Source organism: Anolis carolinensis, chromosome 3 (assembly GCF_035594765.1).
Source record: "Anolis carolinensis isolate JA03-04 chromosome 3, rAnoCar3.1.pri, whole genome shotgun sequence".
In the NCBI taxonomy this organism is placed as follows: Eukaryota; Metazoa; Chordata; class Lepidosauria; order Squamata; family Dactyloidae; genus Anolis; species Anolis carolinensis.
In genome coordinates, this window is record NC_085843.1 from 229,244,830 (window position 1) to 230,286,123 (window position 1,041,294).

The 1,041,294-nt window shown below is 39.8% G+C and overlaps 16 protein-coding genes and 2 long non-coding RNA genes across 48 annotated transcripts; 11 read left to right on the plus strand and 7 right to left on the minus strand.

Moving 5' to 3' along the window:
• Positions 1–2,745: 2,745 nt before the first annotated feature.
• On the plus strand, positions 2,746–14,214 carry gsto1 (glutathione S-transferase omega 1). Of its 2 annotated transcripts, none has more exons than XM_003218515.4 (6): positions 2,746–2,903; positions 6,555–6,663; positions 8,122–8,344; positions 10,463–10,564; positions 11,193–11,299; positions 13,784–14,214. In XM_003218515.4, the coding sequence occupies exons 1-6, from the start codon at positions 2,870–2,872 to the stop codon at positions 13,935–13,937; spliced, it is 729 nt and encodes a 242-aa protein (XP_003218563.1). In that variant the 5' UTR covers positions 2,746–2,869; the 3' UTR covers positions 13,938–14,214. The 2 variants fall into 2 exon arrangements, with proteins under 2 accessions (XP_003218563.1, XP_062832352.1); XM_062976282.1 differs by having other exon boundaries at positions 2,789–2,903; positions 6,532–6,663.
• Positions 14,215–16,532: 2,318 nt separating this feature from the next.
• cfap43 (cilia and flagella associated protein 43) lies at positions 16,533–72,181 on the plus strand. Of its 4 annotated transcripts, none has more exons than XM_062976283.1 (39): positions 16,533–16,671; positions 19,143–19,396; positions 20,220–20,316; positions 20,885–21,052; positions 21,207–21,357; positions 22,653–22,812; positions 23,947–24,000; positions 25,802–25,881; positions 29,153–29,284; positions 30,177–30,293; positions 31,463–31,543; positions 31,818–31,966; positions 33,742–33,845; positions 41,147–41,284; positions 43,565–43,734; positions 45,361–45,513; positions 46,449–46,579; positions 48,229–48,388; positions 48,862–48,972; positions 49,661–49,738; positions 51,775–51,900; positions 52,383–52,487; positions 54,396–54,512; positions 56,057–56,257; positions 58,111–58,317; positions 60,366–60,455; positions 60,547–60,627; positions 61,389–61,514; positions 61,780–61,899; positions 61,988–62,095; positions 62,332–62,418; positions 63,886–63,974; positions 65,811–66,018; positions 66,468–66,580; positions 67,483–67,642; positions 67,899–68,063; positions 68,776–68,856; positions 69,427–69,580; positions 71,707–72,181. In XM_062976283.1, exons 1-39 carry the CDS (start codon positions 16,598–16,600, stop codon positions 71,880–71,882), a joined length of 5,076 nt encoding a protein of 1,691 aa, XP_062832353.1. In that variant the 5' UTR covers positions 16,533–16,597; the 3' UTR covers positions 71,883–72,181. The 4 variants fall into 4 exon arrangements, with proteins under 4 accessions (XP_062832353.1, XP_062832354.1, XP_062832356.1 ...); XM_062976285.1 differs by having other exon boundaries at positions 16,595–16,671; positions 19,370–19,396; XM_062976284.1 differs by lacking the exon at positions 58,111–58,317.
• sfr1 (SWI5 dependent homologous recombination repair protein 1) lies at positions 71,935–77,969 on the minus strand. The gene is made up of 4 exons (XM_062976287.1): positions 77,761–77,969; positions 75,695–75,796; positions 73,994–74,410; positions 71,935–73,159 (listed from the first exon to the last, which is right to left on the minus strand). The coding sequence occupies exons 2-4, from the start codon at positions 75,782–75,784 to the stop codon at positions 72,965–72,967; spliced, it is 702 nt and encodes a 233-aa protein (XP_062832357.1). The 5' UTR covers positions 75,785–75,796; positions 77,761–77,969; the 3' UTR covers positions 71,935–72,964.
• Positions 77,970–85,285: 7,316 nt separating this feature from the next.
• LOC134297780 (uncharacterized) lies at positions 85,286–91,563 on the plus strand. Its single transcript, XR_010004650.1, has 2 exons — positions 85,286–85,588; positions 91,152–91,563. It is a non-coding gene; the product is annotated as an uncharacterized LOC134297780 (long non-coding RNA).
• A 2,648-nt stretch (positions 91,564–94,211) lies between these two features.
• On the plus strand, positions 94,212–177,886 carry col17a1 (collagen type XVII alpha 1 chain). 3 transcript variants are annotated; one of them, XM_062976288.1, is made up of 57 exons: positions 94,214–94,403; positions 103,581–103,646; positions 105,159–105,203; positions 106,245–106,343; positions 109,863–109,994; positions 111,009–111,056; positions 113,211–113,246; positions 113,880–113,927; positions 114,561–114,704; positions 116,062–116,217; positions 117,689–117,760; positions 118,988–119,059; positions 120,079–120,165; positions 121,786–121,950; positions 123,181–123,270; positions 123,669–123,713; positions 125,631–125,780; positions 127,115–127,318; positions 127,782–127,802; positions 128,170–128,196; positions 130,589–130,615; positions 131,102–131,164; positions 131,426–131,530; positions 133,093–133,155; positions 134,155–134,190; positions 134,589–134,642; positions 135,306–135,341; positions 135,532–135,567; positions 135,957–136,019; positions 137,114–137,149; positions 138,506–138,577; positions 139,615–139,641; positions 140,396–140,431; positions 142,187–142,222; positions 142,335–142,415; positions 142,654–142,689; positions 144,774–144,854; positions 147,521–147,577; positions 150,103–150,144; positions 150,804–150,866; positions 151,433–151,492; positions 152,745–152,771; positions 152,862–152,900; positions 153,532–153,588; positions 154,175–154,216; positions 157,104–157,217; positions 159,282–159,410; positions 161,091–161,180; positions 162,619–162,756; positions 164,489–164,578; positions 165,779–165,889; positions 167,857–168,000; positions 169,137–169,610; positions 171,156–171,296; positions 171,534–171,596; positions 175,427–175,498; positions 175,931–177,886. In XM_062976288.1, the coding sequence occupies exons 2-57, from the start codon at positions 103,592–103,594 to the stop codon at positions 175,978–175,980; spliced, it is 4,587 nt and encodes a 1,528-aa protein (XP_062832358.1). In that variant the 5' UTR covers positions 94,214–94,403; positions 103,581–103,591; the 3' UTR covers positions 175,981–177,886. The 3 variants fall into 3 exon arrangements, with proteins under 3 accessions (XP_062832360.1, XP_062832358.1, XP_062832359.1); XM_062976289.1 differs by having other exon boundaries at positions 103,585–103,646; XM_062976290.1 differs by lacking the exon at positions 109,863–109,994 and having other exon boundaries at positions 94,212–94,403.
• A 4,835-nt stretch (positions 177,887–182,721) lies between these two features.
• slk (STE20 like kinase) lies at positions 182,722–224,201 on the minus strand. Of its 4 annotated transcripts, none has more exons than XM_008106599.3 (20): positions 224,102–224,201; positions 222,562–223,353; positions 210,519–210,683; positions 208,150–208,198; positions 207,466–207,615; positions 206,900–206,972; positions 206,505–206,699; positions 205,942–206,023; positions 204,741–204,869; positions 202,433–203,872; positions 201,505–201,635; positions 201,118–201,241; positions 199,057–199,236; positions 195,294–195,386; positions 188,974–189,103; positions 188,431–188,555; positions 187,449–187,637; positions 186,403–186,528; positions 185,530–185,643; positions 182,722–184,621 (listed from the first exon to the last, which is right to left on the minus strand). In XM_008106599.3, the coding sequence occupies exons 2-20, from the start codon at positions 222,709–222,711 to the stop codon at positions 184,481–184,483; spliced, it is 3,786 nt and encodes a 1,261-aa protein (XP_008104806.1). In that variant the 5' UTR covers positions 222,712–223,353; positions 224,102–224,201; the 3' UTR covers positions 182,722–184,480. The 4 variants fall into 4 exon arrangements, with proteins under 4 accessions (XP_008104806.1, XP_008104807.1, XP_003218560.1 ...); XM_008106600.3 differs by lacking the exon at positions 224,102–224,201 and adding an exon at positions 223,831–224,053 and having other exon boundaries at positions 202,433–203,869; XM_003218512.4 differs by lacking the exon at positions 224,102–224,201 and adding an exon at positions 223,831–224,053.
• stn1 (STN1 subunit of CST complex) lies at positions 224,178–285,271 on the plus strand. Of its 6 annotated transcripts, none has more exons than XM_008106602.3 (10): positions 224,178–224,308; positions 253,407–253,616; positions 254,855–254,950; positions 257,646–257,717; positions 260,062–260,223; positions 261,364–261,475; positions 262,614–262,773; positions 277,256–277,378; positions 278,556–278,628; positions 280,938–285,271. In XM_008106602.3, the coding sequence occupies exons 2-10, from the start codon at positions 253,484–253,486 to the stop codon at positions 281,093–281,095; spliced, it is 1,089 nt and encodes a 362-aa protein (XP_008104809.1). In that variant the 5' UTR covers positions 224,178–224,308; positions 253,407–253,483; the 3' UTR covers positions 281,096–285,271. The 6 variants fall into 6 exon arrangements, with proteins under 6 accessions (XP_008104809.1, XP_003218541.1, XP_016847661.1 ...); XM_003218493.4 differs by having other exon boundaries at positions 262,617–262,773; XM_062976291.1 differs by having other exon boundaries at positions 224,273–225,003.
• Positions 285,272–294,721: 9,450 nt separating this feature from the next.
• sh3pxd2a (SH3 and PX domains 2A) lies at positions 294,722–598,895 on the plus strand. Of its 8 annotated transcripts, XM_062976293.1 has the most exons (15): positions 294,727–295,382; positions 332,625–332,705; positions 370,594–370,669; positions 414,037–414,113; positions 421,042–421,133; positions 465,471–465,499; positions 488,990–489,034; positions 506,510–506,641; positions 555,006–555,119; positions 558,318–558,401; positions 567,738–567,855; positions 574,992–575,326; positions 577,099–577,148; positions 584,015–584,134; positions 584,297–598,895. In XM_062976293.1, exons 1-15 carry the CDS (start codon positions 295,311–295,313, stop codon positions 586,187–586,189), a joined length of 3,318 nt encoding a protein of 1,105 aa, XP_062832363.1. In that variant the 5' UTR covers positions 294,727–295,310; the 3' UTR covers positions 586,190–598,895. The 8 variants fall into 8 exon arrangements, with proteins under 8 accessions (XP_062832365.1, XP_062832363.1, XP_062832364.1 ...); XM_062976295.1 differs by lacking the exon at positions 558,318–558,401 and having other exon boundaries at positions 294,722–295,382; XM_062976294.1 differs by lacking the exon at positions 488,990–489,034 and having other exon boundaries at positions 294,728–295,382.
• On the minus strand, positions 421,895–432,357 carry LOC134297781 (uncharacterized). Its single transcript, XR_010004651.1, has 3 exons — positions 432,247–432,357; positions 426,427–426,708; positions 421,895–424,961 (listed from the first exon to the last, which is right to left on the minus strand). It is a non-coding gene; the product is annotated as an uncharacterized LOC134297781 (long non-coding RNA).
• A 2,436-nt stretch (positions 598,896–601,331) lies between the features above and the next one.
• On the minus strand, positions 601,332–833,739 carry neurl1 (neuralized E3 ubiquitin protein ligase 1). 4 transcript variants are annotated; one of them, XM_062976300.1, is made up of 6 exons: positions 833,009–833,739; positions 679,738–679,979; positions 665,470–665,791; positions 627,491–628,171; positions 610,402–610,548; positions 601,332–609,725 (listed from the first exon to the last, which is right to left on the minus strand). In XM_062976300.1, the coding sequence occupies exons 1-6, from the start codon at positions 833,091–833,093 to the stop codon at positions 609,484–609,486; spliced, it is 1,719 nt and encodes a 572-aa protein (XP_062832370.1). In that variant the 5' UTR covers positions 833,094–833,739; the 3' UTR covers positions 601,332–609,483. The 4 variants fall into 4 exon arrangements, with proteins under 4 accessions (XP_062832370.1, XP_008104798.1, XP_008104799.1 ...); XM_008106591.2 differs by lacking the exon at positions 833,009–833,739 and adding an exon at positions 712,160–712,976; XM_008106592.2 differs by lacking the exon at positions 833,009–833,739 and adding an exon at positions 712,046–712,177.
• Positions 833,740–861,650: 27,911 nt separating this feature from the next.
• calhm3 (calcium homeostasis modulator 3) lies at positions 861,651–871,316 on the plus strand. The gene is made up of 3 exons (XM_003218491.4): positions 861,651–862,230; positions 865,903–866,164; positions 869,978–871,316. Exons 1-3 carry the CDS (start codon positions 861,944–861,946, stop codon positions 870,443–870,445), a joined length of 1,017 nt encoding a protein of 338 aa, XP_003218539.2. The 5' UTR covers positions 861,651–861,943; the 3' UTR covers positions 870,446–871,316.
• Positions 871,317–880,408: 9,092 nt separating this feature from the next.
• calhm1 (calcium homeostasis modulator 1) lies at positions 880,409–883,772 on the plus strand. Its single transcript, XM_003218490.2, has 2 exons — positions 880,409–880,957; positions 883,314–883,772. Exons 1-2 carry the CDS (start codon positions 880,409–880,411, stop codon positions 883,770–883,772), a joined length of 1,008 nt encoding a protein of 335 aa, XP_003218538.1.
• Positions 883,773–896,162: 12,390 nt separating this feature from the next.
• Positions 896,163–918,704, plus strand: calhm2 (calcium homeostasis modulator family member 2). 3 transcript variants are annotated; one of them, XM_008106585.3, is made up of 5 exons: positions 896,163–897,160; positions 900,132–900,218; positions 905,927–906,060; positions 908,955–909,593; positions 912,097–918,704. In XM_008106585.3, exons 4-5 carry the CDS (start codon positions 909,051–909,053, stop codon positions 912,511–912,513), a joined length of 960 nt encoding a protein of 319 aa, XP_008104792.1. In that variant the 5' UTR covers positions 896,163–897,160; positions 900,132–900,218; positions 905,927–906,060; positions 908,955–909,050; the 3' UTR covers positions 912,514–918,704. The 3 variants fall into 3 exon arrangements, with proteins under 3 accessions (XP_008104792.1, XP_008104794.1, XP_003218537.1); XM_008106587.3 differs by lacking the exon at positions 900,132–900,218; XM_003218489.4 differs by lacking the exons at positions 900,132–900,218; positions 905,927–906,060.
• On the minus strand, positions 917,237–962,480 carry pdcd11 (programmed cell death 11). 4 transcript variants are annotated; one of them, XM_062976302.1, is made up of 36 exons: positions 962,305–962,480; positions 959,939–960,053; positions 958,583–958,714; positions 957,408–957,575; positions 954,181–954,342; positions 946,320–946,443; positions 945,790–945,971; positions 944,100–944,207; positions 942,849–943,055; positions 942,293–942,417; positions 942,106–942,166; positions 941,136–941,282; positions 939,907–940,158; positions 939,012–939,155; positions 937,576–937,770; positions 936,524–936,694; positions 935,751–935,970; positions 934,779–934,931; positions 934,422–934,537; positions 933,550–934,064; positions 932,780–932,842; positions 931,723–931,831; positions 931,292–931,381; positions 929,817–929,919; positions 927,830–928,007; positions 926,828–926,884; positions 926,245–926,367; positions 923,594–923,716; positions 922,762–922,912; positions 922,465–922,572; positions 922,130–922,264; positions 921,400–921,650; positions 920,774–920,942; positions 919,816–919,969; positions 918,340–918,505; positions 917,237–917,699 (listed from the first exon to the last, which is right to left on the minus strand). In XM_062976302.1, the coding sequence occupies exons 2-36, from the start codon at positions 960,041–960,043 to the stop codon at positions 917,528–917,530; spliced, it is 5,439 nt and encodes a 1,812-aa protein (XP_062832372.1). In that variant the 5' UTR covers positions 960,044–960,053; positions 962,305–962,480; the 3' UTR covers positions 917,237–917,527. The 4 variants fall into 4 exon arrangements, with proteins under 4 accessions (XP_062832372.1, XP_008104790.2, XP_008104789.2 ...); XM_008106583.3 differs by having other exon boundaries at positions 922,130–922,267; XM_008106582.3 differs by having other exon boundaries at positions 922,465–922,575; positions 962,305–962,479.
• A 93-nt stretch (positions 962,481–962,573) lies between these two features.
• On the plus strand, positions 962,574–967,635 carry atp5mk (ATP synthase membrane subunit k). The gene is made up of 4 exons (XM_008106584.3): positions 962,574–962,718; positions 966,142–966,242; positions 966,324–966,420; positions 967,547–967,635. The coding sequence occupies exons 2-3, from the start codon at positions 966,153–966,155 to the stop codon at positions 966,414–966,416; spliced, it is 183 nt and encodes a 60-aa protein (XP_008104791.1). The 5' UTR covers positions 962,574–962,718; positions 966,142–966,152; the 3' UTR covers positions 966,417–966,420; positions 967,547–967,635.
• Positions 967,636–970,655: 3,020 nt separating this feature from the next.
• Positions 970,656–984,977, minus strand: taf5 (TATA-box binding protein associated factor 5). Its single transcript, XM_062976303.1, has 11 exons — positions 984,494–984,977; positions 981,420–981,654; positions 979,526–979,841; positions 977,754–977,917; positions 976,835–976,970; positions 976,169–976,289; positions 974,922–975,051; positions 974,259–974,423; positions 973,751–973,928; positions 972,645–972,822; positions 970,656–971,690 (listed from the first exon to the last, which is right to left on the minus strand). Exons 1-11 carry the CDS (start codon positions 984,975–984,977, stop codon positions 971,473–971,475), a joined length of 2,325 nt encoding a protein of 774 aa, XP_062832373.1. The 3' UTR covers positions 970,656–971,472.
• pcgf6 (polycomb group ring finger 6) lies at positions 984,952–1,017,082 on the plus strand. Of its 2 annotated transcripts, XM_008106577.3 has the most exons (11): positions 984,952–985,079; positions 987,856–988,132; positions 990,656–990,755; positions 991,794–991,890; positions 992,535–992,590; positions 993,392–993,451; positions 997,291–997,399; positions 1,008,295–1,008,322; positions 1,009,514–1,009,612; positions 1,013,194–1,013,280; positions 1,015,504–1,017,082. In XM_008106577.3, exons 2-11 carry the CDS (start codon positions 987,866–987,868, stop codon positions 1,015,555–1,015,557), a joined length of 957 nt encoding a protein of 318 aa, XP_008104784.2. In that variant the 5' UTR covers positions 984,952–985,079; positions 987,856–987,865; the 3' UTR covers positions 1,015,558–1,017,082. The 2 variants fall into 2 exon arrangements, with proteins under 2 accessions (XP_008104784.2, XP_008104786.2); XM_008106579.3 differs by lacking the exon at positions 984,952–985,079 and having other exon boundaries at positions 987,323–988,132.
• A 5,147-nt stretch (positions 1,017,083–1,022,229) lies between these two features.
• Positions 1,022,230–1,037,491, minus strand: ina (internexin neuronal intermediate filament protein alpha). The gene is made up of 3 exons (XM_008106580.3): positions 1,036,341–1,037,491; positions 1,026,679–1,026,803; positions 1,022,230–1,024,438 (listed from the first exon to the last, which is right to left on the minus strand). Exons 1-3 carry the CDS (start codon positions 1,037,322–1,037,324, stop codon positions 1,024,126–1,024,128), a joined length of 1,422 nt encoding a protein of 473 aa, XP_008104787.3. The 5' UTR covers positions 1,037,325–1,037,491; the 3' UTR covers positions 1,022,230–1,024,125.
• Between the last annotated feature and the right edge of the window lie 3,803 nt (positions 1,037,492–1,041,294).

The following is a 1,041,294-nucleotide window of genomic DNA, read 5'->3' on the forward strand; positions in this document are numbered from 1 at the left end:
CCAAAGCCAAATATTAAGTTTATTATATATATTATTTTTACATTGTATGAAGTTTTGCTATATCGAAGCAGCACCTTTTCAGTGTTTCGTAGTTGTCTTCATTTCCAGCAGTCCGGCCAGAAACTACACATTTTGGAGGGGATGGTCCACAAAGTAATGGGTTGCACTGGGCACCAGACACTCAGCCTACTCCTTATTTCGGAAACTGAATTTCGGCTTCAAGGGGACGACTGAAGATACACATTAAAACTCTTCTTGGTGCCATTATTATAGATGAGCACAATCTATTCACATATATCTGTTGCTTTAAACCTTCTTCAAACCACCCAGGGCAGATTCTTTAGTGATCTGTTTTGCAAATTGGAACAAGAAAATCATGTCCCTGCCACAGGGTATAAACTCCTTTGTGATAAGAAAGTTGTAAAAATGAGGGAAGTGAAGCATGTTTGTTAAAAAAAAAATGCAAGTCATTGCTGAAGATTAGATTACAGAATGAAAAAAGGGAGCAGCTCCTACAACCAAGAAAAGGGCAGCCAAAAAGTAAATATGGGTGTTTACTTCTTCCATGAGAGTCACTCCACCCAGAATTCATTCAGGTTGATGCTTAAAATCCACACACTTCTATGAAGGCTTTTGGTTCTATTGTTTTGATTTTATGCTCAGATTTGGTTTGGTTTTGTTTATATATTTTTGATATTGTGTGCCCATTTGTGAGAAAACTTTCTTAGGTCCCTTCAAGGCCCTTTCCACATTGCCATATAATCCAGATTATCAAATCAAATAATCCATATTATCTGATTTGAACTGGATTATTTGAGTCTACACTGCCCTTGGGTCCTTCTACACTGCCATATAAAATCCTATTGTGATGATGCATTATGACCTGTTAGGATCACAACCTAATGGGTAGCAGAGTTTCAGGGGTGTTCCTTTAGTTTATTCAGTAATGGGTGATCAGGGGGCACATAAATATATTGTTTCTATTCCATGCTCTCAGCAGACAAAGATTCAAGCAGACTTCTTTTAAAGTAACCAGTATTTAAAGATACAGACACATTTTTTTCAGGTTAAACTTTAAAACATTTCAGTTTGTATAGTTAACCTATAATCTTTAACAGTCTCTTCAAAACTATATTGCTTTGTACAGCTCTCTTTAAGCCTACTTCCAAAGAAACACAAGCCTCAACATTTTCTAACTCCTAATACTGCCTTCTGCACTCTTAACAGACTCAAGCCTCAACAGTTTTCTAACTTCTTGCACTGGCATCTACACTCTAATAGACTCAAGCCGCAACAGTTTTCTAACTTCCTACACTGGCATCTGCACGCAAACAGACTCAAGCCTCAACAGTTTTCTAACTGTCATCCTTTTAAACCGAACATTCTAAACCGTCACTAAACCAGTCACATGGTCTGCCACTCTTCCCACTGCTTTAAGTATATAGAGCTAAGGAAACTGCAAACTAAATAAGACATACACTTCAGGAAATAAACCGACACATTACAAAACAGACAAATATCAAATAGAGGAGGCCTGAAAGGGTTACGATCTCCAACAAATCCAGATTACCTGCTTTGAACTGTATTATATGGCAGTTTAAAATCAGATAATTCAGTTTAAATAAAATAATCTGGGTTATCTGCTTTGATAATCTGGATTATATGGCAGTGTAGAAGGGGCCATAGTGTGCTTGAGCTGAAAGCATTAAAGCCAGTCCTTTGTCCATTTAATTCTGTATTAATTCAAACCTGATCTATCAAGGCTGCAATCTCAGGATATGGGACTATGAGTAGATCAATAGGTACCGCTCCAGCGGGAAGGTAATGGCGTTCCATGCAGTCATGCCAGCCACGTGACCTTGGAGGTGTCTACGGACAACGCCGGCTCTTCGGCTTAGAAATGGAGATGAGCACCAACCCCCAGAGTCGGTCACGACTGGACTTCAGGGGAAAAGCTTTACCTTTAATTAATATAATAATATTAATATATGGAGCCCCCGGTGGTGCAGTGTGTTAAAGCACTGAGCTGCTGAACTTGCAGACCGAAAGGTCCCAGGTTCAAATCCCCGGAGCGGAATGAGCACCCGCTGTTAGCTCCAGCTCCTGCCAACCTAGCAGTTCGAAAACATGCAAATGTAAATAGATCAATAGGTATCGCTCCAGCGGGAAGGTAACGGCGCTCCATGCAGTCATGCCGGCCACATGACCTTGGAGGTGTCTACAGACAATACCAGCTCTTTGGTTTATAAATGGAGATGAGCACCAACCCCCAAAGTCAGACACAACTGGACTTAAAGTCAAGGGAAAACCTTTACCTTTACCTATAATAATATAACAATTAATATATTGTATATACATATAATATTGATAATAATATTATGATGGAATACAATATAATACTAATAATAATACAATATAATAATATCAATTATATACATGTAATATTGCTAATAATATTACAGTACAGTGGTATAGTACAATATATATATAATGCTAATATTGTGTTATGCTAATAATATAATACATTGTATGTAAATATTATTTGTAAGCCGCTCTGAGTCCCCTTCGGGGTAAGAAGGGCGCGATATAAATGTAGTAAATAGATAAATAAATAAATACTGTGGCTTTAAGGGAGCTGTTGCATAGTAATGAGGGAGGCGGAGTCAGGCAACCCCACGGTTCTGAGAGCCCACGAGGAGGAGGAGCTCCAGCTTGGTCTCTCTTTCAGGGGGCTGCTGCATAATAATGAAGGGGGCGGAGCCAAGCGACCCTAAGATTCTTAGAGCCTAACAGGAGGAAGACGAAGCTTTTGGGAAATCAACCTCACTGCGGCTGCGCGTCTTTTTGAGTTTCGCCTTCGGTCAGCAGAATGTCCGGGGATTCTTCTCTGAGTTTAGGCAAAGGTAAGGTCACTCTCTACAGCAAAGTAGATCTAGAGATGATGTTTAGGTGAAAAAAACATCAGGGAGGGTTGTTTGTTTGGATTTGCTGAAGATCAGCATCTACACTGTGAAATTTAACTCAGTTTGGCACCACTTAGCCATATTTGGTGGGCTGTGGAATCCTAGGAGTTGTTTTACAAGGCTTTTAGCCAAAGAGTGTTGGTGCCTCATCAAACTACAGATCCTATTATTCCATAGCATTGAGCCATGGCAGTTAAAGTGGTGTCAAACTGTATTAGTTCTGGGTTGCTGTCCGTTTTCTGGGCAGTATGGCCGTGTTCAAGAAGCATTCTCTCCTGACGTTTCGCCCACATTTATGGTAGGCATCCTCAGAGGTTGCAAGGTCTTTTGGAAACTAGGCAAGTGAGGTTTATATATCTGTGGGATGTCCAGGGTGGGAGAAGGAACTCTTCTGTTGGAGGCAAGTGTGAATGTTGCAATTGCCCACCTTGGCAGAGAAATTCCAGACATGAATCAATCCAGCAAAGGACCCCCCCAGTTAGTACGCAGCCAGGCTTTGAAACTGGATGGCTATTCAGTGCAAATCAAGATAGCCAATTGCAACGTTCGCCAATTACAACTAGACAATGGGGTTTCTTATCTGTGGAATGTCCAGGGTGGGAGAAAGAACTCTTGTCTGTTTGAAGCTGGTGTGGATGTTGCAATCGATTATCTTGAATAGCATTGAATAGCCTTGTTACTTCCTGGCTGGGGAAATCCTTTGTTGGGTGGAGATTAGCTGTTCCTGATTGTTTCTTATCAGGAATTCTGCTGTTTTTGAGTGTTCTTCTTTATTTATGGTCCTGATTTTAGAGTTTTTTTTAGAGAGCCATGAAAAGGAAAAAAAATCTGGCTACCAGTATTAAAAAAAACTCTAAAATCAGGACAGCAAATTAAGAACAACACTCAAAAACAGGGGAATTCCAAACAAGAAAGAATCAGAGCCAGCTAACACCTCTTAACAAAAATACCCCAGCAGGAAGCAGCCAGGCTTTGAAACTGTAAGGCAATTCAATACTAATCAAAGCAATCAATTGCAACATTCACACTTGCCTCAAACAGACAGAAGTTCTTTCTCCCACCCTGGACTTTCCACAGATATATAAACCCCACTTGCCTAGTTTTAACAAACCTCACCACCTCTGAGGATGCTTGCTATAGATGTGGGCGAAACGTAAGGAGAGAATGCTTTTGGAACATGGCCATACAACCTGTAGAATTCACATCAACCCAGTGATTCCAGCCATGAAAGCCTTTGACAACACATTAAGATATACCAGTTATCCACTGTGCAATCGTTTTAATATAGATGTCTATTTTCTTTGAGGGTAGGGGAGAATACAGTTATTAATAATAATATATAATAACTTTGTTTTTGTACCCCGCCTCCATGTCCTTGAAGGGACTCGGGGCGGCTTAAATGGGGCAAAGCCCAACAACACAGTTAAAATGTAATTACATAAAAATGCAACTGTTCCAACATTACCCTGTTTTCTGAGCAATGTTTACACTTTGTGGATAAAGCACTTATTTGTAGCCATTCAGCTGACTACAGTAAATAGCTTGGTATTCTTAAACTCCTTTCATCATCTGCATATAAACTTGGTGAAATAAACCATTGAGATGCCTGCTGGCTGGTTGTGAGAATTAAATACACGGATTATGTACAAGATGAATGCAGGTTGCGTCCCCCTGAAAAATGTAAACAGGCAGTCCTAAAGTTGCAAACATCTGACTTACAAATGAGTTGTAGCTACAAATGGGGATGAGAGAACAGGAAATGAGAGAAATCTACCTCTCAGAAGGAAAACCCACTTTTTAAAAGAGTTATCATGGGAGAAAAGTGCCTCCACTGAAGCTTTATTACCAATCCTTGTTTCCACAACAAGCCAATTTTTTCAAAATCCAATTATCACAGGGACAGAAAGTGAGGTGAAATCTTCTGAAGAGGGGCACAGACAGCAAAACAAACACCATAAGAGTGTTGATCCTTCCCAATGCTATCCAAAGCTAATATTTAGATAGATATATAGATAATTCATATATATCACTGGAATTATATTTTAAATATGTACCTATAAAGTGTTCATATTGTCATTCCTGCGCACACTGCTCACATTGTCAAAACACAAAGTTGTAAACCTCAGTTTCGCTTTTGATTTGGCAACACTTCACTATTATTGGTCTCTTTAATCCTACAAAGGGTGTATACGTTTTTTTTTAAAAAAAAGCAAATGTGAATTTTCTCCCCAAAATTCAAAGTTATTAACACCGTTAAGAGGTTCAGTGTTGTATAGTAATTTAAGCGGCTGACTGACTTTAGGACCAGAATTTGATTTTCCGTTCATTAGTGGAAAACTGCTGGATCACCTTCGGTGAGTCACACACTCTCAGCCCTGCAAAAACCCTTAAGGATCACCATTGGTTCAAAACAACTACAAGGCACACAACAGCAACAATGTATACGTTGGGTTGTTGTATGTTTTCCGGGCTGTATGGCCATGTTCTAGGAGTATTCTCTACTGACGTTTCTATGGCAGGCATCCTCAGAGGTTGTGAGGTATGAGGTATGTTTCTCCATGCCTCACAACCTCTGAGGATGCCTGCCATAGATGTGGGCAAAATGTCAGTAGAGAATACTCCTAGAACATGGCCATACAGCCCGGAAAACATACAACAACCCTGTGATCCCGGCCATGAAAGCCTTCGACAAGACAATGTATACATTTTTTGGAAACGCCTTGTATAGTCTTTGAAAGGTTTCCCAATCCTTCTACACACCCACACACTTTTATCTTTCTCCCTTATGACTTGTTCTGTTTTCTCGGGGAAAGCCGATGACTGTTAGTTCTGACAGGAACGATTCAGGCCATAGAATTGGAAGAGACCACATGGGCCATCCAGTCCAGCCCCCCTGCCATGCAGGAAAAGCACAATCAAAGCACCCCTGACAGATGGTCATCTAGCCTCTGTTTAAAAGCTTCCAAGGAAGGAGCTTCCACCGCACTCCGAGGCAGAGAGTTCCACTGTCAAACAACTCTTACAGTCAGGAAGTTCTTCCTAATGTTCAGGTGGAATGTCCTTTCCTGTAATTTTAACCCATTGCTCAGAGTCCTAGTTTCTAGTAGAAAATAAGTTTGTTCCCTCTTCCTTATGGTATTCTTTCACATATTAAAACATGTCATTATGTCTCCTCTCAGCCTTCTCTTCTGCAGGCTAAACATACCCAGCTCTTTAAGATACTCCTCATAGGGCGTGGTCTCCAGACCTTTGATCATTTCAGTCGTCCTCCTCTGGACACCTTCCAGTTTGTCAATATCTTTTTTAAACTGTGGTATCCAGAACTGGACACAGTATTCCAGGTGAGATCTAACCACAACATAATAGAGAGGCACAATGACTTCCCTCAATCTTTTCATGCAGCCCAAAATCTCATTGGCTTTTTTAGCTTCTGCGTCACACTGTTGGCTCATGTTCAACTTATTGTCCACTAAGATTCCAAGATCTCTTTCACATGGACTGTTGTTCAGACAGGTATTGCCAATTATTTTTTTTTTCTGCCTAATGCTACATTTCTTTCTTGTCAAAGAAATGTATTTTTTTGTCTTCCAGGAAGCCTTGCTCCAGGACCTGTGCCTGAAGGAATCATCCGTCTCTATAGTATGCGCTACTGTCCCTTTGCACAGAGAACACGACTAGTCCTGAAAGCCAAAGGAATTAAGTGAGATTAATATTATTTACTTGTTTATTTATTTTTTATTCATATAGTACAGAACCCAAGGCCATTAATAAAACAATTAAAACATAGTGCAACTTAAATTCTTAGTCAGTGGGATTTTGGGCTACATCAAAAGGAGTATCGTGTCTAGATTTAACATTTAAAAAATTCTTGAAAAATAAAGTGCATCAAAAAAACTAGTAACGGACAAAAACACAGAGGTTCTAATTCTACCAACCACTGTATTTCAAAATGGTAACAATATGCCGCTGGAGGAGTGAAGTGGCAATCAGATTACATGTGTAAGGCTCATGCACTCTCTAGTTCCCCAGTTCCTATAGATTCCTCCATTTCTCTGTCAACATCTTGGTTGCAAACACCCCGCAAAGAAACATTTGTGGACTTGCAGCAACATGATGCTGTTACCTTGTCCTAAGAAGGTGTTACGGATCAGTCTATTCCAGGGCCATGTTTCTGACAGTAGGTTACTCTAAACTGAGAGGAATGGGTTTCTCAGTAAGAGAGGGTGTATGTCATCCTTTCTCCTTCGTTATTAAGACATAATTTTGCTTGAATAGTCTACTATATGGCCAGCAGGGGAGCACATTACATGACTTTAGCAGAAGAGGCAGGCATAGCTTGGCTGGCCACACCTATCTCAATGGAGTAAAGGGACGGTTCACTGTTACTGCTGGAGCCCCCAGTGGCGCATTGGGTTAAATCCTTGTGCCAGCAGGAATACTCACTGAAAGGTCGAAGGTTTGAATCCGGGGAGCGGGGCGAGCTCCCATCTGTCAGCTCTAGTTTCCCATGCCGGGACATGAGAGACACCTCCCAAAGGATGGTAAAACATCTGGGCGTTCCTTGGGCAACGTCCTTGCAGGTGGCCAATTCTCTCACACCAGAAACGACTTGCAGTTTCTCAAGTCGCTCCTGACATGGGGAAAAAACTTATTGCCTGCAGTTTCAGCTGCAGGATTGCTACTGTATTGTAGTTTTTGACTACCCAAGAGCCAGAGGTCTCTGGATCTTGTACAGTACATTAAATATGTACAAAAAATAAATAATGGCAACCAGGTTCAAAGAAAAGCAATGCAGTGCATACAGCCAAGGGGAAACCAGCAGAAAAATAGAATAGCACTGAATATGGTGGGCATTGGATTTTATTGTTCATTTTATGTTGTTTTAATGATGCAACATATTGTATCTTTTTAATGTTGCTGAGCAGTATTTTATAGCCAGGATGTTAGTCTTTTATATCAATAAGTATGCAGTTGATGTAAACTTCTAAGCCTTATCTTCCCGTTTCCCAAGATTAGGGATTTTCATGGCGATTGTTACCTTTTAAAAATGCAAATGGACAGAAATGATTTGATAGTATTTAGAAATGTGATTACTTTTACTATTCACTCTTGTAGTGTCAAAAATAACTGCTGTTTTTTAACATTTCGTCCTCTTTAGACATGAAATTGTGAATATAAACTTGAAAAATAAACCCGATTGGTTTTTTGAGAAGAATCCTGGTGGCCTTGTCCCTGTATTGGAGACAAGCAAGGGTCAGCTGATTTATGAATCTTCGATCACTTGCGAGTATTTAGATGAAGCATACCCAGAGAATAAGCTATACCCGACAGATCCATATGAGAAAGCTTTCCAGAAAATGACCCTGGAACTGTTCTCCACGGTGGGTACTGAAAAAGAATGGGAAACCAGTTTAACTTGTTAGAGTGGAATACAGCTAAGAAGGGATTGGTATGTTTGCAAATCATCTGCTAAGTAATGCTTCCTAAGGCATCTTGCATAGGCCCTAGTTCAACATGGTTATCCTACACTGGATACAGTTAAGGGTTGTTGTTGTGTGCACATTCAAGTCCTTTATGACCTATTATGACTCTAAGGTGAGTTTTCTTGGGAGGATTTGTTTAAAATGAGATTGCTATTGCCTTCCTCTGAGGCTGAAAAGGTATGATTTGTCCAAGATCACCTAATAGCAGGATGTCAAACAGCTGCACCATACTGGCTCCAGACAAAACTACATGTTAAGGCCAGTGGGCTATTGTACACAATCAACACACGTTCCCTCGAGCAGTGGAAGATAGGATGCAGGCTGCCAGAGTTGCAAATTAACATTGCAAAGTCCATTACTGGGCAAATGGTAATATATTAATACATCTAAGTGCAATTCATTTCTATGTATCATTATTAAAATCACTAGATCTTTTGATAACAAATTTGAAGAATACATTTAAGCTACTTAATTAAAGTAATGATACCTGCTTGAATATGTCACTTTTATTTTGTATGCTGTTAAATATTGTTAGCAAATGATAACAGTCTGGGTTGGAATCTGAATAGTTATATAGTAAGGAGTAGTTTAAGAAAGGGACTTAAATGCTCACAAAAACAAGATCCCGTCTGATCTTCAAAGCTTGGATGTGGGACTGCTATTGAATACCAGATGCTATAAGCCAGCATTTCTCAACCTGGAGGGCCCACGAGAGGGGTTTCAGAGGGGTCGCCAAAGACCAGTATTTTCTGTTGGTTATGGGGGTTTTGTGTGGGAAGTTTGGCCCAATTCTATCGTCAGTGGGGTTCAAGGGGCTCTTTGATTGTAGGTAAACTATAAACCCCAGCAACTACAAATTCCAAATGCCAAGGTCTCTTTTCCCCAAACTCCACCAGTGTTCAAATTTGGGCATATTTAATATTTGTGCCAGTTTGGTCCAAATCCATCATTGTTTGAGTCCACAGTGCTCTCTGGATGTAGGTGAACTACAACTCCAAAACTCAAGGTCAATGCCCACCAAACCCTTCCAGTATTTTCTGTTGGTCATAGGAGTTCTGTGTGCCACGTTTGACTCAGTTCCATTGTTGTTGGAGTTCAGAATGCTCTTTGATTGTAGGTGAATTATAAATCCCAGCAACTACAACTCCCAAATGATAAAATCTATCTCCCCTCCCCTCCAACCCCACCAGTATTCAGATTTGGGTGTATCGGGTAAATGGTAAAGGTAAAGGTTTCCCTTGATGTTAAGTCCAGTCATGTCTGACTCTGGGGGTTGGTGCTCATCTCCATTTCTAAGCCGAAGAGCCGGCGTTGTCCGTAGACAACTCCAAGTTCATGTGGCCAGCATGACCGCATGGAGCGCCAAATTTGGTCCAGTGAATGAAATTACATCCTGCATATCAGATATTTTCATTACAATTCATAGCAGAAATTACAGTTATGAAGTACCAACGAAAAAAAATATGGTTGGGGGGGTCATTACAACATGAACTGTATTAAGGGGTCGCAGCATTAGGAAGGTAGAGAACCACTGCTATAGGCCCTGTTGCAGAGGAAGGAACTGGCAAAACCATCTCCTTGTCTACGAAATTAATAGGATTGCCATAAGTCAATGGATGACTTGACAGTACATATATATACAAACGCTGTTTTAAAAGGGGGAAAAGCTAGGTTTACATCATTAGTAACACCTTTAACAATGTCGATCAGGGTTAAAATACTTTGGGACCTCTTGATGAATTAAAATACAACCCCCATAATCCCTCACTATTGGAAAACACCCAGTGAAATAGCTTTAAAAAATTCTGAATGGTTCAGGAGTAGATGCTGAATTTAGATACAAGTAACACTGATCTTATTGACAATATTAGATAGCAGTGTATCCATTTTCATAAATCTGATGATGATGGCAGGATTGTTCCTTGTACTTTTGTCACCTAGCCTGCGTAACTTCCTTGAATTTGAATGTGGAGCTTTTCTACAGCTTGATAATTGTGCAATTTCTGCTTTAATTAGCTGCTTTCTCTGGCCTACAAACATCTTTTTGGTGTGAAGAATGGAGAAGATATGTCTGCTGTGAAAAAAGAGTACTCTGAAAAGCTTCTCAAATTTGAAGAGGTGAGAGTTGGGAGTCCTAATTTTCCCAAAGAAAACTGTAAAATCCATTCATAAGTTAGAGCAGCAGCCTTTGTGCAAAGGTTTTGTACACATTTCTGACTAAACTTAGGTATATACTAGCTGTGCCCGGCCATGCAACAACAACAACAACAACAATAATAATAATATACTTCAAATAATATAACTTCAAAGACTCTGGCAGAAACCAGTGCAGGTGGTCCCGGTGGTGATCGGCACACTGGGTGCCGTGCCAAAAGATCTCAGCCGGCATTTGGAAACAATAGACATTGACTAAATTACGATCTGCCAACTGCAAAAGGCCACCCTGCTGGGATCTGCACACATCATCCGAAAATACATCACACAGTCCTAGACACTTGGGAAGTGTTCGACTTGTGATTTTGTGATATGAAATCCAGCATATCTGTCTTGTTTGCTGTGTCATAATAAAATAATAATAATAATATACAAAATCCAGCATATCTATCTTGTTTGCTGTGTCATAATAATAATGATGATGATAATGATGATGATGATGATGATAAAGATTTCAGTTTCTGGGTGGCCCTGTGCTGTGCTGTATTAAAAGGTGTGCTAGTTAGAAATCTCCTGTGTCTTTCCATTTCAGATTCTGGTGAACCGTAATACTACGTTCTTTGGTGGGAACTCAGTCAGCATGATTGACTACCTGATCTGGCCATGGTTCGAGCGCTTGGAGCTCTTCCAGTTACAAGAGTAAGCCTTTTGAACCTTTTATTCTTCCAAACTTGAATATTCTTCTACCAGTTTTCCTCCAGTCTTTTACCAGTGTCTCAGTGTAGTTTAAGAGCAACATACAGAAGAGAGGCAGAAAAGAAGGTTTGACTGTCTCCTTTCCTGTACTCTCACTTAAATATAAAACAGCAAATCAGAGATTGAAGATGCTGCTATTTTGGAACTGTAGCATCCAGAATCTTCCAATCAGCATAGCTATTTTCTAAAAATTGTATACTATGCTATATAGTTTATAGCAAAAGTGATAATGGTGTACAAGAACTTGATGCTTGTGCAGCTGTTGTTGGAAGGATTAAAATTGCCACTGAAATATTGAGCGAGCATAAATAGTGTCAAACTATGGTCAGGTTTAGAAACTAATTAGAGAAAGATCAAATTTCTTAGGCCAGTAGCCATTCATCCCCAGTTAGTTAGATTCTATCATTTGAGAAATGCATTTTACATATCTGTTTGGTAAAAATCAAGCAATAGCAGTAAGTTCAGGCCTGCAATTTTGTTCTTTTATGTAATCTTAGATCTGACCTTAACTTCAAATCCATTTAACCTACTAATATATATTTTAGAACCTTGTTTATTTTTCCTGTAAAAAAATAAAAAATAAAATAAATTGGAATCTAGAATAAATTAAATCTTGTAGAGAAACCTCTCCAGGTAGTAGCAAAAGGAGCTGTATCTGTGGGTTCAGGTTTTTTTTTTTTTTGGTCAGGAGCAACTTGAAAAACTGCAAATCACTTCTAGTATGAGAGAATTGGCCATCTGAAAGGATGTTGCCCGGGGAACACTCTGATGTTTTTTGGTGTTTTTACCATCCTTGTGGGAGGCTTCTCCCATGTTCCCGCATGGAGCTGGAGCTGATTAGAGGGAGCTCATCCACGCTCTCCCTGGGCAACTGTCAGGTCAGCAACTCAACCTTCAAGCCATCAGTCTTGCCTGCACTGTGGGTTCAGTGAAGTGGTGTGTGCCACAAGTATGTTTCACCTGTGGAAAAGAAGGAAGTTACTGAGGAAAAGAAGCACATGGGAAACAGGAAGAGGAAAAGGAGTCGATTCCACAAGGTCAATGAAGTGACGTGCATCGCCAGCTCCTTCTCTTCTTCTGTAGCATGAGTGTCCTTGCTTGGGCACAGGAAGGGAGGAACAGGCAAAACAGAAACATGGAGGAGCATACCTCTTTCCTCAACACTCCTATGGCAGCCCTAACTTCAAGAACCAAACACAGAACTATCGCCAAATAATTATTGCAAAAGGGAACTGACTACAAATAAATAATTGGAAGTCTCTCCCTAGGGAGATTAGATTAGCCCCCACTCTGTCCACTTTCCGTAAAGACTTGAAAACTTGGATGTTCCGAATGTGCCTTGGAATAGCGGTTTAATTCCTGACCAGGTATGCCCAACCCTAATGTTTTGGTTTTCCAGCACTTTACTTCCAGCCCCGGCCCTATAGTTTGCATTTGCGCAAGCCCCATGTAAGCCGCCCCGAGTCCCTTTGGGGAGATGGTGGCGAGATATAAGAATAAAGTTATTATTATTATTATTATTATTATTATTATTATTATTATTATTATTATTCGTTAGTGACTACTTTTTACATTGTACTAACCCTGTATTGCTGTCCAGCCACATAATTTGGCAACTATAATTCAAACAGGCAGCATTTGGAGGTCCTGTGACTATGCATCTGAAACTGCTAAACTTGAACGACTGGCAGATGTTCTCAAGATTCTGGGTCTTCCCCGACTCATAGAATCATAGAGTTGGAAGAGACCTCATGGGCCAATCCAGTCCAACCCCCTGCCAAGAAGCAGGAAAATCGCATTCAAAGCACCCCTGACAGATGGCCATCGAGCCTCTGCTTAAAAGCCTCCAAAGAAGGATCCTCCACCACACTCCGAGGCAGAGAGTTCCACTGCTGAATGGCTCTCACAGAGAGGAAGTTCTTCCTAATGTTCAGGTGGAATCTCCTTTCCTGTAGTTTAAAGCCATTGTTCCACGTCGTAGTCTCCAGGGCAGTAGAAAACAAGCTTGCTCCCTCCTCCCTGTGATTTCCCTTCATATATTTATACATGGTCCTCATCATGTCTCCTCTCAGCCTTCTCATGCCCAGCTCTTTCAGCCACTCCTCATGGGGCTTGTTCTCCAGATCCTTGATCATTTTAGTCATCTTCCTCTGGACACATTCCAGCTTGTCAACATCTCTCATCGCAGTGCCCAGAATTGGACACAGTATTCCAGGTGTGGCCTGACCAAGGTCTGACTTCCCTGGATCAAGACCCTATACTCCTTATTTATGCAGGCCAAAATCCCATTGCCTTTTTTAGCTGCTGCATGACACTGTTGGCTCACTCCCAATGCTGTGTCACTGAACCAGGCAGTTTTTCCTCTTTTAAAGACAAAATATTCAAAGTTTCACAATTATTTTAAAGGCATTTTCTGTTCTCCTACAGCTGTCTGGATCATCTTCCAAAACTAAAAGAGTGGGTTGAAGTCATGATGCTCGATCCAGCTGTCCAAGCAACAACATCAGATCTTCAGAAGATCAAAGGTTTCTTTGATCTGTACCTGAAAAATAGCCATGAGGCCTGTGACTATGGGCTCTGAAAGCTAGCTAGTGGCAAAGCATACTGCATAGCTGCTGTTGCAGAATCTCAATCTGGTGTCTAAGGTGTGCTGCTCATTTGTTGTATGGACCTGTGCAGAAAAGATACACCATTCATTTACATGTTGTATTTCTTTCTTTAAACATTTGCAAATTCTTTCAAAGTTGTGATGCCACTCTAGTTCTAGACACAGCTTCAATGTAGATGCTATTGTTGGCTCTGTCGCTGTTTTGAAACAAATCTTTGCCACTCAGGAATAAATATACTTTTAACACAGACTTTCCTTGTCTCTTTTGTGCAACGTTGACCAAAATGATACAGTTCAAAGTGTTCAGCTATAATTTCCAAACTGCAATTCTCAGGATGTGTTGTTGAAGGCTTTCATGACCAAAATCACTGGATTGCTGTGAGTTTTCTGGGCTGTATGACCATGTTTCAGAAGCATTCTCTCCTGACTTTTGCCCACATCTATGGCAGGCTTCCTCAGAGGTTGCAAGGTCTGTTGGAAACTGGGCTTTAATATATCTGTGGAAAGTCCAGGGTGTGAGAAAGAACTCTCTGTTTGAGGCAAGTATGAATGTTGCAATTGGCCAGCTTAATTAGCATTGAATAGCCTTGCAGCTTCAAAACCTCGCTTCTTCCTGCCTGGGGAAATCCTATGTTGGAAGGTGTTAGCTGGCCCTGATTGTTTCCTGTCTGGAATTCCTCTGTTTTCTGAGTGTTGTTCTTTATTTACTGTTCTGATTTTTAATGCTGGTAGCCAGATTTTGTTCATTTTCATGTTTTCCTCCTTTCTGTTGAAATTGTTCACATGCTTGTGGATTTCAATGGCTTCTCTGTTTTAGCCTGACATTGTGGTTGTTAGAATGGTCCAGCATTTCTGTGTTCTCAAATAGTATGCTGTGTCCAGGTTGGGCCATCAAGTGCTCTGCTATGGCTTACTTCTCCGGTTGAATTAGTCTGCAGTGCCTTTCACGCTCCTCGATTCATCTTTGGACAATGATGCGTTTAGTGGTCCCTATGTAGACTTGTCCACAGCTGCATGGTATATAGTAGACTCCTGCAGAAGTGAGAGGATCCCTCATGTTCTTTGCTGAACATAGCATTTGTTGGATTTTCTTAGTGGGTCTGTAGATAGTTTGAAGGCTGTGTTTCTTCATTACCTTCCCTATGCAGTCAGTGGTTTCCTTGATGTATGGTAAGAACACTTTTTCCACTGCGTGGATCTTTGTACTTACTCTCGTTGTTTGTTCTTGATCTTGCAGCTATTCTAATGTCTGTGGTGGAGTATCTATTGGCCTATGGAGTCCAATTGCAATATTCACACCTGCCTCAAGCAGACAAGAGTTTTTTCTCCCCCCTGGGCCTTCCACAGATACATAAACCCCACTTGCCTAGTTTCCAACAGACCTCATAACCTCCGAGGAAGCCTGTCATAGATGTGGGTGAAACGTCAGGAGAGAATGCTTCTGGAACATGGTCATACAGCCCAGAAAACTCACAGAAACCTAATGATTCTAGCCATGAACGCCTTCGACAATGTCTTGTAGATGTTTGAGAACTTTGCAGTTAGAAATACAAAGCAAGAATCATTGATACAAAACATAAGCATTTGGGTTCCGTGGGGCTGTTGAATGGCCATGGGGTCACTAGTAGCCTCTGGCTTCCATTTCACAGTACAGTGAATGCTCTGGGCTTTATTCCAGCTTCACTACACAAGATGCTGAGCATGTTTGGGAGACAGATGTGTTGAGTAAAACCCAGAGAAAATTCTCCACAACCCTTACATGGAAGACACAAACTGACAGGTTGAAAATGAGTGTGCTTTCTTTCAAACCCATAATGAGGCAGGTGATGAATGGCACATTCTCTTTTTAAATGTATTTATTGTGTCAGAAGCGAACCGAGGATACAGGTTTTAATGTATTTGAAAACACAAAGTTTAAAACCACAAAAGCAACTTGGCACAATACTAAATGTCCTTTGACCAGTAGTTGGCCACTTGGAGTGCCTCTGGTGTTGCTGTAAGAAGGTCCTCCATAGTGCATGTGGCAGGGCTCAGGCTGCATTGTAGTAGGAGGTCTGTGGTTTGCTCTTCTCCACATGTCTTGGACTCATCTTTGTAGCCTCATTTCTTAAAGTTGGTGGTGCCAAAGCGCAGTTTGTTCAGCGCCCTCCAAGTTGCCCAGTCTTCTGTGTGCCCAGGAGGGAGTCTCTCATCCGGTGTCAGCCACTGATTGAGGTTCCGGTTTTAGCCTGCCACTTTTGGACTCTTGCTTGCTGAGGTGTTCCTGCCAGTATCTCTGTAGATCTCTTTTTAAATGCTCCTGTAGGTTGTGTTTCTTCATCAGCTTCCCTATTCGGCTGTTAGGAATTGTGGGAATTGAAGTCCAAAACACCTAGAGGGCCAAAGTTGCCTGCACTGGCGTGACCAGTAGCCAATAGCAGGAGGCGCCCAGGGTTGCTAGGAGACGGCTTCGGGCGCAAGCGATTCCCAAACAGGGTCCCCTTTCCTATAGCCCCGCCCCTTTCTGGCACGCGAAGTGACAGGCGGGACGAGAGTTCCGCCATAGCCAATTGCAGGACGCGCGCGGGGTTGCTAGGAGACGGGTGTACACTACGACTAAGGCTGCAAGAAGAGCTTCCGAAACAGAGTTCAGTATGGAGGCCGGGGCTGCCAAGGGGACTCCTCGTCGCCCGGCGACCCCTCAGCACAAAGCCGAACTGGAAGTGAGGTACAAAGAAATGGGGGTTCAGGGAGAGGGGCAAGGCAACAGGGGAGTTGTGGGTCTCCTATTTGCATCCCTTCCCTTCTATTTTTCCTAACAATGTCACATTTACATTGGGCCTAAATGCCCTAAAGTAGACATGGGCAAACTTGGGCCCTCCAGGAGTTTTGGACTTCAGCTCCCACAGTTGTGCTATAACATAACAACAACAGCAAGTCCCCCAAAATTCTTTTTTTTTTTTTTTTTGGTGCTATTTTATGTTAGAGATATCATTTTGCTATAATAACAATATAAAAACTTTATTTGTATTCCTCCCTATCTCCCCAAGGGGACTCAGGGCGGATTCCAACATACAATGGCAAACATTCAATGGCTCCGTAAACAAACAAATACCGGCACTGACATAAAATCCAAGAGAAACACCGCAAGTCAGGCCCGTAGCCAGGATTTTGATCTACCCTAGCAAAACTTTTGTATCGTTATCCCAATACCCCCATGCATATGGGATATATTGAGCATGGTGATCAGATTGTGATATGAATAAACATAACAGTACCAGTAAGGCCTTCTTGCGGACCACCCTGAGAATTTCGGGGGGGGGGGGCTGCAGCCCCTCAAGCTCCCTCCCAGCTACATGCTTGGCAAGTTAAAGTCTAATATCAGTAAATTAAACCTAACATCAATAAGTTAAATTACATGTATTCAAACAACAACATATAATAACATAAAATCCAAACAAACATCCATGTTAATTTACAACAGCCAACTAGGGTTCACAGTGTACATTGGTTATATGGTCAGACGATGACCATTGGGCTGGTGTGGACTAGAAAGGTCCAAATACGATATACAGTAGAGTCTCGCTTATCCAACGTAAACGGGCCGGCAGAACGTTGGATAAGCAAATATGTTGGATAATAAGGAGAGATTAAGGAAAAGCCTATTAAACATCAAATTAGGTTATGATTTTACAAATTAAGCACCAAAACATCATGTTACACAACAAATTTTACAGAAAAAGTAGTTCAATACACAGTAATGCTATGTAGTTATTACTGTATTTACAAATTTAGCACCAAAATATCACGATGTATTGAAAACATTGACTACAAAAATGCATTGAATAATCCAGAATGTTGGATAAGCGAGTGTTGGATAAGTGAGACTCTACTGTAGTTCTCAGCCAGGAGCATTTCATGAGACTTGCAACAGATTTTTATATTTATGGTTGTCTTGCAACTAAACCCCAAGGCCCCACTTACACACAGAGACATCGATCCTAAATATCCTAAATTGCCAGATCTTATCTTGAAAGCTAAGCATGGTCAGCCATGCTTAATACTTCGATGAGAGATCACTGACAAATAGCTGTGTGCTGTATTTTAGAGAGGAAGGAATTGGCAAAACTACCTCCGAGTCTTATTTGCTTAAGAAAGTATTCTTGGGGTCACCATAAGTTGATAGGAGACTTGAAGGCACATGCACATGTTTAAGTGTATTTGAGCATCACTGTTAGGACTTAAAGACCCACACAAACACCATATTGAACTCAACATGACTTGCTCTTAAAATATCTAGTCTAGGTTTAAACACAATCCTACCAATGTTTGGAGCCTTATACTAAGGAATGGCGAAGTTTTCTCTATGCAAAACCTGTAACCTAAAAGTGTCCGTTCTGTTTCCCAAAAGCTTTTCTCCCAGTGGATTTTGTGCTTGTGCTCTAACTATGGCTCATGAGAAGGAAATATGGAATTTAAATGTGATTGTCCTTCTCAAGGGGCCTTTCTTTATTAATGCAGTTGTAGAATGATTGCAAGGTTTGGGAAAAGACAGACAGGCATCAAGAAAGAGCCCCGTGGTTATTTTCTGCTACCCTAAATGTATTATTTATAATAACATAGGCAAGTTTATGGAGAGGAAGGATGCACACTGCAAATTGTGACTTTTGATGTGCCTGAATGTATGCTGTACATATAAATGATGCATATAACTCAGTGGTGATAACTATCAACAAAGAAATTTTGAGATCTTCTCTACATCTATTACACCTTTAATTTTGTTTGAATATATGTTGCCATGATGATAATGTTGAAAAGAATATTAAACAAAGAATTTCCTTTGTTTAGTATGAACTGAGCATAATTTGAATTCAACCTGTAGAATGAATACAGCGCAACACCATTTTAATGCTACAGAATTCTGGCATTGTACTTTGGTGAGGCACCAGCACTCTTTGGCAGAGAAAGCTAAATACCTTGCAAGACTACAATGCCCAGAATTCCATAGCACTTGGTCCGGCAATTAAAAGAATGTCTAATTGCTTTAAATCTACAGTCTAGATACACTCTCTGTTAAAAACAGGTTTTCTGTGACATTACAGAACACAAACAGCTTTAAACTATCCAGTTCTCTATCAGAAAAAAGCTTTACTTTTTAAAAAATGTCATATAAATCTGATGATTTTATTTCTTCCTAAGATGGGTTCAAGGATTCACGAACAGGAATGTGGGCTTTGTCAACAACAGTACTGTCTGTTATCCTTGTGGAAATTACATCATTTTCATTAATACTATAACACGGGACCGAACTCTCTTAAGATGCCACAGTGGATGCATAGGCGCCTTTGCAGTAAATGCAAGTCAGCATGTAGTTGCATTTTCGGACCGGATGTTAAATCCTGTTATCTCCATCTATAATTTTCCAGGATTAAAGAAAGTAGCTAAATTGACAGGTAGGTTTGAGAGTATCCTCTTATTTAATAAACAAGATTGACAATCAAATAGATTATGAATTTAAAATATTAAATGTACTATAATCACAATCCTAGCCATTTTTCAAAATTAGTCCTGGGAATAAATAAGATGAGATGTACTCTTAGGTGAATTGTGGCAGAGGTAGCAAATATCTGTGATGTTCAACTGGTAGAATTCAATGGCACAGACAAGAAACTATCGTCCTTCCTTACCCCAATTTCCTATACATACACACACACACACAGCAGCAAAGAATACAGGAAGGGAAAAGGTTCTGCTGTAACCATATCTGTAACTCAAGGACTGCCTGTACTTGAATCTAGAGACTATACTGCAATGACACTGATGTAGGATGCCATCGCTTATTGGAGTTAGGTGCCTGTCTTGAGAACAAAAGGTCGAGGTGTGATAGCATTATTCTTTAGGCTCCTAGATAGTCCTTTATAAAAGGGTTTTTTGCCCTGGGCCTCAAACTGCTTGCTGCTACACTCTGATGGCCGCCTAGGCTAAAATGAAAGTACACAGATTTTCCCATCCCTTACACCAGTGGTTTTCCACCTATGGGTCCCCAGATGTTTTGGCCTTCAACTCCCAGAAATCCTAACAGCTGATAAACTGGCTGGGATTTCTGGGAGTTGTAGGCCAAAACATTTGTGGACCCACAGGTTCAGAACCACTGCCTTACATCCTTCTTGTGGGGGGAAATAGATTTTGAGATGAGACGTTAAATGTGATAGGAAGCACAGCAAAAGTCTAGCTTGAAATTCTAAAAAATAAAGTTTAAATTATATTATATTTTAGGACCAGCCAGCCTAGACTACACCTTGCTTGCCTTCAGTTATGGAAGTCCTTACCTGGCTAGTTATTCTTCACTTCCAGAATTTTCCCTTTCAATATGGTAAGTGTTGGACACAGTGTTTAATATGGACAAGTCATATAGCTTACAAATGATCCCTAGCTATTCATGGCTGGTTTGATACCTTAGACAAAACAATACCACAAACATTAATGCGTGCATAGAAAGATACAGATACCTATTAACCATATACACACTTGTTTTTGAAAACAAATTGCAGCAGTTCTAAGCCAGAATTCGACACTATTTTTTTCCAGTATTGCCCAATCATTCCTTCATGGCAGCACAAAATACTTTAGCATCTGAACAACAGTCCCTCTGTTAAGAAACCAGAAACAAGGACTTAAAGTTGACTTCCAGATCCAGAGATGTAACAAACCAAGGCCCTTCTTAGAATCATAGAATCATAGAGTTGGAAGATACCTCATGGGCTATCCAGTCCAACCTCCAGTTGATAACTGTTCTTTGTTTTGCCTATAGGTTATATGATATGTATTTTGTTTTATGGTTTTAATTATCTCGAGATTTTTTTTAAAAAATAGATATAATTGGGCTAAATATATATTTCTTAAAAACAAAGTAATACTTGCTCTCTTCCCCTGTGGATTAGGGACTGGCAGAAAAAAGTTCTCTTGTGCAGTCAGTCACAACCAGGAGTAGAAGTTACTGCAATGAGTTTTAATCCCATGAGCTGGCACCAGTTGTGTTTATATAGTGGGACTTCTGTTACCCTTTGGACTGTTGAAAGAAATAATGAAGAGCACGTGCTGAAGTTAAAGTAAGTATATGTGCTGTGTACCACACACTACAAAAAGATTCATTAAAAACATAATATAGCAATCTTAACTATCCCCTGTCTTTGAAAGTAAACTCCCCTGCTTGTAACAAGTATTTTCCCAAATTCCTTCCATGCATTTTTCTCCTTTCTCCAGGCCAGTCAAGCTTCCAACTGAAGATGGCACTTTAATAGATGAACAAAACACCTTCTTCACCCATCCCAGTGTTAGTGATTCTTATTTTGGCCCATTGCTGCCCAATTCAGCAATTGCTGGTCTAGTAGGAGATGAAGCAGAAACATTTCGGGTGAGCTCTACTGTCCAATTAATTACAGGCAGTCCCCAGGCTATGAACAAGATAGGTTCTATAGGTTTCTTCTTAAGATGAATTTGTATGTAAGTCAGAACAGAAAGGTTTTTTAAAGTGTAACCAGCCATTTTTTTTTAGTTTTGGATAGCATAGGGAAGGGATAACACCTTGTAACATTTGTTTGCTGTTTGTGCCCCTGTTCAGGAGATTTCACCTCATTTTCTGCCCCTGTCAGAACTGGATTTTGAAAACAAGGATTGGTGAAAAAGCTTCAGTGGAGACACCTTTTCCCAGGATAACTCTTTGAGAAGTGAATTTCCCTTCCTAGGGGTAGATTTCTTCTCACCTCCTGTTGTGTCACCCCGTTTGTAACTAGAAGTTATATGTAAATCGGATATCTGTAAATCAGGGACTGCCTGTACTTGAATCTATAGACTATACTGCAATGACACTGATGTAGGATGGCATATAAAATAAAAATAAAAAATAGCCCCTGCTCGTTGCTGACCTAGCAACCCGAAAAATAGTTGCATCTATCAAGTAGGAAATAAGGTACCACTTATAAAGTGGGGAGGCAAATTTAACTAATTTACGACGTTGGAATGAGGAAGTGCCATCACAGTGGATGATGAAGCAGCTGCTCTCCCCTGTCGAACATCCCCTCAGGAGAAGGTTAAATTGCCTCTGTCTCTGTCTCTGTTTTGGTTCTATGTGTATATGGGCATTGAATGTTTGCCCTATATGTATATAATGTGAGTCCCCTTCGGGGTAAGAAGGGTGGAATATAAATACTGTAAATAAATAAATAAATATCTTATTATCAAAGATATTATACATTGATATAATATGATAAGAATAGCGCATATGGTTTCCAGCTCCATATGTATCTTTAGTAGAAGGAGTTATAGAATTTTGTTGTATAATTCAATTTAACCACAAAGGAAATATTAAGTTGAGAAGTACACTCACTACATAATAAGTACCTTATAAATGAGATGTCCAACCTATTGCTTGTAGGTGAGGCACCTCACCTTGTGGCCTCTGGTAAGGTATGCTCTGTCCCAGATGGCATACTGGTCAGCCTATTGGCTACTGATGGTGTTGCCAATCTTTAATCTACATTTTCAATAGGGAGAATTTTCAGGAAAAATAAAATATTAGCAGCATACACTCCAAGTCATTTCTCGCCATTCAAACAAGCAGACTTGTCCTGAATGGGGCAAAAATGCCAACTGAAAATTGAATAAATAAAACTGATTTCATCTTTATTTTGTCATCCCCCCCAACTGAAGCCAAAAGATGATATTCAACCTTGTGTTCACCCTACTGCCCACTGCTGGACTCCATCCTTTGACCTGTATATGGGCTGTGAAGAAGGATTCTTCTTGAAAATTGCTGCTGATACATTCAAAGCTATTATTATCAACCCCAAACCTTCAACAGATGATAAAGGTGAGAATCACCTTCCTGCTAAATATTTTTCCAAGCTTCTTTCAAGTCAATGAGATTATGGAACAATTTATGGTGTGTGCACGTATTTTTGTAGAAGAGCAGCTGCCTTTTTAAGGAACAACTAAACCTGATCATTTGTCTTGTTTCATATACAGAATAGCTAGTGTTTTAAATCAATGCTTCCCGAGCTGTGTAATGCGAGATACTGGCAATCATTGTTTTCTACCAAACCAGAGATCAGCTCATTGGATACAATATTTTCCACTGAGCCAGGAATCAGATCATTGGATACAATGTTTTCCACCAAGTCAGAGATCAGTCCATTGGATACTATTTCTTTCTTTCTGGAAGCTCCTCAAGGACCATTGCTTTGAGTAATGTTATTCTACATAATTAAACAAGTCTCAATACAAGATATGTATGCAAATAACACAACTAATATATTGCTGTTTTAAAACGAGTAATTAGTTAAAACTAGGTTTCTGAATCTTAATACAGCCCCTTATAACTTTTGCACTTTGGGAAACTGAATAGTGTCCCAGAACGGGATGAGGATAACAAATCTACTCTGAAATATAAAAGAGATCTATAGTGGACCCTTGGCATCCTCTGAGATTTAGTTCCAGAACTATCCATGGATACCAAACCTGAACTCACAACACATGTCGTGAGATTTTATCCCTAATCCACCAATTTTTGCCAGAATGTGCAGAATGTAACATAAAAATTTAGTATTGCTAACTGGTAACATCATACGTGAAATTATCCCAGTCAGTGTTTTATGCAATACTGGGCAGATTGAGGTGTTCTGTTAATAGTATATAAACTCCTTCCAGTTTGCTATCATATTGCTTGTACTGGATATTCATTCCTATATAACAAGTATTGGTAGGGCTCTGTAATCTCCATTTTACCAATGTAGAGGTCATGATAGCTGGGGTCTGACGTAGCTATAGGAGTTCCTGAAACCATATTTAAATTTGAATATATGTTGATTTTGTTCACATCTTCAAGTAGATTTGTGTAATAAAAAATCTATGTTTCTTTTTATTTACATTATCGTATATCAGGTTCTATCACACATGTCAGTAAATTATGTCGGTCACAATCGAACTATATTTATTTCCTTTACAGTAAAAAAGAGGACAACTTTTCGATCACTCTCACATTCTTCAATAAGAACTCAAGGTATTTCCTTTTAGTACTTTCATTGTAGAAAATACTTGCACTTCAGGGAATATTATAGTGATATTGTTCATAGACCTTATCATCAGATAGAAAACAGAAAGTTAAAAGACACATATAAAATGAGAAAACTATGTCTTTCTGAGTATCTTCCCCAGAAAATTGGCCAGCACTGATATGTCAGTTTGATAGCCAAGAAAATTAGCTTTTCCAGATTGATTTTCTTCTTACTGTATTCTTAGTTTTTTTTATTTCCAAAGCAAGAAGTTCACAGAAAAACATTTGTAGATACAGTTACAATGTGAGAACAGTAGAGAGACAGAGAGGGAGAAATTCTCCTCCACTGTGTAGAGATGAGACTACAAATATACATCTTTGGAAACATTACTCCACATCACTAGCAGCTGTATACAAAGGAGGCAGCCTGTGGGAACAATATACTAATATTAATAAAACAGAAATGCACCGTTTTGACCTTGTTTTAGAGCAAGGAAAAACTGGAGCCCTTCTTGGATCTTTTTTTTTCATCCTCCCTGTTCATATGTACTCTACTTCTTGTCTTCCCTGTTCCATTCTCTAACATCATAAAGAAGATGGCAGTGATCTTTTTTTCTTTTTTCTTTCTTTCGTTTTTGCTCTGGGTGCATTTATAACCCACTGCCACATTAATAAGTCTATGACCCCTTCTATACTGCACTATATCCCAGGATCTGATTTAAACTGGATTATAGGAGTCTCCACTGCCAGATAATCTGGGGTAAACAGGTAATCTGGAATTTGATCCTAGGATATAGAGGAAGTGTGGAAGGGGTCTAAGTCACTGAGGCTGCTTTCACACTGCCTCTATATCTCAGGATCTGATCCCAGATTATCTGTTTATTATAGATTATCTGGCTGTGGAGATTCAGGCCTCTTCTTCACTGCCATGTAGTTCGGATTATCAAAGTAGAATCACAATTAGCGGCTTTGAACTGTATTATATGAGTTTACACTGTCATATATTCTAGTTCAAATAAAATAATCTGAATTTTATATGACAGTGTAAAAGGGGCCTCATATAATCCAGTTCAAATTAGATAATCTGGGATCAGATCCTGAGTTATAAAGTAATTTAGAAGAGGCCTGAAGCTCTGAATGTGCTTCTGAAGCCACTTCTACATTGCTGTATAATACAGATTATCAAAGCAAATAATCCACATTATCTGCATTGAAGTGGATTATCTGAGTCTACACTGTCATATAACCCAGTTCAAAGCAGATAATCTGGATTTTATCTGGGAGTGTAGAAGGGGCCTAAGTGTTGAAAAATGCAGGATTCAAGTCTGCAAAGGTGATGAGACAAATGAAATACAGGACTCCCTGTATTTGTTATTGAACAAATATAGGTTTACATGTATTATGTAATTCAAAACAAATACCTAAGTTTGATAGCCTGTACAGAGTTGTCTTCAAGACATTTTCAACTTAATGACCCTATTGTGGGATTTTCTTGGCAAGATTTAAGAGGTTTGTCTTTGCCCTTCCATAAGACTGAAAGAGTGTGATTTACCAAAGATAACTTAATGGGTTTCAAAGATGGGTACCTTTATGTCTCTTTTGGCTTTGTTTTTGTTTTGTTTTTTACAAAAGAGTGTTGTCTTAAAATATTACCACTTGAATTTTGTAGAGCAAGTGATAATAAGTTGAAAGGCAGTAATGCCACGGTGTGTCCCCATTAGTACCATTAAGCTATCTATGTATTTGTCTTCTGAAATAAACTAATATTACTATATCTTTTAATAAAATTTATCAATAATTTCCATAGGTACTATAAAGAAGGAAGCTCAAAATGTGGTCCTTCTCGCCATGGCACTTCATAAAGATGGGCTCTATGCAGCTGGACATGTAAGACGCCCCACAGTAGAGTCCTGTAGCTTTCTGAAGTGTTTCTTTATTTAATTTCTTAACCTCTCCATTGAAGAAAAATAGATCTCAGTTCATAGCACTTCAGAGAGATTGTTTTTTGAGAACCAATTCTTAATGGAAGATAAAGATGTCACAATTCTGACATAGTTATTAATAATTGTTAAATACTAAGTAATGGGATGAAATGATTGTTTTTCACACATTGGTAGAAAGAGTAACATTAATGATGCAGCTGCCTATACCAGAAAGTGATTTAGTTCATTTTCCTGCGTCTGAAACGTATATCCCCCCCTTTTTTTTTCGTGTCAGGAGCAACTTGAGAAATTGCAAGTTGCTTCTGGTGTGAGAGAATTGGCCATCTTCAATGACGTTGCCCAGGGGACACCCTGATGTTTTGATGTTTTACCATCCTTGTGGGAGGCTTCTCTCATGTCCCCGCATGATATCCCCTAAAGCTCTATGTATACATTTATGTCACACAGATTATGTCAAAAACAAGCAAAGACCAGGTATAAAAATACATATGAACAAATACTTTCCTTTTTTAAAAAAAACCAACATTCTTTGCCAAGGTGATCCACATTTGAGACTGAAAAATATTATTTCTGTAACTTGATTAAAATTATGCAAATTACTGAAATGTGCATTTTTGTTCATTCTCCATACGGGATTGTGCATGTATTTGAATTATGTTATTACTTACAAGGGACGTTCATTAAAGATTGCCCCTGACTCACTTCCTGTGGACTGAGAGCAATGAAACTTGGCACAGTTATTAGTCCTTCTCTACATAGGTGCCATTTAGAGACACTCACTTCTCCCATCGTTTTAAGCAACTGTAAACACCTCGCTTGTAGAAGTCGACAGATAGCTCCAAAAGCCACATAGTTGCTTTCAAAATTAGAGTCTTATCTGAAAAATGCTTGTCCCGGGGCTGTGGCGCAGACGGGAGAGCAAGCCAGTGCAATTAACTGCTATGAATCACTGACCAGGAGGTCATAAGTTCGAGGCCCGCTCGGAGCTATGTTGTTGTTTGTCTTTGTCCTATGTTAAAAGGCATTGAATGTTTGCCTAATATGTGAAATGTAATCCGCCCTGAGTCCCCTTCGGGGTGAGAAGGGCGGAATATAAATGCTGTAAATAAATAAATTGTCCTTCAAAAATAACTTTATTGTTGGAAAGAGGTGGAAGCCCGATGGTGCGAGGTCAGGTGAATAAGGGAGATGTGGTAGAATTTCAAAGCCACAGGAGCATGCTTCCACTTGGGCAACATGTGAGTTGTGAACCGGTGCATTGTCTTGCAGACACCTTTGGTGAGCATGTCATGTCTCTTGGTTTTGATGGCCTCCCACAATTTCTGAAGCAGTGAAGCATAGTATACCCCAGTGATCATGGTAGGAAATCCATCAATATTACTCCGTGCTGGTCCCAAAATACTGTAAGCATGACCTTGCGTGCCGAGAGTTGGACATGTGCCTTCTTTGGAGGTGGTGAGTCATGATGCTTCTATTGCATCGACTAGACTTAGTCTCAGGATCATAGTGATGGACCCAGTTTCCATCCTGTGTGATCAGTCTATTGAAATAGTCCTCCTGGTTTCCATGGCACATCTTCAATAGAACCTGAGAGCATTCAACTCGTTCCTGCTTCTGGAAAGGTGTGAGCAGCCAGAGAACTGAGTGAGCAGATACCTTATGCATGTGGATGATTTTTTCCATATACTCACACTAATCTTGACATTTTGGGCTAGGTGGCGAATGGTTACGCGACCTCCACTTCCTGGATGGTATGTTCATCAATAGCCCGAGTGGGGCTACCTGGAATTGGAGCTATGTACCCGCATGTTCTCTTCGCTCGTCGGGGGAGGCCCTTCTCTCGCTCCCACTCCCCTCGCAGTCGCGGTTGGTGGGGACGAGAGAGAGGGCCTTCTCCGTCGTGGCCCCCCGGCTTTGGAACTCGCTCCCTAGAGAGATCAGACAGGCCCCTACCCTCCTCTCCTTCCGGAAGAGCCTAAAAACCTGGCTCTTCCAAAAGGCCTTTGATGTTTAATTGTTGTGGGTTTGATTTATCTGCCCATTCTCAAATAGCTCCATTGTTGATGCATTGCCATTATTACATCCATTTTAGCTGTGAAACTACCTCTCCCCATTTCGGAATATTCTGCACTTTGGCCTAGATCTATGAATTAATCTCCTGTTTTTAACATTTTATGCTGCATGTTGATTTTAATGACTGTTTTATTAATGCTGATGTTTTTATTGTTGGGATAATTGTGTTATTGTTTTGTTATTGTTATTATATTGTTGTATCGGGCAAGGCCCCATGTAAGCCGCCCCGAGTCCCTTTGGGGAGATGGGGCGGGGTATAAAAATAAAGTTATTATTATTATTATTATTATTATTATTATTATTATTATTTGCAATGAAGTCCAGCCACATTTGAATTGATGATGCTAGTTCTTGACTACATCATATGATGGGGAATCATCACTATAAACCTCTTTCATCACATCGAATGTCTCCTTGGAACTTGAGGACTGCTCTGTATTCCACTGGGTCCGTTATCAAACCTCACATCACTTCATCACCTGTAAACTCAAGACCATTATCAGTTATCAGTTGTAAATTGGCACATAACCTATAGAGACATATCATTACACATGTGCAGTTTCAGCATCCTGTGCTAAATAGAAGTGGGTCAGGGGAAATCGTTAATGAACACTCTTTGTATAAAGTGCCTACATTTTTTTAAAGTTTGAAAATATAAGGTAGGCCTTGTCTACAGGCTTATGGTCTGTCAAATATTAAATAAAGTGAATGGAAAAAAGGAGAAGAACAAACAAGTTTTAAGTCATAATTCACAAAGATAAATCACCTCAGAAGTTTCATCTGATTTGGAAGGAAAAGCTGCCAATAATACATGCACAACTTTTTCTTTTCAATGACAAATCAAAATGGCATGACTAAAATGGCTAATAATGCAATTATGGCACCAAATGCAGATAGAGAAGCTGTTTGCAGATCTGTATTGGTCCAAGGACCAAACTAGTAGAGACACTGGAAATCTGTGAATGGACATCCCCAACTCTTTTAAATGTTTAAAATGTTAAAAGATGGGACAGCCACTTATGGGGAATGGCATGCCATCTAATTTGGGTACAAGCAATCTCTAAAATCTTTAAAAGTTGTTTTGAGATAGATGATTGATATAGAGGCAGTCACAGTGATTATTCCGTTTTTTGTTTGCCTAGGATGGTTTTCTGCGTTGTTATAAAATAAAAGGCACAGTATTTGATATGGAAGACTGCCTGGAAATGAATGAGCCTATAACAAATCTTATGTTCTCCCCTGATTACGTTTATCTTTTAGTAGAAACAGAAAAGGTAAGTTGCATAAGGCAAAAGTATGCTAAATTACTTTTCTAGATTTTCTATTTACTACAGTTGTTTCGTGTAACACATAATGAAGAGAGTGGGAGACATAAAAGTGACCGTATTGTGGGTGATTAGCCTTATTCTAACCTTTTGGGGAAGAAGGTACTTACACTGACCCAGGTTTTGTGGGATGATTTTGTTGACTAACATTTCTAGACACACATAGGGTAGTTAAATTTAAATGGAATTGTGTGTGAATTTCTAGAGCAGTGGTTCTCAACCTGTGTGTACCCAGGTGTTTTGGCCTACAACTCCCAGAAATCCCAGTCAGTTTACCAGTTGTTAGGAACAGTTGAGAATCACTGTTCTAGTGGAATAAATTAGGCCATAACTGATTTATATTAACTCATTTGAGACAATAGATGGCTTGTTAGACACTTTGAGATCAAAGAGATATTTTAAAATGGAGGCCCCATCTACATTGCTAGATAATCTAGCTTCTGATCCCAGATAATTTTCTTATCCCAGGTTATATGGCAGTGTAGACTCCTATAATCCAGTTCAAAGCCGATAATCTGGGATCAGATTCTGGATTATACAGATTATTAGATTACAGTATTGGATTTCTTCTTCAAATTTGGGAGGGTTTGGCAATTGTATAAGCCTGATCGATTTGTCCATTTCTGCCAGATCCATCATTTTTGTAATCCATAATTTTTAGTGAGAATTTCTTCTTGTTTCCAATGATCACAAATAATGAAAAACTCTTCTCCTCTTTACCTTTTTCATAACCTCTTACTTTCATTTAACAGGGATACATCTGTGTCTTTAATCCTAATGATAATGAAGATATTAATCCATTATGGGATCCTTTTGATAACATCTTACTTCCATTTAACAGGGATCCATCTGTGTCTTTAATCCTAATGATAATGAAGATATTAGTCTATTATTGGATGCAAGTATAAATAACTTTGTAGCAGCTGATTTTATTGTTCCAGGAACAAAGCACTGTGTGGTAAGGAATTCTCATTTTTATTGAATCTGAAAGGCCATCTCTTCTAATATGAACCTATCAGAAACATAAGTTCATCAGCAGAGGCCCCTTTATGCATTCTAATACCCTGCTAGACTAGGCAGGTGGATATACATGAGAGACTTTCCCTGTGGTAACATCCCAAGGTGCATCTGGACTGTAGAATTAATATAGTTTGGCACCACTTAACTGCTATGGCTTAATGCTATAGAATCATTGGAGCTGTAGTTTTACAAACTCTTTAACATACTCTGCTAAAGAGTGCTGGTGTCTCACCAATTACAACTCCCAGGGTTCCTTAGTATTGAGGCAGGATAGTTAGTGGTGTCAAACTGCATTATTTATACAGTGTAGATGCACCCCTAGTCATGGAAGTCCCTTTTGAGGCAAGTCAGAGTGCCTCCATCACTCCTAAGTTTCGGATGAGTGGTGAAGATGACTATGCTATTTCTCTTAAGTCTTTAAATGATGGGTTTCCTCTCTAGTTGTTTTTCAATCTGTCTGATTTTTGAGCTGTTTTTAAAAAGAAGTTGGATGTTTAATTGGTTTGTAGCTATTTAATGTATTCAAATGTTTTTACACATTGTGTATCACCTCAGGATCTTCAGTCCTATAGCAGTTAATTTTACCTTGCCCCTATCAGAAACCAATAGCAAGTAAATTATCTTATTGATCTATCAGCGTTCCCCCCCCCCCCCCCCCCATATAATGAGCTATCCTAGGGGCCTTCCACACAGCCATATAACCCAGAATATCAAGGTAAAAATCCCATATCTGATTTGAACTGGGTTATCTGAGTCCATACTGCCATATATTCCAGTTCAAAGCAGAAAATGTGGGATTTTATTCAGCTGTGTAGAAGGGGCCCTAGGCTCATATTAGATGGTATTTAAGCAAATAGCTGCTGTGATTTTAAAAGTAAAGGGAATGTGTGGGCAAAGGAATCAATCCCTCCTTTGACTTTTGGCATATTATTTTCAAACTTTTGTTCCTACGGATTTTACCACCATTGCATCTAGTTTGGTATTTCTGGAAAGTCATATAAAGTAAATAGAGTGCACACAAACATGACTCTTACATCAAATCTCCAGTCTGCTTTATATTTAATTACAGTTCCTCCCTTTGTCTCCATTTCCCCATTTTTATTGTAGACTGCTGCAGAATCAGGAGAACTGCATGTTTGGCAGGTGGAGGATGGTGCTTTTGTCAGTAAGCTGTGTCTACATGCTTTGGTATGCTCAAATGGCAACTGAGTTCATAATCCATGAGATGTTTTTGTTAATATATATAAAATGGCAAATGGATTGATATTGTATAGAATAAGAAATATAAGGCACAATATTTTATACTTAATAGACTCACAATGTAATGTTTTACTTTACGCATTTATGAGCATTAGGAGGGATTTGATTTTGAAAATCCAACCCCATGGGAGTTGTTCTTTAAAAAATCCAATACCTGTTGTCATGCTAAAATCTTTTTCCATGTCATTTCTTATCTCCCAAGGTGACTGCAATGGCATGTAGCCTTACCTCTCACAGTGTTGCAGTGGGAACTAAAAATGGCCATGTTTATTTCATAGATGTTACTGAAATTGAAACTCCTAGGGTGGTTCACCGAGTTCTCCTTTCTGTGGCTCCTGTGCAGTTTTTGCAGTAAGTAGTTCTTGGCAAAGAAGAAAATGATCCTAAGAACTAGTAGGGACTCACTAAATATGGGATATCTGAGGGTTGCTTAGGATAGACTTTCTGGATTTTTGACATCCCCAAGGAGGCAGCTCTCGGAATCAGGACATCAAGACTTTTGGGGCACTGCCCTTCCCAGGTTTCACATCTTCATCATAAGTGAAAGACTGTAAAGCACATGTGTCAAATTCAAGGCCCGTTTTCCAAATCCGTACAGCTATGCTATTTCATGTGGCCCTCTAGATCAGTGATTCCCAAAGTGGGCGCTACTGCCCCCGGTGGGCGTTGCAGCGATCCGGGGGGGGGGGGGGGGTGGTGATGGCCACAGGTGCATTTGGGGGCGATGAATAACAGTATTACATTTCTATTCTGAGTTTAAAAAATAGTTTCATAATTTCAAACTTCCAATGTTTCTAATTTACACCTTTCTTTACTATATTTTATTAAAAAGGTAGTAACATTAATGCATATATCTTTCTATTTAATTGCTATTTAAAAAATTAAAAAAATTAATTTCTGGGGGCACTGAGTAATATTTTTTCTGGAAAGGGGGCGGTAGGCCAAATAAGTTTGGGAACCACTGCTCTAGATGCTGAAATACAACTCGCATAACACCTTATTATTAGACTAGTTAACTAGACCTGATGGGAGTTGTATTACAGTAACATCTTAAAGGCTGCTGTTTGTTTTGTTTAATCAGGATAGTGGAGTTTTGAATTTAGATACAAGGCTTGTAGATATAATATCTGACTTTAAAATTCCCTTACCCCTTCCCCAACCTCAGAGCCACAAGTTGAATTGCAATTCGAATTATCCCAAATCTGTTTGGTGGGTAATCCAAAGTGATGGGAGTTGTCTTTCAATAACATCTGTGGACCACAACTGGGTAAAAACTAAATGAACTATTTAAAATATCTCTATTTAAAAAACAACTGGCCCTTTGTATCCATGGATTCTCCATCCATGGACTCATCATCCCTTTGAAGGCAACCATCAGGCTGATATGTCCCTCAGGGAAAAAGAGCTTGATACCCCTGCTTTATAGGGGTAGTCCTTGGGCTGGCATCTGGCACTTCATCTTTCATCCATGTCCCACATGATACATTGCCAGTTGTGAGTTGTCTCTGCTTGATGCTTCAAGGAGTGACACATCAACATTTTAAAAGGTTGCATGCTCCATCGCCCTGTTCACCATTTTAACAACTTGTTTTTCAACTCTGAGAAGTTAACTTCAGCCACTTCAGGTTCTTTTCGTTTATATTTACTTTTTTCCTTCTGGTTTTTCCTCCTTTATCTTTTTTTTCATTTTGATAGCCTTTGTGGCCCCAGAAAGTCCTGGGACAGGAAGAAAGCTTCTTCTTTCCCAGTCCCTCTGATTCTCAAATCCTGACAGTTAGGGGGGAAAAAAGGGATACATCTCCCCAACACTGCAAAATGAGATATGTCTGTGGAGTGATCGGGTATAGATGTGGGTATGGGCATATGCTCTTGGTCTCCAAACTGAGATCAGATGCCACCCTAAAGGCTGAAAAGATTATGCACTCCTGATTTAGATTACCAATATGAAACTGAAAAAATGTCTCAACTTGCATTAACTACAGATCTAAGTAAATTAAGTTCAGAATTCCCATAGTGCCTTCTACATAATCAGGATTGCTGTGATCATTGACGATGGTTGCTAATTGCCATATTTCAAGTCATGAATTCTGCATTTTGATGTCCTTCCTTTCTTTTCTCTTTCCAAGCTATGAACAAAGTGGTCAGTTTCTCATAGCTTCAATGACAAATGGACATATCTTTATTTTAAATGCTTTTCCTTCAAAAAATTTTGAAATCCTTGGATGTGTAGGTAAGAAATAAAACCTGATGAGTATTAATTTATTGTATATTTCGAATGATAAGAGATGTGATTTCTTGTATGCATTTAAAGCACAAAAAGAAGCCAAACAATTTCATTAAAGAATAATATTTTTTCTTAAAGCCAAGATAAAGTGTCATCTGGCCTGCATGCCACCATTTAAATCTGATTTCCAAAGTCTGTCAATTTCTTCTTTTTCTCTCTCACACACTCATAGTTTGTCTGCAACACATACAATTTAGCACAAATATCTGCCATCCATTCATGTCATTGGGGATTTGCAGTGGGTAGATGTGTACTCAAATTGTTTTTCCTTCATATGTAGTTTAACCCACCCAACTGCACAATGACTGTTTAGAAGGCTAGTGGAAGATTATAAGAGGAGGCAGAAAATTGTCTAGGGTTTATCAGTATGCAAAGGGATCTTGTAGCACCCTAGAGACTGTGAGAAAGAAGTTGGCAACATAAGTTTTGTAGTTGAACTCTACTTCCTCGAATTTTTCAGATTAACACAGCTATGCCTTTGTCTAGTTTATATACATATCCACTGAAGCGAAATAATTTTTAAAATAATTTTAATCAAGTACATAGTAGCACCATCTGTGATTAGATAATAAACATTTATTGTGTGTATACATTGTAAATATTGAAATATTTCTATGTTATCTATTCACCTTCTTTACAAAGTTAATTCTTCTCATTGCATTTTTATTTTTCTCCCCCCTCCTCCCCCCTCCCCTTCCCCACCACATTTTTCTCTATATCTTTATTTTTTTTCCATGAACAGTTTTCTTAATCTTTGTAGAATGTTTGTACTAGCTTCACCATCTTTTACCCATTTCATATAGTAGAACTTCATACAAGAACTCAATTTCTCTTTAATTTCTTCTATTTTTCCCCTCCTGTGTATCTTCTCGGACTGTATGTGTTATAATGCCTGATTGGACTTGCTTAAATAAATAGTTATTCCAGTTTTCCTAATTCCATTTTGTTTCATCTCTCCATCCCCAGGCTATTACCGCCTTTCCTGCAAATATCATTACTTTAAATAAATCTTGGTTCTTCGCAGCAATGTTTTTGTTCCTTATTATTGCCGTTAACATGAATTCCATGTTTACCTGGATTGGTATTTTGAAGTTTTTTCCATTTTTAAAATAATTTTATTCCAAAAAGTTGTTGCATTTAAGCATTCCCACTACATGTGTGCATACCAACCTTTCTCTGCTTTGCAATGCCAACACCTTGGGCTTAGTCCTATTCCCATATTTGCTAATTCGGCTGGTGTCCTGTACTACTTCCAGATAAAATTTCTTTCTAACTCTTTATAGTTTTCCAATTTAATTTTCTTAGCCCCCCTCTTTATTTCCACTATAGTTTGTTTTGTAAGGGGCCCTCCCTTCTGCCATTTATTTTATACTGTTCTTACTATATATATTCCTCGTCTTTTATCATTGCTTTATATATTTCTCCTGCCAATTCTTTCTTTGTTTTCTGTCCTAGAATCATAGAATCATAGAATCATAGAATAGTAGAGTTGGAAGAGGCCACATAGGCCATCTAGTCCAGCCCCCTGCCAAGAAGCAGGAAATCGCATTCAAAGCACCCTTGACAGATGGCCATCCAGCCTCTGCTTAAAAGCCTCCAAAGAAGGAGCCTCCACCACAGTCCGGGGCAGAGAGTTCCACTGCTGAACAGCCCTCACAGTGAGGAAGTTATTCCTGATGTTCAGGTGGAATCTCCTTTCCTGTAGTTTGAAGCCATTGTTCCCTGTCCTAGTCTCCAGGGCAGCAGAAGACAAGCTTGCTCCCTCCTTCCTATGACTTCCCCTCACATATTTGTACATGGCTATCATGTCTCCTCTTAGCCTTCTCTTCTGCAGGCTAAACATGCCCAGTTCTTTAAGCCGCTCCTCATAGGGCTTGTTCTCCAGACCTTTGATCATTTTAGTTGCCCTCCTCTGGACGCTTTCCAGCTTGTCAACATCTCCCTTCAACTGCGATGTCCAGAATTGGACACAGTATTCCAGATGTGGCCTGACCAAGGCAGAATAGAGGGGGAGCATGACTTCCCTGGATCTAGACGCTATACCCCTATTGATGCAGGCCAAATTCCCATTGGCTTTCTTAGCAGCCGCATCACATTGCTGGCTCATGTTTAACTTGTTGTCCACAAGGACTCCAAGATCTTTTTCACATATACTGCTGTCTAGCCAGGCGTCCCCCATTCTGTATCTTTGCATTCCATTTTTTCTGCTGAAGTGAAGTATCTTGCATTTGTCCCTGTTGAACTTCATTTTGTTAGTTTCGGCCCATCTCTCTAGTCTGTCAAGATCGTTTTGAATTCTGCTCCTTTCTTCTGGAGTGTTGGCTATCCCTCCCAGTTTGGTGTCATCTGCAAATTTGATGATCGTGCCTTCTAACCCTTCGTCTAAGTAGTTAATAAAGATGTTAAACAGAACCGGGCCCAGTACGGAACCCTTTCCAACTTGCTTTTGTTGTCTAAACATTCCCCATATTTCCCCTGTTTAAGCTTATTGTATAGGCCTAATACTTTTACCCAATTTTTATTTCCCACTTTTCCTATTATTGTACTTATGGGGATCAGTTGCCCATTTATTTATCTATATATATAAAGGAGTAATGGTGTCCGTTCCTCCCACTAAACAACAAAAGTACAAGCCCCAGAACCTAGAAATTTGGCAACACAACCCACCATCCTTGCCCCTAGGTTCCGACAACAAAAAGAAAAGAAAAATAAAGTCCTAATTAGAGGGAGATGAATAATTGTTTTTATCCAATTGCTGCCAGTTAGAAGACTAAGCTCCGCCCACTTGGTCTCCTAGCAACCCACTCAGCCCAGGGGACAGGCACAGTTAGGCCTCACTTAGGCCTCTTCCACGGATTATCTAATTTTCACTGGATTATATGGCAGTGTAGACTCAAGGCCCTTCCACACAGCTATATAACCCATTTATAATCTTATATTATCTGCTTGGAACTGGATTATCTTGAGTCCACACTGCTATATAATCCACTTCAGTGTGTATTTTATACAGCTGTGTAGAAGGGACCTCATATAATCCAGTTCTAAGCAGATAATATAAGATTATAAATATACAGTAGAGTCTCACTTAGCCAACATAAACAGGCCGGCAGAATGTTGGATAACTGAATATGTTGGATAATAAGAAGGGATTCAGGAAAAGCCTATTAAACATCACATTCCCTCACGACCCTATCTGCTGCCAAACGGCCATACATGTCTATGCCAGGCATCCTCAGAGATTATGAGATCTGTTTGAAAACAGACAAGTGGGATGTTTATTCCTATCTCAACAATGATATCCAGGATGGGACAACTCTTCTCTGTCTGAGGCGACTGTGAATGCTCCACTTGGCCACCTTGATTACCATTGAATGCCCTTGCACTTTCAAGGCCTGCCTACTTCCTGCTTCCGAGGGGGATCCTTTCTTGGGAGATGTTAGCTGGCCCTCAGTACATCATGTCTGGAATTCCCTCATTGCTCAGTGCTGTTCTTTAGTTAACTGTCCTGATTTCACACATTTTTTTAAATACTGGGAGCCACATTTTGTTCATTCCAGGCAGGCAGGAACCATCCAGGCTTTGAAGCTACAAGGCTATTCAGTGCCAATTCCAACATTCACACTTGCCTAAACCAGACAACAATTCTTTCTTCCGCCATGGTCATTCCACAGATATATACACCCCACTTGCTTTCATTACAACACATTTCATAACCTCTGAGGATGCCTGCCATACACGCCGGCAAAACATCAGGAGAGAATACATTTGGAACATGACCAGGCAGACCACAGAACTCAGAGCAACCCAATACAAAGAGAAACAAAAATAATAAAATAAATACAAAAAATACATAAAAAACAAAATAAAATAGTACAATTAAAAAAACATAAATAAAAATAATATAATCAAATAATAAAATATAATAAATACAAATCTATATCTATATATATAATAAAAGTGAATGTTTGTATGTTTGTGTCAGCGTTTTGATTGGTCGGGCGGTGTATGTGCTCGCGTTTTGATTGGCCTGGCGGAATATGAGTCAGCTTTCTGATTGGCTGGGCGGAATGTGCCAGCTTTCTGATTGGCCTCCTCTTTCATAGGCCACTGGGATCGCTGAGGGAAAAACTACTACCAACTGGCTTCGTTCGGCCTACTTCTCTCCTCAGAACGACGCTAGCTTTGGGACAGTTAACAGCTTTCGGCCTACACTTTTGTAATCCAAAACACCACTGCCACCACCAGAAAGGCCGGACCTGGACCAAACTTGACACACATCACCCCATGAACCCACTGACAACGGATGGCCCCCTTTGGCTCCTCTGCTGACATGTTTAAGGCCTTCCAGGCTGGCCCCTCGCTGCTAGGCCGAAAAGGAAGACGCCATCTTACCTCAGCTTTAAACTTCTTTGTAAGGCCCTACTTTCCTCAAAAGACAGCAGAGAACATTGTTATTATCTTTTTAATGATATGCTTATGAACACTTCTAGCCCCCAAAGCCCCAATCCAAGCCTCCTTTGATCATTTTGCTAACACGTTTCAGGCCTTGCAGCCTGGCTCCGTTGTGCTAGGCCGCAAAAGAGGCGGCCATCTTCCCTGTTCCAAACAGAGCAGCTTTTGCCTGGGTCTTTTGGATACAGCACTCTCCTTCAACAAGGTCAGGAGGCAGTACGTAAATAGGTTGATCTTGGGCTGATGGAAGTAGCACCACATCAAGTAGGAAATAAGGTACCACTTATAAAGTGGGGAGGCAAATTTAACTAATTTACGACATTGGAATGAGGAAGTGCCGTCACAGTGGATGATGAAGCAGCTGTTTTCCCCTGTGGCCAGAATCAAACATCCCCTCAGGAGAAGGTTAAATTGCCTTTGCGTCTGTGTCTATCTCGGTTCTGTGTGTATATGGGCATTGAATGTTTGCCCTATATGTATATAATGTGATCTTTTTATATATACAGTAGAGTCTCACTTATCCAACACTCGCTTATCCAATGTTCTGGATTATCCAATGCATTTTTGTAGTCAATGTTTTCAATATATCGTGATATTTTGATGCTAAATTCATAACTACATAGCATTACTGCGTATTGAACTACTTTTTCTGCCAAATTTGTTGTGTAACATGATGTTTTGGTGCTTCATTTGTAAAATCATAACCTAATTTGATGTTTAATAGGCTTTTCCTTAATGCCTCCTTATTATCCAACATATTCGCTTATCCAACATTCTGCCGGCCCGTTTATGTTGGATAAGTGAGACTCTACTGTATAAAAATGGTTCTGTTTATATGGTTATGCATTTTCTAATAGCTTTATTCTTAAAATCCAAAATCCAAACATGCATATTTCTGATATATATCCTTACCAAATGAACCCAGGCAACATCAGGTACTTAGGCAACATTATTTATTTATTTATTTATTTACAGTACTTATATTCTGCCCTTCTCACCCCGAAGAGGACTCAGGGCAGATCACATTATATACATATACACATAGAACCGAGAGATCATCCACTGTGACGGCACTTCCTCATTCCAATGTCGTAAATTAGTTAAATTTGCCTCCCCATTTTATAAGTGGTACCTTATTTCCTACTTGATAGATGCAACTATCTTTTGGGTTGCTAGGTCCTTTGGCTCTGGGAGTTGTAGTTCACCCTTATATAGACAGCACTGAACCCAGCCAACTTCGGATCTGGACCAAACTTGGCACACTGCCTCATCATGTCCAACTGAGCATACAGGTAGGGTTTCAGGGTGATTCTCCTTTGGCTCTGGGAGTTGTAGTTCACCCTTATATAGTTAGCACTAAACCCAGCCGACTTCGGATCTGGACCAAACTTGGCACACAGCCCTATCATGCCGAACTGTGCATACAGGCATGGTTTTGTCGTGATTAATCTTTGGCTCTGGGAGTTGTAGTTCACCCTTATACAGACAGCACTGAACCCAGCTGATGACGGATCTGGACCAAACTTAAGTGATATTTCCTCACATCCCCAAACAACTCAATGCCGTCTACTAATAACCCGGGCACCGCCGGGACCCCAAGCTAGTAATAAAATAAAATAACAAAAACACAAATAATAAAAAATAAAATAAATACAAATAATACAATAAAAATAATAAAAAACACTAAAAATAATTAAAAACACTAAAAAATACAATAAAATACTATAATAACAAAAATAACAAAATAATACAAGAAAATAATAAAATATAAAAAATAAAAAAGATAAGTTACAATAAAATTAATTAAAAAATACAAATAACGTCAAATAAAAATTCCACAACAATTTTTAACCAATACCACCACCACTTTGCCACGGCAACGCGTGGCTGGGCACAGCTAGTGTCATATAGATCTTTAATACAATAATAGCCTTTATCTTTCATGTCTTTCCTTCAATTGGGATCAAACTCCTTCTCATACAAGGTTTCTAGGGATGTCCACTTTGATATTTCAGGCATCCAAATTTGTTACCATTTTATCCATATTTTTAGTGCTAATTTTCTGGGACCTCTTTTTTATGCTGCCTCCAAGTTCCTTGTAAGTACCCCAACTTTTTCCCCTCCATTGTTTACTGCATTTTCTAATCCAGACCATTTTTTGTTTTTTCCCTAATCTGCTTTCTAATAATGACTTTAATTAATATGCCTTGTAATAAAGTTCCAGGTTTGGTATCCCCCACCTGATGCATATAGCATACTTTATTTGATATTCTAGGTTTCTTTTGACTCAAGATCCACTCTCTGATGGTCCTGTTCCAAGTTTTAATTTGTCTTTGGTTGATTTCTGTTGGGAAGACCTGGAATAAGTACATTAATTTTGGAATTAAGAACATTTTAACAGCTCTTATTTTACTGAGAATACTTACATTCTCTCCCCCCCCCCCTCATCTTTTCATAATCTTAAGGATCTTCTTCCACACCTCTTTCTAGTTACTCATCATCATCTTTTCTGTGGTTTTTTTGTATTATTGCTCCCAAATATTTTAGTTTTAAGCAAAAAAATTTGTGTGTCTGATTAGTACCTGAGTGAGAGACTGCTTGGGAACCTTATGCATACTGTCATGAATTCCATGACAGAAGGTACAGAAGATACAAATGTGACATACTAATTAAAGTCTGATAAATGATGTATGTAATTAAAACTTTCTGGTAACCTTAATATGTTAGACATTAATAGAAGGAAACAAGCTTTGTAATGCTTTGCTTGAACTGAAATGTTGATTTTTTCATTATAGCATTGGACAACAAGATTATTGACCTAACCTCAGTCTATGATGCAGAGAATACAACTGAAGTAATTGTGCTCCTTTGTCCACCAGAGACCAGAAGGGCAAGAGTGGAAATATTTAATCTTCAGGCAAATATTGTTTTGGGTAAAATGAAGTATTGTATGAAGTTCTACTATTATTATGTCTTATACTAGCATTTATTTAAAGAATCATATGGACTAATAGCAAAATTATTATCAAAGTGTGAAATGTTATCACACTGCTACCATTCACGCACTAGGAGTGGCACTCTCGGTGTTCAGGAAATTCCAGGTTCTGATTTCTAGCCTACATGCCCTAACGGCACCAGATCACAGGTTAATACTTGGATTGGGGACTGTTAACAAATATAATGTGCTGTATGCTATATTTCATATGATGAATCTGGCAACACCACAAGAGTATTTTTTTTAAAAAAATGGTATAAGAAAACATTATGAAATTATTGGGATCACCATAAATTGGCAGGCAACCTGAAAGCACATACAAGCAAATACTGAAATTCTACAACAAAAACTTATACCAACCATGGAGTGAGAAATGTCAGATGTTTAACTGGATTAAGGAAAGTAAGAAGCACTAGAGATCATATTGCAAACATATGTTGTATAACAGAGCACACCAAATAGTCTTTTGAAGAAAATTCAGCCTGAGGTTTATAGCTTATAGCAACGACTTTAGTTCTATAGCTCATGAAAAGCAATGGGTTGATCTTTAAAATGTATGGGCCAGAATATTTAATTGTTCTGATGAATAACCTGAACTGAGAATAAGAAGCTGCCATTAGGACAGAACACAGAGAAAGGGAATAGTTTCCAATTGTCAATGAAGGTCAGACAAGGTTTTATAACCCATCTGTTTAATTTGTATGATGTGAGTATCATATAAAGCAGGATTAAACTAAGAAAATTGGAAGAAGGAGCAACAATCATATAAGTTATACAGATGACATCATGCTGCTAGGAAAAATAGAAAAAATTAGAACTATTGTTGAAGAAAGTAAAGAAAGAAAGTGCATTGTCAGGTTCACAATTGAACATTAAGAAAAAATAATGACTACAGATGATTTTCATCACCATGAAGTAGGAGATGAAGACATTGAAATTGTTCAATATTTTCCATACCTTGGCTCAGTCATTAATCAGAATTGAGACCACAGTCAAGAAATCAGAAGAAGATTAAGACTTGAAAGAGCAGTTGTGAGCAAATGGAAGCGTAATTGTATATCACTGAATACTACAAATAGGATTGTTCGTGGAATGACATTCCCCATTTCTGTATATGAGAATGAAAGGTGGAAAGGAACAAAAGCTGATAGGGGGGAAAATCAACTCACTGGAAATATTGTGCTGAAGAAGAATTCTATAGATACTGAGGATTAATCAAACAAAAAACTAAGGACAACTAATTGAGTTGTAAAGCAAATCAAGCTGAACTCTCCTATGAAGCCATCATGACTAAACTATCATACTTTGGACGCATCATGAGAAGACATGGTTCACTATTTAAAAAATAATGTTTGCTAAAGTAGAAGGCAATAGGAATAGTAGAAGGAAAAGAGGACCATGGTTTATATGGATAGAATCAGTCAGAAGAGCCATGACCCTGAGTTTGCAGGACCTGAGTAGCGCTGTTCAGGTTAGAGTGACTTGGAAGTCTCTCATCATAGAATCACCATAAGCCAAAGGTGACTTGACTGCAGTTTATAAACATGAAAGGGAAAATAGTCTTAAGAGAGGGAAAAAAACACAAAACAGCTCAGTGAGAACAAAGAATGCTCACTGAAAAAGAGTGTCATTCCTGTTTTTCTAATTCAGTAATTCATTGTTGTTTCATTGCTGGGTTATCTCAGTCAATTTAGGTAAACTAGAACCTTAGAACAAAACAAAAGAAAAAAATACAATTATGCCTTAGTACAGGGTTCAGTTTACCTCTAATTCCATACATCAGTGCTAAGCATTGACATATCTGCCAAGTCTAAACAGCGCAAAGAAGGATAAGGTTAGGAGTGGAAAATGGCACATAGATCTTTTCACTTCCTGATTTTGGTCCAAAGCTGTTCATTTGAAAATACGCCATTTGTTTTTCAATTGCTCAAGCTTCAGATAATGAGAGTTTGCCTATTGGTACATTTATGGAGACAACTCTGAGAACACACAGTGAATAAAAACACTTGGGTTGGAATTAGATGCTTGGAGGAAGCAAGATTCTGGGGACTTAACATTGACTTGTGTTCACAACTAATTTCTTTAGAAATAAAAAAAATAGGGCATAACATTCAGCCATGGAAGTAACTTCTTCCCGCCCCCCCCTCTCTCTCTCTCTCTCAATCTCTCTCTCTCCCCCCCCCCCCCCCACCTCCTGTGATTGTTTTTCAATCTGCAGAAAATGAAGAGTGTATCACAGAAAGAGGGATGTTGAAAGAGAACATAATTCAAAAACATGCATATAGTTTAGATTTCCCTCTATCTTCTGCGGTCAAGAGGAAGGATGGCACCATGTTAGCCAGTGCTAGCCAAGTACCTTTCATCCTTAGATACAATCTTACTACGAAGGTATTATCCTATTGGACAAGAAAACTTGATAAAACATTAGGTAAAGGTAAAGGTTTTGCCCTGACATTAAGTCTAGTCATGTCTGACTCTGGAGTGTGGTGCTCATCTCAGTTTCTTAGCATTGTCCGTAGACACCTCCAAGGTCATGTGGCCGGCATGACTGCATGGAGCTCTTTTAAAACATTAGGCCAAATTAAATCTTAACAGTTTATTGTATAGCTTGGATCAAGAACATAACCAAACAAACTTCAAAGGTGATCAAGATGAGATAAAGCCGTTGAATAGAAAATATATCCAATGTTTATTGGATACAGTAGGTGTTTACAAAAGTGAAAAGCATACACCATTTTTAAAAAACCTCATAGAAGCCTACTGTCTTTGCAGCTGAGAGTATACAGAGTCCACAAAGCACAGAAGGCTTGTCTCTATGCCTTCTTCTGTTTCCTGCATAGGCATTGAACGTATCTTCCTCTTCGAGTAAAGAGGAAAGAATCTCTGCCCAGTCTTATATACTATGTATGGGAGGAGGAGTGGTTCTGGACAGGGAGCAGAGTTTCCAGCCCTTTCTGTTGCAAAAAATGGGAGATGTTGATTTAACAGGGAAGGTTTGTATTTGGATATTTCCATTTACAGAATGGATTATGTCACATGACTTTACTCAGAATGTCTGATACCTTCTCAATGGCCGCCTGAAATATATGGTGTCATTTTTGTATCTATTGTGACTGTGTTCTGTACTCTCTTGAGCAAACCTAATAGCTAAGCCTCTCCTGTCATGCTGCATTTCTATCAATTTAAATGCTTTCTTAATGCACACACACAAAACTCCCCTTGGCCCCATTTCAAATTTTCACAGGCGGTGTGTCTATGACTTAACCCATCCTCCCCCTTGCAAAAAAAAACCCTGTTCTTTGAGAGACTGCAATATAATCAAAATTGCATCTTAAATCTAATTTGACTCTATGCATCCTTGACCAGTCTTAAAATTACAATAACTATCTTTTTGAAATGCACTTTGCAAATAATCAGGAGTACCTGGAGTAATTTTCCAGATGTCCAGAAAATTAATTTTAGCCTAGATTGGAATTGGACTTTTAGACCTTAGGTAAAGCTATGGCATCGTTGATGCATGCCAAGGACTGATTGCCTCAGTACCTGCGACAGGCATTCATGTGGCAAATGGGGAATTATAGGAAAATTCTATCTTAAAAGCTGAAGGCAATAATAAAAATGTGTATGCATTCATTCATCATTTTTTTTAAAGGATACCTGGGACCCACAATAGCATCGCCAGGCAAGAAACGTTGTGAAATCCAGTGCAATAGCTACATTTTAGCAACTAATGAGAAAGACAAAAATGTCACTTGAAGACTTGAAAGAGAGTGTAGTGGTGGTTTTTAGATGAAGGAAGAAGCTTCTCTATAGATTAGGAGATGAGATTCTTTAGACAACACACAAAAAATGGGGATGCATGTAAAAGAGCAAGCAGCAGTCTCTATAAACTAATGAGGCTTTTTCTGGACACAACTGAATGTCCAGTCCTTACCTGCCTACCTTTCATTATTTAGCAAGATAAGCTTTAAATAATATTACCGTCACTACATCTGTTATCTGTTTTGTTTACAGGTAACCAGTACAGATCAGCCAATCATTGTTTCAGAGAAAAAGATACTGAGCAAACAATTTGGATGTACCTTCCTATGTTTGTCAACTCATGGAAAGTGGTTAGCTTCAGTTTCAGAGAGTGGGCAAGTTTTTATCCATGATGCTTCAAGTTTGGTAACTGTCAAAATAAAGTTCTCATAAAAATTGTGCTCACCACAGTTTTCCAATGAATTTCAAGTTACACAGTAAATAAATGAATACAGAATGTTCTATTTTTTCTTTTGATGCTAGTGTTGTGTTACTGGTTGTAGAGTCTCAAGGTAAATAGAAGAAATTAGTACAGATTAAACCTGGAATCGTATAAAGGAAACATATACCTATATGGAGTTTAATGTTTCTTTTGCTTGGGTATAATTTAATATAACTAAAGATGTGTCACAAGGCATGAGAGTTGAATTAAAAGCCAAAATACAACAGGAAAAGGAAAAGGGACCTCAGTTTCAGACACAAATTTGCAAGACAGATTGACACTACTGTCCTATTCAGTCAGGCCAGGAGGATCTTATAAGGAGTGAGGGTGGGTTAAATTTTTTTTTATTTATTGTTGTTGTTATTGAGAATCTAAATAGTGTCTGGAGAAGTTACAGTCAAGTTAAATCAATAAAGCTAATCTGATCTAAGGATACCAAAATAAAAGTCTTTCTATAGCAGAATACTATGGCTAAAAGAACAAACACTGTATAGAACTCAAGATAGTGAAGAAAAATACAAAGCAAAAGGCTATTTCTTCCTGCAGCATTTATGCACAAGGAAATTCTTTACAAGATGTATCTGCAGCATACTATTACATCATTTCGATATCACTGTAGTTACATGAGATATATTTATCAGTATTTTCTTTTAGGTTGCAAACTTAATTTGGTCATTGATCAGGTGAGTTACAGATTTCATATTGAATATCTTGAGCTATTACAGACATAAGGTTCCCAATTGCTTCAAAGTGGAGCGATTGAGAGCAGGTTGTAGAGTCACATATGCCTTTTCTCTGTTGTTTCCTTTCTTCCTGAACAACAGTTATAAGCGAGTTTTTTCTTTTCTTTTTTTAAAAGGATGTTTGGACTCGTGAGTACTGCCATTCATATCATGGAAGAGGAATCAAATCCTTTGTATTCTCACTGGATAGCCAGTATATGCTTGCCTGTGGCTCACAAGATGGAACACTTGTTTGTCTAAAATGGAAGTAAGTATGAACTTAAAAAATGCTTGGGTATAGCATAGGACAGACATCCAGCAGACTATTATTCTACGGTTATGGTGCTTTCAAAAGCAGTGCAATTTCAAATGCTACTATCTCATTAATGTTTAGACAAATTAGTATTAATGAACACGAAAATATAGCACAGGAGATCCCTGGGGCATAGACACTGAACTACAACACAGCCTGAGCTCTGCGAATGCAGCATTTTTCTGAATGAAGTGGAGAGTGTTTGAGGATCGGGACATCTGTAGTGATGCCAAGGTGCTTGTTTATAAATCTATTGTCCTCCCAACCCTGCTACACGCCTGCGAAACGTGGACTGTCTACAGACATCACACTCAATTCCTGGAACGATTCTATCAGCGTTGCCTCTGAAAAATCCTGCAAATATCTTGTGAAGACAGGTGGACAAATGTCACCATACTGGAAAAAGCAAAGACCATCAGCATTGAAGTGATGGTCCTACGCTATCAACTCCACTGGACTGGCCACATTGTCTGAATGCCCGATCACCATCTCCCAAAGCAGTTACTATACTCCCAATTCAAGAACGGAAAACGGAATGATGGTGGCCAGGAAAAGAGATTTAAAGATGGGCTTAAAGCTAACTTTAAAAACTGTGGCATAGACACTAAGAACTGGGAAACCCTGGCCCTTGAGTGCTCTAACTGGAGGCCAGCTGTGACCAGCAGTGCTGTGGTATTCGAAGATAAACATGCCAAGAGGAAGGTGCATCAAGCCAACCCTGACCAGGACCGCCTTCCACCTGGAAACCAATGTCCTCACTGCAGAAGAACATGCAGATCAAGAATAGGTCTCCACAGCACCTATGTATCCACCGCCAAAACACTACACTTGGAGGGCCATCATACTTGGACAACAAGGGATCACCTAAGTAAGAAAGTATGTAAGTAAAGTAAAAGCATAGTCTATTTCTGTGCTGCCATCTTCCTTCCAGGGAAGGAAGAAAAAAAGCAGATTGCTAATAAAGGTTCTGGATGATACTTAGCATAACCTGGTGCTCTCTATTTCCCATTATTCTCCAGCTAATTTGATATGGTAATGATAGTGATTGTAGCCCAACACCTGAAGGTTGCTGTGCTTTTGATTAGACGGTTCCCCAGAAAATCTTGGTCCCAACTATGAGTGATGACCTAAAATCTTGTCTTTGCATTTTACTGTTGTTTCCTACCCAGAGTTATAGTCCTCTACCTTGTAAGCCCTCTATCCCTACATTTTCCTATCGGACACCTGCACTTTATCCATCAGCCCTGTCCTCACAACTGAGTTGCACTAGCCCACCCGCCCGAGCCCAGAGGCTTTTTACTATCTCAGGTTCACTGGTTGTTGTTGATGACTGTTTTAGACTGTTACGTAAGTTGTTTCTGTTTTATATTATTATTATGAGGTTGCAAGGTTGCTTGATAAAAAGTTGTTCTATGCTATTAATCTTTTTAATTGCTTGTTTTTTATTAGCCATTTTGATTTATGGTAGCTGCTGTCCTAAAACTTACCTCTGACAAAATGTATCTAGATTTGGGTTGTGAAAAGCAGTTGACTAACCTATTAAAGACAACAATAAAACATTAACCAATTTTCTCCTTTTTCAATTTTCTCTTCTTTTCTCCAAGGAAGATTGGGGAGCGCAAAATAAAAGATGCAGCTGATTTTGGAACTTATCTTCTTAATACATATAGCAGCTATATCATTCGTGAAAACTTAATTCTACGGAACATGGCAGAGTGGACTGTAGTATCAAAAGCTCACCCCTTTGAGAGTGCTTCTTCTCAGGTCCTAAATTTCTTAAATACATTGAGATGTGCAGCAAAACTGTATGAAGCAGTAAAGAGCTGGAGAATAAGGCTAGATGAGTCATTTCTTGTTAAGGATATCTATCTTTGATCTTGCCACATGTTGAGAGGATCCCTCCCCCCATTTTGGATTAATATCCATGAACAAGCTATGATCCTGACTGTACAGATGTGTACTGTGTATATATGTAGAATTGGATGAGTGACATACCATAGGCCTGCCTCTGGATCCATGGTGAAATAATAGATGGTTGTTCTAATTAAAGTCATGTGCTCAATGAAATTCTTCCAGTTGAATGAGTCTGACCAAGCTGTGTAGGAATGTGAGCCATATGAGAGAGTATAAACATATCAGTCTCTTGAAATGAATACTAAAATAAACCTGGCAGATAACGGAATTTTAAGTGAAACAGATGGATCTCGTGACCTGTCTCACATATTCATATATTTTAGATAAGGTTCCACAAGACATCAGGTATTGACGTGACAGGCGAAGATGAATACTATCTCCTGACTCAAGCAAAATCTGATGAAATTTCATGGATAGATGAGAAAGCTCAGACGGTACTTGTAATACTATTGTCAAGTCTTTAATTGGATTAAAGTCAACCCTCCAAATTGAAGGAGGAAAGCTTTTAAGACCTAATCAGGGTGTGCTGTATTTTATGTAGTTTAATCCATTTTTAAATGGTGTTATTGGTTTTAACTATGCATTTTAATAGTAATATATTTAGTTCTAATTTGATATGTATATGCTTTAGGTTTTAATTTCCTCGTTATGATTTTTAGCGTTAGCTACTTTGAGTCTTCCTTGGAAGAGAAAAAGCAGGATATTATGATTGTTGTTGTTATTATTATTAGTATTAGTATTATTATTATTATTGAATTTGACTTTTGTGGATTTAATTATTCACAGATTTGATTTACAGGAGCTGAAAATGAAACATTTACATTGCACATTTATCTGAGAGTAGTCTACAATGATTACAAATGAGACTTATATCTAAGTAGACATACTTAGTGACAAGTAAAGTTTCATATACCCAGTGTAATGCCATTCCAGTTAATCTCACTGTTAAGAAGAAAATAGTCAAGAAAGTATTGTATTTTTTCAAAATGAAAAACCTTAGATCATATAATTTTTGCATTATGCTATTTGTTAAATTTATCTGGCCTTTGCTTCTTATATCTAAAGTTGTGGTTTTCTATACCTCTGTTTCTTTTCACCATCTCTCTCCTTTTTACACTGCAGGCTGTCAAGAATGAAACTACAAAATTTGCTGAAAAGAGAAAGGAAGTGAAACGTGGAATTAAAGGACTCCGTAAAACGGTGTGTTACTGAATTGCCAGAATGCTTTCAGAAGCGCTGTTGAGCTTCAGCTTATCGAAACTGTAGAAACATTAAAATAACAATACTGATTTAAAAGTAACTTTTAAACATAATTTTCCAACTAACATTCTCTCTGGGCCCTTTCCATACTTGTACGGAAGCCTCTAAAAATCGTGATGGGAGACACATTGTGTGAGAAAGTCCAATACAATTAAACACAGATATTCTTCTGTGTAACTGAATCCAAAATATTTAATGGGATAGTAAGTGTGATTTGCAATTTTATGAAGTCTTCTTAATTTTAAAGCTTTCATCTTTATTTTCTGGTCAATACATAGGACCAATCCATAATCACATGGCGTGAAGGGAAGAACTGGGCAAGTCTGGTTGGTGACAGCCAGTGCCAGTTCAGAGAATGCTCAGATGATCAGCTATGGAGGAGAAAGGATACAAAGTTGAGGCTTGTCTGACTGATGGCAGATAGGGGAAAGTTTTTATAATATGATGGTTTAGGAAGATAGGACAGTAAGCCACAGTGATTACAGTTTTTGGGAGCCCTAAATGATTAACATGTGTCTTAATAAGCTTCTATTTCTTTCTTCTTCTTTTTTTACAACTATGGCCCCATATACACTGCCATATAATGCAGTTCAATGCAGTTAAACTGCATTATAAAACTGCCTTATATGGCAGTGTACATGGGATCTATGTCTAGTTTGTTCCTGTGCAGTTTGATAAAGCATCTAGTTATACATATCACAGCAAACCCACAGATCAATGCAATATCTGGCCCACATAGGCTGGATCTATACTGCCATATAATGAAGTTTCAGAATGGAACTAGAAATTTGCATTGAACTGGATTTTTTGAGTCTACATACATTTGTCATATAATGCAGTTCAGTGCAGTAAATCCAGCCATAGAGATCAACTTGAGGCCCAAGTACCCAATCTGGAGAGGGATCTTAAAAGGAAAGGGGGCATGTTGAGTAACAGGAGCCTGAGAGTTGATACTGTGGGGCCATTCTGGAAAGTGGATCTGTCCCACATGTTCTCATGCCAACCAGAAACAGGAGTTACTTCACTACAGAGTTTTCCCTCTACCTATTCAGTTTTTGAACTCTTCTGAGCTTTCTATACTCACTTCTCTCCCTTCACATTTTCAAACTTCTATTCTACACTATTTCTCTCTTCTAATATTCCTTACTGTAGTTCAATTCATTATTTTGACCTAGAGATGTAATTCTTCACTAAGCTTCTTCTCAAAGGTGGCAACCAATGATTTCAGCAATTGTGTTCCTGGTGCAAGGAAGTCTTCGAAAGCCACATTCTTTTGGAAGGCTATCCCCACTTAGAGACTTTATACAATGATAGGCTGAGTAATAGAAACTCTACTCCAACCCCACCTATTGTTAGGCTGGCTATTTGAATCTTTACACTTACTCAAGCAGAGCAATGGAAACATCAGCTGAAATGATCTGCAGTGCCCAATTCCCAGATATCTGTTGAGCCTTCATCGGGTCTCAACTATTCACCATCGTTGTCCTGTCCCCGCCCCTGCCCTCGCCCCCCCCCCACCTACATACTAAGCAAATACTTTCTTCAGAAGAAAAGTTGTGTCCAGTTATTGCAGGATGTTGCTCACCTTCAGTAAGTTACTGAGGTAATTATTTGTATTGAGTTAATGAGACCATGAAGAAAACAAACAGGTTACTTAGCCATAACTGTGGTTCTTCAAGTGGTCATCTATGAACATACTCTGCCCTAGTCTCCTCTTTCCCACCTTGGCTTCTGTTATATGAATTAACACCACAAAAGAACTGAAGATAGTCAGTCATGCATGCTGGGGGATTGAAACAGAATTCCCACCAAAAAAAAACAACTTGGCTTTATGCAGACACAAGACCCATATTTGTGAATTCATGAGTGATTACTCAGAAAAGCACAGATACAACAGGTAAGCAACCTGGTTTTTCTCCATACCCATTTTGTATTCATGTGTGCTTTCCATTCAATTTCTCCTTCCTCAAAAATAGATTCAAGAAATGATGTACGATAATTCAATGTCACCTAAAATCGAGAGACTGGACCAACAAGAATTCAACCTGGATGTAGAAGAACAAGAGAAGCAACAAGTGCATAGTGAAACAGAAGTGGCAAGGGTACGATTATCTTCTATGGACACCATTTAACGTGACTGTTTAAGGGCATAAAGAAATACAGGTGGACCTCAGTTAACAAAGCAGATATGATTCCTGATGTCACTTCTTTAACATAAATATTGGTACCAGAGACAGAAATAACACAAAAAGAAGAGATATAGGTCCTTGTTCCACAAAGAAAGAAAAATAGTTCACCACATTTCAGAATTTTTTTATTCAAAATAATCACAATGTCCATGTGAAATGAAACAGCCAAATCAAAGCCTTGTATGAATAAACAAAAACATTTTGAATCTTCAAGAGCCCACTGGGAAGTTTATTTCTAGTGCACTCATGCAGGGCTTTGACTTGGTTATTTCATTTCACATGCACTATTTTCTAGCCAGGTGTCACCTTTCCTATGTGTGCATGTGATTTTTATTACCTACATGAAAAACAGTGTAATTTTATGTTTTTCATTTATTTTTTCTGCTATGAAATAGGTGAAGAAGGATATAGAAATGGAAAGCCTAGCAAATCGTTATTTACGTGAAATAATTAAGCAAGAGTGCTGGAATGCAATGTCTGTTAGAGGGCGTTCTGTTAAGGTAACTTCATTATCCTTTCGTTTCACACCTTTCTCTTGTTACTAATGTAACCAAGTAATTATTAAGTAAAATAAAAATAAAATAATTCAGCCCAAAAAAAGTCTCATTGTGCAAACCAGACCCTAGACCTCAACAAGAACTGAAGTACCAATATCTTTCCTGTCTTCAGCAATATCATGGTATAATTTACTCAGATTTATTATATGTGAATTAATATGATTATGAAAAATGGAGCATAAATAGTTTATTGATTTTAGAATATATGGAGGTTATTAGGTTATTGGAACCAACTTAATCCAGAAAAATATGACATGTTTACTGTTTTATCTCATCTGCAAATTTGAAAGGATTAAAGGGATAGCTCATAATATGTAAAATAATAAAACTCACAGCTTTGTTTGGCATAGACCTTTTGTGGACTGGAGTCTATTTGCTAGCTGTATAGATAAACTTGATAAAATTCAGTCATTTACTGAAGTGCATGGAAGCTTTGGCATGATAAATTACTCAGTTTTTAAGTTGCAACAGATTTCTAGTCCATGACAGAAAAATAGAAAAAATACAGGTAAATTATTATGGTATTATTTACTTTATTTATACCTCACCTTTCTCCTTGTGGGGACTACAAAGCAGTTACTAAAGTTCCCTGTACAAAGCTCAATTTGGCCATATCAGACAAAATGAAAAGGGGCAACAGCTCTAACACAAAAGTTATTAAAGTCTGGTATTGGCTTCAGGGATACATAGTCAATGAAAATATCTTCCAAACAAAAGACAAAAGTCTTCGAAAGTAAAGTCCAAATAAAGTCTCAAGTCTACAGGGGTCCCGGGTATTTTTGTACCCTGTTTCAGGGAGACTCGCAGTTGAAATCACCACAAGCAGAGTCACTCAGTGTAAGCAATTAGGCACTATATATACATTCATTGTTGCTGAGTATAACAACTCCTGAAGAAGGGGATTTTCTCCCTGAAACAGGGTACAAAAATACCCGGGACCCCTGTAGACTTGGGACTTTATCTGGACTTTACTTTCGAAGACTTTTGTGAGAGTGGTGCTCCATCATTATTTTCTTCATTCCAGTATACAGCAACACGACCAACCATCTGTTTAATTTGTTTGGAAGATATTTTCATTGACTATGTATCCCTGAAGCCTATATACATTGGAACCAATACCAGACTTGAATAACTTTTGTGTTAGAGCTGTTGCTCCTTTTCATTTTGTCTGATACGACCAAATTGAGATTTGTACGGGGAACTTTAATAATGTATGTTATTTGGACACATTTTCTTTGTACATAGACTATCCTGTGTTTGTATAGATACTTTACAAGTATTCTGGGATTTTGTATAGGACTACAAAGGAGTTAAAAATCCTACACTTTGGTCATAGCTTAAAATGCACAATACAAAAATTAAAAAATTAAATAATACATTTTGGATTAATGTAAATTATTAAAATATAATACATACCCCAGTGGCACAGTGTGTTAAATCGCTGAGCTGCTGAACTTGCAGACTGAAAGATTGCAGGTTCAAATCCAGGGAGCAGAGTGAGCACCTGCTGTTAGCTCCAGCTTCTGCCAACCTAGCAGTTTGAAAACATGCAAATGTGAGTAGATCAATAGGAAGGTAGCAGCAGGAAGGTAACAGAGCTCCATGCAGTCATGCCAGCCACATGACCTTGGAGGTGTCTATGGACAACGCCAGCTCTTAGAAATGGAGATGAGCACCAACCCCCAGAGTTGGACACAACTGGACTTAATGTCAGGGGAAACCTTTACCTTTACACTTAAAATAGTGTTTCAAACTCACCCCCTCCATGATTCCTCCCCCCCCTTGCAACTTCCCTGCAGCATAGCAAATCTGAAAGACACCTAAATGGATTTTATTTCCTTTTTTCCAAAGACCTTTCATTCGTCTTGTGAAGTTCAGAATTACCCAATGAGAGAAAGGACCCCAGAAGAAGAGCAAATGTTGGAACAAGTTCAATATATGAAGAAGATTGAAGAAATTGATATGAAGGTAGAACCTCTTTTTTTTTCTTCTGCTAAAAGTAACCTCATCCACATGTGTACTTTATATCATGATGCTCTTAGATGTTTCCCATATTGAAATGTGTAGATTTTTTTAAAAGTCAGAATTTGAAGTCAAAATAATTTAAAATACCTAATGTGATATTTTGCAGTAGTGCCAATTAAAGGCACACTGCTGGTGAGATCGTGGGTGGGAGTTGGAGGAGATATTTAGTTTTAAATGCAATTTTAATTGTATGAGTGTTTCATTGTATATTAATTTTATTTTAACTTGTATCCATGATACAAATCTTTAATTATTTGAAATTATTTCCAATTTTTGTATTTGCCATGTTTTTAAATTTATGGTAAGCCACTTCGAGCCCCCATGGAGAGAAAGATGGAATAGAAATAAAGATGGTAATAATGATAATTATAAAAATACCATCACTAGGGTTTGTGTCACCCAGTGACACTTCATAGGCACTTCATAGGAGGATACGTTAAGTACAGAGAGTCTCTCATGTTCAGAATCACAGCAGTTGTCTAAAAAAAGGTCAGTCTTCTGGTGGTGATGCCTGGGAGCAAATGGTAGAGATGTTTTGCTGAAAAGACAACAGCACTTTTCAGAAAAAGAGGGAGGATAAAACAATTATCCTATTGGGCAGATCCTCTGAAATAAAAATGAATGTACTGCCAGAGATTATGTTTCTTTTTCAAACAATACCTGTGATAGAAACAAATAAACCATTTAAACAATGGCGAAAGGATATATCTAAATTTGTATGGCAAAGAAAAAAGCGAAGAATTAAATTTAAGATATTACAATATGCAAAGAACGGGGTGGGCAAAGTGCATCTGATCTGAAACTTTACTTTGCCACTTGAGGTTTAATTTGGATAAAAGACTGAGTTTTGTTGAGTAATACTAGGATGTTGGCACTGAAGGGACATGATTTGAGATATGGTTAGCATGGTTACATGTGGTATGACAAAATGAAAACAAATATGGATTTTAAAAATCATTATGTTAGATGTGCTCTATTACAAATATGGGAGAGAGAGAGATATTAATTTTATGCCCAATGATACCAATGTAGATCTCTGCTCAAGAAGATTGATGGTATGTTGCTATGTATCAGAGCCAGCAATGTGACATTCACAATTGGACCAATGCCCATCAGGATGTGTATCGAATTGGTCCCAAAGTGCATCAGATATTCCTATCATTACATATCTTCGCCATTTACTTACAGAGTTTTTTTTAGTATCTCTACTATGTAGCTAAATATGTCTGAAGTTACGTAATATAGACAGTGATAGATAATTCCAGCATTTAGCTTTAAACCATGCTGTGCATCCCACAACTTTTAAAAGTGTGGTTAAAACTATACATTGAATTTTAGCCATTTCTGTTTTTATCAAGATGATTTGTGTATCTTCCAGTGGGTTAGAATTGCCCCCTAGATCTTAAATTGTCCATCTCTCATGTGGGTGATCTTGGCATCACTATCATTTCAGTCTACTGCACTCCTTTTTTTTTTTACATGTTCAGCTTCGAAAGAAGATTGTTGAATTTGAGTCTCAACCTTCATTCATTATTAAAGAGGAAGGAGAGAAGATTGAAGAAGAAGAAACTGTTGATTCTCTGGTGGGGAGCCTGAGTTCAAGCTATGGTGGAGATACATCTGTTTTATACCCACAGATGGACCTGCACACTCGAGAGGAGAAAATCAGTCAGATTATATTGCTACAGGTATTTTTTTTCCCTGTAAGCATATCTCACAAAGAGTTGCTTTTCTGTATGCCCCCTGTAAAACATTACATTTCTGAAAGAAAAATTGCAATAGGATGTTAGTGGTCAGGTTTTTTTTATTCCAGGTATGTCTGCGGCATGGTTTACTTTGATTTAAATCTACAGTCGATTTGGTGAGACACCTGTGTTTGTTTATTTATGACTGTGTCTATTCCATTCATATAAAAAGCAGGAAATGATAAGGTAAATAATGAATAAAGATGGAGTTTGCCAAACCCATGACAGACCACTCCTTTGACAAGGTGAAATGTTTTATCTGTCTATGCAGAACATGCTAATATCACAGTTTCGTTGAAACAAAAATTGCCACAGATCAGATCTGAGAAAAGATCTGATTTGTTAAAGATCAAGGAGTTGCATATCATGTGTGTGTTCTATAAAGCAGTTAAATGAAATTACAGTAATCATTCTAGAGAAGAGGAATAATATAAAAGCAGCCTTAACTAGAAGAAAAATGCTTGTAGTGAGAGGATGTGGTGGGGTAAATTGTGGAAAAGGTTAGGACTCTGCTCCCATTGCCTGTGGATATCATAGTAAGTACAACACATCTCTCCTCATATCTGTGGGACCTGTATCTGTGGCTTCATTTATCCAGGTCTGGCAAAATAAGGAAGGCCTTTGTGGGCTGCATCCAGCCTGCAGGCCATAGGTTGTGCAGGCCTGCTTTATAGTATCACTAGATTAAGTCCTTAATTTCAATAGGATTTGCTGTTCTCCATTGTTTTGTGTATCCATGCAAAGTCCAGGAACATCTCCCCAGTGGATACAAAAATGGTATAAAGGGTCAAGCTTTGGTAAAAGGTTGTTTCCCAACTGTGTAATGTCTAAATCAGGGATAGGTCAAATGCAGCCCTGAGCCCTCTTGTTTTTATGTTTATAGTGCAACTTTTAAGATCAGCATTTCTGCGTGAAATTCTGCTTCTCACTAATTATTACTAGCAAGAACAATGAAAACAAAGGAAAACCCCTAGAGAAGGGGTGGGCAAAATGCAATCTCTGAAAATCCCAAAGCTCCCAGGCTTCCTCCATTTCTTTTCACATTTCCTGAATGGTTTTTCATTCTTAGGTAATGGTAAAGGTTTCCCCTGACGTTAAGTCCGGCCGTGTCCGACTCTGGGGGTTGGTGCTCATCTCCATTTCTAGGCCGAAGAGCCGGCATTGTCCATAGACATCTCCAAGGTCATGTGGCCAGCATGACTGCATGGAGTGCCGTTACCTTCCCACCGGAGCGGTACCTATTGATCTACTCACATTCGCATGTTTTCGAACTGCTAGGTTGGCAGGAGCTGGGGCTAACAGCGAGCACTCATTCCACTCCCGGGATTTGAACCTGGGACCTTTCGGTCCGCAAGTTCAGCAGCTCAGTGCTTTAACACACTGTGCCACCAGTGTGTTACCCACCCTCAAATGACTCCAATCTCCTGCAAAATACAGCAGGTGTTTCCCCACATCCAAGAAGCAGAAAGAAACCAAAGAAACAAACAAAACATTTCCAAATCAGCTCAAATGAAAACTAGACATTACTCCTTTTTCCAAGGAAGTTTGTGGCCAGATTTTGGGTACTAGGGTGCTTCCAAGATATATGGGGGCCTTGAAGTGGGGAAGTGCTGCAATTTTGCAGCAGTTCTGGGCTGTTGCCAAGAAAACATGATTCATTTGATGCATTGGTAAGGTCTGCTGCCTTCTCTGACATTGTCCACCCAGGGTCCTGCCCATACTTTGAGATTCGTTGTGGTGCCTGGGATTTTAGCATATGCCATTTGCATTTTTTGTTCTATTTTTTACTATTTAAGGACATTATTTACAATGTGAAGAGTGCCTTTAATTCAGACTTTGCCTCAGTCATCCGAATGAAAGAATTGGAAATTGCTCGTGTGAAGGAGAGAAACATGAGGATTTCAGAGATCTTGAATCAACTGGATATTCATGAGGACATATGGGTGCCAACTCTTTCAAATAATGAGCAGCCTGATCGAGCAATGTCAGTTCTGGATTCAGAGGTTTGGTATCCAAAAAAACAGATCTTTTTCACGTTACATGCTAAGAATGTAAATGTAAACTGAAGATCTGCATCATTTGGAAGATAATTTTTTATATCTTGTAATGTTTACTATGGCATGAATTTTACCTGTGAAAGACACATGCTTTTGTTCATGCCTTACTATATCAGGGTATCTGTGTTAAATTGATTTTTTAAATAACAGAAGCCCCTGGTGGTGCAGTGGGTTAAGCCCTTGTGCCGGCAGTACTGATGACTTGAAGGTTGGGTTGCTGACCTGAAGGTTGCCAGTTCAAATCCAACCCAGGGAGAGTGCAGATGAGCTCCCTCTATCTGCTCCAGTTCCATGCAGGGACATGAGAGAAGCCTCCCATAAGGATGTTAAAAACATCAAAAAACATCCAGGCACCCCCTGGGTAATGTCCTTGTAGACAGCCAATTTTCTCACACCAGAAGCGACTTGCAGTTTCTCATGTCACTCCTGACATGAAAAAAAAATAACATGTTGTTTATTCCTTCCTATCTTGTTGCTTTTAATGATATAAAATGCCTCAATCTCTGTGAGCACACAAACTATGGCTTAAACAGAGAGGAATATCTTTGATGGATCAGACCAAAGAGGATTTTAAGTTCTCCATCCCCAGACTTTTACCTCTATTGGAATCCAGTTACATCCTGCACAAGTTTATGGTCCTCAGCAAGGAGATAGACAGACAGACAGATTAGTTAGCTGGCAGGGAAATTCTTTCCCCCATTGCCCTCTATCTGTCTCTCTCCCTTTCTCTCCTGTTTGTTAGACAAATACTTCTCAGGGACATGCCTCCTTTTATTCAAAGTTTCCAGACTGTATGGCAAGCCTCTGAATCTCCATTTTCTTCTTTACCCGGGAGTGTTGAGAGAGATAAGTTGTCTGCTGACAGCTAGATAGTTAGATAGCTAGGCCTTACCTTTCCTATATAGAAATGTAGTTCTTTCAATAAAGTCTTGTGTAACGTTTAAAGCTCCAAACTGTAATTGCTGAAGCTCACTAGCTGTTCTGCTATGCTCAAGAAGCTTCTGACCTGCTAAACTGCTGCTGTTGTTACTGATTTATGTTTTTCAATGCTTTTTTCCTTTTAGAAATTACCCAACAAGCTCATATATCCTGATCCCAATCGTTACTAACTTCAGGGATGCTCAAAAGTAGAGTCTGGTTTTAAAAATCCTTCCCTGTTGTCTCTCAACAATTCATGCTCTGTCTCATATGGTAACCATTTAAAGACAGTAGTGATTCACTTATTCCTGCTGCTTCCATTCAGTACATCAATCACAGCAAGGTTATATCATCTAACTTCCTTGCATTCAGTCAGGCATTTTTCTATGGAGAGAAAACGAAGAATTGCTGGTCATCTTATGTACAAAGAGAGGGCATAAGTCTTGTGGTAGTCCCAACTAGAGTACCAATAGGTCATTGGGGTTTACGTACAAACAACTGTTGCTTCAATTGACCTATTCCGGTTGGAACAAGTAGTAATATTCAGGCCTAGGTAAAGCATATAATCAAAACCGAAACCTATGTAGTGAGTACTAGTTTAGATCCAACTCCTGAAATATAATATATATACACAAGTTCTCTACAAGACAGTTATGAAACATGAAAGTGATGGGACTAGCCACATATTCATGCTGTGCTACAAACTATGTTTGGAAATGACCGTCTGTAGCCATTGGCAGTTGTGTCTCCAAGAATAGAAAATAATGGATTTATGCATGCACCTTTCTCTCTCAAATGGCCATAGTTTCATGTGCATGATTCACAGACACTCATTATACACATAAAAATTATAGCATTGTGATTGGAAGGGACACATGACTGGCCTTTTTAGTGTGTAATCTTGGATGTGTACTTTTGGTTGTAGAATCCTCAGAATCTACTGGTCCTAAGGCAGCCTAGCACTGATATCCAGCAATGATGCCAGGAAAGTGCCCAGAGGAGTAGATTTGAAGAGTGGGAAAGATGGTGAGGTATCAAATCTATTCACAAAAAATCTGAATCTTTTGTCTTCACAGATCAAAGCGGAAAAGTATTTGACCCCAGTGCAGAAAGCAAAAGAAAAAATCATGGCCAAGGTTGAGCATAAAAGACGTCTTGCTGCTCAGGTTACTGAAAGATACCTTGGTACATTTTCTACATTTTTCTTTTCCTTGATGACATCCTCTATTGCTCAATTAATTTTGCCATTAATTTCAGAGGGACAATGCCCGAGAGCGTGCCCTTATGGACATGATGAATGGAGTCCTTGAAATAAAAAAAGAAGATATTTTGAAGATGGTGAGTCATGTTTTTATGAAATAACAATTAAAAAGAGAGCTGTATCATGATTTATCCCAGAAGAATAAACTCATGGCTTGGCTTTACGACATTTGACTTAACAGATAGTGATATATTTAAAATGTTTTACTTTTTTCCTGCTTAAGCATCTCTAATTAGGACAATTTACTGTAATTGTGTGCAATTATTAGAATATATTTTAAAGTGGGATCACAATTGCAGCAAATGCTCATTCCCATTAGTCAAAAAGTGATCCTATACAAATAATTCATCTGCGAGTGGATTAATTATAAATGGATTAATTAAAAACTGAGCCAAACTATTGTTGCCAAGTGTAAAGGCTACATGGAATTGGATACTTTAAAATGGAAAAAGGCAGTTTTCAATTACCTCCATGTATGAAAGAGGAAATTGTGAAACTGTGTGGGCCTCAAGACTTTTAAGTAGCAATTAATGGATACTTAATGGATTAATTGTTGTTTTATATGCTGTTGGTTTTACTTTTTGTATTGAACTGTGTGTTTATTTTATGCATTGTTTTAGGCACTTTGTGTCACATGTAAGCCGCCCCAAGTCCCTTCAGGGAGATGGAAGCGGGATACAAAAATAAAGTAGTAGTAGTAGTAGTAGTTGTTGTTGTTGTTGTTAAAGTTATTATTATTTCTGGTAATATCATTGAACGACACCAGAAAAGTAGAAATCCTTAAAGTAGTGTAGTGATAATAAACATATAGTGATACTTTTAACTCTGATATATTCAGGAAATTCCAGCACCTGCCTTTATATCTAAAGATGAAGCACTCTGGAATGAAGATGAGAAAAAAATATATAAAGAATATGAGAAGAAAGTTAAGGAACTAAATGAGGAAAGAGAGAAACATCGAAAGGTAAACTGAAATTAAGAGAGGAGGGAAGATTATCAGGATTTTTGCCCTCTGAAGCTTGGTACATTTTTAAAAGAATTTGAGAGAACAAGGAAACTTCAGATTTTGTATCCATCACCGTTTGGTTTATACTTGGCTCCTTTTGCTACAGTGAATGTACCATGCAATCAGATATAAATGAAGGTTCTTCTACCCCACATTCTTTCTACTGATCTACACTCGCCTAATCCCATCCAAGATAAAGACATCATATCTTTTTCTTCCTTAGATTCTGGAAACCGAATTGAGGAAACTTCAAGGCTCTATTCAGGAAACAACACAGGCATTTGATGAAATTGTGAATAGACTCTTTGACAAAAAAGTGAACTGTGAAATGGTTATATATCAGGTGAACCTCAACATATACATATATATTGGGCAGTCTTACTTCCCCGTAAACAGCAGCCTCACTGTCTCTTTTACAAACCTTTTCCTAGGAAGAACTCAAAATTACGAATCTTCTCTATTCGCTGCTTCTGGACGAAGAGTTGAGCGCTAGAGAATCTGGGCTCTATAATTACCTTGATAAAAAGAGAAAAGCAAAGGTGATTTCTGTAATTTGACAAGATTCATATAAAACCCCCAAGAAACTGCAGAGATTCAAGAATTGCTCACACCCTTATCATTAGCTACTTCCTAAAATCTCCCATAATAATGTTATCATCAGTGGAAACAATGTATACTGCATATCAATTGGTCATTTCCACCGTGGGGTTAATGGGATAAGGATACATTGTCCTTATGTTTCAAAAGTATTACATGAATTTCACTTTTTCTACAGCTAATATCTAATGAAGCAGTCAAGACAGCCAAAGCAGAAGTAGAAGCTTTCAGAGAGGCCTATGACATACTGATTGCTGAAGATAGAGTAAGAACCAAAATATAAAATCATTTTATTTAGTAGCCCAGTTGAGTTTAATTGGACTTGTTTTTATATCTTTAACTTAATTAAAGGTTTTTTCACAGCACACAGCAATAGTGCTGTGATTCTACTTTCATGGCCATGGCAACATCCATTAGGGTTCTGAGAGTTACAGTTTAGGGAGAAGTATTTTTAAAAGGTCCTAAGTACCCTGAAAGTGCCAGATCTTTTCAGATCTTGGAAGATAAGCACAGTCACCCTGATTAGTATTGGATGGGAAATGACCTACAAATGCCAGGTGCTATAGGTTGTAGGAAGGAGCTGGCAAAACCACCTCTCATTATTTCTTGCCTAAGAAAATCCCGTGAAATTTATGTGGTCACCATATGTGGTTACAGGATGTAAAGCAGTGGTTTTCAACCTGGGTCCCCAGATGTTTTTGGCCTTCAATGCCCAGAAATCCTAACAGCTGGTAAACTGACTGGGATTTCTGGGAGTTGTAGGCCAAAAACATCTGGGGGGCCCAGGTTGAGAACCACTGACGTAAAGGCACACACACATGTAGACTAAGAGCTCCAGTGCCTCACTAAATTACAAATCCCTGGATTCCATAAGGTACAACCAAAGCAGATGAAGTGGAATCATAGCACTATAAAGATGTATCTAAGCCACAGAATTAATTCATATTGAGACACTTTATCTGGCATGACTCAATGCTATGGAATCCTGGGGATTGTTGTCTGACATGATGTTTCACCTTCTCTGCCAAAGAGTGCTGGTGCCTCACCAAATGACAAATCCCAGGATTCTATAGCATTGAGCCATGGCAGTTAAAGTGGTCTCAAGCTACATTAATTCTCCATTAAAGCAATGGAGGACGCACCCTTCATTGTGGATTACTCATGTGGATGTTTATAAAATTAACTATGAAATAATAGTAATGCCTCACTACTCAATGCCAGTTTTAACCATTTACGTAAGTGAATTAAATGTCTGTAGCATACAGGACTACGAATCACATAGTCTTTTGATTAATTTTGCCTATAGGCCCCTAAGATTTGTATGCTATCATATAGTACCACTTTACAAATTGAGAGAAATTTCCCTGCCCTGTGTATTTAAGAAAAACATAATCTTATAAAGGCAAAAATGTCCTTTTCAGAATGAAATTTAAGAGCACCGTTGAACTACGATTTCTAAACTACACAGCAAACATTGTGTTTTTTTAAAGTGATCTATAGAATTAAATTTTGGACTAGCAAAAGTACATCACGCTGTAAAATGAACTTCCTGAAATGGAATTTGAATTCAGCTATGGAGAAGAAACTATATAGATTGATTGCTCACTCTTTAGAACATATTTTAGCAGTTTTAAATTAAAGATTATATTCATGATGCATGAGAGAACTACTGCATATTAACACTCAGACTCAATCCTGAATGACAAAATCATACTTTTCTCCTCACTGCTAGCTTATGGAACGTGGCTTTAGAAAAGAATTTTCAGATCTTCATACCCATCAAATTGATCAACTATTCAAACTTTACAAACGTCGGCCAAGGTAAGGCTTCTTTTGTTGTTGTTGATCCTAATGATTTCCTGAAAGTTTTTGCATTACTGCATTCAGCATAGTCCTTTTCTTTGAAAGTTTTAAGTTATTAAAGCAACAATTAAATCAGAATAATCGTAGTAGTAGAACAGTTGTTGTAGATTAACAATTTATAAATAGACAAGGTTGGATCCAGACTAAGGGATTGTGTACATGAAACCAAAACATTAGACTCGTGTTGAATTGACTATTATCTGTCTTTATGACATACAGCAGCATCTGGTGAGTATTACATGATTTTTTGGTTTAAACTAACTTTACCTCGCTTTAAGAAAGTCAAATACTTTCCTGGAAAATCTGGATTGTTTCATTACTTCAGGACAATTTGGACAGTGATACTGGGTCTGATTTGGATTGATCTGCTGTCCAGACTGGACATCAACGTCATCACACTTTCATTACATTCATCAGGATTTGCAAGGATGTACTGTTTCTAAATATGTTTCCAATTATTTTAATGGGATTGCTGTTTAATTTGGAAAAAAAAAGTTGGATTAGGGTTACAATTTCTTTTTCTTCGAAAGGTAAAGACTAGTTCAGTTAAAACTATATTCTGTAGCAGGGTTTGGAAGTAAAAGCTGGGAATTTGTGTCTTTTTGAGACATAATTCAGTGGAATAAATCAGATAAATAGTATGTAGGTAACTTAAGGAAACTACTGGTCATTGAAAAGCACTCATGGATACACACATACCCCATATATGTTGATTAGGCCATGGCTACCTAGAGGGGAGTTTCAAGTAAAAGGGTAGCTCAGCAGAGCTGATACTTGCCATCATGAAAGAGGAGAAAGATAGAGAGGTATTTTATGTGATTGCAGAAAACACCTTGGAAGTACCATTGCTTGCTTACATGGATACTTTGATCCCTATGCATTACAACTATGTATTTGAACAAATGGGGAATGTTCTTGAGCCAGTATGTAGAGGGTGTGTAGGGAACCCAACTACATAACACCCTATTGCTCTAGTACCAAATGGAAGAAGTGGGTGTGAAGAATGTTTCATTGAGCAGGCTTTTCCAACAAATATTGGTCTGCCTATTTTGTTTTAAGCAAACGTTCAAGCTGCTTTGGGTTCTATGTTGTGGAAAAACTGGGATGTAATTAAAATAAAATGAATGATATTTAAAATAAAAGCATGACCAATCATCTACATGCACATACATCTTCTCCTCCATGTATGCAAAATGAAAAACTAGCACTTTGCTTACTTTAAGCATAGATGGAAAGCAGCAGGGTGGTTAAATGGAGGATACCTAGACTGAAGAATGGTTCATCCGTAGCTATGAACACAATGAAGAAAAAGAGCCAGGTATAATGAAGAAACCAGTCCTCAACCAGAGAGAGAGTGAGAATGCTGGCTTGCTTGTTGGTGCTCTGGAACAATTATTGTTGACCATTTGTGGAAACTGTTTCATCTAATAGTGGGATTGCACTCCAAAGGCTGCATGTTTCCTTTCTCTGGATTAGTTGCCTGTATTGTTATGTGGAGATGCTGATTTACTATGTCCTCTGAAGAGCAAACATGGCTATGGCCCTAAGGGTGTACAGAACGAAGATTAGGACTGATCTACAAAACAAGCAAAGGGGTTAGAAATATGAAGAATGTGGACCTTCCTGCTTATCTATGCATGGGGTTGGAAAAAAGTTAGCAGGTACCAGTCACACAATATAACTGGAAATGTGTAGTGAGAGGTGATGCATAGCCATGTTATAATGCAAACACAACACAGGCACAACAATTGAAATCATTTAATCGTTGTTTGTTTCTCGTGTCTATAATGAAAGGGCTCATAAGATAAAGGTTCACATAGATGTTGCTAACCCATACGGTGATCGGCCAGGCTCTGCCAAAGCTTTCCAAGATGCTCGTGCCCACTTAATGAAAGCTATTGATGAAATGGATGAGCTTGAAAACAAACCTGAAAATGTGGACCTTATCACCTGGGACCGTTTTTGTGGAGTTAGACGAGCCAAAGTGGAAAGTGAGCAGGCGGTATGTACAATTATTTCCAGCAATCTTTTGTAAAACCATATTTTAACTGTGTTATACTGAGATCTGAACGTTTTACAAAGATTCAGTCCAGGACAGAACTCGTAAGAATGGTATAGATTCAGTCATTCACATGGTAAACAATTTATTTTGTTTATCTAAATTAAACAGTTCCTCTTTCAATACATTTCTGTTATTGAAATGTCATCACTAGTTACTGTCACTAGGTTAAAATATTTAAACAGGTTCTGTCACTAGATGATCAAAGTCAACATTTAACATCATTTGACATTCTGCAGTGTGCAATAGATGCAATGCCTGAAAACATTGTTAAAGTATTTTAAAATGGAAGATAACATATGAAACTATTTCATATAAGCTTATCCTTGGCAAAATAATGAGCTGTAATGTTGGCAAATGAACTGGTGCGAAAGGCTGTTCTCTTTGCTTAGATAAAGCAAAAAGCACTGACCCTAGCAGAGATGCAGACGTTTCTTCAGAAACAAATTGAAGAAGATGAGAATATACGGAAAGAGATTGACCACGTTTTTGGTGAACTCAATCTGTAAGTATTACTATTGCTAATTTTATGCATACCATGCTTTCCCCCCAAAAACAGGACAAAATCAGTTAACAAAGTTCTCTGTTTTAGTTATATTACAGCATTCACAAGTTAAAAGTTTTACAGCAGTCATTGAAAATCTAAAGGCAATTAATTTTTAGATAATGGATTTAGGATCATAATTCACAATTCCTAGTCATCCTTCTAATTTGTATTAGTTTCAAACAACTAGAAGGTTTTAAAAATATATATCTATGTTTCTCCATGGCTTTTTTTTGGCCTAAATGCATTATATCCTGTCTGATCTTAGAGGCTAAGTAAAGTCAGCTCTTGAATGAGAGACTGTCAACAAATACCAGGTGTTGTAGTCCATTTTTTAGAGGAAGAACCATACAAAACTGCCTCTGACTAATCCTTGCGTAAGAAAACCTGTGAAATTCATAGGGTTACTTTAAGTCAACAGGAGATTTGAAGGCACACTTGTATGCACACACATACACTTCTCCCTATGCTATCCCTTACTTGACCATTTTGTTCTGCGAGGGCCTTTAACCAATCTTCCAATGTCAGAACTGAAAAGTGAAGTCCTCCACAAGAGACTTCGGGGCTACATCCAACATCAGAAGAGTACACATTTTTTCAAACAGTGGGAGTTTTCCTTTCTCTCCTCCCTCTTGCATTTTCCCCCAATTTCCAGTTGAGAATCCCAAACTATTTGCAAAATTAGGAATGATGTAAATAGGGCAGTGGAACTGGATCCCTCATCTGTGTCCATTCTAGTTGAGGAGGGACAAAGTTGGACCCAACCTATTTTATTTTTCCTGTTCTTGAGCCATTGAAACAAATTCATCTGTTTGGTTTGTTCATACTTTGTTTGTTCATACTTTTGTTTTCTCCAATGCTAGGCTTCGAGAGCAGAAGATGAAATATCAATTAGATTTGATGGTCCAGTTTCTCTTCAAACAAGGACAAGTGGAACTAGAAAGTCCCATTTTAATACCAGATTACACAGATGCTATTCTCATCAACAGGAGCATTATTGAAGAACTAAACAGTGTAATCCGGGTAACTATTGTTTATTTCAAAAGAACTCATCCCTCTGTAGACCACTTTCAAAACTACATTTTAGTTGTCTTCCTTTGCTCCAATTGTGTATATTTTAATAGGGCAAAAGTTTTAATTAAGTGACATATTTACACAAAGTACATCTTTTCCTCTGAAAGCTTTCCCCTCCTTTGTCAGTATGTTTGAATTTTTAGAAATTTAGTCTGCCTTTTTTCAGAGATGAACATACTGTTAAAACTTCATACTACATTTCTAGGCTCAAGGAGAAAGAAAGGTTGCTAGTATGGTAGAAAGCAAAGATTTCCGTAAAGGAATATTTCAGCTGGAATGGGAGCATAAAAAAATGCAGATGCAGGTTGAAGATTTAAACCAAAAGGCTCGAGATATTCAAAAATTCAATGTTACAAAAGATCACCAAATTGTAAGTTGTTATCCAGAATACTTATTTTACCCAAGGACATCAAACCAGACAAATTGATTTTATTCACCAATAATTGAAAGATTTCTTTATTAAATTTATATCCTACATACTGCACACAGTACAGTATTTTTACCATGACATCTTACTCTAGAATGGTTTCAATGTTGTATAATTTGCAGGTTCTTGCTGCATAATTTGTATGTTATTACTGCACATATTGTCTATGTCAAAAAGTATTTTATAGGCCAATATATCAGGAAACACCCTCATAATTGAATCTACAGTAGAGTCTCACTTATCCAACATAAACAGGGCGGCAGAACACTGGATAAGCAAAAATGCTGAATAATGAGGGATTAAGCAAAAGCTTATTAAACATCAAATTATGTTATGATTTTAGAAATTAAGCACCAAAACATCATGTTTTACAACAAATTGACAGAAAAAGCAGTTCAATATATGGCAACGTTATGTAGTAATTACTGTATTTACGAATGGAGCACCAAAACAATGTATTGAAAACACTGACTACAAAAACTGACTACTAAAAGGCAGACTGCATTGGATAGTACAGAACATTGGATAAACGAAAGTTGGATAAGTGAGACTCTACTGTAATAACCTATTACATGAAATCAGGTTACTTATGGTGGGATTCCATTCACATCTAAAAATATTAGTTTCCTTAGTCTGATTTTCTCTTTAACTCCAGTTCTTATCAGCAACAAACTATGATAGCAAGATGAATCGTGAAGTCTCAGTAATGGAAGGAACCCTTAATTTTCTAGATAAGGTAAAAACGACATTTTACTATTCCCTTACCATCCATAGTTGTGTTGCTTTTTTTCTTGTGGCTTTTGGCATATTTGATCAGTTTCTCACAATTCACTTAAAATGGGAATCAAACCAAATTACGGTAGTATATTCCGCCAAGTCTCTTTCTTTGTATACTACAGCTTTGCCTGCTAAATTTGTGGTACATCAACAGATTTATGACATAGCTTTCTGGGGATTTTTATTTATTTCTTAAAACATTGTGCTATCATGTTTAATAGTAGCATTACTGTTACTGGTTTATATATAACTTTATATATAACTAACTTGAGTGCTCATCCAATAGGGAAGCAAAATAAAACATGAAAACATTTTACTGGATCAGTATTTTTAACTTGTAATACTTTTTAGTTCTTGTAGCCCATTAAATATTATCTTTTAAAGCGTTCTTTTAAATACTTTACAATAGTTTGTATTGTAGACGTTCTGGAACAATATTACATTAATAAAAGCAAGTCTTGTCTTCCCAGCTTAGCAACCAACATCTTATAAGCAAATGTGCATGTTTCACTTGTTTTTCAATGGCCAGGTTCACAAGAAAAATGTGCAGCAACGAGCGCAAGTTATCAAAGAACTGGAGAAGCACATAAACCAGAAAGACCTGGCAAACCAGAAGCTCAGCAAAGAATTACAAGAAATGCTGGTTACTGTGTCAGAAAGGCGGCACATTTATGAAGCTACAGGTGAGTTTTATTCTGAGGATTTGGGGCCATTATATTTTGTGTGTGCATATTTTCTTCCCCTGAAAATTGGTGTTCATTCCACCATACACATATAATACTAGCTGTGCCCGGCCACACGTTGCTGTGGCGTTGTCTGGTGGTGTTGGTGAGAACTTGCTGAGGTAGTGGTGGTATTGAATGTCTGTTGTATGGTTGTCTTTATGTTTAGTATGCATTTGGTTGTTTGTGTACTGTGAGGGTAGAGGGGGGTCTATGTCCCTGTGTAGTATTGTATAGAATTTATACGTTGTCCATGTGTTGTGAATGCTTAGATTGTGTCCTGCTGCATAGTAGAAAGGGTTGGGCTGGTTGGCCCTTAGGGGTCTCTCCAAACTCTTGGATTCTATGCTTCTATTATTATTATTATTATCATCATCATCATCATCATCATCATTATGTAGAGGCTGGATGGCCATCTGTCAGGAGTGCTTGGATTGTGTCCTCCTGCATGGTAGAAGGAAGTTGATCTGGATGATCCTTAGGGGTCACTCCAAACCTTAGGATTGTATGATGATGTTATTATTATTATTAGTATTAGTATTGAGAGACTGGGTGGAATCTGTTTGGAGTGCTTGGATTGTGTCCTGCATGGCAGAATTGGGTTGGACTGGATGGCCTTTAGGGGTGTCTCCTAACTGTCTGATGCTATGATTCGATGTGTATTATTATTGTGCAGATATTGGATGGCCATCTGTCAGGAGTAGTTGGATTGTGTCCTCCTGCATGATATAAGGAAGTTGAACTGGATGATCCTTAGGGGTATTTGCTAACCTTAGGATTGTATGATGATATTATTCTTCTTATTATTATTGAGAGGCTGGGTGGCCATCTGTTGGGCGTGCTTGGATTGTGTCCTCCATGGCAGAATTGGGTTGGACTGGATTACCACAGTAATTATTTCATATTACAGTAGAATCTCACTTATCCAACATTCGCTTATCCAGTGTTCTGGTTTATCCAACGCAGTCGGCCTTTTAGTAGTCAAATGTTTTTGTAGTCAATGTTTTAAATTCATTGTGATATTTTGGTGCTAAATTTGTAAATACAGTAATTACAACATAGCATTACTGAGTATTGAACTACTTTTTCTGCCAAATTTGTTGTATAACATGATGTTTGGTGCTTAATTTGTATAATCATTACCTAATTTGATGTTTAATCGGCTTTTCCGGAATCCCTTCTTATTATCCAACATATTCACTTATCCAACATTCTGCCAGCCTGTTTATGTTGGATAAGTGAGACTCAACTGTATATTTATAATCTTATATTATCTGCTTAGAACTGGATTATATGAGGCCCCTTCTACACAGCTGTATAAAATGCACACTGATGTGAATTATCTGGCAGTGTGAACTCAAGATAATCCAGTTCAAAGCAGATAATATAAGATTATAAATGGGTAATATAGCTGTGTGGAAGGGCCTTGAGTCTACACTGCCACATAATCCAGTTAAAATCAGATAATTGTATTTTATAGGCCTGAGGCTAACTGTGCCTGCCCCCTGGGCTGAGTAGGTTGCTAGGAGACCAAGTGGGCAATTTAGCCTTCTAACTGGCAGCAATTGGATAAAAAACAATTATTCCTCTCCCTCTAATTAGGACTTTATTTTTCTTTTCTTTTTGTTGTATGAACGTAGAGGCATGGATGAGGGGTTGTTGCCAAGTTTAGTGTTTCTGGGATGTGTAGTTTTGTTTTGTCCTAGGCCGAATTTTTTTAAATCCTTTTATATATATAGATGTGTGCTTTTCTGGCAGGAATACTTTGCCTTGTACCGATTGTTGGTTACTGTAACACTGGTTAACTGTGCCCAAATATGCAAACATTTCTGTTCATTCCATTATCTGTGGATCACTTTGGTTTCCATTTCTATAAGTAGGTCACTCTGATATCACCAATTACTACACATTCTGTGCAGTCAGTAGTATTGATCAGGATGAAAATCAAATTACTGTGCCATCAAATGTATTGCTAGACAGTTCATGTTATCGACAGCACTGAAAACCTAAGATTCTGATAAAAGCAGATCATTCAGATGAGGGTGGCAATCTGTTATCCATTTCCATTTTGTTTTTTATTTTAACAGACTCAGATCTGCTGAAACAAAGGATTGCTAAAGAGCGCTATGAAGACATTGTGCACCGGCAGCAGCTTGTGGATCTTGCCAAGGCCCAGGCCCAGGAGTTGTCCGCCCTTCAAAATGAAGTGGAGAGGCTAAGAATGAGAACGTTCCCTGCCTTCTTTGATGTGCAAGAACTCTAGCAAGTAGATGCTTTGATGACAAGAAGAAATAAACACTCTTGTAGACTTATAAGAGACTGCAAGAAAGTGAGGTCTTTCTTCCCCTTTTTAATATCACTTCATATCTCACTGCAGCCTTATAGATGTGTTATACTTCATTTAGATTCTCATACAGCTTAATTCTAATTGTTAGTTCCAACTGAAGTAGATTCACTTCATCAAACCTGAATGTTAACTTACTGAGTTCCCATTCTGTGGATCAACTATAGTTGGTTTTAGGCCTATGCATGTTATAATAGAATAAATTTAAAGAGTTCATATTTCCTGTTGTCATGGTAAATTTTGTCAGCTGGAATCAAGCACTCCTGCTTTTCAAAGAACAAAATTGAAACTAGAATGAGAACAGAAGCAGCTTTGTAGGGAAGACTTTAAGACAAAAACATGCAACTACAGATCCTAGACACAAGAGTCTTGAAAGTGTACTGAGTAGGCAACAGAATCACCTCTTGATCCTCATAGTCTTTGAGTAGTTAGGCAGTATAACATACACATTAATTGTATACCTCAACCATAGGCATACTTATTATGAAAGGCCATTGAATGAGCCAGCGAGTAAAATCCATGTTTTATGTTGGCTTAAATGGTGATAAAATACTGTTAAAGGATTTGGGTTCATTTTAGCCATTTCCTGTGTAGAATTTTGGGGTGGAGGAGAGACAAAGAATTATTTATTCAATAAAAAAGGGTGTGGAATCTACGTGCAGTTTCCTGATACGCTTTTTAAAATTAATGTAAGAGGAAAATGTGTTTAGAAACTATACTGTCATATTCATCAAGAAATAGAAGGTGCCCCAATTCCCTGCACAATTAAAGTTTGCATGTATATATTTTTTTAAAAAGAAACATTTCATTGGTGACTGCAAAAATAGACACCTTTTGCCAGAAAATATATAATCTGTAACAATATAGTCATTTTTTCACATTTTAAGCAAGTTTTGCCAAAAAAAGGGATTATTTTCCATGTGAAAACCAGGCGGAATTCACAGCAGTACAGTGATACAATACAGAAGTTTATCTTTCCAAGGCTGAAATCAAGAAATGTGTTACTCTGCATCTGTAAAATCTTCTTCTGTTCTGTTATAATGTAACAGTTGATCATCCAGTCCAAAGTTGTCTATCAACTGGGTAATGCTTAATTTCTGGTTATCCGTAGCTAGGGCCATTTGTAATTCATATAGCATCATTTGAGAACTGCTTCGCCATTTTGATATTAGAGATTGAAGCTCTGTTGGGTTGTTCTGAAAATAAGAAGAAGCAAAAAAAAGTAATGTGTGATACAACAGAAACAGGTTAAATGTAAAATATGTACAAGTTACACATATTTGGAGAACAGGAACTCCCAGAAATGAATTTAATAGCCAATAAGCATCTACTGTGATTGTTAATGGTCCCCTTCTAACAGTGTCATTTCACTAATGCAAATGACATTATACACACAGTCAGCTTGTTCTGGAATGTAATACAAAGGGGAAATCCAGCAGTTTTCAGTTGTGCCGCTGGTTATGCCAGTAAGAATGTACCTAGACCAGGGGGTCCAACTCTTTTTCATTGAGAGCCACATCAGCCTTATGGTTGCCTTCCAGGGGAATGGATACAGAATCCATGGACACAGAGGGATATATATATAAAACATAGTGGTTGGTGCCCTTTAGTTTTTACCCAGTTTTGGTCCCCAGGTGTTATTGAATAACAATTCCCATCACTTCCGATTATCTGACATGCAGACTAGGAATAATGAGAATTGCAACCCAATAGCATTTGAAGCTGTGAGGCTGGCGAAAGGACATTTTAAAGTTAGACATCACGTTCACAAGCCTTGTATCTAAATTCAAGCTCCACTATCCTAACTAAACCGAACAAATTGCAGCCTTCCAGACGTTACTGCATCTCAACTCCCATCAGCTCTAGTCATGTGTAATGATGAGGAATACAGGAGTTGTAGTCCAGCATCTGGAGGGCCGCATAAAATGACACAGAGGGCCAGATTTGCCCTTGAGTTTGGCACATGTGTGCTAGACATTCTAGATAAACAAGCAACTTAAAACATGGGTTTCAATCATGCATCTTTTCACCTTTGATCTGTACATCTTGACCAGTTTGAGCCTTCGAAGAAGTTCCTCCTTTTCCTGGACCTGTTTTACCAATGTTGCCTTTTCTTCCATCAATTCCCACAGCCTGTCATCTTTTCCCAACAAAAGGACTTCTGTAGAACCCTGTGCATTCTTACTATACCCAGTACATTCAGACATACAGAGATCCCTCTCTTGTATTGTACTTTTCAAATGACTGGTTTCATCAGGAACTTTTTCCAAATCTTCATCTTTGCTTTGTGAAATACAATATGATTCTCCTTTAGGCAAAGACTCTTCTTTGCAAGTACTACTGCAGTTGTTTTCTTCGTCTATTTTAAGGCGCTTTGGTACAATTAAAGTTGAATGAAATGACCGTCTTGCTTTCTTCAAACGTTCTCGAAGGGTTGAACTCATTGGCTAAAGTGAAGGTAACCAGGTAGCATTAAGAGGGGGAAAAACATGTAAAAAAGAGGAAGAGGAGAGGCAACAATTAGGCAAAGCAAACCAACCTAGGATACATCTACACTGACACTATAATATAGCCTGGACCTGGTCTCACTGTGCAGAGGATTAGACTGCCATGTTTGAAACTGATTTGGAAACAGGACGGTGATGACATTGAAACTGGAAAACAGTCTCAAACTACTATGCAGGAATTTCCTATAATGCATGTTGAAGCGCAATGGCGATTTGCATTTTTTGACTTATACAATGTTACCGACAGCCTGGGAGTAGGGAGATGAGAAGCACTCCACTGGCACTGAAGTCAGGATAGGAGTGTGAGCACAGGAGTGCCAGCAGCCAAAACAGCATAAATGGGTAAAACAGGAGGTGGCCTGGGCAAAGGGATGTGGGAAGAGTGATCTCTATTGCTTACTTGTGAATAAATCACCCCTCTCCCTGCTCTGAACCCAACAGGGCGGACATAGTGTGGGGACTGTGGTACAGGAAACGGTTCTTGGGGGTGAGATGATGTGCTCAACCCAGGTTGCCACAGTGGCCGTCCTTTTGATGTTACCCCCACCACAGGCCTCTACACTGTCCTAGTGACAACACTGTGCCCAGGCATTCAAAAAGGTTAAAAGCAATGTTGCAATTAACCAGAATATAAAGCAACCCAGGTTTTAACTTTTGTCAGGTTTCTATATATCATTCGAGTATATGTAGAAACTAAATACACTGCAAGACGAATGAAGGCATCCCTAAGCAAATTACTGTCATAATCTAATTGATACCTTCATTGTTGGGGAAACCAATTAATTACAAATAAATCTGATATAGGCATATGTACTACATCTTTGACTTAAAATGTTCGTCAGTATAGCAAGGTTTACATGATTCTCCATAAAACCAGGTTTAACAACTATTGGGAAATATGGTAGGCTCTCTGTTAACTATTAAGTCTTGAAGCAACTGGCAAAACACCCCCACAAAGAAATATTTTAAATTTAAAACTGCTTTACAATGCACTAAAACTGTATTACATTAAATTTGTCTTTATTTCTCTTAATTTGCTTTTAATTTCATATTTCAATATTAATATCAAGCCAATAGTTTATGGTATAGAAAGATTATAGTATTTTAATAGAAACTCTCAAGCAACCAGAAACTACATTTATCCAGCATCTATCAATCCCAATGGTTGCCAGTTAACTGAGTCTCCTGTGCTAGCAGGGAAACTGGAAATATTAGATTACATACCTGTTTCTCTGAGGAGCTGCAGCTTTTCTGATCACTGGTTTCTGGAGTAGAGCATAGTGATACAGGTTCATTTAACACAGTTGTTTCCATTCCGAGAATCAACTAATGTATTGGAGAGAGAAAAAGATTAACCATTTGCCAAATTAAGATATATATATATATATACACACACACACACACACACACACACACTGCAGTTTGAATTCCACATAGTCTATAGCAGGGGTCCCCAAACTAAGGCCCATGGACCAAATGCAGTCCTACAAGGTCATTTACCTGGCCTTCACTCTTAGTTTGAAATGAACACAACAACTCCCCTAATTAATTTGACTATCCCATCAGCCAAAAACAGGACCACACTTCCCATTGAAATACTGGTAAGTTTATCCTTGTTAAAATTGTTTTAAATATTGTATTGTTCTTTCAATTTTTTGCACTGCCCACCTTTTTTGGCTAAATTACCAAAAATTGCACGCACATTGGATTCACGTAATCTTAGTGCCGAGCCAAGGCAAAAGGGGAAATTGCACATGGAGCTTCTATTTGAGGGACATCGTCTCTAATTGCCATGACTCAATGCTATGCATTCCTGGGATTTGTAGTTTAGTCAGGAATCAGCATTCTTTTGCAGAGAAAGCTCAAAACCTTGTCAAACTACAGCCCCCATGATTCCATAGCATTGAACCAAGGCAATGAAAATGGATTCAAACTACAGCATAGAATCATAGAATAGTAGAGTTGGAAGAGACCTCATAGGCCATCCAGTCCAACCCCCTGCCAAGAAGCAGGAAATCGCACCCCAAGGTTTTCTTTTCAATTGCTAGAAGCTTTGGTGCTCTAACACTGTTGTTTCAAAGAAGAAATTCTAAGCAGACAGCAACTGTAATGCACACTTTTTTGGCCAAATTACAAAGAGTGCACTTTTTACCACTGTGCATTAAAATATTTTTTGTTTTCAGGGTTTTGAAAATGGAAGTGTGCATTTGATTTGATGGTGCATTAAACTCAAGTAAATATGAATATACAAAGATGGCAAAATCAAGGTTTATATATGGGAATGTTTTAAAGCCACGGATGGTTGAATCTCTGGGTACAGAAACAGTGAATTTGGTGGGCCGAGTGCAAATCTGCACAACTGGCAGGAATTCGAGCAAATCTCTGCTACTCTGGAAACAGACAGAGCAAAAGGCACCTGCAAATTGAGGATTGGCCTCATTTCCAGTAACAGATACTTAAAGTGAATCATCATTGACAACCTCACCCAATACAGGAAGTCCCCGAGTTACAACCATCCGACTTACTGTTAAGAATGGGGGGGGGGGGGGGGGGAGAGACAACAGGAAGTGAGATAAATCTGGGGTTGTTGTATGTCTTTCGGGCTGTGTGGCCATGTTCCAGAAGTATTCTCTCCTGACGCTTCGCCCACATCTATGGCAGGCATCCTCAGAGGTTGTGAGGTATGGATCCATACCTCACAACCTCTGAGGATGCCTGCCATAGATGTGGGCAAAACGTCAGGAGAGAATACTTCTGGAACATGGCCACACAGCCCGAAAGACATACAACAACCCTGTGGTCCCGGCCATGAAAGCCTTCGACAACACATTAAGATAAATCTACCCCAAGAAGGGAAATTCACTCCTGAAAGAGTTATCATGGTGAAAAGGTGTATCAACTGAAGCTTTCTCACCAATCCTTGTTTCCACAAATTTATCGAAATCCAATTACAGGGCTCCAAAGTGAGGTGAAATCTACATAACGCAGCACTGCCCAAACACAAATCAAGGAACATGAAAGGCACTGCAGACCAATTCAACGAGAGAAGTCAGCCTCAGGCCCCTTCCTTTCCCCCCTCAACCGCTTAAGCGGCTGAGGGGGGAAAAGAACGGGCCTGCTAGGAATTGTGGGAGTTGTAGTCCAAAACACTTGGAGGGCCGAAGTTGGCAAAGGCCTGGTTTAGCTGCATTCCAAGTCTCCATATCACTCCAGCTTCAAACACAGGCGGCTCCTGAACAAGCATTTGTTTATCACCCCCATTGTCACTAAAACTGAGGCAATGCACTGACCCCCGCGAAAGCTGTGCTAAAACGCAGGTCAGCGAGACAACCAAGCCTTCTGTCGTGCTCAAGTATACATTAGCCGTGAAGTAAAACTCCTCTTCTCCTCAGTCTCTTCTTATTCCCTCAGAAGCGAACTCAAATTCTGGGAGCTTAATCCCTCTGAAACTCCCGCCACCAGAGAAGCCGAGCGAAATCTCTTCTCGCGGTCTTTCAGCGCCGGACGGTGTGCGCCTGCGCAGTGCGGTCTGTAAAGGGCCCGGGGAAGGAACGAAGGGAAGGAAAGATGGCGGAAAGGAGGCTTGTTAGGGAGTCGTCTATACTGTAGGACAGGCATAGGCAAGCTTGGGCCCTGGAGGTGTTTAGGACTTCAACTCCCACCATTCCTAACAGCCTCAGGCCCCTTCCTTTCCCCCCTCAGCCGCTTAAGCGGCTGAGGGGGAAAAGGAAAGGGCCTGAGGCTGTTAGGAATGGTGGGAGTTGAAGTCCAAAACACCTCCAGGGCCCAAGCTTGCCCATTCAGCTCATGAGTACAGAAGAGACTGAAACAGTCATTTTGCCTAATAGGCCGCTGTACACTTAAAGCAAGAGATCTTAACCTTTATCATGCGGCCCCAAGAAATGTTTTTATATAATATATATATCAGGCATGGGCAAACTTAACAGTATTATCAGTGGAAGATCCCTGGGCCATCCAGTTCAACTCCTTCTGCCATGCGGGGAAAGCACAATCAAAGCACACCCAACAGATGGCCACCCGACCTTTGTAATCATCAGAGGTAATGATAAAGATGCTCTGTTCAACGTCTTTATTAATGACTTAGATGAAGGGCTAGACGGCATGATCATCAAGTTTGCAGGCAACAGCAAATTGGGAGGGATAGCTAAGACTCAGAAGGCGGGAGCAGAATTCAAAACAATTAGAGAGGAACTAACAAAATGAAGTTCAACAGGGACAAATGCAAGATACTCCACTTAGGCAGAGAAAATGAAATGCAAAGATACAGGATGGGGGACGCCTGGCTTGACAGCAGTACGTGTGAAAAAGCTTTGGAGTTCTTGTGGACAAGTTAAACATTAGCCAAAAATGTGATGTGGCGGCAAAAAAAGCCAACGGGATTTTGGCCTGCATCAATAGGTATAGCGTCTAGATCCAGGGAAGTCATGCTACCCCTCTATTCTGCCTTGGTCAGACCACACCTGGAATACTGTGTCCAATTCTGGGCACCGCAGTTGAAGGGAGATGTTGACAAGCTGGAATGTGTCCAGAGGAGACCAACTAAAATGATCAAAGGTCCAGAGAACAAGCCCAATGAGGAGCGGCTTAAAGAACTGGGCATGTTTCGCCTGCAGAAGAGAAGACTAAGAGGAGACATGATAGCCATGTACAAATACGTGAGGGGAAGTCATAGGGAGGAGGGAGCAAGCTTGTTTTCTTCTGCCCTGGAGACTAGGACGCGGAACAATGGCTTCAAACTACAGGAAAGGAGATTCCGCCTGAACATCAGGAAGAATTTCCTCACTGTGAGGGCTGTTCAGCAGTGGAACTCTCTCCCCCGGACTGTGGTGGAGGCTCCTTCTTTGGAGGCTTTTAAGCAGAGGCTGGATGGCCATCTGTCGGGGGTGCTTTGAATGCGATTTCCTGCTTCTTGGCAGGGGGTTGGACTGAATGGCCCATGAGGTCTCTTCCAACTCTACTATTCTATGATTCTAAGATTCATTGTCTTTGTGTTTGATCCCTCATAAAGATAGGTTGTTTTCTTTCCTCCTCTTGGTCTTGGAACTTTTATTTATTGTTGTCCCAGCCTCAAGCCAATTGCCTAACACTTGTTCAACCAAATGACCCATCTGAATCCTAATTTCTTTCTTGCTGCTCAGCTCAAAGGCCAGAATAACTGGCAGTTCAACAACATCTGGAAGGCGTCATGATTCCCACCCCTTCCCTATGATGTCATTTATAGGATTTCAGTCAAAGTAATACAGCAGGTGTAAAATGTCAAACATGCTTGGCCACTGAGTTCTATGATGGTGAACTGGTCTCGTGTTTATGAGCTGTGCACGTGTTTCATCATTCAAAATCTGGGACTGAGATCTATTGCCTTGCCCAGGGCTGCCAATTTTCATTCATGGACAATTTAATTGCATGACACTTGATTCTAATTACTGCTTTGACATTAGGAATCTGGCAGCCTTGCAGTCGCTTTTAAACATGTACCTGCAAGTACAGGGTACCCTGTTTTGCTGGGGGAGGGCATGCCAAGCCACGTAGCAGGATTTGTTTAATGTGAAAATCAACAGTGTTTCTCCCCCGTTTTGACTTCATAGGAGCCTGCTTATCATCACAAAGCTTTGTGGGGTGCTAGATTACCAAAATAAAAATCATTATTCTTGAGTGTCTTGGATCAACAGAGGCAGCAAATTCATAATGTTTCTGAGAGATCCTCAGGGCTCTGGGCGTGTGTTTTTCTATCACAGAAAAAAGGAAGGTGATTAAACGGTATATGGCCAGAAGCCTAGGCAAAGACAAAGTGGAGTTCTCTTAGCTGCAAACTTGGAAAAAATTATTTTGGATTACATTTATTTGAACCCTCCTGGCCAGAGAGATTCTGGGAGTTCTAGTCTGCAAGTGTAACTTGTATAAACTCTACTTCTGTTTTTGAGCATATAAATCTGTCTCCTCCTCCCTTCCCTTCCATCTGGAGAAGGGATACTGGGAGGTTTTTAACAGTGTGAAAGAGAGGAATTATTAATAATTAAGGGTAAAGGTTTCTCTTTGACATTAAGTCTAGTCGTGTCCGGCTCTGGGGGTTGGTGCTCATCTCCATTTCTAAGCCGAAGAGCCAATGCTGTCCGTAGACACCTCCAAGGTCATGTGGCTGGCATGACTGCATGGAGCACCATTATCTTCCCGTCAGAGCTGTACCTATTGATCTACTCACATTTGCATGTTTCCAAACTGCTAGGTTGGCAGAAGCTGGGGCTAACAGCAAGAGCTCACCCCGCTCCCCAGATTCAAAACGCCAACCTTTCAGTCTGCAAGTTCAGCAGCTCAGCAGTTTAACCCACTTCGCTGCTAGGGGCTCGGGAGAAGCGATATTGGGAGGTTTTTAACAGTGTGAAAGAGAGGAACTATTAATCATTAGCCATCTTTAAATAATACTATTGGGAGTGGTAACTGTAGTAGTATGCTTCCCCCAAACCAACAAGGTCTTCTGACACTTCACGTTTATATATAAACTGAATAAATTTTATAAAAGCTGTAAGAAACATTATCCTCTTTTATCAGTTGTGTACATACATATGCACATACCCCCATATTTGTGAAAACAGAACAAAACTAATAAACAGTGTGGACAAATAAAAAATGGAATTGCAAAAAATAGAATTGATGACCATTCAGTTTAAAGTTAGAGGTGATACAAAGGTGTGCAAAATAAGAACAGAATATTCATAATTGATGATAGTACAATCATACTTGTATTGCAAAGTTAATGTACAGCTGAAGTGAGACCATAAAATTTAACAAAATCCCAGTTTCTTCTTTGCCTCCTGTGAAAAATTTGATACATAGAAGCTTTGAATTATGATGTTTTCCCCCTTTCATTGTCACATCAAACAGTTCATACTGTTCAATATAAATACCATTCGTGCCTTCAGTCTTTGATCTCACACACAGCCTTTAGTGCTAGCCCTGTAATAAAAAGCAACAGCATACAACACAGTGTTCAAAGGGAAACCTATCGTATTATTGTAAGAACATGAGCTCTGAAACCTTCAAACTCAGCTCTTTTATCATGTTTTTTAAAACAGCATGTGTACACCTGCCAAGGGGCATAGGTATGGATAAAACAACTGTTCCTAACAAAGACCTCCACCGAAGCCTTATACCAGTAGTTCTCAGCCTGGGGTCCCCAGGTGTTTTGGCCTACAACTCCCAGAAATCCCAGCCAGTTTACCAGCTGTTAGGATTTATGGGGGTTGAAGGCCAAAACATCTGGGGACCCACAGGTTGAGAACCACTGCTCTGTATAAATACAGAGAGGGAAAGGTATATAAATGAAGAATAACAATGAGAATGCAGCCTGGGGAAAAAGAGTTGGGAAGAGCAAGGCAAACAGCCTGCCTTTATTAGTGACCAAGTATGAAAACAGCGACAAGACAAACACTTCAATGCCATCACCCCTTTCTTGCCCAAACCAGAGAAAGAAAGACAGCCCTTCCTCCTTCCTTGTCTTGTTTTTTGAGCTACACACAGCCCAGCAGAGAGATGGTGGAACCATTTTGAGTGCTTGAGTTGGAGTGGACCATCATTGCCCATTTTTATGAAGGCTTGTTTGCTAAATCTTTTCATTACAATTGCTATTTCTAATATCAGGTGTTGTAGGTCATATTTCAAAGGAAGGAACTGACAAAACCACATCTGAGTATTCCTTGCCTAACAATACTCTATGAACTTCTTGAGCCTGCCAAAAGTCAACATGACACACAAGCTACATTGAATTTATGGAGAGAACTTCTACATATGCTTGGTGTTTGTGAGTGTCTTAAGACTTAAGGAACCTCCAGTAATAATGAGGAAGGTAATTTATCCTCCCTCTGTAAGTGCCATCAAGTAGATGAATTAGCAACCACTTGCCTGCCAATAGTTGTCATGGTTTGCAAAGATACTATATGTGTGTTACCGGTAACCGGAAAATCAAATGCATGAAGCCAATTGGCTGAGTTTGCAAGGACCTGGGAATCGATTTGCAACTGTTGCTGTCCTGCTGCTGGGGAACCGGTTTGAACAGGTTTCTGTGTGTGTGCATGTGTGTGTTCGTGCGTGCACGTGAGTCTACTGAATACTGGCTGGAAAGAAGATGGCTCTGTACTCAGAGAGGCCTGACTATTTCTGAGGCCTTGCTTGCTGCTGATCTTCACTGAAGCAGATTTATGGACAAAGAGAGGGCTGTTTATGACTGCTGATTTCTGTCAGAGGGACTATTATAAATACCATTGTTCTGTTGATCTCATGGACTTAGTAAAAGTTCCTGTGTTATTTGTTCTGCAAAGCTGAGTGGTGCATCATTCTGCAGGGTGACTCTGGGTTCATGGGCACACGTAAGAGCTTCTACCTATCATCCAGAATCCCCAACAATAGTGACCTCTACATGTAATCCACTGCACCTGTCTTGTTGCCCTACATCTGAGTAGATATGTATAAGGTTGCACTGTAAGCAACTCAAAACATAGAGCCAGGAAGTATTTGGCTGCCACGTGAGAAGCAGGCACAAGGAAGTGAGTCTGTTGATGTTCTTTTTTCATGTCTCATCTTGTATAAAGTGGTGCTTATAGGTGTCTGCCCATGTAAATGCGATGGTAATATTTATGCCTCTGGAATGTTCCTTTTAATAAAGGATTGCCATTGTTGCAAGTCTGCACTTGGTAGGCCCATGTTATACGCCCCAGGAAATGCAGCTGCATTTGGCACGCAAGAGACAAGAAAATGCAGGCTATTTAGGATGGAAACATCGCCCAAGAAATCACAATAGCATGCCACAAGAAATAAGAAAATCTCTCACTCTTCTAAATTGGTATGCTACAGTTACGCTAGGTGTCTTGTCTTAACTATGTATCACACTCAAAAATTCATTTTTCATAAATAAAAAAGCAGTCACCATGAAACCAGTTCTGCTGAACATTCAGTCCAGTGCTAGAATTTCCCCTTTATCTCTTTAAAATCTCTTTGTGAAAAAAAAATCAGAGATGTTACGGTGTTTTTGTCTCCTTTGAAGGATTGTGTGTATCACAATAAAATTACGTTTAATGAACCAGGTCCAACAAGGAAGACCTAATTAACAAAGCTGTAACTAACAAAGCCCTAAACGGTTCTGGCCCAAACTACTTGTCCGAACGTATCTCCTCCTATGAACCAACTAGGGTGTTAAGATCATCTGGAGAGCCCTGCTTTCGGTCCCACCTGCCTCGCAGGCGCGGCTGGTGGGAACGAGGGACAGGGCCTTCTCGGTGGTGGCTCCCCGGTTGTGGAATGCCCTCCCCAGTAATGTTCAACAAGCTCCAACTCTCCTAGGTTTCAGGAAAGCCGTGAAGACATGGCTATGTACTCAAGTGTTTGAGGAGTAACTTCTGAGGTCGATATGATGTGAATCAAGGGGTACGCGAAGGTGTTAGTGGACAAACTTAACTATATATGCATTTTAAATTTTATAATTCATGGTTTAACAGATTTTAATTAGAGTTTTAATTAATGCGGTACTGTTTTATTGTTTATGGATTCTGTTACTGTTGAATGTATTTTGGGCAATATAATTGCCGACTGTTGTAAGCTGCCCTGAGTCCCTCCAGGTGAGAAGGGCGGGGTAAAAGTGATGTAAATAAATAAATAAATAAATAAAAATAATATTGTTTTGGCAAAATGTACCACCTTCTATAATATCTGACTGTGAACTTTCTCTGCAATGCTAAAGGCCAGATTCTGCATCCTTTATTTACCTTAATGCAACTGAAGGTGCTGCTTTGAGCATCAGACCCAATGCAGATTTTAAGTTGCAAAAGTACATAAACATGTAGACCATATACAACTCAATCTGCAGACAACTGCCTACATTATGTGTCAGCAACTTGTGGCCCTCCAAATGTTTTTGGTTATATCCCACATTGACTGGTCTTGTTAGGGCTTGTGAGTATTTGCATGAAATCTGGAAGGCCACATGTTGCTGACTTCAGGGTCTACATATTATTTTCATGTGATGTTAAGGGTGTAAGCTATGATTTCAACTATTTCCTGAGTCATCAAAGAAATAAAAAACCCAAGCCTTCCTTACTGACAATTACCATGGATGACTGTTTCCAAAGCAGGAATGCTTAAGGAATGGTCTTTCATCTGTGTGAATCTGTCAAGTGGTTCATTCATTCATTAGGCGACCCCTCGTTGTCTGAGTATGATGGCCCTCCTTGTGTAGTGTCTTGGCAATGGACACGTAGGTGACTATAGAGCCCTATTTTTGACCCACATGTTCTTCCACAGTGATAGCATTAGTTTTCAGGTGGAAGACGGTCCCGGTCAGGGTTGGCTTGACACACCTTCCTCTTGGCACATTTCTCCATTTATGCCTCTTCAAATTCCACAGTGCTGCTGGTCACAGCTGACCTCCAGCTAGAGCACTCAAGGGCCAGGGCTTCCCAGTCCTCAGTGTCAAGTGATAAACAAAGCTGGATCCCCTTACCAGTCATACATCATGGGCTATGTAAGGATAACATAATGGAGAGCTTTGCTGCAAATATTACTGTCGACCCCTCCTAGATCTTTCTTAAATGGTGATTAGGAATAATAATGCCTCCCTGCCCCAAATTCAATTTTAGCATGTTCCTAAGTTTTATCTTTGAACAATATCCTCTATAGACAAACCAATTTGTTAAGTATGTGAAGAAGAGAAATGATAGAGATAGATAGATAGATAGATAGATAGACAGACAGACAGACAGACAGACAGACAGACAGACAGACAGACAGACAGACAGTGCTGGTACAGCTGTACCAGAACCTTCTATTTTACTTTCTTGCTGCAAATGTTTGCAGCCATAGGACAGGCCACCTGTCAATCACCATTAAGTTTGGTTCCGCCCCCTGTTCAGGGCTCTGGGAGGGAAGGAGCCATTTTTAAGTTAGTCTCTCTTGGGAAGTTCAGCTGTAGGACATAGACCAGCTCGTCCCGTAAAAGGCTTCTTATTTCAAGACCACCGGGGATAAAGAGCACCAAGGTTAAAGAACCCCAGGGATATTGACTGTCCAGGGATACAGAACAACAGCACAGAAACATCTGCAAGCCATTGGCTGGTAGGTCCACTCAACAACCAGACGCACTTGGAGTTGGCAGTGGGTCCCAGACTAGCTAGGCCCAGATAACAGATAGCCTGGGAGGGGTTATAAGAGGGTTTTCACAGTTATTCAAAGCCTATCGCCTGTCCTGTGGGACAAGACTTCTTGAAGATTTATTATTTGTTCGTCAATAAAGACTTCGTTATTTCTTTAAAGACTTCAAGGCCATCTTTTCAGGAAAATTCCTCAACTACCCTTCTTTAGGCCCCTGGCTTCCCGCTGGGCATAAAGCGTATGTCCTATATAACAGACAGTCAGTCACAGGCCCAGCGCATGACAAAATACAGACAGACAGACAGATAGACAGAGGAAAGGGAAAGGTATGTTCAGGTATAGAACCAAAGAATATTCCAAAGTCAAGTCAAACTCTTCAGCCTCAGAGGAAAATCCCTCTGAAAACTTTTGGCTAAGAAAACCCCATGTTAGAATCACTATAATCGTAAAGTGATGTGAATGCAAACAAGAACCCTTTTACCTTTCATCAGTAGACGTCTCTTTAAAGTAGAAGTGCTCAAGTTCTTTGTGCTCAGAGGCTACACCATTCTCCATGTGCCGTTTTCATAGCTTATCTAGATCTTCTTGTAGATATTTGAGAACTTTGCAGTTAGAGGTACAAAGCATAAACATTTGGGTTCTGTGGGGCTGTTGACTAGGCTATAGGGTCACAAGTACCATGTGGCTTCCATGTCACAGTACAGTGAATGCTCTGGGTTTTATTCCAGCTTCACTAGAGCTATACAAGATGCTGAGCATGACGAATGTGTTGAGTAAAACCCAGAAAAAATTCACCACACCTCTTACATGGAAGACACAAACTTCTAGGTTGTAAATGCGTGTACTTTTGTTTAAACTCATAATGAGATAGCTGATGAATTGCACCTCCTTTTTAAAAATGCCCCTAAAGAAGCAATGGGATAAAATCAGCATATATGTATCATGTATCTTAGGTAGCCTGTTTCTTCAATAGTGAGTTAAATTTGAAAGGGAGCTAGGTAAAACTGCATTAAGGGCTTGATCCAGCCCACGGGCTACTAGTTCAGTATCACTCCATTTAAAATTATCTTGTCTTGGATTATTCCATGTGTTAATCAGATTTTAATCATGCTGAAACAAGACTGATAATTAGATGTATTGCAGCATTCCACAATCTGTTTGATGGTATGCATAATGTTTTTGTAAGCATTCAGTGCCCTATTCACAATACACATTACAATGCTACGATTCCACTTGAACTACTATCCTATGGAATAATGGGTTTTGTGGTTTGGTGAGGCACGTTCTGTTTAGTAGGAGAAATGGTGATGATGGTATGGCAGAAATTGCGCTCCTTCTCTACACTGGGAAATAATCCAGCCCTGTTGCATTACTTTAGCAAAAAAAGTATAGTCCTAAGCAAAGAATTGGGACATACTACCATTTTTCCTCAACTAACATCCCTCCCAATATGGTATTAAAGTGGGGAATATGTAGAAGTCTTCTCCTTTCTTCCTTTTCTTATAATACTCTTTATCTCCCATTCTCCGACATCTGCCCTTGCACTTTGCTACTCTGTGCTGAATACACATGCCTCGTGTGGAATGCATCTCACCATGTTAAAACAGTGGATGTGGCTCCTAATGAGACATGCCACATTATCACAGGATGTCTATGCCCCACATCACTGGAGAAAGTATGCTGCCTAGCTGGCATTGCACCATCTGACATCTGCCGGGAAGCAGCAGCCAGCAATGAAAGGACCAAGGCAGTGACCTCTCTGGTCCATCCCCTGTTCAGATATCAGTCAGCATGCCAATGTTTTAAATCAAGAAATAGTTTTCTAAGATTTACAGAGATATCAGCAGGAACACCTCAGCAAGCGAGAGTCCAAAAGTGACAGGCTAAAACTCGGAACCCCAACCCATGGCTGATACCAGATGAGAGACTCCCTCCTGGGCACACAGTAGACTGGGTGACTTGGAAGGCGCTGAACAGACTGCGCTCTGGCACCACGAGATGCAGAGCCAACCTTAAGAAATGGGGCCAAAAGTGGAGTCCACGACATGCGAGTGGGGAGAAGAGCAAACCACAGGCCACTTATTACAATGCAGCCTGAGCCCTGCCACATGGACAATGGAGGACCTTCTTATAGCAACACCAGAGGCACTTCAAGTAGCCAGCTACTGGTCAAAGGACAATTAGTATAATGTCAAATTTTTAAATTTGTTTATGTTTTCAAATACATTACAACTGTACCCTCAGTTTCACTTCTGATATGATAAATAAAATAAATCTCCCATTCTCAGACTGTGGCATTTGGGAACAGACTGAAACATAAAAACACTTTGAGTGACCTGAAGCAGAGCCGGTCCAACAATGAGGCGAATTAAGCGGTCGTTTGGGGCACAAAACATACGGGGGCGCAGTTGAGACTGCTTTTTCTGTTGATTTCTTGTAAAACATGATGTTTTGGTGCTTAATTTGTAAAATCTTAATGTAATTTGATGTTTAATAGGCTTTTCCTTAATCCCTCCTTATTATCCAACATTTTCACTTATCCAATGCTTTTATTTTCCAGTGATTGGTTTGGGGGGGGGGGGGGGGGCAAAATTTTTGAAAAATACCTAGGGCCGGCTCTGACCTGAAGTATATCTATGTCTACCTATCATGATAAATTTGTGATGTAAACTGATACTCATGGATGTTTCTCTTCCTGTCACCATGACTATTCTCTTAGTTTTCCACATTTACATTAACAATTCAAGTCAGTAAAGAATTGGATCAGCCCAATAAACAAACATGCCAAAAAGATTTTTTAAAAAGAGAATTGGATCAGCCCCACAGTATCTGCATGCTTCATGGGGCTGATCCATGATAACACAAGGCAAGGCCATCTCTGCATGTTACCCAAAGTCAGGATAAAGCCTAAATCTTGCTCTAGGATTCAGAGTTTCCCCTGACTTATGGTCAGCTGAGCTGGTTCTCAATCGGAACCGGACATAACTGACCTGATTGTCATCCTGTGTTCTCCAGGTTGCATGGCCTGGAGAAAAGGATGGCATTATGTGGGGTCTGCATCCACAACAGAGCACCTACCCTTCCCCTTTGTTCCCCCAACATCAGATGTGGCAATGGGGAGCACTGGAAAGGGTGAGAGAGGGGAGCATTTAGGGTGGCTTGTCAGTGGCACCAAACTGTGTTTGTCACCACTGGGCTCCTGCTTCTGCAGAAGCTAAAAGAGTCCATTTACAAACTACTTTCATGCCCGATTCAGCATACTGGATCATATCCCAGAATGGGTCAGTATAGATAAGGACCAAGATGTAGCTATAGCTACTTTAGTTCAGCATCCTAAGTAATATTTCTATCTTAGACTGGAATACATACAATAAAGTTTAGTTTCTTTTCCCAAGCCATTAGCATGCTTGCTCCTTAAATCGAAGATCTCTAACTAACTAGTCCCCGGTGGCACAGCGGGTTAAACCGTTGAGCTGCTGAACTTGCTGACTGAAAGGTCAGTGGTTTGAATCCAGGGAACAGGGTGAGCTTCCGCTGTTAGCCCCAACTTCTGCCAACCTAGCAGTTTAAAAATATGCAAACGTGAGTAGATCAACAGGTACCGCTCCGGCGGAAGGTAATGGCGTTCCATGCAGTCATGCTGGCCACATGACCTTGGAGGTGTCTACAGACAACCTTCAGCTTAGAAATGGAAATGAGCACCAAACCCCAAAGTCAGACACGACTAGACAATGTCAGGGAGAAACCTTTACCTTTTACCTTAACTAATGCACCCACTTGTGATTTCCGAAAAGTTACTTCTCCTGCTCCTCACATTGACTGCCTAGTGTATTTCTTCTACTTTTGTTGCATCTGTGGGCTGTTGCTCTGTTAGATTCCCCAAGTTGTCATTTCCATCGGCTTGGTGGAAGATGCCAATTCTCCTTCCTTTAGAAAATCCTTTTCTAAAGGGGTGCGGTTTCTCCATTGTCTCTCAGCTGAGAGACAAAGGACAATGGAGCTTTGGGTGGAACAGGGTGCCCTTTCTCCTTTGGCTTGGGGAGGGAAATGGCTTGGGAAGGGAAGGGGCACTCCATCTCTTTTGCCTCTCAGACGAAGGAGAATGGGGCTTGGGGTGGGAAAGGGTGCCCTTTCCTTTGTCTCTCAGCTAGGGAGGAAAGCTGCTCCACCATCAGGCTGGGGCTCGCGAGATTGCTACGCTCAGCCTGACGGAGGGACAGAGGCACCTTTTGCCGCACGATTGTAATGCGCCATTGAATGTAATGCACATCTACATTTTGACTAAACAATTAAGCCAAAAAAGATACTCATTACATTTGAGTACAGCATTTTATATCTCATATGTTACTATTATTAATGTGCTTGACAAACAATTAATTGTTGCTACTTGTTAACAGTGTTTTAAAAGTGATTCAGTGTGTTACTCATTCAGTGTGTTACTTCATTACACATCCATTCTTTCTTTTAAAAATTCTTAAGACTACTAAGGGCAGGGCACAATTTTTTAAAAACAAATTCCTGTCAAAATGCCTCTAAAATAACATGGAAAAGAAACTTGAGAATGTTATTCATTGCATTGATATATGATAAATTATTGATTGGATCTAGCTTTTGATTGCTACTTGTATAGTGAATCTTGGTTAGAAGAACTGGGTGGTAAGAGAACCTTTTGAATGTCCTGAGTCATCATTTTTCAATAGTGTGTTTTTCTATTTCCTCTGAACAGCTTTCTATTCTACTTGAAAAAAATCAGAAGTTAAGATAGACACAGATGATTCATGGAAATTCATAAATAGTTAGTTGCCAAGAAACATGTATCCGGTTTCTTAATCTATTGATTTCACAATAGATGATAAAAATGATGAAAAAATGACTTACAGTAGAGTCTCGCTTATCCAACATAAACAGGCTGGCAAAATGTTGGATAAGCAAAAATGATGGATAATAAGGAGGGATTAAGAAAAAGTCTATTAAACGTCTAAATATATCATGATTTTACAAATTAAGCACCAAAACATCATGTTGACAGAAAAAGCAGTTCAATACATGGTAACGATATGTAGTAATTACTGTATTTATGAATTTAGCACCAAAACATCACAATGTATTTAAAACATTGACTGCAATAACATTGACTACTAAAAATTGACTACAAATAGAGATAGAATTGCTGCCTAGAGAAAAAGCTGTGCATCTGGGCAAGAGGCAGATTGTGTTGGATAATACAGAACATTGGATAAGCGAGACTCTACTGTATTCCCAATCAGTCTATTGATCCATCTGGCACAGTATTGCCTACAGAAAGTGATTACTAAACTATAATGGGAAAGAGTTGTTGGTGGATTATTTCAAAAGGGAAAATAATAACTTTCCAAATGTCCAATCTTGACACTGCATGGTTCATCACCAAGGAGGTTATAACATTGTGTGATTAGCTACAGACAAAGATGACACTGTGCAATTGAGTGTTACAAGGTGGTGTGATAAGCTCTTGAGTGGTGACTGATCTTCTGGTTTCTTTTTCTAGAATTACATGGGCTTGAACTTGAGAACGTCTGGGCGCATATTGTGGAACATGTGCTCTGCCACTGAATCACAGCCCTTCCCTGAGTCTTCCTTGGTGATATGACACATTTCTGCAAGTGATGACGGATGCTGGATATGAATCATACAGCTAAAGTGTTATGAATATTTTACCCTTGGGATCAAGGGATGGTCTGTCTTTACTTTTTCAAATTCTTCTCCCTTTGCAGGGAAAGGGTAACATGGAAGTTGGGCTACTATCAGTACAGGACATTTACTGTATGTAGAAGAAGCAGTTTTACGTATTGTTCACACTTGTCTCACAGTGTGGCACAACTCCTTATTCCCAAGCTTCTCTCCACTGTTCACACCCAGGTACCAAAATGTTTGAAATTAAAGGATATGCAGACTCTGTGTTCAATGTGTCCAATTCCAAAAAGAAGAATGCCTGACTTGTTCAGAGATAAAACATAATATCCCACTACTTGAGATAGGAAAGCACAAAGTGGTCTTCATTGCCTCTCTCTGAAGAAGTCCTTTCACAGACCAAACTATTTTGTTCTGGTGGGCTCACCAAACATCTGAATGCCCAATTCTTTACCTCATGGGGTCCTGCTTTGTGGTCGAAGAAGCTTTTGTTCTTCTTCAAGAGTCATTTTGCTACCCAACATGTCAATATTTAGTAAGGATCACCTATGAAGCCCCTTACAACTCTATGATTCAGTGGTTTTGTCATTCTAAGAGACTGTGCAGTTGAGATTTTGCTTCCATTTTTCTATCTAGTATTTGCTGCCTGCTCTCCCACCCCTTTTCTTTATTTTTTGGTAAAATTACCTGACCTTTTCCCTTTGTAGTTCACTGGCTGCAAAGTAGCATTTCACAATCATGTCTCCATTTATCAAAAAGAAGATTAGACAGTTTCATGGATAATAAGTCTTTCAACCTATTAATGGTAGTCATGGTGGTGATATGAAGTACCAAGTTCAGAGACATGTTTGTCACCAGATATCGATTTTTATTTTTATAGGTCTTTTTGTGTGTTCTTTTTCTTACTTTCTGTTCCAGGTCAACCCAAAGCCTTCATCTGGTGCTGAACACTGATACAAATAACTGCTTTAAGTTCTATTTGTGATTAATGATACATCTTCTCACAGCTAAACATAGAGCTGATCCCCTAAACAACTAATAGAATTTCCAGATAAATTACAAAGTCCCAGATTTTGTTCCTGTTTTACCCTATTTTATTTTAGAAATCCATATGTGAATATATATCTGAATGGCCATCAAATTGGAAAAAATCAATTTATTTCCCCCATACCAAAAAAGGGAAACTCTAAAGAATGCTCAAACTTTTTACCAGTAGCAATTATTTCACATGCCAGTAAGGTAATGCTCAAGATCCTGCAAGGTAGACTCCAGAAACACATGGAGGGAGAGTTGCCAGATGTACAAGCTGGGTTTAGAAAAGGCAATGAGGAATGAGAGATCAAATTGCTAGTATCCGCTGGATAATGGAGGAAGGTAGGGAGTTTCAGAAAAACATCTATTTCTGTTTTATTGACTATTCTAAAGCCTTTGACTGTGTGGATCATAATAAATTGTGGCAAGTTCTTGGTGGTATGGGGATACCAAGTCACCTTGTCTGTCTCCTGAGAAATCTGTATAAAGACCAAGTAGCCACAGTAAGAACAGACCACAGAACAACAGACTGGTTTATGATTGGGAAAGGAGTATGGCAGGGATGTATACTCTCACCTGACTTATTCAACTTGTATGCTGAACACATCATGTGACATGTGGGGCTTGATGAATCCAAGGCTGGAGTTAAAATTGCCGGAGGAAATATTAACAACCTTAGGTATGCAGATGATACCACTTTGATGGCTGAAAGCAAGGAGAAGCTGAGGAGCCTTCTAACCAAGATGAAAGAAGAAAGTGCAAAAGCAAAACCCAGCTTAACATAAAAAAACCAAGATTATGGCAACCAGACTGATTGATAACTGGGAAATAGAGAGAGAAAATGTGGAGGCAGTGACAGACTTTGTATTTCTAGGTGCGAAGATTACTGCAGCCAGGAAATCAGAAGACGTTTACTTCTTGGGAGGATAACAATGACCAATCTCGATAAAATAGTGAAGAATACAAACATCACACTGCCAATGAAGGTCCACATAGTTAAAGCATTGCTATTCCCTGTAGTAACCTATGGATGTGAGAGCTGGACCATAAGAAAGGCTGAGCGAAGGAAGATAGACGCTATTGAACTGTGATGTTGGAGGAAAATTCTGAGAGTACCTTGGACCGCAAGAAGATCCAACCAGTCCATCCTCCAGGAAATCATGCCCGACTGCTCACTGGAGGGAAGGATATTAGAGGCAAAAATGAAGTACTTTGGCCACATAATGAGAAGACAGGACAGCTTGAAGAAGACAATGATGCTGGGGAAAATGGAAGGAAAAAGGAAGAGGGGCTGACCAAGGGCAAGATGGTATCAAGAATCAACAAAACATTTCAATCAGTCTGGATGCAACCTAAGTCTATCCATACTATTCCTGGCTGGCATTCCAATTTACCATGGCTACCTACATGGAGCCACTGGTTTGGAGTATACTTCCATCTCTAGGCTAAAGGAAGATGGACTTTCAAAGATTGTATAGAGCAGAAGAAAACACAAAACACCAGAATGTGCTTGCGTGGCATCTCTTTCTGTAATACCTGTAATCAGGTTAGTGATAGAAAAATTCACTCTCAAGTTAATGCAATAATATATCTAGAAATGTTACTAATGCAAATTAATTTTATAGCATTGGACAGCTATTGACATTTGCCTACCATGGCTCCAAAACCCACTAGCCTAGTGGCAGGGTCCAAGCTCACTACATGCTTCAAATGGATGATTATTTAAGCAAGTAGGTCGATGTTTTACTTCTCAGCAGTTAAATTTGATTCCTGGAGGCAGATTTTTTTAACACACGGTGTGTTGGATAATTGATAGGGTGGAGTAAGGCAGGAAACCATGACACACCTTTGTTAAGACTTGTTTAGGAGAAAGGATTTGGGAAAAGAGAATCTACGTATTGGGGGTGGGAGGGTGGGCGGGTGAACAGAATTAAATACTAGACACACTCAGCAGTTTTTGAGGACCACTTAGAAACAACATCCCACTGCAGGAGTGCTGTCCAAAGGGTCTTGTGGAGCAACATCTGGAATTTGGGTTAGAAGTGAACATTAAGGATTACCAGCAGAAGCACTTCAGGTATGTAATGAAGAAAAAAATATATGGTTAAAAATGGAACCAATTCCTTCAATGTCTCCATTGAATATTTTGGGAGCAAACATAAATCTTGGGCAAATTAAGAGCACCGAAGTGATTGTTTATTCTGTGTCTGAATGTCTTCTAGCAGCTGTTGATGTAGAAAATGAATATTGAGCTTAGTTTGATTCTGCCTGAGAAAGCTTACAGTGGATATTGGAAAAAAACAAAACAAGTATCAACTCACTGAAAAATGCAACAGAGCAATCTAGGTCTCATCTATATTGCCATATAATATCATTTGAAAGTGAATTATATGATCAGTGTAAACACATATAATGCAGTTCAGTGTAGTTAAATATGATTTACACAGATCATATAATGCATTGTAGATGAGGCCATAAACATGTTTTCATTGGGTGCATACAGCCCCATTTTTAAGATAGTTACTTAGGGGGAAAGTTCAGTAATTTTAGAAAATGACCAATGTGTACCAGGTATAGCTATTTTTATCAGCAGGCAGAAATTTACTAGGAATTACTCCATTTGTTTGTCTTTGTGTACATAACTTGGAAGATAACCTTGGACTATGAACTCTCAGAAATTAATAGCTATAAATTCCCAATAGAGTGCCTAATTTCATTATCCTAATCTGACTTTGACTTAGTTGTGATATTGGGCAAACTTCCTCATTTTTCTTCATTTCCCTTTTCAAAATAGCAAAAATAAGATTTATGTTACAATCTTAGACAAATTTACCTGAGTGTTATACCTAATGAACAAAATGGGACTTCTAATTATATATGTATAAAATTGTACTATTATGTGTGTTAGTAAAAATGAAGAACTCTTGAAATACTAACACACAGCCAGGGGAAGGATTCTGTACCATGGATACATTCACTTAATTATCCTCCCATAAGATACTGGGAGAAGAACCTAATAATGTATTGTAGTTAACAAAGAGCCCTTCCAGACAGGCCCTATATCCCAGGATCTGATCCCAGCTTTTCTGATTTAATATGGATTATATGAGTCCCCACTGCCAGATAATCTGGGATACACAGAAAACCTGGGATGAGATCCTGGGATGTAGGGCCTATCTGGAAGGGCCCAAACTAATTTAAAATGTTATTTTATGTTGTATGGGACATTGAATGCATGCCTTGTTTTGGAAGCCGCCCTGAGTCCCTTCGGGGGGAGAGGGTGGGTTAGAATTATTATTATTATACACATTTCTAGGCATGACTTCTTTAACAGAATATTGGGTACCAGAGGCAGGAATAACCTGGGAAGAATGGGAATAAATTCCTACACCACAAAAATAAGAGCCGCCCAATATGTTTCGCCAAACTTTCTATTCAAAATTAATAAGACTGGCATGTAAAACGAAACAATCAGGCAAATGAGCCTTGCATAAGTTAACAAAAGCATATGATACTTCTAGCGATCACTTGAAAGTTTCTTCCAATTTGCATCCAGGATTGACCATTTCTTTTTCCAACTTTCACTTTTCTTATAATTTTCATTATGGTGGCCACATGTATAGATCTATTCTTTGTTGAAATGCTAGAAATAGCTGGTGAGAGGAAATTATCTGCTTTTCCTCCTTTCTCTGTCTTGTTGCTGTAACGGCTGCTGTTTAACTTGCCTGTTGTAGTCAGGAAAGCAGGCAAGAACAGCAACAAGGAGGATTAGCTAGAAGAGACTCCATTCTTTCACGGCATATGCTACATGGCATTGTTTATTACTAACAGGCAACTACAGCCCACCAGCAAACGTCTGTGTTTCTTCACTATTTTCTGAATGCCAATGCTGCTTTTAAAAAAGCTTCTAACTAAACTGAATGAGGATGGAAGGAGAGCTAGGGGGTATAAAAAGACTTCATAAAGAGGTTTTGTTGACTGATGTCTACCTGTACTGTATAACTGTTAAACTATCAATAGTGATTTAAAGGGAACTGATAGAGTCTCTCTTCCCATGCTAATACTTCTTTTGAAGCATCAAGGAAAGCATGACTGAACAGACACTATCACAATAGTCCTATTTTTTCTAAGCGGAGCAAAAACACTTTTATGGAGGGTCTGTGGATGATTTCACTTTCAAGTACAAAGTTTGTCTGAGAACAGTTTTTTACAGAAGAAGGAAAATGGATGTGCCCTCAGGGTAGCTTAGTTTGGCTCCTGGTTTGTCGGTTCCTTTCTTCTATAGACAAGTCTACAAATGGCTCCTCGGAGCCTGCTGGGTGTGTCGCACCAAACATATCCCTTGCCCTAAAGGCATTTGGTTCCTAGAAGCATGACACATCTTGCTAGCTCCTGGCCCTGACTTGTGGCGCATGCTTAAGAATATGAGTGAGAGACAGTGGTTACTGGGGAATCATCCTTTGTTCAGAGAGAGTTTAGAAAGGTTACTTTTTTTGGACTACAATTCCAAAAATTGCCTATTTAGAACCATCTGGAATTCTGCTCTGACTATTTATTTATCATGTCAGAAATGAACTGAAGGTACAGTTGTAATGTATTTAAAAACACAAACAAAGTTAAAAACTTGGCATTATACTAAATGTCCTTTGACCAGTAGCTGGCCACTTGGAGTGCCGCTGGTGTTGCTGTAAGTAGGTCCTCCATTGTGCATGTGGCAGGGCTCTGACTGCATTGTAATAGGTGGTCTGTGGTTTGCTCTTCTCCACACTCGCATGTCATGGACTCCACTTTGTAGCCCCATTTCTTAAGGTTGGCTCTGCATCGCAGCGCCTTCCAAGTTGCCCAGTCTTCTGTGTGCCCACTCTGACTGAGCACACTGTTATATTCATGTTGCTATTGTAATAACGTAATATACTATGTGTGCATGTTAATGGAAAAATATGCCATGAGAATGAGTGTATACATTTTATGCTTTTGAATCTATTTAAATCTGAAGATCAATAGCGATTCAAAAAAAAGACACAGATACCCCAAACTCCAGTGGTCTTGCTAGCAGGGGGATTCTGGGAGCTACAGTCCAAAACCTAATTCCCCTCTAATCTGTGTTCCTCTGAACTCACCAAAGAGACTGTGCTCTGTGGTTTATTACAAGGTGTTTAACTTACACAACTGTTTAATATTGAATTTTAAAGGCTTAGCCAAATGATGGGTTTTACCTCTCCTGATTTGGTACTTTGAGCATATTGTCATGAAGGCAAAAAGGAAAAGGAGCACGTTGCTGTGAGTTTTCCAGGCTGTATGGCCATGTTCCAGAAGGATTCTCTCCTGACGTTTAACCCACATCTATGTCTGTTTGAGGCAAGAGTGTCAATGTTGCAACGGGCTACCTTGATTAGCATCCCACAGATATATATAAGCCCCAGTTAAAGACTGGAAGACTGGCAATGGCCCCGGCCTGATCTACCTGTCCAAATGCATCTCCCTCCATGAACCACCATGGAGGCCCTGCTTTCTGTCCTGCCACCGTCACAGGCGAGATTGGCGGGGACGAAAGAGAGGGCCTTCTCAGTGACTGCCCCCGGCTATGGAACTCCCTCCCTGGAGAGATTAGACCCGCCCCTCCCTCCTGTCCTTCAGGGAGATGGTCAAAACTTGGCTGTGTGCACTTTTGGGGCAGTGCAATAATGGCAGCAATAGGAATTTCACCCTGCTGACCAGATCTGGTATGGGTGACCTGAGATGATTTTAAACAATTGATTCTAAGTGGAGATAACTGTTTTAATGTTTATGTATTTATAGCTTATTTAATGTTCCGACATTGAATGTTTGCTGTATATATGTTGTGATTCGCCCTGAGTCCCCTTCATGGTGAGAAGGGTGGAATATAAATGTTTTAAATAAATAATAAATAAATCCCTGGATGTCATTTAAAGGGGATAATAATTTGCTGATAACCCTCTATTGGGTCTGTAATACATTTGAGGATCTTGTCTCTACAAGTTTCCAATATTAGTCCATTGCTGGATGTCATTTGGACAACCAGGTTCAACGTCTGGTCCAATTTGAGGCATTGGGCCAGTGTAGACAAGTCCTTAGTCACAATTTTGACACCATTGCCACTATTTCTACCCATCTCTCTTTCACACTCACCAGAAAGGAAGATACCAATTGGACTGCGCCTTTCTTCTGATAAAGCATTTCCTTTATGCTGAGTCTGACCATTGCTCACACTAGTTCAGCACTGTCTGCGATTAGTGGAAGCATTTCTCTGTGGTTTCAAATGAGACTTTTTTTTGCTATCCCCTCCATGCTGGATGCTGAAATGCATGTGTTTAAAGCAAATGTGCTATCACTGAGCTGTACCACCACACTGCAAAATTGCTTCTGCGTAATCTACAACATCTTGTACGCATGCAAGCAATCACTTGCTCTGTGTATGATTATATCACATATTTATTAGTAATTATCTGTCTTTGAAGAACTCTTTAAGATAAAAACTTAATTTCCCACCCACCCTCCTTGTAGGCCATGTGCCTGTTCGGTTAGGCTCTAACATCTTGTTTACTTGAATATTACATTTTGTCCTCATTACCTCCTTCATAATAGTAAGTGGAAATACTGAGACAGTACGTAATTCCTTCTAAGGCACTGACTTTAATTGCATTATAGAATTATTCCCCTCTTCATCTTATTCTTATAATAACATTATAGGTTAAATTAGGTAGCAGTGGTGCAGTGGGTTAAACCCTTGTGCCAGCTGGACTGCTGACCTGAAGGTTGGGTTGCTGACCTGAAGGTTGCCAGTTCGAATCCATGAGATGTGGTGAGTTCTCGTCTGTCAGCTCCAGCTTGTGGGGACATGACAGAAGCCTCCCAGCAGGATGGTAACACATCTGGGCGTCCTCTGGGCAACATCTCTGTAGACTGTCAATTCTCTCACACCAGAAGTGAATTGCATTATGTTCTCAAGTTGCTTCTGACAAGAAAAAAAGGTGGCAGTACCTGCCACAAATGAACTTAATGTCTGGGTAGGGATTTGAACCATAGTATGCCACTGTCTGCTCTATATCACATGGCAACTTTTGGGAGCCAGTCTTGAGCAACTAAAAGGACAGCTGTACAAAGCCTAAGTTAAACAACAGCAGGTAAAACTGTGAGGCTGAGACACAGCTGAGAGCCAAAATCTTCCCAATGCTTGGCTTCATTGTTCTATATTTGTTGTGGCATCTCCCAGGCATCTTCCTTCAATGTCTGTGCTTGTTTGATCTGAGCTCCTATGATGACTCCACCTATGACTCAAGGTTTCAGAAGCTGTGGTTTTGTCAGTGTGCTTCAGGCATCCCATATGTGGAGAAAAAGGACCTAGCTGCAAGCTGCAAAAAGGATTGCGTGGCTTTAAATGCTTTGGATGGATTTACTTTCTAAGCCACTTCAAAATATCTAAATTTTCTGATATAGAAACAGCATTGTCTATGTGAAGTCCTCAATCTTGGAATAAAAGTACACAAAAACAATCTCATACACATGCAGCAAGTATTTTGGCAGAAGTAGACATAACTAGGCAACTGCTGTAGGCATCTTTTCACATGGGTTGCCAAAGGGAAATTCCTTAGATCAAGCTATCAATCTTTGGGCATGTGCCAATCTGTTTTCAAAGTCATCCCAACAGTAATGGAAGTCAAAACCATTTCCATATCTTAATTGAATGTATGTGGGTGGGGGAGTTTAATCACACCCATTGCCCATACATGATTTGAGACTGTTTATGAATTCAGCGGAGCCCCCAGTGGTGCAGTGTGTTAAAGCGCCGAGCTGCTGAACTTGCAGACTGAAGTGTCGCAGGTTCGTATCTGGGGAGTGGAGTGAGTGCCCGCTGTTAGCTCCAGCTTCTGCCAACCTAGCAGTTCGAAAACATGCAAATGTGAGTAGATCAATAGGTACCGCTTCGGCAGGAAGGTAACAGCGCTCCATGCAGTCATGCTGGCCACATGACCTTGGAGGTGTCTACAGACAACGCCAGCTCTTTAGCTTAGAAATGGAGATGAGCACCAACCCCCAGAGTTGGACACAACTGGACTTAACATCAGGGGAAACATTTACCTTTACCTTACTATGAATTCAGCAAAGAGTGGTTAAGGCTCATAGTACCCCAAATCTGTGGCAAAGGAGGAGAAAATACATCCAAACACAACTTTCCATCTCTTGCAATCAAAATGCAATAACAAATTTAATACTTGGCTTTTTGCTGTCTTTTCATAGCACCTGAAATATGCTGCCTAGGGTGGCTGCATTAATTAATTTATTTACAGTACAGTAGAGTCTCACTTATCCAACATAAACGGGCTGGCAGAACGTTGGATATGCGAATATGTTGGATAATAAGGAGGGATTATGGAAAAGCCTATTAAATGTCAAATTACATTATGATTTTACAGATTAAGCATCAAAACATCATGTTATACAACAAATTTGACAGAAAAAGTAGTTCAATACGCAGTAATGCTATGTAGTAACGAATTTAGCACCAAAATATCACGATGTATTGAAAACATTGACTACAAAAATGCATTGGATAATCCAGAACGTTGGATAAGCGAGTGTTGGATAAGTGAGACTCTACTGTATTTATATTCTGCCCTGCTCATCCCAACGGGGACTCAGGGCGGATCACAATGTACATATACATGGCAAACATTCAATGCCATACGACATACAGACAGAGACAGAGACAAAGACACAGAGGCAATTTAACATTTTCCAGTTTTCAGCTTCATGAGGGTATGCTCGATTCCAGCCACAGGGGGAGCTGCTGCTTCATCATCCACTGTGACACTGAGTCCTTGATGGATTACTTCCTCATTTCTTTCTACACGCTGCTGGATGATTTTTATGGTGTTGTAAATTAGTTAAATTAGCCTCCCTGCATAAGCAGTACCTAAATTTCCTACTTGATAGATGCAACTATCTTTCAGGTTGCTTAGGCCAACAATGAGCTGGGCTATTTTAATGGTTGGATGCTCAATCTGACCTGGGCTGGCTTTGAACTCATGACCTCTTGGTCAGTAGTGATTTATTGCAGCTACTAACGAGATGCGCCACAGCCCGGTCCCTTTTAATCTGCCTCCTAGTAGGACTAGATCTGCATTAGAGGTTAGGTGCACACAATGGTACGCATATTGGGTTCATTCCTTCCTTCCAAGAACTTGGCTCTTCCAGAGTTACTTAGAACAATCCTTATTCAATATAATGGTATATACACAGGGTCAACAGATGCAAACTACATGTGTTGGGGTAGGAAGGGAGGACTTGGAGCTACAGCTTTTCTTTTCCTAAGTATACACATTATAAAAATAGTTTTGCATGTCAACAAGCAGTGGGTGATAACTCCATACCAAGCAATAATCTGTGCCAAACAGGGCAATTCTTGAGATCTGCGATAGAAACATAAATTAAGATAATACATGGACTTCATATTGAGCTTGTTGTTGGAAACTTTTGTTCAGCCCACTTTGACTTATAGAGATTTTATGAATAAGAAATCTCCAAGTCACCCTATGACCAAAAGTCTTATTCTGATATTGCAGACTCCTTGTAGCTTTCTTGATTAAGTCCATCCCATGGGATGTGGTCTTCCTCTTTTCCTACTGCCTTCTGCTTTCCCAAATACCATTGTCTTTTCTAGTGAGTCATTCCTGCTCATGTTTGCTATTCTGCTGCTGAATACATGTGCTCAGTGTGGAATACATCTCACCACATTAAAATAGTGGATGTGGCCCTTAATGAGGCATGTCGCAATATCACAGGATGTCTGCACCCTACAGCTCTGGAGAAATTATACTGTCCAGGGTGGGAGAAAGAACTCTTCGTCTGTTTAAGGCAAGTGTGCATATTGCAATTGGCTGCCTTGATTAGCGTTGAATGGCCTTGCAGCTTCAAAGCCTGGCTACTTCGGCCATGAAAGCCTTTGACAACACATAGAATAAACTCTGACTGAACGCCTTGAACTACCACTAGACGTCACTGTTGCTTAACATGTTGAAAATAATTGAAAATAAACCATCAAATTGTACTGGGCAATTATTCAATTATTAATTGAACTGTCTGAAGGCAACTGGAAAACATTACTCACTGCATGAGTAAAGAAACTGCTCGTATTTGTTACATTACTTTTGAAACGTGATTTCATCACATCCTCTTTATTCCAAAAGTAACTAGTTACACATCACTGTGTTACTTATAATTCATTACTGTATTACTTATAATTCATTACTGTGAGTTCTGATTATTAACCCCTCTCCCGGGACCATGGCCTAAAAAATTAATCGGAAGGATTACTAATTTTGGGTGTTTAAAAAAGTTGGAGCCTTTTAAGGAAAGTAGTAAGGTAAAGGTAAAGGTTTTCCCCTGACATTAACTCTAGTCGTGTCCAACTCTGTGGATTGGTGCTCATCTCCATTCTTATGACAAAGAGAAACCTCCAAGGTCATGTGGTCGGCATGACTGCATGGAGCACCGTTACCTTCCCTCGGAGCAGTACCCGTTGATCTACTCACATTTGCATGTTTTTGAACTGCTAGGTTGGCAGAAGCTGGGACTAACAGTGGGAGCTCCCCCCGCTCCCCAGATTTGAACCTCCAACATTTCAATCACCACTGGGAGGGTCCCTTTAGGGGAAGTAGAAAGGACTAAAAGGCATAGTGTCTCTAAACATCTACATTACCTCCAAATGTGTGCAATGCCTCTGAGCATATACTCTCATATGTTCTCTCTTTTGAACATGAGCACTTTAAATTTGCAGTGCATTTTACATATTTGCACTTTACCTTGCCTGTTACAATATTTACACATCTAATGTGTTCACAGAAAATTCTCAGTGGCAGTTGCTTGTGTAGTTGTTGTTGTGTGCCTTCAAATCATTTCTGACTTATGGCAACACTAAGGCAAACCTATCACAAGGTTTTCCAGAGCTGAGAGTATGTTATAGACTCGAACAAGGTCACCCAGTAGGTTTTCATGGCTGAGCAAGGAATCAAACTTTGGTCTCCAGAGTCATAGTCCAACACTCAAAACATGTTACTGTGCTGGCTCTCTGTCTGTATAGACATGTGGAAATTGCAGTGCCTAAGGAGCAACATAACATTACTTGCAAAGTGAGGAACGGGTCATAACTTTACTGGCCAGTGGCCCGTATAGGAAAGAATAGCCGTTATGAAGTTACAAATGTATTAATCTTTCTTTTATTCTTCTTGTTCAGATAGAAATGATATGGATGCTGTAACGAAGAAAAACAAAAGAGATGGAACAGAAGTCACAGAGAGGCGTAAGTGATGTATTTTCTCAGAATACATGGATCTTCCGATCAATTCCTACAACCATTGTTGTGAATTGAAGGGAAAACTTCAATATTCATGTGATTAAGTGACATTGATGAACAAAGAAAAATCACAAAAAAACTTTGTCAAAGACTGGGAAACATTTCCAAATTTTGGAAAAAAAATGAAAAAAGAAAAAGAGAGAAGTTTTTATAGAAGGCTTAATAATTTAATCTAAAAGCCGTAGTGGCGCAATGGGTTAAACCCTTGTGCCAGCTGAACTGCTGACCTGAAGGTTGGGTTGCTGACCTGAAGGTAGCCGGTTCGAATCCATGAGACGGGGTGAGCTTCCATCTGTCAGCTCTAACTTGCAGGGACATGAGAGAAGCTTCCCAACAATACATCTGGGCGTCCCCTGGGCAACGTCTCTGTAGACGGCCAATTCTCTCACACTAGAAGCAACTTGCAGTATTTTCTCAGGTTACTTCTGACACAATAAAAATAATTTAATCTGTTAGAATCTTTCTATGGAATTTATAAATAATAATTACTGTACCAGAAGGAAGAATGAGAAAAAAATACTGTAATAGGAAGGAAGAATAGAACTGTACATGACTGTCTTTAACCCAAAGGACAAGAAATTACTACAACAGGAAGGCAAGGGGAAGTGATGGTGTAGCAAAATACAATTGTTGTATAGATGTTAGGAAATATTGCAGTGGTCCACGTATTTATACATGTGTATAGATTAGCTTTGGTATTTTTTATGAATATGTACATTGAAAAATTAAAAAATGAAGACAAAAAGGAAAAGAGAACCCAATAATCTGACTCTATGAAAAAGAGGCTAATAAGAGTTTAACACAATATAAAATCAGATCTGGTGCTATTGGCCCTGCTGAATATTCTTCAGAAAAGTTGCATCTTGCTATACTTTTAGTACTTGCCTGTAAGAAATGTCAGTGTTCATTAATGTTCAAGTTAACTTTAGAGCCCCCAATGGTGCAGCGGATTAAACCACTGAGCTACTGAACTTGCTGATCAAAAGATCAGCTATTTGAATCCGGGGAATGGGGTGAGCTCCTGCTGTTAGTTCCAGCTTCTGCCAACCTAGCAGTTCAAAAAAATGTCAGCAGATCAATATGTTCTGCCTCTGTTAGGAAGGTAACAGTGTTCCTGGGTTCATAACTGTGTCATGCCGGCCACATGCCCTTGGAGGTGTCTACGGACAACTCTGGTTCTTCGGCTTAGAAATGGAGATGAGCACCAACCCCCAGAGTCAGACACGAGTAGACTTAATGTCAGGGGAAAACCTTTACATTTACTTTAACTTTCAAACCTATTCATTGGTTTTCTTTCACACTTCAATTTCAGCTCTTAAGTTTTAAAAAGAAGTCTATCTTTAGTGATAACTCATATATCTCTTGTTCATATCAGTAGAGCAGATGTGGAGAACATCCTGCTGCATTATATCCCATATATTTATTATTTATTTTCCTTTTTTTCTATTTTATTCACAGTTATTACAGAAACAGTTACCACCAGACTGACATCTCTTCCTCCAAGTAAGTAGTGGCTTCCTGTGTAGAATTCTGTCTGACTGAAGTTGTGCATTTATTTGTTCTTCTCCCTGTCCATTTCTTTCTTATTTCCTCATAAGTCCTAAAAGGGACAGATCCAAAAAAGGAGTGGGTGGGGCGATGCTGTTGCTTTCTGCTGCCTAAGTAAAAAGGTAGCATTTCAATCATATTTCCACCTGTTCTTGTGAGGACAGAAATTATTCACACTACTAGCCGAGTATCCCTTATCTGAAATGCTTGGGACCAGAAGAGCAATTTTTTGGTCATGGTTCTCAGTGTTCGGGCTAAACTCTTCACCCCATTCTGTCTCTCAAATATTTTAATTTAAAACATTTAATTTTTGTTTCCACCATTGTTGCAATGCTGAAAATGTCACCAGACAGACCAATAAAAAAATCTTCTCAAAGTGGTTGGATACTCAAGAAGCATATTTAAGTTGAATGTGTTGTTGAAGGCTTTCATGGCTGGAATCACTGGGTTGCTGTGAGTTTTCTGGGCTGTATGGCCATGTTCCAGAAGCATTCTCTCCTGATGTTTCACCTGCATCTATGGCAGGCATCCTCTGAGGTTGTGTGATCTGATGGAAACTAGACAAGTGAGGTTTAGATATCTGTGGAATGTCCAGGGCGGGAGAAAGAACTCTTGTCTGTTTAAGGCAAGTGTCAATGTTGCTGCAGGAAGCAGCCAGGCTTTGGAGCTACAAGGCCATTCAATGCTAATCGAGCTGGCCAATTGCAACATTCACACTTGCCTCAAGTAGGCAATAATTCTTTCTCCCACTCTGAACATTCCACAGATATGTAAACCCCACTTGCCTAGTTTCCAACAGAGCTCACAACCTCTGAAGATGCCTGCCATAGATGCAGGTGAAACGGCAAGACAGAATGCTTCTGGAAAATGGCCATACAGCCTGAAAAACTCACAGCAACCCATATTTACCATGGATTGCCACACTAAAAGACCACAGTTCTTCTGTCATCATGCTTTTTTAACCCACAGTGTTTACTTTTGTGTTTTCTCTAACAGAAGGAGGTGGGAGCAGTGGGCTCAAAACAACGGGTTACAGCGGAGGGAATGGAGTGGAAAAGAGGACATACAGTCAGGCTGGCAGCTATGCCTCAGCCAGTAAGTGGGTCTCAAACTTGGAGCAAATGTAAACAAGAGGCGGATAAATGGAAGTGGGAGGAGAAGGGAATGCATGAGTCACAGGATTGTTTACATCATAGAATGTCTAGAAGGGAGGCAAGAAGGAGCCCTTCTCCTTTGTGGGAGAATGCTCACCACAAAACGTTTGGTGTTGCAGGACATAAATGTCACCCTTTTTTGGGTGAATATTTTGTTTACCCAAAATCAATTATATTTATTTGGACTCTTGATCAGCCTTTTTCTTGAGTCCACCCTGAGGGAAAAGAGAGGTATAAAGTGGGATGGCTCTCAATAAAATGTTAATTCCCTACAAACTCATTTGGTTTATTCTGGAGTAGCCATACCCAATAGAAGTAGGAAAAGACATCCACGTTTCTTGCTGGCCCTTTGGAGAGCCGCAAAGAACACGTGCTATAAGTTCAATCTTTATTAATTATGTAACTACACAGAGAAAAAGCCATGGGCCCCCCATGATCTTCTGGCAAACAGACTAGTCAAATGTGGGCTAGGCAAAACTACGGTTAGATGGATCTGTAATTGGTTAAGCAAACAACCCAAAGGTACTTCCTCTTCATCCTGGAAAGAAGTGACAAGTGGAGTGCCATAAGCAAGTTTCTGTCCTCAGCCCGGTTCTGTTCAAAATGTTTATTAATGACTTAGAATTGAAGGGTTAGAAGGCATGATCATCAAGTTTGCAGATGACACCAAATTAGGAGGAATATCCAATACTCCAGAAGACAGGAGCAGAATTCAAAATGATCTTAACAGATTAGAGAGATGGGGCAAAACTAATAAAATGAAGTTCAACAGGGACAAATGCAAGATACTCCACTTAGGCAGAAAAAAATGAAATGCAGAGATACAGAATGGGGGACGCCTGACTCAACAGCAGTACGTGTGAAAAAGATCTTGGAGTCCTCGTGGACAACAAGTTAAACATAAGCCAACAGTGTCATGTGGCTGCTAAAAAAGCCAATGGGATTTTGACCTGCATAAATAGGAGTATAATGTCTGAATCCAGGGAAGTCATACTATCCTTCTAGTCTACCTTGGTCAGACCACATCTGGATACTGTGTCCAATTCTGGGCACCGCAATTGAAGGGAGATGTTGACAAGCTGGAATGTGTCCAGAGGAGGGTGACTAAAATGATTAAGGGTCTGGAAAACAAACCCTATGAGGAGTGGCTTAATTTGCTGGGCATGTTTAGCCTGCAGAAGAGAAGGCTGAGAGGAGACATGATGAGGACCATGTATAAATATGTGAGGGGAAGTCATAGGGAGGAGGGAGCAAGCTTGTTTTCTGCTGCCCTGCAGACTAGGACGCGGAACAATGGCTTCAAACTACAGGAAAGGAGATTCCACCTGAACATTAGGAAGAACTTCCTCACTGTGAGGGCTGTTCAGCAGTGGAACTCTCTCCCCCTGACTGTGGTGGAGGCTCCTTCTTTGGAGGCTTTTAAGCAGAGGCTGGATGGCCATCTGTAAGGGTGCTTTGAATGCGATTTTCCTGCTTCTTGGCAGGGCTTGGACTGGGTGACTGATTCTATGATTCTACAACATACAAATAGCATAGTGGCAACTGAACTCCATTTCACTGAGGCAGCCTATCTGCTTTGGGTTTTTCTCTGAACCTTGAAGGAGTTATATGAGGTACAGAATTTGTCTTGGGGAAAGGATTCAAAACACCTAAGTAGTTTCCCATTGAATCTCACTAAATCATAGAGTAGATTCATCACTTCATGGATGGCCCTCCATAGACCAAAAATGTACTTCCTGTTACTTAATCTAGAACAAACAGTGTGTGTTTACTTTCAGTGGTTCTCATTGAAATACCATTTTCAGAACCCTTTGCTTCCCTGAATGCCTCACCAATACATCGTGAATTAAGTGTGGGGGATATTGGGGCTTTGAATCCCGCAAATTGTACTTCCTTCCCAGGTTTGATTAGAGGTATGATACTCAAAATTAAATAAGCCCAAGCTTCTTAAATTAATAAATTTTTGGAGATTTGTGTCTTTGCAATCTGATCTGCAAGTTGGATTTTTAAAGTAGAATAGAGCTGGAGCTGGTCAGCAAAGATCTTCTAACAACAGTTCTTTGTTCCTAAGGCAGTTTAATGGGGAAGCCACTGAATGATACTAGTGCCAGAGCTGCAAGCAAATGTCCGAGAATGGCCCTCTGCTCAGAGTACAAAGGGCCCATTTTCCACAAAATGAAGGCTAACATTCACATGACTGTCTTCTTCGACTACAGCCATACTTCACTTTGAAGATCTGACAAAAATCCAAGGGGCAGAAAGTCATACAGTTTCTAGGTCTTTTGTTAAACTGCGTATTAGCCATATTATTCCAGACATGGCTTGTGTTTTGCTGTGAGACAGAAATGACCCCATTGATCATCACGTGTCCTTGTGAGCTTCACTCTAGTTCTGTGTACAAAATCCATGCCATCTGTTTTCAAGGGCAGGGCCTTTTTGTTAGTAGAGGAAAGGAAGGAAGAACAGAACTACATGAACTGGCAGAAAAGTTCAAGTACAATCCACTTAGACTCATCTATAAGTGGGTGCTAAGATCCATGGAACAACAATTTACATCATATATCAATTTCTGGGTTCCCCACCCCAGAAATTGTCCCTCTGTCAAAAATGTTGTTAAAATCATTTCATTCTTTCTAAGTACAGCATACTCATTTAAATATGTTATGTATTGCTCATTGAGTGAGCTCATTGTAACCTACTAAGCATGACTATTTAGAGCTGAAATTCTTTGTAAATTTCCCAGAATTCCCTTATGTAAATTTAGATGCAATTTTCTTGTCTTTAAATTAAATATATTTACTTTATTTAATTTAAAGACTATGCCCATTAAAGTCAAATGAAAGAATTTGAATTTGTGTTGGTGGTTCCCAGTGAGTGGTCCCGGAAAGTTAAAGGGATTGTGTAGCTCTCCAGATGTTCTTGGACTACAATTTACAACATTTATGAGTATTGTTTATGATGGGAATCTTATGGGAATGCAGCAACATATTTTCATTATTACCTGCCTTGAGATCCATTTTTGGTAGAACAGCAGGATATACATTTAAATATTAAGAGCAAGTCTTCCATCTTAAATTTTGAGGGTAAGTTATGTGGCCCTCCCTTTGAGGAAAAGGCTAGCTCTCTGGAACCAGAGCTCAGCAATGACATTAGTTTTGTAGAATGGCAAGTTGCTGTGCAAGCTGGATGGTTTTAGGAATTTCAATTCATAAAGTAACTTCTCCAAGATGTGTTCAACACTAATGTTGGCCACATTGTCCCTTCGATGACAGCAATTGGAGACGGTCCTCCTACAATTATATGAAAAATAATCCATGTCTTTATGGATACATGCACAAAGAGGCTTTGTGGCTCATCTGTAATCATCACATGGCCAAGAAACCAAAGAAAAACTGTCATTTCCATCTCAGTCAAATCCTCTATTGGACATGTATTTGAGGAGGTTTTGTTTCATCTATAGGTGGAAGTACTAGAATGAATACCTCCTCTTCCTCCTACAAGCAAGCTACTGCTCCTTCCTCTACACTTCCCAAATCACCTGGCTCAACCTTTGAACGAAAAACCTATGCCACCCGCCATGCGACATATGAAGGTATCACAGCATCAAGAAAACTGGGAATGAGGATTGCATTAATTAATTGTTCTGAAAATACTAGCCTGTCAACGTATAGTTGCCCTTTGCAATAACTGAGTCTCATTTGTTTTGGATCCATCTATTCCTCCAGTGGCTTCTTGTATCCTGTAGAACAGTGGTTCCCAACCTTTTTTTTTTTTGACCAGGGACCACTTGACCAGGGACCACTTTGATGAGGGACCACTCTCAATACATTAGTACCAAAAGGGTTACGAATCCATTTTTGGTCAACTCTAGATTTGGATTGGTTATTTGGGGGTGCTGATTCAGATAATTGAATTGGATTGACCACATCAGCTCTAGCTTCTGATACAGAGCATATGCCATCCAGTAGTTGTCATCTGCTTGCCCACAGAAAACCATATTTAATAATCTAGAACTGATGAGGTCTATCCAATGCAATGGCCAGCTCTGCAGAAAGGAGCAGAAATAAAGTAAATAAAATAAAGAAGAAGGAGATTCGCAGACCAGATTTTTGTTCTCATGGCCCACTGCTGGACCATGGTCCACAGGTTGAGAACTAATGCTTAGAATAAGAAATTGAAAATAGATGCAGTTATATCTATGCCTGATTTAGATTAAAGCATGATACATGGTTATCTAAACCAATACTCCAGCAATGGTGGACAGGTCATGTAATTCCTTCCGACTAAACAGTGAATCTTCTGCATATGTTCTTGAATCCTGTTTAATTTAAAGTACCAAATGCTCTACATTACTCCATTGACAGAGAGAACAGGATTCAATTCCTGCTCAGTCATGGGAATCCACTGAGTAACTCTAAGCCACAGAAAACCTTGTGAAAGGCTCCTTGGAGGTGTCAAAACTCTGAAATGCCTTGAAGGCACACAACAACACCAACAACCACAATTATTTCACTTGTGGATTTATTGTGATACAGTATTACCCCTTGCAATATCGAACAATATATAAGAGAGTTTTAAAATATATTTTCTTTTCTTTCTTCTTCAGGGAGCTCCAGTGCAAATTCCTCTCCAGAGTTTCCCAGAAAAGACCTTGGTAAATGTATATTATTAATACTATGAAGAAAAATTTGGGAACATGTACATTTTTAAGAGATTACGGTCAGGGAGCTTAACATTCTATAGTTCAAAATTCTTCTTATTCCCCTAGTGGAATAGATTATGCAAATGACACTGATTAGCATATATTTTAAATTGTTCATTTTTTAATCCTGGTATAGAATCCTTTGTTTAAAACAAATTGCTTCCTTCCTTCACAGTCATGCAATTAATAGATAATGTGATGCCTATGTCTACTATCTGGGCATATTGCAGAAGTGACTGATTTAAAAATGCTTTGTGAACTGCAAGAATAACCCCTTTCCAACCCTCTGGGTACTTGAGTCCTAATACAGTGCTGAATGAAGGCATTGTTCTATCTGGGCTAGAATAAGAAATGGTGCCCTCTTCAAACCAAAGTTTCCTACCTGAGGGAGAAAGCCATATGAATGTCTGTTCTGTTCCTGGGTGATAAAAATAAATAGTAAGTAACAGTATGACACCCACCACCACCACATCCACGGGACTGATACTCATGGTTTCATGTATCTATGTCTGACAAAACATGTCCTCTCTGGGCGCTTCCTAGGTCCGCCAGCATAACTCTGTGGTATTCTTGGGCCAGATGATCATCACTATCCACTGTTTTGCATATTTGTGTGAAGTCTGGAAACATGTGCATAATCTTTAAACACAGCATATTGATTTTACTTATTCACTGACCTCAGATCTTGTGATCTAGGACAAGATAGGAATATTTTAATGAATTAAAATAATAATGTAAATCATTGATTTTTTAAAAAAATTTTTTTTTAAACATGTCCACCAGAGTCCTGTGTCAGGTTATACTTAACTAAGTACTTAACTTCTCCTGGCCTGACCCCAATCCATCTAAAAACCCGATAGAAGCCTCATTTAGTCATATCCCATTCACTATTGGTATCAAATCTAGACCGCAAAAATTTGAGAATCCTGCCTGGCAAGGAATGCTAGCAATTAATTCAGTTCTCAGATTATAATTCACTCACCAAAGGCAATTGAAGGTATAAGACAGGCAGATTTATTCATACATGGCCATAAGAAGGAGATCTGTGGACTCATGCCCAAGAGACAAGTCTGAGCAACATGTGCTCCTGTAAGGAGTTAAATAGAGTCTGTTTCATTGTTACTGTTTGAATCCTCCCTCCCTGGCCTGGGATTGGCTCAGACTTTGATGGTGCAGCTAGAAATCTCATCCCAGCCAGTCTGGGACAAGGCTATCTGCTAGGGGATGATGAGATTATGAAATCCAGGCCCAGGAGAACAATGGAGGGTCTGGTTAGGAGGGAGCTTGACTTGACAAACCAGTTTTGAGGATATATGAATGTCTCACCCCTGGTATTGGAGTGTCATTGCCTGGGACCGGTTCACAATAGCAGGGTCGTTTAACATGGCTGTCAATACCTTTGCCACATGTATATGTATGTATGTGTGTGTGTATATATATATATATATATATATATGTGTGTGTGTGTGTGTGTGTGTGTGTGTGTGTGTGTGTGTACACAGATTTAACATGGGAAGGGGATCCTTGCTGCTGTTACTCTTTTTGCAAGGTGGCCAAGACTTAACTCCTTTTATACCATTTCAGCTTGATGCCCTTTAGCAAACTACAGATCCCCAAACTATAGATCCTATTTTATTTGGGGGGTGGGGTAGTGGTGTTCGATGACACCATCAGAACAGACCTCCTTCTCTCCATGCAGCTGATAGTTGGTAAAATAGGTTGGAGAGTGAAAAACTATCAATTAGATATCTGTGTCAAATTCATAATCACAGCTTTGTTATAATTATGATATTATTGTGATGGTTATAACACACCTACTTTACCAGGCACCAACTGCATGGGGAGAAAGAGATCCATTCTGCCACCAATCAGATTATGGATGAATGAAGTTTCTATCAGATTTAGCAAAGGTGTGGGGGGGGGGGGGGGGGAGAAAGGGATGGGGGGGGGGGGGTCAGGCCAGGAGAAGTTACTTGGTTAAGTGTTAGCTGATACCGGATTCCAGCCACCATATTCTGAGTATGATTTTAAATACTTTGATTTGTTTTCAGATTTTCAGATTCCATTTCATGCAATGGAATTTAATTTTCTTTCATTTTTTTACAGGTTCCTCTGCTACAAGGGGCCGAAGCCAAACTCGTGGTAAGATAATAATAATATATCTACATTTGTCTAACTCCTGAAATCATTACCTCCTTCTCTTATCAGTGAAACAAGTTGAAGAGAGCAGGTGGTACATAGGGTTCGATCTTGAGTGTTCAGTCAAATAAAATTGGTAGAAAGACCGAGAACCTTTTCACATGATACAATTGTTGCTCAATGATTCCATTTTAACCACTCGTCTCAAGGAGGAGGAGATGGAATCTTCAATTTGTAGTTTGGACATGCAATGGAGCTCTGAGACAAAGGATTCAAAATGCACCTCCCTAAACAGCAATCCCAAGATTTCTTAGGAAAGAACCCTATTAATTAATGGAGTCATAATATTATAAATGTTTGGTGTGAATGGACCCTAGGAATGTAAGCATAGTGCAATTTTATAATGGTTTTCCTGTCACTGAAGTAAATGATTTGCAACAAGCAATTAAGCAAGGCATGTCAAAGCAGCTGTACCATCCTTTTCAAACTTTGGGGCAAGTGAGTCTGACAAACCATATCACTCACCAATGTTACTAATACATCTTCTGCAATTCAAAGCTATGTACAGGACATCAGGTTACTAACAAGTGTCCCACCTTACAAAAAAAGCATCTCTTCTCTTTTGTCCCTTTCCAGAGAGTGAAATCCGAGTGAGGCTGCAAAGTGCTTCTCCATCAACCAGGTGTAAGTATTGCTGCTGGTTTTGTGGACTAGAACAATGGTGGCTTTGGTTAATAATCCATGAGTTTTGGCTTTGACCTCTTCCTTTGACCATTTGGTAATTGTTCTGTTTCTATGATGTTATTAAATATTTTCCTAATCTGTGGGAACAACAATGTGTAGGGTCGCAAAACTATTTCCTAGAAATGGGAAGTGGGAATCTTTATCATCCAATAGCTAAACGATACATGATGCAGTCTTGGTGGATGGCTCCTGGGATGATACATGAAACATTTATGCATCATTTATGAGGTAATTGCCTTGCCTCAATCATTCACATAATATTACAGGGGCCTAAGCATTGCTCTCATCTATGTATAACCCTCCTATGGTTTCCAACCACTTGTTTCAAGGAGGACAAAATGGAGTAGTATCACAGAGTGGAAATGCTAGGAACTGTTCACATGGCAGTAGGCATAGTTTGAAATGAACAATCATAACAGAGAGAAGGCCTTCATCATTCACTTCAGATACATCAGGGTTTTTTTTTTCATAAGATGGTTTTTTATATTAAATAATTAACTACATTTTCAGTTGTAACATGTATTTGAAATTAGCATGTGGATCTGGGTCCCCAATATCTCTTTACTCTTTCAGGGACAGAACTGGATGATGTCAAGCGACTGCTTCGGGGAAGTCGATCAGCTAGTGCCAGCCCAACCCGCTCCCCATCAGGCACACTTCCTATACCTAAGAAAGCTGTTGTGGAAACCAAGATGGTTACAGAGAGCACACAATCTGGTATGGTCTTGCTAAACTCTTAAGAAAACAAAACCCAGGCAGTGCCTTGAGACCTCAAGTGTTCTACCATGGTTTTAGTCTATGGACTCTATAAAAAACAAAAGGCAAAATATATTACAAAAAAACCCATCATATTCAGCCAAAAACAGAATCCATGAGAAAAGAATAGATAACTTTATTTATTTATTTATAATATTTATATTCTGCCCTTCTGACACTGAAGGGGACTCAGGGTGGATCACAGAACACATATACATCAAACATTCAATGCTGCTTATAACAATGACAAGACAGCAGATAGAGGTATATATAGTCTTTCCCATCTTTCGGCATCTTTGGAGGCTATGCTCGGTTCTAGCCACCGGGAGTGCTGTCGCTCCATCTCCCTGCCAAAGAGCTTTCTTTGTTCATAAACTTTCTCCTTTTTTCTGATCAAACGCTGAGCCTAAATACCTCTCAGCTTTAATGTGGTTCCTATTTATCAAACACATTTGTTTGCGAACTGCTAGGTAGGCAGAAGCTGGGCTAAAGGTCAGGAGCTCTAAAGCAGATCTAAGGAGTATATCAGCCTCTCAATGTACTTGAACTCCAATTTCTGTCACTTATACTCAGTTTGGCCCATGATGTTCATCAAAATTTGAAAGATCAAAGACTGCATGGCTTTGATCTAAAGATACAAAATCAATAAGGAATGTGTAGACCTCCAACTTCAATTCTCACTATCTCTTATGCTCACTCTTGCAGCTCCCATCAATCCTGTGCTCTCTACAGTTGATAAGAGTTCTAGTTTAATATCTGGGATGCCAACACTTTCCTCACCTCTACTGTAATAATGTGTAATTGTTACTTTCTCATTAGATTGACTGTGAATTAATCTGTCGAAACACAAAAAGACAGAGAATAGTAGAGATCACAAACCTCACAATCTAAAGACGATCATGGTTGATCGCAAAATTGTCCCAGTGGCAAAGTTTTCTTCTAATTTCTAAAAAGTGGAGTGAACAAAAGTGGCATCAATGTATAATTTTAGGTCAGTGGCAAATTGACCTAAAACATGCCAAAAATGCCCAAATGCTCCATTCAGGGGCCCGTGTATATAAGCTCCTAACCGGAAGTTCCCAAAATTTGGTTCTCCAGCTGGCTTCAACTCCCATGTGCCCTAGCTCATTTGGCTAACTGTCAGAAATACTGTAAATTAGAAATACATGGAAGACCAAAATACCCCAAAGACCTTTATTAAAAGCAGATTAAATCATGATTTCAACAGAAATAGTAATCTGGGATCTGATTATTAAGTATTAAACTACTAATCTAATTAAAATCTAATTTAAGGTGTCACTCATTAATTTTCCTCCAGTGTCAGGGACATACGACACCACCATCTTGAATGCTGCCCTGCCATCGTACATGTGGTCCTCCACCCTGCCTGCAGGGTCATCTCTTGGCGGCTACCACAACAACATGGCCCAAAGCTCTTCTCTGATCAACACTGCAGCCCATTCGACTGGATCAGGTATATTCTCAATGGACAACACCCTTAACAAGGTTACACAATCCCAAAGGAATGGGATTTCAAATTATAAAAGGTAAAGGTTTTCCCCTGACGTTAAGTCCAGTCGTGACTGACTCTGGGGGTTGGTGCTCATCTCCATTTCTAAGCCTTAAGAGCCGGCGTTGTCCATAGACACCTCCAAGGTCATGTGGCCGGCATGACTGCATGGAGCACTGTTACCTTCCCGCCGGAGCGGTACCTATTGATCTACTCACATTTGCATGTTTTCGAACTGCTAGGCTGGCAGGAGCTGGGGCTAACAGTGGGTGCTCATTCCGCTCCCGGGATTTGAACCTGGGACCTTTTGGTCCGCAAGTTCAGCAGCTCAGCACTTTAACGCACTGTGCCATCAGGGGCCCCATTTCAAAGTATAGCAGTATCTAAAACCTTTTAATGGCATTTATTTCAAATAGATCAGTGGCGTTTGTACTGATCAGTCAACTAGAAGACAGGCAACAGCACAACATCTTATCTATATTGCTTGTACCCACATCATGAAATGAAGAGACAAGACAATAAAGTGTGGTAGTAATGAGCCAGTGTTTGAGCCATTTATTTAAAAAGAGGGATTAAAGCCACCTAACATGTATAGTCGAGGAGTAGGGGTCAATCCTGAAACTTTCTCTATTGGCCACCCTTGGTCTAGCATCTAAACCCCAAAGATAATCCAAATGATCAAGGTTGCTCATCCTGGCCATTTTAATGGAAGGCCATCCTTGGGAACATTCCTTGTTTTACAGCAAACTATAGAAAACCCCATTCTAGCTCCAAGGGGAGCCTGCTTTCCAGCAACCCATCATAGAATTCAAGTCATTTTAGAAGCCTGCCTTTCATCCACAAGGGATTAGGAGCCGTGGTGGCACAATGAACTAAACTCTTGTGAACTGCTGACCTGAAGGTTGGGTTGCTGACCTGAAGGTTGCTGGTTCGAATCTGCAAGAAGGGGTGAGCTTTTGTCAACTCTAGCTTGTGGGGACATGAGAGAAGCCTCCCAGTAACACATCCGGCGTCCCTTGGGCAACGTCTCTGCAGACGGCCAATTCTCTCATGCCAGGAGCGACTTGTAGTATGTTCTCAAGTCGCTTCTGACACGATTAAAAAAAACTCACAAGGGGAGTGCCATGATGCTTAGCGAATCTATTTAAAGATTTTTTATCATGCCATAAAAAGTGACAGGCAATAGTCATTTCTCCCACCAAGCCAGTCATGGATTCAGCCTCCCTTTTTAAGTCTTCCAAAAGCAACATGTTCCCCTTGACTCAGTGAAGTGGAAAAAGAGAGACCGATATGAGGGGCAGCCTCAGTTTAGAGTAGGCTGCTGCCCCTCATCTCATGCCTGGGGATGTGTGGAAGGAAAGGTTCGGGTTGGACAACATTTTACTCTTTTACTGTATCATCAATAAATTTTTTTCTCTGTCCATCTTTCCCACAGTGTTTGGGGTCCCAAACAACTTGGCTCCCAGCTGCCCCACTCTCAACACTGGTCTCAGCACATCTTCCACAGGTATTGGAATGGTTCAGAACTTGGAACATTTATTAAAGGAATCAATATTTTAGTTAATGCTGTGATTTGTTGGTCTTATGTATTATTGTTGGGGAAAATTTTGCAGCACATTCATTTTAGCATGCATACACACACACACACACACATGTAATGCAAATATTCAGATTGACTCCACAAAACCAATGTGGTAGAAGTAACAAGTAAATCTTAGCAGTTATGCAGAAAACTATATCAAGTATTTCATTAAAAATCCTCTCCTTGCTACGCTCAAAAATAATGAATCCCAGAGAACATCTTCTGAAACATTCTGAAAAGATTGTTCTCTGATTTCTAATTGCTTACATTAGTGGCATCAAAAGCCTCCTTAGGTTTCAGTGAGATCTAGACCTCTATAAATTGAGATGCCCATATTGAAAGGATTTTTATTGGAACTACTTCTGCTTCAAAGAAAATCATGGACTCTTTCACTGTAGAATTAATGCAGTTTGACACTACTATAGTTCAATGCTATGTGATCATGGGAGCTGCAGTTTTACAACATCTCTAGACTGTTAGTGCTGAAGCCTCATCAAACTACACATTCCAGGATTCTATAGCATTGAGCCATGGCAGTTAAAATGTTGTCAAAATGTATGGATTCTACATTGTAGCTGCACCCAGAGTCAACTGATGATAATGGTTTCCATGAGATGGAGCCTAAGTGGGGAAAGTTATGCTTTCCTAAGGGGGGGGGGTCATCTCCCTGTATTACAAGGGTTTTCATTCCTGATTGTCAGTAAGGAGACTTCCATGATTTTCCTCCAGAATAGGCTCCGTAAATCTGCATAGAAAATGATGATGATGATGATGATGATGATTTTTATACACCTAGCACCATTACATTGTTTGTGCATCACCTGAGCCTCAAATATAATCACTGCACAAAGAACATTGAAATTTCCCCATCTTGACAAATCACATGGGATGTTACACAAATTCAAGCAGTTTTGAGAAAAAAAATTAGAAGTGATATGAAACATAACAGATTATTAACAGATTATAGTGCCGGCCTGTAACTATGTTGACTACACCCAGAAATGTAACTCACCAGGTTCTCGGCATCATTATTTTGGAATGAATTATTTCAGAATATTATTTCCAAGAAAAGCATTGTTCTGGTTATGTCATTTTTCTCTCTTTAAAAAAACAAACAAACATGCTCCCCAACTAGGATATTTTTCTTTGCAGTATATGGTGTTCAGAACAACCTGGTCCCAAATACAGTTAATGCTGCCAACAGTGCAACCACAGCTTCCACATGTAAGTAATACTACATTGCAAGTCATTTTTTTTCTGTACTAAGGGACCTAGGAATTAGGATCCTGTTGGAAAAATGTTGAATAATTACTCCTCTCCCTTTTTCACACACACTTTAGATAGCTGGTTGTAGAATAACTACATTGCATTCTATCTGTATTCACAAATTTGAATTGGGTCTCAGCATTTGAAGTAGGGAGGGCCATAGACCAGTGGAAGAACGCATGAGGTGTGTGCAAAAGATCTCTTATTCAATAATGAGTGGAAAACTCTGTGGAATTTTAAAGGATTATTGCCAACCATTATATAAATTCTAATTTAAATGCTTGTATTTTTCATTTTTTGCTGATTTTGTAGCAACAGGGTTTATTTCCACCAAAGTCTACTTCATTTTTGTCTCTTGAGTGCATGATATGAAACAAGTTGTTTTATGAGAGAGTATGTTTTTAGGCATTGAAAAAAAAACACTTCTAAAGCTTTGCTGTTTTTATGCACAAGCAAATCTCTGTTTTCCTGACAGTTTGGAGATTGCTGGTTATTCAGTCTAATAACTGAAACCATCTTCAATCTTCAACATTTTATTATGGTCTAAAGACCCTTATTGCACCATAGGTTTACATGTTATGCAGAATAATGAGATGAACAACACAAATATGGATAAAATTACAACAGTTAAAAACTGCTTAAAAACATGTTGGCTAAAAACATAAGTAAAAGACTACAAGAAATGTCGTCATGTCTCAGCCTGAGTTTAAAATTGAGAATTTTCGAATCCTGGCAGCCTCAGAAAAAAACAACGGCCAAGGTCACAGGGTTTATTAATGTCTAGTACTTGAACTAAAACAGCAGAGCAAGGCTCAGATTTCCACTCAGCCATGGAAACCACTTTATCCTCAGAATAAATTGTGGCAAGAAAACATAAGCTGGTGTCATCATGTCAGAGTTGACCTGAAGGCACAGAACATATCTTTTCTTCCAGCAATTGTGAAGTTTCCTTTCTCCCTCTCTCTTTCTTCCTTTAGTAACAAGTGGATATGGAGTAAAGAAAAATACTGTGCAGCAGAGCTCAGGAGTGACTAGTACTGGAGTGTCCACCTCATCTACAAATGGTGAATTTTCCTCTTATTTCATAGAATCATATAAGCATAGAGTTGAAAGAGGCCGCAAGGGCCATCCAGTCCAATCTTCTGCCCTGCAGGAAAAGCACCTCAAAGAACCCCCAATAGATGGCTATACAGACAGGATGCATCAGGGATGGGCAACTTGTTGGCTGCTACACAGCACAACTCCCATCAGTTCTAATCAGTATAGTCAATATTGATCTGTGCTGGTGACTCAGTCATGCTATGCAGTGATCCATAGTAAGGAATATTTCATGTTATTGATGGGGCTGAACTAGTATAGCTGCTGAGTGACTGAGAGGTCAATGTAGGCATGTGCATATGTTTCAGCCATGCACTTGAGGGCTGTTGGAGAATTATTTGTATTCTTTGAGGGACTTCTTTTGGGAAGGGGCAACAAGAAAGACACCAATTTAAAATGACTAAGATACTTTAAGAAGATATAATTGAATGGCACCAGGATTTGTGACATGTTTCAGATTACTGCTGCAGGTGCTGCCCAGTAGGTGCTCTTAATATTTGTGCATTTCTATTGTTACAAACAAATACTCCATAACTGTTGTATTTGCTATGGAGAGATAGATCATTCCAAATCAGAATCAGGGACTGGTTGTGAGAGTGTCCTTTGATTTCCTGGATGCCCTTTTGAAGTTATTTCAGCTTCGGAAAAGGAATAGAATAATGACCTACCATAACAAATAAAAATCCACTGGGGAGTTGCACATTTGTTACACTGGCTGGATCAATGCCTTTATCTACTGCAGTGTGGTCCAACTTTTAGTTACCTGAGGGCCAATCAAACTTTAGTATAGGAATGTGAGGGCCACAGACATTCCAGAAAGAAAACATTTCTTAAAAACTTAAAGCAGTGAGAAGGGTAAACAATTTTTCCCCAATGTTAAATTAAAATATTTTTCCAATAAGAAGGACAAGGGCCAACACAAATGAATTGGTGGGCCGCATGTGGCCCGCGGGCTGCAGGTTGGACCATACTGATCTACTGGTTGGTAACATGAATGATCTCAACAGGAAAATCCCATCAAATGGAAGTTATAAACCAGATTGTCCACTAGATGTAGCCATTGCATTTCGGAAATAAGGAGTTAAAAACTTTAGGAAAGATGTTTGAGAACTGATACTTCTTCTCAAAGCTTTTTGGCAAGTGTTTATCAAAGCGGAACAGCCTTTGATTTACATAAGGTATATAATTGCAAAACTAAATCTGGTGAGTTAATTCAAAACTCTGCTGTAGCCTTGCTGGATAAATCTGTGACAGAGGTTGTTTCCAGTAGCACCTCCAATCTGCCCTTTTTGCTATGGATGTTGCTGCTCTCGGCCGTTTCTTATATTGATGCTAGAAAAGTGACAGGTTACCTTGCACATAATACAAAATGAAATGTACTCTAAATAGTCTGATGTTCTCCTGGTGCATTTGTATCAGGGAGTGGACTGTCTGATGTTTTTATAGTTCCCTTAGCCAGGAAACCCGTAATAAAAGTTTCAATCCAAAAGTGGAGATTGAAAAACGTGGTGATTTTCTGTTCAAAGGCTAGCATTCCTTCTCTCATGTATTACATGTTTGTCGCTTGGTTTTTCCATGCCATCTAGCTGCCACCACAGTAGGCTCTCAGAATGATGACATCCTGCGGAAAGACTGCAAGTTCGTGATCCTAGAGAAAGAGAATGTAACTCCCAAGAAAGAGATGGAGCTGTTGGTCATGACTAAAGATAGTGGAAAAGTTTTTAATGCGACCGGCACTGGGTTCAGTGGAGGTTTGTTTCCTTCCTGTTTAATAATAATAATAAAACTTTATTTATATACCGCCCTATCTCCCGGATGGGACTCAGGGCGGTTTACAGTCATAAAAGCAACACAAACATTACATAACAACATAATACACATTATTAAACAAAGTAAAATAATACAATTATAACAATAAATCACACTTACATGACCAGATCAAGGAGACGGGAACCATAAACCCAATATATTAAAATGTATCATTTTAGGCTAGGGAAATCTTATGCAATATATTCAGGCTCAGAAATCAGCAGTAGTCCAATATAATTACTCAAAAACCTGCCGACACCATCAGGTGTTTGTCATGGCCCACTTAGGACTTTATCACATGAGGATGATAAAGCACAATCACAACAGGAACACAGCACCTTTGGTTCAGACTTATTGCATGATTCCATATCTATCTTATAATTCAATTGCTCTTGAATCTTGATAGGGTCATCTCTTTTCATTGACAGAAAAACCCCATCAATGTATCCAATATCACCACTATTCCTTGTGAAATAATTTCCTTTTGCTATAGTCTTTATAATGCAGTGGTTCTCAACCTGGGGGTCCCCAGATGTTTTGGCCTTTAACTTCTAGAAACCTAACAGCTGGTAAACTGGCTGGGAATTTCTGGGAGTTGTAGGCCAAAACCTGAGGATCCACAGGTTGAGAACCACTGCTATAATGGAAAGTGTAGTAAGGTCTACTGACTGTGCAGTTGCCAAAACTGCACAACTGTGTAGTTGTGACAAAGCAGAAAAACACAGCACACATGTGCTAGGTAGGGCAAACACCAGTAGAAAATGAGGCTGTGTGGGAGACTGATTATGGTAATTCCCATCACTGAAGTGTCAATGGTACAACTTCAGAAAGGCGTGAAAGTGATCACTCCAATAATACTATGCTCTGATTTCTTAAATAACCCATTTGCCACAAGCCTACAGGCTGGTGTGATAAAAGTCTTCAGACTTTATCAAACCCATCTTTCTATTTTGTTTCTTATCATATGCACACACAAATCTGCATGGGATGAAAAGATTGAAGCAATATTGTGTTTTCTGATTGGTGGCATGAGCTGTCCATCTGAAAGCCTCTTAAGCCAATATGAATTGCTGAAAAATATGTTGACTTTGGAACTCAGCCAATTTACAAAATCTGAGCGTGGGGTTTCCTCCAAGATATTACCAACTGTGTTTTGCTTGGACCTTCTGCAGGTTATTATTCTGAAGACACTCTGAAGAAAGACAAGCAGGGCATGTCCTCCTCTTACGGTGGAGATTCCTACCTGAAATCAGAAACAAATGGTAAAGCCTTGATCCCCTGCCCTTGATGTAAAACAAATTAACATCTCATATAGACAACATGAAAAAATAAATATATACATGGCAATACAATTATATATACAAAGATACATTCTGCAGCTATGGGGTCCTGTTATTGCAGCAAGTCTTTGAATAATTGTTTTGAGTACTTCTCCTTATGCATTTATCATTAAAATAATTGTGTGTTGCAGTAGCTTTTCTAATATTTACAACCCCAGTTTATTAAATTTGAAGCAAAAGCTCTATCTTTGTCCAACTATTCCTCCGTGATCTGTGTTAGGAGCAGTTATGCTGCAATGACATAATTTTCATCTTGTACAAAGTGTGTGGCTGTGTGGAAGAAACCATTTATCCTTTTGTTCCTCTTTGTCTTCTAATAGGAGGATTAAAATCTGTTTCAACAAAGGACAAAGCCACCTATGCAGGTAGGTGCATTCTCCTTCCTAGAAAAACAACATATTATTTTGAGAGGTTCAAAATGCTGTTAAGGAAAAATAATATATTGTACAAATAGGTAAACTTTATAAGACTACCGTAATTATCTGCAGGAACAGATTGAGGAGACAGTCTGTCATGTGCCAAGTAAATAATACACAAAATATTTAAGTGGGAATATTTTAATCTCTTGGAAATTACAACTAGTAACTACATGAACAGGAGCTGCAAAAAACTTCCAGAGACTCCACAACCAGCAAAGAACTTCCAGGGGCCCCACAACTAGGACAGCTTAGGTTCTTCCCTCTATTCCATGTCTTCTTGTTGAATTGGTGTTGAGCATTTCCTTACTCCAGAAGCAATGCCTCATGCAATCTTGTCTGAAGGACAAAAGCTAATCCTTTTCCCCGGAGTACACAAGAACTGAAGAGATGATGTCTGGCAATACCCAATGGTCAATCAGTAGCTGGATAACTAGAATCGTACTGAAACTTAATCACATGTCCTTGCATATCCATTACATGACCAACATTGTAGGTCTGTTGATAGAGGTTTATACTCTCCAATGGCCATATTGGATCTTGGTCTATTGAACTTACAGAAAAAAATGGTTAATATTTTTGTTAGTTGCCTCCAGGAAAGTGGAGCCCATCTGCTCTAGAGCAATCTGGAGATTCTGGACTTGATTCCAAATTAGGTTGTTTGTGTTATATAAATATGCACAGTTATTTATTAGATTGTGTTGTGGGCTGCTCTTCTGATTCTGAGGAAGAAGGCGGACAAGTGGATGAAGAAGCAGAACTTGGGGATTTAGGGTTAAGTGGTGAGGAAGAAGAAGAAGGAGAAGAGGTGGCAGATATATCACAAATCCCGACATTTCTGGAATGTCAAAGGGAGAAAGAAGTCAGAAGGAGATCACCTAGGCTAGCAGAGAAAACACTGAGCAATTAGACCTTGCCCTAGAGACAGTTGTGCTGGGAAGCTCAAGGCTATAAATTATCAGCAAGGTCAGGGCCTCAGTGCTGGTTGCAACTGACCTATTTCGGGGGAGTTCCTGTTCCAAGCATTGGATCTTGCTGAAGGCACCTGTCCTTTGCATCTTGTAAGTTTGTTTATCAAAGACTTTAGTTTTTGTCTGATGTGAAGACTTCTGTTTTACGTTTGCTTGAAGACTGTGCATTATCATCGAAATTGTACTTTCTGTTTCACTTACTGCATTATCTTTATTTTGGCTGAAGTAAAGCCTTTTTATTTACTTTCACTTATATCTGCGGCTGTTTCTGGCATAAAACTGGACAGATAGTGGCTATTTATTCATACATTAGGCAAATAATACAAGATCTGGAAGAGAAATTAGAGATCTGCCAAAGACATGTTTGGACTACCTACTGAAGAATGTGGGAGATGTCTCACACAAGCAGAGTAATTGGTATTTGCAAGCAGAAGGGTGAGCAATAATCAGTTCCACTCCCACAGTCTAGGGTCTAGCAAAGAAATAAAGCAGTCTTAGCCTTCTTTGTAAAAAATGAAATAGATTTACAAACAAATATTACAAGTTTCATAAATCTCTTTGTAAAAGGAGTTGTAACATATGCTCTTTAAACATGGAGAACAAAGACAGAACTATAGACTACAAAATGGAAAATGAACCAGCTCAGTCTTAACTGCAGTCAAACTGATGCAGGAAGAGAGAGACTATGGATAAGAGGAATAAACAGGAAATTATATGACTACATAATATGAGTAAACTCTTAAGGAGTGATGCAAACTAGCATCTGTTAGATGTATCCATCTTATGATAGTTTCTGCCTCTAACATCTCCTCCTGCTCCCCCAACACGAAGTTTTTATGCTGTTGCAGTCTAAGCTCTTAATTTTTAAAAACTTGATGTTTTTTTCTAATTGTAGAAATCCAGCGTGATAATGGCTGCGGAGGGGCAGGTGCCGCTCCTGCCTGGTGTCCTTGTGCCTCCTGTTGCAGTTGGTGGAAATGGCTCCTCGGTTTGCTCCTGGCCTGGCTGTTTCTGCTTGGCCTGCTCTTTGGGCTTATTGCTCTAGGTAGGAGATTATAACTAAACAGATCAAGGCTCAGGTTTAAAGTGCTGGTTGTGCTGAGAGTGTGGACATAGGGATCTCAGATGTATTTATTTGCGTATTCCAGAACTTGCTAAAAGGTTTCCTTTCTTGTACTACAACTCCCTAGTTAGTTTAGCCTAGGAACTATAGTCCTAAAATGCAGATCTTGTAAGCAAAGAAGTTTTAGGAATATTAGATTTCCTTGTCTTCCTATTCATTCCCACAGTCATCACCATCAACATGAGCAGGAAGAACTCTCTATTTGGACGGGACACTATGGAGTTAATTTCATAGTTACCTCTAAACTGGAAGGTTGCTCAGCCTGGACCATCCACTTGATTATGCACTTGGCCCTCCACATTTGTGGGGCTGGCTACTGCAGAATTGATTATTCATAGTTGGATCAAAATTTTGAGGTCTCTCTGGGACCTAGAAATCTCTAGACAGAAGACCTCTCTAAAAGTCTCTATGTTCTGCAGTTTGAGCCTGTGGTTAAGTTCTGCCAAATGTTGACCACAGGACTGTCCAGAAGAAGCTATATTTCCTAGAGAAGTTTTAACTCAAATGAAAAAATAGCATTTTAATTCATGGTTTTTCAGTTTTATACGGGGCTTTGTGTCCCTAAAATGTGAAGGTATGACTATACAAAGTTCTCTCAGTTAAATCCCTGTAGACTGGGGTTACAAGCACATGGCCACTTACACCTCTGATGGCTCTTTTCATCCATAGTTGACTCTGATAGGCACAACTTATATTTTTCACAGTTCAAGGAGATTGTCAGTTGTGCTTTACCTCTGGAAAGAGTTTGTGTATAATAATTATGTATAATAAAATTTGATCCTGGAAAGGCTCCATATCAGACCGAAACTGAGTAATCTTTGGCTTAGTGCCTCAATTGTATAGGGAGACTTGAAATAATATTCATGATACACACACATTTCAAAATTTAAATAATCATTACCACAAGGAAAAGTGTAGATCTGAGCCCCATTTTTGCCTCCAAAGTCTTCTGCATCTCTTCCAGATACCTGTATTTTAAATTTTGAATACTTTATTTCTTTTGTACAAAGATGTCTCTGGAAATGCAGAACCTTGCCTCTCTCTACCTCCAAAGCCCCAGAAAGCTGGCCAAAATGGCCTAAATAAATAGAGACTATGAAATACAAAATTGCTTAAGGCCTCAGCATGTCATGATCTGATCCTGGGAAAACATAAACATAAAAAGGATAAGGTCGTATCTCTAAATGCTGAAAACAGAACCCAAGTGGACTCAATTTATTTTGTAAGTGTGTTTGTTTGTTTAACTACTTATTCAGCGGAGGAAGTGAGGAAGCTGAGATCCCGTGTGGAGAGTCTAGAGTCCCGCGCCAGTTATTGGCAAGTTCCTGCTGATGGTGACCAACAGCTGATTGCCAAGAAAGAAGCACAGTATGCCAGACTTGGAGCAAGATTGAGTGACATGAATGAATATCAGCTATGGTCATTGATGAAAAGTCGACTAGATGCAGAGATAAATCAAGGTAAGGAGTTTGAAATAATTCTAGCATAGCTCTGGTGTTTTTCTGGAAACAAAAAGTTCATAATGGTGGTGTCACTAGGGTGCTTTGAATGTGATTTTCCTGCTTCTTGGCAGAGGGTTGGACTGAATGGCCCATGTGGTCTCTTCCAACTCTATGATTCTATGATTTTGTTCCCTAAGATGGAACAAAATGCTGCCTTTCTTAGAGAACGCATGACTAAATATAATGGTAGACCGCTCCATTCAATTTTTGGAGGATATATTCATGCAATGGACTCTTAGTATTACCAGTCTAAAGACATGGTGAAAAAATGGCTCCAGCACAAAATATTCTAGATTTCTGAACTACAAACATCCCATGTAACACCACTGATTTATGCAGTAATATTAAATCACAAGTAGTAGTAGTATATCATTTCTGCAGAAGATGCCTGATAGTTCTTTCTTTTGTTTTCTTTTTGCAGGTTATTTCCGAGGAGAAAAAGGTAGCCATTTCTCACACTTCTGCTTTAATTGAGAGTTATTTTTATTGTTCATGATCTCTTTTGCTAAAACACATCCCAAACATAACTTTGATTCTTATCTCAAAGAATAGGAGCCCGCAGTGGTGCTATGGGTTAAACCAGGCTTGGGCAAACTTGGGCCCTCCAGATGTTTTGGACTACAACTCTCACCATTCCTAACAGCCTCAGGCCCCTTCCTTTTCCCTCTCAGCTTCTTTAGCGGCTGATATATATGAATGATACAAAGAGATGCATAACAAAGTGAGAAAAGTCTAGAGAAAATAGCCTGGACAGAAGTTGACAGACCCTGTAATTTACGTTTTCACCCCTTTATTTTTCCCCCTTTTAGGTGATATGGGACTTCAAGGACCAAAAGGTGGGTCCAGACATCTTCAGTGTGTATGTCTTTGAGTGAAACTGTGTATACCAAGGCTACTAGTTGCCAAACTGTAGCAAATACCCAGAAGGAAAAACTGTTGTAGCCTCCCACAGCCTCCTGGGCATCCCCTGGGCAATATCTCTGTAGACAGCCAATTCTCTCACACCAGAAACGACTTGCAGTATATTCTCAAATTGCTTCTGACACAATAAGAAAAAAAATCAGATAGGCTTAGGAGCACCGGTGTGTACAGGGAAGTTTCCAAAGCTATTAGAAATTGTTGCGATTGTAGTAATATGCTTTTATTTGCACGAACAAATGCAAAACAAAGAGAGAAAAGTAGCAATAAATGCTAGATTGTGTAATGCCTAATATTAAGAAACAATTTTGTGACAAAATTGTTTGTTCATGCAAACTAAAAAAACCCACAAAATAACTTTTATGCATAGAGTGGATTAATAAATAAGACCAATTATTACTTTTAGAAGGATAATTTGATGGATAGATATAGTATGCAGCAGAATCCAAACTTTTTGGAATGAAATATTGAATACTGGAAAAATTATAATTTGGATAATATGGTAATATTCATATGATATGAATAATCATAAATTTTATGCTTTATAATTTTGTAATTATTCCTATTGTGGAGTTCTTAAGTAACTTATTTCACACTCCATGATTCCTACTGATTATGGAGAAGTATTTGCATATTTATGTATTTATAATTGTACTTTTTGTCAACAGCTATTATAATATCCATTTATTTTTATGAGTTGGAAATAATGAAAATGTAAATACAGTAAATACAAATATTAAGTTGGTGTATATTATTGCATTTAAATATGCCCTCTATAAACATATTAAAAACATTCTAATAAAAAAAATAAAGATACCCAAAAAAGGAGCTAGTGAAGTGGACTATGATCTGGAGACCAGGGTTGGAATCCCCACATGTGTCAAATGAAATGACTGAATCCAGCCCACCACATCATTTTATGTGGACCATGAGGCTTTCAGTGCCAGGGCAGCATAAATGCTTGTATAAAGTCTTACAATTACAAATGACCCTTTAAAGCAGTGGTTCTCAGCCTGTGGGTCCCCAGGTGTTTTGGTCTACAACTCCCCGAAATCCCAGCCAGTTTACCAGCTTTTAGGATTTCTGGGAGCTGAAGGCCAAAACATCTGGAGACCCACAGATTGAGAACCACTGCTTTAAAGGCAACCATAAGGCTCATGTGGCCATCAGTGATCCTGGGCAAGTTATCTCCCCTATTATAGATTTACCTTAGGACCGCCATAAGTTGGAAATGACTTGAAGGCACACAACAACATTAAACAAACCTTATATCAGTGGTTCCCAACCTGTGGTCCGTGAACCACCAGTGGTCCGCAATAACTAAAATATGGTCCATGGCTTCACCATTACTACTACGGATAATAACAGAGCCCAACCAAAAAAACATTTTTGTGTCTTCGTTTTTAGACCTGTTCCTGGGATTATTTGGAGTGCTGATTTAAAAAATTGCACTGGATAGACCACATCAGCTCTAGATTATTAAATATAGTTTTCTGTGGGCGAGCAGATGATGACTACTGGATGGCATATGTTCTGTATCAAAAACTAGAGTTGATGTGATCTATCCAATGCAATTTTCTGAATCAGCACCCCAAATAACCAAACCGAATCTAAAGTTGACAATAAACTAATTTGTAAGCCTTTTGGTACGCATGTTGGAAAGTGGTCCCTTGTCAAAGTGGTCCCTGGTTCAAGTGGTCCCTGGTCAAAAAAAGGTTGGGGATCACTGCCTTATATAAAGGAAGATATAGCTTCCTAATTATTTTGGTTTTAGGTGAAGAATTAGCATCGTTGTATGTCTGTAGCACTGGAGAACTAGATGTCATCAGGCTAATATAAATCAAATATGAATTTCTATTTAATCGTGCTTAGGATTATTGATACGTCAGTCACTAGATCCTATGAAAAACCTCAGGGCGGATTACATTACGCATATAAGGCAAACATTCAATGCCTTAACATAGAACAGAGACAGAGACAAACGCAGGCTCCGAGCTGGCCTCGAACTCATGACCTTTTGGTCTGAGTGATTTGTTGCAGCTGACAGCTGGCTGCTCACCATTTTTCTTGTATCCCAGTATAATGATTTTATATTTATTCACTAAACGGTAAGGACATTTATTTGCCAAGAGTATCACAAACAGCCAGAGTAACAGATCTCCATGTTAACCAAAACTGGCACGCGGAAAGGCACCAGGATTCCCTGTAGCTGTTGCATTGAGTGACTGCAAAGTCGGTTGCAGCTGAAAGGACAAAGGGCTGTTGTTGACACATTCCATCACAAATTCTCTTTCTTCCTTTTTCCTACAGGAGACAGAGGGCTCCCTGGTTCACCAGGTAGGCAGTGCTTATGAACAGTTGTCAAAGTCAATCTTCTATAGACTTTCAAACTATTTATACATCATTCAGTAGTAACTTCAGGACAGGGTGTGTCACTCTTAATTGCCTCAAAAAACTAGTGAGTTAAAAAAATCTACCTTCATTTGCCACATCAAATGTAGAGATCAAGTATATATGCAGAATTAAAATACCAATGCTTTGGACTGGATTTGCATTCTAGAAATTAGTATCTAGTTCTTCACAGAAATGACATTTTGTAAAATGATTTAGGCTTAAAATAAATGATATTTTCAACACATCCATTGATTATTCATTTTCCTGTAAATTGTCATTTATTTAAAAAGTTGATTTGTAAACTACTGATCCAAACCTGATGGTCATTGGTTTAAATGTCAGCTTTTTTCACTTCTATTCTGTCATGTTTAGTTGTCATGTTTAGACAGTGGCACAGCTTGCTCTAACATGCTGTTTTTCTCTCAAAAGGTGCACCTGGCATGATAGGTCATGCTGGGCCTGAAGGACCAAAAGGGCAGAAAGGTAGCATGGGTAAGTGGGGCTGGACAGCCTTTTCATTTTCCTCAGTCTCTGCAAAGTGAATTTCACATATTTCAAATTCTATTGACACTACATATGACTGTGCTGTTGTAACAACAAGGCCTGATTGGGAAACTGCTGGACTGTAATTGAAATACAGGGTGTTTGAAAAAGAACTCCCTATTCACCATCGAAATTGAATGATGAATAGGGAGTTCTTTTTCAAACACCCTGTATGTGGTGAGATGTTCTTGAACTATTGGTTCTTTGCAGGTGAAACTGGCATGGAGGGTCCCATGGGACAAAGGGGCCGAGAAGGACCTCCAGGACCTCGTGGGGAGCCAGGTCCACCTGGATTTGGAGAAAAAGGCGACAAAGGTAAGAAATTATGTCACAACCTTCTTCTCCACCTAGTATCATGATTGTCTGTCACTTATTGAGTGTGGGTTCCTCAAAATAAGATATCTGTTAGGATTGTGACCACCTAGTTTCCATGAAGACAGGAGAAGCAATGTGGTTATGGATCCTGTATAGGATTGTGATCTCTCTGTGTAAATTCCAAAATACGTTTGGCATTCTGCTGAGTTATTATACATCATTGGAAATTCAGTGAAAGTGCAATCTGCTCTTTCCCCAAAAACTTTGACCATCATTGCTGGTCAGGAATCACTAATAAAATCCCAATGAATGTAAAATTTGAAAATCACTTTATTTCTTAATTTCAAAAATGATCAGAACAACAACAAAACCTTGATAATTGGCACAAAGACAGTAAGAGCCTTTGACGTGTATTTGAGTGACATATATGTCAGAAGACTTATGAATGTGTGATCAAAAGAGACAATCTCCACAATGTGCTATTGATCTTTATTTATTAGTCATAGCTACAAGGAGAGTTGGAACTCAAAACTATCTTTTTTTAAAGCTCCATCTCTCAGTTATTCCAATGAGTAACAGGTTACATTAAAATGCATCCTTCTGTTGGGAGCTTTAAAAAAGATAGTTTTGAGTTCCAGCTCTCCTTGTAGCTACAGTATGATTAATAAAGATCAATAGTACATTGTGGAGACTGTCTTTTTGATCACACATTCATCTTCTGACATATATGTCACTCAGATACATGTCAAAGGCTCTTACTGTCTTGTGGCAATTGTTGTTCTGATCATTTTTGAAATTAAGAAATAAATTGATGTTCAAATTTTACAGTCATTGGTTTCCTTGGCAAGGAAAATGAAATGTTATTTGTCCATAGAGTTCTAGTTTCTATCAGCTGTGTCCTTGCACCTGACATTGCGTGAAGAAGCGATGAAACAGGAGGCTGAAAAATTATATTTCCCCAACAGTAATTGAGGCATAGTTTTTTTTATCTCTAATGCTGAGGTGGAGTCACCTGATTGCCTAAAAGACTACATTATTGGTAACCTGCCTCAAGCCACAGAGAGAGGCGGGTAAGAAATAAAATTATATTATTATTATTATTATTATTATTATTATTATTATTATTATTATTATTATTATTGGTGACTTATTCCTCACATGCCAATGGAGTGACAAAGACATTCCTGGTTTTAGTCCAAATGTTTAAGGAAATATTCCAAAAAATTAAACTATTCTGAGGATAAGGGCTAACACAACGGATAAACATTCTCCTTGAACATTCAGGTTGAAACAGGGAATAAATTCATCACAATACTAACATGGAAACCAGCAACTGTTGCTGGAAGACATAGCTCTCCCGTTGGCCACCATCTAAAAAAATATCCCATGTCCAGGGACAATGAGAGAAGCATCTTCTCACTGATGCTTCATATGTAAACCAACTACAGAGTTGCACACATGGTCTCCACAATGAAGGGCTTCTAATATAAGGATAAACAAGTCACAAGGAATTAGTCTTCAGCAGGTTAAATACAATGTTTTTCTTTTGCTTTATTCTCTAGGTCTGGTTGGAGATTCAGGACCTCAGGGTCCACCTGGTGTCCCAGGCTCTATTGGGCCTAAAGGTAAAAATATCGGCCAGTTGTCTCTAAAGTAGGGGTGGTATACCATTTTTCTCATAATTGTGAGGGACCACAGTTCCCTGGAGATGATATATTGGGGCTCACATGCTAGGTGATGGGGACTGTGGTCAGCAATGCACAGGGCTAGAATTTTAAAAAAAAACACGGCCATGTTTCCTTCCTCTTGAAAAAGAGGGCAACAGGTCATTCCTTTAAAATGAGATTAAAATCCACTTTAACTGAAGTTAGGGACCACCTGAACAATGAAGGAAGCTATGTCTCCATCCTATGAAGATGTAGGAGCTGTTGGGCTGAATCAGTTATGCTTCTGAACCTATTTAATTTCCTGTTAAACAGAAAATGTGCAGCACTGTTAAAAATTAAATGGTGTCTTAGAAATTAACCACTCCATCGATATGTATAGCACTGGAATTCAAAGGGAAGATTGAAATAATAAAGGGGGTAAGACTCCTTTACTATTTCAATAATAATAAAACCGGTATATAATATCTGTAGTACATTTTCATTCATCAGTATCCAAAAACTTCAACACTGCATAACTTAGAAGGCAATGACAAAATAACTCTGAGTATTCCTTACCTATGAAAAGCCTATGGAATTTTGGCATCTGTCTTTTAACCTTTGAATTGAACCATGTAGACCCCAAAAAACTTGGTTCGATTTAATTACATTTCTCAATCACACTATGTAACACCATTTGAAAAATGTTCTGTTCCTGGTTTGAAAGTGTTATTCCCTGTTTAATTGTGTGGTACTTACTTTGCAAGTAGTTGTTATACTCCAGAGATTTCATCTTTGTGGCTGCCACAAACTATGAATTGGTTGAGATTCTATGGGATATTCATTGAAAAACTATAGCAAAATGTGTTGCAGGATGTCCTGAAAAAGTTTCTGCAGTTTAATAAACTTTTTCCATGTTTTTATGATTGAACCAATGAGGAAATGACATTTATAACCCAGTTATAATATTTTCTGTTTTAGGTATGACAGGTTCACCAGGGCCCCATGGTCCTCCTGGTGAGTATCATATATTCATTATGCAGAGGGCAATTAAAATATACTAAACTGTATTACAGTACACCTATATAGTATGGCAAACTGTTTTGTTGCTGGCAGAGCTAGGAAACTATAAATAAAGATGTGCTGGAACTATCTGTAACTGAGCAATGATGGAATGATGCTCTGAGCTTCAGGACACCATTCTATGACTAAACAAATATGGATATTTCAGTATATCCTTGTATAGATTCTTCTTAAAGGAAAATGCTTGTTACTCGGCAGCATTTTGTATGTTGTGTCATCCTAACTCCCAACACCAACAAAATGGAATAAAAATAAAAGGTACATCTGTCTTGAAAAAATATGGTCAGTTACTTGGTCATGTTTAACTCTTCATGAACTTGCTTTTCTTTTAGGTCCTCCTGGACTTCAAGGATTTAGAGGCGAAGCAGGTCTCCCAGGTGTTAAAGGTATGATGCAGTGCTCACACTTATCTAGTGGGACAGATAAACAATACATCTGAACTCATCTATTGAATAAATATGGCTTATTGTTGAACCCCTGCCTAAAGGAGGCTTTAATATTTATTCCTGAGTCAGAAGAAGAAGAGAAGGAGGAGAAGAAGAAGGCTATTGTATACATGAAGGCAACTATAAGGGAAAAAATGAGATACTGCCTTTATATCATGTTCCATACCATGCATTACTTATTAGAATTTCATTTGCAAGTGAATTGAAATATGTTATCACTTTATGTATTTCAAATAGAAGAGACCCTCAAAAGATCAGTAAAATATTTTTACTATCTAACCCCACCCTCAGCAAAAGAATAGCTTTGGGAACAATAGTGCAAACAAAGTAGGAGGTAAAAGGAGATTGTCTTTCAACAGAATCAAAAAATAATTTCATTTCCCTTTCTGTTGGAAATAGGTGTTGTTGTTTTTACATATAGTAGACCATATACTGAATTATAGTTCAGTCACATGCAGATTACTTTGAGTATTAATGTATTTTGTGTCTGTGACATATCCTTAGCAATTTGGACAGATTTCATTATTTTTCAACCCAATGTAGTTGAATGATTTACCTTTCTAAGTAATTCTGTTTTAAAGCCATTGTCTCTGTGTCATTCAGGTGAAAAGGGAGCCGTGGGAACACCCGGACCAAAAGGTAAGTGGATCATTTAGATGCGCTTTCTCAGTAACTCATACACACTTCTGTATTTGTGTGTAATTGCTCAGTGCAGTGTTCTTTATACTATGTCATGAAGATTTCTTGGCTTTGATAAGAGAGTTTTAATGTCAGTTACTTTCATAACAGTGACTCATCACCTCTGTCCAAATTTATGTTTTTCTTTCAGGTGATCAAGGAGAAAAAGGTCCCCGTGGTCTTACAGGTATGCAAAATATTATCAAGGTCATTGGATTTTTACTACATTAGTATCTATGTTTTCTAGGATGACTGTGGGATATATATTAAAGTTTGTAGTATTTGATTTCTGAGGAGACTCATGATGTCTCTCCAGGGCTGACTTTGTACTTATCTCAGATTGGCCATTCTGGAGGCCGTAGCAAAGTGTTAGAACAGAACAGTAAAATAGAGCTTCAATAATATTCAGCAAAATCTTAGAAAGGTTGTATCCAAAGTAGAGCCTGTTATTGCCAACACAGCAAGACTCGCCTATCAGTATCTGGTAATGGGTTGGGAGATGTTACCTTCAAATCTGGAATAGAGATTCTGGCTATGACTTCTAAATGTACTAAACCAACTGCGTTTGATTTTAAGGTGAACCAGGTTCCAGAGGGCTACCCGGACCTACAGGTGAACCAGGAGCTAAAGGATCAGCAGGTAAGTAGGACTATGCCCTAATGACATTCCTGCAAGCTACAACTCTTATAACTTCATTACATACAAGATCCCTCCCCCAGTTTCCACGTACTTCTAAAACAGTTCATAGACAAAGCAACACAGATCCCATCATATGATGCAAAGGGACTTCAGCCTCTCGCCCATACTGCTCTGTTCGTGACTATCTTTGAAGTATAGGGAAACGGGGAACTGGAGCCAGTTAGAAAGTGTCTTCTGAGCTCCCAATGCACATGGAATTGGGAGAAATCGGGGGGAAACACGTGAGATGGGATATGTCAAATTTGCCCATGTTGAATTGTTGTGTCTATTAGGTTTTGGACCTTCACGATTGAGAGTTAGGAGATTGGGAGAGAAAGGAAAAGAGCCAATGGAGAGAAATGGTGTCTGTCTTAAGAATGATGTTTTCTGTCTCCTCTAAGTGGATGGTTGAGTTGGGAGGAGGTGATCCTGTGTGATGGGGATAAATACATTTTCCATCTTCTTTAAAGATGGCATGCCACATTAAAGAAAATGATTCCACATGCAAAGAAGACTGTTTCCCCTGCTTTTCCCCATTTTCCTCAACTCAGTCTGATGAAGTCCTTATTGAATCTAAGATTCAAATACTCTTATTTTACGATTTTTGGAATGTGACACTCTTAGAATGCTAGGCTCAGGACCCATCAACACTGCCATATAACACAATTTCAGAATGCAACCTAACTGCATTGAACGTGTATATACATGTAAATATATAATGTATAATCCAGTTCAAAGCAGTTAAACTGCATTCTGAAACTGCTTTATATAAAAGTGTAGATGGGAACTCAAAATAAAATATAATCCAACAAGGGAAAATAGAATGGTTCTTAAACTGGAATGATTAAAAAAATTAGATCAGTGTAGATGATTCATTTGAGGTGTATGTGATATGTGTATGGGGGTTATCAGCAAATTTTAGTTATAAATTAAGTGCTGTATTTTAATCTCACTATTTAAAACAATCTTGTTCTTCTGTCTGTATGGATTTATATCAAACTAATAATATAGATACTTTGGAAGAATTCATAATAACTTTTCGAATATTTGAACAGGTCCTCCTGGACCAGATGGACACCAAGGCCCCAGAGGTAAATGATAAATATTTATTCTCATATAAGACACTGCTGCTGTTGTTGTTACCATCATCTTTATTATTATTATTATTACTATTACTATTATTATTAGATACACAACAAGATTAGTACACATCAAACAAGATCACTATGCTGGCTTTTGTATTTGATCACACGTCGGACACTTCCCAAGTGTCTAGGACTGTGTGATGTATCGGCAAGATCCAAGTAGGGTGGCCTTTTGCAGCTGAAAGATGGTAATTTTGTCAGCACTGATTGTTTTCAAGCGCAGGACAAGGTCTTAGGCATTGTTCCCAATGTGCCGATCACCACTGGGACCACCTTTACTGGCTTGTGCCAGAGTCTTTGCAGTTCGATCTTTAAATCCTCATATCGTGAAAGCTTTTCCAATTGCTTCTCATCAATCCTGCTGTCACCTGGGATTGCAATCGACGATCCATACTTTGTTTTTTAACACGATCGTGAGGTCAAGAGTATTGTGCTCCAAAACTCTGTCAGTCTGAATTCGGAAGTTCCAGAGTCGTTTGACGTGTTCATTTTGTGTTACTTTTTCAGGCTTGTGATCCCACCAGTTATTATTATTATTATTATTATTATTAGTAGTAGTAGTAGTAGTAGTAGTAGTATCCCACTTTCCCCTGTAAAATTTGGACTCAAAGTAGCTTATAATTTAAAAGAATACTACAGTGAAAATATACAAAAAGTGAACATTCAAATATAATTAAATTGTGTACCATACTAAAACATTCCATTAAAAAAATACAAACATTTCAGTTTAAAGCAATTCAGCATTCCCTAGACCTTTTTGAAACCTTCTGTATTAAAACCTCTCAAATTTATTTTTAAAAGTAGCCTGCTGATGGATGGTCAATAAAGAAGAGGTCATTCTGGCCTCTTCATGGGGTGGGGGGATCAGAGCCAAGGGAAGCCACCAAGAAGATCTTTACTCTTATCTCCACCAATTCTGCTTGTGATGTTGATGAAACTCAGCCAGCATCATAACAGATCATAACATAAAATAAACCATGGCAGATAATACCATGTAGACATGAGCATTGATGTACAATGAGAAAATACCTGTTCTATGGCTCATTGATATAATCTTTTAATGCCTCCAACTCAAAACAATATAGTACTTAGAAGATGGAAAGAGGAATCCTATTCTTCTGATTATACCAGCAATCTGTGAGATACGTTATAACTGCTTATTTTTTTTATGACAGTGATGTACATTGCTTTATACTGGCATGTTGGACTTCAGGGGTTTCCATTTTTCTGAAAGACCCTGAATTTCATCATAGTGTTGCATAAAGTGCACTAATAGCCCTCTTTGATGTGTTTATTTCCTAGGAGAGCAAGGCCTTATGGGAGCACCAGGCCCACGAGGTCCACCTGGTCCTTCTGGAGATGCAGGGCAGCCAGGTAATGCAGGATGAAGCAAAAATATTTACTGGCCATGGTCTTGTTGTCTAGTATAATTATGTGGGTGTAAGTGTCAGCAGTGGTATAGAAGGTCATGTGGCAGTGTTTTGACAATGACAGTGGGAGTGAATTGATAACAACACGCATCTTTATCAAAAGAGGAAGCTGCCCATTTGGTCCTAAGGGATGGTCGCATTCTGCACTCAGAGAAAGGGAGGGTCTCTCCTTAAAGCAGTGGTTCTCAAACTGTGGGCCATGGCCAAGCAGTAGGCCGTGAGAGTGAAAATCTGGTCCGCGAACCTCCTTCCTGTTTATTTACCTATTTTATTTTATTTTATTTCCACTCCTTTCCACAAAGCTGACTATTGCATTGGATAGACCATATCCTCTCTAGATGATTAAATATGGTTTTATGTGGCGAGCAGATGGTGACTACTGGATGGCATGTGTTCTGTACCAGAAACTGGAGCTGATGTGAGCTATCCAATGCAATATTCTGAATCAGCACCCCAAATAACCAAATTGAATCTAAAGTTGACCAAAAACTGATTCATAACCCTTTAGTACTAATGTTGGAGAGTGGCCCTTCGTCAAAGTGATCCCTTGTCATAGTGGTTCCTGTTCAAGTGGGCCCTGGTCAAGTGGGCCCTAGTCAAAAAAAGGTTGGGAACCATTGCCTTAGAGAGAGGCTTGGTAGATGAAGTTGACACAACAAAAGGTCAGTAGAGAGAACAATTAGCAGGTTAAAAAGCACAAAGGAATGATAGATAAACTTAGGTAACTACAAAGACAGCAAGGAAAGTATTGCCCTTCAAGATGCTGGAAGAGGCTTGAAGATACCTTGATATAGGGAAAGAAGTAAAATAGGTAATTAAAACAGAAGACAATGTGTTCAGTTTTATCAACCAGTCCTTCATTTTCTGAAATGAATGAGCATGGTAAAAAAACAAATTTGTGGTGATAGGTCTTTTTATCTACCTGCGCAACCCCAAATAAGATTTCCTAACCTCTTCTTACATTTATTATTCTTTACTTAGGTCTCACAGGACCTCAAGGACCCCCAGGTAAGCCATTGGCTATTGAGAGACAAAAGTTTAATGAGCAACAGAGAAATACTTTATAATGTTGCATGCAGTAGGGCTGCTAATTAATTTTTTTGTTCGTTGTTAAGAAAATGCAAACTGATAGATCTAAAGCTGAGGAGTTATGTTTATACTTTAGCTGAAATCACACACGATAAGCTAATTGGGGCATGCCAAATTCATTCAAAATCTCCAAGACTTTGAATATAGATTGCATTCTGTGTACTGAAGAAGTGAGATAACCAATAGGTATAATCAGCAAGGAAATAACCTAGCTCTCCATAGCAATGAAAACAGATGAAAATCAAGAATTGTGGGCTCCTCTTTGAATATCCTGTGGGTGGGGAAGAAGAATAAGAGATATACCTTCTAAAAATTCAGAGAAGGGGCTTTACTTCTGTGAGAGAATACATGCATTGCATGCAAAAGCTCAAGGGTTGACCCTTGGTGCTTTTAGGTAGGTCTAGGAAAGATACGTTTTAGAAATCCTAACAGCCAGTACATGATTGGTCCTTGATCTGTTCTAGGCTAATGTAGTTATCAATGCTGACCTTAGCTCAAATAGTATTAACAATACTTGGTAGCTGAGCTGAGATTCTGGTTCACTATAAGACAGCTTCCTTTGTAATGAAGCAGCTCTGGGCACATGATCCTGTATGGTTCACTTTATAACACTTATGAGGAAGAAATGTATGTTGTATGGCACACCATTATTCATTCTGAATTGTCTCTTCAGGACTCACAGGTAGTCCAGGCCGACCAGGACCTAAAGGTGAGTCTGAGTGAACACTATTCTTAAGTTAAGTCATGCACTTGGACATTTCAGACTAAAATCCACTACCCAGCAATGTACTAACAGGCCTACTTGCAGTAGGAATGTATACAATAAGATTATAGAATCACAGAGTTATAAGGGGCTAAACGGACCATTGAGTCTAATTGCTAATCAGTGCAGGGTCTCTAGCTAAAGCATCCCAGCAGGTAGCTGCCTGGCCTATTTTTTGAAGATGTCCAACAAAAGAAACTCCACCATTATTGTCAGGAGTAGCAATAACAATTATTCCACACTTTTGTAAGCCACAACTGTCAAAATCAATGATATAATCGAGTTAAGGAAAACACTATTTTATTAAATAATTCAAGTAATACTGATACTAGTATGTTTATACTATTAGTAGCATGTATATAAGTAGCAATGTTTAATAAATCAAAATGTTCATATGATTATGCATTTATACATGTGAGATAAGCAAAAACATCTACGGAGTTACAAATACTTTAAAAGTATTGAATATATACTCATATAAAATATATATAGAATTTTAACTTCCAATCTGAGACAGGAGACTTCATAATTGAAAGAGAGACTGCAAATGGATATTAGCTACTACAGGCTAAATTTTAATGTCTTCTCTAAGAAAACCCTAAGAATGTATGAGGTTGCCCTAACTCAACTTCAGATTTAAAGGCACATACATACAGACTTCAGCACGTAATAGAGTTCGTTTGAAGCACAATAAAAGGATTCTACTGCCTTTCCCTCTGGTGACCACATCATTGGCAGTCAAAACCGGCCCGAGGTAATTTCAACTGTTAAGCAAAAAAAATAATTTTGCCCCCCCCCCCCCCGCGCCGCGGGAGGCGGGGCGAGGCCATACCTGGCCCCGCCTCCCGCACCGTGCGCCCTGGCCCCGCCTCTCTCGCAGCATGGGAGCCGGGGGGTGGCCGTGTGATGCGGGAGGCGGGGCCCCGCCCAGACATGGTCCCGCCTCCCGCACCACGTGCCCTGGCCCAGCCGGCCAGGCAGCGGCGGGAAAGTCCTTCCAGGCTGCGGTGAAGGCCCAGACAGGTTGGCTGGGCCTTTGCCACAGTCTGGAAGGACTCCCGCTGCAGCCTGGCCGGCTGGTCAAGGCCAGTCGGGCCAGGGTGAGTGGCACGGGAGGCAAGGCCAACGTTGGTCCCGCCTCCCACGCAGCGTGCCCTGGCCCACTTCCCACATCACACGCTCTGACCCCGCTTCTCGTGCTGAAGATGGGCCCAACGCAGGCCGGAAGAAGAGGTAGGCCTTCCTGGAGAGCTCGCTCGCCGCCGAACAGGCCTTCCTGTTCGGCCGCGAGCGAGCCCATGGTCCCCGCCGGGGGGGGGCACCTTGACGGCGCCCCCAGAGACTGTGCGCCCGAAGCGAGGGCTTCAACAGCCTCCATGTTGGGCTGGGCCTGTTGGCAGCTGTCAGAAATTATGATCGTCTTTAAATTTGGATTCAGTTATGATGAAGTGATTCTGTACTCAAGTGGCATGCATGTATTAGAGCTGATGCAATTGGCTTTGGTAATACTGCTTTCTCTTCATAGTCCAAAGTTACAATGGTGATGATGTTGGCAAAGAATTGAATGGGACTGATATACAGTACAATGATAAAACAAAATGATCATCCACAATTCATTTTTCCATTAAGATAATCCAATGATTGCTGAAAAGTTTGGTATCTGAAATAGCCTCGTAATACCCATTCTTCTTCTTTCCACAGGTGAACCTGGATCACCAGGCAGAGTTACTTCTTCAGGCACGTATCCCCATACAAGCAATAGCTGAAAGGGTCTCATATCAATAGCAATCATACTTCTGTAGTGTAAGTTTTCCAAGTGATTTATGATTTCCACTCCTCTGTGTTTTAGATGGTGGATCCACAATTGCTCTTCCTGGACCTCCAGGCCCACCAGGGGCTGTTGGACCACCAGGCCCACCAGGTGTTCCAGGTAAGAACCTATTTCAATGGGTTGCTGTGAGTTTTCTGGGCTGTATGGCCATTTTCCGGAGCATTCTCTCCTGACCTATTTTAATTCTTTGCCATTTGGCCTGCTATAGAAATCTCTTTGAATATTCAGTTTTGTAGACAAGTATATCATTTGATGTCTTCGGCTCTTCTTGAGAGCAGGAGATTGATTTATCTGTTAAGAAATATGACCCAATTTTTATTTTATTCTTTAAATCCAGGTCCTATTGGCCCTGCTGGTCTTCCTGGAGCTCAAGGTAATTGATGCAATGCAATCCCAACTTCTGTTTCCTTTATTTGCCAGTGATCTGTCTTATATCCTGAAGTCAACTTGGCTGGCTGTTAGAAGCACTGACTGAATGTCAAAAGAGAGTAGGATCTTTGGTATCTCCAATCTTGATAAGCGATAGCGAGGAATCCTCTCACTTCTAGGAGGAAGGAGAACTGGAAGCATGAGGTTTTGTGAAGCCTCAAGCAGTAGTTAAGGGTCTTTTTCCCCACCCCACCACCAAGCATCTCCTTTGATCTGTTTGAAGTATATCTATAATACACAGATGTATGAGTTTAATTCCACTTTAAGTGCTATGGTTCTTTTCTACAAAAGGGAATTTGGAGTTTGAAGAATCACTTGTTTTTACTCTGGTCTGTACAATAGGCCCTCCATTTTTGCATAGGTTTGGGGCACAGGGGCCACAGAAGAAGTGGAAAAAACCACAATTTTGTATTTTTTTTAAATACCCACAATTATTTTACTTAAAATAATGCCTGTCAACAGAATTCCATGATCACCATTTGCCAGAAGTTGTTCACATTAGAAGAGATTCCTAGAGAGAACATATTCATCAAATCTGCAAAACCTAAACCTTCTATTGTGGAGGGGAAACTGCGCTTTTTCTGACATTGTGTTATTTATAACTGTAACAGCCGTACTTTTTATTCTTGGCTGTCCTCCTGTGTTTTTTGGGTACCCAGTTTTGCCCGGGTTATTTGAAAAAGTCAGTTTTTAATTGTACAAAATGCACAAGGTTGTGGATTAACTACAACTGACATGAGAAGCTCCATCAGTACTTAGTTTGTTATGGGGCAGGTTTGCTCTGGATACATCATTGGTGGGGTTCAGTGTGCTCTCTGGCTGTAGGGCAAACTACAACTCCCACTATGGTGAGTCAGTCCCCTCAAACCCCTCCAGTAGGTTGTGTTAGTCTTGTGAGTTCTGTCAAGTTTGGTCCAGGTCACAGTTTTTCTTGGTTGTGAGTAAACTACAACTCCCAGAAAGGAAGGTCAGCCCCCCCCCCCCCCCCAAAGTAATCAAATTTCGGCATATCAGTTATGCGTGCGAAGTTAGGTCCAGATCCATTGGTGTTTGCGTTCACAGTGCTCTCTGGATGTAGGTGAACAACAACTCCCCCAAATCAAGGTGAATTTTCCCCAAAGATCTCCAGAATTTGTTTGCTGGTCATGGGGGTGTTGTGGTCCAATTCCATCTGGGGTGATGTTCAGAGTGCTCTTAGATTGTAAGTGAACTATACATCCCAGTACCTACAACTCCTATAAATCTTGGTGAGTTCTCCCCAAATCTCTCTAGTATGTTCAGTTGCTGATCAATTCCTCCGTTTGCTGTGTGCCATAGAAAAGAATAGGAAATTGTTAAGGGAGAGGCAGTAGGCAGGGTCATGCAAATTCTACACCAATGGAGAGGGTAAGAAACATTGGGAAGTGTCTTTGGTGGAGGAAACACAGAAAATCTAGGATGAAATTGTCCTCGAATGAAAGCCTTCACTTGGGTGGTGGGCAGGATGGTGTTTGTGGAGAACATTGTCAGGGCTCTTGGACATGTTCATGGCACTCACCATAATGCAATGTCATTGGAGGGGGGGGGCATTGGTGTCTCCTGAGCAGTGGGAGCTATAGCTGTTTGTGGAAATGGGAGCCCTGTTTATGTAAGTTGACACCCCAGCCACACACACAAATACGTATTTTCACTTTATTATGTGTATTCATGTTCCTGCCATATTTTACAGTATTCTTTTAGTATTTGTTCAGATTTTTAAAGGAAAAGGCAGAGTATACCAGATGGAAGTTAATAAAATTGCAATGTTATATAACAATATTTCAAAATACATGTCAGAGATTGGCATGTAATGTATGTATGCCAGATCTTGAGAAAAAATATAACTCTCAAAACCTAACCAGAATGACCATTGGATTTGTTTTGTTTTTGAAGGCTTCCATTCAGCTTAGGTAGAAATTGGAATTGAGCCTCTTGAATTTGGGGTGGGGTGAAATGTTGGGTTTGAGCCCTGTCATTTAAATAACCTGATATATTTGCATTCTGATGTAGGTCCTCGTGGTGAGAGGGGCATACCAGGTGAATCAATTACAGTTGAAACTAGTAGAATGGTAGAGGCTGCTCCTCTTGGAGGTAGGATATGGTCTTTGTGTAAGCATCTTTATAGTTGTTCTAAAGCAGTGCTTCCCAAAGTGAGCAATATTGTCTCTTTAGGGGCAATGGAAGAATTGAGGGGGTGGTGGTTACCTGGGGTGCAATTGGGGAATGTTGAATAAAAATAAGGGGGCAGTGGAAACATAAAGAAGAGAAGAGGATTTTGAAAAATTGCTTTGTACATATTTCATCTGTTGTGAAACATGAAATTAAAGTAATTGTGATTTCTTTATTTTCCAAATGAACACAAAAAATGCAAGTTATTACCAATCAGTGGTCAGGTCTGTCAACAGATCTAAACAAGCAAGTGTTGGTAGGGAGCATGGCATGCACTGTCGGGAGGTCCAGCAGACATCAAGCATGAAATGTGATATTCAAAACCCAGTTTATTAGTTTCATTAGTATTTTAGTTTGTTGGTCTTATATAAAAAGTGCTGTGTGCCTAATGTTGTGGGTGCTATCCTAATAACACAACGACTGCAAAAATTTTTACATCATTCGTTACTATATTGTAGAACATAGGTAACAAATTTGTGTACCTTCAGCCCTCCCCCCCCCCCCCCCCGAAATTCTCAGGGTGGTCCGCAAGAAGGCCTTACATTTATTATTTAAACTGTTACGTTTAGTCATATCATGATCTGATCACCATGCTCAATATATCCCATATGCATGGGGGTATTGGGATAACCATACAAAAGGTTTGCTAGGGTAGATCCTCTCTCGCCCAGACTCAGCCCCCCCCCCCCCCGAACCAAAATCCCAGTCCCCCTGGAATCAAAATCCTGGCTACGGGCCTACAGTGAATCCTTCCATCTAAAGTATTCAAATTTGGGTGTATTGGGTATTTGTGTCAAATTTGGTCCAGTGAATGAAAATACATCCTGCATATCAGGTATTTACATTATGATTCATAACAGTAGTAAAATCACAGTTATGAAGCAGCAACGAAAATAATTTTATGGTTGGGGGTCACCACAACATGAGAACTATATTAAGGGGTCGCGGCATTTGGAAGGTTAAGAACCACTGCCTTCAGTGTTTACTACATTTGCACATTCTGTGACATTGAAGTAAAAACAGCAAGTCTAACAAGTGAGGAAAATGTATGTACTTTACGCACTTTCTAATGAAGCATTCTTGTGCTGAGATTCCTCTCCTTACCCTGAGGGCTAGAGAAGATGATCAGGTCCCCAGATCTTGGAATACTATGAAGTTTAGGAACACTTTGGATCTAAACACTCAAATAAGACCACACAGATCAGATCCGTTCTGGGACTATCCGATGTTGGTAATGAAGTTTTAAACTGCCTTGCACATAGCTCCCATATTGCAAAAGCCCAACAAAGTAGAAACCTAAAGCGGGAGGATAAGCCTCCTTTGGCAACAATAGGGCTTTTACCCTATCCCTTTTTAACCCCATGCTTTTTTAAAAAGCAAGATATTGACTGGGGATAATACCAATTGGATCAGGAGAGAGTTAACCTTTCATTGCTAGGGTTCAAATTGGATGGAGGCTGCACATGTTTTCTTTAGGACAAAAACCTGATGGACATATTTTACATATTTAATATAGTGTGGTGTTTAAGTATAAGCAAAGGCAGCTGTGACTGATTTTGCCCACAGATGTCTTGCAAGCATGTATGCTAGAAAATGTTTTGCCAAATATCCCACTGAGACAAAATTAATAACCCCACGTACCAATCAGTAAAGCTCCATTGGATTATTCTGAAAGAATTTGATTGTGGAAGGAGGCAAAAGTCCTCCAAGATTTTTACCCGAAACTGGATTTTTCCTTAAATACATTTGAAGTAATATAGGTTTTATCCACCTGTCTTCCAGCCCTCTCCCTGCTCTTCTGATCAATATACAGTATATACTCGAGTATAAGCCAATCCTAATATAAGCCAAGGCACCTAATATTACCACACAAAAAAAAACAACTGGAAAAACTTATTGACTTGAGTATAAGCCAAAGGTGCAGCAGCTACTGGTAAATTTCAAAAATAAAAATAAATACCAATAAAATTACATTTAAGCATCAGTAGATTAAATGTTTTTGAATAATTACATAAAATTGTAATTTAAGATAAGACTGTCCAACTCTGATTAAATCACTATTCTAACCTTCTTTAATGTAAATTTGCTTACATATCCTTCCAATAATAATAAACAGAGTAAAAAAAACAAATGTAATAACAGTAATAATAAAATAATAAATGAATAATAATAATAATAAATAGAGTAAAAATAAATGTAATAATAATAGAGTAAAATAATATATGTAATACTAACAATAATAATACAGTAAATTAATAAATGTAATAATAACAATAATAGAGAAAAATAATAAATGTATCTATATACTCGAGTATAAACCAAGAAAGGGGGGGGGGGTTCAGCTCTAAAAAAGGGCTGAAAAAATCAGCTTATACTCAAGTATATACAGTAGCTTTTATTCTTCCTATGATATACAAGAAATGATTTAAGACAAGTCTTCTGAAACAGATTTTCACTTAAGTTCTTTTAACTGACGGCTTTTATTTTATTTTTTAAAATGCCATGTTTAAATTTCAGAAATATCTCCAAACTTCAGTTATTGTCTGTAAATTTAAGTTTATTTGCATTTCCTTTTCTTCCCCCTTCAGCAAGTGTGCAAGGATCACCAGGACCTCCTGGACCTCCAGGTCCACCAGGACTACCAGGTATACATGCTACCATCTTTTGTATCCATTTACAAAACCACTTAGAGTGAAAAAAGTGGGAAGGAGAGATACAAACATACTTTAAATGTATAGTCTCCTCAGAAACAACCGCTTCAGCATATATATTCATATGCACATTTATTTCAGAGAATTCTTGGCATCTTCTAACACTAAACCTCAGAGATCAGCAGTGAGCATCTGCCTCCTTCATATTGCTGGAAAATCCGTTTTCTTGCTTTTCTATTTTAATCCACTGTTTTAAAACATTTTATAAGGGATTGGCATATGCTGCAGATGTAACCCCCAACCCAGTGCCCTCCAGATGTGTTCCACTACAGCTGTCATCATCCCCAAGCAGTTTGGTCAACATTGGCTGCGGACTGAATGAGTTGTAGTTCAACACATCTGTAAAGCACTGGGTTAGGAAATACCAATGTAATGTGAAGGGAAGAATGATTTTTCAACACCGGAGGAATAAGAAAAAGCCATTGCTGTTATACAAGGTCTTTGTGACTATTCTGATTCAGTAACAATTAAGAGATAGAAGATTAGATTCAAGTGAGATTAAATCCATTAACTCAGTGGAGATTTATATGGACTGTCTACCATTTTAAGAGGGATTAAGAGTATAGGACCCCCCCCCCCCCCCGCCATGAATGTGAAAAAGCATGAATAAAGACATTGCTATATTTTTACTTAAGCAAAGGCCTCTCTAGGCCTTTGCTTAATCTAGGTTTTTCAGCATAACTCTTTAGTCAACTTCCCCTGAAAACTGAACACAGAATTGCATTGGGTGATCTTCAGCAGTGATTTTCAACCTGTGGGTCCCCAGATGTTTTGGCCTTCAACTCCCAGAAATCCTAACAGCTGGTAAACTGGCTGGGATTTCTGGGAGTTGTAGGCCAAAACACCTGGGGACCCACAGGTTGAGAACCACTGCTCTACAGATTCATAGAGTGGTGTTCTCTCTAGAAATTTCTGTGTCCTCCAGCATGACTAAAGGAAGTTGACCATATAGTCTAGAGCAGGGGTCCCCAAACTAAGGCCTGGGGGCCGGATGCAGCCCATTGAAGCCATTTATCCGGGCCCCCACGGCACAAGGGCAGAAGGGGGTTGGGCTAAATGACCCAAGGGGTCTCTTCTTCTCTCACAACCCTTATTATTATTATTATTATTATTATTATTATTATTATTATTATTAACATTGAGGCTGGGTGGCCATCTGTCAGGGGCAATACTAATGGCTTTTGGTGCACAAAGGCAGAAGGGGATAGAACTAAACGGCCCAAGGGGTCTCCCCAACCCTCTTTGTTGTTGTTGTTGTTGTTGTTGTTGTTGTTATTATTATTATTATTATTATTATTATTATTATTATTATTATTATTATTACTATTAACATTGAGGCTGGGTGGCCATCTGTCAGGGATGCTTTGCTTGTGCTTTCGGTGCACAAAGGCAGAAGGGGATTGGACTCAATGGCCCAAAGGGTCTCTTCCAACCCTCTTTTTTGTTGTTGTTGTTGTTGTTGTTATTATTAAGTATTATTGCTCGGTGGCCAACTATAGTCCGGCCCTCCTACGGTCCGAAGGATCGTGAACTGGCCCCCTGTTTAAAAAGTTTGGGACCCCTGGTCTAGAGAATCCAAGAGGGAAAATATCAAAACTGCAAATGTGAAGGGACAACTGTAGGTAGATTTACAATTCAACAACTAATTCAGTGCTTTTACTGTAATAGGGACTAGCAATGAGATATCAGATGCTTCAACATTTCACAGATGTGTGTCTAAGACACAACATTTATACTACCTAGGAGAGGCTGCAACAGTTTGCTTTTGTCTGGGCCTACTGGGAAGGACAAAATGCAGCCTCTCCTCTCCTGCTTTTGCAACCTTGTTTTTATAGATACACTTGAGCACTTTTGGCTTTTAATTAATTAATTTATGGAGCTATTATGTTTTAAATGTGTATAATTAATGTTTTACTGTTTAATGTTTAATTGTTATTTTATTGGTTTTTCTTATTTGTTATTTACTTCATATATATTGCTTATTGTATTCTAATTATGTTGTGAGCTGCCCCGAGTCCTTTCGAGGAGATGGGGTAGGATAGAAATAAAGATTATTATTAACTGTTTCTGCCAAACTGAAACAATGGAAGGATATGAAATATAGATCTTTGAAACCATGGCAGTTTTACCATTTGGTAAGGCTTAGATAATGTGATTTGCATTGGGTGGTGTGTCAGAGATCTTAAGTCAAAGGCAGAGGAAAAGGAGCACTCTGGCACTCTGGTACAGTGAATCTGCATATGATTCCTACTTGAGCTGCTTGAGAAAGCAAATATTGTGCATGAATAAAGTCAATTACATATACTATAAGTTAGCCAGGAATAGAAAGCATCATGATGAAGAAACCTGAGCCCTTTCCTGTTGTTGCCATGTTCCCTAAATCTGTCTCTATTTTTAAAGGAGGGATAAGTGGAATATAATTATCTTATTTCTTTCACTTAAACTTCCCATTTTTTCAGGTGTATCCGTCGAAGGCCCTCGAGGACCCCGTGGCCCACCAGGTAAATCACATTAATGAGAGCTCAAATTGCCCTGTTGTGTTGCGGAAGTGTTAGAATCATAGAATCATAGAGTTGGAAGAGACCTCATGGGCCATCCAGTCCAAAAAAAGCAAGAGAGAGAGAGAGAGAGAGAAGAAAAAGAAGTTGAAGAGGAGGAAGAGAAAGAGGATAGATATCACAACTTAACCAAGAAGAGACCAGTAGGCATATTTATATGGTGCTTTCTGCATGACCGTCTTTAATATTTCTTCTAAATGTGTGTATTAATCAGCAATTACTTAAAGGTATTAATAATGTAGGGGCCCCTGTTGGCACAGTGTGTTAAAGCGCTGAGCTGCTGAACTTGCGGACCAAAAGGTCCCAGGTTCAAATCCCGGGAGCGGAATGCGCGCCCGCTGTTAGTCCCAGCTCCTGCCAACCTAGCAGTTCGAAAACATGCAAATGTGAGTAGATCAATAGGTACCGCTCCGGCGGGAAGGTAACGGCGCTCCATGCAGTCATGCCAGCCACATGACCTTGGAGGTGTCTATGGACAACGGCGGCTCTTTGGCTTAGAAATGGAGATGATCACCAACCCCCAGAGTCAGTCACAACTGGACTTAACGTCAGGGGAAACCTTTACCTTTACTATTAATAATATATATGGTTTTGTTATTTAGGAGAAGGTCTTCCAGGTCCTCCAGGCCCACCAGGAAGACCAGGATCCTTTGTGCCCACATCAGGTAGGTGTTTCCCATTTGTTTTGTAAATTCACATCCCCATTTTGTATCAAAATTAGTGTAGAAAATGTTCTGCAAATTCGGTGATGTTGGGCATCGCTTTGAACATATAGCAGCATGCCATATTTTGTTGTTTTTGTTGCAGAGATCAGAATTCTGTTCTGACTATGTAATGATCAAATCTCACAATTTCTATGTTGTCAGAAAGTGGAGAGATGAGCAAGGACTTGTTCAGCTGTATTATTGTAGTTGGCTGTGCTACAAGGACTTCATTTCTAGAGGTGTCACAAGGACCTGCAAATACAGTACACATCACAGAATGTCCAAATATGGAACATAGCTGAATGCATCCCTAGTTATCCTCAAAGGGGGTGGAGTGGGGGCTGCACAACTTATAAGATGAGTTTAGTGAGTGTAGCATCTGGAGACTTAGCTACATGCTCTATATACATCTCTCAATGCAGGATCTCAATCAAAGAGTCACTAGATGTCACCAGGAAGCACAGCTGTCATGTATCCCCTGTTCATATCCATATCTTGTTTTGGGTTCTTTTTTTCTCCCAATACAGAAACTTTCTTTGCTGGCCCACCAGGTCCACCTGGTCCTCCAGGTCCAAGGGGAGAACAAGGTGAGTTTCTCAAAATCTGATCATTTGAATCCAGTGAATAGGCATGTGACAACCTGATTTACAGCCTGGAGTTTATGGCACCATTGAAAGGCCATAAAAGAGGAGAACAGTGAAACACACACACACACAAATATATTATTATTGCACAGATCCTTGCTACTTGACGATCTTTTTATTGTTCTGAGTTGCAATGATATAGTAAAAACAGTAAGTCACTTTCTTGAATGTAATCTCAGAACAGTGATAAGCAGAGATTACATTGTTATGTAATCTCAAGATAGCAACACAGGATATATTATGTACATTGTTACAGCAGAGACCCGATCACAAGAAATTGACAATTAAAATAGACCTGATGGATCCATGGGTTTTACATACATCTTGCTTGAACTCTTGATTGAAGTACTGGGGGGTCTATCAATGGGACTGAGGACAGAAAAAGCCATTGTCACACTGTCTTTTTTGCCTTCGTTACTTTGTTAACCCATTTCAACCTAAGAAATATAGTCTAGATGCTAAACATCAAGAAGACATACTTTTCTAGTGCCCGTTGATCATTGGTGTGTATACCTGGGAAGTCTTCTAGGGCAGGTGCCTTCAGCCAATAAATTCATTCAATCCATACTGCCAGTGAGGAAGTTGGAGTGCTGTGTGGTTTCTGAGTTGTATGGCCATGTTCTAGCGGGATTTTCTCCTAACGTTTCACCTGGATCTGTGGCTGGCATCTTCAAAGATCCTCTGAAGATTGCAGCCACAGATGCAGGAGAAAAATCAGGAGAAAAAGCTGCTAGAACACGGCCATACAGCCCGGAAACCACACAACCCCCCAGTGATTATGGCTGTGAAACTTTCAACAATACAGTGAGGAAGTTGTACTTCCTCCTTCCTTCAGAAACCATTGCAATGTTTCTCAAGAGCATGAAGCAGACTCCCAACTGAAAAAAATATTTTCTATCTGGCTCAGAAATTGGATTCTACTCTAGGTATTATTAGAGTGCCACATTGTTAGAGAGGAGTAGCCTTGGATTTACATAAGGAGATTTAATGCTAATCATGGTATGTGTTTGCACGTAATGGAAGGTTTTTCTGTATTCAGCCCCCTTTAGTTTTGCCTTTGATAGAAATAATGAAGATAAAAATTGCTCTAGCATATCTACTAGTAATGATGTTGATCTTGGCCAGGGGACAGGAAATATTGAATAGCCACTGACTCTATAAGGATCACTGATCTGATGGCTCCTCTTTTTGGCAGGCACACCTGGCCCACGAGGATTCACAGGTATCTATTACTATTTCCTCTCTGGAGAATAGGAGCAGTTAAGGCATTGTAATACTCAAGTTATATGATTTGTCATCTCTTTTTTTGCAGGAGAAGCAGGCCAACCAGGACTTCCAGGACTTTCTGCAGGTAACTCTAAATACTTACCCCCTTTTAGCTGGATCCTTTCAGCATAATCTGAATGGGAATTATTATTATTATTATTATTATTATTATTATTATTATTATTATTATTATTATTATTACCCTGCTTTATCTCTCCCAAAGGACACTCAAAGCAGCCTAACATAAAATTATTAGCATACGATTTAAAATATGTAAATATGCAAACATTAAAACAGAATTAAACATAAACAGTATTAAAAATTCACAGTTAACAGTTAAAATTGCTAATAGGTAAGTAAGTATAAGACTATCCTTATAAATTATGCAGTTGCAGATCTGAGTTGATAGGTTTTGAGCCACCTGATAGTTTCTGCTTCCTTTAAGAGTGGAGCGTATCTATGCGCATGTTTATATTGGTTATTTTACATCAGGGTGGCACTCATGCAACCCTCCAGTTTTTCTGGAATGAAACTCCAAGAAGCTCCATTTAGAAGAGTCCATGATGGCGAATGCTGAGAACATTCCAATACTATTATATAACCCATTCTAGATGCACATTTTAATAATGCAATGTCATGTGTGTCATAGCACTTCCGTCCTCTGTTCCATTTCCACTTCAACACCTTTCTGAGTCTTTTGCCATCTCTATTAACAGGTGCTGGAGTTGCCATTCAAGGACCACCAGGGCCACCAGGACCCAAAGGAGACAAAGGTTTGTGAGCATTCAGCAGTTTGTCCTTCCACAAAACAATTGTTGTGATCTCACAAAAGCCAGATGGTGTGGGACTGTCTACTTCTGGCATCCTTAAGTGAAAAGCTTGTGTTACCTTGTAGAAGCAGTCAAGTGGATGAATGGAGCATGAGGTTTCTAAAATTATGATAATAAAATGTGCCCTTTTTGAGAATAACCTGTTATCTCCTTATTTCTTACAAAGAGGCAAATTAGATTCTCCCTCATCTCTGGAAATGATTAAATTAAAGCTGGCAACCTGTTACTGACTTGCAATGGTATAAGTCCAACTTAGGCCATCATAAATCACATTTTTGGTGACTGCAGAAACTGGATTTCTCTACTAACCTTGCATAATTATCAATATCCCCCCCAAAAAAACCCTCAATTATTTTTCCTCCTTGACCCTTTCCCCAAACATTTAGTGACATGTGAAAGGCAAGTAGGCATTGAAGAAGCACATGACTGTGTCAATGAGATCATCTGTCAAGACCTACAGAATATTCATATGGCTGAGTCTTTTTCTATGGATTTGATTAACAAACTTTCCCCCCCTTTTTTCCGTTAGGTGATGCAGGTGTACCAGGAGCCCCTGGCATTCCTGGAGGAGGTAAAAGAAACTGTTTGCATAAAAAATATACATATTTGTATGTGATATACACTGAGGTGGGCAATGTATGGCCCTCCAGATGCAATTCTAATCAATCTTAACTAGCATAGCTAATAGCAAAGGATGATGACTATTATAGTCCAACAACACTCCAGGGGCTACACATTGCCCATCTCTGATGTCATCCGTTGCAGAAGCCCTCATGCTCCTTAGGTGCTGCTAGCATACATCATAGGCAAAAAAATTAAGTACTTGTACCCCGCAGAGCAGATCTGTAACAACATACGGAATCTATTCTGTGTTGATATCTGAAATTTTGGATCTACATTTTAGATACAAAGTGAGGGCCTCCTCCCAAAATGAGAACACAGCGTATATTATTTTTATGCCTTTTGGATGGCCAACAGAGTGGATTTTGTTTGTATTTTGACTGTCACGGCTACCCCTGAAACATTTCAGAGCAAAGTTGTGTGAAATAGTTTTCCAAAACTCTTGTCACCAATGGTGACATGGAAACATATATTCAGTTAGTTGTAGTTTAAATAATAAATAATGGCATGTAGTTAAATTATAGTTAACTAAGTTACATACAATGAACAAGTAGCATCTCTTTGCCTAACTCCCCCTCCCATCTTATTGCATTGGACGCAGGCTCGTAGCCAGGATTTTAATTCGGGGGGACGGGGGGCTGGGATTTTGATTCGGGGGGCGAGGCTGAGGCTGAGTGAGAGAGGACCTACCCTAGCAAACCTTTTGTATCGTTATCCCAATACCCCCATGCATATGGGATATATTGAGCATGGTGATCAGATTATGATATTAATAAACATAACAGTTTAAATAATAAATGTAAGGCCTTCTCGAGGACCACCCTGAGAATTTCAAGGGGGGGGGGGCTGAAGCTCCTCAAGCCCACCCCCCCCCACCCCCCCCCCCCCCACCCCGGCTACATGCCTGAATTTGGACGGCAGCTGCTCTGAGAAATGGAGGTCCCTTCTACTGCCAACCAGGGCATGGGTGGATTACATTTTCATCCTACTTCTGTTGGTGAACAAGGCTGTGATGAAGGCTTGTGACAAGTTCCTGTGTCCTCTTGTCACAACCTCACTCATTGGCAGGAACAGATGGAAACATCATCCGCTCACGTCCTAGTTGTCTGGAGAACATACCTCCTTCTCCCATAGTAGCTGATATTCTACAAAAAGAAGTTTCGGGTCAGTTATAGAGTGGCATTGGTGCCAGGATCATGACTACACAGCTGATTATTATGTACATTACAATATAACATTAATTATTGTATAGGCATTTCTGTCACTGAAGATTAAATAAGCTGCCCCAAGTCCCATATTAGGGAAAAGATTGAGTAATAAATAATGCAATAATAACAATAGCAATAGCAGGTGAATGTGATAGTTAGTACCTGTCTATTGACACATAACATAGAGCATGGTGTAGCTAATAGCAAGAAGTGCAGTCCAGTAACTTCTGGAGAGCCAGAAATTGCTCACTGGAGCTGTATATGTTCTGCATTGGGGTTGAGAGAGGAAGGAATATTTCCAGGAGAAGCTGGATTCTCTGTTCAGAATAAAGTTGAATATTTTATGCAAATATTAATTCATATTTGAAAACAAATTGTTATAGTTTATTGTATTTTACCAACCAGAACGTCTTGTGTGTGGAGGCGGGGGAAGAGATGCAGAATCCTAAAGTCCTGTTTCATCCCTGGGCCCTTCCAGACAGGCTCTGTATCCCTAGGATCTGATCCCAGGTTTTCTGCATTAAACTGGATTATGTGAGTCCCCACTGCCAGATAATCTGGGATAAACAGAAAATAGATAGAGCCTGTCTGGAAGGTTGCTCGAGGTTCTATTCTGCTCGCACCCTCCTTGGCATCTAACAATTAATTCAATTTGTTTATGTATTTTCAAATGTGTATTTGCAATCATATGGTTTAGAAATGTGTTGGACATGAAAAACTGGAGTCTTAGAACACCAAAGGCATTGTTAGACATTGTCTGTAAAGATGAGCAACCTATATTTTCAGGGATTTAACTGTTCCTCACTAAAGCTAAAAATATTATTAGTTTACCTTTTAAGTTCCTAGAACTGTAGCCTATCCAGGGACGGATGGATGGATGGAAGTAAGTGTACACAGACAGATAACACTCACATAAATGTAATGTAGTGTATAGCTATGCATCCTCCTGCATCATTTGTTAGGCATTTTTTTTTTTAAAAAAAGATCCAAAAACGAAGACAAACTGTCAATTCATGAATGATTGTGTAGTTCTTGCACAAACCCATTAGGAGAGCCCATGTGCAAGGGGAAGGATTGTAAGATGCAACGAAACATCCCTGATTGAGCCATTTGAAGGTCAGGGGCAAGTGGAAAATGGGGAAGTAGAAAAGGACACAATTACACAATATACTGGCAAATCTCTTTCCTGAACATGCCAGATAACAGCATTGTGGCAGGGGCTGAGGAGAAATGTTGTCAAGGAAAAAAAAAATCAGTGGGTAAAAGTAACACACATATCCACAGAGCCTAAGGGACAATTCCAGGGAGAAACTTGCAAGAGAATTAAAGGTGTAGGTGCTATCTCCGTGACAGTCTTCTTCCTGCCATTCATGGTATACTGCTACAGCCATGTTACTATTTATCTCTAGCTGTGCCTTGAAGATTGCACTCCAGGCTTCTGGAGTGTAATCCATGGAAGTTCATGCAGAAATAAATCTGTTAGTTATAAAGGCACCACAAGACTCCTTTTTCCCCCTTTTTAAGACAAACACACATTTGCTCTGTTTCATTTCACTGAAATGAAAGAGTTTTTGTTTTATCAGCTTGTGCCTTGCTCAGTTAGTAATAAAACCATTTTTACTTCTACAGCTGGATCAAGAACTTCCCAGGGTCCACCCGGTCCACCAGGCCCACCTGGACCACCAGGCCCAGGAATGAGCTCCATGCGAGAGATTCAGCAATACGTCTCCCAGTATCTACAGAGTAAGTACCTTCTCTGTCTTTCTGAAGATCACATACATGTTCGTGTCTTAAAGTCAGGATTTGTCTATGCAGGGCCAAAAATGTGGACTCACTATGAACGGACTGCTGGCTGTCTTCATGATGTACAGCAGCTTCTGCTCTTTCAGCTATATTCTGACTTTGTACTGCTTTGAACAAAGTCAGGAGATACTTCAAAGTTTGCATGAAACTCTTGAATGTCCTGGGGTAGTCTTGACAGCTGGATCAGGTCTGATCCATTGGCCTGATCCATTGTCCAGACACTGCCCCATAACCCTTTCCCTCTGCTGGTCAGCACAGGGAGAGGGGATGTGTCCTCCCCACCATAGTTTCCTAACCAGACACAGAGCTCCACCTGTCCATTGAGGGAATGTCTGCTGATATCATAATGGGTCATCTGCATGACCAACAAGAAGAAGGAAAGATCACAGTCCTTCTTGTGGTTCATGTCAACATCCCATTTCTTCATTAGCAGTCACTCACAATGGACATGGGTTTGAACAGAGGTTCATTTACATTAGCCTCCTGATCTGGACGTGCTTCCTGGAAACATTAATCGAACATGGACTAAGGTGCCAAGAGAAGGTCAAGAGAATGCTACAGTTAATTCATCTTTTGCTTATGTGGACTAGGACCTGATCTACACCCCATAGAGTTTAGGGTGACAGACTGAAGTGGTAGAATTCTGGACAGTATCAGTTCTCCAATATCTTTAGTAGACTGTAATAAATTTTTCAATCTAAGGGTTTCCTGAAGATGCCTTTCCTGTATAAATATACTGCCTCATTCGTGTAAGTTTATAGAAGTTCTACATGATGTTTTCAATTTGTAAAGGTAAAGGTAAAGGTTTCCCCTGATGTTAATTTCAGTCATGACTGACTCTGGGGGTTGGTGCTCATCTTCATTTCTAAGACGTAGAGCCGGCGTTGTCCGTAGACACCTCCAAGGTCATGTGGCCGGCATGACTGCATGCCCAGTTTCTTTCCTTTGGTTCCTCAGTCTCTTTCCTCACCAGATAAAATCCATTAAGGAACGGGATAAAATAACTGCATGTTGCCTTTTAATTGTAAACAATAGGTGTAATAAATATCTAAGTGTTTTATTGGAAATTATCACAATCATATAAAAGTAGCAGCAGTAAGCACAGGAAACGAATGTGCAAATCTACTCTGAATCAGCTTGATAGCTCAATAGTGTCTACTACACTGACTTTAAGGGGTTGCTCAGAGTTTCAGAGGCTCTTCCTTTCCGTCTCACATGTGGATAGGGTTCAATGAAGATCCTGCAAAACTCCGAAGCCAGAGTAAACACTGCATTTGCAAAGTGCCTACTATCTAAACCTCCCTCAGTAATGCTTCTCTCCCATAGCCATCCTCCAGCTGTTAGACTTCAACACCCATTAAACAGTATGACTAAGACAGCTAGTTGGGAAAAATGGGACTAGTTAATTGGTGTAGGTCCAATTCTTGCCTAAGGAAGGAGGGAACTAGTTTTCTCCAACATGGTGCCAGATGTTTTAGATTATAATTCTCATCATCTTGACCAGGCATTAGTAATTACCAGGTATAGTATGAGGCCTCTTCTACACTGTCCTTATATCCCAGGATCTGATCCCAGATTATCTGTTTATCTCAGATTATATGGCAGTGGCAACTCATATAATCCAGTTCAAAGCATATAACCTGGGACTGGATTCTGGGATATAAGGACAGTTTGGAAGGGAACTGAGTTGTAATTCAAGATCTTCTGCAACATACTATCTTTGGAAAAGCTTATGCATACATTTCATGTCAACAAAGAATTAAACATATTAGGTAGGCCCTGCATGTTTGGCACTCAGAATTCCAAATCATCCTTTCCAAAGCTTTCCTTGAGAGCTAGCAAGAATTTTTCATTAGATGCATAGGAAAAATGAAGAATTCTTCAGAATGCATTCTTAAAGTGATCCTGATAAAACCATAAGATTAGATTTTAAAAGTCCTCAAATAACAGTGCTCCTCAAATCTTTTTGAATTTTATTATAACTTTATTCTTCTATTTCATTAGGTGACTCTGGACGTTATCTCATTGGACCTCAAGGTCCACCTGGTCCTCCAGGACCTCCAGGAATCTCCATTGGAGGCTCATCTTTGGATTATGATGAATTGGCCCGCCGTGTTATGAACTACATGTCTAGTAAGCACCATATTCAAGTTTGCATTCCTGCCAGTCAATCTGGCTTTTTTACATGTGCAACTACAATACAAATAAGAACCAGTTTTATTCCTTTCTTGTTTGTCAGGAATATATGAGTGTTTTCAGGCACTGCCACTTTCTATTTGTAGTTGTCATCTCAAAAAAGTATATTTCTGGTTGTCTCATTCCACAACAGATAGATAATTGTTTCTGATCCCTTGGCAAGGTGTTGGTTCTTATCAGTCTTTTTTCTTTCTCTATACAAAATCTCACCAGCCTTCCAGGTTCTTTAGCGGTCCTGTTTCTCTGTTTCTGAAGCCATGGTGCTTTTTCAGCAAATATATTGAATTAAAGCAAAATTCAATGTCGAAAGATTCTTCTGATCTATTCTATGTGACAAAACCAGATATCAATTCACTTGGAATAAGCCCCATTGGGACCAATGGGATATACAATTTGATTCCAGGCAGGGAGGATTCCTAATAAATTCAATTAAAAACACATGGCAATAAAAATTACATTGAATTGTAGTGCAGTGTTTAATGGTACTCTTCAGCTCTACAACTCTCAATGAAACTTGCATAGCAATTCATTTTTTGGGATTGCACAATTGCCAAATTTGGTTGAAGATTCAGTTGGAGTCACCTCTCAAAATTATATCACCATCTGCAAACTTATTAAGACCAACTAACATGAAAGTGGCTTGTCCATGATTAATGGGAGAATAAGTATTGAAAGCTAAGTTCCTTTTATCACTTTTAGCTTTAATAAAAATAAACCTACCATTGGGATCCCTTAAACAGCCTATAACCTCATATTGACATGTTTTAGAAAGTGTTGTGCCAGGTATGCCAGAAGTGTTTTCTTTGTAGTTAGTCTGCGGTGGGCTATTTTCTTCTTTACTAGAATTTCAGGGCTCCTCAAGTGGACTCAGGTGCAAAAAGTATTTTAAGAAGACAGCCACTTAATAGATCTGAAGTGTGTGACTTGGTATTAAAACTGAAGTTCAAATTATTTCACACACGAGAGCTACTCCTAATTTCTTAACAAGCTTTCTTTGTTTTAGCAGCTTGATTTTAATTGGCTGTGTGCATGGATTTTTGTTGTTGAATAGTTCAGCGAGAAACCCTTACAGATTGACTGCAGACCACCTCAATGTATATCAGTATATTCCAGTCTACATTATCACCTCTTTCAGCTTCAGGTCCCTGTGCGGGGACATGAGAGAAACCTCCCACAAGGATGGTAAAACATCAAAACATCCAGGTGTCCCCTGGGCAACGTCCTTCCAGACAGCCAATTCTCTCACACCTAAGCGACTTGCAGTTTCTCAAGTTGCTCCTGACACAGAAAACAAACAAACAAACAAAAAACCTCCAAAACTAAGGAGTCATGTTGTTTGTGCAAGTGTAGTTATGAACATTACCAAAAGAAGGACATCTCAATTCCATTAATTACTCATACAGACCTTTCACCATGTTCGTAGAACAGACAATGTTAGAAGGTAGTGTATTTCATTTGCCAGAACAGATTGTCCCACCACTGTGATGTGCATTCTTTTAATCAGCTTCCCTCCATTATTATTCAATTTCTTCTTTTGGTACATTGAGAATTTCCCTTCCAGTCTTCAGTTTCCTCTGTACTTATGTATATATGTTTTCGTGTCTCCCCCAAAACCAGCTTCAGGTTCCTCATTTGGCATGTCATCCTCTTCTATCTCTTCCTCCTCGACCACACTTTCTTATGAAGATCTTCTTGCCTTGCTGCAGAGTAAGTTGATCCAGTCCAAGGACTGCAGATAATCAGTACCATTCAGTAGTTAAGGAGATACGAGGGGAAAGTATACTTATACAATGGGATTGTTAGCAGTGTTCTTGAATACTCAGTAAATCTGGTTCTACTTCCAAACATGTTGGCCAATTTGTGTAAAAGTACTAGTGTAAAACAATTCGGGCTCAGACTATTTGAAGAACCACATCTCTGTATATAAATCAGCACGAGCGCTGTGGTCTGTGGAGGAGGCCCACCTCTCAATCCCACCTCTGTTTCAAGTGTGGCTGGTGGGGATGAGAGAGAGAGAGCCTTCTCCATGATCTCTCCCCACCTCTGGAACTCTCTCCTTAAAGAATTAAAACTGCCCCCCCCCCTCTTCTCTCCTTTAAAAAGCCTCTAAGAACACATCTATGCACTTAGGTCTATGGAGAGGAGGAGGACTAATTACACCTTATATACACCCCTGCCTAGTTGTTGAACATCTACCTTCATTAATCTGCTGTATACTATCTTAACTCCAATGATTTTAGTCAAATTATAAGAGTTTAAAATAATTTAATAGGTTGTAACTGTGTGGCATGTATTATGTCTTGTTTATTTAAGTTGTTTTTTGTAATTTTTATTGAGTTTGTTTTTGATTTGTTATATGTTATCCTTGGCATTGAATATTTACCACTGTGTTTTATTTTGCTCTAAGCCACCCTGAGTCCCTTTAGGGAGATAGGGCGGGCTATAAATAAAGCATTATTATTATTATTATTATTATTATTATTATTATTATTATTATTATTACTAAAATCATCAACAATCAAAGGAAACCAGGTTGATTTGCTTCATTTAGTGTTCTAAACAACAAAGAATAAGGAAATCGTTTCAGTAATGTTCTGTTTTCTGGATTTTTTAATTTTATGACTAGAAAATATTAATATTAAAAATATTTTAAAATGAAGACCACAAAATAGCCTCAAATGTATTAACATTTTAATTTCATTACACTCATGTGATGGTTCTCCAAAGCATGTATTTATACCACAACATCTCTGGCTGGAAGTCCTAAGAGAGGGGTGAGGAAAGTGTTGTCCTTCAGATGTTACTGAACTGCAAATTTGATCATCGCTGATTGGAAAGCTGGGAATTGCGCAAAACATCTGGGGGGCATACATTTCTCACCCATCTTTTCACATGTTCATGTAATTTTGACAGAAAGATGCGATAGGAAGTTGTTGCACGTGACTGAAATCGTAAATGAGTTATTGCAGTTACTACCAATGCAGCAATCGACAAGCATGGAAAACTAGAATCAGCAAAGAAGGCATTTATAAAAACAGGTGGTCAAACAGGACAAAATTGCTTTGCAATGAAGAAGTGAGTGGAATTATCTGAGCTCCTATGCCTCAAGTTATTTACTTTCTTGTACCTATTTTCTTTGTTTTAGGAGAGGAAATCCGGCCATATCTCATTGGACCGCAAGGTCCCCCAGGTCCACCTGGCCCACCTGGATTGGGAGGAGATGGCTCATTCACATCATTGGACTATGATGAAATGACAAGACGGGTTATCAACTATATGACAAGTAATGGCTCCATTTTTTTGTTAACCAGCCCCATCGGTCATGTTGGTCAGAGTTATTTCCTCAGTAATATCCTATGAGAAGCAAAGTTAGCTTTCCATACTACCTGCTGTTGCTATCCCATTAGAAAAATCTATTGTATCCCTATGACTGTTTTACTACTTAGTTTTGTGTGACTAATATGGTTAACACTTCTTGGCCTATGCTACTTTGTTGTTGTCATTTGGAAGTGGCTTGAACCATCAACACAGTGCTATTAGTCATGCTGCAGCAACCAGCATGCCATATTTTAAGGGCTGAATTCAACATCATTATTTACAGATAAATCGATGAAATTTAAAGCAATCATAATTTGGTCTAATCATTCGGCACTTCAGATGTTGTTGGACTGAAACTGCCAGTATTCTTCACATTGGTTATCCTGAGTAGGGTTATTGGGAGTTGTAGTCCAACAAGGATGAAAAGATGAATGAGTCCCACCTGATTGAGATCCATTGATTTCAGTGGGTTCACTCCAAGTCATAGAATCATAGTTGAAGATCCCACAAGGGCCATTGAGTCCAACCCAACATGTTGATTTTTAACTATTTGTGTAAGTTTATTTTGATTTAAGAGTTTCTCTGCTATTAAGATGACCAAGTTATGCTCAGTTGTGTTTGCATGTGGTATAATTGCCATCAAAAGATGAAAAGATGAATACACACATTATCCATTTATTGTGATCAGGCCATGACTGTTAATTCACAAGATTCCTTGGTACATTATATTCTAGCCTAGGATGGAAATAACGCATCCCTCCAGATGTTGGATGCAATTTCCTGCAATTTCCTAGCCATCACAGGGAATGGTGAGAAATGCTGGAAGTTGCAGTTCACATCTGGAGGTCACATATCTTAATGAGAACATTTTCAGGTTTTCAGATAATTAAGGTAGTAAAGTACTGTAATTTTAAGATACACCTGGAAAATTTATTTATATAAACGGGCATTTTACATAGTGCTGCTTTTAAAGTAAAGGCGTATTTCAAATATATTCTCAGGAAGCTAAATACATTATGTCTTCAACACATTAATTGGCGTATATTCTGTGAAACAATCTTGCAGAAATTATTAGAAGCTCACGACAAGCAACTTGAACATCATTCAACAAAATGTGCCATAAAGATATAATAACCCTGGCTTCCATCAGCTATAAAAATTAAAACAATCTGTATTTTAAGTATCCCTAACTGTCAACTTGTTTAAGTTTTTGTGTAACACAAAGAATCTAAGATATTTTTTCCACAAGGAAGGCCAAAGTCAAATCTGCCATTCTGCCAAAGGGTTAGGGTGGCCAGACAGAGGTTGTTGGGCATTCCTAAATTAAACGGACCTTGTGCTATTATTTTATCTTTCCACCCTTAATGGATTTTCTGTGGTGAAAAGAAGCTGGAAGACATTGTGGGAAACCAGATGGGTGGTGTGTTACTTGGACAAACCTGCCTCTGTAAAATTCCAAGAATGAGGCAGAGTAGTTGCATAAGAAAGACATCATGTGGAAACACTGTGAGCTCCTCACATACACCATCTTGAGGGTTTACATAAGGTTGAATCACTGCTCCATATTTCTAGGGTTCTATCCAGACTAGTAATCTGTTAAAGTGAATTAGATCTGTCGCAAATAACGTCTTCTATTTCCAATTTTTAAAATCTATGAAATTTTCTTACGCCTTTTTTCATTTCTAAATCTCTATTAGGTTCTGGTATTAGTATTGGCCTTCCTGGCCCACCAGGTCCTCCTGGTTTGCCTGGAACATCTTATGGAGACATCCTAGCTCTGCTCCGAGGTAAGTGTTGCAATTCTATCAAGCCATTTTGGAAGGCAATGTGTGCTGGCTGACAACTTTAGGATCTGTATCAGAGTGTTTCTCATGTTGTGCCTGTGATAGCTAATGGGCTAAATACAAAAAATAATTATTAGTCCATTCTGACTAATAAATCCCATTCATTCAGTGGGCCTGCTTTAGGTAGGACTAACATTTGGGTGTAGCCCAAAGGTTCATTGACAACCAATTTGTCATCTCTAAATTTTAGGACTGGAAATGGAGTGCATGCATTTTATTCGGTGAGCCAGGTAGCAGCCAGGATGTGGATAGTTAGAGATTTAGCTTAGTGGGCCCATTTCTACTTCAGCTAAGATTAGAAAACAGATATGAATCTTGATTCAGTGATGTATGTATGAATAAGATATGTGATCATTGTGTTGTCGAAGGCTGTCATGACCAAAATCACAGGGTTGTTGCGCGTTTTCTGGGCTGTTTGGCCATGTTCCAGAAGCTATGTGATCGCTATCAAGGTTACTTTCAGGTTTATTTAGCTATGCTACAATACGTTTTACGGTGAAATGCAGGAGTAAAGACTGACTAGTCCTCATTCATTTACTAAGGGCCCTTCCACACAGCCATATAACCCAGAATATCAAGGCAGAAAATCCTACAATCTCTGCTTTGAACTGGGTTATCTGATGTTCAGTGTGTTGTCAAAGGCTTTCATGGCCGGAATCACTGGGTTATTGTGTATTTTCCGGGCTGTATGGCCATGTTCCAGAAGCATTCTCTCCTGATGTTTTGCCCACATCTATGGCAGGCATCCCTAGAGGTTGTGAGGTATATACTTCACACCCTCTGAGGATGCCTGCAATAGATGTGGGTGAAACATCAGGAGAGAATGCTTCTGGAACATGGCCATACAGTCCGGAAAACACACAACAACCATGGGTTATCTGAGTCCACACTGCCTTATATTCCAGTTCAAAGCAGATAATGTGGGATTTTATAAAAGCTGTGTGGAAGGGCCTAAGATATGGGAGACTCTTATTGTTACTCCCCTACACACAGCTAATCCATTGAGACAGAAAAATCATCCTGCTTTTTGTGTGATTCTGTTCGGGCAAGAATTGAAGAAATAACGATGCCTTGCTTGCATAGGGAGGAAAGGAATTGAATCATGTATTGGGGCTTTATCCACTTCCTTTGCTTTTTTTTCAGACTCTGAATTTAGTGGCATTGTGGGGCCACCTGGTCCCCCAGGCCCACCCGGGATACCAGGCAGCGCTCTCTCCGGTCTCACCAGAGAGGACATCTTGACATACCTACAAAGTAAGAATGTCTGCCAGACTCTGTGTTTGGGGACCTAGTAGGATTCTTTGGTTTCTTGGAGATGGGGTGGGATGGGCAGAGAACTGGGAGGCTATGATTCATCCAGGGCGAAATAAGGACATCTTGTCCTATACAGTTCATTGCGAGATAATCCAGTGATCCCAATAATCCAAATAGTTTAGTCAGTGAGCTAATCAACTGAGCGTTTTTTTTTTAAAGATGAAAACTTGCTTGAATTAACCACACTGTAGTTGTGTGGAAAGTACTTTGGAAAGTACACTCCAGACCATTGGAACTGGCTGATGATAAATTTCAGTTGTTGACAAGCATTTATCGCTTGTATAATCTAATACTTCACATTATTGATCTGAATTAATTTTAACCTGCTCACAGTATGGCTGGTGGATGTAGGTACAGTAGAGTCTCACTTATCCAACATAATGAGCACCTCCTCCCAGAGACGGCAGAATGTTAGATAAGCGAATATGTTGGATAATAAGGAGGGATTAAGGAAAAGCCTATTAAACATCAAATTAGGTTATGATTTTACAAATTAAGCACCAAAACATCATGTTAGACAACAAATTTGGCAGAAAAAGTAGTTCAATACGCAGTAATGCTATGTAGTAATTACTGTATTTACAAATTTAGCACCAAAATATCACAATGTATTGCAAACATTGACTACAAAAATGTGTTGGATAATCCAGAACGTTGGATAAGCGAGTGTTGGATAAGTGAAACTCTACTGTACCTTGAAAACAATACACACACACTCAGTGAATCATGGTGAAAGGAGCAACCGCTTTTCTAATATTTGGGAGAACGACAGGGTGGCATCTTGTTAGTGGCATATGTGTAAGTAAGTAAGTAAGACTTCCATGTGCATATGTCTCTTCAGTAAATTGAAGGCAGTTATTCTCTGGCCCCTGGTGGCTCAGCAGGTTAAACCACTGAGCTCCTGAACTTGCTGACTGAAAGGTCGGTTCGAATCCAGGGAGCAGGATGAGCTCCCGCTGTTAGCCCCAGCTTCTGCCAACCTAGCAGTTCGAAAACATGCAAATGTGAGTAGATCAATAGGCACCGTTCCAGCGGGAAGGTAATGGCGCTCTATACTCTCATGCCGGTCACATGACCTTGGAGGTGTCTGCGGACAGCGCTGGCTCTTCGGCTTAGAGATGAGCACCTCCTCCCAGAGACAGATATGACTAGATTCAATGTCAAGGGGAAACATTTACCTTTACCTATTCTCTAGCCCTTTGCACCAGAACCCCCCCCCCCCCCCCGCCAACATCTAGGCAGCCTTGAATGTGTTGAGAGGGTAGGAGCAATTTGGCAATTTAGTCAGTGAAGGACATAGCTTCTTTGAATTATATGGGCAAGGAAAAGAAGGGCTATCGATCTCTGAGTGTACTCTTATCTCTTCCGCCCATCCCAGCTGAGACCAGCTGACTTGAATTCTCTCTTACTCTCACCAGTTAGCAACAGCAGTAGCAGTGGCCTCTCCTGGTATTTGACAGCTGCAGGAACAAGGGGGAAGGCAAAGGAAAAAATTGTTGCATGCCTTCAAGTTGTTTCCGATTTATAGCAAGCCTAAGATGACCTTATTACTTGGTTTTCTGGAGCTGAAAATATGTGACTCACGCAAGACAGAGACCCATTTCCCTGCTACACATCATTCAAAAACCAAGCATTACAGGTTGTGATGCTGCTATTAAATCACCAACTGGATTATATCCAGAAGTGCTTCTTGTCAATGTATTTACCAGAGAAGATGGCTAGCTGAACATAGGGCTCATTGCTTAGTAAGCATGTGTAGGGCTGCGTTGTTACAGCTGGAAAAACCTAAAGAGTTAAAGTATAAATGGGAACAACATTTTAAAATTATCATTGCTCATCCTAAACCAGTATCACCTTGAGTGGATGTTTCTTTGTTAACCAGAACACCGTTTTCTTCTTTCTCTAAGGTGTGGGATATTCCTCACTTTCTGGACCCCCTGGACCACCCGGGCCTCCAGGGCCACCTGGCCTTTCAGGATCTGGCTATGTTTCTCAAGGTGATGGTATCTGGACTGACGAGTTCAGGAGTGATTTGATCCAATACCTTACTAGTAAGTCACATATTATATAAACAGAGACATCCACACATGAACACTTCTGCAATTCTCCTTGTTATAACTAGCTCTTGCTCATCTTGCAATTTCAAGTCTGGGCCTCATCCTGGCTCTCTGCCTAGGACTGATCTCATAGCCCATTCGTAGCAGCTGATAAATCCATATTGCAGCTGTTAGGCTGGACTGACAGGCCCCTTGAGAAATTGAAAGTGTTTATTATGGTTTTATTTCAAGATGGAGCCATAGTTTTCCCCTGTTTCGTTTTCTTTGGCCTTCTTGGTCTATGGAAAAGGCATTTTCTCTCATCTGTCATTTCGTAGGAACTTAGGATGTCACCTCTGATGGTGGAGTATTCTTTCTGCTTCCTTGTCTTGTTTTTTTAAAGAAAGTTTTCAACCCAGATTTCATTATAGTGCCTGTCACACTAATAATTGCAACAGGGATCAAGTTACAAATTAAAGCTCTGAAGGACAAACAGCAGGAGAGTAGAAGAATCAAATTGTTGCCACAAAGTATAATTGTTTTACCAACCAAGTGGTTAAAAATGTAGATTTAATCAATTGATTCATTTTTATTTGTTTGTTCAGGCTTTTTGAGTACTACTCTTCACAAATTATAATTTATAATGCAATGTACATCTAAACTAATGCAATAACATAATACTAAAGCAATTTGTATGTTGAAACTGCAGAATACAATATTCATTAAAAATTAGAGACAGGCTAGTGTGGGGTACAAATATTCTTCTTACTTCATTATGTAAATATTTATTTCCCAGATTATTTCTGTACTTTGTATTAATTGCAACATAGCCTATTTCGATAAGCATCTGGCATGTTGAGTGATTTTTTTCTATAGTATGTCCTTCCTAGAGCAAAAGGCAGGGCAGTTGATCAGACCATTGCAGATCTCTCCAATGCATTTCTCAACAATCTGCCATTCCCAGTTGGAGTCTCAATCAATATACCTATGCATTGCAGCTAATTTGTCAGCTCTGATATTCTCTGTTGCTATAGATTTTTTTGTTATTGAACTTCACTTGTCTATCCAATTTATTATTTCATCCTTTGCAATACTCTGCAGATTAGTCTATTATCTGGGTCTGTCCTAAAATCCACTAATTTGTTTTATAGGTGAGGATGTACGTGGCTTCATCAGAGGACCTCCTGGACCTCCAGGGCCACCTGGGAACTTTATGGCAGAAACTTACAGAGGGTCTGCAAATTCAGACGGATCATATAGCAGGTCTGCAAGTTCTGGCATGTCTTATGATGCATCCTTATCCAGAAGGGAATCCTACAGCAGCTCATTGGGAAGCAATGGAGAACTTGATGGATCTCTTGGAGCAGGTGGAAGTTATGGAGGCTCACTTGGAGCAGGTGGAAGTTATGGTGGCTCTCTCGGAGAAGGTGGATCTTATGGTGGCTCACTCGGAGCAGGTGGAAGTTATGGTGGCTCACTCGGAGAAGGTGGTTCTTATGGTGGCTCAACCGGAGCAGGTGGATCACAGATAAGATCAGCAGGTGCAGGAGGCTCCTATACTGGATCATTTGCCGGATCACTGGATTATAATGAGTTGGCAACCAGAGTGTCTGAAAATATGCAGAGTAAGTAGGACCATATTTCTCTCATGCCATCTTAAATAATTTGGGCAAACAGCTGCAGTCAGAACAAAACAAGGTCTGGAATCCCATATGCTTCATATTATGTTCATGTATTGAACGTGTTTGGTTGTCTTTACAGAGGAGTTCACTGCTTCCCTCATACAACGTCTAAAACCCATATCTTCCTTCTATGGGAGTGTGGGGATTCCTTAGCCATTTATCAGCCAGAGAACAGTGCATGGACATTGGAGACATTTCTGGTTACAGTATGTTCCTATAACTCAGTGGTTCTCAACCTGTGCGTCTCCAGTTGTTTTGGCCTTCCACTCCCAGATATCCTAACAGCTGGTAAACTGGCTGGGATTTCTGGGAGTTGTAGGCCAAAACACTTGGGGACCCACAGGTTGAGAACCACTGCTAACCAGATGCAAAATGAGGAAGGCATTCTCTGAGACTTCTTGGAAGGAAGAAGATATATAATAGTTCCACCTGATTAAAAATTTATGTTTTGTAAAATTGGATTTTAGTTTTAAAAATCTATTCTTGAATATACCATGCCCTTGGTATCTGCTCGAATTTGGTTCTAGGACACACACCCCTCCTCATGAATACCCAAATCTGTGGATGTCCAAGTGCTATTATACAGGGTGTTTGAAAAAGAACTCCCTAGTTTTAATGTATTTATACTTAAAACTAGGGAGTTCTTTTTCAAACACCCTGTACACAATGGTATAGTAAAATAATGCCATTTAGATTTTTAAATATATATATTTTCAAGCTGTGGATATTTGCATTCATGGATGCAGAACCTATGGATGAAGAGGGTAAACTGTAATGCTTTTTATCTACTGTATGTTACTTTAGGAGCCTCACCAAGAAGAGGGGGGAAATGAACAGCTTCAATACATGCATTATTATTATTATTTATATATTGCCATTTTTAAAGGGGGCATGGGAGGGAAATTCCACTCCTTTGTATGTTTTACAGAGGCTTCACTGACAGAATGCCACCTAATTTCTCAGAGTACTGCATGTGTGCTATGTACATCTGAGGGTTGTTAACAATTTGCATTCTTGGGATACACACAGATGTACAAAGTTTCATTGAGACAGAGGCAATCTCAAAATCAGGATGGGAGATGCTTAGATCTATTGTCATTACTGCAAAGTATCAGTCCAATTTGATGTAAGTTATGTCTTCAGTAAGAACATTTCAAATAATCATTGCATAAATGCCAAATCTTACTTATATCAAACTCATGTCCCAGATTAGGTATTTGCTTGTTTATATGCTAAGTAGGATCTTGTATGCACTTTGTGTTGAATATTTTTCTCCCAGAGTTGTATAGATACCTTAAATCAGCAGAGAAGGAAAATGCCACAGTCTCAACAGTGAAAAAAATATCATTTTGTGGTTATTCTTTCTAGAATGTAATAGTATAGCAACCATTTTTGACAGCCGGAATAGATTTTTCAGTTCATGTGGGGGAAATGTCTGCCACTTTTGCTTTGTGTTTTCCACTTTAAGCCTGTGTTTACCCTTCCCAGGCCGAGGTCTCCTCCAGGACATGATGACTTATGCCATGCAAGGGCCACCTGGGCCTCCAGGACCACCTGGCATCCCAGGCATCAGCAGGGTGTTTGCATCCTATGGCAACATCACTGCAGATCTCATGGATTTCTTCAGAAGTAAGCGATACTTGCCATATCCTTTATCATACTGTACATCCCTCCTGTAGTTTTATGGGTGGGCAGAAGTCAAGCTGTGAACAGTAGAATAAATCTTTTTGAGATACCAGATTTCTGATTTCAGATGAAAATGGGTGTCTGTTGAAAGAATAAAAAGCCTAGTGCTCAGCATTGTAGGAAGACTCTTTTTTGAAGCCACCACATTGTTTATAATATAATGTGTTCATTTTTCTGCAGCTTATGGAACAATTCCTGGGCCACCTGGACCGAAAGGAGAGATGGGATTCCCAGGACCAAAAGGTAAATATGCGAATGCCATCCTTATGTAGTCTGTAGAACCCAAGGGAGGAGAAGTAATATAATACAATATTATACTACTAATAATATAATATAATAATATTAATTATATATTATATATTAAATGTAATATTACTAATATTACCATATAATGATATAGTACAATATAGTAATTTAATGCTTATATTGTGCTATGCTAATAATATATTGTATGTACATTTGATTTGTAAGCTGCTCTGAGTCCCCTCCGGGGTGAGAAGAGCAGGATATAAATGTAGTAAATAAATAAATAAAATAAGTATCCCTCTTCTCAAGTTGTATTTTCCTTCTGACCCCTAAGGATGCATGCAGATCCCAGTTCTGTTCCCTGTGGTGCTCATTGCTATCTGAACCCTCCCAGTGTCTTTCGTTTCAATTATGTTTACAGAATTTCCATATACTTTCAACCAAATGGTTTTCATGCACTTCAATTGAACTTCCAATTATTTTTATCCTTTATACCAGGGGTCCTCAAACTTTTTAAGTCGAGGGCCGGTCCACAATCCTTCAGACTGTTGAGGGGCCGGATTATCATTTGAAAAAAAAATACAAACAAATTCCGATACACACTGCACATGTCTTATTTGTAGTGCAAAAACAACAACAACAAGAACAAGGAAAGAACAATGCAATATTTAAAAATAAAAACAATTTTAACCAACATACATTTATCAGGATTTCAATGGGACGTGTGCTCCTGCTTCGGGCCAATGAGATAGTCAAGTTAATTAGGATTGTTGTTGTCATTGTTGTTGTTGTTGTGTGCCTTCAAGTCATTTCAGACTTTGGGCGAGCCTAAGTCTAAAGTGTATTTATTTATTTTTTATTTATTTACTGCATTTATTTACTACATTTGTATCACACCCTTCTCACCCCAAAGGGGACTCAGAGTGGCTTACAAATTATATGTACATACAATATATTATATTATTAGCATAGCACAATATTAGCATTATATATTACTATATTGAACTATACCACTATACTGTAATATTATTAGTAATATTATATGTAATATAGAATATATAATTAATATTATTATATGGTAATACTATTAGTGTTATATTGTATTACATTATAATATTATTATCAATATTATATGTATATACAAGATATTATATTATAAAACCGAGGGCAGGGGCCAGGTAAATGACCTCAGAGGGCCACATCCGGCCCCCGGGCCTTAGTTTGGGGACCCCTGCTTTATACCATCTCAAAGGTTTTCCCCATGTTCAGCATATAGTGCCTCTGCTTCATAGTGATAGAGAACAACATTAATTCATTTTTGGCTATATTCCCTCTTAGTAATGTTAATATCAGGAATGGAGAATGGCAGGCCATCTGGGGGACAATTTTCTTTTCCTCTAGACTTCTCAAAATTAAAAACACTACCAAAACAAAATCAGGAATGGAAGTACATCTCCAGTTATGAAAAAATAACCAGTAGGGGGGCCTTAGTAACCTGTTTGAAAGATGAATAGTTGCTCCTGCAAACTTTCAGAGTAATTCTCATAGGGGAAGGGGATGGAGAAGACGGAAAAAGGACAGCCTAGGGAATCTGGAGTGGTGCAGAGCCACTGAAAAGGCCTGATTTGCTATGTTATAGTCATTAGATATCACTTTCCTCACTCCAGATTTGTATGAACAACCAGACATGCTGAATACAAAGAATTCTGATTGGCGGAGCATTTAAGTACAATATGGTAGTGCCATGGCTATGAACACTAGTCACTTTTTGATCTATTCTGGTTCACCCCAATACTACAACTAAGGAATAAAAGACAAAATAAAGAGTTAGGAAGTGGTAAATTTGTGGGTACTGTTTAGCCTCGTCTTTTCTATCCAGGGCCTTATTCCTATTGGTCGTATAAACTAAAATAAACCCATTGACTCAACGATAGGATGGTGAGTCAACACAAAGGGAAATCCCATAGATTCAAGAGAAGTACAGCCATTAAGCTGGCATAATGATTCAGGTTTAGATGTCCAATTCATCTGAGCACTGAATGACAGAAAGGTAACTTTTACTCACCCTTTAATTTAAAAGATTTGTATGGTTCTGACGAGCATTACATATTTGCATGATGATGAGCTATTTTCTAATTAGACCATTCTTGGTCATAGATGCATCTACAGCAGGCATGAGCAAACTTTGGCTTTCCAGGTGTTTTGGACTTCAATTCCCACAATTCCTAACAGCCAGTAGGCCATTAGAATTGTGAGAGTTGAAGTCCAAAACACCTGGAGGACCAAAGTTTGCTCATGCCTGATTTACAGTATAGAAATAATGCAGATTGACAGTTCTTGAACTGCCATGTCTGTACTATGGAATTCTGCTGAAGCGCCACTTCTCTTTGGCAAAGAAGGCAAAAGAATTACAAAACTAAAACTCCTATGATTCCATAGCATTAAGTTGGCAATTAAAATGGTTTCAAACTACTATCATTCTACAATATAGATGCACCTCATGTTTATTCAATCACCTATGGTTCCCTCCAGTGTTAAATACTTCCTTAAATGGTTACTTGTTCTAGCTTTATTATCCCTTCAAAGATTTGGTGTTATGATCATGACTTGAATTTGCCATGTTCTTTGAAGTCTGTCCAGTGTGCCATTGCTGGCTTTCCTTTTAAAATCACAAAACTCCATTTTGTGAGTTTGCAAAAGTAGCTGGCTCTACTGAAGTGGGTGTATGTCTGTTTAATTTCCCTTTGTTTGGTTCCATTTGTCACCGACTGGGAGTGAGATTATCATTCTGGCTCTCTGCCTGTTCTCAGGCAGGAGGTACTAATTGAAATGCTGAAAAAGTTGTAGCCCGAAAGGTGTGGTTACTCAGTTCTTGTGCATGAAGTAATTTGTGGTTGATCTTGATTTAATTGTGAGGTTCAGGAAACAAACATATTCTTAGCAAAATCAACTTTGAAAGGGGCTAGGTCAGGTTTTTTCCTTTACCTCCTTCAAATGGCCTGAATTAATGACACTGGAATTTCTTCATTGATACCTTCCTGGTGTTTCCACCCAAGCTAATAATAGGATACATTTTGGTCTACAACTCCCAGGGGCCTAAATCAGCATGGTGCTAAGGGGCAGCGAGAGTTGTAATCCAAAAGCTCCCAAGCCAACTACCAAGGGCAGTCAGTTATAACTTCCTCTTTAAAATGAAATATCTGTATTTTGTAAATGACATTCAAGACCCTGGAATGACAACAGAGCTTTGCTGTCTTAGCTTCTTTTAATTGTTGTTGTTGTTGTTCTGCGCCTTTAAGTGATTTCTGAGTTATGGAGACCTTAGGGCACTCTATCATTGGGTTTATTTGGCAAGTTGTTGGACTTTAATGTCTATCATCCTAGTGGTAAAACATGGTAGGAATTGGAGTTGGACTGGACAGTCACAATTTCTGCAATTACAGAATTGTTGCCAAAATAAGACTGTCATCACCCTCAGTTTCTGGATGACTCGAGTTTCAAAATGTGCCAGAGTAGATGGGAGACCCTTAGGCTCCAACTTCAGATATATACAAATCAGAATAATTGTTTATCCCAGATGAGAGTATTATGTAAGATGATTGTGGCATCAACTTTAGATTATTTGCATGTTACCTTTCCAAGACTGATCTAATTAGACTTTTGAGTTTGGCACTAAAGCAATTAATGATGTAAAATTGTGCTCCAGATGAAAAAAAATATCTGAAGTTGGAAGGCGAACTTTTCAGGAAGCGTGCCTTTTTGCACTTGTTTTCAAATTAGCAGCCAAGTGGTCGTAACATTAAATGTTTTTTTTCCCACTTTTCCAGGTGATATTGGACCAATGGGCCCACCAGGTCGCCAAGGGCCAAGAGGACCAAAGGGTGAAAAGGGCGAAAAAGGTATTCATACATTCCAATACAAAGAGGTGGATTTTATTTACAGTAGGGTGGGGTAGGCTGAAACACGAGGAAATAGGTTTTTTGTGTGTGATTTCACTAAGAAACAAGGAGCAACTTGTACATTCTTGTACAAGTTGCTCCTCTCCACCAATAATATCATAGGCACTGGCCACAGGGGTATGTACGACTAATGTGAAAGGAATATACAGCATTACTAATTTCATACCTTGGGATAAATGAAGGGATGCTGTGGACATACATTTCTGTATATACAGTAGTTCTATATATAGAAGGTCAAACAAGTGGAAAACATACATATTTTCTGCATATTTACAGAAAAGCATAGTATAACCATCATATTAGGAGAGTGACAAACTTTGCTATTGCTTTATAAAATAGTTCTTTTTCTTGATCTCATTCTCCCCCTCTTAGGTGAACAAGTATATGTTGGTCGAAGAAAAAGGAGAAGCATAGGAGTATAATCTGAGAACAAAAATTAAAGCAGAAGATTTCTAAGTCATTTATAGTAATTGTTTTGTTCCAGTCGACATAAAAATCCCAAATTTCAGTGGCTTCTAATAAGTGACCACCACCCAGATGCCACTAACACTTGATATTTGGGAAATTAATGATAGTCTTAATTTGCAAGAACTTGACTGGCTTCCAGTATTACTACATATTGAAATAATTGCTAATTTGTTTCTTTTCACATATGAATTAGAACTGAGTATAAGCTTAGTCTAATGTTATATGACACAGCTTCTGAAACGTAGCTTACTGTCTGAGATCCACACAACTCGGCTTCTCCAGAAGATTAGAATGAGGAGACTTCTACAGAAACTGAAACAAAGCAGTGAGATGAGAACCAGAGGTCATGTAATAGCTTACTGTAGTACACTATGTATTTAAAATTATTAGCATATTTTGCTTTTTCTGACCTTCTTAAAGCCAAATCAGATGAAGCAAAGTATGCTAATATGCAAATATATGCCAGAGGGATGTATAGCAATCCCTCTGTTGTTTCTTTTTTTAAAAAAATCTTTAAACTCCTCTTATTAGTTGCATTGCAAAATTGTGAAGGACTTGGAGGCTATTAGTATTTAAAGCACTTTTGTTAGAACTGATTTTTTAAAAGATGTTTTCTTTGTTTTTTATGATTTTAAAAGTGCCAATTTAATATAAATCTTCCAAATTAGAGCTTGTTTACACTTTGGTCTCATTGAATGGAAACCAGATATTAAAGTATTATATAATGGTATGTTTAGAGATACAGTGGCATATTCCTATGTTAAGTTCAGTGACTGCATTTCTAAAAGCAAGGAGTTTAAATTTGCACCCATTCCTCCCTCTCCTGCCTCTGTAGAAAGGGCCTTCCATGTTGAATAAGTATATACAAGTATAATCACCAATAACTTTAACTAAGAAGTACTGTATATTACTAAAGGGACTTTGTAGATAAAGCTGTCTTCATTATGCATGGTATGAATCCTCCAAAAGAGTGAATATTCTTCATGCCAGCACCTTTAAAATATTTTGGTATGATCAGTCACTTAAAAGACTTGGATTTGATTATATGGCAATCTCTTGCTGAGTTATAAACACAGTAAATATAGTGCACCACTACATAGATGCTTAGACTCAAAACAATTTAAGTATAATCTGTGGAACACAATCTTAGGTGCTGTGTAACCTGATATACATCTCAAAATGTTATGAAACTAACATATTTAAGATGATTTTCACATTTGAAATAAGGCCTCACTCTGTAACGGTGAAGAATTTAATAATAACAATGAACGTGCTATGCATCATTGCAGAGAGATCACTACCAAGAGGTGGGAGGATACATTTTGGACCTGATAGCAAACTGGCTACTGCTAGAGGAAATCAATTAACTACCTTTATCTAATACAGATTAGATATTGGAAGTGCTAGACTGAGGCCACAATACAGAAAACAACTAACACCACACATTCACTGAGGCTTTCAATGTCATTCCTTTAACAACCATGGCCTACACATACGTTTGCTTCTTGGGGTATGCAAGTTTGAAAAGCAGTTTATGATATGGCATTATCGGAACTGGGGCAGCCTGCTGGTGTAATTAAAAAAGCTAAATAATCCAGTACTGCATTCAAACCTTTGAATGCATACAAAAGTATATTTTTGAGCCTACAAACAGTGTCAAGAGCTATGGAAATAGGATTCTAGCATAGATAAAATAAAAGCACAGGCAAGATAAGATGAATATTCTATAATTAAAATATGGGTTTTCTGATACTGGAATGAACATCCTATTGAGCAGGATATGGTCTTTCAACATGTAAAGTGGCTGTATTTGTTAATGAGACATTTGCTTTTTAAAAAATAAAGATGCTTTTAAAGCTTTTTGGTTTCTTTCCCTTTCTCACAATTATCAAATAATTCATTGGATCCTTATCTAACAAGCACAGCTGACAGTCACCTAGTGGATGATAAGTTAAAGGAATTCCCACAAATCCAAAACATTTCACCAGAGAGTCCCTATTAGTTAACATCTGAAGTGCTATTGTTTGTCTCTTTCATATAGTACTGTATATAATGCAGTTCTAAGAATGTCAATTCGGAAGTATGCCCCATTGATTTCCGTAGGTAAGCACATATATAGCAGCCTTCGAACAAAAGTAATTCTCTATTCTGCTTTGGGGACTTTACGTAGAAGACCACACCATTCACTCAGACATACTGGTATGAGAGAAATCCAGTAACAGGCGCTTTATGTCTATTTGTGATAGAATTAGTTAATGCTGGCACTTATTGAACTGGGAATGATATGCAAATGGCACAAGAAGACTATCTGGATACTCCTTACAGAAATATCTATAACCACACCATTTCCAGACATACGTGAAACATTTGTTAAATATGAGAGGAAAGAGCCCATCAGGGAAATATTACCCTTGAGCATCAATACCTTTGAACTATAACATTTAGGATGCAACTTGAAATTTCAATTATACATAGTTGGTGAAAACGAAGCATGGGTTGAGCCCAAAGCATCTCTACTCCTCAATAATGGCAGGTCTACGATTATACTGTAGTTGTGTCAACACACCTTTTTCTCTCCTGGAAGCATTAACTAAAGAATTTGATGATTGAAAGTTATCCCAGATTTTTTTTTTGGTTTCCCAGACAAAACTATGCAGGAATGTCACTTCTAGCCATTCTGTGTCTTAATTATCTATTTCCAAACACAACATTAAGAATTCGGAGCACCGCTGCAGGGTAAGAAACTATATTATTCAATAAACTCTGCTGACCTAAGCATTACAGGGGAAAATCAGTATATTGAATTTTGGAAATGGTTACAAATTAAATCCAAAACATACACCAAGAATGTGTGCATATTGTGTACCTTCAATTCATTTTTTGATTTATGAGGACCTTGTTTACTCTTGAATATGCCCCCCCCTGTAATTAGCGTTTCTTCCACTTGCCTTGCCTTCTTCTGCAGCTGAGTGTGTGCAACTTGACCAAGGTGACCCAGTGGATTTCCATGACTGAGTGGAGATTTGAATCACTGTCTCCAGAATCATAGTCCAATGCTGAGGTCACTAAACCATGCCAATAATTGATCCCAGTTCAATTTACTAGACAACCCCCAAACAATGCAGCAACTCAGCTGTTGAGTTACTGTACCCCTGTCTAAATCTAACGTATATATTGAATTGCAGTAGACCTATTCAGCTGAGATTTACGTAAGTAAATTTTTAAGAGGGAACAGCATTATGATTACTACCAAAGTTCCAAGTCTTTGGAACCAAACAGATCAGAAAAATAGTGTGTTCAAATAAGTTGCAGCCCAGTTCATTTTTCTCTTGCTCCCCATAACAATGTATTATACATGAATCTCCCAAGAGAAGTATCAAGTTGTCTCCCCTTGGAACTGGTGACTGAAGAGGCTCGTCCCAATGGCTTTCCATTGCTTATCAACACTTCCCAACGTTTTGCATTCATTGTGTACTGGGCAAGTAGAAAAGGCATCGTTTCAACTGGTGCATCAGCACCTAGTCCTATCAAAACCAACAGAGGTGGCATTCTGATTGTAGCATCCCCTAAAATAGATGCCTTGTAAAATTCCAAAGTTCCTTTGTCATCTGTGGTTTGGATTACATGGCCTTCAAATTGGCTTTTTTCAAAATCTGCTTCCTCCAATGATGCGGGAGAAAGCATGCTTACTTTATGTTAGGAAGGAAGACTGTAACTGATGTGTGAAATAAATCAATTACTGTGAACAAATAGGGTTAAATCCTTAATTTTAACTTCTGTAGATGCAAATGAACAATCAAGGAGAATGCTAAATTACATATGCTAAAAAGAAGAGAGATAACATTGAAAATTAAAAAGTTAAAACACAACTAATAAAGATAATTGACAAATTTTATATATTTATATTATAATTTTATAATAGAAAGTTAAAATCCATATTAAAATGTCAAGAAGTTTTTGAAAGCGTAAAATTTAAAATCAAAACACAGTTAAAAATGCAGGACACACACTACAGGAAGCTGACTCCTTGCAACCAATTAATAATCTCATCTCTGCTTAAATAGAAAGGTCTTTGCTTTAGGGAAGGGGGGGATCCTCCCTGAAATGTGGCAATTCTTCTATTGTAAACATGCAACATGCATCATGCATACTTTGAAATTAAAATGAATTTCCAAGGCTTGTTTGGAGGAGTAGGGTTGATAAGGATTTACAGCAACTCAAAGAAAGCAAACAGAAGAGATATAGCAAAGGATGCAGACAAGCAGCAGACAAGGAGGCAATGACTTTAAGCACAACATTAGCTGAAATGAAATTCTGTTTACTGAATATTTAATGCATCTCTTCTAAGACATGAAAGAAACCCATTTTTAAAAAGAATCTTTAAATCATTTTCCAGAATGTAGAACTTATCTTTCTAAAAGTTTCCTCCCCAATATCTTTACCAGAAGAGTTCTTAAAGGCTGCAATGAAAATCAAACTGCAATGGAGATGATTTACAATTTGAGAAACATTTCCCATGCAGTTTCAGAAATTGAACTGAAAACCACCCTTGCTGATATGATCTGATTTCTATGCTATGTACAACCAGCATTATTGTAGTTTGGTTGAATTTTTTTACTCCTTTTACAATCAAGATGCACCCAGTATAATTTTGTCTTGTCAGATTTGTCATTATACTACAAACAGAAGGAGTAAAAACCAATATTGGCTACCTACAATGTTTTAAAGTTGAAATCATTCCTATGGCTTCCATATCTTAATTCATCCAACACTACAAGCATCGGGACTATGCAGTACTTTGCTGTAATGTATACATGAACTGCATATTTGAACACACATCTGCTTGTGAGAGCATTTTGTATTTAATGTAAAATAGTTTAATAGTAGTGTCACATAGTAAATACTATATTTTTCTAATATGTCTATAGTTTACAATACTGGTCTTCATCTTTTAATGAAAAGTGTAAGGGAAATTGTGTACTTTTAGTTCTCTTAATAACACACCCCAACAATCCATCAGCTTGTAAAAACTTCCATTTTCAGATCTACATTTCCTTCCAGAGGGAAGAATTTACTACTAATCAGATCTTAAAAAATACATTCATTGCATGAGTTAGTGCCATTGATTAGATTTCCACAAACCTGAGTTCTTCAAAATCAATATGGACACTTAGCTTTTACATGATCAATATTATAGTAACATTGATTTCAGTCGTATTTTCCCTTTCTCTCACATGTGAGAGGAATTTCCTTTTTAGAAGGTACTTTCTAGTGGTACTGGTATTAAAAATAAAAGGTTTAAAAGCTGCTGTCTGGTCCAGTATTTTTAATCAAATAACTACAGCCATAGATTTCAAAATAATATTCCCTATCCTGTGAAATGTCTAAAACGGGGCTTATTTGGAAGATGAAGCATAGGCCCAAATTACATTTGGCAGTAGGTGATGCGAATAGCCAGCTAGGGCTCAAAAGATCAGAGTTTGAATCCCCGCTCAGCCATGGAAAGCCATTGGGTGACTTCGAAAAACCACTCACTTTCAGCTTCAGAAAGATAATGGCAAACCCCTCTGAACAACTTTTGCCTAAGAAATCTTGTTTCTACCCTTGCCTTAGTGTTACTGTAAGTCAGAAGTGACTTGAAGGGACACAACTAAAACAATAGGGCCAGAACACCAAATCTTAGACAACAAAGGATTTAATCATCTGTCCCATCATCTGACCACGTTTTTCATTTGTTCGCATTGAGGTTCAGATACCCTAATCAGACAGCAGTTTGATTTTCAAGAATAGTGTGTATGCCCCCCTTCTTTTCCTTTGTCTGCTTCAATTTCCCCCACACACTGACTGGACTGACCACTAAACAGATTGCTGTGATTTCCAAATCGAGTTTGGGGGGGAGGGAGGTGTGGACAGGAACATATAACCCACATTACATCTAAACAAGAATAAGAAAGTATATTTTGAAGGTGTCACCCAATTCTGGTTTGCAAGAAGACCAAATTTTACTGTAAGCATATTTCCTCTGATTCTGATGTTACAGCAATCAATAGAAACAACATATTGAAGCTGATAGTAAGAAGACTGGAACATGTGAGAGCAAGATGGATGCACAATCCAATTTGGGATAAAGAAATCAAGTTTGTGCTATGAAACTGCAAGTATATTGTAATAAACATGTCTTAATTTAGTGATGTGTGAAATACACAAAGGACAATTGCATATCAGGAATGAGGACAGCTTACATGTGGCTTATATAGGTCTCACCAGGCTTCAGGCAGACATGTCTTCTTAGGTTGACATACCCCCAAATGAAAACTGCCCTCCTGGTGTGGTATTATACTCCTACACTCACTCACAGTCACTCTTTTTTTCTCACATACATACTTTCCATTTGACTTCTAGTAGTTTCCAATTGTGACAGGTAATGTAAAACTGGGGCTATTACAGTTGTTCAGTCCTGCTCTATACACTGCTTAGCATATATTGTGATCAACCACAAATATAGGAAGACACTAAACTGATTTCTAAGCCTTATTTTGATTTTTTTGTGAGATAAAATATAGAGTGTGACACCTGTATAATGAATTTCCATGGGGTAGTGTCACAACTGAAATGGACTGCTTGAGCCTAACAAACACAAAGAAAACAGACAGCTTGCAGTGGAGTCAATGAATACAAGATTTTTAAACAAAAAAGACAGTTAAACAGTATTTAATGTTATAATCAATGCTAGTTGTTTCACAAAGGTGAAGCTTTAAAAAAGTAAAGGCATTTGAATACTTGTTCACCCTAAGCAACTCAGAATAAACAAATTTAAGTTTGCATACAGCAAAATTCAATATTCTAATGATGCATACATTAATTTACAACCTGGTACATGATGCATATTTATAAAATAAAATGTGGGGTATTAAGGCTAACTATGAAATATTTGTTAAAAGTAAATTATAATTTGAGTAGAACAAAATTTAACATGCATCTTCAAACTATACTCACTATACTGTCACAATTAAAGAACCAGACAAGGTCAGGCCCATTATCTGAATGTGGTAGCCAACGTATTGATTAAAGTAATTTGATAAACTTCTTCCTTCACATGCAGGAATGCTATTGACATAATATAAAATTGATTAGAAAGTGACTGTTCTCTCATTTAATGAAAGATAGCAAATGTGAAAACTTACAGTTGATTATCCAAAGTTATCTACTAAAAGATTATGCTGTTGAGGACAGGAAGCAACCAACATTTATATTACAAACCTAACTTGGGCATACCAAAGGACAGCTTACAATACTGTTTTGATATGACTCAAATCTAAAGTCTTAAACAACTACAACCTTTTCTGCAGGCACATAGCCTGCTAACATAAATATTTCAGTCCCACCCACAGAGAAAATAAGTTATGATACAACAATAACTTTTAGAAATGAAATCTCTAACTGACTGTGTGGACCCCCAAAGTTCTGCATGTGGCTAACTTTTAACTTTAGTTACTTCATGACAAAATAATGTAACACATTAAACCGCTTGTCTTATATTTAACTTAAACCCTTCTATAGATCAACATACACCTGAAATTTAAAAAACTCTTGCGACTAGAGGCATCAGTAATATCTGTAAGCACAGAGACAGCCATAGCCATTTCCTGCTTTGGAATCCCAAACTGCTACTTTGGTAGGAAGAAAAATACCAGCTCATATTTAATGCACAACTGAGTTTGTGGAGAGAGCTTCTGCACATATCTGTAGAAAAGGCTACACATCAGAAACGAAGGGGAAGGAACGGAAGCAAACTGTACACTTCAAAGTTGAACTGGGATTTTCAGTGTAAGGATTTGACAAAAATTGTGGGAGCAGCAACAGCAAGTATCTCTGTTACGGTAACATTGAGAATAAGGAGGATTTCTTTAGAGACAAAAGGAAAATGGCCCTTTTGCCACCTCCACAAAATCAAAAATTGAAACAAAATGAAAACAACTCAGCATATGTAACAGTTGTAGGCACTGAATAAATGAGCAAGAGACTCATTTCTTCAAAACAATGGGCGAATCACAATGAAGATTTGGTTGCATTAATAGTATCTTTGTTTCAGAATCTTTATTTGTGGGGCATTGCAGATGATTAATAATAGCATAGGGCGGTGTCCTAGTGCCAACATAGTTGGATACTACTTTTTTTCCAGATCATTATTGAAATGGCTATCTGTCCTTGAAAAGTACAGGGGAAATCAAATGTTAAGATCAATGTCTGTGCTTGAATTTCAAATTGTTTCCATAATGGATGTAGAACAGGGCAATTCCGACATCATTGATTGTCTCCAAAGAGATCAAATGGAATTCCACTAAGGGTCTTGGATGCATGATGTAGATTTATTGAGGCAGAAGCTGAAGATGGGAAAAATGAAAATTTCAAAATCGCACTCAAAGCCACCTCACAGAGGGACCAGACTCATGATCAAGTGGAATGCATGCTAGGAATTGGGTAGAATTTAGAAATCCGGCTTTGCGTTGATGGGTTAAGGCATTCAGATTCTCCAGACATTTTAAAGAAAACTTCTTGCTCTTGAAGCTTCCGAGCAAATTCTTCTTCTAACGTCTAACAAAAATAAAAGCCAAATTGATTAAACAGGAGAAATACAATGAAACCAATACAAGTTTTTAAAACCTAATTTCTAGGAGACAAATAGCCTCATCACACTAGAGAAAAAATCCACTTAAAATCTGGTTTCTGCCTCCTGCAGAATCCTGGGGTTTGTAGTTTAGGGAGGAGCCTTTAATAGCCTCACTAAACTACAAACCCCAAAATTCTGCAGGAGCCAGAAACCAGATTTTTCTCTCGAGTATGTCAAAGTAATGTTAAGCTTAATAGTAAAGAGAAAGCAGCTCCAATGTGATACAGGAATCCGTGTAATTCTATGCTATGTAAACAAGATACAGTAATGCCATTTGATTCAGAAAAGTTCGCATAACCAGATTTTTTATGGTTGGGCAACTAGAGACTAAATCCAACTACCCCAAACCTCTCTATCCAGCCAACTCCTAGCCAGGTCTTATTTGAATTCCCACACACTATTATAAACATTGCTCATTTTTTCACAAGTTGAATCAAAGGAATGGCCTGTTGAACTCCCTTCTCCCTTATATGTGAACCCACTTTTTGGGGTTAAAGACCTTCCTTATAATGCAAAATCACTTCTCAAAGACTTCTGTGAAAAGTAGATGCAAAAACACACAGAAATGTTACAGCAACTGAATGTATGTTAAAGAAAAATATATAATTGTGAAAATGTTATGGAGCAACTAATGCTTCATTCACTTCCTGGTTTGAAAAAAGACCGATCCTGGGCCTAAAACAGGGGGAAGATTTAAACTTTCCCCAATAATTTTTAGTTTTAGAAAAGGAGAGGGGGAAAAGGAGTAAAAGCTTATTTCCAAATTATAGTATTTTATTAGTAATTTGTCTTCTCTAGTTTGTAATGAGATGTGTTCTCAAACATACATTACCTTTTTCCTTGGTCTCAGTTTCTCTCTCCATTCTTTTAGTTCCTGGCTATGCTCTTCATCTAACTCTTTTAGTTTTTGAGTTTCATGCTCAACCAGTAGATGGCATTTTTCATTCTGAAAATGGATACAGATAATCCTTTAGTAAAACCAACCAGATTAGATGATTACCCACTTGTACAGCAGCATATGCTGACCTAATTCATTAATTAGCTTACTCTTTATAGTAGCGAAGATAATTCTTGTACCCTTAGTAATGCTCTCTATCAACATGTTGGCTTTACAACAAAAAGTATGGCTTGAATTGCACAGTTAGGGCACCAGAAGTGTATATTAGATAATTTCCTACTTTCTCAGAAAAAACTAAAGCTATATGTTGGTCTTAATACCATATATAGACAGGCTGTACTATATTATAGTCAAACTCTTTTACCTTTTACAAGACATATCAGATTACTGTACCTCAGCAAAGAAGTCTTTGCTTTACATTTAATGACAGGCAAGTCTCCTTGTGAGTAGTATTCTACATATAAATAATGGCTACTTTATAGTTACTACTTGTCTAACTTCAGCACAACTGCATCTCAGAGAAAGGCCTCTGAAAATTTGATTAAGATATATTGCTTGTTTTAAGTATCTGATGTGGCCCATGCAGAAAATGAGTTTGACACCCCTGGTTTAAGACTTTAGACTAGACATGGGCAAACCTTGGCCCTCCAGGTGTTTTGGACTTCAATTCCCACAATCCCTAACAGCCTACTGGCTGTTAGGAATTGTGGGAGTTGAAGTCCAAAACACCTGGAGAGCTGAAGTTGGCCCATGCCTGGTTTAGACTAATGCTGTTCATTAAATGACATTATGCATTATATGTTTAACCTGTAGTTGATGCAGTTCTCTAATATTGGCTTCACATTGCAGTTGAAGGTCTCTCATCTGATTTTCATGCTTCTGATGTTGAGCCAGTCTTTCATTTTTTTGTCTCTTTTCTTCTTGAATGGCAAACTTTTAGAAAAACAAAGAGAAATACATAAAAAAATTCATGCTCCTAAATTTCACCATATAATTAAATGATTGTGAAACACTCATGAAAAGTAGAATTATACTGAAATTACTAACATTATACAAAGGAAGAAGGGCTGACAGTCATGTGCATGATATCACAATAACCATTTGTTCAATTTCTTGCAATATTGCATTAACCGGATTTTTCCAAAACAATCTTCACAATGCTACTGAAAGGAATGGCCTCTGAGTTACTGGCTGAATTCTCCAGGAAAAAAGGAAACTACTGAATCCAATGGGACCAAATAGGGCACTGGTTCTTAGTTCATTGTAAAGAAAGAGATTGCTAGCCCTACACATCAGAAAGTTGAAAAACACTGAGGAACACAGCATAGGCCACAGTATGTATTAGTTCTAAATCAATTCTCAAGAGTGTTAAGAGTAAACACCACAAATTCTTAATGGTTTAAACAGGAAGCTATGACTCCAACTGAACTGAGTTCATCAATGTCATGGAACTTCAGTGTCTACACAGGTATATCTCATTTACTATATGAAATATATCTGTGTAGATGTGTTCTTGGGCATGATTTCTGTAACATAGCATTTGGTAGCACAGAATCCTATTTTCTCTTTACTGGTTTGTTTACTGCAGGTACATTGCTGGAACCTAGTACTAAAAAAATCTATGTTTCTCCAGCCATTGTTCACCATCTTCCTAGTGCTTATGTTGTTAAAAAAATCTTGCAGATAGACAATGAGGAGAAAATAAAATTGGGCTGGTGTAAAAGGCTTTTGCAAATAGGACTTAACTGACAGAGATTTTGTTAACTATATATCTGTATACAGATCTGCTTCCACACCTACAATCTTCACTGAAATAATGCAGGCTTTCATTGCCTAAAGCAGCTGTTCATCACCTGTTTTATTTTTTCACGATCCTGTTCTGGAGTACTTGAAGAATTAATTCGTAGGCTTTTTTTGAACATTGCCATTCTCGTTTTTGCTTCACTGCGCTGGATTTTTGGCAATCGAGCTCTTTCCTGGGTCTGCTTGTTTTTTAACTCCTCAATAAGCCGTTGGTTGTATCTTTGCATTTGTTCTGTTTCCTAAAAAAAATAACAAATTGACATATGTCCAGGTAACATTACATTTTCTTGTATCATCTATTTAAGTATTTTATTAATGATAAAAATGGAAAAAAAATCTTTAGAAATAGCAAGTATTCAGAGCTATTAATAACAACCAAACTCAACTGAATATATTTCATAAATGCTGGAAAGAGTCTGGAAATAACTACAGTTAGGGGAATCTAGCTTATTAGCCCCAACCAGCATTCTAGTTCCTGTTGCCTTATCATAATTGCAATAGAAGTGGTTCAATAAATGAAACAGCATCACTCCAGTCTTGTTCATCATGTTCTCTGAATATGAGTACTTTCCCTTTTCCTATTCACATGCTCTCAACAAATCAGAGAAAGAATCCAAGGAGGTTGCTTGTCCCAACTAAAATAACACAGTGATTCAATGGAAATTTGGTAAATCAAGTGTACATTCCATTAATTCAAAGGCCTGTTCTAATTGAAACTAGGTTTAAGTCATGGTTTATGTCTCTCACTGAAAGAGAAGTAAATCACAGAAGGGGAAACCAGCTACATTTGCACATCCCAATAACTAAAACAAGGAGTAACGCACAGCCACAACCAATCAGGTAGGCAGCACATACAAGTAATGGAGCCGTTGTTCCCAAGCTTATTGTGACAGTGGCAACAGAATATAGTCCAACAGTTCTTCAGAAAAAAACTATGGTGTTTCTTTAATAAGAAAACTACAGGAAAGGGTGCCTGTCTAAACTATGATTCTAAATTAATCAAAAATGCTGAGAAAATGAAGTGCCACTAACTTTTTCATGCCGTTTAAGCAGCTGGTGTCTCTGCATGAAGTACTGATCTTTCAGCTGCTGTTTGAGAAGTTGGTGTTTTTCCTGTAAGTGTCGCTCTTCTAGCTCCCATATTGCAGCTTCACGAGCTAAAGGGAAAACATTTTTCAAGACCTTTGAGAAAAGTCCTTTCCCAAACCAAAACATTTCATAAAACAACAGCTTTATTAAATAATATCCTGGGTGAAACAATAGAGAAAACAGAAAATGATTTCCAGCTAAGCTATCAAAACAAATATTTGAACAAAAGTGTAAGGGAAGTTAACAGGATCCTGAATTGTTGTACAACTTTTTTACTTGACTAATAAAGACATCCAAGTACAATCACAGTATTAGATTTTCCCGCTTCTGCTGGAGAAAAGAAATAGAACATTATTCCACAAGTATTCTGATTCATTTTCATGGGGTTTGCATGTGAGCAGTACTTGGTGGCCTGAGCCCTTAATGCCATCTAGTACTTTAAGTTTATAAAGATTTAATCCAACAGGACAAACAGGGGGGAAATACCTCTCATGAGCTGTTGCTTGTTATTAAGACAATCCCGTTCAATTGTGGCTAGCTCTGCTTTTTGCTGGTGAATTATTTTCTTTAGTGAGGCATCCAATTCTTGTTGTTGCTTCTGCACAAATTCTTGCTCCTATTAGAAATTAGTCAAAACTGAATTAATTATACACAACTCCTAGACACGTTATTTTGTATTTCCTAAAAAGCTCAAAGAAGCATTCACATCTATGTCTCACGTCTATCAAAAGGGGTTGGCAGATAAAAACATAGATTTTTCATAAAGTCCATCCAGAAACAACAGGATCTGAACCAGTGTTTTCCAGATTAAAAACCAACATTCCACAGATAAGCTACATTTACAGAGCAAGTAGACCTGCTGCATGTAACATGACATTTGCAGCATTTAATACCAAGAAGGATGACAGGGCAACATGCATATTTGAAGAGCAGAGAACACATCTTGAGAACTGAAATTCACTCTGTGACTTATTTCTCTCTTTCACTCTCCCCATAGTATCCCCTTCCTCCATCTATTACTTGGGTGAAAGTCAAGAAGTTCATAAGGCAGACTACAAAACAGTCAAATGTATGCAGAAATAATTTTCCCCTTTGGAAGTAGTTTGCCAGCTACACAGCTCTAACCAGTTACGAAAGTTGTATACTAGGATGGCAAAACACACAACTAGAAAACAAAACAGCTGACTAAATAAAATTTTCATTTTTCTTGAAGAAATTAAAAGGTTGCATCAATTTTCATAGTACAAATAACGACCAATTATGATAATTTCTATTTCTAAATGTAACAGAAGCAAAAAATTATAGATTAATGTGTGAAAAAAATGTTCTTCACAAAAATGCATCAGATTTGAAACATCCCCCTTTTCCAAATTTGTGGCTTTTTTTTAATCATTGCAAAGAGAATTGCAAATTTTTGTTTTACAATTTATTATACTTTAGGACTGTTACAAAGTATTTTCCCATGGTGTATTTTTCCATTAGTGATGTCAATACATGTGTGTATCTATATGTGCCTTTAAGTCACCTGCTGACTTATGGCAACCCCATGAATTTCATAAGGATTTATTAGGCAAAGAAAAGTCAGAAGGTGGTTTTGCCAGTTCTTCCTCTGAAATATAGTATGACTTCCCTATTTGAAGGGATACTGTCCAGGACTTCATGTGGATATGCAAAACTGCAGGTAATCGCGAAACCTACTGGGTCTATGACTTCTGGCAGAAGCATACCATAAATCTGCACTGGAGGGTTCAGGAAATTCCAAGAGAAGAGACTTCTCTAAGCATAGCTTCTGGTGGATGCCTTTTTATATACTTGTGGCTCAAATACAGCCAAAAGACAGAATTTGCCATAATCTGCAGTTTCAGGTATCCAAGGGGAACGAGTGGGTGCTTGGAATATATCCCTACCAATGAGGATGTTAGACTGTACAGTGTTACAGAGTGCAATGCCTAATGACTCCTATCAAAGAAAGAATCAGAGGTCAAAGGGAGGAATAAAGAGAGAAATAAATGTTTCCAAACAATTGTGAATGTGACAGCATTAGTGCTTTTAAGGGAGAAAAGACAATTGTCTTTCCCCCTGCACCAATCATACATGTCAACCAGAAAAGGAAAAGGGAAGAAAAATTAGCATAACACAAGAAAAAATTAAGCCACTATCTTCTCTTCTTACTGCAGATTGTTTTCAGCTACATTATATAATAGTACGTACTATTTTAGTGACCATGAATTTAGGATGAAAAAAACACCCATTTTTAAAGGAAGTAGATTGTGTACAAAGATGCAGGATGATAAGGTATCAGAAGGATATTGTTGTTTACGTTTTTACAGTATTTTATTCTGATTGTTTTACGTCATCTTGCAGGATATATAAATGATGACCTAGGACTGATCCATCCAAGTCTTTTTCATAATTAATTTTACACACATGAAGCACAAGTCACACTGAATACAGAATCTTTTATGAAATGAAATAATGCAGCAGAGTTACAAGAGGCTGATTAAGGTTTTAGACTCAATCACCCTTAGTTTCTAGATACCTAGACTAGATACATAAAGATGATAAAAGAGAAGCAAAACATTTCCAAATGCAAAAATGCAGTATTTACATGCCATTGTGCTCAATGGTATTCAATGCATTTTCATACTTAATAGCTATTTAACTTAAAATTATCTGCTATGTAATGTGATCATCTGCTCAGAAACTAGCACAACCTTCTTCCAGAGACATTTTTTTTTACCTAGGACACAAAAGATGAGGAAGAAAGAACTAGCCAACCCAACATAATCAGCCACATGTAGAAACATTACACATTACAGTAGAGTCTCACTTATCCAACATAAATGGGCCGGCAGAACGTTGGATAAGCGAATATTTTGGATAATAAGGAGGGATTAAGGAAAAGCCTATTAAACATCAAATTAAGTTATGATTTTACAAATTAAGCACCAAAACATCATGTTATAAAACAAATTTGACAGAAAAAGTAGTTCAATAAGCAGTAATGTTATGTTGTAATTACTGTATTTACGAATTTAGAACCAAAATATCACGATGTATTGAAAACATTGACTACAAAAATGCGTTGGATAATCCAGAACGTTGGATAAGCGAGTGTTGGATAAGTGAGACTCTACTGTATATCCTTCATGCTAATACAGCTTTTAGTAGTCCGCTTTTACTGAACTGACATTTGACCGCATAGTCCCAGAGGCCTACACATTATGGATACAAGTAAATGAACAAATCTACAAATCTGACATTAAGTAAGTTGCAGAGAAATCAGTCAAAATCAGAATTCTTTACAAACTTCCCATAATCAGTTAAAATGCACTGGATGAAGTCACTGAGTCAAAAAATACAGGGAACCTGCTTACTTCAACTAGACCAAATTCAAAGCTAATCTAAGATCTGTATATGCAGCAGGATGTTTACCTGTTTTCTTATTAGTACCTCCCCTATGTTACATGATGACTCACCTTTGAAAACTAGGTTGGATTATGGAGCAGCTTCTAATCAAGGGGGAAACAGGAGGAATAGGAAGCACCCACTCCTCATGTGCACATAACGATCAGTGTCATATTTTTAAAGCATAAAAATCATTTTAAAATATTTTTCCAGTTGTATTTATGGATATGATTGAGCATATATCAAAAATTATTAGAGAGAATGTCAATGACCCTTTAAGTATGTTTTATTGGTGTACCAGATTAATAGGTTTCTTGCCCTTGCTGCAAATTCCCACTATTTATCATTAACTACAAGGCAGCATTAAACTAGGCTAGCCATAGTTTGCCTTGATCACAGTTTGCAGAAGAGGTTCTCACTATATGGTCAAATCCTGGCTGAAAAGCTAACTATAATTAGTGCCTCTGTCACATTTCAGTGTTGATCTCAATAAAAAAAAGAAGGCCACAAGGGTGGGAAGTAGACAGAGGCTTTTGAGCTGCCTGCATATGCCGATTACTTGCACTATTTAGGCCCCAGACATATTTATTTGTTTATTTTAAGCATTTATATCCCGCTCTTCTCACCCCCGAAGGGGGACTCAGGGCGGCCACATCAATGAGAAAAACAAATTACTGAAAGATGTAGAAAGTTTTCACTTTTAAGTAAGAACATAAGAGATGAGAAATTTAATACAGAGCATAATCCAGCCAAAACTCAATCTTTTAAAAATACTGTATTTTACTAAACGTTCTCTGGATGAAAATGGGAATAAGTTTGATATATTTAATTTTGGCAGGTTCATGTTCAAAATTATCATATGTTGGTGGAATAGGTCTGTGTAAAATATATGTCAATACCTTCTTGAAAATGACAGATTTCTATCTTCAGTACAGCCTTTATTTTCATGTAGGCATATTTATTTAATTACACCTAGAAATGTATTGGTATAACAACAGTTCTAGATTATGAAATACTACAAAATCCACAAATACTCAAAATTATAGGTTTTACTAAACAGTCATCAAAGTAATTAACTAATTTCAGAATATTAATGTAAAACAGCAAATTAACTAAGCTCCAGAAGAGTTGGTATCTGAACTTTAATTGATTACATGGAGGCTGAATGCCAGCTGAACAGATGAGAATATGAACCAATGGATTCAAATTACAAGACAAGAGATTCCATCTAAATACTAGAAAGAACTTTTTCTAACTGCAAAAACTGTTCAACAGTGAAATAGATTAAATATGGTGGACTCTCAGTCTGTGAAAGTATATAAAAAGAGGATGGACAGGCATCCTTCAGGAGTGTTTTACTTGTGCATTTCTGCATGGCAGGGGGTTGAACTAAACAAAAGAAGCTATATATTCTTTTTAGAAAACTTAATTTAAAATCAGTATTACAATAAGCCAGAGACTTTAGTTTATGTGTGTCTTAGCAAACTTTTAAAAAGTTAACATCCTACAAAGAATTTTATTTTTAAAATGTCAGCTGGAATAGTGAAGGAAAGGCATTTCATCTGGGATCTCTAATATTGCTACTTCATTGTTTGAAAAAGCACATTGATGAGATACTTTAAAAATGCAACTCTGCACTACTGATAGTCAAATTAGGCCAGTAAATGAATTAAAATTGCTAATTCAACAGCCATAAAATGGAGGGTTTTTTCCATATGGTTTCCAGACTTCCTGGAGTAAGAGAATTCTAACTCATCAACCTAGGTCCCTAATTATAGAGAAGAAAACAGAAAAGTTAAAAAAAGAAGCTTTAAAAGACTGTCATTGTTGCTTAAGATAGAGAAGTGTTACAATAGTATTACTTGCACCAAGGATAAAACCTTATGTTGCTGCCTCAATGCCTCTCATTATGTGAAGCAGGGAAAATTCTTTATCATATATTATGAAATATTCTGGGAAATGTCCAAGTTTCACAGCAAACACAATATGCAAGCACAAGAAGTCAGTTTCACACACATGCTGAAAATCAACTCAGCCCGATTTGTTTACTATAACCTTATCTTTCATAAGCATATGAATACAGTATTATAAATCAATTTAATGCAGAAGAGAGATTATTCAGCATGTGTGTGTTAGAAAAAGCAGGAGAACAATCTAAAACTACAGAGGAAATAACTATTGTTGTTGTATTGACTTACATCCTGCATTACAGCATTGAAGAGAGTACATGAGGACAACTGAAAAGACTGAATCATAACCTGAGCAACGCCCTGTGGAGCAGAATACAAAGCACTTCCCGGGTCAGAATGCAACTACAAATGATGCATTAAAATGCTGAATATCAGCAAAATTATTGTAGGATTTAGTTACAGAAACCTCATTGGTAAAATGTGATATAAATGGTAATATTTCTGAAGTTATTTATACCTACAATGACGCAAACTACAAAAAATAATCCAAACAGTGAAAACAACATAAAATATTTAGTATAGCTAGCAACCTACAAATATACTTACTACTTTACTGATGAAGCAGTGGAGTTAGGGAAGCAAAGTTAATTGTATTCATAGAGATAGCAATTACAAAACAAAGCATGGACTTAGTGGCTACAATATAGGGTGTTACAAAAAGATAGATCCATCATTTTGAAATACCTTGTATTTGCAAATTTTACTAACCTCCTCTGCCATTTGACTTCCATCACAATTCATTCTGCCACAAAATGTTTTGTTTTAATAAATTGAGGATTATAATTACACAGTTGCATTATACCTTCTTGTGATACAATAAAGGCTAAAGGTACAAGTGCAAAATCACAAGAGAAGCACACATTCCAACATTCACAGTGTTTTGGGAGAAAGGAAAATAATTTGCCTAAAACAAGCAAATCTCTAAACCCCCAACAAAAACAACAACAACAACAAGGCAAAGTTGAGCTTCATACATGAGAGAAGCTTGCTCTGGGAAAGCAGTCATACATAAGTAATACTTTGACTTACTTATGTTCCTCCCTTTCAGAATATTCTGCCCAATCTAGAAGACACTGTTACCTAACACTAACTACAATGTCTTGAATTAAACGATTTAACAACAGTGTGAAAGCCATATCAGTTAGTTTCACAGGTTTTACAACACAATGGCATTTTTAGATCTTGGCCATAAACTACAGTACCTTTTTGACTCTCCAGGTATTTCTATGATTAACTAAATAATACTTAAAACATGTGTTACACTTCTCTTTATGTGCAAAAGTTTAAAACGAAAATGTTACGAAGGTTTTATTTTTTCAAAACAATAATAAGCATTCCAAAAGAAAAACAAACAACTCCACAAAATGGTTAAACTATGCAAATGAAGCTGCTTTGGGGAGTTTAGATGCATGAAGCTGCTGCAGTTACCTGAGCATGCTGGGACTGAGTAAGCTCCTCTTTCTTGCGTTTCATGAGCTCTTTTCTCAGCTCTTTTGGTGCTTTCTCCACTTCATTAAAAACCTACAGTGCACAAGCATGCAGAAGGTGGGGAAAATAACCTTCTTTCCACAGCAAGCATTTATGGTGAATATGAGAGTTGGTCAAGCATAGGGAGGTCAAAAGGATCATGCAAAGCCAGAATAGTTTGCTTAGTAGAAAATGGATGGAGGAAGCAGGCATGCACACAACAATTGCTGATTACATAACAGAAAGAAGTGCATGTGCTGTTTGCATTTTATAAATTAGTTTCTGTTTGCATGCAAACACCAATGTGGTGCTTTTTACATTAAATTTTTACAGTACAATATCTGCAAAGAGTTAAAAGTGCATTCAAAACTCAAATTAGCCTATACTGATAAGAGAAAGAATTTTACTGCCAAGGTAAAAGCATCAAAGTAATAAGATGTTTGGCTTAACACTACTAGAAGAGAGCAATTACAACGGAAAACATGTAATATCCGAATAGAGATACAGTGGTCTAAATGACAGCCATGATTGCCTCTAAAGTAATGTTTACTTAAAATAAGGAAAGGTAAACCAAGTACTCTGTTTCATATAACCTATCTAGCTATTGGCATTTAAAGAAAGTTGGCCAAAAATTATGTTTTTTTTAAGTGAGAATGATCCTTAAAGATGTTATAATGAATCAACTAATCTTCCGATAGTGTAAAAGGTCAAAATCTTGATTTTGTATGTTCACACTCTCATAAAGAGATCCCATACCTTTTATTTGAAAAGAACCAACACATCAAAAATATCAAAGAATAAGTGGAGAGTTGTTTAAGTCTGGAAAAGCCCACAAATCAAAAAGTCAAATCACCACATGCTAGTCCTGTTTTATTAACAAGATTGTTCTTAGTGCATTAAATCTCTTCACCAGGTTCCCATTTCAAGACCCAATCACCAATAGAGACTCAAAGTGCAAGAAATCCAGCAAAGAAAGAAGGCAATATAATACAGATTAAAAATAAAATATAATATTGAGGTATCAGAGAATTGCATATTATACTATATATATACACAATGCCTTTGCATAAAAACCCTGGTTGAATCCTCTAAAAAAACCCTCTGGTGAAAGATTTTAGAAATTGGTAATCAAATGTCACACCACATTTTGCAACTTGTCTCAAACAGGCTTTTAAAGGGTTGACTACTGCCTAACTGGAACGGCCATGCTAAGGAAACTTTATAGAAGTTTTTTCTGTCAGCTGGCAAAGACTTTTTAAATGTTCTGCACAGCTTTTGAGAAATGATTGGATCTACAAACAATCTTTTAAAAGTGTGTTGTATTACTTTTTGATTTCTTTGCTAACTGATATTTTAAAATATTTTTTCTGTTACAGCTGAAATATTTGTCAACAATCTTCCAAATGCTTTTTTATCTATGTTGCATCTGTTTTAAGGCATGGCAGGCAACTATGAAGCTACAACCACCATAAAATAAAATCAAAACATTTTTGGTGCTCAAATGTCCTCTGGGGAGCAAAGGTACACTACATTAACCTCAGGAAAGCTTTGAAAAAATTATATGAAATGAGTGGGAGTCATTTCCTGTTTCTAAAAAGATTTTTGGGGGGACCTACATTGGACCAAGGAGGCCCATGGTGCAAATAACCTCCCCAAGCCCTAAAAGTCATTTTGAAGCTTATTTAGTTTATTTGGAAAAATATCAAAATATCCTTTTGGCCACAAATGACCCAGTAGATTTCCAAATGTGGTTGAAATGAGATCTATACCTACCATGAACAGTCATTCTAGTAAGGCTGAAGGAGCAATCCACCCCATGTGAGTTATCCCCTTGTGCCAAACCGATCAAGCAGGAGTCCTCTCAAAATTCTAGCTAAAGTCATTCTAAACCATGAATACAGTTGACTTCAATTTTCTTTCTTCTGCCTAGCCAACTAGTTAAGCATTTCAATTTTGCCATAAATTATACTATTTTAGGGTTAAAATAAATGATATTAAGCAGATCACAATAATAACAATGGCAGCAGTAAGAAAAATGTAACAGATTGAATTGTGAAGCAGAAGTGAGTGGATGTCATTTCCTGTTGCAAAAAAAAGGATTCTTTGGGAACTAAATTGTTCCAAGAAGACACCAAACTATGGTGTAAATGCCGTCTATACATCCTAGTCATTTGTGGCTTAGAAGGCCTTATTGGGAAAAAATGGATAATTCTTTTTTTATCACGGAGGGCACAGTAGACTTCCAAACATGAAGAAACTTTTCTGCATACTTCCAGAAGGCATTTTTTTCAGTCTTAGGTGGCCCTGGGGCCACAAAATGTACCATTGGTGTTGCATGTGGCCTGTAAGCTGCACTTTGCCCATCCCTGCTTTAAGCTGTCTTGAGTCCCAGTTTTGGGGAGATAAATACAATTTTAAAGATGAATAAATACTTTTAACAGATCTTTTCTATGTCAATTCAATCAATTTCCCACACACTTTCCTTTTAGAATTGTGAATGTAAATAAAGTTACTTCACTTGTAAATTCAGTTTTATGGAGGCTGGCAAAGTTGTGTTCATATCTACATAGTTAGCTATCTATTTAACAGTTTAATGCTATGCATTTGCTCTTGATGCATTGAATGACTTTAGCTAGCATCTTTTGACACAGTAGTGGAGGAAACCAGGCTTGTTCTTAGTATGGAGTTGTGTTCTAATGGCACTCTGCCCACTGCTGCGATTGACTACAGCCAGCTTCTCTTCAAACAGTCACTTAAGGCTTTTTTCACCACAGATAAATGGTATCTTGCCTTCTTTTTCTCCATATATACATCACATTCTTTAGCTAAGGAGACAATAATACTGCTGGTCTTTTTTTGCTCCAACTCATCACTAATTTTTGACACTGTCAGTGATTTCATCGCCTCAGCCTCATTCTTGCTAGAAATCATTTAAAAAACCCGTTTCAAATCATCTTTTTGCTCAGCTCCAGAGACCTGCTGGGCAGTGGTAATCTGGATGGCTGTTTCTTAGCTTTCTATCACCCCTCAATTAGCCATAAGATACACTTTTAAACAAAGTACATTCACTGATAGTCATTATTGTTTGCTATTCATTTTCTATCTTTCTCTAAACCATCCTGCCTTCCTTAATAGGAATAATATACTACAGAAAAGTTTAAAACATGCTGAATTAGTAGGGAAAGAGATAAAAAAAGCAGTGGCAAAGGAGGAGTCCTAACAGAACAAACAGAAAAAGAACATGGGTTTCTGCCAGTCAGGTTTGCACATGGGTTGAACCCAATCATGGTGTATTGCTCCTCATGCCATCCCAAGAATGAAGATGTTCCTGAGTTAACAGTGAAATTAAGATGCTAAAGGCAACTACTAATCTTACTCCTGTATTAATAAAATTAGGAAATATTCAAACAATTGATTTTTACTATAACATTTTTGCTCATATGCAAGGCTGTCTTCATTGCATGCAACTGCTTAAAGAACATCTTCTGTTTTTATTATACAGGCAGCCCCAAGTTACAGGAAAGGTTATTTAGGTTTGTTCTTAAGTTGAATTTGTTTGTAAGTCGAAACAGGTACATTTTAAAGTGTAACGCTATCTCTCTCTCTCTCCCTCTCTCTCTCTCTATATATATACATAAATCTTTTAGAATTCACTATATAGATACAGCCAATGAGAAGAATCATCATCCATACTTCCCCTTTCAACTAAATCAATTGATTTTACCTCCTTTCTTTTGTTTTTCAACATGTTCTGAAATTTGGACAATTCTTTCTCTTGTTCTCCTTTGATGCGTTTTGCTTCATCACGTAAGCGATTTGTATGCTCCTGTTCCAAACGCTCTATCGTCTGTTTTTGCTGTTTTTCTAGGTTTTCAATTTCCTGGTCATACTGCCGCTTTTTACTCTGGAAAGAAATTCCATTAAATTCAACATTTATCTAAAGTTAGGTTTGGTGGGGTTGTTGAAGGAAGGGATTACTGATTTGTTACATCTTCCTATTTCAGTGTGCCATGTTATTAGAAAACTGATTTGGCACAGTATTAAAAAAGGAATAACTTCAATCATCCACATTACAGAAATACATGGCACAAGTACCCTATAGATAGAATGAAATGTCCAGATACAACATATAAAAACGAAACCCGTATGTTTGGAAAATAAGTTACTTGGGGCGTAATGCACATTTTATGTATCTTATATGCAGGAATGCACTACACGAGATGCTCAAAATACACATATTACATTCCCGAGTGATACTTTCTTCCAATAAAAGAAGAAAGGAAGTGCACATCAGCTATCAGTCAAAAGATGTATGTATAGGTTGCTCATTTTAATAAAGACAAAAATGACCTTTTGTCAATGACTGCAGGCTTGCATTATTTGGGGAGATTTTCTACTAAAATATGATAATAAGTTGCTTTTTTGTATAACATTACTGGGAAAAATACATGCACTATTTAATAATTGAAATTGGGGGATTTTCAGTTTGCAAAAGGTAGGTATGGAGTCTCTTGCTAAACACTTCAGTATTATTTAAGCCTAATAGACCAGTGTGATATTATAGAATTAACAGCTGAGCTTCACTGCTCTATCAAGCACTAACATATAACACTTACATGCAGTATCCTAGAGTTTAATCAAAGATTGTTATAAATAAGCTCCAGAATATGTGAAATGACATTTTACCAGAATGAAAATGCTGTGCCTACATAAGAACTCCTAAGCTTTTCTCTAGTCGACAAAGAACAGAATAGTTGTTGATTTTGCTACAGGAGTGTAACATGTCTAATCCTCCAGAATATATTTTACCCAGTGGGCAATCGTACATTCTTCCAGAGCTAAAACAGGAGAAGCAATCTAGTTACTTGCATCGCTTTCTAAAACCATGAAAACTGAGGGCTGCACAGTGCAAAATATGCAAGAGAATATGCAGCCACGTTTCCAGGACGACTGGCCAACCCTTCCTTGTGTCAATTCAGTTGTGGATATTTTAACCTAGATTTGGTAGAATGAAGTAATGCCATCAAAACAGCCATCCTCATCCTGCTACAGCTATCCACAGAATTAGAGCTGAGGCAATGCAAAAGTCCTAGGTAATTTGTTGTAAATTACTAAATAAATAATTATTTAGTATTGCTGAAGGCTACTATTATTTAGTAATTTATAACTAAATCTCAATAGCAAGCATGGGGCTGTAAATTGGTTCATAGGAGGCAAACACTTTCGATTTAACAAGACACCACAGACCCATGGACAACCATGCTGCTATTCTGCCCTTTATCTCTGGTCCCACCCCATCCTACCCCTAACGTCATCTTAGGAAACCTTGGAACACTCGGCCAGGCACTTTATGGAATAACCTAGTTATTATGCACTTTGCTTTGACCCCCTTTTATTCCTTTTGTCCCTTTGGTGGTGAAACTGATATTGTTTTAAAACTTTTTATCTTGTTTATATTCGTTTTTGATTTTATACTGCTGGTTGCTTGTTATTTATTGTTTGTTTTATATTTTAACTTGTTACACTTTGTCTTTTTGGGCTTGGTCCCATGTTAGCCGCCCCGAGTCCCTTCGGGGAGATGGTGGCGGGATTCAAAAATAAAGTATTATTATTATTATTATTATTATTATTATTATTATTATTATTATTATCAACACACAGAAGAGGTTGGGCAGCTTTGGATTATTTCAATTAGGAGTTCATTTTGAGTTTGTACAATACATATTGGACTGTGTATGTGCACTTTACTGTGTACGTGTATTTTACTGTGAAATGTATATTTTACCGTCATTTCCTGTTCAAAGCGTCTGAACATTTGTTCCCGTTGCTGTAATAACTTATTACTGAGCTGCTGTTGAGCTCGCTGCTCTTCTTTCTGGAGTAGTCGTAGCTCCCGTAATTCTTGACGTCTGGTAGCAAGGAGGAGGAAAGTTAAATTGTGAAAATGAAGGAAACACTTAATATTAAGTTCAGCATCAGTGCAGGTGGCATTACAAAGAGAAATGAACACAATCATTTTGTAGGTTTATGGAGATAGAATATTTTTTTTCTTAATTATAGCCCAAAGACAGTAAAATTATATTTTCACATTAATAAGTCTGAGATAAAAACTTTAAAGGTTTCCACTAGAAGAGATGCTTTTTGATTTTGGAATTGAAATCTTTATACTCACCGAAGATATCGCAGCTCTTCACTCTTAGAATCATTGTCGGTGACTATTTTTGAAGTTGTCACACTCACTTCTACACCATCAACAACAAACTTGCGAGTTTTCTTAAGAGTTTTTTTGTGTCTCTTAGTTTCCTGAATAAAAGATAATACAGATGTTATTAAAACATATTCTGAACTGCACAAAAACTATCTATGTTAGATATATATATATAGATATAGAATATATATTTTTAAATTTTAAAAACCCCACTATACACTTCACAGGGTCCCCACTGTTACCTTATCAAAGCAAAATCTTGGTATTAAAAGCATTAACATATACATCATATATATAATGGTAGAAATATGGGAACAGGAAAATTGCAAGAATGGACACAGTAGATTTGTCCCTCCACATATACAGGTATTAGAGTTGCATGATCACTGCAAAATAAAAACAGAGTATTTTAGACCCCCCACCCCACCCCATTGCATGCTACACACTTTGTGCTAATATCTGCCAAAGAACACTGGAAAGTCCCTTCTCAGCAGAGAGAAGTGTGGAGAGCTGGCTGCCCCTCTCTTCTCCAAAAATGGACAGATGAGTCTTCCTCAGGAGAGAAAAGCATGAGATACTGGCTGTACCCATCTAGGCTGAAACAGAGGGGTCATTTTCTGATGGAGAAAAGTTTGGGAAGCCCTTTCCACCAAAGTGCTGTATGGCAATAGCAGTGAAGGTGACACCGGCAAATAATCCACCATTAATCAAATCCAAAAAAGTTAAACCCATAAATGTGGCAGGCCAACTGTACTACATAATATTTAATAGGGGAATAATCATGTCACAAAAGGAATTTTTATTTCTCTGTGTATAAAATCTGTGCTGATGTATTTCAGGTTCAAGCTTGGAATAAAAACTACAAGAGCTAATTATAATTGTTGATTCTTACTTGTAAAGATATTGATCCACTCTCCTTATTTTTAGCAAGGAAGCTGGAAATTGATAAGTTCAAATCAATGCTGGTGTTGTCTGCTGTAGAACCTGTGCCTGAATCAGCATCATTTTCTTTAGAGCTTTCAGGATCAATATTCCTTGAATTTTCAACATTAGTTTGAGGGCCTGGTTTTTCTTCTGCTTCATTTTCTGCACAGCTAACACTAATATTGGGCACTGAAGAAAGCTCATGTAGCTGCTTGACTGCAGTATCTTTGAGTTCATTTTTAACCGGTATGTCACAGGAAACTGCTGCAAGTTCTGTTCCAATTTGAATATTACTCTTGTGATTTTCCCCAGCTCTGTTTCCTAAGTTGTCATCAGGTTCTGCAACTTTGCTTTCACTGTTTATTTCCTCAGTTCTGCTTGTCTCTTGGACATGTTTTGTGTCTTCTTCCACTGGCTTCTGTTCTTTGTTTTCCATTCTTTCTGAAACCTTGGTTTCTTTTTCATTTGCTATGATTTTTTCATTAGAATCTTGGCTGTATTTTTCAACTATTGGCTGATCAGACTCCACCGTTTTGTCCTCACTTTTAACAGAGGGTGGATCAGAGGTGCTTTTTTCCGTTGCATCTTCAGAAACATGCACAGTTGGCTCTTGGGTACTTCCAAGCACTTTATCTGCATCTGTGATGAGAGCATTACTATCTGCCTCTTGAGCATCACTGGTAACTTTTAACGGTTTCTGCAGTTCATCAACTGACTCGTCTGCCCCTGTCCTCTGAGATTCTTCAACAGCTTCTTCCTTCTGATCTTCAGTTTCTTTCACAACACTCTCTTCACATTTGTCATTCCCTTGCAAATCTACAGCCTCTTCCATTCTTTCTACAGCCATTTCTTCCACAGCTTTATTTTTCTGAAGATCTAGGCTGCCTTCTTTTCCTTTTTTCATATTGGTTTCTTCTGATATTTCTTCTCTTACTTCTGCACTGCTGCCTTCAGGTTCAGATGCTATTTCTTCATTTTGTTTAACTGCTGACTCATCTGAAACTTCATTTTCTTGTTCTGTTTTCAGACTTGGATTGATAGTAGTTTCAGATACTGTTTTATCTATCTCCTTCTCTTCTTTTTGTGATGCAGTACTTTCACTTGATATTGTGTTTTGAACAACTTTTTCATTCGCCTTTCTTTCCTCATCTTCCTGAAGTAATGCAGATCCATTTGGCATCATTTCACCATTTTCCTGTGTGCTGACAATGTGTTTCTCTTTCTCCGTGCTGTCAGGCTCCGCACTCTTTTTTTCACTTTCAAGTGCATTAGTACTAGTCTCTTCCTTAGGCGGACGCTCTGTTTTTTCTGAAACAGATTCCAGGATAGAGGCATTCTGTGAAAGTTTATCCTCTTCTGAGCTGGCAATGCTGAGATCAGATGAAGCCCGCTTGTTTGCAGGTAACTGCTAAAATGAGCATTGAAAACATTGTTAGTTTCATATTTTAGCTGTAATGTATTATTATCAAGTTTTTATATCCTCACAAACTCAAATATTTATTTCAAAAGTGATAATTTAGTAACTGTTGTCCAACTTCAAATGAACCCCTTCAAATAAACCCCTTTCATAACCATCAAATAAAACAACAGAAGGTTAGGATATATTGTGAAATACTCATGTCTATATTTCACTTTAGTAACATTTCTTTGGCATACTGAATACTTTTTGCAACATGGGAAAGATTTTAAAAATACCGTTTATGAGCAGAAAGCAGCGTATTTATTTATTTTCCCATGCTGAGATGCGCCCCCCCCCCCCCCAATTACATCATGCTGGTGGGATCTATTACTCTCTCCAGTGATTCTTCTAAGGGTTGCAGCCAGTGGGAGACAGAACAGCAGTAACATAGGTTGAGTAACTCTTATCCTAAATACTTTGGATTTAGATTTCGGATTATTATTATTGGATTTTGAAATACTTGCATTTGTATAGACATGGAGATGAGACGCAAGTCTAAACATGACATTCATTTATGTTTCACATGAACCTTATACACGTAGCCTGAATGTTAATTTTATTTGCTTTTTCAATAATTTTGTGAATGGAAGATTATATAACTTAAAATGAACCTAAATGTATCTATTTTGTACATTTATTATGACATCTTAATTATACCAAATTATAACAAGAGTATATAATAAATATAGGTCATAAAATCTAAAAGGCATTACTACTTGACTTCTACAATCATCTACCTAACACATGAATTGAACTAAATATAATGTAAAGCTTCAGATTGTAGTTTAATTATTGTAAAGTATCACTTTTAGCTCACCAAGGAATTTTCAGATTCTTCCTCTTCCTCTTCCTCTTTCCCATCTTCTACCTCTTCTGTAACTTCAGCCTTTGCTTCAGCAATCAGTTCTCTGATCGGTTTATTGGTAGTTACAGTAACAAATGGATGCTGTTTAAAAAAAACACATTTCAAACAATAAAAACGAATTAAACAGAATACAGGATTCCTTTGATCCTCACTCAAAACAAATATGCACTCTTAAGGAAAATTCATGCTTAGACACTTTTTAACAATAATTCATTAAGCTTCTAATCAAGTTGCAGTTCTAAGCCTGTTCACATGTGAGAATTTATTCCGCATGGGTTATCTTTGTGGTAGACTATCTGCCTAGCTCCATTTTAAAGGCTTTCTATCTGAAATAGGGTGTATTCTAGAAAAGTACTGAACAGTGGTGAAGTAACATGCTGGTTTTTCTTAAAGTTAATTCCCCAAGATTTGATTTTTAATGGAAGCAACAAAAGTAGCAACATAACATCAAGTCATATTTGTCCTATTAACATTGTTTGAAATTCACTGCAATGGCTGCTGTCCAGTAAGGGGGAAGGGGGGGAGGGGTCAGAAGCTACGTAACTGTGGTGGTTATGCATTTGTAACTACAGTAGAGTCTCACTTATCCAATATCAATGGGCCGGCAGAACGTTGGATAAGCGAATATGCTGGATAATAAGGAGGGATTAAAGAAAAGCCTATTAAACATCAAATTAAGTTATGATTTTACAAATTAAGCACCAAACATCATGTTATACAACAAATTTGACAGAAAAAGTAGTTCAATATGCAGTAATGCTATGTAGTAAGTACTGTATTTACGAATTTAGCACCAAAATATTACAACGTATTGAAAACATTGACTACAAAAATGCGTTGGATAATCCAGAACGTTGGATAAGTGAGACTCTACTGTACGTAAAATTTGAACCCCAGTCTATATATACTATAGTTTTTAGAACTATTAGTTGTTACCTGCTTATATTACCATTTAGCTGGAACAGCAGGTTACAAAACCATAGACGAACTCAAATGTCTACCTCTATGGTGCCAGAAGAGTAAATTTCATCTGGAATTCAGATGAGAGTGTTCCTTACAATGTGAAGTTCTATTTTTAATACACTAACAAAATCAATATGCAGCATTCGTTTTATTGAAAACTATATGAATAAAAAACCTTTGTTCCTCATACCTGCAGAAGTTCAGAAGTGGTCCACCTGGCATCTACATTTTTTTCCAAACATTTCCTTAAAAAATCTTTAAAATCAGCAGACCTGTAAAAAAAGCAGATAAAATCAGCAATTGCTATACACCACAATTTGGGCAATGACAGCTTCAGTTTCCCCTATCTGGATCTACAATAAACTGAGCAATGAGCATAAGAACAGACAAGAAAGGCAATAAACAAACCTTAATGCCCTCTGAACCATTTCTGATTACTATAACATAAAATCGACTAAGAAATTGATCAAATATGTATCATGACTTTCAGATGAATACAGAACAATTATAAAAGAAAACTTGTACTGTTGTAGACTAATATCTCCCAAAACATTCTACAAGCTATTAAATATTCTCTTTCAGTGGAACACACCTATGTTTAACTGAAAAGTGACTTCCAGTATATGAAGATGGGTTTAAGATGTCTATTCTATGTGCCTTCAGAAAAGAATGTTCAACTGTGATACTTAAACCGTATGCTCATTTTTTGTTTGATTAATACTGAAAACAGAAAAATAAAAATAAAACAATAACCATTTTGAAGGTTGTGCCAATGAAGGTGGCTCTGATTTTGCTATTTTTAGCAGAACACGCATTGGATTCAGTTCATGATGAGGTGGTTCTATTTCAGCCATTTCTATTAAAGTAACACCTAAAGACCAAACATCAGCCTTGTAATCATAAGGCCTGTCTTTAGAGGTTTCACACATCACTACTTCAGGGGCCATCCTAGAATAGAAAAAAAGAATGCTTGTTAGTAACCAATATTTTTGACAACAGTAACCAGTATTTACAACAACTTAAAAGAAAGTGTTAATTTAAAATTTTAAAAGGTTCAACTTGAACAATAACCTAGTTTAGCTTATGTGCTTCAATATATTTAACTGCGGCATGTTCCATTAACTATGGAAATATTATGTTATACTTACCAATATGGTGTGCCAATGAAAGAATCTCGTCTTTGTATTGTCCTTGTATTTTTAGCAGACACTCCAAAATCCGCTTGAAATAAGAAAAATCATAAACTTTTATAAATCTAGTTCTGTGCTTCGAAACTGTGCCACTTTCCTACCTAAATCAGAAAAGCCTTTCGATTTTTCCAGTTCACATTCTAATCCATTTTAGTTTTCCACTACTTTGCCCCAATTAAAAACATTAGGAAAAAACGTATAATTATAATTCTTTGACTGAGCCTTTTTTTAAAAAATCATTTATCTGCCCATTTAAATATTTAAATATTTTGCATGTGCATTACAGGTAACATATTATGTTAGGTTTCAGCAAACAATTTATTACAAATATTGGAAAGGCCTGTTCCAGTTCCTCTGAAATCCACGAAGAGCTTGCCAAATATAATTAGGACAATTACTTACAACTATTGTAAACATCTATACCTACTGGGAAATTACCCTTCTCGACATCAATGTGATGCTATAAATCAATATATATCAACGTTACTTTTTAAAACATTAATTTAATTTTTTTAAGTACTCACCCAGTTTAATGTCTCCATCTAATGTAAAAAGAATATTGCCAGCCTTCAGATCTCTGTGAATGATCTTATTTTCATGCAGATAATGCAATGCCTCCAGTGTCTGTCTGCAAACTACCCTGATTTGTGGCTCTGTTAGTGGTCTTTCAAGTTCTACAAGAATAACAGACTTTCAGATAAAAATTTCTTTGCAAAACATGTCAGGTGAAGAGAATGTATACTTATTTCTTGCAAGTATTAACCTGATAATCTATAAAAGCTAATTACATTGATTGTAATAAAATTTAAATGATGCCACTTGTTTTATTCTGCTCTAGCCTTGCTAATTCTTGGAATGGCACAAGGAGCAATCCACACAGATTGGGTTCTTTGCATATCAACTTGAGTGCGGGAGCTCACATTCTTTTTCTGTTATATCCATTGGGAATCCTTGACTCCTCTGACAGTTTTTAAACCTCTCACAATCCAACAAGACACTCATACAACTTCTATGTAGCAGATTTAGTATATTTAATATATTTAATAAATAAACAGAAGGAAAATTAATTTGGAAGTCCCAGTGATGATTGAGAAGTAGATCGAGGGACATAATAAACAACCAAATCAAGCTATCCAGATTATTGCTTCTCATACAAAACATGCAAAATTCGACCTATTTTATCATGTAAAATTAAAAATTGTACTTGCCCAACATTACTGCATCTACAGCACCACCAGCACAAAATTCGATTAGTATCTATATATAAAAATAAAAATATTTTGTTTTAAACATGCTTAAATGAAATCTGGCTGTTGGCTAGTCACAACAAAGGAAGTGAATCAAAACAGCAAGAAGTGATTTGAGAATGCCTAGATTGCTGCTATTGTTTCACTGTGTACACACTGAGTACCATTAAATACCTCTATTTTGCCCCAAAAATAACATTTTAGCCCATAAATAGCATTCAATCCCACCAACGGCAATTTTGTTGCCTTCAAAACTCTCCACCTTAAAAAATTAAATCTTCTATTCTCCAAACGCTTCTTGCGTCCTTATTATGAGTTCAGCCTCTCAGACTGTTTCATTCCAAGATATGTTCTATCCCCCTAGCCAAAGGTGGCTCCCAATTTAATTTCGTCTAGAGAGTGAGGAGGCAAACATGAATAAAAACACTGAATTGTTCCCCACCAGTGGGGAAAGCTTCCTTTCATGTCTGCTGAAGGGTGTGCTTGGCCCACAATATTGGGTATATGCTAACCATATGCTTAAATCAGTGATCCTTTAGTTATAAACTGCTCTTTCACTTTCTCATTTTGAAAGGGACCGAAGTAGCTATAATTTCTGAGCTTAATCCATCCCAATATCAGTTGTGCCCTCTCCAGAAAAACGGCTGGCACAGCCTTCAGAATGTTTTCAAGGAAAAGGAAACGTTTAAAAATAGTAGTTGAACAGTCAATCCATTAAAACATGAAGCAGCTAGAAGAAGGTCAAATATACCTTGTACACTGTATATATAAGTCTAGAACCTTTAGTCAAAAAAAGCAATACTGGGTCAAATTATCCATGGGGCAATATAAAAAAAGGCACAAGTTTAGTCCATTCTGCAAAAATCTAAACAAAGAAGAAACCCCTCTACTATCTCTGCTGTGGTGCCACATCTGGCTTTTTTTAATGCCTAGGAGGGGAAAAGACAGCAGGAGTCAGAGGTGTCTGGCCACCTGAGGCAGCATTGGTGCCTTCCTCTCTCATCCATGAATCATATCAAAGTGCATAATTTGTCCTCAAAACCTGTCTTTGCCTTTACTTTACATCAACTTGTGCCTGAGTATATACGGTAGTTGTTGAAGTATTAATTCAAGAAATGAACTGACAATAAAGCAGTTTTAGTTTTTTGTTTCAGTTTAATTAAGGAAGGCATATACATAATGACTGCTGAGAGTGGTGGGGGTTTAATCAAAAATGTTAAAGAATATAATACATATAGCGTGCGTATTATGTATCTAATGAGCTAGCAGAAGGTTTGATCATGTGGAGAAAAGATAAAAGGTTTGGCTAAATGAAAGTTCAGGGAGGCCTGAAGAAGGGAAAACACAGCTGTAACAGTGAAAGGAAGATTAGGTAGCCTAATTTAGTTTATGTTTTAGAGAAATCTTGTAGTTAAAATGTTCCTTGTTCTTTATTACTGCCTGAATGTATAACTTCAGGGGAGCTGCTGGAAGCCACTTTTGCTCTTAGGCAAGTGGGTTAAGAAAAAAGAGTAAGGTGAGCAGAAGATGATAAGAAAACAAATAGCCCATGCTCATGTACATAGGAGAGATTGAGCCCTCTCAACCAGCCTGGCAGAAATTGAACCCAGGTTGTTCCAAATCTGAGCTTGAGGTCTGAATGGTTTGTTCAGATATTAATATGCACTTTTTAGGGTTCCCCTTAATAAAAGTAAGCTTCCAGTTACATTTTGGAAGGATGAAATATTCCTCCCTGTCAATCAACTTTGTTATGTTGTTTCCAATCTATGGCAACCTTATCAATTTTTTCTTGACAAGATTAGTTCAGAAAATGTTTGTATTTGCCTTCCTTTGAAGCTGGGGGGGGGGGGGGTGTCACTCAACGGGCTTCATTTAGTAAGCTTTTAAGATTTATGCAGACATAAGCCTGAAGTCTGGTCATTAAAAACAAGCAAACAGAAACAGTGTTGCTAAGTTAAATCTTAAGACATCAATTTCAAACTTTTCTCTAAAGTACAGTAGAGTCTCACTTATCCAAGTTCTGGATTATCCAAGCCAATTTTGTAGTCAATGTTTTCAATATATCGTGATATTTTGGTGCTAAATTTGTAAATACAGTAATTACAACATAACATTACTGCGTATTGAACTTCTTTTTCTGTCAAATTTGTTGTATAAAATGATGTTTTGGTGATTAATTTGTAAAATCATAACCTAATTTGATGTTTAATAGGCTTTTCCTTAATCCCTCCTTATTATCCAAGATATTCGCTTATCCAAGCTTCTGCCGGCCCGTTTAGCTTGGATAAGTGAAACTCTACTGTATATAGCTATGAATAACAAATACTTACCCAAAGATTATTTTCATAATAAAAAGCATCAAGAAGTTTGACAATATTAGGATGATCACAGGATGCTAGGATATCAATTTCAACCATGTAGTCTTCAAGCTCTTCCTCGGATTTAGTATCAATCACCTTTGCAGCTGCAAGAACTTTTGTTTCTTTATTCTGAGCCTAGAAAAGATATAAAAGGAACATTTAAGCTTGTTCTATGCATCCAAACTGCAGATATATTATAAATATCTACTAAGGTATGAAATATTTATTACACATGTGATATCCCTCTCTACCCACTCCTTCATTGCCTTCTTTTCTCCCTATTTTTACTACAGTACTCCGTTGCCGGAACAGCTATCTGTCAGCCACCTGGCATTAAAGCAACTCTTAAGCATTAAAGGGTTACTGAGAAAACATTATACATTTCCTTTGTGTTCCAAATCTGAATACATGTGTACATTCTGGTTCCAGGTTGACTGAACCAACTCACAATACAGAGCAGGTTACTAAATCCATCTTTATCAGCAAGGTTTTCAGTAAGAAAACATATCAATAAATGATACAACTTTGCCAGCCTGAAGGAGAAAACAGGACTGCTTTCCTACTTTCATTCTTGAGCAGCTCTTGCCTGGAATTTTAAAATCTAAAATACAGTACTCCAAAATCCAAAATAGTCCTCATAGGGGGTGGAGGTGTGTGGAAATAGTAACTCCTTTGCTTTTTGATGCCCCAGTGAACACACACTTTGTTTCATGCACAAAATTGTTAAAAATATTGTGTACAAAATTACTTCAAAGTTATGTGTATATAGTGTATATGAAGCATAAATGAATTTCCTGTTTAGACTTGGGTCCCATCTCAAATATATCTCATTAAGTGCATATATACAAATACAGGCATCCCCAAATAAAACAAAAATCCTTCAGGTTCCAAACATTTCAGATAAGGGGTTGACAACCTGTATTGCAATTTCAGGCATGTGGCTGAAAACTCAAGTGAAAGTAAACACAGTATTCCAGTGTGCACTCTGAAGACTACTGCTGTCATCGTAGATATTATATGTCTCTGTTTTGAAGTCTGTTTCCATACCAACAACTACAGCATCAGTGCTTTTATTGTGGTTATTTTAACTTCCTCAAAACCATGACTACTTCCAACCCATGAAGTTATATTTATAAAACATCTACTTATGCTTGGTTAAACACCCTGATTTCGCCACATTTTCAGCAGTTCTGGTCTCACATTATGTGTTTTTCCAATGTGACACATGCTCCATTTTATCTTTTACTGCCTAGAAAACAGTGAAAGAAAGAAAAAACCAAAATAAAAATTGACATTTCTAATATGTCAAAATGCCAGCAACTGAATAGAATAAACAGTTACAGCAACATTATACCAAGTCTCAGGTAGTAGAAACTTACTTACTGACAGTGAAGAATGACGTATTCTGCAAGAGATTAAGTTTTAAATCTGTTTTCTATTACTCGCACATCTTTTTCATCGTGAAGATAATATGGTTTAGAGATATTCCTAGAGAAAGGGTACATTTCTTCTATAACACTTACCAAAACCTTTGGTGGATCCTCTGAAATGGGATAGCTGGCATGTAAGGACAAAGTCTTTCTAGCAGAGGCGCTTTCCCTATGGAATTCCCTTTCTGTTATCTTATCTAGGTAGTCTTTGAATGTGATGCTGTCTACTTGGGCTTTTAATGGTACTAGGTTGTTCACTGTAGTGCTATTCAATCGCGCTTTTAATTTTTTATACACTCACTGTGAATATTCTTGTAGTTTTAATATCTCTAGGTCTCTTTCTGTAAACAATTCAAAGTCCTTATTTCTGCAACTAAATAGCAAAACATCCAAGAATCAAAATGACTATTCTATCATGCGTTAAGATCATTTTCTAAGGCCATTTCCTGGGTCTGCCTACCAAAGAAGACAAGATGTTACGAAATACTGAGATTCTTTTTAAACATTCAAGTTGTCAAATTCTCATTCCAGCAACAGATATCTAAATTTATCTGTTTGTCACTCTTAGTGTATAATGTAAAACTGAGCATGATCAGAGAGCAGCACACACATTCAACAGGCATTTTTATCGACATGAAGAATACAATGCAACGGAGAAAAGAAATATAAAATCATTTTGTGGTCCAATGCAGTTTTTCAGTTGATAAGTTAATAATTTAGTGGTACAGAATACAGAATAAAACCTGTTGGTTTTTGCATGGCTTATGAGTGTAAATCACTGCTTTCCAAACTGTGATTCCTGGCCCAAATGGGCTCCCCTTAGCCCAATGTTGGGGTAATGAAAATTTGGCAACAGTAAGAGGTTTCTGAATGTGACCCATTTATGCGAATCTGTAAGCAACAACATGCAATGTTTACAGTGGACTCTACAGAAAATGCTTTGGATACGTTTTATAAAAAGGAAAATCAACCTGTTTACTGAGCTTTGCAAATGCTGATGCATGATCAGCAAATGTTTGGTTTTATACCTAATTTATATACTTACATATCTTGGGTCACATATGATTGGGCCGAAAGGGGTCACAAGTGGAAAAAGTTTAGGAAGCCCTGATCTAAAGTATAGTTTCACACAACAATCACCATTGAAACAAACTACTTATTATTGGTGTAATAAGCACTTTTCTCAACAACTTACCTTGTATTTTATTTCTGTCATCAAACATGAGGGAGTACATGTACCCTCAACATGCAAGCAACAAGTAGGATACTCTTCAAATCATCTGTGGAATCTTAGCCATACAGCATGGGGATATCATACTGGAGAAAGAGTAGTTTTATACCATCTTAACCTGTGATGATTTTTGAGGGTGTATGCCTTCCCCACAAAGGCGAGTCAACCCAATTTGGTTTCTACTGACATGCTTTGCCAATTTGGTTTCTACTGACATGCTTTGCCTAGATTTATCTGTAAAACTGACAGACATCAAGACTTTTCTCAATTTCCCTTCCATTCTTTTTAAAAGAAATATATTTACCAGATGAAGACATGTGTTTTGAAAGCTTGCATGAGCAATTTTATACCTTGACTGTGCATACTAAAGATATTACTATTGAAAGTACTTGGGAATTTCTCTTATAGTCAAGAGAGCAATGTTTGCATTTAATAGTAGATTAAAACACATCTCTAACACTCCAAGCACGCACATTTCTGACAGCATCGCCTTGGACATACTGAAGCTATATTTACGAATAGTAAATATTCCACTATATGTGGTAATATATGTGCAATACATTTTCTTTTTTTATTCTTTTACCTTTTTGTACATGTGAACAAGATATACAGTAAACAAGTATTAGGTTATATTCTTTTTTGCACATATGGCTAACATATGAGCAGAAATCATCCTGCAATCAGTACTGTAATTACTGTATATACTTGAGTATAAGCTTAGTTTTCCAGCCCTTTTTTTAAGACTGAAAAAGCCCCCCTCGGCTTATACTCGGGTGAGAGTCCTAGTTGGCTTATATTTGAATCAGCTTATACTCGAGAATATATGTTACATGTATTATTTTTCTCTATTATTATTGGTATTATTACATTTATTTTACTCTATTTTTATTATTATTAATAATACATTTATTATTTCCCTCTGATCTTATTATTATTGCATTTATTATTTTACTCTATTTATTATTACATGTATTATTTTCCTGTATTATTATTATTACATGTATTATTTTACTCTATTATTATTAAAAGGATACATAAGCACATTTACATTGAAGAAGATGAGAATAATGATTTGATCAGAGTTGGACAGTCTTATCTTAAATTTGAGCTTTATGTAAATATTCAAAAACATTTAACCTACTGATGCCTCAATTAATGTAATTTTATTGGTATCTATTTTTCTTTCTGAAATTTACCACCCTCGGCTTATACTAGAGTCAATGTTTTCCCAGTTTTTTTGTGGTAAAATTAGGTGCCTCGGCTTATATACAGGTCGGCTTACACTCAAGTATATACGGTATGTCAACTTTCCATCATATCTAAAAGTTTCACAATTCAAAGGCTTGCACACAAATATAACAAAACTATCATTTTATTCTGGAATCTTCTGTAATTTCCAAATACACCAGTCAGCATCTAATTAAGAGTATACTCTTGATGCTATATTCAGAAATAAAGACAGGTCAATATAAAACTTTTCGTTCTGAAGAAAGGAAATTGCTAAAAATTCTGTAACTGAAGATAAACATTTCCTGCTTCTTGGCAGGGGGTTGGACTGGATGGCCCATGAGGTCTCTTCCAACTCTACTATTCTATGATAACAACCCATGTAATATGGTCATGAAAGCAGTTATTGCTTTCATTTTAATGGACTGTTTACTATTAAAATAGAATTAGAATGCTCAGGGAAGATTCCTCCTCCTACCAACAAATAAATCTACATAAAATCTGACATAATGAAAATGAGATATTGTTCACCTCATCTCAGGAAAGAGCAACAAATCAACTGATGTAAGACAACTATAAAAACAAAAAAATGTCAGGGATGATCAAATAGACTAAACAGCATTATCTAAAGCATGGTTTAACTTAAGTGCCATGATGAAACAGAATCCAGATTTATCATGGTCAATTTATTTTGGATTATTATCTTCCTTACTATAGTCTGAATTATTTGACTGGCACTTTGAAAAAAAATGTACTTTAATTACAATCTACATTGCCTTCCTGGAACTGACAACTGAAAAAGATCAGATAAAAAAGAAGCATCACATCAACTGCTAACTTTAGGCCCACTTCCATCTATCTATATATATCTATCTATCTATATATATAAAAGGATAATGGTGTTGCTCCACCGGGCAAAACAACAAAACTAAAGGCCCCCCAACCTAGAAAATTGACAACACAACCCCTCATCCACGTCTCTATGTTCTTACAAACAAACTACACATCCCCAACCTCCATGGGGCCAAAAAAACCCCCAAAATTGGAACGCATCATCTACGCATGCCCAAGAGGCCAGCCCGTGCGCACACAGAACAATCCACACGCCTCCCTCCTACGGCCGCTCCCACGGGCACTCCTCCCCCCCCCCCCAGACACCGTCGCCATCTTCTCCACCATCCCACACCCTAATACTTCTCAGGAGGGGCAAGGTGGGTTCAAAATTCTACCCCTCAGGGGCCTACCCAATGAAAAAGCTACTCAAACCCCACGGAACATCCCCTTTAAACTCCCCCACCACCACCAGACTCACCAAAGAGGTTACGGCCCATTTCCTTTCCTCCCCTCACAACTGCAAGGCCTGGCTGCTCAACAAAGGATCCCCTCCCCCTCAAACAGGGAAGCACCCACCCTTTGAAGGTCCAATGGCATTCGATACTCATCACTCACTCATCTCAGGACAGAAAATAAAGAGCAACACTTGGAAAACAAAGTAATTCCATCCAGGACACAATCAGTACCACCTAACACCTCCCAACAAAGTATTCCCCCCCTCAGACAAGGAACCACCCAGGCTTTCAACCTACAACCTCATTCCGTGCTCATCACTCTCTCATCTCAGGACAGTAAATAAACAACAACACTATGAAAACACACTAATTCCACCCAGGAAACAATCAGGGCCAGCTAACACCTCCCAGAAAATAACCACCACCACCCCCAGGCAGGGAAGCAGCCAGGCTTTGAAACTACAAGTCCATTCCGTACTCATCACTCTTTCATCTCAAATAACAGACAACATTCCTCTCAACCAATCTTCAAGAAACATAAAAATTCAACAACGTAACACACTTCAACAACTATTACTAATTGTGACTACAGCAAAAATAAAACCTAATGTAGATTAACCAACACCACTAAAAAAAGCCACACGCGTGGCCGGGCACAGCTAGTATCTATATAAGCAAATATACTCCAAATGGAAGGCAATGACAGGGTTTTCTAATTAAGAAAACACAAGGAATAAAACATCTTCCCAACACGTTATTCCTTTCTAGATTACTAAATTGTATGTTCAATAAGATCCATCCCACAAGGAAACTACTTTGGGCAACGAAACAGGATAAAAAAATAGTTGGTCTCTACCTTGAGCACATCTGTTTTCCTATTGTCCTCCAGAACTGATCTGAAGGGTTACACTGCAAAGAGTACAGATTCACTGTTGAAGTGTTTCATGAACATTTAAAACATGGAGTATTTGCCTGCATTTGTCATTATATATTATTAGAGTAATTAAAATTTGGGGAGCAGAAAATCCTATCCTTTCTGATTATGACTGCAGAATTTCACACGCTTGCAAGTAACTGCTTACGAGTATAAGATATCACACAAGCACAGAAACAGGTGGGAAAATAGCAAAAGAAAGCTGAAAGAAAAAGGAGTAGTACCCAACTATCTCCCCCTCCCCCAACACACACACACACACTAATAATGCTTCTGATCCATGTCATATGACTGAACATAATCTCTGGGTTGCATAAATTATAGATTTACAATCAACAGTATTCTAAGAAGCCTATGTCACCAGGGATCTCTTTGTATATAGGAACTGTGTGTGTAGGAAGAAGGCTTTCCAGGCAAAACTAAAACGTTGAGCATACAAAAATGATTTTCTTCTAGAGAACATAGAAGCCTAATTTAATAATGCTTGCGTTGTTCCATTTTTCATTTTAAAAAAGGAATATATTTGAGATTTTCAAGAAATATTTAACACCCTGGAAAAGATGACTACTCTAAGAAAATGGGCAGAGCAAAAATATTCTACATATATACTCAGAACGGTCAAGAATTACAGAAGCATTCTTGATTACTCATCAAGTAGGTGGCTGGCAAGTAACTAATACAGAAATGCAAGAAGGAACTTGCATATTACACTTACTTGATTTGAAAAACTGAAGGTGATTAGCACTGAGTTATAGAACAACTCAATGTTGTGGGCTTCAATGCAACAAATATTAACATATTCCGTTAAATTTAACCCCACCATAGTTCAATGTATTCATTTGTAATCCACTATGTTTCTTTCGTTGATGTTGTTTTAACATTTTGATAAGGACTCAGTCTTGACTTTTATTATATGCAAAAATACTTTTTAAAAAACACCAAACAAACCAAGAGGAAATTCATTTATTGTTGAGTCAGAGCATTCATCCATTTTGCGCAGTATGATCATTTGTATTTGATTAAAATGTTCTCTCTTGTAACCTTTGGGTCCTCTGGCATGACTCCATGGTAAACTTCCTCCAGCCACTTTACCAGCTGTTAGGATTTCTGGGAGTTGAAGGCCAAAACATCTGGGGACCCACAGGTTGAGAACCACTATGCTAAAGGAGCTAGATTTCTAGAGAGGAAAACCTCTCTAGGAATCACTAGGTCCTCCAGTGCAAGTCTATGGTCAGACTCCACCAGAAATCAACAAGAGAGTCATGCTGAAAGACCTAAAAAATAGCAATTTATTTACGCAAGATTTTTTCCTCACTTCCACAGGGATCCTGTGCCCCTAACTTCAGTGAATGCAGAGAGATTATTGTACTGTTATTGTTGGCAACAGCTGTGCAGGTTTCCAGACAAATACACCAAAAAATCAAGCCTATACAGTCTTAGACCCCAGAACAATAAACTACACTTCTGTCTAATAAAAAGCCTACTAAGAGAGTCAAATGGGGATGTGTAGTTGAAGGATTTGGGATGCTGGAAGTTCTTGAAAACTGGGCATAAATCCACAAATGTTAGGTAATCCAGTAGCCTCCCAAACCATTCAGAAAGCCAATTGAGGTAGGCACTGCAAGCATTCTTTCCTTTCATTCTCGAAACTTAAACAACTTGTAAGAACTTGTGATTAGCTAGCCAAATTGCTCAGCTAGCCAAATAATGAAAAACAAAATAGAACACACCACCTCCTTATAATAATAATAATAATAATAATAACTTTATTTTTATACCCCGCCCCATCTCCCCGAAGGGGCTCGGGTAAGGGTTATATTCTGACAGTTAAAGATTTTAATGTAATTTTAATGTAAAAGATTCACAGCAATGTATGAATATGCTTTTATATAATTCATTACAAGAATTTAGACTGAAGTATCCCATGCCCAATAACTACTTTCTGTTGCTGTAATAAATCAGTTCCATTCTGAATCCAACATCTCAGGAAATGGCAATAGAATATTCCATAAAAGTAATCAAACATGACATACTTAAAGGATATAATGCTTATTTGGAAGCATTTCCAACTGAATCAAAAGCTAAAAGCTTTCACACTGTATTCCATTTACTTGAAATCAGAAAATTTGCCTTTATAATTGTATATCTGTCCATTCTAATTTTTAATAAATAGGGTGAATGTTGGTATTGTTAAGACTGTTAAGAGTGCAAGATAAAATTCAATCAAACATAATTTTGACTTTATTTATCCAAACATTTTCACCTCCACTTTCTGTGCAGATACATACTGTACTTAGGATCACTTCCTATGTAAAAAAAAGGCATAACTATCAAGTGAAATGCAGCAAAATCCAGCAAAACAAACAAAAACAAAACAGCATTAATTGTGAATGTTGTAACTAAAAAATATCCTGCAAGAGTACGTAATCAATAAATGTTTGAAAGCAGGCAATAAAGGAACCAGAGTGCCTTTTGTAGTCTTTGTCAATAACACCCCATCTCTCATACATACAGCAGTTCTACTTCCATTAACAGAAAGACAGCAACTCAAGGTTTGGAAAACAGAGTAAAGTTCAAACAGGTTCATCATAGAAAATAGTGATTCTCTGATCTCAAGTTGTTCAGGTATTTCAAGCACCACAAGCTTGGAAACGAACCATCTTAACACAATCAGAGACTATAGATAAGGCATTTGGCCATAAAATTCTGAATCAAGTGAAGTTTCAGGATGGTCTTTGACACTCACATATAAATTTAATTTCAGAATGGGTGGGCATCCCCTATTGCATACGATAAAAACATTAGCAACTCCTGCATGGTTCTTAGAATGCAAGAGGTTCTGTCTTTACTAGAAACAACAAGGATGGCAGGCTCAGGACAGTAAGATGAGTTCACACATGAACATTACACTAAATCACTCAATATCCAACTAATTTGGCCTGTAATCCAGAGCAACCTACTTGAAGCTCCACCCCCTTCAAAGGAGAGGTTGAGAGGTACCTTGCTTCCTAAAGTTGGCAACATGGGAGAAAAAGTAGAGGAAGGCATTACATTGGTGATGCACTGAGAATCAGAACTGTTTCGAGGTAGGGACACAGTCTTTCATTCCTTTAGTTTTTCAGACATCATTCCTGTCAGTATACAGGGAAGGGAAAGGAACATTAACCTGCCTGAGCTTAGCTAGGTCCTCAAAGCATTAGTTAAATCCATATTGCTCCTTCTTCACTGTTCCTACATGGAAACATAGAAGAGGAGGAAACTCAGCTATTCGCTAAGCTTTTGGGTGCCATCTAAGTCTCAGGTGCTAGCTGACTAAGTGCTGCCTGATTCTGCTTCACTTTTTCACTTCATTCACAAGATGTCCAAAGAGTGCCAGCTTGGCTGGGGACCTTATGATATCACAAAATAAAATTTCAAAATCCACCTAGTGTTACCAAAAGCTAAACACAAACTGACACTTGACTTAACACTGGAAATTCATGTTCTGGTCAGGTAGTTCCATCCATCATCCTAAAAACAGCATTTTGGATCAATAATGGTTATTTCTTTTGTGTCAAAAGTATTGCATAAATAGGGAATTTTAAAACTGATAAAAAAGGGATCATAAGCTGCTGAATAGATTTAGACCAAAAATCAGTAATGGTATCTAAATACTTTTCCACGGTAACCTCATATGGTATGTCTACTGAACATATTATTCATATTCTGGTTTAGATAATACACATCAAGAATTACAAAAGCATGAAAGATTATGATCTTCCACCTTTTCCACAGAAGGAAAGAATAGGTCTAATTAAATGAACCAACTCATAATTGCTTTCACTAATTTAACAGGAATCTTTGTGGAATGACTATTATCGTATACTATTATTATTGTATTTTGCACAATTGGTACAAGAATTTGTATAGTGTAATCCTAACTATATTGATTTCTCTGCTCATTTCCAAGAAGGCTCCCAATATATAAAATTACATGAGTAAAATTAATTTAATTTTAGGATAAACTACTATTCTGAAATACCATGGAAACATTTCCCTTAATTTCTCTTCTTTATTAATTTATTCAACCTGAAAAGCTTTTATCATATTGCAGAAATTACATTTCAATCATGATTAAATACAAATCATTGGTATGACTGCTTCTCCTCCCTCCCCCTCTTCCAAAATTTACACATATATGTATATATAAATACATACACTTCTGAACAGTGCCTACAATGGTTCCTCATTATACTACTCCCCCCCCCCTTCCACTCCTCCCATTGCAGTGACCTCCCGTCCTTTGGGTTGAAGATAGTCATATACAACCTTACCCTTCCTTTCCAGTAAAACATTCACCCATTCTTCCCTCTTCCATCATCTAAAAATTACAAGCAAAAATTCTAACCAAGACCAAATTATGGAGCCTATTCTAAAATGTTTTTCCTTCTTCCCACAAAGTTCAAAGATAGGTCCCATTCCTTAACAAAATTTATCTCTATTTCCTCTCTGTATATCATAATCAATTTATCCACATTCCTTATTTCAAAAACTTTCGTTATCCATTTTCTTTCTTACTTTTTTCCTTCACCACAAGTACCTGTCCCTTTACCTTCTTCCCCTCCCTTCTCTAATGTTGCATCCTCCTCTCATCTTGCATCTAGTGGTTTATCTAGTTCAACATTCCCCTTACTTTCTAACTAAACACCATTCCTGCTGGTGCTGAAACAAATGACATTACAAAAAAAACACCTTTTCACAAACCAGAATGAGTTTTTACACACATCTAACATTTTTTCTAAACATACTATACAGTCCTATACACCTTAGACACTTGCCCACTTGAGAGAATGACTGTGGGGTGGAGGGAAGGAAGCAAAGGATAAACAAAAGCACTGGGACTCAGTTTTAATGTAACTACAGATATGTTGCACATTTACCAGGATGAAGATATTACATTTTTCATCAATGTTTCTTTTGTGTATTTTCCTCATGTTCTTTTATGTTACAGTATAAAAGCCTCCCAAATCTGTCTTGTGAACTCGTGCTTTAAAATAATCTTTTCCTTTATACCACATGTTTTCCCATATATCATAAATAAGTAATTATTACTGGAAAGCAGAAAGCAAAATGGTGCATTTAGTTATAGAGAGTGGGTTTTTTTTTAGAGTTTTATCAGTACGCTGTTAAAATCTAAAGTTTAAAAGCATCATATATTCTCTCAGGGAAAAGAAAAGCTATAGTGATTAATAGAGTGTTCTGTAAAGAAAAGCTAGTTGATGCACTCATCAAAGCCATAAAAACATAGTATTTTATCAAAAGACCATTCCCAGACCCCTTCTACACAGCTGTATAAAATCCAGATTATTTGCCTGGATTGTATGGCAGATAATACAATTCAAAGCAGATAATGTGGATTATCTGTTTTAATATTCTGGATTATATGGCAGTGTAGAAGGGCCTTCAGTTCACCTCATCAACAAATGCTCCAACAATACCAAACTGTTACTATCTCCCATTAGTTCCTCTCTTTCCATTTCTTGTTTTTATACCAACTCAAACTTCTGTCCCTTTTTAGCAAAATGTCAATTTGTAACAATAATTGTTCAGGGCAAGAAAGTTCACATCTTAGACCCCCTTCTACACTGCTATATAATCCAGATGATCAAATCAGATAATCCAAATTATCTGCTTTAGATTATCTGAGTCTACACTGCCATATAATCCAGTTCAAAGCAGATATGATGGATTTTATATGGCAGTGTAGAAGGTGCCTTTGTTACAAAAACAGATCAACACCTATTAGTGTGCCAAGGATCATAGAATTTTTATAGTGAGTTACACAAACTGTAATGAAGAGGAATGTTCAAACAAGTATTTCAGGACAATAGCATGCTGTAGTATAAAGTTATTGCTTTTTTACCTTGAATACTTTGCCAAAAGCACCATCACCCAGCTCGCCAATAATTTCCCAGTACTCCTCCGGATTCAGGTCTCTTTTGACATGCTCATACTGCTTCTTCTTCTTTTCACCTCCCAATTTGAAGATCTTACGAAAGTTAAAGAACGACATTTTTGCATTTGACTGTATCAAAAATTATGAACAAAAATATATAGCCAGAGATTAAACAAAAAGCAGACTGGCTCTTTCCAACACTCTTCGTTCCTTAATTGCTTTACGGTCCAAATAAGTAAAAAAAACCAAAAGGCACAAAACTGTGACTATCGTGTCATGTGTTGACACTGATGCTACTAGTAAAAGGACAGTCAAGGCCACAATTTTTCACCTTATAATTCAAAATTCAGTATACGGTGATCCAGTATCAGGAAGAAAAAGTAGCAGGTTTCTCAAGCCGGTTTTAATAATCTGAGTCATACGATGAATACTAGTTCCTTCCTTATAATAAGGACACAACAGCACATGGCAAGGCCTCAATGACGCTTTTGGAAAACGCCTATTAATGGCTGTCATAGACGAAGAAAGTCCCCTGTGGAGCATTCAACACTTGGTAGCAGGTCCTTATGCCAAGCAACACAACGGTTGTATCAAATCCTGCCTCAATGGGGATTAGTACACAGCCTGGATTTTCAGGAACATTTCAGGTACAAGCCTCTTTCATGGAACACAACTTGTAATATTCCAAGGTGGTGCAAAACAAGCATCCGCTTGCAGATGAGTGGGAAAAGGAGTCCGCCTTCTTGGACAGCTGGTCGCCTGTTGAATGGAGGGTGGGGAGAGTTACAGAAGATAAAAGAAGAGAACTCCTTAAAATGTGAACTTGGAAACATTCCTCCCCCTGCCCCAAAAGTTAGCAATTTCCAATTATGAGTCGACCCTATAAACCAGACATGGGCAAACTTTGGCCCTCTTCAAGTGTTTTGGACTTCAACTCCCACCATTCCTGACCTCAGGCCCCTTCCTTTTCCCCCTCAGCCTCTTAAGCGGCTGGGGGGGGGGGGGGAGAGAAAGGGGCCTGGGGCTGTTGGGAATGATGGGAGTTGAAGTCCAAAACACCTGGAGGGCCGAAGTTTGCCCACGCCTGCTATAAACCCTGAGGGGTGTGAGTGACTGTAGAAAACTGAGGGAGGGAAGAAAAGGACTTTAGAAAAAACACCAGCCCCCAACGTACTCTTTGAATAACAACACTGCGAGGGAGGGAAAGTGCGAAGAGGGAGAAGTGAGACCCATTACCTGGCTGCTGAGTTGAGAGAGAAGGGCAATGGAGGAAATTCCTACTCGTCTTTCTCTTCTTTTGGGCTCCCACTTCCTCCGTCTCCTCCTTAGCGAAGGCGGGGAAAGAGCAATAAGCCTTCTTATGCCGAGTTCCTCTCCACCCTCCCCCCACTCAAGCCGGCCAGCGCCTCACAGGCCGCCGTCGCCGCCTCCCTTTTCCTCTCTCTTTCCTCAGCTCACCAGCCAAGCGTCGTTGCGCGTGCACGCGCGCGCGCTCTTCCACACCTACCCAGCCAAACGCCGTCGCGCGCGCTACTTCTCTCTCGCTCCCACAGGCACCCTCGTGCACGCGCAAGTTTGGTTTCCTTCCGGTTTCGACTACTACTTCTCTCTATTTAGTCCCCCCCCCCCACACACACACACACACCCCGGCTCCTTCGGCACGTAACGACGTTACGTCACTGGCCCAATGAGAATGCGCGGAGCTCTATGGCGGGTAAGCCTAGCGGTCTCGAGACAGGGTTAAAAAGTGAGGAGAGGAGGGGGGTCCAGAACGAACCAAGAAGCAACGGAAAAGGAGGAGGGTCAAATTTATTAGACGCGCACCCGCGTGTCTGTTATGTCTACAGCGGACATGCAAAGCGCCAGTTCTCAAAACCAGCCTTTCAAAGCTGGGCCCAAAACCTAAAAAATAAAAATAAAGGGCGAACTTCTGGTGGGCTTTGCTTTCTTCTGAAGCAAGAATTGCAATGGTGGGGTGAGAAATTATACATTAGGAATCCATTTTCTCAACTGTTCGTTGTGAAATTTAGATACAAGGATTTTGAAGTCGTAAATGTATGTATTGGGTTGCTGTGAGTTTTCCGGGCTGTATGGCCATGTTCCAGAAGCATTTTCACCTGACGTTTCGCCCGCATCTATGGCAGGCATCCTCAGAGGTTGTGAAGTTATGTTGGAAAACTATGCAAGTGGGGGCTTATATATCTGTGGAATGTCCAGAGTAGGAGAAAGAATTCTTGTCTGTTTGAGGCAGGTGTGAATGTTGCAATTAATCACCTAGATTAGCATTGAATAACCTTGCAGCGTAAAGGCCTGGCTGCTTCCTGCCTGGGGAAATCCTTTGTTGAGAGGTGATTAGCAGGCTTTCAAAACTGGGATGTACCAGCCCAAAAACTTTAAAAAAAATAAAAGGTGAGCTTCTGGTGGATTTTTGCTTTCTTATACATTAGTTATACATGAAGAATACATTTTCTCATCTATTCATTGTGAAATTTAGATAAAAGGATTTTGAAGTCATACTCACAAATGTATATATTCCTGCAAACGTGTCCTATTATAATATTAATCACTAAATTTGCTTAGAAGTGGTAATGGATTTTATTTATTTATTTATCTCTCTAAGCGGCTCACAATCAAAACCATTACAACTTAAATATACAATAATAAGACAGTATATCATTATATATTATACATATTATCAGTAGTAAATATATTTAATATAGTACTATATTACAATATGATTATTATATATTATTATATTGTACTAGCTGTGCCCGGCCACGCGTTGCTATGGCATTGTCTGGTGGTGTTGGTGAGAACTTGTTGAGGTAGTGGTGGTATTGAATGTCTGTTGTATGGTTGTCTTTATGTTTAGTATGCATTTTGGTTGTTTGTGTACTGTGAAAGTGGTGAGGGTAGAGGGGGTCTATGTCCCTGTGTAGTATTGTATAGCATTTATACGTTGTCCATGTGTTGTGAATGCTTGGATTGTATCCTGCTGCATAGTAGAAAGGGTTGGCCTGGATGGCCCTTAGGGGTCTCTCCAAACTCTTGGATTCTATGCTTCTATTATTATTATTATTATTACCATCATCATCATCATTATTAGGTAGAGGCTGGATGGCCATCTGTCAGGAGTGCTTGGATTGTGTCCTCCTGCATGGTAGAAGGAAGTTGATCTGGATGATCCTTAGGGGTCACTCCAAACCTTAGGATTGTATGATGTTGTTGTTGTTGTTATTATTAGTAGTATTAGTATTGAGAGGCTGGGTGGCCATTTGTTGAGAGTGCTTGGATTGTGTCCTGCATGGCAGAATTGGGTTGGACTGGATGGCCTTTAGGGGTGTCTCCTAACTGTCTGATGCTATGATTCGATGTGTATTATTATTGTGCAGATATTGGATGGCCATCTGTCAGGAGTGGTTGGATTGTGTCCTCCTGCATGATATAAGGAAGTTGAACTGGATGATCCTTAGGGGTATCTGCTAACCTTAGGATTGTATGATATTATTATTATTATTATTATTATTGTTATTGAGAGGCTGGCTGGCCATCTGTTGGGAGTGCTTGGATTGTATCGTCCAATGGCAGAGTTGGGTTGGACTGGATGGCCTTTAGGGGTCTCTGCTAACTGTCTGATTCTATGATTCGATTTGTATTATTACTGTGCAGATCTTGGATGGCCATCTGTCAGGAGTGCTTGGTTTGTGTCGTCCTGCATGGTAGAATGAAGTTGAACTGGATGATCCTTAGGGGTGTTTCCTAACCTTTTGATTGTATGATATTCTTATTATTCTTATTATTATTGAGAGGCTGGGTGGCCATCTGTTGGGCGTGCTTGGATTGTGTCCTCCATGGCAGAATTGGGTTGGACTGGATTACCACAGTAATTATTTCATATTACAGTAGAATCTCACATATCCAACATTCGCTTATCCAGTATTCTGGATTATCCAATGCAGTCTGCCTTTTAGTAGTCAATGTTTTTGTAGTCAATGTTTTAAATTCATTGTGATATTTTGGTGCTAAATTTGTAAATACAGTAATTACAACATAGCATTACTGAGCATTGAACTACTTTTTCTGTCAAATTTGTTGTATAACATGATGTTTGGTGCTTTATTTGTATAATCATTACCTAATTTGATGTTTTATCAGCTTTTCCTGAATCCCTTCTTATTATCCAACATATTCACTTATCCAGCGTTCTGCCGGCCTGTTTATGTTGGATAAGTGAGACTCTACTGTATATTTATAATCTTCTATTATCTGCTTAGAACTGGATTAGATGAGGCCCCTTCTACACAGCTGTATGAAATGCCTACTGAAGTGAATTATCTGGTAGTGTGGAGTCAAGATAATCCAGTTCAAAGCAGATAATATAAGATTATAAATGGGTAATATAGCTGTGTGGAAGGGCCTTGAGTCTACACTGCCATATAATCCAGTTAAAATCAGATAATCTGTATCTTATAGGCAGTGTAGAAGAGGCCTGAGGCCTAACTGTGCCTGTCCCCTGGGCTGAGTAGGTTGCTAGGAGACCAAGTGGGCAGAGCTTAGCCTTCTAACTGGAAGCAATTGGAGAAAAACAATTATTCCTCTCCCTCTAATTAGGACTTTCTTTTTCTTTTCTTTTTCTTGTATCAACCTAGAGGCGTGGATGATGGGTTGTGTTGTCAAATTTTGAGGTTGGGGGGCCTGTAGTTTTTTTGTTTTGTGGGTCGCCGTGATGCCATCACTCTTTTATATATATAGATTGTACTACATCATAAGTTGTATTATATATAATAGACAATATATTATATTACAACATTAATGTTATATATAATATACTAGCTGTGCCCAGCCACACTTTGCTGCGGCTTAATCTATTGGCCACCTTGATTAGCATTTAATATCCTTGTAGCCTAAAAGTCTGGCTGATTCCTCCCTGGGGGGATGTTTTGTTGGGAGGTGTTAGCTGGGCTGATTGGCCATCTGTTGGGAGTGCTTGGATTGTGTCCTCCATGGCAGAAAGGGGTTGACCTGAATGGGCTTTAGGGGTCTCTCCTAACTCTATGATTCTATTATTACTATTATTACTATTATTATTATTATTGTGCAGATATTGGATGGCCATCTGTCAGGAGTGCTTGGATTGTGTCCTGTGTAGAAGGAAGTTGAACTGGATGGTCCTTAGGGGTCTCTTCAAATTCTAGGATTCTATGATGATGATGATTATTATTATTATTATTAGTCAGAGGCTGGATGGCCATCTGTGTAGTATTGTGTATGTTTGGTGTGTTAATTCTTGTGTGTTGGTGGGAAGTATGAATGATAGGCAGGCTGCCTGCTGGTTTGGGATTGTGTTTTTAGTTCAAGGAGTTTTTTCCCTCTAAAGCCTGGTCAGAGTTGTTTTTTCTCACAATTTGTCTTTGCCTTGTTGTGTGAATGTTCTCATGATCCCTGTCATGTAAACTTCTTTTCGGAGGATGTTTGTGCCCTGTGTTCATGGGGTATTCCCTGACAGGCAATCTGCATGGAATAAACTGCTCTCTGATGGGCTGGAGGGGAAATGGATTTGTCTCATACTGAGTCTTGTTGCCATGCCTTGGTGTGAATTTATATTAATGTTATTGTTTTTCAATAAGGGCCCGTTCCCCTTCTCGCCCCCGCCACGCACCTTCCTTCCCTTCCTTAGGGTGCCGATCTCTGCTTTCCGTCCTGTACTCTGGCGCGAAACCAAGCGGGCCGTCCTCTCTCTCTCTCCTGGGGCCGCCCCTCCTTCCCTCCCCCTCCCAGTTCAGAGTGCGCGGGGAAGTTGTGGGACGGTGCACGGTGCTCTGACCAGGATGGTGGCAATGATGGCGGTGGCCACGGCAGCATGTGAGCGAGCAAGCATGAAGGAGGGGGTGTGGCGGGTGAGGATCACTCGCTGCGTCCTGCTCTGTGCAAGCGCAGATGGTTTTTTTTGAGCTTTTTGGCTTTTTTGGCCCATGGATGTGAATGAGTTTTGGTTTTTTTGTTGAAACCCAGCGGGGAGGACCCTGTGTTGTGCTGCCAAGTTTCGTGGTTCTGGGTTTTTTAGTTTTGTTGTTTATATTAAGGTAAAAATGGTCAGAAGCTTTATATATAGATAGATAGATAGATAGATAGATAGATAGAAGATATAGATTAGTATTTTTACATTACAATGTTATTATTTCTATATATCATACTGTATGTATTGAGGGGCTCCCAAATGATGCTGCAGGAGACATGATGGAATTTGTTTTCCTGGCTGCCCCTGCTTTACTTTGCGGCCTCAGAGCGGTAGTTGGTGTTGGGGTGTTAATACATTATGAATTAAGAACATCGTATCCCCAATCTAGAATAATTTCACATGGCGAATTAAATGCCAAATTAGGACAATCCCTCTATGATTTTGCTCGAAAGAATAGATTTCCAAATGAATTATTTGTGAATCACCCACAGTGGTGCTCAAGGGATAGCAGAGGTAACAGTGCTGGCTTGTACTTGGTTTCGCTAATCTTTAAATGTGTCAGGACCCAGGCTGCAGAACACCAATAACCATGCGCAGAGACCAGAATCTATCTAATATCTTTATTAGGGAAATATATAAAGTCAATAAAAATAAGTGTAGAATATAGTTCAGAAGTAGACCTTTCAGGAAAGGTCAAATATAGTCCAGGAAAACAATGTCCAATATGTGATATTAAAGTCCAAAGTTATAATCCACTTCACCGAAACACACACTATTTGGCAAGCAATAGTGTGGGGAACTGTCCATAGTCTTTGAGGCTTAAAGTAAATCCGAAGGAAACTGGAAAACAAGGCTTGAGACTGGAAAGCAAGGTCCGTGGTTTAAAACGCAAGGGAAGGCAATACTTGAAACTTGGCAAGATCAAACTGGAAACAAGGCAAACATGAATCTAGAACTGAGTCCATAGAAGTCCACGGTACAAGGCTGGGCAGGAAACTTGATCTGGGAACTGGGAACTGGAGTACGAAGTCTACACACGATCTCACTCCTCAAGTCGACGAATTGATTCCGCAAGGATTCCTTTGCGGGCAAACACCTATATAGGATCTTGTTTTCCCGCCAAGGAACACTTTCTCTGGGGAACAAGAAACGAAACCTATACTGTGTCCAGATGCATGACTCCTTAAACTTTCCCAAGGGAAACAGACTTAATCATCTAATTGTCTGGCAGCTATCCTGGCGCTCCGGCGAGTCGCCTCCCGAGCGCTTCTATCTTGATTATAATAAAGCCGGCGAGAAAATGGGGGAGATTTCTGCTCAAGGCTTGTTTGGCTGACTTCTTGTGGGCAAACATCTTGCAGCTGCAAGGGCTCCAAATCTGGCAGAAACGGTGGGAAACCCAAGTTTTCCTCTTCATCTGTCACAACAGTACTAGGAACAGGACTACATGGCCCATGAGTCATCACAAAATGTAATCTTCAAATCTTGGGAGGTAAGGATTACAACTACATATATCCACATACAAATTATTCAGCTATCCCATGTAGTGCATTAGATTTCATGTGTGTATCAAGAAACAAAGTGGATCTTTTTTCAGAGATATCCAAGAGGGGAAAGTGATCATCCACCGATGAGTGTGAAACTACGGGGCTGTTCAGATTGAAGACCAAGTAACAGGGCTGACAAATGGTTCACAAATAATTATGTGGTGTTCAAAAATTAAAGATTAAAATGGGCTGAGGTTGATCTTTTAGCAATATTCAATAGACTTAAAACAGAGAATGCAATAAATTGAGTTAATACAATCCAGTCGCCTATAGCCAACTGGCCATTAGTTTCCAATGCATTTAAAAATCTGTGCCACATGTTGAAGAAACATATAACAACTAAACTTTTTATTAAAAAAATATCAGGCAGATCAGCCTGGTTTGACATTGAATGTTGACTGTTAAGAAAGAAACCGGTCAGCCACGAGACTTGCGCCGAGGTATTTCTCTCCTCTGATTCAAGCCAAGATGTTGGCCCCTAGAAAGAAATATATCCACACATTTTACTCTTCCTGGACATGCTGTTGGTGGTCATTCAAGTAAGGATGTTATTCCCAAATTCTAGTCCTTTGAGGGGTTTTGGACTTCAACTCCCAGAATACTCAGGTGCTGTGGTCAGTGAACAAGGATGTCGGAAGATGAAGTCCATAAGCCTGGAAGACCAGCGTTTAGAAGATACAGACATTTCAAGGGAGGATTCAAAATAGAAAGTTCTTCATGTACAGTAGAGTCTCGTTTATCCAACATAAACAGGCCGGCAGAACATTGGATAAGCAAAAATGTTTGATAATAAGGAGAGATTAAGGAAAAGCACATTAAACATCAAATCTATATATATAAAAGAGTGATGGAGTTCGAGCACCGAGCAAAACAACAAAAGTAAAGGGCCCCCAACCTCGAAATTTGACAACACAACCCATCATCCACGCCTTAAGGTTGAAACAACACAAACTCACTTCACGCAGCTCCACATGGAGAGAACCCACAATGCGCCATTGGGAGCCATGCCGGGAGGGAGGAAAAGAGAAAGCATAATGGCCGCCGCAAGAGGAAAGGCAGGCAATGGGAAAAAGCTATCCCCTGGGTCCTAGCTCCCGCCCATCATGCAAATTATTTCTCTCCATATACTCTCCCTTCTACAATATCCAACCCATTTTAACACTCAATATTTTCAATATATGCTATCAACCATGACAATCAACACAATCTGACTCGTAATATTTTAACAAGCTTAAAATCACAACAAATAAAAAACAACACTTAAAACACAGGAATGCCAGACACTAAACAATCACGGCCAGCTAACACCTCCCACCATCTGCCATGCAGGACACAATCCAAGCACTCCCAACAGATGGCCACCCAGCCTCTCAATAATAATAATAACAACAACAACAACAACAACAACAACATCATACAATCCTAACGTTTCTAATATCCCGATGATAACGTACTCTATACCCATTCACAACACCTACAACATCTCTTATACAACTCTAATATACCGATGATAACGTACTCTATCCCCATTCAAAACACCAACATCTCTTATACAACTCTAATATACTGATGATAACGTACTCTATGCCCATTCACAAAACCTACAACATCTCTTAGACACCATTCATACTTACCTCCAACAGACAAAAACACCCAATAATCACAAATATTGTATATTCACAACCTTTAGGAAATAATATCCCCTAATGACGGAGCGTCTTCAACCGCTAACCTACTCAACTTCTCCAATGAGACGTCGCACGTTTGAATTCGAAAAACGGAGTCAACCCCTGTCAGACCCCTGGCTGCTGGGCACCAATAACCGTACACAGAGGCCAATCTCTATCTAATATCTTTATTAAGGAAATATATAAAAGCAATAAAAACAAGTGAAGAATATAGTTCAGAAGCAGACCTTTCAAATGAGGTCAAATATAGTCCAAAAATGTATTGTCCAATAGATGATATTAGAGTTCAAAGTTTTAATCCACTTGACCGAAACACACACTTTTGCCAAGCAATAGTGTGGGGAAATGTCAGAGTCTTAGAGTCCAATGAAGCTTGACAACAAGGCTGGAAATAAACTTGGTTCTTGGCTAGGTCCGTGACTGGAAACAAGGCAAAACATGATACGTGGAGCAGGGTCCGTGGTTACACAGCAAGGCAAGGCAAAGGCTTGAAAACTTGATCCGGGAAGCAAGGAACTGGGGTTACGAAGTCCACACACGATCTCTCTCCTGAAGCTGATCAATTGACTCCGCAAAGAATCTCTCGCGCCAAACAGCTATATTGGGTCTCGTTTTCCCGCCAACAAATCTCTTTCCCTAGAGAACAAGAAGCGAAACCCAACTCTGTCCAGATGCAAGACTCCTTAGAATTTCCCAAGGGAAGCAGTCCTAATCAGCTTGTTGTTTGGCAGCGATCCGTGAACTCCTCCGTTGGGCCTCTCTAACTCCTCTGTCTCTAGAATAAAATTCCTTCCTGGGAAACGGAGGGGAGTTCTGTCCAAGGCCTGTTTTACTGAATTCTTGAGGGCAAACATCAACATCCGGCAGGTGAAGAGACTCCGGCTCTTGTTGAACCGGCGAAAACCCCATGTTTTCATCTTCATCTGCCACAATAGTACTAGGAACAGGACTACAAGGCCCATGAGGCATCGCAACCCCCACTATTACCTCACCTTCTCCCACCCCAACAGTTCCAAAACATCCAAATATCACTACATCCAATATCATCCAAATAAACAACCAAATATCAGTACTCCTCTGACACAAAACTAACAGCGCTCCATACAGTCATACCACCCACATGACCTCCAAGGACTCTACAAACAATGCCACCTCTTCAACTTACAAATACACATGATCACCAACCCACACACTCACACAAGACTGGACTTAGGAAAAAACCTTTACCCTTTACCTTAACTACCTCCAATTCCTCAATACTTTATTTCCCATACCACCAGACTTTGCCACAGCAACGCGTGGCCGGGCACAGCTAGTCTATATATATAAAAGGATAATGAAATTTCGGCCTAGGACAAAATAACAAAACTACACATCCCAGAAACACTAAACTTGGCAGCACAACCCCTCATCCATGCCTCTATGTTCATACAACAAAAAGAAAAGAAAAATAAAGTCCTAATTAGAGGGAGAGGAATAATTGTTTTTATCCAATTGCTGCCAGTTAGAAGGCTAAGCTCCACCCACTTGGTCTCCTAGCAACCTACTCAGCCCAACAGATGGCCACCCAGCCTCTCATTAATAATAATAATAATAATAATAATAATAATAATAATAATACAATCCTAAGGTTAGCAGATACCCCTAAGGATCATCCTGGTCAACTTCCTTATATCATGCAGGAGGACACAATCTAACCACTCCTGACAGATGGCCATCCAATATCTGCACAATAATAATACACATCGAATCATAGCATCAGACAGTTAGGAGACATCTCTAAAGGCCATCCAGTCCAACCCAATTCTGCCATGCAGGACACAATCCAAGCACTCCCAACAGATGGCCACCCAGCCTCTCAATACTACTACTACTACTACTACTACTAATAATAATAATAATAATAACAACAACAACAACATCATCATCATCATACAATCCTAAGGTTTGGAGTGACCCCTAAGGATCATCCAGATCAACTTCCTTCTACCATGCTGGAAGACACGATCCAAGCACTCCTGACAGATGGCCATCCAGCCTCAACAAGTTCTCACCAACACCACCAGACAAGCCACAGCGACGCGTGGCTGGGCACAGCTAATTATATATATACTAGCTGTGCCCAGCCACGCGTTGCTGTGGCGAAGTATGGTGGTATGGGAAATAAAGTATTGAGGAATTGGTTAAGGTAAAGGGTAAACATTTTCCCCTGACGTTAAGTCCAGTCATGTCTGATTCTGGGGGTTGGTGCTCATCTCCATTTCTAAGCCGAAGAGCCGGCGTTGTCCGTAGACTCCTCCAAGGTCACGTGGGATGACTGCATGGAGCGGCGTTACCTTCCCACCGGAGCAGTGCCTATTGATGCACTCACATTTGCGTGTTTTTGAACTTCTGGATTGGCAGAAGCTGGGGCTAACAATGGGGGCTCTCTCCGCTCCCCCAATTCAAACCTATGGCCTTTCGGCCCAGAAGTTCAGCAGCTCAGCGCTTTAACACGCTGCGCCATCAGGGGATATTATTTCCTAAAAGTTGTGAATATACAATATTTCTGATTGGGTTTTTTTGTTTTTTTTGTCTCTTGGAGGCAAGTATGAATGCTGCAATTAGGAAAAATGATTAGGATGTAATGGCCTTGCAGCTTTAAAGCCTGGCTGTTTCCTCTGAGTGATTTTTTTGTTGGGAGGTGTTAGCTGGCCCTGATTGTTTCCTGTCTGGAATTCCCTTGTTTTCAGAGTGGTGTTCTTTGCAATATTTTATGTGCTTCTACTGTCTGTGGCCCTAAGAAAACAGAGGATTTACCAGTCTTTGATGATGGGAATACTTTGTTGGGAGGTGTTAGCTGGCCCTGATTGTTTCCTGTGTGGAATTCCCCTGTTTTCAGAGTGTTGTTCTTTATTTAGTGTTCTGATTTTAGAGATTGTATTGTTCTGTTTTATTATACCACATTAATTTTTATATATTCTGATTTTAGTGTTTTTGAATACATGGAGCCAGATTGTATTCATTTTCACGGTTGACCGCAACACAATAATAATAATGATGATGATAGTAATAATAATGACTTTGGTAATACACAGTGCTTCACTGCCTTCTCAGCTTCCTTTCTGGAAGAATCCTTTCTTGGGAGGTGTTAGCTGGCCCTGATTGTTTCCTTTGTGGAATTTCCAATTTCACTGCTTTATTTACTTTCTTTATTTCTTTATTTACTGTCCTGGTTTTAGAGATTATATTGTTCTGCATTATTCTATCCCAGAAATTATTTTATATCAAAGTAGAATCTCACTTATCCAACATTTGCTTATACAATGTTCTGGATTATCCAACGCAGTCTGCCTTTTCATAATCAATGTTTTTGTAGTCGGTGTTTTAAATTCATTGTGATATTTTAGTGGTAAATTTGTAAATACAGTACAGTAGAGTCTCATTTATCCAACATAAACGGGCCGGCAGAATGTTGGATAAGTGAATATGTTGGATAATAAGGAGGCATTGAGGAAAAGCCTATTAAATATCAAATTAGGTTATGATTTTACAAATGAAACACCAAAACATCATGTTATACAACAAATTTGACAGAAAAAGTAGTTCAATACGCAGTAATGCTATGTAGTAATTACTGTATTTATGAATTTAGCACCAAAATATCACGATATATTGAAAACATTGACTACAAAAATGTGTTGGATAATCCAGAACATTGGATAAGGGAGTTTTGGATAAGTGAGACTCTACTGTAATTACTACATAGCATTACTGCGCGTGGAACTACCTTTTCTGTCAAATTTGTTGTATAATATGATGTTTTGGTGCTTAATTTGTATAACGATTACCTAATTTGATGTTTAATCGGCTTTTCCTGAATCCCTTCTTATTATCCAACATATTCACTTATCCTGCCGGCCTGTTTATGTTGGATAAGTGAGACTCTACTGTATATTGATAATCTTAAATTATCTGCTTAGAACTGGATTATATGAGGCTCCTTCTTCACAACTGTATAAAATGCACACTGAAGTGGATTATATGGCAGTGTGGAGTCAAGATAATCCAGTGCAAAGCAGATAATATAAGATTATAAATGGGTTATATAGCAGTGTAGAAGGGCCTTGAATCTACACTGCCATATAATCCAGTGCAAATTAGATAATCTGTGGAAGAAGCCTAAGTGAGGCCTAAATCTGCCTGTCCCCTAACTGAAGCCTGGCTGTCCTTTGGCTGAATTGGTTGCTAGGCGACCAAGTGGGCAGAGATTAGCCCTCTAAACTGGCAGCAATTGGATAAAAACAATTATTGCTCTCCCTCTAATTAGGACTTTATTTTTCTTTTCTTTTTGTTGTATCAACCCTGAGGCGTGGGTGATGGGTTGTGTTGTCAAATTTCAAGGTTGGGGGGCCTGTACTTTTGTTGTTTTGTGGGTCGCCGTGATGCCATCACTCTTTTATATATATAGATGTATATAAAAGAGTGATGGCATCATGGCAGCGGACAAAACAACAAAAGTAAACACCCCACAACCTCAAAAATTGACAGCACAACCCCTCATCCATGCCTCTAGGTTGATACAACAAAAAGAAAAGAAAAATAAAGTCCTAATTAGAGGGAGAGGAATAATTGTTTTTATCCAATTGCTGCCAGTTAGAAGGCTAACTTCTGTTCACTTGGTCCCCTAGCAACCCACTCAGCCCAGGGGACCCTTTACCTTAACTACCACCAATTCCTCAATACTTTATTTCCCATACCACCAGACTTCGCCACAGCAACGCGTGGCCGGGCACAGCTAGTTACATTATAATTTTACAAATTAAGACCAAAATATCATGTTTTACAACAAATTGACAGAAAAAAGCCATTCAATACATGGTAACCTTATGTAGTAATTGCTGTATTTGCGAATTTACCACTAAAACATTTACAATGTATGGAAAACATGGACTACAAAAATTGACTACAAATAAAGATAGAATTGCATAAAATGAACGTACAGTAACAAACATTGTCAGAAGTTAAATCCGTAAAAAGCAGTTCTGTGAAGATTTTGAAAAATCTGTTATCCTTGCCTGCCTAGAGAAACAGGTGTGGATCCAGGTGGGATGCAGACTTCGTTGGATAATACAGAACGTTGGATGAGCGAAGGTTGGATAAGCGAGAGACTACTGTATTCCCAGATTCCATACCAGCAGGAACAGTATGAAAAACAATGCCTTTCCCCCCTTAATATACATATATAATACGCAAAGAATCTACTCTCTATCTCTCAGACACACTTTTATCACAACTACAGGTACAATATGAGAAGTTACAGTCTTCCAGAGAACTTTCTCTAGGTAGGCAGATTTGTTAGGTATCTTTAAATTTCAAGATTACTAAAAAGTCAACAGATCTATGTTTAAAGGCGCCTTGGAAGCTTTTAAACAGAGGCTGGATAGCTATCTGTCGGGACTGCTTTGATTGTGCTTTCCTGCATGGCAGGGGGTTGGAATAGATGGCCATGTGATCTCTTCCAACTCTATTATTCTATGATTCTTTGAAATTCTATGCTTTTAGCATGATCACTTATGCAGGTACAAATTATATGAGTAATCTGTGGTGTGTAATTTGCTTTTGTCCAAGTTGCTAGCTTGTGGGATTCACACTGTTCCAAAATGTAGTGGTTTTCATTTGCTTTAAAATTAAGGAGGACTAGCCCAGATTATGAAGGGTTGGTTCACCGATAACTCTTAAGGTGTATCTCTCCTGTAGAATGAGTATCGTTTGCACCACTATAACTGCCATGGCTCAATATTATGGAATCCAGGGAGGTGTCACTTTGGAAGGCATGAGTAGTCTTTGGCAGAGAAGGCTAAAGACTTTGTAAAATGGCAACTCAAATAACAGTGTAGATCAGGCATGGGCAAGCTTCTGTCTTCCAGATGTTTTGGATTTCAACTCCCACAATTCCTAACAACTGGTAAGTTGACTGGTATTTCTGGGAGTTGAAGTCCAAAATACATGGAGGGCTGAAGTTTGCCCATGCCTGGTGCAGAAGCACTCATAGCCATAACAACTATGTTGATCATTCATATATAAGACAACTTACCTTAGAATGCCAGTTCCTAAAGCCAAATATTATGGAAAGCCCTGGGCTTTACTGCTGTATGGGTTGGATAGCTGCTGCTAAGAAACAAGATGATAAATGAACAGCTAGCATGAATTTTCATATGTTGTGACAGAGCTATCTTTATGGCGTTTGGACCCTAAATACCTTTGTGATGCAAACTAGATGCATTTATTTTACAATAGGCCAATATAGCTATCATTAATATTAAAAAAGCCCTAATCTATATCTTGCTTATGGAGTGGAGGTGATAAATATTAACTTCACTCATTGTGTGGTTTAGAAAATCTTACGGTATTTGATTGTATTTTAAAAAACATAATGTAATTATATGTTGTATATGCATACAATAAATATATTTGCCAACATATAAAGAACAGCTTTTCTGCCCTCAGAGCCACATTATTACCTAACAACCTTCATTCCTACTTGACAAATTAGGGATTGTTTTTTTTGTTTTTGTTTTTTGCTTCCTGGTTTCAACTTTTCAAGACTGAATCTTTGATTATTTCCTTTTTTATAGTTGCTGACCTTGATTATTTTCTTAAGTCAATTTCTGTTTTAGTTAACTAGGCTTTTTCCCAGTTCTTGGAAAGCATTGTATGTTTACCTGTCAAAGTTAAAATAAATACATCTGGTTTATTTTCTTACCAGGCTTTGCTTTTATCTTAATTTCCCAATGGGAGTTCTAATGTTTCTTCTCCAGTTTATCACAGCTTATGAAGGCTGTTCTGCTACTAGTGATTTCCTTAAGATAATGTAATGCTTGAAATTACTGAGGGATATGTATTCTCTCTGAAATAAGGATGACTCCCCTCTTGATTTGGTTTTCCTATAACTCTTATTGATTCATTATCATTTCCGTATCATTTCCTTAATGACCTTAAAGGATCTGCAATCTTATCTAATGGTTGATCTTGTTTGCTACTACTTTATATTTTCCCTGTCTTTTTCATTTATTATTGACACTGATAGAATTAAGACGATTTATTTTAAATTGTAGATGTGATAGTAATAGAAATGTCTCTGGCAATTCTCAATAACAGATTATGAATCCTCCAATCTGAGTAGTCATAAATGTATGGAGTAGAGGAAAGCACGTCTGAACCCAGGAGGAAGAAATATTTGTCTCCAAGGTCTCCTGTAACCATGTTGGCTTTGATTTAGGAAACATCCTTGACAGCCTCTGATTTTTTTTCACAGACATTCCTGTCTTCTATATAAGTGACAGTGGGTCCTCTTTCATATGAAAAGCATTATGGAAATGAACCCTGTGTATCCTCTGATTTAAAAAAATGTGCACTTTTGTTCTAACTTTCTGTTCAGAGCTATAATTAACTTGTACTCAAATCGATGAAATGCCAAGTTCTCTAACTTTAGCACAGATATTGCCAATTAGAAGCCATTCATCTGTCCTTACAGTATTTTTTATAAGACCATAATTCACAGTGTTGAACAGCTAATTTTTATTCCACTTAGCAATTCTTGAAACTTCTGAAAATCACAGTGGTATCTTTTGTGTAATAGTGAGGCTAAATGACTCCCAGGTCCGTTAACCTTTGCATGTTGCACAGCTGTTTCAAAGTCTGAATTAAAAATTTTCTCCACCAACACCTCTGCGATTTCTACCTGTTCATTCCAATTCTTACCCCATGGTTTCCCCTGTTTTGATTTTTCTGTTGGGCAACACTGTTTCAAGGGCCTAGCCATATTATCAGTATATTTGGAAGCAGAGATTTGTGTTTCAACTGATTGCTGTCAAAGGGGGCTTTTTAAAAAAAAGTCTGTAAAAGTGCCTAATGGTGATAAGGAAACAAGAAAATCACATTGGATAAATTCTTTTGGGATCAGGAAGCACCAGTAAACCACTAATAATTTCCCCCTGCCAGCTTGGAAGTAGGAAATAGATATGTAATGGTGCCCAACCCCTTTTTTTTTTAACTCGCTTAGATATTAAGTAAATGTCATGGCTGCCATAATTCAAAGTGATTGTTCAAGATATACCCAGAAACATATTCAGATAGAGCACATAGTATTATGGAAGCACAATCTAGGAAAATGTATAACATACACAAAATATCATAGACAAGCTAACTGTGTATTCCCTAAAATATCACTTCCAGGCCTTTTGACTAAGATCAAATGTACTACTTTCCCTAAAGTAGATGTTACATGTAAGCTCACTAAAAGTGGTCAAAACACTATTTTCCTCTGGGTGTCTGGGCATACTTTAAAACAAAGCATATTGAAACTGGCCACCATTTCCTTTTCCAAGAATGACTGGAGTAGGAATGAGCTACGTATGGCTTTCAAATGCAGTTTATACTGCAGCTTCCAGCATTCTTTACCATTGCCTAGGTTGACTAGGTCTGATGACAGTTACTCACTCATGTTCTGTAGATCGGTGCTTCACTTTGCCACATGCCAAACATTCCACGGTAATTTTTTTAAAAAAAAATGATTATCAGAGAACCAGAGGAACACTATGTTGGAGACCCTCTGAGACATAAGAAGTCCAGTCTGCTCCACATGCACAATCATTCTACCAAGGTTAAAATTTTGAAAAGGTAAAATGAGTGACTCTAAGATCATTCAGGTAATTTCATGACTAAGTACAAATTTGAATCCAGGTCTTTCCACATTCCATACTTCATACACTGCAGTGTACTGACTCAGCTTTTTCATGTGTAGAATACTGTCTGTCTGACAGGTATTAAATGAAAGTGCGTTGCAAATGGATTACCTCAATACTCTTGACCTCTAAATAGTCATTAGACTTTTGTTTCCAAAAGGCACAAGCTGTTTTGTTTTTTGTAGTGTGAATATTTTAAGTTCCTCACATAATAGCAAGGATTAGAAAAGTATTAAGGGGTGAAGGTACAAGATTTTCCCATATAAAATCTGCAGCAACACTTTCACCCCATGAATCCTAACTGTGCTTCTCTCTACTTTTGTTTTTCAGACTGGTGTTATGCTCTTGAGAATATGATTGAGACAGAATTTCAATAATTAACTTATTTCTATTACAGAATGTTTTTACTACTCTATTTACATGTATGAATCATTCTTCATATCCTATGTTGATTATGATTGATTACAATAGCACAAAACAAAAGTAAATGGTTATCCCTAGTTAATTGTACATTGAATATATAAAAAACTGTAGGGCCATGTTACTATTAATACAGTTGTTCCTAATAGTGACTGTGTGTTTGTTGTGTGCTGTGTTGCCCTTAGTCTTGAAAATGTGCATGCCTACCCATGTAGAAGTGTGTTTAGCACAATCCTAGTAGATCTCCCATTTTGGTTGTTAAGATTTGGCATTAAGTGTTCTAATGTTTGAGTTGTGTGGAAAACCTCATTTGGCAAATGAAATTGTTTGAAAATTGGTTTACTAAGATATGAAAAAGCTATTTTAACTCCTAGAAATGAATACAGTCATATTGTATTTTCATGTAAAGTCGAATGTGTGGAGGAGGGGTGATCCTACTGCTTCATTGTGCTGTCAGTACAGTTTTTCTTCTATTCAAATCCCCCTAATGAGAGAGCAAAGTGTGAATATGTTGCCAAGAACAGCTTAAGGATTGTACTGGAGAGAATTTTAAAGTAGAATTACAGGTTACATAAAAATGTAAATTCAAGTGGATTCCTGCCAGTAGTTTTAAGTGAGTGACTACTGAATTCCTGCTCATCTGGAGACAACAATATCAAACTGGCAAACAAACTGCTGCCCTGACTAGTTGGGTAGCTATTACTATTGAAACCTATCTGGTTTTGCAACTAGTTGTTGTTGTATGGTTTCAAGCTGTTTCCAGCTTACATCAACCTTAAGGCCTTTATTGCAGATTGCTCCTCTTCTCTTGGAAAAGGAACGGCAAAAAAAATCAATTTGCTTGGTAAAAGCAGTTCCTTTGCCATTTGGATCAATAAAACATTATCAGACAATCCTTAAACCAATGGTTCTCAACCTGTGGGTCCCCAGATGTTTTGGCCTTCAACTTCCAGAAATCCTAACAGCTGGTAAACTGGGATTTCTGGGAGTTGTAGGCCAAAATAGCTGGGGACCCACAGGTTGAGAACCACTACCTTAAACAAAAGCAGGCAGGGGTACCAAGATACTCACAATCTCTCTTTTATTTCATCTTCATATCTGACAGATTTAGTGGCAAATCTTCCAGTCCTTTTTCATCCTCCTCCCCGTTTCTTGTCTTTGCAACTCTGTTTTCAATCTCTCCCTGGCCCCATCCTTTACACATACCTCCCTTACAATTAGCCATCTTTGAAGTAAGAGTGAATGTTTTATTTTCCTTAAGGGCGATTCCCTCCTCACTGCTCACACTCCTATTGCCATATCATAGGATTTTCTGAGAGTGTGATTTGCACAAATCAGCCAGAGGGTGTCCATTATTGTGCAAGGACTTGAACCCTGGTCTCTGCATTCATAGTCCGATGCTCAAACCATTACATCATGACGAAATTCAAGCTCCCATTTCTGTATAATATTCCTGAATCTACCTGTGGAAGACTATAAATATTCCACTAAGCATGCTCAGTAGTAACTTGAGAATTCAAATTGAGTTGTTGTATTAAAGCTAATAAAGAGATTTTTTTTTTGTATTCTTGACCCAGATCTAAAAATAATCTTGCTTTGGTATATTGAAGACCATTTATATATTTTAGGACTGTTTCAACTGACATCTGAAGTCCCACTGTGTTCAACAGAGGTTACTCTTAAGTGAATGTCCACAAAATTGCTATCTCAATGTGATCTATAAAGATGTTGTCTGTGACAACTAAATATTGAAACAGGCATAGAATTACTCTGGGAGTGTGTATAATTTATCATTTTCATATTTTACAATGAACACTCAATGCATGTGGGGTATATAATATTAATGTGTGATTTGTGAAATGGCGCAAATATAAGTCAATATATTCTTCCAATTAAATACATTATTCCCTTTCAAATAGTGGGAAGTAGAAGTCGTATTGTCCCCTCATGGTATAATGCAATTAAACAGCACTCTTGCTGCTGCTGGAATTATACTTAATTCCTGTAGACATGATTAGGAGCTCCAAAGAGAATAATCTCTCCAGTCGTTCGGCAGCATTTCCCCTGAAATGATTTACATAGTGACAGAGATGTCTAAAACAGCCTGATGAAATGACATAACATAAAGAGAGATTCGTGAAATGGTCAATTACATATCTGGTAACTCACCTGGCAGTTTACATGGAAAGGCTGTTAAAAATAACATGTATTTAGTTCAGGCTAATGATTGTTTTAAGCTAGTTTTTAAATAAAAAGACTGATTGTTACTGCTGTAGACCAGTATTTACTAGATTCATGTGCTGAACTGGAACTTTCAGACGTACATTTTAAGACTATGATTTACAGTCGCATTTTGTTTTCATTTGTTGTAAGGCACATTACTGGAAAAAGAGTGAGCTATAAACTAATTAACTGACTAAAATTGTATATGTACTAACTTAGAAATTCATTCAGTTGCATCCAGTTTGATTTTCCTCCACTAGGTATTTTGAGGCATAGAACCAGCATGATGTAGTGGTTTGAGCGATGGACTATGACTCAGGACAACAGGGTTTGAATCCCCACTTGTCCATTAAAACCCTGGGTGACAATGGACAAGTCATGCCCTCTTAGGCCTAATCTACACTGCCATTATAATGCATATTGAACCTCATTACAGTGTTCCCTCACTACTTCGTGGTTCACTTTTTGCAGATTCGCTGTTTTGCAGTTTTTCACCAAACTCTAAAAGATTATTATAAATAATAAAAAATTACAATTTACAGCCTAAGGAAGGGAGGAAGGAGAAGCCAAAGGGAGAGAAAAGGAGTCCAAGTGGCAATAGGAGGAGAAGGAGGTGATTTATCAACACACAATTGCTTGATAAAGACTTAAAATAGTGTATAACTACTAAAATAATGTATATATATTAAAATAAATATAGTGTCCCTACTTCGTGGATTTTCACTTATTGCGGGTGGTCCTGGAACCTAACCCCCACGATAAGTGAGGGAACACTGTATATATTGAACTCATATAATCCAATTCAATGCATTATATGAGTCTAAACTGGCCATATAAAGCAGCTCAATATGCATTGCCATGGTAGTGTAGATTGGGCCTCTGCCTCAGGAAAACCAGTGGTAAGTTCGCCTTAAGGTCACCATAAATCTGAAACCACCTGAAGGTACACAACAACAGCAATAACAAGTGTTTTAGTATTTCAGTTAATGACTTTGTTAAAATGTATTTAGTGTAGTAAAGTTAGGGTTGGGCTTCAAATCAGATTGGCATGTCTGATATTATTAGGTCACCACATCTCATTTGGTTGTGTTTAAATGTTCCGCAAAATTAGATATTCCTCTGTGTGAGTTCCAGTTGTATAGAACAACGTATGCTGTGAATAACAAATTTTGCTTCAAATAGCTTCTATCCTTTTCCTTTCCAAACAAGTCATGTGGAGTAGTCTCCACTGTCCATAAGCTATAGCAGTGGTTCTCAACCTGTGGGTCCCCCCAGATGTTTTGGTCTTCAACTTCCAGAAATCCTAACAGCTGGTAAACTAATTGGTATTTCTGGGAGTTACAGGCCAATACAGCTGGGGACCCACAGGTTGAGAGTCACTGAGCTATAGGGATCTCTGAATAAGAACACCAATCTCTGGAAGGAAGAAGCACATAAAGCTAAGTTAGATAGCCCATGAATTAAAAATGCTCAGGAGTTGGGATTCCTACAAATTGTCAAGGCAAGGATTCACCATATAATATGGAATGATATTCTGTAATGCTTCTGGAAAATAATTGGCAGGGGTTCTCAAACTTTTTCAGCTGCAGAGCTCTTTTGAAGCAAAAGTTTCTCGTGGAACCTCAAGAAATGTTTTTATATTATATATTATATATAATGTATATATATCAGGCATGGGCCGGCCCAGTGGCAGATGGATGGAGAGTGTTTGTGTGAATTAATTCACACAATTAAAAAAGAAAAGAAAAGAAAGAACAATAAGGTATTTAAAATGAAAAATAATTTTAACCAACGTAAACTTAACAGTATTTCAGTGGAAGACTCCCGGGGCCATCCAGTCCAACCCCCTTCTGCCATGCAATAACAGCACAATCAAAGCACCTCCAACACATAGCCATCCAGCCTATGTAATAATAATAATAATAATAATAATAATAACAACAACAACAATAATAGCAGCCCCCCCCCCCCCGCAGGTTCCACCTTGACGTGGTGGTGGGGCTTAACCATTCAATGAGATGCTGCAGAAAGGAAGTATCAGTGAATGGCTAACAACTGGAAGAACATACCTGATACAAAAGGATCCAGCAAAAGGAGCAGCACCAGGAAACTACAGGCCAATAACGTGTCTGCCCACTATGTTTAAACTACTGGCTGGCATCATAGCTGACAGAATTCAAGACTATCTTGAAGAAAAAAACATCTTGCCAGATGAACAGAAAGGCAACAAATGGAAAAGCAGGGGCATAAAAGACCAGTTATTAATTGACAAAATGATTCTGGAGAACTGTAAAAGCTGAAAAGCTAATCTTCACATGACGTGGATTGACTACAAAAGGGCCTTTGACTCACTCCCACATAGCTGGATCATCAAGTGCCTAGACGGCATCGGGATTAGTAAAAACGTTGGCACCTTTATTGAAAACATGATGGAGCACTGGAAAACTGAACTGTTTGTTGGAAATGAAAGCTATGGACTTGTCAACATCAGGAGAGGAATTTTCCAGGGAGACTCATTGTCCCCTCTGCTTTTCATTATTGCCATGATCCCTCTATCAACAATCTTACAAAAAACAAATCTCGGCTATCAAACATCTAAGAAATCTCACAAAATTTCATATCTGATGTACATGGATGACCTGAAGCTGTATAGGAAAATGGAAACTGAAATCCAGTCTCTGACTAACACTGTCCAAATTTTTAGCACTGATATCAGCATGGAGTTTGGCTTGGACAAATGTTCGACAGTGGCATTGAAGAAGGGAAAAATCATTGAAAGTGAGGGCATAAATATGCCTAATGGCCAAACAATAAAGTGTCACCAGCCAGAAAAATTCTCAAAAGCAAGCTCAATGGAGGTAACACCATCAAGGCCATGAACACCTGGGCCATACCTGTCATAAGATATACTGCTGTCAACATAAACTGCACACAGATGGAACTGGACAATTTGGACAGAAAAACAAGAAAACTCATGACCATTCGTCATTCACTGCACCCCCACAGTGATGTTGGCCGGCTATATCTGCCTAGAAGATCAGGGGGCAGAGGACTCTTACAAGTAAAACAAGCAGTCAAAGAAGAAGAACATGCCCTGGCAGAATATGTAAAGCAAAGTGAAGAACCTGCTTTGATTGAAGTCAAAAATCAGAAACTCCCCAAAGCACAGCAGACAAAAAACCAGTACAAGAAAACCACACTACAAACGAGAGCTGACAGCTAGCACAACAAAACATTGCATGGAAAGTTCCTTGACAAAATTGAACGAAAAGCTGATAAGGAGAAGACCTGGCTATGGCTCATGAATGGGACCCTGAAGAAGGAGACAGAAGGCCTGATCCTTGCAGCCCAGGAGCAAGCCATCAGAACAAATGCAATTAAGGCCAAGATCAAAAAATCAGCTGATGACCCAAAATGCAGACTGTGCAAGGAAACCAACGAAACCATTGATCATCTCCTCAGCTGCTGTAAGAAAATTGCACAGACAGACTACAAACAGAGGCACAACTATGTGGCCCAAATGATTCATTGGAACTTATGCCTCAAGTACCACCTTCCAGCAGCAAAGAACTGGTGGGATCACAAACCTGCAAAAGTATTGGAAAATGAGCACGCAAAGATACTGTGGGACTTCCAAATCCAGACTGACTAAGTTCTGGAACACAACACACCAGACATCACAGTTGTGGAAAAGAAAAAGGTTTGGATCATTGATGTTGCCATCTCAGGTGACAGTCGCATTGACGAAAAACAACAGGAAAAACTCAGCCGCTATCAGGACCTCAAGATTGAACTTGAAAGACTCTGGCAGAAACCAGTGCAGGTGGTCCCGGTGGTGATGGGCACACTGGGTGCCGTGCCAAAAGATCTCAGCCGGCATTTGGAAACAATAGACATTGACAAAATTACGATCTGCCAGCTGTAAAAGGCCACCCTGCTGGGATCTGCGCACATCATCCGAAAATACATCACACAGTCCTAGACACTTAGGAAGTGTTCGACTTGTGATTTTGTGATATGAAATCCAGCATATCTATCTTGTTTGCTGTGACATAATAAAATAATAGCAGAAACCCCAGAGGACATTCAATCCAACCCTCTTCTGCCATGCAGGAAAAACTCATCAAAGCACCCCTGAGCAGTGGGAGAGAAATAGGGGTTTGGAAGCAAAGAAGAGGGGGGTCAGAGCAGCAAGAAAAATACTCTGGGCAGTGAGGAAGGCAGGGAGAAAGGGTCTGTGCCCTGGGAGGATCCTGTTGTCGTTGCTGCTGCTGTTTCTGGTATCTCCAAACTTTATTTTCCTTGCATTTCACAGAAGGAGGAAAGAGGAGGAGATGGGAAGCAGCATGGTGCTGTTGAGCTCCTCACTAGCACCTGTGGAGCCCCAAGGGCTCTGCAGAGCACAGTTTGAAAAGCCCTGTTCTAGAGGGCTATACCTTTTTCTTAGTATAGCTGCTGTTTGTTTATATCCTAAAATGTAAGAAACCTGTGACCAGTGCTTAGCAGACCAATTGAACAAGCTTCTCAAATGGTCAAATGGCAACTTGAATGTGACATGTCCTGAAGAAATGAGCTTTTGCTATTTCAGTCACCTCTTTTTGTATTTGAAAGAGAGTTTTATTTTCATTTATAAAGAACTGCAATTTGCTGGGTTCTATAGAAGCAATCTACAATCACAAAAGAGTATGCTGTGATATGTATTGTTAAAATGCATTGTATAACCCTGTTACTTTCATTGCAACAAATTTCATGTTATTATACTTCCATTTTGAAATTCTCCCTGACTGTTTTACACTGTTAGAGTACATTGAAATTGCAGTAGCAATTCACATATTTATAGTGCTTCATGTTGATGTACTTCTGTACGTTAGTTACTTCAAATGTCATTTCTGACTTTCCTGTTTGGCTGAGACTTCATAGTCTAGTCTAACCAGAAGCCTTGCATATTCACCATGATGAGTGAGCTATTATATCTCCCTGAGCAGAATAGGTAAAAAAGTTGCCTGCACAATTGAGTATTTGTACCTGAGTACTGTGGACTTTGACACTGTCTTTTATTTCTGTTTGGACCTAGTCATCATTTTTTAGAAGTAATTCAACTCTGATGGGACCAGCAGTGGTTAAGGGCTTTAGAGCAGCTATTCTGATTCTCCAGCTCAAAAAGGAGAGGTGGCTAGATGGGCAGGGCAGGGCAGAGCTATCATTTGCTCTAAAATCCATGAAAATGCCCTCTAGGGAATTTCTCCTTTGAGGGAAAAATAATTTTGTGTAAAAGCATGTGCAATGGGATTATGGCCTTTCATGGTTTGAGGGCCATAGTCTTCCAAAATTGCCCAACCCTGGAATAGAAGTAAGAGTTGGTGTGAAAAAGATTCATTCTGCCTCCTTCAATCTCTCCTCACACACACACACACACACACACACACTTGGATTTCACAGACTGGTTTGTGAATTCCCTGTTCTGAAACCACTCCCTGATTTTCATTTATTTTATTTGATCCTAACTTCTTATTGAATTTCAATCTCCTTGTGGAGAGGAAAAGCAGGGTATAAATAAACATAATAACAACAACAATCTCTTATCCTTTTCTCTGCCTTTCATCTTCTCTTACATTTCTTACCCATGTTTTTTCCATCCCACTCTGATTTAACACCTTGTCCATTCTAATATATTTACGTTGAAACACATTTTAATATGAGTTAATTTTCCATCAAGCCTTTATAGAGCAGAGTCAATCTAATTAGTTCTGGATCTAATTTTTTATGGTATACTTTTGTTTTACTTTCAGGATATGCTCTGTACATTTTAAATAACTAGAATAATAAACATTCTCTAGACACAGGACTGTTAATTGTAAAACATTTTCAAATAATGATTGGATTTCCGGCTGTTTTATTATCCCTTTGCCCTAAGTAATACTTAATTACCAGAGCTGCTAATGCATGCAGAGTCTATCTGGGTCATTATTGGATTCTTCACCTAGCTAAAGGACCCAACTCCCATCGGTTTTATAACTTGCCAATTTTTTCAGGAATCAAGAGGAAGTACCCCCTGGGAAGAGCCCTTATTATGTCACTGCAGCCCAATTAAACAGACAGAAGGGTTCAGAATAATAAATGGAAGGTTGGTTGAAAGAGCCACAGGTTTCTTTATAAACAGGTGCATCACTTAAGTATATGCTGCTAAACTGTAAAACAAAGTGTGTTTCACAATACTGCAGTTTCTACCCTTTACTGCCAGGCATTTGGCTGAATGTGTTCACTGCTTTAATTTTGGGGATAGGAAGGAATAGGTGTGTGTCCCGTCCTTTTCAATTCTGAGCAACTCAACATTCCTTTCAGAGGAATACTTGGATGGTATGTGATATGATCACATACTCTGAAAACCAGAAAGGAGCCTTGTGTCATCTTAAGGACAAAACATCTCTTTATTATTTTGCCACAGGACTCCTTATTGTCTGTTCCACTTACCCAGCAGCTATTCCTAGTTTGAGAGCAGTACTTATTACATGAAAATAATCCTTTTGAGTGCTTTGTGGTTTCAAATAATTTTATGGTCTGCTGCCTCATGACTTTTAGTGAAAAAACAAAAAGCTAAACAACAGTCCTTCATACCAAAGATAACAAAATGCTTTTTGAAAAAAAAATGTCAGTAGTTTTATTTTAATTGTTTGTTTTATGGACTGTATTAGACCTATACTTAGGCCAGACAATTAGCAAACATTAGCAGTTGCATTGTCTCTTGGTCTATGTTAACTCTTCCAGTAAGTATATTACAGTGTTCCCTCACCTATCGTGGGGGTCACATTCCAGGACCACCTGCGATAAGTGAAAATCCACAAGTAGGGATGCTGGGCTTCTCCTTAGGCAAGAAGTAGAAAGAGGGAGGGAGGAAGGAAGGAAGGAAAGGGAAGAAAGAGGCAGGGGAACATGGCGCCGCCTCCTTCTCGCTGCCATTTGGGCTCCTTCTCCGCCCCGCTGGCCACACCCGACTCAGACCACCGCCACTGTAAATCATAAGTTTTTATTATTTATAATATTATTTTAGTGTTTCTTTAAAAACTGCGAAACAGCAGGGGCATGAAAAGCGAACACGAAGTAGCGAGGGAACACTGTACAGTGCCTCTGCATTGGTAAATGTTTAAGGTAAAACATTTCATATTGCCTTAGGTCACAAATCTGTCCCCACAGACTTGTTTTCTGATTTCAGTTCATTGTTGCAGCAATTTATTTTGATGTCAGTGTGTCAACTTTTGCAAATGGGATAATAGTTTAGTAATAGAAAGAAAGGTAAAATGGAGAGTGAGAAGATAGGATTTTGTATTTATGTGCCATGAACTGCAATCTTGTAAGACATTGAGACTGTTTCTGTTCCACAGTTTTGGAGTATTTCTGTCTTTGCAGAAGTGATGGCATGCACCCCCATAAAGATGCACCGATCCTTCTACCCTCTCAACGTTTTCTTTAATATTTAGGAGCTTGGCAGTTTGATTCAGTATTTCTGCAATTTACATCATGTGTAAATTCATCTTGGAGCATAATATGCCTGTGATGTCATGGGTTTGAATATAAAACTGTTGCTTGATCTATTGCTGTTTGGAAGGAGGAAATAATAGACACTGAATGGCAGCTTTTGAGGGGAAAATTGAGGCAGTTGGTGAGTGGCAACTGAGACTTTAATATGAATAGAAGAGGGTTTAGTCTGGAGTTGGAGAAGAGTCTGAGAACGATTTGGGCTAGACTAGCTTAGGGTTGTAGTTAGAGAAAGCAGTTTGTGTTGTATGGTTAGTAAGGGTCTGATTCAGCCTAAGAGTGAGGTGGTTTGAGGTTATATATAAATAATGTGCTGTTTTGTATTTAACTTCTGTAATGTTTTGTTTTTATACACTTCCTGGCTTCTGGAATTGTCATTTTGAGAGCCGACTTTCAGAAAAGGCTTCTGTGGTGGCAGCACTAAAGGTGAAAAGGTGATACCTTGGCAATCAAAGTAGCTTAATCTTTACTGGAATCTTGAGGGCATTTAGATTGATCCTACAGTGGGAGCTGGAAGAGGGGGTCAGAAAGAAGTCCTTTACCTGTGTTAGAGATAGGGATCGGGAAAGGCCTTATACTGTATGTTTGCAGTAAACACTGTAAAATCTTCCCATTCAGTCCATGTAGTATAAAAACCCCCACCGCTGGCCATAGTGTTGGGATTGCCCATGGAGTATAAAGACGCCACCCTTATTGTATACAATGGTGGGATAAAGAGTAGAGCCCTCCAATAAAGTGTGGAAACCCCACATGTGGTGGCAGTAGCAGGATTACTAAAGATAAAGGTTTTCCCCTGACATTAAGTCTAGTCGTGTCCGACTTTGGGGGTTGGTCCTCATCTCTATTTCTAAGATGAAGAGCCGGCGTTGTTCGTAGACATCTCCAAGGTCATGTGGCTGGCATGACTACACGGAGTGCTGTTACTTTCCTGCCAGAGTGATACCTATTGGTCTATTCACATTTTCATGTTTTCAAACTACTAGGTTGGCAGAAGCTGGGGCTAACAGCGGGAGCTCACCCCGCTCACCAGATTCAAACTGCCAACGTTTCAGTCAGCAACCCACTGGGCTTCATAGCAGGATTACTCAGGAGTAAACCCCTTATTTGGTGAAGTCGGCAATGGAATATAGCTGTCTGGCTTCAGGTTCAAGAGACAGAGAAGATTCTGCATCTTCTCTATCTCTTGCTTTTAAAAAAATGTCTCACTTGATAAAGATCTTGGTAATTGTGTTGTCGAAGGCTTTCATGGCCGGGATCACAGGGTTTTGTATGTCTTTCGGGCTGTGTGGCCATGTTCCAGAAGTATTTTCTCCTGACGTTTCGCCCACATCTATGGCAGGCATCCTCAGAGGTTGTGAGGTACCTCTGCCATAGAGGTGGGCGAAACGTCAGGAGAGAATACTTCTGGAACATGGCCACACAGCCCGAAAGACATACAACAATCTTGGTAATTTTTATACCTTTGTGATATATTGGTTGGTCCTAATCAAAGTATTAAGTAACAGTGGATTTTTGTTACTCTTTTATTGCTTCGAACAATAAAGGGTACTAAGTCATTTCTATTAGAAAAGAAGGTCAACACAAATGATGTTGGCACTTCCTACTGGTCAAAGGATGGTTCTGTAGCACATGGAGAGCATGGTAGGGGTTAGACTAATTAAAAGAAAGCTATGGAGAGAATGAAAGTCATGTTATGTTAGAAATGACACTCTATTGCTTATTGCCACTAATGATAAAATGTTGTCATTCAGGACAGTAGCAACTGTAACAGATTATAGGATTTTGGCAGTGGGGTGCAAAGCACACTGTGACCAGAAGGGGTCCTTACTTGAATTCCACTTCTCATTTTAACCTTCCTTTTATGAACTTCACAGGTTTCCTGACCCTCATTGCTGATCCTCAGACTTTACCTTTGCCAATTAATGCTGTCCAAAATGTACAAACTACAGCATTGCTTATTTCTCTTTTCTTAATAAAGACAAGTGGTGATTTAAATTGTTTGAGCAGTTAACCAAGATCCTATTAGAATGCTTTTTGCCTTTGACATTGGAAAGGGCTCTGTAATAAGGTCTCTACTGATGAAAAGAACACACAGGAACGATGTCATTACACATTCAATTATATGCTTCTCAGAAACATGTGCTTACTTTCTTTTTATCCTATGTCTATTTTTCATAGTTTTTTGTTCCTAGCTGAACAGGACTTTTATTTTCTGAATTGGATATATAGGTAAAAAAACCTAAGCTAATTATATTGTTGAAGTTCTTGCATTATTAATCTTTCTGACGTTGCCTATCATTGTCATTTCTCTAGGGCAATGTTTCTCTTTCAGCTACAGCAAAGTAAGCAGTTCTAAATTGCTGTTGACTATTAGCTGAGCATGATTTAGTGCTTTGGACAATGAATTATTACTCTGGAGACAAGGGTCTGAATTCTCACTCAGCCAGTGGGATATCTTGGGCAAGTTGCACTCTCTCAGCCTCAGAGGAAGGCAAAAGCAGCCTCTCCTCTGAACAAACATTGTTAAGGCAACCCTGTGATAGGTTTGCCTTGGAGTCACCATAAATTGGAAACAGCTTAAAGGCACACAACAACAGTAATTAGTTGTATTCCATTCTACTGTTGTTCAATGTTTTTGATGTATTTATGGATTTTGATTAAGGCATTGTTTCATTTTAATATCTTATTTTGCATCTATTCTCCCCTCCTCTTTTAGATTGACAATTATTTCATCCGAAGCTCTGCTTGCCATTAATTGATTCAGGATCTCCAGGTTCTGTTGTTGGCTTCTAAATGTCTGCCACAGCTACAGTTTCAGAAGCAGAGGTCCCATCAGTGTTATGGGGCTTGAATCCTATATTTTCAGCCTTTGCAAGATTGTACATAAAGGATATATTAGAAATGACGGAATCTAAACAGGTGCCAGGTAGGTGGTGAATAAGTGGGTACATAAAAATATTACTAGTTTTTAATGAAAAATCTGAGTTTCTCTCCTTGGTTGCATTCTTCAATAGGAAAAAAAGATGGCAGGCAGGCTTGGTAGCTTATGCAAACAAGAGGAGTTTTGCTCTAATTTAGGTGCTAAAATTGTTGTATTAATTTAACTACTAAGGATTTTTAAAAGAGGGAGCAAAATCCAGTTTTGAAACAGACGTTCTTTAAATATTCTGACTTTCAATTGTCAGCATGCACCACACCTTGTTTTTTCCCAGTGTTGCTAAAAACAGTTTCATTTCATTTGTTTCATTTCCTGTGCTGTTTTGGGCAATAGCACATACATCTCTTCCACGGAAACCTAAACTTTTGGTTCTCATTTATTACACTTGTACCTTGCACCTATGAGAATAAAGGAATTGTTATAAGTCAAACTACACAAAAGTGAGCAGAAGGTCTTAACATTTTATGTATTTTCCACCTAGTTTTTCTCTGGCTAGGACGATGAGCAGCAGAAGTGCTATTCTGACCTCAGTAAAATGTGGGAAACCAATTTAGGAGTATCTTACTTTGACCAAACAGAATAAAGCCTCTGCCATAAATCAAAGACCTCAGCCTGCTTTTGAAATAGTGGAGTGGGTGGACTGGTGGATATGAAACAGGTGCCACATAGAAACAGTAATCCATATTATACGCTGCTGGACACAAATAATTTGCTATATGGGATACATTTAAACTGTAGTTTAAACTTGAGGAAATAGGCGTTTTAACTTTCTCATGGGGTGATGATACAAGATAGTAGGATATTTTCAATCAGGACTTTCCCAGTTACTGGAAGTATGATTGAATAAGTGCAGGAATGCACATATTGGTCAAATAAGATTGAAGACATCTATATGTGAAGTGAACATATCCCCAGTAAAATCCCAAACTTCGAAAGTGCATCAGACAAATGGGAGACCAAGTCAGACCATAATATACCACTCAGTCTTCAAGCATAATTTGGAAGATGCAAGTTCAATCCTTTGATCAAGAGCTGATACCAGTGTTTAAGTATTTTGATTTAAGCATTAAGGAGACACCCAAGTGCAAATAGTTGAAGTTAACTGACTAAAATTAAGTGCAAGTCCTTTAGTAACAGTAGGAGGATTGTGATGGATAGGATTTTAAAGAAAGAATGGTAGGAGTTCAAACAAACAAATATAAAAACAGTGTTTCTCATCTTTCTAGGTATATTCTTTTATAACAGGCATCCAATAAAGCAAGTGGATATTCTTGGAACTCTTGTTCTAATCAAAGAACGAAATGCCTTCCATACTTATGGGGGTAAGTAGTTCTATTCTTCTATTCTTAGCGGGGACATGAGAGAAGCCTCTCACAAGATGGTAAAACATCAAACATCTGGGCATCCCCTGGGCAACGTCTTTGCAGGTGACCAATTCTCTCACTCCAGATGCAACTTGTAGTTTCTCAAGTAGCTCCTGACATGAAAAAGTATAAGTGAGATTAATATAATAAAGTTAGGGAATCCATGCTTGATTAAACAGCTGATATATTTAAAGAAAAAACAAAAAAGCTTATACAGTGTTCCCTCATCGTGTGGGTTACGTTCCAGGACCACCCGCAATAAGTGAAATTCCGCAAAGTAGGGGCACTATAATTATTTCAATATTTACACATTATATTAGTAGTTAGATGGCCTTTCTCCCCTTCGCAAGCCTTCTTCCTGTGCTTCTTCCTCTCGGGCGCCTGCCAGTTTCCCTTTTGTGCATGCGCCTCCCTCTCGTCAGCATCCAGAGTAGCCTGGCTAAATTCCGATGAGAGGGAGGGCATATGTGCAAAAGGGAAACTGGTACCTTCTGCGTATGTGCACCATTCAGAAAAAAAACCGCGAAGCAGTGAGGGAGTGAAAAGCAAACCAACTCAGAGAGAGTGTCTCAGGTATTACTTCAGGGAGAGTAGATCTACGTTGAACCTTTCATAATAGTTCTTTTTCCTTCCTATATATATAGAACCAGAAGACAACATTGTACAAGGTTCTCTGATAAGTGAGATGCAGGAACCTTTCCTGTGTATACCAAACAGATTATAAATGTGCCAGACTTCCCCATTCTAAATTTTTCCACTTCTCTGGAACTTCTCACTAGAAAAAATGAGAGGTCGAGCTACACAATGCTGCTCTTAATTTTTTGAAGGATTATCTAAATTCTTCATGTGCACAAATATGCATGCACAAGTCTCAGACCATTGGCCCATGGAGCCTGTCAACACAGACTAGCAGTCAAATTGATATATTTTGCATGTAGGAGCTTCCATGTACAGTACAAAAATAGAGACTGAGAAGCTGGTTGCATGGTTGCCCATTCCTGGGCAGAAATGCTTCTGTTAATCCTTTTTAAAACAGTGGTTGTTGTTGCTTCTTCCTATTTTTAAAAAGAAAAGCTGTGCCTCAATTTTCTTCTTATCTATTTCCCATTATCTGCCCTTTTCCCATCAACTCCCAACATAGTGACCTCTTTCCTTTATGTTATCTTCCAGGTAAGAACATAAAGGAAAGATCAGATCAGTTAAATGCCACACATTCAAAGTGAAGTTAATAAAAGGGGTGAGTTCTTTTCTCGTCTTAGGACTGCTCTCCTTCCTCTGTTTCTTTCTTTCCCCATATCCAAACTATTCTTAGCTTCCTTCTCAGGCTCTGTGCCAAGTGACTCCTCCCTGTCCTAACCAGAAGCAGGCTGAGTTGGCCAAAATGAGTGGTAACTTCCACTTACGCCTTTCAGTTTCAACTGAGGCCATGCCAGCAGGGAATCTAATTGGTGTTGCATCAGCTGGATCAAGCCTACTGAGGCATGTTACACTCCTCCGCTTGGAAGGAAATTACAGAAGTGAGGGTGTACTTTCTGTACTGAAAATTCTAGATTTATTCTAGAGTTATCTAAAATTTATATTAATTCTTATCAAAGGAGGCTGCTTATTGTAATCTCTAATTGTTCATCAGTACATGGTTCACATTGACAATAAGCTCATATTTACTAGATAATACATGGTCCAATAAGCCAAATATCAATTTATTGAAAATGATCAGTGACTGATTTGTAAATGAGGAAAATTAAAATAATGCAGGTCAGTAATGTCACAAGTCTAAAAGGTATTGTAAGTACTTGGAGAGAAAGTATGCACAAGAAGTAATTTTCAAATAAATATTGAACAATGATGACTCAATATCATAAAACCCAAATATTTAAAATTGGAGCCCTTCTGCCATTCAACCCTCTATGATTTCTCTTCAAACAGTAGCCAGTGCCAGATACTGTCTTGTCTCTACAATTCATATATTAAATTGATATAATTATAGCCTATGTCTACTTGTTTTGAAAGATGTAATCGGTGTTGGAGAATTCAAAAAGTAATTTGTATGTAGTTATTGTTCTTCTGCATATAATAGAATACAAATTATGAGCATTCAGTTACATACAGAAACACATGAAGTGGACAACAAAGACGAGAAAAGGCACAAGTCCATGACAATAAATTAAGATGAATTAAATAAATCAGTTAGAAGAATAGCAATATTCATAAGCTGTATAATTTTATCTTGGAGCAAGGAGGGTATTACGCCAAATGTCAAATAGAAAATCTGTCAAAAATCAATTTTCATCTCACACTTATAGCTCGGGTGATTCCCATATATTCTCTCATCTCACTTCTTCATATGCAAACTCATCCACCAGCCACCATGTAAGGGGTGAACAAGGGAGTATTTTAGATAATGTGTGTTGCTTTTTGGTGTCAGGTGACCAACTTTCAGTCATTTGGTATTCTGAAATAGAAAATAACAACTGAGATTGGGAAAGCTGATGAGAGATTTCTGATATTGAAGATACGTTTTGGTCCTTAGGTATAAAATACTGACATTGATGAGCAAATGTAGATGCGCCCTGATAAAATGACAGATCTGTGAGCTGTTGTTCTGTGTTCTGGAAAGGCAACCCTTCACTAATCTGCTGCCCTTATCTTCTAGTGGATGATGGCACAGGGGTTATAAGCTGCACCTGCTGGAAAAATTCACTGGCAGAACAGAAATCATTGTCAGGTAATATTTGGCAAAACAGAAATCTTTATTCAGATTCACTACTACTTGCCTTCAATTTTAGTGTTCAGAATATTTATTAGAATATCTGGTCAAGGTTGTATTCAGATACTTACTGAATTTACCTGTTTGTCTTTTGCATATTTTTTCCACTTTAATGTATTCCTGTGAAAAGGTAAACAAATAAGTGCAGCAGCCAATTATTCACAACTACTGGCCCTAGCTGTTACTTAAAGTAGCTGATGTTTCAGTCCAAGTCTTCAGTATGGCCTTAGATGCTTCCTTTATTATAGTACCTAGTATAGCTGCTTACAGAGGGAGACTTCAAAAATGAGGACATATGTGTATAGATCTCCAGCCAAACCTTGGGCAATAATTTGAGGTATGTTAGTTTATTTTGAATGCAACAGGCTCTGCTTTTTCTTCCCCTTTGTAGAATTCATTTTAATGAATTTTTTTGTGGGCGGGTTCATTTTCTCTTTGCAACTCTTCACATTCTGATGCTCATGTCAATATCTGTCCCCAAGTAGTAATTTTTTGTTTGTATAAAAGGCATGTTTTTCTGTGCTTCAGGCTTTAATGGAAGTGACATTCTCCTGCTGTCCTAAAACACCTACTACACAACATGAACAGATTTTCACCTATTTTGTCCAACTCTCTAGATTCAATCAGTCGTGAAGGGAGGGCTGTGTCACGTGGTTTTAAAACATACCAGCACATAATCACATAGAGCCTTTGTCCTGATGATTACCTGTCTTGAACTCATTAAGCTTTATTTCTATTCTTAGACCACTTCCTGCTACTACAGCCCTCCCCTGCTGTCTATAGTTGCACATCTACTTATGGTGTACAGAAAATAATATTAATTAAAGAAATAGTGGCACTGTTTTTCAGTTCAAAGTTACCATCAAAACCTTTGTCCAAATACAACTGAAATCAGACAACCAAATTTCAGACACCTGGAAACTTAATGTTACTATCAGTTATGTAGGGGGAAAAAAATTAAAATATTAAATGTAGACATCTCCTGTTCTTTTACATTGGCAAAAATCTAAAACATAATGTTTATAAGTGTCCTCAAGGGAGACATAGAATAGTCAGTACAGTAGTTAGCATGTTCTGAGAATTTGTTCAGGTGGTCATTTTCCCAGATTGCAACAATTAAAGCTCATGCATCACAAGAACCAATAACTGAATTTTAAATAAGGAACTAATAGGCATGAAGTCAAACTGTATTTGTTGCTTGACAGGCACTGAGGGTGGCTTTTGTTTTGCTTCTAATAATAGCAAAGGCCTTTTTATTTTGAGTGAGATGTGCTAAGGTTTTTAATTTTGGTTGTTTTCTTGAGGTTTGAATTGTAGAACAGTAACATGACATTTTAAAGAGGTGCTTATAGTAGTTATATTTCCATTATATTAAAAGTTGTATACGTTGTATACGATACAGAAGATATAATATAATTATCATGCTTCCTTGGTGTCTCCTTCCATCCTTAGGAAATGCTTTACAGAATTCTAGTTGAGCTCCCTTCCTTTTGTCTTTTTTGCTTTTATCAAATAGTCTTTGTATTCAGCTGATCTTTTGTCAACTGATCTTTTTTGGTTTGAGACAGGTTTTTTACTGGATGAGCACTTTTATTTTTTTCTCATATAAACATCTCTAAAAATAGGTGCATCTTAGAATCACCAATCAAAGTGGGAGCCCTGATAACTCGGCAGCCCGCTGAGAAGCATTTGCTCGGTTCTTTGCGGACAAAATCGCTCTGATCCGTTCCGACTTTAACACCATATTAACGGCAGTCTCTGAGGATGTATCGAGTGCACCTGCTTGTCCAGTTTTGTTGGATTCATTTCAATTGGTTGAGCTCGAGGAAGTGGACAAGATCCTTGGAGAGGCGAGACCGACCACATGCATCCTGGACCCCTGCCCATCCTGGCTGGTGAGAGAAGCCAGAGGGGGTTTGGCCGAGTGGGTGAAGGTGGTGGTGAATGCCTCCCTTCGGGAGGGCAAGTTTCCAGCGAGCCTAAAAATTGCTGTGATCAAGCCGCTGTTGAAAAAACCATCACTGGATCCCACTCAATTTGGAAACTTTCGGCCTATCTCCAATATCCCCTATTTGAGCAAGATCTAGGAACATGTGGTTGCCTTGCAGCTCCAAGGATTCTTGGTTGACACTGATTTTCTGGATCCGGCACAGTCTGTTTTTAGGCCGGAGCATGGTACCGAGACAGCCTTGGTCACCTTAGTCGATGATCTTCACAGGGAACTGGACAGGGAGAGTCCAGTTCCCATTCAACATGTTGTGAATAAAGCAGTACCATATGATATCTATTTATTTCTCCACAGATTTTGAATCCTCAAGTTGTGGCTTGGATCTAATTGAGCAAATAAGAAAGCTCCAAATGGCAGTTCACAAGAAAACAAATCTGCAAATTGGTGATCTAGTCAGAGTCCGTGGCTCCATTCGGGTGTACAGACAGCAGAGAGAAATAAAGGCTTCTCTCTATTGTAAGCACTAAGCAGTTGTTCTTTCAGCAGTTTGCATTTTTATCGGACTTTTAAAGTCCCTAAGTAACTGTTAGTATATCAAAATGTGCCCAGAATCAGTCTTTCAAAGCTGAGCCATTATGAGTCTCTGATCAACATCATTGGGTACAACTGTGTACATCATCCAGGTCTCCTTGACTGTTCTTAATGACAACAGCCTGCACAGTTAAATCAGTAAGGTGAAAGGGCCCCCCCAGCTTTCCAGAACCAGTTCTAGAAATTAAAATGCAAGTCATAGTGTGTTCTCTTTCCCATCCACTACTACTTACTAAATTGTATGTAGAATGTGGAATCATAGCAGCATAGAGTTGGGTGAGGCCACAAGGGTCATTCAGTCCAGCCCCCCGCCATGCAGGAACACACAAATAAAGCATTTCCGACAGATCGCCATCCAGCCTCTACTTAAAAACCTCCAGAAAATGAAATTCTACTGGACTCCAAGGCAGAATATTCCACTGGTGAACAGCTCTTACTGTTAGGAAAGTTCTTAAAGTTTTGGTGGAATATTTTTTCCTGCAATTTGAATTCATTGCTCAATGTCCTAGTCTCCAGAGCAGCAGAAAACAAGCTTGCTCACTCCTCAACATGACATCCTTTCAAATATGTAAACATGGCTATTATGTCTCCTCTCTTGGCCTTGTTTTCTCCAAGCTAAACATACCCAACTCCCTATGCTGTTCCTCATAGGACTTGGTTCCAGAAGCAAGCTCTGATAAAGTTGTGAACCATACGGGTTTTATTCCCCAGTACACCACTGATCATAGAATCATAGAAGAGTAGAGTTGGAAGAGACCTCATGGGCCATCCAGTCCAACCCCCTGCCAAGAAGCAGGAAATCGCATTCAAAGCACCCCTGACAGATGGCCATCCAGCCTCTGCTTAAAAGCCTCTAAAGAAGGAACCTCCACCACAGTCCGGGGGAGAGAGTTCCACTGCCGAACAGCTCTCACAGTGATATAGCAATGAGGAAGGAATGGTCAAAATCATATTTGAGTATTCCTTGCCTAAGCAAATCCAATTAAATTCATGGGGTTACCATAAGTTGCCAGGTGATGTTGTTACAAATAGCAGCTCACATTTAGACTTCTCATTTCTTTCCAGATAAAGTTGATGATCCTGCATATGAAGTCCAGATTGCAAGGCTGTTAGAGCTCCCACGTCTATATAGAGATATTTATGACAAGCCATTCCAGATCCCTGAGGAAACAAAGAGGTCAGTGAGATTATTAGAGAAGGTATTTTTTGCATCAGGATGAGCAACTACACAAATGTTGAAACTTCACTGCCATCCCATGGGAAACTGGACAGCCCCATGTAACTTTGTAGTTGGGTGTGTCCCTCCAATCCCCCCCCCCCAAAAAAAATGGTCCATAGGAATTGCCAAAACTCCTGGAAGATACTGTAATCCATTTCACTGCACTTTAGGGCCTTTTCACAACTCCTCTTGCATTTTTCAGGCTAGATTTCTTCCAGATGGAGTGCCAATTGTCATTTTTGGTTCAAAAGTTTGTTGATACTTGATTGTGAAAGGGAGGGGGTAATGGGTCTGCAGAGTCTTGGAGGAGAACTGCAAATGATCCTTGACCCATACTTTCCTTGCCCCTGCTTTACAGCATGAGCTTGAATTGCAAACAAATGAATGAATCTAGACTTTTTGCTGGTATGGAAAGTTGATATGATGGGAGAGGCATGGAGTTGGAATATAATCAGAGGCAGGAACAGGAATGTAACTGAAAAGAGACAACAAGGATGTGTCACAGAATTGGAGTGGGTCAAATGTATGTACTTTCTGTTTATACTTGGTGAATGCAGGGAACTGGACAAGGGGAGTATGTCCCTCTTTGTTCTGCTACTTTCAATACCATGGACTGTGATATTTTTTTGGGATGGACCGTGTTGGCATTGTTTTACAGTGGTTCTCTTCCTTCCTGGAGGGATGAACAGAAAAGACAATTCTGGGGGATTCCTGTTCAATCCCTTGGTCTTTGGTCTTTGTTCAGGGTTTTCTAATTGGGGTCCAGATATTCCACAGTTAATCCACAGAGGCTGAATTGAGAACTTCAGAATAGCTATGGGACTTCTATTCCAGTAAGTGGAGATGTGGTCATCCATAAAGGAAACTTTCTGTTGCTGTGGTATATTGAAACTAGGCATAATACTGTATTCCACAGAAAAAATGATGCCACCACTGCTCAAAGTGTTTGTAAGGACAATTCCTTCTCAAATATTGTTCTAATTCTAAATCTTTGTGCGACAATCATTTACATTTCTGAGTCTAATATTATGGCAAGTGGGTTTGAGCGTCCATCGATATCTTTTTCATGCACATTTAATTTATTTTTCATTGGCAGCAGTCAAGGTGTGGCCAGCTTGTTTGGCTCTGTCAGTGTTCTAAGTGAAAAGATAAGAGCCTTTCTATTGAGGAACAAGATTCAGAGCTTCTATAAGCAGGATTTGGAAACAGTGGAAGAGTTTGTAGATCTGATCAGACAGGGCACCGCTGCTGAACAAGTGAGTAAAAGTGACTGTGTAAGGAATTGTTTCAATCTTAAGTCAACTGAGATGTAATAATAAGAATGAGTTAAATAATAATCTATGCCATAATTTCTATCTTAAAAAATAATTTTTCACTAACGAATGGTTAGAGTTTTATCTCCAGTCATGAAAACTAGAAGGTAATACCTTGAAAGGCAGCAAAAGCTATGAATCTTAGGAAACCAGAAGAACTACTGAATTCCACATATGGCTTTAAATATATGCAATAAGTCCTGAAGGGAGTAAGTTTGTTAAAGCTGTAAAACTAACAAGACGAAGGAACTTAATAGTGTCTCTTAGCCTCCTGCTTTAAGTCACTTCTGTCAGAACTCTGTCGGGAAACTGTACTGGAGTATGGGAGGTCTTCTTAAGACAATGCACCAGTTGAGGGCCAGGGTTGGGGAGTTCTGAACTTAATTATGGCAGAGCAAAATAATTGGGTCACAGAATATTAAAAAGATGAGACCTTCTGTAGGAAATTATAAAGTCTATGATGACATCTGCTCTGTATTACACATTCTTCTTGGACATTCAGAGAAAAAACTTTGAAAGGGGGAATGGGGAAGGTGGTAAGAGACTCCAAACCCTAAACTGTAATTGAAATCAGAGTTGTACATAAAGTAAGTGCTTGTTTCAGATTTGGACTGCTTTTCAATGTCGTGAGATGTCTGTGTTTCATTCGATTTGTGGTTAAATAGAAATGTGTTTATAAAAGATTCATAGCGTGCAGAGAATAAGGCCATGAGCCAGAAACCCACCTGGTGCAAATTTGAATAACTCCAGTTGATGTGAAATTATGTATGCTGGCAGCAATTGAAGATCTGGGCTTTTCATACAGAATTTTATAAAACCCTTGCTGCAGTGTTACAATTAATAACAAACATTGGCATATAAACCTCTATCTCTTTAAATATATTATAGGTAAATACTGAACTGAGAAGGAAAAGGAAATATCTTTCTTGGCATATTTCCCATTTATGCATAGCTATATTTTTGCTTAAGATTATATTTTAGAGTCCTTGTGCTGTTGGAGGTTTAAATCCTTCCAAGACTGCTCACTGAATTAAAGTAACAACAGATCTCTTGCCTATTTACACAGGGACTCGTGAACAACATCTTGGTGGTTGGTTCCTGGCAACATTTGTTTTCATAAAAGAATTTTTTGTCATTGAATTTTAGTAAAGCAGATAGGTTTGGATCTTAATTAGAACCCTGCTGCTCTGTGGCACAGAATATAATAGAAAAACATCAAACAGTGGAGACGGAATCAGTTCCTCAAACTAGCTGCCATAATAAGGCATTGCGATGAAGATTGAAGGTTCTTCCAAGTTATTCAACTCAGTAGTTAAAGGACTATGTGCAACAGTTACCATGGTCACAAGGGAACAGTATTATTACAGTCATGACAAATCTCCTTTGACTTCTTTAGCCCAGTATTTTGAGTCATCATAATGGCAATTATGTAATGCACAGTTCTTAGAAACTCTGCTTTAAAACTGCAGCTCAGCTTGACAGCTACTGCATGACCATAGCAAGTCACATTCCTTTGTCTCCATGACTTATTGGTAAAATAATGATTTCCGAGAAACACCTTTTTCTTGAGTGATATACCTTGTTTTGAGGACCTTTTCAAATAGCCCTGAGTGGAATATCATTTTGTCCTCATTTCTGTATCAGTAGGAGATTTTCATTCACTTAGATATTTGTTTCACAATAATACATTTCATTATTCGAGCGCTGGAAGATGTTGCATTATTATACAGTAGAGTCTCACTTATCCAACATAAACGGGCTGGCAGAACGTTGGATAAGCGAATATGTTAGATAATAAGGAAAGATAAAGGAGAAGCCTATTAAACAACAAATTAGGTTATGATTTTACAAATTAAGCACCAAAACATCATGTTATACAACAAATTTGACAGAAAAAGTAGTTCAATATGCAGTAATGCTACGTAGTAATTACTGTATTTATGAATTTAGCACCAAAAAATCACGATATATTGAAAACATGGACTACAAAAATGCGTTGGATAATCCAGAACGTTGGATAAGTGAATGTTGGATAAGTGAGACTCTACAGTACTTAGAAAAATGTGAACCATCACATCCAGAGCACAGAGCACCTCTGTGTTAAACTGCCTCCCCTGATCCCTGTAAAGTCCATATTAGTTTGAGAAGTTCAGTTTCATATGCCTTTGTCATGTCATGTGTGTACTTTCTTACTATGCATCTTCAACACCAAAGCACTTAAGTGATAGCTCTTAACTTAATAAGGCCAAGAGCAAGAGGTTAAAAAATCCTCAATAGCGAAGCAAAGATAGGCAACAATTCTCATTAGTGTGATGAATTGCACTAATGTACAGGGATATACACTGAAAAATATTCCAAAGAACATAATTTAGCTAAAAAGTAATATTTTCCAAGCCCTTGCTGGCACTTCTTACTTTTTACTTTTTTCATTACTTTTTGGAATGAAATGAAAATTTGAATCCTCTGTGTTGTTTATCTGGACCTTTTTATTTTTCTTCCTGACACATATAGTGCCATATTCTGGCAGCAAACATATACCTAGTACTGACATATATTTAGTGTAAAGTTTTGCTTTTCTTTATAATTCTCCAGTGGGGCCCAACATCAGCTTAGGCATTAAGCTGGTACTGCTAACTGCCAAATTAACTTCTATTCCCTTTATGTTTGTTGAGAGCAATAACTGATATAGTAGCTAGTGAATGAAATGAGACTACAGAGCATGGTTCAATTTAAGTAAGATCTAAAATGCCAAGGTTGGGTGAGTGGCCTTTTATTCTACATGGTTGCTGGTTTGGATTTCTGGAACTGTCTGTTCTTTCTCTCCTTGTCTGTCTTTGAGCTCAGCGTGTAGTAATAGAGCTTCTCTTCTGGATTTCTTGCATTCTCAGAATCATGATAGCTTACTTCTTCTTTCTGCCTCTTGTCACCACTCAGATAAGCTCCCTACACTTGAAATAGACTAAGCTGGACTCCTGTTGAGTTTCAAATCCAGAGACTGGAGAACACACTAGTACAACAGAATTATCCCTGCTACTTGCATGTCTGCTTTCCTTATATAGTATCTACTGGGAGACAGCATGCTCTCTTGCATGTTAGTGTCATCTAACCCACACTGAAGTTCAGGGTCACAGTGCACAAAAAAGACATTTCACAGCTTCCTAAATGTTTTAGCATTAGCTGGGATCAGACAAGGATTACAAATCATTTTAAAAAAAAACCTTAAAAAACCCTTAGAATTCCAACATTTATCAGTCGAATTGTCTTATAATGTCTAGCAGTCCTTCATGAACTGTACTACAGCAATGTCGCCTTTGTTGTCCCCACTCACTGTTTGTATACATGTGTGCCACACTGAGTGATTTATCTTTCCTTTTAATCAGCATAAATTCATCTCTGGCTAAAACACAGCTTGAGTTCTCTGTTTATTTTTAATTCGCTAGTTACAATACAAAATACAGCAAGAAGGATAGCAAAATGTAGAGGAAGGAATGGGGTTGTTAGCCACCCCAGCTGTAAAGAAATATTATCAAAACCATGGCTTTGATAAAAATCTTCATCTAGCTAACCAGTTAATCTTTGTTTCCACAGATAAGGAAGTGAGTGTAAATTGCAGGAAGGCAAGTCTGAAGAAAAACTCCTTTACTATAAGAACAGCTGGTTTTTCTTCGTGTACTCTGTGAATGCACACTAATGGAGAAACTGCGCCTGCGCAGGTTCCGACAGAAACTCTTCCAAGCTGAAGTTCAAATTTTGGCGGTAACCACGCCCCCCTTCCCAAGGGGCATATAAGGCAGCCCCGGGCGCCCGCTCTCCAGTTCCTTTTTTTCCGCCGCAAGGTTCACTTCGGACTCTTCGCATGTCTACTACTCGTTTCAAACGCTGCACGCAGTGCGCTGCTAAAATTCCTGATTCCGATGGCCACGCCAAGTGCCTCTTCTGTCTTGGCGAGGCTCATGTGGTCGGTACCTGCCGCTTCTGCCTAGCTCTCACGGCTCAGGCCAGAAAGAACAGAGCCGCTAGGCTCAGAGCGGCGCTTTACAAAAAATCTCTCGCTCCAGAACCGACTCCGTCGACGTCGAGTGCGTCGTCGTCTTCAGCTCTGAGAGCAATGTCGGCGCCAACAGCTAAGGCACCGACAGCTAAAGCCTCCTCGGTCTCATCCAGGGCGTCTAGAACAGGGGTCCCCAAACTAAGGCCCGGGGGCCGGATGCGGCCCTCCAAGGTCCTTTACCTGGCCCCCACCCTCAGTTTTATAATATAATATTTTTATATCAGTTTTAATAATATAATATATTGCATATGCATATAATATTGATAAAAATATTATAATGTTATATAATATAATACTAATAATAATACCATACAATAATATCAATTCTATGTTATATAGTACATATAATATTACAGTATAGTGTTATAGTTCAATATAGTATTATATAACGCTAATATTGTGCTATGCTAATAATATATTGTATGTCCATACAGCTGCTCTGAGTCCCCTTCAGGGTGAGAAGGGTGGGATATAAATGTAGTAAATAAATTTAGTAAATAATTAATTAATTAATTTTAGACTTAGGCTCGCCCAAAGTCTGACATGACTTGAAGGCACACAACAACAACAACAACAATCCTAATTAACTTGACTATCTCATTGGCCAACAGCAGGCCCACACTTTCCATTGAAATCCTGATAGGTTTATGTTGGTTAAAATTGATTTCATTTTTAAATATTGCATTGTTCTTTTATTGTTGTTGTTTTGCACTACAAATAAGACATATGCAGTGTGCATAGGAATTTATTCGTATTTTTTTCAAATGATAATCCGGCCCCTCAACAGTCTAAAGGGTTGTGGACCGGCCCTCTGCTTTAAAAGTTTGAGGACCCCTGGTCTAGAACTTCCAGGGCCGCTAAGCCTGTCAAGCCACCGTGTACCGTGACGACGGCTACCGTGTTGACCCGCTCCGGAAAGGTGTGGCCTTCCTCGACGTCGAGCTCTCTCGCCTCGATAACCTCGGTCCGCTCTCGTATCGGCTCCCCTCCGTCCTCCTCTGCTATCAAAATAGCCTTTAAGAGGGCTCACGAGGAGTCTCGTCGAGCGCAATCTGACTCAGCTGTGGTTCCTCCAACACCAGGCAAATCCTTGAGGGTTGCGTCTAAGCAACCGCCGACGAAGAAACGGCTGACTCAGCGGCTTCCTCAAAAAGGGACCCGCCATCCTCCTCGGCAACCTCCTCGAGAAGGTCTTCGCCGATTGTGCCGGCCCAGAGGCCTAGAGATGTCTCTCAATCCCCTCCGCAGCCCCTATCTGATGGAGAGCTGCAGGACTCACCCCACCACTCTACCCAAACGGTGGTCAGGGTACCAGTACTGGAGCCTCTTGCACCGCTTCACTCATCGCGCCAACAGCTCTTTCCTCCGACCTTGACACCGGAGCGTGGCAGACAAACCGCTCGCCTGGCTCGAGTGGCCCAGGCCTCAGCCTCCAAAGACTCTCGGCTCCCGGCTGTCTCCTCCCGTGAGGCCATGCCTCCCCCCGAGACTGTACTTTCTTCTCCCCCTCAGTCCCCTCAAGGGGCTGAGGAGGAAGATGTCAACATTGACCGCCCAGACTCTGTCCTCTCGGCCTCGGTGGTCTCTCTCGGCCTCGACCTTTCTCCTCCTCATGATGCATATGAGGCGGACCCGCCTTCACCTACTGACAATATTCGTGCTTTCTCTGATCAAATGGTCAGAATGGCCGACGCCCTGGGTATGGAGATTAAGCAGACCTCCAAAGCAGTGTCTGATCCAGTTTTCAAAAGGGTGCAGGCCCAAGCTCCGCCGGCCACGCTACTCCCTTTCTTTCCTTATCTCTCAGACGTTATCCAGGCCTCCTGGAAAACCCCATCCTCCATACCTCCAACCTCGAAGAGAATCGAGACTTGGTACCGTACCGACGACGATTCCCTGGAGTGGCTGAAGCACCACCCCGACCCTAATTCCCTGGGCGTCAAGGCCTCCCAATCCTCAGGTCGTCAATCAAACACTCCGGCCGACAGAGAAGGGAAGCGCTTCGACGCCGTGGGTCGAAAGCTTTACTCTGGAGCCCTTTTACTTTGCCGGATGGCGAACTACGGAGCCTGCATGGGTGCCTACCAGCAGATTATCTGGGAGAAGGCACAACCCTTCTTCGCGAAACTGTCGGACGAAGACCGCTCCGTTCTTACCACCCTCCAACAGGAAGCTGACTCGCTCGCCCACCACCAAATCCAGATGGCGAAACATACCGGGGACACGGCGGGCAAGATGATTGCCCACGCGATTGCCATCCATCGCCATGCCTGGCTGAGGTCGTCCGGTCTATCCTCATCCTCCAGGCAGGTCATTGAGGACCTCCCCTTTGACGCACTCGGACTATTTAATTCGGGTACCGATGATAAACTCAAATCGAATCATGACTTTAAAATTCTTGCGTCCAAATGTGGCGACCAACCACAGCCACAGCGTACCCGCTGGTTACCTCATCGTTTTCGCCGCTTCCCGCCGCAATCCTTCCGGCACCAATCTTTCAAATGCCCCTCGGGCTCGAACAATCAAAGCCATCATCAACCCCGTCAAGGGCCTCATCCACAAAAGCAACGGGATCGAACCACCCCCGCTCCTCCGCAGGCTCACCGGCGTACATGACGCCATCCTTTCTTGCCAAAGCTCCTCGTCCGCTACCGCTGTAAAACCCATGCTGCCTCGACACTCCTGTGCCTTCGCCGACCGCCTGGCCCCCTTCTTCAATCAATGGGAGTTCATCACTTCAGATGCTTGGGTTCTCCGCATTGTCCAAGAGGGCTACGCCTTAGAGTTCGCAGAGCTCCCACCTACAGGTCACGTTCTCTCTTCAACTCCTTCTCCAGAAATACTGGCCGAAATCGATGCCCTTCTGGCCAAAGGGGCCATCCGTCTCTCTCCTCCCGAACTGGACCCGCAAAGCTTCTTCTCCAGGTACTTCACGGTCCCGAAGAGGGGGGGGCGGGCTACGCCCCATTCTAGACTTAAGGGCCCTCAATGTCTTCATTCGTCCTTCCAAATTCAGAATGGTCTCTATTGCCTCTATTCTCCCGATGCTGCAGCGGGGAGACTACTTTGCCTCCATAGACTTACGAGACGCTTACTTCCACGTAGCGATAAGGGAGGCTCACAGACGTTTCCTCTGTTTCAAAGTCCTCGACCAAACTTATCAAACTTATCCAAACTTATCCAAACTTATCAATTCAATACCCTTCGGCCTAGTCACGGCGCCAAGGGTCTTTACCAAGGTTGTTGCCATTGTAGCGGCCCACCTCAGGCTACATGGCATCACGGTCTTTCCTTATCTAGACAACTGGCTTCTGGTCGGGCCCGACCCTGCCCTCCTCGAACGCCACGTCTCCTTCACACTGCGTCTCCTAACCTCTCTCGGCCTCCAACTCAATGCCGAGAAGTCACATCTCACCCCATCGACCAAAATTCGCTTCATCGGAGCTCTCGTCGACTCCGTTACACAGACCGTCTCGTTACCGCTTGACAGATTCCTAGCTCTCCGCCACCAGATCGCCCTATGTCGATCCGCCCGGAGGGTCCGAGCCCGTGCCATTCAAGTCCTTCTAGGCCACATGGCCTCCACGGTTCTCACGACCCCCTTCGCCAGGCTGCGTCTTCGGGTCCTACAAAGGTGGTTTATAGACACTTTCAAGCCGCTCTACCACCACAACTCGAAGTACCTGTCGATACCGTCGAACGTTCGCCGATCCCTCTCATGGTGGACGTCTCACCGAAACGTGTGCAGGGGACTTCCATTTCATCCGACCCTGCCTGCAATGACTATAACCACAGACTCCTCCACCTATGCCTGGGGAGCCCACATGAACGGCCTGACGGTCCAAGATCTCTGGTCCCATCCGAGAGGACCAACCACATAAACTTTCTCGAGCTTCTCGCCATTTTCAAAGCCCTGAAAGCTTTCTCCCGCCTCATCTGCCACAAGTCCGTCCTCATTCAATTGGACAATCTAGTAGCAGTCTTCTACATCAACAAGCAGGGCGGTACGGGTTCGAGAAAGCTGATGCACCTCTCCTCCCGCCTCTGGCTTTGGTGCATAGCCCACGAGGTCCAAGTCTCCGCGATTCACCTTCCCGGTGCCCAGAACGACTTGGCAGATGCCCTCAGCAGGATGACTTCCTCCTCCCACGAGTGGAAGCTCGATCCCGAAATTCTCCACACCCTGTTCCTCGATTGGGGGCGACCTACTCTAGACCTCTTTGCCTCTCCCCAAAACGCTCAGCTATCCCGCTACGGAGCAAGGCTCCCCCCGAACTCCTTTCCAGGCTGCCTGGGAGACGCCTTTCTACTGGACTGGTTAGCGGAAATGCTTTACCTCTTTCCCCCTATTCCCCTCATACCGAAAGTCCTCGAAAGACTCCTCTCGATCTCGGTCACAGCGATCCTCATAGCTCCGGCTTGGCCCCGCCAGCCGTGGTACCCGGCCCTTCTTCATCTTTCCAGAGGAACGTTTCGCCCTCTCCCTCCCTCGCCACACCTTCTTTCCAGGGAGGACGGTCAGATTCTTCACCCGGACCTTCCTTCTCTTCATCTCACTGCGTGGAGGATTCTTACTTAACCTCCCTCCCACAAAACCTCCAGGATGTTCTTCGGGCAGCCCATAAGCCAGCTACAACCAAAGCTTACACCTACAAGCTTTCCCGCTTTCACGCCTTCCTTCGATCCCGTGACATCGACTCCTTTCCGACTTCGGTACCGGTGGTCCTCGACTTCCTCATGACTCTTGTCGAGAGAAAACTCTCTCTCGCTTCTATTAAGGCCTACCTCGCAGCCCTCTCCTGGTCTTTTCAACGCCATGGTCAGCCGTCTCTCTTCTCTCGCCACCTGATCAAAACCTTTCTCCGAGGCTACAATAACATCTGCCCGCCGTCGCTTCCGCCTACGCCGGGCTGGAACCTCGAACTTGTGCTCTCTCAACTCACATCTGCTCCCTTCGAACCACTGGCCTCAACCGATCTCCGCTTGCTTTCGTGGAAACTAGCCTTCCTAGTGGCGATCACTTCGGCACGACGGCCGTCTGAGCTCGCTGCCCTCAGGGTCGATGAGCCATATCTACGTTTCCACCACGACCGTGCTGTCCTTCGCCCGGACATTACTTTTCTCCCTAAGGTGGTGTCAGCTTTCCACCTCAATCAGGACATTGTCCTACCAGCTTTCTTCTCTAATCCCTCCTCTCCTCTCGAGCGGAAACTTCACCTTCTCGACGTTCGCAGACCACTCCTTTTCTACAAGGACCGTACCAGGGGCATCCGTAAGACTCAGAGACTCTTTGTCGCCTATGCCCCGGACAAGTTGGGTAATCCCATCTCCTCCCAAAGGTTGTCCCATTGGATCGCTCAGGCCATTGAGTTGGCTTACGAACTGGCCAAGCGCCCTCCCCCTCCATCCATCCGTCCGAGATCGACGAGGGGCCTCTCGGCTTCGACCGCCTTCCTCAGGGGTATCCCGCTCGACTCCACTTGCAAAGCGGCAATCTGGTCGAACCCACTTACTTTTGTTTCTCACTACAGGCTGGACAACAAGGCCCTGAAGGACTCGGCCTTCGCAAGATCGGTACTCTCATCTTTCCTATCCTGACTCTCAAACGGCCTCCTTCTCCCTATACTCACCCGCAGGTGACTCTCTATACCTCTCCTTCAAGCTATGGGGCCAGTTTTCTCCCCATGCCTATACCTCCGAGGACATGTTCTTCCCCTAATTGTGTTGGGACGTTGTTCTGTAACACTTTTTTTCACCCTGATGGGCATGTCAAGTTATCTGATGTTTCCCCTCTTCCCCTGGGAGAGCGTTCATATACACTGTACTCAACTTCGTATTGTATTACGTTTATTTAGTGTTCTTTTTTTCCTGATATGTTCTGTCTCTTATGTTATGTTCATACTGACATTGCACTGGTCCTTTCGGACAGCCTATTGCACTGGTCTCCTGGGACTATTATCTCAATATGTCCTAATAAACTTATGTTTGGACATTCACTGGTTGTCGAGTTTGCCTTGTCCCACCGTCCGGGACCTTAGCGTGTCAGTCTCCATTAGTGTGCATTCACAGAGTACACAAAGAAAAAGGACAGGTTGCTTACCTGTAACCATGTTTCTTCGAGTGTACTCTGTGAATTCACACAAACCCGCCCTTCCTTCCCCTCTGGCAAACCTCTCCCTTTCTCGTTGCCTTGGCGGCGCAGGAACTGGAGAGCGGGCGCCCGGGGCTGCCTTATATGCCCCTTGGGAAGGGGGGCGTGGTTACCGCCAAAATTTGAACTTCAGCTTGGAAGAGTTTCCGTCGGAACCTGCGCAGGCGCAGTTTCTCCATTAGTGTGAATTCACAGAGTACACTCGAAGAAACATGGTTACAGGTAAGCAACCTGTCCATATTGTTTCCTACTGGTTAGAATCATAGAATCATAAAGTTGGAAGAGACCACATGGGCCATCTAGTCAAACCCCCTGCCATGCAGGAAAAGCACAATCAATGCACCCCCAACAGATGGCCATCCAGTTTAAAAGCTTCCAAGGAAGGAGGTTCCACCACACTCGAAGGCAGACAGTTCTGCTGCTGAATAGCTCTAACAGTTAGGAAGTTCTTCCTAATGTAAAGGTGGGATCTCCTTTAGGAATAGAGCAGAAATCCTTTCCTTGGAGATATTTGAAAAGCCTGTTGGTAGGTGGAGGGCTGACCTGGATCTTCCTTTCAGGGCTCATTTCTTAGTATGTTCTTATGTACATCAGAATTAATTTTTGAAGTTTAGATAAGCACGCCTGACTTTTCAAGCTTACCTGGTACAATTTCTCTGCACTAGCAACCAATAGTGTTTAATATAATGTAATTTCTGTAGATTCTACTAAAGAGGGAGAATTGTCAACCAATCCTAGACTAGGGATTGGAAAACTGCAAAATTTTGAACATTTTGGTAACGGAGGGCTATAAGATAATTGGAAGAAAACCAATATATGCCTTTGTAAGAGAATTCCGTTGTGTTACAAAGGAAAACTTATTTATTGTGGCAGACATCTCCACAGACTCTGTCAAATGTGTGAGGTGTTGTCCTAGGTAAGCAAATTATACATTTGTTGTATAATTACATATTTCCTACTTAAGGCCAACCTATCATTGGGTTTTCTGGGGCTGAAGGTGTATCTATGGAAGGGGAATTTGAAAACACTAGGCCCAGAAGACAATGAAATAATATCAGCATTTCTGCCATGTTGTACTTGATGTTTGGTATAACATCACACACAACCTACTCCCACCTTGGCATTGGAAACACTTTTATGGTTGGGGGTTGTAGTAACTCTTAATATAAAGCAGGGGTGGGCTGAGCTATCCCATTTTCAGACCAAAATTGTAACCAGAAGTGACTTCCAGCTGTTTTAATTTTTTTCAGGGTTGTTAAGTTAATTCTTTGTTTCTGAAAGCCTCCAGGAATAGTTTTTGATATTTTTTTAAGATGAAATTGTTTGAGTATGCAGGAATCGGAGAGGATCCAGACATGTCTGGGGGTGCAAAAAGGCCATGAAGGTTTATGTGTGCCAGCTCCCGAAGGATGCGAAGAACAGAAGTGAGAAACTGAATACCTTTAAGCTAACACCAACATTGACAGTGCTATCATTGACAGTGCTAACAATGTCTGTACAAAGTAGGTGACAGCAAAAAAGTTCACAGGCCATTCCTGCGACTTAAAGCAAAACGTAAGACAAAGAGCAAGTACTTTCTGACATGGCTATATCTTTTCAGCTAGAAAAATTGAAAGAGGAACTCTATTACACTTTCTTGTTTTCCTAAGCATGTACTTTACCCAAGGCATAAGTAACAGAAAGAATAGGGATAGAGTCCTCACTACAAAAAAAAGAGAGAGCAGTTCAGCATGTTTTAATTTTTTTTATTCAAAATTAATAATATGCACACAAAAGCTTTGCAGAAATAAATAAAAACTGAATGAACCTTTTAATGAAACTACTGAAAAGTTTTTTCAAAAGTCCATCCATTAATGACTTTTTCCCAATTTCAATTTTTCTTATTTAAAACATCAGGGCATCCCCTGAGCAACGTCTTTGCAGATGGCCAATTCTCTCACACCAGATGCGACTTGCAGTTTCTCAAATCATTCCTGACATGAAAAAATATATTAGGGGGCAAACCTATACATCTACATTTTCAATAAATATGCTAGAGACAGCTGTTGAGTCATGCTTATTTACTCTCCCATGCTGATGCTTCTACAAGCTTCTGACATAAGGCAAATAGTTGAGCAGATGTAAAAAGGAGCTTTACTGTTACAGACTTGTAAAACAGGTATGCCCATAGCTGGCATGGGCAAACTTTGGCCCTCCAGGTGTTTAAGACTCCCACAATTCCTTGAAGTCTGAAACACCTAGAGGGCCAAAGTTTGCCCATGCCTGGTCTATAGTGCTTGGTACATTTTCTTTCTTTTCCCTTTTCTTTATATATGCATAATCTCTCTGTTTCATCATCTGTGTATTCTTTGCCGAAAAACCTCTTGCTGCAGCTTTCGTACCCTTCTTTAGGCCAAATCTCTCTGTAGATTTCCTTACACAATGAAGCCCCAAAACTATCTTCTAAGACCATACTAGGGGTCCTAAACGATTTGGGCCCTGCCTATCTTCATGATCACATCTCCCCAGGCTCTCGCCGCCGTCACAAGCACAGTTGGTGGGGACGAGGAAGAGAACCTTCTCGGTGGTGGAACTTTGGAACACCATCTCCAGAGAGATCAGGCAAGCCCCACTGTCCTCCTTCCATAGGGACCTGAAAACCTGATGGTTCTAGCAGGTCTTTGAGCATGATTAGTCCCTAGACTCCACCTTCTTGGTTGCCAACCAGGACCCTGCTCTGCACTTTATCTGCCTCCCTGGCCTTTGATACTCTGTCGTATTAGCCTTTGCCTAGCCCTTCATAGTTGGCCATGTCCATTCTGAAATTCTGGCCATTGGTATCTTGAACCCATCTGATAGAGTATTTATTTATTTATTTGTTTACAGTATTTATATTCCGCCCTTCTCACCCCGAAGGGGACTCAGGGCAGATCACATTATACACACATAGGACAAACATCCAATGCCCATAAACACATCAAACATAGACCGAGACAGACAGACACAAAGGCAATTTAACCTTCTCCTGAGGGGATGTTTGATTCTGGCCACAGGGGGGAGCAGCTGCTTCATCATCCACTCTGACGGCACTTCCAGTGGACTGAAACTGGATTTTAAATTTTTGTGTTTGTTTTTATTTGATGATGTTACTTTTATTGTATGCTCTCCTATTGGCAACTGAATGTTTTGCTTATGTTGGAAACTGCCTTGAGTCCTCTGGGAGAGATAGGGTGGTAGATAGATGAAGTGTTGTTGTTGTTGTTGTTGTTGTTGTTGTTGTTGTTATTGTAGGGATTAGTGTTGAGCAGTGGTTGGAGTGCTGAATGTAGACCTGGAAAATCCAGATTACAACCTGCATTTAGCTAGTAAATTTACAGGGTGAGGCAGTCATGCATTCTCTTTCCACAGTTTACCTGCAGGGCGAATCTAAACATAATATCCTAATTGAAAGAAACTATTGACTTAATTGTAAGTAAACAGGAGGAGGTCAGCAGACAACTGATGATGTGTTATATGTGTAGGAAGTATATTTAGGGGTAGTAGATAGGTTTGTACTAAAGTGAGAGCCCCCCTTCCCAAAACCAGAAGCAAGACCCTTCAAGCTAAATACACTAGATTAATATGAATAAGAGGAAAGTGGCTTGTAACCATCCATATTGTAGACTAAGGAGCAAGCAAGTACACTCAGTGTTGTCTTGCTTATAAGCCAATGAATAAAGTTAGAGAAGCAGAAGTGTTTGGAAGTACAAGCTCCTCTTGTACTTTTATGATAATACTATTTCTTGTGCTTTTCCTGTCAGCTGTAAGACATTCATCATTAACTATTCTCTTTCAGGAGTCATCTGACTTGAGCTTTATGTCAGCTTGCTCAGAGTGTTCCTAATTAAAGTCTATTTTCAGACAGAATTGATACGCTAGACCAAAGTGAATAATTATCTATTTCTTTTCTTGCAATCCCTTCAGTTCATTTTTATTTTGAAAATGGATCAGTGTGTCTTATAAGATAAATTACTCTGGCAGCAAAGCATTCCATCTGCTGAGGGAAGGTCTGTACAAAAGCTGCTGTAGTCTCACAGGCTGCTGTTTGTAGGAGGGTGGTCCTGATTTTGGTATCCTGTGTAGACTCCAAATAAACAACCTAGAAGTTTGTCTTGAATACTTCTTGTACCAATATGTCTCTCTCTCTCTCTCTCTCTCTCTCTCTCTTTTTTTTTTTTTTACTATTTCCCCTCATGCCACTCAAGACAGATTCCAAGCCACATTCCTTTTCCAGTTTGATTAGGGAGTCCTTTCTGGAAGCAATAAGGATTCTAGAAAATAAAGGTGTTCTTTTCCAGAAATCAAAGAATCCCAATGATATGTACTATGTAAGTATCAAAATTCTGGTATACACATGTTGTAGAAACGATTACATCATATACCTGTGGTGCTTTCCATGTGTCCTAAGTTATTGTGTAGCTATTTCCTTATCTTCTTCACATGTTAGCATATGCGGGGGAAATCACACATAAACAGAGTGGGCAGTGTGATTATTACCTCAGTTTTGCTCTTTTTCATTTGGGGGCTTATTTTGCAAACATTTAGTCAGGTTTTTGCAAAAGATATTTTGTCTTAGTAGAAAATAAGTTTGTGAAAAAAGTTGTTGCTGAAAGAAAATTATTTTGCCCTCTTTCAGTGCAAGAAATCTTGTGGCAACTGGCGGTTTATTCAGCAAGATGTTTTGAGCTATTCTTTCTTATCAAAGATGAAAAATGTGTAAATGTTTTTGGTGTTTGTATTCTCATCACATTTAAATACACATACAAATCTGGAGCATGTTTCTAGCATGTCACTACTACACAACAATGAGGTAGTGTACGTGGCTGGTCCACTTGAATATAGTCAGCTGCGTGTGGAAAGCCTGCATACACAGGAGCTTCATCCATGTCATGTATAAACAAATCTTGAATGTACATAATGGGGTGATGGTGAGGTAAATGGAAAACTTTGAGCAGAATAATTGTCTGTACTACCATAGGCTCTCAATGGATGGTGCAAACATACAAACAAAATCCAAGGCTATAGATGAATTTGATACCTATTGCCTTGGATTTTGTTTGCATGTTGGAGTCTTTTTGTATGTTGAAGATAATTGGGAGCCTTCATTTCCATTGTTGTGCTTCTTGAAAAAAAATATAGTTACCTCTAATTGTAGGCCTGGATCTGGATCTTGTCTTTTAAATAATGTGTATTATATGTATAGAATTTTCTGCTGAGGAAGGGCAAATGGGCTGCTTTTCCTGTTGTCCTTCCACCAGCAGGCAAAGTCCTTTTAATCAAGGCAGGTTTTCATAAATAGCTGTTTGCTGAAAAAGGGGCTTTTTACCAAGCTGGTGTTACATTTGAAACATTTTTTTCAAGTTTTAACTGTACTTTAAATTTGTATTTAATTATATTTTTATTTACTTTTAATGTAAGGCAACTTGAGTCCAATTTCTGGGAGACAGATAAGATATAAATTCAATCAAGAGATAAATGTACATATTTTTCTCCTGTGTCCTCCAGGTAACTGAGCAAGATAGAGAATTGCACAGAGTCACCCTCAAAGTCCTCAAAGAAGATTGTAAAAGACCAAAATGTAAGTTTAGTCAGGTCCCTGTTTACAAACGCAAGCATTTTATTCATGTTCAGTTCTCTAAAATTCTGTCAAGGACAGAACGCCACAAGGTTCAAGATAACAGAGTTTATTGGATTACAGAACTCAAAAATGCCCGTAAAATACAAGGGCCAGGCAGTATTAGCCTTTAGGAGCAAAAAGGGGCAAGGAAAAACGTTCAAAAGATAAACCGGATTAAACCGGAGTTTAATCCGGGTAAAAACAAACTGCTTGCTTCAGCCTGGGGATAAACAATACAAAAGCCGAGGAACAAAAGATACAAAAGAATGCAACTAATTGGCAGCAGATTCCTCTCTGCTGCCAACACTGTGCTTAGAGTAACTTGCGTCGCTCCCACACACACAGCAGACAGGATTTCCAACACGAACAGATCAGCCAAGGATTGTAGCAGTAGAGTAGACCCAGTTCCTTTCCGTAGATCAAAGCCAGAAGCAGACGTTTGTAGATTCCAAGTCCAAGAAGGGGGGAAGACAAGCCGTGGTCAGTTCAGTCCGAGTTTTCAAAACAGGAGATGGCGTCCGTCAAGAAGACGACGGAAGGTCAAGCTAATAAGAGTAAGCACAGGTTTGCACAAACAAATGCCCACACAATTCCTCCCGCCGTCTGACCCTGAATTCCAAAACAACTTACGTCTCAGCACAGGAAAACACACCAGTCTTCAGGAAAGCGTCCCACACAGATCCCAAGCGTTCGTCCAGATTACCTTGCCCAACGCAATTTGCAATTGCTCCCAAGCCCCATTTTATGCCAGTTACAAATCCTCATCACTGTCAGCTGTCCTCCTTAACCCGGGCGTTTCCTCATCACTTTCCTCATCAGAGCTGGAACACCTCTGACTACGCCCCACAGCATCTCCAGCTGTGGATCCCGTCCCATCCCTCCAGCTAAGCCATGGGTCTAATCCTGAAGGTCCCCATTCATCTTCTATCCCATCATGACCAGTGGCACCCAATTCCTCCCTTACCCGAGTCCAATCCATCTCATCCTCCTCCGAGCTAACCAGCCCCTCCTCCATTCTCTCCGTAAACCCCTCAAAAGACTCTTCGTCAGATGGTGCTGCAAAAATGTCTCGCAGTCTTTTTCTTTCTCGCTCCTCGAGAGTATCTGACTCTCGAGGAGTCTTACGCCCACGTCTGTCAGTAACAGAGCCATGAGGCTCAATCATAACAAATTCCTTGTATAATTCACACTCCAAAGGAAATTAACTGCTATGAAAAAGATAGAAATGGCCACTGCTACTATAGTATACAGCTATGCATGCAATCCATTTCAAAAATAATTTTTGGACTGCACCTGTCAGAATACCTTAGCGAAAAATTAACAATTAGAGATAATAGTGGTATATTTATAATTCAACAACCAAATCAGTTTTCAAAGTTCCGAAGACTTCTGCTTGTGTAGACAGCTTCATATCTGCTGATGAAATTCATTCTCATGTGGCTGTATGAATTTGATTCCCATCAATCTCCTCAACTGTCTCCAGCCGCTACATGTCTGCATACCATAATGGGGAAAGTGACATTTCCAAGAAGCAACAGCAAGCTATGATTGAGTGGTAATGAGCACCCTCTTAAACATTTAGTGCAGGGGTGAGCAATAGCAAAGAATTAGTGCTCATCACTGGCCTTCAGCAGGATCATGGAGGGCTGCACCATGACTGTGCTTCTTGCTTTTTTCCTTTTTTCCTTTTTAGGAATTAAAAAAAATATATCTTCATGTTTATTCAGGGAATTGAGAAGTATTGATTTATTTCCTTGTTTCTAAAAAGACTTGTGATGGAACCCTTATCTGAAGTGGACCTGCAGGACCATTAGCCTTGGGAGTTGAATGAACACCCAGCTTTTTCACAAATGGATGGGACCGCCTTAGGGGGGGTGCAGTTCATCAAAGAGCTCTGACTGGTTAGCAAAAGGCACTGAGGACTATAGTAGATCAGGATACAGAAAGTTCATAATGTACTGATATAGATAGAGGTTGTATTTTATTGTTCATCTAATGCAAAGAATTCAAAACAACATTTTGATGCAGGATTTTGTCTCTTCAACATGGACAGTTATAATTTTTGTTACAAAGCAAATCAATACTGAACTAAATAATAATAATAATTAACATACTTGAAAGGACTTTCACAATTACGCAGTCAGAGGAACTATTTTTGAATATATTCAGATTGTTAAATACACGTGCGCCCACACCTTTACACATAGCATATGGATGCATGGAGAATTTGACCATCCATTTACCATTCCATATTTGCTTTATGTCTATAGATGCTGAAAAAGGCTGCCATCTCCGTCACATTCACAATTGTGTAAATCAGAACTACAGCCCTTATGTCACCGAAATTGTGGTCCGTTGCCTCCTGGACTGGTTGGAGACCAACAGTGATATTGTCACTACCATGGAAGGATACTATACTGTATTTTAAATTGTGGTATGCCATGCCTCCCTAGAGCCAAACTTTGTACAGCAGGCCCAGTAGATATAATTTCTCTACCACATAGGATTTGATTGTGTAGTTCCTGAATTGTTTCTCATTTAAAAGATTATGTGCCCTGACATTCCTAGCTACTATATGTTACTAAAAATTTCAGAAAATACTGCTATTCCTCACATAACACAGTATCTGTTCTAAACATAAGAATCTTTCTAAACAGAAAGGAAACTGTCATGTTGTGAATGCCCTCTTGTGGTTGGATAGACGACAAAGCAACATACGGATGTCATAGTTCAATAAATAACAATGGCCTAAACAATAGGTAGGTAACCTGTTACCCTCCCAGTGCCTTGCACTACAAACACATAATCTTTGACGACTGTGCTGCCTGAGGATCATGAAGGTTATAATCCAAATATTTGGAGGGTACTCAGTTGCCTACTACTGATCTACAGGTATAGACTTTTGGCATTTCAGATTTTAAGTCTGTGAGTTGAACTGATTATGGTTTATGTTACATAGACATCCTTATGCATACTATTTATGTCTTCTACATACTCTAAGAATTATATTCATTCTACTTCTAAAAAGATACAGAAGTGCCTTTAATTAGATCCTTCTGACGCCATAAGAATTTTTCAAGTCCCATATTCTTTTTAAACAATGCCTTTGTGTGCTCCATAAAAAGCTTATATACCCGTTTCTATCCCATTCAAGGAATATTGTGAGAAATGGCAGTCTATTAGGAAATTATTATCTTATTTCCTGTAAGAAATGGACTTATTGTAGAATCTGAGGTACCTCATGCCACATTACCATGTGATTTTTGCATCCTTGTTTAACTTTGCTTTAAACTGGTTTTCTTAATGTGATCACACTTTTTACTAATAATGCTCCTCAGAAGAGGTTTCTTTCTAGCTATTTCAGCAAATACTGTATGATGTTCCATATTTCAATTACCTTATTTATTTTTGGAAAGTTATTTGGCATTATCACAAAGAAGCAAGCAGAGAAACCCTCTCAAGCTTAAAATGCATTATCTCTATAGAAAAGTTAAGGTTTCTGGAAAGCTGAAGCAAGTGTCAAATTAAATATAATGATATGAGATGGAAAAAATAAAAGTATATACATTCTTGCCCACAGTCATTTTAAAAATGGGTACATTTCGACTTCACCATAATTCAGTATTGCAAAATTGCTTCTACAAGTAGGCCAATGCATAGGACGAATTCCAGTAGTAAATAAAATCCTTGTGCTTTTTGGATCTCTGCAGGGATTATTCAAAACAGAAAGGTAACCCTGGCTACATCTTCTGATCTGGACATAACAGGAAAGCACCTGACTTTACTAAAGGGTCTAGCAGGGCTAAAACATGTTCAAAGTTCAAAGCTGAGGACATGCAGATAGAAATATCTAATATGCCACAAACTACCAGATAGCTTGTTGCTCTTCTCCAGACTCTAGTTGACTAAGCTTACAGACAGTGAGCCAAGGATCTGAACTAGAGGCTCTGGTGACTGACTGTTTTTCTCAAGAGATATGTCCTAACCTGTTGTTATTACAAGTGTTTGCTAAATAACATTCAATTTGTAAAAACCTTGTTTAAAAGAAAAGGACAGTGAGCGAAGAAGATTCTGGAAGGTAGTTCTATTGCCAATTGAGCAATTTCTTCTAGAACTACCAGAAAGAAATTAAGTTAATTCTGCAGTGAAAAGTATGTGTGAAACTGTAAGCATACTAGAAAGATCAAACGTATACATATAGTGTTTCATGTTGGAGCATCTTATTCTAGGACACTCTTAAGAATGTTCAAGAATAACATGCCTCAGTCCCACAGTGATTAATATCTTCATTTTTTTAAAGTTGAAACACACTCTGGGTCTTGTCTTTCTCCACTCTCCATTACCTATTCCATAATGCGGTTGGAATGCTTCATGTTCTACAGATGCCCTTGTTTAGCACAAACATCCTAGTGGCAGGCCTCAAGCAGATAAGAGCTCTACAGCAGTGATACCGTCTGTCAAGAACCTCTTCTCTGCTCCAGTGTTTCACAGTTTTGGCATAGGAATACTCTATGTGTCATTCCAGCTGCCGCGTGGACTTATTTGTAAATGCATGACTTTAGCTGTCTGTTTGTGTGAAGTGAACAAATCCAGATCTGCTGTCATTGTTCTGTATCATCAGTCTCTGACAAGAACAAAAGTATTATGTATTTTCTTCTTCCAATTATTTCAGTCTTCAGACACTAGCTTTTGAAGGAGCCAGTATCTTGGAGATTAGTGTTTGGCCATTTTTGGCAGTGAATGATATGTTGGGGGATGTTATACTGTACTTCCGTTTTCTAATGTCAATCTTTGTTTACAGAAGAAAGCTAGTCGGGGATTATTTTTCTCACTGTGTTTTTTTTATATATTCTCTTACTTTTGTTAACTTAATTGAAAGGATGGTGTGTCCTTTTACATCACAGTGGAAAATCTTTGCTTCTCTATATGTTTTTGGTTTAAAACTACCATAATCCCTTACCACACTGGCCAGAGAGAATTGAAGCATCTGAACGGTCAAGAATTTTGCACTCCTGCCTTACATCTTAGCAATACGAACTTGTTGTCTCAATATTCTTTCTTAAAATGTTCTTACAGTAAAATTACTTTATTAAATAAAACAGATGCATTATTACATTACTCTATTGATATGAAGTCTAATTAATAGAACTTGAGAGATATTAGTCTTCTGATATATGTACAGCCAGCCTCCACATTTGCTGGAAGACAGAATACCTGTGGAAATTTTAAAAAATTCTCTAAACCTGAGACAACCTCTCTAGGAACCTTTACTTACTTACTTTACTTAGGTGATCCCTTGTTGTTTGAGTGTGATGGCCTTCGGTGGTGGATACGTAGGTGACTGTAGAGCCCTATTTTTGATGTGCATGTTCTTCCACAGTGAGGACATCGGTTTCCAGGTGGAAGGTGGTCCTAATCAGGGTTGGCTTCACGGGCCTTCCTCTTAGCATATTTCTCCCTTTTGCCCTTCATTTGTGCCTGTTCCAATTCCACAGCACTGCTGGTCACAGCTGACCTCCAGCTAGAGTGCTCAAGGGCCAGGGTTTTCCAGTTCTCAGTGTCTATGCCACCGTTTTTAAGGTTAGCTTTGAGCCCATCTTTAAATCTCTTTTCCTGTCCAACAACATTCCATTTTCCGTTCTTAAGTTGGGAGTAGAGTAACTGCTTTGTGAGATGGTGATCGGGCATTCAGACAATGTGGCCAGTCCAGCAGAGTTGATGGCATAGGAGCATCACTTCAGTGCTAGTTGTCTTTGCTTCTTCCAGCATGCTGACATTTGTCCGCCTGTCTTCCCAAGAGATTTGCAGGATTTTTCAGAGGTAAACATGATGGAATTGTTCCAGGAGTTGAGTGTGACGTCTATACACAGTCCATATTTCGCAGGCATATAACAGGGTTTGGAGGACAATAGCTTTATAAACAAGCACCTTGGCATCCCTATGGATGTCCTGATCCTCAAACCGGGTTTGAGGAACCTTTAGGTTTCTACTGAAAGTTGGCCATAGAATCACAGCAGGGAACCTAAAGATCTCTAGGTCCTCCAGCAGAAGTTGACACTGGAGAATCTAGGGCACTGGTTCTCAACCTGGAGTACCCAGATGTTTTTGGCCTACAACTCCCAGAAATCCCAGCCAGTTTACCAGCTGTTAGGATTTCTGGGAGTTGAAAGCCAAAAATATCTGGGTACTCCAGGTTGAGAACCACTGATCTAGGAGATTCCTAGAGAGAACATTTATGTCAAATCTATGAACAATCAAATCTGCAAAAGAAAAACCTGCATATGTGGAGGCCTGAATGTACCTTGTTGACAAATGTGCAACAAAACACTGTATGCAGATATGTATCTGACCACAGTGTGGTGCTGTTGATGCAGGCTTGAACTACAGCTGGAATTTTCAACAGTATTCCATAAAAAGATTTCTCTATGCATTGAAAAATGTAATAGAATATTTATTGTCATATTCAAGAGACAGACAGAGCTTGAGAGAGTGAACAAGGAACAGATATGTTAAATTATTGAAAGGAAACCTAAATGGAAGTATGTAGTCAATGTGCTGTTGGTAAACCATGTCTGATTTAAAATAAAATTAATATTTTCTTTAAGATAGCGAGTCACAATTTTTATCAACTGAGCAATGTAGAATTGGCATCTCAATCAAGTCCAGTGGCTCAGTTAGGTTGAAAGACACAGCTAGCTTTAAAGCTTGAAAGTAATGAATTGCAATCATATTAGTTATCTGTAGCGGTACTTGGGGAGGTAACAAAGACAAAATAAGGTGCATTCTAAAAGAAACATAATGAGTAGGAATTACACCTTATTTTATGTCAAGTAATACTTTTATATATTTAGAGAATTTTAGAGGCATTTTAATGGATTTTTTCACATTTTGTGCTATTCTCTTGTAATGAATAACAGTATGTAACACAAATTTTGTTCCTGGGTTCATTTACTAATTGGCTGTATCACAGAAACATGGAAAAAGTTTCATTAAACTGCAAAAACTTTGTTTTTGCGGGACATTCTTCAGCATATTTTGCTACAGCTTTTCAATTAATATCTCATCAAGTCTCAACCAATTCAACATAGTTTGTGGCAGCCACAAAAACAAAGTTTCTGAAGTATAACAACTACTTTCAAAGTAAGTATCACACAATTAAACACATAACACTTTCAAGCCAGGAAGAGATTTTTTTTCAATTTTGTTATATAGTTTAATAAGTTTTTTAAAAGATGCTGCAATTTTACAGTGTTATACATTGTAATTAATTACTTAAAAAGTAAATATCCGACACTATGGCTAGGTTAGATCTAGAAATAAATATAAATATGGCCTAGTGTTCCAAGCTATAGCATGCAGATGTAAGGAGGGGAAATGTAAAATCTAGTCAGGTAGCTCAAACACTCAAAATCTGTGAGTAAGAGGGTATTGATTATACACCACCGTGTCATTTTTGATACCACATTCTAGGCTATCAGGGCCTCAGCACAATGGGGCACATGTAAATTATATGATGTTGTATCCTTTTGTCAGATCTTTACCAAAAGATCTGACAAAAGGTTACAACATTAGTCATCCTGATGAAATATGGACTAAGTATACTTTCTCTGTCTTTGGAATGCCATGGGGTTCTGTTTTTGTTTGCATGTAACAAATAATTCCTTTATAACAAATAATTTGGTTGGGCAATCTGTAGCTCATTTGTTTCTTAATCAAAACGCCAGTAATGTTGATGAGTCAACATTCGTATTTGAATTTTTTCTAGTTTTTCAGTTATAGTTTTGTAACCACTTAACTGAATTAGCCAGGCTGCTTTATCTAAATAACAGACAGGAATCTGATATTTATGTATTATCTTTACAAAAAGATCTTGTTTGTATTAGTTAAGGTAAATGCAAAGGTTTTCTCGACATTAAGCCTGGTCGTGCCTAACTCTGGGGGTTAGTGCTCATATCCATTTCTAAGCTGAAGAGCCGGCATTGTCCATAGACACCTCCAAGGTCATGTGGCCAGCATGACTGCATGGAGTGCCGTTACCTTCCTGCCAGAGCGGTACCTATTGATCTACTCACATTTGCATGTTTTTGAACTGCTAGGTTGATAGAAGTTATATTAATTACTGGAGTATTATTCTAGCTAATGTCACAGAGAAGAGATTAGGCCGGTATGTTACCTGTTTTCTGTATGCCATGACTTTTTTTGGATGGGTTGGAAGCATTGGATGGCAAGCGGCCTGTTGTGTTATGCAATATTCAGTAATATTTTTAGCATGGTTCTACTGTTGAGCATTTCCGACTGATGGCATTTTCAGTTTTTCTTAATTTTTCATGGACTTGAAAGTTAATATAAAAGTAAACATTTTTCATATTTAACACATATCTTATCAGCTCATTGAGATAAGTGTTACTGAATCAAAATAATGGAATGAAATGTGAATGGGGAGGAAGAATTTCTTTATTTCTATCAGAACTATCCTGCCCTTAATATAGGGCAGTCTCTGTATGTGTGTCTTCTGTGAAGACCTGCTTGTCCTTGATTGTTTTTCCTGATCAAATTCTCAATTTAAAAGTCAAGGAGTTTAAGACCCTGAAATATAGCCAGATAAAAAACAGCTAACAAATGAAACCTCTCTGACAGTCAGACACATAAAGATGCTTGTCATCTGTACAGCCTAGGAGAAATCAACATATGCTTCCTTCTGGGTGCATTCATTTACAAATGTGTTATTTTTCTCTCCACCTTGATAAAATAAGCAGTCTCTCCCCCCCCCCCCCCAACTGAGTAGTTAATTGAGACATACACATTGAGGAACATAGCCAGCCTTCCTCTTCAGCTTGGTCACTGGATCATTTTCCTTGCTTCCATTTCACTCAACAAGAAATTCAACCGCTGTGTTTGGGGAGAGGGAGGGGAAAGCCTATCCCTAACCTTTCGTTCTATTAAAAACAAACGGGCTTTTTCTTGGGACTTTTCCCTCACTGTTTGTGAAATTAATATAGTAAGAGGCAATAACCACAAATTATAGCTCAGCATGCCATGAAGGTAATCCTAGAGTGGGCAAGGTTAGTAAACTAATTCATTTATATGTGAGAATTTAATCTGCACAGGATAAGCGCAGATGTCTCTAGTTGCAGTCTTGCTTATACTTACCTGAAAAGATGTGCCATTTGCCTCTGTAGGGGATTTCTTCTGAGTACACGTTTTCTGTTTTCTCAGCATCTCAAAATGGGCCTGGTCCAGACTAGGAAACACTTTTGTGTTATCAGTATTTCCTTGATGCCTTATTTACACCAATGGTGGGCAACTAAAAAATATAGTAAACAAGGTCAACCCTGTACCAGTCCAAAAGTGAAAGAAAAGACAACTGAAAGCAAATCTGAGAGTACATTTTGGTTTCCATTTTTGGAAAATGTTTTGGCATGGAATATGTTGTATTTTTAAAGGAGAAAGGTAAAGCACTCCTGCTTTTCGGTTATGGGTGCTTTTCCTTTCCTCAGTTGTCGGAGTAGTAGAAGCTTTGACCCTTTGGAGGGCTGCAAAAAATCACTAAGGTAAAGATAAAGGTTTCCCCTGACATTAAATCTAGTCAAGTCCGACTCTGGGGGTGGTACTCATTTCACTAAGCTGAAGAGCCGTTGTTGTCGGTAGAGACCTCCAAGGTCATGTGACCGGCATGACAGCGTGGAGCATTGTTACCTTCCCGCGGCAGCGGTACCTATTGATCTACTCACATTTGCATGTTTTCGAACTGCTAGGTTAGCAGACACATCATTTTGGCTACATCATGAGAAGAAAGGAAAGCTTGGATAAGATCATGACGAGAAGCTCTGTCGTGGGCTGGTCCATGAGGTCACAAAGAGTTGGAAACGACTGAATGAATAAACAACAAGGTTGGCAGGAGTTGGGACTAACAATGGTAGCTCACCCTGCTCCCCGGATTCAAATTGCTGACCTTTCAGTCAGCAAGTTCAGTTCATTTATTTGTTGTTTCTCCATCTCAGATTTACGCAATGGATTAGCAGTTCTTTGTTTTATTCCTTATGAGTCCTTGAGATGAAATGGTTAGAAGAACCCAACTGGAATCCTACAGAAGTTCATATATTTGAAAAAGGAAGAACATTATGTCATTTGTTTTCTCACAATGTTCACACATCTCTCATCTCCCCTTTGGATTGTGTGTGGCTTCTACAAGGCTGTTTGCTAATAAGAGGAGTTGTAGTCTTATCTAGAGAGCACCAAGTTGTGAGATCATAGAATTACAGAGTTGGAAAAAACCCCAAGGGTCATCCAGTCCAACCCCCACCATGTAGTTCAACCCCCCTGCCACACAAGTAAAGCACCCCGGCAGATGGTCATCCAGCCTCTGCTTGAAAACCTCAAGAGAGGCTGGACTTGGGTTTGATGTGTGCTTTCAAATTGTTTCTGACTTGTGGTGACCCTATTCACAGGCTTTCCTTGGAAAGAGTTGTTCAGAGAGGTTTGCCTTTGCCTTCTGACATGACTTGCCCAAGACCTCCCAGTAAGTTTCGATGGCGGAGTAGAAATCCAAAGCCTAAATCGTATTCCAATGTTCAAACCATTACATTACATGAGCTCTGTTGGAGTTCAGCATCAGACAATAATTGAGAACACAATTGTTCACATTCCCATTCATTTATTATGCCGATTTGGATGATTGCAGGCTAGTCAATATCTCTCAGCTCTAACCTACCTGATTTGGAAATTAAAGAAAAGTGAGGATGGGAAGCAAACTGCTCAACCAGGGTCCCATCTATACTGCCATGTAAAATCCAGATTATCTGCTTTGAACTGGATTATATGGCAGTGTAGACTCATATAATCCAGTTCAAAGCAGATAATCTGGGTTATCTGATTTGATAATCCAGATTATATGGCAGTGTAGATCCAGACCACCTTAAACTACTTGGTGAAATATTAAAATGTTAAAGAAATAACTGAGCCAATAGGGCATACTTAATTAAATGTTGAACTTGGAATCCAGAAGATCAGGTTTCATATGCTTAAGGATGGAAACCCACTGAATGACCTTGTACAAGATACACACAATATCAGAGAAAGGCAAACCTTTGAATACATCTTGCTTGGAACCCTCTGATAAAATCAGCTTAGGATCATCATAAGTTACCGACAAATTGAAGGCACGAAAAATGAATACACAATGTCTTTTTTAGAGAGTTCATATACTGCATTCATTAAAAAAAGGATTATTCATATAAGCATTCATGCCTCTTCTTCTTGCACTCATTTAACTAGCTCTTCTCTAAACTGGGAAAAGCCTTTCTTCAAACATAATGACATAAAGCATATTCAGAAGAAAAGAAGAGACTTATCTTCATGTCTGGGCTCTAGACAAGGAGTAGGAAATGAAGCCAAGAGGGATAATGCAAAATAACCAGAAAAAAATGATCAAAGAAAAAAATTGACTGGGCTAACTTTTTTTATCGTGTCAGAAGTGACTTGAGGATATACTGCAAGTCGCTTCTGGTGTGAGAGTATTGGCCATCTATGGAGGATGTGTTACCATCCTTCTGGGAGGCTTCTCTCATGTCCCCACAAACTAGAGCTGACAAACAGGCAGGAGCTCATCCTGTCTCATGGATTTGAACCAGCAACCTTCAAGTCAGCAACTCAACCTTCAGGTCATCAGTTCAGCTGGCACAAGGGTTTAACCCACTGTGCCATTGCGGCTTCACTGGGCTTACTTGACCAATCACATTCCTGAAAATATACAAGTTTTTGTGTATTTGTGTACAGTTCTTTGTTACAAATAACAAAACTGTAAATAAGATTGAAACAGTAATAGTAAACTTTAAAAGTCACAAAACTGAATCAGCAACAACAGGTAGCACAGCAAAATGAAAACTTATTCTTAAGCTACATCTTAGAGCACAAAAGGGGAAAAGATGCTGAATGCTGACTCACAAAGGTGCCACTTTCATAGAAAAATGTCTTGAAACTTTTCTATTGCTGTGTGGATCATGCAATCACATCTCCCTTGCGGAAATGATTTCATGGGTGATATCACTGCCTGCCAGCTGTATAGCCTTGTTTGTAATTTGCCATAGCAATTTTGACTGTTGGCAGGAATATCTTGTCATATTTTCCAGGCTATGGTAGGATTGCATCCTATTTATTACGGTTGTAAGACATATATGTACATTACAATACACTGCAAATTTGCTGTAAAAGACATTCAGCTACTGTCCATGAAGGAAAAAATGCTCTGTGCACCATGTTTGCTCATAGAGAATGGCTCCTTCAGAGTGACCCACTCATATTCAAAACAATCCTGTACCGTATATAATCTAGGCAACTGGCTACATCCTAAACCTAAAAATAGAGCAATTCCATAACTCAACAAAGTGCCAGTTCTGGGAAAGGCTTCTTCAACATTTCAAATTAGTATTAGCTCAGATCATTAACTATCTAGAGTTTACAAATGTTTCCTAAAAGACTTTCATTTCGGCTTTACCAACTCATCAGTAACAGGTACAGCCAAGTAATCCTTCTGGCCCAAGAAAATTTTCACATACAGCCTGCTAATGTTACTGTACACACTTCTGGAAGTGTAATCTGGAACCCGTGTCTCGTATTTTTGAACTGTTAATTTAAGAGATAGCATACATTAAAATTACTTGCCTCAAGTAGCCAGTTTATACATTCTGGTAGAGCAAGAGTGCTGCCTTGTTTCGAAATGTAACAGCACATATAAACACACAGTAAATTTCTCATTTTGTCTCTTAATCATCTCAATCAAATTTTATAGCATGCTTATAAGAGGCACCTCTCTCTCTTTGAATGACAAGATGTGAACAGCTGCAGTTGATACAGTACTTATGGGCAATGCTGAATGGCATCCCCAATGCCATCCCTCCGTCTCTGGTTTCAACGTGGAAACCTGATTTGGGATAGTCTTGAACTGGCAACTCTAACCTGGCCTTGGTTTGCCCATCTCTCCAACTGGATCAGCCAGGATTGTTATTATGTGCCTTGAAGTCAACTCTCACTTATGGCATCCTTATTCTAGGGTACCGTGGCAGGGTTTATTCAGAGGAGGTTGCTATGCCCTCCTTCCGAGTCTGAGAAACTGAGACTTGCCCAAGACTGCCCAGTGGGTTTCCATGGTTGAAGGGGAGTAAGAATCCTGGTGGGCCGGGCCAGTGGCAGATGGATGGAGAGTGTTTGAAAAAAGCATGAACAAATTCCTATGCACACTACACATATCCCATTTGTAGTGCAAAAAAAGGAAAGAAGACAATACATCCCGTTCAACCCCCTTCTGCCATGCAGGAAAAGCACAATCAAAGCACCCCCAACAGATCGGCCACCCAACCTTTGTACTAATAATAAAAACAACAACAGCAGAAACCTCAAGGGCCATTCAGCTCCCTTTCGCCATGCAGGAAAAGCACAATCAAAGCACCCCTTGAGCAGTGGGAGGGAAAAGGGGTTTTGGAAGCAAAGGCTCCTGGCAGCAAAGGAGTGGGAGAGGAAGGCTTTTGGTGGGGGAGGAGGGGAGCAGCAGGAAAGAGGAGGAAAAGTTTGGAGGAGGAACCACTGAGCCTCTCAGTATGCTTTGCGGAGCCCTAAGTGCTCCACGGATCCACTTTGAGAACCACTGTCCTAGACCAACAAGCAAACTACTATGCCATGCTGTCTGCCACCATCTGTTACAATCCTTTTCAAGAAAGGGATACAATTATTTTGTTTTCTGGATGCAAATGTTCAGAATCCTTTGTTGACTTCTCAGGTGAGGTTGGTGGGGAAGAGAGACAGGGCCCCTCATCTATGGAACTCCCTCCCCAGCGAGAATAGATCAGCCTCCTCCCTCCTAGCCTTCAGGAAAAAGCTAAAAATATGGCTTTGGGATCAAGCCTTTGGTCAGTAAATTTGAACAGTGCAATAAGAAATTACAAAAAAAATACAATGACAAATGGAACGGCTCTGGAGTATGATTTGGATTGCATGATTTTAACTGATGTTTTATTGTCAATATCTTTTTAATTTTTTAGTTTTTGATGTGTTGTTTATTTACCGATATGTATATGTGTGGCATCAAGTTGTTGGCTTTGTAAGGTTGCTCTGAGTCCCCTTTGGGGTGAGAAAGAAGGGTGGGGTATAAATGTGGTACATAAATCTATCTATCTATACACATAATAAACGTGAAAATGTATATGTGTGTATGTGGAGTATGTATATGTGTGTATGTGTGTGTTCACTTACACACACAGTCTCCTGCCTCCACAAACAGCTATAGTTCCCACTGAGCAGGAGACACCAATGGCCCTCCTTCCACTGACATGCAGGTTGTAGTGAGTGCCATGAACATGTAGCCCAAACCCTGCCAGTGCCCTCCACAAACACCACCCTGCCCCCCACCAAAGCGAAGGCTTTCATGAGGGGATAATTTCATCCTAGATGTTCTGTTGGTGGATTGCAGTCTTTATTAATAGCTGAAGGGTTAGAAAGCATGACAATCAAGTTTGCAGACAAAACCAAATTGGGAGGGATAGCCAATATTCCAGAAGACAGGAGCAGAATTCAAAATGATTTTAATAGATTAGGGAGATGGGCCAAAACTAACAAAATGAACTTCAACAGGGACAAATGCAAGATACTCCATTTAGGCAGAAAAAATGAAATGCAAAGATACAGAATGGGGGGCACCTGGCTTGACAACAGTATGTGTGAAAAAGATCTTGGAGTCCTTGTGGACAATAAGTTAAACATGAGCCAACAATGTGATGCGGCGACTAAAAAAGCCAACAGGATTTTGGAGTATAGTGTGTAGATCTAGGGAAGTCATGCTACCCCTCTATTCCGCCTTGGTCAGACCACACCTGGAATACTGTGTCCAATTCTAGGCATCTCAAATGAAGGGAAATGTTGACAAGCTGGAGGGCCAGAATGATCAAGGATCTGGAGAACAAGCCCTATGAGGAGCGGTTTAAAGAGCTGGGCATGTTTAGCCTGCAGAAGAGAAGGCTGAGAGGAGACATGATGAGGGCCATGTATAAATATGTAAGGGGAAGTCATAGTTTTCTGCTGCTGTGGAGACTAGGACATGGAACAATGGCTTTAAACTACAGGAAAGGAGATTCCACCTGACCATTAGAAAGAACTTCCTCACTGTGAGAGCTGTTCCCTGGTGGAATGCTCTGCCGCACAGTGTGGCGGAGGCTCCTTCTTTGGAAGCTTTTAAGCAGAAGCTGGATGACCATCTATCGGGGTGCTTTGAATGCGATTTCCTGCTTCTTGGCAGGTGGTTGGACTGGGTGGCCCATGAGGTCTCCTCTAGCTCTATGATTCTATGGTTCTTCTAACAACCTGGGCACCTCCGGGTCCCAAGCTTTTATCTTTCCTCCAGAAAACCCAATCACTCCCTCCAAGACTCTAAACCAGTTTTGTCTCCAAGCTCTAAGTCTTCCGGATGTGTTGGACTTCAATTCCCAGAAACTGGGATTCTGGGAGCTGAAGTCCAAGAGCACTTAGGAGAGCAGAGGATTCTTCAATGCCTTCTGCTGAGTGAAGCACTAGCCTATGGAGCGAGCCCAGTGTCGGCCTCAACACTGAGAATGATACAGCCTTTTCTGCCAAAGTTTGGTGCTTCACCAAACCACAACTCCCAGGCTGCAGGGCAGTTGAAGTGGCGCCAAAATACAATGAGTCTACAGTAGGGAGGCACAGGAGTTTTGGCAGGAGTTTTCCCTCCCGACTTAGAACTACAGAAGGGCCAGGCGCGGAATCCCGGGAAGCTTTGCTTTTGCGCGCAAAGCGGGCGCTTCTCCTCAGCCTGAAACGAGGCAAGGCAAAGGTCCTGGTGCCCGGGGTGGGGGGTGGGGGCTTTCCAGAGGCGGGAGACACCCCTTCTTCCTGGGGCAGGAGGAGCCGGGCTGAAGGGGGATTTTCCCTCTCCTGGCACGCTTCCCTCGGGGCTCGCTCTCGGGACAGAGAGAGAAAGACACACACACACACACACAGAGGGGGAGACCCGGCTTTCTCCTTTCCTCTGCTCCTCCTCCTCCTTGAAGTCCAGCCCCTCGCCTCGTCCGGCGAAGAGGCGAGCGAGGAGAGGGAGCCCCTCGCCCTGCCTTCCTTTTGCCTCCTTCCTTCCCTCCTTGCCTGCCTGCCTTCCTTCCCTTCAGCAGCAGAAACAGCAGCAGCCACCGCTGCACCAAGGAGCGTTGCCAAAGGAACGCAAATTACCCCTGGGAGCGAAGATAGAACAGCCCAGCATTGGAAGGGAAAAGGAAGGAGGGAGGGAAGGCGTATCAACAAACACAACAAACACGCCGGGAACTGCACGAGGGCACTCGATTTCCCCCCGCAGCCCCTCAATGCAGCCTGTCTCCCGAAAGCGGGAGGAAAGCGCGGCTTCTCTTGGAAGCGACTCTTCTGCAAGGAAGGGGTCTGGGCTTCGCCGGCATGCCTGCAGCAGCGCTTGGGGGCACCATCCGTGCTGACAAACCCCCTGCCTATTGAAAGCTCGCCTGGAAAGTTTGGGGTTGCTCTCTCCGCCCAAGCAGGGAGCGAGAAGGCACCCCAGGAAATCCTCCTGGAGCGAATACAAGGATACATCTGGACGGCGTTGGCGTTTCCTGGCTTTCCTGGACGGGTCCAAGATGCTGTCCTACAGCGTCCTGGATGCTAACGTGGTGGACGTGGAGAAAAGACGAAGCCCTTCCAAGCATTATGTGAGTAGAGGGGACCGTCTCATCATCGCCATCAGAATAACACGCGTGTCATGGCAGGGGAGCGGGTGTCGCCCTGGAGCGGTTATGGTTGGACTGAAGGCTGCAAGTGCAAGATCTCTCTAAAAAAAACTCATCACACTAGAGCTTGGATCCACTTTAAGTCCACTTTAAGGAGGGGGCTTTGAAACAGCTCAGCCGCACAGGTCCTGGGCTTCACCAAACTACACATCCCAGAACTCTGCAGGAGGTAGAAACCGGATTTAAAGTGGATTCATGCTCTAGTGTGACGTGACAGTAAAAGAGCTCTTTACAGAGTATAAGGACCTCATCACACTAGAGCTTGGACCCACTTTAAATCCATTTTAAGAAGGGGGAGGAGCCCTGGGTGGCACAGCATGTTAAATCGCAGAGCTGCTGAACTTGCGGACCAAAAGGTCACAGGTTCGAATCCAGGGAGTGGAGTGATCACTGTTAGCCCCAGCTTCTGCCGACCTAGCAGTTCAAAAACATTCAAATGTGAGTAGATCAATAGGTACTGCTCCGGTGGGAAGGTAATGACGCTCTATGCAGTCATGCCGGCCACATGACCTTGGAGGTGTCTACGGACAATGCTAGCTCTTTGGCTTAGAAATGGAGATGAGCACCAACCGCCAGAGTCTGACTCGACTGGACTTAATGTCAGGGGAAAACCTTTACCTCGGGAGGGGGCTTTAAACAGCTCAGCCAGACAGGTCCTGGGCCTCACCAAACTGCAAACGCCAGAATTCTGCAGGAGGCAGGAACCGGATTTAAAGTGGATTCATGGTCTAGTGGAATGAGGCAGTAAGAAAGGGGGATGGAAGTTCTTTATTTTATCCTTTTCCCTGTCCCAAACCTTTTGATGTAGTTTGAGGGTCAGGCATGACAAGCTTCAGAGGAAGGCAAGGGCAAACCCCCCTCTGATCAAATTCTGCCAAGTGATACCTTCACCTTCAGGTTGTCACAAATCAGAGACACATATTAATTGCTGTGTCCTTGTATTTGTGCCTGCATAAACAAAAAACACAGAAGCTTTGGCAAGTGATGTCATTGTCCCTTGAGAATGCACTTCTGTGTAAACAATAACAACAACAAAGTCTCATGACACCTTCACTGCAGAGTGGCACATTTATAATGACATAATCTTCAATGGGCATCGGTGGCGTTCTTGGTTGCAGACAATGTCTACAACTCATATGTATGACTTTTTAAAGAGCCCCAAGATACTTTATTATTGTGTTGTCGAAGGCTTTCATGGCCAGAATCACTAGATTGCTGTGAGTTTTCCGGGCTGTATGGCCATGTTCCAAAAGCATTCTTTCCTGGCATTTCGCCCACATCTATGGCAGGCATCCTCAGAGGTTTTGAGGTCTGTTGGAAACTAGGCAAGTGGGGCTTATATATCTGTGAAATGTTTAGGTTGGGAGAAATAACTCTTATTCTTAATTCTGAGGATGCCTGGCATAGATCCGGAAGATTGCTTCTGGAACAGTGGCTTGAAACCCATTTTATTATTTTTTGCTGCAATTGGCTAATTTGAGATGGAATTGTGTGTGAGAGAGTGCCCATGACTTGGGCACCAAAACTGGACCAAGTTTCTGTGTGAGGCAAGTGATTTTCCTAGGCAGTTTCAACAGACAGACAAAACAAGATACTCTGTGACTGAATTTTGCAAGTGGCAATGTCAGGTGCATTGAATAATCCAGTCCCAAAGAAAGGATCTCTGACATTTTCCTGATTTCTGTTCTGCATTTGGTGGCACAGTAAGATTTGGTGCAGGAAAGTGGACTAGCCTGGATGGTGTACTGAGCAGCACTCTGTTTGGCATGGCAGTGCCAATTTATTCATGTACAAGAATGTTGCCCTCTAGCCAGATTGGCTGACCATTATTTGCTCTTCCTGTATACAGTGAGGCACATCTGAGCCATCTGGGTTTTCTTGACCCAGCTTATTATTTGGGTCTTGATGAACAACAAGATTTCATCTGTTCTGAGACGTATATTAATAGCCATGTCCTTGCTTTTTCTGAACGACTATTTGAGCCTTACAGATTTGAAAAGAATTCTCCTTTGGAGCTAATCCAGATATTGGTGTAAGGACACTGCCACTCTCTTAAGTGGGTGCCTTGGTTTCTATGTCATCCTTTATTGGCAAATTGTCATTGCTTGACTTCTTCATTGGAGATCCAGGCAGTGACCCTGCATGAACCCTCAATTTTCCTCTATAGCTGAGCCAGTTTAATCAATGTGCAATGCTTGTTACGCTCCCATGACAGACATTATATGAACAAGTACCCATGGAGAATATAGGGCTGGTGCTATCTGTAGGCAACATGAAGTGACTGCCTGAAGTAGCAGATTTTTGAGTATTATACTAGAGCAGCAAATTGTCACTTGCTTCATTATAGCTTCTACTGCCAGGAAGAGGAAAAGATGTTTGCTAGAATGTCTGTGTCATGTTCTCAAAGAACGGTCCTGGCTTTGGGTACCATGCATCTCGACTTGGCTCATTTGATCTTTGGCCATTTTGGCTAGTTAGGATGGAACTTTCAGATCTTGGCTTTACAAACTCCTTCCAGGCATGATGGAAGTTGGCTTCGACAAACAACCTCAAAGGAGCTGATCAAGTATAGCTCCTTTATGAAGATGAGTAGGATAGAGATGAAGCCAGGAATTGGCATTTAATGGTTGCAAAGGAATTTCCCCATTATTTGCAATGGATCTAGTTTATTAATTTATTTATAAACTGTTTATATTTGAAGATATAAACTGACAATGTTTACATTGTTCATATGGTAGCTTGGAATGCATAGGGAATGCTTGCAAAAAGGAGGAAATCATCAAAACATACCGATAAATAAGAATTGTTAGAGCTTCTCTGATATTGGGGAAAGAATTCAAAGACATAGTTGTGCTAGTCTGGAATATCTGTATGCAAAGGGATTTTAGTGACTGAGAGAGTGGATTTGAGAGAATAAGGTGCATTGGAAGGAAGTAGACTCAGATTGTGAAAGCTTATGCTAGTTTGTTTCTCAGTCTCTAAGGTGTTACAAGATTCCTTTGCATATTGAGAGAAGTGCATGCAGTGGATTTTAAGGGTTTGGTGCACAATCAGGAGGGCTTCTCTAGATGTCCTGAAGTGTCAATTGTGACTGTAAAGGAATTAACCAGGTCATTTAAGGCATTATACGGACAGAAGCCTTAACTCTGATCCAGAATCTAATAGGCAGCCAGTAGAATTCATTTAGCAGAATGTTTATGTTTTGAGAAAGCCACTCCATTCAAAACACTTAACCAAATCGTTCCGTCCCTGCTCCAAATTTTGATATAGCGTTAAGGGCATTCTGTGTTGGTCTAGTTTTGACTTTGCCAATATATGAATCACTGATTCCAGAACAAGAATGTGTGGCTGTCATGCCAAAGTTACCAAAAGGATACCAAGCCATCAAGACAATCTGGACTATCAGCAACAAAGATGGATCTAAGCTGTTCCCTTGCTTCTTTTGAAGGAATGACCTCTGTTTTAGGTTTCCTGTCTCTCAAACTTAGGAACCACTCACTCAGAAGGCCTACGATTCAGTCCCAGACTTTTTGCTGACATCCAACAATTGTGATGTTCAGGACTTACACAGCGACCTCTGATTCAGATGCAGCAGAAGAAGAGTACTTGGTTTTGTCAGCATAATGACGGTACTTTATCCTGTCCCCAGTGGCTTATTGGCTTAAACAAGACAGTGTTGGGATACAATCCTTTGAAACTATCAGCCCTCAATTGTCCAGACACCTTGAAAAATTGATTTACGTATGTGCTCCTATTCAGCAATGAGGCAGTGTGATACAGTGATGATGTGAGCACTGAACCTGAGATTTCAGGAAACCAGGTTCAAATCTGTCCTCAGCCATGAAAAACTACTGATGACCTTGGACAATTTACACTCTCTTAGCCTTAGAGGGAAGCCAAACCTTGTCTGACAATAATCTTATCAAGAAAAAAATCTATGAGAAGGTCTCCATAAATTGGAATCAACATGAAGCCACATAATAAGAATTCAGTGTTATGAAATAGGATACAAAGATGCATTGCAGATACAGAAGATACAATGGTGAATGACAGAGATTTATTGCTCAATTGGAATGGAAATGAAAAACAATATTTGGTCAGAAAATAACTTAAAATTGAGACAGATCATAGTCAATAAGCACTCAAACATTATCAAAGGCTTTTATTTCAGTTATGTAATTCTTTGATCGATAGTGTCAGGGGATTAGCCGTTTGTAAATGATTGGCCTGCACTGCAGAATAGCTTAAACATACCTCTGTAACTGCATTCAATCTGCATTCCTGTGTGTACTCTGATGCAAGTGCATCTTACATCAGAGTATCCACCACAAGACTGTCCAGCAGGATTGTGCTGTATGTCCTAGTGTCACGATTCCAGGGCTCTGCCAGTACGCACGCAGAGGTGAACCAAAACAAACACCCGGCTTGTGTTAAACTGTTTAATTAAAGCAGCACTTACTGTCTGGCTATTTTCAAAGTCCCAATATAAAACATAAAGATAGCACTCAGCCACAAAATCAAAACAAAACTGATAGCAAACGCTGATGCAGGTACAAGAAGACACCATAGTCAAAAAAGACTCAGTCCAATTGTCAAACACTGAGTTCAATGAGTAAAGTCCAAGGATCAAGAGTCTATATAATAGTCAATGCTAATCAGAGGCTCCAGGGTTCAGAAGACAGGCCAGGATACCAAAAATCCACAAACCCGGAGGAAAAACCAGCAGCCTCCCCAGCCAAAGTAGAACAAATACTTTTCTCCCAAAGATCATTCTCCAGGCTAGCTCCTTATATCCAGTACAACCCGGCTGCAAACTATCTCTTGCATACCTCCATCCTTACTTGCTTTCACTTGTAACTCCTACTTATAGATTATTCAGTCCTGTAGAACTAAGACTTACATTAACCCCTTCCATCACCAACTGTTGAACATGATACATGACACTTAGAAAGGCTGGACAAAGCTTATCAATGTCAAATCTGTTTTATCACAAATCATTGTTCTGCCAAATACCACTGGTTTCACTGTTTCCTTATAACACGCAGCCTCAGTACATGGGCAAAGGAACTTGTGATTCTTCAGATATTGTTGGTTTCTAAGGCCCCTTCTACACTGCTCAATATCCCAGGATCTGATCCCAGATTATCTGTTTTACACTGGATTATATGAGTCTCCACTGTCAGATAATCCAGTTCAAAGCAGATAATATTGATTTTTATCTGGAAGCGTAGATGAGATCTAAGTCCAAACAGCCCCTGCTAACCTTCCTGGCAATGAAGGATGGGGAGACTGTTGTTCATGAACATCTCACTGTCCAGTGGTTCCCCATCCCTGTTCTGTTTGAACTGGATTCTAGCACTTTGACTATCTATAGCGGTGGTTCCCAACCTTTGGGCCTCCAGGTGTTTTGGACTTCAGCTCCCACAGTTCCTAACAGCTGGTAAGCTGGCTGGGATTTTTGGGAGCTGCAGTCCAAAACATCTGGAGGCCCAAAGGTTGGGAACCACTGGTCTATAGAGTGGAAATCTTTGTAAACCGTATCATGGCTGGGATACAAAAGCAATGGTAATGGGAAAGCTTCTTAAATTTTGTTGAATTACAGAAAATATTTATGATTCTTAACAGGTTCATATCACAGGAAATAAGTGGCTGGTTCTGTTGTGTTTGGTTGTAAGTGACTATTCAATTTTGCTTAATCCCTTTGGGAATTTTTAAAAAGAAGCAAAATGCAAATATTTTCCCTTTGCAAAATAAGAAAACTGCCCTGGCATTAGGAACCTACCAGTAATTAGTTCTAGCTATATATTTGTGAATTATTGGGCAATAAAAGCGAGATTCTGTTGCTAATTCAGACAAATTGGATGCATATGCTTGATTGAAATAATCCTATATTTCCCCTCTTCCATTGTTATCATATATTGTATATGATTTGCAAATCCAGTGTAAACAAGTTTAGAACAAGGGAAGTTCTGTAGCAGTATGCCCATCATTTCCTGTGTTAGCCCGAGGACTAGCAACTTATTCTGTATAACAATATGAAAACTGAACTGTTTAAACATTATTCAGCTGCAAAAGGATTCTGATTTCATGGTTATAAAGATTGCAAGAGCTCTGCCATCCATAATGCGGTCATGCAGTACTAACTTTAGACTTGCTCTGCTGAAAATGTTCCCTGCTTCTATATGAATTAATTAACACTGCTGCCGCTCAGAGGCGGTCCAACCATAAGGCGAAATAGGCATTTGCCTGTGGCGCCATCGTCCCGGGGGCACCATCGTCCTGGGAGGAGGGCACCACTCTCCACCTCCTTCTCTTTCGGGCCTTCCAGCGGCCGCGCTGGGCCTTCCGGCCGGCGCAGACCCACCTTCGCACCACGCAAGCTCACCTTTGGGGCCTTCAGAGATTGTGAGGTCTGTAGGAACTTGGAAGCTAGGTATGTGGGGTTTATATATCTGTAGAAGGTCCAGGGTGGGAGAAAGAACTTTTCTTTGAAGCAGGTGTGAATGTTGTAATTAATCACCTTGATTAGCATTTAATGGCCCTGTGGCTTCAAGACCTGGCTTTTTCTTGCCTGGGAGAATCTTTTTTTGGGAGGTGTTAGCTGTCCCTGATTGTTTACTGTCTGGATTTCTTCTGTTTTCAGAGTGTTGTTCTTTATTTATTGTCCTGATTTTAGAGTTTTTTTTTTAATGCTGAGGGCTATCTGGGTTATCTAAGTCCACACTGCCCTATATCCCTGTTCAATGTTTAGTGTTAAATTTGCAAATATAGTAATTCCTACATAACATTACCATGTATTGAACTGCTTTTTCTATTGATTTGTTGTCTAACATGATGTTTTGGTGCTTAATATTTAAAATCATAATGTAATTTGATGTTTTATAGGCTTTTCCTTTATACTTCCTTATTATCCAACATTTTCGCTTATCCAACGCTTTTATTTTTCAGTGATTGGTTTGGGGGGGCGCCAAAATTCTGTTCACCTACACTTGAAAAATACCTAGGGCCGGCTCTGCTGCCGCTTAATTGGAGCTTCTCATTCTCATTCTCCTCTTCTCTTTTGTTCCCTGGAGGATGCCCTTTGATTCCTCGAGACCACTGCCAGGTTGTCTGATCTATCAGATCAATATTGGCTACCTCTATTCATACAAGAATGTGTTCATGTGCAATGTTCAGCTTGATCTTTAAGATGCATATTGAGAATGGGTGATCAAAACCTATCCACAGCCTCTAGGCTAATGCAATGTGTGTCTTTTCCTCATTTTTATATGTTAGCACTGGCTAAGTGAATCCAGCTGCCATTATAATATGTATTATTCCCTACTTTTCCCTTAGGTCTTTTTCATGTGCTTTGTTCAGTCTCATTTTAAAATAACTCACTATTGTCACAAGTAAGGCTTTCATTTTTGCCTGTGTGGGAAAAAAGAAATCTGTGACATTTTCCATCCAAGGTCAACATTGCAAGGGGGTTAGTTTCAGTATATTGATTGCTAGCTGTTATCTCTCACTTTCCTTCAGATGTTTGGGAGTATATGTTTGGGAGCAGCATGCTCAAATATTTGTGCATATGGTTCAGCAATACCCACCAAAATTTTAATTAGAGTTCCAGGATTCCTGGAAATACATGAGACAACATCTACCCTGTAATAGCTTAGGTAAAGGTAAAGGTTTTCCCCTGACATTAAGTCTATTCATGTCCATATTGTTATGTATAAAAAATATGGTGGATAAAATGGATAGGATAAAAGATTATTTAGAGACATTTGGAAGGACAAAAGGTTTACAAATAAATTGGAATAAATCAGAAATGATGCTATTGAATTACACAAAAAAGGAAGAAAAGGATTTTATAGAACAGAGCAAGATGGGAATAAGAATTAAGAATAAATTAAAATTTTTGGTAATAATTATAACCAAGGATTTAAAAGAAATGGAAGAGGAAAATATAATAGTCTTAAGGGATAAGGTTAAAAAGCAGTTATTAGAATACGAAAATTTAAATTTATCATGGTTTGGGAAAATTGCATTAATAAAAATGAAAATACTTCCAAGGATAAATTTTATATTTAGAATGCTACCACTTCAAATTACGGAAAAAGAATTGAATAAATGGCAGCTAATGATAAATAATTATTGTAATGGTAATAAGAGAAATAGGATAAACAAACAATTATGGTACAGACCGCAAAAGGAAGGGGGACTAGCACTCCCAAATATAAAACAATATTATGAAGCTAATAGATTAAGACTGGTTATTGAAGGAATGATAAACAAGGATGATATAGAATGGTTAAAAATAGATTCTGAAAAAGTAGAGGAAGAAATTCGGAATATATTTTTTAAGGATTTCACGAGAAAGGAAATTAGGGAAATTGGAAACCCAATGTTAAAGAATGTATTAGATATATGGATTAAATATAAGAAAAAGTTAATACCGGAGGGTTCAAGAATAATCCCAGTTATAATGGAAAGGAAGTTCCCAAAAAATTTAAAAAATATATTGGATAAAGTATTAAGGGAAAAAAACCTAGACAAAATAGGGGACTGGATTAAGAGGGGAATGAAGAAAGAAAAGATAAAGGAGGAATTTGGGGAAATAAAATTGACATGGTTCCATGGTGTTCAGCTAGAGCAATGGTAAAAGAATTGGGTAAAAAATAATAAAGAGGGGAAGGAACCTAACCAATTTGAACAAATAATACAAAATGGAAGGGATATAGATGATTATAAAAAAATGAAAGGTGTAACTGGTAGAATCTATAGAATATTGGGTGGAATAAAAGAAGGAGAGAGAAAAAATATTACTCTTAAGGAATTATGGGAGGAGGAGTTAGAGATGAAAATAAATGAAATGGAATGGTCGCAATTGTGGAAACAAAGGCACTTGAAAAATTTATCAATAAGAGTTAAAGAAAATTATTATAAGATAATTTGGAAATGGTATTTAACGCCATTAAAAATGTCAAATATTAATAAAAACCATCCAAAAAATTGCTGGAGAGGCTGTCAGGAAGTGGGAACATATATACATATGTGGTGGCACTGTAAATATGTTAGGAAATTTTGGTACAAAATATTTAAAGAGATAGAGGATATAATGAACATTAAATTGGAAAGAAACCCTGGTATTGCATTATTATCAATATATAATAATAATAAGATAGATAAAAAAGAAAAAGAAGCAATAACAAATTTATTGACAGTAGCAAGACTGCTTATAGCAAGGAACTGGAGAAAAGTAATAGATGTACAGATTGAAGAATGGTACAAGGAAGTATGGAAATTGGCAATAAATGATAAGCTAACATGTAAATTAAAAGTTAAAAGAGGGATATGGGAAAAAAATGATTTTGAAGATGTATGGGGGAAATTTATTGAGAAAGGACTCCAAAAAAGGGATGGAGGGCTACCGCCTCAGGAAGAAATGAGATTTTGGTTAGACAATACATAAGAAATGGCTCGGGGAGGGAGGGGGGGATACACAGTGGTGAAGAAATATAGATAGACAAATGTTAACGATGTAGTAGGTATTAATCAACAGTAGATATAAAAGAATGATGCAAGTATTGTATGATAAACTAAATATCTGCTATGTGATAAAAGCAATTATTGTATGAAAAATTTTAAAATCAATAAAAACGATAAAAAAAAAAGTCTATTCATGTCCGACTATGGGAGTTGGTGCTCATCTCCATTTCTAAGCCAAAGAGCCGGCATTGTCTGTAGACGTTTCCAAGATCATGTGGCTGGCATGACTGCATGGAGTGCTATTATCTTCCCGCCGGAGCTGTACCTATTGATCTACTCACATTTGCATGTTTTTGAACTGCTAGGTTTGCAGAAGCTGGGGCTAACAGGGAAGCTCACCCCGCTCCCTGGATTTGAACCGCTGACCTCTTGGTTGGCAAGTTCAGCAGCTCAGTGGTTTAACCCGCCTTGCCTCTGGGGGCTCCAATAAAGCTACATATTAGACTAGTAAGTGCAGATACTGAAGTATTTGGAAATGAGGAGAAAATACTACTAAAGGATGCTTGTTTTGGTCAGAGAACCATTTTTCTTGTTTCACTTCTTTTCTGGGCAGGTCTAAGTAAATGAGTACTCTCAGCTTTATTTCATGCAAGGAGCTTCAAATTAATAGTTGCCTGGCATTAGAAGGTGAAACTGTCCACAGTTTAACCCGCTGCACTACATTTTCCTTTTCCTCTTCTCTCCTTATCTTGTTGCTCCATCTTCAGATTGCAATATCTTTAGCACAAGCCTTTTTCTTAATGCTGCAAAATGCATCCTAGGTTATTTCAAAAATTGGCAAGTGATGCTCCATTCACAGACTTCACTTGGTAATGGAAATAGCAGAAGTCCCAAATCAGTTTCCACCTGCAGCCTCTGAATCCCTCCCAGATTTGCTGTGCAGGCATGGAAAATGCTCAACAACAGTATAGGCAGTATAAAAGAAACCACATGAAAAGAAGGGAAGGAAATGGAGGAAGGAGTCCCATGAGTTGTTGCATCGCTTCAACTCATTTCTAACCTATAGCTTCCCTAAAAGAAATGTCATAGGATTTTCTTGATAGAATTTGCTCAGAGAAGGTTTGCCATTGCCTTCTTCTGAAGCTGAGAGAATGTGACTTACACAAGGGCACTCATTTTGTTTCAATGGTCAGGTGAGGCTTTGAACCCCAATCTCCCAGTGTCCTAGTCCAACACACAACCACTGCATCTTCATGGCACATTTAAGACGCTGGTTTATTTTAGCATGACCTTTTATTAAGATACTCTGATGGAATATAATTGCCAAGCTTCAGGGAGAAATGTGTTTATACAGGAAGGTTGACTATTGTACTCCGTCAGGGCATCAGAGGAAGTGGATGGTAATGCATGTAAGTTTATGCTAAAATAAATATTTAAGATTTTAAGAATGGTATCTGAAGCATCAAAGGAATTGAAATTCAGTGACTGTTCAGTGGCATTTACCATATCCCTTTTGCTCTTTTGGATTAAAGGTTCCAAAATACCCCTACCCTAGCAGCCATTCTGGAAACTGTAATTTCCCAGAGTAATTTTCCTGCCCCCATATTTATTCATACATGCTATCTGTGATTTTAAAAATAGTAATAGATAAAGGTAAAGGTTTCTCCTGACATTGAGTCCAGTCGGGTCCAACTTGGAGGTTGGTGCTCATCTCCATTTCTAAGCCAAAGGGCTGGCATTGTCCTTAGACACCTCCTAGGTCACATGGCCAGCATGACTGTATGGAGCACCATTACCTTCCTGCAGAAGCGGTACTTATTGATCTACTCACATTTGCATGTTTTCGAACTGCTAGGTTGGCAGAAGCTGGGGCTAATAGTGGGAGCTCACACCGCTCCCAGGATTTAAACCGCCGACCTTTCGTTCAGCAAGTTCAGCAGCTCAGTGGTTTAATCCACTGTGCCACTGGGAACTCAAACATAGTAATAGATAAGATTGATTACGTTATACATTCATTTGAATCCCAACTGGTATATATATGAAATAGGGGCAGCCTGTGGTTCATACAGTGGTGATCTTGCAAAATACCCAACCTTCACAGATCATGGGCTACAACAAGAGCTTGGGATGCCTTTTAAACAGATGCATTTGCCATGGTTCAATTCTCAAACTCCTTGCCTATGCAATTTGGTTTTTCTCTTCCATGGATGGATCTGCTTTCCACAGGCAAAAATCTGGCTTCTGGTATAGTAAGAAGAGTAGAAGAAACAAATAGTACATTTCCAAAATACTTTGCCAAACTTATTTCCTTTCTGTGTTGTAAATGTATCTATTTATTGATTTGGCAGATTTTCGCTCAATTATGCCCTCTTGTCTTAAAATGTATCTATTGTATTTTGAAAACTGAACATCTCTCCTGAATAATCCTTACAATATGCCCACTTTGAAAAATCTTAAAAATTATTTTTTGTGCCATTTGAAAACTAAAAACATCACTTTCCATATTTTTTTTACTTTCTCTGGACCTACTATCAATGGAGCTGTTATGCCAGCTTCAGGTAATGACTCTGAGCTGTTGTCATTTGCAGCCTCAAATTGGCTTTCCTATTGAGTAATTATGAGAAAAGTTTAAAATAATACCATTTGATTCCCAGTTGTATAGGCTGTCTTGGGAGGAAACAGCTGGCTTTCACACAGTGGATAGGTGTTTCTTTGTCAACAGCCATTTTTATTTAGCTTCCTCTTCACAGCCGTATTTCCTCACAAAAGGAAACTGCTTATAGTTGGCAAAGCAGCAGTACTGCTGGCTGCAAAGCAGTTTGCAATGCTGTGTTAATGTGTATGTCATCAAATGCTTTGATGTCTCTCCATAGAGCTGACTTTTTTTTAGCCTCAGGGATCAATTAATGTGTGAACATAGGAAGCTGTCTTATACTGAGTCAGATATTGGGTTTACCCAGCCCCATATTGCCAATTGTCAGCAGCTGTTTTCTGCAGTCAGGGACATAGATTTTTTCCTAGTCCTGCTATCAAAGTTTCTGCGTTGTTATTGACATTTAATCTAGACCCTTCTACATGCAATGCATGTACTTTAGCAGTGAGTTACTGTTTTCCCTCAGGGTAAACTATACCTACTGAAGGGAGTCAAGAGAGAAATGCATATATTTACAACAGAGAAAATTTTCATTCTTTCTTTTTAAAATTGCTGTATTGTTTAATAAATTGAGACTGCTCCATGCTCTCATTAAGCCTGTGAAAAGATTCCAAAGGCATGGTCATGTTAGTCTGGATCAGTATGCAAAGGGATCTTGTAGCCCATTTGAGACTAAGATTAAGCTGTGTCACTTTCAGATCAAAATGAAAACTAGATTCATGCTCACGTCTCCCAGACTGGTCAGGATGTGAAAAATGACACAGGTTGGCTCCTGTTGGCTCGTAGGAATTTTTACTTATGATATGTGTACAACACATTCTTGCAGCATTTTCACATGGTTACCTGATTCAGTGCCTTGTCTAGATGTCACAGCCAAACGAAAAGTAAAGTCTTGCAACAGCTCAGTTCCAACCACTACTTTGTGGTTTTGACCATTGATTGTCACAGTTTCCAAATCACCACAGGCATACAATCTAGGGTGAGAAATCCACCATGTTTTCAATATACAGGCAACCATATGGCTTACAATAGCTATAGATTACCCAAATAGATTTTCTATTTTATAAAAACAGAAGAGATGTGTAACATGTCTGGGTAGGAAACAGGGGGACCAAAAATAAACTACAGGATGTACAATGCCCTCTATCCATTACTGTTATTCTCCCTGATCCCCAACTCAAAACAAAAGGGTAGTAAGCTGAACTGATGGAAGTTCACTCAAAACTTCACAGCTGGAAACTTCACCTTAGAAGGGCATTGTATTGTAACTAGGGTTTAACTAAAGTTATACTTGTCAAAAAGATCAGTGTTCGACGTGGCCTCAACTAAGGGCCCGTCCGGATAGTACCTTTATCCCAGGAGCTCCCACTTTAAAATGGAGGCTGGCCAAATGATGTCTCCTGAAAATGTGGGAGCAATTTCTACCAAGGCCAAAAAACACGAGATTTTCATGTATGGGAATATTCCGGTTCTGGGCGGAAAATGCAGATATTGGAATCTGTATATCTCTACACTCAGAAAATACGGGATTTTTAAATGTTGGTTTGTTCCTGGGTTATACATGTCAGTTCCTGATTGGTTGTATCCTAAAAACATGGCAACAGTTGATTAGAGGGTGGGCAAAAACTTTATCCTGGCAAGAGAAATTTTGTCCTCCACACGTTTAATGAAATTTGTGACACACAAAGGTTTTGCCATGTAATCAACTTTCCCCATGTTTTTAATGATAAAAGCAATCAGGAACAGACATGTATAACCCATGAACAGCACCCTGTAGTTCCCAGGCTCAAGTACGTGGCCAAACTCAGACAGCCACGCAGCCCCTATAACCAAGGAACAGAACTTGTACAATGATTTGCATAGTCTCATATTCACATCTTTCTTTTTTTTTAAAATCTGCCAACATTTCTGGTGGATGTTCTGCAGCTGCCATCTTGGTGGCTGCAAAATTCCAGGAGAAAGCAGCAAATGTGGGTGGCAGAGGCAGAAATCCTGGGACCAACAGGTCTGTGTGCAATCCTCTTCTTAGGTCCCCGGTTTTTTTTGCCCCTGATTAAAACCCATGATTTGGTGCTGTCTGGAAGCACCCTAAGTTCACATTTAAGTAGTGCAGGTGTAAAGGTGAACATAAGGTTAACCTTTTGCTCACCTTTACATCTGCACAACTTAAGCCCATTGCCTTGTTTAGATATCATGGAAAAATAATACAAGAATTAGGGCAAAGCTATTCTTTAAGATATATCCTCTCTGAAGTGGTTGCTAAAGAATGACACACATTTACAGTTTCTAGATACACTGGGCATGTTCCAGCAGAGTGAAATATGTTGGAACTCTTGGCAGTTACAATAAGAAGATGGAAACAATGAGTCTGCAGTCATGTAGATCTTTTCCTTGGAATAAGTTTCATTGAACTAATAAAAATGTATTTTTTTAAGATTAGTTGTCTTGAACTACATTTCAAACCATTGGAACCAAGAATGCACAAAAATGATCATATTGTAGTATCAGCAATGTGTAAGCAGTGCATAGTTTAGTGCAGTGGTTCTCAACCTGTGGGTCCCCAAATGTTTTGGCCTTCAACTCCCATGAATCCTAACAGCTGGTAAACTGACTGGGATTTCTGGGAGTTGTAGGCCTGAACACCTGGAGACCCACAGGTTGAGAACCACTGGTTTAGTGGAATAAATGAATGCATGTGTTTGGACACTCAGGTCTCCTGTTGACTCAAGGCAACCTCATGAATGTTATAAGGTTTTCTAAGGCAAGGAAATCTTGCCAGTTGCTGTTTCTGAAATATAGCCAACAGCACCTGATATTTGTTGGTGGCCTCCCATGCAAATACTAACCAGAGGTAACCCTGCTTAACCTCTAGGCTCAGATTAGATGTGGTCTTCTTTAGCTGGAAAGCAAGCTTTAAATTGTGAATATGGATGACAATGTTAGAGAGTTAGAAAGTAGTATTGCTTTAGCTATGTTATGTTGTTTTCCTTTTGTAACATAGGATTTTTTCCCCAATGGTATTAATATTTGTGGTTGCACTCAACTTAGTACAAATGTTTACCTTTAATTTTAAACAAAGTTATAATAAGCCCAGTCTTTTTTCCTTCCTCTAAGTGAGTGTTTCCTTCCAGCTTGGAATGAAGAAATATTATGGTGAAGAATATAGTGAGGATGCTTAGATGCAGAAATATTTTGAAAGGGGATACTTGTCTTCTGACTTTAAAATAAGCTAAGTTCCCTAATTAATGTGTGAATGAATGATAATAGCTTGAAATAAACATTCAGCTCTTCGAGTGAGTTTAATTAAAGGATCACCTAGGAAACAAATGTTTTATATGGGAGGGCAATAGTGTTGAAGCTATTTTATTGCAGCCCAATACTAACACTGGAACTCAGATGAAGGATACAAATGTGGGACATGGCAAAGTGAAGGAGAGAGGGGGCATGATTTATCTCCCTCTCCTCAAATTTAATTTTAATTTTGAAATTAGCCCCCCCTCAATTGTATAGCTCAGTCAAAAAGTAGTTGTTTTACAGACATGCATACAGTTTAAAGTACACCATAAAGAATATCTTGCTCGATTATTTTGTAGGTTCTAAGCTTTCCAAAAGAACACTCAAGATTTTATGTGGAAACAAGGTAACTAAAGCAAGACAGAGTGAAAAAAATGATTCTGCAAGTGGTGATTACAAGTCTCTTCTGGCTTCCTTTCCAACCTATGGGCAGAGTAATAGCAAGCAATCTGAGATTAGATGAATGTCACTTCCTTAATGGATCTAAAGAAGCAGGCCAACAGAGAAGAGGAAGTGAAGAGACAATTAGATCATGGAGGAGTCACTTTCTGATGTCTGAACTTCCAAACCTGGGACCCTTCTACACAGCTGAATAAAATCCCACATTATCTGCTTCGAACTGGAATATATCCTAATTCTTAAATGATAGCAAGACTAACAAAAGACTTTTCTCTCCAGCAATATTGCTCGATCCCTGACATGAAGCAGATTACATGGAGTGACCTTTGCCTTGCACTGCTCATGCAATGGAGCAAGCATTCAATGCCAACTCTACAGCCTTTTCTATCTGGCTCCACTCCCAAGCTACTCTTTTTAGCATTAGGTGGCTGATTTTATTATGATTGTAGACATAACTGTAGACTCCATGAGTTTAGCCACACTTATTTAAAGGCAGCTACTAGTTCTCATACACTTGCCTTCGATTAAAAGGAAGCAGCCTGCTTTACAGCGTTGAAGACTTTATTCTTAACATCTCTGAATCTTGCGACAGGCTGAATTAGGAAAGAGCAGGCAGCTAAAGGCATCTTAGGTCCCTTCCAAACAGCTATATAACCTAGAATATCAAAGCAGAAAATCCCACAATATCTGCTTTGAACTGGGTTATCTGAGACCACGGTGCCATATATCCCAGTTCAAAGCAGAAAATGTGGGATTTTATTCAGCTGTTTGGAGGATTTCTCAGTTGTAAATCCTAAGTATCCATAAAGGGCATGTGTATCAAAAGCAGTATGAACTACAGCTGAGTATCTTATAGATTGACTCCAGTTCTGTCCAACATATCTCAGTGCATCATTCAGTTTTAGTTTGATAATCCCAAAACTTTCCCAAGAGGTTTTGTTTGGCTTTTCCACTACTAGAAATAAATAAAAAAACAGCACTTTGTGAGAAATGAGGGCAATGTTTAGCATCAGAGGTCTGGGAACACAAACTGATGACCTCAAATGAGCGGCCTTCCGCTGACAAGAGCTTGAAGCCAAGTTGACTAGTAAGCCAGGCTTCTGGTAAAATTCAGACATGCTGCTATGTCACAAGGCAGGAAATTCGAAGTGGTGGAAATGTGACTGTGAAAATGTTTTTTGCATCATGTTTTCAGACAAGCCAAGAGATTGCAAAGTATTATCACTGGGATGGAGCCAGTCCTTGTTGGAGACTCTCCAGAAGTTTGAGGTCACTAGTGAGTCTGACACAACATCAGCTGTAGTACATTCCCATGTCTTCTCATTCTTACTTTCACATTGTTTGGTTTCAGGACACCACAGATACCAAATCCATGAGTTCCCAAGTTCCATTATATAGAATGGTGTATGAAAGTGGTGTCCCTTATATTTAATGGTGTTAGATATTCAAAATACATTTTCAAGTTGTGGATTGTTGAACCCATGGATAGAGAATCTGTGGCTACAGAAGGCCAACTGTATAAGAGAATAAATGTCCTGGGGAACTTACAAACTAAAACTAAGGGAAATATAATCAGAGGTAAATGGAGAAACAGCAGTCAAGTAACACAGCCTTCTTTTCCTACCACCTTATAACTGACAAGCTTTGTTGTCTTTTCTAGTGAGATGTGTTTTCTCATAATAAGTCCAAAGCACAATAGTCTTAGTTTAGTCACTTTGACTTATAAAGAGAGTTTAGACCTGATTTGCTCAAGGACCCACTCATTTTCTTTTCAGTAGTACAGGGTATCTGCAGAACTCTCCTCTTGCATCAAATTTCAAATGAGTTAGTTTTCTTTCTGTCAGCTTTCTTGACGGTTTAATTGTAACCACCATTCATAGAAATAAGAAATATGATGGCATTGACAAACCTTACTTTCATATTCAATTATATATCTTAATAAACAGTTCAGTATTTTTTTCTAGTTCCTTCATAACTACCTTTCCAAATCCTCGTCTCTTCCTGCCTCCACCAAAAGAGGAAATATAAAATCATAATAAACAAAATAATTTTTGAGGAATGTATGTGTATATTTGCATAAAATGTGTGTGCGTGCTATATATATGCATTGGCACAAACATGGAAATTCTTCCTGTAATTCAAATAGAAGGAAAATGCTTCTCATAGTATTCATGTGACTGCTCAGTCTGCTGTCCAAATGCTAACTGCTGAGTCCTTATCACATCAGGGCTTTAAAGAGGGCAACTACGTATTTCTGCTGCCTGCTTAATTCTACGAAATGTAGTTTGGGAAGGCGAGGAAATTATTTTAGCTGAGAATTCAAAAGGCCCTGCTCTAAACTACATTTCCCAGAATTCTGCAGATGGCAGAAACATGGGGCTGTCCACTTTAAAGCCCTGGTGTGATAACATAGTAAGACCTCACCTTCCTGCCCTCTTATAATTCTTGAACTTCAACCTAGACTCAGCCCAAACAAGCCTTCATATAGTTGGTGGCTTAAAAAGGTAACAGTTAAATAGATGACTGCTTTCAGAACACAGTTACCTTATCAAACTCATTTTATCAATTCTCAAGAAACAGATGGGAAGTGGCAGAAAGGGTAGAGCTGGCTGCCAGGAACAATTATTAACATGAGTAATAGTTATATGATTGCTATGTTTGCTCAGAATGATGTACAGCTCCTAACCTAGAGTTAATAGACTGCAGAAGATTATAGGGAACTTTAAAATTAATGAATATAATCACTATTTTCTGGAAAGGCAGTATATATTGTGTTAAAGAGATAACCAGGAATTGGATAATATTGGCTGTTTGTATATATTTCTGTAACACATACATGTCTCTCTATCAGACACAGTTTGAATTTGGAAAATTAGGGATTTTAGAAAGCAATTGCCCTGTAGCATTACACTACTAAATGCAGCCAAAACTCAACCAACAATATTGGCCTTTTCATGTTTAAGAGATCTTGATGTTCCTAAGAGCCTCTACACACATTATCATTTCCATCTGTGGATTTTATCTGCATTTCAATAAAGTTCTATTTTCTATTAGGTAAGGTTGTTTGGTTTTCTTTTTTAAATCCACTTCAAATGTTTAGGTCTTGAGAGCCAACTATAAACAATTACGATAAAGCATCACAACTCTTCTGGTCTGTGTTTCCTGATGGTGGGAGCCAAATGCAAGGAATGTAACTAAAACAGCTGTGTTTTGATGGAGCTTTTTTGACGCATACGAGTTTTGTTCCAATTGTACTTTCAGATTACATCTCTGGTGGGATTGCTGATATTATAATACTGCTATTGTCTTAGTAGCTTTCTTGCAGAGAGAAAGTCATCAACTAACAATACAACTGTACTTATGTCTGGTTTTTGGGCAAAGGCTTCTGCACCTTTGATTGCTCTTTGACTAAAACCTGCAACAGATTTACTGTCCCTTGAACATGGAAACTACAAACTGCTGTCATTCTAGTAGCAGTTGAATTCCAGTTTCCTCACATTCCTCTGCACTGGCTAGAAGTGAAAGCTGCAATTCAGCAACAGCTAGAGGGCCACAACATTTCCACACCTAGGTTTAGATTTCGGGCTCATTGGGGCTTGTTTTCAGTTGCTTTTATATAAGACTGAACTTTAAAATAATTTCCAGTGCACGATTAAACAGCACATGGCCTGTGTGCAAGCTGCATGGAATCCCAAGATCACTTTTTTGACTTGTGAGGCACCTCAGAAAACCAGGTTGATAAAAATCAATACACAGCCAGATTTCATTGGTACATTGGGAGAAATCTATTTAATTTTTTTCTTGTTCCAATGCCTTGTAGTGGTCTCAGCCCCAAATTAAAAGAAGCATCTCAAAGAAGGCAAAATGCTTGTTTTAAGTCAGCTTTCCCAGTTTGTTGCCAAAATTTGGCTGTGTGATACGCTGAATGTCAGCAGTGGCAGGACAGAGTATGTGTGGATTTGTGAAATTGGCCCTGATCCTATGAGGAGCCAAATGCCCTTGATTCAAGGACTTTAGAAAGGAAAGGGCAGGGAGGGCTTATGATTTTTTCCCCAAGTCTCTTGAGCTTTTTACAGCTCATGGGAAAGAAAATGGTTGGGGCAATAAAATCCTGGCAAAGTGCTTCAGCAAGCAAGGCTCATCTTTCATGCTCTATGACAAGTATTCACACACTGTGTTCCAAGGAATCCTGGGGATTCCTCAGACCGGTGTTTCTCAAACTGTGCTCCTTCAGGTGTTTTGGACTTCAGCTTCCAGAAATCCCAGCCAGCTTACCAGATGTTAGGAATTGTTGGAGTTGAAGTCCAAAACATCTGGAGCAGCACAGATTGAGCAACTCTGCCTCAGATACTTTCTGGGTCTTCCTGAATTAGAGTTATAGTTAAGGATGATGAGTATCTTCATGTTGTGCTTTCCTTAGCCGTTCCAATCACCTTGACTTCATAGCTGCATATTGCACTGTAACTACTCTCCAAATGCTTGGTTCTAAAGCCAAGTTTTAACTTTTTTTTCCTCTTAAAGCCAGGAGGGAGGAAGCCAATCTAATGTCGCTGGGAAGGGAGTTCCACAGCCAAGGGGTCAGCACTGAGAAGGCCCTGTCTCTCGTCCCCATCAGCAGTACCTGCAAGGGAGGCGGGACCGAGAGCAGGGCCTCCCCAGAAGATCTTAACATCTGGGCTGGTTCATATGGGGAGATATGTTCAGAAAGGTAAACTGGGCCAGAACCATTTAGGGCTTTATAGGCTAAAGCCAGCACTTTGAATTGTGCTCGGTAGCAAATTGGAGCTGACACAGCAGAGGAGTTCCCTGTAAGCCACTCCAGTGAGCAATCTGGCTGCCTCCCATTGTACCACTTGGAGTTTCCAAACAGTCTTCAAAGCCTACCCCACATAGAGCACATTGCAGTAGTCCATTCAAGATGTAACAAGAGCGTGGATAACCGTGGCCAAGTCTAGCTTCTCAAGGTATGGGCAGAGCTGGTGCGCAGCTTCCCTGGTCACCACCGAAGCTTGGGGCTCCAGGCTCAGTGATGAATCCAGGAGGACTCCCAAGCTGCGAACCTATGATTTTAGCATGAGTATAACCCCATCCAGCACAGGCTATACCCTGTTCAGCCTTTCAACTGACCAGGAGCACCTCTGTCTTGTCTGGATTCAATTTCAATTTGTTTGCCCTCATCCAGATCATTACAGCTGCTAGGTATCAGTTCAAGATCTGGTCTGCCTCCTTAGCAGTAGGTGGAAATGAGTGATAGAGTTGGAAAACATGAGGGACAATACTGAGCCCTGTGGGACCCTCAGGACAAGAGCCGTGGGGCTGAGCAGATGTCCCCCATCAACACCTTTTGGGAGTGACCCCCCAAGAAAGACCAGAGCCCCTGCAGGACAGTACCTGTACCTCCAAGTTCTGGTTCCCGCATGGCATTCCAAAAGGATACCATGGCCTACAACAGTGTGGTCCAGCCCACGGGTCGCATGTGGTCCACCAATTCATTTTTGTTGGCCCTTACCCTTCTTACTAGAAAAAAATATTTTAATTAAACTAGTTTATTAAACTTCTTTTAATAAACATTTTAATAAAAGGTTTCGAATACAATGTGTAATTTGTTTTCTTTCTGAAATGTCTCTGCCACTCACATTCCTATACTAAAGTTTGATTGGCCCTCAGGTAACTAAAGGTTGGACCACACTGGTCTACGGTATTGAAGGCCACTGAGAGGTCCAAAAGAACCAAAGGAGACACACTCCCCTTGTCAAGTTCCCTGTGTAATATTATTATTATTATTATTATTATTATTATTATTATTATTATTATTATTATTATTATTATTACCCTGCTTTATCTCCCAAAGCAGGACTCAAACTGTTTGACATTAAAGTATTAGTATACAATTTAAAATATACAAAAATGCAAACAAAACAGAATTAAACACAAACAGCACTGAAAATGCACAGTCAATATCTATCAAAACATATTCAAAGTTAAAAACCACAGTACCCCCGACTAGATCTTAAACACCTTCATCTTTAAAAGCTTATCTGAATGAAAAGGTTTTAGCCTGCTGCCGGAAGGACTGCCAGGAGGGGCCATTCTGGCTTCCCTTGGCAGGGAGTTTCAGAGTCGAGGGGCAGCCACTGTATGTCATGTAAGTCATTCTGCAGCCTTTGCTATTGGAGTGTTTTATCAATTCTGGATTTGCAGAAAGGTTCATGAATGAGGCAGGAAGGAGAGCCAGGGAGAAGCTTGTAGCAACAAGAACCTCTGGCATTGCAGAGCTAATTTCTCTGCATGCCATGTAGGTCAACTGTCTTTTTATATCACAGCAGATCTGAGCAAACTGCCAACAGGTTTATGCATATTGGAATTCCCCTATTAGAAATCTGACTCAAACAAGCTGCTTACCTGATAACTTCTGTATTTTGCCAGGTTTCAGAAAAGAGGGTTCAGTGATGCATTTAATATGCATTTGTTGCCTTTGCTTAGTTCAAATATATCGGTTCTGCATTTGGGGTGGGGGGGGGGGATCAGGTTTGCCATTTCCAGATCTGTTGAAAGCAAGGAACAACTTTCTGGCATCTTGAGTCAAACAGCAATATGGATCAGGTTGATATGCATTTTGGAAGACCTGTGTATGTAAATATTTTCTGTTTCTGATTTGTTCTTGGGGATGTGATTTTGATCATCTAGATACGCACATGCAGTACAACCTTGGGCATGTTGACTTGGAAGTTAGTTCCACTATATTTTAAAATAAAAATATATAAATAAGTCTAGCACAATACATGGCATATACAGTTTATTCTAAAGTAAGTCCCATTGCGTTCAGGGGATTTATTGTCAGGGTAAAGAGTATAAGATGTATCTTCAGTTGGTATGCCATTCTGAGCAAAGATGTAGGAGTTCTTTTGAATTTTTTTCTGAAATACCAGTTAATCTCACACTTGAGTGTCAGACTGGTTCTGAAGCAAAGATGTATCCAACTTCTCAGAATCTGAAATCAAGGTGACTGTTGTGTAGATAGAAACTGAAAATGGATTTCACCTTAACTCTGCCTTCAAAAAATTGTTACTCATAGATAGCAACAATTCTTATCACCGAAACCTTTTGTTTTTTTGGTGCATGGGACTTTTGGTATCATATCTTTATCAAGCTACTAAACAAGGATTAAAGTACTTGTCCTTAATTGCCAGGTAAATAGACTGTTTCCATCTAAATTGGAAGCAGCTCAACTTTATGTACCAGAGGTGTTTGTTTGTCAGAGATATTTTATAAAAGCCTAAGCATGTAGATATAGTCACCAAAATATGCACACTATTCCAAGTGGTTATGCTATAGCTTAGTTTAATGGTACTGTGGCATTGGCATTTTCAATTCATGAGCCCCAAAATGTAATTTATTCTTTTTTTTTTTTTAACAGCAACTATACCTTGGTTTCACATTTTCATTGTTTGGGAGAACAGGCAGAGCAAAAAAGAGATCATTGCCCCAGCAGCCCTTTCTGCTCATATCTCAAGCATTTCCATAAATTAAATTAAGGATTTGGCATTCAGAGCCAAGGAGCAGGAAAGTAACCAAGGGAATATGAACAAAGCAAAGTTTATAAGAATTCTAGCTGTGGATGATTTGCAATGTCTCACTCTCTTCAATTCTAGAAATTTAGGGACTGAAGAAATTGTAATTTTTAAGGGCTAGATTCTTATTTGAGGTAAAAAGGTAAAGGTTTCCCCTGACATAAAGTCCAGTCATGTCTGACTCTGGGGGTTGGTGCGCATTTCCATTACTAAGCCAAAGAGCCGGCGTTGTCCGTAGACACCTCCAAGGTCATGTGGCCGGCATGACTGCATGGAGCGCTGTTACCTTCCCACCGGAGCGGTACCTATTGATCTACTCACGTTGGCATGTTTTCGAACTGCTAGGTTGGCAGGAGCTGGAGCTAACAGTGGCCGCTCACTCCGCTCCCAGGGTTTGAACCTGGGACCTTTCGGTCTCCAGCTCAATGCTTTAATGCACTTCGCCACCGGGGTTCCTCTTATTTGAGGACAACACCCTAATTCCCGTTGGTAGCCACAGTCCAGGAACACACCTATTGAAAAACAGCAGTTTACACTGATTGATATAGAGCTTGGGAAAAGTATATTATACCAACTGATCATGGTTAGTGCCATGATTCTGGTAATTGTAGTCTAAACAATAATGTTTCCAAGTTGTGGACTGGAAATGACAAACTCCATCCAAATTTCCTCAGATATCTTAACCAATGATGGCAGAAACTGCATGCAGAGAACGTGCTATGTGACAGAATTATCTCCTGCCTTGTATTTGGATTATAAAATACTGTATTTTGCTAAATAGCCTCAGGGTTTGATTGCAGTTACCCCCCCCCCTTTTTTTTGAAAACCTATGGCAATTGTCAATGGCAGGTTGTTGTGTTTAATGTCACACTTCAGTGAAGTCTCTTGAATGGATTAACTGGAAAGGTGACCTTCAGTATTGTAGCCAGATGCAGCTCTTGGCTTTGTTCATGAGCTGTAGCCCTCACTTACAAGTTGTGCTTGGCTAATTTTCCCTGTCAAGAAGATTTGCAAGTCAATGATGCGTTGGAATAGGCTTTCAACTTTAAAAGGGATCTGGGTTGTCTAAAGGATACATGGGACTCTAAAAGTTATAGCAGATGCCGCTTTATCAAAACAACGAAAGGACTTGGGGTATGTCCAGACCCAAGTATATTTGGAAATTGTGCTGTTGCCACCCAAGTACACAGTGATAAGAACACATAAGCTGGTGTTTGCATAATGTATTGGGAACTTGTAATGTAATCTGATAGCAACTTCAGTATCTTGAATTCCAACATACCTTATCTGAATGACTTAATAATTCTATTTTTAAGGCTACAATTTCTGCTATTATAAAATATTATATCAAATTACAGCTCTGTTGCAGATATTTGGGGGAATGGCTGAACTCCCAATGACTGGATGTGTTGCAGAGTATTGTAGGGAAAAGTATCTGATTGGATTTTGCCCAGGCCTGAGTTTAAGTAAAATTCAGTTATGGGTTGATTCAAGACATGTCTCTCTTGGCACTTCCATATCAAAGACTCTTTGACATTTTCCTATTCTTGGGGTAAGTGTTTTCTGTTTAAAAATGTGCTGGAAATATATTATCTAGGGTTCAACTGTGTACTGGCTGGACACTGTGTGAACAGAATATGGCCTAGATCTGATCAACATGGCTCTCTTTATGTTCTTACAGACTAGAAACTACAGTGTACCAAACCTAATGCCCTAAAGAGGGTCATATCTATTGTCTGAACTCATGTAACTCCATTGTCAAAGAAGAAACATGTAAAAAGTAGTTTCATTAACTTTGTCTGTCTTGCTGTTTTTCTTTTCAATTTTTCCCTAGCTACTTTCCATCCCGTACAGAACTAAATGCACTTCTACTTTGCAAGTGTAGTAAAAAGGTGGCTGGAGGAACTGCAATAAAATGCTGTGTAGACTGAGGAAAGCATTTGTTCTGACTTGCTTCTTCCTAATTCTGTTTTGCATCAAAACAATGAAGCACAGGGGTAGTTTGTTGTTGTTGTGTACTGTCAAGTTATATTTTTATAAGATAAATCTATGATGAAGTTCTCTTAGCAAGATTTATTCGGAGATGGTGTGCCTTTGCCATCCTCTTGAGATAGAGAGTGTGTGGTTTGCCTAAGATCACCCAATGGATTTCGATGGCTAGGCTTTAGGATTACCAGTGCGCCGTTGTATGAACTGAATTTTATGGGACGTTTACAGCATAAGAGCAGGACAAGCACACAAAAATTAGAGAAGCACTGAAAAAAGGCACTTAGTTCTGTATAGTCATAGAATCTGTGTGCTTGCTTTTCTCATTCCAATGCTGCTACTAGTTTCAGGACTCATTCAGCAAGGTAATACAAGTGCCTTTCCATGGTGACAAATGCTGCCTTCCATGTAAAAGTGTTTGTTTTCAACAAAGAAGTAACCACACCACCTACTCAAAACAAACGGTGCAAATATTTCATCTATATATCATCACTTTGGAGTCCCTTTGTTTGCTATCAGCATGATGCTAATTCTGTTGAATCTCCAGAAGAGCTATACACTCATTCAGCCTGAGTAATCAGACCTTTTGGGTAATGTTTGCTCAAGCAATGTTGGTTTTGTTTCATGTGGCTGGCATGTGGAGGCTAATTTAAAATATTCCATGTGGTAGTTGGTCTCATTTGCTAAGCTGTCTGGATAAGAATGGCACATCATTTAGATCAGCTATCTCTAGAGAACGTCTTTCTGTCCATAGCAGACATAATTCCTCAGCATATTACACTCTGTTGTAGCCCAGCCTCCTACTTGATCCCTCTTTTCACCCAGACATCACACAGATGTACAAGAATAGTAAGATTATTAAGGAAAGAGTATCTAATATAAAACAGTTTGAATATACATCAATGAGCTAGATTTCCAGAAGCTTAACAAAAGGCAACGATCAACTCTGAATAGGAATTCCAAAAACCACTTAAGGCTAAAAGCAAGCCTGAAAGCATGAACATGACCATAATCCAAAAGCTTGATGCTCGAACTTGACTACAATCCCAAAGGCTTGAAACTTGAAAAAAGAGTTGTAATCCAAACAGGAGGGATTAAATTTAAACAGGAGAACAAGATACAAACTCAAGAACATAACTCCTAACTCAAAGCTCCCAAGACAGGAGACTTGGCTCATGGAAATCCAACATTGATCTCCCCACTGAACATTGACTCCAGTTCCTTAAGAATACTCTCTCTTGCCCATGACCTCACTCTTTCTCATACTTGCATTCCATTTGTTTATCTTTCAGTCTCTGGGAACACTGGATTTGTCTCTGTTTCGCACTATCCCATCTGATCTGTAAATGCTGGGTTATCTGTAACCCTCCTGTCACCTCCACATTCCTTTCAGAGTCAATGTCTGGCCGATTCTCATGAAAATTGCTGCCTGTTTCCCTGACAACAGATCTACCCAAAATATTCCCATCTTCTTGAAAAACACTTTTGCTTTCCCCCACAGAAACACCAGGCTGAATCAGAAAATCCTTGTCCTCATCCTCAGAGGCTTCACAGGCCTCAAAACACTCTACATCTCAAAATCTCGAAGTCAACATTCAAATAGGGAGTTTCCTAAAAGCAGTTTAAAAATGAGCCTGTTATAATTCATCAGGTAATAATTTTTTCACAAGGCCAATAAAGAAGATCCATTGTTCTTTGGGTTCACAGTGCACCCTGAATGTGAACTACAATTCCTATAAATCAAGGTCATTGCCTCCAACCCTCTTGAGTATTTTTAGTTGGTCATGGGAGTTCTGTGTGCCAAATTTGGACCAGGTCATTTGCTGGTGGGGGTCACAGTGCTCTGTCTTGATGCAGGATGAACTACAACTTCCATCATGTTGAGTCAGGTCCCCAATCCCTTCCAGTATGTTCAGTTGCTGATCAGTTCTGCTCTGTTTGCTGTGCACCATAGAAAAGAGTAGGAAAGGATTATGGTAGAGGCAGTGGGTGGGATCATGTAAATTTCACACCAATGGAGATTCTAAGAAATACTGGGATGTCTATGGTGGAACAAACACATAAAATCTAAGATGAAATTGCTGTAAATAGCTACAATTACCAATTTGGCTTCAATTGACTTTTTCCCTTAGTGTACCTCCTTGCTGATGTAAAGACCACTGTGCTGCTTCTATACCTCTACTTTGAGCCATTACAGGAGTCTGTATGCTTTCACTGAGATGATAAACAGATCTCTAGGGTTTGAAATCATGGAGTCCTCCAGGAATTGTTTGACTGGAGCTCTCCACGGTCTTCACCATTGGCTGTGCTGTCAAAGGCTGTTGAGATTTAAAGTTCAACATTTGGAGAGATGCTTAATTGCTACCCTTGTTGTTTCCGCTAAGCCTTTGTCCTCAGATAGGAGCTGTAAACTTTAACACCTTTTTCCTTCACTAGATTTGCAATATCCATATTAGCCTAGAGATACTAACCTCTAATCTGGCTAGATTTTTTTGGGTTTTTAAATTCTTTCTTCCTGCAAATTCTGTAGCATCTAAGCCTAAAAAAGATGTCTCGTTAACTTGAAATATCATCTTGCTTATGGCCACCTTGGGTCCGATACTGGGCAAAAGGTGAGATATAAAGTAAGGTAAAGGTAAAGATTTTCCTCTGACATGAAGTCTAGTCATGTCTGACTCTGGGGGTTGGTGCTTATCTCCATTTCTAAGCCGAAGAGCCAGCGTTGTCCATAGACACCTCCAAGGTCATGTGGCTGGCATGATTGCATGGAGCACCATTACCTTCCCACTGGAGCAGTACCTATTGATGTACTTACATTTGTATGTTTTTTAACTGTTTGGTTGGCAGAAGCTGGGGCTGACAGCAGGAGCTCAACCCACTTCCCGGATTCGAACTGCTGACCTTTCAGTCAGCAAGTTTAGCAGCTCAGTGGTTTAACCTGTTGCACCACCGGGGACTCCATAAAGTAAGCAAACATAGAAATAAATTTTAGATGTTATCCAATCCCAAACTACCACACCATGCAGGTCAAAGGCCTAGCATGGTGTAGTTGTTTGAGTGTTGAATTACAGATCTAGAGATCAAGGTTTCAATCCCTGCTTGGTCATGGGTGACCTTGGGCAATTTACACTCTTTTCAGTCTCAGAGAAAGGCAAAGGCAAACTGCCACTGAACAAACCTCGCCAAGAAAACCCTTGATAAGTTCACCTTAGGGTCATCATAAATCTGAAACAACTTGAAGGCCCCTAACAGTAAGAACAAGAGGATATTTCTGCTTGTGATTATCATAGCTGGGTAGCTCTAAAAGTGTTAATGGAAAGATTGTTTGTAATATGTGAATTATTGTTCTACCAATATTTGCACTGGATGTTTCAGCCTGAAGTGTATACATTGTTCATCTTCAAGTTAAAGTCTAGCACTTTAGCACTTGTTTGTGAATGTGATTTATTATGTTTAGAGGAGAAGATCAAAGGAACCCATTGTGATTTGCTGCTTGATTAAAGAGGTGTCCTCTTTTATGATCATGACAGACTGAAAGTGTTCGAATGGGGGCAAAAGCAATTGGAAGGGATCAGTTTCCCCTTCACCGGAACCCTAAATTGAAAGTACTTCAGCGGTAATATTTTGAGTTTTGTGAAGCTGAGGGTCTTAGAGCTTACATGAACTTTCTTTTCCTTTATGCTTAGAAAAGAGGGGGAAAGCTCCTGGAAGTATTCCCACTCTTTGGATCAAGAGAATCCCCAGAGCCTTAGCATTGTTCAACAGTGGCCTCAAAGGCTTTCAGGAATACATTGCTCTTCGATTCATTTCCCAGGACCTGGGTCTACTCATAGGGCACTGCATTTGGAGGTCAGTAGCAAGGTCAGTTGTAATGCGGGAAGATATCTGTGTTCCTATAAACTATACTACCCTGTTTCCCAAAAAATAAGACAGTGTCATATATTAATTTTTGCTCGAAAAGATGTGTTAGGGCTTGTTTTCAGGGGCAGTCTTATTTTTCCAAAATGATTTTTTAAATGAACTATATCTAGGGCTTATTTTTGAAATAGGGCTTATTTTTGAAATAGGGCTTATGGTATATTTCGAGCATCCGCAGAAATGCTGAAAAATTATGATAGGTCTTATTTTCGAGGTAGATCTTATTTTGAGGGAAACAGGGTAAATGTGTTGGTTTTAGAAAGGCCAAGACACATCTTGGCTTTTCAAGGTAGACGCAGGACACAGATTGAGTATAAAAAAGGAACACAGGATTACAAATCATATAGCTGTATAGGTAGCTGCCTTATACTGAGTCAGATCATTGATCCATCTATTTCAATATTGTTTACTCTGACTAGCAGCAGTTCTCTGGATAATGGGAAAATTGCCTGCTTTGAAATCCCTTGTGCCAACCATTGGTCTTCTATCAAAGTTAACTAAAAGACCTTATCACACTAGAGTTTGGATCCACTTTAAATCCACTTAAACCCACTTTACGGAGGGGTCTTTAAACAGCCAGACAGGTCCTGGACCTCACCAGGCTACAAACCCCTGAATTCTGCAGGCGGCAGAAACCAGATTTAAAGTGGATCCATGCTCTGGTGTGATGAGGCAGTAAGTCGAAAGTGACTTAGTTTTCAGATTCTGATGAGATGTATTCATTAATGTTCAAAAATACCAGTAAGGTATATTCCCAATCTTCTCAACTATAACTAATTTCTGCAGGTCCCAGGCTCGCCATTTGAAACCAACCACTCTAAAGAATAACATCTTTGTGAAATAATTGCTTCTATTAGGCACAGCTCCAGACCTGACACACATTTCTTGCCATGATTCATATTTTTTACCATGTGCACTGGAAATTTTGACTTGAGATTAAATGTAGTCTACAGCTTAAATGATGACTCTGGATAGATTTATTGACTGAAGACTGAAAATGCAGCCTTATTTCAAGCCAGGCTATTTGTCCATCTTGCTTAGCATTGCCTTTATTCTGATTAGCAATAGCTTTCCAATGTCTTAGTTAGCAACCTTTCACCAAGGCCAACTCTACTATTGGGCATAATAAAGCAGTATTCTGGTTGGTACAAATCAAGCTGGATACCTTGCCTACTGAATATTACCTATGATCTCTCCTGGCTATTTGCCTTCCTTGGGGTGAGAAAGCTTTGAATGCCACACAATCTTCCTTTATAGGGAGATAAATTATGACCTGATTTATTGCAAACAAAATTAGAAAGGCACCTACATCCAAAATCGTCTGACTACAACAGAGTGACATTTTTTTAAGGATAGGAATCAGTCTCAAAGAGCTTTTGTGCATTTGAAAGATGGACTTCTGTAAATGTTAGCAGCTGCCTTGTTGTTAGGGACAATTTAAAAAGCAGAAACATTTGGAGAGATTGTTTGTGTCATTGTGAACTATCAACCCACCCTGTTTTGCTTACTCTGTGTATCACAAAAGGAAAAGACACTAGAACCATTTTTTTTTTTGCACAGATTCTGTAAAACATAACCGATAAGGTTCTTACTGTCTTGGTCTTGCACTTGAGGTGAATGAAGAATCTCTTACAGGCTGTCTCACTATACTACCTGTCTTGGACTGGTCACCTTTCACTTTTTTGTTTTCGTGTCAGGACTGACTTGAGAAATTGCAAATCGCTTCTGGTGTGAGGGAATTGGCCGTCTGCAAGGACGTTGCTCAGGGGACTCCTGGATGTTGTTGTTTTTTTTGATGTTTTTACCATCCTTGTGGGAGGCTTCTCTCATGTCCCCACATGGAGCTGGAGCTGGTAGAGGGAGCTCATCCGTGCTCTCCCTGGGTTGGATTCGAACCAATAACCTTCAGGTTAGCAACCCAACCTTCAGGTCATCAGTCCTGCCAGCACAAGGGTTTAACCCATTGCACCACCGGGGGCTCCTAACTTTCACATGATATGGTGAACCCTATCAGCATGATTCCACTTTAATTGCAATTATTCCATCCCATGAAATACTGGGATTTGCAGACCAGGATGGGGCAGTTGCAATTCTCAGTCAGAGAGCTCCAGTGTCCCACCAGACTACAGATCTCAGGAGTCCATTGGAGGCAACAATGTAGCTATTGTTCTATGACACAGCTTATTCTGGAAGTGTCTCATCTTTTTTGAAGGATGGGGTCAAATCATGATATTTAGAATACATCTTTACCTGTACTTCAAAATGTGATTCTAGTTTGTAATTCTATTCCGGAAACTCTGACTCTCTGTATGCCTCCCAACCATCCCTTAGGCATAATGGGCCTGTCACAAAGTTCCACCTGCTTATCCAGTGTAGAGAGGAAGGAGCAGGTGGGATTTTGCAAAGCTGGTGATGAAAAGTCAGGAAACATTTTAGTAAGATGGAAAGTAGGCATAAGAGGCACTCAAAATAAATTCAACCAATCATCTCAAGGTCATTTGATAGGCAAGAGAGAACTTTGAATTCTTGCTTTATTGTGATTGAATGCCAAAAAAAATCTTCCCCAAGTCAGAAAAATAGGATTTGTTTAGATCCCCAAGATGTTGCCATAAATAAATGAATTCCTTGTATTTTGCTTCAAGTTGCAGCTTCTGTGCTAAGCAGTGATCTTATTTGTACCCAGGAGCCTTAAAAAGATTATCACAAGATGAACATTAAATTCTGCTGTGAAAATTCTTCTATGTTAAACGTTTAGTTCTACTATTCAATATCTTTTATTTCATCTATGTTTATTATTAACATGTTTAGCTACAAGAAGGATTTCATTATGCTCTTCCTAATGCTCTATACTGCATTTAGAAAAATGGTGCGAATGTGCTGCAAACACTCTGTTCATTATAAATTGTTGGAAGAATTTTGACTATTAACTTTTCATGACTACTCTATGTTTCTTGATGTTTTGGGTGGGGCTGCAGACCACATGATCAGATCTGGGACTAATGAGATCTCAGACTCCATTTTAGAACAGAAGAAATGCTTTAGCTATGAGATGCTTTAGACCTCAGACTGCTTAGAGCACAAGCTCCACCAGAAGCCATGTAGACTTTGGACTGCTAAGAGCAAACTCATGTTGCTCTTGATTATAAGAAAGATATCCTGTGTTATCTGTAACTGGATTGACAAGTTATGTACCTATATGCTGGATACATCAAGGTTGTGAGTAAACCAGATATGTTATTTTTAATGAACTCTATTTTTGTTTCTTGAGAGCATGATATAGAAACAAGATATTCTTATGGGAGAGTAGATGTTTTTGGGCACTGAAAAGAAACACATCTGAAGAACTGAGTTTCTGTACATTAGCACAATCTCTGTTCCTAAATGATCAGAGACAATGCGGTTATCAGTCTAACAACTGAAAACCAAATTGCCTTGCATAAGTACATGTCGTTATATACCACTGAAAAGAAGATTTTACTCAAACAAGTTTTTGGCTCTTCTCTGGAAGATCATACTTTTACAAAAGGTTATGATTTTCAAATGGTTGTGAATTCCATTATTCTCCAAAAGGTTATGGAGAGTCTGGTTTTCCAAAAGGGCATGATCTCTAAAGGGTCATGCCTTTCCAAAAGATTCGTATACACTGGGTAGGCATCTTCCTTTTGTCTCATGACCTAGTCTTTTTGAACAGCAGTCTCAAGGGAATTTTTACACATGAAGGGAATAGATTCATAAGCAGGGCCTGGGAATGACAGAAGAGATGGGCCAGTGAGATATGTTGCCTTCAGTGAACTGATGCAGATTTTACAGTTTTCTGATGGAGGAAGTCTCAAATTGAGGTTCCCATAAGAAGAGATTTGATGACATATCCTAATGCAATGTTTCCTTTCTAATGCAAAAGACAAGGTATCCTCTTCAAAAGACAGAGGTTGACATCAGGACATGATGTCACATTACCATCTGGATCTGTGTCAGGGACAGCTGGACATTTTCCATAGAAAACAATGCTTTGAATAATAAACTCCCACTGAGTAGCCCTTCAAATAGATCTTTGGTGACCTAGTATTGGATAATACATTCATATCCCTGCATTTTCAGGATAGCAACGAGGAAAAATGCACGGTGTGATCATACATTCTTTTACTATATTTATGACATTGCCCAAGGATTTGCATAACTACTATTAACATTATTTAGGAACTGACAACCCAGTTCATAATTCTGCATCCTTTATTGATCCCTAATATGCAGTAATAAAGAATTCTAAAATGTTTTTTAAGCCTTGTAAGGACTTTTCTGCAAAATTGTTGTTGTTCATGATCAATTTGTTCTATTTGGGAAGAACTGCTAGAACTTTGCCAATGTAGTAGTTTGGCTAAAGGAATGCTTCCCTTTATAAGGAACTGAAATCCACTTTTTGGTGTTTGGTAAAATGCATCTACCATACAGTGTTTTCTTAGGTAGGAGGGTCACTGAATTTTGTGCTCTGCCACTGAGTTACACCCCTACCCTTAAGTATGGCATTGAAAATGTTTTAAGGTAATGGAAAACATGAACACTAATTGAAGATTTTAAGTTCCCATAGAAGTCTTTATTATTTTGGGGTACAGATATGGGGATAGTCATAATTAGAAACAATTCTTGGATGATTTGCATTTGAGTTCTATAGCTATTGTCATTTGGGCACTTAGCAGCCAAGATGTTTCTAAAGTTATCTTTGAAATAATTAATTAGATTGTATTTGAAAGCTACTTTCCACTAAATTGTTTACAATTGTAGTTACAGTTTTGCAAAAATATTGCTTTCAGGTGTTGTTTCTCAAAAGTACACAAAATAGTGTCACCTTAGTAACTTTTTTAAAAATCTGAACGTAAAAGTTGTTGGCCCATGGGCCTAAATATACAGGGTGTCACAAAAGTCACCATACATAGAGAAAATGGAAAATTGTGACTATCTTTATTTACAAAATATTCATTAGAAAAATTTACAAAACAATTAAAATATTATCTATATGTTGTATATCTGAAAGTATAAAAACATAAACATATAAAATATTAAAATATATAATATGAAATGATATATTAGTGTGTTATTTTTTCCTGTATATGGAGACTATGGCCCCTTCTACACTGCCATATAAAATCCAGATTATCTGCTTTGAACTGGATTATATGGCAGTGTAGACTCATATAATCCAGTTCAAAGACGATAATGTAAATTATCTGCTTTGATAATCTGGACTATATAGCAGTGTAGAAGGGGCCAATGTTTGTACACCTGTATTCCCCCTTATGTACCTCACTGCTGCTTTAATACCCTCAACACAGCACAAAGAAATTGTCATTACACCACAGAAGCCCCCAGTGGTGCAGTGGGTTAAACCAGCAGAACTGCTAACCGACAGGTCGGTGGTTCAAATCCATAGAGAGTGGGATGAGCTCCCTCTGTCAGCTCCAACTTCCCATGCGGGGACACGAGAGAAGCCGCCCACAGGATGGTAAAACATCAAACATCTAGGTATCCCCTGGGCAACGTCCTTGCAGACGGCCAATTCTTTCACACCAGAAGCGACTTGCAGTTTCTCAAGTCCCTCCTGAAACACACGCACACACGCACACACACACACAAAAGGAGCAAAGTTACCTTATTTCTTGTTGCTTTTGCACTTTTCTTATTGGGAACATGAAAGGCAAGTAACTAGTTTTTCTCAAATGGTTAAAAGGTTTCCAGAAGTCAAGTCAACAGCTTGAATAATTGAGAATTGTGATGTCAAATAACATGATATTAACAACATTTATAGTTTGAATCATAAAGATATACCAATAAGCTGTGAACAGTAGAATACTGGATGATAATGTGGTATTGAGAAACCGAGAAGTTAACAGAAATTCTATTGGGATAAGAAAAGAGAGACAAAGATTTCATGATTCATAAAGCAAATTGTCATCTTTTCTGTCCGCTATTAGAATAGTAATTGCCCGGCTGATGTAGGGACTGGAATATTGTTGTCATGTATTATATTAGGAAGGATTTTCCCCATGTTTCTTAAAACTGGACTCCAACAAAAAGATAAGGAAAGAAAGAAGTGGACTTGTGAACGTTTCCCTCTCTACTGTCACCTATATGAATATTATGTGGTTATCTGTAAAAGACTGAAAGCAATCACTTTGCACTACAGCACAGAGGCATTGGCTGGTGCTTAGGCAATGAGCAATTACTCAGTCCCTATATCAGGAGAAAGGTGAGATAAAAATTAAATAATTACATAAGTAAATGAATGAATGAATCCTACTGTAATCTCAAAAAGATAGACTGATATTGACATTGCTTGCAAATGAGTGTGACTCTTTTGGTGCTGAGCAGTACTTGAAGCAGAGAGACAAAGCTTTACGTTACCTCTGAGAAAGATTGAAAGTTATGCTAAGGACATAGCAGAAGACCACTATTAGTGATACTGGCCATTGACCTTTATAGTCAATTGAAAGTACATTAAGTAATACAATTGGAGTTGCAAGTTTGAGTTGTTTTATTATATTAATTGGTTAAAGTCTTTGGATGAATAAAACCCAGTTATAGATTTAAACCAAAATGCCTTATGTTCTAACAAAAACCTCCAGAAGATGGGAAGAGAGAGCCCATCTGTATTGCTATATAAAATCCATATTATCTGCTTCGAACTGGATTATATGACAGTGTGGAAGGGGCCTTAGGCTGGATCTACACTGCGCAATATCCCAGGATCAGATCCCAGATTATCTACAAATCCCAGAGTATCTTGCAGTGTATAGTCGTGTACATTAGAGCTCTGGTGATGCAGCAAGTCAAAACCCCTGAGCTGCTGAACATGCTGACTGAAATACTATTGCTATAAACAACTAAGAAGATAGCCAACTGCAATGAGTACCTGAATAGATTATGTGCATCAAAAACACACACACACATATATAGTGAGATATCTTGGAGATGGAACCCAGGTCTAAACATGACATTTCATTTATATTTCATACACTTTTACACATATAGATAAAAGCTAATTTTATACAATATTTTAAATAATTTGAATATAAAATAAAGTTTTCATACATTGAATCAGGGGCTGCAGTGGTGTGAAACTGCTAAGATGCAGAACTTGCTGAGCGGTTCGAATCTGCAGTACGAGGTGAGCTCCTGTTGTTAGCCCCAGCTTCTGCCAACCTAGCAGTTTGAATACATGCAAATGTGAGTAAATCAATAGGTCCCACTCTGGTAGGAAGGTAACAGCGCTCCATGCAGTCATGCTGGCCATATGACCTTGGAGGTGTCTACGGACAACATCGGCTCTTCGGCTTAGCAATGGAGATGAGCACCAACCCCCTGACTTAATGTCAGGGGAAAACCTTTACTAAAACTTATATAATCTAGTTCAAAGCAGTTAATCTGGGATCAGATCCTGGGATACAGGTGTAGAAGGGACCTTAGAATGTTGGACTGAGACTTGAGAGAACCTGGTTCCAGTGCTATGTGTGTTAGGGAATTCAATTATTGATCTTTCATTTGTGATTCTCTCAGCTGACCAACCCTATGAGGCTGTTGTGATGATAAAACAGAAAAGATGGAAACTATGGAAACTTGGAACACAGAAAAAGTCAGCAAACTGATGAATCAACCTTATCAACCATTTTTGTGTTTGAAATTATCTTGAATACAAAGAGACCGCAGACTTGCCTTTAGGTTGCTTAAAATTTTATTTTAATTTTATTATTTTAATTTTAAAAAAAGATTTTAAAATTCATCTTTCATTTTACAATTCCAGAGAAGTACATCAAAATGAATAACATTTCTTCTCTCTCTCTCTCTCTCTCTCCCCCCCCCCCCCCCCCCCGTCTCTCTCTGCAGGTATATATCATAAAGGTAACATGGTCCGATTCAACTTGTCAGACAATCTACCGCAGATACAGCAAGTTCTTCGACCTCCAGGTAAACAATTGATTTTGCTTTGCATTGTTACAGATGGACCGGATTTCTTAAATTGTCTAATAATTGCATTCAGTAATAAGTGGTTTAAATCTAAAGCTTTCTGAGGATGTTGCAGATTTTCTGTTATAAGAGATATCACTTTAAAAAATGTAGAGTTTGAATGTTCATTAGTTTGAGAGATGGCTATTTAGAAAGGTCTGTCCTGTATGCTATTCTGTGGTATCTGCAGAGAGGCATTGTTACAATTTATTTGCACACTTTGAAGAAAATCAAAGCTTGCAGTAGCCACATTAGCCAGAGAATCTGGGAAGTGGGAGGCCAAAAATGTTATTTGTCAAATATTATCAAAATATTTATCAGACTGTCAGTGACTATTATCATTCGTCTGGGATGGCCTGGCTCCACAGAAAGGTTTCAATTTGTGAATGAAAGGCCAGTAAGGAGGGGGCCGATTGTATCTCATTAGGAAGGGAGTTCCAGAGCCTCGGGGCCACCACTGAAAAGGCTTTCTCTCTCGTTCCCACCAAACGCGCATGCAATGATGGTGGGACCAAGAGTAGGGTCTCTCTTGAGGAACTCAGAGTTTGAGTGGGTTGGTAGAAGGATTGCTTCAAATACAGCACAGGACTACTCAGAGCTCTTTTCAAATCCAAAATTGTATTGGGGTTGCCACTACTGCTGTTTCACAAGGCAAAAGTATCTTCCTGCTAGAGCCTGGCTGGCCATGGTTCTGTCAGGAATCTGCTTCAAGTCGACGGTGGTGGATGCTGGATTGACCTGGATCCAGCTGTCCATATTTCAAAAACACCAGGGTTACTCCAGAGCAGTGATTCTCAACCTGTGGGTCCCCAGGTGTTTTGGCCTACAACTCCCAGAAATCCCAGCCAGTTTACCAGCTTCTGGGAGTTGAAGGTCAAAACATATGGGGAACCACAGGTTGAGACTCACTGATGTAGAGCTTCCTGGAAGCTCCAGAGTAAATTGTGTTTCCCCTTGTGTCAGATTTACAGCTCCTGCTGTGAAACCAGTAGTATAACACATGGAGTCCTTGCATGGGTTGCAAGAGGTGAGTCCATTTTATCTGGCCTGTGTAGACATGGATGATGATGATGAGGAGGATGATGATGATGATTATTATTATTAACAACAACCACAACAACAACAACAACAACACCCACCTCTCTCCATGGAGAGTTAAGGAACAGCGTGCCTCTGAGCACACAAGGTTAATCTAGAAATCAGCACAGAAGTAATTCTTTCAGCAGCCTAAATTAGAAATAACAAGGATATTTTTGCTATTAATGCTGCCATTCATCTGAGGCTCAGGTGCCGATCTTTTGCAATTCCATTTGCAATCTACAGCAAATCACTCAGGGATCAATTAGCTCTCAGCCTACCTGCCTTTTACTTCTCCTGGCCAGAAACTGTGAAACCCCCAAATAATTGAGGAATTGCTACCATAATTCGCAATTCCTTGTCTTTTTATGTCCCAAATATGGCTGGAATAATGATTCTCTATTTCTGTTTTTGCTGTCCATATGATAGGTATAGTGCCATCCTTTAAATGTAGTGATCAAAGAAGTGGTTTCCTGCTTTGAAGCAATTTATACTGGGATCTTGCTCCATTCATTGTTGCAGACTTTGCTTCCTCACTAAGGGGAAGATGTGGAACAATTGACATCGGAAGTCCCCTCTCATCAAATGCAGGCTTCCCTTTCATAACCGCCCCTGCCTTTATGTGAAAAGATCTGATTGCCATTGGTGAAATCTGTGGCGTTATATCCTAATCAGGACTTTGTAGCTATTTCTCCCTATGGAAACAGGAAATAACTAAGATGTGACTCATGAGAACGAAGTGATGGAATACTGGTAGTATACAGTGTGGTTAGACTACAGTTTGGAGGAAACTTTGATCTCTATCATAGGCGTATGGCAAAGGGCTGCTATCTGTTCAGAATCCAGCCTGTGGTATTTGCATTTGTTTCTACAGTTGGATGAAGACATCAAAGCCTTGTGTCAGATTGGTTCATCATATTGAGCCTGAAACTGGCAAGGCCTTGTCTTTCATTATCTGTTTAAAATGTCCATTTGAAAGTAGGCGCCAGAGGCCGGGAGCCAAATGGCTATCACTACTTTTAATATTTATCATTGACACTTCTCATAGAAATATATTGCTTTTTCTCTAGCCAGTTTTAGGAACCTCCCCACTCCCACTAAAGCCTTTATGATCTTTTATATAAATTTGAACAAGCCTAGGGAGGGCAAGGTCTTTCTTATATCATTTTGTTTCCCATTCAAAGTGGACAGATTAGAAGAAATATCCGAGCCCCATGATTCCTCTAAATCTGATTTGTTTCTGAACTTCAGACAACAGTTTGAAAGAGGAAGAATTGCTCTCTTCAGTAGAACTTGTATTCCCAAGCTCTTTCTTTTTTGTTAAAGACTAGCTTGCTACCCCTGCCCCCCACTTGCCTGTGTTCTTGCAAGTCTCCCGGACTTTCCTGTTAGGTTTGAAAAGTTCCCATCAACCTAAAGTTATCAATGGGTTTAGTGTGTTGGACAGGAAATGATGTCTCCAATCAGGAGAGAAGGCCTCTTGAAAGGTCCCATTGATCAGTGGGAGGAGAGGGGGGCTGAGCACCAGTGGAAAATGTCTGCTGAACAACATCCATCCTTCAGCATTCCCACTTGAAAACACAGCAAGGAATAAACCCACTTCCTCCCACTGTCTAGATCCTTACCCATTTATTTTCATCACTTCATTCCAAGGCAGTTTAAGTGCCTTTGTTTTCTTGGTTGGCTTGAAGGACATTGGCAGCATCCCTGATAGGAATTGATTGGGAGCATCCAGGTTTGGAGCAAAGATTAGAGATGTGTATTCATGTAGAGATTCATTTATTCAAAATGCTTTTATCACTCTTTTCCACAAAGTGTTCCAGGTGTATAGATTAGAGATTTGTACACTGGTACTCTTTGTTCAAAACATTGTAATCACACTTGTCCACAAGGTGTCTAAGCTAGCTCAAGCCTAAAATATATGAAATATATGTACAAAAATACAATAGGTTAAGTACCTCCATAATAGCTTCCAAAAAGAAGGGTGGAGTATGCCCCCTGGCTTGCTATTTTGCAGGTATTGAAGGCTTATGCCCAAGAGCTGTATCTTTTAAAGCAAACAATGCAGATTTGGTATATGTGCAATGACTACGGAATGGCTTTAGACTACAATTTCTGGATGGAGTGATTTTAATAATGAATGTAATGTTTTAAAATGTTTAATATGTATAATTTTTAATATTTTAAGCTTAATGTTTTGTATTTGTTTAAGGCATTGAATAATTGCCATATGTAAGCTGCCTCGAGTCCTCTTCGCGGTAAAGAAAGGCGGGATATAAATAGGGTAAATAAATAAAGTCAGGATTCTTTTTGATGTGTGCTAATCATTCTTTGGAAGAAAAATCCATTTATACTGTGATCCTGTAACACTATACATCTAATTTGAGTCCATTTTTCTTGTCTATTTTTTCCACATCTCGCTTCCACATGCTTTCTTAAAACACAATGCATGTGTTCTAGTGGGCTTTCTTTGCTAAGCCCTATCCTTTTAAGAAACCACTTTCCTGTGAAGCCTTGTTGGAACTTTTCTAAAAGTCTTTGGAAAGTTGGCTAAACCCATTCCATTTCACAGAGCTGTTGACACAATTTTGGAAGGCTGAATAGTAGTTTAAATCTAGCTTGTTGTTTGTGAATGAAAGTATGTGACTGCATCTTAAAGAATGCTATATAAATAAAAGAATAAAAATGAGTTAAGAGCATATGAGTCAAATAGGGTTGATTTATGATTTATTCTTGTTCGCACAGTAGCCAGCCAGGCGCCTATGGGACTTTTAAAACTGCAGAATCATACATTAGGCCCACAGAGTCCATTTCTCTTGCAAGTTCATGTCTAGTAACCAAGAAGATCAGGTGGCTTCACTGATCCTGTCCATTGTAAAATGACATGCACACACACACTGACATTTGCTGAAACCTCTTTTCAGATTTTGCCACAATCACTTCAGAGGGCTATGTGTACACTCAAAACAAGTCACAATTATTTCTTAAAGATCTTATTTACAAGAGCTGATAGATTTATTTTTAAAGAATAGACATGAAGGTTTTTGTCAGGTGCAACATAGTCTCAAAAAGACCTATGGGATAATTGTAATAGGCAAGGAGCTTCTTCTAGTTCCTCACAGTATTGTGACACATATTTTAGGACTGAACAAAATGTATAACATGTATAACAAGTGTTATTGGGTGCTTCAGTGCTTACATCCATACAGTAATATGCAGATGACACTGTCCAAAGCTCCATTGAAACTGTGACTGTTTCTCAGGAGCCTGCGGTTAGAAGCAACCAGAACAACACATATCCTGTCTTGTGGTACTGTCTTGTGATGCTTAGCTTTGGTGATCCCATCAGACATGCTTCCTTTATCTTAAGGAACTCTGGACCTTGTAATTCTTGGTATAGTAGCCCATGTCGAACAGAGGAAGTAAAACTTCTCTGTCTCAGACTGAGACCATCCTAGTTTAATTGCACAAGCATAGTCCCATGGGTCTAGAGAAGGTCTTAGATTGGGATTGGACCAGGAGGCTGAGAACGTTCCTGAGATTAATTTAACGCTGCTCCCTACTTTCCCCAGCAAAACCCATAAGATATGGTCAAGAAATACATAGATACAAGGAAAGTAGCAGTTTCAGCTAGACAAGATTATCTCATTACCACTAGGTAAATTGTAAATTTATCCCAATTTGGGTTGGATACTCAGACTCCCTTAATCCTCTGGAACATATTAAGGTATACCTTTCCCTCTGCATGTATACAACATGGGTCCAACTTCTAGATTGGATCTCATGACATTAGTGCAGTTACAGAAGTTTTATTTCCAATTACATAGCCTGGTAATCTAGGTAGTGAGTAGATTTTTTAAACTAGAAATGATCTCTATACTTATTTAAGTAGTTGTAATGAGTCTCCCTCCCTCTTTCAAACACACACAGAGCAATATACTGAGTTGAAACTGTAGAGGAGGGGACATATCCTGTAAAAATGCAGTTTTGAACTGCATTTCCTAGAATCTTCCAGCTAGCATGGGCATTGGCTTTCCAAACTCCAGAGTAAATGGAGTTCTGTATTGGTCATACTTTACATGGTGATTCAGCATGCACTGGGTTAACATGGGAACTGGTATTTACTAAATTTGACCTCATTTATCTTTATTCTTGGAGCACTAGAGGTGTGACCCACTTGTTAAGTTTTATATGCTTTAGATGTATATGACATTCTGAGTATGCAGTCACTGTGACCCTCTCAGCCATGTGTACTGGTTTTATTGTCAGTGGCTTGCATCATTATTTTCCATGATGGACTTGGCTCTGTCCAGTTTTCGTGAGAGCTGCATCCGCTGTGTTGGGTTGATTTCAAATGGCTTTGGAGATGTATGAAAAATCAAGTAGCAGTTTGGGAAGAAGAGCCTGAAATCAGTATGTGCATTTAAAAAAGTCGTCCTATAGTTTTTATTTTAATTGCTTCAAGTGCAATTCTCAAGGTGGTTTTTAAGTTGGCCAGTGGGATTTTACTGTATTAGTTCTGTTATCGAGAAATTGATCCCCTTAAATATAAACTGACAGAGATGAATTAAACATTAATTAATTAATTTATTTTCCTTTTTACCAATTTCACAATGTCCAAATACTGCTCCTCCTCCATTCGGGAAAAGTCCACCCAGCTATATTTCCTATTACATATGAAATTCACCTTTATGAAATTGTATAAATCATTTTTTTTGTATGTATCAGGAGCAACCTGAGTTGCTTCTGGAGTGAGAGAATTGGCCGTTTGCAAGGACGTTGCCCAGGGGATGCCCGGATGTTTTGATGTTTTACCATCCTTGTGGGAGGCTTCTCTCCTCTCCCCATTGGAGCTGGAGCTGATAGAGAGAGCTCATCCGCGCTCTCCCCGGATGGGATTTGAACCTGACAGCCTTCAAGTCAGCAACCCAACCTTCAAGTCACAAGGCTTTTATCCCTTAGGCCACCGGAGGCTCCTGTATAAATCAAATGAAACCAACCTTTAAAGTGTAACTGGAACTGGGACAGGAAACAGGTTAAGATGGCTAATGTATGCAAGCCTGGTGGTTCCGACGTCTCATTGTTGGGATATCTATTGTGTTTATGTAAACCACAACTCGCTTCTATTGACAAACCTCATTTTCATTGATAAATCCGCTTATGTGCATTGGGAAACTTCCTGGCCCCAATGGATGGGATAGGAGCCATCAGCCAATACACAGCAGCGGACTAGCTGTGAGCAAGACCAGCCCACTGTTTCATCAAATAATCTCAATCACGTTTTGTATTTTCTGGACTATCTCTTCATGTCTAGACTGGACATTAAGTTAATCATGGAACTATTTGAATTTGATCTCAACACATTCCTGGACTCACACCCCTCACAGGGGTGGACCTTTAAATGGACTTGGACTTTGAATTCCTCAACCACAGCTGTTCCTTTTTCTTACCATGATGGGAGGAGCTACTCCAGTCAGTGACATCAGAAGGAATCCCCAGCCTGATTCCAAACTGGACCAGCTTTCCAGCCAATCAGGGAAGGGTTTGGGTATTTTGAATGGCTGTCAAGGTGGATTAAATACTCTGTACTGACATCCTTTCTTGCCAGAAAGAATAAACTTCTGTTTCTTGCCTTTAAACCCAGTTTGTATCTTGATCTGGCCTTTGGAGTAGTGAAGTGCACCAGACTCTGAACCTGCATTTCGTGGTTAGCTGAAATCACTCAACAGTTCTAAGAAGGACACCCTTTGTAAAAATAAGTGAAAGATGGTAATTGCTCTGGTAGATCAAACATGGCAGCCCTGCAGTGTCAGAAAAAGTCCCTTCTTTGAGCCCAAGTTAGAATCTTAGCAGGGACTCCAATGCGTTACCTACCTTTTAAGAAATTGTTGACAGGGTAGATGATAGCTTCCAGGCTTTTTATAGAAGGGTTAGTTCTACAGCTCCCTCTGCCTGGGAGTGTTTTTTCAGGTTAGCATCAGTGTGTGTATGTCTTGGGTCAGCAGAAGCATGAGGCTCGCTGGATACAGTCCTAGAACATTCACCCCCTCACACCATTATAATCCAGCCTTACTGTAGCATTATTTGTTCCCTTTGTTTGCTCCCTATAAGCCATGTACAATAATAATGAAAATGCCACTATTACCTGACCATTGATGCTTGCCCCACCCCATAGACGCTTTTGGTAGAGGTGATCATAAAATCATGCCAGGGCCATTTCATATGAGAGTTCTGTCAGTCAGTGCTCAACAGTTCCATAGTCATCTTGTGTATAAAAGGAAGGCGCCTCCATGTGCCAGACTGACATTGCAGGAGGAATTTTAGGTGGGCAGAAAACTGAATTTGTGCCACACTGTCCATTATCCCAAGCTGACATTTTGGCCACAAAGAACCATCTAAAGTCTTGGGATACTGCAAAGGCAAATAAATGGACAGCTTTCTTTCACACATTCTTCTCTGTGTATCAGTTTGCAGAGAACGACCTTTTGGATTGAGTCTGCTGATCTAAGTGGGTTTTCTTTGAAAGGGGCAAAGAGAGAGAGAGAGCCTTTTAGAATGGAAAAATAAAGAGTTTTATAGGGTGCCAGGAGGGGTTAAAGTGCTGCGGGGCTTTTTGGAGGATGAATATGAAACTTGCAAACTTTGCATGTTGTTCCTAAGATAGTCTTGATTATTTATAGAGTATGATGAACAGCTGAGTACTGAAGGGCATATTAAACAAAAATGTTACCATAAAAATCTATAATTGCTTGCTGTATAATGCTGTTCTTTCTACCAGTTCCATCGGTGCAACTCTAGAAGGGGCATGCTGATTGTTCTCGCCTGTCTATAAGCATCTATGTTCTAATAATGCACGACAATGGTGCATTATATCTCTCTAATGTTGCATATCTGGAGGCACCAGCATTAATTCTGTTGCATTTTAGCGTATAGCACTTACCTCCTATTCTGCTTTGTTCATCCAGTAAAGCATTTAAAAACTTGGTAGACTAATGTTTCTAAAGAAGGATTTCTACATAAACATTGGAAACCTACAAGAACCATTGAAATAAGACATTATGCAACAGGATATAAAACTGAAAGGAATGGCTATTTGACTAGCTCAAGACACATTCATTTAAAGTACCTGGACCAAAAGAATTTTTTACCACTGGAACTGAAAGGAATACAATGCTGTGGGGAAAGCATGGTGTCATGGATCCGTATCTGGAGTCTTACAGGCACCAGAACAACTCTGTGCCATGAGTTTCATAGCCAAGGTCGAGGAATGAAAACTTCTGATGCCCTAAGCAGGAAGGAGCCTGATAACATGAAACTGGCTCATACTGGAAGTCCTGGAGGCTGGAGAGGAGAACTTTCAGGAATTGAGGGAGGTGAGGTTTTGGGGATTGAAACTGGGAAGTTGCCCACATTTTCTTCATTTGTATCTTTGCTGTATAGTAGTAACCTAGCATTACCGATGGCACAGTAGGTTAAATCCTTGTGTCGGCAGGACTGATGACATGAAGGTTGGATTGCTGACCTGAAGGTTGCCCATTCGAATCCAACCCAGGGAGAGCCCGGATGAGCTCCCTCTATCAACTCCAGCTCCATGCTGGAGTTGATAGAGGCTCCATGAGAGAAGCCTCCCACAGGGATGGTAAAAGCATCAAAACATCTGGGTATCCCCTGGGCAACGTTCTTGCAGTTTCTCAAGTCCAGTCCAACAGTTTCTCAAGTCGCTGTGGACTTGAAAAAAAAATCCAATATTTCCTTATGAGTGAATTTAATTGCAACCAAGGTTCTGCACTCATCACACATGGATTACTTCATGCCTGAAAAAATAAATAACTTATGTGAAATCATTTGTTTATTTTATATGCTGGTTTCTCTCCACAATATACTGTTGTGATGCTATAGATCACCACTCCACCCTTGGACCGCCTCATTATCTTCAGCGTAAGAAATCTCCTGTTTATCAGTCCTATTTCCACTATTGTCTAAACATTCCTCCTTGGAAAGCAGTGTGTTTGGTTTCCACTTTTTGTTCTGGAAGAAATGTAACCCAGCAATCAGTGGCAAGATCTCTAAGAGGAAGTTGCCTGCCACGCAATAGTAGATGACAACGATCATTGGGAAATCACTGAATTTCCACAAGCTGCTAAAAAACTTGTCTTCTAAGTTCACCTGTTTGCAAGCACGTCCTCTATTCTCCTGTTTGACCTATCATTTAAAATAGATGCCATCTCAGTGTCCTCGATGTGTAACACAGTGTATGATGTAGTGTTAGATGTTGAACAGCACTGGGCCCAGGACCGAACCCTGCAGCACTCCACTAGTCACCTTTTTCCAGGATGAAGAGGAACTATTGGTGAGCACCTTTTGGGTTCAGTCATTTAACCAATTACAAATCCACCTAATAGTACTATTGTCTAGCTGACATTTGACTAGTTTGCTTGCAAGACAATCAGGGGGATTTTATCAAAGGCTTTACTGGAATCAAGACATGCTACATCCAAGCATTCGCTGCATCTACCAAACTTGTGCCTTTATTGAAAAAAGAGGTAAGTTTGGTCTGCATGACTTGTTTGAGAAATCCATGTTTACCTTTAGTAGTCACAGCATTCCTTTTTCAGTGATTACTGACTGCCTCCTTAATGATCTGCTCCATAATCTTTCCTGGTATTGATGTCAGACTGACTCTGATGCTATGAAATTAGTAATAAAACATTGTTTTAAATATATAAATGAAGATGTACATAAGATATGCTGTGTCCCATACATTTCATTACTACAATTCCTGTATGTTATCTGTATCTCTTATAATGATTTAATCTCTGGTTTGCTAGTAAAACTGAATTACTGTGTTAAAAAAGGATTTATGTCTTAAAAAGTGTGTCATAAACATGAAAGGTTTTGAAAGCTCTGATTTAGTGGCTTTCAGTCATATTCATGGGTTTACGTCACTGCAGTCAGGCTGGAAACATTTCCCCTATGGATCGGGAATCTTAATGTACATCTAGATTTTAGAACACACTGAAGTAGTGGGAGGTAATTCATTTCAGACAGAACCTTTCCCAGTTTTTTAGACTCAAAATAATGCTACATTTTGAAGCAATGCCTTGTGGACTTACATATGAAAACATTTTGTAGATACTGTATTTTTCCCTTGAGAGATTTATATTCAGAATCCTAGATTTCCTCTCAAATCTATTCAATGGATTATATTTTGGAGAAATTATATGGATAAACAATTCCCATGTTACTTTTGCACTTGCAGAATCCCATGAGTCAATCTCTTTGAAAATGCAATCAATGAATATATGGAGTTATTTTGGAAGAGGCCCGTAGGCTAATTACATCAGATGGGAAATGAATGTATGTAGTTAGTGACCACAGGACGATGGTGCCAGCCAGGGAATTATGATGATGTATTAACTCTTTCACAGAGTTGTAAAAGTGCAAACACACCCTCCAAGTCTAATTCACACACCCTCTAACTACTGTGCGCACTCAAGTTATTTATGGTACCAGAAAATAGCATGGAGTTCACGCCCACAGGCCTAAAACACAATTCCACTTTTGTATGGTGAATGCAGTCATTCACTTTTATGAAGGGTGCAGAAAACGAGATGAGAAGTGCCTGTTGTGTTCACATCCCTTGGCCTGTGATGAGAGAAGCTCTTTGCTTTCAGAAATAGCCAGCATAAGGTTATGGGGAGTTTATTTACATGATTGCATTTAAGCACCACTGGGAAATTGGATAGGAGAAGTTACAGATGGACCTGTCATTTGCTGTGTGTCCCCACCTCTTCTAATTTTATGGTAGCGTTTGCCAATAGCACTGGCATTATCCAGAGATCATTTGGGAGAACAAAATAGATACACACAGAGTTTCTTTAAGCTGGCATTGAGCACTGTTTGAAGTATGTTTCTGGATTTTGTGAGTGGGCACACAATGGCTATCTGCATAATGTGTGATTATTGTGAGCGGGAAAGAAACACACTAATGAATGCAGGGAAAAATTCCTGACACCCAAATGCTCTCATTTTAAAAGATTTGCTCCATCCATTTCCAGGTTTTTTTTTGTGTCTGTCAGGAGTGACTTGAGAAACTGCAAGTCACTTCTGGTATGAGAGAATTGGCTGTCTGCAAGGACATTACCCAGGGAATGCCCGGATGTTTTTGATGCTTTTACCATCCTTGTGGGAGGCTTCTCTCATGTCCCTGCATGGAGATGGAGCAAATAGAGGGATCTCATCCGTGCTCTCCCTGGGTTGGATTCAAACCGGCAACCTTCAGGTCAGCAACCCAACCTTCAAGTCATCAGTCCTGCCGGCACAAGAGTTTAACCCACTGCACCACTGGGAGCTATCCATTTCCAGTAATGATTCAGTGCTGACTTATCATCTACGAGATATGAAGTTCTGGGTATGCTTGCCTGAGGACTGAGGTCATCTGAGGTGGTGTGGGGTCTTCATTGATTTCCATCAGTGAAGTCAATGCAGGATCTATGCCATAAAATTAGAAGAGATGGGGACACACAGCAAATGACAGGTCCATCTTTTTTGTTGTGGCACACAACTGTGGAATGCCTGCCCATGTAAGCAATAAGTAAACATTTGGCTGTTCAAAGCCTTTGAGTCTCATTATTTTCCCTCAAATATTAATATACATCATTTTAAATTGTTTGATTCTTTCAAACCATTAATATTTTATTAATAATATATTTAATATATTTTAGTGTATTTAAATGTATTTCTATAGTCTGAAATTCTTTTAGTATGTTAATATTGATTGTACTTGTACTGTGCCCTGCCAACTTGTATATTATATGTGTGTGTGTGTTTACATTTGAATATGTTATATAATGTTATATATATTTAATAGTTAAAATGTAAATACATCACTTGCTTCTTTAACTTAAAAAAAGCTAGCATGAGTATGTAAAGTATGTCCCAAGATTGAGCAAAAATAATGACATGGAAAACCCTATACCTCTAGACTGTACAAAAACTATTCCTCCCCCCAGAACCTATCCCTGAGAGAAAAGTTTCCATTGCTGCCAGTAATAGGCACAAGTAGGAGACATATTTCATCAAGACCATGACTGAGGTGGAGAGGATCTATTAGCTGCCCCACACACTTTGGTTCCTCTTCTGCTATTAATCCTTGCTATAGCTTTACTATTGTTTCTTATCAAGTCAGCCTTGGGTTATTGCAAATATGAATGACAGACCTTCAGGATCCCATTGAGCCAGTGCTCTACTCATAACTTGCAGATCCAGATCATAGCTTCCTGCAGTGTGGTTCCCCCCCCCCCCTTTTCTGTTGCCTTTTCCTTTAGTAAGTGCAATGATATGAATGAGTGATGCTGTCTCATGACATGTCCAAAGTGTATGTGTTTGTATCAGTGTCATCTTTACTCAAGTTCCTTTTGAAAAAGAAAACACACAACCAAAACCTTGAATGCCTGATTGGAAAGTCAATGACAATAGTGTTCAAAGTGAATAGTTGGGTAGGAGAAGAAAAAAATCATGCAAGCTATGGGCAATATAGCAACAGCTCCCATTGACATTTTATTTCAGCTCCTCATACATTGCTACAAGTTGAACAGGAACTCAGCTGGTGCTGAAACTCTGCAGGGAGAGAGCTGAGCACGGAAAGGATTCCTTTTCCACCTGGAGCAGCTTCAGGAAGAGCCACACTAAAATCAAGAGTGAATTTGACACCCTTATGGTGGCAGATGCATTGGCTGCCTTGATGCACACTCTACTGTAGTATTTTCAGCCTGGAAAAATGTGTCTCTTATCGGCCTCAAACCTCAGGAAATCCATTCGTTTTATGGAAAGTGGAAGGAGATGAGCAAAAATTTTTATTAGGACATGGAGAACCTCACATCTGACAAGTTGTCTGTACTGGCTTGCCTGGAAGTAATATTGCAATCTTTGCAAGCAGCTCTCTTTTGGTAAGGGAGGGTGATATCAGACACCTAGCTTAATTTCCTTTAGTTTTCTTTTCCCTGAAAAGAATAGCTTCTTTCTCAGTGCTGTCCACACTCTTGGCAGAGTGATATGATCACCTCAGTGGCAGTTGCTAATGCTAATAGAAGTATTTTTCCCATCTGGTCTTCCTAAACTCTCCATCTGTTCTCCTTTGTTGTGGGATAGAACTGTGTCCACCACACCCTCTCCCTTGGGTCCCCACTGTAGTCTGTAATGTGAGTTATTGAAGACACTGTCCCATTGAAAGTACTGAAGTTTCAGCTGCTGATCCAGCTGGCTTCTGTATATAGAGCAGGAGGTAAGGTGTCATTGTATCCTTTGCCTGGGGCTGCAAAATGTCTTGGGTTTCTCTTCCTTCACCTTTGTCTTTTCAGAATGTTCTGCCAATGCTCTTTAGGGATATAGATGTCTCACCTATAAGGAGTTGCAAGTCCGCTATTTATAAGTAGCTAGCCCAGAATGACATATGAGGCAACAACAACAAAAATGTCTCTGTGAATTTGTCTCCATCTGCACAGCATCCTAGAGTCTTCCACAAATATCAGATTTGTCTCATATTCCCATCAGATATATGTCCCATGGCTGGACAGGATTGTGTTTAAGCCTGGAATCATATGTTCCACAAGGCTGGTAGCTCTATCTATGGCTGTGCATCCAAGACAGGATTTTTTCATAAATATATCAATTGCACCATTTTGAAATGAAGACTTTTAGCTTTTAAAATAAAAATAAGTGGTGCCCAGGGGAAAGTCTTCAGATTGTGGAATGGGGAGCTGAGGTTAATTGTTGGATATTACTCAGAAATATTGGGAGGGTGTGAGGAAGAAGATAAACTGGTGCTTTGGAGCTGGCCAAGGCACAGCATAGCAGGGTTTTGAAAGTCCAGAATAGAAAGAAACAGAATGTGTTGGGCCCGGATTGGAGCAGTGGATTGTTCAGGACTTCGAACAATTATTTTGGTACTGTAAATTCTAAAAAAAACAACAGTAAACTAGGACCCAAAATGTAACTTTTCCAAGCTTTAAGTTAGTGATGGGCTCAAGAGGTATCCAATAATGTGTGATATGCAGATCACAATGCAGAAGCTGTCAGATAAAGTATACACCTAAAAATAAAACAAGTTGAGGGGAGAAATAACCCTGTCCCTTTTTTCTTTTCTCATAAGAGCTCAAAGATACAGGGCAGAGTTTTGAGAGGTTTCTCCTCATTGAATAGTATTACTTATAAATGGCTGATAAAAACACTGCAGTAAGTGTGTTAATTATAAGTGTTTCATTGATTTTTAACACTGAGATTAGAATCCCCTCAGATAGTGGATTAGTTAAGAACAATGGTTTGAAGCCTGCTTCCTCAGAAGAAATCTCCTGTTCCCCACAATATCTCCAACATCGCAAGGAGCTTGACAAAGAAATCATATTCCCCTTAAGAGATCAACATCTGGCAGCCCGCTAGGAAGCAAAGCTCTGTTTTCATTATTCCAATCAAAATCTGGTGCAAATTAAACCATCATTATCTAGGGAACATGCTGGTGGAGTTGGGTGGAAATCATATTTTGAGTCAGATAACGTAGGTTTACAGTGATGTGAATAAGAGCAATTCAAGACCTTCTGTTCGTGTTAAATTAGAAACCCAGAACAAATTAATTACCAATATGTATGTCTTGTCCTCAGATCTATGATCCTGGGACATTTTCAAGGGCTGCCTTTCCATGTTTGTGTGCTCTCTATTTTGATGGAGGTTGCAGAAATAGCTGTTCGACTTAAATAGTTGTATTTTCCAACTTTGTACACAGTATAGTGAGTATGGTAATGAATGTACTACTCAATATTAGAAAACGTTTCTTCTTTCAAAATATTTCATTTATGCTTTCCCAATCTCTTGTGTCATCTAAATTAAGCTTTCCGAATTAAGCTTTCCAAATGTTTGCGCCTATAAGCAATTGTAGCTTTCTGGTCCCCACTCTTAGTGCAGGCTGACACCCAATTCCTGTTTTTTTTATTGTTGATATGGGTGTGTTGGGGAAACCAGTGTGACCTGCCAAGCTACTGTCTTTGGGTTTTCATCAGGACAAAACTGGCTAAACAATAAGAACAGAGCTTTTGGATGGGTGTGTGAGAAAAACAAAGGCAAAAGGAAGCATCTTTAACTATTGGAAAACTTATACATCTTCCTCTATCTGGATCAAACAAAAATGATTAAGGGAAAGAGATTATTGAGAAGGGCAAAGGTAAGTCTAGTAGTACCTATTTCCTGTTTGTAATCTTTTTTGTTTGTTTGTTTTTGTTTTGTAATTCATCTGCTAAAATAGACATGCACCTTCTTTCTACCTCTTACTAGGAATGAGGGGAGATTTAATCTACTATTAGTTTAACCTAACATTTCAGGACAGATTGTCTTACTTGGTACTCTTCTGTGAAACGGTGCAGTTTATGTATATTTGAGATTCTCAGAAACTGTAAACTGGTGGTTTGTTTATTTTATAGAATTGTGAAAAGGAGGCATCTTTGACCACAGCAAACCTAAGCTATCTCAACAGCACCTCAGACATGCTCCTTGTAAATTTTTGGTATTACTGATACATTTGTACCTTACCATCTTTTCCAGTTTCACCAACCTAAAGTCCTCCAGAGGTTCTCGAACTTGAGTTCTCAATATCTTTTGGATTTTGGCTCCCATTGGTATGCTAGTTAGGGCTAGTGGCTATTGAAATCCAAAACCTTTGAGGACCAAAATTTGAGAAGCACTGACCTAAATCATCTGGTGAGTACCAGATTGGGAAGCTGATCTGTTTATTTGCTCCCAAATCAGGAGTGAATGTGATTTATTATCTCATAAATGTGATCTATTATTTCACCCTCTGGGTGAGAAGGGTGGGATATAAATGTTGGAAATAAAATAAAGTTGTCTCAAGGAACTTGATATATGTCTTCTCATAGCTTGTTAGGCTGCGTTCGGTACAGCTTGCTTCTGGCAGAACAGGCATAAAGGTTTTAAAGTAGATTTGGATATGCTGTGATAATGTCTTTGAGATCCATCAACAAAGGGATATGCCTGATGTTCTTGTTGTGTACTTTAAAGTCATTTCTAACTTTTGACAATCCTAAGGTGAACCTACCATGGAGTTGGCAAGATTTGTTCAGATAAGGTTTGCCTTTACCCTTTTCTGAGGCTGAATGTGTGACTTGCCCAAGGTCAACCAGTGGGTTTCCATGGCCAAGTGGGAGTTCGAACCCTGGTCTCCAACCACTGCACTGCCCTGGCTCTTGATGCTATGATACATCAAAATAATTACATTGAAATTGGGAAGAAATGTGCAAAATGTGTGCAGGTTCCTGTACACAGCACCGGATGGAAATTAGCTTCCAGTACACATTAGTTAAGATTTAGTGATTGGTCAAAGATCACCTAGTAATGTAATATTTGGGGGTCTGAATCTGAGACATTCCAGTCTTAATCTGACACTCTTAAATATTATCCTCCACAACTGTGACTCTTTGGGGTTATGTTTGTATAATGAAATATTGTATGTAATCAGAAATTAGTTTCATTTACAACTAAGACTGATTCTACAACCCCTGGAAAAATCCAGTGTAAAGGGCTCCAGAACTGCTTTGATGCAGCCCAGGAACATGAGCAGCTGGGCCAATGGCATATTAGGGCTTGCAAACAGCTCCCTCTGAGAAACTTGCTGGCAATGTCACTTTTCTGGTCACATGGCTAGGTGCCAGTAATGACATTACCAGAAATGCAATGTCTCCAACAGGGAGGGAACTGCTTTTTGGCGGTAAAACAGTGGTGGATCCATTTGGCAATATGGACAGTGGTCCAGCTGTCCATACTTCCCAAATCTCCAGCTTTGTGTCCTGTTGACTCAGATTAATGGCTGGATGCTGCTATTCTTCTGTGAATCCACCCATGCATCATATTGACTCCTTGCAGCAGCTCAACAGTGACTCAGTTTTTTTAAATCTCAGCTTGCTGTTGTATTTTTAAAAAACAAAACATATCAAGGAGCTAGATAGCTGTACTCACCTCCCCCCCCCCCCCATGCACTCCGAGCTAATCCAAATCCATCTTCAAAATGTAGATAGGATCCTCCTGGTTGCCATGTTTTGCATAATATTTACTAAAGTTATAATTAAGGTTTAGAATTGGACATTAAAATCAATATTCACTTGCTTACTATTCCTTTCTTCCTCTGCTATTTCCCCTGTGAAAAACCTGTAAGAAGTAGCGTGTCACATATTGAGATAGCCCCACATTTAACTCCGTATTGTCGATGCGATGGTAGGAATCAAACATCTGTCCAGAGGTGGTTGGTCTCAGTTCTGCCACTCCCAGCATTCATCCACATTGACTATGCCGGTTAGGACTTCAGGAAATTCCAATTCAACAAAATTTGGTAGATTGCATGATTTACACCCTTGTGTATAATGAAGTACTATGTCTCTTTAGGGTTTTACGCTACGACATTTTTAATTGGAGATGTCAAAGGTGGACATTCATTTGTGACCTGCTCAGTGAGACATTAAATGCATATTCATGGTATATTATTTAAAAACTAGTGGTATAACCATTTAAATCTGTTTTACTACAAATTTGTTTATATACCTGCTAACCTCTAATGTTACCATATCGTTTCTACATTTTGTTGGATTAAAATAGCCAATGGCTATGCTAGCGTATACCACAATCAATGTGTTAGCTTTTAAGATTCCACAATTCTTTTTCCTATTACAATAAATAATAATAATAATAATACAGTGAGCCCTTACTGTTCATTACGGTTTGGTTCCAGGGTTCATCATGAATATCAAGGTCCATAATACAAAATGGTGCTTTAAAATGATGTCACTTATACAAAATGGTAAAATCCAGGTTTGTTTTTTGGATTTTCTTTCCCCAATATTTTCAGGCCCTGGATGGTTGAATTCTTCAATGCAGAATCTGTGAATATGGAGGGCCAACTATTATAGTATTCAGCAGTAGTTCTGTGCAAGAACCTCATGCTGATATTCACTTAACATGTATGTTTTAAGTAAACAGATCTCTCAATTCAATTTCCTTGGCTTAATTGCATCAGGAAATGTGGGTGTGAAAATGAGATTAGGTAAAAGCAGATGGGCTCATAGTTTTGGTAGTTTCAGGCCAGGTATAATGCAGATCTTTGATGAAAGAAGAGGAATCCTGAAATTTCTGCACTTGAGATCTTCTGTGCTAACTGATGGCAATTTTTTACAGTCTTTGAAATTCACTGAATTCTGATTAAACTGCACAAAAATGCATGTCTGATCGGGTGAGAAGATGATGGGAGTCATGATATCATGGAGAAACCAAAAAGAAATTATTTACAAAAGTAAAGTTTGGAAAACCCTTTATGGCCTGTAGTCATGCTAGCAGGGGAATTTTGAAAGTCATTGCTAAGAAAACTGATGTTTCCGCTCTGCTGAAGTATTTTTTATAAAAGTTTATCTCCTTGTGGAGAGAAAAAGTGGCATATAAATAAACATAATAATAATAATAAAAGGGATGACAGATTGGTGATAGAATCTTAATAGTACAGTATAGCTAATGTAGTATTGATGGAGATGTCTTATACAAAAGCCCAAAGTTATGATACAAAGGGAAATTTCATACATACACAAAGAAGCAGGCAAATGGATATGCTTCTTCATTAAGTAACTAAGGCCTCCATCATCTGTAACTCTAGTCAACCTGGACAGGAGACATATGTTAAAAAGGCTGTGATGAGAAAGAAGGGGAAGATATTTTTCTTTTGGTATCTGGACTGTGTGGTTAGTAAGAAAAAACAGGCAGACAAAGGGAGATACATTTATAAACTTTTAAATGTTGGAGGAATGCTGGAGTAATACATGATATTTTTTCACATAAGTTGTAGAGTAAAAGGACAATTTCATTTATAAAGTGTAATCTTTGGGCATGTTTTTGATTGACAGGCCAAGATTTGTATTTTTATCATATATTTTCCATAATTATGACCTTCAAATGCTTTACTGCAATCTAATCTGTGTTATCTTCATAGCAATATTGCAAAGAAGGTTAGGCTAAGAGAAACGTATCAATATGACTGGTGCCTTTATTGAGTAACAAAGCAAGTTCCTGTTCCAAAGTGATTAGAACAGCAACAACATAACAATCACCACCAAAACGTAGCACATCAACACTGTGAATGACAAGAACCATCAGGGACTTGAACTTCATTTTCACCAGTCAAAATCTAATTCTATAGCCACTAAGCAGCATTATTGGTAGTTTATGGTTACACAAAAATCAAGCAATGCCACCTTTATTCAGTACTAGTCATACCTGTCATGTTAGCTTCATTAGGATGCAAGTCAGAGATGGTTGGAGGCCTCTCCCAGTTCTGGGCAAGTGTAAACAATACAAATATTTAGCTAATAATCAACTACAAAGACCACAAGGCAGGATGACACAAGCCTAACCCTAGATAAGGAAAGAGAATAGCTTGCAGAAACAGACCTAATAGGAGAACCAATAACTCTGCCAATTTTGTGGGAATAGAACACTTGCCAGAGCATGCGTGGTTAATAAACTCAGTTTTCATATAAAAACAAAAATAATATATGGGAAATATTCTTTTGTGATTAAAAGCTTGGAGCTTAAAATATGGACACCTCACCTGTGGAAAGGGTCTCAATCTGGAGATATCACACATCACAGTGGAATTGTAGGGGTTTTGGTACACCTGGAAATAATGAAAAAAGGCTGTAGGCTGGACTGTGAAATAGTCTGAGGCCTAAAGTTTTACCTGTGTCTCCTGCTCTGGTTAGTATAAGTTCCGCATCCCATATCCTAACAACCTGGGACCAGAAGTTTTACATATTTTGGATTTAGCAAATTATTTTCAAGTGCCTTCATACACATAATGAGGTATCTTGTAGATGGGACCCAAGTCTAAACATGTAATTAATTCATGTTTCACGTACAATTTATATATATAGCCTGACATGTGATTTTATACATAATATTTTAATACTTTTGTGCATGAAACAAGCTTGTGAACATTAAGCAGTCAGAAAGCAAAGGCGTTTCAGCCACCTTCATAGACAGGTTTTTTAAAGATTTTTTTTGGGTATTTTGGAATTCTGGAAAATAGACAAATGCTATTAATCTGTTCCGGCCAGCCAATCCCCCCCCCCCCAAATTTTTTGTTACATATATTTCAATAAGAAAATGTTCTTTATAAATAACAAATAATATATAAATACACATTCACATGGAACAATAAAAAGCAAGTTCAACTTTAAAATGGTAGAAGCACAAAGTTGTGGCAAAGAAGCACGAAGCATAAAGTGAAAAGGCAGAACCATCATTTTCTTCATACCGTACTTATTCCAGCCTTCCTTCCACTCTTGCTCTCTTTTCCTCTCTCTCCATGAAGCCAAACATATCAGGAATAAAAGCCACACAAAATCATCTAACCTAAAGTTCCTCAAAGCGGACAAGAACAAAGCAGACAACAATCTCCCAAAGCGGACAAGAGTATGAGGCATGGAGGCTGCTCCCTTGAAGCCCTGAAGCTCTGTACTCTTGCACTTGCGCTCCCTCCGGTGCTAGCTCTTAACTCAAAATGCTGTTCTTATGTCAAAACAAAATGTGAGCCGTGATGCTCTTAACTCAAATGCTTTTAAGTTGGGATACTCTTAAGTTGAGGTTCCACTGTATACTGTTATTTTGAGTGTCCTTTCTGGAGAGAAAAAGTGGGTTATAAATAAACATAAATATAAGCATAATAATAATATTTTCAGAAGGAGATGGATTGCAATTAGATTATTTCTGTGGCAACCCAGACACTAGTTTGTGTCATTTCCCCCCATTTCCATAAAGTTATATAGTAAAGGTAAAGGTTTCCCCTGACATTAAGTCTAGTCATGTCCGGCTCTGGGGGTTGGTGCTCATCTCCGTTTCTAAGCCAAAGAGCTAGCGTTGTCCATAGACACTTCCAAGGTCATGTGGCTGGCATAACTGCATGGAGTGCTGTTACCTTCCCACCAGAGTTGTGCCTGTTGATCTACTCACATTTACATGTTTTCGAACTGCTAGGTTGGCAGAAGCTGGGGCTAACAGTGGGAGCTCACTGGAAGCTGTCCAAAGTATAATTGTACTGAAAAGTTTCCCATGTTAAATGTTAGTTATTATAATTCAACCCATGCTTACTCTTAGGTGGGAAAGGTGCACCCCATGACGTTTTAGTTTGTCATTTTAGTTTGTCATTTTCGCAGTCCATAGTATCTGTATTTATTTACGTAGTTATTTAAAAGCTACCCAGGAAGCAAAATCATCTGGTTTATATATAAATTATAATGGAACAGTATAAAATAAGTTAGATTAAAGCATATTCAATCCAGCACTAGCATGTTATAAAGGCAGAAGCAGGGAGTGAATAGAGCTGAGATACATACAAAGATACATGGATCTATGACAGTGAATTTCCCATCTTTTATCAAGGGCACTGGCAAAACAAATTTCACTGCCCACCACTTCACATCTGATCTGGTCCCTGGAAAGCCACAGAGACTCAAAAAAGGCCTGGGTGTGTTAATCATTCCATTTGATCCTGGATTGCTGAGCTAGTTTTACTTTTCTGAGCAGCTGCTGTTTTCTTTAATTAGCACAGATGAAGGATTGGAGGGATGAGGTACCTGGGCCTCAAATACACTGCCTATGTTCCTATATTAAGTTTCCAACTGTTGCATATTGTTTGATGGAGGAAATGACAGATTCTCCATTTAACCTGGGCTGTAGGGCCGAACACTTCTCCATGGCATTCTTCTGTCATGGGCCATCCAGTCCAACCCCTGCCAAGAAGCAGGAAATCGCATTCAAAGCACCTCCAATAGATGGCCATCCAGCCTCTGCTTAAAATCCTCCAAAGAAGGAGCCTCCTCCACACTCCAGGGCAGAGAGTTCCTCTGCTGAACAGCTCTCACAGTGAGGAAGTTCTTCCTTATGTCCAAGTGGAATCTCCTTTCCTGTAGTTTGAAGCCCTTGTTCCGCATCCTAGTCTCCAGGTCAGCAGAAAACAAGCTTGCTCCCTCCTTTCTATCACTTCCCCTCACATATTTATATATGGCCATCATATCATAGGTTTTTTTCCCTTTCAATTAATAAAATAAGTTTGAGATTTCTAACTACTGTTTATATTTAATCCTGTTTTAATGTTTGCATATTGGTATATTTTAAATTCTATGCTAATGCTTTTATGTTAAGTCACTTTGAGTCCCCTTCAGGAGAGATAAAGTGGGGTATACATAGTAACAATACTAATACTAATAATAATCATTGGATACATACTATTATTTCTCTTACCTGCAAAGGATTGTGAAGCTACATGGGAAAAATCACATTTCACCATTGTTGCCTCCTGTATTTCCAAATTGGGGAAAATATTTTAGGGCTTCATAGAATGATAGAGTTAGAACAGACCTCGTAGGCCATCCAGTCCAACCCCCTGCCAAGAAGCAGGAAAATCGCATTCAAAGCATCCCCAATAGATGGCCATCCAGCCTCTGCTTAAAAACCTCCAAACAAGGAGCTTCCTCCACACTCCAGGGCAGAGAGTTCCTCTGCCGAACAGCTCACATGATCAGTAATCACCTCGAGTCCATCTGTGACCCCTTATCTTTCTAAAGGATTATATGAATCTTTTTTCACAACAACAAGTGTCTGAATATTGAAAGTCCCTTCCACAATTTAAGGGCAGAGATGAGGACCCTTATAGATTGGGTTGGAGAAGCATGTAGCAATGGACTAACCATGTTGTAAGCCAGTGTTTCTCAAATGCTGCTCCTCCAGGTGTTTTGGACTTCAGGTCCCACAATTCTTAACAGCTGATAAACTGGCTGGAATTTCTGGGAGCTGAAGTCCAAAACACCTGGAGGAACAGATTTGAGAAACAGTGCTGTAAACTGATAGCACTTTTATGTATGTGAAGCCACTTTCAAAATATCTCTTGCTTCCTCTATGTTACTTCTTAGGAGTTACATTTTGAAGTTTTGATTATGTTTTGGTTGTGATTCTTCAGTTTGACTCACAGAGGTAACATAAAATATTATCAGCATGTCGTGGAAATACGTTGGCATGTACTATGTAGCGTCTGATTAATTATGGTTTGGAGAGAAGAGGATATTCAGAAGGATGCTTCCTACACGTTACAATCATGATGAAAGTTTTACATTCCTGATGATTGACAATCAGGCTGAACAAACAGAAGACAGTTTGTTTACTGTAAGGCATTATAGGATGTAATCAATTACCAGAGAAGGTCTATAGTTCTCCCACACTCATATACAGTAGAGTCTCACTTAGCCAACATTCGCTTATCCAATATTCTGGATTATCCAACGCATTTTTGTAGTCAATGTTTTCAATACATTGTGATATTTTGGTGCTAAATTCGTAAATACAGTAATTACTACGTAGCATTGCTGCGTATTTAACTATTTTTTCTGTCAAATTTGTTGTATAACATGATGTTTTGGTGTTTAATTTGTAAAATAATAATCTAATTTGGTGTTTAATAGGCTTCTCCTTAATCTCTCCTTATTATCCAACATATTCGCTTATCCAACAATACTAGGCTGGATAATGCAGTTTCCTCATTCGTGGTTTGCAAAAGGTATCTCAACTGAAGCTTTCTCACCAATCCTTGTTTCACAACCAACCAAATTTTTCAAAATCCAGTTATTACAGAAACAGGAAGTGAGGTGAAATCACCTGAACAGGTGCACACAGACAGCAAAACAAACATTACAGGGTGTTGACCCTTTCCTATGCGATCCAAAGCTAATATATGTATATATTTAGCTGGAGCTGCACTGAAAAAAATGTACCTGTTCTGACTTATATACAAATGTAATGTAAGAACAAATCTACAGAACCTATCTTGTTCATAACTTGACAGCTGCCTGTATATACTTTGTGTTTTGTTGTTCTGATGAGCACCTTCACTTAAATTAGTTTTTTTGCTTCTCGTTTACCACTTGAGGACACAGAAATAATTCCTAGCATTGTGGACATCAACTATGGTCAGTTCCATCCAATGTGGCCAGTTAGAAGGGATTGCGGGAACTGAAGTTCAAAGCGTCTCCAACCCTCCAGGTCTCAACAACATAACCACAATATTGTTTATATCAATAAAATTCAAAAGCTTCTTCCTCTCTTACAATTGACAGCAGTTTAGTATCAGCCATCCCTTATGAAGGACTCTCTGTTTCTTGGAATGAGTGCTCTGTATCAAATAATTGCTATAAGCAGATCAATGAAAACAAGTAGCAGAACTAGCTGCACCCTAATATTCCAAGATATTGGCCACAAGGTACTAGTTCCCAAGCCTCCATTTACCTCACTCTTTTGACTCAAATTAGATGATAGAAAAAAACAAAACAAAAAGGGAGATGCTCTGCTATATTTCAGCAGAAGGAATTAGTATTCCTTATCTTCGAAAATGCTATGAGATTAATGGGGTCACCATAAGTTCACAGTCAACTACATGCACACATTCATTCCAACATTCCGGAATGTTGGAATCGTAATGTTGGTGGGCAGGAAAAGAGATTTAAAGATGGGCTTAAAACCAACCTTAAAAACTGTGGCATAGACACTGACAACTGGGAAGCCCTGGTCCTTGAGAGCTCTAATTGCAGGTCAGCTGTGACCAGCAGTGCTGAGGAGTTCGAAGAGGCATGAATGGAGGGCTTAAAGGAGAAACGTGCCAAGAGGAAAGCCCGTCAAGCCAACCCTGACCGGGACTGTCTTCCACCTGGAAACTGCTGTCCTCACTGCGGGAGAACATGCAGATCAAGAATAGGTCTCTTCAGCCACCTAAGAACCCACCCCCAAGGCACCAAAGATGGAAGACAATCCTCCTCAAACTATGAGGGATCGCCTAAGTAAGTAAGACATGCACACACTGACACAGAGAGCTTTGCAGGTCAAGTTGTGTTGCACTTTGCTATTGGAAGAATTGGAGCATGATTCTCAGGAAACTTTGGCATTGCAAGGTAGTTCTACCCATTGCTTTGTCAGCCAAAACTGCGCAAGAAATCCATTTTCTTTGATAGACTTGGGTTTCCTGCTTCAGAGCGACAGGATATATTCTGATATTCTAAGAGGAGGATGGAAACATATCCCTGGCAAGATACTGAGAAGCCAGTGGAGATGAATTTTACTACTATTGAGGCATTTCACAAACAAACCTCTAAATAAAGTGGATGAACCACTGGAGATGTTTTGTTTAAATATCTGAAATGACAGACTGTCATCTGAATACAATTAGAGGTGATTGCTTGATTTCCACTATTGATATCTAAGAGAAGTGTTAACTAATATCTGCCATTTCAGACATGGCTGTAATCAACAGTGGAGATGGTGTGCCATGACCCACAAATACCTCTTTATATGGTGAAGAGTGTGTAAGTGATCTTTAGGTAGTGGCTTGCAGTTTGTACTATCATAGGTAAAGGTAAAGGTAAAAGTTTTCCCCTGACTTAATGTCCAGTCGTGTCCGACTCTGGGGGGTTGGTGCTCATCTCTGTTTCTAAGCCGAAGAGCTGGCGTTGTCTTTAGACGCCTCCAAGGTCATGTGGCCAACATGACTGCATGGAATGCCGTTACCTTCCCACTGGAGCGGTACCTATTGATCTACTCACAGGTTGGTAGAAGCTGACAGCGGGCGCTCACTCCACTCCCTGGATTCGAACCTGCGACCTTTCGTTCAGCAAGTTCAGCAGCTCAGCGCTTTAACACGCTGCACCATCGGGGGCTCCTTGTACTATTATAGTCACCCTTAGTTAAATAAAACTATTTTTGCTTGGTGTAAGGAACTTTCCATTGAGATAGCATAAAAGACTCATCCAAAGTCTAGCTGAAACCAAATCTGCCCAGACTCATGTTTTGCCTCCATGTGGAATGGAATGGCAGTATCTCTCTCTCTCTCATGTCCAGTTCTCTGTCTTGTCTGTCATATCACTGATTTGTGTGTGTTCATTAACCAAGACCTATACTCGAAGCGAATGAGGATTCCAATCTCCTGTTAGTCTTGATTTCCCAGAGGTACTCTTCAATTCCAGATAAAAAGACAGAGAGAAAGCTATCTCTTTCTACTCCCAGGCAGATGCACTGTCTGTACGTTTCATGTTCTGTTTTGCTATGCCAATACTAATCTCCCAGGCTCCAAGTCTGGGTAAAATTTCAAAGCCTGCCTCTATCTGCTTGCTATCTTCAGTTTGCCATTTCACTTTTGGAGAAGGCTTATAGAAATAAACATGTCTGTATCCCAGCACCTGTCAAAAGATTTGCTTGGGGCTTTAGGATGGTGGCTGTTTGTAGTTTTGGTGGTTTGGGAGGTACAGTCTTCAATGAGGTTAACCTGCAACCAGGAATGTTGTTTGTGTATGCTTTTGTTTTGTGGCAATTTTTCACATCAGAAATAATGGTCCAAGATGTTTTGCTGCCTGAACAGAACCAAAAAGCTTACCTCCCCACCCCTCTTTTAAGTTGCATTGCACTCCAAGGCTTCCCAGGTCAATTAGCAGTGAAGGGAAAAATTCCACAAGTCTCTCTCTGAAAGGGGGAAAAACACAAATTAATTTTGCTAACACAGCCACCCCTCCAGCTTCACAGGGGTGAGTGGTACAACCTTACCCATATCTCCGGAAAAATAATGGGAAAATGATGAATATCTCTAGGGGGAATGGGGCACTGCTGTTGGCGGGGAGGTGATCGTCATGGTCCAGGGGTAACTGAAGTGGTGCTTGTGGACAGCTTTTTCTCTTCCTGTGTAATGCAAGTACCTGTTTCACCTGGGCAAAGGAAGGGCGGTACAGGAGAAACAGAAACACATGGCATGCCTGGCTCCCTGCCCACTGACCTCCTGAGGATGGAGCTGCTGTGTGAATGTTCACAAGGCAGCTCCAGCTTTGGGAGGAATCTGTGAGAATACAAGCTCCTGAATAAAGGATAAGTCAAAGACACATAGACATTTTATTTACATATAGCTTTATTTGTAAATGCATAAGGTAAAGGTAAAGGTTTTCCTCTGACATTAAGTCTAGTTGTGTCTGACTCTGGGGGTTGGTGCTTATCTCCATTTCTAAGCTGGGCCACACATTGTCCATGGACACCTCCAAGGTCATGTGGCCGGCATGACTGCATGAAGCTGCGTTACCTTCCCACCAGAGCAGTACCTATTGATGTACTCACATTTGCATGTTTTCGAACTGCTAGGTTGGCAGAAGCTGGGGCTAACAGTGGAAGCTCACCCTGCTCCCAGGATTGAACGACTGACCTTTCGGTCAGCAAGGTTAGCAGCTCAGTGGTTTAACCCATTGCACTACCAGGGGCTCCTGTAAATCCATAGACTTCATCAATGTAAATATAATCCATCTTAAAGGAATCTTAGATATAGGTTGTTCATGATTTGGTGCTACATTAGTCATGCCAGTAAGTAGAACAAGGCAATTACTTCAGGTGGCAGATCTTGGGTTGCAACATCATGATGTTGGAATTAGTAATAAAATTCTGAATTTAATGTTTATTTAAAGATGTGTGTAAAACCTTCAGAAAATAATCCATAGTTATCTTCTGCATATAAGCAGCATCTGTTGTGTGCTTAAGGCTGTGATCGTTGACTGTTGTAGCAATCCTCTATTCGTGGCTAAATATAAGTTGGTGTGTTTTAGTTCTATGGACACTGTATTTGTTTATCTTGTTATCTCAGTCAAATTTGCCCCTTCCTCTCTAATGAAGCAAGATAGCTTTGTAACAGCTGAGCACTGAACCCTACCCATGAAATATCTTTCCTCTGTAGTGATACACCCAGCTAGTGTCATGGTTTCCTAACAACCAGTTTTGTTTGGGTGGAAGGCAGCTGGCATCCTGTTTCCAACTTCCTTTTTCTTTCCAGGACCCACCTTTTCTGTCCAGGTTCAGGGCTGCAATCCTATTCACCCTAACTTGGGAAAAACACCCTAAATATATATTTTTTCAGATTTTCACTGGAACATTTGGATTTTGCTAGGACATTTTATATTTGTGAAAGTAAGAAGAATGAAAGAAGAAACAACGAATTAATTAGGGGCAAGTCTAAGACTTACTTATGTATTTCCTTTATGCTGTGTCTATTTTACAGTATAGAGGAATTCAAGACAGTGTGTTTGAGATTCTTCTCATCACCCTTTTATCAATTCCTTGTGAAGTGTTGATAAAATTCAGGATCTAAGAGCTGAGTTTTAATTTGAAAAGACAATTGAGGACATCTTTCTATTTGTTTTGGGAGGATCAAAGCAAGCCAGGTGTGGCCAAAATCCAGTCCTCTGAGATATTGCTGCTAAGTATCTGTCCCAAGGTCATCCAGTGAGTATAATGTCTGAATGAGAATCTTAATCTAGATGTCTCCAGTTTAACATGCACCATAATGGACAATGAACGTGACTTAACAGAAACTGATTTGAATTAGAGAACTGTGAGAAGGAAACAGTCAAACAGATACTAGGTCTCTCTCTCTCTAGAGCAGGGGTCCCCAAACTTTTTAAACAGAAGGCCAGTTCGCTGTCACTCAGACCGTTGGAGGGCCGGACTATAGTTGACCATCCAGCAATAATAATAATAATAATAATAATAATAACAATTATTATTATTATTATTATTATTATTATATTGTATAACACAGCAAACAAGATAGACATGCTGGATTTCATATCACAAAATCACAAGTCGAACACTTCCCAATTAGGGAACGTTTATTGATATTTAGGGATGTGCATGTTCATTTCAATTATTCCTCAATATTTTGCTAATTAATATAGAGCCAGTGAAAATTGATTCTATACAAACTTTTCAGTGCCAAAAGAATTATACTTCAATATTTGGAATATAATTTTCCTCTGCCTGTGATCCAGTTACAACACTGGAAACAATGTGTATATGAAATTTACAAACTGACTTATATTTATATTGTGTTCCACTTTTATAGCAACCTATCACCATTGTTGGCATTGCTTTTCTCTTACAGTGTTTTTATTTTTTCTGCTTTTGTTAAAATTTGTTATGAAAAATTGAAAAGCCATAACATTAACCCCTTTAAACACTGAGCATTAACTGAAAACATAGAAAAAGATGGACCCTTTTCACATTACGCAATTATAGTGCTACAATTAACTGCCCTGTCAATGTCCCATGGGATCCTAGGATGATCAGTTCAGTGCAGGGTATTTAAAATTCTTTGTCAGAAGTTCTGATGTTCACCCCACTTATTTGTCCTGCCTGTCTGGAAGCGCCCTTAGAGTGTCCTGAATTAGAAAATGTTGGGTGGAATGGTTTTGAAATAGCAGCATGTGTCAATACACATATCCGCCAACAGGTCAATACTTTTTTGCAAGCAGGCAGTCAGAGAAGAATAAGGGGCATGATACTGGGGAGGTTGTGCGTGGGATTTGGGGTGTGTGTGTGTGTGTATATTTTTAAATGCATTTTAATTGCATTTATTGTATTTTAAGAGTATTATTTATAATAATTTATAATAATAATAATAATAATAATAATAATAATAATAATAAGATAATATGAGAAATATAATAAGAGAAATTATTTCTGTTTTTCACCCATGAAAATCATGGATGTACCAAAATAGAAAACTTAAGAGAAGGCCAGAGATGTTGCCCAAATCCATTCAGCTGGTTCTAAGACCTACAAAATGATCAGGATAGAAAACAGCAGAAATAAAAATCCTGACTGTGTTGCCTTAAGACCTCTGTTCTTTGAAACTATTGCCTGGCTGTGGTCTGCAGACCTGTGAAACATAGCTTTCCAAAAGCCAAGAGATGGCTTACGCTTGCTGCTGCCCATCTCTTCGCTAGAAAGATAAAGAGCCTTTTATCTGGAATCCTGGGTGGAATCCCTCTCTTCACATCAAGGGAAAGATACATGTTTGGAAGAGTAAAGAGCATTTTTCAGCCAAGCCAGCTCAAGGTTTTATGAGTAAAAAGGGGAGGTTGAGAGTGTGTGGGGGGGACCTTGTTCCATCTTGTCATCAAAATTGATGGTTTACTTTGGCAGACTCTTTTTTAAGTTATGATTCAGCCAGCTAGTAGAATCCCATGTGGCCATTACTGGATACCATTTCAGTCAGAAGTGCCAAACGCATGTTTCTTTGTGTTCAAAGCTATTATGCCCTAATTCTGGTGTCAGCTGTGGTTGGGCTGTTCAGTTTGACAGATATGACAGTACAGATCACATAAACATATTTAAAGTCTAAAATATGAGAGGGCTTTTTCAAAATGCCTCATGATTCTTTATGAGTATACGCATTGTTATTGCTGTTGTATATTAGTGCCAGCAGAAAAAAAATTACACTAAATTTGTCCATGCATGGAAGAAAATTACCTCAACATGGTATTGTTGATTGATTGATTGCAGGGTCAGGGTCAAACTAGATTAGCAATTGTATGAATACATTGGATTTTGTTGGTTTATTGTTTAAGGGATAAACAGATACTGTTTTAGTGGTTTGGGTGGATTTTTGGTTTTGGTGGATTTTTGCTGGCTTCATAAGGTCCCCAGTCTATATCAAGCCACTGATTCTACTGGAAATTCCTGACACCTGGACCACCTTAACAGCATCCACCCAAACATCCAATTCACCATGGAAAAAGAAAAGGAAGGAAAACTGCCATTTCTAGATGTTCTGGTCATCCGCAAACCCAATCAACAATTGGGCCACACAGTTTACAGAAAACCTACACACACAGATAGATACCTTCATAAAAACTCCAACCATCACCCAAGTCAAAAAAGAAGCACAATCAAAGCCCTGACAGATGGTGCACAAACAGGGCCGGTCGAACGTAGAGGCCACTGAAGCGGCTGCTTCGGGCGCACGCCGAGAGGGGCGCTGTCAAGATGCATGCGCACAGCTCAGATCGCCCTTTTCGCCCGAAGTTGCTGGACGCAAGCGCAGTTCGGCCGGCCGATCTGCGCCTGCGTCCAGCAACTTTTCGCCCAAGGCTTCTGGACACAAGCGCAGATCGGCCGGCGAACTGCACTTGCGTCCATAAGCCTTGGACGAAAAGGGAGATCTGAGCGAAAGACAAGAGGGATCCTCTCTCCTCTGCAGGAGTCTACCGGATACCATGCAGCTGTGGACAAGTCTACATAGGGACCACCAAACGCTGCACCCAAACAAGAGTCAAAGAACATGAAAGGCACTGCAGACTAATTCAACCAGAGAAAACAGCCATAGCAGAGCACTTGATGAACCAGCCTGGACACAGTATATTATTTGAGAACACAGAAATGCTGGACCACTCCAACAACTATCATGTCAGACTACACAGAGAAGCCATTGAAATCCACAAGCATGTGGACAACTTCAACATAAAGGAGGAAACCATGAAAATGAACAAAATCTGGCTACCAGTATTTAAAAACTCCAAAATCAAAACAGTAGATGGGAACCAACACTCTGAGGGCAGAGGAGCCCCAAGGATGGCTAATGACTGAACAAAGGATGCCCCTCAGGCAAGAGACAAAACCTTTCCAATGCTAATTAGGGTGATTAACTGAAACATTAATGCTGGCTTCCCAGTGACAAAGGACTCTTGTCAAACCCTGGACAGATATATATATATATATATATATATATATATATATATATATATATATATATATATTCCTTTTCTTGCCTAATTTATCCATGCCTCTGAGGATGCCTGCCATAGATGTGGGCAAAACGTCAGGAGAGAATACTTCTGGAACATGGCCACACAGCCCGAAAGACATACAACAACCCTGTGATCCCGGCCATGAAAGCCTTCGACAACACAATTCCTGCCAAGTTTGTAAACAATACACTATGATTGCAATGAGTGAAAATATGTTAAAAATTACTTAGTTTAGATTTTCTTTTGAGTATGTATCAAAGTATAATGCTGTATATAAGGTAATTTGGAATATGGGGATTTCTTTGAGGAAAAAAAAATGAGCCAGTCAGTATATCACATAAGGTGATTTGTGTGGAGGTTCCTAAAAACATGATCTTTCTCCACTGTTGGAACAGATCACAGAAGGATTCCCTCTGATTTGACTGGTGTTATCTCTGGGATGTATTATTTTTCTTTTTCATAATTTTTGTAATCAGAGCCATCATGATAATTAAAAATAATGAAATCTGCCCCATAAATGTTCTTCTTTTTTATGTGACATTGTTCCTGCTTAACTTTTTATGTGTATGTCAGGAGCAACTTGAGAAATTGCAAGTTGCTTCTGGTGTGAGAGAATTGGCTGTCTGCAAGGATATTGCCCAGGGGATGCCTGGATGTTTTTGATGTTTTTACCATCCTTTTGGGAGGTTTCTTTTGTGTCCCCACATGGGGAGCTGGAGCTGACAGAGGGAGCTCATACATGCTCTCCCCAGGTTGGATTCGAACCAGCAGCCTTCAGGTCAGCAACCCAATCTTCAAGTCATCAGTCCTGTCAGCACAAGGGTTTAATCCACTGCGCCACCGGTGGCTTAACTATAATGTTATTCTTTTTGTTCATGCCAGTGTGACATGTTTACGTTTGACCCACTACGTTCATGAACAGAAACAAGTTAAGGAAAATAAGACTCCAAACCTGAATATCGGGCTTAACATTTGGAAGTACAATTTTGTGGTGAAAACTCTGCCTTCCCAATATTAATAGCATTGACTTTGTGCCTGTTCTTGACTTAAAACACACCCTGGATATACTTGACTTTCAGCAGCCTAAGTCCTTTTTTTCAATGTTGGTTCAAATCAGGAAATAAAGGCTGGTCAAGTTCAGGCAGTGAATTGGGACGTAGGGGAAAGATTTCCGGCCATATTTATGCCACTGTTTATAATCAGCATTTGCTCTGTGCCCTACTTTGGATGAATATTGATAGCTCTGGATAGTAGTAGCAAAATTAATTGGCTTGCAGTGCTGCCCCAGTTTTGTTTATTTTTTGTTTAGACTTCATTCTTCAATATTGCTATTCCAAGAGTTACTGGCAACACCAGTAAAATAACACAATGAAATCATGAAACAGAATCATGTAAAAGCAAGCAATCAAAAACGTTGGTCAATTAAAATGCAAACAAACAAGAGCAAAAGCTCAAGATGATTGAATTGCTGCTGTACTGAATTAGGTCATGTGGAGAAAGATAGCCTTTGAATAAATGAAATATCAGGCGGCTACAAGCTCACTTGTCACCAATGTGTGTTTGCAAGATTTCTTGCACCCCTTAAGTGAGCAGTGGGTGATTTCTGCATATTGAGTTTCTTATTCAGCTGTCAGCCTTGGCTAAATTTTAGCTGAATTTGCTCCCATGCTGTAACGCATAGACATACCACATTTATTCTGACATTGTATTTTCCTCCCTTTCTCTGAATCTTTAAAACTTCCAAACTTCTTCTGTTTGCTGACATTCATTGTCAGCCTGGTTCACTTGTCTCTCTGTTTCACTGATGGAAGATGTTGGGTTTGTTGCATCTGTTCAACTGATATCCGCCCTGTGGGTAAACAGTGCTTAGCTGTACGCCTTGCCACCACCTTGATGTGGTTAGAAAAAGCCCACATGGGCCAAACTAGCCTGCCTCCAAGAATAGCCCTAGGAATGTGTCTGTCTCAGTGCTGGCTACGACGAGTCAATCAGTCTTGGAGTAAAACAAGATATGACATGCCTTCCTGGCTTAAAATACAGTGACAGCAAAGCCTGGAATTGAGCTATTGCTTCATTCTCCATTGAACAAAGGTAATCTTACCCCTGACTAACCTTAGACAGCCTGAATTCTGTCTACAGGAAAACAAAACATCTCTTTAAAAAAAATCACACACACACACGCCTCCATCCACAGGCAGAAAAGCAGAGTGTCTAAAACAGGGGTCCCCAAACTAAGGCCCGGGGGCCGGATGCGGCCCTCCAAGGTCATTTACCTGGCCCCCGCCCTCAGTTTTATAATATAATAATAATAATAATAATAATAATAATAATAATAATAATAATAACAACAACTTTATTTTTATACCCCGCCCCATCTCCCCGAAGGGACTCGGGGCGACTTACATGGGGCCAGGCTCGATAAAACAAACAAAACAGTAACAAAGCAATTAAACAATTATCCCGGTAAAAAACATCAACATCAATAAAAACAATCATTAAAATCAACATTATAAAATCAATATAATATTTTATATCAGTTTTAATAATACAATATATTGGATATACATATAATATTGATGATAATCATATGTTATACAATATAATACTAGTAGTAATACCATATAATAATATTAATTATATGTTATATATTACATATTATATAATAGTATAGTGGTATAGTTCAATATAGTAATATATAATGCTAATATTGTGTTACACTTTCCATTGAAATTCTAATAGGTTTATGTTGGTTAAAATTGTTTTCATTTTTAAATATTGTATTGTTTTTTCATTGTAGTTGTTACACTACAAATGTGCAGTATGCATAGGAATTTGTTTGTATTTTTTTTTTCAAATGATAATTCGGCCCCTCAACAGTCTGAAGGATTGTGGACCGGCCCTCTGCTTCAAACGTTTGGGACCCCTGGTCTAAAATATATTAAACCCCCAACTTCTTTCTTCATAATGGTGACTTACAGGTTCTTTCTTTACTACCTGTATAAGTATATTTTTTCTTCCATGCTGATGCTAAGGTGGCAATTGGACCCCTGGGAAGATATCTTTTCTGAAGAGAAAAAATGCTTTGAAAATCTTAATGGATATAGTGGCATAATAATAATAATAATAATAACAACAACAACAACAAGCAGAGGCATAACACTGTTGCTCAGATGATTCATTGGAACTTGTGCCAAAAATACCATCTGCCTGAGACAAAGAACTGGTGGGATCACAAACAGTCTAGACTCAATCTTATATTGGTATTAGAATTATACAGTAAAGTATTACACTCCTTCTCTAGAGCAGTTGTTCTCATTCTGGGTTCCCAGATGTTTTTAGCCTTCAGCTCCCAGACATCCTAACAGCTGGTAAACTGGCTGGGATTTCTGAGAGTTGTAGGCCAAAAAACATCTAGGGATCCCAGGTTGAGAACCACTGTCCTAGAGTATCTATTTAACCTTATCTATACATCAGCATTTGATTGAGTATTAAATTCCAAGTTTCATCAAGAAAGGAGTTTGGGTTATCAGCAATTACTTGGCAGCAGCTGTAGAGATGAGCCAGCTTTGCTGAGAGCTCCTCCCTTGTTCTCTCATTCAATCCAAAGAGGGATCTGCAACAAGATAAAAGCCATTACTACTCTACCTGTTTCAGCTAGTGTACATATTGGGGTTTATTTTCTCTCCCAACAAATTGATGTCTCCTTTTCTTTTCTAAAATTGCAAAGGTGTTTTGCTGGCATTAGGCCAGTAACCTCGTACTGTCAGGATTGTTTTTATTCTAACTAGGTTATTACCTTCATCTTATCTTTGTTTATATTTAGGTTGGCTCCTTTCCTGGAGCAAACGTGTTTATTTTCATAACAGGCTACTCTGCAATACCTCTCCACAGCTCCGAAAGTTTAAAGGAGGCAAATAGAAAACTTCCAGTTGTGCAACTTGTACAGCTTGTACAACTGGAAATGCTCTCGGAGTCTCTTAAACATCAATAAAAAGGAAAGTTGATTGTAGCCCTTGGTGGTTGGCAACTAAGCTTGGGGACAATTTTTTAATATTAGAAAATTACTCCCGTCTAGTGGAAGGGGGTTGCAATAAACCAGTGGTTCTCAACTTGTGGGTCCCCATGTGTTTTGGCCTACAACTCCCAGAAATCCCAGCCAGTTTACCAGCTGTTAGGATTTCTGGGAGTTGGAAGGCCAAAACATCTGGGGACCCACAGGTTGAGAACCACTGCAACAGACAAAGCCCATGGTAACTTTAATAGCCTATAGGGAAAGGGCCTGGAAGCATCATTTGACCTTTTGAGTAAAAAAATGGATTAGGGTTTAAGCACATTGGCTTATGGAACACTGATCATGAGTTAGCATGTTAATATGTAGTTAGTGTGTAAGAGAGACAAGATAGAGATAGGGACAGTCCAACTGAAGTTTGGGGTGTTGTGTGGTTTCCGGACTATATGCCAGTGTTCTAGCAACATTTTCTCCTGATGTTTTGTCTGTATCTGTGGCTGGCATCTTCAGATGATGCTTCTGAAGATGCCAGATCATCTGAAGATGCCAGCCATAGATGCAGGCGAAACATCAGGAGAAAATGCTGCTATAACATGGACATTCAGCCTGGAAACCACACAACACCCCAGTGATTCTGGCCGTGAAAGCCTTCAACAATACAAATGAAATCTCTTTCAATCCACCTTGCTCAGGTATTAAGCAGTCCTTTCTACATTGCCAGCTTCAAAGTCTTCAGTTAAAGTTTCATAGGTTCACACATACCACACTAAATGTTACAAGCCAATTTCATTTCAGAGATTTACTGGATTCTGCATAAGCCATTGTTCATAATATCATAGATAAGTGGTTCTCAACTTGGAGTCCCCAGGTGTTTTGGCCTACAACTCCCAGAAATCCCAGCTAGTTTACCAGCTGTTGGGATTTCTGGGAGTTGAAGGCCAAAACATCTGGGGACTCACAGGTTGAGAACCACTGCCATAGGGCTATTCTAGTTCTCAGAACTATCAGCAAGGAGGTCCAGCCACACCCACACATCCATGCAGTTCTGGAAAAGTTTGACCTGACATGTATGCATCCATTGCTGGGGGAATTCTAGGAGTCACAACCCCAAAATACAAGTTTTTCAGGTTGCACTCCAGTGTTCCTACCCAACCCCTTTCATCCCACCCAGCAATTTCATATATTTTTTGTTTCATTATTTGATTTGTCATGGTGCTTGAAAAGAAAAGCAGCCCTTGCAAAATCTTTTTGAAACTCAGCAATTTACCCTGCTGAGCATTTTCCCTCCTTCTGCCTTAATACGTTCAATATTTGTATAGATTAAATATTTATTTGTTCTGATAGGAAAAACGTTTAGCCAAATGTTCTATATATTATGTATGTAATGTACTCCATTTGCTGTGACCGCACACTGAGCTAAATTTGCAGACAGTGTGTGGTCAATGAGGAAGGGAGAGTATTTGAGAAAGGTTGATACAACCTTCCACTTTGGAAGAAACTCATTTTGTTCCAACAAAGTTCCAGGGATTACAAGAAGAGAGCATTTCCAGATCCCCAGGAATCTCCTTCTGCTTCATATATTCCTGTCCATCAAGAGACATGGGGAAGCATAGTAATGTGGGGGAGTTAGGTGAGGCCTGCCAACAACCACATCTGATACTCACTGAAATAACCTCTCTGGTGATTGTGAAGCAGCAGTTCTCACCAGGTGGGTGGTCTGTCTTGGAGAGTAGGTGGACCCTCCATGATTGCAACACAGAACATAGATTAAGGTCAAGTCATTTACTCATTATTTGTCTATGTAAAGTACAGATTAGCTAATTGGGAATTGCAGAATGCCAGACTTTGGTTTTATCCCAATTCTGATGTAATTCTTCCTCTTCGGAAACCTGTCTCTCTTCATAAGAGTTCACCGAAAATATCGTTCAACTCTATTTTCAGCCCTTAATCACAGCTGTAAATTTCTTGATTTGTTTCAGTGGGGAATAATCAAAGAAATAGACCATGATGATGCAAGCGAAGGAGTGGAAAAAAAGAGGTGATGGACTGTTGTTCACACTAAATATTTCTTTTGCAGATGCAGCTTCTGGATAAATTCCCTATTGAAGGAGGCCAGAAAGATCCCAAGCAGAGAATCATCCCCTTTCTCCCAGGTAACAATCTGTAGATGAAATTGAATACAGTAGAGTCTCACTTATCCAACATTCGCTTATCCAACGTTTTGGATTATCCAATGCATTTTTGTAGTCAATGTTTTCAATACATTGTGATACTTTGGTGCTAAATTCATAAATACAGTAATTACTACGTAGCATTACTGCATATTGAACTACCTTTTCTGCCAAATTTGTTGTATAACATGATATTTTGGTGCTTAATTTGTAAAATCATAAGCTAATTTGGTGTTAAATAGGCTTCTCCTTAATCTCTCCTTATTACCCAACATATTCACTTATCCAACGTTCTGCCGGCCCGTTTATGTTGGATAAGTAAGACTCTACTGTACCTTCATAGACAGTGGATTTTAACATTCCTTGAGAAAACAAGTACACTGCTGTACATGTATTGAATTTAGGCAGGGTCCTTGAAATAATGTAAATATCTGTTGTTCAAGAAATCTGCAAACATTTAGAAATGGAATGAGGTATATTGCCTGCTCTAAGAAGTATTTCTGTCATCAACCCATTTGGAGTAAGGGGAAAACCTTTACCTTTACCTACCATTATGCAATGTCTGTTATTATGTTTTTATAATACATTATCTGCAAAGCAAAATATTGATTACTTGGAAGTTTTGCATCATAATTTCGTTCTTCAAATATATATTAAACACATATATTTAGTCAGGTTTTGTCCACTTTGGCTGACAGCTGCATTCTACAGTTTAGGTAGATTTTTTCCCCAGTGATTGAATCTGGGATCTCCTGCCTGCTAACCATAGTTCTGCCACTGAGATACAAACTTTTTAAAATGAGTAGATTGTAGTACTTTTCTTGTGACTAAAGGCTGGAGGATTTATAAATTTTTACTGTAGAAAAATGAAAAAACACATCTGGAAGTAGGGGAAGAGTAGACATGGTAGATATTTAGTGAATTGTGAATATAGATTGAAATTGTCACTTTTTGTCACTAGAAGATTCCTTTTCCCAGTAAAAAATGATCCTGTACCTACAAAATACTGTTCTTATTTTTTCTTCCTAGCATTAATGATGGAGTTGAGAAATCAGTGGAAGTTTGGTCTATCGGCACCTCCATGTTCAGAAACAGCATGACATTAAGTACTAGCAATGAAGGTGTACCTGGCAATAAGAGAGAATAGCAGTAGACCTTTTTGGCTTTGTTTTGGTTTTTCCAGAAGCCTTAGCTGCGCTACATACTGTGATCTTAAACATTTCTAAGGGTTTTCATTTTCAGAAAAGACAAGAAATGGAAGGATATCACCATAGTTGCATTACAGTGTCTCTCTTGAAGTAAACTGCATGCATACTTTCCTGAATTGTGTCCTGCATGAGAAAAAAAATGAGAACTGAAGGATTTTGCTCTATAATTGTTTCCAATATGAGCATGGTGATAACTGTAGAATACAAATTCAAAAATGCAGATGAGCAGCTGAGGTCACTCTCTCTCCATATGTGGAACCTTTATCTTGATGAGAGAGCAAAAGGAATGAATGTGACTGTCCACATTACATGGGAGCCTGTGCTTTGACATGTTCTGACACCAGGGCATTGTGGAAAATTTGGTTGGAAAGCTTAAATCAGTATAAGGCTGCATATACAAGTCCATATTTGAATTTTGATTCTTATTAGAATTTTAATTATAATGAATGAACACACATGTGATGGCACGCCCGAGCCTTTGGGAGAACAAAGATGTCTGTCTTTACTTGGGGGCTATCTGTATACCTTCTGTTAAGATCAAGACCCTTAATATGCAGAGACACTTTAGGCAAGATGAAAGTTAACCAAAACAAGTTTACTGAAAATAGGATGAACAAAGGGCTAACTTCACCCAGGACTATTGTAAAATAGCTTAAAACAATACATTACAAATGGAGAATTTGCTGAATGCAGTAATCTTTCTGGAATCCTGGTAAGTCTTTTGCCTTTGATGCAAAGTGATGGACTTGGTTTTCTACTTTGTGAAACTTGGGCTGACCACAAGCTTCTGTTGTCACTGGGCCTGATGGTATATTAAGAATTTATAATGATAAGGATGCCTGTTTGAATTGCTAGGGCCTAGGATTTCCAGACAATATCCAGACCTCTAAACTCTGTAGCTCTAGTGCAAAAAGAAAAGAAGTCCTAGCAAGAAAGCTCAGTGCAGGCAAACTGAGGCTGGCCTCTAGGGGTTTTTTAAAAGCTCTATCCAGAAAGTAATACAAATGGAGGCATCTACACTATTGGGGAACAGAAGGAACTAAAGCAGAGGAGAGGAAAGGCAGAGTCAAGAGTTCACCACACATGTTGTCACTGAGGTTTGGTAATACCTTAATATTGTATACACATAAGACGTGGTTATATCTACATTTCAGACATTATTATACAGTAGCTGCATTTCAGCCAGTTCCATCTATATATATAAAAGAGTAATGGCATCAGGGCGACGCACAAAACAACAAAACTACAGGCCGCCCAACCTCGAAATTTCACCACACAACCCATCATCCACGGCTCCAGTAAGATACAACACAAATCCATGACAAACACAATCACAGGCCCAACAAAAGGCCAAAAACAGCAACAGCCGATGTGCGCCTGCGCGCACACACCCCTCTCATCCCTTCCCGCGTGCACACACACATCATCTTTACCAAGGAGGCCTCAGAGCTGGGCCTGGGCTGAAGGAAGGAAGGGAGGAAGGCAGATTCCTTGGTGGGCGCGGGATGCAGGGGGCCGCTCTGGCAATGGTGCAGGCCTCACGTCACTCTCTGCCCTCTCCCCCTTCTTCTCCTTGCAGGCCCCCTCCTCCCACCCCTCTCCCCTCCCCTCGGCGCAAGGAAGGCCCCGCAGACCCCCGCCTCACCCTCTGTCCTCCTTCCGGCCTGGCCTCGGCCTTCCTTGTACTGGGCCCTGCGCAGTGCTGTTTCCACTCTACCCCCCTCCATGACTTCTACAACAAGACCGGCGCCGGGTTCTTCTCGGAGGTCTTCAAGGTGAGCAGGGAAGAGGAGGGCATGGCCCTCACGCAGGCCTGGACCTCCCCTCGAGTTGTTTTGGGCGCCAACTCCCACCTTTCCCGGCCTCAGGCCCCTTCCTTTTCCCCCTCACCCGGTTAAACGGCTGACGGGGGAAAAGGAAAGAGCCTCAGGCCAGGAAGGGTGGAAGTTGGCGCCCAAAACAACTCCAGGGAAGGCCCAAGTTGGCCCAGGCTGAGCCCCCCCCCTTTTCTGTTGCTATTTGTTATCACCCATAAACTACAACCCCACAAACCCCTCACCCTTGGGGCCCCTCCTTTTTTCCCTCTCAAGCCCCATTACCCTCACCTTTCCCTTCCCTGTGAGGAATAATTATTATTAATATAATAATAACAGTAATCATCATTTAAGAATGTAATAATGACCAATAATAGTAAGTTATTATTATTATAACAGTGATAATAATTCACAAATGTAATAATTATTATTATTGTGTTGCTGTGAACCGTAAAAATCATAGAATCATAGAATCATAGAATAGTAGAGTTGGAAGAGACCACATGGGCCATCCAGTCCAACCCCCTGCTAAGAAGTAGGAAATCGCATTCAAAGCACCCCCGACAGATGGCCATCCAGCCTCTGCTTAAAAGCCTCCAAAGAAGGAGCCTCCACCACGGCCCCGGGGAGAGAGTTCCACTGTCGAACAGCCCTCACAGTGAGGAAGTTCTTCCTGATGTTCAGGTGGAATCTCCTTTCCTGTAGTTTGAATACAATCTGGTTCCAAGTATTCAAAAACACTAAAATCAAAATATATAAAAATTACTGTGCTATAATAAAACACAACAATGCAATCTCTAGAATCAAAACACCAAATAAAGAACAACACTCTGAAAACGGGAATTCCACACAGGAAACAATCAGGACCAGCTAACACATACGAACAAAGTATTCCCATCACCAAAGTCTGGCAAATCCTCTCTTTTCTGAGGGCCACAGACAGTAGAACCACATAAAATGTCGCAAAGAACACCACTCTGAAAACAAGGGAATTCCAGACAGGAAACAATTAGGGCGAGCTAACACCTCCCAACAAAAAATTTACTCAGGCACAAAACAGCCAGCCTTTAAAGCTGCAAGCCCATTACATGCTAATCATTTTCCCTAATTGCAACATTCATACTTACCACCAACAGACAAAAAAACCCAAAAACAATCAGAACTATTGTATATTTTCAACCTTGACAAAATATTCCCTGATGGCACAGCGTGTTCAAGCGCTGAGCTGCTGAACTTCTGCACCAAAAGATCGCAGGTTTGAATTAGGGGAACGGACAGAGCCCCCACTATTAGCCCCACCTTCTCCCAACCCAGAAGTTTCAAAACATACAAATGAGAGTAGATAAATAGGTACCGCTCCGGCAGGAAGGTAACGGCGCTCCATGCAGTCATGCTGACCACATCACCTTGGAAGTGTCTACGCCGTCTCTTCGGCTTAGAAATGGAGATGAGCCCCAAACTCGGACACGACTGGACTTCATGTCAGGGGAAAACCTTTACCCTTGACCTTAACTACCACCAATTCCTCAATACTTTATTTCCCATACCACCATACTTTGCCACAGCAACGCGTGGCTGGGCACAGCTAGTGCTACATAAAATGAGACCTCATGGACCCTAAATACAGAAATATCATAAAGTGGGCTTTGAAAAATGAAAATAAAGTGTAATATAGAAAGAAGGCTCATGTGTAGAGCATTGAGGTGCCAGATGAGACTAATGAAACTAATATCATACCCCACACCTAACTTAAATATCTATTCCCCAGCCTAAGATGGATTTGTGTGTTAGATAATCATGCCATTGGAATGCAGACAGTTTCAGGGCAATATGAATTCACATTAATAATGATTATACAGTGAAGGGTATTAGTATTACAGATTCTGAGCATGACATTTATTTTTTTAAGCCTTTATCTCACTTGGAAAGGTCTTTGGAAATCTCATAGTGGCTTACGTAGGTCTTCCCTCCAGGCACTGGACAGGTCCATGACTTTAATAACTTGACTTCTTGATGAGCAAAAAAGAGAGATCTAGATAACCAGGAATTACCAGCTACATAGACTCCCATAGCCTCTCCCTCCATTTTCCCTGTGAGAAATGGAATTATGAATAAATTGAAGCAAAATCACTTTTCCCTGCATTCTCCCTGGGGTAAAGTTAACCTTGTGTGCCTGAGCAGTCAAAGTGACAATGAAGTTTAACAGACAGTTGTGAAAAGAAAAGTTTTATTCTAAAAAGGAAAGATTACATCAGGCTGGTGGGCAATCACAATGCTTGGAGCCATCTCTAGGATATAATCTTAAGGAACTGTACAATTATAAAAGCAAGTTATATCTTGAACATCTTTGAGACAATAAGCAGCTTTTGAACATAACAAGGATCTTCGTTGCTTGTATCTAAACCAGTGGTTTTCAACCTGTGGGTCTCCAGATGTTCAATTGATGTTATTTGGACAGTGGAGAGTACTGTATTCACATCTTTCATGAGAGACGCCAGGTGTCTCTTGGGCAATGTTTTTAGAGTTGGGAGCCGCTTTCTTATTGCATTTGCTGCAGCATGAGCCATGATCTTATTCTTGAGCTCTTGTTGTCTTGCTGTCAAGGTTCCTGGTGGTTCAACAGGTGTCTCAAGTGCTGGTTCTTCAAAATTCTTGCAAAAGCTCCACACTTTCTTCTGGTTCAATCTGTTCCACCATTCCAAGTGTTGCTGGAGTCTCTGCTGCTGTCTGTGCTTTGGTCTGATGGTAATTTGCTTTGCAGATTTTCTGGATTTCTTCAAGTTAAACTTCACTGAACACTTTGTTTCTGATTACGAATCTTCATTGGTCAGCCAGTCGGGGTTCTGTTATCTGTGAGTCAGGGTACTCTTGTTTCCATAGCTGATGCATCCTTTTTTGGTAGCCGCGCTTTTCAGGTTCAGAGTTGTAGTAGCATTTCATAACTGCGGTTTTCTGGCATTGTATATTTCTGCCGCTTCTGTGACTGTTCATTTGGGTTTTGATTCCATAGCTCACTTGTCGATGGATGTCCAGAATCAGCAGCATCCACCGCGGTCCTTTTTATCCTGGGTGACGACCGAGCCAGTATAGACTTCGTTTTGGTTTAATTCTCCATAATACTAATGGGTTAGGTGCTCTTGGTTCCATTCCTCAGCTGAGGCCTCTCTGGCTTGGTTGGACCTGCCGGTAGAAAAGTCATTGTACTAAAAAAAACCCAAACAACCAAAGCCTTTTTCATTTTTCAAAAAGTGCCTTATAATAAAATGTATTGGCGGCATGTACAATATTAATCACATCCATCCATCCATCCATCCATGCATTTATGGAATATAGATTTATGAGAACTGAAGTCCCAAATGGAACTCGGAGGTAGCTTCCACATTAAAAACACATTATGATAAATTAAATGATATGCAAGCAAATACAATATATCTATTAAATAATACCACAGCACAATGATTCAGACATAAACTAGAGCTTGGGAAGTTGTTTTTGAAATACCCTGTTGCAAAACCTTCACTACTAGTTTATTGTGTGCATATTGCCTGTTGACTTTTGGAGTCAACATTGGGAGCAGTCCTTTTTTGGCTTTCAAACAACCTCTAAATCTTTAACTACTTATTGTACTTACTAACTACAGTATATATAACATGGATAGTAATAAAGGGAGAAAACCCTGCCACAAACCCAGATGCCAACTTTGTTCTCACATCTATTCTGGGAGCAATATTATAGGGATAAATAACATCACTCACCAACAAGATCTAATTACATTTACTTGCTTTTCTGCCAATATGATATATGCCATCCCATGACAGCAATTAGCATTTACATTCTGTATTGGACAAACAAGACAATCTTTATGCAAGAGGATAAATGGGGACACAACTGACATTAGAAATGACAATATCTTAAAACTAGTTGCAGAGCATTTCAACCTTCCTAGGCACACAGTAAGTGATTTACAGGTGATAGTCCTTGAACAAGAAAATTACAAAAGAAGACTTGAAAGAGAACCACCCAAATTGAATTATATTCAGTAAATTCCACGCCATTAGCAGAGGTATGAACAAAGACAATGGTTTCCTGGCAGACTACAGTGTTCCCTCATTACTTTGCGGTTCACTTTTTGCGGATTCGCTGTTTTGCGGTTTTTCAATAAACTCTAAAAGGCTATTATAAATCATAAAAAATTACAATTTACAGCCTAAGGAAGGGAGGAAGAAGAAGCCGAATGGAGAGAAAAGGAGCCCAAGCAGCGACAGGGGGAGAGGAAGGCGATTTATCAACACACGATTGGTTGATAAAGACTTAAAATAGTGTATAACTACTAAAATAATATATAAATATTAAAATAAATATAGCGTCCCTACTTCGCAGATTTTCACTTATTGCGGGTGGCAGGGCCGGCCGGAGATAAATTTAAATATTAAGCGGGGATGCTGAAAAGCGCCCCCCACTGGCCCCGCCTCCTGCGCCCTGGCCCCGCCTCCCATCCAGCGTGCCCTGGCCCCGCCTCCCACGCTGCGTGGGAGGCGGGGCCAGGGCACGCTGGGTGGGAGGCGGGGTCAGGATTGGCCCCGCCTCCCATGCTATTCGCCCTGGCCCCGCCTCCCACGCAGCGTGGGAGGCGGGGCCAGGGTTGGAAAGAGGGAGCCTTCACCGCCTGGGGAGGGGAGGATGGGATCCCTCCTGCGCCCGAGGCGGCGGCGTCACGTGGCCTCCATGGTGGGGCCGGCCCTGGCGGGTGGTCCTGGAACCTAACCCCAGTGGTAAGTGAAGGAGCACTGTACATATATTAACACAAGAATCTTAGTATCTTTACATATTTCAAATGCAATTTTATCAGAGAACCCTATTAACATGAGTTTTGGTAAGCAGATTTATTGCTTTCACACACTTGACCGTTGACTGTAAAGTTCTGGAAGACCTGCATCACTTTGCCTAATTATTTGAAAATATAGGGCATGGGTCATGATTAGCATCTTTCTAGATCCAGTTACATTCCATCCCACTCCCAAAACAGTATGAACATGCTTTATGCCTAAGACCTTAATACAACTTGGTACTGCATCTTAAGAAGGGGGATTAGATCCACAGAAACCTCCACATATTTTTTTGGTTTTGTTTAACCTCCACATTTCTTTCTTCATTTTGTGGTGACTTCATGAATCTTAGCCCCCTTCCACATTGAACTGGATTATATGGCAGTGCAGACTCAGATAACCCAGTTCAAAGCAGATATTGTAGATTATCTGTCGTGATATTCTGGGTTATATGGCTGTGTGGAAGGACCCTCAGAGAAGTTTTTTAGACCATGACATCTCAGAAGCGATTTTGCCAGTTCCTTCTTCTGAAATATAACAACTAGCATCTGCCTTTTTTGGAAATCTCCAATCCAAGTACTAACCAGAACTAACAATTTAGCTTCCAAGATCAGACATGTCTTTAGGATATTTAAAGGTAAAGGTTTCCCCTGACGTTAAGTCCAGTCATGTCTGACTCTGGGGGTTGGTGCTCATCTCCATTTCTAAGCCGAAGAGTCCATAGACACCTCCAAGGTCATGTGGCTGGCATGACTGCATGGAGTGCTGTTACCTTTCTGCCAGAGCGGTACCTATTGATCTACTCACATTTGCAAGTTTTCGAACTACTAGTTTGGCAGAAGCTGGGGCTAACAGCAGGAGCTCACCCTGCTCCCCGGATTTGAACCACTGACCTTCCAGTCAGCAAGTTCAGCAGCTCAGTGCTTTAACACACTTCGCCACTGGGGTTCCACTTAGGATATTTAGAGTCCTGCAATTTATGACCATTTTAATTTCTTGTTGCATTATTAATTCTTACATTATTGTTACTTTCTGGGGAGGGGGTAGAACTGTTAAGAAAATGCCATAAAATGTTAACATTTTATTCAAAATGTCTCTTAAAATGCCTTAAGGTCTCCTTTAAAATTGATAGTAAACTGACAAGAAAACAGTGGCCACTGCACCAAAACAAATCCTAGTATTCATACTGGTTATGTTACTTTGAAAATTCATCATGTTCTTATTCCAAAAAGGGGGTGATTTGTTCCAGGTAACTGCATTACTTGTCATTGCTTTCAAGCAACTACAGAAAACCGTAGTAGCAAGAAGTTAAAATATTTCCTACAGTTCAAAAGATAAGGGGGAAACTGAACACCCTTAGAAAGTGTGTTTTTGTATTGCACACTTCTTCAAGTTGAGAAATCTAGGACAGGTCTTCTGACAGTGAACACCCAAGCAGGTTAATATGGAAGACTGCGATCCTTCATATAAGCAGATTTCAGCTCAACCATTTATTACTATTCATTTCATCATTATTCATGAATATCATTTTATTGTAGACAGAAGGGCTCATTCTATCCCCACCAGCCACACATTCACATGGGCAAATTGATTTAATATATTTTGCAATAATCTCTCTGCTCAAGGGTACCTTAATGTTTTGTACAGTAAGGTTTCATACAATAAAAAAGAAGAATAACGTATGTGAAACTATTGAAAAGGAAAAATGCTATTATTATCCAGCAATAATTCTTCATCTTTCCAGTATAAATACAACTATTAATTCAAATATTCTAATATTAAAATATAAAAATTTGTTGGTAACATGCAATTAAACAATCTATAGAATTAAAACCATTGAAAACAAATCCACTAAAAGACAAAGGAAAAAACTCAACAAACCAGTACACTATTACAAATCCTTGCAGTCAGCTTCTAACAGCCTGTTGGAATAGAAAAATAGCAGTTGTCAGCAGAAGAATAGCAAGGATGGAGCCATTATGCCCTCCCCATCCAAAGCCTAGCAGCAGTCATTGAGAAAATCCTCTCCTGTTTTCCCACCAAACCTGTCTGGGAAGGTAGTGGGACTGAGAGAAGGCTTCCCTAAGGATCTTAGAGTCAGAGCAAGCATGTTTATTTTCATATTGCCTTGAGATGAACTATATAGGGTTTTATAGATTATAAACATCATTATAAATTATGCCTTGACATTGATTGGCAGCCAGTGGAGCCACCACAACAAATAATTGTTAGTTCCCTGCAGACAGCCACAGTTAATAATCTGGTTGCAGTTCTTTGGAGAAACGGAAGTTTCAGAGCCTTTCCAAAGGTAGCCCCATATAGAAAGTGATATAGTAATCCAAACTTGAAATAACAAAGGCATGCCTCATTATGGCCATACAGGACAGTTCCAGGTCTGGCTCAAGCTCAAGCACAAGCTTTAACTGTGCAGATGCAGAAACTAGGTCATCCAGGCTCACAGATGAATCTAGGAGTATGCCCAAACTATGAATCTGCATCTTCAGGGGAGTTGTAATACTTCCAGCACAGGTTGAATCCCTATTTCTAGATCCACCTTTCAAATGATCTTCAAATTCAGATAAGGAGGAGAGAAAATGTCAGATTTTGTCACACCCCCAGACCTGAAGCCACCCATGACTAAAGCATCACACAAGAGTCCAGACTAAAGGCAAACAGTTTATTGTAAAAAAAACGCACAAAAGATATATAATACAAAGCAGGGATAAGAAAGTAAGGTGTAGAATCCAAAAGTCAACAATCAAATGTCTCTTGTAAATCCAAAATCAAGATAGTTCAAGAATAGTCCCAAAATCCAAAAACAGCTTAGGTCCATAAATAAAACTTGAACAAGGACACATAAAAAGAACATGGAAAAAGTCCAGAATACTTGAATCCCAAAGCCAAGACAAGAACTAGAGAACTCAAGCCTGGCTTTAACTTGAAAGCAACGTTGCCTGAACTGAAGAGCAGAGTGCTCATTAGTTCCTAATAAACTGACATGAAAGCAATGCATCTCCCCTGGAATTTCTGCTTCCCAGAAAAGCACATTGATCTATGAAGCTGGCTATCTGCTAGAATCTGCAGGCGAGTCTCCTTGCTTAGGTCGATGTCACCAAGTGTATTTCCATGAGAATTTTTCATCAATTTGTCTTCGCTAGACTCCTTATCTGGAGAGGACGATTCCAACTCCTGTGACTGGCCTTGAGGTTCAGAGGCAATTACATTCTCAGGCTCTGCATCTGTGCCTATCTCTGTGTCTAAAACAGTTTCACCTTCTGGCTCTGCATGACAATGAAACCCATGGCCTGCATCAGAATGAATCCCAGGACAGCACACAATCCTATCTGACTCTAAGTCATCAGTGACCCCATCAACTCCTGACTGCTGTGACTACTGCTGTGCTACAACAGATTTTGCCCTTCCCAGTAGGCTCAGCCAAAAGCAAACTGCTGTAGCATCTCCTAGGTTATCTAGTTCTCTTTATTAATTACTTTTGCCATCTTGACCACACTTTGATGTCACTTGGCCACATATGTCCCATTTTCATTTGTGAAATATTGGAGGGTGCATATAGAGCTAAAGTATGGCTTGCATATACGCCCCTTCCCCATTGTTTCAGAGTCTCTGGTTATAAGTTAACCCTTCTGCTGTATCTGAACACAGTTAAATTCTCCCATGAGTAGGAATCCTGATAAGGTTGTGTTTGTCTTCCATTCAGTTAGGTGCAACATGTGAAGATCTGGCTTACCTATGTTTAGTCAGTTTATTTTCACACCCCAATACCCAGTTTTAGCTCTATGTGTTTTCAGAACAAGACTTAAACACCCACTAAGCTTTGAATCTTAGGGTTGTGTAGCATGGAGACATAACACTATAGCTATCAATTTGCTATAGCTAAGTAGTGCAAATGCATCTGAACTTTCTACTCATACTCTGCCAAAGGAAAACATTAGTGACCTGTCTGACAAAGTGGTATTGAGAAGTGGAGCCTGATTTGTGAATTATTGGGCTTACCAAAATAATTTATATAAAAAACTGGGGATGTGCCTAATTGATTGAGACAGATGCTGTGGATACCAAAAAACTACTAAGATAAATAGTTGTAAATAATCATATTGTGTGCTTGAAGGTAGACAGGCAGTCTGATGAGTAAAAAAAAAGCCCAGCCTTTCCCCAAATAATTGCAAACTGGTTGATCAACATTACATGTCTTTAGAGCAGAAAGAATGCTGACTCACACCATATGGTTCTCTTATTTGTGCAGTTCCTGGTTGTGCTTGAGCTGAAATCTTGGGTATAATTTACATAAATATATATTGCAGAGCTGCAGGCTATCAGCTCTCTGATGTTTTAAAATGAATGAATAGGCAACATTGCTTCCCACCCATTGCACTTCTGTAATTTTCTTTCAGAATTTGGGGAAAGTAATTTTTTTACTACCATTTGTTAAATACCTCAGTCAACATGTCCAGCAGCCAGATAGCACTTGTGAACTGAATTCTGAATGTATTCCTTCATGATCATTTTGAGCATGGGATTGCAAGGAGATGAATGGGATGGATAGTTCCAAAAGACTTTCTGGCAGTGCCATATTCCAATTTTAGTAACAATATCAGCATGTCTCCTTTCCCCACTCAATGTTTTCTGAGTAGTCTTTATTATATCAAGATATGGGATATTTGTTTTTATTAACCACTTTGTATCTCTAATGAACTTTAAGGATAGCATTTTGATGGCCAAGTGCAGCTCTAAAGCCAGCTATCCCATTTGGCCTTCTGTTCTTCTCAACACAGCCTTAAAAACTCTGTCTTGGCTCAAAGTTAAACATAACAATATAATTTCATTTATATCTTGATCAAAAAGGATTCCCACATCTTGTTTGTCGAAGTGGTAGTATAGTCACCGGAAACAAAATTGCTGACAACCATTTGAAAAATAAGAGCGTGATTTTTGAAATGTCCAGAAAGAGTGATAAAGAACGTCACTGTGTGATGGATGAGAATACAATCAGGGCTGAAGTGTGTGATAGAGAGTTTTGTATGAGTAATGGCTCTAAAGGAAATGTCCTAATGTGACATAAGGGTATAGTAAGAGTAAGTCACTTTTTTGGACTACAGATTCCACTCCTCTTCCCAATAGGATTCTGAGAGATGTAGTGCAAATAAGTCATTTTTCTAGACTCTGAGTGTTATTGACAAAGGAAGAAACATGTAATGAACTGGTAAGGAAGGTGTGAACAGGATAGCTTTTTAAGTGGATATTTTATTCTTCTTAAACTCATGTTTGTTTTTTAAATGTTGTCATACTGTTTTAGGTGATTTTAATTCTTTAAAATGCTTATTGTGAATATTTTAAATTGTTTTGGAGGACATCTTAGTTACATCCAGAATGGACTACTGTAATGCACTCTACATGGAGCTGCCTTTGACGATGGCTCAGAAACTGCAGTTAGTGCAAAGGTCAGCAACCAGATTACTAACTGGGGCCAGCTATAGTGAGCATACCACACCCCTACTAAAGCAGCTCCACTGGCTCCCGACAAGTTTCTGGGCCCAATTCAAGGTGCAGGCTATCATGTATAAAGCCCTAAACGTTTCGGGTCCAACCTATCTTCAAGACTGCATCTCTTCGTATGAACTGTGTGGGCTTTGAGATCTGCTGGGGAGGCCTTTCTCTGAGTCCCATCACCGTGTCAAGTACGGTTGATGGGGATGAGAGAGAGGGCCTTCTCGGTTGTGGCTCCCCAGTTCTGGAATGCCCTTTCTAGAGATATTAGGCTAGCCCTCACTCTCCAAACCTTTCAATACAACCTAAAAACATGACTTTTTAAACAGGGCTTTAACTCTGAGTAGACTGAAATGGGTCCATATGTGGATTGACTATTTACACTAGCACTTTAGTTCATTAATTACTGGCAGCCAGTTTTACCCGCAGGTATTTCTACGTTTTTATAAATTTGAACAATTTTATTTTATGTGATGTTACATGTGTCTGTTGTTGTTGTTGTTATAATTTAATGTGTTATTGTTTTTTATACTTTTGTACTCCGTATTTTATATGCTGCACTGGAGTGCTTTTGTCAGCTGCCCCAAGACCCTTTGGGGTAGATGGCGGCAGAGTATAAATAAAGCTTATCATCATCATCATCATCATCATCATCATCATCATCATCATCATCATCTTGGGTCCTGCTCTGATAGAAAGGTTCCATACAAATGCAATAAATCAGTCAATAGTATATTTACAACAAAAAGGAAAATGAATACAATTTATCTATTTTGCATTCATACTTTCCTGCTATTTTCCCATTTCCCATGGGAAACACAACTGTCTGAACCATTATTGGACAGTTAGACCCATAAATTGCACAGGAAAGGCTAAACAACTCTGGTTTATTCAGAAAGCTTATACCTGTGTATACTGTATATACCTCAGATTTTGTCTGGAACTCTGCCCAAATTCTGGCACCTGGTGAGAGCAATGGGCGGAGAAAATTTGCCATGACGCTGGGAACAGCCCTGTTTTGAATAATGCTACAGGAGCTTGAAGAACCACTAAACATACATCTGCCAAGACGTGCCTGGACTGTGCAGCATTTGCTTCTCACTCACAAGAAGCAGACCTTCTGCTAATGAATTGCTTCTCAGGTGGATATGCATTATATATAATGTATATATTTTTCTATGGTGATGGGGAGAGCTGTAAGAGTGAAGAACTTGAATAGATTTGCAGATCAGTGAGCTGGTTCGTGGACTGAATAAACACAATATTTATTTCATCTGGATAGCTTAGACAATTGTGTGTGTGTGTGTGTGTGTAGAACTGAGACCTGGCTATCTGATTGTTGTGAATTATTGGGTTATAGTAATTGTGTATCTGTGTATTTGTGTTTAGTGTAAACTTGATTTACAAGGATTGTGAGATGGAGCTTTTCAAAATTCCTAAAGTGGACTCCTCCAAATAAACATACCAGAGTACTAGACTTGATTCTCGCATTCTCATGGACAAGGAATGAGATATATTCATATTTATCCAAATGCATCAACTTATATAGAATTATCCAAAGAACATTTCTATAGAATTTCCACTTTTGTCAACTCTGTGTTCTGAGCTTTCAGTTTTCATTGCTTATGCCATTAGACAGAACTGAAAAGTAAATTTAGAAATGTTATAGGGGGGAAATGCTTGGGAAAAACAAACAAGTTATTTTTCCTCCAGCTATTTGTCCCCATCAGTCCAATCCTTTTAGAGTGCAATTCAAAATATGTCTATTCAGATGCTGTACTTAGTTCCATTGAATTTGCTCCCAAATAGGTTTGGATGGAATTGTAATCTTATTTATATACTGTCAAATTTGGCATTTCACCCTGCTATTAATATTACACAGGCATGTTCATGGCATCTGTTTTTTTAAAAGTAAAGTCTATACTGTCATCAGTGGCATAAGAACTGTGTTTTTTATTGAGAGAGAAAAAGATATACAAGTTTACCAGCTAGCACGGTTTCTATCCTTGCAGTTGAAAGTATTACTGTCTAATTCCTTCATTCATTTTGTATTTCTGGAATGATTTTTTTTTCATACATATGGCTTTTGCAGTTCGGTATAGGCCATGTAGGTAGCCTGTTTATCCTGTGCAAAACAAGTGTATCACTGTTCAACTGTCATTTCACTGAGATCCCATTAGTTGTGTGTCAGGAGCAACTTGAGAAACTGCAAGTTGCTTCTGGTGTGAGAGGATTTTCCATCTGCAAGGACGTTGCCCAAGGGATGTCCGGATGTTTGATGTTTTATCATCCTGTGGGAAGCTTCTCATGTCCCCACATGGGGAGCTAGAGCTGACAGACGGGAGCTCACCTCGCTCACTGGATTCAAACTGCTGATCTTTTGATCAGCAGTCCTGCTGGCACAAGGGTTTAACCCATTGCGCCACCGGGCGCTCTCATCAATGCTATATAAATATGGGACATAGTTTACCATGTTAGGAAAGTGTCCTGTTCATGCAGACAATGTCTGTGTTGTGATCTTTAAGAATTTAAAGAAATGTGATCTCTATAATATTTCTGGTTAATTGCTATTAAGAAGTGCTTGTTGGCTGACAAAAGAAACCCCTGGTGCTATGTTAAAGAGAGTCCGTGTGAAAAATGGATCTGTTGCCCTATATAATGTAACCGGAATGGATTTCCTGTCTGCTCTAAGCCTAAAGGGAATGCATAGTATGCTGGGAGGAAATGCCCATTCTTTAGCAATCGCCAAATTGTCTAAAGGTAAAATAAGAGAAAAATAGCAAGGTGTAACCACTCACTTCCAGAAAGTATTTTTAGATCATGGGTCTTATGCACTTAGAAGAGCAGATTATTTTTTAATGTCACATGATGAAAAGATTGTATGATTTTCAGTGTACAGTCGTGAAGCTAATCATTGTAGGAAGAGATACCTTTAGGCCTTAGGTTGGAATTGAGGCCCCATCTACACAATGCCTAAGAAATGGGAGTTCCCATCTCAAAATAAGAGGTAGCTAGACGACGTCAGCGGAAAACGTGCACTAATTCGCTACAAAAGAGGGAACTTGCAGGATAAAAAGTTCCCCTTTTATCTCATTTCTGGTTGAAAGATGTGGATCTTCGCATGTCTGTATGATCCTGCATGCCAGAAAACACGTGTTTTCCTTTTCTTCCCCCTATGGAGACTGCTCCAATTGATGTCCGTCTTATTTAAAAGGCCCAAAACAGCTGATCTGCTGATTGGGTTGTCAAATGGATGCACATCTTATTGAAAGGAAACATGAACAGAGAGTCATTAGAACTCTCTGTAACTCTTTAATTAACACTGTAACACTGTAAACAGAGCTTTAATAAATAATTAGGAGAAGAAAGAAATCAGGCAGAAGTTTTTGTAAAAAATTCCCTCCGTTATGTGCTCATCTGTTATGTGCACACATGCAAATATGCTTGTTTTCATTCTATTAGGATATGCGCATATGTGCATATATGGATCAGCACATAATCCTATACTTTTACAAAATCTTCCGGCAGATGTCCCCCACAGAAGGGAGGCCAGTGAGGATGGTGGGGGAAGAAATCCTGGGACCGGCAGGTCTGTGTGGGCACCTATTCTGTGGTCCTGAGTTTTTCCCCTTCTTCTAAAACCCATGTTTTGGCGCTGCCTGGAAGCACCCTCAGAGTACATCTAAGTAATCTGAATTATTTCACTTTGAGTAAAGGGATAGCAGAAGGTAGAATGGTTGCTCTTGTTTTAAGAATTAGGCTTCCCCAAGATGTTAATGTTGCAGAAATGGACTGTTGCCACTAGCATCTAATAGAGAATGGATTTTTCCAACTGAAAAAAATATTAATTTATATACTGAGATTTCACAAAGTGTTACGTTGTCTTTCAAAAACTTTCCTGTTTCTCTCCGTGCTCCAGAGAAACTAGGGGAGGCCTCATTATGACCATTCTATTACAGCTAGGATACCTGGGAACTTTTTAAAAGAAATATATATTTACATTTAATCGAAGTCTTTTCTTTTTGGTCTGCAATGCTTACTTTTTGGGTGGCATAGTGGGTTAAACCGCTGTTAGCCCCAGCTTCTGCCAACCGAGCAGTTCGAAAACATGCAAATGTGTGTAGATCAATAGGTACCACTCTGGCGGGAAGGTAATGGTGCTCCATGCAGTCATGCCGGCCACATGACCTTAGAGGTGTCTATGGACAACGCTGGCTCTTCGGCTTAGAAATGGAGATGAGCACCAACCCCCAGAGTAGGACATGATTGGACTTAATGTCAGGGGAAAATCTTTTACTTTTTATAACCAGTTATTGCTATAGCATTTGCCTTTTCCCCTCTCTTTTAGAAAAGATTTTAGAAGGCTCCCTGAGTAATGACATATGGTAGGTATTCCGGTATGCCTAGTTTGAGGTGGTGCACACAGGGGCGGTTCAAGCTATACGCGAACTACGCACTTGCGGAAGGTGCAGTCCTCTAAAGGAGCAATTGAGGGGCCTTGGAGAGCGCGATTAGCCCGCCTGGCTGCAAGCCGACCTTCTTGCCTCCACTTCCCTCTCTGCCGAGCTCCCTCACCCTCCCACTGCTCCTCCAAAGTCGGGAGGGGGGGGAGAGCAAAGGAGCACCCATCCCCGCGGCATGGGAAAACAACAGAAATGGCTGTGGCTCCCTCGCCACTGCAGCCGTTTCTGTTGTTTTCCTGTGCCTTGGGGATGAGTGTTCTTTCGCATTTTCCTCCCGTTCACAGCTTCGGAGGGGTGGTGGGAGCCTCCCACCACCCCTCTGAAGCCGGGAGGGGGGAGGGAAAAGCAAAGAAGCACTCTTCCCCACGCCGTGATTCCGCACCTTGGGGATTGGTGCTCTTTCACACTTTCCTCCTGTTCCCGGCTTCGGAGAGGTGGTGGGAGGCTCCCACCGCCCCTCCGAAGCTGGGAGAGGGAAGGGAAGAGCGAAGAAGCACTCATCCCCGCACCCTGATTCCGTGACTCGGGGATGGGTGCTCTTTCACACTTTCCTCCTGTTCCCGGCTTCGGAGGGGCGGTGGGAGCTTCCCACTGCCCCTCCGAAGCCGGGATGGGAGGAGGAGAGCGAAGAAGCACTCATTCCCATGCCGTAATTCAGGTTTTTTTGGGGGGGGGGGGGCGCGAAAAATACTGCTTGCTTACATTTGAAAATTGCCTAGGGCCGGCCCTGGGTGCACAGACTCAAAAAGCTAATCAACAACATTAAACATTATGAAATAGATCCATAAATTGCGCACATATTTTTAAAGAATCATAAGTAGAGGAAACATTTGGGTTGAACCAAAGTCTAACGTGGTCCAGTATTCTCTTCTCAGAGCGGCTAACCAAATACATATAAAAAGTCTATCCCCAAGGCATGAATAGAATAAAATCCTTAACAAACTTAGTCGTTTTACCATATATCTCTATGTGCGCATCATTTAAGAACTAGTTCAAAATAACTGGTTAAAACAGTATAATACCACAATTTGCAGCCTTTCATTATGAGAATTTGCAATTTAAGAAGCTACTGACCCATAAACAGATGGCTGCTGTTATCCAATGCAAAGGGGTCAATCACTGGCCAAGTACTACATTTGCTCAGCACTCATTTTTGAATGACTTTAGAAAAATAGTTTTTTAAAATAACAGTAAACAAATATACTGTACTCCCAAAAATCTGGAAGGCCACAATTTTCTCTCCTGCCATTTTATATGTTTACTAGATTTAACTTTTATAACATTTCTCATATCTTTAGACTGGAACAGAAGTCCAGATAATTTCCCTGTTCCCTTTGGGAAACTGATTCTGCAACAGCCACTTCTTTGGTTGAAATTATTATTAAAATTCTTTGCAAGCTCTCAAATGGATACTAGCCTGATTCAGTGATTTTCTAGTTCAAGGTCTCGAAAACCTGCTCACTTGTCACTCTAATTCACTTTTGTTCCCCTGTAATTCTTCCTGAAAATGTCTGCAGGGATGTCTGCCCTACAGTTTAATCATTTGACAGACAAAAGGAATGGTTGCATCTTCTTTTTGCATTCTTTCAGAAAAAGAGGGGCATATATCCTGGTGTGTGACATATATAATAACATTATATGAAATAATGTACAACCTAATGATAGTGGGATGAATTGAGAATTATTATCTGTGATTGGGTGTTGTTAATATTTTAGTTGGTTTGAAACAACATACACCGTGAGGTATTTATAAGAGCTGTTTTAGGGGAGAGGTTATTATTGTTCAAAATATGAATAATACTGTTACACTGTGCAGGCTTCTAGGGTGCAATACTCATAGTGGTATTGCTAGACTCCCAATCCTATCATAGCAAATGATAATGAGATGATGGAAGCTACAATTCAGCAACATCTGGAAGGCTGCACTTTCGCCATGCCTAAGTAGGTTACAAAAACTCAGGTGCATAATGCATTAAACAGGACACTTTAAAGACAAGATAAAAAGGAGCCTGCAGGGCAGAATCTTAGATACGGCCTTACAATCTGATGTATGCATTTTAATTGCTGTTTCAAGATTATAGTCTTCAAAAGGGCAGCATAATTTGTGAAGAGTCCTAATTTACATGAGTTGCCCTTGCTCAACGAATGTGCTCTTATGCTACAAGAATCAATCAAATCATGGCCTTTAGTCATGTGCCTTGCAAGTTTACATTTGGATGGAGGCGTATGTAAATGTTTTGTTTCTTCATAACTACATACAGTAGATATGCCTTCAGCTTTCTATGTTTGATTATCTAATGATAAAGAGTTCACTGTCTGTATAAAATTTTATACAACATAAGAACACTCCAATAATCACTATTCTGCATATTAATGCCCCTGTAAAACCTTACTCAGCATAAGAACATTGTAGTAACAACCTTCACTGATATATTATTGTCTAATTCAGTGATATTTGAAGTGATGCTCCATGGACCAACACTGGCCTTGGAGCCATTGACTGCTGATGAGTTTCCAAGAAAGAAATAAAACTGTAGCCAATGAGTATAGTTTCGATACTGGCCCCTGGCAAGCTGCACATCTTTCCAGAAGGTTTAGAAAGTACTGCCCTAGATCTTTCACACCTAACATTCACATCAGCTTTGGTTAGAGTAGCGTTTCTCAACCTGTGAGTTGGGACCCCTGGGGGGGAGGTCATGAGGGGATGTCAGAGGGGTGGCCAAAGACCAGTATTTTCTGTTGGTTAAGGGAAGTTTGGCCCAATTCTATCATTGGTGGGGTTCAAGGGGCTCTTTGATTGTAGGTGAACTATAAATCCCAGCACTACAGCTCCCAAATGACAAAATCATTTACTAGTATTCAAATTTGGGTGTATCGGGTATTTGTGCCAAATTTGGTCCAGTGAATGAAAATACATCCTGCATATGTACATTATGATTTGTAACAATAGCCAAGTTACAGTTATGAAGTAGCAACGAAAATAATGTTATGGTTGGGGGTCACCACAACATGAGGAACGGTATTAAGGGGTCATAGCATTAGGAAGGTTGAGAACCACTGAGAGTAACCAATGGTAAGAACTCACCTGAAGGTTATGGGAAATGCTCTAACTCAGTGGTTCTCAACTTGTGGGTCCCCAGATGTTTCGACCTTCAACTCCCAAAAATCCTAATAGCTGGTAAACTGGCTGGGATTTCTGGGAGTTGTGGGCCAAAACACAAACCACTACTCTAATAACTTGAGTAAATGAGTGAATAAAAAAGAAATGGATTCTAATCTTGGACATGCTTAAAATTTTATATAATGTGATTTTATTTTGCAATGGTATCTGTTTTATATGAATTGTTGTTTTGTAGATTGTTTTATATGAATTGTTGTTTTTACATTGTTTTTAGGCATGGAATTTTTGCCTATTTATTGTAAGCTGCTTTGAGTCCCCTCGGGGAGAAAGGCGGGGTAAAAGTGATGTAAATAAATAAATAAATAAATAAATACTGACATGGATGTCCACATGTAAATGGTAAGGGTCAACTCAGTGGAAAAGTTGAGTGCTTTGCATGTAGAAGGTCCCAGGTTCAAACCACTGTCAGATGTCCTATAGTGTTCCCGTCAGTCACTATGGTGTATGCTGAACATTAAAATGATAGGAATTTAAGATGTTATTTTTCTGGGCTGCAGCCCTTAAACTACATCCGCACACCCTGCTAGCTGGGGGATTTTTTGTAGTTACAATGAAAAAATGAATCTGCTCCAAGATTTGGGTGTGAATTACCAGAAAGCAGCTCCCTATGATCTATTAACCTTAGCTTAGAAATCTTCACTATAGTAAATATTACATTTATTTGTGAAGAGACAGGAATATAGGCAGATGTTTGGATGGATGGGAAGAAATAAAACAAAAGTAATCTTCATATGCTGTACCTAGGAACACAAGGGGTTGTAAATTTCTAAATGCACATACCCAATTTTAAGTGAGAGATACAGTGAAACATGATCTAGCCCTGGATGTCTGAATTTAGAGAGGTTATTTAAAGGATAGTCAGCAAAGAAACAGGGCTTAGTCCCAAGGAAACTGGTCCAATAAAACTTTAGGGTAGCACCAATTTTTAGGATGCTAATTTCAACACCTTCACAAGGATCCCCATGTCATGTGCTTCCATCAAGTATTCCTTTGAAGCTAGCCTTCACTCAGTATGTTAAGAAGATTTCTATAGCTGAGGTTCTTTATAAGATGAAGGAGAGTCTTGAGTGGGATGCACTTCACTTCAAAGATCTGCAAGGGCCATTAAGATGCATTAAGGCCTCATATACTTTTACACCTGCACTTTGCAGCTGTCTAGCACCTCTCCAAGGGTTTTTTTTTTTTTCATACCAAAGGAAAGAGTAACTGTTTGGGAATACACATATCTTAAGGCTCACAACACAGTCTGTTTGCTCCTGTCAGTCTGCTGTCATTTGATTTTTAGAAAGCTACTTTATTTCGATTTCTGTTACAATCTCAAGATTTACTAATTTAAACAATCATTCTTTATTGATACTGTAACCCACATTCAACATGGGTTTACCATGAAAACATGTCATACAAATACTGAAAATTGAATTAAGACTCAATGATTTCAGTGCTTCTGTTCTGAGCGTATTTAAGTCTGGGCTCAACCCAGTCACTAAAAATGGAAACACTTTGAAACCAGGGACTTATTTTGACTGATAAAAATGAACCGAGTTGACAGTGCTTTCTTATCCCAAGCTTTCTTCATTTCAGCAATCTAATTAAGTGCAAGTAATGTTGTTAGCACTTTTACTAAACAGTTGAACACCAAAAATTATTAACTATCTATAACATGTTGGCAGTTTACCAGTATAACCTGAGCTACCTTTGCCCTCCCTCTTTGGATATCTACAATGAATTTTACATAATACATATGCAAGGAGGTTGTAAAACAATCTTTGTGAGTGGGTGTACATCTGGTACTCTTCCACACCATACAGTTATAATGTAATGATTCCACTTTAAATGCCATGGCCCCATCTTTTGGAATCTGTGTAGAGTAGAGTATCACTTATCCAAGCCTCGCTTATCCAAGTTTTTGGATTATCCAAGCCATTTTGGTAGTCAATGTTTTCAATATATCGTGATATTTTGGTGCTAAATTCATAAATACAGTGATTACAACATAACATTACTGTCTATTGAACTGCTTTTTCTGTTAAATTTGTTGTAAAACATGATGTTTAACTGCTTAAGTGCTTAATTTGTAAAATCATAACCTAATTTGATGTTTAATAGACTTTTCCTTAATCTCTTCTTATTATCCAAGATATTCACTTATCCAAGCTTCTGCTGGCCTGTTTAGCTTGGATAAGTGAGACTCTACTGTATTTGTAGTTTCATAAAGCATTTAGAGAACTCCAGTGCGTCTACAGGGGAGCTTTTGTGCAATTAAAGCCTGCGCACCAACTGCACCTTGAGAAGCGAGACTTGGTCACGGTTGTCCACGCTTTTGTTACATTCCGGATAGACTACTGCAACACGCTCTATGTAGGGCTGCTTTGGAGACTGTTTGGAAACTTCAAGTAGTACAACGGTCAGCAGCCAGATTGCTCACCGGAGCGGCATACAGGGAACATACAACTCTCTGCTGCGTCAGGTCCATTGGCTGCCAATTTGCTACCGAGCACAATTCAAAGTGCTGGTTTGAGCCTATAACACCCTAAGCGGTTCTGGCCCAGCTTACCAGTCTGGATGTATTTCCCCCTATGAACCAACCTAGATGTTAAGATCTTCTGAGGAGACTCTGCTCTCAGTTCCACTCTGCTCGCAAGTGGGGGCGAGGGACAGGGCCTTCTTAGTGGTGACCCCTCGGTTATGGAACTCCCTCCCCAGTGATATTAGATCGGCTTCCTCGCTCCTGGTTTTCAGGAAGAAAGTTAAAACCTTGTTGTGGAAACAAGCATTTGGAGAGTAGCACATCCACAATGCAATATACAACCACAAAGTAATACAAATGAATTGGCTTGGACATTGCTTATGAGATTAGAGGCTATGATTTTAAATCAGTTCTTTAAATGGATTTATATGGTTTTAATTATGTTTGTATTGTTAATGTGTTGCATATTTATTTGCTTTTATGTCATGTGGCATTGAATTTCCAAACTGGAAGCCGCTCTGAGTCTTCTTCGGAGTGAGATAGAGTGGGGTAGAAATACAGTAAATAAATACACACATACATACATATCACAGGATTTCATCACATGGAGCCATAGCAGTTAAAGTGGAATCATTGCATAACTATATGATGGGAAAGGGCCCTGGGCAATGGCCACATGACTGATTGTATAAGAAAGTTGGAATATAAATGAAATAAATAAGCTTTAGCTTTTATAATGGCCCACTAAGCCTTATAAATAGCCTACACACATGGTAGGGTTAAGTGCATATGGAGTCTTGTTGTCTTTCCCATTACAGATTCTAGTTTCTGGAGCCTTAGGTGTATAATGTGACTTGAAACCTTTTTTCACCCCAAGCTTTATTCTTGAAATTGATGTGAAACCTGCCTCCCCAGCCGTGGGGATGCCCTCTACTGGGATCCTGATATGTCAGTGCCATGTCCATGTATGATTTCAATCAGTTCTAATTCTGGTGCAGTTTTGCTCAGAGGTGGAGTTGGCAGAGCATAGTGTTATGTGCTGCTAAATCATGTGGGCCTACCATTTTGGATAATCTCGTCCAAGAATCTCCTAAATCCTGCTCCCCTCAAGTCAAACAGTAGACACACACACACACACACACACACACACAAACAGAAAGAGAGGCCTATGCAGAATGGTGTTAAGCTGCCAAATTTCAGAGAAACGCATTTCCTTCCCAATTATCAAAACAGCTGATCTGTGACATTTGAAGAAGGGGAAAGAGTCAGGGCAGAGGGGAATGGGAAGGAAGGAAGGAAATCCCTGACTACATAAATATTTAGTATTCAACAGTGTCACCTCTTCTAGCTTTCCAGGGTTTAATTCTAGAACTGACAACATTAGGGGGTGGAGGTGGTAATAATTGGTTTCCAATCCCAGGTTGTTAAAAAGCAAGGGAGTCCTTTCTTGGCAGGAGGCCTCTCTTTAAAGAGAGAATACTCGCCATACCCTGTGTTTCCACTCACTTCTTCACTTCCTGAGAGATTGTAAGGTTCAAAGGGGGCACAATCCATTGTGAAAAGCTGGCAACAGTTTCATACAGTGTCTTGCAGTGATTTAGAGCTTTGGCTTGGCTGAACAAAGAGACTTTTAAAGTCCTCAGTCATCCATAAAATTTTATCAGGCACAACTCTCTACACAACCCACATAGCTCTTGCCGGTATTTACTCCACATAAATGTGCACAAGACAACAGTTCAATCAGATCATTCTATTGTTTGGTTTATAGGGGTGATAAATACCTTTACTCTGAAAAGTAGAGGGAGGTCAATGTAGTATATGGACTAAGATTCTGGGATACCAGTGTTTGTATCCCCACTCAGCCATGGAAACCCAGTAATTTGAGCAAAGAGTACTTGACCCTCACCAATAAGAAACAACATGTAACTTTTTCTTAAAACTGTGTACCGGATTAGCTTTTTCAATCATGTTCTCACACTCTGAGAAAACCAGCAAGCTTAGTTTTGGGATGCAAAAAGCTACTTTGTCTACTTTGTGGGATTTGCAGCTACTTGAAATATGGTCTTATGTTCTTTCCTTGAAGGCAGTGAAAATTACTATTGGTGAAGATTGTAAACATGAGTAGGCTTCTTAAATTTGACCATCACTAACTTTAATTTGACCATCGTAAACATTTTAATGTGATCAGCAAGGAACTATTGTGTGAAATATAACCAAGCAGTGATTCTATTTACAGCCATGATGTACATTCTGAAGCCAAAGAAAAATAATAATTTGAGAACCCATACTTAAAGAGTAAAGGTGGGTTTGGAGTCCATGAAACTTGTCAGAGCCAGCAATTTTTTTTGCAAATGTGACTCTTAATGCCACAGTTTTCCTCAGAGTCAAACTGTGTTTGTAGGTTCTTGGGAATTAATTGATGCTGTTTTGTTGGATATGGGAATAAACATAAGTCAAGAACTCTCCTTCACTCTGCCATCAGGACTGGGATTGTTGGAATTCATAAAGTAGCAAATATTGTTTATCAATAGAGAGAGAGAGAGTGGCGCAATGGGTTAAACTCTTGTGCTGACTGGACTGCTGACCTCAAGGTTGGGTTGCTGACGTCAAGGTTGCCGGTTTGAATCTGCAAGAAGGGGTGAGCTCCCGTCTGTCAGCTCTAGCTTCAGGAACACGAGAGAAGCCTCTCAGCAGGATGGTAAGACATCTGGGCAACCCCTGGGCAAGGTTTCTGTAGACAGCCAGTTCTCTCACACCAGAAGCAACTTGTAGTATGTTCTCAAGTCGTTTCTGACACCAGAGAGAGAGAGGGAGAGAGGGAGGGAGCAAGCGAGCGAGCGCTAGGTAAAATTGTCTAGAATGTAGCAAAATTTCAAAAATATATAACTTTAAAATTATAATTACTAGCTGATGAAGTAGTATGAATTATAAACCCTCTTTTAAGGTTCTTGACATAGCAGTAATTTGATTTCAAGTTAAAAAGCAAATGTAAAACTAGGTATTGTGACTAATTCTGCCAATTAAAAATTATTATTTTTAATGGAAAACAGTCTTCTATAATATCCCAAATGCATCAGATCCCTTCTGATTCTGGAAGTTAAGTGGATCAGCCCTAGTTGGTATTTGGATGGGAGACCACCAATAAATACCAAGTACTGTATTTCCGAAGAAGGAACTGGCAAATTTCCTCTGAGGCTGGATCTACACTGCCCTACAATCTGGATTCAGAATGCAGATTACCTGCATTGCACTGGATTATATGGCAGTGTAGATCCAGCCTGAGTATTGTTTGCTTAAGAAAATCTTATGAAATGTGGGTTTTCATAAACAAACAATACTCAGTACAAAAAGACAACTTGTACCCAAATGCTGTTATTTAATAGGTTATGTTGCTAATTAGTTTTAATTTTATGATGGTTTATTTGTTTTTTAACCTTTGTATGCTGTGAATCCTTATCCATGTTTACTTTAATTGTTGGAACTGCCTTGAGTCTCAAATTGGGGAAAAGGTGGACTATTATTATTGTCACCTTTCAGGAAAAGGTTGTTCTTATTACTTTGTGCAATTGGACCATATTTTCCCTCATCAGTTTAGCTGTGTTTGAGTTTCTTTTGTTATCAGAATGCTAAATTGGAGAATACTCTAAAGCTTCCCCAAAGCTCCTGAAGCAAACCTGCATTTTGAGGATATGTAAATAATTGGGCCAGTTCTGGTTTGGAACTGGCCACTGCTGTTTACATGGCTATTCCTTCCTAGAGCTCAGACAGCCCAGGGACTGGAGATGGGACTTACAGGTTTGCATCATGTTTCCCTTTATGTAGGCCAGATTTCCTTTCCTCTCTCCCTCTCTTGGACCTTCCCTTTTCCTCTCCTATCAATCACGTGTCAGTTCCAGTCTCAGGTAACTGATTTTTACCCATTTACACGGAGACATTTTAAATTATTATTTAGACATTACTATGGTCGATGTGCCAGAATGTTATAACAATAATATACTAATGGAGTATTAGGATCATTTGGAAAAAATAGTCTACTTGGCAACCTTCTTGACTGGGTCCAAGAGACTAGAAACACTCAGGTAAAATTATATTTTGGAAAATATTGTGTTAATTTAAACCATCCTAGGAAGTGGGGAAAAAGGCTTTGGTAATGTCAATACTAAGCATTTCCTAGGTAATCTTTTGGAATGAGGAAAACATTATATGGATCATCAAAATGAAACTATTCTTTGCAAGAACCAAAGCAGACTTTTTGCACAGACTTTTTACACATGGGAAAGGGTATAATTTGTTTCACTCTAGTCTGTTTACGCCATTTATGACTGCATAAATCTTCATCATGTTCTCCTAGGAGCCCCCGATGGCTCAGTGGGTTAAACCCTTGTGCCAGCAGGACTGATGACTTGAAAGTTGGGTTGCTGACCTGAAAGTTGCTGGTTCGAATCCAACCGGGGGAGAGTGTGGATGTGCTGTCTAACAGCTCCAGCTCCATGTGGAGACATAAGAGAAGCCTTCCACAAGGATGGTAAAAACATCAAAACACCCAGGCATCCCTTGGCCACATCCTTGCAGACGGCCAATTTTCTCCTACCAGAAGCTACTTGCAGTTTCTCAAGTCGCTCTTGACATGAAAAAAAAATGTTCCTCTTTTGTCAGTACTATTTCACAACTGAAAATCCCCAACCACAAACTCTTCTTCACAAGCCTGATGATGAATTATTCTGATCTTTTAGTCATCGTTTTAGGTAACTTCAGTTATTACCCAATATTTTAAATGTTCACAATTCAGGAGTTACGGTAAAAGGTAATAATAATAATAATAATAATAATAATAATAATAATAATAATAATAATAATCTTTATTTATATAGTGTTCCCTCACTACTTCGCGGTTCACTTTTTGCGGATTCACTGTTTTGCGGTTTTTCAGTAAACTCTAAAAGAATATTATAAATCACAAAAAATTACAATTTACAGCCGAAGGAAGAGAGGAAGGAGAAGCCAAAGGGAGAGAAAAGGAGCCCAAGCGGCAACAGGAGGAGAAGAACACACGATTGGTTGATAAAGACTTAAAATAATGTATAATTACTAAAATAATGTATAAATATTAAAATAAATATAGTGTCCCTACTTCACGTATTTTCACTTATTGCGGGTAGTCTTGGGGGGACTCAGGGCAGTTTCCAAACAGAAGTGGCAAATATTCAATGCCATTATAAAATAGATATTATGAAATAAGAAGTAACGAGAAGAAAAACTTGTTCCCTTGAGTTTTTCAGTAACATTGTAAATTAGAGACCGGCCTGTAACATGTTTAGGAAATCAGTTACTGTTATAGGAAATTCTACATCTGCTTTAGTTTTAATCACTGTTGTATGCCAACTACAACAATATAGAAAAAGTGCTTGACTGCTGTGATGACATAATTTTTATTGTAATTTTCTGCCTTTTTGATGCAAAAACTGGCAGAACAGATACATTGTGTGTTAGTTCTCCCTGCCTTCCGCACCATTTGGCATGGGGAAAATGTGTAGTTGGAACATTTAATATTTCTTAAAGAAATATATAGGCCTGAATCTGATTATAGGTTCCAATTAGAGTATATCCATTCTATCAACTGCATGATGTTGATTTTATTTACATCCCACTTTTCTTTCAGTATGGCACACAAAGCAGTTAAAACATGATGATGATGTTGATGATGATGAGGATGATAATAAACAATAACAAAGGTTATGCTATTAAAAACACTAATTGAAAACAGTACAAAAACATTTAAAACATGCTAAAAAGTAAATGCAAGTTTGGTACAATGTATTGAAAGCTCCTTCTACCACAACGTGCTAGGAGCCAACGCGGTTTTTAAAAGAAAAGGACTTTGCCTGCCAGTAAAATACAGTGGAGAGATCATGCGGTTCCTAGAATTGTTTGTACTTTGTGGTAAGCAACTACTTTTGCCTAAAGGCTTTATAGCAGCGGTGGCAATTGTGCAGTCCAAAAACCAGAATCATCAAGCATTTCTAGAGTTCTGCCACCCTGCCAAAACGACCAATGAATATGTACAAATCAATCCTTAACTCTTGTTAGAAGCCAAGATGACAAAACTGAAGCTGTTATATTTTGGGCATCTCATGGGATGATGTGACTTATTGGAAAAATGATAGTGGGAGGTAGTGGGAAAAGAAGGCTGCCCTAGAGAAGGATTGATTCAACCATGGCTATCCTACAGGCAGATTGAGTTTGCAGGACTTCTTGGAGTTTTCTTATTCATAGGATGTCCATAAATCACAATCAAGAGCAAAGGATAACAATAATGAAATGTTGGGCTGCAATTTGTATGATTTAGCCAGCATAGCCAGTGAGGAGACATCTTGGGAGCTTAGCAGTATCTTGAAGGCTGCATAATTTCCAGTTTGTGCAGTTTCACAGAAGCCTTCATGGGAATCCTTTCTAAGTGAAACAAATCCAATGAGACTGATTCAGAAGTGAATCACCCAGTCATTCTTGTTATTGGAATGCAGACTTTCAAAGAAGCAGCACTGGTGGTTTATTTCATCTAACCCATAGCAAACTGATACATATTTAAGATACTCCGGTTCTTCCACCTATGTTGTGGCTTCTGCTTAAAAGTCATAGAGGAACATGCGAAAAATGGGCAACTTCTATCTAGTCAACAGTCATACATCACATTAAACTTGTTTTTCTTCACCATTTAGGGTCTATCACACTACATTGTTATAGTTCCATTATTCCACTTTAACTGACATTGCAATATCATATGGAAAATCTGGGATTTGCAATTAGGACACTTGTAATTCTCAGCCAGAGAGTTCTTGAATCTAACTAAACAACTAACTCCAGTATGTTTCCATGGCAGTTAAAGTGGAATAATAGCATTATAACATTGTAGCGTGATTCGGCTGTCAATCTGTCACAGTGATTCAAGAACAATTGTACAGGATAAGGGAGGGTTCACCTTGAGGAGTAAAGGTAAAGGTGCATTAAGCCTAGCTGTGTCCAACTCTGGGGATTGGTGCTCATCTCCATTTCTAAGCCAAATAGCTGGCGTTGTCAGTAGACACCTCCTAGGTCATGTGGCCAGCATGACTGCATAGTGTGCCGTTACCTTCCCACTGAAGCGGTACCTATTGATCTGTTCACATTTGCATGTTTTCGAACATGCTAGGTTGGCAGAAGCTGGGGCTAACAGTGGGAGCTCACCCTGCTCCCCAGATTCGAACTGCCAATCTTTCAGTCAGCAGGTTCGGCATCTCAGTGGTTTAATCCTCTGTTTCACCAGGGGGTGCACCCTGAGGAGTACAGGAAAACAAATGAGGGACCCTTGCACAATACATAGTTACCATATTTACTCAAGATTAATGCTCACCTTTTTTGGCTGAATTACATTGCTAAAATTGAGAAGTACACTAAATTTGATGGTGTGTTAGAATCGTTCACCTAAACCCGTCTGTACTGTTGGGCAAGAGATTACAGCTGGGGACAGAGGAATGAGAAGCAGCATTGGCTATGAAAAGGCTGGTGGGGAGGCCAGACGAAAGGGGAGTGGCTTCCCACCAGCCTTTTCTCAGCCACTACCGCCACCTCGCATTATATTCAACAGCAAATCCTTTTATTTTTTGGTAATACACACCTTCAAAACTGAGGTGTGCAATACATTTGATGGCACATTATACTCAAGTAAATACAGGTATTAGTGCTATGATTAAACATTAAATGCAGTGGCAACATCCTACAGAATAATAGGATTTGCTGTTTGGGTAGAGATTATTTAGAATTCTCAGGCAGAGAACTCTAGTGTGTCACGAAGTTACAAATTTTAGGATTCCAGAGGACATTGCTATTACAGTTGGAATGGAATCATACTGCTATAATTGTACAATGCAACAGGGTCCCTAATGAAACTTTTTGTTCACTGTTTCCGAGGTTTTAACATTATTTTAACCTGGGTCCCCCCCCCATTAAAAAAATCCAGTTTTGAAATCAGTGCATTCCCTATTATAATAGTTAAGTAATAAAAAGTAAAAATGAAGTGGATGTTGATACATAAGTATTAAGGTTATATTAAGGCAGTAGAAACAAAGAATAAAAACATTAGAACTGGTTGGGGTTCTAACTTCCAGGCACTGGAAAGAAAAGTAGTCACAAGGCTACCAATGCAATGCCCAGCTTGTGATGAAAAGATAGAGAATGTATGGGAATTGTAATTCTGTATAATAGATTTTCCAACACATATCTAGATAGGACTGGGAAAATCAGTGAAGCCAATATTATGTTTGTTGGACCTATAAATTGATTTGGCATACAGCAGTTGTTTTGTGTTCCCAAGATGTGTATCAATAGTGTGGCAGCTTAAAAAAACCTGAAGCAGTATTAGCTGGTTGCAAACAGGATTGTAAGGTATAAGCTCATAACATGGAGAGATAAAAGACTTTTCAAGACTTGTAACACTAAATATGTTTAGTAAGCAATGAATTACACTGAACATAATAGGATTTAGTAAGAAGTAAATATGCTTAGGATTGTGCCGCATAAAGCTTATTATTGGTAGTACTCATTCTCAGGTTTCTACTTGGCTTTCTTGTTCCTGTGCCTAGAAACATAAACATCCTTCTTTCCGTGTTTGTATAAAATCACTATGGTGAGGGTCCACAGCCAGTGATGGAGTGGGGAGGGGAGAGGAGAGTGGGACTGAACACAGCTCAGCTCAGGAAACAAATTGCTGTTGATTCCATGAAGCCTTAGATTTGTGCCCAACCTGGGTCTTTAGCAGGTCCTTTGGTGGAGTTCCTTTCCACAAACCCAGTGCCAAGCTGACAGGGTGGCCATCAGTAACCCCTTTGTGCTTGCAAAAGATCCCAGACGAGGCGACTCCAGCAATACACTGATTCTTGTTAGATACCTGGCTCAAGGAGCAATTCTGGGTGACTCCCATTTTGAGAGATGGTCCAGGGACAACATAAGCCTTGTAAGTGAAGGAGGGTGGGATTAAGGCCCTGATGTGGAGCTTGTCTATACCAGGAATTTCGGTGATACTGAAAGCTATTACAAAATCAGTGTTCAAAACATCCCTTGTACCCACGCAGAGACCCAGCAAAATATTTTGAGAGCAAAGAATACTAAAATTGTTGTTATATTACTTTTCAAGAATTATAGAAAACATTTTGTGCAATTAAATGTCTAGATCAAGGCTGAATCTCAAAGTTATTAGGGCTATTTGTTTAAGTCATATTTTTGAAAGAACATGGTTTTTTAATATATATTTTTTGCTAAAGAATGGTTACGACAGATCTTCACATTTTAAAGCCTATTTAGAAATATCTATCTATCTATCTATCTATCTATCTATCTATCTATCTATCTATCTATCTATCTATCTATCTATCTATCTATCTATCTGTGTTATCAAAGGCTGGTGTTGTGTGTTTTCCAGGCTGTATGGCAATGTTCCAGAAGTATTCTCTCCTGATGTTTCGCCCACATCTATGGAAGGCATCCTCAAATAGATATGGGCAAAACGTCAGGAAATAATTCCCCCCCCCCTCTCTCTCTCATGTATTTTTATTTCAGAATAAGAAATCAGGATATATAAACTCAAATTATGTCTGTCTGTCTCTCTGTCTGATTGTACAACAAAGGCTGTTGCCAGCAATCTCACTACTTACTGCATCTTTCCCGTACTTTTCTGATGCTTGGAGTCAGGTAACACCTGACTCCTGAAGATGGCTGTTAGGCTCTGTTTCCATTGTGCAGCAGAAACGGAGTCTCATAGAGTCCCTCCAGAAGTGCCCTTACGTCATGGGAAGGCCTCCATGGGATTCCCGTGGGGCTCTGTTTCCACAGCGCATGGAAACACTGTGGAAATGGAGCCTAGCAGCCATCTGATGAGGTCCTTAATGTGGACTCAATTCAGTATTTAGGCTCCAGTGCTATGCACAGACATGCTGCTCAGAGGCCACATTCTGTTTCTATTTATATAATAATGGAATTGACTATACCCCCACCTAGCTTTTCCATGATGATTGCTCCTCTAGATTCCCCCACCCTACCGTGCTTAATATTATTATTTCCTTGTGAGCTTAGGTGGAACCTGTGTTGTAATAAAAAGCCCTCTAAAATTGAGTGACTGGAAAAGAGGCTGGTGGAGCAGTGAGGAGATTCCAGGGCTCTGATTCCAGATGGCAGGTCTGCCAGATCCTCCCTTTTTCTAACATATGCTGTTTCGAAAGTTACTGGCAGAATCAAGATGATGATACAGCAACTATGAGCAAAACCAGAGGCTTTAATTTCACTTCCTCACAATAGCTGGTACATCAAAGTATCTGTTTTGCACTGCGCTTGCAGCTACAGTTGTCAGAGGAACTAAGATTGGGAAGCACCCACCAGAATAATTGTATGCAGGTTTACTTGAAAGCATGTCCCAGCCAACAATCTCACTACAAGTATTAATATGGTAGTGTTGGACAAAGTTCAGCTTTCCAGGCGATGCTGGACTACAATTGCGAGCATTCCTTGCCAGTAGCTATGCTGGCTAGGACCAATGGGAGTTGCAATCCAGTATCATTTTGGCCACCTCTGATGTACAGAATGCGCTTTAATGAAATAACTTATTAATATGGAGAAAGCGATGTCTTCATATATAATTATGGCTTGTATTGAAACTTTTTGAATGGATGTTTCTGCTTTTATTGCTTCATTATCTTTACCTGTTGGCTTTATTGGATTTGTTATAAGCTCATTTGAGATTTTTCAAAATGCAAAGTGGTATTAAAATGCTAATAAAGAAGAAAGAAGGTATTCTTAAAACCCGAACATACTCGTTCTAAATAAAACCACGAGGGGATTTTCTTCAAAATGGACAGGATGCGATTAATATCCCTGGTGGAAAATAGTTTGAGACACATGTACTCATAAATTATGGAATAAGGGATCCTATTACCAGCCCCATCTGTGTCTCCTGAAATAGCAATAAGAAGATAATTATATTAGCAGCCTTTCTTGCTGTATTTTGTGCTGTATGATTGGCATTGGCTGTTAGCCGGTTTTGTTCCAGTTAAAAGAGTGAAGCAGAATCCTTTTAAAAATTAAGAATATATTTTAGAATAACAATTGCATTACATTACTAGCATCATTTTGAATGAATCACACACAGCCTCTTTCCAGGATAGGACGTTGACTTCAAATGTCTTTATCCTCTGTTCATTTTTCCCTATGCAGAGCCTTTTTTCATATCTAACCACATTATATATGGGATAATGCTTGTTATTTTAGTTTCTAACCATATGACACTATTATTGCAAACCAGTTAAGATAGAAGATAGTGACCTAAAGATATGAATGCCATTAGATTTTAGCAACGTCTGATCATTGTCTGGGGTCAGCAGTAGTGTATCCGTAGACTGTCAAGTAGAGAATGCTCATGATGACAGTTTCTATTACCTCATCTCTGCTTCACCAGAAGTGTCCAAAAAGGATTGCAGTGCTTAGGGACAAACCCACACCCATATACCACCACCACCACTACAACAACAACAAACAGAACACAGCATTGCATGCAGTTATAATCAGGGTTTTTTTTTCGTGTCAGGAGCGACTTGGGAAACTGCAAGTCATTTCTGGTGTGAGAGAATTGACCGTCTGCAAGGATGTTGCTCAGGGAACGCCCGGATGTTTTTGATGCTTTTACCATCCTTATGGAATGCTTCTCACATGTCCCCGCATGGAGCTGGAACTGATAGAGGGAGCTCATCTGCGCTCTCCCGGGTTGGATTCGAACTAGCACCCTTCAGATCAGCAACCCAACCTTCAAGTCAGCAGTCCTGCTGACACAAGGGTTTAATCCGCTGCGCCGCTGGTGGCTCTGTTACAATCAGGGAACTCTTCCACATTACACAATTATAGCCCTGTGGCTCTACTTAATAGCCATGGCTTCATCTTGTGGAACTTCCAGTTTGTGGGGTGTCTTTAGAAGTTCTCAGAGAGCTGTAGTGCCCCTTCAAACTATAAACTCAACAGTTTCAAAGAATGCTGCCATGCTATTTTATTTATTTTGTTATTTTGCTATATCTTGTTTTTCCCCTAGCAGATGGCCCAAGGTGACTTACAACAAATCAATATAAAGTGCAACTAAAAAAAAACCCTCAGCTATTTGCACAAAATGTCACAAATGTTAGCAATGCCTTTTTAAAGAGTCAGGCATGGTAAGCTGTTGCAGCAAACACATTGCATTGCACCTTAAAGATGCACAAATGTATTGTAACCTTTTTCATCACATGTGTCAAAGGTTTATCCCACACATGCTGCATTTAGATTTTTAGAGATATGTATGTATAGATTTATTTATTTATTTCCATCATTTCTATCTATGCATAGGGAAAAATATCTATTCTATATATAGCACACAGTTGTGGGTAAAAATGAAGACAGTGCGGTCAGAGAGGAATTAAATGCAGAAAGTCCATTGTCACTCTTAACACTGCCCATTTGCACAATGTTGCTGATAACACAAACATCCTGGCCCTGGGTAAATCAATTAGCACATGCAGAATGGTAAGACTCACTTATCTCATTTCAACTCTAGCCCTTTCTAATGAGTTGTAATTCTTCTGTATCTCTCCCTACTGCCCCCATAAAGTTTATTTGTTCCACACATAGGCAGCTTTCAGATTTTTTTAAACATGTTTCGCTACAGCCTTTAATAGGCACAGTGAGCACTTTAAGATTTGTGACATGCTTGGAGCTGGATTTCTCTTGAAAGCTTGGCCTTGGCCTTGGCTGGAAGTTGGTCCTGCCTCCTAAATTCTGAAAATAAAGGTTGCTTTTAAAAAGAGGGGAGCAAGATGTTTTCAGGCAGGAGCTCAGATCCATACAGACCCACATATCCCTCAGTTGTGGACAGAAGGGAGAGTGTTTAATTCATGTGCCTTGTGAAGATGGTGGCCTCTATCCATCACCAGGGAGCTGGAAGTAGAGACCACAAGTTTTCAATACTGACCACCTTTTGAGGGTTATATGAGGTTCCTGGTGTCAGGATTCTGTAAATGATAGCCAACCTTGCACAGAGCAGGAGCTCAAGGAAACAAAGGCAGGCAGTATTTGGGGATTTGCTGCTTCTCTTTGGTTCTGCTTGGAAAGAAGGAAGTGTTTGTTTGGGCTTGTGTTTTTCTAGCATCCTGTCCAGTTTGGCTTCCTTTAGTGCTGCAGCTTCAGATGCAGTTGTCTAGATCTAAGAACACAGTTGTTAATTCACACCTATACTAAGTTTTAGTGATACTAATGATTTGCCTTTTTAGAAATGAAGAAATAAAAGAAAAGAATGTTCATCTGGTGCTCCCCTTCCTGACAAGTGAAAAATCACATTATCGCTGAATTATACTGGAGAAAATCCAACTGTCACCTTTGCTCAGGACACTTTTCCTTTCAAGACAAGAGGAAGTAATTGGCCAGAACAGCAATCCTGGAATAAGCTTCTTAGTGCTTTTGCTTTCATTGGGGGGAAAGGCTGTTGAAATGTGACAGTTTCAGGGGGCATGGAGGTGCTTATTGTGACAAGGGCACTTGAGTTCTGTGACAGATTGTCTTTCATTTGCTGAAATGTCCTTTCAGCTGAATACTTTATTTTCTTGGTTTTGTAGAATAATTATAGTGTGCAGAGGATCTTTCATGAGAAAAGGCATAAGGACCATAGCTTCACTAATCCACCCAATCCAAAACCCTCTATATTTGTTGTTGTGTGCCTTTAATTCTGATTTATGGTGACCCTAAGGAAAACCTTCCATGGAATTATTTTAAAGTTTGTTTACAGGGAGCCTGCCTATGCCTTCCTCTGAGGCTGAGAGAGAATTACCCATTGAATTTCCAGGGATTTGAACCTGGGTCTCCCAGATTCCTGTTTTAACATTCAAACCACTTCACCAACCTAATTATCCTTCTAGAGATGCTGCATTGAAACTCCCGTTATGCCAGTAACATTTTCCCATGTGGCTGAGGTGATACAGTAGTAGTTGTAGCTGATCATATTTAGAGGTTTCCAAGGGAGAGTAGCATGCACTTAGACTGGATCTATGCTGCCATATTATCCAGAGCAAAGCAGATAATCCACATTATCTGCTTTGAACTGGATTATATGAGTCTACACTGCTGTGGTACACTTCTGCACTTCAAAGCAGATAATCTGGATTTTATATGGCAATGTACATGGGATCTGTAAGGTAAAGGTAAACTTTTCCTTGACATTAACTCTACTCATGTCCGACTCTGAGGGTTGGTGCTCATTTCCATTTCTAAGTCAAAGAGCTGGCATTGTCCGTAGACTCCTCCAAGGTCATGTGGCCGGCATAACTGCATGGAGTGCTGTTACCTTTCCGCCGGAGCAGTACCTATTGATCTACTCACATTTGCATGTTTTCGAACTGCTAGGTTGGCAGAAGCTGGGGCTAACAGCAGGAGCTTGCCCCACTCCCCGGATTTGAACCACTGACCTTCCAGTCAGCAAGTTCAGCAGCTCAGTGGTTTAACACACTTTGATGGGGCCTTTGTGGGAGTTTATTTATTTATATTGTGTTAAAAGCATTGCATAAATAAGTATAAAACTGATAAAATAGAGGGAGCACAAGTGACTAAATAATTTTAGACCAAAAACAGGCAACAGCGACCACATTGTGTGTAGCGTTAAACAATTCTTCCTTTGTGCATGAGGCAGGGCATTGTGGGCCAGCATACAGATGCTGAGTTGTTTGTTCTACTCCACAATCGCACAAGGTGGAGGATTCTTCTAGGTAGTGCCATTTTTCCAGGTTGTCTTTTGATCTGCCAACTCCACTTCTAACTATGTTCAAGGACTTCCAAGTTGCCCATTCTTGGTTTGCCCTTGGAGGAAGAAACTCATAGGGGACCTGGATTTCCTGGTTTAGGTAATATTCTACAGGGATCTTCTGGTTGTTGCTGGAGGAACATTTAGTGGACTGGTGGTTTTCATGAAACTTTCTTTGATTTAAGTCTACTGGGAGGAGGCTGGTAGTCATGTTGTGGGAGTAATATTTATTGATTCAGGCAAGTGAATGCCATCTATACTTGGAGACATCAAAACCTGAAAGTAGCACCACCTGCGTTCAGTACATGCACTTCGTCATTACACTACAGTGTCCTCCTTTTGCCAGTTGTTCTTATTCTCTGCGAAATAGGTTTCAGTTTTTAAACAGTGAATACACAGAGTTTAAGCAGAGCTGCAAATTTGCTGGTGTCATTTAACCTCCTCTGTAACACTGCAAAGAAGGCAGTCTGTGGTATAAATTATTAAGCTGTGCAGCTTGTTGGCTATTGGTCATGCCTTGATGAGAAAGATAAAACTGCCATTCTGCCCACAAAACACACTCTTGTGCCTGCCCAACCTCTGGTTCCTTCTTGTTGATGGCCAAGGGACTTCAAACAGCCTGCCTGACATGGCTGTTTGTGAATTTTATTGTATGTAACAGAGGCTCAAGTGTTCATTTTCCTGTGGCGAGTTGGGAGGAATTTCATGGTGAGAAGAATAAAGGATGTTTGTTCCTCCATTCCAGTTATATATCTGTGCCTAAAAATAATGCAGATAAGGAGAGAAAGAACCTTCCTTTCAAAAATGGGATGGGGAAAGAGAGGAAGATACTCCAATTTTTAAAAAAGTTTCATTCAGTCTCCCATTTGTACCTGGAGCGGGGTCAGGGGCAATTTATTTTGCTTTGCTTTGTTTTAAACCAAGGGAAATCTAATGATCTAATGAGGACTTGAGAGTGAATTCAATTAGTAAGATGATTTGAATTGCCAGAAATCCCTTCCTGAGGATTGGCCAGTACAAATTATCATAAACATTTTGGCAATCAATGCAGTTATTCAATGTTCTGTGCCTTCAAGTAATCTTTAAGCAACAGCTTGTGCTTTCTTCTAAAGGAATTGCACACGAAGCCCCAAATCTTAAAAAAAGCAACTAAGCAGATGCTGTGACTATTAGGTATATTTCAAACTACTTAAAAATAGAGAAGATTATATGTTCATGAATGTGTAGGAGTGAGTGAGTGAGTGAGAGGGAACAGAAGGGGGAAAGTGCACAATAGAAGAAAAGGTAAAGGTAAAGGGTTTCCCCTGATATTAAGTCTAGTTGTGTCCGACTTGGGGGGTTGGTGCTCATCTCCATTTCTAAGTCGAAGAGCCAGCGTTGTGCGTAGATACTTCATGGTCATATGGCCGGCATGACTGCAAGGAGCATCGTTACCTTCCCGCAGAAGCGGTACCTATTGATCTACTCACATTTGCACACTTTCAAATTTTTAGGTTGGCAGAAGCTGAGGCAAACAGCAGGAGTTCACCTCGCTCCCTGGATTCGAACCACCAACCTTTCGGTCAGCAAGTTCAGCATCTCAGCAGTTTAACCCACTTAAACTTAAAGACTTAAAGAAAGTCTGAGCAATAACTGTTTATTCATCCCGCTCTTCTTCTTCTTCTCTGGCAGAAGTTGACCATAGAGTTGTGCTAGGTAGCAAACCTAGAGATTCTTACAGAGGTGTTCTCTCAATAGGAAGAAAAATAGCTGTTTTCAAATATATAATTTTAAATGACATATAAGGAATTAATAAAGATGCAACATATCCTGGAATCTCATCCACCTGTTTAAAGAAATTACTATTTTTGACTCTGTAGTTATCACAAAACATTATACTTACCTTGTTTCTCATGTTAAAGGCTCATATTTATTATGGTACAGTAGAGTCTCACTTATCCAACACTCGCTTATCCAACGTTCTGGATTATCCAACGCTTTTTTGTAGTCTATGTTTTCAATACATCGTGATATTTTGGTGCCAAGTTCGTAAATACAGTAATTTCTACATTGCATTACTGTGTATTGAACTACTTTTTCTGTCAAATTTTTCATATAACATGATGTTTTGGTGCTTAATTTGTAAAAGCATAACCTAATTTGATGTTTAATAGGCTTTTCCTTAATCCCTCCTTATTATCCAACATATTTGCTTATCCAACGTTCTTCCGGCCCGTTTATGTTGGATAAGTGAGACTCTACTGTACTTTGAACCTGTTGGCAGCAACTAGCCCTCCTTGTAAACCATCCATTTAGTAATGCAGAATTACAATTTCAGGAGACCTTTCGTGTGCTCCATGCCTTTGGTTGCTTCATACTTTCTAAAATATGGCTACCACTAGTTTGGCTTTCCGTTTGTGGCTTGGATTGGAAATGGGGAAACCAGAGAGTAGAAACTGTTCATTCATTATTGCACATGAATAAAACTTCCAGAGCTGTAGCAAGTTGGTTTGTAATATTTAAGAGGGGCTGTTTAGTTCTTCCCTATTAACTAAAACACACACACAAACCTAAAATAAAGATGCCTTTATTCTTTGACATGGCCTTTTAATGCAACAATGTCAAGGGAAGATTTTTGCCCCTAACCTTACCAACTCTTGATCGTGCCAAATACTGACAACAACATGATATATTTACTAAGTTTTCTTTGTCTATATAGGAGGGTTTGAATGGAAACAGAACACAGAAGTTGCACAAAGAATGGCTCGAGAGTAGTACAAATGTGTTCCTGTGGTGCTAGAAAGCAGATCCAATTACTGTGTAGGCTCTGATTTTAGGGTTTAATGTAAGTGAACTACATCATTGGTTATTTGTTGAGGAGCTGCAGTGGCTCAATGAGTTAAACCTTTGTGCTGGCTGAACTGCTGACCTGAAGGTTGGCGGTTCGAATTTGCGAGATGGGATGAACTAGCTGTTAGCACTAGCTTCATGCGGGGACATGAGAGAAGCCCCTTGCAGGATGGTAATGTTTTTGAAGACTGCCAATTCTCTCACACCAGAAGTGATTTGCCTCAATTTGCAACTGACACAATAAAAAAGTTATTGGTTATAATTTTATTTTCACTATTAGAGATGGATTTGTCTGCCTGTGCCAACACAAGCTGCCTAGCTACTAACATCAGAGTTAGCAGATGTGATGCAGCAACATTAGTTAGTGTGCCTCAGAGCCACAACATGTCTTGATCTGACTCTGGTGGCACCATTTTAGAGAGGCTTCATTAAGCACCGGCTGAATTATTACAGGAAGATGTTGTTTCTTTTTAGTTTTTCCTTATTTGTAGTTAGGCTTGTCTTTCCCTGAGAGGTCTAGAGTCAGGGGAACATGCAAAGAAACATCCCTGCCCTTGGGGAAGTGTTCTCATCCATGGACAAACAACCCAGATATTTTTAACTCTGAGGAACTTTATTACACTACAGGAAATTACATCGGCTGTCACTTAGCCCTGCTAGATCTAACTGTGCCAGTTCCTATTGAACTGATGTCCTGTAAGCAATGATCCGTTATTGAGAGTCCAAGAGTCATTTTCCTATCCTGGGAACCAAGAATGAGCCTTGCCAAAGCAGGCAGCATCAGCCAGAGATTTGGCAGGAAGAGTTAAATTCCGGTCCCACAAATTGCTGTGTGCAGCCTGCAATGTGATAGATGTGAGGTAATTTCCCCATGCAGTCTCTTGTTGAGGGATCTTATCCAGGTGGAATATAAGAATTCTGCTTGTAAACACAAATTAGCATAATTTTACTTAGGAAGTTTAAGATGATTTATTGGGAAGCCACTGGTACTAGTTCTGTTGACATATTTATAGTGACTACATTATTTCCTAATGCCTACATATTTATAGTGCTATTTATGGATATATTTATAGTGACCACATTATTTCCTAATGCCTACATATTTATGGTTTTGTCCTATGAATTTGCAGTTTAGAGAGGTGTATTTAGAATTCTCATCCAGATCATTCCACTACTTCACCAAAGTATAAACCCTGAAATTCCATAGGATGTAGCAATGGCAACTAAAGTGCTATAGCTGAGTAGTGTGAAATAGTTCCTATTATGTAGGAAGGGAGAACACAATTTGTTTGTTCTAGGTTTTGAAATATTTCAATACATTCATATATTCTGAGGAACTTTAACCTCAAAAGTGCTTTGAAAGGGAATCATTTAACACTGCCAGTTGGTAATCATGCTAAGCTGAAAGTGGGATTTCCATTGACTATACTTTTTCAGAAAGTCTGCCATGGTTTTTTTACAAGTTCATGTCCTCATGTTTCTCATATACAATGGATTCAACATAGCTGAGTGGCCAGTGTTGTCTCTTCCTCTTCTTGGTTCCCTCTTGTATACATTTGTTCCATATCTTTTGCTCCAAGTCCTTACTAGCAGGGCAGTTTTTCAGGTTTTAAAAAAATCAAACCCTGGTTTACGAGTGAATTTTAACTGGTTAACCAAATCCTCATGATTGTCCACTGAAGGTTATCTGCCTTGAGTGTCCACTGAAGTTGGAGCCTGATTTCTAAATTATTTTGTGTTATGGAGCTATTCTTCATGATTCACTAAAATAAAGTTTCAACACAAACACCCGCTCAAAAAAACCCTCTGGCTATGGCCCTGCTTACTAGTATTATTTTTGTCACCATAAGGAGGGTCTCAGTGTTAGTTAAAGTCCTCTTTTACAATAAGTTGTCCAATACACAATGTAAGGGAATTACAGCTTTAGTCCTGAGTAAATAAGCTTATAGTGAAGTTTTATAACCTGTTTTTTTTTCTGGCTGTTTTATATCTTGACCAGAAAACCTGATTGGTTTCAAATTTGTCCTATTAGTTTTCTTGTTGATTGGAGAATCAGGCAAACAAGGAAACTGCAGACATTTACAGTATCTAGAGGCCACTGATGCTCTGAAGATATTTCACTTGCTGGATTATTTTGAAGTACAGTTGATTCAAAGGCAAAAGCGAAAGCAGAAATCAAAATGAGTAAGCAGTGTATGCCACCTTCATCTTCTTTTTGTTCCGTAGGTAAAATCCTGTTCCGAAGAAGTCATATTCGAGATGTAGCTGTGAAGAGACTAAGGCCCATTGATGATTACTGCAGGGTAAGGATTCCTTTTAGAAGACAGTCGATAGATAAAGAGCAGTGAGGGATGGAAGATTTTTCTTCACCTTACAATTCTATGCACCTTATATATGCTAATGAATTGAATAGGACTTCTGAATAATCAGGCTGATGTTTGGGATGCATATAAACTTGAAACTAATATACTCTCAGAAACACAAGTACATGTTCAATTAATGTGATTGTAGAATCATATTTAAAACCTATCCATTTATATTCTTAATTTTAAGAAAAAAGGTTCAGCTAAAATATTATGAATTACTCAATCTACATTGAGCCGTGTTATGAATGCTGCACTGAATATAGTTGTATAGAAACAATGATATGACACTTACAGTATCATTTGGTGACTAATGAGAACTTTGATAGCCTTTCTAAAATTAGTTCAGCATTTTTGGTACAAGGCAAACAATGTCATTGAAGCATATTGCTAATGACTTGCACCATATTATAGGGATCTAAAGGAACAAAACGTATGTTTTAATTTTGAACCCTTTGGCTAAGGAAGTGGAATTGAAATCTTATTGTATGAGATCAAGTCTTCTGTGTAACAATGGGTGCGCTGTCCGTTAAATCAAGGCCTAAGGGCTGCCCATAACCATCCACTCGCACTGTATCCGTCACATTAATTGTTTAGTCAGGAACTGTGCAAAACATGTGCATAAGAAATAGTGTCATAGGTTCACTGAACAGACATGTGGCTCAGAAGACAGGAATTCACTCCAAGGTTGGAAGGGCCACCTCTGACCCCCAGAAACCAGAAGCTGGTTACTTATCTGAAATGCAATTAACTTAAAAAGCAGACCATTCTAGATGAGTATAAGAAATACATCTTTGAAAAATTCTTGTATCAGTGTTGGCTACAATAATAAAGCGAACAATGGCACTCAACGGCAATATTCATCTTGGCCTTGTTTACTTTCTTTGTCAGAATAACCGACCACAGCACAACCTTTTAGTGGAATCAGACTCCTTTTAATGTCTAATCAATATGGGGCAAAGTTCAAATTTCAGCTTGGGCTGGAAAAAACATGCAGTGGTTGAAATGAAGATAGAGGTATATTCCATACCTATGGTAGGGAAAAGGGAAGGCTAACAAAGATTTTAGTCGGCATCCCATAAGAGCTAGCCTTCTAGCAATGTGGAAAAGATGCAAAGAAGGGATGGAGCAGAAAATCCCTTTATGGCTATGTCCTTTGGAAGCAGTGTTAAATCCAACATACAATGAGGTACTGAGAACTTATAGGGAATATCTAACCAAAGAAAAAGGACAATGGAAACTTAAGAGGGAGAGAAGAGTTAGCGATAAATGACTGGATTTGTTATCATTAATTGTATGATATATTCAGGAAAGACAACAAAATTGAGTTTGCTATAAAGAAATTGGACTTGGAAATTATTTTGGGGAAAGAAAATAAAGAATTGATTTCCAGGTTATATTAATATATTTTAGGGTATAACCTGGAAAACAATTGAATAAAAATGGCAATGATTTCCTGGTCCAGAGACTTAGGGAAAATATAGATTTGGATAAATGAGAATATCTATGGGAAAAAAGATTTAAATTTTCAATAGCAAGTTCTGACAGAGAAAATATGCATAAAATATTCGGGGGGGGGGGGGGGAATGCCAGCTAGCCTATAGAGTCTATCAACAGATGTAGGTTTGAGACATCCTGTGATTATTCTGCATGTTTTGATCAGTCCTATGTTCACCTGCTTCAGGTGAACAGACTTATGCCAAACAGGGTAACCATACTTAGCAGTTGAGTAAGACAGGGTGAGCATCAGGGATGCAAATCAAGTTTGGCACTCTAACCACATCTCTATGTTCTCAGTTTTCATTCACAAACTTTTGTAAAGAAGGATATTGTAGCAAAAATAATTTTAAACTCAGATTGTGTAGGTCGGATCCACTCTGGATGTTTTGGACTATAGTTCCTGTTATCTCCATCCTGAATGCCTAGTCTTGCTGGCCATGGTGAGAGTTGTATTCCTACGTCTGGATAGCAAAAACCTGGAAAAGACAGGTGTGGGGAACATTTTCAAGTCAAGAATGAGAACATGCTACCTCTGCTTAGCAGACCTCCCAAGGGCTATATGAGGTTTCAGCACTATGTAGAAGGTAAACAGCTGTGCTCCAGTTATTAGCCTCTTTCTGTCAGAGACATGGCAGTCTTTAAGATGCAATGTGAGGGAACAGGGGATAGGTCTTTTCATGTCTATACAAAAACGACAGAAACCTGAATGTGTTGCTGTTGATCAGAAAGATGGTGTGTGCCACACTTATAAATGTTTCTTGCCCACTGGAATTCTGTGGGTGATCGCTCTCTTTGTAAGCTTGGCATTCTTTTTGTGTGAATTGAAATCTTCCAGGGATTGTTCATCTGAAGCAGCTTTGTTCTTTCAGCCTAGAAGCTGTGGTCCATGTGAAATAAAGAATTTCTTCTTCTTAGGCCTGTCATACTAGGGCATTGGTTCTCAACCTGTGGGTCTCTAGATGTTTTGGCCTTCAACTCCCAGAAATCCTAACAGCTGGTAAATTGGCTGGGATTTCTGGGAGTTGCAGGCCAAAATACCTGGGTACCCACAGGTTGAGAACCACTATACTAGGAGCATTTCATTATTTTGTTAGATTCCCCACTGGTGTAGACAAATTGCTCTCCACTAAGTGTGGGTGCAGTGTAGCTTCTGTAAGCTTTCCATATAGATTTGCCCAAATGTTTAATTCCCTTTATTTGGTCATCCTTAGGGTTCTAGAGGCATGCTATTCTATCCATTCCTTTTCTTTACACACACAAGATAGCTGTCTTTTACTTTTTATTAAAATGTTTTTATTGGAAAGTCAGTTATTTTATTGTTTTTATTTGTTAGTGAAGTATTTCATTCTAACTATAAAATGTATTAATTTATTTGTATTTCATTATTAGCAGCTTTGAACATTATTTTAATTGGGGGGGGATATACATTTCGTTAGTAAACAAATAGGTACCAAGAGGCTTGTTTCGACAAAGTAAAGCTCTCTAATCCAGTCTCCTATTCCTTTGGGGAAATCGAAGTGGAGAGCTATGGTCGCAGTCAACCTTCCTTTCCACTCTGCCTTTGTTCTTATTAAAAATATTAAGTAAAAAAATCTGTTTTTTGTTTCCTAAAAATAAGAGTGTACCCACCATAAAAATGAATGAGACATAGATCGGATAGAAATTTCTTTCTGTTCTTTCTCGTCTCTTCCTTATTTTTCTCTTTCTTTCTAGCTGAGGCACTTAGTGACACCATCAATAACATGTATGTATTCCAATAGAGGTTGAACATCCCTTATTTGTAATTCCAAAATTCAAAATTATCCACATGACTGTTTGAGATAGTGACAGCTTTGCTTTGTGATGTTTCAATGAACACAAACTTCATTTTGGTGCATAGGTAAAGGTTTTCCCCTGACATTAAGTTTAGTCGTGTCTCACTCTGGGGTATGGTACTCATCTCCATTTCTAAGCCGAAGAGCCGGCGTTGTCCATAGACACCGCCAAAGTCATGTAGCTGGCATGACTGCATGGAGCACTGTTACCTTCCAGCCAGAGGGGTACCAGTTGATCTACTCACATTTGCATGTTTTCAAACTGCTAGGTTGACAGAAGCTGGGGCTAATAGTGGGAGCTCACCCCACATCCTGGATTCAAACCGCTAACTTTTCGGCTAGCAAGTTCAGTAGCTCAGTGGTTCAATCCGCTGTGCCACTGGGGGCTCCCGTTTCAGTGCATAAACATATTAAAATATAGCACAAAAATACTTTCAGGCTATGTGTATAAAATGTATTTGAAACATACATGAATTTCACATTTAGACTTGGGTGCTATCATCAAGATATTCCATTATCTAGGTATAGCACTAAGATTACTGTATGACCTCAATCTAATGCACACCCTAATTTTGGCAAGGTCATTTAGCCAAACAAAGATGAACATTAGACTCGAGTAAATAAGGTACGTGTGTGTGTGTGTGTGTTTATATATATCCTTCCTTTGATAAAAATTGAATTTCAATCACGATCAAACATGATTGTGGCTGGCATTTGCAGCCAAACAATATACTCAGCCGCTACCAGGACCTCAAGACTGAACTTCAAAGACTGTGGCAGAAACCAGTGCAGGTGGTCCCAGTGGTGATGGGCACACTGGGTGCCGTGCCAAAAGATCTCAGCCGGCATTTGGAAACAATAGACATTGACAAAATTATGATCTGCCAACTGCAAAAGGCCACCCTACTGGGATCTGCACGCATCATCTGAAAATACATCACACAGTCCTAGACACTTGGGAAGTGTTCGACTTGTGATTTTGTGAAACAAAATCTAGCATATCTATCTTGTTTGCTGTGTCATACAACGTCGTTGTGTCAATAATAATAATAATAATAATAATAATAATAACAACTACTACTACTTTATTTTTATACCCCGCCTCTATCTCCCCAAAGGGGACTCAGGGCGGCTTACATGGGGCCAAGCCCGAATAAAAACAATAGCAATATAAAACACAACAATAGACAAAAGACATGCACAATTATAAAAATTTAAACATTAGCCATTAAAAACAAATGACAAGAACTAATAAAAACATGGATTAAAATGGAGAGGTTGTAAAAGTAGACTGGGTATGGTGCACCATATAAATATTGTAAACACGAAGTGACTGATAAAGTGCTGCAATTTCTCTGTTGCAGAGAAAAAAAGCCTGTTGACTTATTTAATGTTTGGAAATATCCCAAGAATGCATTTGTGGTCCGAATGCCTGAAATGACTATTTAAAAGCAAAACCCACAGAACACCCCACAGCATAGTTAGTGGTCAATTTGTGCCTCTGTATAGTCACAAATGTGCCTACACAGAGGCACAAATTGGCTTCTAACTATGCCGTGGGGTGTTCTGTGTGTTTTGCTTTCAATTTAATGAAAGAAATGAGCTGTAAATGTATACCTGTCCTCCTCTATCTGCAAGTTGGGCAAAATTGAGTGCTTCCTAGACTGCCAAATGATGGTTTGCTATGGCAACACCAACATTTTTCTGGACACTTGATGTTTTATTAAATCCTCTTTACCCAAGGAAGAAGTTAATGGGCTCTGAAAGATCACGTGATGTATTTTGCACCTTTTGGGTGACTAAAAATGAAAACAAAATGTGTGCTTTGGATCTTGTGTGACTATAAACACTAAAACACTAATCTTGAGAAATTGGAATGGAGTATTTCTAAACAATTTTTTTAAATGGCCATATTGCCAAATATAGTTATACTGTCCTGACATCATTTTGTACAAAATAATGATCAAAGCATACAGCTCAGCCTTTAACCAAGCCCCAAATGATGATGCAGTACAGTGCTTTTTGGAACAGGGAAAGTATCAATCTAAAGTAAATTAATTGGGTTGGAGGTATTGGGAAGAACAAAAAGCGTCTTATCTTATTTTCAGCCACATTGAATTAAAGTTACAACCGGTAATTTCTAAGTAAATTACAAAGGAAATGAGATTATAAAGTCAAAGGAAGTGATTTTAATTTCCAGTAGTGCAAGTACAGAACACTTTTGATCCAAAGCAATTGATCTTGTTTCTTTTTAAATAGAAAACCCAAGTTCTTTGTAACAGAAGGATCAACCTTATTTCTTTTATAATGCCTAAAATCGTCTTTACACAGAGTTGTCACTTCTTTCTTTAAAATATTTCACATAGCTGAAAGTATTCAGTAAAATGTTGTTGTTATGTTTATTTATACCCTGCTTTTTTCTCCACAAAGGAGACTCAGAGCAGCTGATCTCATCTAGAGGAGACAATTGAATCAGTAGAACTTACGTATTTGTTGGTTTACCAAATTCTCACTGATTCAGTTGGTATTTTCTAGGTCGGGGGTTCCCAACCTTTAGTACTCCAGATGTTTTGGACTTTAGCCACCACAATTCCTTTTAGCTGGTAAGCTGGCTGGAAATTCTGGGAGTTGAAGTCCAAAATAACTTGTGAACCAAAGGTTGGGAACCACTGTTGAAGGTAGAAGCATCAGTGGATTTGCTTCGTCATTTTCTTTACTCACTTTTGTTTCCCACATGTTATAAAAAGAAATATTCACAACCTAAATGTCATTACTTAAATCTAGAATTTGGAAATAAATTATTTTTGAACTATAGTTAACATTAGCCATGCTCCCTAGTAGATTTTGGAAAATGCAATCCGGAAGAGTAACTTTTCCCAGAAGTGCTTAAGTCTAAACCCATTTCATCCTTTCTACTTCTTTTGCCAATAGCTACTATTTCATTTTCTATGTCCATAAAGGAAACTATGCCTGTCTCTACCCCATGCAGGTCACTCCGCCTTGTGAAGATACATACTTTCCACAACCTTCTCATGTTTGCAGGAAAAAAAGCCTAGTTCTGTCTTCGAACTACCCTTAACCCTAAAAAACATTCAGCTCAACAGGAGGCTCAAAATGTGTGTCCCTCTAGATCAGGCATGGGCAAACTTCAGCCCTACAGGGCTAACAGTATACCGGCTCTTAGGAATTGTGGGAGTTGAAGTCAAAAACACTTGGAGGGCTGAAGTTTGCCCATGACTCCTCTAGATGATTTTGGACTGTTGGTCTCATCATCTCTCAATATTGATTTTGTTGGTTAGGTTTGATGGGAATCGTTATCAAAGAACATCTGTAGAGACACAGGTTGCTTCTCACATCCCAACCAGATGGCTGCCTGTATCTTAAATTCACAGATGCTAAATTGAGCAGAACCTAAGTTGTATCTTTACTTAATGTTCTGGGCAATCCTGTTTGCAAATTCTTTCCCCTCTCCACTTTACTAGAATCTCCATCCTTTCATCCTTTTTACTATACATCTTTGTTTCTTTAACAATTTTCTTTTTCTTACATAACAGGCATTGGTGAGGCTTCCCCCTCACATTTCTCAGTGTGATGAAGTTTTTCAGTTCTTTGAGACCAGACCAGAAGACCTAAACCCTCCAAAAGAGTGAGTTCTACTATTACTTTCCATTGTTATCCTGTTGCAATCTGGCTACTGAGGAAACAAACTAAAGGTCATATTTGTATTGTATCCAGAGTCCCTTTATTTAAATGAGTCTGTAATTGGGCAGTTTGGCATCTGTTTAATCACAGGTCAGAAAGAAATTGTTTTGCTTTGTTGGTTTGCTGGATTGTGTTCTTCCATGGAATCATTAAAGCCATCAACGTATTAGCTTTATCAGCTGAGGGAAATCCTGCCAGATAAATATCAACTCTTAATTGCTTTCCACCAACCCAAATGTACTCAAGCTCAAAGACAATTTGCAAGACTTTGATTGTTACCCGTGTCGAGTATAATTTCCAAAGAACATATGGAGGGAAGCAAAAAGCAAAACCAATCACAGTGAAAGAGCATATTCTACTGGAGAAAGAGGTGAAGCATATCCCTGTTCTCCTGAAACCCTGCCAGAAAGATATTGTATGTGTTATGTGTTACTCATAGACACCATCTCCTACCTGTTATTTTTAGTTTGACATCAGGCCTCACAGCTGATGGCCTCATACCCAATTTCTCATTCAGCCACTTCCCTTTTGCTCATCTCCTAGCTGTAGAAATAGAGTTCCAGTTCCATAGCTTAATCCTTTCTTTGTCTCTAGGTTGAGAGCAAAATTGATTGCTGATTTCTTTGTACTCATAGATAGGTATATAGCCCATGGATACAATCATCTATGGCTTGAAAAAAAGTTTTAGAAATCCAAACACCAAACCTTGTTTTTGCTCTTTTATATAAGAAACACTATTCTGTTACGCGATTAGGATTAGATTAAGGTCTGATTTACATGGATAGAACTGTAACATATACCAGAGATACAGGAACTTTTTCAACAACTCTGACAGCCTGAAATTATGTTTGACCTATGCAATTTATCAACACTACTCATTCCTTGTTGATACTCTCCTCCAGAAGATACCAGTAACATTAGCAGGAGTAGGATCAATTGCCATTCACATTCTAGATGGCATGTAAGATTGGATGGTTCATTTTGTTGTGTGCCTTTGAGTAATTTATGACTTTTGGAGACCTAAGGTGACCTATCACTGTGTTTTCTGAGCCATTAAAAAAAGCAGCCCTTTTACATATATTTTCAGGTACAGTAGAGTCTCACTTATCCAAGACTCGCTTATCCAAGCTTCTGGATTATCCAATGCATTTTTGTAGTCAATGTTTTCAATATATCGTGATATTTTGGTGCTAAATTCATAAATACAGTAATTACAACATAACATTACTGTGTATTGAAGTACCTTTCTGTCAATTTTGTTGTATAACATGATGTTTTGGTGCTTAATTTGTAAAATCATAACCTAATTTGATGTTTAATAGGCTTTTCCTCAATCCCTCCTTATTATCCAAGATATTTGCTTATCCAAGGTTCTACTGGCCCGTTTAGCAAGAGGCACCACTGCAGCAGCATCCCCCCCCCCCAAAAAAAATCTGGCCTCCACAATGGTTGCAGTAGGAAGATGATGGAGAATAGTGGAAGTAGAAGCAAAGGCAGTTGGAGATCGGTGGATAAGGGAGCAGTGGCAATGATGTCTGCAGGTTTTTAAAATGACCCTCTCAATATCAGCTTGTTCTAATGCCTGGATTAGATGAAATTGTAAGTGAAGAAATGAAATAGTAAATGAAGAAAAGAAAGAAAATATGGCATACTGTAGACGAAGAGGTGTCTGCTTTAAGGTCCTTAGGTTTCTACATGCATCTAAAGCAGTGGTTTTCAACCTGTGGGCTGTGGCTCAGTAGTGGGCCACGAGAATGAAAATCCGGTCAGCGAAACTCCTTCCTCTTTATTTATTTTATTTTATTTATTTTGTTTCCACTTCTTTCCGCAGAGCTGACCATTGCATTGGATAGGCCACATTGGCTCTAGATTATTAAATATGGTTTTCTGTGGGCAAGCAGATGGCAACTACTGGATGGCATATGTTCTGTATCAGAAACTAAAACTGATGTGGTCTATCCAATGCAATTTTCTGAATCAACACCCAAATACCCAAACTTCATCTAAACTTAACTAAAAACTGATTCATAACTGGTAGTAATGTTGGAGAGTGGTCCCCGGTCAAAGGGGTCCCTGGTCAAGTGGGCCCTGGTCAAAAAAGGTTGGGAACCACTGATCTAAAGCAACTTCTAAACCATTGAAGGTTCACTCAAGAAAAGATCTGAACAGTCTTTCTATTATTTTCAGAATCTTCATTTCTTTCAAGTTAAGTTAGTGCCTTTCAGAGTCATTAGTAACCATAATCAAAAAGATAAAGCTCCATAAGTAAATGGTAGATAATCACTTTGTAATGGGCAGTGAGTATATCCAAAAGCTGCTTGGTTGAGTTACCACCATACAACTAATCTTTCAACCTGTCTACGCTGATGGTCTTTGATGCACTCTGCCCCCAGAAATGCAAACAGGAGATCAAATAACCTTGTGTTTTGACTCAAAATGACAGGCAACTTATCGAATTATCAAAGCTTGCGATTTAAGTGAAATTTCACAGATAACCCTAGACCTGATTTTAAGAACAGAGGCTCTGCTGAGCCTCTGTTCTTAAAAAGGAAATGCTATTATCGCTGTGATCATGTCAGGGAAAGAATGGTTCTCAGAGACTGAAAGATCAGCCACAGAAGTGGACAAGGACGCCAGCCTAAAAGCATAGGACACTAACTAAGGGAGAGGAAAAGCCAAGAATCAATTGTTTCATCAAAGTTACTCAAGAATAGGATGGGAAGGCAGAATGTTTACTAGGACTATGTGAAAGACGTTCAGTATTTCTAAAGCATTTTAAAAGATGATGCAACTGTAGTGATAACTGCAGATACTTTCACTGCTTCCCCTCTTGTAATATCAATTGGAGTATAGGTCATTTGGAACAAACCATGCACCTATGATGAACTCACATGGTCTTTAAGCCTGGGCATAAGTTGAAAGTTTATTGAGCAAACATTTGCTCTGTACTGCTGCTTCATTGAATTGAGATTAGGCTTCATGCCCTCCTGTTTCTGTCAGCAATAATTATACCACTACAACAGGCCTGCACAACTTGTGGTCCTTCAGGTGTTTGGAACTCCAGCTCACAGAAGCCTTAACCAGTTTGTCTAATGGTCAAGAATTCTTGGAGCTGAAGTCCAAAGGTTATGTGGGCCTTCACTATACCAACAAAGAGTTTTATGGTAAGAACAGTACATTCATTTTAACATAATTCTAGGTCAGTGGTCCTCAGTCGGTGGGTCTCTAAATGTTTTGGCCTTCAACTCCCAGAAATCCTAACAGCTAGTAAACTGGCTGGGATTTCTGGGAGTTGTAGGCCAAAACACCTTGGGACCCACAGGTTGAGAACCACGGGTCTAGGTAGATAGCTATCCACTTCCTCAGATACATGGGATATTATTTTAGAGGTTCTGATATATATGCTCAGTGCACATGGTCTGGGTTAGAGTCTCAAATTATGCCCTGGGGATCTGGGGAAGTAGATTGTTCATGTTGAAATGAATTTGAAGTATGCCACAACATGGTGGCCTATGTGTGTATATCTTCATGTTGTCTGTTGACGTATAGGGACCCCATACATTTCGTAGGATGCTCTTAGGCAAGGAATATTCAGAGGTTGTCCTGCCAGTTTCTTTCTCTCTAATATAGCCTGCAGCGCATGGAATCTGTTGGCAGTCTCCCATCCAAGTACTAATTACAAGTTACCCTGCATAGCTTTCAAGATCCAATGGGATCTAGTACTTTTAAAGTATTCAAGCCATTGCCACTTTGAAAATTCTCATTGAGTCTCCTGTGGAAAGAAAAAGCAGGGTATTAATAATAATAATAATAATAATAATAATAATAATAATAATAATAATAATATAGTGTCACTGAAACATTCTGGCCCAAGCCAATGAAGAAGAACTGCAAAAGGAAAACAACATATGTTTCCCACATTCAAGAGGTTTCAGCACCCTACTTAGAATCTGACTTCAATGTACTGCGGCAAACCTCAGGATATTATATATGTCCAATTGCATTTGATTTTAATTAAAGACTGAAAAATCATCAAGAAACCACTAGAAGCTACTTGCTGGCAATCTGACCTACCTATTACTTAACAAAAGAAATTATAGCCTTAAAGTAAGAATCAAAAGTAATTGAACTATGAAGGGGAACTCAATGTTTTAAAGTGGTCTAGGGGAAAATACTAGAAATTTTAAGATTCTTAAAATACTGGCTTATTGAAGCTGTACTGATTATATTTTACATGAAAAGTGGACATTTCATCAAATAGCAAGCTTAATTCCACTCTGCAGAAGTTAGCGTCAATTAATTTAATAGGCCTTATTTCAAAGGAAATAGGTATGAAATTCCACAGTATTTATATTTTCTCCCGTTTTCTTCTCTCTCATCTTTCCTCCTTCTCTGTGAATTGGATCGAAAGCATGGTCACCTGCATCAACTCATAATTCCATGCATCTGCACTGTAGAATTTAATGTAGTTTGATACCACTTTAACTGCCATGGGTCAATGCTATATGATCATGGGAGCTGCAGTTTTACAAAGTCTTTAGCCTTCTCTACCAAAGAGTGCTGGTGCCCCACCAAACTACAAATCCCAATCCCAATATGTATACACCTTAAATGTAGACTGAAAGATGAGGAAGCCATAGCAATTCGACAAGTATATATCTGGTATACATTTGTAATCTTGGCATATCATCGCTCCCCTCTTTTCTGATTTTCCTCACTCCTGCTTTGTATGGCTCTTTTTAAAGCACAAGTATATATACACACAATGTGATTGAAATAATTGTAAGCCATAGCTAAAAACCAATTAAATGCCTGTAAATTGTTCACAAAGATAACATTCTTGACATCACACTCTATTAGGGATGGGAAGAATATTACAAAATATTTGAAAAATGATAAACAAACAGCCACGTGTTTCTTGAATGTCAGGAAATCCTGATGAGAATTTTCTCAGTTCAAGGATTAATCCATGTAAAATTTGCACATGGTTGTTTTATGCCGGAAGCATGTTTCTGCACATAATAACCATGTGTGAATTTTCCAAAAAAATGTGTTTAAAGTGTGACTAGTCTTCAAAAATGTACCTTTTTCAAGATTTTCTTGCAGTAAGAAGAAAATTGCTCAAATTACCCGTTGCTTGCTTCAAGAAGACTCTGCCACATCAGAGCTATGTGCCCATAATTATGAGGGCCTAAAACACTAATCCAGAATAAAATGTCCAAATTGAGTATACGTACATAGAACATGAAGCACTATAAGATTTTTCCTTTCCTCTTTGCCATTCCTGAATCACTTGTGGAGATTGATTGAAAGGTAGATAATGAAGGGAATCATGTGTCTGCTTGAAATAAGATTAATTTTGCAAGTTTTGAGAATTGAATGTGCAGATAGAGAGGCAGAACACTTGCATGCAGACACATGCCTTTCTGAGTGAGGCCTTTAATCTGCTATTTTTTTCCTGCTGACACTGCATGGTAGTAATATCACAGCTCTTCTCTGGTGCACTTCCTTCATACTGCCTAGAAACATAAAAAGAAAAGTTTCCATTGTTCTCTTACAAATTACATCACACAGATTAAGCCTCTGTTGTTCAGTGGTGATGCAAATATCATTGTAACTTGTATCTTCTCTGAAGAATGTTGAAGGCAAAGAAAAATATCTATCGTGGAATGAAGATACATGGTGGGTCTCACATGTAAAGAGGCTGTTTTTCTCAACTCCTCTTGAGTCAGGACAACATTTGGTTTAACCTTAAGAATCCTGTTCAGAAAAGAGCATTGTGCCTTCAAGAAATCCAACCATTCTGTGGTCTCTGAATTCAATAAGGAGTTAACATGTGGTTAAAAAGTAATAGCTGAAAATAAGTAGAAAATTAATGTTGAGGCTCCAGGGATACAGGTTTTGCCCTATCCCAGTAGAGACAGAAAAACCAGTTTGGTGAAGAAGGCTTTATGGTACTGGCAGAACACGGGGAACAGACTCCTTCGCTAGTTTGAGCTTTTGTTTCTCAGGATGAAGGGGAGGAAGGAAATGGTTTTCTAGCTTCGTTATATGGGATACATCTCCAGGTCTCCCAATATGTTTTTCTCATTGCTTGGATAGTTATACAGTTTTCATTACTGTGCATGTGTGTGTTGCGGAAAGGAATTTATGGGCATGGATATCAAATACACCCTAACCTCTGACCATATATGTTCTCTGGTGATGCTCATGAGATATTTAAGATTCATTTTGAAACATGTTCCATATTATGAGGGGGAGGAGTTGCTAAAACATTTTGGGGGTTTCTTTATTTTGGGGCCCCTGATGGTGGCGCAGTGTGTTAAAGCGCTGAGCTGCTGAACTTGCAGACCGAAAGGTCTCAGGTTCAAATCCCGGGAGCGGAATGAGCGCCCGCTGTTAGCCCCAGCTCCTGCCAACCTAGCAGTTCAAAACATGCAAATGTGAGTAGATCAATAGGTACCGCTCCGGCGGGAAGGTAACGGCGCTCCATGCAGTCATGCCAGCCACATGACCTTGGAGGTGTCTACGGACAACGGCGGCTCTTCGGCTTAGAAATGGAGATGAGCACCAACCCCCAGAGTCGGTCACGACTGGACTTAACGTCAGGGGAAAACCTTTACCTTTTTACTTTATGAATTATTGTACCACTGATGTTTTTTAAGCTTCTACTTTTGGCTGCAAGTACTTTATCGATCAAACAGTGTATTTGCTCTGTGCCATCACATCTGTTTCATACTACTTCATGTTTCATGGTTCCATCCTACAGAATCATGACATTTGTCATTTAATGCAGGGGGGTTTCTAAGCCCTCACTACCTGATGCCTCTAGCAACTACCTACTCAACTATTGTCTACTGTCATTCTTCTTAGTTTCCTTAAGTTGCATGCCAATGTAATGAATAAAACCACTCATTTATTAATTGATTAGCCATAGTCTTGGAGGGAATGGCACATGGGCCATAGGAAGCAAAGAGATTTTGTTGTTGCTGTGTGCTATCAAGTTGTTTCTAAGTTACGGTTGTTCTACAACAATGTTTCTCAACCTGTGGGTCCCCAGATGTTTTAGCCTTCAACTCCCAGAAATCCTAACAGCTGGTAAACTGGCTGGGATTTCTGGGAGTTGTAGGCCAAAATACCTGGGGACCCACAGGTTGAGAACCACTACTCTCCAACTCTTACGGAGTTGCCGTGTCAAAATTTGTTGAGCGGGGGTTTCCCTTTGCCTCCCTCTGAGAATGTGACTTGCCTTAGGTCCCCTGGTGGGTTTCCATGACCAATTGGGGATTTTCACCCTGGCCTCTAGAGTCATGCTCCACTACAGCATGCTGGCTCTCATTTTACTGCTTTTGTATACTTCAAGGAAAGACCATAGAGGTTGAACAGAGAATGGTTCTAGTATCCTAGGTTCATGGCAACAGACAACCTGAGCATAGAACACATACCATGGTGATAGGTTTTGAGCAGAGAGTGAAAACAGCAAACAAGCTCCTCACTAGAAATTACTCAAATCATAATATTTGATTTGTGTATATTTTCAACTTTTGAAATTTTTGATTTCTATGTTAGTATAGGACAAATAGGGAAGGCCTATATTAAACTTGCCCCTGGCTTTCAAGGAATGTGAAGTCAGTATTCCCCTCCTTTCTTTTTCCACTTTCCCATGACCTTGGATGGGAGCTTGGAATTATTATTTTTGTGAGGGTCTTTGTGGGGCAAAGTTTTAAAATAAAATACTATGCTATATGTGTTTAATGATCTCCATATGGATTTGTGGGTGCAGGAATTAAATACATAATAGCTTCCAATGACATAACATGGAAATACAACTCCTACAGTGCTAGCGTGTAGACATTAAAGGGTTATTAATAAAAATGAACACTTTAAATAGAAAAACAAGCTTAGCAGCACAGACTTGGCTTCTTGCCCATCACTGAATGGCAGCAGGGAAAGAGAGGATTGAGAAATTGGGTCTTTACTCAGTGCATGAAAACGAATACCTTTTGTACCATCCGGTGCTTAATTTTTCATGTGGGATGTCTGGTGCTTTTCAAGTTTTCAGCCAGGGTACAAGCTTAATGATGGTAGTTGGGACTGAGGCAGCATATTTAGCCAAGCCCTGAACACTCGGGTTGAGAGGTTCAAGGGAAATTGTGACATTTTAATCTAAAGCATTAATGTTTGGTTTGGCAGAACCTTTCAAAAGGTTAGATCTTAACTTGTCAGAAAGCAAAATGTGCTTTGTTTCTAAGCGAGCCAGGAAAATAACAGTGTGCGCCCCATTTGAACATGACCTAAAAGAAGGTTGCATCTGGTCTCTAAGAAAACTGGTGCTTTTGTAACTTTCAGCCAATAATAACAACAACGTAAGATGTACACTGATAATATATGGGGGCAAAAACACTTTTTCCCACCCAATAGCATCAAACTTGAATTTGATACTTTCTGGTTTGGCAATCCTGTTTTGTAGAATAAAGGCACCAGCAGCCTAAATTAGGACAATTTCTTCTACCCTACTATTTATTCAGGGATGGGCCCAGCACTGTAGATCTCTGAAAGTGTCACCCAGTCTGGAAGATACCATTTGCTGCAAGAGTTATTGCTAATTCTGAAGCACGACATTGGTGTCCCACGGAGTCACCATTGTATGACCGGGTTAGTCCTTCTCTCTTTGCTTCAGACAAAACAATTATCTTGTCATAGTTGCAGAGCCAACCAAGTTGTGTATGTGGGGAAAAATTTGCCTCCCACCACTATAGCCATGTGAAAGGAGATGGACCATAAACTTTTAAACAACATTTTATACTCTAGTGGACAAAACCCATGGAAGCAGGAATTCCAACCTTTACATCTGGAAGATGCTTGAGAAATCCTAACAGCTGGTAAACTGGCCGGGATTTCTGGGAGTTGTAGGCCAAACCTGTGGGGACCCACAGGTTGAGAACGACTGCCTTATAGTATAAACAGGACCATATTTGAGTAAAGAGGGGTGGAATGACTTGCTTTAGATAGCATTGTGGCAACTGAAGAAGCCATGTTGAATGGTGTAGCAAAATATTAGAAGTAATGGCCATAGTGAAGATGGGAAGAGCATTTGGGCTTCATATCAGCAAAATGTGTTCAACCAGCATCAGAGTGAGCCCTTGTGATGTGGTTTTGCATAGGAGATGGACCTTCATAATTTTGTGTGAGGATTGGTAGCATCATTCCTCCAAACCTTCTTAACAGCTTAACTATTAAATCCTAATTTTTAGTCTGCCAGATTATCATGAATACATGACTCAGTTAAGCAAATCCTGGGATGGGATCAGTGTACACCATATGCTCATCAAAAAAATAATTGCCACCAGCTAAGAAAGCATGGAGAAAAACACTTCCAAAGTATTCCTGGACAGGCAACAATATATAAAAAACAGAATATTGAAAATTTTGTTATGAACAAAAATGTCCAAACCTCCAGCTAGTGGATTCTGGGAGATGTAGTAAAAAAAACTTTTCCGAGCTCTGGTATATGCATGAATCACTTGAATTTGGCAGAAGTTGTACTTGATGCTTATGGGAGTTTAGCCTTCAGAACCAGAGGCAGTTTCCTTTATAAAATCATGTAGAACCCACGGGAATAAGATTAATTGTGCCAATTCTTTCTCTTTCTGGAACCGCAAAAATATTCCCAGAGATGGTTTTAAATATAATAATGCTGGGAGGGGGGAAAGGAGCCTGATGTGACTCCGCAGCTGTAGTGAACATAACACAAATAACATGCAGCTTTTTAAAGAGCCATCTTCTTTCTAACAGCCTCAGTGCAACGGGGAATCATAAATGTTGTCCTTATAGCCTGCCATTGAGAGAGCACAACCAGGCAAGCAATGGCAACATGAGAAAAATAGACCTACTCCAGTTCTGATTGCAGAACTTGCCCAAGACAAGAACAGAATTTGGTGAGTCTTGATCATTTGTTCTGTTTGTGATCAGGCTGATAAAGCAAGCTGTGCAGTTCAGATTCTCTTGATGCTTTTGCTTTTAATACATTCAGTGTGAATTCTGATTTGTGTCTCTTCAGAAATTCTTGAATCCTTTTTTCACTAAACAATATAGAGAAACAGAATTCCCTGCATATAGTAAACTAGTAAAGAGGAGACTGCGTTGCAACGTGGCCCTCTTTCTATTGATATGGTGGGCCAGTGGTGTAAGCTTCGTAAATACTTTCCTCCTCTGTTTTTGAATTTCCTGGAACATTTGCTTGTTTGTATTCACTGGCTGTGTGGTCCCCATCTTGGAATTACTTATAACTTACTCAAACCCCAGTGCTCTTCCCTTCTGCTCATCCGTTATCATAGGCTTCCGATGAGGTCTTATGCAAATCTATCCCCATGCTAAGAAGCACCAGTGGGTGTGAGTAAGAGATGATGCATGCATGTTGGCTTTGTTCGCTGTGTGCCGGGATGCACGGCCCACCTCCCATGACTTTGGACAAACACAAATAGCTGCTTTGTGTATTTTGCATAAGCTAAGCAGCAGAGCGCTTCCCCGCTGCTCCTTTAACGAAGGAATACTTCCATGCGTTAACCCTCATGTAAGTAAATCTGTTGGGCTCACCTTCTGCCTTATTGTAACTTTCGTGTGCTGGGTTGACGGCAGCACTTTGTTAAAAGGGCCTGAGTGGGAATTGAGGGGGTTGTCTGCAGTCAGCACATTGATGCAGATGTGGAAATGCCTTAGTTTCACTCTTTTAAATTTTCTCATTGTACTTGGAGCCACATTCTGCAGCAAATATTTCTCTCTGACTGCTTTAAAGAATGTTTTTCAGCGTTTAAAAAAGAAATGAAATGGGCTCCGATGTTCTGCTTCCTGCCTTACATGGGTATAATTCAGAATGCAATCAGTGAAGAACTTACCAGTAATTCTGGCAACAAAACAGCTCAATCAAGCACAATGGTATGCAAAGACAAGCCCCATTGAGTCCAATGATATCCTCAATGCCCCTATAGTTATAACCTGCAGATGTCACTTTTAGGGACTATAACTACCAGAATCCCATAGCTAGTATACTTACTTACCTGGCTGAGGGATCCTGCGGATGGTAGTCCACAAAACCATTACTAAGTCATTTTGAGGCCTTAAGCTCCAAAATGCACATATTTGCACAGTTCATTTATTTACCATTAGGTTTGCCAGCTGAGTCACTTATGTGCTGTTGAAAATCCAACACCCCGCCCCAGTCTTGTAGTTAATTATTCACCTAAGGCAAATAATTCCCTCCAGGTAATTAGCATTTCTCCAGGTAGCCTGTGGCAAATAGCATGTAGCAAAGAGATATTCAAATGAGGAAAAGAGCTGATTAAAGATTTGCATTCACAAGGGTTCCTTACCCTTTAAACATTATAAACTCAGCCTTTGGAGAAATAACAGAATTCCCAAACTCACCCAACTGAGGAATATATATGCCTACATTTATATGTATGAACAAACTGGAGTGCCTGTTTCTAATGACTTTGTTTTTTAAAATTTTGATATAAGGTAATTAGTAATTTGTAATTTGATGACATTGACTCTAGTCATGTCCAGCTCTGAGGGTTGGTGCTCATCTCCATTTCTAAGCTGAAGAGCCAGCGTTGTCCGTAGATAGTCTCCAAGGTCATGTGGCCAGCATGACTGCATGGAGCGCCGTTTACTTCCCACCTATTGACCTACTCACATTTGCATGCTTTTGAACTTCTAGATTGGCAGAAGCTGGGGCTAACAGTAGAAGCTCCTACCACTCTCTGGATTCAAACCACTGACCTTTTTCAGCAGTTTAGTGGTTTAACCCGCTGTGCCACCAGGGAACTTACTAATTGATCTTTCTTTACCTCTTTCTCTCTTCAAGCATATTTAGAAGCAGCGCAGCTATGGGCCATAGCTTATAGCAGAGCGATTTCACTCCAAATGAAGTTCAAGAACGTTTTAAAGATTTGGGGGTGATGGAGAGAACCATAAATCTAGGCACACAAGAAAACAAACATAAAATGGCATGAGGAGTAAACTCTGTCTTAATGGCAGATTGCAAAGTCTCTAGAACAGGGCTTAATCATTGCATGCCAGTTCTGCCGAGTTAGTAATCCAATTCTGTTGCAGGGTGTGTTTGTGTCTGCGCAGGGAAGGAAACTCTGCTTTAAAAAAATATATCAAGGATTCCACATCTTAGAATCTTGGTTTACATCCACTGACAGAAACAGTTGCCAAAACAGAAAAAGAGAAAGAGAATTCCTACATCTTCAGAGGATGAGAAAACCCTGTTGAGGGCATGTTAGCACTGCATGAGTGAATCCTCTATTCCACTAATAAAACAACTACAGCTTCTATTAGTGGAAAAGCACCATTGGCTTCAGGCCGCTGCAGTTACGAAAGCAATAACAAAGCACATGTTCCTGGATACTGGGACATACTTTTCTAAATGGATAAAAGACTACATGTGACTGAAAGCCTGTTAGGTATTAAATCACATGGATTCATGATAGTAAAAACCCCAGCATCACATGAACCCCATTAATAGAAAACTATGGGATGTTTTCCTGCTTTGGAAGTAACAAGCCTTGGGCATATATCTGTTCTAAAGATATCCCAAAACAGGCAATTCTAGTATTCTAGTGAATTATAAGTAGTTCTTATGCAGGGTGATGAGTAGAGACGACTATCCTTCTTTCTGCCATAGGGAAAATATGTTCAACTGAACAGCCATGTGATCATGGGTCTCGTAATAACAAGAATGCTTGTGATTTAGAGCAAACAAGAATTTCATTCTCCACATGAGTCACACAGAAGAAGATTCAGTCTCATGTGGAACGGGTTGCAAAACATTTATTGGGAGGATTGTGCAGGTAATGTCTGAGCCTTGTCCAAACAAACAATCAGTCTTCTCCACCTGGTGTCTTCAAGATAAATAGGATCATGACTCACTTTGCCTCTAAGCAGGATGGCAATTTTCAGGGAAGATGGGATTGTAGTAGCTTCAAACATATGGAAGGTACTGGATTTGAGAACACTAGGGTAGTTATTCATCCAGTCAGTGCCACCGATGTGCAGATGTTTATGTATTTATTTGATTTATAACCTGTCTTTCTCCCACAACTGGTATGTGGAACACTAAATGTGGACAAAGTATGAACAATTAATGTTAACCCCTGCTTCTTAATATAAGCATTACATTATTTACTTAGGTTATTATTTTTATTCCCAACCCATCTCCAGTTGGGCAGGAAAATCTCCTTGCATTGACTATTCCACCTGATAGTATTGTGTAGATTAATATCTTTATGAGCCAAGGCTAACTCATTCTTCTAGCATAGGGAAACAACGAGAAATGAGAGAGCTCTAGCTCAGGAAGTGGATGTCTTGCCAGAAATATTATTAAAGATATCTTTATAGGTTTTTTCAACTTCACAAAACTCTACATTATTCTCATACAAGCTGCTGCCTCTGGACATGTTAGACTGTAGCTCTCATTTTAGGGCATGATGGTTTAGGGCATGATGGAGGATGCTAGGTTGGTTAATGTACTTGGGGCAATGCACATTTTAAAGCTTGTATGTATGCTGACAAAAATGAGAATTTTTAAAAGAAAAATCAAAACCTGTGATTATCAAGCAAAATCAAGTTTAATTGGAAGCTTATGGTGACCTTGAATATTCTGTTGCAAAAGAATAGCCCAGTTAGCTTGGATCTTAATGGAATGAAACATACAAGACCATCCTGTAAGTGACATAGCTCTAGCGCCCAACCACAAATCAAGGAACATGAAAGGCACTGCAGACTGATTCAACCAGAGAAGTCAGCAAAGTAAAGACTTTCTGTATATATTTCAGATTTCAATATTAATGTCAAAAATACGTAGTATGATTTTACATAGGATTTGTGCTATATTAGAACAGTAAAGGCAAATATCACTTAAGTGAAATAAACATTAAATATTAAATAACCAAAAAAATAAAATAAGGTGTAAACACTAAGCTAATTTGGGAATCTGCTATTGCAACATATCCAATAAAGTAGTTTAAAACCAGTATAAAAAAAGATTAGGACTAAGTACGTTCCAGTCTACTTGGAATACACAAAGCTCATTCCAGAAGCGTGTTTAAGAACTGGTCCACTTGATGAACCAACCTGGACACAGCACATTATTTGAGAATACAGAAATGCTGGACCACTCCAACAACTACCATGTCAGACTACACAAAGAAGCCATTGAAATCCGCAAGCATGTGGACAATTTCAACAGAAAAGAGGAAACCATGAACAAAATGAACAAAAATTGTCTACCAGTATTTTTAAAAACTCTAAAATCAGAACAGTAAATAAAGAGCAAGACTCAAAAAGCAGTCTTTTTGGGCCAGCCAATAGCTCCCAGTTAATTAGGGCCAGCTAATACCTCCCAACAAAGGATTCCCCCAGGCAGCTACTAGCCAGACCTTGAAACTGTGGGCCATTAAAATGCTCACCAAGGTGGCAAATTGCAACATTCAGACATACCTCTCAGCAGATAAGAGTTTTTTCCCCACCCTAGATACTCCACAGATATATAAGCCTCATTTACTTAGTTTGCAACAGACCCCCTCAACCTCTTGAGGAGGCCTGCTATAGATCTGGGTGAAATGTCAGGAGAGAATGCTTCTGTAACATGGCCAAACAGCCCAGAAGACTCACAACAACCCATAGCTGTTGCATCTTTCAGTAGTGAGAGACTGATGAAGCATAATTCACACTTGAGTAGATCTGACTCTGAAATTTCCAAGCACTCTTTCCTGAGTCTCAAATCCTTCTTCACAAACCTCAACAGGATCTCCCTATAGATGCCAAAAGGGAAAAGGAGACGAAAACCTGCCGTTTGCTTATTCCTCTCTAATCTGGATTGTTCCTACAGGGAAAGTATTATTTTTCCATTGAGGGCATCAAAGTGGTTGCTGCTGTGCAGATATTATCTCTACAGAGAGAAAGCTATATTGTCCTCCCATGCTTGGCTCTGCTTTGCCCAGGGCTCAAGTGCCACTGGTTCATTGAAGCAGTTCTCAAACCTCTTTCCAGGCCTGTGAGCACATGCCTCTTCTCCCTGCCCAAGTCGCTCAGACATCTAGGTTGGTGATGCTGTGGGCAAATGCCTCCAAGAACATGTGAGGAAGAGGCAAGTTCAGACTGGGTTGCAAGTCTGCCTGAGTACTAATGCATTCCACAAGGGGTAGCTACAAGTAGTGCATTAAAGACCAACATAAAAAGTCCGGAGCCCCGGTGGCGAAGTGTGTTAAAGCACTGAGCTGCTGAACTTGCAGACTGAAAGGTCCCAGTTTCAAACCTCAGGAGCTGCATGAACAGCCACTGTTAGCTCCAGCTTCTGCCAACCTAGCAGTTTGAAAACATGCTAATGTGAGTAGATCAATAGGTACCGCTCCGGCGGGAAGGTAACGGCGCTCCATGCAGTCATGCCGGCCACATGACCTTAGGTGTCTATGGACAACGCCGGCTCTTCGGCTTAGAAATGGAGATGAGCACCAACCCCCAGAATCAGAAATGACTGAACGTCAGGGAAAACCTTTACCTTTACCTAAAAAGTCCAATCCAGTTTTGTCAACAGGATATTTTCTAGAGCATGGTGATCCAAGGATCAGTTTGAGTCTCCAAGCTATTGGCAGCTAGTTTTAAACATGTTTCCCAATGAGAATAAGAAACAGTTCTAGTCAGTGGGCAGAAATATGCTGGTCCCTAGTCAGTGCTAGTCAGTGTGGATGTGGATGTTTTTATGGATTGAATTTGAATTGTATTTATTACTAATGGTGTTTAATACTGTTTTAATATTTGTATATATGTATATTTTAAATTGTATTGTAAGTCTTTTAATGTTAGCCACTTTGAGTCTCCTTATGGAGAGAAAAAGTGGGATAATAATAATAATAATAATAATAATAATAATAATAATAATAAGAAGAAGAAGAAGAAGAAGAAGAATAGTTTAAGTAAGAATATCAGGTAAATTGGGTAAACTGTAGTTGCAATATGTGGTTATTCAACACAATGTGAAAAATATAATGGGGACTGCAATGTAGCAGTGAGAAAGAGTTATGGAAAGTCTGAGAAATTGGGAACAATGTGGGTGAAAACAAGGGTTAGCACTCATGACAACAACAATCAACAAGAAACAGAGATTGAGTCTCACGGCTGCTAATTGAAGGCTACATGCACATGCAGAGAGATTGGTTGTACAAGGACTAGAACTCAAGGAGAAAAGGATTCAAATCCAACTTCTAGCGTAGAATCCCAATAAGTAACTTGGGGACCGTCACACTGTCATAAAGGAAGACAGCCAATCTTTGACTCAGTTCTGCCATAGTAGTTTGAATTGGACTAGAAATCCACAAAAAAAAAATAGTATTGGGTTTATTTTTAATCAGTTTTGATGGATTTTAACTGTGATTTTAATACAATTCTGTTTTAATATTGGTATATTTGTGGATTTTAAATTGTATTGAAATGATTTTATGTAAGTTGCTTTGAGTCTTCTTTGTGGAGATAAAAAGTGGGGTATAAATAAACATACCAATAACAACAACCAGGGTTTCAATCTTCACATAGTTATGGAAACCCTTGGTGTCACCTTGTGCAAATCACACTCTCTCCATCTTAGAGGAAGGTAATGGCAAACTTCCTCTGAATAACACCTGCGAAGAAAACTATATTTTTGGGAGCCAGTGGGATGTAGTGGTTTGCATATTTGGTGAGAACACTATGAAACCTGGGCTCAAGTCCTTGCTTAGCCAAGAAAACACTATGTCAGCCAAGAGAAAGGCAATTACAAATCTCTTCAGAATAAATCTTGCCAAGAAAACCCTGTGAAAGGGTCACCATAACTGTGAGTTGACTTGCAGGCACATAACAACAAACACGTAGTCACATACTATCAAGTGCGGGAGTCCTCAAAACGTTTTAAGTAGAGGACCGGTTCACAATCCTTCAGACTGTTGAAGGGCCAAATTATCATTTGGAACAAAAATGAACAAATAAAAATGAAAAATAATTTTAAGCAGCATAAACCTATTAGGATTTCAATGGGAAGTGTGGGCCTGCTTCTGGCCAATGGGATAGTAAAGTTAATTAGGATTGTTGTTGTGTGCTTTCAAATCATTTCAGACTTTGGGCGAGCCTAAATCTAAAACTGAGTACTGGGGGGGGGGGTAAATAATAATAATAATAATAATAATAATAATAATAATAATAATAATAATAATACTTTATTTATACCCCGCCACCATCTCCCCAACGGGGACTCGGGGCGGCTAAATGACCTTGGAGGGCTGCATCTGGCCCACGGGCCTTAGTTTGGGACCCCTGATCAAGTGCATACCACTTTACTGAGCAGTTAAAGACTGGCAGTGCCAAAGACTTTCCAGGATAAAATCTGACACAGAGAAACAAGAGAATAGGACTGGGCCACTTGAGGCCTTCTAATTATTGTTGGGTTGCAAGAACATCTGGAAGTCACTCCCTGTCAGCCCCAGAGGAAGGCAAGGGTAACTCCCTCTGGACAAATCCTGCTAAGAAAACCACATAATAGGTTTGGCTTATGGTTGCCATGAATCAAAAATTACTTGAAAGCACCCAGCAACAATTTAAGAGGTTGTAGAGAAAGTAGATTTTGGGAAAGGGGACATATTGTGACCAACCCACTGCTAGTGCAGGAATCCATTGAGAAACCATCTCTCTGAAATGACAGTCTATCCTTTGTTAAAAGTCTCTAGTAAAGGAGCGCCCACCACCTTCTGAGGTTGTCTATTCTGCCGATGAACAGTTCTTACCATCAGGAAAGGAAAGGAAAGGAAAGGAAAGGAAAGGAAAGGAAAGGAAAGGAAAGGAAAGGAAAGGAAAGGAAAGGAAAGGAAAGGAAAGGAAAGGAAAGGAAAGGGAAGGAAGGAAGGAAGGAAGGAAGGAAGGAAGGAAGGAAGGAAGGAAGGAAGGGGAACATGATATGACATGACAAGCTAGCAGTGGAGAAAGAGTAAACTTATTTAAGGGAAGGAAACTGAACATAGATGAGATGGTGATGCAAAGATTTGCTTCCGTAGCTCACCTAAGCTCAGCTTTGTTGCTTACTTCTACCTCAGTTCTTTTTCCTTTAGAGAAGACACAGTCTCTCAGAGTGTATTTATACTATACAGTTAATACACAGCTTTAACTGTCCTGGGCACATACTGTAGAAACCTGGTTGTGGATGCTTTCATGCAGTAAATGAAATTTTCTCCTAGAAGACCTGAGCATACTCTTTTGAAAGACAGTGTCTAACTATTCAATATATGCTGAATAACAAGAGAATGCTGCACACACATATACATTCACCAATATGCATGACCTTTAATGTTAACGCATGTAATTCTCCCCCCCCCCCCCCCCCCGGAAGAATTGTGCCATTACTTGTATTTCATTACTTCCAGCTATGGCTTTCACTAGCCTGAGCTTTCTTTTACCTGCCTTAAACTATGGCCCGCAGTGGCACAGCGGATTAAACTGCCAAGCTGCTGAACTTGCTGATCGAAAGGTTGGCAGTTGGAATCCAGGAAGCACAGTAAGGTCCCACTGTTAGTCCCAGCTTCTGCCAACCTAGCAGTTCGAAAACATGCAAATGTGAGTAGATCAATAGGTATCACTCTGACAGAAAGGTAACGGCGCTCCATGCAGTCATGCTGGCCACATTACCTTGGAGGCATCTACTAGACAACACTGGCTCTTTGGCTTAGAAATGGAGATGAACACCAACCCCCAGAGTCAGACATGATTAGACTTAATGTCAAGGGGAAACCTTTACCTTTACTAAACTATGGCTAGATAAATATAAACTCTGCATTGAATTTAGTCTGTGTTGGCTTTTCTGGGGGTGATCTTGCAAGCATCACTTGATATGATTTGAAGCCAGCAAGCCCAGTAAGATTAATAAGTGCAGTTTCTGTAAACCGAGATAACATTGTGTACCACATAGCTGTCAAAAACCTAGTCAGTTTGTATATTGCATTCCTGTTAGTCTGTATCCCCACCATGAGGTCAGGTTGTATATTGCACAATTTTCTATTTAGTAGTTTGCTTTATCTGAGCATTAGATTTAAAATGTATGTAATGTTACAGCTTTGTTGACTCTTGTTCCTCTTACGGTTTGCCACTTTTTGCACATTTTAAACATTGAATTATACTTTACAGACAAAAAAGCAAACATAGATGCTGTTAATTCATGAAGGGGACCACAGCTAGGCACTACTTTAGATAAAACAAAACTGGAGAGGGTCATCCAGGCCAACTCCCTATTATACAAGAACACTCAACAGTAAAAATGAACAACTAGTGTAGTAAGATACTTTTAAATCATTGCAAAAAATCAAGTAAGAATGTCAAGATACTTTTTAAAAGTTTAGAATCCAACTTTTATTTATACTAATCACTTCTAAAAAGTATATTTCTAGCCACAGACAATCCCTAGGTCTGAATTAATCTTTGACCTCAAAATCAGAAATGGGGTTTGGGACATTCCTGGCTTGTCCTACTAATAAAGAGACAGCCAGATGGTTGTCCAATCCAAATATAGTTGACCTTCTGATCATCTGGCATCCATGGCAATAGCTGGGAAATTGGACAGAGGCTAAGCTGTTCCTACCAATCCCAGAGCCACCTCTTTGTTAAAAGACAGAAAATTGCCAATGATTTCCTCTTTGGGTTACCAAAATACAGGCAGTCCCTGATTTATGAACATCTGACATACAAATGACTCATAGTTACAAACAGGGGTGAGACAACAGGAAGTGTGAGAAATCTACCGCTAAGAAGGGAAGTTTTCTCCTGAAAGAGTTATTATGGAGGATGTAACAGCTGAAACTTTATCACCAATCCTTGTTTCCACAACAAGCCAAATTTTTCAAAATCCAATTATCACAGGGACAGAAAATGAGGTGAAATCTTCTGAACAGGGGCACAGAGAGCAAAATAAATATCACAGGGGTGTTAACTCTTCCCTATGCTATCTAAAGCTTAAAAAATACATATTTTGGCTGGCGTTGACTTTTAAAAATGTCCCTATTCTGACTTAAATACAAATTCAGTTTAAGAACAAACCTGCAGAACCTTTCTTGTTCATAACTTGGGTAACTCTTGTACTTAGAGATCTTGTGATGAGATGAGACTGCTAAGTTGCTGCAAAACAATTCTGGGTACAAGTCTTTTTGGGCAAGACACAGTTCAATAGGAAAATATAAGGGGAAATCTGAGATGAGAAACAAGGTTTCAGAGTAGGATATAAAATGATAGAAGTGAGGAGTTGTGAGGAATGTCAATAAAAAGCTGATTGGGCCTTGGGGTTCTAGATCTGTGATACACTAGAATGAATTGTGTTGCAGCAGAATCTTTGAATATAGAGTGCCTGGATTTTCAGATCACGATAATGTTTCAAGCAAAGCCTGAAATGGTGTTCCAGTTTTTAAAACTGGAAACTGACTTTTATGTAAGTTGAGGTTCACTGTGAGCCCTTCCTCACACACACACACACACACACACACACACACACACACACACACACACGACTTGCTAAAACAGGATAAGACACTGAACATCTGGCAGATACCCTTCTTCCTTTATAACATCTTTCTCAAACATGTGCTTCCAAATATGCTTCTCCTGCTTTCTTATTAGGTGCTATAGCTCCACCTTTTCTCATTTATCCAGTCTTTATGTTCAACTATTTTGAATGTGTTTGCTTTTAAAAGGTATCAAAGAACTGTCTTTTGAGGAAAGTGTTCCCAGATGTGCTAGAACTCAGTAAAACAGACTGAAAGATAAATAAGGAATCTTATATAGTATTTCTTTAAGACTAGATAAAATTTGTGGCTTGGTGTTCAAATATATTCAGTCTTACAATATATGATATACCCATATGGATTTATTTTGAGCCCATCAATAAGGCGCACGCACGTTCCTTAAAATGTGATGGACTTGAATTTGGATCTGAGGTTGTCAAATGAGATTCAGCCTTTCTATGACTACCTATCTCTTGCCAAAGGAGAAAACTGTGATGACTACATAGAGTTGCAGTAAATCTCTTCAATGTTAATAAGTGAGAAGAGGCTCGTTTCTCATCCTATTGTGGGGATTCAAGTTGCGAAATTGTGTGACACTTGTCACTAAGAGCCGGGATAATTTGCAAAGCAAGACAAGAGCCAGGTGTATAGTTTCATGGGCTGAGACTAGTTATTCGCATGAATTAAGTCAACAAAACTATTGAGTTGTGTGTGATAGGGAGCTCCAAGGAAAGGACGTATATTGCCCCTATTTGAACATCACTCTGGGCCTGGAGGTTTCCTAAATCCATAGAATTGGATGAGGTTGAGTAGAGAAAGGTTCTCATTGATTTTTGGGCACTCTCACCATAGGTGGAGAAGCATCAAGCTTTTCCTTGGAATGGATACATAAATAGCCATTTTGATGCTTGGCTGCTGTACTCTTCCACAGTGAGGAGTTTTATCTCCAAAGAGCAATGCGGGTCCAGCTTTTTGTTCACTAACTAAATTACTATTAGAAATGTACTTTACTTAGGCGATCCCTCGTAGTTCGAGGATGATTGTCTTCCATCCCGGGGGTGTGTCCGTAGATGGCTGAAGAGACCTATTCTTGATCTGCATGTGAGGACATCAGTTTCCAGGTGGAAGGCGGTCCCGGTCAGGGTTGGCTTGACGCTCCTTCCTCTTGGCACATTTCTCCCTTAAGCCCTCCATTCATGCCTCTTCAAACTCCGCAGCACTGCTGGTCACAGCTGACCTCCAATTAGAGCACTAAATGGCCAGGGCTTCCCAGTTCTCAGTGTCTATGCCACAGTTTTTAAGGTTGGCTTTGAGCCCATCTTTAAATCTCTTTTCCTGCCCACCAACATTCCGTTTTCCATTCTTGAGTTCGGAGTAGAGCAACTGCTTTGGGAGACAGTGATCGGGCATTCAGACAACGTGGAGTTGATGGTGTAGGAGCATCGCTTCAATGCTGGTGGTCTTTGCTTCTTCCAGCACGCTGACATTTGTCCGCCTGTCTTCCCAAGAGATTTGCAGGATTTTTCTGAGGCAACGCTGATGGAAACGCTCCAGGAGTTGAGTGTGATGTCTGTAGACCGTCCACGTTTCGCTGGCGTAGAGCAGGGAGCAGGGAGGACAATGGCTTTATAAAGCACCTTAGAAATGTATAGTCTTATCCACCACAATAAACTTTTAAAGCCATTACTGCATCTTGTGTTAGTGAATTCCATAGTTTGATTTTGCTGGATATAGAGGTCCTCCCTTTGATCTGTCCTCCTGTTTCCAAATTTAGCACTTTCTGTATTCTATGCATAATTTTATATGCTCTTATGGTGCTTCCCTTACTTGCCTTATTTTCTAAACAAAAAAGCCTAAATTTCAAATTTATTCATTCAAGACATTTAGCCTTGCTCTTAGAATGCTTTGATTTCAATTTTTGTGCCTTTCCAACTTTACAATATCCAGGCTGACTCCACCTGATTCAGAGTAGAAAATATAGATATAGCACATTATGTTAGACACCTAACTTCCTCCCTTGTCTATTGATTGAAATCAGGGATTTTAATAATTTGTTGCGGGTTGTATCCATTGTTAGGCTATAGGTCAGGCATGGGCAAACTAAGGCCTAGGGGCCGAATGTGGCCCCCTGGATGCTTTCCTCAATTTCCCTGTCCTCTTGGCAGAAGGACATGACAGCCCGCCGTGTCCTTATGCCAAAAGGATAGGGGAGGAAGGTACATAGCAGCTGAGAGCCCTCTGGAGCTCTCTCAGCCACCGTGTGTCTCACCCTCCTCCCTGCACAAGGACGGTACAAAAGACTTCATCCTTATGCCCGGAGGACGTCTTGAGGAAGCATGCGGCGTGTATCTCGCTCTCCTCCCTCCTGGCATACTGCCAAGAGGACACTTCCAAGGATCAGAGGATTTCCCCTTCCTGGGCCCTCCCCACCCAGTGTGTGCCTGGCTCCTCTCCCTCCTTGCTCAGCCCTCCTGGTCCAGCCCACAATGCGGTCCCAAGGCAAACCAGTATGCTCATGCCTGCTATAGGGGAAAAGGTAAGAGACAGTTGCTCCACAGGTTGTTGCACAATTAAATATTTTATACCATGAAACCTAGTATCTTAGTATAGGTTGATGCAATGCTTTCCTGAACTGTACCATGTCAGGCTGCTTTAGATTAGAGCAGAGAGATGTTTGTCTCTTCCCTCCATGGAAAAAAAACATTCCTTAGCAAAAAAAAAACCCCTAACATATCAGGTCTATGGACCAGCCATGACATTATTTATAATACCCCTGTACTAATCCTAAAGGAAAATATCCAGAATTCAATCTGGCTGAGTCTGCTGCTTCTTAATTTGCGTCTCCAAAGTTCTGTTTGCCTCCTTCTTGCCTCTTCTCCATAAATTAGCTTCTTTTTATCTGAAGTTCAGCAAATCCATCTGCTTCATTTAATTTATCCTAGTAGGAGGACTTGATGTATTATAACTCATTTTTTAAAAAAAATCAAGGTCAGGGTGCTTTTGTAAGAAATTTGTTTCAATAAAGGTTTTGCCATTTCTAATTAGCATCTGCTTTGTTCTCTGCATTTTAAGAAACATGACAGTTCATCAGTTTGCTTCAGAAGTTTAACAATGAACAAAAATTAAGTGATGCAAAAAACCTTTTATACAAAGTAAATGGAAGAATAGCATGGTATAGCTAGCACTCCTTTTTCAAGCTTTGGGGTTGAGGCAAAGCAAGCTGCTAAAATATGGTGTTACTTTTCTTTTTAAACTTGTCTTTCATTTCCTTCAAGAAACTGAGAGCGTCATGGAAAACAAAGATTGCCTTTTACCCTCACCTCAACACTATGAGGTTGGTGGGGCTAAAACACCACAACTGATTCAAGATTACCCATTGGCAGCTGTGTGTGCAGCCATCTGAATCCAGTTTATCCTGATCATAAAACACATCTTCTCTGCAGAATCACATCTGTTTGAGACCACTTTAAACTGTCATTTCCCAATACTGCGGAATCATGGAATTGGTAGTTTTTCAAGGGTTTTAGCTTTTTGCCAAAGAGTATCTCACCAAACTGCAACTCCCAGGATATTGTAGCATTGAGCCAGGACAGTTAAAGTGGTGTCAAACAGAATTAATTCTCAATCCAGCATTTTACTTATTGAAACAATTATTTTACATAGGTGCCCTAGACTAAATGTAGCTCTGCAGTTTAATAGGGTATCGCTATAAATATAGCTTGAGAATCCTACTCTTGCAAACAGGTCCAGAAAAGATACTGGCCGACAAGAGGTTTTATTGGCCTTCCAGGTCAGACCTTAATATTAAGGTTCTTTAACACCTCAAACGTATTGCTGTGAGTCTGCATTTGCATGGAGCGTGGTTCATTCATGTGTGTTCATAGGATTGTACTTACAAAGTTCTACCTATTTGTGTCCTTAAAATTACAGGTATTATTTTTAAATAAAAAAACTCTTAGGGAATCAGAAGATTAATGCAGGAAGAAAGAACTATGTGGATAGAGAGGTCACCACACTTTACATGCAACTCAAGAACAACAAATATGAGGCAATCTAAGTTGCCTTGAAAAATGTAGTCATAAGTTCTATGGTTGGAATTGTTCGATGTGAAAGCAGAAATACCTATGAGGAGGATAAAGAGTCCTCAAACATCTTTCAGATTGTGTTGTTGCAGGTTTTCATGGCCGGAATCCCTGGGTTGCTGTGAGTTTTCCGGATTATAGGCTATGTTCCAGAAGCATTCTCTACTGACATTTTGCCCACATCTATGGTAGGCATTCTCAGAGGATTTGAGGTATATTGAAAACTAGGCAAGGGAGGTTTATATATCTGTGGAAGGTCCAGGGTGGGAGAAAGAACTCTTGTCTGTTGGAGGCAAGTGTGAATATTGTAATTAATCACATTAACCCAGTTCAAAGCAGAAAATATAAGATTATAAATATAATATATAATAATTACTATGGTATAATAATACAGAACAATATAATCTCTAAAATCAGGACAGTAAATAAAGAACAACACTCTGAACACAGAATTCTAGACATGAAACAATCAGGGTCAGCTAACACCTCCCAGGAAAGTATTCCCCCAGGCAGGAAGCAGCCAGGCTTTGAAGCTGCAAAGCTTTTCAGTGCTAATCAAGGTGATTAATTGCAGTATTCAAACTTGCTTCCAACAGACAAGAGTTCTTTCTCCCACCTTGGACATTATTCCACAGATATATAAACATCCCTTGCCTAGTTTCCAATATACCTCACAACCTCTGAGGATGCCTGCCATAGATGTGGGTGAAACGTCAGGAGGGAATTCTTCTGGAACATCATAGAATCGTAGAGTTGGAAGAGACCTCACAGGCCATCCAGTCCAACCCCCTGCAAGAAGCAAGAAAATACAAAAACCATAGAAAAACTCACAACAACCCAATCTTTCAGATTTAAGGGCCAAATAAGATGAGTGGGAGACTTCTAAGTATGGGATACTGCCAGAATCTCTGCCAGTGAGGTTCGAAGAGACCATATGTAAACACTACAGGGAGATAAATGAAAAATAATCTGTTGTGGAGAAGCACAATAATCAGGATTCATATCTGCTTTTCCTGACCTTCTTATCTACAACTTTGAATTCTTACTCTTTTTTTTGAGTACAACTCACAGAATCCCCACCCATCATGGCCATACAGCATCCCTTCCAGGATTAAATCATGGACAGATCAATCTTTAGGTATCTTAAGATCCCAAAAGAGATTCAAGATTGCTAGGCTGCAGGAAGGCAAGCTCTCCCGCAGGGGGAGTGTCGGCTTCAGGTCTGTTTCTTTCTGGCACGTTCAGCGCAAAGCTGGCCTCTCCACAGATGAAGTGGGAACAGAGCAAGCGCAATAGTGTACTGTTTATTGTGGAAATATGCCACGTTTGTGCTGATTTACAAGCAGCTCTTTGGAGCTGCCTGATTGCTCTGCAGTTTTGCTTTCAGACCGTTATTCTTGCTGATACATTACTGGTATATCTCTTACCGGGGCTGCAAAAGATTCTTTCAGAGACATGACGTGCGCCAAAGCAGGGAAGATAGAAACCAGCTGTTGGGCAGCATTTCTTCCAAGAGCTTGAAGAGTTCCAGCAGGCTGCATCAGTCTGATTGGAGATTGCCTTTTGCTGGCTGCCTTTGCAGATTGCTAGTCAGTGCTGGCCGAAGCAAAGTTTTAGTGGTGATGATCTTTTTGCTGACATTAATTTATTATCATGGTAATTCTGAATTACATTGTTTGCCTTTTCTCCATTAGTTCCCCAAATAAGGAAGTTAACAGTTTCTTCAGAGAACTACAGTAGAGTCTAACTTATCCAAGCTTCGCTTATCCAAGCTTCTGGATTATCCAACACATTTTTGTAGTCAATGTTTTCAATATATCGTGATATTTTGGTGCTAAATTTGTAAATACAGTAATTACAACATAACATTACTGTGTATTGAACTACTTTTTCTGTCAAATTTGTTGTAAAACATGATGTTCTGGTGCTTAATTTGTAAAATCATAACCTAATTTGATGTTTAATAGGCTTTTCCTTAATCTCTCCTTATTATCCAAGATATTTGCTTATCCAAGCTTCTGCCGGCACGTTTAGCTTGGATAAGTGAGACTGTACTGTAATACTGAAAAAGGACAGAACAGCTCTCATTTCTAATCTCTCATGTCTATTCTGTGGAGAAGGGAACATTGAATCGGCTAAGGATTTATATGCTGTGCAAGTATTCCTTTCTGTAGAGTATACTGTAGTAAATAGTTGACAAAGCCATTAGGCCATGCTTCTACACTGTGATAAAACTCTGTATACATGAGCCATTATTTGTTATTTAAGCCATGAAATCTATAGAAGACATCTTGTCTTTTCCATTTTCAGCTTCTGTTGAGGGATGGGAAGCTAGAAAAATAAGCCAGGGGCAAGTCATGCTTCTTGTTGTTGTTGTTGTTGTTATTATTACATTGTTAAATTATTGATAATGTAAAAAACAAAGTATGAATCATCGATGCTGCAATCCCAGGTGACAGCAGGATTGAAGAGAAGCAACTGGAAAAGCTGACACGATATGAGGATTTAAAGATCAAACTGCAAAGACTCTGGCACAAGGCAGTAAAGATGGTCCCAGTGGTGATCGGCACACTGAGTGCAGTGCCTAAAGGCCTTGCCCTGCACTTAAACACAATTGGCGCTGACAAAATTACCATCTGTCAGCTGCAAAAGGTCACCCTACTCGGATCCGCATGCATTATTTGCCGATACATCACGTAGTCCTAGACACTTAGAAAGTGTTCAATGTGTGAGCCAATACAAGAGCCAGCACAGTGATCTTGTTTGCTGTGTACTAATCTTGTTATGTATCTAATCATCATCATCATCATCTTTATTTGTATACTGTCATATCTCCCTCAGGGTGGTTTCCAACATGGAAAGGAAACTGGCAATTGTAGTTTTTGTAGTTTAACATCACAACAGACAATCATTTAAACAAGTTAGAATTCACAAACCTAACCTATATATAGATTCTGATTACTATCTGGTTAAGAAATTACATCTTGCAAACAGTGATGAGCTCACAATTCATGCCAAGCTGAGTTGAAGAAACTAAACAATGGTTATCATAGTGATAATTAACTCCATTAATACTTCTACCCTGCTGTTTTGGATGGAAAGGATCCTCCCAGACAAGAGTACTATATGTACTGACCTTTTTACAAATTATAGCGTGATTCATACAGGAGAAAAATTGGGATTACAATTTGAGTCAAGATTGTATGGCAGGCTTCTGTACTATTGGAAGAGGAATAGCTCCTAAAATGGACTTCAAGTGGTTCTGTTGTATATAAAACAAAACAAATTACTAATCAAAGACTGAAGGAAGGATCATCTGAGTTGCACTCTCAACTTTTTGCCTGCTTGCTTGGGTAGTAGTTCTTCGAAAAAGAGCAACATCTGTAAAGGTTCCAAAAGTATTAAATATCTACCAATGGATCCGTGGTTCCAAATTTTGGACTCTAAAAAGCTCTTGTGTGTACAGTTTCCATCGTTCGGGGGGAGAGGGGAGTTGGAAGGGAATGATGGGGCTTATAGTTTTTTTAAAAACCTAGGGACCAAATGCGGGAGTCTCTGGTACATATAGTATGCAAGGGATTTACTTACAGTTGGGGAAATAACACCTGATGTCTCAGTCCAGATATGCAATATCCAGTTTTATGTAGAAACTACAGCCATCTTAATAATCCGTTACATTATGATTGGATTGATTCAATCAAGACTCCATTAGGATTGGTTTTATTCAATCAAGGAAGCCATAGACCTAGTTTACAGAGCCTGAACAAGACAATTAATGAACAGAGATCTTAAAGGCAATTCGTTTTGAGCAGTTTCCCATAGCAGTTTCCCAGTCCCATATTATTCCTCAAGACCCTATATGGCTTTATCTCTCATTATTCCCTTCTTTTCCTTCCCATTACTGTTCACATTCCTAGATATGGATCCCTACCCTACCTCAGATTACCTCAATAGATGCATGGAATAACAGTTGTCATCAAGGCCTTTATATGCTCTTTTTTACATCCCACATCTCCACTTATTTTGCAGGCTTCCCAGCATGAAATGAATCATTATCTTACTTTGTGCTGCTCATTATTTTCTGTTGCCCATTGTCTCCCAACCCCCAGCCATTTACAAAGCAAACCATTGTTAAGTTCTCAAATGGAGTTTGGAAAATATGCTGCTAAATGTAAGGCTTTAGCCAAATCTCTGGAATAGAAAATACAATGAAGAGCAATATAAGAAATTGTATGCTTTCTACAACATGAGTCTTTTAACTTTCCTATTTTCCTAGTCTTCAGAGCAGACCTGAAGCATTTATAGGATCAATGTATACATGCAATAGATGCACAAAAGGTTATTAAAGTCATGCAGTGTGTGATATCCCTGGCTTTCAAGTTGAGATTTGTAGAGTCAAATGAAATTCATGCTGTCACAATAAATCAACAGGCAACTTGAAAGCTTAACACAATTGTACACACTTACACGCACATGGCTTCTGAAAACTATGATCTGTCTTCCCCAATTTGCTTTTTCCCCAGGGCAACCAGCTTCCCCCCCAGGGATATTAGCTGTGTTTGTTGGGCTGGTAGGAATTATAATGGAAGAGATACAGTCGGGTAGGCTGACATAGTGCATTGAATGCTAAGCTATAACACTGGCAGTGGTTTAATATGTTGAGAATATCCAAAAATACGATGAACAATTTTAGAACTTGGCCAAGCCCCAGAATAATACAGACCACAGCTGGATGTTTATGGGATGTATTTTTTTGCATGCACACAAACTTAGAGGCAGACAAAATGGCTGAAAACTGGGTGGAGCTTACTTGTCCACACTGAGTAGTTGCCTTAGATGTGAGGAATATATTTCAAACTAGCTACGTATTCAGGGTCAACGGTGAATATATTTAGACTGGAACTATAGTCAGGAGGGTGCCTTCAATCTCCAGAACTTAATGTGGATGGCTGAGAGATCAAACTCTAATGATATAGGATAGGTTGTGGATAAGGTATTAAATACTGGCTACTGGATGCTTTGTTGGCCATTCTATTGGCTTTCTTTGTCTGTTTCATGTGTTTTACAGCAATGTAGTTGCTTCTTAGAATCCTGGAGTTTGTAATTTAACAAAGGATGTCTAACTTAGTCTGTGATGAAGCCCTAGTTACCTGTTGCCTCCGATTCCCATCTATGTGCTCACCTGTGCCCTTGATTGTCACCACTGGCTTTTCTCTCAGTTTCCTTATTTTGACTGTCAATATCATCAACAAGACCACTAATGTATTTATTGATTAGCCATGGTTAGCAATGGTCAGTACTTAGATGAGAGACTGCCAATGATTACAAGGTGCTGTAGACTATGTGTCAGAGGAAGGAACTGGCAAAACCACCTCTGAGTACTCCTTGCCTAAGAAAACCCTATGAAATTCATGGGGTTGCCATAAATCAGCACACAACCTGAAGGCACACACACACAGAATCTGTGTAACCTTGTGAAGTGAGAATATGGGCAAGCCTGGTTAGAGCCAGCCAATTGTAGCTCCTTGAATGCCGTGAGAATGGCCCTGTGGGGGAAAGGATATAAACTTGAGGCAGGTCTGTGGAAGAGGAGATGGGAGCAGGATAAAACTGAGTTAGAACAATAGGAGACAGTATAAAAATCAGCTAGAAAGAAAATAATGTATAAGATCTAAATAAGGTTTTGGAAATGTGGAAGGTCAGTAAGTTCGTTTAACCCAATTGTTTTACAATTAATTTTAAAGGTAAAATATGATCACTTCTTCCTTTCACTTGCTAAATGAAACAAACAATGCCTGACTCATGAAAGGAAGAACTAGGGAGGAATCCTGAGGCTAAAATTGCAAGGAGATTGACAGGAGCCCTAAGGTTGGAACTTCAGGTTCAGCCTGAATAGGGATTCCATCACACTTCAGCTCTCAGCATCTCTACCTAGAGGTGGTTGCGTAGTTCTTATTTATAGTCTAATTTAGAGAGAAATTCTAATTTCTTGATCTTTTGGCTGGAGTTAAATGGCCCCTCTACCAGCACAATGGGTATCTTTCTTGACTGTCTCTGTTATATCTATAGACATCTCCCTGGGTATAAATCTACTATGGGTTATTTTTCTGCCTTCAGAGTGGAAAGGTCTGATAGAGGCATTCCAAAGGCAGGTTGGAGGTAGCTTTTGATTTTTTGGGAATCAAATATCCTCTATTATTCCAAACTGCATTGAGATCAAGGCTGCTGTACCACCCTGGAACTGGCACAGGTATTTTTCTTCTAATTTATTTATTTCATGTCAAAAGCATTGCATAAATTAGTATAAAACTGATAAAAAATAGAAGGAGCACAAGTGGCCAAATATCTTTTGACCAAAAATGGGCAACAGCGACCACATTGTCTGTAGCCTCAAACAATTTTCCCTCTGTACATAAGGCAGGACATTGCGGACAAGCATACAGATGCGGAAGTTGTCTGTTCTGCTCCACAGTCGCACAAAGTGGAGGATTATTTTAGGTAGTGCCATTTTGCCAGGTTGTCTTTTGATCTGCCCACTCCACTTCTGAGTTTGCTAATTGAAATGCAGTGAGGGAGAAAATTTGGGGAGTACCTCCCAAAATGTTCTCACTCCTCTTCCATCCAATGTAAATCAGTAGAGCATTAAAAGCAGCAAATCATGTGTCACATCAGACACACACACATCATCACATGGTTAGAACTGTGCTTTTCTGGATCCAGTTTGTGCCGGGTGTTTAGAAATGCTAGATCTGATAAGGCCTTTGTAGTAGAAAATTAAATCCCTTTCAGAGAAGAGAAATAGTAATGCCAGTAGTAAGATAAGGTTAGTGTCAAATGAGACTAACAGATGCTTCATAATGAGTTTGCTGACAATGAGAAGGAGTCAAGGCTTCAGAAGCTGTTTGTTCCTTTTTGGTGTCATGGTGTCTCTCCAAAGACTGTGTTTTCATACAAATTGTCTCTGACATTTACTTTGCAAACTGATTAAAGCAAGAACTGTTTTAAAAAGCCATATGTGTGAAAAAGCCTTAAATTGTCTTTGTGTGTCAGATTGCACAAAGATTGAGGTTAATCCTTACCTACTGAGTCAATAAAATGACAAGTCTGGTTTTGATGTCCAGATACAATCACCACAGCTGGGGCTCTAATCCAGCACTTCACTCCAGGGGCTCATTCAGAAAAGGAACCTGATGATGCTTTGAGTAACAAATAGCGTGTGCACCACTATGTGCTTCTTATAATACATAATTATCTGTCAGATCAGCAACCGCTAAGATCGTTAAAGGAGGGCCATTGGCCATGTGGTGAAAAGCAAAGTCAGCAGGGCTGAATGGGGAGCAGTCGCACTCCTCCGTTTCACCAAAGGGAGAAGACGATAAAGCAGTGGCCAGGCTTCAGGCCCTGCTGTGTGTCTCATCCATTAAAGGTGTCTGGCAAGACTCCTGTCTCACAATTAGATAAAAGCTTTTCCATTCTAAATCACTGTCCAGAAGACAGCCTGGAGCCTGAAATGCTGAACTGAATACACAGGGGAGACCAGGATCAAGCTCTGGATGTTGGTAATTTATATGCCTCATGCATTCACACAGAGGAATGTAGGCTCCCACTCAAGGGAAGAAGGGGGTGCTGGTGTCCATGGTTTTTAATCTAACCAGTTCTTGCCAAATATAATTGAACATTTAAGCATTTTACTTGTAAAAAAATAGCAAAGATTTGGGCTACTGATGAAAGTTAAGGAAGGATATGCAAACTCAGGGTTACAAATGCATTGTAAGAAGACAAAACCGATGAACACAGAATATGGATATAACATTAAAGTGGGTAACAAAGACACTGGAATACAGTTACACCTCCACATTTGTGGGTTTAGCTTTTGTATATTTGATTAATATAGTCTCTAGGAATCTCTAGGTCCCCCAGCATAACTCTGTGATCAATGTTTGGTGGAAGTTGACCGTAGAATGTCACTGGAGAACAGAGCCGGTCCAACAATGAGGCAAATTAAGCGGTCACTTCGGGCGCAAAACATACGGGGGCGCAGTCGAGACTGCTTTTTCTGTTGATTTGTTGTAAAACATGATGTTTTGTTGCTTAATTTGTAAAATCTTAATGTAATTTGATGTTTAATAGGCTTTTCTTTAATCCCTCCTTATTATCCAACATTTTCGCTTATCCTACGCTTTTATTTTTCAGTGATTGGTTTGCGGGGGTGGGGGGGGCAAAATTCTGTTCGCCTACACTTGAAAAATACCTAGGGCCGGCTCTGCTGGAGAAACTAGAGATTTCTAGATAAGTATTCCCTCAGGTTATAAAAATGTTTTTTTATTCATGGTTTTTGCACTTACATAGGGGGTCTGGCACTCCTAATGCCGTTGAATATGTAGTTAAAAGCTTTTTCTGTTCTATGGCTCAAACATTAACCAAAATGAAGACTGTAGTTAAGATATCAGAAGCCCTGTTGGATGGTCACTCTTAGATGACCTGTCATCCTCATTGCCATGGTAGATAACTGAAGAGCTCCAAAGTGCTCCTCAACATTGCCTAGCATCTTTTTTGACTTCCACAATGGAATCTGCAAAACCAAGGGAAGGAGGGGAGATCCCCCCCCCCATTTCTCCCTGATTATGTGAGTCTCTTTGCTGATATTAGTACAGGCACCCAGTAATGGCCAGGAGATCTCTAGAGCTCTCTGGCTGGCTGCTGCAGTGACAAACATAACATAGTCCTAATCCATACCCTTCCTCCTGTGCCACTGAGTACAGGGAAAAGGTAATTTCAGCACTGACCCATGTATATAATGGACTGATTTCCTTTAGAGCTAGTCCTACTGTCCACACTAATCCCAAAATGCAGGGTTCCTCTGGATTTTTGGGGAACTCTGGAGCATAACATGGGGTAAAATTGGGTCAACCCACTTTATTCTGTGTAATGAACTGAAAGTCATTGTCTGGACATCCAGGCTTGACTTCTGGTCTAATGTGGGGCTTTGAGCCAATATTAACAACATCCAAGACTGGAATTAGCAGCTATACAGGAACTAGATAAGATCCTAGAAGACACGATTTATTACCAAAGTCAGAACTGTTCAGGATGTTATATTTTATGTATGGTTGTGAAATATGGGCAATGAAGATGGCTGACAGGAAGTGAATCAACTCATTTGAAATGTAGTGCTGGTAAAGAGTCCTGTGGATACCATGGACAGCTAAAAAGTCAAGCGGATTTTAAAGTAACTCAAGCCTGGTCTCTCACTAGAATATATCATGAGCCAATGTTATTCATTGGAAAAAATGATAATATTCAGCTAAGTGGAAGGCAGCAGGAAAAAATAAGACTGCATTATGATTGGATTGATTCAATCAAGACTCCATTATGATTTGTTTAATTCAATCAAGGAAAGCATAGACTTGAGTTTACAGAGCCTGAACAGGGGAATTGATGAACAGAGATCTTAAAGGTCCCTTAGTCACAGGTTTGCTATAAGCCAAAGTCAACTTTGTGCCAAATAACAACAAACTTCCTGAATATTCTAGCTGCTCTGCAAGGATAGAATTTCATGGAAGCATTTAAGGTGATCAAATAGTGTACATATAGCAAGGGTGGGGAAGCTTCAGTTGTTGTTGGACAACTCTCGTAATCCCCTGTTGTTGGCTTTACAAGCTGAGATTGAACGGAGTTTCTTTAATAGTGTCAGAGGCAACTTGAAAACATGCTGCAAGTTGCCTTCTGCTGTGAGAGAATTGGCCATCTACAGAGACATTGCCTAGGAGACTTCCAGATGTGTTACCATCCTGCTGGGAGACTTCTCTCATGTCCCCACAAGCTAGAGCTGACAGAAGGGAGCTCACCTCCAGCAACATTTTTCCTGCTTCTGATCTACACTCTATTGTTTGTATATGGCCTGCACTATTAGGAAGAAAACTAGCTTACTCCTTGAGCGTATAATTTTTTACAATGTTGGAAAATTTGTATGCATTGGAAATACAGTTCATTCATCATTGGTTGGCCAAAGAATCCTGGAGATTGGAGCTCAGTGAAGCTAAGGATCCCCGCCAAAGAGCTACAGGTCCTAGGGACCCTTAGTTAGTGGCTGTACCCTCAAGAGACATGAAACAAGTTTGAACATGTAATGTATATCCAGAATGACCCAGCTGTTACAGAAGCATTCAAACAATGAATGTAATGAATACATTCTGAAATCTGCAGCTACATTTCAGACTAATAAAAATAACTCAGATATTATTCTTCACTGTTTTTTGTTTTGTTTCCTGTTTTGTCATTAGTTCCATTCAATTAAAATATGTATCAATAAAAGCAGTATACCAATAATATAATAAGAGAAAAATACAGTGTAGTTTCTTCTGATTCAAGACAACATCCATACATTGATTTACAGGACATCTAAGCTTTTTTACAAAGTGCTTCCTTTGTGAGACAAATACTCCCATCTTCCTTGGAGAGATTCACAAATGAAGAGATAAATCAAAGCAGAACCAATTGGGCAATATAATTGTTAAGCAATACAGCTATGTTTTTGTCTCCAATATTTCCAGGAAAAAAACCAGTAGTAAACATCAGTGTTGCATATCACAGTGCTGGATGACCTTTTCAGGAGAAGGTCATAGGGTTTTAATTGATTATCGCAGCCTTCCAAAGCCTCCTGTTTTTTTGGTCCATAAAATTGTCTCTCCTCAGGAGAATATGGATCCTTTTTTTGCCCCTTACTGCATATATTTTAGCTTAATGTAGTGATGAACTCATCAAACCAAGGTTCAGCGTTCATCTGGGAAAGTAATTCAATCCTAAAGTTGACAAAAACAAAACAAAAACAGGAAAGAGTGGCCTCACACACTATATTTTATCCTACTCAATGAAGCATCATTTACACATCCTCCTCCTGGCTTCATCTCCCATAAACATTATTCATTCTTTTCTCATCCTCCTGTTTGGACACACCCTTGCGTCCTTATTTCCTTGTCTATCTCTTTTCTACTGTTTACATTTGTTCATATTGTTTTGATCATTTGTTTCTTACCTTCCTTCATCAAAGATGGACCTAAAACATTTCAGAAAATATATACCAGACATGCTGGAGTCTAAAACTGCATTCCTCTTTTGAACACAGTAGGATTTAACTTTAGTAAAGTAAACATGCGTTTGAACAGGAATACTGATAGAAGTAAACTAAAGGATGCAGTATGAAGTGTGTCATATCTGTATGATACCATCAGGGGATTAAATAGGGAGGAAAGAAGAGGAAAAGGAAGAGTTAAGAAGAAAATTGTTTTACAGAAAAGAAACTCAGAATAAAACACATCACTATCAGATGGGGGTGATACATCTTTTTTTCTGCCTTATTCTGGGTACTGGTGCCATTCAGGGTTGGGTGGCAAAGAGACAGTTCGGAAATATACTCAGCTTTTCCACATACATATAAAGATAATTCAACAAAAGGTACTTTTGTAATTTTCATTTTAAAATTTATTATAGGTATATATATATATATGTAGGATATTTATTTATTATTATTTATTTAAAACATTTATATTCCACCTTTCGCACCCCGAAGGGGCCTCGGCACGGAGCACAACATATATACTGCAAACATTCAATGCTGGAACATAAAACAATCCATAAATATACATAAACACTAAAATCAGTTATCTTCACATTAAAAGCATTATTTCAAACCATCACAAGTCAGTCGTACCATATCCGGTCAGCAGGGTGAAATTTCCGATTGCTGCCATTATTACGCTGCCCTAAAGACTTGGTACCACAGCCAGGACTTTACCATCTTTCTGAAAGACAGAAATGAGGGGCTGATCTAATCTCTCCAGGGAGGGAGTTCCATAGCCGAGGGGCAATCACTAAGAAGGCCCTGTCTATCATCCTCACCAATTGCACCTGTGACGGTGGGACGTTCAAGAGCAGGACCTTCCCGGAAGACCTTAATCTCCGCGGTAGTTCATAGAGGGAGATGCGTTCAGACAGGTAAACTGGCTGGGGCCATTTAGGGCTTTATAGGCCAAATCCAGCACTTTGAATTGTTCTCAGTAGCTAACTGGCAGCCAGTGGAGCTGACACAACATGGGAGTTGTGTGCTCCCTGTACGCTGCCCCAGTTATGAACCTGGCTGCCGAACAGTCTTCAAAGGCACCCCCACGTACAGTAGTCTATTCTAGATGTAATGAGAGTGTAGACCACTGTGGCCAAGTCTGACTTCCCAAGGTACGGGTGCAACTGGCACATAAGTTTTAATTGTGCGAAAGCCCACCTAGCCACCATCAAAACTTGAGGTTCCAGGCTCAGCGATGAGCTATGGAGGACTCCCAAGTTGCAAACCTGTGCCTTCAAGGGGAGTGTGACCCATCCAGCACAGGCTGTAACCCTATACCCTGTTCGGCCTTATGACTGACCAGGAAAACCTCTGTCTTGTCTGGATTCAACTTCAGTTTGTTTGCCCTCATCCAGACCATCACAACACTTATGGAGGAAGACAAGGTGCATTTAGCTTAAAGAACTGCATAATTGTAAAGGAAGATTGTCTAGATATTTTTTAAATGCCCATTAGGACAATCACTCAATTATATATCAGATCCACTGTTTGAGAAGCGCTGATACTGTTTCAGTCCTACGAACTTTCTGAGTAATGCATTGGGCTAGACGCTTCTTGTAATATGCTCACAATAAAAGCCATTGCTTCTAGTCTTGCAACCCCTTCTTCCTTGTGCTGGTCTCTTTCTGCTCACTCTGCATTCAATGGGATTTCAGAAATGTCTGCCTGCCTGCTTGGAGTGCTGTTTTTGCTGGAGGCAAGGAATTCCGACTCTTGGGCTTAATTTATCATCACAATGGCAGTCATTCTGAGTCCATGGAAAAACTCCGACCCAGATTGTGAAGGGATGGATTCATGTTGAAGAGAGTCTACAATACAGCAGTTTAGATCATGAAATGAATAGGATGTTTCTTACTTTAATTTCATTGGTTTATTTGTCTTGGGAAAGAGGGGAAGGGATCCAAATGTTAGACACTACAAATTTAACAATTTTTGAATAACAGAAAGAGGAGATGACTCTTCAGGGCTTGTATCCAAACACAAAAAACAATTGATACTTCTGTGTATTATTCTGCTCACCTTGCTCTCTTTATATAAGTGCGGATTCTAGTTCATTCCTTTTCTTCACATACAGAGAGTTACAGACAGTTTCAAGAGATTGGAAGGAGATTCTCAATCACTACAGTGGGAGTAAAATCTGCTTTGGGGTGGCCATTCAAGAAAATATAGTGTTCCCTCTCTTATCACAGGGGTTAGGTTCCAGGACCACCCACAATAAGTGAAAATCTGTGGAGTAGGGATGTTATATTTATTTTAATATTTATACATTATTTTAGTAGTTATACACTATTTTAAGTCTTTACCAACCAATCATGTGCTTATAAATCGCCTCCTTCTCCTCCCATTGCCACTTGGGCTCCTTTTCTCTCCCTTCAGCTTCTCCTTCCTCACTTCCTTAGGCTGTAAATTGTAATTTTTTATGATTTATAATAGTCTTTTAGAGTTTATTGAAAAACTGCAAAAGAGCGAATCTGCGAAAAGTAGTGAGGGAACACTGTAATGGGGGATATCATTTTTTTAAAAAAAAGAAAAAAAGTATTCTCCAAGTATAGGGTCACCCTAGGGTCGCCATAAGACGGAAGTGACTTAAAAGCACACAACAACAAAGTAAGGTTTAATCTCTTGGCTTCCAAGTAGTGTAGAAGACAGGGTAGATCTAAGGTATTTTGCTTCCTACTGCATTAGATGGGACCCTCTATCAGTTATGTGTATAGAAAGTGACAAGGTTGACATTTGAATCCTACTTCAGCTCTGGCAATGGACAAGTTCTATCACATCTGAAACAGCAAGCTAGTTTAGAAGGCCTAGTGCAGGCTGTGTTACAAGAATTTTGGGAATTGTGCTCCAAGAAAGGAGCATTTGTTTCAGTGGCTTTGTTGTTTACTCCATAGTAAAACGAACATTACCCCCTGGTGGCGCAGTGGGTTAAACCGCTGAGCTGCTGAATTGGCTGACTGAAAGGTTGACGATTCAAATCCAGGGAGTGGAGTGAGCTCCCACTGTTAGCCCCAGCTTCTGCCAACCTAGCAGTTTGAAAACATGCAAATGTGAATAGATCAATAGGCACCAGTTCAGCAAGAAGGTAACAGTGCTCCAAGCAATCATGCTAGCCACATGACCTTGGAGGTGTCCACTGATAATGCTGGCTCTTCGCCTTAGAAATGGAGATGAGCACCAACCACCAGAGTCGGACATGACTAGAATTAATGTCAGGGGAAAACTTTTACCTTTATCATGTGTGTGTGTGTGTGTATGTGTATGTGTGTGTGTGTGTGTATTGGAAACAGAAGGAAGGAATCTAACAACTATAGCACTTAATGTTTACCACCTGTACCCTTATTCTACTGAAAACCTGTATTTCATGTATATATACCTCACTTTCCTCCAGATGTTTCATATTGAGATGCTGGTGTGTAATAAAGAAGACAACCAGATTAAATCCACAATGCATAGAATAGTTTCCTTTCCTGTCCTCCATGCCACAGCAGATTTAGAATCGTCTGTGGTTAGCAGCTGCCAATGGCTGTTTATTGAAGACAATATGGCATTCCTAAAGGTTTGAACATTTCCTTTTTAGGACCACAGTCTCCAAAACTCCCAAATCTACATGACCACTGACCATACAGACATTCCCCAAGATTCAAACGTCTGACTTATATCTGACTCCAAACAGGGTGAGACAAAAGGAAGTGAGAGGAAATCTACCCCTAGGAATGGAAATTCATTCCTGTAAGAGTTATCATGGGGAAAATGTGCCTCCACTGAAGCTTTATCACCATTTCCTTGCTTCCATGACAACCCAAAATTTTCAATATCTAATTGTTGCAGGGTCAGAAAGTGAGGTTGACTTTTCTGAACAGGGGCACAGACAGGAAAACAAATGTTACAGGGTTGTTAACCCTTCCCCATGCTATTCAAAACTAAAAAAAAACCAAAACCACACAAATGGCTGGAATTACACTTACAACACATACCTGTTCTGATTTACATACAAATTCAACTTAAGAACAAACTGACAAAACTTATCTTGTTCTTAACCCAGGGATTGCCTGTATTGGCTTATAGGATGCTGGTAGTTGTAATCAAAAAAAGAAATACTTTCAGCTAGGAGTTCTCACTGCAAATTCAGGATACTTCACTAGAAAAAGAGAACAAGCATTCCTCTAAGATGCATTTCTAAAGGCCTATTTGAAGAGAGATTGGATTTTGCTTGAATTCTTAAATCATTAGTATAAAATCAGAACAGACTTTTAAGAAACTTAAAATTAAGATCATTAATATTTACAGTAATGTTGGAGATAAGCTTTCTTGATATACTTTGTCAGGATACTTCATATAAATTGCTCTTTTTTTCTTTTTACTGAACTCCTATAAAAACTGCAATCTGTCACTCTCTCGCACCTGGTCATAAGTCTCATCATAATCATTATCTCGTTCTTTCCAGGGGACTGTTAGATTGCACTCTTGTGCATTCTTTCTTATGAGTAAGCCCGTTTAACATAAAAAGCTTTCTTTTTGCAAGATGCTCTGTTTACATGACCAGTTTGTTTAGAGTAGGGTTGTTGGTGTTTTTCTGTGTTCTTGCTAGTTCATGTTATCATGTCAGCACTGGACACATTTGTTGGTTGTTTCTTTTCCTTCTCCAGATCTTGTTGTTAACACTTCACCTCTCCTTTCCACAACAAACCAGAACAGCTCTAAATAGATGTATTGGTCTACAACTCCAGTCAATCCTAGCCAGCATAGCCTATAATGAGGGATTAGGGGAGGTTTAGTTCAAAATCTTTTAGGACAGAGGTTCTCAATCTACAATTCCCAGAAATCCCAGCCAGTTTACCAGCTGTTAGGATTTCTGGGAGTTGAAGGCAAAAACGTCTGGAGACCCACAGGTTGAGGACCACTGCTTTAGGAAGTACAGCTGCCCATCTTGGTGCACACAGTACTCAAATAGATGAATCATTGGTTTGGTTCCGTTATAGGCCATCACCTAGATTTTGAAATATGCCTACCTTGGAGTAAGTCCAGTTACGGTAATGAGAGTTATCACATTAAGGCTAACATGTTGGCAGTGTGGTGCAGTGGTTTAAGTATTAGTCTAGGGTTCAAATCTTTGTTTATCCTGGAAACTCACTGGGTGACCTTGGACAATTCATGATCTCAGTCTCAGAGGAAGCTAGAGGCAAAAACCCTTTGAAGCAAATCTTGTGATAAGTTCACCTTAGCGATTGCAGGGTTGCCATAAATCGAAAATGACTTGAAGGCACACAGCAACAAAGCATAGACCCATTCAACCAGCTGTTGAATTGTGAGTCAACACATAGATAAATCTCATTGATTCAAATCATGATCAACAGTAGGATTTAGGCTTATGTGTGCATAAGATTGCTTCACAAGAGTACACTATAAATCACAACATCCTCACTTCAAACCACATCTAAAATCAGGACAGTAAATAAAGAACAACACTCAAAAACAGGGGAATTCCAGATAAGAAACAATCAGGGCCAGCTAATCACCTCCCAACAAAGGATTCCCCCAGGCAGGAAGCAGCCAAGTTTTGAAGCTGCAAGGCTATTCAGTGCTTATCACTGTGATCAGTTACAACATTCACACTTTTCTGCAACAGACAAGAGTTCTTTCTCCCACCCTGGATCTTCCACAGATATATAAACCCCACTTGCCTTGTTTCCAGCAAACCCCACAACCTCTGCCATAGATGTGGATGAAATGTCAGGAGAGAATGCTTCTGGAACATAGCCATACAGCCCAGAAAACTCACATCAACTCAGTGATTCTGGCCATGAAAGCCTTCGACAACACATTGATCACATCACTGCCATGAATTGAATGAACAAATTAGGAATACGCTCTCTGTGGCTATTATCTCCCCATCCCACTCCATAATAATACAGCAGGGTTGGGCAATCTATGACCTTCCAGATTTCCAACAGATCTCACCAAAATAGCCAGTGCTTGGCAGTCAAAAAAATGTTGGCTTTTACTGAAAGGTTTATCAAGCAAACTCATATTCATTTATAGTTCTGGAGCAGGGAAAGGAATGAGCAGTGCTACTGGCCATCAAAGTGCTGGTTGGCTGACTGTTAGAAGCACAGGATTATATTACTGGAAAATGTGACTTATCGTGAACTTTGTCACGTTAAAGGCTGAAACCCTATGCACCCATTAATGAGAGTTAACATCCATTGAATTCAGGGGATTTACTTCGACAAAAGCATAGAAAGGATTGTGTTGCAACCCCCCCCCTTCCACTCTACAAATGCAAGGGCTAAATAATGTAAGAGAAATCAAGGTGGAGGGTTTTAGCCCCTAACTCTGAAAAGCTTGGCTTTGAATCCTTGTGCATTCATCCATGTTTAGGGTGATTAAGATTGTCGCTTTTTTCTGATAGGCTCCTAACTTCTTAAAGTTACATGGCAGTTCAAGTCTGTTTGATACTTGGACAAATAGTGCTAAGGAAGAATCCCATAGGAAATCTTGGCAAGTTATTGCTGTCAGTCAGAGCTATTGAGCTAGACAGGCCAATGACTTGGTTCAATGTAAGGAACTTTACAAAGGTATATTCTTACACTGGTCATTTTAATTGTACTTATCAAGATACTGTCAGATGTCTACAATTTTTGTTCAGTTTGCCTTTTAATAAGAACTACCCCAAATTTGCAAATTTATTCATAAATAGGATAAAAAGATGGGTTGCTGTGAGTTGAGTTTTCCAGGCTGTATGGCCATGTTCCAGAAGCATTCTCTCCTGATGTTTCACCCATATCTATGGCAGGCATCCTCAAAGGTGTGAGGTCTGTTGGAAACTAGGCAAGTGGGGTTTATATATCTGTGGAAAGTCCAGGTTGGAAAAAAGAACCTCTGTTTGTTTGAGGCAAGTGTGAATGTTGCAGTTGATCAACTTGATTAGCATTTAATGGTGTTGCATATTCAAAACCAACATATTATTTGAGACCACAAATGCTGGACCACTCTAACAACCACCATGTCAGACTACACAGAGAAGCAATTGAATTCCACAAGCATACGGGGAGTTTCAACAGAAAGGGGGAAACCATGAAAATGAAAAACTCTGGCTACCAGTATTTTAAAAACTGTAAAATCAGGACAGTAAATAAAGAACAACACTCTGAAAACAGGGGAATTCCAGGCATAAAACAATCAGGGCCAGCTAATACCTCCCAACAAAGGATTCCCTCAGTCAGTAAGCAGCCAAGTTTTGAATCTGCAAGGCCATTAAATTCTAATCAAGGTGATCAATTGCAACATTCACACTTTTCTCCAACAGACAAGAGTTCTTTCTCCCAACCTGGCCTTTCCACAGATATATAAACCACACTTGCCTAGTTTCCAACAGACCTCACAACCTCTGAGGATGCCTGCCATGTGGGTGAAACATCAGGAGAGAATGCTTCTGAAACATGGCCATACAGCCCAGAAAACTCACAGCAACCCAATGATTCCAGCCATGAAAGCCTTTGACAACATGATAAAAAGATGTTGACATTTTTAAAAAAAATCAAAAGTAGGTTAACCAAAAGCAGACACATTTCTATAACTGTGTTTTTATTAAGAATTGCCTACATTATTCTGTGAGAGACAGTATTGTGTAGTGGTTTGAGCATTAGATTTTGAAGACTAGGGTTTGAATCCCTGCCCAACCATAGAAACTTTTGGGTGACCTTGAGCAAGTCACACACTTCCAGGAAGAGGGTAAATACAACCCTCCCTAATAAGACAATTTAATGGTACAGTATGTCCACTTTAGGGTTATCATAAATCACAACAATGTTGTTGTGTACTATCCAATGTCCTGATTTAGAACCTCTCTAAAAATGCATTCTCAGCTCCATGATCAAAAGAACCGGTTTGCTATAGCATGGGTTCCAGCCAGAGTGAGAAAACAGCTTGTATTGACCTTATGTAAAAGAAGCAAAACATTTTCCTCCTTTTCAGTGTAGAGAAATGTTAGGCAGAGATAACTGGAAGGAGCTGCCGGCTATGCAGATAGCAAACATCTTTTGAAACAGCTACAGGACTGCAAGAGCATCACATAACCATTGCTTAATGAAGCAAATGTAGTAATTTTGCTGGAGTAGCCAGCAGGAGCGTGCCTCTGTCCCGGAGGGAAACAATAAGGGGTTAAGTCAGTCACGGCTTTATCTGAAGCCTGATTTAAAGAGGGGAAAGCATTGATATCCTCCGCCCTCGCCTCCTTGTGTGGATGCTCGGCTCTTTCTGCCGGATCACATGGGCATTTTACACTCTAGTGCTGCAGAAGCACCAGATGCTGGTGGTTAGGGAAGGGCGCATCACTGTGCCTGGGTGTGTTTGCATGCGCCCATGCCTTGTGGTCCTTCCAAGCTCCTGTTTAAAGGAGAGGGATCTCCCAATGTGCCTTTAAGCAAGTGGGTAGGAGCCTGGGACCTACCTTCTCCTTCTTTCATGCTTCAAGACCTAACCATGTCTATCTGTTGTTGCCTCTTTTTCAGGGATTATGGATCCTCAAAAAGGAAATCAGGTAAGAGACCAGAATTTCCTTTCTTTCCTTTTTTGCATAGAATCTCATGTATACGAAACAGAATGTTTTTTAAAAGCTTTATTGCTTGTTATTTGAAATACTATGAGTGTCTAATGGACTTTTAGTGGGGGAGGAGGCTGTGGGTGTAGCAAACAGTTCTTGTAGTGAAGCAGGCAAAATAATGCTTTCTTGTTGTATGTTTAAAGTGAAAAATGTACCTGCTCGATCCCTATGTACTTGATGATGGAACATGTCTTTTTATATATGCCTAATTTATATATAAACCTCTCGTGGCGCAGCAGGTTAAACCGCTGAGCAGCTGAATTTGCTGACCGAAAGGTTGCCAGTTAGAATTCAGGGAGTGGGCTCCCAGTGTTAGCCCCAGCTTTTGCCAACCTAGCAGTTCGAAAATGTGCTAATATGAGTAGATCAATAGGTTCCACTCCAGCGGGAAGGTAACGGTGCTCCATGCAGTCATGCCAGCCACATGACCTTGGAGGTGTCTATGGACAACGCCGGCTCTTTGGCTTAGAAATGGAGATGATCACCAACCCCCAGAGTCGGACACGAGTAGACTTAATGTCAAGGGAAAACCTTTACCTTAATTCAGCAAAGCAGCTACTCGGTGCATCTATGGGCTTTCTCTTTTGGTAGTTTTGCACAGAATGGGAATCCACCTGAAGATCGTGTTAATTAATATTTAACCTATGGCAGATTAATCCCAATCCAATCCTATTTGACAAGATTATTTTGGCTTATTTGTGGAGAAACAACAGTGCTACACTCTAAAGTTGTGAACCGAGTTGTATATGAATTGTTACCTATCATATGTAGTTGCCCTTTTTCATTCCTCTTTAGGGAGGCTAGCCCATGACAATTTGCTGCCTGAGGCAGAGCAGTAAAAGTCTCTCTGCCAAGGTGCACAATACTTGAAGATAGTTGTTTTGGTACCTGAACCAAAAATGATCAAATACAGCTTCCTCACTCCCCCAGAAATTTGACAAATGTTATTTCCCCCAGATACAAAATGAAGTGATAGAGAAATGTACATACATTGACATTCATGATGCAGTGCATCCACTACATAGTTTTGTCTGACACATTTCATACCACAGTATGTAAGTTTATTGCATCATAATAACAACACACTCCTCTGATGTGGTATTTAAAATTAGCTGGCTGATATGGCCCCTAATAGAAATGACTATCCTGCTTCAGAGGTTAAGATAGAGGCATCCTAAGCAGCCCATTTCTTTGGTCTGAAGTGTCCTTTAACCATGTTCCTTCACTGCATGCCTCAGGGGTAGTACTGAAGTGATCAGAGGAAATAATTACCAAGAGGATGGAAGGAGGGTGCTCTGGGGAACAATTAAGCAGATGGATAACGTTGCTGCAGTCCTTAAAGGCAGGCTGAAGCTGCAGTTCTGCAAGCATGCTTGTTTCAGTGTAGCTCTGCTGAAGTGAGCAGGATCTACTTCTGAACAAATATGTATAGGCTGGAGCTGCTCGTGGTGTATCATCGAAATATCTTCAAGAAACCCTACTGCAATGATTATTTGTGGAGCTGCCTTTTTGTTTCCTGATGAATTTTTCCCCTTTAACAAACAATCAACCTTCCTCGCCCCCAGATATTTGACAAATGTTATTCCCCCCAGATACAAAATGTAGTGATAGACAAATGTGCATACATTGACATTCACGAGGCAGTGCATTCACTACATAGCTTTGCCATTCACATTTCATACTACTTCAGTTTATTGCATCATAACCTCTTATCTACAGGACAATGATTCATTAGATACCTACAATGAGTATCTCTCCACAGGAGTGCCAGCAGTACAATCCTATCTATGTTTAATTAGAAGTGCATTGTATCAAACTCAATGATATTTGCACTTAAGTAGATATGATCAGTATTGCCAGTGAAACATGGATTGAATAGGGATATGTGGTTTACCTTGGTAGACAGCTGCAGGGTTGCCAACATGACATTCAGTTCATATGCAGCTGCATTGGCTAAGTTGCTGGGACTTACAGTTTGACAGCATCCAGAAGGTTGTGTTTCAATCCTCTGTTGTAATTTCTAGACGAGGAAGAAGGTGTGGCCCTTCAGATGTCTTGCATTTCCATTTTTGCATGGTCAATGTGGAAAGTATAATCCAAAAATTCAGAGAGCCAAAGGCTTTCTTTCATAAACTAAGAATGCCAGTCAAACAAATGAAACCCCAGTGAAAATGGGAAAGAGAACCAAATTAGTTCAACCCTTGAGTGAACATTCATATTAACCTAGTTCCACCATTGTGCATGTAGGAATCTGAAAGGTGTATTTCATATGAGGCATGGTGCAGAATTGATCCACTTTCCTGTGCCCAACACTCCTGTGTCAGGACAGGGTTTGAAGTCTTCCTCTCAAGGTCACTTCAAGTGGCTGTGAGCAGAAGGTCCATTTAAGCTTCCTTACTCAGCTTGGAGTTCCTGGTGGCTCAGCTTCCTTACTCAGCTGTAAAACCGCTGAGCTGCTGAATTTGCTGACCGAAAGGTCGGCAGTTCAAATCCCGGGAGCGGGGTGAGCTCCTGCTGTTAGCTCTAGCTTTTGCCAACCTAGCAGTTTGAAAACATGCAAATGTGAGTAGATCAATAGGTACCACTCCGGCGGGAAGGTAACGGCTCTCCATGCAATTATGCCGGCCACATGACCTTGGAGGTGTCTAAGGACAACGATGACTCTTCGGCTTAGAAATGAAGATGATCACCAACCCCCAGAGTCACACACGACTGTACTTAATATCAGGGGAAAACTTTAACCTTTACAATACTCAGCTTGGAGAGGCTGGGCACTAGGCAAGTGGATGGCACTGAGGATAGCATTTGGGGGACAGGACCACCATGTGCCACATAAGGTCCTTTACATACATTTATGTATCCTGTGCAGGCATAAAAATACAGCTTTTAAGTACACCTTTTTTGATAGCAACAAAACTTACAGCTGTATTACCACTTTCCTTACCACAGAGCCTACCATCACTTGCAGAATATGATTCCCAGCCCAGTTGAGAACCATCCATAATCCCATTCTATGTTTTGCAAAGTCAGGGGGAGATACTTGTTGGCTGTTGTTGGACTGCACTCAGTTCTAGGCAGCATGGCCGTGAATTGCCTAATCCTGACTAAAGTTCAAATAGGAGTTGTATTGTCTTTCATTGATCAAATCAAATTCAGAGATTAAACTAGCTGGCACTGGAGACACACCCACGTGGCCTGCACCTTCATCAAATGCAAAGATTTGCTAGGTAAAAATGCTACCTTGGATTGTGCCAATGCCTAACGGCTTTTCCATTGCTGCAACATTAGGGGTTTCAAGGTAGCTCTGCACATTCATCTCCCATCTCTTTATGCAGCATTTGCTGTTTGGCAGGATGAGAGAAATTTTCTTCCAGTGATTTTCACCTCACTTCCCAGTGAAGGATTTGATGTGCAGAAGCACCAACCAGGGGGAAACGCTTATGATATCACTGCGTAAGAAAGTGAGATACATCAGATATATCTGTCCTCAGTCTTCAGTCATAATTATGCTGACCTTTTAACAAACCTTTGCTTTCTTAGCCAAGATTGTTGCATCTTCCAGCTGGGCAGCAGTAGTATTGGTGAGAGGACAGAGGCAGAAAAGGTTGAAATGGGGCTGAGGGGCAAGGATTGCAGGTGGAAACATGCTAGGAGAAACAATTATTCTTACATGCTCTTTTCAGTACTTGCTTAGGCTCCATCTACACTGCCAGATAAAATCTGCTTTGAACTAGATTATATTAGTCTGCACTGCCATATTATGCAGTTCAAAGCAAATAATCTGGATTTTATCTGGCAGTTCAGATGGGGTTTTAGACAAACTGACTATTTGATATGATATAAAGTTTTGCAGGTGGGGAAAACATGTATTTCTGTTTTTAGAACATTACTTGCTCCAATAAAGTTTTATATGACTTCATATGGCACATTAAGAGGCTGGCTAATCAGGAGTGCATTTGCAGTGGATGGTTGGCTATTCCTTCACTCCTCTATTTGCTGTTTCCTGGAAATCCTGAAGATGTCCTGATTGAATAAAGACTTTAGCCTGCCCTGTGGAAGACAAGAGTTCAAAAGTATAATAAAATACAACAGCAGTACTTTGCAGTTACAATGCCATCCATCTATTTAGTGTCCCTGCTCAATGGACCTCTATGGATCTCATCACATTAAGGTTCAGAAGCCAAGGGACAACTGGGGAAACTGAGGCAGCATAACACTTCATGTCCTTACCATTGGTGGTCATGGGATCCTTTCCCACAGTGTTTCCCCGCTGTCCCCGACTTCCTTCCGCATTCTCCAGGGCTGCTTCTAAGCGGAGTTGGATGCATATCTGTGAGGACTCATGGGCCTTGTAGTCCTGTTCGTAGTACTATTGTGGCAGATGAAGATGAAAACATGGGGTTTTCGCCGGTTCAACAAGAACTGGAGTCTCTTCACCTGCCGGATGTTGATGTTTGCCCTCAAGAATTCAGTAAACCAGGCCTTGGGCAGTACTCCCCTCCGTTTCCCAGGAAGGAATTTTATTCTAAAGACAGGGGAGTCAGAGAAGCTAATCGGAGAAGCCTGAGAATCGCTGCCAAACAAATGGCTGATTAGGTCTGCTTCCCTTGGGAAATTCTAAGGAGTCTTGCATCTGGACAGAGTTGGGTTTCGCTTCTCGTTCTCTAGGGAAAGAGTTCTGTTGGCGGGAAAACGAGACCCAATATAGGTGTTTGGCGCGAGGGATTCTTTGCGGAGTCAATTGATCACCTTCAGGAGAGAGATCGTGTGTGGACTTCAGTTCCTTGCTTCCCGGATCAAGCTTCAAGCCTTGCCCTGCCTCGCGGTTTTACCACGGACCCTGCTTCATGCTTCATGTTTTGCCTTGTCTCCAGTCACGGACCTAGTCAAGAATCAAGTTTATTTCCAGCCTTGTTGTCAAGCTTCATTGGACTCTAGGACTCTGCTATTTCCCCACACTATTGCTTGGCAAAGTGTGTGTTTCGGTCAAGTGGATTAAAACTTTGAACTCTAATATCATTTATTGGACAATACATTTTTGGACTATATTTGACCTCATTTGAAAGGTCTGCTTCTGAACTATATTCTTTACTTGTTTTTATTGATTTTATATATTTCTTTAATAAAGATATTAGATAGAGACTGGCCTCTGTGCAAGGTTATTGGTGCCCTGCTGCCAGGGTTCTGACAATATCAGACTCCTTTAGGATCAACTTTTGGCACTGCCAGCATGCTGCCGACACACTGCTGACACGCTGCCAGCACAGAGCCCAAAGGAGCTCAGATGGAAATTGCCCTGCGTCATTTGATGGGCTCCCTTCCTGTAGCATCCCAGCAGTGCAGGGAAGCGCAGAAAAGCTCCATGTGATGAGGTGATAAGAGATCCTGTTATTAACAGCCCTGCTCATGTATTGCAAATTTATGTCTGTAGCTCCCTTGATTGATTCAATAGGGCCTTCCTTTTTCCTACTGTCTTCCACTTTATTGAGCAATATTGAGCAAGCAAATATATTTGAAACAAGGTCCAAAGCACAATATCCTCCTTTAGTCTTTTTGACCAAAAAGGCTTGATTTGCTCTACAGTTGTCAAGTTTTACCTATGGGTAAAACTTGTACCTAAAAGGTTTTCCCCCCAGATGTATTGAGAAATTCAATAAATTATCTGCCTAATAATGAGAGAGTCTCCTCCAGCTGTGTCTATGAAGGTAGTCTGCCAGTCTGCTACCAAACCCAATTCAAAGTGCTGGTCTTGGCCTATAAAACCCTAAACAGTTCTGGTCTGTCTTACCAGTCTGAACGGATCTCCCTCTATGAGCCTACAAAAGCTTTAAAATCGGCTGGGGAGGCCCTGCTCTCTGTCCCAACCTCTTCACAAGCGTGATTGGTTGGGACAAGAGACAGAGCCTTCTTAGTGGTGGCCCCTCGGCTGTGGAACTCCCTCTCCAGTGACATCAGGCTGGCCCCAGCCCTCCTGGTTTTTTTATAAAGAAAAACATGGTTTGGTGAATAGGAGACTACGGAATGAGACTTTAACAGCTTGAATAATGGACTATGGATTTTGGAAAATGATTTGGACATGAGATCATGACTCGGCATTTTATATGGTTTAAATCTATTAATTGATTTATATGTGTTTTAATTACTTATATATTTAAATTGTTTATACTTTGATGAGATGTATTTTATTGTTTACCTGTGCGGCACTGAATTTTTCCTGGATCTATAAATCGCCTTGAATCCCCTCCGGGGTTGAAAAGGCGGGGTAAAAATTAAGCAAGCAAATAAATAAATAAATAAGGTAGTGGGATAGAGAGAAGCACTTCCTCTGTAGACCTTAGAGCTTTGGTAGTCTCATGGGGAAAGAAGAATCCTTCAAACAGCCTGGGCCTGAGCTGGATAGGTCAAAAACAGCAGCTTGAATTGTGTCTAGAAATGGGCAGCCAGTAAAGCTAGAGCAAGGGAGTTGTGTGCTCACTCTAAGCAGGACACATTAGCAATCTGGCTGCATTTTTTAATCAGGTGATGTTTATGAATATTCTTCAAAGACATCCTCACATAGAGTACATTATACTAATCCCATCAGGTTGAAACTAAGGTACATGTCATTGCTGCCAAAGAAATCGGCACATTAATTGCACAAGTGCACTCCTGGCCACAACAGAAACCTGAGCATCCAATATAAGGCTTGCATGATATTGTACTTGCATGCAAGATTATTCCAATAGTTCCAGCAATAACTGCAATTCCTGGTGTCCCTGAGCTGAGAATTTATATTATATTATTTCCAATATTTGTTATATTTGCTGGCATAAGAATCTATCTCAAGAGCTTGAAACAGTTCTATTGGTATGTTATTTGTATCTCCTAAGTGCTTTGAGAACTTTGCCCACTCTGCTTTCTGAAATAGTAGACTCATCATCAAAATGTTAATGTTTTAAAGGAATCTATCATTCTTTCATCTGTTTTGTATGGCTCTTCAGTGTATTGCTTCAATTGTCCTTTTATTAATTCCTAAACATACAACATGCTCCCTGTTGATTATTTATCATCCCTACCTTTGGTTTAAATTTTCTCTAAATATTTATCTTTGCCCTTATACACATGTCACTAAACAGTTACATTCAATATTCTGACCCCAATTCTGTCTTCTTCAACTTTTGTTTCTCTCCTGTCCTTCGCTATTTGGAGCGTTTCATCAGTCATCCAGTGAGGCTTTTCTTTCTTGCAGCACTTGAAAGATGAACAAAGAGATCATAGTATAAATATTTGCTGCCTATGACCCACTAGTAAGATAGTATTTTGGTATTTTAAAGACTAACAAATTGATTGTTTTGCCGATTTTGTGGATTGCATGAAAGCAATAGATTTCTTAAGTGAAATGTTAATGTTGTGGCTGAAGTGTTCAACAGGTTCAATAAAAATGACTCAAGTTGCTGCATTAAATTGGGATACAGATTTTACTGTATTCACTCTTAGTACTTAGTTACCCATATTATGGAGCTCCTGGTGGTGCAGCAGATTAAACCGCTGAACTGGCGAACAACAAAAGATCGGTGGTGCAAATCCAGGGAGTGAGGTGAGCTCCCACTGTTAGCCCCAGCTTCTGCTAACCTAGCAGTTCAGAAACATGAAAATTTAAGTAGGTTAATAGGTACTGCTCCGGCGGGAAGGTAATAGTGCTCCATGCAGTCATGCTGGCCACATAACCTTGGAGATGTCTACGGACAATGTCGGCTCTTTGGCTTAGAAATGGAGATGAGCACCAACCTCCAGAGTCAGACACAACTAGACTTAATGTCAGTGGAAAACCTTTACCTTTCCCTTACCCATATTACATGTGGCCTTTGTGCTCTTCCCCCAAATAGGCCGAACTGTTTCTTCTCCCTCTACCCACTCTTCCAGAGTAACATACCTTCCTAGCTCAGTGGAGATGTAGCAATTAGCATCAAGACTCATTCAGTGGTCACAAGTTACTTTTCTAGCCAACATGCAATCAAGAGCATAAAGATTACCAAATAGTTACTGACCCATTGCAAATTTTGTTTTCATTTCTGGTTGATGTTAGCGTTGTTTGTGGGAATTTGGCCTTACTCTGAAGCCATTACATTATTATCAATTCTTACATGAGATATGCTTCAAATATTGGCTCATTATGCCTGCCAGATGCAAAGGAAGATAAGGCTTCCCTGTCTCCAGGAGCTTTGATGAGGAATAAAAGAAACTCCCATCTTTTGAAAGGATCATTTTTGTGCTATGTCAGTTGTCTTCATCTGGTTTTGTTTGGCAAGATGTTTCAAAGGGAGAATAAGATGAGGTTATATCCCCAGCTTTTCATATACATTATGCTAGCAAACCTTCATATTCCAGCTCAATTATTTCTTGCCCTACGGCAGCCTTGTCTTACCTGGTACCTTTCTGATCTTTGGGATTTCCATCCATCTTTGATAACAGAGCCATATGGCATGTAATAATGGAAACTGAAGACTAAAACATCTAGAAGATAACATGTTTGGAAGGTCTTCTGTAGGGTAGGTTCATGTATAACAACAGTACTAATAGACTACTAATGGAGGAAATACATGGATGTTTGTAAAATTCTAAAATCTGGCACAAGCAAAACTGGGATGTATAAAACAATATTTTTTTAATTTTCTGTATAGCTTGTCCTATTATTGCTTCCAGTGAACAGCTGCTATGTAAAAACAAGCCATTGTCCCCCACCCAGAGCAGTGCTTTATTTGATAGAGGGGAAAGATTGGTCTTTACAAGAAAGGCATATGCTTAATATTCAGTCCATCATGTTGGATGACTGATTTCTTTAGTTTAAAAAAGGCACCCTGAAAAGGTTGTCTGAAAAACATCCTTGAAGTACATTTGGACATATCTTAGTATTAATAACTTGAGGTACAATCTGGGGTGCATTCCTTCTTAGGATACCCTGAAGCAAGGGAGATGTTCCCATCACCCTTGGAGCGCAAGGGCAGAGCTGATGCAATTCCCATGACTCTTGCCAGATCAGATTATATAGAGATATAAACACAGCAGCCATTGTGTGAAAGCTTACTGGTTCTATTTGATGCAGGGCAAATGTTCTTATATATCTCTGAAACTTCACTAAAGCACATCCATGCTGTTAGCATTCTGAGATTTTGCCTTTAACGCCAACTTACAACAGAGGAAAAGCACATATCTTTTTTAGGAACACAAAGGTTTAGAGGGACAGTGACAATTCAGGATCTGAATATAGTGTATGCCACATGGTCTTGCTAACTGGAAATGTAAGAGGTTGCCTTCTGCATGCAAATACATATTCTATCTACTTCTGGGCTATAGTACTTTTATCCTGCTATAACCCCTCTCACAGGGTGTCCCCGGTGGCACAGTGGATTAAACCCTTGTGCTGGCAGGACTGATGGCTTGAAGGTTGAGTTGCTGACCTGAAGGTTGCCAGTTCGAATCCAACCTGGGGAGAGAGAGGATGAGCTCCCTCTATCCGCTCCAGCTCCATGCAGGGATATGAGAGAAGCCTCCCACAAGGATGGTAAAAACATCAAAACATCCAGGCATCCCCTGGGCAACGTTCTTGCAGACGGCCAGTTCTCTCACACCAGAAGTGACTTGCAGTCTCTTAAGTCTCTCCTGACATAAAAAAAACCCTCTCACAGTCATCCATGCATCTTTCTTATCTTTTTTATTGCATTTTTTAAAAATGGAGGTTATATTTTTTGGAAAAGGGAGAGAGGCCTAATAAAATAATGTTGCATAGATCTAACGGGGTGGATGGATATTCCCAAAGACTAGGTAAATTCTGTACCATGTATGGCATACAGTATGTTAATTCTGATAGAGAAAGAAGATAGTCATTTGGCTCTATGAAGAGAGAGATAAAGGGAGAGTACACCAGGCTGTAGGACTTAAAGATATGCATGGGGCAGTAGTGGAATACCCTATAATGTCATGCATTTCTTGCAGGCTTTAGTGGTTGTTAGACTTCTGGCATGGACATGGTGATGATCCCTGGACAGGTACTCTAGCAGCCTTATAAACATGCTACTTTGAAGAGATTTTGGACTAGAAATGCCTCCTTCCTCTTCTTTTCCAACTTGTGAACTCTGGTATAATCTGAGATAAAGCCCAGCTATTTCTCAGTTGTTGCTGGTGAAATGTGGTTGCATCTTGCTTCTCTTCTAGAGAATAGAATTTCCCATCAACTAGAACGTAGCAACTTTGGTGCAGTCTTGTAGTATACATTTAGTACATTATTTCTTCTCGCAGTTTGGTAGTATATAATCTTTTTACACAAGAACAAAATGTCACAATAACTGAGAGAAAATAAACCCAATGTACGGGTATTGTTTTATGTATCCATCTGAGCAATCTAGGCCTTTTAACAAGTGACTAGAGCCTGCTGGAAGCAAGGCTTTTTGGAGGAGGGGGATTATGTTTCGATTTGGCAGCTGAAGCATCTTCTGGCATTCTTTTCTTCTGAAATATTTTCCTAGCTGTGTGACTTGTTCTAGTCTGGCTTGGAGCATTTGGAAATGCTAATTTAGTATATGAACCGCAAGTGCCTGGTATGACTTCTTTAAGGTTCACACTTCAATGTTAGTTTTTCAGCCGATGCCAGCCAACTGTTTACAGTGCTTAAAACTCATTTGGCAGGCTCCTTTAAAATTCGAACCTCTCTAGTTGACAACTTGAACATTTTAAGAGCTATTCCCTCGTTTGCAAGCAGTTTAGTAATGACTTTAAGATGGAGTGCTTAATCTGTTCCAACTAGGAATGTACATAATTCAGTCTCGTGCGTAATGATGTTGACCAAACATAGTGGATGCTGATCAGTGCTTTGTTGTCTTTTACACACTTCCAAATGGAACCCATTTCATATTTTTCATGTCTTTTATACTATTGTGCTTCTACTTTAATTGCTATGGCAACTTATGGAATGCTGGGATTTGTACTTTAAAAAGGGAGAGCTCTAGTTCAGGCATCATCAAGTTGGAAAGTTGGGTCTCCAACTTTCAGAAGCCCTAGCCAGCTTGTTCAATGGTCAGGAATTCTGGGAGTTAGAGACCCAAACAGCTGGAGTGCCAGATTTTGATGATGCCTGGTCTAGTACCTCATCAAATTCCAAGTCTTATGATTCCACAGGATGTTTCCAAGGCAGTGAAAGTGAAATCATCATATTTTAATTGTGTAGAGTGGAAGAGCCCTTCATTTAGACGTGTACATGATTTCTCATGCTGGTGTAGAAACAGTCTGTTACACACTGAAACCTAGGCCTGAAAATTGAATACATCTGGAAATCGGTTTTGGGACAAAAGTAACGTGGTTCCTCCACAAAATGACCACTACCAAGAGAGGGGCAAGGCATTATGATTATCTTCCCTCTTTTTGACCTCTCTGTAGTTTTTGTTATCACTCATTATGGTACCTTTCTGGAAAATGCAACCTGAATTCTATATTGCAGTAGTTCTATTCTTACTTGAGTGTTCAGTTCCAGAAAGTGGTGCTGGCAGATTGTTGTGCTAGGTGGTGGCTGTGTTATAGGGTTGCCCAGAGCTATATTTTATTTTCCATATTTTACAACATTTACATGGTTCTCCAGGACTGAGGTGTTTCCAAGATGAGAATTGGATCCAGCTTCTGTCCTGTTTTCCTCTGATACAAAGAAGGTGGAAGATGCTCTGCAGTAGTACTTAGGCAGTGCAGTGGATGGGGTGAAGAGTAACAAATCCTGGGGATACTTGCAGAACATTGAAGCCAGTATCCCAAATCTCCAACTCTGATTCCTGTGTTTTCCAATGTCTGATTCCAATTCTGACTCCTTCATAAATATATATTACTTAGTAATAACAACCAGGATCACAGGCAAGCATGGTCTAGGACAACAAAATGAAGCAGGACGTAGGCTGATAGAATTTTGCCAGGAAAACTCACTGTGCATAACAAACACCCTTTTCCAACAAACTAAAAGACGGCTTTACACATGGACTTCACCAGATGGTCAACACCGAAATCAGATTGACTACATCTTTTGCAGCCAAAGGTGGCGGACATCCATCCAGTCGGTGAAAACAAGACCTGGAGCTGACTGTAGCTCAGATCACGAACTTCTTATTGCACAATTTAGAATCAAACTAAAGAGAATGGGGAAAATACACAGACCAATTAGATATGATTTCACAAATATTCCTAGTGAATATGCGGTGGAAGCGAATAATAGATTTCAGGAACTAGATGTAATAAACAGAGTCCTGGAAGAACTATGGACAGAAGTTCACAACATTGTTCAGGAGGCAAGGTGGTTGTCTGTTGAAGCCCAAGAAAGAAGGAAGGTGAAAGGAAACAGCGATAGGGGGAGATATACCCAACTAAATGCACAATTCCAGAGGTTAGCCAGAAGAGACAAGGAACTATTTTTAAACAAGCAATGCATGGAAGTGGAAGAAGACAATAGGATAGGAAGGACAAGAGACCTCTTCCAGAAAATCAGAAACATCGGAGGTAAATTTCAGGCAAAAATGGGCATGATCAAAAACAAAGATGGCAGGGACCCAACATAAGCTGAAGAGATCAAGAAAAGGTGGCGAGAATATACAGAAGATCTGTATATGAAGGGTAATAATTTAGAGGATAGCTTTGATGGTGTGGTGAGTGAACTAGAACCAGACATCCTGAGGAGTGAGGTTGAATGGGCCTTAAGAAGCATTGCTAATAACAAAGCAGCAGGAGACTACGGGATCCCAGCTGAGCTGTTTAAAATCTTGAAAGATGATGCTGTCAAGGTGATACATGCCATATGCCAGCAAATATGGAAAACTCAAGAATGGCCATCAGATTGGAAAAAATCAATTTCTATCCCCACACCAAAAAAGGGAAACGCTAAAGAATGCTCAAACTTCCGTACAGTGGCACTTATCTCCCATGCTAGTAAGGTAATGCTCAAGATCCTGCAAGGAAGACTCCAGCAATGGAGCGAGAGTTGCCAGATGTACAAGCTCGGCTTAGAAAAGGCAGAGGAACGAGAGACCAAATTGTCAATATCCGCTGGATAATGGAGGAAGCCAGGGAGTTTCAGAAAAACATCTATTTTCGCTTTATTGACTATTCTAAAGTCTTCGACTGTGTGGACCATAATAAACTGTGGCATGTTCTTGGTGGTAAGGGGATACCAAGTCACCTTGTCTGTCTCCTGAGGAATCTGTATAAAGACCAAGTAGCCACAGTAAGCACAGACCAGGAACAACAGACTGGTTCAAGATTAGGAAAGGAGTACGGCAGGGCTGTATACGTTCACCCTACCTATTCAACTTGTATGCAGAACACATCATGCGACATGCAGGGTTGACTAATCCAAGGCCGGAGTTAAAATTGCTGGAAACATAAACAACCTTAGGTATGCAGATGATACCACTCTGATGTCTGAAAGTGAGGAGGAGCTGAGGAGCCTCATCACCAGGGTGAAAGAAGAAAGTGCAAAAGCCGGGCTGCAGTTAAACATCAAGAAAACCAAGATCATGGCAACCACCCCTATTGATAACTGGCAATAGAGGGAGAAAACGTGGAGGCAGTGACAGACTTTATATTTCTAGGCACGAAGATCACTGCAGATGCAGACTGCAGCCAGGAAATCAGAAGACGTCTACTTCTTGGGAGGAGAGCAATAACCAACCTCGATAAAATAGTGAAGAGCAGAGACATCACACTGGCAACGAAGGTCCGCATAGCGAAAGCAATGGTATTCCCCATAGTAACCTATGGATGCGAGAGCTGGACCATAAGGAAGGCTGAGCGAAGGAAGATAGATGCTTTTGAACTTTGGTGCTGGAGGAAACTGCTGAGAGTGCCTTGGACCGCAAGAAGATCCAACTGGTCCATCCTCCAGGAAATAATGCCCAACTGCTCACCGGAGGGAAGGATATTAGAGGCAAAGATGAAGTATTTTGGCCACATCATGAGAAGACAGGAAAGCTTGGAAAAGATCATGATGCTAGGAAAAATGGAAGGAAAAAGAAAGAGGGGCCGACCAAGGGCGAGATGGATGGACGGTATCCTTGAAGTGACTGGCACAAACTTGAAGGAATTGGGGGCGGTGACGGCCGACAGGGAGCTCTGGCGTGGACTGGTCCATGAGGTCATGAAGAGTCGAAAACGACTATGTGAATGAAGAAGAAGAGGAAGTAACGACAGGATATTTAGATTGATAGAATATAAAATATAAAATCTCTGAACAAGAAAACTTTCTTGAATTCCTATGAAAATAAATACACAGCAAACTAGGCATTTAATGGTATATGTTTTATTTTGAAGCTGTCACCAGAGTTAGTACATTTTTACCAACTCTCAAAGTTGCTTCTGACTTGGTGACTTGGCTTGTAGTACTGGATACTTGTCTAGTTGAGTCTGTCTAGTTGAGTAACATTTGGCTTAGTCTGGAAGGGCTTCACTTTATCCTAAGCCACCAAGTTTGCAGTTTAGGAATGGGATTTGGGTATATTACTCTCCTTAGAGACAATTAGTTTTTGTCATTCCTAGCACTTTTTAACAGGTCAGAATGCTACAACAACTCCAGTTATACGTACCTGGTCACTTTTTATATCACTACAATGTCTTATACACTTGTAGCTTTTAGTGTTCTGATAAACTGGCCAGAAACGTTGGGTTATTAGGCAGTGTGAAGGTATAATAAATAAACACCAGAAATGTACATTATGCTTGGAAACAGATCAGTAATTAATATAGATGGTTGAACCACACAGATAAAAGGCAGTCAAAGCTATACAATTACATTTTGAAGTATAGTACGCAACCACTCGGTATACATTCCAAGACCACCACTGTCTTTTCATGCAAGTTTTCTCTTCAATCTTAAATGCTTTATGTCTGTAGAAAATAACTTAAGATGACAAAAGAGGCAGTTGGCAACCATGAACAATGTGGCCTAAAGGTGTAGCTGGAGATAAGGGGAGAAGCAAATGATTTTTTTTCATTTCCTAAATTTCTAGCATTGAAGCAACTTTAAATCTCAAATGAAATACAATTTAGGTATCCAAAGAAAAGGAACAGGCAAAGTTACTGAGGAAATGCCAACACAGCAAATAGAAAAGTTACAGTTTTTTGAGCACTGAATGAAATTTTATTGCGGGGAGAGTATTCTTATTTGGGGAACACTGCCCTCATTTTGGCCCCATACCACCACATCCCTGGCCTCATGAGGTCCATATGAGAATGATCTACAATCTGTACTGACATTTATAGTATAAGTGTTAACATAAAATAATTAACTGTTGAGAGCACCTACACATCGAGATTAATTTATCTGCTCTGAAGGGAGCAGATACTTTTGCTTTATCTCTGAGTAAGATATTATTGTAGAATGTATGCTTAGATCATTTAGTCATTCCTCATCTTACAAGTCTGTCATTCTTGATCAATTGTTATCTAGTCTTGAGATAAGAGACTTGATAGATGATTTATCTGAACTCATAGTATTCTGTTATGAGCTGGCTTTTAAACATCTATGCATTTAATCTATCTGTACGAGTGGTTCCCAACCTTTTTTTGATCAAGGACCTCTCTGATCAGGGACCACTCTCCAACACGAGTACCAAAAGGATTACAAATCAGTTTTTGGTCAACTTTAGATTCGGTTTGGTTATTCAGAAAATTGTATTGGATAGACCACATCAGCTCTAGTTTCTGATACAGAGCATATGCCATCCAGTAGTCGCCATCTGCTCACACACAGAAAACTATATTTAATAATCTAGAGCTGATGTGGTCTATCCAGTGGAATTTTCTGAATCAGTACCCCAAATAACCACAGGAACAGAGCTAAAAACAAAGACACAAAGGTCACCCCACTTCCAGATGCCACATGGAACAGCTCCGCTGAGGGGGAGGGAGGGGGAGGAGAAGCAGCAGTCAGGAGGCTTGTTATTGCATCTTTCGTGGGTAGTCAGCGTCTCCCCTCCCGACATCCCTGTTGCCTTGGCACTATAAGAGGATTTTGCGAGACCAATTGCTCTTGTTGTAACGGTGTAGTAATGGTGAGTCCACAGATTATACTTCAGTTCTTGGGGACCACTGGTGGTCCATGGACCACAGGTTGGGAACCACTGATCTATATTTATGACACAATAGCACAAGTGACTGTTATAGATGGAATTTTTTTAAAGTTCAAAACTTATTAAAACTTATTTCTTTTATCTAAGGAGAAACAGATATTTGTGTTTGTGTGTGTGTTTCTGTCACAAGACAATGTAGAATTTTCAATTTGTTGTTGCTATTTTTTTTAAAAAAAGATAGAATGTATAATTAGTGATGTTTGAGAAAGAGAGTATCATAGTTTCGGACTCGAACTGTGAGGATGAGGATTATTCCCCAGCTCAACCTGTGAAAAGGCAGCATCAGGACACACTGAACCAGGACTTACCTTGAGCTGGATGGCCCTTGTGGTCTCTTCCAATTTTATGATTTTATGATAGACACAGGTACCTCCAGAACAGCTGAAACAGTTGGATGAGGAGGCATGGCCCCAAACCCGCTGACTTGTCAGGCAGAGAAGAGAACAAAACAAAGATGTCCAGTGAGGTTTCCTGTCAAGCACAAAGACAAGCTCAATTAATCAAGGACAACTGTCTGCTTCCAACCGAAGAGACAGCTCTGATCCGTGTTCATTGTTGGAAATAACCAGTTGATTCCTGCCTCTGGCATGGTGTTCCTGTGGTTCTGTTCCAAATACTTCAAACCCTAACTTTTGGACTGGCTAACAACCCTATTCTGAATCTTGGACTGGTTTTTTACTTCTTTTTTGCAAGTGAACAAGCAAAATTGTTTCCCAAAGACTTTGCCTGATTTCCTTTCCCTTGTCTTATCTGATATTATCTGCTTCTTTAGGACATGTGGATGCCAAAAATCTGAAGCAGGACAGGGAGGGGGGATCTATTATTCAATATATCTGATACCTTTGAAGGTGGCATGCTTTCAGGAATGCTTTGCAGAATTTTTTATTCTCTACACTCTGAAACAGAGGTGGGAATATTTGACCTTCCAGAAGTTGGATAACAATTCCCATTATTCTCCACTTAAAGCTATGCCAACTGATGAGACTTGCAGTCAGGTAACATTTGTAAAGCCACACATACACCATATCTGTTCCTTCTCCTGAAAGGTGTGTAGCACTGAGTCCTTGATGGAGTACTTCTGCACGCTGCTGGACATTTTTATGGTGTTGTAAATTAGTTAAATTAGCCTCCCCGCATAAAGCGGTACCTAAATTTCCTGCTCAACAGATGTAACTGTCTTTCGGTTACTTAGGTCAGCAACGAGCGAGGTTATTTAATGGTCGGGCACTCAATCCGACCCAGGCTGACTTCGAACTCAATACACACTCTCGTTCATGTTTGAAGAGCGTATGTTTGCAGAATATCTCACTATGAGATGACACGTGACCTTTGATATTGAATAAATAATCTACATTATTTGCTTTTATAAATTAGACAAAGCCTGCTTTATTATTCAGCCAGACTTTGTGTGTGAGTGGACGAGTTATGGGACTGGTTGTTACCCACCTTCTGTTTGTGAATATTAATTGCTCCACTTGTGAGATACACTCTTTTCTTTCACATTTCCAAACCAGTCTGTCAGTACAATGTATTGAAAAAGGCCCATTCTTATTTCTTTTAAAGATCCTGGGTTTTGTTGCCCTTGCTCAAAATTACTGCAATCTCTTTATAGAGATCAATAATTCTCTATAGGGACACAGGCACTTGCAAATGCACCCAATCAGCTAAGTGATACAGTTGGTTGTGAGCCAGAATGTCCTGCCTGTCTTTGGCAGACATTCAATTCTTGCCCAGATTCCTGTCATTTCCTCCTAACTTACATAGCTGTAAATATTGTTGATGGAGCAGTAAAGTTATCCAGACTCTTTTCTTCAGTATCCAGCTACACCACTTGGACCCTAAAATAGCCGTGTTTTAACCTCCTTCAGACCTGAATGCCTGCTGCCTTAATATAGATACCATATGGGGAAAGGGTGGGGTGGCGGTTGCAATCTGTCCCGACTTCTGAAGTCAGAAAGCTTCCCCTAGACCTAAAGTGCCCAGACAAAACAAAATAATCCTATAGATTCCTAATGTTTTAAATAGGATCAGGATTCTTTTCTTGAGGATTAAGCAGAAGGTATATTACACTAGAACCAAAATGCAACTGTGATAGTTGGCAAACTTTACAGTTTTATTTTTGCTGAGCTACGGGACTCAGCATCCCAGAGACAAGTAATTTGTTTCTTTGCCTGAAAACCAAATTGTGGAAATGCCAATTGAATTTTGTTTACATGGAGCATGTGTAATACCTCTGCGGAGGTTACAATTTGGAAAGAAAAGTATTCTGGCAATAAAAAAGTTGGATTTTACTGGGATTTTCTTCCTCTGTTCTAATTTGTCTTCCACACTCCACCAGGTTTTGTGGCCTGCATGATCCATTCTGAAGCATTCCCATGAATGCCAGATGTTAATATTACCAAGTATGTTGTGTGAGACAGAGGAGATTATTAACAAGGCAGTTCTTTTTACGTGGCAAATGGAAGTGAGCCCTGGTTTGTCTGGGACAGTTCAAGGGAAGGATTGGCACTATTTGACAGACCAACAAGATGCCTTGAAAGAAAGGAAAAGATGAACTCTGCCTTTGAACTTTGAATGTTGGGTTTTCACATTGTCTTGTCATTTCTTATTAGAAAAACATTAGGTGTGGTTTAGAGCTTACATCATGGAATGCTTGAAAGTAAGATGCATTAGAAATCTATAACAGCATGATCTAACTAATATTTCATGTATATATATTTAAGAAGATAAAATCTTACAATTGTGAACATAATATATAAAATATGGCCCGACTAAAACGATCAAGAGTCTGGAGAACAAGCCCTGAGGAGCAGCTTAAAGAGCTGGGCATGTTTAGCCTTCAGAAGAGAAGGCTGAGGAGACGTGATAGCCATGTATAAATATGTGAGGGGAAGTCATAGGGAGGAGGGAGCAAGCTTGTTTTCTGCTGCCCTGGAGACTAGGAAGCAGAACAATGGCTTCAAACTACAGAAAAGGAAATTCCACCTGAACATTAGGAAGAACCTCCTCACTGTGAGAGTTGTTCAGCAGTGGAACTCTTTGCCTCGGAGTGTGGTGGAGGCTCCTTTTTTGGAGGCTTTTAAACAGAGGATGCATGGCCATTTGTCGGAGGTGCTTTGAATGCAATTTTTCTGCTTCTTAGCAGGGGCTCAGACTGGATGGCCCACGCGATCTCTTCCAACTCTATGATTCTATTATTCTTGTGTTTCTTATGACATAGTGGAGAAAGGGATGGTCTCAGTATTAATATATGTGCGTATTGTGAGCAGTGGCAATTTTATAGAGCAGAAGGTGTAATATCTTCGGGGACATAATGTGAATTTAGGAAAATTAATTTTTGGACCCAAATCTTTCAACTTTCATGGCCAGCCCAAAACAAGCCTGACTCGCAGAGGCTGTGGGACCCTTGCTTTCTTTGCCTGTTCCTCCTTGCTAGGAAAGGGACGTATTACTATTTCCAAAAGTCTGAATGTTTTTTCCTTCTCCACTCCCTTCTCTTTCTTTCCAAACTCACTCCACTCCTACAAAATTAAATTGAGGGCCACTTGGGAATTGAGGGTTGCAGGTTGCCCATCCTTGTTGTAGAGGATGGGCCAATTAGGACATAAATCCTGTGCTCTTTTAAAAAAAATTAATACCTTACAAGTAATACGAAACAGATGCTCCAAACTGTAATACTCTAGCTGTCTTCCTCTTCAGAAGCACTCTCATCCTTTGTCTAGCTGCTGTCAGATGAGGGGAGCCCTGCTATCCTTGCAATATGTACATATATATTTTATTTGGAAATCTGCAATATAGTTTGCCAGTTGCTGGCTTCTCAGTTCCTGTCTTTTGTGTTCTGCCTTGGCTCAGTTGCTTTTGACATCAGTGTGGTGGTGGTGGGGGGGGGGGGGGAGAGAGAGAGAGAGAGAGAGAGAGAGAGAGAGAGAGAGAGAGAGAGAGAGAGAGAGAGAGAGCATGGACACATATGCATAGAAGGAGAAATACCTCATTTACAATTTTACAACCAATTAGCATTCTGGGCAATCTTATTAAACGGCAATTGTGTGAATAACTTGGTTGCACTTCAGCTGTTCCTACAAAATGTAATTCAAGGATAAAATCTCATCTCCCTTCTTTGTAAATCCCCTTCCCCAAGTAGGTCAGTTGCATACTATTTTAAAAACTATCTTATGCCACTGCGGGAGCATATGGTTCCAATAGAACCATAAGCTCTAGGCATTTTCTTATTCCAGATATTTTTCATCATTGCCTATTTTTTGACTCTTTCAAGATTGGTTTGGCATGGTCTGCACAAACTCTGTTTGGGGTAGATGGGGTGTTCTGAAGTCTTTTTCTCCCCCTGGGTGAAATTATTTTGTGGCTTTATTTCATTATGGAGTCACCTCTGTTTCTCTTTATCCAGACAAACGTCAATAGCAAGACACAGTACGTATATATTGGTTTAGTGTTTTAGCTGTCATGCATGAACTCCTTCTAAATAAAAGCCTCATGGCAAAGGCTCTATGCTAGACCATCTAAAATAACAATGGGTTAAATCTACAATCTTTGTCATTGTCATTTAGTCATTGAGATCATTGGAAGGTGCTGAACAGACTGCACTCTGGCACCATGAGATGCAGAGCCAACCTTATGAAATGGGGCCACAGAGTGGAATCCACGACATACGAGTGTGGAGAAGAGCAAACCACAGACCACCATTGACTCTTTTTAGCACTTTACAATTCTGAGATCGAATACTGCTATTTTATCTACAGCAGTTGCTGTATTTTATTGTTTTTACCAGGGGGTACTGTGAATTTATGACATTGTGTTGACTGTTTATTGCATATGTTTTGTTCTGCACTTTTATTTTGTGTCACACTTTCGAGTATTTTGTGAGCCGCCTTGAGTCCTCTAGGAGATGGTGGCGGAATATAAATAAATAATAATAATAATAATAATAATAATAATAATTATTATTATTATTATTATTATTATTATTCACTTTGAGCCCTGCCATATGCACAATGGACGACCTTCTTATAGCAACACCAGAGGCACTCCAACTGGCCAGCTACTAGTTAGATGACATTTAGTATAATGCCAAGTTTTTAACTTTGTGTTTTAAAATACATTACAACTGTACCCTTGGTTTGCTTCTGACATGATAAATAAATCAATTGAAATCAATGGGACACTTTGGTCATTACTAGACTGACTGAAGTCAGCTTCTGTAAGCCTGTGTAAATCCATTCCAGTCTCCTTGTGTATTCAGAGCACATGTAGAATACCTTGCTATCACAATCACTGGCAAGTCAACTTTTGCGCTCTTCTTATTATGGTCAAGACTTTCACAAAGAAGAACATGCCCTTCTGTCCCTCAGGAATGTGCATTTACTTTTCTCATTTTTTATTTGATTCATCTGGAAGCAAAGGACTTTGGGACCAGCCTAATGCTGTGCTCCAACTAAATCTTTAGCGTTTCATGTGTTAAGGTTTGAGATGTGATGTACTGCTGTAGGATTTGTACTAGTTTACAGAACTAAGCTGACACCGTGATTGATGAGAAATAATGAAACAAACTTATCCAGGAACACCCAATACTGGTCTTAGTGGTGGCATATACATTTGAATTCCTCTTTTGTTGAAAGTGTGGGGAACTAACACAGACAACTTTGTGCGTTTTCATTTCAGATTAACAAATGGGTGAAGATTGGGGGGCATAAAATATTATGCGGAGGATGGCATTCCTTAGTCCTTGATTAAAACTATATGAAAGTCTAATCCTTTAAATAGTCTCTTATAAAGAAAGTTTTAGGTAGATGATATAAATGACCTCTGCCCAACATACAAGGGAGCAAGATTAAACTACAAACTGCCTATAGTCCAGAACAGGGACATTCTTCTTAGGAGCATAGTAGTACAGTTCTTTGTCCAACCTTTATATAACTAATTTAATCTTGGTTTGCTAGTGATAGTATTTCATCTGCAAAATTTTGTCTACTTAAGTGCAAACAATTCGTGCTGCTACATTTTCAGTGTTTCACAACTAGTTTTGCTTTCAGTAGCAAAAAGCTGACTCTGAATGTCCTAAGTATCTGGTAGTGCTTGGGGCCCTATAGGATTAACTGCATCTCTGTATTACAGACGTGGGGCTGCAGTCCTGTATCCTTAGCTTATAGTCCACTGATTTCATTTTGGTTTATTCTGTACAGATATGTATGGATTTTGGTGTCATAGGTAAATGTTAATTTACCATGGCTACGTCTCTGTGTTTCTCACTCCAGACAGTTTCTAAACTGATATATTTTTCTTTATAAAATTGGCAATAGTCTGTTTATTTTTTAAAGAACTGTTTAGCTTCAAGTTTTCTTTGATAAAATATTAAAGTATCAAAGTTTTAATTGGCTGCTGATGTATTGGGAGTAAGTGTAATCAGTAGAACATTATCCACACAAGGGTTGCTGATTTGAAGGTTGGGTTGCGGACCTGAAGATTGCTGGTTCGAATCTAGGGAGAGCGCGGATGAGCTCCCTCTGTCAGCTCCAGGGACATGAGAGAAGCTTCCCACATGGATGGTAAAAACATCAAAACATCAGGGCATCCCCTGGGTGATGTTATTGCAGATGGCCAATTCTCTCACACCAGAAGCGATTTGCAGTTTCTCAAGTTACTCCTGACATTAAAAAAATCCACATGTTCTTGGTTTTGGGGATTTTGGAGGTTTTGGAGGCTATTTTGGTTCTGATCAACTAACCTGCATTTTATGTCTGCTTTATCTTGAGCTATGAAATTGTCATAGAATTTTAAATTATTAAACAGCTTGAAAAACAGATAATCAACTGAATATTCCTTAAGAACATTTAAGTTAGTTTAGATATTTCCCTTATTCAATGAACTCCCACCTATGTGTGTGGCAGATCATTTATACAATAGCTTTGCTATTATTTATTAAAAGTAACAACCTGATTGACTTCAGTGCAAAGGCAAAAAGGATCTTGAGAATAATTCCATGATTGTAAGAAAAAACTTTGGTTTTAAACTGGTGTGAAAGTCCTATATAAACTCCCAGCCTCTTTCTTTTGTTTATTAAGCTCTACCATGGGAACACATTTGTGTTTGCTAATGCTCTACTCTCTCTTTTAACAACCTTCTCAATCTTTTCTTTGCTGTAATGTGTATAAAAATAGTTTCCAGTGTACATTTTTTAAAGAAGATATTTTTTCAGGGCTTTAAAACTGCTTCTCTCTATATCTCTAATACTTCTTCTGCTTTTCTTATTTCCCTGCTGCTTCTTTTCTTGGACTCTCTGAAGTCTGGATGTCCAGCTTATCTGATTCTCCAAAGAAGGCTGTTGCAGGTATTTCATCATTTCTCTGTCTAGATTTGTGCTTCCCCTTTTTAATTCCTGTCCAGTTAAAGAAACAACTAGTAGCACAGTTTTTTGCATGTGATTGAAGAATGAAAGGCTGCAGGGAGTAATGTTGCCCGAATAAGGCACTCATTATTTAGTTCTCAATAATACTAATAAGGTTGTATTGATTTTTTTATTTTCTTTTGTTTATGGTGTTTGTTTTCCAAGAACAATATTCTTTGGGTAGCTTACAGACATTAAAACACTAACACAAATAATCATAGAACAATATAAACAGTAAATAAACCCTCAACAATAATGTCAAACACCATAGAAAATGTGTGTGAATGTCACAGAATTATAGACTGAAGAGGCCTTATGGATCAGCAAGTCCACCTCTCTGCTGAGTGCTGAATCTCCAACTAAAGCATCCCCATTAGGTTGTTATCCAGCCACTTTTTAAAGATGCTCAGAGAATGAATGTGTTTTTCCATTGCCTGCTTCAGGAATGTAGCCTACATCACCTAGTATTTTTGGTGGACTGTGATCTAACTACTAACCAGGGCTAACTCTGCTTACCTTCCAAAATCAGATTTTATCTGGTGTCTTCAGGATATTTAAGCCTCCCTCCATTACTAAAAATATTTAGTCATCTTCTTACCACTCAAACTTTCTGGCTAACACTCCAAATACTAAAAATATTGAATTGGCCTAAAATTCAGTAGATTCCAAAGTTCGCACTAGAAAATCCTAAGAAAATATTAGTGCAATATAATCAAATGTTGGAACCCTCGGTGGCGCAATGGGTTAAACCCTTGTGCTGGCAGGACTGTTGACTGAAAGGTTGGAGATTTGAATCCGGGGAGGTGGGTGAGCTCCCGTCTGTCAGCTCTAGCTCCCCATGCAGGGACATGAGAGAAGCCTCTCATAGGATGGTATAACATCAAACATCCAGGCATCCCCTGGGCAATGTCCTTGCAGATACCCAATTCTCTCACAGGAGCGACTTGCAGTTTCTCCTGACACAAAAAAATAAAAATAAAATGTTGTAGTGTAATAGGGCAAAGAGATACATGATATAATGATTTATGTGTTTGAATTCCCACCCGGTCATGAAAATCCACTGGGAATATTTTGGGAAAATCTCGCTCTTGTCAATCTAGGAAGGCAATAACGGCCATCTCCCCGTGAATCAAATTTGCCAAGAAACTTCCATTATTGATTCACTTGAGGTTCACCACAAGTTGAGAATGATCTGAAGGCACACAATAGCAATAATAAGGAAGTTACAATCCTGTTGCTCTGTTCTAGATTATGTAAAGTTTCCATTTTTTAAAAAATTGCTTGCGAATCTTTCACCAAAGTTTCAGGCATCTTCCTATTTTTAATTGAAATCTAAATCCATGTTCTAATCCATTTAGCTATTCTATATATTTATATGTCATTTGCTCTTCTTTTTGGACTTATTAGTTTGTCTGCTAGCTCTCTAGTGCATTTTAGACAGTAATCCATTATTTTCCAAGTATATATCCTTGACAATATCTTCAAAGTGCCTTTTCTATTATATTTGGAGTTGTATGCATTTGTATCTTTCCCTCTTAACGCATTTTGTTCAGCAAATTCTTAGATTTCTCTCTCCTCCTATTGTCTTTCTTTCTTTCATCATCTTTTTCATTTTTAAATGCTTTTTTCAGATATTTGATTTTGCTTATCAGTTCCAATTAATTAATTAATACAAATATTGGATTATGATCCATAGTTCTAACCTGACAAGGAATGAGAGCAAATGTCATGCTTAATTCTCTCTAATTTTTATCCAAAAGGAATGTGGTATATAATTGAATGGCACAAATCTTGGGTTTATAAATGTTGAAATTACCTATTGCATAATATCCGCAATGAAGAACAATTTGTCCCCAAAATTTACAAATTTCCTAGAAAAAGGGGGTCAAACAGGTTGCACAATTCCAAATTAAGTTTAGAAGCACTGCACAGTTATAAATTAACACAATAGGGAGACTTAGACCTGTGTCTGAATACAGGAACATGGATGATATTTCGTGATTTGATTCAACAATACTATACTTCTAGTGGTCTCCTATCTTAATAGAAGAAATAATGAGATGATGCTTATTGGTACACCACCACCACAACCACCCCGGAGTGGTGGTGGTGGGGAAGTAAAGTTTGCCCATGGACCTACCAGTCATGTCCACCCTGGTTTATGTGTTGTTCAAGGCCACCTTGTTACTGTTAAGAAAGATTCCATTTCTTAACCAATACGATCTGTGAAACTCAATTCTTTGGTCCTGGATTGAGCTATAGGACCTTATCAGACTGGTAGGGATAAAGCGGGGGAAAGCAGGGGAAAACTTGAAATAGTGCAGGGAAGCTTCAGGCTGTTCCCTCCCATCAGGGCCCATGTTCTTTCTTCCTCTCCTTTCTCTGCTGTCCTCTGCTTCCTCTTCACCTCTCCTCCGTTCTTCAGTGAGGAGTCAGGTAAACACCCAACTCCTCTGGGCTTCGCTGTTGCAATGGAGCCCCACGGAGTCCCGCCGGATGTAGCCCTGCGTCATGTGATGGGCTCCTTGGGACTCGATTCCAGCAGCAGAGAGAAGCAGAGAGATGATGCTCTTCTCCTTGCATCTGATGAGGTCCATAGCCTACACCAGACCCAACAATGCTGGGAGGAAAATTTAAAATCTGAGCCAGATGTAGTTGGAAATCCGCTAGCAATTTCAAACTTTTCTTGTCTTATTGGAGAAGGATTAAAATTTTAGAACAAAACACTGCTCTTGAAGCCATTTAAGAATGGGAGGAAATCAACTTTTAGGGTGGAGAAATGTATTTTCTCTTTGGGAAAGCATTACTTTGGGGCAGAAGAAAGGCCCTAGAATGGTGCTATGGACCATATTATGCTCTCTGATGTTACATGTGGAGAGAAATTAACCTGTGGCTCTGCTCCGGTTGAGGCATTTGAACCCAGTAGTGGCACAGGCAGCCCGTAACATGTTGCTTCAAGGACCTCGGCTCCACAGGCTCTAGAAACTTGTTTATTTGCCAAATGCAATCAGCTATTTTTCATACTTTGAATTACATTATAGTAACTCAAATATATTGAACTGATTCTGGCTTGAGGTTTTTCCATCATCAGGGACATGCCGATCTCCTGTTTTGACTTCAACTCTGGGTACAATAATACTATCAAAATGACTCAATTTCCTCTTGTAAATTTGTGATTGCTTGATATTTTAAACTTGGACCAAACTTCTGTGTTTGGAAATATGACGTTATTCCATTCCTATGCTGTTTTTATTTTTTATGTCCTTGCAACAGGGTACAGGGGACTCAGATGTAGACAAATAATTAAGTACCAGTGGCCTTGCTTAAGTCAAAGGTTTAGGATCCCTAACTTGGTTCAGAAGGTATTGGGAATTTGTGAGTGTTTCCTTCCAGTACAGTCCCTGTATCCATGGAGGATACATTTCTGAACTTAATGGAGAAACAGAAAACTATGAATAATAGTGAACCCTATTGAAATGGACATGTTAAGCTGTCAGGACCATAATTCCTGGGCCTGCACTCTGGCGCCAGGAATCAAGGACGCTGACATCGAAAAACTGATAAGGCACCTGCAGCTCTCACCCTGAAGGAAAACAGCTGTGGGCGAGCGGGAAGAATTGCGCGGGGTTTTCTCTGGGCGGGAATTGTTACTTTGAATGTGGCGAAGTGTATATAAGGAGATCTTTCTGGGCTGACCAGCAATCTTGGCTTTATATGTTTGTATGGTATTCTTCAGTAAAGTCTTTGGTGACAACAGAGGGAGTCTCTTGTATTCATTCGGAGGCAGCTGGAGTGAGCTGACATTAGGCTGAATGTTATCATATAGTATTCTCTGTGGTATCCTCTCTGCAAATTTGTTAAGTCCTCCACCAAGGTGACTGCTGGAAGTATACCATAGAATCACAGAAGACCTAGAAGATTCCTAAGACGGAGGACATATTTGTTCAGGGCAAAGAATGGATATACCGTAAGCAGAATCACGGGAGGAATATTGCTCTAGGTATTGCAGTCCTTCAAGTACCCTGCCACAAAGGCTTGCTCTTTCTGTAATAAAATGCTTTGTTCTGAATGTGAAACTTGTAATCACCTCAAATTTAATGTGAAATAACTGGAGTTTCATTTCCAGTTTTGTAGAGCCCCTCAAAGTGAAATGGGTAATATATTGTTTTGATGCACAGTTGCTGCTTCTAGAGGTTTTCAGGAGCAAAGGTTGCAGTTTCTAAAGCCAAGATTCTTTAGAGGAGCAAGGGAGTTAAGAGTGACCAAGAAAAATTGCCCAAAGCACCACATATGATCCATTGGCTATAGGATTCCAACCCCTGAATTCAGCCAGCATTGCAAAATGGCAGGATCTGGTGGAACTGAGAGGGAATAATCTCTCACAATAAATCCAATATAACTTTTTGAAGCCTTTGACACTAACCAAGGAGTTACTCCAAAGGGGTTATACAGTGTAGACTTACCCTAATAGGTAAATCCAACTTTAACTGCTTATTACAACACGCGTATTTCCCTCCATCTCAGGATGGCTTTAGGATTTCCATAAGTTGGAAATTACTTGAAAGCACTCAATAACAACAACAATAATGTGTATATATAATTAACAAACTTTTCTGCCTTTTTTGGACTTATTGGAATGTGGCAATAGGACAATTCTTGATGAGTCACATTTCAAAATTTAGAGCCATGTTCCTGGAAAAAAGGCCACTTTTCCCTGGAATCCAGGAGCACAACTGGGAGGCTGCTTGATTCTGGTGAAACAAAATGTCCTAGTGCCCATTTAGGCTACTATTTTGTAAAGCTGGGTTCCAGTTACCAAATAGAACATTGCTACATACTGGCCATCTGTGTACAATTTTAACATATTAATAGTCATCATGTGATTGCTTCTTTTGCACTGTGGCTTTCATCCTTATTTTCATTCTGTAGTTTCAATGGCATCCTATTTTTAAATGTAAGCCTACTTCTCATTAGCCATTGGTTCAAGTGGACGGTGTTTATGAACAGCTCGTCCCTAATTCTTCTGACAGCAGATGTTCATAGTGATGAGTCAACTCTTTAGGAAATAAAGCATAGAGATTGGAGTATTAATAAGAAACTATCTCAATTTGCTGTTGGATGCCTGTGATTTAAGCTTCTTCTGTATTTGAAACAGGGTACAACTCAAATCTGGAGTTCTTTAATACAAATACCAAAACACATCTACAGGTGAATTTAACTCTGCAGCAATCAATTCTAATTCTCTTTGGTGGTTATAGTCTTGTTGATGTATCTGGGCTTCCTTATAATTGCAGATTTCTCTGTCATATTGATAAAAACAGCCAATGCTGGAGTACAAAAAGTTGTTTATTGACATGAAATTACAATTGAGCTGTTTGAAAAATAACTGAGTGCTATAGTTTTCTGTCTTCAGAAGTTAGTTTAGGTTTTCTTGATGTAGCTCCCAAAATAAAATGGTAGATACAGACAGGTCTCAATTTACTTTGAGGTTGTGGTTTTTGGATCTGTAATATAAATTGAGACCATAGTAAATGGTGGAACTTAGTTTATTAGAGAAGTCTTGTGTACTGGGGAATATGTTCCAATGGAGTTGAAATATCCACAAAATTATCAATATGAAATTACTCAGTGGCAATTTTTAAGAGGTTTAAAGCACAAAGTATCATATTTTGCCTGTTCCAGCCTAGAGAAATATGCAAGTGCTCTCCCAAGGGATCGGAAGAGGTAGCAGCTGCTGATCCCAAGGCAGTTTGGCCTGGGTGACCTGTCTTCCTATTATACAGCATTTCTTCTTCAAAGGAGAACACAGTGACCAACTGGTAAGAACTCCAGTAGGCTTCCCATGTGAAGTAAACTTATTAGGAGAGTGAAAGAAGTAGAACCATCTCTTGATGTGTCTTCTCCAGCAGTCTTTCCAAGTGACGAAAGCAGAGTCCAGTTGCTCACCCCCCACCTAAGCTAGCAGACGAAGCCCATTCTGGCTACACCAAAACATGAAGTGCCAGGGTTTTTTTTCCTCCCTTAATGGCTCCACTTCTACGCAGACAAAGGAAATGCCCCCTTCTGGGTTGCTGTGAGTTTTATGGGCTGTATGTTCCAGTAGCAATCTCTCTTGATGTTTTGCCTGCATCTATGGCAGGCATCCTCAAAGGTTTGTTCAGAGGTCTGTGAGAATTATGCAAGTGGGGTGTATATATATATGTGTGAAATGTCCAGGGTGGGAGAGAGAACTCTTTCAAATAACAGCAAGATTCAAGTTTCTTCCTCTTCTATATGCTCCACCTTCTAAGAAAGCAAAGGAAAAGTTCTTCCTTTCAACCACTAAAGACTTGCTTTTTCCATTTATTCAATCAAGGCGGTAAAGTGAATTAGTCCAGTTATCTTCTTACCACTCAAACTTCCTAACACCCCAAATAGTCTCATTTACTCACTTCCTCCTCTTTATTCTTTCATGTCTCTTGCCTAGATCTATCTATCTATCTATCTATCTATCTATCTATCTATCTATCTATCTATCTATCTATCTATCTATTTTGAAATGCTGTAAATTGGGGTAATGAAAATTGAAAGTAGCTGTTATCAAGACAAGAATTCCTAATCTACCATTAGCATTAATTTAGATGCTACTTAATGCTTTGCCCCTTACAGATAAGCAGAGATTTAACTACTTCATTCAGTAAGAAATCAAGAGGAAAAACTGAAGTATAATACTACACATATCATTTTCTAAAAACACATGTATATAATTATAACATTTTCCATTATTAAAGTATATTGTACATTACCATGATTAACCATAGACAGAGAAAATACTCTTGTTTGTTCTTCTGTCTTTTACTGTCATTCTCAAGGTTGTTACAACAAAAAAACCACATGTTGCCTTTGTCACAGGCCAGCCAGAGAATTCCCAGGAGAAACAGCGACATCTTGTCGTCATCTAGGTTACTCAACTAGAGTTCTTTGGAATCCTAGGGTTCTGTGAGTGGTTGCTAGAGGTTCCATGAGAGATCAGGGCTTTAGAAAACCCTTTTTTGAGATGACAAATATTTTAGGGTTCCTCTAAAGCAGTGGTTCCCAACCTTTGGTCCTCCAACCCCACAATACCTGGGAGTTTAAGTCCAAATCACCTGGAGGACAAAAGGTTGGGAAGCACTGCTTTAAAGTAAAGTGCTTGGGAAAAGTTGACCTAGTGGCTGGTTTCTTTTTTTAATTCCAGCATATATCAAAGCAAAAAAATATCATTTGATATGAACATACAATTGTATATTTCTGCTTAAAAGGTATTCCTTCTACTCACTGGATGAAAGGCTGAGTCAGGATCTTACTAGAATGCTAAATTTAATGAAACACTGTGCTGCACTTCTGCACTTCCATGCATTAATCATGTAGACTCAATGTTTCTGTCCTCTGGTAACATAGTATCCATTGCATTGTCTAGCCCAAGGTTCCATGGACATACCTCAGGGGTTTGCCATTTGCATGACAGTCTGCCCACCTGAATGTGATTGTGCATTTTGTAGTGTTCAAAAGAGACACAAGGAGAACTGTATAAGCTGAGGGAATCTCCCTTGAAGAGGCAAACACTATCAGGCCTTAACTTTTAAAATACTAATACTTTTGCATAGATGTGGTATTCAGGAGGCAGCCAGTTCGTATATTATAGAGGCAGGAAAGCATTCTGAAAAATATGAAGGCAAAGATTTGCCCCGAGAGTATGCATGTCTTATACTTGAAGCCATGTGTACTTCATTAAGCAAGGTTTTGGTCTAGAGAACTCAGGTATCAGATTATGGCTTTCAGCACTTTAACAGAAAGCAAATTTGGCAGCTGATCTGATGCCCTTTGTACACATATGGACACAGGAACACACCACACATATTTCTAAGTGTAAAAAAGACACAGAAGTTGAGAAGAGAAGCCTGTACTTCTCAAATTGTAAAATGTATCTCAGCCAAACTTCTTTGGAACTGTAGAATATTACCTGAGCAAATCCATTAGGATGACAAGCTGAGAACATTTTGACCTCCAGTGAAAGTCAATTTAAGAACTGTCAGACTTTTGTACCTTGTTATTGTTGTTTGTCTTCAAGTTATTTCTTTCTTATAAGGTAAAGGTTTTCCCCTGACGTTAAGTCAAGTCATGTCTGACTCTGGGGGTTGGTGCTCATCTCCATTTCTAAGCCGAAGAACTGGCGTTGTCCATAGACACCTCCAAGGTCATGTGTCCGGCATGATTGCCGTTACCTTCCCGCCAGAGCGGTACCTATTGATCTACTCACATTGGCATGTTTTCAAACTGCTAGGTTGGCAGAAGCTGGAGCTAACAGCGACCGCTCACGCCGCTCCCGGGGTTTGAACCTGGGACCTTTCGTTCTCCAGCTCAGTGCTTTTACACACTCCACCACTGGGGCTCTTTCTTATAGCAACTCTAATATGAACCGTATTTTGGCAAAATTTGTTCAGAGGAGGTTTTGCCTTTGCCTTTCTCTGAGCCTGAAAGAGGGTCATGTGCCCATGTTCACTCAGTGGGTGTCCATAGTCAAGTCAGGATTCAAATTCTGGTCTTCAGAAATGTAGTCCAGTGCTCAGATCACTACACAACATTAACATAATATAGCCGCCCTAAGTCCCCAATGGGTGAGAAGGGCGGGATACATTGTTCCCTCACTACTTTGCAATTTGGTTTTCGCGGATTTGCTGTTTTGTGGTTTTTCAATAAACTCTAAAAGAATATTATAAATCATAAAAAATTACAATTTACAGTCTCAGGAAGCCAGGAAGAAGAAGCTAAACAGAGAAAAAATGAGCCCATGGGCCTATGGGAGGAGAAGGAGGTGATTTATTAATACACGATTGGTTATACAGACTTAAAATAGTGTATAACTACTAAAATAATGTATAAATATTAAAATAAATATCCTACTTCATGGATTTTCACTTATTGCGGGTGGTCCTGGAATGTAACTCCCGCGATAAGTGAGGGAACACTGTATAAGTATTGTAATAAATAAATATTGTAATAAATAATATAAAAAAGGAAGACACTGTTGTATTCCAGGTAGGCAATTGAAGTATAGCTTTGTTGTACTTACTCAGTTTTAAATATTCTTTGGCCCAAAGCTGTTCCTACTGCTACAACTTTCCTGGAATACATAACTGTGGCACATTATGCACTGAAGTAAAATGGAGAGCAATAAGAAAATATATCAAAATCGCCTGGCAGATTCATCCCTGAGAATTTCTCTGTTCTTCCCGCATGGACTTTGAATGGCTATGCACTGCCAGAAATGAAAATCTTGGTGTTCTTCCTGGCTGTATTTCAAAATGACTGAAGACTTCTATCACTATGTTGTAGGAATAGTGTAGCATAAAATCTAAAAATATGCATGCAGCTAAGTTTTGTGCATCTTCTCCAGCCTGGAGCTTAAGAGTCCCACTTATTTATGCCTCATTAACTCTTCAGCATGGAGCCCCCAGTGGTGCAGCGGATTAAACTGCTAATCTGCTGAATTTGCTGATGGAAAGGTTGGTGGTTTGAATCTGGGGGGTGGGATGAGCTCCTGCTGTTAGGCCCAGCTTCTGCCAATCTAGCAGTTCAAAAGCATGCAAATGTGAGTAGATCAATAGGTACTGCTCTAGCGGAAAGGTAATGGCGCTCCATGCAGTCAGGCTGACCACATGACCTTGGAGACATCTACGGACAACACCGGCTTTTCGGCTTAGAAATGGAGATGAGCACCAACCCTCAGAGTCGGACACGACTAGACTTAATGTAAGGGGGAAACCTTTACCTAACTCTTCTGCAGTGTTCTTCTGTATATTAAAAATTCAAACAGGGAGAGCAAACATCCAAAGTTGACCTGAAGTGTTTCTTCATGGATATTGCAGATGAGGTTGGGAACTTTCTCATGAGACTGATAATGGCTTCCCCAAGGACCTTTTTTCATCCATATACAGTAGAGTCTCGCTTATCTGACTTAAACTGGCAAGCAGAATGTCGAATAAGCGAAACTGTTGGATAATAGGGTGTGTGCAGAAGAATGAGCCCCTTCCCCTGTTGCTTGGGAAAAGGCTTCTCTTCCTCAGCAGGCTGGCCATCAGGAAGGAGGAGGAAGAAGCTTCTGTCCCCATTGATCCTTCGCTGTCCTGCCCTCCCACCCTCGCTCACTCTCTAACTCACTCACCAGGCCAGATCCTGGTGCTGCCGCCGTCACTGCTGGGACTGAGTGACTGAGTGAGTGAGTGAGGGGGGGGGGGGCTTTGTCACCCTCCTTTGCTCGCCCTCCCTCCCTCCCTCCCTCGTTCATTCACCAGGCCAGGTCCCGGCAGCTATGGCGGCAGTAGTGGCAGAATCAGGACCCAGCCTGGTGCGTGAGCAAGGGAGGGCGGCCCTGGGCGTCGGATAATACGGTGTGTCAGATGAGTGGAAGTCGGATAAGTGGGACTCTACTGTTGTTGAAAGTTAGTTCTTTGGCTCTGTCTATTTTCTATATTCACAACCATTTTAATTTTGAATTTTTGTTTTGTTTTCATTTTTCTCCTCCCAACAGTCTTCTACTCTAAGACAAACATATATAGAAAATTCAATTTCATATTTAACAGTATACAGCAATTTTAGGTGAGTGCTGTGAGTTGGAAGAGAGGGCTATTTCTTCCCTCCAAAGACTTCCCAGCTGGTTGTAGTTACATATATATTCTCTCTTCTCTCGCTGAAAATGCTGTCCACGAGGCAGTTTTCCAGGGAAGAATCAGCAGGTGTGATTCTTGGTCAAGCAGCCTTCCCTCCCCTTTTTGCTGCCCTCATAAAAGCACTTTGGAGACATATGCGGTTGCCTAGATGCATAGATCAGCACTTGGTTTCAATAAAGAAAGAACACCTGGTCTATTAGTTTTGTGCTGCTTGACTTCTATCTGCCAAATTACCACCTTTAGGAATGTCCTTCCACAATCTCAGTTTCTCTTAACTGTTCCTTTTCTGACTTGGAAGTGTAACTAAAGGAATCCACACTTGCTCCAGCTAGTTGAAATGGGTCAAATGCCGAAGTACTTAGGTGCTCTCCGTCTGGCAGCTTCTTGGATGCGCTTCAAGTGGTTCCACACATCTGTGTGTGGAATACCATTGCCGTAACTCTGTCTACCTGTAACCTCCTGGATTGGAATGTGTAGAGTGTGAGCCAATTTTCCAAGAAAGTGGTCGAAGAAAGGAATCTGACTTCACCCTTTCCTCTGCCTCAACTTTTTCTTGGCTGAAAATCATCTTTGAAACTAGCAAATCTGAAGAGGATGGATTATTTTTTTTAAAAAAAATACTATGTTGCTCTGACATAGAGGGATTTATTTATTTATTTATTTATTTATTGGAAATTTAACATCTGTGTGAAAGGCAGGACCAGGCACTGCATCAGCAAGAATATATCAAAAATATCAGTGGGATAAGCAAAAGTTATTTATATTTAGCTATGTATTTAAGGCATTGCACTTGGTAACTGTGCAAAACAGTCAGCAGGAAGGGATACACTTCAGATGTTGCTAGACTGCAACTCTCATTATTCCTGGCCATCCTAGCTGTTGGCAGAACTTGGAAACAACATAGTAAAACTAACAACATTTACTGCAATGTATTAAAACTAACAACATTAACTGCAACATGCTATGTTTTTGAAATTCACAGTAGCAAAAGCTGTTAGTTTTAAAAATTACATGTTTAAATGTTAAATATGTTGGACAAATCATGATGTACTGGAAACAATATGTGATCATTTCCAGTGGGAAACAATAATAAGTTTGTGGTCAACTTGTCCTAAGCAGTTCTGTGATCAAAAATTACATCTAAAACAAAGTCTGATTGTATAGTTTTTCTATGGATACCAATGTTTCAAGGTCAAAATGGAACACAATGTTTCAAGGTCAAAGTGGATTGAACTCATTAACGCTTTACTTTTAATAGCAAGATTGGAAATGGATGCACACTAGAAAACTCCGGAAGATCTTTCTGTACATGAGTGGCTAAACAAGATTTCAAGCAACGTGTTAATGGAAAAACTCACAAGAATATATGAGAGACAACATGAGAAAACACATCCAGAAAATCACATTGTCTGATTTTTCACAAATTTATTTGCAATGTGATTTTCTGGATGTGTTTTCTCATGTTGTCTCTCATAGTTGAGGTCTACCTATGATGTCAATTACAGGCCTCTCTCATCTTTTTAAGTGGAAGAACTTGTACAATTGGTATCTGACTAAATACTTCCTCCCCCCCCCCCCACAGTAATCATTTTATCATATACATATATGAATGATATACAAAAGAATTTTGTATACTTACCCTCTCCTTGCAAGATGAATAGCTATGTCTTTATATCTTCACATCTATCAAGAAATAATTATATATATGCATATATATATTCCTCAATTTTTTCCATCTATGAATAACAAGTAGAATTGATTTGCTATTTCAGGATATTATTTTTGAGAATTGATTTTAGCTGAATTGTTCTTATTGTCGATCCATTTCCAAATTATGGTGACCCTAAGGCAAGTGTGGAGCCCCCAGTGGTGTAGGGGGTTAAACCACTGAGCTGCTGAACTTGCTGATTTAAAGCTTGGCAGTTTGAATCAGGGAGCAGGGTGAGCTCCCATTGTTAGCCCCAGCTTCTGCCAACCTAGCTGTTTGAAAACAAGCAAATGTGAGTAGATCAATAGGTACTGCTCTGATGGTAAGGTAATGGCGCTCCATGCAGTCATGCCAGCCCCATGACCTTGGAGGTGTCTACAGATTGCTCCAGGTTTTCAGCTTAGAAATGGAGATGAGCACCAACCCCCAAAGTTGGACATTACTAGACTTATTGTTAAGGGAAAACCTTTACCTTTATCTTTAAGGCAAATGTGTCAAACTCATTTTCACTGAGGGCCACATCAGCCTTATCGTTGCCTTCAAAGGGCCAGTTATCATTGTAAGGCTATAGTAATGTAAATACATTGCCCTGGCATTGAATGTCCAGGGACCACAGAAAATGATGTAGTAGGCCAGATTCGGCCTGTAGGCTTTGTGTTTGACGCATGTGCCACCAAAAAAAACCTATCATGAGGATTTCTTGGCAATAGTTGTTTATAGAAGACTTGCCTTTGCCTTCCTCAAAGGATGAGAGGATGTGACTTGTCCAAGATCACTCAGTGGTTTTCCATGGCCAACTGAGATTCAGGCCCTAGTTTCCAGGTTCATACCACTAAACCATGCTAACTCTCTGGCTATCTTTTTCTTCTATAAACCAAATTCCAATCATGCAAACAGCTACTGTGAGATCGAATAATGCTGTAAAAAATTAATCGACATGCAGTAGTATTGTGATCAGATATCCATGCATTGGGAACAAGATGATTAAATTATGGGCACTGCACATGCAGAGACCTTTCCTGTCATTTTAACATGCTGGCATTGAGGGATTGTATGTCTAATGTTCATGATCTCCAAGCACCCTCTTTTTAAAAGGAAGACAAATCTCAAGTATTCTGGTGCTTACTGGGGGGAATAAGAATGGAAACCTTAATCCCACAGTAATCCTCATGCATTTTCCACTCTTGCATCTATATTTTGCTTGCCTCTTGCTTCATGGGAAAGTAAAAAGTGCAGAGAGAGCCTTCCTGAAAAATGTTGGAAGAGCCCCAGTCCACATTCAATTAATAGGCAGTCTGGCGGAATCTATGAAGAAATCTCTCTTCAGAGGTTTTCCATTCTATAAAAAGAGTTTTGGGTAGTTGGAATGAACTAGATAACTTCTCATGCATGGGAGGCAGTATGAATTTGACAGGGAAGGGGAATGTTTTGGTAAACGATCCTTTTACTCCTGCCTCTGCTGGAAAAAAGCTATTGGATTGAAGAGAATAGGGCTCCAATTGTAAGAGAAATGTCTTGACAAGAGGGAGATGATCTGAATGGACACAAGACATCTGAACTGGATGCCCATTCCTTGATTTTAACCAGTACCCCTGGCAAGGATCTTATAGGATAAAACCAACTATACTAAAGAACTTTCATGACAGACATATCAAAGTAAGAGCTGTCCAGCAAGAGTATAATGACTTGGAAAATGGTGGACTTTCCACACGGAGATTTTTAAATAATTGGATGGACATCTTTTTAAAGTGCCTTAGTTGTATATTTATGCATGAAAAAGATTGAACTGGATGACCCTTGTGGCCTTTTGCAACTCTCATGCTTCTGTGGTTCTCTTTGTGGAAGTAGAAGTCCAACAGCCAGAGGATTTGCCAGCCAGTCAGCATATACCAAGGGAGCCTTGGATCCAAGACACTTGGAAAAGGCATAATCAATTTTCCACATCACTCCTCCCATAGTGCCTGGTCTTTGTAAGCTTCTCGGCCTACCCTACCTTGCTTGACAGCAAAGAAATGGCTCTTGATAGAACTAGCATCTGTTAGAACAGCGGTTCCTTTTTTTGAGTGTTGTTCTTTATTTACTTGATTTGAGTGTGATTTGAAGTGAGGATATTGTGATTTATAGTGTACTGTTGTGAAGCAATCTTATGCACATGTAAACCTAAATCCTGCTGTTGATCCTGATTTGAATCAACGAGATTTATCTATGTGTTGACTCACAATTCAACAGCTGGTTGAATAGGTCTACGCTTTGTTGCTGTGTGCCTTCAAGTCATTTCCGATTTATGACAACCCCGCAATCAGCTAAGGTGAACTTATCACAAAATTTGCTCCAAAGGGTTTTTGCCTCTACCTTCCTCTGAGACTGAGAATATAAATTGTCCAAGATCACCCAGTGAGTTTCCAGGATGAAAAAAGATTTGAATTCTAGTCTAATTCTTAAACCACTACAACACACTGCCAATATGTTAGCCTTAATGAAATAACTCTACATTACAGTGACTGGATTGACTCCAAGGTAGGCATATTTCAAAATCTAGGAGATGGCCTAAAAGGAACCAAACCAATGATTCATCTATTCCAGTACTGTGCACACGAAGGTGGGCAGCTGTAGGTCCTAAATCAATGGTTCTCAACCTGTGGATCCCCAGATGTTTTGACCTTCAACTCCCAGAAATCCTAACAGCTGGTAAACTGGTTGGGATTTCTGGGAGTTGTAGGGCAAGACACCCGGGGACCCACAGGCTGAGAACCACTGTGGTTGAAGGTGCATGCTTGGTGATCTGATGAAATAAAGTTGATAGTTCAGGAAGCGAATAGGACTTGTTATAAAAGGCATTCTGGAAGAGGATTGCCCACTGTAATACACCTTCTCAAAAGTCTGGGGGGTTTCTGTTTAGATTCAATTCCGTTTTGGTCAAGCAATGCAATCCATGCACAACTGCTAAAATAGATTGTAGTTTGATATATTAACATTTAATATTACTATTGTAGAAAAGGCAGCATTTCAAAACTCTAGCAGAATTTTTAAATTCTGCTTTCATAAAGTCTAAAGTAGATCTAGCCCAGTGGTTCTCAACCTGGGGTCCCCAGATGTTTTTGGCCTTCAACTCCCAGAAATCCTAACAGCTGATAAACTTGCTGGGATTTCTGGGAGTTGTAGACCAAAAACATCTGGGGACCCCAGGCTGAGAACTACTGAATTCTAGCCCATCAGGTACAAGTTGGTCTTCCAGGCTTACTTCTGAGTAAGCAGGCACAATAGGACTGTACTCTGTCATCTGTTAGTCATCTGCACCATTCTTTTAAGCATCAAGATGAATTCATCTTTTGAGCATCAGATGAATGCTATCCGATACTGAAGCATGGTAAAGTCATCATCGGTATCTGACTGACTGTTGTCTTCAAGAGCCCAGGGAAGTAAGTGGATGCAGAACAGTACCATTCTTCATGAGAAAAGAAATGTCCACCTCGATGTGCACAATTGCCTGTCTATAATACGCCTCAGAGGAGGGAACTGGCAAAACCACCTCTGAGCATTCCTTGTCTTGGGAAACCCTGTGAAATTCATGGGGTGGCCATCAGTTAAGGGCGACTTGAAGGCACAATATGCTTATAAACATCTCTCAGAACTTAATGGCTTTAAGGTCTCTGAGAGGAAGTCCTTTGTTCATAAGTGGGTGGGGGAGGGAGGGGAAAAGGGGGGGGGGACTTTGAAAGCAATGGCTTTAAAAATGCTTTTGTAGCACATATTTCTTTCTTGCAGGCACTGGGGAGCAATGAACGAGAGTCAATTTTCCTGTGGGTGTTCAGGAGTGGGCGGGATAGGTCCTTTTTAATGTTCTGAGCGACCCGATGAGAGAGGACAGGCGTGCTGCTTCGGCAGCTTGCTGGGCAACACGCAGAAAAGTTATCCTATCCCCAGTGGCAGAATGCCCCTGTTTCTGTGCTTATATAACCAAGATGAACAAAGTGAACCAGAAAACTGGTGTCTGTGTTAGTGTTGGTGGGGAATTTACTATAGCATTGTATTTAAGAAATAGGCCTGGGCATCGGAGGAAAGGTAATGCTGGGAGGAGGGAAAAAGAGAATGTGTCTGTGTATGTGATAGAGAGAGAATGAGAGGGGGAGGGAGGGAAGAAAGGATTTGGGAATTTAGGAAATGCTAAAGGCATGGCAGGAGTGTTACTATCTGAAGTGTTTTCCTGCATGTAAGAAGCAGATGGCTGTGTGTGTACATGTTAATTTAACAAGGGGATAATTCTGGGGAGACTTGTTTGGAAGGGGAAAGAAGAATGGAGGAGAAGGGAAATCTGTAAGCAAAAAATCTGGAGCTGTAACTCTTCTTCTTCTGTTTCAAGTAAACAGTCCATTGCGCCCTCCCCTCTTCCCTTCCTCCACCCCACCTCCCTCATTCAACATTGCTCATGTGTTTTCTATTTAAGGGCTGCAGCGTGAGGCAAATATGATTGGCGTCCACAGCCCTCCTTTTGACTCTCCGCTCCAGCCTGTAAGAGCAAAGCAAGAGCGTAGCCTATGAGGGCAAGAAATTGTGGACTCCTGTGCTTTTTTTCCCTCTCCATTTATTGGAACAGCCTGGGATTTCCTCCACACACCCCCAACCTTTTCATGCTGGCTGTGACTAGGATAACTTTTTCTGTCTGAATGGGAGCAAGGATGGAGTGGAACAATGTTGGGAAGCGGTTTATTTTTAGACTCCATCCTGCAACTTAGTGTCCAGCAAGACAGTGTTGCTTCTTAGGGACTGTTTTTATTTTATTTTATTTTTTCTTTCTCCCATCTGCTTCCACTCTCCAATGTTCTTCTGTGCTGCCGAGGTGTGGGCCAGAGGAAACAACTTCTATATGGCCAGCCATTTGGGAATATGCCGCGAGCCAAAGTGGGGTTGTGATTGGCTTGGCATTGGTGACACCTCGGCCTATCATGAGTCGTGTGGACAGAGGTCGCTCCCGAGGAGCCATGGCTGGAAGCTGGCTCACAGCTTGCTTTTTCCCTTCCCCAGGTGCTGACGCTAGCTCTGAACCTATGATCCTGGAGCAGTATGTGGTGGTGTCAAACTATGAGAAACAGGAGAACTCGGAGATCAGCCTGCAGGCTGGAGAGGTGGTGGATGTCATCGAGAAGAATGAAAGTGGTAAGATCACATTTTGAAAGAAAGATGTCATTTCTTTCTTCTTCTTCTTTGCTTAAAGCTTTCCCCCCTCATTCCCCTCTGCATTCTTCCCTCAGCTCTTCCTCTGTCTGTGTTTTGCATCTGGTATGGTATCTGACTCAGGAGGTAGGATTTCTATACACACACATACGTATATGCACACTTTACTTGGTTTGGGCTGGGGGCCAAAATATTGCCTTCTACTATAAGAATGTCTCCTAAAGCTTGTACATTAATTACCCAATATACATTAATGGAAAGCCTGGGGCTTGTGGGGGAGGGGAGTGCCCACAGCATAGGCTCTGTATTTATTAGCATGATACAGTTGCTGGGCTAGAAAAGGTCTCAGTATTTCCATTACTTGCCATTATTTTTGACAAATTTATTGTATGAGCCATTTTTTTAAAATCACTCTGGGGATGAAAACTTGACATATTGTTTCTATTCTTTACCCACTCGCAAAGGACCTAGAAAATGTGGACATCTATAGATTATATGCCAGCGAAAGAATTGTAATGCTTTTAAAAGTAAATTGCCTATGTTGTATTTATGGAAGAGTGGGAGTGATTTCACCTGACGTTATCAATTGATTTTAAAGTAAATGTTATAGCATCCCAGGAAAGTAATTCATACCAAAAGGTTTAATTGGTTCACAACAATCTGTCTTCATTGAATCCATCACATATGTTAGGATGAGATGTGTTTAGATCAGCATTTTCCAGTCTGCTGCCATCCAGTTCTGTTGCACCACATGGTCACTCTGAGTAGGGATGAATGAAGTTATAGTCCAAAACATCTGAAGGCCCTTGTTGAAGTCTACTCATGTTAAAAGAGTGTTGTGCAAACCAAAATCTTCTGCAAAGAGACATCTCTGATATAAAACACACACCTTGAGTCTGAGGTTGATAAAGTGCAAAGTTCAGATGTAATAATAAAACATATGCTGTATTTTGCTTATTTTAAGTTTGATATTCCAGAAGCCAAAGGTTAGCATTCTTTCCAAAGAAGGAAACATCAAATCTTTCCTGGTATTGTTCAGATTTTATTTCTAAATGAAAATATCAAAATACTTTATACTAGCTTTGCTTACATTTACATTTCAGAGCTTAATCCTAGGCTTTTACCTGAGAATAAATACCATTGAACTCATGTATACATACAGGTCAGTAAATATTTATAGGATTAGGTTGTGAGCCATCTAGACAAACAAAAAAATACCCACAAACTTATTTTCACTGATCCAGATGCTTTCTGTCTCTTTGTTAATTCAGGAACTCTTTTTTGAGGGGAAGGAATGTTCATATTCCCCATATTTATTAGACTCCTTGGCTAGGTAGTGCTATGATGTGATGTGATTATAGCTACACTGGGTAGTGATTGCTATCTGCTGCCATAGAATATTATAAGGGAAGTCAAAACATACATACACCAAATGAGTAAAGCTGTGAGGGTTTAAAGTGATTTTTTTTATCATGTCATAAGTGACTTGAGGACATACTGCAAGTCGCTTCTGGTGTGAGAGAATTGGCCATCTACAGAGATATTGCCCAAGAGACACCCAGATGTGTTACCATCCTGCTGGGAGACTTCTCTCATGTCCCCACAAGCTAGAGCTGACAGACGGGAGTTCACTCCGTCTCACGAATTTGAACCGGCAACCTTCAGGTCAGCAGTTCAGTCGGCCAAGGGTTTAATCCATTGCATCGCTGCAGCTCTTTTTAAAGCAAATAAGATTATGACATACTGGGTTTCCTCTATTCAGAATTATGATAGGAAGCAATTCACCAAGGTGATTATAGAACATTCATTATGTTTTTCTTTGTGTTGTTGTTGTTGCCTTCAGATCCGTTTCTGACTAATGGTGAGTTTTACAGAGTTTTCTGTAAAAAATGTTTAGTGGAGATCTACCATTGCTTTCCTCTCAGGCTGAGAGAGAATGAGTTGCTCAAGGTGGCCCAATGGATTTCCATGTTCAAGTATGGATTTGAATCTTGGTTTCCCAGAGACCTAGTGCAACACCTCAAATCACCATACACACAACTTTCAACAAGCATTCTAATCCAGAATTAAATGTTGCAGGGTTTCAAATGCATACCTTCAGTTATCTCCTTTGGAGACATTCCAGAGTACTAAATGACTATAACAATTACTAATAAATCAGTAGTGTATGAAATTCTGTTCATGACACAGGGGATATAGTTCCTAACTAAAGATTTTAAAATCTATGCCATGTGAGGGATGGAAAGAGAGGCAGCACAGGTTGAGAAAAGTAGACACATAGAATGTGGACAGTTCAGTCCAATCCCCTACCAATTCAAGAATCCATAACTAGAGTATCCCTGACAGATAGCCATTCAATCTCTATGTAAAAACTTCAAGCGAATAAGAGTGTCCTACATTGTGTGACAGTTTATTCCACCGTTGAGCAGCAATCACCATTAGGAAAATCTTCCTAATATTTAGTCAAAAAGTATTTTCTTGTACTTTAAATCCATTGATCCAGACCTCCCTGGATTGGCAAAAAGCAAACATTCTCTGTTTTCTATGTGACAATTCATAAGATATTTGAAGAAAATTGTGATATCATCTCTCGGAATACCTGGAACCTACCAAGAACCTTTATTAGTTGGTCACCTTCTTCTGATTCCATCTTGTTGTTACATATCTTAAGCAATGATGCTGTTATACCATACTGTTGACTCATGTTTGGCTTGTGGACTACTAAGACCCCTAAATCCTGTTTTCATGTACTTCTATCAAACCAGGAGCTACCCATCATGTCTTTGGGAAACTGTTTTTCTCTGCCTAAGTGTAGAATTTTACATTTATTCTCACTGAAATGCATTTTGTTAGTTTTGTCTCATTTCTCTGGTCTGTTAAGGTCCACTGGAATCCTGATTTGATCTTTTAAAGGTATTCACTACTTACAGTTTCAATGACCATGCTTTGTATTACTTCATCAGAATTATTTATAAGGACATTTAACAACATTGGGCCCAGGGCAGAGTTCTGTAGCACCCAAATTGCCATTATCTCTTAGATGACCAGGCATCATTGACGAAACACTTAAGGTTTGTTCTGATAACCAACTACAAATCCACCTAACAGCAGAATCATTGTTGTTGATCACCATCAAGTCATACTGTTCAGGCCTTGCAGAATCAGGGCTGTGACTTTCTTGAGTCTAGCCATCTGTAATAAGTTCTTCCTTTTTCCTAATGTTTTCTACCTTACCAGTTAGTGTTGGCTTTTCTACTGAGTTATATCTTCCCATGATGTGTCCAAATCTTGACTTCCAGGAAGAGCTCATATCTGATTTGCTCTATGACCCATTCATTTGTCCTTTTGGCAGTCCAGGCACCTTATCACATTGGGATATGATCCCTTTATATCAGTATGCAGCCCATATTTTTTGGGGACTGGATGCATACTGTATTGAGACGGGATGAATAGCCTCCTCATCACATCTGATTATTATTCTTATGATTTGAAAATACTGTGCTTTTACTCATCACACCACAGAAGGCTGGCTCTTCCCAATTCATTCAAACCTCTACATCACTCCATGACCTTTTAAAAAGTTTTTTTCTAAGATTGCGCAATGATGTAGCCTCAAAGTGACAAACTACTACTAATTAACGTTCTTTTAAATATTAACATTCTGTTACACATACAGATGCAATGGAGGGAGGAACTTGCACAAATTTCAGTAAAAAACATTTTAAAAAAGAATGAGGTTAAATGGCAATTAACAAATTCATTAATTCTGGAAGTCTTTCCTCTTTGACATCCAAATCAGAAATGGCAGCTGCTTCCATCATGAAAAGTCTGTGGTCATGAGATTCTGCCCAAAGATGACAAGCTGTATAGTTTCTGATGGGATACATACAGATTTTCATATCACACACAAAAACAGTGCTTCAGCAATGAAAGAATCCATAGTATTTCAAAAAACATGATTAGAATCCCGTCTGCAAATAATCCATTTCTGCAATGCTTTGCAGACAGATTCCAATGGAATACAGTCTCAGAAATGGAGTATTTCCTAATGTGATAAGATCCCAGGTTATGCACAGAGCTCTCTTCCAGCACTGCATCTCAAATGAGTTCCTATCAGCCTTCTTTACTATTTAACTTTGTCAACCATAAATAGAAATTTACAATGTAAAGGTGTTGAAAATCCTAACTTTGGTATATTTACACTTGAGGATTTAGTCTAGGTCTTTTATAGCTGCTCTTCCAAGTTCTAGTCTTATTCTGGTTTATTGGCTACAGTCTCCATTTTGATAAACAACTAAACTATGGTTAGGAAGTATTTGGTTATCTCAATGCCTTCTTTGTCTAGTTCAAAGTTATGTATCATGGAGCACCAAAGCCCTATTGAAGTTAAGATACATTCCATTCACAGTGTTCTCCTGATATCAGACTGCCATGAGTCTGCCATGACTTCTTTTTACAAAACCCATGCTGTCTCCTCGTAATCACAGCATTCAATTCTAAATTCTCACAGGCAAACTGTTTAATCATCTGTTCTAGAGCCTTTCTTGGGATGGACATTAAGCTAAGCAGTTTTTCTCCTTTTTGGAGTTGGAGCTACTGGAGCCTTGCTTGTTCTTCAAGAATTTTCACAGATTCCATATCAAGGATATAAGAAGTCAGAGACAAAATATCTTTTGAGCAGTTCCATCATTTCACTGATTAGCATTTTTCAATTTTCTCCATGCAGTGAGTGGCTGCTTCACTAGTCTTCCTTTGTTTTGAATATAGGGAGGAAGAAAAAGCATGTTCTAGGCCTGGGAAATAACACAGTAGACAGAGCAGAAGCAAAAGTGAGAGATAAGTGAGCCCTTTAAAATCAATATTTATTTAGGACTCATTAATTCAGCATTTCTACTGTAGTTAGGACTATTGGTTGAATTTAAACCAAAATTGATTACACTAGATATCTTGTGAATGGAAAAAAATGAGAGAAAGTACTCTCAAGGAAAAATGTGATAGTGATCAAAGAGGTGACATCATCAGATAAAGGGAAACATTACTAGAAAAAAAAAAAGAAATCAAACCTTAAATGTGGAAGTCACTTGGGCATTTCCAAAGAACTCCTTTGTTGGGCTCAGGGGCAACTGATGGTCACCATGATGGCACGATCAATCCACTCAGAGTTTTAGTCTGAACTTTAAAAGAGCTATTCAAGACACTGAACCCTATATCCAAAATAGAGTGTGTTTTGAGTTTAAGATTTGAATGAAAATCCAGGGTGGATTCACCACCTCACTGACATGAGAACCATTGGCCACCATTGGTCTGACTTTTCCTTCTTCTTGGTTAAGCATAAGCATAAATAAGAAACATAAGCATAAATAAAAAGCAATAGTGCAATTAGTGTCTGACATCTGATCTAAGCACACAGGTACAGACACTTGGACCTCTCCACATGTTTCAAATTGTGTCATCTGACAGTTGACCATAGCAAGGGCAATAGGAACTATGGTTAAAATATCTGCAGGACATCACATTGAGGAAAGCTGTTGTAGGATGTAAAGTCTTTCTTTCTCTTGGTTGCTGCAGTGAAACTGGGGCCATTTCTCTCATTTCATCCCCCTTATAATCATGTCTTTCCACAGTATAGTCTTATGTCACTTGACCTTTTCTGCCATGGAACTCACCATTATTGTTATCGAAGTAGATATAGGTGAGATTCTTATTAGTAAATTCTGTCAACTCACAGTGCTTGGTAAATGTCTAAATAGTTTTCCACAGTAGTGTTTTGCATGTTCCTGCTAATGCGGTATATGCAGTGGAACCTTTGAGGAATGGGGGATTGTGTGAACATGTTTCCAAGTTTGATGTATCTCAAAAGGCTCAATTTTTTAAATTGTGGCTGAGGCAGCTATTAGTAATGGAAACTCTAGCAGCCTATGAAGTATAATCTGGAGAGGAGAACTTTGAAGGCGCCTCAGGATCTTCAGGTAGAATTGGTTCTTCTCATGGTGAAAGTAGTAGCAGTTTTAGTTTGTATGAATATACCTGTTGCTATTTTTTGGCTGTGAACTGGTTGGTCACCTATTTAAGAACTATCTATATTCCACTACAGAGCTTTTCAAACATTTCATATTAGTGATAACACCTTTTTAGTCATGCACCATTTCGCAACGTGGCAATACAGTTTTACTAGCTTACCAAAGGTTAAACCATAAGAGATAGAGAAACATTCATGAATTGTAATAATGAAATGTTTGGGAATACAGCACTATTTTAGGAAAGCCTTGCATTTATTTATATTTTAAATATATGATTTATTGTTTATTTCACATAGACTCAAGAGGTTTGTCATTATGTTCACGTGACACACCTACATACTGCAACCAACACTCCAATGCGTTATGACACACAATTTGGAAAGCTCTCTTCTACTATGATGGTGAGATACTATTCAGCTACAACTTCCAGTATTCCTCACCATTGGCCATACTGGTCAGGGCTTCTGGGAGTTGAGATGCAACAACATCTGGAGAGTTAACAGCTCTAACGCCCATTTTTAGCTCCTGCAAGACTAGATGCATTGAATCAATGGAAACTTAGTAAATAAGTACTTGGCTAAATCCAATTGATTCAATTAGCCTATTCTAGTTGTGATTAACTATTACTGTACATATGTATAAAATGAGAAATTTTTAATCAGAACATTGGCCCAAAAATCTGGATCGATTTATCAAAAGATCAGTGTAAGTACACGACCTAAACTTTTACCAGAAAAAAAAACATCCACTTGTCTGAGTAAAATGGGAAGAATCAAGAACTTAATCGGTTCCAGGAAAACCTAAGAGAAGCATTGGTGCCCATCCTCTACTCTCTACAACCTTGTGCCACTATTAGCCTTTTTGAATGCCTGAATGGGAAAATGGTGGCGGTGGTTGCTTTTTGGTGCATTCCCCCAAAGGAGTATCAAGAGAGCATAACTCTCCACTGAGAAAACTTGAGTGTTGTATTGCAATTCTTCTAAGCATTACTTTTATCACTACTATAACATATTGCCCTAAATCTACCATATATACCTGTGTATATGTCAACCTCATGTACAAGTTGAGGGCAGGTTTGGTGCCAAAATTGTGGATTTTCTGAAAGCTGAAGTGCAAAAAAAATATCCCTTTTCCAAATTCTGGCTGAAACATTCTGTTCTGACCAGGAAACATTAATTCAGACTCAATTTTCAGGAATCTTTTTCCTTCTGGAGGCAGGGGGTGAGAGACAAGATGATCTTAGATTTCTCAGTCTCCAAGGATATCTTTCTGGCTAAAGAAGATCGTGTTTTAAAACATTTTAATCCCCCATCCCCAGTCACATCTGCTGATGGACTAACGGATTTGGACATCTCCCATAAAACTGATAGAATTGTACTTATTACTATACTTTATTACTATAAAGTGCTGTCTGTTCCCCTTTTCATGTTATAAATCCTTAAAAATGAACTGTGTTAAAATTATGTTGAACCCTGGCTCCATTTGCCTCACCCTTTTTAGGCAAACAGAGCAGTTTTATCAGTAAGGCTGGAAAGGTTGCTCACATCATACAATTCCTTTAACTCAGTCAACTGCTCAGTCATTTAATAGGTTTTGCTAAATGAACAATTGCCTTCATTTTGTACAATCCATAAGCAAAGTAAAGGTTTCCCCTTGACATTAAATCTAGTCGTGTCCAGTGCTGGGGACTGGTGCTCATCTCAATTTCTAAGCTGAAGAGCCAATGTTGTCCATAAACACCTCCAAGGTCATGTGGCCAGCATGACTGCATGGAGTGCTGCTACCTTCCCACCAGAGCGGTACCTATTGATCTACTCATATTTGCATGTTTTCAAACTGCTAAGTTGGCAGAAGCTGGGGCTAACAGTGGGAGCTCACCCCGCTCCCCAGATTCGAACCACTGACTTTTGGGGCAGCAAGTTCAGGAGCTCAGCGATTTAACCCACTGCACCAGTGGTGGATCCATAATTTCCCATTACTTAACAGGAAGCTTCCCATTCCTGTAAACTATTGTCAAATAGACAATAATCTCTGTGGCTTCTAGAAGTAACCTATAACCTATATTTTTTTTGTTTCTGTAGCAGTTTTGTGTGTGTGTGTGTGTGTGTGTGTGTGCACTGTATCTTTTTCATACCATGTAGCTAATTTTTGCTGTGGTCAGACTTCATGATAGTAGTTATGACCCATTCAACCTGAATAGCTAAGGGCCCTTCTAGACTGCCATATAAAATCCAGATTATCTGCTTTGAATTGGATTATATGGCAGTGAAAACTCAGATAATCCAGTTCAAAGCAGATAAATAATATGGATTTGATAGTCTGGTTTACATGGCATTGTAGAAGGGGCCTAAGATTATCAAGACTATTTTATCCTTTCGTTCTTGTTTCTTAAAGTGTCAATGCTATGAATATCACTAGAAAATATGCGTACCATAAATTTTCTCATCCTCAGAAGAAGGCAAAGGCAGACTCCATCTGAACAAATCTTTCCAAGGCAACCCTGTGATACATTCACCTTAGGGTTGCTATAAGTCAGAAACCTATGACCTATAGCAAGTCTAACTTAACCTTAACACTTAACAACAATAGTCAGCATAAACCCACCTTCCAATTTCACCTAGTTAAAGTCCTTTTGTAGACTGTAGTACTTAAAAGCTGAAATGGGAAGTGTTCCGCCAATGTTGCTGAAAGACTATCTACTTTTTCCTCTTTCTTCTACCCATATTTTCCCATTTCTGTTAAATCTTTTAAAATTGTAAAATTGCAAGCAGATACTGTCCTTGTTTTTATTGATTGTATATAAGTCATCCCGAGAGCCTTGTTGGCTAGGAATAGGATGAAAATGCTTGCAATAAATAATAGTAGCTTGACGCAAGCCCTCACTGGTTTGTGCTTGATCCTTTCTGCTCTTTGTGGCTTGTTGCACAACCTTTATAGTTACATCGCTGTTGGTTAAGATGTCCAAAAAGTCAGGCTCATTTCTTGAGGAACTCATTCAGACCACCCCAGTGTATTATGGAGGAGTTGTTTTCTATTTTGGTTGCTTATTGCCTGGCAGCAGGGAGTGCCAGCAGAGTAGTGCTATAGTAGTACTTGGGAGTGACATGATTGGTGCCAGTCGCTAGGTAACTCAGTTTTCATCACACTTCGTGGCTGCTGAGATCAGATTGGAGGGGTTACAGTAGATCAGTGAGGCCAGTTGCCTTGCATTGTGCCAGAGGATTAGTTTTTAAAAGGGGTGAATGAAAACTGCAGGAATCTTTATGTGCACACTGGGAATAACCAAGCAGGGTTAACCATTCATTCTCTGCCTCCTTCATTCTGTCAGTAGGAAGGCCATGAGAAAGGTTGGATGGGGAGAAAGCTCTTCCAGCTGTGCCTTAATGCTGCAGGCAGTATCTTGGAAGCTAATGCATCTTCACAAATCAAACTTCAGCCCATGTTTAATTTTGTTGAAGCCTGGGAAAAGTTACTTTTTTTGCACCTCAATCTCTTTAATCCCCTCAGTCACTAGAATTTAGGGAGCTACAGTCTAAATAAGTGTTCTGATGATATTTGTTTCTCCAATAATGTGTGCATATGGTATTAAATATCTTGTTGAAAATAATGCTTTTGGTTACAGTGTATGGCCTTGTGCAGCCACAAATCATTTCTTCCTTCCATGCCCCAGGGGGGAATTCAGTCTGTCAGATTATGTGGCTTGACTGACTAACTAAGTCTTGAAGAAATAGTTCTTTCTAGATCTAGAAAAGTGATGCAGTTCAGAAACTCTCAAACAAAAATGATCAATTGCTATGTAACTATGTCGTACAATATTAGTTCATTTTCCATTCATTTTAAGCAAGCAGGTTATATCACCTACATGCAATGCATACCACTGTTGTTGTTACTCCTATGTGCCTTCATGTAGAATCTGACTTTCATTGATTCCTATTATGATTAGCAAATATTATTTAGAGGGTCTTTGCTATTGCTGTCCTCTAAAGCTTGGAGAGTGTGACTTGCCCAAGATCACCCAGTCAGCTTCTATGGCCAAGCAGGGATTCAGACCCTAGAGTCCGAGTCCAACACTCAAACCTCTGCAGCATACTTGCTCTCCATACATGCTAGGCTTTAATGAGAGAAATAGATGGCAGGATATAGTTGACAGGATGTTATTAGGTGTTTGAGGATTAGTTGGGGATCATTATTTAACTAGGACAGTTGTTTTTGTGATTGGTAATCAAGTAAGCCATTTATTATAGGTAAAGGTTTTCCCCTGACATTAGGTCTAGTCACATCTGACTCTGCGGGTTGGTGTTCATATCCATTTCTAAGCCGAAGAGCCAGCATTGTCCTTAGATGCTTCCAAGTTCATGTGGCCGGCATGACTGCATGGAGCGCTATTACTTTCCCACCGGAGCAGTAGCTATTGATCTATTCACACTTACATGTTTTCAAACTGATAGTTTGGCAGAAGCTGGGGCTAATAGCGGGAGCTCAGCCCGCTCCTCGGATTCGAGCCAATGAACTTTCAATCATTAAGTTCAGCAGCTCAATGGTTAACCCGCTATGCCATCGGGGGCTCATTTATTATATCTGCCCATAAATGATAACAGTGCTTTAAGACTTTACCCCACAAAGCATGGTGTTCATAGGGTTCTGTCTTTAAAAGAGACAGAGAATTTACTCACTCCAAATAACACAGGATTACCTCTTCCCCTTCCTAGTTCAGTCATTTCAAGGATACCAGCACACCTTTTAAAACAGGTGTTCTTTTTGAAACACCACTTTTCTTAGGATAGTTTCTCTTAAGCCCTTAAACTAAAGGAGACCGGCACATTTTTCAAAGCACTTCTTTCAATGGGACCCACACAGTTTTTAAACCACTAATGAAAACAAAAGGAACATTAGCAGGCTGCCCATATGAATGTCCACACTAAAACATCACAAAGTAATCGGACAAATCCACCACTTCCCGCCACAAGGAAAAATGCCTATTTTAAGTGTTTCTATGCAGAGGGAAAGGAGCGGAGTCAATTTCTGCCTGTTTTTGAAATCCTCCCATTTCTACAATATCTGCTTTCTCGCATGCTTAGTATGTTGACAGCATTCCCTACATCTATGTCTTGAATAGCTTATAGTAAATGTTGTCAGAGAGGAATGCAATCTCATAAAATCAAACTGTGCATGATTTTGTGGACTGAAAATGGGAAGAAACCCAGATGTATTCCAGTTTTTAAAAGCTGTCTTGATAATATCTCTTGCCCACATCACTCACTAGCAGGAAAGAGCTACGAAGGAGCACAAAGTAGCATATAGGTGTTACAATTGGTAGAAAGCTATTAAATGTTGTTTGTTAGTGTTACTTCTGGTTCTTATTAAAATTATTGTTCTGTTTTACTGCCTTAAAGTTCCTGCTCTTTATATGTTATCAATGTTGAAGCTACCTTGGTAGGGTATGGCATTAAAAAGCAGTCTACAAATACTTGAAGTAAGCAAATAAAACAATATATTTAATATAATAGCAATAGGAACAACTGAGAGTTTTATTATCATAAAACTCTCCTTCCTCCCCCACCCCTTCTGCTTCAAATCCTGTTTGAAACTGGTCAGTTTTCTTCCTTCTGCTTTGTTTTGAATCAAAGGTAGAATGCAAGAATTTGGGAGTATAAATATAAAGTCACCAGGTCCCATCTGATCTTGGAAGCTAAGCAGGATCAGCCTTGGTTAGTACTTAGATAGAAGACCACCAATGAAGTCCAGGTGCTGTAGGCTACATTTCAGAGGAAGGAGCCACATTTGAATATTCCCTGCCTGATAAAATCCTATAAAATCCATGGGCTTGATAAGTCAGTAGATAACTTGAAGCTACATTTACACAAATATATTTCAGCATCCTGCACTTTCCTAAGATGTGAATGTTGAACAGTCTGGATCTCAGCCATCTAGTCCGATACCATGAGTAGCACAGATACTGAAAGTCGAGTCAGCTTAGGTCATAGAAAGATTGTATGTAGAGCTTTATGACATGGCTTTGAGAATTAACCTCATAACAATTTGAAACACATGCTTATTCTCAGAGGACTTTCTACTTCAAGATTCTATGGAGCTGAAATACAGAATTATGCTCCCCAACAGAAGCTCACTCCCCTGATAAATCTAATCAGAAGGAAACTATCGCACTAAGAATATGTATAGTGTGAGACTTTTGAAGCACATCTGGTACTAGAGAATGCTGTAAAAATAAAATTTGCAAAGATGGAATATGTCATGCAACAGTCTTGTGATGTTTCTCATTTAGTGGAACATGGAAAGATATTAGCAAAGAAACACCAGTTTGGGCAAGACAAGAACAAAAGAACGTTTTTTGAGATCTACGACTGTAGGCCAGAGCTCCTCCCAACCCAGCACCACCCAAGAAGTAGGACATTTATTTTTGTCCGTAGTATTTTAGTAATTATCAGGCATAAATGTTACAATGGCTACGAAAATAGTAAAAAAAAAATGACCTCAAAGCAGATGCTGTTTAGTAGCTAGGAATGCAAATTCGATTATTTTACATACCAATGGATATTTTTATAAAGATGCATTGCATTTCATATATAGCATGCTTCAGTGATTCCATACATCTTGATAACATCCCATCCCACTATTTTTGAAAACATATCCAATACCTTTATAGCTAAATGAAGGAAAAGCCCTGTTTTGAATGAGGAAATAATTGAGTTGGCTAAACCCTATCTCAGTGCCAAGTTTTCTGGACTTAACTAGTTACAGGTGATTGTCTGTCTTTATCTACTTTGTACTAATCACCTCATGTATAGGATAAGAGCAGGTTTGGGGACAAAAATATGGATTTTGATAAAAGTCATGGATAAATCAAAGGTCATTCTACAGAGAGGGTAAAGTGTCAAGGGTCCAGCTATCCCTGGTTGCCATCCTGCCATGATTGTCCCAGCCAGGCCTTCAAAGGGGCTTTTTACCACTCTACTCAAAGAAAGAGATGGTTACTTCTCAGTCACAGTGCAATACTTACATTGATATGTGAATAAGTTGATTTAGTTTAGTAGTTACATCACATTACAGATCCTCATTTGAATCTTTAGACTCGTCTTCCATTACATCCCAAGATACTATGCAGATTACTAGACTTCAGCAGTTTCCATTACTATATATGTGTTTTTCCCCCTTTCACTTATTTCCCAATAGGACAGTTACAGCTTGTTGATGAGATCTGGAGATGCTGAAAACTTTTTGTGCTCCTTAGATTCCCCTAAGAATCCACTAAGAAGGCTATTATCTTTATATGAATTTTAGGATCATGGGATATATTTCTGCAAAATCTGGCTAAGTATGTGATAAGTAAATACAGTCTTAAGTATAGTAAATTTCCACTTCAAGTTACTGCCTAATATTTTGGTCTCAAATAAAACTTACATTATTCCTGTGGGGTGGAGTATTCCTAAAGTAATAATTGAACAAAGCATCATGTCTGTATCTATCCATTCATGTTTCATTGTTTTGATTTCCCAATGTTTCTGTTGCGTAGGGACTGACTTCTTAAAAACCAAACTATTACTTTTCCGTTTTGAGCTCACTTAAACCCCTTAAGATTTTCAATCCAATGAACATAAAAGGTTTCAGTTGATAAGTTGGGCTAAGCTACAAACATTTTACTACTCTGTGTTGTCAAAGACATTCATGGTCGGAATCACTGGGGTTGCTGTGAGTTTTCCGGGCTGTATGGCCATGTTCCAGAAGCATTCTCTCCTGACGTTTCGACTACAACTATGTCAGGCATCCTCACAACCTCTGAGAATACCTGCCATAGATGTGGGCAAAATGTCAGGAGAGAATGCTTCTGGAACATTGCCATACAACCTGGAAAACTCACACAGCCCAGTTTACTACTTTGAGCAAGTTGTAGTCAGCTAGTTTCCTCTGCAACTGCAAAGCAATGCCTATTATTCATCAACAGGTTACTCTGCCTCTTCTGAGCATGGAAGCTTTATGACTGTTTTTATTTGATGCCTCTACAAGTCTTACTTTCTGCTGAATTTACCATAAACATGTTAATGGCAAGGGACAGGCCAATGACACTGTCTATCTCCTTTCATAGTTCTGAACAGATCAGTTCTAGTTATAAGCATAAGACATTATGAAGATTTGATTATTCAGAATGCAAGTTGCTCTCCACATCCTACTCTTTTCATAGTGTTCAGATGCAATGGGGAAATATAAACCATCTAGTTTTGATAAAGACGTAGCAGTGAGCAGGAACTGATATGTAGAGAGTGCCGGCAAGCCATTATGAGGTTTGGGGAAAAGTTCACCCACATATTTATCACTAAAGTTCTATAGCAAACCTGGAGAATCTTTGAATCTCTCAATATTGTGGACTGCAATTCCCACAAACTCTGACTGCAAATTCTGGGAGCTGGTCTTCCGTGTATATGGAGATCCAGCATTGTGCAAGTTCCGAAAGATAATGTATATTCCAAAAGAAAAATGTAATCCATTTCTGTAATTGTCAACACATTTACAGAAATTAGGAAAAGACTGTAGCTCAGTGGTTGAGGGTCTTTGCAGTTCCAATCCCTAGCCATAGATTATGTGAGAACTTCTGCTGGACAGTATACTAACCTAGATAGCCCATAAAGCAGAATTTCTCAACTTAGGGGTCTGGACACCTGGGGGTATCATGGAGTGTTAGGGGGGTTGCCAAAGACAATCAGAAAATACTTATTTCTGATGGTCTTAGAAACCCCTTTGGCAGAGAAGGCTGAAGATCTTTCCACTGGTTCTTCTCTTCCTTTTGGATACAGACGGTGGATACAGACACCAAAAGTCCTCCTCCTACTGTGATTAGCTAGCCTCTCAGCCAAATAGAGGGCTGTTTCTGAGGCTCCAAGCAGGGAGGGGAGAGCAGGTATGCTTGGCACATGGCAGCATTCTGTGCATGTATGAGACCCTTCAAGGCAGAGGGGAAGCGCCCACTTGACGTGGGACTGAGAGTGTCCCAGCAGCAGGAGGAGGACCAGCAACAGAAGCAGATTAGATAATTTGTAATACTATTTATTAGAAAATAGTTACCCTTTCCTTTTGTTTTTTATTAATGCTCCCATTAGAAAATGCATAAGGATGTAGGTGAACTACAACTCCCAAAACCATGGGTCAGTCCTACCCAAATCCCATCAGTATTCACAGTTGGCCATGTTGGGTCTGTGTGTCAAGTTTGATTCAGTTCCATCGTCGGTGGAGTTCAGAATTCTCTTTGATTGTAGGTTAACTATAAATCCCAGCAACTACAATTTCCAAATGACAAAATCAATCCACGCCCCCCCCCCCCAACCCCACCAGTATTCAAATTTGGGCATATCGGGTATTTGTGCCAAATTTTGTCCAGTGAATGAAAATACACCCTGCATGTCAGATACAGTATTTACATTACAATTCATAACAGTAGCAAAATTACAGTTATGAAGTTGAAACAAAAATAATTTTATGGTTGGGGGTCACCACAACATGAGGAACTGTATTAAGGGGCCGTGGCATTGGGAAGTTTGAGAAGCACTGTCATAAAGTAACGTCCAATGTTTCCAAATCTCCAGATTCCATTCTACTTGATGGCTTATGATAGATAGAGATTTCTAAAATATGTGATTGTGCATCCGATATATCTTAAAGAAAAAAAACCTCATGCAGACCCATCTCAAAGACATTTTTTTCTATAAGGAATGTGTATAGATTCAAAGAGTGTGAAACCTCCACTATACAATGTGGCAGTATACACATATTTCCACATTCTCATCTTCCCCATTTGCTTTCCAACACTTTGTTGGAACCTTCTCACTGGAAACTTCATTACTTGATTTTAATTTCTTGCTTCATTTTCACTCCTGCTGGCTCCTTCCAATTGTCAAGCCTTTTGACTTACTTTCTTCCAGTTTCTGGTGGAGAAATAGAAATCCACAACTGCTAAAGGCTCAGGTTGGCAGCTCAAAAGGGAAAAAATTATATGCGGGGCCTCCCCCTTCCCATCACACTTCTTTACACATTTTCCCCTCTGTTTGTGGAGTTACTGCCAGTTTGGAGACCTTGAAACCTCCCCAGGAAAAATCTGCTTTCTGTATTAGAACACTCTAATGTTATAATGATTGGGTTTCTGTATCCGCCAAATAGGTCACTAGCTCAGCAGTTTGTTTGTTTTTTAAGAAGGCGCAATCCCCGGAAAGGTCTGAGGACTATTAGAAAGGATTCCCATTCCCTTTGGTAATTATCTGCTATGATAGATTTCTAGAGTTACAGCTGCAAAAAAAAAATCTATTGTTTCGAAGGGCTCTTGTTATATCATAAAGTGTGTGTGTGTGTGTGTCCTTTTTTAAAAAGTTTTTTTTAAAAAAAGTCTTCCTGGCTGATTTAAACATATGTCAACTGAATTTCAACTCCTTCCTCTGTTTTAATGGGGGGAAATGATTAATGACTTATCTGCATGCTTGTTTTGACAAATTGGTCTGAAAATATCAAACAAAAGACTGATGGTGCATTTTTATGTCAGATGAGGACAAGATTAATAAAGCGTGGAGTGTTGGTTTTATTTTCCCCTGAGCTGCACAGCAAATAAGCAGTTCCAATAACTCTTTGGCAGCCATAGAAGCTGCAATCATGAGAAGAGTGGTTTCAATTGCAACCAGAACTATTTGCCCTTCCTTTGTCTCTCCTCCCCCTCAATACTTTCAGTTTTTTTTCCCTCCACTCAGTTTATATGGCAGTTCTTGTCTTTCCTGCAATATAGTCCTTTTTGACCTGAAGCCATGCCTGCTGAAGAACCATGATTCTTTACTTCATAACAAGGTTGGTGTGGCCAACTTCGTTAGATGTTCTCTCTCACTGTCTGCCTCCCCCCAGTATTTTTTCCCTGTCAAATTAGAATACAGATGGTTAATATCATCTCATTTCTGGACTCTAGAGAAAGAAAAGGAAACCAATATGCCAAATACATAACTAGCTTTCACCCCTATCTTGTATCCCAGAGTCTTTTGGCAATAGGGCCACAATGTACATTGGGGGATAAGGAATCCAGGAACACTCTTGGCTTGTGTTTCTAGTCTTCTTGTCTTCTGTGTGTCATAACCATCTTCTGATATCACAGCAAATGCACACAGCACTCATGTTAGCGAACTAACCCTTTGGCTGCTGAAATGAGGGAAACAGCTGAACCTCAATAAAGGAGAACCAGTGTTGGCCGAGATTGAACCAATGTTTAGACCCGATGTAAATCAGCTTTATGTTTTCCAAATGCTTAGGACAATTCAAGTGCTTTGTAGAAGTTCTTTAAAAAGAGCTGATTTTAGATCTGTCAGGATGGCCTGAAGATAATGTATTGTGATGCATTGTGTGGCATAAAATCAGAACAGTAAATAAGGAACAGCACTCTGAAAACAGAGGAATTCCAGACATGAATCAATCAGGGGCAGCTAACACCTCTGAACAAAAGATTCCCCCAGGCGGGAAGAAGCCAGGACATGAAGCTGGCGAGGCCATTAATGGTAATCAATGTGATTAATTAAAACATTCACACTGGCCTCCAGCAGACAAGAGTTCCTTCTCCCACCCTGGACCTTCCACCGATATATAAACCTTCCTTGCTTAGTTTTTTCCAATATATCTCACAACCTCGGAGGATGCCTGCCATAGATGTGGGTGAAACGTCAAGAGAGAATGCTTCTGGAACATGGCCATACAGCTCGGAAAACACCCAACAACCAGATCATTATCTCTACCTCATTCTGAGAGATTAGTTTCTTACCTTGCTCATGATCACCAGTCATTTGACAAATTCATGTATCACTTCCTTAGTTGAACTAAGACATTTACAGCAACATTTCAACCTCACCAATAATGTGGAATAAATATTTCTTCACATTTTGAATATATCATGCATGCCTGGAATTCTGTGTCTTCTCCTGGCCACTTTTAACTGTAAGGTGTTGTGAGGGTTTTTTCTATTTACTCCTTTGCGACTTGTGCAGAACAGTTAGGTTCAATAGCAAGAGTCCATCTTTTTAGTGTGTAAAGTTATAGGCAATCCTTTATGCTGGAGCTCGTCCACACTGCTTTTTCTAAACTCCTTCCCATACTTTTTAGATTAACAGAGGAAGCCTTTTTCAAGCTGATGGTGCAATTTTGAATGATGGTGGTTTTGATCCTTAGGAAACTTCTGAAGTGCTGTGGAAAACTTTAGTTCTTCAGTACACTGTATTGTGCATTTCTCTCTTTGTCAATCATATAATGGCTACTGCTGTTCTTAATATCTTTTCTGCGTTACTATATAAAATGACAAAATGGAGGGAGAAAACCATCTTTGCATAGTCGTTATTAGAGCTGGAAAGATGAGCCAGCATCACTGTTCACCGTGTGTGTGTGTGTGTGTGCGCGCGTGCTATCAAGTTCCTTGGTTTGCTAGAAAATGAAAAGTGGTGCAAGCACCACTCTAAAATTGGATGACATTTGGTTCCACATCTTTCTTCTGCTCAAATGTCTATACTGCTAAAATGTAATGGGTTCTACTGTTCTCTACTGTGCCAGTTGCAATTCTAATATATTGTATTTCTCTATCACACTAATTGCTTAAAACCCCTATTCTTAACCTTCAACTTGGTTAAATGGAACATTTAGAGCCATGTTTTGTTGCATAATCAGAGCTAGACCTACAGGAAAGCTGTTTAGGAATGCTGTCATCTGAAAAGCTTTAAAAATAGCCCCAAGTTTCAGGCAGATGTCAAGTATGTATTTTTTACACACCCCCCCCCCCCACACACACACACAAATAAGTGAAACAAAAAGAATCTTAACAGATCAATAGTATATTATCTTTGGTGTCCTTTTGTGTCCCACACAATTTGTGCATGAAACATGATGCAGAGAAGTCAGTGCGGCTTGGCTGAAAAAAAATAAATCCTTCTTGAGAGAAGGTGAGAAGACAGCAAGTGCATGATCACTTGATCCTGTCCAGGAAGATCAGATATAAATGTCACAAGACAAAGGTATGGAAGTATATCTTGAAAATATCTACAAACAGTTCATCATCAGGCAGCCAAGAAGTGTCATTCAGGAATGTCTGGGACAAAAGAAAACCGGTTTCGAAAAACAATGCTAGTAACTTTTGAATGCTCTTCATGGAAGGCATTACATATTTATCACAAATCCATGGACTAGAGAGGCCCAGCATGTGTTAAGGATAGAGAAGCAGAGGTATTTTAAGTAAGATAAGTAAATCAGGAAAATGTGCCATAACAGTGCAATTATGATGCAAAACAAAGGTACCATATTCTCTGGGATGCCCAGCTTGCTTACATGTGATAACAATACTAGTTGAAACATATTTCTATACTGCATGTGATCTAATGGGACCTAATATTTTTACCAGCTTATACTTGGCAAGCTGTCTGCAGATCAAAGATGTAATTATTGCTGGCACCATTAGATTTAATGACGCATAACCATATGCTGTTATGCCTTTAGTAGGGTTGTGTGTTAGAAGCCTGGCAGATAGTACACCATAAATGGAAAATTTGCTTAGAAAGATCACTGTAACATCATTGTGACATTATCCACGTGTCTGTAAAGCGACTGGTACAAAGAAATGCCTTTCATTTGAAAACATTTTTTGGAGGATGGATAAATGGCATTTTACGTCATGATACCACTAATGCTATGTCACCCTGCAAATACATTTTTGAAAAACCTATTTTCTTTTAAGATTTATGTTTATTCCCTGGTTTGAAGTTCCCAACATTTGTTTGGTTTGGTTTTTAGTTGAAAATAGCAGTCCAGGAAAACTAGAATTTTAAGGTTAGATATTTTTATTGGTTACATTTTTTTCTGGAGAAGGAATTCCATCAGGTACTTAAACAAGTGTTTGGGTATTATGGCTTCCTATTTATTCAACACCTCTAAATATTCCTGTAGACATGGGACATTTTTGTCTCCTGAAACACATTGGAATTTTGGGGAGTTAGAAAATATTTCAGTAATCAGGCTAAAGTGTTTCTTTAATCCATGTGGATGAAGGCTACCCAACTTGTGTTGAGCTGTGAGGACTTTAAGAATAATCACTATTTTTGTCTCATTTTTATATCCGTTAAAGTCCTACAAAAAGAGAGCTTTTGACTGCTTAGTCCTGACTTTTCTTAGTCTCAGTCTTGGCTCCCTATAGAAATAGCTAGGGCTATAACCCAAGTTTGCAAATTGCATAGATAGGGCTGGAATTTTGCCTTTCGCAGCACTAATGATGTGAAATTGCTGGCGTTTCTTCTTGCGACCATTCCAAAGCCATGATTCCATATGAAGTCAATGTTTCAGATGGCTGTACTATGAATAAGAGTGCTAGGGCCTGTTTGGGTTTCTGCCCCAGTCTTTCTGCAAACCCAACATTGATAGGAGAGTGTGAGATGTAAATTGTGGAGATCTGCCTCTGATTAACAAACAAAACTTTTACAGTATCAGTGGATTAGACATGCAAGGCACGTATGGGTGTGCGTGCAGCAAGTACAATAGCAGAAATGAACAGACACATGTGACTATTTCATGTTCTGTGATGCAATTACTCAAATATGCTATTTTGCCAAGCACAGTCATCCCATTAAATGTACACTTTTCCCTGAGGTGTACCTTTTTGAATAAAAGTTATGTTTCAAAATTCAGAAATATGAGAAAACTGGGAAAGTATGTTTTGGCTTTCATATTAGCTCAGGTACCAATTAGGTAAATTCATTTTTTTTCTTGATGGATATGGTTATTTGTATTTCACATGCATTACTTCCCTTGTGGTAGATGGTCTGGATAATCTCTGAATATCATCCATTTCTCTTAAAAGCAAGATCTTATATGCTCATTGCATTGCATTGCATCATATTGTGAAAATGCAGGTTGAATATCTCTTATCCTAAATGCTTGGGAACAGAAGTATTAAACACCTGCATTTACATCATAGGCTATCACTTGTGGCCAAGTATGATTGTTGTCCAAAGGTCTTGCTAGTGGATCCGTAAATGACTGAAAACTTATTTTGGATCCACATCTTCTTTCACATTGAGAACATAGATTTTTAGATGGAAGGCAATCACAACAAGGATTTGCTTGACATGTCTTCCTCTTGGCACATTTATTCCTTTCGCCCTGTATTTGTGCCTCTTCAAAGTTCATAGCACTATTGGTAACAGCTGACCTCCAGTTAGAACGCTCAAGTGCCCGGACTTCCCTGTTATTGGTTTTTCTACCACATTTTCTTAGGTTAGCTTTAGGCCCATCTTTACATCTTTTTTTGTTGTCCACTGGCATTCTGTTTTCTGTTCTTGAGTTGAGAATAAAGTAACTGCCATCTTTATTGGAGACTGAGATCAGGCATTCAGACAATGTGGACAGCCCAGAGGAGTTCATGGGGGAGGGTGATTGCTTCAATGCTTGTAGTCTTTGCTTCTTTCAGAATGCTGACATTTATCTGCCTGTCGTTCCATGAAATTTGCAGGATTTTTCAAAGGCAATGCTGATTAAATCTTTCCAAATTGAAAGTGATGTTTGTACATAGTCCATGTTTCGCAGGTGTACAACAGAGTTGGAAGGACAGTAGCTTTTTAAACAAGCATCTTGGCATCTTTACAAATGTCCTGGTCCTCAAACACTCTATGCTTCATTTGAAAAAATGCTGTGTTTGCAGAGTTCTGAGATAGTTGTGTTTTGGCGATGTCAACTTTTGTGGAGAGGTGGCTGCCAAAGTAGCGGAAATGGCCAATGTCTTCTAGTCTTACACCACTGAGCTGTATTTCTGGCATTGCAGAGACATTGGGTGGTGCCTGCTGGTAGAGCACTTTGTCTTTTTGATATTAAATTAAAGAACAAGCTTTTCATATACTTCTGTGAAAGAGTTTGAGGTGGCTTTTAGGTCTTCCTCTGAATAGGCACAGACAACAATATCACCAGCAACAGAAGTTGTTGCAACCTTATTTTTACTGAGGTTCAAGGGCTTGCTTTCAGTCCAATATGTAATTTTCACACCAGTGGGACACTTCCCATCAACAAGGGGAAGGATCATAGCATGGAGTTTAGAAAATAAAGTTGGGCCAATAATTCATCCCTGTTTAACACTTGATCCCACTTTAAATTTCACTTTGGGAGCCGTTGGTGTCCAAGACTGTTGCTATCAGGTCATTATGGAGGAGCTACAAGAAGTTCACAAATTTATCAGGGCATCTGATACATGCAAAATACATGTAAATTACTTATTGTATTGTATATATTGTGTAAACACAGGATGAGTACCGGTATGTCTTATCCGAAATGCTTGGGATCTGAACTATTTTGAATTTCAGATTTTGAAATACCTGCATGTGTATATGCACATGTGATGAGGTATCTTGGGAAAGGACCAAGTCTAAGTTTTTAATGATAGCCGTTGGAATAAAAGAAGAAATATTACAATGAGTTTCTTCCACGTGCTTATCTCACACACACATAGAGAAAGAGAGTACTTTTATAGGAGGATCCAGGATCTCTTTTTATTAACTTGCATTTTAAAAAATGGTCCACCAGAGGGCATTCCTGGGGTCTGTACTTGAACTTTTCATGTAGTTAACATTTGAACTGGAAAGTCAATGGAAACTGGAATATTTTAATGTTCAATTGAATGGCTGGAGATTATGTGGGCCATTAAATTGACTTCAGTCACTATGGCTCGGATGCCATGGAAGAAGTGTTTGAGTTATTTGAGTTGGGCTCAGTGACTTCAGTTACTTATTTAGTTATTTATCGTGTCAGAAGCAAACCGGGAGTACAAGTTGTAATGTATTTGAAAACACAAACAAAGTTTTAAAAACTTGGCATTATACTAAATGTCTTTTAACCAGTAAATGGCCCAGTAAATTATTGCAGAACTATAATAATATAATATAATAAAAAATCATTTATACCCCACCACCATATCCCAAAAAGGACTCAGGGTAGCTTACAGAAGCACATACAAATGCCATAATCACATAAAATACAGGTAAAATCACATCAACGTATTAGATAGTGACAATATCAGTTCACATAAAAACAATACATAAAAAATAAAAAACCAATTCCAATTAAAATTAATTAAACATATTACTCATTGGCATTAAAATGAAAAGTACAACATCCCAGCCACAGACCAAATTTGACCGCTAAAGTGCCAGTGTCAATATTATATTGTTTGATCCTTAGATTAACAGATGTCTTATTAATTTCCAAAAGGCTATCTAAAGAACCATGTTTTAAGAGCCTTGCGAAAACATTTTACTGTGTGAGGCAAACCCGGGGACCACCACCAAGAAGGCCCTCTCTCTTGTTTTCACCAGCCACACTTGGAACGGAGGTGAGACTGAGAGTAGGGCCTCCCCAGCAGATCTTAGAGCCTGCAAAGCCTCTCATGCTTGTTTTAAAATAAATTTGATTTTTCTGCCATCCGCTTTGCAAGTATTGACTCCACAGGTTATAGTAAAGCATTTTCTCTTTCTAGTATTCTTTATCTTTATTTGGTTTTCTTTTAGAAGATACTTATTGAAGATACATTTTAGTATTGGCACCATTGTAAATTCCAGTGATTTGCTGAGTGCGAGTGGTCAGTTAATTCCAGAATGGAACAGTATCTGGGACGAACGATGAATCTGAAAGATGCCAGGGAAACATATAGAGAGCAATAATGCAGTAGGAGAGAATGGAGGATGAATTCCAACTTCAGCTCAGAAATTAAATTTACTAGCATACCTTTGGCTATGCATAACTTGGGCATTTGCTTGTATTTCTACTTTGAGATTCAGATTATTGCCAGCTGTGAGAGCTGGGGAAAGAAAATGGTGCCAGAAAAGAGCACACTAATTGAAATCTTAAGTAGAATTCTAAAAACAGGGAAATAGAAATTCATTCAGCAGACTGACTCCAGCAGGTTTTTTAAAAAGGGGCATTTGCATCATTTTCAACTATAGCATGGGAATGGTGTACTATGTTAGTGTGTGATTAGAAAAATAGAAGTCCTGGGTATCTTACACTGACAGATTTATTAAGATGATAAAAGCCTGTGTAGGTTAAAGCACAGTTCATCCGGTGCATTCATTACAAATATGTTAGCTGCTGAACAGCCACACAAAGGTGGATATTTTTGACAAAGCGATAAGGTTATAGCTTGAGCATTGTGTGTTTAGAAATATGATGGTCATGCTGACAGCATGGAACATTTGCTGATGGCGATGTGCATTATCCTACGTGGAGGCTGGGGATTGTGGGGCTGGGAATTGTCCAATATATCGGGAACCCCTGGTGGCGCAGTGGGTCAAACTGTTGAGCAGCTGAATTTGCTGAACGAAAGATCGGTGGTTTGAATTCGGGGATCGGGGTGAGCTTCCAATGTTAGCCCCAGCTTCTGCCAACATAACAGTTCGAAAACATGCAAATGTGAGTAGATCAATAGGTACTGCTCCAACGGAAAGGTAACGGCACTTCATGCAGTCATGCCAGCTACATGACCATGGAGGTGTCTACAGATAATGCCAGTTCTTCAGGTTAGAAATGGAGATGAGCACCAGCCCCCAGAGTCAGACATGGCTAGACTTAATGTCAGGGGAAAACCTTTACCTTTATTATATCAGAAGATCATTGCAACAAGGAGGAATTCTATAATAATATGACTTCTCACTGTGAACTATTACAACTACCTTTCTGAGAGTGGACTGTATTACTACATTAGGAGTATGTGTGCATTCAAACATCAACATATTTAGGTTGTTCAAATTTGTTCTCATCTCTTGTCATCTCTACACGCTTCCTTGATATTTGGACAGGAGTGAGAGTTCACTTAAAGTAAAGTAAAATACTGTTGGTTTTAAGAAACCAGTTTGGATAGTTAGCTGCTTGACTGGTAAATGTATTCCTAATATTAATGAAAAAGGAGGAGAAATGTTTCCCCATGAGCATTACATGTATTTCTGTGTAAAAGAGCAATCTAATCTTTTGGAAAGAGAAGTGCATGTGTTTTGTTTGGATCAAGTTACCCCCGGTGCTTGGAACTGAAGCATGTCTTGGCAGCAGGAAACCATTGTGACAAAATAATTCTGAATGCAAAGGCATCCAAGATTCGAGACAAAGCCCAACTAGTATCATTTTTCCCCTTAAAGCTACAGTGCCATGAATCCCTTTTGTTATATTTGAAAACCTCAGCTGTAATGATATCTTAAAATCCATTTTGAATTAGCTGTTTATTAGATCAGTACCAGGAAAATTAAGAGGTCCAAACTTGGTCATTCCTGAGGAAGTGAAAGGCAGTAGTGTACGCCTCTAGAAAAAGATGGCGAGGTAAAGCCCTCTCTATAGCAGGGCTTGTTGGGGAAAGAAGCAATTTTATTTTTTTATTTTGCTAATTAGAGGAAAATGCCAGTCAGCAATTATCTTCCCAGATTAAGGATATATCAAAGGGGATTGCTCACAAGGGCTGTTTAACCAGCAACTGCTGTGGAGACCAAAAATAATGGCATGTGAAACTTGCTTGGGGGAGCTACAGTTTCATCATGCCCTACCATCATCTGCTTACCTGAAAAGCTGGAAAGGAGCTCTGTATCAGTGGTTCTCAACCTGCTAATCCCCAGATGTTTTGGCCTTCAACTCTCAGAGTTCCTAACAGCTGATAAGATGGCTGGGACTTCTGGGAGTTGTAGGCCAAAACACCTGGGGACCCACAGGTTGAGAACCACTGTTCTATGTGGACACTAGGCCCCCAAACTTCTCTTTCTTTATTCAACTTCTAATTTCTAGATTTTGTTTATTAGTGTCTGGATATAAAGGAATTTTGGATTCAGTTGTGATACCTCCACCTCGGTAAATTGCCTTCTTTTTTAAATAAGGAGATAAAGTTTAATTAGCGTTAGATAAATGCAGACTTTAATGAACAAAGAGGATTGTAACAATGATATTAGAAATATTTATTTTTATGCTTTACTTAATAAACTTGAATTTGTTAATTATGGATTAAACATGGATTAATTATGGATTAAAACATGGAGACATTGTGAGAAACAGATATGAAACAATCAGGGCCAGCTAACACCTCCCAACAAAGGATTCCCCCAGGCAAGAAGAAGCCAGGCTTTGAAGCTGCAAGGCCATTCAGTGCTAATCAAGGTGGCCAGTTGCACCATTCACACTTGCCTCAAGCAGACAAAGAGTTCTCTCTCCCACCCCGGACCTTCCACAGATCTATAAACCTCCCTTGCTTAGCTTTCCAATATACCTCACAATCTCTGAGGATGCCTGCCATAGATGTGGGTGAAACGTCAGGAGAGAATGCTGCTGGAACATGGCCATACAGCTCAGAAAACTCACAGCAACCCAGTGATTCTGACCCTGAAAGCCTTCGACAACACTTCCACAGAAATATAAACCCCACTTGCCTAGTTTCCAACAGACCTCACAACCTCTGAGGATGCCTACCATAGATGTGGATGAAACTTAAGGAAAAAATGCTTCTGGAAAATGGCCATACAGCCCGGAAAATTCACAGCAACCCATTGTAAGAAACTATTTGGTAAAAAAGAAGTATTGAGTTGGACAAAGTTTAAAAACATTGACAAGGTTGGTTTCTGCTTGCCAGACATCTTAGTGATGGGTGTGGGAAAATGCCTGTATTTCCAGAAAGAAGGGGGCACCCTGTTGTGCACAGCAGGGCAACTTTTTATCAAGAAGTACTTGGTGAACTGGGAAGAATAAGAGGAATGTTAAGTTCCATGTCAAAAGTCCTTTAGAGAGAATATTGGGATATTAAAGAAGAATGAATGTTCCAAACAATCAGAGAAATATAAAGAGGAGGAAATGAAGCAACTGTTATATTTCATCAATTCTAAGAAAAATAAATTTCTTAGAATATCATTTATAATTTCTAAAGAGAGATCTGGCTGGATATGCTGTTGGCTGAGGAGGGAGATCAAGCAACCATAGGAAGCGGTTATTATTCTGGCTTGTTTTTTTACTTTAGTATTGCTCTTTTTAAACTTGTCTAGTGTGGATTGTTACCTGCCTTGAGTCCCCTTGGGGAGAAAGGAGGCATATAAATAAAGATAATAATAATAATCATAATAAGATAATAATAATCATAGGTGAATTTAAAGATTGAACTGCAAAGACTCTGACACAGCAAAGGTGGTCCCAGTGGTGATCGGCACACTGGATGCAGTGCCTAAAGAATTTGACCAGCACTTAAAAACGATTGGCACTGACAAAATTGCCTTCTGTCAGCTGCAAAAGACCACTCTACTTGGATCTGCATGCATTATTCAATGGTACATCACATAATCCTAGACACTTGGGAAGTATCCCATGTATAATCCAATATAACAGCCAGCATAGTGATCTTGTTTGCTGTGTACTAATCTTGTTGTGTATCTAATAATAATAATAATAATAATAATAATAATAATAATAATAATAATAATAATAATTGCCATATAAAGAGGGTTCTAAAAAGTTTTTCTTTTAAATTTGAAACTGAGGTGAAAAGAGCATAATCAATGCATGGTTTCAATCAGCAATATGGAACATTTAAAGAAGTGTTTTTTCCCCACAGGTATCTTTAGAAATAGAACAAGCTTCTATTGAAATAAGTGTTACAAATCAGGTTATGACTCCTTACTTTTTTAAGGAACACTATGCTAGCAAACAGATAACTTAATATTTTAGGCAATGGAGTCCCCTTGAATTATTTGTTTAGTAGCTGTAAAGTAATAAAAGCTTTGACATTTTAGCTTTTCTGACTATGAGTATTTTAAGCTCTTCTTTTCAGCATCTTCAGAGTTAACTTCAAAAGATATCATCTGGAGAAACAATTACACTTTGCTGGCTTGGTCTCAGAATAGTTGAAAACTGAGTTAGAGAACAAATAAGCACTAGAGGACTGAGGCGTTGTTGAGGAAAGGATGCAGGCAAGCCGGGCGTTGAGAACCAAAGGACACCATTGGGTTAGAAGATCCACAATGGGTTCCTTGGTTTTTCGTGAGGTTTTTGTGATTGTCTCAAGCTCTCCAGCCACATATCATCTTGCCATTTCAGTTTTAGTTCTGAAGGTGGATACGTTGTTACCTAGTGACTGTAAAATGTTTATTCCAATGGCAGTTTAGTTATTATTGTCTTTGTTTAAAACAATGCAGACAATAAAAAAGCATATTAAACATTGAATAAGGCTTTTTTCAAGTTGCTCCTGACACTAAAAAAAAGTTAAAAATTAATAATGTAAAAAGTCAAAAAATCCCAAACCATATATGTAGTTATAGATTCAAGGTATTTTTAAAAGCACATTAATAACAACAACAACAACAACAACAACAACCAGGGCAATTTCCAGAAAATCATAAAAATGGCAAACATTCAATGCCCCAAAATAATCAAACAATAAAAGTAAAACATGAAATAAAAATAACTCGATATAATTTATAAAACAACCTAAGCTGAAGATTAAACTAAATACACAAACACAAGAAGCCAAACCAATTAAAACACTATACATTAACAGCATAGTATAATATATGACATCCGCAAGCTGAAGTAAACAACTGGTGTCAAGGCGGGGATGTATGTGAGATTTACTAATCCTTTTAACTAACATTACCACTAATCACACCAAGGTGCTGCAGCAGAGAAGGTCCTTTCTCCATGTCTTCATTGGTCCCACAAGTGGGACAGACAACAAACCTCAGTCCTTACAGGTTCTTATCCAGGAATATATCAAGAGAGTCTCCTGCAAATATTCAGGTCCCAAGTCATTTAGGGCTTTAACTTAACAGCAGACCTGAATTCAACCAATACAATTCCTTTAGAAATGCAGTTATATGATTGCCATAATCTATTTCAGACAGAAATGCAACTCTTTCATTTTGAACTAGCTGCAGCTTCCAGAAATTCTTCAGACACGGTTGCATACCAAACAGCTTAATTTGGAGGCTTCATGGTGACTCAGAAAATCCTGTACTGGAGATCTTTTCACCTCCCTGTGCATTGTTGCTGCAATGAGGCTAAGAACCTCAATTGGAGATTTTTTGCATATCCTTTATGTAACAAGAAATCTCAACTTTTGGATAATGAGATGGAGCCAGTTCATGTGACCAAAGGCAAGAAATGTGGACTGGCACACATATAGCTGAAAGCAACTTTTATTTCTATTCATTCTGACAGCTTTTGTCACAAAACATGGTTGAAATGGAATTGAGCATTCTACATTGCAGGCACAGTGTAGTCCAGATATGTTCAGCCCACATGTTTGTCATCATCAGAGCTGGTTTAGGTGACTCATTTTGGATTTTCCTAGAAGTTTCAAGTGGTGAAAGTGCTTACAGTATACCTCAGATAACAGTGTAGAGCGATAGTACTGAAGTCAGAGAACTGGAAGTCTTCACAACTGCAAAGTGAAGACATTAGTGGCTTTTCTTTTATATGTATACTTTCACCACCACCCCTGTATTCTATGCCATTTGGCCACAGTGCTGCTGGCCCAGAGAAATGCATCTTACACCTCTCCAACTGACCTTGTTCCATTGACTAATCTTTTCCTCCACACCCAATGAAGTAAGCAAACTAAAGTCACCCTTTAATTGACTTGGAACCATTTTCCACCATACGCTAATAATCCGGTTGCTCGTTGGTCTTATTAAAGTTGTATTGTTACATATATCAGAGAGTCTCATGGCAACAAAGAACCTTGATTGCATAGCTCCCCCCCCCTTTTTTTTTTGCAAACCTGCCAAGAAATGTTGCAAGTCTTCCTCAAACACCCGCTAGTTATTGCATCTGAATCCTCACTGCTGATTCACTTAATCAGGTTTAAGGAACCCGATTAACCATTTAATTGTGACTCAAATTAAATGGTAGATTGAAATGGAATTATAAATGTATTCCCTTTCAGCATTTCCAACATAAAAATCAAAATACATGTCAGTCCTCCATATCTGCGGGTTTCACTTTTGATATGTGATTATTTGTAGATCTGAGAAAGATATTCGCTCTTGGAATCCCTCTTGGCCTTCAGAAAGAAAGTGAAGACATGGCTGTGGGACCAAGCCTTTGGTCAGTAATGGATATGAAATATTTGCAATTGACAACTGGAATGGCTCTGGATTATGATTTTGGACTGCGTGGTTTTTGAAAATTGTTGCTAAGGTGTTTTAAGTCTATGGTTTAAATGTAACTCGTTATTTTTAATTGATTGATTGTTTTATATGGCATTGCATTGTCACCTATCTGTAAGGCTGCTCTGAGTCCGCTTCGGGATGAGAAGGGCGGGATATAAATAGGGTAAATAAATAATATTAAATAGGAATCTCTAGGTCCTTTTGCATGGTTCTTTTGTCAACTTCCACTGAAAACACAGTAAGCAACCTACAAGCTGCTAGTTTTCCACCCTTTATTTAGAGCAGTGGTTCTCAACCTGTGGGTCCCCAGATGTTTTGGCCTCCAACTTCCAGAAATCCTAACAGCTGGTAAATTGGCTGGGTTTTCTGGGAGTTGTAGGTCAAAACACCTGGGGACCCACAGGTTGAGAACCACTGATTTAGAAAGTCATAGGGCCCTATAACCACAGCCATATAACCCCGAATATCAAGGCAGATAATCCACAATATCTACTTTGAACTAGTTTATCTGAGTCCACACTGCCATATAATCCAGTTCAATGTGGATTATATGCAGCTGTGTGGAAGGGGCTACAGACAACCAGACATCTTGCACCCCTTATTATGCCCTCCTTGCTTCCCAAGCTATATAAGAAAAAGCTGGGGGTGAGGTGATTTGATCAGTTCACAGCTTTGAAATAACAGATAGTTTTGCATTGTCTCACTTTTTTTCCTTTCAGTCACACTTCTTTGAGAAAAGGTATGAAAGGAAACTGAATTTATATTCATGAGAGCTCATGCAAAAATAAAAACCAGTTGGTGTTAAATGTGCTACTAGTTTTGTCTTTCTATTTCCTTCTTTCCTCATTCTTTTCTGCTTTATAAAGTGCTATTCTCATGAGATCAAAGCACTTAAATGTTTCTGTATACCTGTTTAACAGAGAATACATGGAATATATGTGAGTTGCTCGCAGTCAATACGATTTCTTTTGCCCCCACCCCAGCAATATCTAAGATGACTCGATTGGATAAATTGCAGCTCTTGATAGGATAAGATGTTGCTTATTTATTTTAACAACTTGCTGTAGGGTGTTTATGTTGCATGGCTGATAAATGGCATCGGCATCTTTATTGCCTTAATTATTTTATTAAAATATGGAATTTCAGCTCTCATTTTACAGTTGATTCACTCCTAATTAAGACAGATAAAACCCTGCAGTAATATTTCATCTTGCCTCTGCTATTCCCTGGAACTAATAGAGCAGGACAGCATTCCTATGGCTCATTCCACTAATTGGTTACACTAACCTTGGTCTCACACTAGGAAACTAGGGCTAACAGATTACCATCAGCAAAGTCAATAGTATTGTTCGCTGTCAGTGCTGGCAAAAATACTGGAATGTTTAAATAATACTTTTTGAACAGTTACTCTCCTATGAAAAGTGAACCAAAACGTTTGCCCCATATTGTCTTGTACCAGGATGCATTGAGAAAAATGGGAAGGCAAAATATATTTTTATTTTACCATAACAAGGGTTATAAACACACATACCTTATTGAGTGGTGTGATTGCAAATAGCCCAGAAATGAGGAGGTGTCAGTTGAGATGTTGTCAAACTAACAGCTCATATTAGACTCTGCTCAAGTATATGCAAAAAGGGAAGCAATTCTTTCCAGCCTTAGGAATACAACCCATACGTCCAATCTAGAATTCATTTCATAACTTCAGAGCAGTGATAAAAAGGGGCACCAACCCAACTAGCTACAGTTTCATCAAGCTTCCCTCTTGTCAGCTTTGCCACTCCTTGCTGATTTCAATAATAAATAGAGCTATTATAATCACTTTTAATAATGCTGAGTGCTGTGGTAGACTGACAGATTCTACTGAGAATGGACAGGCAAAGTTATACACAACCACCAACTATCATTTGAAGAGGGGGATCTGTAACTCAGCGATATACCTAATTTGCATGCAGAAGACTCAGTCCCTGATGTCTTCAGATAGAATAGGAACAGCTGCCAGAATCCATGGACAACATGTACCAATCAGGTTTTCTAGTATTGAGTGGAATAAACAAATGGTTTGACTCACTAGAAAGCAACCACCCCTATGTTGTGTCTCCATCACAGGTTTATCAAAAGGACTATCTTCATTTCCCCCTTGGAGAGTTGCACTGCAACTACAGAGGGAATTTAAAGAAATTCTAATTAAACAGTACTTGGATAAAATTAGGAGGTGGTTTGTGATTCTTGGACTAGCTAAGTAAATGCTGTTGATACAAGCTGGTGCAATTCCTTATATGGAATTGCTAAATGTGCAATTGCTCACATGGGTAGCTGAGATAGTGACTAACACTGCTTTCTGATATTCAGAAATATGCAAACTTTGCTATAGGCACAACATTTAAAATATTATATAAAATCACCCTTAGGCTGTGTGTAATTATTATTATTATTATTATTATTATTATTATTATTATTATTATTATTACACACAGTCTAAGGGTGATTTTAGAATCATAATAACAATTATTATTATTATTATTATTATTATTATTATTATTATTATTATTATTATTTATATTCCACCCTATCTCCCCAGAGGGATTCAGGGCAGATTCCAAACATAAAAGGCAAACATTCAATGCCCGAACACAACAACAATACACCCATAATAACGAAAATTGGCAACCCCACATATAAAGACAAATTCTGACTTAACAACTAAAATTAAATTAAAAATGCAATCTGTTATATTGGACAGAAAACAAAACATCTAACAGAAATCCTCCCAGTTCCTTGGGGGCAAATAGATTGATTACTGATCAAGATGTCTATTGAGCTGGTGGGGCAAACAGGGCACGGATACAGATGGTAGCTAATAGCTATTAATCCGAGGAATAATGGTAGAATTACCATCTATTCCTTCTCCTCCTCATAAGCCAGTGAGCAGATATGTCATCAGCTGTTTCTTGAAGACGGGGAGGGAGGGAGCCACCTTTAATTCATTAGGAAGGGGATAAAATATAAGGTATTTCTGAAAAAATAAATTAATTTTGTGTTTAGACTTGACCCGATTTTCAAGATATTTCAATATGCAGATATATGCAAATACAGATAATAATAAAAACTGGGGTGGGTGGGGTTTTTCACTTGTGGTCCTGAACATTTTGGATAAGGGATACTCAACCTGTACCAAAAAATACTTGAGTCCCAATTCAAGGTGCAGGTTCTTACCTATAAAACCCTAAACGGTTTAGGACCCGCCTACCTTTTTGACCGCATCTCCCGCTATGAATCCCACTCGTCCTCTTCGTTCAACCGGTAGGGCACTGCTTTCGCTCCCGCCACCATCCCAGGCTCGGTTGGCGGGGACGAGGGAGCAGGCCTTTTCTATTGTTGCTCCCTGGATCTGGAATTCCCTTCCGGAGGAGATCCGGCAAGCACCCACCCTGGCTTCCTTCAAAAAGCTGCTTAAAACCTGGCTCTTCCGCTGCGCCTTTGGATAACCGAGCCCATAGCTATAGTAGTTGCACAGGCCACCTCTTTGACTTGAAACACTGCACTTTATTCCTCTGCCCCAAAGCATCTTAGAATATCACATTGCATTTTAGTTCTAGTGGTCCCTCCAGGCCATCCTCTCCTCCATCTCAGTGGTCTTTTTTTCCCCCTCTTTCTTTGCAGATTCATGTTATTTGGGTGATTATATTCCTTCTGCTTATGTGATTGTTTTAGTCAATTGTTATGTTTTGTTTTTGTTTCTAATTCTTATAGCATTTTATAGTGTTTTCAGTGTTTTATTGTACAATGTTTTATGCTGATTTTATATTGGAAACCGCCCTGAGTCCCTTTCGGGAGAGAGGGCGGTATACAAATAAACTTTTACTTACTTACTTACTATAAGCATGAGTAATAAGTTCAAAGACATGTTTTTGGACTGTGTAGAATAGATTTTGTTCACATGATACTGAAAGATCGTTTTAAAATGAAGTCTATGTTCTTGTTTAGAGCTGCTTGTATATTTGTAGATGCTCCATAATGATATGTTTCAGTTGCATTTTCCACCAGCTATAATCTTTGGGCTAGGAAAATAGAACCTTCTTGGAAGGTGTTGCAGGAGCTGTGGATTCAGATTTCAAAGTTGCTTTTGAGAACCGCCAATCCTGCCTTCTTTCATGTATGTGTGTGTGTGTGTTTAGTCATATTTGGTTAACCGGCAGTTTGCTAGTTGTGCTGGCTGTTGTACAGGCTTCTCATTTATAGGAAACGTGTTCCAGAGGGCTGGCTGTTGTTTCCGTTCCTCGAGGCGTGGCCTCAAAGCCAGGGATGTTGTTTGAATAGGACTGAGAGAAGTCTGAGGGAACCAAAAGGGTAAAAAAGAAAAAAAAATCCCAACCAAACCCTGCTGGGAACAGGTTGGGAATGAGTCAGCTGCTTCTCTCATCTTGTCAGAACGCACTGTCCAAGCATAGGCTGTAAGACAGAAGCCGAATGTGGATGGGGGATTTTCAAGGAACACCTGGATGCTTCAGGAAGTGGCGTCGGCAGTTTGGTAGGCTTGTGGTCTCCTCTTCTCTACTGATGGTCCTTGCCGCTGTTTGGTAGAAGCATTTAGAATGCAAAATTATATAACACAGTGTTGTATTACCTTTTATGTGAACTGTTGCAAAACTGCACATGGCTAAACCTATTCATTTGAATGTGGCCACTGTAGTTTTTTGTTAAAGAAACAAATAGCTTGCATTGTAGCCTAGCTTCATATATGGCTGTATGATAAAAATTTTCAATATTGCTTCTCTTTTTGCAGCTTATTTAACAATAAGCAAAATTGTCTGCTGTTACAGTTATAGAATTCATAGTTATAATGAATATTAAGCTCCGTTTTTCACAGACACACAAAATATGGGGAAAGCAATAATCAGTAATGATCTATTTAAGTCACCTCCTTGACTAGTTGTGTTGTATAACAAGGCATGAAAGAAGTTAACCAAGCAATCACTCAGTTGGGGTGACTCACATAGGATTTGGTTTTCCTAACTTGTTAATTATACAGTGTAACTGTTGTCTGGTTCATATAGTTCTGTAGAATGAGTTTGTTTACTCTCTCTTCCAATGTCTTTCCCCCTCAAGTTAATTGTTAATCTTTTTTCTATATGTGAAGTTTTTCCTGTAAGTCTGTAGCTGTATTTGAATACATGCAACTTGATCCATCTGTGAACTTTACATAGCATGGATAAGTGGGTAGATGAATCTCCTGTTAATGCATATAAAATAATTTTGAAGTAGCAACCTGGCATCCAAGGGGGGAAATCGGATCATCTGTTAGAAGTGACTACTGATCTGTAATCCCCTAGCTTTTTATTGAAACGTGGACATCAGAGACAGTATCCCCCCCCCCCCAATGAAATGTTGCATGAAACATAAATTCATTCCTATTCGGATTGACAGTGTGCTAGAAGTTTGGGGAAAGGGTTTGGTGAAACAGTGTGAAAAGTAATATTTTATAAGTTACACTTTCAGAATAAACACTGCTTAATCTCTTCTTATAGAAGCCTTCACTAGATATATCTTCTGTGTTTTCTGGTTCATCCTCAAATATGAAACTTAAGAAGTGTGTGTGTGTGTATGTGTGCTTGTGTGTAAAGTTAATTTATTATTGAGATACAACTGATAAATTTTGTGACAAGATGCCAGTCTCAGTAATTCATTCAGATTTCTGAATGCCCCGTCTGCAGTTTGAGAACAGCTGAGTTTTGAAAGATATTTCAAGCAGCTCTACCAATCAAGCTTCCTTGTTTTTGATGCAGCCAAACAGAAAATTATGCCAAACCAAAGAATACACTCCCACTTGAGTCTGGTTGGTCGGAACCGCTTCCAAGAGCAACAGAATAGCATTTTTCAAAGTGGCATTGCGGGTGATAGTGCCATGTGTTGTCTATTAAAAGCACATTGGCAAGTACACAAGGGCATGTACAGTGTTTTCCTGCCAGTCACTTCCTATGAATGAATCTGGTGTTATGAAGCATATTGTATAATACATATCACTCATAAGCTAAGCAGCTACAGATGGTTTGCTCACAAAGGATAGCATGTCTGCCTAATGATATTCTATGATTTCTCATAGAATAGAAGGAAATATTTTAATGACTAAAAACACAGAGCATCCCCTCCCACTGCTTCCTTCTTGGTTTCTGTTATTTGCAGTTGCAGTTGACTTGGCTCGTCTGGAATGCAACCCAAAGAAACAGATTCAAATTTGGATCTTTTAAGGAGTTTTAGGAAGTTTGAGACAGAATACATTTAACTTCTAGAAGATTTTGTGTAGGATTCTGGAGCCACTAAAGAAGTGGACACCATTATTGGTCATGTCTGCCAAGGTGCTCTTCAAATAATATGAAAGGGGACCATATTTTCCTATTTTTTAGAATGATGCACACTTATTCTATATTTTCTTCTCATCTCTGACAGTAGTAGTTAATAAAGAGGTAGGAGATTCAACATTTCTTGTCCTTAATAACAGAATGCCTTAACACAGTGGGGTACCTTGTAAATATGTTAACCACTACAAAGACTTTTTCCCCATCTGAGGATGAAAAGACCAGCATATTGTTGTTGCTGGCAAAAGCAATAGAGAAATGCATTTTGTTAACAAAAACATGTTGCTTTGCACTTTTTTGGGGGGGGGGGGTTCATTTTTTCAGAAATGTTGAAAATGTGTATAAATTGTCTTAATCTTGTTCAGTGGAAAGAAAGGGTATTTTAATTCTTCCATATGAAAAAGAAATAAGTGGAAATTTATAATATTTCTTGTTGGCCTTCAAATCAGTTTGAAGTGGTGACTTCTATGAATGAGAGACCTCCAGCAACCCCTGCCATCAGCAGTCCTTCTCAAGTCCTGCAGACTCAGAGCTGTGGATTCCTTGACTGAATCCCTCCATCTGTAATCTACTTCTTCTCTTTTCTTATTGATGCCCACTGTATTGAGCATGATCATTTTATTTATATCCCTAAAGAGAAAACTATGGGTTTTTTTAAAAAATACCAGGAGTGACTTGAGAAACTGCAAGTCGTTTCTGAGGTTGGAGAATTAGCCATCTGCAAAAACGTTGCCCAGGGGATGCCTGTTGTTTGATGTTTTACCACCCTGTGGGAGGTTTCTGTCACGTCCCTGCATATAGAGCTGGAACTGACAGAGGGAGCTCGACCTGCTTTCCCCGGATTCAGACCTGTCATTCAGTAGTCCTGCCAGCACAAGGGTTTAACCCATTGATTGCACCACCAGTGGCTCCCAGAACAATGATGATAGGCATATCCCCATGTAAGCCGCCCTGAGTCCCTCTGGGGAGATGGAAGCGGGGTACAATAATAATAATAATAATAATAATAATTATTATTATTATTATTTGTTCAACTTTGGAATCTGTAGAGATCCAGGAACCTGGAGAAGACTCTGAAGGAGATAGTATCAGAGTAGGCAGTATAGTGCTAATTATGACTTTTCATTCAGATTGAACAGTATATTTGTCTGCTAATAATTCCCTAGGCCTTAGGTAAGACACTTCCAGATCCCTAGCTACTTCATGCGGTTTAGTGGGAAATACCAAGGTCAGAACTTAGGACCTTGTGCATGAAAACTGGTGATTAACAATGAGTTATGATACAAGAAGTACTAAATTCCAAGAATGAGTAATGGTTTAAGAGACCTACAGTACAATATCCTGTGTTTATTCAAATATGTTTATGCAAATGCAGTGATGATCCTGGCATATGGAAAGTTGCAAAGTCTTGCAGATGAATGTAGAAAACCTTCTCTTGTGTTGTTATAAAGACCTATTTTTTCTCAGCCCCTGCTTAGATGTGTGTAGTACATGCAATCTAGCCATGCTTGTGCCTCTTGGAGATGTAGCTTTAAATATTTGAATAGCTGAATATTTTAGTTGATTTTGAAGGAAAATGGAAACTCTTTCCCTCCCCCGCATGATGATTCATGGACTGTACTCTTCTCTGCCAAGTTCCTTCTGCAGCCAATTTAACCTCCTTGTATGAGTAAAAATGAAGAAAGGAGAGAAATGGGTTCTTCTGTTAATATTACAGTGGCTTGTCTTTGCAATCTCTTATATAAGATAATTCTGGCAAAACAAACCTATAGATGGGATGGTGGCATGGAGAAAGGAGGAGACAAATCATGACTGAAAGAAACATTTTGTAATTGCATGGAAAAGTCTGTGCACAATAAAGAGTTGTTTATAATATCTATATTTAGCCATTCATTCAAGTCCAAGATTTAGAAATACAAACTTTCCGTTATAATATGGAGAACTTTGAGTAAAATAAATAGATTTGTAATAATGCAAATCGTGCACTTGCCAATGGTGGTAGTTTCCACCACTGAGTTGATCTGCCACCAATGGTTCCATGATATGATTCCAGGATGGCAAGTAATGAATTCTGAGTGCATGAAATGAATTCAGAAGCTAAGTTTACTTTCGCCAAGTAAAGCTTTACCTTGGGCCAAAACAACTGCCTCATGAGTACTGATTTTATAGTTCTCTGAATTTTGCAATAAGGTCCTCAGCTCAAAACATATATTTTGGGATTAAATACTTTAAGGAATCTGTGTTTGTAGAATGTGTTTGGAAAATCCATATTTAATATTGAATTTTTGTGTGGATTTTTAAATGTAAAACTGGATTTATAGCTGAAGCTATGGACTCATCATCCCACTGCATCCTATAGAACAAACGTTGAACTTGTGGACCGAAAGGTTGCAGGTTTGAATCCAGGGAGTGGAATGAGCTGTTAGCTCCAGCTTCTGCCAACCTAGCAGTTTGAAAACATGCAAATGTGAGTAGATCAAAAGGTACCGCTCCGGCGGGAAGGTAACGGCGCTCCATGCAGTCGTGCGAGCCCCATGACCTTGGAGGTGTCTACGGACAATGCTGGCTCTTCAGCTTAGAAATGGAGATGAGCACCAATCCCCAGAGTTGAACACGACTGGACTTAATATCTGGGAAAACTTTTACCTTACCTTTACTCATACTATGTGATTATAGCACTGATACCATTTAGACTCCTATGACTGCACCCAGCAGTGCATAACATTTTGTTGTTTGATGAGGCACCAACGCTGTCTGGCAGAGAATTTTAAATACCATCCAAATGGTAAATTCCAGATTTCTGTTAGCTGGAATAATGAAATAATAGCAGTTAAGATGGCTTCAAATTGTTACAATTATGTATTGTGAAAAAGACCTCCTATGTTATCTTCTAAACTTTCTGGGAGTTGAAGGCCAAAACACCTGGGGACCCACAGATTGAGAACCACTGTTCTAAAGTATATTGCATAGGCAAAATCTAGTTTACAAATGTGCAAGATAAATAGCCCTTCAATGGGTGCCTGCTTCATCTTTAACTGGCTTCTAATCGATTTCACAAAGTACAGAGTAATATTTTTAGGTCCCCACCCTTGCTTTTGTAGCTTTAAGTCCCCACCCTTGCTGCACCCAGTCAAGCCTCCTAAAAATTCTAGACTAGGACTGTGTGTTCTTTACATAGTTGGGGAAGAAAGGTGTTTCGGACAAGAAACATTTGTTGTGTTGTTTGAAGTGATTGTGCTCTGGGATTTTGTGCATTTTCTTAATGCTGCTAAAATGGAAAACATTACTCTTTACACTGGTGAAGAATAATGGGTGTCAGATATTCAGGATTCAAGTGAACAAATGAACTTGTTCAAAGAGACCTTTCTCTTGGGTGAAGTTCAGCAGATGAGTTTTGTTTTTACATTTTTAGGACTGACTGATCACTGTGTTTGAACAAGGAATGTTTCCTTTGGCCAGATTGGCCAATGACCCAGAATTCTTTTGTAGTGTGTGGTGTGGTTCATCTGTGTGATTCTTAGTCTGTTTTCAGAACCTTTCCAGACCATGGTACACACTACTGCTTATTCACTAAGGGCATGCTGTAATCTTTTAGCAGTGGGAGTGGCAAACTCTTTTGCTTTCTAAACTATTTATCTTGCAAGTCCCCTCTCCACTTCTCTGGTTGATACCTTTCTGTGCAAGCATGCATGGAGTAGATCAGGGCTTCTTAAACCTTCTCATTCAGAAGCCCTTTTGGCCTGAGAACCCCAGGTCTATAGGTATGTAAAATAGGTATAAAAATCAAACATTTACTGATAACAAGTCAACGTTTATGAGGCTTGCTGGCTACTGATCCGTTTCTGAGCTAAGGACCATCCTAAATAGACCATCTTGGGCACTTTGGTCAGTTGAGGAGGCCCTGCTCTCAGTCCCACCCCCGTCACAAGCACGGCTGGTGGGAACGAGAGAGGGGGCCTTCTCCGTGACCTCCTCCAACCTCTGGAACTCCCTCCCTAAAGAAATAAAAATGGCCCCCACCCTCCTCTCCTTTAAGAAACAGTTAAAGACACATCTATGTATAGCTATGGTCTAAGTGAAACTACAACGAATGCCGAACATTTTCTGCAGTTTGGTCATTTAATTCGGTCCGAGTATATGCTCTGTGCAATAATGTTTTTACTGACTGTTACATTTAAATTTCGTTGTTTTTTCTAATTCAGAATTTTCACTATAATAAGTATGTTATTGTTATTTTACATACTTATTATAGTGAAAATTCGGAATTAGAAAAAATAAGTATGTTATCGTTATTTTATAGGGAGCCCTGATGGCGAAGTGTGTTAAAGCACTGAGCTGCTGAACTTACAGACCGAAAGGTCGCAGGTTCAAATCCCAGGAGCAGAGTGAGCGCCCGCTGTTAGCTCCAGCTTCTGCCAACTGAGCAGTTCGAAAATATGCCAATGTGAGTAGATCAATCGGTACTGCTCTGGCAGGAAGGTAACAGCGCTCCATGCAGTTGTGCGAGCCACATGACCTTGGAGGTATCTACGGACAATGCCGGCTCTTCGGCTTAGAAATGGAGATGAGCACCAACCCCCAGAGTCAGACATGACTGGACTTAACGTCAGGGGAAACCTTTACCTTTATTGTTATTTTATACTTTTTGATATTAAGTGATGTAGTTGTGGCACTGAATGTTTGCTGTTTTATATGTGTGATAACCGCCTTGAGTCCGCCTGGGGACAGAGGATGGGCTAGAAATAAAGTTGATTATGATTATGATTATGATTATTGCTAAATAAGCTGATTTTCCTTTTTATGAAGTACAGCGGAAGCATCTTACACAGAGTTCCACAGTTTAAGAAGCAGTGAAGTAGATGACTATCCAATATTTTATACGTATCTGAATTTTGCATTTATGTGAATAGAACCGGTTGCCCAAACGTGTTTAATGGCTACAGAGAAACTAGCATGAAAAGCTAAGGCAGGCTGCTAGAGCTAAACAAATTCTGAAGCCAAAGCTCATTTTACAATTTGACTGTGAATTTAGACTCAGTTCTTCAAACAGAAATTAAAATCCTCTGAGAAGAAAGAGACAAAAACATTTAAAGTGGCAGGAGCATGGAATATAATCTAGGTCTGCAGTCCATAGTTCCTGATACCCATTTGAGAAATGGAGTGAGATGGAAGAGAAAAGCATAAAGTATCACACACAATTATTAGCAATGGTGCAGGAGGAAAAGTGAACCTCTTGCTATCTTGGCAGTATGTAGAGAGAACTTTACATAATTTCCTGCAGATGTTACAGCAGAATAGTTTTAATAATGGATTGTGCTCCACTCCTGCACAGAGAAATGAAGTTATGGGAGGGGGGAGGCTGACAACCCCATAAATACATTGTTTCTTTGTGGTTTTAGTAAGGGAAGCCTCCTGGGGAAATTATCTAGGATAGAGGGATTGGGGATTGGGGGAGATACTGGTTTACAGTATTGCAACCTTGACTCCTTCTGTGTAGCTCTTGGCTAAGCGGTTTTGCTTAGTCTAGACAATTTGCTTAACATGAAGGCAAAAGGCAGCCTTCCGAATTTTTCTTCTTTTAGAGCTCTTTCTGTTAGGGAGGTGTGACTCACAGAATCATACAATTGAAAGAGATCACAAAGGTCATCCAGTCTGTCCCCCTGGCGTGCAGAATTACACAATCCAGGCACAGCTATTATTATGGTATATGGGGCATGGGTAGTCAGAGCAGTAGGAATTTGTGGCACACTCTTAACAGAAGAAGTTGGGAGACATCTCTGATCTATGGTGTAATCCGGATTATGCCATTCTGCTTTGTTCCCTTTCTGAAGTCAAAAGGCAAAACTGCACCAAAGTCCAGACCCTATTGAAGGCAATGGAACAGTACATTGTCTCATGCTTCTGAACTTGATTTTGTGTCAAGATAGTTAATCACTGCTGCACAGCATGTTCCAAACTGCAGCACCTCATCCTAGGAAAAACTTGAAGGTGGCAGTGTCAGTTTCCAAAACCACACCTCCCTGACAGACAGACTCTAAAGATGCAACCTCAGCACATTCTTTGCTCATGTATTGTTGAACTACTTGCAACTAGAAACCTTGTTTGTCTCAGCCAGTCTGTTCAAAACAGGGGGGTGGAATTTCACAGTTTCAGCAAAGGGTGCCCTTTGTTTGTCCTGAGCATACAGCAAGTTCCTTGTCTGTAAATACAGCATGGGTGTCCTGTGTGCCTTTGCAGCTGGATGGTTTAATCCCTCAGACAGGAGAGTGTCAACCACAATGTGTAGCCAGTTGGGCTGGATTTTTGTAACCTCTTGTAAGCATAAGATTCATTGTGTTCTCATACGGTTTCCTTAGACCTAGTGGTTTACAGAATTGCTGCCATAGAGCTTCATTTTTAAAAATTCCAGGCTGAATTCAGCATTTATGAAATAAGTTTGTAGAAAACTGATTTCAGTTAAAGACACATTTGCTTCCCAGCTTCAAATCCTATACATTAGGCATGCACCTCTGACTTAGTTTTATTTAAGGAATTATTTTATTTGCTATATCCCAGGTGTAAACCATAAGTTCAGTATTTATTTATTTATTTATTTGCAGCATTTATATTCTGCTCTTCTCATCCCAAAGGGACTTGAGGCAGATCACAGAACACATATGGCAAACATTCAATGCCATTATACAGACAAGACAGACTACAGATAGAGGTACATATAGGCATTTCCCATCCTTTGATGTCCTGGAGGTTGTGCTTGATTCTGGCCATGGGGGGTGCTGCCACTCCATCCTCCATGTCAAAGAGTCTAGATTGCATACTTCCTACTTTCTTTGATTGCCGGCATTCTCTGGTATTTCCTTTTTATAGTGCCATAAAATACCTCCCCACTTAAGCGGTACCTAATTTTATCTACTCACAGCTCATTTTCTAACTGCTTAGATGGGCAGTGAGCTGGGCTGAAGGTCGGGTGCCGACCCATGATTCGAACTGTCAACCTTTCGACTGGCAAGATTTATTGCAGTTGGTGATTAACCAGCTGTGCTAAAGCCCAGCTTTGAACTGTCAGCTTTATTGTCATACCTTATTTATTTCAGACATGTAATTATGTGCTCTCTGGTGCATTCGATTTCAAAATGGTTTAAAGATGTGCATAGATTACACATATCTGCATAATATATTTTTGAGGAATCCAAGTGGCAACATAGGTGATAGTGTAATTGGTGACATTATAGCAAAGATATGCCTTTCCTAACATCAAATGTCCTTAAATGGGCATTGCTTGCTTCATGCTGTTCTCAAAACAGTTTTCACACACTTATATGACTTTATGCAAAGAAAACTAGGTTTGAAAAGTTGCTCTTCTACCCCTCTTTGAATTCTGGCCACCAGAACATTGGCAGCTCCTTTCTCAACTTTTTGTCCCGAAAGTAATGTTTGTGTACAATGGTAATAAAGCAGAACAATACACTATGTCTTTTCACATCTGGTACTAGAAAATGGGGATGGTTGGACATCTTCCACAGATCGCTACAGAACTGCAGATAAGGGGGAAAGCATCCGCCCTCTCCTACCCTTTACTTTGTTTTTTCCACTGTAGCAATACAATTGTAGAGGGAGAAAATGAAGAAGAACTAGATTTGGGAGGGAAAGTCTTTTTTCCTGAGACCTATGGTTGCACAAGAGAGTACTAGTGAAATTGCCACTAGGGGAGTAGTTGACTTTCTTGCACAGGGAAAGCATTCCAATAAAACCCATCCTATAAGGATAATCAAGTATCAACACAAATCTTTTGGTGGGATAATTCTCTATTAGTTGAAAGTGATGTGCTTTTCGTTCTTATGAAATATGTGCTCATATTATCCTGTTCATATCCTCCTTTGCATTTATGTAAATCCGTACTGTAAGTTATATGTGTGGAAACGACTTCTGACAATGGATGCTTAGGGGTTGTTTCTGCTCAGGCCTCTGAACTACAATTCAGTCTAGTTTAAGAAATGTTGTTAGGCTTATTTAGTCATGCTGTCCTATCAAGCATTTAAATATCAAGCATATTAAGATGAGGGCTTGGTACACCTTGTAAACAGAATCTCAATACCTGGATGCCAGATGAACTGGGGAATAGCGAAGGGGGAAATGCCAGACTACATAACATGTTATGTGCAGGCAATTAGATTACGGATATAAAAATTAATTTCTACAACATTGCTGAACCAGAAAAGATGGCAGGTTGAAATGTGATGATGCAGGTTTTCTGCATTTGAAGATTTAATGACACTTCTCATATAATCAGAGTAAATACTATGCACCTTTTGGGCCAGGGCCAATCCCAAAACACTTTGTTTCCTGAAGAGAAGCCCATACAGTTGCCAGTACCTGTTGCTGTTGTGTGCCTGCAAGTCATTTTCAGTTTATGGTGACCCTAAGTTTTTGTTTGTTTGTTGTTTAATTTATTTATACCCTGCTTTATCTCCCCTGAAGGGGACTCAAAGTGGCTTAACATAAAAGCATCAGCATCACCATTTAAAGTATACAACTATACGAACATTAAAACAATATTAAATATAAACAGTATTTTTAAAATCCTAGTTGAAAACAATTAAAACAAATTCAGTGTTAAAGCAAACTTATCATGGAATTTTTTGGGCAAGATTTGTTTAGAGGATGTTCTCATTTTGCTCTGAGACTAGGAGAGTATGAGTTGCCTAAGGCCACCCAGTAGATTTCCATGGCCAAACAGCTATTTGAACCCTTGTCTCCAGTGTTGTAGTCCAACACTCAAAGTATCTTTAATTTGTTTCCTGCCTTGTCCTGATGCCACTTGGAAACATTTGATCCTGCTTCAGGGGGCACAAGGCAATATGGTAAAGAGTATGTACTCTCTTTTATGGCTTTGGTTTGTTTTTGATTTCTTGTTCTATACAGAAAACTGGCCTTTTTATTTGGGGTACATAATTTGTTATACAGATTTCTCTCTTACACACACACACACAGACACACACATGCTTGTGTGTCTATTTTCTCATGTGTGTTAGGCAATTTATTTGGAGCCAAAGGGGAATTTTCTAATGGGTCATGTTTGCTTTGCTTTCTTTGCCTTCCTTTAGTTGGGTATGGAATGATTTGGTTTGGCACAACTCTTTAAACTATATGTGTCTGCTTTGATCCAAGTTGAAATGGCTTTTAGGTCTAGTCCAACTTTTGAACTCTGTGGAATAATAATGCACAAAATCAAAGTTTAGGTGAAATGAAATGCTTCAAAGATCATAGTTTTTATTAGTGTTAACTTTATAGTGTAGCCTTTTTGCTCATGTTAACATTTGTTTCTGAAGAAGAATTCACAGGACTTTCTGAAGAAGAATTCACAGCCTTCGACAACACATTCACAGGACTGTTTCCATCCAATGAGAATCAGATATATATCAGTCTCTGGTCTGTTTTCTTCTGTGCCATAATTTCAAATGCATATTGAGCTTGATGTACCTACTCTCTTTCCCCACCGTTAATAATTCTTAATTTCTAGCACCAGTCTATGTGCACAAAACCTTTTGGAAATGAATTTGCTCCGTTGGTCTTCTTTTTTATTATTGTTTAGCATATCCGGCTGCCATGGGTGAACGTCATTTAAGGAAAATCTCCCTCCTGCTGTGCGAAAGTGTAGTTAAATTTAAAATTCTCTGACTGGGAATATTGTGAAGCAACCTTTTCCAAATCTCTCTTGTGCCAGAAATGGAATTCTCTGCCTCTTGGGGCTTAAGATGAAATGATGCTAAGCCATGGCTGTGATGTCAGCTGGGCACTTTGCTTTATTTTTGGTTGCTTTTGGAAATGTAACAAAGCAGGAGGGTCCATCTACTTAACAGTTTAACAGTGTCACCAGCTGGATCAACACTGCCCTATATCCCCGGATCTGATCCCAGGGGACTGGACTAGATGGCCCATGTGGTGTCTTCCAACTCTGTGATATATAGATATATAGATAGCTGGAGTTACACTTTAAAATATATATCTGTTCTAACTTATATACAAATTCAACGAAAGAACAAATCTACAAAACATATCTTGTTCATTACTGGGGGACTGCATGTAAGGAGCACTGAGGCATCTTATAAATCAGGAACCATAAGGGACTAGCCAAAGTAGACAGTGAATCTATACCAGAGAAATTTTAAGTTGAAATAACAGTTTGTTTCTGATTAAAGTACGTGCAAAGTGGTTTTGGCCTACCACTGAGCAAGTACAACCCCATTTCATTCTCCACAAACCCACAGTAAGTGCTATGCATACTGAGAGGCAAACTAAATACCATGAAAGCATCAAATCCTATCTGGGTTTTTTTTATAAAAATGAGCAGGGTCAATCCTGGTTAGTATTTGGATGGGAGACTGCCAATGAATTCAGAGAAAGGAACTGGCAAAACAAGATCCAAGTTCTGAGCTTAAGCGCAGTAGCATTGAATAGTATGGTTAGGAAAGCCTCAATAGGGAATCTAAAGGACAAAACATATCTAATTTATACACAAACCTGTGCCTCTCCCTTCTCCAAATCCCTGAAAATGATATCTTTCTCTTCACCAGTGAGGTCTAAAGAGGACGGCAATGCTGTTAGAGAAATAGGGTTTATTGTTGGTATATACCATTAACTTCTGGCAAATCCATGAATGAGAGATTTCCAAGAAACCCTGTTATTAACAGTCTTTCCCAGATCTTACAGGCTTAGGACTGTGGCTTCCTGATGGAGTAATTCCACCTGTAATTCAATCTTATTTGTTCCTAATGCCTTCAACTGTCCATGTATTGTTTTATTTTCTAATACAGTAGAGTTTCGCTTATCCAACCTTCACTTATCCAACGTATTATTCAATGCAGTCTGCCTCCCACCCGGATGCACAGCTGTTTCTCTAGGCAGCAATGTCCAGCTGGCCAACACACCCAACAACAACACAAGTACAGCCACACTCCCAAACAAGGGACAAACTTGTCCTAAAATATGATGTTTTGGTGCTTAGTTTGTAAAATCATAGCGTAATTTGACATTTAATAGGCTTTTCCTTAATCCCTCCTTATTATCCAACATTTTCACTTATCCAACATTCTGCCTGCCCGTTTTTGTTGGATAAGTGAGACTCTACTGTACATTGTGTTGTCTCATTATTTGTCCAAAATATGATAGCGATAGTCATTTTGGTGTGAATTCAGGCTTGCTTTTTCTCTGTTCAACACTGTTTTGTGTTTTAGCCTTTGGTATCACATTTCAGATTTATTTCCCACTCTGTTTTTTTTCTTCACTGTCCAGCTTTCATGTAAATATGTAGTAATGAGAAATGTTATGGCATGGGTTGATCCTAATTTTTCAGTGACATATCTTTAACACTTGAGGATCCTATCTTGTTTATGTAAGATACATCCCAATGTCAAGCCTCCGGTGGCCTAGGGGATAAAAGCCTTGTGACTTGAAGGTTGGGTTGCTGACCTGAAGGCTGCCAGGTTCGAATCCCACCCGGGGAGAGCCCAGATGAGCTCCCTCTATCAACTCCAGCTCCATGCGGGGACATGAGAAAAGCCTCCCACAAGGATGTTAAAACATCAAAACATCCGGGCGTCCCCTGGGCAACGTCCTTGCAGACAGCCAATTCTCTCAATCCAGAAGCAACTCCGGTTGCTCCTGACACGGAAAAAAAAAATCCCAACGTCTTGTTACAGCCCTTGTTTCACTCAAAGAAGAAGTAAATACTGGTGCTGAAAAATTAGAAATCATTCAAACGTTTTTCCTTCTTTCTGAATGACATCCCTTCTCTGCTTGATCTTCACAGGCTGGTGGTTTGTAAGCACGTCAGAAGAGCAAGGCTGGGTTCCTGCCACATACCTAGAATCCCAAAGTGGAGTTAGAGATGATTCTGAAATTAACATGTCCAAAGGAGGGGAAGGTAAATAAATTCACTTGTTCTAAGAAAGTAAATTGTTGAAATCTATCTGCACCCTTTCATAAGCTATATGTTATCATCAGCACAAAGGCTAAAATGGTATCTATTGGCAGCCACTGTTAAAATACAATTGGAAGACTAAAACATTGTTAATGCCATCCTGGACCATGTAGTCTGGAATGCTGGTAATACAAGATATAGAAGGAATGCTCGCTATTTATGTACATTGCTGTAGAATTGTAAACTATACATCAATATATATTATTTTGTGATAATAGAGATTTATAGCAATTTGTGGCCTGTAATATTTTGGGTAGGTGTATAATAGGGAACCCATGATTTTTATAAGAAACTTGAAATAGTAGTTAAATGTCAATTTTCTCTTAAGTCTCTCATAAATGATGGCACAGAAAGCAGTGAAAACTCTATTCCTGATTTGTATGCATGCATAATTGATGCAAACATGTTATTACCTTGTTGTGGTTATTCTGGTTTTGTCCTATTTTGTCTGGTTTTGTCCTGTTAGACAAAAACAGCATACAGCCTCTTTCCAAATAGTGTTGCTTTCAGCTGTTCTATTTTGATGAATACCAAATGAATCCATTCTCACCCAACACAGTATTTGTTTATTTTAGTTTAACCGTTCCTATTTAATTATTCCATTATTTGTACTTCATCATCTGAGTGATAGATAGCTGTGCATAGAGGATGCTATCCTAAATCAGAGTTGAGTACAACACTGTGACTCCCTTCAGTCTTACCAAAAATGCCTGGCCTAGATACTTTTCTGCTCTTATGCCAAATAAAAAGTTCATGTTGAGACCAAAAAGCTACAGTACTGTTGGAATGCACTTGTGGTGTATTTTTATATAAACATCCTCAAAAAATACATCTTGAGTGAGCGTTTGAAGCACTACGTCTCTGACACCATAATGAAGGTGCTTGGAAGAAATTATGAAACTTGGTGTCATAAGTATCTTAATTACACACTAACCCTTTCTAATCCAAGGCACTACCTTCTCTGTCTCAGGAATGGAAACATACAACAGTTCCTTCAGCTGTAGAACAGCAAGTGATGCAGAAAACTCCCTGGGTTGTTGAAAGAAGTCTTATCATCTCAAGCCTCATCAGGGTTCCCAGTGCAAAACGTGGCACCATAAGGCCTAAAAGTGAATCTTCAATTAAGTTAAAAGAGAAGTGCAGTAGATGCAGTAGCACTAACCTGCCTGCATCTCCATTTAAATTAGTAGAGAATTCTGTATTCTACTGTTCAGCTGCCAGAAACAGAATGGATAGTGTTGGACTTTGTCCAGCTGAGACTCAGATGATACAGGAAAGTAAAGTTAGCTGTCAAGACAAAGGAGGCAGACACTTGTTGCATATTGGAGGATTTTGAGATGCAAATGAAATGATGTAGGTGGTGGAAAGTGGTTGGAATTAAGAGCAAGAAGTAGACCATCTAACTAAAGATATGAGGATGTAGCTTAGAGCTGAACCTTTCCTTTCCCAGCTATACGCTTTTCAAAGGAATTATTTTACTTCCTTAAATGAGAGAAAACTAGCAATGCATAAGTCAAAGATTATTCTCTTCTCGTGACATATCAGCTCCAGTAGGTGTATTATTCAATGAATGCAAAATATTATCAATATTTTAAATATCATCAGATTTCTTCTACTATTACAATAAAGTGTCCTCTATGCACAGCTATGGTAACCATCTCTTAGTTACACATTGTCCTTTGTTATTTGCAATCTGATGAATTACTGTTTAACAAGGAGAAAACTTTCAGATTTGACTTGGCATGTTAACCTTTTGAATCCTTTCAGCCTTTGTAAAGGATGGGAAAGTTGACTTTAAAGTACAAGGTGCACATCAACTCCAAGCTATTGATTTTTTTTTTTGTCAGAATTGATTCCTTCCTAAAATCACTTATTCTCATTATATTCCCTAGATAAAAGATAATGTTTCAATTGTCTTTTTGTGTGGTGGTGGGGATTTCCATAGTCACAAAAATGTTTTTATTACTCACCCACCAAGTTCTAGAATGTCCACCATCAGAGTATGCACTTAAACTGTGAAAAGAAGTTAATTGGCCATTATGTTTTTACATTGTTTAATAATGATGATAAAAGTATCAATTGATTGTTTTAGTTGCAACACCAGTAACATTCTGAAGGATGATCACCATTTTGTGCCTCTATAATTTATTACTTTTGAGAGCAGTTACATCAGGTTTGGGCCAGGTTTGGCCATATTTAGTAGAGTTTGAGTATTCTCTATCTGAAATGCTTGGAACCAGAAGTATTTTGGACTTTCTAAGATTATGGAATATTTATGTTTGCAAATATGTACATAATGAGATCTTAGAGTTGCAACTTAAGTCTAAACTCAAAACATATTGATGCTTCATATATAGCTTGCACATATTGCCCAAATATTTTAATAATTTTATATACATTGAACCATCAGAAAGCAAAGGTCTGAACAATATGAACTTTGCAGTATTTTGATTTCAAAATTCTGGATAAGGAATGTTCAACCTGTAAATTAATGTTTTACATGGTACATGGTAAAATAATGTGTTACTAAGTTGCTACTTGTGATTAGTGTAGTGGATTAATTTTATAATATTCGCTTAATGTTAATTAATTTATTTTGAATTATTATAAATATTGACATGTAATTTTTCAGTGCTAACATCTTAAAGCTCTATTATAGTAGGTATCTCAGATACAGACAAACCAATTGTTTCTTCATTGTGGGTTGGTATATAGAGGGTTAAAAAAAAGCATTGCTTCCTTTGATTCTGTACAACTATCTGTGTAACAAGTTGAAATCTTGGCAAAGGCTCAGGGTCATTTATGTCACAAATAGTCCGCAATATAGAAAGAGTCACCTTTACTTTTTCCATCTTGGTTAGTTTTATTTTTACCATTAATGCTTGCAAAATTCTGTATACACACTATACTCAGTTAATATTGTGGATGCTCACTAAATGTATTATAGTAAAACCCATTCACATGTATGAATCTCATGTAGTTTAACCTATTTATTACATACCTCATTGTGTTACTGCATCCCATTCTTGCTAACATAAGAACAATCCTTGTGATTATCATGTTTTTGTTGGGTTCTGTTCTTCACCCATCCATCACTTTTTTTCTTTCCTCTTTTGTGTTTTCATCCATTTTCCAAAATAGTTTCTAAAAGACGCAAGGCTCACCTGAGGCGCTTGGACCGGCGATGGACACTGGGAGGGATGGTCAACAGGCAGCAGAGTCGAGGTGAATTGCTTTCTGGAACATAGTCCTTTGAAGGACACATGTGCTAGTTGCTGCTGCTTCTCTTGCTATTCAACATTGCTAAGAATGGCTGATGAGCGTGTTACTTTTGATTGGGTCTTGTTTCTGCTACAACAGAAACAAGGCTGTGTATGTTAGGTGGCTTTTCTATACTACTTGCTGGGCATGTCAAGATGGCAAACATTAGCTCCACAGACAATGTATGCTTCCATAAGCAACCCATTAAGCTGTTAGCCTATAGAGATAGCCATTTTGATCATTCTTCAGGTTACAGAAAAAGAAAGGCTGGAAGGAGTCATTTTGATCATTTGAAAAATAATACTGCTACTTAATTCCATTGTACAAATATCAATTTTTTGAAATGCCATGTTCTAGAACAGTGGTGCACCACCTATTTTCCGCCAGGTGTTTTGGACTTCAGCTCGCAGAATCCCTAACTATCAGACAAGTTAGCTAGAACTTCTGGGAGTCTGAGTCCCAAACAACTGAAGGGCCACAGGTTGTGTACCACTGTCTTAAAATTACTGCTGGGAGCACTGAGGTATTTGGTATTTTCACAGACAGACTAATTTTGGTCACTTTGAAACTCCAATAAAATGGAATACATAACCCCAATGAACAGTAAATAAGGAACAACACTCTGAAAACAGAGGAATTCCAGACATGAATAAATCAGGGGCAGCTAACACCTCCGAACAAAGGATTCCCCCAGGCAAGGCCATTAATGCTAATCCCACCCTGGATCTTCCACGGATATATAAACATTCCTTGCTTAGTTTTTCCAATATACCTCACAGCCTCTGAGGATGTCTGCAATAGATCTGGGCGAAACGTCAGGAGATAATACTTCTGGAACATGGCCATACAGCCTGGAAAACACACAACAACCCCATAACTCCTATTCTTGCACATTTAGGCTTAAGAGAAGGATTTCCTAAATTGTTTACTGATTGCTTATGTGAATTAGGCTTCTCCAGAGGAGAAAGGAGAATACATGATCATGTTGCTTTTAAAGGCACATGAAGAATCTGGCCTGCTTTCTATTAGAGAAGGAGGAAAAGTTGGACTAAAGGTAAAATCAACCCTAGCATTGGAAATATAGTTATGGATGTTAGTTTTTCAAGATCAGCAGTATCTGATTATCCAAATTTGGGAAAGACTGAAGAACAGACAGGGTGTGTCTGTGTTAAGAAATTATGTAAATGGCTAAGGGTTATTGAGCAAAGGAATACTGAAGATAAGATATCCATTTTTTAAAGAGACATTGTTAACAGCTTATACAATCTGGGTGATGAGCATTGTAGTCTTAGCAAGCATGCTATATGAATAGAATTTCTTTGTAGCCTTTGGAATCGAAACAATCCCCTCGCACACCCATTGTGTGAAAATGTAATAGTGGATTTTAATCCACATTGCTAGTCTAATCAAGAAATCTGGTAACTGCATTATACCAGATGAAACCCAAGGCTGTTTCCTTCAAGGAAAGCATGTCTTGCTATGCAATCATCTATCAGTGGTTCTCAACCTGGGGTCCCCAGATGTTTTTGGCCTTCAACTCCTAGAAATCCTAACAGCTGGTAAACTGGCTGGGATTTCTGGAAGTTGTAGGCCAAAAACATCTGGGGACATCAAGTTGAGAACCACTGAGCTACGTGATCTGTGTGTTTTTGTTGCATGTTACAAAAGAACATGCACATTATTGTGCAACATATAAATCCCATTGAAAGATAACCACTAGCTATCCATAGTGGGGTAGACATCTCCTTTTCGTAGAGGAATGCATGTGTGCAGGTTACATGTCATTTATGTTACAGATTGATGATGATAAATGGAAGCTCTTACGTGTGCCCATGATCCAGTGTCACCTGCAGAACAATAACATGCCACTCAGGTTTGCAGAACAAAAAATACAGGAACTTTACTAATTCCAAGAGATAAAAAAACCAGTAGTATTTAATACTATTTACTATTTCTGATCACCTACAGAAGTCCACAGTCACAAACAGTCCTTTCACAGTCCACAAATTAGCTTCAGAGAATAATACAGTCCTGGTTCTTCTTCCTCTTTTCTTAGCAACAAACAGGCCTCAAAATAGCAAGGGCACTCTTAGTACACTGCTCTCTCATCAGCTGTACTCAGCCAGCACTGAAAACCTGTCCAAACAGGTTCTGCAGCAGCAGAACAGAAACAGTATCAAATCAACCCCAGGTCTTTGGAGGCTCAGCCAATTGACTTAATGCACTTCATTTTCCAGTGAACAAACACAGCACAGTGCCTTTGCAAACCATGACAATTTCCTGTTCTGAAGTGAGCTCCTTGTAGAAAATGTGCCTGTCCTTACTGTTTCCCACATCTTATCAGGCATATCTGAAAAAATCATTTCTCAGCTCTCTCCTATTTGCTTATCAAATGGATTATACATAAAGGGAGTTGAGCAAAGCATAGGCAGATTATGCAGAGCATCATAGATACTGCATCAATCTGAGCATTGATTTATTGCCATTTGGAGTCATGGTGCTTGTAAGACCTCAAAACAAGAACATCACTGAAGGAAAAACTGGTATGAAGGCAAACCATAAACCAGAGAATTCACTTTATGTGAAGCACCTCTAAAACATTAGCATTATATCATTTTTGAAGGACTTTTTATTCTTGGGTATAGAACGACTTTATCCTGAAGGAGCTTCATTTAAAAAAAAAACAAATGGAAAGGAGACGATGGTGTGAAGAGACTGCTGACTGAAGGGAAAGTATTTTTAAAGAGAATTCTTCTGTGGTTTGGAAAATACAGGATTTGAGCTATTGCATTTTGCTTAGGAGCCTTAATTGGATAATTCCCCCAAACTGGATGCCCTTGTCCCCAATCTTTCAAAGCAGACCCAGGTCAGACGATGATGTTCCACAGCTGATACGGGGGCATAAATTAAACATGTGGATAGGCTTTCCCTGCCTCAGCCTTTTTGAGTCACAGGAGGTGACCAGGACACAGAGCCAGGAAACTGCAAATTCCACTTCTGCCTCAAGCTACACGATACTGTATTTCATATTGTGCTGATAGATACTGTTTTTGTACGCCAGCCAGTTTGAATGTGTAAACAGGCCTGGGGCCTCTTTTTTGGAAAAGGTCTGCACAGGTAAAACAGTTGCCAAGTACAACCCCTTTTAAAATGCTCCATCTGGTGTGTTTGTGTGTCTGTTTGTTTAAGGCATTTGTATAACACCCTTCATATAAATATGTCCCGTCTCTTTTCCTCCATGCAACAGGCTTTGTTTACACTGTAGCCACCATCTGGCTGACTTTTTCTCCATTGTTTCTGCAAAGCTCCAAAGTCTGTAGTGATGTGGAGAAACATTTACATGAAATTGTGTACAAGGGAGCAGCTTACTTCTTCTTTATGTGTGCCAGCTCTCAGATGTGCAGCTGAAAGAAAGGAGAACAAACTTCTTCAGTTTTCACCAAGCCAAAACATTTGGCTGTCAGAGGCAAAGTTTTACTCCCTGAGTAAAAGGGCATAATACCCAAACCTAGAGAGTTGTTTTGGCACAGTAGGTTGAAAATTCCTCAAATACCATTTTGCATCTCTAGCAGTGAAATCACAATACAAATGGATGAAATAGCTAAGAATTCACTGCCTTTTCATGTCCTCATGTCCTGTTCTGTATCAGAAGTCACTGCTCATATGTGCTGTTTCTGTCTGGACAATAGTAGGGCCAGCCCTAGTGCTTGAAGAGATTAGTAATCCTGCATATCTCAAAGGGAAATATGGAATTAGTACATGAGAGAGTATGCTCATCAACATGGTTTATGGCAGTGGTTTTCAACCTGGGGTCCCCAGATGTTTTTGGCCTTCAACTCCCAGAAATCCTAACAGCTGGGATTTCTCAGTGTTGTAGGCTAAAAACATCTGGGGGCCCCATGTTGAGAACCACTGGTTTATGGTAACATCAGAAGATCTTTTCAGCAGAGACGAAATTGTCAATTTTTTAACAGTAGCTAAAGTAAGGATTGTGATCAGAGACACGTATAGAGGTGCCCAAAGTTTTTAAGGATTTTTTTGCATATTTTGATATGTGGATGAATTTTGCATTTCAAAAAGCCTACAAGGGCAACAAAGAAGTTAGAGAAGCTGATAAAATTCTAGCATAGGAGTAGTTTGTACACTGCCAACAAAATATTTTTAACATGTCTGCTTGGATGTTAGGATTTGTGGAGATTAAAGAAGAATGCCGTTTGATCAAGGGAATTGTCTATGCTGTCAAAAATGGGGATGAAGAACACATGACATTCAGATGTTGTTGGACTGCAACTGCTATCATTCTTCATAATTGGCTAACATGACTAGAGCCATGATATAGGTTATTGATAGCATAGTTTACTCAATATTTTTTTTAAATATTTGGCATCTAAGAAAAATCCAAACTACCTTACAATCAATAAAAACATTAGAGCAATTTAAATAGATTACAGAAAGCAGAACAGATAATAATCACAATAATCTGTGTTAGATTTTTCTAAAAACTGGATGTTGTGCTGTTTTATTCAGGTCTCTTTAAAACATTCCTTGGTCGGTTGGATTCAGCGCTAGTCATTCTACTGAATGATAATATGTCATTGCCTTTCCCCATAAATGCCGACTTGTATGTATTCAATATTATAATTTTTTCTATGGTTAGCCTCAGTCGAATACTGTCCCAAATGGCTTTGGTGTTACAAGCAGACCCATCCTCAAGAGTGCCAGTTCGAATTATAAACCTCATTTGTGGGTGTGTTTGTGGTCTCCTCTTTTCCACCACTGCAAGAAACTAAATGAGTATAATTTGGGAAATGTTACAATATTTTGCTGTGAAAGCACTCTGAAAAGGGAAATTTTAATGATAGCTTTCTGTTGCAGAACAGAAAGCTTAAAATAGAACAGCTAAACCAATCCATGACAAGGGCTCTAATATCTGCAGGGATTTAGACTTCTGTAATGCTCTCGTAACAAGCACATCATCTTTTTATCCTTTAGTTCTTTTCTTCCTTCCTTGTATTCCTTGCAAGTGAACAAAGAAAATGTTTTAGAAAGACCCCTGCTCCATTTTGGGTGGCTTTCTGCCAAAAGAAATTATTCTTTGGAAAGTAGAATCGGTGATGGGCAAACTTCAGCTGCTTGGCATTTGCAAATTTGGCTTTGAGCCTGAGCCTTATTTGAACTATTGAAATCTTTTGCAAAAACAGGGATTGCCTCAAGAGTTCGCCTTCTACAGCATTATCAGAGTCTCCTTTTGACTTATGTCAGCCATGTGTCCATAGATTGCATGTGCTGGACAGTATAAACTTGGTGAAAGAGATAGTGCTCCAAAAGGAATATTAGACTAGTCATAGTAGTAGAAGGAAGCGTCAGTCTCTTATTCTGGAATGAAAGGTTTGGGGTTAAAAATAGATTCCTCATAGTATCTAGTGCAGAAGTTAAACAGTAAAGAATATATACTACAGTATCTTATAGTTGTTTACCTGGGAACTTTAAAAAAAAATAGAGACTTTTATGAGCCAAACACACAAAACAGAACTTTAAAACTTGGTTTATTGTCTCACTGTAATGGTCACAGGGGGATACTTCAACAGTGTGTTTCTGAAATTAGATTTCTTAAGTCACTTGGTCTCTTGTGCTTGCCCAATTGGTCTAAATCCAAGTGAAAATCTCCTTGAGATCCTTTTACTAGTAATTCATCATTTTCACCTCCAAAGGCCTAAAATGTGGGGCTGTTAACGAGTCCCCTGCTTAGATTCCTTATCTGTCCAAAACTCTTTAACAGCTCAGAGTCCACCAAATGATTCTGTCAGCATCTGATTCTAAGACTGGTTTAACTGCAACAGTAAGATGTGGCTTTCTAAGTCTTCATTATCTCAGAAACCAAAGTGAGGACTTAGATCCTATTTTAGTTTAGTATCACAGCTGTGGCTTAAAAAGGAATGGGCAGGCACCATTCTGCCAGCGTAGTTGCCACAATAGTTTGAAGAATAGTAGAGCATGGTGCCTGCAAAGTTCTCGCTACTGGGCAGGTGAAAATTATGGATATGGATTATATAGGCTCCTTTCCGAATGGTGTTTTCATGTTACCAACCTAAATCGGATGGATGCAGATCTTACAGTAGTTATTTTTGGAACTACAGCTCTTCCTACCCACTATAGCCATAAATATCATGCTTCCTGAGGAATTCACTCAGATGTGATCCAGAAAAGATAAAAGATGTGTCTTATACATTTTAAAAATACTCATGTTTCTCCTTTAGCAAAGTTAGATAATGTTAGCAAAGTTAGTGAGGATTTTATGGACTATGACTCCCATTGGTCTGAACCAGCATGGCTAATGACCATGATGATGAGAAGGGATATCTAAAACATCTAGAGAAAATTGCCCTACTTGCCTTCTGCCAAAAAAAATCAGATTTAATTTAATTAGGATGTTGAGCAGGACCAGCCTTAGTGTTGGGCAGGGAGGCAACAACTACTGGAAACCAGGAAGAAAGTGTTGTCCATCACTAATCTAACACACTTTCAGAAATGCAGGAGATGCTCTCCCTTTGCAAGCATACATAAGATCCAACATTGTATTTTTCAATAATAATCTTTCCTGTTGCGTGATAATAAAGTTTGCTTGTTTTTTTGATGGCTCAGCATGTTGTAATTGGGCTAGGAATCCAAAAGCAGCAGTTCTAATCAGGTCCGGCTGTGGGTTTGTTGCAATTCTTTTGCTGCTGGGTAGTTTGCCAACATCTTCAGAAATAATAAGGCAGAGATTGATCCTGTCTGCAAACATTTTCAGAGTTTTTTTCGTGTCTTTTTTAAAGCCAGGAACAAACTGCATTTGGCTCATAAACTAAGTAGAGAGCAGCATGTTCATGTTACTACTAGCATCCTGACTAGAGAACTAGAATTCTAGAATTATAGCTGGAAAGGGCCCCATAGAGGCCATTGAGTTCAATCTCCCACCCAGTGAAAGAGCTCTAACTGGAGCGTCCCCAACAGATAATAATCCAGGCTCTCTTTAAATATGCCAAAAGAAGGAGACCCCATCACCTGTTTAGGTAATTGGTTCCTTTGCCAAACCATTCTCCTGGCAAGAAGTTCTCTCTAAAGTTCAATCAATGGTTCTCTCTTGTAACATAAAACCATTAGGTCTGGTCCTCTGAGTCAGCAGGAAAACCCATCTGCATCCTCCTTTCTGTGATAGTTCTTTAGATATTTGAATTGCAACCATGTCACCCTGCAGTCTTCTCATCACCAAGCTGTACATGCCCCAAACCTTCAACTGTTCCTTATACTGTATTTTTCTAGGCCTCCTAGAAAAATGTGTCTTCAGGAGAGTGTAACCTTATCTAACACATACTGAATCCCTGTTCCCTGCTTGGCATTCCCAGTTGCTTTTTTCTGCATCAAGATTCAGTTTTTTGGCTCTCATTCAGCCCATTACTGATGATGGTGATGGTGATGGTGATGACGATGATGATGATCTTTATGTCTATCTTGCTCCATCTCCCAGAAAGGACTCAGAGCAGCTCACAACAAGAGTAAAATACAATAAACAATATAAACAATGTAGATGCTGCTTTAGGACTAGGTCAGCCTCCTTGACTTGGAGAAAGGAGTAGTAGAGTTGAGTGTCATCTGCACCACAAAACTCCAGGTATATATGATGGATCCATGGTATATGATGAGATCCTTCATCCAAGAAAGCCTGGAATTGTGTTGCTGTCATTTGCTCAAAGACCTTAATTAGAAAGGGGTGGTTAAAGATTGGATGGCGGTTACTCAGGGAGAAAGGGTCCAATTAATTTTTTTTTACAAAAGTCTTACAGAGGATGGAACACAGCTCTCTTTCAAAAAAAAATCCACCACCCAGTTGGTTAGTTCTCCTCTAGCAGTTGTAATTAGCCAAGATAGACATTGGTCTAACAGACAACTGGTTGACCTCACATTTCCAAGCATTTTGTCCACACTATTATGTTGAGTAAACTGAAACCCATCCACCAAAACCAGACCAGTATATGCTTCATTTGTCCCCCAACAACCTCACAGACTTGAATGTGGAGTCTTCCACACAGTCATATAACCCACAATATCAAGGCAGATAATCCTGAGTCCACACTTCCATATAACCCAGTTCAAAGCAGATAATGTGGGATTTTATATAGCTGTATGGAAGGGGCCCAAGTCAGAATGAATTGGATCAACGTATTTAGCAAATTTGTCACAACACTTTTCTGAAGGCTCCTCATCAGCAATTGGATGTCTATGGTGTAATAGTCCTTTAACTACTTGGATAGCTGTGTTGGACAAAATTGAATTGATATAATAGAGGTAGAAGAGAATTGTTTCTTTGCTTCAATCACTGCTGCAAAATAGATTCTAAAATGCATGTTCAGTAAGATTCACCTGAGTCTCTCTCCTTCATCACTTTCAGAGTACACTGAGTGACCCTGGCCAGATCATACTCTCTCAGCCTTAGATGAAGGCAAGACAAACCTCCTCTGAATAGGTCTTGCCCATAAAACTCTATGATAGGGTTGATGTAGATCAGAGTCAGTTTGAACACACATAACAAGGATAGTGTTAATTTTGGCTCAAGATCATAGAAAAGAAAAGGCTAGTTGCAGTGCTTTGGTAGTCTTTGCTTGCACTAATATTTAAAACCTACAGTCGGTTATTCAGGATGTGAGTACTGAACTAACAACTTTGGTTTTAAATGAGGTTTCGAAAAGAAATGGAGTTTTGCTTTTCCCTTGTGAGAGCTAAGATTTGGGGAAGGTACAATGTGATCTAATCATGAAGAAACAAATACTGGCTGCTTGGTGCTGTAAAGCCAGATTGTTTCTAGGGGTGTGAAGAGGAGAGGTCAGTCCATTCCTTGGAGCTGGAGGAGTGTTGGTCGCTCTCCAGCTTCAGTATTCAGATCCCAGTAATGCAATGTTTTAACATAACCATGTGTGTGCTAAATGGAGCCAGCTGGAGCAAGTTCCCCCAGTGATGCTTTCCTACCCTGGTGCTAGTTTGATTGTTGTCAGTACCATATGAAGGATTCAGGGGAGCCCCCTCCCTAGAGACCCTGTCTCATTTGTTGGCATGGAAGGTGTGGGGCGGTGGTGCAGAGCTGATATAAGCATGCTTACAGCATGATAGCTAATAGGTACAGGGCCCTGTCGCCAGCAAGGCTCCGCCTCTGCAATGCTTCCACATCTTAATTGCTGCAAAATCATTTTAAAGAGCAATCAGCGAAGAGGAAGAACAGGGCTTTGTTTTGACCTTAACTGATGTTGCCTTCTTTTTCTTTACTAGAGGAGAAATATGTCACCATCCAGCCATACACCAGCCAGGGGAAGGACGAAATTGGGTTTGATAAAGGAGTCACCGTGGAGGTCATTCAAAAGAACTTGGAAGGATGGTGGTACATAAGGTAAAGGGTTGGCAAAATCATTCTCGGGTTGGCATGCCTTGTCTTAATGTTGTTTTACAAAAGTATTCTGTAAACATCTACAAACATGTTTAAAATGCTTCTGTAAGGCTGTGCAAAACCACTTAAACCTTGAAAATGCATTTAAAATAGCAAGCTGCAATAAGTAAAAGTACTTTGGGTAGAGGTTAGGCTGTTGGATGAGATTTTAGAAAAGGAAAACCATTGTAGACCTAGGAGTATTACTTTATGTAATGTTTACTTTTAATTTTAGATCAGCTGATGTAGCTGGGATCTCTTATTATATTCACCACACACTTTGTTAGAGGAACGTAGTGGCACAACTTTAATCAGACTGCTGCTGAGAATGTTGTTGGTAGTTGGAAAGTATGTGTTTGTGTATATGTGTGTGAGAGAGAGAAAGAGAGAGAGAGAGAGAAATGAACATGCATGTTGTGTAACAGCAGTAATACAAATTCCTTGTGAAGAAGGGCTGTGTTCTGTTAATGCATATGTTAGTTTTGCAAAATTGCTAATCCGAGCTATAATTCAAATGGACTCCTTTTGATAGCCTTAAATAGTTAACGATAACTGTAAACTAGATATATGTTTACAGCATTTTTCCAGACCCATGAAATGCCACGTAGGCAGTATGTCTTTAGAGTGTTCAGCATAATAGACTGCTGTTGCTAGCTGATATGAGAGAGATCAAAGGAATATGAAGACTTAACTGCTGCAGCTACATTGACAGCCAGATCTTATACACATTTCCTTGGAAGAAAGTCCCAGTGAGTTTTGTGGAGTTATCACCAGATACATATGCAAAGGACTACAGTCTTGGACTGTTAGAGAAATATCATCATAACTGGAAGAGCAACTGGACAGTGTTGTTTTTTTTAAAGTAACAGAATCCTTTTTCTGGGTGGCTTTTCAGGAAAGTTTGAATAAACAAATCTTGAAGAGAATACAAGCTTGTGAATCCCAACACTCTGTAGGGAGCTTTTCTATAAGAACCATACCACCCAGGGTCCTATGAACTGCCCTTTTTGCTCACTTGTTTTCCATGTAGAGTAGATATTTTTCATCAATTGTCATTTGCTTTTGTAGTCTAGCCATTGTAAAGCACCAGAACTATGAATAATGGAACCACACAGAGTTCTATGTGTTCTATAAACACATTTGCTGTTTACATTTTCCATATTCACTTTCCCATCAATAATAAATGAAAGCTGATAGAGGTGGGGAGTAGATTCCCAAGATGATGAACAGGGAAAGGCTGGCCCATTGTCAGGTTTGCATTCTTCTCTTTTTAAATCATTTGCTGGACTTTAATCCAAAGCCAAGGGTTCAGGTGCAGAGTGCACAGGGCTTTGCAGGAGGAGGGACAAAATCAAAAACTCCCCCATATATTATTGAACTCCTTTTTTTGTTTGGAAATGTTTGTTTTCTTTCTGATTACCAGCAGACTTTTATGTTAGATCCTGCAAGAAACTAGTATTTCTTGCTTCTGCCAAGTTTAGTTATTTTTATTGAAGAAAGATATCAAAATAAGAGGGCCCTTCATTTTTAGCAGTGGATCATTTGGCCAAAGGAAAAAAATATTACTTAATTGTTATTATTATTAAAAAGTAATATGATCTGCATGGGGACTGAGTGTCAATATCCCATCCCACTATAGGTTGTGCCTATACACAGTCATGGGCAAACTAAGGCCTGGGGGCAGATGCAGCCCCCTGGGCGCTTACCTCAGGTCCTTCTCATTTTCCCTATCCCCTGGCATAAGGACATGGTAGCCTGCTGTGTCCTTATGCCAAAATGATGGGGAAGGAAGGCACATAGCAACTGAGAGCCCTCTGGAGTGCTCTCAGCCACCGTGTGTATCACGCTCCTCCCGGTATAAGGATGGTGTGAGCAACTCCATTCTTATGCCAGGAGGACGATTCAAGGAAAGCACGCAATGGCTGAGAGCCCTCCAGAGCATACTCAGCCACCACCTGTCTCACTCTCCTCCTGGCATAACGCCAAGAGCACAGCCTGAGGATCAGGGAGGAGGATGGGAAGGATTGGGGCAGTCGCCGCGTGTCTCACCTTCCTCCCAGCATAAGTATGGCACAAGCAGCCCTGTCCTTATGCTGGAAGAACAACCTGAGATGACCCAGGCCCTGCCCTGCCTCCTCCTGGTCCTGCCCTCTCTTGGGCCCTCCCCACCCAGCATGTGCCTCCCCCCCCCCCCGTCTCTCCTGGCCCGGCCCTCCCTGCTGGGCCCACAATGCGGCCCCAAGGCAAAAATGTTTGCCCATGCCTGCTATACACACACATATAAGCATGCATACATGCTGAAATACCTTATTTCCCTTCTTTTTTCCTCCAATATGGGGAATTGTGCGTTTTCATACATTTGGAGATGCTTTATTGTTTGGATGTTTTTTTATTTGTTTGTGTCCTGACTTTCTCCCAAAATTGGGACTCAGGGTGGGCTTGAAAGACTTTGAGGCATTCTCGCGGGACCCCTAGGCCTACAAAAGAGAAATCCAGGAGCCCCATGCAACTCACAAGCCACATTTTCCCAAATCCCACTCTATGCCCCTATATCTCTATTTCAGATCCCAGCTATCGGCAATCTATATGAGATTATTCTCTAGTTTGGCTAAGGCATTTTATGTTAGAGGAATTCTTTGCTGATTCCAAGATGGATCATTGGCCTGAAGCTGCTCCTGTTATTTAGAAACGCTAATATATGTTATATTCCTTTGGACTGAAAAATTCCTAGATATGAGGAGCATTATCTAAAATAACCTCTTTAGCAGAGTAAGAGTTTGAGGTTGCCCTGTGCCATTTTTTCTGTCCATGCTGAGATTGTTTCTACTGTAAATTTTGTTGGGATCCACTATAATACCATGGACAACTCGACTTGATTTCCATCAGCCACAAACTCAATTGCCAATAATGGAAGTATGATGACAGTATTGAATTAATATGCTGTTTTAATTTTATGTCCACACTCAAAACATTTAAAATATTATTTTTAATTAAAAAATAAATTATGCAGGGTTTTTTTTGTCTCAACGCAATTATAAGTCATCACTTTTAAGATCATTGCACCTATGATAGAAACTCTGTCTACCTTCCCTCTGGGTTCATCTACATTGTAGAATTAATGCAATTTGACACCACTTTAACTGCCATGTCTCAATGCAAAGGAATGGCAAGAGCTATAGTTTTGCAAGATTTTTAGCCTACTCTGCCAGAAGAGTGCTGGTGTCTCGTCAAACTACAAATCCCAGGATTCCTTAGCATCAAATTATGGCAGTTAAACTGCATTAATCCTACATTAGCTGGAGACCTTGTCACAATTTGAATTGATAGAAAGAAGGGATGTATGTTACAGCAAAATGGGACTATTCTTGTTAATAAGGCTCTTGCCGTAGGAGAGCAATTGTATGAATAGATCTTCTTAACCATAGGCCCATAACGCAAGTGGAGATAGCATTAATAATTAGGTGATAGGTTCCACCTTAAAACTTATAACATTCACCTCCTTAAGTAAAACATTTTCCAAAATTCATGGTTTTATACTGATTTTCACTTCCCTCCCCCTATTCTCCCTTCCTGGTTTGCTTCCCTCTGGAGTAATTCCAGTATTCTGGAGCTGGAAAACAGATGTTAAGGAGGAAAGAAATTGCTCAGACAAACGGAGGCAATTTTTGATTCCTTCTTTTCCCTTAGTATTATGGTTTCAATATTAACTTTTGTCTTCACATAGCATTTTTCAAAAGGTAGGTTTTTAGACAGTAATGTAGCTGTTCCTCCTTTCTTTTTTGCCCTGACCTCATCCCAGTCACTGTCTTCTGGCTGCTTTTCATTCTTCAGCATATCAGTATGTTCTTCTTTTTCTTCCTTATTTGTTGGGGGTTGGTTAAAAAAGTCCACAACCAGATGCTACTCTATTTATCTTGGAAGTAGTGGTATATTTCACAATATCTAGCCATGGAAACTAAGTAATTTGCCTATTTAACCAAATCACTAATTTTTCCCTGCAATAATAATAATCATCATCATCATCATCATCATCATTTTATTTCTTACCCGCCTCTCCTTGTGGCTCGAGGCAGGTTACAACATAACCGAAATACATAATCATTGTATAAAATACACATATTAAAACATATTTCTACAAAATACATGTATTGAAATACACAGAGCCATTTTTTTATCGTGTCAGAAGCGACTTGAGAACATACTGCAAGCTGCTTCTGTTGTGAGAGAATTGGCCATCTACAGAGACATTGCCCAGGGGATGCCCAGATGTATTACCATCCTGCTGGGAGGCTTCTCTCATGTCCCTGCAAGCTAGAGCTGACAGACGAGAGTTCACCCTGTCTTGCGGATTCGAAATGGCAACCTTCAGTCAGCAACCCAACCTTCACGTCATCAGTCAGCCAGGACAAGGATTTAATCCATTGCACCATTGCAGCTCCTATCTTAAAATATAGTTGACACAAGACCCGAGTTTAAAATTCATAATTAAAACTGGCTGGGTAGGCCTGCCAAAAGAGATGGGTCTTCAAATGTGTTTTAAATTCTGACAGCTCAGTTAGCTGTTCTTCAGGCAGATCATTCCACAATCTTGGTGCAGCCAATACAAACATCCTCTGGGTGATAGTCACCAGTCAGGTTCTGGTTTGTTGGAGTAGGATCTCAGTGTGTGTGGCAGATTGTATGGGAGAAGACGATCCTGGATCCAAACCATATAGGGTTTAAAAGGTCACAACCAACACTGTACTTTGCCCAGAAACTAATTGGCAGCCAGTGGAGTGATTTTAGGATAGGTATGAGCTTACTTTTGAATGTTCCTGTAACCAATCTGACTTCCGTATATTGAAGCAACTGGAGTTTCCAAACTTGGTACAAAAGTAGCCCAATGCAAAGCGCATTGCAGAAGTCCAGCCTTGAGGTTACCAGCTCATGCACTATCATCTTTAGGCCCTCCAAATCTAGGAAGGGATGCAGCTGGCATATCAGCCAAAGCTGATAATAAGCACTCCTGACTGTCGTATCTACGTAGGCTGATGGTTGGAGAGACAGATCCAGGAGCATTCCCACTACTAATACAACTAGTGACTTCTTGGACAATAATCACTAAAGAGAAAATAGGTCTGATTATTCATTGAGTATAGTACTGTTTGTCTGAAAGCTGCATAGATTCCCCCCGCAAAAACACTGGGTTAATAGATCAGGATGGCTATCTGCACAGATCACACAAAAATCCCCACTGGCTCCCACAACCTTCCAAATTGAGTAGCCAAGCAACAAAGTTGTCTTTTTAGATTAAATTTTAAAATGTAAATTACAACAGGGATGTCCTTTCTAGAATGTGGAGACCAGGTCAGCTCAAAAAGCATTTCACTGCTTGAAGCAGGGCATAAATTCCAGTACTACCCTTCTTGTCTCAAAATACATAGCATGCAAGGTCAAGCAAATTATTTTAGCCCTTCAACTGCAAATTCCAAAGTGCCTTCCTCCTTCCCTAGCATTAAAATACAATAATATAACAATAAAGTAGAGCAACATAGCAATAACTTTAGTAACTGAAGACTTGCTAGCCTTGTACGACAGCCAAAATCTATCTACCAGTAACAGTATGGCTGGTGTCCCGCAGTTTCTTCAACACTCTATCCTCTATTCATTATGATCTTTCGGAGAGGGCACATGACTGAAAGTATGCTAGACTCAGTGGTGGGCCTTGCAGCATGATCTACAAGTGTCATAAATACAAACTGCAAATACCTGGATGTCATAGTATTGAACTATTTCAGGCTAAAGTAAATCAAACTACAGGAATTGTGAAATGTAAATACACCTCTGAACGGAAAGAGGAAACTGAATGCACAGGATCACCCAGTCAGAACAAGACATTGAAAGAAACTTGGTGTGTTTTCCCACCAATAATTCAATGTGTTTTACCACCCAGGCCAGGCACTAGATTTGGGAAGGGGTTCAGACACAATTGTTCTCCCTCAAATCAAGGTCCCATTTCGTATAGCTAAGATCCTTTTTACCTTCCAGGATTCTAACTGGATGGCCCCCCATGAGGGTCTTCCTCCAGGGGCAAACCAAGAATGGGCAACTTGGAAGTCCCTAAACAGACTGAGAAGTGGAGTGGGCAGATCAAAAGACAATCTGGCAAGATGGCACTACCTGGAGGAATCCTCCACCTTGTGTGACTGTGGAGCAGAACAAACAACTCCGCATATGTATGCTTGCCCACAATGCCCTGCCTCATGTACGGAGGAGGAGTTGTTTAAAGCTACGGACAATGCGGTTGCTGTTGCCCGCTTTTGGTCCAAAACTATTTAGTTGCTTGTGATTTCCTTCCCCCCCCCCCCCCCCCCCATCATTTTGAAATGTATTTGTCGTACAATGCTTTTGACACGAAATTAAAAAAAAAAACCTTCCAGGAAATCAAAGTCTCTTTCCTAGGTACTGGGGCAAATCACAACAAATCTCATGATAGAAAGAGTTATAACCTGCAGTAAGGCCACTGGAGAAATACTGAGCTAAATAATAACAACAACAACAACAACAACAACAGCAACAACAACAACAACTTTATCTTTATACCCCACTTCCATCTCCCTGGATTGATCTAGGCTAGAGCCACACTGTTAAGAGAGGCAGCAGCTCTGAAGAAGCTATTGTGTTTTTCCACTATGTGTCTCTGGATGCAGCCATAGCATTGCTGCTTCATTGGCGGAGAAGCCCAAAGGCATATGGAAGATGATGTTCACAGCCTAGATATTCAAAAGAAGGGTTTTAAAAGTACAGTAATTTAAAAAAATCCCTAAGGTTGGTCCACATGGGTCCTTTAGAGCCTGTGGGTCCCATGTATTCTAAAACGTGGAATATCTAGCAAAGTCAGAATAAAATATAAAAGTTCTTTTCTTATGCTTCTACTAAACACACAGTAGCACAGGAGTCCACAGATTTTTGTAGATGGCTGCTTTTCTCTTTTTGCCTCAGAACAAGTTTACATCGCATTCTCCAGCAAATGTGATGTAGCTAAATGCTGCAATCATCTGGGTTTGGGACTAAAAGTCATAAGAAACTACCTATAAGTAACTACTTTTTCATCTTTCTAGGTATTTAGGCAAAGAGGGCTGGGCCCCAGCCTCATATCTGAAGAAAGCAAAAGATGAACTTTCATCCAGGAAAAAAAACTTAACAGGGCCAGTGGAAATTATCGGAAACATCATGGAAATTAGCAACTTGTTGAACAAGAAGTCTTCCAGTGACAAAGAAACCCAATCGGAAATCGAAACAGCAGAATCTCACATCAACAAGAAGGAAATCAGCTTGCCTATCTTATGCAATGACTCCAATGGCAATTTCATGACAACTCAAGACAAGCAGGTTTCAAAATTGGCACAGGGATCTCCGGCCATAGCACGGATTGCACCACAAAGAGCCCAGATAAGTAAGTACATTATGGACATAACTCTTTTATGCTTTATGCTTATTTATTGCTAGAACAGGCAGGAAAATCAAGGCATAAAAATATTCTAAAAGGTGGTGTAGATGAGAAGTTTATGTCACATTTCTGTACATAGCAGGACTCCTTCTGAGATCCAAATCACATTCCCTCCATCTCAGACATTCCCTGAGAACTTCAAGAAGTAAGTTCACCTTTTCATTCCCATCTGAGGCAAGAGTTTTTCTCCTGAGTTCCAGAACAGATCGGGGAAAGATGTAAACATGTTCCATCAGTATATTCTGGCAGTAAACTTCATACTGTCATGTATGGATTGCAGACTGTTCAACACTCCAGTGATGTAAAGGAGGAATGGAAGAAAAAGGAAAAAGGAAGTTTTGCAATAGAGTGCATCTGGAATGTGGGCTAGAAGTGATCATTCAGTCTTCGGGTGCATCTACACTGTAAATTTAATGCTGTTTGATACCACTTTAAATCTCATGACTTAATACACCAACACTCTTTGGAAGAGAAGGCTAAAGTCTTTGTAAAACTATTTTCCATACTCCCATCACATTGAGCCATTGCAGTTAAGGTAATGTCAAACCACTAATTCTACAGTGCAGATGCACCATAGTTATATCTTGAATATAGGACCCATGTCTGATATCACTCTGTACACAAAATGCTCTGTACACAATTTGTGATTGATTGCAAGATCCATAGCACATAGAGAATGACCCCAAGACCCCTTTCTGTTTCAAACAGTGCAGTGCTTATAAAAGGCTGCATTGTGGGCCACATTCTTTAGAAGATGTGTTGGTACAAAAGCTTTTCATTGACAGGAGTCGGATCAGACCAAACTCCACCACCTATACATGCCAAACTGAAAATTTGAACAAGGCCTTTTTCAGGGTTCCAAAAACCATGGATAGAGAGTCCTGTGTTTTTACAATTCTACATTCGTAGGTTCTGACCTTCCATTGAATCATGTAGACTAGTGACAAGGCATGCAATCTCACCCTCTTCCGATCTGCATACAAAGGTTGCCTGTATATAAAAGGGCATGGTATTATGAATGGCTATGCAAACAGAGCTGAAATCCACTCATATTTTAGTGGAATTAAAACAGGGTAGGCAGACCACTGCTTTGATAAACCTTGGCCAGCATGGCAGATGATCAAGAATGATGGCAGTAGTGGCTCAAAATATCTAGAATATCTACTCCCCATCCTAGGAGTAGATTTCTCTCACTTTCTGTTGTCTCACTCCTGTTCTTAACTATGAGTCATTTGTAAGTCGGATGTTTGTATCTCAGGGACTGCCTGTAATTAAACCTTTTGTGTGACATACTCGAGCTTGTTTGCTAATGGAGCACTGATCCCAGTTCCTGCTTGAGGTGCTGACTCTTACACTTTACATCTCTTTTCAGCTCCAGGCCTTAAGGACTGGCTCTTCCTATGTAAATGGTCTGTGTTTATTATCTGGAGACATTTCTGATCTCATAGCTCTAAAGCGCCCTCTACAGGGAGCTTTTGGTCTTTTCTGCTTTATATGCTGGCTTTGCTAGTCTTAGTTTTAGTGATTTGTATAGTGTTTAAAAACATTATGAAGTTTACAAAATATATATGGTGTGTCAGGGAAAACGTTGGATTACATAATTCTTATTTCCCCCTCTGGAGATTATACTTGAGGTTATCTGGTTTCTTCTTATCTAAAAAGAACTTGGGTTAGTGTGTTCAGTCTGAACTGAAAATGTTCCATCTCCTCCTTACTAGGTTCCCCAAATCTAAGAACCAGGCCTCCTCCCAGAAGAGAATCCAGTTTGGTGAGTGCTATTTTCTGTGTTTGTGGCACATGCAAATGTTTTAATACTTCACAAATATAGTGCTTTCTAACCATTTCAGCCTACATCCAACTATTAATCCCAAACAGAATAGACGAGCAGACTATGTGACGCCTGTCCCCGTCCCCCGTTTGTTTGCATGCTTTTAAAATATTTGTGTGTGTGTAATAAAGAAACATGTGCTTTTGAGAAGTTGCACCAAGAATATTTTGCCTCTTTGGTTGGCCTGGTAAAGATCAACTTTGGAAATTGCCTTATGTCAACATTGCTACTCTTGGAGAGTAGACTGAGTGAATCAATTGGAACTTGGTAAACTGACATTTAGTCAGATAAGCTTCACTGATTCTTCTGCTTTGGCATCTGTGATGGAAAATAAGGGTACCTTATTTTGTAGTGATACGATGACCTCCCTACCCCCCTACACACACACACACACACACACACACACACACACACACACAGTTCGACCATGGTCTCTCTGTACTTGAATGCGCTAATGGCATTGTCTTCTCATGACTGAGACCCATGTGACCCCATGTATCAACATATGGCAATGGGAAGGTAGGTCACAAACAGAACTATATGGCTTTTACACTGTATAAATCTCATTGAATCACGTGGTTCATGGTTAATGTGGGGGGTTTCGGAGGAATCAAACTTGTTAAAATTTAGTCAACAAGTTCAGCAAGTTTATATCATTTTCCATTAAGTTATTCCTTACCTTCTCGTTCAAAAGTGGCTCTCTAGTTTTTCTTCATATCAGTTATGTGCGAGAGAGAACCTGGTCGTCAGTCACTCTGGGTTTGGGGGCCACTTGAGATTTTAATGTTGTTTCCACAGTCCTACTCAGATATTCTAATCAAGATGAGTGCTTGTCCTGAGCCATTGGCTGTAGGTCCCTGGAAAGTTTCCAGGAAAGAAAGATGTAGTTGCACCCAATAACAAATATAGTACACTTCCCTGGCATACTGTACCTACTAAAGCAGCTCCACTGACTGCCTATAAGTTTCTGGTCCCAATTCAAAGTGCTGGTTATTGACTACAAAGCCCTATACCATTTGGGTCCAGCCTATCTACGTGACCAGATCCCCCTCTATGAACCTGCAAAGGCTCTAAGGTCTGTCAGGGAGGCCCTCCTCTCAGTCCCACCTCCGTCTCAAGCACAGTTGGTGGGGATGAGGGAGAGGGCCTTCTGGCTTAGGAACACCCTCCCCAGGGAAATCAGGCAAGCCCTAATAATTCAATCCTTTGGGAGGAAGCTGAAGACATGGCTATTCCAACAGACCTATGATAATAGCTAGGCATCATCTAAATTGGATGACCTAAATAGAATGAAGTTTTAGCCTTGTCATTTTAATGTTTATTTATTACAATATTTATATCTCATCCTTCTCACCCAATAGGGGACTCAGGACTTTAATCTGGATTGTGGCTGGCACATTATTAGTTTGTATAGCTCATTTTAACTTCTATTTATTGTTGTGTTTCCTCCCGTTATGTTTATTTGAAATTAAATTCTGTTAATTATTGTAAGTTGTTATTTTATGTTATTTGGTGTTTGTTTATTTATTTATTTATCACATTTATATCCTGCCCTTCTCACCTTCTCACTCATGGCAGCTTACAATAGTGGCAACAATTAGATGCCCATACAAATCAATATAAAAACAGCGCATAAAAGAGTTAAAACTATTAAAATACATTATGAATCACAAAATATAAGTTTCAAACATAAAATCAGATCCTTTCATCCTCATGCTTTGTCCATAGTTCAGTCCATGTCATCTCCGCCATTTAGTGATTAAAAGCCTGAGCAGACAGCCATGTTTTTAAGGCTTTTCTGAAGCCCAACAAGGTTGGAATTTGACGCATCTCTCTTGGGAGCGTGTTCCACAGCCGGGGAGCCACCACCGAGAAGGCCCTGCCCCTCGTTCCCACCAGCCGCGCCTCCGAGGCAGGTGGGACCGAGAGCAGGGCCTCTCCAGATGATCTCAGGGATCTTGCTGGCTCATAGGAGGAGATACGTTCAGACAAGTAGATTGGGCCAGAACCGTTTAGGGCTTTATAGGTCAAAACCAGCACTTTGAATTGGGCTCGGTAGCATATTGGCAGCCAGTGGAGCTGGCTTAACAAGAGGGTGGTACGTTCTCTGTAAGTCACCCCAGTTATTAATCTGGCTGCCGCCCGTTGTACTAATTGGAGCTTCCGGGCCGTCTTCAAAGGCAACGCCATGTAGAGGGCGTTGCAGTAGTCCAAACGGGATGTAACCAGAGCGTGGACCACTGTGGCCAAGTCAGACCTCACAAGGAACAGGCGCAGCTGGCGCACAAGTCTTAGTTGTGCAAATGCTCCCCCAGCCACCACTGAAACCTGGGCCTCCAGGAGTCCAGGAGAACCCCCAGACTGCGAACCTGTGTCTTCAGGGGGAGTGCGACCCCATCCAACACAGACTGTAACCCTATTCCCTGTTCTGCGCTACGACTGACCAGGAGAACCTCTGTCTTGTCTGGAGTCAATTTCAATCTGTTCTCCCTCATCCAGTCCGACACAGCTCATTGATGTTGGCAAACTTTTATGTATTTTATATGTTCTGTATTTCACTTTTGTTGCCACGTAAGCTGCCCCAAGTCCCTTCTCAGGAGGTGGTGGTGGGATATAAATAAAGTTATTATTTATTATTATACTGGGAAATTGTTGCTCCCATCAGAATCACTTAAGAAGCACTTAAGAGAACAAGAGGGGGGAAGGATGAAACACTCAGAATTTGAACATGTTTTCACCTGTCCACCAGCCTAGAACAATCTTCTTTGATAGGCAGTAACATCCCAAATTTTTGAGGAAAAAGTATTTTCCAGCTTTGCTATCTAAGGTCCTTCAACTAAGGAGGCTCAAGATTTGTTGATTCTTGATATTATACATGGAAAACACATACTCTGTGATCAGGCTATGAGTACTTTCCTTGACGCAGAAGAATTACTGCTCTTCCCTGACACGCACATCTTTTATTTGGAGAATTCAGAGAAAAAGATTCACTTACATGTACTTAAAGCTGCTTTGAGGGAAGTAAATGTAATCCTGAGCACATTATGACATTATTCCTCGCTGAGGCCAGGTGAGAAACCTGCCTGTTGGAGGCAAGCCACAGATGGCAAAAGGGAACAAGTGTCATGGATTGCAGTAGGTTGGTCATTTAGCAGTGGTTGTTCCTCATCTCTTAGCCTCTAAAGTCCTGTAGCCAATTATTGAGAAAGATGGCTAATGGCTCCTCCTTTGCCTCATCCATTGTAAGTGCTTTATTTTTGGCCCTTTTTTTGATGAGATGTATGTACCATATAACCACCTCTCAGTCTTGTTAATATTGCTGCTTTTTCCCCTTTGGAACACCTCCTCCACCCTCTTTCTATTAATTTATTTCCCATTTACCCTTAGTTTGGCAAAGTTGCTACGGTTTAATTCCATCCTAACAAAAGACACACATAACTTTTAAGAGTCCTTCTGTTTCCAATTGGTTTAGTCTAATGTAAACCATCATGGAATCAGAAGATATTTAGTTATGCTGCATCCCATGGTGTATTAATATTTGTCATGCTGATGTGCTTGGAAGAAGTATGTGAGTTGTAAAGCTTAGAGGTTCCAGAGGAACTCAGCAGGCCCAGGCCTGGAAAGAATACTTAAAATCTTTCCTTAAAGAATATTCTACCAACTAGGACTCCATAAATTCATATTCCAGTTAGGTTTTCACATCTAATCTGGAGAGGATTTCCTGAGAAGTTGTCCTGTTCTTCCCTTTAGAGCTATAGTTAGTGACTAAAAGCAAAAACAGCCATAGAAATGGGGTGGAAGAATACCTTCCTTTTATTACCTGTCCTTGTGAGCTCATGCCATGTCTAATGGACATTTCTGAAGTATAGAGGAGCAGCTGAAATATTTGGCATGCAGGGTAGGATTGTTCATTCTAGTCACTGTCAGTCATGACCAGAATGGGTTAAACCCATGTGCCAGCAGAATTGCTGACCTGAAGGTTGGGTTGCTGACCTGAAGGTTGCCAGGTTGAATCTGGGGAGAGCAGGTGAGCTCCCTCTGTCAGCTCCAGTCTTTTGAAAGTCTTTTGAAGAAGGAGAACATGGCACCCTCTGAGGCTGTTTTAACAGGTCTTACCATCAGGCATCAGTGGAATGTCACAGCTCTTACAGTTGTGTTTATATGGAGGGTCTAATTAACATGCCATTAGCTGTTATTAAATATTAACAGCTATTCCTGAGCTCATTTTGAATTGGTTCAGAATCATAAACCAAGCCAAAATTCCAAAATAAATCTACTTATTTTTCAAATCAATCTGAAATGGTAGGAAAGCAGTCATTGTGTTGTCGAAGGCTTTCATGGCCAGAATCACAGGGTTGTTGTGTGTTTTCTCGGCTGTGTGGCCATGTTCCAAAAGTATTCTCTTCTGATGTTTTGCCCACATCTATGGTAGGCATCCTCACAACCTCTGAGGATGCCTGCCATAGATGTGGGTGAAACGCCAGGAGAGAATGCTTCTGGAACATGGCCACACAGCCCAGAAAACACACAGCAACCCCACAAAGCTGTCATTGATTTCCTTGCTACCTTTTCCCCTCATTCACTTCCTGCACATTCTTTCTCCTATTCTGTCCCTCCTCTGGGCAGACTGGCTCTGGAACCAGAATAACAGAAGAAACATGAGGGTAGCCAGCCCCTCTTGTTTTCCAAAACAACAAACAACTTCTGTATTTCTAATTAAACAAAGTATTTTAGAGTGGTGTGTGATCCATGAGCTACAGCTGAGCTGAATTCAGTTCTGCAGAACTGTGTTTTATCCCCTTCCCACTTCTTCATTTTGAATTCCTTTATATAAATCTGTGGTGTAACCACAACACATGGGACATTTACAGCCTGGAATTAGTTAATACAAAATTAATTTGTTACTCACGCCAAGTCATTAACATTTTCAGCAACTATTTTCAAAGTGATGTGAATAATTAAATTATAATTACTAAGAAATTGTTATCATATTGTGCCATTTTAATCGTAATTGGGGTAGCACTTTTGTCATTTTAAATCATTTTCTTTAGTTTTAAATTTTAAAACTAGCATTTCAGTAATTATATTAACTATACATAGCCATTTTAAAAAATAACTACAACAGCAATAATGTATTTCATTACATTTTGTATGATGTTAATACATTGGGGAAATTATAAAATATGAAGCTTTAAGAATATTAAGTGCCACATGAACCACCACATTCCATTGTAAGACAGTGAAAGGTACATAAAAAGCCAAACAAAATCAATATGTGGCTAAAACAACACATGTATGACAAAAATGTAGACCTTTTAACTGAGAAATCTCATGTCAGTGTGCTGTTAGGCCAGCCTTGACTTTAAGGCAACAAGGGGAGATGACAGAATCATAGAATCATAGAGTTGGAAGAGACCCCATGGGCCATCCAGTCCAACCCCCTGCCAAGAAGCATTATAATTGCATTTAAAGGACCCCTGACAAATGGCCATCCAGCCTCTGTTTAAAAGCCTCCAAAGTAGGAGCCTCCACCACACTCTGGTGCAGAGAGTTCCACTGCTGAACAGCTCTCACAGTGAGGAAGTTCTTCCTAATGTTCAGGTGGAATCTCCTTTCCTGTAGTTTAAAGCCATTGTTACGCATCCTAGTCTCCTGGGCAGCAGAAAACAAGCTTGCTCCCTCCTCCCTACGACTTCCCCTCACATGGCTATCATGTCTCCTCTCAGCCTTCTCTTCTGCAGGCTAAACATGCCCAGTTCTTGAAGCTGCTCCTCATAGGGCTTGTTCTCCAGACCCTTGATCCTTTTAGTTGCCCTCCTCTGGACACATTCCATCTTGTCAACATCTCCCTTAAATTGATGTGCCCAGAATTGGACACAGTATATAAAATTAGTTATGGTGTGGTATGGAGACTCTTTCTTTCACTATTGAAAAGCCACCGTAGATGGTCCCAGGTTCTATTCTAAGAGCCTACAGTAAGAAGATGGGAATGGCTGTCCCTTTTCTCCACACGCACACACTTCATAGGGACACAAATGCATAAATCTAGAACCTATGTTTCCAGGCACTTCCTAATGTCTGGAAAAGTCTTAACAGTAGTCAGGAAAACTGACTTGATTGCTTTAATATAGTGTGTGTGTGTGTGTGTGTGTGTGTCTTTTTAAATACTTCTTCAAAATGCAGATAGTAGACTCATAATACTTAAAAGACAAAGGATTTTCTTTGTACTGAGCTGTTTCTGCCAGATGTTTAGAATAAAGGGAAAATGGCTAATTTGTAATATCAACCGGAATGCTTGCATTCAACTCAACATTGTAAGCCAAAAGATGCAGGTCACATTCAGCCTGGCTTTGTTCTTGTATAGTTCCTTCTACAAGTGTAGAAGCCTAGGAAAAGCAGGGGTTTATTTACACTACACAATTACTGTGCATAGGTATCATTTTGTTGAATCCTGGGTTTTAAAGTGTGGTAGAATATTAGAATTCTCTGGGAGGGGATTCTATACTATCCTCTTTAAACTATGAATCCATGCACTGGAATAATGGCTGTGTGAAAGGGCTCCTGCAAGTTGGGAGTAGCAGACTACCCAAAACTGTTTTTGTGAGTTTTTCTTAAATGCCTGGTCCTATTCTGTCTTATTGTAAAATGTCACAGGTTCCTCAGTTAAGTGATAAGCTAGCATAAATACTATTCATGAATACAATCAGGTTGTCTATCAAGATAGTGATTCATCCATCTCTGCTTAAAATACTTGTTTGTTATCTCTCCTGTCATTTTAACTACATGTTTACTGTTTCTTGCTACAGGGCTTTCAATTACCTAAACCCCCTGAGCCACCATCAGTAGAAGTTGAATATTATACTATTGCCGAGTTTCAATCTTGTATCTCAGATGGGATCAGTTTCCATGGAGGACAAAAGGCAGAGGTGAGCCTAGAAAAAGAATGAAACAAGTGAAAGATGGGTCCTTGATAATCACTGGGCGAGCATTAGATAGCCCCCTGCATCAAATTGTATCATTGTAGTTATGCAAACTGTAAGGGTATTTTGATTTTTTAAAAGTTAATCTCTGTTTTAATTCCTCTCTAGGTGATTGACAAAAATTCTGGTGGCTGGTGGTATGTGCAGATTGGCGAAAAAGAAGGCTGGGCTCCAGCATCATACATTGATAAAAGGAAGAAGCCCAATTTAAACAGGCGAACAAGTACTTTGACCAGACCCAAAGTTCCTCCCCCTGCACCTCCCAATAAACCAAAAGACTGTGAAGAAATAACAGCTACTGGAACCATAGCTTCAGGAAATACCCAAGACTCCCCTCAGAAGCAACAATACGAGGAGCCTGAATATGATGTCCCTGCCTTTGGTGTTGATTCAGAATCAGAGCTGAGCCAAGGAGAAGATGGAAGCTTGGAGGGAGGCACATTCTATCTATCCAAGCCTTCTCCTGTATCATCCCTCCAAAGGGCAAAATTCAGAGTTGGAGAGTCTTCTGAGGATGTTGATCATGAGGAAGAGACTATATATGAAAACGAAGGCTTCCGACCATACATAGAAGATTCTCTGTCAAGTAAAGAATCTAGTGGAGACTCAGATTCCCAAAGAAGTTCCTCTCTGTCTTTGATCCAAAAAGGTTCTCCATGCTCTGTTTCTCCTAAGTCCTCCCTTCCAAAACCCAAATGTGAGAAGAGCATTCAGCCAACTCTTGGGAAGCCTCACTATTCCCGGAATGAAGAGACGAAGCCAAGGTCAGCCTCTGATGCTGGATTAAGTATTGTGCCCAAATCAGGCATAAAGAAGGATATCGGGGAGACCCTGTCTAGTAGAGCAAAGCCAATGGTGCGACCCAAACCTTTCTTGAACAAAGCAGACTCTCAAAGTAAGGACAAGATGGATATCAGCACTTTACGTCACCAGCTGAGACCAACTGGGCAGCTCAGAGGTGGACTTAAAGGTTCACGAAGTGAAGAATCTGAAAGCCCACCTCACAGTGCTTCTGGAAATCTAGATGAGTCCTTCAGAAGATGTTCTGCAGATCTCATTACATCATCTTCCCAAGTTATAGTCTACTCGAGCGAGCCAACCAAAGCAGAGAATGAAAACAACTCTTCAAAATCTCTCTATGTAACTATTGATTCCTACCAAAAGGTTCAAGATTCTGAGATCAGCTTTCCAGCAGGAGTAATAGTGGAAGTGCTAGAAAAAGAAACAAGTGGGTGGTGGTTTTTGAAATATGGAGACACAGAGGGCTGGGCTCCTTCTCACTATCTGGTGCTCTCTGATAATCAGCATCGGGAAACCATTTCCAGTGAGACAAACATCTCACTGGCTAGAAACAGAAAAAATGAAAACAAATCCAACAGCTTGGAGAAGATAGAGAAGAAGGTCCAGGCATTGAACACTATCAACCAGAGCAAGAGGACACCTCCTATTCCCAGTAAACCACCTGGTGGCTTTTCCAAAACATCTGGGCCTGTCAAACTGCGAAATGGCATTAGGCAGCTAGCAGTGAGGCCACAATCCGTGTTTGTCTCCCCACCAGCTAAAGATAATAATTTGCCCTGCTCTCTCCGTCGGAATGAGTCTCTTACCGCCACAGACCACCTAAGGGCAGTACGACGCAATTCTTCCTTCAGCACTACTCAGTCCCAGACAAGTGATTCAAAAATAAAACACGCTGATCGAATAGGCTCTGAGGGTTGTGACAGTACCACTTACCTACCAGCTGAGCGCAATGGAATCCCAATTTCCACAGTCCGGCCTAAGCCCATTGAAAAATCCCAGTTCATCCACAACAACCTTAAGGATATATATGTGTCCATTGCAGATTATGAGGGTGATGAAGAAACTGCTGGATTTCCAGAAGGTGTCTGCATGGAGGTACTGGAAAGGAACCCAAATGGCTGGTGGTACTGTCAGATCATGGATGGAGGGAAACCTTTTAAAGGTTGGGTACCCTCAAATTATTTGGAGAAAAAGAATTAATTCCAATATCTTCAAATACCTTAATTTATACTTCCCTACTAAGTACATATGAGGGAGAAGGGGAAAGTTTAGGTTTTTCCTTTTGTTCTGTCATGGATACAAATGACTGTTGAAGTGAAATTTGCTATGAACAGCAAGTCTGCCATTGTTGGAAGGAAGTGGCTCATTCAAGAAAATATCAAGAAAAGTCAGCTGAAATTGGCATCCCTGAGCTTGTATTGCTGTTGGTTTTGGTGAAACCTTTCACAATTTGAGTGCAAAAGGGTACATTATACCATCATCCTGGTTGTAATAATAGGAAACCAAATTTGTGCCTTTCACATTATTGTTTGGACCCATGCACAGCTTGGGAATGGTCAGGAGTTTAATGCCAAACTGGACATGTGTAAACATATATCAGCCTTCCACGTGGAGTGTGTATAATTGTTTCCAAGCTGTGGATGACTTTCCTCCCAAGGCATCTTTCAAGTATGCAGAACAAGTGGGGAAACTTCTGTGAGAAATCCAGCACCAGCCCCCTGGCAATTGCATTTTTCCCAATCGTTTGAAGACTCAGGAGCCTTTTCACTGTGCTGTGCAGACTCCATACCCCTATTGCTCCATTTTTCCCAATGGCTTCCTTCATGTTTTTTCTCCTGTAATGTTCTCTGTGTGTCAACATTTTCAGGAAGGGGGTCATTTTAAAGAGAAAAATATTATTTGAATTTGAAATGTAAACAAACTTGATGCAGCTCCTAGTTGTAAACACACTACAAATGATGTGTTACACACATGTGCACACTGCTTAGTCCCTTGTGTTTTACATAGGCCTTCTAAAAGCCTTTGTCGCACAGTCCTGCTATTCAAAGATCCATGTTTGGACTGTGAAGTTGCAGTGTTTCATCTTTGCTCAAGGAACATTGGTTGCCAGTATCTGAGAAGAGGAAGCCACTGATACATGAACTGCAACATTTCTTTTTTCTGGATCATGGCTCATCAGGATTTGACTGCCTGGCCAGCTGGAAGGAAAGTGCTTTTCATACAGTTTTATCCTTCTCTTTTTGTTTAGCTCTTCCTTTTGCCTGGTGCAGAGCCTTAGCGTATTCTGCCTGGCCTGTTTCCATCAGAGCTATAATGCTAACGTTATGGAAGGGTCCTTCTCCCATCCCAAAGCCTCACAGGACTTCCAGTTCTTGTGCCCATGTGTACCACAGCTCTACCTGGGAGACCAACTCCATGTTCCTTGTGCCACAGCTCCAGTGACCCCTTCGCAGACATCTGTGTAGGTCTAGATTGTGATCGCCCCACATGCCCATTATCTGAAAGTGAGGGCCAGTTCAGAAAATCAGAATTTCTTGTACAATGGATCCTAGCAATCAGGATGCGTTACACAGAAGGGAAAAAAGGAAAAGATTTAAGAAATGATAGCTACTTCCAGGTAATGGGCTATTGTTTTGCAGGGATTTGCCATTCCTTCTTGTGAAGTGTTCCCAGGGATTGGATTTCCATTCTGTGTACAAAGAAGCATGGAAGGTCCACACTTGTAAGGAGAGTCATAGGTCCTTGAAACCTCAATACCTAATTGCCCAATTTGCCTTCTCCTTCAGGTCTGTGTGAAGATTGTGTACACAGATTTCTCTCCGAACACTACATTAAGAGGGGGCAATGGCTCATGTGCATTCCCAGTGCATGTGTCCTCACATTTTAATGATGGAAAGAATGACAGTGTTGAAGCTGCATATGGAGCTCACATTGACCACATGGTTTAGGAAAAGGCAAATGTGTTTAGGCTTAAAAGTGGAAAGAGCCCAAGAGCTTTTTTATTTAAATGTCATTTCCAAACAGTATCCAGTCTCATGTAGTAGAGATGCATCAATGTTTACAAAGTTGAATGGGAGAGAGGAAAAGCCATGGATTTTACTATCTACACAGATCTTTTTAGTTTGTATATGGGGTAGGAAGGGTGATTTTTATTTGTGAACAACTATGTTCTCAACAGGTAGCTTTCCCCTTTTAAGAGCACGTAGAAAATCACTCTTCTGTTGTATCCACTTGAACAGGACTTTTGTATTGGGGGAGAAACACTTGAACTTTTCAGACTCAAGGGGCAAATGAGTGAGAGCACCATTAGGCTGAGAAGGTTACTATGCAGCAAGCACAGGCTCACTTATGTGTGCTCTTTCCCTCCCTCAGTTTTCCCCTCATTATTTATAATTCCAAGAGTTTTTAAAAATATAGCATTAGGTGGAAGAGCATGAAACCGAAGAAAACCACTGCGGGGAAAGGAATAGAGTACAGAGTGTCTTTATTTTTGATGTGGCCTCACATACCAGCCTTTAAATAAACTTTATAATGGTTAAAGAACCACCAGAAGGCCTTTCCTTATGAACATTGAAGATCAGGTGAGTGTATCATTATCTCGAGGCTTAGCATTTTATGTGTGGAAAGAAGAAAACTAGTTGGTTTCGCTATGAAATGTTTACATAAAGTAATACATACGTAACCCATACATTTTCTAGCAGCACTTTCAGCCTGCTATGAATTGGAAGATCAAAGAACAGGAAGATTTTAAAGAACTCAAGATTTTTAATAGAAATCTTCCAAAGCATTGGAAATGTATGGTATTAGGAGATTTGTGTCTTCCTGAAAAATTATATAATTTTCACTTGATTCTTGTCTCTTACTATTAATTTTTAACTGTGTGTTACATACATTAAGTTTCAATGATAAATGGCAATGGGTTGATTTCCAAAGCTCATGGAACTTTTAGTTACATCCAATAAAGCGTCATTAAAATATGTCACTCTCCCCAATTCTCCATCCTGTGACTGTGGCTAAATCAGCAAGGGAGAAAGGACTGACTCTGGGGAAGGGAGGCTGAAGAGCCCCATTCGATGCCACTTCAAATCCATGGGAAGAAGAGAGCGGTCTACCCTACATAGGAGAACGGTGTGGATTTTGTTAGGAGCTCTTTCTAGTAGATCCATGTCACATCATTTTTTTAAAAAGTTCTGCTAAAACATGAGCAGCTATTTACTGGGCGGCCGGAGTGGCTGTCAGATTTTAATAGAAGTATTATGTTCTTCTGCTGGACAGTATTAAATAGAGCAAAACCATAAAGTAATCTGCTAGATTGCAGTACTAATAGTAGTGATTTAGTAACTTGTATTAATGTTTATGATTTATTTTTTTAACAATAATGATGAAGAAGTTGTTCATTATTTTTTAATTAATGCACTTTAACAATTTTCAACCAAGATCCAGAAAAAAAACAAGTGCATTATTTAAAGATGCAGTATAAATTGTCATTTTTTGGAAAAAAAATCACCTATTTATTAATGTAATTTATGATTATTTAAAAAAATTGTACTATACAGTTTTCTTCTAAAGATGCCATCATCTCTTGGGAAAGCTAAAAGTGAAGCCTCCCAACCTTTCTGCATTGAGCCAATGGACTCTCAAAATAAGTAGATTCAGTTAGCAAAAGTCAACTTCCCATGAAAAAAAAAGGGACAAATATTTCTGAGCAGCAAGCAGAAAATTGGCTAATAATGGTCCTGGGCAGACAGAGCCCTGAAAAATAGTTGGAGGAGAATCTAATCCAAATGTTAGGTCATAGTTTTATACTCATTCCCTAAATCCAGTTTAATACCATTCGGCATTAGGCTGGGATGTCAGTGTTGTAGTCTGGTGGCATTCAGACTATTTACCATTTGTACTGAAAGAAGTGATTATACCCTAACTTTGTTAGAGTCCTAAATATGCTCCCTTTAAAAATGTATTCCATACTGTGTCTGAAACATGTCCTTTGTTCTTTCAGTACAGTTTTCCTTCATGCTGTCCACTTTGTCAGTACTAGTAACTGTACAATACTAAAAGCAGGGGTGATACCTATAAAGGCAGGCTTCTTTCTGGTATCTCCTTATTATGAGTCTAATCACCCACCAGTATTATTTCAGATTCTAAAACGCTCAGGCTAACAGAAGTACCCAAGGAGCTGGTTTCTAATGTATTTAAAATGCAATGTTTGAGTGAATGGCAAACATCTAAACTCAGCACTCTTAGATCTGCATTCACCTGCTATTCATGATCTTGCTCCTTATTTTAAGAAATGCACACAGATATCTCAAGTAGTCCCAGCACTTGGTAGGCTGAGCGTTGATTTCATGGTGTTTGAAAGTAACATTCAAGTCCAGGAAAAAAGAAAGGATGTAAAGGGCACTAGCAAGCACCTTTAAAAAAATTTAGTCAGTCTCACTGTTTCCCACATGTATTATTTATATTATTTGTTCCAGTAGTTATTAAGTCATATAGAAATCATCTTATTAAAAAGAAGAAATTAGAGAGTCTAGGGCAGGGATGTCAAACTCATTTTTACCAAGGGCGGCATCAACCTTCAAAGGGCCATTGGCTTCTTTTATATAGTCCTACAATTACTATGTTGCCGTGCATTGAAAGCCTCACAGGCCACATAAAATGATGTGGCGAGCCAGATTCGGCCCACTGTATATGAAGTAATACCGTTTCACACATGTGGTTTAGGAGAACTTCTAGGAAGAGCCATGCAGGATGACCAAACTTTTGCCTATAGAAAGACTGCCTGTAAAACCATCTCTTACATTGGATTAAATGTCTTTATGATCTCCCTTTACAAACATGTCCCCAACTGTTTGCAATATTTCTGTCCAAAATTCTTAATGCTAAAACAAAATTTGCTTAAACATATGGGAATTAAATCATATTTATTAAACTATAATGCTTCCGGAATTATCTAATTTTTTTTACTATTGGGAAAACTGAGCTACTGAATAAAATATTTTGTGAAGTCAACGAGTGCCCTCTTGTGGATGGAGGAGTGGCTTCTTTCTTCCTAATTTAAATTACCAGGAATGATTGAGATAGCAAAAAGTCAAAACACAGCTTAATTTTTTATTTAAAAATCCCAAAATTTGAAAAACTTGTTCTGCTGTATACTGCAACTTTAATGATAATGAGCACTTCTGAGTTCGTTATTGCGGTTTTATATAATGCCTGAAAAGATACTTTGCTATTTGTTCATTTTTCTAAATTCTAGTTAGCACTACATCTGAAGTTTATTTCTATTTGACTTCACTCGCATATGCCTTGTTGCCCGTTTTAATGTCTGTGTAATTGTGATTGATGCTTAAACAACAACAAAATCACACGAGGCAATAAGCCTTACCTTGGCTGCTAATATGCTTGAATGATCCACCACACAGAGAACAATGTTTTTCAATATGTAAAAAAGTAATGCAGCAGATAGTAATCTATGCTGGAAACCTTCTCAATATCTTGTTTCCTTCAGAGCTTGGTGAAGTTATTTTTTTCCCTACTATCAAAGATAATCTCCATCAGCATGGAGAATTCTGGGAATTGTAGCAAATAAAGTTCCTTCAGTTTTTTGACACAATAGATTTGTGTTTTTATTTTTATTTTTTGGCACAGTGGATCCTTCAAGCACTTTAGTCTCCAAATGTGATACAGTCCAGACACAGTTCCACTATATCTCGTCTACTTTTGTAAGAAGTAGACATCACTGAACTTTAGTATCTGGGAAACTCTATTAAAAATTCTATCAAGGCTGGTATCCATAGGTCTCTTTAGGCTAGTGTAAGAGATATGCAGAATTATTTGAATTCAAACTTCATTTGAACAATGGGTCTGTTCCCTTTGTGGCTATATCACAAATGACTTATTAATGTGGCCTACGTTTCTGAATCATTTTTCCATGTAGTGTTGTGTCATGCAGCAAAAGGGGTGAGGGAGCATAAAAGCTGAAGAAAATTCTGTATAAAGCTCCTTTGGGTTCATAGTTTCCCAGGTTTGTGAATACTGGTCAGCTTTCCTGCAATTGAGACTTTTGCCAAAACCCATCTCTGAGTTAAAAAAAAAATGACACACTAGTTCCATAAAACATTGACAAGAAATTAGGTTCCATGGTCTCCAGTAGGACTTGCTTTCTGGACCTTGCTCTAGTAAGGTCCCCAGCCTTGATTGAGAATAAAATATTTTGGTGGAACTTTCTCATTTACATGAGGCAAACAAATGCATATGAATTTCAAGTTACTCTGCAGTACCAAAGAGCTGCTTTTGCTCCAGTGAGCTGGTTGCAAAAGTTCCCTTCAGTAGCAACACTGAACATTTTGACGAAGGCATTATAGAATTATTTTTTAAAACTACTTTCAAATATTAGTGTGGCATATTTTATTGTAAGATTATACTAAAATTATACTTTTCTCTGTTAAGAAATGTGTTACTGCTTTTCATCATTTATGAAAGGAATCTAGTAAAATGTTCATTTCCTATTGCTAGCATCTACAGAATAGAAATTGTATTTCAGTTTAGTTCATTTACAATTTTTCCTTATGTGTTTTGGTCTCCTTTTTGTTGTTGTTGTGTTTTTCCCAAATATTTTGCATTCTCAAGATAAAATCCAGTTAGAGGATATGTGCAATATTGAAAAGAAACAGGCCCCTCAGCCAGGACTTGGATGTGGAACACACAGTGTGATATTTCTTTGAAGTCTGTCATTTTCTAAAGATGCACTCTGTAGAAAGACTCGAGGGTTGAGGAACAACAAGGGAGCAAAGGGGAGGAGAGGAGGAGGTAGAAGTCTGGTACAAATGGATTGTGCGAGTTTGGTAGTGATTGCACAGTTGCATCACATTCGAACAAAACTTTTAGGATTGTGAGTGTTACAGTCAGTGTTCAGCTTCCTCGTTATGGCATTCTCATGATTTGGTTGCATACCTTGCTCTGGCCGATAGCTAGGACCCATATGGTCATCCATACATTATAAAGGTAAAGGTTTCCCTTGACGTTAAGCCCAGTCATGTCTGACTCTGTGGGTTGGTGCTCATCTCCATTTCTAAGCCGAAGAGCCGGCGTTGTCTGTAGACACATCCAAGGTCATGTGGCCGGCATGACTGCTTGGAGCACCGTTACCTTCCTGCCAGAGCAGTACCTATTGATCTACTCACATTGGCATGTTTTCGAACTGCTAGGTTGGCAGAAGCTGGAGGAACAGCGGGTGCTCACTCTGCTCCCGGGGTTTGAACCTGGGACCTTTCGGTCTGCAAGTTCAGCAGCTCAATGCTTTAACACACTTCGCCATCGGGGCTCCATCATCCATACATTGCTAGACTGCAATGTCCAGCATTGCTCAAATATAGCAATGCTTGCTGCAGCCAACAACATCATCCAGGGTGCAACAACTCACCCATCCATGCTCCAGTTAAGCAAAATGATTTTTTTTATTCCATTGTAAGTTCAGTGGGACTTGCCCATAAGTAGACATGTGCAGGATTAGACATGACAAACAAGTAGACATGACAAATATATAGGGAAAAGCATTCCTAAATATACATCAGTTGTGAAGATCAATTGCACACTCGTCAAATATTTCTGTCCCCCATGTTCACTGTTTTTTTTTTGTTTGTTTGGGTTTTTTTGTGAGTTAAGCCAGTTAAAGAGTAAGAAGATGCTTGGTGTAAGTTTCAGCAGGATCCGTTTAGTATGAAAACCAAAGGAACTTATTGATATCATTACCGATCTAGTTTCAAGGCCTTTCTATCTTGCTTTAGAACAGTGGTTCTCAACCTGGAGTCCCTAGAATTTTTGGCCTACAACTCCCAGAAATCCCAGCCAGTTTACCAGCTGTTAGGATTTCTGGGAGTTGAGGGCCAAAACGTCTGGGGACCCACAGGATGAAAACCACTGATTTAGAAGAACCTGTGTGCTTCATTTTATTTTTAGATCTTACCAGAATCCTTTTTTTCCAGCAGCAAATTCAGAGTGGTTGGATGAAAAAATGGCCACTTTAATTTAGATTATAAATGAAGTATTTGTGACATATACTTGCAGTAATATTAAAAGTAAATATAAATAAAGCTGCTGCCATCTGTACAGGTATGGGCTATCTTTTCCTTGAAAACCAAACTTTAAGGAAACTTTCACTTTTAATTTCCCAAGGCTACTGTGGAACTTCAGAAAAGACAGAGCAAGGCTGTGAGTGCCACTGCATGCATGCATGCATGCATGTGTGTGTGTGTGTATGAATACATAGATGTTCAATTTGGTGGCATGTTCTATTTTAATAATTTTTCTCCTGATTCTTAAAAACATCAAAATTAAAATTGTTTAGGATGCAGAAAGACTTAGTTTTGTGGATAAATTATTCCAAACCAGAACTTGGTAAAGTTGGGGAAAGCAATGCTCTAGCAATGCTGCTGTAGCTTGTAGTTAAAATTTTAGTTAAAAAGTAGCTTTTCCACACTCACTGCTCTAGATATAGTGGGCCACTAGAATTACTTTTTGTACATGAAGATTTGTGACACCACCCATGCCTTCTCCCTTCTGTCCATGGCCGTTTCCCATGAACCTCATTCCATTGGCTATGAAAGATCCCAGATTGTTCACCTCCATTGTTTTGTTTCTTTAGTTTCATGAATATTCAACTTGTGCACACAACATACCCATGTTGACCAGGGGAACTATGCTGCTGCTGAACTGTAATGCTACACTTTAAATATCAACTGGATTTCTGCTGCTATATCGAATCCATCTGCCACAATCCAAGCCTCCTCCTAGATTCTAGATGATCCAAATGCACATGCACACAATTAATTCAGGGGTACTGTACATATTCTAAGCATTAGACAGGTACGGTTTGGGAGAATACTGTATAATTTTCTTTGTAAATATTTTTATCCACTTTTTTAATGGATGTGGGTTCCCCCTCTCCAAGATAGATGTGTAGAAATCACTGGCAATGTATGGAAATCTCATCAGGCCCTTAAATGGTCTCATGGGCTTCCTGTCTTTGCTCCAAGTTTTCTATGTGGTGTCTCATTTCATCTACCATATCTATTCACAGGTTTTATTTTATTTTATTTTTGTAATTTCTAATAAATCAAGTACTGTACATGTGGCCTTTCCCAACATCCTTGGAGGGCAGTGAATTGGAACTTTTCCCTCAGGCCCTTTAGTTGCTATTGTGCAGCTTCTATAACTCTGACTCTATTAAATTCAGAGATTTCTGGAAGAGCAATTAAGAGATCCCTCATTTTTGGAGGGACTTGTATTTGTGTGTGTGTGTGTGTGTGTGTGTAAGAAAGAGAGGGGTGCGAGTGCTAATGCAGAGCATTAAAAAGTTAATTTTTTGGACTATACCTCCCAAGGATTCCTCAGCCAAGATAGCCATATTCTCAGGAATTCTGCACATTGTAGTTCAAAAATCAACTTTTTCAGGCTCTGGTGTTAATATACTGGTGAAAGGGTTTGATAGAGTTGTATCTTTGGTAAAGGTACAGGTTTTCCAGGCCTATCATGACCACCATTCCCAATAGGAATCATAATTGTTTTCAGGGTTTTTTCCCCACTCCTCTTTATAATAAAATTGCTCAGATTCAGCGTGGCCAAAGGTGAAATCCATGAGTCCCTTTCAGCCTAGGTTTACTGGGTGGGCTGGCCCCATGCAGCATCCATTTAGTTGTTGGCATGAGTGCAATTTCTTCTTTAAAATCCCAACTGACAGAAAGCTTCACACTGTTGTTTTCACACATTCATTGCAACACTACATCTTCTAGTGTCCTGTGTTGAGACTCCTGTTATGAAATTGAATTGGATGGCCGAGTACCTAATATTTTGGTAATGTTCAAAAAAACGTAACTGGATCATGACTGTGGGAAGAATTGATTTGATTTTCCAAAAAGAAAGAAGGAAAAAAACAAACAAATTGAACCAGATATATTCATTGATGTAACTGTTGTTTTGATTCCCTTGGTACTTTCTGTACATGTTAAAATATATACACCGCTCTGTGTGTCAAAACGCATCTTCTGTTATTGCAAAATGGTCAGAGTTATACATTGCAATGCAACCCGAGTCTGTATCCTGAGGTTCATGGTCTGACAACATATTACATTTTGTATTTATCAAGAGATCCTCTGCCTGTGGGAGACAAAAAATGTAAAACTTTATGAAATGAAATGATTGAAGCTGGCATGACAGCATATAATGGTTATGTTTTGAGCTGGCTTCTAACCAAGTGGCTCTCCTCTGTTTAAATGAAGTGAACTGTTACTGAGAAGTGAGAGATGGAGCCAGCTGGTGATCTCACATTTTGCAGCATTTCAAATCTTGCTCTCTGAGCATTGTTGGCATTGCCAGATTTCCACCTACAGAACTTTAAGCCAGAACTTTATGGAAACTGACGTGTCCCAAGTCTAACAGCCTTTTACTATGCAAAATGGTAACATCACAGTGGATAATTGTTTAATAATATTAGAGATGAAGGGAGTAGAAACTACATCAGTGGTTTGTGTTACAGTTCAGGTCCTCTTGTAGTTAGAGCTTTGTGCTTCCAGTGAGTCTCTTGTAACTATTGTTGTCTCGTGTAAAGAGAATGTTACCCTTAAAAGTCTGGGAGAGTATGTTGGGAAGTTGATGGTGAAGGATGTGTGGTTGGTCTTTGGGTTTTGTGATATTGATGGGCAGTGTAGTGTTTTGCCTGGTTTGTTCCCTTAGGGGCCGTTTGTCTAGAAGCTAGATTTGTTACTAGCACTATGTAGGTTGAAGGTGGAGTAGGTCGGTGGGTGGGTGTTGCTGGTGTATTTGTTTCATGAAAGGATCTAGGAGGGAATCACTTGTGGCATGCATTCTAGCAAGAGAGAAAATACTTTGGTGATATTTACTGCTTTCAAGAGAGGAAGAAAATGAACTGGTAAGACAAAGAGTACGACCATCTAAGAACCAACTAAGGGAACCAGCAATTTGAAAAGCTAATCCTGTTAAGCAAAAAACATTTAGACAGGGGGGAAAACTTATGTGATTACAGCTTTTCTGGTTTTGCCATTGGGTGTACAAACTTAATATTGTATACTTGAATTCGTTATGAAAGGTGGCTGGGAAATAATGTGAAAATTACAAATCTGTTTGCATAGTAATTTGGCTTCTTACAAGACTGTTGGTCACACAATCAAAAGCCATTTTGGCCAGCATGATTAAGTTTAATTAAGTCAATACACATTACTTTAAGAGAACACAGCTATGGTGAAATTGGCTTGCAACGCTTATGTCATGGTGTCTTGTCATATGTCTTAAATACGTATATTAGTCTGTAGGAAACTGGCAGCAAAAAACAATACTTGATTTGATTTTCCTTTGCAGATTCTGAAGCTGGTTTTATGTATCAACACAAATTTAATAGAGGAGACAAAATATTGTGATGATCTTTTATTATAACTTATGTTATTGGGAATGAGAATTTGTTGGTTGGGTTTCCTCATTTCCAGATTTCATTTCGGAATGCTGGGACATCTTTCATGAATAATGAATTCTCAGTTCCTCGTGGTTTCACCTTGTTTGAACTAAAAGCCAGTAACAGAACAATTTGTTGATGCGCATTCAGTCTACATTATCTATGCTAGGCTGGCTGTCAGATCCAGAATAGGTTAAGAGGCAAAGACTGAAATCTTGCAATGTTGAAAGTCTCAAAATGTGTCTCTTGGCTACAGCACATAGATTGGATTAAGTGTGGTCTAAAAGACATTTATGTCATGATTTACAGTGTGACTCGGCTTCCCCATAATAATAATTTTTAATTTGTTCAAGAACAAGCCTGAAACCCTGCGTACTCTTAACTTGAGTAAGTCCCATTGAACTAAGTATAATGTTGCTGTGCGTGCTTAGAAGGGACTTGAGCATACTAAAGATAGAGTCTTAATTCTCATCTAGGCAAACTATTTTCCATATTAATCAGAAATAAAGTACTAGTAAAAATATAAGTTAACTGTAGCAGTGAATGAAATGGGTGTCAAACTTTGCAATAGAAGTATGAGAGTAGAACTGGGAAGAAATATTTCCAATGAATTCCCAATGTTTTAAAGTACTTTTTTGAACTTTCCTTGAGATCTGCACTGCATATAAGTACATCGCTTACACATAATGATACCTATGTATCCCTTGCTGTTTATCAGGGATATTAGACCCAATTCTCAGGTCATATGCAGCAGCTCAAAAATTAAGAATTGTGCCCAGCATCCTTTGAAATCTGGGAGCATAATTCTTTGGAGTATGTAGCTCTTATCTTTCTGGGTGACCCATGGAAATTTTCCCTTCTACAAGTAAAATTCCTATGAGAAGTCATGCCAGCAGTAGGGCAAAGGTGTTCCCTTTTTCAAGGGAATTCAAGAGACTCTGGTCTGCAGCCTCTCATTTATTTCCAGGTTCTTGCAATGTGAAACCACAAATCAACATTCAGTGTCTCAGGCAGAATGGATTTCCTTACTAACTGTACCTCACTGTCATCAACCAGTTTACTCATTGCTTGGACCAAAGGTGGTGCTAATATGAACTTTAATTTCTATATTTATGTTTTTTTTGTTTGGGATTTAAGTATGTGTTGTTGTTGTTTTTTTAAAAAAATGGTATGTCTTTAAAGCAAAGATATAGTGACCTGTTCAGCTTTAAAAAATAACTATTTACCCTTGGCATCAGACTCTTTGAAAGTCACATAATATCATTGACATTTAGATATTGTTATGTTTTTAACTGGCCATATTTTTTGTTTGAAGTGAATGAGGTAACAGAGACTCTTATCTTCAAATGTTTGCAAATTGTAAGTTTTTTAAAAAAAAAATCCAATCGTTTACATGCTTTCTTCTGTGTCCTATGGGGAATAAAGTTTTTGATCATTTTAATTGTGTTCCAGTTGTTGAGTGGTTCATTTATTTTTAAATTTTGTACACAATAAAACATACTAATCCGACTTGGTGTCTGCATAGCCAATATTGATTTTTACTCCAGTTTTGGGGCAATTTGTAATATGTCATTTAAATATAGGTTTTTATCCTGTTGCTGGTCCAGACCAGAGTAGACCCATCCAGTTAATGTTGATTCAACATTCAAAAACCGATTGAATAGGTCACCAACGAGATGCCAGCTGTAATTCCTTACAAGCAAATTTGTAACAAAAGTATAGTGTTGGTGGTTTCGTTTAATCTACCATATTGCAAATATGGAAGAATTTTCATGATGGGAACAATAAATGTGGAAATGACTGTAAATTCTATTAAGTGCCATAAGGTAGAACCCCAGGAATGGAGTTGCTTTATGATTTCTGTGTGTAGTGCAAATCCCATTATTTTCCTATCTCGGAGTCACCTTAACAACCACAACATAATATGAGATAACAGCACAAAAAGCAAATATTTAACATCTTCGTCATCCTGAACACATGACCAGTTGGCTTCCTGTTGATGACATCTGCAAGTCTAAATCCAATATAGCCCATTAATGCCTTATATCTTCTTGCATGTTTTTTGGTCATTATATAAGAAAGAATTCATGCAACAACCAAAACCCTCTGACAATATCCCCTCCAGCCATGTGAAGCATCTTGCTTTGTGATGACAGAATGCCAAATTCACAATGAAGAGGGCATCTTTGGGACCTCCTGAAGTCCTCTGGAGGTCCTGAAAAATGACAGTGTCTAGCTATAGTCTCAGTTGCCTCTACTCTGAATGCAATTTTCCTGCTTCTTGGCAGGGGGTTGAACCGGATGGTCCACAAGGTCTCTTCCAACTGTTATGATTCTATGACTCTACTTTTCACCAGCCAGACTGTAGGAGGACTCCAATAAGAAGGTGAGCCCTGCCAGTCTAGTTTTACCATGGGGGAACTTTCCTAATACAGAATCTTGGCAAACCATTGAAAGATGCAATAGAGGAGGACATGCAACTGACTTGCCCACTATTGTTTCCGGGTAAATTGTAGACCGGGTCTTATGAGCAGGTCTTAAGCAGAGACTGGATGGCCATCTGTTGGGGGTGCTTTGAATGCGATTTCCTGCTTCTTGGCAGGGGGTTGGACTGGATGGCCCATGAGGTCTCTTCCAACTCTACTATTCTATGATTCTATGAAAGCCAAAGGATTTTGCTGAATGCCAGATCACCACTCATTAGGTACACTAAGGGGAATGTGGAAACAACTCGCACCAGAAGCTACTTGCCTCAATTTGCTTCTGACAGTATTAAAAAAAAAACAATGGCTTATCAGTAATTAATAGACTTTCAGCAACATAAACTGTTGTGGATATCCACTTTATCAGATTCCATAATAATGCTGATACTCTAGCAAGAAATGGCAGATGTTTGGATACAGAGTCCCAACAGGTTAGACCCATAGAAATAAATGGAACTTCCATTAGGCATGACTAACGTGACTGCTGGATTCACCCCAAACTCTAGTGGCATCTTAAGAAACTAGCTCAGATTCTCCTGGACATTATTCATAGCAAAGTAACTTACCTCTATTGCATCTGGATTTGTTTCATGTTCTGTACACTTTCGCTGATGGGAATGATTAAGAGACAGAAGATCCACATTTATTGATTTCTGGCAAAAGCATGTTGGGATAAATTTGTGGGAAGAGGCAACCCTACATGATAAATAAAATGCAACAAATTCCACTCAGAATTCCTCCCAGATTTTTGCAATTGTGTATTCATAAGAAAAACAGATCGGGGGCATTATGTGGGGAGGAAGTGGAGGACGTTTGGTGGGGAATTTTGCATGGGAAACTGTCCAATAAGTTGAAGTTCCCACATTTTTTCTGTTTGTTTTCCATTAAGTAAATATTAGGGTTTTTAAAAATAGTGTATGCCAAATGAATTGCCTTTAATAATGGATGATCCAGATTTTGTTTTATCTCAGTGGCTGCACTACGTCTGTTGCTAAATTGACCACTAGATGGTAGTGATCTAACATTAATCCATCTGCTGAGGTAGTTTGCTAGTCTACTTTACCCACATGTTCTGTTTATTCCACCATGAATTGTGAGGGTGGGTGGACTATAAAAATAATCAACATGTAGCCACTGCAGTTCCATTTCTTGGCAGTCCGCATCTCTTTCTCAAATCTAATCATTCCAAAAGTGTCATGCCAAGGTGTGTTTCATGCATGTATCTGAAATAAATAGTTTGGCACAAAGATCCAAAAAATTCAAGCAGACTTAAATCTGATTTATAGGATTCAATAAATGGAAATCTGTGCACTTCCGTAACGCTTGGATTCTTCACTCATTGGACTCTTCTAGTATTTGTGGTTTTGTTGTCAGAAAGCAGCCCATAAGTGCACCTTCGTGGGATACCTAAATCAACTTTATTCACAATCACAGTTATCCAATTGTCACACTGGATGGAATAGTCTTTTATAGATAGATAGATATATTATAAATGGAACAACAAAACCTTTTTCTTAAAATAAAGCAATTAAAAGATAAAATTCTTATTTCAATGACATCGAATCACATGAATTACTCTGGACCCTACACGCGAACACAGAGAAATGAAACCAAGCTCCCATTCTCTTGCAGCTCCAACCGAAATGCTCCTTTTCTAAACAATCTTTTTGGCTTCTATTAGCCGTTGCCATCTTTGGTCCTCATTAAGTGTAGCCCTATCCCAAGGCTAAGTTGTGTGTGTGTGTTGGGGGGGGGGGGGGGAGAGAGAAAATGTCCCTGCAGGTACCAGAGGATTATAGGGACAAGGGAAAATGTAGTGCTTCTTTAGTTTACCTTTATCAGATGAAGACAAGTGTGTCTGCAAACAGCTCTGGACAAATGAAAACTTAACAACAGCCTATTCCTGTTATTTAATGGAGTTTTTGTGTAAGAATTTGAGGATCAGAACCTTAAAATTTCCTTATTCTCCTATTTGGGCAAAATTAAACCACCATTCAGGCAACTGTGATGTCTGTTCTCAAATCTTTCTGATAGGTATACATTGTCTCCTTTTGCTTTTGAACCTTCCATTAAAAAAAAGTTTAATAGATTAATGCTTCATTCCTCTTCTTTATTTGATTTATATTCTGCTTCTCTACCAAATGGGACCCAAGCAGCTTACAGTAAACAGGAAGCTATTCCACCTCTTCTTCGTAGGCTCATTCCTATTACCTGTTGTATCAACTATCCATAAGTTAAAGGTTTTCCTCGACATTAAGTCATGTCCGACTCTGGGAGTTGGTGCTCATCTCCATTTCTAAGCAGAGGAGCTGGCGTTGTCCGTAGACATCTCCAAGGTCATGTGGCTGGCATGACCACATGGAGCGCCGTTACCTTCCCACCAGAGCAGTACCTATTGATCTATTCACATTTGCATGTTTTCAAGCTGCTAGGTTGATGGAAGCTGGGGCTAACAGCAGGAGCTCACTCCCATCCCTGGATTCAAACCACTATATATATATATATATATATATATATATATATATATATATATATATAAAATATAAAACACACACACACACCCTTTCATCTTTTGTTGAAATGCTAATAAGCAGCAGCATTTCCAAAACTCAACAAAAAAACTGCAAAAGGAGCCCAGCAGATCGTGGCCAAAAAAATGTCCTTAGCCATCCCTTTCCATAAGAAACATGGAGGGCCTATCATAACAAAATTGTGACACTCAAAGGTGAGTTCTTACACAATGTAGGATTTTGATCTATGGTTACAAATAATTTAGATGCTTTGTCTTATCATAACTGGGCACATATTCGGCTTCATAGATTCAAAGTACAGGCAAAGAGATTTTACCTAAACAGTAGGAAATACTTCCTGATGGTAAGAGCTCTTTGGCAGTGGACTATGCTCCCTCAGAATGTAGTGGGATCTCCTCTGAAGATTTTGAAGCAGAGGCTGGAAGGCCATCTGTTGGGGATGCTTTGACTGTGTGTTACTGCTTAGCAGGAGGTTAGACTGGATGGTCCTTGTGGTCTCTTCCAATGATATGATTCCAGGCCAAAAAAAAAACCCCAACAAGTCTTGGTCAAGTTCAGCCAGTTAGTCAAAGATTTTACTGGTGACGAGGAAGGGCTAGAAAGTGAGCACAGGACTTATATAAATGCCAAATATGCATTTTATGAATAGAACTCCAGTGGAGTGGATTGGAAAGAATAATCTCAATTCATTTCCCCCACACAGTAGCTTTCAGTTTAGTAGTGGTTGTAATATTCATCAATAGGACGTATCAGCTACTTAGTTAAGTAGGTAAGGAATTAAAATCATGGCAACAGTATCTTAATAATAACTAAGTAACATTTGTGATTTAGTCATGTTTCATACTCATGGTTGTCATTAAGCCATGATCGTGACACTGTTGCCATGATCATAACTACCTAGCAAACATATCTCACCAGGCATCAGCTGCATGTGGAGAAAGAGGCCCGTTCTGATGGCAACTGGAACATATGAATGATGTTTCTATTATGGTTCAGGGTGGGTCAGCCAGAAGTTACAGCTGATGCATGATTTCAGATAATAACCACAATAATAATAGCCAGAAATCTGTATCAGCTACCAGTACTTAGTTAACTAAGTAACCTCTCCCCCAAACTGATGGGAATATCATTTCCTGTGATCTGATCAGTGAAAGAACCAGTCTCCTTCTCCCCATGCAGCTGATGCCTGGTAAACTGGGATGGGAGTTACAATCCTGGCAACAATGTCATAATTCTGTTTTAGTAGTACAGTAGAGTCTCACTAATCCAAGCCTCACTTATCCAAGCCTCTGGATAATCCAAGCCATTTTTGTAGTCAATGTTTTCAATATATCGTGATATTTTGGAGCTAAATTCATAAATACAGTAATTACAACATGACATTAATGCGTATTGAACTACTTTTTCTGTCAAATTTGTTGTAAAACATTATGTTTTGGTGCTTAACTTGTAAAATCATAACCTAATTTGATGTTTAATAGGCTTTTCCTTAATCCCTCCTTATTGTCCAAGATATTCGCTTATCCAAGCTTCTGCCGGCCCGTTTAGCTTGGATAAGTGAGACTCTACTGTACTCAGGAATACAGAGCAGTTAGGGGTGAGTAGATCTAGGTTATTGTACTGTATCTACAACCAGTACTTAGTCATGATTTTGACACTGCTGCCCATGACTATAACTCCCCTCCTTACCTTAATTTTAGTGTATTTTGTAGACTCAGCTAAATATACTTAAGTATGATTAAACATACTGAAGTATACTTAGTTAACTAAGTCGCTGATACATGATGATGATGATGATGATGATGATGATGATGATGATGATGATGATGGATTATGACAACAGCAGCAGCAGCAAAAATGGGTAGGTTTAAAAAGAAGATATTCTAACCTATATAAGATTTTTACATACTGCACACTATAAGAAACATTCTGTAACATTTCAGCCAGTGATCCCGATCCAGCAGAGAGGTGCCAGACATGTTTTCTGCTGCTCTACAGCAGTGGTTCTCAACCTGTGGGTCCCCAGATGTTTTGGCATTGAGCTAGTAAACTGGCTGGGATTTCTGGGAGTTGTAGGCCAAAACACCTGGGGACCCACAGGTTGAGAACCACTGCTCTACAGACGAAGACACAGATCAATGGATTCAAATGGCAGGAAAAGCGATTCCATCTAAACATTAGGAAGAGCTGTTCAACAGTAGCCCATGCTGCCTCAGAGAGTAGTGGAATCTGCTTCTCTGGAGGCTTTTAAGCAGAGGCTGGATGGCCATCTGTCAGGAGTGTGTTGATTGTGAGTGCCAGCATGGCAGTGGGTTGAACTAGATGGCTCTTGTAGTCTCTTCCAATTCTATGAAAATGAGCTCAAGTCACGAGATCGTACATTTTTAAAAGCTTTGTGCTGGAGGGCCTGTTTTATATTGACAAAAATAGGCCAGAACTCTATGCCCATTTCACAGAAGGATCAAAAGGAGGGAGGGATCAAACTAATAGAACAGGAAGCTGCATCCATTTGAAATATCAGACAGTCTGTGCCTGTACACCTTTCCCCAAAAAGGTCTTTGTCTTTTCTCCCAGATGTTTGGTAGCTCTGATGCCCTTGGAATTAGGAGAAAGCCTCAAACATCATACTATTCAGCTGAAAAACACCATGTTACAGAAAAGAGAAGAAATCTTGGGTCAAGTGAAAAAATGAATGAAGACAATTCAAACAAATGGGAAACAAAACAGATTAGAACATGAAAATGAACAGAAAACTTAAAATGTCCTTCTTACACAACCCTACGCTTTTAAAAAAAAAGATATGACTGCAATGTTACTTAAATCACAATTGCATGTAAAACAAGGGGAGCATGCCCCCTGCAGAAGTGATGCCAAAAGGAATACTAAGAAATGCAGAAAGTGTCTCTTCTGGAGCCATTCCCCTCCCTTCCCCCATGCACAACAGCAGCAGCAATTATAAACATTATAACTAGTCATCCTTCTAAGACAGGCTCAGATTGCTAACATCTCTAGCATAAAGTTTTAGATGCTGAAGCTCTGGGAGGAAACTCCCACAAGCACATTCCCATATTTAAAATACATTCTACAGAAATGAAGATACTGGCTGGCAACATCTAGGAAGACCAGGATATGCTCTTGTCCCTACAGTACTTTAACCTCCAACCCTACTTCTGATGACTGGATATTTTAAAAAACTGCAACATTTCCCCCTTTCCTCCTATTAATATGCTATCACCAAAATATTACAAATAAATGGCAACATCTTCTGTCCCCAAAATGTTAGTCAACTTGAAACAGTTGGCTTGTAAGTATGGCTAGATACGTTGTTGCCCATTGGCTCATGTGAAACACCAATACCCACAGACTGCCTCAACCATTTACATGGAGATAATAGCTTTGTAGGGGAAAGAAATATACTTCATTTACTTTATATCCCCCATTTATAGATCTAAAGGTGCAAGTCTGAGCCATGTTTGCTCAGAAATAAATCCCACTGCTCTGGATGGGATTCACTACCATATTAGTGGGCATGGAATTGCAGCCTAAAGACACAATTCTCTCATTTTTTCAACAGATGGCTAAATGTCATCTAGGGTCAGCATCCTGTCAGTGACATATGCATTTTGTTGAACAAGGTACAAAGACCTATTCTTTAACTGTGCATATTATCCAAAACCTCTACTTTGTGCAGCTATCAAGTCCTGGTAGGGGCAGCAGCAGCAATAGTAGTGACTGCTACTACTCCTGGCTGTGGGAAAGATGAGGACGAAAATTCAGATTATGAAGATGCTACTGGTGTGTGCTCCAAAAAGAAAAAGAAAGTGGATGCCATCTGTGAGCATGTCTTCCCCTTCCATGCTGAGACTAGTCAATTCTTTGTTATTTAAACTATCTCCTGCTTCTCTACCAGCAAGGAGCAGCACAGATGCTGGGGCAAGGAACAACATGGAACTGCATGGATGGGGTGTTATGTTTTGTTCTCCTGATGTAGGATCTCAGCCTCAACTTGTTCAACAAGATGCGTATGTCAGCCTGTGATCCTCAAGGGATAAATGTGATGAACACATTTTTTTCTGTCTATATTTTTAAAACCTATCTAGGCTTCACTTCGGGTAGATCCGGGTTCTATTATCTTAATGCATACTAGTAAGAAGGCAGAGACCCAAACAGCAAAATCAACTGAACCTTCAATGACACAGTGGGTTAAACTCTTATGCTGGCAGAACTGCTGACTTAAAAGTTGGGTTGCTGACTTGAAGGTTGTCGGTTTGAATCCAACCAGGTGAGAGCACGGATAAGCTCCCTCTATCAGCTCCAGCTCCATGCAGGGACATGAGAGAAGCCTCCAACAAGGATGCAAAACATCTGGATGTCCCCTCGGCAATGTCCTTGCAGACGGCCAATTCTCTCACACCAGAAGCGACTTGCAGTTTCTCAAATCACTCCTGACATTAAAAAAAAAGTGAACCATTCGATAGAGTGAGGTAGCCACTGTAGGCAGCCATTAACCTACAGCTGCACCTAGGATCCATTTGAGCTTCAAGTGCAAAATACACAGGCTCTGAACTTTTCATTGCCAAGGTGCACAACTAGGTTTTATGAAGTAGCACTGGCAAAAGGTGGGAGGAAATACAACAATTAGATGTGCGCTCTAATAAAGTAAGAAAAGGATAACACTACAAGACTATTAATTTCAGATCTAGCTACCTCACTGATCATGAAACTATTAGGTGTTTAATTTGTTATTGCCGTAGGTGGAGACTGGGGGATTTTCTATTTCATAACAAAGTGCTGAATACTATGACTCTTGGTCTGGTGTTTTGGATTACCTCTGCCAAAGAAAAGCAGTTTTTATGGAGCAGTTGGTTGTTCTTCTATCACCACAGATGACAAGAGAGATCAACTGTATTAATGAGAAGTTGGGCAAAGTCTTGTCTCCTGATATTGTTGGACTACAATTCCCAGCACTGACTTTTCTGGCTTGGGCTGGTGGGAGTCACAGTCCAGCAACATCTGATGGGTCTGCTTTTGCCTACATCTGCCTTAATGTCCACAGGCAACTGTGGATCGAAGGTGGTTTGGTTTCTTGAACTCTGTGATTGCATTAGTAATATGAGGCTGAGAGCATTCATTGTATGGAATGACACTTTAAAGAGTAAGAGATGTAAAACCTGCAATGCAGTCGCAGGCACAATGCTGATCCCTGTAAACAATAAGCCAGAAATGTCCAGCACAGGCTGAAACAATTCACATGGTTTGGACAGAGGGGCCAATACAAGATTTTCACTTGAATGGATGTACTGTAAAAGAAAGATCTTGCTTTTCCTTCATGGCAGGTTGTGTGTACTTTGGGTGGACTTGGGGCACTTAGAAATACCTTTCTCCAGGTTCCCTTTCCCCTATCAGTGGGCAACTACATACACAGGATTTCCACCTTCTCAGGCTGGCATGAGTAGGCTTTAACTCTGAAACCACAGTGCCACAATATTAGCAGGACATGTCTTTGGTGAGAAGAAAATCCACTCCCCATTTGAATGTTAACACTTTTGGTGAAGGGAAAAATAAGTCTGACCATCAGGAACCCACTTTCCTCTTAGATTCTTGCTCTTACTCCATCTATTAATTACTTAACACTATGGTATCCACACTTGAGAGCTAAGATTGAGAACTGGGACTTGGGGTTTCTTCCAACTCTGGTGCCATGTTTGATATCAAAAGCCATTAGTCCATTTGGCTCTAAGGGATGATATGGCCAAAGTTGCTTTAGGGTTTGTCATATGGATCAGCAAAAACAAAGGGCCATTGACAAATGAGGCCTTGTGCTTGTCCATGAATAGCATAATCAGCTGTAGCAAGACACTGGGGGAAATGCCAAAAATTTAGTTGCACCAAGCATATTCACAGTGGTGAGAGCAAGAGAAGCCAAAAGCATTGTCCTTCACATGTTGGGGAGAAGAGTGATTCTTCTAAAATAAACCTTCATTAAACAATTTTGAAAAGTGAGATAAATTCCTTCTGATTCTGATCTCTTTCTTGATACCAAAATAGACTCAACTCTGTGTTGTACATTCAGTTTGACCAAGGATTCTTAAATTACTGGTGATATTCTTTTCCTCTAAAGCTAGGATACATGTCCAATAACCAGATGGAGAGCCTTCCTTCTTATGGCTTTGATAATGTGCTCCATCATTTTCTGAAAGCAGGTGTGAAGGCACCTCTGTGGCCATTGAAAGCGGTTTTCTGGAGCAACACTTAAAAAAAGAAGGGGCCGAGGGCTCGAGAAACATCGATGAAGGAGATGATGTTGTATGATAAAAAAGAGGGACATCTGCTGAGGATGTACTAGAGCACAAGAAGGAAGTATTTGTGGAAAGTAACATTTGAAGATGTTGAATTAAAAGTGGGCAGTCCTGTATGTGACCTATAACAGGAAAATAACACACCCTTCCTTAGAAGCAGCAGCACATACCACATAGCATTGGAGAGGGGTAATGGAGTGGATCCAGTTGCCACCGATGTATGACAGCGGTTGCTAACAGTTCTTTCCAATCCAGCTGACTGGAAATATGGGTAAAATATTCCATATTGGACTTCATACTTCCCCGAGATGGTTCCAGTCCTTAAATGACTTGTTCCTCCTCTGCTCTAGGTGGTTCCCAATTTTTAAATTCATTCGCACATTTATGACAAAAGGGAATCCCTTCCTCTTTTGACCTTTGCAGCATCTCAATGGGACAAAAGGGCAGAGACATTACAGGAAAAGGAAACCCAGGAAGAGGAGCACTGCAGCCAATCCTTTCTGGCTGCTTATGTATGTTTTTGGCAGTAACTCTTTGCCAGGAAGAAATCTTTAGCCCTCAGATTTCTGGGCTTTACCCATAGGTAGCCACGTTCCAAATTAGCTACAAGTGTAAGGGCGGGGAAAACTGGCAATGAAGACAACCCCTTCCCGTTTAGCCTGGTCAAGTTCATTCTCATCTATACCATCTCCCCAATCCCTACCCTTTGTGTCAACCTGTCCTAAGTGCTGCGGTAGGTCTTGATGATGTCCTTGATGGCACGTCTGCAGATAGGACAACAGGCGTTGGCCATCTTCTTGAGTTTGAGCCCGCACGTGTAGCACAGACACATATGTCCACAGGAATAAATCACGGTGTCCACCATGTTCTCATAGCAGATGGTGCATTCATCATTCCAGGACCCTGAGATGGAAGGGGAAAGAGGGGATTCTGGCATGCTGACTGGCGAGTTTGGAGCCGTGCCTGCAAAGCAAGAAGAGAGACTGTCAACTCTTTGATCAACCATCGTGCTTGGAAATTAAAAGATCACTAGGTAACAGAAGTGAAAGATTAGTACCATGCTTTAAATCCAATTACTAGTGTCAATGTGAGCAGACCAATTAAATCAACTCAATTCTTACATAAATATGCAAATATCTGAAGGACCACCTCTTCCCATGTGATGCTGCCCAAAAATTGAGATACTCAGTAGAGGTTGTCATTGTCCTATGAACTTAGGTTGGTATATGTCACAGGGTTTTCTCTTTAACAGGACCCAGATTGTGGGGCTCCCTCCCATTGAAAATTAGGAAAGTCCTTGCCATCTGAGCTTCTAGCAGGCAGCCAAGTCTGTGCTAAAACCAGGGAGTGGTTGGTATGCCTGCTTTACAGGCCTGGGCTTTTAAATTATTTTATAATTGTTTCAGTCTATTTTTAAATAGTGCATTTGTGTATTTAATCTTAAAATATTTTTAATTATTGTACATTGCTGCAGGGAGATTGATAATAATGCTTATCACTCCTGATACTTACATTTTTGTTTAAAAGAACAGAATTTTGCAAACAGGAATCTTTTACTAAAAGATATAGGAAGGGTTCAGGTTCTTATGGGATGAAACAGAATAGGATGCAAGCCTAATGCTGCAACTAAGATATTTACCACTGAGTGAGCTTCCAAGTGGGCCAGAACCACATGTGCTTAGGACAGGATCAGAAACACCACTGCAGAGGACGGAGGGTGAGTTTGGAGATGAAGTTGGTGAGCTTGGTGCAGATGGACCCAATCGCTCAGCCATAAGAGTGGAACCTGCAGAAGGAAGGACACTCTTCAGTTCAATGTAGATGTATGAATGTAGTTCAATAGCATTTTCATCAAGACCTGGTATGGCATAGTGATTAAATTAGCAAACTAAGAAAAAAAGAACAAGCATGGTATAGTGGTTTAAATGTTGCACAAGGACTCAGAGAGTCCAGTATTTCAATACCCACAGCACTGGAAATCCACTGGGTGCCTTTGGGCAAGTCATATTCTCTTAGTCTTAGAGGCAAGCAATGGCAACCTCTGAATAAAAAGTCCTATGATGCGGTTGTTGAAGTTGACTTGTAGGCACAGTACACCAACAAAAACTAGAGAATCCCCACCCAGCTACAAAATGCATTAACATTCTTTGTCATCTTCAAGGATCTGTGAGGATAAAGGGAAGAGAATCATAAGATATAGAGAAAGCCTCCAAGAAGGAGGGGTTGCTGCCACAAGTAATAAATTTATAATTTAAACACAGGTTGACTATTACTTATCCAAAATGCTTGGGATCAGAAATGATTTGGATTTTGGATTTTTGGATTTTGGAATATATACAAATTAAATGAGATATCTTATAGATGCAACCTTTGTATAAACACAAAATTCATTTATGTTTCTTTGTATAATTTATACATATAACCTAAAGGAAATTTTATACACAATATTTTAAATAATTTTGGGCTTAAAACAAAGTTTGTGTAGATTGAACCATAAGATAGAAATGGTCTCACTTTCTCAGCCACCCATGTAGACAATTTTGGATTTTGAAGTGTTTCAGATTTTGGAGTTCCAGATAAAGTTTTTTTTGTGTGTCAGGAGTGACATGAGAAACTGCAAGTCACTTCTGGTGTGAGAGAATTGGCCATCTGTAAAGACATTGCCCAGGGGGCGCCCGAATATTTTACCATTCTGTGGGAGGCTTCTCTCATGTCCCTGCATGGGAAGCTGGAGCTGACAAATGGGATTCGAACCGCCGATCTTTTGGTCGGCAGTCCTGCAAGCACAAGGATTTAACCCATTGCTCAACCTGTAGTAATAAAGCATTCCAGTGATCTATGCTCCAGTGTGAAAATTGCCCAAAGATCAAAAGACCAGTGGTTTCTATGAAAATGCAGGGACCAACTTCTAAATGCTCTTTGCTCTAAAGGCAATAACACATTTGTGTTTCTGTTGGCTGATGCTCCATTTATTTCTGTTTACATGTAAACTGTCACCATGGCTCAAACGTCACGTACTTGCTTACCTAAAAAAGAAAGGGAAAGAAAGCAGCCAACAAACAGCGGGACAGTGATTTCAAATATGGTAGAAAATCACACCATAGCTGAAGGTAGGGACCAAACATCTATAGTACAGCATACAATCTGTGTGCCTCCATCTAAGATTCAATTGCTAGCCCTGATATTTAAAAACAGTGAGCAATGAGAGGTTAACAGGAAAGACTGTCTTGCCACTGAATGACAGAGCAGCCTATTCTAGAGTACGTACAGGTAGTAGGAACAGTTTGGGGAAAGAGTTTGACCTCACACGAGGTCATAGTGGACCAGGCACCTACCTCTTCTCAGGGGCTCTTAAAAGGACAAGGTGTTTCTTGAGTTCTAACCTGAAACTCCTTTCTTTGATAGAATAGGTTCCTGATGCAAGGGCAAAATGCACCTTCCTTAATAGAAAAATGCAAGATTTTTATTGCTCTTTAGGAATTTGCCTCATATCAGGTCAAACTCTTTTTCCCATGTACTCTAGTATAGGCTGCTCTGTCTCTCAGGGGCAAAATATCTACAAACCAGCAATAGGACACATGACAAAACCACACTCTGCAATAAATCAGGCTATCGATAGGGTTGCCAAGTCAGGAACATTGCAGGCCCCAAGATTTCAGAGCTAAAACCAGATACTTGGGATAGCCCCAGCAATGGCATGGTTCAGAAGTGATCAATTGTGAGAGGCTGATGGGGCACACTGACTCTCTAAGGCACCAAACTATTATTTAATTGTAATTAATTAATTAAAATGCTCACAAATGTCTATGGGGGAGACTGATAGGCAAATGATGTCCACCTTATGACTCAGAACCAACTTCTGTGGTGTGATGGGACAAAGTGCAGCATTTTCTGAAGGTAAGAATCATAGTATTCTGGTGTGAAAGGGTCAGTATGCATCCCATCTGCATTCAGTATGCATTCAGTCAGAAAAATATAAGATGCATACTGACAGAAACTGAGTATTTCCTGGGACCTTATCACACTGGGATATAATCCATTTATATCTATATGCATTCCATATATTTTTTAGGACTGGTTGCATACTGTATTGAGACGGGATGCATACTCTCTTCATCACACCTGATTATTATGATTATTATGATTTGAAAATACTGCACTATGGCAGTAGGCTGGCTCCTCCCAATCCATTCAAAACACACCCCATATCACCCTATGACCTTCTAAAAAGTATCGTTGCTGATGGGATGCACACAGATTTTCCTATCACACACAAAAACAGTGCTTCAGCAACAGAAGAATCCATAGTATTTCAAAAAGCACAATTAGAATTCCATCTTCAAATAATCCATGTCTGCGATGTTTTGCAGACAGATTCCGACAGAATACTTACGGGATGGGGCAAACGTCATATGATGGGACCAGCTTCAAATCATTCTCAAACAGTCTTGGAAACAGAGTATTTCCTAATGTGATAAGGCCCCCAATGTGAGGAGGTCCTATCTTCATATCTACTTGAGTAGATCAGATCTGATTCAGGACTTAATTATTTTTTTTTCGTGTCAGGAGCAACCTGAGTTGCTTCTGGAGTGAGAGAATTGGCCGTCTGCAAGGACGTTGCCCAGGGGACGCCCGGATGTTTTGATGTTTTACCATCCTTGTGGGAGGCTTCTCTCACATAAGGATTCTTTGTTCTGCTCTTTTCCCAGTGAGATCATCTGTTACCTTCTGTGTTGCCACATAGGCTAAATCATGCAAAAGTGACAACATGGCATTCTGCAAAACCCAGAAAGAACATTTTAACACACCCTCTAGCACTCTGCTGCTGACCTCAAAATTATAATTGTTCAACACAGCAACTCCAAAGGTAGACTTCACTGCGAAATTGCTGGATCACAAATCTATCATGACTGAAATTTAAATATCAGCATTTATCTCACTTCAGGTTAATTAATTTACTAACAGTAGATCTAAGGTCACTGTGTTGACTTTACCTACCCTGAACCTTTAACATGGGGGGCGGGCGCTGTGGAAAGTTGGGGTCACAATAACCTTCAGGCAAACTTGGAGAACCACTCATACTCCAGTGCATCTACACTCATGGGGGGAGGGGGAAATAACCATATTTGGGGGACATCTTGGTCATTCCTAGGCCCAGAAGAGGTTGTTTTAACAACAGATGGTGAATAAAAATCCCTTCCTATTTACTTCCTTTTTGGACCCTAGTGGCCAACAAGTGTGATAGAAATGCCTTCCACATCCTATAAAGATCACTTTAGGGCATTGCTTTCAAATCCCCTCTTAACTTTCTTTTCACTGTGCCAACACACCTATCTCCCTAAGCCCCTTCTCATAGGGCTTACCTTCCAGACCTTTTACCATTTCACTGCCTCAGAGTGTGGTGGAAGCTCATTCTTTGGAGGCTGATAAACAGAGGCTGGATGATCATCTGTCATGGATGCTTTGATTGTGCTTTTCCTGCATGGCAGGGGGTTGGACTAGATGGCTCATGCTGTCTCTTCCAATTCTATAATTCTATGATAACCCTCCTCTGGATACGTTCTAGCTTGTCAATATCTTTCGTGAACTGTGGTACCCAGAATTGGATACAGTATTCCAGGTAAGGTCTGATCAAAACAGAATAGAGTGAGACTATGATTTTCCTCAATTGAGACACTGTAGTGCAGTTGAACCCAAACGAACAACCTCATTTCAATTCCCCATCTTTTTAAATAAGTCAAGTAAGGTACAGATGCACCTCATGCCCCCGCTCCAACTTGATTTCTCAGAAGAAGAAAATCTTTCAGTAATACTAGATTTTACAATAACGATTTTACAGTAACGATTTCATGTGGCCACAGTGGGCCATGCTCTTGTTACATCCCAAATAAATTATTGCAACATGCTCTACATGGGATTGCCTTTGAACACTGTTCGGAAGCTTCAACTAGTCCAATGGGCAGCAGCCCAATTGCTCACCGGAGTGGCGTACAGGGAGCATACCACCCCCCTGCCTGCCTGTCTGCTGCTGAGCACAATTCAAAGTGCTGGCTTTAGCCTATAAGCCCTAAATGGTTCCTGCCCAGCTTATGATCCACCTTGGAGGTTAAGATCGTCAGGGGAGGCCCTGCTCCCGATCCCACAACCATCGCAAGTGTGATTCGTGGGGATGAGAAACAGGGACTTCTCCGTGGTGGCCCCCCATCTGTGGAACTCCCTCCCTAATGAAATCTGGTCAGCCCCCTCCCTCCTGTCCTTTAGGAAAAAACTCAAAACATGGTTGTGAGACCAAGCATTCGGGCAGCAGACACAGAGATATTAATGAGAATGATTTATGTGAATGACAATGGAAAGACCTTGGATTATGACTTTGAACTTGTGTAATTTTAAATTGATGTTTTTATAATTGATGTTTTAACTATTTGTTTTAACTGTAACTATTATTATTGTTGTGTTTGGCATCTAATAATTGCCAGTTGTGAGGCCGCCCTGAGCGCCCCCCCCCCCCCGGGGGGGTGGGGGTGAGGAGGACGGGATACAAATGTGTTAAATAAATAAATACATACAGAAATAAATGTGTTGTCGAAGCTTTCATGGCCGGAATCACAGAGTTGTTTTGTGTTTTCCGGGCTGTATGGTTATGTTCTAGAAGTATTCTCTCCTGACATTTCGCCCACATCTATGGCAGGCATCCTCAGAGGTTGTGAGGTATCTGAGGATGCCTGCCATAGATGCGGGTGAAATGTCAGGAGAGAATAGCCATATAGCCCAGAAAACACACAACAACCCTGTAAATAAGTAAATATTCCACTCTTACATTTTGGCCTGTTGGGGGAGTGAGAGACAATAAAATGATTTATGCTTACACATAATCCTCTTAATGCCAGGAGGATTGTGATGTGTATAAAATTCTGAGAAAAGGCAGCTGTTTCTAATGGACTGTTGCTCAACATCAAATTGGCTAATCATGGCAGTTGTTGGCAGCCAGTACAGGGCCACTTTTGTAGTTTTCATTCTGTGTGTATGTGCACAAACTGATTACTATCAGTTCAACAAGCAGGGAGGGAAGGGGAAACAATAGCCTCTAGCTCACAAAATGTCTATTCCAAACCAATTTCACAGGCAGACGCTGTTTGTATTTGAAGGCAACTGTTGATCTACCCAAGATAATTCCATTTCTATGAATCTTGCATTGCTCTCGTTGAAAAGAAACAAAACACAGAAAAAAAAGTGTTGTCTTTCATGCAATTTGCCCGGTATGGTTTGATGGATGATGTTTTAAGGTTAGCAAAAAGTGAGACTGAGAAATTCTTTTAAAGTTGACATTTTGAGCTTTCTGTAGCTACCCATCAAGCAGGAAGTGCTTCCACGTGGAAGGTATCCTAGTCCTAGTCTTGGTTCCTCAAACAGTTTCCCTGTGTTTGGGAAAGGTTGCTAGGTCTCAGGATACTAGCAATACTGGAGAACTGTGATGTTCCTCTGAAATTCCAGATGGAAAACCAAATCTCAGGTAGAGGGGAAGAAGGGAGTTTAATTTTTGTATGAAAGGCATCTTCAAAGCCTTGGTACCATCTGCACTACTTTCATCAGTTGGAACTAGAGGGTAGAAACTAATTAGGTTACTTTATTTCTTCCCTTATATAATGTGTTTCTTTCACCTGACAGCCCACCAGGACTCTTGAGGAAATCATTAAACATGTAAAAGCACTTTTTTCTATAATGTATTCCAGAATACTGTATGATACACATACTTAACATTAACTTTATGCATACATAGTTAAGTAGCAGAGGCATTAAGAAATCCAGTTAATGAACTGCAAAGCTGTGTATCAGTATACCAGCAGGAGGGTCTGAGGTGCATCACGGCACAATGCACTTCGCTGGTTCTGCAATATATTAACAGAAGAGAAGCCCTCTACTATGGATGTTATGAAACTGACCAATTCTAAATCAACTTATGATGATATAACTCATATAAGATTTCAGACTGTGTTTGTGGGGTTATATAAGTTGTATGTGCCACCAAGTCGTCTATCGACTTATGGTGAGCTCATGAATTTCAAAATATTTCCTTACATAAGGAATGTTCTCCTGTCCTCTGAAATATAGCCTATAGCCTACTGGCTGATGGTCTCGCATTCGAGTATGAATCAGGGCTATCCCACATATCTTCAAAGATCTATGCACCAACACCCCCCCCCCCCCAAGAATGAGGGGAGAGCAGTGGGAAGAGAGTAAGTAGAAGGATGCTTGTCCTTCTAGAACAAGATAAGGAGTGGAGCTTCTAACGCTTCACAAGGTTGCATGGATATGGAGAAGATCTGTACTTCTTTCCATATAGGAAGATTTCTCTCATATTGTGAGAATCACACTATAAGGGTATGTATTTGAGAGAGACAAAGAGATAACTTCGGTGGCACTGCTGTTAACCCAACATTGAAAAGTTGACCTTCCCACCTTTGGAAATACCTGGGAAGATGAAATGAATTGCTACTTGGGCCAATATGAGAGCAAAGGGGCAGGTGGAGAGATATTTATTCATCAAGGACAAACCAAATGGTAAATACAATTTCAAGTCTGGCCTCAAGTACCAGTGAAAAACTGCTATAACTCAAACCGGTAGCTCAATAACTTATCTTGAGTCCTCAACCAAAACCCCCATAACTCCCTGACTCATAAAAACAATTCTGCTGACAAAGCATGTTATTGGGAAACATCACAAGATCATAGCCATGTAGATACTTGACAAAGATGTATTATGTGACTGTACATTAAAAAAACAAACACCTTCAGTGTACTGGAATTTTGGAACTAAGTGCAAAAGTAACCCATCCATGCTGGGTTTTGCTGTGGCCGCTTACAGCTATGGAAGCCAGAATGAATACCCTCGTCCTTTCCAAAGTTTTGAAAGATGCACCAGTTTATGGTCAGCTTTGTTCAGTTGGAATTGCTTCAGTTCCCTCTCCCCTCTCTGTGTTTGTTTATCTAGCTTACTGCTTCCAGGCAGCCTTGAGACATTCTCACTCTCTCCACACCATTCGCATTATGGGCTTACTACAGTCTTGGGTAAACAATCTTCTCTTCATCCTACTGACCATTATCTGATGTTCTGGAAACTGCCCACAGCTTCTCTCCTCTCTACCCCAGCTCGAATCTGGTCAGACAAAAGGAATTGTATACTGTAAAGAGCCTAGCAAGGGAACATGCCTCATCATAGTTCATATACACATAACAAAGAGAGAAAGAGATTACACAACAGCCCAAAGTGTACAAAACAAAAGCCTTCCTCTCACATGTTTGCTGTAAATGAAACAAACTTCATCAGCTAGGAGAAGCATAGGCATTCCTCTGTGCAAGAGATAAAATACCAGCTTAACTGGTGGAGGCAGCAAAGCCAGCCAGGCCAGATCTAGACCATTGGACCAAAGAGATTCCATTTTAATTTCTGGAATATTCTGAGAAATGGACAGAGTGACACGACACAACCACACTGTGGAAACAGTGTGTGTGTGTGTGTGTGTGTGTAGCCACTATTTCCACAGTGTGGTTGTGTTGTGTCACTCTGTGCCACATGACCTTGGAGGTGTTTACAGACAATGCTGGCTCTTCAGCTTAGAAATGGACATGAGCACCAACCCAAATTGGGTTCAAGGTGCAAACAGTTTGCACCCATTTAACACAACAGCTGAAAAGGGGGGAAATCCTGCAAACTGCTGCATCTTCTTCCTCAGTAATAACTTTTTTCATATTTATTTATTTATTTATTTATTTATTTAATTTATATACCGCTCTTCTCCCCCAGGGGGATCCCTGTAATAAAAGGAAAAAAGACCTTGCCATTTCATTCTGGGTGGGAAAGCAATGGAAAAATGCACACAGCAGCAGTGGAGAATGTGAATGCTATTGCTGTCAGGATCACATGAAGAAGTGTTATTCGACTATGTGAAGTTTATTTTCAAAACACATTTTGTGAAACTTTGTTTCCCTCATGTTCAAGTTTTAAATGTAAGTTCTTCTCAAAGAATATTTCTCTCAACTCTAATTCATAGTAGTGTGTCTAGAACATTACCATGCTGCCAGGTTCGAATCCCACCCGGGGAGAGTGCGGATGAGCTCCCTCTATCAGCTCTAGCTCCACTCGGGGACATGAGAGAAGCCTTCCACAAAGATGGTAAAAACATCACAAACATCCGGGTGTCCCCTGGGCAACGTCCTTGCAGACGGCCAATTCTCTCACTCCAGAAGCAACTCCAGTTGCTCCTGACACACAAAAAAAAACCCAACCATGCACACACTTTTCTTGTATGCCTTTTGACATTTAGTAAGTTAGGCTATGCTTACTCATTATTACTCACGGTGCTTTCTAAGTGACCTTGCATGTTAACTAGCTTCCATCTCCAGACACACTGTATTATACTCTATATAACGGGGATGAGTCAGTGAATGACCCATCTCATGCATTGCTAAAGATGTTATGGCAACACCATCCAAATCCTTGGCATCCAGGCTTACAACAAACAGCAGCTGTTACTAATTTCATATGGTTGGGTTTATAGGTAACAGACAAGGATGCAATTGAGTAGGAAACCTCAAAGATTTCAGTTAGTTTATCTTTGAATTTTTTTCCCTTCCTTGTTAAGATTCCCAAGATGATTCTGAACATGATGTGAAGCTGACCCTTTCTTTTTTTACTCACAAGTAAGTGTGCAAGGGAGCCCCTGATGGCACAGCTGGTTAAACCACTGAGCTGCTGAACTTGCTGACTCAAAGGTCGGCAGTTCAAATCCAGGGAGCAGGGTGAGATCCTGCTATTAGCCCCAGTTTTTGCTAAACCTAGCAGTTTGGAAACATGCAAATATGAGTAGATCAATAGTTACTGCTCCGGTGGGAAGGTAACGGCGCTCCATGCAGTCATGCTGGCCACATGACCTTGGAGGTGTTTGTGGACAATGCAGGCTCATCAGTTTAGAAATGGAGATGATCACCAACCCCAGAGATGGACAAGACTAGACTCAATGTCAGGGGGAAACCTTTACTTTTACCTAAGTGTGCAAGACTCAATAGTTCCATCCTACACCTTTAAAAAAGGGTGGAGAAAGCCTGTTTGTTCCTCACCTACCATCAGCCCTGGGAAAGGAAGACAAACTTAGGAAAATAAGCAACAAGCAGGGAGATTAAGATTTAAACACCCCATAGTTGCATATAGCAGTCCTGATATAAGTTAGCATACCATACGCTCAACTCTGAATAACAAAGACCAGCTACACACTACATACTTAACACATTGATAGAATTTTCTGTCGTGACTCCATGCCCTCCAACTATGCTGATTTGGCAGGGGCAGTTCTGATTGACCCTGTTATCTCACTTTTCTAGCATTTTTTCAAAGCCCCACCTTCTCTCTGCTTCTTTAACTTTTTCTCCTTTTCCTCAGCTTACTTTAATAGCTGCAAATTGAGTTCAATGTGCAAACAGTTTGCACCCATTTAACTCAACAGCTGAAAAAAGGGGGAAATTCTGCAAACTGCTGCAGCCTCGTGTTCTTCCTCAGTAATAACTTTTTCCATCTTGACCTCACTTTAATGGTACTTTGTCACATGTGCCCCTGTTTTTACATGTCAAATGATGAATGGTATGTAATGCAGCAACGCCAGATAAAGGCTATGATTCCAAGAGGATAGCCATCTTGAAATCCTATCCCTCTTGATTTAAGTAATACTGAAGTCTATGTAAAGGTGGGTGGAAAAGAAAATGAACTCTACGGCATATTTTGCTGCAAGCACAAAGCTGGCTGCTATCAGAAAGTTTAGTCTATTCTGTCACTCTTCTAAATAGGCAGAGAAATTATATGTTCTTGTGTGTGTAAGAAATAAGTAAGCTTTATTTGACCTCGGGGGCACATCATAATTCAGCGAGAACAGTACATTTTCCTGTATCCAGTTTATCCAACACACACAAGCAAAAAGATGATAAGATAAGGGAACGAATATACGAGCCATCCAGTTCATATAGAGCTTCTTTATTATTCTGGTGATGAAGACTATTAATTTCCACTCTCACAGAGAGAAAGCACATAAAGTTTATGGGTGAAAGTCTTTTGGCTGTATCTTCAGATCGTTTTTGTTTGCCAGATTCAATCATCCCAACCCAGTAGTCATGCCTGTGGATTTCTCCAATCCCTGCCAGTAATTTTCTGAATAGCTGGAGGCTGAGTGAGGAGAGGAAACATAAATTATTTTCCCCTCCCAAGATGAAATGAGGATCTAAGGGGACTCTAGAAGCATCTCCAGGGTATACCCATGCAAAGCAAAGCTGGTTGCTTTCTGATGTGGCAAACTAGGAAGTCCGTATGTTATGTATGCCATTGCCAAGCTGTAGGGCAGTGATGCCTCCCATCTCCTTGTGGCATAAACTACAGATTATATTAGCATGCAACTTATATTTCTTTTCTGTTAAATACACAGCATGCAACCAATGTTGCTTTTCTGATTTATTTTCTGTGTGCTGTCCCTGAGCTGGAATGGGGCCAGTCAAGTATGTGAGGAAGGACCTTTTCATGCTAGCTGGGTTTGTTTCAATGCATCCACACTCCAGCTACAAAAAGAAAGAAACATATTTTCTTTTATTTTCATAGGCCTCAAATGGTGGATGGGAGGATTTCAAAACAAAAATCACTGGGGAGGGGAGGTTTAATTTTCACCATATGTTCTGGTCCCAACTGAGATTAGTGCTATGCATGCTTCCTAGGGAAAAAAATAAATAATAATCTTATGTTAAATTAGAATATTGGCCCTTGCTCTATGCGACTGAAGTGCTATATTTTCTTTTAAAATGCCACGGATGCATCCTATGGAATTATGGGGCTTGCAATTTGGTCAGAGGCACAAGAGGGGATCTCTTGCTAGGAATTCTAAATATTCCTCCCTGAACTGCAAATCCCAGGATTCCTTTAGATGTTGTCATGGCAGTTAAAAGGAATATAACACTGTAATTGTATAGTGGGGAGGGCCTCAAGAATAGGTTACAGATAACTGTGTTACCTATAATACATCACTTCCAAGCCAAAAGAAATACTGATCTTTCAAAACCAGAGATAGGGTACTGGTTACGTCTAGCTTTCTTTACTTTTCCTGTCTTTTTTCACCTGTTTGTAATCTGTACAACCTGTGCAAAAGCTGGGTTGCAGTTAAACATCTAGAAAATCAAGATTATGGCAACCAGACTGATTGATAAGTGGCAAATAGAGGAAGAAAAGTAGAGGCAGTGACAGACTTTGTATTTCTAGGCGCAAAGAAGACTGCAGACGCAGACTGCAGCCAGGAAATCAGAAGACGTTTACTTCTTGGGAGGAGAGCAATAACCAACCTCGATAAAATAGTGAAGAGTAGAGACATCACACTGGCAACGAAGGTCCACATAGTGAAAGTAATGGTATTCCCCATAGTAACCTATGGATGCGAGAGGAAGGCTGAGCGAAGGAAGATAGACGCTTTTGAACTGTGGTGTTGGAGAACAATACTGAGAGTGCCTTGGACCGCAAAAAGATCAAACCAGTCCATACTCCAGGAAATAATGCCTGACTGCTCACTGGAGGGAAGGATGTTAGAGGCAAAGATGAAGTACTTTAGCCACATAATGAGAAGACAGGAAAGCTTGGAGAAGAGAATGATGCTGGGGAAAATGGAAGGAAAAAGGAAGAGGGGCCAACCAAGGGCAAGACGGATGGATGGTATCCTTGAAGTGACTGGCTTGACCAGTTGGGGGTGGCGATGGCCGACAGGGAGCTCTGGTGTGGTCCATGAGGTCACAAAGAGTCAGAAATGACTGAACAAATAAACAACAACAAAAAGAACCCCTAGAGGACCCCGAAGTCACCATCTCCATGATTCACCAAAACTGTCAGATTCTGAACTCCAGACAAGGAATTATTTTGCAGTAAAAGTATCACCGTGCCACATTACAATAGCAACATCCTATGGACTCCTAGTGTTTGTATTTAAGGAAGATGTACTTAAATTCCTCAACCAGACAGCGCCAGGATACACCAAACAACAATCCCCAGGTTTCCACAGGAAGCTTCTATGCCAGTTAAAGTGGAAACATAGAGCTATAACTCTATGTGAAAAGGTCCAAGGTATCAATACAAATAGTAGTAATCAAGGAGGAGTCGCCTGTAGAAATCATCTTCCATACTTGACTCATACAGATGGAGATTCACACCCCATTGTCTTCATGCTGTCCCTCAGCGAAGTTTATGACTTAAGATGCACAGTAAGCTGTTGTTAGATGCCACCTGGTTTAGAGTCTTTCTCTTGAAGCAACAGAGCTTAGTTAGGAAACAACTAAACATCAATATGATCAGGGTTAGCAGCAAGGAAAGGAACAACCACGGAAAAATATCACCTCCAAAAATTATTAAGATAAGCCTGCAGGCATGAGACCAGATTGCATAAACTTGTGATTCTATTCTATCCCTGCAATCATTTTAATGCCACTGACTTAAAACATTTTCACAAGAAAAGCTGGAATCCATTTCTGAATACATAAACAACCCCATGTGGAAAGTACAACCAGTTTTAAAGCATCTCTTTCTTTTGCTTTCTATCTTCTACTAACAGTATTTACAGGTCAAATTCCAGATTACAAAGCATTCTCAGCATGAGTTAAGATAAGGGGTTGCCAGTATGCCTTATTTGATGACCAAAAAGCTTGAACTTACTGTTGAAATTCAACTCCACACTGCCCAAGACTGTAGTCCTCATTGAGGAAGAGTTAGTTAGCTTTAGAATAGGCTGAGGGTTTCCCTTCCCCATGTCTCCTGTATGCCAGTTGGAAGGTAACTATTTGCTGTCTCCTCTCTGTTTCTGCTGTCATTCTAATTGGTTGTATATAAGGGATACTTTTCTATTGCACACTTTACTTTTGACTTCTTTTTTACATCTTTGTATGTACTGTGTGCTTTGAGATCTCTCTCTGCCTGTGTATCAGGGGAGATGTAATGATTGGTGTTTTTCCCCTCTCCTGAAACCTTAGAAGAGATGGGTGTTAGAATAGCTCAGACCCAGTTCTTTAACCATTAAGAAATGTAGTACAGTGTTCCCTCACTTATTGCGGAGGTTACGTTCTAGGACTACACACAATAAGTGAAAATCCGCAAAGTAGGGACACTATATTTATTTTAATATTTATATATTATTTCAGTAGTTATACACTGTTTTAAGTCTTTATCCACTAATCATGTGTTGATAAATTGCCTCCTTCTCCTCCCGTTGCCGCTAGGATTCCTTTTCTCTCCTTTTGGCGTCTCCTTCCTCCCTTCCTTAGGCTGTAAATTGTAATTTTTTATGATTTATAATATTCTTTTAGAGTTTATTGAAAAACCGCGAAACAGTGAATCTGCGAAAAGTGAACCGCGAAGTAGTCAGGGAACACTGTAGTTATTTTTATTGTAAGTAAACCTTTTGTGATTTTTAAGATTGGACACTGCATCTTTGCCTGCCTAAGCTCTAAATTCTTTACAGCCACATGGCACTTCACGCTCTGCTTGCTGTGAGCTGATTGCTCAACTATAGGTATCCTGTTTGTATTTTGGATGCTTTGCTTGTTTTTGGAAATTTTCCCTAACACAAAATCCATAACACTTACAGGATTGGCAGATATCCCTTATTATAAGGAACATGCCTTATTTGAGAACTAGAAATATACCCCTTAAGGATTGGGACAACTTTTGCTTTTGTTTAGACTCAGTAAGATGCCAATAAATTCCATATGAGCCCTTCATAAAGAATTATGGGCATTATTTCATTTATAGATGTTGTCAACAGGCTAATTTTTCAGAGGAAAAGATGCCAGCGTTAATTGAAATGTATACTTTTGTTTAGTATTTAGGGAGAACATAGATAACTACTTCCTGATTATCAGTCCTGTAGGTCATGAATTGCTATTTTGAAAGTCTGGTTACACTACATACTTAAGATTTTGGAGATGAAAGTGAAATATTCATCAAGGCTATCACTGAATTTTTCTCATGTTGCATGGCTCTTCTGTTAATACTGTTCTCTGACATTGTAAATGGGCATATTTATGCTGATTTTATTTTTAAATGATGCTCTGAAGAAAAACCCATTCAGGGCACAATGTAATGTCAATGCACAAACCTTTAACAAGCAATGATTAAATCCCCTTGGGAACTGCTTACCAATTAACATTACTAATGTATGCCTCACTCACAAGGAAAAAAAAATATGCTTCAGCCTGACGGAAGGGCTCACACAACATTTAACACGCCTGATGTCTTTCAAGGATGTGCTGAAGGCATTAAAAATATTTAGACATTTACCAGAAACCCCAAAGAAGCTACTTTTAAACTGATTTCTACCAAAGTGCCATCTGCCCTCCAGTTTTCTGAATACTTTAGGCAGCAAAGTGCCTCAAAAGATTCATCTGCTAAATTTCTGTCTCTTTAGTAGTTCCATTTTTCATAAAGAAAAAAATTAAAAACAAGGTTCATAAAACTCGAGAGCACCCTTGAGAGAAGATGCTGGATAAAGGAAGAGACCTATTAGGCACATTTATGTGCAGTTGCGGTATGCATTTGCCAAGGTCTTTTTGTGGTAGATTCATTTTCAATTGCTGATTAATGGTATTTTTCCAAGAAAGCACAATTCCTGCAAGAGAGGGGAAGGTGTTCCTTTTTAAAAGAAACACGGCTTTCCCAGTGAGGAGCATAGCTGTCACCTGGCAGTGATTCATCTTTAGCATAGGATTCTTCCAGATGTATTAGGAATTTGTGGGTGCATCCTGTAGTCTAGAACCTGGAATGAAACTCACATTTAATTTGGCTTCCTCAAAACCGCAGAATCTCTTCCAAAGGAAGCACTGGGCATTTGCAAAACAAGTTCCTCCTCCTGCACCATTGAACTTTCCTCCTTTATATTATAACATGACCTCTATATCCATGGGACTGGTACTCACAATTTCATTATCTGTGTCTGACAAAATATGTTTTCTCAAGATATTTCCTAGGTTCTACAGTTCCACCCTATGGTACGCTCCTGCTGGAAATTGTTCATTCAATAAGGTTTGTTATTACCAGCAGTTTTGCATATCCAGGTGGAGTCCTGGAACATATCCCCTGCAGATACAAGGATTGTAGTTTTTTTAAATTATTTTAAAAAGCTATATGCTCTTCATTAGATTAACTACTGAAGGAGTAGGTTGTACAAATATCCTATTAATCAGCTTTTTATATTAGATAATTATGCAATAGATCCCATATAATTCCAGAAATACCACAATGGACAGGATGATCATATGAAGCAGTGGTTCCCAAACTTATTTGGCTTACCACCCCCTTTCCAGAAAAAATATTATTCAGCGCCCTGAAAATTAATTTTTAAAATTTTTTAATAGCAATTAAACAGAAAGATATATGTACCTGTGGCCATCACCGCCCCCTGGATTGCTGCAGTGCCCACCAGGGGGTGGTAGCGCCCACTTTGGGAATCACTGATGGAGCCTAGTTGACTTGGTGGAAGAACAATGGCTAGAGTGTGTTTGTGTGTGTGTAATTTGATCACATTATTCACAGTTCCTTGAGAGCGGTGAGTCCCTTCCAGCTTCCCTACAATAAAATTATTAAGTTTGGAGAAAAGCTAAAAATTATAGACTAGATTTGTCAGAGTAAGAAACCGCTTCCAGGAATACAGGTCTGCTAGAAAAACCTTGATAATAAGTCATTAGAATGAATATTAATGAACAACAGGGAGTTCCTGAGTTACAAACATCTGACTTACATATGACTTGTAGTAGAAAACGGGAGTGAGACAACAGGAAGTGAGAAAAATCTACCTCTCGGGAGGGAAATTCATTCCTGAAAGAGTCATCATGGAGAAAAGGTATCTCCATTGAAGTTTTCACCAATCCTTGTTTCCACAAGCCAAATTTTTCAAAAATCAATTATCACAAGGACAGAAAGTGAAATGAAATCTTCTGAACAGGGCCACAGACAGCAAAACAAACACCACAGGGGTGTTAACCCTTCCCTGTTCTATCAAGAGCTTTTTTCAAGCTTTGGATAGCATAGGTAAGGATTAACACCCCTGTGGTGTTTATATTTGGAGTTACACTTAAAAATATATGTGCTCCGACTTACATACAAATTCAACTTAAGAACAAACCTATAGAACCTAGCTCATTCCCAGTTATATCATTCTTACTCCAGTTGAATCATGCTTACCTTGAACTGTATCATGTGAGTCATTGTATGTACCTCTATCTTACATACTTGCAAGACTATAATCATGATCCAGTCTGGAGTAAGCAGTCTTTCTTTTGGCTTGTTTACATATGCAAAATTCTAACATTAGAAGAATATTTATTTTAACCTTAACTTTATTTTAAGATGAATGAGTGACACAGTTTGTTCTATTCCACGGATAATACAAAACAAGGGGTTTCCTATCGCCAGAAGTAAATAACAGTTGCTTACCTTTTTCTCGCTGGTACAGCATCATAGGAACTCCTAATGGCTAGGACTACAACTATTGACCAAGCATACTTTTTCCATCCTCTCACACCCAATACCCAGTACACAAGTAACAAAACTTCCCACAGAACCCATATATTACATTCTGTGCTAGAATACCATACTCTGGTGTCATCATCAACCACACATACGAATCCATTCATGTCAATAACACTGTACATGTGGTAAAAGGAGAACATACCAAGGACACGTATTTGCATCACTGCTCCATGTAAACCAAAGAACATCCACAGTGGTTGGGAACAGTCCACACACACTTGCATGCCAGTGTTTGCTCCGTTGTGGCTCAAATGCAGTTCACCTTCTGAATTCACCATGAATCCCAAAATGTCCCCACTCTGGAGAGGTACCAGCACCCTACAAACAGCCCAGAACTCTTTTCGATCAACCAAAGACTCAGGATTATATGGAAGATCACTGGGCCTCAAGGTGCTAGGATCACAAGTGGTCACTCCATAAGAGAGCGTCCCAGTACGTGAGGTGTTGGATTTGTTGATTTTGACAAATATTGTCTCGTTGATTCTAAGGGGCCTGCTGGTGAAGACCAAAGTTCTCTCTTCGCGGGCGTGATCCAAACGGGCCACTGTCTGGTCGTCCAGAATTTTAATATGGGCTCCCCTGAGCTGATGAAAGCGGAGGTCACTTTCAAGCTGGGATGGGAGGAGGTGGGAATGTTGAGAGTTGAGGGAGTTCTGTGGGATAGGACACATGGCAGCCATGACATGGAAGTTCTCCTCCTGGAGGTTGAGGTCACAAAGGCTCACAGACAGACGGGTGTCTTCAGTCTCTCTGCGCAATGAAGGCCGGCGGATAGCTGTGAAGGATCTTGGACGGAGACAATCAGGAGGGATAAGTTCACTATCTGCAAATCAGAACAAGAGAGGGAAAAGATCACACAATGATAAGGAAAGCATCTGATTGATAATACTATTTGCAACGGCATCAACAGATTTCCCTTTTATGTGATGACAAAAGATTTGAGGCCATTTCTGGTGAAATCATTTTTTTCAAGCATTATGATTCCATTACAACTGCAATAGCAATTTCCTGTCGAACCCTGGGATTTGCAGTTTAGGGAGATGCATTCAGAATTCTCAGCCAGAGATCTCTAGTGCCTCACCAAACTACAAACCCTAGGATTCATAAGATGTGCTAAGGCAGTAAAATGGAAACTTAGGACAGTACGCTCCCATATCCACGGAGGATATGTTCCTGGACTTACCATGAAAATAGGAAACTGCAAATAATAGAGACCACTACTGAAATGAATGAATTCCAGAAAAAAATATACCACAGCACCACGCTGGAGGACCTAGAAAATGCCTAGAGAGAATGTGTAGGTAAGTGAATTTGTGGATACTGGTCCTGTGGATATGAGAGTTGTACTGTACTATAATTGCGTAGTGTGGCAGCATTCTTAGTAACAAGTGCTGCAGTCAGAAGGCAATACTTTGGAAAGGGAAACAAATAAGCAAGCAGGCTACAACATGAAGCCAATGGTACTTCTGTTGCAAATTCCTGTGAGGATCTTCTTTATATACATGTAGAATTGTATCCATAAATAGAATGATAAGAAGAGTTGACATTTGGATTTAACATTGATTTTTAAGCATCACACTTAGCACTATGCTTGTTTAAACATATTTTTGCCATAAAAAGTGTAGAATTATTTTATATACTTAGCTGAGTCACATGAAATGATCTCACAAGTACATATCCAAGGCCACAGTAATAGCTCTAATCTCAGCTAGAGGTTATGAGAGTAGCCTGATTTATAGTTGGCTGTTTATAGAACTGCACAGACCTGTTTAAATGACTGCTACTGAAGCTGAAATCTTACTGGAGCTGTTTAGGAGTCAGTCCCGCTGAACCTGGACATGCAGTATTAATGGAAGCGTTATTGTTTATCATTCTATACCATTTTATTGCATCTTTTAAACGTTTTATTATTTTTTGTTATTAGTGGTATCCATCATTTTTGTTCCCATTGTGGAAGAGAATATAAGACATTATTTAAAACAAAAAAAGAAAAGAAAGAAGCTTGTTGAATAATTCATTTAGAATAATGGCAAACAATGGTGGAGAGTTCTTATGCCAAAAGTTCCTACAGCATCTCTACTGCAGAATGTGCCATCTTTACAAAGTTTTGGAGAGACTTATTTTGCATAGAATTATGGAAAAAATAGACCCATTTATGATCCCACAGCAAATTGGTTTGAGCAAAGGGAAAAGCTGTACATCACAAGTTTTGAACCTGACTCAGCACATAGAAGATGGTTTTGAAAGGCAGCAGATTACAGGAGCTGTCTTCATAGACCTGTCAGCAGCTTATGACACTGTAAATCATTGCCTTGTCTTAAGAAAAACTTATAATATCACAAAGGACTACCATCTCACCCGCTTCATAGGAAATCTGCTACATAACAGGAGCTTTTTTGTTGAATTTCAGGACCAGTGAAGCAGATGGTGAAAACAGAAGAACGGCCTGCCTTAGGGGAGCGTGCTCGATCTATCAATGTTTAACATCCACACAAATGATCAATCACTGCTAGAAGGGACAGATAATTTCATCTATGCTGACAATCGTGCCATCACCACCCAAACAGGGAAATTTGAAATGGTTGTACAGAAGCTCTCTGAAGCTTTAGGTGCTCTTACTGCCTATTACAGGGAAATTCAGCTGATCCCTAATCCATCTAAAACACAGAGGTGTGCTCTTCACCTTAAGAACAGACAAGCATCTCGAGCTCTGAGGATTATCTGGGAAGGAATTCCACTGGAGCATTGCAGCACTTCAAAATATTTGGGAGTTATCCTGGACTGTGCTCTGGCCTACAAGAAACATTGCTTGAATATCAAGCAAAAAGTGGATGCTAGAAATAATATATGAAAGCTGACAAGCAGTAGAAAGGGACTTCCATATGACTCATCACTGATTCTGATAGTAAAAACAATGAGTGATTTTCTTTTCCTTGTTCTCTCTGAATTCCAGGTAAGGTTCTCTTTCCCATGCCATTTAACATGAAACCACTGGGAGAGATTATCAGTAGGAGTGCCACCAAGAGGCTGATGATACTCAACTGTATTTCTCCTTTTTGCATAAATTTAAGGAATCTTTATTGGTTCTAAATCAATGTCTGTCGTCAGTAATGGACTGGATGAGGATAAATTGCGGCTTAATCCAAACAAAACAGAAGTACTCCTGGCCTCTTGCTATTCAGCCTGTTCTTGGATACAAGCTTGAGCCTGAATGTTTTCTAGGGTATCAAGGAGTGCATTTGCACCATTAGAGATGATGTGTTAATTCCATCTGTTCCTGACAATCTAGCTATAGTCACACATGCATTAAGAACATTTGGATGACTTGAACATACTCAATACAGGCTTCCTTAGAAAAATGTTCAGAAACAAAAAACTGCAGAGACAGGGAGCCTTTAACTACCTTGTTACAAAAATGTCACTGGTTACTCATCAGTTATCAGACATTACTCAAAATGCTAGTTATACCCCATAAAGCACTATGCAGCTAGAACTTGCAGGAGCATAGCTTCTCATAAGAACGCGTCCAGATATGGTCTTTGTGATGTGGCATCTTGCAGATCTAGCACCTTCACAGGCATGTATAGTGAGAACATGGAAGAAGGTCTTTCTTGATGGTTACTTTTAAATATGGACCTCATCACATAAACGAAGGGAAAGTGGGGGAAAGTGTGGGACAGCAGAGGGAACTGTGTTATTCTGTTCCCTCTCATCGAGGTCCATCTTCTGCCATTCCACATCATTTCCCTGCAGAGGTCTGGCTGTCTCCTGCTTTATGCCATTTGGAGTTGGGTAACACCTGACTCCTCAAAAGACACAACATAGAGAAACAGGGAAAAGATGCAGAGAAGACTGTGTCTCAGGAGGTCTTGTGTCTCCCCTTCTAGAAAAGCTAGGCTGGCTCCCCAATTCTTATCCTTCCATCAGCAAGTGGAAACTTTATTGTTCTGAGAGACTTTGGGGAACTGAATGTTCTATAAGAAAGGTTTTAATCCTGTGCTGAACTATTTTTATTTCCTGTCTTCTTGATGGATATCTTTGAAGTCTTCTATTTAAAATTCTATAAAAAGTTTTAATATATTTCAACATTTATCTTTTTGTATGCTTTTACTTTAAAGTCTTTTTACCTGTATTTGTCTTTATTTCTTATATAAGCTGCTTAGAGTCTCAGCTCTGGGGAAAGGCAGGATATAAATAAAACCATCCTCATCACCCCAATCATCTGCAAATGGAAGCGATCTATGCATAAGAATGAGAGTCTATGCATAAGGAGTGCTACACAATTCACCTTTCCTGATTGTTAAATTGGCTTTGTTCAAACTTATTTTAAAACTGGAACACGTCAGCAGGCAATCTAGTAATAGGCATTGAAGTAAGTGGTAATTTGTAGTTCTGTGACTCAAAGACATCAAGACATCTCACAAGAGTTTTTGGGCAGCTTTTGCTTTTATTGAAGTACTTCCCTCAGGACCACAAAAGCCTGTTAGGTGGGAATGCTGGCAGGAAGGCCATCTGTCTTTGATTTGTCTTGCTGAAAACTTTTCAGCAAGGAAACTTATTCACACCTATGATTTACTCCTATATTGAATCAATTTGTCTGCCATCACCAGACGCATGACCACAACCACAAAGTTGGAGTTGCTGCCCAATCCATAACAATTTTCATCCTCAAGTCTAATATTTGGATTAACTTGCTGTTTCTGCCTCACTTGAAACCTAAATAACCAAGAGGCACCAGATCCTGTCTGATCTTAAAAACTAACCATGATTAGGCCTTGTTAGTGCTTGGATGTGGGGCTTAGAAGCAATACCAACTGACATCAGCTATATTTTAGAGATAGACAATGGGAAACCAAATTGGAACATTCCTTGCTGAAGAATCTGTTAATTAATGGGGTCTCCATAGGCCAGCAGGCAACCTGAAGGCAGAATACATCCACACATATATCTACTTCACATGCAGGAGATTGAGGATGGTTTTACATCACACAATGCAAAGAAGAAGCACCCTTTTCGAAAGCTATCTTGTATTTTGATTTTGATTTTTAAAAAAACTCCTTAATTTGGATTGACAAATTAGTACCAACTTGACATTTCAGGACCAAGAGACCCAAAACTAAGGACAAAACAGAAGGCAACCTCCTAGCGATGTCATTAAGCAAGGTACCTTAAGCCTCAGCTACTGTTCTTTAGAGTACAGCATTCAAATCTTTAAAAAATTCAGATCTAATAAAGGAGAACACTTTACGCACAAACACTTTTCAAAGAAATGCCCTTAGATTCTTTAATCTGAGACTGCAAAAGAATAGATGAGCCCCACATCCAAACATCTACTCAAAGAAGAAAGTTGCTGGGCTGAAGTGTTACAATTGTACTTGATAATATTAGTTTTTCATTTGCAGGGATTTTTAACATTGCAAAAGACATGTATCTGAAGTAATATAGTCCACTGCTAGATCTGTATTATCTCATCTTGACTTAATGAAATAAAATTCTGAGATTATAGGCTATATTAGTGGTTCTCAATTCTGAGTCCTCCAGATGTTTCAAACCTCCACTCCTAGAGTGACTATGCTGACAGATTTCTGGGAAATTAAGTCCAAAACATCTGGAGGACCAAAGGTTGAGAACCACTGGGCTATACCATTTCTCACGTCACGGTATACCTCATATTTCACTGCTAGTTAATATGAGCTATTTTGAGGGACACCAGCAAGCGGGTTCAGATCAGATACAACCCTTGTTTCTGAAACATTACTTACCTTCCCACTTCCTTCTGTCAAGCCAACTACCTGTTTATTGGTCTGTTTCCATATTCTTGTTTTTAAAGTATAGCATATAGCTTTGAGATGTCAGGATAGATTTGCATTTACAAAACTGAGCTTAGTCTTGTCTGCATGACACTGTTTGCCAGGCTCAAAATCCATTTTTTTTTTAAAAAAAATCAATTTGAAGCTTAGCCTTTTCCTGAAGGCCCCGAGCATGTTGACACACATATATGAAAAATAACTGTTTAGGACAGAATAAACAAAACCTTGCCAATATCAATACACTCTCGTCAAACTGCCCTATCCCAAGCAAGCCAATAGAAATAAAGCAAATGCTTCTATTCCACTTCAGACAAAGGCTTTGTGAGGTTCTGGAGAGGAAAGATATTCCACAACTGAATAGTGTTTATTTCTTGTCAAAATACCACAGAAGAGCAGGCTGCTGTCAATCAGTCTTTGAGCTACCAAAGAATTATTTACACATGTCAGCACCAGAGCTTGGAAATCTTACTGTTTTGGTCGACACTCTCCAGAATCCCGCAAGTGAATTAAGCACAAGTCCACTTTAATAGTCATGAAAGAAACCTGAGGAATTTGTTGTTTGGTAGGGCACAAGACTCCTCTCTGGCTGAGAATTCTAAATATAGCTCCTTGAACTGAAAATTTTAAGATTCACATCCAGTAAAAATGAAAATACTGTGCTAAAATTGTGCAGTGGGAAAAGACCCCAATTCAGTGCACGCATGAAGCATTGTCTCAGGACATGCAGCCTTTCCTTTCTTGGTGGCATCTTTGTAATTTGAATACATAGAAAGCAATCACTTGAGATGTTCCGCCAGGATTTCAACAACTTCTACCTACCATCACCCAGAGTCAAGAGGAATCCATACAACAACTTCATATAACTGCATCTGCTCAAACCAACAAAACAGAGGGGACATCTACGCTGACCACTTAGGTTGATTTGAAGCCAGTTTGAAGACACTGGTTTTGGTGTAAGAATGATTAGATGTGGCCAGAGATCCAAAACCCTTGGATTTACAACAGACATTTCTCAAACTACGGTACTAAGACGGTAAAGAAAAAAATTAACAAGGTAAACTGTCTAGAACTGACTACAAGACAGACTAAAACCACAAAATGCCCCTAGTGATCAACTACAATCCCCAGCTAAGAAATCCATCATCAGTGAATTGAAATGAATTCTGGAGAATACCACCACCCCCTCACAAGCTCTACAAACAGTCTCCAAATCTTAAACAACTACTCAGTACAACAGAACACACAATATGGAGAGTACTAAATGGACACAAATCAAAATGCCAACTGTATCCCCCATATTTGTGCTGGGAGCAATATTACAGGGTCCAGTAACACCACTTGCACATCTTCCTTCAATGTGGTATATACCATCCTATGCCAGCAAAGCCTCTCTGCACCCTACACTGAACAAATAGGATAGTTTCTATACAAGAGGATAAATAGATACAAATCTGAGACTGGAAATAGCAATAACCAAAAATCAGTTGCAACACACAGTAATGGATTTGCCATTGCTTTATATTTATACAGGTCCAGCTCTTGAAAAAGGAAATTACAAATACTAGAAAGAGAAACAATTGCATTTAATATTATTCACAAATTCCAACCCATTATCAGAAGTATGTACAATGACAGTGGCTTTCTGGCTCACTGTATATATGAATACAAAGGTACTTCCTACTGCACATATAATATAATAAATATTCTCAAGAACCCAGGTAAACAGATTTTTCGTAAGCTGGTTTATTGCTTTTATATATCAATGCTAACTGCCAACTATGGCCCCTTCTACACTGCTATATAAAATCCAGATTATCTGATTTGAACTGAATTATATGGTAGTGTAGATCTGAAAGATCGGAAAGACCTGTGTCACTCACTCAGACCTTTGGAAATTTAGGACATGTTTTGTAAGTTTATATAGTTGTGGGATTTGGATTCTATTTCACTGACTCCCACACCTCTCTAAATATACTTTATATCCCAGACCTTAAAGTCAATTAGTGCTACATCTAAAAAAGTGGGTCTATGGCTTTACCTATATCCCAGGATCTGATCCTAGATTATCTGCTTAGAACTGGATTATGTGAGTCTACACTGACAGATAACCTAGTATAATAAAATAATCTGGGATCATATCCTGGGATATAGGGCAGTGTAGATCCAGCCTATATATATATAAAAGCTCATGCAAACATAAAACCAGATAGTCTTAAAGGTGCTGATGTGTTCTTCTTTTTTCCCCACCTCCTTTCTATGCTACAAGAAACTCTCACAACTACATCTTTGAAAGATATGGTGCTTTTCAATGGGTAGATTCACACACCAATGTAATTTTCATGTACTCCCAAATGTTCCTGCTACAGACTTTTCCCATTGTATCATATAAATTTGCATTATGTCACTCTTATTGTTCATGCTTGTATTCTGTGAAGTCTCCTTCTGTTGCCCAAGAAATTATCGTGGCTTGTTTCCATGTTCCCTAATTAAAGTGATTGTTTTCATAATGGGAATGGCTGAGAGGATATGGCTACCTTATCTGAACATATTCTACTCTTTTTTTCTCCAGTTTGCTTTTATCCTATCATGAAATCACGGCACCTTGTTGCCAAGGCAGGATGTGAAGTCTCATGGTGCATTAAAAAAAAGCCTACCACTGACTCATAGAGAGTCAGAGTGGGGTGGTGAGGTGAGTAGGTTCAAATCCCAGTTTAACTATGGAATACAATCCTTTTAAATAAATCATTACAGACACCTTAAAATCTCCCCACTGCCAGATAACCTGGGATAAACAGATCATCTGGGATCAGATCCTCGGATAAAGCAGCAGTGTGGATGGGCCCATAAAGAGGTGCTTTCAGATAGCCCGGACCTAAGTTTTTGTTGCCATTTTCTGAATCCACTCCAACCTATATACAGTAGAGTCTCACTTATCCAATGTTCTGGATTATCCAACGCATTTTTGTAGTCAATGTTTTCAATATATCATGATATTTTGGTGCTAAATTTGTAAATACAGTAATTACTACATAGTATTACTGCGTATTGAACTAATTTTTCTGTCAAATTTGTTATATAACATGATTTTTGGTGCTTAATTTGTAAAATCATAACCTAATTTGATGTTTAATAGGCTTTTCCTTAATCTCTCCTTATTATCCAAGATATTCACTTATCAAAGGTTCTGCCGGCCCGTTTAACTTGGATAAGTGAGACTCTACTGTATGTGTGTATGTGGCTGGGTGTGCACTTACACAGACAAGCTTCTGCCTCCACAAACAGCTATAGTTCCCACTGCTCAGGAGACATCAATGGCCCTCCCTCCAATGACATTACAAATGGTAGTAAGCACCATGAACATGTCCAAGAGCCCTGCCAATGTCCTCCACAAACACCATCCTGCCCACCACCCAAGTGAAGGCTTTCATAGAGGACAATTTTATCCTAGATTTTCTGTTTTTCCTCCACCAAGGACACTTCCCAATGTTCCTTACCCTCTCCATTGGTGTGGAATTTACATAACCATGCTTCTGCCTCTCCCATAACCCTTTCTTATTCTTTTCTATGTTGCGCAGCAAACAAATGAATTGATCAGCAACTGAACATACTGGAGTGGTTTGGGGAGAATTCACCATGATTTAGAGGAGTTGTAGGTAATGGGATATATAGTTTACCTACAATCTAAGATAACTCTGAACTCTACTAGTTAGTACAAACTAACTTGGTACACAGAACCCCCATGACCAATAAAAAATACTGGTTGGATGGATTTATAGGAGTTGTAGTTCACCTACATCCAGAACGTACTATGAACCCAAACAATGATGGATCTGGACTAAACTTGGTATACATACCCAATATGCCCAAATTTAAATACTGGTCGGTTTTTAGGGGAATTGGCCTGGACATCAATCAATGAGCACTCTGAGCTCCACCAAAGATGGAATTGGACCAAACTTAGCACACAGAGCCCCCATGACCAGCAAAAAATACTGGAGGTCTTTGGGGAAAATTCACCTTGATTTGGGGGAGTTGTAGTTCACCTACATCCAGAGAGCACTGTGAACCCAAACACCGATGGATCTGGACCAAACTTGGCACACATACCTGATATGCTGCAATTTAATTACTGGAGGGCTTTGGTGGGAACTGACCTTCCTTTCTGGGAGTTATAGTTCACCCACAACCAGGGAAACTGTGATCTCCACTGATGATGGACCGGGTCCAAACTTGGCACACAGAACCTCCATTACTAACATAACCTACTGGAGGGGTCTGAGGGGACTGACCACCATCGTGGGAGTTGTAGTTTATCCTACAGCCAGACAGCACGCTGAACCCCACCAATGAAGTGCCTAGAGCAAATTTGCCCAACATTACAAACTATAAGTAACGATGGAGTTTTCCGGGGTTAACCTGGCATGATGTGAGTTGTAGTTCACCCACAACCTTATGCATTTTGTACAATTAAAAACTGACTTTTTCAAATAACCTGGAAACACTGGGTACCCAAGCTAGTGCACCTTCCTTCTTTCTTTATCTTCAGAATAGAAACTGTCCTTATATTGGAAATTATTTGCCTTTTTTGTTACAACTTCACATTGCTAGGTCATGTTAAATTTATGATCAATAATCTCAAAGTCCTTTTCTCATGTACTGTTCCTAAGCCAAGTATCCCCTATCCTATAATTTTGTAGTCTTAATGTGTAAATTACAGGAAAATGTATGTATGAATAGACTGATTTGTAGACTTTCAAGTGTAGATCATTCTACATGGATATCAAGTTCATAATATGTACACCAGATGCCAAAATGTTTGTTAGCACTTCTGATTATTTTTATTTATACAAAGATGGCACCAGGGAGATTCCAACTGTCACTTCAAAGAATGCTTTTTCCATGCCAATGTTAGAGCTCAGGAGTCTTATTTTATAACCAATGTCAAACCGAAGGGCATGTTCAGAGTCTTCCTGCTTCTTTCATGCCACTTGGCGAATTTGGCTGCATTTCAGGAATGGAAAAAGAAGTTTGCACATGTGCTCAAATGTTTTTCTGCAAATTTTATTTAAGACTATCCAAAGAATTCATTGTGCAAAAGAAAGCCGATCAGATGTTTAACATTCCTGAATCTGAGCCAAGTGGCCCTGAACATCTTCTTCATAAACTGCATCAATTTAAGCAATTCTCTAATATGGGCTCTTGCATGAATAGGTATTCCTTTCCCAAGCAGAAAACAAGCTTACTATGAAGTTTAATTTAATCAATATTTGGAAACCGTATTGAAATATTAGGTTCCGCCTCTCACACACACTCTTTACTAATTGTGATAGAAAAGAAAAGGCTAAGGACTTAAAACGAAGCTTTGCATTATCTACTAATGTCACTTCAAATGCACTTTACATCAAGAGCAGCTGCAAAGCAGCTTGCTGAAAAAGCAGCTCTAATTTGGTAACTCTATCTCGAAAGGCTGGGTGAAATTAGAAGGGAACTGATGAAGGGCATCTGTAGTTATTCATGCCAAAGGATGTGTCTGAAAAGTTCAGCTATTCAGTGAATCCACGTAGCCTGATGGGATGACGAATGCTAAGGAGGGATTCCTGGCAGTTTCCCTAGCTGTTCATCTATTCTACTTTTGGAGAAAGGATTGCTCTTGACACCTCTTGTAGCACAATGAAACACATCACCACAATACCACAGACAGGGGGGCATATCTCTCACTCAGGTATAATACTACTACAAGACCAAACTAAAGCTCTTGCCCAAGAAAAAAAATCTTTTATAAGGTCAACAAGAGATGCATCTTATTATTGGACCCAGCCTGGTTTGAGATTGACATTGTTTGGAATCTTTATCTTTCACCAGAATCCTTGTGCAGCTGCTTTATGACCAGCACAAGTATCATGGACAAATGCATGAATGCCTAAGAAATGAATGGGGAATAGGTAGGCAGACAGGAAAGAGAGGGGAGGTAGGTAGGTAGGTAGGTAGGTAGGAGTTCTCTCGGCTCACCCCCGACCCCCAGTTCCTCAGGCACCAGAAGTTCTCCAGACACTCAGGAGGAAGTATCTTGTAAATGCTTGAACACTGTCAAAACTGATGAAGCAAATATTTTTATTTCAGTAGCTAACCTGTAGTCCCCGTTGCAATGGATTAAACTGTTATGTTGGCAGGACTGCTGACCAAAAGGTCAGCAATTTGAATCCGGGGAGCGGGATGAGCTCCCTCTGTCAGCTCTAGCTCCCCATGTGGGGACATGAGAGAAGCGTCCTACAGGATGGTAAAACATCAAACATCGGGGCATCATAAAATCATAGAGTTGGAAGAGACCTCACAGGCCATCCAGTCCAACCCCCTGCCAAGAAGCAAGAAAATCGCATTCAAAACACTGCTGACAATCCCCAGGGCAACATCCTTGCAGATGGCCAGTTCTCTCACAACAGAAGCAACTTATACTTTCACGAGTTGCTTCTGACATGAAAAAAGTAGCTAATGTAATGAAGGAGACCACAGCTACTTGCTTTTCCTATGTCAATAACTACTATGTCTTATTCATCAGTGAATTTTAATCTGAATTTTACCTGTGCATATATATTTGTTATATTTTTTTAATAGTATTTGATCTCGCTGTTTTCACTATGTTGTATCCTGCCTCGAGTGACAAGGAGAGGTGGGTAATAAATATATTATTCTCCATCTTCTTCTCATTTATAGTATTATACTACTGCAGGAGCTAAAATTGAAAGAATTGTATGATCAGGTATTGTCTACGTGTATGTAGACAATATACATTTTCATATATTTCATAAAAATGCACAGGTGTTGAATTTTGTTCCAGTTCTCAGCAATTCTGTCACCATTAACACTGCAATTCCTCTTCTTATTTGTATCCCATTTTATCTCTCTAAAAAGATAAGTCTTCTTACATGACTCAATAAAAAGTAAGAGGGGGAGGGGTGGGATCAGCCACAAGTGATCATATCTTTCTCAAGAGGTGATATGTGATGGCATCACAATGAACTTTGAATTAAACACATCTTACTGAGAAATCTGCTACTGTTTTGTTAGACTTCTTTACTAGTAGTTAAGACATGATGCTGTGTTCATTGTACTTTTAATTTGCATTCCCTCTGTGACTGTTTCCTTCCTTCCTCCCCCCCCCCAATTTTTGTTCTTTTCATTCTACATGAATGAGACATGTAGAATAATCACATGATGTCTTAAACCTACACCTGTTGATAAACTCTATACGCTAGCTGTCAGCCCCCCCCCCATGTGTGATGGGAAGTTGCTGCCAATTGCAAGAGAAATAAGGTTGAACACTGTGAAAGCCATCCACTGCATGGCTATCAGCCTCCTCCCAGTAGATGCAAATCAAGGAAAAGCTTCATGAGAACCACTAGTTCTCTAAATGTTCCTCCAGCAACAGCAAGAATATCCCTGTGGGCAGCAAAATCAGGCAATTCAAACTGGATGACCCCCCACGAGGGTCTTCCTCCAGGGGCAAACCAAGAATAGACAACATGGAAGTCTCTGAACAGACTCAGAAGTGGAGTTGGCAGCTCAAAAGACAACCTGGCTAAATGGCACTATCTAGAAGAATCTTCCACCTTGTGCGACTGTGGAGCAGAACAAACAACTCCTCATCTGTATGCTTATTCACAATGCCCAGCCTCATGCACAGAGGAAGAACTGTTTTAAAGCTACAGACAATGCAGTCACTGTTGCCTGTTTTAGTCTAAAACTATTTAGCAGCTTGTGATCCCTTTATTTTATCAGTTTTATACTTATCTATTTATGCAATGCTTTTGACATGAAATAAATAAATGTTCTTTTTTTAAAAAAATGCATTTCTATATTTATGGACTTGTGGCAAAAATTAATAAGCCCCAAAGGCATGCTGAACGATGAGGTTGTGGAGGCTGTGCTGAAGAAAGATCACAGCACCATAGATTGTTAAAGTAGTGCCATGGCACTAATGCAGAGAAGTGGGATATTGAGTGCTTTAAAACTGGTATGTTTCCATTCCCCATACTAACGCGATTGTGGCATGACAGCAGGCTTATGAAATAAAATCCATGGTCTAAAAGATGCTACGCCATCAAGTGTGTATATTCTCAGCTTTTGAACTGGCCAACAGGAACTGACAGAAGTAAGAAGTAACCTTTTGGTTGTCGTCTTTTTCAACATTAAAATCACACTGATAGCAGTTTTATGTGAGCATCAGGTTTCCTGGGTGCTGACAGCAGGCGCATTTACGCTAAATGCTATTTCACTGGATGAGTAGTTCAATGCCAAAAGCAGGTTGCTATGGAGAAAGTAACATAGGAATTTTGAGGTGACTCAAGTGAAAATATGTCCTGGTATTTACTGTTTGCTTCTCTCATCCCACTATGTTGAAAACAGATATCCTGCCCCCTTTCACCCACATTTTTCCTCAAGAGGCTTGCAAGACTGTTGGCAAAATTATATCAAACATCTTGCATAGACTTCAATGGTGTCAATCACTCAGAGTTGATTCCCATATGTTCCATCACCTCGTATGTAATCCCCAGTCCTTTCATCTTCAAAGAAGGAATTTGTGGTTGCAATTTGCTTCTACTGTTTCCTGAAATACTGGTGCCCATTGCCAATGTTGCTTGTAAGTATAACGAATAAGATCTATAAACAACGACCATTGAATTTGTTCCAGGTTTGATCATCTTAATCAGCATAATACAGATAATTCCTTGCCATGATAATTAGATCCTCTGGAAATCTGGAAAATCACATTGCTTTATGTAAGGGGGGGGGGCATGAAATGTTTATGATGAATCAGCGGTGCATCTAAAGCCTTGCTCAATCTTGATCCCCTATACAAAATTGTGTTTGTGGCAAACAGAGTAGCATCGCCGTGGGTATGAAAGGTGGCAAACTGTACAACAAAAATTTCAGAGAAATAGCACTGTGGTTCAATCTTAAATCATAGAGTTGGAGGAGACTATATGGGCCATCCAGTCCAACCTCCTGCCATGCAGGAAAAGCACCTCTGACAAATGGCCATCTAGTCTCTGTTTAAAAGCCTCCCAGGCAAAGAGCTCCACTGTTGAACAGCTCTTATGGTCAGGAAGTTCTTCCTGATGTTTAGGTGGAATCTCCTTTCCCATAATTTAAACCCACTGCCCCAAGTCCTAGTCTCCATGGCAGTAGAAAACGTGCCTGTCCTTTCCTCATGTCTCCTCTCATCCTCCTCATCTGCAGGCAAAACATACCCAGCTCTTTAAGCTGCTCCTCATAGGGATTTATGGTCTCCAGACCTTTGATCATTTTAGTTGCTTTCCTCAGGATACATTCCAACTTGTCAATATCTCTCTTAAATTGTGGTGCCTAGAATTGGACACAGTATTCCAGGTGAGGTCTAACCAAAGCAGAATAGAGGGGCACCATGATTTCCCTTGATCTAGACACCATACTCCTTTTAATGCAGCCCAAAATCCCATTGGCATTTTCAGCTACTGTATCCCTTTGTTGTCTCATGTTCAATTTGTTGTCTATTAAGACTCCAAGATCTTTTTCACATGGGCTGTTGTCAAGCCAGGCATTACCCATCCTGTATCTGTAACCACAGCTGTGGCAAACAACAGTCAGTTCATTAAATATAAAATGCACAGACCAGATCTAGTTTGGCCTCTATCCACCAGTCCTAAAATATTTGGTGACATGAATCTGTGAGCAGACACTGGGAACATGCTTAATGGGCTTAATATGTTTAACATCCCTGCATGGTTTGCTTATTACTGTTAGAATAAGAAATTCATAATTCAGTTGCTACATAAAATGCTTGGTGTCTTTAAGAAAGACAGAAACCGGCTTAGAAAAACTGTGGAAAACAGATTACTGCTGTGACTGAAATTCACTACTTGTGCCTGGCACCTCGTTTGTCCATCATTATGAGCAATTACTTTTTCATCCCATATTACCAGTAATTGTGAACATGCAAGAGAGCTGCCTCCTCTTTACCTTTCTGTTCTCTGCATAGTCCACAAAAGAACAAGAAAACAACTCTTAAGCCAGTAAAGCTACTTCCTTATTAATCAGGAATTCTTCCTGATTCCATGAGAAAACTGTAAAAGATTTTACATATTTCAAATCCAAGGGAGACAAGGCTTCATGATTCATCTATGTCAGTGGTTCCCAGCCTTTTTTAAAAAAAACCAGGGATCACTTTGACCAGGGACCACTTGACCAGACCATCAGGGACCACTCTCCAACATTAGCACCAAAAGGGTTACGGATCAGTTTTTGGACAACTTTAGATTATTTGGGGTTGCATTGCAGAAAATTGCCGCCAGGTGAGTCTTCTCTGATCTGGCCTGTGAAGCCTCCCAAGGCCAAGAAAGCTCTGGAGAGGGCAATGCACTGGCGTCTCCTCCCTTCCTTCCTTCTCTCCCTCTCCTTTTCTCTCTTGCTCTCTTCCAACAGTGGCACACACCCCTGGCACCCACTTTCCCCGCATGTCTCACAGCCCTTATTTTAGGTTTCACGGCTCATGGGTTGAAAACCAGTGATCTATGTCAATAGCAACCTCATTCTGAGACACACTGACATCAAATTACTTTCCACATTGTATGAATATTCTGTTCATTTCATGAATTAGAAATGAAAATGTGATAAAATAAATGTTAAGCAGAACATAAAGAAGTTGAAATAAAATGTAAGGCATCATGAGTGACACTTAAATTAGAAATGTCATTCATTCATTCATTCATTTAAGCAACCGTCATACTGAATACCAATGTAGTGCAATGTATTTTGGATCAATGGTGAATTAATATCACTGACAACCATTGTGGGATTGCAAAGCATAGAACCAGTGTACACTGACATGTTAGTTCATCTAGTTTAACTTGCTACTCCTTGTACAATGGTCCTACATATTCAGTTGTTTACATATCATCCTGATATGACTGTTACACATTGTAAAAAAATTGCATAGATAGCAAAACTTAGGCTTGTGTAAACCATTAATAGGATGCTAGTCTTTTTAAAATAAGCATCTTTAAGGAGAAATTATAGCACTCTCCAGACTATTTCATGCTTGTACTTCATGGCATCATCTCCATATACCTCCATGTATGAGAAACTAAATGTGCATCCTATAGACCAGTGGTTCTCAACCTGTGGGTCCCCAGGTGTTTTGACCTACAACTCCCAGAAATCCCAGCCAGTTTACCAGCTGTAAGGATTTCTAGGAGTTGAAGGTCAAAACATCTGGGAATCCACAGATTGAGAACCACTGCTATAGACAGTTTAATCAAGACATGCTTAAATATCATTGGTTGTAATCCATTAATTCCCATCATCTTAATTGTGAGCTGGGTGGAACTACCCCAAAATATCTTGGGTGTAAATGTGTTTCCAAAAGTCTGAAGAATAGTTACAGCCAGAGTGCTTTCATCTGTACACAACTTCCCCATATAGGATAGACAACTACAGGGTATATGTGAGCAGCGCCATTTCCTGCCCATTCCCAAAGCCTTTGAACAAAATGCTCAATGACCATTAGGCTACTTGTATACTCTTCAAAATGCCACATTTTAACAAAAATAATATGGAACAATGTAACTTTGAGGGGGGAGCAGGTGGTGGGAATCAACCTACAAAATACGTTGAAATGTTGCATGCATTTCATATGTTCATAGCAGTTTTCTCATGTAATTATCTGGTCTGCATTCTTTCTTGAATGTCTCAGGTTCATCTTTGAAAATTAGATGTCTTCTTTGGTTCACAAATGTATTATGTGCTGCACAAAAACAGGATATGAATGTGTGCCTAATGAACGCAGAGCTGACTGAAGTGCTTGCAGCTCCCTCCGGAAAGAACTTCAAGGCAATAAGATAGCTGAGATGTCATTTGTTTTCTCTTTTGTGTTCTGGAGACATCAAGTTCTCGGGAATAGTATAAACATTCTGCCATCATTCCTTGATTTCTAAAAATGTCATATTTGTACTATGCAAAGAAATTATTTACAAGTCTCCATAAACATCCTCTGAGTGAAGTCCATCTGACTGTCCAGAGAAGGCATGAAACCTGTTAATTTATTTACATTGTAAACCACTTTGTAATACATTTTTAAAAGCTCTTAATACTCACAAGAATGAAGCACATTAACATTGTACTATATTTAGAGCAACCTTTGCAAGTACGAACCCAATGTCTTTCTTTCTTGACCCCTACCTGGCAGAATGAAGGGTGGATGAATCTTGAAACATAAAGTAATACTGGGAAAAGGTTGAACAGGTGGAAACTACAGTGAGGCTCCATATTCATGGGGGTCAGAGACACAGGGTTCCCATAAAGATGAAAAACAATGAATTGAAAAATGCTATCTTTTACCTGAGAGTTCTTCTCTAGGAATATGTAGGTCATAACGCTATAGTCAGCTGCCACCAGAAGTTGATCCTACAGTTGAACTGGAAGACTTAAAGATTCCAAGAGAAGAGTTATTTCTAGGAACACCTAGGTCAGGCATGGATAAACTTCAACCCTCCAGGTGTTTTGGACTTAATCTCCCACAATTCCTAACAGTCGGGATTTCTGGGAGTTGAAGGCCAAAACACCTGAAGGGCTGTAGGTTGCCCATGCCTGATCTAGGTCTTCCAGAATGATCAACTTCCATAGAGTTGCACTGGAGGACCTAGAGATTCCTAGAGATAATACGAGGGCTATCCAGAAAGTAGATTACGTTTTGGAATTAAAAATGAACAAAGTATAGGAGAAAACATTTACCATATGCAGTTGAAAGCCACACCCAAATACCACTTCTCAACATAGTCGCCATTCAAATCTAGGCACTTATCATAGCGATGAATGAGCTTGGCAACTTCTTCCTCACACAACTCTGCTGCTTTTGTCCTCAACACAGCGTTTTGGTGACAATGCACAGCTGCGGGAAGGGGTGACCAGCTGGTTGAGGACGCAAGCAGCAGAGTTTTGTGGGGAAGGAGTTGCCAAGCTCCTTCATCGCTATGATAAGTGCCTAAATTTGAATGGCGACTATGCTGAGAAGTGGTATTTGGGTGTGGCTTTCAATTGCATATGGTAAATGTTTTCTCCTATACTTTGTTCATTTTTAATTCCAAAACATAATCTACTTTCTGGATAACCCTCATATTTTAATTAAATCTGTGAATAATCAAATTCACAAAAGTCAAATCTACAAATGTGAAAAGGCAATAGTACAGCCCAGTCCAGGGGCCATTTCATCATACTGCTAGAAACCAGTTGAATTACTGTGTGGTTCCAAATCTTAGGAAAAGCTCACACAGGTCTATTGTTACAAACTGTGCTATAAATACCAGTACAACTATCTATACACATAATAAAAGTGAAAAATGTGTATGTATGTATGTGGAGGAGGTGTCCACTTAACCAGACAACCTCCCGCCTCCACAAACAGGCTACAGTTCCCACTGAGCAGAAAACACCAATGGCCCTCCCTCCACTGACGTGTAGGTTATAGTGAGCGCCATGAACATGTAGCCAAAACCCTGCCAGTGTCCTCCACAAACACCATTTTGACCCCCCACCCCACCCAAATGAAAGCTTTCATGCAGAGACAATTTCATCCTAGATGTACTGTTTTCCCTCCAGAATGGACATCCCAGGCTTCCTTAATTGGCATGACCCCGCGCACTGCCTCTACCTTAACCCTTTACTATGGCACACAGTTAACAGACAAATTGATCAACAACTGAACATACTGGAGAGGTTTGGAGAGAATTCACCATGATTTACAACAGTTGCACTGTTAACCCAACCCTACAATGGACCTGGACCAAACTTGCCACAGACAATGGGATTTGCAGTATCTTCACTGATACTGTGACCCCCACTGACAATGGACTGGGACCACACGGCACAGAAAAGCCCCATGACCAACTGAACATACTGCAGAGGTTAGTGGGAATGGACCTTGATTTTGGGAGCTATAGTTCACCTCTAGCCAAAAAGACAGCGACTACCCAGCAACAATGGACTGAGACCAAGTTTGACACAGAGAAGCCCCAGGACCAACTGGGACTTAATGGGAATGGACCTTGATTTTGGGACTTATAGTTCACCTACATCCAGAGAAACTGTGACCCCCACCAACAATGTTCTGGGACTAAACTTGACACAGAGAAGCCTCATGACCAACTGAACATACTGCAGGAGTTTAGGGGAATGGACCTTGATTTGGGAGTTGTAGTTCATCTGCATCCAGAAAGCACTGAATCCAGCTGAAGTCCGATCTGGACCAAACTTGGCATAACAGGCCCAACATGGCCAACTGCGAATACTGGCAGGGTTTCGGGGTGATTGCCCTGGGAATCTGAAAGTTGCAGTTTTCTCTTATCCAGACAGCACTGAACCCAGCCAATGACAGATCTGGACCAAACTTCAGTAATATTACCTAACATCCCAAAACAAACAATGCCTTCTTCTAATAACCCTGACACCGCCGGGTCCCTAAGTTAGTAAAAAATAAATGTGACACACACACACACACACACACACACACACGCAAAAACTGGCTCTATTCTGGTTTTATCAGTAAAGTGACTTAGCTTATAATGTGGTTTGCTCTACTGACATTCTTTACCCCATTCCTTTTGTTTTGTAATTAGAAATATGTTGTGGGCTCATAGTACAATTCTACCTATCAGTTTGGATGTGTGCCATTTTGTCGACCAACATTCAGTGACTTTCTGCCTCGAGGCCTTGCTCTCTTATCATCTAGGTTCTTCATAGCACAAAGCCCTGGACAACATCAGTCAGATAGTATCTTCAGATATGAGGAGACAAACTCTCTCTGAGCCTTTCAGCTATTTATTTCATACCCAAGAGCCCTTGGAAACAACTGCTTTCTACAGTAAACACTGTAAAACCTGTTTCAGAAAACCATTAAAACGAGAGATGCTATAGATTAGTGGGGCATATTTTGAACATCTGAAAGCCATTATTCCACTTAGCTTCTAAACAGAGAATTGCCTTTGTCTACTTCTTTGAGTGAGAAGAGGATAATGAATTACAGTAATGTTATACATAAGCATCCGTTTTAAGGTGCATAATTCAATATACATAATAGGGAATCTAATCAGGAGCAGCAAACCATGTGGGTTTGCACAAATGGCAGATGTAAAGATGTTTCACCACTTTCATTGGAGGTGGACATTTGCATACTATCCTATTAACTTTACAAAATAACTACAATGTAGATTTAACAGCTTGTGAATATGCTTATTCATTTTGGTACATCACATAAGGTACTGCATTATTCATAAGGAATTGTTTTCACTACTCCATCGGTCATGAGTAATCTCAACAAATTCAAATCACATTGATGAAGAAACAAAATATTATGCAATTATTATGTATTCTAGGACTCAGATAGCATTGGATCTGGCAACAGTAACACATTTACTTGTCTGTGTCTCATCTTTACACATTGTGCATTGTGCACTGTGGTTGTACATCCTATCTTTTGCAGTATGTATATACACTGTGGTTCTGTATCGTACACTTTGCCTTGTGGTTGTCTGTTGTTTATGTACATTGCACAATGATATGCGGTCATTGGTATATGTTGTGCAATGCCACTCTTGTGCATGGGGGCTGTATAATGCTGCTGTAGTGCATGCAGATATTAATACTGCACAAAGGAAATGTTGGGTTGAACTCTACCGGTGTAGCTTTTCCTCTCATTCCTAAGATAGCATGAGCTAGGTGGCCAAAGGTGAGCAAATATTACTTTCAGCCATTACATTGTACTCTCTTCCCTGTGTGTGAACAGTTAGAACAGTGGTTCTCAACCTGTGGGTTCCCAGATGTTTTGGCCTTCAACTCCCAGAAATTCTAACAGCTGGTAAACTGGCTGGGATTTTTGGGAGTTGTAGATTAAAACACCTAGGGACCCCAGGTTGAGAACCACTGAGTTAGAGGGAATAAAATAAAGTACCATGTTCAATGTGGAGAACAGGATGATGGAGCAATATACTATATATACTTGAGTGTACGCCAAGTTTTTCAGCCCCTTTTAAGGATTGAAAAAGCCCCCTCGGCTTATACTGGAGTGAGGGTCCTGGCCGGCTTATACTCAAGTATATAGGTAATCAGAGTTGGACAGTCTTATCTTAGTAAATTCTTATTATTATCTTAAATTACAGTTTTATTTAAATATTCAAAACATTTAACCTACTGATGCCTCAATTAATGCAATTTTATTGGTATCTATTTTTATTTTCTAAATTTACCAGTAGCTGCTGTATTTCCCACCCTCATCTTATACTAGAGTCAATAAGTTTTCCCAGTTTTTTGTGGTAAAATTAGGTGCCTCGGCTTATATTCAAGTTGGCTTATACTCAAGTATATATGGTACTCTCAAGACCTAATTTAGGAATTCAACCTAGAGATAATTCCATTTATGTGGTGGAGACCAGACTATTACAGGGCACTAGGATCTCATATATGTTAGCTAAACTAACATGCACATGGAACATTCTCAATGTGCATGAACTTTCCTACCCCAATAAAGTGGAAGGGCCATTTATGCCGAAGAAGGATACATCTAGATCAGAGTTCCCCAAATCTGAGAATAAACCCAATTCCCAGAAGCTGCAGCCAGCTTGGTCAACGTTCAGGAATTCTGGGAACTGAAGTCCAAAATCATAGAATCATAGAGTTGGAAGAGACTCATGGGTCATCCAGTCCAACCCCTTGCCAAGAAGCAGGAAAATCACATTCAAAGCACCCCCGACTGATAGCCATCCAGCCTTTGCTGAAAAGCCTCCAAAGAAGGAGCCTCCACCACACTCCAGGGTAGAGAGTTCCAGTGCCGAACAACTCTCACAGTGAAGAAGTTCTTCCTAATGTTCAGGTGGAATCTGAAAAACCAAAGTTTGGGAAACACTAATCTAGATTGCAGAATTAATGCAGACTGACACCATGGCTCAGTGCTATGGAATCCTTGGAGTTGTAGCTTTGTGAGATACCAGCACTGTTTGGCAAACAAGGTTAAAAACCTTGCACAACTACATCTTCTGTGATTCCATAGCATCGTGCCTGAAGCTACGTATAGATGCACAATTTCGCTTATGAGATTGCATACATAGGGTAGGTAAAGGTTTCCCCTGATGTTAAGTCCAGTCGTGTCCGACTCTGGGGGTTGGTGCTCATCTCCATTTCTAAGCCGAAGAGCCAGCATTACTGTAGCCCTATTCAAGCTTTTATCTGAGTAAGAAGGCTAAAACTACCATATTTACATCAATCTCAGACACACTTTTTTTTGTCTAAATGACTATGCCAAAATTGAGGTGCGCATTACATTTGTGTAATACGGTAAAGACAAGTGGGTTGCTGTGAGCTTTCTGGGCTGTATGGCCATGTTCCAGAACCATTCTCTCTCTTTTTTTTTTTTTTTGAAATTTTATTTTTTATTTTCCATCCACCTGTGAGAGTCACATATTACAAAAAGCAAACTAGTTCACAACAATACATATTACTCTAGTGTAAAGTCAAAGCTTTCAAGACACTAAATCTAATAATTTTGTGGACTCAAACAACACCATAATAATACTAAACTTTAAACAGTCCAACTTATATTTTAGGCATTCCATATTTCCTTATGCCATTTTTATACCACCAGTAGCTATATATATATATATGGTCCAGGGTCTTCTTTGGTGCTGGCACAAGAATTTCTTTTTAAAATTAGTTTATTATTAATTCATTTTTCCAGCTAGAAAATGGATCTAAAAGGACTCACAACAAATCCATGACAGTTGATTGTGAGGTTCAACCATTTTTATATATATTAGAAAAGTTTCTATTGTTTAGATTGAACACCAGGTTTTAAGGCTGCTCAAAACAGCTGATTTAATTATTTCTTCCCTTTTGCATTACTTTAGAGTGAACCATTCTCTCTTGACGTTCCGCCCACATCTATGGCAGGCATCCTCAAAGGTTGAGGTCTGTTGGAGACTGGGGAAGAACCTACAGCCTGAAAAACCTACAGCAATCCAAAAAATACACTGCTTTCTCAAAATGTTAATTCCCACCCCCCACCCCCCGCCCCAATAGTGTTTCTTTGTATTGACTCTTGTTTTCGAAAGTTTTAATTTGTATTTATTTTACTCTTGGTAACTGAGTGTTATATATACATCTTAGGACCTACGTACCCTAAAAGTACCAACTCCCATCTGATTTTGGGAGCTAAGCAGAGTCAGCCATAGTTAGTACAGTAGAGTCTCGCTTATCCAACTTTCACTTATCCAATGTTCTGGATTATCCAATGCAATTGGCCTCCCGCCCGGATCCACAGCTATTTCTTTAGGCAGCAAGGACTGAAGTTTTTACAGATTTAACTTCCGACAATGTTCTTACTGCAAGTTTATTTTATGCAATTCTATCTTTATTTGCAGTCAATTTGTTAGTAGCCAATGTTTTTGTAGTCAATGTTTCAATACATTGCAATGTCTGGTGCTAAATTAGTAAATATAGTAATTCCTACATAACATTACCATGTATTGAACTGCTTTTTCTGTTGATTTGTTGTAAAACATGATGTTTTGGTGCTTAATTTGTAAAACCATAATGTAATTTGATGTTTAATAGGCTTTTCCTTAATTCCTCCTTATTATCCAACATTTTCGCTTATCCAATGCTTTTATTTTTCAGTGATTGGTTTGGGAGGGGGGGGGGCAAAATTCTGTTTGCTTATACTTGAAATTTACCTAGGGCCGGCCCTGTTGACACATTTAAGTTATTTTGTCCAACTATACGCTGTGATTTCTTAGTAACTGCAAAATAAATTCCTAGACACTACACCTTTCAGAATATTCTTGGGACAGTGCCAAGTCTTTTACTGCAGGTTTTTTGAGAAACATGACAATGAGGGTAAAAATATTATAACAGCTTGGAGACAGCAAAGCTCCCTTTTTAACTGGACCACCTATGAACAAAAGAGCAGAGATACAATGTACAAAAGCTGATCGAAGATACACAGCAAGGATATTAAATCTTCAGGCTATACAAAAGTAATCTTCCTTCTTGAGAAAATAACATCCAGTACATATCTGACTCATCCTCATTTTGTTTCAAGGACTGGGGCATCAATAGATATAAAAAAAACCTACAGAATAGAAATCCAATTTCCATGGTTGTTCCAAGATGAAGTGATTCTCAGTTAAAAACTGGAAAAGATCTGAAATTACAGAAAGTAATGGTCTCTTCACACTGAATTTTTATGTGGTAGGAGAGCATTCTTCACCACTAGAATGTCCTTCTCTTAAAGACAGATGACTTGCAAGTCACTTCCTAAAGAGGAAGGGGAGTTTTACCTTTCCTAGGTTGATTTGGTTGCTCTGACTTTACTAATGCCAAGTGTTGAAACAGCACAATATATTGTGTTAACAAAAGAGATGAGAGACATAGATAAACAAAGGGAGTCACCCCATGTTTCAAACTGAAGATGTAACAGTCAATGATTAAGAGTAAGAATAAAATCCTTCTATAGCATCCTAGAATTTAAAAAAATGAGCAAAATTTTAAGTTTTCTAGGAGGTGACGGAAGGGTACTCTTCAATAGTAGGACATGCAAGACGACTAAACCACCCAAGCTGGGTGAAATACTGTATTTCTCCTCTTCCTGTTTATTTAGGCCTACAGGCAGTCCCCACACTACAAACAAGATAGGTTCTGTAGGTTTGTTCTGAAGCTGTTGTGGTTCCATATTATGAGAAAAGCCAATATAAATTACAAAATAAATTAATAAAGAGAATTGTCTAGTGGAGACACATATGAAGGTGCAGGCAGTCGCTTTGCCCCTAACTTCCATTGCTGCTTCTTTCCAAAGAGAATAAAACATCATGCCAGAAAGAGCAGGAGGTGTTATGTTTGAAAAGGCTCCATATTCAACTTCTATTAATATTGTTGAACACTTTGTACTCGATAAAACCAAGTCTGAATGACTTCAAATTTGTCCTCCTTCTGTGGCAGCTTTCATGGTCCCTGTGGTGATTTATTAGAGCCCATACCTTCCAAGTATCCCAGTTTTGCAAGGAAAAACCCAACTTATTCTCCATCATTCCACTTTTAAGCTGCCTGAGCAACTCATGATGGGAGGGATGAAAGGAGGGAGAGATCCCTCACCTATGCAGGTGTCTTTGCTTACACTGGCAAAGATGCCCAGAAATGACCACTCTCTATGGACATGCTACAGTAGTGATGGGGTAACAGAGTAGGAAGGTGGCACTGGTCTATGTGAACAGTGGGGCCGGTTTCAAATCAAAACCATTCCTTCCAGTTTGTTTACACTATTATCCCAAAGTCTGGTGATGCTCAGGAGCTTCAGGGAAGTTCTGGAGCATTCCCTGACTTTCCCTACCATGGGGCACAACCACATTAAGTGACTTTGCCCCATGTTGGGGATAAGATGGCTCTATGCATTATGTAACACCATGGAGCCAATCCTCCCCCACTTTGGGATATAGTGCCCATGTAGATACGCCCTCAGGCACTTATAGAAGTATAGCAAACTATTTGTATGGTAACATGCCATCTCTTAGAGGGAGAAAATATGGAGGCAGTGACAGACTTTATATTTCTATGTGCGAAGATGACTGCAGATGCAGATTGCCACCAGGAAATCAGAAGACATTTACTTCTTGGGAGGAGAACAATGACCAACATCAAAAAAATAGTGAAGAGTAGAGACATCACACTAGCAACGAAGGTCCGCATAGTTAAAGCAATGGTATTCCCTGAAATAACTCATGGATGTAAGAGCTGGACCATAAGGAAGGCTAAGCGAAGGAAGATAGATGCTTTTGAACTGTGGTGTTGTAGGAAAATTCTGAGAGTACCTTGGACCACAAGGAGATCCAACCAGTCCATACTCCAGGAAATAATGCCCGACTGCTCACTGGAGGGAAGGATATTAGATGCAAAGACGAAGTACTTTGGCCACATAATGAGATGACAGGAAAGCTTGGAGAAGATAATGATACTGGGGAAAATGGAAGGAAAAGGGAAGAGGGGCCAACCAAGGGCAAGATGGATAGATGGTATCCTTGCAGTGACTGGTTTGACCTTGAAGGAGCTGGGGGTGGCAACGGCCGACCAGGAGCTCTAGCATGGGCTGGTCCATGAGGTCACGGAGAGTTTGAAGTGACTGAACAAATAAACAACAATTCCATTTCTTTGCAGTGAAATGATTAGGTGTGCTATAGCTGCTAAGACTGACCACCCTTAGAGACTTAGGTGGTAAACACTAATTTTGCTCCCAGTTTACTATGAACTATATTGTTGCAATATGAGTCACAGTGCATTTGATCCAACAAAACAGCCTTACAGAATATTTCTTGGGAATATAATTCTATTTGCTTTAAGGGCAATATAAGGGAATCAACATAGTTATAGCCATCCTGGAGCCTTCTTCCTTCAGCAAAGGGGAAATTATTGATTCGTGAAGCAATAAAGTTGGCCCACTTGTACTGCTGCTTTGCATAACAAGAAGCTCATGGAAATACAATTGCTAAGTTGGTTAATGGAACATGGACGAATTCCTGAAAGTGGCATTCTATGTTAAGAGATGGAGCACAGGGAAGGAATTATAAATGTTGCTTCAACATTAAAACTGCCTCTTTGTTTCTTACTGTTTTTTTCCTCAGTTATTTTATCATCCGCGGAAGTGGACTTAGTCTATGAAAGCATAAACTACAACTTTGTTCTCTCAGTTGGTCTCCAAGGAGCTACAAGATCCCCTTGCAACATTGACATTCCAAAATAGCACAGCTATGTCTTTCCATTCATTTTGTCATTAATAGTGAAAGACATATTAAAGGATTATATACACACACACACACACACACACATATAAGATCCATTTGGCCTGTTCCAGAAGTTTGCTCAAACATTTGGAACAGCAAGATGGGAGAAGTTTCAAGCTTTCTTAGAAAACTCTGGTTTCCAGCATGAGTGAATTTAACTTATGCAATATTTATACATACAATGCCTATAAAGAATTCCCCCAAGCTGTTTTTACACCCAAGAAAACAATAGTGCATCTGTTTATACCAAAGAATTATTTACATTGACATGTAAAACCAGTGGAAAAGGCATAATTCCAATCAGTTATATTTGTACGTTGGTATAAACACTCCCAGAAATTGTATCCACTAACATAAAACAAAAGGCTAGAATAGCTGGAGTTAATAAGCATTCCATCTCAAAACCAGCCTAATATAAAACAGCCTAATCTAAATTCAGTGTTCCACCAAATGGAACGATGGGACCGACTACAAGAATACCACCTAACATGTTCCAATAGGTTTCCAAGCCTAATTCAAAATGCTGCTTTTCACCTTTTAAGCTCTTTGTGATACAAGAGCTTGTTATCTGAAGGAACACCCCCTTCTGAATTTACCTGCCTATACTCTGTGGTCAACAGGAGAAGCCATGTTATGTGTCTTTCCACTTAGTGAGAAGTAAAGGTTATGGATCTATGGGCATTCATGCTTGCAATTTAATACATCTGATGTGAAACAAGAAAAAGGACAGGAAAATGAAACAATCAGGAAAAAAAGGTGCTGTGGCAATGTTGAAGAGGAAAAACTAAGCGGCAGTTGTTCCTAGTTAGGCAAGTGGTTGAGAGAACTATAGTGTCACTTGAGTTAAGCAATTTCTGTCACAAAAAATAAAAATGCTTGCATTGAGTGCTGACTGTACTGAATGAACTCAATATGACCAACAATATGTATGAAACAATTGTTTAATTCAGTGGTTCTCAACCTTGGGGGTGTCGTGAGGGGGTGTGAGAGTGGTCATCAAAGATCATCAGAAAAAATATATTTCTGATGGTCTACCCTTTGGCAGAGAAGGCTGAAGATCTCAAGAAACCCTTTGGCAGAGAAGGCTGAAGATCCCTCCGCCTGTGCCAAGTTTGGTACAGATCCATCATTGTTTTAACCCACAGTACTCTCTGGATGGAGGTGAACTACAACTCCAAAAGGTCAATGCCCACCAAACCCTTCCAGTATTTTCTGTTGGTCATGGGAGTTCTGTATGCCAAGTTTAGTTCAATTCCATCGTTGGCGGAGTTCAGAATGCTTTGTGATTGTAGGTGAACTATAAATCCCAGCAACTACAACTCCCAAATGTCAAGGTGTATTTTCCCCAAACTCTACCAGTGTTCACATTTGAGCATATTGAGTATTCGTGCCAAGTTTGGTCCATATCCATCATTGTTTGAGTCCACAGTGCTCTCTGGATGTAGGTGAACTACAACTCCAAAACTCAAGGTCAATGCCCACCAAACCCTTCCAGTATTTTCTGTTGGTCATGGGAGTTCTGTGTGGGAAGTTTGGCCCAATACTATTGTTGGTGGGGTTCGGAATGCTCTTTGCTTGTAGGTGAACTATAAATCCCAGTAACTACAACTCCCAAATGACAAAATCAACCCCTGCCCAAACCTCACCAGTATTCAAATTTGGGTGCATTAGGTATTTCTGCCAAATTTGGTCCAGTGAATGAAAATACATCCTGAACATCAAATATTTACATTACAATTTATAACAGTAGCACAATGACAGTTATAAAGTAGCAACGAAAATAATGTTATGGTTGGGGTTCACCACAACATGAAGAACTGTATTAAGGGGTCGCAGCAGTGGGAAGGTTGAGAACCACTGGTTTAACTGGTAAAAATAAGCTGTTTAGAGGAGTCAGCTGGTTAATAATTCAAGGAGTAATAGATTGCAAGGATAAATGCTAGTAACATAATATTTGCATTCAAAGCCTTTCACTGGCTTTTCTTCTCAGTTTGAGAAATGACATTAAAAGTATCTAACATGAAGTACACTACTGTATAAAACAATCAATCAGAATGAGGTAATTTTTACTTGAAATAATGCAGTAAAATATCCACCCTCATATTCAGTGCTTAAGAGAGTGCTTAAGGTCCAAAGTCCTGCCTTCTCTGTTTCTAGGAAAGTGATCCTATATATTCTGTTTCCAGTGGACTCTATTGTTCCACTCCATTCTCCATTATGTTCCATTCCATTATCCTACTGACTATTTAATTTTTTTAGAAAAACCTTCAAGATATTAAAAAAAAACAACAAAAGATTTTAGAGCTATGCAGCAGTGGCAAGACACATTCTTCAATGAGATTTTTCTTTTAAAGTTCCCACATGTAATCCCTTGCATGTCTAGCAATGACTATGTGTGTCTCCTGATGGAAAACATCAAAAAGCACTGTCATTCATTGTCCAGTAAGGCGTTAAGTTGAATAGATACTTTCTATGATTAAACCAATTCTCTTTCCAAAATGGATTTCCCCCGAAAAAAACATGTGCCTAAGCAATAAGGCTTATTAGTCTGCCAGTATTTAATTGCCAGTGACCAATCAGAAAGCAAAGCATGCTAAATGCAAGCCATGACAGTGAAGAACATGACGCACTGCCATAAGCAATTTCTACCACTTGGGGGAGCAGTTTCACAACTGCGGTGCTAGCTTGACCCTTCAGCATAGACATTACTGGACTAGAGCAGGGCTTCTTAAACTTTTCCACTCACAACACTTTTCTGGTATATAAAATTAACATAAAATCAAGCATTTACTGATAATAAACCAGTATTGCTAATCAGATTGATTTTGTACAGCTGAAGCCTTTTCTGCGGATTTCACCGTAAACCCAGCATATTGTTGCTAACAGATTTGTGTAAATAGATGACATTCAGAAACCTTTTCCTGCTGCCAATTTTTGGAACCCCAACATTGGGGGTTGGAACTCATGGTTTAAGTAGCAGTGGGCTAGAGGAACAGACCATACGACTATATAATGTAGCTTTCTTTATTCTGCGTTGCTGTGAGTTTTCTGGGTTGCATGGCCATGTTCCAGAAGCATTCTCTCCTGACGTTTTGCCCACAGCTATGACAGACATCCTCAGACGTTGTGAAGTATATTGGAAACTAGGCAAGGGAGGTTTATATATCTGTGGAAGGTGCACGGTGAGAGAAAGAACTCTTGTCTGTTGGAGACAAGTGTGATTGTTGCAATTAATCACCTTAATTAGCATTGAAAAGCCTTGCAGCTTCAAGGCTTGGCTGATTATTCTAACCAGAATAATACAAATTAATGTAAGTGAGACCATGGAAAAAACAGTGTTCATTCAAGAGAAATTCAGATCCAGCATGATGTAGGGGATTTAGTGTTAAACTGTGACTTTGAGATTCCCCATTCAATTCCTTGCCATGGAAACCCACTGGGTGACCTTGGGCAAATCACACTCTCAGCACCTTAAAAATCATGATAGAGTTACCTTTGGATTACCATAAATCAGAAATTACATGAAGGCCCACAACAATGATAGCAACACATAATATTAATGAGACGCTAATGCATGAACCTATCTCCTTCAGTTTCGGGAATGAGTCATACTTTTTATAGGTAAATGTATTCTCTTGACATTAAGTCTAGTTGTGTCCAACTCTGGGGATTGGTGCTCATCTCCATTTCTTAGCTGAAGAGCCAGCATTGTCCATAGACACCTCCAAAGTTATGTGGCTGGTATGACTGCATGGAGCACCGTTACCTTCACTCCGGAGCGGTACCTATTGATCTACTCACATTTGTATGTTTTCAAACTGTTAGGTTGGCAGAAACTGAGGCTAACAGTGGGAACTCACCCCGCTCCCGGAATTCAAACTGCTGACTTTTTGATCAGCAAGTTTAGCAGCTCAATGGTTTAGCCTACTGTGCCACTGGCTGCTCCTATACTTTTTATAGGCAACCATATATTCTATGGAGTTATAACCATGGGGAAGAAAGGGAGCTAAGAATTTTGCTTTTCTTCATGAAGCTTTTCTTTGATCCCAAATATGAAGTTACTTAACATTTCAGCTGATCATTTAGAAATATGGTTTAGGCGTCCAAAGCTAAAGGGCAGGCAAAGTAGCCAAGGGAATGTAAGCACAGTAAATATTATAGTTCTAAGTGTAGATAATTTTAACTGTATCTGTAATGCTAGAAAGTTGGAAATGCAAGGAAAATTTAACTATGAGAAGAATTATGATTTATTTATTTATTTATTTGCTATATTTATACCCTGCCCTATCTCAGCCCGAAGGGGACTCAGAGTGGCTTACAAGTTATATGTATATACAATATATTATATCATTAGCAAAGCACAATATTAGTATTATATATTACCATATTGTACAATACCACTATACTACCATATTATTAGTAATATTACATTTAATACATAATATATAATTAATATTATTACATTGGATTATTAATAGTATTATATTGCATGATATTATAATATTAGTATCAATATCGTATGTATATATAATATATTATATTATTACCATAGCACAATATTATTATATTATATAGTACTATGTTGTTGCTGGAGGTCAAACATCATTTGCACACTCATTGATACATCCCTAGTTTTGCTAAAGCAGTAGACAAAGAGTTTCAAATTAGTTGTCATTCATGGGTTTTATGTCCACAGATTGTGATTACAACCACATTTATAATATAATCCTAGAGAAAATGCATTTTCCTGAAGGGGTACAAACGTAACCTTCTTTCACACAAGATCTAGAACTGCAGAGGGAGGAAAACCATTAATCACTTCCCCTCTTGTCATTTATATGGATAATGTTCTCATAATTCACACTAGAAGCAGTAAATTAAGTAGCACTAGCACTTCACCTATAGTAATTTCCTTGGATGTACAAACATAACTTTCAATAGCGATAAATGAGAAGTGAATATATACTTTCAAGGACATTGCCTGTATTTTATGGGTTAGGTTTTTTTAAGTAGTCCCAAGAATATCTATTCCACCTGAATTTGACTGGACTTTCCCCATCCAAGGACTTTCATTTAATGTTGTAAGACAAAAGGAGAAGCAAGTGTTTAAAGTGATGAAGAACAATATGTCAATGGCCACCTGAGCTTTGACACTACATAATGAGGAATCGAGACATGCAAGAAACAAGATTAAGAGGCTTCAAGACAATTGCCAAGATTAGGGCCTGCCAAAGGCAATTGGAACATGCTATAAATAAATGTCTGAGCATTAATGTCCATTGCATAAACTCATCCTAAGTGGCACTGGAATCTCGGTGACAGGTGCCTAATTGTACTAGGTATAATGCACTTAACTAAGCAGGAGACAAGATAGCTGCAGGATGTGTCTGTTATTGGTTTTCCGGCTGAACAAAATTGGAAAGTTTCCATCTTTGTGAAACAAAAAATAAAGAAGAGCAAAAAATATTGCTCTTGGCTGTTACAAATTCAAAGTATGTTACGGAACTATGAAGGTTAGAGCTTTAATATAGGTTATATAAAGGGATTTAAATATCCATTAAGTATAGCAAAGTACCAAAGTTGCTGACACCAAAATTTTCCATCTCTGAAATAATTCTTTCTTTCATGCCACCTTCAAATAGAGTTTGGAAACAATTAGGTCATAAAAAAGAACTGCAGCTTTGTCTATATCAAGATTTATATACTTTCAGGACATCATGCAGTTACTGTTGTTATTCTCATTTTAGGTTGGAGAAAAGGGTCAGGGAAGACATGGTGCTGTATATAAAATGACTGTAGTTCAGATCACAAACTTATTACAAAATTTAGAATCAGACTAAAGAGAATGGGGAAAATACACAGACCAATTAGATATGATCTCACAAATATTCCCAGTGAATATGCAGTGGAGATGAAGAATAGATTTCAGGGACTAGGTTTAATAAATAGAGTCCCAGAAGAACTATGGACAGAAGTCCACAACATTGTTCAGGAGGCAGCAACAAAGTACGTCCCAAAGAAAAAGAAAACCAAGAAGGCAAGATGGTTGTCTGTTGAGACACTGGAAGTAGCCCAAGAAAGAAGGAAGGTGAAAGGAAACAGCGATAGGGAGAGATATGCCCAATTAAATGCACAATTCCAGAGGTTAGCCAGGAGAGACAAGGAACTATTTTTGAACAAGCAATGCATAGAAGTGGAAGAAGACAATAGGATAGGAAGGACAAGAGATCTCTTCCAGAAAATCAGAAACATCGGAGGCAAATTTCTGGAAAAAATGGGCATGATCAAAAACAAAGTTGGCAGGGACTTAACAGTAGCTGAAGAGATCAAGAATAGGTGGCGAGAATATACAGAAGATCTGTATAGGAAGGATAATAATTTAGAGGATAGCTTTGATGGTGTGGTGAGTGAATTAGAACCAGACATCCTGAGGAGTGAGGTTGAATGGGCCTTAAGAAGCATTGCTAACAACAAGGCAGCAGGAGACGACGGGATCCTAGCTGAGCTGTTTAAAATCTTGGAAGGTGATGTTGTCAAGGTGATGCATGCCATATGCCAGCAAATATGGAAAACACAAGATTGGCCATCAGATTGGAAAAAATCAATTTATATCCCCATACCAAAAAATGGAAACGCTAAAGAATGCTCAAATTTCCGTACAGTGGCACTTATTTCCCATGCCAGTAAGATAATGCTCAAGATCCTGCAAGGCAGACTTCAGCAATACATGGAGCGAGAATTGCCAGATGTCCAAGCTGGGTTTAGAAAAGGCAGAGGAATGAGAGACCAAATTGCTAATATCTGCTGGATAATGGAGGAAGCCAGGGAGTTTCAGAAAAAACATCTACTTCTGCTTTATTGACTATTCTAAAGCCTTCGACTGTGTGGATCATAATAAACTGTGGCATGTTCTTGGTGGTATGGGGATACCAAGTCACCTTGTCTGTCTCCTGAGAAATCTGTATAAAGACCAAGTAGCCACAGTAAGAACAGATCACGGACCAACAGACTGATTCAAGATTAGGAAAGGATTACGGCAGGGCTGCATACTTTCACCCTCCCTATTCAACTTGTATACAGAACACATCATGCGACGTGCAGGGCTTGACAAATCCAAGGCTGGAGTTAAAATTTCTGGAAGAAACATTAACAACCTTAGGTATGCAGATGATACCACTCTGATGGCCGAAAGCGAGGAGGAGATGAGGAGCCTTATCACCAAGGTGAAAGAAGAAAGTGCAAAAGCTGGGTTGCAGTTAAACGTCAAGAAAACCAAGATCATGGCAACTACACCTATTGATAACTGGCAAATAGAGGGAGAAAACGTGGAGGCAGTGACAGACTTTATATTTCTGGGCGCAAAGATCACTGCAGATGCAGACTGCAGCCAGGAAATAAGAAGACGTTTACTTCTTGGGAGGAGAGCAATGGCCAACCTTGACAAAATAGTGAAGAGCAGAGACATCACACTGGCAACGAAGGTCCGCATAGTCAAAGCAATGGTATTCCCCATAATGACCTATGGATGCGAGAGCTGGACCATAAGGAAGGCTGAGCGAAGGAAGATAGACGCTTTTGAACTCTGGTGCTGGAGGAAAATCCTGAGAGTGCCTTGGACCGCAAGAAGATCCAACCAGTCCATCCTCCAGGAAATAATGTCCGGCTGCTCACTGGAGGGAAGGATATTAGAGGTATTATGAAGTATTTTGGCCACATCATGAGAAGACAGGAAAGCTTGGAAAAGATCGTGATGCTGGGGAAAAAGGAAGGAAAAAGAAAGAGGGGCCAACCAAAGGCAAGATGGATGGACGGTATCCTTGAAGTGACTGGCTTGACCTTGAAGGAACTGGGGGCGGTGATGGCCAATAGGGAGCTCTGGCGTGGACTGGTCCATGAGGTCACGAAGAGTAGGAGACAACTCAACGAATGAGCAGCATAAAATGAGACATGGAGTAGAAAAAGTAGATATTATAAATTCCAAATATTCAAAAATATCGCCAGTTTTACAAACAGAAATATTTTGATAGGAGTCCACATTATTGTTCTATATATGTTGGATATTCCACATTAGGGCCTAGCAGAGTCATTTTCCAACAATCATATAAGTTTACTACAGTACTTTAACCCACTGCTCTACCATATACTGAATAAGTGATATATCTATTTTGATTTATTCACCAGAGTAATTCTTATACAAAAATGTCAGCTCATGTAATCTTCAAAGTGTTAAAAAAGATTATAGTGTCAATTCAGTGGCCCTGAATTTTTAGCAGTTTAACCTCACAGCTGAACACTCATTTATCCTGCGGCTTCTTCTTAGAAGTGCTCACAAATGTTCAGCTAACTAGAAACTTCTACAAGACTTGAAGATTTAAAGCATAATAAAATGATTTTCACAACTATGAATTTATTGTGCAATAAAAGTAACTGAAAAATATTGTTTCAGGGTCCAAGAAATTGATCACACAGTGTTTAAAATTTTTAAAAACTTTTTAAATTTTTACTTATCTATGAATAGACAACTAATCCCCATTCAGGTAAAGCATGGATCACACATAAAGTATGAAATGTGCTTCCTTTTGCCAAATACAAGAGAGATTAATAAGATAAAGAGCAACATTCCAAATTTCTGAATGTGCACCGATAGTCTGTCATAACAGAAATTCTCTTATTAATGATACTTATTTTTATAGTGATTTATTACTTCCAACCTGTGTTTGCTTGGCCTTAGAGGTTTTTGCAAACAAGAGTTTAAAAGTTAAGTTTTACAAAAATTGCATTATGTAGGATGTTCTGACAAAAACATAGGCTAATTTCCTCCCCGATATATGGACAACACATGGTAAAAACCCTACAGGTGTTTATTTCAGACTTCAGCTTTATTTGGGAGATTGATTTAACGTTGGAATCACCAGCATATGGACTAAGCCATTCACTACCACTCGTATGGATTCAAGACTGCTCAATAAAGTAGACTGCAGAGCATCCCATCTAAAGTTTGTATTGTACTATGTATTTCCACCGAGGTAGCTGTCCTAAGTTTATTGGGATGGGAAAAAATCAAATCCTTCTAGCACCTTGAAAATGAGCTGATTTTTACAATTCCAAACATCTGCTTTAGAGATAGACAGTCTTCAATACAATCCCAACCAATTAAAGGAATTTGGTAATAATTCTGATGGAAATCTGGTTTGCTGAGTTTTTCAGGCTGTATGTCCATGTTCCAGAAGCATTCTCTCCTGATGTTTCACCCACATGTCTGGCAGGCATCCTCAGATGTTGTGACCTCACACCCTCTGAGAGTGCCTGCCATAGATGTGGGTGAAACGTCAGGAGAGAATGCTTCTGGAACATAGCCATACAGCCTGGAAAACTCACAGCACCCCAGTGATTCCAGCCATGAAAGCCTTCAACAACACACTGATGAAAATCCTTTGCCTGAAATTGTGGTGAGTCAATGTCAATCAAAGCAAACTGCACTACTTTAGATCTATGAACAGTTTTATCAGCTAAGAAGTTTAGTCAACCCTCACATTTCTTTGGGTTGGGGCAAGAACCCATGCAGACGTGAAAAAAGTTGGATTTTTTTACCTGAAAGAACACCACTCTAGGTCCTTCTAGAGTTTACCACAAAGTTGTGCTGGAGAAATCCTTAGAGAGTTGTTCTCACTAGGAATGTCTAGATCAGTGGTTCCCAACCTTTGGTCCTCCAGGTGTTTTGGACTTCAGCTCCCAGAATTCCTCACAGCTAGTAAACTGGCTGTGATTTCTGGGAGCTGAAGTCCAAAACAACTGGAGGACCATGGGTTGGGAACCACTTCGCTTTATGGGGTGTTGACCACAGAGTCATACTAGAGAACCTAGAGATTCCCAGTGGAACGCAATTAATTAGATCCACAAATAATCAAATCCACAAAAGTTAAACCCACACACGGAAAACCAAATGTAGTTCCTATGTTCCTATCTGAAATGAAGGCCAAAGGGCAATGAAACTGAACATCCAGTAAAAATTTTCTGGGATACCTAAGGCAAGCCAAATTGCAGTGTATATGCATGAGTATATGCACAGTCACACCTTTCAGTAAGTACAACATTGCACACACCTGATGAAGTGAGCTCCAATCCATTAATCTCATTGTCATGTTCATGCCATTAGCCTTTATTGTTCTGTTCTATATACCATGACAAGTCTTACCCTTTCAAGAAAGGTCAACACTTATGATAGAAAATAGAACATAGCTTAACTACAGTCTCGTTTTAGCTCATGCTAGACTGGAAGCATCAGAGGACCTGACACGCCTGACTATGTCATTCCAGGTAGTCACATCAAAAACGGCAGAGTCTGATTCCACTGTACAACCACTTAGACTATCATTCAGGTAAGACAGAGAATTAAAAGATTAGCAGTGAAAAATACAAGAGCTTAGCTGCTCTCAACAAGGCTGTATTTTTACAAAGGCACCTACCGAGTAACTGCACTCCACGCGTGAGTCCGTACACGTCGATCAAGGCCCACAGTGGTTCGGTGGTCCTTACTCCACTGAAGAACAACATGGCAGCAGAGTCATTCACCCGATAAAACACGCGCCCCTTTTTGTCCACCCAGAAGGCTATGATGTTTCCTTCATTTGCAAATTCTTCCGGGAGAGCCTTGGCCCAGAATCCGCTCTGAGAAACCAGGTCTGGACAGGCATACTTGGGTAGGGTTTCTGGGTTAATCCTAGAGGGATCCTTGGAGGTAAATCCAAGTCGAAGCGCTCCACTCCAACAGCACTGCTTCTTTGTGATCTAAACAGGAGGGAAACAGCAACAAAATCAGTACAATTCTCTTGCATTTTTCATTAACAGACATAAAATCTCTCGAAGATAAAGATACAGAATACAGGCACATAAAAAAATGAATGAGCCCGCATCTGAATTTGGACGAGGACATTGAGGGACCAGAGTTTGAATCCTGGCTCAGCCAGGGAAACCCACTGGATGACCTTGAGCAGTTTACATTATTTCAGCCTCAGACCAAGACAAACAAAAATTCTGCCAAGAAAACCCCATGATACATTCACTTTAGGGCCATCATAAATCAGACAGACAAAAACAGCAATAGTAAATGAATCTTTGTAATAACAGGATGAGGATTATAGCATACTAGCTTGGGGTCCCGGCGGTGCCCGGGTGTTTTGAGAAACCTGTGTGGCAAGTCTGGTCCAGATCCGAAGTCGGCTGGGTTCAGTGCTGTCTGTATAAAGGTGAACTACAACTCCCAGAGCCAAAGGACAATCATCCCGAAACCCTGCCTGTATGCTCAGTTGGGCATGATGAGGCAGTGTACCAAGTTTGATACAGATCTGAAGTCGGCGGGGTTCAGTGCTGTCTGTTTAAGGGTGAACTACAACTCTGAGAGGAAGAAGTGAGTGAAGCTACTTGGTCCATCCTCCCCCAATCTACCCCCTGACAGAAAGGGGTTCATGGGGGTTATGTGGGCCAAATTTGGTCCAGTTCCGTCACTGCTGGGAATCGCAGTGGCCTGTGGGAGTCGTAGCGATTGAAAGTACTACAGATCCCATCACCAATGGGCCATGGTCCCGCCAACGGCACCAGGCCATAGAGTGCATCATGGGGGTTAAGCGTGCCAAGTTTGGTCAATGTCAGTGATTCCTGGCGGTCACAGTGGCCTGTGAAAGTGGCGGCGAATCAGAAAGCTGCCACATACAAACATTCACTTTTATGATATAGAAGATAGATATAGATATATAGATGTGAAAGGGGGGCTTGAGGCAGCTATCCTTCTACAAGAGACATTGAAATACTGGATATTATTGTGTTAGGGAAGGACCCCCGGTGGCACAGCAGATTAAGCCGCTGAGCTGATGAACTTGCTGAAAGAAAGCTTTGGCAGATCGACTCCAGGGAGGGGGGAGAGCTCCCACGGTTAGCCTTAGCTTCTGCCATCTAGCAGTTCGAAAACATGCAAATGTGAGTAAATCAATAGGTACTGCTCTGGCAAGAATGTAGCAGCACTCCATGCAGTCATGCCAGCCACATGACCTTGGAGATGTCTACGGACAATGCCGACTCTTCAGCTTAGAAATGGAGATGAGCACCAACCTCCAGAGTCGGACACGACTAGACTAAATGTCAAGGGAAAACCTTTATATTGTGTTAGGGAAGGGGTGTTGTATAATGAATGTTGTGAATGCATTGTAAGTGATGCGAAGATTAGATAAAATGCCTTGTGTGGGATTGCCCCAGAGCTTGAAATATTACTTTTTAAAAGCACATTGTTTTTTCAAAACACGTTTTTTCCATTACTTGATGCAGATTTTTTATTTTTAAAAAATCAGTTGTTTTGGGAAAGTGACTTGACAAATTGCCTTTTTCATCTCTTGTTCTATTGATCATTAGTCTTCATTGCTTTAGAGGAAGGGAGAATAAACCTTTTCATTAAGAATAGCATGATAAATCCCTATCAAAATGATTCCAAAAATGCCCTTAAAAGTAACAGTAATATTTCAAAATAGCTACAAAACTAACTTATTGCAGCAACAAAGAAACATTGTTCTCATCTACATTAATTTTGAGATGTCACTTTGTAGTGTTCTCTCTTACTTCTATCAAGTAGCTACATTATTTGTTACTTGTCATCCATTTGTTACATGGGAGCAATCCCTTGAAGTTTTAGTGTTATCTCGGCCAATGATCTTTCTGATTGAACCTGACTGTCTCTGAGTAGACATACATGCATAATAAGTACTCCACATTTGTGGGTGTAACTTTTATGGATTTGAGGTCGGGCTATGGCACAGCTGTTTAGTAGCCAGCTGCAATAAATCACTACTGACTGAGAGGTCATGAGATTGAAGCCCGGGTCGGATTGAGCTCCCGACCATTTAATAGCCTAGCTCGCTGTTGACCTAAGCAGCTCAAAAGACAGTTGTATCTGTAGAAAATTTAGGTACCGCTTTATGCGAGGAGGCTAATTTAACTAATTTACCACACCTTAAAACTGCCAGCAGTCTGCAGAAAGGAATGAGGAAGTATTACTATCAAGGACTTGGTGTCACAAGTGGGTTATGAAGCAGCAGTTTCCGCTGTTGCCAGAATCGAGGATATCCCCATGTAGCCGGAAGCTGGAAAATGTTAAATTGCCTCTGTGTCTGTCTATATGTCCTATGTCTAATGGCATTGAATGTTTGCCATGTGTATGTGCATTGTAATCTGCCCCAAGTCCCCTTCGGGGTGAAAAGGGCAGAATATAAATACTAGAAATAAATAAATAAATAAATAAATAAATAAATAAATAAATAAATAAATTGGTTTGATTAAAAATGATCACTCTAGAAATCTCTAGGTCTTCCAGTGCAACTTTATAGCCAACTTTCTCCAGTCATACTGGAAGGCCTAGATCAACTCCCAGAAATCTTAACAGCAGGTAAATGGGTTGGGATTTCAGGGAGTTGTAGGCCAAATCACCTGGGGTCCCACAGGTTGAGAACCACTGACCTAGGTATTTTATCTCTCAAATAAAAATGGAACAATTTCTTTGTTCATGGTTCTTCACTTTCACAGGGGTCCTGTGCCCTTAACACCAGTGAATATGGAGGGCTGGCTGTATTTATAGGATTAACTTTATGTATTAGAGACTTCATTGATGGCTGCAATAGATATGGATATGTGACTCAACCATTATCATCATAATTTGCAGCTTCCCAGAGCCATGACTGGAACTTGGCATGGACTCTGCAGAACTCCCCCCCCCCCCCCTCTAAAATTGATACATCAGAAAAAGCTATATGCTGACAGGCATCCCTTTCAAATGCTATGAACTGTTGGGTGTCAGAAAGGGAAGCTTATAGGACATGTGGACTTGGGAGTAGGAGACACAAGACCAACAATATTTTTGTCACTGGATTGGGAGTGCCCCTCTCACTGTTCTTTCCATCTATTGATCTTACACATGGATGGGCCCAAGTGAACATCTGTGATGAACCATGGGCCTTGTAGTCCTGCTCAGGACATTGTAATCCCTGATGAAGATGAAAACTTGGGTTTTTTACCTTCCCAGTCTGAACTGGATTCCTCTCAGCCAGATCCTTCCCAGGCAGATCTGGAAACCTTGCACCTGCAAGAAAGTTGTGCCCCAGAAGTATGTCAAACAACCCCAGAGCCTACTTCTCCCGTGTTCTTGCGCCGGGAGTTTTGTAAACAACAGAGAAGTTTGGATTCAGCTTCGCGCAGGAGTGCGAGGATAGCAGCTAAGAATGTTGCCAATTAACATTGGTTCTCGTGAGAATCTTTAAGGAGTTTAACATCTGGTCTCAGAGTTTAGCTTTCGTTTCTGATTCCCAGGGAACCGCTTTGGTGAGAAAGTTGGACTCTATATAGGTGTTTTGCCCGCGTAGCAACTTCGCGGAGTCAATTCGTCAGCCTACGGAGCGAGTTGTGTCTGGACAGCGCGCTCCGATTCAAGCCTCGCTTCAGCTCAAGCCTTGCCTTGCTATCCAGCCTTCGCCTTGCTTCCCAGCCTTTGTTTACCTACGGACTTTGCCTTGTTTCCCAGGACTAATCCTTGCCTTGTTTCACGGATTTTACCAAGTTATTCCACGGACCTTGTTCTTGTTCTTAGTTACCTTGTTCCACGTTCAAGCCTTGTTTCAAGTATCAAGTTAATTCCTAGCCACGCTCAAGTTTTATGGACTAAGGACCTTGTCATCTCCCCTCACTTTGCTTGGCAAAGTGAGTGTTTCGGTTATTGGATTACAACTTTGGACCTTAATATTTCTTATTGGACATTGCTTTTTTGGACTAATTCTGACCTTTCCTGAAGGGTCTAATTCTGGACTATTTTCTATACTTGTTTTTATTAACTTTATATATTCCTTCAATAAAGATATTAGTTAGATTCTGGCCTCTGTGTATGGTTATTGGTGCCTCTGCCGCCTGGGTCGTGACAGTTTGACTCCGCCACCCATAAGCACCAACTAACCGAGGCCAGGATGTCTACCGGAGCCGCGCCGGCTGGACAGCCGCTCAGCTACACCATCAGCAAGGACGAAGTGGACCGCATCCGTGACCGACTCAACGCGCAGGATGGAGAAATAAAAGGGTTGAGGGAGCGCGGAGTTCGCCTCCCGGCCATGGCGTTGCCTACCAAGTTTTCTGGAGAAGCTGCTAAGGTTCATGTTTTCCGCCGCCAATGTCAAGCTTATCTAGAGGCCCGTGATGCCGAGTTTCCCCAAGAAGACATCAAGGTGGCGTGGGTCTACAGTCTTCTAGACGGACCAGCGGCTAGCTGGGCGACGGCCCTGTTTGATCAAGCCTCCCCCCACCTAAGTTCAGCACAACGCTTCTTGGATCACCTTAAGGAGACCTGGGGAATCGAGGACAATTTGGAGGCAGCCGGTCACAAACTCCGGCGCCTCCTTCAAGGGGACAGACCCATGTCTCAGTACATAGCCGAGTTCCGCGTGCTGGCCCACAACACCGGCTGGAACGATGTAGCCCTCAGAGGACAATTTCGGGAGGGTCTCAACATTGAAATGCTGGAAGAAATCTCCAAGGTGGATCCTCCCCAGACCCTCGAGGCACTCATTGATCAATGTTTACGGGCTGAAGTCATGATTGCCAACAGGAAACAATGGGTTCGAGGCCAGGGCGGTAGAGCCGGGGCAAAACCCCCCGCTCCCGCCAGTGTTCAGCCACGTCCGGTGTGGAGAACCCCGCCGCCAACCCCATACCCCAGAGGAGGCGAGGAGGTGCCGATGCAGTTGGGCAATGTGCGTCCCAGACTAGATGCCGCCGAGAAGGCCCGTCGTCAACGCTTGAACCTCTGCTGGTACTGCGGGAACGGGGGCCACTTCGCCAGAGAGTGCCCAGCCAAAGGGAAGCCTGCCGCCCGTCTTGCGGCGGCGTCCTCCACGGAGTCGAAGGCGTCTGAGCCGACTGGCACACAGCCGGCGGGGGAAGCCAACGACCGGGTGTAGAGAGGCTCGCCAACCCGGTCAAAAAATCCATCCAAGAGCCGCCAACCGGGGTCCTGTTCCTTCTCGTGGTCACATTATGGTCAGCAAAAAGGGGACCCGTCATGATCCACGCCATGATAGACTCTGGAGCTACCAACAATTTCATCGATAGAGAGTATGCCGACTCTCTGGGATTACAATATCATGATTTCAAGAATGCCCGTGTGGTGCAAGCCATAGACGGCCGTCCCCTCAAGACGGGCCCCGTAAGCCAGTGGTCGGAACCCACCAGGATGTGGATAAGGGAACATATGGAAGAGATTTCCTTCTTTGTTACCGAGGTTCCCCATTTCCCTGTGATTTTGGGAATTCCATGGCTGACACTCCACGACCCTAACATCTCCTGGTCCAACAGAGAACTGCAGTTTGCTTCACCGTACTGCCAAAACCATTGCCTCGTAGCCAAGGTATGCCATGCCACAGACTCCGAGCCCATCATCACCTTGCCAAAGAAGTACTCCGAGTATTGGGATGTATTCAATGAGAAAGAAGCCGAAAAATTACCCCCACATAGACCTTATGACTGTGCCATTGACTTGGTGGAGGGGGCCCCGATCCCGCGAGGGCATCTCTACTCCCTGACTGAACCAGAGCAAGAAGCTCTCAGGGAATTCTTAGAGACAAACCTTCGCAAGGGGTTCATCAGACCCTCTCAATCCCCAGCCGCCTCCCCAGTGATGTTTGTGAAGAAGAAGTCAGGGGAATTACGCTTGGTGGTGGACTACAGAGCATTGAACAATATCACCAAGCGGAACAGCTATCCCCTGCCCTTAATCTCGGATCTACTGGACCGACTTCGAGGAGCCAAGGTCTACACCAAGCTGGATCTTCGGGGGGCTTATAATCTAGTTCGCATCAGAGAAGGGGACGAGTGGAAGACCGCCTTCCAGACTAAATTCGGATTATTCGAGTCCCGAGTTATGAATTTCGGTTTATGCGGAGCTCCCGCAACGTTCCAGCATTTTGTCAACGATATTTTTCAGGACTATCTAGACAGATTCTTGATAATCTACCTGGACGATTTTTTGGTGTTTTCCAGATCACAATCAGAACATGAGAACCACGTCAAAATGGTGTTGCAACGACTGCGGGATCATGGACTTTATGCCAAGCTAGAAAAATGCGCTTTTGATCTACAAGAGGTAGATTTCCTTGGCTACCGCATCTCGCCTCTAGGGCTTTCCATGGATCCAGCCAAAGTTTCAGCAGTATTGGAATGGCGGGTGCCAACTAACAAGAAAGAGGTGCAGCGTTTCTTGGGGTTCGCGAACTACTACCGCAAGTTCATTCCAGATTTTGCCCGCTGGTCCGACCCCATCACTAGCTGCATCCGTGGAAAGCAGCCTTTCCGCTGGACTGATCAAGCAGAGAAAGGGTTCCAGCAACTGAAGAAACTATTCACCTCCCAGCCAATTCTACAGCACCCAAATCCTGGAACCCCTTTTGTGGTGCAAGCGGACGCCTCTGATGTGGCAATTGGGGCTGTACTCTTACAACCGGTGGGAGATCACCTCCACCCCTGTGCCTTTTATTCTCGTCAACTAACCACACCAGAGAGAAATTACACCATTTGGGAAAAAGAACTACTGGCCATAAAGGCAGCCTTTGAAACTTGGAGACATTGGCTAGAAGGGGCCAAATTCCCCATTGAAGTCCACACTGATCATCGTAATCTAGAACATCTAAGAACTGCCCGCAAACTAAATCAGAGACAGCAGCGTTGGGCTTTATTCTTTGAACGTTTCAACTTCCAGATCCATTATGTGACCCCAGCTCAAACCAAGCAAGCAGACGCCCTGTCACGTAAACCGGAATACGCTGCAGGACGCAAGGAGACCTTTGAATCCCAACTGCTACAACCTGAGAACTTTGCCACGCTCACAGTGGGGAACACCAAATCCAGTCCCATTGGTTCAACTTCCCCTACTCCAGGACCCATCTGTGCTCAAGAAATTAGGGCTAGTCAGCAAGCAGATGCCTGGGCGCAGGACCAACTTCGCCAAGGTCTGCATTTTCCCTTTTCGCTTAAAGATGGGCTGCTCTGCTATAGAAATCATGTTTATATCCCACCCGGACCGGGCAGGGAAAAAGCGCTTCGTCTGTGTCATGACTGCAAACCAGCAGGGCACTTCGGACTATTTAAAACCATGCATTTGATCCTAAGAGATTTTTGGTGGCCCAAGATCCGCAAGGATGTGGAAAAATATGTCAACACCTGCCCAGTATGCCAGCGCTCCAAGATACGAAGGGAGAAGCCCTCAGGGCTTTTGCACCCCCTTCCTACCCCATCTCGCCCATGGGAAATAATTTCCGCGGATTTCATCACTGACCTACCACCTTCCTGTGGATTCACCACGATCTTAGTGGTGGTGGACCTATTCACCAAGTTAGCCCATTTCATTCCCTGCGAAGGCCTCCCCACGGCCAAAGAAACTGCGGATCTATTTCTTCAGCATGTTTTCAGACTACATGGATTGCCCAAGAGTTTAGTCACAGACCGTGGATCTCAATTCACCTCTCGTTTTTGGAAGGCACTACAAAAACTACTGGGCATAGACTCTCGCTTATCTTCAGCTCATCATCCCCAAACAGATGGGCAAACGGAGCGCACCAATGCCACTTTGGAGCAGTATCTTCGCTGTTATGTAAACTACCAACAGGACAATTGGGCTTCTCTGTTACCACTGTCTGAGTTTGCCTACAATAATGGAGTTCAAGCTTCTACAAAAGAAACGCCGTTCTTTGCAAACTACGGTTTCCATCCACGTTTCTTTCCCCCTGTCATTGAAACTTCAGAAGTTCCCGCAGCAGAGGATTGGCTGCAGGAACTCACAGCGGTGCAACAACTTTTGCTCCAGCAACTGGACCAAGCCAAGGAGGACTATAAACGCCACGCTGACAAACACCGCCAGCCGGGCCCCGAAATCAAGGTAGGAGATCGGGTTTTTCTGTCCACTCGCTTTCTGCCCTCCCACCGCCCATGCCGGAAGTTAGATGCCCGCTTCATTGGCCCCTATCCAGTGGTGGCGCAATTAAACCCCGTGACTTTCAAACTCCAACTTCCGCGTTCAATGCGCATTCACCCAGTGTTTCACCGTTCCCTGCTCCTTCCGGCGGATGGTGTGCGTCCTGATACAGACCAACCGGCCCCCCCTCCTGTTTTGATGAATGGGGAGGAGGAGTTCGAGGTTGAGGACATTTTGGATTCTCGCTTTCATCGCCGCCGCCTACAATATCTCATTGACTGGGTGGGTTTTGGGCCTGAGGAACGCTCTTGGGAAGACGCCTCCACAGTCCATGCTCCTGATCTAACCCGTCGCTTCCATCTGACCTATCCCACCAAACCGCGACCTCGCGCCTCGGGGAGAGGGCCCCAGTTTGGGAGGGGCCCTGAGGAGGGGGATAGTGTGATGAACCATGGGCCTTGTAGTCCTGCTCAGGACATTGTAATCCCTGATGAAGATGAAAACTTGGGTTTTTTACCTTCCCAGTCTGAACTGGATTCCTCTCAGCCAGATCCTTCCCAGGCAGATCTGGAAACCTTGCACCTGCAAGAAAGTTGTGCCCCAGAAGTATGTCAAACAACCCCAGAGCCTACTTCTCCCGTGTTCTTGCGCCGGGAGTTTTGTAAACAACAGAGAAGTTTGGATTCAGCTTCGCGCAGGAGTGCGAGGATAGCAGCTAAGAATGTTGCCAATTAACATTGGTTCTCGTGAGAATCTTTAAGGAGTTTAACATCTGGTCTCAGAGTTTAGCTTTCGTTTCTGATTCCCAGGGAACCGCTTTGGTGAGAAAGTTGGACTCTATATAGGTGTTTTGCCCGCGTAGCAACTTCGCGGAGTCAATTCGTCAGCCTACGGAGCGAGTTGTGTCTGGACAGCGCGCTCCGATTCAAGCCTCGCTTCAGCTCAAGCCTTGCCTTGCTATCCAGCCTTCGCCTTGCTTCCCAGCCTTTGTTTACCTACGGACTTTGCCTTGTTTCCCAGGACTAATCCTTGCCTTGTTTCACGGATTTTACCAAGTTATTCCACGGACCTTGTTCTTGTTCTTAGTTACCTTGTTCCACGTTCAAGCCTTGTTTCAAGTATCAAGTTAATTCCTAGCCACGCTCAAGTTTTATGGACTAAGGACCTTGTCATCTCCCCTCACTTTGCTTGGCAAAGTGAGTGTTTCGGTTATTGGATTACAACTTTGGACCTTAATATTTCTTATTGGACATTGCTTTTTTGGACTAATTCTGACCTTTCCTGAAGGGTCTAATTCTGGACTATTTTCTATACTTGTTTTTATTAACTTTATATATTCCTTCAATAAAGATATTAGTTAGATTCTGGCCTCTGTGTATGGTTATTGGTGCCTCTGCCGCCTGGGTCGTGACAACATCCCTTTCCTCTGATTCATTTACACTGGATGATGATTCCAAAGGCAAACAGATGCTCTTTGAGTAAACCAGTCAGTTCTTGCAAAAATGAAGGAAATAAAAGCTATTGCCAGAAAGCTGAGGGTAGTCTAAGCAAGATATATTTTAAGAACTTTGCAATCTTTCTAAATAGACAGAGAAAAGTGTGCACTAGGGAATTTGATACTGAAATTAAATCAATGTAATCTGGGATTCCAGCAATAAACAATTGAAGACAGGAGGAAAACTGCATCAAGGTTTTTGTGAACTGGAATTCTAGACATAGTTGTAATAACTGTTTAATGGCAGAAATAAAGCTGAACAGTGAATACAATAAAAATGTCCAAAAGAGTCTAAAAGTAATGACATTTCAAGGAGAAGTGGGTTTTTTAAATTAACTTTTGTTAAGTAAATTATGGGAATACCCACAGCCTTGCAAAAGTTACAGAGGCATGTGACACCAAAACCTTTTTTCAGTATTATAGTTGTTTTAATATATTTTGGGATGCCGAATTTTAAAAGCACAATAAAAGTGCCATACCACACACAGGAATTTGATTACTAATTCAAATTCTAATTTAATTCAGTGGTATCTTACAACATAGTTGTGAAAAGGCTATACTGACCCAATTTGAGGTCATTCTTTAAGAGAAGTTTTTATGACCCTCAATTTTGGAGGATTTTGTTATGTTTCAAGGAATATAACTCTTGAGCACATACCAATGTAGCTACACTGGTGGATGGATTCTGGCTATGATCAGGGCCAAAATTGCTATCGGTGAAGCATTGCTTCTCCAGAATCAGAGGAACGCACAACCATAGTTGTGGTTACATGCTGCATTTAATATCTCATTGTATCTTCATTTGCATCCTCTGAAAGTGGAGATAGATGAGGAGGGGGGCATTTTTAAGATTCATCCAATCCCTGTGGGCATATAAACAATGTTTAAAATGACCTGGTATCACTTCCAGCTTCATTTTCCTCTTCTTTTGAAGTTATTGATGGGGACAGCTCAGGGGTTTATTTATTTATATTTCTTTGATTAATTTGTATCACTCCTTTATTTTTACACAAAACCCAAAATAGATTAAATCTTATTAAAAACAAAGCATAGCTTAAAATTACTATATTTATTTGAGTTGAATGCACCATCGAATGTAATGTGCACCTCAATTTTCAAAACTCTGAAACCAGGAAAAATATTTGCTGTCAAATGTAATGTGCAGCAGCCATTACATATGTGTGTGTGTGTGTGTGTGTGTGTTGTTTTACAAGGTCTTGAGCCTTCTCTGCCAAAGAACATTGATGCCTCCCCAAACTTCAAATCCCAGGATCACATAGCATTGGGACATGGCAATTAAATTAGAGATGATGTCCCTCAAATAGGACCTCCAGGCACTCCCAGTACAGCTTCCTCTTTTGTTTTGGCTCAGCATTAAGATTACCATATGACACTAATGTAGTATACATCCTAATTTTGGGATGGTAATTTAGCCAAAAAAGATGAGCATTACATTCGAGTAAATAAAGTAGTAGTTTAAATAAAGCCAAACATCTGGGAACTCTGGATGTGTCTTTGAGGGGATTCACATCCTTGTTTAATGCCATCCCCAAGGTTCATAAGCATTATCTATTCTGTAGCCTGTTCAAAGAGTAAGTGAAATTCAGCATAATGGAACCTTCTACTAGGAAAGTTGAATATCTCTTATCTGGAATTTGCTTTCTGATGGTTTAATTAACACAAGCTTTGTTCCACACACAACATTATTTTAACAAATCTGAACTATGAGTAGAAAGATGTATATGAATGAACATTGTCAGGATCCAGGGCTCTGCTGGTATGTAGGCAGAGGTGAACCAAAAACAATACCCAGTTTGTCTCCAAAAACAATTTTACTTAAGCAGCACTTACTCATTTGGCTGTTTTCAAGGTCCAAGTTTAAAACATAAAGATAGCACACAGCCACAGAAACAGATACAAAGCAAAGACTTATAAACAAGGGAGCTCATTCGTGCTCTCCCCAGGTTGGATTCAAACCTGGCAGCCTTCAGGTCAGCAACCCAACCTTCAACCTTCAAGTCACAAGGCTTTAACCCATTACACCACTGAGGACTCCTTACATACAGATTACTCTGCCCTTTAGAACTAGGAGGAAGATTAACCCCTTCCATACCTTCTGAAGCATCACCACTCTGCTAGTCATGATCCTGTAATAACCACCACCAATTACTAGGCATTCCACTATCCCAACCACCATCAACTGCAGCACATGACATGTATTGTCTCCAAGATATCTCATTATGTACATATATGGTAATACAGGTACAGTAGAGTCTCTCTTATCCAAAGTAAACGGGCCGGCAGAACGTTGGATAAGCGAATATGTTGGATAATAAGGAGGCATTAAGGAAAAGTCTATTAAACATTAAATTAGGTTGTGATTTTACAAATTAAGCACCAAAACATCATGTTATACAACAAATTTGACAGATAAAGTAGTTCAATACACAGTAATGCTATGTAGTAATTACTGTATTTACGAATTTAGCACCAAAATATCATGATGTATTGAAAAATTGACTGCAAAAATGCGTTGGATAATCCAGAACGTTGGATAAGCGAGTGTTGGATAAGTGAGTCTCTACTGTATTCCAAAATGTGAAACAAGCATTTCAGTTAAGGGATACTCAACCTGTACTGGAATCTTGCACCTTTGCCATTAAAAAATCTACTTCATAGCTACACAGGAAAGTCTATGCTCTAGCATCATTGGCAACACAAACTTGAAAAAGCAGCCAGATCTGTTCTCAGAAAAATATTCTAAATATTGTACCAATATGCAAAGCAAATAGCAAAGAGCTATGAAAGAAAATTTCTTGGACTGGCAAGGAGCCTCTTTCTACCCATCAAATCTAGACATATGGCATTCCTTAAAATCCATTTTTGCCAGTAGTACTCCAGACGCCCCAAGTAGTACTCCAAACACCAAAAGTATCCCAAGTGCCGACATGTAAACCAAACCAGTGATTTTGGTCACAATACATGTTTTGGCAGTCAAAGTGAGCTTCAAGTTTTCCCCCCTTCTCCTTTCCTTCTATATTTTATTTGTTTCCCTCTGAATCCTAATAAACAGTCTTAGTACCAAGGAAACAAGAAGGAAAAATTAATTACGCAGGAGAAAGTAATATCAGAGAAAATACAGAAAAGTCACAAAATAATCCTGAAATGAAATGACTCTTCCATTCTTTCAACAATAACAACATTAAGTATTTTATGTAGGCTGAGCAAAGATGAGAGAAAAACAAATACACATAAACTACATCTCACCTTTTCACAAAGAGGAAAGCTGAACAAAACATAGTTTGACACTTATTTTTACAGAAATTCAAAAAAAATTATATTAAAGCCATTTATTTATTTTTTGAAATAAATACTAAGAGGGCATAGTTTCCTCTGCTTCACTTGTCAGACCAGCAATCCTTTAACTAGACACTTTGCATGTAGCAAAATGCAATAAAGTGAGACAACTGCAATAAATATACAAAGAAAGGAACAAAAGCAGCAGTTACCTTCACTGCTTTTAAAAAATCATATTATTTATTATGCTATTTTAAACATTGCAAATCCCCAGAAGCTATTGAGAAAGAAAGAAATGTCAGCACACAATTGCTGGTTTTGTATACTCTCTTATCTGCACACTAACCATGTCTGTAAGCCAGTAAAATTGTCACATAAAACAGGACGCACAACACTCCAACCATTAATTTTTCAAAGCAATGCTGTGCCAGCCAGAAATAAAGGCAACACACCAAGTCAGCGTGTGTGCCAGAAGATTTCAGCCAGCCTACAAAGAAATTGGGGAATGGAGGGGAGTGTATTTCCAGTGCAGTATTTCCTATTCTAAGGCAATTGTACTTGGTCACTATCATATTCCTCAAAAACAGCTAATGAATGGATAGGAGAAAAAGTGTGCACACTTGTTTTAATCGTTAGGGGGTTGTGTGTTCAGAAATCACCTATCCGTTGCTAAAGTGAAATCCCCCAAGGTGATGCAAGCATTGTTGAGTTTTAATCTGATCTGGAGGGAAAACCTGATCTCCGCAACTCAGTCTGATGTTCCAAAGGCCAAATTAAGCATTTGTTTGATGCACAACTTCTTGCAATTCTTCCTGAGCAAATTAGAAGCTTGGAGCAGAAAGATCTCCACTGGAAACCAGGTCATGAGGAGAGGAGACTTATTTCCTCATGAGACCTAGTATACTCTATCAGTTTGGATTCCCACAAAGCAGGTTAGCAGGATAGACATGCACTCACCTTGAGTCTGACTTGCTCATAGATGACAATTGGCCTGTTGCTAAAGGTGATGGCATTGCAGAAGGAAGCCTGGCGCTTGACCGCTTTCTGTGTGGTGTCCATGATGATCTGCGACCCCTTGGTGTGGGGGTGGAAAAGCAGGGGGCTGATTGAGAGGGCTCCACACTGTGGGATGGGCAGGCAGTGCTTCTGTTTGTGGTGGCATCGGTGGGAAGAGGCAGGAAATGGGCCACCTATGGAGTCTGGACAGAAAAGGGGGAAGAGAACATATATTTTTAAAATGTCAATGAATGTGATGAAACTTATCATTATTAAACCATGAGGCTAATTTACAAAAGACTACCAGGGTAACCTTTAAAAAAGAAACTCAGCCTAAGTTACCATATATAGATTACTTAAGAGGACAACTCCGTAAACACATATAAACATTGGGGCCAGGTGCAGAATGACACTGTCCTTGTTGAAGAACTGAATAAATGAGTCAAAGGTGTGCAAAGGAACCACAGCAGGAAATGGACAATCATGAAAGATCACACTACAAAACTCAACAGGCGCTTAAGTAGTCAGATTTTGGGAGCCACAAGAAATAAAAACTACAAACCAAAGTGCAGTTTTTGCACAGCTCCTTTGTTGTGTGCCTTCAATGCATAAGTGAATGTAATGTTCCAATGCATATGTGAGGAAAGTACAGTGTGCGCTTCATTTTCACCAACAGTGACTGCTTTCAATTGCTGGTAGAGATTATTTGGCAGTAGAGCCCATACACAAATTAAGTAGAGTTAAAGTAGCTATGTGCACTCAGACGAGTGTAGTGATATGGCAACAATTAACATGGTCTCCATAAGGAGCAGTCAGAAACACCATTCATTGCCACCTTCTCACCACTATTTCACACTGCTTGGGTAAGGAAGTCTTACACTGGCATAAGTCACCAACGCAATCCCTGTCATTATCTACGTCAACCTTTGCAGAACACACTATGGTTTTTATTCTCCAACACTGTTATAGCACTATATTCCACTTTAACTCTCATGCCAACATCTTGTAGGACCTTGCCAGCCACCTCTCCACAAAAATCAACATTGACACTGAAATACAATACCGCCTGAGATCTGCGAGTGTGGCATTCTTCCGAATGAAGCAGAGAGTGTTTAAGGATTGGGACATCTGTTGGGATACCAAGGTGCTTGTTTATAAAGCTACTAGCTGTGCCCGGCCACCCGTTGCTGTGGCAAAGTGGTGGTGGTATTGGTTAAAAATTGTTGTGTAATTTTTATTTGATGTTATTTGCATTTTTTATTAATTTTATTGTAAGTTATATTTTTATTTATTATATTTTATTATTTTCTTGTATTATTTTTAGTTATTTTCTGTTATTATAGTATTTTATTGTATTAATTTTTAGTGTTTTTTATTATTTTTTATTGGGTTGCTAGGAGACCAAGTTGGAGGAGCTTAGCCTTCTAACTGGCAGCAATTGGATAAAAGCAATTATTCCCCTCTCTCTAATTAGGACTTTATTTTTCTTTTCTTTTTGTTGTATCAACCATAGAGGCGTGGATGATGGGTTGTGTTGTCAAATTTCGAGGTTGGGGGGCCTGTAGTTTTGTTGTTTTGTGGGTCGCCATGATGCCATCACTCTTTTATATATATAGATTGTCCTCTCAACCTTGTTATATGCCTGTGAAACGTGGGCTGCCTACAGACATCACACTCAACTCCTGGAATGATCCCACCAGTGTTGCCTCCAAAAAATCCTGCAAATCTCTTGGGAAGACAGGTGGATAAATGTCAGTGTGCTGGAAGAAGCAAAGATCACCAGTATTGAAGAGATGCTCTTATGCCATCAACTCCGCTTGACTGGCTGCGTTGTCTGAATGCCCGATCACTGTCTCCCAAAGCAGTTACTATACTCCCAACTCACACTTGCTTCCAGTCTGGTAGCGATTCCTAGAACAAAGTTCTTAAAATACCTTGATACTTTAAGCATACTTGTTGCTTCTTAAAATGAGAACTTTTGTATTAGTGGGACATTGATATCCTCTATAGTTTGGTTCTAGAACCCCCAGTCCCAACCCTGAATTTATACCAGAATCCATGGACACTCAAGTCCATATAGCAAAATAGGGTGTCTTATATAAAATAGGAAAATCAAGGCTTGATTTTTGAGTAGTTTTTGAATAATTTTGAGCTGTAGATGGCGGATTCCATGGAAACTGAGCGTTCAGATACAGAAGTTAGACTATATTTCCTGTCAAGTGTTTGGATTAGGTTACCTAAATTCGTAAAATGGAAGTCTGGAAGACATTTGCATATTACAGATGGGCAATTCCTTTCACTTACAGTTGAAAACACTGAATTATTCAGTTACAAGTATAACTTCAGCTTCGGTTACAATAAAAAGGATATCCTAGCAATTCAACATCAGGATCCCCTTTCTCTTAGAAGACATGCATCCCATATTCAGGCAGCTTTTCCCAGAAAAATAATATTAGAGAAGCAAGAAGGGAATTTGCTCTCAAATTCAAAGTACAAAATGTATGTTTACATGTGCTTGCAGCTGAGTTCTCAGTAACAGACTGCTATGCAAAGCAATATTTTTTATTACCAAAGCTAGTTCACCATATGGATGCAAAGTAGATTGTGGAAAAATGGAAATACTCTCAATAAAGCAGGTAAAGTGCACAAAAAAGGGGGAACACAGAGTCAGTCTTGAATTAATGGATGGTTGGATGGAATCTAACATTCAACAGCTTCCTGTATACATATTATATATGCAAGGAGGTGGGCAATAGCAAGCTTCCAGATGTTGTTGTACTGCAACTCCTAGAATCCCTTACCATTGCCAAAGCCAGATAGAGCTGATGGAAGATGCAGTCTGGTAACATCTGAGGGGACTTGTCCACTCCTACCTTGTGGCATTCTCTGAAACTTTGGGAAAGGTTTCATCTTCAAGGCAACCTCTTCAATAGAGTACACTGATACTGTGTACTATGTACACAAATACAAGACATATACTGATATCATGTACTGTGAGAATGTATTGGGAGAGTAACAGCCATAGCAGTTCATCCATCTCCTTTCTGACTATCTGAGATTTCATTCTTCAGTGTTGGATACTAATCCCAGATGTCTCTACATTCCCAGGTCTACCCATAGATCATCTATACACATAATCTATACACATAATAAAAGTGAAAATCTGTATGTGGCAAGGGTGTTCACTCACACAGACAGCTTCCGGCCTCCACAAACAGGCTATAGTTCCCAGTGCTGAGGAGGACATTGCAGGTTAGAGTGGGCACATCCCAGTGTTCCTTTCTCTTTCTATTTGCATGACCCCACCCACTGCTGCTTCTTTAACCCTTTCCCACCCTTTCCTATGGCACACAGCAAACAGAGGAATTGATCAGCAACTGAACATACTGTGAGAGAGGCTTGGGAGAATTCACCATGATTTATAGGACTTCTAGGGACTGGGATGTATAGTTCACTTGCAATCTAAAAGCACTCTGAACACCACCAACAATGGACCTGGAACTAACTTGACACACAGACCCAACACTGCCAACTTTGCATACTGGCAGGGTTTGGGGTGATTGACCTTGGCATCAAAGAGTTATAGCTCACCCGTATTCAAAGAACACTGAACCCAGCAGATGACGGATCTTGACCAAACTTGGCATACAGACTCAACATGGCCAACTGTGAATACTGATGGGATTTGGGGAGTACTGACCCAAGATTTTTGGGAATTGTAGTTCAGCCCCACCCTTATGCATTTTCTAATGGGAGCATTCATAAAAAATAACCTGGGCACTGCCGGGTACCCAAGCTAGTTATAAATATAGTAAAGCACTACAGCTTTGTACAAGGACTCTGTACAAATGCATACAAAAAATAGATATCAATGACAGCAAGTTTAGGTGAGTGAGGACAGGACTTTAAAAAGCATGATGGGCTCCCTCTATTTTTGGATTATGGTATCCATCATTCCCAGCCAATACAACCAGTCTGGATGAGAATAATGGATTTGTAGTCTGACACATCTAAAGGGTGACAGGTTGGGGCATCCTGCCTTAAAGCAAAACTGACCAAAGGAAAGTAAGAAGGATTGAACCCCCCCCCCCTCACTTCCACAAACTGAAGCAGTCTTCCCTGAGCCAGCTTTTGGTTATAAATACAGGTCAATTGTTAAGAAAGAGACACTGACTGAAAAACTAGCTTTTTTGAAGCATGGCCCTGAGGTGACAGCACAGTCTCTGTTGCTCCGAAGATTTAAGAGCATCGGGAACGACAGAAGTGTAGCAGTGAGACGAAGTGCAGTCTTCCCTGAGGCACAGGGTCAGGCTGAATGAGTCATTTAGCTTTCCTCTGATCTGTGGCTTATGAAGACACGCTGCAGTTCTGTCATTAATGGCATTATGTATAACACTTTTCTGTTGTTTCTTCATATTAGGATGAATCCGAAATCTGACTGAGATGATTAAGAAAACAAGCACGAAATCCTTCCAGGCAGCTACCATACTTTCGGAATGACTGTTGTCTGTAGGCAATTGCGTGGCCAGTGCTATCATTGAGCAAGGTGAAAGTGATGCCTTAGGCTGCTTGTTTTGGGTACTATGAGAGAGCCATACATTTTTCAGTGCAATTTACAGCCTTGTTTACTAAACTAAATGTTGTGGATTTGGGGCAGGTAAAGATAAAGGTTTTCCCCTGACATCAAGTCTAGTCGTGTCCGACTCTGGGGAATGGTGCTCATCTCCATTTCTAAGCCAAAGAGCTGGCGTTGTCTCCAAGGCCATGTGGCCAGCATGACTGCATAGAATGCCGTTACCTTCCGAATGGAGTGGTACCTATTGATCTACTCACATTTGCATGTTTTCAAACTGCTAGCAGTTGGCAGGAGCTGGGGCTAACAGTGGTAACTCACTCTGCTTCCCAGATTTGAACTGCCAACCTTTTGGTCAGCAAGTTCAATAGCTCAGTGGTTAGTACCACTGGGTACTAAACTTTTATTCAAGGGCAGGGGGGTTAGTTGCTCTACTTTATGCAGCAAGATGTTCTTTACCCATCCCTCTAGAGTTGCATTTTTAAATATAGCCCCTCAAAATTAATATATAAGTTAGTCCCCTTTTTAAAAATCCATATGAGATTGCAATAAACATCTAGTTCAACCCTGCCACACAGGAAAACACAGGTAAACCTCTGTTTGAAGACTTGCAGAGATGGAGAGTTAATCACCTTCTTGGGTAGAGTCTTTTACTGTGAACAACTCTTACAGTCATAAAGTTATTCACAATATGTCAATGGAATCTCTTTTCTTGTACAGTTATTTGAATCCACTGGCTTGTGTTCTAATTTCTGGAGCAGCAGAAAACAAACTTACTACTACATGATGTCCCTTCACATACTTACATATGGCCACCACATCACCTTTCAGTCCTCTTATCTCTAAGCTAAACATACGTAGCTCCCTAAGTTTAGTATCTTTCTTGACCTGGTGCTCAGACCTGGGCATATTAATCCAAGTAAGGCCTGACCATGGCAGAGTAGAATAAGTGTTGCAAGCACCCCATCTCTGTAAGTCAGAAAGACTACCAATAACATTTCTCAAAATATGCATCCAGAGACACATTCAGCTACTGTGCTAAATTTAAATTCATTTCACCCAAAGGTTCAACATGCTTTAACTATTTTTTGTTTTAGATAAAATTGAAAAATGCCTCAATAGAAGCCTTTTCTCTTTGCAGACTAGCTGGATATCTGTTTTACTGATCTCAATCAATTTCCATACTCTATTTTGCAATTTGTATAGATAAAGGTAAAGGTTTTCCCCTGACAGTCATGTCTGATTCAAGGGGTTTGTGCTCATCTCCATTTCTAAGCTGAAGAGCCAGCATTGTCTGTAGACACCTCCATGGTCATGTGGCCGGCATGGCTACATGGAGCGCTGTTACCTTCCCGCTGGACCAGTACCTATTGATCTACTCACATTTGCATGTTTTCAAACCAGAAATGTTTTCAAACATGCAAATGTTGGCAGAAGCTGGGCTAACAGCGGGTGCTCACTCCGCTCCCCGGATTCGAACCTGCGACCTTTCGGTCTGCAAATTCAGCAGTTCAGCGCTTAACACGCTGTGCCACTGGCAATTTGTATATTGTATACTAATAGCACTCATTCCTAATATTTCTAATATTATGTTATATGTTTCATTATCTTTGTATGAAATGTTAGGGCCTCATTGTTTTTTTTTAACTTTCATAAATACATATATGCACATTACGTGTGTTCATAAGTGCACTAATGACACAAGAACTAAGGCCTCTTGTAGAAACATACTGAACTATGATAGGTTTGCCACTATGGGAAAATGACTTTTCCAAATCAAAAGCAAAGATGGGTTTTCAAATGTCTGCAAAAATAGATTACATTTTTAAAATTATTGCAGTGTTTTTTAGAACCCCACACATGTTTTTCCAAGGATATAATGTTCTTTTAAAAACATGGTAGCAGACTAATCAAAACAGCTTGAAGCTTTCTATGCAGACTCCAACAAACAGCTCCACATATGTCTGTGGTGGCAGAACAGATTTTGTAGCCCAGGGGAGCTGAGCTGTTCTGTAAGGACAGAGATGAAAACTACATATTTAGTGTGATAAACTGGCACTACTGCCAGACAAAAGTGACTCTACATGTTCAATAAGAATACATTGGGTGACTTGGAGGAGCAAGAAGAGAATAGCTCTGCAAAATGATCAGAATGAATTCATTTTTAAAAAGCTGGCATTTTAATTGTTTCATTGCTTACAATCCAGAAACCAACTTTAAAAAAATTGAAGTGCATCTACTGTTGAAGGTTTCTATACTCTAGTTTTAAAGTGGTGTTTCTCTTAGGGCTAATGCTGAAAGAATCTTATTGCAATGCCTGAAGCCAATTTCCAAGTGCAATTCATTTCCAGCTGAGAATTAGAATATATTCTATGTCCCAGGGCTTCATGTAACTACCAGAACAGAGACAGAGATTGCAGCTGCAGGGAACATTTTGCAGCAAAGGAAATGAGGTGGAAATTACAACAATGGGCAGGTAAATCAAGAATACTAATTAGACCGTGACCCTTACATTATTTTTCCTGCCAAACCCTGCATAACGTCCCAATATGGGTTTGTGCAATATGTGCCAGAATAATTTCCAGACTTTTTGCCATCTTGGTCACCTTTCTCTGAATAAACAGACTTCAGCCTATCATAAAGGATTCTAGATGCAAATTCTCATTCGAAACCCAAACACATTATAACAGCTCCTACCCAATATCGTTTTGTCAACCCAACCATAAAGAGGATTCTAGAGTAGGGACCAGGATTTATTTCATATGTTTCATTCGTCCTTTTGTACCATACCATTCACCTGTATTGCACAGTACAGCAGACCCCTCCCTGGATGAAGCAATGAAACGAAAGTGAAAGCAGAACAAAACCATTTGCTTTGCTGCTGTTCCTCTGCCTGCTGCACTTGTTTCCTCTTGTCTACCTCAGTGCCTGCCTTGCAGCCTGCTTATTTAACCTCAGGTCTCTTCTGCAGATTGAGACCTCTCAGAATCAGTGGTGCTTCTAGCCCCTGCCTTTAAGCTCAGGTCTCCTCTGCAGATTAAGAGGGAGACCTCTCAGAATTAGTGGTGCCTTAAGACCCTGCCTTAAACTCAGATCTCTTCTGCAGATCGAGAGGGAGACTTCTCAGAATCAGTAGTACTTTAAGCCCCTGCCTTTAAGCTCAGGTCTCTTCTGCAGATCGAGAGGGATAATCAGTGGTACCTTAAACCCCTGCCTTTAAGCTCAGGTCTCCTCTGCAGATTAAGAGGGAGACCTCTCAGAATCAGTGGTGCCTTAAGACCCTGCATTTAAGCTCAGGTCTCCTCTGCAGATTGAGAGGGAGACCTCTCAGATTCAGTAGTACCTTAAACCCCTGCCTTTAAGCTCAGGTCTCCTCTGCAGATTGAGAGGGAGACCTCTCAGATTCAGTGGTACCTTAAGGCCCTGCCTTTAAGCTCAGGTTTCCTCCATGGGTCGAGAGAGAGAGAGACCTCTCAGAATCAGTGGTACTTTAAGTCCCTGCTTTAAGCTTGGGTCTCCTCCGCAGGCAGATCGAGAGGGAGACCTCTCAGAATCAGTGGTGCCTTAAGCCCCTGCCTTTAAGTTCAGGTCTCCTCTGCAGATCAAGAGTAAAATTTCTCAGAATCATTGGTATCTTAAGCCCTTAGGTTAGAGGGCAGGACCAGCGGGAAAAGAGGGAATGTTTTTAAGGAGATTTTATTTATAGAAAGAAAAAACATCCCTAAAATTCAGGGGATGACCCCAACCTTGTAAGAGTTGGAGGGCTAAAAGTGGTAGATATGCCCTCCATGTATGGTGATTTTCACCCCTTTAGCCCTAAAACTGAGCAGAAGGGGAGCCTGGGCAGCCCGCCCACGGCCACCAATGGGACAAATGCATTTGTATATTTGGATGGTGAAATGAAAGAGTTAATTTGGATGGGCACCTGTTTCAAAAGCGGCAGATGGACATGGAAATGGGGCCATATGAATGGAATAAATAGAAATGGGTAGCAACTTTATACAAATGCACAAGACTAGTGGATTCATCCATATTTGGTCCAATGGAGGCACTTTTTTGAAATATAAATTGACATTGTACAGAATCTGTAATTTACCATTAAGCTTTGCTTTGTAGGGGACATAATTTTAAAAGAAAGTAATAATTGTGCTCAGTGGTAAAGGTTCAAGACTTCAAAGTTCAATAGGTGGTATCTGCAATTGAGTAGAACCGATGGCGTAGAACAGGGCTTCTTTACTTTCCACTCATGACCCCTTTTGGCCTGATACATTTTTACCTGATCCCAGCTATATAAAATAGGTATAAAAATCAAACATTTACTGAAATCAGCATTTGCAAGACTTGCTAAACAGGCTGACTTTTCTTTTTCTGAAGGACACCTTAACCATCTTTTGCAGAGTCCACTACAGAACAGATTCATGTAAATGTCAAAAACAGCCACTAGGTGATGTTCAGAAAACTTTTACTATTGTCAAATTTTTCGGGACCCCAACATTAAGCTACAAAAACCGCATTTGGGGTCAGGACCCACAGTGTAAGAAGCCCTGTGATTGACACTCTGCATAATTACCAAACAATACTGGAATAGATAAGCAACTGCCAGATCTAGTATACAACAGACTCTTTTCCCCTTAACAACATGAATTGGTCTTTTTCCAACCAAATCTGTTCTCTTAAGCTTTTAATTGAAAATTTCCTGTAATTGCAGGCAGATAGCCATCTAAAACCATAACCAAATTCCTGAGGCTTTTGGGGATCTATTAAAAGCTCGTTATGTGTTTTGCCCCAAGTCCAAAAATCTTTTAATTGGTTCATGGTCCTTCCCCACCCAAGCCCACATAATCTTTGGTTGAGTCACCCTAAAGAGATATAAAATATGCCTGCACTGTACATACGTTCAATGTTAAAACAAACAAATAGAACACAACATTCAACACAATGGTCTTCTGATCACATAAATGAAGAATTCAGAAAGGACATCAAACACTATATATATATATATACACACACACACACACACACACACACACACACACACAAACATACACACAGTTTTGTTCTTTCACCAAGCACTTTAGAAATCAAACATGGACTGGCAAAGCATATAAGCCACCTCTTATAGGCAAAAGACAAATGTCCCCAAAAAAGCAACAAATGATCAGTTGGAGAACAGCATGAAGAAGACTGTCCATGATGTATTACATTTTATTTCTCCCTAGAGATATTGTCCGGCATCATCCATTTCCTGACCTCTCTAGGGAGACCATTTTTATGCCCCCCAAACAATTACTTTGAATTTGTGTCACATCCAATCTCCAATGACACATCATCCTTTTAAACTATTGCCATACATCCCCAAGTTATGTCACTACACAGACAAATGTCAACAAATACTTGTGAGCTTTCCAGAAAGCCAGACTAAAATGAATGTGTAGTCTGATCCGCCAGAGCTTTTTTTGTTTGTTTGTTTCTATATAAAAAGAACAGTATTTCCCTTCATGGTTTTAATGATCAAACCTCACTATATTCTGCGCTGCACTACCATTAAGAGACCATTTACACTGCAGAGTTATGGCAGTTTGAAACCACTTTCATTGCGATGACTTCATTCTATAGAATCCTGGTATTCAGAGCTCTCTGACAGAGAAGAGTAAATATCAAGGGGCCATGACAGTTAAAGTGGTGTTGAAGAGTTAAAAATTTGTAATGTGGTTGCAGTTCTAAGGGCTTGACTACATGTGCCAAAAATCCCTGTATTCACAGTGAATGAGCTACTGGCTGTCCCCATGGCACACATTAGTTTTTTAAGCTTTAAACTCACTTTGCCTTATTTTTGCCAAAGTCAGGAGAGACTCCTGAGTTTTCTGGAAAGTATCCCAGAGTACCCCAGGACTTCGGGATAGTCTTGACAATGCGATGAGGTTCAGTTCAGCCTGATCTGCCATCCAGATGAACACTGTTGCTCACCTTTTTCCTTCTTGCTGGCTATGAGGCACCCACAATGGCCAGGAGCTTGGAAGTAGCTCTGTGACCGTTTAGGGGTGTTGACAACATGGTGACAGTCCAGCAGAGAGAATCTAGTTCCAGGCGGTCTGGACAATAGCTCCAGATTCAACATATAAGCACTTAATGTGGGGTTTCTCCCAAGGCAGATTTACACCAGCAAACGTGTTCCTTCCTTCATTCCACATATAGAATTGTATTGCTTGCTGAATGCTGACAATGGGATAGGATCTACCACCAAATATGAAGGCAGAAACATAGTTTTGATGACATGAAACAGACTGTGGAGTAAACTGTGTCCAACAGTGTCCAACAAAAAGAGAAGTAACGCCCAAGGTATTACTGTTTCTACTTCGCACCTAAAGCAGTTGCCTCACTCCTTCTAATGGTAAAGCCTGCCGGCATTTTTGCTTTGTTTCAGGAAGCAACAACAGGAGAGGCACTGGAAGACGCCACAAGAAATATTGTATAGAAATCAATGTAAAATGGAAGTCATAATCCATACAGTATATGATATGGACCTCCATTTCATGTGTTGCAATGTGGTGTCCTTTAACAGAAACATAATCCCATTTGTGACCGGCATTTTTGCTTTGTTTCAGGAAGCAACAACAGGAGAGGCACTGGAAGAAGCCACAAGAAATATTGTATAGAAATCAATGTAAAATGGAAGTCATAATCCATACAGTATATGATATGGACCTCCATTTCATGTGTTGCAATGTGGTGTCCTTTAACAGAAACATAATCCCATTTGTGACCGGCATTTTTGCTTTGTTTCAGGAAGCAACAACAGGAGAGGCACTGGAAGATGCCACAAGAAATATTGTATAGAAATCAATGTAAAATGGAAGTCATAATCCATACAGTATATGATATGGACCTCCATTTCATGTGTTGCAATGTGGTGTCCTTTAACAGAAACATAATCCCATTTGTGACCCATTTAAGGTGGAATCAGGTGTCAAACGGGGATGTGTTATTGCCCCAATCTTATTTTCCATCTTCATTACTATAATACTTCATCTTGTTGATAGGAAGCTTTCCACCGGAGTGGAAATCATCTATTGGACAGATGGCAAGTTATTTAATTTCAGCAGACTGAAAGCCAAAACCAAGGTCACAACATCTGTTATAGAACTCCAATATGCCAATGATAATGTAGTCTATGCACATTCAGAAGAAGATCTACAAGCCACTCTAAACACCTTTGCAGAAGCATACGAGAAGCTTGGCCTCTCATTGAACATGGAGAAAAACAAAGTGCTCTTCCAGCAGTCACGAGCCAATCCCTCTGCAATGCCATAAATACAGCTTAATGGTGTAATGATAGAAAATGTGGACCATTTCCATTACCTTGGCAGCCACATCTCCACAAAAGCCAACATTGAAATTGAACTACAACACCACCTGAGCTCTGCGAGTGCAGCATTTTTCTGAAAGAAGCAGAGTTTGAGGATCCATAGGGATACCAAGGTGCTTGTTTATAAAGTTATACCGTGTTATACACCTGAGAAATGTGGACTGTCTACTGACATCACACTCAACTCCTGAAATGATTCCACTAGCATTACCTCTGAAAATTCCTGCAAATCTCTTGGGAAGACAGGCAGATAAATGCCAGTGTGATGAAAGAAGCAAAGACCACCAGCATTGAAGCCATGCTCCTACACCATCAACTCTGCTGGACTGGCCACATTGTCCGAATGCCCGATCACTGTCTCCCAAAGCAGTTATACTATACTTCCAACTCAAGAATGGAAAACTAAAAGTTGGTAGACATGAAAAGAGATTTAAAGATGGGCTGAAAGCTAACCTTCAAAATTGTGGCATAGACACCAAGAACTGGGAAGCTCTGCCCCTTGAGTGCTCTAACTGGAGGTCAGCTGTGAGCAGCAGTGATGTGGAATTCAAAGAGGCATGAATGGAGGGCAAAAGGGAAAATGTGCCAAGAGGAAGGCGCATGAAGTCAACCCTGACCAGGACCGCCTTCCACCTGGAAACCGATGTCCTCACTGCGGAAGAACATGCGGGTCAAGAATAGGGCTCCCCAGTCACCTACGTATCCACCGCCAGGACACTACACCTGGAAGACAATTATACTCGGACAACGAGGGATTGCCTAACTAACTAACTAACCAACAGCTCTCATTAATATTATGTGTTCACTAAATATAGATAGGAGTTCACACTTCAAACACTAGATGTGTAAAAGAAAATTCCATCTGTATTCATGGCCTTGTTTTATTTCCATAGTCTACAAATCAATGTAGAAGTTGTTTGCTTCCCTTCAGAGGGCCTCAGACAGAGTTCACTCCTTTTGTTAAAAAAAAATCTTGCGGCTAAATATAAACCAGCAGTTAATCTTTTGGAAGAAAGAAAGAAGAAATACTAGTCATAGTATTTGGGGATCTAGTTCTGGAATATTTGTAAAACTGCCAGCATTCTCTTCCAGTTTAAATACATTTTAATGCAAAACCTATCCTGGGCACATTTTCCATGCACAGTGCAGTAACTTGGAAGTCATCCTATTAAATTCCAGCAAATGTATGAGACAGAATTAGGTTCGGAATAGTTTAAAGCTAAACCCTTCATATACTTAAAAAGCTGGAAGAAGGAGAGACAACCAGAACAAAGAGAATAAATGAGCATTTCAAAACCATGTTAAGAATTAAACAGTAGTTAGCATGCAGTAAAAGAAAAAGACACAATGCAATAGAAAATGATTTAAAGGCTCGCTGTGAATAACTGTTGTATTTGTAGTAGTATGTGCCATAGACAAACCATTGGTTTATAAATATGGAATCCTATGAGGTTTACTTTATGTTATTTTTGAGGTCAGCACTTTGGTCTGTAAGCCCTTGTTTCATTCCAGGATTGAAGCCTAATTATCATCCCCCAGTCAACAGAAACTAAAGACAAGGGTTTTCCCTATAGTCCCTTGAAAGGGACTTTTTCACCCAAGAACAGAAACTGAATCATACAGTGTTAACCCATTCAGGCTTTGCAGTTGTCAGTTGTAATTGCCCATGGCTTAGCAATGAACATCCAGAAGCAGAGTAGTGTTTCTTTCCATTTAGAATGGAATCAAGAACCCAGAAAAAACACAGACTTTGGTTTATCAAGTCAAGACTATCCCATCCCCTGAGATTTCAGGTCCAAAGCCTGAGACCAAGTGACAGCAGCTGGTGTCCAGAACAGGAGGGGACATTCTCACAAAGTGGACCCTCATGATGCCCTTAAGCATCAACCACAGCTGCTCAGAACCTCTCATTCATAAAAAGAACACAATGTGTAACAAATGGCTATTTGCTTGAAAATTAAGTTCTTCAAACTCTACAATGAACAAACTTTCTCCAACTTTGAAAGTACTCTTTTTAAAAAATCACTTTTAAGAGTTGTAGCCATAAAAATGAACAAGATCTGGCTACCAGTATTAAGAAACTCTACAATCCGACAGTAAATAAAGAACAACACTCTGAAAACAGAGGAATTCCAGACATGAATCAATCAGGGCCAACTAACACCTCCCAACAAAGGATTCCCCCAGGCTGGAAGAAGCAGGCCTTGAAGCTGGCAAGCCATTAATGCTAATCAAGGTGTTTAATTACAACATTCACACTGGCCTCCAACAGACAAAAGTTCTCTCTCCCACCCTGGACATTCCACAGATATATAAATTTCCCTTGCTTAGTTTTCAATATACATCACAACTTCTGAGGATGCCTGCCACAGATGTGGGCGAAATGTCAGGAGAGAATGTTTCTGGAACATGGCCATACAGCCCAGAAAACACACAACAATCCAGTGATTCTGGCCATGAAAGCCTTCGACAACACATCCAAATTAACTTTTCCAAGCAAAAAGGGAGATGGAAAGGTTCCAAACATTGCTTTAAATAGATTTCTCCCATCTGCCCATACCCAACATATATTTTCGTTTTTTACAGAAATTGTAGAACACACTTTCATTTCCAAATTATCATAATTATAACTATACTACTAATGATGATCAAATATTTTGGAGAAGAGAGACAACAGTAGCAATGGTAGATGATAATGCACCAAAGAGCTAATCTATGTATGTCTATTTAGTAGCAAAGATTTATCACACCAACCCACTGTGCTGAAATAGTCACGTTAGTATAGATAACAGATACACCCCAAGTTGAGCACCTTCATTAACACAACTGTGCTGGCGTCCCAGTCCGTGATCTCACAATCAGTGCTCTGCACACCCTTGTAAATCCACCTTCCTGTTTGATTCTACTCAGTGTACCTTGTGGTTTATTTATTTGTTAATTGTTTTTATTCTTAGCATGTTTGTACAATTTTTTCAATAAAAACAAACCAGCAGATAGATAGATAGATAGATAGATAGATAGATAGATAGATAGATAGATAGATAGACAGACAGACAGACAGACAGACAGACAGACAGACCTATAGATAGACAGACAGACAGACTAAAAGCAAAGCAACCACCTTGGGAATAACCGGGGGGTGGGGGTGGGGGGGGGGAGAGAGAGAGAGAGAATCTCATCCATTGATGACATAAGACTGCCAGAATGCTGGCACAGAAGTGACAGGGATACATGTAAGTAATAGGAACATAGAGGGATGGGAACTGACAGGCAAACCTAAAAGCTAGGGATAGGAAAATCACAAGGTGAGGCAAACACATAGTATGTGTGACATGGCATCATGTCATAGTTACTGTCCAACTGCAATGTCAGTTGCTTGTCTTGTTTTGAGGTGGTTTAACAGTGGATGTCTGCCTTGGGGGGGGGGGGGAGCTGGTTAACTCTTGCAATGCCTTCTAACTCTATCATTTGGACATAACGGCACAATTTTAAAATCCTGAAAATTTAATGTATCACAGATTTCAGTGTTTGGTTTAAAAAGAATGAAAGAGAGAAAGATCTGGGAAACTGAAAAAGGAAGTAGAAACAAGAACTTACAAAGTCAAATCTAAGTTATTCTAGCATTAATGACTAATAAGCAGTTTATGTCACTGGGTGACATACATCCCTAGACCACTGGTTCTCAACCTGAGTGTCCCCAGATGTTTTGGCCTTCAACTCCCAGAAATCCTAACAGCTGATAAACTGGTTGGGATTTCTGGGAGTTGTGGGCCAAAACACCTGGGGACCCACAGGTTGAGAACCACTACCCTAGACTGTCTAGATCAGGCCGGGCAAACTTCGGCCCTTCAGGTGTTTTGGACTTCAACTCCCAGAAGTCCCAGCCAGTTTACCAGCTGTTAGAGGGCCGAAGCTTGCCTGTGACTAATTTAATGGAATGAAATGTCTAATTGGAATCTTCTCTTTTTTAGTGTTCAAACTTTAATGAATTAAAAAACATGTTTAACAAAAAATATATTAACATTTTTCATATTCATATTGTCATTCTCTTTATAAAGCAAAACAAAACTAGAGTAAGTTATGGTTGCCACTTGGACATATCATATATTAGATATAGCTGTGTATATTCAGAAGAGACTAATACTATGGTGAAAGATGAAATATTATAAGAAATGTATTGATTTCCAGGGTACAGGACTATGTTTCATTACAGTTAGAGCATCTGTATTGGTTAATACAGATGACTTGTCCAAGGTATTTTGTCAGTCAAATTATTTTGTCACATGGATCAAAATATCCAAAAGTATCCCTAATTAAAATATTATTCTGATTACTATAACTGGTGATTTGAAGGGAACAATATAGCACTTAGGAGAGGAGTGTCATGAAAACCAGAAAATCACAGGCTTACTAGCATCTATCTCTCAGTTCATTAGCAGAGAACTATTAAACAGAAAAAACAAATAATCACCAAAGAATAATCACCAAGCTGCAAACAAAGTCCTGCCATATTAATATTTTAGAATTTTGTGTAAATTAGCATACCAACAAGAAGTTATTTCACAAACACTGAACATTTGGGCTTCCAAAATGAGGTTGCTAAAACTTAAAATAACTATGAATAAAACGTAAATGAGGATAAGAGGGTGTTTCTTAAAGATCAGTAACTGGTTAAAGAAGAGTGAAGTTAACAGGCTATTATTATTATTATTATTATTATTATTATTATTATTATTATTATTATTATGATGATGATGTAAGGAGGTAGAGAGAATTCCATGTCTGAGGCTCTTCCACACAGCCATATAACCCAGAATATCAAGGCAGAAAATCCCACAATATTTGCTCTGAACTGGGTTATCTGAGTTCACGCTGCCATATATTCCAGTTCAAAGCAGAAAATGTGGGATTTTACTCAGATGTGTGGAAGGGGTCTGAGATTATTAGGAAAAGGATATAAAACAAGATAATCATCTTTCTTTCATCTTAATTCACAATGTGGCTAGATTGTGAAACCTTGTGCACATTTTCTCATTCTCCTTTCTCAAAATATATGTGTCAAAGCTGAGAAACGTGCAGTGAAAGCAACAGAAACAATCGAGGGACTGGAGCAGCTCCTTACAAGAAAATCAGGTTGTATATCTGCCTTCTATAATGCCAAATGTCAAATCTATTCCTCAAGGTTTTGTAAAGCCAACATATGATGGTGAACATAGAGCAGTGCTATCATGTGAGAAACACACAACCTTCAATAATGAGGGGCCACTAAGAAAAATATGTTGAAAATAAAAATTTACATATCGTTTGGGTCAAATGAAGCGTAACAATCCCTATTATTTATATACAAAATGCATGCTGTTTTTGTCTTTTGAATTAAAGATACATCTTCTTCAGTCATTCCACCGGAAGTATTACGATGCCTCATTATTTTCTGTTTTGAACACTCAGGTGAAAGAAAAGTTTTACTCATTTCTATTTTCATCCCAAGGACAACAACCATTGCAATCTCTCTTTCATGCAGAACTTCTATTTGCTCCTGACTGTGGTAACACTATGGTAACTCTAGTCCCAAATTAATTTAGATCATCATTAATCTCTTTGCTCTAAGAGCTAAACCATTTCATTACTTCTGAAATTTGTATAAGACCATCTGTCTTTTGACCCATTTTCTTTTACTCTCTCTTACTTTCACCGTATTAGATTCACTTCCATGTTTACAAGGCTTTGCTTGTCCCCTTTATCACATGCTTGGGTAAATGTAACCACTTTATTTCGTCATATAGTATCACTTGAAATCAGAACTAATTCTTCATGTCTTCTTCCTACATCTATATTATCCCATGATCTCAGGGGGTTTCTTCAAACAGTTCGCCTCTGCTTCTTAATCTATTTTTAATCTATTACAAAATATGTCCAGAACTCAAAATAACAGAGTGGTAATCAACTTATCGTACATATTTTCTCTTTCATACATACTTTCTCAAGGGTCTCCAGTACAATTCTATGGTCAACTTCTTGCAGAATTTGAACATAGAATCTCAAATCTGTAAAAAAAAATCAGTTTTACCTGCTTCACTTTATTTATTTATTTATTCATTATTTATTTATAGTATTTATATTCCACCCTTCTCACCCCAACGGGGACTCAGGGCGGATCACAATGTTCATATACATGGCAAACATTCAATGCCATATGACATACAGACAGAGACAGAGATGAAGAAACAGAGGTAATTTAACATTTTCCAGGCTTCATGAGGGTATGCTCAATTCCAGCCACAAGGGGAGCTGCTGCTTCACCATCCACTATGACACTGAGTCCTTGATGGATTACTTCCTTTCTGCACGCTGCTGGGCGATTTTTATGGTGTTGTAAATTAGTTAAATTAGCCTCCCCGCATAAACTGTACCTAAAATTTCCTACTTGGTAGATGCAACTATCTTTTGGGTTGCTTAAGTCAACAACGAGCTGGGTTATTTTTAATAGTCTTAATGGTCAGGTGTTCAATCCGACATGGGCTGGTTTTGAACTCATGACCTCTTGGTCAATAGTGATTTATTGCAGCTGGCTACTAACCAGCTGCACCACAGCCTGGCCCATGCAATAGATCAATGGTTCTCAACCTGTGGGTCCCCAAATGTTTTGGCCTTCAACTTCCAAAAATCCTAACAGCTGGTAAACTATCTGGGATTTCTGAGAGTTGTAGGCCAAAACACCTGGGGACCCACAGGTTGAGAACCACTGCAATAGGATTAATGCTTTGTGTCTCCTGCTCACAGTATCATTTTGTTCTCCTTTGTCTACCATATCTCCTACCCGCTTTCTTGGTCTTTGCTCATTTGTTTTTCCATGGTTTCACAGGATCAAGGCTGCATGAGCTTTCAGTTTTGTAACAGAGATTACAAATAGAGATTAATCAAAGAGGAGGAAAGGCAAAATACCCCCACCAACATCATATCCCAGAAGAAAGCCCTCTCATGATAAAAGGCAAATGAGTTATAAGCAAGGAGACATTATAACTACATGAAGCATATCTGGAATGTTCTGCACATTATGGTTTGCGCCAGTTTAGGATGTAAGAACAATAGCAGAAAAGCAAAGGGTTATAGTTGCTTGCTGCAACTTCAGGATAGCTGAATAATATGCTTCTCTTTCCTGTCAAGATGCCATCTGATGTCACAATTTTGATGGAAACCAGACATTTTCACTAGCTGTAAAATGGATACGTACCTGACCATTCTCAGCCTATTGTACACAAACATCATTCCTACTTTTCCTGTGTAGATAAAATAGTATAGGACACATCTCGGACACTGCAGCGCTGCACGTGCTAAGCATCCAGTGTTCTCAGACGGTTACACCTTTTGTTAGGGATGTTTCTTCCAACAGGCAATGTGAGAAGGCTAACTCAACCAGCAGATTTTGTGTGTCATGAAAGGATGACAAAAAAAAAACACTCAGAATCCCTATCCAACATGGCTACTAGCCATATTGGCTGATGAACGCTGAGCATTGCATTCAAAAAGGTAACACTTCAAAGCTCAGGTGCCAAATGCAGTATTTTACACATAATGCGTTGCTTTAATAGTTGCACCTGGCTATAAATAATTTTCAAAGTAATTGGTTTAAAACACTTGGAGACTAATGATAATTGGTAATTAGTTATCCAATAATTAATAAACTTTGTTCCCATTAAGATACTTGGGTAATTGCTGTTATGTCTAACTTCTGATTTGATGGATCCAATGTGTAAGAATTAGTTCATCATAGAATAGGTGTGGGCAAAATATACATCAGGATCTACTGGTAGGACTCAGAGATTTAAAGCTTTCTGACTCCCAGTTATTCAACAACAACAGCAGCAGCAGCAGCAGCAGCTACAACAGCAAAAGCAAGAGAAAAATACTGTGGACCCTCAGTGTTTGCTGAGGCTTGATACCTACAGATATAAAAGATGTGGGTGCTCATCCCATTATATACAATAGCATAGTACTCTACTTAGCCTATGGGCTCTAAATTACACTACTGAATGAAGAAAGGCTGGAGTATGAAAGATTGGGATTTTTTTCAGAGGAACTGTAGCCTCCATTCAGTTCTTGTCCTTATGTTCTTTATTCTTTGATACTATGTCTTTCTCATCAGATTCCATTTGGTGGATCTGGGGCAATGATTCTCAACCTTTATAATGCCACGACCTCTAAATACGGTTTCGCATGTTGTGGTGACCCCAACCATAACATTATTTTCATTGCTACTCGAATACTGAATATGCCCAAATTTGAAAACTGGTGGAGTTTGTGAAAAATAGACCTTGACATTTGGGAGTTGTAGTTGCTGGGATTTATAGTTCACCTACAATCTAAGAGCCCCTTGAATACCACCAACAATAGAATTGGGCCAAACTTCCCACACAGAACTCCCATGAACAACAGAAAATACTGGTCTTTTCCGACCCAGGTCCCGACCCCGGTTGAGAAACACTGATCTGGGGGGTTCTAAGAAAAACAAAGTGATCCCACCAGCACCTAAAATCTTTACACCCCTGAACAACTTAGTGCATGAATGTAAAATGTGAGCCTTATTGCAAAAACAAAAGTAGTTAAGGGAAAAGAAGCTAGCAAAAGGGACAGAGGAGCTAATGTCTCATTAAAAGGTAAAGGTAAAGGTTTCCCCTGACGTTAAGTCCAGTCATGTCTGACCCTGGGGTTGGTGCTCATCTCCATTTCTAAGCCGAAGAGCCAGCGTTGTCCGTAGACATCTCCAAGGTCATGTGGCTGGCATGACTGCATGGAACGCCATTACCTTCCTGCCGGAGCGGTACCTATTGATCTACTCACATTTGCATGTGTTCAAACTGCTAGGTTGGCAGAAGCTGAAGCTAACAATGGGTGCTCACTCCGCTCCCCGGGTTTGAAGCAGGGACCTTTCAGTCTGCAAGTTCAGCAGCTCAGCGCTTTAACACACTGAGCCATCGGAGACTCCTTATTGTCTCATTACTGGTAGAATAAGAATCAATATACACTACAACCTCTATATCCATAGGGGATATATTCAACGACACACACAACCTGAATACTGAACCCAATATTTTTACTATATTCAGGGTGGAAACATACCACAGAACTGCAATGGAGGACCTAGAGAGGCTCACAAACATTTCTGGAAGAATTATTCTATCAAGCGTGGGAAATTATTATTCTATCAAGCATGAAAGCCTCCATGGAGCCATATGTATCAGCCAAGCAGATCCTCCGTATGTGAAAGGAGGGCTACAATAAAAACATACATAACTGGTAAAAAAAGCGTGGGAAATTGAAAATTGTATAAAATAAACTGGATAAATGGATGGTACTGTATCAAAAGTCAAAGTGAGCTGCCATGAAATAATGTGTTCTATGACTTTCCTTCAGATTATACACAATATCCACAGGCAGAATAAATGTTTTGTCCAAAGAATCAGCTGATGAGTTTGTATTGGAAAAAGTTTGCTATAGACATGAGATATGAGACACGAGACTTGGTTTGATACTGGGAGATGCTTCCTGTAAACAAAGAGCAAACACAACAAAAACCCAAAGTAATCCACAGAGATGTTTTCACAGCAAACTTGCCAATGGGAAGAGGTGGTAAGAAGATGTGCCTACTACTGCTACATCCTTAAAGTCCCTTATCATTTCCTCTCTGTATAGAAGGCTTTGTACCAAGTAAAGTAAAGGGTGCTTTTGTGGAACACTTTGGCCCAAGCCTCCCTTTTCCATCATCTGCTAGGCATCGCCAGTTTCATTCAGTCAGTTTTAAAGTCAACTAGAAGCTGACTGCAATTTTATTTCAATAGAAACAATGGGATAGGTCTTTCCTATAGGAAAAACATTAATTTATGAATTGGTCTTTGCTATAGGCAAAACATTAATGTAGGACACACTGTTCTGTCTTCTAGTAAAAAGGTAAAGGTTTTCCCCTGACGTTAAGTCCAGTCATGTCTGACTCTGGGGATTGGTGCTCATCTCCATTTCTAAGCCGAAGAGCCGGTGCTGTCCGTAGACACCTCCAAGGTCATGTGGCCGGCATGACTGCATGGAACGTCTTCTATGTGCAGGGAATGGCCAAGGGTTTCGGGAGAATCAGCAATGTTAGGCTGTAGCAATGTTGCTTCCCTTTCACCTGCTATTACTTGGTCTAGCAATGAAGCCAAACTCTTTAGATGAATTGCTAGGAAGTCGTTTCATGATTGTACATGGAGCCTCAGAGCATGTGTTCATGGGATTTGACTTTTTGTACAGATATGCACATACAAACCTTAGTAAAGGTAAAGGTAAAGGTTTTCTCCTGACATTAAGTCTAGTCGTGTCTGACTCTGGGGGTTGGTACTCATTTCCATTTCTAAAGTGAAGAGCTGCCATTGTCTGTAGACACTTCCCAGGTCATGTGGCTGGCATGACTGCATGGAGCACTGTTAATTATAAACCTTAATTACAGCTAATTATAAAAAAGAATGTGATAATTCTTTGGAGAAAGCTAATTTCAACTTATAGCTATAGAAATTTACTGTAACCTAACCCTGCAGTGGAGTAGTGGATTAAACCGCTAAGATGCAGAACTTGCTCACTGGAAGGTCGCTGGTTCAAATCTGCGGGATGGGGTGAGCTTTGGCAGGAAGGTAACTGTGCTCCATGTAGTCATGCCGGCCACATGACCTAGGAGATGTCTAAGGGCAACATCGTCTCTTCGGCTTAGAAATGGAGATAAGCACCAGCCTCCAGACACGACTAGACTTAATGTCAAGGGGAAACCTTTACCTTTACCTTTACTAAGCCCTACTAGGGATAATAAAGCAAAGACAGGTTTCCAAGTAGGTTGTGATGTTCAACTCAAAGTAACCCTGTATCTTCACCCAACAAAGCCACAAGATTATAACAATCTCATGGATACTATTCTCAGTTTTAGTAAATGCCAATATTATTCCAAAATTCCTCCCAGGATATCATGTATCACTCAATCAAGCCTTGGGAAAGACCAATTTTACAAAAGCAAAAAAATACTATTTTTTGAGAGTTTTGTAATTTATTCTGTTTAAATATATTTTAGAATACTGCCCTGGCATCTATTTTTTTCAGACTGAAATATATTAATCTTCCTGGCACATGCTTGTCTTTCTCTAGAAACAGAACTCAGTGTTTAATTACCTACACTCCAAGCTAGTTAATATTTACCCATTCTGAGTAAAATATCTCTCTAAAATAGTTTTATTCTTGGAGATTTTCTTCTTTATTCATTCAGTCGTTTCCAACTCTTTGTGACCTCATGGACCAGACCATTATTAAGAATTTATATGAGTCTCCTTAACAGTTGGTTCTGTTTTGGGATGTTTACAAGTCAAATTATGAGGAAATATACTTGCAAGAGGAAGATATAAACTGTCACACACACACAACTTTGGATTGATAATGAAATAAAAGGGAATGGGCAAAAGCTTAAACCCAGGAAAGCTGGTATTCTGTGATATAGTAAAAAATGAAAAAATACACTGAATAGCTGTGAATTTAATACAAAAGCAGTAAAATCTATGCTGCAGTTTTACCCAGAGATCATGATATCCTTGAATTCCTTTCTACTCATACTACAACATTGCGGAGTGGGGGCTTGCATGATGTCCCAAAACATAAGTTACCAAATGGTGATGACTTTAGTCGTAGGACATTGAGATGTGCTGCTGAAAGGGCCTTTCAAAGTGAAGTTCCAAACTGTAAAGGAGCTATCCATGGTGCTAAACTCTATACACAAAATAAGGTCAGAACCTTGGTAAAACCAGAATGTCACTGAAATAGAAACCAACAGCCACCAATGGTGACAAGGACCATGTTTTCACATTCAGTTTTAATGTGTTGATTGTAATTTTTGCTAATTTGCAATACTTATCCATACCTTGGATACGTTATAATTAAAATATTGCAATATATTCTGTTTGTGCAGAGCTGCTTTTGAAGAACACTTGGAAGCCTCAGAAAATGCAGCACCTAGCCTGTTAAGCAATAATGAAAGAGTTTTATAGGTTTCCAGTTGTTTTCCAGATTCAGTTCAAGGTCCTGGTTTTAACCTTTTAAGCCCTAAATGGCTTAGGGCTGAGTTATCTAAAGGGCTGTCTTGTCTTGCTACAAATCCTTCCCAGTTATTAAGGTCTTATTTCTGAGGTATTCTAAGGATACCACCACTTGTGGGTCTGCTTGACAGGTCTGCAAGAGAGGGTTTTCCACTTTTTAGTTCACAAATTGTTGAATGCTTTCCATGAAAGAGCCGGGAGTAGCTCCCATTCTCTCCTCACAGAAAAGGTGGACAAGGCAGAGAGCATTAGCATAAACATTTAAATCATTTGATTAGCAGGTCTGGCTGTTGATTTATTAAAATGTAGGTTTATGAAAGCCATCCATTGTTTTACTGTGTTTTTAATTTTTCATTTCTGTTGTTCTGATATGTTGCACACCATCTTGATTTTTGTGTGTGTCAGGAGCGACTTGAGAAACTGCAAGTTGCTTGTGGTGTGAGCGCATTGGCCATCTGCAAGGACATTGCCCAGGGGATGCCCAAATATTTTGATGTTTTACCATCCTTGTTGGAGGCTTCTTTCATGTCCCCACATGGAGCTGGAGCTGATAGAGGGAGCTCACCCACACTCTCCCCGCATTGGATTTGAACCGACAACCTTCAAGTCATCAGTCCTGCCAGCACAAGGGTTTAACCAATTGCGCCACTGGGGGCTCCACCATCTTGATAGAGATATGATATATAAACACTAAAAAGTAAAAATAAGTACTTGATCACTGTAGTACATTGCATGTGCTTCTGTGAGTATATACGTGTAGGAGACTTACTGGGTTTTGGCTATAGAAAAAGCCTCCCTGAATGGAATCCACTAGATATTGTGAGAACAAGCACTTCACATTGTGTTTTGTTTTTGTTATTTCAGGGGATCAATGATACAATCTTGTGACTAGAAACACAGAACTGGGGGTGAAGAGCCATGGTGTCTATTTCTGGCTCTGTTGAAGACTGCCTGCACTCCCCTTTATGCTATTTTCAATGCCATTACATTGCACTCCATTTATACAGTTCATGTTTACTATGGGCAGCTGTTATACTGCACAATAACTGGAAACCAATGACCATAAATGGTATAATAGCCGTGCACTGTGCCTCCGTCTCAATGGCAGATGTTTGCTTACAAGTTCCCTCAATTACCTCCAACTATTACTGCTTCTGCCTGTTCTCCCTGCCTCCTGTCCCCTCTTTAGGGATATCTAGAAAGGCATGGGATTCTTCTTTCCAAGGATTCTTGGGTATCTTCTTTTTCTTTCACTAGATGTTATATAAGTCAAGTCTCATTTCCACAGTCATAACAAAAGGGAGCCATTTTGCAAAACCAGTATCATCAGCCCCTGATACCTTGCTGGAGTGACCAACTGACAGCCTACCTGAACCTGCCTTTCGTCCACTTTATTCTTCTTTACTGCTATAAGAACGTAAAAAAACGCCCTGCTTGCTCTGTTAAACACTAAGGATGATCTAGTTTAATGTTTCTCAAACTGTGTTCCTCCAGATGTTTTGGACTGCTCCCACAATTCCTAACAGCTGGTAAGATGGCTGGGATTTCTCAGGATAAAGTCCAAAACACCTGGAGGAACACAGTTTGAGAAACACTGATCTAGTTATGGGAAATCCACCAGCAGACAGAAAGACAATGCCCTCTCCTATAGAAATTTCCTGAAAAATGGTCAAGCAGGAATTCAAACTCTGGTCCACATTGCCATCTTGAATAATAGGATGTCACCCACAAACCTGATCACTCATTCATAATTCTGGAAACAAGTAAAGAGGCATTGGTTTCAATGTATCTGCTTGGGGATCTCATGGTCTACATTTGTTGGAAATAGCAACCTCCCAAGCCTCTCTCACCATTTATTTGTTAATGTATATGTATATATTTGCTAACCTGTGTTCTATGTGTATGTTGATTTGCCAGTTTGTACCTCTTTGGTGTGGGAGGGGTTATAGATATGAGATTGTACTGAGCATGTGAGGACTCAGGACTCCATTTTGTAGTCAGTCTTGCATCAGACCTCAGAGGGGGTGGATGCATGCAAGTGTGTATTTGGACTTCAGTGGAAATGCATGTGTCCAGACCTCAGTGGAGGAGGATGCATGTTGCTGTCTAGAGACTTCAGTATAGAAGTTTGCTTATGGATTTCAGTGAGCACAACTATACCTGAAGACTATGGACCATTGATAAAGAATGATACCCTGTGTTCTCAATAACACAGAGAAGCTACATCTTTTATGTAACTAAACTTCAGCAAGAAATGTGCCTATATGATGAATTAATACAAGATGTTTATGAGTAAATAAGATATGTTATTTTTCAAAGAAGAGGTTTTTTTTAATCTCTGAGTGCATATTTTAAACTAAGAGGGCAATTACAACTGCAAAGAAACATCTTTAAAACTCTGCTAACCAAATATATTTTTGTAGTGGCATATCTTTATCCTTGGCAGTTTAAAGACATGGTTCTTCAGTTTAACAGCTGAGTTACCTGTGTGCCATTACATGAATGCTTGTGAATATCAGTTGTTCAAAAAGTTGACTTCTAATAAGGTCATGCTTTTCGTGACTAGTGGTTTTCAAAAGGTGGTCTCCACATATTCATGGAGATTCACATTTGCCAAAAGGATATGTGCCCAGAGACTGGGTGCAGCTATTTACCAATAGGTTATACAATAGGTTATGGAATATGCAATAACATTCTTCCATTGTGAAAACTATACATTTGTTCATACTCTCTGTTCTTTGTTCTTTAACCAATGACCTGTTCATAGGAGAACATTTCTTCTTATGCCATTTTTGGTAGGTTTGTTCAAGAGAAGCCACATGCATCTTGATACTCTCAGAGAAATTTAAAATATAGCAAGAAGTTGTGTTGATTCTTCTTCAGCAAAACCTGTTATTCTACATGTTTGGCAATTTTATGTTTAATAATGCTTAACTCAAACAGTTTACCCTGGAAGACATTACTGCTGGTCTCAGAGCCGGCCCTAGGTATTTTTCAAGTGTAGGCGAACAGAATTTTGCCCCCCCCCCCCAAACCAATCACTGAAAAATAAAAGCGTTGGATAAGTGAAAATGTTTGATAATAAGGAGGGATTAAGGAAAAGCCTATTAAACATCAAATTACATTAAGATTTTACAAATTAAGCACTAAAACATCATGTTTTACAACAAATCAACAGAAAAAGCAGTTCAATACCTTGCGGAGGCAGGCCGCAGGAGACAGGAGTTGCCTCGATGGCGCCCCCAACAAGATGGTGCCACAGGCAACTGCCTAGTTGGCCTGATGGTTGAACCACCTCTGGCTGGTCTGCAATTCTTCACAATCCCCCCATCCCATTTCATATCTTTCAGACATGTAGTTCAATCTTAGGGATATCTAAGTCTATTATGCTCTAGATTTATTTATTTTTTTAGAATCTAGCATCCATTATTGATTGGATTGCCTGTAATACTGCCACTGCTGCCAGGTTGAGCCCACCCACTGCCATGGGGTCGAGTCAATCAAACCAAGAAGCTAACTCGATCCTCATCCACATGAAAATACTCCACCCCACCCTCACAAGCACCCCAGAACCTGGTAGACTCTTAAACACCATCATCACTATTTTGAGAGAGACTGCTGTGAAAAGTGGCTGCCAATGTGGAGGTCTAAGAGGAATTGGCCTCTGGCCCTCATCCAATTGTTGACTAATGTACTTACTAAACTGAGCATGAATATTTGTCTAAGCATGAGCTGTTCTCACTTCCTCGTTTTGCAAATTAGCTTTATTAGCATTTTGCAAATATTGCTTATTGGGAAGTAAGCATGGCTTTATTTGCAAATCCAATTGCCCAGGCACAAAGCTCCGAAGGAACCAAACTGCTAGAAGCATATTGACCAAAGCGAGGAAACAATACATAAAGGGTCCCATTTAAGCTACAGTGGCCCTACCTTTTCCCTTTAGTGCAGTGGTTCCCAACCTTTGGTCCTCCAGTTCTTTTGGAGTTCAACTCCCAGAAATCCCAGCCAGCTTACCAGCTGTTTGGAATTGTGGGAGCTGAAATCCAAAACACCTGGAGAACCAAAGGTTGGGAACCACTGTTTTAGTGACTTCTATCACTGTTATGAAAAGTGTCTGAAAGCAGAAACTACACAGGATGGGCCAGTTGCATACCCTCCCTCCATTTAATATTTCTCTCCCTACAGGCTAGGTATGATTCATAGGGAAGTCCATATGACTTATTCCAAACATGTTATAATGGTTTTAGCACTGGATTAGGACACTGGAAAACAGGGTTTGAAATCCTACTCTTCTGTGGAAACCTTAATTACTAAAAACAAGTCACACACTCTCAGCCTCAGAGGAAGGCTAAAGTGAATGTTCTCGTAATCTTCTGCCAAGAAAATTCCATTATTTCATCTTAGGGTCACCATATGTCAGAAATGACTTAAAGGCACACAACAACTAACTATTCCAACCTTTGTGTAAAAGAAACCCAAAGAAAGAGAACAACAACGACAATAATTAGTATCACCCGCCTTTTCATGCAATCAATGTTACAACAAAATATAAGAAAGTTGTATGGTTACTGCAGCACAAATATTACATGCGAACTACCTATTATGTTCTGTGTTCTGAGGAAAAAAACAATATTGTTTGCATATGCAGTTAGGCAAACTAATGTGAATTAGAAAAGGTAGACTGAAGCAAATTTAAATAGAGTCTGATTGCTTATTCATATATGCTTATTCTTCAATTCCATTTCACATTTAAGTTATTTAAGTAAACTTAATCAAAATTTAAAATAAAAAGGCCACAGAATTTAAAACAGAGTTCTAGCTGAGTGCTTGGTGATCTTGAGAAAATAGCCCAGAAGCTCATTTGTTGATGGGAAACCATATCCATTCATATTGCAAGTTCATCATTTTCACCAACCTTAGTTAATCTGTGATGAATATAATTAGCCACTGCACACTGGATCTTTATGTTGTTCAAATTGCAGAGACATAGACTAGAGTGGTAAACCACCTCACAAAGGACCTCTTCACATGGGGCATTTTTTGCCCATTTTGCCGCTTTTAATCGCAGCAAGAACAGAGCCTACTGTGCGCCATCACACAATGCACAGCAAGGCCTGTCCACATTTCTCCCGAAGAGGAAAAGTGCCGAAAGGTGCTTTCTCCTCCACTACGGGGAGGAAAACCTAGTTGGGGTAGCTCCAACTGAGGTAACTGCAATTCCTTCCCCTATTTGCCGTGTAATGGCAGAAAGGGTGGTGGGGCAATGCACATTGCTGCCTGTTTCCACCCTTTTTGCTATCTGATGGGGGGGGGGGGATGATGCCAAAGCACCCTCTCCCATCCCTTCCATGTGATGAGGGGAGGAGGAAAGGTGTGCGGGTGCCATGAGCCACCCCATGCGCCTTCCCTTTCACCAGCACAACAGCATGGCCCGAAAGGTGAAGAGGTGCTTAGAGTCATCTAAGGAGCAGTTCCCATCAAAAATAGCAAGATTCACTTCTGATTAAACAAGCACATAATTTTACTTTTTAGAATTCACAGTGTACATCTGTCTTGTTTTTCAGGTAGCTTTCTCAAAAACTGTTTTAGATCTCATGTGCTTGCAAAATAAAAACCACCAGTTGTAAGGGCATGCCACCAAAAGAAACCACCATTACAGATCTGTCCAAATTTCTAGTATAAAATTATTTATATTTTGAAATAACCAATTATTGCTGAATACTATTGCCGTTGTGGAGCCCCCAGTGGCGCAGTCTGTTAAAGCTCTGAGCTGCTGAACTTGCAGACCGAAAGGGTGCAAGCTTCGAATCCGGGGAATGAGGTGAGCTCCCACTGTTAGCCTCAGCTTCTGCCAACCTAGCAGTTCGAAAACATGCAAATGTGAGTAGATCAATAGGTACCACTCTTGCGGGAAAGTAATGGCACTCCATACAGTCATGCTGGCCATATGACCTTGGAGGTGTCTACAGACAACGCCGGCACTTCGGCTTAGAAATGGAGATGAGCACCATCCCCCAGAGTCGGACACAACTGGACTTAATATCAAGTGAAAACCTTTACCTTTACTACTATTGCCATTTATCTATCTATGTATTAAAGTTCTACAATTCATTTAAAAGCAAGTAGAGATAGAAGGAGGTTTGGAAAGAGTGAAGAAACAATCAGGTTAACCTCCAGTCCAAGGGATCAGTCGAGATAATCCAGGGTATTCTATAGATTAAGCAGGAAACAGATGCACTGCAGGAAGATTCCCACAGAGCAACCAAAGTATCAAACAAACGGGCAAATCTGATCAAATGCATCAAGGGAATTCAACCCCCCAACACACGTAAATAATCCAAGGTGCCATTCAATCAAGCTTTGGAGAAATCACTTCCTGGCCCTAAGATTTAACAACCAGTGTGAATCAAATATATTGATTAAGCTTTCCATGACTTCCATGATTAAGCTTTCCATGAGAGGTGGATTATTATGCAACCTTCTGCCTTGTCTCAGGCTTTAGCACTTTCTATTCCCGAAGGGAAAAGATGAAAAAAGGTCATGTTGCAGAGGTCCATTTGCTGATCACAACTGAGATGCATGAACAGAAATCACAAGATAGTATCCAGAAATATGTTCAACTCTGACTTTCTTTAGTGACTTCCTTCATTCCCTATATTTTTGCCTTGAATTTCTGAGAAACAATGCATTTTCTTTTGATTTCCAGAATAAATGTTTTGTGATGGGCAATTTATAGCCATTACTCCTACAGTGGTATTTAACCTCAATAGTTCTTTTCCATTGGCAGACTGTCTCAAGATTATACTATATATTTTTTGTATTAATTATAATTTCACAGAAAAGTAACAGAGGTGCCGATGTAGAATAATCACACTGACTGGCATTGAATAATATTTTATCACAAAGTTCCCAACCAAAGACACACATAAACAAATTCCTCTAGATTTCCCCACCTTCAGTTCATGGTAAGATTAACAGTTTAAGCAGCTGAGAAGCTCTAGTACTTCTGATTGGGTATCTCATTCTTTGTTATGACAATATGTTTACATTATTTTGCAAATAATACATGGCATGTGACATGCTTGGGGGAAAGGCACAAACTGGCTTACAAATTTTATGTCGAACACTGAGAATGAACTATTAACACTGTATTACAGTGCAATATATGAATAAATACATTAATTGAATAAGTAACTATTTGAAAATTGTTTTAAAAAACCCTACAAAATAGAAATAGTTCAGATATAAATGCTGCAGCTTGGAAAGTACATTTCATATGACAGTATATTGATTAACACATGTTTTGTACATAGACAACTTTCTATATAAACCTTCAATTTGCCTTTCTGTCTGAAACTGAGCTTTTGATACTTCTAGCAACATAGCTTTTAGATGTGAAACATACAATCCACAAAGTATAAAAAGTTATCAAGGAAAAAAATAAGAAAAAATAATAATCTAATCCAATGAATAGGTTCAACATTAAATACATTGTGCAGCTATGAGACAAAGTTAAGTTCTATTTGGCCCCATCAATTTCAATGTGAGGAAGTTAAGCCTACGATTAACTCTTCCCTTGAAACCCATGAAATGTGGTTAGTTTTGGCAGGATTGCACCCATTATTCAACACAAAATAGATTCCAGGTAAACTTTCACTGAATCAACTCTTGAAATCACTCAAGGATAGTATGATTCTGGGCATCATCCTAACAGTAAATTGTCCAGAACCCTGCAATACTGCACCCACTTCCTCCTATGCTCTTTATTATTATACTCCAAAGACACTCAGTATACTGTACTAAATGGATTGAAAATGAAATAGCTCATTTAAGCTTCTAGCCGTGTAAACTGATTAGTGTCACACTGAAACACAGAAAAGGCAGAATCCCGTAATATTGAGAGTTTTAAAAGATGGATCTCTGATTTATTTTCTTAAATAAGTTCTTCCCATGTTCCTTTTTAAATTGTCCTGTCTTTCTGTTAGCAATTATACAATGCTCTTTTCTTTTCTTACAGCATCAGTACAGGAAGCAGAATTCTGTAGACAAATATTTGTTTGAAGCAATAAAATAAAAGCAAACATGGAACGATGCTAGATAAAACACACGCATATCCCTAAGGACCCCGCTTTAAAACAAGACTATCTTGCACAAGCACACTTTTCTTACAAAGGAAAGGCACATCATGAAAAGCAAATAGAAATATTGACTCCATCTCTGCAACTCGCTTACCTTTTTGAGCCATATTGTCCCCTGCTGCAGAAGGGTCAGGCAAAGGGCAAAAACATTCTCCCCCACATTAAGTATTTGCTGTCTAAACATCAGTGCTGCTGGCCAGCTCCTTACCGTATAGAGTGCTTCTGGTTAGCTGTCCCCCCATCGTACTGCGCAAGGTGGCTTGGCTACCTTGCAGTTTCCTCTCTCACTGGGCAGAGATGCAGAGCTCGGAGCATGCAGGCATTGTTAGCACACAAGAGAAATGCACGCTCCTCCGACACAGGGAGGTTTAATGACTCTCCATAAATACACACTCATGAACAGAACGACAGAAGCCTGCGATCAGCCTCCACCCACTTTCTGACCCTCTCAGGCTCAGCAGTAAGCAGAGGCATATGTCATGGTTATTTACATAAGGAGGAGACTTGTGACTCTGAAATAGCTGGGGAAGCTCAAAGAATTTTTCACATATAACATCCCAGCCCCGGAGCAGCTCAGGGGCAACCAAACCCACCCCATCCATCTGCCTCTACACTGTTTTCCCTAACCGGGCTTTACACTTCAAATACATTGCTCCGGAGGAATTATAGTGGATTTCTTGGCCTCAAAGGGCTGCCTGCCTGCTTAGTCCCCCAAACCCAAGGGACCCTTGCTTTTGAGCAAAACAAAGCCTTTGCTTCTGAAAATTTCATCGCAAATGTATTTGTTTACAACTCAAAAACCTGACTGTCAATGAAACTTGCTTTCCACCACTGTAAGAGTGTCATTAAAAGATAAAAGCAAAGAGAAAGAAAGAAAGACATCAATCCATTACATAAGTCCTGATAACATGATGGGAAAACTTAAACCCAAATAGTTGTATTACCAGACATCACTGGCCCGGATCCTCTTCTGGTTAATTATTAATTATTTAAGAGCGAGGGAGAAGTTTCTGAAAGGCAGGATGGTTCAGCCTGGACTGCAATAGCAAAAACATTTTCCGCCAACCCCCCCCCCCCCCCACCCTCAAGCTTTTGTGCCAGGATTGCAGGCTCAGCTCAGACACAATGCAGCCTGCGCTTCAGTCCATTACTTCTGCTGATTAACTGCAGTGAGCATTATTAAAGCAATGAGTTGTAGAGACAGGTTGGGATGGGGAAGCTGGGACCTCCGTTCTGTTCCTCCATGAAGGCTTATGAATTTTCTCCTTTACCAACCATATTAAATTAATTATCTGAAAAGGTATTAAGCCTCATCTAGGCCATAACTTTCGTCAGTTCCCTAGCATCTACAGCAGGCATGGGCAAACTTCAGCCCTCCAGATGTTTTGGACTACATCTCCCACAATTCCTAACAGCCTACTGTGGGAGTTGTAGTCCAAAACATTTGGAGGTCCCAAGTTTGCCCATGACTGATCTACAGCATGGTCTAACACACTTGCCAGTTTGAAAGAGTGCCTGGCACCTCTGATGTCAGTTGGCCAGTGGCCAGGCATTGGGACAGTCAAAATCAATTAGCAGTATTCACAATCTCTGCTGGCTGGTCTCCCTCTGGTCCACTGACACAGCTGATAGACAAAGATCTCCCCTGAGGAAATGTACAATGTGTATACATTGACTAATTAATTAGGTGTAAACCAAGGAGTTTGGCATTATTACTCAGAATATGACATAGGTGGCTTGGTGGAACCACAACTCTAATCAGCATAGAAGGCTTAGAGGACACACCAGTCAGGAAGATGGGCAACAATTTTATTGACCCTACACCAAGAACAGAACAAACACTAGAAACTCAAGACTCCACCCAGATACAACTATGTCTTGCTTCTCTTAGGAACTAACATACATAATGTTTCTTCAAAAATCAAAGTCCAATAGAGTGCGGTGGGACTTACTCCCAGACAAGTGTGAACAGGACTGCACGGTTCTAGGTGACATACTGTAGTAACATTATGTATGAACATTTTCTCCGTGTTCTACAGACCAAGTTCCACACTAATTTTCCCCTTTATTATTTTGCCCTTAGTACCATGAGTACTGCTAATTTACATCATCGTATTATATCCTCCTTCTCTTCCTTCTTCTACTATTGTTGTTGTTATTGTTTTTGTTATTGTGCCTTTTCCTCAACTATCGAGTCATGGAGCCTCACAAAGTTGCAACAAGTACAGGTAGCAGCCACAACATTAAAGCACATAAATGTTAAAACATAATTAAACTCTTAATAGAATTTAAAGTAATTTTAAAATGAGCCCATAAAAACAAAGGCAGTCTCGGCAGCACATTATTCAATGTCCTTTCCCTATGAGCAGCTAGTTCTAAAAAGCCTCTTGAAACAAAAAGATCTTGCCAGCCCCTGGAAGTAACTGGATGTAGGCCACAGACTCATTTCAACATATAATACAAATGTGGGTTTGAAAGTTATTGTTGTCCTTTAAACCATCCCAAAAATGATTTCATAATATTTCAGTGCTGAGCTGTTCTTTTTGATGTTTATAAACCTAGAGCTCAAGATCTCTATTTCTTGTCCTATAGCAATCAGTTGCACCAGTAATGGATAGTTTCTTAAATGTGAGGCCCCTTCTACACTGCCATATAAAATCCAGATTATCTGCTTTGAAGTGGGTTATCTGATAGTGTAGACTCATATAATCCAGTTCAAAGCAGATAATCTGGGATGAGATTCTGGGATATAGAGCAGTGTCAATCAATCAATCAATCAATCAATCAATTTATTAATGCTCTGACCAATGGTGATATGTATTTACAGAAACAACATCAAACAAACATCTATACAAAACACTGTAAAATCCAACAGTTAAAAGTAGGATGCAAGCAGGATAAAACAGCATGTGCAAAATAGAGCAGTGTAGATCCAGCCTTAGAGACATTATATTCTAATTGAAGGTATATCTCTATATAAAGCACACAGGTTATTATATAAAATGCTATATGATTAAGACAAGGCAGTTGAGATTCTTTTGGAAGCCACAATAACTCTTGTTTTTTTAAACTCTAGAGACAGACAGCACCAGCCTTCCTGAATTCTTCAGGGTACATTTGCTAAAGTTTTCTCTTTGCTGCAGTCTGCATCTATACAGCATTTTCTTGGCAGGCATACCTCCTACTTAATTCTACTGCTGCATTACTAGCAATGCTGCAAGAGCAACTCTGAAGCTGCATTGCTGAAGCTGCAGGATCAGTCCAAAGATACACAGAAAGGCTGCAAGAGCGTTCACAGCAGACCTTCTTTGCATACTCAATTAAATAGTCAGTAAAATCGGTTTTCAGCTCTGTTCATCAGTAATATTTATTAATCTTAGTAAGTCCTAAGAAAACGTATTCCTTTTCAATGCATATTTTAAAAGTGAATGTGAGTAGAACTGTAGTAGTTTATGGGAAGATGTAGCTAAGGACAAAACATGGGCATTCCCCTCCCAAAGTAGACACTGGTCTCCCAAATAAGAATTCTGTACTCTCCAATGGAATTTCCCTTCAGCTCCCAAATTTCTTCATTTCATTTCAACCTTTACAAATACATTTTAAGTTTCCAAAGAAAAGGGGGAGGGCAAGGGTATCAAGGGAATACAAACACAGCAAATATGATTCTTGGATGCAAACAACTTTCAATTTCTCATTCTCTGAAGTACTTTCAGGGCTGTAGCTGGGGGGGGGGGGGTGTAGGAGTTCAACCCCCCCCCCTGAAATTTTTAAGGTTTTTTTTTTTAAAAAAAAAAACCTGGTTTACTCATGAATTTTAACTGATTAACCAAATCCCCATGAGTGTCCACTGAAGGTTATCAATGGAGCCTGATTTCTAAATTATTTTGCATTACAGAACTACTCTTTATGATTCGAAAAAGTTTCAAACCCCCACCCCTGAATTTTTTTTTCTGGCTATGATCCTGCTTGACATCATATAAAATACGCAATTCAAACTGAGAATATACTAGCCATGCATCAGACATATATGTGAATCATAAGATTTCTGCATGCTTGTTGACTTGCAATTAAATCTGGAAACACACAGCACTGAAATATTTGTAATGTGTTTGTAACTTGTGGACTTTCTCCTTAGTTGGGTTTGCAACATGCTTTCAAGCAAACTCTGAGCAACTCGTAGAGTTTTTCTTGGGTGGATTCATTCAGTGAGTTTATCCAGTTTTAAACCTCTCAATTTGCCTGTGCAATCCTACTCAAATGTATCTGGTAGTAAGACCCCCTGAACACAGGTTGCCTTCTAAAACAACACACATAAGCTTCCGCAGCACCATTTGAGTTGTACTCTGATGGTTATTTTTCTATTTGATAGGTTTTAGGCAAACCTCAGCAGGATGAAGATTTTTCGTGCTTATGGTAAAGCCAAGCAATTCTGCCATTTGTGGCTTCCAATACGGTTGAAGCATTGTAACCCAAAGAGTATTAAGGACCAAAACATGCAGGAGTTTTTTTTTGTGGCAGAGCTGAAATTGACCTATCCATTTTAAGTGACAAGAAGTTCTTTGACTGTAGGCATCTCTGGTAGGTTGACTGTTTTTATTTATTATTCTGCACAGTATTAACTATATGTTTGGTCCTGGTGTGCACTGAAACACTGCTTATATTTTTATTTGAATAGATTGGGTTTGCTTAAGGTTGTTTTTTTCCTTGTGACATTTCTCTAACCTCAGTGCTGAAAAAGAGGCCTGGAAGTTCATTCTCTCATCTGCCAGCTATTCAAACTGGCATCAAAATTTTCCAAACTCTTTGAGAATTATAATTACTAACCAACTGATATGAAATAACATTTTATTTCAATTGATTTTTTAATGTTTTGAGGGCTTTTTTCATGTCAGGAACAACTTGAGAAACTGCAAGTTGCTTCTGGTGTGAGAGAATTGGCTGTCTGCAAGGATGTTGCTCAGGGAACACCCAGATGTTTTACTATCCTGTGGGAGGCTTCTCTCATGTCCCCACATGAGAAGCTGGAGCTGACAGACAGGAGCTCACCCCGCTCCTTGGATTCGAAACTCCGACCTTGCAGTCAGTTGTCCTGCCGGCACAAAGGTTTAACCCATTGCATCACCGGGGGCTTAATAATCAATCTAATTTTTCCTCTTCTTCGTTTATTAATAGCATTTCTTTTCTTTAACATTGAACCTGAGAAAGTCAGGCATCCATATCCACAGATTCTGCATCCATAGATTCAATGTTTTAAAAATAATCTTAATTTGCCATTTTATATTAGGAATATAGTAGAGTCTCGCTTATCCAAGCTCCGCTTATCCAAGTTTCTGTATTATCCAGCGCAGTTTGCCTTTTAGTAGTCAATGTTTCTGTAGTCAATTTTTCAATAAATTGTGAAATTTTGGTGCTAAATTCATAAATACAGTAATTATTACATAACGTTATAGTGTACTGAACTGCTTTTTCTATCCATTTATTGTAAAGCATGATGTTTTGGTGCTTAATTTGTAAAATCATAACATACATAATCATCACAACATTTAATAGGCTTTTCCTTAATCCCTCCTTATTATCCAACATTTTCGCTTATCCAATGTTCTGCCAGCCCGTTTATGTTGGATAAGTGAGACTCTACTGTACCACTTTACTATACTATTGTATATAATGGCACTTGAGCATCCACAGAATTTGGTATCCATGGAGAGTTCTGAAATCAAATTTCAGTGGATAACAAGGGCCTTCTAATATCCCTTCTCATCCTCTGCTGTAAGTCTGGTTGGTATTATCTCATTTGTTTGTAGATGTATTGCTTTCTCTCCTCTTTGAGATAATTTCCATTTGCCATTTGCTGGGCGTTTCCTTGCAAAATCACAAAAAGCCAGTGGGCAATATTTGTGACAGCTGTGAAAAACACCATAAGAAAACGTGTTAAGAGTGTACCCTTTCAAGCTTATCAGGATACTTAGGGTACTACTGACATGATACAATGTTGATAGCTTTATTCTTCCTATTTGTTTTTAAGAAAATCCAAGAAATATGACAAAAATTTTTAATTAAATCCAAAAACCAATATAGATAGCAGAAATAGGAAAATCAGTTGCTGTTTCATGCCTCATTTCTTCCTAGATTGCTACATTTTGTCACCAAGACTGTTTCCTTTGTAGCATTGGAGATTTTCCAATTTTCAATTCCAAATATCAGTGATTTAGTTTTTCCATTTTCAAATACCAGTGATAGACCCATCACTAAAGGGTGTATCTATACAGCAGAATTAATACAGTATGACACCACTTCAACTGCCTTGGCTATGGAATCCTGGGAGTTGTAGTTTGCTAAAGCACCAGCACTCTTTGGCATAGAATGCCAAAGGAACTGCAAAATTACCACTTCCATGATTCTATATCACTGGTGTATTTATTTATTTATTTACAGTATTTATATTCCGCCCTTCTCACCCCGAAGGGGACTCAGGGCGGATTGCAATGAACACATATATGGCAAACATTCAATGCCAACAGACAAACAACATACAGTATAGACAGACACAGAGGCATTTAACTTTTTTCCAGCTTCACGATTCCGGCCACAGGGGGAGCTGTTGCTTCACCGTCCACTAGTGGCTGTACTTCCTCATTCCTTTCCTCGTTTTTTGCTGGCAGTTTTATGGTGTTGTAAATTAGTTAAATTAGCCTCCCGCATAAAGTGTACCTAAATTTCCCTACTTGACAGATGCAACTGTCTTTCGGGGCTGCATAGGTCAACAGCAAGCCGGGCTATTTAATGGTCGGGGGCTTAACCCGACCCGGGCTTTGAACTCATGACCTCTCGGTCAGTAGTGATTTATTGCAGCTGGTTACTAGCCAGCTGCGCCACAGCCCGGCCTGGTGTATATGCACCCTAAGTAACATGTAAGACTAGTATGGACCTATACTAGGTTTTCTTCAAATAAAACATTTGTAGATCTACCTGCTGTCAGCCAGTTTGAAATTATTTATACATTCCTTTCTTTTTCCACAAGAGCCATGATTTTAAACATACGCATTGAAGCTATTTTGGGTATTTTATCTGTATGTTCAGCCATATTATCTTTCTTGTTGAATGGTTGTGTGGAAGGAAGACTTTGACCCAAATTGTTTAGAAGCACTTTCTACAAGCTGAAGTCTAGTGATCTCTTCCTACTTTGCATACATAACCGACTTCATTCATCAAGGACCCTGACCTTCTGCATCTGATTTTCAGAGGAACGTTGTCATGGGAAAAAGAGGGAAGCCTGTTTCCACCAGCCCAGTTGCATTGGCCTAAACTGTATCTAATCCAATTAAATAAATTGGCTTTAATTAAATATTGATTTCTTTTTCACTCATGGTGGTTTCCATTAAAGAACAGGAGTCTCAGGATATTCAGGAAATGTATGCCCATATTTAATCTAATTTTGGCTGTCGTTGCTGATTAACTTCTGCTCTGTAAAACAACAGCAACAAGCATTCTCTGTTTTCTTTTTGGCATAAATTATGCTCCAACATTTCATGGATGAACCTGGGACACACATCACCATGCAACATTGGAGTGCAGCCAAGATGGCAACTGTGGATGCAGACTACCATATATATAAAGGTTTTCCCCTGACATTAAGTCTAGTCGTGTCCAACTCTAGGGGTTGGTGCTCATCTCCATTTCTATGCCGAAGATCCAGCATTATCCGTAGACACCTCCAAGATCATGCGGCTGGCATGACTGCATGGAGCGCCGTTACCTTCCTGCCAGAGCGGTATCTATTGATCTACTCACATTTGCATGTTTTCGAACTGCTAGCATGGCAGAATCTGGGGCTAGCAGCAGGAGCTCACCCCGCTTCCCGAATTTGAACTGACAGCAAGTACAGCAGCTTAGCATTTTAATCTGCTGCGCCACCAGGGGCTCCCCCTCCCCCCCCCCTCCCTCTCTCTCTCTCTCTCTCTCTCTCTCTCTCTCTCTATATATATATATATATATATATATATATATATATATATAAACATAGTGGTTGGTGCTCTTTAGTTTTTGCATGATTTGGGACCCAAGATGTAACTGAATGACAGCTCCCATCACATTTCATTATCTGCCATATAGACTGAGGATAATGGGAATCATAACCCAAAAGCTTTGTGACTTTGAGATTGGGGAAACGTTAACAAACATTTTAAAGTCAGACATCATATTGACAAGCCTTGTATCTAAATTCAAGCTCTACTATCCTGACTAAACAGAACAAAGGGCAGACTTCCAGATGTTACTCCCATCAGCTCTAGTTATGATGTCTAATTATGAGGAATACAGGAGTTGTAGTCCAGCATTCGGAGAGCCACATAAAATGACATGATGGGCCGAATTTGGCACATGGGTCTTGAGTTTGACAGATGTAACCTAAGAGGTCACAATTAAGAGGTCAGCATGTTAATTTGCTCACCATAATCAGCTGCAATTTATTAATTCTTTATAATTAATAAAAAGCATTAATATAATATACATTATTTAGCTGGGCTGCATTTACACCAAGCAGGTTACTCCAGGAGATTTCTGCCCAGGAAGCTATACTGGATCTAGCACATAACAACTGAATCCAAGGCCAGTGTCCAGATGATGCAGCCTGTCCCTGGACCCCAGCTCACCCCTACTACTCTTCTCCATGGAGATCCCCGCAAGTGTCTGGCTATCACCTGTTGCATCTCTGATGTTGTAGCAATTTTAGCTAGGACCGCAATAAGACGTATGTACTTGGTGAGCATCTGCTAAACCAGATCAGCCAGGACAGAGAAATAAGCTCCCTAGGTTGAAGGCAACACCACAGTGGTTTATTAAGATTTGGCTGCAAAGGATGCACGTACAAGCAATTTGTTTCAAAAGATACAAGCATAAACTCACAGAGAAATACAGTTCTGATAGCTATCAGACTTCCTGTTCGCTCCTCTGATTGGCTGAAAATGAGGCAGACTAGGGGGTTCCCTTGACATCACAGGATACAGGAGGAGATTCCTGTGGTGGGAAGAATGACAGCCAGGGGTTGGTCAGTTCAAAGAACCAATCCATTGCAGAGACACTCCCTGGGAGGGCCCAGTCCATGAGGAAATAATAGTGTTGATATGCTGATATATCTCCAATAAACTCAAGTATCCGGTTCTGTGTAAGACAGAAGTGCAAGACTCAAAAGACAAAGTGATTGTAGATGTAAACAATCAAGGGCTTGGTTGCCAGCATAGAGTCTCTGTTCTATGTCTTTTTCTATGTGTTCTATGTGTATATGGCATTGAATGTTTGCCAATTTATGTGTACACTGTGATCCGCCCTGAGTCTCCTTCGGGGTGAGAAGGGCAGAATATAAATACTGTAAATAAAATAAATAAATAAATAAATTCATATCTACTAAGCCCCCCAATTCTGTGGGAGTGGCAGACTCTCAGCCTCAACTCTCAGCCAGTGTAAATAACCTGCAAGAAATGATAATATCTTTGTAAAACTCAACTAATCTGTGAACAAAAGGTTTGGATTTCTAGCCATGTTTAAACACCCTGCCATGAGATTTATATCGGGCCAAACCCAAAGATCCCCTTCCCTTCACCTGCCAGTTGAACCTCAGTTTCCTTTCCACATCTTTGCAGAAACTAAGACAACAAGATAAGATAGAGAGGAGTACATACATGAGCTTGAGACAATACTATCCTGTTTCGACCAAAGATAATAACAGGATATCCTGGTTATTAGTAGTCCATTTCAGTCAGGGTAAATATTTGGGAATGTGTGAGCCTCATGAATTATTGCCCCCATCATTTCAAACTGCCTTCATATAATTATTGAGTGTTTTCAGCAATTAAAGAGGACCTAGTTCCGGCTTGGCAATTCCTGTCTCCAAATATTATCAGGTGGCTGGCATGTTTTAAAAAATCCCATTAGAATCTTTTCAAGATGTCCTGGACTTTCTCGGGATTTAATGAATTCACGTGCAAGTGTGAGTGTGCATGGAGAAGCAGCATGGCAAATTCCACCCCTGAACAACCACACAAAGTTGTTGATATAAAAAAAAAAAAAACAGGAAAATTATGGAAAAGAAAACATCACACTCCTAACTAAGCAGAATTGTGAGAAACCTCTGACGCTCCATATTTTTTGTACCTCAACTTCCCCATTCCCTTGGTATCAGCCATGCTAGCTGGAGCATCTGGGAAGTCCAATATGTCTAGACCAAAGGTTTTTGAACCCCAGGGGTTCTATAGTGCAAGTGGCATGTGTTCTGATGGCAAGAATTTGATTATAGATAACACAGAAAGTGCATTGACTGTCCACATTTTATTTCGTAAAGTCTTATCCATAATGTGGTTGAGGGGGAAAATGTCTCTGGAACAGAATGAAATGTGTCTCTGAAACAGAAAGGGAGCTATACTGAGTCTTACAGGAAAGACAGTTGGGGATAATGACCAGCTGTCAGTGCAAATAGCTAATTCTTGGATTTAGACTATAGCTTTGTTTGGTTCATACAACTGTGCTGTAGACCTCTGGCAGTCTACACTTTGCTAATGGCAAATTAATCTCAGCATTTTAACCATCAGTACACTTAGAGAATATTGAGCCAAATTTATGTGAAAGCACTATCCAAGATTTTCTTTGAAATGAACAAGATGCTTTCTGTGACACCATTGCTATCAAAAGGTACAATCAGAGTTTTTCACTTTTTTAATAGCTACATGTGCCTTTCAAGTAAGAATGTTAAAACGGAAGAATTTGAAGGCATTACTGCCATGTTTTCTTCAGGAAGAATTCCCAAACAATGCTAGGAGAGGCACTGCTATCATCAAATGGAAAGTTATGTATCTGAAGATAAGTGTTTTGTGTTCAGAGTGCTTTCTAGTGTTTTTCTGCTTCCATGAAGAACATCCATGCATTTGGGAGTTACTAGCTTTCAGATGTTTTGATTGTCACATGGGGAACATTTTCCATAAAATGAGAGGTGTAAGGCTACATTTTGACAAATGTGAACACCTGCACATGGTTTAGAGCAGTGTTTCTCAACCTGGGGTCCCCAGATGTTTTTGGCCTTCAACTCCCAGAAATCCTAACAGCTGGTAAACTGGCTGGGATTTCTGGGAGTTGTAGGCCAAAAACATCTGGGGACCCACAGGTTGCAAACCACTGGTTTAAAGAATGAGTACAGATGTGCTCTGCATATATATTCACAAAAAGGAAAGCATATGTCACTGCAAATTCTTCCCCCTGCCTCCAGTGAATTCAGATAGGATAGCTGTTTCAGTTGTTTTTAAAACGTTGCATGTACATTTTTGGTAGCAAAACTGTATTTTTTAAAAAAAATCTATAATAAATTCTTCAAATTACTTGGAATTTCAGGTTTGTATATAGGTTTTTCAAGATGAAAAAAAAAACCAGAACCAGTGATGAAACTGAGATGAGCCAAATGGCACTATGTTCAACATCCTACATCTATATTATAGGAAGTGCAGCAACTGAATGCTTACATTAAAAATAAAGTTCTTGTGTATCACTCAGTCAATACTCACCTGCCGAGGACTCCAATTTGACAAATTATTTGCAAAAACTTATTTTTATGGCATTTTTATTGATTTCAAAAGACAATCCGCCTGTTTGTTATTGATTATAGCAAAACCTTTCATTGCATAGATCATAAAAAAAACCTATGGGTCGTTCTTGAAGAAATTGATGTACCACAATATTTGATTATCCTGATGCATAATCTGTACTCAGGACAAGAATATGCAGAAACGGAATGATTTCCGATATTCCTACATTTTTTTTTGAAGCAGTCTTATTACTTTACTTAATCTCAACATTATATTTCTATTGAAACTCTGAAACTGTATTAGCCTTTCCACCTGCTGTTTCACACTGTTGATGCATGTTTAGCTGCTGGTATACTAAGAACCCAGGATCATTTTCATATTGTCATCAAAACACGTGTCACACATCCTATATTTATGCACCTGGTTTTCCCCCACCTTCTGCTTGCATCATTTGTTCTCTTTTCACCAGGCTGAGTATGCTTTCATCATGAGAAAATCAAACCTACTGCTTCCTTGTTCTAGGTTTTGCTCTGAATGAGCCTCAATCCTTTTTATTATTGGTAGACACTCCCACAAACTTGAGCTTATTCTGAGCTTTTGCTTTTCTAGCCTTCTCCTTATGGCTATTACCATATTTACTCAAATCTAATGTTCACCTTTTTTGGTGAACTTACATTGCCAAAACTGAGATGCACATTAGATTCGATGGCACATTAGAATTGTGAACATAAACCCACCTGAGTAAAAAAGGGCAGGAAAAAACTGGAATGCTGGAACCTGGGCAGAGAGGTGCAAGGGAGCGGGGGTCCATGCCATTTCCAACTGGCCTCATTCACAGGGCCTTCCCTCAGTTTTGAAGCCCTTGTAAATGAGGCTAGTTGGGAACTGTACAAGGCTAGAGAGTTTCTCCAGCCTCAGCCTGACGGAGAAACGTGGCTTTCCAAATGGCCTCATTCATGCTGCCTGCCTCCATGATGCACTATACCTGTGCTGTTGGGTGCATTATATTTGAAGGCAAATCCACTTTTTGTAATGTGCACTTTCAAAATTGAGGTGTGCATTACATTTGATGGCACATCATACTCAAGTAAATATGGTAATTTTCCCCCTTTTTATTGATTTCTTCCATTTCTCTGCTCAGTTTTTCTGAAAGTTCCTTATGTAGCTAACCTTCTATTTCTTATCCAAGCCATTTAATAATGTTTATTATTGTTAGGTCCAGGAGAAAACCCCATCACATCCCATCTGTCATTCCTCTTCAGAAGCACTGGTGAGAATACTTTAAATCCAGCAGGTCAACCGGAGTTTCTTTCTCATTAGAGCTCACTTTTCTTTCTAATTAGAATCTTGTGTGTGTTCAACACCTCATCTTTGAGGATACTCCTATGTATCATGACCTCCTTGAATATTTCTGGTCAGTGGGTCTTGCCCTCTGGATTTCTTAAAGTCCAGAGTCCTCATCCAAGAACACTCAACTTTCCCTTTCCTCTGCACAACAAACAACAAGAGGATATGGCCACCTCCATCCAGGGTTCCCATTGCTTCTAATCACTGACCAATTCTGCCCTGTCGTTGAGGATCAGATCCAAGACAATCAGTCCCCTTGTTGTTTTTAACTGCCTTCTGGAAAATAGTGTTATCAACAATGCAAGTGAAGAATTTATTGGAAAACTTTTGTGAGATGCAAGACATACATTCTGCTAAAATGTTTGTGGCATGCATGGCAGTGGCAGATTAAAGAAAGCAAATCAGACTCTCTGTTCTACTTACATCCTTTCCTATGAGCCATAGAGGTTGCTCTCACCAAACACTGAAAATCTTGCCCTTAAAAGTTGTTTTCTTTTATTTGTTAATGTGCTAGTGTCCACAGACCTGGTAAAAAGAGCAGAGCAGAATAAAGCAAACCAATGCCAAGAAAAGCAGCTAAAAGGATTTCCAAGGCAAGAGAGTCGAATAAGCCTCCATCTAATTGCACAGAGGCTTAGTTCGTCAGATTGCCACAACTGTTAAGGTCCCCACGGAACACACTTCAGAATCCCAAATTTTCAAGGTCATTCAGCATAAATGTGCAGTTATCAAGAGGGAAAACTGACACTAGGAAGAAAACAGAAATGTTCCTTAACTCTTAGCACATCACTACATTATCACAAGGCCAATATACTTTGAAAGAAACCTTTATTACTATCCAGACAGAATATATTACAATTCTAATTAACAGACTTCAAAAATAACATGTACCAAATAATAATGAAACTATACTTTGTCTTATGAACCTTCTCAACACAAACTAACATAGGACATCAATAGCAGGGGATGGGTTTCTCATGGGGAGAAAGCAGACTGGGAATAGGGACTGCTACCAAAGGTAATGGCTCTGCTTCAATGACGGCTTGCCTCCTTTGTGCAATAAAGTCCATAAAGACATTTGAGTTTCTTTTTTCTGTACTCAAGTAACTGAAAACAATGATGAAATGCCTAAAATTACTTCCCCTTCTTCATCGCAATTTACAACAAAGGAAAAGCAACAAACAAAAGAACAAGAATGCTTTCTTGTTGATGAACAAATCTGTTCTCTCGGTGAAAGGCAGTGAAGGGTCTGAATTCATATCTGAGGAAAGATTAACTCAAATAAAAGACTGAAGGAAGACTTTTTCAGCTTATTCTGTACCAATTAACTACCAAAGATCAACTCAAGTCTGTCTCTACATTCTGCCTTTTACTGCAAATGTGCTCAGACAAAGCTACATGTTTTGTAATCAAACAAAGGAGCTATCAGTATGTTATGTAAACATTAACAATTTGGAGGAAACTTTTTTTCCTGAACTGACTTGTCCCAATTTTGCGGGCTCCTCATACCAATCTTGACATAGACTTTGGATTCAGTTCCATTCCATCAAAATTTCCATGCAAACAGAACAGATTTGTAAGAATATTTTTTTAAATGATTGAAACTGATAGAGCTCCTAATGATCAATTTCCATGAAGTCTTCTGGAACAACATTGTTCAGGAACGATAAAAGGTTTCTGTGGGTCTATAGTGTTATAAGGTTAATGCCTGAAGCTAGTTTCAAGAAATTCTATTCACAGCATTAGAGTTATTATTACTAAACCTTTATGCTTCTACTTGAGGAAAAGGTAATTTATTTATTTATCATGTCAGAAGCAAACTGTGGGTACAGTTGTAATGTATTTAAAAACACAAACTAAACTAAAAACTTGGCACCACATTAAACGTCCCTTGACCAGTAGCTTGCCACTTGGAGTGCCTTTGGTGTTGTTATAAGAAGGTCCTGCATTGTAATAGGTGGTCTGTAAACCACACTCTTCTCCACACTCGCATGCCGTGGACTCCACTTTGTGGCCCCATTTCTTAAGGTTGGCTCTGCACCCCACAGTGCCAGAGCAAAGTCTGTTCAGCACCTTCCAAGCTGCCCAGTCTTCTGTGTGCCCAGAAGTGACTTACATTTGTAATGCAAATACACCATTCACTCTGAACATGAAAACAAGAAATTCCCAAATCCATGTTGACATCCAATTGTGTAATGCAGTGTATTCACAGAGAGCTGACATTCTGCAGAAACAACTAGACAACATTATTAGAAGCTTAGATGATACCTTAGAATTTCCAATGTGGAAGTTCACTGTCAGTATAGAAGAGAGAACGGATAGATATGTACAGTTGCCACTGAAATGGCAACTATAAACTTCCTTTGATACAACTAAGGATTTTATTAGATGGCAGCACTAATGGCAACAGCAGCATCTAATTAATTAATGTATGTGTATGTGTGTGTGTTATGCTACTTTTCTCTCAATACAGGTTTCAAGGTGGCTTTCTTCATCTTCCTCCTGTTCCTCCTCTTAATTTATAATCATCTTCCCCTCCTGCCCAAAAAACTGGTACTCAAGATGGCTTGCAATTTAAGACAAGAACAACATAACTTAAAAAAAACATACAAAATTCAAAAGCAAAGGAAGGAAGATCCCGAGGGAACCAGAAACACAGAGCAAAGGAGGAGGAATTGGCCCTGGCAGATCTGGTTCCTTCCACTCTTCCTGTGTGCCATATGTTGCTCTTCCCCCAGTACTTCTTGGAGAACGTAAGAAGAGGAAAAGGAACCAGATTCACAGGGTAAGTAAGCAGTGTTGGGTCATCTCCTCCTTTTGCCTGTGTACCATGACTCTCAGTTTATTCTGGGAAAGGAAGGGAAATGCCACACAGAACAGAGACTCGCAGCACACATGCATCTTGAATCATCTCCTAGCTCACTTCCTAAAGACTGGGCTGCCATAAATGTTCTCATAGCAGCCCCAACTTTGGGAGGTAGCAACGTTCTAAACTTGTAAATAATCAAAACCATAAATATGAAACCTGAAAAAGTGGAGAGCTGACTGTACACATCTGCTTTATGTGCTTTCCTTCTCTATTTCAATCCCTACAACAACCCTGTAAGGTAGGTTTGTTGAGAGGTAGTGGTGATCCATGGTAAATCCTATCACCAAGCAGGGATTTATCTTGAGTCTCCCTGTTCTGTATCCAGCACTTTAAACATTACCCTTTATTGGTTCTCTCAGATCAATTGGTGCACAGCTGGGATGTCAAATTGATTGTATGGATCTTTTAAATCAGTGGCTTGCCACATTTTACTGATTATTTTAAATTGTGTTTGCTTTGTTAATTTTATATGTGTGGTTTTATGTAAATGAGTTATTGGTCTTAAATGTTGATGTACTACATTTTATGTGCTGCATGGCACCATCATGTGCTATTTGTAAGCTGCCCCAAGTCCCTATGGGAGATGGTGGTGGAGTATAAATAAAGTTTCATTATTATTACTATTATTATTATTATCATTAATTATTAATTGTTAACAGCAAAAAACTCAAATGTAATGAAGGTTGAAGCATAGTGGAAAATGGAATGATAAATGTTCCTGATTTGCATAATTAGAATAGTTTTCAAAATATGGAAATTAGATGCCCATATTTGAGAAAGTGGGGCAGAAAGTGGAGGGAATCATCTTCTTATCATAGCATTTCACCCCTTTCTAATTTCAAGAAAAATATATTCACCCTATCACATAACCTTTGCAATTGCGGAAGTATTATTATTATTATTGCTACTATTATTATTGCATTTGTCAGATATTTTATATGTGCACTTAAATAACCAATTTGAAAATTAATAGCCAATTACATACTTGTAAATTCTTCCAGGGCATTGAGGAAGACCGTCCCTGGTATTTCCAATTATTTGTAATATAAAAGGGAAAACTCAAAATTAACAAGCTATGTTGAAATTAGGAAATCCCAAGTCTTTTTTAAAAAAAGAGAGAGAGAGAATATAACTACAGCAAACTAGTAATATATCAAAATTGCCAAATTTCTAAAGAATAAATTATTTTTTAAAAATTACCATAAAGAGATGGTGAGAAAAGGAGCATCGAGGTACATTTAGAGACCACCCATAGGAATGCCCACGCTTTTATGTCACTGCAATGAATCTGGCAGTTCCCATCACATTGCTTGAAATAAGCACCTTTGGCTGTCTCTGCACAAATCAAGAGCTCTGAAGACAATTGCTCCCCAACTCCAAAAACCCCATTTCTACACACTTTAAAAACATTTTTTAAATAGAGTCCCATGGGAAACCATCAGAAGTAGTCTTGTATCATTTGTCGGGTTCCATGGGACTCCAACGTTAAAATGTTTGTAAAGTGTGTAGAAACAGGGGGAACCCTGCGTCTGATTAGGTCCTTGTTTATTTTGTTAGGGCACCTATGAAGTTCTGCTTCTATAAGGCAATGTACTAGGAATGAGATTGAAATTTTCTCTTTGCCATATGATACTACTCTGGAGGCCACATGTGGCCTGGAGCATATGACTTTGATAGCAGTTATGTGTTTTTGTTTTTAAATTCTTGTAGTACATGTGGTCTGTACTTTTGCGCCTATGCGGCGGATGGATCACATGTGAAGATGGTCTTGATTTTCCCAAGAACTGTGGCCTTTTGATCGTATGGTTCCAAAATGCTTATTATTATCATAGAAGCATGAAATCAGTATTTTTAAAACACTTTATCTTCAGATCTATGTGCCTGAAGGCTACCCATTCATCCCAAGGTTTTACTAATTCCTACGTAGCACTGCTATTCTCTCTGTGATATATGCAGTCTTTCAATAAATCACGTGAACTGTACACAGCTTCAAGAGATGCCACAATGGCTCAAGAATCAGGTGACTGGCATTCTGATTATATCCAATATGCGCACACATAACACATAGAGTTAAATATTTTGGATCCTGAAATTAAATCAGCAAGAGAAGAGCATATGGATCACTCAAAGGGATAGGATTATGCAGCGTGTCAGGGACTACCAGCGGCTTGTGCTCAAATCAGATTAAAATTTCCAAAGACATTGGCTTGTACTGAGGAATCTAAAGCCTGAAATGTAGAACAGAAGGCACTATTCTGTCAGTGAGGGAAAGACAAAAGGCCACCCACCTAATCTTTATATTCGGCTTGGATGACCTACAATTTGCAGAATGCCTGCCAAACCCAAGGAATGGTGCTGTACAGTTCTATTCCCGAACAATAGCTTTAGGGAGGGAAATGGCCAGGTAGAATTTTAATCTCAGACCTAATGTTTTTGGTTCAAATTTACACTGTAGTAGAACTGAACAAGAAAGAAACAAAATTGGATTTTTTTCATGTCAGGAGCGACTTGAGAAACTGCAAGTCGCTTTTAATGTGAGAGAATTTGCTTTCTGCAAGGATGTTGCCCAGGGGATGGCCAGATGTTTTGATGTTTTACCATCCTTGTGGGAGGCTTCTGTCATGTCCCCGCATGTAGCTGGAGCTGACAGAGGGAGCTCATCCACACTCTCCCCGCGTTGGATTAGAACTGGAAACCTTCAGGTCAGCAACCCAACCTTCAAGGGTTACAGTTATGTCCATGCATTTACCATGTCTACAGTGCCCTATAGAAACTTACTTATATCAATGGAGCATCTATGAAGGTCTGTTTCTGTAAGGCAAAACATTTGTTTACATTTGAAAAATTGGGAGAAAAAAAATTCATTTGAATTTTGCCTATAGACTGACCCTGTACAATACTAACATTAGAATAAAATAGTTTCAGTCACCAAACTAAGACTCAATAGGAAGACTCTCCCTCTCAGTATATACAATGACTCCAGCACTTTGACTAAATAACAAGTTTCAAGAAGGCAATTTCCACCAGCTATCATTTTAAAAAAAACTGGTCACATCTCCATTTGTTCTTGCTAATTAGCTCCAACGCACTGAAAGAATTTGCGGAATAGATCCACAGTTACTCGAAAGATGTCATGTTTTGCTAGCTCTTCAAAGAACTCAAACTGCATTATAGCGTTGAGGGTGTCAGATCAAATGAAGATAATGCAGAAGCAGGCTTCCAATCATATACTTCTTTTACTCTAAAATTACTCTTATTTATACATTATTGGAGCAATACAAATGACATGAACAGAGAACTGATCCAAAGTGGCCAGCTACTCTGGAGAAGCACTGTTCCAATACCACAGCTGAATTATTTTGTTTCCTGACATTACTTCGTCACACTAGAGCATTGATCCACTTGAAATCCGGTTGCTGCCTCCTGCAGAATTGTAGTTTAGGGAGGGACCTTTAAACTGCTTAGTCAAAGGGGTTCTGGGCTTCATTAAACTACAAATCCCAGAATTTTGTGTTGTACAATAAAATAATAATAATGATAACTTTATTTATAACCCACTTCCATCTCCCCAAGGGGACTCCGAGTAGTTCACATGGGGACTAAGTCTGATCAACAGATAAAACAACGCAACAACATATATAATTAAAACAATAACAGGAAAATGGCATTCATAAAATACATAGTGAGCATTAGGAATATGTTCTGTATCAGAAACTAGAGCTGACGTGGTCTATCCAATACAATTTTCTGAATCAGAACCCCAAATAACCAAGCCAAATCTAAAGTTGACCAAAAACTGATTCGTAACCCTTTTGGTACTAATTTTGGAGAGTGGTCCCTAGTCAAAATGGTCCCTGGTCAACAAAAAGGTTGGGAACCACTGGTTTAAACAAATGGTTCTTTCAATGGATCCTTGTTTAACAATCACACTATGTATTAGAATGTTTGCATAGAATGAAAGATATTGCATCAGGTTTGGAGGTAGTGGTGACCAGGAGATGTTATTTAATGAAGCGTATTTAATTAAGTGGCTGTTACAGAATCCCAGTCATTGTTATCACGATTGCATGGGAATGGTGTCATGTTCAGCAGGGCATCCATAGTATTCTGAATTACCTTAATGGTAATTCAAGGACATGTGCTTGTTCTAAGAATATCTACTCAGAGAACCCATATTCTCTCTATATTCTTCATCCTTGCACAATCACACTTCTTGTGCTAAAAGACCAGCAAATGCTTTGGTTAGACCAAATATTCCACTGTGTTTTAATGTACATTTTGGAGCTGCAGTGCATGAAAGTAAGACACATGTATTACTTTCTACTGAAAGGTTTTCTTGTGGAGTAAAGGGCAATTGTGTAAATAAGAGATATCTGACAGCTGAAGGTCACAATCAGAAACAGTCTGCTCCCATCATACTATGGGAAGTTGACTAAAAATAAAGGAGTGTTTAGATATCCTTGGGGCTATTTTCAGCCAGGGACTAAAAAGAGGTGGGGACAAGGCCCCAGGGGCTCACAAAACATGTTTCTAAGGCAAGAGAACGCAGTCCATGGCCTGCATGTCACTATGGCATCCCAGGAGGGTTTCTGCAACATCTGATCCCTTAAAGCCAGCTAACTTCGTCAACCCCCAAATTTCTGGAATGGTGAAAAATCACTTCTGATATCTTCAAAATACTCTTCTCTGATTCTCCAAAAAACAATTGGTTGGGAACAGACTAAAACATAAGTCAATTACTCATTGGCTAAACTTTTGAAAGGAAGGTCATTTTTCAAGAGGGCGCAAAGGTGAAAATGGCACCCAGATCATACGCAGCATTTTACTCCTAATCCTCAAGCGGTTACACCATGGAGGTTCTATTACTTTCATATTTAGACTATATTGTTCCTTCAAATTACCCAGAACAGTCATGGGCAAACTAAGGCCTGGGGGCCAGATGCAACCCTCTGGGTGCTTACCTCAGGCCCTCCTCATTTTCCCTGTCTTCTTGGCATAAGGCCACAGTGACCCACTGCATCCTTTTGCAGAAAGGATGGGGGAGGAAGGCACACAGCCGCTGAGAGCCCTCAAGAGTGCTCTCAGCCACCGCATGGCTTGCCCTCCTCCTGGCATAAGGACGGTGTGAGCAGCCCTGTCCTTATTCTGGAAGGATGGCTTGAGGAAGGCACACAGCGATTGAGAGCCTCCGGAGTGCTCTCGGACATTGCCAGTCTTGCCCTCCTCTCAGTATAATGCTGAGAGAACAGCCTGAAGATTAAGGGAGGAGTATTGGGAAGGAGGATTGGGGCAATCGCTGCATGTCTCGTTTTCCTCCTGGTAGCCCTCCTTATGCCAGGAAGACAATCTAAGGATTTCCCACCCACCCACCTGGTCCTGTCCTCTCCCAGGCCCTCCCCCTCCTGAGATCATCCCACCCAGTGTGTGCCCAGCAACCCTCTTTGCCGGCCAAGCCCTCCTGGCCAGGCCCACAATGCGGCCCCAAGGTAAAAAAAAATGTACTCATGCCTGACCCAGAACAACAAAATGATGAATACGGATAGGACTGAAGTCAACTCAGAACCACTGACGGCAAAGAAGAAAGTGAAGATTTGCAGAAATGTAACCCCCACTTCCAACAAATGAAAGAATTGTCAGCTGAAGGGAACTCTTGGGTGCAACCCTGAAAAGGGGCACTTCTGTTAGGAATAAAGGGACATTATAACATTTTGTAGTTTCTTCATTAATTGTATCTAAAATGTATTTTAGTATGTTATTTCCTTGTCACTGCCCCAGAAATGGTATGTTACGCTTTCTTTCTATTACTTCTTCAAATGATGTTTTCTTTAGCTGTGGGCCACTTATAAAGCACTGCAAAGAATGATAAAAACAATTCTATCCACACAGTAGCTAAAATGGCCAATCTTTGGCCATGTATGAAAAATTTCAATAGACATGACGCAGTGTGAAGACATTGCATAAAGCATAAAGATCAGAAAAGGGAAAATGTTCTGTTCTTTTTCAATCCATGAAAAGAGCCCCACTGTGAATTCGTGGAAACCCAAAGACTGCACTTATCTGATCTCTGATCCAAAATCTGTGTAGTCAGGTCAGAGAGGACTAGTCTGACATAAAGGTATATAGGGAGGGAAAAAAGCCATCGGCATTTTTTTTACGTGTGTCTTTTAAGGTTTGTAATATTTCATTGTATTGCACATGATACAACACATGACCTTAACACAATGACCTGGCCTGCATGGATTTCTACTGGGGTCACTGAAAGATAATATTAATCTAAACAACTGCTTCTAGAGGTTTTCAAATTGGCTTGTGTTAGCTCCTAACAAGTTATTCTATCTTCAGTAGCCAGAGCTGGCCCAAGGTAATTTTCAAGTATAGGCAAACAGAATTTTAGCGCCCCCCCCCCCAAAAAAACCAATCACTGAAAAATAAAAGCGTTGGATAAGCGAAAATGTTGGATAATAAGGAGGGATTAAGGAAAAACAACACTCTGAAAACAGGGGAAATCCAGACAGGAAACAATCAGGGCCAGCTAACACCTTCCAACCAAGGATGACCCCAGGGAGGAAGCAGCCAGGCTTTGAATCTGCAAGGCCATTAAATGCTAATCAAGGTGGCTAATTGCAGCATTCACACTAGCCTCAAACAGACAAGAGCTCTTTCTCCCACCCTGGACTTTCCACAGATATTTAAACCTCACTTACCAAGCTTCCAACAGACCTCACAACATCTGAGGATGCCTGCCATAGATGTGGGTGAAGCATCAGGAGAGAATGCTTCTGGAACATGACCAGGCAGCCCGGAGACCTGGCCTCGAGGAAGGGGCGAGAAGGAAGGCGTTTGCCGCTTTGGGGAGCAGAGAAGCGGCATTCATGTGCTTCGCAAAGTGGGGATCGCCTCCCTTCTCGCCAGGAAGGCGATCCCCACTTTGCAAAGCAGAAAAGCAGCGTTTCTCTGCTCCCCAAAGTGGCGACCTCCTTCCTTGCGGAGGCAGGTGCGGCGGCAGAAGCAGGAGTTGCCTGTGGCGCTCCCTACAGGATGGTGCCACAGGCAACTGCCTAGTTCACCTCTCGGTTGAACCACCAGGCAATCCAGGCAACAACTGTGTTTGGAACCATTAGCTGTACCTTGGGGTCCCTATCTTCTTCCCATCTTCAAAACAACTAGAGCAGTCCACTGCATTATTTTAACACTTCCTCTTCATCTGTGGGTTTCAGTTGTGAAACGTTACTCAAGATTATAAGATACTGCAAGAGGTTTTGCTATCAGATCAACACTCAGAAGAGACAGACAGCTGGGCAAACAGCTTCCTTTTTATCAACAAGATATGGAAAGCAAAATAATCATTTAGCAGGGTAGGGCAGGTCATACAAATGAAAGCTATAGCCAGGCAAATATGACAGAACCATGAGATCCTTCTGTTTCAGTATCCTCCAGAGATCATCCAGTATATTAGGGCTTCTTTTTCCACTTGTGGCTCTTTCTGCAGAGACATTTTTATCCAGCGCCAGGTATACAGACATATAAAATAGGTATAAAAATCAAACATTTACTGATAATAAATCAGAATTTGCAAGGCTCAATAAGCAGGCTGAATGTCTTTTTTATGAAGTGCAGATGAAGCATTTTCTCTCAAGAGCCCACTGTAAGCACTGCATGCTGTTGCTAACAGATGTGTGTAAATGTCTAAAACAGCCACTAGGTGGCATTCAGGAATAATTTTTTCCTGACCCCAAAAATTAGCTAAGGAACCATTTTGGGTCAGGATCCATAATTTAAGAAGCAGTGCAGTATATCAGAGTTGTGAACTACCCATATATATTTTGGCCCACCCTCTCCCTTTCTCTAGATGTACTCCCATGCAGTTACCTCTGTCATTTTCATCTCACATGGGTATAGGGCTGTCGGGTTCAATTTGTTTTGGATTTTGGTAGGATTGGTAAATAACATAGGTAAACAATGGGCCCAGTTACAGACTACATGCAGCTCCTGGAGTCCCTGTGAGTTCCCAGAGATCCCCATTTGGTCCTCTATAAACTTACATCTCACCATTTTTTCTAGGTAGGAAGGTAAAATTTATATGGTACTGTTGCATTATCCAGGCGGAAGCCACTAAGGGGCGATAGAGAGAGAAGGACAGTCCATTTTATTGGGGGGGGGTGCGAGTTGGAGGAAAACCATTTCCCCCATTTGTGCTGGTTATTCCCCCTCCCTACTTCTCATATTATAAACAAGGGTTCATTCCACGATGGGAACATGGGTGGGGGGAATAACAGGAAAACAGGGGAAAATTGTTTTCCTCCTTCAACCCACCCTCCACCCTCATAAAACTATCCATCTCTCTCTAGCTCCCCTAGTGGTCTCCACCCGGATAATGGAACAGTACCATTTATATTATACAACTTGTGGGATGGTGTCCATTCCTGTGTGGGTTCACTCCTTACATGCTTCTCATGCTCTTAAATGTGGATTCTCCCCATATATACATACACTTTCACTGTGACTGGGCAGGCTGCTAGTCAGTCTCCGTCACATTTAATTTGAACTACACAGGATTGATCCATCATGTTTGTTGCCATAGGTAGAGCAACATGAAATGATGTCTTCGCCTCAAATCAAGATGTACCTCACCAAGGCAGGTCAACTTTCTTTGGCATCTTACTTCCCAAGAGTAAAAATATAGTAGTAAAAAAAATGAGATTCTTTCATGACATTTAAAAGCAGGTGTTTGAGGCAGCTGCCTCACTTAAGCACAGTTTCTGCAACAATCGACATCTTCAGAAATTTAACAGTAATGCCTGCCTTACTGCTCCTCTCTGAAAATTATGGCTACCAGCCAACTATCTGAGTTTTGTTTCTCCCACCACCTGCTGTTTAACTGATTCATCTGAATATTTTAAAATTCATGTGAATATTTTCAAAACCTCCAAATTTTGAGACACTTAACAAAATGAAAAAATATCAAAATATTTTGAAGCATGCTGAATATATTATATTATTGGAACTATTGATATTTGAGACATAATTACAAAGCTTTTTAAAACTGCATAAACCAAAATGAAGAAATAAATAACACTAACTGGTGAATTTAGGTCAACACTTAAGTGCTTTCTCTCGAGAGAGTTAGAGATTGAATTATTGGTCCAAGTTAACAATGCAATTGGTTTACATTTTTATTATGCCTAGAAGATTTTTGGATCCAAATGTCAGGTCTAAATAATCACATAAAATTAAAATCCCATCAGGATGCATAGGTGATGTAAGCTTTTGTGTATCTTAGGGCCCTTCCACACAGCCAGAATATCAAGGCAGAAAATCCCACAATATCTGCTTTGAACTGGGTTATCTGAGTCCATACTATCATATATTCCAGTTCAAAGCAGAAAATGTAGGATTTTATTCAGCTGTGTGGAAGGGGCCTTGGAAACACAAGCATTATACTCATTCATAGGTGTTCATGATTAAGTATTTAAGGCCTAAGACAATATACAATGTATTTCTAGAAAGGTCTACCCTCATTCGGCAGAAGCTTTCAAGTTAAGTCAAATGATCCTTGGTTGCTCATCCAATTTCTAACAGTTCTATCATCTTTCCTCACCCTCTTTGGGCTGTGGTACCCAAAGACCTTCATATTTAGGCCAGTGAGAATTAGATTGTGTTATCACGTTTGCCACCCCTTGCAGAAGTGCTACTTTCCATTTTACTTTTCTCTATAGAATTCAGAATATCTGATCTAGTGTCAAAGCTACAACTGCTATGAAGCTGAGATTTTTTTTAAAAAACCCTTTATTCTTGATTTATGTATGTACATAATTATATACATTAATTTTTTTTCAAAATATTCAAATAGATGCCTTTTTGAGACACTTGGAAAACTTGAGATAACTTTAAAAGATAAAAGCTAATATTCATAGTTATAATGAAAAAAACATCTTGAATATGGCCTTTTCATCAGAATAGTAACATTGCCAAAGCAAATTGCCTCAACAAGAAAAAAAATCTAGTTAATAATGGTTACCTGCTTTAACTTCCAGCAGCTGCCTCATTTTGTTCTTACTACTAAGTCAACTAGACTGACTAATTAACCAGTTAGTTGCTTGATCTATTAGTTGATCATTTCACCAGTTAAATTGAATAGACCTACTCAGACCATAATACTATCAGTACTCATTTATGTATGGCTTCAGTATGCTGTTATATTCATTCTAGAAAGACCTAAGAAAACTTTTATCTCAGCAGTCTTGGCTCAGTTATGGTATCTTGACATCTCTAATACAACACTGAGATAGACCTGTTCAAATTCTGTATAATTTGATTGTTGTCTTGAGTGAGTCACAATCTCTCAGACTTGAGTAACACTCTCTGCCTCAGAGAAAGTTGCAGAAAAACTTTTATTCTATCAGCACATTTGACTGACACTGGTCGGCAGTGAAAAGACTGAAGGACAAGGGGAAGATCCACCCCTTTGTCCTTTTGCCAGTCTTAGGTATAGGCTGGGCTTCCCTTCACTGGTCGACCCTTTCACTGCCTGCCTTCCACAGTGTCAGAAGCCTCAATCCCCAAATACCAGCAGAGCATTAATCAACAGTTCGAAGTCAAACCAATAGACCAACAAAGATGAAAACATTAGCAGGATACCACAATAGAGAAGCTGTAGGTCCCATGAACTCCTTAAATCCTAAATTCATTCCAGGGTCACAAACCAAATACCAGAGTGTCCAGAGTACAACGTTGAATCAGAATCCAGAAGTCAAAGTCCAAAGGTGTTGTGACTCAGCTGGAACCTCAGATTGACTCTGATGAGGATGATGGGATTCAGGTTCAAAATCAGGTTCAAAATGTCCCTGTTGTAGAAGATGAGGAACAGAGAGTGCAAGTTCATTTTCCCACAGCAAGGAATGCTACCACCTCATCAAACTACAGATCCCAAGATCCCATAACATTGAACTTTGGCAGTTAAGGTGATATCAAACTCTATTAATTCTACAGTGCAGATGCACTCTTAATACAAAGGTACCGTTTTGTTTTGGGTTTTTTTAAGGAAAATATCAGCTGGTAAAAACCAACTTCTGAAAGGAAAGAACATTTGAGAGTTCCAATCCAAGAGAAGTGTCCAGTCTTTAATACAAGAAAGAGGCATGCAGTTTGTAGAGCACTTACATGAGAATGAACAGTTGCCTTCCACTAGGAACATATACTGATAAGCTAAGTAACTGCTAACAGAGTGAACTTTGCATAACCTCGGCTGAAAGGGCTACTAACACCCCAAATGTCACCACTGTTCTAACACACTTTGCTGGAGAAAAGGAACAAAAACAAGCTGCCTTTAGCTGTGTATGCCACCACAGTTTCAGCAGTTTCAATTAAGTTGTGTTGCCTTTCTGTAAAACCATAAAAATGTGATGCCTTATAAAAACAGAAATCTTCTCTGTAAAACTGGCATGGAGAGGAGCTCTTAAAATTGTCCCAGTTAATCCAATTTTCAAAAAAATAAAGATGGATAAATTTTGATGAAAAGATCATTTAGAAATCTAGCATGTTTAAATAGTTGGAAGGATGTCAGATTGAGGAGGGGGTAAGCTGATTTTCTACTTGGACAAAGAGCAATGAATTCAAATTGCAGGAAAAGAGATTCCATCTAAACATTATGAAGAATTTCTTGCTAGTAAGCGCTGCTCAATGGGAGAATATGCTGTCTCCTTGGAGCATGGTGGAGTCTCCTCCTATGGAGGTTTTTAAGCAGAGGCTGGATAACCATCTGTAGGGAGTGCTTTGATTGTTTTTTGTTGGGTTTTTTTAAAGGCAAGGGGTTGGACTACATAGCCCTTGGAGTCTCTTCCAACTTTATTATTTTATAACTCTACTAGCTAAATGTGGCCACACTTCGCTGTGGCTCATTGTGATATGTAAGGAATCTGAAAGTAAATTAAAGTATTGCATCGAACATAGATTCAGGGAGACATAGATTCAACCCTACTTTGTGTTGCTGTGTCTATGTTGAATGTATGGAAAGGGAGGGAAATTGTTTTTTTTCCCAAAAAAATAATTTTTATTGTAATGCTCATGAATTGAGTACATTTTTGGTTTATCTTTCTTCTGCATAAACATTAAGATCAGATGGTTTATCAACTCTGGAGCATGTGATGTATAATTGCCCATGAGGGAAGTATTTATTTTCTAATTTCAAACGCACACTTGCAAAGATTGCCCCTGCGTTTTATTGATAGTCATTGCGAATGCAAGGTATATTGGTAATGGAAGTCGTTTGAACTCTAATGCCATGTCGTTTGGAATGAGTGGGATTCCCAGGGCAATCATCCCCAACTCCTGTGTGTATGTAGTGTTGGCCATGTTGGGTCTGTGTGCCAAGTCTGGTCCAGATCTGTTGTCAACTGGGTTTGGTGCACTCTGGATAAGGGTGAACTACAACTCCCATAATAATGCTAATATTGTGCTAAGCTAATAATATAATATATTGTATGTACATATAATTTGTAAGCCTCTTAGAGTCCCCTTCAGGGTGAGAAGGGTGGGGTATAAATGTAGTAAATAAAGTACTGCATATCCCATCATCCATGGTTTGTCTTCCTCTAACTGCACCAGGACGTAAAGTGAGGCATGGGGGCAGGGTCTGTGTGCCATGTTTGGTCCTGATCTGTCATTTATGCCAGTTGCAGTGGTCTGTGGGAGGTGAAGTGATTGAAAGTACTGCATATCCCATCATCCGTGGTTCTCCCTCCCCCAAAAATTTCACCCTCAAAATTTCAAGTTGATTGACCAACTACTTTTCGAGTTCTGCACACACAAACATACGTAGGCTGTATTTTTATATATAAAGATGATTCAAATATTTTTGTTTATTTACAAATATAGCAGAAGCACAACTTAATTCTTTGACATAAACCACTGTATCCATATGAGATCAGAAGGAAGCAACCCTGAATCCCCATATGCTGTTATCTTGTGTGTGTGTTTTCCTTAATGTCCTCTGTTGATTTTTGGTGAATTGTTTACAGTTTTAGTAGGTAAGGAATACTCTGAGGTGGTTTCCAGTGCTTCCTCTGAAATACAGCCTCTATAGAAGCTGGTATTCCTTGTCCATCATCCATCCAATTATGAGCCCCAAAACTCAAACACATCTTCTCTGTATGCTTCTTCCAGTGCTGTCTTTATTCTACATCTGTCTCTCAAAATACTTCTGCTGTTTTCCATTTACTCTTAGCTTGCCCTTTCTCTCCAGCTAGAGGTAGTGTGGTGGTGGTGACGCTGAAATTGCCTTCTGTTAAAATGCCTCTTTGATCTGTCAGCACATTCCAAAGAGATCTCTTAATGGAAGTTAATTGTTGGAAGATTGCTTTTTGATACAGAGAAATCATCACAATATCCCAAGCTATTAAAATTCCTTTCTCAAGTCCCAGTCTCTGACTATTTCATGTCTTAAGGCAAAAACATGCCACAAGCTTGCTTGCTTCAGTCAGACTGCCAACCCATAACACCATTTTTATCTTCAATTCTGGGTATGCTTAATTTGTATTAAGCCCTATAAATCTTTGTGGATCTGAATAAATATGTCTAGCATCATGCTTTAAAAATGAGAGAAACAAATCCATCCAATAAATTTAAGCTGTCTCGTGCCTGGATATGGAGAATTAGTACAATTTAGTGTGAATGAGCCTGATCAAGTTTTCATCCATTGTCTTTGGCATGGATTTTGGCACTAAGATTTGGCCTCCTCAACTAGGATCAGGTTCCTTTCTTTTCAGGTATACCAGTTCCCAGCTGTGTTTCTGCATTTTCTTCCAAAAATGTTGTGTTCGAAATACAAACTCTCCAGGTTGTTGTGGAAACATTAACAGAATGTCAAGCTGTTAAATGTCAAAACTTGAAGCTTTCTGACCAAAGTAAAAGAGGAAGAATGCATAGAAGCCACAATGTGCGTAATTCAGAGAGGGGGAAATATTTAAATCAGCTTGTTTTCAGGCAAGATGGGGAGCTGGAATCTACCAGTAACCACTGGCCCTTGTTTGCATCAAGAACAATTTATTGCAACTGGCAAGTTTATTGCTGGAGCCCTATAATTAAGCACCGAACAGTCTAGTGACTTGCTGAACTTTCTCAATTAGCAGCAAATCAGTGGTTTAGATCCTACTATGAAAGTTATATAAATGTAATGTACATAATTAGGACCGAGTTAACAACAAAACCACTGGACCAAATGCCACCAAATTTGGCCACAATACACCAACACATCCAAGGTATGTCATTCACTCAACCTCCCCTCCCCCCCAAAAAAAACCCAATTGGCCTATATCTATTTTTCACTCTCCCCCCCCCTCCCTTTTTGGCCGGAATGGTATGCTCCCCTCTTTTCCCTTCACTCTCCACACTTGCCCTGAAGGGTGACTGTGTTTACAGCTGACGGGGAGCCGGGCGCATGGAGAAGAGCAGGTAGAGAGAGAGCCATCTGCCAGGGCTGTTCTTCTTGGAGGGGCTTCCATCCCTTCTCTCACACACATAGAACACATAGACATCCAATGAGAAAGAGTGGAGGAGGATGAGGAAGAGCCGTTCTCCCCCTGGCTGCCAGTCAGAAGAGTAGGCCCTGCCGCCTTTAGGCCCCACCCCCTTTGTGTCATAGCAATCCCCTCACCCACAATGGCACCCAGGGAATAGGCAGGGTTAACTTAAGCCTCTTCCACACTGCCTATAACATACAGATTATCTTATTTGAACTGGATTATATGGCAGTGCAGACTCAAGGCTCTTCCACACACCTATATAACTCAGAATGCCAAGGCACATAATCCACAGTATCTGCTTTGAACTGGATTATCTAGAGTCCACACTGCCTTATAATCCAGTTCAGTGTGAATTTTATACAGCTGTGTAGAAGGGGCCTCATATAATCCAGTTCTAAGCAGATAATATAAGATTATAAATATAATATATAATAATTACTGTGGTATAATCTAATCTCTAAAATCAATCTAATCTCTAAAATCAGGACAGTAAATAAAGAGCAACATTCTGAAAACAGGCAAATTCCAAAAAGGAAGCAACCAGAGCCAGCTAACACCTCCCAACAAAGGATTCCCCCATGGAGGAAGCAGCCAGGCTTTGAAGCTGCAAGGCCATTAAATGCTAATCAAGGTGACTAATTGCAGCATTCATACTTGCCGTACTGAGACTATTCATTGCTATTCAACCTGGCCAACCAAGGATTCCACAAGGTAGAAAGCAGCCAGGCTTGCAAGCAGCAAGGTTATCCAGTGCTATTCAACCTGGCCAACCAAGATTTCTCCTAGGAAGAAAACCTCCAGGCTTTGAAGCGATGAGGCTACTCTGCCCCATTCAACCTGCCTAGCAAGGATGTCCTATGTAGAAAGCGGCCAGGCTTTTAAGCTGCAAGACTATTTAGTGCTATTCAAGCTGGCCAAACAAGGATTCCCCTACAAAGGATGTAGCCAAGCTTCAAAGCGGCTCATTGATTGAGGGTGCTACTCCAGCTCGCCAAACAAGGATTCCCCTAGGTATAGCACAGCCAGGCATTGAAGCTGCAAGGCTATTCAGTGCAATTTAACCAGACCAACAAAAGATTAACCTTGGTAGAAGGCAGCCAGGCTTTGAAGCAGCGATGCTACTCTGTACTATTGAAGCTGACCAACTAAAGATTCTCCTAGATAGCAAGCAGCCAGGCTTTGAAGTAGTGAGGCTATTCATTACAATTCTAGCAGCCCAAAAAACCATTCCCCTACAACACAAGTATCTAGCCAAGCAGCAAGTGTATTGCATTGTATTCCAGCTCACCAAACAAGGATTCCCATAAGAAGAAAACGGCAAGGCTTTGAGGCTGCAAGGCTATTCACTGCTATTCCACTTGGCCAACAAAGGAGTCTCATAAGTCACAGCAACGTATGGCCGGGTACAGCTAGTAGGTATTATATAATCTTATTGTGATTTAAGCACATAAAATATTCCATACTAAATCTAAACATTTGCTGTTAGCGAAATAAACATCTATCATACATTCACCCCATATGTCTGAGATGAGTAAGTAGAAACAGTACAATCCAACTAACAAAATACTGGAAATTACAGCCCAGCTATGGATGCATTCTTCTCCTTTTCTAGTGCTCTAGAACTAAAAATAATAATAAAACCCAAGAACCGTTGCCATGTGTAATTCACTTGGTCAAGATTCTAGCTAGCCTTGCTATTCCTATAATATTAAATTCCATTCCCTTTTGCTCCCAGTTTTTCTAATTCCACTCTTCTCACAAACATACACAGGCATTCAGTATTCCATGGCTGCTACATTCAGGCACTGTTTCCTATTAGTATACAGGAGATTACAATTGGTATACAAAACAAAAGCAATCCGCTTGGCAGCCCCAAAGCTCTACTTCTTGGAGATGAGAAACAGAGTTGTCACCTTCATAAGAATAAAATAAGTAAATAGAAAATGTGCCAGTGCTCTTCTTAGCCCAAGAAACGGTTCTGTTTTTATTCATGCTAACATTTTCCATAAGAACAAACTGAGGTGGAGAGTTGCCTTTAAAATCCGGGACAAAAAAAAAGAAAAAAACCCATTTTAGTTTGGTCAGAAAACTGCCCTAGGAACAGATGTATATTTTTGCACCTTATTCAATTAAGCACTTTTGCCTTAGACCAAATCCTGTGCAGGTATATTTTGAACTACATTTCCTACTTTAGTGGGGCAAAATCCTATGTATATAAATCTGCAGTCCCAAACTAGCTAAATGAAGGCCCCTTCCACACAGCTAAATAAAATCCCACATTTTCTGCTATGAACTGGAATATATGGCAGTGTGGACTCAGATAATCCAGTTCAAAGTAAATATCGTGGAATTTTCTGCCTTGATATTTTGGGTTATATGGCTGTGTGGAAGGACCCTTTGTCAAAAACATGGCCATGTTAGTCTGGAATATCATCATGCAAAGATATCTTGTAGGGGAGATAGAGAAATATGATGTATATATTCAGTTTTATCATACTTATTTACTGTATTATTATAAGTGTCTTATTTAACTTACTACATAAAGTTTTATTAAATTGTATCAAGCTTTGTTGTTTGGTTCGGTATGGTGAAATGGCCTAAGAGCTAATCAATAACATTTATTTGTTTGTTTGTTTGTTTGCAGCACCTTAGAGACTGACTGAGAGAAAAATACTGGTAGCATATATTTCATAGATTTGGATCTTGTCTTTGTCTACATCAGTGGTTCTCAACCTGGGGTCCACAGATGTTTTTGGCCTTCATCTCCCAGAAATCCCAACAGCTGGTAAACTGGCTGGGATTTCTGGGAGTTGTAGGCCAAAAACATTTATATCCATATCCATGATTTATATCCATTTATCCTTTGTCTCAGAGTGTGGCGTTTGTCCAATGTAGCATTTTGAAGGGCATTGTTGACAGAGGGGGGGGGGACAAATATCAAATTAAAAGGATGTATATGTTACTATCTGGATAATATAGGGAGTGTGATCAAAATCTTTATTTTAAAATAGAATCACAGAGGAGCAATATATATATATATACAAATCCTTATCACCAAATAGGACTTCTAAGATAGCATATTTTCATTTCGCTAAGTATTCATAATGGCCAACTGTCTCCAAACATTTTTCCCATTGACACATTTGGCTCTAAAGCCTGATTTTGCCAATTCCCCAAGATCCAAGTAACCCACCCAGATTAAGAAGACTGGGGGAGGATAAAAGGGAAACCGCTTTTCAAACAGCATCATTTTCTTGCAGTGATGTTGCTCCTAATCACCCAATACTTCCATTTGCAAGCTGTGCAGTCATAATGCAAAACACAAAATAGGATTAATTAGAGAAGGCTTATAAAGCTCTTTGCATGTTAGAAACACTCTAAATAGCTAAGTCTTTCAAACAAAGACAGAACTACCTTCGGCAGGAGTCCCTAGGACAGGTATTTCTGCTTTGTTGCTGATATATTATTCAGTGACTGAGTATCTTCTTAGCCTTTCTAATCTGGTAGATAGATCACGTTTCTTGGCTCTTCCCAAAGCATTCACTATCCCCACCATCACTACCACCTACACATGCTTTTCTACTAGGAATACAAATAGTCTGCAAAGTAGATGATAGAGGACAAGCCACAGACCACCTGTCAAAGAGAAGGCAGTAATACCGCTACAATCAAAGCGGATTTCACTTAGAATATGATTAAGATGGCTTAGAAACCAGCTGGTTGAAGGCAATCGGTGCAAAGTCTGATTGCTCTGGTTGTTTGCAAGTCTTTACTTTTGTTCTTCTGAAAGAGCACAACCTTTTGCTGAGGACATTTACTGTCACCTGCTTTCTATGTTCGTGATGCAGAATTTACAAAGTGATCAGATTTAAGAATGCCTGAACACGTAGCATAGAACAATACTTCTAAAATATCCATATTTACTCGAGTCTAATGTGCCATCAAATCTAATGCACATCTCAATTTTCAAAACTGTTTTTTAGGATATATGTCTTAATGTTATTCTTTTTTATTCTTAATTCCTTTGTTATAAGTTTATTGTTTTTTAAAGGGTTTTCCCCTGTCATTAAGTCTAGTCGTGTCCGACTCTGGGGGTTGGTGCTCATTTCCATTTCTAAGCTGAAGAGCCGGCATTGTCCATAGACACTACCAATGTCATGTGGCCAGCATGACTACATGGAGCATCGTTGCCTTCCCGCCAAAGTGGTACCTGTTGATTTACTCACATTTCCATGTTTTCGAATTGCAAGGTTGGCAAAAGCTGGGGCTAATAGCAGGAGCTCATCCTGCTCCCCGGATTCGAACTGACAACCTTTTGGTCAGCAAGTTCAACAGCTCAACAGTTTAACCTGCTGAGCCACTGGGGATTAATATTGCATATTATTCTGTATTTTAATGTGTTTGTATTTATTTAGGGCATTGAATGTTTCCCTCCTTTTTATGTAAACCATCCTAAGTCCTTTCGAGTAGAGGGGGCAGTCTAAAAAAAAAGTCTTGTTGTTGTTGTTGTTGTTGTTATGACCAAGGAGAAGGGGAAAATAATCTATTAAAAGGCTAAAAGTAGTTTATTTATAACATGCATATACTGATGGCATTCCCCCTCCCTTGCCAATGAATTAAGTGGAAATGGCCATTGAAGGATACTGTTCTGGGGGAAAAGGACCCAAATGCTTGTTTGCCTCGGCAGCATGGCTGGGAAAAGGTGTCTCACCAGTCCCTATGATGCAGTCATGTGGAATTGGTCATTGAGGGAAGTACTTCCAATGGAGAAAAGAGCCATATGGTGACTTTATTGAGCCAAATTAACAGGGAGGCTCTTACAAACTCTTGTCTGGGCAATATGATATTCTTGCAGCCAATAAAGGTTTCTCTTAATTGTTTCTGGTTAAGAGAAACCTCAATCCCTGTTCTGTGAGGATGACCAGCTGCTCTGCTTCTAACCTCAGCTTTTTACCTCAAAGACAAGCATGGCCTGCAGTAAAAGTATTCACTCCCTTCTCTAAACCGTTTTTAATTGTTCTTGTCAAACCACCTGAATCAGCTTAGCTGCTGCTGCCACCACCACATTCACACTATTGAAAATTGGCAGTGCCACAGAATACCCATCTGTCATGCATTTGGGAAGAAAGAAAGCCTTTTCTTTTCAGTTTGCAGGGCTCCATAATGCGCTAATAGGCTTGCCAGATCTGCCAGAACATTTCAGCAGAACCTAAAGTGATAGGAGAATTTAGCAGTGGAGCAGTTCAGCACCTGTCCCACTGAATAGCCAGAGATCAGGTGAGCATTTCCGCCATGAGGAAAACATTCATTAGTACTTCAAGGTGGTCAAATTAGATAGCATGTTACATCACATTACAGAATCCAAAACGTAACATGTTTTTTGTTGGGCGAACCTTCATCGGATAGGTTCAGCTTGTTAGATGTATGAAGTGGACTTTACATAGATTGCTATGAGGAATCACAGAAAGGCCAGAATTGTGATCTGTATTTCCAGTTACAAAGTAAAGGTCTCTTTCACACTATGCAAACATAGCACTTTGACAGCACCTTCATGACACCATTGTACAGAATCCTAGATTCCCTAAATTTATGAGATATTCATTATTCTCTGCTAGAGAGCGCAAGTGCTTCAACAGATCCCAGGATTTTGTTGCATGGAGCCATGACAGTTAAAGGAGTATCAAAAGTGCTATAATAGTGTAATGTGAAATAGGCTTGTGCCTTTTGGCTGAACTTCAATCCTTTTCTGCTGTCTGAATTATGGGAGACACGCGGATCCGTCACCACACGCCTCTCGAAAATGGGCAGGTTGTGGAATAGCCATTTCTGGTCCGCAGCTGAAAAATCCGGACAGGGTTAAGGAAGCACGTTTCTTGGGACTCATTCCTATTTTCCTTTCAAGGGAGTCTGGGTTTGAAGAACAGGGATAAGGAAGCACCCTTCCTGGGACCCTTTCCTTAGACACAGCTTGCACAAGACATGTCAAAACATTCTTCTATTCTGATTTGCCCAACAGGCAGGGCTCAGAGGGAAACCCTGTGCAAGCAGCACACAGCCACCTAAGAGGTCATTCCTATTTGGGAGTTTCAGAAAGCTTCACGACTGTCTCTCACCCTCATTCATAATGTCCATCAGCGGCCATTCTTTGAAAAAAAATGCCATAAACCTGAAAAGATAAAAATAAACTTGGCTACTAAAGCAAACATACAACATAAACCCTTTATCAATGCAGTAAATACCTATGGTTTCACTTACTCATGATCTCAAAAATTCCCTCTCGGAAGTGTTTATGGGCCTCTCCAGTGCAATTCTATAGTATGCTTCTGCCTAAGTATAATCAAAATATAGGATCTGTTATCTTGGTTTCAGGTACCACAGGGGAAACATGAGAACATAGCTGCAGTAGATATTATGGGGGATTATACTGTAATTTAAGTATATTTTAAAATGTGAAATGGCAAGAAATTATTAATTTATTTACTTTAATGTAAACATGATTTATTTGATATTTTTTTTCATTTACATGATGGGGGTTATGTAAGTCTGTAGAAACCCCACTTTCTTTTGTATCTCACTTACTCTTCTGGTTTATTCACCCAGAATATCCTCTGGTGGCTGATGCTTACAATGCCATTGTGGTAGTATATCTGCTTCATGTTTTATAGCCTGAACTTTAAAGGAATTGTCCAAAGTACTGAACCTTATCCCCAAAATATGTTCAGCAGTGTGGATATCTTCTTTAGAGTTTGAACTAAAAGCTGCCTCAACATCTCATGCTATATAAGTCACCAACCACCTCTAATTGTATATTTTTAAAACAGAAAACCTCTTTGCACAATCAAATCAAATTGCAAGATAATTTGCAGAATTTCAGATTTCTGTTCATGGAATTTGGCTTCCCCTTTCACAAAGGATGGAGAATATCACCAATGCAGACTTTGCAATGTTTTGGTTAGTCAGCCTCTCCTATCACAATTTGTTTTACACAGCTTAACGTTATAAAAACTATTGGACATGCAAATTGATATGGATGGGGCAGTTTGTCTATCAGCAGGTTATTGACCTTCCCAAACCCCTACCCCCACCCCATAACAGGGTCACATTATATCATTCCTAGACATTCTGCATTGCCAGTCAATATAGCAATTAGTTAGCTTCACGATTATATCGACACCATAGAAGAAAATTAAATGAAACAAAGGAAAATAATGTTTAGTGAATGTACAGTTGATATTGGAAGAATTCCATACAGATTAACCTAAAATGCAGGATTGTTGCTGCTGCTTATTGGCAATACTGCCACATTGGTGAAAATCTGAATTTCTCCCAGTAACTTTCAATTAAAAAGTTTTTTTAATGATATTCATTTGGATATATATACACCACCAGGAACTCTGTGAACATTATAAAATAATGTAATCTGTAGTGTCATTCCACATTGGATGGTAGAAAATGGAGCTTCTATCAAATCAGTGATGAAATAAGTATGAATTGAATTATCCTGAATACTCCAACATGTTAATAGCATGTAAAATCAGTTGGTGAGTGTGTTAACTGAAAATGCAAAGCACAAAGCTGATTGGTTGGGCTCAGGACTGGCCCGAAGAAATATGAAAGGGTACGCAAAAAAAATTTTTTGCGCCCTCCCGCGCCGCACGCCCTGACCCAGCCAGGCTGTGGTGGGACTCTTTCCAGGCCGCGGCAAAGGCCCAGCCAGGCCGTGGCGAAGGCTGCCTGGGCCTTCGCACGGCCTGGAAGGACTCCTGCCGCAGCCTGGCTGGGCCAGGGCATGCGGCGCGGGAGGCAGGGCCAGAGCTGGCCCCGCCTCCCGCACCACACACCCTGGCCCTGCCTCTTGTGCTGCGTGGGGGGTGGGGCCAGGGGGCGGTGGGAAAGTCCTTCCAGGCCGCGGCGAAGGCATTCACCAGGGCCTGGAAAGACTCCCACCGCAGCCTGGCTGGGCCAGGGTGCACGTGTGGGAGGCAGGGCCAGACCTGGCCCCACCTCCCATGCTGCGCACCCTGGCCCCGCCTCTCAGGCTGCATGGGAGGTGGGGCCAGGGCACGGGAGGCGGGTCCAGGTGTGGCCCCGCCTCCCGGGGGCTTGATAGCACCCCCGGGAACATGGCGCCCAACGCGGGGGCGTGGTTAGCATCCCATGTTGGGCCGGGCCTGGTTGGGCTACACGCAGGGAGCTAACTGAGCCTGGGAGTTTTGGCGACAGTTTCTTATAGTTTTCTGTGCAGAAATTTGCCAAGAGGGGTTTTGCTCCTGGGCTGCAGGAAGAAGACTATTACGTGGACATCTAAGGACTATTTGAATCTCTCTCAAAGGACATTGTGTAAGTCAATGTGAAGGGACCATAAGCCAGAAAATGGTAAACTTTTACATATGTGGCTTTACCTCTGCACATATCATATTAGCCTTTTATATAGACCATGTAAACATTTTGCATGAACCAAAGTAGCACTGTAACACGGGGCCTGTGCCCCTCCCTTCCTGTGAGCTGGTGCTTTTCTCCAGAAAGTTCCAAGACCAAAAGTTAGCTTGAAATCAACAAGTGAGCTCACAGGTATCACTTATGCCAAGTGGATGTGAAAGGTGAGGAAGACCCTCAGCCATTGGTCAATTTTAGATAAGACAAGGCATATATTCTTTGTTTGCTACGACATGTGGCGCGGTGGCCATTTACATGATACAGCCCTTTGGGATATGTACAGCTGTTTGCCTTATCATGGCTGTGATAACAATAAACTGAGCTTTTTGCATCTCTCACGAGACTGGATTTTCTGTCTGATTGCCTCCTGTGCCAGAACTCCATTGAAGGTAAATTGTCTTACAAATGCAACTGTTCATATGACTGTATATATGTTGCTCTCCATTTTGAAGAGTAAACTTCTTGTTCTTTACTGTGTAGTGCAGTGGGTTAAACCCTTGTGCCTGCAGGACTGATGACTTGAAGGTTGGGTTGCTGACCTGAAGGTTGCCAGTTCAAATCCAACACAGGGAGAGCGCAGATGAGCTCCCTCTATCAGCTCCAGCTCCATGCAGAGACATGAGAGAAGCCTTCTACAAGGATGGTAAAAACATCAAAACATCTAGGCGTCCCCTAGGCAACATCCTTGTAGATGGCCAATTCTTTCACACCAGAAGCGACTTGCAGTTTCTCAAGTCGCTCCTGACATGAAAAAAATTGGTGTGTCATACCTTTCTCTGACAAGACAGTGTGGACTGGACAAATATGAATTATGTGTGATTTTTATTCCACCACACCACAGACATGGGTATTTCCTGTGTATGCAAGAAAGCTGTAACAATAATGAATCTTCAAAAAATATGGCTTGCTAGGAAATATGGACTGACCTACAACAAAACAGATAAACTGTGTTGTAACCCACAATTATATGTTCCCAAAGGAAAGGTAAACAAATCATTCAATGCCGCCCTTCCAGATATGAGTGGGCAGTATGGTATCTTCAAGTTTCTGACAACTCCCACAATATCTGACCATTGCTCATACTGGCAGGGATGTACAGGAGTTGTAGTCCTAAACATCTGGATTGTTGCCAACTGTTTGAACAAATCTAAAGAAGTTGATTAGCATGAGCTATTTGATACAATGAGGCCCCATCCAGTTGAAGTTGATCAGGAGACCTGGTTGCTGAACCATCAAATATTCTACTGGATACCATCTTGAAAACAAAACTCCTTCAAGCATTATTCTAAGTTTTTTCAAAGGTTTGAGGGTTTCACGGTTAGTTAAAGCAAGTTATGCCTACAAGGCAATATTTAGTTATTCTGAACTGCCTATTGGACAACATATGCACAGTAATTTGTGCATGGAGACTGAATTCCTTATTAAAATGCCTTTGAAGATATCAGCTTTGAAGATTTTGAGCTGGGAGGAAAAGCATCCCTTTGTACTGAAATTCTACAGAGTTGACATAACCATTGGGAAAAAGATGGGAAAGCACTGCTGGCAATGTTGTCATGTAAAACTAAAATCTGTATTAAAAACATGGAAACATTTATCTCTCTTTTGGGGAAAAGTGATGCTAAAGCCATTTTGAAGCAATACTTGATAACTGAAAATATCTTGATACAAATACTATACGTGGAATTTGTCCAAGCCAAGCATTGTTATAGCTTCCCACTACAACTCCCAGCTGCAAGTTAAATGTCTAAAGCTAAACACAATTGCTAGTTCTTTGTTAGAATAGACCCATTCTATCAATGTCACCTAAGTTCAGACTTGGCAATTCCCAATAATTCAGTAGGCCTTCTCTAAATGGAATCAAACATTGGATTTAAACTCTGTTTTTGTCCAGTCATGAACAGCCCTATCCAATGCCATAGATTAATACGGCTTCATTCTCACTTTTACCAAACAAGATGACCAGAAGCATAACCAGAATGCACAACCAACCATTACAGTCATGACTGTTTCAGATTTATGATCCTGATGTAACCCTTAGTCTGGGGCTACAGAGAGTTCATGAATGTCTCCAGAGAAGCAACCACTGCAGTCAAGAAGAGTCTGTTTCCTCTTGATCAGGAAGCAGACGGCTGATGGTTTCACCCACTTCCTTCACATAAGAGGTCTCAGGGAATTGTGACAAGAGACCCTGTTTCAATCTATTGCAATGGAGATGCTGTATCCAATAGCCCAGCTTCTATCATTACTGGCTCAAAATTCAGCTGAAAATGATACTCGGAAGTGAGGCGATGTCACTTCCAGCACAAACTTTATTTAAGGTTAAGAAAACATTTCATTTGCATCTCTATGTCTCGTGCTGAACCAACTGCTGGTAGTAAACACAGTAACTCTTAGATTTAACACAAAGGAGGAAACACAAAAGGATGGAAGATTTAACAAGAACGTTGCAGAAGGAAGATCCCTAAGTCAATGTTAAATCATGAAATGTAGATTAGATATTTATCATACTTGGATGCTTGTTTTCTAATTTTTCAACCATGGTGTAAAGAAATGAAAATATTATAAGGAGGGTATTCAGGTTAAATGTATACCATTTCCAGCTGCTAATTATCACATTCTTTCTTTGTGTCTTCACTAAGATGTTAGTCATAACTCCATTAGGTCTGCGCCCAACTAAATGGATGGGGTATTGTTCTATTAACTTGCATGGCAGATGCAGAAGTATTTTCAGAATGAACACTGAAGTTGGAAGATTACACTTTCCCCACAGTCTGAACAGCTGAGTCACATTGCTCTTTGTGCAGCCATAATTTTGGTTCTCCTATGTATTATGAGGTCCCTAATATAAAAGTTTAATCCACATGCATCTAGCCATTTAATTTCTTTTCAAGCTTATGTACAGAGAAGTGGCTCCCAAACCTATACTAGGTGCTTCATAGAAGCATAGAGTTGGAAGAGACCTCATGGGCCATCCAGTCCAACCCCCTGCCAAGAAGCAGGAAAATCACATTCAAAGCACCCCTGGCAGATGGCCATTCAGCCTCTGTTTAAAAGCCTCCAAAGAAGGAGCCTCCACCACAGTTCCTCTGCAAAACAGCCCTCACAGTGAGGAAGTTCTTCCTAATGTTCAGGTGGAATCTCCTTTCCAGTAGTCTGAAGCCGTTGTTCCATGTCCTAGTCTCCAAGGCAGCAGAAAACAAGCTTGCTTCCTCCTACCTATGACCTCCCCTCACATATTTATACATGGCTATCATGTCTCCTCTCAGTCTTCTTTTCTGCCGGTTAAGCATACCCAGTTCTTTAAGCTGCTTCTCCTAGGGCTTGTTCTCCAGGCCCTTGATTATTTTAGTCGCCCTCCTCTGGACACATTCCAGCTTGTCAACACCTCCCTTAAATTTTGGTGCCCAGAATTGAACACAGTATTCCAGCTGTGGTCTGACCAAGGCAGAATAGAGGGCTGTTCAGTGAAATAAGGGACAGGGATCATGTGCCTTAAATTGTTCTGTAGAAAAGGAAATTTCAACAGGTGTGGCTTGTTTTGCGACCTTTACCTGTTGAAATTCTTTTGGTTCAAACCATTAATGGTACAAGAGACCTGTTTCTTATGAAAATATAGTTGCAATGGCATTTATTGGTCCTAGAGAGATTGGTAGGAGCCCATTAAAAAGAACAGAAATACAAGAAGAGGAACTGATATTTTCATGTTCTTAAAAATATATATGTCTTTTTTACATAGTCATAGGCACACTTGTATGGATGAAATGAAACACAAAGCACAAAGTGAACAGAAGTCATTTGAAGATGGCTGCTATAGGATCAAGAAAGTGAAAGAAATTTGCCCACCCAGGGAACAGGACTTGGTAGAAACTAGAAAATATGTGTGATCTTCCAACTTCAGTGTTCATAATGAAGACCCATGCAGGCTAACAGAACAAAATCCCTTCCACTAGGTTAGGACGCAGACATACTAAAACCATGACTAACCTCTTTAGGACTTTATCTTATACACATCTTATGTCAATCTTACGAGGATGCTGGCAAACTTATCCAAATCTTATAGGCGCAACGGTACACTTTAAATTTTATTGATATATTATGGATATTGTTGATATGTTTTTGGCTTGATCTTTTGCATTTTAGTTGTTTTAACTCCTCATGAGACTGTGTTTTAGTGTAACTATACTTATTTAAATATTAGTACAGTAGAGTCTCACTTATCCAACGTTCTGGATTATCCAACGCATTTTTGTAGTCAATGTTTTCAATACATCATGATATTTTGGTGCTAAATTTGTCAAATTTGTTGTATAACATGATGCTTTGGTGCTTAATTTGTAAAATCATAACCTAATTTGACGTTTAATAGGCCTTTCCTTAATCCCTCCTTATTATCCAACATATTTGCTTATCCAACATTCTGCCGACCCATTTATGTTGGATAAGTGAGACTCTACTGTATTGTCATTAGTATTTTATATTATTTTTATTTTAGTAGTTCTAAGTTTATTATATTATTTGACTTGTTTGTCTTTGTTGATTACGGCATTGAATATTGCCATTTTTATGTAAACCATTCTGAGTCCCCTCAGGGAGAGGGGGCGGTCTATATATAAAGTATTCAAATGTGGGCGTATCAGGTATTTGTGCCAATGAAAATACATCCTGCATATCATTACATTATGATTCATACACAGTAGCAAAATTACAGTTATGAAGTAGCAATGAAAATAATATTATGGCTGGGGCTTACTACAACATGAGGAACTGTTTTAAGGGGTCGCGGCATTAGGAAGGTTGAGAACTATTGTTCTAAGTGCTTAGAAACCAGGGGGAGGCAGCATGGGATAAAGTCCACAGTCCCTATGGATTTAGTTTGGACTTAAATATGATTAAATCTGGATTCCTACACTTGCTGTAGAGAAGAACATGGCAGATCCAGATGCCACTGAGTGACTCCTGCAATAGTTAAAACATCTTTAAACATTGCAGGAGTCACCCAAAGGCATGATTCTTGTCAAAGTCAGGTGGTCATCTACAAGAGAGTGATCCTCTTGTTACAGAAATGCAAACACCAAGGGAAAGGCAGTACAATACAGAGGCATTAACTAGTTCCCTGTTCTTCTCCTCCTTGGTGCATAGTGCAAGCAGCAGAAGACTCAGATCCCATGAAACAGATGGCAGGGGCTGTGTACGGCTTAACTGTGAAATGCCAAAAACAGATTCTTAATCTACTGTCTCGCATACCGAGTGTTCTCTGTGAGCAGATTAACTCTTCATCAACAGAGAATGGGCAGATCCCAGGCAATAGGTAGTCATGTATTGTTTCAGGTTTCAGTTTCTAGTTATGCACCAATCATCACCTCTCTTTTAATTCTGAAAGAGGGATTCTTTATTACAATGCTGATATACAACATTATAGCAACCAGTGGTTGACTCATAAATAAGAAATAATGCCCTGAAGGTTGAAGAACTGAAGTTGCTGGTATTACAGAACCAGACAATTAGAGATCTCATGTGATGGGCTATAAACAAAAGCATTACAGTTATGACTCTGTCTTCATTTTTTTCACCATATTTACATGAAAGTAGGCCTTCTGGAAAAGGTAATCTATTTTTTAAAAAGCCGCTGGAAAAGTTCTAAAAAATCTAGGTTCAAGACCATGCAACTCATCCAACTGCTGACCCAAAAATACTCTTTCCTTCTTACATTTAGAGACTGAGTTTGGAGCTTGCAGCTATCCTCAGTTTTGAAAATACTATTGCTCTAAACAACAAAGAGGACAGCCAACTGCAATAAGTACCTTAATAGATCATGAGCATCAATAACATTTATGTACATAGTGAGATATCTTGGAGATGGAACTCAGGTCTAAACACAACATTTTATTTATATTTCATACACTTTTATACATACAGATAGAAGCTAATTTTATACATAATTTTTAATAATTTGAGCATAAAATAAGGTTTGCGTGCATTGAATCAGTGGGCACAGTGGCACAGCAGGTTAAACTGATAAGCTGCAGAATTTGCTGACTGGAAGGTCAGCAGTTTGAATCCATGAGACGAGGTGAGCTCCCATTGTTAACCCCAGCTTCTGCCAACCTAGCAGTTCAAAAACATGCAAATGTAAGTAGATCAATAGGTACCGCTTTGACGGTACCTATTAATTAATTATCACCTACGAGAAGGCCCCTGTGAACATCCATGTTTTCATATTCTTCCAGAAAGAATCCAGGGTGGGAGCTAATCTAATCTCTTTTGAGAGGGAGTTCCAGAGCCTGGGGGCCACCATTGAGAAGGCCCTCTCTTTCATCCCCACAACCATGCTTGAGACAGAAGTGGGATCGAGAGGAGTGCCTCCCCAGCAGATCTTAGAGCCCATGAGGGTTCATAGGGAAAGATGTGTTCACGAAGATAGGCAGGACCTGAGCCACTTAGGACTTTATAAGTAATAGCCTGTATGTTTAAGGGATTGAATAATTGCCATATGCAAACTGCCTTGTGTCCCCTTTGGGGTAGAGAAAGGCGGGATATAAATAGGGTAAATAAATAAAAAATAAATACATGGATACTTCACTGGGCACAAGAGAAGAAATACTGGATAGAAGATTTTCCACAGCAGTGCAAAGGTTTGCATTTTAACAGAATCATAGATTTGGAAAGGACCATAAGGGTTATCTAATCCAACATCCTGCCATGCACGAATACTGAAGTGTCCCCGAGTGATGGCCATCCAGTTTTCATAAGAGAAGAGTTCACCAACCTCTAGGGCAGTCCATTTCACAGCTGAACAGCTCTCATGTACTTCCTAATATTTAAGTGAAATCTCTTTTCACATGTCGTGGTTTCTGAAGCAACAGAAAATAACTCACAATGTCTTTTCACACAGCATTTCTTAAGATATCTAAAGATGGCTATCATATCACATCTAAATCTGCAATTTTTCTATGTTGAACATGCCCAACTCCTTAAATCATTCTTCATATTGCTTGATTCCCAGGCTTTTTATCATCTTTGTTGCTCTTCTCTAGATTCATTTAATCTTGGCATTTATCACAGACAAGCCATTTCCACCACTCTCTGTTTGATGCCAAAGGGAGCACACTGCTGCAGAGAATTAAACTGCACTTAAACAATCCTACAAAAAAATCCACAGCAAATCACTTGAAGGTCGTGTGCTCAGTTTTTGCCCACAGTCACAGAATAAAAACATTCTCATCATGACAACTTGGAACCATTTCTTTATCACACTTCTTTAGCCTTATTACATTTCCTTGAAAACCGTACAACCACATCCAGCATCTTGTCCTCTCTAACATGCGGTTCACACCAGTTAGATTCAAACAAGGACTCTTATTCCAAATAAGGGAACTTATTGCAAACTTCCTTCAAGCTGCCTTGTTCTGGCTGGTTTATGTTCAGGAGACAAGACTAAACAGACCTTCACATTTTCAGTATTAACTACTGAAAGTGAAAAGTTGGTTGTTTGTCTCCAAGATGGAGGGAGGGATGGGGAAAGTTATACTCACTTAGCAGTTCTTTTTGAAGCTTACACAGTGGTACTTTGACATCGTACTATCAAGTTTCTCCTAAAAGCTACTTCAACGTATTCGGTTTGGCATAAACAAAGGGGGAAAACTGAGTTGATCTCACACTGGTGGGAGTTCAAGATTCTCTCCCGCCTTCCTTTCTGTTGTTTCAGCATGAGCCAATTCACACAGACCACCCTGAGCCTGGACAGCTGCATTTTCCCTCTCAGTCCAAGCTGAAACATGAACCCAATACAACAAACCATGGGAATAGCTTGTCAGAGAGAGCCCCATTAATACATTGCACCCAAAGTAGATTTTTTTACTTGTGGCACCTTAAACACTAACAGGTTTTATTATTGTGGAATATGTTTTCATATCCTAGCACCTACTTAATGCATGTAATAAGAGACATTGTGAAATAGTAGAGTGTTACACTTTTTATTTTTTTAATATAGTGGAAGATTTGATTAGTTTTGTACTATAAATGAAACTCCTATGGTGTGCTGCTGTAGTATATCCTCAAGAACCCCAAGAGGGTGACACAACACTGACTGAGTTGCCCTCATCATAATTTGTTTCTATATCACTCACTCTCTCCTGAAGACTAAGGGCAAATTACAAGAAGATCATTGACCTTAAAAAGACGTTATAATTTAGGCTGCAGTCTGGAAACAATGGCAACTGGTGGATCCAAAGGCAGTAAGGCAGCAAATCCACTCCAAATTTTAAGACAGACTATAAGAGAGTTATCCAAGGTGCTGAAATTTGTTATGTGCCCTCAACCTGGCTCTGATTTATGGCAACATTATCATAGGGTTTTCTTGGCAGGGTTTATTCAGAGGAGTTTTGTCATAGCCTTGCTCTGAGGCTGAGCATCTGACTTGCCCCAGGCAAGTGGGTTTCCATGGCTGAACTGGGATTCAAACTGTCTCTTGATCTCTCACATACATGTATTGACAGTTCCTTTAAAGATCAGACTAAATCCCTAGAATGAATCCACTACAGCACTGACACCAGCTGCTAATGCCTCAGTTTTATACCTTTTCAAACTCAACACAGCATCTCCATAGAGTGTGCTGTTAAGAAATAAATAGATAAAGGGTCTGCGGGGGGGGGGGGGGTCAAAGTTCCAGTCTCATTCACCATGCATGTGATGTAATCTGGGGGACAGGGCAAAATATAGCCAGTCTCACAATGTGATTTAGTTAACTGAACCAAACATCCATATGAATTCCCTTTGCCCAGTGATTCTCAATCTGTGGGCCCCCAGGTCTTAGCCTAGTGGTTCTCCACCTCTGGATTCCCCAATCCAAAGGAGGCTCCTTCTTGCCAAGGGGCCTTGTTCCCCTACCTTTAGCACTCCATTAAAGACAGAACATACAACTTCCAGTAATCCCAGCCATTTTATCAGCTGTTAGGCTTTCTGGAAGTTGAAGGCCAAAACATCTGGGGACCCACAGGTTAAGAAGGACTGCCTTAGCCCAAACCACTTCCTAAAGCTGTTATTATGACAAAGTGCATAGAAAGAGAAGCATCATGCCACCTTGACCACATCAGCAGAAAGACTGAGTATAAAGGAAATTAATAAACTAATGCACATATCACAAATGTATTTGTACATATGCAAGTGTATTTATAAACAGAAACCTGTAGATTCTCGTCTGGATTGGGACCAAGATATGAGTGAAGGGACACCTAACCCTCCTCCACGGTTATACACCACTCTGGTAGTCTCAGGTAGGAGTCCCAGGAAGGAAATGAGCACCAATGCTAATTCAGCAAGTTTTTCTGAAGTAACATAACTAGGAAGTGCCTCTACAATGGATGAGAGCATGATTATTTATCTTAAGTAACCACCAATAGTCTTACAATTTTCCAAGAGAAAATGTGCACCAATATGACGTGGCAACATTTTAAAGTTTCTTGCCATTTTTAGTTTAAAACAGTTAAGAATGAAAGTAGACGTGAAATAAATAACCCCTTCACATTTGGGTTTTGTCTTTTGAGGATTTAATTTAAAATGTTAAATCCAGGAATTTCTAGGTCTTCCAGCACAAATTAATGCTCAAGTTTCTCTAGTGATGCGCTAGAACCTAGAGATTTCTACAGAGAACATCTCTCTAGGAAGTTCTAGGTCTTCTAGTGCAATTCTAAGTTCATCTTCCAGCAGAAGTTGACACAGAGTCATGCTGGAAGACCTAGAACTTCCTAGAGAAGTGTTCTCTCAGGGAAAATTGACAATTTCTTTACAGTAGAGTCTCACTTATCCAAGCCTCGCTTATCCAAGCTTCTGGATTATCCAAGCCATTTTTGTAGTCAATGTTTTCAATATATCATGATATTTTGGTGCTAAATTCGTAAATACAGTAATTACAACATAACATAACTGCGTATTTAACTACTTTTTCTGTCAAATTTGTTGAATAACATGATGTTTTGGTGCTTAATTTGTAAAATCATAACCTAATTCGATGTTTAATAGGCTTTTCCTTAATCCCTCCTTATTATCCAAGATATTCGCTTATCCAAGCTTCTGCCGGCCCGTTTAGCTTGGATAAGTGAGACTCTACTGTATTTGCGGTGTCCTGTGTCCCTAACCTCAGAGAATGTGAAGGGCTGACTACAGATCTATCTTTCCACATTCTCATACAATGATGGACCAACATCGAAAGGTATGAGCAGAATGGGGGGAAGACCGACTAATGAGATAAATGAAGCAGGAACAGAATGTACAGGACAGCTGACTTTTCCCATAAAACTTCAGCCTCAACATCTTAAGAATTTTTCTGCAAGCGTCATCACAGTACCTAGTTTGGGAAGGAACCAAGTAGATTCCTTTTCTGAAAACAACAAAACACATAATTTCTCTTCTTAGTATTATTGCAGAGTACGAATGCAAAAATAATACAGATAACCCTTTCAAATCAAAATACTAATAATTTTAAAACTGAAACTACACGCTTATAGCAAAGCAAAATACATAAACATCTAAAGGTAGATGGTGGGATTATCCATCTGTTATTTTGTCAATCCCTCACTTTTCATTCCGAAGAGTATTAATTCACAGCAGTCAGGGTCTAACCTAAGTAGATGAAAGTTTTATCATTTCCTTGATTCTCCAGGATAAAAACATAATGGCTTAAATGTTGTTTTCTTTGACCCCTATAGACCAGAGTGATTTTGTGGATTTTAGTGGAATTATTCCTGATTTACACAAAGAACAAAATGGGTTCCAATAAGTTTATCATATGTGCCTTCTTAAAATGATGTTTCAAATCAAGCTCTAGTTCAAATTTTCTTGAGCAGCAACCTAATCCCCATAAAATAAATTAAGATGTAATCCCAGTAACGCAAATCGGATTCAGTCTAATCATGAATCAAAGTCTGAGAATTATTTGGAAGAGTGGGAGATATAGATAGATAGATAGATAGATAGATAGATAGATAGATAGATAGATAGATAGATAGATAGATAGATAGATATGAAAATAATACGACAGGTTAATTTCATACACTCTCTTCATTTTAGCCCAGCTGACATGAGTTTTAAACTGTAACCCTCCCATCTTTTCAAACACTATCTGTATTTCTAACAGCAACTTGATATAGATTTTGCTGTAGCCATCACTTGGACAAGATTTTAGGAACCAGAGTACAAGGAAATGTAGCCTACTGTACTGAGCAATATTATAGGGAGAAAGCATCCTATGTGATCTTGAAATGAAATGTGGAAAATCCTATCTTCCAATGTGACAACACACATAAATGCAACCATTATATTGGCAGAGCCAAACAAAACACAACATTTCTCTCAATATTTTAATTTTATCTTTAAAGCTGATATTAGGAGGAGGAAATCTGGATTTGGAGTCTGGGGAAATTACTGGTTTTTATTACAGTTCCCAGAATCCCACAGCTGACGTTTGATCATGGGAATTGTAGTCCAACAGTAATTTTGAAGTCTCAAAAAGTAACTTCCTCAAGTTCTGGAACCAGGGCACCAGTGCTGTGAAAGACACTTTAACTCATTGTTTCATACAGAGTTTCACCAATAAAAACGCTGAAATCTTATGCCCACTTGTGCCGAACAGAGCTCAATAGGATTTAGTGTTTAAGTAGGCAGATATTCGGATTATGTTTCAAATCACTCACTGCAAAGGCTATTACAAAACCCCAGGGTGAGGAGAACTCATTTACTAGCAGAGAAAGAGCAGTGGGAAAAGGACTGGTTTAAAGATGGGTATGAGGAGAAAAATTCAAATCAGTTTCTGCCTCCAGCATATTTGCTACAGTCATATACATATACATCTCTGCAAGGGAAGATGTATCTCTCAGAAAAGAAAAAAAATGTCACACTTTTCACAACATAAGACTTTTTGACCAGCGTGTGCCTTCTTATTTTTCTCAAAAGTGTGTGCCTCATTTGAATTTCTTTTGAAACAGAATCTGTCCACCAGAAACCCAAAAATAGATGGCAATTACAGGCAGCCCTCCACATCACTGGGGTTAGGGGCACAGGGCCCCCATGAAAGTGAAAAAAAGCAAATAAAGAAATTGCTTTTAAGAATGATCTGAAAGAACACCTCACTAAGAATTTCTAGGCCTTCCAGCATGGTTAGCCATAGAATTGCACTGGAGAACCGACAGATTCCCAGACAGGTATTTTATGGAGGAAGTAGACCATAGTGTTACTGGAGGATCTATAGATTCCTAGGGAGATCATTTTAACAAAATCCATGAATATTCAAATCTGCAAAGTCAAATCCATAAATGTGGAGGGACAATTGTAATATATCAGCAAATTACCACCCAAAAGTTTTGTACTAAAGTAAGTTATTTTTATCCATGAGGAATACATGCATATACTGTCCATAAAGATGAAAACGTGAATACAGTATTAGATTGTCTCTTGGCTATTAAGATTTTTTTAAGGCCATCCATTTTCAGTTTGGGGAGGACAAGGCTTCATGCGCCAAAAATATACATGAACCAAAAACCTAATTATTTTGGATTGCTGGTCACAAGGATCTCCCAACATAATTCACTGCCAGACAAGTTATGCTAGCAGCAGTATTTTCTTGAGAGAACAATGACATCTTGTGGCAATTTTATGAGTAACAATGTGAAATGATCCTAAGAGCTCAGAACTGTGCAGCCCTCCAGGTATGGTTGAATTGTCCTGGTCAGCAGAAGCAATTGCAAGGAATGCTTGAAGTCACACAGTCCTAATGGGAAGAGTTTTCTTTACCTGTTTGCAAAATACTGCTGAACCATTAACGCATCTAAAGTAGGTTTTGACTATCTTGACTTCCTAGAGTTGAGGCTCCTTCATCCATCTCCAACAGATTTCAATAGAAGGAACTAATCCTGTCTCACTGGGAACAAAGAGTCCTTGAATTCTGCAGAACCAAAAATATGCCAGTCCACCCACCCTCTTGAATGTTCCATTTCTTCTGGACATTATTAGTAACTAATGATAGCTACTATTGGTCCTATTAAGCCAGTGGACATTTCCCCCAGTAGAGAAAAATCTCCATGTCATCCTAACCGCTTCTAGACATATTATCTGAGTGTTAAACTTACAATTTAAACTACAATTTCCCTTTCTCCTTTAAATCTTTTTCTTATTGTTTTGTACTGAAAGACAGAAAGTGGTCATATGTAATTATGGGCTTTATGTAGTTTGTCCAATATTGTTCCACATGCCACAAAACAAATGTACAAGTGAAATAAACTTGTGCCATGAGTGGACAGGTGTGGCATGGCAAACACTAGTGAGCCTAGAGCACCTGGACTTAAAATGTGCCACAAATATAAATGGTAAATTAAAATGGGTCAGTGGTTCTCAACCTGTGGGTCCCCAGGTGTTTTGGCCTACAACTCCCAGAAATCCCAGCCAGTTTACCAGCTGTTAGGATTTCTGGGAGTTGAAGGCCAAAACATCTGTTGGCCCCAGGTTGAGAACCACTGGTCTAGATGAAATCATGGTAATCTGCTGCCAGTAGGAAAAGGCAACAATGATCTAGAACAATGTGGTCCGACCCGTGGGCTGCTGGCTGCCCACCAATTCATTTTTGTTGGCCCTTGCCCTTCTTACTGGAAACATATTTTAATTCTGTAATTAAATATTAATATTGTAATTATGCAATTCAATATTAATTATGTAATTCATTTTCATTCTGGAATGTCTCTGGCCCTCACATTCCTATACTAATGTTTGATTGGCCCTCGGGTAACTAAAGGTTGGACCACACTGATCTAGAAGATCAAACAATCTGACTCATGTTTAAATTCAATATAATCAAGATTTTGAATCCCTTTCCTCATTTCAGAGCATGAAACGTTGGTCTTTTTTAATCTTCACAGTCAATATGGTCACTGGATTCTGAAAGTTGTAGTAACCCAAAAAAAGTAATTTTTCTAAGTTCTCATAATGTTTCTATTCATCACACAGAAGCACACATCATATACCTGAGGCAACAGCAAACCTATTATTAATATTATAAAGGATGAATGCCCAGCTTACCAGTCTGGGAAACTGACGAAACAACTCCTGTTCTGATTTAAGTAGCTCATACATGTAAAGGCCAGAAACTGCCTCTAGCATTCTTACATAAGGCCAATATTCTTAGAACATTATTTTGAACTTGGTTGATGTTTTAGGAAGGGCTTTGGAAAATATTATGGCAAACATCCCAGCCACAGCTCTGTCAGGTTACATACTAGCAAAGAAGAACAAGCAGCCAAATCTTTCTATGTCATCTGGAACAACCCGTTCAGACAAAGGGTAGAAGGAATCAGATACATTGCCCAGGAAGGTCTAGAAAGTACAAGACTGAATATGACTTGTAAACATGAATGTTTGAATAGCAGCAACGTGCAGCTGCAACCTGCGCTAGGAGCAAATGACAACAACAATTAAGCTACATTAGTCAGAAAGACACACCAGCTGCTAGCTTCAAATATTCTCTTGGAGAAAACTGAGACCTTGAGGAAGTTAATCTCCATAGGTTGCAACACAAATATTAGTTTCCTTGACATTAACCCAGTGATTTCGGCCATGAAAGCCTTCGACAACACATTTCTTCCAAAGCTATAGCTTCAACAGAATCAAGAGGAACACAAGCTAATCCAGGTCTCCCATGCATCCGTATGACTAACTACAGGTGGAAAGTGTTCCGGTCCTATTTGTAACAGCGTACGATGGGAAGGTACAAGTGTTTTTGTGCATTCACAAAATAAAGATCTATTCCTCTGCCTATTTGTGAGTCATACCTGTGACTCAACTATATGCCTCTGGGTAATTCCATTTTGCTGTATCCCAAAATAAATCCTGGGGGAAGGCCCTCCTCATGCATCAGGCTGAACAAATCATAAATTTTATTGAGAACAGGAAGACAAATACAGGTATTCTTGAAGTAAGAGAGGATATAACATTTTGCAAGGGGTAATTTGTGCATACATGTATGATGGGGGCAGTACGACACACCTGTCAAAGACTATACTTTGATCTGTGAAATCTTTGAAAAGCATCATGTCAGAGGCGATGCAAGGTGATAAGAAAAGTGTTGGGTCTGTTTCACACACTGACATAACTTGACATTTCCATTTTTGAAATTCAAAGTGATGTGAAAAAAGGTAGCAATGTCTGAACATTTTACCCATTTCTCATTTATCATTTTACAAATGATTGCTTTTTAAAAAGTGTCTAGAGATGTCACATTTTGTCATGGATACCATGGGGATCACACTGCACTATTTAAACCTTCTCACCAGTAACAGCAATAAATCATTGCAAACACTTGAACAAAAAATGGAATTGCTGCTAATAAGTAACTTTCCATTCTCTGCTTTTCTGACATAGCACAATTTCCCCTTGCTTGGATAAATTACGGTAATTTTGTTTCTCGCCTTACCCTGTATCATCTGACAAGGCATGGGTTCTGTGCCATGCAAATCAGAGCTGAAATAAACTAAACAAAATTTTGAATAGTGTATTGAATAATGCCATCTCATGATATGGCTAGAGTGAGCTGCATTTTCCTTCTATTTGTCTGCATTACAATGGTGTGCAGCATTGGATTTTAATGGCTTTCTTTATTGCTGCCTTATCGCACAGCCTGTAAAGTTGCCCTCTGGATTCTGGAGATGGTACCTTAGAGTTTCTATACCAGTGGTTTTCAACCTGTGGGTCCCCAAGTGATTTGGCCTACAACTCCCAGAAATCCAGCCAGTTTACCAGCTATTAGGATTTCTGGGAGTTGAAGGCCAAAACATCAGGAGACCCACAGGTTGAAAACCACTGTTCTATAGGTATAATACCACTCAGATGGTAACCAAACGAGTTAAGCAAAAAATGGACATGATCCCCATGACTAGTTTTTTTCTATCACTTTTCCTCCCACTAGAGTAGTAGTTCCCAGCGCCCACAATTCCTAACAGCTGGTAAACTGACTGGGATTTCTGGGAACTGAAGTCCAAAACAACTGGCTAAACTTGTAAAACCAGAAGAAAATGTGGGGATTTGTAAAAGGCACCATGATGTAATGGGTTGACTTGAAAGACATGTGGCAGCAGCTGATTGGCTAAGCATGCCAGGAGCCAACATTCTGATTGGCTACTGTCTCTGGCTTGCTGCTGAGAGAAACAGTTTGAGCTGGCATTTTCTCCTTAGAGAGCGCTGACTGGAAACAGCCAGGGAATTAATGGCTGCTGACTCTCTGAAGCCTGATTAATTTTAAGGCAATGAGGCATATTTAAAGACTGTTTTAAAAGGACTGTTTATTCCCTCTGTTCTCTGTAAGAAATCAGAGAGACTACTGTACATATTGTTGCTCTGTTTAATCTATTGAAGTGAAGTAAAGTTAATGTTACTTATTTCACAAACCTGATTGGCACATTATTACACTGCAGGGTAAACTTTGGTTCAGAAGCCATGGTAAAGCTTCTATTTATTTACATCTGCAACCTCCAACAGAAAAGACCCTGTTGGATCAGAACAGAAGCTTATCCAGTAAACATCTTGTTTCCCATAACGATCAACCAGATGCCCATATGTAGCCAAGCTGACATTTTGGAATGTCACCATAACTAGTAGCATTTGGAAGCTTCATCTTCCATTGACATGTATAAAAACCTCAGTAAAGTGAGAGGTAGAATCCCAGTATCTAAACATTCTTTAAGTTAAATAGGAACAGCTGCTTTCTCAGAGCAGAGCTTTGAAGAGTTAGATTCAGATCCTGGAGATTTAAGGCTTTATGAAAAAGAAAGACATGAAAGGCGGTGATATTTGTTGAGATTCATTGCAATGCACATCCAGGATTCCAGTAGGACTATCAGGCTCTCTTGCCACTGTTAACACGGCTAGGATTTCAAAGAGAGCTGCTGAATCTAGCTCAGTTCCTCCCTCTCACTTTAAATATACTCAGTCCATTACTTTGAGAAAGCTGGGAATAATATTCTTTTCCTTATCCATCTAATTCCTTTCATTTATTTAAAATTACTTTCTAAATAAAAAGCTGTGGAGGGATGATCTTAGGATGTCTGAGCTAGAAAAGGTATTTTGGCAAATAAGTCAATAGTTGCAAGGCTGCCTCTATGGCCCCATCTACACTGCCATATAATTCAGTTTCTGGATCCAAATTATCTACTTTGAACTGGATTATATGGCAATGTAGACTCATATCCTGTTCAAAGCTGATAATCTGGATTCAGAAACTGGGTATATGGCAATGTAGATCCAGCCTACCTTTCCAGTGCAGGGAATTTTATCAAAGGCCTAAATGCCTAAATGGCACCAGATCCCATCTGATCTTAGAAGTTAGGCAGAGTCAGCCATGCCAAGTAATTGGATGGGAGGAGACCAATCAATTCCAGGTGCTTTTTTGTGTCAGGAGCAACTTGAGAAACTGCAAGTCATTTCTGCTATGAGAGAATTGGTCATCTGCACAAGGGACGCCCAGATGTTTTGATGTTTTTACCATTCTCGTGGGAGGCCTCTCTCATGTCCCCACATGGAGAGCTGGAGCTGAGAGAGAGAACTCATCTGCGCTCTCCCCGGATTCAAACTGGCAACCTTCAGGTGAGCAATCCAAGCTTCAAGTCAGCAGTCCTGCTGACACAAAAGTTTTAACCCATTGTGCCACCGGGGGCTGTTGGCTGTGCTTTAGAAAGAAGAACTGGCAAAGCCATTTCAGAGAATCTTCTACTTTTTTCTCGGCCCCCCCCCCCCCTTTGCCCTTCCCCGCTATAAAATGCACCTTCAGGCTGAAGCACACTTGTTTAGAACATTAAGTATACTGCGTTGTCGAAGGCTTTCATGGCTGGAATCACAGGGTTGTTGTGAGTTTTTCGGGCTGTATGGCCATATTCCAGAAGGGACATGGAACATGGTCATACAACCCGAAAAACTCAAAACAATCCATTAAGTATACTCCTACAACATTTTTTTCAATCATTATTGCCCATTTAGTTTCCATTTGCACTGCCGAAAGTGGCTTGGAGAAGCAATAGCTATTTTTTTTCCAGAAATTCAGTAAAACAAGATACACACAAACATAAAAATATGAAATAATTTAAAAACATTTAAAAATAGCAACACTTGAACCTTCTGCCTCCCTACAGGAGGTGGTCACTATGTTGATCATTTCTGTCGAGCTTTTCTACGGGGCGATATTTTCCTGAACATTAAATATATTTGCATATTGTTCCTTTCAGATATTGCTCCTTGCGAAGCAATATCTGTCTTCTTCAAGAGCCTGACTGAGCTTTAAGGAAGGCATTATGATATTAATAGACAATGTTCTCTCCCATCACCACCAAAGTATCATTCTCCTCTTGTATTCACAGCTCTCTCCAGCAAGTGTATACTCCAGATGTCTGATGAAAGTGTTACGAGGATTATCCGGAAAGTAAGGTTACAATGCACGTAGTTCTCACGGGGAATTTTCATAGGGGAAGCTGGTATCACTGCAAAGCAGTGGGAAGCCAGAGGAAGCGAACAAGTAGTGCCAGTCATCAGTAGCTCATCAATCAGTGTTGTGATGAAGGTTAGAGATGTTTCCCTCCAAGTACGAAGTTCACTACCTAAATGCTAAGGCTATGAACACCGCTGTGATTCATCGTGAAATCATTTCCGTTTATAGAGATGACATAATGTCAAGACATTTCCTAAGATTGAGTCCCCTTCAGGATGGAGAGAGGCGAGGTATAAATGGGGTAAATAAATAAATGATTGGCTCTGCATCTCATGGTGCCCGAGCACAGTCTGTTCAGCACCTTCCAAGTCGCCCAGTCTTCTGTGTGCCCAGGAGGGAGTTTCTCGTTTGGTATCAGCCATGGATTGATGTTCTGGCTTTTAGCCTGCCACTTTTGGACTCTTGCTTGCTAGGGTGTTCCTGCAAGTATCTTTGTAGATGTTAGAAAGCTATTTCTTGATTTAAGGCATTGGCATGCTGGCTGATATCCAAACAGAGATGGGACAGAGATGTCACTGCCTTGGTCCTTTCATTATTGCCTGCTACGTCCTGACAGATAGCAGGTGGTGTAATACCAGCTAAACAGTATAATTTCTCCAGTGGTGTGAGGCATAGACATCCTGTGATAACGTGGCATGTCTCATTAAGAGCCACATCCACTATTTTAATGTGGTGAGATGTGTTCCACACTGGGCATGCGTATTCAGCAGCAGAGTAGCAAAGCACAAGGGCAGATGCCTTCACTGTGTCAGGTTGTGATCCCCAGGTTGTGCCAATCAGCTTTTGTATGATATTATTTCTAGCACATACTTTTTGCTTGATAGTCAAGCAGTGTTTCTTGTAAGTCAGAGCATGGTCCAGGGTACCTCCCAGGTATTTTGGTGTGCTGCAGTGCTCCAGTGGGATTCTTTCCCAGATAATCCTCAGAGCTTGAGATGCTTGTCTTTTCTTGAGGTGAAAGGCACACGTCTGTGTTTTAGATGAATCAGCTGGTTTTCCCTGTAAGAGGCAGTAAGAGCACCTAAAACTTCAGAGAGCTTCTGTTCAATCATTTCAAAGCTCCCTGCTTAAGCGGTGATGCCATGATCATCAGCATAGATGAAACTCTCTGTCCCTTCTGGCAGTGTCTGATTATTTGTGTAAATGTTGAACATTGATGGAGCAAGCACGTTCCCCTGGGGCAGGCCATTCTTCTGTTTTCTCCATCTGCTTCTCTGGCCCTGGAACTCAACAAAAAAGGACTAAAAAGGATTGGTACATGTATATCATATGCATAGAAAGGTCTCTCTGCAGCATAAGAAGAGCCACAACAGAATTCTGTTTCACAACAGCCATCTAGAAGTCATGGGGCTTTGCCTTTTTCTATAGCTGAGAATGTGTGATTCACCCTTGATCTTCCATGGATGACTGTGGATTTGAACTAGTCACAGTCCAATGCTGAAACCACTATGCTGCTCCCATGGACACTGTAAGTGCTAATACATTCAATCATTTATTTTTGCATTGTGTGAATAATGATTTCTTCTTCCTTTTATCTGTCTTAAATCTCCCATCCATTAGTTTGCTTGGATGGGCAGATTTTAGTAAAGTGAACACGAAGGGGGTGGTCTTCCTTATTCAGTTTCTTGACATAATGCATAATTTTTCCAGTTCCTTAAAAAGCCTTTTTGTACATGCCTGACTTCTTTGAGATATTACCACAAATGCATGGAAGTTAAGTTTGCTCAGTTCAGCTCCCACCATCATTTTGTTTCTTCCAAATAGGACTACAGAAATATGCAGCCCAGTTTCATGTCGTTATTGTTCTGACTGACACAGCACTTGTATTTGTCAAACCTGAGTGAAATTCCCAGGGCTTTGCTGCTTGCTTGCTTGCTTGCTTGCTTGCTTTCATTCCTTCTTAAGTAACTATTAGCTACCTGACTACACATTAGCATCTCACCTCTATTTGACAATTCTTTTAACAACTGAAATGTATACTACTCAACCAAGCATGGTATTTTCTCACTTGTCTTCTGCATACTGCTTTGAAGAAAGTTCTGGTAACATCTATATCTGGATTTCCTGCTGCTAAAACTCATCCCAACTTGAATGAAACATTATGATCCTCACTGAACATTGAGAAAACCAAAGTGCTCTTCCAGCAGTCGTCAGCCAATCCCTCTGCAATGCCAGGAATACAGCTTAATGGTGTAACATTAGAAAATGTTGACCATTTCCGCTACCTTGGCAGTAATCTCTCCACAAAAGTCAACATTGACGCTGAAATACAACACCGCCTGAGCTCTGCGAGTGCAGCATTTCTCCAAATGAAGCAGAGAGTGTTTTGAGGATCAGGACATCCGTAGGGATACCAAGGTGCTTGTTTATTAAGCTATTGTCCTCCCAACCCTGCTATACGCCTGTGAAACATGGCTTGTCTACAGATGTCACACTCAACTCCTGGAAATATTCCATCAGTGTTGCCTCCACAAAATCCTGCAAATCTCTTGCAGACAGACGGACAAATGTCAGTGTGCTGGAAGAAGCAAAGGCTACCAGCACTGAAGTGATGTTCTTACACCATCAACTCCGCAGGACTGGCCACGTTGTCCAAATGCCTGAGCACCATCTCCCAAAGCAGTTATTATACTCCCAACTCAAGAACAGGAAATGTAATGTTGGTGGACAGAAAAAGAGATTTAAAAATGGGCTCAAAGCCAACCTTAAAAACTGTGGCATAGACACTGAGAACTAGGCCTTGAGCACTCTAATTGGAGGTCAGCTCTTACCCATAGTGCTGCAGAATTCAAAGAGGCACGAATTGAGGTCTTAAGGGAGGAAGTAGCATCAAGCCAACCCTGACTGGGACTGCCTTCCATCTGGAAACCAATGTCTTCACTGTGGAAGAACATGTGGGTCAAGAATAGGTCTCCGCAACCACCTACGCATCCACCGCCAAGGCACTACACCTGGAGGACCATCATCCTTGAGCTACGAGGGATCGCATAAGTAAGTATTATGATCCTCAGGAAATGCAATTGAAATATACAATGATTACTTCTGACTTGGTGTTTAAAAAGAAATAAAAGCATAGCACAGAGGTGAACACAGAAAGACAAATTATTCTCATCTCTACTCCACTTCCCCTCACGCTCTCTGTTATGAACAATTCACAGAGTAGATCTTTGACAGTGTTCAGCAAAAGCAATACTTCAGTATTCTTCTACTGAATACTAATACATCCTGTATAGGGAAATTGCTTGACTTCGTTTACAGAGATTGTATTGTTCTGTACTGGAAGCAACTTTAATGAAATAAAGGCACAAGCCAAAAAGAAGCCAACAAGGCAACAGGTGTGGTTTTATTCTATGAGATTAATGATGCACTGTATCAAAGTCCATTTCCTCTGAAAGAAGTATGAATCAAGAAGGAATTATCCAAGCCCTGTCTCCTGAATCTATGCTACAGAGCAAGTTTTGAAGTATGATCCAACAGCAATAAAACTATCACTGCAGCAGTTTTGTCCCTGAGTGTATCTTTCTCAATAGATTACTTCAGAAAAAACAAACTTTCCAACATTGTGCTCCTGTCTGACAAGCAAACTCAATAGCAAATACATGCATGTGATATTTTAGCAATATGTGGCTTCAAGAACATAAAGTGAAAAGTCGTCCTCAAGGAACAAGGGGACTGGACTTTACACACTACTCACTATTAAGCATTTAAGACTTTATTGTTACGAGGAGAAAAATAACTTGGGTAATTTTTAGTCATCTGTCACATTACCCTAAGTTTTGATCTTATATTCTTTTGGAAATGAATGATTTTTAGAGATCATAACCTTTTGGAAAACTAGAATCTCCATAACCTTTTGGAGAATAATCGCATTCACAACCATTTGAAAATCACAACCCTTTGTAAAAATATGATCTTCCAGAGAAGAGCCAAAAACTCTTTTGAGTAAAATTTTCTCTTCAGTGGTATTTAACCACATGTACTTATGCAAGGCAAGTTGGCTTTCAGTTATTAGATTGATAACCTGGTTGTCTCTGATCTTTTAGGAACCGAGATTATGCCAATGCACAAATACAGCAAAGTTTCAGAAGTGTTTCCTTTCAGTGCCCAAAAACATCTACTCTCCCATAAAATATCTTGTTTCTATATTATGTTCTTAAGAGAGAAAAATAAAGTAGACCATTAAAATAACGTATTTGGTTTACTCACAACCTTCATGTATTCAGCATATAGGTAGATAACTTGTCAATCCAATTACGCATAGATTTTGAAGTGGTTCTCTGTGCAGATAATACAAGGCATCTTTCTTATAATCAATAGCAACATTTTTATTTTTATTTTATTTATTTATTTTTCAAACTTATATGCCGCCACTCCCCTAGGGCTCGGGGCGGCTTACAAGAGCTGGCTAAAATCAACAATTTAAAAACATCTTAAAACATCTTTAAAACATATTTAAAAAACATCTTAAAACATCCTAAAAGCACCTTTTAAAACATCTAACAGAACTCAAAGGCCTGCCGAAACAGGTGTGTCTTACATGCCCTGCGGAAAGCAGACAAGTCCCGCAAGGCACGGACTTCAGGTGGCAAGGTGTTCCAGAGAGATGGCGCCACTGCTGAAAAGGCTCTGTGTCTAGTTGCTGTTAGACGCAAGGTCTTAAAACTGGGGACTTCCAACAGGTCTTGGTCCTCAGAACGGAGGGATCTCTGGGGTTTGTAGGGAGTGAGGCGGTCCCTCAGGTACATCGGCCCTAGACCATGTAAGGCCTTAAAGGTAAGTACCATCACTTTGAAAGTGATCCGGTGCTCAATTGGTAACCAGTGCAGCTGCCGTAAGATTAGTGTTATGTGGCATCTCATCGGGACTCCCGCAAGGAGCCGGGCAGCTGCATTTTGCACCAATTTGAGCTTCCGGATCACCGACACAGGAAGGCCAATGTAAAGGGCATTACAATAGTCCAGTCTCGAGATGACCGAAGCCTGGATCACCATAGCCAGGTCGTCCCTAGACAGATAGAGGGCTAGCCGTCTAGCCTGCCGAAGATGAAAAAAGGCGGTTTTGCTAACGGCGGAGACCTGGGCCTCCATCGTCAGTGAAGGGTCCAAGATGACTCCCAGACTCTTTACTAGTGAAGACGGGCATAGCGCTTCACCATCCAGGATTGGCAACTGGATATCCCCACTGCCCGGTCGGCCCAGCCATAGGATCTCCATCTTTGCTGGATTCACCCTCAACCTACTGGAACGCAACCATCCAATAATGGCCTTGAGGCACTGATGAAAATTGTCGGGTACAGAATCCGGTCAGCCTTCCATGTTTAACACAAGCTGAGTGTCATCAGCATATTGATAACACTCGAGCCCGAAATCTTGGACCAGCTGAGCAAGTGGTCGCATATAGATGTTAAACAACAGAGGGGAGAGAATGGCCCCTTGAGGCACCCCACAAAGTAGAGGGGACCTTTCAGAGACCAGGCCTCCCCTCTCCACTCGCTGTCCACGGTTGTGAAAAAAGGAGGCCAGCCAATTTAAAGCTGTCCCCCTGACTCCAACAACGGCAAGGCGGTGGGTCAAAAGATTATGATCGACTGTGTCAAATGCTGCAGTGAGGTCCAATAATACGAGCAGCACCGACCCGCGCTGATCAAGCTGGCATCGAAGGTGATCCGTGATGGAGAGCAGCACAGTCTCTGTCCCGTGCCCCGCACAAAAGCCGGACTGGAAGGGATCTAATCCGGCTGTGTTGTCTAGGAACTGTTGCAACTGCTCCGCTACTGCCCTCTCAATCACCTTGCCCAGGAACGAGAGGTTCGAAACTGGGCGATAGCTGGAGGGAACTGAACGATCTAAATCTGGTTTCTTCAGCAGGGGAGAGACCACCGCCTCTTTTAAACCCTCTGGAAAGACTCCTTGCTCAAGGGAGCTGTTTATTATCTTCAACAGAGGGTCACGTAATCCCTCCATGCAGGATTTTACCAACCAGGAGGGACACAGATCGAGGGAGCAAGTGGTCGGTCTAGCTGCAGCTATGAGCCTATCGACAGCCTCTGCGTCCAGTGGGATGAACCAATGGACGCAGTGGTTTGCTCTTAACAGTCCATATTCTCATGGCGTCTCATGGAGTCTGTGCTCCAAGCAGTCTCATAGCTAAAGCATTTCTTCTGTTCTAAAATGGTGTCTCAGGTCTCAGCAGTCCCAGATTTGATCATGTAGTCTGCAGCCCCTCCCACAACCTCAAAAAACATAGAGTAAAGGGAAAGCTGCATACCAAAGCATGCATATACAATACAGTAAGCAAACAGAATCATATACAAACAAATTACTAGTGGAGGCTTGAAAAGGTTGCTATTTCCAACATTTACACTGTTGATGCCAAATAATAAGGATCTTTTCTGCCACATAAATGTGATTTTCCTGCTTCTTGGCAGGGGGTTGGACTGGATGGCCCATGAGGTCTCTTCCAACTCTATCATTCTATGATTCTATGATTCTATAACTATGTGATTGTTTTCATTGTAAAGTCAGACAAACCATGGATTAAAATGTATCAATTTATATTTTTACAGTTTGCATAGATTGATTAATATTATATGAATAAAACAATTAAATCAATAAAAGCCTTCCATAATTCAAATTATTTATGGGGAATGAATGCTTGGTAAAATGTAAAACAAAAAAATAGACACAACTTTACAGGCAGATGTAGATAAGGCAAAGGTTTTGCGTTCTTTGCCCATCTTTGTTTGCATACATACCATTAACAGTCACATTCCACCCAGAAAAATTGCAACTGATTGTCTATATAGGAAAGGTTAATGTTTTTAGCAGCAACCAAATTCTATTTTTCCAGTATTAAGAAAATGAGGTACCTCTTCATCACAAAAGCTATTTCAAGGAAAGATGTTTGGATCCCCATATGACTGCATTTCAGTTTGCCTTCCCTAGCACTGCCTCTGATTGTTTCTAATCCTATTAATTATGCTCTTTCCACTAGCACAATATAAGCATTCTTGAATCCATCACTGTTTCAGATCAGTTACACTGCAAATGTGCAGAATAAGCTGGTCATCTGCAAAGGCCCTTTATCCCCTCCTTCAACTATTTAATTCAAAACCTTTTCCTAGGAAAGGTTAAATATCTCTGAAAGAATCCACGATATGTATAATCAAGAACACAACAAAATAATTAGGTCTGGAGTCATAGGGGAAAACAGTGTGGTATTATAGGCTTAAGGTCACTCTCATATATATGCAATTAATGATTCATGGGTATCTTTGTATACAGATGCTGCCGGAAAATACACAACAGATATTATCAAGGGATAGAAATTATGTGGCCTTTCAAAAACTGTTGGACTGAAACTCCCAATATTCCTCACCACTGGCTAGGGCTGCTAGGAATTGCAATCGAATGACATCTTCAGGGCTTCATGATTCCCGTCCCATGTTTTAACCAGACAGAGAAAAGATTCCTAAAACTATCAATCCAAAGATGTGTTATATCTATTGTATTTCCCCCCTATAACCATTTTTTTGCAATGGGAATAAACAATGGAAGACATGGGTTGCTGTGAGTTTTCCGGGCTGTATGGCCATGTTCCAGAAGCATTCTCTCCTGACGTTTCACCCACATCTATGGCAAGCATCCTCAGAGGTTGTGAGGTCTGTCGGAAACTAGACAAGTGGGGTTTATATATCTGTGGAAGACATGGTGGGAAAATACAGAAGGGTAACCAATAGAGGACCATGCCATATGAGACGCCTGCACTTTACACAGTTCCATGAATGAGAACAGGTAACAGCACAACAAAGAATATCTCTGGAAGCATCAACTGTATCCACCTCTGTTCAAGCAAGAGTGATCCTGAGGATTGCAGAAGGGATACAGCAGTGGCAGACGAATCAGGCAAATGTCCCCTTATTCATCTTTTTTTACCTTATCGCTCACCTCAAAAAAAAAGGGGGGGGGGGCTTTTAGGCTTGTTATGTAACTAAGCTATTACAGTGAAAGTCTATATGCCAGTTCCATAATCAAGTAGGATGAGTAATCCATGTGCACTAGTATTAAATGGATTGATGCATTCATTTTGTACCCCCAATGCCTCTTTGTTCCTTGCAGTACCATCTATTGTATAAAGGGCATTTGAATGAACTTCAATCCTGGGCATTGCTAGTGCATTAGTTCAAATTATTCCTCCCAACTGCAAAGCCTAAAAGCAATTGGAAACAATCCCATTAGTGTTCCATTAGAGATTAACCAGGTTGGTCTTTTTACATTCAGGAAGAGGCTAGAGAGCTGCTCTGGGCAATGATTTGAGTGTGTTGTAAGATGATGTAAACCATGAGGTTCTATTTCCAGGAAAGAGCTCCCAAGCAGAGCTTGTTTTATTTGTATAACGTTGACATCCATTCACACCTTCTGATGCAAATTAAAGAAGGAGTAGGCTGAAAGGGAAGCAATTATGTTCAATATGGATACAAAAGAGAAATGAAGCTTTAAAAAATTGTTAGAAAGTCATCCCTACCATTAGGCAGAATGAAGCAAGCTCTTTAGGCAACAGATGTTCGGGCAGAAGTGCAACCCCTGAGCCATGCAATCTGTCCTATTACTCCAGATTAGCCCACTGCCCTCTTTTGGATATGGTGAAAGACTCCGTCCTATTGCTAGTGTGGATATAAAATTCAGCTGCCAGGAGTGATACTTCTGTGGGCAGAAATGAAGACAATGCTATTCTATTTTTTTTTTCTTAGGTGACAAAAAGGCTTGTGCTGGCCACTCATAATCTGCTGGGTGTACAATTTGGCACCACAAAACAATTACAAAAAGGAGGTGTCATTTTGATCTCTGCAGCCAAATTAGTGTTAGAAAGCCATAAAACATATATATAGAAATAGATATATAGCAGGAAACTGAAAAAGTAAGTGACCGAATGTTCATTGTTATTACTGCATTATGTTATGGATTGATGATGACAAATGGAAGCTCTTACTTGTTACTGCCACTCAGGTTTGCAGAACAAAAATACACAAACTTTACTGATTCCAAGAGATCAAAAGCATTTACAATGGTCCCTCTGATCACTTGCAGAAGTCCAGTGTCATAAATAGTCCTTTCTCGGTCCACAAATCTGCTTCAGAGAAGAATATAGTGCTGGTTCTTTTCCCTCTTTTCTCAGCAGCAAACAGGCCTCAAAATAACAAGACCTCTCTCCAAGTACATTGATCTCTTAATCAGCAGTACTCAGTCAGCACTGAAAACTTGTCCAAACTGGTTCTGCAGCAGCAGAACAGAAACAGTATCAAATCAATCCTCAGGTCTTTGCAGGCTCAGCCAATCGGCTTCATGCATTTCATTTTCCAGTAACACACACACAGCACAGTGCTGTTGCAAACCATGGCAGATTACTCCTAAGGCAGACTTTCTTCTCTACCTATAGATAGGGCACTTTGCTCTATTCTGCTGGCCCAGACACCTTCTCAGAGTGCTAGAATTGCTCTCCTAAGTGTCATTTGTATCTTGTATTTCTTTCTCCATTTGTTTTTATCCAATTGCTCTCCACCACTCCAGTTTGATCACTCACATGGTTTTCTGAATTTGCTTTTAGACAGATATTTAAAATATCATTTTCAAACCTCCAAGGATTTAGTTTAAAGCCCTCTTGATCTGATTTGCCATGTTTTTGCCAAAAACATTATTTCATTTGTTGCCGGTACTATGCCTTTGCTAAGAAGTGAAGATGGACCAAGAAGCCAACCTCTGTTGGCTCCATAGGGCATCTAGTTCAACCCCCTTCAGCCAGGCAAGAAAACAGTCAAAGCCTCCTCAACAACCTGTCTCAATTCAAAATCCTCCAGAGACTCCCTGAAGTACATCTAGTTCAATGGTTCTCAACCTGTGGGTTTCCAGATGTTTTGGTCTTCAACTCCCAGAAATCCCAATGAATCTAGTTCAGTGTTTCTCAACCTGTGGGTCTCCAGATGTTTTGGCCTTCAACTTTCAGCAGTCCAAACCACCTTGGGACCCACAGGTTGAGAAACACTGAACTAGTCCAACCCCCTTCAGCATCCATCCAACCTCTGTTTAAAAACCTCTAAAGCGGTTTAATCACTACAGAAGTGGAGTGCTGGTGTTCAAGTGTAGATACTGTTATAACTTTTTATAATTTGCACAATTTGTTGATTGATTTGCAGTATGGTAATAACCACCAAAATGGGTAAGTTTCTAATTAAGAAAAACAAAAGTGTTGACAGTGATGTTTATGATGAACCCCATGGAGCAGCTATAGAGAGGAAACTACACAAGAATCAAGTGTAGTATGGTAAAGATCGTATGGAACTTATATTATACATATATGTGTTGCATAGCAACCCCCGGTGCCACTGTGTGTTAAACCACTGAGCTGCTGAACTTGCTGACCAAAAGGTTGGCGGTTCAAATACGGGGAGGGAGATGAGCTCCCGCTGTTAGCTCTAGCTTCTGCAGGTAGCAGTTTGAAAATATGCTAATGTGAGTAGATCAATAGGTACTGCTTTGGCAGGAAGGTAACGGCGCTCCATGCAGTCAGGCCAGCCACATGATCTTGGAGGTGTCTACAGACAACGCTGACTCTTTGACTTAGAAATGGAGATGAGCACCAATCCCCAAAGTCAGACACGACTTGACTTAATGTCAGGGGAAAACCTTTACCTTTACCTATGTTGTACAAGACTCTTATAAGAGGTTGGTTTAACCCCTGGTTTGCTAGTAAAACTGAATTACCGTGTCACAAAAGGATGCATGTCTAAAAAGTGTGCCACCAACATGAAAAGTTTTTAAAGCTCTGCTCTACAGTCTTCACTCTCCTGCCTAGTGCTTCCTAGTCCAAAGTGATCTGCTCAGAGACATTTCTGATAGTGTTGCTGGTGTCCACGTGAATCAGAAGAAAATGGTACAGTTCAGTGTTCTTGATCAGTTTCGACAACTTGTCAATAACATCCTAATTACTATAACTGCAAGAGGGCACATTTCTCAATTCATCTTATCCGGTGACACACAGTCTCCTCTGTACCTCTGAGAAATGAATCCATTAACACCAGCACCTTTCCTTCCTTCTTGCTCCAGTTGGTAGTTAGATTGGCCCTTCTTTGTTCATGGTCGCTTGCTTTGGATTTTTCCTTAGATGGGGGAGTGCACAAATATGAGTTCCTGACATCGTGGTCTCTCAAAACAGACCCATTATTTGTATTCTCTAGATATTTTTAAATATATGAAAGGACAAATCCTCAGAATTAATTAGCACCGACATGAAAGACACAGATGAAGAGATATAAGCAATAGAAAGATGGATATATTCCAAAATGATTTTTTCCTGAAAGCTCATTGAAACAAAACCCCTGCTGAGTTAAGCTTAACATTGCTAGTAAAAATGAAAAACAATAGCTTGATTTACTGAGAACAACAGAGTCTATTTGCCCTTTCTAAAACCCAAAAGATGCTATCTATACTTGTAGAAAGAGGAAACATACCCTATATGGTGATAAGGCTATCCTTGCTCTCCCCCTCTTTAAAAAAAATTAAGGTCAGTGTGTGCACATGCATACAACATTCACCTTAGGAAGGAATAAAGACAATAACAAAACTGCTGTACACAGAGGGAGCGGAAATGAAAAACCATTCTTTGTTAGCTGGTTTAAATCAAAGGCACCAAATATCAACAACTGTATAATTAGCTTTCACCTCACTCTGAGTTCAATCTAATTCTGGAGAGAGAGAGTTCAAATCGAAAGAAAATCTGGATTTCTTAAAATGAAATATACAGTTCTACATATGGTAGAGCCCTGCTGTGGGAAAGAGTGTGTACTGTTTTCTTTTGAAAGATCTTAAAGACTTAAAGACTCAGAGGGCCCTTTTTCATGTCAGGAGTGACTTGAGAAACTGCGACTTGAGGGCCCTTCCACACAGCCATATAACCCAGAATATCAAGGCAGAAAATCCCATAATATCTGCTTTGAACTGGGTATTTAAGTATCATGTCAGAAGCGAACCAAGGGTACAAGTTGTAATGTATTTGAAAACACAAACTTTAAAAAAAAACAACTTGGCATTATAGTCAATGTCCTTTGACCAGTAGCTGGCCACTTGGAGTACCTCTGGTGTTGCTGTAGGAAGGTCCTCCATAATGCATGTGGCAGGGCTCAGACTGCATTGCAGTAGGTGGTCTGTGGTTTGCTCTTCTCCACATTCACATGTCACGGGGCCCACTTTGTGGCCCCATTTCTTAAGGTTGACTCTACATTTCGTGGGGCCAGAGTGCAGTCTGCTCAGCACCTTCCACATCACCTAGTCTTCTGTGTGCCCAGGAGAGAGTCTCTCATCCGGCGACAGCCACTGATTGTGGTTCCGGGTTTTAGCCTGCCACATTTGGACTCTCGCCTGCTGAGGTGTTCCTGCAAGTATCTCTGTAGATCTTAGAAAACTATCTCTTGATTTAAGGCATTGGCATGCTGGCTGATACCTGAACAGGGGATGGGCTGGAGATGTCAATGCCTTGGTCCTTTCATTGCTGTCTGCTTCCCGGCGGATTTCAGGTGGTACATTGTCGGCTAAACAGTATAATTTCTCCAGTGGTGTGGGGCATGTGGTATGTCTCATTAAGAGCCACATCCACTGCTTTAACGTGGTGAGATGTATTCCACACTGGGCATGCATATTCAGCAACTGAGTACTTGAACTGGGTTATCTAAATCCACACTGCCATAGAGCCCAGTTCCAAGCAGATAATGTGAGATTTTATTCAGCTGTGTGGAATGGGCCTTCATTTAGCTACTTTGGGGTTACAGATTTATATACATGGGATTTTTCCCCACTAAAGTATGAAATGTAGCTCTAAATATACCTGCACAGGAGTGGGTCTAAGGTAAAAGTGCTTAATTGAATAGGGTGCAAAAATATGCACCTGTACCAAGGGCAGTTTTCTGACCAAATGCGATTTTCCTGCTTCTTGGCAAGGAGTTGGACTGGATGGCCCATGAGGTCTCTTCCAACTCTATGATTCTATACAAATTCAGCTTAAGAACAAATCTACAGAAACTATCTTGTTCGGAACTTGGGGACTGCCTATACAGTGATCAATGCTATTGATGTATTTTGGTATCTCAGGCAGAACATTCCACAAGACATCCCCAGGGGAGAAAAATATGATGATAATTTAGATAATTAACCTACATAATTGAGATTGCTGTCTTGTTCTGACAAATGGCATGAACATAACGCTCAGTGCTTTTAGCCCATGAACCCTTTTGGACTTTTCAGTCATACACAAACATACCCCTCTTCAATATATGAATAGGCAGAGAATATTTTAAATGTAATATATAAACAGAGGGTATGAAACACATTCAAAGGAACGGGTCTTCATCAGTTGTATGTAGTACAAGCCTCAGAGTACAATGCCAGTAAGAAAAGAATAAATTAAGCCGAACGCCCCCATATTAAAGCAAATTAAACCATCTGTTTCCCCTTAAAATCAAGACTGTCCTCTAGCAAACATATGATTGTATTCATGTATATGAACATCTGCCATTTTCATCAAATTACCTGCCTGGTCTAAAGGTCATTCTGACATTACAAACAAAACCACTGCGGTCAATTTGAGTACCATATGGTGGTACTCCTTAACTTACCTGATAATAATCTCAAAAACAAACTGTCAAATACAGTTTGACAAAGCCTTCAACAACACAACAAACTGTCAAATACTTTTTTAACATGTAGATCCTAGATATAGTGTTATTATGATGGTTTAGTATTCTCATAGCAAATATGGAGATGATGGTGATGATTTTAATTTCCCACAGACCTATCTTACAGAACTCATGCTGCTTAGTGAGTAACAGAGAATATTGCTCCTTGGTTCAAATCTTACTTCAGCCACAAACCCAGTAAGTCGACTAGGACAAGCCACTAGAGATTCAGTGTCAGCACGTCAACAACAACATTAGTTTAATTTATAGAACTTTAAGTTGATTTTAGTCACATTATTGTGACTCAAAGGCAGGATATCAATGGAGATACAATTGAACTTCTCTGTCTTCTGTTTCCACTTATAGTCTGTCTGATTTTTTATTAGCCATCTGGTGATATTCTGGCATATAATTGACCCTTTGATTGCTTGAAAAATGTGTAAGGAAAAAACTGTTGGCTGCAGATAATTCAGTTGAGTTGCTTTCTTTAATTCTCCTACAATGTTAGGTTTCATTGTTTCCTACTTTTACATTAGACCGCTTCTGATTATCTACATGTCCTGTTTTGACTGGTGATCAATTTCTTCCTAGACACCAATGAAAAACCATTTGAGTTTTTCTTCTATTTTTTCCTCAGTGTTTGCATTTGTGACAGAAGCATAAACATGGATCATATAGATATAAATATAGATATAGATATAGACAGGTTTTCCTTGGAGTCTTAGCAATATTATCCAGTCAGATTTTACACTGTATCCCCTGATTGCTTTTGCTACATTTCCTCTCCCTACGAATGCAGCCTCATTTTTTTCAATTGTCATTTCCAGAGTAAAACATAGTGTAATTATGTGACCTAAAATGTCCATTCCTGACCACTTTCACTCACTGAGCACAAGTACTATAATGTTTTGTCTTCTGTTTTTGCAAAGTCTATCTTCCCCTGATTTATGCTTCTCACAATCCATGTTGCTGTTACATACATTGTGAAGCTTCAAACTTTCCTTTCACAGCTGAGCATTCCAGCAGCTAAACCTCCTTTCAGCTTGTGTTGATTTGCATTATTAGACACAGTCCTTCTCATCATCTAGACTTCCCTCAGGACCTTCTAACCTGGGAATCTCATCATCCAACACAATCCCTTTTTGTATTTTCTATAGTGTCATCATAGGGTTTTCAAGATGAAAGACTTCCATTGCTTTGTTCTGAACATTACTAACTCTGGGTTGCTGTGAATTTTCCGGGCTGTATGGCCATATTCCAGAAGCACCTCCTGAAGTTTCGCACACATTTATGGTGGGCATCTTCAGAGATTGTGAGATCTTTTGGAAACTAGGCAAGTTGATTTTATATATCTGTGGAATGTCCAGGGTGGGAGAAAGAACTCTTGTCTGTTTGACAAAACTCTTGTCTTGTCCGCAAACTGACAAGAGTTCTTTTTCTCAATCTGGACATTCCACAGATATATAAACTCCACTTGCCTGGTTTCCAAAATACCTCACAATCTCTGAGGATGCCTGCCATAGATGTGGGAGAAACATCAGGAGATAATGCTTCTGGAACATGGCCATACAGCCTGGAAAACTCACAGCAACCCAGTGATTCCAGTCATGAAGGCATCGACAACACAATAGCAAAACAATGTAATGCATCACTTAAAATCTCAAGTGACATTACACTTTTAGACTTAATTGTTGGTGAAACTGCTGTTGTCTCTGAAAGATTTTCTACCAGTGTTACCACATACTACAGCTGCTAACCAATATTAATCAAAAGCACATAAGAAAATTAAGCAATAACAACAACAACAACAACAACAACAACAGCAGCAGCAGCAGCAACTTTATTCTTGTATCCCACCTCCATTTCCCCAAAGGGACTCGGGGCAGCTCACATGGGGATGAGCCCAGCAACAATATAGGTTAAAATACAATCCATGAATTAAAAAAATATAACAATATAAATATAAAACAACATACACACATCAGTTACTTTGAAACCTGGACATAAAATGCTACATATGCAGAGGGTGATTAGTGCAAAACTCAGAGTAAGGCAGGAGATGATTGGGCTTTATTCAATTTCACTGAACACTCATACAAGAATGTAGGCATGAAAAAGCTATTCAAAAATATATAAAATATGATCAGAAAAAAGTGTTTCTTCAGTATCAAGAATCTTGAGAAATATCCTGATCTAATGAGGCCTCTTGCCATTCAGGGCTTATTCTATACAAAATGTACATATTGCTTTTTACAGAAAAAAAGTTTTCTGTGTATGAAACAGCATTTTCATCCAGAAAATTTGGAATTGAATAAGAACTGACTGGTTTTCAGGCATGTTTCTTGACTCCTTTTTACCAAATCATAACCTCTGAAGCTATAAAAAGCCTATGAGTCTGGCTGTTACTACAATTTGCTTCCATATTTATGACCATCGCTCATCAAACAGATAGGAAATGTTGCCAAGGAGACTATTTTGCATCCCACTTGGCGTTGCTAAAGCAACATGACTAAACTGGGCACTGAGCTCTTAACCTTTACAGATCATATTTGCACGGATAGGAAAATGAAACAAATACAGCATTAAACTCCATGGTATCTGTCCAGTTAGCCCGCTGCTTGAAGATGCTCAAATAAAAACCATCACAGTTTTTCTCCATATGCATCTCTTTATCCAAATAGATTTTTATCAGAACACAAACTGTGACTTCCTAACTCATAAGCCAAGTCAAAGCGAGCTTCCTCAGATACAGGTTGAGAACCACAACCCTAGACTGTCTAGATCAGGCCGGGCAAACTTCAGCCCTTCCGGTGTTTCGTTTACCATATTAGTAGGCACAGGGAAGCCTGCATAGAAGAGTGGTAAAACAGCTGTACTAGGGCAGAGCAAACTCTAGTTCAGATCCCCATTTAGTCATTAAGCTTACTGGATGATTTAGGAACAATAGCTATCTCTTATCTTAAACCTACTTTAAAATGTGTTGGAAACATATATGTATGGTTTGGGAACTAGATATGCCACTTTGAACCCTTTAGCAGAAAAGTGGAATGTACATGAAATGAAACCAAATAAAGCCAGTCTCACTGAAAAGGAAATCAAAGATTTGTAAGACCAGAGTTTAAATAATCTAAATAAATAAATATGTAGTAACTTCAGGCACTCAGCAGACTAATCAATTATATTTATGTGTAGAAAAGCTACAAAAGCTAGAAATGGTTGTGCTTTCACATTTAAATCTTAAAAGCTGTTAAAGTTCTTCTGATCGTAGATGAGGCACTCTTATGGTCAGAATTTCCAATCCACATTGACCCCAATCTGGCGGCATAAATTCAACAACATATTTCTTAATCAAAGGCTCTCATCAGAAAATAGTTCCTTAAATACTCCTATGATACATCTTGCCCATCTGAATGTCCAGCACAGGACAGGAGCTTCAGTCACTATCCAGGCCCCTTTTAACAAGACAAATCTCTAGAAAACTGTCTTTGCCCACTCTGGTGCCCTCAGGATGTTTGAGAATTAACTACCATGAGCAGCACCTATTTAGCCAATGTCAAGAGATAGTGGTTGTTTAAGTCCAAAACATCTAGTACATAGGTGCCACATTGGAAGTTTCCAAAAGGACTTCAACCACTCCAAAAAGAACATGGCCAGAATCCTTTATCACCTAGTTAATTAAATATAATTAATTAAGTAAAGTAACTTCTTCTTGCTGGACCCACCATTACAACCAAACCAGTGGAAATACATTCATGCATATTCCAATCACTCAGTATTCAGCAGGTATCTGGTATAGTAGGCCTTGGAGGAGCTACAATCATGGCAATAGTGTCAAAATCATGAATAAGTAGTGACTGTGAATATGAAATGAAACAGATGAGTAAATATTTTATATTCTCAATCATGATTGTGCCACTATTGCCATGATTGTAACTCCCAACCAAACCTACTATAGCTTACCAAGGAGATTTGGTCGGGAGGTCCATTCTTCTGGTTAATGGAGCACAAGTGAAAGACATTTCTGTCATCTTTGAGAGAGAATTAGACCAGCAGAAGTTACTTAAGCAAGTGACTGATACAAGGCTCATATCTGCATTTGTATAGGATTTTTAGACCAGGACAGGACTTGCTTAGCACATTTTAATTTTATTAAACCAGACTCTAATAGAACTTTAAAGCTTTGCCATATCTACCAGTCAAATAACTCAACCATCAAAATTGTAAACAGAAGCATTGTTCAGATCATTGTCAACAGTTTGTAATTTTGCTGATCCATTTTCTTTTTCTTAATGAGAGTTACTGATTCAGTATCTTGACATTAGAAAATGTAAACCCTACAAGACAGCTTTGGTTCATAGTAGATTCCAGATCTGAGCAGCCCTTTTGAGAGCAAACAGCAGCATCAAGACATTTTAAAGAGTTAAACCCTATCCATGGTTTTGAACTACAGTAGAGTCTCATTTATCCAACGTAAACGGGCCAGCAGAACATTGGATAAGTGAATATGTTGGATAATAAGGAAAGATTAAGGAAAAGCCTATTAAACATCAAATTAGGTTATGATTTTACAAATTAAGCACCAAAACATCATGTTATACAACAAATTTGACAGAAAAAGTAGTTCAATACGCAGTAATGCTATGTAGTAATTACTATATTTATGAATTTAGCACCAAAATATCACGATGTATTGAAAACATTTACTACAAAAATGCGTTGGATAATCCAGAACGTTGGATAAGTGACTGTTGGATAAGTGAGACTCTACTGTATATATGAGAGATACATCTGGGTTTTTTTTAAAAATGTTACAAAGTTTTAAACAAATTATCTTCAAACTATCATTCAGAGTCAGGTCTAAAATCTAGTTGGTTGTAAAAAAAAAAGGAATGAATGGATACAGTACAGTATCCATGGATACTGCAGATAATATTTCTTTGCTGCCTTTCTCCGGAAGACCTTTTCAACAGCTGAGTGACAGGCAGAAATGCAACAGGTAGAGATTTCTCTAACTTGAAAGTACAATAAAGGAAAGGGTTTCCTGTAGAATTTCTGTCTGTAAGTTAATGACCCAGAAAGACCTCAAAGTGAACTTTTCCTGAGAAGATCGCAATAGGATAAAAGTGTTTACTCCAAAACATTGAGCACTCATTATAATAGTACTTGTACTACAGGATGTTACACGATTCTCTCTGCTTTCATCGTCTTGCAAATATTGGGGAGTAAGAAAGGAAGGTTTTTTAATCTTAATTTTCAACAACTCCCTTCAATTTCCCAAGGGAAGCGAGATTAAACATGACTGTCATCCAAGAAATGTTGATGATGTCACCCAGTTCCCAGAACACCTCATGAAAGCTCATTAGTTCCACTTTATTTAATCCTCACTTTGTTTAGTTTGTCATTTTTGTTTTCATTTCTAGCAAGAGATGCATATTATTCTTTAAAAATGAACTAGACATTCAACAACAATTCACATTATGAATTTCACTGGCTTCCTTTCAGGGTCTTAGTCACTTACCTTGTATTCCAAAAGTTTTCTCAGCAACATAATGAACCAAATCAAACCCAACAAGAAGCTGGTTTCTCATTACAAGAACCAGGTGCAACGAGCTTTAGGTTTAAGCATTCTCCCTTTCCCTTTCTTCTTTCCACATTCATGTCTGAGAAAAGAAAACTCTTTTGTGATTTGTAAACATGGAACCCATACTTGTGGTTTCACTTACTCATGTCAAGAAAGAAAATCAGAATTTGCTAGGTCCTTCAGAATTCTACAGTATATTTCCACCAGAAATTACCATAGAATTATGTTGGAGGATCAAGGAATATCTAGGTCCTTGAACACAACTGTATTGTATGGTAGAACCAGAAGTGAGCTAATTCAATGGCATTTGGAGATATCTGCAGTTTTGCATAACTGCAATCCAACCAAAAGAGTATCCCCTATGGATACAGGGGTCTTCCTGTAACTGCAGTGTTTTGTTACAACCAAGCTCAGGAAACTGTTGTTTTTTCAGGCTAATATCACATCTAAGATCATAGCAAGGATTATGACCCTGAATTATTAGCAAGCTGTTGTATGAACAAAGAAAATTATCTATATTTCAGGCATAGACAAACTCTGGCCCTCCAGGTGTAGGTTGCTAGGAATTGAGGGAGTTGAAGTCCAAAACACCTGGAAGGCCAAATTTGCCCATGTCTGCTATATCTAGACGTTGGAACATCATGGGCAAAGCTGTTTAACATAAAAAACAGCAGTTTTCAGCCCAGAAGTGCAGGGGAGAGGAGAGGAAGCAACTAGGCCCATAGTTCACTGTAATACATTTTGATAATAGGAAACTATGTTTTCTCAGTATTAGTTTGAACCATTGTTGAGCGATGTCGTTTCTACAAGATCTCCTGAAAGTCATGGAATTGCAATCAATTTGTTCATACTTTTTGAGGGTCACTTCACATTTCACGAGATGGCATACAGATCTGAAAATGTATGTACACATGTCTAATTTTGGCATATTAACACATGCACACACCTATTTGACATGGGTGAAACATACTGGCACAAACAGGCATCTGTACTACATATATGTTATGTTTGTACTTCCCTGAAACACTTGAGATTTTCCCTCAAAGATCTTAGCACCATGTGAATTCAAATCCCAGTTCTATTCTATGGAATTTTGTGTGTATCAGATTCCGAATATTCAATACATCTTATTACATTATCCAGTTTTGTGCCTCTGGCATTATTTAATGCTCACACACTAGGAGAAAGTGTCGCTGTTGCTAGAATACAAATTTACACTAAATCTTCCTCTCCGTTGCTACAGGGCCTTATCTCAAATGTGCCATAAATCTTCCCTTTTGTCTAAAGTATGCATCTACGCTGTTCCTCCCAGCAACATTTGTATGCTGCCTTCTAATGAACTACAAGGGGACTCAAGAGTGGCACATCGGCAGAGGCAAGCTAATGAAAACAAGCCCTGGAAATATAGCAGAAAACTACACTGAACTGTTTCCTTCTCATAATCCTCTTGTTATATCCCAGGTTGGAAGATTAGATAACAAGGCTATTTTTAGCCCTTTAGGCTGAATGGCTACATATCAGGAAACCAAAAAGACATGAGATTTTCCTGCTGCATCAAGAAATCCCTTTGGTATGCTGACACTTCCACCTCTCCAATGCTTTATCAACGGCATATGCATTATTAATATTTCCACACCAGTATATTGTTTAAACCTCTTTTCTTTCCAAGTTTTAGCACTTGTATTAATGGCATGATCTTTTTAAATGTTAGTTCTTGCTCCCTAGTGATAGTTTGCTTTTCATTATCATTTGGCAGATATTCAAGAGTCAAAAAGGGGTACATTGTACAAATATATGTCTAATTCATTTTAAATTAAAGATCAGTCTGGGTTTTTTTTCCATACCTATGTTTATGGGGAATACATCAGGAAGCTGTAAGCAAACATGGTTTCCTTCCATGTAGAAATGTGTTGGAAAAGACATTTGTAGCCAGTTATAATGAGATAGTATACAATGCATACTCAAGGGCATTTGTGGCACATGTTATTAAGAGCAGCTGATTATGTCTTTTATGCCAGGGAGGTAAAGAATACAGTCTGTATTTTACTCAAAACTTTATAGGCACTATCCAAATTCCAATCCCGGTCCTCAAAACAGGGTTGTCATCTTGGATAGCCCAGACTATAAACTGGAGTGAATTAACTGCCCCACTGACCATTGACCATCACAGGATATTAATATGTAATTTATGAACAACAAGTTTCTACAAAGGGGGCACATCATTCTTTCCAGTGTATATTTTCGTGCAATTACAAGCACCTCCGTTGTATTGTTAATTTATTTAGACAGGAGCTGGCACTATTGAACTGTGCTGAAGAGGGAAAACATATCTAAAAAGCAAAAGTACCATTAGAGTAAGCATAGTTGTAAGACAAATGTTTATGACTATTCATTATTGTATCCATGGGGGATACATCCCCAGCTGTACTGCAATTACCTGAAAATGTGACTATAACTGAATGCCATTGAATTACTTGTCTTCTTGTTCCAACATACTATAGAGTTGCACTGGAAAACTTAGCCCCCTTCCACACAGCTGGATAAAATCCCACATTTTCTGCTTTGTACTGTGATATATGGCAGTGCGGACTCAGATATTCCAGTTCAAACAGATATTGTGTGTTATTCTGCCTTGATATTCTGGGCTATATATGGCTGTGTAGAAGAGCCCGCAAAGATTTATTTGGTCCTCCAGCTTTATTCTATGATAACTTCTGGGGAAAACATATAACATTATTATTTTTATTATTATTATTATTATTATTATTATTATTATTATTATTAATTATAATAATAATACATCTTTATTTATACCCCACCACCATCTCCCCAAAGGGACTCGGGATGGCTCACAAAAGCACTCCCAAGTGCTGCATCTAAGCAACAATACATAGTATAAAATTGGTGACATAAGTATAAACAACAGCACATATAAAATCCCACCAATAAAATTGTAAGAGTATAAAATTATAAAATTCCTAAAATGCAGTAAAACCTGCGAATAAGCCGGCTACCACAACAAATCAAAGTGCGGAGCGGTGGTTCAAGCTGACCATAGATTACACAGGATCAAAGGCCTGTTAGAAGAGTCATGTTTTTAAACTCACCCAAAAGTCTTGAAGAGTGGGGGCAAATCTAATTTTTTTTAGAGAAGGTATTCAAGAGCCGGGGAGCCACCACTGAGAAGGCACTCTCTCTTGTCTCCATCGAGAGAAGGGCCTCACCAGCAGATCTCAATGCCCACGCCGCTTCATAGAAGGAGATGTGGTCTTAAAGATACCATAGAATCATGCTGAAAGACCTAGCAATTTCATTTTTTTTCAAGGGCACAAGTAAGCAAAATCACAACATAAGGGTTCTACAGTTACAAAGATCTTACTGTATGTTCAGACATAGAGAAACAGGAAAGTACCATGCTTCACCTAACAGAATTTCCTATAGTACTGTATCTTAACTCATCATGCATGAATGTAGGTAAACGAATGACAAATCATAAATCACAGGAAACTGACACTTCAAAGTTACATTTCCAATTATCAAATAGTTTCTACAATGCTGTACCATTATGTAGCACAGGGGTAGAGAACATACAACCTACAAGAGTCCGCCAAGGATGATTGTTCTACTTGATATTTAATGTTTCAAAAAACATGTTTGGGGGAAAAATGCATCCAAATACTCTCTGGGGTCATAAGGTGCAATTTCACAATTTTTAAGCACAATCAGATCCTTTTAAGTACAGGAGAGGTATATTTTCCTATATTTTTGTAACAAAAAGAAGCATTATCCTTGGGGTCTAAAATGACCTGGGGAAATATGGCAAAAATGCCCCTCACAATCTCATGTATTTTTTTCCTTGCAGGGAAGGAGACTGGAGTATGAGAAGTGAAATCTTCCAAATATGGTCCCTGGGCTCTAACAATTGTTCACCCCAAGACAAAGCATTGTGGGAAGACATCTTACCAAAACATACATGTGATTATGGCTAACATACTACACAATGTTCCCTCATCCTGAGTGCTGTTGCTTTGCTTCAGATAATAATAACTAAGCATTTTACACTGAAGGAAATTACTTGGAAGAAATATATCTAAAATTTAAAATGACTACAGCTGCTCAGAATAAGCAAGGCCCAATAGAAATGCTAAAACTAAAAGGATTTTATTTAAAAATAAGAGACTGGAATTTGTCTTCAGATGAGGAAGGATGGAATCTGTGGAGAAAATCACATAAGCCCTGCTTCTTTGGTGGCTCAAGTTAGCTGTCAGAAGACTATCTCCTAAATTGTTAAGACACTAATACTAATCTCTGTGTCAGGAGAAGGGTGTTGATGATGAGCAGCCAAGCAAGAAGCACAAGGTATATTTTCAGTTGGGTAGTTTTTCATGGGAAATCAAGCAGCGCTTAAAACCAAGAGGGAATATAAGCAGATCAGGAAGGTTTCAAAATCATGTGTTGACATATGGAAAGTCAATGTAAATTAAAAATCACCAGGCATAATATGATTAGACTTCTTTTCTCTGGGTTGGAGACTCTAAGCTGCTGGGCCTAAAGGTGCAAAATGCAGAAGGGAATCCAGCAAAACGCTGTCACTTTTAGCTTGTGTACATATCTCTTGACTCTTGGATTTCAAACTCATCAGATTCCTTCTAGTGCCAATTTTACTCTCATGTTTTCTTTTCTGACTCCCTTCCTGGGACAAAGCAGGATAGGATCCTCTTAATTGGCCCAGCTAGTAGGATTTGTAGGTTTCCACATTTGAGGCTTCAAGATGCTAAGAAAAATGCATATGAAAATATATGAAAATGAATAATTTTGAGACATATTGATGGAAAAATTTATGATTTTCAAACAATGGACTTTGAAAATTCAGAATAAGAACTGAACTGTGATAACTGAGGCCCCATCTACATACCATATAATGCAGTTTAACTGCATTGAACTGGATTGTATGAATCTACACTGCCATATACCGCGTTCAGAAATTGCATTATATGGCAATGTAGATGAGGCCAGAGTAAGATGACACCGAATGATGATGTGGTTGGATAATTGCAAGCATGAGCCACCATAGTTTAGTGGTTTGACTGTTGAGGGCTAGAAATCCAGGAAACTTTTGCTCAACCATGGAAGACCACTGAGCAGCTTTGACCATGTCACATTTTCCCATCCCCAAAGAAAGAGAATGGCAAACCGCCTCTTACCAAGAAAACACTATGACAGGGCTGCCATAAATCAGAAATGACTTGAGGGCATAAAACAACACAGGTGAATAAGCCTTCAGACATTTCGGCATCTAGTATAAAATCAAAAGTCATGTCCTACTCCATATCTTTTAAACCAGTGGTTCTCAACCTGGGGTCTCCAGATGCTTTTGGCCTACAACTCTCAGAAATCCCAGCCAGTTTACCAGCTGTAAGGATTTCTAGGAGTTGAAGGCCAAAAACATCTGGGGACCCCAGGTTGAGAACCATTGTTTTAGACCAAGCCTTGATTCTTCCAAGTGTTTTGGACTCCCAAAAGTCCCAGCCACCTTCATCAATAGTCAGAAATTCTGGGAGATTATGATATCTGTTCAAAATATATGGAGAACAAAATACTGAGAGAATCACTATTTTATAAAACAATTTCTCCTACCACCACAATAGTTGATTACCAGTAATTTTTAGTTTTGAATATTCCATAATGAAACCCTATGCATCTTTACTCAGATATGTTAAATTGTGTTCAATGGGGCTTGTCTATTTGTAAGTCTTACTATTGCAGTCTTGAAATGCAACATGAAGCTACAAGTTGATGGGAGAGGTCTAAATTGTCACTTAACATGACAGGCTACAATGTTCCATTCTCAATAGTTTGCTGTTGTGTGTCTTTAAGTTGTTTCCAACTTAAGTGACCATAAGACAAACAAACCACAGTGCTCTCTTGACAGGATTTGTACAAAGAAGGGGTTACCTTTACCCTCCTCTGAGACTGCTAGAAACTCAAACTGGAAACCCAGTTTTCTCGAGTCATAGTTCAATGCTCAAACCACACTGGCATGAACACAACAAAAGCACCAATCATTTGTGTGGTTGACCTACTGAACAGGTCTTCAGTACCAAAGTATGAGCTTTCCGTACCCACAATATTGTTATACTTAAATTCCTTCTGCATCCCCAACAGTACTGTAGTTTCTCTATCCAACCATCACAATCATTACCCAGATCCAAGTATAGGCATAATATCCGATTGAATTTAGGAGTTTGTGGGGGAACCAGTTTTGGATATTTTTTAAGACAGAGAACTTCAAAATCAGAATCTTATCAGATTTTGCCTATAGTATGAACTAAAAAACACACCATAACTTCTAAATGCAGATCTCTCTAGGCTTCCAGTGTACAATTGGTGCACATTATAAATCTAGATTTTTTTTAATTTCAGTTCCTGGGAGAATGAATGTTCTCCAGCCCTTTGCTTTTGCTCATCAAATATTGACTTACAACAAATGCAGGCTTTCCTATATTGAGTTAGTTTAATAACAGCATCAATCTCTTGAATAACCTTTGCCCAAATCAGCTGGTACCTGCTGTGCAGGCTTTTTGGGAAGAAAGAAAAAAAGGGGGAACTGTAAAGAAAAGTAAAAAAAAGAACTGTAATTAAATAGCTGAGAGCAGAGGTAGTGCTGGGGAGAGCCCTTAGATTAGGACCTAAAGAGCAAAGCACTGCTAGCATGAGAAAAGAGAAATTGGTTTTTTGTGCGAAGGTCACATTAACTTAAAGGGGCTTTTTTGTTTTGGATAGGAATAGTGTTAACAATACCAGTCAGATGACTGAATAGAAAACAAAGGTACAGCCTGAGGGCTGAAATAAAATATTTAGAGGTGGAAACTGGAAAGGTTGTAGGTCACATCAAACACGTGGATGATAAAGGAAAAGAAATTGTATGTGCCCATCAAACTCTCTCCAATGCTCCTTGCTGTTTACTAACCATGGGAATTGACATGATGGAAGAAATAGGGAAACTCAAGCAGAATAACAAACCACTCAGAGACAGCCTCAAGATCTGTGACACCTAGTTCCAGAACAATCCAGGGTTAGCTCTCTCTGGCTTTAGCTCTTAACTCAAAATGCCGGTTGTATGTCTACTCTGAGTCCCCTGTAAGGTTGAGAACAGTGAGATAGAAATAGAGTAAATAATAAATAAGTATGTCAAAGTGAAACCCGGGCTGAGTGACGGCCCTTAACTCAAACACTCTTAAATTGGGACATTCTTAAGTCGAGGTTCCACTGTATGTGGAAAGAACAGGAATATTAACACATTCATCTCTGACACATGTATCACATCTCTTCTGCATCTGTACGCTGCACTATTTCAGTATGCGGCAATGCCAGGGGCTGGATTTGTATATGCCACACTGCAATTAACCCTAAAGTAGGCTTACCAAAGACATTCCAAAGACTAGGCTCGGGCTCGAATCAGTTTGACCAAAAGTGATTTGTAATATTTGGTGGTCCGTTTCATGTAATCCCCTGAAAACAACAGGGAGGAGGGAACCAAAAAGTTTTGCAAAATGGAACAAGAGAGCCAGATTTATTAGTTACCAGAGAGGATGGAGTTAATTCCGCATTATACCTGAGGCAGGGGTCTGCCGGGGCTCCTGGAGAAGATCCTGCAGTGTCTCTTCTCCCTCCCTGGCAGCGGAAAAGTTCCCATGGCTCCTCCTACAGAGAGGGTCCTACTGGGAACTCACTTTCCCAGCAGCACTTGCATGGGATGGGCATTGAAAAGTCTTTGAGTTCCTCTCAGAGCATGATGGGACCTGAAGTTTTTCCCTCTGTGTGTTTCTCAGTCAATAAAAGATCTGGTTGGGTCCATGCTCTGATTGGCTGAGAATTGACACAACCAGCGACTAAAATTCCCAGAACCCTCTCTTGTGATTTGTTTTATTTTAAAAAATGTTATGGTGAAAACTTAAAATAATTCTTAAAAAGCAGTAGAAACTTGGCAGACCTGTAGTTTTAAATGGGGTCTAAAACTGAGGTAGGTTTCATGGAGATAGGCCTTAAAATGATTGAGGATTGAGCCTTTAAAGTTTCTCTTTGTAGCCAATGGGCCAATCTTTGCTGAATGAAAATGGCAATGTTCCTCCCAATTCGAGAAACTTCCGGTTAAACAGAATGAGGGGTTAGCAGAAAATTGACCCCAAAACAGCATGCCTTTTGGCCGAATTGCACACCTCTAACTAAGACAAACACATGACAATGTATGGTGGCAACTAGGTGTGTAGAGACGGAATTGACTCCAAGATTGTGCACTTTTAGAGCCCTCAGGTTCCAAAACATTAACAGGACGGTCCACCGCATCTCAGATCAGTTAAGATCCCCTTCCCCATTCCTTTTTTAAAGTTTGTCCCACTTACATGACATACAGTCTACTGAAATATATAGGACATTATGTTCTACACTTAAAATACCTTCAATGTATTTAAAGCACAGTCACAACTTTCTGACAATGTGTGAAAAGACCTTCATGTTTACTATATGCACAGTCCTGAATTTTTCTCACAGACAGAAATTCGCCTTTGATGTAATTAATAACAACATTCAATACTTTGAGGAAATTGCCTTTTTATCAATAGTGTTAACTTTGAAATCTACTTTGATGGATAGCAGCTCTCTAGTAGATGTGTTTCCCTGAACCTGTTTTTCCTCCTTTCAGATAGAGATGCCATAGATCGAATGTCTGAAAAAACTTGTACTCCACCACTGATCTATGGATTCATCAGATGTGTCGCTTCAGATTTCATTTGGCCTTTAAGCCAAGGTCAATTGATAGGTATTACATTACAATGGATGTAAATCATGTCCTAATAATAATAATAATAATAATAATAATAATAATAATAATAATAATAATAATTTATTTATATACCGCCCTATCTCCCAGAAGGGACTCAGGGCAGTTTACAACAAAGATACAGACATAAAATACACAACAATATAAAAAAGAGGAGAGAGGATGGGGTTATTTGGGGTGTCATGAAATCCTAGCAAATTGTTACTTAATCACTTACAAGTTGTGGAATTTTCTGCCTCAGGTGCCAAAATATCTTAGCAGATTTCATGTATATCTACTATATCTATTAATGCTGTTTGACATCACTTGAACTGCCATGACTCAATGCTATGGAACTATGGGAGCTGTAGTTTTACAAGGTCTTTCTCTGTTAAAGACTGCAGGTGCTTCACCAAACTGCAAACTCTAGAATTCCATAGCATTGAACTGAGTTAAAGTGGTATCAAACTGCTTTAATTTTATAGTGTAGAACAGTGGTTCTCAACCTGTAGGTCCCCAGGTGTTTTGGCCTACAACTCCCAGAAATCCCAGACAGTTTACCAGCTGTTAGAATTTCTGGAAGTTGAAGGCCAAAACATCTGGGGACCCACAAGTTGAGAACCACCGGTTTAGAAGATGCAGCCTTAGGCCCTCATCACATGCAGCCTTCCCCCACATTTCTAAAAACTTTAAAAAAAACAGAGCTGCACAGAGGCTATCAAATGACACAAGACCATTTCCAGGGGTATGGAAGCAAGGTAGCTATTGACTCCAGACCTCTCAGTTCACTTAGAAGCAGGGAAAGGCAGTTGCCAGTTACTTCAAGGTGTGATGGCAACTGTTGGCAGATGTCTCCAGTTGTATTTTATGAAGACAAATGGAGCAGGTGATTGCTGTTAAAACAGCAGGAGTAACACGTCTGATGAGGAAGACAGCAATTATCTCAGTTGCAAACAACATGGAAAGGCATGAAACACAAGGTTAAAGTAGAGAGTTCAACCTGCTTACCCTCCCCCTCCTCCACACACACACATACACACACACACACACACACATGGGATGAAGTCTCTAAATACTATCCATTCAGATGTGAATGAAGGGGACACCATTTCTTGCTTACAAAATGTCCTTTTCTGGACCTGGCTGGGTAAGTGTGTAACAGGTGTTCCAGCTCCTCCTCACTGCTCATACTCTCTCCCTCCACAGTGATGAGAAACACAGAGACAGTGAAACAGCAAATGTATCATGACTGATTCTATTCTTCATCTTCACTGTTGCTCTCCATTCTTTCATCACATTGAAGACAGGGTTGAGTGAGAAGTGGAAAGAGGAAGATTGGAAGCAACCACTATTGTTGTCTGCCACTATGAAAGAGCAAATGTGCGGGGAACATTTGCTCATCGCTTGTGACAATGTGAGAAGACAAAGTGGGGCGATTTTGACAACTGGGAACTGCAAGACTGAAGAAAAAAGCAGGACTATGTTTCAGCAGAACATAGTCCATTATGTGTCCAAAGATTCTCTATCTGCATCTGAACACCTCCAACAGTGATGGGTATGAAAATCTCAAACTATCTCAGGGTGAAAAACTCTACACAAAGGATTTATTTATTTATTGTGTCAGAAGCAAACCGAGGGTACAGTTGTAATGTATTTAAAAACACAAACAAAGTTTAAAACTTGACATTATATTAAAAGTCTTTTGACCAGTAACTGGCCACTTGGAGTGCCTCTGGTGTTGCTACAAGAAGGTCCTCCATTGAGCATGTGGCAGGGCTCAGACTGCATTGTAATGCTCAGACTGCAGAGCAAATCTGTGGTTTGCTCTTCACATAGGATTAAGAACTGTAATCTAAATCATATCTAATAACCACCCTTGATTCCGTATTGCCCTCCAGCATTTCCATGAAGCCCCTTCCAAAATACCTCCTCGTGGTTAGTGAAATATTTTTGTGACCAGCAGCTAACTCATGTTGTCAGTGTCACCACCCTTTTTGCTGGTGTTCCTCCCCCGACCCTTCTTTCTTTCATTTAGTCTTATCAACACAGAGAAAAATAACTGAAAGCAGGATGTTCATTTCCGTCAACAACTTCCAATTTAACACAAGGTCTGCTTCAGAATGATTGCTATCTTTAATTTTCTCTACATCTGAGACTTCCATTTTATATGCACAAATGCGTGCATGTGCCCACATACACAGAAAAGTGTGTGTGTGTGTGAGAGAGAGAGAGAACCAGCTTTTGTCATAGGATATTGAAGTTTTCCTGTATTTCACACAACTACATGAAGAAATTAACAAGTACTAGGATCCAAGGGTCAGGAGAAAGAATCGATACCATTTGGCATTTTCATCTGGAAATTAAATTTCAAAACAGCAATACATTTTAAGAGTTCTCATTCTGGGGATTCTGTATGGCTCATAATGAGCAGATACATGGGTATTTCAGGAATAATACTCAAATAAGGTCTAGGTTCTAGGTGCATTCTGCTCATTCTAGAAGTTCCCTTACTACCAGACTATAACTTAAGTTAGCTACCCCATTAATTACTGCTATCTCTTTCTTATAGAGGGAATAAACTGTTCCCAGAAAAGCAATCAAGCTGACATTTTGAAGGAAGGGGGCCACGATGGCGCAATGGGTTAAACCTTGTGCTGTTGAACTGCTGACTCGAAGGTTGGCAGTTCGAATCTACGGGACGGGGTGAGCAACTGTCTGTCAGCCCTAGTTCCTGCCAACCTAGTAGTTCGAAAACATGCAAATGTGAGTAAATAAATAGATTCTGCTTCAGCAGGAAAAGGCAAAGAGACATTTCAAGCAATCTTGCTAGCCACATGACCAGGAGGTGACAATGCAGGCTCCTCAGCTTGAAAACGGAGAAAAGCATGTCCCAAAGCCAGAGATAAGCACCGCCTCCAGATGCCGGAAATGAAAGGAGAAGCCTTCCTTGGTTTGTGTTTGTGTGTCTCATATGATTGTAAAGACACTGAATGTTTGCCAAAGTATGTAAAATGCTGTAATTCATTCTGAGTCCCCTAGAGGAGAAGGGCGGAATATAAATAAAGTGTACTATTATTATTACTGTAACTATTATGTGCATAGGAGCCCCCAATGGCACAGCGGATTAAACCACTGAGCTGCTGAACTTGCTGACCGGAAGGTCGACGGTTCAAATCGGGGGAGCGGGGGGAGCTCCTGCTGTTAGCTCCAGCTTCTGCCAAATAAGCAGTTCGAAAACATGCAAATGTGAGTAGATCAATAGATACCGCTCCGACGGGAAGGTAACGGCACTCCATGCAGTCATGCTGGCCACATGACCTTGGAGGCTCTTTGGTTTAGAAATGGAAATGAGCACCACTCCCCAGAGTCGGACACGACTAGACTTAATGTCAGGGGAAAACCTTTACCTATCTATTATGTGCATATTATTTGGTATTCTGAGACCCACATAAGCCTTTGCAAATAGCATACTAATGGAGGCTCCCTTGTTCTACTTCTGGAACATAAAGGTAAAGCAGAGCTTGGAAAAATTGCCTTTTGTACTACAAATTTCAGAGTCCTAGAATTAGTGAGGCGGGAGGTTAAAGAACCCCAGGAAATACCATATATGGGCAGAGATGGCGACAGCTAGCAACCCGGGTGCATAAACTCACAGAAACATGTGACTTCTGGGAAATCATGTGTTTCTGAAGAAATGAAAGCTAAAGATAAACAAACAGCGCATGCGTACGCAGGCGCTCTGAATGATTGTGAGCACGGCACAGAAAGAGTGCGGCCGGCCCGCTGGTCAGCACTGATTGGGTCCAAGTCAGGCAGCGTCACAACTCTAAGCCAATGAATTTGCTTGTGGGCGGGCATAACCCGAACCCTGTAGTGTGTATAAATATTTACTCAGCCCGCCACTGGGGGTTCTCCCTGGAGAAAGCACTTATTTTGTGCGAGGGGGAACCCTAGTGGCCATTAGCCGAATAAAACTGCTTTCTTGGAATTATTCCAGTTGTCCGTCTCCAATCCATCCACTGCGCTCAACAAGGACCGTAGCACAAAGGTTCCGCTACATTTTCTGGTGACCCCGACGTGATTTCCTATAAGACGGGCCAGGAGGTTGGAGACGGATCCCGTTGGCGGGACGGCCCCAACTCAGCGGTGGGGGCCTGAGGCAACTACCGTGAGACGAGAAGGGGCCCCTGAATATTGCAAGACCGGCTGCGGTGCTTGCCTCTGATGCCAACGCCGACTGACGTTGGGAGCTGCAACACCAGCGAAGTTCCATAGAAACCAGCCAGGAGGAAAAGGATCCAGGGAAAAAGCCCAGGGGCGAAGGTTGGTCCGACGTCTACAGAAATCTAGCAAGTATAGTGGTTGCATGAGACATTAAGGGAACACCAGCGCCGGGAGGGACACAAAAAAGTTCCCAGGGAGGTAGAAAGGGGCTCTGTCTTGTGTTTCCTGACGCATGCCGTTGAGTGGCCGGGTGCCCAGGCCAGGACAGTCCCCTCTATTAGGCAGGATGGGAGGGAAAAATTCAAAGAGCTCCACTCCCTTACAATGCATCTTAGATAATTTTGGCTCTTTTGCTATCAGAGCCGTAGCAGGCAACCCAAGGGACCTGAGAGATTATAGACTGAGGAATTTGTGTCAGGGAGAATGGCCAGAGTTTGGGTTAGGTTGGCAAGTAGAAGGAACGTGGGATCTGAAACTGATCCGAACAGTGGAAGAATATTGTGCTGTGAATCATCCGAACCAGTGGGTCTATATTGCTACTTGGGAACGGGTAGTTAGAGAAGATCCAGGTTGGGTTCGACAGTGCAGGAATGGCAAATGTATGGTGGTGAAGAAGGAAGGGAAAAAGAAGGAAGTTTTCCAATCCAATGAGGAGGACTACCCAGATTTACAGTTGAGTGTACAGGCTAGACAACAGGAATTATTGCCGCCACCCTTGCCACCGCCCCCCCCCACCCCAGGGAACAGCCCCCGGTGCACCTACACTAGAAACAAGACCCCCACCCTACTCTCCAGAGTCAACCGAAGCGGCCAAGAAACACTATCCTAGCCTAGAAAAATATCAGGAGGAAACAAAGGAAAAGAAGAGGTCACACCGGATGCCCAGTGATGCTTCTCCGGCACAAACTCGGAGACATGGAGCTCCGGTGTGGCCTGGTGATTCACCGACTGGCCCGGCCCTCCAGATGCCCTTAAGAACGGTGCCTGTGATAAACAACAGGAATGAGATAGTTCAAGCATACCAGGTAGTGCCTTTCAGTAGTAGTGACATTTTGAACTGGAAAAATAATACTCCACCTTATAGTGAAGAACCCCAAGCTATGGCTAGGCTATTGGAAGGGATTATGGCAACCCATAATCCCACCTGGCAAGATTGCAGACAATTGTTGAATATGTTGTTCACATCAGAAGAGAGAAGAGCAGTGTTGAATAATGGGGTAGCCATAGCCCAGGTTGGGGCCCCACAAGATGGTGATGCAGCCGAGTGGGGAGCACAGAGGTTTCCTGTGGAAATAGATCCCCAATGGGACACCGCAGAAGAAGGACATTTGCAGAGACTGAGAGGATTCCAGCGTATATTGGTAGAAGCGGTAAAGAGGGGCCCGCCGCGACCCGTCAACATTATAAAAATTCAGGGAGTGGTACAGGAAAAATCTGAGTCACCAACAGCCTTTTTGGAAAGGCTGGAGGCAGCATATAGAAAGTATAGCCCGTATAATTTGGAGGATGAAAACGGTAGGAGGGTGTCAGGACCCAGGCTGCAAGGCACCAATAACCATACACAGAGGCCAGAATCTATCTAATATCTTTATTGAAGGAATATATAAAGTTAATAAAAACAAGTGTAGAAAATAGTCCAGAATTAGACCTTTCAGGAAAGGTCAGAATTAGTCCAAAGAAACAATGTCCAATATGAAATATTAAGGTCCAAAGTTGTAATCCAAATAACCGAAACACTCACTTTGCCAGGCAAAGTGAGGGGAGATGGCAAGGTCCTTTAGTCCATGAACTTGAGCAAGGCTAGGAAATAACTTGATACTTGAAACAAGGCTTGAATCGTGGAACAAGGTAGCAAGGAACAAGAACAAGGTCCGTGGAATAACTTGGTAAAATCCGTGAAACAAGGCAAGGTTTAGTCCTGGGAAACAAGGCAAGGTCCGTAGGTAAACAAAGGCTGGGAAACAGGAGCGAAGGCTGGAAACAAGGACAAGGCTTGAGCAGGAACGAGGCTTGAAACGGAGCGCGCTGTCCAGACACAACTCGCTCCGGAGGCTGACGAATTGACTCCGCAAAGTTACTTCGCGGGTAAAACACCTATATAGAGTCTAACTTTCCCGCCGAAGCAGTTCTCTGGGAACCAGAAACGAAAGCTAAACTCTGAGGCCAGATGTTTGACTCCTTAAAGATTCTCACGAAAAGCAGGCTTAATTGGCTAAATTCTTAGCTGTTATTCTAGCACTCCTGCGCGAGGCTGCTTCCAAACCTCTCTGTTGTTTACAAAATTCATGGCGAGAGAACACAGGAGATGTAGGCTCAGGGTTTGTTTGACATACTTCTGGGACACAACTTTCTTGCAGGTGCAAGGTTCCCAGATCTGCCTGGGAAAGATCTTGCTGAGAAGATTCCAGTTCTGACTGGGAAGGTAAAAAACCCAAGTTTTCTTCTTCATCAGGCATCACAATGTCATGAGCAGGACTACAAGGCCCATGAGTCATCACACTATCCCCCTCCTCAAGCCCCCTCCCAAACTGGGACTCTCTCCCCAAGGCGCGAGGTCGTGGCTTGGCGGGATAGGTCTGATGAAAGCGACGGGTTAGATCAGGAGCATGGACTGTGGAGGCGTCTTCCCAAGAGCGTTCCTCAGGGCCAAAACCCACCCAGTCAATGAGATATTGCAGGCGGCGGCGGTGAAAGCGAGAATCCAAAATGTCCTCAACCTCGAACTCCTCCTCCCCATTCATCAAAACAGGAGGGGGGGCCGGTTGGTCTGTATCAGGACGCACACCATCCGCCGGAAGGAGCAGGGAGCGGTGAAACACTGGGTGAATGCGCATTGAACGCGGAAGTTGGAGTTTGAAAGTCACGGGGTTTAATTGCGCCACCACAGGATAGGGGCCAATGAAACGGGCATCTAACTTCCGGCAAGGGCGATGGGAGGGCAAAAAGCGAGTGGACAGAAAAACCCGATCTCCTACCTTGATTTCGGGGCCCGGTTGGCGATGTTTGTCCGCGTGACGTTTATAGTCCTCCTTGGCTTGGTCTAGTTGTTGGAGCAAAAGTTGTTGCACCGCTGTGAGTTCCTGCAGCCAATCCTCTGCTGCGGGGACTTCTGAAGTTTCAATGACAGGGGGAAAGAAACGTGGATGGAAGCCGTAGTTTGCAAAGAACGGCGTTTCTTTTGTAGAAGCCTGGACTCCATTGTTGTAGGCAAACTCTGACAGTGGTAATAGAGAAGCCCAATTATCCTGTTGGTAGTTTACATAACAGCGAAGGTACTGTTCCAAAGTGGCATTGGTGCGCTCCGTTTGCCCATCTGTTTGAGGATGATGAGCTGAAGATAAACGAGAGTCTATGCCCAATAGTTTTTGTAGTGCCTTCCAGAAACGAGAGGTGAATTGAGATCCACGGTCTGTGACCAGACTCTTGGGCAATCCATGTAATCTGAAAACATGTTGGAGGAATAGATCTGCCGTCTCTTTGGCCGTGGGAAGGCCTTCACAGGGAATGAAATGGGCTAACTTGGTGAAAAGGTCCACCACCACTAGGATCGTGGTGAATCCACAGGAAGGTGGTAGGTCAGTGATAAAATCCGCAGAGATTATTTCCCATGGGCGAGATGGAGTAGGAAGGGGATGCAGAAGCCCTGAGGGCTTCTCCCGTCTTGTCTTGGAGCGCTGGCATACTGGGCAGGTGTTGACATATTTTTCCACATCCTTGCGGATCTTGGGCCACCAGAAATCTCTTAGGATCAAATGCATGGTTTTAAATAGTCCGAAATGCCCTGCTGGCTTGCAGTCATGACACAGACGAAGTGCTTTTTCCCTGCCCTGCCCTGGTGGGATATAAACATGATTTCTATAGCAAAGCAGTCCATCCTTAAGTGAGAAGGGAAATTGCAATCCTTGACGGAGTTGGTCTTGCGCCCAGGCATCTGCTTGCTGACTAGCCCTGATTTCTTGAGCACAGAGGGGTCCAAGAGTAGGAGAAGTTGAATCAATGAGAGTGGATTTGGTGTTCCCCACTGTGAGCGTGGCAAAGTTCTCGGGTTGTAATAGTTGGGATTCAAAGGTCTCCTTGCGTCCTGCAGCGTATTCCGGTTTACGTGACAGGGCGTCTGCTTGCTTGGTTTGAGCTGGGGTTACATAATGAATCTGGAAGTTAAAACGTTCAAAGAATAAAGCCCAACGTTGTTGCCTCTGATTTAGTTTGCGGGCGGTTCTTAGATGCTCTAGATTCCGATGATCAGTATGGACTTCAATGGGAAATTTGGCCCCTTCTAGCCAATGTCTCCAAGTTTCAAAGGCTGCCTTTATGGCCAATAGTTCCTTTTCCCAGATGGTGTAATTTCTCTCTGGTGCTGTTAGTTGACGGGAATAAAAGGCACAAGGATGAAGGTGATCTCCCACCGGTTGTAGGAGTACAGCCCCAATTGCCACATCAGAGGCGTCTGCTTGCACAACAAAAAGGGTTTCAGGATCTGGGTGCTGAAGAATTGGCTGGGACGTGAATAATTTCTTTAGTTGCTGGAACCCTTTCTCTGCTTGATCTGTCCAGCGGAAGGGCTGTTTCCCACGGATGCAGCTGGTGATTGGGTCAGACCAGCGGGCAAAATCTGGAATGAACTTGCGGTAATAGTTCGCGAACCCCAAGAAACGCTGCACCTCTTTCTTGTTGGTTGGCGCCCGCCATTCCAATACTGCTGAAACCTTTGCCGGGTCCATGGAGAGCCCTAGAGGCGAGATGCGGTACCCCAGGAAATCTACCTCTTGTAGATCAAAAGCGCATTTTTCCAGCTTGGCATAGAGCCCATGATCCCGCAATCGTTGTAACACCATTTTGACGTGGTTCTCATGCTCTGATTGTGATCTAGAAAACACCAAAAAATCGTCGAGGTAGATTATCAAGAACCGATCTAGATAATCCTGAAAGATGTCATTGACAAAATGCTGGAACGTTGCGGGAGCTCCGCATAATCCATAATTCATAACTCGGGACTCAAATAATCCGAATTTAGTCTGGAAGGCGGTCTTCCACTCGTCCCCTTCTCTGATGCGAACTAGATTATAAGCCCCCCGAAGATCCAGCTTGGTGTAGACCTTGGCTCCTCGGAGTCGGTCTAGAAGGTCCGAGATTAAAGGCAGGGGATAGCTGTTTCGCTTTGTGATATTGTTCAATGCTCTATAGTCCACCACCAAGCGTAAGTCTCCTGACTTCTTTTTCACAAACATCACCGGGGAGGCGGCTGGGGATTGAGAGGGTCTGATGAATCCCTTGCGAAGGTTTGTCTCTATGAACTCCCTGAGAGCTTCTTGCTCCGGTTCAGTCAGGGAGTAGAGATGCCCTCGCGGGATCGGGGCCCCCTCCACCAAGTCAATGGCACAGTCATAAGGTCTATGTGGGGGTAGTCTCTCGGCTTCTTTTTCATTGAATACATCCCAATACTCGGAGTACTTCTTTGGCAAGGTGATAATGGGCTCGGTGTCTGTGGTATGGCAGACCTTGGCTACGAGGCAATGGTTTTGGCAGTACTTTGAAGCGAACTGCAGCTCCCTGTTGGACCAGGAGATGCTTGGGTCGTGAAGTGTCAGCCATGGAATCCCCAAAATCACAGGGAAATGGGGAACCTCAGTAACAAAGAAGGAAATCTCTTCCATATGTTCTCTTATCCACATCCTGGTGGGTTCCGACCACTGGCTTACGGGGCCCGTCTTGAGGGGGCGGCCGTCTATGGCTTGCACCACACGGGCATTCTTGAAGTCATGATATTGTAATCCCAGAGAGTCGGCATACTCTCTATCAATGAAATTGTTGGTGGCTCCGGAGTCTATCATGGCGTGGATCATGACGGGTCCCTTTTTTGCTGACCATAAGGTGACCACTAGAAGGAACAGGACCCCGGTTGGCGGCTCTTGAATGGGTTTTTTGACCGGGTTGGCGAGCCTCTCTACGCCCGGTCGTTGGCTTCCCCCGCCGGCTGTGTGCCAGCCGCCTCAGACGCCTTCGTCTCCGTGGAGGACGCCGCCGCAAGACGGGCGGCGGGCTTCCCTTTGGCTGGGCACTCTCTGGCGAAGTGGCCCCCGTTCCCGCAGTACCAACAGAGGTTTAAGCGTTGACGACGGGCCTTCTCGGCGGCATCTAGTCTGGGACGCACGTTGCCCAACTGCATCGGTACCTCCTCGCTTCCTCTGGGGTATGGGGTTGGTGGTGGGGGTCTCCACACTGGACGTGGCTGAACGCTGGTGGGAGCGGGGGGTTTTGCCCCAGCTCTACCGCTCTGGCCTCGAACCCACTGTTTCCTGTTGGCAATCATGACTTCAGCCCGTAAACATTGATCAATGAGTGCTTCGAGGGTCTGGGGAGGATCCACCTTGGAGATTTCCTCCAGCATTTCGATGTTGAGACCCTCCCGGAATTGTCCTCTAAGGGCTACATCATTCCAGCCGGTGTTGTGGGCCAGCACTCGGAACTCGGCTATGTACTGAGACATGGGTCTGTCTCCTTGGAAGAGGCGGCGGAGTTTGTGACCGGCTGCCTCCAAATTGTCCTCGATTCCCCAAGTCTCCTTAAGGTGGTCCAAGAAGCGTTGCGCTGATCTTAGGTGTGGAGAGGCTTGGTCGAACAGTGCCGTCGCCCAGTTGGCCGCTGGCCCGTCTAGAAGACTGTAAACCCACGCCACTTTGATGTCTTCTTGGGGAAACTCGGCAGCACGGGCCTCTAGATAAGCTTGACATTGGCGACGGAAAACATGAACCTTAGAAGCTTCTCCAGTAAACTTGGTTGGCAACGCCATGGCCGGAAGACGGATTCCGCGTTCCTTCAAACCCTTTATTTCCCCATCCTGTGCATTGAGCTTATCACGGATTCGGTCCACCTCATCCTTGTCGATGGTGTAGGTAATCGGCTGGCCGCCCGGTCCAGGTCCGGCTCCGGTAGACATACTGGCCGAGGTTAATTGGTGCTTAGGGTGGCGGAGTCAAACTGTCAGGACCCAGGCTGCAAGGCACCAATAACCATACACAGAGGCCAGAATCTATCTAATATCTTTATTGAAGGAATATATAAAGTTAATAAAAACAAGTGTAGAAAATAGTCCAGAATTAGACCTTTCAGGAAAGGTCAGAATTAGTCCAAAGAAACAATGTCCAATATGAAATATTAAGGTCCAAAGTTGTAATCCAAATAACCGAAACACTCACTTTGCCAGGCAAAGTGAGGGGAGATGGCAAGGTCCTTTAGTCCATGAACTTGAGCAAGGCTAGGAAATAACTTGATACTTGAAACAAGGCTTGAATCGTGGAACAAGGTAGCAAGGAACAAGAACAAGGTCCGTGGAATAACTTGGTAAAATCCGTGAAACAAGGCAAGGTTTAGTCCTGGGAAACAAGGCAAGGTCCGTAGGTAAACAAAGGCTGGGAAACAGGAGCGAAGGCTGGAAACAAGGACAAGGCTTGAGCAGGAACGAGGCTTGAAACGGAGCGCGCTGTCCAGACACAACTCGCTCCGGAGGCTGACGAATTGACTCCGCAAAGTTACTTCGCGGGTAAAACACCTATATAGAGTCTAACTTTCCCGCCGAAGCAGTTCTCTGGGAACCAGAAACGAAAGCTAAACTCTGAGGCCAGATGTTTGACTCCTTAAAGATTCTCACGAAAAGCAGGCTTAATTGGCTAAATTCTTAGCTGTTATTCTAGCACTCCTGCGCGAGGCTGCTTCCAAACCTCTCTGTTGTTTACAAAATTCATGGCGAGAGAACACAGGAGATGTAGGCTCAGGGTTTGTTTGACATACTTCTGGGACACAACTTTCTTGCAGGTGCAAGGTTCCCAGATCTGCCTGGGAAAGATCTTGCTGAGAAGATTCCAGTTCTGACTGGGAAGGTAAAAAACCCAAGTTTTCTTCTTCATCAGGCATCACAATGTCATGAGCAGGACTACAAGGCCCATGAGTCATCACAGAGGGCGATTCAACAGTCTTTTATCAGTCAAGCGGCTCCTGACATCCGGAGAAAGATTCAAAAGCAACCAGGATTTCTAGGAAAGACTATGAATGAATTGTTGGCACTCGCAGATCAAGTTTATATGGCAAGAGACCAGGTAGAAGAAGAGAAGAAGGACAGGAAGAAGAAGCAGGAATACCAAGCAGTAGTTACCATGATGGAACAAAGTGCAAGTGGACAGAGAGGAAGAGGAGGATATGCCAGAGGGGGACAAGGAGGAAGAAGAGGGCCCCCTCGGAGGTTAGGTCGAGACCAATGTGCTAAATGTAAGAAGTTTGGACACTGGAAAGGTGAATGCCCAGAAGGAAGAGAAGGAAGTCAGGAAGGACTGAGAGAAAGAGGAAGGCCTGAGAGAGGAAGAAACCCAGGAAGGGGAAGAGGACGTGGAAACTACGTACCTTTTCCTGCGAGAGAGGTGATAGCTGCAGCAGCTGTGATGGAAGAAGAATGGGAAGATATGGATGGAGGAGAGGAATGAGGAAGCCAGGCTCTTGTTTTGTTGGACCCCGGGGAGCCGATGGTCACACTTGAAATCGGGGACCAACAATTGGACTTTTTAGTGGACACAGGTGCCGAAAAATCAGTAGTAAATACAAAAATTAGTCCACCAACTCGGGAAACTACGAAAGTAATAGGGGTGTCTGGGAAGACCCAGAAGTGCCCCTTCCTCAAGGAACGCACCTGCAATCTGGCCGGACATCAGGTCAAGCATAAGATGTTATATCTTCCAGACTGCCCAGTCCCTTTATTGGGAAGGGACATTTTATCAAAATTACAAGCACAACTCCAGTTCATGAAGAATGGACAAATGGAACTATCATTTCCCATGGAAGAGGAATGGAGACTGTTTCAAGTTAGGATTTTTACTGAAGAAATACAATGGCCATGGCATGAGACTCCTTTAGTGTGGGCAGAAGATAATCCTCCAGGATTAGCTAAATATGTTCCACCGGTGGTGGTGGAAGTGAAAAGAGGCATGGGACCCATATGTAAGCCACAGTATCCCGTCAGTCGAGAGGCGGTGCAGGGGATCAGAAAGCATCTAGAGCGACTTCTGCAGCATGGGATATTGATACCATGCAGTTCCCCGTGGAACACGCCCCTGCTCCCAGTCAAGAAACCTGGAGGACAAGGAGAATATCGCCCAGTTCAAGATTTGCGGGCTGTAAATCAAGTCACCGTTCCCCTAACCCCAGTAGTGCCTAATCCATACATCATGATGAGTCTAGTACCAGCATTTGCCAAATGGTTTACTGTATTGGATTTAAAGGATGCATTCTTTTGCATTCGATTAGCCCCTGTATCCCAACCGATCTTTGCTTTCCAGTGGGAATCTCAGCAGTCAGGGCAAAGGACACAGTATGTTTGGACACGCCTTCCTCAGGGGTTCCGGGACAGCCCGACCATTTTTGGTCAAGCCCTGGCCAAAGACTTACAGGATTTTGTAATACCTAAGGAAGAGGGAATTTGGCTTCAGTATGTAGATGATCTGCTTGTCGCTTGCCGGACACTAGAGGGCAGTAGAGACCATACTTTGAGGCTACTCAAGGAATTAGAAATAAAGGGTTACAAAGTATCAAGGAAAAAGGCCCAGTTGTGCTGTCCCACGGTGAAATATTTGGGGTTCCATCTGACCGAAGGAAAGAAGATGTTAGGAGCTGAAAGAAAGGAAGTTGTTTGTGCCATCCCCACTCCCAGTACCCGGCGACAGGTGCGGGAATTTTTGGGATCAGCAGGATATTGCAGACAGTGGATCCCCAACTACGCCGTGTTGGCTAAGCCACTGTACCAGGCTACGAGAGGTGGAAGAGAAGATCCATTTGAGTGGACAGAAGAATGTCAACAGGCATTTAAGGCATTAAAAGAAGCTTTGATGTCATCTCCAGCATTAGGACTGCCCGATTTGGAAAAACCATTCACTCTGTTCGCTGCAGAGCGGGAAGGGACAGCGGTTGGAGTATTGACCCAACCACTAGGTTCATGGCAAAGGCCGATTGCCTACTTGTCAAAGCAATTGGACACAGTGGCTCGTGGATTGCCACCTTGCCTGAGGGCTGTGGCAGCATCAGTAGATTTAATCAAAGAAGCGAATAAATTGACCCTAGGACAGCCACTGACAGTTAAGGTGCCCCATAGCGTTAAGGCACTGCTAGACACTAAGGGACCGCGCTGGCTCACAAGTGAGAGGTTAATGAAATATGAGGGATTGTTGTGTGACAACCCACTGGTGACCCTGGAGACTTGCTCCACTCTGAATCCGGCCACCTTGCTCCCGACTCCAGGAGACACCAAGATCCATCAGTGTGCCCAGGTGATGGATGAGGTATTCTCCAGTCGACCGGATTTGAAGGATGTGCCACTAACTAAGGTGGACGACACTCTGTTCACAGATGGAAGCTCCTTTATGGAAAATAATCAAAGACACTCAGGTTATGCGGTTGTCCGGTGGGGGGGAGAGACGCTGGAAGCAGGGTCACTGCCCCCGGGGACTTCTGCCCAGAAGGCCGAATTGATTGCCCTGACCCGAGCGTTGGAATTGTCAAGCGGAAAGCGGGTTAACGTCTACACAGACTCAAAATATGCCTTCACTACCCTCCACGCACACGGAGCACTGTACAAGGAGCGCGGGCTCCTCACGTCTGGAGGAAAGTGCGTGAAACATGCTGGAGAGATTGTGGATCTCCTGGAGGCGGTTTGGAAGCCAAGGCAGGTGGCTGTGATGCATTGTAAAGGGCACCAACGTGGAGACGATCCCATAGTGCAAGGAAATAGGCAGGCTGATCTGGCAGCCAAAGAGGCAGCTAGGCTGCCCTATATTGAACATCAGGTAATGGCCCTACAGGTAGAATTAACTGAACATAACATTACATATACACCAGAGGAAGAAGAATGGGCCTTAAAGGAGAAGGGTCAGTGGTCAGGAGAACTCATAGTGATGCCAGACGCCCGTGTCTACGTCCCTAAGGACTTGGCATGGCACATAGTCCAACACATGCACCAAAATACACATTTAGGAAAAATGGCATTGGCAAATCTGCTAGGACGACAGTTGTATATCGATGGATTACATAGCCTAACGGCAGCAGCAGCCCGAAGATGCTGGACATGTATAAAAAATAACCCCAGAGAAGGACCCCTCAAGCCACCAGGAGTCCAACATGTGGGTGGGGTACCCTTTGAAGCTTTAGTCACTGACTTTACAGAAATGCCCCCATACAAAGGATACAAATATTTACTGGTGTTCGTGGACACATACACAGGATGGGTGGAGGCTTACCCTACAAGGACTGAGAAGGCTGTGGAGGTGTCAAGAGCTCTAATGAAAGATGTTATTCCCAGATTTGGCATACCCTTAGAAATTGGATCAGATAATGGCCCCGCATATATTCAACAGGCCGTGCAAGGATTATGTAGAATTTTGGGCATAAAATGGAAGTTACATTGTGCATATAGACCCCAATCTTCTGGAAAAGTGGAAAGAATGAATAGGACATTAAAGGCTCAGCTTGGGAAACTTTGCCAAGAGACAGGATTGCCGTGGACGGTGGTTTTGCCCATGGCATTATTAGGAATCAGATGTACACCACACAAACGGACAGGACTCTCCCCTTTTGAAAGACTCTATGGACGACCCCCTTTGAGCTTGAAGGGAGCCTTAGAGACAGGAGCTGAGCAACACCTCATAGGAGAGAAACAGACATTGGCCCAGGTTCAGGCTTTGGGCAGACAATTGCAGCAGTTAGAAAAATACATTTCTGAATTGAACCCACCATTCCCTACCACACCTCTACATTGTTTTTCACCAGGTGACGAGGTTCTGGTCAAGGATTGGAAGATTGAGCCATTGTGACCCAAGTGGCGAGGACCCTATGTTGTGCTCCTGTCTACCCCCACTGCAGTGAAGGTGAAGGAGATTAAGCCGTGGATACATTACACCCGTGTAAAACTAGCACCTGAGGAGTGGCGGACGGAGCGAATTCCTGGTGAGGACCTGAGACTCAGGATCATCCGGCAACTCCCTAAGGGGTCAACAAGGCCATGAAGCTGATCCCTTCGGGTGCAACGGAGCGTCGGTGGTCAAGTATGTCGCAGCATGGCCCAACAAAGGCGCTCTCCGGGAGATGGTGGCTAGACATTTTGAGAGGAAAAAGTGGGAGACAAGTTATGAGGAGGGGAGGAAAGCGCACTGTGTTTGGTATATTATTTGTGCTGAGTTTTATTCTCTCTGTTGGAAAAAGAGCACATGGGAATTGGATAAAAGAACATGCCAATTATATGTTTGAGCAGCACGGGAAAGAGGTAGCATTAATATATGAACACCCCCTCACCATAGGAGATTTTTCATTTCTTCCCGATTTAATTGATGAACCACAGATTGTGTTGGAGGGATTGTCCAAGGCTCAGGAGGGTCCACCTACCGTGTTTTCTAGCATACCGCAAAAAATAAATAAAACTCGGTTTCGACGGTTTAGATACCATACCTCCACCAGGGGTTTGTGCTTCTGTTGTGGAGGATCGGGAATATGGAATTCTGAGTGGAGACACTGGGGAACTAGGCAGGCGTTCTTTTCCCGATTAGGCAATTACTCCCATTGTCGAGACCGGTTCTATCTACATGGACGATTTAATACATCTTATGTCTCACGATTAAATCTAACAGCAACCGAGTGGGCTAGCATGTATCCAGATTATCCTACATTTAGTGTGAATGATTCTATTGAGGGCCTAAAATCTTATATGAACATACTGCAACAATTAACCCAACTGAGCCTAGGTAAAAGCCTCTGTCCGTTATGGCAAATTAGGGATCCAAATCTATGGTTTTTCTTTGATAAATGGGCCACAAATTATCACCCCGGCAACTACCAGTGTGTCGGTGTGGGTTATTTGACATTCCCAGTTCAGGTCTTACACAAAAGGCATCAGCGCCTGAAACGGGACATTGTGCAAACAGGCCCTCTAGGACCAGAATGCTCGGATGAGGTCATTATTAACAAGGCCCTGTCAGGTTCAGAAGCCTCCCGTGTAGGAGGAGGCCTGATCACAGGCTTGTTGACCCTGGGTGCTTACCCAGGGATTGTAGCTCAAGCAAATCGTAGAAGTGTTCTAGGCCTGACTTGCCGCCTTGAAAAGTCCATAAATGCCACTGGTAAAATTTTCCGGGAAATCCAGTCTGAAGTAGAAGAAATCAGCCAGATGGCCCTACAGCATACGCTGGCCCTTGACTACCTACTGGCGGCCAGGGGGGGTTTATGCGCCATGGTCAGAGGGCGTTGTGTAGTGAAATTTCATAACTTGAATAGTACTATTGAAGATGACATCGAGTCATTACAAAAGTTAATTTACAATAATGTCCAGGAGGTAGATGGTTGGTCTCCCTTCTCCTGGGTGACTAGCTGGTTACCCTCAATAGAATGGTTGAAGGACATATTGTTGGTAGGGATTTTAGGATTGTTCATTGTTCTCATAGTTATGTGCTGCACTCCAATAATGATGCAAATGTGTACTAGGTGTGTCACACAATCTTTACCTGGAGAAAAGATAGCCATACTCCAAGCCAAGCGGGATTGGATGGAACCATAATGCTTTGCTTCAGCTTCTGTACATGCACTTCGCAAAAAGAAAATGGGGGAGTGAGGCGGGAGGTTAAAGAACCCCAGGAAATACCATATATGGGCAGAGATGGCGACAGCTAGCAACCCGGGTGCATAAACTCACAGAAACATGTGACTTCTGGGAAATCATGTGTTTCTGAAGAAATGAAAGCTAAAGATAAACAAACAGCGCATGCGTATGCAGGCGCTCTGAATGATTGTGAGCACGGCACAGAAAGAGTGCGGCCGGCCCGCTGGTCAGCACTGATTGGGTCCAAGTCAGGCAGCGTCACAACTCTAAGCCAATGAATTTGCTTGTGGGCGGGCATAACCCGAACCCTGTAGTGTGTATAAATATTTACTCAGCCCGCCACTGGGGGTTCTCCCTGGAGAAAGCACTTATTTTGTGCGAGGGGGAACCCTAGTGGCCATTAGCCGAATAAAACTGCTTTCTTGGAATTATTCCAGTTGTCCGTCTCCAATCCATCCACTGCGCTCAACAAGGACCGTAGCACAAAGGTTCCGCTACATTAGATCAATCATACTGACTACATATTTTGGAAATTACAGTCTGAGCTTTCTGGTGAAGCTCTCAACTTTAGAAGCTAATGGCCTAAAATAGATACTTGCTTTTAAAAGGCAGCATAATACCCTCTCAAAAGTGGCACTATTGGTGGTTTAGAGGGCAAGTCCAGTGCAGGTGAATTTTACTATTAGAAGCTTTGGCAATAGTAAGTGTGTGGGAGGAAATCCCTAAACTTCCCAAGAGATACTCTTGAAAGCCACTCTACCTAGTCTGTTTTAAGCTACTCCTAAATTGTTAATGCACTGTCTAAGAATATCCTGCTTGACTCGTACAGAGATGGAATGAGGAAGCTTTTGCTTTGAATTCTCAAAAAGCAGAAATAGTTGATGACCCATTATTGCCGCTTAGACTTTCCTTGATAGTTAATATCCATCATACAAGCAGAGAGATATCTATATTCCCTGTGGTTCTGCTGGTATTTTTCCACCAATCATATAAAAATACTTCACTCATTGAACAGAAGCCTCGCCACAACTATTGGGAAAAAACTGTTATATAATTTTAATTTTTTCATCTTACAGCACTGACCCTTGGGAGGGAACTTAGATGTCAAGCCAGCAGCAAACCAGAAATGAAACCTTATCATCCCATACCATACCATGTGCCAAAGAGACAGTACTCACTGCTGTTCTATTTGGAAATAATAACCTAAAGAAACATTTTGTATATTGTATCTGAGGCCTAAACTCCCAAAATAACCCAGAATATATGGCTAGCAGCTGTATTGGCTGGGCAATTCTGGGAGTTGCAGTGCAAAAAAAGTAACATTTATATGTTTTCATATATGTGCTCTAGCCATTTTTCTAAATACCTTGAAGGCACCAGATTCCATCTGAACTTGGAAGCTAAACAAGGTCAGTCTTGGTTAGTACTTGGGTAAGGGGCCATCAAAGAATACCAGCAGCTGTAGGCTGCATTTCAGATGAAGACCATTACTAATTGTCTTCTACTTGCTGGCATTCCTAATGATCTTTTAGTGATCTAACAGACTGTGTGTCACAGCCTCAAAAAGGCAAAACTGCACAGTCTTTTGTTGCTGTCTGTTTATATCTTACCTTTCTCCAGGGATGGAGTCCAATAAAGTAAAAAAAAATATCTAGCATTGAAAAACCTTTTGGTTTAAGAATTAACAGCTCAGGGTTAAACCACTGAGATGCTGAACTTGCTGACCGGAAGACTGGTGGTTCAAATCTGTGGGACGCAGTGAGCTTCCACTGTTAGCTCCAGCTTCTGCCAACCTAGCAGTTCGAAAACATGCAAAAGTGAGTAGATCAATAGCTACCACCTCGGCAGGAAGGTAAACAGTGTTCCATGCAGTCATGCCGGCCACAAAACCTAGGAGGCGTATACAGACAACGCAGGCTTTTAGGCTTAGAAATTGAGACGGGAACCACCACCCCAGAGCCAAAGATGAGCACTACTCCTCAGAGCCGGAAGGGGAAACCTTTACCTTACCTGTATTTCTAGGTATTGAATGTTTGCCTTGTATTGTGTATGCTGCACTGAGTCCTCTTGGGGAGATAGGGTGGAATACAAATAAAGTATTATTATTACTTCCAAATTTTGTTTATACAGCTTCAAGGCATGGAATTTCTAAATTAAGGCTCCCATAATCTTTTATGTTATGTAAGCAGTAAAGATGCTGGTGGGTATCAATGTTTCCTTATACCTTAAGCACCACTTAGCTATACAAGCACACCCCGTTCAACAAAACATCTGAAAAAAACTCCTTTTCATGAAATCATTTTATGCCTGACCAGCCATCTCCTCCAACCCAATTGTTTATCTAGCATCTGCATTGGGAACATAGTGAAGGAGGACTGGAGAGACACAGATATTCGGTGTCAGGTTGTAGCAGGGAAAGTAAATAGCAGCTTTCTTGAGTATCCCTTACTGAATATGCAGTAAAAGGGAAGTATAAAAGGAAAAGAATAGGTAATCTTACTTTACCAGTTCCTTCCAGTACATTGGGGTGGGAAGTGTAGCTCTCTCTATAAGTTTGTCCCACAAAACAAAAATTATAGGAAAGGTGGAAGCTGATGAAGTAAAAACATTGTCCCCAGACCACCTTGAAAGAAAGTTTCAAATGGTTTCTGAAAGGTTGGAAATATATTTTGTTTACTTCTGCAAAGCTTACGTGAACTTGTTGTTTTACATCACGTGAGCATTGTGTGAGTTTTGGATAAAAACTTAGTTGAAACTTACTGAAACACTCTTCTTTTTGATGGTACAGAAACCTGTCCCTATTACTTAATGTCATTTATATTTCTTTATATTTATATTTATAGTTACTTGGGAAGGCCAAGAGCTCGAACACTGTTTCCATCCTAAATACCTTGGTGTCACCTTAGATCGAACACTAACATATAGGAAACACTGCATGAACACCAAGCACAAAGTAGCTGCACGCAATAACATCCTGCGGAAACTGACTGGCAGCGCATGGGGTGCAGACCCACAAGTAGTAAGAACATCAGCCCTGGCCTTGTCTTTCTCAACTGCAGAGTATGCCTGTCCTGTTTGGCACAAGTCTGCCCATGCAAAGCAGATGGACATAGCACTGAATGAAACATGCAGAATCATCACGGGATGCCTTAAACCTACACCTGTTGATAAACTCTACAAGTTAGCTGGCATTGCCCCTCCTGACGTGCGATGGGAAGTTGCTGCTAATGGTGAGAGAAAAAAGGTCGAACATTGTGAAAGCCACCCACTGCATGACTATCAGCCTCCTCCCAGTAGACTCAAATCAAGGAAGGGCTTCATGAGAACAACCACTCCTCTTGATGTTCCTCCAGCAGCAGCAAGGGTGTCTCTCTGGGCAGCTAAACCTGGCAATTCTAACTGGATGGCCCCCCAAGAGGGTCTTCCTCCAGGGGCAAACCAAGAATGGGCAACTTGGAAGTCCCTGAACAGACTCAGAAGCGGAGTGGGCAGATCAAAAGACAACTTGGCAAGGTGGCACTACCTGGAGGAATCCTCCACCTTGTGTGACTGTGGAGCTGAACAAACAACTCAGCATATGTATGCTTGCCCACAATGCCCTGCCTCATGTACGGAGGAGGAGTTGTTTAAAGCTACAGACAATGCGGTTGCTGTTGCCCGCTTTTGGTCCAAAACTATTTAGTTGCTTGTGATTTCTTTATTTTCTTTTTTTTAAATTTATTTTTATTTCCATTATTTGAAATGTACAATGCTTTTGACACGAAATAAATAAATGTATATTTCTGGTACAACAGTTTGTTTTAAAGAAGTTTATTTATTTAGTGTCAAAGGTATTGCATAATGAGTAAGTTTAAAACTGATAAAATAAAGGGATCACAAGTAGTGAAATAGTTCCAGACCCAAAACAGGCAACAGCGACTGCATTTTCTGTAGCTTCCTCAGTGCATGAGGCAGGGCATTGTGGGCAAGCATACAGATGCTGAGTTGTTTGTTCTACTCCACAGTCGCACAAGGTGGAGGATTCTTCTAGGTAGTGCCATCTTGCCAGATTGTCTTTTGATCTGCCCACTCCACTTCTGAGTCTATTCAGGGACTTCCAAGTGGCTCATTCTTGGTTTGCTCCTGGAGGCAGACCCCCATGAGGGGCCATCCAGTTGGGATTTCCTGGTTTAGTTGCCCAGAGGGATACCCTTGCTGCTGCTGGGGAAACTTTAAGAGGAGTGGTGGTTCTCATGAAACTTTTGCTTGATTTCCGTCTACTGGGAGGAGGCTGATAGCCATGCAGTGGATGGCTTTCAGTGTTCAACCTTATTTCTCTCCCAATTAGCAGCAACTTCCCATTGCACATCAGGGGGTAAATGCCAGCTACCTTGTAGAGTTTATCAACAAGTGTAGGTCTAAGATATCCTGAGATTATTCTGCATGTTTTTCAGTGCTATGTTCACCTGCTTCTCATGGAAAAGACTTGTGCCAAAAAGTGCAGGCATATTCAGCAGTTGAGTAAGACAAGGCCAGGGCTGATGTTCTTATTAATTTTTGGTCTGCACCCCACACACTGCCAATAAGTTTCCGCAGGATGTTATTGCATGCAGCTACTTCATGCTTGGTATTCATACAGTGTTTCCTAAATGTTAGTGTTCGATATAAGGTGACACCAAGATATATTTTAAAGAAGTAATGCCCAAGGACATATCTGCTTTGTTAACTGAAATATATCTATATTGGTTGTTTAGCAGCAATCTTCTTTTTACAATCTGGGAAAAACACTGGGCTCGAAGTTATGTAAATATTTAATGAACTACTTGGTTGTAAATTCTGAATTTTTAATTCTGACAACTTATCGCTTGCAAGCTTATCTTAAGCTGAAGGCTCCAGTCTTGTGCATATTTAAGTAGAATTAAAATGAGCATAAGCATTATCTGAAAGTATGGTCTGTTTTTAAATACTTAACTTTTGATTCTGATAAGCATTTGTAAAGCTTATCCCTAAGTTACTAAACCCAACAGTATGCATGTTCAAATAAAATAAAAGAGCAAAGCTGGGGACTTATTTTACTTGTCAATTCTAAATAGTGATTTAAAACATACATATCTTTTGAAACTGAAATAACCCTTATATGTCCTTATCTGTAAATAAATATTGATGACTTTCAGATCACATGATTGCATGTCTCTTCAAAACCATTTATCTTCATCTCCACATGCTGTATATAGGCACATAACCTACCACTAATAATCTATGCAGTTCTTCCAGACCCAAAGGAAGACTATGAAAAAAATATGCTCATTTAATTGTCCACTGCCCTCCTACTGTTCCCAGCTTCAGGATTATCCCCATCCTAAAGAAGAAGAAGGAAGTGATCAAACAGCAAAGCGAACTGTGTGTGTAAGAGAGAAAAGGATGTTCAGATAGTATTTTTAATTATTATAATATAAAATAAAATAATTACTGTATATACTCAACTATAAGCCTAGTTTTTCAGCCCTTTTTTAGGGCTGAAAAAGCTCTCCTCGGCTTATACTCAAGTGAGGGTCCTGGCCAGCTTCTATTCAGGTCAGCTTATACTTGAATATATAGGTATTCAGAGTTGGACAGTCTTATCTTATTAAAGTCTTATTATTATCTTAAATTACAGTTTATATAAAGATTCAAAACATTTAACCTACTGATGCCTCAAATAATGCAATTTTATTAATATCTATTTTTATTTTTGAATTTGACCCGTAGCTGCTGCATTTCCCACCCTCGTCTTATACTCAAGTCAATACGTTTTCCCAGTTTTTGTGGTAAAATTAGGTGCCTTGGCTTATATTCGGGTCGGCTTATACTCGAGTATATACGGTATATTCACAAATTTTGGTGCACAAATTAATGTATAGAGCCAAGAGTGAAAACTGAAGGAAGAAACAACACATTTTACGATATGTGAATGACACTATATTACTAGCAAAAAAAATGGACAATGGGTTGAACTGCTGAACTGAAGGTTGGCAGTTCGAATCCGCGAGACAGAATGAACTCCCGTCTGTCAGCCCTAGCTCCCTGCCAACCTAGCAGTTCAAAAACAGGCAAATGTGAGTAGATAAATAGGTACTTCAGTGGGAAAAGGCAAGAGATGTTGCAACCAATCTTGCCGGCCAACACAGGCTCCTCGGCTTGAAAATGGAGAAAAGCACCTCCCAGAAGCCAGAGATGAGCACCACCTCCAGAAAGCTACAAATGAAAGGAGAAGCCTTGCCTTTGTGTGTCTCGCTGTATTTGTGGACATTGAATGTTTGCCTATACTGTAATCTGCTCTGAGTTCCCTAGGGGAGAAGGATGGAATATAAATAAAGTGAATTATTATTATTATTATTATTATTATTATTATTATTATTATTATTATTATTAGCAATGATTTGGAACAATTATTGAACAAAGTCAAAGAAGAGAGTAAAAAGGCATAGATCATTTAAATAACTTTAAACAATAAAAACGTATTGTACATTGTACAGCTACCTCTCCAACTTCCCTTTCCTTCTCTTGCAGGAGCTATTTGTAGCTCTTCTTCCTTCTACCTGTTCTGTCTTCACTCTGTATAATAAACACTTGTACACCATAAATTTCCATCACTTTTCTCATCATTATGTAAAATGGGAAAATTTAATCCCATGCAATAAAACAATACTGATTTTCACCAAACCAATGAAAGCTACACCCAGCAGATTTTTAAAAACATTTTGACAACTTAAACAAAGTCATCATAGTACATTTACTTGCTATAATTAGGTGAACTCATTCTCTAACCAAAATATTTTAAAGTTAAATAATTTAGCCATTCTGTACACAATTTTTCTGAATGTTTATACTTTATTGAAGAGATATTCCACACCAAATTCGATATTGTTACAACAAATCATACGAACATAACTACCACGCTTCACACAATTCAAAAACCTAATTCTTTTGTCCTAAACAAAAGTAATGTATTAACCAGGTCCCTTGCCAAAAATTAAAATAAAACCTAAATAAGAATTCCAAATCCCTAGCCTTTATAGCAGGCATGGGCAAATTTCGGCCCTCCTGGTGTTTTGGACTTCAACTCCCACAATTCCTAACATCCAGTAAGCTGTTAGGAATTGTGGGAGTTGAAGTCCAAAACACCTGGAGGGCTGAAAGTTGCCAATTCCTGCTTTATAGCATATTTAAACACTGAAATAGTTGCTCTTGGTTGCAAAAATAACACCCATTTGTAAATTATATTGCTTCTTGTAGGATAAAATCAGTAAATTGCTTTACTTTCCAATTTATTTTTAACTTTGGGGGTGCGGATGGAGAGTGGAGGTCAGGCCTTAAAGACATTATATAAATATAAAACTCCTTGACAGTCAACCAACATTCTAGAAAAATATCTCAATTTTGCATCTCTTCCTTTGCTTCTCCTATCATATTATGATAATTTCATTGAAGAAATAATAAGTATTTCTTTAAATAGAATAGAGGGTAAGGCAGACTAAAATAGATAAATAGTTTACACTAGATAGGTTAATGTCTATTTCACTGTAGCATTTATTTTCATCTTTGGAATACAGTACATGATTGTGTAGACAAGCAGAAGCTGGTTCCTGTAATTCAGCCTGTCTCAGAGTCATGCCTGGGGTGATTCAGGTCTGGGTAGATATATTCAGCCTTCTAGGACATTAGCTCACCGGTGCTGGGGGAAAGAAAGATTTTCTTAAAGGAATATGACAGACCTGAATTCCATGTTTGAAAAAGCCATTGACTGTGCCCTAGAACACTTATAAGGTAATAACAACAACTGAAAAATTAATGAGAAAAGAAAAGGTTGCCCTTAAAATATAATACTAAAAACCACGAAGCTCAAAATCTTTAGCCGTGTGAACTTTGCCAGATTGAGATGACCTTCAGTAATAAATCTTGGGAGTAATCACTGGTTACCTAGTCACAGCTTATTATGGGTTATGGCGGAAGGTCTGTTTCCATAATCTGGGAGCGAAAGGCCAGTAACAAGGGGGACGAACGCATCTCTTTGGGGAGGAAGTTCCAGAGCCACAGGGCCACCACCGAAAAGGCCCTCTCTCTCATTCTCATCAACCATACTTATGACAGTGGTGGGACTGAGAGAAGGGCCTCTCCTAATGATCTCAGGGCTTGTGTGGGCTGATAGGAAGAGATGTGGTCCCTCACGTAGGCTGGGCCCGAACCATTTAGGGCAGCATTTCTCAACCTGGGGGTCAGAACCCTTGAAGGGGTTGCGAGGGGGGTGTTAGAGGAGTTGCCAAAAACCAGTATTTTCTGTTGGTCATAGGGATACTGTGCGGGAAGTTTGGCCCAATTCTATCATTGGTGGGATTCAAGGGGCCCTTTGATTTTAGATGAACTATAAATCCCAGCAACTACAACTCCCAAATATCAAGCTCTATTTTCCACAAACTCCATCAGTTTTCAAATTTGGGCATATTGGGTATTTGTGCCAAATCTGAACCAGATTCATCATTGTTCACCTTCACAATGCTCTCTTGGATGTAGGTGAACTACAACTCCAAAACCCAATGTCAATGCCAACCAAATCCTTCCAGTATTTTCTGTTGGTCATGGGAGTTCTGTGTGCCAAGTTTGGTTCAGTTCCATCGTTGGTGAGTTCAGAATGCTCTTTGATTATAAGTGAACTATAAATCCCAGTAACTACAATTCCCAAATGACAAAATCACACACACACCCCAACCCCACCAGTATTCAAATTTGGGTGTACTCTATCTGGTATTTTTGCCAAATTTGATCCAGTGAATAAAAATATACCCTGCATATCAGATATTTACATTACAATTAATAACAGTAACAAAATTGTAGTTATGAAGTAGCAATGAAAATAATTTTATGATTGGGGTCACCACAACATGAGGAACTGTATTTAGGGGTCGCAGCATTAAGAAGGTTGAGAACCACTGATTTAGGGCTTTATAGGCTAAAACCAGCACCTTGAATAGCGCCCAGAAACAAATTGGAATCCAATGCAGCTGCTTCAGTAGCAGGGTAGTTCTTTCCCTATATCCCACTCTCATAAACAGTATCATGGAAAATGTCATCAGTAGTCCTCTGACCTGTCTACACACAGTGTGGAGTCCAGAGCAAACAACACCATCAGCAGATCCTTCTGGGATTCAAGGCTCTGGAAGATGCTCAACAATGGCACTTCCAGGCCTGGTTGGGACTTCCATTTTTAGTTTCTTGAAGAATATTGTTCCTCACAAATGTTTTGGTGCTATTCTTCTGACTTTTCCTCAAAATACAAAAATATGCAGTTTAACTATTTCTTTATGTATATTGCTTAACACTGTGGTATTTCAACAACACTTTTATTTCTACATGCCTGCCGTCAAGGACACCATTGAAATCCCAAAGATTTTCTTCACAACTAGACCCTCAGCTGCAGAAGTCAGGAATATTATTCACAGAACACTGTACCAGCTTGCACAAATTTATACAGTCAGCCCTTCAAATATGTGGATTTAACTGTTGCAGACATAGGGCCCTTCCACACAGCCATATAACCCAGAATATCAAGGCAGAATAACTCACAATATCTGCTTTGAACTGGAATATCTGAGTCCACACTGCCATATATCCCAGTTCAAAACCGGTAATGTGGGATTTTATTCAGCTGTCTGGAAGTGGTCTTAGTTATATGAAATGTGATTAATGGTCTTTTTAGGAATGTCTGGGTTCTCTCCTAGAATGTTATTATATTAGCCCCTACTTCCTACTCCGAGCTGATCATAGATTTGTTCTTGAGGACCTGGAGATTCCAAGAAAGGTGTTCTCACAGATATATTATTATTTTAATTTGCTCTTTTTTCTCTTTTTCAGCAGTCCTGTGACTCTAATCTTGGTGAATGTGGAGGGCTGAAAAGCAGAGGGCTCATTACTTTTTTTCCTGAAGGAGGAGGCACAACACTTCAGCTGTGATTTCATCTTGAAGTTTGGATATACAGTATTCTGAACATTTTAAAAATCCAACAAAACCACAGGGGCAAGATCAGATTCTTAAGAGCAGTGGTTCCTAACCTGGGGTCCCCAGATGTTTTTGGCATTCCCCTCCCAGAAATCCTAACAGCTGGTAAACTGGCTGGGATTTCTGGGATTTGTAGACCAAAAACATCTGGGGACCCTAGGTTGAGAACCACTGTTTAAGAGTGACCAGCCTTGAACCTGTCTCCTCAAGTCACAGAAGGCCTAAGCGTCACATGCTTTTATCTCAAGCCTAGTGAAAGGCAGAGGCAAGAACAAGAGTGGAAAAATTCCCCTATCTTTTCCTGATCGAAGAGAAGGTTGCACATCAAGGACAAACTGGTGAGTATCTCTGGAGCAACGCCCATATAATTGGTCAATCTACATAGTGGCAAACCATCTCATCTCTGGTTATCTCAATCGTCTCCATGAATGGATTGCTGTGGGTTTTCCAGGCTGTGTAGCCATGTTCCATAAGCATTCCCTCCTGGTGTTTCGCCCACATCTATGGCAGGCATCCTCAGAGGCTGTGAGGATGCCTGCCATAGTTGTGGGCAAAACATCAGAAGATAATGTTTCTGGAACATGGCCATACAGCCCGGAAACCTCACAGCAACCCAGTGATTCCAGCCATGAAAGCCTTCGACAACACATCTCCATCAACCTGCCATGTTGTAATATGTTTTCAACCACACATCAAGTGCAAATGTGTCTACATAGCGATTATCTATATGGGCTCAGATATCATGTCAAATACATAATGTACCTTTTTTGGCTACAGGTTTCAGAATCCTTCATGCTACCTGGGAAATTCTGGTATTTTTCAGGCAAAGAGGTAACTTTCCCCAGCTGTGAGTGGAACAACATAGAGGACTACCCCAAGAGATTTACTGCAAGTTCAGATGAGGTAGAAGTAAAAGCAATCTTTCATGCAAGACAGAACTTCCCCTGTTGCTGCAACATAAGTACACCTAATTTATAAGCTTTTTCAGAGGTTAAGTAGCACTTGGTGACAAATTCAGGCCTATTGATTGTGAGTCTGCCTTGCTAGCACAGCTGATTTCTTTGCTTTCTTCCTTTCACTAGAGCTCTTTGGTGATGCATAACCAGACACCCTACCATCACCTTCATTGACCTCTCTGAGGTCCCAGGCCAAGAATCTGTTCTGTCCTCATCTTGGATGTACTTGAGAAAAAAATAATTTATAAGAATATGAAGTTGGCTATGGGTAACTTCAAAGCATTCATGGTGCAAAGATAAGCTAATGAGGTTTTAACTTTTCCTAAAAATTGTCCAATTGCCAAATGACATTGAGCCGAACCTTCAGATTTGACTATTACAGAACTCATGAATCGGGTTGCAGTTGAGCTTGTTTTAAGCTTTATGAGTTCTATAGGAAGAGAAGGAAGTGTTTAAAAAAATATTTCATTGAGTATAGTGATGCTTTTGTTTTATCTGGAATGTTGCAAGACTTATAATGTTTAACTTTTCTGGACATTTAAAACAGAAAATGTGTAACACTCCACGTGTCATTATACTGTAATTCCTAAAAGCTGAAGACAGCATGGTGAGATTTTTTTTTTCGTGTCAGAAGCAACTTGAGAAACTGCAAGTCACTTCTGGTGTGAGAGAATTGGCCGTCTGTAAAGACGTTGCCCAGGGGACACTCGGATGTTTTTATGTTTTACCATGCTTGTGAGAAGCTTCTCTTGTGTCCCTGCATGGAGAGCTGGAGCTGGCAGAGGGAGCTCACCTGCTCTCCCCAGATTCAAACTGCTGACCTGTTGGTCAGCAGACCTGCCGACACAAGGGTTTAACCCATTGCACCACTGTGGGCTCCTACATGATGATATGGAACCATGAAAATGAACAAAATCTGGCTACCACTCTTAAAAAACTCTAAAACCAGGACAGTAAATAAAGACAATTCTCAGAAAACAGGGGAATTCCAGGAAACAATCAGGGCCAGCTAAGACCTCTCAACAAAGGATTTCCCCAGGCAGGAAGCAGCCAGGCTTTGAAGCTGCAAGGATATTCAATGCTCATCAACCTGGCCAATTGCAGCATTCACACTTGCCTCAAACAGCCAAGAGTTCTTTCTCCCACCCTGGACTTTCCACAGATATATAAACCTCACTTGCCTAGTTTCTAACAGACCTCACAACCTCGAGGATGTCTGCCATAGATGTGGACGAAACATTAGGAGAGAAGGCTTCTGGAACGTGGCCATACAGCCCGGAAAACTCACAGCATTCTAGCATGGTGAGAGACGGAAATCAGAATCCAGCAACATCTGGAAGATCATGTGTTCTCTGACACATAGATTTTACAAGCTTTGAACATTGACCGGTACACCAATAATAACAACAACAACCACAACTATCCAACCCTGATCATTGCTCCCCAACTATGGCAAGGCCATCTGCAGAGGGAATCAAGAAGGCTCTTCTAAGGGAAAGGAGATCTCGAAGTTGCCAAAGTTATGAGCACTTCTATATCCTTCTTATTCTGAAAGACCATTAGGGAAAGGGGCAAAAGTGAGATGCACAAAGTATACGTCACAAAATGTAACAAAGCTGTGTGACATTCATAGTTTTTGCTGCTGTGCCTCCAAAGCATTTTACAGGAACCTGTCAAATTCAATCAAGCTTGTTTATTCTGCATGTAAATGTAGGACCTGAGGGAATCTTCCTTTTTAAAAAAAACATAGAAAAAAGCACATATTGTCCCTGGCAGTTACTTGGCAGGGCGTGATTTTTTTTAATGCAACCGAAGATAATCATATTGAGCTCTTCCTTTCATTCACTATAGCATTTAATCTATAAAGAGGACCATTTTGTTTGTCTGACCAGCAGGAGTAACAGCACAGCAACCTAGTTCGAATTGAGTATGGTTACAAATTCAAAAACCCAGCATGCCATTAAAAAGCAAGTGAGATCAGGGGACTCTAACTGCATGTTCGAAATCTTAGCTTAAGCTAACAATGGCAAATTATTAAGATGTGCTTGTTATGCCTATAGACTGTGAATTCTGCTTCAGTTTGCTCCAGTAATATTTCCAGCTGACAAGCTGCTTCTTAAGATAAATCTTTCCTGGCAGTTTACAATTGAATACCAACTACTACTGTAGCGTCGTCTGTGCTTTCACATTTGTGCTGATAGGGAGTGATGGGTCTCTCAGTAGGGTTCAGCTGCCCTCTCCTTACACGTCTAATTTTAAACACAGCAATTGTCTGGCCTGAATTTCCGTCTGACTCAGTCCATACTGGGAATGTATGCCTCCTTGGTCATTATCTGCAGAACTAGATCCCGAAAAAGCCATGGCTCATAATCAGGGGGAATCAGGCTTTTAGTGAATAGGGCAGTGCAATAACAAATCTGGAAATATGGAATTGACTGTGGTAAGGCCTGGATTATGATTATGGATGGCGTGATTTTAATGTCATGTTTTGAAATGTTTAATATGTTTGTTTATAATCTAATTTTAATGTCTGTTTTTAAGGCATTGATTTATTGCCTCCATGTAAACCGCCTTGAGTCCCCTTCAGGGTAGAGAAAGGTGGGGGTAGAAATAGAGCAAATAAATAAAATAAATAGAATAGAATAGAATAGAATAGAATAGAAGCAAAGCAAGTTTCCATGTAAATATTACAAAGGTCATATTTTTTGAAATGTTCCCCAATAAAATATTCTCAATAGCAATCAGCAATCCTTATAATAACTTTATAATAATAACTTTATTTCAGAGTCTTGCACAAGCTCACCCCTGCACGTACTGTACTTATGCTCAGATTTTTAAAGTATTTGATATGTTTTGTGCTGTTTTATGTTGTTTTATATTATATTGTTATATTGTTTTTAATTCATGGATTGCGTTTTAACTCATGTCAATGTTGGGCTTGTCTCCATGTGAGCTGCCCCAAGTCCCTTCGGGGAGATGGAGGCAGGATACAAAAATAAAGTTGTTATTATTATTATTATTATTATTATTATTATTATTATTATTATTATTATTGGTTTTTGTACCCCGCCTCCATCTCCCTGAAGGGACTTGGGGACGAGCCCAGTCAACGTAGTTAAAATATAAAATATGAACATATTAAGTACATACATCGTACATAGACGTGCATAACAGTAAATAAAAGTAAATCAATCATCAAACCAACCCATGAGGTAAAAACTGTCAATTCTTAGGTATAGGTGCGCAAGCTAGAAATCAATTTTGAAGGTAGGGCTAATGGGTAAAGTGCATATCCTTATACAGTAATACAATTACTACGGCATGCATGAATGAAGCAATACAGCTGAAAAAGAATTGAAAGCAGAACATAATTATGGTTACTAGGCATCTTTAATAATATACCTCTCATAGCACCGAATTTGCGACAATGCAATAATTAATGATATTAGACCCTGGTTCGAGGAGAAATGAAATGTTGTATAAAGTAAGATATTGAAAGTATGATCTGGTTAACCAGGCAGGCTTGGGTTTCAATCACTTTAATACCATAGTGAGTTTCATGTCATGTAATAAATATGCTGTCTCTTAACTGCTTTCATGGATCGGGTAGTAAATTCTGTTCCAAGATGCTTAAGAATATAGTGAGCACAGGTGTTTTCAGTCCACATCCCTTTAGATTTGTAAGCAAATCCACTGGGACTAGATGTGCAGACAGCCCAAAATGAAAGATTTTTGAACCACAAGAAAGAGAAGCTCAACAGGATTAGAATACTAACCGGATCTCAGCTACAACCACCAAAATCAGTACACCATTGATACACATTCAATGTGTCATCCCCTAAAATTGATCCGCCCACTCCAAAAAGCTGACATTTCAGAGGTAACCAAGACAACAGCAGCTGCAGCAACACTCATTCAGAACTAAAATGCTGGGAGCTACTCATATCGCCTAGCATCTTATACACATCCTTCTCTGTCTTCCTCTGCTTCCTTTTCTCTCAAGCCTTTCTCAATTGGTTCGGCGTTAAACCCGGCTGTCATCTTGATCCCCATTACATTTCCTTGGGATTAAAATCCACAAAGCCAAGAAGGACACTTCCTTCCAGGTAAAGTGCACACAGTTACAACCCACGTTTATGTTCTCAGAGGAATAAAAAGAGCTTCTGTATTTGCCATCGGGCCGTCGTGTGCCTTTTGATTTGGCATAACACAACTAGTCCGCATTGTACAAAGGGATCCCAAGTCCTATGCTTCAAAACCACCACCTTTCTCCACTAGGTATAGGAAGAGGATATTTCCAGGTGGGTTTCAATTATGCTAACACCACGATGGACTGTAATGTCGAGCAGTGGTTCCCAGCCTTTGATACTCCGGATGTTTTGGACTGCAGCTCCCAGAACTCCAGGCAATTAGCCAAGCTAGCTGGGGCTTCTGGGGGTTGGAATCAACATGCGCTTTGTTATCTGACACAAGACAACTAATCCACATTGTATTACTAAATCCTGTGCTTAAAAAGCAATACATTTCTCCAATGTGACTGGGAAGGAGATAGTTCAGCTATGCTGGTACCATTATAGACTATCATGCAGGCATGGGCAAACTTTGGCCCTCTAGGTGTTTTGCACTTCAACTCCCACAATTCCTAACAGACTGGGAGTTGAAGTCCAAAACACCTGGAGGGCCAAAGTTTGCCCATGCCTGCTCTAATGTATAGTTTATGATAGTACAGTATGTTGTCTGTGTGTGCATAACAATATGACAGTCGGGTTGCTGTGAGTTTTCCGGGCTGTATGGCCATGTTCCAGAAGCATTCTCTGCTGGCGTTTCACCCACATCCTCAAAGGTTGTGAGGTCTGTTGAAAATTAGGCAAGTGGGATTTAAATATCTGGAAAGTCCAGGTTGGGAGAAAGAACTCTTGGCTGTTTGACACAAGTGTGAATGTTGCGATTGGCCAGCTTGATCAGCATTGAATGGCCTTGCAGATTCAAAGCCTGGCTGCTTCTTGCCTGAGGGAATCCTTTTTTGGGAGGTGTTAGCTGGCCCTGATTGTTTCCAGGGAATTCCCCTGGTATTTGAGTGTTGCTCTTTATTTACTGTCCTTATTTTAGATTTTTTTTTAATACTGGTAGCCAGATTTTGTTCATTTTCATGGTTTCCTCCTTTCTATTGAAATTGTCCACATGTTTGTGGATTTCAAAGGCTTCTCTGTGTAGTCTGACATGGTGGTTGTTCAAGTGGTCCAGCATTTCTGTGTTCTCAAATAATATGTTGTGTTCAGGTTGGTTCATCATGTGAACCACACAGACAATCACAACCTCTGAGGATGCCTGCCATAGATGTGGGTGAAAAGTCAGGAGAGAATGCTTCTGGAACATGGCCATACAGCCTGGAAAACTCACAGCAACCCAGTGATTCCAACCACGGAAGCCTTCAACAACAATATGACACTCCTCCCTTGAAAACTTGCTCCCTTCTGTTTATTCTCCTCCAGCAGACAGGTTCCCATGGTTTGCAAAATTTTATCCTTCCCAACCTATCCTCAGCCTCCAGATACCCAGAAGCATCAGCCTACTTGACTATCAGGAATTCTGGGCACTTCAGGGCAAAACACCACTGCCCTACATCAGTGGTTCCCTTCCCAACCTTTTGTCCTCCAGGTGTTTTGCACTGCAGCTCCCAGAATTCCTGAGAATCAGCCAAGACATCTGGGGTTCATTAGAATCCCAGACACTTGGAGGAGGAAAAGTGTAAGGCAATGGTTCCTAACCTGTGGTTCGTAGACCACCAGTGGTCCCCAAGAACTAAAATATGGTCTATGACCTCACCGTTACACCGTTGTAACGAGAGAAATTAATCTCATGAAACCCTCTTATAGTGTCGAGGCAACAGGGATGTCGGGAGGGGAGAGACTGACTATCCATGAAAGGTGCCGACAACAAGCCGCCTGACTGCTGCTTCTCCTCTCTCCATCTGAACAGAGTCGTTCCATGTGGCACCTGGAAGCGGGGGCACCTTGGTGTCTTCGTTTTTAGGGCTATTCCTGGGGTTATTTGGGGTGCTTATTCAGAAAAATGCATTGGATAGACCACATCAGCTCTAGATTATTAAATATGGTTTTCTATGGATGAGCAGATGGCAACTACTGGATGGCATATGCACTGTATCAGAAACTAGAGCTGGTGTGGTCTATCCAATGCAATTTTCTGAATCAGCACCCCAAATAACCAAACCGTATCTTAAAGTTGATCAAAAACTGATTTGTAACCCTTTTGATACTAATGTTGGAGAGAGGACCCTGGTCAAAGTGGTCCCTGGTCAAAGCCAGGGCTATAGCTGGGGGGGGGGGGGGTTAGGGGTTCGACCCCTCCCCAAATGTTTCAGGTTTTTAAAAAATCAGGTTTACTCACGAATTATAACTGGTTAACCAAATCCCCATGAGTGTCCACTGAATTTTATCTGTCTTGAGTGTCCACTGAAGTTTATCAATGGAGCCTGATTACTAAATTATTTTGTGTTATGGAACTACTCTTCATGATTCATTAAAAAAATCAACTCCCCCCTCCCTCATTTTTTTTTTTTTTTTTTTTTTTTGGCTATGGTCCTGGTCCCTGGTCAAAGCAGTCCCTGGTCAAACGGTTCCTGCTTTAAAAAAAAAAAAAAAAAAGGTTGGGAACGACTAGTGTAAAGAATGAGGCAGGAGAGATAGCTTTCAGGGTACCTTGGGTACCTGTAGGATTGAGGAGGATACCCAGAAGGGTGTCTGTATGCTAGAGGGGAACAACCAGAACTTTAAAGGGTGGGGGAAAGTCATCTATAGTAGACACAGAGATCTAGATCTGCTGCATCGCACAGACAAAGTGGAGGAGGTCTCTTACCTTTGAGGTGCTGCTGGTGGACCCGATGGAAGCGGCTGGAGTTGCCCTGGGGCAGCGCTGGGATGCTGGAGAGACTGTTCCCCATGGCCCACGAAGGCTGCGAGGTGGAAGCCGAGGGAAGGCTGTGGGTGGCTTAGGGTCCCTTGCGCCTCTGGAGGAGAAGGGGGGCGGGAGGGGGCGAGGGGGCCGGCCCTCCCCTCCCTCTCCCTCTCCCACACCTTCCTTCCTTCCTTCCTTCCTTCCTTCCTTCCTTCCTTCCTTCCTTCCTTCCTTCCTTCCTTCCTTCCTTCCTTCCTTCCTTCCTTCCTTCCTTCCTCCTCTGCTCCTCTCCTCCTGCCCCCACTTGGGTCCCAGAGCCCCGCTTGGGTCTCCTTGTTGTCTCTTAATTGCACGGGGCGCCTTCGGCCGGGAGGGCTTGGCAATCTTCCTCTTCCTCCTGCTGCTCCTTTTCCTCCTCTTCCCCCGTTTGCTCCTCAGGTAATGCCCGCTTCCTCGCCCTCTTTGTGCCGCCGCTCCCTCCCTCCCTTCCTCCTTCCTTCCCTCCCTCTTTCCTTCCCTCCTCTCTTCTCCGCCTTCACCTTGCGGCGTCAAAGGATGCGGCTCCCTGCGAGACCGCCAACATGGTCCCCTCCTCAGCCGCCGCCGCTGCCGCCGCCGCTTTCCAGACCCGCTTGCTTCGTCCTTAGATCCACGGGTCGGGCTCCCCTTTTCGGGTCGGGTTGTTATGGTGACAGCTGCTGCCTCCTCAGCCCAGGGAGAGGATGAACCATGCATTGGGGGGGGGGGGGGGGGGGGGAGACAGATGTGGCACCTCTGGAGCGGGAGGGGGGAGAGGGCAATGGATTCCCTTTCAGTGAGAAACTCTGGCCAGAGACCAACAGGTAGGGGGAAGAGGGGTTATTCTTTCTTTATTTACTATACAGTTGAGTCTCACTTATCCAACATAAACGGCCGGGCAGAACGTTGGATAAGCGAATATGTTGGATAATAAGGAGGCATTAAGGAAAAGCCTATTAAACATCAAATTAGTTTATGATTTTACAAATGAAGCACCAAAACATCATGTTATACAACAAATTTGACAGAAAAAGTAGTTCAATACGCAGTAATGCTATGTAGTAATTACTGTATTTACGAATTTAGCACCAAAATATCACAATATATTGAAAACATTGACTACAAAATGCGTTGGATAATCCAGAACGTTGGATAAGCGAGTGTTGGATCAGTGAGACTCTACTGTATTTATATACCGCCTTTCTCACCCCAAGGGGGACTCAACGCCGTTTACAGCATAATAATATATTCACCCCATCACATAAACTTTGCAATTACAGAAGTATTATTATTATTATTATTATTATTATTATTATTATTATTATTACTATGAGGGTTGAATGAAAAGTAATGCCTCCACCTTCGTAACTCCTCAACAGATGGCAGTACTGGTATGCGGCAGGTACTGGCTTGTTCAGTAGACTCTCCTCTACAGTTCCATTTGGCAGGAAGCCTTAGTATTGAACAGTTGTGTTGTTAAAGTGCGAAGTATGGAACCCTGCACAGACAGTCGGTCAATGCAACTTAAGCAATGTGCAGTCACTGAATCCTTGACCGCAGAAGGTGTCGCCCCAAAGGAGATTCATCAGAGAATGCAAGCTGTTTATGGTGATTGTGTTGATGTGAGTACTGTGCATAGTTGGGCAAGTAAGGTGCACGATGGGTACTGTGAGACACTGCAGAAACAGAGTATCGACTTCTTCCTTGACAGCTTCAGAAAACTTGTTCATCATTGGCAGAAATGTATCCAATTGTCTGGTGGAAAAGTGAATAGTAGTAGTTAAAGAGCACATTCTAAGGATTATTTCTGCATTTGATTTATTAAAATATTCACATCCAAACACAAGTAACGAAGGTGGGGGTATTACTTTTCATTCAACCCTATTATTATTATTATTATTATTATTATTATTATTATTATTATTATTATTATTATTTATATCCTGCTTTTCTCCCTAAATGGGACCCAAAGTGGCTCACAACATTTCAAAACAATACAAATCAACCATACATAAACAATAAACAATAAAATCAACTTACAATAAAACATAAACATTTTAAAATCATTTAACAAATACCAGATACTATTGTTGACGGAACTCGTCGGTTCAGAGGTTCAGATGATAAATTTTGCTCGACTCAGTGAAAGTTAGCCTTCCTGTCATTCTGAATGAAATATCTTCCTTAAAAGCTTGCTTAAACAGGAAGCAAGTCTTCAGCTGTTTTTTTAAAAGATGTCAATGAAGAAGCTGTTCTAATCTCCTTGGGGAGGGAGTTCCAAAGGGTCACTGAGAAGCCCCCCCCCCACTCTCTTTTTGCAGCAGCAAGATAAAGACTTCTTTGGAAGATCTTAACGCTCGGGTAGATTGGTAATGAGGAGATGTGGTCGGATAGGTAGGTAGGACCTGAACCGTTTAGGGCAGTGGTTCTCAACCTGTGAGTCCCCAGATGTTTTGGCTTTCAACTCCGAGAAATCCTAACAGCTGGTAAATGGGCTGGGATTCCTGGGAGTTGTAGGCCAAAACATCTGGGGACCCACAGGTTGAGAACCAATGGTTTAGGGTTTTAAAGGGTTAAATTGTAATATGATCTCTGTGTTGTGTGTGTGTGACAATATGACACTTCTCCCTTAAAAGCTTGGTCCCTTCTGGTTGTTCTCCTCAAGCCGTTCTACCCACCCCACCCCAACCTCCAGATTTTGGGACTTCAATACCCAGAAGCCTGAGCCTTCCTCGTCCTCTTTGTGTCCACACTCCCCCCTCATATTGCCACATTGACCTTGTGGCACTCTCTGCGAGGTCACCCCCACCCTCTGGAACAGGAGGATGAGGCAATGGATTCCCTTTCAGTAGGACACTCCTTCCTCCTTAGAAAGAGTCAGGGACCAACAGGTAGGGGGAAGCCAGTAGGCGAGAGGGCTATAGAGCAGGGCAGCTCTGGAAAAGGTAACTTGTGCACCAGCCAATAGTGACCCTAAACCAGGCCTGCGCTACCTGTGGCCCTCCAAGTGTTTGGAACTCAGACTCCCAGAAACCCTGGCCAACTTATCCTGCAAACCGAAGTCCAAAACACCTAGAGGACTAAAGTTTGCCCATGCCTGGTCTACACACTTGGTTCCCTCAGGCACCAGGAAATAACCATTATATCAATAGGTCTTCAAAACAATCCATCTTCAGCTCTCCCTAGAAGCCAAGATCGCTAAACTGAGGCTGTTCTACTTTGATCATATCTTGAGAAGACTCATTAGACAAGGCGATCATGTTTGGAAAGGGCAGTAAGAATTGAGGAAGATCACATTTCAGGTGGATAGTCTCACGGAGCATCTGCATTGACCACATAATGCAGTTTGGAGTTAACTCAGGACCACAAAACATCTACTGCCAATGCGTGCTGTACCACATATCAAGGGTGATATGCCACCCTTGGAAGCCCCAGAAAAGTACAAATTTAGCCAAAACATGCAATGCAGCAGATGCTAGTGTCTCCCTGATCCAGGGTGCAGTCAGCTCGCATTGTAGATAACCACCCTGTTGACGTTCAGTAAAAAAATCTCCAATGGGATTGGCAATTGATTACCTCCATAGCTAGCTCTCTCCCTTTTTTATTTTCATCCCCCTCCTCTAAGCCTCTGGTGCGCTGATGCACATCTCTCTAGAAATGGGGAGATGGGGACTGCAAAGAGGTTTGATGTCAGGTTCCATACTAAATGTAATCACCTTCCTGGCCTCGAATGGTTGAAGCATGACAATCTGATCAACTTGCAGCAAAACTGGTTCCTTTTGAATGAGTTCCAAGCTGGACTTTTGTGTCAGTGTAGAAAGGCTCTCAGTCAGAGAAGCCATGCCTCTGAGTCTGCAGGACCTGCTCAGAACAGGATGCCTTGGAGATCTCTTGTTCTTGCGGTCACCATAAACCAAAGTCATCTTCAAGATAGTTAACAAATCTCACAAAGAGATTATTCCTAATATATAGCAATAACGTGTAGCAAGATATATGATATCCAAAGCCAGTCAAGCTGTTTTGCTACCTGAACACCTCTTCCCTCCCTGGTTGTAAAAAATAGTCATTTCAAATACTTCTAGAACACTTCTAGAACATAACCATACAGCCCGGAAAACATACAACAACCCAGTCGTTTCAAATTATATCATTTTAGCCATGGCCATGGAGGCAATGACACTGTAATAAATAAATAATAAATATATTTTTTATTTATTAGCCCTTAGGCCATATCACCTAACTGAACAAAGCTTGATACAACTTAATAAAACTTTATGTAGTAAGTTAAATAAGACATTTGTAATAATACAGTAAATAAGTATAATAAAACTGTATATATACATTATATTTCCTCCCCCCCCCCCCCCCCCCCCACAATTTACACTGTAGAATGAGTGCAGTTTGATACTACATGAACTGCCATGGCTCAATGTTGTGAAATCCTGAGAGTTATGGTTTTACAAGTTCTGTAGCTTTTTTTGGCAAAGAGTGCTGGTGCCTCACCAAACAACAAATCCCAAGATTCCACAGCATTGAGCCATGGTGTCAAACTGCATTAATTCCACAGTTTCAATGCACCCTTGAAAGTCTCTGTAGGGTTGTCATAAGTCAAAGTTGCCTTGAAGACAGTTAACAACAAATCCGGCCAAGCAGGGCATGATGTATGATACCCAAGGCTATTTATTTATTATTTGCAGTATTTATATTCCGCCCTTCTCACCCCGAAGGGGACTCATGGCGGATCACAATGTACTTATAATGGCAAACATTAAATGCCATTAGACATATGACATACAGGCAGAGACACAGAGGTTATTTAACATTTTCCAGCTTCTGGCTTCATGAGGGTATGCTTGATTCTGACCACAGGGGGAGCTGCTGCTTCATTATCCACTGTGACACCGAGTTCTTGATGGAGTACATCCTCATTCTTCCGCGCGCACACTGCTGGATGTTTTTATGGTGATGTAAGTTAATTAAATTAGCCTCCCCACATAAAGCGGTCCCTAAATTTTCCTGTTGTAACTGTCTTTCGGGTTGCTTAGGTAAACAACAAGCTAGGCTAGCCAAACTGTTTTGCTACCTGAGCACCATTCACTCTCCATGGTTATAAAAATAGTAATTTCAAATTAAATCACTAACTATGGGTGCATCTATACTGCAACTTGACACCACTTGAACTGTATTGGCTAAATGCTATTTAATCATGGGAGTTTGGGTTTTATAAGATCTTTAATTTTCTCTGTCAATGTGTGGTGGTGTCTCATCAAACTACAGCTCCCAGAATTCTGTAGCTATGGAGTTAAAGTGGTGTCAAACTGCATTCCTTCTACAGCATAGATGCACTCTAGGAGGTCTCTCATTTATAGTAAATTTGAAGGCAGTTTGACAACAATAAATCTGACCAAGCAGGGCAAGATGTATGATATCCAATGAAAGCCAAGCTGTTTTGCCATCCAAATGCCTTTCACCTCCCAGACTTTAAAAAAATGAGTAATTTTTAATTAAATCACAATTTCCCTCTTTTTAAAGGCAACATGGGTTTATTGAGGATTTTGTGTCATTGCACCTAATGGTAAGGACAGATATGCTTTTGCACATGTATATTGTTGCTGTTTATTTATTCAGTCACTTCCAACTCTTAATGACCTCATGGACCAGCCTATGCCAGAACTCCCTGTCAGCTGTTGCCACCCCCCCAGCTCCTTCAAGGTCAAGCCAGTCACTTCAAGGATACCATCCATCCACCTTGCCTTTGGTCGCCCCCCCTTCCTTTTTCCTTCCATATTCCCTAGTATCATTGCCTTCTCCAAACTTTTCTGTCTTCTCATTATGTGGCCAAAGTACTTCATCTTTGCCTCTCATATCCTTCCCTCCAGTGAGCAGTCGGGCATTATTTCCTGGAGTATGGACTGGTTGGATCTTCTTGCAGTCCAAGGCACTCTCAGGATTTTCCTCCAACACCACAGTTCAAAAGCGTCTACCTTCCTTCACTCAGCCTTCCTTATGGTCCAGCTCTTGCATTTATAGGTTACTACGGAGAATACCATTGTGTTAACTATGCGGACCTTCGTTGCCAGTGTGATGTCTCTACTCTTCACTATTTTATTGTATGCATTTTATGTATAGACACCCAGAAAGAAAGCTTGCATGTGTTCATACATTACACACTTATGTGTGCCTAAGAGCAGGGATGAAAGATGCTTCCCTAAAATAGTTTGCTACATTTTTCACTCCTCCCTCCCATTTTAATTAACAGCATATTAAAGTTTTGTGTGTCATGGATCATTTCCCCACTCGGCCATGGAAAGCCACTGGGTGCCCTTGGTTATGAATGCTGGACTGTGAAGAAAGCTGATATAAGGGGGAAATAGAAACATTTGAGATGTGGTGAGTACTGAAGCAAATTATAACTGAACTCTCCCTAGAAGCCAACATGACCATACTGAAGTTGTCAGACTTTGGTCAGATCATGAGAAGAGATGACTCACTAGAGAAGTCAAACATGTTTGGTAAGGCCTTATGAATTGAGGAATACCATATTCCAGATGGATAGACCTGAACGTCTCTCATTCATAGGGACGCCATAAGTCAAAGTGTACTTGAAGACAGCTAGCAACAACAAATACCAGGCATCTACTATAGCAATATATTTTGCTTTCTCAAACCAGTTTGTCCTCTCATTATTTTGTTGGAATGTTGGAAACAAGGGTACGTGCATCTGAGGGCAATTTATGTCTTGCCTTGGTGTCCTTCTACACAGAAAGGGCAGAGGTGACTAGTAGATCATTGCTGTGTTGAAGGGGCGGGGGCTGATGTCCACCCTAAGGCATTTTATACAAGACTTGAAAGTACAGATTGCTTCTCCATGAGTGCACAGTAAAGAAAGACACATGCAATGTTGGTGTGTAGGCATCTGTGCATTATATGTTGATATAAATGCCAGTGTGGGGAATAAGTGTCCAAAACATTACAATTGCATCCCACAAAGGATGTAGTGAACCATTCCAAGTCATTGAGAGATCCCTATTTAATTCAGGAGGATCTGGATTGCCACATAAATACGCCAAAGCACGAACATTTTTGCATGAGTGCAATTTCAATTTCTTTGCTATATTACATGGCAGTAGGGAAGTATGCCACACTGAGCCAAGAGTAGCCTTTTGTATAAAACATAAACCACGATACCATTTGATAGGCTTAGGGACATACAGATGTGTAAATTACATTATGCATGCAGGGCCAAAAAGTTGCCCATGCCCATTGCACAATGGACATATTCTGCAGATAGCAGTGAAAGGAGAGGTGTGTGGAAAACGTGTTCACCTGTGACTTGCCCTTGTGAGGTGTGCATTGTCCATTGTGATTGTATATTCTCTATTTTGTATTGTGGTTGTGCCTCCTTTATTTTGCATTGTGATTATTGTAGTTGTGCATTCTTTACATTACATTATGCTTATGCACTATGTACTGTGTATTGTGCAAAGGCATCCAGTCATTGACATATGTTGTAAAATGTTGCATGGCTACAGGGGGCCGACTATATATATACAGTAGAGTCTCACTTATCCAACATAAACGGCCGGCAGAATGTTGGATAAGCGAATATGTTGGATAATAAGGAGAGATTAAGAAAAAGCCTATTAAACATCAAATTAGGTTATGATTTTACAAATTAAGCACCAAAACATCATGTTATACAACAAATTTGACAGAAAAAGTAGTTAATTACACATTAATGCTATGTAGTAATTACTGTATTTACGAATTTAGCACCAAAATATCACAATGCATTGAAAACATTGACTACAAAAATGCGTTGGATAATCCAGAACGTTGGATAAGTGAGACTCTACTGTATATTTAGATAGTGGTCAGTGCTAATACTTTTTACCCAGTTTGGGTCTCCAGATGTTATTGAATGACAACTCCTATCACTTTTGATTACCCACCATGTGTATTGGGAATATTGGGAATTGCAACTCAACAGAACTAATGGCTGTGAGGTCTGGGGAAAGGTTAAAGGTGATTTTAAAATCAGACATTATATCCTTGTATCTAAATTCAAACCTCACTATCCTGGCTAAACAGAACAAACTACAGACATCCAAATGTTTCACAACTCCCATCAACTCTAATCGTGATGTCTAATGATGAGGAATACAGGAGTTGTAGTCCAGCATCTAGAGGGCAAAAACGTGGAGGACTTTGTATTTCTATGTGCAAAGATTACTGCAGACAGAGACTGCAGCCAGGAAATCAGAAGACGTTTACTTCTTGGGATAAGAGCAATGACCAATTTTGATAAAATAGTGAAGAATAGAGACATCACACTGGCAACAAAGGTCCACATAGTTAAAGCAATGGTATTCCCCATAATAACCTCTGGAGACAAGGGTTTGATTCCCTTCTTAACCACGGAAACCTACTAGATAAACTCAGTCACGCTACACTTTCTCAGCCTTGGAGGAAAGCAAAGGCAAACCTCTTGTCAAGAAAACACTGTGACAGGTTCGCTTTAGGACTGCCCTAAGTTGGAAGTGACTTGAAGGGATACAACAAAAGGGAATGTTAGAATGTGGCCACATTGTGAACAAGCCACTATCTGCATTTGGATAACTAACACAGTTTGCAACTAATGCAATTGATACTTCATTGTTGCAAAATCTGTCCTATAAAAATATAGATTTAAGTAAATTCTGAGAAGGTACATTACAATGCGTATAACTTGCAGAATCAGAAATGGGAAGAGACACAAAGGCAATTTAGTCAAAATTGTCTGACCTGTCAAGAATTGCCCATGCAGCTCAAACCACCATCTGTGACAAGCAGAGAGCAGGTGTGCTTGCTGTGCAGGGAGGATTCTAGATGACATGAGCTTGTTTGTGCCTGTGGAAGGAAAGCCCTTAGGACTGCTGGGAATCAGTCTGTGTTTGTAATACTATGAACACTACAACCGTATTAAACAGCTACCTGTTGCTGAACAACTGGGATGGGATACCTATAATCTTCTACATGTTGCTGAACTCCCCATCTGCCCCAACCATTGAAATTTGATGATTATTGTGCTCTGCCAACACGTGCTTTAACTCATTATATGCCTGTTCAGAAGCATGGGAGGAAAGCATCCACCAATACCATCCAAATCAGAGTCCCATATCATACAGAAGAATATTTATCTGAAAACAGAGATATTTTCCATAAAGCTTATACCAGTGTTTGATGAAACAGAATCTGGAAAGTTAATATTTCCCAGGCATAGCATTTTATTCTGATGGAAGATACAAACTATCCTAGGGTGCAGGAACTATTTGCAAACCAAATCTAACATTTTTTAGACCAAAGTCCTGAATCCTATTGACATTACCAATGAGAATTGACCCATTCATTCAGTTGGATTTACCTACCTATGAATTCACCATTCAGTGCTTAAAGGATCCGGATTTTGTGGTTCATGCTATTACCTCCACATTCTCAAAAAGGTTTTGGAGATGATATGAGCAAAGTACAGCGCCCTTGCTGCTTTTTCCTTTAGCAACATCAACAGTGTTAGAGTGACTGGTAGGGCGTGCCACACACGGTCGCTTTAGTGGTTATCAAGTTAATTTTGTAATTTTTTAGAATTTAATAGTAAAATATATTCTATTGACATTCAAACATTCACAATTTAAGGGATCCTTTCTATGAATGCCTACCAACATTTCCTCATGCACCACAACAGAATCATTGGAAGGTGTTCTAGGGTATTTGGTCTGTTGGCACATCGTGCCAGAAACCAGACCTGTCTAACTTCTCCGCTATCTTGTGAGCTAATCCTATCATAGTCCCCTTCTACATTGTCATATAATCCAAATTATCAAAGCAGATATTTGAACTAGATTATATGAGTCTACACTGCCACATGATCCAATTCAAAGCAGATAATCTGGATTTTAAATGACAGTGTAGAAGGGGCCTTAAGGTACCCCCACAACACCATTTTATTGCAGAATATGTGGAAATGGTTGCTCAGCTGTCTTTTGGATACACCAGCCAATTATTACTTATTAATTCCAGTTATTACTTTTCCAAGTCTTCTTGGAAAGTCTTATTTGTCTCAAAAGACCCCTGCATTCTCCTGCTATTCAAATTTGAAAGTTTCAGTAGGTGTGTAGTGAATATAGAATTTCTGTTAACAAAATGTGGACTTCTTGATTGCAGGTAGCAAAGGAAAAGAGGGATCCAGCAGCAAGAATGGCGACTGCTGGAAGAGCACTTTGGTTTTATCGATGGTCAATGAGAGGCCGAGCTTCTCGTATGCTTCTGCAAAGGTGTTTAGAGTGACTTGTAGGCCTTCTTCTGAATGCAAACAGACTATGTTATCATTGGCATATTGGAGTTCTATAACAGATGTTGTTATGACCTTGGTTTTGGATTTCAGTATGCTGAGGTTAAATAGCTTGCCATTTAACCACTCGGGTGGGAAGCTTCCCATCAACAAGATGAAGTATCAAAACGATGAAAATGGAAAATAAAGTTGGGGCAATAACACATCCTTGTGTTGTCAAAGGCTTTCATGGCCGGAATCACAGGGTTGTTGTGTTTTTTCTGGGCTGTATGGCCATGTTCCAGAAGTATACCTCACAACCTCTGAGGATGCCTGCCGTAGATGTGGGCAAAACGTCAGGAGAGAATACTTCTGGAACATGGCCATACAGCCCAAAAAAACACAGAACAACCCTAACACATCCTTGTCTGACATCTGATTTCATCTTAAATGGGTCACTTAGGGAGTCATTGCTGTCCAAGACTGTTGCCATCATGTCATCATGGAGGAGCCGCAGGATGTTCACAAATTTCTCAAGGCATCCAATCTTTTGGAGGATGGTCCAGAGAGCACTGTGGTTCACTGTGTCAAATGCCGTTGCAAGGTCAATGAATGCAATGTACAGAGGTTAATTTTGTTCCCTGCATTTTTCTTGGAGTTATCGTGCAGTGAAGATCATGTCCACTGTTCCACTGAGGGGCGGAAACCACTCTGAGATTCTGGGAGAGTGTCTTCTGAGAAAGGTAAAAGGTAATTTGCAAGGATTCTTGCAAAGATTTTCCCAGCTGAGGTTAGAAGGGAGATACCTCGATAATTTCTGCTATGAAAGAATATAATTTCCACACAAACAGATTTCTGTGCAAATAGAAAAATATACATGAGTTCAAACATAATTTTTGAAACTTTTCTGGAAATGGTTGCTTACCCCTAGTGTCCCCCTTTTATTGCTTTAGAAATCAAACATTTTATTAATTTTTCTGTTTTCCATTTTAACTAGGCCATGGCTCTTCTTATTACTGACTATGATGGCTTCTTTGAACTTAGGACAAAGACTTCATAATTGATGGGACCATAAATCGAGACATACTGAAAAGATTTAGTTTGAGCTCTCCAGAGACATATAATCTTTATACTTATTTGGATATAGGATAGACATAAAAAGTAGCATCTAAAAAGGGGCTGTCAGACAGTTATCATTGAATGATAAAGAGGAGGAGTGTGTGTGTGTTTAAACAATGCTCTCTAAAGCTCAGAGTTTTAAAATAAATAAGATGTATTCTTGCTTTCTTTTTGTTGCACAGTCCCATTTCCAGTGCTTCTTTTAATCCTGAGCTATCTTAATCCTCCTCTGCTTCTTCTAGTATGACAGAAGGAAGCTATGCACAAAGAACGAAAACATATAAAGATGGAATAAAAATAGAAGCAGCAGCTCTAGGCACTGGCAACCATTTCAAAAACATCAACCATAAAATTTATATAGATTTATAGAATTTAGCTGGGTACTGCAATGCTCAAAGATTACATAGGTTTACAAGCTAGCATCACTTCTGTTCTACACAAACTCATCAAGACAATTAACTCTTCCTTATTTTGCTATTCGTGTTGAAAATGCCCAGTATGGAATACATCTCAGAGACATGCCGCATTATCACAGGATGCCTACACCCTATACACTGTTTAGCTGGTATTGCATCACCTGACATATGTCAGGAAGTAGCAGCCAGTAATGAAAGGACCAAGACAGTGACATCTCCATCCCATCCTCTGTTTGGATATCAGCCAGCATGCCAATCAAGAAAAAGCTTTCTACGATCTACAAGGATACTCACAGGAATATCTCAGCAAGCAAGAATCCAAAAGTGGCAGGCTAACCTGAATCCATGGCTGATACCTGATGAGAAACTCCCTCCTGGGCACACAGAAGCCTGGGTGACTTGGAAAGGTGCTGAACAGACTGAGCTCGGGCACTACGAGATGTAGAGGCAATCTTAAGAAATGGGGCTACAAAGTGGAGTCCACAACATGCGAGTGTGGACCACTTACTACAATGCAGCCGGAGCCCTACCACATGCACAATGGAGGACCTCCTTACAGCGACACCAGAGTCACTCCAAGTGGCCAGCTTGTGGTCAAAGAAAATTTAATATAATGCCAAATTTTTAACTTTGCAGTTTTAAAAAAATCATTATAACTGTATTCTCAATTTTCTTTTGACCCAATAAATAAAATAGTTTAACAACCTCGTTAGATGGGCTGATTTGCTCATTGTACATCATTTGCTCTTCCCATTTGCCACTGAGCCCATTACACGATGCACAGTGACTTCCGGGTGGGCTCCATGACAAAAAGGGAGAGCAAGGGGCTTCCCGTGTTGACTTTGGAGCAATGGGGGGAAGCCGGGCGGCAAATATCAACATCATTGCACTATTTGCCCAATACAGTTCTATCTTACTGCTTTGTGTGATAAAACCCCTAGTCATTTTCATGGCAGAGAGAATATTGCCCACACATTAAGAAGTTATTGTCCCTTTCTGTTCTATTCTGACATATGAACCATGGGGACATCAGACGAATTAGCAGTGCAGCAGGGCCTGGCTCATCTAGCTGTGACTTTTTCTTCCTGCAACAGACATAAATGCAAGAGGTATGAATAATGACAGAACTGGTACAGTACCTACTGTCTAGATATAGCTGGAGGGTTTCACTTCAGATGTGTTTATTTTCACATTGGCCTTATATGAACATTACATACAGGAATGATCGTGTAATAATTTGTATGATGAGTTTGACCCATTGTCGCACAATTTCACTCTGACACCCTCTTGGTATATAATTCCATGATTAGTCAAGGGTCATCTTTCCTTGCTTCCCTTTTTTATTTTCTCTCAGCTTTACACAGAGGGAAGGCTATAAAGATTAAAATAACCAATAAAATGTTCTAGGCAGAAAGCCAATAAAATGTGAAAAATAAGTCCTTGTTACCTTCAAACAGCCTTCCCCAACCGATTGTTTTCCAGAGCCATGGGACCTTCAGCAACTGCACTGGCAACGGGGTGAACTGGGGCTGATGAGAGCTTTAGTCCAGCAGAGTCAGCTGGTGGAAAAAATGCTGCATCTGTGGAACATCTGGAAGTCCCTGAAAAACTGGAGGTCCCTGCCAAAAACTGTTTCATATTGAAGATATCGCAACTTCCAATGTAAAGCTTACAAACTACATATGAAAGGTTTACTCATGAAAGTGACAAATAAATTATGAAAATCAATAATCTAAGTAGTATAAATATTTCTAATATGTGAAGAAACGTGCTTTCAAACATAATTCACTGTAGAAAGTAAGACATTTTTAAGGCTTTCTTGAATGCTTGACATAGGGCCCTTCCACACAGTCATATAACCCAGAATGTCAAGGCAAAAAATCCCACAATAACTGCTTTGAACTGGGTTATCTGAATCCACACTGCCTTATATTCCAGTTCACAGCAGATATTGTGGGATTTTCTGCCTTGATACTCTGGGTTATATGGCTGTGTAAAGGGGCCCTTAGATATCTAAACAAATGTTAACTTGAAGCTTTCTCCACTGTAAAACACCACCAGAAACACCACATGTTCCCATCACAAACATAATCTATTTTAGTGACAGATCCATAAGTAGGAGGCATGTGAGCATAGATGACACTCAGGGTCATACACATACAAGTTGTTCTTAAAGGAATCTGTCCTAAACAATGTATGGCCTTAAAGTGAAAACAGCCCTTTCAGTTGGTTCCAGAAACAGACTGCTGCAAAATATCAGACATTTTGGGCCCCTTTGGCATGCAGGTGATCACATATTCTTCAAAGCAGGCACCAGACTGGAAGGAGAGAGAGTGCGTAAATATCTCCCTCTCTTTCCCCTGTCCAGTGCCCCAATATTTCCACTAAATCAGTGGTTCTCAACCTGTGGGTCCCCAGATGTTTTGGCCTTCAACTCCCAGAAATCCTAACAGCTGGTATTTTATTTATAAAGTATGTTATACAACTGCCAAAAAGCAAATCAGTTTAAAACACTACATTTTTGCATGCAAAATAGTTGTATAAACACAGTAACAGTCACTAGGGAATTAAAATCATTTTGGATAAGCCATCCTGTTATAATGATTAGACCTGCTGATAAAGTATAATGTGCTATGAATTCTCGGCAAACCTCCTGAAAAATTTTCCACTTGAAATTCCTTCATACATAAAATTCCTTCATAGATTTCTTTCAAGGTAACCAAGATTACCGAATTGCCTTTCTCTGATGAAGTGCTGAATACGTATATGGTATCTGAGAATGAATTTTCACGCAAAGCTATAGATCAATGGTTCTCAATCTTTGGGTCCCAGATGTTTTGGCCTTCAACTCCCAGAAATCCTAACAGCTGGCTGGGAGTTGTAGGCCAAAACACCTGGGGACCCACAAGTTGAGAACCACTGCAATAGATGCACCAAAGATGGGTCCTGGAGCATGTACACACATGGAAAGAGATTTCCTTGTACATGCAGAAGTGCTTGTACATGTAGTGCATTTGTGATGTCTTGTCCACACCATCCAACAGTTCAGTACCACTTCACAGCCAATCACACTGCCCCCCCCCCCCGGCTAAAGCTGTCTCCTGCTGTGACACAAGTCCTACCTGTTCACAGTTACATGTTGTGACATTTGCCTGAGTAATGCGGCACTGAGGGAAGAGCAGAAGAAGACCTCCATTCCCTTCCCAGTGCTTATCATTGTCCCAGCCAATGTCACAGAACGTGATGCTGGACAGGAATGATCCATGAAACATGGACAGTTGTGGCCAGAAACATGGACAGTTGGGCGGAAGGGGAGTGCCGTCTCACGTCTTTGGGCCGCCAAAAGCCTGAGAAACGTGAGATGGCAATGGGGACAGTTGAAGCCAGTTCTATTTGAAAACTGGCCCAACTGGCCCACTAGCTCCCAAGTCAGGGGGAAATCTAGATCCTGTGGTAGAATATAGACTTCTCACCAACTTTAAATAATGTGGGGTAAGACCACTAAGGTGGCCTTGTCCTGCATCATCACATACAGTGTTTGGCTGCTGCAGGGTTGATCCACATCTATGCTGATCTAAGTGGTCAGTGTAGATAAAGCCACCATTATCATTTTCTTTGGATCCTCCTTTGCTACTCCTGTACCCTAAACACAAGCTATACAAGTAGCTAAAAAGAAGATTAGATCTATATTACATGAATACTTGCATTTCCCCTTATGGTGTGAGACCCAAAGTCTTACCTCCCACAGAGACATATTTATAACTGGAACTTTTCTCTGTCACATCTCCTAGGCTGTGCAATTTATTACTGATTGAGGTCCTCCAGCAGGCAGATGCCTTTCTTCATAGAAGTGTCTTATTTTTCCCATGAAGGTGTCTAATTTTTCCTAATTGATCTATGTTAAATGGTGTTCGTAATTTTCTCTCAGCTTTACACAATGGGGAGGTTGAATGGGGTTCTTAAAACATATTAATTTTTTAATTAAAATGATATTTCCAGTATAATCCTATATTCATATGATAATTTGTCTGTGTTTGAACTGCATTTTGAGCTATGATGTGAGCTGCCTCAGGTCCAACAAATAAGCATTTTAAGGATTCCTATCAGACCCCACTTACCCTCACCAATACCAATTAACTCATATAATCCATAAACAGCATGGCACCATGAGAGTGTTAACATATAACATTATCCTTCTCTAGAGTTTTAAATTACTCAAACAAGGGAGCCACTTTTATTTCTACCACTGAGGAACGTAAGGACCTATTAGTAATTCCTTCCCAAAGGCAATGAGATTAGTTGGATCCTGAACAAGCTACACTGGAGCAACCTGTTTCTCAGTCATTTCATCTGGTCTTTTTCTGTACTGAGAGTACACCACATTCTTGTTCTGTTCTCCTTTGATCAAGTAGCAAATGTTCCTTGTGGAGGAATAAAAAGAAAGTTGCTTCTTGGGTTGTTAGCTGTACCCTGAGCTGGTAAAGGTACATTTTAAATACTCTTCGCCAAGTTTGATTTCTAGCATCTCTGTCCATAAAGATGTGCCCAGTGTCAGCATCAATAATGCAGAGTATTTATTTTGACCAAGCAGAATGAGATCCTGTGTAGGACACAGGTCTGTTCAGCAGTGTTATGCTTAAAGCCATATGGATGTCACATGTATGGCTTGCAGAGTTTCAGAAAGATATTATTTGGACTACAGGTTCAAGTATCCTTCAGACAATATGGTCACTGGGATTTTTGAAAGTTGTTGTTCTTAGAGTATTTTTTCTAAATTCTGATAGTTTATGCAGTATTTTTGTTCTGTTCCATCTTGCTCTTATCTTTGTTTCTCTCTAGCTGCCTATTTCAGTTGCCCGTAATCCATCCAATACCCCATCTACGAACTATTGCTGCTTGGCCAGACCATTACATTGCTGACTCACATCTGATATATTCAAATGTTGGAAACATTTTCTGCACAAACCTCATAGAACTAGGTGAAAGAAGCTGGGAAAGGAGCTCAAAGGACAACTTTACCAAGCTAGTTATACAGGTTCCAGATTGTAAGACAACCCACTGCATTTGCAAAAGGGAGCAAGAGACAACTGGTGATGGGATTTAACACTTGCATGTGACTAAAGCAAATTTAGATGTATCTCAGCATATCTCACATAACCTATGCTGCATTATCAGCAAACGTTACCCTGTATCCTTCAAAAATATAAAGAATAAGTCTTGTTGAGGCATATTTTCTCTGTGGTTGACTGCACAAGAAAATAAGTTAACTGTTCTGACATTCTTGCTGGAAGCCACAAAAGTGCAGATGTAGGGTTAACTGGCTTCATGCTGCATGCAGTCAATGTAACTGAAGGGCTATCCACAGTTTAGAAACTATGCAAAGTACAAACCTGTTTGCAGTAACAACAGGATAAGGCACATACATGCAATGGTGCTGCGCTGTATATCTAGCATGTGCATGCAGCAACCTACAAGTTTAGAGGCCTTGCTAGTACTGGAATCCAGACCTGTATGCTGCCACATGCACATGCCAGATATGTAATAAATACTGAAGTGAGATAAAGAGAAAGCCTCCATAATTCAGTGATGCCTCAGGTTCAAACTCCAGCATCTTCAGGTACACCTAGGAAAGGCTTATCTCTCAAGACTTAGAAGATTATTGTTAACATGAATTAGTAAATTGAGTTGCCTGACTTGGCAGAAGGCAGTTTCCTAAGTTGCTACAAAGAGCCTGGCAAAGTTAATTTTATGGACTATCCCTGCAAGTATCCTCCCATGAGCTATGGAAATTTGTATCATCATGAATGGGATTAAAAATGGGGTTCTAGCAGTTCTGCTCTGCCAACACATTAAAGATTTAAAAAGTAAATGCAGTAAGTAAAGCCAAGAGAAACATTCTGAAAGGGAAAATATTATAATCCATGTTAGAGCAATACTATTATTATGCCAACTCAAAAACTTGCACAATATTTAGTGGCCTTTGAGTTATGCAAGACATTCCTAGCAGAAACTGGTTGAAATGTTTTTACATCTCCACTTTCCCTGTTAACCACCATCAGATGCAGAAAGCATGCCCAGAAAATTGGCCATTCTTTCTTCTCCATCACCTATTAGTTTTTTTTTATAACGTGGCATGATTAAGTTTGGAAGAACTTAAATCTAGACTCATATATATTTAGTTAGAATTAACCCACACTGTTTTCAGTGGCTTTTACCTAGGAAGGTATATCTACACAGTATTTTAGCTCAGGATCCCCAATTTCAACTTCATAGCGAAGACCTAGAGTTAGATTGCCCTTCCATAAGTAGAAGGTCCCATCTCCAAGCACAAATACTTTTACAAACTTAAAGCAAGATCCAGGTGTAATTTAAATCTGTCAATGTGTTAGCACTGTTAGCACAGTGTGTTTATAATTTCTTCTACAAGTTCCAGCCTAAGCTCTCAAGATACCTGCTGACATAAGGTTTATGAAAACCAACATACCATCTTGCATAAGATACACGACTATAACCTTCCCCACTATTGTGACCATCACATATGTTGAACTTCAGCCTAAATCCATTTGATAGTTCCTATAATACATTAAATGAATGGGATTTATACAAGAACTGACTCCATCAAACTGGCGAAGGCTGTCCTAGTACCAGGAATTGCAATAGTTTAACCACCAGAACTTTTATACAGATCTCCAGATATTTTGCCTGTGCTGCACATGTTTTGTATGAGATTTCCCACATGCTCTTGCATAGTAATTCGCAGAATGTTGCCTTCAGCAGAATTTAACAATAGTCCACAGCAGGGGCCCTCAAATGTTTTAAGTGAAGGGCTGGTTCATGGCCCCCCAGTCAGTTGGGGGGCTGAACTGTAGTTTGAAAAAACCATCTTATTTGTAGTGCAAAAAACCATGAAAGAACAATACAACATTTAATATGAAGAACAATTTTAATCAACATAAATTTACCAGTATTTCAATGGGAAGTGTTGGACTGCTTTTGGCTGATGAGATAGTCAAGTTAATGAGAATTGTTGTTGCTGTGTGCCTTCAAGTATACAAGTTTAGGGCGGGGGCCAGGTCCAGCCCATGGGCCTTAGTTTGGGGACCCCTGGTACACAGCATTTTTCTTTAAAATGAATATGATGAGTTCTAATGCACCAAGGTGTATTACAATATGTTTCTTCTGTTCCTCTCACTCTGGCATGTTTTCCAGTAGATTCCCATAAGAGATACAAGCCTAACTTAATTTTTTATAATATCAGTTCACCAGCATTATTCAACTAGGTCTCGGAAAACGAGTCTCCAGAGAATGTTTGCTTCCAGCATGGTGTATTAGATCAACAATATTTGTAATGTTTGCATTAACAGTATGCCATCCATCAAACCAGTCAGAATCTCCATGCAAGAAGTAATAAACATCCATGAATTAATCTTCCCACTTCCACATATGAATCATCAAGGCCATCCATATCAATTGCAGAATCATATCTTGGAAAGTACACTGCACTGTTATAATATGTTATAGGAGGAACAATAAAATGAACTTGGCCAATGTGATGTTGATGTCACCATTTAATTATAATCCTTTTTATTTGCTGACTTGGCCTGCTCCCAAGGGATGTCCAATTACCACTTCCTTCCTTATTGTCATTCAGAGCACTGTGTCATCAGTAATAAGAGAAAAAGGTTCTAGAAGGTGAAACTGAGATGGGAAATGCTGGCATGGGAAATTTGAGAGGGAAGCCTTCCACATTATGTAGCCTACAAAGAGCAAATTTGTGTACAGGCATCTAGGAATGAATAAATGATTATTTCCCTCCAATTCAAAGTCCACAGACACTTTTTGGTTAGCATTCTGTTAGTGACATATGCACAAGTATATTGACTATGCATCTGGGATGAGTTATTCACTACAGTGTAAAAGATGCATTTTGCTGATTACCATGGAAATGAAATTGCATGTATAGCAATGTTGCACATTGCAGTGAAACATTGCAATTGTCTCATATACATTGTGGTTCCTTGTTGTGCATTATAATGGCATGTTGCACAACAGCAAGCAACCACTGGCATGTGTTACTATTCTGTATGTGAGTGAGTGGTGCTGGCAGCACAATGATGCCCAACTCTATTACTTCTTTCCATCTGCCGCTAAGGAGGCTGTTCAGGTCTTGAACCGGTGCTTGGCGATTGTGATGGTCTGGATGAGAGCAAACAAATTGAAATTGAATCCAGACAAGACAGAGGTACTCCTGGTCAGTTGTAAAGCCGAACGCGGTATAGGGTTACAGCCTGTGTTAGATGGGGTTACACTCCCCCTGAAGACACAGATTCACAGCTTGGGAGTTCTCCTGGATCATTGCTGAGCCTGGAATCCCAGGTTTCAGCAGTAGCCAAGGGAGCATTTGCACTATTAAAACTTGTGCACCAGCTGTGCCTGTACCTTGGGAAGTCAGACTTAGCCATAGTAGTCCAGGCTCTTGTTACATCCCAAATAGACTACTGCAACACGCTCTATGTGAGGTTACTTTTGAAGACTGTTTGGAAGCTTCAAGTAATCCAAAGGGTGGCAGCCAAGTTCCTTACTGGAATGGCGTACAGGGAGCATACAACCCCCCCTACTGTGTCAGCTCCACTGGCTGTCAGTCTGCTACCGAGTATAATTGAAAGTGCTGGATTTAGCCTATAAACCCCTAAACAGTTCTGACCCAGCTTATCTTCTAAACGTATCTCCCTTTATGAACCAGTTTGAGTGCTAAGATTGGCCGGGGAGGTCCTGCTCTCAGTCTCGCTGCCTTCGCAGGTGCAACTGGTGGGGACGAGAGACAGGGCCTTCTTGGTGGTGGCCCCTCCGCTGCAGAAACCCTCCCCAGCAAGATTAGATTGCCCCCTCCCTCCTGGTGTTCAGAAAACAACTCAAAACCTGGTTATGCAAGCAGGCGTTCAGAGAGTGATAGTAGCTAAGTGATAATCACAGGAAGAGTGCAATGCTAAAATGTCTAATATGTTTTATGTCTATGTTTGATGTTTTTGTATAGTTTCAGTGGTTTTAATTCATAGTTTACTGATTTAGATATGTTATGCATTGCTTTTATAATATACTGTATGTGGCATTGAATTTTTGGCATTTATTATGTTGTATACCATTTTGAGTCCCCCCGGGAGTGAGAAAAGAGGTATAGAAATGCAATCAATCAATCAATCAATCAATAATAAATTTCTCCACATGTGGATTGCATTGCACTGAGGAAGTGTTGGATTGCAACCTTTGTCAGTAAAACAGCTACATAGTTTTTTTTTTTTATTCTAACCAGTTCTATAACTACTGTCACAAAACCTTTCTGCTTGTTCTGATAGACACCTGCTTGATTTTTTTTTAAAAAAGCAATGCCAAGTTTAATTGAATCATAAAAATCTGTTGGGTTCTAGAAAAGCAATATCTGGGTTATTCAGCCAGAAAAGTGTTGCATGCCTCGTGGATATTGGGAATTGCTATGCTAAGCACAAAACAGGTACAAACACACATCCCTGCACACTTCCCAGGAATCTGTGTCTGCCCCAGTTATGAAGATTAATTCTACAGGCAACGTCAGTCTAAATTCCAGTTTGACAGTTAGTGGGCACTGCAAGGCAAGCAAATTGTGATCTTAAGATGCAGACACTAAACCATGTAGGGAGAGTTATGAATTTCCAGTGGTGTCGCTATTTGAATAATCCATCTGACAGTTCTGCTCTTCCATAAGAATTTCTAGCTACATTGCATCATTCTTTCTATATCAGTCTTCCACAACCTGGCGCCTTTCAGATAAAATGGAGTAAGTCTTAATGCAATGCATAGTCAAAACTGCAGGATTCATTCGCTCAGGTCGTAGAAATGGCGGTCCACACAAATACTTTGCAAAAGGATTAGGCAAAGCCATGCAGGACAAAGATATCAATAACTACTATCCATAATGGACACATCCTCAATATCAGTGGCTTATCTTATCTTAAAGATAAAAAGCCCAAAGGAAGAAAGGAAGGCTCCTTAAATGTCAGCAAACTGAATAATCATACAGACCAGTCTCTGTCTTCCTCATTATTACAAGGCAAATTTCTACTTAAAGCAGAGCAATTATTTCTAAATTTGAATCTATATGTAACAATTACCATATGCATATATACCATACCATACACTGGATAATGGAGAAAGGTAGAGAGTTTCAGAAAAACATCTATTTCTGTTTTATTGACTATTCTAAAGCCTTTGACTGTGTGACCATAATAAATTGTGGCCAGTTCTTGGTGGTATGGGGATACCAAGTCACCTTGTTTGTCTCCTGAGGAATCTATATAACAACCAAGTAGCAACACTAAGAATAGACCACGGAACAACAGACTGGTTCAAGATTGGGAAACGAGTATGGCAGGGCTGTATACTCTCACCCTCCCTATTCAACTTGTATGCAGAACACATCATGCGATGTGTGGGGCTTGACAAATCCAAGGCTGGAGTTAAAATTGCTGGAAGAAACATTAACAATATTAGATATGCAGATGATACCACTTTGATGGCTAAAAGCGAGGAGGAGCTGAGGAGCCTTATCACCAAGGTGAAAGAAGAAAGTGCAAAAGCCGGGTTGCCGTTAAAGATTTTAAAAAACCAAGATTATGGTATCCAGACTGATTGATAACTGGCAAATAGAGGGAGAAAACATAGAGGCAATGACAGACTTTATATTTCTAGGCACAAAGATTATTGCAGATGCAGACTGCAGCCAGGAAATCAGAAGATGTTTACTTCTTGGGAGGAGAGCAATGATCAATTTTGATAAAATACTGAAGAGTAGTGACATCACACTGACAACAAAGGTCCACAAAGTTAAAGCAATGGTATTCCCCATAGTTACCTATGAATGCAAGAGCTGGACCATAAGAAAGGCTGAGCAAAGGAAGATAGATGCATTTGAATTGTGGTGTTGGAGGAAAATTCAGAGAGCACCTTGGACCGCAAGAAGATCCAACCAGTTCATCCTCCAGGAAATAATGCCCAACTGCTCATTGGAGGGAAGGATGTTAGAGGCAAAGATAAAGTACTTTGGTAACATAATGAGAAGACAGGAAAGCTTGGAGAAGATCATGATGCTGGGGAAAATGGAAGAAAAAAGGAAGAGGGGCTGACCATGGGCAAGATGGATGAATGGTATCCTTGAGGTGACTGGCTTGATCTTGAAGGAGCTGGGATGGCGACAGCTGACATGGAGCTCTGGCGTGGGCTGGTCCATGAGGTCACGAAGAGTCGGAAGTGACTGAACAAATAAACAAACACCATACGCCAATATTATGCAAAACTGGCATAAAGCGTGGGACCTCTGTTGAGAGAAAGAAGGGGTATAATTTTTAATAAATAAATAGAATAAAACCCTTGTGGTGATCCCATATATCTCCTTGTGCAACATCCCCAGCCTTGAATGTCGTAACAGCAGCCAGGAGGGACTTGTAGTGACAGATCTGTCTCTGCAGTGGCTTCTCACCTGCCAAAATATAACTGTGTCCATTAGGAAGAAACAGCAGTCTTATGCTGGATGTAAAACCTGCTCCTTTTCCTGTGGTGTGTGTCACTGTAAGCAGGTAACTTGAAGGCACACAACAACCATAATAACAACAACATACTCTGGGAACAAGTGAGGAGAGATAGACTGAGAATAGCCCCTACCTCTCCAGATAATGGCATATGCATTCTGGCCCAGGCTTCCATTTCACCAGGCAGCTGTCATCTAATTGACTCTCAGCCACTGTGCTCTTGGGGTTTTGTCCCCTTTTTCTTCATGATGTCAAATTTTTTATCTTACTAAAGTTTGATAAAAATCACATTAAGCCATTACTAAAATAAACTCTGGGTACTTTGTTATGACAACGCATTCCTGATGGAGCAGGTTAAGAATTCAAGTCATAGGTTAAAAAATTACAAAGCTTCTAAATAGTTTGATGCTCATTGGCACTAAGTTAGTAATGAATAATGTGGTCTTGATTACTTTAGAAAAGACAGAAGGAGTTTGGTGGGAGGGAAAACATCTTTTGACTGAAGCTTCGGTTACGAGTTTGTCACTTGATCAATTACGTCTAGTTTGATTTATTATTTATTATAGTAATTTATATGATGCCCTCAAGGAAACAAAAAGGACAATATAAACATGAAAGCATTACAAGCTACAAGAAATGGCAGCAAATATCTTAAAGAAGTAGCAATGGAATCTTTAGAAGGTAAAATCATTAAGATGAAAAGACATGGAAACTTAAATAGGCTTAGTGTTGAGTTGACATTGCCATAACGGACTCTAAGCTATGCTTCATGGGGAAGTATTGCAAGTTCCATCATTAGGGAGCAGTTACTGAGACAGCCTTTTCTCAGGCTCCTTCTACACTGCCATATGCAATCCACATTATCTGCTTTGAACTGGACTATATGGCATTGTAGAGTAAAATAATCCAGTTTAAATCAGATAATGTGGATTTTCTTATTTGATAACATGGATTATCCGGCAATGTAGAAGGGGCCTTAGATAATGCCTACTGCATTTCAAGCCTCTTCTTCACTGACATCAAATCTAGAATTATCAAAGCAGATAATCCACATTATCTACTTTGAACTGGATCATATGAGTCTACACTGCCATATAATCAACTTCAAAGCAGATAATCTGGATTTTATATGGCAGGGTAGAAGGGGCCTCAGAAAGGAAAGGAACCTGGAGAAGAGACTCTCCAATAAATAATTTGATGTGCCTCATAGAGAATACAGTAAAAGGACAATAATAATGGGGTAGTTAAATAAAATGCATCCTGTATGTTAGTGAAATTGGGGTAAAAAGGGCATACCATACAGAAGAGATTCTTGTGTAGTATTTTACAGATACACATAATAACTCTATACTATTTGCCCTGCCCGCCATGATGGCAATATTACAGAATGATGTAGGTTTTTTCCTCCTCCCATTCTGTGTTAGATGGTTCATTGAATCCACAGCAGTTTATCCAGCACTGGTATACACCCAAAGAGAAAGGAATGGAAATGTTGACACACAGCTGACTTCCCAAGGTGATGATGGGAATTGTAGTCTGATACATCTTTGGGCCATCAGGTTACAGAGAGGAGAGATTATGTGTTGTGCATTGGTGGCAAGATGCAGCAGTCCCAAACCTGAAATGCATCTATTGGAGACTAAGATGAATGGGTCAAAACCTGGAAAATGGCAATTCTAGTATTTGTGACAACATTTCTCAAAGTATCTTGAAAAATACAAAATGAGGAAAGACTTCATTGTTCTAGTGTTTGTTGGTTTGTTTATTCAGTACCATCACTGTACATGGTGCCTTAAAAGTAAAAGAACATCAAAATAGTTCCCTGTCTTCAGGCTTGCTATCTAATTGAGACTCAAACCCAAAGGGCAAAGGGATGGCTGTGTGGAAGGGATTAAGTTCTGCAGAAATTGCCTCTTCTTTCTCTCCAGAGCAGTGGCAACTGGAATGAAAGAAAGATCTTTCATCTGCGTCTGGGCACAGTTTATGATAGTACTTTGTTTTGCCTCTCTTCTCCCTCCTTGGCCAGGGAAGGAGATAGACAAGAAAACTGGCCCTAGTAAATAAACTCTCCTGAGAACCTTTTTGGCTAAAGGTCAAGATTTATTTATTTCGTGTCAAAAGCATTGTACATTTCAAATAGTGGGGGGAAAAAAAAGGAATCACAAGCAACTAAATAGTTTTGGACCAAAAGCGGGCAACAGCAACCGCATTGTCTGTAGCTTTAAACAACTCCTCCTCCATACATGAGGCAGGGCATTGTGGGCAAGCATACATATGAGGAGTTGTTTGTTCTGCTCCACAGTCACACAAGGTGGAGGATTCCTCCAGGTAGTGCCACCTTGCCAAGTTGTCTTTTGATCTGCCCACTCCGCTTCTGAGTCTGTTCAGGGACTTCCAAGTTGCCCATTCTTGGTTTGCCCCTGGAGGAAGACCTCATGGGGGGCCATCCAGTTGGGATTGCCAGGTTTAGCTGCCCAGAGAGACACCCTTGCTGCTGGAGGAACATCAAGAGGAGTGGTGGTTCTCATGAAGCCCTTCCTTGATTTGAGTCTGGTGGGAGGAGGCTGATAGTCATGCAGTGGGTGGCTTTCACAATGTTCGACCTTTTTTCTCTCACCATTAGCAGCAACTTCCCGTCGCACGTCAGGAGGGGCAATGCCAGCTAACTTGTAGAGTTTATCAACAGGTGTAGGTTTAAGGCATCCCGTGATGATTCTGCATGTTTCATTCAGTGCTATGTCCACCTGCTTTGCATGGGCGGACTTGTGCCAAACAGGACAGGCGTACTCAGCAGTTGAGAAAGACAAGGCCAGGGCTGTTGTTCTTATTACTTGTGGGTCTGCTCCCCATGCGCTGCCAGTCAGTTTCCGCAGGATGTTATTGCGTGCAGCTACTTTGTGCTTGGTGTTCATGCAGTGTTTCCTATATGTTAGTGTTCGATCTAAGGTGACACCAAGGTATTTAGGATGGAAACAGTGTTCGAGCTCTTGGCCTTCCCAAGTAACTTTCAGTTTCCTGTTGGCTTCGCGGTTACGTAGGTGGAAAGCACGGCTTCAGGTGGTTCCCTTTGTAGTAGCTGGAGAGATCTTAAGGTCAAGATATAAACGCCATATATATGTATGCATATGGTAAAGACAATACATGTTTTAATATTGGTGGCTAAACACCACCTCCTTGTGGCTAAAATTGATACCGGTACAATAGTATTTTTTACCACTGCCAAGATAATAAATAAATTGTCCGAATTCTTTGTTATAATTTTACATTACTACATACAATTCAACTCTTTATAAAATTTTGAGGCAAGGTTCGAAAAGTGAGCTGAGACTCAGAAGTATGTGTATGTGAGAGAGAAAGTTTGATAATTATCTACTCAAGAAATATAGTAAAAGTAAAGGTTTTCCCCTGACATTAAGTCTAGTTGTGTCCGACTCTGGGGGTTGGTGCTCATCTCAATTTCTAAGCTGAAGCGTTGTCCGTAGACACCTCCAAGGTCATGGCATGATTGCATGGAGCGCCATTACCTTCCCACCAGTGCGGTACCTATTGATCTACTTACATTTGCATGTTTTCAAACTGCTAGGTTGGCAGAAGCTGGGGCTAACAGCGGGAGCTCACCTTGCTCCCTGGATTAGAACTACCAACCTTTCAATCAGCAATTCAGAGGCTCAGCGGATTAATCAGCTGCGCCACTGGGGGCTCCATTCAAGAAATATATGTCTATACAAATACAGCTATTTCTCAGTTGATGAAGTAGCTAAGTTCCTGGGCATGGCATCATCCCTAACTTCTGCATGTTTGCCCAAAGATTTAAACAATACAGGTAGCAGATATGAAATTTAGGTTATTGCATATTCACATGTCCATAGGTTTTAATCAGACCATAGATTCAAGAAACAGCTAGCAGACACAATCAACTTTGCCTTTCCTTTGTCCATATCCACAAATGTGTTGCACGAACAGATTTTCTGTCTCAGTACATGGCAAATGCAAGGACTCTGCATAAGAACTTGGAGACTAATGGCAGTTAGAGTATGATCAAGGAAAGATAATATGCTACTCTTTGGATGTTTTGGACTATAAGACCATAAGGAAGGCTGAGCGAAAGAAGATAGACGCTTTTGAACTTTGGTGCTGGAGGAAAATCCTGAGAGTGCCTTGGACCGCAAGAAGATCCAACCAGTCCATCCTCCAGGAAATAATGCCCGACTGCTCACTGGAGGGAAGAATATTAGAGGCAAAGTTGAAGTATTTTGGCCACATCATGAGAAGACAGAAAAGCTTGGAGAAGATCATGATGCTGGGGAAAATGGAAGGAAAAAGGAAGAGAGGACGACCAAGGGTGAGATGGATGGACGGTATCCTTGAAGTGACTGACTCGACTTTGAAGGAACTGGGGGCGGTGACAGCCGACAGGGAGCTCTGGCGTGGACTGGTCCATGAGGTCACGAAGAGTCGAAAATGACTGAACGAGTGAGACGACAACGAGCACAGGGACTGTATATAAGTGTCGTAAGCTATTATGCAATACACTGCCCTATGCTTTATCGCCATTCAGCTTGCCTCATGCAAGGCACATTCTCTGATCAGCATCAGGGCCTGGTTTTCTTCTTTTGTGGACACAACTAATCCCACTAAGCTAATTTTATCAAGCAACTACATCACACAAGCCTGTTTGCATTAAATTGAGAAGCTTACAAATGGGACCATACAGTCAACAATGATAATATCAATCAAGACTTATATTCTGGGTTCCCTGTGTTTAAGAATTTAAGAGATGATGAATGGAAGCTAACTCTTCTAACAAGGAGTAACAGGGTGGAGACTCATAAACAAACTACCTGATTTGATTAGCTTTTCATTTTTGAGCAATACAAGTGGACTGTCAGAAGAAGAGGAACAGGGAGGGCAGAAAAGGTTTTGAATATTTGCTTTTTAAAAAACCTCTCATTCCTTTTTGTGCACCAATTATTAACCATTCCACAATAGAGTAAACACAGCATCATACATTCAGGCTGCAGCTGGTTGGAATATAAAAGAGTTCTGTGATTTAGGGTTTTTTTGTTTTTAATAGAGCAAATATAATGGCAGGAGAGCTTTATTCATTCCCTTTGAAAAGTGAGATGACTAGGCTGTAGATTTCAGCTTGATCTGAGAAGATGTGGATAAGAGACCCAACTGTGCCCATGAAGACTGAATAGAAGGAACTCTAGATACGTAGCCAAGAAAGGCGCACAAAGGATCCAATGATGCTAATGTGAGCAGGACACAGGCAAACTGAAAAGGCCATCTGCGCAAAATTGAGTGCTCCACTGTTTGCTTTTGCAGTCTGTCATCTTTCTAGCTTTGAATGAAACAGACCTTATACACCTTGGCTAAACAGAGGGCTTGGCAAAGGCTGCCAACACCAGACCAGTAAGTGCTTCATCTTTCTGAAACTATCCTAAAAGAATAGACTCTTGGTCGTCATCGCAGCATCATGGATCGATTTCGAATGATTTTTCAGTACTTCCAGACCAATTCAGAGTCAGTAACAAATGGGATCTGCGGGCTGCTCGCACTGGCAAGTGTAAAGATTTACACCTCCTTTGAGTTCAACTGCCCTTGCCTTGCTAAATACAACATGGCCTATGGCTTGGGAATCATGTTCATCCCTCCAGTGGCACTCTTTCTCTGTGGTCTTATTGTCAACAGGCAGTTTATGGTGATGCTTGAAGAATGGAAAAGACCAACTGGTGACAGGAAGAAGAATCTGGCTATTATCAGGTGGGGGAATTTCAGTTCTAGTTCGAACTTTTTCAAAGACAGCTTTGGAAAAGTTAAGTTATGGTTTAAACCTCCACAATCCCGCAATCAGCATACTCACTAGGAATTCTGGAAACATATAACCTAAACAGTCAGTTTTCCCCATCCTGTCTCAGTTCATGGAATTAGTTTAATTATTGAGTACTCCCTTATCAACCATGTTCATTCAGTTCAATATCTGTATTTAAAATTTGCATAGAAGTTTTAATTAATATTGCTGGCAGATTTATTTAGATCAGAGCAAAATCCCTTGGCTGGTTTCTATACAGCTGCCATTACCTGCCCTAGTTGGCTGACAAAATAATATCCCAATTTTTAAAGGTCTGAGTGTTTTAATAGTCATAAATAGCATTGTATTTAATGTGTGCAAAAAAATTCCTTCATTTCTTTCATGCTATCTTTTTGTTTCAACCGTTCTTTTACACAAAACGAATGATGACATTTTCGTAGGAAACGAGAGGGGACACAAAAATTAAAGCCGCACAGTCATAGTTCTTGCTTTTGCTTTCTTTTCATTTCTGTCTCGTAACAATAAGCAAGTACTGAGAGAGGGTTGCTTTCCCATTACAGCTGATGTATACCAATGGATGTTAATAATAATGTCTATATAAAAATATATAACAATAGCTACTCTGGGAATCTAAGCTGAAACAGGGAGAGAAATGCCTCCCCATTACATCTGATGTGTGCCAATGGGTGTATATATATAATGATAGCTACTCCGGGAATCTAAGCTAAGTCTGGAAGAGGAGTACTTCCCCATGACAGCTGATGTGTGCCAAAGGCTGTTAATAAAAATAATAATAACAACAATAGTACTCTGAGGAAGATCCAAACATTTTAAAAGTTGGTGAGCCAAAAGGGATTGAAATGCCTTCCATGTGTGGTGATTTTCACCCCTCTAGCCAAAAACCGAGAGGGGGGGGGATGAGCCTCAGAAGCCCTCCCATTGCTGCCAATGGCAAGAAAATGTTCATGTTTTTGTTAGCCAGACGAAAATTCGTGTTGTATAGCGGGAACCAAAATTAAAATGAGATGACACGAATGAAACTACACAAAATGAACAGCAATTACATACAAAAGCACAGCACTAGTATTTATGCTGTTCTGTATTTTATATTTTTGTGTGCTTTAGTGTTTTGCATTTTTCACATACTAGTCTATGATGGAAATAAACTTCAAACTTCAAGTCTTGCTTGCTGTGAAATATGTTAGTATATTTCTAATACATAATCAAACATACAACTCTGAAGTTTAAAAATAGCCAATCAATAAATGAATATGGTCATAGCTAAGAAATCATCAGAGGAAAGTAATATAGATGTAACAAATACGTGATTGGAATACTTGCTTTTCAGATATACATCATGTCAAGGTCAAACTAAAGGTGATGTGAGAGTATATATCTATATATAAAATAGTATCTCAAGGATGGGTGGGAATCTTATCAGAACTATGTCCTGGAGGAGGAAAGTTTTAATTACTTCTTCCTACCTTATTTCCCCACATTGGAAATGTACTTAACAGAGCAAACTGTAATTACTGGTAGAGATGAATGCAGTGAGAATGAAGGAGCCCTGGAGGAGTACATGGGATGGAGCTGTATCCCAATGGCTATGGCCAGAAGGGATGACATGATTGTGCCGTTGGGGTTCCACTTGTGTACATCTATAGAGGGTACCTCCCTGTGCAAGATCAGGGAAAGAATAACTGCCAGCACAGGAATGCGGTTAGGAAATGCATCAGCAATGCCCTAACAGGAACTACTAATGCTGTATCTGGGTATAGGTAAAGGTAAAGGTTTTCCCCTGAAATTGAGTCTAGTTGTGTCTGACTCGGGGGGGGGGGGGGGGGGGTTGTTGCTCATCTCCATTTCTAAACCGAAGAGCCAGCATTGTCCGTAGACACCTCCAAAGTCATGTGGCCGGCATGACTGCATGAAGCACTGTTACCGTCCCACCTGAGCAGTACCTATTGATCTACTCACATTTGCATATTTTTGAACTGCTAGATTGGCAGAAGCTGGGGCTAACAGCGGGAGCTCACTCCGGTCCCTGGATTTGAACCGCCAACCTTTCAGTCAGCAAGTTCAGCAGCTCAGCTGTTTAATCTGCTGCGTCACCAGGGCTCTTTATATCTGGGTATAAACACCATAAAATTCTGAGGCCACACTCTTGTGTAACGAAAGTCACATTCGATCTGCATTGACAAGAAAACTTGAAAATTATTTATTTATTTGGTGAGAAATCCCATTAGTTCAGATCACTTGCACCATCATGAGTTTTATTAAGATTTATATCTTACTTTATATAATAATAATGATTATGATGACGACAACAACAACAACAACAACAACAATAACATACCTAACCATCAGCATTTTAAGGTCCCCACTTTTGCTTTTTTGATGTCGGTTACATGGAATCAGTCTAATTTCCCTGGTCCTTTTCTGCTCATTTTGGCACCTGGTTTTTAAGTGAGAGCTGCACAGATGGCAAATCTTTTTTGCCTAGAGCCAAACATTGTTTTCCTTAAAATGCTAACGCAGTGAGTTCTGTGAATGCTTAGTCCTTGGCAAGATTGTCCTAATTTCTCTCACATTTCTGAGGAAAACGTTTTGCCTCACTGCTTTTCTACCTAACATTGCTCAGATGTTAAATTTTTCAAAAAACATCTTGTGCTAGGCATGCTAAGCTGCTCTTGATGGGATTCAAATCATCACCCATTTGACAAGGCGAGACAGCTGCCTCAAGCAACATGTTTGAGGGGCAGCAGTGGCAGCCCTCAGTCATTCTTCTAGAACTCCCTGATCATTTCTCCCCACAGTAGAATCAGTCTTCTTATACCCACTAATCTACCCATTTCTCCCAAAACTATCCTTCATATAGTTTTGTAGCCCCTCCTTGCAGACTTTAAATTCAATATAATATTTTTTAGGTTCCTGCAAAGGTACTTTGCAAAATAATGGTATCTAGAGATTTAATTACATCCGACAGCAGGAGGAATCAGATGTTGTAAACTCTTGACCACAAAAATGTATGCCTTAATGTGTTGTTTTTAAGGTACCACTCTTTATAAAGACTCTTTATTGTTTTTGCTATATCAGAATTAACCAGCTGCCCAAACAGTAATAATTGAAGGTTTCCCCTTGATATTAATCCGACTCTAGAGGGTGACACTCATCTTCATTTCTAAGCCCAAGAGCCAGGGTAGTCCGTAGACACCTCCAAGGTCATGTGGCCATTACCTTCCTGCCAAAGTGGTACCTATTGATCTACTCACATTTGCATGTTTTCAAAGGTTGGCAGAAGCTAGGGTTAACAGCAGGAGCTCACCCCATCCCATGGATTTGAACCACCGACCTTTCAGTCAGCAAGTTCAGCAGCTCAGCTGTTTAATCTGCTGCGTCACCAGGGCTCTTTATATCTGGGTATAAACACCATAAAATTCTGAGGCCACACTCTTGTGTAACGAAAGTCACATTCGATCTGCATTGACAAGAAAACTTGAAAATTGACTCTTTTACTACTTCTTTATTATTTGTTTCTCATGCCCATAAAGTTCTGTGATTTAACTGAAACTTCCAATCTTGAGCTATATCAGCGTCATTTCTGCTTCTCTGTCCATCAACAGGTATATGTGTTCTTCTGTCTTACAACGGGCCATGATTGCACCCGTTGTTTGGATCATAGTCACCCTCCTCGATGGAAAATGTTTTGTCTGTGCTTTCAGCATTTCCATTGACCCTGATAAGTTTCCAGATTTTGCTACAAACATCACATCCTACGATGAGGTACAACGCTTGCTCTCCAAAGTCCCATGCAAAGATGATGCGCTCTGGAGGAACAACACTTCCCGCAAGGCAATATCAAGATACATCAGATGCTGGTCACAGGTAAACATATGCATTGGACCTTACTCTATATAGACCTGCTTTCCACAATCTCAAGCCCCTTCTACACTGCCATATACAGTAATCCTGATTATCAAAGCAAATAATCCACATTATCTGTGTTTATTGTTTTATGATGTCTATTCGAATGTATTTTATGTAATCGCTGTTTTTTACCACTGTGACCACTTTGAGTCCCACCCATGGGAGAAAATCAATATAAAATGCAATAATAATAATAATAATAATAATAATAATAATAATAATAATAATAATCGGCTTTGAACTGGATTATATGAGTCTACACTGCCTAATTTACCTGTCTGAATGTATCTCCTCCTATCAACCATCTTGCAGTTTAAGATCGTCTGGGGAGGCCCTACTCTCGGTCCCACCTGCCTCGCAGACGCAGCTGGCGGGGACGAGAGACAGGGCCTTTTCGGCCCCACAACTATGGAACTTCCTCCCTGGGGAGGTCAGATCTGCCCCCTCCCTCTTGATCTTCCAGAAGAAAGTAAAGACATGGCTCTTTGACCAAGCTTTTGAAAACCTGGTGCAGCATAGACATGAAAGACTTGGAATTGGCCAATGGAACAGCCTGGACCTTGCTTTTGGATCACGTGATATTATTGGTTTTAACTGTGTTTTATTATAATTTAATGTGTATTTTAAATGACTTTTATGTAATTTCTTTGTAATTGTTTTAAATGTCACTGAATTATTGGCTATGTTGTTAAGCCACCCTGAGTCCCCTCTGGGGTGAGAAGGGCAAGGTAAAAGTAAATAAATAAATAAATAAATAAATATAATCCAGTTCAAAGCAGATAAGATGGATTTTGTAGAAGGGACACCAGTGACTCCTGGAGGTGTTGGATTACACTCTCATCATCTGTATCCAACATGGCTCCGGTGGAAGAAGAGAATAGGGATTGTAATTGGGACATATCTGGATGGGGCCAAACTGATGTAAAAATTGAACAAAACATTTTGCAATTACTAATTCTCCCAGAACAGAAAACACTTTACAGCCAGCCCTCCACATTTGTGGATTTCACTTTTGCAGGTTTGATTATTAGCAGATTTGACCAATATGTTGTCTCCAGGAATTTCTTGATCCTCCAGCTTGACTCTAGAGTCAACTTCCACCATAGAGTTGTGCTGGAAAACTGCATTGTGAAACTGCATTATATGGTAATGTAGATGAGGCCCTAAAGATGTTTAAGTAAAAAAATAGTGCTTTCTTATTCACAGTTTTTCCTCTTTCACAGGGTTCATGTGTCCCTAGCCCATGTAAATGTGTAGGGCTGACTGTAAAATCAGTTCCTCAAATGAATTAGGCTTGTGTATAGAATAATCTCCTCGATCATCCATACATTATATCACTGTGCTCGTTGATTTCAATAATTTAGGGCAGGTCCCCATGTTGATGCAAAGTAGTCAACTATTATTTATTTATTTCCATCATTTCTACCCCGCCCTTCTCATCTGAGGAGACTCAGGGCGGCTTACAAAAATGGCAATTAATGCCAATACACCAATATACAATAAAATAAAACATTAAAACAGTTAAAACATTTAAATAGTATCATAATATACAATAAACAAATTAAAACAGTGCGAAATGCTTGTGCCATTCATCCGCCAGACCTTGTACAAAAACCTTAATCTATACCAAGTTGAAGCCAACGAAACTTATTCTTTAAACGCTTGCTCGCATAGCCAGGTTTCTTTCTGAACCCCAAAGGGATGGAGCCTGCCAGATGTCGCTGGGGAGGGAGTTCCACAGCCGAGGAACCACCACCGAGAAGGCCCTGTCTCTCGTCCCCACCAGCCACGCTTGAGAGGCGGGTGGGATCGAGAGCAGGGCCTCCCCAGATGATCTTAAAGTTCTCGTAGGTTCATAGGAGGAGATACGTTTGGACAGGTAAGTTGGACCAGAACTGTTTAGGGCTTTGTAGGCCAAGACCAGCACTTTGAATTGGGCTCAGTAGCATATCAGCAGCCAGTGGAGCTGTCTTAACAAGGGAGTAGTACGCTCCCTGTATGCCACCCCAGTTATTAATCTGGCTGCTGTCCATTGTACTAATTGTAGCTTCCGGGCCATCTTCAAAGGCAGCCCCACGTAGAGCGTGTTGCAGTAATCCAAGCGGGATGTAACCAGAGCATGGACCACCATGGCCAAGTCAGACTTCCCAAGGTACGGGCGCAGCTGGCGCACAAATCTTAGTTGTGCAAATGCTCCCCTGGCCACCACTGAAACCTGGGGTTCCAGGCTCAGCAATGAGTCCAGGAGAACACCCAGACTGCAAACCTGTGTCTTCAGGGAGAGTGTGACCCCGTCCAATTGTTCAGAATCTCAAACAAAAAACCATTGGGCAAGTCATCATCTTTCATCTTATCCTTTCACAGTATGTCATGATGATTATATACTGTAATTCCATTTGAGGAAGTAATGGGAACCTTTTCTAGTCCAATAGTGGACAGGACATACATTTTACCATAAGGGCTTTCTGTTAATGATTATATTCCTCTTTTTCTGTATAGCATCTAACTCTAAATAAATGTTAACCAATGCCACTAATTCCGCCATTCTGAGATCTTTTGTGAACTGTAGTAATAGCCCTCTATATTGTTGAACTACAGTTCCTATCAGCTTTGTTCAGCACAAGCAATGATGAGGGATTAGAGAGGTGTGGTCCAGAAACATTGCGAGGGTAACCTTTTCTTCCATGGACAGTAATGCTTCTGTGTTGTGTTGAACTAGCAAGGTTTTCCTTGTAATGTAAAGTCCATTAACTATAATTGTTTCTTCCTTTCCTGGAACTGGAACAGCAGCCAGTAGCTCATGGACTGGCACTAATCCATGGTCTACCACAGTGGTTCTCAACCTTCCTAATGCCGCAACCCCTTAGTACAGTTCCTCATGTTGTGGTGACCACAAACCATAAAATTATTTTTGTTGCTACTTCATAACTGTAATTTTGCTACTGTTATGAATTGTAATGTAAATAGCTGATATGCAGGATGTATTTTAATTCACTGGGCCAAATTTGGCACAAATACCCAATATGCCCAAATTTGAATACCAGTGGAGGTGGGGGGGGGGATTGATTTTGTCATTTGGGAGTTGTAGTTGCTGGGATTTATAAATCACCTATGATCAAAGAGCATTCTGAACTCCACCAACGATGGAATTGAACCAAAATTGGCACACAGAATACTCATGACCAACAGAAAATACTGGGCGGTTTTGGTGGACATTGACCTTGAGCTTTGGAGTTGTCATTCACCTACACCCAGAGAGCACTGTGGATTCCAAACAATGATGGGTCTGGACCAAACTTGGCACGAATACTCTATATGCCCAAATGTGAACACTGGTGGAGTTTGGGGAAAAGAGACCTTGACATTTGGGAGTTGTAGTTGCTGGGATTTATAGTTCACCTACAATCAAAGAGCCCCTTGAACCCCACCAACGATAAAATTGGGCCAAACTTCCCACACAGAACCCTCATGACCAACAGGAAATACTGGAGGGATTTGGGTTCCTAAGACCAACAGAAATATGTGTTTTCTGATGGTGTTTGGTGACCCCTCTGAAAACCCCCTTGCAACTCCCCCCCCCCCCGGGGTCCCGACCCCCAGGTTAAGAAATGCTAGACTACCACTTTGAGTAGCACTGCCGTGAAAAGTCCTTTGAAAAACAGTTATTATTTCATATTCCAGGAAGCCAGTATTCATATCATCCTATATTTATTTTTCTTCCTTGTATCTGCTTGCTGTAAAATTCACATGTTGTTTGCTGTTACCCTTCAGGCTTTGGGATGGAGTATACTGTTGACTCTCATTGTGATCGCCTTCCTGGCCCGTTCTCTGAGACCCTGCTTTGATCAAGCTGCCTTCTTCCAGACTCGCTACTGGAGCAGTTACATTGATATGGAACAAAAGATATTTGATGAAACCTGCTGTGAACATGCCCGAGACTTTGCACACAAGTGCATCCTCCATTTCTTTGAGAGCATGCAAAAACAAATCAGATTAAGGCGGTTCAATACCTGCACAGAAGACAAAGAAGGCAAAGAAGAGGAGGAAGATCATTTGAGGGGGATCACTAGCGAGGAGCAAATGAACAAGGTTCTTCAGTCATGGTACTACAGCAAACCTCCACTAGATCTGAATCGAGCAACACAACGTCAGTTTGTAAGTACAGAAAGGACACCCCTACCTTTGGGAGGCAGTATGAGCAACCAGTGGAACACTGTCACAAAGCAAACAGATGTTTAAAAGGAAACCAGTTTGCAGACCACCCATAGAAATTGTTTCATGGTTGGACAAATTCGATGTCACACCTGGAATGGCCAGATGCCAAAGAAAATAGTGCAGCCTGATTCTGAACAGATCTGTAGAAGAGGGATTTTCAGCAGGAATAGCTTGTTGTAAAGGAGGATCTTCTAAGTCAGGGGGGTATCTTTATTTTGATATCCCATCTATGACACACACACACACACATATATATATAGTCTCACTTATCCAATGTAAACGGGCCAGCAGAACGTTGGATAAAAGAATAGGTTGGATAATAAGGAGAGATTAAGGAAAAGCCAATTAAACATCAAATTAGGTTATGATTTTACAAATTAAGCACCAAAACATCATGTTATATAACAAATTTGACAGAAAAAGTAGTTCAATACGCAGAAATGCTATGTAGTAATTACTGTATTTACGAATTTAGCACAAACATATCACGATATATTGAAAACATTGACTACAAAAATGCGTTGGATAATCCAGAACATTAGATAAGCAAGTGTTGGATAAGTGAGACTCTACTGTATATATATGACGACGACGAGGAGACACAACTGATAAGGAGAGAGGGAAATTCTCCCAAACTCTGTGGCTTACAGTTCACACCTGAATACACTATCATTATCTGTGTGTCATCTTTAACTTTATACGTTTATTACAGGATTCAATTTTAAATGTTTGTATATATCTCTATGATGTGTAACTTAATCCTGGAGTCAATATGTAGCTTCCAACTTCTCCTCACAGGTTACATCAATATGATCTCCGGCCAACTCTCAGATATGTAGCTTCAGTCCTGTAACTTGTCATGAGACTTTAAGTTGAAATAAAGAAATATTTATTTATGAAATCTTTTGCACATAAAGCGTATTTGTTACAAAGTACTTCAGTTCAGTTCCACTTGGATATTATTGCTATTGTCTTTCATTCTTTGAATATATAAAACTGTTATTATATAACTTCCAGAACAGTTTAACTTATTTCAATTTGGTTATGCAACTTTCTTCTCCTTCTAATGTATATTTCTCCTCAGCTTTCCGGCTGGTTAACTTATATCTTATAGTCACTCTTTTCCATCGATAGTCTGACTGAAAACTTAGTCCCATAGGACTAAGGACTGAGGACTGTCTCTCAGTTTCACCTGACTGAAGACTTAGACTCAAATTAGTCTCTTTTTCCTTCAGTATGACAACTGAAGCCTCGATCTTAAACAAAGATCCTCTCCACTCTAGCTCCCTGTCTCTAGAGAGACTGTCTCTAATTTCAAACTGTTTCCTCTTTTACCTTCCAGCTAGCTCCGCCCCTTTTTCTTGCTAACCATTCTAAAATGGATACATTTCTACTGCAAAAGCTGCATAACCATGGTGATGCATCAACCAATCAGATATAGCCAACTCCTGCCTGCCCATGACATAATGTCAACATTATTAAACCTAAACAAAATCCCCATTATAATTAGCTTTTCTGTTACACTTGCACAACAGTACGAGGATAACAAGTTTTTCATGTAACCAATATTAAAGTTTAAAGACTCCATTCACATTGTCATCTGTCAACCCAAATCACAACCTTCTTCAGTGTGTTGCCCTCCAGGCACTTCTATCAGGCCGAGCCACCCTGACCCATAGTTAGAATGATAGAAACTGTAGTTCAAAAACTTCTAAAATGCAGCAGAATTTGGAGTGCTGTTCTATTTCATTTCTCTACCTATATGGTTTTCAAGTAGCTAGTGGAAAAAACTGACCTTTCTTTCGTGCCCCTAACATAAACTTGGCATTTAAGTATCAGAAACTGCAGCCTATCAAGTCATGGGGTAAAGTATAATTCTCTGCCCATCATCTTTCTCAGTTCACCTCCATTTCCACATAGGCCACAGGCCATGACAGAAACACTATATCCTGACCATAAATTGAACAGAACCCACACGTTGCAAGGCAATTATTATAATGGCGAAAAAGTAGGTCAACCCAGCTGAATTGTCACTGAAGTAGTCATGATAGCAGTTCACCTCATGAAACGTATGTCAAGCTGCTCTCAAAGATGCAGGGTAGATGGGCTGAGAAGAAAAAGAGATTGGCAGCTTCAGACAGGAGAGAGAGGGTTCAGACTAAAGTATCAAAAACAGATTGAGTTATTAGAAAGACAATGGCCTGAATCCACTAGAGAAGATCCACTAAATTGAAGAAGTTTAAGCTTTATATTTACTTTCCATTCACCAACTGATTCAATAATTCTACTCTAGTTGGGACTTGGATCATTATAGCACATTACTGATGAATGATAGACCATGGAAACATATATCATTACTAAAGGTAAAGGTTTTCCCCTGACATTAAGTCTAGTCGTGTCCAATTTTGGGGATTGGTGCTCATCTCCATTTATAAGCTGAAGAGCCAGAGTTGTCCGTAGACACCTAGGTCATGACTGCATGGAGCGCCGTTACCTTCCTGCTGGAGCAGTACCTATTAATCTCACATAAGAGTATTTCCAATTACAATTAGGCGATCCCTCATTGTCCGAGTATAATGACCTTCCATGTTCTTGAAAGATGCCTGTGTGTCTGTTTTTTTTTTTAATGTGTGGAGGTCAGTGCAACTGCCGATCAACACACAGTCTTCACAGAGTGAGGGTCCCAATCAGTGGAATGGTAACATGATGATGGTGGCTTTTCAATCTATTGCAGCCTTCTTCCGCCTTCACAGTCATTGTAACATGTACCATGTTATCTTCTGCCTGATCTGCTGTTGAGGTCTTCAGATTATGCTCGGTCTGGAACTACCACTGCCCCCCCCCCTCCAAGAAGTGCATGACTCTGGTAGTTACGCCCACAGGTTCATTGGGACATGCAAGCCTCCTCACCACGACAAGGTGACAATCCATCGAGAGGGTTAAGAGTATTAAATGCAACTAGATGCATGTAGAAAGTTTTCCTTGGGGTTCTATATAGATGAGGTCTGGATGCTTGGCAATCCCAAGGATGTAGCAGGGATAAGTCCATATGATATCTTGATTAGAGGCCAAGGTAGCTAGTGCTCATGAACAAAGTAATTTATGATTACGTTACACAGTAGAACACCTATTATTCTTAGACATGCATACTGTCCCATGTACTTCTTTTTGTGTGGTCTATGAGATTGCTGCCACACCTTCTCCATAACTTACTCCATATGGGTGTCCAGCTAAGAAATCCTTCCTGCTTCTTCTCTAGCTTATATTCTACTGTTTTTAGAGGGCAAATTAGTTTTTAAACTCGTTTTACCAATGTTTATACTATTGCATTATTTTGTTGTATTAAGTGATATATGATTATTGTCTGTGCTATATTATATATTATATTTGTTTGTTGTTGTAAGCCACCCAGAGTCCCTTCGGGGAGAGGGGGCTGGATGCAAATAAAGCTTCTTCTTCTTCTTAGTGAATATTATTTGGGCCAATCACATGGCTCTCCAGGTGTAGGTTGACTACAACTCCCCATCACCCTCTGTCATAAACTCTGCCAGTATTTTAAGTTGGTCATAGTGATTAAACAGGCTCTTGACTCCTTTATATTCCTTTATGGTGCTTTTTGGAACCAATGTTATATTTTTAAAATATCTATTTATAATATATTTCCCACATTTGAACTGCAATATATTCCCACAGGAACCTAGATCGTCTGCAAGGTAATACATCGCTAATTTTCACAAATACATGCATAAACACTAATACAAGGAAAGAACAGAAGAAAACAGAAGCACAGACAAATGAAGAAGGCTATTTTATCACTTTATTTTTATTTTTGAAAAAAAAAAGCAATAAAGCTATTATTAACACAGGAAGAAGGGTTTATATTACTCATATAGTATCACTTTCCCTTTTGGAGGCCCCCGGTGGCGCAGTTGATTAAATTCTTGTGCTGGCAGAACTGCTGACTTGAAGGTTATGTTGCTGACCTGAAGGCTGCCAGTTCGAATCCAACCCAAGGAGAATGTGGATGAGCTCCCTCTATCAGCTCCAGCTCTATGTGGGGACATGAGAGAAGCCTCCCACAAGGATGGTAAAAGCATCAATACATCCAGGCGTCCCCTGGGCAATGTCCTTGCAGACAGTCAATTCTCTCACACTGGAAGCGACTTGCAGTTTCTCAAGTCGCTCCTGACACACACACAAAATTTTCCCTTTTCACCCATGGGGCTAACAACTGTCTCTAAAAAGATATGTCACTATTGTCCAGAAGATCAGAATTGGTTTACTTTCATTGTTCTGCACAAGAATCTGCTATGATCACTTAACACGTATTTAATTCTCTAAATTGGCTAAGGCTAGAAATGGAACAAAAGAGAATTTTACATGCAAGTAGTCTATATATCTTGACATTAGGACACTGGGTCTTTTTCCTTCCCGTATGATTATTACATAGAACCCTTTCACACTGGCCAACAATAACAATATGATTCCACTTCAACTACCATATCTCCATCCTATGGAATCCTGGGATCTGTAGAATAAGAGCTGTGATTTTGAGCCAGGGAGCACTAGGGCTTTAGCAAACTACAAATTCCAGAATGCCATAGGATATAGCCATAGCCATTAAAAGGGAATAGTAGTGATATATGGTGCAGCGGGTAACCCTCATACAATACTCATACACTGGCTCCTGGGGGGCGGGAAATGAAATTTAAAGAAGTCTTGGCAGTGAAGGCAGATGAATTTGAATATTATAGAATTTTGCTGCTTCTTTTTTCCCTTTTTTGCAGAGAATGTACTCATTGTGGCTGTAGCATTATTAATTAACATCATCATTATCACTGCCAGACAAGAATACACTTGTCATGCTGCCAAACTGCTTGTGTCTGGGATCCAGCTCCAAGCATATGCCAGCATGATCAAAGGAAATGAATGTATTGTTAACAAAACTTTTTAATAAATCAAAGTTTTACACACACACACACATATATTTAAGAGGAGACAATTCATCCTTTGATCCCTTTATACATCTGTGCTTCGGCAGCTCTGAATTCATACATGAAAATAAAGAAAACTGGATCAGGCATGTATTTTCCCTCTACTGTGGATTTCTAAATTTTAACTGCAGTTTTTTAGAGAAAGCTTATTTGGAATTATTTTTCGTATAACAAGGAGCTGTTCTAATGTAATTTTAAGCAGACACCCTCAAAAAGAGAGAAAGTGCAGAGATTAAAAATGCCGTCATCTTCCATATTTACCCTGGACTTCAATCTAATTAGCTATTTTCCTAAGTAGGCTACTGCTGCTGGAATAATTTAATATACTGTAGATTTACTTTGCATACTGGTTTCCATGAAAGGGTATTTTTAAATCTTTCCTGACACAGCTGAAAGATACAAATGGAAGAGGAAGGAAAACACAGTCTGATTACAAACTAAGTTCTGCAGCACATTTTATTGGTTTCTGACACTTGAAACCACTTTCACTGTGAATATTGCATGCCGTGCCTCTGATATTTATTACTCTAAAAGCATTAGATCCCACCTGATCTTTGAAGCTGAGTTAGCCCTATTCATTAATTCAATGGTAGACTAATACCAGATGATGTTGTGTCCAGACTACACTTCAGAGGAAGGCAATGACACACCACCCCTAAGTAGTCCTTACCTAAGAAAACCCTTTGAAATAATTGGGGTCCCCATAAATGGACAAGTGACTTGAAGACACAAATAAGGTGACTTTTTCTACCCAATGATGAAAGCAGACCATTCTGCAATATTTCCTGTACAGATTGAAAATCCCTTACCCAGAAATCTGAAATGTTCCAAAATCTGGAATTGTCCACATGGGTGCTGAGACAATGACACTTTTGCTTTCTGATACACAGACTTTGTTACATGCACAAAAGGATTTTAAAATATGTAATAAAGTTACCTTCAGGCTATATTATTATCTATATACAGTAGAGTCTCACTTATCCAACATAAGCGGGCCGGCATAACATTGGATAAGCGAATATGTTGGATAATAAGGAGAGATAAAGAAAAAGCCTATTAAACATCACAATAGGTTATGATTTTACAAATTAAGCACAAAAACATCATGTTATACAACATATTTGACAGAAAAAGCAGTTCAGTACACATTAATGCTATGTAGTAATTACTGTATATACGAATTTAGCACCAAAATATCACAATGCATTGAAAACACTGACTACAAAAATGTGTTGGATAATCCAGAATGTTGGATAAGTGAGTGCTGGATAAGTGAGACTCTACTGTATATACAAATGTAATGTTCGTTTTACTATGGAGTAAACAACAAAACCACTGAACCAAATCACACCAAATTTGGCCACAAAAGACAGTCATCCAAAATATGTCTTTCAATCAAAAAAAAAAAAACCTAGAAAAATAGTCCAAATTACAAAGGATGAGGAAGAGCCTTTCTCCCCCTAACTGCCAGTTAGAAAGGTAGGCTCTGCTGCCTTTAGGCCCCACCCCCTTCGTGTCCTAGCAACTCCCTCAGCCAAGATGGTGCCCAGGGCACAAGCAGAGTGCATTTAGGCCTGATCCACACTGCCTATCAAATACAGATTATCTGATTTGAACTGGATTATATGGCAGTGTAGACTCAAGGTCCTTCCACACAGCTACGTATATTACCCATTTATAATCTTATATTATCTGCTTCGAACTGGATTATCTTGAGTCCACACTGCCATATAATCCACTTCAGTGTGGTTTTATACAGCTGTGTAGAAGGGGCCTTATATAATCCACTTCTAAGCAGATAATATAAGAGTATAAATATAATATGAAATAATTACTGTGGTATAATAATTCAGAACAATACAATCTCTAAAACCAGGACAGTAAATAAAGAGCAACACTCTGAAAGCAGGGAAATTGGGAATTCCAGAAAGGAAACAACCAGAGCCAGCTAACACCTCCCAACAAAGTATTACTCCAGGCAGGAAGCAGCCAGGCTTTGAAGCTGCAAGGCCATTAAATGCTAATCAAGGTGCCTAATTGCAGCATTCATACCTGCCATACCGAGACTATTTATTGCTATTCAACCTGGCCAACCAAGGATTCCGCAAGGTAGAAAGCAGCCAGGCTTGCAACCAGCAAGGCTATTCAGTGCTTTTCAACCTGGCCAACCAAGATTTCCCCTAGGTGAAAAAACCTCAGGCTTTGAAGCCACGAGGCTACTCCGTGCCATTCAACCTGGCCTAGCAATGATGCCCTATGTAGAAAGCGGTCAGGCTTTTAAGCTGCAAAACTATTCAATGCAATTCAATCTGGCCAAACAATGATTCCCCTACAAAGGAAGTATCCAAGCTTCAAAGCAGCTCTTTGATTGAAGGTGCTACTCCAGCTACTCCAGAAAACGGCCAGGCTTTGAGGCTGCAAGGCTATTCACTGCTATTCCACCTGGACAACAAATGATTCCCATAAGCCACAGCAACGCATGGCCGGGCAAAGCTAGTAAGATGTATAAAAGTAAAGCTAAAGGTTTCCTCCTGACATTAAGTCTAGTTATGTCCTATTCTGGGGGTTGGTGCTCAGCTCCATTTTTAAGCCAAAGAGCCGGCACTGTCCATAGACACCTCCAAGGTCATGCGCCTGGCCTGACATGACAGAGCACCGTTACCTTCCCGCCAAAGAAGTACCTATTGATCTACTCACATTTACATGTTTTTGAACTGCTAGGATGGCAGAAGCTGACAGCGGGAGTTCACTTCACTCCCCGGTTTCGAACCACCAAGCTTTGGGTCCGCAAGTTCAATAGCTCAGCAGTTTAATCTACTGCGCCACCAGGGGCTCCCTATAAGATATATGTGAAATGCAAATCAATTTAGCGTTTATTCTTGAGTCCCACTTCTCAGAAATCATTATGAACGTATATGCAAATATTAATATTCCAAAAATCGAGGAATGAGACCCAGATTCAAAATATTACTTCTCCCAGATGTGTTAGATAAGAGATACTCATTCTGAAATAGTGGTTTAATGCTATCAACCTCAATGCTTTGTTAGGAATGCAACTGAATTTGACAATTTTATCATCTTGGAGCCAGTCCTACTATTAGAAGGGTCAGGCAGGTGACTGGAATGCTATGCCAGTAATATTCCGTGTCAGTGTCTGCCATTGAAGAGGTTTGGAAGTACAGGTGCATCTAGTTCTAGAATGAGAAAGATTTGGCACAATTTTCTTTCCCTTCCTACAACAATTTCCCTGACTGTGAATGCCATGCACTTTAATTGAGCAGGCATTGGTTCTTTTGCCTCTGACAGCAAAACTGCTTGGCTTAACTGTGCTTCTGGCTTGACACAGGCTCTATCTGATTTTGTCCAGGACCATTTCCATACTTGAGTTTTTAATTCCTCCCTCATTAGAGAAGTGAAACAAGGGCAGGAAGCAGTCTTCACTGCTTGGTTGCCTCACTTCCCATTCCCCCATTGGTCCTCCGCCCATAGAAATTTAATAACCAAAGAAGGGCCCCATGGCACTTGACAGCTACCTAGGGAGACATTTTGAATGAAGGGCATGAAATCAGTGAATAACCTCTTCTAAGGTAAAGGCAAAGGTTTCCCCCTGACATTAAGCCTAGTGGTGTCCAACTCTGGGGGTTGGTGCTCATCTCCATTTCTAAGCCAAAGAGCCGGCATTGTCCATAGACATCTCCAAGGTCATGTGGCTGGCATGGCTGCATGGAGTGCCTTTACCTTCCCGTTGGAGCAGTACCTATTGATCTATTCACATGTGCATGTTTTTGAATTGCTAGGTTGACAGAAGCTGGGGCTAATAGCGGGAGCTCACCCCACTCCCCGGATTCAAACCGCCAACCTTTCAGTCAACAAGTTCAGCAGCTCAGCGTTTTAACCCACTGCGCCACTGGGAGCTCCATATAACCCCTTGTACCTTCTCCAAAAATAGAATTCTATGCCTGTCAAGAGAAGACTTCTGCAGATTCCACAGACTGCTAAAAAATAATAACTACAGTAGGTCTTTGAACAAATCAAACCTAAATTCTCCCCAAAGTGGAAATGACTAAACTGAAGATGTCAAGGATATCATGAGACAATATAGCTCATTGGAAAAGACAACAATGCTTGGTTTGAGGCTTGACAATGAGTCAGAGACAGGTTAGGTACCCTTGATGTATGACTGACACAGAAATGTGTCCTGGACTGGACTTCTCAGCAGCTTTCCATACCATTGACCATGATATTGTTCCTCATCTCATTTATATAATGCAGCCCTTCTCAGAATACGAGGCAGAGAATTAGGGAAAAAAATCCTTAACAAACAGCAAAATTTGGGCAATGATGGAGAAGCACAGAGTTTTTATTATTCAGACCATCTTCTTCTGAACAGGTTGTACCTACTCTGATCTTTGCATAGGTGCTTTGCTTTCCTTTCTTCCAGCTAAAACTACAAAGGTGGGGCACAGCTTTCTCCTGTTTTTCATGGGAGGAGCGTGTGGCATTTGCAAAGGCATTCATTGAAAATAGTGGAATCTCTTCCTTGTCACAAATGAAGAGTGCCTGTAGAGATTTTAAAGGACTACTAATAACTCTTCTTCCACAAATACGTGGCATCAAGAGCAGTGATGGTGAAAGAAATTACATCTATGAAGGAAGAAGGATTACTTTTATTAAACCAAGACCTACCTGGCAATGGCACCCAATTGGCTTTTCAGAAGAGGAAATAGACTTCAATCCAGGTCAACGAGAGAGGAGAGGTTCGGTCATAAGGTAAAGATAATCAAGTCATTTGTTTTAGGTGATGAGAAGGAAATAGGCAAATACAGTTTCTAAGCCATGGAGACACTGCTGTTAAACCAGATTATATAAAAATATACATTATCAAGGTACAATGGAATTTCTTTAACTAGCACGCTGCACCACAAGAAAGAAAAAGGGGACAAGACCTCTGATTTTATCCTTATAAGAGAGTGCTCATAAAGCAACAAAGAAGATGGATAAATTTCGAATGATCTTCCAGTTCCTCCAATCCAACCAGGAATCATTCATGAATGGCATATGTGGCATTATGGCTCTTGCCAGCGCCCAAATGTATGTGGCTTTTGATTTCACCTGTCCTTGCCTACCAGGTTATAATCTAGCCTATGGGATGGGTATCCTGGTTGTGCCACCCCTAGTGTTGTTTTTACTGGGCTTTGTGATGAATAACAATGTCTCCATGTTGGCCGAAGAATGGAGAAGGCCCATAGGGAAGCGGCAGAAAGATCCATCCGTTTTGCGTTACATGTTCTGCTCCATGGCACAGCGGGCTATGATTGCCCCCGCTGTCTGGATTTCAGTCACTCTGTTGCATGGGGAATGCTTTATATGTGCCTTTAGCACCACTGTGCCCATAGAGAAGTTGGGAAACGACAGCTATATGCTCCTGCCTGAGAAAGAGATAAGGAAAATTCTGGCTCGGATACCCTGCAAAGACATTTACAATGGACAAGAACTTATTGCCAAAGAAGTCGCAACCAGGTATCTACGCTGTATCTCCCAGGTAAGAAAAAAACACGTTTTCAGGAGCAGGCTTAATGCAGTTTTCTCTAAGAAACCTCTGTATCTGTGGGACTTGTAACCCCAGTTTCATTTATCCACATCTGACATCTAAGCAGTTTCTAGGTCCTTCAGCATGACTCCATACTTTTGGAGCCAAAGTTCTTCATGCCAAGAGGATTCAAGCCTATCCATAATTTCATGTATCCACGCAACATCTGGGAACATATCCCCATTGATATAGGGATTGGACTGTACTTGTTTCTAGATAATGGAAGAGATTCTAGGTGGAAAAGATGTCTCAGCCAAGCTCATATTTGTTGTAAGCATTTTTCATTCAATGCAAGCACTCCAAATACTCCTGTCAAAGTAACAAAAAGTACAGCTCTTGTCCACATCTTTTAGAGATCCTGTTAAGTACAAATTTTAATGGTGTAGCTGTATTATCATTCTTATGCTACAGTGACAGTTTATTGCTTCCTTTAATCCTAGTGCATGTAATCACTCTGGCCAGAGGTTAAATGGATATACAGTTAGAGACTTTGTATACACTACTGCATACACCAGATAATAGATCCACTTTAAATCCGGTTTCTGTCTCCTGCAGAATTCTGGGGCTTGTAGTTTAGGGAGGGTAGATCCTGGGCCTCACTAAACTACAAACCCCAGAATTCTGCAGGAGGAAGAAGACAGATTTAAAGTGGATCCATGCTCTGGTGTGATGAGGCAGTAGACTGTGTGCACGGCAAAATACAATGTAATCATGATCACTTGTGTTGTTTTCAACAATCACAAATTATAAAAGGAAGATGAGAGAAAGAGTGAACCCTTGTGCTTAAACTTTTCTTGAAATCCCTAAGATTAAAACGACCCCAGTTTCAAAATGACCCTGCCATATTCATTTGCTATACAAATGAAGTCAAATATACTAAGTGACCCCAACCTAAGTTAGACAGGCAGGTTAAAACAGTTCCTTCCTGTTGTTTTCTGTGTTCTCTGCCTCTCATATACAATGCAAATCCCCTGTGTGTTTTCAGCTGAAAACTATTTGAAAGTCACCATGAAAAATCTGTTTTGTGCTCTCATCAATCCAGTGCTGCCACCATTCTGTATCTATTGACATTTCCTGGCACTTTGGATTTCAATCTTTCCCATGCTGTGTGTATTTGGCTTTTTTCAACAATCATGCATTAACTGGCACATCTAGAAACAAATTCATTCTACCTCAATGCATTAATAGCCGCCGCCACACCACCCCCCATGTGTTTAATATAGTGGGTAATAAATCATTTAAAAAACATTCCAGAATAACTTGTGATTTCTCAGTAATATTCTTTTAATGTTTCTGATTTATCATGATCCTAAGATGGAGATTTCTTGACCAGATTTGTTTGTGGTACAGGTTGCCTTTGCTTTCTCCAGCACCTGAAAAAAATGTGACTTGCTTACATTTTTTGTAGGTTTCCACAGCCAAATGGGGATTTGAACCCTGGTCTCCAAAATCACAGTCCAATGCTCAAATCGCTATACCACATTGCAACATTATGCAACTATCCTGTTATTCTTTTACAAAATCAAAAAAAGCCAAAGGACAAAATTATATAGAAAGGAAATTGGGGAAAATGTGTTGTTTTTTTAATGTGACTCACAAAATGATCCAACCCAAGCCCTTAGTTGCCACATAAGTCACCACTTAGGCTGAAACCATGGGCAATACCAGCACTGTAGTGGTTCTTTTCAGATGTGCTTCTCTCTCTTTTTTTTTTTTTTTTACATTTCAGCTAAAGAGTCAAATTGGCTCAGGATCAAGGAGGTTTTCAAATAATGGAACAAATTATGTTCTGGTTCAAAATCTGGTTCAGGAAAATGTTTTTTGGGGAAAAAAACGTAACCACCTTACAACAATTAAAAAATACAATAGTCTAAAACAAAAGCAATTGCAATGATATGTCTATAATACAAAGCTGTATCTCCTTCTATGAATAGCAAATTATGTAGATCAGTTGGCACAATGCTGATATTAAAAACTCCCAACCACTTGCTATCAAATGCCTAGGAGAAGATAATATATTAATTTGCTGTGGAAAATCAGGTCTGTTTCATTGGGGACAGACTTTTATAGGCAGAGGGCAAAACAAAATGGTCCCCCTATCACTAGCATCTGATCCTTTCTTGGAGAACATACATTCCTCAGATTTTCCTTTCAGGATGTGGACAGGTTAATAATTAGAATAATCTAGTACTGTGATCTGAAAGCCATAAAATTTAAAACTAGCACAGATTCCTCTCCATGCACATACACACATAAACCTCAGAGTACCAGTGTGATATGTTATGACTACTTTGGTTTTCTCATGCAGGCAATGGGCTGGTCTTTCGTGTTGCTGATGACCTTGTTGGCGTTCCTTGTCAGATCCTTACGCCCCTGCTTTACACAAGCAGCCTTCCTGAAGAGCAAGTATTGGTCCCACTATATTGACATTGAGCGCAAGCTCTTTGATGAGACCTGCACAGAGCATGCTAAAAGTTTTGCCAAGGTTTGTATCCAGCAGTTCTTTGAGGGCATGAACAAGGACCTGATCATGGGCCATACACACGTTCCTGAGAAGACACCTTCAGAAGCTGACGACGAGAAGGAAAAATTGCGGGGTATCATGGATCAGGGGACTATGAACAAACTTCTGAAGAACTGGCACAAGTGTAAGCCACCTTTGTGCCTCAACCAAGAGGTGGTCCAGAATGGGAATTGCTGGACTGGAGAAATCACACGCCCTCACCTGCCTAGAAGAGAGTATGTCACCTATTATAGCAAAGTCTAGAGATGAGTTGAACGCAAATAAACAAGTCATCTCTCATCAGAGAAAGACCTCGTCTGATCCTTCCATCAAAGTCCTTCAAGTATTCGACTGTTATAAGCATAGCATCCAAAATACCTGTCCCGAAGTGAGTTTCACTTTTCTGTGGGGCAGAACAGAGTTAAGGTTGCTAGCTTCATGCAGAAGCAATGAACACAGTGTTGAGCACGTTTGTTGGTTTGGAAGAAAAGGACTGGACTGGTCCAGGTGAGGATGACACCTTGATTCAGTGGCTTCTGTGTGTAACCAGGATAACAAAAAACAAATGGGTGTTTCTTCTATGGCACTGTTCATAGGCTCCTTGTTGCTTTTAGTCGGAAGTTTCTTCCCTGTTAAACTTCAAAGGATGGTGCATTCTTACTCATTTTTCTCAGCGGCAGGTGATGTCAAATTTCATACAAAGAGCACCTGCTGAGTCCATAGTGAGTGTAAAAGATTTTTTTTAAAGAGAAGACATGATAACCATGTATAAATATGTGAAAGGATGTAATAAGGAAGAGGGAGCAGACTTGTTTTCTGGTGCCCTGGAAATTGACTCAGAGCAAAAGTTCAAATTACAGGAAAGGAGATTTCACCTGAACATTAGTAAGGACTTCCTGACTGCAAGAGCTGTTCAGCAGTGGAACTTTCTGCCTCGGAGTATGGTGGAAACCCCTTCCTTGGAGGCTTTTAAACAAAAACTGGATTGGCCATCTGTCAGGGATACTTTGATTGTGCTTTTCCTGCTTGGCAGCGGGTTGGACTAGATGGCCCATGTGGTCTCTTCCAACTCTTATTATTCTATGATTCTAAGATACTGAATCAGAAATATTAATAAAGGATCCTTGGTATTCACTGGATTTTAGCTCTAGGACCAACCATGGGTACCAAAATCCATGGATGCTCAAGTCCTATTACAGGTTACAACATCACAAAAAACATACAACCATCTAAAAACATTCTACAAAATACTCATATTAAAAAAGTTTTCTACAAAATACATATAAAAATACACAGAACAAAGAGCAAACATAAGATGAAAGTTCAAAATTCATAATTGAAACTGGTTGGGTAGGGCTGTTGGAAAATATAAGTTTTTAGATGGTTTTTAAAATTCTGACAGCTCATTTAGCAGGTTGTTTCACAGTTTTGGGGCAGCTGATGAAAAGGTCCTGTATGTGATCGTCGCCAGTCGGGTTCTGGCAAGCTGAAGTGGCTGCCCCCCAGAGGACCTACTGTAAGTGTTCAGGTGGATTGTATGGGAAAAGGCGATCCTGCAGGTAACTTGGACCCATAAAGATCAAAACCAGCACTTTGTGCTTTGCCCGGAAACTAATTAGCAGTTATAGATTGGCTTTAGGATAGGTGTAATATGCTCACTCCTAGATGTTCCCATAATCAATCTAGTTCCTGTATTTTGAACCAACTAGAGTTTCTGAACAAACATAGCGCAAAGTAAAGTGCCTTGCAGAAGTCCAACCTTGAGGTTACTGTGCGTGCACTACCATCTTTAGGTCCTCCAAATCTAGGAAGGGGTGCAGCTGGCGTATCAGCCGAAGCTGATAATAAGCACTCCTGACTGTCACATCTACCAGGGCTGACATTTGGAGAGATGGATCCAGGAGCACTCCTAAGCTGTGAACACAGTCTTTTTAGTGTGTGTGTGTGTGTGGGGGGAGGGGTGACCCCATCCACAACTGGTTGACACACTTCCACCCCCAAATTAGGACCTTGAAGGCAAGCACCTCTGTTTTGTCTGGATTCATTGATTCAGTTTCAGTTTGTTTTTCCTCATTCGGCCCATTATCTCCTCCAGGCATTTGTTCAGAGGAGACACACTATCCTTAGCTGAGGCTGTTTTTGAAGGCATGGAGAAATACATTTGGGTGTCATCAGCATACTGATAGCACCCTGCACTATACCTATGGATAATCTCTCCCAGCAGTTTCATGTAAATATTAAAAAGCATTGGGGATATAATGGCGCCTTGTAAACTGGTGTTCTTTATATAAAATGGCAAAATGAAACCTGCACTTTCAAAAACATTTCAGGTGCCAACCAGTATCTCAATGGCACTAGAGGGCACTGTTAATCAGAAAGAGATTCCTAACTACTTAGCATTTTTTATCACATGCTGAGAAAAAAAAACAGTTTGGAGTAAGAAAATGTGCTTAGAATAGAGAAAAGCAAGCTTATGACCTCATCAGACCTCATTTTTCCCCATCCTAGCACACTGCCGGCAATCTGCTGGGACAGAGTCTGCTGGAGCTCATCCTATGACGGAGGGCTACTTTTGACAGGGGGCTCCGCTGGGCTCCATCCCAGTTGCATGCCGGCAGTGCACTAAGAGGGAGCCCTGAGGAGATGGACAACTACCCGTCTCCTCATTGAAGAAGCTGGGGACAGCATGGGAGGAAGCTGGGAAAAAGTTGTAGGATGGCCGCCCATGACCAACCACGGTAAGGGGACGAAGCTGCCTCACTGTTTTCTCCACTGCCCTCTGCTGTCTACCGACTTCTGGACCTACATGTGATAAAATCTTTAATTAGGGTGTTTAAAAACCAGTATTATAAGTACACTAATAGGGAGAGTAGAAAACCACATCAAACTCAGGCCAAACTAGTAGCATTGTTGCTTGCTACATCACTAATTTCTCTATGGCGGGCTTCATGATCTTTGGCTTTTTGATAAATACAGAACAGCTGCGCAGATTGTCATGGACAGTTTCTCTAAAACTGAAGATTGGAGACACTGTTCAATTAAAGCATCCATTCACCATATCACCCAGGTGTCCCAATACGCTCTTATTTGACTTCAATGGGATCCCACAGGAAGAACTGTGACTATATTATTGGAGCTGTAATTGGCATTTTAGCCTTGTGCCCACCCTCTAAGTCTTCTGTTAAAAGGGGCTATCAGAGATCTTTTCTGATAAAGACCTCTAGTTAAAGCACTGTCCCACCAAAAGAAAGGAGATCAAGGACATTAGTGTTCTAATTAGACTGAGCAGGTGCACAACTCATTCAAAGTCTTCCCTACTTCTCTACTTTGGTGAGGTGTATTGTTTCTCTAGAGAGCCAGCATGATATAATGCTTTCACTATTGGACTGGGACTCTAGTAGACCAGTTTCCATTAGGCTCAGCCATGGAAACCACTGGGTGCCCCTTGAGAATTCAAATTCTCTCCTCTTCTGAATACAATGCTAAGAAAACCACACAATTGGATTGCCACAAGTTGAAGTTGATCTGAAGATACAAAATGAGTAAAATGAGAAATGATATCTAATTTTGCACAGTACTCATATAATAATAATAATAATAATAATAATAATAATAATAATAATAATAATAATAATAAAAAATTTATTCTTATATCCCGCCCCATCTCCCCAAAGGGACTCGGGGCGGCTCACAGCAATAATAAAAACAGTGACAAATTACACATTGTAAAATCAAACCAAAAAAGCAGTCATACAATCAATACATACATCACATGTTAAAAACAAGGAGCTAAACAATAGGCCGAAATAGAGGGCTACATGGAGAAGGTAGCTTCGTGGCAGAAGTCCTCAGCAAGGTATCAATAATCATGGGAGAACACTCTCTAATTAAATGGGCACACAAATCAACCCCAAAATTTAATCGTCGAAGGCCCTCCGGAAAAGCCAGGTTTTAAGGCTTTTCCGGAAGGCAAGGAGGGTGGGGGCCTGTCTAATCTCCCTAGGGAGTGAGTTCCAGAGGCGGGGGGCCACAGCGGAGAAGGCCCTCTCTCTCGTCCCCACCAGCCGCAACTGCGAAGGTGGTGGAAGCGAGAGGAGGGCCTCCCCCGAAGAGCGAAGAGATCGTGCAGGTTCGTAGGGCGAGATGCGGTCTCTAAGGTAGGTGGGTCCCAAACCGTTTAGGGCTTTGTAGGTGATAACCTGCACCTTGAATTGGGCCCGGAAAGTAAATGGCAGCCAGTGAAGCTCCTTAAACAGAGGCGTAGAACGCGCCCTGTAGTTTGCTCCTGTTAGTTCACCATATGGATATTTCATATGAACTAGTGTCCTTTTTGAAATGTAAAATATTTAAGAATCCTATTTTGCTTGAAGTCAAATGCATCTGATCATATACATGGTGTGCACTTTGCTTCTTTCAGTCATCCTACTGAGATACAGGTCTCGTTCTCAAAGATGTGAAACCTGTTCTTGATCTATACAACTTTAGACTGCAAGCAAGGTTTGAACTCAGGGAAAGGATTTTGGACTAGATTTTCCCCAAATATCTAGCTCTCTTTTTAATATGGACTTGGGAGGGACATCTGTTGTTGTTGTTGTTGTTGCTGTTTAATATGGCTCGCATTTACAATTCACATGGGGAATAAACTCACCAAATACTGTAGATTCACAACTGGTCTCCTGGTTTGGTTTGGTTTGGTTTAGTTTCGGTACAGCTATGTGAGTTGCAGTTTTAATTAGAGCAGAGTTGGGGAAAGGACATTTTAAACATTTTCAGATTTCCTGAAGTTGTGTTTCTTTCAGCAGGACATAGGAAAATGTGGCCCATTATCTTTCCTCATGACTTACAAACTACCTACAATGCAGAATTATAGCAATCTGATGCCACTTTTACTGTCATGGCTCTATCCTGTGGCACCAGAGCTCTCTTACAGAGAAAAGTAAACATCTCACAAAATTAAAAATTCCACAGTTCCATAGTATTGAGTGTCTTCATCTTCTTCAGCATTTGTCCCACTTGATGGCAGGGTCCACTTTACTAGTTTGTTGGCGCCATTTCACCTGGTCATGCACCTGATCAGGGAATATGCCAGCAGTCTTCAGGCCTTCCATAGTGTTGAGCTATGGTAATTAATGTGAGGGTCAAACTGCTATAATTATGTAGTGTGGATACAGTCTTGGTGGCTGGAAAGCAGCTGGTGAAAGACATATTAATTATTAAAATTTAAAAAGAAACTCAAGGGCTCTAATTAAATTCACAGGTGAACCATCACCATCTATGCTAAAAGTAGAAAAATGCTCATGCGTCATCTAATTTTGACCCGAGGACTGTACATTTTGCCTGATGATCTAGCAGGGCTTCATGGCTGGCATCATCCCAGCACCCTTACTTTCAAAAGGGCAGTGTGTTATTTTTTTCTCTGAGGCTGACAAAAGCTATGATCTTCATAATCACTTGCTTGGCTACAAATGCATACAGGTTCAGCGGGTACTACAGGTCTGCGCAAAGCTCAGGAAATGGCAGGGCAAATTCACGCTTGCACATTTAACACAGAGTGACAATGTGACTGCAACACAGAGTGACAATGTGCAGATGCGAAACCTATCCCAAATCCCACCATATAATTTCAAGCATAATATTTTGGACATCATGCTGTTGTGATCCCATTAAACACCAATGCTGGCTTTATTTATGCACCAAGCAAAAATGTGGCTATTCATTGAAGCCTTCGGTGCCTAATTTGCACGTGGTTTTAAATTATTTTATCCTTTTTTGACTTGAAAACATCTTTCTTCTAGTCAGCAAAAGTTATTTTTCTTCTCTTATTTGTACTGTACTGTGAGATCTTATGCTATAGTTCGAAAACATGCAAATGTGAGTAGATCAATAGGTACCGCTCTGGTGGGAAGGTAACAGCGCTCCATGCAGTCATGCCGGCCATATGACTTGGAGGTGTCTACAGACAACGCTGGCTCTTTGGCTTAGAAATAGAGATGAGCACCAACCCGCAGAGTCGGACACGACTGGACTTAATTTCGGGGGGGGGGGGGGGGGGAGTCCACAAGTTGTGAAATGCTGAAACCAAACTATAGACAGGCATATGCAAGCATCCTGAAGTCCCACAGCAGCATCAGTTCACAAATCCTGAAATCCTCGTTAGCTCTTTGCATAGCAAATTTATAATAATTGTCTTTTTCTGGGGGGGGGGGGAGATTAAAGGCTCTCAGTCACAACATAAAGACATGTATTGCTGTTATGCATTGATATATATAACACTAATAGCCTTACAGATAAATAGAACTTCTGGGGAATTTTTGAAACAAATGGCAATCCAGATTGATTTGAAAGGCTCAAATGAAAGTGCCAGGCGTGGCTTATTCCATATTCTGAAATTGCTGCCCTTCACTGAAGCACCACATCCTGTCTAACTAAAAACCCAAGGGGAAAGTCTCAGTGGTATGTGAAATGTTAGAAAACCAAGAAACATGAAAATAAATAAAAACTATTTTTTTCAGTTTGTAGTTAATGCCTTTTTAATGTAGTACATATTGTGAAGTCACAACATAAAGTGTGATTCTGGGATTTTCTCTTTACCAAGTGAATAAGAAGTTCCTTTGTATTTCTTTTAACTGCAGCACTCTGGGTGTTTTTCCCCTTAAAGCAATATGACTCATCTTTTGGATTGGATGGAAAACACATGCTTGGAACATAGCAAACATTCAACCAATGCTCTGAGTTGGTTACCGATTCTATGGTTGCTTTTTAGTTAGTTTTAGCTTCAAAATATAGAATCCTAGACTTCGTATGATAAAGCTCTAGATGTAACTAAAATATATAGTATAGATTTGTAAAAGAGGAGAAAAAGCGTAAAGTAAATTTAATCAAGCTTTCATTTTCTTTCAGTAAGCATAGTCTATATCCAAGTAGATTACAAACTAATACATAAAATTGAAACCCAGCACATTGCAATTTAGAGTACCGATTAATGTACATAATGAGCAGAATCGTCTCTTTCTGTTTCATCAAAGATATAATCTTCCAACAAGAAGGATTTTATTTTAAAGGCATGTAACATTCCTGAAGAACAGGGAAGAGGGAATATACTACACACATTACTTTATCACAGACTACCTTGCCAGGGGGAATGGAGTCTACAAATTATTTTCTTTAGCACATTCTTTAACACTATATTCTTCAAGAATTATCAGGACATTGCAGGATCAAATCTCAAAGATATACTTTGAAAGAATTTTCTTGAAGACAAACATTTACAGTTTTAAAAATAGCTTGACTAATCTAGCAAGCCACTGTAAATTTTGATGTAAAATAGGTTCATCATTTCCTTTTCATCACTGTGTGCTTGCTTTGTCACATACCTAAAATTAAAGGCTAGCTGCTACAATTAATTAGCCGTATCTGTCATATGAAACACCTTGCCCTGGTACAACCCTTCCTTTTACCTCTTTTACACAGCATGTATGCTTTTGCATTAATTACATATTTCTCTGCTTTGGATTCTTTAATATTATTTTTTAGTTTATTTATACCCTGCCTTTCTCCCCGTGGGGACTCAAGGCGGCAAACAATCCCACACTTTGGTCATAGTTTTAAAAAGTAATGTAAAGGTAAAGGTTACCCGTATGATAACCGTCGCCCCCGCTTTCAGATTGATTTGAAAACGCAGCAGAGAGTTCCATAGATTACTCTCCGAGAGAACGGAGCGGGACCGCAACAGACCATTATTAAAAGATCTTTTTTTCTTCATTTTCCCTTTCCCTGAACTATGTAACAAATCCCCCCAATAAAAGTAGCATTTATTTTAACAGTAACACTCTCTATCTGGTTATTTTGTATCTCCCTCTGACTCCTTCCTTTTTGCATGCGGTTTCTCTCCCTCCCGTCCTTTAACTCCGGCTGAGGTTCTCCGCCATAGATTAACATGGCGGACGATATAAATTGGCTCATATCTCTATCAAAATTACCCCTAGAACGCTCCTCTTTTAGTCTTAACCCTTTCTAAGGCTCCTGACTCGAAGACAACCAGCAGACCCGAAATCGGTCCAGTTTTCGGCATCTCAACAGCTGACTGTCAAACGGAACCGCGTTTCTTTCCAAGCCAAGTTGCTGCTTTATCCCGGGTTTTTCTCTCCCCGCGACTCGCGGAATGGTTCTCCCTGGCCCCTTTCTGTGAAATGGGGATGGGGGGATCGCTCTCTCGCGGGGGAGACATAGTTCACCGAGGACCCTCACCCTCTACAGCTGCCAAGGGATGCCCGGACGGGGGCTCTCCACGTTTCATTCATAATTTCATAATTTTATGAAAGAGAAGAACACTCTTCCCCACGCCTACCCCTTGGACTTATGAAATCCTATACCTCCAAAGACTTACTAACCCATATGTGCCCCTTCCCCATGCCATCTCTATGAATTCCTTATGAACTCTTTCCCCTCATGTATTTGTGAATTTTCATATTCTATGTACATGACTCACTGTTGTATGAATTTCAAATTGTTGGGCAAACTCCATGGATTGTGAAATCATGCTGCTTGAACCCTACTTCTATGTTGGATTCCCCAGATGTTGTGAACTTCGTTCCTATCAAATGTTTTCTATTGCTCATTTATATTGTTTATATCATTCATGATTCCCCTTTATGCAATGTCACCCACCTTTATGGTTTCTCCTTTATCTACCTATCTGCCTATATGTATTTACACTCTTTGGGATCCCCGGAAAATATGTGGTTTTCCCTGCTGGGTTTATGTTCCGACTTTATTTATAATTTTCATTTTATCCCATATAATTGTCAGATCATGAAATCAAATGGGAAATATTACGACCCCAACCTGAACTCTAGCCCCATGACTCAGACCTCCCCTTCCCAAAAACAAAAGGATAATCTGCCACAGTTTAATCCCATCTCACTCCGATCGCATGGACAATATAGGGCGAGTCACCAAACTAAAGGTGATTCGCCCCCAAGGCAAACATTGTCACATCTCAGGCCAGGACGCCGCAGGAAGGCACCCTGTGGGGCCGTCAATGATGGCTCATCAAATCACCACTTCCCGTCTGGCACCCCAAAGACATATCTAAAATCTGTGAACGTGACAGGACCCCGGACATCCTTGATGGGTGTCATTAATTCCTTTAGAAATCGGCTGGGCCAGAATTAATCAGATATTTCCTGTCCGGTCACCCCATTGTCTCAATAGCTCCCGCCTCCTCCTCTCTGATTGGCCCGAGAGGGGACAAAAAGCAGCTCCCCATTGGGCCAGCAGAGCAAGGCGGGAAACGAAAGCCCGCCTCGTTCAACCTCTCAGCCTATCCGCGATCAGATGGGCAGGGAAGCGGGGCGGGAGATTCAAAGGGCTGTCAGACCGAAACATTGTATAAATATGGCTTTATTTGAAACATATGTTACGCTAGTAGATTGAATGATCGCTACTAGTGTCCATTCAGCTGAATCGCTCAATAAAAACTCCTTGGCGGATTTTTCCTTCAACTTGGCGGACCTTCTTCATTTCGGCTTCAGGTTGTATTGCGGCTTATATTCCTCTTTTGGCTTCGCCAGGGTCCGTTCCCTCAGGACCGGATCGGCTTCCTTCTAAAGGGGCCCAATCCCCCAAACGCGGTCGATAACACCTTGATATTACATCTAGTGGAGTCCAACTCTGGGGTGTGGTACTCATCTTCATTTCTAAGCCGAAGAGCCGGTGTTATCCGTAGACACCTCCAAGGTCATGTGGCCAACATGACTGCATGGAGCGCCTTTACCTTCCTGCCAAAGCAGTACCTATTGATCTACTCACGTTTACATGTTTTCGAACTGCTAGGTTGGGAGAAGCTGGGGCTAACAACAGGAGCTCACTCCATCCCACGGATTCGAACTGCCGACCTTCCAATCAGCAAGTTCTGCAGTTTAGCGGTTTAACCTGCTGTGGATTTTAAAAAGTACAATACAAAAATAAGTAAATAAACAATTGAATGATACAGTGTGGATTAAGATAAAAAACAGATTAAAATATAATAAATGCACTTAAAATAGCCTTTAAAATTCACAGTCTTATGTGTGTCCCCCAGAATTCCCCCCCCCCACACACACACACACTTCCCCCGCAGTGTGCCCTTATGCTTCCTCAAATGCCCACTGGCAGAAGAATGTCTTAACCTGTTTCTGGAAGGCCAGTAGGGATGTGGCCCTCCTGGTCTCTCTTGGGAGGGAGTTCCACAGTCTGGGAACCCCCATGGATACCAAAATCCGTGGATGCTCAAATCCCATTATATACAATGGTGTAGGAAAATGGTATCCCTTGCATGGAATGGGAAAATCAAGATGTGGCAAAGTGGTGGTGGTATTGGTTAAAAATGGTTGTGGAATTTTTATTTGATGTTATTTGTATTTTTAAAATAATTTTATTGTAACTTATTTTTTTATTTATTATATTTTATTATTTTCTTGTATTAATTTTTAGTTATTTTCTGTTATTGTAGTATTTTATTGTATTAATTTTTAGTGTTTTTAATTATTGTTTAGTGTTTTTTATTATTTCTATTGTATTATTTGTATTTATTTTATTTTTTATTCTTTTATTATTATTTGTGTTTTTAATATTTTATTTTATTAATTGTATGTATTATATTTTATTATTTGATTATATTATTTTTATTTATGTTTTTTAATTGTATTATTTTTTTATTTGTTTTTGTATTTATTTTAGTATTTTTGTTTCCCTTTTTTTTTGGTTGCTCTGAGTTCTGTGGTCGGCCTGGTCATGTTCCAAATGTATTCTCTCCTGATGTTTTGCCTGCATGTATGGCAGGCATCCTCAGAGGTTGTGAAATGTGTTGTAACAAAAGGAAGTGGGGTTTATATATCTGTGGAATGACCAGGGTGGAAGAAAGAAGTGTTGTCTGCTTTAGGCAAGTGTGAATGTTGGAATTGGCACTGAATAGCCTTGAGGCTTCAAAGCCTGGATGGTTCCTGCCTGCCTGGAATGAACAAAATGTGGCTCCCAGTATTTAAAAAATCTGTGAAATCAGGACAGTTAACTAAAGAACAGCACTGAGCAATCAGGGAATTCCAGATATGATGTACTGAGGGCCAGCTAACATCTCCCAACAAAGGATTCCTCTCTGAAGCAGGAAGCAGGCAGGCCTTGAAGGTGCAAGGGCATTCAACGGCAATCCAGGTGGGGAAGTCGAACATTCACAGTCACCTGAGACAGGTAAGAGTTGTCCCATCCTGGATATCATTGTTGAGATAGGAATAAACATCCCACTTGTCTGTTTTCAAACAGATCTCATAATCTCTGAGGATGCCTGGCATAGACATGGATGGCAGTTTGGCAGCAGATAGGGTGGTGAGGGAATGGGATGTTTCATCGGCTTTTCCTGAATCCCTTCTTATTATCCAACATATTCAGTTATCCAATGTTCTGCCAGGGTGTTTATGTTGGATATATCTTACATTATCTGCTTAGAACTGGATTATGTGAGGCTCCTTCTACACAGCTAAATAAAATGCACACTGAAGTGGATTATATGGCAGTGTGGACTCAAGATAATCCAGTTCAAAGCAGATAATATAAGATTATAAATGGGTTATATAGCTGTGTGGAAGGGGCTTGAGTCTACAATGCCATATAATCCAGTGCAAATTAGATAATCTGTATTTTATAGGCAGTGGGGAAGAGAGAGTGAGGCCTGAGTAGGTTGCTAGGAGACCAAGTGGGTGGAGCTTAGTCTTCTAACTGGCAGCAATTGGCTGAAGACAATTATTCCTCTCCCTCTAATTAGGACTTTATTTTTCTTTTCTTTTTGTTGTCGGAAGGTAGGGGCAAGGATGGTGGATTGTGCTGCCAAATTTCTAGGTTCTGGGGCTTGTACTTTTGTTGTTTAGTGGCAGGGGAGGACACAATTTGTCTTTTATACATATAGATGGACATACAGGGCTGATCTAACCTATGATCCATTGTTCTCTGAGAGGCCATTAACTCCTCAGAAGGGAGCTATAAAAGCTTCAATAAATGTTATGAGCTTTTACAATTAAGTTCCAGAATCCTGTCATCTTCCCAGTCAACAAGGCTGACAGCAGTGCTACTGGGCAATTCTACCTGGGTTGTAATATAAGGGGATATATACACGGATCTTAGAAGGGGGCAAATCAGCTCCTTTGGGGCAAAATGCTGTACAGAGCTGATTAGAATTGAAGCACGTCAAAGCCATTTGATGCCGTCTTAAGGGTCAAGAGCAAGCTGCGTCTTTGGACTTGTGTGAGCACTTGGGCCGATTCTAAGGCAAAAGCAATCATAACTTTATACATAGCCTTGGTTCAGGAAGCCCATGGAACACAGGATGGCACTCAACTGCTTTTTTTCTTAGTTCTCCTTGTTTCAATGCCCAGAGGGCACAACATTGGTAATGTCGGTCACCAGATACTATACTGATGTTAGCCAGAGCAATTTGACGATTGGAAAGGGAGAGGGGGTAGGAAGGGGCAATTCCTCCTCTCCTCTATCCCATGTTGATCTGCCAGCCCAGCCAATGTCATTACACATGATGGTAAGACTCCCATGTCCAAGATATCTCATTATGTACAGACATGCCAAGACATGTTTTCTAAAATCCTCTCAAAAATTCAAAATCCAAAACACTATGGGGTTTGAAGTTTCATGTGTATTCAGCATTCTCTACTCTAAAAGCCTCATCAATTATCAAACCTCAGGATTCTATAGGTTGTTGCCATCACACTTAAAAGTGCTATAACTATAGTGTGAAAAGATCGCTGGTTTACACTTTTAGCTTTTTCAAGCTGATTGTTGGTTAGCTTGGGGAAGATGTGTTGGGATGGTTTCAAGGTTGTTGTTAAAAAAAAACACCCTGTTGTTACAATTCCAGCGTTCCAAAAGAAATTGGGAATCTGGGGGCTTTAACAATCTGGGTACAAAAAGTGACCAAAACCTCACTTTTCCCACTTCTGTAGTAGCAATTTTTAGCAGTGTGGCACTGGCTACCAATTTCCCTTACTTGAAATACAACAAAGTATCACATACTGTTATGAAGAAATAATGTATAGCAGCATCTACTCCTCTAGTAAAAGTTTGTAAAATGCAATGAAAGAATAACCCTCACAGCGTCGCATTTTACAAGCGCAAACATCCCATTTTTTTTGAGCCAACCCTCTTTGGGAGGCTAAAGAAACTACTGTTGTCATTCCTAACCCAAGCAACTAAAAGCAAATGCCTCCCTGCCTTCTGGTGCCAAGCTATCTTGACGTGGCTATGGAGCGTTTCATTTTTTCCATTAATTTTTCCTGCGCTACTTTTCTCTTTAAAGGCATGTTGTCTCGGAAAGCCGCATAGCAAAACTCATAGTTTCTTTTCCTCTCTTTCTTCTTGCCAGTCCATGCAAACCCCACCCTGACTGTACTTTTTCCCCTCCCCTTTCTCATGAAAAAAAGCCTTCTGCCTGCAAAAGAAAACAGCTGGAAACCAGTACTCCTTTTTAAAAAAATAATCTGTCAGTACAATTTCTACATTTGATTCTCTTCTGCATTCCCATGTGCAGAACAAGCAGATACTTCTGAAATAAATTCAGAAACTACACAGTCAGCTAAAAGGGCTCAGGAAATTGGATGAAGAACCCACGGAAAGTAAGTGCCTTTTATTTTCTCTCGCTCATGTTTCATTTGGCTATGGGGAGAATCAAGATAAAATGAAAGCATATGCATTATTTGTGTTACAACACGAATCCCTTCCAGTTACCCCAAAATTAAGAGTTAATTTTAGCTCTACTTTAAAGAACTTTGCTAAGCTGCTGTATGTCAGGGCTGAAACAGATCAGATTTGCTGAGTATTTTCCCCCAAAAGGCAGACAAGTTCCCATTCTGATATATCTGTCCAGCAACAACAAAATGAAAACTCGTGAGAGTGATCACATTACATTGTTATAATCTTCTATCAGCAGATCTCTATTTTTATTTTGTTTATCAGCTTCTGCATAACTCCAGCTTTTGAACAAATAAAAGGCATCTTTGGAGATCTGTCACTAACCGGGTAGGGTGTTTGGCTGTTACTATTTGGCCCTTGATGTAAAAGGGTGGGGCAGGATGACATGTGAGTCGCCAGGCATACTCTTTTGAGCATTTGCATTCCAGCTGTGCCAGAAGACTAATAAAGCCCATTATCGTTTACAGAGAACTATACTGTGTGTTTGTGGATTTCTGAAGACTGCTCAGTAAAAAGGGGTAAGAAGAGAATGAGAGAAGCAATACATTTCAGCTTCAAGTTCTCATCCCCAAATCAACATTTCCCCTGTATATTCTTGATCCAATATAGTTTTTCTCAAATTTATTTTGGGGATGTCTTGTTGGTCTAAGAGTTAGTATTTCCTGCCAAAAAATTTAGTTCTCCAGAAGATATGACTCATGACTTCATCCCACAGGATAAGTAAAATGAAGTAAATCGCTGGTTTTGCCTTAAGTTTCGTCATGCCCCATTTTGAAATTAAATGGAAGATTTTCCTACTCCCATTACGCCTAATCCTTTTCTCTGCTGTCTTTAAGATTTATCTATTTGATTTGCCATCACACAGGAGACATATGTCTCCTCCCACTGTCTCCTCCCCTGTCATTTGCCCTCATACCCAGACATGAGTTAAGGCATCAATCTTAAGAAACAACTTTTTCTGGGGTTGTTTCCCTTAATATCGTTCAACTAGGCCTGAGTTAGGGCATCAGCCTTAAGAAACCACTTTTTGAAAAATAAGTCACTTCCCAATCGACTCAGGAATCATGGGGAAAACCCACACTTTTAAAATGGCAAAATACCTCTACCCCTCATTTGAAGCTTGCGTCATGTGAAGGGCACCATAGGTGGCAGTTTCTTCAGTGTATAGAAATGCTTATTTCGTAATTGTGTGTGATGAAGACATCAGTTGTTTCTGTGAGAAAATGGAAAGGAATCTCACCGTTTCTAATTTGCATCTTTATTGCCACAAATAACTTTACTGTACTGCAAGAACAGAAACTACAGATGCATAACTGTAGTTTATGCCCGCTGCAAAGTTTAGCCCGCTGTAACTTTTATTCTACAGATTAATTTTTTTATATATCAGGACTGACTTGAGAAACTGCAAGTCGCTTCTGGTGTAAGAGAATTGGCCGTCTGCAAGGATGTTGCCCAGAGGACACCTGAATGTTTTTGATGTTTTACCATCCTTATGGGAGGCTTCTCTCATGTCCCCATATGCAGCTGGAGCTGACGGAGGGAGCTCGTCCATGCTCTCCCTGGGTTGGATATGAACTGGCAACCTTCAGGTGAACAACCCAACCTTCAAGTCATCATTCCTGCTGGCACAAGGTTTTTAACCATTGTACCACCAGGTGCTCCATAATAAATTAATGAGAGTGTTGACTAGGCTGGAGGTGGCCAGTTATAATTAGTGAAGGAATTGGTATCTATTGGGATTTGGTTCCAAGTCCCCACCCTATGGATACCAAAATCTGTAGATGTTCAAGTGCCATTATATACAATAGCATAGTAAAAGTGGGGTCCCTTATATAAAATGAAAAAATCAAGTTTGGCCTTTTGGACTTTGAAAAATATTTTCAAGCCATGAGTAGTCGAATCCATGGATTTAGAATCTGTGTATATGCAGGGCCGACTGTATCTGATTTTATGGGTGTCCATATTTCTTCTTTTAGTCCAGGGATAGTTCTAGACTGGAGACAGCTATCATGCAAGCTTTTTCCTCGGTACTTATGGATTTTGGCCAATTTGGAGAACCATTTTTTTTGTTTCTTAGATAAACTTTTAAAAAGAAGCTCTGAGGCCTCTCTGTATGAATGAAAATGCTAAAAACAATTATAATCACAAACAAGCATTTTTAGATTACTGTGATATGTATTTTTATTTGCATTGTTTTGATTAATCAATCACAATTGTAAAAGTGTGCTAGATTCAGAGCCTGGAAAGTTACCTTTGCACTGTATTAAAATGACAGCTCTTCCTTTAATATATTCCTGGTCTGGATTCCCAGTTAAAATCAGGAATGAGGGGATTATAAATTACAGAAGTTTTATTATGCTGTAGAAAACTAACTGGTTACTTCTGGAGTACAGTAGAGTCTCACTTATCCAACACTCGCTTATCCAACGTTCTGGATTATCCAACGCATTTTTATAGTCAATGTTTTCAATACATTGTGATATTTTGGCGCTAAATTTGTAAATACAGTAATTATTACATAGCATTACTGCGTATTGAACTATTTTTTCTGTCAAATTTGTTGTATAACATGATGTTTTGGTGCTTAATTTGTAAAATCATAACCTAATGTAATGTTTAATAGGCTTTTCCTTAATGTCTCCTTATTGTCCAACATATTCGCTTATCCAACATTCTGCCAGCCCGTTTATGTTGGATAAGTAAGATTCTACTGTACCACAAAGAACAAATAAAATGGCAAGATCAAATCCCAATTATCTGCTTTGAACTGGATTATATGACAGTGTAGAAAGGCCCCTAGAATCCCCAGCCAGCATAGCCAGCAGCCATGAACTATAGATTTCTGAAGGATCTAATCCTAAATGTTAAGTTTCCCGAGTTCTGCCTATATTTCAGTGCAAGAATCTGGCTTCAACTGAACCTGACATGTGGTAGGGATGCGATGGTAACCAGAACACCTCCAGTGACACAGACAATGTGAAGGTACCACACCTTTCTTCGTCTGGCAATTTGATTTAATGCTGTGAGTTGATGTAAGACAGACAAATTTGTAATTAAGTGACTTGGAATCAATGAATATAATCCTATGACATGTTTGTAAGTGTTGGTTCAACAACAGGAGTCAACAACAGGGTTTTTTAACGTGTCAGAAGTGACTTGAGAACATGCTGCAAGTCACTTCTAGTGTGAGAGAATTGGCCGTCTACAGAGACGTTGTCCAGGGGACACCCAGATGTGTTACTATTCTGCTGGGAGACTTCTCTCATGTCCCCGCCAGCTAGAGCTGACATAGCCCATCTCTGGATTCAAACTGGCAACCTTCAGCCATCAACCCAACCTTCAGGTCAGCAGTCCAGCCATCACAAGGCTTTAACCCACTGTGCCACCACGGCTCTCAAATTAGCAGGTTAGTTGAAAGAATACTAAAGGGTATTGTTGCAAGGGCCAAAGCTCTTTGGGATTTTTTTCAAAATACAAAATGCTAGTAGACCTCACCCTTGAGCATTTTCCACTTCAATCCATTTTAAATGCTGTGTCTGCTTCCTGCAGAATTCTGGGGCCTGTAGTTTAGGGAGGCCCAGGGCCTTTCTGGATGAGCAGTTTAAAAGCCCCTCCTTAAACTACAAGCCCCAAAATTTTGCAGAAGGCTGTCACAGCATTTAAAGTTGATTGAAGTGGGAAAATGCTCAAGTGTGATGAGGCCCTTAAATACAAAATATACTAGCAATTTAAAAAGGCATATCCAAGTCTGAAAGAATGGAACAGAGGTTAAAAATAGTCAGGTTCAGGAGGCTATAAAAAGCAAGCAGGCATCCTTCAAAAATGAAAGTTGCTGCCCAGTGAGGAAGAAGAAAACAACCAAACCCTCGCAACAAGGCACAAAAAACAAGAAGTGAGAATAACTAAAAACACAGAAAATTGAATAATTAAAATGCTTTAGAGGGAATCAGCTAGAAAAAAAATTGGTCTCTCAGATAACAAAGGAATTGAAATAGTCCTAAAGCAGTGGTTCCCAACCTTCTTGACTCGAGGAGCCCTTTTGAAGAATACATTTCTATGGCTGAACCCCTTCAGCCTATCATGTACCCTGTTTCCCCAAAAATAAGACATCCTCTGAAAATAAGACCTAGTACAGGTTTTCCTGAATTGCTAAATACAAGGCCTCCCCAAAAGTAAGACCTAGCAAAGTTTTTGTTTGGAAGCATGCCTGCCAAAGAGAACACCAGAGCATGCAGGATTGGTAAATGCACGTATCATACCATAGATTGCTGTACATGGAAATAATGGTAGTAACAAGAAATTCTTGATAGGATTCACAGTCTGTCTGGTTATGCTGATTTGTGATGACAACTACTGAACAGTATATAATAAATGTTTTTTTGTTTTGTTTTTTTCAACAATACATGTGAATTCTTCTTCATGGAAAAATAAGACATCCGCTGAAAATAAGACCTAGAACGTGTTTGGGAGCAAAAATTAATATAAGACACTGTCTTATTTGCAGGGAAACAGGGTATCTTACAAGTTAGTGATGTTTAGGAGTGGTGTTACAGAGGGAGGAAGAGAAAATAGATAATACTATGTAATACAATTTTTGTTCCTAGGTTATAAATGTCATTTCCTTATTGGTTCTATCATAAAAGCATGGAAAACTGCAGTTGATTAAACTGCAAAAACTGCAGCACATTTTGCAATAGTTTTTCAATGAATATCTAATAGAATCTCAACCAATTCAACATAGTTTGTGGCAGCCACAAAAACGAAGTTTCTGGAGTATAACTACTTTCAAAGTAAGTACCACATGGTTAAACTGCAAATAACACTTTCAAACCAGAAACATAATTTTTTTCAAATTTTGTTACATAGTGTAATAGGGAATGTAAAGAGATATCTAAATATTTACGTAATGTCCATGCATTCAAATTATATTTTGAAATTTACCATAATATTTTGATTTTTTAATGTTGTGAGCCACTTTGGGTCTCGTTTAGGGAGAAAAACAGGATATAAATAAAGAATTATTATTATTATTATTATTATTATTATTATTATTATTATTATTATTAACCCCAATACACATGATATTGTCAAAACCTGGCCATACATAAAAAAAATCTTCCAAAGTTCAATCAATCAGGCCATTTGCGTTAAGAAATCACAATATTATCACTACGAAAATACACTGTGAAGTGACTCCAAATCGACAAGCCAGCCTCTATTTATATCGGGTTAAGATCCGAGAAGCTTTGAGCAGATTCCAGGAATTCTGAAAGGTTCAAGAATGAGCGCAAAACTTCTCAAATGTACAGTTCCAAGAAATCATTTAATTAATCATTTCCAGGAAGGGCCATTAAAAATGTGGCACCCAACAGAGTGTGACTCAGCCTGGTTGTCTATCTGTTTCACACTACAATAATTTTGGAGTTAGCAGCAGCAGAATAACCAAGTATCCTCTACTAAAGAAAGTGCAAAATTCAACTTGACAAAATTCAGTTCAGAATTTAGTTTCTAATTTTCTTATTTTGATTCTGCTTTTTGTTTCTTATTCTTTAAATTCATTCAATTTTTATCTATTTTATTTTCCTGGTGCAGCTGCGGAGCTCCTGGAAAGTGCACACAGAGTCCATAGCACAGATTGGGAACCACTGTCCTAAAGTAAATCTTTTTAAGACAATGTAGTACACATGGAGAAGAGAATATGTCCTCTTACAGTATTTTTACAGCAAAGAGAAGAAAATAGCTGGAACCCACAAGGGTCTATATTAGAAATAGTTTAGTTAGCTTCGTAAATAAGTGATTTGGGAATGAGGTGAAGCAGGGAGATTTGAAGATAGCCAAGTTTGAAGATAACTTTAACTCGGTTAACTAGATGGGTAAGAACTCCAGAAGGTCCTGTCCAACCTGACTCAAAAATAAATGATCAAGAAAGTGACTGATACTAATTCATTGTCCCATGGAGTTCAGCTCCTTGAACAATGAGAATTCCCATTTTAATTTCCTTTGAAATGAAGTTACTGGAGGCTTATAGAAACTTCTTAATATTTTTGCCTATTTACAGGTATGCAGGCTGAGAACAGAGGAAGGTTTACAAGTTAGGTAAAGCATCAAGCTTTTCCCCTGACATTAAGTCTAGTCGTGTCTGACTCTGGGGGTTGGTGCTCATCTCCACTTCTAAGCTGAAGAAGCGGCGTTGTCCATAGACACTTCCAAGTTCATGTGGCTAGCATGACTCCATGGAGCGCTGTTACATTCCCGCCTGAGCGGTACCTATTGATCTATTCACATTTGCATGTTTTCAAACTGCTAGGTTGGCAGAATCTGGGGCTAATAGTGAGAGCTCACCCCGCTCCCCGGATTCGAACCGCTGACCTTTGGTTAGCAAGTTCAACAGCTCAGTAGCTTAACCCGCTGTACTGTCCGGGGCTCCAATGTCAAGGAACTTATATTTACAAGTTAAAGGACTTATATCGCTCCAATGCATGAAAAGGTAGACACCTAGTTTCAGAACTCAAAAATCCCATCTCTTACTTTTCCCAACACAGAAGTGACAAGTGACAAGAAGTGACTTATGGGAGTGGAGGCAAAATGCGGACATTGCATTCCAAATAATAATGCTGCCTTCCAAATAAACCTTTCATTCAGTCGTCAAATTTCCAGTATTGCAATGATTGAGACGCTGAAAAAAAATCACACCTGGAATTCTTCTTTGCCATTTTCACATTCCCTTGGTATCTTTGCCTGGCCCTTTTTCTGGCTGCCTAAGCTCTATTTCTAAATGCTCAGCTGACATTTCAGTTACCGCAATCCCAGAAATGTGCAGTTTCATTCCAAGACCAAAACAACATTACACCGTAGAATAATGCATTTGGAACAGTGAAGTGGTGGTAGAAACACTGAGGAGCATAACTTTTGCCGGTTTTCCCTACTATTTCTGTCCATATACATGTATATGTGTATGTTTGGGAGAAATCAGGTTTTAGCCTTAGACTGTCTGGCTGGGAAAGATCATCTTTCCTTCTAGGACATGGCCATACAGCCTAAAAGACTCACTGCAACCCACTCATCTTTCCTTCTTTCCTGCTATCTCAGAGATGAGGAACAGGAGGGCATTTATGGACTTTAAACCCCCTGTAAACTATAATTTTTCAAAACCCTCAACTCAATTTTTATCCTATTTGGATTAGGATTGCCCTTGGAGAGCACTATTAGTTTTCACTAGTTTTGATTGGAGAGAGGTCTTGGAATCATCCTTTAAAAAAAAAGCAATACATTTTTATGGTAGAATGCATAACAGCTCAGTTGTAAAGCACATGGTTTACGTGCCAAAATCCAAGTCCTTGTCATCATTTAAGAGATTCAACTAAAATGAAAGGCTACAGTACCCCTATGAGTATCGTGGCTGGAGAATTCTAGAACTTGTAGAATCATAGAATCACAGGGCTGAAAGAGACCACAAAAGTTATCCAGTCCAACTTTTTCCCATGTAGGGACATCCATTCAAAACACTCCTGACAAATGACTATCCAACCTCTACTCAAAAACCTCCAGAGACGGAGACTCCATCACACTCCAAGGCAGCACATTTTACTGCTGAACAGCTCTTACCATCAGGAAGTTCTTCCTCATGTTTAGGTGTAATCTATTTTCCTGCAATTTGTAGTCAGTGTCTCAAGTTCTGGAAAATCCTACAAACCTATCTCAATCTTTCTAGCAGCAAAAATATAACAACAAAATGAATATACTTTCCTTCATACCTAAACCCATTGGCTGAGGTGAAGGACTCCTCGCTGTAGTAGTAGGAAAGGCTTTCTCCTTAATGAATGGTTAGATCTCGTAAAGTTAGCTTTCTATGTTTAGTGAAAGAGATATCTGTCTCTGTTATCTTGCTTATAATTTGGGCACATGATGTGGCTAACCATGGACAGTGAAGAAGAATACAGAAATTGTACTTTCTCAGGAAAAAATTGTTCTTATGACCTTGTATATTGGTTTTCTTGTAAACATTATTCACATTAAAAGCCAGGATAGGATTAGTCTCTATTTCTCCCTTACTCATTATAACAGGAAAATAAACCAGATGATGATGATTAAGAATGGGTATTATGGTCCAACCACATTAAGAGGGCTACATATTCCTGACTCTTACCTAAAAATTGGATATATTAATGTTGGACTTAACACACATAAGAATTGCCCAACTAGTATATTTTTCCTGAAATAGTACTCATCCTGTTAATGCAATTTATTTTACTCGAGATGCTAGAAACTAATATATGCAGGTCTAATTCTTGCAGTTCACAAGATATGGTAGTAAATTCCCTTTTGGGGGGGGGGGGGGCATTTTTGTATCAAATGTATTCATATTGTCACAAGATGTCACTTAGTGACATATTATGCACACTCAAATGCGGCAGAGTGGCCACATGTGTTAGGATATATAGTTATGTCATGCAAAATGTTGGATCCAAGTTGTTCTTGTTACTCCCATTGACTCAAATTATTCAGGCAATAATTAGTTGCTCCATATCATTCCATGCTATTTATTTAGCCCAACCCATGAAGACTAATTTGGTAAATTCATTTTAATATTTCCTTGCTGATCATAATAATAGTTTGGTCAGAGAGTCAGAGTCATAACTAGCGAATGGAAGCACAACAAAAATGGGGATCCATCTGTCTCAAATTCACAGAACAACGCTGGCAGATAAGGAGAGAGGTCGTTCCCGAGATCAACAGCATTGCATTCCAGACTCTCAAAATACTGTTTCTTCATTGCAAATTTCAACTATCATTAAAACTCATAACATCTAGCTGCATGGTAAAGGTAAGACAAACTGAAATGTTCTCTTTTCAATAAGGGTGAGAATGGCTGAAGAAAGATCAATGGGAGATCTAAGGAAATCATGGGTTGAAGAATTGTCCATCAAGTACAGAAATACATAGTTAATTCTATATTTCTATTATGGTTTAATGGAACTTGTTTGTAAGTAGACTGAAAAGAAAGGGAATTTGCATTATTTACTATTGCATACTGTCTATAATTGATAGAAGTCTATTTCACTACAGGCAAGTCTGGAAAAAATGATGCTTCAAGTATTTTTGAAATTTCAGAATAAAAGTATATAACCATCTAGCACTAGATAGCACATTATGGCATGAATCTGTGTTTTTATTGTTATTCCCTACTAAAATAAATAGAGGATGGAATCCATTAAGTCATTTATGTGGCAGTATATCCTAGAGCCGCACTTCCACAACTCTTTCGTATTTATGATCCCTTTGTATTTCTTAGTTTAGTTGATACATCAGGGCCGTGAAAGTCCCCCACTCCTCACTTGCTGAGATCTGTTTCCATGCTGATCAAGAAGCGGTTGATTCACTCCTTGTGTGAATGATCTCCAATTGGGAGGGAGGATTGTGACAGGGACCATACTTATTGTTGGGAATCATCCTGGACTATTCAAGTCTAGATGTAGTTAGATAGATGATAGAGTTAGATTGAGGGAATCCTTTCCCTGTTTCCAAAGCATGCCTAGATAGGCTTTACTGTGTTTCACTCTATCCTGTTTACGTCACATCCCTTACTTTGAAGTTAGTAGAAATGTGAATCTCTAGGGACACTAACTTCTCATTAGTCAGAATGTCTTTTATGGCCCCAATAAACTGGACCATGAGGTTGGAACCATTTTTGGTTCTTTCTTCTCTCTTTGTTCTTCTAGCTAACAAGAAGCATTTTGTTGTCTCTCCTGGCAAGATGTAACTATTTAGATGTTTGTTATTTTTCCTTTCTTATTTTTCCTTAGAAACCAGTCTAGAGTAGACTAGACAGCTCCTAAGCCTTTCTATCTACAATAGAGTTCTTTTTACCTGAATAAATACTTTTTGAACTTTTACTGAGACTCTGCAGTCCATTGCAATCCTAAATGGTCAAGGGCTTCTCTTTGTTCTCCCCGTGTAAATAACTGTTGCATTTGAAAGCTTTTGCTTTTGCTACTCTGCTGATTTTTGGTGGAATCTCCCCCAAAGAGGGTTAAATTGAGTCTAACTGCTCAGAAATTACCACAACACTTCTGCCAATCGTACCAGAGATCCCTCATTGAAGGGTTGGGATGGTCAGTCACTATTTCCCAATAAACAAGAGAACAGATTGTTTTGATCACAATAGCTGCTGCCTGATAAATTGAGATGACGCAGTCACTGCTTAACTATGCAACTATGGTGGTTACATATTCATAACTGCCCAAGTGAATTCCAGCTGTATTTAGGATATTCTGTTTCAATACATTGGAGTAGTAGTGCTATGATCTGACACCATAATATGATAGATTTGAATGTAGCAAATGGGTATATAAAACAGCTGATTTCATACTGATGAGATCCAAGTTGGGAGAGACCGATTAACAAGAGGCTCTTGAGGTTTTAGTGGATGGCTTGATGAAACTTTCAATCAAATTTGCAACAGCTGTAACAAAGAAAACCCCATTTTTATATTTAGAAGAAGAATCTAAAAGTAACATTGAAAATGCAATACTGCCTTCGTAGAATTGTATGGCGTGACTGCATCTAAAATACTGTGTGCAATTCTGGTCACTACATTTTAAAATGATGTTGTCAGGCTAGAAAAGACAGAATAGGAAAACCAAAACAATCAAGGGACAGTAAAAACTGACCCATGGGAATAGGCTGTTACATTGGAGAGGATGATTATTGAAAAAGAGAGAGTGCTAGACTAAAGTGAAGCTATCATACTTTGGAAATGTCATAAGAAAAGATGACTCACTAAAAAAGACAATAATGCTTGTTAAAGTGGAGGGCAGTTATAAAAGAAGAACGTATCCAGATGGATAGACTCAATGCAGCTGCTTTACCTAGAAGGGCTGTTGAAGATAGGATGACTAGGAGGTCTCCCATTCATAGGGTCAACATTAGTTGAAGTTAGCTTGAAGGTAGTTAACAATGACAACTACAACAAGTACCCAGGACAAATGTGTATAAAATTGTGCATTTTGGAAAGAAAGCAGTTGGGGGAGTATTTATTTTCTTTTTGTTGTTCAGCTTGTGGTCATCCACATAAACTGAATGGTGTGAGAATCAGGAGCAACAACAGGAATTCAAGGCTGGAAGCACTGAGGACATTTAAAACCTTAAACAGATTAGGACCAATACCATCTCCCATGTGTGAGATCTGTTGTGGGGGCCGAACATAGCATGCTGTGTTGAAACACAGGAGAGAGCTTCTCAGCTGTGGAACCTCAATTGTGCAATGCCTGCCTCCAGGAGGCCTGATTGGTATCAACACGGATTTCATTAGGTGCCAAACATAAAAACATGGCTATTCACCAAGGCCTTTGGGCCTCATTGATTGATTTCTCTCTTAACATGTATGTACTGAAAGTAAAATGCCTTTATATCAGTCACCAGGTGTAAACATATACAGGAAAGGCATTAAGTTGCACTCATTTTCTCCTTGTGGATCTCTCATAGATAACCAGTTGGTCACTGTGTGAACCAAATGCTAGACTAAGTAAGTCCTTTGTCTGATTCAGCGTGCTTTATTTTCTTATGTGCAGACTGAAGATGCCAAAGCTAAAATGTTGTAAATGTAAAATGTGTTTTGTAGAAGTATAAATATACTTGCTAACATTTTATATCTGCAATGTCACTATGAATATGTCTCTTTAGCAATCATATCTCTTAATGGTGGTTTTGTTGTTACAGCCCATGGACAAGCAAGAACACCAAAACTCCTTGGATCTGTAGATATCTTCTGTACATCATAACACCTAAAGTGTCCACGAGATACAGAAAAGTAAAATGGCTGCTCTTATTGCTGAAAATTTCCGCTTCCTCTCACTCTTCTTCAAGAGCAAGGATGTGATGATTTTCAATGGCCTGGTTGCCCTGGGCACAGTTGGGAGCCAGGAACTTTTCTCTGTGGTTGCTTTCCATTGCCCATGCTCCCCAGCTAGAAACTATATCTATGGCCTGGCTGCCATTGGTGTACCGGCTTTGGCCCTGTTTGTCCTTGGTGTCATCTGGAACCATCACACTTGGAACCTGGTGGCTGAGTGCCACAAGCGAGGAACCAAGAACTTTTCAGCAGCTGCAAACTTCTTGATCTTTGGCTCCGTCATGGGACGGGCAGCAGTCGCTCCTATAACATGGTCAGTGATCTCACTGCTTCGCGGAGATGCCTATGTCTGTGCCTTGAGTGAATTCATGGATCCCACCTCCCTGAATGACTTTCCGTCTGGCTACGGAGCAGACACCATGGCCAAGTTCCCTTGTGATGACTTTCCAAAGAATGTGACAGGATTTAAAGATGAAGTTATACGACGATTAAAATATGAGTCTCAGGTATTATATTTTACATAGTTGTTCATGTGAAGATGGACATTATAGATCATGGGTGGGAGCTGCAAGGAGAGCCAGTCAATGTTTTGCCCCCAAACCTTACCTGCAGGCCATGCCTGTGGTTCGTAAAACATCAAAAGTGATATTGTGGTACTTCTGATCCGTATTTTTGACAGACTTTGGCCTAAGAGGAATTTTTTGGGGTGAGATTTAGAACAGGCAAGGACAAACCATTATATTTATGTGCAATTTGGGGACACTTTGGTGTGACATCTAGGTGACACCAGATTTTTTTTTTAAAAATGAGCAATTTGGGGCTACAAATTGGGGCTCAGAACACACACTTTGGCTTGTAAGTTGCACATTGCCCCCTCTTATTGTAATGAATACATCTAAAGAACAGATTTTAGAAAAATATGGTCTATAGTTATTTCAAGAAGACATCCAAACCTTGTATATTGTAGTCTAAGTTTTATATTGCACTAAGTAATACACTTACTAACTTTCTTGAGAATGATTCATTCAATTGTTTGTCTATGCACTTTTGTAATTAATCCCTAGTAGCTACTAATTCAGCTTCTTCTGAAATTATTCCAGCCCAACTAGCAAACAGCAGCACAAGGCCCAGAGCATGGCAAGTTTACACATGAGACAATTCCAGTGAATTTAATTAACCTTCATTGTTGTGAGATGTGCAGAGCCCTACAGCCTTAAAGATCAGTCTATCTCCAAGACTACTTTTCTTAATAATAAGTTTTAGTTTCTCCCCTGGAAGCTTTGCTATAAAATAGACTTCTCCAGTTTCTCTAATAGAATGCAATTACCGTCTCTAGGAATATGCCACTACATAATACATTCAGTCTTAGCAGCCAACAAACTGCCAAGAAAAAGAGCTTTAGCCCTGCTTTACTCCTAGCCCTGTGGTGCAATGGGTTAAACTGTGAGATGGGGTGAGCTCCCATCTGTCAGCTCTAGCTTCCCACGTGGTGACATGAGAGAAGCCCCCTGTAGGATGGTAACACATCTGGATGTCCCCTGGGCATTGTCTTTGAAGATGGCCAATTCTCTCACACCAGAAGCGACTTGCCTCAATTCGCTTCTGACACAATAAAAAAAACCTCCTAGCCTTAAATATTTAGACCCACGAAAATGCTTGATTGTGCTTTGTCTGGAGTTAATTGTTGGTAATACAAATATATGTTTAAAAACAGCAGTACCATTATCATCACATAGTAGTAAGCAAACGTATGACATTTCAGCTTGTTCTCACTGGGTAATAGACATCTTATGTTTTTAAGAACTTTCCTCTGATAGACGCACATAATAGTTGTATGCAGAGCTGCCCAGTGGGTTAGAGCAATGGCAATCCAAGAAATGAACATTTCCACAATTTGTCTTTATGTAGAACTTTGCGCCCCCAGTGGAGTAGTGGGTTAAACCACTGAGCTGCTGAACTTGCTGACCGAAAGATCAGCGGTTCAAATCCAGGTAGTGGGGTGAGCTCCCGCTGTTAGCCCCAGCTTCTGTCAGTTCGAAAACATGAAAATATGAGTAGATCAATAGGTACAGCTCTGGTGGGAAGGTAACAGCGCTCCATGAACTTGGAGGTGTCTACAGACAACGCCGGCTCTTCAGCTTAGAAATGGAGATGAGCACCAACCCCCAGAATAGGACACGACTAGACTTAATGTCAGGGGAAAACCTTTACCTTAGAACTTTGAAAATTTAATGAACAGAGATAGTTAGTGAAAATGTGCCACCATGTTATATTTACAGTAAAGAGCTATTGAATCTTTTTTGAATAGGACATGTTTATTCCACCTACACTACCTTGCACTTCTCACATATAATTTGAACACATCTTATTTTACTGCAGTAGCACTTTTGCTGGAAGAAATGTGAATAATTCCACCTCTGATTTAAATTCACATTCCATCTCTTGTCCCAGTTTAAAGCTTGGTGGAGAAGGAAATCAACTACTTAACATTTTTAGAAGGTTTTTTTGTGTAGGGGTTGGAGGAACTCTCAATCACCCACCCAGTAAAAGGGAATAAGGAAGGAAGCATGAACATGATATGTATTATATTTTTAATTTGAATTTTTACATCTGGGGATCCCAGGTTGAGAACCACTCTCTTATTCATTGCTGCTTATTGAGCATCATCTCGCTTGCCTCTACAACTATAGCCTTCCAAAGGATTAACACTCTAGTGCAGATGACTAGGAATGTGATGAAGGAGAAGGGACAGTGTAACAAAGGGAAATATAACATATATAGTCCATTTGAATGTTCCCTCAAATCACGTAGACATTTATTGGGGGATGGGGAGAACTGTACATTTTAAGGCAGTTTTTGAAAAATATATAATTTATTTATAACAATATCAATGAGTTGATACTGGACTCGGGTCTAATGTATCAGGGGGTCACCTAGTTGAGAAAGACTCCATTAAACACAGAAACCAAACCAACCCGTTTTGTTTTTTATTTTTGTCCCTCTGTTCAGCTATTTGGGTGGATGCTCATTGGTGTCGTTGCAGTTCTTGTGTTCATCACCAAATGCCTGAAACACTGCTGTTCACCTCTCAGTTACCGCCAGGAAGCCTACTGGGATCAATACCGCTCCAATGAGACCAGACTTTTCCAACGTACTGCTGAGGTACATGCCAAGATCATGGCTGCCAACAATGTCAAGAACTTCTTTGGCTTTGTGTACTTAAACAAGGAAGAGGCAGAAGAGATGGAAAAATTTGTGGTGTCATGTGTCCAGCCCAGGCAACAATGGGATGCCATCACTGGAGTCTATATCTATCGGGAGAATAATGGCATCCCCCTCTATAGCCGTCTCCATAAATGGGCCAAAAGGTTGACAGGAAATAGTTTAGGTCCTGACAGCCAGGAAACTGCCTTTCTAGCTACCTAAGATAACAACCGTTGCAGAGTTATACTGGCAGCAAGCTCCATTGAATGCCATAGGAATTATTTCTGAACAGACATGCACAAAATTGCCCCATAAGAATATACACTACTCATAATATCTCCATGTTGTATGTTATCTCCTTTTTGTGTATTGCCAAAACTCTTGGTACACCAATGATGAGAATTAACACCCAAGAAATATGGGTGAACTTGATATCAGATGAGGAACAGGAAAGACCAACAGTCTTGGAAGCACACCTCCAAAATATTATTACAAATTGTGGTGATAACAATAATACACCTAAAGAAGATAAAGGATGAAAACAAGTCTTGCTGCTCTGATGTATAGAGCGCTCCCAAAGGTATATTTCCATACACAAAAGGAGGAGAAAATACTGGATGTTCAGTCATGCAAATGGAGATGCCACAATGTTTCCTGTGTTTTCATAGAAAACAGTGCCAGTGGGAGGTCTCATCTTTATTATGATTACTACCTCATCTTACACTTCCTTGACCTACTTCCTCTGAAACATCTTAATACTTCATTTAAACATGATAGAGAAAATTGAAATACCAACGAGAAGTAAAACTTTTCTTCTGTCCTTGGACTCAGGTAGTACCTGGAACATTTATTTTTAGAATAAAGTGCCTAAAATCCTTCAGCCATTTGGTTAGGGATTTTGTAGTTTTATTAAAAAATAATTTTCTCAAGTTCTGGATTCAATTTTTGAGACTGGCACCATTCTGCTTCTTCAAGAAACAGTTGCAATGCTTTGTTGTTCCTCTACTGGAGTATATATATATATATTTTTAAAAAGGTCAGACAGACTGAATTATCTTCTCTATTGGACAGCTTGAAAAGAGAAACCTGCAATATTGCAAACTAAGGTCTCTATTCCACTTTGGATGAATGAAGTAGTATTGCCCGTCAATGGGTCTAACAATGTACAGTGGTCTTTATAAAAGTTTTACAATAGTTTTGAAGGCTACCAAATGAAATAAGGGATAATAGTTTACAATAGTTTTGAAGGTTGCCAAATGAAATAAGGGACAATGCTCCTGTACCTTCAATGGTTGTATAGAAGAGGGGTTTTCTAAAGATTTATTTATTTATCATGTCAGAAGCAAATTGGGCACAGTTATAATGTATTTAAAAACACAGTTAAAGATCTGGCATTATGCAAAATTGACCAGAAGCTGGCCACTTGGAGTGCCCCTGGTGTCCTCCATTGTGCATGTGACAGGGCTCAGGTTGCATTGCAGTAGGTGGTCTGTGGTTTGCTCTTCTCCACATTCACGTGTCGTGGACTCCTTTGTAGCCCCATTTAAGGTTGGCTCTGAATCTCATGGTGCCAGAGCACAGCTGTTCTGCGCCTTCCAGGTTGCCCAATCTTCTGAGTGCTCAGGAGGAAATCTCTCATCTGGTATCTAAAGATTATGCTTGGTTTGCAAACTTCTACTGAAATCCCCTCTTCTGCAAACCCATTAAAATGAAAACAAAAAAACCCATCCCTGATTTCGTTTGTCCAGCTTTTCATAACGATTACAAAAAACCCAAATGTGTGCCAGTGGTTGAAATGAAGTAGTTCTTGGGGACTATTGTCTAAATAGGATGACAACATTTCCATAAATAAATACAGTTCTTCATAACTCCATCTTTTAAAATTGTATAGCTTTGAATCCAAATGCTGCTAGTCCCAACACACTGAGTCAACTGGATTTACAACTGCTGTTTACCACAGAGCAATTTATTTAGTGAGTCTTCTCCAATTGGAAGTATCAATTTGATTTTGCTATAAATCTCTGATAGGGTCACCAAGAGAAATAAATAATACCCTCCTGCCCTTGTAATGATTGGATAAAAGAGGGGATTTCGGTAGGTGTTGCTTGTCAAACAATCAACTTCAGAAATCCTTTCTTCTACACAACCATTAAAAGGACAAGAGTATTATTGCTTATTTCTGCTGGCAGCCCATCACTGATTCACTGCTTTGAAACTAGAGTTGTAGTCTGTAGTAGTAGTAGTACTGAATCATATCACTACATCTCCACTGTACTATTGGATGTGGTGCACCTGCTTCATACAAGTTGTTACATTTAGGTGCAGATTTTATCATTGCTTTTATTATTTTTGCATTCATCCTGTTCCGGCAAATTAATGCATCAGAAATCCTCATGTGCTTTGGCAAGGTAATTAAATCGCTATTTGACTTTGCATCCCATATGCAAGGCAATGTGCATATTTAGATAGAAGAACCAGTGTAGAAAGTCCAGCCTTTGCTGCAGAAGTCCAACAGAAGTAGAATGCACAATTACAAAGAATTTCCTTCAAAAACAGCATTAGCTCAAACTGTCTCTATTCTGTCATGCCAACTGGCCTTCAAGGGCAACTTGAAAGCAAGCAGACTAGTGGTTCTCTTCTAACCAGCTGCAAAAGCAAACAGCATGTGGAGCTAAGCTTATTAAAAGTGGTAACTGAAACTTGAAAGTATTCAAAAGGGGGCTTTTCCACACATAACTAACCAGCATTGTGTAGATGTTTCAGCCCAACCTGAGATTGTTATTGTGATAAGTCAACTACATAATTTGCATATACAGATAAAGACTAAATCTTTCAGTGTTGGGTGTGAGAAACATAAAAAATTCCCGCTTGTTCAAGTTTGTCCTACTGGTAGTTCTTGATAAGACTGAAAAGCCACCCTAAGATTAATGCAAAAATACGTTCCCTTTCCATGAGAGACTGCCACAATTTCTGTCTTAAACAGTTTTATATGTCTCTCCCACCCTTTTCATTTAGTTCTTCTTAAAAGCTGTTGCAATTTTCCTTCATCTGTAAAGTTCTCTATGATGTTCACCACTTTGCCATATACTGGTAGTAATACACCTAAAGTAAAATAACAAATGCTGTGCTTTGTCATATGTCAGAGTTTAGTTTCAGAAAATGGTGGTAGTCATAACTAGCTATATTTATTTCAGTCACTCGCCAGTTTTAAGAGGTTTATATAAGAAACAGGATTGTCACTTCAACTAAAACTGTAGTATTCCAGTAGTTTAGGCTCTTACATATCTTTCACATACATACAAAGTCTATACATTTTGCTGTTTTTGTCTCTGGTATAAAGCCCTAAAGGCACTAGATCCCATCTGATCTGGGAAGCCATGCAGAGGCAGCTCTAGTTAGTACTTGGATGGGAGATTGCCAACAAAAACCAGGTGCTGTAGGCTATATTTCAGAGGAAGGAACTGGTAAAACCACCTCGTGAGCATTCCTTACCTAGGAAAACTCAGTGATATTCATCAGGTTGCCATGTGTCAACAGGTGACAGGAGGATACATGCATACACTTGCACACAGAGAGCCTGTTTCCCCTTTACCGGTGTTGTATGCCTGTAATTTCTGCTTTTATAGGACACAATATTAATAATATTAATATGCATAATTGGGGAAAAGGCCCTTACAAAATTGTAGGATTCCAGTTCTCATCAGCCCCAATCAACATAAATAAAAGCAATTAGAATTTGGAAGGCCCCAGAACTTGAACACCTGATGTAAATAATTAGAAATAATATATTCCCTGCTTATATCATTGCAAATCTTTTGGGCATAGCTTCAATTGATAGGAAAAGGAAACAAACAGCTTTACAAAAGAAAAAAGGATCAAAGTATTGTAAAGACAGTTAAACATTTGGAGCAACCTTTTCCAATCCAGTTCTTCTCAACTTCCAAAAATCACGAGAATGAAAGCAACCCAAATCTTTACCTAAAGGGTACTAAGCTAATAAAGGCTGGTTTACTGCCTAGCTTTCATCATCAAAATAAAAAAAAATTACAAGTAGACTGAAACTATTTTAAACTATGACTATTTTAAACCATGACTATAAAAAGGTATGGAATTGAAAAAGTGTTCCCACCTATTATACAAACTAGGGAATAGTTTCTAGTAGTCATGTGCGTAAAATTTGTTCCTACCATTTTTCCTATTTTTTTCAAGTATTCAGTTTATTTGGAAGCACAAAACAGGAAGCCCCCTCCCAACACGGAAATCTGCTCAACATGAAAGCCTGCTTGGTGGCTGGCGTGGCCTGTATGCATGCAATTTCTGGGCCTGCCTGCAGGCCCTGCCACACACACACACACACACACTGAGAGTGTGGCAGAGCATGTGTGGAGGCTGGCAAGGTGTACAGGCAGGCCCGGAGCACACCTGCAGCTGAACGCCTTACTCCAGAGGAACAGCAGGTAAGAAAAATGCCAGGAAGGGGAGGCGATGGGTGGGAAGCCCCTCCTATAATGGTCCAAAATTTGAGTCCCCGATCCAAAAAAACATCCCAATTTCGGAGGCTCCTGAAAACGGATTGGGACCCCAAACTAAAGCCAGGACAGGAAACGAGGCAAGGTTTACCCAAAAAGCACAAGACTAGTTTCTAGAATTAAACACAGTGTTCAAGACATAAAGATGTAGATTATTTATGGGAAAGGCTAGGAAAACATGATTTCATAGGCCTTTATGTATAAAACATGATCTATCAATGAGTAAGCACAACTCATACATATTGTCCTACTTGAAAAGTGTCACTAATTCAGCATTATGTTGGAATGCGTATGCGTGAGAGAATGAATGAAGAACAAGCCACATCATTAATGTATTACTCCAGTACAGCCTAAAATGGAAGAAAGAGACCAGATATATTGCATGATAACTCTGAGTAGAAAAAAGGAAGCGTACATCGTTTCAATGTATTTAATAAGAACCATCCCCACATGGTTCCCACTTTCTAATTTTTGTTTTTTTTAAAAAATACCAGCACTTAAATAAATCTCCATTCTTTGATGTAAAAGTTTGGGGAAGGTATAAAAGATATACAGTTCTTGAAAGATCATGGTTTGGTCATAGATAACTTAATCTGCTCCTGGGACCATAAAGAAATGTAGTTCTATAAGGAAAACTTTCATTTGTACAACTAGGATGGGTCCTTTATCTCAATATACAAGGAAAGCGATTAATCTTGCTCTAGACATCAGTGCTCAGCAAGACCACCCTTAGATTCCACATATTCCAACGCTGCTGCCTTCACAACCTGGACAGTTTCTGCTGTGCCATACTTTTTCTCATACTCCAAATAACGCTTAAAGAAGAACTTCATCTTCTTTGCTGCTAGGCTCAGGTGTATCACTCGTTCAAAAATGTCTCTGTGAAAAAAGCAGAGTGCTGTTCAGAAGGGCTCTCTCCAAGAATCTCAAAATCCTCCAGCACAAATCTATGTTCAAGTTTGCATTTGGGGGAAGGGGGGGAGTCAATAAAGTGAAGCCCACAAATGAGGAGGACTCACTAAATTTCTTTGAAGTCTCACCCTCCCCCCCCCCCCCACTCAGATCAGCCAGCTCTTAATTTCCGTGGTAGAGAACAGCAGAAATATTGTATTTGCTATATTGAAATAGGCTATTGATAACAACAAATAAAGCTTTTTAGATTGCAATAGGTCACCAATATTTTGTGCATCACAATATATGAGAATTATGGCTTCAGTAGCTACACAAAATGAAGCTCCCTACCTCCCACTCCCCTAATCTCGGCTCTCCATCTTCAAGCAAGACTCAAAAGAGCGCGTGAGATGCGTTTCCCATTGCAAATGACAAGCCTGATAAAACACAGGAAGGGGTTTTAATGCCCTTCCTGTGACATCCTTTCATGCTGTTAATATCTATTTACATACAGTTTATCTCCCAAACTGCCTTAAATGCCAGGCTGATATACATTTCCTGTGCTGTAATTGCACATTTTCTTTTAAAGTTCAAAAGTCTAGGTCTTCTTTCTCATGCTATTACTCACCGCACTTCCTTCTGACTGCCATGTTTTATTATCATGTCTATGTACACTGACCAGATGTCTGTGCGTTTCGGGTATGTGCTCAGGGTGTTCTCAAAAATGGCCTTCCCGTGTTCAGAATCACCAAATTGGAACTCCAGCTGTGCCAGCTTTGAAATCACATCCACATCTGCAATGGAACAAAACTGTGTTTTAAAATGCATTCCATTAGTCATGACTGCCTTTGCTTACAAGTCTGAGGTTACTTTGACAATATGTAATTAGAAAGCAATCAGGATTACCTGCTAGGAAATTCTTAGAATAAACTAACCAATTGTTGTTGTTGTTTTAAAGTCTTTCATAATGTGTGTGTGTGTGGGGGGGGGGGGGGGTCGTAACAAACAATAACAACAACCTTTATATCAAGTAGATTCTAATTGTACTTCATTTTGTTGTAAATTGACTCTAGTCCCATACCAGATCAGAGTGGGGTAAAAATGTGCATTATTTATTGTGCAAAATGGAAAATAATTTCATTCATAGAATCATAGAATAGTAGAATTGGAAGAGACCTCATGGGCCATCCAGTCCAACCCCCTGCCAAGAAGCAGGAATCACATTCAAAGCATCCCCGACAGATGGCCATCCAGCCTCTGTTTAAAAGCTTCCAAAGAAGGAGCCTCCACCACAGCCCGAGGGAGAGAGTTCCACTGCCGAACAGCCCTCACAGTGAGGAAGTTCTTCCTGATGTTCAGGTGGAATCTCCTTTCCTGTAGTTTGAAGCCATTGTTCCGCGTCCTAGTCTGCAGGGCAGCAGAAAACAAGCTTGCTCCCTGCTCCCTATGACTTCCCCCCACATATTTGTACATGGCTATCATCTCCTCTAAGCCTTCTCTTCTGCAGGCTAAACATACCCAGTTCTTTAAGCCTCTCCTCATAGGGCTTGTTCTCCAGACCTTTGATCATTTTATTCGCCCTCCTCTGGACGCTTTCCAGCCTGTCAACATCTCCTTTCAATTGTGATGCCCAGAATTGGACACAGTATTCCAGGTGTGGTCTGACCAAGGCAGAATAGAGGGGTAGCATGACTTCCCTGGATCCAGATTCTAACATTTGGATTTGTTTCAGTGTGTTAACAGGATAGGAAACCCTGCCATTTGAAATCTTTGTAAATATTTTGATCTTAAAATGGTTACACACACAGACATTGCAGGTATTTTGAAAATCTGTCAGGAATTGTGCTTCAGTCCCATCCAAGACAAATCCCAAATTCCTTGAAAAATTAAATCAAGAAAGGGAGAAGTCACAGGAAAGCTTTTAAATGTGTTGCTATATTATTGTCTTTAAATGTTCAGAATTTTGCCAATTTTGCTTTTCTTAGATTTTATTGCCAGTGGCCAAGTAACCAATAAGGAATTTCAATGCTAGGCACATGTGGTTAAGAGCATCAGCTGTCCAGCAGCTGCTGTCCAGAAGAGAAGCAAATCAAGTGGTCCTTACGTTCTTTTTCTGGCAGACATTTCAGTGCACGAGGGAGGAGTCTGTGAGCTGCTTCCAACAGTCCTCTCTTCAGAAGGAAAGTGGAGTATTTCACCCACACAGATTTCTCCTGTCGAAAGCGCTTCAGCATTGTGTTATACAAATCATCAGCTTCCTGAAAGAAGAGAAAGGATCAATCTAAAAATAGAGATGTTTTTGATTGGATTTTATTAAGGAAAAAAGCCACCATTATGAACAATGAACGAGGAGAGCTTGAATACATAAAGAACTTAAGTACATAAAGGTTAGACACCCAGCCTCCTAGTCTTCAAGAAACTGTGAAAATCACTAGTGTATATCTGTAGGTAAAGTATGTCCAGCACTTTGGGACTCTGAGGCGGAGCCACTGAATAGATAACAGAAACAAGCAGGTCTCCCTAGGCATACATTTCTTCTCATTTGCTCAGAAGGTGAATGTCTAATAATAATAATAATAATAATAATAATAATAATAATAATAATAATAATAATAATAACAACAACAACAAAAACTTTATTTATATACCGCCCTATCTCCTCAGGGGACGCTAGATCTTATCCAAAAATACTATCTCCAGCAAATTAAACAAAATAAAGCAGTTATTCTATTATTAGTTAATTTAAAAGAATTTAGTCCACAATTTACGTTGCTCTAATTGCAACTGTTATTATTACAACTGAAAATTTGCTATCCTGGAGTAGAAATTGGTATTCAGCCACATACCCAAAGCAATGGGCCATATCCCAGTACTGCTGGGAAGAGCCATGAAAAATAAAGCTGCTGTTACAATTAACAACCTCAGCATGAGAAATCCAAAGAAGAAATCTAGGACTGAGCTGGACTGCTTTACACCTAACTCTTCACAAGAACAACCAAACTTTTTTCCTGCCACATTCACAATCAGAAGTGATTTATAGCATCAGCATAATTGGACTCAACCTTATATTTCTCAGAGCCAGTGTAGATGTCTGCCAACTGTTGGAAGACTTTCAAAGGTTCATTGTACTGAATAGCTCTTTCAAAGACTTTCATCAGTGCCTCCTCTGTGCCATACATGTTCTCCAGGTTCAGCAGGGCAACCCATACATTGAGCTTCTCTTGTTCTTCTCTGAAAGTAAAAACAAATGAATATGGACCAAAGCTCAACCTTTTTCTGAATGGCCTATCCAAAAATTTAATCAAGTTGTTCTCACTACCAATAAAAGTTTCAAAGTGATAGCTATCTTAATTTGTTTTTGCATAAAAATAAAAAGAAGAAATCCAGCAGCACCCTTTAAGGCTAAGTGATTTATTTTAGCATGAGCTTTCATGGATTTTAATCCACTTCCTCAGAAAAAAAGACAAGACCAGAGTATAGCAGGACATAGAAAGGGGAAAACTGTAGTTCTGGCCATAGACCTACAAGACAGAATAAGAGGATACAAGCACTCTACCATGTTCACTCTACCCAGAAAGCACTCTACCCCTAAAGGGCTATGATTGTATGTATACACACACACAATTAAAGGAAGATTGGAAAGAGATAATGAAAGCTGGTGCATAACAACTGAGAAGAGATGTTTCACCTAAAGGAGATGGTTTTGAGTGCTCTTTCTGCTACAGCTCTGGCCTTCTCTATCTCTGTGGTCTGTAGATGAAACGCCATATACTGCAACCAGAGGATGGAGCTGTCAGGATTGCTAAGGACCAAGCGGTCAAAATCGTCTGCTGTCTGAGGCTTCCGGTTGGGGTCCATCAAGGCAGCTTCAAGTTTGGAGAGTTCCTTCTCTGCCTTCTGCTTTTCCAGCTCCCTTTGCTTCTTTGTTTGTTTCTTGGTCTTAAAAACAAATGGAAGAAGGAGAAGAAGGAGAATGACTTTTAGATACACAATTGTAAGAACACAATGCATTCATTAACATTTAAACCTACTTTTATCACAAGCACTACATATGTAGGGATTGGTAGAGGAAAACAGTTTAAGAGAGTAGGCGTAAGTGAAAATAAGTATAAATACTTATACAAACAGCCTCTTCTTTTCAGAGCAAAACATTCCAAAAATAAAACACAGATAAAATGTATGTAAAAGTCTAAGAAACAAAAAGCAAAATAACCATAACATGAACTTGATCCTAGGAGAAATGCAGTTCTGATCCTGATATAGCTGCTTTTCATTGTCTCTGATCATATCACAATCTCTTAATTTTGCAAGCATTATCTATATTCTCTCTAGATCAGCAAAAACTGAAATGCCAAGTTAAAAGATTAATAAACTTGGATGCTAGTTGCCTATAAACCATAGCAATAGCAATACTGCACCGTGGTCTCTGTATCATCCTCTTCCTCACTATCGGAGCTTTGTTCCTTTGGTTTCAACATGGCAGTATTCAGCACATTCAAGCCCTCCTCCCATGTAAAGCTTGTGGAAATCTTCAGCCTAGAAATTTCTTTTCTCTGCTGGTAGAAAAACAAAACATTGTGTCTACATTCATACACACATGGTGGAATAGAATCATAGAGTTGGAAGAGACCTCATGGGTCATCCAGTCCAACCCCAGCCAAGAAACAGGAAAATTGCATTCAATACTCCTATTCAAAATGAAAGCACTGCTCTAGCCATGCCAAAATATCCTTTCCATTCTTCAGGGGTTTACCTTCGATTTCCTCCCATACTTTTCTTCCTCTTCCTCCTCTCGACAGTAGATCTCCACACCACTATCATCATCTTCAGTACAATGCACTCTTTTCTTTGGCTTTACTTGCTGCTATTTTAAGAAAAATGTAATACAATAGCATTAAACAACAGTAATTTAAAAACACTTAACAAAGTGCATACTTGGTATATGTATATAAACATATGCATAAAAATAATAATTCAGTTGTGCAATGTGATAAATAAACATGCAGGTTTCTATCTCTATCAGGTTCAATGCTCCTTCCAGGACAAATACCTGTTCATTTTCTGAATTTCTTCTTTTTCGCTTTCTTGTCTTCATTAAGTTTGTGTTTGTTTCACTTGAACAAAGTTCTGGAATGATACTTGGGTTCCCAGTGTCTTCAGGAAGGAGGGAGAGCTCCACCAAATTCTCTGCTTTATTTATACTGTAGAATTGGATCACAAATGAAGGAAGGGGAAGAAAGAATTCAGCAGGACATAAAATCTATATAATACTTTTATTAAATATACAACATGCTTTACGTACATTAACTTGTTCAATCTCATGCAACCCATTAATGTAGTCATTATTATCATCATAATGAAAAGAGAGCAAGTTGGTTCTATCCTAACTGGTTCTATCATAAAACCATGGAAAAGGTTTATTAAGCTGCAAAAAAATTGTTTTTGCAGGACATCCTGATATAGTTTTTCAATTAATATCTCACAGAGTCTCAACCAATTTAACATAGCTTGTGGCAGCCACAAAAACTAAGTTTCTGGAGTATAGCAAGCACTTTCAAAGTAAGTACTACACAATTAAACAGGAAATAACACTTTCAAACCAGGAACGGAAAACCTTTCAAATTTTGTTATATAGTGTAAGGAACACCATATTACTAGGCCATTGTTTATGAGCGGGGGCAGGGGGGGTAGTCCTGGAACAAAATGCCAGAGGATACCAAGGGCTACCTATACAGGTATTTGTTCCTAGAACACTAGTTGCCCAGTACTTTAGTAATATCTCAGTACCAGCCTTTTACCCCTCAAATCTCACTGCTTTAATGTCCTTCCACTATATTTGCTACCCGAAATTCACTACTCCATTCAAGAAACTTCACACCTACCTGAAGACCTTGGCAGTGAGGAGTTGACCTGGATGAATGTATTTTGCACACAAAGAATGATCTGGTACACAGACAGGGGTGATACGTTGCAACGGGATGCAACCCACAACAGAGTCAGACAATCTGGCAACAGAAGAACACACTTATTTCAGCTGCTCCGGTTTATTTCAAAATATAAATCATTCTAACCCAAACTAAAGGCTCTCTTTCATATTCGCATACAGTGATACCCAGTCTGTACAAGACAAATTAAATGGCAGGGCCCCTGTAGACTGGGTTTTATGTACCTATATAAAATTTAAAAAATGTTGTTCATTAAATTTATATCCTGCCTTTCCATCACAAAACAGTTAACAGCAATAAAATGTAATGATTCCAAAAAAAATGAGCCAGATAAAACACATTAAGAAGGTTTTTTAAAAAACAGTTACTCCATATACTGAAGTATAAATACAGTGTTCCCTCACTTATCGCTGGGGTTAGGTTCCAGGACCACCCACAATAAGTGAAAATCAGCGAAGTAGGGATGCTATATTTATTTTAATATTTATACTTTATTTTAGTAGTTATACACTATTTTAAGTCTTTATCAACCAATCGTAGGTTGATAAATTGCTTCCTTCTCCTCCTGTTGCCGCTTGGGCTCCTTTTCTCTTCCTTTGCCTTCTCCTTCCTCCCTTCCTTAGGCTGTAAATTGTAATTTTTTATGATTACAATCGTTACAGTTTATTGACAAACCACAAAACAGCAAATCCACGAAAAGTGAACCGTGAAGTAGTGAGGGAACACTGTATAGTCAAAAATAAAAATAAAAAACTGGTAGACTTATTCACAGAACAATATGAATACTGTATCTTAAAAAGGAACCACCCTATTCTCTCAGTAGAGAGGCAAAAGGCAAGAGCATTGTCTGTCCTGGGAAAACCTTTAAAAAAGCACCATCCTCTTCTACTCTCTCATCATGACACCAATTCTGGTCTTTTTAAAAGCATGAGCAGCGAAATTGTGGTGGCAGAAGCCAGGGTCAGCTGGCTCCCAGAGACAATGCTGGCACTTCCCCTTCTCCATGGTATGACCCACAACTTATTCATAGGTAGGATCAAAATTTATAATCTTACCCCAAAAATATGCTCTTGATTTAGATATGATATTGACTTACACCAATTACACCAATTCTGGTCTTTTTAAAAGCATGAGCAGCGAAATTGTGGTGGCAGAAGCCAGGGTCAGCTGGCTCCCAGAGACAATGCTGGCACTTCCCCTTCTCCATGGAATGACCCACAACTTATTCATAGGTAGGATCAAAATTTATAATCTTACCCCAAAAATATGCTCTTGATTTAGATATGATATTGACTTACAAATGAGCATATACAGTAAACAAGACATGGTAGGACTGATGTTGTAGTACAGTAGAGTCTCACTTATCCAAGCTAAACGGGCCAGCAGAAGCTTGGATAAGCGAATATCTTGGATAATAAGGAGGGATTAAGGAAAAGACTATTAAACATCAAATTAGGTTATGATTTTACAAATTAAGCACCAAAACTTCATGTTATACAACAAATTTGACAGATAAAGTAGTTCAATACACAGTAATGTTATGTTGTAATTACTGTATTTACGAATTTAGCACCAAAATATCACGATATGTTGAAAACATTAACTACAAAAATGGCTTGGATTATCCAGAGGCTTGGATAAGCGAGGCTTGGATTAGTGAGACTCTACTGTACTAGGAAAACTAACAACTATCAATTTTTAAGCCTCGTATGTACTCAGAACTCAAAGGAATACAGGAAGGACTGGAGAAATTGAAGCTTGCAGAAGACAAACCAGCCTTTGATTATGAAGCAATTAAAAAAAGTGGAGAAGGCTATGTTCTCACTTTACATCTCTTGCCGTAACTACAAAACATATAGAAGGCTAAGATGGAAAAAGACACAGTCATCCCCATTACACAGTCATCAGCCTTGAGAAATGGCACTCTTAGCCCTCCTAGCTAGCCAAGCAACCTCAATAAGCCTCAGGGAACAAAACAAGACAATTCCTAAGGACACATTAACAGAAATATTCCCACTCAAGCTCATTATATGGCCAGAAAGGTAAGGCCCTCTCCAACTGATGGGATCTTCTAGGATGATCTCCCTTAGATATAACAAAGAAAGAAATAGTACTGACATTATAATATTCAGAAATCCTTTAAAGGGGACATCCTGCTTCCATACTATCAAATTCTGTTTTACATACATAGATTGAGAGAAGTGTATAAGTATCTTTTGAAACACAAATTAAGATCAAGCCTTAAAAAGCCACTGCTTTCCAATTTTACATACTTCAACATTATGGAATGTGTGTGTTGATGAAGAGCTATGATATGTGCTCACTGCATAAATCATCACAAGATGGTATACCAAATAGCTATTTCTCATAACTTGAACACATTTATATTTCCTTTGAAATGTAATATTCTGTTTTTACAAATAACATAGCAGATAGGATTGACATGGTGTAATTCAGCAGTTTTTTGTGCTTTGGCTGTTTTTGATCTTTGCAACAACAGAAACCAAATACATCACTCTTACAGCTAGGCACATGAATAACCAACGTTTGCACCAAATTCACTCTTATGGACAGCAAACAAAACTCACCTAAACAAAATACCTGTTGCTGTGATGGATTTCACATAGCCTCTGATGAGCTGATCCTTTTTAATATTATCGAGAGATGCGATTTCAGGGTCTTCTACCTTATTGTGGCTTTTGGGACTTACCCTAAGATAAAGAATGGAAATTGGTGAAATTCCCTTCTCCTTGCTGAGCAAAATAAATTGAAACTTCTGGAGAATGTAAAGTAGCATATCTGAAATTCAAGGAATGATGACAATCTCCATATTCATTTTAAGGTAACAATAGGGTGTTGGCTTTCATAGTTATGGGAAAAATGAAATGTAAAATCAATGATATAGTAGAAAGCCGAGTGTAGTATTTCTTTGTGTATCTGATCCTAAAATCAAGTGTCAACTTCACCAGATATTTATCTGATTTCCAATTGCAGTGGAATTAGTTTTTAGCTATACTCTAGAGCAAATGTTACACACTATAAGAACTAAATCTGAAATACCAGGCCAATTTATGCTCATTTTGATTATTTCTACAATAGGGTGTCACATAGGGTTTTAAAATATATATACGGTATATTTCTGTAGTTTATATTCAAAGTGCTGTTCCTTACCTGGATTGCCGAAGAGATAATTTTATTGTTTTATCTTCATCTGAAAGGACATAACATCTGTATGTAGGAAAAAATAAAACATGGTACTTTTGTAGACCATCCTTTACAGAAAATATCCCTATTACGTTATAAATATTTTGGTTATCTCATGTCTGGAATGCTGGAATGGACTCTACATAGGCCTATCTTTGGAAAAGGCTCTGAAACTATGCCCCAAAATTTGGCAGATTGTTATTTAAACTATATACAGGAAAAATATGAGCCCCTTATTTAAACTACTACATGGGTTTCAATTTATTTCCAAGCACAAAGCTTCACCCGTAGACTCCTATAAGCTCCTGAGACCGATCTGAGAGGCCTTCCTATGTAAACAAGGAATGCAAACCTTAGTCAGGACCAGGCAGATGGCTTTTACTGTGGCTTTGCCTTGGCTTAGGCACTCCCTCCCCTTGCCCTTCTTTAATGTGACTTCCAGAAGGCAGTAAAATGGTTTTAAAGTCCCCCTTTGGAGGCAAATGGCTTGTAGATGGTTGTTTTATTGTTCTATTCTTTACTGTTTCTCCCTTCAAATAATATGCACTTTCTCTACTATTGATTTTTGGCTTAACATCTATCAAGTTTCTTTGAGCTTTTCTTTTTAAGGAATGATGGGATATACATATTTATATAAAGTGCAATAGGCCTACATGGACTTTCCTGGACCTGAATTCATTTAGAATGAAATTTATTAAAAGAAGAACTAGAACTAGTTCGAGAAAGAACTATAAATAGTTTAAGAAAAGAAATAATTTATGGACAGGATGAGAACCTGAAGGCTACTGTCAAAAACACATACAAATAATATCAGAAGTTAAAATTTAGACTTCTTCAACATTTGCAATTGCCCTGAAATGTTCTGCCAGTCTGAATGTACACACAAGTGACAAGAAATCCCTTTTGAAAGAATTTCCCCCCACTTTTAAAAGATTTTGCTTCTGTTTTGTTTTCGCAGGAAGCTATTACCTGACAATCTTCCCAACGCTAAAGTCTTCTAGTGGCTGTTCAGTATATGAGTCACTGAGATGAAAAAGGCTAACTTTGCCAGTCCTTCCAAATGGAAGCGTAACTTGCAGGCCAACATGTGGAATCACGCTCTTTATGCAGCCTAGTGTGATGGTTCCTTTCTCTAGAGAGTAAACGCCTGCAATAAGGAGATTCAAAAGAGGTTATCAGACATTATAGGCCACACTAACTGTCAAGATGCTTGAATGTTAAATGAGTTCAATTTTGAACCTTCAGCTGTTTGCAGAGCTGAAAACTGTCAAAAGCAAGCAAGCACTTTTCAACAACTTTTTCCAACTGTTTGGGAGTTGTTACTGGAAGACAGCAGTTGAGTAGTGAATTAGTTATTTTTTATACTAAAATTCCCATCTCAAATGTTAGCCACACGCAGAAGATTCCTCTAGACTAGAGTACGGCATCAGAACTCCTACTGCACTGATGTAGAGCAGTGTTTCTCAAACTGTGCTCCTCCAGGTGTTTTGGACTTCAGTTCCCAGAAATCTCAACCAGTTTACCAGCTGTTAGGAACTATGGGAGCTAAAGTCCAAAGCATCTGGAAGAGCACAGTTTGAGAAACTCTGATGTAAAGAAAAAGACTATATCTGGGATGGGCAACTGTGACAAAGCTGGGGACAATTTTCTCATACTGGGTCCCTCCAAGGCCGTTTTCAATGTATTTAAAAAATAAATGGCCTCTCTTGGACATTTCCAGGAGGGCAATTTGTTCCCTTTCTTGGCCAAAAAAAGCAACTTGGGGGAATATGGAAGAGCTGACCACACTTGATCCACTTTTGAATTCAATAGCAGAAAGAATACATGAAAGCCATTCTATACGAAAAGAAAACAATTCCACAGAATTCAATATGGCTTATAGCCAGATAAGTGGATTATAATAACATTGTACTTGCTTTATGAATCCCATTAAATCATAGTTTGATGATTTGTGTGCAATCCAGAAGATGATGCTGCAAGCCTTTTGTTCATATACACTTTCAGCCTCCACATCATCAAGTTGGCAACATGTAGTCTCAATTTCACAGAATCTTGTCTTGTTGTTGGGCACGAACCAGAGAAGATGCCATACAAAAACTAGGGTTGCCTTAACAAGCCAATTTTATAATCCATAAAATCTGGCTTGTTTTGAGGCAGTCCAGAGTTTGCTATTGATTACATACTCAAGAAATCAAGAACCTATGCAAGCAAAACAAAATACAGTAGAGTCTCACTTATCCAACATTCTGGATTATCCAACGCATTTTTGTAGTCAATGTTTTCAAAACATCATGATATTTTGGTGCTAAATTCATAAATACAGTAATTACTACACAGCATTACTGCATATTAAACTACTTTTTCTGTCAAATTTGTTGTATAAAATGATGTTTTGGTGCTTAATTTGTAAAATCATAACCTAATTTGATGCTTAATAGGCTTTTCCTTAATCCCTCATTATCCAACATATTCACTTATCCAACGTTCTGCCGGCCCGTTTATGTTGGATAAGTGAGACTCTACTGTACTACCAGTGTCCTCCTCTCTGACAAATAGCATCTAGAAGTGGGAGTGCAGGCATGAGTACTCCTCTAGTTGACTGTCCAGACAACACTACATCATTATTTAGCACTGTGCCACTGTCCATAACCACAATTTATGTCTTCAAAACTATGACAAATAAAATAACAACTACTTTATAGGCAGATAATCTTTTAAGCTTGCTTCAGCCTTTGAAGGAAGCATCAGTGGCATGTCCATTCACTTTTTCTGGCAAATGAACTGAACCAGGAATGCCAGTGAGGGCTGGGAAATGATACAGAAATACTTTGAATAAACATATATACATATCCACATGTTTTCAGGACCCTAATGACAAATACAGAACTGCAGTACAACGATATTGGCACTTCCCTTTCCAAGATTTTAATGTAATGGGCTTTTCTTTTCATCGTACCTGACAGAGACAGATATACTTTGGTCCCAGTAGTGTCACAACCCGTCACTGTTGCAATCAAAGCCTGCCCGGTCTTGAAGAAATTCCCTGGTTTTTTTAAGATCTGAAAAGAGAGAGAGACCTGATATTACCAGTAAAAGAGGAGAGGTTCATAGTATGTTGTGTCTGCAAACAAGAATAATTCATAAAATATGCAAGATCCACAAAAATGGGCATTTTGGGCACCATTTGCTAGTGCTTGAACTTTGAAAAAAAATCTAGAATAATTAGAACTTTTATTTCTGTCCCTATTTGTAGAATTAGAGAGTATCTCTAAAGCTTTATCCATACTTGCAATCAAAATCTGACTAAAAAAGAAAGCTCAGTGTGTCCAATTGTTGTTTCTCCCACCTTTCCATACTAAAGGTCTTCCTATTACAAAGCAAACTATTGGAGAGATAAATGTTTTAAACAAATATGGAATGCATAGGAGACATGGGCATAACCAAAACAGAAAAAAACACAAGGAAAAGAATTATGTGGTATTTGTCAAGTCTAATTAAAATAGAAGCCACAAATGTTCCTGCCGCAATATGTTATTTCTCTTTAACATGATACACGCTTCCACAGACTAATTACAGCTTTCACCCTAGAAATCACTACAAGGACACACTCCTAACACTTCAATGGTGTTATGGCAGAGGAAGGTAATGGAGACACTTTCCTTTTCACTCTATTGCCTGTGTACAGTGATGGAGGCAGGACTGTAGCCAGAGGGGAGAGGGTTAGGGGTTCAACGCCCCCCCCCACTGAAATTTTTCAGGTTTAAAAAAAAATGGTTTATTTATGAATTTTAACTGATTAACCAAATCCGCATGAGTGTCCGCTGAAATTTATCTGAGTATCCACTGAAGTTTATCGATGGAGTCTGATTTCTATGTTATTTTCCACTATAGAACTATTCTTCATGATTCGCTAAAAGAAGTTTCACCCCCTCCCCCTCCAAAAAAATTTCTGGCTATGGTCCTGGGTGGAGGGCTGTTTTGTATCACCAAATCTGTATTACTGCCACCTTTCTTTCTCAGCCCTAGCCCACAGTGCCACGGTCTTCTCTCAGGCCTCCTCTTGAGGCCCAGGCAACTTTTATATAGCACTTACATTGCAATGGGGAGACCACTCTACTAAAATTTGACATCAGCTTTGATTCCAGAAGACCTTGGGATGACTTGGGGGCTACATGAGATGTAGTGAGCTCATGAGTCTCACAGGACCCATTTTTAAAATTCTTGCTTACCTGTGGATGCCCAGATGTTTGGCCTTCAACTTCCAGAAATCCTAACAGCTGGTAAAGTGTGTGGGATTTCTGGAAGTTGTAGGCCAAAACACCTGGGGACCGGCAGGTTGAGAACCACTGCTTTAGGGCATGCTAAACCATCTTGAATTTAGCCTTCCATGTATAAGAGCCCCGTGGTCCTTATTCCTTGATAATTGTTTACCTTAGGCTTCAGGGAAAGCAGTAGTTCATGGATTCTGCCTCTGATATCAGGGGTGACTTCCACCTCTAGCCATTTCTTTTCAGTATTGTACTGTGAACAGAAACCACAGGAGAAAAAACAAAACACTTCAGTATTCAGTTTTAAAAGATGGTGTGTGTATAGTTCTAAGAAAAACAACAAGGCAAAGCTGATTTATCCTCCCACCCGACCATTCACAAAAAAGGACCTCTAAGATGTAGGTTAGAAAAGTGGCTCCTAAGAAGAAACCGCAACCACTATCATAATTATTTTGGAGGCCACATTCCAAAAGACATAATTTCTTAACTTTGCCTTTGTATTCTGAAGGATTTCATTGTTTCTGAGTCTACGGTAGTCACAGACCCAGTGTTTAAAGGAAAGATATTACCTGCATTGAAAATCTGAATGCTTACCTTCTTAACAAAGCAAGTTACCGTTTGCCCGGGCTTGAAGAGTTTCAATGTCTCTTCTGATTTGTCATCTTCAGGGCCCAAGACTGTTTTGTTTTCTCCTTTTAGCTCACTGATCACAAGAGAAAGCAAAGCAATTATGCCTCTAAGGTTTGTATTGTAGCATTCTAACTCTTGACTGCTGCTTGTTTAAAATATGCTATCTCTACTCATGCCTTTTTTGTATCATCATCATCATCATCATCATCATCACCACCATCACCATGCTTTTTCTTTTCCAAAGGAGACTCACAGTGAGATACACTTTCTATTGAGAAAGTAGTCCAGTCAAGAAGCTGCAATCACAGCAACAGAAAGAAAGATCCACAGCAGAGGAACAAAAAGAAGTGAATTTACCAAGACCCACTCATTACTTAGAAGAATAAGAAAAGCTGGTTGTTTACATAGGATTGTTCAGACTGGAATCATTGTATGTTCCAGTAACCTGTGAATGGTTTGGATTCTAAGTTGCTCCACGGTTAATGCATGGAGGGGGAAATTCTGCCAACTCTTCCTTCTCGCACCCCCCCCCCAAACATTTTGCAACCTGATGCCCCAGAATTGTTGAGTCCACAGAAGGAGACCAGTTCCAATGAACTGAGCAACCACTGTAAAATATTTAGCACCAGGAATATCTAGGTTCCTGCAACTAAAGATAAGATGGGAAGACCAATAGCTTGAGCCACTCCCCTTTTCCCCACCAACATTTCCAGTCTCAAATTTGCAAGTTAATCCAATATTTACTTTTTGTATAATATCTGGCCTCCCCTTTTCAATATAAGGTATGATCCCAGAACCTGCCAGGGAATTTTATAGTTACGGTCATTCAGCATCCAAAGCTGAAACTGATTACATATTTGTCTAATATGTACCCCTCACACAGTTTCAGTGGTGATGAACTTTAGGTACAGGTTTCCTGTTCTGTTCTTAGCATTCAAGACAAGAATTGTGCAAATGGCTGAAATACATTTGACATGTTTTAAGGTTTCAACTCAATACATATATTAAAAGGATTCCTTACCTTGGTCGGACACTGAGCTCTGGCCATGTTTGAGTGAAGTGGGGATGGGTGATAGGCAAATATCTGAAACAACAGATTTAACACCCAGATTATAAAACTGAGAGTAAATCAGAATGTCATCTTTGCTCTATCTGATCTAGTATTACAAAAGAAAGAACAAAAATTATTTATTAAAGACAAAAAAACAATTTTAAAAATAAAAAAACTCACTTATATCCCATCCATCTAAACAAGGGGTGAGGAACTTGTGACCCATTAAATCTCATTCCCATCAATTCTCATCCCTGATGGGAATTAAGAGTTCAACAACAGCTGGAGAATCCACAGGGCCCCCAGTACAGATGGTATGCAACTATTAGCTGAATTTTGTTGGGCCCTAAGCATTGAACAGGTTTCTATTCTCTCTCCTCATCTGCTTTAAAAAGTGGACATCCTCAAAGACATCACACAGCTTGTCTAATCTCATAAACATTGCTAGTAAGTAAATGGGAGACATGTCCTATTCTGGATACCCTTCTACATCAACGAAATATCAATTTTACCTCTATATCTGCTCTACAAGAAAACAGGTATTTATGGGGAAGCATAAATCACACCATCTATGTTTCATGTTATTTGAAGTAGGACTGATAATTATAAATGAAATTATAAACAAGAAAAGTATGGTATGTCTGGACTATGGATACATGTGGAAAGAGTTATGCCTGTCATATTATTAAGTTACAAAAATAAGAAATGAGACACTCCTAATCTAGAAACATTTATCTTACCTGTGAGTTCTAATTTCTCTGCCTCCAATGACCCGGGCAGTCACTTTCTGCCCAACCTTCAGAAGGGATGTTGGGAAGGTGCCTTCGAAAACATCATCCACAATCTGGGAAGCATGAATGGAGCCCATCAGGTGGTCATCAATTGCCACCAGGACGTGGGTGGGCTTGACAGACTTCACAGTTCCTTTAACCACGTCCCCTACGCACAGTGAGTGCTTCACTGTGGGCAAGGTTTCTTCGAGTGCCTCTGAGTCACGCCGTGACCGAATTGCAGTCATTCTCTTCCCTGGTGCTTGCACCGCAAGCAAGAGCCCATAATCACCTCTCTCTACCATTTTCAGAACCACCATGACGGACTGTCCCATCTTCAGTTTTTCAGAATCAAACCGGAATGTGTCATTGAAGTGCGAAGTCACAGGGATAGCAATCAGTTGCCCTGTTCCTATCAGTGAAGCAACTGAATACTCTGTTGCCACATGTTGTACAATGGCCTCATATTGAGAGTCTAAGGTTAACTGAAATGCAGAGAAATGACATTGAGAGAGCTACAGCAAACAAATATTTGGTAGAGTCATGTGCATACATTTATCCTATGGCAGTGGTTCTTAACTCGTGGGTCCCCAGATGTTTTGGCCTTCAACTCCCAGAAAGCCTAACAGCTGGTAAACTGGCTGGAATTTCTGGGAGTTGTAGGCCAAAACTCCCGGGGACCCACAGGTTTAGAAGACAGCTTTCACATATTCTTATAGGCATTCCAGTATAAATTCTGTATGTGCATCCCAATTCTAAAGAAGTTGTGTATTTCTTTTATGTGAGTCTGACATGAAACAACTGAACATGTGTTTCTCTTAGCAATGAGTAATTCATCATACCTTCTTGGGCTTGGAGGACAGCAGCTCCTCCCGAAGAGACACATAAATCTTTGCTTTCAGATAATCAATGTAGAGAACCACAGCTTCTGCTTTTTCACCCACTGCTACATTTTTGCCTTTAAAAAATCACAACATAATTACCTGATGACAGTATACCAAACAAGCACAAATAAACAACTAAGAACGAGATCAGCTATTTTAAAAAAACAAGAATGTATCCTTCCTTGTCACACATACTCTTCTGCATTACAGAGAAAGAAACAATCCTCTGCCGTAAGTGATTTATAACCTTAGAAACAGGTTATAGAAGAGTGTGCAACAAGAGGCAAGAAAGACAGGCCAAGAGATGTAACCTACCTCCAAGATGGCTGTGAGCAGCCACGACAGTCAACCCATCAGCACAAGTGCCCCTGAAAACTGCTGAACCATCTGTTTCAACTTTGTGAACAACCAATTCCAGTTTCTGTGCCGGTTTTATTTCACAGAGTCTCTGGGCCACACTTGAATCATCTGGGGACAAGCAGAAGTAAATTTCATTTTCATTTTAAATCTATACTATGAATCTCTGAGTAACTCTTACTTTTTAAAAATATATTCAAATCAGTGGGTTTGATTATTTTGAAAGATGAAGTATGAGATACAACTGACTTTCGAATACTGCCTCCTGTGTGTTTATTCTATAAGCAGACAATAATAAGCACCTGAGGAAGTAAACTTGGCCTACCAAAAACGTATGCCACTACCTTCATTTTCTCAGTCTTAAAGGTACCACAAGATCCTTTTGCATATACAACAAGTCACCCAGAATAACCACAAGTTTAACCCAAAGCAGAATACAGTAGAGTCTCGCTTATCCAACATAAATGGGCCGGCAGAACGTTGGATAAATGAAAATGTTGGATAATAAGGAGGGATTAAGGAAAAGCCTATTAAACATCAAATTATGTTATGATTTTACAAATTAAGCACCAAAACATCATGGTTTACGACAAGTCTGCCACTTGTTTGGGAGTGTGACTGCACCTGTGTCGTTGTTGAGTGTGTTGGCCCGCTGTGCGTTGATGTCTAGAGAAACAGCTGTGGATCCGGGTGGGAAGCAGACTGCATTGGATAATACAGAACTTTGGATGAGCGAAGGTTGGATAAGCAAGACTCTACTATACTATGAATCACAACTTTTCTTTTTTAAGAAAAAAATGGAAGCTTCCTTGTTTCTGTGATTAAGTGCTCACTGGTTTTGCTCCAAAATCAAATTTTTCAAATGCAGCCCCCTCTGACAATAAGTGGCACAATCCATGTGCTGCATTTCATATCTCCAGGTTCTCTTACCTCTTTTCTTCATTATGCTTTTGATTTCCTGCAGCTCCTTAAAGTACTGCAGCAGCAAGGAGAAGCTCTGTGAAACAGAATCCTCAGAGGAGCAGTCAGACAATTTCAGGGACAGCAGGATGCGCTGCTTCTCTTCATCGATGTTGGTCACTTTGGCAATCACAGTCTGGCCTATCACAAAATGATCTTTGGTGTCTGTCACAAACTTGTCACTCATTGCCTGTGGTGATTAAGAAAAGATTTAAACGTTCTCCCTTAGAATGCCACATCAGTATGAATATCTCCAAAGGAAAAGAATATATTTCTAAACACTACCTTATAAGCAAACTCTTTCTTGGGTGGAACAACAAACAACCCATGCCTATAATTGTTTTACATTTTCCCTCTTTCTGGGGTTTTTCCTTTGCTTCCTATTCTTCAGCAGGAAACTTATGAAATAAGAGTATCTAAAATTTCTCCCGTTCTTAAACAATAGAATTATTTTGTACAATTATTTTGTGCATATGTGTGAGCTTACTAATGGCATATTTAAAATTCAAGAATACACACAACCAAGAACAATCTTGCCTCCAATTTTACTTTGCAACATATGCTTAAAAGCATACTGTTCAATAAACTTCTCTCACTCCCCTTCTACACTAGAAAAGTCAATCCTATTGAAAATTTGGGGTCTTGAGGGAAAACACAGCTGAGACATAAGAAAGTTTCAAAAATACTTTTTTAATATCTCTGAGGAAGGCAGTTTATACCAAAGACAGAGCAACGTGTCTTACCGACTTGGGAGCCATCCCTGTCAAACCATATGGAAATTCCACAAAGACACCATAAGGCATGATGTTTTTCACAAAGCCAGTCAGCAGCAATCCAGGCTCAAGGTCAGAGAAGTTCTTTACTGCATGTTCCTCCTGTGCAGCCAAAACCAGCGTTGGCTTCCTACTTAGTGTCTAAAAACATTGGGTCAAGGAATAAATCAATGAAAATGAGAGATTTGAGGATTTCTTGCTCTTGTCATTCTGAGACAGACACTTCACTAAAACTTACCAATATGAGATATAAGCAGTTTAGGCATCAACGGCACATAGGCCACAAGGCCAAATGTGCTGTAACAGATCAACACTTGTTTAGTTTCCAATCAGAAAAGTACAAAGGGAAGGGAGAAGGGGTAAAGGGAAGGGAAAAAGAAGCATCATCACCATCATCATATTAGCAACAAGGTTCCATTCATTCCTAATTAGCAGAGAAGGCACTATTTTTCCTGACACGAAAAAAAAAACCCAAAGAAATTTAGTCTATGAGCCATAGGACTTATATAAACACTCAGAGAGGAAGCCATGTTAGTCTGGAATATCAGTATGTAAAGGTATCTGGTAGCACATTAGAGATAACTGATAGAATGAAGTTGGCAACATCTGAGGAAGTAGATCTGGTTTGCAAATGCTGATGAGTCATTCTCTCAGCTGTTGGGACTTCAACCGGCGAACCACATACAAGGGAACAAGTTCCATTATTCCAGACAATACTTTCATGGGGTTAACGTTTGATAACCCAGAGCTATGAAGAGAATCAAGCTATCAACTGTAAGCCATAGGTGAAACATTCCCAGATTGAAGTGTTTGAGGAATGGAGTGAAAAAAGGGGAAGAATAATTTAGTACTCACAGTCTACAAATTAGGCATGGTGCAATCCTAAAGACATACAATTAACACAGAGAGAATTTTATAAGGCATGATTAGCACCTAAAGAAGAAGGGTGTGCAATATACTCAAAGTTAAGACAATAGTACAAAGGCAAATGGGCTAACCAAAGGTCTGGGAGAAAAGGATACAAGATGACGTCCCTTGCTATGCAGACACACAACACTATGCAGAAGATCATCTTCTTTGAGCCAATGACTCCAGAGTTTGCTATGGGACACGTAGTCAGAGAGATGCATCATAGGAAGATAAGCAGAAATGTTGTTTGGTAAGATTGTAATATCTAAGCCGTCATCTTTCTTCTTCAAAATTTTCACATCAGCAACCTAAGAATACAACAATGAGGACAGGTTTCAAATATTATCACAGGGCTGGGCAACTTCCAGGAGGCAGAAGGCTACGGAACTCTCATTTTATTCCAGCAAGATTGTATTTTTTTTAAAAAAAGAAACATAAGACACTTTGAAAGTGTAAAAATACTAAAGCCTAAAAGGGGCACAGAGGCCCTGAAAATAGATCCCAATGGCTATCTTTATAACAGCTTCCAGAAGGATCAGTATGCCATTTCTTGGGGCTAAATATTCAAGGACTGTATGTAGCCTACAACTGCTGTTCTCATACCTCTGCACTATCACCTAACAATACAAAATATCACAGTGATGTTTTGCTAAATACAATGACCTTGGTAATAGAAGCTAACGTTACTTTTATGTGAAGAAAACCCTGAAGTTAGAAGAACTTCCAAGTTCTATTTATTTATTTACAGTATTTATATTCCGGCCTTCTCACCCCGAAGGGGACTCAGGGTGGGTCACAATGTACATATATGGCAAACATTCAATGCCATTAGACAAACACCAGACAGACACAGAGGCTATTTAACTTCCCAGCTTCTGGCTTTGTGAGGATATATTCGATTCCAGCCACAGGTGGAGCTGCTGCTTCATCATCCACTATGACGACGAGTCCTTTTTGGATGGAGTACTTCCTCATCTGGTGTTGTAAATCAGTTAAATTAACTCCCCTTATAAGCGGTCCCTAAATTTTCCTACTTGACAGATGCAACTGTCTTTTGGGTTGCTTAGGTCAACAACGAGCAGGGCTATTTTTTATTTTAATTGTCGGGTGCTAACTCCGACATGGTCTGGCCTTGAACTCATGACCTCTTGCTCATAGTGATTTATTGCAGCTGGCTACTAACCAGCCTGCGCCACAGCCCGGCCCCACTAAAGAGTACTAAATTTTGGATGCAATAATTATATCATTACAAAGATATAACAGCCTAGGACTAAAAAAAATTATGTTCACCAGAAGACACTAACAGAGTGAGAAGTATCCAATGACAAAGTTCATAATGCTTTCTCCTGTATAGATTCACATTTTAACACAATCACTTTGAGAACCTGATTGAGAAATCACAAAAAAGAAAAACAAACACTATGCCTGCAAAGATTGGCATCTCAGCCTAATTGGCACATTTTATCAGATTTTAGAGTCCCCATTATCTTCACAGAAACATTCACAATTCCAGCAGGGAGCAAAAAGGGAATGTTTTATAATAAATTACCTGTGCATTTTCATATATTTTTTCCTGTTTCTTTGAAGTCTTTTCACCTCGACCAGTCTTATCAAGAGGATTATCTGTCAGATTAAATGAGAGGAGCACTTTCCCCTGTTCAGGTTCACATTTTAAGACCATAACTTTGACCACCTGGTTGGGAAAGCATGAAAAAGCAAAAGCAAACACATACATTCATCTCCACACTTAAAAGGCAGATCCATCTTGAAAATTTATAAAGGGCAATTAAAGAATCTTGGGAAGTCTTCCTTAACTTTGATCATTTCTGTTTTGACCCTACAATAGTCTTAATTGATTTTATGTATTGTTAGATACTGTTTTTGTGTGGGCATCGAATTGTTGCCATTGTTGTAAAGCGCCCTGAGTCCCTTCGGGTGAGAAGGGTGGGATACAAATGTTGGAAATAAATAAATACATTTCCTTGTACCCCATTTATACCATTCTTCCCTTTCTACTGTTTATGACTTATGCGTTCTGCATCATTGAATTGGATTTGTGTTTCTGTAAAGCAGTGGTTCTCGACCTGTGGGTCCCCAGATGTTTTGGCCTACAACTCCCAGAAATCCCAGCCAGTTTACCAGCTGTCAGGATTTCTAGGAGTTTAAGGCCAAACCATCTGGGGACCCACAGGTTGAGAACCACTGCTGTAAAGGCTACGTTTGTTAGTGCAAAGTGGTTTCAAGTTCTAATAGGTTGAGACAATTATTAAAATAATATTTTAAAGAAAACTCAGAACATGTTATTTTATTCTATTTTATAGACTTAAGAACAATATTCTACAAATAAGATATATTTTATATTGTAGAAATTAATTATTTCCCACATGTTTAAGGATATTTTGCAAATATAAAATATTCTTGTATATATCTGACTCAGTGCTTACCTGGCCTTCATAGAAAACCTCCTGAGGAGGAGTCAATGGTGGCAAACCAAGCTCATTCTTAGGGACCAGGCCTTTTATGTCATTGTAGAATTTCACGATGCAACCAAATTCTCTTGCACAAACCACAAAGCCATGGGTGATCAGGCCTGGCTTAGCATCTTCATAACTGGCCAGGATAGGTAGTTTGGAATTGACAAGTGTTTTTTTTAACGTCAGCACAATCTTCCTTGCTTCAGGGATGGAGACAAGAACCTGGAAGGAAAGAACATTAGAATAATACACACTGACTATGAAAACTGGTTTTGTCCCAAAATTAAAGAAAAAGGAAGCCTATTACTAGAGTACAAAGCTGGAAACTTTCCATGCAAGAAAAATGGTCCCTGGTCAAAAAATACCATTGGTCTGCCCCTCCCCAATGGAGTCAAAGGGCACAGGCACCCCTCCCCCCCCCCCCCCCCCCCCCCAGCATCATGGGCAAACTTTGGCTCTCCAGGTGTTTTGAACTTCATCTCCCACAATTCCTAATAGCATATTGGCTGTTAGGAATTGTGGGAGTTGAAGTACAGAACACTTGGAGGGCCAAAGTTTGCCCATGCCTGATCCAGAGGGACTCCCAACACTTCCCAGTTCCAATAGAAATAATGGCCAAGCACTTTTGGGAAAAGTGTGTTGAAGCTAACTTATCTATGAGACATAAAGTTCATTTTTTATAATTAAGACTGCTAAATAACTTTATGTGAAGCAGAAGCAACCATTATTCTTTTAAGAAAATGAGAAGAGCAATTGTATCACATGCATGTCGGGTAAATTAAGTGTGGATTTTCTGAAGAAACAGTAGTTTACTAAGTGGAGTCATTCTGTAGTACAGTGCATGGCAAGGTTGAAATAAGTACTGAAGTGATAACAAACTGGTATAAAAGACTGGTACCAATAGGATTTATCTATATTATTTGTACTTAATTCTTTCGCTTACTACTTCAGAGCAGAACACAAAGGATTTTCATAAACTAACTTGTGACTAATTAGACTGGGAAACAGGAACTTGCTCACAGATACTGTACACAATGCACATCACAGCTATAAACCCAGCAAATTAAACACATAAACATGACAGAGGCAGAAGAAATGCACCCTGGCCTCGGAACAACTCATGTTTATTATTTTTTTTACAAAAAGATCATTAGGACAGCACAGAATTTTTAAAGTTATTTCTTATAGGGAGAACTTACCCTGCACTTGACAGAAGCCCCCTCGCTGTATTTCTTTTCTGGTTGTTTCAGAGGCACATCTGCCAAATGCAAGCAAGGGACCAGGCCCTTGATGTACTCAGTCAACTTTACATGCATGCCAAATGGCTTCAGAGTCAATATGGTGCCCTAAAGTCAGAAAGAAAAATGGTCAAGAAACAATGCTGTGGTCTATCTGACTGTATTGTAATGCTGAAACATAAAAGATTAAATTGCAGAATAAATGAAGACGAGTTGACTACTTTAGAGAATTTGGAGTCCTTTTCATTGGGGATCTTTAAAGCAATATATTTTTGCATGGCATTGCATTAGATAACCCTTTTTAGTCGCTTCCAAATCTATGATTGTGTGATTTTAAGTACAATGGACTCTCCCAATGGGAAAAAGTGCTGATCTTTAGAGTATGGCTAAAAATCAGCAGTGAAATGCAACATTATATCAATGTTACAATTCAGGGTTTGGGCCAACATGACTAAGTAAAAATAAAAATTTCCCCTGACATTAAGCATAGTCATGTCTGACTCTGGGGGTTGGTGCTCATCTCCATTTCTAAGCCGAAGAGCTGGCATTGTCCATAGACACCTCCAAGGTCATGTGGCCGGCATGACTGCATGGAACGCCGTTACTTTCCCGCCGGAGCGGTACCTGTTGATCTACTCACATCTGCATGTTTTTGAACTGCAAGGTTGACAGGAGCAGGGGCTAACAGAGGGAGTTCACTCCACTCCTCACATTCGAACCTGGGACCTTTCTTTCTGCAAGTTCAGCAGCTCAGCGCTTTAACATGCTGTGCCACTGGGGGGCCCTGCCTACATAACTACAACATAACATATCAAAAGATCTTAACATTTGCTGAATAAAATTAGATAAAAATTGGATGACTACATAATAAATGGATGATTAAGACTGTAAAGAGGGTTGAGGCAGAGTAAGGTCTGATAACTGAACCTACTTCCAGAACTTGTCCAGGATGAATATCTTGATATTTCAAAAATGGAGCATCCATAATATTTCTGCAAATTTTAAAGAAAAAAAATTAGACAAAAAAGCTCTAACCTATTGAGACTATTTACAAATTTAGGAAGTCTTTTAGAAACCGGATTTATGCAAATTAAACTAGAATGAGACAAGAAGCTTACTGTTTGAGAGACAACAGTGCCATATCATCCATTAAGCTGTACTCAATAATTCGACATTTATGCTCGTTTCCAGGCTTAAACTTCTCTGGTTTGAAAGACAGGCGTGAATCTGAAAGATGTTTTTGCTATAAAAAAGGTAATAAAAAGATTAAACAATTCGTTTGTTTATTATCAACCTTGCTGTACTCCAAAAATACAAAGCCAAGAGAACTGATTAAATTTCATATTCCTATATGCATTATGGTGCACTCATTCTGAGAGTTTTTTCACATATACACTTTATTCATAGCACAAGTAATCAGTATTATCATACTACAAAAGAGTCTAGAAAAGCTTTTAGGATAATCTTTGGGCTGTGTATTTTCTGGATGCTCCTCAGTAAAACTCACACTCTGACAATCATTGTAAGACTCGTACTCTGACAAATGCTGGACTACAACTATTTAGTATTAATTCAATGATAGGTGAAATTATACATTGCTGCTCTATAAACAAAAGATGATGTATTTGGAAGAGTTATTCCACTATAAGGCATAACGGGCATTCAGGAACGTACATGTGCAAAACCTAGGCTGCCATCATCCAGCACAAAGATGGCACCCGTTTTGGAGAGGAAGGTCTTCACTTTTGAGTTTTCCACTATCATCCCAATCCGATCGCTACACAGCTGGCTGAGCTGGGTACCAGGCTGAAGGAAGGCTGGGCGCAAAGAGAGGCGTATTGCCTTGGTAGTGGGATTATTGGAAAGAATACAGGCTTTTACCTGAAGGAAAAATGCAAAATGAAAGAGAATGTTTAAAAATGTTTGGTGCTTTGTTAGACAAATAAAAGATATACAGAGAATATTATCTTCACCGTTCTTATCCATCCTAGCCCACAAGATTGTGGGATAAACAACATAAAATGCACTTGTAAGGATGTTATGAGTTAAAGGGAATTATTGATATGATTTTATTTGTTTATTAAAAGGAAAAAAAAGGGGAGTTATGTATTGACGAAGACAGGTCTCACATAGAAGCCTGTGGAAGCAGTTGCCATAGCAACGTAGCCTCTCCTTGGAGAAGAAGGGGGCGTGGCTTAGTTGGCAGTTGAAGCCTGTGCCTTTTGAAAAAAACAATTGCTGTTAGATTTCTGAGGAAGTTAGCAGCTGTGGGGAATCAGCAAAAGAGACGCTGCTCTTGGACAGTTTTAGGTAGTAAGGAAATAGAGGATTGGTCACAAGCAGACGGCAGCTTATTGTCGCTCAGGGGAAAGGCTGAGAATATAAGTTGACCGGGAGTTTAGTCTACTGTTTTGAAGAGAAGTTATTTAAGAAATATCCATGCAAACAAGACAGCATTGTAACCTAAGATCCTGAAACGTTTACGTATTGCAACCACACGCTTATGTACAAATAAACTTTGAATTTTGTTGTTCATAAAGATCAGTCTCCTTGCCTCACTGTGAGCCTGAGGGAAAGCCATTACCATTCGTCAAATACGTTAAAAAGACATTACCTCACGTTGGTGGCAGTTACCATACCTATCTATATAAGTTACCGTACTTCCTTATATAAGTTACCATATTTACTCATTTAAACCCATCAGTTCTGTTATCCTTCCTTATCCACTAAATCCTCCTGATATATATATATACTCCCAACCATATCTTCCCTCCATATTTGAAAGGCTGTTCACAACTAGTGGCAAGAGGTGGGATAGAAAAGGATTCCTCCCTGTCACACATCCGTCTTCGCACACTCATTCATTCTAGTTTATTCAGATCCCACAGCAATACTACATATATGCCTTTGCTGTAATTCACTTACCATTTCACCAGGTGAATAGGTTCTTCCTTTTAGATGATTCTTATGCATGAAATCCACAATTCCAGTAAAGGAAGACAGAAAACCTAAAGACATTCCAGAAGGCGTCACCTGGAAAAATGTAAGAGAAAATGTAGTATCTTCTACTAGATCTAGAAAAAACTGATCATGATGAGTTCCTACTATGTTTTTCCAGATATGTATGTATTGTCCATTTAAGGTGAAAATTTAGATGATGTCAGGAGATTAGAGATAACTCTCTAGCCTCACACATATTCTCCTAGGAAACCATAACAAAAAGTGTCAATTTTGAACCTATTTTATCTAATTCCAGAAGTTAAATTGGTACAATTATTTTTCTTTAATTTAATAACTAACATTGATAAGTAATCAACACTTGCCCTTATGTATACAGTGGTTGTAAAAAAGTGGAAGTCATGGCATAGCAGAGATGTGTTGAGATGTAGCAAACGGTAAACATTCTGAAGTTCATCTGATTGCTTTCATGTGAAAGTTCCCTTTATGATGAAACACTTCAAATTAAAATAAGTGATAATGATAAAAGACGTGAATCCCAGGTCAGAATGGGCTCAACAAGTTACTGGGGAAGAGCAGAGGAAAAAATGCATGTCACGCTGTGGCTAATGACACAACTGGACTCAAGCTGAAAAGACATTCAGCTGTTAATGTCCTCAAAGGTGAAAAGAAAATTTGAAGCTAGAAAACACCGTATAAGAAGCAGCATTTTATAATCCTATCAGTTTAACTTGTACACCGAACATATCACGCAAAAAGCTTGATTAGATTATAAGAGATAATAATAAACAACAACTTTATTTTTGTACCCCGCCTCCATTACCCCGAAGGGACTCTGGGTGGCTTACACATGGGACAAAATGTACACAAAACATTAAAACAAAACAATCCATTAAAACAATAACACAATTAAAATAAACATAAGAAAGCATAACAGTCAGATAAAAATACACTTAAGTAAAACATAAGGGAATAGAACAACAGCATTAAGACTTGCTCAAACAATACATGACAAAAAACCAATAATCAGAAATCCTGAGATGGGCATGATTAGGCAGAAAAAGGACTGGGCATGGGATAGTGCAAAATAGCGTAGATGTGTTAAACTGTACGATGAAACATCTACAATTTAAGGTATGAAGTCTATAAGACCTGAACAGGACTGTTCAAAATAGTGGGATCTGGGGGTCTCTCATTCATGGGGGTAGCCATAATTTGATATCAACTTTACAAAAGTTGATAAAATAAGGAAAAAGAAGGATTTTATTCCAGGTGCAGGTACGCACTCCTAAAGAATGGAAGAAAATGGTTGTCTTTTTCACCTGAGTTCCTATTATATTAAATGGTTCACTGTCTTTTCCAGATTTTGTGGGCACTATATAGAAAGTGTTCTTAATGTTGTTACCGGGAACTAATGAAGTGAGGCACATGTGTACCCAAATGGCCCAAGTTTCTGAAGAAAAAGATCTAAAATAATTGACCACTATATAATCCTAACCAATAGCAGCTATTATCATCAAACAAGTTGGATATTCTTACACTCAAACATTGTTTAAAGGTGGACTTCAACTGCACATATGCTCACACAGCAAACTGATGGACTTATCTTTTGTTTCATCACTTTATGGCAACAGAATGTTAGGGGAAAATACTTTACCTCCCGAACCTGGGCTTTTACCACAAGTCCAGGCAACAAGTTGCTGAGTGACCAATTTTGTTCTTCTGTGGCAATGGCTGCTGCAATCTCAGCCTGACTGATGGATATGCGGATTATCCTTCCATTGTTCTTTACGTCTTCAATAAGGCAGTTCAGATACTGCCCTATTTTCAGTTCAGCTCCTACATGGCCAACATAAATATCTATTATTAACTATTATTATTACATTCATTTGATTCTTAATGCTTTTCTGTTATCATGGTAATTCCCATCACAATGGGAAAAAATCTTCCCATCCTAGATTGAAAGGTTTCATTTGCGCAAGCAGATGTTGCTGTCGATACAAAAGAAACTGGACAGCAAAACTGTAAAATGCATCTTGCTACTGTGATCTTCACTAGAGTAGGACACCCATTTGCAGTGATCTGCTTCTGAATTATTTCCATATCTAAGATTACATAACAGAACCATGCATTTCTTCCACTGTTAACAGAGCTGTTTCTAATGCCATTTGTAATTTATAGATGTACCTTTGTTGTTTGACTGCAGGTACCCCTGGGCTTTCTGACGAGGCAGAAATGCTTTTGCTGCTGGAACACCTATGTCAATAAGGTAACCATGATCTTCCACACTTGCAATACACCCAGAGAGCAGCTGTAAGAAGAAGTATATTAGCTTAAAATCCCTAAAAAGGAACAAGCCTGTGGTTTCCACAAATTGGATAGTCTGGCCTATTTCAAGCCTCTGTTACTTGGACGAGCAAGGGCTTTGATTATAACGTTAATTCATTGAAACCTCTGGATGGACAAGACCTTTATTACTGGAAGTTTCAGTCAAATACATCTGGAGTGTGCCAGGGTGGAAAAGGCTGTTATATGATATATAAAATCGAAATCCATTAAAATGTTACAGCCGCACCCCTATATTTAACTAGTATAAGAAGTGAAATACATGTGATGAAATTCTACCTTCTATATACTTATTATTATAGGCACAGAGACACTTCTCACATCAGACAGTGAATTCCTGAATAGTGAATGAAATAGTCTAAAAATATCTCACAACACCAGACTCCCCAGATACCAAGGAAACTAGATAATGATGGAACACTTTCCCTCAATCTAAACTAGTGGTTCCCAACCTTTTTTTGACCAGGGACTATTCTCCAACATTAGTACCAAAAAGTGTACAGTTTTTGGTCCACTTTAGATTCGATTTGGTTATCTAGGGTGCTGATTCAGAAAACTGCATTGGATAGAATACATCAGCTCTAGTTTCTGATACTGAACATATGCCATCCAGTAGTCGCCATCAGCTTGCCCATATTTAATAATGTAGAGCTGATGTAGTCTATCCAATGCAAATTTCTAAATCAGCACCCCAAATAACCCAGAAACAGGCCTAAAAGCAAAGACACCAAAGCGCCCCCACTTCCAGGTGCCACATGGAACGGCTCCGCTCAGGGGGAGGGAGGGAGGAGGAGGAGGAGAAGCAGGCTTGTTGTCGCATCTTTCGTGGGTAGTCCAGCCTATCCTCTCCCGACATCCCTGTTGTCTCAGCACCATAAGAGAGTTTTGCGAGACCAGTCACTCCCGTTGCAACTGTGGAATAACGATGAGGCTGCAGAACATATTTTAGTTCTTGCGGACCACTGGTGATCCATGGACCACAGGTTGGGAACCAATGATCTAAACAGAACTTTTATATCAATGACTTTTTTCTAGAAACAGGAAAATACATTTTCTTTATCCTTTCACTTGTGATGACCCATGGGCCTTGTAGTCCTGCTCAGGACATTGTAATTCCTGATGAATTACCTTCCCAGTCTGAACTGGATTCCTCTCAGCCAGATCTTTCCCAGGCAGATCTGGGAACCTTGCACCTGCAAGAAAGTTGTCTCCCAGAAGTATGTCAAACAAGCCCAGAGCCTACTTCTCCCGTGTTCTTGCGCCGGGAGTTTTGTAAACAACAGAGAAGTTTGGAATCAGCTTCGCGCAGGAGTGCGAGGATTGCAGCTAAGAATGTAGCCAATTAAGACTGCTTCTCGTGAGAATCTTTAAGGAGTTTAACATCTGGTCTCAGAGTTTAGCTTTCGTTTCTGATTCCCAGAGAACTGCTTCGGTGGGAAAGTTAGACTCTATTTAGGTGTTTTACCCGCGTAGTAACTTCGCGGAGTCAATTCGTCAGCCTACGGAGCGAGTTGTGTCTGGACAGCGCGCTCCGATTCAAGCCTCGCTCCTGCTCAAGCCTTGCCTTGCTATCCAGCCTTCGCCTTGCTTCCCAGCCTTTGTTTATCTACGGACTTTGCCTTGTTTCCCAGGACCAATCCTTGCCTTGTTCCACGGATTTTACCAAGTTATTCCACGGACCTTGTTCTTGTTCCTAGTTACCTTGTTCCACGTTTTAAGCCTTGTTTCAAGTATCAAGTTATTTCCTAGCCTTGCTCAAGTTTATGGACTAAAGGACCTTGTCATCTCCCCTCACTTTGCCTGGCAAAGTGAGTGTTTCGGTTATTGGATTACAACTTTGGACCATAATATTTCTTATTGGACATTGCTTTTTTGGACTAATTCTGACCTTTCCTGAAAGGTCTAATTCTGGACTATTTTCTACACTTGTTTTTATTAACTTTATATATTCCTTCAATAAAGATATTAGATAGATTCTGGCCTCTGTGTATGGTTATTGGTGCCTTGCAGCCTGGGTCCTGACAGTTTGACTCCGCCACCCTAAGCACCAATTAACCTCGGCCAGAATGTCTACCGGAACCGTGCCCGGTGGGCAGCCACTGAGCTACACCATCAGCAAGGACGAAGTGGATCGCATCCGCGACAGACTCAACGCCCAGGATGGAGAAATAAAGGGCTTGCGGGAACGCGGAATCCGCCTCCCGGCCATGGCGTTGCCTACCAAGTTTACTGGAGAAGCTTCTAAGGTTCATGTTTTCCGTCGTCAATGTCAAGCTTATCTAGAGGCCCGTGATGCCGAGTTTCCCCAAGAAGACATCAAAGTGGCGTGGGTTTACAGTCTTCTAGACGGGCCAGCGGCCAATTGGGCGACGGCACTGTTCGACCAAGCCTCTCCACACCTAAGATCAGCGCAACACTTCTTGGACCACCTCAAGGAGACTTGGGGAATCGAGGACAATTTGGAGGCAGCCGGTCACAAACTTCGTCGCCTTTTCCAAGGAGACAGACCTATGTCTCAGTATATAGCCGAGTTCCGAGTGCTGGCCCACAACACCGGCTGGAACGATGTAGCCCTCAGAGGACAATTCCGGGAGGGTCTCAACATTGAAATGCTGGAAGAAATCTCCAAGGTGGATCCTCCCCAGACTCTCGAGGCACTCATTGATCAATGTTTACGGGCTGAAGTCATGATTGCCAACAGGAAACAGTGGGTTCGAGGCCAGGGCAGTAGAGCCGGGGCAAAACCCCCCGCTCCCGCCAGCGTTCAGCCACGTCCAGTGTGGAGACCCCCACCGCCAACCCCATACCCCAGAGGAGGCGAGGAGGTGCCGATGCAGTTGGGCAATGTGCGTCCCAGACTAGATGCCGCCGAGAAGGCCCGTCGTCAACGCTTAAACCTCTGCTGGTACTGCGGGAACGGGGGCCACTTCGCCAGAGAGTGCCCAGCCAAAGGGAAGCCTGCCGCCCGTCTTGCGGCGGCGTCCTCCACGGAGACGAAGGCGTCTGAGCCGACTGGCACACAGCCGGCGGGGGAAGCCAACGACCGGGTGTAGAGAGGCTCGCCAACCCGGTCAAAAAATCCATTCAAGAGCCGCCAACCGGGGTCCTGTTCCTTCTCGTGGTCACATTATGGTCAGCAAAAAGGGGACCCGTCATGATCCACGCCATGATAGACTCTGGAGCTACCAACAATTTCATTGATAGAGAGTATGCCGACTCTCTGGGATTACAATATCATGATTTCAAGAATGCCCGTGTGGTGCAAGCCATAGACGGCCGCCCCCTCAAGACGGGCCCCGTAAGTCAGTGGTCGGAACCCACCAGGATGTGGATAAGGGAACATATGGAAGAGATTTCCTTCTTTGTTACCGAGGTTCCCCATTTCCCTGTGATTTTGGGAATTCCATGGCTGACTCTCCACGACCCTAACATCTCCTGGTCCAACAGAGAACTGCAGTTTGCTTCACCGTACTGCCAAAACCATTGCCTCGTAGCCAAAGTCTGCCATGCCACAGACACCGAGCCCATCATCACCTTGCCAAAGAAGTACTCCGAGTACTGGGATGTATTCAATGAGAAAGAAGCCGAAAAATTACCCCCACATAGACCTTATGACTGTGCCATTGACTTGGTGGAGGGGGCCCCGATCCCGCGAGGGCATCTCTACTCCCTGACTGAACCAGAGCAAGAAGCTCTCAGGGAATTCCTAGAGACAAACCTTCGCAAGGGATTCATCAGACCCTCTCAATCCCCAGCCGCCTCCCCAGTGATGTTTGTGAAGAAGAAGTCAGGGGAACTACGCTTGGTGGTGGACTACAGAGCATTGAACAATATCACCAAGCGGAACAGCTATCCCCTGCCCTTAATCTCGGATCTACTGGATCGGCTTCGAGGAGCCAAGGTTTACACCAAGCTGGATCTTCGGGGGGCTTACAACTTAGTTCGCATCAGGGAAGGGGACGAGTGGAAGACCGCCTTCCAGACCAAATTCGGATTATTCGAGTCCCGAGTTATGAATTTCGGTTTATGCGGAGCTCCCGCAACGTTCCAGCATTTTGTCAATGACATTTTTCAGGACTATTTAGACAGGTTCTTGATAATCTACCTGGACGATTTTTTGGTGTTTTCTAGATCACAATCAGAACATGAGAACCACGTCAAAATGGTGTTACAACGATTGCGGGATCATGGACTTTATGCCAAGTTGGAAAAATGCGCCTTTGATCTACAAGAGGTAGATTTCCTTGGTTACCGCATCTCGCCTCTAGGGCTTTCCATGGATCCAGCCAAGGTTTCAGCAGTATTGGAATGGCGGGCGCCAACTAACAAGAAAGAGGTGCAGCGTTTCTTGGGGTTCGCGAACTATTACCGCAAGTTCATTCCAGATTTTGCCCGCTGGTCCGACCCCATCACTAGCTGCATCCGTGGAAAGCAGCCTTTCCGCTGGACTGATCAAGCAGAGAAAGGGTTCCAGCAACTAAAGAAACTATTCACCTCCCAGCCAATTCTACAGCACCCAAATCCTGGAACCCCTTTTGTTGTGCAAGCGGACGCCTCTGATGTGGCAATTGGGGCTGTACTCTTACAACCGGTGGGAGATCACCTCCATCCCTGTGCCTTTTACTCTCGTCAACTAACCACACCAGAGAGGAATTACACCATTTGGGAAAAAGAACTACTGGCCATAAAGGCAGCCTTTGAAACTTGGAGACATTGGCTAGAAGGGGCCAAATTTCCCATTGAAGTCCACACTGATCATCGTAATCTAGAACATCTAAGAACTGCCCGCAAACTAAATCAGAGGCAGCAACGTTGGGCTTTATTCTTTGAACGTTTCAACTTCCAGATCCATTATGTGACCCCAGCCCAAACCAAGCAAGCAGACGCCCTGTCACGTAAACCGGAATACGCTGCAGGACGCAAGGAGACCTTTGAATCCCAACTACTACAACCCGAGAACTTTGCCACGCTCACAGTGGGGAACACCAAATCCACTCCTATTGGTTCAACTTCCTCTACTCCAGGACCCATCTGTGCTCAAGAAATCAGGGCTAGTCAGCAAGCAGATGCCTGGGCGCAGGACCAACTTCGTCAAGGTCTGCGTTTTCCCTTTTCGCTTAAAGATGGACTGCTTTGCTATAGAAATCATGTTTATATCCCACCCGGACCGGGCAGGGAAGAAGCGCTTCGTCTGTGTCATGACTGCAAACCAGCAGGGCATTTCGGACTATTTAAAACCATGCATCTGATCCTAAGGGATTTTTGGTGGCCCAAGATCCGCAAAGATGTGGAAAAATATGTCAACACCTGCCCAGTATGCCAGCGCTCCAAGATAAGAAGGGAGAAACCCTCAGGGCTTCTACATCCCCTTCCTACCCCGTCTCGCCCATGGGAAATAATTTCTGCGGATTTCATCACTGACCTACCACCTTCCTGTGGATTCACCACGATCCTAGTGGTGGTGGACCTTTTCACCAAGCTAGCCCATTTCATACCCTGTGAAGGTCTCCCCACGGCCAAAGAGACTGCAGATCTATTCCTTCAACATGTTTTCAGACTACATGGATTGCCCAAGAGTTTAGTCACAGACCGTGGATCTCAATTCACCTCTCGGTTTTGGAAGGCACTACAAAAACTATTGGGCATAGACTCTCGCTTATCTTCAGCTCATCATCCTCAAACAGATGGGCAAACGGAGCGCACCAATGCCACCTTGGAGCAGTATCTTCGCTGTTATGTAAACTACCAACAGGACAATTGGGCTTCTCTGTTACCACTGTCAGAGTTTGCTTATAACAATGGAGTTCAAGCTTCTACAAAAGAAACGCCGTTCTTTGCAAACTACGGCTTCCACCCACGTTTCTTTCCCCCTGTCATTGAAACTTCAGAAGTTCCCGCAGCAGAGGATTGGCTGCAGGAACTCACAGAGGTACAACAACTTTTGCTCCAGCAACTGGACCAAGCCAAGGAGGACTATAAACGCCACGCTGACAAACATCGCCAGCCGGGCCCCGAAATCAAGGTAGGAGATCGGGTTTTCCTGTCCACTCGCTTTCTGCCCTCCCACCGCCCTTGCCGGAAGTTAGATGCCCGTTTCATTGGCCCCTATCCAGTGGTGGCGCAATTAAACCCCGTGACTTTCAAACTCCAACTCCCGCGTTCAATGCGCATCCACCCAGTGTTTCACCGTTCCCTGCTCCTTCCGGCGGATGGTGTGCGTCCTGATACAGACCAACCGGCTCCCCCTCCTGTTTTGATGAATGGGGAGGAGGAGTTCGAGGTTGAGGACATTTTGGATTCTCGCTTTCACCGCCGCCGCCTGCAATATCTCATTGACTGGGTGGGTTTTGGCCCTGAGGAGCGCTCTTGGGAAGACGCCTCCACAGTTCACGCTCCTGATCTAACCCGTCGCTTTCATCAGACCTATCCCACCAAACCGCGGCCTCGCGCTTCGGGGAGGGAGTCCCAGTTTGGGAGGGGCCTTGAGGAGGGGGATAGTGTGATGACCCATGGGCCTTGTAGTCCTGCTCAGGACATTGTAATTCCTGATGAAGATGAAAACTTGGGTTTTTTACCTTCCCAGTCTGAACTGGATTCCTCTCAGCCAGATCTTTCCCAGGCAGATCTGGGAACCTTGCACCTGCAAGAAAGTTGTCTCCCAGAAGTATGTCAAACAAGCCCAGAGCCTACTTCTCCCGTGTTCTTGCGCCGGGAGTTTTGTAAACAACAGAGAAGTTTGGAATCAGCTTCGCACAGGAGTGCGAGGATTGCAGCTAAGAATGTAGCCAATTAAGACTGCTTCTCGTGAGAATCTTTAAGGAGTTTAACATCTGGTCTCAGAGTTTAGCTTTCGTTTCTGATTCCCAGAGAACTGCTTCGGTGGGAAAGTTAGACTCTATTTAGGTGTTTTACCCGCGTAGTAACTTCGCGGAGTCAATTCGTCAGCCTACGGAGCGAGTTGTGTCTGGACAGCGCGCTCCGATTCAAGCCTCGCTCCTGCTCAAGCCTTGCCTTGCTATCCAGCCTTCGCCTTGCTTCCCAGCCTTTGTTTATCTACGGACTTTGCCTTGTTTCCCAGGACCAATCCTTGCCTTGTTCCACGGATTTTACCAAGTTATTCCACGGACCTTGTTCTTGTTCCTAGTTACCTTGTTCCACGTTTTAAGCCTTGTTTCAAGTATCAAGTTATTTCCTAGCCTTGCTCAAGTTTATGGACTAAAGGACCTTGTCATCTCCCCTCACTTTGCCTGGCAAAGTGAGTGTTTCGGTTATTGGATTACAACTTTGGACCATAATATTTCTTATTGGACATTGCTTTTTTGGACTAATTCTGACCTTTCCTGAAAGGTCTAATTCTGGACTATTTTCTACACTTGTTTTTATTAACTTTATATATTCCTTCAATAAAGATATTAGATAGATTCTGGCCTCTGTGTATGGTTATTGGTGCCTTGCAGCCTGGGTCCTGACATCACTTTTAATTGGGTACTTTCTCTTTTATTACTCTGAGAATAGTCTATTCATATGGATTTCCACTTTACATTTGCATTTAAATTTGAAGTTTAACCCAAGTTTTTAACTGTGCTGTCATAACTCATACTATCTACTTAACAATCTGATTTTTGTAAGCTGTCTCAATCAGCTTTAGGAAGGCAAACTATATATTACATAAAAAACATCAGAAAATACATATATTTCATACCATTCCAGGCCTCAGAGTTGAAGAATTCAAAGCCTTGTTAACATCCTTAGGGTTAACTGAGAGCTGGATACTTCGGCGTCCTGCTTTAGTCTTCTCCAAATTAACAACAGCACATCTGACCACCATTCCTGGAAAGAACAGGTCTGAGAGAGAACTCAGATCCTGCAAAGGAAAAGTCATGAGGATGGACCAAAATAGTTGAAGGCATCAAACACCAGCAATCAAAACACTGGCCATGGATCTCTAATCAAATAAAATGATTTTTTCAAAAGCTACTGTATTTGAAAAGTGATAAAAAGGAGAATGTCATTCAATGTTTATTTTTTCCATAACATGAAAAAGAAACTAAAGGCAATTTTTTGTTAATGGTAGATTATGTTTAAGAAGGCAAATACAACAGAAGAGTTATAATAAAAATCGAGAACGATACACAGTAAATATTATCTTCATTTTCTTCTAGTGAATTTTGCATATGTTGATTTCCACAGACATTTTATAATACTTCCAGAACAGAGCTTTCCAAACTGTGTGTAGCCAGACACTGGCATGTCGACTGTTGTCTGCCAGTATGTCATGTACAAACTCACACACACTTTCTCTTACACACACACCCCGCGGAAATAACAACAGAAGCTGCCACCACTTCGGCAGATTTAAATGGATGCGCCAAGCATGTGGCCTTGCATTGGCCATCCTCCTTCTTCTGTCTCCTCAGATCTCTGCCTCACCCCAAACAGTGGTCACAATCATAGGGTGGGGTGGGGCATGGAGAAGTAGACCCCAAAAGGGCATCCACCCCACCCCCTTCAGTCAGGCAGGAAGATAGTCAAAGCCTCCTCCCTCACAGACAGTGATTCAATCTCAATTCAAAAACCTCAAGAGAAGGAGTTTCCAGAGACCCACCAAAGGGTATCTAGTCCTTCAGCCAGCCAGGAAGACACAGTCAAAGCACCTATGGATGGCCATCCAGCCTCTGGTTAAAAAGCTCCAGAGAGGTTTAATCACTACAGAAGTGGAGTGTTGATGCTGTTCAAGAGTAGGTACTGCTATAACCTTAACATTTTGCACAACTTGTTGACTGAGTTGTAGTAATTACCACTAAAATTGATAAGTTTTTAATTAAGAAAAGTAAATCTGTTGATAAGGATGTTTGTTATGGACCACACCAAGCGGCTATAGAGGAAACTACACAAGAATCAAGTGTGGTGCATAAGAAATGTAAAAGGAAAATTCCAAGCCCTCATTTATACAGTAAAGATATATAAAACTTATATATAATATAGTGTGTGTGTATACATCACACTAAATATTTTATATATACTACTAGCTGTGCCCAGCCACGCGTTGCTGTGGCAAAGTGGTGGTGGTATTGGTTAAAAATTGTTGTGGAATTTTTATTTGATGTTATTTGTATTTTTTAATTAATTTTATTGTAACTTATCTTTTTTATTTATTATATTTTATTATTTTCTTGTATTATTTTTAGTTATTTTCTGTTATTATAGTATTTTATTGTATTAATTTTAGTGTTTTTTATTATTTTTATTGTATTATTTGTATTTATTTTATTTTTATTCTTTCATTATTATTTGTGTTTTTATTATTTTATTTTATTATTTGTATGTATTATATTTTATTATTTTATTATATTCTTTTTATTTATGTTTTTTAATTGTATTTTTTATTTTTTTTTATGTATTTTCTGTATTTATTTTATAATTTTTGTTTGTTAGGTTGCTCTGAGTTCTGTGGTCTGCCTGGTCATGTTCCAAATGTATTCTCTCCTGATGTTTCGCCTGCATGTATGGCAGGCATCCTCAGAGGTTGTGAAATGTGTTGTAACGAAAGCAAGTGGGGTTTATATATCTGTGGAATGACCAGGGTGGAAGGAAGAACTGTTGTCTGCTTTATGCAAGTGTGAATGTTGGAATTGGCACTGAATAGCCTTGTAGCTTCAAAGCCTGGATGGTTCCTGCCTGCCTGGAATGAACAAAATGTGGCTCCCAGTATTAAAAAAAATCTGTGAAATCAGGACAGTTAACTAAAGAACAGCACTGAGCAATCAGGGAATTCCAGACATGATGTCCTGGGGGCCAGCTAACATCTCCCAAGAAAGGATTCCTCTCCAAAGCAGGAAGCAGCCAGGCCTTGAAGGTGCAAGGGTATTCAATGGTAATCAAGGTGGCCAAGTGGAACATTCACAGTCGCCTGAGACAGATAACGGTTGTCCCATCCTGGATATCACTGGTGAGATAAAAATAAACAACCCACTTGTCTGTTTTCAAACAGATCTCATAATCTCTGAGGATGCCTGGCATAGACATGGATGGCCATTTGGCAGCAGATAGGGTCGTGAGGGAATGAGATGTTTAATCGGCTTTTCCTGAATCCCTTCTTATTATCCAACATATTCAGTTATCCAATGTTCTGCCAGGGTGTTTATGTTGGATAAGTGAGACTCTTCTGTATATCTTATATTATCTGCTTAGAACTGGATTATATGAGACTCCTTCTACAGAGCTGAATAAAATGCACACTGAAGTGGATTATATGGCAGTGTGGACTCAAGATAATCCAGTTCAAAGCAGATAATATAAGATTATAAATGGGTTATACAGCTGTGTGGAAGGGCCTTGAGTCTACACTGCCATATAATTCAGTGCAAATTAGATAATCTGTATTTTATAGGCAGTGTGGAAGAGAGAGTGAGGCCTGACTAGGTTGCTAGGAGACCAAGTGGGCGGAGCTTAGTCTTCTAACTGGCAGCAATTGGCTAAAGACAATTATTCCTCTCCCTCTAATTAGGACTTTATTTTTCTTTTCTTTTTGTTGTCGGAACCTAGGGGCAAGGATGGTGGATTGTGCTTCCAAATTTCTAGGTTCTGGGGCTTGTACTTTTGTTGTTTAGTGGCAGGGGAGGACACCTTTTGTCTTTTATATATATAGATATTATGTATATAAGTTTCATTCACACACACATATATATATTGTTTGAAACTCTTATAAGGGGGTGATTTAACTCCAGTTTGCAAATAAAACTGAATTACTGTGTCGCAAAAGGATGCATGTATAAAAAAATATGTCACCAACATGGAAAGTTTAGAAACCTCTGGTCTAGGATGTGAAACACTAAGATAAATGTTGCATGAAATGTTTTATTAACAGAACGAAATATACATTTACTTAACAATCACTTAGGTTTTCCAAAGTAAGGCACTAGATTTTACCTCCAAGTGTTCATCTGTGGCCACCTGAGTGTTCAGAATTTTGTTGTAGGCATCACATATTTGTGTCACTTGAACAAACCCAGTGAGCCCATTGGGCAAACTGATCACCAGCTCCAACTGATGAGCTTCTTTCACGCATCCTAGGAGCAGCATCCCATCTGTGAGAGACTGTTTTAAAACAACCAAAATTTAAGGCGCAAGCAACAGAAATAAACTTTTCCTAGGAGTGCCCTTGGCTAAGAAAATACACTAACTTACAAAGAATGCTATCAGATTAAAGACAGACCTAACATCCAAAATAAAGAGGCAAGGTGGAAATGATAATGATAAAAGGGGCCGGGCTGTGGCGCAGCTGTTGAGCAGCTGCCTTAAATCACTCTGACCATGAGGTCATGAGTTCGAGGCCAGCCCGTGGCGGGGTGAGCACCCGTCAATTAAAAATAAAAAATAGCCCCTGCTCGTTGCTGACCTAGCAACCCGAAAGATAGTTGCATCTATCAAGTAGGAGATAAGGTACCACTTATAAAGTGGGGAGGCAAGATTAACTAATTTACGACCTGGAATGAGGAAGTGCCGTCAGTGTGGATGATGAAGCAGCTGCTCCCCCCTGTGGCCAGAATCGAACATCCCCTCAGAAGAACGTTAACTTGCCTCTGCGTGTGTCTCTGTCTCTGTTTGATGTGTTTATGGGCATTGAATGTTTGCCCTATGTGTGTTATAATGTGATCCGCCCTGAGTCCCCTTCGGGGTGAGAAGGACGGAATATAAATACTGTAAATAAATAAATAAATAAATAATGCAATCTTTGTCAGCTCTGGAAAGTCGGTGTGGCTTTGGAAGATCCAAGGGAAAATGTTTGGCATTTAAGATATTTCATGGGCTTTGCTAGGTCTGAACATGAAATAAAGTACCAAAACCTTAAGTGCCCTTCTAGTCCTCTTCTGTTTTTCCTAAGATGGCTAGACACAAAACCACTATTTCAGGGCACCAGAAGAATACAGAAACCACAAAAATGACATATGGCCATGGGCTGGACTTTGCCAACTCCTATTCTAGGCAAATGGCAGCTTAGCTCTCAGCACTTTTGTGGCACTTGTTCGACAACCAATTTATACAGCACAATCTGAAATAAGAATAATGTGTAAAATGAATCAAAAGATAAATTATCTACCAACCTCAGCTGTTAGAAGTTCAAAATCCTTTGCATTAATTTTTAAAGCAGCTCTCTCATCAGACTTGAGTTTTTTGGGTTCTGCTTGATCCTGGTGTTTTTTCTTTCTTTTCCGAGTTACCTCTTCATTCTGTGCCTAAGACACAGAAGTTATTTTTAAAAGTTATTTTAAAAATCAAAGACTTTCAAATATTATGAACAAGCAGCTGTTTCTTAATACAACTAGCTAAATATTGGAACAAAAAAAGGAACTCATTAATCCAACTATAGGAAAACAAAGTTTAAAAATAGCATAATCTCAAGGTTATGGCCAGTTTTGGATGCAACACTAAGGACCTTATCACATCGGGATATAATCAGTTTATATCAGTATAAATTACATATTTTTTTAGGACTGGGTGCATACTGTATTGAGACGGGATGCATACTCTCCTCATCACACCTGATTATTATGATTCTTATGATTTGAAAATACTGCACTTTGACTCAGCACACCATGGAAGCCTGGCTCCTCCCAATCAATTCCACAACCCCCTACATCAATCTATGAACTTTTAAAAAGTATTGTTGCTGATGGAATGCATGCAGATTTTTCTATCACACACAAAAACAGTGCTTCAGCAATGGAAAAATCTGCAGTACAGTAGAGTCTCGCTTATCCAACGTAAACGGACCGGCAGAACGTTGGATAAGCGAATATGTTGGATAATAAGGAGAGATTAAGGAAAATCCTATTAAACATCAAATTAGGTTATGATTTTACAAATTAAGCACCAAAACATCATGTTATACAACAAATTTGAAAGAAAAAGTAGTTCAATACGCAGTAATGCTACGTAGTAATTACTGTATATACAAATTTAACACAAAAATATCATGATGTATTGAAAACATTGACTACAAAAATGAGTTGGATAATCCAGAACGTTGGATAAGCGAGTGTTGGATAAGTGAGACTCTACTGTATTTCGAAAAAAATGATTAGAATTCCATCTGCAAATAATCAATTTCTGTGACACTTTGCAGACAGAAACCAACAGAATACTGACGGAATGGGGCAAACGTCATGTGATGAGATCCATTCGAAATCATTCTCAAACAGTCTCAAAAATGGAGTATTTTCTAATGCGATAACGTCCTCAATCACATTTGACTATTAGAGGACAACATCAACTTTAGTTTTCTTGTTGAAGTTTTCTCTACCTCTTGCATACACCAGAGGAGATCCCAGGATCACTATTTAGCCTCTGCATTAAAAAGATGGCCAAGAAATCTGGAGAACACCTCTAAGGCTTTTAGCTGTATCAACCAATAGAAAGACTTAGAAGATGACAACTTCATACATTCATAATCGACATACCTGGAATAAATTGTCTTGGTCTATTGTTTGTGATCTGGGTGTATTTCCTTCTTGTCTTTTCTTCTGTGTTCCCCCTCGAGGGAAATTTTCTTCTAAGGATGACATGGTTGTTTTTCTGAGAGAAAGACAAAATTATTTCCATCTTAAAATTATACCCATGAAATCTAAATCAACATATACATATTCTTTCATTTCTAGAATGAGAAAATATAATACGAAAATAAAAGAAATATATGTATTGCTAGCATTAAATTCTCTAAAGTGAAGTCTCCTATTAGGGTTAGGACATATTTATAATCCTCTCCAATCTGCACTCCAGATTGAGTCAAGTGTAATGTGGTAGTTTTAAAAGCCAGTGAGATTCTAGGCTGCATCAATAGGAATATCGAGAGAAGTCATAGTCCCACTCTATCCTGCCTTGGTCCGATCTCATACTGTGTCGAGTGCTAGGCACCACAATTTAAGGAGAGTGACAATCTGGAATGTGTCTAGAGAAGAACGACCAAAATGTTCAAAGGTCTGGAAGCCAAGCCCTAAGTGGAGTGACTGAGGAAACTATGTTTAGCCTGTAGAAATAAAGGCTTGGAAAGGACTTGATAGCCATGTTTAAATATCTAAAAAGCTGTCACATTGAGGATAGGGCAAATTGAAGGGAAAAAAGATTCTATCTAAAAATTCCTGAGGATAAGAGCTGTTTGGCAGTGGAACTCTCTGCCTTTGAGCATGGTGGAGTCACCTTCTCTGGAGGATTTTAAACAGAAGTTGGACAACCATCTGTTGGGAGTGCTGATTGTGTCTTCCTGCATGGCAGGAGGTTGGACTGGATGGCTCTTGTGATCTCTTCCAACTTTATGATCCTATGGAAAAACCGCCCCTGATAACTAGCCATGCTGGCTGGGACTGACTGTGTATATATATTTCCAAACATCCCTAATGACACTGGATTGATAAGGATGGCGCGTAGTTTACTACTGACAATCAAGCTACTAGTTCTTGACTAATAACTGGTTTGTTACCTAAATAAAGACAAACCATGGTTGGTGGAATATTTTAATCACCAATTTTTTTTGCTAGAATAGTTAACTTTTCCAAAGTAAGAAAAAGAAGCATTAGAAAGTAATAGGCCTCATTACACTACAGAGTTACACTGGTTAAAGAGCAGTGGATTACAACCTTGTAGCAACACCTTTTCATAATAATGGGGAGTAGTGGGTACAGATGGGAAAAGAGGCAATGCGTTGGCAATGAAGGAGAGGTACCAAGACTGAGGAGGGGTGTGCTATCGCACCGAAGCTACTTTAAATTTCTTTAGTGCTAACATGGACGGACTTTATCAGTTTGAGAGATGCTGGATTGCCTTCCTGTTTGTACAAAGAACTCCAGAGAATCAATGTCCATGCTATTGCTTTCAATTTTATTAATTGATCTTGGGTCTATCTCCACCCAGGCACTATCCTGATTTCCCCATAACAAAATCCATACTTAAAGTTTGAAGGTAACTGGTTGTTCCTGAAGTTGCTGGTCGTGAATGATTCCAGAAACAAAGGAAAAATGAAAGTTTCCCTTGCTCACTTTCTGTGGTAAAGGGCCTCTGGGGTGCCCAATGTCCAAGGTGATCAGGCCAGAGGTAGAGAGAGCAGATCCCTTCTATTGAAGTCTGGCACCTTGTTGAAGGCGCTAGAAATTCCACAGACTGCCATTGACCAGAGGTAGGCCAGCATAACTGGATGACTTCTCACTTTAGTTAGTTAGTTATTGGCTTGAAATGGCTTGTCCAAGCCTGGATCTTGCTGGGACCAACTATAGACATGTCTTGCTTCCAAGATTCCGTGGTGGTAATAACCCTAAACGAAAGATTGCCCTCTTTCTCCAGGCAAAGGGAGCAGGCAAATATATTGATCCAAACGAGACAGGGGTTTTCCTAATCTTCACCTTCATAAAACTAACAGAAAAGTGGCCATTTTCAAACTGTGGGTGAGGCAGCCTAACAAAAGGGGCTGGGGCTTATACAGTTCCATCACAAGGAGCCAAATAAAAACTAGAATTTCATTGGAAGGTGTGGGCAACTCTCCTATTCTGCATTACAAGGTCTTCTTCCGTTCTCATTTAAAAAGTTAATGCAATGCTAGGTGCTGCTACACTGTAAAATTAACGCAGTTTGGAACCGCTTAAACTTCCACGGCTCAAGGCTATAGAACCCTGGAATTTGTAGTTTGGTGAGGCATCAGCCCTCTTTGGCAGCGAAGGTTAAAAACTTTGTAAAGCTATTAACTGCCCTGATTCTATAACACTGATCCGTGGCAATTAAAGTGGTGTCAAATTGCGTTAATGCTACAGTGCAGATGCACCCGGCTTTTGTTGCTCACCTGTCTCAATTCCTAGCAACTCTGCTCAAGCCAGACTCTTTCTGTCCATTCTCCCTCTTGTTTTCATAGAACTCGGTTCACGCCTCACACGATTTTACTGCGCTTCGCCGCACGCGTGGTGAGAAGACACCAGGAAGCGAAATCTAGACTGAGCAAGGAGGAAAAGGAAGTACCTTCTGCACAACCATAGAGCTTTGGAAAACAGGTTGCCGTAGAGGAGGAGGAGGGACGCCGTAACGTGACGGGCACGACGTGTTGCCCAATCAGGAGGCACCTTTCGGGCGTCATTACGCCATCGCGTGCCGGTGCTCTGCCCCAGCCAATCGGAAGCAAGCGGAAAGGAGGGCGATTGTTTCTGGGCGACGCCATTTTGGAAGCGAAGGGCATTGAATGGTTGTTGCCAGGACGTGAGAGGTATCTCTTTGGTTTTGTTGGAACCGTAATTCGTTTTATTAAAAAGGGATAAATTAATAGACTTTGTTAGCATCTTTTGATGTCTTTTAATGGAAGGTCCTCTATAGATTTTCGTCATAATTTGTGAACCATTTAGTAAGCGAGCATTATTATAGTTCAGGTGTGGGCGAACTTCGGCCCTCCAGGTGTTTTGGACTTCAACTCCCACAATTCCTAACAGCCGGTAGGCTGTTAGGAATTGTGGGAGTTGAAGTCCAAAACACCTGGAGGGCCGAAGTTTGCCCACACCTGAACTAGTCAATGAATTGTAGGGTTGTTGAAGCTTCCGTATTTCTCCCTCAGAAAGAAACTCAGTTCCCTTCACGCAGCTGTATAAAATCCACATTGAACTGGGTTATGGCAGTGTGGACTCAGATAACCTAGTTCAAAGCAGATATTGGGGATTATCTGCCTTGATATTCTGGGTTATATGGCTGTGTAGAAGGGCATTTAATTTGCTTCCAAGACTGGAAATTAGACTTAACCTTTTCCCATAAATGTAAATGTCTGTGTAGTCTTCAAATATCAAGATTGTCATCCACCAAGGAAACAACGAGCTGTATTTAGAGATGTAATGTATTATAATATAGATTTATAATGTATTCTAAGGGTTGAACATCCCATATCAGAGATGCTTGGGATCAGAAATGTTTTGGATTTTGGAATACTTGCATGTGCATACAATATAATAAAATACTTATTATTATGCGATGTGTATGCATATACATATAATGTAGATTTTCACTTAACCGGAACTTAAGCAACCAGAATTCTTTTTTAAAAAATGAAACAAAAATCAAAATCATTTTTGTAACACTGTAAAAAGGTTTTTTATAATACAGTATAACTGTTTAAGTTAAGCCTGTCGTTATTTCATAGACTCATATTGTTGGAAGAAACCTTGTGGGCCATCCAGTCCAACCCCCTGCCAAGAAGCAAGAAAATCACATTCAAAGCACCCCCAACAGATGGCCATCCAGCCTCTGCTTAAAAGCCTCCAGAGATGGTGCTTCCATCACACTCCAGGGCAGAGAGTTCCACTACTGAACATCTCTCACAGTTAGGAAGTTTTTCCTAATGTTCAGGTGGAATCTCCTTTCCTCTAGTTTGAAGCCATTGTTCTGTGTCCTAGTCTCTTGGGCAGCAGAAAACATGCTTGCTCCCTCCTTCCTGTGGCTTCCCCTCACATATTTATACATGGCCATCATGTCTCCTCTCAGCTTTCTTTTTTGCAGGCTAAACATGCCCAGCTCTTTACATCATGCCCCATAAGGCTTGTTCTCCGGACCCTTGATCTTTTTAGACACCCTCCTCTGGACACATTCCAGCTTGTCAACATCCTCCTTAAATTGTGGTGCCCAGAATTGGACACAGTATTCCAGGTGTGGTCTAACCAAGGCAGAATAGAGGGGTAGCATGACTTCCCTGGATCTAGACACTAGACTCCTATTTTTGCAGGCCAAAATCCCACTAGCTTTTTTAGCCACCACTTTTCTTTTAATTTGCTTTTACTCACTGTATTTCAATGTTAATTTTAAGCCAATCCAGAGCTTATGGTATGGTATAGAATGGGATATAGTATGAGTTGGGCCTAATTTTAATAGTAATTTTCAGGCAACCAGAAAATACATTTATTCGGCAACTATCAATCCCCTTGGATGCTGGTTAACTGGCAGTCTACTGTAATGAGCTGTTTTGGAGATGTGACTCAAGTCTATACAGGAAATTCATGTATGTTACATATACACTTTATACACATAGACTGAAGGTCATTTTAGTCACAATTTTTAAAGTAATTTTATGCATGAAACAAACTTTGTGTAGCTATCAGGTGTCGTTATCTCAGTCATCCATGTGGATGATTCAGAATTACAAATAAGGAATGCTCAACCTGTACAGGATTTATGTTTGTCAGTTCAGTTATAATATGAAATAGCTAGAGAAGGTTGAAGGGACTTAATTTTTCTTTATTTTTATGCATTTCAAATTTCCCCCACCTAATGTTCTCCAGATGTATTGGACTGTATGGGCAATTGCATGGGCAATAGTACTGGATGATGGTCGTCATCATCCAAAATATACCAAGTTTATGCATAAATTAATTTACTGCCTTGTAAATTATACTAGGGCTATACTGTATGTGTTTGTGCAAACCATTGTGCTTACCTTCTCAAAAATCCAGGTATTACATACTAGTTTATTTATTTGCAGCTGATTAACAATGTTGGTGTCCTTAACCGAGTCTCTGAAAGGATGAGCTATTTTTTTTGACTTGCAACATTTATTCCATATCATTTGTATCCTTGTGGAGGGGCATACCTTCTCAAATTAGGATGTCCAATTTGAGAAGAGTTTGATTAATTGCTGCCAAATCCCAGGGCAGCTACTTTCCACCATCCAATTAGGTTTCTAACACCACACAATTATACCACTTCAAAATATTTTCACTTCTGTGACCATTTAACTCCTGTTGACCTATGTGACTCCTGCTTGCCTGGAGAATTCACAGGATCTACAGAAACTACTGTCCTCTTTTCGGATGCTCAGTTGCTTTCAGGCTAATTGGTAAAGAATTCTCAAGCTGAATATGTACAATGGCTTTGGAGATAAGTGGAATCTAGATGTAAATAACATCCTCTACCAGGTTATTATATTGAGTCATATGTAGCACTGTATATATATTCATTTCTAGTCTCAACGACACTTTGAAGAATATTTTTCCAAGGAAAAATTAATGAAATACTTTTTTGTGTTTTAAGTTGTGTCTTTTCAGAGACTTGCTTCACTTCAGCAGAATAGAATTGTATATGCCTTTTGTTTTAAAATCTTACATTAATCTGACTATAGTATAGTAATTTGTAGTAAAATATTTGGACTTTTAAAATATTCATTAATTATCTCAACTATAGATAGTGTATTAATTAAACACTAAAAGAGGTATAACATGTGCTTTATTCCAATGTCAGAGTTACTGATTCCACAAAGAAATCTACAGAGGTTGAATTTATGTTGTCAGTGCATATGAATGTAAGTTAATTGTAGCAAGTTAATCATGAGGAAGAAAACAGCATATTCTTTTTGTTTTCTGGCTTACAGTAACTGACTTTCCTGTTGAGAACTAGAAGATTAAGCAAAAATTAAGTTTACAAGCTCATCTGAACCTCTTAATCTTCTAATGTTAATGCTATCCCTGTGGTCATTCCACAAAAGATGCAGTACACAGTGTAGGATCATATCAGCATATCCTTCTGAACTACTATTAGTTTTTATGGTTAATATATTTATGTTCGAATGTACACAAGTGAATGGAGTTAATCTGCTTTGGCTATGAAGTATTTTAAAGACTTCTAATTAATGTGTTACTAATTTTCCTTTAAAATGTAGAACTAGCAGCAATGGCAGGACATGATGCACACGGATCACAACACCAATTCACAGGATTTCAGAAGTACTTCAATTCCTACACCATAACAGGCAGAAGAAATGTAAGTGGTTATTTGAATAACTATATAGAATGATTTTGGAGTGTGTTTGATCTCACCGTTAATATGTTTTTGTGTCTTTAGTATGTACTAGCCACATATGCAAGCATCGCAATGATCATCTTGTACTTTAAACTGAGGCCTAAGAAACAAACTCCTGCTGTGACACAGAAATAATGTGGTAAGGGTCTTTTATTACTGTCTTCCATTATCTAACAAATGAAGATTTAATTATAAGCTGATTCTGATGCCACTGGGATCTTTCAGACATCAATCTACATCTCTGTATTTATACAATGCTCATCGAAAATGTAATGTCACTTCAGAATTCAAGATACTGATATTGTTACAAAAAAAATTCATAGGACTTAATCCAGGGGGGAATATTTTTGCAATTGCAGGCTAACAATATCTCATATGATCCCCTCCAAACTTTAAGTAAATTGACACTATGAGTTAAGTAATTGCCCAACAAAATTTGTTAAATAAGTATCTAGTTTCAGCTTGAACATAGAAACGTTTGTTTGCTAGACAAACTCTCAAGTGTTTGTTTAATTAGCAGGTTTCAGGTACAGAGGTGTGATAATGGAGTTTGATAGAGAACTAAGCTAATGCAGAATGTGGTTATCAAGGGTTCCAATTCCACAGAAGTTAAGAAAAAGGTGTTTCAGTAGTAACTGTGCCTCAGCATACAATTTACTGTACAGCATACAATTTACTTGGCAACTTCAGCTGCAGTTTCTCACTTATGTGGCAGAGAGAAGTAACATTAAGATTATTGCTATATCACATCTGGTGCCCATTTGGCTGAGATGCATCAGAGACATACAATTCTTCTGAGGCAGAACTACACCACGTCAGCCCTCCTGTAGGACTATCCTTTCTTCCACATGATCTGTATTCCATTTAATGGCTGCTAGACAGCAGAAGATTTGACTGTTTCCCAGTATTGTCTTTGTGGTTTTGCATCTGGCAACAGACATCTAGCTAAGTGTTCTCTGAAGCCCTCTGTTCTCCAACAGCCACTAAATAGCTAATAGGTGAGACTCAGGAAGAAAATGAATCTTGGGAGGTGGGTTTGTTGTATGAGGGATGTAGTTAATTCTGCCATCACACCACCTTCAGGGAAAAAAAACATAGAAATTTATGCAGGCATATGTTGGATTTATACTGACAGGATGCCTGCCAACCGGAAGTCTACTTGTAGTTCTGGACAGTCATCTTGTCTTTGATATTTCATATTAAATTAGAAATTATATATCATGATTGTTCACAGTATGGTAACTGTATAATCTTATCCTTTACAGATTGCTGACATGTTGACACTGAACTTGCAATGCTGTTTTGCTGCAGCTAGTAGAAACTGATGTTCACATCAATAAATCATGAACAATGATCAAGTTTGTCTTCTGTATGCATTACTAAAACAGAAGTGATTGCTCTATATAACTACTGGTTTTAATGTCTACAATTTGATTAAACAGTCTATGCTGGAAACATGTTAAGGTAAATCCTTATTTAGACATTGTAGTATTTTTGGATGTTACCCTGTATTCTGCTCCAGAAATGAAATGTGAATCTCATTCAAATAAAGTATCAATCCAGCTGTAACAAACCAACATAATTGATCTATTCCCTGTACCTTATATTTTAGACAAAATAAGATAATGAGATACTGCAATGACAGAATGGCACTGAAATCAAAAGTTGCCGTTATTTTATTTACTGATTCACAGCTATTGACCACTGCATGGAGATTATTTCTGCAGTGCTGTTTCTAGTTAATCATATCCAAAACCTTGAAGCAGATTTTAGCCAAGTTGGAGAAGCTGAAAAAGTACTAAAACATTTATGCCATTCTACCCCTCCTTCAGTGTAATTGTCACTTGTTTCTCGGTTGTTGATCCTTTAAACCAGGGGTTTCAAACACATTTTCATTGAGGGCCACATCAGCCTTCAAAGGGCCTTTGAATCCATGGGTGGAGAATTTTGGATACAGAGGACCAACTGTAATTTGTTGTGCATAGTGGTCGGTGCTGTTGTTTTTACCCAGTTTGGGTCCCCAGATGTTACTGAATGACACTCCCATCACTTTTGATTATCCACCCTGTGGGCTGAGGATAATGCAAATGGCAGCCCAACAGCATTTGTGGCTCTGAGGTTTGGAAAGGTTAAAGGACATTTTAAAGTTCAGGCATCAGATCCACAAGCCTTGTATCTAAATCCAAGCCCCACTCTCCTGACTAAACAGAATAAACTACATCCTTCTAGATGGCACTGTATCCCAACTGTCATCAACTCAAATCTTTATGTCTAATGATGAGTTGTAGTCCAGCACCTGGAGGACCACATAAAATGGTATGGTGAGCCGGATTTGACAGTGCTTTAAACTGTTCAGCTGTCAATGTGAAATGCCCATAATACATTAGCTGCCACATGAACCATGTCCCTGGGAGAAAAAAAGACAAATATAGATGCATATCAGTCATTATTTGTATCAAGTTATGTTTTACTTCATGGCTATATAATGTTTCTATGGAAATGTATTTTTGTAGACTTTACATTTTTAGTGTAGGTAAGTTGCTATGAACATATTCTACTTTTCAAATTTTCAGTGTTATTACAAAGAAATGGCAGGGAAATACAGTGTTCCCTCACTTATTGCTGGGGTAGGTTCCAGGACCACCCGCAATAAGTGAAAATCCACAAAGTAGGGACGCTATATTTATTTTAATATTTATACATTATTTTAGTAGTTATACACTATTTTAAGTCTTTATCAACCAATGTGTGTTGATAAATCACTTCCTTCTCCTCCTGTTGCCACTTGGGCTCCTTTTCTCTCCCTTTGGCTTCTCCTTCCTCCCTTCCTTAGGCTGTAAATTGTAGTTTTTTATGATTTATAATAGTCTTTTAGAGTTTATTGAAAAATCATGAAACAGCAAATCCGCAAAAAGTGAACCACGCACATGTATCTTCTGAAACAACCTAAGTACGCTATAGGAATTTCATAGCAAAATCCCAGCATTCCCTGAAAATCTGTGCCAAATGAAGTGGCTACTTCCATGGAAATAGAAATGAGATTTTCTTGTTAAGACAGATGCAAACCCCTGAAGAATGGGCTAGTGAACTACAATTATTCACATCTCATTTCTGTCAATATGCTGCCTCCATCTAAAATTAAATGATGTTGAAGATAAGGTAGGGTGATAAAAGAATTTACGCTATGTTTATATATAATCGGTTTTGGTTTTGCTAAGACTTCACTGCTGTTATTTTCAAACTGTCCTGAAGTTTGACATATAAGGAAACAATGAGAGGCAGGCATCTGTGAGAGCTTGGTGGTGAAGTCCCAGTATGGAATCCTTTCATTTACTGTGTTGTCAAAGGCTTTCATGGCCGGGATCATAGGGTTGTTGTATGTCTTTCGGGCTGTGTGGCCATGTTCCAGAAGAATACTTCTGGAACATGGTCAAACAGCCCGAAAGACATACAACAACCCTTTCATTTACTGTATTATGCCACTGTATTATGCACTTTTAAGAGGAGTGTGTGGCTGGTGAACAAGAGCAGCTCAGGAGCCAACAGCATGTCTTTCTCCTAAACACAAAAGGTTTTCACCCAGTTTATCACCCAAAATGTTATCTCCATGCCGTTGTGTGAAACTATAATGGATTGGCACTGATCTGGGTGTTGTGTACAGTGGCCAACAAACTCATTGTTTCTGATTGTATTCAACCAGATACCACAGAGCATTGATAGAGTGACCTACTACTACAGTCTTACAATTACAAATGGCCCTGTGAAGGCAACCATAAGACTGATGTGGTCCTTGGTGAAAATGGATTTGGCAGCCCTGTTTCAGTGCTTGTCGAAGCATTGGGCTCTCAAATATTCTGTGGCTGGGAATTTCTGTTTAGAAGTCATGGCTGATTTAATAATCCATTTGTATAGCTTTTTTAAAAGGAGTGATATTAATCATAACAAACACACAAGGACAGAAAATATTTCATATTTACTTTTGTTTCCCACAGAGGAAACTTAGCCTTTCCCTTCAAAAATGAACAAAAGGCTGTTTTGACCCTTCTGTGAAAAGAGAGTTCCTAGAATTATTTAAAAATGCTAGTCAACCACGTAGCATTTTTAAGGCTATAATTCCCACTCCCCAAGTAGATTTATATGCAAACCCCCAGTTTTAAACTAGTGGAAAACTTTTGAAGGAGTATCACATAATGAAAGGAGCTATTTAAGTGAAAAAGTTTCAACAACAAAGTTCAGAACTAGGGTAGCCTCTCCACTGTTTTTCTTTAAAGGTGTGAATTTTCATATTTTGTGTTGAAGATAAACCTTTGATAATGACAGGACTATTTCTGGTAGAATGTTGTGAAAGACAAATTTGGATAGTAGAGACATAGATGGAAAGCTATTTACAACATAATTTTTATTATAAAATATAAAAAGTATAAAACTGTACAAAATGCAAAGTCCATGGCAGGATGTTTTTACACATATGTTTCACTTGATGAAAGTTACTGACTTAGTCAGAATACAATATCTTTTCCATAATGGCAAGCACCCGAGGAAAACAGGAGTTCTGGGGAAGTAAGCTGTACTTCTGTATTAAGCGGCCAGAATTGTTAAGTCAGCAACTTCTCCATTTAAAAAGTTTCAAATAATGTGGTGTCCTCTTAAAATAGCACTCAAATTTTAATGATTTTCTACTTTATGCACTGCTTCAATCAGTACTCTTCAGCTTTCAATAAATTAGGTTTTCTTGAGTAATCTAGTAATCCCCCAGACCTCCTATTTACCCTGTAAATAGGCCATATAGCTCTATATAAAATGCCACTTTGCTTTAACAAATCTTACTGATAAAGAAAGCTTGGTGTACTGGTCAAGTCTGTACTAATGCCAAATTAAGTGCTTTTACAGAATTACTCAAATATTATACACCCAAACCTACCTGCACTATTCTTTTACAGTGCCCATTCCCATTATTGGATGAAATTGAGCATTTTTCTCATATTAAACTTCAGCTTTTTTACTAAGATTCCTCTCTTCGGTTTGCACAAAGGATATGAATACACTTTAGTGAAAATGTTCCTTAGGTCATAGTGCACAGTGTTTGCTCCAGCAGACCAGTTCATTTGTACAATTACTGTGATCTTCAATAAAGCAAGTAATTAAATGATCTTTGCAAAACACATACTATCAAGTCTTTCAGTTTGATGGGTCATTGAGAACTGTATGCACCAGCAGCAAGAAGCAAATTTCTGCGAGTAAAATGAATGTGTGTGACAGGGGTTGATTTGGTCATGTATGTGCCCAACAACAAGTCCTGACAACTTTCAGGCAGGTTTATATGTCCAGTGGCTGTAGTGAAATCATCTGTTTCTAAGTCCTCAAAGGCTCTCACAGCATCCCAAAGCTTCACTGTATTATCCATTGAACCTAAGAAAAATGAAAAGAATAAAACTAAAAAAAATTGGATTCACTGATTCAAAGTATAAAGCAACACGATTCATTGTCACCACAATCAGCTTGTCAAATTTATCACCATTTATTCACTGCTACATGTACAATCAATATAAAGCAAGAGTTTAAAATGCCATCTATGTTGCATTTGACCTATTTATGAAAGGGCTCTTATTTTTAAAAATAATATTTCTGAAATTCTTTGGGGCTAAAAGCAGAAAAAACAAAATATTAATACTGTTAATGAATGGAATTTGTATAATCATTTTTATAATTTAAGCCATATTGTTTTGTTTTAATCAGCTGTTGTTCCCTTCCTCCATCCTAAGGGAGACATGATTAAGAAAGTAATACATTGAGGAAGAATTTTCACCTTCCATATTATCAGGAAAATATTTCAGGAAGCCCCATTCTATGTTCAAATATTTAAAAATAATTCTAACTTGGGCAGAAGTGGCCTTAAATGATGTTCTATAGAGGCAATCTCAATGTAGCAATTCTGATTCAAATCAATGTCTTAAGTGAACACTTATTCATTACACTAAAGATTAAGACTGGCTCTATAATAAAGTTGTTGAGTGCATTCAAGTCATTTCTAACTTAATGTGGAGTTTTCTTGAAAGATTTGTGCAGGAGAGTTTTACTATTTCCTTCCTCAGATGCAGAGTATGACTTGTCCAAGGTCATCCAGTAGGTTTCATGCTGAGCAAAAAATCAAACCCTGATCTCCAAAGTCATAGTCGAACACACAAACCACTAACCACACTGGCTTCCAGAAGTAAATTCCACTACTCCATAGGTCTTGCTGCTAAATAAACATGTATAGGATGGTGCTGCACAACTTAAAATATAAATGTAAGTCAAATCATAGAAGTCACAAGTTTATTGTTCTTGCATTATTATTCTACAGACTAACAAATCAATACATACCTGATGCTAAGATCTCTCCATCTCTACTAAACCTGAGTGCATAGATTGTTTCTGTGTGTCCTTTCAACTCTCCCACCATCAAGCCATGGCCAATATCCCACAGAAGCACTCTTCCATCTGTTGCCCCTGTTGCCAAGAATCTTCCATTAGGAGAAAATGCTAAAGAATGTATAGGTCCCTAGAGTAACGAAAATAAACCATTAGTAGAATTAAATTTGTTTCTAAATGCTCTCTGTTACATAGTATCCTAAGCAACTACTCACAATGGCATCTTCATTTTTAAATATTACTCAAATTTGAGCAAACTTTGAGAAATGGACATGTCTTTCATGCTCTTTGAGTTTAGGGCAGCTTGAACCCCATAAAGCTGTTTCATCTTTTCATTCATATTTGTGTCTGAAAACATCTTTACTGATTAAAATAAATTGGACTGTGTTTTAGAAAGGCCTCTGCAATGGAAGTTGCATGGTTTTACATAGTCACAACTTACTCAAAAGATATTTCTCCTTTAAAATGAGATGGTTAATCCCACACTCCTCTTCTGCCGCCACTCCAGCCAGCCATACTGGGAAACGTGGAGGACTCAGAAGAGGAAGCAGAAGTCCCGCCCCCTCTTCCGAGTCCTCCACATCTCCCAGCATGGCTGGCTGGAGTGGTGGCAGAAGAGGGTGGCCGCCTCTTCCAAGCCCTTCTGCCACTGCCACCCTCCCTCACTCATGGAGCGGTGTTCCTTCTTCCCTGGCAGAGGCAGCAAGAGCCACATGGCAGGGCCAAAGCAAGGGGGCAACCCTGAGGAGAAGCAGCAGCAATGGGGTAAATAAATAAATAAACAATTTTCCCGTGAAACAGCGAGTCCACGATGAGCGAACCGCGAAGTAGCGGGGAACACTGTAGATCGTAAACTATACTTTCCAATCTATATAGGCATTCTACAAAAGAAGCAGGTGAGATGAAAAAGTGCAATTCAATTACCACAAACCCATCAAGCCCAGCACCCTTTTACCATAGTGACCAAGCAAAAACGTAAGAGGAATGTCACAAATAGGACATGCCAGTTACTGTTACATTTGAACAACAAAGTATTTCAGTGACAATTTGACATTTACCTTATGTCCTGTGAAGATTCTTACACAATTCCCAGTCAGGATGTCCCAAATCCGCACAGTCCTATCTGCTGAGCCTGTGGCAATGTAGTTTGAGTTTGGGTGAAAACGTGTACACGTAACATCTGCAAGATGGCCAGCAAAGATCCGCAACGGCTGGTAGTGGTCAGTAGCCCACAAGCTACAGAACAGAACATTTATCAGAATAGAAAAAAGATATTCATAATATGGATATTAGGAAAACTAAGTACTTCCTCCTGAAAAAGTACATCCAAGCTGACTTAAGGAATGAACAGAAACTACTTCAAGGAAAACTCATGATATTCCACTTCTAATGACCATGAGACCAATGATTCTCCATTCTCTAAAACAGAGATCAGTGCTTCAAAAAACAAGTATCATAATTTCTTAGTTATAGGTTTTATCTTAACAGTGTAGCCATCAGCAATCTAGAGATCAGTAGCTCACAATAGAGAGCAAAGTGTTTACCTCTAGTTAAACTCAGGCTTACCGAGCCACTCTGTCATGACCACCAGAGACAAAGTAATATCCATATGGAGAGAATTGTGTGTCCCATACAGGGTAGTTGTGTCCCTTGTAGCCCACCAGACAAGAGAACGTTAAGAGACTCCATAACCGGATAGTGCCATCCTCTGAAGATGATAGTAAATAGTTCCTGATAAAGTAAATAAATAGGCAGTTAGATATACAAACTAATAATAAAAAGTAAAAAAATAAATGTTCATACCAATATTTGACACTCAAATGTCCCAGTATAGGCTATAGCAGAAAGTGTAGCTCCAAGAATAATACATTTCAAGTTTCCAATGCAATTCATATTTTCCACACCAGTGTCACCATATGTTGCAGTCAAGATGAAAGAATGGTGGCCTGCCTACAGCCATCTAGCCAAACCATTGGCTTAGGGACTTTAGGTACTTATGTACTTTAAATTTCTCAATATATACTCGTATCCCTTATGCTGATTGGCTGGTACATATTTTGCTGAAATCTGACATGTTTAAAATCTGTTTTTAAAAGGCCATAGCTCCCATTTTTCCAAATGGAAAACCATTTTGTGCCTACTTTTTCTTTTCCTGTTAATTCTTGAAACATATATCACAATTTAGAGCCCCTATACAAATTACCCTGTACAAAAGAATTGCAATTTTACCTATCAGGGCTGAAGCTGGTACCATAGACAGGTCCACTGTGACCGTATAAAATCTTCAACTCACTTGCTGTTTTTTCATCCATTATCCTTTCTAAAACATCATCGGATTCTTTATCTATGAGACTGAGATCTGGATAGAAAAAAACCCTCAAGTTGACATTCAGTATAGATCACTAACAGAGCTAAAACAACACCCAAAATCAAGAGTGCTCTAGTTGACCTTGTTTGTCTATGGACTCACTATCTGATTCTACAATCCACATCTTGGGAATATTTTTTTAATCCCAAGAGCAAATCTTGATTTTGGCATTTTATATAAGGGGCACCATTTTACTACCCCACTGTATATAATGGAACTTGACAAATTTTGGTATCCTGGGACCAAACCCCACTGAATATTTATTGGCCAATCAAAATGTCCAAAATAATATTCAAAGCTCCACTGGCTTCCTCGACTAACAAAAGATGTTTAAAAAACATATATGGGAGAAGAAAAGTGCTGATATTGGAGTATATTTGTAATGGTTTCTTCTTTTTTTACTGCCTTCTGCCTTACCAAGCATTCGGTTTTTTCCTAGTGAGTCTCATGACATGTTCAAAGTATAATCTGAGGTTAGTCATCTGGGCTTCTAGGGATAGTTAAGGGTTTGTTTGCTCTATGACTTATTTGCCTTTTTAACAGTCTACTACAGTATCTGTAGAACTCTTAGCCACCACAACGTTTCAAATAAATTTTCTTCCTATCAGCTTTCACAACCATATATAGACAATGGAAATATGGCAACATGAATAATCATATATTCAGTATTCAATGATGTATCTTCACACTTCAGGATCTTGTATAATTCCTTAATGTCCTCCCTAACATTCAACAGTAAACATGCATTTGCACTTGACTCCCTTCAGTAATTGCACCACATTTTTGCTATTTTCTATTAGTAGTATATAATGCCATCTACATATCCTAAGTTATGGGAGTTCCTTCCTCCAAGTTTCATGCCACCTTCCTCCAAGTCTAATCCTGCCTTACACAGCCTGCAAGTTAACAGGGCAACAATTATTTGCTAATTGGAAACCATTCCATCTCTCCATAACTGTCAAGCTCACTACAGGCAGTCCTATAAAGAATGAAATCAAAATAATATCACCTGGTTTGTTCAGACTGCTATTCCGAAAGTAGTGTTTTTATTAGAGCAACCCTCCTCCCTATGAACACTTCCAATGAAAGGTATAATAAAAATTGTTACCTGTTGCTGATTTCACACTACGTAGCTTTTTGGGTGTCACAGACCATACTCTGACAGTAGAATCAGCAAAGCCTCCAACGATCATGCTAGAGTCATCTGTAATATCGACTGCTGTCAGGCCCTGTTTATACGAATGTGTTGTTTTAATATGTTTTATATTTTCTAAAAATTGCTGAATGACTACAGAATCTCAAAAACCTGCAAGTTGTATTTTGGGCCTTTTGGTTGGTCAATTAAAGTGCTGCTTGTTTATGGATGTTGTATTTTGTTTTGATACACAAATTCTGTTGAAATTTATGTTGAAAAATAATTTTATTTAATTAGTTACGAATTCCATCTTTAACTACAATTTTATCAACAGGTTCAAATTTTGATTCCTGTGCAATAATGTACTACTTGCATTGTCAAAGCAGAGTTGCAAACATCACTTAAAAGTTTTTCTTTTAATTTCACAACACTTCTCTACTGTTGTAATATTTACTTCTGTTAAGTGCTTATACATTTTTTAAAATGCTAAATATTTTTTTCAGAATTATAAACTGATACATCTGCTTTTTGGGGACATGCTATACGTAGTACTTTTCAAACAAATACATTAAGTATCAAATAGTTTGACTATCAACTAGTATTTTATTATCTGTACAATTGTCAATCTGACACACTAACCTGATAGGCATTAAGGAATGTGTAAAAACAAATGGATGGCAAGCAGTCGGGACCAAGGCGTACACGTTTAGTGGCTTCCTTCATATTCATTATTTTATCCAGCTTATCAGAATCCTTCAGCTCAGGAAGGGGGATTCTATATGGAGAATAATATACTTCAAAAAACATCCTCCAGAGGTTGAACTACTTCACAGAATTCTTTGTTGTTAATTACTAGCCAGGGCTGTAGTCCAACATCAAGGGGGCATTTTTTAGAAATCAACCAAATCAAACAGATTCTAATCCTCAGAAAGAAATCTAGTTTTAACTATTGTCTAGTTTTCACTAAAACAGTAAATATGTGTCCAGGCTGTACCAATTTAAATAATGTAGGACTCAACGTGACTGAAAAAAGCCGAAAACTCTCCTGCCCAGAAAGCTAAATGCCAGTACTTAATGGGGACAGAAAGATTATTTCTGATATCTAGTTTTCTAGATAGAGAATGATTCAACCATTAAACTTATATCTCGGTGAGAACTGAACCTATGCAACAGAACCTATGCAATGGAAAATGAAGGCTACAGTCCTATGTCAACATGATGTACTGTACTGTACTGAATCCAGCACTTCAAAGAAGCAACCTCACCCCCCACTGCCACAACTGAATTTTTGCACACACCAGCTGACTTTCTTGATTTCACACAGATCTGCTGGTGGTAGGTAGGAAAAACTGAATCTGTCAGGATTGCTGTGAGAAATGGCAGACAGAAGTGAGAAAAAGGGATTGATAGGGTCCTAATCCTCTGAACCAATATTACATGCATCCAAAGATATTTTGTATCCCTTCAATACAGAATTACTTTGAAGTAAGTCCTAATAAATCTACTGTGACTTACTTCCAGATAGAAAGGAACAGGAACTTTTAAAGTTTAACATTACCTAGTCTGAGGAGGAGCATTTGGGTCTTGCTTTTTACTTTTTGATCCAGTGCTGTCTTTTCTTGGCTTCTTCTTCTTCGGTTTCCCTTCCTCATTTTCCCCCTCTTCATCTTCATCATCCAAAGGAAACTCAATTTCTGGTTCTTTTAATAAGCCAAAGAAGATCTGCCACCAAAAGAAGAGTGTCTTGGAACAATTTTTTTTACTAACCACGACTATTTACCCCAGTTCCTATTTTGTCATAAGGATAGATCAAAACAATCCATTTATATTATTTAAATGCCTTTATATTATTTCAGTAGTCTTTCAACTTTACTGTAAACCAAATGTACAACTTTCTACAGCCAGTTTCTTGTTCCTAACATATTCAAAACAAATCTCATTGTTCGTCTTGATACTATTGAAAATACATTCTGCAAAATTGTACACTGTCCCCCTGGATCTCATTTCTGCAAGTTTCTTGTCTTGATTCATTTCTGCTAGATTTCATTCAACCTTTTTCCCATACCACTTGTTAATCAGGCCTACCTCATACCTTCTATATATCCCTCTATCATTAAGGTTTTTTAGTACCACCACTGTCTTCCTTTGATGTCAAATGTGACTATGTTGGTGTTGCTGAGCACTTTTCCATGTACTTTTCCAACTTGCATAATTAGATGTGCAGGATCCCTACAAAACTGCCCCAAACCATATTTAAAACATAACAAAAATTTTGATCTGTGGATTATTTGCCACCACCTCTGTTACTGCCCTACATACACTATTTTTAATTGGGACTTTGATCACTATGGTGTTCATTCTGAGCTGTGTTCAATTAAGACAAGATTAGCCAGTGGTCAAATCTTTGGTCACCATGAGGAAATCAAACTGGTGGGGTGGCTGGAGCTAGACCTGGTCATGCCCATGCTCCTTGGTCATTCTGTCAGGAAGGGGATGGAATGGGGAAGCAGGAGGAGTATCTCCTCTTGGGCACTCTCCTCCTCCACTCTCCCTGTCATACTCTGTTCTGCCCTAGAGACCTTTCAGTGACCAAAGGTTTGACTACTCAACTTGACATAACTGAATACATTCTAAGAGGGACACTGGTGTTATCAAAGCCTCTCTTAAAATTATGAAGGGCAGCAGTAGTGGATAATTCATGAAGCTACTATAACAAAAGCAGAAAACTGTAGCCAAGTATTAATTCAATATCAAACCAATATCACATTCAGAATTAAAGAACAAACAACCTAGACAGAAATTGAACGAAGTTCCATTATAACTATCTATCTATCTTTTTGAATTTAATTTGTCTTTACCAACTAAAGAGTGCACTCTAACAAGACACAAAGAAGACATTAAGATCACTCCATTGACTGAGGTGCACAAAGTACAACCCACACTTTGTGGCCCTCAAGATCCCCCCCCCCCCCAGGAGTCAAAAGATTTTTAAGTCTGGGGACGGGGGAGTCTGGAAACATCTGCCAAATGTTGGAGCCTCCAGGCCATTTTAAACCTTAAAAATATTATTTTAAAACCCATAAAACAAAAGTGACTTCCAATCATGTTTTGAAAACTGGCCTCTCTTGGGCTTAAAATGTCACAAGAGGATCTAATGCCCCCATAAAGAATCCCCTCCCCCCACACCCACGTCTTGTAAGGGACTAATGCAACCACCTAGCCTACCAGTTGTTCACCTCTCTTAAATCATTCCTCAGGTTTATTAGGCCAATATACACACAAATGCAGAATCCACAAGCATTGTCTAACAAAATATTAATGACAGCATACCTTTCCTTTGTTAGCCTCTCGTTTCGCCTCTCCTGCCAGACTTCCCACCATAGCATCTATTTGTTGTTTACTACGAGGCATTCCATCAAAAATATCAATGTAAAGATGTTCTTGAACAATATTCCAGATCTGATTGTTCTGTTTCTCTTGAAGATGTCTTTTCAAGAGCTGATAAGAGTCTCGGGAAATGCGTAGCACAAATTTGCTTGTTCGGAAATCCAGCATTGTCTCATTTCCTCTCATATGCTCCTTTTTGGTTAAACTCGATAAGACACGCAAGTCATCATTGTAATAACATTCCTGATCCCCATGAAATCTAGAAAAATGTGAAAGACACATGAAAGCGGATAAAAGGAGAGCTTCTGAAGGAGTTAGTTCTGTGGTCATTAGGAGCATATGGTAGTAATTCAATATAAAAGTAATTTAAAAGGTAACCCATATTTTGTTTAACTTGTAACAAATGAAAGTCGCTCTCTATGTACACACTAGGGACTTGTGAAAGGAGCTATAGGATATAATGTCTACTTCCTATTTATCAGTATCCTTTGACATTAGTCCATAAAACCAACCCATACAATACTAGAAAAACACTTCAAAGGTCTCAACACTTCAAAATATTTTAGGAATTCAAAATGCAAGATAAACAGGGCTTTTTTCAGCCTTGATAAATGTAGTCATCTTCATCCCTTTCACCCTAAACCCAGCGAGACAACAGGGCAAGAAAGAGCAACTGACATCTTTACGGGTGTATTATCTCTGCAGCAAGCCATTCTGTTCCATTTTCTACTGAATAAAGCTACATAGGTTTGCATTTCTGCCTGGTGGTTTTGTGTGTGTGTGTGTGTGTGGAAAGGTTAACTGCTGCTCCAGAGACAGAGATTTGACATTTTTCAAACAGAAAGATTGCTGAGAATTTTTTTAAGTGTCTGGATTTGGAGCAGGGTATCAGAGGGTATTAAAGGGACGTGTAGCATATGCAAATAATATCTGCAACAACTAAATATAATGATTTCATTCAGCTATCCTATATACTCATGCATTAGTCTAGAATTTTTGGTCAAAAGTCGACTTACCCAAGGGTTAAAGCGAATGCTGTACTTTAACCTTGCTAAAAATATATATACTATCTCCTTCTCTTAGGAAAGTGGAGAAAGGAAAAAGCTTAGTCTATCCCAGAAGAACATAAAAGAAGCACCAGCCCCTGCATTATCTCTGCCATCATGCCCTTTTTAATACCTGGGCGGGCAAATGGCAGTGGCGGCCAACAATAGCTCTATGGTGACATTGTTGCTTTCCCCTCTCTGCAAAATGAGCCCCAATTTATCCATGGGTCATATCTAAATCCCTTATCCTTGGGACCTCTTCACACGTGGCAAAATAGCTCCATTGTAGAGCTTTTGGTCAAGCTTTGGGCCGGTCCTTGGCCAGGGCCTGCTGCCATCAGACAACGCATGGCAGGCCCTGCCCACATTCCTCCTGAAGTGGAGGTGAAATGTCAAAAGGTGTTTCTTCCTTCACCAACGGGGAGGAAAGTGTTTTTCAGGTAGCTCCAATGGAGTTACCCGCACTTTCCTCCCCTTTTACCCATATGATGGGGAAAGGATGGCGGGGCAACACGCATTGCCACGCGTTGCTGCCCTTTTTCCCATCTGATAGGGACAGGGTGCCAATGCGCCCTGTTCTGTTTCCACCATGTGATGGGGGAAAGAGGGAGGGCACGCTGGGCACCATGAGGTACTCCATGTGCCTTCTCTTTTGCCAGAAACTGCAGCGCAACGGCATAATTCCCGTGGGCCATGTGAAGAGGTCCTTATATATCAGGACAATTCATACATAAGTACATATGGTTATAGTGAAAAAAACATGCAAACCGTATAAAGGAACAAAAAATTACTTCTCAAAGAACGACTTTGCTTCATTTTCATGCCCATTGTAGACTAGTTCCAAGTACATGTGTACAAAGAGAGGGTAAAAAAGCTGTGACAGCTCAGCTCGATGACAGTCCAAAGCACATTCAATAAAGTGTTTCAGTCCACTGTAGTATTCTTCATAGAGCGCTGGGTCTCCTTGTTGTTTGTAGGCAGACAGCACTGCACTGACATCTGGTTGATCTTCCACAAGGACACTAACTGCGAAGTATTAACAAATGTAGATATATCAGGACTTAAATTCTGTGTGATTGCATATTTAAAGCCTAAGCATGGAAAGACACACTCTTCCATTTTGTTTAAGTCATAAAATTGCACATATACCAATCACACAATTTTAATTTTAATAACTATCAATAAGAAAACACTCAGTGAGTAACTACAGAATAGATAACAGTCAGTCTCAATAAATAATACATAGATATCTCACCAGCCAAATATAGATAATTGTGGAAAATGTGAATATAACAAATTATGTTTGTGTACTAGAATGGCACAAAAACATAACTTATTTGAACTTTGTTGTTATCACTAGCATTAACTTCTAGCATAATCCTTTATTGCAGTCCTCTAATGGGTTGAAATGGATGCTTTCATCTTCCATTCTTCACTACATAGACTTTCCCACTTCTAATTCTAAAACTGTGATACAGATTGAGCATGTGTTACCCGGAACTCTGAACTCTAAAATATTTTAAAATCCAAAACTGTCCATATGCGTGGCTAGGACTGTGACACCATTGCTTTTTGATGGTTCAAAGTACACAAAGTTTTGTTTCACAAACAAAATTATTTAAAATATTGTAGATAAAATTTACAAATATTCCAAAATTTGGGGAAAAAACAAAAGCTAAAACACATCTGGCCCCATGAATTTGGATAAGGGATACTTTATCCAATTGTAATGACTGAATGTAATGTAATGAAAAACACAATTGAAGACCCATTTCTTCCAGCATACCTATCCTGTTGACTTTCAATCATTAGTTTTGATTTACATTTTATTGTCACTATACGTAAATACAGTATCTGTGTTTGCTGCAAGTATATATATACATACACACAATTTATTGTATGTATTTTATGTTTATATGTGTTTGACTGTGTTGTACGCCTTGAGCCATCAGGAGAGACAAGTAATAAATACATTATTATTATTATGAGTCTGAACCTAGTCATTTGGGAATTAGAGAGGTATTGTGAGCACTTCTTATATTATCTTGGTGGTGGTGTTTAAAACTGTTTTATAGCAAATGGTAAATTGTACTATTTTAACACTGTAAACTGTTTAGGGGCCCTACTTTGCTAAAAGGAAAAATTAAGATGTAAGGTATCACTTTATGTCTTTCCATAAACAGCACCTTTAAAAAGAAAGTCTACGGGTGTATCTACACTGTAGAATCAACACAGTTTAATAGCACTTTAACAGGCATGGCTCAATGCTACAGAATCATGTGAGTTGATGTTTGGTGAGATACATTTTTGCAGAGAATGCTGAAGACCTTTTAAAACCATAACTCACATGGCTCCATAGCCTAGAACCATGGCCATTAAAGTGGTTTCAAACTGCATTAATTTTACAGTACAGTTACCTTGAAACATATACCTACTCCCATGACAACTGAATTCACCATTCATGTAAAACCCAGTGTAAAACCAAACTGTGTGATCTTAGCACAGAAGGTATGAATGAGAAATTTTGATTTCCACTCCACCAGTAATGACAGGAGGGCAGCTGTAGTCAGCACACAACAGAATGCAATTTGTGTCAGGATTTGGAAATTACCTGACATTTTTTAAGTGATAGCAGAGTTAATACCTCTGTCCTAACCACCTGTAAAAGAGTTAAGCCACTGTAATTAGGAGAGGTGGTTAATGCAATGGGAGTAATATATAACTTGTAGTTATACTGAGTAGGTTTGATGAGGGACGGACAATAGGTTGCAGAATTACTGCTGTGAGTAGTAAGGAAGTAGCTGTAAAGTTCGTATATTTTGTATATATTTTGTATAATGGTGCAACAAAGGAGAAAGACAAATCTTACTCCTTACTTGGGAAAGAACATAAGTCTCTTGAGTGTTATGTTGTTCAAGAAGACCACTACAACTGTGCTTTTGGATACCTGGTTCCTTAACTAATAGTGTCACTTCCACAAGAACAGTAGATTTATAACTTCATAGAACCACCTGACAGTTTGACACTGCTTTAACTGCCATAGTTTAATGCTATAGAATCCTGGGATTTCTACTTTGCTATGGCAGTAAGAAGGCGGTTCCAATCCGGTGAGCAGGGTGAGCTCCCACTATTAACCCCAGCTTCTGCTAACCTAGCAGTTTGAAAACATGCAAATGTGAATAGATCAATAGGTACCGCTCTGGTGGGAAGGTAACGGTGCTCCATGCAGTCATGCTGGCCACATGACCTTGGAGACATCTACAGACAATGCCGACTCTTCAGCTTAGAAATGGAGATGAGCACCAACCCACAGAGTCAGACACGACTAGACTTAATATCAGGGGGAAACCTTTACCTTAAATGCTTAATATTTATTTATAACTTATTTCTGGATGTTATTATGCTTTGTGTGATTTTTGTCTTGTATTTTATGTTAAATGTGCTTTGATTTGTATTGTATTATGTTGTGAGCCGCTTTGGGTCCTGTTAGGGAGAAAAGAGGGATTATAAATAAGTATTTATTATTGTTATATTTGCTAATATTTATGGTTTTAACTTGTTTCTAATTTTTATATTGTATGTTTTTACTGGCTGTAAGCCGTCTTGGACCCTTGACTGGGAAAAGGCGGGGTATAAATTTCATCAATAATCATAATGGTACTAGAATTCTCTGACAGTAGGAGCTCATCTCGCAAAAATACAAATCCACAACATTGAGCCATGCAGTTAAAGACTTGTCAAACTGCATTCATTCTACAATGCCGATCTGGCATGGGTAAACTTCGGCCCTCCGGGGGGGCTTTGGACTTAAACTCCCATAATTCTTAACAGCGCTGTCAAACCGCGACAACCCTTCCTTACGGACCTTTGGGCGGCGGCGCTGCGGAGGGCGTGGAAGCGGCGGCGGCCGGGGGGAGGGAGGCCGCGCTCTGCCCGAAGGCGACATCGGCGAGGCCGGCCTCTTGCCCTTCCCCTCCGCCCGAGGAAGCAGCAGCACCAGCCGAGGGGTCGCCCTCGTCGCCCAGCAGCCGGGCCTCCCTGCGCAGGATCTCCTCAGACTCGCGCAGGTTACTTCGCCGCAGAAACTGAAGCACGGCCAGGAGCGTCTGACGGTCGGTGGGCAGCTGAGCCGCGCTGGCGGCAGGGCTGGGAGCCACCGGGGGCTTGGAGTCGGCGCCTGCCGTCGGAAGCGGCTCCGCGTCGGAGGCGGGAGCCACAGGGGAAGGGGCCGGGCCGGCGGGAGGCGTCGGGGCCTGAGGGACAGCGGGAGGCGGCGGTGGCGGCGCTCCCGCGTCCGGGTCTGGCTTCACAGTGACTGCCTCCGCCGGCTCCTCTGCCAGCGCCGCCATCTTTATCCCCTTTCAGGGAGACCGCGGTTTTGCGACAGTCAGGGCGTGAAGAAAAGGGATTGGACGACACCCACCCGTGGCTTGACGGCACTTCCGGTTCCGGTAACCTATCAATCCACTGCCGTGGCTCAATACATTGGAACTCTGAGAGCTATGTGTTGTCGAAGGTTTTCATGGCCGGAATTATTGGGTTGTTGTGAGTTTTCCGGGCTGATGTTAGCTAGCCGTCGTTGATTCAAGGCATAATTCATAAAAACCACTCTGAAAACAGGAATTCCAGACATGAATCAATCAGGGCCAGCTAACACCTCCCAACAAAGGATTCTCCCACGCAGTTAGCAGCCAGACCTCGAAACTGAAAGGCTATTCCATGCTAATCAAGGATGACAGTTGCAACATTCACACTTGTCTCAGGCAGACAAGAGTTTTTTCTCCCACCTTGAACATTCCACAGATATATAAACCCCACTTGCCTAGTTTCCAACAGACCTCACAACCTCTGAGGGTGCCTGGCAACGTCAAGAGATAATGCTTCTGGAACATGGCCATACAGCCCGTAAAACTCACAGCAACCCAGTGAGAGCTGTTTTTACAAGGTCTTTAGCCTTCCCTGCAGAATAGTGCTGGTTTCTCACCAAACTATATAGCATAGCATTCCATATCACTGAGCCACGGCATTTAAAGCATTGTCAAACTGTATTCATTCTACAGTATATGCACTCCAAGTCCCACCCTCACTACTAAACACTATCCAATTTTACCAAGCTGATTATTTAATCCGGTTTTAAGTGCTTCAATGTATTTTAGCTAATTATTACAGGAGTGTTAGGATAAGGTATTGTGTTTATTGTGTCTTTGTAGTAAAGGTAAAGGTTTCCCCTGACGTTAAGTCCAGTCATGTCTGACTCTGGGGGTTGTTGCTCATCTCCATTTCTAAGCCGAAGAGCCGGTGTTGTCCGTAGACACCTCCAAGGTCATGTGGCCAGCATGACTGCATGGAGTGCCGTTACCTTGGCAGGAGCTGGAGCTAACAGCGGCTGCTCACGCCTCTCCGCCACTCCTGGGGGTTTGAACCTGGGACCTTTTGGTCTCCAGCTCAGTGCTTTAACGCACTTTGCCACCGGAGTGTCTTTGTAGTGTCTTTGTATATTTGAGTTTTAATGTTGATATGGTCAGAGGACTGATCAATAAATCTATCTACTAAACACACTGGCTCACTAAGGAAATTTTGTTCTTAATCTTTGAAGAAAAGAAATCTGAGTTTTAATTGAGGAATGAAAACTTCTGTGCACTAAAGAACAAAGGCCCCCTTCCACATAGCTGAATAAAATCCCACATTATCTTCTTTGAAATGGAATATATGGCAGTGTGGACTCAGATAACCCAGTTCAAAGCAGATATGTGGGATTTTCAGCCTTGATATTCTGAGTTATATGGCTGTGTGGAAGAGCCTTGAATCAGATTCTTCTTGTACTGGGTTTCTTGTTGTATTGTATTGGGTTTCCTTGCACATAGCGCTATATCCCAGAATATCAAGGCAGAAAATCTCACAATATCTGCTTTGAACTGGGCCATCTGAGTCCAGTTCAAAGCGGGTAATGTGGGATTTTCTGCCTTGATATTCTGGGATATAGGGCTGTGTGCATGGGCCCTTTGTGGTCATTGAGGAAGGAGTACAGTAGAGTCTAGTTTATCCAACGTTCTGGATTATCCAACGCAGTCTGCCTCCACAGTTGTTTCTCTAGGTAGTAAGGACAGAAATTTTTATAGATTTAAGTTCTGATAATCTTGTTACTATAAGTTCATTTTATGCAATTCTATCTTTATTTGTAGTCAATTTATTAGTAGCCAATTTTTTTTTAGTCAATGTTTTCAATAAGTGCAGTAACGCACTTCGCCCCGGTGGCGAAGTGCATTAAAGCACTGAGCTGGAGACCGAAAGGTCCCAGGTTCAAACGCCCGGGAGTGGCGGGAGCGGCCACTATTAGCTCCAGCTCCTGCCAACCTAGCAATTCGAAAACATGCCAATATGAGTAGATCAATAGGTACCGCTCCAGCAGGAAGGTAGCAGCGCTCCATGCAGTCATGTTGGCCACATGACCTTGGAGATGTCTATGGACAACGCTGGCTCTTCGGCTTAGAAATGGAGATGAGCACCAACCACTCAGAGTCGGTCACGACTAAACTTAACGTCAGGGGAAACCTTTACCTTTAAATACATTGCTATGTTTTGGTGCTAAATTTGTAAATACAGTAATTACTACATAACGTTACCATGTATTGAACTGCTTTTTCTGTCAATTTGTTGTAAAACATGTTTGGTGCTGAATTTGTAAAATTATAACATAATTTGACATTTAATAGGCTTTTCCTTAATCCCTCTTATTATCCCACATTTTCGCTTATCCAACGTTCTGCTGGCCTGTTTTATGTTGGATAAGTGAGACACTACAGTATTTCCCAGGCAAGGAGACTTTGGGCCCTTCCACACAGTCATATAACCCAGAATATCAAGCCAGAATAACTCATAATATCTGCTTTAACTGGAATATCTGAGTCTACACTGCCATATAACCCAGTTCAAAATGCCTAATGTGGGATTTTATTCAACTGTGTGGAAGGTGTCTGTCTGTCTCTCCTGTAAACACCCAAAACCAAACTCGGTTTCCCAGAAGACTTGGCGCGAACGAGTATGCAAACGAGACAGGTGCCCTAGAAGCCTGCGCGCCAAACCGGCTCCGTGCGCATGCGCTTTGAGTTCTTGGTCACGTTCGGCAATATACTGAGTGCGCCGTGTTAGCAGCACTGTCCTCCGTTGAGGGGAAAAACAATTGAGTTTCCCGGCCTCTTTCTTAACCTGGCTGTTTGTTTACCTCAGAGAAGCTGCCATGAGCCAAAGCCCCGCCGCTGAGGGATCTGGCGAAGGACTGGGAGGCGAGGACGTAGCAGCCAAAGCCCTGGAAGGCCCCGGTTGCTCCAAGGCGAGGTCCCGCTTCGAAGGGGGAAGCCTCTCCGAGTCCAGCGGGGAGGGAAACGGAGACATGGAGGAGGAGGAAGAGGAAGGAGGAGAAGAAGAAGAGATGGAGGAAGGAGGGGGCCCAGAACAAGGTCCCTTTGGGGCTTCGGGGACAGAAGACGAAGCGAATGCGGATGAGGTAATACAGTTAGGGTGAAGTAAAAGCCTCCCTACACTGGGTTGCTGTGAGTTTTCCGGGCTGTATGGAAGCATTCTTTCCTGACGTTTCGCCTTACATCTATGGCAGGCATCCTCAGATGTTGTTAGGTTTGTTGGAAACTAGTCAAGTGGGGTTTATATATCTGTGGGATGTCAAGGGTGGGAGAAAGAACTCTTTTCTGCTTGAAGCAAGTGTGAATGTTGCAAACTTGATTAGCATTGAAAAGCATTGCAGCTTCAAAGCCTGGCTGATTCCGGCCATGAAAGCCTTCCATAAGACATTTATAACGTTTTGGAAAAACACCTTTTTGAGATCATAACTTTTTAAGAAAAGCAAGACCTTTCAGAGAAGAGCCAAAAACTTTTAGAGTAGAATCTTCTCTTGTGGTTTACAGCCAGATATAATTATGCAAGGCAATGGTTTCAGTTGTTAGACTGAATGACTTGTTATCTCTGATCTGTTAGGAAAACAGATTTTGCCAGTGCATAAAAAACAGCAGAGCTTTAGAAGTGTTTTTCAGTGCCCATATATATATATATACTCTCCCATAAAACATCTTTTATATCATGCACTCAAGAGACAAAAATGAAGTAGACTTGGATAAAAAAACTATGTTTGGTTTACTCACAACTTTCATATGTTCAGCATACACAGGTACAAAACTTATCAGTCTAGTTTGAGATAATTCTCTGTGCTATCTGTCCAGGATATCTCTCACAGCAAAACAGCAAGCAAGTGTGGGCTGAGTCTGAAGTAGTCTTCCTGTCTGCAGTCTGTACTGATCGTGTGGTCTGCAGCTCCTTCCTACCAGCTGTTAGGAATTGTGGGAGTTGAGGTCCAAAACACCTGGAGAGCTGAAGTTGGCCCGTGCCTGAGTTAAAGGGGTGATCTGGAACCCATTACAATAGCTTAGCCTAGTCTACTTCATAGGATTGTTGTGACGGCAGAAAAGGAGTGATGGGAACCAATCGAGTTTGTTAAAGTGGGGATGGGATATGCAGGAAAAGAAGTTCCATCTAAACAATAGAAATAATTTCCTGATGGTAAGAGCTGTTCAACAGTGAAATATGCTGCCTCCTCTGAGTGTGTTGGGAGTCTCTTTCTCTGGAGGTTTTTTTAAAAACAGGATGAATGACCACCTGTCAAAAGTGCTTTTTGTGTTCTTATATATATGGCATAGGGTGGAACTGGATGGCCTTTGTGGTCTTCTCCAACTCTATGATTTTATGGTAAATGTAATGAATAGACTGTGCTTCCCAGAATGCCATTTACAAACTTATGGCAACCCTAAGGCGAACCCTTATCACAGGGCTTTCTTGGCAAGATTTGTTCATAAGGGGTTTGCCATTGCCTTCTTCTGAGACTTGGATAATGTGATTTGTCTAAAGTAACCCAATGGGTTCCCATAGCTGAACAGGGATTTCTCCAGAGCCAGTGCTCAAATTACACCATGTAGACTCTCTTTGCAAAATAGTATTAGCAAAATGCAATGGTTAGAGAAAGTTGGATTTGAATGTAATGATGTTAAGTTTACATCCTTGCTCAGATTTGACTTTCCCTATAGCCTTTATAGCAAGTGTAAGATACTGCTTTGACTTCCTTGAGAATGGGTATTGTGATTTAAAAATGTAATGATTTAGTTTTCCCTGGAAATGTGTACACCTTTTGCTGTATTTCTTCGTAACACCGCATATATCTTGAACGTCCCAGCCAGAACAAATCTCCCATGGTTTTAAAATATATTTTATATTTAAGTTTATTTTACACTAGCATTCAGTCACATGGTTTAAGAGTGGAGCACAGAAAATTGAAATAAAGCAAGTCTACATAGGGACCACCAAACAAAGCGCCCAAACACGAGTCAAATAACATGAAAGGCACTGCAGACTAACTCAACCAGAGAAATCAACCATAGCACAGCACTTGATGAACCAACCTGGACACAGTATATTATTTGAGAACACAGAAATGCTCAACCAGTCCAACAACTATCGTGTCAGACTACACAGAGAAGCCATTGAAATCCACAAGCATGTGGACAACTTCAACAGAAAGGAGGAAACCATGAAAATGAACAAAATATGGCTACCAGTGTTAAAAAAACTCAAAAATCAGAACAGTAAATAAGAAGCAACACTGAAAACAGAGGAGTTCCAGACATGAATCAACCAGGGGCAGCTAACAACTCTGAACAGAGGATGGCCCCAGGCAGGAAGAATCCAGGAGATTAAGCTATTCAATGCTAATTAAAGTGATTAACTACAACATTCACACTGGCCTCCAACTGACGGGAGTTCTTCTCTCACCCTGGACTTTCCACAGATGTATATATAAACCTTACTTGCTTCGTTTCTCCATACCTCACAACCTCTGAGGATGCCTGCCACAGATGTGGGCGAAACGTCAGGAAAGAATACTTCTGGAACATGGCCATACAGCCCGGAAAACATACAACAACCCTTCGACAACTCTTTCTGACATGTTTTTTATTTGCATTCACAGCGCATGATTAACCTCTCTGAACTGACACCATATATCATGTGTTCCATCTGCAAGGGGTACTTTATAGATGCCACAACCATCACAGAGTGCCTTCATACATGTATGTAGTGGTACTGATTTCTTGTTCAAAAGAAGCTTGATTTTTCATATACAGAAAGATGAGTTTTGGAATGCCGGAACAGCTACAGTAATCAGTCTGGGTTTTCAATGAAGTTTCTTGTGTTCTTTCCTCTTCTCCTTCATCTTTAATTCCTGTCAGTTCTAAAATCTAATTTTGGAGAAATTTGATTTAAAATGTTATCTCTAGGAATCTCTAGGTCCTCCAGTGCGACTCTTATAGTCAGCCTCCACCAGATGTTGACTATGGAGTCATGCTGGAGGACCTGGAAGTTCCAAGAGAGAACACTTCTAGGTATCCCTAGGTAGTCCAGTGTGATTCTGTGGTCTGCCATTGGCAGAAGTTTACCATAGAGTCACACTGGAGGATCTAGAGATTCCTACAGAGGTGTTCTCTCAGGTTAAAAAACATAATTTTTTATTTTAAAAATGTGGTTTTTCCCATTTTTGCTCTGATCCTGCGCCCTTAACTATAGTGAATGCGGAGGGCTGGCAGAATTTATATTATGCATGGTCAGAAAAGGAATACCAAGTATAAACTTCTCAGTTGCAGCAGCTGGGGGAGTAAAATAGGGTAACCTTATTTCATTACATTATTGTATGCATATTACTGATATTCTTTTTGCTAAACTTCTTTGTAAGCCATCAGGCTAGAAGTCTCTGGTACAATCCCCATATCTGCGTGGGGTACATTTCGAGATTTTGTGTGGATATGCAAAACTGCAGATCATACCAAGCCATGTTAAAGTATTTCTGGCTCAAAGAATGCCATAGAATTACACTGGGGATCTAGAAAGTGCTTTAAAGGGCATATTTTGTCAGATAAATAAAACTACAGACGCCAGTCCCCTAGCTATTGGGGAGGGGGGTGTCATGCTGTATTTTAGCAAAACTATTGCCTTTTCACTTGTTTTATTTTACAATTCACCTGCGTTTTAGACAACTCTTGGTAACATGATATATTATATGTGGTAAGTGTTACTTACTCCTGGGCATGTAACTGTGACTTTATTTTTTACAGTCTGTAAAAGCTGCCTAGTTAGACATTTTTACTACAGTAACAGATGTCCAAAATGCAACATTGTAGTACATCAGACACAGCCTCTTTATAATATCAGGTAATAATCTTAAATGGTTTCTGTTCTACAATGTGCTTGTTGTGTTGTTTGCATAGAAAGTATAATTGAAAGACTTTTTGCTGTCCCGTAGAAGAACTTAATAAGTCTGCAGAAAATTATTAATTTCCTTTACTGTTCAGAAAATAAAATCTGCATATCCCCAAAAGTTGCCTTATCCTTGAAAGTTTTCCTTTTGTTGTCTGTTTCTGTGACTTTAACTCTTACTCAGTATACCAGTGCAGTGTTTAAAAGATAGTAGTAAATTTGCTTTTGTGAATTATGACTGTTGGGCTATTACCTAGTGATTCACCTTCATTGTAGATCTAATTCCGTTTGACACCACTTTAATTGTCATGGCTCAGTGGTGTGGAATCCGGGAAGTTGTAGTTTAACAAACTTCTCTGACAAAGAGTGCTTGCTGTGCTTCACCAAGCTACAATTCTTGGGATTCCATATCATTGAGCACTTAAATTGATGTCAAACTGCATTAATTCTGCAGTGTAGCTGCATTAATTCCTCAGCTCTCCCCAAAACTTCCCTATGAAGAATAAGATAATTTTTGTGCTGATCCATAATTATAGATTAAAAGTGTTTGTGTCTAATATATTTAAATTTAATAAATATCTTTATATCTATTCCTATAGGCTGGATCGACAGTTGCAAGATATAGTATATAAATTAGTTCTCAACTTGGAAAAAAGTAAGTCTTGCATTTTGATCTTGCTGGTATGAAGAAAAAAATAAAGGCAGGCTTAAATAGAGAGTACAGGAAGTGTCAAACATCTTTTATATTGAGTAATATCCCCAAAGCATCTTGTTTTGTATTTTTATTATTAGAGTTCTCTCTATCATCTGCGAGTATCACTTGCTGCATTAAAACAGACTTAGTTGCAAATTTTATTTTTTATTTATTTTATTCCCCACTTTTCTCCCTGTGGGGACTCAAGGTGGGATATAAACTGTGACACAATTTGGTCGCAGTTTAAAACAAAGCAAATACAAAAATAAAAATAAAAAACAGATTTGCCTAGCATAATCAACGCCTGTGCAGTAAACTAGTAAGATTTATACATGCCAAAGCATGTTTTGCAAGTTAGGCTTTCTGGTGTTAAACAATTGTGTGTTTCAAGCCAAGAGGCAGCACTAAAACGCATGGAATTAAAAAAAGATTGTAGAGGAGAGGCAACTTTTGAACTGGAGTCAAGGCCCACTTTTGAAATATAGATATACAGAATTGTCACAGCAAGTTATTTTCTTAGGTCTTAAAATGCATTGTCATTTCCAAACTAAAGTTAAAAATTCCATATATCTGTTACCATTTTCAGGCTTTGCTTCTTGTTTCATGGTCTTTAATGAGCATTTAACTGTATAAATGTATGAATAACCCTACTGGATTTGTTGATTGCTATTGTCAATATGAATATCAAAAATATTTCTAAAGTTTCTATATATTGTATTGTCACTATTCAACAAAACAAAAATAATGTATTGCATATTTTAGGAGAGAAAAAACAAATGCATGATTTCTACAGAGAGAGAGGTCTAGAAATTCCAAAACCTGGTAAGTTCATAAGTGCTGTGTATATTACAGTTTAATATTGTAATATCCTTGCTGTTTTATACTAATAAATTATGTAGTTGCATTTTCTGACTATGGTTTGTCCAGCACCTTAGGGATGTTTACTAGCAAGGTACAATCCGAATATGTGCTGTTTGATGGACAAGGTAGTTACTGTGGTCTTTAGAAGAACTGTTGTTAATTGGCTATGAAAATAATTGCTTGTTGAACTATATTATATGATTTTGTTCGTGAATTGTCAATTCACTTCTTCATATACCCAGATAGAATGACTTTGAAGCATGCTTTGTGGGGTGGGATAGGATTCAGAAAGATACATATTATGACATTATGTGCATTGATGTCCATGAAATCTCAAACTAAAATAAATCAGTTAGTCTATAGGTCCTCCAAGATTCCACTTTCATTTCCCTTTTTTCCTTATCTTTTTCTTAGTCAGTGATGTTATTCTCTAGTCTAGCAGTTTTCAAAGTGTGCTCCACAGAGCTCTGGGGGCTTCATGAGGCACACTGAGGGGCTCTGCGCTACTCTCTTCCTTGCTCCAGTGGCACCACATCGGTCAGTACCAAGCACTTCCTCCCGCAGCCAGACTCCAAAGAGAAGCTGCCTTCCCCCAATGCCATGGAGTTCTCTTTACCCTCCTGGCCGCCCTCTGAACTTTGCCTAGCATCCCATAGCAGAGCTGCTCCACCAGCCACATGCACATTAGGGCATCTTCCCCACAGGACACAAGGCAAAGAGTGGCCAGAGGGCTGGAACCAGGAGGGTGAAGGGAAGAAGAGCATGGTGCATGGGTGACGGGGAGGAGGATGGCACCTTCTGAAGGCCAGGGGCATGCAAGCCCCCCCCCCCCCCCGGCCTCCCCGGCTCAGGGTCAGGATCTTCCCACTTTGATTGTGTTGTTCCTGCATGGCAAAAGGGGACTGGACTGGATGTCCCCAGGGATCTTCCACTGAAATACTGTTAAATTTATATTGGTTAAAATTGCTCTTCATTTTAAATGTTGAATTTATTTTATTTTTTGCACTGTGTGAGTTAGTTCACACAAACACTTTCCATCCCTATGCAATTGGCCTACCCATGCTTGATATATATACATTATATATAATATATAAACATTTCTTGGGGCTCCACAATAAACCTTTGCTTCAAAAAATGCTCTATGACTAAAAAATTGTTGTTGAGAACCGCCGCTCTACTTTATACTTATAAATAAGGCCATAAGGGTCAAATGTCAGTGTAATTAATGTCATTAGATCAGATATTGTCTCTTGCTTGTTATCCTTTCTTGCATCTTTATGATAATATCAAAAACTTGCTCAAACTCATGAGAATGGTGAATATCAATATCCCAAGAATATGGCTAGACTTTCTAGCCAGTTGTTATTTGTAGTTGTTAGTATTTATATTATGTGCCTAGATTTGTGTAGTGCTTGCGCTAACATTTATCATAATATGAGACAAATAATAATAATAATAATAATAATAATAATAATAACTTTTTTACCCGCCTCTCCCCATGGCTCAAGGTGGGTTACAGCACAGTAAAAAAAACACAAATACTATTAAATGTTACACATTAAAATACAGTTCCATAAAAGATACATATCAAGCATTTCTATAAAATATACATTAATCACACAGGACAGACCAAAACACAGGACGTGAGTGTAAAATTCATACTTTCAACTGGCTGGGTAGGCCTGTCGGAAGAGATAGCTATTTAGATGGTTTTTAAATTCTGACATCTGATTTACCTGTCAGAGCTTCCAGCAGGTCGTTCCACAGACTGGAGTAGATGCCCCTCAGAGGACCTAAGTGTGCAGGGCAGATTGTATGAGAGAAGGTGATCCTGTAGATAACCTGGACTTAAACCATGTAGAGCAGTGGTTCTCAACCTGTGGATCCCCAGGTATTTTGGCCTACAATTCCCAGAAATCCCAGCCAATTTACCAGCTGTTAAGATTTCTTGACTATAGCATCTACCTGGGCTGACATTTGGAGAGACGGATCCAGGAGCACTCAGAAGGATTGTAACCCCATCCTGGGGTTGGCTGGTTGACACACCTCCATACCCAGATTAGGACCCTAGATGGCAAGCACCTCTCTTTTGTCTGGATTCAGTTTCAATTTGTTTTTCCTCATCCAGCCCATTACTTATAGGCATTTATTCAGAGGAGATACGTTATCCTTAGTTGGAGCTATTTTTGAAGGCATGGAGAATGTATTTGGGTGTCATCAACATACTGATAACTCCCTGCCCCATGCCTATGGATGGTCTTTCCCAAGAAGTTCATATAAATATTAAAAAAACATTGGAGATAGAATGACACTTTGTAGGATACCACATAACAGCTCCTTTTTTGAGGAGCAGCTATCCCTAAGTATTACCGTCTGGAACCTGCCTGAAAGGTATGACTGGAACCACTGCAACACAGTGCCTCCGATTCCCAGCCCCTCCAGGCATTCCAGAAGGATACTATGGTTGATGGCATCAAAAGCTTCTGAGAGATCTAGAAGCACCAACACTCCCCCTGTCGTGTGAAGGCAGAGATCAGCCGCTAAGGCAACCATAGCAATCTCAACTCTGTAACCTGCTCTGAAGCTGGTTTGAAATGGGTCAAGGAAGTGTGTGTCACCCAAGGCTGCCTGAAGTTGGAGTGCAACTGCCTTCTCAATCACCTTGCCCAAAAAAGGGAGATTGGACACTGGACTGTAATTATTAAAATCAAGGGAATACAGGGGGCCTTTTTAGCCATGGTCTAACTACTGCTTCTTTTTTAAAAATATGGAAAATTCCCCTCCCGAGAGATGCATTAATAATTTGTTGTATTTGAGATCAAATTGCATCTCTTCCCTGGACAACCAGCCAAGAGGGACATGGATCAAGAAAGCAGGTTGCCTTCCTTACTTGCCCCAGCAGCTTGTCCTAAGGAGAAGTCTAGGTGTTTCCCATCTTGTATTAAACAGGTCTTGAACTGTTGAGTGGATTCATAGAGGCCTGCTGATATACTAGATTTCTTCTGCATTTTCTTCATCCTTTGGATTTTAACGTTCTTTGTGTAGTGTTTAATGGATTTTCTAGATGTAGCCAACCAGTCAGTTAAGCTTCATGACCCTTTTATGTCTAAGACTCCTTTGCTATATGACTTGCTGGGAGTGCAAAATCTTTGTGTGGTGGGGTGGTTACTGGGCTCAAAGAAGAGGAGAAATGGGGTGAGGGGAATAAAAGCAGAGTAAATGTCATAACTCATGGAAGAAATACTGAAATAATTAATATATGGTCATGCAGTGAGTTTTGTGGTGAAGAGGAAGATGAAACCAATGTTTTTACAGCTAGGAGAAGATGCTGTGGGATGCAAAATAGGAAAAAGGAGGTCAACGTCACATGTCTGAAAGGGAATAATAGGAAACAGTACAGAAATAGATTTATCAAGTCTTTTTGTGTGGATAAATTAATGAAGAAATAAGATTATTGCGTAGATAAAAAAAACGTAAGGGTAGTAGAAAGAAGAACAGGTAGAAAAGGAAGGAGGGAAGAAAGCTATTATAAAATAGTGAGGAAAAAAGGGATTGTCGGTGAGAAGTCTGAGTACACTGTTTTAAAACCAATGGTTGCTTTAAAATTTTAGCAAAATATTCTTTGACAATGGTTCTAATGATTTTGGCTCTTTTGAATTAGTAAGAGTGCATCTAAGCATTACTGAACCATAATAAAAGTTTATTCGGCTTTTGATTTGAGGTTTTATTATATTGTAGATGGCAAATGCTATCGTGTTGTTTTGCTATTTATCTTATAGTTGTATCCTTTTACATTTTAGCCGTACCAATACCAGTTGCTGCAGGCAGAGGAAGACCCCGCAAAGTTCTAGGCTCAATGTTCCGAATTCCCCCAGAACTTGACACATCACTACTCCTAGAATTTATTGGGTAAGTAAAATAAATTCCCCTCCCCCTGTTTTTCCAAACTGTAACATTTGAAAATGGGCCAGAAGAGAAAAGGACAGTACCAGAAAGCGGTCTTTGGGTACAGAATAATTTTAGAAGAGAAAATCCCAATGTATAGAAACCACACCTCTCTTTAACTGCTTCCTTCACCAGAGATAGATTTTTCTTGAATTTCTGATTTTTTTTTCTCTGAAAACTTTGTCAACGAATAGCATTACTATTATGTATTGTTGAAGGCTTTTCTGGCCAGAATCACTGGGTTGCTGTGAGTTTTTCGGGCTGTATTAGTATTCTCCACTAGTATTCTCTCCTGACGTTTCACCTGCATCTATGGCAGGCATCCTCAGAGGTTTGTTCAGAGGTCTGTTGGAAATCCAGCAATCCAACATTGCTATTTTTATAAAGGCACATTCATATTAGACATGCTATAAATGAGTTCCATTGTGTTTAGTGTGATTACCTCCAGCAAAATATGCACCAGATTTCAGACTAAGTTAACATGTCTTGGGGTCCATACCATTATCTATATATATAAAATGACAAAGTTGTTTGCGCAGTGACTATAACAACAAAACTAAACATCCCAGAAATACGAAATTTGGCAACACAATGCAAAAGGCTTGCCTCCAGGTTACAACAACACAACCACACCACAAAACCACAATCCAGACCCACAAAACTCACAACAACGCATCATGCGATAACTACACAACTAAACGCCCCAGAAATACAAAACTTGGCAACACAATGCAAAAGCCTTGCCTCCCAGTTGTAACAACACAACCACACCACAAAACCACACAGGACCCACAAAACTCACAACAACGCATCGTGACTATGACAACACAACTAAACGCCCTGTAAATACAAAACTTGGCAATACAACGCAAAAGCCTTGCCTCCTGGTTGTAACAACACAACCACACCACAAAACTACAATCCGGATCCACAAAACTCACAACAATGCATCGTGACTATAACAACACAACTAAACGTCCCAGAAATACGAAACTTGGCACACAACTAAACGCCCCAGAAATATAAAACTTGACAACACAACGCAAAAACCTTGCCTCCCGGTTGTAACAACACAACCACACCACAAAACCACAATCCGGACCCACAAAACTCACAACAATGCATTGTGACTATAACAACACAACTAAACGCCCCAGAAATACGAAACTTGGCACACAACTAAATGCCCCAGAAATACAAAACTTGACAACACAACACAAAAGCCTTTTCTCCCGATTGTAACAACACAACTACACCACAAAACCACAATCCGGACCCACAAAACTCACAACAACGCATCGTGACTATAACACAACAAAACGCTCCAGAAATACAAAATTTGACAACACAACGCAAAAGCCTTGCCTCCCAGTTGTAAGAACACAACCACAACACAAAACCACAATCTGGACCCACAAAACTCACAACAACGCATCATGACTATAACAACACAACTAAACGCCCCAGAAATACAAAACTTGGCAAAACAATGCAAAAGCCTTGCCTCCCGGTTGTAACAACACAACCACACCACAAAACCACACCGGACCCACAAAACTCACAACAACGCATCATGACTATAACAACACAACTAAACGCCCCAGAAATACGAAACTGGGCAACACAACACAAAAGCATTCCCTCCTGATTGTAACAACACAACCACACCACAAAACCACAATCCGGACCCACAAAACTCACAACAATGCATCGTGACTATAACAACACAACTAAACGCCCCAGAAATACAAAACTTGGCAAAACAATGCAAAAGCCTTGCCTCCCGGTTGTAACAACACAACCACACCACAAAACCACACCGGACCCACAAAACTCACAACAACGCATCATGACTATAACAACACAACTAAATGCCCCAGAAATACGAAACTTGGCACACAACTAAACGACCCAGAAATACAAAACTTCGCAACACAACACAAAAGCCTTGCCTCTCAGTTATAACAACACAACCACACCACAAAACCACAATCCAGACCCACAAAACTCACAACAACGCATTGTGACTATAACAAATACAACATTTGACAACACAACTCATCCACCTCCCCAATCCCTACATTCACACTTGGCCTCCAAAAAAACAATTACAATAATAACAATGACAACAACAACAACAATAAGAATCAACACCATCACAGGCAAGAAAGAGCCAGGCACTGAGGCTGAGAGGCCAGTCAGTACTACACTGGGCCTCCAAAAAACAATACAGTAGCATCTAACTTATCCAACCTTCATAATCACTACAACAACAATAATAATAAACACCTACACAGGCAAAACAAAAAAAGACTATTGTACCACAATAAAAATATAAACCGCACTCAGCAGAATCAGACATTACAATTAACAACAAACCAAAGACAACAGGGATCTCAAGCAATTATCAATCAACACAAAAATTGAAGAAGGTAACAGACTTCAAATACTACTACTAATGTGAGTATAAAGAAGGGTGGAGGTCACAGCATCAATACAACATAATGTAGACTGACCAACACCACCAGACTAAGCCACAGCAACGCGTGGCCGGGCACAGCTAGTTTAATATAAAAAGAGTCTTAACTACTGTAATGCCAAGATAATATTTTTATAAAAATCTGCATTTTGAACCACTAGGGGGCAGTGACAGCTGTTAACGTCTAACAGTGTGGTATAATATCTAGAAATATGTGAATTTTCAAAATGAAACTACAGTAACTACAAACTGGCAGGCAATCATGATTTAACTAAAATATAATTGTGTTATATTTTTATAATTTTAACAAGCCAATATTAAACTGTTGAAAAAATTAATTTAGATGAGATGGAAGCAGTTAGCTAAATACCCTAAAAGCACAAATCCCATCTGATCTTGTAAGCCAAGCAGGGTCAGTCATGATCAATACTTGGATGGAAATCACAAACAAATTCCAGGTGCTATAGGCTATATTTCAGAGGAAAGAACTGGGAAAACCATCTCTGAGTGCCGAAGAAAACCCTGTGAAATTCATGTCATTGCTACTGTTCTGTTTTCCAGTCAGCAAGCATTCTATTAAGTTGATGGCCACATTTCAGGAGTTGTTGCATACTTAATCCAGTCCAGGTCAGTCACAGTTTATCCAGTAGGATGAAGGGAGGAGCAGGAGAGTGGTCATCAGCAGAAGTCATGAAGCCAGTAGTCCAAAGAAACAGTCAGCTGGGAGCAATAGTCCTACATTAAAGGCAGTCCCAAAACTATTACCAATCACCAAGACAGGATGGTTGAAAACAACAAAACAGCCAGGGAACTGCATAGGAGATTTATAGACTGCTATCTTAAGACACCAGGTATCCAGTTCGTCCATTAACAGCCACTTGAATCATTGCAATCTTTCCTTATTACTTTGTTGCTTTTCAATGTCTGCAACTTCCTGCTGGGGGTTAGCTCCTTGGACTCAGAGAGATCATTGTCATCATGAGGCATAGATTACTAGCAATTTGCCGCCTCCTCTGTGTCTGAATCTTCAGACTACAGGGGATGGGCTATGATGGCTATAAACTGACAGACAACCTGAAGGCATGTATCCATACAAATGACAAAATTACTCCCATTTTGAAAATCTTTATTTTTAAACATTTGATACATATACCTACCGAAAGGTTATTAATGTTGACATATGCAAGCATGTAGTTCCTTTAACATTTGTTTACTTTATATTTTGTGGTATTGTAGTTTCATATGGCTGGTCCAAGAATTGGGTTACAGGTTACAAAATCAGCTTTCTTTTCTTTCTTTTTTTCCCCCTTTTTAAAGCTAATCTGTCAGACAGGTTATTGTGGGATGTACTTGTCTGCCTTTTTCAGAAAAAAAAAATCAGTGATTTTTTTTTTTTTTTTTTTTTGCTGAAGGTATTCATGTCTAATACCTTCATACTAATTTCATACTAATTATTCCATGGTGCTTAAATCACTCTGGTAAAACAGCTAACAAAATAATGAAACAAAAGCTTCTAAACCGAACCCAGTGTTTGTTTTATTTGAAATAAAAGAGAATTAGTTTAGCCATAGCTAACTTGATATTTTTAATATTCTGTAAGGCGGTCTATATACATAGCTAGTGTATCTATTTGATATGTGTATGGATCCAAGTCATTGTGCTTTCAACAGAAAAAGGGTAATTTAAACTTTTGTTACCTTTGTATAACTATATTCTAAGGAATTTCATGTTTACCTTTTAAAAATGTATTTAAAGTCATTTATAATATTTCTGCAGGAATAACTTTTAAAATGGTAATCCATAGGAATAATTTTATAATTAACTGCTTTCAAATCATCCGAATTAAATCTTCCAGCAGTTAAGTCTTTCCAGTGGTAATGAAAATAAATAAGAGTAACTAATTCAGGAATGGAAAATAGAATTGATAAAACAACTTTTTTGTCCATCTTTTAGATGTGGATATAGATAAAGCAACAGAGCTAAAACGTTTTGAAAGATAAAATTCTTGTCTGTACATTTAGGTCTCTTTATCAGCAAAAAGGAAGTTAATGTTCTGAAATGCAATTTTAAAGTTGATTACATTTATGATTGTTCCACTCAGCTCTCAGTCTTGCACGTATGCCGTCAGCCTTTCAGAGACTTTTTAGAGCTAAATATAGCAATTCAGGTCTGCAAGGCTTTAAACTACGTGTGTAGCTCTGCTAAAATCAAGCTGACTGTTTTTCCTAATATAGAATGCTTCAAACCAAAGCTAATGTTGTCAGATTATATTAACATTGTAATGATGCTATTTGTTTCTGTGACAATGCAAAAGCTGCTAGTTACATAATTAAGAGATCTTTCCATGTACAATTGGAATATACTGGTCTGGTTTGGACATATCTCAGATCGAAAAGCAGAAATATACACAAACTTTCTGTCTGAATAGTCTATCCTTGCATCAGCCATAGAATTAATCCAAGTAGTGTTCAGTTTATCATAGCTTCCTTTTCTTCTGTATTAAGAAGCTGGAAGTATCAGAAGTAAACATGATCTTAAATCACTTTCAAGACCTCAGCTTGTTTTGATCCTGTCAAACATAGCTTTCTGATTCAGAAATATTGAAAAATTTTATATAATTGAAGGCTTTGTGGGTTAATGGCATTTTACCAGGAGGAAAAGTATGGTAAGACAATGAAGTATAAGATATAATTTTTAATGTAATTGTTTATTGAGCCAAAATATGTACATTTAAGCTGGTCCATTGTTTTTAATAACATTTATTCAACGTGCACTCATCTAAAATTTACAATAAATACTTTATTGACATGAAGTTTTTGATCTAAATCTTGAAAGTTGATATTGTTAATATAATAATGACACTATGCTGCATTATTTGCTTTCATCTGAGATAGTAGGATTTTGAAGCAGTGTTGAAATGCTGTGATAAGCTAAATAACATGTTTTTTAAAATTATGTTGAAATCAGACAGTATGAAGATTAATTGCCTGCTACATCTTTACAAGACAAACTTGTCCCTTCTGTGACAGATGCTTCTTGGGGCATGGTGGAGGCGGGGAGTGAGTTATTATGCAACTCAGGAGAGACAAGGACACATGACATTATATGAGTAAAGGAATTAATCCTTTGATACAACCTGCAATTTCTTCTTTGCCTCGTCTATGAGAACCTTCTCTGAGTATTAGCTCTTTTGGACCTTTCCTACCAAATTCCTACTGCTCATCCTACCTTCTTCAATTTAGCATCCTACTTTTTTCAGCAGTCAAAAACCAAAAAACAAAAATAGAAATGCCTGTCTTTTTCTCCTTTTTCATTTTTCTTTCACCCCCAGGGTGCATGTTAAGGGACAAAATGAGAATTCTTTGAAAGCAACAGTCTCACTCAAAACAGCAAGATTGAGACCCAATAGCTCACCTTTCTTGTTGCAGCTACAGCTTTGCACTCCCTTACCATCAAGTTAATTAGGCCAGAGGCTACCAACACAGTATTGTCCATAATTGATGGGCAGAGTGAAATCTTAATTGTGCACATTAATCCCCTCGAGACACAGAGCCTGACTTTGTCCGCAGTCTAGCCTTGTCATGTAGCAGTGTTGCAGAAAGGCTCAGCAAAGCAGAAACAAATAAACAAAGAAGATACATCCTTAGCATTTACAGTCTTTGTGATTCCACAAACCCACCCTTCCAACTGATTGCCAAAATGCAAATCATTTGTGAGCCTTCTTCCTCTTAGTCCCTTAGAATTATAGACTTGGAAGAGATCCCAAGGGCCATCCAGTCCAACCCCCTGTCATGAGGAAATACAGCACTTGCAACAGATGGTCATTCCGTGTCTGTTTAAAAACCTCCAGAAAAGGAGGCTCCATCACACCCTGAGGCAGCTGTTACCATCAGGAAATTCTTCCTAATGTTTAGGTGGAATAAATCCAGTGTCTTTATCAAATGCTACCACGTGGACTTGTCCATAATTGTGGACTTTGACAGGTGGATTCTGAAATCAGTTGTTGTTGTTGTTGTTGTTGTTGTTATTATTATTATTTATTCATTTCTATCCCGTTTTTCTCCGGTGGGTGGGATTCAAAGCAGCGTAAAGCATATAAAATTCATACAAATACACTGAACAGCAATACATAATCAATTAAAACATCATATCCCAATTAAAACCCAATTGAGATATCAAATAAAACAATTTTAAAAAACTTACAACAAGCACCATATTAAAGATATCCATAACCTCTGGCCACTGATGTTATTTGTCAAATTATTATTTTTAAAAAATTGACCACAATAGGGGGGATGGTTTTACTCTTTTGTAATGGGCTCATGGTTGAAAATTTTACTGTAAGAATATTTGTCTGCTCTGGGAGATCTTTAAAAATTATTTCTTCTCCTGCCCAGCCTAGTTCGCCCTTCACCAGAAGTGCTAGACATCCACTTGGTCTACCGTATTTAGCCATTTTAATTGCAGGCTTTGTCCATCCTACAAAACCAGGAATTTGGATTGGTTGGTCTGAAGCAGGGGTCCCCAAACTACGGCCCGCGGGCCACATGCGGCCCGTCGGAGGTATTTATCCGGCCCGCGGGGCAGTAGCTCCCTCCTCCTCTGCCAAGAAAGATGTGTGTGGCAAGGAGAAAGAGGAAAAGGCCTTTCCCTTCTCCCTCGCCCCGCGTGCACCTTTCCTGCTGCCGCTACCGCCGAAGAAGGAGCACGCAGGGCGAGCGAGGAGGCAGGGAAGATGAGTGGCTTTCTCGCCTCGCTCGCCCCGCGCGCTCCTTTCCTGCCGCCGCTGTCGAGGAAGGAGTGCACGGGGCGAGCAAGGAGAGAAAGCCACTCACCTTCCCTGCCTCCTCGCTCATCCCGCGCGCTCCTTTCCCGCCGCCGCTGTCGAGGAAGGAGTGCACGGGGCGAGCAAGGAGAGAAAGCCACTCACCTTCCCTGCCTCCTCGCTCGCCCCGCGCGCTCCTTTCCCGCCGCTGCCGCCAAAGAAGGAGCGTGCAGGGCGAGCGAGGAGGCAGGGAAGGTGAGTGGCTTTCTCGCCTCACTCGCCCTGCGCGCTCCTTTCCTGCCGCTGCTGTCAAGGAAGGAGTGCACGGGGCGAGCAAGGAGAGAAAGCCACTCACCTTCCCTGCCTCCTCGCTCGTCCCGCGCGCTCCTTTCCCGCCGCCGCTGTCGAGGAAGGAGTGCACGGGGCGAGCAAGGAGAGAAAGCCACTCACCTTCCCTGCCTCCTCGCTCGCCCCGCGCGCTCCTTTCCCGCCGCCGCTGTCGAGGAAGGAGTGCACGGGGCGAGCAAGGAGAGAAAGCCACTCACCTTCCCTGCCTCCTCGCTCGTCCCGCGCGCTCCTTTCCCGCCGCCGCTGCCGAGGAAGGAGTGCACGGGGCGAGCAAGGAGAGAAAGCCACTCACCTTCCCTGCCTCCTCGCTCGCCCCGCGCGCTCCTTTCCCGCCGCTGCCGCCGAAGAAGGAGCGCGCAGGGCGAGCGAGGAGACAGGGAAGGTGAGTGGCTTTCTCGCCTCGCTCGCCCCGCGCGCTCCTTTCCTGCCGCCGCTGTCGAGGAAGGAGTGCACGGGGCGAGCAAGGAGAGAAAGCCACTCGCCTTCCCTGCCTCCTCGCTCGCCCCGCGCGCTCCTTTCCCGCTGCCGCTGTTGCCAAGGAACATAAGCACTGGGCAAACAAGAAGAGAAAGGCACTCACCTTTCCTGCCTCCTTGCCCGCCCCGTGCGCTCCTTTCCAGCCACCGCTGCCACAGAGGAACTTAAGACCTTGCTTGAGGTACCACATTAAATGTACATTGGGGAAAATGGCACACTTCGTTTTGTATTGCACAGAATGTATCCAGTGGCAGTTTCCAAAATGAATACAGAGGCACATCTTATAGAAATAGGTTAACTGTGTTAGTAGGTGGTTGAATTATGTTGGTCAGGGATGCTTTGATTGTTTTGGTGCACAAAGGCAGAAGGGGGTTGGATTAGATGGCCCAAGGGGTCTTTTCCAACCATTTTAATTATGGTATTATTATTATTATTATTATTATTATTATTATTATTATTATTGACACAAAGACAGAGTATGGCACAACAAACGAGATATATATGATGGATTATTACTATCATTGTATGACACAGCAAACAAGATAGATATGCTGGATTTCGTATCACAAAATCACAAGTCGAACACTTCCCAAGTGTCTAGGACTGTGTGATGTATTATTATTATTATTATTATTATTATTATTATTATTATTATTATTATTATTATTATTATTATGACACAGCAAACAAGATAGATATGCTGGATTTCGTATCACAAAATCACAAGTCGAACACTTCCCAAGTGTCTAGGACTGTGTGATGTATTTTCGGATGATGTGCGCAGATCCCATTATTATTATTATTATTATTATTATTATTGAGTGACTATCTGTCAGGGGTGCTTTGATTATGTTTTGTTGCACAAAAGCAAAAGGGGTTTGGACTAGATGGCCCAAGGGGTCTCTTCCAACCCTCTTTATTATTTTTATGATGATTATTATTATTAACATTGAGGCTGTATTTGTTCCCTTTTTGTTTGTTTTTTTACTTCATAATAAGATATGTGCAGTGTGCATAGGAATTTGTTCATAGTTCAAAAAAAAAAAAAACACTATAGTTCGGCCCTCCAACGGTCTGAGGGACCGTGAATTGGCCCCCTGTTTAAAAAGTTTGGGGACCCCTGGTCTGAAGCAAGGAGCCAGGTTTCCTGCAGGGCCAAAATTGAGTTCTCAGCCAAAAAGTCTTGCAGTTGTGAACAGATAGATTTTCCTGCTCACTCTGCTAAGTTCCATGTAAGCAAATTGGGGAATAGATTGTTATGCATTTTAGTCAGTCTTCCAGTGTGGTGATTTTATCAGGTTCCCAGCTAATGCTGCCATTTTTATTATGTTTAAGAGAGAGGCTAGGCTTAATGTCAGATACCCATGTTGTAGTGTCATTTTGGCCTAGTTCATCAAATTCAAGATATAGGAAGTTCAAGTATTCTTGTCTGGATCAGTTTTTTGTTTTTAATTCTCTGTCTGTTGATTTTTTATCTTCATTGTGGAATTGCATGCAAGGCTCATTTGGTTTATTGATTGTTTTACCACCATTCTTTGAGACGGTGTTTGTGCGCTTGGAATTATTGTGTTTGGACTGCTGGAGCCAAGCTGCTTTCCTACACTGAGGAAAGAATCTATCTTCGTCTGCTGCTTCTTTTGAAATTCATGGCAGTTTTCACTAGGATCATTGGCAGATTTGGTTACTCTTGGTTCTCTGGGTGTGTGTTGGGACTTGTAGTGCAGGAGCCAAGGGTGTCGGTAAATTCGAAGGACTGTTTAGCGTGTTAAGTAGGTCACCTAGACGTTCAGTTATTACTGTTTGCTCTTCCTTATTTAGCTTTTGGAATGTTTTGAGAAGTGTAATTTTGTCTTCATCCCATATTGTTTTTACTCTGGTAGCAGGTGGTAAAGCTCTTTCAGAATTTGTGTCAGTAGTCCAGTTTTACTGTTTTGATACTATTTCTTCCAGTTATATTGTTCAGGAGGGTGTGAATGATAAGTTTTCCCCGAAAACCTTATCTGAGGATTAGAGGGGCAATTTGTGATGGTGGAAACTGACCCACTTTTTGACACGTGATTTTCAATAAGAGGCCTTATTCCAGTATCCACGAACACACTGTTTATGAAAATTCCATGTTTATGATGCAAATATGAACGCATAGAAAGTAGAAATTAGTAGAAGTTATCAAACTGGCAGTGCCTATTTTCATTCGTCTGGGAAGGCCTGGCTCCACAGAAAGGTTTTAATTTGCGAACGAAAGGCATTAAGGAGGGGGCTGATCGTACCTCAGTTGCTTCCATTCAATAAGACATTAGCTGTGGACACATTCTTTATCTTTATTAATGATATTCCAGGGAATGGTACATTGGTACTTATAAGGCTTGCTTTTGGGGAAGTCCAGATGAGGCTCCATCCTTGAGGAGACGGATGAGAATCCTACATACATTTTCACATTTTTGGGCATTATTGCATTTGCCTTTACATATATTGGGTGGAGTCCCTTGCATAAACTTCTCTCCCTTTCTGTTCCACATTATCTTCCTATTTCCAACTAGAATAATTCCTCAAAAGATGGTCGCTGTGCTCATAGTAAAGGTGGAGGCAAAGAGCAGCTTTTTAAAAAATATAACATCAAATGACCGTTCCTTTTCTGAACAGTGACTAGAATACAGCCTCTCTCGGATTTCCCCAAAGGGAACATTTATAATAGCTGATATATAATGGCATTTTGTTGATTTAGTAGCTAAGAGATGCAAATACAAATGCAATGTAAGACATATTGATTGCATTAATTAATTTCTCTTTCAGAGGTAATGATCTCTCTGGGAATTTTAAGGTAAATATGTTATTAAAATTCTATCTTCCTGTATTTTATTTTGATAACAATCATAATTAAATGTTGCATTATGAGAAAAGGTGATTCTATCCTGGAGTAAACTCTGTTTATAAATCCATTATTTACTGGAGAGTAGGAAAGGTTTTAAAAAACAGGGAAGTACAATATATTAGTTTGCATGACCAAGCAATAAGGCACAATGGGAATTGTTAGTATTGAATTACCAGACTGTTTGTCTTCTGTGTAAATTGTCCACATATTAAACTGCCCACAAAGTTTCACAAGCACAACTAAAAATAAGATTATTTTTAAAATTTGAAAGCAAGTTTAGAAATGTATATTAATGCTTATGAGATCCAATGTGAAACAGAAATTATAGTCACAGTCTTGGGAAGTCAGGTATAACAGGTATCATTTTTGGATCTGATCCTTCAATATGGTCTGGTTGCAAATCCCATCTTTGTTTGCCTCCCCAGTCTTGAACAAATCTGCTGCATATCATTTAGACTACAGCTCCCATTAATCCTAACTAGAAAAGTGAGAGACGCTTAGAATGAAGTCCAGTGATATCTGGAGGGTGCTACAATTCCTTCCTTAGCTGCTTATACATAAATTATACTTTTGAACAGATACCTAGATTTTCAGAAATCTGCTAACTTTGCATTACATTAAACTAAATTATGCCCTAAAGACAAACTAGAAATGATAAAAGGAACGGGCAAAGGTATGCTCTTGTCTCTGGTAGTTTAAAATGACATACTGCTAGGACCACAGTTCTTTAGTCTTTCGTTCCCGTATTTTGATCCCTTACTGCCTTTTAGCATTCCAATTCACCTGCCTTATTGCTTTGATTACATTAGGTTGCAGCCTATATTCCTATGCTAGTTTTCTGTCTGTTGTATTTTGGTGTATGCACAATGCAAATTGATGGCAGTGACCTTACAAAAGAACAACTAAAGTGGTCTTCATTCATTAAGAGAAAGAACAATAATGGTACAACCCATTAACCTTTTGATTTCATTCTTTAGTTTGTCAAAAACAAATGATTATGTTATGTTCAATTAGACTTATTGATTTCAGCCTTAATAATGTATGGACTTGGAATAGATTGTGTAAACGATCTTGATTAGAATTTCTCGTAACATTGAGCAGAAATCTTACAGTATGAGTTTCACTGCCTCCTTCTTGCAGCCCCTCGAGAAGAAGTTTATACGTGTTTCAGGAGATGCAACAGTTGGCCATGTGAAGAAATTCCTCTGCAGAAAGATGGATCTTGATCCTGGCTGTCAGGTATGCAGTGGGATAGGATAACTCTGTCATACGCTACCCTCACCATGTGCTAAAATCCTTTTTGTAATAGCAAGAAATTATGTTATTCGTGTGATGCTTTTCAGAAGACCAAATTTGGAAAAGCCAAGTTTGATACATTAAAATTTACATAGTCAAGTAACAAAAAGCTGGCACAGTGGAAGAAACTAAAGCATAAAACATATAATAGGGCAAACTAGGCTCTTAGTTTCTAATGGTTTTAAAGTAAGGTAGAGGATGAAAAACCACTGGTTGGTTGGTTGATTGATTGATTATATGCCACCTTTCTCCTAGAATGGGATTCAAATTTTGTTCAACTTGAATTTGAAAAATTGCTATGAGATCAAGCTTTAACCATGTTTTAAAAGCATATTTACTGACAGATCTCTAGCTCCTCTCGTTCTTTTTTTTTTTTTCTTCACACTGGAAAGTGCTGCTACATTCCTTTTATCTTTCCTTCCTCCTCCCTTCCTTGTTTTATGTTTCTATAATGAGAATCAGTGGAGAAAAGGAGTGGCAAAGACAACAGAATTTACAATTCACTGCTTTAGAGATTCTAAATCAATTTATAGAAGTGTTCCTTTGTGACTTGCCTGTCTAAAAGCACGTACTGTTTGAAAATGGTATTTGGGGAAATAATTGGGAACAACATGGTTTTAAAGTGTCTTCTTCTAGTAATATGAATATTATTAAGCCAAATATAGTATCTCATTTCCAGTAAATGCACAATGAGGATAAAGAATAAATGGGAGAGTTTGGGTTGACTTATTAGAATAAAAAGTAGGTTCACCAGGTCCCTTATCAACTTTCTTTCCTATGCATATCACAAAGGTCAATGTGTTTCAGGTGTTCATTTCTCAGATATTTTTGGAATCAAGGCATCAGAAAACAAAGTAAGCAAATTGTTATTTAGGGATGTAAATAATGTGTCTCCTTTGAGAAGCAAACAGTACTGTTTAAGACTTTCAGGGACAGGATAGAGAATTTCAGTTGGTTTGGATTTTAATTGTATTCACCTAATTTTCACTTTTTGAGCTAACAGACAATCTGCAATACAAGTGTCCTTCACACTTCTCCAGATTATTCAGTGCAGTTGAGATCTTTGTATATAAAATCCTTTCTTTGGGGGATTTCACACAGAAATGCCTGCAGAATTGCATTCATTAGAAGGATATGTGAAAATTTATGCATAGTTATCTATGTTGCTCTTGAGATATATATGTGTGTGCGTGTATCACTTCATGTATTTATAATATCAATGCACACAAACTTTCATGTGTTCTTATTGTTAAAAATTAAAAACAGATGCAGAAATGGAACAGGCGCGAAATCCTAATGTATACTTACTGATGGAGGCTGTTGGCTTCAGTGTAGTTGGAATGGTCAATCTGCCCTGAGGTTTATGCTGTACTTTAAAGGAGTGTTTAAAAAAGACTGGGCTTATTTGGGAATCAGAACTTCAGACAGATTTTTTAAAGCTTGAAATATAAGCCAGAGTGGATTAATTTCCCAACAAACATCAGAGCCAGAAGCCACCACTGATGCTTACTTGAGTCTAAACTTAATTGTCCTATTCCTGTCCACTTTAATCCACTTGGTCTGAATATGGTCATGTTTAAATGTTCCGTTTTACAAGATCTCACTTTTGCCTGATTCATGCTTTTCACATTCCATGTTCCTACTAATGTATTGGGCAGCATGAAACATTCCTTTTCCTTTAGAGTAGGCATCCTCAAACTGCAGCCCTCCAGCTGTTTGGGCTTCCAACTCCCAGAATTCCTGACCATTGAAAAAGCTGGCTAGGGCTTCTGGGAGTTGGAGGCCAAAACAGCCGCAGGGCCGCAGTTTGAGGATGCCTGCTTTAGAGCAAGTCAATAGCTGAGCGTCCTTTCTGCTAGAATCAGTTTGCATCATCAGTGTGACTTTTGTCCTCTGCTTTTCCCCAGTAGCTTATTGAGTGTTCTAATACCTTGCCCAAAAGTGAAATATTCACTTGCTGATAATTCTCCATAGTAGGGGAAAGATTTGTTGTTGGTTTTTTTTAAGAAGCCTTACAATTGCCTTCTTTAGGCATGCTAGAACTCTATTGTTTTAAAGAAACGTTACTTCCTTAATTCACTCAAGTCTCCCTCTGCTCCTTTTACGTAAATGGGAAACTCAGGAGTTGACTGTAAAACATGATGTTGCTTACATATCTCCAGTTATCCTGTCCACATCTTTGCAATCTACAAATTAGAACAGCCTGAACATTTATTCTGAATTTCCCCAGTATAATAAATTGAGTGGACTTCAGCAGCAACTGTGAGACCACTTTGGCTGACTCAGGAATGGTAGCTGGGTAGGTAGTACAGTGAAACCTGGTAGGCTCTCCCCAGACTCATCCAGACATATCTCTTTGATACAAATGATGTTGAAGTGTCATTCAAAATCAAATTTTGCCAAACAGGAATTCAGCAGCACTATTTGCATCACCAAGACTTTCTGGGCTATTTGAGCTGAGAGACAGTTTGAGGGCAACCTGCACCCTGTTACACTCCCCCACCTATGAATCTCTTCTCTGAGTATCTCCCTCTGGCCTGTACAACTCCAGTTGTTGCTCCCTTGATACTCTTTACCTCTCCACTTTTGTTGAAGGCACATCCATCCTTTATTTGACAGGCAAAATTCTTGCACCTAGAAGTACTAAAGACAGGCAAGACCACACTCTGACAAGATATTAAAAACAAATACCAATCCATTCCTTGTCTAGCAAAGGGACATGCTCTTGCCCTCTTCCATCCCCAAAATGGCTCTCCCAGAGTGGTGTACCTCTAGGAATTAATGTTTTGGAAAGGAGGGTACGTGACTTAAGCAATTAGTTTTCCCTAATGCTTGCATGAATGAAGAATGTGATTCTGTTAGTTTCTAAAGAGTCATTTAGAGGATTATCAGTGGCAGTAATCAGTATCTTAGGGGCATGTTGGTGCCAGATAAGACACAGATTGCAGATTATATGAATGCACTATCCCACAGAGAACTCGCACTGTTGATGTCCTGATGTTTAATTTAAATGCTGTTGGGCTAAGGCAGTTGCTCCCGGTGATAAAATAACAACACCTGTTCTGAATGGATATTCACTGCAGGCATGATATTTTTGATGGATTTGATTGCATTTACATTAGAAGCTATAAAATGATGTGCTTTTTACAACAAATTGAGCCCTTCAAATATAGAAGAAATATTTGTTATAAGCATTGTTAAAATATCGGTACATTTTTATTGACAAGAACCAAATTACAAAGCATTTGTGGGGTATTATCAAATTCCATTAATCTCTTTAGCAGCACATTTGCCATGTTCATAGATGCTTGTTGTGACAGTTAACACAATCAATTCTTGCTAACTGGGCATACATTTCTGTTTTGAAGAGCTCTTTTTCCAAATGCACAGATTGGTTTTTTTGAGCTTTAAAAAGCAGTTTTAGGGACACGGAGAACAATTTTAGAAAGGGAGAATTTTACAATTCCAGTTTCTTACATATGAAGAGAATGTCTTTTTTATTCATTCTAAAATTTTATTTCTAGGTAGACATAATATGTGGTGATCACCTGCTAGAAAACTATCAGACTCTAAGGGAAATCCGACAAGCTCTAGGAGAGAGTGCAGTCCAGGTAAGTTAGTAGTAAAGTTAAAAGGGTCAAGGAGGCTTAAAAGGATTTAGTGCCCTTTGGCTTAGGGTGGGCAATCTTTTCCCCCCAAGAGTCCTGTGGCAAGAGTTGTATGAACACACATGCACAGCTTTCTCCCTTTCCCTTTTCTTATGTACTTTTCTCCAGATCATTCTTTCTATATGTGTTAAGTGGTCACTGATCAAGTTCCAGTTGTATAGAAGCACTATTATCCTTCCCCCAGCCTACTACCACCCAGCTTAACATATGTTTCGGATTCAACCTTATGATTTCTTTAATGCACATATTACTTCTAAGAGCATCTTACTTTATAAATAAATTGTTAAGAAGTAATAGGATTTCACACGTTTATGCTTCATTGCTTTCAGTAAAAACTGTTGTTTCAGTCTGATGGTGTAAGTGTTTTAATTCACAGGTATCATAGTAGATTGGGGAGGGGGTTCTATCAGATGTGTCCTATTTAAGACAGTCTTGCATACAGCACCTTGAAAATGTGCTACTGCATTGTAGAATCAGCTGTTAAGCAAACAGTTCACACCATCTGGTTTAACTGCCCTGACTACATGCTAAGACAAGGGTGAGGAAGTGATGAATCTCACATCAGAATTGACAGTGCTGATTGTGTGTACTTTGCATTGTGAAAGTGCTATTTATCTAGGAGCTGCTGGATAGTTTCCTGTTCACCAACACCCAGCTTTATTACATTTCTATTTGTTTGCATATATAGTTTTTATCTTTACTTTCCCAATATAGGAACTCGCTAAGCAATGGAGTCTTGGTCTTGAATATTCATGGGAAGCAGGGAGGGGCCTGGGTCCTCTTGGTCTAGTCTGTGACTCAGCCTCAGTCCCAAAGTCTCAGCTTCTTTGCCCCTCTTTCTGTGCCTTGTGACACCTGCAAGATTTTATACATCTCTTTCTTGGAAGCATTTCAAAGCATTCCCACTTACGCCAAACTGATCATCCTCATTGGGCATCTATCTTTCATGATCTCTTTTGCCAATCCAGTTAATGGAACTTAAAACCTGATGGGAAGACTATACCCCTCCACATGTTGCCCAGATAATGGGAGAGCCCATTATCGAAGCCCACCAAATCTCAGCTGAGCTGGGAAAAACTGAGGCTGGAATAACTCTGGGTGTGATTTCATCCTGTAACGTAGGAAGTAAAGGAGTTAAAACATACGTGCAACTGCATAATACTACAGGTTAGCAGTACTGTTAATTAGCAGACATGTAGGAAATATATTTCCATAGCTTCCCATTAGTCCGCTGTGTGAGAAGGTCTCTGCCTTGGTGTTGGGACATCCATATGATGAATATCAAAATCAGAGTTTGGGATAGATAAGCTCCACCAGAGCCATTGAAGGACAGCATGATAAATCTGGAGAGTGATGTAGTATTCCCAGATGTACATATGGTCTCAACCTGTTACGGCACATACAGAATGGTGTAGCATTCCTTCCATGGTATGGACCAATTGATCTCCCTCACAGAGAGCTTTTTGCTGAGAAACACAACAAAATGCAAGCAGCAATGCCTCTGTTAGCTATGGCCACAATGAATGGCTTGTCAAAGTCAAGCACCATCAGCACTGGATCTGACGCAAGAGCCTGTTCCACCGACTGGAACTCTTTTTGACACTCAGCTGCCCACTTCACTGCCTCAGGCTTCTGAGAACCTGTCAGATCTGTTAAGAGGTGCCGGCATTTAGCTGCTGCCAACATTCTTTGTTTCATTGAACTCAAGCATTTTGTTTCAGAAAAAGATAACTTTTTTTTGTCCTGGGAGTTAAAACGGAAGCTTGTTCTTCAGGAAGAAATTGACATTTTCTCTTTTTTTCTAACCTGCATCAGTCTTGATCCGTTTTAGTACTTGCCTGAAAAAAATATGCACTGAATAGATAGTGCAAATCAGTAAAAATCCAGTGTTTTTATGGTACATGTACATTGGCATTTACAGTTGTGTATTACTATCTGCCATTGGTATTTCATGGATTTAACTAAGGGAGATGCTGGTTGTACATTTTGATACCGTTTCTTCTTGAAGAGATTATTGCATTTTACAAAACAAGTAAATGAACAAATTGGTTTGTTCAAATGTTTTATTACCCCCACTAACATGGATTGTGCCAATTGGGGAAACTACAAATGAGCTTCATACTCAAGTAAATCGTTTGTAAATATAATTTCCATTTTTTCCCCTAGGATGGTTTACTTGTGCTTCACTATGGCCTGATTTGCAGAGATTCCACATTTTAGAGGAATTCTTAAACATCAGTTAAAGCAGCCTGAATGAAGAAGCATCCTTAATCTGAAGAGAAAGCCTGGAGAAAGCCATTTTATTAGAAGAAATTAAAGAAATGCTTTGCTGTTTGCTCTGCATAGTAAAGTAGCATGTGACAAACCCAGGAGGAAAAAGAAATGCTGTTCCTTTGAGTACAGGCAGCTATGAATACTTCAGTGCTCTTATGCTTTCAAACGTGCAGGAAGCTCAGGGAGAAGGAAATCTTTTGAGTTATCAATTTTAAATGCTGTCTTGTTTGTTTATCATTTATAACATACTTTCAGGACTTGAGCTAGAGACAAATATTTATCCAAAATACCCTAACTATACAGTTGTGTGGTTTTCTCAGGGATTATGTCAGTGTATTACTGGAAAATATGTATACATATATATATATTTATATATATGATTGTATACTAGTGGACTTGACTTAGAAATAGTAGAGGCAGTCTTTCAAATACATCTCCTGGACCAGATGGAGCATAACCACCTTTTTAAAAAAATTGCAATCATTCTATCTTGTTTATGTAAGAAATAGCTTTCAAACATGCAATATCCTGTTAAATTAATTAAATTGTATTTGAAGAAATGATAATTATTCAACAGATGGTTAACTATACAACAGATTGACATTGTTGTTTACCCAGTGTAAAAGTGATAACTCTTCTGTGGCTTCTGCAGAAGCTATTAAGCGCCTAATTATATTCTTATTGAAATCAGTAGTCAGATTTTATTCTGAGAGACTCCCATCAGATGACATTGTGTGTTTAGATAGTTTCACATTTTTTTCTTAGTACCCTTCTCCTTCCTTCCATACTCTTCATTCTGAGAGTCCTCAAAATGCTTGCACTTACTCCTCACAGGCTCTGCCATCTTCCCTTCTTATCGATATTCAGCAACACTCTGCTTATTCATTCCAATAACTGAAATTTTGGATCCTTAATGTCTCCTTATAGAATCCAGAATCACCTTAAATTATAAACATTTCAGACAATGTCTGGTGCTCCCCATCCCATAGTTACACTGGGTATGTAAACAGCAAGGCTGTGCTAGTCCCAACACAGTGAGGGAATTAGTTATTAGCATTTTCTAGAACAGAGGCATAGCAGTGACCTTATTGCAGGGATTTTATAGAACTTTTCATATAAATAGCTTAATCAATTATCACAGACAATAATTTTGCATCTTATTCTGTTTAATTGCTAGGCAAAAGACACATTTTGTGATACAACTTCTGTTTACTGTCAGAGATGTTTCTGACCTTAGAATCCTTCAGTGTACAATTGTTATTCTATGGTCTTAAGGACACTCAAATTGCACATTTATGGTTTCCAAAATGCTTGCTTTTAAACTATGCTATTTGCTTGTGAAACTAATTTTATAAAATCAATTGCGGCAATGCATTTTTATCTGTGTGAATATTTCTAAATATTTATTTTATATTCAGAACCAGAGTTTTTCATGATTTCTATCAAAGTAATAAAGAGAAGGGGAATTAAATTATTTTTTCAGTATTTTTGTATCCTAGGAAATTAAGGGTTGTGACTAAGATCTTTTTTAACAAGTGAGGTGTTTTCAAATAAAGAAATGAAAAGTCACAAAAAGATGCAGCAAGACAAAAAAATGAGATAAGGGTAGAAAAAAGGAAGGGGGATTTGAGACTCTTATTGGAAAAATGTTAAAAATTACAAATATATCCTTATTTATGAGATTTTTCAGAAACAAATACAGAAACAGAAACAAACAACACATTCAGAAACAAAACAATGTTTAGAGATTTCCCAGGACCATTGCTAAACAAAGGCATCCAAATGATTAAATTAATCTGGTCTGCAATTGCCGATTGAAACATTTCTTGATCTGAACAGGTATCACCTAAGTCTTGAAAGAAGTTTAATGTTTTTAAATGGTATCACCTGACTAGCCTGAAGAAACCCAGTCTCATCTGATTTCAGCAGAAGGATAAATTCTAGATAATGGTTGGATTGGGAGACCAGGGGGTTCCACGCAGGAAAGAATCATGTCTGAAACTCATGGAGTAGTTGTTACTGATCAGAGCTGACAGTGCTGATGATCTTCTCAGTATAAGGAAGCTTTGCATATTCCTATGATTTGCTACAACACTCATGTTCTTTTTCAGATTCTATTGCTTCTTCCCCAAATTTAGTTTCCAAAAAATTAATACTGCATTTCAGAAATGTACATGAGGACTTTTACAAGCATTGTTCATTAAGAAGATGCAGTTATCATTTTCTGAAGGAGGATTTAATTTTCTAACCTTGAAACACTAAATTTCAGTATGTACAGACAGCTGGCAAGTGCAGGCTGATTTAAATACCTCTCCATGTGCAAATTTGGAACCCAGCTATTTGCCATCTGTTTTTGGCTGGATTCTCTTAGGTTGTCTGCTCGAAAAAAAAAGGATAGTGCTGCCTGAGGTTTCTGCAGCTAGGTTGGCCTGGCATATCATTTCTCATCAAATACTCTTTGATTTATATCATTGTGCTAAGATAATCTGTAGCAAGTGCAGATTTTAAAACAATAAGAATGAGCAAATTAACTGTTTTAACATTTGATATTTCTTTTTGTAGAATAAATGAAGTGAAATATTGTGAGATTTATACATCAACTGATCAGAGATGAGGCTAGTTCAATCATTTTTACTATTTTAAGTAAAAATCATTTAACAACTTAGGGCTGTGGCTTCCTTAATTGAGTATATCCATCTGTAATGCAGTCTTTATCTTCTGCTGCTGTCGTCATCCTTACCAAACAGTTTTGCCTTATCTATGAAGTCATGTCTTTTCATGATATAACCAAAATATAACCAGTTTAGTCATCTTGGCTCGTACTCTAGCTGTACTTCCGTAAGCCTGTTTTTGTACTTTCTTCTTTGATTTTCTTCAGTAATTGTTCCATGTCTTCACTATTTTCTGCTAGAAGTATAATGTCATATGCATATTTTAAATTATTGGAGTTTCTTCCTCCAATTATCATGTTTCCTTCATTAGAGTCTTATTCTGCTTTACATATATTATGTTCAGCAGAACTCTCACCAGATGTGATTAACCTAATAATAATATTAAATCAAATTACTATTAACTGATTGCTTAATAGAAAATCCCATTATGCTTCTGTCTTGGAATACCATTTTGTAGTGAGTGTGAGTTGTCTTATAACTGGCATTGAGCACTAGCTACTGGTAAGGTGAGGATGCAGAGCTATAGGGAACTTTGGAAATTGTTGATTGACTCACCTTAGCTGTAACAATTTTTTCACAATTTGTGGTTTTGGCAAGAACGTCTTACTTTTCTCACTTTGTGAATATACTCCAATAGAGGAGCTTTCAAATGTTGTATGGTGTGTATTGGTCACCATTGTGAAATTCAGTTTTTTTCCATGTCTCCCATATAACAGGCTAGCAAGGCTTGTTGATTTTTTGCATTCCAAAGAGGAGTCTGAATTTAAAATCATTTGAAATAATATAGATGTTGGGAAATCCTTAATGATATATTTTATTTTTAAAATCCAGTTCTACAGGAGCTGAAAGATCATTCTCAAGACAACTGTGCTACTGATTCCAGAATCAAAATGTACTTAATTTATCACTGTACAGGGACTCCGTTTTCACTGGAGTTTTAGTTCAAGCATTTCTCATCAATCAATATTATGTGATAATGAAGCCTTGTAATATAATATTGCATTATCTATGCTACAGTGAAAGTATTGCTGAAACATTAGCCCCTTCTTTTTTAGAATTCTTACTTGAGCCTGCCATGATTTCAGAGCAGTCAGTTAAATGCTGCAGTTATATAAATCTTTAAACAGCTGCAGAATGACTCAGTCTTCTCTTACAAGCTCTTAACATTTTCCTTTCCCTTGACTAATACTATAATTTTGTGGCTAATGATAATCTGCAGAGGAGCGGATACTGCACTGTACATATTTTTCTATGTCATATCCTAAAGATACTGCCTAACATGCTTTTAGCTAAATGGGGGCAGGAGGCTCTATTGATGATTTTTAGCATTGTTTCATCTGTGATCCTGTTCAAAGCTTCCTAAGTAAGAAAAGAGCCTGCATATGGCAGATATCTTTTCTTTATAACTAACCTGTCCCACCTTGACTCTTCCTCACAATTCACGGCCAAATTATCTTAAGGAAAATATGTTTTACTGTGTCTCTATGTGCCTTTTGTACAAAATGGACTCTGGCAGTGGATCAACAAAGAAAAGAGGCAACCTTATTTCAAGATTTCATTTTAAATACATAACCATTCTGGATAGGCTTTTTGTTACAGCTCCCTCAGATAACATTATATCATTCTTTAAACCCTCACTGAACTCACACATTTCTCTTACCAACTTCCTCCCAGCTAGCCAAAACCATTATTACAATTTTGAAAGAAATATGGCTAACCTCACTTGTGCTTAGAAAAGACAATCCATTCAAAACCTAGTCATGTGTAAAGAGGACATTAGTCAAAGAAGCACTCAGGAGTGAATTGCTAACTCTGAAGGGACTAGAGAGATCTACAGCTAAAATGGGAGTAATTGTCCATAGGACAAATATCGCATGGTTACTCCACAAAATAGAGCTTTATGGAAGTAGCAAGAAGAAAGCATTTGCTGAAGCAAACCCAATGAAAGCCCATTTGGAGATTGCATAAAATGCAAGAGACATAGCAAGCACATGGGAAAATGGGATTTTGTATAAATGGGTGAGAAGGACGGAATATAAATACTGTAAATAAATAAATAAACATACTAAAACTGAAATGTTGACTCTGCTAGAAGATGCAAAATCTGGTGCAAAACCAGTGTATCCCTCAGAACATTCCCATGGTGAATCATGGTAGTAATAGCACCATATTCTGGGTATGATTTTCCATGGTCAGAATTGAGGGCAGATGGATGAAGCCAAATGCAGGTGCAAATCTGGATAAAAATCTGTTTCAGGTTCAGCCTGGCACTAGGGCTTAAGGTTCATCTCTCAGCAGGCCAAGAATTGTAAACACACAGCTAAAGTAATACTGGAGTGGTTTAAAACAAGAGCCTGTATATCATAGCCCAGTGAAAAGCAAGATTTCTATCCAGCTGAAATTTTCTGATAAGATTTGGAAGTGACTTTACCAATGACCCTCATGCAACCTCACAGAGCTGGAGCAATATCCCCACATAAAATAGGAATTTTTTTCAGGATCTAAATGTGTATAACTGACAAGAGACTTGCCCAAGAGAAATCACAGCTGTTACTTCTGAAAAAGGTTCTACATATATCAAATATTAATTCATGTACAAATATTTATGAAATCCAGCACAAAGTTTTGTTTATATAATGTGTGGCACAGTAAAAAAAATTCTACACTTTCACATTGTTGACTGTCAGCACCAATTATCTCCATTTCAATCCAAGTTGGATTCCAACAAAATATGGACAAGGTAAAAGAAGGTGAATATTCCTTCAAGGCACTTTAGTCTGGAAACATGATTCTGTACTATTCTGAAGTCAGATATTGTCAAGTGGTGGACTCTCATTCTCTGGAGGTTTTTCAAAAGACTGGATGGCCATATGTTGAGAGTGCATTAATTGTGTGTTCCTGCATGGCTATGAGTTTAACTGGATGATGCATGTGGTCTCTTGAATCTGTATTTCAACAAGTGGGTTAAATGTTCACGCACAAAATAAGGTAAGTTGTTCTAGACTTCGTGCTAGATGAGCAAATCAGCTGGTGTATGCAATCCAGTGCTTGACTTTCCCAAAGGGGCAAGATGATAGCTTAATTAGACAGCTTCTCAGCCTGTCTGGTTGTATAAGCAGAAAATAGCTGCAAAGTGACAAAAGACATCTCACATAAAAAAAGAGAAAGAACACTACACAGCAGGGAACAAATGCACAGAGAGGAGAAACTCCAAAGTTGTCTGCTCCAAAATTGACAAAGTGCCCCAAAGCAATTGAGTGTCAAACATGGTAATGAAGCTCAGCTAAAGTTGAAAAAGTGACCAAATTATTAAGACTGTGTGACTACAACAGATCTTCAGATCAACTAAATAAAGACAGTTGCAATTTAATGGTAAAATGGACCAGTTTAATTCTTTTTCTAATGCAAATCAGATGATTTCAATACTCAGTTGTCAGAAATAGCTAACTTGTAATTTCCCTTTTAAATATGGGGTTATTAAAGGTGACAAAATGTCATTTGTAGTATTTCTATTCATTATTTGCTAAAACTTTGTTCCTTTTTAAAATATTACAACTTATCCAACTTTAGTACTAAACAAATAAACATATTATTTATCCTGAATGCAATAGCTACAGGATACTGTAGAGTAGCAACCTTGACATCTTCTAAGTCAGTGGTTCTCAACCTGTAGTCCCCAGATGTTTTTGGCCTTCAACTCCCAGAAATCCTAACAGCTGGTTGGGATTACTGGGAGTTGTAAACCAAAAACATCTGGTGACCCCAGGTTGAGAACCACTGTTCTAGGTGGTCCTTATGATGCTTTGTTTGTTTTCGGCAGTCAGTCAGGACTTACCCAAGCCTTTATTTTGGTCCATGCATCAAATTGGCTTTGCCTGAAGATAACTCATGTTGGAATGATCCGCACTGAAAATTTAAAGTCAAAATATCACAAAGGATAAACAGGTTTCTTAAAGTTATATCATCTTTTATTTATTTGTGCCTTACAGAGGAGAAGGAAAGAATGTGAGCAAACACTTTCTCTCAGTTCAAGGAACTATTGCAGTCACATGGATAACACATAATGGTTTTGTGTTCTCAAATGTTGTGGCAGAATGCATCAGTACAAACACTTCACATTACACACAGTCTTCAGCTTCTGCAGAAAGCAATTTTGCTGGCAAATTTAAGGCATTGAAATAAAATCTACATTAGTAAATTTTATATAAAACTTGGCACATATTCAAATAATAGACTGAAGATGTTTACTGAAGACTGGGAGACCAAGGTGGAAAATAGATTCTACTGTATCAGAACTCTTCTTTTTGGGTGTGGGGGAAGAGACAAAGGTGTGAATCTTTCCTCCCAGTGATAACTCTTTTTGGAAAAGATCAGAAGTCTACTTAGCAGTCTACAGCACCAGTTGTTTATCAAACAGAAGTGATTTGTGTGTGTTTATGTGTGCATTCAGCTGCATTACTTCCAAGTCTGGCAAGCACAGCCAAACAAATGCGCTCCATTTAACCTGTCCAAAAAAAAGGTCAGAAGAGTAACTATAATTCACTAGTGAGCTTAACATGCGCCAGTGAATGTATTTAAGAAAATACATTACAGAAAAATCTTTTAACAAACCTTATATCAGTATAGCACATAGAAACACTATTGCTTTCAATAACAAAGAAATAAGCAGCTGGTATAATCTACACTCCTATTTGTGAATCAAAAGCAGAGCTATTTATGATATTAAATTGTTGAGTGTAGCAATAGGAAGTAGCAAGTGTCTCTACTTTTGAAACAACAAGACATTGTGCTTCCAGATAATTCAAGAACGTGAACCTTTTTCTTTTAGCCATATTTTGATAGGAGGCTATGACTAAAATCTAGTTACAGCACCTTTAATTCTTCAATAGCTGGCACTACTGATTCTACATAATTGCTAATATGACACAAGAAATGGTGAGAACAGTGGCCCATGGGTAATCACAGAAATGGCTGGACATGCACCTTTCTAATCAAAGAGTTCTAATTGTTTGATCATGTAGACTTTTTTAAAGGGGAAGAATACACTAGACTTAGCTTGATCAAATAGCTGGGAATAATCCCAGCGTACGGAAAATATATTAAGTGCTTCTTCATGACATTTTAATTGCAGCTAAATACAAATTTCCTTATATATCAATGGAACAACCTTGATTTCACTGAATTGTGCGGTATGCTATAGATCCCATCTTCCTAAGCAAACTCACACATTAGAAGTTAGCTGATTGTGCCAAATTTCTATACGCATTGTGCTTCTTCATAAAATTCACAAATGGAATAGCAAGGCTGGCAAAAAATCTGGCACTGTGTTCCCCAAAGACTGGGAATCAAGTAAAGCAGCATTCAGTTATCCATGAATTCTTTGCCTGAAGAGGCAAGTGATGGAAATGAACTGCACTTCATTAAGGTGACGTTCCCCAGTACTACCACCAAAATGCCATGTTCACTTTTCAGTTGAGAGTGGATGGCAAATTCAGGGATATCAGAAGTATGAATAAGCTCTGAGACATTAAGAGGGGCTGTAAATGTGTGTTTTGGAATCTCACTCTACTCAATTTAGAAATTGTGAGCTCCGACTATCATACAGCTAAGTAGTTTGCAAATTACCAGTAGTTTCTTTTCAGAGCTTTTCCATGGTAAGCTTTCAGACTCCAACCCATCTGTCTGAATCCATTAATGTGGTGATCCTACTGAATTAGTCTAGTGATGTGAAACTTCAGAACATGTGTACACAAAAGGGTAAGCACCTTTGGGTAGAGGAAATTTAGAAGTCTAAGAGCTGTATTGTTCCCCCTTAAAGGCTAGCTGTACTTAAGGTAACAGGTTACATTTTGGGGGTTGCCACGTTCCGTTCTTCCAGATTTGTTATTTCAGTTTTCTTGGTGGATGTTATGGTCTCCTCAATCACTTCAGCAAAGGCTTCCCCTCCTTGGTTTGAGGACATTTTTGAGGCCAGCTTAGCCTCTTCTTTCTCCTCTTTCTTACAAGAAAGGGTGGAGGACATTTTAGAGCTGCTACCTACAGATGAACTGAAGAACCTAGGTTGGAAGGAATAAATAGGGTTGGAAATAGGATTCATAGGTGAGATGTTGATGCTTGAAGTGCTAAAACGTGTCTCTTCACCTTCCAACAGTTTCCTATAAATAGGAAAGAAGGAGATCATTACTATGATTGATGGTGTTCGCCCCAAATTAAATGACATTCATAAAATGCTTTATCATTCAGGATAAAAAGTTATATATTATAACCATAAACATGGCTATTCAGAACTAAATTCCATTAAATTCAAATGAGCTTATTCATACACAGGTGAGTATAGATATGCAGTCCCAATATAACTGTCTAAAGCTAGAAATGAAAGAGATTGAGAGGGATCCTTTCTTTATAATGCTATATTTCTACATCATCTGACTAAGCTTGGAAAGGAGGCACCAATAATGAATGTATTTGTAACAGATCTTGCCTACCTTACTGGGTTGGTGAGTGGCCTACCTTGCAGGGCTGGTGTGCAGCCATTTTGCAGGCCTTGATTGCAAAGGCTCAGCAAAGCAAGGGGGAGGGGCGATCAGGCAATCATTACAGTAGTGCAAATGGGGAGAATTGCTTAGCAACTGAAGATGCGCGGAGCCAAAGTGACAGTTGGAGCTAAGCAGGCAGATTATTATTCAGTCAGTTAGTGGAGCTTTTGGAATTCAAAGTTAGAGAAAAGGTTTTGGGAACTGTACTTTTAAAAGAAAGCCTCTTTGAGGAATATAGTTAAAGTCTTCAGTAAAGGAAGAGCTGAGAACTATATGACTCTATAGTCTTTAATGTGTTTGTGTTAAATCCCAGGAGAAGTGGATTTAAAAGTTTAAAGTGTCCTGTTTGTGTTTTCTGTGTGAAGGAACTTATCACAGAATCCAAGTTATAACACCATCCTTTGTAAGGGAAGAGCCTAACTTGTTATTGAAACTGCTAAGCATCTTTACTGTTCAATGTTAATGAAACCGCGGCACTTATTTACTGCTCAAATACAAATAAACAACACCAACTTGTTTTCCCTCACATAAAGTGTATCATGTGACTCTCTCAATATCCTGACAGAGAACAGGCTCCTGAATATAACATTGGTGGCAGCATTAGCAGAGGCAGCAAGTTTGAATCCTCCATATTTTTGGTGGCAGCTAAAAACAAAAGCCCTTGCAATTCTGGCAATTCGGAAAAATCCTCTAAAATATTATACTTTTAAAACCCAAATCCTCTATAGTATTCACTTCAGGGAAAACAAATCTAATGTTGGAAGTTACTGATTGCCTCAAAATACCTTTCTTAATATAGGTCAAAGCCTCTAGGTGTTGGATTAGCTTCCTCCTACATCAAAACCTAAAAGATCAAAGTTTTCTCTGCTATTGGGTTTTTTCTAGCTGTCGGTCTATGTGCTACAAATTCAAGGAAGTTTATGTAAACACCATTCATAACCATCCAAACATCTGATTATTGATTCTAACTGATTATGAGGCCATTCAGGTAAAGAAAAGAGAGCTACAATAAAATAGCTATTATCAGTGGAATTTAAAAACCCATGTGGAATTTCAACAGCAATCAAAAGAGATTAAGATAAAAGCTGTTGGAGTTGCATTTTAAAAAGCCATATCAGTTCCTTGTTTGACCAGCTGAGAAATATCTGACCAAATTGATCAATTCTTATTAGATTTATGAGTTAGGATACAATATATCAATATGCATTTTGGTGGCATGATATGCAACTAGACAGTTGGGTCTCTATAGAGCTGAGTGTACAAAGAAGCCAGTAAAATAGTTCTGAGGAATCATGACAAATAAAGTCACAGCAAAGGGCAAGGAGGTTAAAATATGTGAAGATCTAGTGTCAGGGACAGCAAATTAATCGTTTCAGATGCTGTATCCACTTTATAAATGTGTTCTTTTCTCTTTTCTTCTTCTTTTTAAGAGTTTTCATATGGTTCCTATGTAGAAATAGACTCTGTGTAACACAGAGAGCAACTTTTAATAGCTTGACCAAGCCTCAAATAATTCCTCCACTGGTACTCAACCTCTACCAAGAAGGGCTGCCTCCAGTGAAATAGCCATTTCACAATAGCCTTTTAGCTCCTTAAATATCTATTATGTCATAAGTCAGAAAAGTCTGAGGTGCAATAGATTTGCCAGTCTTCAAGCACAAGAATTTCCATTTGATTAAAAAATGTCTACCTAGAAGTTATAATATGCTCATTCTTATTCCATTTTGCCAACTCCAGTTTAACCTATTTTGTTAAAGTAATTCCCACCAAACCCACAGGACAGTACATAGCTACACGAGCTTTAATTTAGTTTCCCATAATTTAAGTATCCATACCAGGATTTTGATAGCTACTGTTACCTGTATGCTGCTATCTCTATATCCAGTGCCATCTTGACATTGAGTAAATCTTGATATTCCCTCAGGTGCCGAGCCATTTCACTCTTTGTTTCCCTCAGTTCACTTTCCAGCTGATTGATGTTGTCCTAAAAGACAAAGAGATGGAAGACATGTTGGAAATAGCAACCTCCCAAGCTTCTCACTATTTATTTTTAATGTATATATTTGCTAACCTGTATTCTATGTGTATGTTAATTTGCCAGTTTGACTTATCTCTTTTGTGTGGGAGGGGTTGTAGACATGTGATTGTACTGAGCATATTCAGACTCGGGACTCAATTTTGTATTCAGTATGTGTTTGGTCTTCAATGAAAGCAGGTTTATGTGTCCAGACCTCAGTGGAGGTGGATGCATGCATATTGCTGTTTGGACTACAATACAGAAATATTCTTATGGACTTCAGTGAGTACAAGTATACTTAAAGACTATGGACTATTGATTAAGAATGATACCCTTTGTACTCAACACAGAGAGGCTACATCTTATCTGTAACTAAACTTCCAATAAGAAATGTGCCTGTATGGTGAATTAATACAAGATGTTTATGTGTAAACAAGATATAATATTTTTCAAAGAAGACTTCTTTTTTTATCTCTGCGTGCATATCTTAAACTTAAAGGTTTTTAAAGGGAATGTATATGTTTGGGGCCATTACAACTGCAATTATAATTTAAACAAACAACCATCCTCTGTTAGCCAACTATATTTTGTAGTGACATGTCTTTGTCCTTGGAAGTCATGGTTCTTCAGTTTAACAGCTGAGTTACCTGTGTGCCATTACATAAATGCTTGTGAATATCACTTGTTCAAGGGGTTGACTTCTAACAAGGTCATGCTTTTCATGGAAATTCACATTTGCCAAATGGATATGTGCCCAGAGACTGGGAGCAGTTATTTTCCAATAGGTTATGCAATGAGACAAAAATGACAATATTTAAATGGCAACAACATAGCTGAGCAGTTTCACCAATTAGGATGAAAAATAAAGCTTTGTTAATGCACTGCAGAAAATGCAGTAATCACCAGACAAACCAAAGTTCCAATGAAGGTATATGTGACTTCAAAAATAACTCAACTCATTGGCATTGGGAAGATAGTTAAGAAGGATTGGAGACACACGGATTGTTAAGTACTGGGTTGCAACAACATATCTGCAGTAAACAATATGATAAACAAAGCTTTTGCTGGGGAAGAGCAGGTTTCCTCTCTTACCAGTTCTACTGTAGATGTGTTTGTTTGCATGAACAGCAAAAAGCCCCAGAGAACAGGAGAGCAGATCACCCTGCATCACCAGCTGTTCCACAGCTTGTTGGAAAGGTCACAAAAATGGAAAATACAGTAGAGTCTCGCTTATCCAACATAAACGGGTCAGCCAAATGTTGGATAAGTGAAATGTTGGACAATAAGGAGGGATTAAGGAAAAGTCTATTAAATGTCAAATAACATTATGATTTTACAAGTTAAGCACCAAAACATCATGTTTTACAGCAAGTCTGCCACTTATTTGGGAGAGTGGCTGCACTTTTGTTGTTCACTCGCTGCATGTTGCTGCCTAGAGAAACAGCTGTGGATCTAGGTGGGAGGCAGACTGTGTTGGATAATACAGAATGTTGGATAAGCGAAGGTTGGATAAGTGAGACTCTACTGTAGTAAGAAAAGTGAGGGCTGTGGAAAGAAAAGGTCATCCCTGGATGCATTTTGGAAAGTGCTTTCAATTGGTCTATAGAAGATTTAAATTATTTCTGTTTATATATACAAGTCTTAGCTGATCTGGTTGTTTCATTTCGCATATATTATTTTGAATAAAATGTTTGCTGAATCATGCTGAACTGCTTTTCTTCTTTTTGGTGTAGAAATCTATTCTTTTAATGTTATTTCTGCCTCTTGGTATCCTTGTTTTATTAAAGAAGCAATTATCAGGAACACATAAGCTTCATGAACTGAGGTACACCCCTTACATAACATGACATAAGCACTTCTATTGTACATTTGGGGAATATACAAGTTTAATGTGCAGCCTAAGAAGCAAAAGGAGTTGGCTAGTTTGGCCTGTAGCTGGTACTTTCCAAAAGGATCTACACCAGTACTTCCTACACGGTCTGATGTGGGGAACTGCAATGCTTATGCACTACCATGGTCCACCAACCATTACTTGGAGTTGCACAGATCTATGCATATAGGTTTACAAATCCAATAAAACTCTTCAGACACTGAAGATGTGCTCAGATGTGATAGCAAAGCACAAGTGTAGTACCATAAATACCATTGCAATGCCTTTAATGCATAATATATTAAGCTATATATGGTGGTTTGCCACTGTAATATGTGCATTTACATGGCATAGAGAAACAAAAACCAAAATGTGCAACTAGTTTTGAAAAATAATTCTAATCAAGATGCTGCAAAGATTTTACAGAGGGGAAGAAATGAAATACATTGCAGAACCAAAGCATCGAATAGCTCTTATCCCTGATGTTAGCATTAACTGCCAAATATAAAATTTTATATAAAATGTAAATCTATATAGGGTATAAAATGTAATTATTTTATAATTATGTGTATAGTTTTCTTGTAACAATTCATACCCTATATGGGTTTTTGTAAAATGCTCTCTGCAGCTTTTAAACTATTTGATTAAATTCTCTAGCTCGTTCCATAGAAATTAATGTGTTTCTACATCACACGGATGGAACTAAATTCCAAAGACTATGCATTTAAAATTCCATTTTATACATTCATAATTATATAATTAGTTCTGTTTCAGGAATACAAGATAATCAGCTTTATGTTGTTCTAAATACCTGTTTTACTTCCAAGTACTTTTCACAAAGCATGAAGATTATAATATTTAAATGACTACTCTGTAATCTCTCTGGTCCCAATTACAATGGAATATTGAATTACACTGGAACATATTCACAATATTAATCAAAAGAGATGAACTATTTGCTTATATAACAGACCACAATTTCTAATCATTTGAATGAAAACAGGCAGTCCTGATGCCCAGAAAAAGCAATGTAATTTATCAACTACTAATTATTTGAAGAAAAAAAAAGATGTAACTTTCCCCCTTCTCTACTATGCGATTAACATTTGAATGGAAACCCTCCTCGGTTGTTCCTTAATCTGTAATTACCATTGCTAACAGCTCAGTGCTATACATACACAATGCAAATTCTAAAACCATTTGTGCATTGTACAAAAATATTTGCTTTGTATACATCAAAGGATTTCAAGACAAACTGAAACAATTTCTGAAATGTAAAGTGCACTGCAATTTTCCCAAGCTTTGTGCTTTCCAAACATTTTGGAATAGAGCTGCACATCGATAGGGAACAAAGCTAGAAAAAACTGGGCGGGTGGTGAAATGGAGTCGGAAAACCTCTCTTGATCATTCCTGTGCAAAATTGGGTAAATTTATCTCCAGACAGTACATATAGAACAAGTCTTCTGTTCAACACTACCTGAGTATTATGATTCCCTTAGAGGCTCTCCAAACCGTTAGAAGACAAGAAGTGAGCAGGAATAAGGCCTTTTTGTTTATGGCACTTCAATTTCAGGAGCTGTGGTGACGCAATGTGCCAACTGAACTGCTGACCTGAAGATTGGCGGTTCTAATCCGTGAGACCAGGTGAGCTCCTATCTGTCAGATCCAGCTTCCCATGACATGAGAGAAGCCTCCAACAGGCATCCCCTGGGCAATGTCTCTGTAAATGACCGATTCTCTCGCACCAGAAGCAACTTGCAGTATATTCTCAATTTGCTTCTGACACGATTTTAAAAACTCTCAATTTCAGAATGTTATCTCTAAAGAGGACCAGCTAATACCAATCCTTCTCTCTTTTTGTTGCTAGGTTAAAACTTTTTTTGTCTTTTATGCTGCTTTTCTGACTGTTTGGTCTTTTTTTGTGATTTTATTAATTTGATGCTGTGGTAATCCAAATGAATTTAGGGGTGTTAAAAGGTCTAAATTTTAGAGTCACAACCAATAACATACATGTAAGAAGAAGGAACAGCCATATAGCAATACCTAAGCAAAATATATGTAACACTTTGATACTACTTCAAATCATACAGCTGCAATTTCAGGATACTTGGGACTTGCAGTTTGTGAAGTATTTGATTTTTTTTTTTGGCTGAGAATTCTATTGCCATTTCATATAAGACATTTTGCCATGCCATTGTATAATGGAGTTTGAGCACCTATGGATTTTGGTATCCACGGCGGTCCTGGAATCAAGGATCCAAGGATCCATAGTAGCGTCAGGAAAAAATCACTTGATGTGACCAAAATAATGAAATGTTGAATGATGAGCAAGGAAAAATAAGGGGAATTAGGAAATCCATATCAAAGCTTCTGCAAGATGGCACTGCTTACTAACTGAGACCCTAAAGAGGCACTTTTTACACTGCCAAAGGGTGTTGCAGGTCCCATGTAAAAATTTAAGCAGGGATCTGCTAAAGCATAAAACAAGTAAAAGATCTATTATCCAGCACCATGGACAGGGACATTTTCTCCATCCTAAACCATGTTTTAGGCTGTGTTTAGTGTGGCAAAGGAAGGATTTACAATTTATTTGTATGAGACAGTGATAGTCCAAAGCTGATAACATCCTTTTAAAAATGCAATCCCATAGTTGTGATCACATTAAGCCATCATAATGGGCGAATGTCGGCCCCAGAGGACAGTTATTCTTAGTAAAACCAGTGCAAAAGCGATTTAGGGGGAAAGAGAAAAGTGCACAAACCTGTTTTCAGATGCCTAAAGGCACTAGACTCTGCACTGAATGAGATATACATATCTACACTGGCAGTACAGATAAGGAGAATATGGGCCGCAAGCAGACTGTTCCAACAACAGTAGGTGCCAAACTGGTGCTTCAGCTATCTCTGTATTGTTTTCTATAGTGATTGGTAGTAAAACCCATGAAATGCAATTCTCAAACTGAGCTTTTCAGGCACTCTAAACTGACAAAGTGAATCCCAGCATCTTCTTTACATAACAAACAGAAAAGCGCACCCAAAGTGAATCCAGATTTGGGTCCAAGTGATCACGTTGTGCTTGGCAAATGTGTTCTTAAAACAGGTCAGTGTTCTGTCACCACTGAAGTTTGTGTTGCTTGTTAGGAAGGGAAAGGTTTAAACTGTGGCTGAACGGCCATCCATTGGGAATGGTTTGATTCCTGCATGGTTCAGTGTTGGGCTGAGTAGCCTCTTCCAAATCTAAGTTTCTATTATTTCTATGTAGATCCTTCTGTGTATAGTGTATGTGTGTGTGTGCCTTCAAGTTGACTTATGGGGACCTCATGAATGCCACAGTTTCCTTAGGCAAGGAATGCTCAGAAGTGTTTTGCCAGTTCCTTCCTCTGAAATATAGCAAGCAGAATTCATTGGAAGCCTCCCATCCAAGGACTAAGATGCTTGTGACACTAAGGCATTGTGCAGAAGGTTCCACCTGGCAACACCTATGAAACCACATTTTGCTCTTGGGTGGGCAGTGAATGCATTGGAGAGAGGATACCTCCAGATATTTAGGCAGATTGAGCAGAAAAAGGAAATATGTAGCTCTTCAGATATCGCGTGGTATCCGTTGGATCAGCCTTAAACAACCACCTGACAACATCTGGATGGCCATCTTTTGTCCATGTGAGGAGAAATGGACATACTGGGGAGACCCATGACATAATGCCTTGAACCATGGGGAGATGCAGATAAGAAATAATAGTTGTTATAATTATCACCATCTTCATCATTAGGGCAGACTGCTTAGGACTATAGAGTGCAGGGCAGGGAAATGTGTGACCCTCCAGATCAGGGGTCTTCAAACTTTTTAAGTGGAGGGCCGGTTCATGGTCCCTAGGGCTGTTGGGGGGGCCAGACTATGATGAAATAGTCCAAAATTAGGATTGTTGTTGTTGTGTGCCTTCAAGTCATTTCAGACTTAGGTCAACCCTAAGTCTAAAGTTTAGGACAGGGGCCAGGTAAATGATCTTGGAGGGCTGCATAAACCATTCAACAACAACAGTATGTCTCCTGCCCCCGCCCACCCCCCCCACCCCCCAAATACACACACACCTCAAGGGCAGTAGAGGGCTCTCCAGGCTGATGCTCAATCTGCATAAGGTTGATCCAAAGGACACTTCACAACACCTAGAACAGTGGTTCTCAGCCTGTGGGTCCCCAGGTGTTTTGGCCTACAACTCCCAGAAAGCCCAGCCAGTTACCAGTTGTTGGGATTTCTAGTTGAAGGCCAAAAACATCTGGGGACCCCAGGTTGAGAACCGCTGTTCTAGGTGTTGTGAAGTGTCATTTGGATCAACCTTATACAGACTGAGCATCAGCCTGGAGAGCCCTCTACTGCCCTTGAGGTGTGTGTGTATTTGGGGGGGGGGGGGGCAGGAAACATACGGTTGTTGTTGAATGGTAGAGTTGGAAGAGATGGCAAAGGCCATAGAGTCCAACCCCCTGCCATGATGATGATGATGACAGATTGTCCTTGAGGTGGGGATGGACAGTAGACAATAGGAGATCCAACCTTGGATCATAGAGCTGGAAGAGATGACAAGGGACATGGAATCTGACCCCCTGCCATGATGATGGTGAAGTTGGTGATGATGACAGAGCAAGACTATAAGACTCAATGTAGAGGATGGAGATTCGCCTTCCAGATGTTGTGGAATGTCCTTCGTCTCCACCTTATGAGCACCAGTCTGGAGAGCCCTCTACTGCCCCTGGGTGGGGAGGCAGCAGATATACTGGGGAGATTCAGCCTTGGATCACAGATCTGGAAGAGATCACAAGGGCCGTGGAGTCTGACCCCCTGCCATGATTTATTTATTTATTTACTATATTTGTCTCACTCTTCTCACCCCGAAGGGGACTCAGAGTGGCTTACAGTTTGGCCACTTCAGTGTCACATTGAAAATACAGTGTATAATACAATACTAATCAAAGCACATTTAACAAAAAATAAAAGACAAAAATCACACAAAGCATAATAACATCCAAAAATAAGATATAAATCAATATTAAGCATTAAAAACATTTAAAACTAATTACAATTCTTGTGGAGACTTATCAATTAAATAGTATATTTCGCTAAACTCAGTCATCAGTGATAAACATGAGCCAGTGAGAAAATGAAGAGAAATCTCCACAAAATAAATGAATAAATAAATGCATGAAAATAGAATAAAATAAGATCTGAAAACAAAGCAAAAACAAAAGTCCTCACTAAAGCACAGAAGGAATAGAGTCGAAAGTTGAGCGTAGGCAGAGAAGTCAGCGGCTCTAGTCCAAGTCAAGCCGGGTTTCAGTACTAAATTGATGGTCTATGGGGGGCTGGTTGGTAAAATTCCCCAGAACTGTTGTCCTATAAGGCAGTGGTTCTCAACCTGTGGGTCCCCAGATGTTTTGGCCTTCCACTTCCAGAAATCCTAACAACTGGTAAACTGGCTGGGATTTCTGGGAGTTGTAAGCCAAAACACTTGGGGACCCACAGGTTGAGAACCACTGGTATAAAGTATTAGTGACTTGAAGTAATGATGATGGTGATGAAGATGATGACAACAGATTGAGACTATAAGGCACAGTGCAGAGGATGAAGATTGACCTTCCAGAGGTTGTAAAATGTTCTTCAGCTCCACCTTATGCAGACTGAGCATCAGCCTGGCGAGCCATCTTCTGCCCTCTAGGTGGGAGCCATGAAACCCAACCTCCTGCCATGGTAATGATGACAGATTGCCCTTGAGGTGGGGCAGGGCAACAGACATACTAAGGAGATCCAACCTTGCATCATAGAGCTGGAAGAGATGGAAAGGGACATGGAATCCGCCCCCCCCCCCCACCATGATGATGGTGATGATGATGATGACAGAGTGAGACAATAATGCTCAGCGTAGAGGATGGAGATTGCCCCCTCCCCCCCAGATGTTGTGGAGTGTCCTTTGGCTCAACCTTATGCAGACTGAGCATCAGCCTGGAGAACCTTCTACTGCCCTTGTGGGGGGTAGGGCAGTACATATACTGGGGAGATCCAGCCTTGGATCACACAGCTGAAAGATTGAGACTATATGGCACAGTACAGAAGATAGAGATTGACTTTCTAGATGTTGTGAAGTGTCCTTTGGTTCAAATTTTTGTAGCCTTAGCATCAGTCTGGAGAGCCCTCTACTGCCCTTGAGGTGTGTGTGTATGTGGGGGGGGGGGGGGGGGCGGGGGGGGGGAGGGAGAGTATACATACTGTTGTTGTTGAATGGTAGACATGGAGTCTGATCCCCTGTCATGATGATGATGATGATGATGATGATGATTTTTTTTTTGTGTCAGGAGTGACTTGAGAAATTTCAAGTCACTTCTGTTGTGAAAGAATTGGCCGTCTGCAAGGGGACACCATCCTGTGGGAAGCTTCTCTCATGTCTTTGCATAGGAAGCTGGAACTGGCAGATGGGAGCTCACCACGCTCCCTCAATTCGAACTGCTGATCTTTTGGTCAGCAGTCCTGCTGACACAAGGATTTAATCCATTGCACCTCTGGGGGCTCATGGTGATGATGACAGATTAAGAATACAATGCTCAGCGCAGAGGATGGAGATTGCCCCTCCAGATGTTGTGGAGTGTCCTTCGGCTTTACCTTATGCAGACTGAGCACCAGCCTGGCGAGCCCTCTTCTGCTCTTGAGGTGGGGGCCATGAAATCCAACTGCCTGCCCTGATGATGATGATAATGGTAGAGTGCATTGCCCAGAGTGAAACTATAGGGCTCACTCATGAAACCCAACTGCCTGCCCTGATGATGATGATGATGATGGTAGAGTGCATTGCCCTGATGATGGTAGAGTGCTTTGCCCAGAGTGAGACTATAGGGCTCAGTGCAAAGGATGGGGAATGACCTTCCTAGCCCTGCAGACTAGGATGCTGAACAATGGCTTCAAACTTCAGGAAAGGAGATTCCACCTGAACATCACTGTGAGAGCTATTCGGTAGTGGAACTCTCTCTCCCGGGCTGTGGTGGAGGCTCCTTCTTTGGAGGCTTTTAAGCAGAGGCTGGATGGCCACCTGTCGGGGGTGCTTTGAATAAGATTTTCCTGCTTCTTGCAGGGGGTTGGACTGGATGGCCCATGAGGTCTCTTCCAACTCTATGATTCTATGATTCTATATTGTGGGGTGTCCTTTGGCTCCACCTTATGCAGACTGAGCACCAGCCTGGTGAGCCCTCTTCTGCCTTTGAGGTGGGAGCTGTGAAACCCAACCTCCTGCCATGATGGTGATGACAGTTTGCGTTTGAGGTGGGGAGCGGCAGTAGACATACTAGGGAGATCCAACCTTGGATCATAGAACTGGAAGAGACGATGAGGGACATGGAATCTGCCCCCCTGTCATGATGATGGTGATGATAATGATGACAGAGTGCAGAGGATGGAGATTGACATTCCAGATGTTGTGGAGTGTCCTTCAGCTCCACCTTATACAGACCGAGCATCAGCCTTCTTCTGCCCTGGGGTGGGAGCCATGAAAGCCAACCTCCTGCCATGATGATGATGATGATGATGATGATGATGAAGATGGCAGAGCGTATTGCCCCTCCTTCCCCCCTCCCCGCCCGACCCCCGCTTGGCTTCACCTGGAGGCCCATGGCCTCGGCGTGGTGCCTCTCCTCGGCGTCGTGGAGCTGCCTCTCGAGGGCCTCGTTGGCTCCGCGGAGGCTCTCGGCCTCGAGGCTGCGGGCCTGGAGCTGTCGGCGGTACTCGCCGGCCTCGTCCCGGCTGGCGCGGACGGCCTCTGCGCCTCGGGCGGCCTGCTCGCTGAGGGAGGCGCACTTGCCGCGGAACCACTCCTCGGCGGCCTGGAGGTTGCGTGCGGCCAGGCCCTCGTACTGGGCGCGGAGCTCCTTGAGGGCGCCGGCCAGCTCGGGGCGCGGGGCCTGGGAGGGGAGCTGGGCGGGGGCGGGCGGCGGGCGCTGCAGCTCGGCCAGCTCCTCGGCGTGGGCCTGGCGCACGAAGGCCAGCTCGTCCAGCAGCGCCTCCAGCTTGCGCTCCAGGGCCAGGCGGGCCAAGGCGGCGCTCTCGCCCTCCCGCTGCTTGACCCGCAGCGCCGCCTCCGCCTCGGCCCGCGCCGCCACCTCCGCCTCGCCCGCCGCCCGCAGCCGCTCCGCCTCCTCCGCCAGGCGCTCCCGCTCCAGCGCCGCCTCCGCCCGCGCCGCCTCGCAGCCCTCCAGCCGCGCCCGCACCTCCCGCAGCTCCGCCTGGAAGAGCTCGGCCAAGCGGGGCTGCTCCGCGGCGCGCTGCCGGGCGGCGCCCAGCTCGGCCTCTAGCGCTTTGTTGCGCTGCTCCAGCTGCCGCACCTTCTCGATGTAGCCGGCGAAGCGGTCGTTCAGGCCCTGCAGCTGCTCCTTCTCGCTGGTGCGCGCCAGGCGGAGCTCCTCGCCCAGCGTCGAGGCCTGGCTCAGCTCCAGCGCCTCCAGGCGGAACGAGGCCGGGCCGGAGGGCGCCCCATAGCCCCGCAACGAGCCCAGCCGGTGCGAGGAATAGCGGGACGCCTCCCCGAAGACCTTCCGGTAGGAGGAGGAGGAGGAGGACAGGTAGGACGCGTCCGATCCGAAGTTCATCCTGGAGGCTTCTGGAGCGGCGCCCCGGCGCGCCCTCGCTTTTGAAGGCGGGAGGCGGGGCGTCCGTCCGCGCTGCGGAAAAGCGGGGGCTCTGGCGCAGGAGGAAGGCGAGGAGGATGGAGAGGGAGCTCCGGTCTTCTAGCACATCTCAGTCCACCTTTCAGAATGACTCCCAGAGCGGAGAATGAGGAGATTGGGCGAAGGTGGGAAACCAAAAGGAAGACCCCCGTCAAGAGAGGTTGTCTTCGCCCTTCTACGGAAGGGATTTGTGCTCCTCTCGTCAAGAAGAGCCTGAGACCAATGGGAGATGGAAGCAAGAATGCTCCGGTCCTCTGTTTCCATGAACCGACCTTAGGAGAGCTAGGGTGGGGCGATCAAGCGCCAAATAAATGGCAGGCAACAAGGAAAGTGGGTCGAAAGGGGGAAAGGGGTCTTCACTGCAAATAAGCGCAGACTTTTGGGCTCTCGCTATGATCCAAAGCAACCCACCAGAGACTAGAAAGAGGCTGGTGTTGCAGCATGAAACGAAGGGGTTAGGGGTGCAGTGGGTAGACCAGGCATGGGCAAACTTCGGCCCTCCAGGTGTTTTTGACTTCAACTTTTAACAGATTAGAGAGATGGGCCAAAACTAACAAAATGAACTCCAACAGGGAGAAATGCAAGAAACTCCACTTAGGCAGAAAAAATGAAATGCAAAGATACAGAATGGGGGACGGTGCCTGGCTCGACAGCAGTACCTGTGAGAAAGATCTTGGAGTTTACCTGAACAGCAAGTTAAACATGTGGCAGCAAAAAAAGCCAATGGGATTTTGACCTGTATAAATAGGAGTATAGTGTCTAGATCCAGGGAAGTCATGTTACCCCTCTATTCTACCTTGGTCAGACCACACCTGGAATCACACTGTGTCCAATCCTGGGCACCGCAATTGAAGAGAGATGTTGACAAGCTGGAAAGTGTCCCTATGAAGAGCGGCTTAAAGAGCTGGGCATGTTCTACAATTCTATGATTCTATAACTCTCACAGTTCCTAACAGCCACCCATAGGGCTGAAGTTTGCCTATCTCAATCAGGACCATATCCAGAAAAAAAATTCGGGGGGGGAGGGGGGTTGAAACCTTTTTTAGCAAATCATGAAGAGTAGTTCCCCAACGCAAAATAATTTAGAAATCAGGCTCCATCAATAAACTTCAGTGGACACTCAAGACAGATAAACTTCAGTGGATACTCATGGGGATTTGGTTAATCAGTTAAAATTAATGCCTGGGATCGCCCCTCAGAAGATGGGGCAGTCGAATTTGAAATCGCTATATCTCTGGCCACCACAAACCACCTGGGAATGAAAGTCTTATCAGGTTGCTGTGCGGCCATGTTCCAGAAGCATTCTTTCCTGATATTTTGCCTGCATCTATGGCAAGCATCTTCAGAGGTTGTGAGGTATGTTGGAAACTAGGCAAGTGAGGTTTATATATCTGTGGAAGGTCCAGGGTGGGAGAAAGAACTCTTGCCTGTTTGAGGAAAGTGTGAATGTTGCCATTGACCATCTTCATTAGCATTAAATAGCCTTTCAGCTTTGAGCTCTGGCTGCTTCCTGCCTGGGGGGAATCCTTTGTTGGGAGGTGTTAGCTGGCCCTGATTGATTCATGTCTGGAATTCCTCAGTTTCCTGAGTGGTGTTCTTTAGTTACTGTCCTGATTTTAGAGATTTTTAATACTAGTACATGAATCAATCGGGGCCAATTAACACCTCCTAACAAAGGGCACCCCCAGACAGTAAGCAGCCAGACCTTGAAGCTGAAAGGCTATTCAATGCTAATCAAGGTGGCCAATTGAAACATTCACATCTGCCTCAAAAAGACAAGAGTTCTTTCTCCCACTCCGAACATTCCACAGATATATAAACCCCACTTGCCTAGATTCCAACAGACCTCACAACCTCTGAGGAGGCCTGCCATAGATGTGGGCAAAACGTCAGGAGAGAATGCTTCGGAACATGGCCATACAGCCCGGAAAACTCACAGCAACCCAGTGATTCCGGCCATGAAAGTCTGCGACAACATATTCTATATTTGATTCTATTTTCATGTTTAAGGAGCCTCGTAAACCTGTCTTCCGTGGCCTGGCCTTCTTGCCGGGCGCATCCCTGGCTGCCTTGTGGGCGGAAGTGCGGCGGGAGCTGTCCATTCTGCCGCAGTGCTGAAGCGCGCCTTCCCCGCCCGGCGGAGCTGATTCGCAACGCGCAGGGTGTTTTTCGCTCTCAGGGAGGATCCTTCCGTCACGGCGACTTGAAGAATTCGTTAATTGGTCTTCCCTCTCCCCGAGAAGCTTCTAAACACAGGGCTGACGCTGCTGGCTCTCCCTGAAACATTGCAACCCCTGCTTTTATTCTCAGTTGGTTTCTTTTCTCAATACTTGCCTTGTCATTCATTCAGCAAGTTGGGTTTCTTGTAGTAGTGTCAGGAGCACAAAGAGGCAATGGAGACCAGAGTTGGATAAGGCTCAGGAAGGAAGGAGACGGATAATTCTCTCTCACTGCAGTGGGGCATGATGAGAAATGGAGGATAGTTCTAAGGGGTAAACATTGTGGGAGGACATTGTGGTTATAATACCCTGCATCTGTTTCCCTCTAAGCTGGGCATGTTTAGCCTGCAGAAGAGAAGGCTGAGAGGAGACATGATGAGGGCCATGTATAAATATGTGAGGGGAAGTCATAGGGAGGAGGGAGCAAGCTTGTTTTCTGCTGCCCTGCAGACTAGGATGCAGAACAATGGCTTCAAACTACAGGTGTAATATTCTTCGTATGAAGGAAGCTCAACAGCCAGCAGAGTCTTGTAGGAAAGAGTTTATTCCAAACATTAGGAAGGCTACTGAGGCTTTGGGTGCACAAAAGCTATATATCCCAGCAATCAGTAGTTCTTACATTACAGCTGTAACAACCAGAGTGTGGCTTAAAGGCACAGTATACCACAACAGGAAAGGAAATTCCACCTGAACATTAGGAAGAACTTCCTCACTGTGAGAGCTGTTCAGCAATGGAACTCTCTGCCGCATAGTGTGGTGGAGGCTCCTTCTTTGGAGGCTTTTAAGCAGAGTTTGGATGGCCATCAGTCAGGGGTGCTTTGAATGCGATTTCCTGCTTCTTGGCAGGGGGTTGGACTGGATGGCCCATGAGGTCTCTTCCATCTCTATGATTCTATGATTGTATTTGTGACCTGTGTGATACATTAATTTAATTATTAAAATAGCATTTTTAGAAACGGGATGAGCTAATTTATTAATTTAATTAAGCGGATGAATAGATCTGTGGCTCTTTCACAGTAGATTCCATCAGGATTACAGTATTGATCTTCAGGGAAGGTGTTTGCTGTCTTTGGTTTGCACTGCCTGTGCTGTAATTCTAGTGGGAAACAGCACTGTTGCACTCTAGCCTTGAGACACCTTTTCACCCAGCACCACACCAGAGTCAAATAGTACTAACTACAGCAGTTGATTAAGAAAAGCTTGTACAAAGGGGAAAAGGGCATTTCCCAAAAGAGCAGTAGAAAAGGAGCTATAAACTATCAGTAATCCATATACAAAAGAACAGTAGTCGAAAAATGGCGAGGTACAAGAAGTCAAGGAAGTCAAGATCACAAGCAGAAATCCATAAGCATGAAAACAGGAACTTTTAGCAAGGCAAAATCCTGTCAGGAACATAGGCAATCACAGAAAACTTGAATCATGAACTTGAGAACTTAGACAGGAACCCGAACCTTTTGGCAACATTGTCTCCTCTGTGAGACACCAAATAAACAAAACTTAATTTAAGCCAAAGTCCGACCAAGAAGCCACGAGATTGTGCCTCAAACACCTGGGCTTTAAGAATTTATCACAGTCTCTCTGAGCGCTTAATTATATAAATACTGCTCATCACCTGCCCCTAAGATAGGTACAGTAGAGTCTCACTTATCCAACACTCACTTATCCAATGTTCT

Excerpts from the sequence above, each read along its gene's own strand:
- cfap43 (XM_062976283.1), top strand. The coding sequence starts at position 16,598 with ATGGAGGCCGGGGCTGCCAAGGGGACTCCTCGTCGCCCGGCGACCCCT. Across the intron at positions 20,317-20,884 it reads GAATTTTCCCTTTCAATATG|GGACTGGCAGAAAAAAGTTC; the intron begins GTAAGTGTTGGA and ends CCTGTGGATTAG. Across the intron at positions 54,513-56,056 it reads TTGAAGAAATTGATATGAAG|CTTCGAAAGAAGATTGTTGA; the intron begins GTAGAACCTCTT and ends TTACATGTTCAG.
- gsto1 (XM_003218515.4), top strand. The coding sequence starts at position 2,870 with ATGTCCGGGGATTCTTCTCTGAGTTTAGGCAAAG. Across the intron at positions 2,904-6,554 it reads TTCTCTGAGTTTAGGCAAAG|GAAGCCTTGCTCCAGGACCT; the intron begins GTAAGGTCACTC and ends TTTGTCTTCCAG. Across the intron at positions 11,300-13,783 it reads GAGCTCTTCCAGTTACAAGA|CTGTCTGGATCATCTTCCAA; the intron begins GTAAGCCTTTTG and ends GTTCTCCTACAG.
- slk (XM_008106599.3), bottom strand. The coding sequence starts at position 222,711 with ATGTCGTTCTTTAACTTTCGTAAGATCTTCAAATTGGGAGGTGAAAAG. Across the intron at positions 186,529-187,448 it reads ATCGTGAAAAAATAAAACAG|TTTGCCATTCAAGAAGAAAA; the intron begins GTGATGAACAGC and ends TTTTTCTAAAAG. Across the intron at positions 185,644-186,402 it reads GAGAACTGCATCAACTACAG|AATGAAAAATGCCATCTACT; the intron begins GTTAAACATATA and ends ATCCATTTTCAG.
- neurl1 (XM_062976300.1), bottom strand. The coding sequence starts at position 833,093 with ATGGGGAACAGTCTCTCCAGCATCCCAGCGCTGCCCCAGGGCAACTCC. Across the intron at positions 679,980-833,008 it reads CCACCAGCAGCACCTCAAAG|ACTCCATAGGTGGCCCATTT; the intron begins GTAAGAGACCTC and ends TTTTCTGTCCAG. Across the intron at positions 609,726-610,401 it reads ACTTGGAAGCTCACTCAGTG|GCACGGCTCCAAACTCGCCA; the intron begins GTAAATATCTTA and ends CTTGCTTTGCAG.
- stn1 (XM_008106602.3), top strand. The coding sequence starts at position 253,484 with ATGTCTGCCACAGCTACAGTTTCAGAAGCAGAGGTCCCATCAGTGTTA. Across the intron at positions 254,951-257,645 it reads TGCCTTCCATACTTATGGGG|TGGATGATGGCACAGGGGTT; the intron begins GTAAGTAGTTCT and ends CTTATCTTCTAG. Across the intron at positions 261,476-262,613 it reads ATCCCTGAGGAAACAAAGAG|CAGTCAAGGTGTGGCCAGCT; the intron begins GTCAGTGAGATT and ends TTTCATTGGCAG.
- calhm1 (XM_003218490.2), top strand. The coding sequence starts at position 880,409 with ATGGATAAATTTCGAATGATCTTCCAGTTCCTCCAATCCAACCAGGAA. Across the intron at positions 880,958-883,313 it reads ATCTACGCTGTATCTCCCAG|GCAATGGGCTGGTCTTTCGT; the intron begins GTAAGAAAAAAA and ends TTTCTCATGCAG.
- atp5mk (XM_008106584.3), top strand. The coding sequence starts at position 966,153 with ATGGCAGGACATGATGCACACGGATCACAACACCAATTCACAGGATTT. Across the intron at positions 966,243-966,323 it reads CCATAACAGGCAGAAGAAAT|TATGTACTAGCCACATATGC; the intron begins GTAAGTGGTTAT and ends TTGTGTCTTTAG.
- taf5 (XM_062976303.1), bottom strand. The coding sequence starts at position 984,977 with ATGGCGGCGCTGGCAGAGGAGCCGGCGGAGGCAGTCACTGTGAAGCCA. Across the intron at positions 979,842-981,419 it reads GCAAAGTCGTTCTTTGAGAA|ATTTCATGGGGATCAGGAAT; the intron begins GTAATTTTTTGT and ends ACATTTTTCTAG. Across the intron at positions 974,424-974,921 it reads ACCAGCTTCAGCCCTGATAG|GAACTATTTACTATCATCTT; the intron begins GTAAAATTGCAA and ends TTACTTTATCAG.
- col17a1 (XM_062976288.1), top strand. The coding sequence starts at position 103,592 with ATGGATGCTGTAACGAAGAAAAACAAAAGAGATGGAACAGAAGTCACA. Across the intron at positions 125,781-127,114 it reads CTTTGGGCTTATTGCTCTAG|CGGAGGAAGTGAGGAAGCTG; the intron begins GTAGGAGATTAT and ends CTACTTATTCAG. Across the intron at positions 154,217-157,103 it reads CCCTGGCATTCCTGGAGGAG|CTGGATCAAGAACTTCCCAG; the intron begins GTAAAAGAAACT and ends TTACTTCTACAG.
- calhm3 (XM_003218491.4), top strand. The coding sequence starts at position 861,944 with ATGGATCGATTTCGAATGATTTTTCAGTACTTCCAGACCAATTCAGAG. Across the intron at positions 862,231-865,902 it reads AAGAATCTGGCTATTATCAG|GTATATGTGTTCTTCTGTCT; the intron begins GTGGGGGAATTT and ends GTCCATCAACAG. Across the intron at positions 866,165-869,977 it reads ACATCAGATGCTGGTCACAG|GCTTTGGGATGGAGTATACT; the intron begins GTAAACATATGC and ends GTTACCCTTCAG.
- pcgf6 (XM_008106577.3), top strand. The coding sequence starts at position 987,866 with ATGAGCCAAAGCCCCGCCGCTGAGGGATCTGGCGAAGGACTGGGAGGC. Across the intron at positions 992,591-993,391 it reads AGTTCTCAACTTGGAAAAAA|GAGAGAAAAAACAAATGCAT; the intron begins GTAAGTCTTGCA and ends TGCATATTTTAG. Across the intron at positions 993,452-997,290 it reads TCTAGAAATTCCAAAACCTG|CCGTACCAATACCAGTTGCT; the intron begins GTAAGTTCATAA and ends TTTACATTTTAG.
- sfr1 (XM_062976287.1), bottom strand. The coding sequence starts at position 75,784 with ATGGAAACAACTGTGTTAAATGAACCTGTATCACTATGCTCTACTCCA. Across the intron at positions 74,411-75,694 it reads GCAGCTCCTCAGAGAAACAG|CCAATGAGTTCAACCCTTCG; the intron begins GTATGTAATCTA and ends CCTTCACTTTAG. Across the intron at positions 73,160-73,993 it reads TCAAGATGTACAGATCAAAG|AACAACCCAACAGAGCTTCA; the intron begins GTGAAAAGATGC and ends TCTTATTTTCAG.
- ina (XM_008106580.3), bottom strand. The coding sequence starts at position 1,037,324 with ATGAACTTCGGATCGGACGCGTCCTACCTGTCCTCCTCCTCCTCCTCC. Across the intron at positions 1,026,804-1,036,340 it reads CCGAGGCCATGGGCCTCCAG|GACAACATCAATCAGCTGGA; the intron begins GTGAAGCCAAGC and ends TTTGTCTTTTAG. Across the intron at positions 1,024,439-1,026,678 it reads ATAGAGATAGCAGCATACAG|GAAACTGTTGGAAGGTGAAG; the intron begins GTAACAGTAGCT and ends TCCTATTTATAG.
- sh3pxd2a (XM_062976293.1), top strand. The coding sequence starts at position 295,311 with ATGCTGTCCTACAGCGTCCTGGATGCTAACGTGGTGGACGTGGAGAAA. Across the intron at positions 295,383-332,624 it reads GAAGCCCTTCCAAGCATTAT|GTATATATCATAAAGGTAAC; the intron begins GTGAGTAGAGGG and ends CTCTCTCTGCAG. Across the intron at positions 421,134-465,470 it reads GACCTAAACCCTCCAAAAGA|GGATTATGGATCCTCAAAAA; the intron begins GTGAGTTCTACT and ends CCTCTTTTTCAG.
- calhm2 (XM_008106585.3), top strand. The coding sequence starts at position 909,051 with ATGGCTGCTCTTATTGCTGAAAATTTCCGCTTCCTCTCACTCTTCTTC. Across the intron at positions 909,594-912,096 it reads GATTAAAATATGAGTCTCAG|CTATTTGGGTGGATGCTCAT; the intron begins GTATTATATTTT and ends CCCTCTGTTCAG.
- pdcd11 (XM_008106581.3), bottom strand. The coding sequence starts at position 960,043 with ATGTCATCCTTAGAAGAAAATTTCCCTCGAGGGGGAACACAGAAGAAA. Across the intron at positions 954,343-957,407 it reads CCACAGATGAACACTTGGAG|GATCTGAGTTCTCTCTCAGA; the intron begins GTAAAATCTAGT and ends TTTCCTTTGCAG. Across the intron at positions 931,832-932,779 it reads GAGCTCAGTGTCCGACCAAG|TGAGCTAAAAGGAGAAAACA; the intron begins GTAAGGAATCCT and ends TCTTGTGATCAG.